Genomic DNA, 878,519 nt, shown 5'->3' on the forward strand with positions numbered 1-878,519 from the left:
TTACGACGAGACTATATCGAGTAGTAGATACGAAGTACTTACCGCTATATTAGAGCCCTAGCCTAGATCTAGCTAAGCGAACCCTATCTAGAGCTAGCTATACTATTTGGGGTTGAACCCTAATCCTCTTTACCCTTTTGGGCGTTGAAGTACGGCCACGTCGCGCCTACTCTAACCTCCTCTAACAACTTTAGTTCTCCACCACGCGGCGTACTAGATATATATACTATATACCGTTCGATCCGCCTTAGAAGGGCGAGTACGCCGATATCATTTTTACCCCGATTATCACGGGGGCGCGGCTAGTAAGTCAAAAGAATATAGCGACGGAATCCTACGACACCTTAGCGCCGGCGCGCGGCCGGATTGGCTAGCCTCGCGCAGCCTCGCGAGGAATCCTACGACGTTCCCGGGTCCTCTTGGATAGGCCGAGAAGAAGGTATAGAGATAGAATAGAGCTAGCGATTAAGATAGTTATTATAGTAATCGAGACTAAAGTATAGAAGTCTCTTGAATAGAGATCGCTAGAAAAGACCGCGCTAGTTAACGATAGATAGAGATATAAACTCTAGACGAGAAAATAAGTAATTATTTATTCTATCGAGATAGAAAACTTATATATCTAGAATATAGGTTTTAAGATCGCGAATAGACCTATTTATAGACTATTTTAGTAGATTTAGTTCGAATAATATCTATATAGTAAATCGCTTAGTTAGGAATTATATAAGGATCTCTTAAATATATCTTATTAATTTATTAATATAAATAATTATTTATATAATATAATAGATAATAATATTATTATAAATAATCTTAAGAAATATTTATATAAAGAGAGTAGAAGAAGTAGAATATAAAGATAGATAAAAAAGATAAAAAAGATAAAAGAATTATATGAACTTTAATAGAGTAACGACGTTAAGATCTAGATAGAATAGTATTCGTATATATAAATATTTAGTAGATTTATTTATATCTAGTATATATTTATAAATAAAATAAATAATTATTCGTCTTATAAAAGTATAATAATATATAAAGATATCCTATAAGCTATATTAATAGAAGGAACTTATGTAAAAGCGAATAGATTCTATTTTAGATTAGTAATAGCTAGCTAGATATATATTATACTTTATAATTAGAAATTATTATACTCTTAGTGAACTAGCTATTTCTAGCGAGGAATTATTATACTCTTAGCGACTTAGCCGTTTCCGGTAGAGAATTATTATACTTAGCTAACCTTCCTATAATTCTACGAAAAGACCTTACTTTTAACGCTTAATATCTTACGCTAGAGAGATTCTAGAGAGATAAGCTATATATTATTATATTCGTCTTTAGAAGCTCTATCAAATAGTATAAATATTATAGGGATTATCCTAGTATTAGTGTCTAATCATAGGCCGAGAAGAAGGTATAGACTAATAAGAAGCTCTATTAAATAGTATAAATATTATAGGGATTATCCTAGTATTAGTATCTAACTATAGGTCAAGAAGAAGGTATAGATTAGATACTATATATAGTCTAGTTACTAGTGAAAGGGTAATTAAAATAGTTACTTCCTAATTAGGATACTACTATACCTATTTGGAATACCCTTCCATAGTAGAAGGGTATTTCATACGAGGTTACGATATATAGGGGAGTATATTATCCGGAATATACTATAGGAGAGTATACCGATCTAGATATATATAATATTAACTATAATCCCTAAAATCTCGATACTCTATTAAACTTATAGTATAATAACTATATCTTAAAAGACTATAAACTTAACGATATTAGAGAGTACTTACGAAGATAAAGTTAATAATATAATTATTATTCCGAAATTCGACCGGAAATACTAAATATTCTACGGTACTATTTTTAAATATTCTATTATTAAGATAGGTCTCTAAGTCCCTACCTAATTAGACCTTTTAAATATTTCACGGTGTAATATTTACGGTATTACTAATAGGCGCTCTACCTAGGACTCATCTTAACACTAAGCCAACTTTGCCTCAGTCCACCCCGTCCCGACAGCTTGATGCGTCGCCAGAGCATCCTCGCCCGTCGCCCGACTGAACAGCATACGTTCCACTCCTCCACCTCGGCGCTCCTGAGGGTACCATGGCTTAGCGAATTTTGCCGGCGGAGCTGCTGCTCGAACGAACACCGGCTCATCGTCTTCCGCCTCGTAGTCCCTGCGGCGGTTCTGGCGGTAATCGACGGTACTACTATCATCATCTCGCCGCGGCGGTTCCACACGCAGAGTCTGATACCGCCGGTCCCGGCGACGGTAGGTGAGGTCCTCCAACGCCTCAATCACGGCGAGCTGGTCCTCATTCGTGGTCCCGGACCGCCACACCCGGAACTTCTCCTCAATGTACCGTCCGGACTCGGCCTCTCGCGCCAGCGCGAGTTCGAGTTGCTGTTCGTCGGGTTTGGTGGCCGCCTGCACCGAGGAGAGGTCTAGGGACTCGTTCGAGGGGTCGGGGAAGCCAGCAAACTCGACTGTGACCGACAAGCCCGATTGCTCCCCCTCCTCTTCTTCCTTCTCATTCTCCTCCCTCCTCCTCCTCTCGGCGCTGCCGGTGGAACCAGTGACTCCAAAGTCGATTTTGTCGCGCTGTCGGAGCTCGCGAGGCTCCGAGGTTTGTCCGGCCGGCGACAGGCGCTGGCCGTTGACGAATGTCCCATTTTGGGATCCCACATCTCTGATGAAGACTTTACCCATCTTCGTGGCCGATAGTTCCGCATGGCGCTGGGATATTGTCATCGCTTCAAAGATTCCGTTCGTCTCTGACGATTGTGCATTCGTTTCCCGCCCGAGCGGGAAGATATCGGGGGAGAGGGGGACGTTGATCTGCGTGGTGCGGTACAGATGTCCCCGTTCCCACAACAGCAGCACAGCCTTGTACTGCACCTGCGGAACCTCTTCTATCAGCTGCGGGAATAGCTTGTTGACAATGTCCTCGAGAATCTGCATTTTGTGTTCGCTCTCCTTCAAAAACGTCGTGATGTCGTCTTGTGCCTTGAGCGCGACGTTGCCCAGAAGTCCAACCGGCTTATTTCGCACGAGATAGTCGCTTCGAATTTCGTTTGGCAGAGGCGCCGGAATGCTCCTCACCATGCCGAGCGAGCCCCAGCCGCTCCAGCGGAGAACGCATAGCTCGGCACTGACGCGGAAGTCCTCGTCGCTCTCGACGATCATGAGCAGCGACAAGGACGGCGGGAGGCCACTCTTGCTGTTGGGCTCCTCGTACATCTTCCATTGGGCTCTGCTCTCGGACACCATGAAGCCGTGGATCAGCCTGTTACCCGCGAACGAGGTCTTTTGCCCAAAAGATAAATTTCCACTCAGACTGAGGGATCCTGGAGCCGCGGGCGATGTACCTGTTGTGAGGCCCAGGCTCTGTCCTCTCGTAACCTCCTGGTCGGCAATCTTGACCAGACTTGCCTCGGGATTGATGCCCATTACCCTAGGTGACCTTTTGGACACTGTTCCTCCACTCACTTCAATAGAGACCCGAGCTGAACGGATGCGCTTGGCTACGCTGAATGGCCGCGCGAGGTCGAGCTTGAACTCCAGTTTTTGTGCGGGCTGCGCGTGGAAAGTCGTTGATTCGACTTGGGTGAGTTTAATGTCGAAGTAGCAGTCTTGACTGGAGTGTCGGGCTAGTACATAGGGCAGATTAGGGGATCCTTGTGACGAGACATCATGGGCTGGAGCTGCTGTGATTGACATTGCCACTGCTGGTACGGCGCGTGGAGCGATCAGGCTTTGTTAGTGTGGGCGCGTTTGCTCTTGCCCTTGTAGTAGGAGAGATAGTTAGCAGAACGCATACGCGTGCTATAGGCTTGTCAGGTGCTGCAAATGACAGTCGATATCGTGAGATATATCGTCCGCAATGTTGATTGAACCCGAATTCGCGTCGATCGAATTGAACTCAGCTCGAGGGGGGTTGTACGGAGGGATTGGCGCTCATCAGCCTCATACCTGCAGCTTTAGTGGCTTGGCCACATACGACGTTCATATTCTGATTCGGAGCACTAAATTCCGCTGTGCGCGAACAGACCAACCTGTTATGGATCAGCGTGAAGAATACGCGCGTACGTGTCAAATCGGCATTCGCTAGAAGTCGTTCTACTGTAAATACTACCTGTAATTTCTGTATGCCTAAAGTTGGACCACCCTATAATGAGCCAACCGTGTAATGAACCACCTCGCAGTCGTATAGTTACTACACCATTCTCTCAGTTGCTGGGTACCGTTTTGTTTTTCGGAAAAAAGATGATTTATAGCCACGGTGACAGCCTACTGCTCCAAGTGATTTATGTCACCAATGTGAATGCCCGTTCGACCCGGTAATCTTGAGGTTCGAGACAAAGGTCTGCATGGCATAGCGATTTTCGCATATGGAAACTGATGATTATGGCCGAACCTCTATTCATGCACATTTAACCTTCCACATGGAGGATTCGATACTGACTAAAGCATATGGAATATCTTCAAGTACTGACATAGATTTACATCAAGGAGGAATGTAAATCCAAAACAGCCCATAAATTAATACTTTCATCATTGACCGCTGCTACTCTTCCGCCAATCACAGCCCCTCAAATGCGGTGAGATAAATACCTCGGTAACTTTTGAGCCTGGTCCTCTTCGGCCTTTATCGCGATCATGCCATCCTTCCCTACTAGCACGCCATTCTCACTCGAAGAAACGATTCTTTGGCCGTGGAAGACCAAGATGCTCCCGAAGCGTTGTTCCCTCGTAATCTTTTCGGAAGATCCCACGTCGCTGCAACTCAGGCACCAACCGTTGAGTCACATCGTCTAGGCCTTCGGGCAAGAACGGCAATGCGATCGTGAACCCATCGCACGCCTCTTCGTTCAACCACAGCTGCATGCTATCTGCAATGCTCTCAGGTGTCCCCACGAATGCAAGCCCGGAATACCCTCCTTGCCGCTGTGCAAGCTGTCTGACTGTTAAGCCTTCCTCTGCAGCCACTTTCAAAACCCCCGCACGACTTGTCTTGCTGGCGTTGGTCTCAGGAATGTCAGCGGGGAGTGGCTTGTCCGGATCAAATTTGGATGCATCTGTCCCGAGCGCGATTGACAATGAAGCTATGCCGCTGTCGTAGTGAACTGAGCTGTCGAGTTTAAGTCGTTTCTCTTGCGCATCTTTGACACTGTTGCCTACAACGATGAAAGCAGCTGGCAGGATCTTAATATGATTGCGATCGCGGTCAGCAACAACCGCGCGTCCTTTGATGTCGGCGTACAATGCTTTTGCGGATTCGATGTCTTTCGGAGAACAGAACACTGCTTCGGCTGTTTCTCCGGCAAGCTGCTTTCCAGGCTCGGATTGACCGGCTTGCACAATAACAGGCCAGCCTTGAACGGGTCGTGCGATATTGAGTGGGCCTCTGACCTTCAGTTCGTCTCCTGCATGGTTCAAGACGTGAATCTTGTCTGGATCAACATATGTGCCTGACTCAACGTCGCGAACGAATGCATCATCTGCAAAGCTGTCCCACAGACCTGTGACAACATCGTAGAATTCTCGTGCACGCTTGTAACGATCTGAGTGATCCATATGCTCGTCTCGACCGAAATTCTTGGCTGACTCTGGATTTCCAGTAGTGACAATATTCCATGCTGCACGGCCGTTACTAATATGGTCAAGGGATGCGAAGCGGCGTGCAATGTGATATGGCTCGTCGTAGGTTGTTGATGCTGTTGCTGCCAGGCCGATTTTGTCCGTGACCTGCGAGAGAGCGGAGAGGAGAGTAAACGGCTCGAAAGAGGTGACCGTGTGGCTTCGCTTGAGTGCTTCAATTGGCATATTCAGCACGGCAAGATGATCGGCCATGAAGAATGCGTCGAATTTGGCACCTTCCAGTTTCTTGATAAAGGATTTGAGGTGCGAAAGGTTGAAGTTGGCGTCCGGATATGCGCCAGGATATCTCCATGCGCCAGTATGAAGGGAGACAGGGCGCATGAATGCTGTGAGATGGAGTTGGCGAGGTGCATCATTGCTTCGGACGGCAAGGCTTTCGCGGTCACCCATTATCTCGATAATTTTCAGTTTTGTTGTAAATACGTTATGGTTGGAGCCGTGTTGGGGGGAACATGACTTGAGATTATAGAGTGCCGTACGTATATTCAAATCATTGAGGCGCTGACAAATGCGGATACGGTCGCAATCACGACATTGTAAACCTATGGGGCCTTGGTGGGACAAAGTTATCTGAACATCTCAACTGGACTGTGATTACTGCGTATTTGCAAAATGTCAGTCTTCGCTATCGCACCGTAAGATACAGGATCGAAAATCAACTCGTTGGAGGCTTAAGTAGCGCTACCGGTGGGGAATCAATATTCAATCTACTAGAGTGCATCCACTTTACGGGATGTTGTCTATCTTTATCTATTACCTGGTACACACAATATATTCTTTCAGAGTTTATTCTTGTTCAATACTCTGTGCATTGGGGTTTTCCCGGACTTCAACTGGGATGCCTTCTTGGGGTAATCGGCGTTTGATGTAAAAGCGATCATTCTACCTCGGCACATACACGCCGTACCTCCTCCTTAGTTTTACGATATGTTTCCAGCCTGTGTGTGCCAGTCCAAATAACTTCTCTTTTCAATTGCGGGGAATACGTTTTCTTGTTCGTCCCATAGTTATAGTTCACCATTACCCATCTCTGTGGCACCACGCTACGCATTCATTGCTATTTGTTCTATTCTACTGAGTATAGTAGACAGCCTCTTGAGGTTGATGCTTAAATACCACTGTATAGAATCAAGATGGCTCCAATTCACCCACCACCGACAAATTTTGCCAAACTCTCCTTTCCCGCCTCAAGGGTGGTCCTTGTCACGATGTCGAGACCCGAAAAGTTGAATTGCATTTCTGCGGCGGATGTTGTCGAATTGAGCAATGTCTTCCGCTGGTTCGACGATGAACCCTCTCTTTCGGTGGCTGTCCTTACTGGAGCTGGGAATAAGGCATTTTCGACCGGCGCTGATTTGAAGGCATGGCATGAAAACGCGACTTCCGCGGGTGGAAAGCCGGGTGCGGGTCCTGGCGACGTACCTGGAGCTATTCCTCTGTCCAATCGTGTTGGGAAAAAGCCAGTGATCGCTGCCGTCAACGGTATGGCCCTGGGAGGGGGGTGCGAAACCATCATGAACTGCGATCTAGTAGTTGCAGCCGATACTGCTGTATTTGGCTTGGTGGAGGTGAAGCGAGGTGTTGCACCATACGCTGGAGTTCTTCCTCGCCTGATAAGGACTCTAGGCCTACAGAGAGCAAGCGAAATGGCTTTGACGGGGAATTACTTCTCTGCCCAGAAAGCAATGGAGTGGGGCTTTGTTAACAAGGTGGTTCCGCAACAAGATGTCATCAAGGAAGCAGTGAGGTACGCGAAAGTCATCGCCGAAAATAGTCCTGATTCGATTATCTGTACAAGAGCGGGGTTAAGGCAGGGGTGGGAAACTGCAAGTGTCGTGGAAGCAACTGCTATAACTGGAAGAAACGAATGGGCCGAGCTGCAAAAAGGAGAGAATATCCTCGAAGGCTTGAAGGCGTTCAAAGAGAAAAGGCCACCTGTGTGGTTACCCTCAAAGTTGTAGGTTTCTCACAGCCACGATGTCGAATGTTGATATGCTAGCAAATCGCAAGGCTGCTGCCGAGCAAATAGCACGTTCATGGTGTGAGTGGAAGTTTTGTGGAAGTTTTTCGACGATAATTAGACTAATGGTAGTTCACGAAGTTCTCTGTGATAGCATTATGAAGGACAACCTCCCTCGTATCTACCAGCAGCAGCCTGTCCAGACCACTTTGCTCGATCGACCCACTTGGATTGACTTTCTTTCAACTTTCCGTCCGCCCAAGCTTGCATAGCGACGCCTTGCAACGCGCGACCGAAAGAGAATGTCAAGGCCCAGGGCGCAGCATTTGGATTTGACTGTTTCTTTTTATTGATGGCGTTGAGGAACGAGATCGAGTCAGAGTCGCTGAGGCCCCCAGAAAGGAAGACAATGGTTGGCACAAGCGGTGGCACTGTTTTGCTCAGCACATGTACAGTGGCCTCTGCGACCTGTTCAGGAGTTGCATTTTGTCCAGACTTATCTCCTGGGACAACCATTGAAGCCTTCAGGACCAGCCCAGCGAAATCGACTTTGTGCAATGACAGCCGCTCAAATATTGCAGAATAGGCAGCGATATGAGCCTCCACCGAGCGCTCCAGCGGCTGATCGTGTGTCATCAACACCTCAGGTTCGACAATTGGGACCAGGCCAGCTTGTTGCGAGATGGCAGCATATCTTGCCAGCACCTCGGCGTTGTCCATTATAGCAAGAGGTGACGGCGTAGAAGGGGAGACGATGTAGGTACAGCGCCATTTACTGAAGCGAGCACCTCTCTCATAGTATTGCTTGCATCTATCGAGCAAACCGTCCAATCCCTGGGTTGTTGTTTCCTCTGGTGATGTCCGCGGCAATGCCACAGTGCCCTTGTCGACTTTTATTCCCGGGATGATGCCACGCTCCTTGATGATGCTTACGAAAGATTTTCCCTTGTATTTGGAATCCAGTTGGGCGTCGTGTTTCATAAGGGTCTCTTCAAATGTGATTATACCGGAAATGTAGTTCTCAAACGAGCCATCGGCCGTGAACATGGCATCTCGCCACTCACGGCGATTATCTTCGGTGTTCTCCTTGCCTACTTTTTCCAGCCGCTTCTTGATACTGCCTGTGGACTCGTCTGCGGCCAAAAGACCTTTGCCTTCAGCGCCTATAGCCAGGGCGGTCTTGTGAAGTTCTTCTCCATGCTCAAGTGGCGACGGAGGCTGAAAATGCTGAGGTAGGAGAGGCGCGGATCCGTGACCAGACATCTTCGTTTCGTCTCAGATAGATGTAACCATTGGAAGGATATGAAACGAAGGTGGACAGGGGGAGAAAGCGAGGTTTGAATACCTAGATACCTTCCATTAGCCCGGCTCTCCATTACGTGTGACGAAAATCTTTGTGGTCATGGTGACGTCCATAGCCCATATGGTGTCCAAAAAATCATCCCCATCTTCCCCGCAAATTCAGACAAATGAGGCTCTTATGGTGACTGAGCCCATAGCTTTACGTCAGTAGTGCGGAGTCTTACTCTCGATCTGGTTGGGCTTTGGCGCACTGACTGAAGTGGACCTATTGTACTCGGTACCACGTCTTCAGATTAGACAGGTGGAACGCTTATACCAGATATAGCATGCGCAAGTTGTACCAGTGAGCTATTTACGAAGGTTATGTTTTGCGGGTGAAGATGCAACCAGCATTATCCATTGTTAGCTCTAAAATACCGTTCTCCCCACGCTCAAAGGCCTGCAGCTTTCTTCAAATGCTCATCGGTCGCGTATTTGGCAATCAGCTCCTGCTTCACCGCCTCGACCTCCGACCCTTTAGCTGCGATCAAAGCTTCGAGTCTCGCCTTTGCATTTCCAACGTATAGGGTGTTGGTGAGATCTCCAAGGACCGAATAGAATGTTGCACCACTGTCGCTCTCAGGCGAGCTGAACTGTTTGTAAACGCCATCTTCTGCTGTGCCGCGCATAATGAGAATCATTCTTTCGAATCCAATGGTGCCGGGGGTCATTACGCAGTGGACGCGTGACGGTTCGTTGACCAAGAATTTGTGTAGTGTGTTTGGAGGAACCGATACCGGCTTGCCCACCTCGAGCTCGAGTGGTTTGAAATTGGCCTCGTCCAGATCTTCCGCAGTCCAAACAGTCATTGAACCACTGACAAGGGTGAATTCTTCCGTGAAGTCGGTATGATAATGCGACGGAGCTGCGGCACCAGTAGCTAGGTCGGAATCAATAACGGTACGTTTGCCCCCATTTGTCAACGCCGATTCGACAACAGTAGGAAATTTATCAGCTTTCATTCTGTGCAGGCGGCTTGCTGTCTTGGACGAAAGCCACTGGATATATCTTTTAAAGATCTGGGTATAAATATTGGAGACGGAGAGTGTTCTAGTTCGAGGCAACGGAGGAAGCCAGTCATTTATAGGCGCAACCGGAAGGCCTCGCAAGCTATACATTACCATGTTGCACCATATCGACAGACCTTAGTCACGCGTTATTCTCGTTCATTCATGTTGTGCCAGTGGAATATGTGACAACCTATGAGGCCTAGTATAGGTCTTCCTCGTGTATTGCAAACTAAAATCTGACCGATCACGTTGAAGTAGGCGCGCAATGAAGCCGAGACAAGTTGATTCGTCTACCACCTTGGGGGAGACGAATCATAATCAATGTGACCCGAACAATCGCGGGAATTCACCGTCCAATCAACCGGTGTAGTGCATGTAGCAAGCATGGCTAGCTCTAGCTGGGAGTCGACGACAACTCATGCCAGATGCCGAACCGAACTCATGGGTTAGGGCGCACCGGTCTCTTGGAAAGTACACAGGTCGAGAGTCAGGGAAGGTGGAAAGTGAGGCCATTGTGGTTCGTTCGCTTACTCATTCGGGGTCCGAAGGTCGTAAAGTAGGGTGCGCGCAAGAGAGGTGTACAGCACTGCGAGAGAAGATGCTGTGTTAACATGATGAGATATATCGACGTTGGCGCAAGCGGGGGTAGGTGGAACTGAGCAAAATATAGCCTATCGGCCGAGTTTCTCTTGTTTCAACCCGGCTGACTTCCACCTCCGCGGGTACACCTTCTTGAACTCGAACTGGACTGATCACTGGCTGATCTCATAATCCCACGGCGGAAACCAAAATTTTCTCAGTACCACCGGGCGACGCACCTAGTTTCTACCAGTATTATACATCCTTTCGCACTCATCGATCCTCGAGTCCTACTGTGTAAAATGATTCTGATAGCCTGAATGGGAGCCGAATCCCTCAAAAAGCAGAGCTTGATTATGCGTCGCCTATAGTCCTGGCTCATTCTGCTTTGTTCCAGTCGTAAGCTCGGCTCAGGCCCCTTTTCACGTCAAGATTACTGCAATCTGCTAGCTTCCCCAACCGTGTTCAAAGGAATGGCTTACCGGCTACAACGCTGTTGTGTGAGCGTGACAGACACCGACCTTGGACAAGCAATGTCACATCCATAGCTCGTTCAGCCGACACTACCTTGAAATTTTGAGAGAATTCCATTGGCTGCAGGCTTGCACATGTGTATGAGATACGTGAGATATAACGAGATGCGGAATACGTCCAGTGGTAGGTTTTTTTCCGGCCACCACACCTACCGTGTAAGCAGTGAATAGCTGTGAAGACGGTAAGTGCTACGGACGATTTCAAAAGAGGTCTACCTGTTGTACCTTGTTTTGGTCCAGTCTTTGCCCGCCTGGACAACGCGTCACGGTTCGGCAGATGTTTGATCCGTATCCAGTTGTCGTACCTCGTATAGCGATTGCTAACACCAGGCTCGTTGCTAAGTTTCTCTGAGCTCTCCGGTGCGGGACGAGAAACATCAATGGACACCATTACGCATCCATATTTTGCGATATTCTCTGACTTGTATCATCAAGTGCAGGGATGTCACGGTTGATCTGGTCCTCCCTACGCATTCAATTGATGAAGATCTAATTAAAAGGTGCAGTGAGACGTACAAGCTATTGAGCTGCATCGGTCATAGGCTTGCGGGCGCCTAGGAGATTTCCAAGCGTCTTCACATCTCGGGAGATTGAAAGTGCCTATGCAGCAGCAAAGTCCAACTACGGATTTGCTCGACGCTGGTACTGGTTATCTACCTAGGGTACACTTTGTTTACCACATGACGCTCTGGGGCAGCACGATGGTGTCATCTATGCTCTTGGGGGCGCGAGAGTCCCGGCACCCGTAGTCACGTCGGAACTTTCTCGAGCGGGACATGCCAGGACTGACAGATTGTCCACCAATGTTCACAACTCGAAGATGTGTTTGTTAGTCGGAAGATTGTGTTCACTTCAAAAATCGGCCAAGGATTGTCAGCCCAGACCAGCAACTCCTGATCTTCCCAGACACTTTTCCACTCGTCGAGTCAGGTACCTTGGTACATAAGCAGGTACGTGTTTGGGGCTTTTGGAAGGTTTCACTCAGGGTCCCCGTCCGTTCGGGTCGACAGGCGCCGAACAAGTAATTACCTAGGTACCTGGTGTTTCGATTTGGTTAGTGTCTTGGCTGATTTTCGCATTCATCAAGACTGCGTCTTACAACATCTCCCTGCTCTAAAGGTTCGATGTGTCGATGGATGAATGCGAGTGGACCTCGTATTGACGACCAGAGTCGCCCTTCATTCCACACCGGCGAAATGGAATTGCAGCAGTGACGGTTCGCCTTTTCCACCAAAGGTCATTCCATATATTTGCTGCCTAGAAAACGGACTTGTGCGCCACCCGGTGCCGCCCTTGTGTACTCGGTCACCATGGGCTCAAAATCGAACAACGCATTGTCAAGGCTTGCCAAATTATGGCCGAGATCATTCATCGAAGAGCCCCTTGTCGTCCTAGACATTGAACCGAAGAGTTCGGCGGTACCATGGAGTACATTGTCTCTCTTCATAGTCTCAGTGGTTGGGTCCGTGACCCAACTTCTCGTGGCAATCAATGCACCGTGGTCAACTGTCAGTACGGCGCTTTGGGCTGCTGCGGGGCTCCATATTGCAGTATGGCGCCCCAGGACCGGCTCGATATTTCTCTTCGTCGATTTTGTGGCCGTCTTTGCTATGGGTGTGGGCTCCACTGCCACTCTCTTTTACGAAAATCTGGGTACCAGGGGCGCGGTGCTTACATTTTGCGGTACGGGACTCGCTGCCATTGCTACGATTGTCGTTGTCAATATGCCGCTGCGTGACCCAGCCTTGAGTTGCGCCGAGATCAGTCGTCCTTTCACCACACCTTCTCATGCATTGCGATCCCCTGAAGACAACCTTACGCTTCTGCAGTGGATGACAGTGTCCTGGCTATCACCTCTGATCAAGGTCGGGAACAGGCGACAACTTCATGACGACGATGTCTGGGCTCTCGCCTATGAGTTTCAGCACCGACATCTGCATGACGCTTTCCGGGAGCTTAAGGGCAATGTTGTCAAACGATTGCTGAAAGCAAATTGGATCGATCTGGTACTTCTCACGATCCTCGCAATCGTCGAACTGGCTGCCAATTACTCCGCCCCCATGATTCTCCAAAAGCTTCTTCAGGCCATGGAAACGGTAGCCGTCGAAAAACGATTAGTGATCATGTACGCAATACTCATACTTGTGTTGAGGGCCGTGGCCGCTCAGAGTGCAGTCTTTAGTCTGTGGTTTGGAAGGCGTTGCTATGAACGGTCTCGTGGCGAGATGATCACCATGTTATACGAAAAAACGTTGAATCGGAAAATTCTTGGCGGTTTGCCTCAGCAAGCAGAGACTCAAGTGGGGTCCGCCATGAAAGTCTCCCCTGACCCTTCCGACATTGGAGAGGCTGGTCCATTGCTTGAGACAGCAGGGGTCATCAGTGGGCAAGTCGACCGACCAAAGAGCTTCGCTAGTCGCGCCCGAGAGGTAATTCAAAAGGGTAGATCTTTCATGTTTTCCAGAAAACGCGCAAGCAGTGAGAGAAAAACACCGGCGTCGATAGGGAAGATCCTCAACTTGATGCGGAATGATGTGTACGAAGTCGCGCAGCGTTTCTGGGAGTTTCAAACTCTGATCAACAAGCCGCTCGGTCTCGTGCTCTCCATCTTTCTCATTTGGCAACTGCTTGGGTGGTCATGCTTCGTCGGTGTGGCAGTGGTTGTTATTGCACAGGTCTTCAACTATGTCCTCGCCCGCATCCTCATGAGCTGGGAACAGGAACGGCGCAAAGTCACCGACATTAAACTACAAAAAATCAGTCAATATGTCGAGGCCATAAGGCATCTGCGATGGTACGGGTGGCACCTCACCTGGCTTGACGGCGTCATGACCGCCCGCCAGAAAGAGCTTAACTTGAGAATTGTCACCTTTTTGTTGAACTCCGCCATCAAATTTCTGAACTCGTTCGCCAGCGGCATGCTCCCGGTTGCCACATTTTATGCATACACAATTGCGGCAGGACAAGAGTTGCGTGTTGACATTGCTTTCCCGGCATTACAGCTCTTTTCACTTCTGCAGAGCAATATTCGAGAGCTACCAACGTTGATCACGGTCTTGCTCAATGCTTCGGTGGCAGTCGGACGGATCTCAGAGTTCATTGCTGAACCCGATAAGATTGACGAAGCGGACGATCGAGGGTATACGGGTGACCGATTAGAGCTGCACAATGCCTCCTTTTCATGGCCTGGGCTTTCGGGGATAGTGCTCCATGATCTCAATCTCTCATTCTCTCAGGGATTGACTGTTGTTTTCGGTCCGGTGGCAGCAGGTAAAACTGCTTTGCTACAGGCTCTTCTCGGTGAGCTCGATCTGCGTCAGGGGAAACTGATGAAGCCGCAATCCCCAGTCGGTTACTGTGCACAGACGCCCTGGCTGCAAAGCATGAGCATCCGGGAAAATATTCTTTTTAATTCGCAATATGACGATGCCCGATACAAGAAGACCTTAGAAGCATGTGCCCTTCTTCCTGACCTTGCAAATTTCAGATACGGTGATCTTTCCAATATTGGCGAGAACGGCATTGGTTTATCTGGCGGCCAAAAAGCCAGAGTTGCTCTTGCGAGAGCAGTGTACAGTCGAGCACAAATTCTATTGCTTGATGATCCTCTGAGCGCCCTGGATCAACAAACGGCCGAATGGATTGTCAAAAAATGCTTATGCGGCAGTTTGATGGAAGGTCGTATCATCGTTCTTGTAACCCACCGGACCGATCTTTGCCAAAATGTGGCATCACAACTAATCGAGATCAACGACAGAACAGCTTTGTTGTATCGAAATGATGAGGAGCTGTCAAAAGTCATGTCGGCAAAAGCACCAGAGGCAGGACCGCTGGAGGTCGAGAGCAATGTCAAAACCATCGATGAATCTGCCGCGATACCAGAAAAATTCATAGAAGACGAACGCCGAGCTCATGGCGGAGTGCAGCTTCAAGTTTATTGGGAATACATCAAAGCTGGGACACTGAGATGGTGGTTCATGGTGTTTGTGACGGCCGTCATCTGTCGGGTCACTTATGTGAGTGAAAGCTGGTTTCTCAAAGAATGGGGAGAAGCATACAACAAAGCGAGCCTGCGGTTTCTGGCGCTGGGGGCGTTTGACTTCGAGGTGCATCTCTTCAAAAGTCCAATCTCAGGTCTGTTCGACCGGTTCCCTGATCCAGCTGTCAATGTCCAGCCTTGGCTTCTCGGCTTTCTTATCATCGTGGCCTGTGAGACCCTAGGACTCATGCTTTCCCAAATGTCCATGTTGGTCGTCACATACTCTGCTGCGCGTCGAATGTTCAAGGTCGTCATGGATCGCATAAGCAACGCCAGCTTTCAATTTTATGACGTGACGCCGGTTGGGAGATTGATGAATCGATTGACTTCTGATATGGGGACTGTCGATGGCAATATCGCCGACCTGTTTCTCATCGTTATATGGTATGCTGTTGCTTGGATCACCTCCATGGTCGTCATTGCCAGCATTACACCAATCTTTCTGGCATTTGCGATTTCGCTCACGCTGGCTTTTGTGTTGATCTTCCTGCAATTTCTACCAACCTCACAAAGCTTGAGGCGGCTTGAGATGGTCTCTCTGACCCCCTTAATGTCCAATTTCGGCGCATTGCTGAATGGATTGATGACCGTCAGGGCGTTCTGCGCACAACCACAATTTCAGGAAAGAAACATTCAGGTCACAGACGCATTTCAGAAGATGGACCATTTTTATTGGAGTCTGCAGGCCTGGCTGATGTACCGATTCGACATGCTATCAGCAGTGTCCACATTTCTTTTGACCATGCTCGCAATTTTCTCCGACCTCTCAGCCGGCTTGACTGCGTTTGTCTTGATTTCAGCAAACAAGTTTGTCCAGTCCACCCACGCCATTTGCAAATCGTACGGCCAACTCCAACTGAACTTCGTATCTGTTGAACGAGTGGTTGAACTGGTCCATATCGAACAGGAACCGCCGAGTTCCATTCAGCCACCGGCTGCATGGCCCACGTATGGAAGCGACATTGTCTTTGAGGATGTCACCATTCGATATCAGCCTCATCTAGACCCGGCACTGACAAATGTTTCGCTTCGCTTCCAAGGGGGATCAACTAGTGCCATCACGGGTAGAACAGGGTCCGGCAAGTCAACTCTGGCAATGGCGTTGCTAGCAACCATTACCCCCGAGTCTGGTCGCATCTTGATTGATGGCATCGACATCGCCAAAGTTGATAAACAGGCATTGAGAAGCAGAATAACCTTCCTGGCTCAAGAACCTATCCTCTTCCCTGGATCCTTGCGTCACAATCTTGACCCAATGGAGGAGCACTCGGATTTCGCATGTCAATCCGTCTTATCAAGAGTTTGCGGGAAGTATGGGTGGACGCTTGAGACACAAATCGACGCTGGAGGAAGAAATTTGAGTCAGGGACAGCGACAGTTGGTGGGTCTTGCTCGAGCAATACTGCGAAGGAGCGCAATTGTCATCATGGACGAAGCCACAGCGAGCATCGACTTGGACACATCTGCTGAAATACAGCGCGTGTTAAGAGAGGAGTTGCAGGAAAGTACAATCATCACCATCGCTCATCGGGCAAAAGCTGTGGAAAATGCCGAATTCTGCGTTGTGCTTTCAGCTGGTCGTGTTTTCTACCAGGGCCCACCTGACGGGGCCGGATTCTGAATCAAGGATTGTAGGCGTCGAGCTAGAAGGTTCCAAGGCTCTTTGGATGCGCAAATAGAGATATACAAAATAGATTGAAAAAGCAATTGCTTAGCAGTTGTCGCGCAAACAGGCGTGATACCGATTGGGAACGCTCTAATGCTCGACAGGAAGATGGCAAGGATGTAACACGTTGGACTCATCCATATCTTTTGCACAAATCATCGATATGCCACTTCTGAAATTGTTCTTCAGCTCCATCTCGATTTCGGTGGGTGTCAGACCTGCGGCCTGGACGGCCTGCTCGGTGTGCGCGTGTGCACCATTCAAGGAAGATTGGCATATTGGCAAAAGGAAGCGCAGGTTTCGATGAAATTTGGTTGAGGACTGCACGTCATGTCTCGAGGAGTCGTCACAAAGCGACGGTCGCTTGTAAATGTGCAGCTCCCGGACGCGGCGTCCTCGTAATATCGATGCTGCCAGAGGGCGCGGAGGGGAATGAGACTGCGACACGGAGGTGAGGTGACTTGCTGCTCTCAGTCGGAACCCTGGTTACTACCCATACTGATCATGGGCAGGGACCGAAACCGAGACACTCGATTGTTTGACGAAACAATGATCGATGTGGTTCCTGTACATGGGGCAGGTTAGCTTCTCCTTCTCGCGGCTGGATCATGATCATTCCTCTGAAGTTCAGAGGCGCTTCTACAAAGAGTAGGCTGCTAAAGATGGGGAGGAATGAGTTTTGAAGGACGCATTCAAAATGGAATGGCTGTTGCGACACATCCGGCTGAGCACACACGGTTGCAGGCTTGGAAACATCCAGAACTTTGGTGTTGTTGTTCACCTGAGCGCCTTCCGAGCACGCGTTTCGAATTTAGCCAATCGGATTCTCGCCCAGGAAAGCACAACCATCATGAAAATGACGTTTCGAATTTCTTCACCTCCCATTCAACTTCCAGGCTCCTTGAGAAAGCGGTGTCTGAGCATCTTACAGTTATATCAAGTCCGCAAATACTGCAACTTGATTGATACAACATTCAATAATCTTGATTCCATGGGGCCAATCTGCCTTCAAGTATCGATCGAATAGCCGTTCGCTTCCTTCCATATTGTGGCATCAAACTCTGCCTTTTCTGCCAGCATGTCGGACACACCCAACTCCAGCGACGACAACCGTGCAGCACGAGTTGTTGCGGGACATCTCCCTTCGGGGTATACCGCTGACTTCGATGGCGTGCATGCCGACGATGATGATGCAGCAAGAGGACCCGGAGAGCCTGAGCCGGAATCGTCTCTCAAACTGCAAGGCGGCGACATACACCGCGATTTGTACAAAATCCAAAATCGGAACAGATTGCAGAGAGCTGCTACCTTTTCCCATCCAAATGACAACCCCACAATGGAGAACGAGACATCAGTTTCCGAGCAACTTGTCCCAGGTGGCTTCCGGCGGGAGTTCGTCCGCAAGAAGTACGGTCGTTTCAACCCCGCAGTCATTCCCGTCACCAGGAATTTCGTCGAATTTCTCTCTCTCTACGGAGCCTTCGCTGGTGAGGATTTGGAAGATTCGGAGGATGAATCAGCGCTCGAAGATGAAGAAGAGCCTTCAGAGACAAGACCTTTGCTCCGGCGACGGACTACCGTGGCTAACAAGGGAGATGCCGGTACGACGAAGACCTTCTTCACCTTGCTCAAGGCATTTATCGGTACTGGAATCATGTTCTTGCCCAAGGCCTTCAACAATGGCGGCATCCTGTTCTCCTCGATGACACTGTTGACAGTTTCACTTGTCACGACCTGGGCATTCCATCTCTTACTGCAATGTCGGCAAATCCACAAAAAGAGCGGCTATGGTGAGCTTGGTGACGTGATTGGCGGGCCCAGAATGAGAGCTATCATCCTCGGATCAGTCACAATCTCGCAACTCGGGTTCGTCTGTGCCGGGACAGTCTTCGTCGCGCAAAATCTGTATTCATTCGAAGTCGCAGTCTCCAAAGGTCTGGCTCCCGTATCGACCAATGTCTTGATCGCTCTCCAGCTCATCGCTTTGATCCCACTTGCATTCATCCGCAATATCTCGAAGCTTGGTCCCGCGGCATTGGTGGCCGATGTCTTCATACTGCTCGGTCTAGCTTACATTTACTACTACGACATTTCCAGCCTAGCCGATCTCGGACTCAACCCAACCGTGCAATTGTTCAACCCTCAGCATTACACTCTTACGATCGGGTCAGCCATATTCACTTTTGAGGGCATCGGTCTCATCCTCCCAATTCAGTCGTCCATGCGCGAACCCGAAAAGTTCGAGCCACTTCTCTGGGTCATAATGCTCATCATCACTGTCATCTTCACCTCTATAGGAGCACTTTGCTATGCGACGTTTGGCTCAGACACCAAGATTGAAGTCATCTCCAACTTACCACAGGGGAGCAGACTTGTCAACGCAGTCCAACTTCTGTACGCATTGGCCGTTATGGCCGGCACACCAGTCCAGCTATTTCCAGCCCTTCGAATTCTTGAGGGCAAGATATTTGGCCATCGTTCTGGCAAACGGAACGCATCCATCAAATGGAAGAAGAATGGGTTCAGGACGGTCCTCATTGTTCTGTGTGCCTTGGTGGCAATGTTGGCATCGAGCAACCTTGACATCGCCGTGAGTTTAATTGGCAGTCTGGCTTGCGTACCACTTGTGTACATATATCCGCCACTCTTGCACTACAAAGGAGTGGCAAAGTCAAAATGGGCCAAGGCTGGAGATGTTGTGTTGATGACAGTGGGCGTTGTTTGTATGATTTACACAGCTATCATCACTATCGTGACCAGCTTCATGCGGTAACTGGGCATCATGGTACTGGAAGTTGGGACCATTTTCCGATGCGACAGCAAATTGGCCAAGCTCCTGCGGCTCGCAAAATTGATTAGTTCTTTTCATACCCGGGCTTCTCTGCTATCCCGAAGCAGCGAGAGGCCACTCCAAAAACAGTCGACGGCAGCGATCCACCTGTTTAGGATAGCTAGTCTGAAAAGACCATTTTCACATCGTTGACGTACTTTGCTGGGCAACAAGTACCCAAACTCCTAATTTCGTTATGCTTTGGATGTCAGGCGAGCTTGACTGATTGCTAGACCAAAGACACGACCGATTCCATTTGAGATTAGATCCTAGGCTTGAAAGTCTTCCACTCTTTGACAGGCGTGGACTTCTACAAGGCTTTCGCTTCATTATTGCTCTACACCTCGCTCAGGAGAGCCAAGCTATCCCTACTGCAGGTGAGTTATTGACCAAGGGAAATGGCAATGTGCGGCTCTCCTAGAAAAATTCGGGTTGGCCAAGAGCGGCGTAGGGAAACCTTCAACGATTTCACTCAAGGTGTTGTTGTCGATCAGAGCCTGGAGTTCGCCCAAACGAATCCGTTACCAAGATCGACCTGCAATTTGAACGTGGGGATCCCATCCTTCTGAACATGGAGTGAACACCGTTGAAGCGTCTCTGCCAGAGTGCGGGACGCTCATCAGATCCTATTCCGCATTTCTGGGGCCAGAATGACACCAGGGTCCCCCAACAGTCGTATTTGAATACGGAGACTAGAAGAGAAGGATGTTTCACTTGTATATTCTCTCCGTGAAAGTTTGTAGACCGAATCCCGGCATTGCCAAGAGTTAAGGGTATTTGTCTATATCCAAAGAAAGGCCAGGTCGGTCGCAGGGGGAGGTTGAGGAACGCCTTACAAAGGGAAGTGTTATTTTCCACGATATTATTGGTCGAGATTCTGATCGCACTACCGAGTAGATAGCATGCCAAGAGTATCTGCTCCTTTAATCTCAGGCATCCTTCAAACGTTCCTTCGAGGCTGAGATTTCCACCCTCAGCAATGACTACCTACCTGCTGACCTCCGACATAATTGTCAGAGCCTCTTCGCCTCAGAACAGATACTTTCCCTTCCGCCAGTTCGCCCTTCTTTGGCGAGTATCAGATCGATAGTGAGATCAGCTGCCCATGACTTCAGAAAAAGACTGTGATTTGCTGTCACATCTCTCGACTTGTGAGCAGGACAACAACGGCTTTGGGAAATTGCAAAACTGCGGGGGCAGGTTGCCTTGAGCACTGAGCAGAGGCTCCAACCTTACAAACGCTTCAGCTAATCACCAAATCCAGCCATGATTAACGCGACGATCCCAGCACATTGCGGAGGTTGAGCACCAGAATTCACCGACACCCAGGATAATTAGTCGGTCCACCGAGACCCGGGCTTGGCCAAAAGTTTATGCCCTTAGCCTCAGACGATGGCCAGCGAACCTCATGCAAGTCCGAAAGCTGTTCCCAGGCGTGGCTTGGACAAGGCTACGGGACAAGGCACGCTGTTGCCTCATTTGCATGAGTAAGAAGAGATTGAGCCAATCTTCCTTTTCCAGGCGTACCAGAGGCAATGTCTTGTCGATTTGGTGGGAGATACAAAAGCCTTCGCTTGTCTCTGGCCCAGAAGTCTCAGTCCTCAAGCTTCAAGTCACTCCCTTCAACACTGCATATCCGCTGCTGGTCACTCGTTTCAGTTCGGTAAAGTCATTCTTTTTGAATCATTATTCTACCTTGCTTGCTTCCTCAACTTCGCGTCGCGTCGAGCATCACACAGTCTCAATCAGAATGAAGTTCTCAAGTATTGTTGCGCCCCTCCTCCTGGCTTCGACCGTCGCCGCTGTTCCCGGCTGGAGAGATTGGCATGACGCGGGTTCGAAATGCCCTCAGAGCACTTGCCTGACTCAAGCCGATGCCGACGACATTGTCGCCAAATTCATCAGCATTCTTGATCATCCAGATGTCGCTGCTTCGAATGCCACTGCTCAAGCGTTGTTGGGCGACAACTTTTTTGAAAAGTCCGACTCTATCAATATGCTGGCTGGTCACCCGGTATGACTCTTCAGGACTGAGTGGCATCTATTACTAACTGGACGTAGATCGGCGCTGTCACATTCTCTGGCAAAACTCAGTACATTCAAGGGGTTCTCCTCGCTCCATCCATCACGAACATCACGACGCATAAGACCATGGTCGCTGGCTGCACAAACGTTCTATGGTACTGGAACATGGCAGGCATTGGAAGCAAGCAGATACCAGTCAATGGATTCAACCTCTTTGAGATCACTGCCGAGAAACAAATCGCTGACATGTATGTCGAATTCAACAACATCGGCTGGGGCATCGACACTGGTTTCACAGTCTACAGCCGCAATGGCACCAAACTTCCTTTGGCATAGAGCAATGTATGAGGCGGGGACGTGCTAGGTCTTGGGCCAAATTCTCTTCTTGATGAAGATCACGGGAACATTTTCATCATGGTATCAACGCTTTTCTAAGGTTCTTCTGAGTTTTATTGACATTTTACCTATGGGCCCGCTAGGTCTTGTCCCGGATTCACTCCAACTGAGGTTGTGTCGCATTAGAAGTCTATTTCTTCGCAATCATATTCTTTTCCAGTCAGCAGAATCCTTAAATCTGCCTTTGCACTTGTGCGCCCACACCTGCCACTGGAACCTTTCACGACGGCGCACTCCAGATGAGCAACATGCTCTCAAGGGAAGCTAAGTGAAGATACCGGCGTCAAGGTGTGACTCCAGAATTTGTGTGTGTGGCCCATAGACTAAGAAAAGATTGCAACCTGCGTCGCTGTACAGATAAGCTTGCTGGAATCGACCACTCGGCCCATGCAGGGGCCCGGGTTCAATGCCGTATAGCGGGCCTTTCTAACCAAGGTGTGAAGCAAACTTTTTCAGCTGAAGGAACGTTACATTATGTAGCATTTACCGGAGGGACTTCCCAATGGCTGCGAAGGTATCTTGTTCGTCCAAGACGCTGCACAGGACAGCGGGTCGGCGAAAAGACGTTGCGAATCTACAAAATAACGGCAGATGATCATCCTTTCGCTCCGCCGTTACCGAATAGAACGTCTAGGTCTTGACGTGGACAACGATCTGCCCTTCATCTCCCAAACCCTTCTCAACTTGGGTTCCAAACTCATGACACAGTCTCCTGAAGGTATGCTCCACCCATTCATGATCTGGGTCGCCTTCTTTCAGTAGGTGTGCCTGGAACCGCTCGATTCTATTGGGATAGACCTCGAGCCTCTTTACCTCGAGCTCGCTTTCTCCCGCCTTCTTTTCTGTCCTCTCGCCAACGGAAATCTTCCATGCCGCACTCAAGTCGTTTCTGAATTTGGGATCAACCGCATAATCATCCACAAAGTCTCCGCATCCATAAACCACCAGCTTCTCTTTGTATATCTCCACGCCCTGAACATGGTGGCTGCTGTGCCCGTGGATTATGTCCACTCCGCACTCATCAATCATCCAATGCGCCAGGTCGACAATCTCCTTTGCGGGATGCCACCGATAGTTTGGACCCCAGTGCATCGACACAACTTTCAAGCCTAACTTTCCTGGCTCCTCCCTATGATCTTTCGCCAGGAGCTGTTCTCTTATCGTGTCCCTCCCTTTTCCCGTGTAGTCGACTAAGTTGAAGGCGTCCACGGCCCCCCACTCGCTCGGATGATCTGCAAAACTCCAGCACTTGACATGCCATCCGTCTGCTCCTCCGAGCGACAGTGTGGCGGGTCTGGCCGCCTCTTCTTTCGTCCTCCCAGCTCCTGCAAACTCTACGCCATTGTCAATCAACGTTTGGACAGTTTCTTGCAAACCCTCAACGGACCAGTCGAGCGTGTGGTTGTTCGCCAGGCTTACATAGCCTCTTCCATTCCCACCACCCAGGCCGACCTCTGTCAAGCACTGGACGTTCCCAGGATGAGTGCGGTAGTTGAACACTTTACTCGGCCACTTCTTCTCGCTGGTCGTCACAGCTGTTTCGAGATTTGCAAGCACAAGGTCTGACTTTCGGATCAACTCCACACTATTGCCCCACGGTGATAGGTAATTGTATGATTCGAGTTGGGGAGAACGTGGAAGAATGTGTTTGTCAACTGTCCATGCAGCCGATTCAGGGTCAGAATGCGGCGATTGCCGAGCTATGCTGGTGGGCAGCAGAGCATCGATGAGACGGCCAATCATCACGTCACCAAGTAGAAGAAGACTGTATCTTTTGGACATGGTTTGCGTGGTGAAAGTGAGGGCTTCTCAGAACTGAGCAAGCAACACGACCCTGGAGCCAGAATATGAAGTCTTAACGGTATTTCTGAGAAGCTCGGGCCCTTTTGTGGATCATAAGTGATTTTTCCCTCGTGTCTGCGACCACGTTAACATGGTGTGATAGATAGCGGGGTATTTTGGGAATATCGCAACTTATAAAGTCTCCTTTCTCGTAGCGCATCACCTCTCTCGGTTGAAGGTGATCATGTGGGAAAATAAATATGGATGAACAGCAGTCCTATCCTTCATAATCGCGTCGTGGCTGTACTTTGGCGGAACACATGCAAAAGTCAAACTGGGTGGCTGAATGGCGTCTATGCTTTATGCCTAACGGCACTGACGTGGTGAGATCGGAGGTAATAGTTTTGTTGCCGGGCTGACACGCAACATTTAGTCACTTCTTGGATTGGACTGACTGTTATCTACCCAGGTAGTAAAGACTATTAGGGCGGAATCAAGGCCAGCTGTGCTCTCTAACTCCTTCCAAGACGCACACAATGATTGTCCTGAAAGAGCGCGACGTGCATTTTTTGCTCTCCAACATCTCGGTTCCAGAATGTCATCGTCTACTTAACGACTTGCACGATGTTCTCCGTGCATACTCTTCGACCAAAAATGCCCCACCATCCGAACAAATGATCCATCAGCCGGAGCGAGAATCAATCGTTACGAGAACTGGTAACACTTCGGTTTTCATGCCATCTTCCATCACAACCTCTACCGGCATTAAGACCGTCACGATTAGTTCTAAAGGACTAAAAGGGTGCATTAACGTCTTCACCCCAGACGGAGAATTGCTAGGCGTATTGAATGCCGAGGAAGTCACTGCATTCCGGACTTCCCTAGCTGTCATGATACCGTTCATTCGATGGCCGAATCCGAAGAGAAACCTCGTCATCTTTGGAGCTGGACGACAAGCAGAGTGGCACCTGAAACTTGCCCTACTGCTTAGCGACGTGAAGCATGTCACCGTCGTGAACAGGGGCGGTCCTCGACGGATGGAGCGGCTCCTGGCCGATCTGCAGCAGAAGAATTCTGACCTTGTTTGTCGGGTGTTGCTGAAGACGGCCGAAGATTTTGACTCGCTGTTACGAGAATGCCTTTTGTCTTCAGATATCATTTTCTGCTGTACCCCGTCAACTACACCGCATTTCCCATTCAGCTATCTTGACAAAAAGCCTCGGTTCATATCCCTAATAGGATCCTACAAGCCGTCAATGCAGGAGGTTGATTCCGAAACTCTCTTGTCCGGTGAACACATCTATGTGGATACAAGAGAAGGCTGCCTTGTCGAGGCGGGAGAGTTGATCAAGGCCAAGGTCCAAGGAGATAAGCTGATAGAGATTGGGGAAATACAGGACATGAAGCCCCTTGGGACTGGAAAAAATCTTATCTTCAAGTGTGTGGGAATGGGCATCATGGACTTGGTCATGGCAGGGAGTCTGCTTGAGATGGCCAAGGAGAAAGGCATGGGCTTGATAGTTGACGACTTCTGATTTGAGAAGGTCACTGTCGTTCGACATATTATTGCAGGGCTCCCCGCTATAGCGGCTTTCGCGGGGAAGGCTTTAAACACCGTCTCCGAAAGCGTAGTCGTTCGCCCACCGAATGTCCCATGGACGAGACTTATTGACGAACCTGAGATCTGTACCCAATCGAATCCTGTTGTCCGGGTCATGGTTGATTGTCGAGGCATGGATCTATATTTGATGTCAGTGAAGATTACCACGGGAAGGATCTCTTTCATACAGCATATGCGCTGTGAAGCACGACATCACCGGCCTCGTACGCCGTCAACAGCCAGCGCCGGTTATACTGCCTCCCGAACTCCGCAGGGCCATCTGCCAGCAACCCTCCGCTCATCATATTCTGATTGAACGCATTTTTTGCCTCCTCGTCCGTCAATCCTGAAGCCTTTGCTTTGGTTGTAAAGTCATGCTCAATCTCTGCACCAAGAGTGTGGCCTTTGTCGAGGTAAATCAAGCCGCCACCTTGCCTCGAGATATCTCCCATCGGCACCCAGGCAGTAACTGCAGTGTCCTCGCCATGTCTCAAGAAAATTTGATCATAGTGTACTCCGATTGCTTTATTTCTTGGGGTATTGTTCCGCAAGAGTGTTCTTCTGATTCCCAGCGTATCGTCCCCCCAACCCGTAAGCTTCGCAACGTAATCCCGCAACGCTAGATTTTTGCAGAAATCTTCCTTGTACCAGTCCTCAGTATGCGCTTTGAGAGCTAGATCAACAAACAACTTGGCCACTTCGGGATGCGGCCCTGTCGGACGGCCGTTGGAATCGGCAAATCCTGCCCCAATTCCAGGGAAATCGAGCTTGTCCTTGGTTTCGTCAAAGATGCCGTCGACAGGCTTGGTGCCTGGTTTGAGAACGCCACTCGGAGATAGAAGCTTGAAATATTCCTCTCTGGCCTTGAGGACATCCCTTCTCGGTAAGAGACCCTTAACGAACAGGTATCCGTCTTCTTCAAACCGCCTGCGAGCCTCATCCATCGGAGTGTCCAGTGTTGTCGGTCGCAAGTCGCCATACTGGTCAGGAGTCAAGGGGCCATCATTGACGAAGAATTGTTCTTCTGATGTTTGTTGAGGGGGAGATAATTCTGCATGGGGCATCTTAACAAAGCAGGGTCTAGTTCGGGCAGTATTGTGAACAGCTCAATGGGACTGTGCCAGCTAGATCCTGAAAAGATGAAAAAGTCAGGGGATGTCAGTACCAACGAGTCAAGATATAACGTTCGATTCGGAGACATGGTTGATTGAAGCTACCAGTCGCCGATGATCTTCTACGCGCCACCTAGTCTCCCTTGACATGCAGGATCGACCCCGGGAAACTCCCAACTGGGGTGGTGGACACAGATGACGTTCAAGAAAGGAAGTCCTGGCCCGGGATCTCTCAAAGCGAGCTTGGAATGTCAGAAAAGGCAAAGAATCCCGAAGACACAGTTCCCCACCGACTCCATTCTCCGCAAAACAAGACTTCTCCGGATTTCCCCCTTTTCTTCCTTGTTGTATTCGACCGACATGTCCTGTGATTTCTGTCGGAAGAAACATATCAGATGTGCGACCCTGCCCAGCTTGTTGTCCTGCAAGAAATCGGGCATATTTCTGACTTCTCTTAGGTGATGGCCAGCATCCGCGATGTGGGCCTTGCATAAAGACTGGTCGGCAGTGCATCCGACATCCAACGTCGTATCGGCGCGCTTCCAGGCCACGAAATTTCCGCACAGAACAGATTTGGGTGCCTGTACCCCCGAAAGGTAGCTGAAGAGCAATCAAAGCTTTTTCGCCGGATAGTAACTTTTGCAGTTGATTTCGTAGATGAAACTCCTTTACTTCGACAGGGCAAAGCTGGGGGCGATCCCCCCAAGAAGAAAGCTGTTCAGCAGGAGTCCGTCGATGAGCCACAGCATTACATACTGTCGAATGATGTGGCACGGAATGAAAGACCATCGTTGCTTGCTGGAGAAGCTTTGTCCGGCGAGCATGTCAAGCCATCATTACGGCGCACACTGAGAACCCCCGAGGACGACTTGCCGTTTTCCAGCATAGAATCCGCCGAGTTGATGAGATACTTCATCGACAATTGTGCTTGTTTCTTCGACTTTAGTGACGCTGATAGGCATTTTGCGTACGCAGTTCCACTTAGAGCTCGCCAAAATCCGACATTAGCCAACGCTATGCTGGCTCTGGCCGCTCGGCACAGAAGTCGGACAAGGGAGTATGAGCCTTTCGCGGCCGATCGATATTACAACGCATGCCTCCAAACAATGATTCCAAGGCTTGGAGATAAGTCCGCAATCCAAGATGATGAGCTTCTTGCGGCCATAGTCATTCTACGACTATTGGAAGAGATGGATGGTCAGTGCGTGTGGACGTCCCGTGTCTTCCTTATTGACTCTTTAATAGTGCCGATAGTGGGATCAGATCCTCAGAAGCACCTCTTCGGCACTCAAGCGATTATCACTGCATCACAAGCACGCTCCCAGTTGCCAGCAACGGCTTTGAGGAAAGCATGCTATTGGGCGGCATTTCGGCAGGAAATCTTCATGTCGCTCTCTACGCAGCGACCATTTAATCTGATCTTGCCCGAGATGAAGCCGCCTTCAAGACCTTCTGATGACTGGTCATGGACACTCCAAGCGACGTATCAGTGTGGCAAAGTACAAGCTTTTGTCTTCGGCGAGGAATCTACGACCATGTCGAGATATCTTGAATTGATGGATGAGATTGAGACGTGGCAAGAAGAGTGTCCGACATCCTTCGACCCTGTATACCAGGGGGCTGATCAGCTGGAGCATGTTTTTCCAGATATTCGGATCCAGTTGGATTGTCACGGTAAGTACCAATACGAGCAAGACCAGGGATGTAACCTTGATGACCTTGTTACAGTGATGGGTTGGCAATACATAACCATGGCGCATCTGCTGCTCAGCGTCCACCGACCGTTGCCTCGTGTTGGTCCGTCCCATAAGCGAAGAATGATGGATATGGAACAGGTTGTCAAAAGTGATGTCAGGACATTGTGCGGAATCGCTGAATCAAATCCGCAAACCCCTCCGGCTAGTTTAGTAGCCTGCATGGCTGTTGCATTGTGTAAGTTTGCTTCTCTCTGGGTTGCGTACTAGACCGCTGAAAGCTCACAGTCGGAGATCGCTTTGATTCCAAGTCGGAGCAGGGGCTTCTGAGAGATCTCCTTGTTCGAACAGAGCTCCGCACGGGGTGGCCTACTTGTATGGCACGAGAACAGCTTGAACGAACGTGGGGTTCGACGTGAACGACTCCACACCAAACAGCTTGACGTCTACTTTGTTGCATTGCCGGCATGTGCACGAAGAACCAACGTTTGAGTCGGAGGCTAACTGTTTTGAATCCAATTTCGGTTAGCCACTCCGATGATCGACCTTGACATATCCAGATCCGAGTACAGCATGGCTGGACAACTCCACAGTGCGTTACCCCAAGAAGTCTTGACAGCGATTTGTGTACGGTGTTATAAAAACTCTTCCTTTACTTGTCTTCACCTCAATATCTCCTCAAGCCAGGCAATTTCCTTTACTCCCTCAGTGCATCAAGGAAGATGTTATCTATCAAGCAGACCAGACTCATTGAGCGTTCCCCGAACTATGATGTTAGCAACCCACGTCCTGCGAACCTCCCATATGTCTACCTTGTGACTGCTTTCGTGTCCTTGGGGGCCCTCCTCTTTGGTTATGACCAAGGCGTAATGGGAATCATAGTTGCCGATGATCGCTGGATTCATCTTATGGAGCCAGCCAATTCTTGGGTCACGGGTGCCGTCGTGTCGCTATACGACGTGGGATGCTTCCTGGGTGCGATGAGCATCGGATACCTGGCGGATCATTGTGGTCGAGAACGGACCTTGTCTATTGCCAGCGCAGTTTTTATTGTTGGAGCTGTCATTCAGGCTGGGTCTTACGATATTCCGACTATTACTGTTGGGCGCATCATTCTTGGATACGGAGTAGGCGCTTGTGCCGCTGGGGTGCCGCTATATGTTTCAGAGATTGCTCCAGCAGGCTTGCGGGGCCGAATCATTGGTATTGAACAGATGATCCTGTGCTTGGGGGAGCTGATCGCCTTCTGGCTCGATTATGGCTTTGCATATCTGGACACGCCTGATTGGTGGCGCATACCTTTGGCCATCCAGATCATTCCCGCCGTTGCCCTTGCTGTTGGATGCTGGTTCTGGGTTCCTCCGAGCCCACGTTGGCTTGTGCAACAAGACCGACATACTTGCGCGCTCGAGGTGCTCGCGAGGCTACACGGGGACCAGGCTGCAGAAATTGAAATGCAAGAGATTGCCGAAAGGGTAGCCTTCGAGAAGACGGTTGCGGTCACTACCTGGAAGGATATGTTCGCATGGCCGGTCCTGCGTGTCACGCTCATTGGAAGCGGGGTGCAATTCTTCCAGCAGATAACGGGCACCAATTCCATTGTAAGAACATGACTCTCCGAAACAAGTGTCAAGACGATAAACTGACCATTTGGGCGCTGCAGCTATACTACACCCCTAGCTTGTACGAGCGTGGTGGGATCACCTCCGCTCATACACGCAACTTGGCGACAGGGGGTGTCGGGATTGTCTTATTCGTCTTCGCCTGGATCCCCATTTTTGTCTTCGACAGACTCGGACGGAAGACCTGGCTACAAATCGGTGTGATTGGGATGATGGGTGCCATGATCGGGATTACAGGTAAGGCGCTTAATAAGCTTCTTGAGCTGCGTGATGCTGATGACGACAAGTCCTCCAGTGGCACGCGGAGAAATACCCTCACGCGAGTGGTAACTATGCGATTGTCGTATTCCCATATTTGTTTTATGTCTTCTTCAACATCAGCTGGGGTGTCGGCAGTTGGACATATGCCAGCGAGATATGGCCTGTTGCACTTCGGGCAAAGGGTAACGCATTGAGCACCATGAGTTTGTGGGCGGGATGTTATATTGTGGCACAAGCCAGTCCTCCGATCGGAGAAGCGATCGGCTGGGGATTGTATATCATCTACTCCGGGATCTGTGTGCTGGCATTCCTGTTTGTCCGGTACGTCATGGTCGAAACCCGAGGACGTACATTGGAGGAAATGAGCCGACTTTTTGGGATTGAAGACAAGTTCACAGCTGGGAGGGGCATCGAGCCAGCGACAGTATCTGAATCCAAGAATGGGGGTATTGTGCATGAGCAGGTGGAGGAAGTGGGCAAGTAAACACGGTCATATGGCGCAAAATCAGAAGAGCTGACCAGTTGATCGTGAGGGCGAGTCGCTGCAAGGCTGAGATCTAACAGGCTAAAGAAAATGCGGGGCAGACGACGGAGGCGAGGACGCTCTGCCCTAACAAGTCAACTTTGGCCGACGGTCGGGAATTCCAGTCTATCATGAGAGATCTGTTAGAAGAGCGTCGAAAACAGTTAAATATCCCCTCAACGGCCATCAGTAGTCATGACTTACCTTCTTCCTCTTCAACCTGGACCATCCAGTGCTGGATTACCACGGTCACTCCCTGCACAGCATGACCCTCCTTGTCGCTTTGGCTCGTCGGACATCACGCCTCACAACCATGAACAGCCCGCGAACATTTTCAACAGCAAAGTCTCTCCTGGCAAAGCCTGTATCCATACAGGCCACCTTGACAGAAAGATCTCGGGGCAAACTCAGCGAGCAGAACCTCGAGAAAGCAGTCCGACAAGTCCGCCATGACGGGCTTGTGATTGTCCAAAATGCCATCGACACTAATGTTCTCCGCAAGCTGAACGAGAAGATGGTAGAGGATGCCTTGGAGTTGCGGTCGAAGGGGGAGAACAGCCCATTCAACTATAATCAAGGAAACCTGCAACAGGATGCGCCGCCTGTAAGGGAATACTTCCAGCCAGAAATATTTCTGAGTGAGTCATGCACCCAAACCTCAGTGACTTCTGGTTGACAGGCGATATATCAGATCCAATTGCCACCCAGATAACTTCGGCCGTGCTCGGGCCTCGTCCGAAATTGACATTTTGCTCAGGTAACTCGGCAATGCCTCCCAGACCAGGCTCTCCTCCCGAGAGACAACCAGTACACTCCGACGCGGATTTCGCACATCCCGATCACCCTTTCGCACTGGTGGTCAATGTCCCGCTGATCGATATGAGACCCGAGAACGGGTCCACTGAAGTTTGGCTGGGCACACATAACAATTTCGGGATTGAGGCACAGGAAGGGGCACACGGCGAGCGAGCCTCGGGGAGGATCCATGCTTCATTATTGGCAGAAAGGTCGAAAACTAACCCACCAATCCAGCCATTTGTTCCCAGCGGCAGCATCATCGTCCGTGATCTGAGACTCTGGCATGCTGGTATGCCAAACACAACTTCGCACGTGAGAATCATGCTGGCGATGAGTATGTAATGTCCTTACCCTTGCAAGTCGTTCGACTAATCAGTGACAGTCCATTTTGCTCCTTGGTATCGTAATCAAATGAGGCTCGAGCTTGCCGAGGAGATAAAACCGCTGGTGGAGAGCGTACGGGATCTTGACATCAGGGCCGACTTCGTACGTGAGGGCGACGCATTGAAAAGATACCTCAACCGAGGTTTTGGGAACAGCTACGACTTTGGACAAAGTCCATAGGCGTTGATTCGCAAGGCAATTCTTGACAGAAGTTAGAGCGCTATTGCCTCGCATATCGTCATGCATATTTCATGCATTTGTTGACAATCTTCTGACTGGTGACGGATGCCGCCTGCTTGTAAAGTAATAAGCTCGTTGGCCGCGTGAATATGCCATTTTAGGACACTTTCTCGACCACGCCGGAGGACTATCTTTGCAGATGACTTGTAGAGACTGTGATGATTGCTTGGTTCTGGCAGGGATCCATGAAATCCCAAGGTGTCGTACCTACCAAGCTCGCTAGGTAGCTTGGTAGTCGGCGGTTCACCACTGGCAGGCGAGGTTCCCAGTGCTTGGCTAGGGCAGACCCCAGAGAAATATCAGCCGCTCTCTCAATAAGAGAAAGTGCGGGTTCCCCGCTGCTTCTCAGCCCCCGAATGCGTTCCTCCCTCCTGGTAGTCCTGTCAACCTCGGGACACCGACAATGATCGCGCTTCGCTGCTTCTCGATTATTCATTCATGAACTGGGAAGCATGGCCAAAATAGCGGGTAAGAATTGTAAGTGAGCCATTGCTTTCCTGTTTTCCTGGGAGCTCAAGTCTGATATTGAACAAAGCATGGTGAGCCCAATACCCTTCGGCCTGCCTCGAATACTTATGAACCCGATGTAGTAGAACATGCCGACTTCGGAAATTGAAATGTAAGAGTCACCCACATCGGCGGCCTGTTTCTAACTGTGATGCGAGGCGACGAGAAGTTGCCGACATGTTCTCGATGCGAAAGAAGCGGCCGCTGGTGTGACCGGACAGTGCCGTTGAAGATCCAAGGCCAGAGGAATGTTGGTATACGAACAGATGACGGAAAGGGCACACAAAGCAAAGAACAGCCTTCTGTCGAGCGGTTTGCCGAACCTCGTGTGAGATTGCAGAACGAGGAGATCGCCCACTACTTTGCACATTACCTCAAGACGCTGGCGCCATGGTATGACCTTAACGACCTTGGGCAAGCCTTTAGAAGAATTGTGGGAAGCAGAGCTCAGCAGAGCTCCTTGCTTCTCAGTGCCGTCATTGCATTTGCAGCTATACATAAAAGTCGAACGTCTCACGCCGTTCCCAAGTCGTTAGCAGAAAGACATCATGCCCACTGCTTGCGGCTCCTGATCGGAATCACCGAGACAGCCCCGGCCATTAGGGACGGAACAGCGTTGGCCGCGACGTGCCTCCTGCGATCGTATGAAATACTAGCAGGTGAGAGGAAGGATCTTCAGGCTGACATTGGCTGATCTGCGCCAGAGGAGGAAGATCCCAATCGCCATCTTTTTGGGGCATTCTCATTGATACCGTCCTTGTCTTGCAGTCTTCCGGAGGAACCACTGCTCAAGGCCGGTTTATGGAATTACCTTCGCGAAGATATCACCTTCTCGCTCATCAATGGCTGTCCCTTGAAAATCGAGGTTGGTGCAATAGACATCGAGCTGCGTCGCGATGACGACTATGCGAACCAAATCACGATCTTGTTGGCCCGCGTCATAAACAGCGCCTTTGCGGGTGGTGCGGAACTTCTTGTCGACTTACAGTCAGCTATCAGTGCTTGGAGGTTGTCTGTACCGTTCCAGCCTTACCATCAGTCCCACGAAGGTGCACTGCCAAAGATCCAGATGGTCGAGGATTGTCACGGTGAGTTGGTCCACAGAGCTCTTGTTCCAGACCTGACCAAATCTAGTTGCTGCAATACAATATTGGCATGTCGCCCAGATCCTATTAGGTCTCAATACCGGAAGTGAAGTGGACTTTGAAGACCACGCTCGGACCATATGTGGAATGGCTTTTTCTGCCAATAGTGACCCTGTCGTTGTAAACTCATATGGTCCAATCTGCTATAGTGAGTCTTTTGATGACTGGAGAAACGAAGCTGATTCGTGTCAATCCAGGCGCACAATGGCTGTCGGGAGACGAAGCCCGACGGGAAGTGGTCAATCATCTGCTGAGCAGTCAAAAGAGGACTGGGTGGCCAGTTCAAGCCATAATCAAGAAGCTGAAGCAAAGTTGGGGTGGTGAAGCAGAGAGATGACTCTGCCAACGCGCGGCGTGGACAGGGATCCTGTCGGTCTCTTTAATCCACGACCATTGCCTCTGCCATGAGCAGTTCCTCATCAGCAATAACCTGGTCAAACTCGTCCATGTCACCGCCATGACCATTGGTGCCGTTCCGAGCTGGAGCCTCATTCACCTCACTGTGCATGTAATCGTGCATTGTTGCGTCTTCTCTTCCCATATCGCCTTCGCCTCGCCTCGCTTGTTGCTCTTTTTGGAAGTTTTCCAGCTCCTTTAGGTCCCAGCTGTCTTTACCTTTTGTCGAGCCGTCAGGTAGTTTCTGACCAGGCCCCAAAGGCTGAGCTATGCTTCTTAAGAACTTCTTTGCCATTCCCACAGCAGCATCGGTGCTCAATCCGGTCTGAGCATCAGTAATCTCTTCCGCGATCCATCGAGGCAACTGGGTCCGTTTCTTCTGAAATCGACGGTCGGCCAAAACCATTATACCATAATCGTCTTTCCCCCGCAAGACTCGCCCTAGGCATTGGGCGGCGTGTCGCATAGCGTCGAAAGACAGGAAGTCTTGTTCCTTGATTCTGTAGGTCTCTCGCAGAAACTCCAGGCGTGCCTTCAATATCCTTGACTCCGTGTACTGGAAAGGGGCGCCCATACACAGCACTGTACGCCCGTAGTGATGATCAAAGTCGATCCCTTCAGACACTTTGCCACGAGCGACACAGAGCAATATTGCGCCTTTACCATTTTCACATGCAGTGCGGTAGGTCTCCAACGCCAGACTAGTCTCTTGGGCGTCCGGCGTCTCCACCAGAATCAGCTTGTATGTCCAGATTTGATCTAGAATACCCATCCCCTGCCACATACTTATGATCATCTCCATGTAAAGATAGGAAGGAAAGAAGACAACGACGCCGTCCGGGGTGATCTTTGCAAATTCATACAACAAAGCGCCATAATTGCGTACCACGCCTGGATCTGACCGAGATTGGAAGCCAGACGTTATAGACTGTTGATCAGAACCACGTGTCACGATCATTGGCAGGAAAGATCGCCGTGCAAGTGACATTGGATATGACTCTTGTGTGACGGTGCTGAAGTTGAGCATCCTTGGGTACATCTCCAGGGGCGAAATGGTTCCAGAAGTAATGATGACGGATGAGAACCGTTCAAAGACAGGCTTGATCGCAATCGAGGCATCAAGACATGCGAAGTGCAAGATCGGGTTGGCGACCGTGGCTTGCTCGGTCTCGAAGGGCTCCAGTATTAGGAGGAATCCGGTTTCGTAGGTTGCAACAAGTGTGGCAAACGTCGCCACTTCTTGTAACGGCTGGTAGTCCTCGATATTCGTCAATTCCAAGGTGCGGACAAGAGATGTTAGACGTTCGGCACAAAACCGCAGTGGCTTGCGCTCGATAAACGTCAACTCTTTGAGATGTGCGAGAAATGAGGGAGCAGTTTCCTGAATGACGTATAGGACTTTCATTCGGGTCTTGAGGTACTCGATAAAGCGTTTGAGAAAAGCCACGAAATGCTCGGCTCGACGGATATTGCCAGGGACAGCTTCCTTCAGAAGATCGTCGGGCAAAGTAGGATTGGCCATGAAGGCATCCTCTGCTCGGGCTTCATCTGCTTCTCTCAAGCCTTCCACGAGCTTCTGGTATTCATTCTGAAGCTTTTCCTCGTCGGATGCCTTCATCTCCTCAATCTTCCGTTCCAAGTTGTTTGCTCCGCGAGTGGCCTTCCTCAGTGAGTCTTCGGTCAGATCAATGGACAGTGACTCAATACAGACGTTGTCGATGTTGTGGGCCTCATCGAAAACGACTATACAATCCTTGGATAGCTCTTTTGAGACACGTTCTGCAATTTTGGGGTCGAGAAGATAATGGTAGGAATAGATGATGACGTTGCAAAAGGGCATCATGCGCCGGGCTGAGAAGTATGGGCACTGCTTATGATCTTCACCATACCTTATAAGTTCATCAAGTGTGAATACTCCAGGAGGGACCAGGTTATGCGGCTCGAGGAGATCCAGATTATCGTGATAGACGCAGACCTCGACATCCTCTCCCCGCTCTTTTTTCTCTCTGACAAAGCCAGCTGTGAGACTCCGGCATCTTGCATCGACGACAGCACCACTCTTCTCCCGCTTGACGGAAGGATGTAGGCACAGATTTTTTCTGCTGGTCAAGCCCAAACCTCGAAAGTCCTCGACGATACCAAGTTCCTTAGCACGATATTTCATAAGTGCTCTCAGCTCAGCCAGTGCCTTCTCGATTTCCGACATGGTACGGGAGCAGTAGATCAGCTTGCGATGTTCGGGGTAGTGTTGTTGGTACGCCACAATGAGGGACAATAGCGAAACGGTCTTGCCGGTTCCTGAAGGCATTTCGAGCACGCAGTGACCCCCAGCATCAAGGGTCCTTTTGAGGTCGCACATGTACGCATATTGTTCGGGATAAATTCGAGGGTAAGGGAAGAGAACAGGCAGATCACTAGTACTCGTTAGATACACCGTATTGGTATTGCGGAAGAAGGAGACGACCGTACTCAATAAAGAACTTCATGTTGAGGGCGTGACCTGGATCGGCGAGCACCGCTCGGCGACGGTTTCTGTTGAGCGCCTCTATTGCGATCAGTCGAGTTGTGACATGTCAAAAGATCGAGAACCTTAGGGTAAGCGTGCCAGGTACTAAGCATGTAGGCAACAAGTAGGTGATACGGCGGCGGTGGTAGAGGTTCAGTCTACTTTTCCACCACAGGCGGCACACGCCCACCACTCTAGCACGCGTCTAGGCGCAGACCACAGGCAGCTCTGTGGCGCGGTCTTTGGGGCTGCGACGTCATATAACCAACATTCAAATTCGGAGTTTTCACTCGTCCACCCCACGAGGCTGCCCGCTTAAGTTCAAAGACTTTGCGTCGTTCATACTGTCAAGCACCGCAAGTTTCAGGAGGACGACCGCGGCAGCATGAGCAAGAAGTTCAAGTCACAGGCCTCCGCCTCGAGCGCTCGTGCTGCTTCTGCTGCCTTTGGATCGTCCTCGTCCCCCGCCTTCGGCTTCGGACCCGCGTCTCAGGGATTCCAGACTGCGGCCTCCTCGCTATCCTACGTCGCTGAACAACCAGATCTTAGCACTGTCTCAAATCCGAACCTGGTTGTCTCCCTTCGAAACCTTAGCAAGAAGGACAGCACTACAAAAGCCAAAGCACTTGAGGAGCTACAAGACTATGTAAGCTCGTTGACCTCGGGTGACAACGTTGATTCTGGCCTGCTGCAAGCATGGGTTCGTAATTCTCTTCTGTTCAGAGTTAGCAGAATACTAATTGTCCGAGAAGGTCAAGTTATACCCACGAACATCCATCGACAATGCACGCAGAGTCCGCCAACTCGCACATGCCCTACAAGGCTCCCTGACTGCTCTCTCCGGCAAGCGAATGGCACCTCATCTACCAAACGTGATCGGAGCATGGCTTTCTGGTTGTTATGATAATGACAGGTTGGTGGCTCGAACTTCGCAGGAATCGGTGGGAGTCGCATTTGCCACAGATGATAAGAGACGGGCGCTGTGGAAAGTCTACAGGAATGCCCTCCTTGACTACGCCAACGATGCCATCTTGGTTCAGACACCCAAAACCTTGAGCGATGAACGGTCAACCACGCCAGATGATTCAGAGGCAAAGTTTGTTCGAGTAGCTGGAAATGCTATGCAAATGCTCAGTCAGACTATCAAGATCAATTTCGTCCAGGGGTCGGGGGGCAGCAAGCCTGACATCTCTGAGAGTCTCGGAAGGATTGTGGTGGACAAGAGACTTTGGGAGTTCTCGTCTCATGAGGATCCTATTCTTCGGAGGGCTGTCTGTAACCTGGCAAGCATATGCGCAGATACCATCCCTGGACAGCTGGACTGGAAAATCATAAGTGCTTGCTTTGTTGGCAAAGCTCTGAACGGCAGCCAGCTGGGTTCGTCTCGTCAACTGTCAGAAACGCTTGTGGCTCTCACCTCAGTCCGGCCCGAGGTGTGGACCACAGATTATTCTTCCAAAACAGCGGCATCCAAAAGACTGTTCCAGTACCTGCGCAAAGGCTCACAGCGAGGTCCGGCGGATTTCTGGATTGATATCGCGTTGCTCCTCAAAAAGATTCCAGTCGAAGCCTGGAGCGCTGTCTCCGATGATGGCAAGGTCCATGTCAATGACACCACAACATTACTTGAGTCCTTGAGGACGGGCATAACCAGCAGTGACGAACCACGTCAAAATCTCCAAGCTGCCTGGTCCACTTATGTGGATCTCTCCTTCTGGGCGAGCCACCTGTTAGGAGATGATCAGTCCAGAGCGTCGCTACTGGAGGAGAATGTACTGCCTTTGGTTCGCCAATATGTTGTTCAAGATCCTAAGCAAAATACCTGGGACATTCCGCGTACATACAACGTCAAGATTACGGCTTCGATACTCATAAGCCTCCTCCGCTGTGATTACTACTCTTCGTTTGACAACGCTTGGGTCAATTACTGTGAGCAACTCAGTACTAGCATGAAGCTGTCTCTACCCGAGAGCTCGAAAGATTTCGTGAAATCACAGGACGAAGTGATTGCGCAAGCCAACCGGATGTTTCGCCTCAAGCCCCTTATTGTTGGTGCCGAATCTCTGTTGCCCACCGGGAAGGCGCATGCAGTGGACGTCATCCAAGAGTCGGATAACTCTTTGATCAATGCCGCTTTGCAGCTCCTGAAAGCGCGCAACGGCAAGCCATATGGAGCAGCCGCTGTCCTAGAGGCTGTCACTTCTTCTATGGAGACAATAACGTCCAATTCTCTGCGAGAATTTCTCGACTCAGATGCCATCGAACTCCTCGGTAGCCCATCCGCAGAGTACTTGTCCTTGATCCTGCTGCATTTCCATCGGAATCTGACACAAGCATTCACCAAGTTGATGGACGCAGAAAAGGGAGCCGGCGCCAAAGCACTTGCACGACTTCTGGGTCAAGCTACCGAAGATGATCTTTTGCAAAACCCTCACATCGAGCCATTCATCATCCGCCAGATATCGTCACAACTCGAAAACGGCTTTGCACAAGATAATGTGAGAAGTGTACTGATGAATGCCCAACTTGTTCGATCCAATTTGCACAAGAATTGCTGCCAGGCGATACTAATTCAGCTATCGCCGGGCGCCGATCCAGTGTCACAGCTCGCAGTTCTTCGCTTCCTGCTCAATATGTTCAGCGATCACCGATCCGCCTCTTCTCTCTTTTCTGAGGGTATAGGGAACATGATTCTCTCGAAGCTACTCGTTCTCTCCGATTCAGACAACGTGCAAATAGCCGAATTGGCAACCTCGCTTATAAACAACATCAAAACATTGCCTACCGGAGCATCATCCACAGTAGCTACTTCTGCTGCAGTCATTGCAGATCAACTCTCTGGGAGCGGCATCCCTCTTTCCATCTTTTCACTCATTGACCTTGCCAAGGACACTCTCAGAACCTCGCCATCCCTCGAATCTGGCGTGGTTGCCGCCCTCATCCCGTCTGCTAATCAGTGGAGTGACGCCCTCGCAGCTCATATAAGCGCTCCGCCACCTCTTTCACTCTCGATCACAAATCCTCTTCACGGACTCGTCTTTATGATTCGGCCAGTGGGTGCTGTCACAAACAAGAAGCAGATCAAAGACTCCGACGAATTTTCTCTCCTATTTCGACTGGTTCTCTACGTGACGAAGATGTTGCTTGACACCGATTTGTTGAGCTATCAATCAGAGGAACAACTTGAAACACTGTACACTTATTATCCCCTTGCTCTGCAATTCGTCAATCAGAAGTTGACCCTGGAGGCTGCAGGTGATCTCTGGCAGAACACGAGCGATGAGGTCACGGAAGAGGCTGCGGAATCCCTTGCGCAAGGAAATTCTTTGGTTCAAAAATGGGCGCGAGATGATAAGATGCTGAGAATCTGGATTGAAAAGATTCGTTCGACAAAGCTTTTAGACCCGCAGGCTTTCTACTACAGCTTGACGTTTACCGACGTGGGGTTACGTTCCATCGACGAACATGGCCTTGCATCAATCACGTCCACCCTCAAAGAGGAAATGAAGGACATGTACCGGTCGGAAGAGGTTGCGCGGTCAGCCAGTCTGATTTGCACTTGTCGGGACTACCTCATCAGCTCACCAGAAGGGCGCAAACTGCTCAATGAACTGATTGCCATGGGAACCGACTTGAAGCTTTCGTCCACAGTCGAAAGCGGCCTACAGGCACTGGTTCTACTAGACCTTCTCCTAAATGGACAGTCCGAATCATTGGAGATCATCCCTAGCCAACGACAGATCTTCCTGATGCAAACTCTTGAGCGTGTGGCTGGCGATGCATCTGCCGGTCTGGCCTGTCAAACGATGGCCATGAAACTTCTCGAACCGGTTGTTACAGCTACCAAAGACATCTATGGGGATCACTGGGGACGCATCCTGCAAAACCTGGTGTCTCTTTGGCGAGACGGCAGTGACTTGAACAACGATCTTCCTCTCCTACATGCATCACTTCGAGTATACGGACGACTGAGGGATCTTGCCAATGCTGAAGATGCGAATGAAGACCTTATTGAAGCCTGGAAAGCCTCACGACCGTCTCTGGAAGAGGGTTTGTTACACTGCCTGCACGGCTTCGATAGACCCAGCAACGAGATTAACCAACCCCGCCAGATTACAGCTGAACTGCTTCGACGACAACTCTCACATATCGACGTGCGGCCTGATAAAGATTTATACTCCTTCTTGTCGTCGCCGGAGGCGCCGGTACGGAGAGCTGCTTACGACCTTCTGCACCGATCAATCCCCTCTGAGCAGGAGCAGACGTCGTTAGACGTTGCCCTGGAGTCAAAAGTTGCTCATCTCCCGCCAGAACTCTTGGGGGTGCTATCGGACACTGCAAACCCCTCTGATCCAGGGGTCGCGGCCTCGCGGCAGATTTATTTGCTTTCCTGGCATTTGGTATTCGACCACTTTCCAACAGCTTCGTACAAGCTCCGTGATTATTATGTTACAGACATCAAAGAGAAAGCCATACTCGGAAGTCTTCTTGACTTACTTTGCGATATTTGCCGAATCACGAGTAGCCGCCCACTCGATGCGTCGAAGATCGACATTAAATCTTTTGAACTTGGGACCAGTGAAACAGATGAACAAGAGGAGCAGCATCTCGCTATGCACCTTTACTATTGTTGTCTATTATATCTTCCTGGGCCTACACGAAGTTGGTTCATTGAACAAAAGAATCGAATCAAGTCGCCGTTGGAAGCCTGGACCCAGAAATACTTCGCTCCAGCCTTGATATCGGCCGCGGCTGGAGCGGTCAGCGACTGGGTACGAACTCAGTCGCAAGACGAAGCCGATGCTCCGTTGACGGTCAAAACATCGTTGAGTGGCTCTGAAGTGGTGGCGTCGATTGCCGTAGATCCTGAGTCGCCGGCCATATCTTTGGCGATATCGCTACCGAAAACCTATCCTCTGGATTCCCCAACCGTGTCTTCGCGCACTCGAGTGGGTGTCTCAGAGAAGAACTGGCAGTCTTGGTTGCGAACCTTTCAAATTATCATATTCAGCACCGGCAGCATTGTAGAAGGCCTCGTTGCCTTCCGGCGCAATGTCCAGGGCGCGCTGAAGGGGCAGAGTGAATGTGCCATCTGTTATTCGATCATCGGGACGGATATGCAAACGCCTAACAAACGATGTGGAACCTGTCGTAACACCTTCCATGGAGCTTGTCTCTTCCGATGGTTCAAGAGTTCCAATAGCTCCAGTTGTCCTCTATGTCGCAACAACTTCAACTACGCCTAGCTAGCAGACGCGGCGGATTTTATGAAGCCTGAGAGCAGCCAGTGGACTGAGTCGCCCCGCTGTCCCATCGAACGTATCCTGTTGCACCAGATGTTTCTGCGCAGCGACCTGGGTGTAGTCGTAGAGTCCGCTGGGGGCCCAGGATCTGCGGCTCTGGGTGCTCAAATTCAAAATTCAATTTTGGTTGTCTTCGTTTTCACCGTGGAGAGTACGTCCGGACTGCGTGCTCCAAGGGGACTAACACTCTTCAGGGCCCTTTACAAAGAGTTGTTGGGGCAGGCTCATCATACGCAAACCGTGATTGAACCCAGGATGACAACACCTAGTCTACAGATACTTTCACTATCACTCCAGAACCTTAGATCAGGTGGTGTTCCAACTGATTGGCGCTGTTATTTCAGCGCCAAACGTTGGTATAATCCGATTAGTTGCCGGAATGGCTTCAAACACCCCAATTCAATAGAATTGCATTTACCGGACCAGGTTCAATAGGTGAATTGCCGTTTGCAGCTGTCCTACTCGTATGGCGCCTTTAGGTTCTCATTTACGAAGAGCGTCACGGCGCCCAAGTCTAGCTGAAAACGTCGGCAAAACTTCCGGTTTGGTTTTGTACCAGGTAGTATTATTATGAAGGTGAATGCTCATTACCTAGTAGGTAGTACTTCTACTCGGTTCGCGTCGACGCCCTCCCACCTTCATAGGTAATTTCCCCCCATCAGAAACGGCCATTCCCGTCTCGCTGGGTGCAACGAACCCAGCTTTGTTGTGCGAACATGTCCGCGCCAGCAATCCCGAATCTGAACTCTCTTCGCAGAGGAGGCCAACGCGGACGAGGGAGGAGTCGAGCGGACCACGGTGGACATGCCGCTGTCGCGCAAGGGTCGAGCCGCAACCAGCATCATCACGATGAAATTGTACAAAGCACTGATAACGACGCCGCGACTTCTCGACAAAGTGCTGTAGATGCCGGTTACCTCGAGGACCCATTCTCTGCGCTGTTGCACACTGGAGGTCCCGTGTCAAGAAGATTGCCGCTTATGAATAGAGGTAGGTCTCCGTCTGTGAAGATGGTTCAAGTCCTCAATTTACCGGCCGCAGGGACTTACGTCAGGACGACTTGCATTGACCGCATCGTCGATACATTCCTATCTTCTGCGGGGGAAGGGCGCAAGCAGATCATCTCGCTGGGCGCCGGCAGTGACACGAGATATTTTCGCTTAAGGCAGAAACGTCGGAAACGTGACGTGATTTACCACGAACTCGACTTCGAAGCCAACACAAGGCGAAAGATCATTCAACTGCGCAGCCCAAGTTTCGAAGCAGCCGCAAAGCAATTTGCTGAGGTAGATATGCGAGGAGCAGACGTCCAGGTTTCCAATGACGCGGCTGGCTTGGTGTCCCCTGACTACGTAATTCACCCTCAAGATCTCCGACACCTCCCACACAAGGAAGCTTTCTTGACCGGCATGGACATGACCCTCCCCACGTTGATAATCTCCGAGTGCTGTCTTGTGTACCTACCACCTGATGGCGCTGACGCGGTTTTGCATTACTTCTCAAAGCTGTTTCCGAAAACGACACCTCTAGCAATCGCCATCTATGAGCCTATCCGTCCCTACGACTCGTTCGGCAAGACCATGGTAAGCAACTTGATGAGTCGAGGGATACAGCTGCAGACTCTGGAGAAGTATGCTGGTCTGGAAGAGCAGAGAAGCCGGTTGAGGTCACATGGGTTTGGTGATGACGGAGAAAGCTCTCCCCAAGGTGCAGAGGCGGCTGACATAGACTTCATCTGGCAAACATGGATAGCCCCAGAGGAGAAGGAACGCGTTGACGGGTTGGAGTGGATGGATGAGGTGGAGGAATTTGTGCTTCTTGCCAAACACTATTGTATCTGTTGGGGGTGGAAAGGCTTTGGAGAAGGTTCACGCTGGAAGGATTTACCCAGTCCGACGTCTTGAGTGACTGTTTATTAGATATCATCCGTGCTAGGTCGCTCCACTGTTGTGACGGACTGATATCATGATATCGACGACCAGCTGGTGCTAGTACGCAGAAGAGAGTACCTACGAGGTAGAGTTCCCCCGTTTAAGGGGGGCGCCAAAGGGTATATCACGTGCTCCGCCCAAGTGCTACCTAGGTACTTACACATCCAAACGGTGGCGGTGGCCTTGGCCTTGGCCTCGCCTTCGCCTTTCTCACTCGGACCTGTTTCACTTGTCCAACAGGTGTTGAATACCAAAACAATGCAAAATTCGTCGATATTTTTGAGATCGACACATCATCTCGTCAGACTCAATAGCCCCATTGAACTGATGGACAGCGTGCGGTGCCTCAAACCCCATGAGAATTGCATGATTCACGCTCGTGCCTCTGTCAGTGGCTGGACAGACAGTCGTGGCGCACTTCGCTCCAATTTTAATCCCCGCCCAGAAACCAGCGAGCCAGCAACCAAAACAGTCAGTGTTTCTGTGCTGGGGTACTTATCAACCCTGCGGGTCAATGAATCTCTGCAGAAACTTTGGGAGCAAAGCCAAACGGTGCCTAGTTCAGAGGTTTCAGCTGTTGGTTCCAACGAGGTTCCAAGAAATGACGCAAGCTTTCCTCGACTGGTCTCGTCCCTGAGCAAAGACCTTGTTGCAAAACCTGGACCGAGGAGACAGCGTCCAAGCTGGAATTGATCAGAAAACAACGAGATTGCCAGCCAACATTCCTGGCGAAAAGATGTCACATCGCACAGCAACGAGGGCATAGGCGAAATGTGCCTCTGGTGATTACCCCGTGACGATTCGATAAGGCAGATCACACACGACCATTCACCTCAAGTCGGAGGATTTCTGATTCGCGCTGCGAGATTGACAATGCTCCAAAGTGGACTGGGGGGACGCGATGGCAGGGTTGGCGCCCTGACCTTTCCCCATTCACAAAACAAACAGCAGCTAATGTGGGCCTTCTCCAAACTATCTGGACCTGTCCAGTGGGCCAGCAATGCGCCAGCCTTGCATGGTTGCAGAGTGGCTCTGCCCCGGTCTAGCCCATCGTCGCGGGCAATTTGCCCTTCTGGAGCTTGATCTGCATCTCATTTACCGCTTCGCCATAGCTTGGATTTCTTCTTTTTGTGTATTGTGTCTTTCGCTCTCCTTCTGTTTCTGTGCTCGTCGTCGCCGGGGTCGTTGTTCGTCGTCTTTCGCTGTCGCGCGCTCTGCGAGCACCCACGTTCCTTACCAAAACAACTGACCCTAGTCCTTCATTTACGACTCGTTATCGGCGTTGGCAAAAACCCCCCAAGTGTCGCCAGGCGATGCTGATGCGAAAACAATTATAACAGAGAATCTCGCCGAACGCGAAGCATCATGCGCAAACGGACAATTACCTCGAGCGCAAGCGCTCTACTACTTCTCATCGCTTCTCTCGTCAGCGCAAAACACAACGGGATCCACGAACACCTCGAGGCCCTTCACAAACGACATCGCGCAAACCGCGACCTGGCCGCTAGGTCAACGGCTGAGGATGGAGAGCAAGGGGTGGAAGTAAGATCGATTCCAGAAAGTCAAACCTCTGCAAGCAGTTTGGAGAAGCGACAGGCGCAATGTGCTTTTCCCACAGATGCTGGTCTGGTCGCAGTCACCCCAGGAGATGAGAATGGCGGATGGGCCATGAGCCCAAATCAGCAATGTACACCAGGAACCTATTGCCCTTACGCTTGTCCAGCCGGTCAAGTGTCTATGCAATGGGATCCCAGCGCGACTTCTTACACATACCCTCAGTCAATGGTTAGTTTCCGTATATCAGCATGACCATGCGAATTGTGCTGACCATATTCAGAACGGTGGATTGTACTGCGATGAGAATGGCAACATACAGAAGCCATTTCCCAGTAAGCCATACTGCCAGTCCACCAATACCAACATCGGCGTCCAAAACAATGCTGGTAGCGTTGTGGCATTCTGCCAGACTGTCCTTCCGGGAAATGAAGCCATGTTGATTCCCACGTCCGTCACCGATTTCGCGACCCTCGCAGTACCCGGTCCCAGCTACTGGTGCGAAACTGCAGCGCACTATTACATCAATCCTCCTGGTATCGGCACTGATCAAGCTTGCGTATGGGGAACCAGTGCTAATCCTTACGGTAATTGGTCTCCCTACGTTGCCGGGGCCAATGTGGATAACTCGGGGAACACGTTCATCAAGCTCGGGTGGAATCCTATCTATCTTGAGCCGGCCACACCTTTCCGCAATCAAATGCCAACTTGGGGTGTCAAAATTGACTGTCCCAATGGCGGATGCTCAGGGCTACCATGCGCAATCGATCCATCCCAAAATACGGTCAATCAAATGGTTGGAGATTCGAGCATCGGAGCAGGAGGTGGAGCCTTTTGCGTGGTGACCGTCGCGCAGGGCTCGACCGCCAACTTTGTGGTCTTCAATGCCGGTGGTGATACCAGCGATAGCGGCAGCAGTAGCGGTTCCAGTTCGTCAACTACGTCGTCCAGTGCCAACAATGCCGGACAGTTCTTTCAAACCACCAGCTCTTGGCAATCACCTACAGCTTCTCAGTCGTCCTCTGAGTCACCTTCTAGCAAAGCAACAACCACTTCAATCGAATCATCTACAGAGTCCTGGACTTACCCATCGGTCGTATCGACAAGTTCTGTTCCTACGGTATCGGCTTGGACTGGGCCGACCACATCAACCGGTTACTCCTACGCACTGCCAACTCACTCGCCATATTACTCGTTGTTCAACCATACCACGTATACGCCTCCCACAGAAGGAGTTACCTCAGCAGCCGTCGAAACAACCGCCGAAGCCACAGCAACCCCATCCGGGCCAGCCTCGTCTACGGTTGCGCCGCTCTTGCCTGCCACCGGTGGCTCCTCGACGGTCCAACTCTCTCTTGTCAGCCTCTTCTCGGCCTTGGCAGTCTATGCAGCTGTCATGATATGACAGCCACATGCTCTCCAATATTCTGTGGCATGGTATTGCAAATCAAAAAGAGCTCCGGGCAATCCTATGGGACTTGAACATTAGCGCAGCTGGTCTTGCAGACCTGATTCCGACCATTGGCTCGGCTGGACGATTTGACCACATCCATTCACTTCTTCCTGGATATTTTCGATTGCAAGTTTGCTGCTATTTTTTTGGCACAAGGAGAATATACTTTCATGTCCATATCATTCTGGTAATGCCGGCAAGGGGCACGCAGCTGCGTCAACCCACGTATTCGCATTCGGATCCGCCACCTGCTCGTCCGGGAGATTTTTTGTTGATAGTTCCGCATTCTCAGAATGTCTACGGTTTGGAGACCCTGTTTTTAACGATGCCCACGTCTGTTTGTTACACAAGTTCATGTTGGGACAGCAAGTACCGAGGGTGGGCTTTGAGGACGAGGGTTGATCGTTTGAGATTAGCACTTCGGCGGTTGGGAGAAAGCAAACGTTGTAACGTTTGGCTGTGTTGGACTGGGGAAGTACATAGTTGATTTTAATCAGATCTGTTCATATACATCTTCCTCGCCAACGAAAATCCTAATAGCATGTACCGTTGGTGCACAAGGTAGGGCTGTAAGACCCTTCCTCAGGGCAATGGAGGAATATTGTCGTCTAACCGGATTGTCCTGTCGCGCATTCGAGGTAATACAAGATCGGGACTCCGTAATACGAGCATTGCGGGTTCCCGGAGGGGGGAAGGAAGATGTTCTGTTTACGATACCGAGTTCGTTCCCAGCCAAGGCGTACAGGTTTTGGTGGTGACCCTTTTGCATGCTTAGCCTCTGACGATGCTGTCTGGAATGGGTGGAGGAGGAAATAGAGAAATATGGAGGTGTTACACTTATGTTGGCTACTTTCCACGCGGATTCGAATTTTGCTATCAATTTGGTAGACTTAAATCTTATAGCCATATCATGGACAGCTGCAGGTGACTGTGTCGTTCAACAAAAGTCTTCCAATTAGCCACATTCTCCTCCAAACGCAGAGAGATCAAAGTCGAGGTACGAGCCTTTCTTTTCGCCCTTGGGAATCAAATTGATTGTGCTATATGTCCATATTCCTGGTCTCCATTGCTAATGCTCAACGTTCCGCTATATTCCAAGAAGATTGGATGCAACATATTTCAAAGCCTCCCAGCTTCTATCGTATTCTTGTGCTAGGCTATATGTATATCTTTCAGGACCAGAAACCCAAAGTGTTAGAAAACCAAAGTGTTTGAGAACTAGAGGCCGGCCAAGCCGTTCGTCAAAGGAAGATCCACACAGTCGCTGATCGCGCCTCCGGTAATAGACGACTCGAGAGTCGCGTTACCCAACGTGTCCAGTCCCGCATCGAAGTCCTGGACAAGGAAGACTTTACTCGGGGTAGTACCATCCGCGTAGTTGCACAAAACGGTCCAGTACTCGTTGCCTTGGGTGTCCATGGCGACGAAAACGCTGTCGAGTGCCCCGTCGTTGGTGCCGTCGTCGACGAGGAAAGGCACCAATCCAACAATCTCTGAGGAGATGGGAATGTGTTCGGAGTCACCCAGGCGGAGGCGCGAGACACCGTAGTTGGTCATCTCAGTCGAGTAGTAAAATAGGGTGCGACCCTCACTATCGCCGACAACAACTTCGTCAAAGACCTGGAACAAAGCACTGCCAAAGGTCTCAGAGTCGATGTCCTGGATGCGAACGTTCCCGTCTTCGTCAGCCGCAATGTTGTATTGAAGTTCCGTATCGGAGATGATGGTGTAGTTGTATTCCGGGCCGGATTGGTCTGAATCATTGAGGTCTAGCGGTGTCGTGAAGTTGGACGATGTGTCATTCAAGTAAGCCGACACCACGGAGGGGAAGTCGTATTCGTCTTCGTCGTCCACGCCGTCGCCGTCGCCGTCGACGTCAACATCGATGTCTGGGAACGGACCGGTGCCGTCTGCGTACTGGGATAGCGTCAGCAGCGAATCGCTGTCGTAGTCGTAGGTGCCATCGGTAACAGTTGTATTGTCAGATTGACGCTTCGTGAATCCCGATAGAGTCAAGCATTTGGTAGCCAAGTTGAGCTTGTACGGGTCGAGCAGCGCTTTGTCCTTGGTCTTGTACTTCTCCTTGCCGAAGAGTTTAGCCACCGCGTTTGCCTTGAGGTCGTGTTGCAGGTTGATGTAAAAATTGATGCCATTGCAGGTCTTGTTAGTCGAAGCGCCGTTGGTGGCTCCATTGGCGGTGGAGTTGACGCCACCAGAAAGCGTACCATTCGAGAGACTAACTTCGGCTTGGAACGTCGCACCGGCGTGCAGTGAGGGGACACTGGTGACGGCCACTTCGGCAGTGAACTTGGAGTTGGCGATATCCAGACCAAAGGCCAGACCGATTGGAAGCGCGACGTACGTGTCCACGATGATCTCGCCCTTGGCTTGGAAGGTCGGCTCGAATTGTGGTTGCCAGGTCGGGGTCTGTGAGTTGCCTGAGTTTACCAGATCTATGACGGCACGGGCATTGGCAACTTTGACTGTGCCTCCCACGAGGATTTGGCCCGTAGCATTGAAGGTGAAACCCGCTTCAGCATCGAGGGTGATGTATGGTCCAATGGTGATGATGTTAGGAACTGACAGACCCGGGATACCTTGAGTGAAAAGTCGCACGCTCTTCTTGTCAGCGTAGCTGACCTCGGCCGCCACGCCCAAGTTAACGCCTGCCTGGAGGCTTCCTAACATCTCAAGTTGGCCCATGGTCAGGCCCTTGGTGATGTGGAAGGCCGCGCGACCAGCCACCTTCAAAGTTCCCGTGACACCACAGGAGACACAGTAGACATGGAAGTTGTTGTTCTCCCAGATCTTGATAGCATTGAGTGGTTTTTCGTTGGCATCCTTGAAGAAGTCTTGCTGGACGTATTTTACTTGAGTAGCGTTGGGGATGGTGAAGGTCTTGTTCAATTGGTATTCGTGAGGGCTGCCATCGACCCATGATTTGATGTCAGACGCCTTGGAGACTACCTTTTTGGCAAAGCCGACGATTTTGTCCTTTAGAGACGGCTTCTTCTGGGTCCCTTTATCTTTTGATGCCTATCTCGATTGTTAGTCTGGGAATGTACTTGTCCTGGTACTTCTGTATCGTGAACTTACAGCCGCGCCCTTCTTGCGGATATCTGAGACGACAGCGTTACTTCGACTCCTAGGAGTAGTGGTGGTGGCGCGTTTTCTAAGGGACCTCTTCTTGGAGTCTTGGTCAAAATAACCGCCGTCGTCCGTGTCGATATCGACGTCGGAGTCGCTGTTGTCATCATCGCCGTCGTCACTGAAAATGCCATCGTCGTCGTCATCGTAGTCGTCATCATCGTCATAATCAGCCCAGTTATAGTCGTCGAGACCGCCGGCAAAGTCAGTCAGGTCTTGCTGGAAGTCCGCTTGCTCCCACATGATGTATCCCAGGGCATCATCAAGCTGTTGATCGAATGTATCGCTGTCGTCGGTACCTGTGGGCAGGGATGTTGCCGCAGCGCTTGTAGTTGAAGTTGCACCAGAACCGGGGTATCCCTTGCTGGTTGTTGAGTAGCCTCCACCAGAACCTGCATAGGACACTGTGGTTGACACACTTCCAGCCGCTCTAGTCGAGGATGATTGTTGATATGTGCCCCATTCAAGGTCGAAACTCTCAGCAACATAGTCGAGATCCACGGCCTTCACGTTACAAGCGGCAGTAGATGTAGCAGAGTCAAAGCTCACCGACGAAGTCAGATAATACACATAGTGGCCGTCATCAGAACCCTCGGTCGTAGCCAGGACAAACCAAGTGCCGTCAGCAGGCCACGAGTTAGTTGCGTAGTTGTAGGCTTGTTGAGAGGAAAAGACGACGGTCAATGACGAACCAGACAAGGTGGCTGTCACAAAGGCCGAATGATCAAGCACGACGGTGGGATACTGGAAAGTAGTCCCAGCCGAGACGTAGAGAGAACCGGACGAGATGCCGGAGTTGGGAGCTCCTTGGGCAAAGAATAAATTCTTTGCGCTGCCTGGCTTCAAGTGCGAGAGATCTTGGTCGTTGTGCGAGGGTAGGAAGCCAGGGGTCAGGGTGTGGATCGGGGCCGCAGCCGAAACGATTGCTGGACTGCCGCCAGAGTTTCCAGAGGAAGACGACCAACCTCCAGAGGAGGAGCTTCCACCATACGAGGAACCGCCAAACGAGGAGCCTCCGCTTGTTGAGCCACCCGACGAGCTACCAGAAGAACCTCCCGAGGATGAGCTGCCAGGAGAGGAACCGCCTGAGCCTGAGGGCCCGCTGCTAGCCCAATCGCCCCAACCATCTGATCCCGTATTGCTTCCGGAGTGGCTTGAGGAAGAGCCATCTTCATGAGGGAGCCAGTCTGCCCACTGCCCGACCAACGTAGAGTGCGTAGAAGTCTTGCTCAATGAAGTGGTGGTGGTGGTAGAAGCAGTGGTAGTAGTGATCGTGGATGTGGTCTTTCTGGTAGAATCAGTCCAGTCTCCCCATGAAGGGTCGGTCTTAGCTGAGGTGGTTGGTATCGCAGAGGTTGTCGTCGTCGTGCTTGGTGTTGTCCATTCGTCCCAACCAGCTGGTGAAGCAGCTGCCAGTGAGAGAGTAAGGGCAGAAACAAGGAGGTATGCAGCCATTTTGATTTTTAGAGTATAATTAGGCTTAAACAACGATAAAGAAAGAGAGTGGACGACCCGAACGGATCAGTAATGAGTGACTGAAAACAGCAGCAAAAAACCGAAAGAAACAGCACAAATGAAGGACTGGACTGGTTAGGAGTGCTCACCAACAACGCTTACCATCATGGGGGGCGTATATATTATATACTCGTACATATCTCCAGGTTGAACTGAATTGGAGTCTGGATGGTCATGTTTCTCTTCCCCATCTCACGCGGTCGCTACGACCGGGACAGTTTCAATTTTACTCCTTCAAGGCCGGATTCGGATGCCAAGCTGGACCTCAGGTGAAGTCGATGAAGCCGCAAAACGCCATATTCTACCCTGTACCAGCGGTAGACATGCAAACAAGCGCCTGGAAAAGCTTTCGCCGAGATTGAGCATGGGATTCGCTTGATTGCACGTGGCGACGGGGGTCCTCACTTTCGGCCTTACCGAGTTGTGCTGTCCAGCTAATCCAGCGAGCCAACAGATTCAGTCATTATATACCGGACAGACGTTGGGAGTGGACGAAAACTGGTATGCCTTCCAGAACGGGAAGTGCTAGCGCCTATGCCTGACACAACGGGCTGTACCGAGCTGTAGGAATAGTGGATGGGGAGTGAACTAGCAAAAGGAGATTGAAGAAGTAGCCTTGTGCTCCGGTCGTGGGCAATGGCCGGTTCCTCGCGAGTCCAACGATTGGTCTCAGTTTTGACCTCCTGAATCCTCGAGTTGAGTCGAGACCGCGGACGGAGTGGGCCGTCATAAGACCAGACTCACGCCGCCGATGTTGTCCAAGGGCTTTCCGCAGCATTTGGCGTCATCAGAAATGGCAGGCCGTGATATCTGGAGTCACTTCATTCAACACCTGCCATGACTCCGGCGAGCTGGCTGGAGAGAATCCTGAACGATGGAGAGGGCCGCGCCACAAGGCCGTGGAAAAATGACTCAAGTTCTCCTTGAGGTCAAAAAAGGCCAACTCACGTGACTGGGTAGTCTTGGCTCTCTTAGCTTGAAACTCTTAAGCGTTCTTGGCACTCTTGGCACTCTTGGCACTCGGGATCTGTACCTCGTCGAGGCGGCGAATACAGTCCCACACCTAAATCGGACGGACGTTCAGCGCCGCCACCGTGCATCGTGTGAATCAGAAGGACCGTCAACTCCTTACTCGCATACCCGTCCTTCGGTTGCAGTAATGCAGGGGAAAAGGGTACTCGGCACTGCCGGCAACAACGTCCTGACCTATGATTGTGGTAGAATAGCAGGGCGGCAAGGCAGCAATAGATCTACGGCAAATTTGATATTCCCTTTTGGGTACGTTTCGAAACATACTGTTAGACATCATACGCCATATCTCGGCTAGGGGAAGGACTTTTTATGACCGTGACCTTCAGATTCCATGCTTGCTAAACCTATGAGTGCACGGTCGAGATTGACGCAATGTCCCAATCTTCGTCGAGACCATTCTCAATCCCCGAGCCAAGTCATCAGAATAGCACATGGGTCATATAGGCACTCCAAGTGCTAAGGCGCGGCTTCAACATAGGAGCTGTATCTCAAGAAAGCCCGCTACACCGTCTATTCAAAGTATCAAGGTGGACCCGGACCAAGGTACAGAAGCATGAAAAACAAAAGAACAAAGGAGTAAACCAAACAAAATCAAGAGACGCATCTACTGGGTCACACCACTCACAGGGACGCTGCTGTTTTTAGTGGGGTTGGCGCAGCCCTAAGTCATTGCTTTTTCTTGAGCAAGATCAAGGAGAAGCCGGTCGGCGACCAGATCTGGACCACCCGGTACTCTTTTGCTTTGGCCTTCGTGTTTATCTCTGGCAGCCAGTATATCACATGCACTGGCCACAGGCATGGCGCACACTTCGACGTAGCAGAAAGGGGACCTCGGTTTCGGCAATCGATGCAATGCTCCTCTCCGGAAGCTCACTGTTGAGTTTCCTGTCTCTTCCTCTCTCTCAATGGAAATCAACCGTGGGTACAGGCCTCATGGCAGCTTGCATCTGGCTTATGCCTGTTACAGCACTTGTGGCGCCGACAGCGCTCACTGTGGGAACGACCATGAGGAACGCTACCAGAAACAGCTGCATTGTACCGACACTAGACTAGGTCGTCTTCGGGACTCCAACGTCCTTACTGATGCTCGTTCCTTGTTGGTCACAGACGATTCAGATTTGTACTTCCATCCTTCGACGAGTAGTGAAAGACGCACGGCCGCAGTGTTGGAAAATGGTCGTCGGGTTGACTGGAGGTCGCCATGTGGACCGAACTGCACCAACGAGATCGAGGATCCATTCATCGGCCCTTCCTGGCAGTGCACACAAGTGGAGGACGTTGACGATCCATGAGCGCCTTGGAAGCCTAATTCTCTGGCTCACCCTGCTGCTGGAGTGAGTACGGAAATTGTTCAAACATTACTGACGGAGTACAACTCGATCGAACTTCTCTACAGTTCTGTCTACTATGGCGGACTGAATGCATCGACGAACCAGTTCTGGGGGAGTCACTGCCGACTTCGCTCAAGGTCTCGGACCCATCTGGCGGCATCTTGGGGAGGTCGCCGAGGGACATACTTGACGTCCAGGTATACTACACCCAGGTCGTCAATTCCTCATGTACAAAGCAAGTGAGCTATATTTGACGGACTTCAAACCAACACTTTGTACAAAAATGAACCCCCCCCCCCGACCCTCCAGGTCTCTTCGGATGGCTAAACCAACGCAGCTACACCGTCCACAACGAGTACCTGCAAAGCCTGCCGATTGCACTCCGAGACATCGTCAGCATGTATACAGCCATGATCAGTACGCTGCGCGATATGAGCTCGTGACCAACGCCATGGTTGGTCCCGTTCCATTTCTCATCACCAACTTCCCCATCAATATGACCTATGCGGTCGAGACACCGTATATCCTCCGCCGGGACCTTGGCTCCTGGCTGCAGGAGCTCTCGCATAACCTCACGATATCCCTAGTGTCCAATCCCTCCCTCCTCGTCATAACTTCCACTACCGTGCCATGCAATGGAATCCTCACCAAGACGGTTTGAAAAGCTGACTAGCTGCGCATTCTTGCGGCATACAGCACTGGCCTGGGAGTAACACTTGTCTGCTTGGTTGTTGGTGCCCGCGCTCGCGTAGTCAACTGTGTAGCTCACGATACATCGTACGCACGACGAGGATTGAGGAGTTAAACAGCCTTATCGACTCAGATAATATCGGAGGTTTACCTTTGTTAACGCGTGCACTGCAGGGAAGCAGAGGCTGAAGACCCCAGACAGTAGGCCGCTCGACCTTGGAGATGAGAATACCACAAGGATAAGGAGTCGGTTTGTATTAGAGGATTAATGCTCGCATACTTGTCTTTGCTTCGCCAAGATGGTGAGCTCGTATTTCTAGCGTCGACACTCCCCAGGTGTGGCTGTGTGGCTCCCCCTCCATAGTCCCTGGTGATCTTCCGTCCACCCCCCACCTTCAGCCTGGACAGCACCACTCACCCACCACTCTCACCCGCGCACGACCACCTACCTCTATTGTTACTACTTTTCACTGTCCAGAACTATATGATACCGAGCCGTTGACCCTTATCACTGATTTGACCTTCTACTCCTCCTCATCCGAGTCCCAGCCAGTATCCCGATCGGCCCGAAAACCATCGCCAAAGAGAGCCAGGTCGTGCAGCCAGGTCACGATGCCAGCGGCATCTCCTCAAACAGTGAGTCTCTGCACAGACCTGAACTACATCGATTCCAGGACACAAATCTAGAAGTTCAATGTGGCACCGATCGCGTGCAGGATCTGTTTCACTCTTCGGCCCCAGTTGCGCGTCCTATCTCCTCTCCTATCACACCAAAGTCCCAACCGTACCTAGGTATCTAATCCACTCTGCATAGATAAAACTAAAATCGACTCTTCGCCTCCTCATCCCTCGTCTCCGCAATGCACAGAAGAAAGACACCGCCATCTCCGTGTCAGCGCGCCGCGAAATGGCCGAACTGCTTGCTCAATCCAGGGAAGCGTCCGCCCGCATACGCGTCGAGAATATTATCCACACCGACATCACCGTGGAGCTGATGGAGATCCTGGAACTCTACGCCGAACTCCTCCTTGCCAGGGCAGGCCTGTTGGATGTCCGAGACAAGAACATCAAGGAAGGCACAGCGCAGGCGGGCGATGATACCGGTTTGGAAGAGGCGGCAGCGAGCATTATATACTCTGCGCCGCGGTTGCCCCGGGATGTGCGGGAGCTGGGCATCGTGCGAAGCATGCTGATCGAGCGGTTCGGCAAGGACTTTGCGATTCGCGCGAACGAGAATGAAGACAACTGTGTGCCCGCTCGAGTGGTAGATAAGTTAAAAGTCGATCCACCAAGTGCGAAACTGGTGCAGGCATATTTGGAGGAGATTGCAAGGACTTATGGAGTGGACTGGCCTCCGCAAAGGGAAGAAGAGCAGGTCGAGGCACTGAGTAAGGAAGTCGATGGTGAGAATGCTGGAGATGATGACGGCGAGGGCGGTGGTATGAAAGAGCCACCTTTGCTTGCGGACGGGGCATCAACAAACCCAGCGACACCATCACGGCCGAACAAGATCGACATTACGGGGTCTTTACAGAATGCGACACCGCCTTCGAGCTTGGAGCCTGGAGGTGCAAAAAGCCCTGTCTCGATAGCTCCTCCTGGCGCGACATCTGACAATCTCAGCCCAAGGGTCAAATTGCCCGGCGGAGGGGAGATCAGAAAGGGCTTCAACAATGCGAAATCCACACCACCCACGGGGACTGCAAAGGGGAAGAGCCCAGGTGCAGGTGGAGGGGCCGGAGGGGTGCCTGGAAATGTTCCGACCGTAGACGATTTGGCAAAGAGGTTTTCGGCGCTCAAGAGATGAATATGGATCTTAAGCAGGAAACGAACCTGCAGATCGGCCATCTGCTACGCAGAACAGTTGAGAATCTGATGCATTGAGGATTTCTTCCTTTTACCGCAGAGTCGTCACAGATTGTACGATTGCTGTGGCATCACCTCTGCCATTGGCAACTGTCCGCTGTCCAGCCCCATCTACACGATCTTGTTTCCTTTTGACTCCGTGGGAGATCTCGTCGGTAGGGCGATATACTCTTCTTTTTGGACGCACTTTCTCACGCAACGTGCGTTGATCGTTTTCTCTTCCTCCACCAAGGGTTGAGTTCCCCAACACCGCCGTGTGCTTGGTGAAATTGTGCAACCAGGTATTTGCATGATATACGTCCGCTTGACTTGTATGGATGTGCGCCGAAACATAACCCGCCGTAGATGCGTGACTTGGGAAGCCGCACTACTTCCCCGATTATAGAATTTCATCAGGCATTGCTGATACGTGGTAGGTGTGATCCAAATTCAATATAGCACATGAAATGCTCAAGCTTTGGGCGCATGTACTGACCATCCGCGTTCAGGATCGCACCTGAGAGTTGCCGGTGTAGCGTTAGGTAAGATCCAAGGGAGCAGTCGGGAAGTGCTTCGCAGTATTTTGATATATTCCTCGTGTCCGTGTCTCGGTGGTTTTGCCTTCTACTTTTCCCTTCGTCACTCCAGTTTATCCAAATGCTCCAATCTCGTCAAGACGACCTGTTTGCTCGTCTCCTCGATCTCGCCGGCCAAGAAGACTTCGTCAAGAATGGCGTAGACCTTGTAAAAGTTGAAGACGAGATCCAATTCGCAGACATTGCCGAAAAACTGGTCGAGCACCTCGACGAAGAAGTGGATGGCTTCGAGGTAGGCGAGCTCGTTGTCGTTGGCGTCGACGCAGACACAGAAGAACAAGCCCGCGTACCGACGGTACACGATCTTTGTCGAGGACAGGTTCTGACGGACCAGGGGTTGGGCGTGGGATGTGGAGGCGGACGAGGAGGGCGCGGATCGGAACTCGACGAAGTTGGATTGGTATTTCTGGTCACGGGGAGCAATAAGCCGGTGGACCTGGGGAAACAGTCGAATAGTCAGTATGAAATGTCCTTGAAGAGTAGTGGAAGCCAATCTCAAGTGGGTGAGTCGTTGCAGTGAACATAACGTCTTACCTCGCCCTTCAGTTTCACTTTCTCTTCGTCAGTGTAGGGGGCATACCACTTGGCCAGCCTCGTTTTGCCCTGACGATTCTGGACAAGAATGAAGGAGAGCACCATGATGGAACCTGGCAGATGCAAACCACTTCGGCAAACAACGATTGAAGATCAATGAATGATGGCCACGCATGGGGCGTTGTCACTTTGCCATGTCCCCGAGTTGGCTCGGTGCCGAGTCCGGCGTGAGATTGGACTTTCCCGTTTTAGTGACAGTCAACAACGTCCCAGTCTTCTCCTTCGATCAGCACCACAGACCATCAAGCCTTCATGACTGAATGATTGCACCGTGTTTCCTTACGCTCACGTCTGCAGAGCCAGATCTCCAGTCTATAGACTTTTTCATCACCGCTCGCTAGATCACATACTTTCAGGAAGTGCAGGTCATGGCGTGCAGAGAGATAGCCATAGAATGGAGTGTCATTGCGATGCTCCAGAAGGGACCGTTGACACTCATTTCGTTTTCTTCCAGAACTTGACGTTGTGAAATGTGAACAAACGAGGCTTCATACGTGTGTGAGTATATATATTCCTCCTTCCCCTTGATCTTGCGATCCTTTGGTTTTCCATAACCGGTCCTATATCGACATATCAATCTACGATTTAGACAATACTTCCAGTTCTCAGTCGTGTTCTTACATCGACGAGTCCAAATCCATAGAGGAGCGCATTGCATCCGACCTCAACATGTTCAAGACTCTCCAAGCAACTGTGCATGAGATACTTGAGGTTGGCGAAGAAAACCAAAGTCGTGGACGTTCCAAACGCAGGCCCGTCGATGCGGGCTCCGCAGGTCCCCATACCGGATCTGATTCCTTGTCGCAAGCTTCAGCCACAGCGAACAGCGACAGTGTTGTGCATTTGCGAGGTGGAGCTACCCGAGAAGGTTGGGAGAGGTCCGATGGGTGGTGTAGGTGCTGCGTCGTGATGTGAAGCAAACGTTGCTGGCATAATATGAACTTCGTCGGAGGGCTGTTGCTGTATCTAAGTCATACATAGCATCTGTCTCTTGAGATCCTCGAGGTAAATAGCAAATTGGGCCTTTTGTCTCTGCTTGCTGCTTGCGGCGTCTCTTACTGGTCATTGTCAAGAGCATCAAGTTTCTGGAAGCCCAATAGGGTAAACAGTAAACCGACCGAAAAGGATGGCTGTGTACCTAGGTGCTATAACCCTGTGTGATTGTACATTGCGACTGCCAGTGATCCGCATTCGGTGTATGCCAGCATAGAGGACTCCTCCAACGCCAGGACTATGATCTCGCACCTACATGTATGGAAGGCCAAACCCCGTGATATCTGAAAGTGCCTGAAGCGACGACTGCACCCCTATCTCCCTTTATCTTACCCGAACACTTGATTCATGGCCTTGTGCGCCAACTCGACCCCCACGAATGTGGCTGCATTCGCTGGTATGGCTCTGGCCAATGCTGGTCCGAAACCTGGGAAGAAAGCTTTGATGCCACCGCTTCTGTATACCTGCGAAATAACACCACTGATGGTTGGCTTTCCCTCCGCGGTCTGTATCCTGCTTTTGATCGTGTCGACAGGGAACACGGGTATCCACATGGCCACACCTGCAGAAGCTCCAGCAGTCATGACAGCAGGCAGACTTAATTCCCCTGTCGCGTTGCCCTCGGCATCCTTGGGGGAGAGGCTGCGTTTGACGTACTCATAGACTGCGAAGTACGCGGCTGAACCGGGCCCATCGCGAGCAAGAGTCATCGCGGAACCCCTGAACACGGATCTTATACCCCCTTCATTATACAGCTGTCTGACGACGTCCAGTCCGCCAGAGTATTTGGGTTTCTCTCCCGGCGCGAGCTGTTTCTGACCCTGAATCTGTAGGAGGACTTTAACACGCTCAAACGGCGCGGTGATGAGGGTCATGGGTATAGCTGAAAAGAACCCGGCGGCGGAGATTTGCCCGATGGAGTATTGAGGCGTGTTGTTTTTGACAGGCACCGTAGTGAACGAGTCCACGAGCCTTTTCCCCATATCGTAACCCCAGAAGCTGACGGCGAACATGGGCGTAACGCCCACCAGAGGAGCCGAGACACCTGCATAGAGGCCTCTCGCTAGCCCCTCGCGAGCGACGGTCTTCTTCACAACATCGATCGCGCCCGAATAAACTCCCTTCTCAGCGGTCTGTAGGCGAACTTTCACCAAGTCGAAAGGGTGCCCGACTATGACCGCGCACACGCCACCTACTCCGCCAGCGGCGAGAGACCGGAGACCAGAGACGGCGCCCTTGGCGGTCTCTTTGACTTGCTCTTTGACTTCCTCGGAGGAGGGGAGTTGTTCTATTGACGAGGGCATCGTGGCTGGGGCCATTGAGGAAGCACGAGGTTGGAAAGGTGGGCAGGCAGTCCACGCAGGGATGTCGGCGAGTTACCCAGTGATTCAAAGCTCGAGTCTTCGTCTGTGTAATATTCTTGCTATGATGCCGTGCAAAGGGACGGGCGGACGGAGCGAGGAGGCGATCGACGGCGAGCCTAGAGGCTTGTCGGAGGGGCAGGTGCAGACGCGTCAGGGCGGAGGGACTCGTATTCATCTACGTGATATCATGGTAGAGTATCGGGGTCCAAGGTCCAAGGGCTGTTCACTGAAGCTCAAGATATAAGTTCACCTTCAGAAGAAGTTGGCACACAATGGATAAAATTGTTATGGACGCGGAAAACGTCGCATGCCTTGAGAATCGCCGAATTCAAAAGCATGCGAGGGTGAACGGAGCAAAAGCCACAAATTCCCCGGAGGTTGTCAGCCGAGGTTCGGTCCTGCTTCCTTCGCCTCACGGTGCCCTCCAGCCGTGGAGAATATGGCTACAGAGGCTCTTTGAATGCCCCGAGATGTTTTCGTTCTCCGGTAATTTCGTCTGGGCGAATCTCGGAGCCCGATACAAAGCGTAGACGCGTTCAAGCTGGTTTCCCTAGGTACTAGGTAGGTTTGGTTTTTATAATTATCACTTTCCAAAAATATACAACCAACACCATGCTACCGCAGCTTTCCCGAGCCAAATTGCAGCGCCTCCTTTCCTGTAGTATACATATATCTCGTGCAATGACGAAGTAAGGAGTCTGAGTCCCGTGCAGCAAACTCAGCTCCCAGGTAATCCTCCTGCTCACTGATGGCCGCGCGTGATCCCGTGTACCGTCTTCATCACCTCGCCCAGTTTGTCCCCAAACAAGATGTGAGCTTCAGCGACCAAAATAATGGTGAAGAGGAGCCAGCAAGCAAGGAAGATGAGTGTCACCTTGGCCATCAACCTCAGCAACCGCATTCGACTCTGCCAAGGGAAACTTCTCCACGCCTCGACTAAGCCAATCTTGCCTTGTCCGCCAATGATAGCGGGAGTAGTCTTCCCGCCAAATGTGCGGTCAAATGGGACAATGGTTTCATCCTCCTCTGGGAGCATTGACGCTGCGACTCGGACCAGGGTGACGGTGGCGGGGATTTGGAGGAGCACGAATAAGGCAACCATCAGAGAGAATCCTAGAACTCCCTGGCCGCCCACGGCGTAAAGATCTTTGCGACCTGGCTGATAGTCCGGATTCTCCATGTGCTTTAGCGACCCAAATGACCCACAAACCAACATGGGCAGAATGGATACGACCTGGTGGGTGGTTGCCCACAAGGCAACAGCGGGGGCTATTTTGGGCCAGGTTCGAATGGAAGGAATGCGCTTGTACCATCTCTTCTCGCTAGGCTCAGAAATGACAATGTGTACCCAGGCCATGTGGAATGTGGCAAGGGCAGTTTCGGCGACAATGGCAGCAAAGGCAACACCCAGTCGGTTGGGGAAGATGGTTGCGATGATGGAGATGAGGAGGCCACAAATCATGTTCCATGCAAAGAACATGGACAAGCCGCGGAATCGAGACCAGTAGCCAGCTCGAGCTCGGAGGTGCTGAATGGTCTGGCGGATCGAGGCTGTGTAGGGCTTGTTGCGGACGAGGAGAACTTCGGCATCGCCATCCAACTCGTCCTCGAGGTCCTCGGGTTGGCCGTGTGTGGGCTTGGGTGCAGGGTTTGCAGAGTAGGCGGGAGGGTCAGTCGGTTCTATTGTGCCGACAGGAACGTAGGCTTCGGTTTCAGGGCTCTCAACCATGCATAGGATGGGCAGCAAGTGGCCGTAGGTATAACCAACCTGTAGATTCGTTAATGTGCATCCGAGACTGTAGAGCAGAGACACTTACAGAAAATAGAAGGGCAATGAAAACCAGACTAGAAAGGACGAAGATCAAGGCAGCCAGTGGTGAGACTCGAGGTTGCTCGCCTCCTGCGGGCTCCTCCAGCCCAGCCGTGGCTGCAATCATACCACGGTGGGCGGCTTCCACGCCGCGGCGAACAAGGTGCGTAGACAGAGTCATGATGAGGATAGATGGAGGAATGAAGAGAAGGACGGTTGAGGAGGAAGAAAGAATCAAGGATAAAGAATGAAAGAGGGAACTCGGTCTGGTGAGATTGACGGTTCTTTATTGGGGGGTCGAGCAGCGAACGTCGACTCGTCGAGGGTGAAACAAGCGGATGGATCAGACATTCCATGTTCCGCCGACTCCGAAGGCAGCAAATCAGCGTCACTCAGGCTGCCGCGTTTCCAACACGACGAACAAGCACAGCCACAGGGGGCGATTCTGTCCAAGGCACAGCTGAACAGTACTCGGCATGATGACCGAAATATAGAGCCCTCTCTGCACAACCGGCCTGAGGACTCGCAGAGTTCTATCTGGATCCGGATAACTCTGTAACCAGGTATCGGATTTGCCTCTGCTGCTGGACGATTTGTTCTCCCTCCTGTTCAGCTTGGGCCTAACATGGCATGCTGTCCCAACGAGGATGAAACCCACCTGAAGTGAAACAAGTTGCTGACACTCCTGGGTTCTTTGTGCTGCACGGCCACTCCGCTCTGGGAAGAGGGCGAGCCCATCTCCATTTCTTTGTTTAGGAGATTGAAGTGTTTGATGTCCTAGGCGCTTGCCAGAGCTGAACGGCACATAGCAGCCCCTCAGCGAAATATCTGCCAACTACCTAGGCTATCCAGTCACTCGCTCCGATACCATATCGCTCCTTCATGTTGTTGCAATGCAAGACATATCATCATCTCCCAGGATACGTGAAGTCGACGCGGCCGACGCGCTATGCAGAACACCAGCAGCAAATAATAGATAGCCCATTTCGCCATATCTGGATGCCCGTACAGCCATCCCATGTATCACCATCCCATTATGCGATGCAATCTCGCCCTGCTCCAGAATGTCCACTTTGTCCGTGCGCCAGCAAGCACTCACTCGTCCCCTAAGCTTTCTCTCACGATTCGTTGACACTTTCTCCGGAAACCTTTGGGATCTTCCCTCCACATCTTGGCTGCGTCCACGTTCGCGGGAGACTCGTCGTTCGGGGAACTCAACATACTGATGACAGATATCAGGATCGTCTCGGGACTTTGTACGGGACTCCATCGCTCTGCTGCCGACTCATACCCGTATTGGTCATCCTCCTTCGAAAGTGTATTAGCCTGCGCCGCCATTGTTGAAGTGGGATTGCACTGCTGCCACCAAGCAGGACGAGTTGGTTGGAAGAACAGGGACACTTACTGGAGGGTGCAGGATAGATATACAGACTTCACCACTCGGATAGACATTAGGGTGGAATATTGGGGTTTCGAACTTCAATTTGGGAGGCATCAGAGGGTATTCTGGAGGGAAGGACAAGCGGGCACGAAAGAATCCTCCTGAGCCATCGTCAGCTAGCCGTGGGACCGTTGGAAATTGCAGATTCATACCGCCGTAGTATTTACAGTCGTCATTGATCATGAGCATGACTTCCCACTCGAAGACATTGTTGTCCACAAGCCCGCAACTGATGCCCGGTATATCTTTGTCTGACTGCATCTGTTTCAACTGCCTGCCGAGCAACACAGCAGCCGCTGATGTAGCAGTCATACTGGCAGGAAGTATGACCGGAGCTGCCACCCAGGCTGCGGTTCTGGTCCTCAAACTGGACAAGGAGGGAGAGGACTCTCCTCGTGGTCAGGGTATCTTCGAGGGAGTTGAGGAGGATTTCGAGATTGAATGGGAGATCGTTGTGGAGGAGGGATTGGAAGCTGGCTGAGGCGGCGACAGCACTGTTGAAAAGAGTTATTTGCTTTATTTACTTGCAGAACAGCAAGTGACTTGAGGAGCTTCACGTTTGAACCTAGGTATGCAGCGTGGGGGGTGACTTGCAAAGTGGAGGGAAATGGTGTTGTTGCTCTGGTTGCTCCGATTTGTCCGTTACCTCCGATCTGGCTCGGGATGAGGCTGGCCCTCGCTTCATCCGAGTCTGCCTTTATCACCTACTATTATTACTACCACTGCTACTACTAACTAGATGCCTACCTGGACAAAGAGGTTACGGTCTGAATACAATATCCCCTTTTGACGACGCTCTATACCTAGATACATAAAGCTCGTGTTCACTATCCCCTCAACATATCTTCTAATGAGGATTGTTCAAGTTGCCCGTGGTGAACCTCAGATATGGACGGACCTCCTTAACATCAGCGAACTTCTTCTTCGCGTCCTCGGTGGAAACTGAAGGAGGCACAATCACATCCTGCCCCATCTCCCAGTCAATCGGTGTCGTTACTCCTTTTTTGTCACCAAGCTGGAGTGCGTCGATGACCCGGAGGACTTCAGCTGTATTCCGGCCAGTTGAGGCAGGGTAGAGCATGATCAGTCGGATCTTCTTGGCTGGGTCGATGATGAAGACAGACCGAATGGTAAATGCAATACCTTTTTCGTCGATATTGTCTAGGTCTTGCTGATCCACCATGTCATATAAAAATGCCACTTTGCGATCGGCGTCTGCAATGATAGGAAATTGCAGGTTCGTCCTGGAGATCTCATTGATGTCCTTGATCCACTTGTCGTGACTTTTGAGATCGTTGGCGCTCAGGCCGATCATCTTGACTCCTCGCCTCTCGAATTCATCCTTCAACTTGGCAAACGCTCCCAGTTCCGTGGTACAAACCGGGGTGAAGTCGGCCGGGTGGCTAAACAATATAGCCCATGAGCTATCAATGAATTTGTGGAAATCAATATCGCCATGTGTGGTTTTGGCTTGGAAGTTTGGTGCCATGCTTCCAAGACGAAGGCGAGGCTGCTTTTCTGCAGACATAGAATATGCCCGAGCGCATTTCGCCAATGAAAATGGTTTCGTCCCGAGTGAAGGCACTCCTCGGCCCCGAAGCGTCAGAGTCAATGAACGGCCAAATGACCGCGATGCATATGAGGCCATCTTGGAGCACAATACGATTATTATTAAAAATCTTCGAGCACAGACAAGATACACTCAAAGAGAAGAGCAAAGGGAGACGAGGTTATAGTTTCGAGGCGAGAAACACAGGACCATTACCTACCTAGGTAGGCGCTGCACATTAGGTGTATGCGGTAAAAATGGCGTCATTGGGTCTTCGAACGCCCACCAGTCCCAAAGCAGGTCTATATACAAGTATCCAGTCTTTTCCCTTCGGTTAATTGTCTAGATAGTCGCGAGTCAATTCTGATAGCAATTCATGATTATCCGTGCATACGGACACTTTCATCAGACTGTAAGTCCTTCGAGCGCTACAAGAAATAGATGTCGAAGGCCACTCTTCCGGATTATGTGGGCGAATGAAATTTAGCTCCGAAGTACACAATGATACTTCATCCTCGTTGCGTCTTTCAAGAACGAGAGACAGAGAAAGTTGGATCACGGCCCGGGGGAACCTGCAATGTATTGACTGCCCGGACCAGGTCCAAGAATCTATGGCGTCAGAAACCTCTAGTCAAGCTGACAATACAGCCAGTTCCTATACGTCCTTTGGCTTTTGATCCGTTCGTGCATAACAACGCCAACCAAAGCAGTATGCTACCTCCAAGATGCTCCTGGCTCAAAAGACCGCCAATTCGTGAAACATCAAATCCTACCAGAGACAATATTGCTCTCCGCTTGGATTCCTCTTAATTGCCATATCTCCAACCACCCTCCAGCCTCATACGTTCTCGCTGTTCTCGATCCGCCTTGACCTCTTCGAGCGTCAGCCCATCGCCACTAAGTGCCCAATTGGCACTGCTAGTCCGGTCTCGGAGCCGTTTTAATCTATCCTTGTTGCCCTTGGAGAATATCTCTTCTATTTTCAATGGTGCGATTGGCCCAAACACTGCATCTCCGTCCATTCCCTCCTGCCGCATGAGTTGCTCGGTAAGATGGCCCGGCGTGGCCCAATCAGGAATCGGGAATGCATTGCCGTCGTCGTCTGATTCTTCATCCTCCGAGTCGGTTGGAATTTCGGGCAGATGAATGGCGTCCCCGTTAGGATACTGCGGTGAAGACTTGACTGTCTGGATCGTCTTTTGTTGCATGATCGACACCGGAGTTTTCGTATGCGCTGGTGGGTTAGGGGCATCTGCAAAGGGGATCTTTCCGCCTGTGGCATATTGTTGCATCTGTGGAGGTGCGGCTCGGCTGGGAGGTTGGGGGAATTGGCCCACATACGTCGAGGATTGTGCTTGCGTGTATGTGCTATGATTGAAGATCGATGCCTTCTTCCCAAGCTGTGACTGCCGGATGGGTGCACCAGAAACAACAGGACGTGGAAGAGTTTCAGTCACGGTTTCTTCCTCAGTCTTCCGTCTCTTCGTGTCGCCTTGAGAAGTCGGGAAGCCGTACTTTGAGTTTTGGGGACGAACGGTGCCCTGTTCTTCCTCCAGTGGTCGCTTTGCAGGCTTCGCGGGATTGGTGGGCAGGGGGTGGTTGAGTAATGGTCGACCAGTGGTTTGACCACCAAGACGCGAGGAAGGTCTAATCTGGGCAGCTTCGTTGGCAGCACGCTCCAACCGTTGCTGTTCTGCTTTTCTGGCCGTCTCTTGACGTTTGCGCTCAATAGCTTGCTGCTGAGCCTGTCGCTTCGCTTGTTCTGCCGCAACTCGCTCTCGTTCACGCTTCTCTGCCTCCGCACGCTGCCTCTGTTCCTGCCTGCGCGCCTCTTCCTGCTGGGCTGCTCGCTTGCGCTCCAGTTCTCGCTTCTGTTCGAGCTTTCTCTGTGCCTCTCGTTCGTCCTGTTCTTTCTTGCGTTCCGCTGCAAGCAAAGCTCTTGGCTTCTGAGGCGGATGGACCGAGGATTTCACGGTTGTCGATGTGGATGATTGCAAGGAGGCAGTGCTAGTCTTTTTATTTAATCCTGGGCGCTTGGGCTCCGCAGCCAGAGTTTCCTGGGTATTCGCAGCCACTTGCGAGGTACTGGCTGGCATTCGTTGAGAGAGTGTCCCGACCCGTATGGATACTGGTGCAGGCTTAGCTTTGTTCATAGGGTGGTCTTTTCCCAGTCTTATTGGCCGACTTGGTCTTGCTGCCGATTCGATCGAGTCTTGTTGTTCGACAGGCTGTTGCTTTGGGCTTGAAGGGCGAAGTTGTTCAGCCTCGATTTTGGCCATCTGTTCACGTGCGAGCTTTTGTTCCGCGACTTTCTTTCTCTCCTCCTCCCGCGCCTTCTCCAGTTGCTCATCCATCCGTTGCTTTAAGTGGACCTCTTTTTCCTTTCGCTTCTCCTCTCTTTCTCTCTCCGTGGAACTGCGGGTCTTTCTCGTCTCTTTCGCGGGGCTTGCAGGTAAGGGCTTATCTTCAATCATAGCGTTGAGGTTCGGATACATTCCAGGCATCGCATTCGAAGCCACCTTGAGGGCATTGGGAGACAAGGTTTCCAATTTGGCCGCGGCTGACACGCTTGCACTGCTAGTGAACAGGCCTTTGGCAGTCTTCATGATAGATTGCAACTTGGACTTGGAAGCACTTAGATCGAGATATCGCCTCGGAGAGCCTTGTGGAGTTGTTATGCTCTGAGTTGGATTTGACACTGATATGGATTTCGCCGGGCTTGGCGGAGGTGCCATGGATGCCTTTGCAGGTGAAGCCAAGGTGGCGGTTGAAGCAGACTTGGTGTGGCCAAAGCCTGGCATCATCTTACCAGGACCCGGCGACATGCGAACGGGAGTTCTCATGCGCTCATCGTGCGCAATCAGTTCCGGAGCCCGGAGATCAAATTCCTCCTCACTATCTGATTCTGTGGGCATTGCGGTCTTCAAAGGAGATGAACTGGCAGCTTCTGGACTGGTCAGCGGCTTGATCCAGTCGTCGTCGTCATCATTCGCAACCTGTGGTTGCTTTTCATTCTGGGGTTTCTGGTGCTGCTCGTTCAGCTGCTTCATGTCCGACAGGACGACAGCCGAAGGGATTGACTTGGAGGGTCGTGGGGGAGGGACTTTCCCAAGCATGTCGATTTTCTCATGCAGTCTTTGTGTTGAGAATTTAGAGTGCGCTTTGGTGACTTGATTTTCGCTCTCAGAGTCATCGTGACCCAAAATCTGCACGTTCGAGTCATTTTCATCGTCGTCTGCATCGTCCATCTCAACATCCTTGTTGTCATCATGGGGCGAGTGCTGTATTGCCTGACTTGAAGGGACATTTGGTCGAAAACCATAAGCACTTGACGGCGGTCGATGGATTTGGTCGATATGGCTTGTTCGTGAGATTCTGGTACCAATACTCGATTTCAACGGCTCTCGTGCAGGCAACGCAGCAAATGTCAGACTACTTTTCCTTACCAAAGGTCTTTCGGGAGTTGATTCATCGGAAGGAGATCCAATGTCATCCAGCTCAGGGTGTACTTCTGCTTGCCGCTCGTTTGTCGCTTCGATATTATCGCTCTGGTGAATATCCAGCACTACGCTTTGAGGCGCAGTTCCCTTTACAGCCACCTCGGGACCTATCTTCGTTGTTTGGTCTTCTTTTGCTGAATGAAAGGATCCTTCGGTAGTACGGTGCCCTTCCTCCATTGCCTCGTCCATATTATGTTCTGAAGTCGTATCTGTATTGTCACGAGATTCTTCGAGTACTCTCTCTGGCCCGTCGCTCGGGTAAGGCTGTGGGCCGATATCCACATCTTCCTGGCTTGCGGTGTGGTAGCCTGAATCGGTCTGTGACTTGAGGGGTTGTTGTGTTTGATCGGTTGCGATTGAGATTTCGAAGCGCAGTTTCGGTTGATCTGCTCTTTTCTGAGGACTCTGTCGTGGTAACGGTTTCGTTGAAAAGACGTCGCTCAGAGGCTGCAGCACAGGCATTAGATGCTGTCACACGGAGGGGAGCTAAGACTCTGCTTACTATTCGTGCGTCTTGGGCGTGACGTTTCCTCGCCGTGCGAGGAGTTTTCCCTCGAAGCTTTCCGGGTGTCTTGAAGACATTGGCGACATCACTATTTCAGGTCAGCATCCCTGCAGACACGGCTGTTTCTGAATTGGACATACAGGTGGCTCTTGTTGAATATCTCGGACATATGCTCGTTGAGCCATTCGAGCTGGTGCTGGGCCGGGTATATGACTTCCTCTTTTTCATTCTGTAGAAGACTCAAAGCATTCTCCTTCTCGGCTGCGATCCAGGAGACTGATCCGACCGTCGTACCTTTGGTGGTCATTGTGCTCGGCGAAGTCGACGTGGAAATGGGGACAGAAATCTTGGTCTGCTGAATGCGTTGGCGTCAAGGCTCCCCTAATAACGTCTTGCTGGATCAAGGAAGTGCATTGTTGTAGGGGCAGGATAGAGGGCGGGCAACAGCTGATTGTGAGGTGAGAGACGAGGTCAATCATGGCGGGAATCTTTCCAGGTTCGTGTGTTTTGGTTACAGCCGCGTTGGTCTTAGCGTGGAGCACGCATTCACGTGACTGGTTTGGCTATTTCCTGCTACATTCAGCTGCAGTGTCAACCTTGGAAGTCTACTACTCCATACGTACTCTTCCAAAATTGCATCTCGTGTTCCCACTTCCACGAAGTCCAGCAGTCAAACCCGCAGGCTGAGAATGGTTCATTCTCACAGACATCTCAACCAGAGCCCAATAGTGGGAAGGGGCGATGCAGGAGGCTGGCATGACGCCGCCGCGGTACGGCGGATTGTTGACCGCATCGCCCCGGTTCCGAGATGCTCCGTCTCGAAAATCAATGACTTGTCGTTCCGAGACACCGCCAGAGAAGAGCGATTGGTTGGGTTGGGAATCCCCAGACTAAAGCACTCCTCACCCACTGCTGGCCTAGTTGGAGAAGGCAGCGATCTCGGAGTGTCTCCAATGGTCCCTGTCTTCATAATAGGTCTTTCAAATCGTCCTTCTCACGTAGCGACGCTCGTTTCTACAGATACCATCGTCGCAGTCCTAGCCTTGTAGCACCCTTCGCATCGTCCAGCTGCCATCATGCCCACCAGACATTGTTTTAACCGCCTATCACGACAGCTAAGTTCCAAGACTCGGTCAGCCATCTCCTCTCAGCCTCGGTTATGGCAACAAGTATCTTTCAACCACGGAAGAAGGCACTTTTGCGCAACTGGGAAATGCAGGATCATGGAGACAAGCTGTTTCACTGAAGAGCAGCTGAGCGTGCGCGAGGCTATTCAAAAGATTTGTGCTCAATTTTCGAATGAATACTGGCAACAGCATGACCAAACTGAAACCGATCCCAAGGAGTTGCATGCTGCTTTGGCAGCTGACGGATGGCTTGGTATTGCTCTTCCAGAAGAATTTGGAGGTGCGGGACTGGGTATCTCGGAAGCGACCATGATGCTACAGACAATATCTCAATCCGGGGCAGGCATGGCAGGTGCTCAGTCTATTCACGGTAACGTCTATGCTGTCAGCTTATTCTCTCGCTCCTGTAAGTAAAGGTCATTAGTTTCTAACAGGTCTAAAGACACAACCGCTTGCCAGATTTGGAAACAAAGAACAACTGCAATCTACGATACCGAACATTGTCAGCGGTAAATGGAGAGTATGCTTTGGTGTGACTGAGCCGAACACTGGGCTGGACACATTAAGGCTAAAGACAACCGCCACACGAAAGGGAGACAAATACATCATCAATGGTAAGAAGCGATCAAGATATTTGAACACAAGAACAAATGTTCCTAACCGACTACAGGACAAAAGATATGGATCACCTGTGCACAGGTCGCTTCGAAGATGATCCTCCTTGCTCGAACAACACCTTTGGAAGAGGTGAAGAAGCCGAGCGAAGGCCTGTCTATGTTTTGTATCGATATCGACAGATCGAACCCTGCGCTGGAGCTCAAAAAAATTAAGAAGATGGGTGGAAGGGCTGTCGATGCCAACGAAGTCTTCTTCGATCATTATGAGGTGCCAGAGAACACTCTCGTGGGAGAAGAGGGGCAAGGCTTCAAGATCATCTTGCATGGAATGAACGCTGAAAGATGTCTCTTGGCGGGAGAAGCGCTCGGACTTGGCTATGCAGCCATTGAGAAAGCCGCACAGTATGCTAGAGAGAGAGTCGTCTTTGGCAGACCCATTGGGAAGAACCAAGCCATTGCACATCCCCTGGCTGACGCATACATGAATCTGGAAGCCGCCAAGTTAGCCGCCTATCATGCAGCTCGGTTGTACGATCAAAGCAAAACGGATACCAGCATCAGTCCTCATGCGGTCGGTGTCGCATGCAACAGTGCGAAATATCTGGCGGCAGAGGCAGCTTTCAAAGCCTGTGAGAGAGCGGTCATGACCCACGGCGGTATGGGATATGCTATGGAATATGATGTGGAGAGATATATGAGGGAGATCTTTGTCCCCAGGATCGCCCCAATCAGCCGAGAGATGATTCTGAACTTCGTGAGCGAAAAGGTACTGGAGCTGCCTAGGAGTTATTGAGAAATTGTAACAATATATATAAGTTTCTGCATTGGTCCAGGAAACGCTCAGGTATCTATGGCAATTGGCAGTGGTGGTAGAGAACTGGCAGAATGATTTTCGTCTTTCCCACTTTTATTTTCCCCGCACTGATATTTTCTAAGATCCAGCGAGCCAGATATATCACGGTCGCCCCCTATCAAGACACCTGTCTCCCTGTATGCAGTCATGTCGCGGATAGAAGAACTTCCAGATGACTTCGACGAGCGTGTCAATCTCAATGATGCGCCTAAAGATGTACCCTCAATCGAGGAGTTGTACGATCAGCACATCTCGGCCTCTGGTCCGTCACAAAACCAGATGTCTTCCAAAAGCTTCGAGGAGATCGTGCAGGACATGAGCAAAACCCCGCTCTTCATGAACAGTCTTGACGAAGCGACTAGCGACGGTAGGCCCAAACGTACGGCTGCTCATGCAATTGGCTGAGCAATGGTCTGCAGATGGGGAGAATATTATGCTTGACGCCATCAAAGCCCTGCAGCACGAGGGAACGAAGGCGGAAGTGGCACAGGGATTTAAAGAACGCGGGAATGAAATGGTCGCAGAGAAGAAATGGAAAGACGCCAAAGAATTTTACACCAAAGGGATTGCAGTCCTAGCGGACAAGGACGAGGATAAGTGGGACAAGGCTGAGGATCAGGCCGCGGAGGAGAAGCTGCGAGTCCTGCTCAGCGAACAATTATACGCCAACCGAGCTCGTTGCAATCTGGAGCTGAGTAGGATATTCCGACTTTTGCATGGAAGGCATGCTAACAGGTCAGAAAACTATCGGTCGACCACCCTGGACAGTGCAGCTGCACTGCGTATCAACCCTTCGAACATCAAAGCGCATTACAGGTCGGCCTCCGCCCTGCTCGCCCTTGACAAAGTTCTCGAAGCGCTAGATGTCGCATCCCGCGGGTTCAAACTCGATCCTGACAATACAGCCTTGAAGAAGTTGCTGGAGCAGATAAGAAGCAGAATGAAAGTCAAAGAGGCAGAAGACCGCCGCCGCTTGGCAGAGTTGAGAAGGAAACAGCAAGAGAAGGAGGTGTTGGAGGCGGCCTTGAAGGCGAAGAAGATTATCGTCCGTGGGTCTAAACAGCCTCCAAACTTGGAAGACGCGACCATTCGACTGTCACCAGATCCTCTATCGCCCACCAGTCTGCTGGAATTCCCGGTGATGTTACTCTATCCGATGCATAACCAGACCGACCTGATCAAAGCCTGGGCCGAGAAAGATGCCATCACCCATCACCTGAGCTACATTCTGCCCTTGCCGTGGGATAGCAAGAACGAATACAAACAGTCGACAGTAGACTGCTACATGGATACCATCAGCGGTGGGCTGATGAAGGTTGGCAAGAAGTTGACTTTGCTGGAGGCGCTCTCCAACGGGAAGACGGAAGTGGTGGACGGGCTGGTCAGGATTTACGTGGTGCCTGTGTCATTGGCACCTCAATGGATAGAAGAGATGAAGAAGAAAAGGGGCAAATAGAGATGATGCAGCACCAATTTGACAGCAGGATTTGTGGTTTCTGCCCTGTACGAGGTACTGCACTGTGGCTACTAACGAGGGTTTGTTCTTTTGCTGCTTCTCACCGCACACCCTCTTCTAGGTGCGCTTCTCAATTGTCACTAGGTACGAAAGCCATGCACACCCTCTGGTCAAACAAAGTGGTCATCGATCTGACCAACCGTGCATCAGCCTCCCGTCACCAGTCCCCTTTGCCTTCGGAGTTCCAGTGCCATCAGTGCCTGATCCCTGTCAAGGCCCCTCTTTGCCACGGACCGCGTGACGCCCAGCGCCGGCTTTTAGCTGGTTTCGGCTTGAGATTCTTGGTGGGTGCCAGTGCTTGGTGTCCAAAGTTGTTGGCGGCGACCAGCCGCTACCCACTCCACCAGAACCGCAGCGCCACCCTGCCTTAGTCAAAACACGCACACCGCATCAACCCACGTTTGCTTCAAGGCTACGCTACGCTTCGTTCGCATCTTCACGAAATTCATTAGTTAGTTCACGGGCCCAATCAAACGACTGCTAGCACTTCCAGAACAGCCATGAACAACCCCGCCTTACCCATATACGTTTCTCAGAGCCCTGGGCCATACGCTTTCAGCAATTCCCAGCCCAATGCCGGCTACGCCATCCCTCCCGGAACTCCCTTTGACCATGCCCAGACTCCATTCCAGCCGGGCATGATCCCAAACCAGATGCAAAGGCCCTTATCCTACCCTCATCAGGCGCAGCAACCTCTTTCTCACCAGCTCTACCAACAACATCCCGCCCAGGTTGGCGCACTGTCGCGCCCGGAGAGTCGATCCAGCTATAGCCCACAGTCCCAAGGTTAGTGGAAGTCTTTCGGAGATCATGCACAAAGATATATCACTTCCTTTCTGAGCGCGGAATCATGAGCTTGACAGAGTACTCACTACCAAGCAGGACATCCCTCCAATGGGCAAACTCCTATCCCTGTCCCAGTGACCCAAGGCACCAACCCGGCGTCGAGTCCCGCCCATTTACAGAGGGCAACTACCTCTGCTCAGTCCTTACCGTCTACGTCTGCGCCGGCGCCGCTGGATATGAATATGGCAACAAATATGGCACATCAAGGGCAATCGAGTTCCACTTTGGCTCAACAAGCCCAGATACAGAATGCGACACAAGTGGCACGCGCTACTCCCCAGCAGCAGCAGCAGCAGCAGCAGCAACAACAACAACAACAACAAACAAGCGCTGGCTCGGCAGTCTCACCACAGTCTGCTGCGCGAGAGAGAGCACGAGTCACGGTATTATTGGAGATCAATACCCATTTGCTCCAAGAGGTTGTATCATTACAGGCGCAGGGAAAAGCGGGAACCACACTGACTCAGGGACAACAATCACCTACCTCGCCCATATCAGCAACAGATCCGGCCAATGCCATTACCAACAGCCCAGGAGAGCCGCCAAAATCGGCGGGGGGAACGCCTCAGTCGAAGCCACCATCACAAGAGTATGCAGAATGTATGCGGCGCCTACAGGCCAATCTATCTTATTTAGCTGCGATTGCGGATGCGAAAAAGAAGGTCAACGGAGCCTTGCCCTCGGGTCCAGCAATAATGATTCCCCCACCTCACTTGCCGCAGGTGAATGAGTTGTATAAAAAGTTGAATGCTCTATTCCCGGAGGCGAGTCACTCGGCGATCAACAAAGCAATGGCACAAGCAGCTGCGCAAAACCAGAACACGGGTCCGAAACCGCAAATACCTTTCACTCCTGCGCAAGGGTGATGTGCACATATCAACGAGGACGATACTACTATAGGTCCCAAGCGGCGTTCGGTGAAGGCGCTTCTGCCTCGAGCGGCTTGTGTGATGATTCTCTCGCACATATCTCTCTCGCTGAAAGGATAACTGTCGAGCAGATCATGTCAATGCATCTCGTGGATAGCAGTCTGGTCCCTAGCGGGCACTGGAGTTCCAGCAATCGCACTACGGAGTTGTCAGACTGGCTACATTCCAAGCCTTACCAACCAATTTGCGCCGGTCATCAAATACTCCGATACTCAGCGGTCTGCTGCAGATATACTGGGGTTTCAGCGCCACTTCGCCGGACTATCGCGACAGCAAACGATGAAATCTTGGGTCTAAACCACAAGACAGGCAGTGAGGCATCCAGAGCATGCAGTGGATCCGGCAGGAATAGGACGATATGTAGATTATACGAGCAGGATTTGGTGCCATGTAGTGGTTAAATTTAGTATTGGGATGTTTGATCTGAGTCCAAGTGCCAGAATGACTTTACCCCCGACTTCTTTCCGCCTTGAAAACCCAAGGACGTTGATGATGGCAATTCAAAATCCCCCGTTAGCCATGCTCATGAATCCATATACATACAAACCTGGACAGGCTGTAGGTGTTCAGCCTCAAAGAGTCAAGCTGCAGCCAGAAGGCGGCAAGGGGCGGCCACCAACTTGAAGTGCCAAGAGTCGATGGCGGAGGGGAGTTGCGCCGCACTGCATTCAAGTTGGTCTCTGCCTTAGGCTCCGACTCATTTTCAGCGCAGCTCAGCCTTGTCCTTGCCCGGACCAACCTTGTATTGCTTTGCTAGCGACATCAAAGTCGTTGTTGCTTTCTCAGTCTCTGCCTAGCCTTTGTGCGCTTTAGTTCTTACTCTGGATGATATCCAGTATCTGCCCAAACCTCACCAGGGCTTCTTCTACTTCTATACAATTTTGTGATACTTCTGCATCCAACTTTTCTGCTAGTTTCGGCTTCACAACCCTCTTACGCGCCCGTCGCCTCAGGTCCTTCAGCCGACCCTTCATTTCCATACATAACCCGACCGTCCACCACAAATCACTACCAGGGCGCACCGCTGCATGCTTCCGATCTGCAACGTCCCTCCTGCATAGCCGCCTCCAAAGTCCTCCGACATCCTCACTCAATTTCCGCCTTTTCTCTGCGACTCCTGTTTCTACCATGTCTGCCAATGGCGAACTTCGACTCAAGAGAAGGACAAGTCCGACTTCGGCGCTGGAGAGGCCGAAGAAACAGTTGAAGCCAGAGAATGGAGTTCCTACCCCCGGCGACGCTACTCCTCAGAATGGCTCCGTGTACGATATCGAGGCCAACTCGAACTCGGTTCCCATTATCAACCCCGTTCCAGCCGCGGGCGATTCTCCAGAATGGCAGGCTACCATAGAAAGAGTGATTAAGAGTGTGGTGTCCATTCACTTCTGCCAGACATGCTCTTTTGACACCGACCTGTCCCTCTCTTCCCAAGCGACCGGGTTCGTGGTCGACGCGGAAAATGGCTACATCATGACCAATCGCCACGTCGTCTGCGCCGGTCCATTCTGGGGTTATTGCGTGTTTGACAACCATGAAGAGGTGGGTTGCCGTTTCCCTGCACCGTGTGCCTGCCACTCTGACAGATTGCTGACAATAATGTAGTGCGACGTGAAACCTGTCTATCGCGATCCTGTCCACGATTTCGGTATTCTACAATTCGATCCCAAAGCTATCAAATATATGAATGTCCAGGCGCTCAAACTCCAGCCGGAGTCTGCAAAAGTGGGTGTGGAGATAAGAGTGGTTGGCAACGACGCCGGGGAGAAACTCAGCATCCTCTCGGGTGTGATTAGTCGGCTCGATCGCAATGCTCCAGAATATGGTGAAGGCTACAGTGACTTCAACACCAACTACATCCAAGCTGCTGCTGCTGCTACTGGTGGAAGCTCCGGTAGTCCAGTGGTTAATCTAAGTGGACACGCGGTTGCTCTACAAGCCGGCGGCCGTATTGATGGTGCCGCTACTGATTACTTCTTACCGCTTGACCGTCCCCTGCGTGCGCTGCAGTGTCTACAACGAGGGGAACCGGTTAGCCGAGGAACTATCCAGACGCAATGGATGCTGAAACCCTTTGACGACTGTCGGAGGTTGGGTTTGACACCCGATTGGGAATCAGCAGTCCGAAAAGCCCATCCGAAAGAGAACAGTATGCTTGTCGCCGAGATTGTGCTCCCTGAAGGACCTGCAGACAACAAGATCCAAGAAGGGGATGTTTTGATCAAGGTCAACGGGGAGTTGCTGACATCGTTTGTTAAACTTGATGCCATTCTCGACTCCAGCGTGGGTGGGAAGGTGGACCTCTTGTTCCAACGTGGGGGAGAGGACCACGAAGTGACACTGGCGGTGGGAGATCTTCATGCAATTACCCCAGACAGATTTGTCACTGTGGCTGGCGGGAGCTTTCACAACCTGTCCTATCAGCAAGCTCGACTATACGCCATTGCCTGTAAAGGGCTGTATGTGTGTGAAGCTGCCGGGTCGTTCAAATTGGATAGTGCTCTTTCGGGGTGGATCATTGACACAGTGGACCAGAAACCGACGCCCGACCTCGAAGCCTTCATCGAAGTCATGAAAACCATTCCTGACCGGTCTCGGATCGTTATTTCGTACCGACATATTAGGGATCTTCATACTCGGGCCACTACGATCGTACATATCGATCGGCATTGGCACCCGAAGATGAGGTTGTCAGTGCGAAATGATCAAACAGGCCTGTGGAATTTCAAGGACCTGGGTAAGGCCCTGCCTGCTGTACCACAAGTGCCAAAGTCGGCAGATTTCATCCAACTGGACGGCGTCAATCTGCCTGCCGCGGCCGAAATCATCCGTTCGTTTCTCAAGATCACATGTTACATGCCTGTCAAGATTGATGGATATCCTCAAGCAAGAAGAACGGGTTTTGGATTGGTGATCGACGCGGAGAAAGGCCTGGTGGTGGTATCCCGGGCCACTGTTCCAAACGACCTGTGTGACATTACCGTGACGGTTGCTGATTCGATACAAATCGAGGGCAAAGTTGTTTTCCTACATCCGTTGACCAACTACACCGTGATTCAATATGATCCCTCATTGGTGCATGCGCCGGTGCAAACTGCGAAGCTATCCACCGAGATGATCAAGCAAGGCGCCGACACGATCTTTGTGGGTTTCAATCAGAACCATAGGGCCGTGGTCGCAAAGACCACGGTTACGGATATTACGGCTGTTGGAATCCCTGCCAATGCAGCAGCTCCTAGATACCGGGCGGTCAACCTCGACGCCATTACCATTGACACGGGTTTATCCTCTCAGTGTGCATCCGGTGTGCTGATGAGCGCGGATGGCGTGGTGCAGGCTTTGTGGCTTACCTACATGGGTGAGCGAAGTCAAGGCAGCCATAGAGACACGGAATACCATCTAGGCTTGGCTACGAGCATGATCAAGCCGGTAATTGACCAGATTCGATCTGGTATTATACCGAAGCTTCGGATTCTGAATATGGAGTCTTATGTCGTACAGATGTCGCAAATGTCGCATCATGGGAGTTTCGGAAGATTGGATCTCAAAAGTGGCCAAGGCCAATCCATCGCGACATCAATTGTTTATTGTTAGGAAAGTGGACTGTGGTCCAGCCAACGGACCCAGTGATGGACAATTACTACAAGAAGGGGACATCATCTTAACTCTGAATGACCAACTCATCACCCGGGTCAGTGATTTCGACATCATGTATGACAAGGAATGGCTCGACGCGCTCGTCGTCCGGAAAGGCAAGGAGATCCGCCTTCGCGTCCCAACTGTGCCTACGGAAGACCTGGAGACCTCACGAGCGGTGATCTTCTGCGGAGCGGTGCTCCAGAAACCACACCATGCTGTGAGACAACAAATCAGCAAGCTTCATTCGGAGATCTACGTCAGTGCAAGGAGTCGGGGTTCGCCAGCCTATCAGTATGGGTTGGCACCTACGAATTTCGTGACCCATGTCAATGGGGTGAAGACCCCAGACTTGGACGCGTTCGTAAGAGAGGTCAACAAGATTGACGACAACACGTACTTCCGGCTGAGGGCAATGACTTTCGACAACGTGCCGTGGGTAGTAACGATGAAAAAGAACGATCACTATGTAAGTTCCCACAATGCAATTGCAATCATGGTCAATACTGACAATCCACTTAGTTCCCGATGTCAGAGTATGTCAAAGACCCTACCAAAGCCAATGGGTGGAAAGTCATCTCGTATGGTTCGCGGGGTCGCAAAACAAGAGGCGAAGATGGAGCCCCCATGACCTCAGATTCAATGAGCGCGGAAGACGACGGCTTGAGCGATGGCGATGAAGCCCCAGATAGAGATGGATGCTAGAGAAAGGGCCTCTAGAGTCGTTTTAGAAAGGCAAGTTGGGGATCGAAGGGTTGGGATATCGTCCTTTCCCCGGGCCGCTTGAAGAACAATCCCAGTGTCAGCCTCGTAAGGAGACACGGCATCAAATGGTATGACGCGAAGTAGCCGATGACGGCTGAAAAGGGGAGCTACATTAATTTCGACAGGCCTGAGGCGACCAAGGCTAAAGGCTGAAGGCTGAAGGGTGAAGGCTGTCACGGTGTGTACAAAATGATGCCAAGCCCATTGATGATTATCACATGTCAAAATTGCACAGTCCTTAGACCCCAGCATTTCCTCCATAATCATTGTATGTGTCGTGCACTATGTAATCGGATCGTCGGGCCAAAATACTAGTAATGTGAAACCTTCTTGGCATCAACCAAGACCACTGCACCGAATGACCAAGTTCAGGGGTGATTTGAGAGTGACAGACAACAAAGATGAGATGGAGCTAGTCAAGAACATCAGAGTAAAGGGATTATTTACTAGTGAGGTATAGAATACTGTGTGGAGGACAGAGTGTCAATGGGATGTGTACGAGGTACCTACCTAAGGTACCTAGATATGTATCCCGTGGGAAGGGGTGGACTGACGTACCACGGGTGCATTATTAGGTGTCTGGATTCTGTCGGAAGAGCACGCGACCACCTGGGCCACTGGCAGTTGGCACCACCTGGATCGAGGGTAATGGAAGGAGGCAGAAAGCTTGCCTGGGACGAATAGTTGGGAGCCCCAGGACAAAAAGGTTCCAGGCGAGCAGGGCGGTTGCGTCAGAGCGAGTGGGTGGTGCAGGTGGTTGTTGCTGGTTGCTGGTGGTTGCTGGTGCCGTTTCCACCCAACAGGCGGGCGTCGGTGATGCAGGTGCCAGGGATTCCGTCAATCAAAACGAAACTGCCTGCAGCTCCCGCAGGTTTTCCACAGCGATCACCACAACTGACGTCCCACACATCGACTTGTCAACTCTCACAAAACGAACACCTCGTCCTCTCCCCAAATTCATCTTTTGCCCTGTTCCAAACTGCCTTCTTCCTCAATTCATCATTCATCCATTTTCCATCTTCCATCTCATCAACCCCGTCTCATTGTCTTGATCTCATCCCTTACTGCTGCCTACCACGAAAAAGTCAGTAGACGACTCCGTCCCAGTACTTGCTACTCTTAGTTTGCACAATCCTGAATCGTTACTTCCGACCTCTTCCATTCCACACCTCCCTAACAGATGTCTTCTGAAGGCTACGGTCACTCGTCCGAGCTGCCTACACATACCGACATGTCTACCACCGACGACTTTGCTCCTGCTCCTACCACCAATGGGACCAGTGAGCCGACCTTGAAGGATGCTTTTGTCAACAGTAAGGTACGCAAGCTGCTGCGATACGTCACATTTCTGGTCTAAAGAGAAATCATATAGCTAACACTCAATGGCCAGGCTTGGATCTGAACCGATGCTCTCGCCTCTTTCACTGACGGGTTTCCAGACGCTGCCTCGGCGGTCAACACCGTGACAGAACATCCCATCACTCAAAACATCGTCAATGGTATGGGTTTTGGTCCCAAAAATAAGAATTCCCTGGCTGATACAATTTCAGGTCCCGTAGCGACCTCTGTTAAGGACCATACTGCGGCCACCAAATCCGAGTTCAGCGATCTGGCCAATTCCCGACAACCTCCTTCGTACACTGCTGCCAACGATACTACTCTGACGCGTAGGCCAAGATCCCCCTCCCCGAAAACCCTTTCTCTGACTGTGGAGCAGACTACCATTCCTTTTTCTACACCTTGTTGAGCGTGAGTACCCTCATGATCTTTCAAGTTGCAACCCGTCTCTAACTGCTATTCCAGTGGAAGAACAAGCGCGCCACCGGTATTACGTTTGCCTCCGTCGTTGCCTTTATCTTTGCTTGCCGCTACCTGCCTATCATTCGATACGTGATCAAGATTACCTGGATGACTCTTGGTGGTATGTGTCAAAATTCCGTGCAGTTTGAAGAACAGTCGTTGACATGAGAATCAGTGGTCACGCTTGCCGAGGCCTCGAGCAAGGCGTTGATGGGCTCCAGTGTGGCCAGCTCGCTCCGGCCTCGACGGTACTACAAGATTCCCAAAGAGTCCCTGGAAGCTTCTCTCGATGACCTCGAAAATCTGATCAACTTCTTCGTTATCGAGATCCAACGCATTGTCTTTGCCGAGAACGTCCCGGTAACTGCGGCTGTAAGTGGGGTCGATAAGGGGAATATGATCGAAAGCTGACCGTTCCAGGCTTTCTTGAGCGCCTTCTTGACCTACTATCTCATCAAAATTGTCCCGTTCTGGGGCATGGCCTTGATTGCTACCTGCGTCCTCTTCCTCGGTCCCCTGATCTACATCGAGAACAAGGAATTCATTGACGCTCATCTTGAGCACGCCGGAAATGTCATTGGTCAACAGACGACCCAGATTCGCGACTTGACCGCTCAACACACCAGCAAGGGTCTCGACACGATGAAGCAATACACTGGGACATACGCCGCCAAGGCTCAAGAGATGGTTGGAAGTGCTCGTCAGAGGATCCCTTCTCCCACCACCGGCAAGGCTCCAGTCAAGGAAGGTGATTTCCCCTCGGCGCCCCAGACAGACCTCCCAGCTACTTCCGGCGAACACCGCCAGGCCGAACCCATCACTTCTTGAAGGAAGGGCCGATTGCAGCAGCATGACGGTATGATTGCATAGCGCTGCGAGCGATTTTGTTTGGTTAGCAAAATCATAGTGCACGATGGAAGACGACAGCCTCAATTCAATGATGAGCGGAACGCGAGGGCAAAGGGCCTGAATGAAGAAGTCCCAAGTTGACAATCTGATCCTGTTATGAAGGGCGAAAGGCGATGTTTGGTGGCTCGACCTTGGGTGGTCCTCTTTGGAGGATGTAGGAGCATAGCAGTCCAACTCAGAGAAGCCAAAGATGATGGAACAAAGGTGATGGGTGTTTGAAGATTCTCTTGTACTGTATGACAGACTCAAGTATGATTTGGGACAATCCCGAATAGCATGCTTATTGACCACGCCTTTGTCAATTATGCCACTCGGTGCCAATAGAACCTCCTCCCAGCATGGCTGCTCTACAGAAGTACGAGGAAAGCTTGGAATAGTGGAACGTACCAGCCATTTCCTCTTGCGCGACTGTCTCGATCAGCCGGTCGTTGTCGAGATCCACGCCCGGGCGGACGGTTTTCTTTCAATCGGCAAGGCTCTCTTAGCCTCTCTGTGACATATCCCGATCTCTTGAACTGGTGCAGGCTATAGCGGTCTCTTCGCTTGTCTGCATGGCAATGGCTTTGCCGCTTCCTTAACTTGCTCCCGGCTTCCCACAATTGCATGAGCTTCTCAATCGATTTGTGCGCTTTGCGACCGAAGGCTTTCCCTGCGACTTTGGCTTTTTTGGGGTCTCTGTTTTATCCCATTATAGCCTTGCTCTCTCTCTGTCATCCTTGACAACGACACCCTTCTTCCCGCTCTTGGCCATGTCCCGCAACACTCTCCTGAGAATCTTTCCACTGGGGCTCTTTGGGATCTCGTCGACAATCTCGACCTCGGTGATCCACTTATGCCGGACCTTCTTGTCCTGGACGTACTTGATGAGCTTCTTGCCCGTCGCTTGCAGGTCGCCAGATCTCTTGGATGGCTTGAGCACGATGTAAGCTTTGGGCCGCTCGCCCGAGTAGTCATCGGAAATGCCAAGCACGGCGACATCCTCGACGTCGTCGTGTCCGAGGAGAAGATCTTCTAGCTCGGCTGGAGCAACTCCGATGCCTTTGACTTTGATCATCTCCTTCAGCCGGTCCTGCGGAACATCCGTCAGCTTACATCAAACGAACATACACGACCCCAAGGAGTTGCAGTTGCGCGAGACTTACTGTGATGGTGATCAGCCCTTCTTCATCCAGGCTCCCGATATCGCCGGTATGCAAGAAGCCATCCTTATCAAATGTCTCCCTGGTGGCTTTCGGGTTGTTGAGATAGCCCATGACGACCTGGGGACCTCGGGCCCATATCTCACCCGGTTCATTCAGCCCACATTCCCGTCCCGTGTCCGGGTCGACGATCTTGACCTCGGTGGACGCGACGATGGTGCCCACCCGGAAGGCGTATTTATAGTCGTACTTCTCGGGCGGATGGGCAGTGATACACGAACAAGACTCTGTCATGCCGTAGCCCTGCTTGAAGCCCGTGCCGGGGAAGCGCTTTTTCAGGAGTTCGAGGATCTCGGCGCTCAAGGGAGCGGCGCCCGAGCTGAAGCGGCGCAGAGAGCTGAGGTCGTACTTTGCGAGCGTCTTTTCGTCGCGGACCATGCGGATCAGGATCGGAGGCACGAGGAGCATTTCCTCGAGTTTGTAATCCTGGACGGTCTGCAGCATGCCGTCCATGGTGAATGCGGGCAACATGTAGACGTTGGCGTTGAGGAGGATCGGCAGGTGCATTTGGTGCACCAGACCCGTGATGTGGAACAAGGGCAACACGGCGAGAATGCGTCGCAAGGTGGCCGGCGAAATCTGTTGGATCTGGAGACACTGGGCGATGACGTTGGAATGCGCGATCATGACGGCCTTGGGCAAGCCAGTCGTCCCCGAGCTGAAGGACAGGAACCCGCAGACGTCCTTGTTCTTCTTGCCGGGAGGGAGGCGGAATTGTTCGATTTGCGAGCCTTCTCCATGTGAGCGGCCCATCTCCAGCAATTCCTTCATGGTTGTGAACCCTTCCATCTGTCCCTCGAGCAGGAACACCCTGCTCTGCGGGATGCCCGCTTTTTTCGCCGCCGCGGCCGCCACCTCCATGGAACTCGGGACCGTGAATAGGAACTTGGCCTCCGCGGTCTTCAGCGCGTAGGTCATTTCCTCAACGTTGTACGCTGGCGAGGCGCCGCTGATGACACCTCCGGCGCGCAGCACGCCGAACATGGCACACGGGTACCATACTGTGTTGGGGGAGAAGAGGGCGACGGTCTGGCCCTGTAGGAGGCCGTAGTTTTTCACCAGCGCGGTGGAGAGGTGGGTCGTGTGCTGTTTCAGGTCGACATAGCTGAGGTGCTGTATGTATGTGAACAAAAAGATCAGCCGTCCATATGTTATATTATAGCGTGGGGAATGGAAAAACGTGAGAATGGAAAACACGGATTGCCCCATTACATACCTCCTTTGTCACCGCATTCGTGAAACCCTGGATGTCTTCCGGCTTGTGATGTCGCATCGGACTATATTCAGAGTCGAACAGCCACGTCCATACGGGGAGATGCCATGGCACTGAAGAGTTGCAGAAAGAAGACAAGGCTGGTTAGCTTTCGAGGGGTTCAAAGCACGGTAGCAGCAGAAAAGGATTGGAAAGTAGACTCGGGAGGGGAGACAAACTCTCAATCGGTGGCTGTAACGACTTGAAGATAGGCATCTCGACTGTTGTCTTTGTCGAAGCAATTCGTCAAGGATTGGTCGCGGAGGACTTTTCAACCTGCTGTCGATCGACCCGGGTGGGATTCGATTGATGGAGAGGAACGTAGCAGCGATTTGCAAAGACACGCAGACACGCAGGCACGCAGACCGCCGCGAAAATAGAAGCAGGGAAAATTGATCGAGACAAGTTGATCGATTAGTGTGGGAGACAGAGCTCCCGAGCAGTAGCTACAACTTTGACCTACCTTAGTCCATCGGCTTTCCCTGCACTGACTCAAGCATCAAGGCATCGCAGCCTCGGAGAGCAACGAGGCAGATCCTCGGCTATTGTCCAAGTGCGGAGAGACAGGGTTCGACAGGAGATACAGTGGGGGGAAGGATGGGGTCAGATGGGGCATGGGGTGGGACGAGGCTGAAAGAGGTGAGAGAAAATACCAGGTAGGCATTTGACAGGGTTGCAGCACTTGAGAGGCCTGAGGCTGGGTTCGCTGGGAATCAATGTTCACCTTCATCCACCGAGAGTATATCCAGAACCAGAAACCATGTACCGAGTATCTGCGCCAGATCCCCATCCCAGCTTGTACATAAACCATGTCCATCCGTCCCCCAGTTGTTCGCTTCAATGCATACCTGGACGTCCAAGATGCCGCTGGTATTCAGTGATCTGTCCATCCAAGCTCTTAATGTGTCCTTCCATCAAGCCCTGATCCCTGAACCAAGTACTTTTCACTCGTAATCATGTCTCCAAAAAAGTAAACGAAGCAAAAATTGTTGTCGACGATGCAGATGGGCTTCCACCAAGCCATCAACCACTCACCAAGCGGAAAGTTTCCACTCCCATTGTCGGCGTCTCTACCAGACTGTCCCGTGGGACACCTTCCTGCTTGCGTCTGACGTAGAAGCTGCGACATTCGTTCAGAACCTGAGCCCACTCTGCCAATGACCGACCGCTGTATCGCGCTGTGCCCATTTCATGCTCCTTGGGCTTCAGTGGCTTCACCTCTGCCGCTCTGGCCCGAGCTCGATCATCATTGCTGATAGCACTTCCTCTGCTACTACTGCCGCTGCCGCTGCCGCTGCCGCGGTCACTGCTGTGGCTCACACTGCTTCCTCCACTCTCCGAGCTCCGTCGCGCAATGAGGATGCTTTGGGCGTTATGCGGAAGCTGAGGTGCTGTAAGAACCCGGTTCTTGGTCTCTAAATTCGTTCGGCCTTGGATGAATTCTAGAGAGAACTTGAATGAGAATGCCTGGTGGGGAGGTGTAGCCGGTCGCTTGGGTGCAGTGATGGCACTGTTCGGTCCAGGAGCATCACTGGAAGGAGGAACACCGTTCTCGTCCGGACTGCCCGGTGGAGTTACTTCTCCTGGCCGGTTGTTACCTGGGGTGCCAAAGACATTGAGACCACGGAACAAACTCCACCGCTTCCTGTTCCCTTGACTCGGTGCATCCGCCATCGGGATTGTGCTGAGAATTGAAGAATGGTTTTGATAGGGCGAGCTCTGAGTGACGATCGATGGTGGCAGATATCTCTCGAAGTTTGTCTTTGGGGGTGTCATAATTGGTTGGCTGTCCGTGCGCATGATGACGAGGACACGGCTCGGTGCAGGTGAACAAGGCGCTGATGATGGTGGCACAACCCCTCGCATCTCCGCTTCCGCAGCCAGGTATTGATAATTGGCCCAACATTTATTCAATCTCGCTGCCAATGTCTGCAAGATCTCACTGCTGCAGTGTCAGTAGCCACTCGAATGAAAACCTGATGAATGCCGACTTACAAGTCGAGGTCCGATACCTGCCCATCGTGTCGCGCAATCTTCCAGCAGAGCAGGCGGTAGAAGTAATGCCGGACCATGGTCGACCAGTGGCAAAAGAGCTTCTCGAAAGTCTTCTCCTCCAGCAGCCACTCTAGAACCAATTGCCGCTTCCGTCCTTCATTATGTATTAGAATGGACCAAGTACTGTACAAGAATGAAATCGCTCGTATCTGGGTGAGGGTGGTTTGACTCTGCAACATCTGCTTGCAGACATCTAGCCAGAAAGGCCAGTCGAGCACCGGGGTATCAATGTATGTCTGGTGGTAACGGAACATGATGGGGAGGACTTCCTCCATAAAATCACAAATCACAAAACATGCGTCGTTGTTGTACAGGGAGATTCTGACAGTGGCGGCTTTAGTGACACTGTCAAACGAGGTCAAGAAAAGGCTGCGTAGAAGTGAATGTTCAGGATCCAGGTCCCCCATGACATCTCTGAGCAACATGACCAAGCGGTTTTCAGCAATCGAGCGAGTTGCATTCGCGATTGTCATGGGCAGCGGAGCCAATGCGTCGGGGTTGTCCATATGAGATCCAGTGCCAGGGGCATAGCTCTCGCCTCCAGCTTGACCGGCTTGTCGGTAGATGGTCGTCTCCAAAATCAGCAACATCTGTGCACAGACCGGGACCAGGCCAGGAATAGCTGCACGGTCTTTTAATGAAATCTCCTCAGTCAGGAACTCAGAGACGAGCATGTGATACTGCTTGGTGAAGACAAAGAACAAGTCACTGTTGTGACCAGACCATCGCGTAACCCATGGTTGGAACCAATTAATCCGCTCCGAACCAGGGGGGATTGGCCCTCGTTGCTGCAGCCGGCGCGAAAAGGAAGCTTGAGATGCCACACAGAGGCTGCGCACTGGTGGCGGAAAGTTCCTCCCCAATGCACTTGAGATCAAATCAAGCTTTTCTCCGTTCTCGACGCCGAATTGTCTAAATACGCGTCTCAAGGCGCTTGACGGGAGACACCACAACCTGACCAGCATATCCGCCACGCCAGGACAGAAGAAGAAGGCATAGGCACATGCTTTTCCAGCAAATGTAACGAGACTCTGAGGAGCAGTGCGCAACGACAAGATGCCAGTCACAAACTCCATTTGAGAAAGCAGGTTCTGGATAAAGATGTTACGCACGTTTTGGTGGACCGAATCGACTAGAAAGTCTGCCTCTTCTGATTCGAGAGAATTTGTTGACTTTGATTTGGGTATCGAATGTCGTTGGGGACTTTCTCCTAGAATTGAAGCGAACCCTGGTATCCTCCACTCCGGCCTAATCATGATCCTGGTCGCGGATTCCAGGAATGCGGGCCTGTCCGTGCCAGAGATCGATTGGTTATTTGCTCCATGAAGCATCTCGAGCAATCCGGTCCACCACTTGTTCAGAATCACTACTCGTCGATCGAGATCCTCGGCTCGGAGAGATTTATGAGACGGATGGTGCTCGTACTTGACAAGAAACGGGATCAGTGTTAACCGAAGCACCTTGGCCTTCTGAAGGCTTGACTTTGCCTGAAACCCGCTGTACTCGCCGTCGAGGGTCCTGAAGGCGGTCCATAACGGGTCTTTCCTCCGTGGCACTTCAGTGTTGAGAGCTGCTAACCGATCTGCGGAGAGAGAAGATGGTAGAGGAGGGACTTTGCTCAGCGAAAGCCTCGATTGAGACCGTTCGTTCGACACAAAACTCCGCAAGGAAGTTGCTGAAGAGTTCCTTGACATGCGCTTGAGATTCGAATCGCTCTTGTTCTTGGTTTGTATGAGGGAGAGTGGCCTCTGCGCCAGAGCAGGGGCTGGGCTGCGTTTGTCAATATCTTGAGTTTGCATGGCATTCTCTAATCTGGATTCGTCTGGTTCGGGGGATGAGCGTAGCGGAGGACTTGACGCCGCCGGTTCCGGGACTGCAACAGAGTTTACAGCATTGACGAGTTTCCGCTTGCTGGGTGACCAACTTCGCTTTCTCTCTGGAGTACTGCCTTCTTGGCGAGATGGAGACGAAGACCTTGATGAAGAGGCAGCCCACGATTTCCGAGCGAGGGTTCGAAGAGTTCCCGCAACAGAGCGGCTGAGACTCTTTGGTTGCTCATCCCTATCACCATTGGTGTTACTCGGCTCGCGCGGCTGAGGCTCATCTTCATCCGGTGACAGGGAGAAACGAGCACTCGCCAACATCTTCCTCTTTGCTTTTCTTGAAACTCGGCGGAACAACTCCAGATTTGCTGAATGCATACTGTCATTGACCTTGACTTTGGGATCAGAGGGAAGAGAAATGATTTGTTCGGAGAAGGTACGTTTGATGGTGGAAGAGTCGGAGGGCTCGGTTTCTAACGCTGGGAGGTAGGTGAAGCTGGCTGAACGGACGAAGTCCCTGGGAGGATCAGGTTGGAAGGACTCCGGAGAAGACATCGTGGTGGCCGAGTGAATTGGTAGAGAACTCAGAGCGTGAACGGGGAGGGCGGGCAGAATCTGCCCGTCGACATGTGCAGCGACAGCCATGGAGGCGGCGCGCCCAAACCGTACAAACTGCAGGCCCCGCGAGTCGCCGCGGTTACGCCAAAGCGAAAGACGTGAACTTTTTCTTACTCCTCGCCATCAGGTACAACGCAACTGAAGAAGAGCATCGACATGAGTCGAGACGGACAACAAGTTCAGCCAGCCGGGAGAAGCGGATCGGTGGACGGTGGACGCAATTGAAGGGGTTGGGAGTGAGAGGCTCGATGTCCTCGTCCGATATACAAGACTCTGAATGTTGCAGAATTATACAAGGCCGAAGAATCAGAAGAGTGAGAAGAACATCAACGAAGGACAATATTCACAGAGTGAAAGACAAAGGATGGACAACGAAGCAAGCAAGGAGCAGTACCAGTGTCAGTCTGCACAGTGCAGGTGTGGAAATCAAGAGCGTCCCAGTCCTTCAGGCTCAGGGTGCACGTTTTGGATGTCGCAGGCGGAGGATTAGAAGCAGTGGAGCGGCTTTAGGGTCCTTTAGGGTCCTTCAGGGTGTCGGGCGCGTGTGAATGGTTGACCGAGGAGCCTGAAGAGAGACAGTCGGCGTCATCAACCCCCGACGGGCCACCCGTGCCACCACAGGCCTGGACTCCAAGCCAGCTGTGGGTGACAGCGGTTGCCCTTTTGTATGGCCTGGTTTCGCTTGCTCAGCGCCTGCCCAGAAACAGCACCGCGAAACTGGGTTATCGTCCAGGTCGACGCCAATAGTGCCTATCGCATCATCCTAGCAACACGCCTAGGAACACGTTCTCTTTTTCTTTTTCCGTCTGATGCATAATTATCCACTATCCACTCTCTGACGATCCATGGTACCGTTGATCAGGTCCGGACTTTATCCCATCCTGGCCAAAAGGACCACACCGTACGGAGTGAATGAATGCCCCTGGAATCTGACGATTAGGAGGGTGTCGTGGACTCGTGGGCACTCCGTACATTTCCGCTGCCTTTTGTACCCATCTGGCTTGCCCATTGGCCCAGATCTCAAATCACGGAAAGGGAAATGCTTACACTGCAGCTGTTCAGTCGGTCTACCTTTATCGTCACCGAGGATTACGTAGATATCAGGCATCCTTTCCCGACCGCTACTGCAACATCTATCTTCTGTGAGTGGTCTTGACTCTGGGGTGTCAGATTTTGTGGGGTACAATGGCATGGATTGCTCAGATCAACGCCGGCGGACATGAACGTGGTTGCACTCTGGGAATGGAGGGTGTGAGGGACCAGGATTCCATGTTGGCAATCAGTTGCAATGCGGACCTTGGCAATGCATGATACCAGGTAGACACGGAATATCAGGCAAAAATACCGTCTTCGGCAGCTCCTCGAAAGTATCCTCTTCACAGTTACGCCCTTATTTCGCTGCTCATTCAGACCACATGGAGCTATATCAGAGATGGAGTGAGTCCGACGAATTGGCACGGCACAAATCGATCTCAAGAAAGTGCCCACCGCCCGTGTCAACCTGTTTTAGCACTTTGACTGATCCTTCCCGAGAGTCAGGCTCACTTTCAAAATTCTGAATTTGAAGTTCTCGTGCCAGAGTGATGGGCCATAGGACAGGGATTCTGGGTAGCGTCTGCGTCCGAACGCAGGAGAACTGAATTGATCACTCCCTTGAAAACCGAGGAGCACCAAATGTTTTATGTCACGTTTTGACTGATTGTACAATCCTTTTTCATCTAAGTTCTTTCCGCCGATATCAATGGTGTGCTGGTTCATCCTCCTCCTCAATGTCTTCGAAAAAGTCTTCTTCGGGCTGTGTCTCCCCTGGCGCAGCTGCTCCTTCAATCTCCACAACTTGGTCCTCGTATTCCTTCATTTCACTTGCCAGGTTGGTCTCTTCTGGCGACTTGGGCACAGCGGGAGGTGTGAATTTTTGGACGTGACCCTCGGCGTCTGATGCTTTCTGCGGCGGGGGTTTGTAGGCTCGCAACTCTTTCAGGTACATATCCTGAATCAAATCCGCTGCAATTTTATGAGTAGATTTCTTGAAAGAAGCAAGAAAATGTACTGACGCATCCTTGAGATTGGGGCGGCGACAAAGCTTCGGCGAGAAGCTGGCAGCGTTCTAGAGCTCAACCGAGCAAAGAGACGTGTCTAGATAACTGGTCAACAGCAGCTGGTACATTTGAATGAGACACTTACACTGGCCCTGAGAGATTGCGCCATTGCTGAGATTTGACAAAGGTACAACAAGTTCCTCTGGTAGGGTTGGAAGCTCTGTCGACAACGATTGAAAGAGTAGCTTCTGTAGAATGACTAGACTAACTGCTTTTGGATTAAGCACCAGCGCCGGCAGCCGTAGCATCACGTGATCCCAGCTAGCCGCTGACCAGGCTTACCTTCTGATTTCCAACATGCGCCTCAACTTGAGATTTCTACCACCTTCTTTCCACCATCCCGCCATCTACATATCGCAGAAGCCGTCATAATCCTCCTCTGTTGCCGTCGCTTCATCAGAGAACGCATCTTTGACGCTCTTGCGCATCCTTGAACGAGCCGCTGACGACGACTCTTCGTGTTCAGAAACCCCCGGCTTTCCTTGACTCACGAGACCTTCGCTGGTTTGAACGGTCACAGTCAGATCCTCGTTTCGTTCACGCCTGCGCTTTGCTCAAATCCACTGCGATAACTTCTCCCCGTACCCAGCTTCGGCTTCGCGCAAGAAAGGTACATCACTTTAGATAGTTGACGAGAGCGTCGTTTGGCCTCAGCGTTTGGGTTGTCTCATTCACTTGTTGATGACCTGACTGACAAACTGCCTTATCCAGTGTACGACGATCCTCGACCTCCGAGTCTACGTCTACACTACCTATCCGCTCGTTCAAAATTCACGCATAAATTAAAAGTGATTTCTCTATCGGGTCACTGATCACCTTCGCTACATTGCGCGTGTGACAATCGCCGCCTGGGCTGCCAGGAGCCTTACTGTCTGTTGGGACACAATCCGGCCCCACCGGCCTTTACCTTGATTACCGCCAAACTGTATTCCCCGCTGTTCGTCAAGACTTTTGCAAATAACCACAACCTACGGACGACTTATAAGGGTATCAAGCGACGCCAAACTCAACGTCTGCAATCTAAACTCGGTGGACGCGTGATAAAGAGTATTGCGAAACCATTCGGGCCCAAATTAAACAAGATGGCGACTGCGGGCGTCGAGAACCAACCTCCTGAAGCACCAGCATGGCGCGAAAACCTCAACACACATCTTATCTGCCCCGATTGCAAGCAGGTACCTCCTGATCTGATTGAGGAGAATGCCGACACCATCTGTGCCAACTGTGGGATGGTCCTTGCTGAACGTTTGGTCAGCTACGAGTCCGAGTGGCGTACCTTCAACTCTGATGAAGGCAAGGGCGAGGATCCCAACCGTGTCGGAGAAGCCGACAATGAGTTGTTTCTCACTAACAACGCTGGTACATTGATCGGTGGTGGCGGTCCCAACGTATCGAAGGAGACACGGAAGCTCAAGAAGGCGCAGGCGATGCAACAGGAAAATAAGGCGGACAAGGCTCTGCAGACCGCTTACGCGCAAATCGAGGCTTGGGGGGAGAAGGCCAAGCTCACGGCTACCATCAAAACTACCGCCAAAATGTACTTCAAGCGGGTTTACGAAGCGAACGCCCTCCGTGGCAAGCAGACAGAGGTCATTTTGGCCGGATGCCTCTTCATTGCTTGCCGTCAGCATCAAGCGCCCCGGTCCTTCAGTGAGATCTTCGGATTGACGTCCGTCCCCAAGAAGGAGATTGGACGAGCATACAAAAACCTGGAGAAGTTTCTTACCAAGTCGTCGAATGAGAGTATTCAAGCAATCGAAGAAAGCGGCGGCATTGCGAATCGGAATCTTCTCGGGTTCAAGAGTACCCAGTCAACTAAACCCGAAGACCTTTGTGACCGGTACTGCAACATGGTGGGATTGCCTTTCCGAGTGTCGACCATCGCGCGCGAGCTTGCACAAAAGATCCCTACCGTCGAAGGGTTGGCCGGCCGGAGCCCGTTGTCCAACGCTGCCGCATGCACCTATTTTGCCAGTCACTTGCTGGGATTTGGGAAGTCCACGAAGCAAATTAGCGAAGTTGCCGGTGTGAGTGATGCAACTATCAAGCATGCCTACAGATACCTTCTTCAAGCAAAAGACTCCTTGGTTGAGCCAAGCTGGCTGGGTGAGCAGGGAAACGCCGGCGGGTTCGGCGATCTGAAGAATCTTCCCGGTGCTTGATGTGCACCACAAATAGAGCTCCAATCTTTGCGTTGGGCGGTTGGATGGATAAGGACAAAGCAGAAGCAATTGGGTGACGGTTGATCCTGCATGGGATGAGGTTGTGCCTGCTCGGGTACTCACAAAAGTCAGGGGTTATTTTGATGGTGGCCGGGATCAACGGGTGGCCATGGTGCTTTATGATCCAATCTTAATGTTCTCATGTTTTGATTCATGGCCATTTTGTGTGCCGTTATGACATGGCATGGCGTTTATTGAGGGACAGATACCCAACAAACCGGAAGCACAGCTGTGCATGTAATGCTAGAGCCAATTGGCAAAAGTCCTTACAGGTTAGAAGATACAAAGTATCAACGTTTATGCTTCAACCGTCAATTTGGCCATAGCGCCTGCTCTCTGATTGTAAGGTACGACTACAACTTGTTTCGTGAATTTATACGCCCTAACCAATCGACGACACTGACGTGGGTAAGTAGCATCTTTTGGTATCCCGTGAGGCTGGGTTTTAAATCTTTTGAACCGTTTTTCTCCTTTGACAAGCCCCACAATCGGTTTCTGTAATGGCATCGGCAAATAGGTTTCCATACTACACGGGCGCCACAGACACTGTTGGACGGCGCGTATTTCTGAACAGTGCCGATCTCTGAGAAATAGAACAAGATATAATATGGCCAGGGGTCCTTGATGTGGGCGTCGACTTCTTACCTTGTACTTGACTACACGTTCCACGGCATATCGGACACAGTTGTGGCGCCCTGAAATACCGCTCTGCTATATAGTGGTCAGCAAAGATGTCTGTACAGTCTAGTCTAACATGCCACTGCGGTCTCGTCTGCGAGTCCTCTTCATTGCTATCCAACCCAACTATGCCAAATGAATGCATTATGTGCCATTGCAACGTATGCCGATACACCACAGGGTCCCTAGGCGTATCTTATCTGGCGCTTAGCGGCCCGCCCAGTGAGAAATCACTCACTTCCACTACTGCATACAAGTCTTCTGAGAAATACACCCGGTATTTCTGCCAGAAATGCGGATGTAATGTCTTTGTTCGATCTGAAAGGGACGGGAGGTGGTTGGCTTGTCCCGGCATCCTGGAGAGAAGCGAGGATGACAAGGACGAATCGAGTCAGATGAAATGTCCAAACAACATCACAAAGGTCATTTGCCACTGGTACCTCGACGATGCGAAGGACGGTGGCATCGCGCCATTCCTCACCAAATTAAGCGGGCGAGATGTTCCATGCTATAGGACCGAGCCAGACGCGGAGGATGAAGATCGCTTGGAGGAGAGCGATCTTCTACGACTTCAGATGACATCTCTTGCTCAACAGCCCTCAGCGCTTGAGAGAGGTCAAATGCTGGAAGTCTCTTGCCACTGCGGAGAGTGTCAACTCCTGATCGCACCACCGGCATACACTGCGACCAGCGAAGGATGGTACGTGCCTAAGACGGACCGCAGCAAATATTACGCTCGCTTCTGCTGTTGTCGGTCTTGCCGCCTGACATTAGGCTTCACACTGCAGCCGTGGGCTTACATTCCCCCCTCCCAGTTTTTCACTCTGGAGAAGGAGCCTGTCGTTTTCGGACCTAAAACCAAAGAGACGGTTCAAATCGACAAACTCAAACACTATCAGTCCTCAGAATTTGTGATACGGAGTTTCTGCTCCGTCTGCGGGGCAACAGTCTTCTACCAGAGTTTCGAAAGGCCATATATTATTGATTTGAGCGTTGGTGTTGTGAGGTCGAAGATGGGGAATGCGATGGCGGGGGAATGGCTTGAGTGGGACAGGGAGATTGTGAGTAAAAGGGCCGAGGCTGTGGATGAGGAATTGGTAGAAGCGTGGTTAAAGAAATGAATACAGACTCTGGCAATAATGCATGAGATATAGGAAGCTACCTAAATACCTACCTAGGTAGGTTATAATAAACAACTTGAAAGGTGAAAATGGCGCTGTGATACTCAGCCTTGAGGCCTGACACTCGGCGAGTCGGCTCTGGCGAGGCTCTCAAAACGCTTGGCATTTTTGCAACGGTTGCACTAGTCTCCCATACTTCGTTCTCTGTGAACGCCATCTCGAAAACACTCCTGCAACCACCTCCTCCTAGACCCATTGCCATTACGTACTTTTCTGGGTCTTTCGCAGTAACAGAGCCCTGCCTGTTTGACTTACAGAAAACCTTTTTACTTTGGGGTGAGAGTTGTTCACCATGGCTGCCGCTGCGAAGCCGACAAAAAATCAGCTAAAGCGAGCAAAGAAGAAGGCCGAGAAGGAGAAGAAAAAGGTACAAATGATGGCTTATCATCCGTGTCCTAAGTCTAACGTCACGCAGGCCGGTCCTGAATCAACCCCAGAAACCACAATCACAAATGGAGTATCCCCCAAGCCCGAGCCCGGACAAGAACAGTCTGTGGCCTCAAATGGCGTCAAGATCAAATCAGAAGATGCGCGCAATGGCGGCGCCCTTGCCGAACCGCTCATTGTCGACGATGGGAATCCTCTATTCGACATGTACAAAGATGTGATGGGAAAATTCGAAGAGGCGGACAAAGAAGATCCCGCGCTCAAGGCACCTGAGAAGCCTGAGGTGTACTTTGACGATGACGACGATATTCCAGATGAAGACGAAGAAAATGCGGCGCCAAAGGTTTCCAAGAAAAAGAAGAAAGAGATGACGAAGTTGTCTGTGGCAGAACTGAAGGCTCTTGTCAATAGGCCTGAGATGGTGGAATGGACAGACACGTCGGCGCCTGATCCCAGGTTGTTAGTCCATATCAAGTCGTATCGGAACGTTGTCCCCGTACCGAATCATTGGTCACTCAAGAGAGAGTATCTTTCTTCAAAACGAGGTATCGAAAAGCCGCCGTTCGCCCTGCCAAAATTCATCCAGGAAACAGGTATCGCGGAAATGCGGGACGCGATTCTGGAGAAGCAAGAAAACGCCACTTTGAAGCAGAAACAACGTGAGAGAGTGCAGGGAAAGACGGGCAAACTCGACATTGATTATCAGAAACTCTACGATGCATTCTTCAGATTCCAGACCAAACCCGAGTTGACCAGGTATGGCGAGGTCTATTATGAGGGCAAGGAGTTTGAAACAAACTTACGACACTTACGGCCCGGGGAGCTATCTGACGAATTGAAAGAGGCGCTGAATATGCCTCCTGGGGCACCTCCTCCGTGGCTGATCAATATGCAGAGATATGGACCGCCTCCATCGTATCCAGCTCTCAAGGTACCCGGTGTTAATGCGCCTCCTCCTCCCGGCGCAAGCTGGGGGTTCGCCCCGGGACAATGGGGCAAACCACCCGTGGATGAAGCGACGAACAGACCTCTCTATGGTGGGGACATCTTCGGCGTGCTACAGCAGCAACAGAACGCTCAGCAAGGCGAACCTGTAGAGAAAGAACTATGGGGTGAGCTACAAGAACAAGAAGAGTCCGAAGAGGAAGAGGACGAGGAAGAAGAGGAGGAAGAAGACGACGAAGAGGAAGGTGGAGCTGGGCTGGACAGTTCAACCGGTCTGGAGACACCCAGCGGCATGACATCCGCTGTGCCCACTGAAATTGGCGGCACGGAGACTGTCTCTGAATTTGACTTGCGAAAACGCCGGGGCACGGAAACTGAGGAGTCGCATCATCCACGGTCTGCCTACCAAGTCATTCCAGAACGCCAGTCTCGCGTCGAGGGCTTTTTTGGCGGTGACCGCGTCTACGATCTCAAGGCTGCTCAACAACAATCTGCTGTCGGTGTCCCTGTCCTGGGACAAGATGATACGTCTCGTAAACGGAAGAAGCCAGGCGATGTGGATGTGTCAATGGACCCGGATGCTCTCGCCGCACATGATGGGATGGATAAAGAAGAGCTGCGCCGCGCATACGAGCAGGGTCGTAAGGCGGAGCAGAATCCCAACTGGGATTTCCAGGAGGATTTGTCAGAAATGATTGCGACAGAATCGAGGAAGAGGCAGAAGAGGGATGAAGAAAGAAGGGGGAAGAGATGATCTGAAGGCAGCCATATCGCCCTCAAACATTGCACCTGGAGTTGTAAAGATGAAGGCATGGGATGATACCCTGGTGTCATTCGTGGAAGTCGTGCGTTTCGCTGTACCTTGAACACATGGCTCCCAGCCGCCATCGATCAAGGGACTCGCACTGAGGCGCCTCAGAAAAGCCAGTCTGAAACGCCGTTGCCGGCTTCTTTGCCGCCTCGAGTTTGAAGTCCTCAGTCGGAAGCAAATCATCAGTACTTGCCGGAAAACTGCTGGATACTGCGCCTCTATATCCCACTGTCAATTCATAAACACGAAGAGATTCGGTGAGACTTTCTGGCTTCGTTGTTTTGCATCCGTCAACATGAATTGATTCTAACCGTCCTAGTGTGAACCAGGCTACCTTTCGAGCTTGGGCTTTGGCGAGGACCGTTGAAAGACGGAAACCCTTGTACGTTCCGCTTCGACGAAGCATGTCCTTGAACGAAATCCACGGAACTCTTCCTCCAGCCATTCCAAACCTTGGTTTATCGACTTGATGGCCTGGCTGGAGATCTGCTATGCTCGAAAATCGAAGCGTAGTCTGTGTCCGCCCCGCCAATAGCACGGTGACGGTCGACCAGGTTGAAGGGGTTAAATCAATGTCCTCAAACGGAACGATTTTGCCTCCATCCGACGTCTTTCCATGCTCCCTCTCTACCCTTGCCCGATGCAGACAACATCTTGTTTTTTGTAGTTGAAGAGGGCATGTTCTCTAATTGGCGAGAGGCTCTTGAAAGACTACCTCTGCTGTAACGACGAATGGCTTTTTCTGCTGTAACGACGAATGGCTTTTACCTGTTAGAGGTGCTGGATAGTGCACAGGAACCGGTGGCTCTGCAGGGCCGGGCTCGAGAGTCGAGCTTCCGAGGTTGAGGAGGTGTGTCACACAGTCAACCGAGACGAGAAGAGGGTTATCCGGGAATTTTAGCCATTCGCAAAGTTCGAGCACTGTAGGGTAGTTACTCCGAAGATCACGTCGTGCGTTATCAAACGTGAATCTTGGCCGCTTTCGATCAGTCTGTGTATGAGGTAGTCGAGCACGAGAGCGTGGAGTAATTTGATATTCTCGTCATACTCGATGGGGCCAGTCAGTGTCGCAAGCCCAGTTCTGTCGCGAAGGATGTCCCGATCGGCATGGAAGATCTTACGTCGCTTTCGTGGTAGGTTTGGGCTGGTACCTACATGAATGCATTAGAAAAGATCCTGCTGAGTTCCATCCCGGAGAATACACACAAAAGTATTCGCGCTTCAGACCCATTATGCTCATTCATAAACGAGAGTTCTTCAAGCATGCCAATGCTGAACAAACCAATAGCACGCTACCTGGAAGACTCGATATCAGGCGCCGCTCAAGAACTCACTGAGATAAGCTGACCAATCGCGAAGATCGCGGTATGCAGCTCAGACTGTTAGACACGTGGCTTCTCGTGAAGATAGACAGGTGAAGGATAGGCAGGATACAATAAATAATTTTCTTCGATTAGTCTGAGACACGGCAACTAATAATTTGTAGTGAATACGTCTCCAGAGTTGAATACCTGGTAGGTGAATACTTACACGTAGGTAGATATGTGGGTACTCCGCAAGTCTTTGATTGGAAAGTATGCTGGCGCTCGGTCCCGCAAATTATTTTGGCTTTATATTTTTATTAACGGCGATTCCTTCCAACAATCACAACAGGTGTCCTCGATGGTCTAGTGGTCATGAGTAAGTCAATCAACTCATCAGCTAGTTGTTCGTCATCTAACAGTCAATTCAGTTTCCGCTTGTCATTTCACAATAACGAGCGCGGGAGACCAGGGTTCGATTCCCTGTCGGGGAGTTTCTTTTTTTTCGAGTTTTTTGGGATCTCACGTTGTTTTTTGGGCCTTATTCCCAACGCCGCCATGTATCTCAGAGTTGGACTGGCGTTTTCGCTTTCCTACCAGACTTGCCGAGTTCAGTGAGTAAATTTGTCTGGCATAATACCTAGATATTTCCGTTTGTATTAGGGGATTTATGGACACACTCAGTAAATGCAGGTGCGTTCCACGTAGCAACAAGTCATACAATCGCGAACCAGAATCTCAAGAGTATGTATACAATGATATGGATACTAGATCACGTAACAACCATGCCAATGTACTCAGTCCTTCTAATTCGGTGAATCTTATTGTGAAGTTCACAGACAGCCGGCGCATAAGTTTAGAACAGGTGTTACGGCAGCTGAAGCAAAGCACTTGCATTCGCGTCTGCCCGCTTTAACCCGGCAGTTGTAAAAGTGCCCACCTAGTATCGGGTGAGCTTGGGACAATTGGGTATCTGGTGGTGAGCAAGGGATGAGCATAGAGCGGCACCATCATGTTCCTAAAGGAGAATAAGCTAGCCGTCGATTTACCGGCTCTTGGCATATAATTTCTGGATGCAGCAAGCCAGCGACGCATCCAGATAGTACCTGGGTAGTGAGGTCGACTCCAACTTCTTTGTGGTTCTGTCATGCCACAGCCCGTCATGCAGGAAGTCATGTACTACCAGCTCGAAGGGAGATGAACTCTATGAGGCGACATATCACCGTTCGCTGTCGCTGACCTCTCTACTGACCGTCCTCATGGATCGCTACCGGGGGTATTTTCTCCACAGCACTGGCTTCTTTGAGATCAACTGACCCGTACCAGGCCACGGCGATCGCCCCCACCCCGAGATAGAGGACATCGAGAACGAGATTCCCACCCAGACGTCGAGTACTTTGGCGAAGGAGAAAGCTACCGGCCGGGTGGCTCAGGAGGCGACAATTCATACAGACCCCCAAATCGTGATCGAGACCGAGACAGGGATCGGTTTACCGCGGACTCATGGACGGCCGACAGAAGAGATGGGCGGCGGGATGACCGAAGGGATGACATTGACTCCTACGTACCAACCACGAGTGCAAGGACCGCAAGACCACGCAGCCGATCCCCGGCCTTTCGTCGACGCTCACGAACCCCGCCGAGCAGAAGAGAAGATTTATTTGCCAACAGACGTTCACCCCCTCGCCGCTACTCTCCACGAAGATCACCACCAAGGAGAAGATCTAGATCCCCGCCTGGTGCGAGGACACGAAGTCCACCGGACGCAAAGAGGTATAGAGAGTTTTCTCCTGACCCTGGGCGACGCTCACCAAAACGCGAACGACGATTTTCCCCCGACCGAAGCCGATTCGACCGCGACCGGTCACCAGTCAAGAATTCACCAAGAGGAGGTGAGAGTTATAGACCGAGGTCAAGAACGCCGCCGCGCCGAAGGCAGCACGATAATTGGGTGAGACGGTCGCCTTCGCCGAGAGACTCTGGCGCAGCATCGCACAACACCTCAAGAAGGTCGTCTCCTCCTATTCATCCAGATCGTGCGAGCTTGACAGGCTCTCAACCGAGATCACCCGCACATCCCATTCGAGATCAATACGACAATGCCGACTCCGCAAGCTTTCGAGGCAGATCCCCTGCTGCACCCTCAGCTGCAGATGGAGATCAACGTTCTCGAGAGCCTGATGTGAGCACACCGCGGGAGGAGGTACAAGTGAACGGCGAAACCCGACAACCGCCCTCTGGTCCTAGCAGTTATCGAAACGGCACCTACGAAAGACCACCTCCCACGGGTCCATCACGCAGTTTCAGTCAGCCGATCCAGTCCCCACCTACCGGCCCTGCAGCATCGATGTCCATGTCCGCTCACAATCGTGGCGGAGGCGCCTCCACACTTAACGCCCCTACCAGACCTCGCGGTTCTGTCGGCAGATTTGACGGCCCACCTTCTCGAGATTTCTCCGGCCCTCCAGTACGTGGTCGAGGCGGCTTACCATTCAGAGGCCCGGCGCCCTACGGACCGAGAGGAGGCTCTTACGGACGCGGTGGCGACTTTGGCTCAAGCAACCGAGCTGATTATGGTGGAGGGTCCAGTTACCGTGGCGGGTTTGGACGAGGCAGCGGTGCTGGAAGCGAGCCCACATTCCCGTTCCGAGCCAACAACAGTTCCAGTACGACGTACCCTCGTACACAACGCTTCAACACCCTCCAACAACATCTTGCCACCAGCGAGAAGATCGTCCCTGGGGGTAAACTGCTTCCCTCCGGGCTTCCCCCCGACCAGGAGAAGCGGATCAAGTCGCTCGAGGCAGAAGCCGAACGAATGCGGACCGAGATTGCAGAGAAGCAGAAGCTCAAGCGCGAAGTGTTGAACGAATGGGATGTAAGGGAAAGAGAGAGCGAGAGGGAGGCACTGCGTAGTGACCTCGCAGAACAGCACTTGCAGCAATTGATGGAAGGGGATGATGGGATTGGAAGAGCGGCATTCTAGTAGGATTTTACCTGGCGGGTTGGTTGGTCGATCGCTCTACAAGCAGCCGCGGCGCAACGGGACTGAGGACAGCCGGCTTGAAGGGGGATACCGCCAGATGTCCACCTGGAGTATGTCCTGGTGTCGTTCTTGTCACCCCTCCTTCAAGAAGCACCTCTTGCTTCCACAAAAATACGTTCTTGGAAGGAAAATTGAATTCGAGCGAGCGTGTGTGTGTGTCATTCAGATCATAGCATTGCACCAAAAAGCATGAGACAGGATAGGGCATATGGATAGGACTACTCGGTACAGCTCAAGACTTGCAACTTGGATGGCAATGCCGGCCTGTTGCGAGCGGAAAGGAAATTGGAATGAGACATCTGGATAAGAGAAGAGGCGCTGGGAGAGCTCGGTTTGTTTTGTTTTGCATTTTCTCTCTTTTTTGCTTTTCGTCTTTCGTCCTCCCACTCGGGCCAATTCTTGCCTTTCCAACAACCCTCCCACATCGTCTGGCCGCTCTTGCAACCTCTAGTCGCACACCACCTCCGTCTCGATGTATCTTTGGGTAGCTGACCCAGTGGCCCGCTCTACGAGCCAACAGCTCTGCCGCCATCCACCTCCAGATTCACCCCCGTGACAAACTTGCCCTCGTCACTGGCCAGGAAAGCCGCCACGTTGGCCACGTCCGAGGGATCCGTCAGTCTTCCCAGCGGGACGTTGAACAGGAACTTCTTCATGTTTTCTTCATTGTAAGGGACCCCCACAAAGGACTCGAAAAGGCCAGTGCCAGAGAGTAGAGGGCAGAGGGCGTTGACGCGGATTTGATCTTTGCCAAATTCGGCGGCGAGACCCTTTGTGGCCTGTGTTCCGAGCAGTCATTATTAGCTCCAGCGACGGGGCGGTTGAGATGGATGGAGGACATGAGACTCACATTCGCAACAGCGCCCTTGCTCGCATTATACCAAACCAGCCCTGGCCGGGGTCTCATGGCACCTATACTGGCAATGTTGATGATACATCCACCTCCCCTTTTTTGCAACGCGGGGACCGCAGCCGGTATGCTCAAAAAGATGCTCTTGACATTCACGGCCATGACCCTGTCGTACTCTTCCTCTGTAACCTCTAGCGTGGGTTTATTCTTGTAGGATGTTCCGGCGTTGTTGACGACGATATCCAACCCTCCGAATTTTGAGACGGCTATGTCGACCATTTTGCTCCAGTCACTGGACGAGGTGACGTTGGCGGTAAGAGTTGCAACGTGACTGTCGGCGGCATCGGCGAAGGCTTTTTGGAGACCGGCCTCGTTCATGTCTGCGGCGACGACTTTGGCGCCTTCATCAATAAATTTCCGGACGCACGCGAGGCCGAAACCTGAGGCAGCACCTGAGGAGACAGTAGGTCAGCTATGGGATTCGTGATGTCGAGTCACTCTTGAAATTTGTGGCAGGTTTGCTGAGTTCTTGATACTTACCTGTGACGATGGCGACCTTGTTGGCTAATTTGCCGGAGCCTGTTTGGACCTCGTGGAGACCTGACATGGTGAAGAACTCTCTATGGAAAGGTAAAGATTCAATCAAGTGGGAGTATTGCTGGGAAGGTAGGAGGGGGAGGCTTGTCGCCGGAAGTCGACCGTGAAAGATATATAGGCCATTGGGCCACCTCTATGCCCCGCAATGATGGAAGATGGCCTGGGAACAAGTCTGAGGACCATGATGTGTGACCAACAAGAAAACAACAGAGGGGTAAGGTCGTCTGTGGCCAAGGGCTTGCGGAAGAAGCTTGCGGGGATAAAACCTGCAACCGCATGCGGAGATGGTGTCTCGAAACCACCTCCTGGCGAATGACGATTGACGGAGGCCGGAGCCATCTCGTTCTCGGAAAACTGGTTGTCGGCAATGCCCCCGTCTCTTGCAATTTGGTACAGACGCAATATAATATAATGGCCCCAAACGGGTTACAAGTCACCAGACCTTGTATCAGCAGCCGCGGTCGATCGCGACGTCCAGTCCCGATAACACCGAGTTCGGTCGCCGGTGGAACGGATCGATGCAGGCTGATTGACCTGAATATCATCATCTTTTGTACGCAGTAAAGATATACCTGTGCCAGGAGGTGTACAAAGCTTTGCAACGCGCAGAGATGTCAGAGATCGACAGCTTTGACTGAACCAGTAAAACGAGCTAGGAAAGGCAATGGGGGTCGCAAATCGAGCGGCATCAGATTCGTGGTGGGTATCTCAATGTTGATATACAGCAGTACAAGACCGTCTTCAGCTAAGGTTATTTCCTCTTCTTGTTGGCGCGACCCTCTGCAGGCTATATTAGTGTCTTGCTGGCTGTCATGGACTTTGACGACCGTACCTGCTTTCGTCTTCTTCTTCTTGGGCGCACCCTTTCCTCGTAACTTGGCAAAGGCCACATTCTCCAGTCTGTCGTCCTCCTCTTCGTTGAAACCCTCCAGATCAAACTTTTTGAATTCGTCCAAAACGTCTTCCACGGTGGCTGATCGTCTGGGGTAGTACGAGGCCAATGCTGGACCTCTTAATCGCTGGCGCAGGACTTTGTTTCCCAGCCGTTGCTGCATCGGGTTGAAGGTCGTAGAGAAGATTGAGCATTGAAGCTGTAGGAATTTGGCTAATTAGCAGGAGTGCGCCTTGAAAGAATCACGCAGTGATTATTGCGCGCTTGGGCGCGGGCGAGGGATGTGGTATCCGGACTCAGTCATACCTGCATCAGCTGTAATAGCCGACCTCTCGATGGAGAAGCCATTGCAATGCCAGACCGAGGGAAAGGTGGTTGGTTGAATGTGCTGGAGACGACAAGTTCTGCATTGAGACCAAATTGAGGCCCTAGAATTGCAGTCCGGCACCAGTTGCCGTCGGAAAAACAACTCGCCTCTAATTTCCCTTTTTGCATTTTCACACAAACGGCCTGCATTGTGCCTTTGTCTTTCTGCCTGTCTCTGCCCATCTACATCTCTCATGTGAGTACTGCTCCTCCCGTTGTCATAAGAACACTTCGAATATCGTGCTCGCCCAGACGATGGCGGACTTTGGCAGGAAGCGCAAGTTCGAGCACGAGCCATACCGCTCACCCAAAAAACCATACAGAGACAACTCAAACCCTGCCAGGCATACCCAACTCGAAACATCGACCAATAATGGCCTTCCTCCTCTGCCGCAAATCCATGACAAATACCGATCGGTTGTCTTCACTCACCCCAGCCAGGCGCCCGGAGATGTCCATGCCAGCTACGACAGACTTGAATTTCTAGGAGACGCCTACCTCGAACTCTTTGCGACCCAATTGATCTTCGACAAATTCCCGAATCTGGACCCGGGAAAGCTGTCTCAGATTCGAGAGTCTCTCGTCAAAAACGAAACCATTGGCCAATATGCTAGCCTCTATGGACTTGACAAGCAAATACAAGGCTACAAGCAATTCCAGAATCAGGCGCCTCACGCCTGGCTCAAGATCAAGGGAGATGTCTTCGAAGCCTATGTCGCTGCCGTAGTCCTGACTGATGCGGATGAGGGAAGGCTAGCTAAGAAATGGCTTCACCAGCTCTGGGATCCCAAATTGCAGGCTGCCCTCACTGCCAATGATGCCCCATCCAAGAAAAGTAAGGAGGAGCTGGCCAAAAGGATTTTGGCCAAAGGTGTCAAGATCAATTATGTTGATGAGAAGGAACCCATTGTTCACTACGGCCAGGGAAGAGAGACTTACTTTGTGGGAGTATATCTGAATGGTTGGGGCTGGGACAACCAGTACCTTGGCAGTGGGAAGGGGTCCAGCAGAGTTGAGGCTGGACAAGCAGCTGCAGCAGCCGCACTCAACAATCATCCGCTCATTGATGAGATCGCAGCAAAAAAGGCAGAGTCTTACCCCCAGCGAGACAAAGAGGCTGTGAAGAAGGACGAGACAAACAAAGTCTAACATTGTCTATGGATGTGTCTTCTTGAAGCAATACTGAGACTTACCAGTCTCCCTCATCAGTTACCTCTTTGGTGATGGCAGCACAGGACCTGAGACAACGGCAGCCATGGACTTCAGCAGATGACGAGCTCAAGTTGCATGAACTGGCAATTCATGTCAATCACAATCGCCGAACTCTTCGTCACCGACAACCTCCGAACACCGGATTGCACTCTCGAACTGTCTGGTCGACTCCACCGAGCGGCGTGCTGCGGTAAAGAAGTCCCTATTCACCTCCTCATGTCTCGATATACCTGTGGTTTCCACTTAGCTTGCGACGATAATGACGGAATGATGATGACTGGTAAAGTCAAAAACCCGTGTCAAGTTGAAGGGAAGACTTACGATCGTCTTGAGGCTCCATTAGCTCCTTGGTGAGGCTCTCTGATTTGAAGGGTGATAGCTGGGGCTCAGGAATCCACGGCTGATCTTGTTCTGATGCCGGCATACCACCCTTTTCACGCTCATTTTCTTTGCCATCATGTTTTCTGCGCTGGAACCATCCGGAGATACGCCTATTCAGCCTTGTGAAAGCTCCTTGTTCCTTGCCGTCTTCTTTTCCGGAAGCCGTCCTCTTGATGCAGCCAGTATCATCATTTGCTGCCTTTGTTCCATTGTCCCGCACTATCACATCAAGGCTTCCCCCGTCCGGATTGTCTTCGTTTGTCTCGACCCCGGCACACAGTGTGGACGTCTTGTCGGACTCAATCACAGAATCTTGGGTAGGCTCAGCGCTAGCCCAGGAAACAAGCCGATCAACGAATTCTTCCTCTTTGTTTGGCCAAACATAGCGGTAATCGATTCCTTCACCATTTCGAACAATCTCAAATTCGCCTCCACTCCGTCCAGCCATGCGTCGACGTTGTTTACGGGCCGCAATGCTTTCGGCTGCCCCTTCCTCTGACATGGTTGAGATGATATCGGGTGTTGTTGGAGTTGCCAGGAACCTGGGCTGAGCTGATGCACTAGCAAGTCTATGATGCGGTCAGCTTCTGCATGGTGATTCATTGCTGTCCTTTCCCACGACAAAGAGAACGCGTTGTATACGATAAATACAAGGATGAGACAACTTACTGGGGAAGCGAGCGAAGCGAAGTCGAGGAATATTATCAATACCAGACGTCTCCGACTGTGATGAGTGGACAAAGAATGCCGACTCTAAAATCAAAATGAACAGACATGTGGCGCGCTAAGACGATGCCTCAGAAAGATGAATCGTTGCTCAGTGTTATGGATGCCTATTCTACGCGCGAGGTTGTTGACGCGGTTGCCCAGCAGCCTTGCAGAGTTGAGTGAAGGTGGTGAAGGATACATATTGTCCAAGGACGTGAAGACAGACTCTGGAGCTGTGCAAGACATCCTCAACGTTTTCACACCTTCTGGACGTCCAGTGCTCCTTCGGAAGATGTGGCGCAAACCGTCGTCATATATCGGGCGTTTTGTGGACGATCCATGAACCCTTTTCGAATCCAGCCTCGCCTTGTCCAAATACGCTTTGTTACGGCGCACACCTAATAATGTATCATCAGACAAAGTAGATTCTTTGTTTAAGATACAGTCGACTGAAAGGAAGGACACCATGATGTTGCTCAACAAAGCCGACGACGCGAAAACAATGCCGAGGGCGACAAAGCCAGCGAAACGGAGACTGAAGCTCGGATGTCTTTATTTGTTCTGCTACTTGTTTGGCCATCCGGGCCATCTTCGCCTTCGCCACGGAATACAGATCACAAATCACGCAACGACGCAGTCCTCGATCGCACTACATTCTGAGTGCCAACTAACGCACAAGTCAAAACATATCACGAAGATGATACTCCCTTTCCTCGACCTCCTCATCCTCCTCTTACTCTCCTCCACAAGGCTGAGTACCGCCTACCCCTCCCCAGCGGGTCTAGCCTATCTGCCCAAGGGCCAATGCACCTACGCGGGCCAAGTCGTCTGCGCGTCGACGTCGACGTTCGCAATCTGCGACGCGTCTCTGATGGGCGTTATCCAGCCCCTGGCCGTGGGGGATACGCGGTGCGGTGACTTTGGAGGCGGAAGCGCAGCAGCAACAACACCTGCAGCTGGCCCTCCTCCCGCGTCCTCTACGCGAACCACCCCAGCAAACTCGCAAGAAGGAACCCTGGGTTTCATGCAGACAATAGAATCAATGATTGCCACAGCCACAACACCTCCTGCGTCGTCCTCGACGCCGAAGAAGCCTGGGAACCAAACCACCTCCACGGCCGTCCAGCCAGTCACCACTCCCGCCCCACATTTTGCATCAGGGACGGGCCTCGAGGTCATCCCTGTCACACCGCTTCCCACGGCGGTTGCCACGGCCGCAGCGCCGCCTCGGGAGGGCTGTAATCCCGGCAAAAGCACTTGCTCGGGCGATTAAGGTTCATGAATGGTTTTGGACAGGGTCAGTCTACTCATACGAGCTATAGAGGTGGGACAATACATGGCCATGAGAGGATTTAGCCCTCGAATTACCTTGCCTATATAAATTACATGAGTGGAGAGCCAAGGTAACCCATGACCCTTTTCAAGATCTATCACACGCACACCACGAGTTTCTTCGCCCCAATAGTGGTGATTCTCTTGCCCTTAAGCCTTGATAATGAGATATCTGTTTTGAAAAAAGCACCCCGTTTTTGGGGTTCCCATTTCCTCTCTATTCTATCCCCGTCAGACCGTGTCACTTGTTTTTCTTTTATTCAAATATAATTGAGCCATAATATTGAAAAATGCACATTGTGCTCTTGTCCGTTCCTTCAGCCAAGGTTCGTCCATCCAGCCAGCACTGGGACGTCAATGCATTATGTACCTACCTAAGGTATCTAGTATGGTGCCTAGTGATGGTCATAACGATGGTGGAAGATATCGGTGGTGATCCCGTTACATGGTATGCTTGTTTGTCTCCTAACCCTTACCTAGAAACTGGTCTTCGATCCGTTTGGATTACCGGCTAAGCCGCCCTACACTACACGGTCACTGAGAAAAGTTTTGACTGGCCAAGTGGGCAAAACACAGATTCAAAACGTATTGCATAGGTTAGTTGTATTGAATCTAAGGGTTTCAACACAGTTACACACTCGTGTCAAGCTGTCATATTCCCAAGCACCTGAAGCTCCCGACCTGAGACAAGGGGAATACTTGTATCTTTAACCGTCCACCTTCTTCCTTTTCATCAGCAACGTCTTGAACGGATTTCTCCCCTTGAACCTCAAGAACGTTATCGCATAAACGACGGCGTAGTTGAACACGATGAACCCAATAAAAATGCCGAAGTCGCGCCAATGGTGAGAGTAGTATACGGAAAACCGCTGTCCAAATTGGTCCCCAGTCGCATACTGGCAGAACTCGCAAAAACCATCGGCTCCGACCTGGACGTAGCCGCCGGCTTGGGAAATAAATTTTTGAGTATAGGACTGGCAGGTATAGCCCGGTGGCGCACTCTGAAGCAAATGTCAATCCACTGACCTCGAAACCACATAGAATTGACTCACGAATCGAGCGAACTCTCCCTGGTTGCAGCGAACAGGCTGATTGTGAATGATTGCCTGCAACGGCCGTCAGTACTGCTTACGTGACATTGTAGGGATGTCACAGCTTACCCCCAGCATAGCCTCGAGAAGATAGTGGAACGGCGTCAGCCAATACATCCTGAGAAGTATCAGTAAGTGCCTCGATGTAGTTGCGAGCATAGAATAGCAGGAATGTGCTGAAGCAGGAATTACTAACCAGCTCCGCCAAAATTCGGGCAACTGTTGCGGTGGTACGACGACACCACAGAAGCTCACGACGAATAGGAAAAAGACTGGCACCAAGAGACTCGCAAGCAATTCGTTGGGCGCGAATGAAGCGATAGCCTGACCAAAGCTGATATAGTACAACTCGAAGAGTAGTATACACAGCAATAGGAATCCTGAGGTGAAAGACGAGGTTGAAGAACGATAACCGGCGATTCCAAACCACCAACAGCAGTAAAAGACGGCTCCGGCAATCAATGAGTAGGGGATCTCGGCAAGAACAGCACCTGTCGTCCAAGCAAACCAGCTGTAAATCTTTGCGTTGTTCTCTCGGGATCGAAATATGTCCCGAGAGTGAATGAACACAGGCTGCAGCTGCTGAATGAGCGGTGGCGAGATTGTGAGCACCAGGAAAACAGCAAAGAGACGTGATTGCATGTCGATGGAGGCAAAGCCAAGGTGGTAAAAAGTGAAGGTGGTGAATAAGCCGGTCATGATATGCAGGATGAACTTGCCGAGGATATAGTTGGGTGTCCGCTACAAGGACGTCAGTTGAAGGTATACCGACCCACGCAACGGAGATACTTACCCAGTATGCAGTGAACGACCTCTTGACTACCGCCTTAGTCTGCGTCGCAATTGGCATGGCGTATTCCCTGTCGTCCCTGACATTCTTGCTATGTTCGACGTTCTTTCTGCGTTCGATCATCTCGGATATCTCGTCAGATCGAGCTTGATAGCCGGTGCTTTGTTCCCAAACATCACCCCAGTCTTTGCCTTTGTAGTTGGGATCGCCCGCGCCAATCACCTCAAGCATGTACTCTGCAGGATTTGCATCTGGAGGACATTTTCGGGCTCCGTTCTCCTCGAAGTAGTGAATGAGCTCTTGCGAGTCATGACCAAGAGGGCCATGATATACAACTCGACCACCAGACTTGAGCAAGATGAGCTCGTCAAAATGTTCGAAGAGGACCGCCGACGGCTGATGAATCGTGCAGAGGATAGCTTGACCAGCATCTGCTAACTTCCTCAAGAATCTCACAATGTTGAATGCCGCGCCAGAATCAAGGCCTGACGTGGGTTCATCCAAGAACATAAGAAGCTCGGGTTTACTAGCTAGCTCGACACCGATAGTCAGTCGTTTCCTCTGTTCCTGGTTGAGGCCTTGGCCAATTGTTCCGATCGTTGCTCCCGCAATGTCTCGCATCTCGAGTAGGTCAATGATTGTCTCGCAATACGCATACTTGTCCTGGATAGGTACTTCTTTCGGTTGTCGGAGTAGAGCCGAGAATTGAAGCGCTTCTCTCACGGTTGAGGTCGGTTCGTGAATATCCATCTGCTCTGCAAATCCTGTAGCACGCTGAAAAGACTTGGGCAACGGCCGTCCGTCGACAAGAAATTCGCCTGTCACTGTGCCGAAGTTGACGCGCTGTGCAAGCGTATTCAACAATGTCGTCTTCCCTGCACCACTGGCGCCCATCAAGGCGGTGAGTCTACCCGGACGAATGTATCCTTGAACGTTTTGGAGCAGCTTCCGCTGGCCTTTCTCGTAGGGAATAGTATAGTTGACGTCCCGGAAGGTGTATACTGTCTCGTTCTTGGCCACATGTTCTAGCAGATGTTTGTCCTGCGTCGTTCCCCTAGACTCGATGCTTTCGCTACCAGGAGATATAACCTTCTCCACCAGATTTGCTGGGGTCGAATTCCCGGATTCCTCGTCGTGTTCAGAATTCTTGTCTCGGCCGCCTGTTTCAATGGCCTGTTCCACTTTCTTGGGGACCTGTCCACGCTTGAAGACGGTAATAGCGCCACCACCTGCATTAGGCTTCATTTTTTCCATGCCAAAAGCGGCCACTGCAAGGAAGAATGCGAAGAAGGCCCATAGGAAACCGAAATTGCGCCAGAGATGGGTACGACTATACCCGAAAGCCTGCTGAATGTATCGAGCTCCGTTTACAGATGTTTGGCCCGGTTCACTCCCAGCCAAGGTGCATGACTGGTACTGAGGCCGTGCATTGGGACCCTGAGGGACCAGAAAAGGAGGCACACAATCCATGATCAGACCAGTAAATTCATTGGACATCAAACATTCGAATCCGTACTGTATCCAATTAATTCGTCGAAGCCAGCTGAACCAAACACGCATCTGATCGGGTGCTATGGAATCATCAGCAAATTCAAGGAGACTGGACAGGGTGACCTACGAATGAGGTAGCCCGTATACACAACCAATATCTGGATCGAGACACCAGTAAATCGAGTGGCATCGTCCAGAGTCTTGCAGAGGGCGGCAAGCATGCGAAAATAAGCGTAGGTGACCATCGTGACGGTCCAGATTATGAGACAGGAGATGAAGAATTGGGAAGCAGAAGCGGCAAGCCCGGCCATCCAGTATATGATGACGTTGAACAGGACGACCTGAATGGCGACCAATGGAATATCGACGACCGTTTGGGCAAGGGCGTATGCCGCGGGACGGTAGAAGGAGAATGATTTATGCTTCAAGAGGATCGGCTTGGAGGAGAATGCAGCAGTCATTTCTGCCAAAGCCAGCAGAGCATTGAAGAGAAGAACAAAGAAGATTGCACCACCTCTGGGGAAAGCTCCAGCGGCTGTTTTTGGCTGTTGGAAGAACAAGCTTCCCACAATCAGTCCCTGCGGCATCGTCAGCAGAAGTTCCAGCCTCCCATAAGCAGTCGGCGTCTATACGTACTTGGAATACAATGCCTCCCCACTTCCCAATCAACGAAGCTCGATCGCCCAGCATGACCAAGAACTGCCGCTGTGTGCATGCAAGGACCTGCTTATGAAAAGGGATGGCATAATTTTTCTTCTTGTCCTTTGCAATGTTCTGCCCACGGGCTTGCCGTTGTTGCTCTAATTGAGCTTCAAAGTCCCTCATGTCTTGAAGGTTGCGTTGGTAAGCCTCTGACTTGCGGTAGATAGCAGCGAATTCCTCTGCGTTTCGTGGAATTCGATCTTCCCAACCTTTTCTAACAGCCCTCGCGTGCGGATCGGTGACGGAGGTTAAGAAGTCAGATGTTGTCCAGCGTGGTTTACATTCGAAACCAAGATTGATGAAGTATTGTTTGGCGTCATCAGCTAACCCGAAGTACAAACACTTTCCTTCGTGGATCAACAGGACCTTGTCCACAAGTTCGTATAATGACTCTCCGGCTTGATACAAGGACACTGCTGTGGAAGTGTGTGCCATGTTGGTGAGGGTTCGGATACACTGGACGTACTCGAGTGCCGTACTTGCGTCTAGACCTCGACTGGAGTTATCCCAGCCTTGAACCGAAGCTCTCGTGATCATGGCTACTCTCTGTCAGTGACAAACTTCATTTGGTGAAATCTGGAGCGTACCTTCTGCTATGCTGACTCGTTTCTTTTCGCCGCCAGAGACTCCCCGAACAAATTGATCGCCAACTTTCGTGCCCAGAGTGTGTTCGATCCAGAACAATTTCGTGACAACCCGTAAGAATTCTCTCGTGTAATCTGCGCGGGATTCACCTTCTAATCTCGACTCTTTACCCGGAGTGCGAGTTTTCAGGGCAAACATTAGAGTGCGCTTGACCGTCAATGTGGGATAATGAAGGTCATCTTCTGGATTGTAAATGACTTCTCCTCGAAAATCCCTTTTCATAGTCTTTGCGTCAGTGCCACCATAGGTGACTTCCCCTTGGACTGCCTCGAACCCCTCTCGCTGATTACAGAACGCTTTGAGAAAGGTCGAACAGCCAGAACCTGGTCTGCCAAGAACCAGGAGCATCTCCCCGGGTCTTACACAGCCGTCCAGATGGCTCAGAAGTTCTCGCACTGGGGGCTTACCGACCGCTGCTTTTGCGCCTTTGGTGAAAAGAGTCTTAAGCAGCCGCGGTAGGCCGAGGAATATGTCGCCGACGGTTGGCTGAAGGCTGGCGCCCAACCCGACCCCTTTCACGGTCAAGTCGCGAAATATGACCCCACTGTGACGGGTTTTCTCTTCTTCGCTGTGCGCCTGTCGAGCTTGGCCGAACATTCGAGACATGAGCCTCTCTATTTCGTCATTTTCCTCTTGAAGCTGTGCCTCGGATTTGCCTGAAGCGCTTGTTCTCCTACGGGACAGGACATTGAACAGGTCGTCCTCTGACTGCACACTCCTTTGCTTTTGAAGGCGCTTTTCGTCAGTTGTTGAAGCGGCCCTGAGCGGTTCGAACTTGGAGTCCGTTCTTCCTGCTGCGGATTCATCTGATAGATCTGTGGCCGATGAAGCGGACGACATGCTGTAGACATGTCTGCTTCTGGCTCGGTATGATGACTCGACCGGGGAGTTGGTAGCTATGGCAGTCTCGTTAGAGGAGGGAGTGTTGTCGTTTCGATGGGTCATCAAGGGGCCTTCTGGCGGATATGGTTGAGATTGAGGCTGAGAAGAAGTTGGAGTGTCCCTCGTGGCCTCAGATGGTATAGTACGTTGACCATTGTCACGTTCCTCGTGGTCTGGAGGAATAGATTCCTCCATAGATGAGACTATTGGTTGGGTAGGAGAATAACCTGGCGTATCTGGAGTCGGCGGGGCACCCTTTGTTAAGAAAGAACCATGAAGATATTGTAGAGGTATGGATACGCAAGGCCGAGATGTTGGTTGAGGTTGATACTAGCACCGCAGTGGTGTGACGATAGTTTATACGGATAGGAATGCCATGGCGTGACAAGGGCGCGCATGGAGAGCATGCGAGTTCAGGGCAATAAAAGTCACTCACTCGGGCTCGGTGATAAGTCATGGACACCTACCAAAGTCCCTGCCTGGGTGCCTACCTGCAGTGGGTGCCTACCTGTGATTGAGCTCGATCGAGCAGCAGCAACTCCCAAGACGGCAATATCCAGGCGCGGTCGGGTGGAGGGTGCAGGCGCCATGGTGATTGACTCTTTGAGGTGAAGGGTGCGGCGGCATGCAGCTGGATTACGTTGATGTTGCGAGCAGGATGCTTGATGGTTGGAGGAATCACGAAGTCAAGTTCGACTAGCCTCCGTCTCATGACGAGGTTATGGAAGTTTGCATTTGTATCGGATCTGAAATCTCCCGAATCCGGGAGACGCAAGGACGAAGGTGCAGTTCGGCGCCGAGCCACGCCTCACCAGCCTCTCTTTCTCAGTGTACCGAGTACGAGGCGAGGAGGTACGCTTTGCGATATCAAGTTAGATTAAAATCCGAGACTTTCTGTAACTAATATCGCTAAAACGACTGTGACGAGACGATCAGCAAATTGTCATTTGATTCGGAAAAACACTCGATGTGGCCCAAGGTTTGATAAACTACCTAGGTAACTTACCTAGACATCAGAGCTGCAGATCAGCCTTGCTGAGTACCGTACGGTGAAGACGTCCTTGATCTGTCAGACGTTTTAATAGCACTTGAGGAATTTCAGGGATCCTGACCAGCGACAGGGATGGATTCTCTCGGATGTCGCCATACTCAAATTGAAGACGATCTGGAACGGGGGTTGGCGACGGGTAAGTCATATGTAAGAGGCTTCTGAAGCGGCCAGCATGTTAGATGCTTATGCACGAAGATCAAATCCATAGCAGCGATCACGAACGGACCACCAACTCTAACACAGACGCCGACAAACCACATATGGCACTGCTGCAGGCCAATTTTGAAACAGCGTTGGCTCGAGGCCGAGAGTCTGGTCCTCTTGAGCCATCGTATGAAGGCGAAAACAACTTCTCCCCACCAGCCGATTTGGACCCGGCGATGTTTCTAGTCAGCCCTCTACGGGATGGAGGTCCCACGCCGGTGCCTTACTCCCATCGCATGCTGTCCCCAACGGCTGGCATTGAACGCAAAACAAAGGACTCTTCCGAGTGCGGCCTCCGAGCCGCAGTGCAACGACTCTCTTCCTATCTCCGTCCAACGACCAAAGCAGGACCGAGCGGTCCCACTGACCTGATGGGAATCTCGCCTCAAGCCAATCCGGATGACTTTCCAATCAATTGTAAGTTTGAAGCACGGCTGCAGAAGTATTTGAATCCGCGAGTGATTTATCGTGACCCGAAAGACGATTCAATCACCTTGAATTTTGCGACCTTGCACCAAGCGGAGTTGCATCGCCTTCGAAAATCTTTGATTGAAGCGGCGATAGACTTTGCGTACGGAAAGCACTCTGAAGACGACCCGTTCCCGACGCTGGGTCTGATTCATGCCTACAGTACGTCTACGTCAATGCATACCAACGGAAGGACGATGAGCTGATATTGTCTTCAGGAAAAGCCTTAGAGGATTGGGACTATATCAAAAGCTGTGCGCTGAAGGGTAAGGAGAACGATCCCTTCATTGCAACAAGTAAGGAATATCAGGACTGCGTATATATCTGGCATGCCTGTGCGGAATTTCGAGGCGAGATGGACCAGCATGATCAGTCAAGGCTCTTGGGACCGGTCGGGCCTGATTCGCCCTCAACTCATTCGAATCCATCGATCCTCGGGGCTGCCCTTCAAAGCCTACCAGCACCTACGCCTCATGAGCTACAAATCTTTTGCAAATTCGATACAGCTTCCAGGACTCGTGATACCCAAGATCTCTGGGGCGCATCCCGCAACAAAGGGAACGAGCGTGCAACCAAAAGGGCACTATTCCAGCGAATAGGGATGGCCTTTATGGGTGGTGCATTTCTCATCGGTCCTATGCTCGTAATGGTCTTGCATCCGAGTCAGCTCACGGCGTTGCTGACGACGTCTCTCTGTGTCTTCGCTTTCGGTTTGATAATGGCTCTGTATTTGGACGACCCGTTCAATGTTTTGTCGGCTACTGCCGCATATGCCGCTGTCCTGGTGGTGTTCATTGGAAGTAATGGTACGGGGTAGTCCCAGTGGTCAGCAGAACGCAGAATCGGTGCTATGCTGAGAGATATATCTAAAGTCTATGAACAGCCGCGCCGAGTAGATATACCACCTACTGCTAGACCGCCTTGAGAGCCTGCGTGAGGAACGGGCCTCATGCGAATAGACAGAGTGTTACAGGCGACTCGAGAGGGAGTGGATGGATGGGTATTAGGTGTGCCCACAGAGGTTTCCATACAAGATTCGAGACGTGAGATAAAAAGGAGCCTCTCCTGCGGTGAGTGCGTATATCTATAGCTCGTCAGTCTGGAAGGCTTCAAGGTTGGCACCAAAAGCCACTTTAAATGACGCTGTGTTCGAATTAACGTATTGTCATAGCCTTGATGGCCGCCACAGCCATCAAGGATGATTGGATGCTCTAAGATACAAGCATAACTGTCATGGGATAAGCAGTTGCCGGGAACTGGATCGCTACACAAATCCCGGAATCATCTGCGCCGGTGTAACAGGACACCGATTTCGCACATTCCATCATTGTCGTCTTTGTCATAAATCTTCTTCACCTGCCTCAACCTCATCCCGCAGACTCGGCCGAGAACGCAGGCAATCATAAGACAACCGGTGCGTCTTCCATCCGATCATGGACGGCCCCCTCCTCTCCCCAGGTTCAATGTGTGGGTACCTAGCCACCTAGGCAGGCATTCGTGTGCATGGCCATGATGCGTTCCCAAACTGGACAATGAGAATCGCTTCATAAAAGTGGGTACGGATGTTACCCGGAATAGAGAAATTCCACTGGGGGGCCTTACCACACTTCTGCCATACCTATAGGGGTGTTTCGTCACCAAGATTCATCTGCTATCCAGACCAAGTCAACGTGTAGGGCCAATGGGTGAAAGAGCGTGGCAATGTCGACATTTGGCGGGCGAGGCGATGTTGGTCGTTCCACCGGATTGCCGTCAACTGACGGTTGTGGCAGGTTTCTTCGTGAAAAAGTCACTCATCTTCTTCATTCCTGAAACATTGACCTTCTTTAGTTCGCGCACTCCTCTTGACTCTCCCAGCTTCTTCTTCCTCTCTTCTTCCTCCTGCTTCCGCTTCTTCTCTGCTCTCACTTCCAGAGCTTCATCGTCTTCCAATCCCCTCTTCCTGCTGAAATCCGTGATCGATCTTGACGCAAGTGCCTCGGCTTTAAGATTTTCCAAGTGCCTGAGGTGGTCCTTCAAGGTGGTAAAGTCGATCGGCGAATCTGGTGAATCAAACCGAGCTCTCAGACGGTCCGCGATCGACTCTGGCAGGTAAGAAGTGAGGATGAAGTCTAAGACGACCCGCTGTTTCTGCAGCTCGAACAGCTCCTTCGAAATTGGCTCACAGACGACAGTGCTGATCGAACTCGTCGTCGAGACTTCGGAGAAGATGGTAGATTGTGCCGTGCTCGCGGCTGAAGATTGCGAGTCCAAACTATCAAGTGCCCCATCATCTTCGTCCATTGCTAAGGGCACTGTCTGGGTGGATGTAAGCGTCTCCTCCCGCTTCACGCTAAGGATGGGAGCTTCCAATGCTCTTTTTACAAATTTGTCCAGTAGGCTAGTTGGTAAGCCTCTGTTGTCGGCGTTCTTGACCTTCTGGACGATCATGCGTGCTGTCTTCTCTTCGCTAGGTCTATACATCTGCTCGCCTCCTGCTTCAATAGTGTCACAAAGCATTGACATGGCGTTCTCTACCACGGGTCGTCCATGCTCAAATAAATATCGTAGCTCTTTATCATCCTGTATTCGCTGCTCGAAGAGATCGTCGATTGGCTGAAACAAAGCCTTGGCCGCGGTTGGCTTCGACGGCAAGATGAGAGGGGCAAGTATAAAGGCGACATCGAATGGTGCTGCCACATAGAAGTCTGGACTTTTGCTTATGTACCCTTTGCTCAATAAGTGATCTGATCGAGTCTCATCTTTCGGCTCTGTCGGATTGGTCTGGAGGGTTTCAGGAATGCATGGAGTGAAAAGGAGACTCCGAGGGTCCGTCGTCGGCGCACTGATTCTGTTGAAGTGGAATAGCCCGCGTTCGGGACAAAACAGGAATCTTTGTGGGTTTCCGTCGCGAGGATGTCGCAGGAGAAGGAAGCGTGCTTTGGGGGATATATCTTTTGGGAGAACGAAATGCTTCAAGGGCTTCTGTTGTGGATTGGTGGGGGCAGCTGCGGCGTTCGCAGATGGTTTCTTGACAGGGCTAGTTGAGGTTGAACGAGTTGCTACCGCCATATCGAAGGTGTAGGGGCATTTATGATCACTCGAGCAGGTTTGGTGGAGGTACGGTACATTGTCTTCTGAGCAGTCAAGAGTCAAGAGTCAATTCCCCTCCGTTGGTGCGAAAAGATAATTCGCAACGCGTCTGCAGCGCGTCTTGAACCGCCAATCGGAGTCCGTGTTTGCTCCGCAGCCCAATTGTGTCCTGCGTACCGTGACCTCCTTCGATTTCGTGCCCAGTACCTCGCATTCTCTTGAAAAAAGCGGCCGGTACACTGTGTAACGTCAAATTCCATCGTCTTCTGGAGCTCCTTAAGTTTGAAGATACTCAAGCTCGAAGCAATCCAAATTTCGCCGTCTCCCACCGCGTCCATGTACGCATACTGCCAGGCCTCGACGCCGACTGTTTGTCAGTGATACCATCCACCATTTGTCTGCAAAATGTCCTCAGAGATTGCCTGGCCTCCTGTTTCGCCTCATGCTGCGCTGCTGAGCTCTCCAAGTGGACGCAAGAAGTATGAAGCCTACCGAGAGGGCACATCTCCCATAAAACGATCTGCAACGACACCTAGTCTCGTCGACAGGCTGCGAGCGGCTCGCACGAACAATGACTTCGGGGTTCTAGGTGGAAACGAGGAGGAGGAACAAGAAGAAGACGAAGAGACACTCCAACTTCAATTGGCTGCAATCGAGGCCAAGTTAAAATTGAAGAAGTTGCAACAGAGCAAGGCAAGGGCTGCAACTCCCACCAGAGACTTGGCCCGGCCAGCTTCTGCTCATGCACCGTCCGCTGCGCAGGTTGAGGTGAAAGCTTCTCCGAGTAAACGGATACAACCCCCAGTGTCGAAGTCGCCATCCAGAGTTCTCCTAGGAATCGACAAGGGTATCCGAGGCGCGGATGTATCACTACGCAGAGCCAATACTACCAACGGCAGTCATCGTTCCACGAGAACGGACAGTTCACTGCCGGGCAGTCACAGACCACCCTCTCAGTCTGCAGGATTTAACTCTGCGCGATCCGCCGCCTCATCTAGGTCTGCTGTAAGGACCGAGTCACGCAAAACATTCAGCGAGAGAATGTCAGAGGCCCGCCAACGGGAGACGACCCTCGAACAACATCGCGCCACGACAATTCAAAATCGCAGCAGAGGATTTGCCCTGGACCAAACGGAAATGGAGCGTTACAGATCGACGGCGGAGGAATCACGCAATCAACAATCGTCAAAGTCACCGACCCGACAATATTTCGAATATAGTCGAGACGAAGTCCTGCATGCCGCAACAGAAGCTAATATTGGCAGTCGACAACTTAAGAAGAGTCGAACCATGCCTAATCTCAGAACATCACCATCCAGGCACAGCAGGAACCCAGAGACCCAACCGGGAGACGCGAACCTTTTCGAAGGCTTCTCTGGACTACACCTGTCTTCGCGAATCCTGCCGCACTCGTTCCTCAAACGCACTCTTCCCACCGAACAATTTACCATCTTACGTATCCCAGACCTCCTCAAAGCCGTCAAGTCGCCTACATACGACCTCCCTGAATCTCTATGCGACTATGTCGTTTTTGCGGTGATCGCTTCCAAATCCTCCCCTATGGACCACAAGACGCCCAATCCCAACAACGGAACAGTTGGGAGTAACGACTGGGAACGCCAATGGGAGGACGGATCGCGCAATCATCGGCGCTTCATGGCTCTGACCCTGACAGACTTGACCTGGACCATCGACTTATACCTCTTCAGCACCGCCCTTCCCCGCTACCACCGGCTCACACCAGGCACTCTTGTGGCAATCCTCAACCCGGGCATTCTGCCCCCGAAGCCAGGGAAAGCCGACACGGGGGCATTCTCCTTGTCCCTCTCCGATGATTCCGACACCATCCTGGAAATAGGCACAGCTCGAGACTTGGGGTACTGTAAGACCCTGAAAAAGGACGGGAAGGAATGTGGAAGTTGGGTCAACGCGGCCAAGACTGAGATTTGCGAATGGCACCTCAACGCGGAAATTAACAGGACAAAAGCGAAAAGAATGGGTGTGAACACCGGCACAAATGGTTTCGGGGAGTGGAAGAATCGTCCTCTGTCACGAAATGAAGACGGCGGAAAAGGGACGAGGGACGGACGACGATATGACAGGACGACAGAAAGTCACTATTACATCGCCAGCACAGGACCCAAAGTTGGCGGGCACGGGCACGGGCACGGTCGCCGTATGCTGGGCGTGGGTGTGGGTCCACATCTTCTGGACAGCGACGACGATCCGTTTCTGCCCAGCGGTCAAGACGGGGGTCAGCTGTCCCGCCCCAGCGACCGCGATGCGCGCCTGAGGAAACGTCTCGCCGCACAGGCGAAGGAGCGCGAGATCGCGCAGAAACTCGGCTCACGAGAACACGGCGGCGGACTCGGGTTCGGGTTCGAGAGCGCCGGGGCAGAGTACATGCGGCAGCAGAAGGCGAAGAAGACGAGGGACGATGAATCCCGAATAAAAGACAAACAATCTGCTGCAAAGACCGTGGCTGTGGGCGCCGTGGGCGAGACAGAGACTCAGACTCGACGCCTAGGTCCCAATATCTCTGGGAGTATCTTGACCAGCACCACGAACGAGAACCGAAAGCGCACAGCCGCAGATGTGCGCCTCTCGCCCGTGAAGAAGACGCGCTTCGTCACTGAAAAGGGCATCAGAGAGGCCGGCAGAGAGTCCCTTGGAACGGGCGTGGGTTCTCAAGATCCAGGACCCGGTGTTGGGGTGGAGAGTGAAAGTGAGGATGAATTGGAAATTGTTTGAGCGCCGCTGCTGTTGACGTCTCGCTTGATATGATGAGGGAGAAAGACTTGGGGCCATGACATGCTGCCGTTGTGACTACCTGCAAGACTACATGTATAATCACTATGACCTAGAGAGAGAGAGAAGCCTCTGTCTCAGTAACGTTTATGACATTCTCTATCAGGAAAAAAGCTCAATGAATGAACCGAGGGTGCTCCTTTGGTTGGGCCTAGTCTCGTACCCAATACGCAAAGACCACGACAGGACGCCGCGCACCGTGTCACAATCTTCTCGTCAAGACAATTTATCTCGATTCTGCTATCCTTTCAATCGTTTCCCACCAAGCCTTCTGTCGAACCTCCATACTAAAAGATCGTGTCCCATACACACCGCTGGACAGCCGCCCATACCAACAATTGAGCTCAGTCAAAAAGGCCAAACCCCATCATGGGTCTTCTCCTTCGTGGTTCGCGCTGCCGCCCTCCTCTCTGTCGTTGTTGGAACTGGCATCAGAAACTTGGTCATCTGCTAAAACGCCTCCAGTCAGCCCCGAGGTAGTCAATAGAGAAGAATGGATACTCACTGGGTTCTCCGACAGTTCTCATCCGTCGCAGAGTGGTCATGGTATCTTCAAGCACTTTCAACTTCTTATTCAGCTCCTCCCGTTCAGCAAGCGATCCTGGTGACTCGCCAGCAATTCTGGTCACCATGGCATCATCCAGGTTGAAGACAATTTCTGGTTTGAAGATATCAGGTAATTCGTTGAGAAGGCATTGTTCCACCGCATACACCCCGAAAGAGTCGACGATGGTCTTCAACGCAACCTATCAAAGTCAACCTCCGAGCTCCACTGAGCAATATGCAACTCACCTTGTAATAGGCTTCCATGGCATTTGTCGCATCAATACACGCAAACCTAGACATGTTCGACTCTGTATCTTTGAGTAGGGCGGCCAGAAGCGCTCCTGTATCTATGTGACAGCTGTACAGTCGATCCCTGCCGTCCTCTGAAGTAGGATCTAGGCCAAAAAAGTTCCGGAACTTCTCCACCAATGCTTCTCGCTCCGCGTCGCGGCGCTTCTTCTGCAGATTTTCAGTGAAGTAGTGATTGTACGTGATAGCATGACCTTTCATGTGCGGTTTGAGAACTTCCTCGACCTTCTTGTGCAACTTGGTGACAATGGTCTCCAAGTTGGGTCGGATCAGGAATCTCATAATGCCGTCCCCCGTGACAGAATCAGAGATATGCTCTACCACAAGCTCGATTGTCGTCCTTGCTGCGGTGACTAGTCTCTCCTCTGTTTCGTGGAGTAAGTGCTGCCACGGTCTGCATTGATCAAAGAACAACTCGTCCACAATTGATGGGTTGAATAGACCAGGAAGTTCACGACCTCGGTTCCGACGCACGCGAGCCTCGACAGTGTCGAGATACGCCTGGCGGGAAATGGGTTGTGGGCCGGGCTTTTTCTCTGACTGCCCATCTGTTTCTTTGTCGACAATCTCCTGAGCGTGCCCTTGGGTGCGCATTCTGGCGGCGAAGGTAGTAAGTGTGTGTTGGACAACAGCACGGAGACGTTTGTTGTAGCCTTTGTCGGTATCTGCGCTTCCAAAGAATGGATCTTCGTACGTACCACGAACGGAAGACTTGATCAAATCGACAAACTGCTGGCTTGCGTGGAAAAGATAGGTGCGTTGTTCAAGGAGCGACCCTCGGGGAGCACCGAGCGCCGCCAACTTGCTCTTACAGAGAGTCAATTCTCTCGTCACATCTCGTACCAGAGAGGGAAGCTCCGTGAGAATTTGACCGAGCAAGACATGACTGAGACGTGGACGGAGATTGTCAATCCCAAGCTGACTGCTGGGCAGCGCTGAGGACCACACGCGGGATTGGAAAAATTCCTTTTCAGCAGCATCTCGCTCGGCGGAAGTCGTGTCTTTGGTGTCATAGTCGCGGTTCTTGAGAACATGCCATCCCAGCTTGAAGTAGACATCTTCATTTCTCGCCAGTTCCACAAAGGCAGCCTCGCTGTCAGACCCAGCATGCAGCAGATCTGGCTTGGTGATAATACCCAAGGTCCGCTGGCCCCTCGGGTCGATTTCGCGCGCGAGCTTGGTGATGATTTGATTTGCCAGGTCATTTTTGGCTGAAACGACTGCCAAGATGATGCTTCTCTTACTCTTCATGTACGACTTGACCAAGGATTGCACCAGCTCAGCGTCATTGTCTGATTGGGAACGATTACCAGCCCAGAAGATGCCGGGAAGATCAACAAGGGTCAGGTTGGGCTGGTTTGGACCACAAAGCTCGACTCTTAGGATATCCTTTGCGAAAACGGTGTTGTCACTGTCCAATCCCATGGCTTTCTCCGCGGATTTGACAATGTCTGCAAAGTCGGCGATCGAGGTCGAAGGAGGGGTGAAGAGTGAGAGGCGTTCGGCATCTTGCTCTGTGCGATCGGCACTCGGAATGATGGTGACCACAACTTTAGAGGCAGGGCCACGTCGAAGGATGAGTTCAGTCGCGAATCGGGTGCAGAGGTTGTCTTTGGTGGGAAAGCGGAGGCCCGAAATCGCTTCCAACACACTGGATTTGCCGGAGCTTTGGTCACCGCAGACAATGATCTGAGGCAGATCCACGTAGCGACTAATGCCTTGAAGTCGCAGACTGTCGATGAGGTTCAGAATTTCTTCGTGCTCGGAGGTCTGAAGGCTGACTTGTGCCATCTTGAGGAGAGGTCGTCGCCGCTGGCGGGTTTAGCAGGGTTTGGCAGAGAGCTGGAGTGGTTGAGGGCGGAGATGGGACGGGCTTTTAGGAGAAAGAGAACGATCCCTCCCTTGGCGTGAGAAACTTGCAGGCTCCTGCTTGCCTGTCCTGCTCTTGGAGGTGAGGCAGAGCTAACTGGCGTCTCCACTGCGAGCAAAGGCACAGAATGTCCTTTGACCATGGCCTTGACCATGGCCTTCAGCTGCGCCTCTTTGCACCTTCGCTTTGTTGGCACGTTTGATCTGGCGGCTGCCTGCATTGCGGATGCCAGTGACCTGATTGATAGCCACGGCATTGAGAATCCTGCCAGGCTGTGTCAACTCTCCATCCGGCGCAGTCCCCGATGTGGCTCCTACACAGCAAAGCAGGTCCTCCACGTCGGAAGAAAGAAAGCAAGCTATCCATGACTGAAGAATCATTACGGGGCGCGCAGACTGTCAGCGCAGTATCAAGACAACACTCGTTAGTTCTACCTGGTATTGTTGGACAGATGTATAATGATTCAGGGGGCCAGGGATGGCAATGATGGGTATGGGTTGATGACGAGGAGGTCAATCAACGGCTAGGAGGAAAGATGGCGAGTCAGCCTCGTGAGCCTTGGCGGCAGCCGCAGTCAGCCTCGCCGGCCAAGACAAGAGATAGAGGAGTAACTGACCATTGTTAGAGAAGTGATACGTTCCCCTTGACAACGAAGCCTCACTGCCTCCTTGAAAATTGATTACATTAGGTACTTTTGCTTGCACTTGATCATATCATGTCAAACTTGACATATCTAGCAGACCGTCTTCCAGATCTTCTTCCACCATGGCCAGGTAGCTTGAATTCTGCGTTCCTCCTCTAGAATCTCCCTGAGATTATGAATTTCTCTCCGTCCGCTCGTGATATCAATCTCTCTGATCCTTCGGATCTTGGTTCTCATTACCAGCTTATAGCCAAAATACATGGCAATGACGATAGGTGCTGCGAGATAGACCTCAAAGAAATTCTCCACCAATTCTGAGGCAGACATGTCGGCATAGCCAACGGGTGCGAAGCCGGTCCAGAATTGCGCAATAAGAATCAGAATGTTCATTGCCAAGCCTATCCACGAGCCGTACACGGTGGCTTGTGATTTGAAAGCGAGTTCGTCCAAGGAACGGCCAGCAAGGCGCCAGGCGCTGCGGAAGCGGATGTGGCATAAACAGATAGTGCCCCTTGGATATACAGGTTAGTCGGAGCGCAGGATAATTTAGAGGTCAATCCTACTTACCAGGTGAAAATCGAAGCAAGACCACTGATTGCAATCATCCAATTGAATGCTTGAGTTGAGGTGTCCGGACCAGCCGCGACAATGTAACACAGAAATCCGAAGAGAGAAGAAACAATAATGGCAACCAATGGACGGCCTTCACGGTCGACGTAGCCCAGTATCTTAGGAGCTTGTCCCATGTCCGCAAGCGCAGCCAGAGTCCGGCTGGAGCCATAAACGGAGGAGTTTCCAACGGACAGGACTGCAATGAGGATGACGACGTTCATGATGGAAGGAACCGCATCAATACCGGCGTTGCGGACAGCAATGACGAATGGAGAGGCGTTGGCGTCCGATGAGGAGCTGCCGTTCAGTAGTTGCGGGTCATTGTAGGGGACGAGGACGCCCACGATGGTAAGGGAGACCATGTAAAACAGTGCAATCCGCCAGAAGACTTGCTTCACAGCCGTAGGTAACGCGATGCGAGGGTTCTCAGTCTCAGCAGCTGCGAGGCCCACCAACTCGGTTCCACTGAAGGAGAAGGCAGCGGTGACAAATACGGAGCACAAGCCCTTGAATCCATGGTTCTAGGCAAACGTCAGTGACCAAAGCAGGGGATGGGAAATGGAGCTTGACCTACAAAAGCGCCTGGATCGTACCAGTAGCGGGCGCCGATATAGCCTCGGTGGTCACCTGGGACACCCCCAGTATTGATGATGATGCCGAGGATGATAAAACCAATGACGGCGATGACCTTTATGATCGAGAAGACGAACTCAGCTTCGCCGTAACCTCTGACGCCGAAGAAGTTGATAAGAATAATGGCCACCAGGAATATAGTCACCCAGGCAGCCCCGTTAACGTCCCGACTGCCGGGCCAGAACTCGAGTGTAAGAGACGCGGCGACAATCTCGAGAGGAAGAGTAACAAGCCATTGGAGCGCGTAGCTGGAGAAACGGTCAGTCTCGACAAATATTAAAGATCAGCAGTATGACACTCACTTCCAACCCATTGCGAAGCCCCAGGCCTCATCCACGAATCGGCTGGCATAAACGGAGAATGCACCAGCTACAGGGTACTGCACCGCAAGTTCACCAAGAGCATGAGTGGTGCAGTACAACGTGATGCCTATGAGACCATACGCAATAACCAGTGATGCAGGGCCTCCGTTGGCAAGTGCCGACCCAGAGCCCACAAAGAGCCCAGTCCCGATGGAACCACCAATTGCAATCATCTGGAGATGGCGGCCCTTCAGCTTCATCGCCAAAGCTGGCTCGGCGGGAGGCTGATCTGGGAGCACCCTGCCATTGGCATCGATGGCCTGAGTCGTGACCCGAGCATGTGGATTCCGTTTGAAACTGTCCACGAAGCGACCGAATGCGGTGGGTGCGGGAGGAAATTCAACCTTTCCTTGGGATAAGTCGGTGCTGCCGCTAGGGCTCGCCGACATTGCTTCAATATCCTTCTCCATTGCAGATTGTTATGGAGGAATGATGGCACAGGGGGTGTCTCTTGACAAGGGAAGGCTGATATTCCAAGGGAAGCGAGTGGCAGCAGCAGCTGGGGGAGATATTGATATTAAAATAAACGAAAGAATCGGCATGAAGCGTCGATCGTCGGCAACATGCGACGAGATTTGGTGGCAGGCAGCGAATGGAAACAGCGACAAAATACAACCGAAGCGGAGTATGTGAAAATTTTGTGGATTGATAAATGTCGCATATTGAAAGCATTGGGGCACGACAGGGATACGAGTATTCTGCAAGGCTACCTTACCCACTTGGCCATGCCACCCCAGATGCCACTGTGCCATTTTCAGTAAGCAAAATGAACAAATGGCACCAATGGCACACCACAAGCACGAAATCGGCACCCAAACGGATACATGGCACGCTGCCGTTGAACATTCGGTGCACGATTTTTACTTTTCCCACATGAGGGTCATCATAAAGAGGAGCTGGTGATCTTTGACGAAGGGCGTGAGGTTGCAGCAAGATCGCCTCAAACCCAAGTTGGTTGTAAGACGACAGGAGCTGAGCAAGACCGGGCATGTGAGACCGGTGCCAAGAAGAGAAACGGCCGTTCTCAGCAGATTGGGAAACCTTCGTCGTGAGTGAAAGGTGGTGAAAGAGGTGAAATACGCGGGAGAGGCACAGAGGCAATTGTCTAGGAGGAAGAGAAAACTCTTCACGCGGCGTCAGCTAACGCAAAGTTTCCCCGCCAGCGCGAAACAGGTCGGAAGCTGGAAAAACTCTGTTCCGAGGCCCGGAAAATTCTCTTTCATTCAGCCTTGCAGCAAGTTGAGTGAAGGCCGTCAGCTTCAGGCTTGATCCTGCTGAGATTGCCCAGTTCGACGTCTCTGGACGACGGGTTAACCAATCCGAGTGGAACAGATTCCCAAGCCAAACGTGGGATTGTCCTATATTTGTACTCGGCGGGTCGGTACGTGGACGAGATTCACACCTACAGAGAAGTGAGTTTCCTGCCGCGCGGTGCGGTCCCCAGTCTTGAGGCTGGCTGAAAGCTTGACCGGGCTGTTACGAATACATTTATGGAGTGAAACAGAAGCTTGCAAAATCAAGGCGGAAAGATGAGCGACATTGTGACGGAAGGAAATCAGGCACTTATGCAGCATTTCGCGGATACCGAGGCACTATGAAGAAGTAATGAGATGGCCTTGAAAAGACAGTTGAGGCCGTTCCTGCATGACTGCCAACATGTTAGCCTTGCCCAGCTTGTCATCAACGGCCTCTTGCATGACAGTACCTAGAGCCTCCCTGAGCAATGCCGCAAGACTGGTGGTTTTTGAAGCGTGAAAACTTGTCATGAGCCCGAAGGCACTGAATATATGATGCACTCCTTTCATGTCTTAGACAGTCAAAGAGAATGGAATACCGAGCATTCGAGATACGCCAGCCGCATTGATTGTCTTCAGCAAGTCGAATGCCATCGATTCTTCCATAAAGCTCACATCGAGGACGAGAACTATTGTCACTTTTCTGCTCCAAGAGTCGAAACTTGTGGACATTGCTTCGTACGGCTACCATATTTATAGGTGGACCGAAGAGGAACGATTCTGGAGAAGGGGCGAATGGAAGTGCTTGAAGATGAAATCACAGTGTCCTAAGCATATCCCCGGTGAATGCCAAAAAGCAAAGTGATCCTTCCCGAATCACTCGAACAGCTGGGAGGAGTGCACACCGTGGACGAGCTGGAGCCACGGACCAGTTAGATAGAAAGAGTCGGCGTTGATCGTTAATTGGTGAGTGGACATGGGATGGAGGGAGAAGTGTACGAGTTGTGAGTGGTCGGGCGCAGGTGGCGGGGGAAAAGGAAGAGAGTCACAGTAGTAGTGGCTCGTCAATACTTGTGCGAGCGAATGCTGCTCGTAGAAGAGGTGATACACCTCTACCCACTACCCGCCTAGGCAGGTACCTTGGCTAGGCACCTCGTCGCCTACAAGGTCAGGCACAGTAGGGCCTGTAGGCGGCCTCTGTGCCGGTAGATGACTCTCCCTAGGCCCGGAGAGCGAGGTTGGGTTGAAAGAGTGTGTTGATCAACAACCTCATTTTGCTGATCATGTTTGTTTTCGAGGATAATGGCACTCCACCCACCTCCAGCATCGTCGTCATCTTTCTCACCTGGCCACCATGGTAATTTCTTCTGAGACTCGGTAAGCGAGAACCCTCAAGTCCTTGACAGAGTTCACTCTGCGCCTTTTAGCTGCAGGTCCCGACCGAGGGGATGGGCCTCGACGCATCCGCGCCTATCGAGGCCCTTCGGATGCACCTGAGATTGGCCCGTCCTCACCCACCGCAACCCGTAATAAGCCTGATTAGCTAGCCCACCGCACAGACCTCAGCTAGTCCTCGCGTGGCAGCTGAACCTACAGCACCTCCAAGCACCTTTTAACTCCCCCCAACTGGCCCCAAGCCTCAAAACGGGCTGGACCAACTGTGACTTGTGGCCTGGAAGGCACCGGGGGCACCCTGCAAGTGGCCAACCAAAGCTGCCGCCTTACTGTGCTTTTCCCTCTTCCGCTGTTTTTTCACGCTTCTCGGCTTCTCTTTCACACCTGCGCCCTCCTCCACCAAACAACACTACCTCGCAAGTACCGCTACCAGGACGTCCGCTCCCTTGACTTCCTTCTCTCACTCTCTCTACTGACCTTTGCAAATCGACATTCCTTCCTGCGATCGTCCTTCCGTCCCGTCTCTTTCGTCTTATGCCCAGTGCCCTGTGACTCTTGGCCCAAAAGAGCTTCGGAATTATATCCACTGCCTATCAATCCAGTCTTTGTCGCGTCGCAAATGAGTCCTAATACCCAACCTCGAGTCCACTGATTACCCGAGCAGGTCAACTGGGCGTCATCTACCGTCACACCGTACCCAGTCAAATTGCTCTTTGGCTAGTCGCCGTTGATGCGATGAATTCGTTGCCTGTTGCCGGCACTCGGAAACCTTTGCCTCGGGCAGCTTGCGCATGACCATGATCCTCGATATCCGACGTGGACTTCCTCGCTGACGCAATGGCCACTGCCATGGTCGCCTCTGAATCTTCTCTCAGCAGTCGTGTTTCCCTGATTTCCCTCGACCCGGCGGTCGCTAGTCACATCACCGGCACTACGAGGACCACCACGGTTCCCTCGGCGTCGCAGTATGGATCGAGTCCGAGAAAAAGTATGAAGACGCCCGACACCGAAGTTTCCCGCAGCCACAATAGAAATAATTCTGCTCCCAGTGTTTCGGACAAGAAGGGATCGACGTCGCTCAGGCGCGTCAAGGATAGTACAGAGGTCTTGAGGCAGCGCTCGACAAAATCATCCAAAAAGCCAAAACAGTCGCTGGAGACGGTCCCCGACAACGTCCACGGTCGCAACTTCACTGTTGGCAATGTGGGAACCGGTGGGATCCTTTACTTGACGCCCTCAACGCATCAGAGAGGCAATGCGTCTCCACACTCTATTGCCTCACCTGCGCATGTGTCGTCGGCATCACCACCTGTCCTGAGTAATGGCGAACAGTGGCCTCCAGCGAATGAAAAGGTGCCAACCACCCGGTCCGTGTCCTCTTCTCAGTCTCAACAAACGGCCTCTTCGAAACGGTCTGTTAGACCTTCACCAAGGCCTAAGGTCTTCCCTAGTCACGGCCGGTCGCAATCCTTCTCTACCATTGAAGACCATCGTCAATCTTTGCTGGTTCCACAGTCGCGGACGCTGAGGATTGTTATCAATCGCCCCGAGACCGCGAGACCAAAGACAGCCCAAGAGTCCACCGAAGAACCGGCTCTAGATTTCCATCATACCCTAGAAGTTCCTATTCCACACTATCGTATCGGTACTTTTCGCCTCAGTTCCAATGGAACCCCAGTGCTGCGGGGATCTTCATTCACAAGGGCGTCTCTTACACCCTCGGATGTCACCCCTACTCAAGCAATTATGCAGGCAGAGGGCCTTTTTGCGAAACCCCCGCCTGCCAGCCTCAAAGCTTTCGCAAAACTCGAAGCAACGGAGACAAGTGTCGAGGAAGCAGCACCCGCCACACCTGTTATGCCACCGCTCTCCAAGGCTACATCCACAACGACTTCCAGCTTGTCTAGCATCGTCCAGCCCCAAGTATTTGACCACCTGACCCAGATGTACGATGACCCTTCAGTTGTCCGGTATTGCCAGAACGTGAGGGAAATCACCGCGGCCACTCCTGCTCGGATCATTGCTCAAATCTCGTCGGACTCTTTCATGGACTATGAACTGGTCTCCGACTTTTTCCTCACATTTCGATCCTATATGTCAACTTATCAAGTGCTTGATCTTCTCCTCGCGAGGTTGAGGTGGGCTATTAGTCGCTTGGAAGAGGACGGCAGGATCATCCGCGTACGCACATTCGCCGCCCTTCGTCATTGGATTCTGAACTATTTTATGGATGATTTTTTGATTGACCACCGCCTTCGGGTTCGTTTCTGCAACGAGGTCAACACGTTATACAACGACGTCAAGGCAAATCCCGAGAATGGGTTTAGCGACCTCAAACTCTTGCGCGACTTAAAGCGGTGCTGGAACGGTCGCTGCTCATTATGCTGGGGCCCTGAGAACTTTGATCTGGACGGCGAACAGGAGGAAGACATTCGGCCTGGAGGACTGGCCGAGACTGACCGTACACCAAGGCCGCGGCTCGGCGTTCAGCCTGCCCAGGCACATCATGATCCCGCTCAAGCTCCAGTCCTGCGAGGGCCACAACAGAGTTGGTTCGAAGCAGATCCTGTTATCAGACCAAGCCACGATCGTCAAGTTTCAGAAAATTCTGGTCTCCTCAGCGATGGCAGCGTCCAAGCAACTTCTTGCTTTGTTCCTAAGCACCTTCTGCGACCTGGTGGTAGTGGGGGTGAAAGCCATTCCAAAGCTCCTCATCCTGTTTCCGTTCAATTGAGGCGAAAGAATGCGCCTGCGAACCTGCAAGTGGTCACTCAGCCCACACCGGCCCAAAAGGTCATCGGCCACAGGAGAGGAGCAAGCTCTATTGACAGCAATAGAGAGCCCACCCCTCGCAAAGTAGCTCCTGAGCCTTCCGCCCGGGCTGTGGAAGACGGAAGTATCATCCGAGGACTTCTTTACAGTCCAAGCACCCCTTTCGTCCAGATTGTATCTTCCCACTCCACTCAGTCGCTTGACAGACACGAAATGGGGGCCTCACGGGGAGGACCTAGAAGGGAGCATGGTACACAATCAGCGACTCCACCTGTTGCGAGGAACATCTTTGGTTCTTTGCGAAAAGTCCTCGGAAGTAAACATGGTCATATCGACATGACCCTTCTCACTGTTTCTCAGCCTGCTCAAGATGTGCCGATTCGAGGCCAAACAGCACATTTACCTCTCAATGTGTCCAAATCTCATGACGAGCTACGTAACAAGCCGGGAGCAGGTATGCCCAGAAAGGGCGAAATGCGCATTGATCTCCTCTCGGCTGCGGCATGCCAGAACTACGAGACTAGGTTTCCTTCGAAACATCGAATCAGTTACGCGCCCTTCTTTGCGACCAACCGTCCTCTTCAACCAACCACATCTACTGGAGACGAGAATGAGCCACAGCGTATGCCAAGTCATGCTACTCGTCAAAGTGGCTCCATTTTGATAGTTGACGATACGCGCCCAGATTTTCCTTCCATGTCTGGCGCGCTCCCACCGCCAGACAATGACTTTGACTATGGGGAAGCCGGTCCGTTGCCGTTGCTTAGCGTTCATGATGCTACACTGCTGGATGATCGAAAGGCAAGCTTTGACGCAGTTGCGACGCAAAGGAGCTCGAACGTTCTTCCGCATGATATAGATCTCCCACCAGCACAAGAGAGGGGTGGCAGTTTGGAGGAGGTCACAACAGACCCAACTGAGCCGGATAACATGCTCGAGGCCTGGCCCGAGGCTCCCAGTACGATCAAGAGAGCACATTCTCCTACAACGGCCAGTTCCAGAACTGTTCGGGAAGACATCAAGCCAGTAGATCCTCCTGTGGATGGTGATCTTGACATCGAGCCTGAAGAGGCTTCCGTCTCAGAAAGCATGCAGGACGGAGATGTCGATGTCCGTCAATCGGAATCGGAGGTCAGATTACCACCACAGACTCTTAGACGGAGGCCAGGAGGAGACTTGCGTCGGGTCGAAAATGTGCAAGAATTGGACCATACATTTCACCATGCTTCGATGGATACCGCCAGCGCAATATCTGAATCACCTCACGAATCGTTACTTATCATGAAAACAGACACTGTGCGGCGCATTCCTTCGCCAGAGGGCCCTCCACCTAATAAACCTATCTCTCTGATCAATACACATTCCTCACAACACCTCCGGCCTTCTTTCGAGGCAGCTGTTGCTGGTTTCTCTGCCATTCCCGACGACGAAGATGGCGGACTCGAGGCAACCTTAATGAAGCTTGAGGGCCGTTATGAGAAGAGGTCACCACCCATGGAACAGCATCCGCTGGATACTGCCGCGCGGCGGCGATCACTTCCAGAGCTGAGTCGAATGTCTCACCCAGAACCTGGCCATTCCGTAGGGGCAACCGACCATTCAGTGCCGGCTCCTCCTCTATCCGAGAACGTCCGCACAACAGTCGACGAAGTTGCCTCGGAGCAGTCGGCTGACGAACCCCTCACACCAGAGCCCTTGGTGGTGGAAGCAAAGCCAAGGTCCTCTCGTCGCTCCTCGATCTACGGACTTCCGACCGAAAGTGTAGCCGATTCTGATGAGTCTTATGGATCTCTGCCATTGTTGAAACGTGAAGCTGGCCATGAGAGTACTGCTGAACCTTTGCCTGTCAAACCAGCCACAGACTTGCCTATGGTTGCCCCGGGTTACTTTCCGCAAGATCCTCCGCAGTTATTTCACCTCCCCAAAGGACCTCCGCCGAGCGGAAACAAGCACAGAGCCAGCATTCCACGACCCGAGACTGCCAATGACAGTGCGCGATCCTTCCTTCTGGACGAAGATGAGAATCTTTCGGACCTATCCTCGGAGATTTCTGTGGACATCATCAATTATTCAGAGGTTGCGGGTCGCTCTATTTCGCCCATGCTTGCTGCCCCGGGAACGGCTATTTCGGGATTGGAGATCCCAGCACACCCGTTGACCTATGCATCGGTGGTGAATTTGCGTATTCCTACTCCACCGGAACGAGCCTCTGATCCTCTCCCACAGGTCAAGACAGCACAAGCCAATAAGCCTCCGCACAACGATCAGCCAGCGCGCAAACAGCAAGACCCATCATCCACTCAGCCGCTAGCACGTCTGCCAGCCGGTCCGGCGCATATGCCCTTTGTTCTCGCTTGTGATTCACAGGTTCTTGCCCAACAAATGACACTCGTGGAAAAGTCTGCGTTATCTGAAGTGGAGTGGTCAGACCTGGTCGAAATGCGGTGGGATAACAAGAACGCTGAAGTTCTGGATTGGGTCGAGTGCGTGTCAAGTGGGAACGTTCGAGGAATCGATCTCGTCAGCACACGCTTCAACTTGGTTGTCAAATGGGCGTTGTCTGAAATTGTTTTGACGCAGGACATTCATGAAAGAGCTCGAGTCATCACCAAATATATTCATGTCGGTGCACATGCTCGCCGATTGCACAACTACGCGACAATGCTACAACTCACGCTTGCGCTCACCTCCACCGACTGTGCGCGACTCGTGAAGACTTGGGAGCTGGTGTCAAACCCGGACAAGGCGCTGTTGAAGAACATGGAAGCACTCGCGCAACCTTTGCGCAACTTCCACGATCTTAGAGCGGAAATGGAATCGTCGGATCTGAGCGGCGGCTGTATTCCTTTTCTAGGTTGGTGGTCCTTTTCGCGTCTGGACACTCGCGTGCTGACTCATATATCAGGATTGTATATTCGTGACTTGACATATAATGCACAGAAGCCCTCCCATGTTGCAGGCGCTCGCGGGACCGAGTCGCTCGTCAACTTCGAACGTTACAGGAGCACGGCTATTATTGTCAAGGGGCTTTTACGGCTAATTGACGCCAGTTCAAGGTACAACTTCGAACCGCTCCCGGGAATAATCGAGCGGTGTCTCTGGTTGGCCGCCCTTGGCGATGATCGAATACGAAGCGCAAGCAAGACATTGGAAAACTAATCAATGGACATATTGGATAGCGGGCGAAGCATAATGGACGGATCGGATTTGGTCCGGATGAGCTGCCAGCCAGCTGATGCAGGTTTGTTACCACAATATCGACTCGCAGCATTTTAGCGACGGGCTTTGTCAAGCTAGCAGGCGTGCCTCTGTTTATTGAGTTGTCTGAACCTTTTGCATTTGCGGAGTGGCTCGAGATATTGGATTGTTGGCCGCCGAGCTGGATAGTTGACTCTAGCGTGGTGTTTGGGGAAAGCCATGGGACAAGTAGAAAATATGGGCGGATCAAGTCTGAAGCGATTCAGCAGTAGCTTGGGTATCACACAATATAATTTGGAAACTTGGGAGATGGATGGATTCCTATCTTGAGCGACCAGCGTCTGGACCATCGACTAGGACTGAGCAGAAGACACGTTCAACTCGTTTCCAGGATTGTACGAAGGCCACGCCGTGCTTGTGAAAATTTCATCAATCACGCTTTTCCTGCCATCAGCAAGCCAGCCATACTTGGAAGAAAGAGGAGAACGACTCGCTCCCAGTGCTGTGCTGTGCTAGTGTAGCTGGTCTACCTTGACCTTTGCTCGGACATTCCACCCCTACCACACGCTACCACCTAGTCCACCAGGCACTCTTTATTAGTTGAACCTGTCCGAGGCTGTGCGATCCCGCGACACTACGCGTATGTGGAAGCGTTCGCGGCTTGATCTTCTATACAACATCGCACTTGGGACTAAAATCCGGCCCTAGTCCTGTCCCATTCGTCGCGCTAAACACCACACTGCCCGGTGCAGGGAGCACGCCCGGGTTATCCGTCGTGCAAGCCAGCAAGAGCGGATCATCCGACGGCGGGGCCAAGTTCACCGACTCGAGGTCTGGAAAGTTCGGAATCTGGCTCTCGAGCGCGTCAAAGTCGATCATGTCGTAGAAGTTATTCGCATTGGCGTCGCGACACGACAGCGCCGGCAGGTTGTATTTGTGTTCCAGCAGGGACAGCACCGACGTCTGGTCGTGCACGACGTGGCTTATATAGTCTTTCTTGGCGTAAGGGGATACCATGATCAAGGGGACGCGGAAGCCGGTTTTGCGATACTGGCTGTATTGGTAGTATCCATTGGCGGCGTCGGCGGCGGGGATGACAGGCAGGACGTCGTCGGGCGCGATGGCCGGGACCGGGGGAACGTGGTCGTAATACCCGCCGTGTTCATCAAAGTTGATGATCAAGAGCGTTTGGTTCCATTTGGGACCGCTCATGAGGGACGTGACGACGTCGTACATGAGTTGGTCGCCCAAGACGACGTTCTCCGGGTTCTCCATGGATTGGACGGAACCGTTGTAGTCGAGGAAAGTGAAGGCCGACAGGTTCCCTTGTTGGACGTCCGACAGGAAGGAGTAGGGGAAGTCGCGGAAGTTGGCTGCCGCCAGGCCACTGGTGATGTTCGGGAAGAGCCTGAGAGTTGAGGTGTCGGTCGAGTTGCTGGGAAAATAATTTGCAATCATTAGTATATTCTAGGTGGGGAGAGATGGGAGGAAGAGAAGAGAGAGACTCACTTGTAGTTAGTCCAGGAAATGTTATAGGCGTCGAGGGTGGTGAATATGTTTCCATTCGGCCACGTCGCGGCAGCCACAGCGTCAGTTTGGCCCGTGGCAATCACACCTCTAGAAGATGCACCCAAGGCATACATCCGATTCGGCCAGGTCTGTCCCAGGAGGGAACAAAAGAACCGATCATTCAAAGCAAACACTTCGCCGAGGCTGTGCATGAAGGGCAAATGGCGGGGAGTAAAGTAGCCAAAGGACTGCGGCTTGTCTTGCTCTCCTCCCACCGCAAATCCATCCATGCTTCCATTGTTGTACTGCTGGTGTGACGACTGCCAGTTCTGAGACGGATTGTTTGTCTTGCCACCGCAGGAGTTGGGCATCTCGTAAAGCAGCTGGACGGACCCGTTGTTGTACTTTTGAGGCACCAGCGTAATGGGCTCGCCAGTGGAGCTGTCGAGAGGAAATCCGTCCTGGCCGGTCCGGTTAAGTAGGCCGAAGATGTTATCCCACGAGTGGTTCTCCATCATGAGCCAAACAATGTGCTCGATGCCGGGGATGCTGTCAACCCCTGCGGGTTTGTCTGGGTAGGGGATAGACCCGGGGAACCGTAACTGAGCTGGAGTCTTGCCCAAGGCTCCGAGCGCAGCGAACATGTGGCCGTCCATGGGGCCACACTCGGTCTCGTACTCGTAACCCCAAGCGACGCCGGCGAGGGCGGCGAGAGACACCACCGTATGCTGGAGGACATGCATGGCTAAAACGTGGCGCACTGGGGCGGACACCGAGACGTTGCACCGATACTCTTTGGTCCAGTAGACGATGTTTTCAACTCGTAACTCTGCAACTGAGTCTTGCGTGGTCTCCTGGTCTAACAGCAATCGTCTTTACTGATGAGACTCGGGTCTCATTTTATACCCGGACAAAGCTCCAATACCTACTATGGCTCTTGACAAAACTTCGAGAAGGCTGGCCGGCATTTGGCCTTCCACGCACAGTTCCCGTTCCTGTGCCATGAGCTACCCGCTCGATAGCTATACAGCTACCTAGCATCGTTTGCATCGCTTTTTTCATATTAGCAACCCAATCACGCTCAGTGGCCGAAAAACGTGAAGCTCTCGATCTGCTCAATCCCGGTCAGGGCAGCTCTCCGGAGAGTGACCGTGACCATAAAATAGCCGGTTCCCAGGCCGTTGTAGGAATCTTTCTGGAACTAAATTGTGGATTTGAACGCAAGGCTCACTGCCGATCTCAACATACAACCTCGCGTCGACGGATAGGGCAAGTCAATGTGGAATGAGGTTGCAGCCGCTGCCTCAATTCATTGAACTAGCTCACTAAGAAAGTTTTGAGGACTGGAAAACATCCTGGCAGCTAGATCCCGGCCTTTATACTTGTATGATGAATGTACCTGCATCTTGGCACGTGGATGGCGTTGGATCAAAGTATTGGCTAAGAAAGCCAATTGGCGGAGTGCTCTGTCGGTCGACATGCTGCCGTGCGAGGCTCAATGCGTCTCGGGAGCCGGCTTGTTTATGGCTCGGCGAAGAAGAGATTCAAACAGTCCCCTGCACCTTGTCGTGATCCTGGGTTGAGTTGTGAAAGTACCCTTGTGCAAAGCGAAAACATCGACGTTCACTGGACCATGCCGCTTCTCCGGGAGAGCTGTGGCAGAAGCTCAAGCCAAAGTCGGGAAACAACAATTTCTCTTTGGATCCGGCTCCCTGGCGGCTATGTCCGTGGACGCGAGATATGTGGCCACTCTCATCAGCACCAGCCACGTCGAGTTTCTCCGACGAATTGAGCCGACACGGTCAAGAATATCGCTTTTCGACGCCGAAGGACCTAAAAAACCGAAGAGGCCATACCGAGATACCTCCACCATCAAGCTGGGTTCCAGCAACGTAGGGCTCAGTCGAATTTGGTTCCGAGTTTGAAATCCGGAAAGTGACAGAGTGCGAAGAGAACGAAGGCATCCTCGCCCCAAAGCACAGGATCCCTACCACCAACAGAAAGTCCATCGCCTATGGCTCCCAAACGTGTATGAGAGCTCGCGAGGGTTCGAACTGGGCAACTTTGTCTCTTCGATCTTGTCGGAGATGACGAAAGAACAATTGACCAAATAGACCGCCATCGCTCTTGGCTATATCAGTAATGTCTCGACCGTCGTTCATCGGTTCATCGATCAGCTCCTGGAGGCCATCTGCCCCGACTCCCGAGCAATTGGTCAAGTCGAAACTCTAAACTTTGTCCCACGGCCTCTTCAAACGTTACCTAGGTATTTAAGCTTCAAACGTTATGTAAGGGTCATCCAGCATGTTCGCTTTTTGCTCGACGTGGAGCCGATTGGCGCTCCGATGACCTCGAATCACTACTTGACAGCAATTTTTATAGACGGTAAGGCATACTCACCTTCAGTCAGAAATTCGTAATGTGCTCCTCTTTTATAACCATTAGTTTTAGCACGAGCTCGTAGTTCGTCTATCAGGATATTTTGCCTACCCATATTCGTGGTGGCGTAGAGGGTCTAACGCCCGCCAATCGTGAAGTAATAGTAGCGGAGGCAAGAGAGACGACAGCTAGACGAACGGTTAAAGAAAACGGTAGTCGAGATGGGAGATCGCACCCAGCAGGCCCAGACTTAGAATAGACGCCATTCTGTACTTGAGGCTGTAGAGTCGAAGGAGATCGTGGCGAGCTGGGTGGGTACAGAAGGCGACTGGAGGCGGGGTCGGCCGCGAGGAACTCAAAAATGGAGTCCACTAAGTTTCGCCAATGATATGACCTGTCGTAAGAAGAGATCTGTAAGGTGACTACAGCAGAACTCAGAACGTAACGGCGCAGGTAAGTCAAAGCGTAAGTCGAAGGGTGAGCACTGAAAGGAGCCTACCTAGGTAAGTAGGCGAGAGGAGGGTAAGTCGCAGGTAGGTCGTCTTAAAAGCGGCACGACGGCAAGGTAAGGGCGAGCCACCCATGTGAGCTCCAAGCAGATTTCACTATGCTCGACCTACCAAGATGAGTAAAAAGTGCCCGTGCCTCACCCCAGATCAGAACGAGTGGCGAGCGGGAATCCCCCACGGGGTTGGATCCCAAATCACGCGATGCTCATCGGCAGCAGCAGAGCGGCCTACGAGCGTCGTAGTTCCCAGAATCATCACACTTTGTCCTCTTGCGGTGTCTTAAAAATCCCTCCCACATTCAATGTTCCCCGTCTGCACCGTCAGAAATGTCGGCCAACGCTATATCAGCCGCTTTTGAGGCGGGAATATTTGAAGAGAATGCCTCACAGAATCGTGGCTGGACAAATCTGCGCCCCAGGATTGAGAGTATGTTGGAAAAGGCTGACAACAGGACGACTCTCTTTGTAGGTGCGGCAGCCTCCTCCTTCAAGCCGACTGCCTATCCGACCTGGGGTAAATTCATCGAGCTCTTGTATAGCTCCCTGATTGATGTTGCGTCTGCGGAGCTTGAAAACGACCGCACTGGTTTGTCTTCCTAACAACTGAGTGGCACCGCGATGAGAGCTTACAGGGTTGCTTCAGAGGTCAGGAACGAACTCAAGCAATGCATCGCCGGAGCGCTCCAGTGGGGCAGACCCGACCGAGTACCCAACTACAAGGTCACCGAAGTCATTGCACGTCGCCTGGGAAAGGACTACCTTCGCCTCTTGAGCGCGTTTAGGACACAACAGAGTGATGATGGCTGGCTAGTCAACGACGCACATAGGTGGGTAGCAAAATGTCTCATGGATGGGAGCACTGCCGCAGCCGTCACAACAAATTTTGACGATTGTATTGAACGCGCGCTCGAGAATGCTCAGGCAAACATCTATCGGCTCACTGGCAACCGCCACGTCGATGGCCCGGAAATCGTCGAGCGCATGCAAGACACTACCAAAAGGCTAATTCTGGTGGTCAGCGGCCCTCAGTCTTGCCAGTTTGCACAGGCTTTGCTTCCTCAGCTTGGAAAAATGGTGTCATTATTGTTCAAGCTCCATGGATCCTGTTACGAGGAGGAATCCTGCATAGATACCCGGTTGCAGAGACAACAAGGCCTTCCGTCTTACGCAGTCGACATTCTGGATACTCTTATCAAGGAAAGTGTGTTCTTTCTTGTCTGCTACAGCGGTGGTGATTTGAATGACAACACGGACTACCTTCGAATGGTACATAACAAGGAAACAGCACGGCTTGTATGGCTTCAAAAGCGCTTCAACGAAGTCGAGCCCGGCCTCGAAGCACTTTCTCGCGTGCTGCAGACCGCAGATACTGCCGACCATGGTCTCTGCCTTCTGCACGGGTCAATGCGTGGAGAACAGGTGGAATGGGATGCAGAGCCTCCCGAGTTTGTGAACGATGTCTTCAGTTGGAGTGCCCGTCTGGGATCCTCCTGGTGTAAACTTGTTGTCCTTGATCTGATCGAACTCTGCAATGGAGCTTCAACTCAACGCCTTAGCCTCGAGAAACTTGGATTCTCGGGAAGCCAGCGACAGGATTGGAATGACGTTCTTGAAGATGAGTTGGGAGAGTTTCTTGAACAAGATCAGGTAACCAAGCCTTGGCCACTGGCCAAGCGAACCGTCACGCTGAATATTCACAGTTTGTAGCTGCTCGAAAATGCAGCAATGCCGCCGAACTACTCCACAGCATCCTAGCCGATGAACTAGACGAGAATCAACGCGCTTTAGTCTGCCCCCAAGTCAATCAGCAATGTTCAATAATCAAAGTGTTGCACCAGAGTTTCAACAGCAATTTGGACAACCAACAGTCGCACGCCCAATCGTGGGTCATTAGCTCATTGTACGGGCTTCTGTTGTTTTGCGGCAAACAGCAACGCGCCGCCGGTGAAGCGCTAGCTTTTGCTCAGAATTTTGCGTATCTGGTCGGCGATTTGCAGTCGTCTAAGTTGATTGAACAGCTCATTCATGCCCTGAAAATAAAGAGCCGCTCTAAGTCTGGAGAGCAGCCAACAGGGCAGAAGCGCGAGGACTCAGCACTCACCGCCTTTATTCCTTCTTTGGACAATGTCAACGCAAAGGCCAACTTGTACGGAGTTCCGCCGTCGCTGTTCTTTCGTGCTCTTTTGCACCGTGCGATGCTCTTCGCAGACAGAATCGCCATTCCGCCACAATTGCTCACTAACTCGAAAGAGTTTGTGGGTGAAGTCCTCTTCGGCGGCACAGATGAAGCAAAAACCTTCTACCTGAGCTTCCTGTGCCCCATTGTGCCCGAAACCGGGGATCAAGACGAAGCCAGATCGTTGTTATCGGGTTATCGGCGGAACACGGCTGGGGACTTCATCTCTGAAGGGTTCATGGAGAGCTATGTGAAAAAGTTGGAAGAGTACTTTCACTCCACTGACAATGAAAGTCGGTTCATCTTTTACTCGCGTGCCGGGATCGCCGACAGATATAACCAGTAAATTTCCCGCGCAGTCTCAGACCACCAGATGGAATCGACAAAGACTCATCTCATGAATCACTGGAGGCACGTACGTGGTCAGGATTCAGTTCCGGAAGATTTTGAGCAAGCGGACGAGGAGCTCTTGGCTGACGTTGTAGACACCATCATCACGGTCGTCAAACTTTTCATACAGAACAACAAAGGGCCAATAGATCGCTCAAAGCTCTATTACTTGAGCGGTCTCTTCGCCAAGGTCCTTGACGACCAGGAAGCGGTCTTCAAGCATCTGCGAGAAGACGTCGACCCCGAAATTTCTTTCCGCCTTACATCGGGCCGAGCGAAATTGCTAGAGCGGCCGTGGATCGCTGGGCCACTTTGTCACGAACTATTCGACGTACCGTACGAGTGCAACCTGCCAATTCACTTCACCATAAGCTCAACTTCGCCCAACAATGCTATGTTTGTTGAAGAGCGCGAGATGGCTTCCTGGAGATTCATGGCTGAATTGTCAGCCGACAAGTCAGCCTTTCAGATCAATGACGATGCCGTCTCTCTGGAACCACCCGCTACACTATCCGCCCTCCTCCTGGGACAGGCCTCGGAACAAGACCTCATTGAAGCCCGAGACGCGCTTTCGGAGGTCCGTGCAAAGCTGGCCGCTGATGAGCCACTCGATGCGGCAAGTAGAGGCCTGGTCGCACGGGAGCTGGCGACTTTCGGGAAGGCTGCCATCGACGTGGAAAGCGATCCCATCACTGAGCTTGCGGTGATTCCCGAGCAGCTTAGGGCATCACTCCAAAACTTCTTGAGGCATTGCGTCTTCTTGGTTCGGAAAGGTGCTGCGCTGGATAGGATGTACGAGGAGCCGGTGTTTTCATTGCCAGGAGCGCTCAGGCTGGAAAGGGCGTGAGGATAGAGCTCGAACAATAAGCTCAGTGCGCGGCTGCAGCACGGTCGTCACTGCCCGAACTCTCAGTGAGGGCCACTTCTCGAGCCTCTATCCGAGCTTCTGTATCTCCAAAGTCGGGTCCGATATGCCTCCGGAAGTATCCCGCGGACCAAAGACGATCCATAATTTCTTGAAGTCCATCGTGAGTGAAGGCCTGTCTGGCTGCATTTCTGATCCGGCGGCTAGCCCAGAGTACAGTGGCCCGGTTTACCAGAGAGCGGGCCTGCCAAAGGAGCTAGTGTCGAGGAACTCCGCATTTTGAGCAGATTTCCCTGCAGCAGAACTTGAACGAGCACGTGTAGGAGACGTCGATGTTGTCAAATCAGACGGAGGTTGTGACAGCTTACCCAACTCGCCTCGTTTCTGAGGTTCACAAGTGAGGGGATTGTGGCATAAAGGCCTTCCTGATTGGACGCGTGAACACTTCTTGCCATCACATGCCCTCCGAGGATATCATAGGCAAATCAATTGGAGCCAAAAGAAAATTCGACTCCGGAGTTGATTCGTCGATTTCGAGTACGAAGAATGCGAATCAGACTCCTCAAGGTCACCAAGTCAGAGCGCCGTATGGCATATTGACACGAACAGACGATACCTTCACTCGATCTTCTCACACGAAATTGGAGCTCATTCACCGTAACAGTTATTCTCAAGGACGTTACTTCCCCGCGGATTAACAGCACGCTTCGTAGGCGAGCAGCCTGTCACGTCTATTCCTAGATCCATGGGTTTCCGAACACATTCCTTCAAGTCCCAGTGTTACGACCAACGTACAAGCAAGTGAGTATCCAAAAGTCAGCATAGCATCATTCATCCTCATCGTATTCCTCACACTCTTCATCATCCAAGCGACCTTCCCTTGTAAGTCCCTCATACAGAGCCCAAGCTGCTAACGTCTTTGCATCTCTTGCACCTTCCCTCCACAGTTCTTCATACTTTACAAGTTTGACTGTGATCTTCTCCCTGTCAGTCCCTGATAGCTTGTCCCTCAATTCATTGATCTCTATCCGAGGCATGGTCCTCTCCCACAGGAACAGAGCGATATATTCATCGCACCCTCCTGGACTGGGATACATGGCCTTTTGAAGATGATCTTCAGAACCCTTGGCGTCCTTTAAAGCGATCTTGGTCAAGTTTCTGAGCTCGTGCATGGGGACAGTCAAGCCCGTCTCTTCCCACAGCTCATTAGCAGCTGCACCTGCAAATGTTCCAGCGTCGTCTATCATGCCGGCTGGGATCTCAAAGAAAGTCAAGCTTCCTGCTGGTATCCGCGGTTGCTGCGTCATGATCACGTATCTCTCATCGTTGTCATAGTCGTCCCCCTCTGGGCGCAGGATCATGAGGATGGCCACACTACCACCTCGAAGGAAAACAATCCCAGGAAGAGGCTTTCCATCGTTCTTATTTTGAACCACTGTTTCCATCTTGATAAATCCTATGCGGCGTTCGCCAAAAAAGTCCACAGACTGGACATTTATAGACCGTAAGTGATATCGTTCCCGCGGCTCGTGGAAAGCATGGCTTCTATCGGACTGGAGTTGTAGAGATTTTCGTAATGTTTCCAGCCAAACTTTGAACGGCTTGAACCCCAAAAGTTGTTCTTGCGTGAGGTTCCCTGGCAGGGTGACTTTCACAGGCGGTTCTCCCAAAGCTTCAGGAATTGTGAAGGTGGCCATGACAAGTGCAGAAGAACGTGCAAGGTCGTCGGTAGAGAGAGAAAATTGCTCCTCTAGAATACTATCTACAGCCTATTTATAATGATAGAAGCTGCGTCAATACAGCATATAACGATAGGCAGCACGAAGGCAGCACGAAGGCAGCACAAAGGCTGTGCACTGGACACGGCAGACAAGATGCAGGGTGGGGCTGTGGAGTAGGTTAGACCAGCCGCCGGCCCGGGCATAGCCACGTGGGGCTTTTGAACCTATCACATTCTTGTTGAACCCCATCAGTTCCATTGCGGGTTAGGCTATCCGCCTTGGAGGCGGGGTAGAGCTGAGGCTGAACCATTGCCACTTGGTATATAATATTCCAGATGGACTTCGTGTAACGCATGCTGCCCTTTTGTTCGAGTTGCGAAAGTGCAACGGGTCCCACATCCCAAAGTACCTAGGTACCCCAAAAGAGTTTCCGTGCACCTCATATTTATCTTGTCCCGCGAACCGGCAATGCTTTGTCAAGTTTGCCATGACATGCTCCATAGCCACAGAGGCCGTAAAGGGTCTGGAACTCAGCTTCAGCTCACCTTTAAGCACCACACCAAAGCCAGAAATCTTCGCGACTCGTCTCAAAAGACGGGTTGCTACCTATGCCAAGTCATCCAGGAGAGGCTAGTGAGTCTCAAAGTAAACATAAACGATGATGATAACAAGACAAGAGAATTTCTCACAGCCTCACTCAAACCCTCGCGTCGGCAACAGGGGTCTAGGTTGTATCGTCTTGACTTCAGAGTGACAAAACAGAACTTACTGGTCGCTAGCTTCATCTTGAAGCAAAAAGGTAAGGCACTTGTCGTTCGCCGAGACGACCAAAATGTCGCAGTCCTGACAACTTCTAAGATGACAACAACCCGGCCGATATTCCCGCTCTGCCGGTCAGCGACTGGACATCTGATCCGAAAGTGATCCAGATTGCCAAGGACTGGATTACTGAGTGCGCAAACGGTCAGGATCATGGCCACGATAAATGTAAATCACCAGACACACCATGGCATCCTAATCGCCTGCTAGACTTGCAGCCAATGCTCGAGTCCGGGAGAGCAACTGAAAAGGTGCAGTTGGTCTCACAAAAGAGGGGAGAAAGAAGGTCGGGCCAACGACCGGTCAAAGGTCCGTATCTCACGCTAAGCCATCGATGGGGAAAGGCTCCCTTCTTCAAGCTCACTCGAGAGACTCGCAACGAGTTACTCGACGGCATAGATTTGAGTTCCCTTCCACGAACCTTTCAAGATACAGTGAAAGTTGCTTGCGAACTTAAAATAAGTTGGCTTTGGATCGATGCTCTGTGCATCGTGCAGGGCGAGGAAGACCTGAAGGACTGGCTAGAGGAATCGGCGACCATGGAAAAAGTTTACGCGCATTCTTACTGTAATATCTCAGCCACTGCTGCTTGGGACAGCTCATGCGGGCTCTTTGCTAGAAGAGACAAGAGCTGGAAATGGGTCGACAGTGTGACCCTCAACACTAAGGACCTTCGGGATGGTCCGCAGGGGAGGATAGACTGTATAATACTGGACCTGTCCTTCTGGGAAAAGTACGTCGACAACGCCCCTGTCAACAGACGCTCGTGGGTGTACCAAGAACGTCTCCTGGCGCCCCGGGTTCTTCATTGGTGCGAAAATCAAATCGCGTTCGAGTGTCGGGAGGTGAGTCGAGCTGAATGTCGGCCAGAGGGGCTGCCTCATTTCCGAATCAAGTCGGGTGTGCTCATTGACGGGGTCCGCCTCAAGAGCGTCGACTTGGACGCAGGAAAGCGACTGCGAGTCATCCGGGAGGCATCCATCAGCGGCAAATCGACAGATTCAACAAAACTCCTAAACATGGTCAACGAGGCCGACCCGCACCTTCATTTCTACGAACTATGGAAGCACTGGGTAGAGGTGTACACCAAAATGGAGCTCACCAACCCGCGAGACAGACTCATAGCCCTGTCCGGGATTGCCAGAATGATGGCTTCTAAGATGGAAGAGAAAGGCTTTCAGGACATATACATCGCAGGCATGTGGCAGAAGCACCTTGCCAGCCAGCTGCTTTGGTTCGTCAATGAAGGAACTGGCAAGAACAGGCAGCCATATGAGAATACGCGACCAAAGGAATATCGCGCCCCGTCGTTCTCTTGGGCATCGGTGGAAACACCCAGGGGGATTACTTTTCCTGGGACCGAGGATAAAGAGCTTCTGGTGCAGGTTGAAGTTGTGCGCCTCTCTTATCGGAGCGAAGACGACATGTTTGGCCTGCTCACTGATGGCTATTTGGTCTTGAATGGGGTGCTCAGGAAGATCGAATTGACCGATTCCATGTCGCTGCCGAAACGCCCTCCGCCTTCGAAGGTGGAAACCTTCGTAAGTGTGACGGTCCGCTTTGGGATTATCGCAGTATGTGCTTACGGTAAACAGGCGCGTGCAATCAGTTGGGACCGTCTTCTCATCGCATCTCTTGTTGCGTGCTTCATTCCCTTTATTTTTCTGCTTCAGCTCTGTGGACTCCAATGCCTGGCAGAACACAGGACGCTTCTCATCGCCTGGACGGGCTTTTCAGTAAGTCTCAGTATCTTCTGCCTTGCTTTCACGATTTTCTGCCGGCAGCTGGTTGGTGATCCGCAAGAGTTGGCCAGCGAGGACCGGAATCGTTACAGCTGGCGTTTGGTTCAAGACGGGCATCCTGTTGGCAATAACTATCAGATCGTCTACCTGGATAGCCCTGCTAGTGAGCCGTCTATTTTTGGGCCAGATGCCCGGGTGTACTGTTTGCCTGTTTTGAAAGAAGATAGGTATCTGACCTGTCTGCTTGTGCGGGCGACTGATGGAGAATATGGTATGCGATACGAGAGAGTTGGGTTGACCAAGGTATCATCGTTGACACCAGACCTTCTGCACAACCTCACGACTGCTCCAGGACATAACAAATCTACATCAGGGAGATATTACTGGAGCCCGGAAAGTCGCATGAAGGGTGAAAGTACGATTTGCATTGTGTAGCTATCAGCGAGGCTGCGGCGCGAGGGGCGCTGGATCGCTCGTCCCCGAGTGTCGGGCTTTATGATTTCATGAATCTCTCTGGACTGGTGGTTGCGTATAAGACTCATGTTATGGGTGCAGAGAGCCTCTGGCCACCAAGCTCGTAGCAAACGTTAACCCCTTAGGTAAGCGTCTCTGGATCAGTGGCCACATTCTCAAGAGCATCTAAGATATTGCGGGCTCTGGCCGCCTGTTCGTCGTTGAATCTGAAGACTCCTTTAATTCGAACCTCCTGAGGAAACAGTCGGGCTGTTACCTGCGTGGTCGCTAGGGATGCATAGAACGGCGGCCTTAGACGAAGATAGATTGGCCCATGACCGTGTAGCGACGAGGATAACCAACAGCGGCCCCAGCAAGTCGCTGAGTCCCGTCACGCCATTCAATATAGCCTGAGGCAGAACGCCCGTGTTCGGGCATAGGCCTTGTGGAGAATGGAGCGAGTGGGATGAGCACGTCAGGCGGTTGCTTTGCGAGTATAGCATTTGGGCAGGCGAGAAACCTTAGCAAAGCGGCCATGTTGGATTCTCCCCGCAAGCGCCCCGAGGTCAATCTCCAAACAGCGTACCTAATATCTCAGTCATCACGACATTATCACCTCCTTGCCCGCCCAACAGGACAGTCTCACCGAGCAGGACACTGATGGCGCTGCCTCCTTCGCGTATGAGAGAACCAATCATACGACGCTGTTATGGGCGAAAAGAGCTGGAACATGATGGCCCGCAGAATTAAGAGTTGACGACCAATTCCCTAAGAACATCCCGTTTCGCGTGTTGCAAAACAGCGAAATAGAGTGAAGGGAGAGGGCAAAATGTTTTGTGGCGCTGCTTGGACGTCGAATGAAGAGAGAAAAAGGCTGAAGAGAACCGAGAAAGCGTGAAGCGGGAGAAAAAGGGGGCGTCTTGTTCTGGCCTGGCTAGTTAAATTGGCGCCAATCGGTCGCATCTGGGGGAAAGAATGAAAAGCTGAATGAGTGGCAATTGTAGCGCGGGCGCGGTTCGTAGCCGCTGTATGATGCTGTTTGCACTACATCGACATATCGCCCTCCCTGAGCAGTTCTATCAGCTGCCTTGCTCGATGAGCATCCGTAGCATCGTGTCTTGGCCACCATATGATGCTGCCTGCAGTGCATTACGGTATACTCCCCCTTGAGCGTTCACGTTGGCTCCCGCATCCATTAGCCACTTGGCAACTGCTTCGTGCGCCCCTCTCAGCAGGCCATATTTAATGCTGTCCTTTTCGTGCTATCAGACGTCTCTAAATCAAAGCCTTGCGTTTGTATAACTGATCCAGACCGGCTGCGTGGCCATTTAAAGCTACTTCGTGTTGACTGGCGACGTTCGGGACGCCCTGGTAAGGCATTAGTGCCCTCCACCTAACCAGAAACCAATACCGAAACATGTTGCTGCTGTTTGTCGCGATGTCTTGGTCTCGCAAATGCGACGCCCACTGCCCAGCACAGAGTCGCACGTGAGATCCGCGTAGTTTTTACTCGTCTTTTGTTGCCAAGTGACTGCTACCGAGGCACCAAGTCTTGAGGCAGAGAAAACTGTCGAGCTGCAGGAACCAAAATCATGGATATCATCTTCTCATGAACCCGATAAAAGCTGCACATCGCGCCTCCTGGGCCTACGGGCGGATGGTGTCAAGCACAAATTTTCCACCAAGAAGCACGCAGCAAGATTCCCGTCCTCGCAAGCAGCTGCCAATCTAATATGGCCATTTCTCTCGGCGACGACCAAGAAAGAACTCTTCTCCAGGCAAGATCGGCACCCCACCGAGCTGGAAGAGACGGCCAGGCACTGAGATAGCCTAGTGAGGCGCCGTTCGTCTGGCATTGAACAAGTACCTTCCATGCACTGCTCACCGAGCCACCCGAACTCCGACGTGGGATGTTGGCCAGTTACTATTGTGAACCGGTTGAACGGACGGATCCTTCTCACTTGGATCTGGCTAGATGCCGGGTGCGATGGCGACATTTTGCTATACCTATGGCATCATTTTGATATGCAATAACAACCCAATGAGGTGTCTAGAATCAACAGACGACTCCGCATCTAGTCGGAGAAGTCCCTCTTCATTCCAGAGAAATGGTAAGCAATGGGGAAGTGTTCCGATGTTTCCATCGAGTACAAAGAGCATGGCCTGGCCAGGAGGATATCCAGAGGTTTGGGACCAAACCCTGTTCCAGTGTCCAGGTTTCTCCAAGTTTCTCGGCATACAATGGCGGAAAAGCTGTCTGTTTCGAACGACAAGGGTGGCGCAAGCATCCCAGTGGTTTCAGAAACGCAAGGCCACAACACGATCCATGTCGTCCCTCGTGGTGAGGAGCTTGCAGATGACTCTTCTCTCGAGAACGAGATCGTCGGCTACGATGCTGAGCGCATGAAGGCTCGCACTCTCCTGACTGAGGCCGAGGAGAAGAAGCTTATGCGAAGAGTCGATTGGCATCTCATGCCATTGTGCAGTATAATGTTCTTGCTCAAGAATATGGACTATCAGAATGTACCAGCCGACTCCCCCGCGCACTTCTTTGAGCGTCAAGAAGAGACGCTGACCCAAAAGTCATAGGCGGCCAATGCTCGTATCATGAACAAAGGAACTGACCAGAACATCTTAACCCAACTCCATCTGACCTCCAATGATTACAATTTCATCTCCACCATTTACTATGTAGGTGAGCCACTCCCAACAATCTGGCTGAATGCTCACCCAGCATAGATACCTTACATCATCTTTGAGGCCCCTAGCAACTTGTTCATAAAGAAGATGCTTCCTTCTCGATGGCAGTCCCGCATTGTGGTAATTAACGGGCTACTCTCGCAACCTCCCACAGTGTGTTGATTATGCCGCAGGTCTCCTGGGGTATTGCGATCGCCTGCCACGCTGCTGTTACCAGCAAGGCTGGTCTCTATGCAGCTCGCTTCTTCCTGGGAATGTGTGAAGCGGGCATGTTCCCCGGTGTGTTACTGCAAATGGTGTATTGGTACCGTCCCGACGAAATGTCGATCCGTCTCCTTTACTTTTATGCCTTGGGAAACTTCTCCAACGTCATCAGTGGTGTGTTGGCGTACGCTTTCGACACAATATCTGGGAGGGATGGGCTCTCTGGATGGCAATGGTAAGAATCACAGAAGCCCCCTCACCAACGATCACGGGAAGGTCGACTAACGGGTATTTCTGCTAGGTTATTCCTCGTGGAAGGAGTCATCACAATTGCGTTCGGCATTGCGCTTTTCTTCCTCTTGCCAGACTGTGAGAAATGAGAGCCTCCGAGGAAGTCGCCCACTGACTAGTCGTCTAGTTCCGAAGCAAGCCAAATGGCTCAGCGACAAGGAAAAGGCATTCATTCAAGCCCGCTTACCTGCAAACGCCCCTCGCGCAGAAGAAATGAATTTTAGCTTCCGCGAAATCCTCACGGCCTTGAAGGACAAGAGAATGTGGTTGTTCACGCTCGTGTGGGCAACGATGACTGTTGGCACGACGGGTCTGACATTCTACCAGCCAACTGTCATTGCAAATTTGGGATTTACGTGAGTGCTATGCAGCTTGTTGACACGCCAGAGCACATTGACCCCCGGATGCTCATTCACTTTTTTCCCACAGGTCGATTGCGAAAAGCCAACTCCTGAACATACCGACCTCATTTCTCTCCATCATGATAATCGCCATCTCTGGATACTTCGCGGACAGTGCCTGGTTGCCTCGCCCTATAATCCCGATCGGGTTCCTCGTATCCATCTTGGCATGTTACAGCGTGCTGTACACGTTTCCAAGCAACGGTGGTGTCTACGCGGCGACCGTCCTGGCCAACTCCTTTGCGCAGAGCTGGTACCCATTGATGTGGCCGTGGCGAGTCCAAACCACCTCTCGTGCAACGGGGTCTGCCTTTGCTATCGGATTTGTCAACAGCTACGGCCAGATTGGTGGAGCCATCGGACCACAAATCTTCCAGTCGAAATACGCACCCCACTATACCGTGTCCTTTGCCATCGCCATGGCGATCATCGGCGCCTGTATTGTGATCACCTCTATCACGTGGTGGATTACTAGGGAGACCGAACGGCAGACGAGGAGAATAAAGAAGTTGCGTATGACGGCTGCGAAGAGGGGGGAGTCGGTGCTGGATGATGTCGATGCGAATGCCGATGGGAAGAGAAAGGAAGGGGTGGGTGATCCAGCTTAGATTTGCAGTCCATGGAAGATCAGCGTGGGACTGTTAACTAGAGATGTGGCCTAGACGGACACCGAGTACATACCTACCTATAGACATATACATACTCCACGCCATAAAGCAATGGCGACGATAGAGAGGACAAAGGGCGTTGCATCCCTGGCCACGGCCCGTGCCCCATGCCTCAACTAGCTACTAGTAGTCCATTGACACAGCTCATCATAATAGTACTTGGCGAGTTAGGTACGGGGTAATGTTCGTTAGCACTCGAAGTATGTGGTACCGTAGTGGAACCACGTCTTGGTCGTCATGTCAAAAGATATTTCCAAGTTAGGGAAAGCTTCTATACTTTCTGATCCAATGACATTCAAATGACGGTGACAGGCCGGGAAGATCCCATGAAGTCCAGGGTACTACCGATAATTTGCCCTATATGGTATTGTAACACTTCAACTTTTCCCAGCCCCGATTGTGTCGGATTCTGTGACGAGTCGCAATGGCAGGACCTATACTCGATAGGCCTAAAATCCCTTATTCTCGGGCACAAAGTGCACCGAGATGTGGCAACCAATGACTTCCATCTTTAGAGCTTCACCACCTCGAGACAGCACATCAGCTGGCGCCATTAGCTGCCCACAAGTGCTGCTCTAGAAGCAATGCCGTTCCTCGCTCAGCTGCAGCCCATCGTTGCCATCCTCGGAGAAGGCAGCATCCTCAGGAATGCTCAAGCCTCAGCCTTATCATGGCACCACGTCCTTCCGCGCCTGATCCCTGCTCCGCAGGCGCTCCTCAAGCACGAGCAGACTGGAAGGCTTCCGACGCAGACAGGCATCGTAAGCGGAATCTATTCGGGAAACTTCCGTCACGAGCTGAATTTCTTCACTCGCCTACTTCACCCGGGTGAGCTCAAAAAGTTCCAAATCGAGGTGGTTGAGGTTTGCAGAAATGAAGAGTACAACAACAGGAAAGACTTTATCTTCGGCGTCAACGACTATGGCGTGCTTCACGCGCTCTCTTGCCTTGGTTGTCTAATGTCATGTGCGCTCCTCGGATTGATTGTCAATATGGAAAAGAGACGGATTCGCACTCATTACGACCATCCTTCTTTCTCTTACTTCGACGATTGTAGGCTTTGCTTCTCGCTGGAGGCTCAACTTCAAAGAGGAGAACCCCCGGAACCCAGAGGATGTCATACCAGATGGAGATGTCGTCATCTACTACCCTGGTCCAGGAGCCTTTCGAGTGATCCGATGCAATGAAGTCGTATCTCGTCTTTGTTTCCTGGCAGAAGAATGTGAATACCTGCTTAATGACAACTGGTATCGCACGCTCGCCATGGCTGGCTCGGTGACACTCATTTTTGGTCTAATTTGCTTGGGAAACGCGCATATCATTTTGCAGATCAGCTTCGCTACTGCATACATCATCCTGAACGCTCTCTATTGGGCTTCCTCAGCGTATCATGAGAGACACCATTGGTCCCATGCGTACAAGGTCAATCCTATCGAGATGCACCTCCCTACGCGCAAGGGGACTAACCTCCACGATGTCGAGATATCCCAACAAGGCCCAGTCAACAGTCCTGTCTCGCCTTCGCGGAAATCGACGGTGCTGTTGGAGGCCAACGGCCCTCAGCCTCCCAAGCGGAGGCTGAGTCTGGCGAACCTCCGTAAAATCAGCAGTTTGACCATTTCAAGGAGGCAAGCTGAGGCGGTGGACAAGGTGAAGCTGCCCGAGTCCCTGGAGAGTTTCACTGACATTTTGTGGATCGCCATTGCATTGACGCGAAACACTCGGTGGTTGTGATCACCGATTGTGCCAGACACCCAAGTGTGGGAGAAGTGGGTTGCCGAGGCCGGGAGACAGGCAGCGGAGGAACCAACGAAGCTGAATGGTAAACTTCTTCTGCCGATTTGGGACTACAAAGCCAAGCTGAAGGAGTTGTTCACGGAAGAGAAGAAAGAAAAGAAGAAGAGACCGAAATGGCCGACTTTGGAGCAGATCAGCACCCTCGTCCCCAAGACTGTCGACCCTTCGCATTCCGAAAAACCTAGATTTGGGTCTGTTGTCCAAGCCGTGCAGGAGCGCATGCGACAAGAGTCTGAATTGGCGACGAGGACAATTCGTTTCGCCGATGGTGGCGGGCTTACCAACTCCCCTATCGACGAAGCAGACGAGGCGGAGTTGAAATGAACCATGATCTTCTGCTGTCGCGCTGATACTTTGACTTCAGACTTGGCATTGGCAGTTCTTGGGTTATGGACCTGTAAGAGGGAAGAAAATGAGGATGGCAAGAGGAAGATACAATCGAGAGGATTTGCCTACGACAGGAGGATGTATTGTGATGGCTTACGAATTGTACCGTTGCAGACATTGATGACAGTGATGTCTTTCGATTGATCGTAATTTTTGGAACTACCTAGATATAGATAACAAGCATTTGATTGTCTTGGGTTCCAGCGATTACAGTAAACAATGCAAGCTTTGAGATCTTGAACGTGACTGTTTCGGCTCCCCGGTTTGGGTATTTAGCATGTTTGTGTGGTGCATGGGAAGGCGAAGTCATTTCCCCTCCAAAAGCGGCGGTACTGTTGGCGGGAAACCTCGAAAACCACTTATCCGGGTAATAGATACCTAGGTAAATAGCCGAGAGCACCCCGCAATTAGATCTGAGTTTTATAGATATAAGCAGCAGATTTTGTGTCGGAATGAGTGCCGCACGGGGCGCATAGCTCAGGGGTAGAGCGCTCGCTTTGCATCACCAGCAAATAACCTGGAACAGAGCCGAATCGTGTGCGAGAGGTCGTGGGTTCGAATCCCACTGTGTCCAACTGGCCATAACTCGTGAAGAGTTGAGTTGAATTTTTTGCCCGCGAGATTTTCATCTTTTATTGCTTTTTTCACACTTCCGGCTGTTGCTGTTGGCAGGAGCTTAGATTTTGCGACTCAACGGCCATCCTACTTTGGTAAGTTCTTATGAAACCCGCTTCAGGCTACTCGATCATCACGTGTCTATGCCCCCAGTTTGGCAGTGTTCGCTAGTCGAGACCCGAAAAGTTTATTTTTATTTTTGTTTAGGCCTGTGCTAATATTCGTCTCACCGGCTGGCATAGGGCACCACATCATTGACTGCTAGACAGTTCAATTAATTCCCCTTCTTTTCAGTCCTGGCAGTCATGAACGGCACAAAGGCTGGCCCTTCGGTGGCCGATATGGCCAATATGTCCACTGAAGAGAGAATGGCGGGGATGGAACATTCTGAAGTCCGCTACTTTACGAGGTTGGTCCCCGCCAGAAAAATGACAATGGCAACTACTAACCCAAGCACAGCTACGATCATCATGGCATTCACGAAGAGATGCTGGTATGGATCCAAACGGCTCTTGTGTCGAACCTGTAAATTGACCCGATCTTAGAAAGATGAAGTCCGGACCCGGTCCTACCGCGACGCAATCTACCAAAACCAGCACATCTTCAAGGACAAGGTCGTCCTTGACGTCGGCTGTGGCACAGGCATCCTCAGCATGTATGTGCAACCTTTCCCTCGGCGACCCTAGAGACAAGAGTTGACCCCCATCAGGTTCGCAGCAAGGGCGGGTGCAAGACACGTCATTGGCGTCGACATGTCCAGCATCATCAACAAGGCCAAACTCATTGTCGAGGCCAACGGACTCTCGAAGAAGGTTACTTTGCTGCAAGGCAAAATGGAAGAGGTGGAGCTACCTACTCAACATCTGAACAACGGCAAAGTCGACATCATAATATCAGAATGGATGGGCTACTTCCTGCTGTACGAGAGCATGCTTGACACGGTTCTCTACGCCCGCGACAAATATTTGAGGCAGGGTGGCCTGATTTTCCCCGACAAGGCCACGATCTACATGGCGGGCATCGAAGACGGAGAGTACAAGGAGGACAAGATCGGATGTAAGTGTGCAGTAAAAAGGAGAGAGGCGGTCGGGCGGGCAGGCTGACTTCTCTTCCAGTCTGGGATAACGTCTATGGATTTGATTTCTCGCCCATGAAAGAGAGCGCTCTCAGTGAACCTCTGGTTGACACAGTCGAGCTCAAGGCGTTGGTCACGGATCCATGCCCTGTCTTCACCATCGACCTCAACACGGTCAAACCGGCCGAGCTGGCATTCTCCGAGCCGTTCCAACTCCGATGTACAAGAAACGACTTCATCCACGCGCTCATTGCCTGGTTCGATATTGATTTCACGGCCTGTCACAAGCCGATCAGGTTCTCGACGGGGCCTCACACCAAATACACGCACTGGAAACAGACCGTCTTCTATCTGCGAGAGGTTCTGACGGTGGAAGAAGGGGAAACCGTCACGGGTTTCCTCTCCAATAAGCCCAACAGCAAGAATAGACGGGATCTCGATATCAAGATCGACTATGAACTCGACACGTTGGATCGCACTCGGTCCGCACGCGGGACATGCGAATATAGGATGTAAGCCTCCCTTCTTACCGTCCCTGATATTGCAGTGGGTGGGTTACTGATCACCATATGCAGGTGCTGATCCCGGATGATGCCCTGGGGGAACGACGCTCGTCCTCCCGCATGTTGTTCTTCTTGATCATGAGGTCTCCACGTTCTTCCGGCACGGCCTCTAACATTGAACCCTGCGAAGGACGATAATGCACACATGGATGAAACACCTACCTAGTTTACGGTGAAAAAGGGTGGCCGCAATGGCGATGATGGTACTCCGGCACGAAAACCCAAGCTCCTCGTTATTTGTATAAGATACCCCACGAGTTGATGCTCATTTTGATACAAGGAAAAATTCATGGTGCATTTGCCCGGTAGAAATGATTTGCGACGCGATACTCATGCTGAGCTGAGATTTGATCTTGCGCTCCAGTGGATGGCATTGATGAAGCTGACCTGGAAATTGATTACTTTCATGTCTCTGCTGGGTGGCCGGCTATCCGCCATCGAGGCCATCAACAAGTTACCTCGGCACGCGGCTCCCCACGTTTACGTTTTAACTAAACTGCGCTTCTTCCATGGTCCCCAGGAACTTGAAAGCTGACCGACCGGCTTGCTGCTGTAGACTACAGTATTTCCTCTCCTGTTTTATCTGAGTGATTGGGAGCTGTCCAGGTTGCAGCTTGAAGCTTCATTTGTTCTGTCTTCAAAAGTCTCTCCACTGAGCTGAGTCACACAATGTCGGGTCCAGGTGTTGGTTTCGAGTATCCTCGGACTGAGGTGTCGTGGTTGAAGAGAGATGTCCTGCTCTTCGCTGTGAGCATTGGCTGCACAGTGGATGAGCTGCACTTCATCTACGTGGGTGCCCCAGGAAATGGACGTCGACAGCTCTCATTGACAACATCTTCTAGGAACTCCATCCCAAATTTGCCGTGTTTCCCACATACTCAATTATCCTCCGTGAGTCGCGCGCAACCCTCAACCCTTCCATGTTCACTTTGCATTATCGAACTCACACATGTCATTAGCGTTCAAGAAGACCACACAAGAAGTCATCGACTTCTATGCTGCTCAAGCTAGCAATCCGATTCCAGGCGTCCCCAAACTGGACGCAAAGCGGGTGGTCGACGGCCAGCGCCTGATCCAGTTCCTCAAGCCTTTGCCTCCGACCTCCGAAGGCCGAAAGTTTGAGCTGCGCTCCAAGGTCATTGGAGTCTACGACAAAGGCAAGCCAGGAACAGTGGTCGAGACTGAGCAGACCATCGTGGACAAAGAGAGCGGCGAGGTGTATACTCGGGCGGTTGGCTCTGGCTTCTTTGTTGGCCAGGGAGGATGGGGCGGTCCCAAGGGCCCTGCAACCGTCAACTATCCACCACCCAAGGGCCGAGAGAACAGTCCCGATGCAGTCAGCGAGAAACAGCTGACCGCGGAGAGTGCGCATCTGTACAGGTAAGCCAGCTCCAAGCCTGGGGGTTCGAATACCAACCATACTGACACCGGATGACCTGCAGACTCAATGGCGACTACAACCCACTCCACGCGACACCCGAACCCGGTCAGAAGATGGGCTTTGGCGGGGCTATCATGCACGGGTTGTCGACCTGGAACTTTGCGGCACATGCCCTCTTGAAAGAACTGGGCGGAAGTGATCCAGCCAACATGAAGGAGTTCCAAGCCCGCTTCGCCGCGCCCGTGAAGCCCGGCCAGAAGCTGGTGACCAAGATCTGGAGGACTGGCGATATCAAGGACGGTTGGGAAGAGGTCCGGTTCGTCACCGAGGTCAACGGCAAGGTGGTGCTGAGCAACGGGCGGGCGTTGATGAAGTGCGTGGGGCCCAAGAGCAAGCTTTAAGGTAGCTGCTGGAACTCAGATGTAAATCCAAATGAACATGATGCCGAACGACGCCCACTGGGGTTCACTTGGTCTCAACGCCTCCTCCCAGCTTCGTGGCGTTCACGGTGGGCGGAGTTTCGCGTCCAAAGCCCATCTACATCCATATCATCCACCGCCCTTTCTTTTCCTCCAATGCTGTCGTCGTTGCCGCCTGTACGCCCCGAGACATGACTGTCGTTACGAGATAAGGTAGAGGATTCTTGGAGAGCGAAACTTTCAAAATTGAACCTTCTGCAGAGAAATAATACTCGGCACGGCGTCAAACGGGCTGGGCCCCGACGCGCTGGAACCCTGAAGCTTTCTCGATGTCATTGAGCATCGTGTCTGTCGCTGTCCTCCGCTGCAGAGTCGGATGAAAACGGCGGCCATACACAACAAAAAGGAAATCGGTTGTTGAGAAAGAAAAAAGGCGGAGGGCGTGGCGACGGGGCAAATCTGGGGGAGCCGGGACCAAGAGGATGTGGTTACCGTGGTGTTCGGCTTTTGATACAACAAATCAAGGCGCGAGAAGCGGCAATCGATCTTGCATTCTGACATGAGCTGGTCAATGCTGGGGATCCTTTTCTCGACATTCTTCCATCTCAAGTTCCACCATCAAGTCCCTTCTCCGCTCCGTGTCGCCCCGGGTACCTAGGTACCTAGTAGGTAGGTTTGTAACGCTGCAAGCCAAGGCGTTTTCTTCGCTCCGACGCGATGCATTTCTAGATAGGTTGGTCCTTTGTACATCCCGCTTCAACCGTGCCGCCATTGTTACTCGCATGACCGCGTGTATCTTGGCAGCTTGTCGGATCGACAGCTCGAACCCTGTTCCCGCCTTTCCTACTCCCTCCGAAAGTGGAAATGCTGTTACATCGAGCTGAACACCATGCTGATGATAGGCTGCGCGTCTCTTGTCACATCCCATGCGCGGGAGTTCCTCCATGGAACAAGTTCCGTCAGTTGCACCCTGGCCCCATGAAGTTGAGCGTCGTGTGCTGCACGACGAGAATCTACTCCCTTGGCGTCCCCTTGCTTTTCTCCGTGGGTTTGCCAGATCTGGCACTTGGGAGACGCAATGGCGCGGCGACAAAGGGCTTGAGTAGCAGCAAAGTTCTCTGAAGCAATTCAAGTCAGTGCCCGACCCGTCGGATGAAGAGGTAGGTGTTTTGGTCGAGGACTTTGCATATTTAAGATGGGCAGACTCGCCCTACTTCTTCGATCGGACCGGTCAATCCAGTGCGGCCTCAAGAGTTCATTACTGTATCCTCTTTGAAACGTTGCTTGATTGCCGCTGAAGTTTACAAACATGGGTGGTGGCGGAGCTAAACCTCTCAATGTCTTCCGTCTGGGAAGTTCCCTGGCGGATGAACCCAGAGAAGTTCTAAACTGGAGACTTTGGTTTGCTGTTGTCTCCTTTGGTGTCATGGGAGCCGCTAGAGGCGTGTAAGTTGCTACCCGTGTCGTTGAATCCCCGGACCGCCGTGGCTAACAGTGATCCGCAGAGACGAAGGGTTGATCAGCGGTAAGATAGACTTGGTTGATTTTCGTCCCCTTGGGCTTTGCTAACCGTGTCCGACCAGGCACGTTTAATACGGATGACTTCCAGCACCTTCTGGGATTCGACAAACTTGACAAAGATGAATATGCAAATATCAAGGGCAACGTCTCCGCAATGGTTCAGATTGGAAGCGTGGGTGGTGCCCTACTCGCCTTTGTTCTCGCCGACCGTATCGGTCGTCTCTGGGCTACTCGACAACTGTGAGTTCTTTCCTTCTGACCGTATTGGAGGCCTTGGTGCTCATGACACTCAGGTGTATTCTTTGGATACTCGGAATAGTCATCTTCCTGACCAACAACGGCCGGTTGGGCCAGGTGTATGCTGGCCGCTTCATTGCTGGGCTCGGAATTGGCCAGACCACTGTAATTGCGCCTGTTTACCTTTCTGAAATTTCACCCAAGGCAGTGCGAGGACTTTGCACTTGTGTCTTCTCGGGCTCCGTGTACATTGGGATCATGGTGAAAACCACAACTTCCTCCAGTCAATTCAGTGAACTAACCTTCTGCAGCTCGCATATTTCTCGACTTGGGGAAGCAGCCTCCACATCGATCAAAATAAGCCCAGCTCCTGGATGGTGCCGACGTCCCTCCACCTCATGTTTGCCACTCTCATCTTCATCCTATCGTGGTTCAACAACGAATCACCTCGGTTCCTGATCAAGAAAGGCCAGATAGACAATGCAACAGTCAATCTGGCCAAGATCCGTGGCCTTGCCGCTGACGACGAATACATCACGGCTGAGATCAACGGTATCAAGCATCAGTTGAACGAAGAGCAGGAAGCAACCATGGGACAAGGCTTCTTGGGCATTCTTCGAGAAATGTTCTGCATGCCCAACAACTTCTACCGGATCTATTTGGGTCTTGGGACCCAGTTGCTCGGTCAATGGTCAGGCGCTCAAAGTATCACCATGTACGTGTTCCCTTTGCTTTCATATCTCAGGTCACCACCTGTGCCAGATGATTAACCCTCTTCGCGCTGTTGCTGACACTGGAACCCTCTATAGATATGCTCCGGATGTAGGTCGCCCGCCCCCCGAGAATCGTTTCCCGTCTGAAGAAGCCAGTGGTCTTATATTGGTCTTCAAGTCGATATATGCTAACACATTTGTGCAGATGTTTGCCCTGCTCGGTACCAAAGGCGACAATGAGAAGGTAAGTCTGATCCTACGCCCTAGTTTTACGAACATTCTGACTGACCGGAAAATAGCTATACGCCACGGCCATTTTGTGAGTTCCACTATTCTCTTGCGATACTATCTATATTTGTGCCGGCCACTGACAGCATACTCGACATGCAGTGGGGTGGTAAAATTCGTCGCCGCGATTTTCTGTGCGTTGTTTCTGGTCGATGCCATCGGACGAAAGAGATCCTTGTCCATTGGCATCGCTCTCCAGGCAATTTCCATGTGCTACATTGCGGCCTTCTTGACCGCTGTACCCAATATCGACAATGACACTGTCTTTACGGCTCCTCAGAAGCATGCTTCCACAGGCGGGATTGTCATGATATACATTTCGGGTGTCGGTTGGGCGCTGGGCTGGAATAGCATCCAGTACCTCCTGAACTCTGAGATCTATCCTCTCAGAATCCGTGCCGTCAGCAGCTCACTCGTAATGTGTTTCCATTTCGGTATGTTTCCCCCCTCACTTGGTTAGGGTTAGGGTTGTTGGCTGACAAAACTCGCGAACAGTCAACCAGTACGGGAACTCACGCGCAGTGCCTAATATGCTCTTAAACCTCAGTCCCAAGGGAACCTTCTGGTTCTTCACCGCGATCACAATCCTCGGTGGGCTATGGGCATGGTTCTTCATTCCCGAGACAAGCGGGCGTAGTCTCGAGGGCATGGACGCCTTGTTCCGCCTTCCTTGGTACAAGATCGGGAGATATGGACAACGTGAAGCTGATGTGAGTGATCAATTGACGAGAGAGAGGGTGTTGGAGGAGAAGGCGGCCCTGGGGGGAATTGCTGCGCAGGTAGAAGTGGTTCAGCAAGAGAAGGTATAAACTACTGTGGGAGGAAAAGACCAGCGGTGTCAGTATGGATACTGGTGCTTTGAGGACAGGTTGTCTTGACCTAGAATATAAGATTGCGTACTTGTCGGTATGCTTTGGTACTGTCGTCAGGAGTACGACCATCGGCACTGAAATTGCGGCGGCGAAGGATCTATCGTGTTCACAGACCCTTCATTCGTTGCTTCATCTCTCTTGTGAGCAGAGACCAAGTCCGCGGGGTGTCCAGAGGGGCGCATATTTGACAGCAGCTTCCTCTGCCTCCCCCTCCACCTCCAACTCACTTAGACACCTGGGTAAACCGTAGGAGACGGTCTTGAAATGAGGGCTTCCTTCATCTTGACGGCACAACAACTTCATTGCGAAGCTGAGCTAGGAAACCTGTCCAGCTGTGCAACCTGATTCGGTTTTGGCGAGCAAGACAGGCAGGTCGGATCCTCAATATCAGTTCATGGCCGAGAGTCAAAGCGCCCCTCACGGCCCCTCAATTTTCAAACTAACGCAGGTACCCGAGGAGCCGACAGGGACGCTCGCAATGCGCACAACCGACTGTTCCAGGCGGTATGTCCAGTGGCTTATGGCGCAGCCTCAAGAAAGTCAGCTCCCAGATGGAGGGATCGAGCGCGTGCAACTCTACACCCCAGTATCGTGGCATGGCTGGCTAAAGACAGTCTCCCATAACGGTCCGCAAAGCATGATCCAGGGGTGTGCAGCAGATATCTCCTTCTACCGACATCTGGTTACACGACTGAGACCTTGACCTGCCAGATACCTACACGACATGGGCGCAGGATAAAGCAGAAACTCTCAAGTCATGTCAGCGCAAACGCACGCCATCATCTTCTGTGTCCTCACCAGTGCCACTGTCTTCGCCCACATTTCGCTTGACTGGCAAGACTGGGCATGGTGGGTTACTCGTTGTCTCAGCACACTCAGAAGGGAAAAGTCGTTCGATCCGAGAAAAAGCCTCCGCCCCGCCAACGACTGAAGATAAGGACGCGAGTGGCCACAAGAGGTTGAGCCAGGATCCATTTTCGTTACGCCACAAACGCCCACCTCATCCCTGAACGCTGGACGTGCTTTTGGCGATTCAATGCGCGGCCGATTTCAAGAAAAAAATATCCCCTCCGCACACGCGACTTGCTTGCAGAATGTAATTTCCGCAAGACGGACGGCGCGTTGGGTTTGACTTATGTTAAGCCGGCTTTCACCTTTTGTCATGATGTCTTTCTCTCCTGCGTACGGGGCAGCGAGACGCAATCATGCATCTGCTCTGATGTATCAGACCCCCCTTGTCATTTCTCCCCCCTATCCGAAGTAACGTCTCAATCGATACCCTGATCGATCCCTCCCCTCGTCCCGCCTTAAAATCGGATTCATCCACCCTTGTTCCTGGTCGGGCAAGACTGGAATCTTATTAATTACATTTCTGGGCGCCATGCCATCCATAGACACCAATTTCACGAGTCCCCGTCATCAGTGTGCCAGCCAGATGGAATTCATATCGATATAAGATTCTGGGACTTCCCCGTGGCGTGGCGGCTTCGCCCCCCACTTGCTGGAGGGAAAGATCTTCCTCTTTTCCGTCTTTCTCCTGCCCTCGCAACGTTTTGACCACGAGGAGGAAGAAAGGCAATATGGGCGTCCGTCCCGTTCTGGATAGGTTTTCTGCTCCGGCAAGAGTCCAACGGCTCGGCGTATTCGCCATAGTGACTCTTCTAATTGTTCTCTTTTTCCAAAACACATTGTTGGCCGACAACTCGGTAATCCACCGCCACAAAAAAGTGCGTGGCAGTTGACGCTGGAGCGGTGCATACTCTGTTCGCTAACAAGTTCCAGGTCGACCGATCGAGGTCCGACTACTACCTACAATGGGGACCTTTCGAGCCGTTACCGATACCGGGATTCGTGAACACTGGACTGCCTGGGAAGAGGTCGTGCGATACTCTGAAATACAACTCGACCGTAGGGGTGCAGAAGAGCTTCTTCCTCGACGATGACATCAAGCAAATCGCCCTGACCCTCGACTCTCACCCGATGGTCGACTACCCCGACGACATGATGAACGACCCCAAGATGGAAGCAAATGATATCATTGACAAGACGTGGGCTCGCATGTCTGGATCTAGTGTGTGGCTGCCGGAACAGAAGGTATTCTTGTCCGTGACTCGGGTCATCTTCTGCCCTTCGAGGACGCGCTCAGTGCCCAAGATGAGCTTTCTGCGAGGCCAACTCTACAATCAAGACTGGGAACATTTGGATAATCATACCATCACCTGGGATGGACAGCCATTTACATTCCCCCTGGTCTTCGACATCCCGGCGCAATGGGAAGAAGACGGAAGCTTGTATGGGCCAGAGGACCCCCGGATTATTTTGGAGGACAACGTCGAAGGTGCGGAGCCAGTTGTCATCTTCAACATGATCGCGAAACGAACAGGGTGGAACAGAGCAATGTACATTTTTCGACCTTTCTCCAACTACTCGACCGTCCTCACTATCAAAGACACCGACCGACAACAGACTGAAAAGAACTGGGCACCATTTTTCATCCCAAACGAGCAACAACACAAACCAGGTGGCAAGAACCCCTCGAAAGCGGTTGCTCCTGTTCGTCAACCCAGCGAATACATCCATTTTGTTTACAGCTTCAAACCTTTGCGGATCTTGAAGTGCCACCTCCGTTGTGGTGACTGCGAGTTCGAGTACGAGCAAGAGGTGCCCGACAACTTCATGACTAAACATAATGAAGAAGGCGGCAGTTTGCGCGGCGGTACCAACTTCGTCCCAGTGCCCCTCCCATCGAGCATGAACATCGACCCTCGAGTCAGAGTATACGCCGCCTTCCCCCGAACCAACATCGAGAAGCACTGTGACGGTAGTTTTTATCGTCCAGAATTTGTGGTGATGGTCAACATTGGCACACAGTTCCATCTCGCCTTTGCTTCTGAGTCGCTTGACTTTGGCACGTCGATACTCGACCTGGGACCCGAGGATGACCGCTGCGACAAAGGGCGCATTCTCATCCCCAACAGCGTCGCTCAGTGGGATACGAGCAATGGCCATGATGTGATGAGTGTGACCTTTAGTGTCAACGATGAGACTGTTCAGGTCGCCCGCGTCCAAGGGCTATTGGCGTTTGTCCGTAATCTACCTCAATTCAAGAAGCTACTGAAGAAGGATGGTCTCTTGAAGGACGCTGATTCCGATCTGATGAGCACCTTGTCTTCATGGGTCGGGGACGATGTGCGTGGCTGTCTCGTGGAGTCTGCTCTCAACTACGCCGCTTCACCACAGGAACAACCGAAAGAAGGATCGGAAGTGATGGACGTGACCAAGGAGCTGATGCTGAAGCTCAAGCAGGAAGCCGACAGTGCTCCCAAGCCAAAGGAGGAAGAGGTCTACCATCACGGTTATGAACCAGGACTTATATATTTGGAACATCCTGCTGACGATGCCGGCGATCCACAACCTTTCAGCTTCGAGATGCTGGGCGAGTTTTCGGATGTCGAAGGTCTGTCGATTGAGGGGTTAGACGACGACGCCGCCAAAGTTGATGATAAGAAAGAGAAAGACGACAAAGAAGGAAAGAAGGAGGAGGGAAAGAAAGAAGACGGAAATAAGGATGGCACGGTAGAAGATGGGAAAAAAGATGAAAAGATCGAAGACGAGAAGAAAGATGGTCAGGTGGAAGACGTAAAGAAAGATGGAAAGGCAGAAGATGTGAAGAAAGATGCGATTTTAGAAGATAAAACGAAAGATGGAAAAGGGGAAGACGAAAAGAAAGAAGAGGGAAAAAAGAACGAGAAGGAGGTTACATGGGAACCGGATATGGAAAAGGTAGAGCAAGGCGAGGAGGACAAGAAACAAGGTGCTCAAGGAGAAGACAAAAAGGAGGAAGGAAAGACACCACCAAACAACCCGAAGATCGAGCCCAAACCACAGCAGGCTCATCACCGATATCATAACCATCAAAACCATCGCAGAATGTGGCCATGAATGCTCAACAAGGACGGAAACCTACCTCTTTCCATAGGGTCTACCGACGACCTCAAGGAGTTTTCGGGACCCAGCAGAGGTCACCATTCTCCCTGGTACCGCGATTCGGTCAGCGGAAATGACGGGGAAGACCATGAGCCCGCTTGGAGCTATGTCTTCTTTATCCCCCCTCACTGCGCGACTCCGCGAGCGCCTGACCAGAATCTGGCGTGGAAACCGCTTTGGATGTCTTTTCCCGGAGCGCGGCCTTCTCCCTTGGGTTGCACAGACAACCCTTGATTTTCGTGTTTTCTTTCGAATTCAGTGACGACTATTTCTCATGAAATGGATCTGGACGGTCAACTCTGGGCTATAGACGGTGGGCGGGCCGGAACAACAATGGTAGAATCAGGATATATTTTGGAGGGCGTTTTGAACAGTCCAGAGGCCGAATGTTCTTGCTCAGCGAGGAGTTCCGGGAATGGCTGGAGAGAACTTGAAAGGATTAATGACGGGACCAGGCTCAACGCAGAATAATGCGGTTGACCAAAGACATGAAGGGCGTCTGAACATGGTTGATAGCACAAGTGGAAGACGAAGAGCATATTGGGCTTCGCGTCGAAAGGAAATGAAAGACCTTGTCGTGATCTCTGTCACATCCGTCCCTGTCGGATCCTTCCCCATGAGCCTTGCATGCCGCATCGAGTCTCCGGAAGATTGCAGGAAGCCGGCCTTTGCTACTCTTGGATTTTGTAATTACTCTGTTCGTGAATTCCTCAAGAGGAAGGCTTTTGACCCGGTCCGAGTCAATACGAGGAAGCCCAGCAACTTTAGAGGATGGGGATCGACCAAGAGGGGAGAACGAGCCATGTTGATCTACTGGAGCCAAGCAAGTTGGGCCCCGGCAAACCATGACTTCCCGCGTCCAAGTCCCGACGTTGACTGGCGTTTTCTGGGCACGCTAGAGAATGTGGAAAGTTCCTATGGGTGTAATAATAGAGGACGGGGCGGGAAAGCATCCGGAAGGAGACTTTGAGGAGGACTCGGAAGCTTTTGCTTCCTGCGGTGTGAAAGGCTAGAGCTCGACCTCGGATGGGGGAGCGAAAAAGTCGTCACTTTGTCTTTTCTATGGCATGGAGAGAAGGGAGAAGAGAAGAGACATGGGATCTTTGAGAGAGTTCAAGAGGCCATCGATCAAGGTCTAGTTCAATAAGTTGGTGAGGCCAAGCATGCGCTGTTCCCGCAGGTAAGATACTTGGTAGGTAGGTACCTAGGTAGGTACCTAGGTAGGTAATAATATGTGTGCAGAAGGACACGAGAGAAAAGAGAAAAGAGAGAGTCTGTGACCGTCAGCCAAGTAAGCGCTCAAAGCCTCTTATCCACCACGCAGTCATTGGATCCCCGCAAAAAGCTACTTCTTGACTCTTGATCCTCCTCGCCTCATCCTCCCTTTCCCCGTCATCTTCTTCTCCAGGTCCCGCAAATCTAGACTCTTGGACAAGCCTTGGTTCCGCTGACCAGGTGCAGCTTCCGGAGGGCCAGGTTAAGCCTGACGGACTGCCCATTGTGACTGTCCGTTAGCAGGCCACTACAAGCTCGCTAATTCGTTGCTAGCAAGTCAGCAGAACCATGGGACGCGGATGCTTGACCATGCCAGATCAAAGCGGAAGGCGGAAGGCAAAGCTGGCACGCCGAGATGCCATGGCAAACCCAAGAGTCCGAGACTACTTAGACCCAGCCACCCCTCCTCTCTCACGATGATAGTCTGTCTTGATATCTCCATCTTCACATTCATCAGCCTGTACAGCATCATCCAGTATGGTATCCAAAGACCACAACGTCGAGGAGCGCCAGGTCGATCAGACTGTCCGACACTCGCTTCAAGATGAAGTCATGAGCGAGAAGGCTGCAGGCACGCACGCAGAAGACTTTCATGAAGCTGCAGAAAGAGGCCATACTGCTACCGACAAGTGAGTCAATCATATAACCCGAGTTCCGTCCATGCTAACTGCCCCTAGGTACGGCCACTCCCTGGTGACATTTGACCCCAAGGCCGAAGCAAGACTGCGCTGGAAGATTGATCTCTATGTCGTGCCCACGGTTTCTCTACTCTACCTCTTCTGCTTCATTGACCGTGCCAATATCGGTCCGTAACGCAAGAATCCTCCATTGTAATGCCGCGCTGACCTCCTTTCAGGCAACGCCAAACTCGCCGGCCTCGAGAAAGACCTTCACTTGACCGGTAACGACTACAATATTGTTCTCTCCACCTTCTATGTCAGCTATATCATCTTTGAGATCCCCGCAAACATGGCCTGCAAGTACTTTGGCCCGGGCTGGTTCCTGCCCGCTACCTCGCTTGCGTTTGGACTATTTTCCATCTGTACAGCCTTCGTACACCACATATCCGCAGCGTGTGGTGTACGGTTCCTTCTCGGTGTAGCTGAGGCGGGCATGCTTCCAGGCATTGCCTATTATATGTCTCGATGTAAGTCTCTTCTTATCCTGTCACTACGAGCAGCTTCCATTGAGCCCATGATTAGCCAGTCGGCTAACAGATATTGCAGGGTACCGTCGGAGCGAGTTGGCATTCCGGCTATCGCTTTACATTGTCATGGCGCCCCTGGCTGGGGCCTTCGGAGGCCTTTTGGCTTCTGCCATTCTCAAGCTGAGCCACTTTGGAGGTCTCCATAATTGGCGCATGATCTTCGCAATCGAAGGCATCATTACCTGCGGCCTTTCGCTCATTGCCTTCTTCACCCTGACCGACCGTCCCCAAACCGCGAGATGGCTCACCCAAGAAGAGAAAGACCTTGCGGTTGCCAGAGTCAAGTCGGAGCGCGTTGGCACGACCGAAGTTCTCGATAAGCTGGACGTCCCCAAGATCCTCCGGGGTATCATGAGCCCGGTCACCCTCGCCACGTCATTCATCTTCCTTCTCGACAACGTCACCGTCCAAGGCTTGGCCTTTTTCCTCCCGACTATTGTCAAGACCATCTACCCTCAGCATTCGGTTGTGTCTCAGCAGCTTCACACCGTCCCGCCATATATTGTGGGAGCCTTCTTCGTCCTGCTGTTCCCGCTGCTCTCGTGGCGGTCCGATCGTCGCAATATCTTTTTCATTCTCTCCGCTCCATTGATGATGTGCGGATACATCATGTTCTTGGCCAGCACCAACTCTCACGTCCGCTACGGAGCGACCTTTCTCATCGCAGCTGGGGCCTTCCCGTACGGCGCACTCTGCAACGCCCAAGTTTCCGCCAACGTCGTCTCCGATACCGCCCGCTCAGCCGCCATCGGCACGAACGTCATGTTCGGAAACGTCGGCGGCTTGATTTCTACCTGGTCTTTCCTGCCCTTTGACGCGCCCGACTACCATATCGGCAACGGATTGAATTTGGCGACCTCGTCGACCATTTTGATTCTTTCCATTCTCTTGCTGTTTTGGATGTGGGCGGACAACAAGCGTCGGGAAAAGAAAGATGTGGATGCCGAGTTGGATGGCTTGTCATTGAAGCAGGTGCAGGACCTTGACTGGAAACACCCTGCCTTCAGGTGGAGACCGTGATCGAATGTGGAACGAGCTGAAGAGGCTGTGCGCTGGATGGCGGTTGCCAATGAGGCTGTGTTGATGGAAAGGAGACGATTCCGTGCCGACTTTTTCAGCGAATAGAGCCAGAAGCCTTTTGGTGTAGTAGCATATGCATACATGGTGCCAGAGATAGTGTTTCGCTTCTCCTCGATCCAACGACATTCTTCAACCAATACTTTTCAGCTTGATCATCAGGCTCTTGCGCAGGGCCAGCTCCATGATGCGGCTGCGCTCAGGCATTTTGGCACCGGAGCGGAGAGGAAGATCATTTATCCGGTCCCCTCCCACCACCGAACCAATTCCTTCTCCTCTGCTCTGTTCTTCTCGTCTTTGCGGGTGTTCGAACGTTGTTGTCTTATTTCTCTCGACTCACACTTTGGACATGTTTTTCCATCTTCAAAAAGCCGGACTATTGCACTCTACGTGAGTCAGAGTCCAAGCCACCTATGCTCGATAATGCCAACTTGTCCCCCTGGCGCCGGTGCTGGCAGAGCAGGCTGGCGTCAATCCAGATTCAGCCTCGCCGCTAGGCAGACATGATATTCCCCACCACATATAACCGGGGGTGGTTCCTTGCGAGTCACTTGAAACTTCCAATGCTTCGGAGAGGAAAAGTATATATCTACTTGTACTCGGCCTTCCTGAAGAAGTGGTGATTGTGTTGTATTGTCTTTGGTTTTCCGGATCCTTTGGTCCTGCCAGCTACGCTTCCTCGAGACGAACGATCGATAGAAACCTGGCCTATCGATGCGCTCTCTTTGCCCAACCACAACCACTCCCAATTGTTCAAATGCAGCTCTCAGCTCGACTGCCCCTACAGGTGCAGGTGGCCTCAATGGCGTCTTCGCAGATGACCGCAGAGAAATGTTCTCATTCAGAAGCTTTATCCTCGTCATATCACCCCCGCCAGGGCTTTCAGAGTCGTCTCTCCTCTCTCCCGCCGGAACTCCACCATATAATCGCCGACCACCTCCCCTACCCTGACTTGCTCTCACTAAAACTAACAAACACCTACTTCGCCGCCCTGGTAGCTCCAAAACTCACGGTCAAATCGCGCATCAGCTGGGTTCAGGGTCGATACGCCCAGCATCTCCCCGTGCCCACGAGCAGCCAGCTCTCGTTCAAATCGGACGCGCTTTTCGTCGCCAATGCAGAAGTCAAGACGATCCTGAGAAGGCGGAGGCAACATCTGGAGTGCGCGGACCATGAGCGCGGGAGGGCCTTTGTGTTCTCCTCCATGTTTGCCAACCTCGACCTGCAAGTACGTGAAGGTGCTGCTGCACATCATCCGTGGACGAAAGTCTGCCTCGTCACGGGGAACACCATTTGTCCCAGGATCCAGGAGTTGGAGGCCAAGATGCAGCGGTACAAGAATAGCATGGTGGGCAAACTGGCGGTGCCTGTCCTACGAGCGCTCGCTTGGCTGGCGGGTTGGCTTAGTGACTCATTGAATCAGCCATGGGTTATGGCTGGAAGGCTACGACCGTCAGGGCTCCTCCTTGGAAATATCCTCGCGATGTCAAAGATCGTTTTGATAGTGGTCGTGATCTGCGCCTTCTGCTACTGCAACGACATCTCCTCCCTTGCGGATTCACCTTACGGAATTGGTGCAGTAAGATGAGTCAGTCCGGGGCAGGGATATGGGACGGATGGATAACGTGTCAATATCACGCAGCACATCCCCGTGTGGACCGGCCGCCATATTGCGGAAATGCCACGACTCCGCCTACCCAGAGCTATCCGACGGGAATTGGTCATCCCGACCCGGCACCCGATCCGCAGGGCATAAGCCCGGTTACACCACAAGTCAGTCTCTATACCGTCATGATGGCTGTCCCGCTGCAATGCTAGGCTCAAATGCCAGCGGGAAAGGATGGCGAAGTTCCCAAGTTGCATGTACCCTTTCCAAACTGAATAATGTCCACTTGATATCAAAACCTACATAAGTCGGCAATATCGTGCATTTCCATTGACAAACTATGCTTCTAGAATGTTTGCAAAATTCTCTTCAGTCTTCCAACATGTCATCTCTCGTCGCCAACAGCATCTCTTCTAACATGCCATCCCTCATCACCAACGGAACCTCTTCGGACTTGTCACCTCACGCCACCAACAGCATCTCCTCTTCCGTCTCAGCTTTCGACTCATCATCCACCATTCCCCTCTGGCTTGACGGGAATGAAGTCAAATGCAGCGACACATTTGACGTTGTCTCTCCTGTTGACCACCAGATTCTCTACAAATGTTCTTCTGCTAGCGAGGATGATGCGACAAGGGCCGTTCTTGCCGCGGAGAAGGCGTTCAAATCATGGTCCAAAACGAAACCAGACACCAGAAGAGACATCTTCCTTCGAGCTGCAGATCTCTTGGAACAGAGAAGCAAAGAGCTGCATCATTACAGCCGAACTGAGATGGGGATGGCGGAAATGGTGTCCAAACTGGAGCTCGGCCTAGCCATCAATGCGTGTAGATGCGTTGCGGGCTTGATTCAAGTGGCAACCACTTCATCTATGCCTGTCGTCGCTGAGGAGGACAGTAACGCTCTGTTGGTCAAAGAGCCATACGGTGTCGTTCTGGGGATTGCTCCATGGAACATTCCTTACATCCTGGGCTTGCGTGCTTGCTTACAGCCGCTGGCTATGTATGCCCTTCCCGCGACTTCCCAGTATTTGGCGTACGCATACTAAATGTGGAGTAGGGGAAATACGGTGGTGCTGAAAGGTCCAGAACATGCGCCGGCCGTCCACTGGGCCATCGCCTCGGTGCTCCATGCCGCTGGCCTTCCAGCAGGATGTCTGAATACAATATACCACCGTCCAGCCGATGCTGCGAAGATCACCAATACCCTGATCAGCCATCCAGCAATCAAGAAGATCAACTTCACGGGCTCAACCGCCGTCGGGGCAATCATTGCTTCACAAGCTGGCAAATACCTCAAGCCCACCGTCATGGAACTAGGCGGTAAAGCCTCGGCCATCGTCTGCGAAGACGCCGATGTCCAAGAGGCGGCTTTCCATTGCTCACGCGGCGCATTTATCAATGCGGGACAAGTTTGTATGTCTACAGAGCGGATCCTCGTCAACGCCAAGATCGCAGATGAATTTCGTTCCGCCCTCAAAGTTGCGATGGACGAGTTGTTCAGTGACAAGGGTATGCCTACACCCCAGCTTATGAGCGCGGTGCCGGTCCAGAAGAACAAAAGACTCATTTCAGACGCCCTCGGCAAGGGGGCTAGGGCTCTGTACGGCGACCCTGGCCATTCTGAGGCTTCCAAGACTCAAATGCGTCCCATCATCCTCGAGAACGTTGAGCCCCAAATGGACATCTGGTACACCGAGTCTTTTGGCCCGACTGTGTCTCTGATTCTCGTGCAGTCAGACGACGAGGCCGTCACCATTGCCAACGATACTGAATACGGCCTGTCAAGCGCGGTATTTACCCGGGATCTCCGGCGTGGTCTCCGCATCGCCAGGGAAATTGAGACGGGCGCTGTGCATATCAATTCTATGACTGTGCACGACGAACCGGCATTGCCCCACGGTGGCGTGAAGGGGAGTGGCTGGGGGAGGTTCAACAGTCTCAAAGGCCTTGACGAGTGGGCCAGGACCAAGGCGGTGACATGGAAAGACTGAGCAAGGGGAAATGTTAATGTGACGAGCCACTCGTAGTCCCGTTAACAGAAGTCTTTCAACCCCATAAGCACTCCCCTGTCATCATAGCCAGTACAAGGCCAGGCCAGACTCTACTCCGTCCCAGTCCGCGAGTAGATTGCGGTTGGTCCAATCCTGATACATCCAGCTGTGGGTTGCCGGTAGACACATTCGAATCCTAGCTCGACGCAGAGGGAGCAGGAGGGATCTGGCTCCGTCGCAACGAGACTTTCGGTGCCTACAAGAAGTGCAGGCCAACGCTATACGTCGCCTTTTGTATGCCGCTGTTAGGAGCCAGTTCCTGCCGCGAATCTGTCTGGGAGAATGTCTGTCTGTACGTGAAAAGCACGCATTTGTGGGGAGCAAGGGCTCGAATCGATTTTGTGGTTCTGCTAAAGTGCCGATAGAAAAGACGGGGATCACGGGCAACGACAGGTTATTTAGTACTAATTCTTTGTCTCAGATTCCAATGCCGCTTGGGGAAGAAGATCTGTGACTCTTGGAAAACTTGAAAAAAATCTCGTCGGCTCCTGTGAAACGGGGAAATCATCCATTGCTTTTTTTTTAAACAGGGACGTTTTCAGCTCCGTCAGCCTTGTCCGCGTATTTCTGACAAACCGGAAACTTCGCAAGGCTTACAGCCCGCAAGGGGGTCACCAAATGGGATCCATCATTTTCGGCGTCTTGCTATTTTGCTGGAGTGACGGGCTATACATAATTATCACCCGTCTCCATCTCTGATTTTTGAAACGTTTTCTGCCAACGCAAAATCATTGTTGGACTGTGTAGTTTCCAACAAGAAACAAAATCAGAGCTTCATCTCGCGTATCCCATCTGAGTTGCTATGTGAATCCCGGCTCTCGTCTTCTCTGGAGCACGCGCGTTCTAAGGCTGCGCGTCTGAGAGAGTGTCTGCTTCATTTTTCGAACTCGATGGCCCAAAAGGGGAATGTCACTCAGACACCAAGCTCTCCAGATCACAGCCATCAACGCGATAAATTCCGAGCGCGGTCAACATGGGCTTGTCGTGGAATCTGTACAAATACACCGGGTCGGTCCCTTCCGCAGTGTGTTTGTACTCATTCCACGCCGGAACACAGAAAGTGTCACCCTGTTTCCAATGGAAACGCGCCCCGTCGATGTCCGAGTAGCCCTGCCCGGAGACGACATGGTAGACGGATGAAGCTGTCTCCCGGACGGTGGGAGATGTACAGCCTGCATTCAGACGCTCGGCAGCCCCTCCAAGGGTTTTGGACACTAGTAATTAGAACAAGATGCGTCAGCTGTGTTGTTCTGGATCAAGAAAAGACAAAGCTCAAAGGCAAGGCCAGCTGGACGAATTGATCGCATACCTGGTTTGCCGTCTGGCCTCAAGTAGTCCTCCGATGTCCAATCCCCCAGACTTTTGTCCAGCTTCTTTTGCATATCCTCCCACGGATGTAGGTTGGGACTGTCATCAACGGCGTCTCCTTGAGGATATGTGTCCGACGGATATTGTTCGACAAAGTGCGCTGGGAAATGCCTAAAGGTAGGCACATCCAGACCGTCAAGCCAGATGATCGGTTTGTCTCCATCTGTACCCTGGTCGTGCCAATTCCATGTTGGATTGAGGACTAGATCGCCACGCTGCATGCGGATTCGACTCGCACGTATTGTTGTAAATCCATCTTGTCCCTCGATGATAAACCGCATTGCGAAGGCGGTGTGCCTATGAGCAGGTGTGACCTCCTTGGGCATCACTAACTGAAGGCCTGCGGACAGAGTATCTGTGGTGTAAGGTGGGTCTAAAGCACGCATGTCAGCAAGGGTTTGAGAATCTTCGGAGACAACGGCTTGAGCTTACCCCGGGTAGGATTCACCAACATCAGCGTCCGTCTTTCTGCTTCCTGTCCGGTGACTAGCTCCCCGGCCCATTGGAGACAGGGTCGAATCTCATCGTATCGCCACACGCACGGAGAACAGATAGCTTTCGGCGTTGGGGGGTTCATTTGAGCCATTACTGTCCACAAAGGTTTCGTTTGGACTTTGAGGGCAGCGTTGGCGAGCTCCTCGTGGGATCCTTTGTCCACTGGCAAAGACATCGTCGTATGTGGGGAAAGCGGTGCTGCTGAAGCCATGGTACTGGTAGTATCCTCGACGGCAGGAAAGCCCAGTTAGGTGACAGAAGAAAGATGATTGTTGCCAACAGACCAGACCTCCGCGATGCTAAATTCCATTATATAGACATGCTCTCGGGCCACGGAAACGTTGGTGCAGTTGCATATACACAGGCGATGTCTCATTCCTCGAGATAGTGAAAGGCGGTTTTGGCAGAATCCGATTTCCTATCCTAAGTCCGGGACAGGTCTAGTCGTCATGTTGCACGGCCGTAGAATGAGACTCATCCCAATGAGGCGGGGTGTAAACCCACGGGCTGCATTAAGGCGGTCCTGGAGCCCACATATTAACACTTGTCCGCGTGGGGCATAAGCACGGTACGTCGATGTGTATTCCGCAATATCCGCATCCGCAATAGCCGCAATTAGCTAGGAAGCGTTGAGAGAGCAATTAATAGTTGAAGCCTTTCTCCGGCATATGCGACGTTCCCTGAATTCCCGCTCCACCCATCCATCTTCAGCATGTACGCGACCCATCCGCATAATTCCTAAGAGCAATGAGTAAGTTTTGGACATATTCATGTCGGGATGATCTGTGCCGATAGAGTATAACAGATCAGACGCCACTCATGTCACATTCGTCCGACAAAACAGCCGAAGCGCAGATCCGGAGACGAACGAGACAGGCCTGTGAAGCGTGTAAACTGCGCAAACGAAAGTGCAATGGCCGCGAGCCGTGTGACTCGTGCATACGATACGAGTACGAATGTCACTATGAGAACCACCCTCGAAAGAAGAAGAGGGCCAGGGCGAAATCTAGGCGAGCCTCGTCGCCTTCACAGACGCTATCAGAGTCGCCGGTCTCGGTTCCCTTGTTACAGCGCGTGCTCCCTGAGAGCCAAACGAGATCAGACTGCGTGGAGGAGAAATACAGGGAGTGCAACTCGGGCATGGTATTTCCCCATGTTCTGGGTCTCAAACTCAACCCGGAGCAAGCGCCCAAGGTCCACGGCTTTGGCTGGAATCTCGGTCTGGGTGGTCACCCAAATCACTCGGAGAGAAGCATCACCTGGACTCTCCCCAGGGCACAATGGCAAAGGCTTTTCGATGTCTACGAGGACAAGATCCACCCGCTGTATGGCTTTCTTGACCTGGAGACGGTCTTGGCCAAAGCTGCGAGGAGATGGGAGGATCCGTGCGTGACAAACGCGTACGATCACGTCCTCTGCGGCATCGCGGCTCTTGGATCGTTTTTCTCGCGTCCCAACGCGAGCGAGCAGGAGCGACACCTCGTCGAGTGTGCCAAAGATATCATGGAGATGAGGAATCTGTCCGCAAGCCCTTCTCTCGACGACGCAGAGGCCTGGCTGCTGCGCACAATCTACCTTCGCGCGAGCAGTTTCCCCCACGCGGCCTGGATGGCTAGTTGTACAATGATGCATATTTTGGAAGCCCTTGGCATCCATCAGGAGGCAGCTGCCGTTTCCTTGGTCTACTCTGACGCCGCAGTGCCAAATAACAATGTCGAGGGGAGAAGGAGGCTATTTTGGCTCGCAAGGGCATTGAACACCTGGATATCTGTCGAGTATGGACGCACCAAGGTCATATTTCGAGGCGTGTCCTGTCAGATACCGTCGGTGAGAGAAGGTGACTTGTCTACAGATCTGGTTTCATTATTCCTCTTGTCAGAGCGCTTGGAACCGGAGCATGACAACCGCCTCGACGTCCTGGAAGACTGCCTCAGCAACTTGGAAAACTCGCACTTCAGCTCGGACGCTCTGACTCTGTCTCAATGTATGGTTGCCTTTGGCATCTACCGGCAACTGCGAATGCTCAATCCGAACCTCGAAGCCAAGATTTCGGCCAAGTTGATCGGGCTCGGGAAAAGAGGCCTCGAAGCCTCCTCGCGACTGGCCGACGCGCATTGTCCCTGGTGGCACGTATCCAACGTCCCTTTCCAATTCACCTGTCTCTTGCTGGCAATGGACACCAAGGAGTCTCTGACGCATATCCGGGACTCGATAGCCACTCTGGGAAAAGTGGCGGACCGCTTTCCGACGCAAATGACGCGAAGGGCGCTGGAGACTGTCCAACTCCTGGCCACACTTTCCCAGAAACGAAAGGAACACGACATTGCCCTGTTAAAAGAAGGGATTGAACTGCAAAGTTTGGGTCCAGCTGTGCGGAACCGGCATCCTGTTCAGCCAGCAGAACGAGTGAACCTTACTTCCGATCTCTCGGTCGCGGGCGCCGGCTTGCTTGACTTTTCTGATCTGAGCGATGTGGATTGGAATCTCCTTGCCAATAACTCATTCGATCTGTCGGATATGTTCCCTGTGCCGGAGCAACGAGTCTAAGGAAGTACACAACTCCGTGCACCAAAATTTAAAGGATTAATGCCAAAGAGGCATTTGAGAGACGTCAATTGAAAAAAAGGCGAGACGAACGTGCATTCGGGACTTGGCCGCAAATTGTTCCGCAGAGTGTGGCGACGTGACTGTGTCGTCCTGACCGGTAATCAGCAGTGTGGGCATCCAACCATCTGCAGCTTTACTTTGTAAGTTAAACTATCACCATGCATGCATGCCCTCTAGGTGGCGCCATCAGGTGTCGAGCCTCATGCCGGATCGAGAATCGAGATGTTTATACGAGGTATTGTTTTATTGATTCAACCCTAACTTTTCGCTCTATGATAAGTCCTATTATTCCTGGTACCTAGTACTACCATCCCGGGCGAAGACGGTTGTGATCGGGATCATTGTTATACGCTCACCAGGACATGATGGATAACACCCTATCCCGTTTCCGATTCGTACGTCCATTGTCATCATGTTTAATCACCATCGATCGACTCGACACTGTCACATCGTCGTCCAGTTGGGGGGTGACTGCTCTGAATGCTCAATCAACCACTCCCGCAGGCAAGACCGAGATATAATCCAGCGGCGCGGGCTCAACGCCGTCTGCCACGCCCACGATCTTCAAGACATCTCCTTTGTTGACGGTGACGTTGTGGAATGTGATTCTGGTGGCGGAGTGGCCCTGTAGGAAAAGTGTTAGCTTTTTTCTGTGGACGACAAAGGGTGTGACGACGAAACTCCCCCCATACAAGACAAAATATAGAAATAGGAAAGTGTCAACTTACGTCGAGATAGATGCTAGGAGTGTGGCCTATAGTGTCTTCAAGGTTGCCAACCCACGATCCGACCGTGTGGTTGTTCAGGGATACTGTCCATTGCGACTTGCCCCCATAAAGGTCATAGTAGTTGACGGCGAGGTTATACGTGCCATTCGGGAAGTTGAGCGTCGTCGTCGCGGTACCTGTCGTGCTGTTTGTGGATGTCACAATGGCGGTCACGTTCGAGGCAACCTCGAAAGGTGAGACGGTGTACGGCTCGTACCCCGAAAGGGTCATGCTCTCTGCCTCAACACGCCACGGGTGGTTGCCAACGCGGCCCTGGCTGTCCGCGATGCCCGAGAGGTTGTGGTAGAAGTTGGTGATTGCGTCGCGCCACACAATCGAATGGCCTGCTTGGTATATCAATCGGAAGAGTGTCTCGTTGTACCGCTCCTCGTCAACCTTGCCCTGGAGACCTTCCCACTGCGTGACGTAGGTCTGCGCCGTGTCTGCGCCCGCATAGTGGGCGTTGTAGAAGTGTTGGATGACACTTTCGCCGGAGTGCAATTTCTGCGTGTAGTTGACGTGGTGGAACCATAGAAGTAGATTGTCCGGCGTGGTCGTGATATTTTCGTACATGGCCGCGACTTCCACGGGGTACTGTCCTGAGAAGCCGGTCCCGTTCGACACGGTGCGGTCCATCCCAATGGTCTTGTGGTCTGCTCGGGTCCATTGGCCCCATGGGTTGTTGTCTTGAGATTGGGGGTTGGGTCCGTAATGCGTGTACAGAATATCCGTCAGAGTTTGAATGCCGAGATTGCCCGTGTAGTTTTCGTACGCTGGCCAGGACGACATGGACATGTTGGTGATCGCGGCTACGACAGCTGGATTGGAACCGAACGTGAGCCGAATCCAGTCCTGTAAGATTGCTTCTGGATCGTCCGCAAAGTTCCATGCCAAGCGACCATACCCATACAAATTCGACATTGAGAGATGACTTCCCAACCAGGTGTCGTTGGTTCCGACGTTTACGACAGCGGCGGCGCCACCGAGAGGTCTGTTGAAGCGCTTGCCGGTGACGATATCACGCACAAGAGACTGGGTACGGTTTGCTCGCATATCGAAGTCTAGGACTGTTTTCCACAACGGAGGCAGGTAAACCAGGTGACACTGCTGTCCCAAATACTCTTGGGTAACCTCTAGCTCGATTGCCTGGCTCGTGTTTCGCAGGTAGGCGAAAAGTGGAGACGCAGGCTCACGCACTTGGAAGTCAATGGGGCCATATTTGATTTGCACGACCGCATTTTCGGCAAATTTACCGTCAAGCCCGGTGAAAAATTGGACGGCGGCATTGGCGCGGTCCTCTGTCCATACCGATTCATTCAAAGTGGTGCTGTCGTAGACGAACGCGCGAAACATGAGGATGCCGCCGTGCGGCTGTAGAGCGTTGGCAAAGAGGTTTGCTCCTTGAGCCAGAGTCCGATTGTATGTCAGAGGTCCAGGTTGTCCTTCGGAGTCGGCTTTGACGAGGTAGCCTGCCATGTCGGGAACGCGTTCATAGAGAACGTCTGTCACATTAGTCCACCATGCGATGACACCAGGATCAAGCGGATCGAAGGTGCTGAGATTTCCGTAGACTAGACCGGCTGTTGGAGATGCGAAATTCAGAGCGATTCCAACCTGTACTCCGTACGGTCGGAACGCATCCGCGATTCTTCCGAGCCCTTCTACATTCTCGGTACTCAGGAGAGAGGCGTTGGCATTGACATTGTTGACGATAATGGCATTGATGCCTATCGAGGCCAGGAGGCGACCATAAGCCGTAACTCGGTCAAGATTATTGACAACAGTGCCATTATCAAAGAAAACAGAAGGGCCACCGTAGCCTCTTTCAATTGACCCGTCCAAATTGTCCCCTGCTTGTGGTTAGGATCAAAGAGCAGTATCAGAACGGAGCTTGGGAAGAGAGGCTCTGTGCTGTTGGTGCCGGCTGGAACTTACATTGATTCACCCAGCGGATCGGCGCGTCCGGGTTGGAAGCATATGCGACATTGGAGAAGTTGCCCTGTGCGAGCATCGAAAGGTATTGGAATGCACCATAGAGCGCACCTCGTTCATTTTCGCCAAGGATTTGAACCGTCGAGCCTGTCGTATTGAGCCAGTACCCGTCCTCCACCAGTTGGGGGATTTTGGGGGAGCCGCCAGCGGTGTTTGCATACTCTGCCACAGTGCCGACGAGGATGGATGACGTGCTGTTACTAGGCTGGTAACTGGCAGGGTAAATGACCGAGAGGTTGTGATTCAAGATGCCCGCGAGGCCTTTCTGTAGCTCCACAGCAGCTATATGCACAGGTCCATTTGCTGTGGCATTCAAAGAAATGATGCTTGAAGGTAGATTCTGGCTAGACGGAGGAGAGGAAACAGGCGCATAGCGCAGCCAGGCGTCGATGCCGGTTTCAGCAGCGGCCAAGCTGGCGGCGACAAGCACAAGTAGTGAGCGCATCATGTTGGACTTGCTGGGCCTGCGGCTTGCGTGCTCACTTGTGTCTCGGACATCATCCAGGGCATATATACTTACAATAGGTACAGCAAAATAGCCGGCTGTTTAAACCCACCGCCTCCTACGTCGAGCTTGAAGGCTTCCCCGTACCCCAGGAACCAAATGCCACCCTCGATGAGAGTTTCTCCGCAGAACAGCGGACGGCGTTCATTGGCTCCGTGGCGTCGATCAGCAGTGACTACGCCTTAAACAGGGAGGTGATATGCTGCTCGGTCCGTTTCCGCCGAGTGGGATATGCAGGCATTGCTCCGGGGAGAGGTGGCATCCAAGCATCGGCTAAACCTCGAAAACCCTTTCAGGCTGAATGCACCGATTGAAAGCGGAGGAAGGAGGAGAAAATCAGACGATGGGTCCATCTGCACGGCTTTCTCCCCTTTGGGAGCCAGAACAACGAGCAAACATGCAGATCCAGCGAAGAATGATGAGCTGGGGAGTGAGGTGGAAGTTGAAGCCGCGATAGAAGTGTGAAGGGGGCGAATGCTGCACCGTAAATGGCCAAGCATAAATATGGCGGAGTATAGATGCCGAACATGCTCTTTCGCAGCCTTGCAGCGTCGTAGCCTCGCAGCCTCGCCAGGTGCTACATTAGCTTGATTGCACTACTTCATCATCAAACGGGCCAGGCGATCGAAGTCTAAGTATGTAAGACGAAGGCGAAGTGGCTATCTTGCCTCCCTGCGGCTACTACCCTACCTTGCGCGGCTATATTCAATCGCTGTCGGCTTCATTTGGTTTGACAGTAAGTAGCAATATCGCACAATTATATTGAAGGGACATCCACCGCGGAGCAGGCCATTTCCCTCGGAGCACGTCCAGTTTCCAGCCCTCCCCGTGTCCGAAGATCCAATTTACGGGTCCAGAGGACGCATGTTCTGCGGCACTAACTCGACAATGTATCCGTCCTGAGAACACGTCGTCAGTCAGCGAGCCATATTTGGGGGAAGGTGCCATGGTTGAAGGCAGAAGCCACACCTACCGGATCTTTCACAAATGCAATCTTCTCAAAGACCTTTCTGTACTCGTCATGGATCTCGCTCTCGGTGCCCTTGACCTCGACCCCGATGCCGCGTTCGTTCTCCCAGTCACTGATCGGAATGCTCTCCCTCGTGCAGACGCCCAGGTCCTTCAAGATCTCGACCCCGTTCTCCCTCATGCGCTTGAGAGCTTCGGGCACGCTCGGCACAGTGAATCCCAGATGTCCAAATCCTAGGTGGCCCGGCTCGTTACCCGTCGAATAATAGCCGGGATCTTGTTTCTCCGATCCATGGACATGGTACAGCTCCAATAATCCCAAGGTATGCTGAAGGTTTGCAGCAGTGTCGGCGCCAAATTTTCCCAAATCCGCTCGGTGTTCGTCCGTCTGAGGGTATCCCAGGTAATATATAGTAAACGGACCGACGTTCATGGTGAATACGGTCCGCATCCCCATGATGTCGACGTAGAAGGGGATGGATTTTGCCGGATCGCGGATCCGTAGCATGAAGTGATTCAGCTTGTACCCGATTGTGGGATGGTCGGGCGGGAGAGGAGGATCACGTTGTTGATTGTCGAATTGGCCATTAGGCAGAAAAGCGCCATGAGGGAAAGGCGTGGGTTGTTTGTGGTCGGAAGAAGATGCCATGGTTTGTCTATATCAGGACTGCCTCTGCGAAGACGATGACAACACTCTGTATCTGGCTAATCAGCAAACATTACAGTCGCCACTCCTGCAGACCTATTCATGTCTGGAAATGAAAGAACGTACAGATGGATGAAAATTTAGGGATTAGTTGGTCGGAAGATTTCCCGTTCAAACCACTCCACAGCAGTGGCTATCATTCAACTTTTCCCAGTTCCAATGGGTCGCCCATAGCATAGATCTGCATATCGCAACTACCGAAAGCCGCTTGCACGCCGTGGACGTTGTGGACCATTGTGGAAGCCCTCTTTGGGGGGCCCGGGATAGACCCATTCTACTCATTCAACCCCATATTATTCCACCCTCGTCGCCTCCTCCCATGCGGGGATACGGAGCGGATTGGGGATACATCGGGCACTCGACGAGCCGACATCAGAAGTGGCACAGGTCTAACGAGAAGAGCGTACTGCAGGGTAGTAAAGTAGACGTGATTAGCCGTTAATATAGGGTCATAATGACTTCTAAGAGGTATTCTGTCTACGCTTGATCATAATGGAGTCAGTATATTTTATCACTAAATGTTAGCCGTTTCTTATATGGCGGCCTCCTCGACGTTACTGTGTCAAATTGCGCCATTTCTTCCTGACGTCGGCTTGTATGGTATTGGCACCTACAGATTCTATGTTGTTTAACATCATTACCTCTATTCTTGATCAACGAAACCCACTGCCTTCGCCGCGCTCAGCAATGACCCTGCTCAAAGTCCCTGCAAACCGAGTGACACGATCGGCGTCAAATTTGGCTGTCTCAATTGCCTGTAGCACATGCTTGATGCCCACTCCCACAACCTCGCTGCGTGTGATATCCCGGATCTCCGCAACTGCCCTGGAGATTTCCCCGGCTTCAAATGCCCTGGATTCGTTCATGACAAATTCCAGCTCGTCGTAGGTGCGTACATTGGCGACGGGAATGTCGCTATTGAAGTGCCGCCAGAAATCCAGTTGTTGCAGGACTGAACGTTCCGTCGCTGTCACAATAATAAGCAGGCTTCGTCCCGGCGGAGGGGCTTTGCGTAACAGTGCCACCAGGGTTTTCAATATGGGGTTGGAGAATCGAGGGCCGATGGGTGTCCACTCCATGTATTCTTCAACGTCATCCAGGACCACGCACGACATTGGCGATTTGTATGCGTCCATGAACACCTTGCTGAGGTAGGAAATCTTCTGGGATTCGGACATTTCCAAGGTGTCCTTGTTGCTGACCAGCTTGATGAAAGGGTAACCGCTGTCAATGGCGATCTTTGCTGCAAGCGCCGTCTTTCCGCAGCCAGCAGGCCCGTGCAGACAAACCGAGAAGAGCGGCGTAGAGTCAGGGTTTCGCACCTGTTCCACAAAGAGTTTTCCTTCCTCAAGAACGTCCTTGATGTACTGTGAAAAGTGTATGACGCCTCCCCGGAGGCAGTACGAAAGCTCTTCCTCCGACACGCCAAAGGCCGGTTTCACCTCTTCCAGAGCGTTTTCAAAGTCGGCACGCTTGACTTTCATGTTTGCCACGTCGTCCGTAATTCCCGCCATCGTCCCAACCTTGATATGCCGAGAAAAAGCAAACGATGTGGCGGATTTGACTAGACCGCCAATTTCGGCCCCTGAAAAGTTCTTGGTCCTGTGGGCGAGATCCAGAAGGTCGACGTCTGGGTCGAGTACCTGGTTGTCACGCATCTTTTGGGTGTGGATCTTCAGAATCTGCGCTCGGCCGTGTTCGTCTGGCAGGGCTATCTCCATGTGTAGCTCAAGACGGCCCGGCCGCAGGAGAGCATCGTCAATCATATCTTTCCGATTCGTCATGCCAATCAGAAGGATGTTGTTTAGCTGATCCACGCCATCGAGCTTGGAGAGGAGCTGGTTGACCACACTATCTCCAACACCCGTGCCTCCGCCGGCACCGCTGCCTCTTTGCTTACAGACAGCATCCAATTCGTCGAAAATGATGATGTGGAGGCCGGATTCATCTCCCTTCTCTTTGTATTCCTTCTCCGCATCGGCAAAGAGCTTTCGAATGTTTTCTTCAGACTGGCCGACATATTTGTTCAGTACTTCAGGGCCATTAATAACCTTGGGTTCTCTGGCATTGAGCATTTTGCCAATCTGGCGCGCAATCAATGTTTTCCCAGTACCCGGGGGACCGTAGAGCAAGATACCCTTCACGTGCTGAATACCCAACTTTTCCACGAGTCCTGGGGGGAAAACGCGGGAGGCGAATGCTCTTCGGAAAATGGTAACAAATTCGGCATCTAGACCACCAATGCCCATATCTTCAAACTTGAAATCGGGAGCGATGATAGAATTGGCTGCAGGCCGACGAGAGGATGCCTTGAGATTTATAGTGGTCTTTCCGTCCTTGAAAAAGTTGATCTGGGTTTGAGGGGTCAAAATGCCTCGCGCATGAGGATCAGATGTCGTGGGCGCGGCCTTTTCACTCAGGTCTGCCAGCTGCACTGTCTTGACGGTGAGGTTCAAGGGAATACTTTTGAGGTCCATCAGGAATCGCTGACCGGGAGCGAACATTTGGCTGTTGAATAACTATTGACCAAAGTCAGTCTTGACCACAGATGATGGAGTTCTGAACCTACTTTTGTAATCTCTCTGGCTAGATCATCTTGATCGTAGGGCGTGTCTGTGGTTTTCCTCGTGCTTGCAAAACCAATTTCGATATCCATCGCACCAATATATGCCTGCGCCCCTTGGCTGAAGGGATCGTAGACTTCTGCCTGCAGTACATCTGTCAAGGCTACACCCATCCAAGATCTTTGCGGTTCTGAAAGACCGATGGTGCCTCGAGGGAATGCATCGAGAGGTCGAGCCGAGAGGACATACATGCCGTTGATAAGCAGGAAGACGTCAGTGCCATCGTAGGAAGGAGGAACGTCCTGCGAAGAAACAGCAGCGAGGTTGCGGAAGGTATATGAGTTGTCTGGAGATTTTGCAGGTTGCAGGGTCATAACAGCACCCTGGCCTCTCGCTGGCGCACCTCGACTTGGACTCTGCTGATGGCCCATGGGCCGAGGAGGCATGTTTCTCGCGGGCAGGCCAGGACTGCCGTAGCCTTGCCGAGGAGAGTCGTAACCATTCATATGTGTGTCGTAGCCGCTGCCACCGCCGCCTCCGCGTGGAGGATAAGACGGACGGGCACCACGTTGCGGAGAGGGTTGCTGACCGTATTGATCGCGTGAAGGTTGCTGACCAGAGCCACCGAACAAGTTGTTTCTGTTAAGGAAGGACATATCGGAGAGAGAAGTGAGCAAGAAATGACCGAGAAGTGAGTGAGAAAGTGAGCGAGAAGGGAGGTTGGATGGTTGGAGCCTTGGAGGGGTTGAAAGTTGGTATATACGAAGGGTCGGTCACCAGGAAGCCAGGTAGGAAAGGAATAGAGAACAGAGGACAGAAACAATTTGGCCACGTATGCCGTACCGCAGAACAACTTGGAAGTCAAGCCGTCACAGGCACAGGATTAGATATTGTTTCAAGCTGAGGCTCCAAAACTGCGCCGCACTCGAGGACCGTGATGGCCTCCAGGCGAGGCAGGATGACATCCAACAACTCCGCGTCCCGATGTTTTGCCGCTCGCCACCACAGCAAAGTAGAAGTGATTCACCGGTAACTATCAAATTGTCTTCACTCATAGGGGTTTCTGGATCTGCTCTTGAGCGCAGCCGGATCCCTATACCTATTACCCAATGCCTCTGCATCTCCTCCCCAAGAAATCGTGGAACGTCTACTCCCCTGCGAACATCGAGCGGGTCAAGCGCGATGAGGCCAAAGCCCGTGACCAGGCCGCCAAACAAGAAGAGGACAGTCTGCGGCGGGAAGCAGATGATCGAATCTCCATCTTACAACAGCAGCGCAAGGGCCAGACCAAAGGCTCGAAACGCAAACTCCCTGGAGAAGATGACACCGATCGCGATATCCGACTCGCCCTGGAAACACCACCTGCGTCCACAAAGAAAGAGAAGCAAGACCATAGTTCCCTTGTTGATGCGAACGGCCATATATCCCTAATACCTGTATCCGAGAAACCACCCTGTGTCGGCCAAGAACAAGCGAAAGATCCATACACGGTCTACCTCTCCGACGCTGTTGGCGAGCGAGATCGACCTAAAAACACTTGGTACATGTCTGTCCAGGACGAGCGAGAAAAATGGGGCGACGAGGATCCCCGGAAACGGGAACGAGAACTCACACGGCTCAACGCGAACGATCCTCTCGCGGCCATGAAGAGGGGTGTCAAGGCCCTCAGGGAGAATGAGAGACAAAGACAGGAGTGGATGAGGGAGCGCGAAAGGGATCTCGCAGAGGTTGAGGGGATGGGAAGGAGGGAGAATTATGGTAGAAAGCGCAGAAAAAGGGCTGACTATGATGAGGATGAGTCGGAGAGCCTGGAAGGGTTCAATCTGGACGAAGGATATACCAGACCGGATAGTACCGGGCAACACCGGGAGCGAAAGGACGAACATCGACATAGACACCGCCACGGGCACCATCATCACCACCATCATCATCGTCATAGACGACGACACCGAGATCAAGAAGCTATCGATGGGGACTGCCACCCTCGTGAAGGGCATGAAAGTCGAAGGGGAGATGACACAAGCAGATTCAACAGCAAGGAAATTGAACCCACCTGATGAAGTCAAAACGATATATTGCCGAATCGTTACCTGACTCAGCTACCTGGATTCTACCAGCTGGTCTGCACGAAAGGTTTCGGGATCGAACGGGAGCCCGAATGCTGAAACGAGCACCACTATTATGCAAGACCAGACACAGCAGTTGCGCCACGGGTGGTGATCCCACTACTCTGCACGGCGTCTGCATCTCTCAACATTAATCTTGAGTACCATACTCTGTTCTTCTCGACGACGAGAGTGCTGAGTGATTATAAAATGGTCATATTAAAAATGGAGCTGTCCACATAAGTTGGAAACAGGGAGCCAGCGCCAGTTGAGGCAAACACAAGCCTCCCCTGGACATAAAAGGCCTCCGGTATCCCAAATGGCGAACAAACACCTCCGTGTCAGGGTATACCACTCTTCCTTGAAGTCCGCTGGCCGTACGGAATATCGGAATTACATTGACCAGCAATCGCCATGCACAGACCTTCTGGCCGAATGTCTACCTTGCTGATGGTAGTGTCTCAGTCGGGAGTCAACCCCCATCAATCAAGCCAGACCAATAGGCAAACCACCAAGTCGTCCTTCAGTGCTGCCAGGCCTTTCTTCGCCCCTGGATGAATCGATCGAAGCGCCACATCTAGAGGCCATCTGTACGGTTGAGATCCGTCCAGCTCCCAGCTCCCTTCTCCGTTGCTTTGGAAGCAGGCTCAATACCTGTGCAATATGATCGGATTGAGCGTTGAGGTCGCTCTTGACCATATCTGGGGAAGACCTGGGGTCTGTCCACGTCCCACGCAACCTTTCAGCACGTTGATACAGATTGTCATGATATAAATTGTTATTCATGACCTCCAAGGCCGCTGCCACTGTCTCTTCGACCTCGTCGCCTGCGCTAGGCTTTTCCTTTCGCCTCTCTGCCAATATCCGTTCGAAAACCTCCAAAATATGCTTCAATGCAATCGGATTGGCGTAGTAACTGAACGAGCCGGCTTCGCTCTCTGGGAGAAAAGCCATGCCCACGTTGAACAACATCTGGACGGTGACTTTGTACAGCCGCGACTCCGGACTATGACTGCAATAGCGGCGGATCGCCTGGTGCCAATTCCTGACAAAGAGTCGTTGCCGCCGGGCGTCAGATTCTGTCCACTCCTTTGCCGAAAATGCTGCGATCGAGTCCAACAACAAGCCTCTTGCCTGTGTTAGTGAGTGGACAACCGGGACGTCGCATGCCACGTCTGCCCCAGGACCTGTCCCATCAATCAATGGGTCGCTTGAAGGACGGTCTTCGGCAAGGACAGCTTCGAAGTACGACTCGCACACTCGGACCGCCCGCCCGATCGTCACCACTGTGTCTAGCGTGGATCGATCGAACCTGGCTGACGACGCCCTGAGCTCTCCCCAGAGTCGTGATGCTGCTTTGATGTGGACACCTGCGGCTGCGTAATTCCGCTGCATGGTCTCGCAGATCCAGGCGACCAAGCACGCAACCGTCAGGCACAACTTGTCAGGGGCCTTTGCATTGGCCATTCTCGTGATCGCGGCATGATAGTGCCAAATCACACGCGGTGTCACCCTCGATGTTGTCGCCTTGCGGTACAGACCCAGTTGTTCATCGACCAGCGCTGCCGCCACCATTAGATGTCGGACGACAGGGGATTGCCATGCCCAACGAGGGATGAAACTGCACCAGAAATCATTGTCGGGTCCGAAGTTGCCCAAAGTAGGCCCAGTCCCTCTCAACCAAAACTCCAAGCTACGGCGCTCTTCGTCCGTATCGCCAAACCAGAGATTCACGGTTGTCGCCAAATGGGGATCATGCCAGGACGAGAAGTCTCTTGTCTGTTGTGAGCCGAGACTCTCGCCACCGTCGCTCCCAATTGTCAATGGCTTAGACTGTTCGTTTGAGCACCGAGGTTCGTTTCGTTTCTTGGGCTTTGCTCCTTCGAAGATCCAGGGTCTGGGAGGATTGTATCCCAGGCAGACTCGCCCGGAGCGAATGCACCTGATTCACAAGGTGAGAACCAATCTACACGTATGGCAGGAAAAGTAAGAAAACCTGGTCAGTACCTTTTGCAACTTGGCTTCTCTTCGTCACACTTGATTCTTCTGCGCCTTATATACGATAAGCGCCCAATAGTGGCAAGGAGAAGGGCTTAGTCGCATACTTGCATGTTGTGCAGCCGCTTCGCACCTTGTGATGAAGCTGCTTGATACGAGGCTTGTCTGTAGAAGCAAGACTTGAACTGTCGTCCTCCACTTTGTTCCGATCGCTCTTGACGACGGTGGGCAAGGAGGGGCGTGTCTTTGCCTTCCTTCATTGAAATGTTAACAGTGACTTTCACGACAGCTTTAGTCCAATGCACTTACCCACGACGTTGCTCCGGAGCCACATTGCCCTTGACCAAGGCTCGACTTTTTGGCGGTCGTGAGGTTGCTGCTTCAGTCATGATACGAAGAAAATATGTCGCTCTCGAATGATACTTGTGGACGTCGCCTTCGACAGGCTACTGTGGCTCAGCATAGCAGAGCCCGTGTTTGACATTCAGCTTATCCGCTGGTGGCCAAAACCGATATCTAGCTGAGTGAGGAATGGGATCAAAGCAAGATTCAAGGACGGTGACGTCTCGATATAACGTTCAACTGCGGCTCAGAGAACGGTGGACCGTGCGTCTCGATTATTGCTTGAGCCGTATGCAAGCGCCATGACCCACGACGTCAATCAGGCCCCCAGCATAGACGGCAGGGCTTAGTTATAGGCACGAAAGAGGGGACGTCCAACAATAGACGACTGGTGGTAACGTTGTACACGGCACGCTGCACCGATAGATATTCGGCTCCCACTCAGTCCTGCTCTTGCTGACTAGAGTGTTACCTTGCAGGGGCAACGGTGAGTTGACGCCCTTCAGCTCTGAGCTGGCAGCCTATAGAACCCAACGACGCGGCGATTTTATCCTGGTGTCTGGACGGGAAGTCTCGTATAGGACCCCCGAAGGCGGTCAAGCTTCCATCATGCAGCTGGCGCAAGCGAACATCTAGCGAATCAAGCAATTTCCCACCTGGTCCTCAAGCATTGACCAAAACTGGACTGTCACCTGCAAGGCCCAATCAAATATCGAAGGTTTTGCCTCCATCGAACAGATCAAGCGGGATTGGCGAAGATCAGTCGAAGTCGAAGGAGTGTTCGAAGCTCTCCCGCGTATTTTCGGACGCGGCTCGTCTGTGTCTGTATCAGGATGCCTCAACTGCAACCACTTTGGTCCTGAACACAACGACATGTCTGCGCGCTTATTCTCATGCTGAATGCAGTCAATGCGACCTGGGCTCGCCCGACGATGAGGGCCGTAGACCTCGTATTCGTGGAGAGAAGCCGGTCACAAGCCAAGACGAAAGCAGCAATCGGTGATTATCCCAGGCGGGCAATATGGATACGATTCTACTTGCCTGGGGCTCCAACTTTAAGGCCACATGGCAAAGAGGCACACCACCTTACCAGGCCCGAAGCAGCTGAACCCGGCCTTATCCATACAGCCTCATTCGGGGCCGCACCAACCACTTACATTTCCTTGATTCATTTCTATCTACTGCCGCCAGGGGTGATCTGGGCACTGTCCCTGCTAGTTGCTTAGTCGGGCGGCCTCATACTCCCTGCTGCAGAACCGGTGAATTGCAGAACTATTTCAGACATGCATCACCCAACAATTGCAGATCATTGGCCATATCAAGAAAACTATCCTAATCAGGAAAATGCGCGGGGAAGCACATGCCACCAGTCTCCCAGAGGGTTTCCCGTCGGACACATATGGCTTCCGCATCAAGTTTGGCTTTGCTTCGATGAATACCAGCGAGCTAGAAAGTGACACGACGAAAGAGCACGAGAACCCTGTGCAAAGTCGGGGGATAGCCAGAGGTTCTGTTCCTTCATGTTGCGCGTGCCTCATTCCGCCTCAAGAAAGGATATCCCGACGGGCTAGCGCAATGCAGCCTTACAACGCAATGCAACTCTGCTCCTCCTCCAAACCTCAAAGATGGTTCTACACACGCAAATCATTGTATCCTTTGGCGCCAGCCCTGACGAGGATCGTACTCAGGGCAGATTTGGACCGCCGCCAGCTGCCGTGTTTTCCGCTTCGAGTTGCCGCTTCGAGTTTCCACATCATTGCCCGCGGGCTGCGGCTCTCTCGCTCTGTGGGGGAGAAGGAGATTGAAATCAGCCCGCCTGATCCCCCGGAGCACAGCATGGCTCGCTGTCCAATATAGACTGCCGGCGCTTGGTCTCGACTCTCACTTAAAACCATGGACGAACCACATTCGTCGGGTAACGTGATAATTACCTACCCACTCACTTCCTGCCTATTTGGAAACGAGGCACGAGGCAGGACGAAAAGGACTCAAAGAGAAGACGTTGCCGTGACTTCTAGAAAAGGATAAGGGTAGGAGACATGGGCCAATACGGGAAGAAGAGACGGTATGGCGACCTTCTGCGATCCTGTTGAGTCCAACACCTTTCTACAAGTGGACAAGAGACGGGAGATACGAGGCGCCCAGCGAGAAAGGAGAGGAGAGGAGAGGAGAGGAAATGAGACGCAAGGAGAAACGAGGCGTCCAGCCAGCGAGGATTAAGGAAGGAGAGGGAGAAAAAGGGACAAGGAGATTGTCAAGCACAGTATATTAAAACAGGCGGACTTATGTAGTCAGACTAAACGAAACGTGGTAACTAAACAGGACTCTCTCTCTCAGGACGTTGAAGTGAGGAAGCGAACATTGAAATCAGGGTTATAGCAAAAGAAGCAGAAGAAGAGGCAACGCGGTCTACCCTGTCCTTCTCCCTTCCCTTTACTTATCTCATCCCGTCGCATCAGTATATCCCCAACCCCCTATTTTGGGTCTGTGGCATCCACATCGGTGTATAATGCGGCACCCCATCCTCATCGAAATGGACCTGACATCCATATGGATACTCTCCCGCCTTGCTGGCGCTGTTTGCCGTGCCTGTCTGGTAGTACTGCGGACTGCTGCGCACGCGACCATCCACGCGGCCCAGGCCCTGAGTGTGGCGCGTTTGGATCGGGCTGGGTCTCGACGACCTGCCAGTAGGCGGGGGTGCCGTCCGCGGCGACGTTCTCGGCTGCTGCTGCTGCTGCTGGTGGTGGATCACATTATTACGGTTTGCAGGTGTCGGCGTCGATGGGAATCGTTGGCGGCGCGACCCATACCGCGCGGCGGCGTAGTCGCTGTATAACATGCGGTAGGGCGAGGTTTCGGCCGAGGCGTCGTACCGTTCGTCCTCGGGGACCATGTCCTCGTAGTCTGGCAGGGGGCTTTCTTCGTGGTGGATTGAGTGGATTTCCTCGTCGTCGGTGTCGTCCTCGTCCTCGTTGGCAGCGATATCCTCCGGCTCGGGCGCTTGCTCTCGCTGGCCACGGGGTGGCACAACATCATCCCCATCCTCTCCACCATCTTCACTGTCATCATCGTCGTCCTCTGACTCGTCACTGTAGAGAGGGTTTCCCGCGGAATCGTAGTGTAGGTCGGTCAAACGACGGTCGTCGTAGTCGATGATATCAGCCGGCAAAGGCTGATTCTGCTCCGTCGACGGCGCCTCCGCCTGCGCATTGCTGGTGTTGGTAGTGGCGAACTTGACTCGCTTAGTGGCTCTGGCTTGCGCCCCGTCTTCGCCGGTGCCGGCTACCTGGTCGAACGTTCTCTTCTGTCCCGCTCCCGCTCCTGCTCCTGCTCCTGCTCCTACCTCTGCTGCCTCTCCCGGACCCGTGCCTTGCTCCGTGGCGTTGGTATTGGGATAATCGACACCCTGGATGCCCAGACCAATCTCCGCTGCGCACGGATTATTCAAATTATGGGTCCATCGATGTTCACGCCGACAGTAACCTAATGCCTCCGTCAACCCATCGTTCCACCCTTGCAGCTTCAGGATTTTGGCATTCAACTTCGCCTCTCGACCCTTCCATTCGTCCTCTTGGCTTTGCCAGTAGAACCCTACCTCGACGGCGCCGTTGGCGTACATCTCCAACAACTCTTCCTGCTTTGCGACTTTGGTCGTGAGCGCGGCGATTGTGCGCTGGTGTCGGTCGTCGGTCTCGGTGAGTTGGTTTCTGAGGCGAACGATTTCCGTCTTGTACGCGTGCAGGAGATCTCGCGTGGTGGGTGAGGACGCCGGCGCCGGAATTCCGTTGTTGTTCGAGATCACTGACTGTGACCGTTGTCGCGAGGCCCCAGGAGAGAAGGTGGCTCTGGGAGGAGGAGGATGCCCGGGCATGCCAAATCCAGCGGCAGCATGGGTGGTCGGTGGATGGCGTTCGCTGGGACTGTACGTCGGAACATTGGGAAGAACATCAGGATCCAGTTCAGTCCCTTCGCTCATAGACCGCATGAATTCCTCGCGGACGCCGTCGTGGCCAAGTCGTGCGCCCCTCTCTGCCCACAGCGCCCATCCGGGCCAGCGAGTGGGCTCCAACAAGATAATAGAGTAGTCTTTTTCCCCTTGTGCGGCGCTTTGGACTGAAGCAGATCCTTCCATCTCCATTGTGTTGCCTGCTGCGTCCATCGTCTGTACGGCGAAGTAGCCGCCACGCTCAACGCTGGAGTTTGGCACGTAGTTTTCCAGAGCGAATGTCGGGAAGTAGATCTCGTACTGGCCGATGCACGCCCTGATGTGGATGAACAACTGGCAGGGACGGGGGTCTTTCTCCATGGCGACCTTGATTTGGGCAGATGAAGTCTGCTGGAGGCCAGCTTGTGCACCGTTGGCGGGAGCTTGGCTTCTACCTGTTCTTTGCGTGCTTGAATCAGCATTGTTCTTCTCCTTCCTCTTCCTCTTGTTGTTGTCGCCCTTCCTGTTCCCAGTCTTTCTAGCACCGGCGTCATCCCCAGCACCATCAGCACCGCTTGCAGGGTTTGCATCGTCCCCAGCGCCGGGATCCTCGTCCTCGATCTCGTTGTCGTCGACGGCCTTTTCGTAAAGAAGCACATAGGGCGTGAAACCGTCCTTGTGGCTGAGAATGTCTGACAAAGAGGTCTTCTTGACTGTTGACCCATCGTTGAACACGTACCAGCCATCTCCGCGGCGAGCAGCGCCAATATAATGGCCTTCATTTCTGGAGCCTTGGTGGTTCACGACGGCCTGAAGCCGGTACTTGGCCGAGATATTAGCAGGCTCCCCTCGTTTCTCGAGAAAAGGCGTCAGGTCCAGCTCCTCTGGGATCGTGACCTCTGTGGAGTCCTTTGTCCACCTGAAGGTGCCTTTTCGGCCCCTTTGGATTTTGAAGCGCACGAGATGGACAAACAGGACCTCGGGCGGCACGCAGATGTTCTTCCATGTACCGCCGTTGGCGCGGTTTTGATTGCTTGAGGCAGCGCCAATGTTGCAGTTCTCGCAGCGCCAGTCGCCTCCATCTTTGGGGTTGGAGTTCTTTGCAAAGCAGTCTTCCAGCGTCACCGGCACACTGCGATCGGTTGTGGCTGCCAGGGGAAGGGACAATATTTTCTCCTCGTCTAGTTGTAAGGCACGGATCTTGACATTGCGAGTCGAGCCGCACTGCGTGCACCGGTTGCGCACTGTTTGGGTGACTTGCACCAACTCATTTATATTTACGCGAGCCAAGTCAATCACCTTGTCCAAGGTGGCTTGGTCCAGTCTATTTTCACAATCAGCTCGGTCACGAGGGCATCAGAGCCAGTCGTAGGGAAGACGTACTTGTTTTCGAGCACCTTTTCCTCTGTAAAGTAATTGAGCTGGTCGACACTGAGTTCGATCAACCAGGTCAGGAACTCGTGAGCGTCCTGATCTTCTGTGGCCGCCTTCATTTTCGTCGTGGGTCTCTCCTCCACAGGTAAGAACGAGCTCCTTTCTACGTCACGGCGCGGATTCGTAGCGTAGTTCCAAAAGATATCCATGGCCTCGTAGAGCGTCTTTGGCTGACTATGGCTCTCATCCCAGTATGCTCGGCTCAAATCAAACAATTCACACCACACGTCGGTATAGTCGATCGGCAACGATATCGCAGCTTCAGCATCGGCTTCGAAGCCGAGCAATGCATCGATGAGAGGTGTGCTGTAAGGTTTGACCCTCAGCCCAGCTCCCACCAGGTTGGGAATGTGCCGGTTTTCGATCCAGGACATCAAACGGTTGTTATGCAGTAACATGACTATGATGGCGTTCCGGTAGCAGAGGCGACCTGGATTCCTAAACCCTTTTCCCACATTCGAGGACTCCTCTAACCTGGCCGCAGCAATGGTCTCCTCTGACGCCCTCAGGGGCGTTTCGAACTCGGGTCCTTCCGATGTAGTCGGACTAGGAATCGGGCCATTTCCAGTAGGTAAAGCAGCCTGAGGGGGAGGTGCTGCCGTTCCAGGAGGAGGATTGGCTGCTGACCCTTGCGCTCCACCCACGTCGTTCGCAGCAGCTGGGGTCGTGGTTTTCTTTCCACTGTCCTTCTTCTTCGAGGACTTCTTGACCTTTGGTCGATCCCAACCTGTTCTATTGGGTCTCGCTCGGCGCTTTCCTGTAGGTTTGTGTTTCGCTTGTGTCTGTGAAGCAGGCTTGACTACTTTGGACGCACGCTTGGCTGGTGTTTTCCTTTTCGCTTGACCTTTCGGCTGGGGCTTGCTGTTTGCTTGATTCTGCGCCGCAACGTTCTGGGTGGCATTGCTGGTGCTGGCCTGTCCGAGCGCAGAAGCTTGTGCTCTTACCTGAGCCCTTGTTTGCACCATGATGAACTGTAGACTGGGAGTGTTGCAGAAACTGACTGACAGAAACTGAACAAGGGACGGGGTGGATGAGAGGGGTTGAGAATAAGAATGAAAAGAAGCGACATGCTGAGACAAAAGATCCTGGAGGGAGGTGTGCAAGCGAATTCAAGCACCGTTCAACACGTTTGCGGCCAGGGCTGAATGGGTGCGGCATAGTGAACAATGAGCGCGCTGCGACAGAATGAATAAGGCGAAAGGACCATAATAGCCGAAAACAGACAGCCCGCGGCACACAATAAAGGCAAGATGAATGTAACATGCGCCGCATGCAGGGGACAACAAGATCTCAAGAATAAAACACAATCAGAGGGCTGTTGGCGCTGGTGTTTGTCACAATGATGGGCATTGAGAAGGGTCGAGCCTTGCGCGAGGTCACGTGACATTCCGCAAGCAAACAACGAGGCTGCGGTGTTCGCCGCATCAAAAGGTCAAAGCCCACAGAGTTGTGATCTCATTAGAATAAAACAAAGAAGCTCGGTTCGCTTTGGCCTTGTCGCTAAACAAAATGCAATTAGTCTTTCGCGGTGTCTGTCGGTCCCTGGGGTTAAAAATGTTAAGACGAAGGTACGGGCTTTTGGATTTTCCCGTTGCCAAAAAAACGTCTCCAGTCTTCTGAATTGCGGTGATTCCCCCCAATCTTGAAGACCGCAGCTCGAGATCCATCGTTTTCAGCCGAAGATGGTAAGGGCGTGGATGCAGATGACGATGGCGCAGGGTCTTCTACTGCAGTCTTTTCGGAAAGTGCGACGTCCACTGACGACGCTGTACTTCTCAGTGTTTCCATATTTCCCACCTCTTTCATTCGCCGTTTGGTGCGTAAGTAGAAGAAAATGGCGGCTATCAAGGCGATTATGCCGAGGATTACGCCAATGGCGATACCGGCTTTGGCGCCGTTACCTAGTCCGCCAGACCGAGGGGTTGAAGAAACGGCTGTCTCGGCTGCTGCAGAAGCCCCAGGCGAGGTCATAATGGCAGCTCCCGTTGATGCAGAGGCTTGCGTAGAGCTTATCGTAGCCATGGTAGAATCGCCAGTCACTGATGCCGAGGTCGTTGCTGCTCGAGTAGCGGCCAAAGCGAAGGTTGTAGCAATGCCTTGGGTGCTGATCATTGTGAAGCCAGCTGCTGTTGTAGAGTCTGTACTGTTCTGGGCATCGCAGAGCTTGAGATTGCAATAGGTAGGGAACTGGGGGATTTGCATCCCGGCTTGAATTGGCGCAATGGCATACGTGCCATTTGACTCGACTGCAACATCTAATCAATCTCTGCTTCCAATACTGGTCAGGTTGAGGCAAGCTCACTTTGGTTTACATTGGCCAATGCAAATTGATCCGAGCCTGGACTCAGCTCACAAAATATCGACAAATCCACACTTTTCCAGACCGTCTGGTAGCTGACTTGAATCACATCGATGTTATTCAGGGTCAGCAGTTCCGTTGGGTACAGAAAGGTAGCGTGCGGCCCCATATCTGTAGTCGTGGATGTGGCAGACGTTGTGAGTGTACTTGAAGAGGACGTTGTCGATATCTCAGTTGTGGAAGAGGCCGAACTCGGGCTCGCTGTCACCGGCTCAGCATTGCTGGGGAAGTCAGGATGAGGATGCATCTGCGCCGCACGCCGCACATGATGAAACGAGTCTCCGTGCAACATTTAGAGGACGAGAACAGATCAAGGATCGGGATCGCAGTTTGACTTTCGCAACCGTTTTACAGGCATGGCCCTTGGAAGATCACCGTTCACAGGCTCGCTGGGGAGGAGGGAGGCGTCTCATGTTGACGGCAGATCTGAATTTCGACCGATTGTGGGCGCCGGGCAGCCCACGAGAGAGTTTCAGAAATAGAAAAGGCTCTAGTCCTTGTTGATGACGGCGCAGAGGCATGGGAGGCACCCGGCGAGCAAGCCATGATTTGATTCCTCTCCCCATCTGGAGAGTATGGCTGCTCAGGGAGCTAGGGTTCGAGACATTGGCCGAATGGCGTTGGATTTTGGCGAAATTGCAGCAATGAGCAGCTCATCACTCCAAGTGGAGCTGCCCAAAAGTCAATCTGGGTTGCGTGTCATCGCGTGGATATGGTTGATACCATAGCAGGGTGCCTCGTACCTTGTAGAGAGATACAACAGCATTCATCACTTTAGCGGAGAGCAATGGAGATGAACAGCGCGAGACCCAAGGCGTGGAGGTCGGGTATGGACAGTGAATTGAATGAGAGATGCAGCTTCCTGGCGCTGACTCTGGGGGATTTCGGAGTGACAACTGACAAGCGGCTGCTACTTGTACCGAATAGGCATGAGCAACTAAATTGGCGCCTACTGTAGCTCGGTTCTCGGTTCTAACCTAGCGACCTTAGGTACCTAGGAAGGCTACATGTAGGTGCCACCCAGGTGCCTGCGGGTCAGCCATCGGCGCCTAGAGTCTAGACCCGTACCTGTGACTTACCCGTGTAGGGAGGCACCTCCGCTGCCAACATCGCCCACTACCACAATCTTCATCTGGCACTCGCACTGTACGAATCATGTGGTGCAACCCCTTACAGGGATTGTGCAACGCCCAGATTTCGCTCGTGATATGCTGGATACATTATGAAGGCGCTCGATAACTGACATACGAACAAATTTTGGTTTTCTCGGAATCAACTATAAGTGCGATTTCTGCATCAACGCTCATTCTGCACGATACAAGCGGAGGGGGCCGTTAGATGTCTCAAAATGTACCGCTTCGCCAACCCTGGGCCGTGGTCCCCATGGTCCCGATGCTCCCGATGCTCCCTTCCCGCCGAAGATCATCCCCGTCCAGGTTCAGCTTGCTGAGGACTTCTGCCGGAACAGTTGGGATGTATTTCCTCGCTCGCTCCCTATTTGTCCCCCCAATGCCCGCTCCGTAACTAATGAGCATGTCTGTCGAGGTGGGAAGCGAGAAGGGAAGCATCAGAGATTGGTCCAAAGTCAAGGCATTCCGATTCATCGGTGGATCTGTGTCCTGCTCGACTGGTGAAGATATTGTAGGTGCCGACGCGTTCTGAGGTGTACCCGGCTCTTTGTTTGCTGGAGCTGGCGTCCCGTTCCTCCTTGCGGGTGTTGTCGTCCCCGACTCTGGTGCATCGACCATGGGGGTAAGTGGTCTCTTGATCAACGACTGTTCGCCTCTCTGTAACTGAGTCAGGAATTTCATGTGTGCTTTGGGTAGGTTCTTTTCGCCGACTTCAGCTCGATAATTCTTGACGGCATGGATCAACTGTGTCGGAGTGAGACGCTGGAGCTGGACTAACGTTGCGACCAGAGATTCATGGTCCTCGCCCAGCGAACTGAAACACTGCAGCCACTGGAGTAGCTGGATGATGGGTGCTAGATGCCGTCGCGCCGCGTCGACCGTACTCTCTCCAGTCGATATTGTAGAGCCGTGCTCATAGTGTTCTGGTTGTCGATTGTTTGTACGCGCCCAGTCTTCAATGGCAGATACATTCATGCGAATCTGCATCGCCTTAGTCCTCGAAAGGTATTTCTTCGTGGTCATCACCCGGTTGAATAACTCGGCACCAATCCAATACAGCAGCTGAGAAAGGATCTGTGATGTGATGACAGAATGGACGTCGTACAAGTCAAGCACAAACAACGTCGACGAGAGAAGGGAGGTGATATTTCGCGGAGACGTTTGGGCTCGTCGTTTTGGCGACGGAGGTCGAAAGCGCTTCTCCGGCGGCTCGTCCTTCGTCTTAGGCTTGGACTTGAAGACCTTCCATTCTCCCTGGAAAGCAATGTCGTCCAAGCCAGGTATGGTTTCGTGGTCCAACATTGCGACATCCAAAACCTTATTCATTCTCCTTTCCGCATCTCGGATGATGAGGATGAAAGTCTCGTTGATCAGCTCTGCAAGCTCCAGCTGGTATTTGGATGTGGCTTGCACAAGACCCGCATCCTTCTTTAGGTAATGCAGCAGCAGGGTCGCGTTGGATATCCAGAAAGCCAACATGGTCATGTCCCACTGGTAGCGTTCGATCACATCGTTGATGAGATCCATAGCTCTGGTGAGTACATCGTCTAACAGAGACGCCGTCATGTGATAATGGGCATATCGCGCCATGAGAAAGATCAGGTTCGCCGGTATGGGCTTTTGCGATGGAGATCGTTGTGGTGTCATATTGGTAATGATCAGGTCAAAGATAGCATCCAGCTTATCAGCTTGGAACACAAACATCTGGTCGCCAACGCAGCGGTCCCAGATGAACTCTTCCTCGTCGACCTCAAGATCGGTGGGTGACTGGGAGAAGTCAGTAAAACACTGTATGCGGCGTTGTGAGGTTGGCTGACCTCTGGTTGTTCGTCGAACCCCAAGGTGGATAAATCGACCTCCAAGTTAGCCGCACTTTCTTGCATCAACATTCGTCGTTTCATCTCGTTCTCTGCCATCTCCTCTTCGAATCGATCCTGAGAGAAGCCCGAGTTGTAGAAGTCATCTCCCAAGCTCGACATCCCGAAGTGATAGCCATTTTCATGTAGGTAATGCGAGAAGTCGGACCCGGGCTGGACAAAGTCGAGTGCGGTGCCCCCAGACGAAGACCTGATATCAGGGTCCGCTCCGTGATCGAGCAGCATCTTAGCAATTTGCTTGTGTCGATTGGTCATTGCCCACATCAAGGCGCTCCACTGATTGCGATCCTGCTTGTCCACGATGGCTCCAGCGTTTAGAAGCGCGGCCACAACTTCGTGATGTCCCTATCACACGGTCAGTGTGAACAAGTTTTCCGTTATGGTGCTACCCACAAAACAGCTAGCATATATCAGCGGCACTGTGCCCTCCTCATCAGGCTGGTTGACGTCGACATATTGCTTGGCCCTGCCTCCGACCAGCTTCTGAATGCGGGCGACGTCGCCATTACTTGCTGCCATGTTAAGGCTCTTCTGCAAAATCTCTTTCTTCTCATCATCCGATAGGTTGTCGTCTGTGGCAATTGCATCTTCATCCTGCCCAGGACTCCCATCTTCCCTGTGATGCGCCTGAGCAGCCACCATTTCCATCAGGCGCGAGTCGCTGTCCTGAATGCGGGCAAAGGTCTCCTCATCGTCGTAGGCCGGAGTATCCAGATGCAGATCAAAGGTCAGGGTTCTTGCAGGTGTCGGTGCCGTGATATACTGGGATGAGCCTATTCCAGACCGACAGCTTGTCAGCATTCGTCCCGGCGAGAGCACGAGACCTGTGAGGGCTGCTTGCCTTGCCATCCATCATATATCTCGGTTTCCTCGCCATAAGCGGGAAAAGAGCGACGGTCATCTAGGGACGTCGGCAGATCGTCTGGAAGCTTGCGAGGTGTCTGTTGCGAAGGAGACTGCGGTACATAATGGGCGTCGCTAGGGGTCACCGGGTCACCAGCGTCCATCGTGTTGGCTGCGCAGGGATGCCAGCAGGGACGATCTCATGTCGGAGGGGGGTCTATTGCAGAAGGGCAGGTCTCATCTGGCAGTATTTTTACAGGCCGATGCCATATTGTATCAGAAGCCGAGACTATCTAGGTGCTAACCTGCAGTGCAGCCCCGTGCAGTGCTGTGGTGTGTCGTGCTCTGGTCCATGGCGGGAGGTTCACCTATTGCCCGCACTGGCTGTAGCCGAGTCGGCGATCTGTTCGTTCTTGTTCCGTCCTTGGCATGTGCCGCCGCTTTTAAGGAAACCTGCCTTGCTGCTCGCCTTGGTGCTCGTTCTTAGAGGTGAGCAGGTGAGTCTGTGGGCGGTCTAATGTAGATCGGTCAAAGAGCACGATGACATCTATTACGTGGTTCTTTGCTAGTCATCCAGATATATTTAGAGGGATGATGTTCTCGTAACCTCCGTCTACACAGGACTCACCTTGTGAGTATTGGCAAGCGACACTACAAAGAATTTGACAGGGCAAAGGATGCAGCGAGGAACTATACTTGTGTCAGTCTTATATACGGGTAATAAGGAATCCTTTTGGGCATTTGACCAGCATGAGATGCAGGCTGTGAACATGAGGCGGGCGGCATTTCTGCTTTCCAGGTTGCCAGCCTTGCTCCAGCTTCGCTCAGCCTTCCCAGCCAAGAACCTCCCATCCAGTGAACCACCTGTGATCCATATTTCATCATAGATGATAGGTCACTGTAAATCTATGAATGTATATCCTTCGATTGCTTAGTATTCGATCAGCTGCGCCGGTAGAGAGAGCGCAAGGAGTCTCTCCCAACGACGATCCCCAATTACGTCTAGCCAAAACCAAACTGGCCGCTTGCTTCCCCCTATTTTCCCCCCTTTACGCCAAATATTTTGCTCCGTGTTGTCGGTCACCAACATTTGCAGAAAAGATAACCTTGTAATATACGTCCAGGTCTATACGTGGCCATGAGGTGCTCGCGGGGTGGCTTCATCAGCATCCCCGTGGTCGTTCTGATTGTCTTGATCTTCGCGAGCTCATGCCTCGCATCTTTGGGCGACCGACTTCCTGATTTTCGCGAATGTGTACAAGTACGTGCGCCCATTGAATGTCGGCCGTCGTGCTTCTTGCAGATCCTAACGGCTCCAGGTCTGTATAGAGGAGAATTGTGATTCGGGGCCAGCAAGCATACGTGAGTGTTCTCCTCTATCGGCCTCCAGATCTTGTCCTGAAGCCCTCCGTCAGCTCTTCATCTCCGACTTCTGCTCTGGGATTGTCCATCCGAATGCGACTATACCTGCCAGCATGTCATCACCGATCGACGAAAGGCACGCGACCCGCCCATGATTGAACCGGTGGTTCAGTTCCATGGAAAGTGGCCATTTTATCGGTTCATGGGCATCCAGGAACCGTTCTCTGTTCTATTTTCGTTGATGAACTTCCTCGCTCATCGAAATGGCATGCAAAGAATTCGCGAATCCATTCCGGCTCGCTACACTCTTCGGCCATATTACTTGGCTTTTGGATACTTTGGACTTGCCAGTTGGATATTCAGCATGATTTTTCATACCCGAGACTTCAACATCACCGAGAGATTGGACTATTTTGCTGCCGGCGCCAGTGTGCTATATGGACTCTATTACTCTCCCATCCGGGTGTTTCGACTGGATCAGAGCGACCCGACAAAGCAGAGCATTCTACGAGCGTGGACGGTCCTTTGTATCCTGCTCTACGTGGCGCACGTCACCTATCTGACGGCCTGGAGCTGGGACTATACCTACAACATGGCAGCCAATGTCGTCGTTGGCGTCATCCAAAATCTCCTCTGGAGCTGGTTCAGCATCACGCGATACCGCAAGCTGCAGAAAACATGGGCAGCATGGCCTGGGTTGATCGTGGCATGGATCGTCCTGGCCATGAGTTTGGAGCTGTTTGACTTTCCGCCGATGGCTGGAATGATAGATGCACACAGTTTATGGCATCTTGGAACCGTGATACCGACTATCTGGTGGTATAGGTAGGACAGACAGTCCAACGGCTCCTGATTAGTCCTGCTGACTTGCCCATGCAGCTTTCTCATCAAAGATGCTCAAGAGGACCTCTCCAGCCAGCGGCTCAAAGCATGACCACGACTACCTACCACCCACCCACCGTCTAGAGGTTCACGCCAACACCAGAGGCCAATGCTGGTTAGTGTAGCGAATAACGGCTGGAAGTCAAAATTCAAGATTCAAGGTTTCCCCAAGCCGAACCCGAGGGGACCATTTCTTCGGATGCTGCTGAACTACCGAGTATTCACTACGAGTAGGTCATTAACCCCGCCAGTCGGGCCTCTTTAACGCGAGCGGGAGGGGTTGGAGGGGTCATGGGAACGGGCTCGCAGGGACAACGGTCGAGTATTGTTAAGGATACCCCCCACGTTATTTGGGCGCTCCCGGGCGCCTCTGCCCGCCTCTGTCCGCCTGGCGCGCCAGGATCAAAGACATCTATTGGTCCCAACGCCGCCGAGAGGGTCACTAGTCAGGCACGCGGGGGGTAACTTCTCACCTGGTGGCCCCTGGGGCTCGGCGCGGCTGGTGGGCACTGAGCACCTAGCATCATCAGCCTAGCTCGCGAATGCACAAACCGTCTTTTGGAGAAGTCTTTCTTACTTGCATTTGTGCCGTTTCCATCTCCTCCGCCGCAGATCACCATTTCCTCTTCTTTTGTCTTCGCGCTTCTCTTCTCTCTCATCCCATTACTGAGCGGGCAAGTTTCGTCACATCCTAGAATCTCCAGCAGGCCGTGAGTGGGTGCAGCCTGTGTACACAGCTTGCAGTCATGTCCTACCAAGACCCTCGAGAGTCGGTCCTGAACAAGCCAAAGCCTGTCATCCATCTGCCCAAAGATCTTCTGGATCGTATCACCAAAGGTGCTGAGCCATATCCCATCCAAGCAGGGAGAAAGTATGAATATGGCACTGCAGGAGTACGTTTTTCCTCTGCTTCTTTTGTGACTGCGACTGACATGTTTGTCTCTTCAGTTCCGTATGAAAGCGTACGTCCATCCTCAGCCGCACGAAGCTGACACCTACCTGCCACCTGCCCACCTGACCTGCCCGTGATTCTGTCAACTGACAAAGAGGGGAACTCAGAAATGTTGGACTGGACCATGTCATCTACACCGTTGGGCTTATCGCTGCCCTCCGTTCGAAGAAGCGCAATGCGACCATTGGGATCATGATCACCGCCAGCCACAACCCGGCGGAAGATAACGGAGTCAAGTTGGTTGATCCTATGGTATGTCATCATCTCCGTAGCAAATGTCGACATGAAGGGGCTAACAGGAGGACTCTCAGGGTGACATGCTTGAGGTATTGGATTGCGTCGTCCATTTCGCTCTCACCACGTGACTGACAAGCGAGACAGCAATCATGGGAAGCATATGCGACTGTCCTGGCGAATACTCCTAGTGAGAAACTGGGGGAGGAATATGAGAAATTGCTCAATGAGACCTTGATCAGCAACATCAGCCAGCTGCATGAACGACCAGCAAAGGTGGTGTTTGCCCGTGATACCCGTGCTTCTGGACCGTACTTGGTTACCGCGCTCAAAGCCGCCTTGGACGCCGTCAATGTTGAGTATGTCGACCATGGCCTCATGACTACCCCGCAGTTGCATTACATTGTCCGGTGTCTCAACACCATGAATTCCCCATACGCTTTTGGCGAGCCGACCGAACAAGGCTACTATGAAAAGATGGCCAAGGCCTTCAAGACCATCATGCATGGCCGTACTATTCAAGGCCCTATCACTGTCGACTGTGCCAATGGTGTTGGAGGACCCAAGTTGAAGGAACTGATCAAATATCTGCCCTCCGCGAAGGAAGGCGGCATCGACATTAAGGTGGTCAACGATGATGTCGTCAAACCCGAGGCTCTCAACTTCGAGGCGAGTTTCTTCCGGATCGCCGAGGTCTTTTATACTTTGACTGACTTTCTCAGTGTGGTGCGGACTTTGTCAAGACTAAACAGCGTGCTCCCCCAAGTTCCAACGCGAAACCAGGAGACCGGTGCTGTTCTCTTGACGGCGATGCCGACCGTGTGGTCTACTACTATACCGATGAGCAGAACACTTTCCACCTTCTAGACGGCGACCGCATCGCTACTCTCGGAGCTGTGTTCCTTGCGGACATGACTCGCGTCGCCGGGATCGACCAGAAACTGAAAATTGGAATCGTCCAAACTGCCTACGCCAACGGCGCTGCTACCGAATACGTCGAGAAAGTACTCAAGCTGCCAGTCACAATTACCCCTACTGGCGTCAAACATCTTCACCATGCTGCTGCTCGGTACGACATTGGTGTATATTTCGAGGCGAATGGACACGGAACGGTGCTTTTTTCGGAAAACGCGATCAAGCTCATCAGAGAATCCGAACCCAAGTCCCCGGGCCAGAAACATGCTCTTGATTCCCTTCGCGCTTGCATCGACCTGATCAACCAAGCCGTTGGTGATGCCATCTCCGACATGTTGTTCGCCGAAGTCGTGCTTGCTCACAAGTCCTGGACGCTCGAAAACTGGCGCAACACTTACATCGACCTCCCTAATCGCCTGGTCCGTGTCGTGGTCAACGATCGCTCCATCTTCAAGGCTGTCGACGCGGAGAGAAAATTGGAGTCACCCAAGGGAGCCCAGGAGGAGATTGACAAGTACTGCCAGATGTATATCAAGGGTCGCGCCTTTGCACGGGCTTCTGGGACAGAGGATGCGGTCCGTGTCTATGCCGAGGCCCACTCCAAGACTGAGGCGGAGAAGCTTGCCAGCCAAGTCGCCGAGGTGGTGAGGAAGTATGGGACGATGTAAGGGAAATGACGATAGCAACGAAAAGGGCCATGGACAAGGATGGTTTGCTTGAATTGTCGGGGCACGTTCGAGTGTGCATGACTGTTGGACACGACAAGATGGCATGGTAGGGCATAGCGAATGGCGCAATCTGAGCAGGATGAATGGACTCCGCGGCGGAAATTTCACGAGGTATGAGATAGGTTGACACGTGGATACCCAAATACCAAAAAGTGCTGCTGTTTTCTTCGCTGAGGAGTTGCTTGCTTCTGGACCATTTTCATCCCTGGGGACGAGCCGCCTGTTTAGAAATGTCTTGCGTGAAGCATTTGCGCTCTATAGAAACCTGCCGTTTTCGGACAATATGGCGACGTCCCCAAACGGCATGCCACCTCGAGGATGACTAAAGTTTAAACCCGCTTCACACAATCTATGCCAGTGGCAGTCGGCAAAACAGTTGCCCCTCCCAGCCCATCTATTCACATCATATGATGCTTTTGGCTCCCCGTCATGACTTCGGGTGCTTCGGCAGGGTGGTCAAGATCGACTCTTCCTTATCCTCCTCCTCCAACGAGCTCGGCGATACCCTACAAATCTTGACGTGCTGACCACGAGTTAGAGGAAGGGCTTGTCACATAGACGATTTCCCCAAGACCAGGGCAGGTGAAGCAAGAGAAAGATGCACAAAATGAGGATCGAGAACGCCATCCTTCCGGGAAGAGATCCCAAATCTCGGTGGGATATCGATTTTGAAAGGAACACCATCAAAAGGATACAACCGGCAGCACCAGCAAGGGGTTCATCTCCAGACCCTTCGCCCTTGCTCCTCCCGCCCCTCTGCCACCCACATATCCATCTGGATAAGGCGTACCTGTTGACGTGCAACACTCAGCACCATCCGTCGCAGCCTTCACCGGAGGAGGGATTCAACCAGCCAGATTACACTGATCTTACCCCTCAGGATGGTTCCTTCAGTGAAGCCCTCAAATTCACCTCCTTGGCCAAACAACGCTACACATCTGAAGATCTCTACTTGCGCGGCGCCCAGCTCCTGGCCACGTCTCTGGCGCAAGGTGTAACCTCGTGCCGGGCTTTTGTCGAACTTGATCACGTCACCAGTCACTCATGTATTGAAGCAGGCCTGCGGCTGAAGGACTGCTTCCAAGGGAAAATGAAGGTGCAAATCTGTGCCTTCGCCCAGGATCCGATCTTCAGCACCGATAATGGTGAGACGAATCGGCAAGTCCTGCTTCGTGCGCTGGAGGAATGTGCTGGCCACGTCGAGGTCCTTGGTACAACTCCATATGTTGAGAAATCAGCCGCGGCAAGTTTACAGAACATCGAGTGGGCAATTGAGACTGCCATTAGCCATTCCCTTCATTTGGATTTTCACCTCGACTACAATCTCGACGAGATGCAGAAGCCCATGGTGTGGGAAGTCATTCGACTCTTGCAAGAATTGAATTGGAATACCCGGGCACAAGCTGGAAAAACAATCGTTCTAGGCCACTGCAGTCATCTGACCCTCTGCAGCGACAGCGACACGGAATTATTGGCCAAGGAGATCCAGGACTCGAAACTTCCCATTCATTTCGTGGGACTTCCGACAAGCGACCTATTCATGATGGGCCGCCCTACAGCAGCTTCTTCTCCCTCGCAGTCGAGATCTGCAGACCGTCCTCGCGGGACCCTTCAGGTTCTCGACATGATTAAAAATTTTGGTATCAACAGCTGTCTCTCTGTGAACAATGTCGGTAATGCATTCACTCCGTGGGGCACCGGGGATCCTCTGGCTCTGGCATCGCTAGGTGTTGGGATCTACCAGGCTGGTACGGACAACGATGCTAACCTCCTATTCGAGTGCGTAAGTTCGAGGGCTAGGAAGGCAATAGGTCTCGACACAGCGAGCGCACTCGATGACCATGCTCCGAACAATGCCGGCCAGGGCCCGACGACTGACTACGATACGACGGAGCTCAAAGAGGGCCGCAGAGGTGAGCTTCTATTGATCAAGAATAAAGAATATGTCTCTTGTCCGGGACATTTGGGGGTCAAGATTCCCGCACGCCAGCAAGTCACCGTGAGAGACGTTGTCTGGGACCCACCGCAAGTCAATCTTCGCCAGGTCTTGAGATGCCGATAGCACGACAGACATGGTGTAAAGGAGAAGAACCGGGAGGGTCTGAAGCATTTCCAGAGGACCATTCTCCGACTGTCCTTCGACTCTCTCAAGTCCTGCAGCAGTTCCAAGCAAACATGTGCAATCATCAGCAACCGAATCATTCACCCTCTTCTACTAAAACTTCCCGAGAGAGCATCGATGCCTTGATCTTGGGGCCGGTGAGCGATGCTATGATCACAGTCACGTCTTGTTCGTCGCTACTTCTTCTGACGAGATTGGTTGGTCTGTAAAACCGCAAGAGGTCGGGCACGAAATCTTGAGGGAAAGAATCACTCGCATCGTTTGTTGACATCTATTGCTTCCAGCGGGCTTGGACCTGTCTTGGTAACAGCAGCGATCAAATCGGGAATAAAAAAAAGGATAATTATGTGATCTGTCGTTCGTGAGATCGGCGAAGGCTCACTTCCGAAATGACACGAGTTTGTATGGGGAGACAACCTCGGAGCAGCAGCACTTTTCACCTTTGAAGCAGGTTTTGCCTCGCAAGCACACACAGTATTTACTGGAACGGCTCAAACGGACTTCTGCCTGCAGCAGCACATGGGGAAGTTACATTCGACGAGCGAATTAAAAAAAGAAAATAGTGGCGGAAATTGTCCTTTTGAAATTCTGTTTTCAGCCTTACGCCCGAGACTGTCTGCTTCTCTCCCTAGGTAGTATATTGCTTGGAGCTGGACGGATCTGGGCGGAGCGGAACAATTTGCGAAACATAGAAGGGTTGGTACACTTGGAAGATGGGACAGAATGGCAAAGGGGAGGCCGAGTGTGGCGGGTTTGAGAACACGATGAATTCTGTGTCTGGTTTCTTTGTTCAGGGCTTTAGGGGGTCCTTCCTTCCGGTTTCTTTGTGATCGCCCTATCTCCATCCCCGTCCACATCCCCGTTTGGTCCTTGGCTACATCTTCCCCCTCCGCCTCTCGGCATCCTTCTTGATCCACTCGGCCGCCTCGTCCTTGACCTTATCGTCCCACCGACTCAAGGCGCTTCTCCCCTCGGTGATATCCCCAATCGCCCAAGTCATGCGCGCATTATCGAGGCTCTCATCAACATCCGTGTCAGGACAGATGATATAGAACTGTCCCTTTTCGATCTTGTCGACACCATACTCGCACACCTGCGACGGCAGCCACGCGCCGCGCGGTTTCGTCTTGAGAGCCTCCTCGTCAGCCACGGGGCCGACATTGCCGCTTAGGCCCGTGAACGTCCACCCGGGCACGAGCAGGTGGGCAGACACATGCGGCGCGTAGATGCTCGACGACGGGGTGCGCAGGTCATGCGCCAGCTGTTCCGTCACCGTCTTGACCGCGCTCTTGCTCGCGTTGTACGCCGGGTTTCCCGGCGGGTTGGTGATGCCTTGCTTCGACCCCGTGAGGACCACGGCGCTGGGACCCGTGGTTCGCAACACCATGGGCAAGAACGTCGTGAGGCCGTGCACCATGCCGAAGAAATTGACCCCAAGCGTCCGGTGGAAGTACTCTGCGTCGCCCCAGGGTTTTGTCGTGCGGATCGACATGCCGGCGTTCAGCATCAGGAAATCAATGCTCTGGAACTTGCCGGATAGGTCCGCCTTGACGGCGTCCCACGCAGACAGGTCCGACACGTCCAGCTCGTAGGTGAGTGTGAGTAACTTGTTGTCTATCGCCGAAAGGGCCGACGACGCCGCTGAAAGTGAGGATGCGTTGATGTCCAGCAGCGCCACGTGCATCCCGCTGCGGCGGCAGTGCGCAGCGAACGCGAACCCAACGCCCGAGGCGCCGCCGCTGATCAGGGCCACAGCGCCGGAGCGGAAGATGGATGCCATCTTTTTTCTTTTGCCTCTTTTCCCTAGTTCGAAAGGACTTACTGAGGGTTTACTTCTGATAAGGAGGTGAGTTGGAGAAAGTGATTAAAGCAGTGAGTGAGAGAGGGGCATGAGCCGAGTTGAGAGACTTCAAAGTTCAACTTCTCCAACGGCGGAGATGCTCCGGAGGGAGACTGCAAGCCAATAATGACGTCGAAGCTGCGGAATTCAACGACGGCTGGAGATGAACAAAATGATAAGGACCAGACTCGGTTTATGTTCAATTTTATGGTTATTCGTATACAGACCATCTAGTCTGGATCTCTCTGTAAAGGCCCCTTTTGCTGGGCCCGCGCTTTTGGGCCTCTTCAAATACCGCAACGCTAATTCATTTAATGCTTTCTTTCCCTTTTTTACCCCCTGGAGTCTTTTGAGACATTCTTTTGCTGGACTCACGACAACCCGCCTCCCAATGCATCAACTCTCCCTCGGACTTGTAAGGCTCGGGGAACTGCAAAAACAACACAAGCATGCGACGGGGTGGTGGCGTCGTGGAATGCCCGTCCTCACGACGGAATCATCACTGTGACGCTTCAACCGCCTCGTTCTCCTTGTCCTCGATCTTGGCTTCCTGGAGCTCCTTGCTCACGTCGGCAACGGCGTCTTTCTCTTGAGCCTGCTCACCTTCGGCAGAGACAGGTCCGTTTACGCCCGCATCCTTTGCCGCCACCTTCTTTGCGTGGTTGTGACGACCGCTTCGGGCACTTGTGGACGGAGTCGCGTTGGATGCGTCGGTTGCTTCTTGCTCGAGCTTCTCAATTTCCTTCTTGGCCTTTTCGATGTTCTTGGAGCAGGAAGTCAGTACGATCATCAAATATGTAGAACAGTAAAGATCTCACCTTTTGGGTTTGCGTGTCCTGGTCCTTCTTCCAGCCCACCAGTTTCTCCTTGAGCTTCTCAACCACACCAGGGACATCGGCTTGGGTACTTGGCGGGTCAACCCCAACCTTGGCCAGCTCCTCAATGATACCAATATTCATGTTGAGCTTGCCAGAATCGGCAGGCGCCGCCGCGCCTTTCTTGCCCTTGCCCTTCTTCTTGCCACCACTGCCCACGAAGAAGTCTTCGTCCTCCTTCTTCATCACTTTCATGCCCTTGAAGCCAGACTCGTCTACGGTTCGTTGGGCAGCTGCAGCAAACTGGCCTGGTCCCTTGTCGCCTTCGTCGGTGTTGTAGCTCGGGTCAAAGTGGCGGATCAGTCCTTCAGCAGTGCGGATTTGGTCCAAGAAAGCGGGTTCAGAGGCTTCCTCGAGCTTCTGCTCGGCAATGCGGCGGCGCTTTTCCTTCTCGTACGCGTCACGCTCGGCCTTTTGTCGTTCTCGCCGTTGCTGGTAGATCAGGTCCTCATACTCCTTGTAAGCCTTTCTTTGAGCATAATAGTCATCCTTGACCTTCCTGATGGCTGCATAGGTCGCCTGCTGTTCCTCGTACAAACGGTCGCGCTCCGCCTTCAAGGTGTCAAAATTCTTGTTGGTGTCTTCGCGTGCGGCCTTGATTTCGTCGAGCTCTTTCTGATTGTCTTCAAACTTCTGGGACAGAGCACGGGACTCGGGGTTGTCAAACGATTTCTTGAGTTCAGCATTCTCCGCCTTTTTCTCGTCGATTTTCTTTTGCAGGTCGTCCAGGCCCACAAAGCCCTTCTTTTGGCGGCGGAGGGCTGAGATCTCAGCTAGCGCCTTCTTCTCATCAACCAGCTTCATTTGGCCCGAGTCGACTTGCTTAGTGATGCTGTCGATCTTGGCATCGATCTCCTCAGGGCTTTTGAATCCGGCCCGGTTACGAGCCTCCTTTTGCTCGGCAAACAACTTCTTGATCAAGGCATCGTTCTGGTTGAACTTTTCCTGCTGCCCAGCTTTAGCTGCCTTGTGTTCCTGCTGCTTCTGGCGGATAGATTTTTGCTCTTCAACCAGTTCTTTGAAGCGATCGTTTGCGGGAGTCGATTTTCCAGGACGGGCGCTGTCGAGCTTGGCTCGAATGGCATTCTGTCGAGAATCAGCTAACAAGTCCCATCTGTTATATTTGACCGAGCGGCGACACATACAAAGCGGGCTTGAGCAGCCTCGTGATCTTTCTCGGCCTTCGCAAGATCCTCCTTGAACTTGGCCTCGTCAGGCTTCTCAGGTCGCTTGTGGGCGCCATCAGTGGCTGGAGGAGTGTCGACGTCGGCCATGTCTGATGAAAGTGATCGAAGATACCAAAAATGAGTTACCGAAAGATAGGTCGTGGTAGAGATAGTCAGGGTCTGATATATATTTGTCTAATCCATACTAGGGCGTGACAGGTGAAGCGAAGGACTCAGTGAGGGGCACGTGGGAGGAGCGAGAATCTCCTTGAGTGACAGCAGAGTGACACACAATAAGAGTGAGGTGTCTAGCCGTCGAGACAGGGTGACGAAGTGCCGGTGATGAGGATGAGGATGAGAATGAGAACGAAGTGAGAGCTCGCTTCAAGTCGCAGTTGCAGTTCGTTTCGAGTCGGTGTGGAGTAAAATTATTTTGGGAATTTCGCCTGCTAATTAATTACTGACAGTTCCGTGGCATCTTGTGAATGGCGGTTTCGAGAACTGTGATCGGCCGGATAAAATACCCCTGCGTGCCCGTGAGCCTCACCGTATCAACTACGGTGGACTGGGGAGCTCAGTGCACTCCGCGGTCTTGCAGTCGACCGAAGCCTTCGGTGCACCATAGACTCCGGTAGAGAACAATGGATGACTTCCGTTTAGTCCATTCTTTAAACGTTTATGGCCAAAGCCCTTTCGGACCTGGAGGCCGGGATACACTCACAACCATGTCATTCTGACGAACAGGAACCGGTATGTAGGTTCCCGCGAGTTTGATATTTCCAGTTTGTTCTCCGCCCGCGTCTGTGGGCAAACCGCGTCGATAGCGTGCACCCTCAGACAAATCATACACAACATGCGCGATGATTGCTTACCACAACAAGACGAATGAAGGACAAAGGACCGTTCAGTCGGTGGTACTTTGAGTCCGTATGGCAGCAAACACAAAATGCCCCTAATGCACGTCATGATACTACCTACTTTTTGCTGGTTGTCCAAACAGCGTCGTGTTCTCCATCCTCGAGCTGCGCTGTATCTTCAAGATCATCGTCACCATTCTCTTTTGCAGCTCAACTAGACGTGCTCGCGAAACAAACCTCTTTTATAGCAATGAAGCATAGCTAGGTAATAATAGAGCAGAGCAGAATCGACTTGCTGTTTGTAGTCGGGTGGGCGGCGAATATATTTTCCGGTCCGACGAACTCGCCTCGCTCGGTACAAGGCTGCAGGCCGCTAATTTACCCGCCGAGGATTATCCAGAATTTTCCTCAGCCTGCGATCCTGCGGTAGCGCATCTGCAAAGACATTCCACAGAGGCACCTACGGCCACTCTTCTATCGACTTCCCGCTCTGTTGTCTCGATTCATACCCCTTCATTAGCACCATCAACATGGATCTCGACGATGACAGGCCGAAACTCTCCGTCGAAGCGGAAAAAGAGGTGACCAGATTATGGCGAACATGGAGGACTGTGTTGGAGATGCTCGTCGATAGAGTATGAAGAAACAGAGAGGCTGTACGCCATCGCGCCGAGACTGACAGACTTTCTAGGGCTATGCAATTGCAGAGGATGAGTTGAAAATCTCCCGCGATCAGTTCCAGCGCAAGTTTGGCGATCCTCAAAGCGGATACGCTGAGTGAGTCGGAGTGAAATCCAGATGACTTGTTCCTGATTCTCACATTTAATAGGAGGAGGCTCATGAAACTCCAAGCTGTCCCTACTGAAGAGATGATCAAGCGCGACACCCCTCGAGCTACGAAATCCAATCCCAACCCTCAAACCACGGCCGGCACGATCTGGGTCGAATTTAGCCCTGAAACTACCATTGGTATCAAACATCTCCGCGCGTTTGCCCAGCACCTTGATGCGAACAAGTTCACCACCGGGATCTTTATCACCATTGGCCCGGTGACAGCTGCTGCATTGCGCGCCTTTGAGCCACTTGCCGAACGAGGAATCACCGCCGAGTGGTTCCAAGAGCAGGACCTTCTCGTCAATATCACACGACATGAATTAGTGCCTAAGCATGTTCTGTTGAGCGCAGAGGAAAAGAAAGTGCTACTGGACAGGTACCGCTTGAAGGAGACGCAGTTGCCCCGCATCCAATTCAGTGACCCTGTCGCCAAATATTTGGGGTTGAAAAGAGGCAACGTGGTGAAGATTATCCGAAAGAGCGAGACTGCAGGAAGGTATGCCAGCTACCGGTGGGTGTTCTAGTGACCGAAAAAATTGTTTCCAAAAGCGTGGAGTTCAGAGGCTTCTGAGAGGGGACCAAAATGAACCGAAAGGCGTTTGACGGGGCCATCACTTGCAACCACAATCAAGCAGTTGGTTGCGAAGGTATCAATATCTGCTAGGTGTCGTCGAACAGGGTGGGCAAGCATCTGCCAATGTCGAATTTTGGAAGACAGCACCAAATCTCCAGTTGCGCGAAATTTTCCTCGGCCTGCGTTCGTCCCTGTCGTTCCACAACATGCCAATCAAGAGCGTTAAATTGCGAACTTCAGAACTCCCGACGTGCCCCCGCACTCTGCCTGCCTCTCCAGTGCCATTTGCACAGGATGCACCTCTGCTATGAAAGCCCAGATGAGCCTCAGCCTTTCTTCTCACTCAGCACGCGTTGACCAATTCTGATCAAGTCTTTATTCTCCAATGGATCCTTCTCAAACCCATTCAACACTTGATCCAACATGGCCGCCGAGATGTCCACCACGCTCACGCTTGGCAGCGAAATCATGAACCAGACCAATGTGGCTCTCAGCCAGTGAAGGATACTGCCTGGTTGCGTGATCAGTCCTGGTTTCGCGACGGTGACTTCAAGGTCGCCCGGATGAGAAGACGCGAAAGCCAGGACTCGATTCTCGGTCTCTCCCTATCGACAAAGTCAGGGACTCGGTGCCTTGTGGCGGTAAAGCCAGGGACTCACGCGCATCAAGCAGTATTTTGGCATGAATGTGGGTTGTTTTGTTTGATCTCGTTCGGCAGCCACGCCGCTCATGTACAGGAATCGGAAGGGCGTCGATCTGCTTGCGGAGCTGCGGGCTTCGAACATTGCTTCAAGACCAGCCATGGTGTACTCATGGCATACTCGATAGACCTCGTCCCAGGGCACGGTCTTGGACTTGCTGGGAGTGATTGCGAGGGTCCTAAACAAGGCCTTCAGCCCCTATCATATTGCGAGGTGGACACGCGAAAGGACAGCAGGCAGGGCGTGACAGACCAAATACAAGCATCTGCATCCCCCAATTGCTTCTTTACAGGATCCGGGTACGATGCAAAGTCTTCAAGAACCACGCTCTCCAACTTTGACGTGTCTGCTCCAGGACCCAGATTGTCGGGCACCGTGATCGGCCGTCGAGCCAAGGCCACCACCGAAGTTATTGTCGGATCGCTCAGGCTTTGGCGGATCAGCTCCGTCGCGACGAATCCGGTAGCTCCAGATATGACAAGCTTCATGATCAGACAGTAGCTTTGAGATACCCCTCTCTTTTAGTTGAGATGCAGTGACGCATAGCTTGTCTGGAAGGAAGGATACGACACGGTGTGCTCTGTAACATGTAGAGGCAGTCTTCCCATATGGGGGCCCTAGGGAGGTGGGGAGAAAAACCGCGGTGGAGCGGGGTGGGTGGCCTGAATAGTCCTCATTGGGTACATTAGCCTCGCTGACCTGGAGTAGAGAAGGGACTAAGGCCATTAAGTATGGATACTAGTACCTTAAATACCTCAGACTAGCTACTTCCTTACTAGTTAGTTCACTAGCTATTTCCTTACTAGGCAATTCATTATTAGAGACTCAAAACTTTCCGGTTCCGAGATGCATAACTCGATGCTCATCATACTGCTCGACAGCCTCACCAGCTTCGACGGCGATTCTGCCCATGGTCATTAGAAGCCTGACACCAACACTCTATTCTGTCTGCTCGCAATATCTTGTTTTCTCACGTCTAGCTTCGTCGACGCTCTTCTGTCCCCGTCGTTCCTGAGACTCAATTTGCAACAAATACTTATCGTTACACAGCCGCACCGCTACCCACGACACCATTTCAGCCTGATCACGAAACGCCCGTTCTGCCCATTTCGCCCCATTTCCTAACCATGGCAAGGCAAACACGACATGAAAGGCAGACTCGGACGTTTCATTCACGATCACTTCCCAAGTCTTGCTGACTCTCCAGAAAAACATCCGTTAGGCTGAAGTCTACCTTGGATGTGGCTTCTGTCGAGACTCTGTTCAACTAGATGATGCAGAAGCTGGGCCCCACTGACCGCCTCTTTCCTTCAGATATATCGCGGGGACAGACCTCTAACGTCCGAAGCCAGATTCAGCCTCAAGACAATTTCGACGGACGCGACGGGTTTTCTATTAATTCCCTTTTCTTTGCTCTCACTTCCTAAGCTCGGCCCAGCGAACTAGTAATACCTCAGTTTTCTGGGCCTCACAGTTAAGTGAAAATGGACGTCTCTCGACCCCAGACTCCGGAACCACCGCAACCCTTGCCCCTCATCCTGAGATGGTATTCGTTAGTACTCCTCTCGGTCTTCTATCTTCTCCCCGTTGTTGGCATCTTCGCCCTCCTGGACGCAGTCGGGACTAAGAGACAGCGTTGGACATTAAGCCTAATGGCCTACTTGTTGATTTCTTCTGCTGGGATACCGGGCACACTCTACGCTTTGGTCTCCTATTGTCTCTGGGGGGAGCTCGAAAAAATGAGACACTTGACCACGATGGCAAAGAGACCTATATCGGTTCTTGAACTTTCGAATGAATACAGGTCGTGGTCGAAAGTCATACCGCGCCCCAGTAGTGTGATATACCATTTCTTTGGCGGACTATACTGGGCCTCGTTCATGTTCCTGGGCGCCGCAAAATTGCAAGCATGGTCGGCACTGTTCCTCATCGTCAGCCATATCATTATACTCACCTACCTATTTTGGATCGCTTCCAAGTTCCGAATGATGCCGGTTGGCCTGAGGGAGATGTATAGGATAACACCCCCGGACAAGGCCTTGCAAAAGCTAGGAGGAGCGGTCGAGAGTCTGAAAGCCCTTCCTGAGATATCAAAGTACGGGCGTTCAGGAAAACCACTCGACGCTCAAATGTCAGATCACGATCCAACACCGCCCGCAAGCCCGACCTCAACCGATATGACGGAACTTCCGCGTCCAATACACCCGAACCTCAAAGAGCCGGTTTGCCACAGTCGATCCGAACTGCACGACAAGGCCCAAGCACAGCTGGTGACCTGGAAATGTTCCTGTGGATCGATCCTGTCAGACTATTACACCGAAATCATACCAGGAAGCGTGGAGCTCCTTCAAGCGGAGCTGCAGGAAGAGGCTTCCCCTTATTCTAACAGCTTCAGACTCTTGTGGTGGAACCTTCAAGCCTGGATTACGTCCACACTCAGGACCAGGGCAGTTCCTTCTCAAAACCCAGCCAATACAACGCAGGGGTCTCCAGAAACTACATCCTCCTCTTCCTCAGCCGGGCTTCGAGTCCCAGGGTATAATATCAGCTCTAGCTCTGGAGATCCCACACAGACTCCCTCGCAGCCTCTCTCTGCTCCTAGGAGTGTCAATCCGCCACAAGGGCAGCCATCGGCCTCACGGGTCTTTTATCTACTCTTATGTCTTCCTGAAAAGTTATCCGGCTTCAGACTATATCATCAGCAGCTTCTACAAACAACAGGATCAGCTCACCTGCCGAATTACGTGGTCAACGACAAGCAACTCTTCAATCTCTTACGACGGAAGTATTCAGCCGTGCGACGGCGCACGGTTTTCTCGCTACTCTGGCCGAGGACAGTGATTCGAGTATCGCTGGCTCATTTCCTCGTGGATGGCTCGGACCTTGTCGAACTTATCCACTATGCGTGCCACGGGGCAGGGGCCAATTGCAAATGCATTCCGCCGGCCACCGATAATGGGTACCATTGCGTTCCCCGGCCATCGCCGTATAGTCCTCCTATTGGGACAAATTATCTGACGCACCTCTTCCAACACCCAGAGTGCATCAGGAATGGCAATAATCGGGTCCTCAACCAGGTTCCGAAACGATTTGGGCAGTGCATAGCGATCTCTGGGGATAAGGCGATCGAGGCTTGGGGGATCGAGTTCGAAGAAGGCTGGGACCGCGGTCGGCTCAGGAACGCCGTCTTCCTCGTTGTCGTGGTGGCGACACTGTTGTTTGCGACTCTCTGGGCCGTGATGGAGCACGACATACAAAGTGCGTTTGCCATTTCAGCTTATTTCATATCTATCCTTGCGATTGTAGGCGGGTACATGGCTTCTACGGAGCCAAGGCTGGTTCACAAATGAATATCTGCATATATAATGGATGACTATCCAGATCAGAATTGGGGACTAGCAGCGTGACAAGTTGAATTGTATCACACTCAAAGGCATCTCACTACTTGCTCCTACAACCACTTGCCTAAGGTCCTCCTGCGAAGGATACCACCCGGGCACGATGCCAACGATTCATTCATGTATTATCAAAGCTTTCACAACGGCCTTCTAGTAACAGTTAGTCCAGTACTGGTGCCGATGAGCAGTCTTTGTTGACGGAGGTTGAGAAAAAGGACCCACCTCACGACTGGAGTGAATGTCCCCCTTGCCTTGCGAATGTCTTTCTTGTCATGAACCTAACGCATCTGAACGCCGGCAGTGACCACCTATATATTTTTTCCCAGTGATGCTCCAGTTAGGCTTGGTTTATCTTCTCATAGAGTGCGACTTCAAGCAATCCGACCGTTATCTATGTTCCCTTTTCTAGTTTGACAATGTCTCCCCCAAATACACCTACTGGCTTTTTTCGTTCTAGAGATCTTCTTGCATACTGTTGAGAGCGATGGTCGAGTCATCCTTCGCCGAGTATCTTACTCCGCTGAGCTGTCTGCTGTGCTGTCGACGGTGGCGGAACGCCATGAGCTCGAGACCCACGGCCAGCACGACCGAGACGATACCGACTGCGGCGGCGATGCCAGTATTGTCGCTGAGCAGTGCGCCCCTGGTTGAGAGTTAGTAAACGCATTAGCCTGGAGTGTATTTTCTTTTTTGTCGCCCTTATGGACTTCTATATCAAACTTACAGAATCGCATTGACCATGCCCCCATAGATGAGGACGCGCCCGAGCCAAATGTGGAAATACGAGGGAGCCGTGCGGCGGCCGAACCTTTTGTAGTTGACGTGGTGGATGTAGCCCATGATGACCTGAACGGAGAGGACGGCGACGACGCAGATCCCCAGGATCTGGTGGGTCTGGTTGAACGCCGCGTACTCAATACCGTTGATGCTCATGAAGACTGCGGCCGCCAGGCCGAGGTATGCTCCAACCGTGGCGAAGAGTTGCAGTATCCAGTGCACCTTGAACGCGATCGTCCATCTCCATCGCAGGCCGAGGACTCCCACGGGGAAGACAATGACGAATGCTCCGCCCAGGAGGATCGCGTGTGAATATACGAGGGCGTGGTAGTACTCGGGCTGGCCTTCTGCCGAGACACTCGACGTGCCTGAGATTTTGGGGACGGTGGATACTGCGTTCTGCGTCGCGGTCATGTCGACGAAGAAAACACCTGCCGAGGAGGAGAGGGTGTGTCAGCCAATGCTGTTGTCAACAGGGTTGGCGCTGCGAGAGTCAAAGTGTGCTTGGACTGACCGTAATGTGAATGCTGGTTGATGTCTGCATTGATGGAGTTTGAGCGGACTTGCTTGCTCGGCCCGACCGCCCATATCCACGGCTGTTTCGTGTCTGTGACATCGACTTTGTTGAACTTGTGGCTTGACGAGCTCTGGTGCCACTGTATGGTTGCTGTCATCTTCCCGTTCTCGACCTCGGAGCTTAGCACGGTTGCATTAACGCCTGACGCGGGCTCTGGCGTGTCGTGGCCGCTAATTGAGTGAGGGGATCAGTTTCAAGGACTAACTGTCGTCCGTTCTATGCGGTATGGGGTACGAACCTCGTGGTTCTCACGCTGAGCGTGACGTCTGCACGCATACATGTCAGCGCCCGGCCAGCATTACGAATCTGCCAGAGGAATTGGTACGTTCAGCACTCACCATCGCCGTCGGCAGAAGGATATATAATGAACATGAGGGCGTCATGCATGTGGTTTCCCGTGCCTACCGCCGCCCAGCCGTAGGAGACGGGCGCCGATATCTGCATGCTGAACTCTCCGGCGTTGACGTTGCCGTTGTTGCCCGTAGAAGATATGGCAACGCCATAGTTCTCCGATTTCTCGTAGAACTGGGCCTGTTTGGCGAGAGAGTGGGCTGCGAATGCTGAGTGTGTTCTCGGTCAGCACGTCTGGGGAAGGGAAACTGAGATGCTCGTGTAATTCGGCGACTCACACGACAGGACACCGGAAAATGCAGTAAGTCTCGTAAGTGTCTTCATCCTGGTGGCCGAGAATGCCCCTTTAAATTGTCCAGCACCCAAAGACAACAATCTTTGCAATCGAGAGCTCAGTATGAAAAGGAAACCTGGAGCTGCATTCTGACTGCAGCAAGAGTCTTATAGCACGACATTGCAGCGATGGGTCAAAGCCCCTGCCGAGCAAAGCTTGCGTGTGCTGAGTTCGTGTCCGCGCAGGCGGCTGAACTGAGGCTGAGCATGCCAGCTGCATTGGAGCGCAGGTTGTTGTTCCTCTAATGTCGACCAATGGAAGCGCGTGCATTTGTCAGAGCTGAATGTCATCTGTGCAGCTGCAGCTCTGCACAGAAAGGGTTTATCCGTTCCGCAAGGGCGAAATATCAGATTAGATATCGAGCTGAGGGTGATTGTTGATAATGCCTGTAGATGCCAAGTATGGAAGGCGTTCAGATTCTCCCCCGCAACTTGGCATTAACTTGGCATTAATTTAAAGTTGACGGATCTAGCCTGTTTTGGCATCGATAGGCTTGACCATCATGTGTGGCTTCTTCAGGGTCATTCAGCCTCGTTCCCCGCAGCACACAGAGTCCGAAAGCACGCATCAACGTCTTCGGGGCTCGGTCGCAGACATCAAGTGTAGGCGGCAAGCTTCCCTGCGGATGTTGGTCCTGAGATACGGGCCCGACACTCTGGCCAAAGTGTGGTGAAATATGGCGCCGCGGTTGTCTGGCCCAAGGCCGAGCCGGTTCCGACTTCGTCTTATGCCTCCGGTTCGCCACGTGCCATGATCTTCCGGTTCATGAATCAGGCACCCATCATGAAGAATGTGGAGATACACTGGGGAAGACAAGTGATCAAGTGGTATATATACGACTGAGTCGATGTCTTCTTAAGTCTCAAGCAGCATCGACTGAGTACGTGTCTTTTAAGCTTGCCGAAGTCCCGACAACCCAAACCAACGATAATATGAGCAAAGTCGAAGTCCAAAGCATCGATGACATGAACAACGCCTTCAAGGCGGCTGTTCAGAGTGTCATCGACTTCAACAACTCCTTCGACTGGCCAGAGGTAAATACCTTTGTCTACCGAGAGATAGACGGGGTCAAGATCGAAGCAGACGTCTGGGTATGGGAGACGGTGCCGAACGGGGACTCTAAGCGCCTGCCGGCCAAGCGGCCTGTGGCTCTCTTTATCCACGGAGGCGGATGGATGGCAGGTATACGCACCGATTTCCCCAAGCCGCTCTTGCATGAATTCCTGTCACGCGGATTCGTCTTTGTCTCGATCGATTACCGCCTGCTTCCCGAGGTGGATTTCATCACCGGACAACTGGACGATGTGCGCTTCGTGGAGACGTGGATTCGCGAGAAGCTTCAGTCGTCTTTGGCGGAACGGGGTGTGAATGTGCCGGTCGACACCGATACGATTGCGGTGCTCGGTGGTTCTGCTGGTTCTCATCTGGCATCTTTAACAGTACGTTCTCCCTAAATATTGCTCCCCACCTTCAGATCAGGCAGGCAGGAGCAAAACGTCTGACACTCGAGAAACAGCCGAAAATATGGAAGAAGAAGCCGTCAGCTCTGCTGCTCATGGCTGGGCCGACAAACCTCTTCGAGTTCCGCAGACTTGGTCGACCGATGGGCGGAGGCAAGTTGACTCAGGTCGTCGAGCAGTGCCCTATGGATCCGACACCAGAATTTATCAAGTCGGCCATGTTTGACGGTCCAAGGACCAACACCCACCCAACACTTAGTGTCGAGGCTTTCCTACAGCCCCGATCCCAGCTGGGCCTCTCCATCTTCCTGAACGAAGTTATCCCCGACTTTATGGTCCTCGGCCTTTCCGAGGGGAAGCTGCCGAAGAAAGGCAGTGCTCCCAAGGACAAAGTCGAATACATCAGTAGGTTCAACACATACAGTGCTCTCCGTGTGACGCAACCTTTGACCCGCTGACACAATGATTCAGGTGCGGCTTTCGGCGACCTCAGTGACTGGCCGCCGACGTTTCAAATGATTGGCGACAGCGACGAAGCCTTTGATGCCTCGCATCTAACTGTGTTCCACGATAAATTGAAACAGCTCAATATTCCATCTGGGGTGCTCGTGGTCCCAGAACAGTCGCATGCCTTCGAGGGCATGTCCAAGATCGGCGACCAGTTGCACTTGAGATATATTCAGCCGGCGTGCGAGTTTGTGGTGAGGCATACGCTAAAAGACAGCGAAGGAAAGTGAAAAGCAAAATGGACGGGTCTGTGGATAGAGAGAAATTGTGTCTGTGCGCAACCTCAATGAGCCTGGTGATTCGGATGCTCGAGCGATGAAGCGGAGACAAAACCATGTAGCAGAACAATGACTCACCGCTCTGGAAGATGCAACTTCAGTCATCCAAAAAAAACCACTAGAAGATCGTTATCAGCTTTCGACTTTCGACTCTTGGTGGGTCCATGAAGGAAGATGAGTCTGGATGCCTGTGCCTGGATGCAAAAGAGAGAGTGAGCACAAGCGAGCTTCGGTCCTAGGAAAGAATCGCGACAACTTCATTTTCTTCTGCCACTATATGCCCCAACCTAGGGCGTATCTGATAAATCGTTCACCACCTCAATCATGAAAACACATGCATATATGTACTTTGGCTCTTCTTCCGTTACCGCTGTCTTTGACCGTCCTCCCTTTGATAAGAGACCACCAAAAGATGGCAATATCTTGCCACTTCGGCCTCGCTTGGTCGTATGCGATCATGCTTACTATTCCATAACATGTCTTCGTCTGTTACAACTTCTGGGCCTCAAGTTGAGCTTGAAATTCAATACGAATACCGGAAATATGGGTTTTCGTGGTCGGTAAGGTCAAGAAATGCAGCCTGTTCCTTGGTCAATGTTGATTGCAGAGCATTTGCGGCGCCAGGAGCATCTTGTGCTAGATCGCGCCGACGGTTGAAGCGCTTGTAGTACAATCTGCACAGATTGCACCAGTCAGTCGGTCTGGCGTGTTGTTGGTCCACCCGATCACAAACAAACTTACAGAAGTGCCATCAGCGAGACCTCGGATGCAGCCATTGTAACCATGAGGATGATCATCCCCGTTGGGTACCCTTCGCTGGCTTCACTGCCCTTGAAGGCAAAAGGCCCAGTGATTCCACCAACCGCGGAAATCATGAAAATCATGCTGTTTGCGGTTGTTTTCTTGGTGTACCCAGCAATGTTGGACGCTAGAAGGCCCAATGTCTGGATCAGGGAGCCGTAGAAGAAGACAGTCTGGATTTGTTAGGATAGTCGGAAGCTGAGACTTGGATTCAGACAAAAGGGATACATACAATATAGAGAGAAGCCAAGAGACCTCCTTGGTTACCTCTGGGCAACTTCCAGAGCAGGGCATATGCAATAATCGAAGGCATCACAAAACCCATGGCGATGACGATGCGTGACTTTTGGAACCTGTTCGCTAGAAATCTTGAGGGCAGCACAAGTGCAAGTCAGCATTTCTGGGCAGTTCTCACGATTAAGGGGATTGGTATAGGATCTTACCCAGAGACTGGCATCAGAATAATGACAATACCAGAGATTGGCATGTATAGTTGCACTGTTTTAAAGCTAGAAAAGCCAAAGCCCTCGAGGACAATGGCCCCGAAACTGGTTCGGGTTAGCATGTCAATGGAGGAATTGAAGACAATAGCTTACCTGCCAAGTGCTGCCGTAGCGAAAGAAAAGGCAAAGCTGGTCACGCACAGAAGCCACAGTTGTGGATCGGTAACCGCTTCCCAGACCTGACTAGGTTTGAACTTGCGTGTTTGAATCCCCGTCTGGTTCTTTTGCAGCCGTCTTACGGCAATGTTACGCTCTCGCTCTGTTAGGAAGCGAGCCTTCATAGGAGTGTCTGGGAAGAAAATGCCGAAGAAGACGGAGTATGCGACGGTTATGGATCCTAGCACCAGATACATATTTTTCCACGGGCTCTTCTGGAATTCTCCCTTAATATTAGCTGCAGCGTAATCGAGTGACTGGCCCACAATCGCTCCGATGGAGGCACCAGTCATCCACAGTCCGATGCGAAGAGGTTGCTCTTCTGTTTTCCACCTATGGAAACTCACTGAGCTTATGTAAACCAAGGGCATAAAATATTGCTCACCACATTGAACTCAAGAGGACGCACGCTGGAAGACCAGCTCCTTGGAATCCGTAGAAGAATCTGGTCGTTGTCAACGGCTTAGTTGAGGTCGGAAGAATGGGGACTTACCTCAGAACCATGGTTCCTGCAAAGTTGTCTAAAGTGAGAAAAAGAAGCGAAAGAGCTCCAGTGTACAATATAATTCCTGTCATGTACTTTCCAATGGGAACTTTCTGTGCAAGTAGGAGGAGCGGATACTGGCCCTGTGATAAGGTAGTCAGTCTCCCAGCCGCCATCGGAGAGGTCGAACCAGGTCATGAGAGACTTACGGCCAGAAGTCCAAATGTCAGGATCGAATTGGACCAGGAGTATCTAGTTAGGTCCAGCACCACGGGGTCAATGCTCTTAACAGTGTAGAGCTTCAAATCTTGAATCATGCCGAATATTGCCGCAATACCATAGGTTCCGCTATCACATGCTGTCACGACATTGGCAATCACCAACTTATGTTCAGTCAGTCATTTGCCATATGGGAACAATGCACCTCATTGATCTTACCAATATGATAACACGCAAGTCGATTTTCCAGAGCACTTTCCTTTCTTCTTCTTCAGTCCATTCGATGGCACCGTGCTCCTGAACAAAACAATGAGCATCGTCGACCTGTTTGTTGGTTTTGACTGGCAGTTGTGTTTCTTCGTCATGTTCGACGATAGATGCAGCTATCTTGTCTGCTGAGTTTGCCATGGTGAGAGGGTCTGCTCGGTGTGAGAACAGTGCTGGGGTCCGAAAGGATTGTGGTCGTCCGGAGGACGGTAAGGCGGGAAAGTAGGTAATGTGTCTGATAGAGCCACAATCTTCCAGCTCACACGGTCCCCGCGTGATAGATATTCCCCACGGGGTAACGAAAAGATTTGAAAGGATGAACTAGATTGCTCGTCAAACTAGTATCGGGTGAGACACCGGTAGATTGAGAGCCGGATCCGGCTCTTGAACCGGTTCTTCCTCACTAGTTAATCTGCAAAGGCCATATCCAGGGAGTGGAGTTTAGAAAAGGTGGCTTTCAAATCGGGCCCTTTCCGGTTTGTCATGATGCCTCTCACCGAGAGACCCAGACCGATCTATGGAACATTCCATTCTGTTGTATCGTTGAGGAATTCAGTCAACCACGCTGTTGGATCCCAGTGAGATGGATCGTTGAGAAAACTGTCCGAGGTTATACCTTCCTCGACACGATTAACGTGGATAACCGGCACGGCTTCTGCCTCCTGCACCTGCGGACCGGAGTTGAGGTCGATCCGGTGAGCACCATCCTGCATGTTTCCACCTTGAGATTCTCTGCGTTCATGCTGGCGTATCTGCGACACACGACGTTTGAGAGAGCGCGCAAGCTGGGCAGTGCAGTGATTTGGACTGATTGCCAGATCCGCCATCAGCTGGGAGAATGCCTCAACTCGATCCAAGGCGTCCTCCATTTCGGCATATGCAGGTTTGACATGTTGATGCACTTGTACCACAAACAAGGCCACGAACGCGATCATGACGAAACCAAAATCACTCATATACCTCAAGGCATCCTTGCTGACCGGGGAAAGATGCAATGCCCAATCTAGGATTTCAAGAGCGTATTGAACGCACTGCTTGACAGACTCTCTTTCGCTGCTGCTAAGGTTACCGGTCGAACCTTGGATAAACCGAAGAGTGTAGCTGATGATGCAGAATCTAGCATATCGAAAGTGGAAGTCAAGACCAAGACCGAAACCTCCTGCAGACAAAGTCAGATCTAAGGGCACAAGTATGGAGCGAGCCAATGCATCAAACCTTGGGCTATGAATGCGTTCCATTTATTGCACCAAGCTTGAATTTCCATCTCCGCAACTTCCAAAGCGGCAGAAGGGGAGCAGTCCAGGCTTTCGAGGCTTTCGGGAACACACCACCATTCACTCAGGCGGCAGTCGAGGGTGCTTGCCTTTCTCGTGTGATCAGGACTATGCTTATGTTGCTGGGAATTTCCTCTTACCTTCTCCCACAGCAAACACAATTCGACCTCGCCAAGGATCCTACTTGTCCGAGAAGATTTGTCGATCCCAGCTAGCAGGCTTGTGGCGATGCGAATGGAAGCGTCACCTCGAATGCTTGGAGGGGTGCTATTCAGAACGGCAGTGCTTTGTGTTTCTTCAGTAAGCGCGCTTGGTAGGGAAGCCGTTGAGGATTTGGACACTTACTGGTGAGCCATTGTGTAAAGCCATAGCCAATAGGTGTACTTTTTATACTCTATTGTCCTACTAATGTCTTTTCTACCAGATATCAAATCCTTCTTGACGCCTTCCACGGATCGATGAATGCCAATGTTGATTGCATGTCCCTCAACTAGTGCCTTGAGCACGGATGTTGGAATTGGGTGGCGGGTGGCAGTACCAGCTGGTGAAGGTCGTGCGTACGCATAGAGTATTAGCAAAGCACGAAAATCCTGAATGTTTTCAGCTGAAGAGCCGATGGGGTTGGTGCACTTCTCCAGAACAAAGTCTGAAACCAGACCTCGAAGCACATTTGCTGTGGGAATACCACCAGCAAGGAAAAAAGAGGTCACATAACAAATGCAGTAGGCTAAATTCGGGTGCTTCTCGAGCAGTGTCTCTGCATCAAAATCTTCCTTGCAGAAGACCGGAATGAAGTGCAAAATTCTCTCACGAAATCTGAGCGTGTTAACGTGTCAACAAGAAGGCATCAAGGTGCTGTCAGACATACATGTAAATGAATTGCTTGATATCAGTCCTGGACAAGGGTAGCTGTGCCTTCACTTCCGATGGGGCATTGCGTTTTGAATGCAACTCAGTAAGGTCGCCCTCCAGGCCTGGAGTCTGAATCATGGCTTCATTCACCCGGTCGCTGTGACTATAGGAGTCACTGTTCCCCACGACTGCAGAGACTGGAGATGTCGAATAGATGGAAGGAAGTTCACCTGCGTCTGATATAATCCGCCCTTCATGCAAAAGAGTATGATGGCCACAAGTCGCGTTTAGTTGATTGTCACTCGTCTCGAGAGAAAAGTGTAGATTGGAAGGGAAATCTGTGGCGGGGTTGAAAGTGCCAAAATTGTCTGTGCCGGTCGCAGAGGCTTGATGCGCGTAGATTCCCCCATGATCGACGAGTCGGGGACAAGACAGAACTCGATCACGACGGGAGCCAGCAGTGCTTGTTGTCTTTGTTTGATCGTCTTGACGGAATTCGCATACTTGTCCGAGCCTTTCGCAGCGGCGGCATGTCGAACTCTCGGCGGACATGACACATCGCATCTGAGCAGTGTTAGAAGAGCGGCTCCCTGTGTGTCCTATTCTTCACGAGACGGTTGCTGACCTTAAGACGCCGACACTTCCTGCATGCTTGAGCGGCCCTTCCTGGCTTTGCGTATCGCAGATGAGGGGTCTCTGCATGTTCGCTCGGCGTCGCGACGTAAGGCGAGCTTTTGTGCATCCGTTGGCTGGGGCTCTCGCTGCTGTCATTTCCGGTATACTGGGATACAAATGGCATTGTCGCGATGGATTGATTCCACAGAAGCGGGCTGAGGAGCTGACTATCTCCTTGCGCAGGAAGAGAAGAGCGAAACATTCAGATCTCAGCGCGACGCGCACCCCGTGGATTGCTGCGGCCGACCCCGCATCATGATGAATCCCGCAGAAATGACTCTAACTTGCCCGACCGACTTCTTGAACCTCGGCATCAACTTGTCAACGTGCTTTCGTGGGTAAGTGAGGACCGATGAGGCGGCGTTGTGGTGGAAGAGTGTCGAGGGAGGGCGAGTGAAAGTGTCGAAGGTCAGCCAAACCATGTTGCACCGGTTGGACGAACCGGTCCCGGTCTGATCCCGGTTCCGGTTCCGCGACATGGCTCGCTACATTGAGTTCCTCCCTCAGACAACCCGTACAACCCTTTCTGGTCTCAAGAAAGACACACTAGTTTTAGGATCTGCACAAGGTCGAGACCTTCGACCTGCCTACGCTCGGACAAGGACATGAAGGAGTGCCGTCAATGGACCGGTATCCAGACTCAGACACGGTCCCGAGCGACCCACGAATGCCCGAAATAAGCTTAACAAAACACATATTTCCCGCAATGGCCTCAAAAGCAAAGTTACCTCACTGAAGGTATTTGATGGGCAAGAAGATTTGGTGCTGCAACTAATCAAACTTGGGCGCATTTCAAAATGGGTGACGCTGGCCAGCGGTTGGAGTCGCTTCTCCAGCACTTGACTCTCCCTGAGACGATCTCTCTACTCTCTGGGAAAGATGCGTAAGAGTACCACGCATCCGAACTCAGCCACACTTTGAAACCTAACATATTACAGCTGGCATACGGCGTCTATTCCTCATCGAGGCATTCCATCCATCCGGGTGAGTACTGTTGCCTTGATCGATAAGCAAGTTCTATTTGCTGAGGGACGGCTGTCCATGAACAGCTCTCAGATGGTCCGAGTGGAGTACGAGGGTAAGATGCAGCGCATAACGCCTTGAGTTATCGAGGGCTTGTTAGAATGAAGATAGGCTAACTCTAACTAAGGCGCCGCACCTTCCAAGCTACATCAACGACATGTTTTCCTTGTCCAATTGCACTAGCTGCAACATGGGACGTCAATCTAGTAAAAGAGATTGGAACGCAGATGGCAGGACAAGCGAAAGCACAAGGTGTCCAGTAGGGGACTGAACTCGTGGCGACCGCAATTTTGTTGACTGACACGGTTGTGCAGCGCGATTCTGACTCCCACAATCAACATCCAACGCTCTCCGCTTGGAGGGAGAAACTTCGAGTCATTTTCTGAGGATCCAGTGCTCAGTGGCTCTCTGGCCTCGAGCCTTGTCAGTGGCATTCAGCATGAAGGAATAGCAACCACAGTGAAGCACTTCGTGTGCAATGATCAAGAAACCCAGCGCACCAAAATTGATGTCATAGTTGAGGAAAGGTCAGCAAGCGTTGATTATCCCCGTTGTCTATACCATGACCTATTTTGACCCCTCGCAGAGCGTTAAGAGAGATCTACCTGAAGCCATTTCAGATAGTAGTGAGGAATGCTCAGCCTTGGGCTATCATGGCGTCATACAATCGTGTGAATGGTCTCCATGTCAGCGAAAATCCTCGTCTCCTTGACCAAGTCCTCAGAAAAGAATGGGGCTGGGATGGAGCTATTATGTATGTCCGAATTGGTGGAGCCCTATCCTTTCTCTGGATGTGGCTGACATTGTAGGTCGGATTGGTTTGCAACCTATTCGACTAGCGAGGCTTTAAATGCCGGCCTTGACCTCGAAATGCCAGGTAAGACGGAATGGCGCGGCAAGCTGGTCCTGAGATCGCTGCATGCTGGCAAGATTGAAGCCCCCGTCCTTCTGGAAAGAGCACGAAATGTACTCAATCTCGTCGACAAAACTCGTGCATCAGGTGTTCCCGAGGACGCTGAAGAACGTGAGAACAACACTCCCGAAGTCCAAGAAGCGAACCGAAAAGCTGCGACGGAATCCGTCGTTTTGCTGAAGAATGCCGCACAGCTCCTCCCAATCAAGACACCAGGTCGTGTGGCGGTTATTGGACCCAATGCCACTGAAGATCTGTACTGTGGAGGTGGAAGCTCGACAGTATTCCCTTACTACTATGTCTCTGCATATGACGGCATCAAACAAGCCCTAGCGGAGCATAGTCCGTCTAGTGAGCTGGCATTTTCGCAAGGTTGCTACAAGCACGCACTGCTTCCACTTTTGTGCACAGAATCTGCTTCTGGACAGAAGGGACTGGATCTGGAGTTCTTCGACCGAGACTTTTCTCAAGTCCAAGATGCTCAGAAAGTGGCAGAAACCCATTCACTCACGTGGAGGCTCGTGTTTCTCGACAGTCTACCAAAGGCAGCTCTTCCTTTAGTACATGGTCGCTTGAGAGGAACGTACACGGCACCAAACGATGGCGATTTCGAGTTTGGTGTTGTCACAACAGGCAAAGCAAAGGTCTACATCGATGGAGTACTTCTTCTGGACAATTGGACCAAACAAGAAAGAGGCCCTCACTTATTTGGTGAGTAAAGATTTTGACTGATCCAAAATCTCGTCTGACAACCGTAGGCCTCGGCACTAAAGAAGTTCGTGGGGTGATGAAGTTGACAGCAGGCCGCCAGTACGAGATCCTGACAGAGTACTCGAATATCAGCAACCTTCCTGACAGATCCGGCACCGATCTAGGTGGCGGCATTTTGCGATTAGGGGTGTGCCGGGTCGTCAGCCCCGAGGCCCTTCTAAACGACGCCCTTGAAGCTGCAGCCTTAGCTGATACTGTGATTTGTTGCGTCGGAACAGATCAGGAACATGAAAGTGAAGGCTGGGATCGAAAGGATATGAAGTTAGCAGAACCACGTTGCACAATGAAGCCTCACCACTGACCCATCTTAGACTTCCCGGCACACAAGATCAGCTTGTCGAAGCAGTGTTGAAGGCGAACCCCCGGACCGTCATTGTGAACATCTCTGGCAGTCCAGTGGAGATGCCATGGATTGATGAAGCTTCGACTGTCGTTCACGGATGGTTTATGGGCAGTGAGCTGGGCAATGCCTTGGCAGATGTTCTCTTTGGCAGAGTTTCTCCTAGTGGCAAGCTCCCCATAACTTTCCCACGTCGGCTGGAGCAAAACCCATCGTAAGCTTTCCTCTCCACGATCTCATCTAACGGACCACGATTACTGAACTGGAACAGATATGGCAACTTTCCAGGAGAAAACGGCCGGGTGAGGTATGCTGAAGGCATTTTGGTTGGGTATAGGCACTACACAACCCGACATGTCCCTTCTCTATTTCCTTTCGGCCACGGTCTGTCATTCACGGAATTCCAGTACGGCGAACTCTCGTTGGAGGGTGATAACTTACTGCATCCGGAGGGCGTCGTGTCGGTGTCTCTGGTGATCAAGAACATTGGAAGCTACACGGCACACGAGACCGTGCAACTCTATGTGTCCTCCTTGAACAGCTCGGTGTTTCGCCCGCTCCTGGAGTTGCAGGCCTTTGAGAAGGTTCGAGACGTACAGCCGGGAGAAAGCCGGAAGTTGACATTCAAGATCGACAAGTACGCGGTGGCAGGTTGGGACGAGAGACAGGAAAAATGGATGGCGGAAGCTGGCAAATACCGCTTGTCTGTTGGGGCTTCCGTGGAGGACTTGAGGCTTGCCACTTTCATCCAGGTGCCCACCACCTTCCACTGGTCAGGGCTATAGAGATAGATTGTCGATAGATATCTTGTATATGATGGCCCTGACAAGCATCATGAAAATGTGATGAAGCACACGCAAAGCCTAGCGTTCTCCAGGGTTGGTTGAGTGAGGAGCTGCAGGTCTGGACGTTTCCTCGGTGGGGGGCCCTTAGAAGAACACCTCGTACCTCGTAAACAAGGTGTCATGGACTCGCGCGTGCAGTTGCCATTTCCAGGAGCCCGAAGAGGCTTGATAAAGCTTGGCCGTGGAGCTTATTTAGCTTGTATTTTCGTGGTAATACCTAGGTACCTAGCTCGCTAGGTACCTAGGTACCTTTCTGCTCTCCCTGGCATGTTATGTCACTCCTCAAACTCCATTGGTCTTCATACCCAGCTAATTATCATCTTGTCCCCGCTCAAACTCCATCGGTCTTCATATCGCCTTTGTCACTGCGCGAAGTCCATTGGTCTTTATGTCGCCTGGTCTCTGCCTTTAACGTCCACGTGCGCTGCTTTCTGCTTCTGAGCTCTTCATTTTGTCTCAATGGATCTTGCTAGCTACCTAGGTAGCCTGCTTCTTCCAGAACGCGCGGCATCGTCACACTGTTAATCTTTGGCTTAGCAAGTTTGGACACCTTCCATTTCTTTCCTTCTGCAAAGTTGCACGTTCCATTGCATTTCTTTCCTCTTTTCGTCGAAGATAGGAGACACGTGTGAGATTTCTGCATGTTGGTTCGCCCCTAGGCTCTGAACCTGGGCTTTTGAAACCATGTTCGTCATCCAGTTAGGTTGAAGATATAGCATGGATCATGCCCGTGGAAAGCAAACAGCATGCCACTCTCTCCTCTTTCCAGAACCTTTCGCTGAGCCTCCTATTCACCATTCGGCATGCGCTCGAAATACCTTCTGTCAGTCATTACGGTGGTGCGGCTTTGCCATGTGGCAGCTGGGAAAGCAAAATCATTAGTGGCACCAGCTGGCGCTGATGTCCTCACTGTTGCTGTTATTGGTGACTACGGGTGGACTGGATGGGTTCCGAGTCCAGATCACTTTTGTCTCGAAGTGCTGCCTCTATTGCAAAGTGCAAATATCACCGTCCCAAATGAGGTAATCAATGACTGTGACCCGGGCGACAAGTCATACATCACCAATGCCACAGCTTTGCAGCTCGATACTTCGGCATATGTGGGCCAAGTCTGTGCGGTCAAGAACTGCAGTGCATTTATCTCAGTCGGTGACAACTTCTACGACAGCGGCGTCGACTTTTCCACTGCTGGTATTCTTCGCTTCCAGGCCGCCTGGGTCGACATGTACAGCCAGGGCGTGTTCGACCAAAAGCCGTGGTATCAGTGTCTGGGCAACCATGACATTGTGCCAGGACAGCCGGGAGTTGACTTCCAGACTAAAGTTGCTCCTTTATATGACGACCGATGGTACTTCGGTACCGAGGGTCTGCCTTACTACACCTACGACCTGACTGGGGCCGATTGGTCCGCTACATTCGTTGTCGTCGACTCAGACTGCTTTCTTTCCAGCTACCAGAAGAACACATCAGTCTACCGCAACCCGTACACGACTGCGTGTCACAATAATACGCAAGTCCAGGTTGACTTTCTCAATACCTCGTTCTCTCAATCGAATGCCACCTGGAAATTCCTTCAGCTGCATCACCCATATGCCTCTGCCGCAACCAACCAAACCGACTTAGCTCCCCTGATTGAGGTTGTAATGAAGCACAATGGCATTGTGCTTAATGGTCACGATCATTGCCTGGGTCACTTTTACCTGAATAATACCAACTTCGTTTTGTCTGGTGCCGCAGGATACCCGCAGGCAGGAGACTGCAACAATGGTACAGCTCTAGGACCCTATGCACTATACCTGGCAGCGAACAACTTGACAGGTACGTCATTAGAATTTTCTCCCTGTCCCTCTTTTGAGCCTTTCTTCCGTGGATGGGGGGCGGCCCACAGGAGGGTCTACATAAAGTCATTCTTAAAGAAGTACTATCAAAACGAAGTTGGTGATATTGTGCTAAGACAGGACTTTCTCTAGCTGCAAATGGCTTCGTCACCCTCGATATATCCAGCAGCTACGTGGGCGTCGAGTACTACGCACGAGATATGGCATTCGAGAATGGCGATCTATATCCTGTCAATTGTGATCTCAGCCCTAGCTATTCGTTCAATATCACCCAGAAGGCAACCTGAGAAGACGCACGTTTGATCTCAGCCGGCTTGGTGCGTGGCAACGGAACACAATATAGACGCGTCCCCTCCAGGGGAAAGGGGTCATAGGAGCCTGGCTAGCGTATTAGAACCCACCAGGTTCCCCGGCTTTATGGCATGTACCAATGCAAACCAACGCAACCAAATGGCAAACACAATGCGTCATTGAAGGATAGAGGGATAGAGGGATATTATAAGGCAACCTGAGTCAATCAGAACGGGGAGTGATGTTGTGTCTTATCCTCTTCCTCTTGACCCCGCACCTGAGGCGCCGTAGCAGTCCGTAGATACAATCAAGCACGTCGACCTTGCGGAACGTTGTCTGCGCCCAACTGAGGGCATCAATGACTACTTCATCGGAAGCTAGCACACGCTGCTGCAGCAACTCTTGATACTGTCCCTTTCCCAACAGTCCCGCAGCTCAAGAAATGGTGAAGATGTCCTTTTTTTCTGTCAGGTTGCCTCATTCTCACCACCGTTATAATCCAACATATCAACAACACGGGTGTGAGGTGCCCATAGCCTCCTATCTTTAGATCAGATGGTCGCATGTAATCCACATCCCGTTCTGTGACAAGACCAATTTCCCGCTCTTGGTCGAGCCGGGGTCCGTAATTACCGGGTACGGGGAACTGAACTTGGTGAATACTCAACCACACTTGTATTACCCCAGGTTCACATGAGAGTTGAGCTTGATCTTCCGAAGCAGAGCTGATGGAGTACATTGCAAGTGTTTTAATGTGCTGCTACTGCTGTTGATGACATGCGGTTAACAATTACACTATCACAAACAACCCAATTCCTCCCGGCCCGGCTTTGTCAAAAATAAATAATGCCCTACCCAGAGAATCAAGAAAACCCAAACCAGAATCACAGCTACACAAACAACACCCTCCCCAGCAATGTCCGTGCCGCCCTAGTGATGCTTCGTTGGTCGAGTGGGTTGGGTTGTTTACGGGTTCACACCCGCAATGGGGCCGCTGAAGCCCGAGACGTTGAAGCCAAGGTCGACGTAGTAGAAGACGCTGAATTCGACGTTGACATGCTCAATGAGACCCTGGTCGTTGATGTCGAAAATGTTCATTCCCTGAACGGCCTGGGGTGGTTGCGGGGCATTGAAGTTGCCCGGGTTGGCGAACTTCCAGTACCAGAGGATCTGGTTGCAGTTGAAGGGGACGAGCTGGAGATCGGTGATGCCAGTGATGGGCGGCTGGGTCAAGACCACGCTGATGTATTCCTCCTTGGTCGGGAAGGTGAGGTCACCCGGCTGAATGCGCGGTCTTGAATCAGTCTTCCAGTCTCTGGGAGTGGCCATAGATGAAGAAGGAAAATCGACTTACCTTGAGGCCGAGGAATCCGTTGATCGAGTCGGATTGCTCGGTGAAGTCGGACGCGAGGATCTTCTGAGCTGTCGCATTGGCTTGTGCAATTTGGCTGGGATCCGCGTGCGCGAGGAAGAATGCGTAGTCGTGGACAATCTGCGTAGCCTGGTCCTGGGAAACGCAACCTCCATTGCCACCATTGCCGTTTCCATAGCCGCCAGACCAGCCCGAAGAGGGTGCTGCTGCTGCGACACAGGCCAGGGCGAGGGAAGAGGCAATGCTGAATGTCTTCATGATGGCGGTGTCGTTGGGGCGATCTGAGCCGAACAGAAGCTGATAAGTAACGAACGACGGAAGGAAATTTATATTATGGACCGAGTTGTAAATGAACGAAGCGGCTGAAGACTGGTTGGCACTGAGAACGAAAAGTTGGGAGCAGCCTTTATAAATCGCTCTGGATGTTTCATCGCGTTTGTTATTGGAAGGCCATCAGGGATGGAAGGATTCGAGATCCTTTGATTCATGCCGTCGTCCCTGGGTGCTTTGACTGGCACCACGGTAGACAGCCGGTGAGAGGACTGCAGCATGTAAAATTGCACGTTCCTTTGACCTCGTGTTGTCCCTGGGATTGTTCAAGCTGCGACCCCAAAAGTTGTTACGGTACCTGTCGACCTTGCCTCGATGTCTTTCGCACCCCGTCAGCGCTATCGCAGCCTTGTGTTAATTATGGTCTTCTGCCCAGAGGGGCCATTTCCGCGGTATTTCCCCGAGTTTTCATGACATAACACGAGCAAGGGTGGACCAGGATCGGCCGCCCTCCCCCGTGTCGCTGTCAGCGAAATCTCCATTTCTCCTGGTTGAGATCCCCATGGATCAAAAGAGCTCGCCCTACCATTTGTGCAAAGCAGAGCTGCAAAAATCCCGCGACCAAGACATTACAGCAGCAGGATCGAGTCTGTAGGATCAGGTTAATAAAGCTTGGACTCCGTATTACAGTGAAGTCCAACTTGGGAAAGCACATAATGTTGGCCCAGATCTCCGAGGTTGCCCACCTTTTCCCTCTCAACCATGGGTGACCATGTTTGCCGTTCCTGTCCAGAGTAAATTTGATCAGCCCGTTCTGCGCATGGAAAGGGTCCTAGGAGTTCAGAGCTGTCTTTGCTTTGGAGACCTGAATTTCTTTGATGAGCTTTGTGAGGTTCGGCTGTACAGGATTTGTGATGTCGAGACGTCGGCTCTGAATAGGCTTCTGTGAGTCGATTGCCGTTTTTGGCTTGGAAACGCTTTCTGCAAGGGATACACTTTCGGCATTCCAGGCACGGGCTCTCCTGATTGGACTATTGAGCTGGATCGTTCGCTGCAGGTGAACTGTTTAGGCAACCCATTGCTCTGGATGGAATCAAACCAGGTCCCAGATTATGAGATGCTGCTCCACCCATGCCTTTGAATCGCTCCCGAGACTAAAATCGACCAATAAAGGGAGTGACTCCTTTGATCTTGAATACGAGGACTCCGGAGCTCGGGCACCGGGTCGAATTTCGAGTCCAAGTCCAGTGTGCAGGATGGCCAGAAGGAACATACTTGGCGACGTGGCAGATTGGATAAACAACATATTCGGTTTCCGTAATAATGTCATTAGCCTCAGCCAGAAACAGGAGGTGAGCCACCCTGTCTGATATTAGGTGGTGTTGTCTGACATGGAGACTTTTCATCCAACGACCAGGTTTCAAGGTTTGTTCACTTCATCTTCGTAGTTTGAAAATGATATTCGTCCACAATGAGTACTGTGCTTACCTGCCGAAAGGGCGCTATTCTGTCCTGCACTGTTCTGTTAGCAATGCTTAGCTTGGTGGTCGCCTTACCGTGCTCGAAGTCGTCAATGGGCCAGGAGATGGCTGCGCATAGGGCGGCATTAATATGTCTCTCAAAATGGGGATCCCCGCACGCTGCCCTAACATGGCTTGGCGCTGGAGTTCAAATTTCCCCCCACATCCATACGTCGAATGGCTCATGCCGCTTGACTTTTTTGGCTATATTGGTTTCGTGTCCAGCTCGAAATAATGGGCAAGCGAGGCGGCAGGAAGGTAAAGTCTTTGTTTGATTTTACGGCTCAAACAGCGCTAATGTCTCTCTCATAGGGTAACCGTGGTCGCGGTGGTGGCGGACCACGTCCTCAAGGCGACTATCGCAGCAACAAGCTGGACATCAGTCGATACAATGACAACTTCCAGCACTACTACGACCAGCTCGGCATAGTTCCAGTTGATGAGAGAGATGACTTCTGGAAAGCCATGCGAAGAGACCTGCCCAATAGCTTCAGGTTTACCGGATCCAAGGCGTGCGTCCTCGTCCGCCTCGATTCCGTGACTCTCTCCAAACACATGTACTGACTAACCTTCCAGACATGCCTTAGCAGTCCAACAAAAGCTGCGAGACCACTACATCCCCCAGATAACCTCAATCACCTACGAAGGCCAATATGTGGACGCACCTCGTCCTGTGGAATGGTACCCCGACCAGTTGGCCTGGTACATGACTACCCCGAAGAACGTTATTCGTCGATTCAAGCCGTTCGCCTCGTTTCAAAAGTTTCTTGTGACAGAGACCGACGTTGGAAATATCACGCGGCAAGAGGTGGTTAGCATGATACCGCCATTGGTCATGGACCTCAAACCAGGCATGACGGTGTTGGACCTGTGCGCAGCGCCGGGCAGTAAATCCGCGCAGCTGCTCGAGATGATTCATGCCGGGGAGGAGGAAAGATGTCGACAGGTCGCAGCCAATATTGCAAATGGTCTCAATAGACCGGAGGGCGAAGACTATCAGGATGATGGCCGGGCGACGGGACTTTTGGTCGCCAATGACGTCGACTACAAAAGAGCTCATATGTTGATCCACCAAATGAAAAGACTAAGCTCGCCTAATATTATTGTCACGAACCACGATGCGACCATTTTCCCTTCGATCAAGATTCCATCACCTCCAACCGCCGAAGGGAAGCCTGTGAACAATCGCTATCTCAAGTTCGACCGGATTCTAGCTGACGTTCCTTGCTCTGGCGACGGCACAGTGAGGAAGAATATGGAGATATGGAAGTCCTGGACGCCGAGCAACGGACTGGGTCTCCACGCCACGCAAGTGCGTATTCTAATCAGAGCCTTGCAGATGCTCAAGGTCGGTGGTCGGGTTGTCTACTCGACCTGCAGCATGAACCCAGTCGAAGATGAAGCCGTCCTTGCAGAAGCGATCAGTCGGTGCGGAGGCCCGCAGCTCGTCCAGATCCTTGAAACAACGGACCTGCTTCCAGGGCTAAAACGCTCGCCCGGGCTCAAGCAATGGAGCGTTATGGACAAGGCTGGTCGGATCTGGAACGACTATGAGTCCGTTCTAGAAGCAAAATCCAGCACCGAGGGCCTGGAAAAGCTATCCGAGAGCATGTTTCCTCCCAAGGAAGATCTACCTCTTGATCGAGCCATGCGTGTTTATCCACACCAGCAGGACACGGGGGCTTTTTTCATCGCGATTTTGGAAAAGAAGTCGGAGATTAAGGCCAAACCAGAGGAAAAACCTGCCACTGTCACACAGACACTGTTGAAAGCGGAAGCAGTCGATTCCCCAGGGGCGGATATCGAATCTGAGCCGATAACAGATGGAGCAATGGAGAAGGTCAGTGAGACGGTCAACGGTGACTCTGGAACCACAACAAAACGAAAACGTGAGGACGGTGACGACGAAGACATTACGCCAATAAAGCGGGTTAGGAGCCAAGAGAAACTCGTCAATACCAGTCCTACTTCAACCATCCAAAATGGTCCGTCTTCATCAGCCCCTACGCTACAACCACAACCTCAACAACAACCGCAACAGCAACATCCAAAAAAGAAAAACCGAGACCAGCCTTTCGAAGAACCATTTAAATATCTCTCTCCCTCTCTTCCCGAACTCGAACAAATCCGCGCCTTCTACGACCTGTCCCCGCAATTCCCCGTTGACCGTTACATGGTCCGAAATCCCGAAGGCAGACCCACGAAAACTATCTACTACACGAACAAACTCGCCAAGGACATCCTCCAAGAGAATGAAGGAAAGGGGATAAAGTTCATACATGCCGGCGTCAAGATGTTTGTGAAACAGGACGTACCGAGTCCGGAAGTGTGTCCGTGGAGGATCCAAACGGACGGATTGAGAATATTGGAGACGTGGGTTGGACCTGAAAGAAAGATCAGGTTGAGAAAGAAGGAGACGCTGCGAGAGTTGTTATCTAACATGTTCCCAAAGTTGTACGGGGAGTCAGGGGACAAATTGGGCGAAGTGGGAGAGCAAGTGCGACAGATCGGGATGGGATGCTGTGTGCTGATTGCGGAGCCGAGCGAGATGGAGGCCGAGCAATCGAGCGACAGCGGAGGACAGGGCGAAGGGTTGGAGGAGAGAATGGTTCTCCCGCTGTGGCAGTCTCGCCAGTCCCTCAACCTGATGTTGCCCAAGGAGGAGAGAATGGCGATGAAGTTGCGCTTGTTCAACGACGACTCACCGCTGGTCAACGAGAGTAAAGGCTGGACCGAGGCACCCAAGCAAGAGAAGGCCAATGGGCTTGCGGGCCACAAGGACGGCGGGTCAAAGGACCACGATGACAGAGATGGAGAGGAAAGGCAGCCGAGGAAGAATAGCTCTTCACCGGAACTCGAGGCCTCCAAGTCTGTGCCTGTGGAAGATAATGCACCTGCGCTGGACTTGCAGAACGGAGCTGACGACGAGGACGCCGACATGGAAGCCGGCGGAGTTACCATCTCTCCTGCCGAGTGAATGCATGAAATGGACCGGGCCATTGTTAGAGCTATACAGATAGAAGCCCCGACGGCGCGCCAAATCGGACCTTCTCGCGTGCGGCATTCTTGAGAAAGGCCGGCGAGAGAAGATCAAGAGGAAATGAATGACTATCTCGGTTCAAAAAGAGTGATAAGGACGTAAACCATCCCAGCTGGCGCTTTTAAAGTCGTACCACCATTGTGACACGCCGAAATGTGTTCTAGGCAATGGGAAAATCCATCTATCAGTATATGCGCAGTCTGTGTATGTATGTATGTATGTATATAATTCACTTTCAACCGGTTGGACGCGCACACACATGCCATGAGCTTCGATGGTGGTAGTGGAAAGTATCCTGACAGCTCTGTGGAAACTAAGACCAGACCCAAACCCAGACCATACAAGGGTGGGAGGGGACAAGACAGGAGAGGACGGTCTCTATCTCCTATATAGACAGCAGGACAGGCCACAGCCGACCGGCTAGCCCGTCCCCATCTGCGCAATTCAAGTTCCGGATAGGCAGTTTCAGATACAAAACTGGTCCCGGTGATATGTCTCCCTTACCGCCGTTCGGGACTCTCGCTGGATTTCCAGTGATCATAAGCAGAGAAGGAACCTTGGAGAGGGAGGACAAGTGCCAGCTCTTTGTCACTCCGGACGCATGATGTGCATTAGGCGAATGTCGTCCTCAGGAGAGGATATAGAGCCAGGGGGAGGAACGAGCAGTCGTGATCGTCATGCCCGGTGCCAGTGTGTAGCCTTCCCTCTCGCAAGACGGGGCACATTGCATAATGGCTTCAGCGCCTCACTTCGTCTATTTCTTACGGGAACATTTCATGGTAGAGCGTTAATCCTGCGTAGGCGGACCGTGTCGATCAAAGCAGGTTCGAGTAACCCCCCTCATATCAGCAATTCAACTGCCTTCCTCGGAGAGCCGGACAGTCAGGGTGGGAAAATTTGACCAAGAAAACCCCGTCGGGTCGTGGTTGACTGATTGCTTCTCGTTAGATGGCTCCAGAGATGCATCGTCATGTGTCGCGTTGACCACTCGTAGTGATCTTTTGGCTGGTTTCTGATCGTTCTTCTTCTCCTGGTCAAGCTCAAACTCGCCAGACATCGGCACGGCGAGCTCCTTTTCTCGTAGTCGAACGACGCTCTCATCGAAAGGCGCCAACTGACCCTTGCTGCGCTTCTCGACGTGAAGGCGGTTGTAACGCTTATTCCCGCTGAAAAGCGAGAGCTCTGCTGGAGTGGCTCCGTTGTAGTCCTTGATGCTTGGGTCGGCCCCGGCATCGAGGAGAATGTCGATAATTTCCGGCTTCTTTCGCCATACGGCAGCATGCAGTGCCGTACCGCCGTATCTGCCGGCTCGTTCATCCAGGTCGGCGCCCTCTGTGGCCAGACTCCTCACGGTCTCTGTCAGGCCGTAAGACGCGGCGTAATAGAGCGGCCGAGCACTCTGAAGATCCGTGTCCGGGTGGACAAAGCCATGCCACGAATCAAAGAGAACGACCTGGAGCCAAAAGAGAAACTTGGGATTTGAGCGTGTGGTCATCAATCTCCGGATGAGAGGAAGTAAGTCGGTCTCTGCGCCCGACATCTGCACGTGGAACGGCCAGTTTTGAGCCGCGTAGCGGAGAAGAGGGAACTCGGAGAGTGTCCACATAAAATCTGCCTTGAACAATGGACCAGCCGAAAAGTCCTCCAGAAGCATATAACGGATGCATACCTCGGCTATGGTGCGGTGCGATGCCTGCGCGGGAATATAGAACTCAGAAGATGAATCAAGCCGGCCCGTGAGGAACTCCCGGACCGAATGATGGGCAAGACGAGCGGTCTGTGAAATTGGATGAAAGGCGATCAAGCTGCGGCAGATTTCGAGGACGTCATTTGGATCATTGAGCTTCGAGTCAGGATCTAGTTCATCAAAGTCTGGCTCAAGAACCACAGCTTCAGCAAGTTCGGGCAAGGTGAGTGGTGTAGAAGCATGAGCAAGCCACAACAGCGTCCGCGTTGCAAAAGGGATGTCCTCCCGAGCAATGCTGTCGATGATGCGCAAATATGAGCCCTCAATGCTGGGAGGGAGCTGAGTTAGCGCTCGCTTCAGAGCAGCATCGGTCCTCAGCCTGGAAATTTCGTCTAGTTGGCACTGTACCCAGCGAAACCTTTCGGAAGTTAGCAAAGGGATTCTTGGCCAAGTTGGGCTGTAGTTCGTATCATGACTTACATCCCGTTAGCATCTGTTCGCAGTGTCCTCTCCACAAAAGCCTTCATATTCTCGCTCATTCGTCGAAGCCGTGGATCACTACAGATTCTCATCTTGATATACACACTGATATCTTGTTCAATCGCTTCTTCAGGAACAGGGATGTTTGGAAATTCGACGAGATATCGACGCAAGTCCACCTCTGGTCGACTGCTAACAAACACGCGCAGCGCGTATTTTCCAGATCGCACGATTGAGGTCAGAAAGTCACCCACCATCGAGTAGTCAGGAGACTCGTCCAAGCCGTCAACAACAACTGTTGCCGAATTGGTGCTTTCTAGCAGCTGCTGCAGGAAGGTCTTCAACTCCATTAGACTTGGTTGGCTCGGGCTGCCTAGACGACTTGAAGCTCGTCTGTATGCATCAATAATATGGGCAGGCAGTTGTGGCAGTTCCGAACAGAACTGTTTGACAACGGCGCCAAAGAAGGTTTGTGGTGTCAGACTTTCAATCGTGCTGGCATCATAGTAGAAATAGGCCAATAGAGAGTCGTCTGGTTTTATGTCCAAGAGATGGTGGATCAAGTAGCTCGTGGCTATAGTCTTCCCTGAACCTCCTTGGCCATGCATCCAGAGCAGAGAGGATCTGGCATTTGACCAGTCGAGGAATGCAGGGTCGTGGAGGAGCCAGTTGCACGTGTTCTTGCAATGGAGCTGATGTGCTCGCTGGAACTGAGCCTCGTAATTATGCTCACACAGCCAGTGTAAAATGTCTCTTCGTTCCTGCTCAGCATTCTTGTATTTGATCTCGGTCAGAGTTTCTGAGACGGTTTCCAAAGTGGCACTCTGGCTCATCAGTGCCTCCCTGTTTGCCCTTTCTGAGTAACGTTACCTGCGCTGTGAGTATACTTGGACTTACACTGAAAGAGAGCTCAAGGAGAGGGACAAGGAGTTTTTATGTCTCTCGACGGCCGAGACGAGTTCCTCTGTCTCATTCTTGCGAAGTGGCCAAAGAAGGCGACTGATTGCACGTTTTCCTGGCGATTTGCTTGAATTCGGAGAGAACTTATGCAGCTTCGTGGACACAGTGTCCAGCACAACCTTGCAATTTTTCAATGACGACTCCAACTGGTATACTGGCAGATCCATCTGCGTGGCCAGTCCTTGGACACCCAACAAGATGCCATTCAGGCTGGTGACTTCAGACACTAGCCGCCTTGCTTCATCCGGGGCCTCAGCCACCGCACAGCCGTAACAGTAGCATTGGCTGATGACGGTGCCGGCCAGGGAAAGAAGGCCAGCCACCCCAGTGATGAGCGAGAACGGGTCAGTCATTGTGTTGAAATCCCGACCTCTGGCCCAGAATCATACAATCCAGGAAATGGGTGCGATGATTCCAGGATCATAAGGTCATGCATGCCATTTTCCACAAAGGCTCTTCATATCCTCTGCTCGATTAGTTCTGTGAGTATAATTAACGATACACTCTCCAGTCGACGTGCGTAGGCCTAAGGGTTCTCTCTGGCGGAGACGACTGAGCTTTTTGATATTTTGACAGGGGAGTCTGGATTACACTGGAAGAGAGGAATGGGGTTCGGCCCAAGCCCGCCAAATGCCAAGGAAGGCTGGGCGGAGGCATTTGCACAGCCACTTTTTGGAGAAAGAGATAGATATGTAGATACATGGTGATACAACCTCGCCGCCTGGTCTACAGGTCTGCCGCATCCTAAATTGCATGGAGGTCGGTCATGAGGCGATTGCGTGCGCCTGACTGTCCTTGTTCAAAGCACTGGGGAGCTCGCCCGGTGCCAGCTGCCATGCCATATCAATGGCTCCACGAGGATTTCCTTTGTTGTACAGGAATAGACCCTGTAGGGCCGCCATGCTTGTCCGACTATTTCTTGCAGGCCCAGGAGGCAAGACTCCTATTTCACGGAGTTTCTCAAAGAACTCCTGCCTGAACATTCCATTTGCATCGACATCACTGTAGAATCGCGCCCACAGTTGTTCAATCTGGTAAGGCGTTGCTTCACCAAGTCGCACAGTCATATCGACTCGGCCAGGCCGCACAAGTGCTTCGTCGAGGCGATCAACGTGGTTAGTCGTTAGAAAGATGATGCGTTCTTCGGCGCTGCCCACGCCATCCAAAGCGTTCAGCAGGCCCGAAAATGTCACATTGGCCCCCTGGTATCCATCTGCTTCAACCTGACGGCGGTTTGCAAAAGCCGCGTCAACATCCTCCAAAAGGACCAGCGTCCGTTGGGGAATGACAGTCAAGAGATGGTTCAGTCTATCGTCCGTAAGACCACGCTCGCTGAGATTTAGCATTGCGATGTCATAATTCAAATGACCAGCAAGGGCCTGAATAAACGACGACTTTCCCGTTCCGGGTGGGCCGTAGAGGAGATAGCCTCTCCGGTAAGGAATTCCTCGTTCGGCGTACCATTTAGCCGACGAGAGGAAGTCCTGCACATCTGCGACTATGCGTTCCTTGACGCCTTTGTCGAGAATGACGGACTCGAGCGGCCGCTTGCTGCGAGGGTGGCCGAACTTATCCCACTTTGTGCCCCATGCGGTATATATGACAGTCTTGCCTTCAACCGACTGGGTGGCGATGTCATGAGCTTCTTTGAACAACGACTCAAATACGTGCCGCTGAGAATATAGCGTGGTCAGGGTAACTGTTTCCCAAGGTTTTCCATCCATGGAGAACTGCTTCGACTCTCTTTGCCGGTTGACCATTATCCACGCATTTCTGTAGCGGATCACATGCCTGCCGGGACCAGGGATCAAGACAAAATTTGTGTGAATGGCACCATTTGGCAGTTCTCTTTTCTCCGTCTCTATTGCCAGATGGCGCATGCCTGGTGTGAGTCGCTGGAGGAGAGACTCTACTGCTCCTGCTTTTGCCTGCGCTGCCTTATCTACCAATCGGCCTCGTTCATGGAGCGTCATCCAATAGAGAAACCAGGGGTAGGAATCGTCCCGAACACTGATCTCGACATCGACGAGAAGACGGCGTCGCATAAGGGCTGCTCCATGGCGAAGACCTCTTCGACCAAAGGCGAAGATTGTACCGAGGCCAGCAAGACCGAAGCCCTTCAGGAGTGTTAGACATGTCCATTGTGGGAGTGTGACCACTACTTACAGCCGCGAAGAACGGATTGTTGATCAACTGCGCAATCAGCCCGTTCTCTGCAGAATTGATGGGTGTTGCGAATTGGCGCACAAGGTCAGCTTTCTGGGAAGGGACATCGGTCAAGGCGGGAGTTGCGAGAGGCGTGTTCGTGTTGGAAGCGACCTTGACCAGTCCATTGTCGCTCTGCATTCCCTCTTCAACATAGGCGATGGGGATACACGGGATCTAAGGTGCGAGAGGAAGAACTGGATGCGTTCATTGCTTGCTTCAAAAGTTGCGCATTAATGCATCGGAACGAGGTTTGGCCGACTCCGATATGCAGCTGCGGACAATCCGGGACTCCAGCCAATCAGAATCCAGAGTTTATTGTCCTTCCCGCATTGAGGAATCGATGATTCCTTAACTCCAACCACCCATACCTCCATACTGAATACCGAGTACAAGAATACGAGTTGCTAATCCCCCTCGCTCCCTCTAGGCAGCAGGAAACTATGCTCAGGCGGTCTCGCTTGATATAGCCCTTCCCTCGCTCCATGCGCTCCTTCTTCCGGCTGCTGTTCAGCAAGCGCACTCCGTTCAAAGCTCATACTGCTGCTACACATCCACCTCCCTTGCGCACCATGACCTCCTCTTCAACGGCCGCCCTCCTCTACGCAGCCACCATTGCCGTTCCCTCGACAGCATCGCCAAAACCTGAGGACGAGATTACAAAGGCGAAGGCATGGCACGTCAAGAGCGGTGGCTTTGAAAACCCTTGGCCATCATGGCAGATGCACTCGTTACCAACGCTGCTCTGGGGTCTGCTTTCTAGGAGATTCACTGGCAAGGCGAACAAACCCGATACGACTCCTCCTACTGTTCCAGTTCATCCCCCGACTTTTCTTCCTTCGCGCACGGCAGGCGCTTCAGGCTCTCTTAGGGCAACATGGCTCGGACACGCCTGTTTTTATGTTGAATTTCCCTCTGGTCTGCGCGTCCTATTCGACCCAGTCTTTACAGACCGCTGCTCGCCCTTTTCGTGGCTCGGTCCTAAGAGATACACCGAGATGCCTTGTCAAATAAAAGATATCCCCGTCATTGACGCCGTCGTCATCTCGCATAACCACTACGATCATCTGTCGCACCCTACAGTCTTGGAGATTGCGAAACATAACCCAGAATGCCATTTCTTCGTGCCCCTAGGCAACAAGAAATGGTTCTCGGCAAGCGGGATCGAGAAATGCACTGAACTGGACTGGTGGGACGAAGTGGATTTTACGCTGACACCCTCATCCCCGACATCTGTAGAGACGAAACGCGCCAGCGTATCCTCCACCGACGAACCCAATCCAACCTCCTCCCCAGACTCAATAACAGCTCGCATCTCCTGCCTCCCATGTCAACATATTTCCGCACGCTCCATCCACGACCGCGCTGCCACCCTTTGGGCATCGTGGTCAGTCTCATCAGGCTCCAAATCAGTTTATTTCGGCGGGGATACTGGCTATCGCACCGTCCCGAAGTCCTCCGATGGGAAAGATGACTGGTCGGAAGAGTATTCAAAGCTGCCTCATTGCCCGGCATTCGCGGACATAGGTCGTCTACGAGGGCCATTTGATCTCGGTCTCATTCCCATTGGGGCATACATGCCACGGTGGATCATGAGTCCCATGCATGCGAATCCCCGTGATGCGGTGGAGATATTTCGGGACACAAAGTGCAAGAGGGCGCTGGGCATTCACTGGGGTACGTGGGTGCTGACCGAGGAGGACGTCTTGGAGCCGCCCAGGCTGTTGAAGGAGGCTTTGAAGCACCATAAAATGGAAGAAACGGGACTGTTTGATGTATGCGACATTGGCGACAGCAGAGAATTTTGAGAATTTAGTACAAAGATGCATGCCCTCCAGGTGTTGAGGATTCGAGAGTCAAATGCAATGGTCTGTAACGCTATTGAGATGGCTAGCAAGGACTGTAAGATATCCACGGGGAGTATTTCAGGAGCAATCACGACTCTATTGGGCGTTTTCACAAAGAATGAAAGTTCGCCTCCTCTACATGTCATCGTTGCTAAGCTAAACATTATCGCACTGTCTAATAGTACAGGATATCATTTTGTATGCTGACTCTCCCGGGGAAAAAAAAACAAGGAAACCATGAAGGATAGGACGGACAAGTAAAGCTCAACGCCAACCCGCAGTGCGCCACAGCAGCCCCAACAGTGACCTTCCTCTGTAGTTGGTACATAAGGAAATCCCTCCCGGTAAAGTCTTGATGGTACAGTATCGTCCTGGCCGGTCCGTAATAGTGACACTCCCGTTGCTCTTCGGTCTCCTTTCGCCTGCAAAGTTTTCTCTCTCGTTCATTCCGGCCTTTGTGGTAAACAGCAACACAGTCTCTTGTTCAAATGCATCAACAACAGATTGTTTTCAACTCGTTTGTGCCGTTGAAATGTCGGTTCGAAGCGAGAAAATCATGGCAGGTCACTCTTGACTTGGGGGGTTTCGTTCATATCGCTCGCCCCTTGGTATTTTTCTTGGTTCTTGCGCCCTTTCCTTTACCGCCTTTTGCCGCCTTTGCCTTCTTTTCTTCTGCGTAATCTTCGTCTTCGTCTTCCGCTTGGGCTTGGGCTTGGGCTTCACCGTCGTTGTCTTCATCCAGATCATCTTGACGGAGAGCTCCTATGTACCCTTCTGGAACTGCATCGAGGGTGTTTCCTGCATGGTCTCCCTCTTCCGTCTCGTCAGCTGCCTCGGGTCCAGCCCGAGCATTGATTGGAGCGTCGTCTGCATCTTCATCTGGGACCGGAGGCTCTTCACCCTTAGCAGCTTTTGGTTTCCGACCAGTTTTGGTTCGTTCAGGTTTGGCAGCAGCTTGGCGATTTGAGGCGGCAGGATCGACATCTTCGTCATCCTCATCTGCATTTTGGATGGCTCCCTTTTTCTTTTGGCGTCTGTCACGCTTGACGGGTTTCATAGGTTCTTCCTCCATTTCCTCAGTTTTGTTCTTCTTGGCTCGTGATCTCTTCGGCGCTTTCTGAGGTGCTTCTTCTTCTTCTTCACTATCTTCCTCCTTCACGGCGGCTTTGCGTTTCCTCCCTCCAGCTTTCTTTGGTGGCGCCGGCTCTTCAGGCTCAGCGTCTTCATCTTCGTCTTTGGCCTTGCGACGTGAGGCTTTCTTTTTGGCTGCTGGCGGTTCTGGCATGTCCGCTTCGTCCTCTGCTTCGACCTTGGCTTTCTTACCTCTTTTCGGCTTGGGTTTGGAGGGGGTGTGCTCGTTCTCTGCAGCAACGTCCTCGTCATCTTCACCTTTCTTCTTTTTCGGAGTGCGCTTGTTGATGCCTTTCATTCCCGGACGGTTGAATTCAGGTTCCTGGAATGAATCCGTCAGCTCAGGCACCAAGGACATTTTATCAGACACGGGTGCTTACACCCTTCCAGTCTTCGTCGGGAACATGACCGTGGATCAGTGCATATTTGATCTTCTCACGCGATTCGCCATCAATCTCGTCATAGCCATCAATGATGCGATCTAAGTCGGCATCGAGATCATCATCCAGCTCGTCAAGCGGGCCGACCTGATCTTGGAGTTTCTTGATTTGAGCAGGCGAGATGCATCCCCTGGTACAGAGTGAGCTACAGCCGGCTTTGATCCTTGCAGGGAGAGCTTACCAATGCTTCCACATCCACGATGTATGCTCCTTGATAGTCACGAGCGTCCCCATCCTGAGTTCGCCCTTTTCAATCTTGATCCCCTCTTTCTTGCATGCTGAGTTTTGGCAGCCGGCACGGCCGGTCTTGGCGAGTTCTGCATTGATGATATTAGCCCAGAGACACGAGTTTTAAGGAAGCAGAGGGAAAAATAGAAATTCGCACGAGGTTGTGACCTCCAGTTGCGACGGCAGCTTTGACAACTCCATTCCATGCTAGTTCAATGTTTCCTGAAACCGTAAGAACGCACAGGGGACTTACCAAAGCGATATGTTGGTTCCGATGCCATGATCAGCTGGTGAACTTGACGAGAATGTGGAACTGGGGTAAGCTAAGCAGGAGCTGGGCAGGGTGAACGAAGTTGAAAGCGAAGTTGCTCAAGCTTCCAGGCTTGAGATCATGCAAGCAATGAGAGAACTGGCACGGAAAGGATGGATAGAGCAACAAGGCTGATTTCATCTGAGGATGGTAGAAGTTGGCAAGCAGGAGACAATGGCTACCTACGTAGGTACCTAGGTGGTGAGGCTCAAACAACCGAAGTTCCTGCCGCACTGCCTGGAAACTGAGAATGAGAAATCACTCCAAGGAAAATGATGTTGTCTGACAGGTGCCATGGCGTCATGCAGCCACAACACCACGACTCCCTCGGTGCTGCGTTTCTGTCAGACAGGTGTAAATGCTGCCATACAGCGCGACGCGTAAAGTTGCTTTGACATTTCACTGTCGCCTCACCCTGATATCGGCCTCAATGTTCAATTAAACAAGATGTGCTTTGTTATATTCTTCTGGCTCCTCTCAACAAAGCGAGAAGGAAGTCGTCCACTCTGAGCTTACGATGACGAAACAGTAGACGGCTTGATATGGCGAGAGGATCCCGACTAGTCTTCATTTCCTATGGGCCAAAAAAATCTGCTAATAATGCTCTTTGAATTCTGAAAACTGATTTATTTAAAACTGCCCGCTTATATTCAGAAGACCACGATGGTGAGCAGTGACAAGTGTCTCTGAAGCGGTGCCTGACACCAAATTCCCTCCTGCTTATTATGCCGATAATGCTGTCTAGCAAGGAAAGGAGAGTTCGAAGATGATCAACTATGCCTGCTTGGTGGCCTTGCTCACCCCGTTACCACTGGCGCTGCCGCTCCCACTTGCCGCTTCCAATTCCGAGCTATCAAGATGCCCTGCGGCATCCACGCCCTGCAGCACTCCCGCACGTTTCTCGATGTCCTCATGGGGCTTGCCATAATGAGCATCGTAGTCCTGTTGCAGCAATTAGCACATGCGAAATTTGGGTCAGAAGAAGGGGGTCTCACATGTCGTCCATCATGGAAGAAGGCGTACGGAAGCTCGCCATGGACCTCGCCATCACCGATGAGGAGTTGGTCTTCGTTGTATCTCAGAGGGATCCTCATGACGTATTTAATGAACAGGCAGATGGCGCTGGTCCAGAACAGGTTCCACCCGATGACGAAGAGGAAGCCGACAATTTGGACCCAAACTTGTCTCCCGTTGCCATCAATGGCACCACCGCTGGGGGCAAGGGCAAAAGCCGCAGTACCTTCGCTGGTGGCGAAAAGTCCGGTCAAGAATCCTCCCACGACGCCGCCAACCAAATGTGTATGGAAATCTCCTACCACGTCGTCGGAGAATTCGAGGAACCACCTTTGCTTGCCCAGGATGTTCATTGAAATCCATGGAATCGAGCCAGAGCAAATACCAATGATAATTGCACCCCATCCCGCGACAAACCCAGCGGCAGGCGTGATTGCGACAAGGCCGGTGATGATACCTTGAATGGCTCCAATGACGGCGGGTTTCTTGAAAAAGACGAGGTCCATAATGGTCCAGGTCAACATGCTCATTGCGGTGCACACATTGGTATTGAGCACGGCGGCACCGGCATCAGGTGAGGCAGTATAAGGATCACCACCATTGAAGCCGTTCCAACCGAGCCAGAGCAGCCCAACGCCCACGAGCGCCAGCAAAACGTTGTTCGGATGGAACTCGGTGCGATCGCGAGGATGTCGAGGGCCAACCCAGTACGCGAGAACCCATCCTGCTGTTCCGGACGAAACGTGAATGACATATCCTCCCGAGTAATCCAAGACGCCCAGGTCGAACAAGAAGCCACCTCCCCAGATGCTGAAAGCACCCACAGTGTAGCTCAGAGTCAACCAGAGTGGCACGAAAACCATCCAGGCAAGGAAGTTCATTCTCGCCAAGGCCGAGCCCGCGATAAGGACAAGGGTGATGGCCGCGAAGACGAACTGGAAATAGACCATGGTGCTCATAGGATATGCTGCGGATATACCAGCCTCTGGCAGGAACGCTTGCTTCAATTCGTAGTTCATCTCGACAGCGGGGCCGGGCACACCGACGAATGGCAACATCTGTTTGCCAAAAGCGGCTTTGTATGCGTAAACGACCCAACAAATGAGGACGGCGGCAAATGCGTACAGGACCATGAATGCCGAGTTGATGGCCCACTTCTTTTTCACCAAGCCTGCATACATGACCATCAGACCCGGCACCGATTGGAGGCCGACAAGAGTCGCTGCCGTCAGCTGCCAGGCATTGTCGCCGTTGTTAAGCCAGTCGGGCGCAACGAGTGTGTCGGCGTCCCAGCGACGCTGGGTGCGGTAGCTGGCCGCGTGACCGGGCGACATCGAGGTCAAGCGATTTGGGAGGCGACGTTGACGGTGGTTCGGGGGAGGGAGTGTCGCGTCCAGCAGCCGCGTTCTTGAACGTCGGCCCTGTCAAGTTTAGGAGAGGAGGGAAAAGCACAGGGAACGCGTTGGGGAGTCGAGCAGGAGCAGGAGGGAAGCTTTAAGAACACTGCCAGCGATGCACGCGACGAAAAAGAAAAGGCGAGCTCTCCAGCTCTCGAACCACCCATGCGACTTACATGCTCGACTTAGAGGGGACCGGGGCCGGGATTCAAGCGATATCTGTCCCAGAACATGTCATGATTCGCCAGCAAGAGGCCTTATTGCCTTTTGGTGTACACCAGGCTTGAATTAGCAAAGGGATGTCGCCGTGTTAGCGACCGACGCAGGCACAACGTGGCGTTAGTATTCGTGGTCTAGCCCGCATGATAGGCCACAGGCATTCGCCTGCTTATCATCTATGACCCCCAGCAAAGCGATACGCGATTGGGTTTGCAAGCAATTGTGCAGATGAAAATGGAATGTCGGGCCAAAGCTGAGGCAAGATGAAGGCTGGGGAAATACAGCCAATTATGGGGAAGATGCTTATCAGTTCTTGGCTGGAGGACGGAGCCTTCGGGAAATGGAACTGGACATGCTAACCTCAGTTAAGCATTTCGAAGCACTACGGCATCTCCACAAGACCGTCAGATCAATGACCATTGCAAATTGCTGGCTTATCTGCGAGATCAAGGACGAAGCGCTGGCAAACTCCACGTGGGGCATCGACGGCAGAAGCAACCTAGACGAGATAAAAGGCTTCGGGATGCATGCTGGGTGGACTGATGCCGTTATCAAGTCTGGGGACTATTAGGACCGGAGCACTCACCGAGAGTTGCCTATTCACGTCAAAAAAGCAAGCCACCTGCTGGTGCGTGGTGTTCTGGTCTCTGTTCAATGTGCTGGCGAGATGAAGTTCGACTGCTCCCGCAGGTATGGTGCCGAAAACACGCCCACTGCTGACTCTCTCAGCAGGTTGACTTGATGGTCGAGCAGCATATCTGTGAGGTCACCTCTCAACACCTGTTCAGGATAATGCGATGGAGTCTCGCACATTTGCCAATTCTAGCGTTGTACTTCGGTACGTCAACCTGCTTTTGCAGTGGAAGAAGAATTCTAGCATACCTGCACCCACACGACTCCGAATTCCAAGCTCTTCGATCATCAATCCAAATCCCTGGGAAAGGTTTCACAGCCCCTTCAATTGCGGTCCTTTCAAGTCGTGAAGGCGGGCTGGCAGGCTACACGCCAAACAAAAGAATATCATTAGGAATGGGGAGCCACAGATTCTGGTCCAGAGTGTCTCAGCCTTGCCCATAATGTGCCCGATAAACCTGATGGAGCTTCTTATACATATCTTACGAGACGTAAGCAGGTCTCGAGAGCTCCAGTGGAGACACCTCGCAGACAATGGTCCCTCGTAAGTTCACAGCCATCAAATGCTGCCATGTGGATACGCCAAACGCATTGCCATTTCGCCGCTCTTCGTCGAAAGGCTGCCGGGTGGTCAGGAAGGTGTGCTAACTCAAGGTGGCGAGGTGGTAAGCATCGATCAGATGTGCCGAGACCCAGCGCACATGATCAGCCCATGAAAATCACTGTGGTCAAGCTGAAGCAGCGCGATGATACTGGCCTCAGAACCAACATGGTCCCCCTCGACTACACGGATAGTCTTGGTGTTAGAGCTGCTCTTCACACAACGGAGAGCCTGCTGGAAGCCCTGAATTTGGGCAGCAATAGATCAAAACTGATTACTTACGGTAGGTTTTCAAGGTAAAGAAAGCCACGAGTTGTACACTTCTGTTACTTTGGCCTTGAGCAACACTTCGGGCCACTGTAGCTCTCGCCCTCTGTGCGGTCTGCCGTGCTATTTGGCTGTGTTCAATTATGCCATTTGCATTTCGGTAGGCAATACAATCTATCTAGTGGTAACTTCACCTCCTTTCGACTTCGACTTTTGGTTTTTTCAAGACAAATACTTGTTAAACCAATCAATCCCCTGCTGCGCTGCATCGTCCATCGCCTTCTTGTCCTCGTCAGTGCTCCAGTCGCCTCTCAAGGCAAACCCATGCACCTGGTTTTTATACACCTTCACTTCTGTGGGGACACCCGTCTTTTCAAGCGTCTCCCTGATCTGATCCACGGATTTCATGTCGAGCAAGCTATCCTTTTCACCTACAGCAATACTGGTGGGCTTTGATACGGGGATTATATCGGCGGGGATAGAAAGGAGGGACGGGTGGCAGGCATAGGCAGCATCCACGCCGCCAATCTGGCCTTCTTTGCGACCGTGGGCTTGGAGGATGGAGTAGCGACCACCCCAGCAGAAACCGATCTGTTGACATCAGCCCCGAATAATCAAACTTGGTGCCACAGCGTTTGAACGAGCGCGCTATTTTCGACAAAGGGAGGCAAGAGACTTACCGATCCGACCTTATTGGTCCCCGGTATTGTTCTCACATGATTGATAAACCCACTGATGATGGGCTCTGCAACGGCTTCCCGGTGTTTGGCCAACCACGGCCCGAGTGTGGCCATCACATCAACCGTCTCCTTCGCCTTGTCCACGAGACCTTCCTGCTCTTTCTTTTTCAAAGGCGGCTCGATGCTCTGGAGGAATTCAATGTCGAGCGAATCCCCTTCATGGACGTCGGGTATGTATGCATAGAAACCAGCTTTCGCATATTGGTCAGCCAGGAGCCGAACATTCTTAAATTTCCAGCCAAAGATGTCGACGATGAAGACTACGGTCTTGGAGGTGGATTTGTCGCTGGGCTCCGCGATGTAGGTGGGCAGGCCGCCGATGGTGTCTTCACGACCCTTGGGAGTGCCTTCGTGCACGACTCCGGAGAGGCAGCACGCACCCATTCCAGTGTGAGTGGACATGGTTGCAGTCTTTTTAGCCTTGTGGAAAGAATGATCTGGTATGAAAGGAGAGTGTGGTCAGGGACAGATGGTGATCTATGGCACCAGTTGAAGTAACGTCCTGAGGAGCTATAAGTGTCCCGGCATCAATTGAGCAGATCTCGACAGCTTCGACATGATTCCAGTAAATTTCCTTGAACACCCAGCAGCCTGCGCATTGCTGTAGAACCCATGATCTCATGATGCCGTAGCTTGGAGCTCGGCGCTCGACAACGATTCGTGCAGAGAAACTTCCTAATACTGACAGAGGCGCCCAAGAGGGGCAGGTTGAGCAGATTAGCGCGCGGGGTATCGCTTTGGGTACAACGGAAAGAAAGTTTGGGCTGAGCGATGTAGATTGTACCCTGTTCGCTGTACATTGGTCCACCATCTGGTGTATGGGGACAGGGCCTTCCAAGTTGGCGCTTCAGTAATCAAGGCCGTCATATCCGGATCGCAGAGTATTCACATAGCCCTCCATATGGCACCGGGCGGTCCTGATCAGTTTCGCACCAACAATCTTCCCATCCTCCATGGCTGCACCAACCTCCAGAATGCCCGATGGATGGCCGATAATGGTGTTTGAGTGATGGAGGTGCTTCGACAGTGCATGCGGGAGTGTTCCCTCCATCTTGCATGCAACTCCGAGATTCAGAGCCAGTGTGACGGGAACCGCCTTGTGGGCCTGTTCCATTGAAAGAGCCTGGCACGAAATATCCAAGCCGTCGCTTCTAGCAGGGAACAGCAAAACGATCTTGGGTATGCTGCTGATGTTCGGGTCTAAGCCCATCATCTCGGTGCCCCGTTTCCGGATGGCCTCTAGCTTCTCGAGAAGCTCTTGATTGGCATTCAGTTGGTCTGAGGTCGCATCCGCCTTCCACCCAATGTCTCTGCCGTCGACGAACACTCCTGGATTGCTGACATCGATCAGCGATGCTCGGACGGTCTGGTCTCCGATTTCGATATGGTCAACTGGCTTGCCGGTGGGTAAGGCCTTGCCAGTCTTTGCACCTTGTGGCTGAAGGAATGAGAGCGTGATCGTGGAACCTGTCCCAGGAACCCCGTCGATGCTGCACTTGCCCAGCTCTTGATATTCCCATCTGCCGTCGTACGTGGTTGCTTGAAACGTAGATTCGATGATTTTAGCTGTATTCATGTTTCTCATTCTCAAAGTTAGGGTCGCGGCCTCCCCTTCTGAAGTCCCTTGATCATCCTGTACGGGTTCTTTCTGGTAGATTCCGGAGTTGAACGCGAAAGGACCAACCACCGAGGTCAGATTGCCGCAGTTACCAGCCATGTCCAGCTTACCGTCCTTGACGCCTATCTGGAAGAAGGTATAGTCAATGTCGGCATCTGGCTGCGACGACGGACCGACAACCATGGCTTTGCTTAATGAAGAAATGCCACCTCCCATGCCATTTAGCTGCCTGCCATACGGATCAGGAGATCCCAGAACCGCTGCAAAAAATTCCTCCATCCTCGTAAAAGTTGCCGCCTCGGGCTGCTTCCCTGTTGACAGGGCCGACTGGAACCATTTCGGCAGATCGGAAATGTTGAAAAAGACGCCTTTGGAAGTGCCGCCACGCCAGAATGAGGCCTTGACGGCCCTGGGAAACGGTGTTGTCGACATGGCTCTCTTCAAGATGTTGGCGAAGACCCGGGGCGTGCTCGCGGACTGACCAAGGAGCATAGTGAGTAAGGATCAGGCTGCCCGCTCCATTCGCGACTGGACAGTGCGCATCTCGGAGCTAAAAGTACCTTTTCGCCCTGAACAACAATGCCAGTATGAGCTGAAATATGTGAGCCCGCCGCCAGCAAGAACGAGCGATTGACTCGACTTGACGGGGAACGGCCGCCAGCCTCGTCGACGGCGAGGCTGACCAATCACAGCCAGGTTAATTGGATTGACCTGCTATCGTTCCCCCGCACTCACCGTTTCCCGCTGCAACAAGTTGAGCGACAGTTCCTTGGTGAAGCCTCGCCCTTCTGGGCATTCAGCGCTCAGATAGAGGCTACCGTGCTATCCCGTACCCTTTCGACCACAATGGGCTCCATCGAGCCATCCACACAGCCGCCGCAATTCCTCGTCATTGGAGCTGGCTCCCGGGGCCATGCATATGCCCGTGCTGTCGAAGCGTCGACATCAGGCACCATTGCGGCTGTGGCAGAGATAGATCCGTTCAAGCGTCAAGAGTTTGGAAGACGTTACATATGGGGAAGAGATGGACAGCCTAAAGATTCCCAGTCTTTCGGCCGGTGGGAAGAATGGGTTGCGTGGGAGAAGAGACGTAGAGAGGACGCAGACAAAGCTGGAGGTCCCGAGCCTGGCTATCTCCCTATAACTGGTGTCTTCATATGCACCATGGATGAGACTCATGCGCCTATAGTCCGTGCCATTGCGCCTCTGAACCTCCACATCCTGTGTGAGAAGCCGTTGGCGTTATCGCTGTCGGACTGTCTCTCTATCTCCTCAGCCTTGTCGAAATATCCCCCAAAGGTGGTCTCAATCGGACATGTGCTACATTACTCACCGCACAATATCCTTCTGCGCAAGCTGTTGACCGCGGACCAGGTCATCGGTGAGATCGTTTCCATTGAACACACCGAGCCAGTCGGCTGGTGGCATTTCTCTCACTCTTACGTTCGCGGCAACTGGCGCCGCTCAACCCCAGAAGGCGTTGGTTCTCTTCTCACGAAGTCTGGCCATGACATCGACTTTATTCTCTGGTTGCTCTGTTCACCCAGTGCTCTCACTGGAACAAAACCCCACCTCCCCTCTACAATCTCCAGTAATGGAGCCATTACGCATTTCCGCCCAGCAAGAAAGCCGCAGGCTGCAGGTGTGGCAACTAACTGCCTCTCCTGCCCTGCTGAACCAAATTGCATCTACTCTGCGAAGAAAATCTACCGCAATCGGTGGCTTCGGCAGGAGAAAGATACAGGTTGGCCTCTCAAAATTGTGCTGCCCGAGATTGAAGACATTGTGTCGACAAAAGGCTGGAATGCGGCAGAGGAGCAATTGATGAAAAAGCTGGGTGAGGACTACGACAAAGCCACTACGCCCGACGATGTCATTGCAAGTCGGAGCTGGTATGGTCGCTGCGTGTACGAATCAGACAATGATGTGGTTGATGACCAGATCGTGACAATGGATTGGGAAGAAGACCCTCTGCACGGCCAGGCCATCGGTCGCGGACCAAAGAGGGCGCTCTTCCATATGACCTATCCAACTCAGGCACAATGCGAACGGCGAGGGTGGGTATATGGTACGCTGGGTGAAATCAGCTACGATTCCCACAAAATCACCGTGCACACATTTGCCGATGGGAAAACGATTGTGCATGATATTCCAAAACAGGCACCAGAGGTGGAGAAGAGCCACGGCGGCGGCGACTGGGGCCTGGCTGGTGCGTTTGTGCAAGCTGTTGAGAACGTCAATGCTGGAACAATGGATGTTGGCCAGGCACAAAGAGAACTGGTGGGTTGCGATCTGGAAGAGATCATATTGAGCCACGCGGTCGTGTTTGCGGCTGAAGAAGCAAGGAGGGAAAAGAAGGTTGTCAACTGGGCCGAGTGGTGGGCAAAGAACGGTTCGCTCGCTCAGTAACTTGGTCCCTTTGGGCTGAGAAATGCTCGGGTAGAATTGTGCAAAGTACGGCGAGGGTCCTGGACTTCTGCTGGAAAGCGTACGATGTCCGAGTGTCAGAGCCCACAATAGATGCAGGGTCAACAATGCAATCTCATCAGTCCAGAACGAAGGGAGAATGCTCGGACCCCTGTTGGCCGGGCATGCGTCTTACATTCCAGCCCAGCTCCCACATTTCCTTTCCGGGGCATGTCCACAATGGATTTCCGCGAACGTCAAAGGTTCTTTGTGCGAAGCCATGGCAAGCTTGACAGTATGCTCTTCTCAATTACTGACGATCGCCAACCCGTTTTCCTCTATCGTTGAGATTGGTGGGAAGCAGGACTTGGGTATTCTCACTTGCCTTGAAGCACCATGGCCTTGACCAAATTGTCGAGCACCATCTTGTTGCTCATCTGCCTCTCTGGTACGTCTGCCCACAGGCTCTTCACAGCGGGACCTTTCAATGGCATGTTGTGAGACTGAAAGCCAATTGGGGCGTCATACTGACACGGAATCGATAGCAAACGCGACCTTGGCACAACTCGTTGAAGCATCTCTACCAACCGCCACGGTCCCCATCGCTTCAGCCTCGTCTCCATGGCTGACGACTGCGACCCCAACCTCTGATGCTTCCTATCATCCGAGCTCTGCCGCCTGGTCAACAGGAAAGAGCAAATTTCCGTCTTATTTCGGAAAAGCAAAGATCGCCCATGCGGCTTTGGGGGCTGCTGCGTTCCTTGTATTCTTCCCTCTTGGTGGTATCATTGTCAAAGTTTGGCCGCATCGTCACATTGTCTGGATCCATGCGGCCATCCAAGCGTTTGGATTGGCCGTATTTGTGGCCTCGACAGGTCTGGGGATATGGATGGGCATGAAGTTGGATGCTGTGAGTATAATGCACCTGCTGCAGCTTCAACCCTCGCAAGGACTTCTGCTAATCAACTGGCTTCTCTATACCAGGTCGACCACTACCACTGTGTCATCGGTCTCGTCATCCTAGGCCTTCTCTTTCTCCAGCCCCTGATGAAGTTGCACTGGTTCCACGAAAAGATCCCGAAGGTGGTTCACTTTGTGCACATCCATCTCTGGCTCGGCCGTGCATTGATTCTTCTCGGGATCGTTGATGGCGGTCTCGGTTTCCAATTCGCTGCTACCTTCAAAGGAGCCAAGTGGGCGAGCGGGTGGAAAATCGCATACGGCGTGTGCGGGGCGCTTGTATGGATCATATATGTAAGCGTTGTGATTGTGTGGGTGGAAATGAAGAAGCCCGCCGCGAGCATGTCAAGAATTGTGGAGAATGAGGAGATGGCGGCATTGAACCAGGCCAGAGGACGAGCTGGGGACAGACCAAAGACGGCAGACACAGTGACGAGTACCGTGCACGATGTCGAAAGTGGCGAGGCTTTGCCAGTTGAGCCGGTGAGACCTGCCCGGCCCGCTCGGTTGTGATGCGAGCGTGTCTTTGTCCTTGCGTGCCCGGCGCCAGTTCGATGCATCATCAGGAGAATGACTATATGGGCTGCTTTATACTTGAAAGGGGACGAAGAGCAGCTCCGATTGAATTGGGAAGTGCTGTTGGGTATCTCGTCTGTCGCGGTACAGGGATAGTTCCCCATTTTGCGACAACGAGGTGTACTTAAGCCTGGATACATCTCTTGTGGACCTTGATATCGGCGTTTGAGGTCAATAAAATCTATCTACCGAGACCTCGCTTGGGCTTCGGGTTGTATCAGAAGATACACACCATCTCAAAGACAATCACAATAGCATGCAACTGGAACGTAGTGATGCTCCACCAACCCTCGTCCCTAGGCCATCCTAGAATAGATAGCAACGCTAGATTAACTTTAGACCAAAAAGGTCTATATACAAGACGACAGGTCAGTATATCTCGAATGGGTCAACTCATATGGACCCTGGTTGACAAGTGCAAGATTTGCCGACTATATACATAGTAGCCACTTAGCACTACCACTCTGAATGCGCGGCCTAGGCTCAAGCAGAGACCCGAATACATCATGTGCACTATCTTTTAGTGCATTTGTACAGAATTCATATGTTCCCGGATGTCTTCCGCCATACTGGAAGGATACCCGTCATTGTTTACAATCAAAGGGGCGCCCTGCTGAGTGTGTAGTTGTGTCGACCAGAACACTTGGAATGGTTCCCATCAGCAGGGACGCTCAGAGAGATCATGGGAAGAACCCGGGTCATCCGGCTTTTTCCCACCCAGTTTCCTCCTGAAACACATTGTAATGGTGCCAAAGACGGAGCCGGTCAGCCAGAGCAGCATGTTGGCGATGTTGAATCCAGCGGCAACCTCAATCTGTGTGGATCGGTTGTCGAAATACCTCCCGCGAAATGCCGCAATCACGCCTGTCCAGGCAAACGTAAGAACCCATTGCCAAAACAAGACCCATAGGAGCCAAAGCCGGCTAGGGAACGGAAAGAGGATATCGATGGCAAACAATATCGCGGTCAGGGTGGACAAAGATCCGATGGCGATGGCGTAGACCTGCGAGCATAGTCGTGTCAGGGGTATTCACAATGCAAAGCCTCCTCCCAGGAAACCCACCGAAGCACCTGTATTTGTGGGGCCAGCTGCTATATCTGAGGCATTGAGAGCGATGGCAATCACAGCAGCAGTGAACTGCAAAACAACTTGTGCCAGGTGGACAATGCGACTTGTTGAGTCAGCATTCCAGGGAAGTCCAAGGGTGACCATGTTGTGCTAGCACGACGACATCCAGATGTTACTGCTTTACGCCGGAGATGCAAGTAGTATAACCATGTTGATCAGGAAGTCTTCAAACACGCTCGTTGCAGTTTATAGCCGTGTGGAGACTCAGGCAGCAAGAATTCTTGAAACCCGCGGCCAGCCCCCAAGCGCCGTATTCGTATTATTCTCGAGATTTCCTCTTTAGGACTGTTCGGGGAGCAGTGCTTAGCCGCCAGCTCAGAGCCGTTGTTGATAATCATAACGCGGAAACTGTCTCGCTGCGCTTTCTCAGTTACAACTCATTTCCCCTGGAATAGCATGCTCTGGAAATATTCAAAGACAGGACGTAAGGGGTGGATTGAACAGGAAGCGTTAAACGGAGGTTGATTTCGTTGCGAATCAAAATGCTTCACCGTACGACTGCATATCTGGCCGTTTACTTCACCCCAGTGCGAACTCCAAAATTTTGTAGAAAAAAAATTATCCCCGCAGCAGGAAATATTGGTGCAGGCCAAAGAGAGTTGCATAACCTTAACAACATTTCTCTTGCCAGCTTCATTGTTGCCGCCGGGTTATGGCTCTGATGCGCAATGGCAGGATACGTCAAACCAATTCCCGCGGCCACCGGCGGCCTGGCCTTTTCCCGACTACAGTCCGACGACATCAGAAGGATTTCGGTCAAGAGAATCCATGTCACTCCAGCTCTGGATTCCATGTTTGGTCCGATACCAGGAGGTCTGCATGATCCCGCACTAGGTGCTATTCAGGCGCTGGATGCAAAGTAGGTCCTCGAACCCCGTAGGAGGTTGGGTGCTAATGTTCTCAGCTGTTCTACATGTCGCATGAATGCAATCCACTGCACCGGGCACTGCGGACACATTGAACTTCCCGTCACTTGCTACCATCCACAATATATCGACTCTACCCTCCGCCTCTTACGTGCGAAATGTGCCTACTGTCATCGGTTCAAGGCGGCGGAGAACTTCGTCAACCAAACAGTGTGCTCACTCCGATTGCTGCAGTATGGGCTGGTGGAGGATTACCACAAAATCCAGAGCATTCACCTCAGAGGAGGACTGCCAAGGACACCGAAGAAGACAAGCTCGGACCAAATGGTGGAAGATGTGATGGAACTCGAGCCAGATGAAGAGATCGCGGACCTTATTGACCGGAGAACGAGGATGACGAACCGGGCTATCAGATCCGCTCGCAAGGAGAACCGTATCGATGACCAGGCCCTGATCCGAAATCCCATAGCCATTTCTGCCCGGAAGGATGTCATTGCAGGTTTCCTCAGGGAAGTCCCCAATCTGAAGAAATGCGCCAACTGCGGCGGTGCCAACACCCCGTATAGAAAAGATAGAAGCGTCAAGATCTTCAGGTTACCACTTGCAAAGATGCAAAAGGATGCCATGTATGTCCTTGGGAAAAAGGCGCCGAACCCTCTTCTGTTTCTCCGGTCCGAGCAGACTCAGAAAGAGGAAGTGAAAAAGACCACCATCGTCAATGGAGTCCATGACGAGGACATCGAGATGTCCGATGGCGACGAGGCAGAGCAGACAGAATTACATGGAGCAGAGGAAGAAATCGCCATGCGCAATGCGTTAGAGACATCATCAAAGTCAAAGAACGCCGAAATCGAGGATGAAGACGATGTACAAGCGTATATGACAACGAGTGAGGTTCACGCTGCGCTCACTTTACTGTTTGACCGAGAGCAGGAAGTCCTTCAGTTGCTGTATGCCTCTCAGCCTGGTCGAAAGGCCGTTCGGGTATCTCCGGATATGTTTTTTGTCACAGCAGTGCTTGTTCCACCGAATCGTTATCGCCCTTTGGCAAGACATGGGCCCAACCAGATGCTGGAGAATCAGTTAAATGCTACCCTCAACAAAATTATCAAAGCGGCAGGTGATGTTCAGCGCATCTCACGAGAGTCGAAAAGAGCAAAGGTCGACCCAACCGTCAGACCTCGGAATTTGAACGAGAGCCTGCAAGCCGCAATCGTCCTTCAAGAGGCGGTCAATGCCCTTATTGATTCCCCCGTACCTGTATCCGGCAGACCAACTGACCAAGGCATAAAGCAAATTCTGGAGAAGAAGGAAGGTCTTTTCCGAATGCATATGATGGGGAAGCGCGTCAACTTCGCTGCTCGCAGTGTCATATCGCCCGATCCGAACATTGAAACCAACGAAATCGGCGTACCTCTAGTTTTCGCGAAGAAGCTGACCTATCCCGAACCGGTGACAAGTCACAACTTTGAGGAATTAAGCAAGGCAGTGATCAATGGCACCGAAAAGTACCCAGGAGCGGCAGCCATTGAGAATGAGAACGGGATGGTTCTCAGCCTGAAGCGCAAGACGATCGAACAAAGGAGAGCCCTAGCAAAACAGTTAATGACATCGACTGTCCCCGGGGCGAAGGGGGAGAATGGCAAGAAAGTATACCGGCATCTTCAGACGGGCGACGTGGTCATCATGAATCGTCAACCTACTCTGCACAAGCCCTCCATGATGGGTCACCGTGCCCGCGTGTTAACGAATCAAAAGACCATTCGAATGCATTATGCCAACTGCAACACCTACAACGCCGACTTCGATGGTGACGAGATGAACATGCATTTCCCTCAGAATGAGCTAGCGCGAACTGAGGCTCTTCAAATCGCAGATACGGATCACCAGTATCTTTCCGCGACTGCCGGTAAACCGCTGCGTGGGTTGATTCAAGACCATATATCTATGGGCGTTCAGTTTACCAGTCGAGACGTATTCTTCGATCGAGATCAGTATCAGCAGTTGCTTTATAGCTGTCTCAGGCCTGAAGATTACAATACCGTGTTCGACAAGATCCAACTGGTGGAGCCAGCAATATTAAAGCCCAAAATGATGTGGACTGGCAAGCAAGTCATCACGACAGTATTGAAAAATATCACGCCGGAGAGATTTCGTGGCATCAACCTTACCAGTAAATCATCAACGTCGTCAGACTCATGGGGCGAAAAGACGTCTGACGAACCCGAGCAATGGACTGTTAGCAGGAACAAGATAGTGTTCAGAGACACGGAGCAAGTCGTCATTTTCAAAGACGGTGAGCACCTTTGCGGAATTCTCGACAAGAGCCAACTTGGCCCCAGTGCAGGAGGTCTCATCCACTCAGTGCACGAAATCTACGGACACATCACTGCGGGCAAATTGTTGAGCATCCTCGGCCGACTTCTCACAAGATTTCTCAATGAGCGCGCCTGGACGTGTGGAATGGATGATCTCTATCTCACACCTCAAGGTGACAATGAACGGCGACAGGAACTGAATAAAGCAAAACAGATCGGCCTGGAGGTCTCAACGGAGTATGTGACGTTGAAATCCGGCGAGGCCGACCAAGAAAACCCTGAACTCCTCACCCGGCTTGAAAACGTGCTCCGTCACGATGAGCAGCTCAATGGTCTGGACCAGGTTTACAAGGCCAAAGTCAAATCAATCACGGACAACATTTCCAAAGCCTGTCTGCCGGCTGGTCTTCGAAAGCCATTCCCTCGAAACCAGATGCAAGCAATGACGATTTCTGGGGCCAAAGGGTCCAGCGTGAACGCAAATCTCATTTCTTGCAATCTTGGTCAGCAGGTTCTGGAAGGACGTAGAGTTCCGGTCATGGTCAGTGGTAAGACACTACCATCCTTCCGAGCTTTTGAGACGGATCCTGCAGCTGGTGGATATGTATCAGGGCGATTCTTGACAGGTATCAAGCCACAGGAATATTATTTCCACGCCATGTCTGGCAGAGAGGGCTTGATCGATACAGCCGTGAAAACGTCCAAATCTGGTTACCTACAGCGCTGTATCGTTAAGGGGCTCGAAGGTCTTCGAACAGAGTATGACACGTCAGTACGAGAGAGTTCGAACGGGAGTATTGTTCAGTTCCTGTACGGAGAAGATGGACTCGAGGTCACCAAGCAGAAGCATCTGAAAGAATTCACTTTCCTCGCTGAAAATCACCAGTCTGTCGCGACACTTATGAATGCGGAAGAAGTGATTCCCAAACTCCCGCAGTCGGAGTTGGATGAAGAGCAGAAGAAAATCCTCAAGTCACTGAAGAAATCCAAGCAAAAAGACCCGTTGACAGCTTCCTTCAGCCCCGCGAGCCATTTCGGAAGCACCTCAGAGTCATTTGCGACAGCCTTGACTGAATACCTCAAGAAGGACCCGAACAGACTTATTAGAGACAAGAAGACAAATCCGGACGGGACACTTGGCAAGAAGACCTTTCGAGCCCTTATGGATTTAAAGTACATGAAATCCATCGTTGAGGCCGGGGAGGCCGTCGGAGTTGTCGCAGCACAATCTGTGGGAGAACCTTCTACCCAGATGACACTGAATACTTTCCACTTGGCTGGCCATTCGGCAAAGAACGTCACCCTCGGTATTCCTCGATTGCGGGAGATCATTATGACTGCTAGTGCGAACATAATGACCCCAACGATGACACTCAAGCCCATCGAAGAGTTGAACAATACTGAAGGAGAGCGCTTTGCCAAAAGCATCAGCCGCTTGCCGCTCTCTCATGTCATTAGTGACATGTCCGTCACCGAGAGGACTGGCGGCGGGGCAGGGCACGAGAACGAAAGAATCTACGACATTCGAATAGACTTGTACGAACCAGAGGAATACGAGGAGGAGTATGCCATCAAAAGGGCGGACGTCCAACGATGCTTTGAAAGGATGTTCCTTCCGAGATTGGATAAGATGATCAAGGCCGAATTCAAGAAGAAGGCAAAAGAGGCCAACCGCTCGGAAGTTACGGCGGCTGTCCCAAATGTCGGCGCGTCGGTCGGGGTCGACGAGGGAGCCAGGACAAGAGCTCCAAGAGCTACTGAAAACGAAGGTGGGGAAGACGACATCGATGAAGACGCTGATCCAGACGACGCCAAAGATATGGCTGCCAGACGCAGAAGAGAGAACACATTCGACGAGCCTGATGAGGAGGAAGAAGCCATAGCGCGGGAATCAGGCGATGAAGCCATGAGTGATGACGACGGCGACATGGACGAGGAAGAAAAGAAGTTGCGCGCCAGTCAAAAGGCTAAGAAATATCAGAATGCTCAAAACCTTCGTGAACTGGATCCAGACGATGAGGCAGATGACGCCGAAGATTCGGCAGATGAAGCCCGACTCAACCAGTTGAAGAGCCAACTCGATCACCTCAAACGTTTCATCTTCGCAAGAAACCAGGGCAAGTCCTGCCGCATTGTCCTCAGCTACAGCTCTCGAACCCCCAAGCTGCTTCTCCTCCCTCTCCTGGAAAAATGCGCTCACATGTCAGTCATTCAATCGATCCCCGGTCTCGGTGTTTGCACGCAGTTTATGGAAGAAGTCCACGGGCCTGACGGAAGACCACTCAGACGTGTTGACCCGGAGACGAACAAGGAAGAGATAGTCAAGCAGCCGATGATCACGACCGAAGGGGTCAATCTTTTGGCGATGCGCGACTACCAGGACCAAATCTACCCACATTCAATTTACACCAATTCAGTGCACGATATGTTGAAATACTACGGAGTCGAGGCGGCGCGAGCGGCGATTGTCAAGGAAATCGACACTGTCTTTAAAGGACACGGAATCGGTGTAGATGCACGGCATCTAAGTCTCATTGCTGATGCCATGACGCATTCCGGCAGTTATCAGCCTTTCAGCCGGCATGGTCTCGTAAAAGAAGGGGGAAGCTTATTGGCAAAGATGAGCTTCGAGACGGTCATGGGATTCCTCAAGGACGCGGTGTTATTCGGAGAACGGGATCCGTTGCTGGGTCCTAGCGCACGCATTGTGGCAGGGAGGAGAGGAAATATCGGCACGGGTGCGTTTGATGTAGTCATGCCTGTACATTGACGAGAATCAAGGTCTGTTTCAAGACCATCCCTTAATGGAAATCATTGGGACAGGACAGCATCGAACGTTAGAATACGGAGAAGGGAACCGCTTATAGAGTTCCACTGGGTCTTTTCGAATCGCCGGATACGGTCTAGATGACACCTGAAACAGTCCATCCATGCGCGGATGGTGCAAGAATCCTTTCAACCATGTTGTCGATGAAAAGTGGAAGCGTTCTTGTTGGCGACGAGGGAGACGTTCATTCTTCCAATACGCAGAGGTTGCGCTTCATCTTGCCTTCTTGATTCGACTATACAACTCGTCGACAATCAACATTCCTGGTGCCTATGCTGCAACATGGGATGGTGAAACCCAGGGGAGCTTGCAAGCCCAGAGACAGCTACAGACCCAGAACGAGCCCCGACGAGCAACGGAAATACTTCTCAGATACTTTCCCCCAGAATGCCCCACCAGTGCCAGGCTCTAACGGTGTGGGTTTTGGATAAACGGCAGCTGGGGATGAAAACCTTCTCCCACTTTTCCTGGTGAAGGACGGGGAATGTCCCACCTCCACAGGGGAAGGATTCGTTTTCCAGGACCCAGCCCACCGAGGCTCATTTTCCTATCCAAGCAGCCCAAGGAGGCTTCGGCCTGATCCCGAGAATAGCGGCTTTGACATTGTCTAGTCCACGCCCCAAATGAGGTAACGTCTCTGAGAATCGAGGCGCCGTCGACGTTCCGCCCGCCTAGTGCGACGCCTGGGTGTGTGCTAGCGAAGCTAGTTCAAACTAGAGAGCGAGGACGCAGGGGCATGGCGTTCCCCTTGCAGACGCGAGCAGATCCAACTCCCAAAGAGGTGTCTTCTCCGACAGATGGCACAGTTGTCAACAGCCAACACGAGTCCTAGGTACTCGTACATTGTACCTATCCTCTCTAGCACCGTCGCAACCACCGGCGACGCCAGGCTGACTTTCCGAGCATGTCGAGCCAGGGAGGATTGAGCAGGATGGGTTGGCAAGGGGCAACTCCCGGCAAATTGTTTCTCAGGACGCGTCGCCCCGTTACCTAGGACCGGTACTGTTGGAGTGAGCAAAGTCAAATTGAGATTCGTGCCTACCCGCAGCGACGATCATCCGGCCTGGGGCGGAATTTGGGTTTTGCTGATGCATGTTATTACGACTCAGTCTGGCGGCAGGATCAATAAGACGACTCGAGCAGAAATCCATCAGCAAGGAACGCCCCCATCATTTTAATGACAGTCATGCAGTCAGTCTCCGGCAATTTCTTTGCATGGACTGCACAAGGTCATTCCTGTAGCTACGACTCCTCCCATCCCTGGGATGTCCGGTTTCTACACTTAGATACCTTTGGCTCTACCTTCCTACACCCAGGAGGACCAATAGACATATGTTTCGGCCAGGCATTACTTCCACGCCGAGTATGCCTGCTGGTGACCCTGACACCTGCCTGCCTGACCAGGGAAGACCCCTTTCATTCTCATGGGCCTCAATTTTCTGGGGCACTCGTATCGAGGCAGTGCTAGTTCCACCTGTCGGAATTTCAATTCACTCTGCTCTCAGCGCCACGATAGTCCCTGACGAGTACGTTCATGTAACCTCCTGCAGCCACGTGGTGCCATTCCTCTCCAGGCAGTTCTCCCTTGCATAGCAGGGAGGCTAATCCGGGGAAGCTTGTTGAAGTGGGATCCCGTTTGACTAATGTCTCCCACATGCCAGCATCTAGGTTAGCAGCACCTCTCTGGTGCAACTTTTGCATCCAAGATGTCGTGGCCGTCTCATGTTTCTTCCTGCTCTATTGTTTGCGAACTCTCTACCCCGGATTCCCCTTTTCGCGTCCTGTATTACCTGAACCAGCTGTTACCCATCATGAGTCGATACTAAATTAGCAGCCACTCATCCAGTGTCCAGACAGCCTGGCAACTTGGATACGAGCCTCGCTTCCAGTGCCGCAAATCGTGGGAACTTTCTGCTGCCATCAAGTGGTTCCAGGGGTCCTTGTGCCTCTAGATCCCTTGCGGGGGCCATTGTTCCAGTACATATCTGGGCCCGGACTCCCACATCTGACAACTCCGGCTACAGCCGTCGATTGTCATCCTGTATACTTGACTTCCACTGCTATCGCGCATATGCTCAGGCAGTATGGGCCTTGAACGTGGTATGCAAGCTGTGGTGACAGCCGCCGTCTTCAACGCACTCGCTTTTATCTTCATCGTGCTGCGATGCATTTCTCGGTGTATGGTCATCCACCGGGCGGGCCCCGAAGACTATTTGATCATTTTCGCTTTGGTGCTTTCTGTTGGTCTCACTGTGACGATTGTACTTCGTGAGTACTTGGGAATCCCTCTTCAGAAACCATTCGACTGACAGTGGTTACTATTTCAGAAAAAGATCATGGTCTGGGTCGTCATGCGGACACGGTCAGCGAAGAAGACAACGAGACTCTGTCAAAGGTACGCAGCCCAACCCAGTCCACGAGGATACCGACAGCATCTTTGCTGACACAAGCACCAGCTGCTGTACGCCAGTATTATAGTCTACAATTTGGGGCTGTTCCTGGTTAAGGACTCTATTCTCTACCAGTATTTGAGATTCTTTGTCGAGAGGCGTTATCGCATTGCTGCGTGGGCTCTGATTGCCTTCATCTGTCTCGCCGGAATAACTTTCATCTTGACTTCTTGCTTCTCCTGCTGGCCGGTAGCTTATTACTGGGACAAGAATGTCAAAGGCGGCCACTGTGTCGATCTTGAGGCGTTCTGGTTCAGTTTTTCCGGCTTCAACATCGTGACGGATTTGGCAGTCTTGGTGCTTCCGATGCCTGTGCTGAAGAGTCTACGACTTCCCAGGAAGCAGAAGATCAGCTTGATTGCCGTGTTTGCATTGGGTGGTTTGTATGTTTGAACGGTCCCGTCCTCAGTCGAATATTTCTGTCCAGCTAACCCCGGAAACAGCGGCTGTATCACGGCCATTCTTCGTCTCCATGCCCTCTACATAGCAAGCATATCAACCGATCTCACCTACGACAATGTAGGCGCTGCGACCTGGTCAGCAGCCGAACTCAACGTGGGCATCATGTGCGCCTGCATTCCTGCCATGAAACCCATCATCAGCTCGATATTCCCGCGCCTCTTGTCCTCCTCACGTCGTGACCGCCAATCCAATCCGTATCCCCGACGAGCATCGTACATGCGCAATGACAGCGTCGTGCAACTATCGCAGGTGGTCAAAACGCACAGCGTGGTGAGCCGAGACGACACGGTTAGCTTCGATCATGGCCACGAGCCGCATGCAATTCGCATCAAGAACGAGTGGTCTATCAGCGAGCATGAGCGTGTCTGATGCTGTGGCTCCGGTCGAGTATGCCCACTTTGCAACACGGATGCAGTAATAGCGGGTCGATGTACAATACGGATTATGATGGAAAATGAAAGGGTGCGAAGGCTCCGGGGGAAAATGGGATGGTTACCAAGCGACAACAGTGGACTAGGATATGGGATATGTGCTATGGGGAGGCTTTCACAGGACATCAATGGACTTTGGGGGCAGAGGAAGCCGAAAGTCTGAATCGTCAATCGGAGAACCAACAGTGGATGCCCTCTTGTCACACAATCCTATGCGGACGATTGTGAGAGAAGGCTATCTGACTTATTATCGTTGGTAACGGCGCTTTGCTCAGATCAAAGAGTGCAATGTTCTTTGGGGTGGCCATCTGCTGCATTCGAGCATTGGGATATCGGCGTGGTGTCATGCGATGGTCAGGTAGTCTCCATGCAGTCTCCATATGGAAGGGTCTCGTTCCAGGTCCTATCAAGTTTACTGTCATATCTGTCTATATACGAGGCAGATCCTTCTTGCACAAACAAATTGTAGGTCAGCTACAACGATGCACAAACAGTGTGGCAAAACTGATCATTGTCTTGATTGAGACTCCAAGCCCTTCTTTGGAGATGTGGTTACCAGCATCTTCCCTGCCAATTATAGTTCTAGCTACCAGCGTCACCCGAAGGGGGGATGCAATGCTGGAGCAATTGACTGCTATTTATTAAATTGCGGAGGTTAGACGGAGCTTGGACTTTATTTGAATACTACGCAGAAAGCCTGAGGCTGTAGCTTACCCCCAGCAGACGTCCCAAGAACAAAGCACAATGAATATGTCTCGCCATTTGACTGGCCTTTTTTCTAAGAGGAATAAGAGCAGGGAGTCCAAATATGGGACTGAGTATCGGTGATGAGAAGGGGCCGAGCATCTGAGTAGATAAACGGGGGCCACGATGGGGGTAAGAGAGTCACACCGAGGCTGAGCCGAAGTTGGGCCAACAACTCAAGGATGTCATGGATTGAGGATTGAAGTCGGGGAAGGGTTCTAAAGCTCATGTCTCCTGTCGGGGTCCACACGAATCCGACAGTCTGGAAACGCATACCTCCGTCCATCCAACAGAGCACTGGGCGCTCTCCGTCCTTGTCAGGACACGAGATGTACCCCGAGGGAGAAAGGCAAATAGGGGGGTGGGTGTAGGTACAGACGTCGCAACAACCACCATCTCCACTTTCCGCCTTGCATCGCGGATTCGCGGTACCGGGCAACCGGAGACAGAAAGAATTGTGCCTCGGGTAGGGATTTTCCCAAGCGCACGGACTATTGACGATGGGTGCAGAGACATAACATACCCTACCTACCTACCTAGGTAACATATCAAATGTCATTCGTGAGCTTCGCACGGATTGGGTGTCCTTGGAGTAAAAAGAGCCATTGGAGTATCTCGGGGTCGGTTGAAAATTGGGCAGGCGATTCTCCAATGTCAAAGAGAAAATATTACGTTTGACAGGGGGAAGTCTTTTTGGTGCTGAAACTCTGCGCATGCATGCGGTCGCTAAAACCCCTCAGAGCCACCCACGCCTGGGGATGTCACTTGTCCGAATTAGATTTAACCTTGACCCTTGCCAGTGTGCGCTTGTTTCCGAGAATATGGTACCGAATCTGGGCTGTAGAAAGCCGTCTTCGAAGCTAAGAGGACATGGGCTGTGCCATTTGGCCATGCGGCTGTCGTTCGGGGTGGAGAAGACGAGAATGTTCTGGGAATTGCTTGCTATACTTGGTCCATCTCCTCCGAATGCCCCGACTATTGGACGTTACACACCGTTCTTCACTTTCCCACCCTTCCTCTCTTCCTCTAACAGGGCAATAGTGTCCTTTGTGATAGCATCTAGGTTGGAAAGCGTCGAGCCAGGACCTTCAGGCATCGGGCTGTCAATGTACACCTTGCGAGTAAAGTTCTTGAGCGTTTCCAACACGGTGCCGCCCTCGTATTCGCCCTTCTCAACCACGTCGAGCATTGCCGCTGCTTGCTCCTCGGGCGTGATCCAGATGTCCTTTTCATCGACGGCCTTGAGCTTTTCAGGATGGTCCGACCAGAGCGGCGTGTACACCATTCCCGGCGCGACGGCGACCACTTTGATGCCAAATTCCTCGTGTAGAGGGGCTAAAGACCTCACGATTGCCGACACCCCGGCCTTTGCGGCGCTGTAAATCGGTTGATTGAATAGCATGCGTTGTGCGGCTAGGGAGGAGATATTGAGGATCACGCCGACCGTGCCGCCGGCTTTGCGACCCTTGGATCGTGTTATTTGGTCTCGGATCGCTAAGCGTGTACCTTTGATGAGGGCCGTGAGATTGATGTCCAGAGACTTGTAGCTCTCTGTTTCTGTGTCGTTCCAGAAGTTGGACCATGTCTATCAGGGACGATTAGAGTCAGCAGTGTCTACTTATATTGAAAGGGGGCCAAGGCTAGACATACAGGTTCGAATACGCCGGCGCCGTTGCATACGATGTCTAGAGGGCCTAACTCTGTCTGTGCACGCTTGAAGAGGGCTTCCAGCTCACTCCATTTCGACACGTCCGTCTTTTGGAACAACAGCTTGGTTGACCGCGGCTGTTTCTCAAGTTCCTTCAGCGCAGCAGACTCTTGGAGGTCGCCCACGATGACGTTGGCGCCCTTGCTCACAAGTAGTTTAACAAAAGCGAGATTTATCCCTGTTGACGGGCAACGCAGGATCAGCTTGAGGTCGTTTTGAACCAAAACAAAAAGCTGCCGGGATCCCTAGCATACCTGATGCGCCACCTGTGACAATGGCGTTCTTGCCAGCAACTGGAAAGTCCATTGTAAGTCTGTTAGTCTGGTATCCTTGATTCCGCGTCACTTTTTTGCTCAATCTGTTAAGAGAACTGGCAAACTTCACTTATACACGACAACGTATCGAGGCAGGTATCGTCGGCATGAGCCAAAGATCGCAAACAGCAACAGATCTCTTGGAGAAATGTTGGGGAAGGACCGACGGTATTCGGATATAGTCAATCCACGTGCTGGCCTTGGATGTTCCTGCTTCACCAAGGAGCTTTGTCTAACGCCGTCCGTCTCTCTTCCACCTCGGTTCTCCGCTCGGTCGTCGCCAAGAAACCCGCTCTATCACAAGGCTACGGTCACCATCCCCGCTTAATCCCCAATTCGGGTTAGGCCGTCGCTAGAACCAGATGCGGAGTCAGGAGTATCAGTGTCAAGGTCAACCCCGTGACAAAGCAAAGGACAGCAGGTGCGGGGTGCATCCCTAGCTCGCAAACGGAAAGCTCCTTCGAATGCTAAAGAGACCTTGGACAGTTTTGAGCATCCCGGAATCCGGCATCCTGATTTCTAAGTCGACCCTGTGGCCATGGAGCCTAGGGTAAGTAAGTCCAAGTAGTGCCCGGAGGGGAGCTCCGACTGGAGTCATTTCCAAGCATCCTCTAGTCGCTAGTCTTCTGTGGTTGCCATCTTTGACGTCTAATTTGCTCAGAAGATCCACTATCCCGCGCCTATCTTCAATGACTACCTCGTATACTGATGGCGACAGCACGACAAGTCTCGCTTGGCTATGTCTTCTCAGGTCAACCACTACGAGGTACAGCTTTCGCTTCTGAGTCTCTAGCCGAACCTTCACCTGCCTCCAGACGGCCATGGCTTCTCCAAGGATCTTGCGTCCCCAACGAGGTCCCCCTGGGGTTGTCTGTTGAAGCCGAACACGAGGATGGTAATTGTTGCCAAATGGACAATCTGGTTTTAGTATACCTGAATTTAGTGCACAAATTCTCTGGGAATGGCTGATCTTCCCCAAGCTTCCCCAAAATATCCTCCAATGCTGATGGAAAGAAGTGCTCCCGGACCTTCTTGCGTTAGCGAAGCCAGGGCCTAGAAGTCGACAGGATGAAAACGAGTTACATGAAGTGTGCGCATCCCTTCCCCTTTTGCTTCTCCAGTCTCCACTCTCTGGCTTTCTGGGGTACAGGAGATTCGAACCATTTTCCCGAAGACATCCTGGAAACGTGGCAAGGGACTGATTAGCCTCATGCAAGTTATATAGCTGCCTTACCGTGTGAAATTTGATCTCCCTCAGCCAAACGGTCTTTCAAGATTCTCTTCGTGGGTTACCAAGATTCTACCAGGCTGATAATCCCTTGCGCAAAAGCCCAAAATGGCTCTTTCTGCCTCGACACTTCGTCTCCTGGTAAGCTAATCAATGGCCGAAACCCCATTGCGAACCCAGAAAACCATATACTTACTTCTCTAATAGATCGTCATCTTCGTCGCTCTGGGGAGCACAACCTATGGCTACTGTGCCTCCATCATCAGCACGACCCTGGCGCAGCCCTCCTTCATCGCCTATTTTGAACTCGATACCCGCTCCAATGCTACAGATCTAACCGGGTCCATCTTTGGCCTTTTCCAAACTGGTGGTTTCTTTGGCACATTGACGTGTCTGAAATCTGCCGATTGGTTAGGTCGACGCAAGGCACTCTTCTTGGCCAGTTTGGTCACCACCGTTGGTGGAGGACTCCAAGCCGGCAGCGTGAACATTGGGATGTACATCTTTGCACGATTTCTGACCGGTGTTGGCATCGGTAAGGTTATCTTTTCTCAAAACGACAGCCGGCTTTCAGTAGAGAGACTGACTTTCGCCTCAACAGGTGCGCTCGTCACACTTGTGCCTCTTTACCAGAGCGAGATCGCTCCCCCAAAGATTCGAGGTTTTCTTGTCGCCATGCACGGCGTAATGCTGTGTGTTGGCTACTCGGCCGCCAGCTGGGTTGGCTTGGGATTCTATTTTGTCAATGCGGGCGGAGCACAATGGAGACTTCCCCTGGCGATCCAGTCCCTTTGGCCGGCCACGCTCGCTTGTGGAGTATTATTCCTGCCAGAAACTCCTCGATGGCGTACGTTTACCCGCTCTTAAGGCCGACTTTGTTGATAGCAGTGATGTGATATCGATACTGATGAGTCGAAAACAGTGCTGGATCACGATCGATACGAAGAGGCTTTCGAATCCTTCAAGCGTGTCCGCGCCGAGTCATCCGATGCCTTCTTGAACGATGAAGCAGCCATACGAGCCGACTTTGCTATTCTCCGAGAACAAATCATCTTCGAGAAGCAACAACAACTATCCTTCTGGGATCTTTTCCGCCTCCCCCATTATCGAAAGAGGCTTATTGTCGGTTTTATCACCATGGTCGCTCCACAGGTCACGGGCACTCAAATCATCTACAGTATGGACTCACGAACATCTCTCATTTCTCTGATTGGACTATCCTAATATCATTTGTGCCCAGACTACGGTTCGCAACTGTATAAGAATCTGGGGTTCAATACCCTCAAACAACTCCTACTGAGTTGCGGATGGATCACCTTCTCGCCTTTTGGTAACTGGTTCAATGCCCTGGTCGTGGACAAAGTGGGCAGAGTGAGGATGCTGCGTATGCAACCATGATACATGTACACTGCTTCTGGGAGCATTTGCTAACTATTGGAGAAGTGATTGGCATCGTTGGCTGCATCTTATGCCTCGTCGGAGAAGTCATCTGCCTCGCTCAGCTCGACAATGGACAAAAGAACCGGGCAGCCACAAACGCCGCCGTGTTCTTCCTCTTCTTGTTCGTGGGCTTCTACGCAAGCTTCATGTAAGTCTTCACTCAACCGAAGACCCTCTGCCAGTGCTGCAGGGAACCGGCGGACGGAATTGATGTTCTCGATGCTGACCACGTAATAGCGATGCGACTACATATATCTACGCGTCTGAGATTTGGCCCACTCCAGTCCGGGCGAAAGGTCTGGCGCTGTCCATCTCTGGCCTGTTTCTCTCATCGTTGGCTATTCTGCAGGGGTAAGTTGCTCTTGCCTCATTTCTGTCTTTCTACGGGTGCATTCAGGCGAGTCCACGAAATCATCGACTGACTATATCTCCTTCCACCAGCGCCCCAGCCGGCTTCGCCAATATTGGATGGCGCTACTATCTGGTCTTCATCTCCGTCACCTCAGTGATGGTTGTTTTCATGTACTTCTACTTCCCCGAGGTAAGCTCCCACCTGTGGTCTCTCTTATGGAATTTCCCACAATGGCTGCTGACCTTTCACCCAGACCAAAACATTGAGCTTGGAGGAGATCGGAGAAATCTTCGGTGATGAAGTTGCACATGTCGACGCGAGTACAGCCACGGCCATGGGCGAGAAGGGGGTCACGGAACTGCACATCGAATCTGCCGATCTGAAACAGTAGGCTGCTCGACGGGAATCACTGGTGTCTAGATGACAATATCCGGCAGCCCTATAGTATGCTTGAGACAGAAGGAAGTGAGAAAGAAGGAGAAATTTTGAGCAAGCAGGGAAAACATTCTCTGAGCAGATGCAATGGCCGCGAGGTGAAAAATATCGAGAGTCGATGATTTGCTACATTTAGTAATAATACCATGGCTATTTCTCGAACCAAGCTATTTCTGGGCAATCTGAGCGTCTCAAACGATTTTCTCTTGCAGGAGACGTCTATATATGGTACTTCCTATAACAGTAGTAACATTGTTAATTCTGCAGTAGCACCAATAAATCTGTTGGCGACGAAGAAGGAGAAACTGTAGCTACAATGATCGCACAGCCAAGTGGACAGATCCCAATATCACACTGCCAGCCGCCAGGTTGACGAGAACGAGGCTCTGAATTCCTCTAAGAAGCATGCGCATGGAAGGCCTGGGCAGAAATGAAACAATCTGGGCAGCATGCACTCCTGTCACGAAACCGCCGCGGTCTGGACTTGGGGTTAGCAACCTCAACCCTCTCGTTGTTTATCCGCTACGGTACACTTCACTTCACCCCAAGGGCGTGATCGAGACTCAATATACTTTGTTCCCGCCACTTCCACAGCGTTGATCAGCGGTCGAGACCTGTGACCATCCACTTAAGATGGCGAGCGAGATCTCTGACCCGCCACGCTGGGTCGTTGTCGAGCCACGTTATCCAGATTTCATGCCACCAGCAGCACGTGGAGTGCGCGCCAGGGGTAAGGACCTACACCGTTTTGCCATCCTCTGATCTACTCTTGGGGTAGTCGTCAAAGAAGGCGTGAGGCCATGGGGAAGGAGGACTTGGCCTTGGGGAAGGCCAGCCAGCCAGCCCAACGACACGGCGAGCAGACTGAGAAGAGGCGGAACTTCATCTGGCCCTATTCTCCATGCTCGCTGAGTTTGGGGGTGGCGCTCTTGGATGCCCACTGCAAATGTTCGGAGCTTGGTCGAGGGTTCTGGACCTGGCTCGCCGCTTTGATAAAGGGAGGGTTTGAGCCATTGACGCTTTGGCCTGACCACTCTCAAGTAAGTACCTTATTATCATAGCGGTGGCGAAGCCTGGCATCCCAGGGAGCCAGATTCCCCGCGCTGGATCAGTTCTTCAGATCAAACCCAACTCGTGACTTGTCAAAGCCGTGGAGACGGGTCGGACGAAAGGACATCTTGCGAGGGATTTGCGGACAAGTACACGGTGAGCTCCGGTAGTGGCCCCTCGCTACCTCTTCAAAGGAGCGAATTTGACTCCATGGCCGCGTCCAGCCTGTTGGGGCTGACCTCAGCAACAACTTCATCCAGATTTTTCAGTTCCTTCGTGTGCCATGCGCAGCCATAGAAGGGCGGTCCTCAATTAGCGGTCAGTGGGTGAGAAATCCTGGTTGGAGTTTCAATACGGCTCTATTCTGATCTTTTGAACCGTCGCCCTATCCTTCACGGTGTATGGATGTTACATGAACATGTCTTCTTCGCACCAGATCTGAGTCGTTCTTCTCAGCTGCAAATCTGGGAAGGTAGCCGCTTTTTTCGTCGGAGTGTCATGCTTCAAAGATCATATCTTGGAGATTGCCGGATCCTTTTTGCGAGCTCGTATCTTGAATCCTGGTTGTAACCTCCTGCCATCCCTTCTTTTTCTCCGTTTTTCTTTATTGAACCCCGTTCTCGCAAATGGTCACGTAGCGACAAACCCTCGCCTTCGCTGAGATGAGTAGGATATGTAGACGGTTGTCGAGTTACTTCTCGCCTGTTCATGTTATTTTCGCGAACGATTGCGTCGCCGCCCCTTGTAAGCCGTTTCGCACGTATGCGTGGATGGATCAATCGCCGAGACCCTTCTAGATGCCCAATATTCGAAGTCTTTGCAGCGCTGTGTTTGCCTTCAGTTCACTCTGATATCTTTGCTTGCCGTTCGCTGCAAAGCACTCGAGTCGCCCTCGCCCAAGGACAGGCGACTGGGACCTGTTGAACTAGCAAGAGCGCACGCTTTCGCTATCTATGGAAGTGAAAACGGATAAGACTCCGGCGAAAGATATGGTAAAGTAGTTGTGATCGTGCTTTGCTCCAGCATACTCAAACAACAGTACGGGATTCATCATTCCATAATCTATAAGTAGCACAGATCTCTGGGACGCCTGATGGAACCTTGGATCCAATGGAACCACTTGGATTCCTAGATACCTAGGTAGTTGCATGGAGTGGCTGCAGATCCAAGAACGGGAATATTACCAAGGTCGGCAACCAGCTCGCCAGATAATTACTTGCTAGGACACACTAAACTTTTCGAGGTCCTTGTACGAGGTACGTACTTATCATTTAGTGGGAAAAAGTTGTTATTAGAAAATAGACTAGCCGAAACTAGTTAAGATTTATTGTATAGCGTGTATCTGTTTGCTTCTATCAATTGCTACTTGTATGCGGTAATAATATCGGGGTTAGTGCAGGCCTCCAGTCCCAGGGACCCAGGCCCTAGGCCCCCTACCACGTGGACATGTCGAACTGCTTACCTTGTTTGGCCTGTAAGTCGGGCTCTCCGCCGGCACGCTATGCATCTCCTTTGATGATCGACTCCTCCATGCTTGTAACTGGTAATCGGTTTGCTTGTACAGCTAAACTTACGTCACAAGGAATTTCAATACAAAAGGGAGAAGTCGTCTCAGAAAGAAACATGCTGTTAATCATATCGCAACATGTCTCCTCTTACCACGAGGCAAGTCTACCTTGCGCTCTCACTCTCTATGATCAATCAATTCGCGTCGGCCTTAACCAACGCGAACGTTCTACGACTAGACCCAAGCCTCCTGTATAACATTCCTTCCAATGCCTTCGCTGGCAATGTGTCCGAGTCTTTCCTTCAGACTACGAACCTGTTCACCAACGGAACCACCGGGAACAATTCCACTGCTATGATTACGAAGCCTTTTGTCGCCTATGATGATGAGTTTGAGAGTCTATTCGCAGAAAACGCGACTCTAGAACTGGTGTATTCCAGCCAGGACGACACACCAGTCGCCGACGAAATGGGGATCTGGGTGTGGGATTACAATCAGGTGTGGATGTCGTCAGCCAGCGTGGACAATGTGAGCTACACAAACATTTTGGATCTGAGTGATTACACGATCACGAAGTTGGCCGTCTCGTCGAACGGCGTTCCTATTGTCAACCCAAATGGCGGTAGCTACGACAGTGGAAAGGTCTATCTTGCAGGAGATGGAAACTTGACGATACCACCGGCAATATACGAAGTCGATCCAAAGACCCACGATGCACGTGTCGTTGTCAACAGCTACTTTGGACTACGGTTGGGGGGACCGAACGATATGACCTGGGCACATGGTGGCAACAAATCGTGGCTATTCTTCACCGACGAGCCCCAGAGTTATTACTACAACGGAGGTCAAGCTCCCCAGCTCCCCGACGCGACCTGGCGATGGGATCCCCAAGAAGAAACTCTCATCCCTGTCATTGACCGCACTGACATCCTCGTCCCCAACGGGATTCGGGTCAACAAAAACAGCACCAAGCTATACATTTCAGACACTCCACCCAAATTAGTTCCCGGAACCGGGTTCACCGAGACAGGCAATTCTGTAATCAATCTCGGCAGCGGCTCCGCGGCCATTTACGTTTACGATCTCAGCTCGGACGGGTTCCCTTCTAACAAACGCCTGTTTGGCATCACGCAGCGCGGTATCTCTGATGGCATGCATATTGACGATGCTGGCCGGGTCTGGACGGCAGAGGCCGACGGCATTGTGGTTCGGAATGCATATGGCAAAGTGCTTGGGATGATCAATTCTTTGGCGGTTCAAGGTGAAACTGTAGCTGATTCTGATCAAAGCCCTTTGCAGAACTTCGCTTTAGCGGGAGACAAGGTTATCGTTCTAGCGTACAACAAGATCTACCAGGTTAGATTGAGCGGTATGATAGTTTCAGGGATGACGTGAGCAAGGAATGGTTATTTTGTCTCCCAACGAACGTCTCTCTGGCTGCATGGTTGAATCTGGCTAGTTCAGTGATCAGTGCCTGTTAAGAAAGATGAACCAAATGGACCCTATGAATGCCAGGTATGTTAGCATTCGGCGATGACTGTGCAGACTCTCCCCTAGTTGCTGTGCTTACCAGTCCCTAAGCGGTATTCCTTCCTCTAACATCATCGCTGCTTCCCTCGCTTGATCAAGCTCATGCATGTACGCAAGCTCCTTCAGCCGATCAATGATGTATAGCTTCGCCGCCGTGGGGCACACCTCGGACTCGGCCGCCGTTGCCAGCGGCCATATCAGGCCCCGTGCCCTCATGCTGAACGCCAACTGCAGCAGCTCCAGCGAGTATGGCACGCTCGCCAGCAAATCGTCAATGAGGGTGGTGGCTTGCGCAAACTGCCTGCTTCCGCAACTCGCCCCAACGCGCGTATAACGGGGTTTCCGGTTGCCGCTCGTCGACGATGACACCCTGGAGGTCGTGCTCAAAGGCGCAGAAGATCCACTCGTTGAGGCCGATGCGCATCAGGCCCATATTATTGAAGAGCCGCGCAGAATGCGGCCTCTTACTAGGTCAGACCCCGATGGCTCTGGCATCACCTCCTTGTGAAGGGGACCGTGCTCCTGCAGGCGGCGGAGGCACAGGGACGCGGTGCAGAGTGCAGCTAGCGAGGATAATCAGGCTGGCTTGGTACACGAGATGGTAACCCAGCTCTGTCTTGAGCGACGCCGATTCCCTTAGGGCGGAGAGGTTGACTGAGCCTTGGACGTGCACATTCCAGTTTCGAGGGGATCGCCGCCCGCGTAATGCCAGGGTCTCAAAAGCCGTGACGAGGAGAACGCATAATAATGTCCTGTCGAGGACGGCCACGCGAGGATTGCTTAAATCCTTGTTCACCTGCCTCAAAGCCTTGGCGTAGTGGGAGCGGGCTTCCCGCATCAACCTCACGCTCCGGTACTGCAGAGCCAACGCTGCTAAGGCGGGGACGTATACGGCTTTTATGATGTCGTTATCATTCACCAGGGTGGGTAGGTGCTCTGGCAAATAGTTGAACGGGCTAATTGACGAGAAAACGAAGAGGAAGTAACATACAGCAACCTCTTCAGGAGGTGCCGTGATGCTGAACACCGTCCTCTTTCTTTCATCTTCATAGCACGGACTGACCCCAGGAGCATGGTCTGCTGAGAAGATGTGAGTAGCTTGCGAGTCCGACTTGGACTTGCGCTTCTTGATGTCTTATGCTCTTGCACAACTCGGGGCGTCTAATCGCGGATGGCCAGCCCAAGGGTGTCGCGATATCCAAAACAGGAGGCACCTATCCGCGCACACTGCGAGCTTTGTGGCGTTCTCAAGTCACAGTAGAAAGATAAAGGCAGAGGGTTAAATATACACGTTCTCATTGAAACCCGTGCTTGAAGCTGGTCGCGTAAACACAAACGTTCACAGTCGTCCAAATACGTGGGAGATGTAGCCAGACATGTCCAGTTCCTCGTCGCGCATTCAGGCTATTGTCCCAGAGTGCGTCGCCGCTTGCAAGCACTTTCCTATGTACGAGGAAGTATTCCGCAGGTAGAGATGCGGGGGTGTTTGCCAATCGGAACCCTCGGGTCCTTTGTGCCTTGGGCGAAGATAACATGGCAGGAAGTCATTGGGAGCGCCTCAAACGAGCTGAGAATTGCGCGAGGTTGACTATACCATACGGAGTATAAGATAAAAAGGAATGAGTCATTTTAAGTCTGGGTACTACTCTCCTTGCCATGGTTGTACCTCGTGGTCCTGCTCGTGCGCGCCTTGTCAGAAGGCTTTCTACCTTCCAACTATACTCCTCAGACTCCGTCAGACTTTTTGCAATCTCAAAATTTGCCTTCAGGCTCGGGCCGCATGGCTGATCAACAGATAAAGCCCTCGGAGTCAAGACAAAGCCCCGGACCCGGAGACTCGAGAGGTCGCTTCGGCTCAAGACAAGGCTGGAGAACTCGCTCTCGCTCTCGCCGCTCCACTTGAAGACGCCGCAAAGGTCTGAAGGAGGACAGAAATCCGGATCACACGATAAAGAATCATCCCCCAGCGAAAACCCAATTGTTTCACAGTGAATATCGTGATACGCGCGAAGTTACGTTCCATGTTGAAAGGTGCGCGTTTGGAACGGTGGAGCCTGAAAGACTCGGCTGCTATCTCTCACTCTCTGTCTCAGTGAGAGGGCACCAAGATTTTGAAGAGCTTTTTATTCGAGTTGACTATGGCCCGAACTCTAACGAGAGAAACCCACTCCAAAGGGTTGGCTCTGGGGTCTGCCTCGCGGAAAAAACGCCAGTAATGGAAAACAAGATCGTGAAAAAAGGAGTTGACGTGGGGATGCAGGGAGGTAACGACGCGGTTCAAGCCGATGCCAACTTTACTAGCAGGTTGACAAAAAATTGGAGTGTCGAGCATCACCAAGAAGTGGAACACCACGCCAACGATGGCCCTGGTGAAAACTTGAACTTGAGCTATATCAAATTGACAGCAAAAAAAAGAGTCACGCGGATTCACAAATACCCGGTAAATTTCAGGTGTGTGCTGTCCTGGAGTTTGACAGCGCCAGAGGATTGAATATCAGCATTGCGTCAAAACCAACGTGGACGGCGAGTTGGAGAAATGTTCCTGGCGAGTCCTGCGAGGAAGGGGATTGGTATGCCGTAACGCAAATTTCTGGCACTGATTCCTCGGAGAAAAACGACTTCTCGAAGCTTGAGGACATCGGGATCAACCCAGAGGATGCTCAACGGAGTTAGCAGGAAGAAGTATCAGCGGCATCAGGCGACCTCGTTACGCCACGCCACAAGGGGATGCTTGTGACAAGGACAAATTCTGCAGCTGTCTCATTGAAAATCAGAGGGCCATCTCCGTTTCGATCGTGTCAATAACGTCGAACAGGCTGTTTGGCCAGCCCACAATCGATGGCCACTTTGATATGAGGTCTCGGTCCTAATAAGCTAGCCGAATCCCAGTAAGTTGAAGTCAAAACTACCTAGGCACTTAATATACTTTTGACTAGGTCCAACTGAGTTTGGAACGCTGCTTCAATCTCGCCGCTGTGTCTGTTCGGATTGACCACTTCCTATCCCGAGCTCCGCATCTAGAGAACTATCCACGGAAATGATCATGGACGAGAGTCGCCAACCGTCGAATGAGTCTCCAAGCATAGGCAAATGGCACGCAGACACTCGTGGATCGCCAAGGTTTCACCATGATCAGTACCATTTCCTCCGACACGCCGGTTCAAAAAACCTGTTCGACATCGTCGGCGCGGTCCTGATACTAGCACTCTCCATCTCCCACCCAATCTAGCCTGTCAACTTCGATCTAGCTGGGCCTTGTTACAGTAAACAACATGAAAAGTCCGTACGAGGATCGTGCCTAGATAGCTACGGAGAAGAATGAGAAGCCCCTTTTATCTAATGACGTCGATTCGATTTGTGACGGTGATACCTTGCAAACAAAACTTTGATCATGGTCGGGCTTCACATGACTACACATCCTTTTGCCTGTTCAATATTCTGCAGTAGCCGCTTCCGTTTCATCTTCTCCTTTTCAATCTCGGCTGTCTTTTCTGATTCCAAGCGGCTCATTCGCTCCTCGAAAACGCGTTGGACTCTCTCCGCCTCTTTCTGCAGCTCCTTTTCGTGCTCTTCTTTGAGCCTCTTACTTTCCACTTTCAGTCGCTCTTTGTCCGCAGTCTGTGCCTTTAGCCTTTTCTCAAAATTCTTCAATTCTTGCTCTATATCCCTCACACGCTCGTCATTGCGTGTAGTTTCTTGTCTGGTCTCGTCTAGATCTCTCTTGAGGGCTTTGATCTGTCGTTCGTAGTTTACCCTTATTGCGTCTATTTTCTCTTCCATTATCCTGCCTACTCCCGTCTGGTCTAGCGTCATGCCCCCAGCCATCTCTTCCTGGACCGTCAAGGCCATGCCGCCAGGAGGACGTTGTTCCAATAGGTAACGCACGATTCTCAATGCCGACAGACTGCCTTGGTCATGCTTGAAGTCCTTAGCTCCGTTGGCGATCATTTCCTTCCAAAAGTCGTTAGTTTCGATTAGCTCCTTGTGGCGTTGTCGTTGCTGTATTCTGTCTGATTCCACACTGCCCCAGTGCGTGGTTGCAAGAGCTACCGATGACATAGACTCATCGCCGCAGAGTTTCCTGAACAGGTGGATGTTAGTCCGGGCAGTTCCACCCAAGCGCGGGAGGTGGATCCCGTGCAAGTACACGATGCCTGTGAGCTTGATCCCCTTTTCGTACGTCACGTTGAGCCAATTGACTATCTCGCGCAGGATATCTGTGTCGGATCGGTCGGTGTCGTCAAAGCCGGGAGTGTCGACGAAGATAACTCGGCGGCCGTCAATGTCCTTTGCCGCTGGATGGGCTTCTACCTTAGCAGTCACTGTGGAGATTTAAACTCTGTCCCTTCCATGGGAGCTATACTATGGAGGGTGGTTTATGACTTACTCGATCTTAGACCCTCGCCGATTATGGCTGTCTGGCAGAAGTTCTGTATAAACGTGCTTTTTCCCGAACCAGTCATTCCCATGACAGCAATAACAGCGTCATTGGGTCGGACATCTCGGATTCTTTCAAAGCGGTCAGTGGAAGGATTTCAATCTTCGCGGAGGTTGTCTATGTTTCGTCTTATTTTTACACGTACTGGAAAATTGGAGGTGCAGTTTCAAGCACTTCCATCTCAGGGTCCATGGGGGTGTATGGCGGCGGGTTGACTTCTTGGAGCGCTTCTTTGGAGGCGAAGAAAGGGTCGTAGGCAGTCATGGGTTTACGGGCGAACCGACTTCTGCGAGGATTGATTGAAGAGTTCCGTGAGTCCGAGAAGAGGGGATGTCAAGGTTCATATATCTCCAGCCTTATCCTGAATTGTTTGCGTCCCGTGCCCCTTCCGCAACCTCACAGGCCGGGGTAAAGAAACGAGGCGAATTGCACAGCCTAGATGTAGCTTTCAGCCGCATTTCGATCTTCGCCTAATAATACTTAGAGAAGGCCAAGGCGTACTGGGGAAGGGAAACCAACCCAAAGCATGTGTGCGCATGCCAGTCATTCATGGTATCGGTATCATTTTGTCTTGCATTCGCCACCCGTGATTGAGTCCAACGATTTGTTCTACTGCATGCAAAGGGCACCCAAAGGGAGCCAACCATGTGTGACACGTCATCACACTGCCACAGAAGTACCAGTATGCCCAATGGGAACCCCTCGTCAAATGTTGTGTAACACTCTGTCCTTCCCTCCCCTTCAGTAAATCAATTCTTGAAGGGCGAAGGTTATCACCGCCCCAAACTGCCCCATTCCGGCCCTACGCCCGACTTTTTGACGTGGCAAGTTGTGCGCACATCGATTTGCCGTAGAAGGATACGCCCTGCTCTCTAGCTAATTGCGTCAAGTCGGTGGTGGGCTATTGGTATTTTGAAGATGCCCAACGAAGGGCATCAAATGGCCGCATTAGGAGCCCGGCTCTAATAGGTATCACAAGAAGAAACTGTAACTGTTGATTGTGGCCTCCGTGGATTGTAGCACGTGGGGGAGTGAAATTCCCCATCAGTCATGTGATACGTAGCTAAGCCTTACCACCTGGAACAGAATCCCAGGTCCGCCCAACATGCAGGTGGGCATTCCTCTCCGAAATTCCGCCCAGCCCTTGCTTATTCGTTTTGACTACAGCAAAATTCCATCATCTCCATATCTGCGCAAAGCCATGCACAGGAGGAAGCCTCATGTATATCACCGAACCCCATCTGAAGGTCAGGATGGTGCTGGCCAGAGGCGATCTGCTTTTATAGACGACGAGGAGCAGTCCACCATGTCACCGCGAAGGCGATCCAGGGTATCTTGGCCGTCCTCCTCCGCGAATTCGCCAGTCTCTTCCTACACGCCGTTCTCTCGGGACGATGACGTACTAGACGCTCTGGGATCTGCATCAACCGGAATCAGAAGAACGGAAAGCAGACGCGACTTACCACCATTGTAGGCTCTACTCGGCTCATGAGTTCGTATTGGCTTAAACCGGTTCTAATGTCGTCTTCAAGGGCCGAAAGTATGGTCATCGTTGTTATGGGAGTTACCGGGTCGGGAAAGAGCTCGATTATCTCTCTCCTCGCCGACCAAGACGTGGAGCTGTCGCACAGCCTACACTCTAGTAATACTACATCTCCTGCAGGCGGTCCAGGCTGATACATTGGCAGATACTGTGAACGTCAAAGTATACAGCTTCACAGATGAGTTTGGAGGAACAGTGTTTTTAGTTGATACGCCTGGCTTTGATGACACAACCCGGTCCGATGCTGAAATTTTGAGAGAAATCTCTTACTTCTTAGCAGCGTTTGCCAACCGCAGTCGGCTAGTTGGACTCATCTACTTGCATAGGATCTCTGATGCTAGAATGCCTGGCTCAGCGGTGAAAAATCTACGAATGTTTAAGGGTTTGTGTGGTCAGCCGAATTATAAGCATGTGGTCTTGGTAACCACCATGTGGTCGGAAATGGAAAGGAATGGTGAAGGAAACGTGGCGCGTCAGCGGCTATCAGAGCTACAAAGTACTTACTGGGCTGACATGATTCAATCCGGGGCCATGGTAATGAAGCATAACGGTCAGCAGTCATCGGCTTTAAATATCATTCACACACTGACGAAGAGTGCCAATTCGTACGTCACTCTCGCCATTCAGCGCCAGTTAGTGGATGAGGGAAGAACATTAGATGACACTGATGCTGGCAGAGTCGTCTGTGATGGGATCCAAGCCGCCAAGAGCAAGTTTGAACTGGAATTTGCTGAACTGCGAGCACACTTGGACGAGGCGGAGCAAGACGAGGATGAAAAAAGTATCGACAACCTCAGGAACGACATGGCAGCCGTCGCGGCACAAGCCAAACGACGCGCAAGAGATGGCCACAGTCTCGAAGTCAGCATTCAGCAACTGGCCAAAGAGCATCATCAATGGTACCACGACCTTGTCGCCTCTCTCCAGGAGCAGGTTCACGGTGGCGCTCAGACACCTAGATCTGTAAGTGAGGAGCGGTCCGCTAGGGCGCAGGACCACAATCTAAAGCTCCAAGAAAAGGAGCTCGAGCTGGAAGAAAGAGAGCGGGGGCTCGAAAAGAGGGAGCTAGAGCTGAACGCGAGAAGGCTGGAGCTCGACAAGAGGGAGTCGAGACTCGGGCAGGGTCAGCAAACAGGGACACCCAGGAGAAAGCCACTCCAGCATCGATCGAGAAGCATAGCCGATCCTAAGAGAGAAAGAGCCCATCAGGTCACTAGCGAACGAAAGATCAAGTTGGAAAACAAGCAGGAGCAGAACGTCGGTACCCACCTTTTGGCTATGTTCGGCTACCGTAGAGACGCTATTGGGGCTATCCGAAGGAAACGAGAGGGTCAAGAGGTAAAACGCACTAGCACTTCGAAATCATTGTCGGATTTCGAGCATCGATCGCCAAGCGAAAGTCAGGACGAATGAGATTTTTATGCTCGTCAGATGCAGGCGCAGTGTGGACTTTATCATAAGAGACTAGGAAGAGACTAGGAACAGGGGAAGCATCACTGAACTGACTGGATGTGGATGAAGATGTTGAAACTTGGTGAAGATTCCGTTGCAGACAGCCTGAGCCGCAGCCACAACCCGAGACAGCTTAGTCGAGACTCTATCAAACGGCGGGATGCTTATATCTGGAACCGGAAACGAGATTAGAAGAGGTCAAGATTCGCGGCTGAGTACGGTACCTGGGTAGCATCTCGCCTCGTCCCTTTTCTCTTTTGCTTTGCGGAGATTTTCTTTGGGACTTTGGTTTTCCTAGTACGTAGAACGAGAATGGGTTCCTGAGCACATAGTAGTACGAATGAAATCTTAACAAATGGATCAATCTAGGACGAATACAGTTGCACTAGCATTCAGCAATTTGGCATATGCCACAGCAAGCAACTGGTGGAAGCATTGTCCTCCTTGCCTCGGCAATAAAGTAAGTAATCCTATCTCAAGGTGATTCACCAAGAGGTGACCGAGCAAATTATATGTTTGTCCTTTGGTGCGGTCCATTACAATAAGTGCATGTAATCTCCAAGGTCGTCCGTCGCTCTGGGGGGCTTACTTCGATCTCTAGTACATTCTAAACATTGCAATCTTACATTTCAAAGGGGCCCACCTGCACACACACGGGTAGGAAATCTGGGAAGAATCCGAATCAACAGTATCGCACCTAAAGAGACTTGGTCTGAAGCTTGGCAGTAGACAATAGCCACGCACACAATGAAAAGGCCTTTGAACGAATGATGCGACATTCAAGAGTGCACCGGGGATATACGACGTAGTAATGGGCGAAACTGTTCTTGTCTGCAATGTCTGGATCGAGAGAGTAAATAGATGAGATCAGGGTTAATACAAGCAGAAATGCAATCAAAAATGGACGGATGAATGCCATTAAATGTGTGGCCTGCGTCGAATTGAGGTTAGAAATGTCGGTGTCTCGCAAGGCTGAGGTGGCCCACAGCGTGAAAGCGGCAGCACCCCTTTTCCTAAACTAACTTAGCGTCCCTTATCCACCCCGTGCTGGGCTTGGCGTGGTCACGATTTTCTCCGCATTCGCGCAGGCATCTTGGACTGTTTGAACTGCTCTGCAAACATTATTTTAGCCAGCTCCCCTTTGCCGCACCGCCTCTCACCTCACGCGAGCTCGCAGCACGTGCAAGAGCAGTCACACTCTTGCTCCTAGTGAGTCCTCCTCTTTCAACCTTCACAAATGGCAGACAGAGCGAGCAATATGCTGAAAAGGCTTCACCCGGAAGACGATGAACTCGAGAGCCAGAAACGGGCCAGATCCAACAATGGCTCTCCTCGTCCCACCACTCCGGCTACCGCCGCCGCCTCTGCGCAAATGGGGACAAAGCCAGACGCCGATGCGATAGTAGCTCGTGCTAAGGCTGCGGCTGCAGCCAAGGCGGCCGAGTTGAAAGCGAAATTGGCAGCCATGAAGAGCGGCGGATCGATCGCATCACCTGCAATGACAGCGAGTGCATCGCCGACCCCAAATCTGAGTACAGCCGACAGGATTGCTCAGATGAGGGCTCGTGTGGCAGCAGCGACCGGCCGAGCGGCAGCACAGACTCAGCAAAAGCCATCGACAAACTTCACTGCGCCAGCCTACAATGATGACATGTCGAAAGCACGAGGAGGGCTGAACATTGGTATACACCCTGATTTGCTGGCTGATGCGCAGCAAGACGCGCAGAGAAGCAAGGGGCGAACACCGCAGCCGAAGTTCCCATCTGCCATGGGAAATCGAAGAACAGAGTCACCCGCTCCAGTGCAGCAAAAGGCACAGTTGGATCTCTCGGGCCCTTCGTTGGAAGAACTCAAGGATAACCCATACTTTGATGCGAGTCTGGGTTCCCGAAATGTGGTGCCTAAAGCTCGGCATTCTCGACAGTTAGTCTTCAACCAGAAGGGCAAATATATCCAACAAGCGGCAGCACTCCGACGTCAAGCGCAGTTGGAAGCTATGAAGAAGAAAATCGCGGAGCGCGCAAGGCAAGCCGGATTGGAAGAAGATCTCGATACCGACAAGGCATTCCTCGTCCCTCCGCCCCCTGACCTAGAATGGTGGGACGAAGGCCTCGTGAACGGCAAATCTTACGATGCCATCTCCGACCCTGCAAACCTGAAGATCGATACACCGGATAGCATCATCACGGTCTACATACAACACCCAGTGCTCATCGAGCCACCACAGAAGAAGAACAACCCTCCGCCCAAACCCATGTATCTCACCTCGAAGGAACAAGCCAAACTCCGCCGCCAGCGACGCATGGCCGATCTCAAGGAAGAACAAGCCAAGATCCGACTTGGTCTCGTCCCGCCTCCTCCACCAAAGGTGAAAAAGAGCAACTTGATGCGCGTCCTCGGCGAGGAAGCCGTCAAAGACCCCACGGCCGTCGAAGCCCGGGTGAACAGGGAGATTGCTGAACGGGCGCAAAAGGCCGAAGAAGCCAACCTGGCCCGCAAACTCACCAAGGAACAACGCGCCGAAAAGCTCGCAAAGCAGCAAGCCGAAGACGCCAACCGCGGGATCCACATGCGCGTCTGGAAGATCGACTCCCTCGCAAACGGCAAACACCGGTACCAGGTCTCGGTCAACGCGGACCAGAACGCCCTCACAGGCGTGGTCATCATGCACCCGAAGATGAACCTCGTGGTGGTCGAAGGCGGCGAGCACAGCATCCGGAACTACGAAAAGCTGATGCAAAACCGCATCCGCTGGACCGAGATGGAAGCGCCCCGTTCCGTGGCACAGGGGAACCGCGAGGCCCTCGCCAAATGGCTCGAGGCCGAGGACGAGAACGGCGAACTCAAGGATCTGAGCCTGAATAAGTGCGAGTTGATCTTCAAGGGCGAGGAAAAGCAGCGGAATTTCAAGAGGTGGTTGGGCGCCCGGGTGTGCGAGACCGACGCCCAGGCCAAGGATGTGTTGAGCAGAGCCAAGATGGACAACTTTTGGGCTTTGGCGAAGACTTTCAAGAAGGAGGTCTGAGGATCTCGGCAGGATGGGGGGAAAGATGGTGCGCAAAAAAGGACCTCGACAGAGATCAAGAAGTATATATTCAATCGAACGGCAAGCCTGTAGATACATAATATCAATAGGAGAAAATCCCAATAAGTACGCCGTTGCTGTCTTTTGTCCTGCTTGCTTCCTCGATAAAGGCACCGAGAACGGGGACTGTAGTACAGTAGCAAACATGAACCTATCCCGCTGGTAGTCCTCCTGCTCGAAAAGGTAGAGACAGAGGAAAAGAAAAATCCACCAGGCAACTTTTTGCCCAGTGCTTCCCTGCTAGCCAGCCTGCCTGCCTACTTACCTCATCCTTCAAGATCAAAGCGACTTAGTCCTCCTTCCCTGCTCTTTAAACGTCCCTTTACATGCCTCATGAGTTCAGCTTGCCAGCGGCCTGTTCCAGTATGCCCGCCACTTTCTCGACCTCGGCTTGCGCCACCTCCCAGTTCCCGGCATCAATGGCGTCTCTCACACTGGGGAACGTCGCATCGTCGTAGCCACTCCACATCTGCGGGGCAAATATGACATGTTTGAACTGTGTTCGGTTGACCAGTCCGCCGCCTTCCGTGAGGTCGAGAAGATCCGTCTCGAAATGTGTGAGGCGATTGTTGTGGTCCAAGCGAGCCTCGCCCATGGCTGTGGATTCGAAGCCGCCGGCGCTGAAGATGAAGTCACGCCAGGTTGCGTCGAAGGTGTGGAAGCGCAGCGCCTCCTGGGCGAGGATGTCCGAGGCCTTCCGCAAGGGGGAGATATCAAGAGTATTTGCATCGGATGCTGTGGGCGCAGATTTTCCATACGTGTTAAGGTCATCGATATATCTCACAATAGCCCTGGCGTAGGCGCTGATGTCGAAGGGAAGGACCGGCCTGTCAGCCAGCTCCAGGATGAGGAGCGCCCAGATCTCTCCCATGGCCTTGTGATATGTCCAGTCTGGATCACCGAACTTGGCCATCCACTCGAAATTATCGTAGCAGGAATGGTAGGGGAATCTGGCACCTTTGAAGAACATATCAATCGACGAGGTGCCGACAATGTCTTGGAAGGCGACGAAATCGCTTCCTGCGCCGAGGCCTTCGATCCTCCGGCTGTCTGCGTCCCAGAGTTCGCGGATGGATCTGCCTGTAGAGGGATCACCGACACGGTTGATTACATGCAGTAAGGGTCGTTCATAAAGAGGAGAGGCAGCGGCATGGAAATCGGCACCGGTCACCCCAACGTCGACATTGAGGTAGGCAATTCCATCCTCGCGCAACTGATCTTCCCGGTTTTCGACGTACTCGGTGCTGCCGATCAGGTTGTACTCCTCCCCATCCCAGCTAGCGAATTCGATTGTACGCAGTGGCCGCCAACCTAGTCGCCTCAGTTCACCAAAGATGCGCACGACTTCGAGCATTACGGCTGTGCCGCTGCCGGGATCGGCGGCGCCGGTGCACCATGCGTCGCGATGGTTGCCCACTACGATCTTCTTCTCGGGCTGCTCCCAGCCTGTAATCTTGCCAAGCACATTGTAGATAGGCTGCGTTTGCTCTTCATCTTGAAGATTCTTGAGGTTGACTTTCGGAGAGTCCTGATTGCCCGTCCAGTATTCAAAGTCAGGAACTCCCTGCCAGTTGTCCTTCATCTGGTTACCGTGCCCTTTAAGCGACTCGAGTAGATGCTTCGCATCCTCCCAGGAGATGGGGATGGAAGGGATCTTGTTGAGGCCGGCACAGTCCTCCGGTTTGAGGTGTTTCTTGTTCTCTGGCGTTGAAGCCCATCCCGGCGTGAGAACATCTCCAACAACCCAGGACATGAGGCTAACCGCACCTCTCTGTACAGCGTCTTGCGGCATAAAACGTCCATCTGGAAAGGTTGGTCCCTGAACAAAGCCATCTTGCGCGGGATCCGAGTAGATGATACATCCCGCAGCACCGGCAAGTTCTGCCGCTTTGACTTTCAACGCTCGGTCTCCCTGGGAGCCATAATAGCGAACAAGGACAACGGCGCCCTTGACAGAGATGTTGTTATCTTCGAGAGTCTTGAAGTCCTCCCTCGACCCGAAGTTTGCATATATCAGGGGACCAGTCACATCGCCCGACTTTGAGTGGCCATGAAACACCAAAGACTTCTCTTGATCTTCTTCGATTTTCGCCTCCCATTTCATATTTTCTGGCTCGACAATCGCCACTCTTCTCCCATCCTTTCGTGGATAATTCAGGTAGACGTCGTATCTCTCCATTTCCACGTCTTCCAACTCGCCTGCTTTGAAAAGCTCGGCTACCCATTCTCCCAGCACATAGTTGCCTTCAGTCCCGGCGATATGAGGGAAATCCGTTATGTGCTGCAGATATTTCTGCATGTGTCCATGATCGTTCATATGGTTCTGTACAAATATTCTGATAGACTCGGGGTCGTATATCTGGCCCATCCCCATGCGACTCTTGGTAAATGACAGAACGTCCGACGCTATAAGTACATAGAGAACACCCATGATCAAGAAAACACCAAACAGTCGCCCGATGATAACGACACGATTCGCATCGAATTGTTGATAGTTTATTCGCGGCCATGAGATGTTAGAGAGGTATTGGCGAAAGGAAGGGAGGGTGAGGGAGGAGAACGAGTTGGTCAGGTTGGAGATACTCTTGGATAGACGATATCGAAGGAGGGAGCGGTGGGAGGAGGAGTCGCTTTGAGGGTCTTCCACGTCCATCTGCTGCATCTCTCTGCGCACTTCATCTTCGCCATCTTGCTCGATACCATCCAGGGAATCAAGACTCGGCCGCGCAGACTCGACAGTGGGAGGGCGATAATTTCGAGAGGATCCCAAAAGGCCTTGCCTCTCAGCATCATCACTGATTTCTTCTGGGCCGAGTCTAGATTGGGAGGAAGCAGGACGGGACGAGGTGGCCTCCTCGTAGGTAGGGATGGGCAGGTGAGCGTACTGGCCTTTGTCACCCATAGCGGTCGATGGATAAGAGTGATGTCCCGAGGGACGCCACTCACTGTCGCACTATCGTCGATGCATCTAGGAGAAGATCTTGCCGTGATAATGACCGGGTCGACGGGACAGGATCGCAATCTGCTGGCGAGAAACAAAGGGTGGAGGTGCGCTGGTGAGGAAGGAAGATCTGGAACAATCAGACAATCAGCGCAGATGCTGGACTGCGCCTCTCAGCTTCCGCCTCTGCGTCTCGCCTCGGCCGCCTGCGGACGAGCGCTACGAGTCCACGACGAATTCCTCCAAGCGAAAGTCCCCGCTGAAACACGTTGCCATCAGCCGAAGTGCCACCTCCGGATCTTTATGGTTCTCAGTCCCGGAGCATGCGATGTATTAACCAAACGTGCTCTACTTACTAAGTTATGCATCGTCGCCAGCGTTGCGTCCATTGACCTTTCAACTATACATCAAAGTCACGGCGTGCTATCGTACATACCCTCACCATAACACACTCCCTCGACCATGGTACCATTTACTTGTTGAACAGCTTTTCCATCAGCTCCAAACAAGATCATCTGACCACCATTATTGCGGTGATCATATGCAGTCCAGTTGACACTCCTTGGTCCATTGGTCGGATCCTTGACGAATGCGAGGACATAGTCTTGCATGGCAGCACTTGTCTCGGTTTCCAACCTTGACACCGCCCCAGGCCTAATGCCATAAGTTCCAAACATCATTGCCAGATCTGATGCGTGATACGCGCCCATCCACCACAGCGGGTTGATGTTGGAGAAGTTGCCGCCATAGACATACCGAAACGTGGAGATGTTCAAGTCGTTCCGATATAGACTCGAATTAGAAATGCCACATACGGTGTTGAGGGTCCCTGCCAGCACTGCTTGCGGGTTTGGACCTGCGGTGAGGTTATTCAATGGATACGGAGCCAGGGATGCATATTCATTGGCGGTGTTGGAAATGATCGCTGGCACTCTTGCAACCTGACCGGCTCGATATCGCGCCGTATAATTGCTAAAGACGACGTCCTCGTCCGCAATTGGCGTGAAAGCAATCGGGGCCTGATGAGTGTTTGTTGTGCTCGAATTGTCTTGATACTGACCGACGAAGTTCTCGATCTGGCTGACAGGGACTCTCCGCATACATTCCAACTCAGCAGTCTTGTTGTTTGGAAAATCACAACCGAGATTTCGCGCTACAAACGTGAAGTTGGTGCCATGGACATCTGAGTTGGCAGTGCTTGATAGTGCTGTTCCGGACTGCATGAAAAAGCCGCGTGCTATGGGATCCTTATAGTAAGCAAAGTTGTAATAGTCTGTCGAACGAGAACCAGCTGACTGGCCCCATAGCGTTGTGGCAGTCGGGTCGCCGCCAAAGCTGGCAATATTGGTCTGGATCCATTCAAGGGCTGCTCTTTGATCTCGAAGCCCCAAGTTCTGCGTGGCCAATCCTGCCGCGTTGGGAAAGCCCATGATGTTGACCCGGTAGTTGATCGTTACCACAATGTGGCTCTGGCTTCGAGCTACCCATTCAGCTGGTATTTGGATCGGTATGTTGACGCCGCCCGTTACCATGCCACCTGGATAGCCACTTAGAGGACGGTGAAAGTGTCTGTCAGCGGTGGCACGTACCTCCTGTCATGAACATAATCACCGGCAGCTTCGAAGCCGCGGTGGCGTTTGCCGGCGTCCAAATGGCGAGGCTAAGGCAATCTTCAGAGGTGCCGTACGCATACAGACCCGCACTGGTGCTTTCGCCGCCGTCAAAGATCAACCATTCCGGAATCTGTTCGCTCCAGACGGACTTCACCTTGGTCACAAATTGTGGGCAGGAAAGAGGGTACTGAGTGGCATCATAATTCTTGTTTGATGCCGGGAGCTTCTGAGGAGGCAGCCAACGACGTTCACCTGTTGGAGAAAGAGCATACGGAACATTTCGAAATTCGCGAACACTTGGGTAAGTAGGGTTGAGGAGACCGGTGAATATACCGGTGCTAGCTGTGACTGAAAGGCTCTGGCTGGAGATACATGCTGCGCCAGCCACGGCTGCCAGGGCATTGAAAACGAACAGAACAAGCGACTTCATGGTGAAGCGGGATAAGGGGATTTGAAGCGCAGCGAGAGAGAAATTCCCTTTTTACTTTTTGTTCTCCTCGTGGTCTATACACTCGACAGTCTCAATCTGCCATGTTTCGATCCCGCTTCTCTCGGACTCCTCCTGCATATTCCGTGCGAATGACCCCGATCATCGCTGCTTCGCCGGCATTTGGACCGAGGGGGCTTGAAGTGGTATTGGATACAGCGAGGGTGACGTGAATGGAGAAGTCTCTCAGTGGAATTGGTGAAGCTCGCACGGCTAAAAAGGCAGTTTGGTGCAACAACACTGTTCGAGTCAAAATCTCCAATTCGCCAAACCAATGCCTGTGGAGAGGATCGACGTCTCCACGCATCCTTGAAGGCTTCATCGACGTCAACGCGGGGTTGCGGAGGAAATGGAACATGGTAAACAGAACACACCCATCCGTTTGCCGATGCTCTGCACGACACATTTGAGGAGACTTTGGAGATTGTTGAAGAAAGGAATGGTGCAAAATACCAAAGTCGACACTGCTGAATGTTTGACATCCGGCTATTGAACGCTTGAGAGTCGTTGTCTCTGGAGCACAAACTATTCTGATTTACCTGGTGTTCAGCAACTATTACGGCGAACTACTTGACGACAGTTTTCATTGCCAGAAGACCCTGTCTAGCCTCGTACTGGAGGACTTACACTTCGCGCCGTTTATACAAGGTTAAGTTCAGTCGTTTCGTGCGGAACTTGAGAGGCGTCGAAATTTCGGAATTCAACGATATAGAATCGGAAGATATCAATGCAGTGTACACATGGACGTCAGTCGTTGAGGAACTCGCTGCGCTGTTCAGCAGAATTTCATGAGAAGCTCGTCCGTATTCGGATTGTGCTCTGGTCAAGGTACCCAAAGCGTTCGCAAAACAATAACTCTCCAATATGGCTTCGTCGTGTTATGAGGAATCCAAACCAACCCAAATCGAAACAACAGTCAGCCCACGACGCTGTCGAAGAAGACCCGTTGGCTTCAGCCAAAAGACTGCGGCTTAGGAACTTATCGGCTGACGACAGCATGCGCACTGTTTCTTCATCCTACCGATGCTCAGGAAGCATCGTATGTCCTGCTGTGATTGTCTTTGTTTGGACCAGGTGACGGCGTCGCTCGCCAGCTACACAAGTTCACTCCTGCCTGTTTCTCGTTTCCGGCCGCAAGAAAGCAATCTACAGCCATTCCGGTCAAATATGCTCTGGGGTTAAGGGGCCATCTCTAGTTGTATAAGGAAGTGGTATGCTGGTGAAGTGTGGCCAGTATTCAGGAAGTGGATAACTTGAGTTGATTCACGGTGAAGAGAAGGCAGTTTGACCTGGCACATCACTCACCCTCTCAGTGACTTGTTTCTGTCACATCTTTCTGATGCATGCTTGGATCCCTGAGTGTTTGCTGTGGCAATATCATCATCATGTACCGGTATAAATATCTGTCCTTCAGTTGCTCTCCCTTCTCGAGCTCCGGACTCAGAAAGAAGCAGAACTCGAATTAAATGTGCAACAAATATACCAACAGCAGCACCACAACGCATTCAAAAACCACAGACCGGAAGACTTTCGTCGACCATTCCGACACAGCAACCGCTATTCAGACGACGAATTCGAACCGAGAAAGCCGGCTGCCAATCCTAACCCGTCGTGATCTCAGTCCGAGAATCCACATACACACATCTACTGGACCAAGATGTGCCATGTTTGGATCAACTTTTATACCTGTGGCCACAGTGATACTACGGAACATCATTGCAGAAGACCACCGAAGGAAAGATGGCGATGCGCCTGGGGCCAGTATCGACGCAACATCCCTGAGAAGTGTTGGCCATGCAGGCGGCGGCAAGGACCGAAACTCTAGCCCTTGCGTTACAGCATCGCTCGATACACGTTGCAAGCTGGGACCTCTGAAGCTACATTGCTAAAGGCTGCCAATGTCGAGCTCGTGCTGGAGATTGAAATTACCTAAGTCACTCCTTCGGATCCTGAGCGTCGCCACCTCCAGCATAGGTGTGACCTCGAATCAACCTCTCATTCCAATCCTGTTCCATCTTCCGAACCCTTTCCCAGTTTTCCTGCCGCTTCTTCTGCTCTGCACTCCTCTCCCCATCGTCTTCAGTTGGATTTTTTGCTTGGTCGTCCGCAACGTCCTCTTGCCTCCGTCTCCCGAATCTCGCAGCCATGCTCGCCAGACTCGAAAGCCTAGCTCTATTGACATCCTCCTCTCCTCTTTTCAGCATGTTATCCCGCTCGGCTATCCAGGCCTTGTATGACGGCTTCTCACGTCGACGAGGCCTCTGTGTTACCTCTTGCTCCTCATCATCATCATCATCGACGAGGTAGACGTTGTACTGACAGAACTCCCAGACGCGAAGCTGCTTTTCAAACCCGCTATTCGGACAGATTTCTGGGCGTGACTCTCTTGCCAGCGTCAGAGCAGCCGAGTACGATAGCTTGAACTTCCGCATCACTTTCACGACAGATCTCCAAAGTCAGCATGGCATTCCTCATTTGTCGAAACAAAGAAGACTAGACCAAATGAAAGTCTCGGGAGCAGGACAGCATTAGTGACCCGGACTTACAAAATGCCACAACAAACGCTCCTGAACGGGAGATGCCCTGCTTACAGTGGACGAGAACGCCTGGCTGAAGCGAATTTCCTGCAACATGTCCTTCTTGGTCTTGACCTTGATTCAAGCCCGCTTCAATCCAGTCACAGGCCTCCTCCAGATACTGGAGGATATCGACAAAGGGATCGTCATCGATATCGACGGTCTTGACTTCGGGACTGGCGACGGCGACGTCTGGGCCTTCGTCTGCTTCAACAGGCGCACCAGCGTCAAGACGGTTCCGAGGCCGCCATGTCTTGTGGGGCTGCAACACTGACAGAACGCGAGCGATGTTGTGCCCTTTGAGGTTGTGTGCTGAATAGGCGCCAAAGCGACTAGTTAGAAGAGAATGAAGGTTCAGTGCATGTTGCAAGTCTTCAAGGCGCGGAACATATAGTTACATACTCGGAGATGAACAAGCCTGGAACAGCTCTGATGGGGACGAGCTTCGGCGACTCCATCGTAGCGAATGCAGTTTCGTTTATCAATGGATCTTTCTGTGGTCGCAATATTCCTCACGGACAGAGCCTGCATATGTGGCAGACTTTAACCAAAGGTTCACCTCACCGCTGCAGCTTGGCTAGTGGCTCAAATATAATATGGGGGCCGGAAGTTGAACGGGTGCGTAAGCATCGCTGCTTGAGCCTCGTTTCGATGTCTGCCTAGCTACCTGTGTAGGCAGATGTGTAAACACCCCATAGACCCTGAGATCGTCTTGTTGTTAAGATCCCACCACTGTTTAGACGTAGACGTCAACAATCTCGACACAGGTCATCGAGGTAAACGGCGCAGGGAACCTCGCGACCCGTCGTGATCATAGCACCGTTTCTAACAATGCGATAGCCGATATGCCGCTCTTCACGCTTTCAATCGCCCGGGCCATCCTGTGGGAGGGGACGAATCCGTGTCAACGCGACATGCAAAGGGACTGAAGTTCAGCCTCGCTTGTTGTCTTGCTGGGATGATGTTGTTGGCGTATGATAACTGCACTATTTGGTCACTCGATCTGGATCTCCTCAAGAGCTTTTCCGGAAAATTAAAAGTTAATCTCATTGTCCGAATCCCCGCGGATCGCAAATCACAATTTGTGCAGATGAGTAATCTTGTCGCAACGGAATGAACCGACCGCTCCATAGCAGCATGAAATGAGCTGTGCGCGCAATAATGATAAATAAATGCTGACATGGAGGTCTTCATTCATATATTGTCTAGATCAAGTACTTGAAAAAGCTTTTCCTCAATAGCGTCACGGTTCGAGTCTTGGGTGTGCACGGCACTTCTGGCCAGGAATCAGTACTGCAAAACATGCCGAAGCGACCAGGAAAGCTACAGTTCATCAGCTGGACGCATGGAGACGGCGGCGATGTGGCCGACACCCAGCGGAGGGCTCACTCGCATGCTGCCCGCACAGCGCATGCCAGGGAAAGACGGCTTCGGATTCTGGAGTACCAAGCACGGAAAGCTGCCCAAGGGATTGTAGAAGACTGGGGAACCAGAGACAGTGCTCCGGCGGAACCCATGAAGAACGTGGCCGCAGCGCCCGATGGCGATGTCTTCAGCCTGGAAGAAGAGACCTCCATGCCTAGTCCGCCCCTGATAGGTCTGCTGGATTCGGGGGGCCGAGGAGACCCTTTCTCGAGCTTTGCCAGCCCCTTCAACCCCATCGAGCACTTCCTCTTGTATCACTGTAGGTGGAACTACAAGCCTCCAAAAGACTCCAGGACGACTGTGGTCGTCCGAGATTTCATTCCCATATGATATTGAGGGGGCGGGTAAACCTGACTGACCAGTGACAGATGTGACCGTGGTGATTCCCTTCATGTCAAGCCTATGCATCACACTCCGCGAGCACGCAAGATACTCCGAAGAAAGAAGTCGGGACTGGGTTCAACTCGTCCTTTCCGACCCGGGCAGCACCAAGGGTATCTTCTTGGCCGCGAGCCGCCATCTCTCCAAAATCCACCAGCAACGCCAGAATTTTCTGCGCCTGTCTTTGCAGTACAAAATCGATTGTATCCAGGCGCTGAGGCGGGCAATCTCTGCGGGGACATTGACGGCCATGGACGATTCCACGTTTGCCAAGATCATAATCCTGGCTGCCGACGAGGTGAGGCCTGGATGCCCTTCAAGTGGTTGTTTCTTTTCTTTCTTTGAGATAAGGGTTCGCTGATAAGACGATAGTTCCTGCTCGGTAATCTTGAGATGTCCAGACATCACATCCGCGGCGCGGTCAAGGTGGTGGAGCTCAAGGGCGGTCCGCACACTCTTGGTCTCGGCGGCTTTCTCGAGCACATCCTGTACAAGTACGTTGGCGAGGTGGGCCTCTCGTATAAGTTCCAACCGCCAGAGATACCAAGTTTTTAAATATTCGGGCTAAGGTGTGAACCCTGGATGGTACAGTTATTGTGGTATTGAGTGAGCACCGAGGGCCTGTAGGAACAAAAAGTGGCCGTTGGAGCTCAACTTCTATATCTTACTTGGTTCGGTCATGGTCGGGTTGCGAAGCTGTCACCACAGCAGCCCAAGCGGTAAATTTACAAACCTCTGCCCAAAGTGCACTTTTGTACCACCGAAATATCTGTCCATTCGGGAACAGTAGCAGTTCAGAGTCGCGAGGGTTGAGAAAATTGAAAGACAAATCTGGATGGTCCACGTTCTTCTGTCCGCTCTGTCAAGTAGGATCTAGTGCTAGGTGCTGATAGCACCAAGTGACAGCACGATGATGGGTATCATTGCCACAACAATGTCAGATTTCTGTCGTCGACATCAACAAGAGTCCTTGTGTATGTCGGAAGATGCCAAGCGATATTGCCAAGCGCCGCCTATTCCACGTCCCATCCCCAAATGGACCAGCTGAACTTGACCTCGGGTTCAACGTGCGTTCAGCTGGCGAGGAAGACAGCTTCCATCGCAATTCAATCGCAAAATGATGATATGTACTATCTTGAAGGAACCCAACGACCATGCTCGACCTGGACCTAACCAACAAAAATAGAGCCTGCACGCTCAGCAAAGCGGCAAGACTGTCTGAAACCAATCCACAATTAATTGAAGAGACAGTTCCCCTGCATAGGTATTGGCGTCGATGCGAGCATGATCCTGGACGACGCGTACAGAAAGTCGACGCAGTATCGACAATGGTCGTACACGCAAGAAAAACTGGCCGAAATACGCCAAAACACAAATGATGTCGCTTGCATACGCCTCAGAGAGAAAGCCAGAATAGCCGTTGCGGCGGAATCAACTCAAACATCGAGCGATGAAGGATCATTTTCTCACGGTCGAGAGGGCGTCGTCCTTACCGATGGCGACATTCAGACTCTCAAGGCAGAGGAAGAATTGAAGATCGTGGATTGGGCTTGCATGAAAATCATCGAGGTTAGCGGAGCCATGGAGCCCCGAATCCCTTCAAATATCACGGTACGAACCCGGACCTCCATACGCTTGTGTCCCATCATGATACTGCCTTCTAGATGGAGTCTTACTCGCTGTCCTAGGCCACGGCAATTCAATATCTCCGACGCTTCTACCTCACCAACTCACCCATGATACATCATCCGAAGCAATTGGTACCTTGCGCTCTATACCTTGCCACAAAAGCGGATCATTTGTACCTCCCACTGTCCAAATTCATTGACGGACTCGAGGGGGTGAGCGAAGAGAGCATCAAAGCTCGGGAATCCGTCTTGCTCCAAGGACTCCGCTTTGCACTGGACGTGCGCCATCCCATGAAGGGGTTGGTAGGTGGTTGCATCGAGATGCATGCCATGGCAGAAGAGGGCCGACTCGGCGGTATCTCGAAAGCCACAGGATTCGCAAGCAGGATCGATTCCGCAGCGGATCAGGCCAAGAAGCTTCTCGTGACAGCGGCTCAGATGACGGACGCGTATTTCCTCTATACGCCCAGCCAGATCTGGCTTGCTGCGCTGACGCTGGCCGACCGAGAACTGACAGAGACATATCTCGAACGCAAGCTCGCCGACCTCGCATCTCCGGAAGCAGCAGCCACGGAGTCGAGGACAAAGCTCGTGTCCACGATCTCGGCGTGTGCGCGACTGCTCGAATCGTATCGCCTGCCAGACCCGCACACTCAGCGCAAGGAGCTGAGGCGCATCCGCAGGAAACTGGACATCTGTCAGAATCTGGCGAAGGTGGATATCGAGGCATCCCCAGGCAGGACCTTTACTTCTATGGAAGGCGAAGGAGAAGGAGGAGACTATCCAGGAAGGCCGACGAAAAGGCGCAAGCTTGAAGTGGAAATCTCACAGGAGAAAGGAGACTCTTCTGACTCCGATGGTGTAGTCTAGATGTGCGACGAAGAGGGTTCGTAAACGAATGGACGATTCTATTAGTTGCACTTGGAGCATTGAAGCCCAAGTCCTGGCAGTCCCCACCGGTGTACCCATCTACCTTTCGCCTCCGCGATGGCAGTTCTGAATTCATGTATCGCAAGTGCTGTGTCTCACTGACAGCGTGCTGGGGTGGTATTCTCAGCCATAACGGACAGATGGCAATTGCGGCACATGCTTACATGAGCAGAAAGTGTCATTCTATCTGTCCGCGTCAACCTGGCAGGCATCTCTCTATCTAGGTATATATATATCTTATGACGAAGAGCTCCCCTCACCGAGCCAAAAAGCCAAGCAGAGCACCTCTAAAGCACCAACCCCCCACAAACGACAAGCTCTTCTCTCAGACTCTATTGGGACATTTCTATTCATGCCGCACCATTTCCGACCCGCGCAACATCCAGACCCTCGAGCTTATTCTCCTGGCGCCAGTTATTCAAAATGTCAATGAAGGCCAGCACGCCGCCTCCATAGGGTGCGTGGCGCCGGGCTCGCAACGAGAAGTCGCCCTCGTTGTTGTAATAGCCCGGGGTGCAGTCGCGCAGGAGGTTGAATCGCATCTTGGTGGTCTCGACGATGGTGTCGACCCATTTGGCCTCGGCGGCGGCGCTGGCCTCGACCGAGTCGATCCCGCGCTTCTTGCACTCGGCCACGACGTAGGCGAGATGTTTGGCCTGCTCGTTGGTGAGGTGGATAAAGTTGACCGACAGCGCGGATTGCAGGTTGCCGACGAGGAAGCAGTTGGGAAAGCTGTGGGTGGTCCAGCCGTGGTACGTCAGGGGACCTTCGCGCCACTTCTCGGTCAAAGTCAGGTTGTCGCGCCCGTAGATCTCCATGCCGGCGCGGTGGGAGAAGTCCGTAGCGACTTCGAAGCCCGTGGCGTAGACAATGCAGTCCAGTTCGTACTCGACGCCTTTACTTACCACCCCTTTTGGCGTGATAGCTTCTACCCCTTTACCTTCGGTGTCTACAAGATGGACGTTCGGTTGATTGAAGGTCTGCAGATACTCGTCGTGACAACAGGGCCGTTTGCAGAAGTGGTTGTACCACGGCTTCAAGCTCTCGGCGGTCTTTTTGTCTTTGACAATGGCGTCCACGCGCGCGCGAAGCGATTCCATCTTCTTGAAGTCCGTCAGCTGGAGCTCCGCGGCGTAGGCTTCCGGGGACATGGACTTCATCTTTGTCGGGTTCGGGCGGAGGTTGCCGAGCGACTCGGTCCAGGCGTCTGCCACGAGGTCTTTCTCCTGGTAGCCGCCGCCGAGGATGATGGTGAAGTTGTCCATGCGTTCCTGTTGCCAGCCCTTGTGCAACGTCTTCGCCCAGTCCTCGTCAGTGGGCTTATTTCCTCGAACATCGATCGACGAGGGTGTCCGCTGGAATACGTAGAGCTCCTTCGCCCACGCCCCTAGTTGCGGGACGAGCTGGACCGCCGTGGCGCCCGTCCCGATGATACCTACGCGCTTATCGGCGAGCTTGGTTAGCCCGCCGTTTTCGTTCCCTCCGGTATAATCGTAATCCCAACGACTCGAGTGGAATGAGTGGCCCTGGAACGACTCGATGCCAGGTAGCCCGGGAAGCTTGGGTCGATGGAGTGGACCTGCAACGGGGATGACGAAGCGTGCTCGAATGTTGTCTTGCCGATTCGTCTCAATAGACCAACGGGACTCATCGGCACACCAGCGTAGGGAGAGCACCTCGGTCTGAAAGAGGGCTCGGGAATAGAGGTCATAATGCTTTCCGATCCTTTGCGAATGAGCCAGCAACTCTTGCGAATGTGCGTACTTCTCTGTTGGCACGTAGTTGGTTTCCTCCAGGAGAGGCATATAGATATAAGATTCGACGTCGCACTGAGCGCCAGGATATCTGTTCCAGTACCTAGTGGAGAGAAGTTGTCAGGGGTAAGGCGCAGAGAAAAAGCAGTCACTACCACAAAGCACTGCGTGCTCACCATGTGCCCCCAAAGTCGCCGCCTTTCTCGATGATGCGGAAGTTGTTTATGCCTTGCTCGATCAGCCGCACAGCAACTAACTGGCCTCCGTAACCCCCGCCGATAATGACGACCTCACAGTCCAGGTCAACCGGATCGCGCGTGAAGCCAGGTTGGACGTAGGGATCCTCGACATAGCCTAGGAGCGAACCCTCAACTGGTCGGTATTGATTAAAGCCGCCATTGTCGAGACGCTTGTCTCGCTCGGCCAGATACTTGGACTTGAGAGAACTGGGATCGAAATCAACATCCCTTGCCAGCCATGATACCGTTTTCGCAGTGGTCTGTGTATCCAATATTGGCATGGCCTCGACAATTGGAGCCGCTGCCATAGTTGATCCGTTCTGAGGCTGTGCTTCGGTTATAAACGACTGCCGGCCGATCCCTTTATCCCACAGAGTGCCTAGCCGGAGACGCAAATGTTGCTGCCCTGGTTTTCAGATATACCAGAAGCGCTCACCCTAGTTTGGCGACGAAAAGACATTAGCACAATCCGTATATGCAAAGGTATATGCGGAACCCAACGGATTGTCCTTACTGCAAAGTTTCATGCCGTTGGCGGGTCGATATGTGAGCGGTATATCCACCACAGACTAGTGCTGCTTATACCTCGGACGGAGTCCACAGCCGGTCGTTATGTGAGTGGCCAGTCCAACTTGGCAACTTGGCGCGAGTTCAGGGGGTCGTATTACATATGTTGAGCTGATGGGAGTCTGGTGTAGATATTGAGGAAGAAGTTAAGAGCCAATGCAAAGCATCAAGTTATGCTCTGAAGAATTACCCCGCTTCTCGAATATCCGTGAGATGCCAGTCAAGGTATACCGAGTAGACTCTGACTGTATCGCAGAAACTGCCGAATATCTGAATGCCGGTGCCCATGAATAGTTCACGAAAGGCCCCCATCGTATCGATCAAAGCCCCACTCACGGCAGCTGCATTGCCGGCACGGTTTGATCTGGAACCAAAACAGGAGGGCCAAGGCAACCTCAAGGCCAGCTTTGGCCAGGATTTCGGGTACGGCGCGGGGATACGACGGCATCGCTGGTTTGAATAGAGCTCAGACTTTCAGAGGACCTTCTCCCAAAGAAGAGCACGATCAGTATACCGAGCTAGCTGAGTCAACTGCGACACCACTCTATGCGCAGCAAATGAAGAGCCATAATCGCCCGCGCCATTGTGATTCCAAAGAAAAAAAAAAGGTTATCGAGGGAAAAGAACAAAAAGAAAAACAAAGTGTCCAATTGAGAGGAGTGGGACTCGAACCCACGCAGGTTTCCCTATGAGAATACAGGCTCCTTGAAGGCAGAAGCCAAGAACTTCAAGTTAAGCTCTTGAGTCACACGCCATAACCGCTCGGCCATCCTCCCAACAGTTTTTTCAACCATTTTCGGCGGCACAAAAATATATCAGAAAATTTGTATGCTTGGCGCCCGGCTAAATGTCGGCATATGACCGTCGTCGCGGCTGTGGGCCGGTTATGGAAATGTGTAGGTGGCACAGTCTGACACAAGAATATCACAGTAACGCGCTTTCTCTAATAGAGCTAGCTAGAGACTATAACATCGACGAGGGAGCGGCCATTTCAGAGATAGCTCGCCTCATTCATTAGTAAGAGGGGAACACCGCTATAACCCAGCGTAGCCAGGCACCAGGATGACCTTATAAAAGCTAAGACCCGCAGTCTCTGCCTGGACTCCTCTCTGGTCCCCAGATTTCTGGCCGGCACTGCTCTGCTCCCCTGTATGCAGAAGATGCCAAAGGAGACTTGCTGCTGGCTCATTCCAGCCAAAGAAATCGACATATCAGCTTCAAAGAATCCAGCTCTCAGCCCGCCTAGTTCGTGATGCGCATGCACATGTCGGGCGTCGGCCCCGGTCCACGAATACAAGAATCAAAAGGCTTTCAGAGCTTTGCCTGCATGGCCAGTCTGAGATCAAACGGACATCCGAAATACCCGGTCGTGTCACCTTGTGCTTGCTCAACCACAAATGGACTGTAGAGACAAATAAGCTGGATGGACGCCTTTTTCCTGTTCTGAAATTGTGGGGATACAAGAGCATAAGCTGATCGGAAATTGTAGCTTTGTCAGTATTATGGGATGGTCGAGGCCACCTACAATATCAGCACAGCTCCGCTCTGCAGTATAGAACAGGATGGCCTAGCGAATATTGAGTCTTGGGCCCATATTTACCACCTTCGCTCTCGCAATATCTGCTCCCTGACTTACCCATCCTGACATACTTCATTGCCAACCAGAATGGGCTCCGTATCAAATTCGTACGACTATGTCATTGTGGGTGGCGGCGTCTCCGGTGTTGTGGTTGCCTCGCGCCTACGCGCCTCTCTACCCAAAGCCCACATTCTGGTCTTGGAAGCTGGCAAAGACGAATCCAACTTTGAACTGGCGAGATACGTCAAGCACATAGCCTCCGTCAGGGGCTCTAAGATCGACTATGCATTCGACACCGTCCCTCAGAGACATCTGGACGGCAATCCGAAGAAGGCCTGGGCTGGTCGTGCTCTTTCCGGCGGTGGCGCCATCAATGTAGGAGCGTGGTTACGAGGTCCTGCTGTGGACTTCGAACGTTGGGCCGAAATTCTCCAAGATGATTCTTGGACTTTCTCATCTCTCCTGCCTTACTTTCGCAAGTCCGAGAACTTCATTTCCAAGGACGTGGATCCCAGTCTGCATGGGTCGGATGGTCCGATGGAGATCAAATTGAACAAGGACATTCGGCGGGGAAAATCGTATCCTTTGTGCGAGCAGATGAAGCAAGCCTGGCAAGAGTCAGATCCGTCGGTGAAATGGAATTCAGATGTCAACAGTGGAGATCCTCTGGGTATGGGCGACTGGGCAACCACATTCACCCGCGGAGAGCGACAGTTTCCACACAAAGCGTACAATCTCGAAGGGGTCGAGATCCAGACAAACAGCGTGGTGAAGAGGGTCATTCTAGAGAGAGTTGAATCTGACAGTGAGCCGAGGGCGACCGGGGTTGAAATGGCAGACGGGAGAATTATTTCCTCCAGGAAAGAAGTGATTGTGTGCGGAGGTACTTATAACTCGCCCAAGATCTTGCTACTCTCGGGAGTAGGACCGGCGTCTGAGCTCAGAAAACACGGTATCGATGTCCAAGTCGACCTCCCAGCTGTTGGACAGGGCTTGTGTGATGATATGACCATGCGGCAAGTCTGGCGGCTGCGTCACCCAGAACGAGGGCTGTCGTTCGATTCACCGCTTTTGACAGATCATGACCTGGTCTCGAATGTGCCTGTCGACTTTATGGTTTGGGCACAAGCTCCACACGACCTCATTCGCGAAGCGCTTGCAAAGGACGGCATTAAAGACCACCACGTCTTCAATTCCCGTGCAGTTCACCAGGAGATGTACACCATGTGGATGGCAGGACGGTCTGCGGCTCTGCTTGCACAACTAGGTCTCTCGAATGATGGATCGCTTATTTGCTCCAGCACATATAACGTGTATCCACTAAGTCGGGGTTCTGTGTCACTTGGCTCTGCGGACCCAGCAGCGCCACCGGTGATAGACCCCAACTATTATGCCGCCGAGACTGATCGAGCTATTTTCCGTGACGCACTGCGAAAACATATGCATGTCCTTTTGGGGACGGAGATCGGCAAGTCTTTTGTCGCAGCCGAAGTCCCACCGCCTGGGTTTCCTCTGCTAAGTCACGAGTCGAGCGACGAGGAAATTGATCAGAGAGTGCGTGTTTTTGCGGAGACTGGGTCTCATCCTTGTGGGACCTGTGCGATGGGAAGAGTCGTGGATGCTCGCTTGCGGGTCAAAGGTGTGAAGGGACTGCGTGTGGTGGATGCTAGCGTCTTTCCGTCACCCATTGCAACGCATCATCAGGCAGCTGTGTACGCCGTGGCTGAGAAGGGAGCAAGTATGATAGCTGCAGATTGGGAGGAGGTGAATTAAGACATCTGGAGAGATGATATCCCCGTCGAATTGATGGCATCAGAGTCCAGCGTTGAAATGACGCCAGAAGAAGTAGAAGGCATTCGTCAGACACGTCATTTGAATTAATTTCCGCATCTGTTTTCGGAATTCGAACTTCATCAATTCATCCGACTAGACTCCTTTACGCCTCTAGTTTTGCTTTCCAACCTATGACAGCTAATCGACATGCCTGAATCTCCGGAATCGTCTCATGACGCACAGGCGGATGCGGAACTTACAATGCGTGCGATGATGGGCTTCAGCTCATTTTCCGAACGCCGGCCCAAAAATCAATCCCGTAAGTCACTCGTGAACGAAACATCAATGAATTTTCTCGCGCGGGATTTGCCCTCAAGATAGGAGTCAATGTTTCGAAGTGCAAAAAATAAGAAGATAGCTTTGATCTTGTTCCTCCGGCTATTTATCATTGCCTTCCGCATGTCAAAACTTCGTGTCTCCCTATTTCTCAAAGGCGAGTGGTCCGCCCAACTCTATCGTCCTGCTGGGTTTGGTCCTTTCGACTCGGCATGTCAGATGTCTGCATTGCCACTCATTGTATCTTCTTTATCCTTCCTCTCCCCAATTGCTCAACCTTCCTGACTGGAAACCCGAAACCTCTGACCCTGAATCCCAGATACATCGCTCATGAATGCCCAACACAGTACAACAGACTCGAAGGAACCGGCACCAGATGCACCAGGATCATCTGACTTCTCAGACTCTCGCCATCCACAAGCATTCGAGTCTCAAAACCCGCCTGGGGATGATGAACAAATGTCAAGTCTCCACAACGACCTGTCTCCCAACTCCACACCTTATCCAGCACAACAACAACAACAGACAAGCTACGCATTCACTTCTCCACAAACGGGAATATCGTACACGTCGGAGGAGCTGGAACAGTGGTCTCGAGGCAAAGTCAACGCGCGAGGTGACAAGGTCTTCTTCAAGCCCGGCTTTGTATCTGACGATCCTTGGTTCCGACTTCGCGGCGGTGCAGGGAATGGTGGAGAAAATCTCGGCGGGAATAGGGGGAAAGGCCCAGGGCAATAGTAGTCAAAAGGAATTCGACATAGAAGTGAGTGAGTGTTTTAGGATGCAAGACCATCAGCGTCCGGAACCGTGTAAAGGACTAAAATGGTGGGATTTACAGCACCGTATCCAAACTCCAGCACATGCGAATCTGAAGTGTCCTCAAACAACTTTCCCACGCACATAAACACTGCTCTCTCCCCCTCCCCATTGCCTCTGAGAACTCCGCGAGTGACCTATCAAGGGAGACGCGACGCCCCCCAAAGGAGGTTTCATCCTCGTAATAATTCTTCCCATGCTCCCCCACCTTGCGAACGACAGAGAGATTGATGAATTTTTCCCACCACCATCAACGAATTCCCAGATTTTCAACGCAACGAAGAGTGTCCCTTCAGGCTCTCAGATTCGAATTTCACCGGAAGAAATACATACGCACATCGGGTAACAAGACAATGCGGATCACCCTTCCCCCTTTCCTGAAATCCGCATACTTCGGTGGGCGGGAACAAGAGAACAGGAACCCGTCGAAAGTGGAACAGAATTGAGAAAGAGACAAAGGAAGTACAGAAAGAAAAAAAAGGGGCCGCGCAGCCTTGTGATGGACACCCGTACCTTTTCTGATTCAAAGCGCGTTCTACAACACCTTCCTGCGACCCGTTCACGGCCATCTAGCATCGATGGATTGGACCAAGTTTGAACCGATCCAGTCTCCCGCTCCTAACACTAAATTTCCCTTGGCTTGGCTGCACCCATGGCTTCCCCCGACAAAACAGGCTTTCTCACGAGAAAAGCTGGGCAGGGCAGATGTCAAAAAACACAATCTCTTCGGAGTCGACAGAGTGCCAAATTTTCGTTCTCCAAAGAACAGCATTCAAACGCCCGCAGAAAAGATAATTTGCCGAGCCATGGCAATAGGCAGGAGAGGAGAATCGAATTACTGTTTTGAGCGGGATTGATGAGGAAAATCCCTATGTTCTCAACAGTCTGTGCCTGATGCCTCGCGCGTCACCAGTTACAACCGCATGGGCCAACTGTAAACTGTACATTTTCACCTACCATGAAAGAAGGTCTTCGTGCCATGTTCATAGACACATATGTTTCATTGAGAGTAGGTCAGTAACTCTGTGCTAAACACTAGGCAGGCTCTTCTCCATCTTTCCTAGCTCTTTCTCAGAGGCCACGCGTGCAGGGTGGTCGGGGTCAAGCATTCGTTGACGGATCTTCACAACATGCCTCATCATCCTCAGCGCCAGAGGATTCTGGCCGAGATCCCAGTAGATATAGGCCAGATTGTGCTGCGACGCTAGTCGATCAGGATGATCCTCCTCTAGCGTCTGCTCGCTAATTCGCACTACCTCCTCTAGGAGTGCCACTGCCTCCTTTACCTGTCCATTCTCTTGATATGCGACTGCTAGCTGGTGCTGCGACGCTAGTCGATCAGGAGGATCCTCCGCTAGCGTCTGCTCGCGAGTGCGAACTACCTCCTCCAGTAGTGTGACTGCCTCCTTTACCTGCCCATTCCCCTGATATGCCATTGCCAAATTTTGCTGCGCCAGTAGTCGCTCAGGATGATCCTCTGGCAGCTTATGTTTATGGATCTGAATCCTTACTACCTCCTCCAATAGTGCCACTGCCTCCTTTACCTGGTTATTTGCCAGATATGCTATTGCCAGGCCGTTCTGCGACATTAGTCGATCGCGATGATCCTGGTCAAGATACTCGCTTCGTAAATTATAGCACTCTTCGAAATATCGGATCGCCTCCTTGATCCTCCCATCATCAAACAAACATAGTCCTACCTTCAGGCACAGCTCAGATCTCACTTCGGGGCTGGCAGTCTGGGCCCGCCAGAGGAGACGAATTGCGTGAGGCAGGTATGCTCGCCATCGATCTGGCTGGCTCCACTCATTCCATGGGAACACACTGGTCACATGCAGAAGCGCACTTTTTTCCACCTCAGCCGCGAACGCCTCTTTTCGAACCCAAATCCGTGCAGCTAAGTGCACAAGCCTGTGCATGTCGAATGTGTCTACATCTCCGCGCCGGACCAGGAAAGCGTATGCATCCAACGTCCCGAGGGCAAACAACATTGCTTCTTCTGACGAAAAGAGAGGCAGAATGGAGCGTGGGATGGCCTTCGGTTCAATGCACGAAAGGAACGTCAACAGGTCGGCGGCGTCGGGGTAGGATTGTCGGATGTGGTAGAACGATACCAGCCAAGTGGTGGCCACTGCATGTCGCGACCCTTCGAACCGAGTGGAATCGCGGAACTCTCGACTCATCAGTTCAACCGCGTCCTGATCGGTTTTGCGAAGTAGTTCCACGTATTTACTGATAGATACTCCGGTCGTGTTGATGTACGCTGCCGCCTGCGTAATCGCCAGTGGAAGATAGGTCAGCTCCTGGAGCAAGTCCGCTAGTCCCTTCTCGTCACCAAGGAGGTCTTTTCGAAATAAGCAATTCCCCAGTAGACGTATCGCCTCTGGCGCACTCATCTCTGCCAAGTTGACCATTTCGCCTCCAACTTCCGCGGCAACTCTCCTGAAGCGAGTTGTAAATAAGATTAGGCCACTGTCGCTCTCTGGCAGGTACTGAAAAATTCCGTCGTTCTCGGAAGAGCCAAACAAGATGTCCATGTCATCCGCATTGTCCACCACGAGCAGCCACTTTCCACCTTCGTCGGACTCGAGCCACTGTCGGAGAGATTGCCGAACATCCTCGTTATCTGAGCGCTTTCGTATCTCCAGCTGCTCTGATATCTCCGTGCACGCTTGTTCAAAGCTCGCGCCACTCATAGCTGACACCCAGAACACGGAGTAGTCCGGCTTGTTTTCTTTAGTCCAGTATGCGATTTGGAACGCTACCTGCGTTTTCCCTACACCGCCTAATCCCACTAGGGAGACTTTCTGCCCGCCATCTGATGCAAATAGTTGCTGACGGAGCGCTTCGAGCACTTCCTCCCGGCCCACAAAGCGCTTATTCCGTGAAAGAGGGATATAATGGCGAGCAGGTGTCGTGCGACCTGGATCCCATTGTGAGCGCAAGTCCCTCCACATAGGATAGGCTTTCATACTGAACTGTTGTTGAATACATTGATCATTGTGTTTCTCACCAGACTCAGTATTCACTCGCCAACGACAAGGTTTGTCTCACTTTGACTTCACTAACCAGAGAGTTATCCGCCTTTCCTACCACGAAGCGTTAGTGGTAGAACGGCCAGCAGCTATGGGAAATCTTCTAGGTACACACTTTGCTTCAGCGTCAAGTTTGCCACACAGTGCCGCGCGCGGGAGATCTGATGTTGGTCGTCTAGGTACTGATGCGTCGCCGCCTCGATGCGACCTTGCTCTTTATATTCGGCCAAGTCGACATCCTGGAGTCCCTGCTCGACATTGAAACGGAAATATCGATTCTGGTCCAAGTGCTGCCTCCACCGCGCCACAAACCGTTTCGCCGTCTCCTCGGTTTCTGTTGTGATTTGGACCAACGTCTTCGACAAGAACTTCAACAAGTTATCTTCAACGGCCTTCTTACCTGGATTCCCAGTTCCAATCGAGATAAAGCACTTCACCAGCGGTTTTACTTCGGCAGATTCAGCACACCAAATGTCGGCGGCTTCTACTTCCACCTCTTCCACCGGGTTGTTCACCCCCAACGCGCCATCCACAAACTGTCTGGCTCCAATCGAGACCGGATCGAAGAAGCCAGTAGCGGCGGACGTGGCGAGGGCGGCTTCGCTGATCGTGGATTGTACACTCGGTTTCTGGGGAAGGTCATAGCTTCGGAGACGTGTGATTCCGTATAGGTCCTTCGCCGCTGCACAGACGAACCTACATAACGGTTGAGATAGTATAATCAGTCTTCTTATGCGTTTGTACGTACACTCTACATCCGTGGGGTTTCCCATCATTAAATGCTTCAGTCGGAGAGTAACCTTGGCTGGTGATGACGTCTTCGATGACGGTCTTGAGATTGTCGCTATTGAATCGTGGTCGAACTTGTCCTGACCAGCTGAACGGTGTCCGGTGCACCTTCTCTTCAAACACGGCTTTGGTCAATCGGTTATAAGCCGTAATGCATTCGTCCACGTCCATCTCAAGCCGGCCAAGCATGATAGCGATGAGGCTGTCGCATTGAGTCGTATCAGTACGGGAGCCATGATCAAAGAGGGAGTGTGTACCACGTACCCTCCGGTGCTGGTCCCGCCGATGAGATCGAATAATTCACATGGCTTGAGCGCCGAAGCTCCGCTCTTCTGGCGTTCGTAATTCACCTGGGTCATAAGGCTCTTGAGGATATGGAGCGTGGATAGACCTCGGACTCCACCGCCGTCGAGCGACAGCAGACAGAGGCCGGTGTGGTCGACAGGGTTGGACGGGCGCCCTGCCGCTCCTTCGGCGGAGACCGCTTGCTGCATCAGGTCGACCCACGCTTGGAGATTTGGGAATGTAGTCTAGCGGAAAGTTGAAGAAGAAAGAGAAAGTATGGCGTCTGTGAGGCTGATGCCTGCGCTCGAAGGTGTCTAAGCAAGGCATTGTGAAATGCCCACGATCAGGCTGAAAATGTATGTCTCGACAACGCATGCGGCCAACCTGTGGTAGCCGCGCCTAGACAACGAATGGCTGGTGGTAAAACGGGGACTAGGTGTGTTGGCTTGGAGCGCTGCACAGCCTCAGCGGTTGTGGCACTAGTGGCTTCGCGGAGCGCCTATATCGAAAATAGACCATGAGGAGTAAACCCATTTGGACTCCTCCAGGCGCCAGAGGGGCGGCAGAAATGACAGAGGCTATCTACAGAGAACTCTTTGGGATTGACGGCGATGTGAAGGCTGTGTTGATGGTGTTAATAAGGTCGTCGATGAAAGTTGAGTTGGTTTTGGTAGCGACGACAAGGTGGAAATGCAGGCGCGCGCGATGCAGAGTGCTAGCTCGGAACAACTAAGGTCCGAACCGTAAGTTGCATTACTAGAAACTGACTTGTCACGCGCCAAACTGTGAGCATCAATGAGACTGACCGATGAGAGTCGTGGCTATTAGTATACTCGGTACCTCGTACTCGGTAGAAAGCCGCATCGCCGATAGTACCAGCTCAGCTTTGGTACCTCGCTCCCTACTAGGTAATACTAACGATATTCCTCATACCTTGTACGGCTCCTTAGCTTAGTCAGCTGTCCACTACGGCGAAGCACTTAAGCCACTTTCAAATGACGGACAGCATCGGATGTTTCCCACTGTCCTGACGCCGTCAAGGAGCGTGTCACATATAGTGAATAGGTGCTACATTTATACTTCCAGAATATGCTGCAGTAGTTGGAGAGATAGGGGTCTTTAGGACTAATTCGCCTTGGGCGGACAAAGATGTAGTTGTAGGAGGTGTAAATCAAGCACCTGAGGTCTCTGCGTACCGGACCCGGCCACGCGGATGGCTGGATACTTCGTACTCGGTACACATACACGTAGAGATATACTCCAGACTCAGGCCCTTCTACTTTTCATTGGCATTGGTATTGGTATAGCTTCTCATTGCCTCACTCAGTCACTCTGTGTGAGGGTAGTAAGGGACCAACAAAGATTGGGCCTCGCTGAAAAGGGAGTCTACTTACTCAAGTAGCCAGTCACGCAGAGTGCGCATAGCGACCAGCCCAGATATCTACTACATCTTCCACTCAGCTATATTCAGAATGAGACTACCTAGGCACTATGTGATGATCAACTAGAGGGCTACTACGGGGTACTACTTAAGGGTTCCCTATGACATGTCACCCATGTCCACCGAGCTTTTAACCTATGCGACGGGTGCCCGGGCCAGCCTCGTGCCCACAGGGGCGTCCCTAATCACCTTGGAACGCCTATAAACCTCCTTCAGAGACACGCCACATGGCTCCCTGCACCCTCCAGCTGCTCCCCCGTCGTTAAGGAGCTACCATTGCCCCTTTATCCCTAGAGACGCTACGATTAGGCTTGGGTCCCCTGTAAATCCAGCCCGGGGGGGCCCTACGACTTCCCTTCTAGGGGACAGGTTCGGCGCCAGACTGGCCAAGATTGAAACTTTTTCGTCAATTGCAACTGTCACCAGGGCAATAAGAATACATGGGGAGAGGAAAAGAAACAAGGGAACCCAAGCCACGGTCCGAGCCACGGGCCAGAAAGCCCCCGTGAGACTCCCACACAGCCGCAACCTATTTGTAACTGCCCCAGAGGCACCCAGACGGCCATTCTGGACACCAGCAAGCTTCTCGAAACCCCGATATTTCGCCCCAGCACCAAATCCGGCTTAGCCAGCACACTGCAATCTCCACACCATCTGCAAGTCCCGCAGCTCGTCACTTGCAGAATCGAGGTCTTGTGACCGAAAGGAGGGGAAGTGCTACAGGGAAGGACGCCCGTCCCAAAAGATGCCTGGATAGCTCGTGATCCAATTAGACCGGTGGAAAGGTGGCACCAAACCAGAGAAATGGGCCCGATGTACCTGCAGGGGGATTTCATGGTGGCACCCGCTCGGCGTTTGCTGGCTGGCGCGCTCGGTTCCTGCAGAGTCGATCGCTGCAGTGCGAGTTCGGCAACTGGGCGATTTCTCTGGTTGCAGAAATGGGCCTGGCGTCATGCACGCCATCGCCCTGGCCACCATGCGGGGCAAAAGCAGCAAGAAACTTGGCTCGTTTCGTGGGGTGGAGCGGAACCCTAAACTCACTGCCACGTCAATCACCCCGGAGGACTACCGCCAAGGCTGCATTTGAGGCTCCCGGCGAATGATTGTTCGACTTCGATAATGGACTCTGATTTGCTGTTGTTGGACGACATCCAAAGGCTTGGGCGGAGCGGAAGCCGGACGGGCAATTCACCTCCATGTCAACCCCTTCCGTAAAATGGAGGACTCCCGGAGGCTCTCGAACTCGAAGAACTGGCTCGGACAAGAAAAAGACAAGGAAATTCGTAGCATCGTCAATCGTAACTGTCGTGGACTCAGGCATGGCGGCTGCGGCTGGCCTTCGCATACGCCTCCGGATGTTTCTTCTCTGCCTTCGATTTCATCGCTCTAACGGCCCCAAAAGTCAGCCTGGCCATTGCGGCACCTCCGAAAGGGAGCAGTGCTTCGTGCATGGCTTTGGACTCACGATATTTTCTTGGACGTGTATTCCACGTCTCGTCGGGCCTCTTTCACCGCATCGACTCCTTCGGCGAAATTGACCCGCGCGGATTTCAATCTCCGCTGGGCCATCGCTTGCAGCTCTTGCAGCTCTCGCTGTTTGGCATTCAATTCGCCAGATCTGCCGGTAATCAGTCTCTCGATCTCGCCACGGGCTTCCAGAGTGCGCCTTACGTCTGGGCTTGTTTCGCCAGCGAGCGATCCATTCGAATGGGATCGAAAGCGGCGTCCATTTTTTCGCTGAGCATGTCAACGACATCCACTCCGGAATGCGCGTAAGGGCCACAGTCTCCGCTGCTGTGGCTGGGCGCATAACTGGAGTGAGCGGAGTAGGAACCCGCGGATGTCCGACTTCCAGCGTAAGATGTGCTAGTGTCAGAAAGTTCTGGAGAGTCAAGAACCCTGGATTGGGGGTAGCTGTAGACAGGTGCCTTTCCTGACGGCATGGTGATGGGAAGGGTCTTTTGGTGAGTAGCATAGCTAGTGGGATGACGAGAGTAGGCAGAGGTGGCCATTGTGAAGAGATGATGAGTACAACTGAACCTAGGTGGGAGGTAAAGGGACAAGTCAATGTGTGGTAGTGGGATGGAAGAGACTTTGGGACTTGGACGAAGATTGATCAAGGTCAAGCAGACAATTGTGTGAACTCTTCCAAAGATGAGTGATAGAAAAGGAAGAAGGAGGGAGGAGGACTTTCAGACAGATGAGACGGGTTTTTATAGGCGAACTGGGGCACTCCTCTCGTCACAAGGGAGACAGGGGAGTAGACTGCCAGCTCATCACTTCCCTCTGGGCGGACCAATATGAGTCGTGGCCCAAGGGAAGGGGGGTGTCATGATGAGTCCACCGACCCCGCTTCGTGAGCAGGATGAGAAGAAGAGTAGGACCAATGCGAGGACGATTGAGCCAGGGAGGAAGCAGGGTCGGCACCGTCCGCCACCTTCCGCCCGGCAGAGATAAAGGAAAAGTCCGTGAAGGGTTGACCAAAGAGAGCGGAGAGAGACCCTCCACGAGCAGGAAATGGCAGGGTGGGATCAAAGTCTCAGCTGAAGCCGAGTCAGGCAGTTGAGGGGAGGCAACGGGAAGCCGAAGACGATCATTGGGTAGATGAGGCATTTTGCCAGGACTTGAGGGTCCTTAGTCCGCGGGATCTAGAAGCGAAACGGCGGACGGGAGTGGCTGTTCTGAAAGACGAATGGAGCGAGGACGGAGAAGGTTCGTGATTATACGTGAGCAAGGGGGGAGATGCGGGAGGAGCGGTGATTCGGCCAAGGAGGTGGGAGGGCGGTTTGAGATAGGCAAGTTCTCTTTTTTTTGCCATGGCCATTGGAGGCCTTGAGGTGGAGGAGAGGAGAGACGGAGGACTTGGCCACTTTGCGGACGACATGTGTGTGTTTGTGTATGTGCGAGACGTTGAGTGTTGGAGGAAAGGTATTGGGAAATTATCTTATTGAACTTCATATTTTTTGATTTTTTGGGGCGGCTGAGGCGCGCGGGCAGAGGTGGATGCCGACACGAGGGTCGCATGTTGGAATTGGTCGAAGAGGATTCAGGAGTGGCAGAGAGGCCTAGACGTAAGAGGTCGGGTGAAAGCAGCGAGAGGCAGGGTCAAGAAAGGGTCAAGCGTTAGCCGTTGGCGCGTGGGAGGGGTGAGGTGATGGTTGCAGGCTGGCCGGTGGGAGGGCGTGGGAGTGTGAGGAGCGAGGGAGGAGGCGGTCGAAGTCGTGGTGGTGATGGCGATGATGATAAGTGGTGGTGAGGATGGTGGTGAGTGGTTGTTCGGCTCGGGTTCGTGCGCAAAGGGAAAATAAGGAAAGAAGAAAGTGCGGCACCTCGCAGTCAAAAGTCACTGGGATGCCGGCCGTCGCAGGCTGCGAAGAGAAGGGCACGAGATGGAGGTTTGTTGGGCGGGTAGATGTACCTGAGGCATTCAGACGGTGAGGAGGGATGTGCCTACCTAGGTAGGTAGCTCGGTAGGTAAGTCTTGTAGGTAATGCACCTGGGAGGCGGATGGGCGTCAATTATCCCTAGGCGTTGGAACGCGCATAGGGAGGGGGCGTGCAGAGGAAGAGTACCTATAGGTAGGTAAGGGGAAGCTGCCTGGCTGCCTGGCCGCCCGTCCTCCTCCGGCTCATTGGGCGTTGAGAAATAGTCCTGTGGGCTGTAAATGACTGGCAGCTGCGTCAGGTCACAGGCAAGCACGAGTACCGGTACTCGCTGGCCCCCAACAGGGCCCTCTCTGCTCCCCCATCGCCGCCCCTCTCTCGCCCCCGGAACAATCCACCTTCATGGAATGACCGCCTACAGGCACCTATAGTTCTGAGTGATAGTGTGTGCGTATGAGGGAAGTCGAGTCTTGGCATCGCGGTTCTTCCACTCCCACTCCCCACCCGACATGCTCACTACCCACGACATCTGTATATCAAATGCGCCAACTCAAACTCTCGCCTCCTTCAGTCATTCAACCGCAGAACATTTGTAGTGCCGCACGAGTAGATATTCCCCATCTATCTACCTACCTAAGGTACACAGCCCACTGGCCATCTGGACAGCAGAGCTAAGCTGCTTTCCTCCATTCTGATCCCGCCGCCCAGCCGAAGTCCGAAGCACGCTCTCGTCGCCAAATGCTAATCCTAACTCGCCTCCAAACCCATTCATGCATGTCGTGGTTCTCGTTTGAGGAGGTCTTCTGCTCCCCCCAGCTCAGGCCATGAGCATATTGACTAAAACATTGGGTCCTCTTGAACCCCATTACCATGCACATTCGTGTCATTATCCCCCGTCCCTGGTGTTGATCCAGCCTTTATATTACTCCTCCCTCCATTACCCACCTGTTCCTTTTTGGTAAAATTAAAAAATCAATATGGCCAGTGCCCATCAACCCTATACAGCGTGAGTTGCCCATGGTGAAGAATGCCCCAAACAGCATGCACAAGTAGTTGCCACTGGCAATGAAGAGGAAAACGCCACCTCCATAAATCCTTCGCAATGACTCGCTCAATGCATCGACAATGTCGTGGAACTAGTGACCACTCGCCCATGGACAGCGCACACTGACGCAGAGCTTTCCCTAACCTGAGAATCGTTTCCCTGCACCTCGACCGAACTCAAGACTCCAGAGGCCTATCACGTAAGAACACGTGTGGCACTGTTGGGTCCAGTAGCGTCATCATCATCGTCCCGAGCACATTGAAATCCACCGGTTTGGTAAGATAGTCGGTAAATCCAGCATTGGCGGCGGCTGCGCGTTCCTCGGGCATCGCATGTGCTGTCAGTGCCATGATCGGCGACGGCCTGTACGCGTGACTCCTTTCCCACTCCCGTATTTCCGTACACGCCTCATACCCATTTTTGATCGGCATCTGGATGTCACAGATGATGAGCGAATAGTGGCCCGGTGGCTTGCCCTGAACCATTTCCACGCATTGCTGCCCATTTTTGGCATAGTCGTTGGCCAACGCAACTTTCTTGAGGTATCGTTGGATCACCATCCGGTTCACGTCGCTGTCCTCGACCAACAACACTCGGTGCTCTCTTCCACCAATTTTCTCCTTCACCAAGTTGGCGATATTTCGGAAGTCGTCGGAGCTCGACTGCGCGACCTCGCGTGCTCGATCCTTACTTAAATTGCGCAGCTGTGCAGGATCGAAAATCATCGCAAACACCGACGGCTTGACCGGCTTGTGAATCATATAGGCTTTGCGCCCGCTCGCTGTCAGGGTAGTAAAATCATCCAGAATATCCCGCTTTTGGTAGTGGTCGGTAATCACCACGAGAGCCGGTATCACTGGACCGGTGAAGTTGGCCATCTGGCGCATAAATAGCATGATATCAGAGGTTGCAGGGATATCCAAGACGATGTGTGTGAAGGTGGGCGGTGATGGCCCATTCAAAAGATCGAGGAATGAACCGATATCCGGAATGGTCGTGACATTAGCTGCAATCGAGTATGGAACCACGTGCTCAATATGCTGCTTGATCGCCATCCGCGCATGCTCTGCAGGACATATAACGACAACCGAATACGTCTGGGGATGCGCCTTTTCCGGCGCCAACCTGCTTCCGTCGTTGTCGCTCTTGCTCCGCTTGAAGACTGGGTGAGACGCAATAGCCTTTTCCATCAGGGCTTGTCGTTCACTTGCTGAAACCGTAGATTCCGGAGGAGGTGCGGATTCGGGCGTTTGGATGATCGAAGTCGCCGACGACTCGGACGCTATGTTACCCGAGTTTGATCGCCCCGATAATCCGGAGCTATCGGACGGGAGAACCGGCGGTGAAACCAGGGAGGGCGATGACAGCACTGGCGATGGCACTACCGGCGATGGTACTAATGGCGATGGCAGAGCAGTCCCCTGTTGCGGAGGGGGGCTAACATATCTGGATAGACCGGGCGTTTGAATGATGCCCTCGTTGTGCAAAAGGCCCTTAGCTGACGCCATTGTCGGGGTCTTGTTGTCGGACTGTGATCGGGGACTCCCTCCCAACGAAGGCGATTGCCTATGTTTTGCGGCTCTCGAAGCGATAGGGGGTGAGGCAAGTTCAGACCCGGGGGGTGCCACCTCGACTCTGATGTAAAAGCTAAAAGTCGAGCCCTCGCCTGCTTTACTTTTGACAGAAAGCTCGCCTCCATGCATCTCGACCAGCTGCTTGGAAAGGAAAAGCCCCAGTCCCGAGCCGGCCTCGTGATTGCTGCCGCCCCCAATCTGGCCAAACTGCTTAAAAAGCCGTTTGAAATCGTCTTCATTGAAGCCACGCCCAGTATCAACCACATCGAAGGAGAGGAGGCCCGAATTAGCAGCCTGTCCTGTTGTACTGGCTGGCTCGGCTTCGCGGTAGGAACATCGCATGTACACCTCGCCCTGTTCGGTGAACTTGACGGAATTACCAAGGAGATTGAGCAGGACCTGGCGCACTCTGAAGGCATCCCCCTTGACCGTGGACGGAACATCGGCCTCCAGCGAATAATTGAGTTCGAGTCCACGCTCGATGGCCCGAGATGACACCGTATCCACCACCTCTTCACAGAGTGCCCGGACATGAAACCACTTCGGAAGTAGAGTCATCTTCCCAGCCTCGACCTTGGTCACATCCAAAATATTGTCCACGAGTTCCCTCAGATTATTGGCGCTGTTTTGAATTGTGTCCACCGTCCGCCTTTGATCGTGGTCTAGCTCCGACTCGACCAGCCAAGGCATGCTACCCAAAATGCCATTCAGCGGCGTTCGAATTTCATGAGACATGTTAGCGAAAAATTTGGTCTTGGACTCCATTTCTGAGTGAACCTTTTCATTTGCTTGGTTCAATTCTCGTTCCAGAGCTTTCCGTGTCTCGATATCGGTGCACGTTCCGTACCAAGACGCCTTTCCGCTCTGACTTTGCCATAGACCGGTGTCAACTCGAACAAGTCGTACGAGAAACCAACGATACCCACCTCCCCTAGACTTCAGGCGGATCTCAGTCAGGTAAGATAGACGCCCGTTCTCGTCCTTCTCCACGACCACTGAGCCGGATTTGATCATCCGCTCCAGCGAGCTCAGATCAGGCGAAAAGAGGTGCTTCTGAGTAGGAAGAGAAGGGGCAGGCGCGCCGACTGTTTTGTTCGAATCGTTGGACGAAGACGACGGACTTGTAGCTGAAGATCGAGCAATCGCGGCAACATCTGACGGTGCCAAAATGCCACATTTGTGCAGGTCATCGCGATGGACATGTTTAGCGAACCCTAGGCCTCGAGCATCCTCAAGCGTCTGGCCTGAATACGAATGCCATTGCTGATTGACAGCCACTATGCCGTCTCCTTCGATAGCCTCGAAAAGAATCTGTGGAATAGCATCCGCAAGTGCGCGAATCTTTGTGTCACGGGCCATGATTGCCTCCTTTTCACTGGCCTCGAGATTCTTGATGTATTGCTCGTGCACGTCCAGAAACGATCCAATCCAGTACAAGAGACGACCATTGTGGCTCAACAAAGTGCTGGCTCGAAACACAAACCAGCGGAAGTCGCTGTCGCTGTTGAATCTCTTGACACGGATATAGTGGGTGAACTGACTTCCCGTTCTTAAGGCCTCATTCCACAGCTTGACTAGGCCATTTCTGTCTGCTGGATGCACGTTCTTCCAGGGATCTCGCACACGACCTTCTCCTTGACTCCGAAATGCGTCAAATTTGCGGTTAGTCCAAACCAAGTCTCCCGTATTCGGCTTGGCCAGGAAAAGTTGAAGCGGTACAGCATTAAGCATAAGAGACGATATTAGCTCGGGCAGATGTCTCTCGCCGTCATCTTTATGTTCGCTAACACGCCGAGCAGTGTTTCGCCGAAGGGAGGAGTCAGCCCTGTCGTATAAAGGAAAAGAATGGTCCCCGGAATCACTTTCAGAGGTAATACTAGCCGTCCGAAGTGCCATCGGACTAGGAGGGTCAGGCTGCGTCTTTGTGGTACCACCTGTAGTTTTCTTCCCAGATATCTTTGAACCGGTGGAGGATTTCTCGGTTGAATGTTTGGCTTGCTCGGTCTCATCCTTGGTCAGCCGCGGGCCAGGAGTCAGTGGTTGTTGACCGCCTCTCTGTCTCCTGGCAGAGAAGTAGCTGTCCACCATTTCAGAGCCGGTTTTGCCACCCGGAGTTGGCGGTTGCCCTGAACTCATCCCAAATTGGTCCATGAGTGGCGTGCTCACAACAGAGTTGCCAGGGCTCTCTTTCAAAACTCCTGGGCTGAAGCTTTCTTGGTATGTCCATGATCTGGCATTCTCTTTATCCTGCGCAATTTGTCCGCTTAACTCAGCCATAAGCTCGAGTTCAGAGCCTTCATCAGAGAATGTGCCCCCAAGGCCGAATGCCGCACCATGTCGACCTCCTGGAGTGCCGCGCAAACGATCTTGGAGAGCGCTGTACTGCTGCGCAAGTGAATATGAGCTTGCCAGATGTGGTAGAAGAGCTTCCAAGGAATGCCGAAGACTACGCGGATACGGATTCAGTGGCGATAGAAACGACAGGATGGCGATAGGAAAACGGAGGTTAGATGCTAGAGTCCCTCTAGCCAAAATTGGCTGTATCAATGGCACGTGAATCAGAGTCTTGGACATATCGGCTCCTATCGCACTCAATGGTTGGTTGGCCGTGGTCGCATAGTCATACACCGGAGGATTTTGTTCGAATGCAGACTCATCAATGGATGCCGTGGGCTGCGCGAAAAAGGGCGATTCCGCAGGGTCAGGGCGTGCCGCAGGTGAAGGTGAGGGACTCTGCGACCAGGGTGATGGTTCCGGTTGCTCATATTCGTCAAATGCACGAAAGGCACTTTGCAGCGTCAGAGCATCCTCAGGTCTCGCAATTTTACGGTCGTCAGGACCTCCTGGTGAAGGTGTCGGTGGCACACTTCGATCATCCTCACGTCCCTTGACCTTGGGTGATTGTCTGGGTGCGGTGTCTGTGTACGCTCTTGTCAATACAACAGGTTTCCTCTTCCCAAACAACGTTGAAACCCCTGTACGGACAAGTAATGGGTCGGGTTCGGCCTCTAGCGGCTGTATCGAACGATGAACATGACACCTGAGGGTCGATGAAGCGGAACCCGAGGAGTTGTACAGTCCTTTTAGCGCTAAGGGATCCGACTCTGCCACGGACGTCGATCGAGGTGTGGCGGCTTGTCTAGTCAACCTGGGCAAGAGCGGTGAGATCGTCGGGATTTCCTCTGCTGGCTCTTTGGGCATCATGCTATAGGCGCGCACAGGCCCTGCAGGACGCTGACGGGCACCCCTAGCAGACTGATCAGGCATCGGCCCTGCAATAGAATGGCGGGACATAAGAGGCGGCCGGCGCGGAGCCCCCGAACTAAGCTCACTGGGGATCCTACTGGCAGGTTCTGGCCGTCGGCCTAGAGAGGTTATATCAGCCTCGGAGGTAGACAGGGATTCAAACTGCGAAGGCGGCACCCCCTCGCTGCCATTGACGTTGTATGTTGCCTTCTGCCCCCACGGAACGTTCTCAAGATCGGTGATATCACCAGGAACCGCCAGCGATGCTCGTTCAGCGCCATAAACCTCTGACAGAACCTCGGTGACATTGACCCACCACATATCTAATCCTGGTTCAGCATTAAGCATCAAGATGATATCGTACAAGTCAGGCGCCGGGAAATTGGGGTCCTCGGCATAGCCTGGACTCAGAGGGGTCTGGCCAACTGGTGTACTCAAATCCGAAGAGGATGCTTGCCGTTGCGGAAGAGGTGGCTGCGCAGGGTCTGAGCTCAGGGGCGGCTCGTTGGTGGGGGACAAGAGAGTGAAGGGTCTGTGGGAGGGACCTGAGCGGTGGCTGGTGTTACGATTGAGTCGCAAAGCCATGCGAGGAAACGGATATGACGGGGTCCTAACAGACCCCGGGGTCATGTCAAACGTGGCCCGTATAGTTCGAGCGGAATCTGTCGAGAGGGCTGCGGTATTGACTGACTCATCCGAACTCGACTCCGTATGCTGCAGTGATGCTGAAGGCTCCGACGAGTCATCTTGTTTTGTCGTATCAGACGAGCCGCTGGAAGCGGTGGTAGCAGCCGCGGCGCGCATTTGTTGTTTCTGTGCCAGCGCGGCACTCATCCTTCGTCGCATTGCCTCAATTCCAGACGGAGTCTCGCGTGTCAAGACACTCGTGACCTGGTGGTGGACCAGGGTAGGAGCATTGGCGGACGCGTCCGCGCCGCTTCTTCTCTCCCCCATGGCTTCCTCCTCCGATCTTGTCGCCGATCCATGGCCATCGTTGCTTCGTGAAGAGCGGCCACGAGGGGGCATTCCAACGCGATGTGATTTTGACGATTTCATTACTGCGGACGTAGACACTCTCTCGCCCAACTTCGGTGTCTACAACCTCGCTGCAGTCGAAAGGCAGGCATGGAGAGTAAGATGAGGCGAGTCCTTTGATTCGGGTATGGGGGAAATAGGGTGTTCAAGGCGTCCAGTGGCGCGTCCGATCGCTATAGCGTACAACAGGGCGAGGTATGTATTGTAGGATGAAGCGGGTAGTACTGAGAGAAGGTTTACGTCAACGCGAGACAAGAGCGTGGAGGGACGTGGTCAGGAGAATGGCAGTTGAGCAGGAGGCCACTATCGAGATTGAAACGAGAGCACGACGGGGTGTACGAGGGCGGCAGTGAAGTGATCGATGGTGAGTATGAGGCTCGTTTAACTTGAAGGTCGAGAAAGTTGTGTGGGCGTGTGAGCGTGTGAGCGTGTGAGCGAGCGAGAGGACGCGAACCCGAATGGAGTGGCAAGGTGGGTGGTGGTTTTGCGACGAGTACGAGGTGAAGGGATGGAAGTGCGCGGAATATGCAATCCGTCAGTCAGCGAGCCAGCCCAGCTCCATCAGTCAAGTGTTTGAGATGTGTCTATACTGGCAACTGGCAGTGGGCGGCGTGGTGGTAGTGTATGGGGTCCTGGGTAGTTTGACCTGGAGAGAAGAGAAACAGAGACCCGAGACAATCGACGACACAGGGCTCATTGTGGCGCCTGGCCACTGGGCTTTGCGGGATCGGGGGCTGCTGCACGGTGACGTAGGCGGGTGTCCAAGACAGCCTAGGGGTCACCAGGGTCACGACTCACCAGCAGCCGCACCCACCCAGGGCCACCGAATACCCCATTTAGCGACCAGCGACCAAGCAACCCCAAAGGACTTTGTCCAAGGGGGTCCTCCCAAGGAAAAGCCACCGGGTGCCACCCACTGCCAGCCCCTGCAACACCCTGTCAAACCAGCGAGCCACCTGCATCACCACGCCGTTTTCTCCTTGCTGGGGGCGGCCTTGTTCCTAGATACCCGATCTCATACCGAGTAGGGACTGTACGTTCAGTACCTAGGTAGGTATCTACCGCCTCTACAGAATGCGGCTACCTCACTACCACTTACTACTAGTACTACTATTACCCGACTCGGATCCATCTGAGGCGACTTGCCTCTTCTCTCCTTACATACCTAGGTACCTTAGTAGGTACCTAGGTACCTAGTACATACCGCAGCACCTGTCAGGTATGATTTACGAGAAGAGGGGGTGAACTGCATTATTGTGCAACCACCATCGACTTTTCCCCTCTTCTTACGAGGTACCTCATACATTGGGCGGAGCAACTCTTTGTCAACCAGCGGTGGTGCCGCTTGCAGTGTTCCAAGATTCTCTCCCTACGTAATCGACCCTTTGAAGTCCTTCTTCCGTCCACATCTTTGTCCGAATTCAACGTCAGAGGGCCCACAAACACGCCCTTTCCGGCCATCAACCTTTACCGTCCATCCCCCCATATACACTGTACCTTACTCGTACCTATACCTCATGGCTAGGTACCTACCTAGGTACCTACTGGAGTCGTTTCAAAATTCAAGGGCCTTGCCACGCCTACAGTGGATAGTGTGATTTGAAACCCACATTCGTTCCGGTCCTTATCACTTGAAACCGTTTTCAATACCAATCCCACCTGCTCTTCAAGGTGACACTGATGGGCAATGGCTGTTGCTGTTACTGTTACCTTACTCCACAAGAAATGCAGCTTTGATTTTTTGCCTCCTCCCTTTCTGGCAACTGTCCATAATATCACAAACAGAACAAACAGAATAAGATTGCTTGCCTGGCGTCCATAGATGATACTCGTGACCCACGATCGACATAGAAGAGCTCAAGCAGAGGACGGGTATGACGGACAATTAAACAAGACTGTGGAGGAGTGCATTCCCAGATGGCCCTGCAGACGTGGAGTAATCGACGATCACTTCTTTTTACTTGCCTCTTGTTCCTGGTTTTGAAGCAATCAAATTTGGTAAAAGCGTTGCGGGTTCACCTGTCGGGCTTTTACAACCTTGAAAACTATGTTGGTACCTGGCTGTATCGGAATCTCCTATCCGAGATCGTCGTTCTATCGAAACTTCCTCCAGCCTCCCCACCAAAATGTACAATCCATCCTGATAATCAATCATCGTTTGGCTTGTTCTCAAAAGCGTGCTTTTTCTTTTCTCTGCCGTTTGTCCCCAACTCCAGGCCATAAAAATACACAACTGGACAAACTGCTGGTGCTCAGTCTACCTTGATCGACCCGTAGATGCGGTGGACGAAAACATATGACGACAAAAATCCGATCGTGCCTGTAAACAGAGGTCAACTCGGCCATCCACCAGACGCGAGAGGGGCTCTTGAATTGCTTACCTGTGAGCACTGCAACCAAGAAACTGAGGAGGCCTGAGTAGCCCACATAGAGGACCGCTCCAGTGAGTCCTCCAAAGGTGACTCTCGTCGCCCAGAATCCCAATGCGTTCAGAAACACGTAGCCACCAGTCATCCCTGCGCCAAAGAAGGCCCTCCACTGCCAGCGATAATCTTCAGCGCAGAGCAAGAAATACACCAGCAGGATGGTGGTGCAAGCGCAAGTCATCACCATCAACGCATAGCAGATGAACAAAAATCCAAACATGTAGTAGATCTTACTCGTCCACAGTGATGTCATGATAAAGTACAATTCCACAAAGATGGCGCAGAATGGCAGAATGCCCGTGAGCAAAAGGGAGGGTATCAGACGCAACGAGCGTGCCACAGGCGGAATTTGTCGCGGAATCTGGTTGACTCTGGTCGGTGACTCGATCGCCGGAGATTTGAATCCGTACCATGATCCAGCTACACTCAACGGCACGCTGATGAGGAACCATATGCCGATGATGGCCAGCATTGTCGTGAACGGCACTGCGCCACTTGCTCCTTTCGCCCAGACGAAAAGGTTGAGTAGAAAAAATGTCCCAAATACAATGCCGGGGACAAAAACAGGAGTCAGTGCAATGTTGAGTTTCCATTTCTCGCCACCAAAGCTCTTATATGCTCGCGCCGACACATAGCCGCCAATGCACCCAAAGATGGTATAGAGCAGAAGACCGATGGACGTGAGCCAACCCCGGTTGGAAGGTGACAGAAACCCTAGCATGGCGAAGGCGACTGTCAAAGCCGTCATGACAAACAGCTGAGCGCCATTTCCAAGCAACACGCTCAATAACAGCGCATAACGAGGTGGTCTGAAGACGTCGCCGTGCACCAGCTTCCAGCCCGAGTCTTCTTGGACATCTTCATCAACAGCAGAGGTCCCTGAGAGGTCGTCCAAGTTGATGTTATCCAGTCGGTTATATCTGGCAATGTCCTTGCGAAGCGCCCGGACCAGCACCGTGCTGACCATACCGATGAGGAAGACAACAAAGATGGCTGAGTTGATGAGAGAGAACCAGTGGATTTTGGGATCGACGATGTGAAGCAACTTGTCCCAGCGCGTAGCCCAAGCCGTCTGTGAAGGGCGCCAGTAAACGCTGTATGTATAGGTAACTTGTGTTCCTCCGCCTTCCTTTAGGACAACAGGGCCGGAATTGAAAGCGCAACTTTCCTTTCCGTCTTCCGACAGGCGAGAGTCGGCGTATGATTGTGGCTGAACCAGGACGCCGACCACGCGGTATTTGAGCCCACGGAGTCCGGCCATATGGTAGTCGATGATAATATCCCAGTGGTTGTGTAGAATCTTTGTTCCATCCTCTTGGACCTTGCCCAGCGGAAACCCGGGACTGGCGAACCGTTCGTGGGTAAGGGGATCTTCTCGTAGCTCGGCCGCCGGAAGTCCATCGACAAAAAAGTTGACGTTATATGCCTCCTCGATCCTTTTGTTGACGAAGGTAGTTGACCTCTCGTCGAATGTCTCGCCCTGACATGCGATCTTGCATGTCTGATTCAATCCCATCCACAACTGGAAGGGCGAGCTCTGGATGCGGTCGCCGAATATGATACTGCCTAGCGACTCTCTTCTGGGCTCAGGTCCTCCAGCAGGTCGGCAAAAGTGGAAAGCTTCGTAGTAATAGTCATAGGCAACCACGGCGTGGATTTGCTCATCGTGCCGCGATATTGAAGGTGTGAGACTGTTGACATTGACTTCGAGTTGGTCCCCTCGGGAGTACGATGAGGGGGAAACGCCAGGGAGATAGAAGGATGTGGCCTCCTTGAGGAAGAGAAGGCAGAGAAGCAGTGGAGGAAGCTTGGGAGCCATAGCGAAGTGAGGTCCGACGGAATGGCGCAAGGGTGTGCTTGTCTGCGAGCGACCCAAGGGAGGTCACCTCATGTTTAAGGGGGTTGGGGAAGGAAAAGGCTTTAGAATCGAAGGTGAGTTTCACAAATATCACCAAAGGAGAGGAGTAATCGGTGGATGTCGCAGATGTCTGCGTAGACGTGGATGGGTGTCGGTCTCAAGGATGTGAAGAGGTGTCGTGTCAATTGTTCTCAGCCAATTCCTGAGATGCGCAGACGTACAAAAATGTACGCGGACTTCGGGGCCACTGGGCCGAGCGAACTCGGTCGACGCAGGCCATCAGTCCTCGATTGTTTGAATGTATACCAGGTACCTAGATAATAATATCGATTCAATTGGAAAGCTTGGAGTCATTTATTTCTGACGCTCAACCCTCCTTGCAAAGTACTCGGTACTCAGTGCAATGACACTCGTTACGCGTGTTCTTTCATGTAGCCTTGTGGCTTCAGCTCGTGTGTTCCAAAAGCACCTCCTTCGCCCCTGCTCCAAGGACAGGTGAAGCACACCGGCTTCTCATCCAAGAGTCTGACAAGAATACCAAAAGAGCGCCAGCGTCTCGAATGTTTTCCACGCCCACAATGCCAGAGTGAAAAGAAAGAAGTATCCGGAGTAGGTGATCGTTCCTCCGGCTAATCATACCAGGCCGTCATACAGCGAGAGAGCCGACACAATCGTCTCATCCCGTTTACTTCCTTCCTTGAACTCGGCCATATCAAGGCTGCCGTTCTCGTCCTTGTCCATCATTCTGAAAATCTTTCTAACCCTCTTCTCTGGCGTATCTTCGTCTTCGGGCAGTTTAACCATGGAGCCCACCTGGTTGACTGATTAGCCGACTCGGTGGGAAAGAGAGGGTAAGAGAGAAACCGTCTTACCATTTTGTAGATGGCCTCGACAATTGCCAGCATCTCATCATAACTGATCTTGCCGTCCCCGTCGATATCATAAAGTTGGAACGCCCAGTCTAGTTTATCTTCCATCTTGCCTCGACTCGTCACGCTCAAGGCACAAATGAACTCCTTGAAGTCAATCGTCCCGCTCTTGTCCGAGTCAAATACTTTGAAGACGTAGTCGGCAAAGGAGTTTGGGTCGCCAAAGGGGAAAAACTGTCGATAGATCTTTTGAAACTCTTCCTTGGTCAACATGCCTGAGGGGCAGTCTTTCAAGAATCCTGCATAAGGTGGAAGACATGTTCAGCCGCCATTCTCTTCTCTACCAGTCAGGGGTAGGTAGATCTTCCGCCATGTGATCCGCTCAGATTAGATATGACATACCCTTGTACCATTGTTGCAGTTCCTTCTTATCAAAATGTGTCGACTTTTGGAGCTCTTCCAGTTGTTGCGGCGACAGTTTTGATTGTCTGGAGATGAGGTCAGCTCACAGTGACCGTCGGCGACTGCGCTCCGGTGTCGAGCAGCATCACTGCGCTCACTTCTGACCCATTTTGATGGCGCACCCGAGGCCGAACGGCCCAAGTCTTCAGTCCCTGGTCTCAGAGCCGTGAAGCAAAGGGATCCGAATTGCGACGCGCGAGGTCGGCTGCGAACGAGCTGAGAGAGGAGTGTAATCGGCTACGATTGCGATGGCGGGGCAGGGCGCTTGCTAGGATAATAATGCGAACTGGATGAGGTCAAGTTTTGTTTCTATACGGGTCCGAGGTGGGCGAAGGACCGAGGGCATATAATCTGGAGTTCTTGCCTTGAAGCGCAATGTTTGACAAGGACCAGGTTTCTCGATCGTCACAACAGTCAAAAGACAAATCTGGCTTGTAGCCTCACGTGGGGATCAACTGTTCCAGGAGTGACTTGAGGCTTTGACGCCTGAAGTTCCGCGTGGCGGGGACTTCAACAAGCGTCGAGAACCAGTCAAAGTCAAATGACAAAGCCGCCTTTATCGCTCCAGGCGGCGACCATTGTTGCTAAGGAATCTAGACTTTCGGCATTTTTCTATCTAACCACCAGAGGCTCATCTTGCCTGCCCAGGTTCCAGGTTGTTTATGTCTCCGACCACCAACCGGAGGTTATTGCATTCCCCTTGATCTGCTCCAAAGGCTTCAATCGGAATTCGCGCTTCGAGTCGGTCCGACGAGCTGCTTGGCCACCGGCGCAGCACATTCCTTGTTGATATCTCGAAGAGACCTATGGGTCCTGCCATGCCTCGCTCATCGCCTTTGCTTCGAGAACCAAGACGTCTTGGCTTCACTCAGTGCCCGCCGATGCGTCCAACGATTTGGGGGCTTCTGACCGAGCTCATTATAAGCTCCGTCACTAGGCCCACGGTGGACAGCGGCTGACCGAGCAGGTGGCCTGACACACATGGTTGGGGCGCAATTAAGCATCACCACAATCACAAAACAACGAGCTGCGGCTATTCCAGTAACGCAGCTTGGTTGGTGTAAAGTACATCAACCACATTGCTGAGCTTTTCAATCGTCTCCAAGGCAGCGTCGTAGCCAGTATCCCGCTCAACTTCGTCGTACACGATCAAACAACCTTCTCCTTGGTCCAATACCCCAATGATGACTTTGTCGAGAATCATCTGAGACAGCTTTCTCTCCACTTGCTGCGTGTCGAGTCCTACCATCTTTGCGACATGGTCAATCTCCACTCGGCTGAAAGGTTCAATGACTTTGATCAGGTTCTGTTCCAGCATGGCGTCATACAGTCGTCGTAAGTGATTGCGGATGAAGACATCACTGCCCAGCTCGTACCGATAGTTGGATAGAGCCTGTTCGTACTCTTCGAGTGACCGATTCGAATGTGCTCTTGCCACGGCTTTCATGGCCTCCAGACTTGTACTAGCATATTTCTGCGCTTGCTTTGACGACAGCAGGTTATTGACATCATCGACCAGGTTTAACATGATTTTGCAGAGAAGCATATACTGCAGTGCCGACGTGGCGCGGGCGGTGTCGTCTTGAGCGTGATACCCTTCCAACGCCTCGATGAAGTAGGAGTATGCGGTGTTGAAGTCTTTGTCTTCGGCGTGCAGCATGCCGCTCTGCATGTCCAAGCCGGCCTGCAATAGAGGAGGAGTATAGACCGACGCTGCAGATGTCCTTGCCGAAGTCAGGGCAGCTCGTGCTTTGGCCTGATTGGTGAGAGCATGGTAGACCCGAGATTCGAGCAATTGCACCTCGACGAGCACGAGCTTGTCGTCCAACCGCTTCAGCTCTCGCAGCAGACCATTTATTAGTGTGAGGGCATCATAATATGATTGCTTCTGCATATAGAGACCAACAAGTCTCGTTTCGAGGTTTTGACGAAGGAAGGATCGTTTCTCGGAATTGGCCCAGTCGATGCACGATTTAGTGGTAGTGATTTGGATCTCGAGAGTGTTGGGAATGTCGGTGAAGAAGTCGAGTAGTTGCCGGACTAGACATCAATGTAAGCATCTCATATCAATTTGATTTCCTGTCAACGTACCAAGCTTGGCCGTTTTGGCTTTGGCGAACGACGACAGGGTTGACCTGCTCGTCTTGACCAATTCCGACAGATCCTCCGAGCGCTTACTGTCTCTGTACAGCTCTCCAAGACTGACCAGCGCATTCTCATAGACTTGTAAGGCACCCTGGTCCGAGCCTGGAGATTGAGCGAGCACCTCCTTGTAGATACTCTCCGCCTTCGCCGGATCGGTTTTGGCCAGCTTTTGGGCTTCATTGACCTTGGCCTCGTTGGAAGGTGGGGGCGCCATCTTGTGCAATGAGAGGAGAGACAGGAAGGATGTTCGGATTGGTGAAAGACCAAGGTTTATTATAGCTGTGCAAGCGATAGAAAATGATCGATGACTTCCACTTTGGGGATTGGAAGGCTGCGACAGAGCGACGCAAGGCGCAGAAAAGACGCGGTTGGCGTAGGGACTCTTGGGCCGCGAGTGGCCAGCCTTGCCTTATGTAATCCTTCTCAGCCTTGCCGCTGGGTGGCCGTGACGACAGGGTCCAGCCGCTTTTTGCGTCTGCTCCACAAAAAAGTTCCTGCGCTCAGACACCACCCACCCAGACCTCGACTTCGACTTTCTGGTCTGTCTGCAGCAGACTGTCTATCATCGTGGGTGGACTGCTGTAATATGCTGCTGGCAATATGGTAAGTGCACTCCACCTTTTTCATCTCTACACAGCTAACGGAAGGCTAGAAAATCAAGTCCCTCACGAGGCCACCTGCGCCTCCGGGCGAGGGCGCTGTGCGCCAACCTCGAAACCTCGATCCAAGCCATCACCCTTTTGAACGGGCAAGAGAATATACAAGGGCCCTCAATGCTGTTAAAATGGAGCGCATGTTTGCCGCGCCGTTCATCGGACAGTTAGGCCAGGGCCATGTCGACGGTGTCTATTCCATGGCGAAAGACCCTGGCTCATTAGAGAGACTTGCTAGTGGAAGCGGTGATGGTGTGGTCAAAGTATGGGACCTCGCAAGCCGCGATGAGTTTTGGAGCGTGAGAGCACATGAAAACGTGGTTAGAGGTTTGTGTTGGACTCCAGAAAGGAAACTACTGTCTTGCGCCACCGACAAGACGGTCAAAGTCTGGGATCCATACAGCACAGAGCGGAGCGGAGTGCCTCTGACAACTTACCTGGGCCAAGGGGCATTCACTGATATCTCACATCATCGGAATCACGCCTCATTCGCTGCTTCATCCAGTGCGATATCACTCTATGACCTATCCAGACCTGCTTCCGGCCCATCTCAAGTCTTGCAGTGGCCGACCTCGACTGACACAATCACTGCTGTTTCCTTCAATCAAACCGAGACATCTGTCCTGGCATCAGCGGCCCTGGATAGAGCCATTGTCCTCTATGATCTCCGCACCTCTTCGCCTCTGACCAAAGTGGTCCTGAGGCTGGCGTCCAATGCCATTTCTTGGAATCCGATGGAAGCCTTCAATTTCGCTGCTGCAAATGAAGATCATAACATCTACATATTTGACATGCGGAAATTGGACAGGGCCCTGAACGTACTGAAAGATCACGTGGCTGCGGTCATGGACGTGGAATTTAGTCCCACTGGCGAAGAATTGGTGAGTGCATCGTACGATCGAACCGTGCGGCTGTGGAATAGAGATCGAGGCCATTCGAGAGACGTGTACCACACGAAGCGAATGCAGAGAGTGTTCAGTTGCCGCTTTACCCCGGACAACAATTACGTCTTGTCCGGCTCAGACGACGGCAATGTCAGATTATGGCGAGTTGATGCATCGAGTCGACAGGGTGTCAAATCGGCAAGGCAACGACAAAAGCTCGAGTATGATCAGGCCTTGATCCGGAGATATGCTCACATGCCGGAAATTCGGCGCATCAAACGCCATCGGCATCTCCCCAAAACTGTAAAGAAAGCAGCAGAGATCAAAGGGGAGGAGCTCAAGTCGATGAAGAGGAAAGAAGAGAACGTCCGCAAACACAGCAAGAAAGGCAGTATGCCCCGACACAGTGAGAGAGAAAAGATGGTTCTTGGAACGGAGAAATGAAGCCTCTGCGGATGGCCAACCACTGGTAGCATCACTGGGACAGTATTCCTGGACTCCAATGCCACGGACCGTCCACAGTCCCTACGACCAAGGACCAAAATGCGCCATAGGGTCACCCACCGCCCTTGAGTTGCTGCCAATGTTCACAATCTGCCAATTAAGAAAAGGACTACAGGGCGACCATCGAAAACAATGGATTGGTTCCCTTTCTGGCTGTCAACTCGGGGAAAGCATGGCCTTGGGTGATGACTTGCGATAGGACCAGGTTTCATTAAAGCGCAAAAGACGTTAAGGATTAGCTCGCGTTGCTGAAAGCAGCGGAGACAGAAGGGTCTTTGTGCAGTGGGAACGATCGATAGAAACAAATTTCTAGAAGGATGAGATCAGATAACGACCATGAGATCTAAGAGAGATCTCGCAGGAAAGAAGAGCAGCGTAGGAAGCCATGATGCTGTGGTACACTGAGGAGTCGAGGACTCACAAGGCTGCAGAGGGCAAAACCTCGGCCACTGACGAGGAAAATACCTGATTGAATAATTTCCCCTGAAACCAAAACAGTCGGCAATGGCCTTCTTCTTCACCATCAAAGAAAGAAATTGTTCCTTTCTGTTGTAACTTATTTTACTTTTGTGACTGAATAAGACGGCCTGCTTCCGTGAATAGGTGGTGAAGCCGCAAATGGAGAAGATCTGTTAAATCTCTGCCGCGCCTGCGACTGCTGCCCTCTGACTCCCTTCAACCAAGCAGAGCCTCGCCGCCGGCGACTGTCACGGACAAAATGGCCGCATTCGGGGCCCAGGTCTCACTCCTGAATTCGTTTCTGACGGAAATCGTCGACAGTATCCGCAGCAAGAATGGACAACGTATCACCGACCTCATCCAACTCGACTTTGACAGCCTGAGTCCGGAGCGTCAAAAGCCATATTCTGAACTCAACCAAGAGCTCAACCGGGCCCATCCTCCAGAGAGAGATGGAGATCTTGTGGCCAGGTGCAAGCAGACTGTGTCGCCGGACGAGTTTGGGTCCTTCAGCACGTCCTTCTCGGAATGCATCATCCAGTATTTTCGCTACCTTCGAGACTTTACGTCCGCGGACAATCAGGCAAAAGCAACCAAGATTCGGCAGTTGACCAGGTGAGTTATTGGCCCATCAGTCTTTACGTCCGTGGGAGGACCTCTGTTGTTGATTCCTTTTTTTTGGACAGTCAATGTGTAATCGCCTTGGGGGACACCAAGTATGGGATCATTATGATACCAATTGTGCTCTCGTTTTCCCGCACCCTTGCAGCGATTGCTACCAACCTGGATCGAAATCCTTCTTTGATTCGAAATCCTAGTCTGGCGACCGCACAGGATACCGAAGGTGCTCCGGGGAAGGTGAGCTTCGTGGAGGACGCAGCGAATGTGCTACGAGAGGCATTCATCAAGTGTCTTGCCGGCAGCCCTGGAGTTCCGCGAACATCTCGTCCTTCTCCAGAGGACAAGCGGGTTGGCATCTATCTGACGGCAAATTCGTGTCTGAAGCTGCTATTACAGTGTCACCGCCTGCGCAACGCTCAGCAGATGCTCTCGAGCATCGACGTTCAGTCACCGCCGTTATCCTACTACCCAGCAGCACAGCGGGTTACGTTCTTGTACTACCTGGGTCGGTTCCATTTCGCCAACAATCATTTTCGACGTGCACAGAAAGTCCTACAGACGGCGTACGAACAGTGCCATCGCCAAGCTATCAAGCATCGACGGTTGATCTTGATCTACCTGATAGCAGCCAACCTTTGTCTTGGTCGATTCCCCTCTTCAACACTCCTCTCACGTCCAGAGAGCAGAGACATTGGACCAAGATTCACTCCCCTCTGCAAGATCATACAAACGGGCAATCTTGGACTCTTCCACCAGTACCTGGATCTGGATAGCGAGTCCGGAGAGTGGTTCCTCAAGCGGTCCATCCTCTTTCAGCTGCTTAACCGGTGCGAGATCCTGGTGTGGAGGAGTCTGATTCGCAAGACTTTCCTCCTTGTCGGCTACATGGGCGAAGAGAAGAAAATCCCATTCCTCAGGTTGAGCTATGTCCACCGTGCAGCGGTGTGGGCATTGGGCAGGCAGCGGGCGATTTCGACGGCCAATGGATTTGGCTCACACGCTGCCTTGGCAGATGAGAAGAAGTACGTCGACCCTGAGTTCGCAGATATGGATGCGGCGATCAACGAGACCGGGTTTGATCCGGAAACGGGAGTGTACATTGACGAATATATCGGGCAGTATGTACCATACAGCAGTGAAGGGGAGGAGTCGCCTGCCATGAACGAAGTGGAATCTGCAGTCTTGAGTCTGATCCAGCAGGGTCTGTTGAGGGGCTTCGCTCTGCATACCAATCCCCGGTTCGCGATCCCAGGGAGCCAAAAGGCTGGGGGACCTATGAAGGCAGGATTCCCTGAAGTGTGGAGCGTCACTGCCAGTAAAGACGGAGGGGAACCAGTGCCCGGTTGGGTGGAAGAAGGAAATCTAGATGCAGGGGGAGGCGGGAGGGTGGTGAGGATATTCGGAGCTAGACCAGCAGGTGCATGAGTCTGAAGCCGGCTCAGGATATAGCAAGGATTGGCATGACGCCTTGCGGTGGGCAGCATGGCTGAGCAGCATCGCGAACGTTTCTAGAAGGATTGGACGGGCCCAATGATATCTACGAACCGTTGCCTTTCTGTCCTAATCTGTGAAAAAGGGGGACCTGTGCATCAAGTGCATGACCTGCACATAAATGCCTCGTCAATGTAACCACGTTTTGGGGGCGAGGGAGGAATGGGCGTCGAAGAAGGGGTGATGGAGACTTTTTCTCAATAACGAGGCTGAGTCGCTGCAAGTGAAGACTCAAGAGGGTGGGAGGAGTCGAGCCATGTTCGTCATGCCACACGCTGCCATGCCGTTGCGACCTTTGGCCCTTGCGCCCACGACACCCACGCATCCACTCCAAGAGCTCCCAGCAGCAACCCCATGGCACCCAGTCCACCAACAATTGTTCTGTTACCTACATAGGTACTCGGTACAGACCGATCGAACCTCTACTCGAACTCGGACTCCATTGAATGCTCGTTCTCTGTCCATCAGATCCGAAGAGCTCCTCGTCCTGACTCACGCCTCAAGCTCCATCTGCCCTGCTTGGCAGGCTCAGCAGGTCGAAGCTTCTAACTGCGCCCCGTCACAATTCACGACGGACTCGTCTCTAGCATGCCGCCACCTGCTTCTGCCATTGGCTGCCTCTCCCGCCCATGCTTGTTGTCTACGAGCGCAGATGCGGATGTTGGTGCACGGCAGACTCCTTACCGGTGCCTGTCACCTGGATGAAGGGTGGTGCCTTGTGCTAGAAGATGGAACTCGTCTCTGGGACTAAGTGCTCATGGCTCTCTTAAACATCTCCTCAACCTTTTCCTCCCTGAGAACCCACCTCGCAATGACAACCCAGCCTTAACAGGTACAAGAATGTATCTGGATCAGCCCCTGCTCTGACTCCCCTTCTGCTTGTGGACTTGTCTGTCTCACCGAGCCAACCCTCCGTGGTGTGACACAATGGCCAGCCTAGGTGAATAACCCACCGTTTCAAGCGCATTCGATACACACGAAGCTCCCTCTCGCCATTCCTGCAACGTCGGCCGTCCTGCGTTCAACATGTCGGGAGCCGAGATTGGTATCGCCGTCATCGGGGCGGTAGCAGCCCTGATCACCGCATACAAGGACGCTGGCGCTATTGTCGAGAACATCAAGGAGAGACGCAAGGCAAAAGGCGCCCTACCTCCCAGTGTGGCCCTGGAGGAGTCCATTCAAGAAGGCCATCAAGAGATTGAGAAGATCACAGCAAAGGGCATACGGCGGTTCGGGCCAACGTTCGAGCAAGGAGATGGTAAGCACTGTTCTAGACTCTGCTGCAGCACGGCTCTGGGGCACCTGGCGCTGACCTCTTCTCAAAGATATTGCTCATCGGGCTCTCCAGACCCTTACCATCGAAGTCCAAGCATCCTTCTTGCACCATCTGATGCTCGCCAGCAAAGACGACAATGTCATCGATTTCGAGGCCTGCATTGATTCCGCCATCGCTGCCCGGCTGCGCGCGGTCACTATACTCAACGAACTCTATTTGCGCCAGCAAAAACCTTCTAGTCCGAACTCGGAAGTGAGAATGTCACTGCCCCATGCAGAAGAGACGAAGGAGGTTGTCGAGGCTTCTCCAGAGCGCAGGAAGCAGTCTAGCTGGACCCCGGAACCAGTGCCTATGCCATCACGTAACACGCAGCGGCCGGCGAGACCATCTCGACCCCCGTCAGATGAGATGAAGGAGGTCGTCGAGGCACCTCCAAGCCCCGAACGCAAGAAACGCAGTGGAATGCTGGAGTCCGAGACACCTCCTAGCCCAGGCCAGGTTCCACGGAAGTCGTCCTGGAACGTCTTCAAGAAGTTGCATCGAACTTCATCTGCGGAGAAAGAATATGTATTGACGCCACCACAGGCCACCTCACGGCCTCCTTCACATGTCACCTCTCCAACATCACCTTCAATCAGATCACTGGACGATCCTCGGAGATCCCAAGTCATGACCCCACCAATCAGCCCAGTATCAACCGTTTCGTCCGTTGATGTGCTGGCTGCCGCGGGCTTTTGTAAAGGGGCGTACTACATCCAACAAGGAATCTACGAGAAGGGAGTCCAGGTCTCAATGAAGAATATGGAGTGGGCTTGTCACTGTCGAAAATGTTCCTTTGCCACACCGGCAGATCGAGACGAGCGAGGTCGAGCACGCTTCGACGACAAGCCCCACTCAACACGGAATCTCCGCTGGCGGTCTCTCCTGCTCTTCAAATCTCACATATCGTCTGGCTCTGGCCGGCAGAACACGACCCGGGCATACAGATGCCTGATATGCGTTCTTCTTGGTGATTCAACCTCTGTCTATCAAGGCGAACATCCTCTGTTTGAGCACATGTTCCACCACCAAGGTGGGGTCGTCAATGGCGTCGAACTGTGGGGTCCGATATGTTTGGAGCCCAGCGGAGCCAGAATGGGGTCCGAAAGGACGTTTGATGTCTGCTTCGCGGAAAATCCCAGATTCGCTCCCCCCAAAGGAGCGTTTGAAATGGGCGTCGCGACGGAGATTGTCGAGGCGGATGGCACGGAGATTTACGATAATGAGGATGTCTTTAAGAATCAGTGGGTGGATGAGGGACCGAGATGAGATGAGATGAGATGAGAGGTGCGCGGACGATACCGTTCCGGCTTCTCACTTCAGGAAGGGGAGCAGAAACGACCAAATGTAAGCTCAACCAAGATTCGGAAATCTTATGTTTTTTTCGGTATCTTCTGAGATGGAAGATAAAGTTGGAACTTTGTACTGTGTGATACTACCTGGGAAGGTGATTGACGGGTTACAGGACGGCATCGCGTGCTTCTAAGGCACGTGGAAACTGATAGAGCGGGCCGGTCTCCAGCTACATGGCTCGGTAGAGACTCCAGCACTTGAACAAGATGGGAAGATCCACATTTCATTTTCCCTGGTCGGCCATAGAGAACAAGTAGGATCTGTGGGTAGTCACCGGTCCGTGCATCTGATTTTCAGATGTACAGGGAAGACATAGGGTGCTGAAGGGCGAGGCTGTGGTGCATGATTTGATAAAAGAAAAGCCCTTTTCCATTTCTACCTAGAGGTACCTCAGACTCAGCCTCAGCCTTAGCTTTAGCTTTAGCGTCCGGAGTCCGGATACGAGTGATGTCTTTTAATTCTCTTTTTCATTTGATGGGCTGGAGCTTTGGGGGCCACAGAGCCTTGTTCGCTTGTCAAGCTCAATATCAATATCCCAGGTAATGTCTCCCCCCCCGGAGGTTTCCAAGCCGGGAGAAGGGAGGGAGGGGGGAACGGGACGACGCACCTTGATTACTACGAGTTTGCACCATATCCCTGATCCGTGAAAGGCGTGGAGGCTGTGGTGTGTTCATGGCGGGGGGTATTTGTAGCAACGCACCCACAGAACTTCCCGTGTGCGCTGCACGAGGGACAAGGGCATTGCTGCAAGCGGTGCTTGGCTCAATCAGATGGTCCCGTGGGCCTCTGGTATAGGGACGGGGTTGGGCGATCAACACTCAGGCTGTCTGCGTTTTGTTGCTCGGCTCGCTTGCTGGTCTCCCCTCCCTTCCTGGATCTCTCGTATTCACGGGATTTGGGTGCATGCCACACCCCGCGGCGTGTTGGCGATGCTTGCAGATGGGAACCAATTTTGGAGACAATGTACAAGTGCAGCCCATAGCTTCTATGCAGAGAACAGGGTGTTCTAGAAGAGCTCAGGACCCAATCCTGTTTGCCCGTGCGTCGATCGCAGGGTTTATACCGGATATACCGGTGTCTTTACCAGCGACCGGAGGGTCTCAAGCGTGCTCTTTTTTTATCCGACGGTTGCAGGTGGAAAGCCTCATCATGCATCAACCCTTGTCACTTCCGTCCTCGTGGGTGTGCACTGCACGGCGCCTTAGGGCAATGTTGTTGAAGAACTCTGCAGCATTGATTGAGGGGGAGGTAGCTTGGTAGCTGTGTATATATGAGGCTGTTGATCTGTTGACCATGCAGAGAAACTGTTTCAATTGTCAAGCTACTCAGCAGCAGCAACTTCAACATCATCATTACCTTTCTCCTTCAAACAGATCACAACAAACGTCCTGGATATACAAACCAATATTGTCATCCAGTTCCGAGAACCAAAAAAAGACATGTCGAGCGGCAGTGAGATGCAACACCTTCTGCCGGACGTTGCCAGCCGCCGGAGCTCGCGGACTTTCGTCGCTGACCAGAATGATTCGAAATCCGAGCAACTGCTCCAGCTCATTCTGGAGGAGTTGGAATCACACAACAAGCCCCAGATGCCTCCAGAAGTCCCCCGAAACGAGACAAGGGATTTTGCTTCGGTGCAGTCCAAAATAGCTCGAGCCACGACCAGCAGCAGCGCCGATTCCTTGATGTCTCCCACAGGCTCACCCGAAGATAAATTCTACGAGAAACTCTTCGGAGGGGTCGTTGCCTTTGCAGCCTTTGGAGGGTCCATCACATTTCAGTGCATTTTTCAAGCCGTACCGGACACGACCGAGAACCCAGAGGTAACACCGGAACATGCGCGGACATTTATCGCAATCAGCTGGTTGCTTTTCACGATGGATTTGAGCCTAGCCAGCGTCTTGCTTGCCGCAATGTACGTGCACAAAGCGTGGCACAGAAGACACCAGCTCGAACCAGAGACGCAGTGGACCCGGTTTCGATTCGATGTTTTCCGTTATGTAAACCTCATTGCGGCTCTCGTTCTGCCTTTGGGATCCCTAATTGCGTTGATGTTTACAGCACTTGCTGTGTCAGTCTTTTCAAGCAATGTGGGCTGGGCGGCATTGGTGTCGGTCATTGTTCTAGCGGGCGCCATCGCAATTTTGTGGGTTGGCTTCTGTGTCAGGGAATACCGCACCAGACACAGCAGAAAGAGGAGAGGACAAGATTCCGCTGCATGAGACTGAGACCCCAACCACTAAGCCACAGTTAGATTTTCTTTTTTTTTCAGATGTACTCGGTAACCTAGTCGTATCTCAATTCTTCAGACGTCAATGTGAATCAAAATGTGTGACCACAGCAAACGAGGTTTCAGGTTACTTTGCCTTTCTTTTTGAAACTGAGACAGCAGCGGGGCGCAGGGTTCTTGGAGTGCCACAGGATGGGGGTCCGGGTTGGATTTGAGCTTGGGCCAAATAGCGGGCCATTTTACGAGGAGGGAAAAGGGTTCCGTGGGAGCGAGGGAGCATGGGCAGGCGAGAAGGATTCGAGCGTTGGCCGACTATGCCGAAGAGAGAATCTGAACATGTGCTTCGGTAAGCGTCCGGCCAGGCGAGGATCAAACCACGCGACAATGACTGTGTGCTTTAGCGAGGACACTGGACGGAGGAGAACAAAAGGAGTCAGGGAAAAGGGGAGAGTGGGTTTCGAGAGATAAAGGCTAGATAGAGAGGTACCTAGGTAATCTGTTAAGCGGTACGCATGATGCTTTGTTATCTTTGGGGGAGAAGGTGGCACCGGTGGGTGGATGAGTGTGTGCTGACTTTTGAGTTTCGTGTTGTGGAAGTCTTTCTGCAAAGGGATCGACCACCAGCCAAAGGGCAATGCACAGCAATGTTTCTCGGTGATTCGTGAGTCCGTGAGTTCAAAGTTGTCGGAGAGTCTGAGAGTCTGAGCGTCTTTGTCTGTGCGGGAGATTGTCCAATTCTAGCCTTTGTTCAGACCCTTTCGTAAGCCCTGGGGAAATGAGGGTCTGGTGGTGACTGTGGGTTTCTGGCTCGAGTCCATGCACCCACAGTCTTATCTCGACGTACGGATGGACAACACATGGTTCCTATTTGTGTTCTGCACCTGTAGGATTCACAAGAGGGGGATGTGGCCAAAAGATGAGGAGAGAAGTACGAGGTACATCCAGTGTGCAGGCTCACGTCAATGCGAGTACTCCCGTATCTGGCTGCGCTGGGCGGAGGGCGCGGTTGGGGCTGGCTACTGGCTGCTTGTATCTACCGGTGGGCAACGGGTGGGCGCCTGGCGCCTGGGGTGACTCCAGATGCAATTATTAGCCACTGATAACGACGCCTACGGGTGCCTATGGTTCCTTCTGGTGCTTACAGTGCCTATAGCCGTTAGTGAGTTGGTTCTTTCTGGAGCCCCGAACAGTCCCAGGGCATCAGGTCCCCAATCGCAATTCCTTTCCTCCTCTCACAACTCCCTCCCCTCCTCCAGTCATATCTCACCCTGGTCTCCCAGCCCACTCTCACAGACACACGCTCTCTATCTTCTTGCCCCCTCGGTCTCAGCTAGTGGCAGGTAGTAAACGAACTACCCCGAGTCCCCGAGTTAGGGACTGCGCTCAGTGCTTTTACTTATCAGTTGCGCCACCGTGCTTTGGCCTCTCCCACTCTCCACTTTCCATCGCTGGCCTCTCATTATCACAGTCTGCGACCAAGATAACCCTCCCTGCCTTTGGAGGGTCTAGTTCGCTAACTCCTCGATCCTTTGTTCGCGACCCCAAGTTGTATCTCGCCCGGTCATGGCCCTTTGCGCCCACCCACCCGATTGCCGCCTTTTCCACTACTATCACCCTCTTCGCACTCTACCACTACTACTACTGCGCTACCAGTCCGCTCTTCCCTCCCTTCAGATTGAACAATTGACGCCTTCCTGATTCTTCTGCGCCTCGCTCCAGCGTCTGTTACAACTCCTCCGCTTCGAGCTTACCTGCCGGTGCAACCGCCGTCGTTCTCTCGAACCTCAACGTCCCATGGCCTTGGTGCAGAATTCCAGAAATCGTCCGCCTTGACAGTTGTTCTCGAAGCTATGACCCATCTCTCGAAACTCCCACCCTAACCCCCGACCCATCTGCTCTCTGGCCCAAAAAACGAAATGGCCGTCATCGAGTTCCTCGAGCGGCACATATACCACAATGAGCCGCCCGATTTGCAGTCGCGGATCGAGACGAACCCAACTCTGATCGTGTCTTGGTGGTGCACATTGTTCTCCCTCACAGCCATCCTGATCCGTATCTTGGGACGTTGGGTGCGCACCGAAAGATTGTTCCTCGAAGACTGGATCATGTTCTACAGCATCGTCCCCCTCATGATTCGCATGGGACTCGTCCATGTCGTTCTAATCTGGGGGACCAACAACACAACAACGGAGGGACTGACGCCTTTGCAAATACACCATCGCGAGATTGGAAGCAGATTGGTCCTGGCCGCTCGGATATTTTACGCCGCATTCATTTGGGTGGCTAAACTCACCGTGCTCGAGTTTCTCAAGCGCCTCATTGGAAAGTCGTGGGCCAAGTCGTACGAGATCGGACTCCGGCTCATTTATGGTTTCCTGGTCGCCACCTTTATTGCGGTTGTCATCGGTACACTGTCTGAATGCCAGCCTTTCTCGCACTACTGGCAGGTCGTCCCAGACCCCGGGCCCCGTTGCCGAGAAGGACTGGTGCAACTGATTGTCATGGGAGTGTGCGATATCGTCTCCGATGTGGTCCTGATCATTTTCCCCATTCCTCTGGTCTTGCAATCCTCAATGCGCGTCCGCAAAAAGATATCGCTCGTCCTTCTCTTCCTTCTGTCAACCATTCTCATCGCCATCACCGCCTATCGAGTCCCGTCTACCATCTCACGACGCTCCTCACAGCAGTATCGGTCGCTATTGGCGTCGCTGGAAATCCTGGCCGCCGCAGGGGTATCAAATGCCATCGTCATTGGCAGCTTCATTCGTGACCGAGGCGTGAAGAAGGCTAAATTCAGAGCGGCGTCCTTGCAAGACGACACAAGTTCTCTAGGCCGGCAACCTACAAGAACTCGGACTATATCTGTCACTCAACATCACTGGGGTTCTGATGAAGATCTGGCCAGGGGTGTGGGTGTCGCACTGCCCGCCGTACTGCGGCGCGGCACCTATACGGAACAGACGCCTCGCTTGGCCGAAGCAGCTCTGCCACAAAAGTCCCCCGATGTCAACATCGAGCCCGGCGACCAAATCCAACACACTCCATTCGCCTCAAGATGGAATTTCGCAGAGGCATCTCGTAGTCGCAGAAAATCCTCCCTGGATACCCTCAGCAGCACCTCCACAGCCAACATTCGATTGCGCGATATGAATTTCCAATCTGAGGAACCCCCCAAAGGGGAAGACGACATTGAGTACGCAGAACCCGACACACCAAGCAGAATGGGCTTCTTCGACGTCGGTGGCTTGGTCGATCAACCGCCCAATGAGTCACCAATGTCTCGGTCTCGCCAGGCATCCATCCAAGAAGTTTCTCGTCGCTTGTCCCAACCCCATCACAATGGTGTCAGGTCCGGTTCGAAAGCGTTCCTTTCCGATATTGGGGGCCTCCTATCCCGACCCTTACGGATACGCGAAGAGGACGAGTTCCATTCCACTTCAACAGCGTCGCCGAGACAGACGAGCAGTCCCGGTCGTTCGCCGATGAGGACTGAGAAGAGAAAGTCATCCCATCGGAATCGCTTGTCTTCGCAGCCGGAGGATATGCAACCTATTCGATCGGCGAGGCCGAGCGGGCCTGATGACTTGAGTATCTCGGATGCAGGGGGGTTACTACGATGACATCTCCCTTCCAGGTTGATCCTTTGAGGGGCACTACTTTTTCTATGATTATATGGAAAGCTCATGGGCCAGCGAGTCCAAAAATGGTTGTGCGTGTCAGGATTTGGCGTTTCTAAAAATTTCAGTTTATGCATATACCACTGAGCGACGGCGTTGGGGAGACTACGTATGCATATGGGTATTTACGGTGATTTGGTTGATATAATGATATCCACTTGTGTAGGAGGGGATATTAGTTGATGAGTATGGGATGTTGCTATGAGCATGATGATACTGGCTTGGCGCCAGTCACTTGTACTTTTGCACAGTCATGAGAACCAAAAGAATACAGCTATTGACGTTCAGCCTCGGTGTTTTGTGTGTATCTGCTGTCGCTGTTCTAACACTGTCACCGCTGATCTACAATCGGAGCTCGGCGCGTCCTCAGCATAAACAAGTGTAAAGTCACCCAAAGGGGAGGCAAGGCTGAACCAAGACGGACGCGAGGCTGAAAGGGCATCAGTGATCGACGGCAAACTTTCCTGCTTGTAGCGAAAACGACGCGGAGGCGAGACCCTTATGACGCATGCCGAGCAGTGCCAAGCTTCGCGTTGGATTTACCGAGGGTAACCGAGCAAGATTTGAGCTAGTGCTAGGTCTGGTTAGAGCAAATACACTTTTGATTTATCTGCGGCACCGTATCGAAACTTCTCAGCTCTCGCGTTTACAGCTCTTTTCTCCTACGACTTACTCCTACAAGGCTCCATGGGGACTGCGAAGTCAAGCCTGCCAGGAGAGCGCTTTTTATGTAATACGACAGAGAAGCGTCTTGGCCACACTTGGCGGAGTTAGAATGCCTGGATACCTTATTAACGACCGCACCAACCCTCTTTGGGGGAATTTTGGAAGAGCATTGATTGGTCAAACTATCAAAGCCGTATGAGATAAGTCTTGGTATGTCGTCGTCAAGTGTGTAGAGCATACTGGTGATAGACTTGTGGATGGCCTTAGAGCCAGCCATCGCAGGCGATGACTCCACGACAAAGGCATTTCGAGGACGAACCCGCTCGATGGACATACAAATGACCGATGTCGAGGACATCCAGGTCCTATTCCAACGAAGTCGGTCTCCAAGGCTTCTTGGTTCGGCCCACATGACGAGGCTTTGCTAGATGCATGCATATGCTGAGGACAAGTTCCTCCTCGCCGGGGTTGCCGGCTCTCAATGCGAGTGACTGGGGTTGAACAGGTCATTCGTCGAAATCAGTCTTCCCGCAGCAGCGATGTTGCTGTGTCAGGGTCGTCAAGTCTTCGGAATCATGTATATATATGATTCTATCCCCCTCACAATTGACTGGGCTTTCTCTGCCTCCTGACCTGCTACCAAGCCAAGCGCACATTTGCCCGCCGCTCACTCGAACACTCGATAGAGAAGCACCATTCACACGACCTTCCAGGATGTCCTCTGAAATCCCGAAGACCATGAAAGCTGTCCAGCTCGTGGGGGTAAGTGAGTTCGCTGCACAACCAACCAATGCACGTCTGACAGATTCTCAGTGGAAGAAACCGTACGAACTGCATGAGATACCGGTTCCTGACATTGGCGACAGCGACCTGCTTGTCAAGGCTGACGCTGCCGGGTTTTGTCATACAGATTACCAGGTATGGGAGGGTGTATACGAGTCGCCCACCCCAATAGTGCCATCTCACGAACCTGTTGGCACAATTGTGGCGGTCGGGCCTAAGGTGCAAGACAAATGGAAGGTCGGGCAGCGCATCGGCGCTCTCCTGTTCCGCCATCAATGTCACAGCTGCCTTAGCTGCAAGGTGAACAATGACATCCGCTTCTGCGAGAATATCGATTTTGCTGGACTGAAGGCTGATGGCGGCATGGCCGAGTACTTTATCGCTGATGGCAACAACTCTGTTCTGCTGCCAGATGAAGTGGATTTTGTCAACGCCGCTCCGTTGATGTGTGCCGGGGTAAGTATTCGCTTCACGTTGCTGCTATTGAGGCTCATTCATGAGCATCTCAATTGACCGTAATGCTAAGTTTCTTTAGGCCACGACTTGGGCTGCCATTGAGTCGTCGGGAGTCCAGCCTGGCGCGCCCATCGGGATAGTGGGAATCGGTGGGCTGGGCTCTTTGGCAGTTCAATTCGCAAAGGCGCTGGGACACCCAACGGTCGCAGTCGACAATCGCGAGGAGGGCAGAGCCTTAGCCCAAGAGACCCCATTGAAAGCAGACTTCGTTGTCGACTTCAACGACAAGGAGGTCACCAACAAGATCAAGGAATGGGCCGGCAACGGCGGCCTCCCGGCGATCGTCATCACCACCGACAACAACGACGCCACCAATTGGGCGCTGTCAACCCTGAGGCCGCACGGAGTCGCCGTCCCGCTTGGCTTGCCTATGCCGAACGTGCAGTTCGATTCCTTTGCACTGGTGTTCCAGGAACTGACCATTAAGGGGTCCGTGGTGTCGACGAAAGAACAGGCGGCAGCCATGATGAAAGCGGTGGCCAAGCACGGGGTCCGGTCGCATGTCACGACGATTCCGCTCGAGAAGGTGCCGGAGGTCTTGCCAGGGGCATACCTGGATCCTCGTCTCAAGGGTCGTCTGGTGGTGAAGATTTCATGAGGAAAAAGTGTGATTCTTGAGACATGTGCTCACTTCCTAGGTACAACCCTGTCCTATAGGGTGGTATGACATTCGCTCCAGAGGGGGAAGAGCTGGATATCGACTTGCCTCTTCTTGGCAGAGGATGCAAGCTGTATTTGATGGCCGAAACTCCGGGGTTGGCAGGTCTCTCTTCCTGGTTCTTTGGGCGTAGAATTCGGTACCGAAACAGTAGTCAACATCATCTCTCCGCCGCCTTTCCTCTGCGTATGGTGTATACCCCGCTTATGTTTGTTGGGCACCTATTTTGGACCAGGTAGAGGTGACAGGAACAGTGAGCATCTCGTACTTTGATTGGCGCGCATTCAGCCTCGCCGGAGTCGAAAATTCGGCCCCGAATATTTGAGTATCCAAGAGTCGGGACAAGACGAGACCGACAAGCTGAGGGCAGAGCACAACAGGTAATCACCAACTGGTTCGACACGAGCACGGATGGCTGCAGGTCTCTCTTGGGAATCGTCAAGGAGGGATCAGCTGAACCGGCACTTTAAAACCACCTGCTCTGCTGACCTCTGGACGCAAGTCTTCACGATATCCTTGAAAACAGACATCCAGTCAGTTCGCACCAAAATTACACCTTTCTTTGCATTGGAACTTTTCTTTTTGGAACAAGCAAAATCCGCACAGAAACAGAGTCGACATCTAAGCAATATCACAATATGGCCACAACCCAGAGACCGTACAACGTGCTCAGCCCGTGGAAACTGGCCCATATCGTGCTTCGCACGGCCCGGTTCACGGAGATGGTTGACTTCTACAAGCGCTTCCTGGGCGCCGAGGTCGAGTTCGAGAACGACCGGGCGTGCTTTTTGCGGTACGACGACGAACACCACCGGCTCGGCATCATCACGTACGACGGCCTTACGGACGACATTGGCAGACGAGCCGCGGAGCCGGGATTGGAGCACATCGCGTTCACGTTCCACAACCTCAACGACCTCGTGACTGTGTGGGAGCAGCGAAAGGCATTGGGGATCGAGCCCGTGTGGTGCGTCAACCACGGCGCCACCACGAGCATGTACTACGCCGACCCGGACGGGAACAAGCTCGAGTCGCAGGTGGACAACTTTGACGACCCTGACGAGCAGCGCCGCTTTCTTACTTCTACTACATTCCGCGAGAACCCTGTCGGCACAGATTTCGACCCGGAGGAGCTCAAGAGGCGCGTGAACTCGGGCGAGGATCATGCCTCGATCAAGCGCCGCATCGAGATCGGACCAAGGCCGTTCCCTACAATGGTCGGCGCGAGGCCCTGAGGATGAGGTTGAGGGTGCCCTAGGTAGCTAGCAAGCAGGATGCCCACCACAGCCAGCACAGCCTTGATTGAGCTCCTTGGCTGCCCCATTGCTCTCAGGGCCAAGTGTTGTTGGCCGTGGAAGCACGAGTCGGCTTGTTCAGAGGAGACTGGGTACATTTCAGGCAGTGAATCGAGAACATGCTACCGTGTTTTGAGGCAAGAACAGGGAGATTTCCAGATTTAGGGACACTGTTGCACGAACCTAACATACCTAGTATATTTATTGGCCCATGAGCCCCTCTTGCTTGATCCTCTTGAACTTGACGCTTGCTCCATTTGCCAACTTTTTTCTTCCCACTAAACCCGTACGCCTTTGCGGGAGACATAGTATAAAGTCTTGATTGTACTTGCGTCTAGCAGACGCCCTCTGCTCTCCGCTGGCAAATCTTCCCGCATCAGCTGTCGATTCGGTGGAGATGTCTGCTGACAAAGTTGTCGGCTTCGTTGAACCATTCATTGAGCTGCTGAGATAGTCTTCTATGGCCTTTGTAAAAAGTGGGAGAAGAGTTCCTGGACTAGGCTGTGGTTCGAAACTCTAATAGCTCATGTCCAGGGGTTCGAGTTTTCCCCAGACGCCACATCCGCTGCAGAATTCGGCGCCGAAATCATCTTGCTCACTGGTCTCTACTGGTCGTTGATCCTGAGTCTTCCTGTCTGCTTCCCCTGTATTCGAGGGTCTTCTCCTGTCACCCAGTCTTTTCAGCAATTTCAGCCTTGTTCTATTCCTCAGCATATTAGAATGCGGCTCTTGAATGCATCAGCATGTTCATTTCAAATCCTCGCACCTCTTCCTGAATGCTGCTCCGAAGCTGAGGATTTTATTGTTGTCCGGCGGCATCGAAGGAATGAGCTGGAGAGCACATTTGCCGCGGTCGAAAACCCTATATTGTTCCTAGCGATCCATCCATCCATGAGCTCTCGTCATAGTCCTGCTTTGAACTATAAGTCGTCCATCTCAAAGACAACAAGAACAACGTATATAGGTAGTTAGCTGTCCAGGGATCACAATTTAAGTATATTTCATCCCCAGACCAAGAGTGTCGACTAGACAAGGCTATATCATGGAAATAGTGACCCGTGGCGTTCATTGCTTGCGGGCATTAGGCCAGCCCAGAATTCCCCCGCCATCATCTTCCCCACGAAATCTACCAAATCCCCGATTTCTGCACCTACCACGCTACCTCAAACTTCTACCAGACTTGTGACATGGGCTTGGATTCGTAACTCCTGAACCTTAGGATCAAGCTACACACCGGCCTGGTGAGAACGCAAGTCGCCAGTGTACAACTCCAAGCATCCCTCCTGCCCTTGTGAATCCGCCATCATGCCAGGCCACACATCGCAGCTGCCCCGAGCTAGCTGCTCCTCCTGTCACACGCGGAAGATCAAATGTGATCGTCGACCCGGAAGCTGTAGCGCCTGCTCGAAGATCCAGATATCCTGCCGATACCCCTCGAGCGAGCAGATTCTGAAACGTCGTGCGCCGAGGGGACCGTACAAGAAGAGAAAGTCTCACCGGGAGAGGGAATTGGAAGATCTGGTCAAAACAATGGCAGCAAAGTGCAACGAGCTGCAGGATGCCGCCAATATTATAACCCTGAACTCCTCGCCTTGTTACGCAGGCTCCCCAGCCGTGAACCTCGATGTGGACGTGCAGGAATATCAGAATGACGTCCTGAAATCCTCGAGTCCGAAGTCTACTGTCACATCAACGTCTTCTGGCTCGTCCTTCAGGTACTTTGAAAGATCTCGCGGCCTGGGTAGAGCCTGTACCGTCGCAGAACGCCCGGGCTCCCTAGGGTCAAGCTTGACGATTCATACTGATCCAGAGCTTGTGGCCGCTAGACGCTCGGAATCGACTTTCATAGAGCCCCCTAACTCTTGGTTGCAAGGATCTCAAACACTCGAGCTGTGGCACATCTACAGAACCCGCATTGACCCTGTGACGAAATTAATCCACTGTCCGTCCTTCTCAGAACAGATTCTGCTTGCAGTGTCTCAGTCCTCGGCTGTCGATTCTAACCTACAAGTGCTTATCTTCAGTATTTGTTATGCAGCAGTCGATGTCCTGGCCGCCGGCGAGGTCGAAACTCGATTCCAGCAGAGAAAGGACGCCTTTGCTTCTCTTTACAAGCAAAGGATGGAGCGTGCTTTGGAGGAGGCGGCCTCACGCCAGAAGCCGTCATTACATGTCTTGCAAGGCCTTGTTCTTCACACGGTAAGTCTGCAGCCTTGATTGATTGGTTGAACTCAATTTGATGTTTAGATCTGCCTGTTCCGTCGGGCTGGGGATGGCGTGCCAATAGATACGGCTCTGCTTCACATGGCCGTGTCAGAGGCGTGCCTGCTGTTCCCAGAAAATGCGAGCAATAACCACGCCAACCTATCGCTACTCGAAGAGCAACTCTTGCTTCGTTGCTGGTGGGCACTATATGTTCTCGATTATCACAGGGCTGCAAAATGCGGATGTGCGCCAAATGCTACCCTCCAATCTCAGCAGGTCGCGCTACCTCTGAACCTGAATGACATCGACCTGAGCCCCACTATGCAGCAGTCTCCTACTCCCAGGACATCAGTCACCGAAATGTCTTATTTCCTTGTTGTTGTTGAACTAACTCGGCTTCAAGCATTGGCATTACCACGTCTCAAGGCCAGCGAGTCGGAGTTTGACCTTCCCAAGGACCTCGAATCCATGGCTAACGAGCGTGTGCGAGCCGTGGAAATCAATTTTCTTTGGCATTGCGAGACTTCTCGACAATTTGACTGGCTACTGCTGCTGACCGCCAAAGCAATGCTGGTACGTGTGAATGTGGGAACCTTCCTTACATCTCCGTCCTAATGCTGAATCCACAGAATCCAATTGAGATCCAGATGCTTGACTTGGGACTAGCAACCTATTCAATGGATAAGACGCTGGCGTGTGCAGCATGCGACGATTTGTCTGAAAGGACCTTCTCACTAGCCCTGGACGTTGTTGAGTGTTGGTACATTCTGAAATCCAACCCAAACTTATCATCGTGGAGTTGGTACGTTGACATTTTCCGCCGCGGGTACGACTTGGATTATGTCAAATCCGAATTGGCTCAACGGCCAGAATCAGAACAGCGGGCTCGAGCTCAGACGCTACTTGAGCTTGGGGTGCAATAGTAGAGGTCGAATAAGTCTTATGCGGTTGGCGACTGAGGCAAGATCTGTTTATCAACGTTCATTCACAGTCTCCTGGTAAGGCTTACGGTCCTTACCTGCCTTTCAGAGTATAGACTCCTACGTCCTCTCCCAAGAAGCCAGGGACAACAGAAAAAGGAGTGGGATTGATGTTACAACCTTGCAACGGACACTGCATCCATAACTTATACAACCTGTCAGGCCGCTCCTCTCCTGTGCATCTGGATCGATCCGCAGCCTACAGGACGCGATATGGCCATATAATCCTCATCAACCAAAAGACCTCATTCCAGAAGACCTTCAATTGAACTTCAATCGCCAGCTCGTGCCAAAACAGCCCTCAGGCCTCCAGAAACCGAGGCCGTGAATTGCACCTCCGTGACGAGTTCGCGGCCCAGCACCTCCTTAGCCTTATACCATCTGACGACACTCGCGATGCACACGTTAGGCTCCGCCACGGCAATGTTGAGACCAATGCAGATCCTGGTTGAGGCTAGGAATGGCACCAACTGAGGCTCTTGGTGATGCAACAGCTCCGGATCTTTCACCGGCCATCTCTCGGGTTGAATGTCTCAGGATCGTTATATCCTGCCTCGTCGTAATGCATCAAACATCCCAAGATCCACCAAGAAGATGGCCCGACTGAATTCATCGAAAGCATTCAGCAATGGTCCATCACCGGCGAGTCTCGACAGTACTCCATCGCTCTCTCCGAAAGAGAAACGTGAGGTGACACCAAATGCGAGCGACCGAAAGAGGTTTGTAAGGTCCACGGGCGTCCCAGAGACATACTCGTCTTCGCCTGGGGCCGTCAGCCTTGTTGCAAGCTTCTAGATCTTGAGTTGTAACCCCAATACCTTCTTGCGAGCGAAACCGCGGCTACGAGGCCGTCGATGGTATCCAATGTTCGACGATCGAGTTTTTCAGCAGAGACGGACGATATCTGGCATCCCCAGTTTTTCTCAGTGTTCACCAACCTGTGAGTGAGGGTGTCGGATGGTCTTCACGACTGTCGGTTTGTTGTCTCTAAAGTATAGCCAGAGAGCTTGTCGCCCTGTCACAGACACTGATGCAAGGGTATCGGCTCAAGTGCAATGGCATAGTCATGATGCTTTGATGCGCGTGCAAAAGATTCGACGCGTCTCGACGCCCAAAAAGTCAAGGAGGCTGGTACCAGAGTTGTAAGAGTTGTACCCTTTGTCTTTTCTGGTTTCCGACGTCTCCGCAACTATCGGCTTCGACAACGTCCAAGCATGTGTCTCGGGTCACTTTTCGCTCCGAGAAGTATTTGGGACCCTTTTGACTCGAACCTATTGAGCGATACTGATACTCCTATTGTACCTACTCTTCTCAGTTCCCGGAATTGAAATTTCGGGGCCGAAGTATCACGCGTTCGACCAACTAGCTGACTACGGGTACGATATTATTATACTCGGATCTCGTAATAGCCCCCACAGCCTGGGGAAGGGCAATCAATGTGGGTCCGTGGAGACCAAGATACGAGCTGCTCCAGACAGAGTCCACTCAGCCCAGACAGTCCGACGACATGATTTGCTTGCGCGATGCATACTTGTTCTGTCCTCGAAATCGCGCAGATGCATGCAGTCGGTCTTTCTGTGCTAATTCCGACTTTGGTGATCGCTTGAGCTGTGCTTTGCATGCTATCATGTGGGAATTTCCCTACTATTTCAAAAAGAGCAGGGCTGACTGCATCAGAACTGGAGTTAATTGGAGGCGAGCTTGGAACCGTGGTCGCAGAAGTACCCGACTATGACAAATCTGACAGGGGCTGATGCAGTCCATCAATATCAGAAATACGACCGGGAATCCACGCGAGAGTCTATCTCCCAATGGACTGAATCTCTCACGACACGTTTTGCGACGCTATAGACAAGTGCGAATAACCAAAGTGGACGCTGCGGCCGACATACCGCACCTATCTGCCACCGCTGGCCAGGTCTTTATTCTTGAGGCTCGAATACCTCCTCGACAGCCAGGTCAATACACCAACTGATCGACTGACTGACTGACTTACTGAACCAAGTTTCTCTTCGCTGCAACGTACGGGAAAACCAAGTCTTCAACCTCTCAAGCACTCGGGTGGTGTCTAGATATCGAAAACAAGATTCTACCGCCAGCGAAATGACTGTGTTGGGGAGAGATTCGAAGATCCTGATCGCGGGCGCCGGCCCCTCTGGTCTGGCACTGGCACAGATGCTGCGGAAGGAAGGCATCAGTTTTGAGATTTTCGAACGCGATTTATCGCGGTCTCAAGGATGGTCCGTGGGGCTCGACAAGTGAGCATTCCCATCTCATCAGCACCTTTGCCAGAAAGCCCAGGAGTCGGAATTGACCAAGATAAGAACAGATGCCTGGACGAGCTGGAGCCACTCCTGCCGGGAGATATCGCCGGGTTCGCCACGCTGAGTCCCAACTACGCACAGGGGAAGCTGGACTCCTTCAGCTTCATGGACGGAATCACGCACCAGGTCTTAGGGCAGGTTGGATCTAAGGGCCTCGACGGCCGAGACAGAATGTACTTCTGCCCGCGCGAGAAGATCCGTAAACTCCTGACACCGCACACGAACCTTCAAATAGGCAAACACGTTACCGGCTACAAGGACGACGCCGAGGGAGTAACGCTACTCTTCAAAGACGGCACCAGCGCTCGTGGCACGATGCTCGTCGCCGCTGACGGCGCGCGGTCCGCCGTGCGACGACAGTTGCTCGAGCGCAGCCCGCTGATCCAAACCGAGTTTATCGTGATCAACGGTGTCGTCCGGCTCACCAAAGAGCAGTGGGCGCCGATCCTCGAGCACTCAACGTGCGGCATCCTCCTCGGCACGGACAAATGCAAGTTCTACTTCTTACTGATTGAGTACTGTGACGACGACAGCGGCGATGCGTGGTTCAACTGGAACATCTCCTACCGGAGTAGCGACTATGCAAAGGACAATCTGTGGTCGTCCTCGGCGAGCGCTGATGAACTCCTCCAAAAGGGCCTATCGGTGATCAAAGACCTGCCACCGTTTCTGATCGACAGCGTGGCTCGCACGCCGCTCGAGGGCGTCCAGCGCCCGCCCATCAAGCTGGCCGAGACGGTCCTGCCCAACCAGCTCCTCCCGCGCGGCAACGTCACTCTGATGGGCGACGCTGCGCATTCAATGGTATGTCCGCTCCTCCTCCCTGCTCACTCATTCCTCATCACATACATGAAGCACGGTCTCTAATGTGGGTGGTGGTAGCTCCCCTTCCGCGGCATGGGCGCCAACACGGCTCTCATCGACGCGTCCGATCTAGCCAAAGGCATCATCGAGGGTATCCGCAACTCCAGCTCCGTGGACTCGGTGCTCCAGGCATATGAGAGAGTCATGATCCCCCGCGGGCGCGAGCATGTCCTCGCGTCCCATGCCGTCGGGGAGGCTGCAGTCGCGAGCCAACTCGCTGGGGGGAGGCTCGAGGAAGTTCAGAATCTAGCTGCTTCAGGGTGAATAAAGGAAAGCGTTGATTCGGGTCGGGCTAGGAGATTAGGTTTGGTATATCGGACTCAGTAGATGATAATCCGAAGTGGTCGAGTTGTGCGACAAATTATCCAGCCTGGAGAACCAATCGATCCTTCTTGCTCGAGAACAGACAGCAGTTTCACATTCGACTTATCCTGGTACACTTGCTCGAATTTAACTCCAGAGAGTAGTTGATCGACACGTATACTTTCTACTTGAAATATCTACTAACCGTATTCCAACCGCTCCTCTCTCTATATGTCTCTACTTTGCATGCGTAATCCCATGCCTCAGCGTCCCGATTTTCTCAAAGTAAACCTCCACCGTGTCCCCGTCCTTCAAATACCGTGGCGGTTTCATGGTAAAGCCCACGCCGCCGGGTGTTCCCGTGAGGACGATGTCGCCGGCGTGCAACGTGCTGCCTCGACTTAGAAACTCGATCAAGGCGGGGATTTTGAAGTGTAACTCGGAAGTGTTGCTTTGTTGGCGAAGCTCGCCGTTGACCTTTGTTCGGAGGGCCAGGGTGTGTGGGTCTTTGAGGACCTGATCATGATCAAAATGCCGGAGGGAGTTAGATACGTGCTCGCGCTCGATGTCTTGTATGGGGAGTTGAAACGTACATCTGCAGACACAATGCAGGGCCCGACAGGGCAGAAACCGTCAAAGCTCTTGCCGTAGGTCATCTGGGGCGGAGGAAAGGTGCCCGCGAGGGTGGGATCCATTTGCCATTTCCTGCAACCAGGGGGACATGTCAGCTCGATCGGGTTGTCGAGAGTGACAGGAGGTAAAGAACCTTGCGGAAACGTCGTTTGCACTCGTGTAACCAAGGACATAGTCCATGGCGTCTTCCTGGGAGATGTTCTTGCCGTCTTTGGCAATGACAAAGGCCAGCTCGCCTTCATAGTCGGCCTGCTCGTCTTGGATGATCGTGGCGAGTTCCACGTCGTCCCCGTAGCCTGCGAGGGCGTTTGATGTCTTTGAGAACATGGCGGGATAGTTTGGCGGCGCAATGCCCAATTCTTGAACTATTCACCAGGTCAATATATCTCTTTCGTGTCGACGGCGTCGCGCAGCGATCCTACGGTGGCTGACGTAGTTCCCACCGATACATCGGATGCTCGGAACCATTTTGTACGTCAAAGGGCCCAACAGTTTCTTAACGTGGAGCACCCGATCGGTGACCTGGCAGGTCGGCAGCAATGGGTCGCCCGTGACGACCTTTGCCGTCAATGACTCGTGGTTCGCTGGGTCGCCCATGTCGAAGTTGGCATCTGGCACGATTGCATCTCCGAAGTAGACTTGGCCGTCCTCTGCGCTGATGAAGCGTATAAGCCTTGTCCAGGGGACTCTTGATGGTATGGCCATGGTCGTATCAGATCAAATTTTCGACTCTAGATATTTTGATAAGGAGACTTATTGCCCTGTCAGATAGAAAACATGGCGAACCTGAGGGTGTGGTCCGTCTTTGTTCTGGGAATCTCCTCCGATCTCTACTCCAGAGAGGACATACTAGTACCAAAACATATGGCCACCGGTCGAAAGTCGAGAGCTCGAGGGTATCCCACCGTAGAGTGCGGCAATTTGACGCGGATGTTTCTACAAGCCATGTTCAGCCCTTGCTGTGGGTCTAAGCAGGGCTATTCGGATGCATCCTCTTGCTTCCACCATTGTAATATGACGCAGAATACGGCGGAACCATTGATGGATGGATGGATATGGGGGGTCCGGGATACCATGAGTAGTTCGAGTGACTGGATCCGCCTGGCGCAGCTCAGATTTCGGCTCCGAATATTTGTGGCTGTTGCCCCGGAAAAGCGGCTTTTGAAGACCGGGTCTAGTGAAATGTCACATTACCTATCGCATTGCTGGAGTAGGCGTTACCAAGGACGTCCTTCTGACGGGCGCTTTGATCATAGGAGACAGTGCCTTCTTGGCGAGGTTTGACCGTGACGGTTGTTTGTGTGATTTCGTGTCTTGTTTCGCCCTTCCGACCATGGTGATCATTTGAGATTCGGCCCAAAGTGATGAGGCAGGCTGCGACAAGGCTTGGGCCAGAGGAAGGGCGTCTGCCTCGACAGTTTCTTGATGAGTGATTGGAAGAACTTCAGGCTGGTCTTTCATCTCTGGAATGTGAGACTCGGCGTGCAACACGCAGCCAGAAGTGAAGACGATGGATTGATCTCGAGCCTTCCGTCCCTTCTCGATGCAAAAGAAGCACGAAATAGGGGAGCAAAAGCGCGTATGTAGACTACCCGAGAGTCAAGTGTCATGCTTTCACGGTACTGGTACATTTCAGGCAACATGAAAGGCAAGTGATTTCATTCACATTCACTTGGTTCGCGCCTTCAGGGACTATAGTGACAGCACATTGACCTCTTGGCGAGGGTTGACCTGCTCTGAGTCACTCTAACTCACTTTCTCCTTACCTTCAAATTTCGATCTCACAACGACTGCGACACAACCACAGTCCTCCGGGTCCGACGCCTTGGCTGCAACGACGAAACGATCACTCCCTCCGACGCCCACACCCCGAAAAATCAGTAAGAGAGGAAGACTGGTCGCAATGGAGGCTCCTACGCTGGTGAAGAACAAGGTAAGAATCGGCCGTGGCTGCGCTCAAGTTTCGACGTTTGGCTAATCTCAGCTCCTTCAGGACCCCTTCAACGCCATCCCTCGCGAATGTAGCAAATTGGTGTTGGATTGTCTAGCCCTCTCTGACATCGGTCGATCCGCAATGGTCTCTAAATCGTGGAACCAAATCGTAACGTCGTGGATATCCTCTTACGGTATCGCAGCCCACTTTCCCTGTGCTGAGAACCCACGGATGAGGGGGGTTTGTGACGCTATAGTCCTCCACGAATTCGAGCGCTTGGGTATGGACAATGCCGTATTCTCACAAGCCGATATATCTATCTCGCTAACACCCTATTCTTTTAGCTCGTCAAGATCGCGCCCTGCGGAACGGTGAAGCTACATCAGCTCGGAGGTTTCCCAATGCTACCCTATTCGTCACGGCTGGAGACTTTGCGGCGTGGGCGTCGGACCAAGGCACGGTGATCTACTACCAACGTCTACAAGAAGGGGCCGAGACGATGACTTTGGATCTGACTAGCCTCGGAGAGAGCTATCAACAAACTACGGTCAGGGGTATGCTTCTGAATTCGGATGGATTTCTCCTGGTGAAGATCAGCCTGCGGCTCGCCCCCTTCTTCCCATACTATGGCTTTCCAATGTGGTACCGGTAAGGAGAAAAGAAGGCGTTCTTGTGGTAAACGAAGTGCTCATCGATTTAGGAATTTTGTGTACTCGCTGAGAGACCGGGCAATTTTCTGGGAAATGAATACCGAGGTATTGGACGAATTTTTCCCCTGGGCCGAGTACACCCCTCTCTGCATCGGGAAAGATCGAGTATACTTGTCCCAGCAAACTTTGAACAACAGTTACAATCTCGTGGCTGAAGACTTCCGAAGTGGAACCCGTTTGCATCGGACACCTATCGTGGCTAGTATCGAGGACGACGATCAGGGTTCCATGGCCCAAAGAACACTTGAACTGATTAGACTCGGAAACGATGAATTGATTATTCAATTCGACTCCAAACGGCTGCTAGGCAGGCCAAAAACAATGGAAGTCAATAGTTTCGCCATTATCAACGGCGCCGACGGTCGAATCCAAACAATCGCCTGTTCCGGGTTTCGAAGATGTGCTCGAGCATTTGCTAATACGAGCTCCAATTCCATTGCTTTGGTCGGGTCTTCGGTGAACTCTTCTGGTCAAATGATTGTTCAGAAATTCTCACAACAGCCAGACAAAATCTTCTTACGAACCGCCGTACATGTGGTCTCTCTGACGCTGCCAACCAACATCTTCAGACTCGCCATGCATCCGTTTACATTTCATGCCTTTTCTTTCCAGAATGGTGATTCAAGTCCCCGGGCATTGATTCTGACGGCTGAGAAAGATCTCCAAACCTGCTCCGGGATGGACACGCTCGTAGCACGATGCGGGCCAGGAGTGGTGGTTGACGCATACCGCTGCATTGTGTCGAATCAGCTGTTGACCTTACGCCCACAAGAGCCTGATGGGCATGACCGACGAACATTCGAGTTGCGGGGGGATTCAGAATGGCGCGATATCTGGGCCTTTGACCTGCTGGATGATGAACAGCTCGTGTTAGGTCACTATGGTCACAGTGGTTCCGGCTTCAGGGGTCGTCAGGATACTGACCACTACCTGTTCTCTTTTACACCAAAAGCATATCGAAGCGAGGCCGAAGGTGAATGAGGCTATTGAGGGGCCGTCTGGTACACTACTCACATCCTTGGATTATGGATAGGGTTTTCAACGTGTACTTCGTGGTGGCGCCCTTGTCTCGTGCCCGTCTGCAATCTCGTCGGCCTGAGAGCGAACGGCGAGCAAGTGGGGGTGGAAACGAGAGCGCGACGGTCGGTGCTTGTACATAGATGGAGAAGCTGCCAGGATTTCGGTGGATCATACATCAGCTGGAGTCCCAAATTTACGAAGAGGCGCTTCTGCTAGAAAGACCCTCGCTCACTCTCATGACTACGCAGATTGATACCACCTTGTTGATTGCCCCAGCCCTTTCCTTGTCGACCAACAACAACATACCTCGTACCGAGTGATGATGGCGCATGTGCCACTTTTGTCCCCCATGTCCCTCATGTCCCGTAGATCTATCAATCAACCGGTCGGTCCGTCCCATCCTCGACACAGTAGCACCGCTCGCGCGTCACGTCCATGAAGTGGTCGCGTGCCGTGTGGCCCCGCACCGACTCATCGTACAAGTCCCTCTCGATCCAACACCAGACCTGGTGGAGCCAGCCCAAGAAGCCGCCTTCGGTGGTCTCGCACACTTTACTCATGCAGTCCAGAAACTCGTCGTTGCAAGTGTGGAGTTGGTCTGTGGGACAGTCGGCTACAATAGCAGAGAATAAGCAGTCAGCAGTGCTTTTGTTCTTTTTTGTTTTTGGGAAGGTAAAAGCTTACCAAAACATCGATCATGCGCATTGCAGCATTCCCCAAACTTGCCGCTGCCAGGGAGGATGCTAGCGAAGAAGCCGATCCCGCACCCATTCGGCGTAAAGTTGTCGAGAGATATTCCCTCTTTGTTCTTCGCGTGTTGACCGTGCGGACACCGTCGGATATCCTTGTCCGGCTGGCCGTTTGGGTATCGCAGGATCGGGTCGTCGACGTCGTCGGCGTCTCTGATGGCCAACGCTAGGGAACTATTGTGTGAGCCTCTGCGATGCGATATGCTGGATGAGGAGTGATGAACTCACTGTGGTTCAACGCACTGTGGCTTGGGAGGAGATGACGATGGTCGACCAGATCCATCCCATCATCAGTGGCGGTGGTGACCATGACTTCTCCGAGGTTGGTGGCCGCGTCCTCTTTCAATATAACGGGGCCGACACCGCATCCGCTGCACCAACTGGACGGAACGGGGGCCGGGCTTCTCTCTTCAAGAATAACCGTGGATGTCGATGTCGATGTCGATCTAACCATGGTGGGATACCCCAAGCCAGGAAGACCGAGGCGAGGATGAAACTTGACATCCTCATCTTCCAGCAATACAGATTCAGGCGCAGGGGTAGGGGTAGGCGTGGCACTGACACCGACACCGACGTGCATTTCCCTGACAATCAGGGATACCCTTGGCCTCTCGTCACGACGGGTACCAGCACCAGTCCCACTCGGGGTCGTCGGGAAAGATCCCACTGTTGCCCTCAAGGCCGACGCCACCCTCGATGCTCTGGTGGGTATAGATACCCATAGGGAAGACGTCACGGCCGCCGTGACGGTCGTCAAACGGCCCTGCGCCTGGACCAGCGACACTACTGGGCCTGCTGCGACCTCCAGGGGCACCGCCATGGCTACCTGCAGAGACAGCGCGGCAAGCAGGGCGGAGACGAGGACGGAGAATGAGGGACGCATCTTGAGAAACAACCTGTAGACGATAATCTGCGTGCAGACCAGGCGGTGAGCTTGAAAGCAGAGGACTCTATCTGAACAGAGACTGTTTGATCGACTAAAATGCACATAAGTCACGCACTTCATGAAAAAAGGTGAGAGCAGACTTCTTTATTAAATATACCCCCACCACGGCCTCCCGTAACCACTGGCTACGGCCCAATAAAAAAACAACCTTACCATCAGCAGTCGAAACTTGTCGGAGCGGAACCAAAGGAACGCGCTGGAAAGAAAGTTCTCCGCCGTGCGGGCGCAAAGTTGGTTCGACCTCTCATATCTAGGTGTTCAGAACGGTGGCTTCGAGACCACTTGTACTAAGAAGCGAGGACAGAGGGATAAAATTTCCAAGGGCAGAGAGAGGAACTTGAGGGATGACCAAGGGGAAGAAACATGGCATGAAAGTAGCTAGGTAGGTTTTGTAGTTAGGTGTGCGGTGGAGGGATAGGTAGTTGAAGTTACTATACGAGGTACCGAGGAAATGGGACAAGTTTGGAAATAATTGTCTTTTCATTTCAGGGGCTGCAGCCTGATTCCGACCCCGATTCAGTTTGTACCTTGTAACTTGTTTCCACTCAGCTCTTCAAGACCCGCTTGGGGAGGGGTTTCGTTCTTTCGATAAATCAATACAGCACAGCATTGCGAAAAGCTCTCTCTGTCGTTAATCCTATCCAAGCTCTGCATTGTGGTCAGTTTGCAGCTCATCCCAGCTCATCCATCCTAGTGTCTGAGTCCTGATCCAAAGAGCACGCCTGCGCCAAGTTTTCTGCACGCCTTTCGGAGATTTTTTCCCGCGCACACACATCAAGATGTCCAACTGAATATTCGGGGTGATCACCACAGCCACACGTCAGGGTGTAGCCAAGTGACTTCTCGCGAAGCTTGCATTCGCTTTCTCCCACTGGTGAATCATGCCTTTGACATTTCGCTTCGAAATCTCCTTCTCGTTCTCGCCCTTTCCGTTCTCGTCCATCTCCATCTCCTGCGGCTGCGCGTTGTGCTCCCCATTCTCCGTACCAGCGCGATTCGTGGACGATTGCTCATTTAAGCCATTGCATTCGCCAACATCTTCTTCTTGGTGGTCATCATACACGCTCACCGAGTTCTGAGATAGCGACTGTGTCAAGAATTGGAGTTGAAGTTGGGGATATGATTCATCGTTCACCACAACCACCGAGGGTCGGTGGTCTGCCAGCTCCGCACTCCGTTCTGTAAGATTGCGTTGATTCATGGCCATGCCCTCGTCTCCTGTAGCAACCTGATCATGAGCATCGAGCGTGACGGTCTCGAAATTGGCATCATAGGCCATTGCAGGTGGGGAGTGCATGTATGCCGCCGCCTCCTGACTTTCGTCGCTGACGGTGATTGTCGGATTGACAAGAGGACTCGGACTCCGGCGCTCAATGTGACGTAACGAATCAACTCTTGGCCCATGGTGCATGTATTGTGGCCCGGCGTCAAACACTGCACTGGGATCTGAATCGTGACCATCAAATAGGTACTCATTCCTCAAGGGGCTTTTCTGGGCGACGGGTGACAATGCGTCTCGTCGGCCGTTAGTCGGCGGTGGAAGCAGTGCAGATGGGTGGCGCGGAAGATACCCGTGACCGTGACCGCTGACGGTGGACTGGTAAGAGTTCCGGAATTGGTCTGTTGGAGGTGCGAGGTGGCTTAGTCGTTGCTGCGAAGACCGTGCGTAAGGGTCATCGAGATTGTAGAAATACGGAGCACGAGATTCATCGCTCCCTGAGCCCTGTCGCCATCAGAATGTCAGTATCAATATGTTAGGTATATTTTTGGAGAACGCAATATGCAAAAGCCTGAGACAACACTCACGGTTTGCCACGAACTGTCTCCCACAGTTGAATAGTCATCCCAGTTCTTATTTTCTCCTTTCCGTCCCATTATCATCGTGGTAGGTCGCAGCTCTCCAGCCTCCATGCGTGCCCGTCGACCCCTCTCCCATGCGTACATGTTATTGATCCATCTCACCTCCTTCAACCTGGCAGTCTGCGACGCCGACAGTGGCTTATTGGGATTGTAGAATTCAGTTTCGCCCGTCTCTTCGAAAGCTTCAAGATCATGCAAGGAGGACTGGCTCCGACGACAGTAGCGGAAGACACTCGCGAAGATGATGATGCATGCGAATGCCGCGAGGATGACGATGCCGACGATGAGAGACGGGGAGATTGCCAGCGTGGATTGTCCGCTGTCGTTGTTCTGTTGAGTGGCCATCGTCCCGGCGACCAAAGGGTGATAGGTGAATGTCAGGCCTCAACGGGAAGAGTCGACGAAGTTGCGCTGAACGGAGCGGCGATCGCCCAGACGACGCTCACGTTGTCACTATTGAAAAGGGTATTCTTGCGACAGGACGACGTGCTTGCGATCAGACATACCTATAGTCATCCGTCGCGGGAAATAGTAAGGATGTCGTCGACAAAGCCAGTCGTCGTTACAGCGAGTGGGGAGAGGAACTTGCGCAGATGACCACGGCGCTCTGACGAATGTGAAGATTTGGTGATGATGGGTGAGCGTCGCAGGCGTGAAGTCCCACGCCGACAAACTTGATCTCGCCTCCATGTTTACCAAGGTGCGGCAGAATGCATATGCTCCTTCACTGCCGAAATGGTACCACGTGGATTTCTTCTCATATTTCTTTCTGCGCTCCGGACATGAGAGGTCATCTGTTTCGTTCCTCTCCTTCCTCCAGTCCAGTAGTATTAACCTACTCCATTCTTGACATGAGCTTTTCAACGGCCATTCACTGTCAATGAGTTTGAAAACAAACCTGTGCTGGCTGAACTGCTCCGCGTTCACCAACCCATGCAGGTTACGGTGCAGAACGCAGCCTGGTTGAGAATCCGCCCAGCGGTGATTGCAAGTGTGACGGAATCTTACCGTCGCACACCCAGGGAGCCGATTTGCCACTGGACAATCAGAGGACGATTCGTTGACCTTCGACGGCGAGCACTGGGATTACTCTACAGATTTTGATACGGCTGGCATGATTAATGGCGGAAATGTCAAAGTGGATGATGGTTTCAAGATCCTCAACACCCTGACAGCTGTCGTTCTGTGCAGTCTCGGCGCCGAGAATTTGGCCCCTGAAGACTGAAAGAGTTCGACAATGCCAGCCTTGCAAATCTTTCATGTCCAGCTGTGGTATTAATTGACGAGGCCAATGCTTTGTTCATGACTACGATATTTTGCCTCGGAAGCTATGCTAATGTAAGAATAGACACACACAACGTCGACGAGCTTTCTGACGGGTTTGACTGTGCGAATTACTCCTGAACCATTTCTCTTCCTGCAGTTGCGAGGTCGTTCTCTGTTGCTTTCAAAGAACAAGTTGTTTGCTCACGATAGCCCACTCTTCGTGACTCCCAGCAATGCAATGGCCTTCTCAGCCTCCTCTGCACCCTCTTTGCTACCGTCGTAGACCTTGTTCATGAAGCCGCTCAGCTTCTGAAGAGCTCCCATCATCTTGTCATTATCAAACTTCTCATAATGCGCGTCGAATAGTGCCTTCATTGTTGCTTGACATGTGTTCATATTCTTCCTGGCATCATCAAGCTTGGATTTGACCAAGAGGAGCTGCTTGCTAATCTCCTCTTCGGCTGTTGGAGGGGCTGTTGGAGGCAAATTGAGTACGACGGGAACAGCAGCGCGTGCGGGAGCTCGAGTTCTTCTGTTGGCACGGTTGCGGGCGTCTCGAGATGGTGGCTTCGAGGTTATTCCGGTGGAGGCCAAGGACATGTTCTTCCCTGGAAGCGCGTTGAGATATTTAAGCCGGGTATCGCCCACACTTGGAATAATGCTCCCGTTGACCACTTTCTGGCGTTTGGTTGTGATATCATGCGAGTCCGTCGGATCACATTCACTGTCTGTTGACAAGGTCAAATCGATCAGGTCCTCTTCTTTGCTACCAGGCAATGGCCGCTTTCTCATCAGAGGCTGGACAGGATGGAATTTTAACTCCACCTTATGGTTTGATGGAGGTTGAATTGTGGCTGCTCTTCTCTTTCGGTTTGTATTGTCACCAACGCCACTGGGACGATACCTGTCAGGGTATATCGGATCTTTGGGAAGATGGCCTAAGAAGTGGAAAGGTCTTTTTCGAAGTGCAAGGCGCTTAACGGCCCAGATGAGCTCGAATAACGCTTCATGATTGAAGGTATTGAACCCAGCTTTGGTGGCAGCGTCGGCGACTTGAAGCTCGAAGCCGGTCAGTTCGATAGCTGCAGCTTGTTAGCACTATCCTGATCTGCTCTCCCAGTGACCATACTGCCTTGATAGAGACCTGTAACTCCTGTTTCTCGATGTTCATACCAACAGCCAACACCCCGCCCGCAGAATCCGTAATGTTTCCACGGCAAACAGGTACCTCTTTGTTGAACCGTGGTGGCCATTCGACCGCTGTCCCAATGAGCGAACTCGCAGGTGGAAGCACCGAACGCGTCGACATTGGGACAGCGGGGCCCGAGAGCCCAGTAGCGACAAATGTAGCGCTTGTTCGACGGCATTGTGAGAGGCGAGAGCAAGGTGGTATTGCAGCTCGGGATCGATCAGCCGGCAGCTTGAGCTGAGTTGGATAAAGAGACGAGCTCACCAACAGAGCATAATGCAGAAGAAATGAGATAGCAGTCAATCAAAACAAACTGCTGGATGAAGGGAGTGTAGGAATGACATGAGAGAAGTGAAGGTGAAGTGAGTTGACGAGGTGAAGTGCCACCAACTTGAACCTCAAACGGGGACGAATGTGGGCATCGAAGGAAGCCACTCACACAACGCAGGCCGAAAAGGCCAGGGAAAAGAGCGACAGAAGCAGCAGGCAGGGTTATGCAAGTCTAAACAGCCAAAGCCTCCTCGGGTCATCACTCATCGCAGTAGCAGTTCAAAATCTCTTAACTTGACAAGCTGGTCACCTTACGCTGAAGCCCGACGCTTCAAGGACTTCGCATCCGTCTTGAGCGTCCCTCCGTGCGTCTTCAACTTCATCAACACATAGGCAGCCTTGGTGTCGCTAAATCCCTTTGAGGACTTCTTCCTTGCTGGAACACCATTCTTCCCCTTTGAGTCCTCAGAATCGTCTGACCCGGCATCATACTCTTCATCAACCTCCATGCTTTGCGCAGCCGATCTATGGGACATATCCTGAGCCGGGCTGTCTTTCTCGATATCCTTCGGTGTAGTGGTGGGAAACAATGGCTTCCTAGGCGGCGGCAACAGGTCCAAAGGGGTATGCGATCTCGGGATATTGGCTGCCATACGACCTTTGCGAGAGGTTCCGTAAGGGGAAGACGACCTGGTAGTACTGGACGGTGACCATGGATTATCAAAAGAGATTGGGGCAGGCGAGCGAGGAGTGTTTACCGCAGACCAGGGGTTGGTAAAGGCAATCTGGGGCGAGGGAGAAGACAACTCATATTTGTCCTCATGGCTTGTGTCCGTCGAGTATTCACTGGTGTTGTCAGTCTCTTTGTGGGGCTTGGGCAAGATCATTCTGAGTTGAGGGCGAACTTGGGGCGTCTGCGGCGTCTGAGGACTGGATATGCCTGACCACGGCCCGGATGCAACCAAGCTCTCAAGTTCACGGTAGTGTCGAGCTTGCAGAGCACAGCGTTTGGTGATCTCTGCATCAATCTGCATGGAGCCAAAATTCTCAGAGTCGGGAGGAAGACAGATGTTTGGAAAATCCTTTCCAAACACCGGGGTTAGTGCGTAGCGAATGTGCCAGCAAAATGTGGCTGCCATTGCTTTGGCCGCGTCGTAGGGAATCCAGTAACCTGTATCTCGTGTCAGCTTCAATTGGGACCATGAAGAGTACTGGCTGGGCGCATACCTTGAGCAACAAGAGCCCCTCCGGTGATGCTATGGCACAATTCTTTCAATCCCGGATTTCTGCTCAGCATCTTTGCGGGTGTTGTCTACAGGCATACGGTCAGCTAAGATGTGCATCACTTGGTCGGTGACATACCTTGGAATAATTTCCACACTTGAACAAAGGCGTGGTACGGACTAGACCGATGTTGTAGTCCCACAGCATGGTGTAGGTGGTTGACTCTCCCGGGATCTTGAATTGATATTGAAACACTGGGACGTGGTCAGGCGGACAACATAAATCAACGGCCTGGGGAAAGGTACCTTCGAAGCTCTCCCGCCCCGTCTTCTCCCAGAACAACTTCTTTTCGCTGTTGTATGGGATGTGTCTTGGGTAGGTCGCTATATCGCCAATCGGATAGACCTCGTACATCTGATGTTTAGCCTCAAGCAGCTCATCTTGATATTCATCAGGTGGGTATCGACATTCCCCTTGGATGACCCCCCGCTTGAAGACTGCAGCATCTTTGCACATCTTTTGCTTCTTTCGATTGCGTTTGTCCGGTCCATTTCCGACCGTGTCAGACGCTGCCGAGGTCGGGCTGTCGCGGGCAGAGATCTCGTCCCTGCTGTCGTTGTTACTCTCGTAGTTCTCGCCCTCCTCGACGGGGTTGAGCAGAGATTGGATTGCAGCCATGCCGAAAGGAATATCACTTTGCAAGGGAATTGGGAAGGTCTGGGAAGTCTTAGCGCTCGAAAGAATGGTTTGATATATCTGCTGGCACAAAGGTCTGCTTGATGGCACAGCAAATGGCAAATAACAACCAGAAAACAGGCCACGACAAAGCTTAGAATTTCGCAATCTGCACGTTCTCCATGGAATGATAGAGCCCAGTTCCACTTCGACCACGAGATACAAAGAAAAAGAGCGGACGATCAGCACGTCTTTGCACTCATGCAATAACTCAGGCAAGTTGCCAGTCTAGGCCAGAGAGTAGACGAGGCGGTCTCTCCATGCTCGTCCTTCCTGGACGAATCAAAGTATCCACGGTACTGAATCGGCTGGCACGCTGGATGAGCGGTGTAGGAGTTCTTCCTTGAGGCATCGGAAGGGCGCAGAGGCGAGGCTCAAGTTCCCAGAAAGACTAAAGTTTCAAAGCTCAGTCCATTGATGTCCTGTCGGTTCACGCACCTGGGCCAAATGCGAATCTCGCTATCAATGCCTCTTGGGACACTGGTACAAGTGTAGATAGAGAGCTGGTAGCATTGAGATCAAGGGATATCTCATGTGAGGCAAGCCCTCTTCTCTGCAAGCCAAGGCCGGGTTGGCGGGAATCCATACTATTCTGCAGATGGCCTCGAGCCACGTTGTTCGACCGGGATAGTAGGGACGTATCGCAAACACGACTGCACCTTGTCAGCCAAGCCAGGTACTTCAAGCGTAGGAAAGTCTCACCCAAAAGTCGTTGATCTGGCTATCTAGGCGTGGATCCTGCTGCTGCTTCTCCTCCGCCGGTACCTTGCATTGGCAGGTTGCACAATCGATCCGCTCTTTGGTCAGCCTTGCGATGGTCATAAAACAGACAAAGAAATCCCTGCGTCAAGTCATGCACAGAATATACACAACGGTGTCGGATCCCTTTCGTGATCCTCCAAGCGTGTTTTGGCTTGCAAGAACTGCTGCCAGGAGACCAGGGTATGATGTTTCAAACACCTTCGGAGCCGAATCACGTCAAGAGCCTGGGTCTTTTGCATTGCGCCCAGAGATGCATCCAGGCATGGTCAGGTACGAGCAACTGCCCGAGTCAGCAAAAAGGACTGGATTGGAGTATGCGGTACCAAAGAGAACTATTTCGCCAACGCAGCAGAATATCTTATGCAATCCATTGCTCCACGCAATTCCAGCCAAAACAGAACTCCGGAACGATATTCACATTCACATCTCGTGTCTCATTCGATCCAATGTCAAGCCACTGTCCGAGTGCTTGACCAAGTCAACCACCCCCATTGTTGCATAGTTACTCATCCGAAAAAGCCGCCGAAGAACCCTCGTCTTGGAAACCCGCATCTTGACTGATATCTTCTTCATCATCGTCGTCATCATCATCAAAGGTATAGGTTGTCGGCTTCCTCGCGGTCACGGCTCGTCTGGCAGGTCTCGCCGCCGGTTTCTTTGCAACAGGTTCGTCCAGGTCGGAGCCTGAAGGTGACTTCAGAATATCATCAGCCAGTGCATCCAGATCGTCATCCGAATCCACGACCTTCTTCTTTGCAAGTCTTTTTGCGTAAGCCTTCGCGACTGGAGACTGTCCAACCTTCTTTGTTGCTGAAGCCTTCTTCGGCGCCGCCTTCTTTGGTTTTGCTTGCTCATCCTTCACTGCTTTCTTGGTAGGAGCCTTCTTGTTTGCTTTCGGCGGGACAACATCACTCTCACTGTCGTCGCTGACGATCTTCTTGGCGTTCTTAGGTGCAGGCTTCTTGCTGTTCTTCACCGGAACATCGTCTTCGTCAGAATCCATAACAACGTTGGTGTCATCCTTATTTGTCACAATGATAGATCGTCTTGGAGACTGTTGAGGAGCAAGCATCTTGTAGTCGGTCTCATCGTCCGATAAATCCATAGAGGTCTTTGCAGCTGGCTTGAGAGCCGGCTTGTAACCATGGCTGCTGGTAGGGCGGGAAACAGAATTGGAGAAAAGCGCACGCGATTCAGTGCCGCTATCTGGGTTGGAATTACTTGGCAGACCTTTCACCATGTCACCAAGATCAGCGAGCAGATCGTCTCCATTGTCACTTTCGGAGTCACTCATCAATGCATAGTTTGTCGGCTTTTTGGTTACCGCACGAGCTTGTCGGGGTGCAGCCTTGGGAATGAGCTTCTCACTGTCGGACTCGGCTTTCACAGAGTTGGCAAGGCCATTATTGCCGGGCTGCGCAAGATCGTCCTCCGGCGCCTCGATAGGGTCACTGGCACCATCAGTATACATGGCTCGCTTATCCAAAGCATTCTTCAAAGCATTTGTTTTTGGTGCAGCATACGCTGTGATAGAGCGCTGTTTCGGAACCTGAACTGGTTTCGGAGCAGGTGCACTCTTCTTTGCTTTTGGAGCAGACTCCTGGAAATCAGAATCGTCATCAAATGCATCACCAAGTCCCTTTCGTTTCTTGATGGTCGGCTTTGTTGTCGCTGCTGTAGCAAATTTCTTCGAGACTCGACGTCCCTTTCGGATATTACGCTTGCGGTTGTGCTCGTCCTCCAGCTGGAACCTCCATTCAGCGATGAATTCGTCAAGATCGTGTTTCCAAAGATCTTCCTTGGATTTCTTCATCAAAGCATCGATCTCCTCCTCTTTGTCTCCGATCTGTCGCAGGAGTCTCTCAACTCGCTCTTGAGTTAAAGACCAAAGAGCCATGCCGAGAAGGTAGTCGTAGGCGCTGGCGTCTACAGTGTCATCCTCATCCTCTTCGACAACAGGTTCGGTCTCGCCTTCTTTGGCTGCGTCTGGCGTCTTGGGAAATGCATCAAACCCAAGCTTCTGGAGTTCTGCAATAAGGACAGCCTTTTTCTTCTTCGAAATATTGAGTTTTCCGTCGATTATCATCTGAATGAACCGAGCTTGATTCGTGAGCCGTCTGAGGTCTTTCTGCATCTCTTGCAAAAGCCATTCCTTGCGCTTAGCATATAGTTGCAGACGATAGCTGTAAAATTCGTCCATAATGGCTTCGACGCTCGCATATTTGGTGATGCGGCCTTCCGGATCAAATGCAACGAGATTGGATGTCGCCACTGACCTTGTGAGTTTGAATTTTTCCACCAGACCTTCTTCGTTGGCGGACTTCATGTGCTTCTCGTCCAGCTGGATGATGAAATGCACTGTATCGTGGGTGTTATAATCCTTGTAGTCCTTGATAAATGATGGAGTCTTCTCTGCTTTGATAATTTCTTCTAGTCGATCTTTGAAATCCTGGGTCCAGGTACGGATGGGCAACTCTGTTATCTCAACTTCAGAGTCGCCAGTCTGGTGGATGATGCCGCTGAATTGAAATCGATCAGGCCCGGTAGCTTTGACCTCCCCCTTGAACCCGCGGAACCAGGGTTGCATAGGTTTCCACTCTTCGCCGGCCATCCTGCGTTTCAGGTTTTCCACAATGTCTTCTGGATTGTAGTTGGGAATGGAAGAGCTCCAGCCCGTGCCAATACCGTCTGCACCATTGACGAGGACCATAGGGACGACTGGTACGTATACCTCAGGCTCAATCTTCTTGTCGTCATCATAGTTGTAGGTCAGAAGGGGTTCATCGGCTTGGTGGAACAGCTTCCTTGCGAAGGGCGATAGACGGGTGAAAATGTATCGAGCGCTGGCAGAATCGCTTCCGCCCTGGTTCCGAGTACCAAATTGGCCGGAGGGCTCCAACAAGTTGACATTGTTCGATCCCACAAAGTTCTGCGCCAGCCCGACAATCGTCTGCTGGAGAGATGTTTCACCGTGATGATACGCCGTCATGCCACCGACCAGACCCGCCAGCTCAGCGACCTTCATATCCTTTCTCAGATTGCGCTTGAAGCATGCATACATGACTTTTCGCTGACCAGGCTTCAGGCCATCAACTACTGAAGGAATGGATCGAATATTGTCGGCCATGCTGAATAGGATGAGTTCTTTGTTGACGAAATCGGTGTAGGAGATGTTTTTGGTTGTGTGGTCCAAGAATGTCCCTGGCTTGAATTGCCGCAACCACTCCTTTCGCTCGTCTGCCTTCTTCTTGGAAAAGGCAAGTTCGATCAAAGCGGTCTCTTCATCCTTCATGACGTCGAATTCTTTGTGGTGCTTGTCGATATCATTGAAGTACTGCTGGGCATCTTCCGTCGTGCTTGTACCCAATCCCTTGTAGTATTTGTTTTCCCATCCGCGTTCGTGCTTGTGTGCTTCTTTCCAAGCCTCATACTCCGGCATGGTATAAAACGAGCGAGATTGAGTAGGATTCTTGGGATCGCCCTTCCACACCTTGACAATGGGAGTAATGAACTCGACCAGGAATTTCGGGATCTTCAGCAGACTGGGAAACTGAACCTGCAAGAAGTTTATCAATAGTCCCTTAATATGACTCCCATCATGATCTTGATCGGTCATAATCATCAAATGTCCATAGCGGAGACCGTTGGTGTCAGTGTACACCTTCTTGTGCTGCAGCCCAAGGAAGTTCTTGATGTTCTGGATCTCGGCGTTTTTGGAAATTTGGTCAATAGAAGCATCCCGGACGTTGAGGAGCTTGCCTCGTAGCGGGAACACGCCGAACAGGTCGGGACCAACCACGGAACGTCCTGCCATGGCAAGACCTTTGGCCGAGTCACCTTCGGTCAAGATCAATGTACACTTGTGCCCTTCTCTCGTGCCGGCCTTATTCGCATCCGTCAACTTGGGGTTGTTCATTCGGCTTCGCCTACTCCCGTCAGATTTCTTCAGGATCTGGTCGGCTTTCTGCTGAGCAAAGTGAAGAATATTGTTAATAACTTCAGTCTTCGCAACCTTCTTCATGAATTCTTCTGAAACCTGACATTTGCTTCCAAACTGACTAGCTTTTGTGGTCAGTTGTTCTTTGGTCTGCGATGTGAAGGCCGGATTGACAATGAGAGCGTTGACGAAAACGAAGATATGGTTACGAATCTGGTTGGGCTTCAGTTGAGCACCACCTTTGTTCTTCTTCTTCACGACTTCCATCAAGCGGTTAACAATCTGATCAGCCACATAATTGACATGTGTGCCTCCCGAGGTGGTGGCAATAGAGTTGACAAACGATACTTGTTGGAACGAGCCATCAGACACGGCGAAGCCAATCTCCCAACGGGGATCGGGAGATTCGGTGATGATTTCAGTTGTGTCATTTGCAGCCTCCTCGCCGCGCTCCTTCTTGATGGCTTTGGTATACATTTCGATGTACTTCTTGAAGTTTCGGACGGGCACTGCGGTCCCGTTGAGCTTGACTTTGACACCTTTACAGGTGCCGGCAAGATCATAGACCCGGCGTTTGAAGAGCGCCTCGAGATCGTCGTCCATGGCCGTCATGCCAAATTTTGCAAAGTCGGGGTAAAATGTGACTTTGGTGTAGTCTTCTCCTTTGGAATCCGTGATCTTGGCCTTGCCCATTTCGGACATGTTCTTGGTCCACGTCTGCTTGTACTTCTTCTTCTGTTTTGAGTCGGCAGTCTCAATTGTGAACTCCGTGCTGAAGATGTTGGCCAGCTTCGCACCGTAGCCGTTCCTGCCACCCGTGATCTTTTGTTCGTTGTCGTCGTAATTTGAGCCGGTCAAGAGATGGCCGAAAATCATCTCTGGGATGTAGATCTTCTCTTTTGAGTGAATCTCGATAGGTATACCCCGGCCATTGTTCCAGACGCTGACTTCACCCTTTTCACGGTCCACGGTAACACGGATCTCGTCCATCTTCTTGTCATTCTGCTTGTTATCTGCGGCGTTGACCAAGATCTCATCGAAGATCTTGAAGATACCGGGGACGAAGGATATCTCGCGAAACTCCATGCAATCCTGTTCCGTGTTGTAGACCCACATCTGTTTTTCTGTCCGCTCCACGGAGCCAATGTAGGTGTCGGGACGCTTGATGATGTGTTCCAACTGAGTAAGCTTCTGGTATTGCTCGGAGACGCGCTTTTTCTTCTTCTGAGGCTGTGGAGAATCAGTCGCACCATCCATGCCTAGGGCTTCATTGACAACATCGCCGAGAGGCTTCTTGTGACTCCCTTTGACAGGGTTCGGCTTCGCTTTCTTCGCCTGCGGAGGAGTGTCCTCGAGCAAGGACTCGTCATCGAAGGCATTGCCGCCTTCATCTTCCGAGGCTTCGTCTTCCGAGTCTTTCTGAGGCCGCTTCTTGGGAACGGTGGTCTTCGGCTTTGGGCCGGGCTTCGCTTTGGGAGCCGTTGCCTTCTTGGTTGCGGCCTTGGGTTCGGCGGCTTTCTTGACGGGTTTGGTCTTGGGTTTCTGAACAGTTGGTCAGAAATGCGCTCGCTTTGTTGGGAGACACGTCGGGACTTACAGCGACAGGCTCAAAGTCTGAGCTGGCGTCATCGATGTCGAACATTGAGTCGTCCATCGCGCCGGTGTCCTTAGAGGGGAGTGCGAATCAGGTACGCCCCAGTCGCTGGGGGCAAGGAGAGTGAGGTGTTGTCAATGCATGCAACACAGGGAGATATGACGAGTTGTCTGATCTAGACTGTCAAAGAAGGTTGGGCAAAGCGTCTGTTGGTTGCTGAGGCGGTTGTTGATCTTGTAAACACCAAAACTTGAAGGCGGCGAGGCGGCTTTGAAAGACCCACATCGCCAAGACCTCGCGTCACAAGCTAAGCCTATACAGGAAATATAGAGCTGTTGGTACGAAAGTACTTCATTCACTTTGCCCTTCACCCTTCACCCTTCACCTCTCGCTTGCTTGTCCATTACTTCGAGGATACAAACCAGCCCAGCAAGTTAGCGGAGAACAAAGGCCTACATCGTGTTCTGCAAATCGGTGCCAGAGCAGCGAATGGTTGTTTTGCGACATAATAGTCCACTGAAATCCGCAATATCGAGTACTAGTAGCTGTGGGACAGCCCCCTTAAACTAATGCCGCTGTACCTGAGCCGCGGGTCTGGGTCTCCAATGGTGCTATGCCTCAGACTTCCTATTGCCCCCCCTCAGTCCAGTCAGATACTCGTATGCGACAATGGACTAGATGGTGCTTATGTCGTCTTGGGGAGCAATTCATCGCGTGACATCCACTCGTCGTCGTTGCAGCACCTGTGGCTTCAGAAGTGTCAGAATGGCCTCGCCAACAGCACGAGCTTCTCCCCGCACCGCCATTGACGCGTTTCTCCTCCATCAGTCTCGCGCTCCTCGAAATCACCATTCCTGGAGGCACATGATTATCAGGCTGCACCGTGTGCATAGAGTTTACACAGAAAACATTATACATCATTTGAAGTTCTACCTTTTCACGGTTTAGTACTCCAGACCTGCAGAGAGCCGAAATTGCATGAACGGTGGGCGATCAAGCATTGGGTGTGGACAATTTGGCGGGCAGGCGGACTAGTGCCCACTCCATAGTTTCAAAGCCCCCTGGCCCACCACTGCTCAAACATGTCGACCTACGACCCTACAACCCTACGAAGTACGAGTGTGGACTGTGCTCTCGCCTTCCTCCTCCCTTCATCGTCCTCGACGACAGCCATTCCTTTCTTCCCTGTTCCGCACTCCCCTCGCACGGTCGCTGGCAGACCTAGCGAGCAGTCTCTCTTTGTGATACCTCTAGCCGTTGCAGCGATCCAAGTCTCAACGATCCAAGGGCTCACTCTTTTGCCCGTGACATCCGAACTCTCTTACCATCCCCGCCTCGTTCACCGCCTCTGCTATACAGTGAGAGCCTTCCCTGCAGTCTCCAGGCTCAGCCAGAATGGCCGAAGTCGAAGTCGTCCCCCCAGTACCTTCTGACGCCATCCCCGAGAGTGGGAGCGATGTCGAACCCGAAAATGTGCCTCTCCCTCGCAGTTCCATGGTATCAGTGCGACTATCAGATATCCCATTCGATCCCGATCTCGACATTATCGGCGAGAAAGACATGTCTCAGGAGGCCTCGCTGCCTCGCAGTGGCCCGCCCTCGACTCGTACCAGTCGATCCTCTTCCCATACTTCCGAGAGCTCGATTTCGTTAAATTCAGTCAATTGGGAGGGTCTTGAAAAGACCGAGGAACAAGAGCACAAGGACGAGGCAACGGATGAGGTGAGCTCGATAGTGTCTGTGGTTATGACTGCGGCTAACGGGAGATAGTCGACAACATTGTTACTGGCGCGGTTGGAAAAGGAGAACGCAGCGTTAGCCACCAATCCCAAGGCTGGCATCACGACGACTTCACGCCCACGCAAAAACACACGGCCTCCTTCAGTACAACAGCTGAAAAGAATGGTCGATGGACCCCAGCGCCAATCTTTGAGGTATTCGCTATTGCCTGCTCCTCCAATGACAGAATTGGAATTTTGGGCAGCATTGGTTCAAGATTATACTCAAACAGCTCAACGACTGCCCACCTTAACATCCAACAAGATCAGGGGAGGTGTTCCGCCACCACTGCGTGGCGTTGTGTGGCCCAGTATCGCTCAAGCTCACGACGGCTTTTTACATTCAGAATATCAGAGACTCTCCAATGAGCCTTCGCCTTATGACGGTTTGATCGGAAAGGACGTGGGCAGGAGCTTTCCCAACGTCGACATGTTTCGAGAGAAGGACGGCGATGGTCAAAGAATGCTCGGCAAAGTCTTGAAAGCCTTCTCGCTTTATGACAGCAAAATCGGATATTGCCAGGGTCTGGGGTTCGTGGTCGGACCACTCCTGATGCACATGAGCGAACCGGAAGCATTTTGCATCCTTGTTAGGTCCGATTACCGCTCCCCTTCGCTGAGGAGAATGCTGACTCAAATGTAGGCTTATGGAAAATTACGACCTTCGTTCATGTTATCTTCCCGACTTGTCAGGGTTACATCTTCGGATATACCAGTTCCAACAACTTCTAATTCGGCACTTACCCGAACTGGCGGCTCATCTCGAGGAGTTAAAGGTTGAACCGCTATATGTGTCACAATGGTTTTTGTCTTTTTTTGCCGTCACCTGCCCACTTCCTATGCTGCTCAGGATTTACGATGTAATACTGTCTGAAGGGGCAACAGAAACGCTGATGAGGGTTGCCTTGTCGCTGATGCAACGGAACCAGAAAAAGCTGCTCGCCTCGACCGAATTCGAGGACGCCATGCAGTTTCTTCTGTCGAGGAGCCTCTGGGACACTTATGCACAACATGCGGACGATCTGGTGTCGGACTTTGTGTCATTGACTGGGTTGGTGAGCCGAGAGTCTCTTGATTCACTGGAGGCAAACTTCAGGCACTCGCAAAACTTAACGGCGGCGCCCTCTTTAAAGAGTGCAGTGTCGTCCTTCTTGGGCCGATTCTGGGCAGGCTCGTCACATACGCCTTCTAGATCTCAGAATCTGAGTCTTATGATTCCAGGAAATAACAAGTCGGTGCGAAAATCATCTTCTGGGCAAAGTTTAACATCGACACTCAACTCGCTCGAGACAACCAACACAGACACTAGTACACTTGCCACAGAGATGTCGGATGAAGCACCGCCGAAAGCGACTGTATCCGCTGCCACCAGCGTCCATTCAGCAATCGTCCCTACTCCTGATTCGAGTAATCGAAATCTCCATCATCAGATCGAAGATCTGCTCACGGAACTTTCCAAAGTCCAACGACAACATGTCGAGCTGGCCCAAGAGCTTCAGAGAGAACGAGAAGAGCGAGAAGAGGATCGGCAAATTGCACGAAAAGTGCTGGAGCAACTACGACAGCAGACCACCAATATAAGAGAATTGGCAGAAATGGACAGCTCGGAAGCCACGGACGAGGATGCGGAGCTTGACATCCTCATGGCTCAAGCTGAATGTCAACTGTGTCGCGACGGCTCCAAGCGGCTGTCCGTTTCGCAGTCCAAACACCAGCTTCGCGATGCGGTTTCGGAGTGGAAGGAGAAGCATGACGCCGAGGTGACAAAGTGTCGAGATCTCATGAGACAGCTCGACGAGCGAGAAGCAGAACACAACACCCTCAAAGATCAGCTGCGAGATGCTCGATCTCGGATTCAAGATGCACATCGTGACAAGCAGCGCTTGGAAAGAACCGTTAGCGAGTTGCGCTCCCGTAATAACTCAGTGCCAGAGTCACCTGCCGACCTCTACACTCCCGTCAATGAATTTCCCGACCTGAAGTTACCTCCTCCAAAATCTGGGTTGCGAGAGTTGAGATTGGGGAGGCCGGAAGCGACCAGGTCAAGCAGCGTTGGTCCGTATTCGAAACGTTCAAGCAGCCTCAACACCCAAGCGGTCCTTGCCACGGAAAACCACGAGCCCATGTCTAATGACGCCCTGCTGCTGGAGCTAGTGAACGCCAAGACAGCTGAGGCAGTCGCACGACAGGAGCTGGAGGAGACCAGAGGGAAGCTAGATGCTTTGCGAAAGATCTTGGGTGGAGCGACATCCTCTCCTACAGCACGAGCTAGCACGACCGAGTCGCCAACAACGCCTGCCGTGGCGTCAAGTCAAGGGCCAAAGGAACCTCCCAAATCTACCCACGCGCCTACGGCGAGCACCGGAGGATTTTTCAGTGGATGGGGGAAGAGAGGGACCTAACGACGAGCAGAACATTTCTCCATTCCTATACGTACTCATTTAATTGATGATCTAGACAGCCATTTGAATCATTATCGATGACCCTCCGGACCTTCTTCCGATTTCCTTGCGGTTATAGAACGATAGGGCTTGGCCCTCATATGCCAGCCCTCTTTCCATTGCCTCGTGAGCAAGAGATTCAGCAATCGTGTCCGCTTCCCAACGAGACTTTCCCACCCTGGAACGGTGCAATAAGGGGACGGAGTAGATTCTCAAAAGATCATTCTCGTCGGAAACAGTTTGCATGAGGCAACCGGCAATGTACCAACCCCACAATTGTCAACGAAAACGGAACTCGTGCTACGGCAACGAACCGGACTTTGGCCGGACTACATACCTATACGCTACCTCTGACCTCTTCGCCCACTTCCGAAGCTGCTCAACCTCGCCGAATTGCTGTTACATTCCTCGCCGAGTCGCTGACACATCTGATACTTGTATTCCTGCCTGCCATACCAGTGACGGAAACGTCCCGCCTTCTGGCGTTGTGACTGACCAACCTTTGACGCTTCTAGGTATAGGTTGATGCCCTCTATCCGACAGGCTGGCATGATCCGGAAGCGTCCATCTTGCGTGGCTGATACAAGCTCTCCCCTAGCATGACGCGGACTTCAAGCCTGCGCTGAATAACGCGGAGGCTGACATGGAGTCCCCAGACTCACCACAAGAGGCAGGTGGAGCCGTCCTTGAGCCATCTACCAATATTCAACGCCATCCACAAGCCGATGAACTGAGCCGAAGGACATGAATAACGTCCTCTATGCATACAGGGTTCTCTCTCCGGTGAGTTGGACCCAGATCCTGGACAATGCGTTGATTTTGTCGCCCGTCTACTCGTGCAGAATGCCAGCAGAATATGTTTTCAACGCTTTCCTTGCATGCCAGATGGCAGCTCCCGAAGAACTTCTGTTTCAAACGCATCTCGCTTATGGACTTTCCGATGCATGATTTACAATGTGATGACGAGGCGTTCTCTGGTCTGGTCGACGTGATGCTCCCACCCTTCGGCACATATAGAGAACGAGACCTACCGTCACAGGGTCAATGTCTGGGACGAACGTTCCAGCCTTGAAGTCTTTCCCAAAAGACCGACATCAATACGCAGGAGACAAGTGTGGTGTGTGCCGACCAAGCGTCTGTCTTTCAAGATGGAGATGAACTATGATGAAAATGTATGTTGTGCATTCTCCATGCTGATTGATCAATTACTCACTTTCATGCCATCTAGACGCTCCACGAGGTAAACAGGAACTGTTTTGGTTCGGAATAGCCTTACTTACCATCGTGCAGTTGGAGAATGAGCTTCATACTCATATCTACCCCGGTACCGAGATCATGAGTGATGTTGGATCTCATCATTTTGTCAAATCTTCCGACCGATCTCACCGAGTTCTGGTGCCTCAGCCATCAGCAGATAAGCATGATCCTCTGGTCAGCAACCACCAGGCCAACTCAGGCGATCACTCTAACAGTTGTATAGAATTGGAACCGCTTCTGGAAATTCTCAAGTGTCTCAATGGTGATCGTCGCCACGTTCGCACAAGGATTTGGTCCTCTGGCTCTTGCGCCTATGTTTCCCAATCTGATCGAAGCGTTCAACACAGACCTTGCAGGTATGGATGGGATGCCCCTCGTTGCTGCTTCTATCTCACCCACATTGCAGGGGCCGTTCAATTCACTGGTGTTTGCATTCTGGTCTTGGGCTTCAGCAACTTTCTCTGGTATATCAACGCCATCTGCCACTCAATTTTGTTGCTGTTGCTGATTTTCACAGGGTTCCCATCCAGACCTCTTTCGGTCGCCGACCTGTCCTTATCTTCTCAACCTTGATCTGCCTGGTCTCAAACATCTGGAGAGCCGTAGCCAAGGACTATCGGAGCTTTATGGGTGCTTGTGTTCTGAATGGAATTGGTGCTGGGCCTGCAGAGGTACGAAAGAAGCATCAGTTGTTAAGAAGATATCATGCCTGACACAGAAACAGACTTGTGCACCTACAATCATTGCTGATGTACTATTTCTGCACGAACGAGGCGCATACAACACTCTTTATTTCACCGTCTATTTCGGCAGCTTGATGGTCAGCAAAGCCTTCCTCGATGCAAAGACTCTTGCTTATGTGTTTCCCAGGTTGGACCGATTATCTCAGGCTCCATGGCAGAATATAGCAACTGGAGAAACTTCTGGTGGCTTAATGTGGGCCTACACTCAGCTGTTCTCATCGGTCTATTTTTCCTGTTTCCGGAAACCAAATGGCATCGCCAGCATCCGAAAGAAATGATCACCGAGCAGCCGAAGCAAGTCAATTTTGAGGAGAAGGTGACCTCCGATGGGGTTGAGGATCCCAAGAAGCATTTCGAGTCCGTGGAGCCCACCGTGGTTGACCTGACAGTCGCTGCAACGGCTGAACACGATCCGTACTTGCACAGCGGCACACCATCCAAGAAACAGTTTATGCTGTGGCAGAGCAACGCGCATCCGTTCCAGGCCATTCTCATGGATCTTTGGGTGCCCTGGAAACTTCACCTTTACCCTATCATTGAGTTCTCGGCGTTTGTTGTGTCTTGGTCGGCGTCGTCATTCTTGACGATCAACCTGACGCAGTCACAAAACTTTGCGGCGCCGCCTTACAACTTCCCACCACAGAGCGTTGGCTACACAAATTTCGCCGTCCTTGCCGGGGCATTGATCGGCCTGCTGACCAACGGCCCTCTGAGCGACTGGATTGCAGCCCGGGCGACCAGGAAAAACAAAGGTGTTCGAGAGCCCGAGATGAGATTGCCGGCCATGATACCTTATGTGATCATCATGCTCATCAACAACTTTGTCGTGGCGTTTGGGTATGAGTATAAGTGGGATTGGCGAGTAAGTGGTGTCCTGTCTCGACTGTCGTCGACCTTGGTCATTAGCACAGCTAATGAATGCTCTGCAGATTATCGTTCTCATCGGCTATACTTGTGCTGGCATCCAAGTCGCTGCCATCCCGGCCATCGCCTCGACCTACAGCGTCGACTCGTACAAGCCGGTCGCAGGGTCCATCTTCGTCGCCATTACGGTCAACAAAAACGTCTGGGGGTACGGTTTCAGCAAGTTCATCACCCCGTGGATCATCGCCGATGGATATCTTCCACCCATACTGTTGAACATGTGTCTGATCTTCTTGTGGTGCTCATTCGGGATTTTGTTCTACCTCTATGGGAAGACCTTCAGGAAGTGGACCAGCAACAGCTCGGTTCACAACATGTGAGCTTACAGAGCTCGGTGCCTGGAAGGGCTACCGCTGCACAGATACAGGTTGGTCAAACCCTTCCATATAAAGAGTGGCTACTTGGTAAGTCGGAGACGTGGGAGGAGTGATATAGATTGTATAGATCACGGCGGTCACCAAGACCGTAATTTCGGCCACCCTCGTTGTTTTCTTTTTTTTCATTTCGGTTTCGGCGACCCCTAACGCGACAAATATTCACTTACAACAAACCCTCTCGGGCAGACACCACGAACAAACACACACACAAATGAGAAGAGAGAAAAAAAATGAAAAAAGAAAGAAAGGGAGAGGAACACATGTCTCTCCCGTCCTTTCTGAATTGAACCCTTGACCACCCACACCCATCCACACACATTGTATGAGGTTGCAAAAAACTCAGACTTGTGAGAAAACTCCCTTCCGGTGGTTTTTTTGTTTCTTTTCACATTCTCTGGTTGGATGGGCGGATGCTCCCACCTATAGCTTTCGATGTATCCTCCCTTTGATCTGTCCTCCTTCTTTACCAGAGCTCCTGCGCATTTTTGAAGAACCACTGTGAGCCTACCCGAAGTCACCATCTCAGCCCGAATTAGGGAGATACCGAAGGTAGAGCTCCTACGCCTGCGATGGTCCTTGGATATTCACTTCTGGCTGCGAGTTAGGGAAATGATGCAGAATGGATCATCGAGGAGGTCGAAAGACTGCGGACAAGCCTTACTCCTTCATGCACCATTTTACCAGTTGGAATGTTGACAGAAAATTGTCCTTTACAATATTTATGGATATGACTTGTGCTTTTTTCACATTGGGCCCGCTTGGGTGTGGCAGAAAGGAGGGCCGGTTCTGGTCTCAGAGCATAGCAGATGTCGAGAGCAACTGCCGCCACTGCCCAACTCGTTCCTGACACTGGACAGGGCGGTCGACGGGACCCAACATGCTCAGATTGAAGCGTCGTCGTCTTCACTTTGCGCCATTCGAAGGCGCGAGAACAAAATGTCACATCCAGTTCAATTCCATCATTGCACCATCCCATCGACTCCTACCAAAATCCTACATACACTACGCCACAGCTATTCGTGCTTTGAGCCATGGAGTATCCGTTACGAGAGCAGACGTTGACCACCGAGAATGAAGCTCCTCCTTGCCCAAGCCCTTCACTACCTCCTCTGGAAAAAGCCATGCTGCGGGACGACAACTCCTGGCTCAAGACCTTCTCAGACCTGAGATATGGCATCTTCCCGGCGAAGAAGCCCGAGGAGGTCATGGCCTACCAGGGGCTTGCCGAGTACGGCCTGGAAGTTGACCCAGAGATGGCGAGACGCTATCATCTTTGTCTGGAGGACCAAAAAGTGCAGTACATCCGGCAGAAGCTAGAGGAGAAGCAGGCCGAAATCTTGAGGCAAAGACGAGAGGCAGAACAAGAAGCCGCCTGGCAACATTCAAGACAAAGAGAAATTCTCGCTCAACAGCAATTTGCTTGGTACAGCAAGCAGAACCCGCGATATGCGCAATCCGCCCGACATGAAGATTTCTTCCGTGAAACTGCTGCGTTCGCTGTTGCAGGAGGAGAATCCGACGACACAGAGTCTGAGCAGGCGATGCAGTTGGATGACAGCATAATGAGCTCACCGACTTACCGATATGCGGCTCAGAACGATGCTGTCCAAGATTCCAGTTTTACTATCCCATACTTTGCCAGGACTGTCGACAGCACCGCAGAAGCCGAAGAGTATCTCTCCGTTGAGGCTAGGACCCGAAAGCGCAGAAATTTGTATAACCCTTCTCAGCCGCCGCACCGCATGATGAATTGGGCAGAGCGGGATTATTCAGGGCTACTTCAAACGCCTCCTCCTGGATTCACTCCTACCGCATCTATCGGTGAAGCCGATCTCCACCGGGACATGGTCCATGACACGCAACTCGCAAAACAGCTTGAACCACACCGCATTGTCCAGGACGAACCGACACCCCCTTACCATCCAGACGACGAGATGTTGTTGCAAGACTCAGGCGAACAGGTGGCACAGCGTGTAAAATCACCAACATTGTCCGATTTGATTGGAAGCGAGACCCCTTCTGAAGAAGACGACGCTAGCGCTGACGGAGACTCGGATTTTGATCCAAGGAGCAGGTCTTCGCAGCCTCCAACACACCGCGACGTGAAGGGATTCGGCGGGAGGAAACGAAGGGCGAGTGGAAGGTCGACCGGAAGAGCGAGTCGGAGGGCAAGGCGCTAGGAGGCAGCTGGCACGGCTCCGTTTGTGGATGCAGAGTTGGACTGTTGACAAGAGTCGAGAGAAAATGTTCTGAAGCACAAGGCTGGAGGTTGAAAAGTGATTGAGGGATCATGCGTGCCACAACATGGATAAGCAACGTGACTGAGTCGAACAACAAACGCACTGGTGCTGAATGCTTGGAGAAGATGCGGTCATGACTCCGTCACAAGTACTATTGGATGATCAGAGCTGCGAGTATGAGCTGGACAGGAGCATTAGGTGAGGAAGCACGTGAGGAATTATGCAGAACTTGCACTGAGTATGTAAAGCAGAGTCTACCACGAAGCGATGATAGCAACCACAATGATAAACCTGTATAATGAAATATGCTCTTCGTCGGAAGTTTTAGAGCAGATGAGTTAACAGAACGATACACAACGACTTCTCCATCAGGAGTTTAATCTTCATCTTCCTCGTCGCTATCGGGAAAGTCCAGGTCCAAATTAAGTTTCCTCTTCGGCTGCGGTGGCTTGGGAGGTCTGGGGACCTGCTGCGCTTGACTCGTACTCGTCGAAGGCTGGCCTGCTGCACTTGCGGTGGCAGTGACAGTGGCAGTGTCTTGACCTCTCTCCCCCTCGAACGTCGAGAATCTCTTCAACTCTGCAGGAGAGAAAGCGGTGTCTTCTGCCATTTCCTCGCCCAACGTGCCGGTACCCGTATCCTCAGCAATGTCCTCCGTCTCCCTGACCAGCCTCTCCACTTCTCTGTCCAACGCCTCCTGCACAGCCTTATTGTTGGCCTCGTTTTCTCCTCCTGCACCTGCCGATTGCTGTCGCTGTCGCTCCATGAAGAGCTGGAGTTGTCCCAGCGCGCCGACGCGCAAGATGCCAGCATCGGGGAAGGACATGCCCATTTGTGCGCGCTGGAGGGCGATCGTGTTGTCTATGCGCAGAAGTTCCGCGGTTGTTTCGGCTGTATGGGTCTCATCTCTGGCCTCCACCGCCGCCGCTTCTTCAGCTGCGCCATCACCTGTAGCCAGTGGGGGTTCGACGCCATTTAAGACTGCAGGTGGTGCTGGTGGTGATGTTTGGTCCTTGCTTTTTGCAGCGATCTTCCTCCGTAGAGATTCGGCTTCTGCCTCCCGCGCCGCAATGGTATTGTGTTTGCCTATCCTAGCCGCGAAGGGCAGGAGGGTGTGGTAGTCGACTTTCGCAACTTCCCCATCTCCTCCTCCTTCTTCCTCGTCAGAATCCGCATCGAGGATCGACGGGTTAATGTGGCTGATCTCCTGTCTGAAGGACACGCATTTTCGAATCGTGTCCTTTAATAGCTCTTGTAACCTCGCGGCCTCGGCACGGAGGTGCAGGATGCGGGCGTAGTTCTGCTGATGGCGTTGTAGCAGGGAAAGCGCGGAGGCGAGGTCGTCGTCGTCGGAGATGAGGTCTCGGGCGAGTTGCGGGGCGTTGGCGAAGGTGTTGGTCTGGGTGAAGGAGGTGATGAGGGCGGAGAGGTGAGTCTCGATCGAATTCAAGGGTTTCAGAACGAGGGAGTCCATGATTCGGTGTCGATCGGGTCGGCACAAGCAGTGATGGTAACGATGAGGCGCAGGTTTGGAGACATCTATCTCGTAGACGCGTCGGAGAAGACTCATCTAAGGTACAGTTTCCCGGTACCTAGCCTCGCTACCTAGCTCGCTAGGTAGGTAGTCGCGGCCCGCCCAGGCCGGTGCCACTTTTAAATCTTAACTCTCGCCAAGACAAGGCTGTCATATGCAAAAGGAGGGGCAGGTATGAGGTACATACCTAGGTAGCATTAGATGTGAAATGGGACAGAGGTAGTTTCGTGATTACACGGCCACACCGTTGTTCGGGCTCTTCAAGCCATGCCCGCGGCAGAGAAGGTCCATCATTCATCGTTCTTATCGTCATCTTCGTCGCCCTCATCATCGCTCTCTTCAATGCCGCCAAAGAACTCAATCTCGGCCTCATACGCGTCCTGAGTTTCGGGGTCCCAGACCATGAACGTCTCGCCGCCACGGAAACTCGATTCCGGCTCCCTAGTCATCCTGCCTAGCCAGCGGTACACGCACTTGAAGCCTGTAAAAAACACTACACGCTTGTCACTGAGCCAGTCGGTCCACGAGCTTCCAGAGTGGCCCGTGACCCAACTCCCTCCAGCATTGGCCTTGGCGATGCCCTCAGCACCGACCTTACAGCCAACTCTCACCACGTTTTCTGAGTCCTGCCAAACGTTGAGGTGGATGCTCTCGGACGAGTATGTCCACGTCGAGCAGACTATACCGTGCTCCTTTAGCTCGGGGACTTTGGAAAGGGCAAGTTTGTTGTCTCGAATCCATCGCTCAAACGGCTTCTGAACGTCGTACCCTTCGACGATCACATCGCCGTCGCAGATGAGGACGGCCCCAAAGCCTGTGTTTGTACTGTATTCTGTCATCAAGCTGGCAGAGGCTGGCAAGCCGAAACTTGTCCCGTCGACGCCAGCACCAAGGTTGATGCTCCTCTCTTCGACATCACTACTGGACAGTGGGTCCCAGCGTCGCGTCTCTGGCTCTTTGACTTTCGGGGCGACGGATGGCTTGCCATTGAGGGCTGCGATTGCGGCCGCGTTCCGACGAGAGGGTAACGACTCTTCTCTGGCAAGGTGCAACCTCCTGACGCTAGTTTCACGGCTCCCAGCACTGGAGTCATGGCATCCCACGGCTGTCATCTATGCATTGCTTCCACTTGCGGCCGACGGTGAGCTGTGGACGTATGAGGAGGACGACAGTCCGCTAGTGGTATTTCAGCAATTCGTCATGCATTGCACACATACCTCGAAATGTCTTGATATTGTCTGCCGGCCTTGGGCGCCTAGGACCAACACTGGTACAGGTCACGGATCCCAGTACGGCACGTGGCGCAAGTCTGACAAACTGCCATCCTGGATTCGCCAGGTGAACCATCTCCCTTTTGGAACGGACAGTACGACGGGACGCCGCAATGGGGACTTGTTCATCGGGCATCCCAACCAGCCATACTATGCTACGGCGCTGGGGTCAGCCGCAATGCCCATTTTTGGATACGTGACGGAGAGCGGGAAACGCGAGTTCAACGGCTCCATGACAGTCAGCGGGTTTGTAGTGGGCGTGATCAACAAAATCAGCAGCCGCTCGCAAGGTGGTACTCTACCGGCCGACTGGATCAAGTTGTTCAAGTGTCAGCAGGACGACGACGGCTACGACGAAAATGACGAGATGAACGACGATGACGACAACGAAAGCGATAAGACGGACTCTGTTCCCAACCACCTATGGCGCACTCTGGTAGCCGACCGTGGACCAGGAGGGACATCGGCCCCTCTGTGGTATCACCAAGCTTGTCGGTACTGGCTCGGCGAGTACTCCGACGTCGATATTACTACAGATATGATCCGCGACAAGAAGCTCCCGTCTATGGCGCTCGAGTTCATCCAGCGCGTCCGCAGCGTGATCTGGAACCGGACTCTCTTCACCATCACCGACTCTGAAAATCGGCAGCTGTTTGGTCTCGGCCCGCCGAACGCCAAGGAGGTGCATAGTATCTGTGTGTTGCACGCCTGCAGCGTCCCGGTGGTCTTGCGCCAGGTTGGAGGTCATTGGAGACTCGTAGGCGAGTGTTTTGTCTATGGCATGATGGACGGCGAAGCAATGCAGGTGAAGAAATATGTTGAAAGGACTCAGGAATTCGTACTTCGCTGAGTTTTACCTGGCACCCACCTGCGGGCCGAGATGGACCTAGATATCAGCACCTTGTCTTCAACAATCGACCCACGGCATTTTTCCTATATACGGAACTTTCTCTTTTGTACGCGACAGGGAAGTTGAGGATGCACGGTGGGTGTGAAGGTGAGCACAAAGGCGGCATCACTCTTGTCCCAAACGGGGTGAGATTTGGGGTAATTAATTATCTGCGTGAGTTTCCGTCAATGTCCCGTCACCATGGACCTGGGACTCCAAGACGAAAGCTTGTGGCCACCTCTGGCTCAATCACATCCTCCCACGACTTCTTGTCTCACGGTGCTATTAGGGATGCACATGTTACTCGGTACACCACCATCCAAGAGTCCCAGGCCCCGATCGATCCCATGAGCTGTGCCCCGCATCTCCCAGCTCTCTCGAGCTCTCCAATATGATTCCCCAAAACTACCGGCCCCAACAGCGCTCAACCTGCATGAATGCAGCGCAGTATGTAGTCTCTGCACAAATGAGCAGCTTGTCGAATCACCTTTCACACGTTCATATCAATTTATCAAATCGAAGATTGGGGGAACCACTTTCTCTCATTCGACATCTTCCGGGCTTCCAGAGGAAACAATCGATGCTCCAAACTTCTAGCCAACACGGGCTAATTCTCCGCGCTCATCCCTGTCTTTGCATTCGTCTAAAACTCAATTCCGTGGTTGACGCTAGGGTACACTCACAACGACGCGCCAGGGATGTGCCACGTATCTTTTGCAGCTATCGCACCCTCTGCAGGTGGTCCCGATCACCCAGTATCTGAGCACCTGTACCCGAGTACCCAGAAATCCTCCAGCAACGAGCCAACCCGCGTTCTATGTCTCCTCTTGTGGGATGCATCCTCGAGAGAAGCCCGCATGCATGGGAGAAAGACCTTATGGAAGGGTGACGATAGGTAGGTACCTAGGGGCTGTTTCTTCGCGGTACATAATCCAACCAAACTCGGTTATGTCGGACTTTCAAGGTACAGTATCTACCATGCTTGTACCTGGTGGTGGTTGTTCAGTGGCCTAGGTATTCGTTCTCCTCCATCTTTGTGTAACCCGACCCTCTCCACGCAGGTACATACCTAGGGTAATTGGGGGTTTTGTTCAGACGCCCTATTCGTTCTCTCCCTCATCTTCTGTGTAACCCTCCCTCAGACCCTCCCACCCAGTCACTTTCTGCTTGTATCCCACCCAATACCTACGTATATACGACCCAAAAAAAAAGATGCTATTATCACCTCTCCTCCAGCTATCAAAGGACAAGATTGTCCTGGGAATCGAACTCCTCATCCCCACGCTCATCGCCTACATCCTCTTCTGCGCCATCTACAACCGCTACTTCCACCCGCTGCGCGACGTCCCCGGCCCGTTCTGGGCCTCGATCACCAGCCTGTGGTACTTCCGCGCCGTGCGCAACGGCCGCGGGCGGGACTACCAGCTGCCCATCCACAAGAAGTACGGCTACGTGGTCCGGCTGGCGCCCAACCAGGTGTCAATCGCCGACGCCACGGCCATCGAGACCATCTACGGGCCCAAATACGACTTCACAAAGGGGGATTTTTACAACAACTTCCTCACCCACATTTCCAAGCGCAAGGACACGTTTGCCGAGCGCGATGAGGCCGCGCATACCTGGCGCCGACGCACCGTGGCGCATCTGTACACGCAGGCTGCTGTGCTGGAGTACGAGCCCTGTGTTGACAGGGTCATTGCTCTGTTCCACAAGCAGATGGATCGCTTTGCCGAGACCGGAGAGGTCTTTGATGTCTCTGTTTGGCTCCGCAAGTACACGTTTGACATTATTGGCGAGATCTTTTACGGGCGCGAAGGTGGGTTTGGATTTATCAGAGATAACAGTAAGTTCCATGCCCGTGTTGGTGACCAGTTTTCATTTCCGAGAAAGGCAACTTGCTTCCAGAGCTTGAATGATCAGAACAGTATTAACAGAAACTACAGTCGACTACAACAACTGGTGCCATTTGATGGACGTGATGCCCAACCCCGCGGCGGCATTGAACAATCTCCCCTGGGGGTTCCGGAATCTGTATTTTCTGTCCCAGATGATCTATCCAGCGACGCGCGCGGGAGCCAAGGGGTTCTTCACCGTGATTGACCAATCGCACGCGGCCGTGAAGCAGCGGCTGGACGACATGGCGGCGGGAAACCCGTACAACCGCAACGACGTGCTCAGCAAGCTCATCGACATCGCCAACGACCCCAAGAACGACTTTGGCATCCTCGACGTCACCACCGAGATCTGGGCCATGATCTGGGCGGGCTCCGACACCACGTACATCGCGTTGACCTCCATCTTCTACCACCTGCACAAGAACCCGGCCACGCTGGCCAAACTGCGCGCCGAGGTCGAAGAGGCCTTTGCCAACGGCACGCTCAAGTATCCCGTGCGCTACAACGACGCCATCAAACTGCCCTACCTCCACGCCGTCGTGCGCGAGGCTATGCGCATGCACGGCTCGCTGGGCACGGGCCTGCCGCGGGTCGTGCCGTACCCGGGCGTGGAGATCTGCGGGCGGTTTTTCCCCGGAGGCACGACGGTCATGATGAACGCCAACGCCGTGCACTTTGACCCGCAAGTCTTTGGCAGCGACGCCGAGCAGTTCATCCCCGAGCGCTGGTTCCGCGACGGCGACAAGGCCGCCGCCAACATGGAGCGTCACATGATGCATTTCGGCTACGGCAAACGAATCTGCATCGGCAAGCACATCACCACCACCGAAATGTACAAGCTGCTGCCCATCGTCCTAAGGGACTTTGACTTTGAGCTCCAGATGCCCGGCAAGGAGTGGACCGTCTGGCAGGGCTGGTTCCACCAGCAGAAGGACGTCATGGTCACGGTCCGGAGGAGGCACAGAGATCAGGTGTGAGCCCGTTACTTACCTAGGTAAGCAGGCTCGTTCAGGGCACAAGCGGCTGTTGGTCGGATCAAGGGTTGCTCGGAGTGAACGATGGGAGAGAAAAGCTCCGAGTGGGTATTCATCAATGAAATGTCCATCACCCCTTGGCTCCATCCGTCAGTGCTTCTCTTCTCCCTTTCAGGCCATATCCGAGGCCAGATTCTCAGCCTTGGCCCGAAACAAAAACTGCGCTGTAGGGCGCGTGGCCCTTCAAGCGAACGCCAGAGCCTGAGATGTTGCAACAGCGCCGATCAAGATCCAAAAGTGCCTCTACCTGTCTGTAAGAGACGACGGAAAATGTCGAAATCGAATGTTCTCGCCACGCTGCGCTGTTGCCGATCAGCGGTTTCGCATTGTGTTTTCCTGTGGCCCACTCACACCATTCCTCCTCGTATTGCCGCTTATGCATCGCATCCTAGATTCTCTCCGCCAATGGGGGACGTTCCTCCAGACCGGATGCCTTTTCGGGGCTGTGCCAGGCGGATTTCGAGGTACCGCAGTATACACATCTGTGACTTGCAGCAAAGACATCTGTGACTTTTGGTCCTGCTCGGTGCCTGAAACTGGTGCTTCAGCCTGATTATATAGCCATGCGCACCCTCTCCAGCCCACCGCCTTCCATCCACAACTTCCTGTTTTTTTGGTTTTCACTTCTTGAGATATTCCCGTAACTTGCGTTCTTCAGCGCAGCGCCGACTGTTCGAGTTGCAAAGGATGTGTTGCTGATGGACAGAATTCAAAACGGGATACTAATTCCCGTTTTGCGCAGCTTAGAGCTGGAAAGCGACCTTTGTCGCTCTGCACGGAGCCTTGCCGATCTTGTTGGCACTGTCTATGGTTGTGACAATCCCAATCTGCTTCCGGCTATCAACCTCGAATTGACCCAAAATGTATTCGTACCGTGCTGGAGGTGCACGGCAGGTTCCTCGCACTATGCCTGTGCCATATGTGGAACCTCGCGCCGATCCTGTTGCTGATGCAGAGCCTCGCAGCAAGCCCCTCGTCGACCCCCGCCGCTCCCATCCGACGGTGCCGACTTATCAGGAATTTTCAGGATATCAAAGAGCAAGCGGGGAACTAGCAGGTTACACGCTTGTACCTGGCGACACTTGGAGTTCGCCGTGGTCGTCTTCCAACAATAGTATGTCACCATCACCGACTCAGAGTCAAACTCCTGGAGTTCGCAGGGAGAATTCCACTGCGAGTGAGTTCCCGCCGAGCGTGTCGGAAAACGAAACTGTTGTTCAACCTCCTCGTAATCCCGAACAGAGCATTTCCTCGCAATATCGCTCATTCAACGCCGTATCTGGTCGAAAACCAACTATAAAATCGAGTTCCATCCTTCTCGGCCAGAACACTCGCAGTCGGGAAATTCAAGCTCGTACGAGCCACAGCATCATCGACGACGAAGATTGGCAACAGATAGAAACCGGAGACCGCACCAGTTCGGCTTCGGATGGGGTTTTCCGCTGCACGACGAGCCCATGGCGGATGAGAGAGCCTCGGGTCACAGCATCATTGTCGTTTGACTCCGACCCGTCCAATTGCGGCTTCAGTGACACCGCCAATCCACCACTTGCATATCGAGATCGTGATTCCTGCATTGGGCCTCCCGAGACTTATCGAGCCATAGGAAACCAAAGCCCAGTGGATGACGGAGAATTCTTCGCTACCGCTTCGCCAATGTCCAGAGAGATGGACACGGCGTCCTCTGGAGAAGAATCATTTGTTTTCAACTCTCAGTCTCCGCCATCATTCGACGGAGGAAGTCAGCAAGAATTTGAAAACCTAGTTTCAGAGATTGCGCAAGAATTGGTGCGAGAATTCTTGTCTGCCAGCGGAGGTACGCATGTACGCACCCCCCAAAGCTCGCAAGAATCGCCCACGAGCTCAAGCAATGGAACTCGACCTTCCACTGGATCTTCTGCATCGACTACAGAGATGACAAATGTGGTAGAATCGTCTCGAAAGAACAAACGCCGCGCACACGACGGCAACGAAAAGCCAAGAAGACCACAGAAGCCACGTACCGAGAGTCCCATCCCGGATGATCTTGACTCAGAATGTCTTCTTGCCTGCCCTTACACGAAATTTGATCCAGACAGATATTCAGAAATGAACCAGAATCTGCATGAGAAGGCGTATCGTCGATGCCGAAGTGTATGTCTCACAAATATCCCGCGGCTGAAGCAGCATCTTTACCGGATACATCGGCGACCTGAATATTTCTGTTCGTCCTGCTATGCCGATTTTAAGTCGGAAAGCGAGTGTGAGCTTCATGCTCGGGCAAGGCCAGCCTGCCTTTTGAAGGAGTGTCCCTTTCAGGAGAAGATGACCCACGAACAGTATAAGGCAGTCAAGCGCCGGAAGATGAGAAGAGACGCCACGTCAGTGTGGTACGGAATCTTCGACATACTCTTCCCAAATGCGCCGCGTCCAGGCACTCCCTTTCTGGATGATGCAACATCCCCAGCCGCAATGAATCGTCTCCAAAATTACAACACCTATCTCGAAACTCATCTACCCCAAAGGCTCTCTGAAAGAATGGGTGGCCCTCTTTTCGATGGAGATCCTATGATGTTTCAGTGGCTCATAAATATGGCTCTTGAGGAGACCTTGCCGACGGCCCTGCGGGAGATGCACCATACATATACGCTGACATCTTTGGAGGGAACGAATGATGACCAAGTTGGCCGAATGGGGCATCAACCTGGAAACTGAAGGCCATTCATGGTTTCCGGAAATAGTTTGCGAGTGTGTTTTTCTGTGGACTCTTTTCAATGGTCTTTACTTTCTTTGCCTTCGGCTCATCCGCATTGTCATTATTCTTCTCTGGTTTTTCGCCAATTCTGAGTAAGGTCATCAGCTCCTCGAAGGCTTCGGCAGGCACGATCCCTCCGCTTGCCTCTTTATGACCTCTGGCAAAGCTCTCTCCGAGCCTGTCTCTCAGGCCGTCGGTGGAGAGGTCCGCAGCAGCTTTCAAGCTGTCAATGATATTCACAGGTGGATCCCTCGACCTTGCGCATCGGGCGATGCGACAAGAGAAGTTGACCATCCCAGGGAGATAGCCTGAGTTGGCGCAGAGAACTATTTCCAAAGCTTTTGAGTTCAGAAAACCGGCCCACCGAGTGGCGATGACCGGATGGACCTGCGCTGGGGTGTTGATCCTCAGGACAGCAATTCGTCCATCCAGGCTGAATTTTGGAGGAGTATGCGTGTTCAACTCGACTTCTTCGTTTATTTCTGCACGGGCACTCTGGAGGCGGCCATTTCTTAACAGGTCTTTGGGGTCCTTTGATGCGAGGAGAGCGGTCCAGGCACTGATAACGTCATATTTAGCGGTTCGCCTGGGTGCGTTGACGAGTGAGGTTGCATCATTGATGGATTTCTTGGTGAATACCTTGAATGTTTCTTTCATGTCTGGAAATGGAGGGGACCACTTCAAGGTGTTTCCCAGATCACCATGAGTGCCAATACAAGCAAGGTACGCACAGGAGGCGGCGATATCCGGAGCAAGAGTCTTACAGATCTCGTAAGTGAGGAGAGACGATGTTGAGACCGGTGGGTAATGACAGGCGGAGACCACCTGAGCACCTTCTGGAAAGTGGTCACTCAAATGGTGGTCGATGATTAAAGATTTCGTGGACTGCAGATCAACCACGGGCGGTGCTGCTATAGACCCCTGGTCGAGGACGACAACATACGCTGGATCTTGAAGAATCATGTTAGACAATGCAGTTAATCAACGAAATGTCCCAGAGTCTAGCTACCTTTGGCGGCCATGGCTTCACGCTCTGACTGAGTGTGGATGGTTGAACCCTTCTGAATCAGATGAACATCGATCAAGGATGGATCGAGGCCGAGACTCGTCAGCGTCCGATGGAGAATGACGCCTGATGACAGGCCGTCCGCATCTTTATCCGGTACAATAAGAGCTTTCTTCCCACTTGCTGCGCTGCTCTAGTTAGCATTGCCGTTGACGAGTTCGAGGTTCGAACGACGAGTAAATGGGGAAAGTCAGTCACACCATTCCTTTATGAAGGCTCTCGCCTCCTCCATGGCAGCCGCTGGGGCTGGCCAGATTGGGTTCCCGGCATCATCACGCCGTGGCTCAACATCGCAATAATCTGGAAGTTTGGGACGAGGTTTGGCAGTGGCGGTTCGTTTCATTCCTCGCCAACCTTCGAACGGTAACGGCCAGGGGCGGTTATGAAGGAGGGAGTTTGAGCGTATTGGGCCCAAGGCAGATGTCTGACACGAGGCGCGAATCAGCCCGAGACTCGAGATCTGGCGAGGGATTGTGCTCAATAATAGCATTCAGCGTCAGTTGGGACGAGAAGGGGATGGCAAGAATGAGATCAGAACCTGGAAGACACGCGACCTGGCGACTCATGACGCCCATGACCGGTAACTTTTGGTCTGACAGCCATTTACGCCACGTGCGCGCTAGGAAGGATCGGATTGATCTGTCTGACAGCAGTAGCGCCCGCCAACCCATGGCCGCGTGAGGGACCAAGGAGTCAGCCGGGCACGCGGGCACCTGCAGGCAACCTCGTTCTTCGTATATGTGCATCTTGTATCGTCGTCCTGCCCATCACCCTTCTCTCTTTCTAACACTCGGGGCAGATAGTTGTATGATGTGAACCGCTGTGAGCGCCCGTGGCGTGTTGTTTCTGCGTACTATCCGAATCGTGCTCCATGGCATCCGCCTGCTTTGCTGCCTTTCTGATCTTTCTCTTCTGCCTGGGTGCTCAATCAGTCCCTGCCCTTCTTCGCGTCCAGCATCAATCAATACAGTCCTACGCGGCTATTGGGGATTCTTACGCCTCGGGAGCTGGAGCAGGCACTCCTGGATGGCCTCCGTATGCCGACTTCCGATGTGGCCGCTATTCTGACGCGTATCCAATCCAAGTCGCCAACAACTCCCTGATCAACATCGAAAAATCAAAATTCAAGCACCTTGCATGCGGTGGTTTGACCAGCACGGTCATCCTGCGAGACCAAGTACCATATATCGGTGACTCGGACCTTGTTACCCTGACAGCCAGCGGAAACGATGTCAACTTCTTTGTGGTTTTGAACGAGTGCGTCTATCATTGGCAGCCGTCGATAGGTTGTGAAGCCCAGCTTGTCAAGGCCCGAGAAATCATCGAAACGACGGCACTCCTCAATCTGGAGAACATCATCTCTGGAGCCGTCCAACATCTAAAACCCGGCGCGCTCCTGATTGTTACAGGCTATGCCAGATTTTTCAACGAGGACACAGACTACTGTGACAATGCGACTTTCAGCCAAACCAGACCTTTGGACTACCTGACTAAATCCAAGAGAAGAGAACTCAATCAGCTGGTGATTATGTTGAACGATGTGATCAAAGCCACTACGGAGCTCCACGGCGCTGTTTATTTGGATATTGATGGCGCTTTCGATGGCCACCGATTTTGTGAACCCGGGGTTAAGGAACCAGAGATCGACAGGAGTGACACTTGGTTCTTCAACATGCCGCCACCCCAGACCACGCGGTCCCTCGCCGGCTCTGCGTCTCAACAGCCTTTGAGTGACGAGGAGGGTATGCCCAACCCAGAAGTTGTTCCTGAATGGCCCCAAATCAAAAAGTGGAGGGTCTTCCACCCTACCGGAGCAGGGCACCACGGTATATCAGAGGTGGTTGTGAGCGAGATCCTGCGCCGCTCAGGCCCTGATCGCCGTGAGTGAGGACGCAGATTGTCGCAAGCATGGTGGGATTCGGGGGATAGGGCAGCTTCATTATTCTGAATTTGTGAGCGTTTTGTAAGAATATGCCAATGCCTGTACTGGAGCCATTGTCGCACTTTGTACTTCTTGGTGAATGAACTTTTGTCTTGCTTTCCTCTTTACTTCGCGAAATGCTGATACATTGAGTACCGGTGCAGCTGATTTCTCCTCCAGTAGTATCTGCATGAGTGGCTTGATGGGTGAGGAGGGTCACATCAGTTCGTGCACACAAATGATGAGCTCAGACTAGCTGCCCCTAGGCCTGGTCAAAGCAGGTTTGTTTTCTCCAAGAAACATTGTTTATAGATGTTCAAGTGGGGATCAGAATGATTTGCTCGCAGCAACTCCAATTGTGCTTAGCTGAACTATGTACGATTTCCGTCTGGGTACGATTTCCATTCCCACACTTTACACGACGTAGCCTTTGTTCTGTTTGACGCCTTTGACATTCATGTCTTTCCACGCGAGCATCGCAACCATTCCCAAGACCCAGGTTGAGATACCAGCAATCAGCAAGTATCGCCATGTGTCTCCGTAGGCTTCCTGAATTGCCAAACGCGTGGGTGAACCCCACTGGTAGGACAATTGCTGTGAGATATCGTCGTATATGATGGTGAGATTTGCTTGGCTCTCCGGAGGAAGATATTGAGCGAGTTTCTCTGGCAGCGTGCCTTGCCAGATGGCGGAAGAGATCGTGTAGCCAACGGCAGTCCCAATGTAGGCAAACAGGTTGAGCAAGGCGATACTGATGGCAAAGTATTGCTGTGTAGAGGCAGCAGCCAAGATGCCAATTTCGACCGTCAACATGATGATTCCAAAACCCAGGTTGACGAACAGGTTGCTCATGGCAAGGTAGCCCACGTATCGATCAGGTTGGCGGAAATGTATCATCAGACCTGTACCGAGGATGATCATAGGGAAGCCGAAATAGAGGCTAATAGGTTTGTAGCGTCCGGTATATGAGATGATTGATCCAGCGACAAGGTTCATGACAATTTGCGCGACCGTGCCTCCTTGTACGAGATAACTTGCTTCAGTCACGGTAAGACCATTCACCACTTGAAGGAAGGAGCTCAAATACCCGTTCCAACAACTTGTGCTTAAGAATAGCGCAAATCCCGTCATGCAGGTGCCGAGGACTGTGCGATCTCGAAGCATTGCCCATGGAGTGAGGCGAACCCGAGCGAAGAATCTTTCCCATACAATGAAAGCTGCGATCAAACACGTTCCAAACACGAGGAAACAGATTATAAGGGCGGATCCCCAACCCTTGGCTTGCTGAGTGTAAAGGTTGAATGGGAGAAGGAAGAAAGCAAAGCCAGCAGATATACACGAGAGTCCGATGATGTCAAACTCGTGCATATAGTACACAGTAGATTGCCATAGCGTAGATCCACTCCGATTCGGTGTTGGAAGCACGCCCTGCTTCTTGGCTTTCATGTATTGCCACATGAAGAGTCCAAACAACGGAAGAGTAACTCCCGGAACGAGAATACTTTCCATTCCGAAGGCCCAGCGCCAGCCGGCCCCCGTCAAGAACGATGTAGATATGGGACCTGCAATTCATGATGTGATGAGATAAGGTGAATTGGCCAGTGCTTGCATGAGACCTCGATGGCGTAGTGAAGACGTATCCGCAATGAAAACGCTGAGGCAGTATCCGACACCGTTGATGCCGACGGTGTAGAAGACTTGTGATGCCGCATATGCTTCAACGTTATTGCAAGAAGCCGACATGATAATGCCGACGGTACAGAAGAATACGCACAGTAGAAAGCCATGAGGACGACCGAAAACGTCCAGGACTTTGGCGATCCCCAGATTTGTGACACCACCAATCACTTGACTCAAAATTCCAGTGGTTGGAATGAGTGAATGTTCGGCAAAGGCGGAAGTAACATAGGGAATCAAGGCGCCACTGACTCCGACTATGATGCCTTGGACAAAGTAGACGAACCAGATAAAGATATAAGCGGCCACCAAGGTATGTCTTGTCCAAGCAATCGTTATGGCCTCAGCCTTTTGCACACCAGCTTGAAAGTTGGTGTCGACCGAGTTGTCGTTAGGTGCGTTACCGTGGATAATGTCTGAACCGTGGTTGATTTCGTGGTTTGAGTCGTCTTCTGATTGATGGACATTGCTGATTTGCTTCGTCTCACTTTCGAGTACAGGGTACATAGCTATGGGCAACTCGCCAGAGGCCATTTTGACGCCTCAACCTCAACCTCAGCCCAAGAAGCTTCTTCTGCTGCTGCTGAGCGTTTTCATGCAGGGTTCTCCTGCAGTCCGATGTTGTCGACAACATTTGATCCTTGATCTCGGGGTTAATATCTGTTTCGTTGTTGATCGCTCAGCAGAGAAACAGAGGACTCGGCAGGTAAAGGTCCTAAGAAAATAAACTGGAAAGTCTAATCGTTGCATACTGAGCAAGTTTCCATTCGCTAGTGCGATACTTCTTGGGGGAACCAAAGGCGTGAGCAAGTTTTCATCCATCACCGTGATAATTCCTCTACAGAGAATATGCACCTAAATTCTGTGCGTGTTCATGGGGATTGGTAGCACGAGCGGGATTGGTGCGTTAATTTCACAAACCAAGCCTCTGGATGTGGCCTCGTACCACTGAGCGACGCGCAAAGGACAAGGCTGCTGAATTTCTTTGCGTGGCTATGAGAAAGGGAACCTGGAAGTGTTGACACCGATCCGATGGGATAACACCCGACACCCTGAGATAACCCCCAACACGGCTTAGCCTACCTAGGCAGGGAAGTCTGGCCTGGGCAGGCTAACATCACGTGAATCTGGCCTAGGCAGGTCTGGCTTAGGTCACTTTGGCCTACCAGGTACCTTACCCAGGTAGGCAAGGTAGTATCACGTGCATATAGCCTAGCCAACTGAGATCACGTGAACTTGGCCGGCATCCGGCATGACGTTATTGGCAACAAACTTGGGGAACGCGTCTTTGCACGCGACGGGACTAATCACTCAAAACTCCCACACCCCAACTTGCAACCCTCGAGTATACGACGCAGACACAGCTCACGACCAAACTTGGGCATTACTTCGCACGATACACTTCTGAAGACGACCTTTTCCATCATGTTCTGCTAAGGCCGCATCGTAATGCTCGGGGTCACCACTGCCAGACAACCACCAGTTTCGCTCGCAATTCCAATCCTGCCATGTACCTCCCGCGTCCATTGATCTCGCACCTCTATACAAACCTCATCCGCTCCCACCACCCTCTTTCCCCTCCTGTCCTGCTTCTGGTCGCCCTCGAACCTGATTCATTATGCGCGTGTCGCATCCTCACCGCGCTTCTCAAGCGCGACTACATCCCTCACAAGATACAGCCTGTCTCGGGATATGCAGATCTGTCCAAGGCTGGCGAAGATCTGGTGCGGCCCATGAAGACTACAGAAGGCGGTAGTGGTGGCCTCGTCATCTGCCTCGGTGTTGGCGGACTTGTTGATCTAGGAGCTATTCTAGGCTTGGAGGACGAAGAGTCGAATGAGACAATGTGCGGAGTCGAAGTGTGGGTGCTGGATGCAAGAAGACCGTATAACCTGGACAATGTCTTTGGCGGCCAACCGATTGAAGCTCCCTTGGGCGATATTGCCAACGAGACAAGGCCGCGCGCTCGGGGAGTGGAGAAAGGATGCATTCAAAAATCATACAAGTCCGGCAAGGGCGGTATCATAGTCTTTGATGATGGCGATATTGCAGGCGACTTGGACACGGAGAGAAACGCGTATTGTGCGCTAGCAGAAATGCCGCAAGTCGACGGAGATGAAAGCGATGGTGACGAAGAAGACGGAGGTCACGACAGCGCGTCATCCAGAAAACGAAAGTCTTGGTCTGATCGCGACAACGAAGACGACGACAGCGAAGAAGATGAAGAGAGACCACGGCAACGGCGAAGGAGTAACTCGGGATCATCTATTGCGTCCCCCCGGAGCAGGAGCCCCTCGTCTTCCCAACCGGTGTCACCAGCGTCTAAAGCACAGTCCCCGAAACCTCAAACAGCAGTACAGCTACGTAGACGATTACGAAAGTTACGAGAAGAACACGAATCGGTGCTCCGGCAATACAGCACTCTAGGCACTTCCTACTCCGAGCCAGTCTCGACACTGGCCTATTCTCTGGCGTCAGACCTGGGACGTGAAGACAATGACATATTGTGGCTTGCCATCATTGGCGTCACTTCGCTCGAGCTGTCTGGCCACACATCTACTGGTCTTGGGACATCTGTTTCGAGAACCATGACCCTTCCGCATGAGCAACATAGAGGATGGCGGACCACACGTTCTTCGCAAACCTATGCCCTGCTCCGCGACGAGGTCAGAAGGTTGAATCCCCCGCCCGCAGACCAATCGCCAGCAATATCTCCCGTTACTGGCGGCACAAGTTCACCCAGCGACACCTCCATTCGGCTGACACCAGATCCCCGATTTCTTCTCCTGAGGCACTGGTCTCTGTACGACAGCATGCTGCATTCACCATACCTTGCTTCTCGATTACATGTCTGGAATGAATCGGGCATCAAGCGACTTCACAAACTTCTTGCGAAGATGGGGGTCTCCTTGACTCAATGCAGACAGACATATACGCACATGGATATGGATTTGAAGAAAACCCTCCGGGACCGTCTTCTGAAATATGCTGGCGTGTATGGCCTGGACGGTCTCGTCCCGTCTGGCTCAGGGCGAGCAACCTACGAACAAGAAGGGTGGGGTTTCATCCGCTCCTGGGGCTGGAAAGCACAACTCTCGGCCGTTGACGTGGGCGTCATTCTGGGAGCGATACTCGACGTCGGCACAAGTCACGCACCCACTGCTTCGGCAGCGTCGTCGTTGTCGACATCATATGCAGCTTCTTCACAACAAACGAGCGCCTCCGATGACATTCCAGAGCGCTCGGAAACGCTTCTGCCACGCTTCTTCGCCGCTTACGACGCCCTCGCACCAAACCACCCCAGCCATCTCCTCGCCGCCATTCCAGCAGCGCAGCATCTACTACGATCAATCCTCCGCACAGGCTCTTCCTTGCTGATGAAACACCAGATCCGCCATTTGCGTGCGTTTCGTATGGGCGTTGTCAAAGAAGGACCTGATTTAGCCCTTTTTGCAAACAGTCCCGGGGCATTGGTAAAGTTGGCGTTATGGGTCGGTGAGGCAATTGCGGTGAGTGAAAGGGACAAAGGTGGCACAGAAGCACCAACGCCATTGGTTCTTGCCGCTTTGGATGAGGCAAGAGGGACGTACGTGGTTGTTGGCACGGGCGGAGGGATTGGTGGCGGTGAAGATATCGAAAGCAGGAAGGAGAAGGAGGAACGAAGGAAGAAAAGAGAGGAAGAAAGGGAGAAGAAGAGGAAAATCAAAGAGGAAAAGAGAGCGGCACGGAAGGCTCAAAGAGAATTACTGGGCGAGGACTCTGATGCCGAGGAAGAAGATACGGAATCAGAGTCGGAGCCTGATTCGGAGTCGGACGACGACCAAGAAGACGAAGCAGAACAAGAAAGGAAACGCAAGAGAGGATATGGGCACAATCGGTTTGGGATTGCCTTCCAAGAGGTTGTCGAGGAGACAAATGCACGGGTCAAGATCGATTCCTTTGATCATTGTATTGTAGAGGTGAAAAAGGAGGATCTGGCGGGGTTTTTGGAAGGGTTAAGCCTGAAGGCTGTTGTTGGCCGATGATCTGGTCTCTTTGAGGGGCAAAGTGGATGAGACGGAATGAGCGATGTGGACATCATCGAAAGGGTTGGTTGTGGCTGTTGATAGTACATGAAGAGTGTGAGTATGCACTTTGTCTTTGGGCTTGTTCTTTGAGGGTGTGTGGGCAGTTTGTGGCTCATATTACGACTGTGGAACCGGGATGAAAGCTGATGATTTGGGCAAGAGTGTTTGCTGGGGGCGTGAGACGGAAAAGATGAAGCCCAGTTACTGTTGAATGCTCGACGCATGTTTATTGGATTTTTTGCTGCATGGCGACCGGGGAAAGGAACAAGGTACATATCATCCTCGGCGTGTGACTGATAAAATCTGTTTAGGTTGCGAAAGAAGACATCATGACTTTCCTTTGAATACGCTTTGTGCCCTTGCTGATCGATAGTACTCTTCCTTCTACTGACCGTGTTCCTCGCCATGTCATCTGACCTTCGCTTCAGTTGAATGCCTCAGCAGGTCCGTCACAGTTCCAACCCTCCACCCTCGCCTCCTCAGCTCTGGCAAGACGATTCTCAACATTGGCGCCGTCCACTCCCTATCGTGGATGACGATAATGGCGCCTGGTGTCAAACTGCTCAGGACATGCCACGCATTCAGCCCCGGCCACGAAATCTGCGCGTCCCACGGATAAATGCTTCCCAGGACGAGTCTGTAGTTCAGAAATGGCTGTGCGAGGAGGGCGAGCATCGTCACATTGAAGAAGCCGCTCCCGGGACGAAAATACTTGGGCGGCTTCGCCTTCACTGCGAACGTTGCGAGATCTAAGGGTGTCAGTGAGGCGTAGATCTCGTGGATCTGTCTTTCGACCATTTGAATCTGCCGCGCGAGCTCTGTGAGAGGTAGATGCGCAGACGGCTCATCGTGCATGGCGTGGTTTGCCAGCTCATGGCCATCAAGGACCAATTCTCTCAAGGTCTCCTCGTGGCCTGGGATGTGTGCTCCGATGACGAAGAACGTGGCCTTGACACCGCCGTGAGCCTTAAGGAGACGCTGGATTTCTCGAGTGTGCCGCGAGGGGCCGTCGTCGATGGTCAGAGCCACGATTTTTTCATCCGTGTGTATTGGGGTGTGGAACACAACATCGGGATAACGGGCTTGGAGCCAGCGGATCAGCCATTTTGGGGGTTTGTAGATGAGCCAGACCAGGGTCAGGATTGTAAGAGTGGAAAGGGTCGAGATGATGAGTAGGAGGTTTGTCATAAGGAGGGGAAGCGAGACGATCCGCAGTTGGGGGCTACTTGTTTCGCTCTACCTAGGAGATGATGACTCCCGGATTTGACAAGCGTGGATAATATTAGACGACTTGGTCCCTGGCGTGTTGGATCAGTACCTCTTACGAGGGTAGGTACCTACTCGGTAGAGAACAAAGTCGGCTGGCAGCCTTGGGCTCGCAGTGACAAGGCTGAATGTTCCCCGAATCGGGCTTCTGGCACGGACGCGCCTCAAAGGGGAAACATCTCCATTCAGGAAAAATTCTGCCCATCGCAAGGCTGTAGGGCAAACCTTACGAGTAAATGCATCCTTTGTATTTGATAAGGGTCATCTAGTAGCGACGAGCATGTTTTTGTTATTCACACAAGCGACGATTTCCTTATTCTGGAGGCTGCATGTCCTCCGTGACCTCCATGTGGGCACACAAAAGGGGCAAACTTCGCGAAAAGGAACGAGGAGCTGCCCACCGTGCCACCCCCGGGATGATCAGCACTGGCAGCGGCTGGCTTGCCATGGGTAAACAAGGTGCGGCGCTCAGGTCGACCGACGCACGACAGAATCCATGGTCATCTTACTACTGTTGACTATTCATTTTCGATTCTTTCACCTACAGAGATGGTGTTGTCGAACCCCGAAATTGCCAGCTCTCGCCAAAGGCTGCAAAGTAAATTGAGACTGACAACCGAGCAAGTCAAGCGGCAGACATGCGGGCAAAGGCTTTCTGGAAAGCGAGATTTCTCTGCCCTAGCACGTCGACTTGGGTCAGTCAGCTCTTCGCTTTCCCTGCCGATCGTTCCTTTCCTTCTTCCGGCAACACGCGTTGAATGCCTTGTCCAGGCGTAAGTCTTGCGCTGGCTTGCATCTTGCGGAGTTGCAGACGAACTGCACGCTGCATGGAAGCCACGGTGTTGGACACGACGAGTTCCATATATACGAGGCAAGAGTTCAGATTATTCGCCGAGTCCTCAATAGACTTCTTCCTGCCGCTTGGCTGCATGAGTTGTCGTTAGGCCTTCCAACGGCTACTTGGGCGCCACTGAGTTGCATGGCGCTGCGCCAGTGGGAAAAAAAATCCTCCAGTCTTTGGTCGACACCATCGATGGTGCCTTGCAGGAAGGGCACTAGCCCACAAGCTGAAACACTTCTACCGACAGGGATGTCAAGACATGTCCTCAACAATCCTTCTCCGGCGTCATCGCGAGCAACTCCTGCATGAGTGCTTCCTCACGACAAGTCTCGTCTTATCCAGATCCTTGCTCGTTGGCCCCATTTCTCCAACATCTATCACGTCGGGATTCTCTCTCCGGAGGCGGATGCGTCTTAGGCCCCTCCTCTTCGTCCCCACCATTCCCAGTCTGTGCGCCAAAACCAACCCATGCTCACTCTCTCTTGCATCTCCCCAGCCTTCGAACCATTCAGGTGTTGCCTCGCGTCTCAAACCATCTCCTGAAGAAGGCGTCTCAAGAGTCTCACCAGCAACACGGCTCATTATGGAGCACCCTCGTGGAACCCGAGGACTCGCCTGGTGGTCAAATAACAAAGGTCTCCATCTTCATTCGAGCCCACTCATTATATCCATCCCGCCGGCGTACAAGTCATGTTTCTTGACCTCTGCCAATGCTCTGTGAATATACATAATGAAGCTGTACAGGATAGCATTTGCCACACTCAGCTTTGTTTCCTGGGGTTTCGCGGCGGATCAAGATATTCTCACCATCTTGCAGCAGCAGACGGGGATTTCCACCTTTATTGGGCTCTTGGAGCAATTCTCAGATCTGGTCAATGTCTTGAACCAAGGGACATTCAGTGGTTTGGAAACCGACCTCTCGTTGCTTTACGACCCAGACTAAGTACTCTGCAGTCCTCATTCCAAATGACCAAGCGCTCGCTGCGTTTGGCGATGAGAATCCAGACTTCACCAACAATACAGATGCTGTCCGGGCCCTGCTAGAATACCATATCACCAATGGCACTCATCCATCAGCTTCATTTGGCCTACAGCCACAATTTGTGCCTACGCTCCTGACGAATTCCAATTACACCAATGTCACAGGTGGCCAAGTAGTAGAATTGACGGAATCGGCAAATCAACCCACGGTCGTGAGCGGAGTGAAGGCAGAGTCTCATCTGGTCGAGGCCGTAGGTTTCTCTCCATTCCCGATATCAGTGGAACCTTAATGCTGACCGACAAAGGACATATTCTACCTTGGAGGCCTCATCCACATTATCGACTCAGTGCTTACAATCCCCGTCTCATTTCCAGCAACCGTCACAAAGACTGGCTTGACGGATCTTGTGGCTCTGATGAGCATAGGAGGCTTCTTGAGTCCTAGTTCTCCAGCAGTTAACGTGGGTGCCCAGGTTCCTGGAGGGGTTTTGGCCTCTTCAATGGGTCTATATAGGCTGACGACGTCTAGATCGTAAACTCACTTGCAGATCTGACCATCTTTGCGCCCAACTCGACGCATTTCTCGGCCGGGTTCACGGGATGGGATGGTCTCTCGCAAACCGACCTCTACTCCATCTTAGAGTACAGCATCTCTCAAGGCCCGGTTATTTACTCGTCGGACTTCAAGAACAACACCAAGATTCCCACTCTGGACAGAATATCGGCGACTATGACCGAGGTTGATGGCCAGTTCTACGTCGACGCGGCTCTTATCAAGACGAGGGACTACCTCACCTCCAATGGTGTATTGCAGATACTTGACAGGTGAGAGCCATCACAATTCCCTGCCTTCCTCTGCGGACACGATGACTGATGTTTGTATGTCTAGTCCTCTCAATCCCAATACAACCGGACAACAGCCTCTCTCCACCGTTGTTCCGTCTTCCAGTACGGGATCTAAGGGCCTCAGCACTGCTGCTGGTGCAGGCATCGGCATCGGCATCGGCGCCATAGTGCTCGGAGGGGCCTTGATCGTCGCCCTTTACATTCGAACCAAACGCCGCCGACGGCTGATAGAACTGGCCGGGGGCAACCCGGGTGACCCTCCTCCCAGATATGAGTTGGATACCAAAGCACTGGACGCGACAGGTGCAAACGGCAGGGAAGTACCCAGGACCCAAGTCTTTGAGATCCATGCTCCACCTAAACCGCCCTCTCCTTACGAGATCGATGGCAACGAGAGGAGTCGGATCAGCGTTACCATCCAAGGCACACCTCCCCGACACCTAGGGTTCCAGGCTCGCTATTAGGGAGTATCTCCTCTGGACTGAATCGTGGTGGCCGAAGATTTCATCGTCCCGCGAAGGGCCCTAATGACAGTATGTTCAAGCCTATTTTTCCTTTTCGGGCTTGCAATTATGACCACTCTTTTACCTCATCTGTTATATCGACTGGCGCCTCTAGAATGGAGGAGAGAGGCCCCAGTACATGTACGAAAAGAAAAAGCAATGCGTGGGCTATCCTCACCTTGCGTGTTGACACCGCCTTAGATACCCTGATTTCAGAACAAAAGCTATATTTACAACTAGGCTCTGTTTGTCTATCTTTACACCTGTTTTTATGCCCCTGGCTGTGAACTCGTTTGCGTCGAGGGTGCGGGTGAGGGTTCAGCCTCCACTGGCAACTACTTCACCAACAGTCTCGCACTATTTAAACTTCTGTCTCGACCACTATCACTACCATCACAAGCACCGCTACCCTCTTTTTTTATTTGTCACGTCCAAGTGTTTGAGTCTGCGCATGATGGGAAGCTGTCGTGACTGTTCTACATTCATGAAAGGTGATGAAACTTGCTTTGTCAAGATGCTGGCCTTTCATCTCACCATCGGGCCCTGCCTTTCAACCGATTCCTGCCTCTGACCAACCAGTCCTGTCTTGACCAACGAGTCTTGCCCTTGACAATCGAGTCCTTTCTTCGAAGCGAGAGTTGTTGACGCTCTCTTCCTCAGTTCAATTCTCGCCCCTACCCGCTTTCTTCCCCTCTCTCGCCAACGAGGTTTCTGCAAGTAAAGCACAAACCAGCCTGGCAAGGTAGCTACCAACAGAAATCTCACTGCAACTCCTCCATTCGGGATTCCGTCTAGAGACACTACCTCACCCACAACATCTTTCTCTCCCTCTGCAGACCGTCGCACTTCAGCCCTCGTTGATCGACGCCAGATGGACAAAGCGGATCAATCCGTGGTCATGGACCCTTCGGCGGCTGAGCCAGAGAATCATCGCCTCAAACAGCTCACGGATCTGCCAAACGAAATTCTGAGTCTCATATGCAGCTTCCTCATTCCCCATTGTCCTGATATCACGCCGTTCAAAGCAGATGAGCTCGACGCTACAAGAACTCCCACAAGACTCGAAGGGCTGGAGACGTTCAACAAGCTCTATGCAGGGTATATATTTACGGAGCAATTTACAGAGACGAACCCGACAGAAATGAAGGTAGGCGGATGCGATAGGCCCGACTTTCCAGTTTTGAAAGCGTCTACAACCAAAAAGCGAGGGCACAATAGCCTTGCCAGTTTCGCAGCCACGTGCAGATACTTCAACACTCTTGTCCGTAGGCTATGCGCCCGGCGTCACTTCACCCTAACCGTGAGCGCCTACGGTCTCACTTTTGAGAATCTGCGAGACGCATCACCCATGCAGACGTTCTACGCACTCCACCCCGTAATTTCCACGTGGCATGAATACGACTTCCTCATGGTCGTATCGGAAGGGTCCCAAGTTGTCGAAATCCCACCTATGCAGCTCCCTGGAAACATCGCATTCGGTGCATTCACTGATGCTTTCAGGCACTTGAGGCATCTCCATTTACACGTGGAAATGGAAATGGCACGCCTCGGAATCGGGAAGACAGACCTTTTTCTCGAACGAATTGGTCAACTCCACCGCCTTCGCCGCCTCCGCGGGGCAAAACAGCTCTCCCTGGAGAGGCTTGATATCGTTGTGAACGTGGGATTCCACAACTTCGCCTTGAACAGAGCCATCGGTGATCATGATGATTCTGAAATACCGAACCTGACCGGTTCTGAAATAATGTTTCTGTTGGAACCGGAAGAATTGTTCACCGTCGGTAGATACGGCGTGTGGCAGGTTGGGGCTGTCATGGCTGGATTTGCCAATCACATATGGCGTTTTCGAGCTGAAGAAAACTACAGACGGATGGCTTCAGGGACAAGCAGAGTGGGAGTGCAGAGCCCTGTGACGACACGGCTGTTGATTCTCGGACAGGGCACGCCGAACATGCGCTGGGGCCAGACGGGCAGATTCCACACCAGCGAAGGTTGGGAGGTTGTGCCGTTCGGAAGCTTTGAGGACTTCTGCAAGAAACTTCAGGACCACATGTTCCCACCTGCCGAGTGTTGCCACCCCGCAGAGAATCGAATCATCGACCAAGAACGATACATCTGCGAACTCGGACTTCCCCTAGACGAGGACTATCGACTCCCGTATTTTGACCTAGAAATGGATGTGTGAGAGACGCGAAACGCATTGGCGACGCCGGGGTTGGACGATGACAAGCAGGAGAAATGCAGTCGTAACTCACAGACCGCAATCGAAGACTACATAAGCGTGAGCTTCGACAATCGAACCCCTTTACTCTCGGACAGCATTCCAGCATCAGGGGTAGCAGGTTATGTTCTCTTAATTGGCTTTACACATGTCGGCGTATGCGTCGAAGACCCTGACATCGGATTTATATTTGCACAAGGCAAAGAAATAATTCATTAATCTCTGTATTAGTCCTTCAGAGCAATGGCATGTTTGAGGATCCTCCGCAATACAAAGTAACATGTAGTGCATTTCAGGGGTAGTTTGCGGAAGGACGATTTTCCGATGCCGGCCCCCCTGCTGCGCCCTGTGTATGCTCCTCGTTGCTTACCAACTTATTTCCAATCAGCGTTGCGAGATTCACCTTAAGTATTCTTCATATTGGAAGAAATATCTCGTACTCCGTATAGGGGGAGATCACGGAGACGAAGAGCCCTTGCACCATCTGCCTGCGAAGCTGAAGACATCGTGTCACTTGAGAGGAGTCGAAGTCCTCTAATCCCCGCCCGTCATGAGGCCAACACATTCGCTATGGGCGTTCCTCGCCCTCGTCGCAGTCGCCTGCGCCGCTCACACATCCAACTGGGCCGTTCTGGTCTCTACCTCTCGGTTCTGGTTCAACTACCGCCACCTGGCCAACACTCTCTCTCTGTACCGCACCGTCAAACGGCTCGGCATCCCCGACTCCCAGATCCTCCTCCTACTCCCAGACGACATGGCGTGCAACCCGCGCAACGCCTTCTCCGGCACCGTCTACTCGAACGCGGACCGCCGCATGGACCTGTACGGCGAGAACGTCGAGGTCGACTACCGCGGCTACGAGGTCACGGTCGAGAACTTTATCCGCCTGCTGACCGACCGCTGGGAGGAAGGGGTGCCCGCGAGCAAGCGCCTCCAGACGGACGAGGGCAGCAATATCCTGATCTACATGACGGGCCACGGGGGCAGCGAGTTCCTCAAGTTCCAGGACAGCGAGGAGATTTCGAGCTGGGATCTGGCCGACGCGTTTTCGCAAATGCGCGAGAAGAAGAGGTACAACGAGATGCTGTTCATGATCGACACGTGCCAGGCAAATACCCTCTATCGACAATTCTACGCGCCGGGCATCATTGCGACGGGCTCTTCGGAGGAAGACGAGAGTTCATACTCCCACCACGCGGACAACGACGTTGGCGTCGCGGTCATTGATCGATGGACATACTACGTACTGGAGTTTTTGGAGACGCAAGTCACGGGACCGACGTCGGATAAGACGTTGGGGGATCTGTTCGACAGCTACGATGTCCAGAAGATCCATTCGAACCCTGGTGTGAGGTGGGACCTGTTCCCTGGTGGAGAGCAGGCCGGGAGGAGTCGGCGGGTCGTGGACTTTTTCGGGAATGTCCAGAGCGTCGAGATTCAGGGGAACAAATCAGGTGTTGAAAGCCTGAAAGACGATCTCGAGGGTTTGAAACGGTTGGTGCAGGAATACGAGGCTTTCGCGGCCGCGCAGGAGAGCAACAAGACGCAAATGTCTGATGTTTTACAACGAAGAACAAGCGACATCAATGCAACTGCCAAACAGGGCTCGCCGAAGCGAGACACAGTCGGAAGAATGAAGGTGACGGAGAGCACTCAGTGGGCTCGGCAAGTTGCCGGAGTGACTGTCCTGTCCGGACTAGCAGCACTCTGGTATTTTGCTCCGAAATTTGCTTGAAGAAAGCTGTACTGTACCTGTTCCTCAAAGCGATCTCTCACCCCCGCTATGGACAAAAGACAAGCCAGAATCACGAGTGCCCGAACTATTGATACGGGATAGCCTTGTTCTTCTCCAACCACAACTTCTCCACATCCGAGTTTGCTGGTGGAGGATCCAAGCCTTGAGTTCTCCAGAGATCACGAGGCGTCTCAGCGATGTGCAGTTCCCACTCCAACTCGGCTCTGTCGATAATGTACGGTTTCAGGAGCTATAAGGATTGTCATCAGCGGACATTGGAGATGGAGCCAAAGGTGACCTTGAACCAAACGAACCCCAGCTGGACCACGACCATGTGCAAGTTCTGTTCATAGGGGACGGGTATAAGGGGAAATGAGACATACCCCATTGATTCGATCCATCCAAGCCTTTCTGGTCTTCCTCCCCTCCTCGGTCTCGGGGCTCACCATCGCTCTGGCAATCTGCTCGACCACGATCCTCACGAAATTGTTCTTCGACTCTCCGCCCACGAAGAACCCCTTCTCGTCAACGTCGATGAATATGACTACGACATAGAAGGGCGGGAGGCCGCGAGAGACGTAGAGGTCGGTGATGGCCTTGGAGATGCCCTCTCTTTGAGAAGCGGTGAAGATTGATGGGTGGGAGAAGATGCGCCAGAGAGGCATGGTGTCTGGCTACGTGCTGGACACGAAGATGGGATCCGGTTGTGCTTCGTTGAGTAGGTGAAGTGAGATGAGGCCTGCTGGTATCGTTGCCGGTTGGATTGAGAGAAGGAATCTGCTCCCCGCGCAGAGAGAGGAAAAAGGCGGTTTATATACATCTACGAGGTATATATCTTCAGACCTCTCATGCCGAGGTCGGATCTGGAAAGCAGAACAAACATGCATGGCAGCACCAGCAGCAAGCAGTGGATCCACCAGGCGTCTCGGCAGTGCCCACCCTTGACATAGACTTGTACATCTGATGGCGGTACGCAGGGAGATCTGATATGACAGGGCTAAGCCCGTGTTACCTCCCTGTTTGTCTGTCCGTCACCTTCGCTCTCCAAAGTCCCCTCCCCCTACCTCTCCAAAAAATACCATATCCATCCGGCCCTTCCTTCTGCTTCTCTCGTGCGAGAACAGGGCATGTCTGTCCGTGTCTGCGTCCTGCCCATCCCTACCTTGTTCGCGCGTATGCGTCTTCGTCATCGCTGGGGCCACCCTACTGGCGTCGCAAGGAAAAAGGGTGTTGATTGATTAGTGAACAAACGCAACAATTTCCCCATTTGCCATTGTTACCATGGTACGGCAAGGCTGGGCGCAACCTGGGCGAATCAGATGCCGGGCCGCGCTCAACGGGGGTCCGCCCGCGTGAGAATAGAGGGAACTGACTTTTACAAGTTTAGTCGCACGCCCTTGGGGGTTGTAGAAACAGTTTTTTTTTGGTGGTGGTGGTGGTGGTGGTGGTGGTGGTGGTGGTGGTGGTACGCGCCGCCGGGGCCCAAACGGACATATAATTCACTCAAGCGGAGCACAGCACCGCACAGGATCGAGGAGGAGCAGGAGAGGGGAAAAGACCAGCATAGGATGGGATAGGAAGACATTCGTGTTCTTTGTCGAGAGGAAAAGGAGTATCCACTTGGGTCGCCGACATAGACGGCTTTCAATTATTTCTGTCCTATCCACATGATAGGACTTCATTCGTTTCCCACTCGCTCTGCGTGCGAATACGGAGTCCGAATTTGGACGAGTGAAGAGAGATTGATTACTCTTCCCTCCGTCCTGCTGCCCAAGTTCCCTCCGGACAGGATCGGTGAGCGGGGGATGAGTGCCTTGATACGAATAGGACCAATTATGGACTGTTGACCCAGTCTTGCGATAGTCCACGCTGGGGAATCGGTAAATAGCTGTGTGAAAGGGGTGAGTGGGTGGATAGTCGATAGGGTGGTAAGTCTCTTGATCCCCGTTGGCGAGATGTGCCTCCAGCTCTGATGATTACTGAAATGCCACTTTCTGCGACCCGTCGTGTCCAGTCACCAAGAGATGCGCGTGTTGTGAACCGGGATGTTATGTGGACGCCTGTTCAGCCATGGAGACGATCCCTTCGCGTTGCAGAGACCACTTCCAATTTGCGGGATGTGCTCTTGAATAGTGCAGCGGCTGCGCCCTTCCCTTTAGTTTCTGGAAAATCACCATTCCGACCAGTATATTCAGCGGACACAGCGCCCCCGGCTCGCAAGGTGTGGCGACGAGACGAGATAGGTGCACAGAGGGAGTCACCGTAGCGTATTGAGCATTCAGCCACCATCTGCGCATTGATGCGCTTCGTTGCTTTCGTCTCCGTAACACTAGCTTACTGTATACTCGGTTGCATTCGCAGTGGTTGCCGCATTGAAGATTCAAGGTCGGTAATGGTTACGGCGAGAGTAATCTCGCCGTCGCGCACAGAGTCTGTCCGAGCGCCGTTTTTTGAGAAAGCTAAGCGCGTCGATCGCGGTGTGCAACAGGGTGTAATCGCTTTTGCAACACACCCACCGATTAGTCGTCGAAGAAGGGATAGGTCAAGAGTACGGACCCAAATCAATCAGCGGATTAAACCATCGCTGAGAAGCGGCCTCTCTTCACCCCTTCCTTCTCGCCTTCTTGTCCGCCCTCTGCTGCATAATTCTCCTTCTCTTTTCAAAACTGTCACCGATGCCGACACCACCGCTACCATCTCCTCTGGGACCGTCCTGCGTGTCTCTCCGTCTCTTTTCTCTCCGCTCAAGCACATTGGATCCCTCGCCCCTCGCTCTGCCCGCGACGCTCCTATGGATGCGATCACCCAATCCACCCAGGCCCGTCCAGTCCTCCCCTCCAAATAGATCTCTCTTGTCCATCTCACCTCGCTGTCTCGCTTTCCTTCTCTCGGCTTTACTCTCCGCGGGTAGCCGGACGAAATTTCGTTCTTCGTAGTCGATTCTCGCTCGCTCCTTGTCACGCTCTTTCGAAGACATGGCCCCACGTCCGTGCTTGAGAATCGTGTTGTTTGAGCCGATCGAGGGTTGTGCGCGTGGTGCTGTGGAAAGTTCTTCGTCAATGTATTCGTCCAAAAGCTGCGACTTGCGCTTCCTCACGGGGGCATCGCGGTCGCGCTGCGAAGCCGGCTCCGGCATTGCAGTGGGTGTTATCCGTGGGGGTTTGTATGCGCCCGTGGCGGTAGATCGTGACTTGACAGTTTGCTCGTCCTTCTTGCGTGTATCCATATTTCTCAGGAGGGCGGCAGGTCTTGGTCCCACAGACATGTCGCCTTCGGTGTGATTGTTTTCAACCGCATCATCTTCCGAAGACTCTTCCGAACCAGATTCGAACTCGTCCGAGACACTGCCGTCTCGGTTGGACGTCTTTTTTATAGATGGATTCTTTGAGACTTGACCCGCTGCCGTCCTTTGGGCAGTCCTGCGATCAGCTTCTTCGGCGGCCCGCACAACTTTGTCGATCTGGTATTTCAATTTGCTCTCCAGCGGACGTACGCCTCTTTCCAGATAGACCCGCAGTTCGACAAGGTGTTTTGTAACTTCTGAGACTAGGTCTGCCGACGAGTCCTCCGTGTAACCATTGCGCAGCTTAATAATGACCAGGAAGGCGAGGTTTTGGATGTAGGAGAGGAGAAGGTCATTCTTAATGTCGAGGAGGGAAATGCCTTCGGCGGGAGGTAACAATTGCTGTTCCGCCTCTGGAAAAGCGGCTGCAGCAGATTGCAGTGCGGTAGTCAAGGTCGACAACATCGAGCCGGTATTATCTTCTACAGTCATATTGACGGCCGTTGAATGATTGTTCATGTCTAACTTGCAGGCTTCGAAAAAAAAGTTTTGCGGAGAAATTCATGTCACATGGCGATAAGATAAGCCATGCCGAGCCTCGCAGCCTCGCAGCCTCGTATCGGATACCATCAATCTCAAGGAGATCGGCACAACCCTTTACCCTCTACTCAGACAAAGGGAAAGACCTAGCTCAAAGAGAGAACCCCGGACTTGCAGCAGGCGTTGATATGGACTATGAAGGACTAAAGGGCGAGGGAAGGTGATGACTGGGGGAGTATTCGAATTCATCGAGCGTGATATCGGCAGAAAGTGGCGCGTGCTTCGAATACTGAGACTCGGGCATCGAGAAATTCATGAGTCCAGCGCATGTTGATACCGGTGTTCACCTCACAAATCAGGCGCGAAGACGGCGCAGATATCTGTGTAGCTAGATTAATTGCGCATCTGGGAGAGTGGCCCAAGAGCTTGAGATAAGAAGAGGTGTCAAAAGGTCAATCCCCTGCTGTGAAATGTCGCACAATTCCAATGTTAAATGAGAAAGCTGCTTCTGTCAATGCGTATGGCTGCCCCGCCGGCCGTGTAACCTGCGACGGGGTGTTTAGTCTCAGGGTTATCTTCTGCAAAATGAATCTGTTCGTGCGCTACCCTTGGTGCAAATATTCCCGTTAAGATGGACAGGTGGACAAGCGAGATGTCCAGTAACCCACCGGGCGAGAATAGGGGACAAGGTCAACATCAACCCGGTCAAGTTCGTTTCGCTTGACTAGAACATGACGTCGAATTGTCTCCTTTTTCCACGAAAGACCCAACATTCGAAAAGGAGCATCAAGAACATTTCTCCCTCAACCTGCACCGACAAAAGGAAAAGAGGAGGGAACAAGCTTCGTTGCTACAGAAAAAAGAAACCACACAACATAGGGTGCTGACTGCCCAATCCTGCCCCGAGGCTCCAGCGATCCTCCTCTAGCCCCCGACGCCTATGCCGCCGCCGCCGCAACAGCCCACGCGACCTTTTGAGTTTCGGGGTGCCAGAGACTCACTGTGGGTGACTGGCTGCGCTGCTGAAGCTTGGAGATCTGGAGCGCGCCCGCTGAGGCAGCTCGGCAGGTGAAGGAATGGGCGATTACAATGCCTCTGCGTCTGCGAGCCCGTCCACCTCCGGCTTCAACTACACTCTTCAAGGACTGCCCTACAGCGAAACCCGAGCATCCAAACCTCCCATCCCGGTCACGCGCTCAATCTCCTCGTTACATCGACTCGCAGACTTGGAACCAGACAAGCCGCAAAATTCTCCGCTGACAGGGGACACCGCGTCCATCTCCTCCAATAAGAGATACAACCCACACCCGTCGCAGCAAGATGGAGACGGACCTCGTACCCAAATTGCAGACTCAATCTCCGCAAGAGAAAGTCAGACAAGCACCACGCTGAGCCTCAATACAAGAACTCCCACGGTATCCAGCTTGACCTCGGCGACCCTGAGCATTCCTCAGATCCGAGTGAACGAGACTGCGTTCCGAGACTCGCTTGCGGACCGCAGCAGCAACATCAGCACATCCGAGAGTGGGAGATGGTTATCACTGGGACCGTCGCGGTCGAGTTCTGCTGCATCCTTCAAAGAGACAGGCAAAGATACACTGGGCACGTCCCCGGGATTCAATGGTCTATCCTTGGACATCAGCCTTCCTACAACCGGATTCGGCGAAGAACTACTGCCCACAACCAACATAGAATTCTCCAAGAGAGGGAGTATGCTCATTGATGGGAGGAGAGTCAACCAGTCCAACCGCAAAAGCTCACCGAACCTTGCTCCGATCATGGACGAAGAAAAAAAGACCAACGGAGAGCCCGGGCTCCCAGGCGCCTCCAGTAGCGACCAACAATGCGCACCCGCAGCCGTGACGAGGACTCCAAGTGCCCGCCCCTCGGGCAAGATCCTCTCCGCCGACGAAGAACTCCTGTCTGAAAAGGTCCGCGCATTCTACGCTGCAGGGACGGATGGTCAACAAGACACAGAGTCCAACGTCAATCTGGCCGTGCGAATGGGAGCTCGATGGCAGTCGACTTTGGGGGCCGATGCAGGCAGTGTCAGCAATCCATCCCTTTCGCGCGCCACTTCCACCACAGATATCCACGAAGAAGCCAACAACTCGAGGCAGCCAAGTATGGCAACATCTGCCTCGCATTCTTATATGGTTCCAGAGCGCGAGGAGAACGAGCTTGCCGGCGGCTTAGAGGACTGGAAGGACATCAATAATGCAGATGTGGACCGCTACGGCTTTATCATCGCCAAGGCCCCTTCCACTACTGTTGATGGTACCGACGAATCCAAGGCGCAACGTCTTACCCGGGTATCAACAAGCTTACAGCTGGCGAGCGAGACGCCCCGAAGGAAAAACACTCTGCGCCGCACTCCCAGCAGTGCACACGGATCTCTGCGGTCGTTGCAGAGCAAACATACCACCCCCGAGAACACTCCACCTCGTCCTGTGAGTTCTCAAAGTGCCTATGCGCGCCCACAACGTCGAAGCGCCTCTACCAGAATTCCGATACCAGGCTCGAAAAACCGTCGCCTGATGGACTCGGCAATGGATATGCTCACGCTGCCAAACTCCGCACAATCAGTGGTAGAGAACGGACACGTGCACATTGATAACGCGCGGGCGCGGCGGAAAGAGCTCGAGCGTGAGGCGAAATGGCGGCGAATGGCAAAGGCAAAAACTCCTTCAAAGGACCCCGAGACCGGTAAACCACTGGTGGGCGCCGGCTCGGAAAGCGAATATACTTTTGACACCACAAATCCAAAACTCGTCGAGCGGACGTGGAAAGGCATCCCTGACAAGTGGCGCGCAACAGCGTGGCACAGTTTTCTCAGTGCATCAGCCTCGAAGCGGAAAAATTACCTCAGTGACGCCGACTTGACCTCGCTATTTCATTCTTACCAGGATCAAGCAAGCCCGGATGATGTGCAAATCGACCTGGACGTGCCGCGGACGATATCTTCACACATCATGTTTAGGAGAAGATATAGAGGCGGCCAAAGGCTATTGTTCCGCGTTCTGCACGCCATGTCGCTGCACATCCCTTCAACGGGATACGTTCAGGGCATGGCAGCCCTTGCGGTGACCTTGTTGGCATATTACGATGAAGAAAAGGCCTTTGTAATGCTCGTGCGCATGTGGGAATTGCGCGGCTTGGGCGAATTGTACAAATCCGGCTTTGGCGGGTTGATGGCTGCCTTGGATGATTTTGAAAAGGGATGGTTGGATCAGGGTGAAGTGGCGAGGAAATTAGAGTCGCTGAACATCGGGCCCACGGCGTACGGGACAAGGTGGTATTTGACATTGTTCAACTATGCCATCCCATTCCCGGCGCAGTTGAGGGTGTGGGATGTCTTCATGTTGCTGGGTGACGATACCACGGCCACAGCCACAGACTCCTCCTTGACAACTGCTCCAAACCCCGGTACATCGTCATCGAAAGACAACCCTGAGGGGGTTTCATTCGGGACGACCTTGGACGTCCTCCACGCCGCCTCTGCAGCGCTCATCGACGGCATGCGCGACATTTTGCTTGAATCAGATTTTGAAAACGCAATGAAAGTCATGACCAGCTGGATCCCCATTCAGGATGAGGATCTCTTCATGCGCATCGCGCGGGCAGAGTGGAAGATCCACAGTGCAAAGATCAAGGCGCGGTGAAAACGAAACGGAAAAGGAAAAGTCCAAGGATGGAAGGGAAGGGAGGGGGTCTAAAAATCGGTAGCCGAAAAAAATACCTAGGTATGAACATATAATGGAAATGTGTATCTTGATTTTGGACCTGTAGAGGCGAAGACCGAAGATCAGATCGACACCGAGACGTACGCACGTCCTTTGACCCCATCTGCTCGTGTCGAATATCACGAAGGAAAATTATTTACACCTAGTTATCGTCGATAAACGAGGTTCCTTTGGTTCTCATCCATCGTCCATTCCTCCTTGTGCGCCGATTGTCACCATCCAATCTCCTCTACTTCCCATTCGGTCTCTCGTCCTATTCTGCAGGGCAACTTCGGCCGCCACAAGATCAGATCTGTATCTCCATGAGTGACAAAGGGCAGAAGCAAGGCTAAGGTTGTCTGTCAAGAAAGATAGGCTGGTGGGCTATCTATGTATGAGCAGGAAAACTCGAGCCTCTGGGAAAGGAACGAGTCCCAAGTCGAAAGAGGGGGGGTAAGGCTTCCGTGTTTCCTGCAGGTGGTTCTCACGTCGTTCGGGCTTTGGGTCCAGATGAGCATGAGTTTGTAGGTGAATAATTACTGCTCTATTGGGTTCTGCGGTAGGTGTGGTCTTGTTATTCTTTTTGGTCTTGTGGGTTGATACGGGAGCAGTACCTGCTACATATTAGGTAGGTAGGTAGGTAGGTAGGTAGGTAGATACTCTTCGTTCTCCGTATGGATAGGTAGTTCACTGACCGGATGGCTCTTTGCTCGCCTGTCCGTTCTGTTGTGTCTATTATCGATATCATGTCGGTTCTCACTTGTGCAGACTCCAAGACCAAAAAGATAGGTGGTGTGTGGATATACATAGTATAACATGGTCGAATCTGAAAAGGTCACCGTCTACGGAAGTGCCGCCGGGGGTTTCTGTCCCCTCTTGTGAATATGAATATATACATACCTAGGTATATGTATATATATATACGTACATACACACATATCTGCTTGCTAGCCCACCCGTCCAAAACAGGCTACGGCTGGTAGGTGACGGGTAGAAATTGTGAGAAGAGGACCTCGTATGCATAGATGACCCCCAACCCCTCCAACTGTTTCTGCCCATCGTCTTTTCGTCTTCTTCTCCTTTGTATCGTGACGTCGGGAAGCCGGGTCTGTCAAGGCTACAACTCTATATTGCTGTGGCTAAGACCTTTCGAGCTTTGTCCTCAGATCAGGGCAGCAGAAGTAGCAGGAAACGTCTTGCGGCGCCCTGTCAATGCTTACTGCCTGGCACCCACCTGGTATGCTCCGGACGGAGACGGTCCACGGATAGAAGAGATGTATGAAAAGGCGGCCATACTCAGCAAAAGATGAGATGAAAAGGTAAGATAAGCAACGACCGGTCAAAGAGTCCTTCATATTTGCCGTGGAAGGGCACGACAATCAACTGAACTCAGCGTGACCATGTTGCAGAGTGGCTAATACCATTCTCACATGTTGCTGCGTCTCAGCCCGACGACACCATGTCATGCATTTCGCGGACGAACAAGCCTCTGGCTATCTTACCATCGGAGGTTCCAAAGCACTCGGCGGCTGATGGCAATTGTCGGCTGTCAGACCTTGCTGAAAATGAAGAGGTCCTTGTCTGCCCCCTGTCTGCGCTGAGAAAGGACCACCAACGCCCCATTGCCTATGTGTCTAAGCTTGTGGATTGCACCCGGGCTGCTTTTCACAATCTACGCCATCCTCCTCCCGTAGACAAGTCCACCAAACTGGAGCGAGACGACTGCATGATGGGCGTATAGGTGTTTCGTAACGGCTCAGAAGAAGAAACCTTTATGCAAAGGGCAGCCAGCCACCTGAGGGCGACAAGTACTCCGCAGCTGCGAGCCACCCGATGTATTGCTCCCTCACCAGTCTCGCCGAATTGGATTTATCTCCAGAGAGCAGCACTTGCAGACTCGAATCGTGGAGGCTTGGAGGCGGTCTGAGACAACAGCTCGGCTCGGTGAGCGCTCCATCCAAATTCTAGTGCTGATTAGACTCACATCAGGCAATATTTGGTAACGAAGCAGTCGAGTCTTCTGAATGCACCTTGACGACAACGAGGCTGCATCATGGCTGCGATATTGCGAGCCAGCATTGCCACAGTCCACCACCTGTTCAACATGTCATGGGCCAAGAGATTTTGGTAAATCATTGACTCCTCCCAGTGTACCGAGTACTCGGTACGAGGACTGGGCAATGCACACCATGGAATCGTCTGTCATCCTTGCCTCGCTTAAGAGATTGGAACAAGCCATCTTGGGACCGACCATCCATCTTTGCCTCAGAGCACCAACGCTGAGCCGGACATTTGCGAAAGGACTCAGTGCTGTGCAGTAGGCTTGGGGCTGGCATCAGAGTTGTTGATTTACGTACATCAACTTCCCAATTGGCCACGATTGACAACCTTCCTCGCGGGAAAACGGTGCGTTTGATCGACCGAGCCAGGTCACAGGTGAAATGAGAGCAAGCGAGACGCATGCTGCAGATCCCTTCAAGGACCCATCGATCAAGCCCAAAGAGAGTGATTCTTTGCGCCTCCAATTAAAGAAGCGCGATGATTAAGCAAAGATAATATCCCCAGTGTGGCAGGAGAGATGTACCAAGATGCAAGCCACTGACTACTCCATCCTCGTGGGGAGAGACAAAATCAATGATGTTTGATCTACGCGATTGTGAAGCTGTGGTTGGTTGGTACTTTCGCAGGTGCACAAAGTATGGATACTGGTAATGTCAGTAGATTCGGTACATATTTCGTGACTCTGCGCGGAGGGCATCCAGCGACTGCTTCGTCCTCAGCTCGGTAGGCCATATTCGGGCATTGGAGGCGACATATTCGGCACTGGATTGGATGGCTAAATAAGCCAATGCGGGAGAATGTCCCAATCTGGAGGGCCTTACAGCCTGAATAGGGTCACCTCCGTCGTTGTCATGCTTTGAGGCGCGGAACACCAAAAGTCCGGAAGCATTCCTCAGGGGTCCAAGGGTCTTTGCATGGTGGGTGGAAATGGTGAAGTCAGTGGCTTGTTGCTGATGAATGCTCGTCCTGGGTCGGCACGTCCTGCAATACCAGGTATCTTGAAAACTGATCTGTGGCTTGAGGCTGCAGCCACTGGGATGCAAGAGCGCAGGGATACGAAACTCGTGGCGGAAGCATGTTCTCTCGGCAAGGTGAAACAGTTGGTTCGCTTCGAGAAAAAAAGAAATGATTCACAGCTTTCCTATACCCGAAGCCTTGGAGCCCTATTGCAGGACGATCATCCATCAATGCTTCAGATGGACCGAATAAACCTTCGCGCTCTAAGCCGCCTTCGTCATACGTAGCAGCAGAAAGGCTAGATGTGGTTCTGTACAGCGTAATTGACATGTAGGACAGCACGCTGCAAAGTACTTGATTGAGCACCGCCTTAGCGAGCATGGCAACTTGCGGTTAAGCACCGACATGAAGCAGGCGACACTTGTGTGTTGGGGATGCTCGCAATAACCCGAGCTACTGGTTGGGATGGAAAGTTCACTCCCGGAATCGTTTAGCTGACCGCAGAGCACGACTGATGCCCATTCCGACGAACAAGCGTTCAAATAGGGGGTCAAGACGGCACTGTCGATCCCAGCTCGCTTGCAAATATCGCGTGCTGATATCCCTGCGGCCTCGTGCGACGATCCGTGTTAGAACTAGCATGGCCAAGAGAGAAATAGAGTGTTCCCTTTTTGTATGACAAGTCCAACGGGCATGAGCCCAGCCTACCTGGGATTGGATCTTTAAAACGGTGGCCGATCACACGTACGTCAAGCACGCGGCGCCCGGAGTTTGATGCGCAGATCCTCTCTGCACCATGACCTCTTAGGGTGCAGCCATTGAAGTCAATAACGTGGCAGGGAGGACGATCTTTTGCCTTTTGAGGGTGGCCGGTTTTGGCATGCTTGTCAACAGGGAAAATGCTTGTGGCTTTGCTCGGTCAGACATGACTCGGTCAGGCGGTGATCGTTCTTTCGTCCTGTGTCCGCAGCGGCGGAAGACGGATGTCCGTAGAGTCAACCCGTAGAGGTCGACACATGGAGGCTTCTCAATAGTCAGCTGGCATTATTGAAAGTAAGTTGACTAGGGTGGTCAGAACCAAGTTGCAGGGAGAACTCCTCGCTATCCAAAAATCGCGGCATTTGCGAGCTGTGGCTCACAAAATGTCAAATTGAGCGCAGCGGAGCTCGCCGCGCAGGATTGGCCTGTTCGTCCCTATCGGTCTGTGCTGATCAGTTTTGAACAGTCTAAGTAATCCTAAGCGATGGCCTCGCTTCCAAACGCATCCTCAATCGACGCTCAGACCATCCGTGCTGGAGAATGCCCGTTGTTATTCGCGAATGCAGTGGAAGCCAGGATTGCTCGAAGTAGTTCTATTCGCTTGGAGATTGGAAGGACAAGGCGATCCTCAACTGGTTTGGGACACGATGGAGGTCACTCCAGCACGTATACGGCCTAGACTGGTGTGCATTCTGCCCAAATCGGGCCCGTCAGGGACGGCTCATGACGCCAACTGAGGGTTCTCGAGCCGCGCTGACTTGGCTGGGAGCACCGGGCTTGACCGAATTGATCTCGGTTCTCCAAGTCGTTCGCGGTTATGAGAGTTTAGATTGCGAGGATGGCGGCCTTTAGCTGCTTTGGTGTTTGCATCCGACGTTCTCTCGCCCTGCCCCGTTACAGAAAAGGTCTTAGAAGGCCCGAAAGCCGTCGAAAGTTTGGCTTTTGCACAGTCTTGATTGGGCGCAAGTCTCGAAACTTGGACTGCCGAAATACGAGGGCAGCGTTGCAGCAGACTGGAACAGGGTGCAAACTGGCGTTTATGCCGCGAGGAGCCGATGTTCTGTACCGATCAGAGCAGTTTCCGCACAAGTGACAGGGAATGAAGCAATGGGCAAGAGAGTAGTATCACACCACTTCCATTCCAGCAGTAGCTGACAAAGGTCATACGCAAGAAGCGACGCCCGTCCCAGGCTCTTTGGGGTATGTCATTTCAGCTGGTCAATGCCATCGGAGAATTCTTGCTGCAACGGTGGTGGTGTGTAGGCAGTATGCCGGGCCCCCGATTTGCAACACAAGCGAGGGCCGGGAATGCAGGACGCCTACATTCAGTCCATGCTTTTTCTGGTTGTTGTTTTGTGCCTGCCCGCCCTAAGCAACCAGTTTTTCTGTCATTTCAGGGCTTGTTGCTCGCAACCCATGCCTCTTGTATTGTATTCTATTGGTCTGCGAACAGGGATCGTCCTGGTGTGTCCAGGAAACGCTCCGACTTGCAGTTTACTCGGCCTGAAAATGTCGGGAAAATATGGGTTTTGCCAGGCTTCGGAGTTGCGGCCAAGATGCTATGTACCTAGGGGTATTTTTCATTGTGGCTGTCATATGGTGGTCTGTGGCACAAGGATGATTTTTTCGCGCCTAGGCTTGGGAAAGGTGCAGTCTCTGATCAGAGCTCCTCCACCGAGTGTTTCGCATTTGTGGCCCCTCGAGAGTATCAAGATCCTCATATTTGATTGCAGTGGCACTTGCGCGCAATACAGCCATGCAGTATCTCAAGCGCCGATTTGGGAGGGTAGCCAAGGAGCTGTGGGTGACGGTAAAAGTTTGCTGTCAATGGCGTAGGCGAGCAAGGAAGAGGTAATTACCGCTTTGGCACTGTTGAGTCTTAGAAGGGTAGCCGGTGTCAGGGTGAATACCTAGGTACTCATGACTGAAGCCGTTTACGGTTGGTGGAATCATTCGCCTGTCCGCCCCAGTCAGCAAAGCGGTTTCCACAACTAGCGAGACAAGCAAGCAAATCAAGTGCTGATTATTATTGTTTTTGCATGCGTTTGTCACGGCCCTGAATGAACCACTTTCTTGGGGCAGGGCAATGTACCTTGTAGGTACACTCTTCAGTTTTGAGATATGTCAAGGGATCATGGGGTCGGGTATTGTTCTCGGAGTGAATCGAAAGGAGTCCTTCGGAAAGCCACCTGGATGTTGCACCGAAGAAGCCCAAGACGTCAAGGTGGAATTAGGATAGGTCATGATCGACATAAAGAGCGCGTGGCTGCAAGGGGAGGCATGTTCGTTCATGGAGGGCCGCATGGCAAGCACGTTTGCGGGCGGCGGCTACGGCAACGTGGTTTTTGGCCGCAGGGATGGCAGCTTTGGTGGGCTGGTGGGGAGTGCCCCCATTCCCCCAACGGCTAGTTAAAACCTATAACGGGGAAGTACCTGGGTGATCATGACGGGCATCCAAAAGACCCCTCGGCTAAGTACAACACATTTTGATCGCAGGCTCCCACAGGGGTTGCGCTACCTGGCGAGCTGGGTAAAGGGCATAGCACCCTGCTTTTATGGGGGGTCCTGCTGAGCTCTCACCGGACCCTCTAGGCATGGGAAGATCCCTCCTTTTGCCAGGTATTGGGGCATCAAGATAGTCTCCGGCACAGCCACCATAAGCCCGGATGGACTCCCGGCTCTCCATAACCCGCAGCTGGTTAGGCAGAGATTCCTTATTATTCGTGCTACTAGGGAGGCATGGGGGACTACCTACCTAGGTTCAGCGTTGCTAAGCAGTCGGTGTCAACCGCCGACAAGCAACACACCGTGACAGGGGGCCCGCAAGGGGGGTGACATTGCCACGAGGCAAAGACGCAATCCTCGTGGGACGATCAGTTGTCGGAGTCATTCTGTACAGTGTCATCTTGGAGAGCGCAAAGCAGAGGCGGTCACCAATTCTTTCAACGGACTTTGCTCCATTCAATATCATGCAGTATCCCTTCCCTCCTTGGCTGTTCTCTAAAGGGTCCGACCCCATCAGCAGAAGGCGGCTGAGGATGGGAGAAAAGGCCTTGCCGTGAGCCGAAAGGCAGCTTCACCGGAAAAACAAAAGCAGGGGAAAGGGCTTCTCGAAGCAGGCAGATCTGGAAATCGAGAAAGACCGATCTGAGATGGAAGGAGGAGAGAGAATGGAGGAAAGAGATGACAACTGTGGCGGCAAGTGGCACGGATGGTTGGTTGAATCATGAATGGCCTTTTGCAGCGTTGGAAGAGGAGAAGGAGAATTTGGAGGCGTGCGAAACACACACCGCACACCGGCAGCACTAGAGGTACGTACCAGTCAAACAGGACATAGCTAGGTAGCTATTGGGAAGGTAGCTCTCATGCTACGTAAAACTGCCGTGTTGTATACGAGCTGTGTCCAATTGCTGGGATCCGGACATCAAGTTTGTGGCAGACGGACTACCAGTCTACCACGACCTGAGGTGGCACAATACCTCCTCGTACGTAGCAGCAGATCTTGTTACGGGCCTGATCCCTGCGCCTCGCCTTTGCCTTCTTTCCCTCTTCTCTTTTCCTACTCGTTTCTCGTTTCTCGACCCAGACCGAACAAGAAGCCTTAAGGGCCCATATCCCGGACCTTGCTGCTGACCCTACTCATTGCCCAAGCTCCAAGCTCGCTGCTACTACTACTCCCTTGCTCCCTGCTCCCTGCTCCCTGCTCGTCCTCCCTGCGCCCTTGTTCCAACTCTCATGCTGCCCACCGGTCTGCCTTACCCAACACGGCAAGACTCCATTCTTGTAACTTTGCCTTCCCCTCCGAACTGTGGCTACTATTTCTCTTTGGGAAACTCACTCGCTGCTCCTCTAAAGCGTCTCCCTGCTGAGCCACCATTTTCTTTCCCTCTCACCTTTCAAAGTATGTCTGGCAATAGCTGGCCGTTTCCAGACCGACTAAACAATGCTAGTTAGTTGGCCTCGAGGGCAGGAATACCATCAACGAGCCGCCCAATACCAGTCCTCGTACGCTTCTCCTACACCCTCTGTCTCCCCATCTTGCTCGAGCCCGCCTCATTTCCCAAACCCTTTCATACCTGGCTTGCTACAATCTATTCGTCCCTCTCAGTCCCGCCTCTTCCACTTTGATACGCCACTCCATCCTTCCAGCACAGATCCCGGTTCGTCACCTCAACCTTTCTCTAGCCTCCTCCTCTCTCTCCTCCCCCCCTCTCCTCTCCCCAAGAGGGTCTCCATCCGCTTGATGCCTTTCGTAACGCCGCATTGGCAACCCTCCGAAAAAGCTCGCACCCGGCCCTATCATCAGCCCAAAAGGGCCGTCTCTTCTCATTCTTGTGTATCAGAGACTCCCTATCCTGTCGCTTTCGAACGGACCCTTACCTCGGACTGACCTCACCCCTTCCACATCGCTTAACCTCTATTATTTCTCCGGTCCAGTCGGTTTTTGTTGTTCAACTTTTGGATTCAGGAACAGACCCTTGTTCTGATTTCGGAGACCCTTTGCACTGTTGTATACCTCTGTCAGTTCTGGTCTAGTCTGGTCCCTGCTGCGGTCGGTTGATGCAAAAGATTCCACTCCAAACTCTTTGTCTGCTCCAGCAACAACGTAACCTCTTGTCCATCATCGAACTCTAGTCTGGCTTCTGACACCTGCGTCTGTCCTCGTCAACCAAGTTTCTCCAATTACTAGTCGACAGGGCTCATGTCACTCTGGGGTTCAGGCGAAGAGCCCCAATTTCAACACCCTGGTAGACCGGATCCATCCACTACTTCCACCCCATAACTACTTGGACTTTCTCACTGTGCACAATTTGGACAGCCTCTGATCTAGAGAGTGCCACTACCGCCAATCCACGATTTTGTGGCTGCACGTCATTGCCGGTTTTCCTCAGTCAACGCTGTTTCCGACAGATATACAAATTTCAGCTCCCCCCAGGGTGTGGACCAGACCAAAAGCACGAGCACTAGCAGTCTTGCTCTTGTCCTGCATGTCCGACAGCATACCACTCCGTTGCTCGAACAGACCACCACTCGACAACCGCCTCCATGTTATTATCACTGGCCCCTCCTAACCACATGCAGCAGAACGACGTAAAACCCCCCCATGACTATCCAATCTACCCTAAACCGACACCTTCGCGAATCTCACCTCCACCGTCTCCTCGCAACTTACCTCCATTCCTAGAGGACTCGAGGATGAACAACTCTCACCGAGGGTTGCCACCATTACCTGCTGGTCTCCCTGGTACTCTCAGTCTTCCCCCTCCAGAACGAGGGCATTCTACTGCTCCTCCACTCGGCCACCTCCCAGCTCCGCCTTCTCAGTGGGCTGGCCAGGATGAGTCGATGCGAAGCTGGCTCCATGCAAAGGCTGAGGAAGATCGCCGGAAGCAAGAGGAGGAGAAGACCCGGCAGGAAGGTCTGCGACTCGACCAAAGACGCATTGAGCAGGATATGTTGCGAGAATCTCTTCAAGGAGGGATCCCTCCTCCGATGGTCCCTCTGATTTTTGCGGGCATTGGTGGAGGGAACCTTCCTGCTCACACCTTGGAGTGGGCGCAACAGTATCTAGCAAGTTTGACGATCCAGAACCAGCAACAACAACAACAGATTCAAGCCCAGCAGCAGCAAATCCACCAGCAGCAACTACAACAACAGCAGCAGCAGCAGCAGCAGCAGATGTCGCCAGATATTCACCGAGATCGAATTATCCAGTCAAATCCCTATGCAGGCCATCAACTACAGGCACCACCACCACTTCCCCAAGCACCTGCAAATGTACAAGCCGGTCAGGGTCGCAGTTCTATATCTGGGCCAGCAACAGCTCCTCCTCCCGCACTCTCACGTCTCAACACCACCGATTTCATCCCAGGTTCGTTAGCAGGCCAGAGCGGCCGACAGCCCGTACATACGATGCAACAAGCGCAGACTCCTGCAGCTGAGCAACCGTCTGGACCAGGTCTATTTTTCCATCACTGGACGCCGCCAAACCCGTCCTCTTCCTCTGCGGGAAACCAGCCTCCGACACCCTCAGGCAAAAGCACGCACGGGTCGCCATTCTCACAGCACGCAGGATCACATCTACGGTCGGAATACCAAAACTCCCCGAAGAAACGGAAGACAGCAGGTGGGCATGCCGTGCCCGTGCCCCCTACCTCACAGCCGTCGGATCTATCACAGCCCATGTCGTCTCGGTCGTCCAGAGAACGAGAAATGAGCCCAGGTCATCGAAACAGGGCGATGCGGCATTCACGGCAAAACAGTGATGCCTCATCCCGCGAACACGAGTTGGGCAGTCGCAACATTGCTCGACCGAGCAGTCGTCAACAGCGCAGGGATGAGCTCAGCGGCGGAGCGGGGTCCAGCCCAAGAAGGAAATTAACGGGCTCCTCTACGAGTGGATCGAGCGAAGACAGTAATCCTGCTCGGTATGAGGGGTTAAAGTCTGAAACACGGTAATAATACGAGCCACCTTGGCAGAGTCGGAGATGAAGCGACCGACTCGGGGACAGCATATTGACATGGCATTTTCAAGCTGAAGGAAGTGAATTTTTCCACCAGGGTGACGATGACGAGCACACATCCACATTTTCGGGCTCTAATTATGATTGCGCACTGTTTGTGCGCACGTCGAATGCCGGGTCTTCGCCGACAGAGGTGATAATAAAGAATACCAGTTTGAGAATATACCTTGCAGCTTCCAGCTTCCACAGCCACCTCGCCTGTGGCTGAGCTGCGGGCTCAAATCTGCTCATCCACCAGGACGCCGCTACCTGCACAGTGATCAGACCACAGCGCCATCAGCAGCTCCTAGGCAACCAGCAGATAGGCCGCACCATGTTGCGAAATGTCATTCCAGGCTTGCGAAATCCTTCATCTCCAAGTTTGACCTTGCTCTCGGGAGGCGACAACCTAGCTGGCCGTTTAATGTCGCTTAAGGCGCTTGAGGCGCTGGGCGGGATGTGAGCACAGATTTGGTGGAGACTGGAGGTCGATTCGGGGCGCGACCAAATCTGGGAAGATGCTGCCCAAGTGGGCGAGGTCAGGCGGAGAGGAAGGCCCAAGAAGGGTTCTGGGTGATTTGACGCCGAGTGATTGGGGGTTGTGATGGGGTACAACAGGAATGATGAGCATGGCATAAGCGAGAGGAAGCGAGATGGAGGAGACGGAATGTGTTTCGAGGAAATGGCGCATCCTTTCGGAAGTTGCACCGGCGACGACATGATTACGAGTGATTGCTAGCAAGATTGGCAGACGGTGCAAGGTATCGAGGCTGAAAATCGAGCCAGCACTCGTGTCATAGTATGTCACCAGTGGGTGCCAGTGGCATGGCATTTGGTGTATGGAGCAGCGGGGAGCTCCACAGGGGATTTCGGTGCATCACTGATCAAGCCACATGGAAACGCCTGCCACGGCGCACGGACACGCGCCATGACGGATTGGGCGACTTGAAACACGATATTTTGACGATTTTGATGACACCAGATAGAACAGGGCAGGCAATTTGGGCGACTCGTGTCTAGACCTGGAGTTAGTTGGATTGGATCAGCCGAGCTGCAACAAGGACAGGACCTTAGTGCCAGCTGTTGTGATTGCGCGTCGGGCCGCATTTTTGAAATGGCTCAAAGGATGGTCAGGGCGTCGAGGATGTCAGGATGTCAAGTGGATACAGAGGGAGCGACTGTGGCCACCTCGAGCCAGAGTGAAAAAGCCAGAGCCGTGGTCAAAGCAAAAGGGCGCACAAAGAGCGAGATACAAGGAGATTCGGCGAATATTTCAAGGCTCATTGCGGGAATAAAACTGAGAGTGATGAAATCAAGATGAACCGTAGTTTCCTGTGAAGCATGAGGAACTCGGGACTCGGTAGTGATGGCAGCATTCTTGCGCACCAGCTGAAACATGGTCAGTGGGTGTTTCAAGTTGGGTGGAGAGCAGAGTACCGAGTAGGTACCTACTGAGTAAACAACAACAATGGGTCCCGAGGTCTCTGGCGCGCGTGGTACTTTTGGTGCCCCGGGTCACTACTGGTGGTGGTAGGGGCATAGTGGGCCTTAGCTTCAGTGGCCAGGTGCTCAAGGACCGTCAAGGTAGGAGCAACTTCGGAGACCGGGAAGCCAGCTCGTTTCATCTGGCGAGCTACTAATTTGTAGTGTACCTCGTAATTTGCTGAGGGACACACACACACCCAGGTACCTAGTACCTACTACCTAGGTACACACCGAGGTAGCTAAATTTCCCATATCCACCTCAGCTACACCTGACATCACCTGAAGCTCATTTTCACTTGACTATCACCTCTTTTCTTTGCGAGGATGGACTAATGACTGTTTGGACTCGACCTACACTTGAGAATCTCACACAATAAACAGTATACTCTGATCAGACCAATAACTCAATATTATCCTCACATACCCACACACGTCCTCGTACCTGTAGATTCACTTCACATATGGTGATAGCAATTCAGCTTAGGAACATATCATCATATCAGGTAGTGTGCACATGCTGGGTGCATGCCACTCTCAATAACTCTGCTTCTCTGCCCTCTCCTCGGTTCCTCCTTCCTTGTTCTTTTCGCTGTCAAGCCACTAATACTCAGAAACTCAACTCAACTCAACTCAGCCACTGGCAGTCGGTGAAACCGAGCTGAAACTTTTCTCCTCTTTGTGCGATTGCTCCCCTCGGCCAGCTGAACTCGCCCACCGCTTTCTTTACACTTTCTCCCAATGTATAATAAGCTTTTCGCAAACTATCAACGCTGTAGCCGCTTATGGAAAGGATGAACAGATGATCCCTTGCTGCTGGTCATCCTGGACTGACTTTGATGGATAGCTTTTGGGTCGCCAGCCAATGGCGAGTCAAAAGTTACACCTCACAAGGACAGGAGAAACCCACTCGCACTCCAACCAACATACAGTACTCTCACAGCCGTCACTCAATGAACCAGCTCGTTCTAACTCACATACGGGCACTCTTGTTTCACGATCTGACCGTCGATATGCGTCTCCTCTGTTCCCCAGTCCAGCCCAGTATAGACAGCCGACCCGACCAGCCAATCATGGACCCCTGCGCTGAACGTCAACTCAACGACCAACACCACCAACTACACTCACACTGGACAAACTGTATGCTACGCCGCTGCACTCTGTCTACATCGTCGAGTGCACTCGAGACGCGTCGTCTCCCAAACAACCCGTCACCCTTTCCAATGCAATGTCTCAATTCCCCGTTTCTACCGTCAGCAAATACTCAACGTCATGTGGTGGATGAGTGGAAGAGCATCGGACCAGCCATATAAGTCTAAGTTTGCGGAACCGAGAATGGATATGCGTATCTGCCATCAACTCTCTCCGATCCATAAATCTTGTTCTCGACAGCTAATACCACCTCTGCGGGCGAAACCTTCTCGAGCTGAAGCTGCTGGCCTGGGCCCATATCATCAGAGACATTACGCCCATGACTCGGCCTCCTTGGTTTACACTGCCTGCTCTGCCGCCTCTTTCCCCAATCGAGGCCTTACATACTTCAGGCTAGAATGCCCTGCGTTTCAGGACAATGTTGCCTTTGAGCAATCCAACATCGTCATCGTTGTCATCGGCATTGATGGGCGTCGATAAACAAAACAAACCACGATGATACCACGAGCCACAAAGAGGGAAATCTCGTGTGCAGATCTCTCAATTGTCGTTGACTTCAGACGAATCATGGCCCTCGACTCTCCTGACGAATAGGAAACCCTCCATTCCTGCTGCAAGGTGCCAGATCCACCTTCCAGAATGTGCCATGGAAGATCTCTAAGAACGAGATCGAGCTATGATGGTGCGCAATCAGCTTGGACAGGTCTGTGTGCCATCACAACCCGGTTTCTGGAAGCGAGAGTCCCTGTCTCCAGCACCGATTGTTTGCACTGTCAAAACGACCCATGATGGGGCCTGTTGTGGCTAGCTGACGGAGCTGAGGATCAGCGGCCGTGGGCCAACCATCTTCTCTGTACCACCCGCTCCCTGTGCCGTTACAACGATGCAAGCAATTGGGGACGCTTGATTGGTGCACGGGCCACCAGGCTGTCTCTCTCAGGGGTCACACGGTTGCGTTGCTTGACGTGATCGGGCGATGAAAGCGGAGTTTCTTTGGCGACTTGTGCTAGAAGTAAACGGGCAGCAACTCCACCCGTATCCAATGATCGAAGGCACCAGTTCTGGCGTTATTTGGGCGAGAATTGCTTTACGAAATGGAGCTTGGACCGAATCTTGTTGGGTCACCCAGCTCCAGTGGATGACTGCCGAGAACAACCCTTCAGCACCAGCCACATTAACGACTTGAGGCTGAAGGATCCTCCTTTCTCAACATACAGAGTAAGTCGTTGGGCGATCGCCCCATCATCCGCCTCATTCTTCCCTTCTTCCATTCCTCCGGTAAGCCGCCGTCTCCTCCGTGTGCCGCTGCACAATCTGTCTTTCTGACTTGGGCTTTTCACGTCTCTTCATTCCCCCTACTGCGGTCGATGTTCCCGAGGCGACACCCCGGACTCTCTCTTCACTTGATGTGGGAATGTCCGTTCAACAGTGGCAACGCCGGTTGAGGCTGGCACGTCCTGACTGCCTTTCCAAATCACGCTCGAACCTCAAGTCTGGTGGCGCACTGAGCTTGAACCTTAAGGAACGTTCACCAGACTCTGATCAGCAGAATAGTCGTTTCCTTTTCGTCGACCTCTCTTCTACCTCGCCGCCCCTTCCTACGCGCGGTCGCACGACTCGGGCACAATGTCCGCGGTCACCTTTCAAATTGCGTCGAGCGGCGCTCGAAGATGGCTAAATGTCGCGTGGTGCCCGCGCCCGCGATGCCCACGGATTAGAGCGCCCTCATCCACACAAACTCGCGACTGTCTCGAGCTGCAGATGAACAATGTCGCGGTAGAATTCATGCCTCTCTCACACTGGCTGAGGGGTGATTGCATGCAGCAACTCTCGCAGCGGGCACAATGTTGAACAATTTGACTCTGCCAAATACTCATCCTGTGCGCAGGTAGGGCTGAGCACCATCCAGGTTGTCTGCAATTTTTGGTCCATCAAAGAACCAAGTGCAGCTTTCAGGTTTGAAGGCCCTGCGCAGACACGTTGCAGTGGCGTCTTCTCCAGTTGCAGAACCGCCATGTTTGGTGTCTAAGCCTTTCCCACTGGGTTTACGCACTCAGCCCGCCAAGCCAGAAAGCGTTCAGCTCTTCTGAATTGCTTGCGTAGCGAAACTTGCAACTACGACTAGCTGAAGCGATTGCGCTTGGCTTCAAGCGATAGGACATCACATTCTACTGTCGTTCGGGGATCCGAGCTTTCCTGTGTGCTCCTTGGTTTGCCCTCTGGGCTACTTGTTCCGTCTGCACCACGGAAGTCGCATGGGCGAAATACCCATACGGTCAGGTCGTCTCCACTAGCTGAGCGATTATGAGTCGGAATCTTCTGTCTGACTTTCAGCGAGTCGCACGGTGCACACCTGAGCCTCAACCTCATATTGTTTCGTATATCTGCCGCTGATTGGCGGGCCGAGCCAGGCTTCAGCCGCAAGCCTCCAGCTGGGTTTTCGCCCCCAACCTTGGAACTACAGCCCAGTCTTCTCGCTGCCCACCGTCCATAACGTTTTTTTGACTTTCGCATGGATTTTGCCTGGTTTTCTTCAGCCACAGATCTCCTGGCAATGACTGACGACTGCAAGGGCAAACATGAACTAACACAGATATTACTATATCGCAAAAGAAAGCTGATCAATTGCTGCTCAAGCTAAGGTCACGTTGCTGGTATGAGCGCCACACAATCTTCCCCGCCAGTCGAGGGTCGGACCTTGCGCTTTAATTTTGTCGAGGATGACCACCTATCCCACTTCCGGGCCAGCCTACAATGATGCTAGGACTAGGACTTCCCTGACATCTCAGCAGGGCATACGTAGAGCCTGTGAGTTTGGGAAACAATCCAATGCCGGAATCACAAGCCTAGCTTCAAAGCACCCTTACGAGCCTCTCCCAGAGTTCTTTGACGAAGGCCGACTGTCTGGAATGGAGTCACAACGCGGTCTATGCGACTCTGGATGCTCTCCAAAGTTTTCGCCCGCAAATAGCAAATACCTAGCAGTGGAAACCTAAACTTGACTCGTTTTCGTCCCGCGCATATGAGCTCTAAGGGTGTATGGTATGTATGTGTGTTTATTTGTTGATATGTACTCGGTACGTCGTCATCAAGGCCCGGTATGACCGTATAATTATCCCCAGAAAAAACGCGCAGAAGAAAGAAGAAGACGACAACGCCTTGTAAAATGCAGTGCAGTAATCTCGCCTCTCGCTTCTCCCCTAATCCGCTTAACGTGGATAGCGAGATAAATAGGGAAAGATATAGGATTGGATAGAATTAGGATAGAACCGAATGGAGAGAGAGGACACGATAGCAGTCCCCTCTGGTTCAAAAAGAGGAATGGTGCGCACATTATTGAAAAGCATCACCCCCAATTTTTCTGCTGTAGAAAAGGTCTGCCTCTCTCTCTCTGTCGGGAGCTTTGTTGGTTGACAAAGTCAGCCGAGCAGGGTCTTCAGATTCGCCAGAGCGGCCTCCAGCAGCTTGGGGGCGTAGCCCTGGCTTTTGGCTGCGTCGATGAGCTCGTCGAGCTGGGCCACGACGTCACTGCTCCCGAACTTGTCGCGCGCGTATTTGCGGAACGCGGCCTCGATGCCGCTGCCGCTGCCACTGCCAGAGTCCTCGTCGAACGCGCGCGGGATGACTTCTGAAAAGACGGTGCTGCCGCCCGCGGCGCCCGCGATGATGTTGAACCACTGCTTCTTCTGCTCCGGGCGCATCAGGTCCAAGGCCCGCGCGAACTGGGTCGTCTCGTACGCCGAGACCAGGTGGATCACGGCGTGCGCGGTGGCCAGCGTGCGAATGATGCGCTTCTGCTGCTCCGGCTCGCTCGCCGCGCCGACCGGGTTCCCCGCCCGTTGCACCACCAGGTCCGCCCGGTCCGAGTCGAAGCCCAGATAGTACTGCGCGATGCAGCTGTCGTCGGCGGCGGCGTGGGTCTTCATCACCTGCGTGATGACCCCGCTGGCCGCGTTGAGCAGCGGCAGGTCGACGCTCAGCCGCACCTCCTCGTCGCGGATGATGCCCACGTCCTTGTTGATGATGGCGGTCGCGGAGGCCATGGGCGGCGACGCGCTCAGCATGCGTGGGCCGCGGTTCTCGAACATCCAGCTCCAACCCAGCGGCATCTTGCCCGTCGAGACCTCCTTGGTGGTCAGCACATCGTAAAATTTCTGCGTGTCGACGCCATTGATCGCCGCCAGCCCCATGATCTCCGAGGCCGAGGGGATGTGGATCCCGCACATGACCTGGTTCAGTGCTTTCGCCGACTGGCCCGCGCCCAGGCCGCCGGGGACGGGGAAGAGCGTCTTGCCCTTGCTGGCGACGTTCTCGAGCACCGTCTTCGCGTTGGGTTCCTGGAGGTTCTTCATGTCGTCCGAAGATACCATGATCGTCAACGTGCCATTGATGGATCTCGCCACGCCACCGGACACGGGAGCGTCGATCAACCGCACATCCGGACGGTTGAATTCGCTCGTCAACCGCTCACGTACGGTCGATGGCTGTGTTGGGGGGATCGTCGCGTGGATGATGACCGTGCAGCCCTTGGGGAGGGCATGGACCGCTCCGTTATCGTCGAACAAGGCGGAGTGGACGTGGTGATGGTTCGCCACCATCAGACACACGACCGCAGCGTTTCTGACCGCCTCTGCAGGTGAGCTGGCCGTCTTGGCGCGAGACTCGGGGATCTCGTCGCATGTTGCCGACCAGCGGTCCAGCGTTGGTCCGTAGATGTCAAAACCCGTGACTGGGAAGCCCGTCCGGACCAGGTGCGTTGACATGGCGAAGCCCATCGCCCCAAGACCGATGAAGCCCACTTGGGGGGACTGGTTCGCTGTTGACATGACCGCCATGGCTGCCTGATGGGTGTCTTGATCGTTCTAAAAGGGATTTTGTTTCCCGGACGGGGAACAGGAGACAGATGCTGGATGGCTGCTTCGTCTGATATAGATGACCTTTCAGCGGGTAACTGTCACGCAGATGTCGAGCAGATGAGACAAGGCAAACGCAATGTGCAGAAGGGACGTCAACGAAGGGAGCGACGTCTCAGTATAGAAAGGTAGTCAAGATTGTCGTCAAATAAGTACTTGCCGATACATGTTTCCCGTCGTTGCCCTGCGGTTAAAAGCAATGGCCACCCGGTCTATGTCGGTGCAGAGACCGATGGCAGACAGCGACAAAGGTGGAGATGGTTTGTTGAATTGTGGAGGGTCTTGGAGCAGCATCTCTTTCTGGCTCGGCTCTTGGGGTTGCGGAGAGAGTGGAGGAGGAAAATCCTGAACGAGGCAAAATGCCGGCGGCGTCGCTCGGAGGAAATGCCGCGAAGCCCGGCACGTGACTGTATATCACGTGACACTGTCATTTGATCTGACATTTCTGGGTCTCCTGTCTTTTGAAAGCCGCCCTCCCTCATTGCCTGGCTCGAGACCTTCTCATTCACCAAGCCATCGCTTGCAGCGGCTTCTCTTGCCAAATCCCCAATGCAGAATTCACCGCAGCCACCTAGTCACCAAGGCGCTGCCGAGGCAGAACCTCCAGGAAGTATCTTCCAAAGATGAGGCTTTGCTCTTGCAAGCCACCGCGCCCGGTTTCCCTGTACGGAGACTAGGAAGTGAGGTACTCTCACACCCTCCCAGCTCACTCTGTGTAACGTATCGGGTAAATCCTGCAATGTCCTTCTCACCTCGGGGTACTCGCTTGCACGCCGCGTGACGTGCTTAAGCCACCTCACTCTTAAAGCGTATGCGGCATGTCTTTTCTCCAGGCTCCATTGGCTTGATATTTTCAAGCCTCACTAACCGGACAGCAGTCCCCCTTGTCTGAATAGGCAGACTGTTCAGCACCTTCTGACACGTATTTCAGACCTTTCGCGGGGCAATGTGCAGGACTGCGGAATTGCATCGCTCAGCCTTGCCAGTTTGCCTTTTCGCCCTTGTGGCCTTAGTCGCGCAAGAAGCCAACCAGTCTATAATATGTAGCTGTTTCCCTCAGGCACACTCTCCTTCTGCAATCACTCCTCGTTTCCCTCTTATTGGAACCACAGGAACAAGCAAATACAGTGGATCATTTGACAATAACAATACACCCAAAATGCCTGGCACCAACTCAGGCAAGAAACGGATCTATACTACTAAACCCAAACATGTCACCAGTGGCAAAAAGCACCATGACGACGACGACACTAGGTCACAAAGTGATTACTCCACTGTGACGGCGGCCTCAGGCTACCCTAAAGAGACATACAAATCGCCAAAAGAGGCCCGACGGCACGAAGATGATGACAGGCAAGACTTGCCGACCACCAAAACTCGACCCCAGCTGAGAGAGGTCACGTATCGTCAAATTTCAGAAGCCTTTCGAACGGCAGAACTGCCATCGCTCGGTCGGAGCCTCTCCGCTGTCACTTACATTCCCATATACGAGTATTGTCTGTTGCTACGCAGGCACGGTATTTCGGTAAAGCTTGGTCCGGATGGGCTCGGAGCAATATCTCAGCAAGGCCCTAATGAACCACGGCCAGTGAGCTACAGTCATAATTGCAGCGCCCACAATGCTCCCGTTGATATTCACAACCCATCTGATCAAGAGAAGCAAGCCGTCAGTGAAGCTATCACTTATATCGTCGGATATTGTGGGGGAGAAGTTGACATGCCCGGTTTCGATCCTCAACCTGACCTGCAGTGCAAGCCTTGCTCCAACCCTATCCCTAGCCCGATGCCCAGCCCTGTTCCATTGCGAAGGGGTATGGATGAGCAAAACAACGTACACCGGACCACTTCTCAGAATGTTCACTCTATCCCTAGCCCGGCGACCAGCCCGCGTATGCGAAGGAATGTGAATGAGCACAACAACGGAAACCGCAACTCTCTTCAGAATGGCCATGGATCCCATGCAGGGGCATACCAACCAAATATTCAAGGCGACATTTCCATCGGCCTCGCCAGCGACTACGAAGACGGGCGATCTGAGGTTAAGTGGGCTCAGGGTCACGGTCGATGAGGCAGAGCCATATATCGTTCTGGACTTCTTGGTGTTTGTCCAGGCTCTCGGCTGCTAATGTCTTTTTCTCTTTGTCCGTGCGGGTTTTGTAACAGGCTTCGGGTTATCGCTATGTTTTTGTTGTACATTATTGGCGCCTTAGCTTGACCCCCCGGCTGGCCGACTAGCATTCACACAGGACGTTGAACTAGTCAAGGTGGGTGTGCATCAGCACACCCTTATTGGGGTCGCTTGGTTACGGAAAACATGTCTGTCTCAATATTTTTGATATAATAGAGAACACCTTCTTCTTATATACCCATTCTCAACAATCTGCTTACCTTTGACCAGCTCCTTCAGCCTGATTCTCGATCTCCAGACCCCTGTCGTGTTTAGTACGTTGGGAGAGCAAGGGTGACCCTCGTTGCACTACGTCATCACCACAATCCAACAGACCATCCACATGCCTTTGCACTCCTCCTCATCCATTGCCCTCTTGTCCTTACCCCCAACACCCCCTTTGTCCGTCATTTGACAAGAGTTGATTCGTCCTTTGGGCCACACCATCTTCTCTCTTACCTGGGCTGGCTGTGTAACCACACATACCTATCTTGAAACCGAGGTGACGTACCAGCCACAGCCCGGATGCCTACCGTGCCACATGCCTCTCTTTCGCGCATGATGGCATCATAAGGTCTAAGTCCTTCCTACACGCATGCTCGCCCTCGTTAAAAAACCCAATCTAGAGCCTGATGTGCTTCTGACTTAGTTGGTATTACCCACTCAAGCATCAAGTTAAACAGCTTCCCACAATCTCTAGCCCGCTTATATTTGTGTGCCAGCAACAGGCGATTACAACACCGCTACATCAGCTCTGCAACCCGCTACTGCACACTATACACCATGGAAGGCGCAAAGAACTGGTACAACAAGCAATACGAGTCCTGGGTGCCGTGGATTGAAGACAAAGTCCTCGGCTGGTTCGGCGAGAACAAGACCAGCTACGTCGCCAAAGGTATGAAATTAGCAGGAATCCAATAGCCCGCTAGCAACAGGCTTGGATGTGGCCATTTTGCTAACGGATCTCGCACGTAGACAACCTCAATAAGACCAAGATCACCGGCGACGAGAACGTGGACGCCATCCAAGACGACGTCAACAAAGGCGTGGGTAGCCAATTCGGCAAGGGTGGCTTGCTTGAAGGCGTGGGGAACCTGACGAGTAAAGAGGTTCTCAACCGCGGAGAGAGACAGGGAAAGAACGAGAAGGGTGGTTATGGCTTGTGAGAAGAGAGGGAGGCAGATGGTACTGCGAAGGCTTGAATTCGGCGCCGTGCAGGCTACGGACATTGTGTTCTTGCTGGGAGTATGTGGCTGGAGAGTTTGTTTACTCTAGATCAGTTTTTAACCATGATGATACCACGATATATCAAATTCGACGACGTTTGCATGATCACAAACTACGAGACACTTAAAAAAAGGACAAAATAGTATTTGTCTGACAGAAAAGATCTCAACGTTCTCTGCCGTTAGCCCTCGTCAGACGTCACACTTGGCTCAATTTCCCTCACGTCAACTTCTGAGCACAACCTACATCGCTTCTCTCAACATCCACTCCGAAACAACCAACCGTGCCTTGACTTTCATGCCTTCGGGATCGTCCTCAAAGATGGGGCATCTTCTGCAGCGTCCCTACCATGAGAGGTCCAAAAGCCGCAGGGCCCCAATGAACCACAGCGGCCCCGTTCACTGGCGAAAACCATCCGTGACGATGTTTTGTGTATGTAACGTTATGCTCTGGCCGACGGGCATAACGCAACAACGCAACGACGTGTGGGTGTTCTACAAGCCCACATAATGGACTTGTCGATGTATATATATGGGTATTTATGGGATGAGAATGTCATTGCCTCTTCATCAAACATCAAAAAAGACATCCTCATCCTCTATCCAAGTCTCATCGTCGTGTATCCTCCTCCTTTTATCTGACCCAACACAAGCACCACACTCTGACTTCTGTGGCATCTCACCATCTCTCTACTACGACACCATGCAAACCACAACCACCCCAGCATCCCTGCCCCTCTCCTCCTCCCCTCCCCATTCCAAGTCCAAGACCACAACTACCACTACCACGAGTCACCAAACATGGACATCGTCGTACTTCTCCTCATACGCCTTCGCGTTCCACTCGATGCCGTTGGCATACATGCTCTCGGTCCCGCCGCACGCGTACCTGTTCTCGAAACTGATGACGGCGTCGGGCTACGCGTACTCGAACCTGGTGCCGCGGGCGCAGCTGGCGACGCTGGCGCCGACCCTCCCCAAAGCGACGGCGGATATGCTCTGGCGCGCACGGGGGTGTCATTTGAATGCGCTCGAGGGGTTTCCTCTGTTTGCCGCTGCTGTGGTATGTACCTACCTACTATGCAGTTACTTATTGGTCATGTCCCTATATATCTATATACAGACCCTTTATAGTTCCCCTTTCTTACTCTCTCCACCCCGCCCCCCCTCTCCCCTTCTCCCATCCCACTTTCTAACACCCCCCATGCTTGGTTGTCAATGGGACTAAACCGACATCACGCAGCTCGCCGGCACTTCCGCAAACCTCGACCCAAAGGAACTCAACACCTGCGCCGCAGAGTACCTCGTCGCCCGCACGCTCTACAGCGTCTTGTACATGACCGTGCGCAGCGAGCGGGCCAGCTACCTGCGCTCCGCGGTCTGGGCGTGGAGTGTCGGGATTCCCGTGTACGTGCTCTGGAAGGCCGGCATGAGGTGTGTCGACGGCGGGCATGATGGGGTTGGGGCCGGTGAGAAGGGAAAGGAGAGTCTGTAGGAAACGGGACGGGCTAGGTCTGAGCAGGAGAAAAGTGAGCGTGGGGTACTTGGGGGACTCAGAAGGTGTTTTCGTGATAATGATGGCCACGAGGTTTGGTCCCAAGGGTAACGATCAGGGTATATGGTCCCTAGGTTAGGTATCTAGCAGTAGAGGACGATGGTGGACACCATGGCGGTGTGATTCAGTGAGGAAGACGTTCGAGGTAAGAAATATCTCTCACTTGCATTGGACATGCCAAATATTTTGTATTTATAGTAATCTAGACGGCGCAGGAAAGTAGCTGCTTTCGCGTCTGATGATTTCCAACATGTATATATATAGACACACAAGAAGATACTCCCGCTTCATGCTGATCTCGCTAACCAGTTTTCTTTTCTTTTTCCTCTTCCCCGACGGCCTGTGCGCCCTTCTTACCTTTCTCCCTCTTTTCCCTCGCGTACCGAATACTCTTTGACCACCCGGCGGTCACTGCACCTTTGACGCTTTGCACAAGACTGGGCCATCGAATCGTGTGCTCGATAACCTGTTTTACTTCTTCCCTCAGGCCTCCACCTTCGGTGTCCTGGGCGATTCGTTGCTCGAACGGCCCGCCTTCCCGCCGGCGAATGCGATCTGGGTCTTCATCTTTGGTCTTCTCGAGCATATCATTGAACTCGCCTCGTGGGATTTTGAATTTGGATTGATATTCAAAGTAGAGTTTCTTTCGGAAGGCGTTGGGAAGCCGGCGGACCATGTGACCCCGGGTTACAGGGTCCATGTTTTGGGCCAGTTTGGAGTTGACGGACGGGTCATCGAGCCAATCTTTGTTTGAGCAGGCCGGATCATTGAAGGAGATGTTGGGAAGGTTGTCAATCAATGGTGTGTAAAGGCGGCGGAAATTGGGTAACTGGTTGTTGACAATGTTCTCAACTTTTCGAGGATCATCCCCACCGACGCTCATTCGTGGATCGCCCATATACGAAATCCCCGCGATGGTCGAATACAATTCTTTCTCGGTGAACTCAGGTGGAAGGAGAAGCAATGCCGCGCGGACTGCGGCGATCAGGTTGACTTGATTTGCCAGTCGGACTGCCGGATTGTCCCGTAAGATTTTCACAGGCTTCTGTAGGCGGCCGGCGAGATATAGAGTGTCCCATTCCGACAGATCTCTGCAGAGAGTATCCAAATTGACCACTCCATATTTGATGAGAGTTCCATTGATGGTGATGTAAGGGTTAAAATACACCCCTGCACCGAAGGAATCTTGAAGTTTGGAGACGGCGTAGGATCCCAAAGAACCCACCCAGCTATAGTGATCTCGGTGTTCTTGCAGATTTAATGAATGCCAGTGCTGGGAATAGGAGACTCCGAAGATAAAATCAATCATCTTCTGGTTCCCATCCTGCACTTTGGCCACAGCTGCGGGGGGGTTTGGATGCAAGTTCTTGGAGCCTCCGCTTTTTCCTGCGCTCTGAGGAAAGACACCCGAGCCATAGGCAAAGGCGTAGCGAATGGGTGCCCGAAACTTCCACAGGATTTGTCTCAGTGCCTCCTTGAACTCCTCATTGATGATGATGTGCTGATTGACACCAAAATCCTTACCAGGTAGCTCGGAGAACTTTGAAATGCTAAGGTCGGGATTTTCTTCCCAATCTGAGGCGGTCGAACTCGAAGAGGGAGGTTTGGAAGAGCCTCGAGAGGAAGGAGTCTGCTCGGAGGAGCCGGGGTTGCTGGTGGTCGACTGCTGACCTGGGGACGCACTGGGGCTCTGCTTCGCTTTGGAGGCGTCGAATCCTGGAGGCGGAGCACTATCACGGCCTCGTTCTTCCTCGACAGTAGCATAGTGCCTGATGCCTGAGTTGAGAGAGAAACGTTGAGCGGCGGCGAGAATAGGTAGCCGTCGAGGAGTGCCGTAAAGTTCTTGAAACCTCCTCTTGCCCAAGATGCTGGGCACGACCCGTAAGGTCATTTTTGAAGAGTTGGAGCTGTTTGCTTCAAGTATGCAACCATTGCTTGGATTTCTTGAGCTCACTACAGCATTGATTCATAAGTCATATCCACCTCCTGTACGCTGAGGCATGCGCAGGAGAGCAGAGATGGGCAAGGTTGGAATGAGATATGACGCGACACAGCAGGAAAGTTACGCGGAAGCCAAGCCAAATTGACGTGATCCAATATGAGTTTGGCCTGGCCGCGGTCACGTGGATTTTGTCTAGACCACATGCACGTGATCCTTCCAGGTTCAGGCCAAAATCACGTGGTCGTACGTCATCCGCTAATACTAAGCTCGACGCGGCCGAATTCGGCAGAATCAACAAACACTCGTAGCATTGAACTTCAGTCTTCATGCCACCGTTCCTTACCTATCCTGCAATTCAGTTTACACCATCACCGATAACCCAATGGAATACGCAACGTACGAGTCGCGGCTTGCGTCTTTCGAGCCTCCGTCGAAACGATCAAAGCTAGGATGGCCGCACAAGACGCCGACGCCGGATGAGCTCGCGCGAGCCGGCTTCTACTACAAACCCTCCAGCGCCAGCAATGATAACACCATCTGCTACCTTTGCGAAAGACAGCTTGACGGATGGGAGCCGGACGATGACCCAGTGGGAGAACATTTGAAACATTCAAGCGATTGTGGCTGGGCGATATTGATGAGCGCAGGGCAAGATGCTAAACACGACATCAGCACAATGGAAGACCCGACAGGCCAGATATTTGCAGACGCACGCCGGGCCACCTTCGCCGTTGGATGGCCGCATGAGTCAAAAAGAGGTTGGCGGTGTAAGATAGAGAAGATGGTTGAAGCAGGATGGCATTTGGCGCTACTGCCAGAAAGCGAGGATTATGTGTCCTGCGCCTTTTGCAAATTGTCTCTTGATGGCTGGGAACCAAAAGATGACCCTTTCGACGAGCACTATCGGCGATCTCCAGCTTGCCCTTTTTTCCATTTTGCAGGAACAACTGCGCCAGCTAAGCGCCCGAAAGCAAAGAAAGGCCGCACATCCAGAGCGTCGCGCTCATCAAAAGCCTCGACGCGGTTGTCGACACAGTCAAACACCCAAGACATGACCACCCTTTCAGAAGCTCCTAGCAATGTCAATGATCTCATACCAGATCTCGATGACTCAATAGATACGAGCACCATGTCGGCAATGTCGGTCATGTCAACAGCATCTACTGCCACAACTAGAGCCAAGCGGAAAGCTGCTGGCGGCCGGTCAAAAGCGACCAAGTCCAAGAGAACAAAGACCACCAAATCGACAAAGACGAAGAAGGAAGAACCTCAGCCTGAAGCGGAGGTAGTAAATGGAGAAGAGTTTCCGGCAGAAGTCGAGCATGAGCAAGTCCAAGTTCCGGCTGACATTGATCTCGAGCCAGAAGTTCAAGCAGAGGAGCAACAAGCTCCACCAAACCCAGCGCCCACTCCTCCCGCCCAGGTCTCCTATCCATCACTAAATGAAAGCAACACTCCCCCACGGATTTCCAGTGAGCCTCGTCATCCAAGTCCTCTCGGCCCACCGCCTCAAGCATCACCAACGCCTTTGAAGGCACGTCCATTCACATCTGCCGCCAGGACAGCAACACCGAAGCCTTCCACTGACAAGATCGAGTCTTCTCGTCCCGTGTCGCCAACACCAAAAGCTAACCACACCTCTTCCCCAGCTCCCTCTCCATCAACTTCGGACATTGAAAACGCCCCACCCTCAACGCGGCCTGCATCCGCACGTCCACCTGCTCCTGCTCCTCCGGACTCATCCACTCCCAGCCACCACCGACATCCAAACGCGTCATCTCCCAATGAAGGTGCAGAAATGCCGAAATGGACGCCGGCGGATATTGAATTGATCTTTGCTCCCACGTCGCCGCAGAAAGTTGATGCAGATATAGTCCTCGGCTTGACGGGCTCACAACTCTCCACGGACGAAAAAAATATGACGGTGCAGGAATGGATCGAATTCATTGCCAAGCAGACAGAGGAGGGGTTGAGAGCGGAAACGGAACGGGTGGTGGGGGTTTTTGAGCGAGAGGGAGAGAGGGCCATGAGGGTTCTGGAGGGGATTGTCTGTGTTTGAAGAATGCAATCCTTACAGTGAAGTGGAGCGGGAACGGAAGACAGGAAGAATGCTTGCTTCCAATTGACGACGGGGTGGGTTGGTTTAGTCTACATCGTTTTCTGGCATTGGGAACACGGATTGGATTGATCTGTCGAAGGGCATGCCATGGTGTTTCTGCTTGACTGCAGGTGGACACTACGGGCGACACACATTACTGCTGCACAGGTGCCTGCCAGCGTTACGGCACGACAAGGCATGGACTTCGGTATGGTAATATTTTGCGTGCAATGAGGTGTTTATTGGATAGAGAAAGGCCTGGCATGGATCCATATTGACCCAGCTTGGGTCCAGGGCTGGACCGGAGCACTAGAAAGCATTTCACGGATGACCTTGAGGTCAGTCACCCAACTGAATTGGCGGAGGACTACGAAGCACAGAGTCTCCCATTCTTCAATTTTGATTGATTGACTGATTGAGATCATGTTTCGGATTTTCCTGGGTTTCAATATCACTTGGAGGGCTCTTTTTGAGCATCTCATCGACTTGCGAAGCTCGCCCGACTCGTTCGGTTTGCTCATTCAAAGCAAAAGCATACCGAGAACATAGGTAGTCAGACATGCATAGCATCGAAAACAACAGCAACACACACGAATGTGCAGGGCCCAAGAGCAACACAACAGGCCGGGAGATGGATAGAGCATAACATGAAGGCCGTTGCCTTGCCTATCCATCTCCGTCATTCTTTACACAGCAATGTCCGCCCCGACAAAATCCTTCTCTTCAATCAGCTGGCTCTTGGGCTGAGTGCTCGTTCCGGACAGCGCAGCGTCGAGGGAGCGGAAGTTGGCGAGTTCCTGCATTTTTGCTTTTTTTCACCAGCCATTAGCCATGATTTTCCCCAATCATATGGTTGTGTGTGTCTTTGGTTGGTCAAAACTCACTCTCGCTAACGGGACTCGTCGTGAAGATGGCCTTCTCCCGTTCCCCCAAGCTCGGATAGATGCCTTCATTGATCAACACCTCCGCGAGCGCCCTTCGATTCGCGTCCGCGTCCGCGTTGGATTTGCCCTGCGCGATCAGCTCCTGCCGCGCCCTCTCCAGACACTCGCGGTAGTACTCGGCGTGGTTGATGTTGCAGACCTGGTCCCAGTTGACGGATTTGTGGATGGGGCAGAAGTGGCGCGAACACAACAGGCAGGTCTCGAGGTATTTGGTGGTCGGGGAGAAGTCGCCCGGGTTCTGCTCGTCGCAGAGGTAGCATTGCTTGACCAGCGCGGGGTTCTGGGGTCGTTCCTTTTGTGAGGGTGAGGGTTCGGTTCGGGGCGCGGAGATGGTCGAGGTTGGTGCGCCGGGCGTGTTGATCACGATTGTGGGAGGTGCTGGCGCTGAGGCTGACATCTTGGAGACCCCTATAGAGGAGAGTGGACTGTGTAGGTAGGACAAAGCGAATAGCACCCCGAAAACCAGCCTGCGTGGGACGATTGGTTTTTGCAACTCCAGCAAGGGACGAAGAGAGAAGAGGGATTGTGAGAGTCGAGCTCGGTGGTTTGTATATAGATGTAGGGCCAGTGGGGGAATTTACGAGGATATAGCAGGCCTGATGAGCAGATTCCGAACTTCTGGACCGTGATCAGGTAGGTCAATGTCTTACTCTTTTGCTTGGACAGAAAGGTTGGTAATGTGAGGTTGCGAAGGTGTTACAAAAATAAATAAAGCCAGCTCTAGCCTCTTATTTATTCGGTCCTCGGGCATCGTGCATGCATGAAGAATGCACGCCATTGTTGGCTCCCTGCTTTGCTGGTGTTCAGCTTGACGAATTGTGCCTTGCTAGGCCCGCGCACCCAGCCAGGGCACGACGAGCCCCGCAAAGACTGGGTAGCTCGATGGCTCTAGGTTACGAATGTGGCTTGCCAAGGGGGTCACAGGTGAGGCAAGCGGCGGTGGCCTTTTCCCCGCCATGAAGGGCTGAAGAGGAAGAGTACCGAGTACCTATGATGCGGCTGATGCGGTTGGTGTTTCGGTGCCCGAGAAAGGTGAGGGCTAGGTAGAGACAAACAATGACAACGACGTTGAGGGTTAGGCGTCCGAAACGAGAGATGCAAACGGTCGCATGCTGTTGGTCAGGGAGAGAGCTGCAGAATCCTCCGCTGGGGAGAGACCCTGATAGACAAGCGGCCAAGAGAACCAAGAGGGGCCAGAGACAAGAGAGCATGCGTCGATCATGGATGGTCGGTGGATGGCCTTGGATTTCAAGTTGTTTGGTTGCCGTGCGCAAGGAGGCCGCTTACCTACAGCTCGATAGCCACGATAGCCACGATATCCACGATAATAGTTGAGAGCCGCCATCAATGATCATCATCGAGGGTCGGCGGTCGGCAGTTCTGTGGCGCCGACTCGCCGTCCTCATCTTACGGAGTACAAGCCTCGCAAGGTACTGAAAGAATCCGCGACGAGCTTCTTTTGCCTTTGACAACAACAACTGCCCAGCTTGCTGACGTCGACGATGCCACCAAGATCGACAGGGACGCTTCGGAGCTGTTGATCCTGTCCCTGACCAATGCACGTCACCATTCGAGGTCAACTACCTAGCTCTCGTGGAATGCATCGACTCCTGCAGGTACCGCACAGCGGCACCTGGACATGCATCTTCACGTCCACACCCGATAGCATTGCTTACACAGCTCTATTTTCGTTTCAAATGCATTTGAACGAGCGCGGGGTCTCAGACCTTCTTGCACACGGTGATAAACGGTGACACAACCCCTGTAAGAGGTTATTTCAAAATTCCATCGTTTAGACTGCAGAGGGAACCCCGTGACTTACCACTCATGAACAATGTACCCGTCCGCGCATCATGGATCACAGTCGTCATGCCGGGCAATACCTCTCCCTCAGCGTCCTCGATGATTTTCGTCAGCTCATACTTGTATCTGCCCGCAATCTCTCTGTTCAACCTGCGAACCCGCCATACAGTTGCCGGGGCGCTCTTTGGATTGAGCGGGTCGTCAAAGGCGGCCAATGTCTTCATCGATTTAGGCAGAGTCGCGGCGAAGATGTCTCCATTGGCATCCTCAGAGAGGTTGTCGATGGGATAATCGAGGTCGATGCTGTGCACCCTGACCACCGAACCGTCCGGATTCGGTTTGAACACGGTGATGCCTCCCACGGCCGCGCTGGGCACATAGACAAGGCCGTCGCTCCCGAGATGGAGTCCGTTGGGGAACTTGAACCCAGAGGCGACCTTCTTGCACACACCGGCCGCGCTGCAATACGAGACATCTCCTGTGCCTATAAAGGCAGATAGATGATGTTGCTTCATGCAGAGTTAGTGAGCCGGACCGTGAACTTCGGACGCTTCTCTTACCAGGCCAACCTTGTGCGGACCGTGATCGTTCGTAAAGAAGAACCCGCCATCTGGCATCACAGCGACGTTGTTGGGCGTTGCAATCTGGGGGTCAGCATATGTCTTGACATGCTTCATACTATCAGAACCCGGTTCAGTCGCGAAAACTTCAATGGTCGAGTTTCCCCCCACGACCGCGTTGTCGAGCAATTCTCCCGTCTCTGGATCAACCGAAGGACGCGCGTTGATCAACCACAACCGAACATCCGAGCCATCTGCAGAGGTAGTCCCAGTCATGCCGACGACGTGGATTCGACCATCGCCATGCACGCCGGGAAACCCTTGCATCTTGAGTACGCGATAAGCGTAGCCTCCTGAGCCGGTCGGGCTGTCAATATCCATCGCGACTACATGGTCATGCAACGCTCTCCCGGAGGCATTGAAGCGATGAATACTGAGCATCAATCTCTTAGCAGGTTTGTTCCCCCTTTATGATTTTTGAAACCAAAAAAAGGCCTTTTTTTTTTAGACAACCTACATACTTTGGCATCCACTCCTTCCTCGCCAGCGCGTCCGAGCACGCCAGATACAGCGTTCTGGATCTCTGGTCCAGCCACATGTCTTCGCAGGCCTGGATGTTTGCATCGCCGCTCACTCGGTGGCATCGGTATGGGAAGTCTGTGACGGGCTGCACGGTCCGACCGAGTCCCATGCCGTTGAACAGGGCGTCTCGCAGAAACAGTTGCCAGACCACGGCGCAGAAGCCGAGCGAGATTGCCACAAGGGGGAGTCTGTTGGCCATTCTTTGCGGGTTGGTCAAAGGTAATGTTTTTTCTGAAGGTGGCCCTTTCAGTGTCCGGCTAGTATCCCGGTGTCGTTTGTCCCCCAAGCTGCAGTCGCTTATGGAAGCGGAACTTATCATCTACTCATCTCTGGTGGTCGGAGGAAAGACTTATGTAAAGCAATGCTGGCACGAATCTCTCGCGCTGCAAAGTATGCCCGAGACACATCTACGGAGGTTCCCTCCCTACCTAGATACCTAGGCACGCTCGGCTTAGTGGGGTGTTCGCCCACCCTCACCCACCCACACCCGAGGCTTGTAAGCTCACTTCGGACACGCAAAGAACCCCTCAAATCATGCAACTGTGCTTGGGGTGTGTATTTGTCCCTGCAAACAACTGACATTATCTCCTCGCATTCCAAAGAGGGCGGTCCTTTGCCTTGGCCTTGTCTTTAGCATTTCATTGAATACACCACCGCACCCCAGACGACCATTTCTCACATGAACTAATCCTATACTTAGCGCCATCAATTCTTTGCAGCTGCGCGTCCGCCGCTTGGGTATACGTGTTGAACATCTCTTTCTCGACTTGAACATGCTGGATGATGCGCGCCTGATATTCGACTGCGACATTTGGATTCGAACTCTTCGCGCTGGGATGCTCGTGTTGGAGCGAGTCTGTCATGTTACTGTGATCGTGGCTTGGGTCCATGACGCTGGCTGCAACAAGGATTGCAGAAGTCGAGGCAGAGAAGATTCGACGCTGGTAGGGTGCATAGTCTTCGTCGACCGTTTCTCCCCGGGCCTCCATCATCATCTCACGCAGCACTTCTTCTCGGGCTTCTTCCGCGATCAGGTCGTCGTCGAACATGCGTGTCATGGAGGAACCATCCCTGTCGTGACCAGCGCTTCCATCTTGGTCTAGGGTTTCATCCGTCACCAAGGTAATGTCTTGTTGTAGGATGAGAGCAGGGAAGGTCTTCTCGCGCAGTGAATTGACGAGATCCCAGCGTCCGCGGCCCATGTCCCAGTTCACGAAGTAGAAATAATCCCATTCCCAAGGCACCATGAAGAATGCGCGGTACAAGTCTCCCAGCTCCGTGGAGTTCTTTCCTGCCTGGGTGAAGACATCCCACCCTTTGTCTGGGATGAGTGCGACAAGTGAAACATGAAACCCAAGCTCATCGGCCAAAGCGAGGTGAGTGTCGGGCTGTTGTTCGAGAGCTGCCCGCGTGCGAAAGACAAACGACTGGGGCGCCCATTCAAATCCAATAAGCTCCGTTGTAGAAGGTCTCGTCAAACTGGAATAATCACCTTGGAAGATAGAGCCCCGGGGGAAATACTTCTGAGCAAGGATGAACGCTTTCATTCGTTTGATCTTGGCCTCGCTGTCGTATCGGCTGACCGCAAGGATTGAAGAGAGGTCGAGACCAAGCATGTTGGCGAGACATATCGTTTCGTCCTCTTGGTAGCTCGTATTGCGCCACTGGACAGCGGTCCAGATATCTCGAACTCGGCTGGGGAGTGATTTAGACTTGAAAGCAAGTAGCTTCGAGTATGGCTGACAGGCTTCTACAAATATCAGTCGGCACAACAGATCTTCAAATTTGGACGAGTCGTCCCATCCTTGGACTATTATTTGAAGCTCGGAGAGGTCAACCGAGCCGTCCTGGAGCTGAAAGACTGTCTTCTTTGCCAAAACACCCTCGTGTAACGTCCAAAGGCGTCGAAACCAAGCCGTGCGCGTAATGCGCGCCGCCAGTTCCCAGGGGCTGCGATCAACAGAGATGTTATTCAGTTCGTTATTCAAAACAAGCACCGTCCCAGAGATTCTGTAAATGGTTCTCATCTCCGCAATCGCTGTATTTCGTTCGGCTTCGAATCCCTCCCCTACCGGGATGCACAAAGTATCCATCCAGAATGGCTGATTATCGGAGGCAGCGAGAGGCTTGCTCCCCTGGTTTGCTATCATGTTGACCCGTTCTTGAATCAACCGAACTTGGCAAAGGGGCAAGGCATTTGCGGCATGGTTACCTAACCCGTCAGCCCAGACGTGCGAGATAGCAGTGAAGCGAATTGGTGCGCTCTGATCAATGGCAACCAATTCTAATCTGTTTCCGCGGCGGTCAAGGCGAAGACATGGGATTTGGCTGCCGCGAATGATCTCGGCAATCCTTTCAGTGGGCAAACCTATAAACGTGCAGTCGCACAGTGTATTGACGTGCTTTGTTCGGTAATTCGATTGATCGACTTGCCATGCTTCACATTGCCAGTGTGAGCACTTGGAGTGAATGGCGGACAATCCTAGGACACTGAGTCTGGAGGAGAAGTAGCTGCTGACCACAGAACACTCTTGTTCTAAGCGTGAGACCTCGCTTGGACACCATCCATTCTTCGCAAGTTGATCATGTACGAGTCGTGACTTGCTATAGGTCGAAAATGAGAGAGGGGCCGCCTGCAACACGACATTGCGTGCCAGAGACAGTGTGTTGTGAAGGACTTCAAGTGAAAGATTGAGTTCATCGGGCAGGAGATCGGAGTGGTAGGGGCCACTGCCACTCTGTACGGCCTGAATGATGTCTGCAGTCGTCTGGCTGAGGGTATTATGCATAGAATCCATGTGGTCCAGAACCAGGTCAATTCCGGCCCGGATCTCGAGCTGTTGTTTGCCATCGAGTTGCTTGATCCTGGTCCTCCATGCATCGAGTCTTTCACAGAGATGGGAAGTGCTAATGACTTGATGACCTTTCTCTGTGGTGACGATCCATTCGGCATGATCTTGTTTGACGCCGAGGAATTCCTCCAAGACGCCAAAGAACAACCATGACAGGACGAATGCGGCGAGATTGCTCCTCAAGGCTTCGGAGCATTGATGCAGCTCATCAGAATCTTGCTTCGCGAGGAAGCCGAAGCCGTGCCTGGCTGGGTAGGACAACCACGGTTGAGTATAGCGATAAGGGTTTGAATTGTTTCCGTAGACGGGGATTTCGATGTGGGCCAAGGCTGGAGCAGGTGGTAGTGGAATGTGATTCATCGGAAGAGAACGTCATGCCAAAGGCTCGCAGCCTGTAGGGAACGAAGCGAGCGAGAAAGACGATGGCTCGACGTTCACTCCAAATTTGACAGGCAGGTGACAATATACCAAGACTACCCAGGCTATCTATGCGCCCGCCCCCGGCTGATTTCTGGCTCTCAATTTGACCTCGATCCGGACGCTAGGAGGTGTGTACTCCCTGGATTGAGGACGTCTATGCTGGTTTGTGCCTGTACAACTGGGGCGAGGGTGATCAAAGAGATGTGCTTAGGGGCTTCAATTTAGGTCACGTATACAGGTAACTACCTGGATGAGGCTTACTGTCCAATGAGCTAGCCCACGCAATTTGGTTGCGCTACGGTGTGACATTGACCAACCGCGCAACTGGCCAGCCGTTGTAGTGTCAATCCAGGCGTGTTGATGGCTGCTCTAACCGGACAATTCTCCAATGTCGGTGGGTTGCAGCAGCTACCTACCAAGTTCTAACTTCTATACCGGCACTCATCAGTATAGTGGCCCTCATGGTGGCACCGAAGGCACCATGCTTCGTCCTGCGTATGGGCAAATGGGCATCGTTTCCCCGGGTGAGAGTGGGGGAGATTGCACTTCTTCGTTTTCCACCACCTCAAGTCCAATTTTGGAAAGTCCCGAAACAAATTCCGCTCCTCGTCACTATGGCGGTAACCACAATCGCCTCTTTTCTTGCAGCGAACGCGGTCAGAACATTGCTGAGTTTGGCGTATGCCGCGACGATGGTCTTGTCCCAGGTCGGAACGAACCACCGTTTGCCAGCCGTCGTTGTCGTCGGGGTCATTGAGACCTTGCATCTCTACGTTTTCAATGTGTCCACCCTCAGGTTCGGCGGTACTGGACAGCTTAGCTTTGCGTTTGACAGGTTCGTGTTCTTCTTTCGCTGTGACATGGGCGGAATATTGGCCATTGTCACCCGTCAACGCCGCATACATATTGCTAGTTTCGACCACGGGCGGGAGGTCCTCATTGAGACGACTTGCGTGTTCGGGCCATGACAGGACTGTCAACATTTCCTTAAACAGCTCTCGTGCCTCGAGGACCATAGCCTCAATGTTCTTTACCTTGGGAAACTCCACAAACATCTCCGTTTCCGTTTTGGACAGTGTGATGTAGAACAAGCGGCCCAACTGAATGAGCTGCTCGCAGACAGAAAATTCGAGGTTATCCCTGCCCTGGTCAGCAAACTCGCAGAGCACGATCGTTTGGCCGGGATCAATTTGCCTGGCCTTGATCTGTCGGGTAGAGCGGAAGTTGGTGAAGGAAATCTTATCGAATATCCAGTTCATAAAGTTTACCGAGAATAGATCGTTGTCGGAATTCAGCTTCAAGTACTCCGTAGAGATTCCCGATCGCCAGGCCCAGAGCTCCACTCGGATATTACATTCCAGCACTTCCTTGATTGGCGGGAGGATGTCGCGGTCTCCCGTGATGGCGACAAACGTCGTATTGTCTTTCTGCTGTTTGTACCTCAAGTCATACTCGGCCCTAATTTTGAGTTCGGTGGCTTTAGAGCTCAGATCCGTTGCCATGGAGTTATCCACCTCCTTCTCTTTCCCGCGGGCGCGATCATAGATCTTGGTCTTGAACTTGAACTTCTCAAACGCTTTCCACACTGTATCGTTAGGCGGTGGGCGAGAGCCATACAGAAACGAAGGACCTTGGCTGCGGCCGTTGCGGAGCGTGTTGATCAATTTCCCGACGTCAATCCTGAGACGCGGGTCGCGATCGCTGTCTGTCAGTTTGGGCATGTGGCTATTGCCCGAGGCGGCGAACTTTTGGGCCTCGATCCATATGTTGGAGTCATCCACGAAGAACATGCAGGTCTTGGTCGGTTCGGTACTCATAATGGATGGTGTCTGTTAAATCTGGCAGCAGCTTAGGTTGGGATAGCGAGCTGGCTTGAAGAGTCGCAGTGACGCCTCAGGCGAGAGGTGGTTCCTGGTCCAAATCCCGGTTAGCGCCGTTTCGGCCTCAAGCCCCGTTTGTATGGCTCTGCCTTTCACCTCCCATTCACCCCCCATAGTATTTCGTATGAGAAGCGTAGCAACAACACATCACTCCGGCCTAAAGACAAATAGGTGAAAGTGGTCGCCACTTGTGTTCAAAGGCGCTTCCAAGTCGTTGTCCCTTCGGCTAGTTACGGCGAATGAGGTTTTTAGTACTTGAGTCAAACAGGTACATGAGGTAGGTACCTAGGTACTGTCACATGGTTTCCGGATAGAAATTCAAGCGCCCTCCTCTTCTCCATTGGCCCAAGTCATGAGCCGAGTTAAGGCTCGCCGCCTAGAACACGGGTCTTACCCATCTATACATATATACCATCTAAGCCCGCGACGACCGCCTGAGTGAGCGAGAGAGAGTGCGAGATGGTGAGCGAGAGATAGTGTATGATCCGCGGAGATGGTTTCGTTGTTATAGAGGAGCAACAAAATCCAATCCCTCCGCGAAGCGAAACGAAAAGGGAAATATCGTGATCATTACGAGCTGACTCCGACGGCGGCCCCCGCGTTCAACGCCAGAGAGCTCAGGGATCCCTCTGGAGAAACACCAAGCTGTGGACAGGATTGCGCATCTCGCCATGCCAAGGCCGATGCCGGGGGGACGAGGTTGATGCAGGGTGAGGCTGATGTGACGGCAGAGCTGACAAGGAGGGTCCCAGCTCTTTCATTTTCATCTCGATATGCCTCAAGAGTAAGCCGCATTGGTGATGAATGATGAGGTCCGGGAAGTTCCGTTGCCTGTTCAAAGTGATTGCAGTGGTTTGAATGAGGGTGTGACATTGGTGGGTTGTAGTGGTAGAAGTAGACGATCCACGACAAGGATACGGAACGATGGTGAGCGACTGGCATGGGAGTCCTGATATCAGGAGGTAAAAGTCTGGTCAACTCTGCCGAGAAAGAAGATGTCCTAGAAACAAAGAGTCGATAGAATATGGAGGCATTCATGGTCAACGACATTCATTTGGAGAAACACTGTTTATTTTTAATCATGCGTGGGGTATGGATAGGACAATAGCGTTTTCGTGAATTATAACAGGTGCAAACCAGGTCAACAGCTAACTTGCGTGTGGCTGCTGTACTTTTGTTCTTCTCTGCCGCCGCGCAAGATAGGTCATCCCTCCCTTGGCTCACTTCAAATACTCATCTCCAATCTCCTGAATCATGACATCAAACAGAGGCTTCGCGCTGAACCAACCGGCCCTAGGCGTGCCCACAGACTTGTAGGTAAACGCAGCATCCTCATCATCAATCTTGACCGTTGTGCCTCCACGACCAGCAGCAGCGGCATCAGCCAAGAGTTGGGCGTGGCAACACTTCTCCAAGGAGCAGAACCAGAACAAGGCGGCCTCGATCGTCTGTCCGACTGTCAGAAGACCGTGGTTTTGCAGCAAGCAAGCCTTCTTGTTTCCAATTGCGCGGGCAATGTTTTCTCCTTCTTCCTTGGCCAGCACCACACCCTTGAATGAGTTATACACGGCAAGGTCGTTGTAGAACGCACAGCTGTCCTGCGTAATGATGTCGATGGGTCGACCTAGAGCGCAGAAGGCACGGCCGTAGAGACTGTGTGAGTGGGCGGCACAAACGACATCTGGGCGGGCCTTGTGGACGGCTGCGTGGATCATGTATGCGGCTTGGTTGAGCAGCCTGTTTGGGCCGCCGTCGATGACTTTTCCGTCGTGGTCAACGAGGATGAGGTCTGATTTCTTGATCTGCGAAAAGGCCAGGCCAAAAGGGTTCACCCAGAAGGTGGTGGGATCCACCGGGTCTCTCAATGTAATGTGGCCTGCGACACCTTCCTCAAATCCAAACTTGCCGAACAGGCGGAATGCAAGAGCGAGGCGGCCCTTGAGGTATTCCCTCTCCTCGTATTTGTCCGTGAAGCGGGGCGGGGATGGGAATTTCTGCATCTGAACTTCGGCATTGCCTTGCTTCAACTTGGGCTCGTGGGTTGCGGTGCCTTCAGGTTGGGCATCGGCTGTGTCGTAGCCGGGGGCGGGGACATTGGAAGTCTCAGTGTAAGTTGCCGTAGGAGGGGCCATGGTGGATGAGAGGTGTGTCTAGGTACGAGGCTTCTTTGCAGGGATATGGTGCACAATAGTACAAGACTGACTTGATGAGTATATCGTAGAGGCACAAGATGATAAGAGGGATTAGAGAGAAAAGTGAGAGGGGAATTGTCCGTTGATATAATAACCTGCGGTGTCTGCCCTCGTCAGATTGGAAAGTCAATACGTGCAGGTGGGGAAAGTGCCGACGGGGGCGGGCTCCACGGTCGGTGGCAAAATACCTAGGTATCCCAAAGAGATACACAACTCGACATCCTCGACCATGGGGCCTCGGATTTGTGAGCTTTTTCTCCACCCTTAGGCCACTGCTTGCGTTCCTCGAATCAAACTTCGACGCCCTTCGGTCCATCCCTACATACCGAGTACTTGGAGCGGGCTGCGGGGAGCGACTTCATGTCGCCATCGTCGTCGATTCTCCAAACACTCGATTGGCTCGCCGGACAATGCGCCGAGTAGCGAGAACACTGAACAGACCTGAGCGAATGATAAATGCATCAAATATCAGCCAGCCGGTTGGCGCGGCCCTGCATGAGGAGACGTCTTTTGTCTCGCCAGGCAATCCGATGAGCTGACGGAAATGACGGCTGTTCAAGGCTCGAATCGGTATCTTGAGCATCCATCGATTTGCACAGGCAACAGCGACAGGAGCATACCCCATTGCGGATTTCGGAATCACTCAAGTCAGAATAATTGTCAGTGCTTTGAAGCCAGGTTTGCGCCATCAGCCGAGGCACCAGCGAGTTGACGAGCTATGTCTTGTTCAATGATATCCCACCACTTTAGCCTTTGTTTAACCGAAGGGTTCCCTGCCTGGGATCAATACGGTTCTCTCTGTGTACAAGGCTCGGTCGAAGCATGCCAGAAGATGTCTCATGAAAAAAGTAGGTTGGGGAGTTTCGGTCGCATGAATTGGCACGGTTATTGCCGGCTCATGTCAGATACCATGATTCTTCCCAACACTTTGTATCGAATTGCTCACTATTGCTGCAAATAAATCAGAAAGAGAGTTGGCCCAAGCTTAGCTCCCTCCATTCAGCAGAGGTTCAAATAGCCTCGTAGGTGAAAACTGAGAAATTAGCCCCAGTCGTTCCAATAGTCCCATTTGGATAAAGCAGAAATTCCGGAAGACCTGGAGACCGATACTGTGACACAACAGATGCACTGGCATTGTACTTGAGTTTCACGCTGGGAGGGGCAGACTGGGCGTTGGCTGCCAAAAGAGCAAACACTGTCTTGCGATGCATTCACACTCTTACCGAGGAACATGGCAGCTCCATCCGCTGTGATGAAGCCGATGCATGTCCCTAGAATCCCACTCTGGCGACTTTACCCGATTTTGATGCTCGGACAATCTCCCTTGATACCTTCACTGGCATTCACAGAACCTTGGTTTACCGCCATTCGGTTCTTGGTAGCGCATCCTTTCTCCATGACTGAAAAGTCGACCCGGAAAATTCCTGCCCCTTGGAAATTCAAAGAACCGCTCGCCCATTGCCGGAGCTCTCTTTTGATGAAGGTCTGAAAATGGGCGCCTGACCTGTCCAGAGAAGGCTGATTGATGCTATGTCCCCGTGAACTCACCTCTCCTCAGTTACCTTTGTGAACGATTAAAGCTGCATCCGGGTCTGCAGCATCTTGGGTTAGCATGCGATAAGGCTGAAGCTGCGGCGCGCGGCGACTTGGGCGTGCTGTACCAATGTACTGCGCGGCTCCCAGATATGTACTGTGATTTGCACAGTGTTGGAGCATGACCCCTTAAGGAGTTGACCTGCGGTTCGGACCTTTGGGACTTTTGGGCTCCTGGCCGGCACCAAAGCATTGCAAAGCCTTGCGCATGGGAATCAATCTTACCACAGGAGATAAATTTGCCTCTGGATAGCAAGTACTTCGTACTCTGCTTTGATCCGCGATCTCGGGAGAGGCGCTTGGAAAGCTGGTCCGACACTCCAACTGGCGTCGTTCGTCCTACGTTGGACGATCTTGGCATCAGTACATTGGTCTCCTCGTCATGCTATTGATGACAGTCCTAGATTTGATCCTTCAAAGGCAATCACCCAATGGCTATACCGATATCTTTGAAGTCTAGCTGTAGAAAAAAGTATGCAAGAAGGAGAAATGTTCCTCCGGGACGCGGCGAGGCGGATAATTTGCTAGTGTGCAATCCCCCTATTGTCTCAAAGAGGTTAGAGGATCGGCCTGCTGCAGGGTCCAATCGCCGCAGCTGTTTGCGAGTCTCGTAGAAATTTTGTATCGCAGTACCGCAATCAGGTTCATCCATCGTCTTTCTTTACTTCCTTCACCCTTCACAGTCCTTTCTTTCCGACTCCCTGCGACTCCCTTTATCTTGTGTTTCTCGCGGAGCCTCGTCTTCCCTGCTTTCCCTTTCCGTGTCTGTCCTTTCATTTCCTCCGCCACCATGTATGGGGCAGCACGGCAGCAAGGGCGACATGTCCTAAGAGCGCTCCGAACCCTCCCATCCGTCTCAATTCCCTCTTCCCGGACACAGTTTGTTCCTTCAAGCTCGCGGAAGTCTCTCGCCAAATCTCTCGGTATCAGACAGTTTTCATCGACGATCCATCAATGGCAACAAGCCCTCGCTGAAGACCATGCTCGTGCGGAAGATTTTGGCGCAGAGGACATCTCAGCCATCAATCGAGAGTACACAAAATTCTCAGAGCTCGCAGATGCGGGTGTTATTGACAAGAGAATCATCGACACTCTGGTCAACAGCATGGGTATCCACACAATGACCGAAGTCCAGAGAATGACCATCAACGAGTGCCTGGACGGGACGGATGTCATTGCGCAGGCGAGGACGGGCACTGGCAAGACGTTGGCTTTTCTGATGCCCATTGTGCAACGCATCCTCCGGGAGCCCGGGTTTGGCAGCCGACAGCCCTCAATCGGAGACACGCGAGCACTCATCATCTCCCCCACGCGCGAGTTGGCCGAGCAGATTGGAGCGGAGGCAAAGAAGATCGTCCGAGGCACAGGCGTTCAGGTACAACTGGCTGTCGGTGGCACGCAGAAAGGATTCCATCTTAAGCTCATGCAACGGCAGGGCTGCCACATTCTTGTTGGCACGCCGGGGAGAGTTAAGGATCTGTTGTCCGACCCTTACAATGGACTCAGCTTGGAAAACATCCAGACTTTTGTGTTGGATGAGGCTGATCGACTCCTTGATATTGGATTCGCCGAAGAAATCAGAGAGATCCAGAGTCTCATGCCCTCACACACCCGCCAACATCGCCAGACGCTCATGTTCTCCGCCACCATGCCACGAACCGTGGTTGGTCTGGTCAGAGAGACCATGAAGCCGGACTTCAAGTTTGTCCGGACGGTTGACCCAGAGGAAGCCGCTACGCACGAGTCCGTGCCACAGCACATTGTCTTTCTGCCGGGAATGCAGAATCAGATTCCAGCATTGACTGAGATCGCCTGGAACGCCATGGAGGCGCATCGGAGAGACCCGGAAAACAACATGCCTTTCAAAGCAATCGCTTTTTTCAGGTCGCTGAACGAGGTCAACGTAGCATACGAAACCATGAAAAACTTGCGCGACCCAACAACCAATGGAGGAATGTTTGCTCCTCACCCACTCGCACCATGCAAAATCGTTCAAATGTCATCCCAACTAGATCAGCGGCAGAGAACTGCGAATGCGCAAGCATTCCGGCAGGCTGAATGCGCACTGATGATCTCCTCGGATGTAACAGCCCGAGGAATGGACTTTCCTAATGTGTCTCATGTCATTCAAATCGGCGCACCTCATAGAAAGGAAGATTACGTCCACCGTCTGGGCCGGACTGGGCGTGCTGGCAAACCGGGCCAAGGCTGGCTTCTGCTACAAAACGACGAGAGGAATGATTATAGACAACTGGCAAAAAGCATCCACGCGCACAATATTTACGAGGACACGAGCCTGGACACGGCAAAGTTGGATATGACCCAACCCACGCAACTCTCACCACAAACTGCCAAGATCATGCAAATGGTTGAATCAGGCGTCCGGCAAGTTTCCAGGATTGACAAGGCAAAGGCATACCAGAGCTTGTTGTCCGTGCTGAACATGTCTGGAAATTCCTCGAGACAAGAGATCGTCAACCAAGTGAACGAGCTTGCGACCTATGGATGGGGGCTTGAATCCCCACCTGCAGTGACGCGAAGCTGGGCTGATAAGATAGGATACGGCGGTGTCCCAGGGCTCCATTTCCGAGAGGAAAGCGAACGCGGTGGTACTTTTGGCGGTAGTTCGAGATCCGGGTTCGGGGGTCGTCGTAACAGGTATGACGAACGCGATCCATTCGGACAAGGTGCCTCTGGCGGCGGTAGGGGAACGTTCAGTCAGGGCAGCTCATCCTTCAATGACCGTGGCCGTGGCAGATTCGGCGGCGATCGAGGGTTCCGTTAAGAGGTCTTTGGAGCTGGACGATCGGCTAAATGCTCTGAAGGAAATTGTCCAAGCGAGGCCGCTTAACAACCACCAGACCTGACTTTGCGGTCGAAGCGAGCCTGTTTGAGAGCGGGTTCATATGGTAATATTAAGCCCGTCCACTGTTTTCCTGGACCGGTACCGATTGCTGCGACTGCAAAGTCAGGTGTCCTTCAGCCTCAAGGAACCTGCGGCGTCCTCCTCCTCCCACCGACCTAGCTCCAGCTCTCACAAATCTCAAGCAGCCCATCAGCTCCTCGTTTCACCTGTGTCATTCATAAACATTTTTATGAAGCTGGCGTTTCAATGGATTGGAAAGAATGGGCTGGTATGGGCTTATGGAATGCATAGGGATTCCGGTATCAACGAGATCCCATGACCACGAACCGCGCATCTACTCCGCATCGTTATCTTTGACATGTCTGAAACACCTCACCTCCCGATAGCGAGCCGGTCAAAGTGAGCAGTATACGACTCATGCATTGCTGGAATCAGTCTATCGAACGCTCGACCGGGCAAGCACCAACATTCCTTCCGACGCGACGGCGCTCTTACGGCCTATCCTCGACTTCTTATATGTGTGTTTGAATATATAAAATGGTGCGGTTGTGATTTTTGTACATATACATAGGACGGATGCTTCTCCATTCCTATTTGTGTCTATTAATATGCCATTTCGGCCGAGGGTTTCAATCCAGGACCAGGGCAAAATGTTCGGCTGGATTACTGAAAAATAGAAAGCGGTGGGTTGGGGGAATTGATAGAAGATTGACGATAAGGACCTTGGACAAGGAAGGACCTTGCAAGGGCGAGGCGGAAGAGCGTACCTACCTAGGTAGGTAACCTAGATTACCTAGTTGCGAGAATGCAAAGAATCTCCTCTACACTGTATTTACCAAAGTAAAGAAACCTGGACTTGGACCTGAACCTGAACCGGTAGTGGCTTTCCTGTTTCTTGGTTGCGTTTGTTCGATATGCGTTACACTAGGCAACACTACCCTAGATACCTAGGTACCTAGATACCTAACGAGGCTCGACACGTCGGATGCTGGGGGAGGTCACAAGTCTCGTGCATTGGTTTTTCTGGAGCGAAATCACTAGCAAAATTTGTTTTTATTTTGGGTTATTTCTCAGGAACTCGTTAACCTCTACTGCATGTGAGGTGATTCAAGGGGGGGTCATCTCCCTTCCGGCAAACTATCCGCTGGAATTCTCATCGAGAGAGCCCCCTTTCCTGTAATCTGCTGCAGGCACCATATGCCCCTTCTTCTGTGTTCGATACAAAAGCTCCCTCCTGGACCGTGACTAGCTGCATCCTGACCCTTCCCTGTGTCCAGTTTCGCTCTGGCCCATGTGAGAAAAGAAAAGAGCTTAAACGAAGGAAAGGACGGGGATTTTCTAGTGCGAGCTCCGCCACTGCTCCATCTCCTGCTCATTAATCTCGCGCAGATCGTTGACGTTTGCGACCTCACCCGTGACTGCGCCCTTGACCATCTCGACCCCTCTGCCGAGCATCGTGCCCTTCGGCAGCGCGTACGTCGCCGTCAAGGCCTTGAGCTTGATGACGCCGATGCGCGGGTCGTTCTCGCTGCCGTCGTGGGTGCCGTCGCCCAGGTCCCCGAGCCAGGTTTTGAGGGAGGGTGTGTAGTATTTTTTCACCGTGTCTCGGTCCGTGATGATGCTGGCCGTTCCCGAGATGGAGGCCCAGCTGCCCGAGGAGTTGAGGAAGGACATGTTGACGTGCTCGTCTGACGAGAGGTCGGAGGTCTTGCCTGATGAGGTGTTGGTGTGGAAGAGGAGGTCGACTCCGCCGGATTCCTGCAGTAGGAAAAGTGGTTAGCGAGGGATGGCTTTCTTTTTCTTTTTCTTGATCTGCTCTTTGGTGCTCTTGTGGATGTCCAGTATAGAGGTGATGCGAAGATGGGGAGCTGGAACAGCTGGAGTGCTCCTCGGGAGATCTCAGATATGTGACATACCTGAGCAGCCAGAGCCATACACCTCGATACTAACAGACCAGAGTCCGCGATGCGCGTGGTCATCATGCCAAACTTGGAGGACCTGATAAAGTCATTGAGGGCATTGATCTTCTCTTCGAGACCGGGCTCGTCTTTGTTCTTGGCCTTGTACCTATGTTTGCCACGGAAACAGGTCAGTCTTTATATTGCGTATTTTGCGTCAGGTGAAGAAGTGATTGAAGATAGAGGGATCAATTAGGAGGAGAGTGTTCCTCGACGACAACACTGGGCTGTGAAGGACTGGTGAGGAATGGGCAAGAACGTACGGATCGGATGCCATGTTGAATAGATGGATGGATGTGGTCTCTGATATTAGGGTTTCAATTCAGATTGCAGAAGAGTACTGGGATTGTTAGAGAGTCTGAGGGATGGATTGTGAGCAGACAGAAGATGAAGTGTACTGAAAGAAATAGGAATACCTCGGGTCAAGCGAGTGACGTCGATGAGGGTAAGGCAAGAAACAGTCCCCCACGATCGTGTGCTACCATTGGAACTTGAAAGGCAGAGAGAGTTTGTCAGTGATCACAATGTGGGGTTTACAGAAGGCATCAGATGCTGAGGAGATCGAGAGAATGAGGGTTGCATGATGATGATCCAGGAACATGTGTGCGTCACTCGTGGAATTGCCATGTCGGTGATGCTGCCAAGCAGTTTGACGGACTCCTCTTTGTTCTGGTCCATGGGGAAGCTGCCATTCTACATTGCGCCCCTCTGTCGGCATTGGCGTTCTGGTATGGATCGTTGGATGCAGCTTTCATGAAGGGTCGCTTGGTGGTTGTAGAGATGTCGGTGTTTTGATCGACGAGGCTGGATGACTCCATGGATTCAACATCCAGCCAATGACGTCAGTAAAGATTACTGAGGCGCCTTACGTACAAACCGCGTTGCTTGTTCCGCGAGGCTACGGACCAGCAAACTCGATGTGACAGGCGATGCTCACAATCCTCATGCCACTGACCTGGCGTTTCATCACAGGCTAGGTATACTAAACGGAGACCTGGCTCTAAATCTGATGGCATTGTCGTCTGGTAATGCGACAGATGGTCTCCGGTGCCGGAATGGGCGAGAGTCTTCGCATGGACGACTCGTGTAGTTGCCTTCGTGCCTCGTAGTGCCAGTTCCTCAATGTCCTTGTGCTCTTTTCCTGCACCTTGGGAGGACTAAAATACCACCCAGCCTGGAATGGCCCTCGCGGAGCTGACTCGAATCGTTTGCAACTGGCGTGAGATGATTCTCGCCCTCAGAGACATCAGTGATCGGAACCACGTTGTAGCCTGGTCTGGTGTCATGAGGAGTGTGCCTGAGATAGTGGGTGACCGGACAGTCGGTTGATCAAGTGACTATCCTTTCATTACATATAATTGACCTCCGCAAATTTGTCTTCAAGAACAGCCTTCGACCTGGGTGAGCCCCATACCCGGGCAATGAACCACTCCAAACAGGCAAGCAGTTTCTTCAACTCAAAAAACACCCGACTGTGCCTAATAAGCACCTGGGAACTCGAGTACCAAGTTGCGGCGTTTCTGAAATAGCTTCAGTTTTTGTATTTCAGGTCGGCACTTCAAAACGGGCTTTCTTTTTTCTTTTTTGGGTTTTCTTCTAGACCCTCTTTCGAGAAAGTGGGTGCGGTGAGGCAGAAAATTCTTGCGTCTCTTAGCGGGCTGCGGGTTCGAGGCCAACCCGGGCAGCGCAGTAAAGACGGAGTCGACTCTTTGCCAACAGTTTCGTCGCCTGTAATATCTGGTTCGATGGAGACTGTCGACAATGCGATGGCAACTGGTGCATTGAGCAACTTGAGTCTTCGTGAGGAGACACTTGCTTGCTATTGCAATCATGCAATGTCTGATTTGTCGTGGGAATAGCATCTGATGCATGCTTCCATTCCATTCCAGTCAAGAGATAATCCCCAGTCGTCCTTCCCACTCATCTTCCTTTTTAATACCCTTCTCTTCTTTGGCCGCTCTCCTCTTTTCGTTCCTCTTTCTTCTCTTCTCCTCTCTTTCTGCCGCGTCAATCTCTTCAGCCTTTTTAATCCTCGCCTGAATGTCGAGCTGGCCCAGCATTTTCGCCTCTTCCTCCTGCTGTCTCTTCCGAGCCTTGAGCATTTCTAACCTCTCCCTCACATCTTGAAACGTCGCTCTTTTTACCTGCCCCGACTGCCCGGTGTTGATTAGGTGCTGCTTCGAGTTCAGATGTTCAATGTACTGCACGTTGTCCTTGTATGTCAGGTCGCAGGCCTCGCAGTAAAACCCTGCGCCTTTCCCCCTCTTACCAATTCCCGCACCCGCAGGAACAATCGTACTCTTCCCGACCATGCTCGCCACGTCCAGCCTTGAGCCACGCGCCGTCGTAGAGTCCAAGGAGGAAAAGTCCACGGGCTTGTGCCATTTTTTGCCCTCGAGTTTGGCTTCGTAGCGCGCTTTGGCTTCCTCGCGACGTTCTTCTTGCTCCTTTTTGGCTTTGGCTTCATATTCGGCGCGGTCCCAGGTGCGGCGGAAATCGGTATCAGACGCGGCGGCAGTGCCGTAGGCGGACTTGCGTTCGGCCATGGCGGCGTACCTTTGACTATGGAATGGAGATGCTCTAAGGAAGTGTAGGTATCTCGTGCGAGAAAATAAGGCAGTCGCGGAGCCCAGGAAAGGCAGATGCGGAGAAAAGCAAGATGCGAAATTTAGGGTCCTGCGATCGGAGAAGATTTCCGTGCGGAGGACGTCGATAGCGGCACCACCCAGCAAACTTGAATTTTAACAAGCAGCTACGACGAAGAGCTTTCACAAGAATTTAACAAGGTTTATCAAAAGAGATATTGGCTGTGAAATCAAGATTAATTGTATTGCACTGAGAGATCAAGGTGGAGCAGTCAAGGGTGGGCTTGCTGTGCTGTCCAGCTCGTTTCCATGGCTATTCCGTCGACCTCTGCAATATTCTTCGGCAACGACATTTCCAGCTCATTTGAAACAGACCTTTTATGCAACTTGGTCAGACGCTCCCGGCATGATAGTCTGCTGCCAACGTGCCTTGATCAGCGCTTCAAAGTTCCATGTATTTTCATCTTTTTCCCGTTGAGGGATTGCACCAGATGTACTCAAACCTGCTTCTGCATGACTTCACCATCTCCGGGCTTTGTTTGTCTTTAACGGTGGAAATCACGGGCAGATGATGTACCGCAAGGTAAGCTGGTTCTGCGGGTCCGCGTTGTCGTTGATGGCATATCCAATCTCGACGGGCAAGTTCATATTGGTCTCGGGGCTGTCGTCGATATTCAAGACCTGCAACTGAGCCAAGAATGTGTTCTGATTACCGGGGAAGTCTGATGTTCCTTGCACGATGAACTTGATGTCGCGGGAACCATAACCCTCGGCGCTAATCGGTGCGGGAGTCTCAGGAGGACAGAGGTATACGAAATTGACGTCCTTGCTGATGGTCTGGGAAACGGATGACGAGGGCAAGGTGACGTAGTTGTACAGAGCGTCGCAGGAGTTGCTGGTGTCGCCGACGGAGCCGCGGGATTCGACATTGATGTTGACTTCCCAGGTCATGCCGCATGGTGGTCCGACTGGATTAGGACTGATATTGAAGGTGAGATAGTCGGCGAGTGCGCCTGAGCCGGAGGTCTCGTTACGGGCTACCAGACTGGAAGCAGCTTCGGCACCATTGAGAGACGAGGGGATTGCGGTGGCATTGATGAGGGCCAGCAAGAACAGGAGAATAGGAAGCACGATGAGTTCCATGTTGGCGGGAAGTCTGTTGATGGACTTACGATCCAGCTGAGAGCAGTTGTTGTACAGGGAAGTGGTTGACTCCAGCGAGAGAAATGTTTTGTTACCTTCCACACACGAGATGTGAACACTAGATCGTGATTCATACCTGTCATCTATCTTTGCACGCTGAACGTGAATTCTCTCAGGTGTCATTCTTTGCAGGCCAGGGCAACACCGAGTACTTCACATGCTCAGCGTTGACTCCTCACAAATTGTCCTTTACACGTTAGTCAGGCCAAATAGCAACCTCCAGCCAAGGGTAAGCATCCTCTTCTTTCCTGCCTGGTGCTATAAGGAGAAGTCCGGCCACAGACAGGTCTCACAAGCTGTAATCTATATGCGGTCGTCGCCTACGGAATCATGGTAAAGCTATCCTTCACAGCCTGCTGCAGAGAGGAATTGCAATCAGTATAATATACATCCAGAGCCTGACAGGCTCTGAGGAGTGAGTGAGACAGAGGAAACCATCAGAAACGTCATCCTAGTATCAGTCGTAGGTACCTAGTTGGCTAGATTCCAGGGATTAACCCAGTTACAAGTATCTACGAGGTGTCAATGTACCTAGGTAGGTAAGTGACTCTAAAGTGAGGTATATCTGAACCTACCTACCTAGGTAGGTAGTCAAATAATACCCAGATCCACCTGGTGCCACCAGATCGGGCGCCTATCACGAATCACCAGTCCCTGGCACTCGGCTATCAAGTATAAGTGAAGTTAGGCGTCACCAAGTGACAGACTAGCGGCAGTCTCCGCATGCGCCAGGTACTGCGGAGAAGATACAAAAGGTTGGAGATATTTTTCTTTTCCATCGAGATAAAATTCACCAGGACCTGGAAATTTCATTGCGGCTCGACAAAGACAAGATGGCGTCGAAGACTTCACCGTTCGATCTCTCCAAATGCGCCAGACCCAACATCCTCAAATTGGAACCTTACAGATGTGCGCGGGAGTAAGTCCGCCCAGGCGCATTGCTGGTCTTTCACTGACTCACCTCCCCCAGCGATTACAAAGACGACGGCACCAATATCCTCCTTGATGCGAACGAAAATGCCTATGGCCCTGGGCTGGTCCTTGACAAGAATCGTGTGCACGGCAAAGATGACAAGACGACGGTCGACTTCCTGGGTCTGAACAGATATCCTGATCCACACCAACTCGAGCTGAAGGAACTCTTCTGTCGCCTGAGAAACACACATACCCATACAGACAAACAATTGAAACCAGAGAATCTGTTTTGTGGAGTCGGCTCAGATGAAGCCATCGACGCACTTTTGCGCTGCTTCTGTGCACCTGGAAAAGACAAGATTCTGACCTGCCCTCCCACATACGGCATGTACACGGTTAGCGCAGACGTCAACGATGTTGAGGTGGTTAAGGTCCCTCTCAACCCTGACAATGGCTTCTCGCTGCGGCCCCAAGAGATCCTGGACAAGCTCTCCTCTGATCCCTCCATCAAGATGGTATACATTTGCTCTCCTGGAAATCCCACCGCCGGTCTCATTTCAAAGGAAGACATTCAACAAATCCTTGAGCATCCAACTTGGAATGGCATTGTCGTTGTGGACGAGGCATACATTGATTTCGCACCTGAAGGGTCAAGCCTGGCGGAATGGGTGTTGGAGTGGCCGAATCTGGTGGTGTGTCAAACGCTGAGCAAGGCATTTGGCCTGGCCGGCATACGTTTGGGAGTGACCTTCAGCAGTCGCGAGATCGCAGCGCTGCTTAACAATCTCAAGGCACCATATAACATCTCAAGTCCAACCAGTGCCATTGCAATAGCAGCCTTACAAGAAGAGAATCTGGCAGTCATGCGACAATACCGCGAGAAGATCATCCAGCAACGCGAGCGACTTATTCGAGAGCTCCCACGTATTCCAGGCATTGGCCGCTTTAGAGGAGGGTCTGCCTCGAACTTTCTGCTGGTCGAGATTCTGGACAAACCGCGTGAAGAGGGCGGACAACCAGACAATGTGACGGCTTTGAATGTTTACGAGACCATGGCGGGGCAACGCGGAGTGGTGGTCCGGTTCAGGGGAAAGGAGTACGGATGCAAAGGTTGCCTGAGGATCACGGTGGGCACCGAGCAGGAAGTAGATCGCTTCCTTCAGGAGCTCAGATCTGTCCTGGGCCACATTTACTCTGCTTCATCGCAAGGCTCGAAAGTCAACGGAATCGACAAGGAGAACCAGAGTGAGGGGGAACGCGAGGTGGCGGCCAACAATGTGATATCATAAGCGTCACGGTTCCTTCCTAGTTGGTGCTGAGAGCTTGTCTAGGGGCTGCCTAGTAGGTGCCTAGAGCGAGTGGAGGCTGCTTAGACTTTTTGTTTTTGGCAGATCCCATGGGTTGCCCATGCCTGTAAGTCCCCATGAGCGGAAGGGGCCTTTTCTCCCAGTAGTGGATAACAGCTATGCCCAAATCCGATAGAAAGAAACAACACCTGTTTCTCCCTAATCCTGTCATATCCTGTCACATCCTGCCAACACATCGCTCTCGACTCCTTCACTGTCGTCCAATCCAGCACCACACCGCTTCCCTTCTCTCACTCTCACACACTTGCAGATCGGCTCCGATTTGCCTTGCAGCCTGGCGCTCGAGGTATTGCGCAGGAACACGGAACCACCCTGCACATCTGTCGTCCCCAACTTCCTGCCTTTGTGTGCCTTACGATAGGCCACAATTCCTCACAATTCTGCTGCCCTATGCTAGTGACGAGCGAATGATTGACATGCTATGAAGAGATACAGCCTCCGCAGCCACCTGCCTGTCAAGTCCTGCATCTTGATCTCATCATCCGCCCTGCAGCTGCGTGCAGTCATTTCCTCCCACTGCTATCGAGCCTCCGAGTTACTGTCCTTTCCACTCGACAACCGCTCTTTTGTCCCACTTTCGTCAGTCTCCGGCTGCGGTTGAATTGTCAATAAGGCTGGCCAGTTCACTCCTCGGTCACTCAGCCTTCACTCAGCTGCCCGATCTCCAGACGATACACAGACACTTCCGGACCTCCCGTTTCACGGTTTCGCGAAACCATGTTGATTGAGCTCAAAAGAAGGCAATTGATCGTCGCATTACATTCTTGAGGGACTGACGCCCCAAGGGTATTGGTGAATCATGGTCAAGGCAGATGTTAAACGGGACTACTACGCGGACTTGGATCTCCCTCCTACCGCTGATGCAGAGGAGATCAAAAAGCAATTCAGACTTCTGGGTAAGAGCAAAGAGTGGCGCAAACACCTGAGCTGAACTCACAGCGATGCAGCGAAACAATATCATCCAGACCGAAACCCTGGTCACGAAGTCGAGGTCGTGCCTAAGTTCCAAGCCGTTCAAGCCGCCCATGAAATTCTAAGCGATCCTGTAGAGAAGGCCAAATATGATGCTGGTCGGGCAAGACTGGCTGCTAAGACCGCCGCGACTGCTTCAACAGCATATTCTTCCGATCCTTACGGTCTAAGACCGACCAACTCCAAAGCGAGTCCTGCCGCAAAACAACAATTTCCCTTTCCTCCGCCTCCCAAGCCGGCGCAAAATCGTGCGCAGTTTCCCACGGCAAATCAGAAACAGCAGGCGTCTTCGGGTGCCGATAAGTTCAATGCGTTCACTAGAGGAGTACCACAATCATGGGATCGGGCGAAGTACGATGAGGCGCGGGCGGAGGCCGCAAGAGTTTTCCCTACCATGAGGCCTACATCTTCTGCTCAACAAATGCCACCACGGTCGACACCCAGGCAGGCCCCTACTGCTCCCAAACCCCCTTCCAACGCGGAAATGCCATACGTGCCGAACATACCGCCCACGAGTTTCCCGGGTTTATCTAGGACAGCAAGCTCAAGAAAGCCAGACTACCACAGCGCAGACGCGCCGCAGTTTCCTCGTTCGGCTTTCTCTTACGTTCAAGGGACGCGCGGGCAGCCGCCTCCCAACCCACATATCCATGCCCCAGACAACCAGTCCATGCGGTCGCCTCCCGTTTCTCGAGCTAGGCCTGCGGTCAGTCCTCTACGGCATGCCCGATCTTCTGACTATGACATGAGAAGCGATCTTCTTGGAGGTCGTCCGTCGTCAAGATATGCTGGAGGTGGCGGGGAACGAACAGACATCAATGGAGACGGCATACATCGTTCGTCCAGCGTTCGCAACTCACCAGTCGATGATCGGGGACCTTTTGGCAGGCCCTCGACTCGTTACGAGAGTATTCCACGTCATCGGAGTGCTAGTCCTGGGATGCGAAACGCAGGAATACATGCAGATTTCTCGGAGACCTCATCGAGTGAGGAAGAACCACTGCATATGCATCCCAGGCCGAAGGCTGTCCCTCGGAGCCGACCACAAGTCAGAACAGGACTCAGTTATGATGCAGACAACAACCCGGGTTTGACGGGTCAGTTCCCCAGTACTAACTATACTAGAATCGTCGATGACAGTCGTTATCACTACCCCCCTCCTCCCGAATCGAAAGAATCGACACGCAAACCGTTCCCAAGCATGACATCCCCAGATGTGGAGGCGCCCAAGGCTAATGTGTTTCATGGTGACGGAGGAGGTTCGGACAAACCCAAGTATGCTCCCTTTTTCTTGGATTCCCGCACATGGTCCCGAGGATACCGAAGTGGTGGTACTGCCCAGAGAGGATATTCCTTTAACGGCTTTCCGTCGTGGGCGGTCCCTTCGAGTGTTTTCCCGCAGGTCACGCCTCCCCGGTCTCATGGACAGAACAGTGACACCCTCAGGGCGGGAGGCAGTCGTGATTTCGTTCAGTCGTGGAACAATAGGACTAACCCAAGCTTCAGTAATGACTCGGCCCAACCGAAAGTCCAGACAACATTCTCGGCGGCGGATTGGCATGACAAGGTGACAGCCGAAGACATCTTCCGCCCGGATGAGTCTCAAACGCGCAAGTCCCCCTCGAAACTGAACCGAAACGGAAGTAAACCGACGTCGCGAGGAAGAGCACAATCGCGGTCGGCAGAGCACGAACCCGCTTCCCCGTCTGAGATTCCCAACGGTCACGGAGAAGACAAGTCGACGGCATTCCAACCTGGAAAGTTAGGTGATGACTGGGCTGCCAGAGCGACGGCGAGACAAGCCCCCCTCAATCCGAGGGCAAGCCCCGGATCCGACACGACGGACGATTCAAGAGATCGCTACATTGTGGTAGAAGAAGACGCAATGGATGTCGACACGCCGCCAACCAACGACGACACTAAGGCCCCTGCCTCGAATGGCATCAAATATGCAGTCAACGCGGGACCGCCCCGCGCCGAACCGAAGCGGCGGTCGACGAACGGAGGCGTGGACCTGAAGGATTTCGCTCAACAAGCTCCATTCGCGCCAACATCGGCCGGGCTCAAAGGCATGAAAGACGACCTCGAAACATTCCTGCCATTTGAGTCACGAGCGTCAAACGAGGTCAACCTCAACAGTACGCCGTCCGCACGGATCCGGGCCTTGAATCTCCCCAAACCACCCAAAATTGTCATTCCGCCGGCTGAGGATCGGTTGGACAAGACCAATTTTGCGCAGTACGTCGAGAATATGGAGCACTACATGGGCGAGTGGAACAAATTCAACGCGAAAATGATTGAGCATTTCCGAGCGCGGCAGGATCGCGTTTGCGGCACGATGAGCCCGCACTGGATTGCGCAGCCGAGTGATGGGCCAGGGGCAGATGCATTGGACGCAGATGGCTCTGGCGACAAGAAGGCAGGGTATGGGGCGTATATGCAGTGGCTGAAAGACGACGCGCAATGTCGGAACTGGTGGGAAGAGGCCAACGAAAAGCATTTGCAGTGTTTGGAAGATCTGGGAAGAACCAGGCAGGTTGCGAAGCGCACGTTGCGGCCTTGATGAACATGACACGGCCTCGTGAAATTTTGCTCGACTTCTTTCGAGATGGATATGGCACGAAGTTTTGGGCCATTGATACCAGCAATCTCAAGCCATGAGTGGCTTTTGGAGTGAGGGAGTAGCGCGCAGTGCGGACAAGATACCCATTTTGACCTTGTTGCCCCTTTGTTGGCACAGGTACCTTGTAGTGGTTAGATGGATGGGAACCTTGGAATCCTTCTGCGATAGTTTTCAGGAGACTCTGAATGTCTAGGGAGATTCTTGGTACTCGTACTCCTGGTACTGCAGGGTGTTTCTGCCATCGGCAAGTTCCGACGGAGGAGCAACCTAAGCTTCACCAAGCGTGCACCAAGCATGCAGCAAGCATGCCAAGCTTCGGGTGGTCGCTGGCCGCGGCGTCGGGCATTGCCTTGTAAGTTCCAAGTTGTCAGATGCTTGGGCTTGCGACGCTTGCTTATCACTCGGGCTCCTGGGGCTAAAAGGCAAGACCGCAGTTTGACCCGGTCGTCAACCTATCGCCGACGCCAATTGGAGCACCTCCTTGTGGGTGCTTGGTTCAGGCTTTCCCAGCCACGGCCAACTCACTGCACGCTCACTGCATCGGATGACTGGCTAACTTTAGTAAATGTAGGCTGGTCCAGTCATCCACCAGTCAGGCCGCGCAATCCCGCCTGGTGCCATGGGTCTGAAACCTGGAATGCGCCAGGAGCTTAAATTGACAGCTCAGCTACAAGTTCAGATTCAGCTCCCTTTTCTTTTTCCTCTTCTTCTTCTCTCTCTATCCTGAAGAGAACAAGCCGTGCATCTCGACAACACTCTCTTTTCCAAAGATACTCGCTCATCTCAACAGACCGTACAAGTCCTACGCAGACTCCTAGAAACACCATCAAGCGCAATGGACGCCGAAAATCAACAACAGAAAGCCCAGGCTCCTGAAGCCCAGACTGGGGCTGACAGTGCTATCTCCCAGCAACCCGTGAGTCGCCCGTGCATCGTACATCGATCTCGCACACCTATCCATTAAGATCCGCCGTCCCATTGCTGCCTTGTGGACATCTTTGATAGACCAAAGCGCTGACTTCTTCCTCAACAGGCCGCACGTGAATCTATGGATGCCAGCGGAGTCAGCAGCAAACTCGGTCTCCGAGGCGGTGGTGAGGGAGAGGACGTTTGCTGTGGCTTGTATGTCTTTATGATTCCCTGCTGATTCTATCGCCATGTCCTCCGTTCCGAGCAGCTTGGTACTGACACTCTCTGTACAGGTGCGCCGGATTTTTGTGCTTCGAATGCTGCAAGGATTGCTGCTAGATGTGCTACATTATCACAGGCAACCAGAATGCAGACACATGCATAGAGACCAGTGCCTTGAATCAACCAGCGATTGATACCCAATAGTCCATCCAGCAAACCTGTTCTAGCACCCCAGGACAGTTCAATTGACACATACTTCAAACTCGTCTCTATCTGCTCCATCACGCATTCGTTGTCTGTTATTTCCTCTTTGTGCTTACGGATCTTACCTTTCTTAGAATCTGTGAGACTGGCCTTTGGGATTCTGATCGTCTTTTGCCTCAGAGGGCAGTGACACGTGGTTTTCTTCTGACCAAAACCCTAAGGAGGTGGCTGTGTTGGACGCATCCTTCCAATCCCGAGCTATGCCATTTTAAATTGACAAAATCCTTCGACTCTGCGTCGTGCTCGGGCACGAGAAAGACCAGCTCTCTGCGCAAACATTCGAGGACTCTTTGCAAGGGGCGGGAACGTTGTGGTATATATGCTTCCACTCCTTTCTTGCCCGATATCTTCGTCTCGATCCCTCGTGTCCTTCCGTTGTCCTCGCCATTCAAGTGACAGCTTTATTATCATGTATGCCAGTTCCGGCGAGTAGGGTGGAGCTCAGAGCTCTCAAGTGAACCTCGTGTGCATCCCGAACTCTCCAAAAGTCACAGCTGTGCCTGCGAAAGGAGGCAGTATCTCTGCCAATAAATGCTGTTCCATTCGTATCTTGGGAATAGCGCATTCATGCTCAATTGAACATGCGCCGAATTGCTGCCAGATTCGCAGTACCAAATACCCTCACTACCGAGAAGCACTTGACCTTTCCGGTCCAGGCGACGAGGCGGTTCTGGCCCCTTGCAGCACCCCCGTAGAAACAAGCAACCTCGTCTCCGTAGTCACGCGCTCACGCGACCCTCCATCCATGTTCAATCCAGCTCCATCTGCTTCGGAAACTGATCACAAGATAGATACCACTCAGCCGACCATCATGGACAAGGCGATAACTGTATCCCAGCTTTAAGTGCCTGCGCCGCTGCGTCCCGGCGACTAAACCACACATTCGAAACCACGACGGGCGACGGTGGACATAATGATGGCTCCAGCATCCACGTCCGCCTGGCCATCAACGAATCCTCTGGTTGGCGCCTTCTGCCACTTCATCGGCCTGGACTACTTTTACGAATGGCAACGATGGGGCAACTGGGGCCATTTTTTGTCCCTGTGTGGACTGGTCGATACCAGCAGTGTGCGGCAGCTGCACTGGAATATTAATACTTGGACCGACGACGAGGTGTTGGCGTGGAAGCAGTCGTACATGACGACGTGTTCGTCGATTGAGGTTGCTGTAAGCATTATTCATGCTCCCCCTTGGGGGAGGTCGACGACTCATTTGCTCATCCAAAATGATATTAATGAATGTAGGGCGCCATCTTCGCCAGCGTCGGCCTTACAGCCCTCCAACTCCCGAACATGGATTCAACGCACTGGAGCGCGCGGGCCTTGTTGACATGCTCGATGATCCTGGGCGTGTTGTCCGTGGTGTTTGCCGCCTCGCAGCAGTCCGACATTGGCATGCTCAACAAACCGCTCGACATCCGACTGTTCCTGTCCCGGGGCAAAGTCGAGCTCGAGAAGCGGCGGCGGTACCGCAAACCCTTCATCCTTCTCCCACTCGAGAGTTCCGTCGCGGCACTGAAGCAGTTCGACCTGCCCAGATTCGCGCTCAACATGGCCGTGTTGCTGTACATTGTCGGCCTGGGCGTCTACCTCCTCTACGCGTGGCTATACCACGTCGAACCCGCGGGAGGGAGGGACGACTTTCGCAACATCTTCATCGCCTTCGCCGCCACCGTGGGCGTCGTCTATCTCTACGTCTTGGGAGTCGGCGCGTTGGCGTACGCGGATTCCCGCAAGCGCACCGAGGACTTTGATCTCGATCGCACCACCACCTTTGCCAAACCGGCGTCGCAGACCCAGTTGGAGGAGTGGTTGAGGGCGCTGCAGGACATGCAGAGTATGAACTCGGAGAGCGGCAATGTCTATATCAGGTTGCAGGCGGCGGTTAATGACTTGCAGGCCAAGTGGGAGGAGGATAGGCAGGAAAGTCAAGGGAGGAAGAACGCTTTGCGGACGATGGGGAGGAAGAGGAAGAGGCCTGCGAGTGCGGGACGGGATGCGTGAAGTGACAGACACATTGGCTGGTCTATTTCAAATCTCTTGATTTGATGTCTAGTCACTAAATCTCTTTATTTGATGTCTAGTCACTCTTGTCCCTTTTTTTTGGCGACACTCCCAGATGCATCGAAAACCCACCGGAGGGTCAGGCATTGAAGCAGCAGCACCACCCGACGCTCCTTCAGACCATCGCGACCACGACTTCCCACGGCCTCAGCAGAATCGCCCAGCCTTTCTCGCCGTCTTTCCGCACCGCGTTACCTCCCTCCCCGTTTCGCGTATTGTAATTGCGAAACTCCTCCAGGATAGCGCCTTTCCTCAGCCCAGCTCCGTCAAACAACACCTGCCCTGCCCTGGTCGTTGGAGGCGGAGTCCACCATATCTCCTCGCCCGAGAAGTTTGTCACGACAAGGCACGTTTTGTACCTGTCGACTTTTTCTCCTGTGGCCTGCTGCGCGTCGGGGTGGTTGTCTGCAGAATCGTCTGTCCTCAAATATGCGACGACGTTTCCGAACTCGTTGTCCAAGTCCAGCATCTCGAAGTCGCCGTAGACGAAGATGTCCTTGTGCCGCTTGCGGAGTCTGAGTATGCGCTGCCAGTAGTGGAATGCGCTGTCGTGGTCGGCGAGCTGCGCCTCGGCGTTCCATTCCGCAAAGTCTGGGTGGATGGACATCCAGGGTTTGGCGTCCTTGGGGGCATCCTCCGGGAGGAACCCGGCGTAGGTGTCTGCGTCGGCGGTCCACTGCATCGGCGTCCTGGCATTGTCGCGTCCAATGAGCCGATATTGCCTCCTGTAGGCGGCCTGTTTCTCTTTGTCGTTGGGAAAATCTCGCAGAACTGTCTTCCAGTGATTGAGTGCCTCAATGTCTCTGTACTCATCCATGCCCCAACTCTCTGGCACGTTGATCTGAGCAAGTTCTTGGCCCTGGTACACAAAGATCGTGCCGGACAGGAGACCCAAGTGTGCAGCAAGCAGCTTGGCTGACTTGGTGCGATACGCGTCGCTGTCGTCGCAGTACCTCGACACTGTACGTCCTTGGTCGTGGTTCTCCATAAACACGGCATTCCAGCCGGCATTCTGAAGCATGAATGATTGCCATTTCGACACAATGTGCTTCAAGTTGCGCGGATCAAAGTCCTGGTGGTCCCACTTGATCCCGCCGGGCTTGACGTCCATGCCTACAATGTCGAATTGAAACACCATCGCGAGCTCGCCGCGGTCCTGTCTGACGGCCTTGAGGATTTCTTTCGTGTCCTCGACGCCGGGCATCTCGCCCACGGAGAAGGCTTCGTATTCTTGGAGAATGGTCCCGATCTCTCGCAAGTATTCGTGCAGCCGTGGACCACAGGCATAGTGTTTCACACCAGATTGCAAGAAACCAGGCCGTGTGACTTCTCCGTCTGGCAAGCCTGGATCCTTTGATATGAAGTTGATGACATCCATCCTGAACCCGTCGACCCCACGGTCGAGCCAAAACCGCATCATGGCATGCACTGCGTCCCGGACCTCGGCGTTCTCCCAGTTCAGGTCAGGCTGCGCACTTGCGAACAGATGGAGGTAATACTCGCCCGTCGCCTCGTCGTAAGTCCAGGCAGAACCAGAGAAACCTGATTCCCAGTTGTTGGGCGGAATGCGGTTGCCATGGTCGTCGTGGCGTGGCGGTCGCCAAATGTACCAGTCGCGATATGGGTTGTCTGTTGAGGAGCGCGATTGCTTGAACCACTCGTGTTGGTCTGACGTGTGGTTGACAACCAGATCCATGACGTATTTCATACCACGATCGTGCAGGCCCTTGATAAGATCATCGTGGTCTTCCATCGTGCCATAGCCGGGATAAATAGCACGGTAGTCTGAGATATCATATCCCATGTCAACCTGTGGAGATTGTAGGATGGGACTGAGCCACACAATGTCCACTCCAAGGCTGGCGATGTAGTCCAGCTTTGAGATGATGCCGCGGAGATCGCCTTTTACAGTGCCCGAGGCCTTGTCCACGGTGCAATTGGCTGATTTGAAGGATGCTGGATAGATCTGGTAGACGGAGGATTCTTTCCACCAGGCACGGCGAAGAGGCGGCTTCAACGTTCCAACTTGTGATGTATTTGCCATTGTGACCACCTGCACAGTCGAGATAGTACCAATTTCGCAGCGTCTAAGACGTGTATATAGGAATTTCCCTTGCAGCCGAGAATTTCTCCGAGCTCGAATCAATTGCGAAGCCACCGGGTGCCACCTGTTCATCGGGATGATGAGGTCAGAGTGTGTCTTCTAGGACAAGTGTACCTCCGAGACTAATGGGTCCATTTCTAGCTGAAAGGAAGGACTAAGTCACACGGCAAAAACCCAATGCAATGGTGGCGTAGTCGTCACTCTACACGTGACAGTGACCGACACAGACTTCAACGCATCGCCAGATCTTGGCGGGTACAAGAGGAAGTAAATCCACGCCGAGCTCACCTCCTTGAGGGTGAGACGGTAAGCCTTAATGAAGGATGCAGGACGTCCCTCACGAGGTGGGTCAGTCGAAGAAACATTCATCAATGGTGACGCAGGCATACTTCGGCATTTATACCCGGACGATATGTGCATCCGAACCAAGAAACTCGGCCAGTTCGTGTTGGATGATTTCTCGTTCAATTCCATCTGCTGAAAACGAATATTCCGCGTACGGGTACCGTCTGTCACCTTCTCGGTCATAGAATTCTCTTTCTCTCATCCGGGCATACAAATCAAGCATATTGGGTGCGCTCATAGTTCATTGCCGCCGCAGAGCCGTGCTGCTGTCTTGGTGCCACTATTTCCTGCGGCGGCCGCAAACGTGTCGCTCTTAGGGAAGACGCAAAGGTAAGAAAGACATGCGATGTCCCACACCTGGTGGGACGCGTTCTCTCGAGCAAAATCGGGACGCCACCGCTAAGGGTACGATAAGGCTGAAAATCAGAGCTGGTCCAAGAGCGTGGATTTTCTGGGTCAGAGTCGGCGGAGAGCGTCGATTAAATCGTCGGAGTATTTAGACACGATGGTATCCCGGCACTGAAGACGACAAGGACGAATACTGCGCGAGCGAGAAGTCGAAGTCAAGGTGGTCATGGCCGTGGTGAGGCGGTCCAGGCTGTCTCAGCCCTACCAGCGAGGCTGTGATTCGTTTCACCTTCCCCCCTGGGACGCCCACCCAGCCATCCAAACGGCCATTCCTGGCAGGAGAGAAGCTTCCCTTAAGCGGTCAGCCCTATGATAAGGGTGCTTCTCCCTACGTGGCCGGGGATATTTACTGGGTTTATCAGGTGAGTTATCCCATCGTGTCACACCGATTGGAGGCCCAGCAGAGGAATTGCCAGTAGCTGACCTTACCTTGGATTTTCTGGCGTAAGCGCGAATGATGAGACCTCTCACTGCAAATTTGATTGTAAAGAGCGAGCCATCATGGTGCCTCTCTGTCAGGGGTTGCCGTCTTATTTGCCGGTACCTCGATGGAGAACCGATGCAATATCGGCATAGCGAACCATACCTTTTCTTTTTGTCCAGATGTCATATCAAGCTGGTGTGATCAACGCGTGTGTCAACCGTCCAGACCCTGGTTAGCTGACAGCCCGCGACGAGTGTGCACACTCATACTCCTTACTGTTCGACTGTCCTTCCTGCATATTAGAGTTGAAGCTGCGGATCCATTCCTCTTGTTGACAAAGTTGAGTTTCGTGCTTTGAGATCTGGTTGATGTCCGCGGGCGTCTCCGCGGGCATCGATCAGGACTGCTCAGGCCCTGATCTAATTCTTGCTGTTCCTCTTCTCCACCTGCGGCTATGGTATCGGCTCCGAAGGCTACCATGTTTCTGGCAGCGGTGTCGTGTCGAGCCATAATAGAGGCGCAGAAATCCTCTGCAGGTGTTTTGGAATGCCTTTATCCGGGACAGCAATACTACGAAACACCAGTGTCTCGCCTAAAGGGCCACAAGAGGAGACTCACTGTTCGTGAAGACGTGAGGGGTAGGGTCGATTGACAATGGGTTCTGTCGCAAAATCGTAAGGCGCACTCTTCTCTTCGCCATCTCGTTGGCGACGACAACAACTTTCACTAATCCACGTGTAGCAATGGTTCTTACACCACATCATTTGCATTTTTCGAGGCCATTTGGGAGGTAGCATTACAGCTTCTGTACACGCAGCCTTCCTTATACTGATCAACATTAGGCCGGCATCACACACGTTTTTGTAAACCTGGGATCCGACCATCCGTCTATTCTCGAAGCGATCGTGAAAGGACAAAATGAGGGGCGCAATGGCAACTTCCCAAGGATTATCACATGTCCTAATGAGGTATGCGACAAGCAGATTTTACACAAAGGAGGGCATCTCTAAGTCTTCTCTTAGATGGTAGCATTATCGATGGCCGACGGCATGGCACGACTGACCAATAAGCCACAATGCGTGATTGTTCACGTTGATGTCGGAACCCAAGGGTTGGCGGCTGCCGTTCACAACGCATCTTGTGGACGAGTGCCGGTGTTGATCTTCGCTGGACTTTCACCTTATACCATCGAGGGAGAGTATCGAGGCTCACGCACCGAGTATATCCACTGGATTCAGGACGTTCCGGACCAAAAACAGATCATTGCTCAATACTGCAGATACACGGGAGAAATCAAGGGTGGCCGAAACGTAAAACAGATGGTGAATCGGGCACTGCAATTTGCAACAAGTGATCCACAAGGCCCAGTCTATCTCTACGGCGCGAGAGAGTCTATGGAGGAAGAAGTACGTTGCGCTTTTCGACCTCTACTTCATCAAATCCACTAACTGCTGATAGATCGAGCCTTATTATTTAGACCAAGAAGTATGGAAGGCGGTCGACCATGCAGCATTGCCACACACCGCAGTTCAGACGATTGCCGAGGACCTTATCAAGGCTAACGAACCACTCCTCATCGTTGGATACACAGGTCGAAATGTCGAGGCGGTTGATGCTACCATTACTCTCGCGAATAAAGTCCCTACGTTACGAGTTCTAGATACTGGCGGATCCGATATGTGTTTCCCCGCTGACCACCCCGCGGCCCTAGGGCTCAGATATGGTATTGACCCAGCAATTACGACGGCAGATTTTATACTCGTGATTGATTGCGATGTTCCCTGGATACCGACGCAGTGTAACCCTAAGCCGGGTACTAAGATTGTTCACATTGACGTTGATCCCCTGAAACAGCAGATGCCGGTCCACTATATCCCTGCGGTTGCGCGATATAAAGCGCATGCTGGTACTGCTCTGAGTCAGCTTAACGATTATCTTTCCGCAAGTGTCGAGCATTCGGATTTCCTATCGAGTACCGAGTATTCGTTTCTCACCGAAAAACGATCCATCCTGCACCGGACCCGTCGTGATCAAATCAAAGATCTGGCCAAGCTCCCGACGGACCTTCAAAGCCCGATCGATCCTCATGTGCTTGGTGGACAAATCAGAGCAGCAGTTCCTCATGACTGCATTTTTGCCGCAGAGGCCGTCACTTTAGCCACGGTGATTTCAGATCAGATTGGTGCGATTCTACCCAAGAGTTGGATCAACTGCGGCGGTGGGGGACTCGGTTGGTCTGGAGGTGGCGCGTTGGGTATAAAACTTGCATCCGATTTCGAGCACCGTGATCAGAATGCGTTGACGGGGACCAACAAGGGAAAATTCGTCTGCTCCATTGTCGGAGACGGGACTTTCCTATTCTCGGTACCAGGATCTGTTTACTGGATTGCTCAGCGATACACGATACCCACCTTGACGATTGTCCTTAACAACCATGGATGGAACGCGCCTCGGCGATCCATGTTACTTGTTCACCCTAATGGGGTAAGTCTTGTCACCTTTTGTCAAGGTGACTTGTCCATCGTCTTCTCATTGTGCTAATTCTCAAACAGGAGGGAAGTAAAGTTGACAACAAGGCCCTGAATATCTCGTTCGATCCGACACCGGATTACCCCGGTATCGCCAAGGCTGCAACGGGTGGAAAAGCATGGACTGGGACGGTCAGTACGGTGGCGGAGTTGTTGGAACAGTTGCCCCAGGGTGTGGCGGCCGTGAAGGCGGGTCGATGTGCAGTGCTCGAGGTCAAGCTCGCAGATACCACCGCCCCCCCAGTCACCAAATAGACGAGGAGAGTACTTGAAAGCGTGGCGATTTCAACCCGCCGGATCGTGTCTCTCATCAGGGAGAGGTTCTGGCTCCATTGTCATCTCACAGTCCATTTCCCAGAGGGCTGGAATAGATATATCCAATAGTTTCAGACGGTACAGAGCCACTCAGATTGATGAGCATCGAGTTCGGTTGTCGCATATGGCACTAGGCCAGGTCGGGGTTAGCCTGACATCGCACACCTTTTTATTCTATTTCGCCGAGTCACAGACTCTCTCTTCTTCTTACTCCTCAGATAGACAGAAGACTCAACAAACAAACCCTGCCATTGCGGCAACCTTTTACTTGTTCTTTTGTTGTGGGCTAGAGCTTGACCTATTCATTTGTTGTCTTGCAACATCGGTGGCACGCCTCCAGAAATTGCCAACACGCTTTCCTGATCGCTGACAACATGTCTTGAACAAGCCGCTGGATCAGCCTTCAGAAGTCTCCCAAGCATTCCAATGGTTTTCTTATGCTAGCTTCGCTCTGGCACACCTTCGCATGCGACCGTCTCTCCATGGTCCGTCCATACCGGGGCAATGCCCCGTGGCAGGGCATAACGCTGCGAATAGTGGACTCCAAAGTTTTGTTTCCACGGCTCATTGGCACTCGCATTCCAGCTCGAAGCCGACTGCCACGACTTGTTGAATTCCAAATCACATAGACCCCTAAAGCCGTGGCATCTGGGCGCGTTCATGTCAATGCCGCCGCGACTCGTTCATGGGAAGCTTATTTGACCACGTCTCCGCGGCACCGTTCGGAGGTGGGCCCATGGACGTCTGACGCGGCAAGTCCTTCGCAGTAGCCTTACTAGCGGCACGTAGACACTCTTGGGAAACCCGCAGTGGGTACCGACTTCCCCGGACCGAGGGGTTTGGGGACGATAGTCGTCCTGGGACCGAATCACAACAACTAGAAGACCCTTATTCTTCAGGTCTATATAACTTTGGCATCTGGACAGCTCTTGCGCTCATCGACTCCAGGTTTCGAAACTGCTTCTTTGAGCTTAGAGAACCACTTTCGTGCTCAAGATGAGTCAATCACCAGTGGTCGGCGATAGTGTGCGAGTCAACGACAAGGATGGGGTGATCCACTGCGAAGATCAAGAACTTGGATCTGTCGATGACAAGGCAGGCACCAATATGTATCAGTATGTCCTGACCCTCTCCTAGCCCTGTGAACAAAGATACTGGTGCTGATGGTGGGCCACAGTGAGAGTGAAGCTCTTCCTGAATTCGACCCCAAGGTCCTGAGGAGACTACGGCTGAAAATTGACCTTTGGACCGTCCCCATGATCTTTCTGATCTCTGGCCTGGCCTTCCTCGATCGTGCCAACATAGGTAAGTGCTATCAATGCGACCTTGTGGTGCTTGTAATGATGGCTGACCTGTTTGAAAGGCAATGCTCGACTCGCCGGACTGGAGAAGGACCTGGGCATGCAGGGAAACGACTTCAACATTGTGCTGACGATCTTCTGGGTCGTTTACATTGTTTTGGAAGTGCCCGCTCTCGTCGCATGCAAATACTTTGGTCCTGGATGGTTCCTGCCCGCCATGACGGTGGGGTACGGCTTGATGTGCCTCCTCCAAGCCTGGGCGCATAACATGGCCCAGATGTGTGCTTTGAGGGTCATGATCGCCCTCTTTGAAGCTCCCGTGCTCGCTGGTTGCGCTTACTACTACTCCCGCTGGTACACCCGTGCCGAGCTGACTTTCCGTCTGGGTTTGAGCAGCACGGCGGGACCGATCATGGGTGCCACCAGCGGTCTGGCCGCATCCGCCATCTTGACCTTGGACCACTTTGGTAGTCTGACCCGTTGGCGAATGATATTTGCCATTGAGGGAATGATCACCCTCATCATCGCGGCTTTCTTGTTGGTTCTCTTCACGGATCGTCCGGAAACGGCTCGATGGCTGACCGAGGAAGAGAAGAAGATCGTAATTGCCAGGATCAAAGCTGAACGTGTCGCTACCACTGAGGTCCTTGACGGAATCGATAAGGCGAAACTTCTTCGTGGACTCATCAATCCAGCCGTCATAGCGGTCGGCTTTATCTTCTGTCTGACCAACATCACCGCCCAGGGTTATTCATTCTTTCTCCCGACCATTATTAAGTCGATCTATCCCAACAAGAGTGTGGTTCACCAACAGCTTTGGTCTGTTCCGCCGTACGCCGTGGGCTTGATCACCAATATTGGAGGCTCATACCTCTCCTGGAGATTCGACCGCCGGATTATCGTCATGGTCGCGCTCCTCCCACTGGTCATTTTAGGATACGGCATCTTCTTGGGCACCCTGGATTCTCAAGCCCGGTATGGCGCTACCGTCATCATCGCCTTTGCAATTATGCCATTCCAAATCCTCTGCCAATCGCAAGTGGCCGCCAACGTGGTATCGGATACGGCTCGCTCCTCGGCACTCGCTCTCAATATCATCATCGGCAACATCGGAGGCCTTATCTCTACCTGGGCATTCACGGCTTCTGATGCACCACACTATATCCGCGGAAGCGGCCTCAACATCGCCAGTGCGTGCACATCTTTACTTTTGGCCATTGGCGTCATCTTTTGGATGAAATGGGACAACAAACGTAGAGCTACCAAGGACCCCGAGGCGGAGCTGAGTGGCCTCTCTCTCAAGCAAGTTCACGACTTGGATTGGGCTCATCCCGGTTTCCGGTGGAAACCATAGGTGATACAACATTCTTGGCTAGAGAAGAGAACTATCCCGAGCGTCATGTGCGGGAACATAGCTTTTCCCTTTGTCATGCAGAAAAGTCGGGCCAGGAACAGAAGTTCGTGTTTTATTCGACTTGTTGCGTCGCAGATCCAGGGTTTTGTCACGTACACACGCAATATAGGTTACAGATAACCATGAGAAGTTACAGCCTCACGCTGTCATGAGCCTAGCTTGTATACGGCTGCGCTTGGAGACACAGATCTGGGGTCCGCGGAGGTGCTCCCGAATATCTTTGTCGGCATCTTGAGTTGCTTCACAGTGAATCCGCTTAGGAACTGACATGCATTGCGCTGAAGTTAGAGAAGCTGATCCATGACCTTTTGACAGACTGGTCCAACATATAAAGTCTTGATTGCCATTCTGCATATACTGAAGGGATCTACGCCGTCACCATCATCTGCAGCGTCGAAAGCTTCCTTGTTTTGGCATCTCTCTTTCTAGGCCGGGATTTCTCAGGAATTCGAGCTTCGTTGTGACTGCAGCAATCGCCATAGCAACTGAGGATGGCTGGCGAGCGTCTACCTAACGAATATACCGACGTCGTTGTGGTAGGCTCTGGGGTTGCCGGGCTTTCGGCGGCTATCGAAGCAAGTGTCAAGCATGCCAACGTGCTATTGTTTGAATCACAAGACACGATTGGAGGGACTTCGACGGTGAGTGCAGGAGGCTGTTGCATTGTGGATACGCCACTTCAACGCCGTGCTGGCATCCACGATACAGTTCAGGGTGCGCTCTTGGAGTGGTTTGCGCTGGGTGGTCCGACGGTAGACCAAGCCTGGGCGCGACAGTACGTGGAAAACAGCAAGACGTTCGTCTACGATTGGCTTGAGCAGCTGGGTATACGATGGACCGATGTCAAGCAGCCCGAAGGAAACAGCCTTCCTCGTTGGCACCAGCCAGAAGGTTGGGGCAAGGCCGTCGTGCAAGCCCTTCTCAAACGGGCACACGGTCTTGGGGCCGAGGTCAGGACACAATCACGGATACAACGTCTACTCGTAAACAACAATACGGTATCTGGGGTGGAAGTCGAAGCGAAGGGCAAGACATACAGGGTCATCAGTCCGGCCGTCATTGTCTGTACGGGTGGGTATGCAAGCAACATCACGAAGGTGCTGGAATGGTGTCCAAGGCTGCGAACAATACCACGTCTGCTCGGCGGCGGCGGAGTCGGTGCTCTCGGCCAAGGGCATGATATGCTGCAACGAGATGCAGATGCCCAATTCTGCTGTCTAGACCACATCTGGTTGTATCCGGTCGGCACTCCAGATCCAACAGACCCCAGCGGAGCCCGTGGCATTGCACCTCGCCTGCTTCGGGGCGACATCTGGCTCAACAGTCGAGGGGAGCGCTTCCATGACGAGTCATTGACGGGTCCCCGCGTCGGCTCGGTGGCCTTGTTGAACCAGCTTGGCCAAACCGCGTGGATGGTCTTTAGTGCGCCGGAAATCAAACATCTCCAACTATACAACAACGAGGCTTACTTCCCTCCTCCCTCCGATGGCCAAGACCTTCCCGCCAAAAGATCCTTTTGGGCAGACTCGAAGTATGCATGGCGGGCAGACAATATTGAAGAGCTTGCAGAGGTCATTGGCTTACCCACAGACGCAACTCGGTCCACCATCGATGCCTTCAATGCAGACGTCGCCGCGGGACTCAGCTGTGACTCCCAGCACGGTCGCCCGTTGCAGGACGCAGTTCCTCTAGAACGGAACCTGGCGGCGATCCAGATCTTTCCCATGGCACAAAAGACATTTGGCGGAGTGCGCACCGATTTGAAATGTCGAGTGATGGGTCGCTCTGGTGACTGTGTCCGCGGTCTGTTCGCGGCCGGGGAGGTTGCTGGGATGGCTGGTGGCTGCATCAATGGCAAGGCTGCCCTCGAGGGCACCATGTTTGGTCCCTGCCTCTACTCTGGCAGGGTGGCAGGCATGACTGCGGCGTCCTACGTTATACAGTCCCTACTTTGATCTGAAAATGACTGCGCACCTCAAGCTAGGCCACAGACTGGGCTCATCATAATCAAAACCTTCATCCCCTCTAAGTTCGCCCTAGTCCGCGAAACTTCGCCCTTGTCCGCGGCAGTCCTCGGAGTCTGAAAGTGTTTCATTGGGACTCCAACCGTGCAAAGAGTCCGAGACTTCAGATAACGACTGCTTGCGAGCATGGCCACAGTCCATGGACAGTGGTTCTCATCACTCAAGGACTTGGTCGATCGACGTGAGGCCTGGCCAAACCCGAGACTCGAGATGTGGAGATCAGTGGTGCCACTGAACATGCAGGAGCCTCTAGCTGGTGCACATCTATATATCGGTTTCGAAATCAGGAAAGACCACAGTTGATGGCGCCGTGTCATCATCCAGCATGGGTACCTCCAAGTATCCCACAAGGCTCACCAACGTCCTAACGACCTTGCCAGGAGCATTGCCTGCTCGAAATGTCCCTGTCGATGCGAACTTGACCGACATTGTCACCAGATTCCTACAATCCTTCGAAACCTTGCGCTCAGACGACTTCTGTCCCGATGCACTATGGCGAGATTCTTTCGCGCTGAGCGGGACGATAAGGACCTTCTACTCTGGGCCTGTAATCGCTGCAGCCTGGGAGCATCTTGCGCAGCATCACTCGCCATGCGAGCCTCAGTTGTTGAAGGACTCATGCGCGATTGCTTATGCCGGAACTGATTCGTCCTGGATCGATGCGCGATTCAATTTCAGGACCAACGGACCGCTACCAGCGATCTGTTCTGGATTCCTATCGCTTGCTTATGAGAAAGATGGGTCGTATAAGATTTGGGTGCTGCGAACCATTCTCGAAAGATTCATCGGTTACCCTAGTGCGGACACTATGGCACGAGAGAAGACTTTGGGCCTTCAGCAATCGACCAAAACGGAATACCAGTGTCTGGTGATTGGTGGCGGCGCCGCTGGCTTGAGCACCGCTGGCCGTCTCAAGGCACTGGGTGTTGACTATCTGATCCTGGAGAAACTGGCCCACGTTGGTGACAGTTGGGCCTGCAGATACAACGCCGCCAGGTGTGAGTTTTGTCTTTGGATTGCTTCAGTTTGTCGCAAATCTAACCAGGAATCCTAACTAGTGCATGGCACGAGACATACGGCCCATCTGCCGTTTGAAAGAACTTTTGACGAGGAGTATTCCCTCTACCCATCCAAAGACGAAGTGGCCAAAGGCTACCGGGTATGGGCGGAGCGATATGGTATCGTGGGTTTCTGGTGCCTTTCTCCCGGTGCTGGTATCTTTGGGCTAACGCACCCGGCTATGCAGAACATCTGGCTTTCCACTGTCATCAAGGGTGGCTCTTGGAATGCGGCAAAACGACAATGGACCTTGAACGTAGTCCGCAATGGGCACGACATATCCCTGACCGCCAAACACATCGTCATGGCTGTCGGTGGCGGTGGACATATCCCCTACATGCCCGCGTTCCCGGGTCGTGTAAGTGTCACGAGTCACAACCACCATCACCAAGCTCACCATTTATACCGCAGGAATCATACAAAGGTGATGTTTTACATTCGTCTGCTTACAAAGATGGCTCTCCCTGGAAAGGAAAGAGAGGTATTGTCATTGGCGCTGCAAACACAGGTAAGTAGTCGGAGTTGTGCACCCATTTGCATCCGCGCCGGCACGTTCAATGTTAATAACGACCCTCCCAGGACACGACATTGCTGAAGATCTGTATGAGCATGGTCTGTCAGTGACGATGATCCAGCGTGGTCCAACATGTAAGTTCAAAGAGCTTGAGCGGTCTGAAGAGAGACCTCTTGATATCGTCGACTTTCACGAAGCTGACTTGGCGCCTGCAACAAACAGATATGGTCCCACTTGATTATCTCGCGCCCGTAATGGATGGTACGTTGAGAAATTCCCGCCTGCACCTCTCCAAGCTCGATCGAGGAAACAACCGCTGAGGGAAAATGACCAGCCGTTTACAATGCCGATTTCGATGTCGAATTGGCCGACCGCATTCACTACTCAAGCCCGGCCGCGATGACTCGGGAGCGATCCAACAAACTCATCCACTCCCTGGTGAGAGCCAATGCCGAACGGTTCGATGCTCTCGAGCGCCAAGGATTCAAGCTCGTGAGATTCGGTGACTTCTTCCATCATCAGACCGAGAGACAGGGTGGACATTACGTCGACATTGGCACTTCGGCCAAGATTGCTGATGGCAGGGTACGTTGGAGGACTGGCCTGGCCTGGCGCCTGCTATTCCATTAAACCAATGCTCTCTCTCATTTTCTTTCTAATTCACGAAGGTGCAAGAGCTAACGGGCTTTTATTGAACAGATCAAGGTCAAGTCTGACGCATTCATAGACGCGTACACACCCGAGGGCCTCCACTTTAGCGACGGCACCGAGATCAAGGCTGAAGTGGTCGTGTTTGCCACCGGGTTTCACGGCAACATGCGGCAATTCGTCGCCGACCTCCTAGGCAACGACATCGCAAGCGGCATAGAAGACTACTGGGGGTTGAATGCCGAGGGCGAGCTCGAAGGGGCTTTCAAACCGACAGGCCGTAAGTTTTGTCCCCTCTCGTTTTCCCCCAACCCTAATCCGCGCGGTTTGAATAATGCTCTCGACCAAGAGTCTAAAATACCTACTTATGTCTTGACTACTAGATCCCGGATTGTGGTACATGGGCGGCGGCTGTGGTCACGCACGTTACTTTTCACGCTTCGTCGCCCTGCAAATCTTGGCCGATGTGCAAGGGAAGCCGCTCAAGATATACAAGGACACACCAAGCCCCTCCATCAATGCGGCTTCTTCTCCTCCTCCTGCTCCTGTTCAAGTCGCTCAAAATAGATCGGCTCCGTCCAGCAGGGTGGACGACCTAGTTGTCACACCTAACGTTTTGGGCTTGCAGCACCAAGAAGGGATCACAATATGACGATGGCAAGTTGTCGTCTATGGGAGATGCAGACCGTCGGGTTTATAACAGAATATAAGCACTAGAACTGGGCACAGGTTGTGAGGGCTTCACGTGATACCATATAATACCCCAGATACAATATCTAAAATTGTCTCGACCCTTTTTCTTTAAACAAGGCTTTGCCACCTTTCTGTATCGAGATCTTGTTGACGACTGTAATATTACCAAGATTGGTTTTCTGACACAAAAAAAGAGGCAGGTATGTCAATCTTAAGGGAGTATGCAAATAGCGCTCTGTACACGTTCAAACAGATCAAATCGGGCAGTGACTTGTTCCCCCATCGGAGGCGCGGCAATGAGAGAGACCTGAGTTTCCAAATATTCAAGTATCAGGGACAAACACAGTCACGCCTAAAAGCCCGCCCGGGACTGCTGAACCCCGAGGTCACGGAACATGTCTTCCCAGGGGAAGTTGGAAGGATCGGACCCGTCTGCATCGAGGCAAGGGAACCACAGATTCGGGCTGCCGCCGGGTTGCCTCCACGGCGCAGTGAATGTCGAAGGGTCAGATGGCGGCACCATGCCCGACGCGTCGGATTCATTCTCTGCAGCCACAACTACGTGCGAGACATCGGGAGGCAAAGGCAGATTGCGCGAAGAACCTTGCCAGCAATCCGGGTGGTCGTCCACGGAAGACCAGGCAGTAGAACATTCGAACGCAGCATGTTGTTGTTGTTGTTGGGTCATGTGGTGTTGCAGGTCTTCCCGCAACCACCATGACGGCGGCGCTCCTAATCCTCCAGGCAAATCGGTGGGGGGTTGGGAACAACCCATCTGCTGCGGCTGTGACTGGAGCAGCCCGAGCCTGCTCGAGCGAGGGGCCGTCGGCCAGCTTTCAATCTGTTCGAAAGAGTCCCCCGACGTAGATCGGCGGGACGCACTGAGGCTCGGTGGCGGGCGCGTGTTGTCGGTGGTGGTGCGCCCTTTCCACCCTTGCACGGTCCGCTTGAGAGACTCCATGCCTTGTTTCACCTCGGGATCCTGCTGTCCACACTCCTCGAGGATGCGGTAGCATTTCAAGATCTCCGCTTTCCGTTCCGCGGCCAGTCGCGGGTCCCGGCGGATGTAGACATAGTCCATGGCCAACGTCGTGGTTGCGATGAAGACATGATACACGACCAGCCAGGCACGACAGAAGAGAGAGTCCCGCACGGCCTCTTGCATCTCGAGAACGATTCGTGTGGATTGGAGGCATACTATCCGGCTGTAGGTGTACCGCTGATCTTGGTAAGACCGAGCCAGAAATCGCCGGTGGAGCAATGCGAGGGAGTTGTGCAATCCGAACAGCAAGAGCTTTCGTTGTCGGTCCAGATATGGTCGCTCCGTAAACAGCCGTTTCAGGTATTCTTGGCCCGTCTCATAGTGGAGATATGCGGGAAGGGATTGGTAGGTCTCATTGATCTTCTTGTCGAAAATCATGACGGCGCTGTAGTCGAATTCCACGTCGCTCAGCTCCGCCTTGCTCACGGCATCCGTCAATTTCTGTATGATGTTGGCAATGAGCAGCCGGGCGATGAAAAAAGTCACCACCGTTATCGGGCCCGATAGCGGTTGGTCGTAGTTATAGCCCGGTCGAATGTTGTCGTCCTCTACGTTGCTGGGGAATCGCACATTCATGTGGTCGGGATGGACCAAGTACGACCCGAGTTGGCCCCAGTTGTTGAACGCCCACATCCTGATGTTTGGAGCATACTGCGTTAACACGGGATTTCCATTTTGAGAATGACACGCTCGAGCCGCACTCACCAGTCAGCCATTACAATGGCCCACCAGACCCGACGCTGAATTTCCAATGTTACCGCAGCGTCCTGGGTCTGGGGGCTTTCTTCTCGGGCCTTGCGCTGGCGAGGCGAGTCTATCCGGTTGAGTTGTAAGACATGAGCCTCGGTGATCAAAAGTGCTACTTGACCTCTACGGCCGGTGTTTTGAGGATAGGTCGGGAGGAATAGCGCAAGCAGGACTTTTGCCTGCAGGGTTTCCAGCAGAGGACAGATGAGATGGTTGGCCTCGGCCAGGGCGCGTTCAACCAATATCATCCAACTTCTACAGCAGGCTTTGGGGTCTTTGATCGGACATGGTGCATGGCCGGTGGTGGTCGAGTCCTGCCAGAAGTACACGGCCACGGATAAGACGGCCACCAAGAGCGATATCCGCGGCCAATCTGGTGGTTGCGTGCCGTCTTGCAGACAATTGTACAATTTCTCGAACTCGCGGCGTGTCGTTGGAACGTGAATGATGGGAAGATACCAATTCAGGTTCTCCACATAGAAGGCGAACAGCGCCCGGGCATCCAACAAGCTCGGCAGGATGTCCACCAGCTCCGAGACTGCGGGTGGCTTGTGGACAGACGACGGAGTTCCGACTAGGACGTATGAGTTCTGGACATTCACATGAGCACTCACTTATGCCTGAAGAAAGGAACAACAGAAGAATAATAATAAACGCACCACATCCGTCCCTGTGCTTTCAGGTGCGCTCGGAGGTTGTGGAGCAATCCCCTGCTCATGTCTGGTGGATTGAGGTGGAGAGTCGTTGTTCTCAGCATGGTGTTGGTTTGGCTCTGACGACGAGGTCAGGGTTTTCTTTGAAAAGACCGCTTCTTCGAGCTGCTTCAGACGTTGCAACAGGTTACTAGTCTCGACCTCGGCGGCGGTCGTGCAACTATCGACATTTTTGTTTGCCGGAGACTCAGACAATGTATTCTCCTGCGACGCAGACCAAGTGATTCCTACATGCCTGGTCAGTCAATGACTGCAGGGGGATTAGGGTGTCAGTATACCGTCGACAACCGAAACACAGGGAATGCGCCTCGAGGTACAATTTGAGCACGGGGTCAGTCGGTCACACCTGAGCTTTTTGCTCCGACAGAATCTGCACGACAGGCCATCCTGGCGGGAAAAGCCTCTCTCGCGGTGGACTGACGCGTTGCTCCGGGCCCTTTTCATTTTGGTGATCAATCAGCTGGAGTCTCGGAGATGACAACGCAGCATGGGAAATCTTCAACGAGTGTATGCGGTTTCACCGGTTGTTGAAATAGCAATGTCGCGATAGCCCTGATACAGCTGTCGATAACTTAGTGTCAGCCAACGACCGGCCAAAGGATCCCCAAGTAGGCGAGGCATCTAGTTCGCATGAAGCACCTCGAGCACACGAAAATACCGATCTAGCTTCCCCAGCCGTGCCGGGGTAGAAGGCGGGGGATGCCATTGACGGGGGGGGTTCCAAGATGGCGAGCGGCTGGGCCATGTGGAGGACACCACAAGTCACCGTACGGAGTAGCTTGATCAAAGACTCTCATGAGGATGATAGCCGAGGCTCTCCATTCAAAACCTTGACTTCCACCCGCAGATCGAATCCTGACGGACGAGAACTGCAAGTAGCTTTGGGTCCGCGGGCTTGTCCAGTCCCTGCTCGCATTCTTCTGGTAATGATCGTAGCTCGTATGCTGTCCGTATCCACCACACTGGGTCGGGACCCTAGCGCCCATGGACGCAACAGATACGGGACCTGCTATATTGCAGTGCAGACGCCCGAAAGTCTGAAGTCCGTGGACATGACCCATGGAGGCACGATGCCGAGACCAGTACCTTGCTGTTGTCGGCCAAAGGACTTAGGTGAGCTTTATTGTTTCTGGACTCGACCATCTTATATGCTTGCACGACGAACATGGATATAATGGGTCGTCAGAACAGCCTTGAACAGATCTACTCATGCCTTCCTTCAATAGTGCACAATTGGAACGTCACTGTCCTGAAAGTCCTCTTCACGTGTCCTTGCCATGACTTTTTTCACGCTTGCCACGCTATCAACCCCGGAAGGTCTGACCGCCGCTATCGGGGTTGGCGACAAATACTATCCGCTAAGCCAAACGCAACAATTCCAACATGCGACGGTCATGTCTCTGCTTGAGGATTGGACTCGATCCCTGACGACGCTAGAGACGCTCGCCGAGGAGGCCCAGGCCGGCAAACTCTCGCACAGTATTTCCGCCAGCGATGCCATCTTGGAGACCCCAGTCCGGTATCCCAACAAGGTGGCGTGCGCGGGAGCCAATTTCACCGGCCATCTGAAAGAAATGGGCTTCACTGATCTGAGCAAATGGGACATTCTCCCCGTCTTTCTCGCTCCGCCAACGACGACGCTGGTCGGACCAGGGACGACCGTCAAAATTCCGCGCACGACGAAAGAATTCGACTGGGAACTCGAGATGGTGGTGGTGGTAGGCCAACGACTGAGACATGCTTCACGGGAAGAAGCAGCCGCCGCCATCGCAGGTTACATGGTCGGCCTGGATCTCTCGTGTCGGGACCTCGCCATATGTGACAACCAGCTGAAGATCGACTTCATGCGCGGCAAGCTGCAGGACACCATGAAGCCCGCTGGTCCCGTCTTCGTGCCAGCCAAGTTTGTTCCCAACCCGGATGACCTCAGAATGACCCTCCTTGTAAATGACAGGAAGATGCAGGACGCGTCGACAAACGAGATGCTGTACAAGTGTGACGAGATCGTGTCCGTTATCAGCAGTCACGTCACCCTGGAGCCGGGCGATCTCATTTACACCGGCACTCCCAGCGGCCAGGCGAAATCCCATGGTGGGGCCTGGCTCAAGGCTGGGGACAGAATATCTGCCCGAATCGAGGATATCGGGGAGCTCAATGTCACGCTCAAGTCCGATGATTAAGGCATACCTAGGTAATTAAATGAATGAGTCCACCAGGAAGGGATTGATGAGCATTGAAGTCTGGGCCACTTGTAGAACTACTGCCATATTGCTTGGAGGGATCGATGTCGATACAGCACACCTGGGCCTGCTTGATGTTGTACTTCCAGTGCGCTTAATGATGGTCTCAGTACCGTCGTTAGATAGAGGGAACACTCTACAACGGACAGGAATGGCAAGTTGCGAGCCTCCTCTATTGTAGGGGTGAGTCGCGAGCAGTCTTTAATCGTCTTGGCATACCTCGTACATCACCACTCCACAAGTGCAGCCACGAGGCTCTGCACCAGCCTCGCACGTGCCTCGTCATTCCGTTCTACCATCCTGCAGCACATTGTGCTGGGCATTTCACACTCCTAGGCACACAGCGGAACAGGCAACATGGCCTTTTTATGCCCCTACTCGGCTTCTCCGATTCTAAAGCTTCGACTCAAACTCAAACGCCAACTGTGTCATCACGTGTGCCCATCAAAACTGCCTCGTGGCTGCCTCGCGCTAGTGGCGCCTGTCTGGGCCTTTGTGAGTCGCGATGCTCAGCCTCAATGTGATTTGATCGAATAGTTTTCGATATCTACGAGGTACGAGGTATGTGTTTCCATCCTCTGTCGGAAATTCTCATGGTTCAGCTCGTGAGTATGGCGTGGTAGTATGTGTCGTTTGAAGATCCTCCTGTGGCAGCACAAAGGTGGGAAACTGCGTGGTGCTCAAGACTCGTCCCAACCACTATGCTTGACCCCCTAACAGCCCTCGGCCTTGCGGGCAATGTGATACAAATCGCCGATGTTACCTGGAAGCTGGTCTCGGGAGCACGCGAATTGCACACTTCAGGATCGCTGTCTGCACTAACAGCCATAAAGACCGACGCAGAGACCGTTTACGATCAGGCTGTTGCTATCAGAACCCTGCTGGAACCAACCATCGGCTGTCTTACGAAAGACGAGGCCGTGAGTGTTCTTTTCGTGGAAATGGGTATCGCTGACTTTCATTGCAGGCTCTCCACTCCCTCTCTAAGCATATCGAATCGACCTCTGAAGACCTTCTTGTTTGCGTGACGCTCAACGAGCAACAGACGTCGATATGGAACAACATCAAAGGCGCCGCGAAGGCAGTCAAAAAAAAGAGAAAGATTGCCGAGTTGGCCGGGAGACTGGAGCGCCTTCAGAGTCAACTTGGTCTCCGGATACTTGTCGCCTTAAGAACGAGTCTGAGTGAGCAGTCCAATGAGCTGCAAGACCAATACGGGTTGATCCACGACGATATCAAACACATCATACACGTCCTGGAAGGTACTCGCAGGAAAGCACCAGATGTCAATACCGATGGACTCCCCGGTAGCTTGCCGAGACAGTCATTTGCGGCCAGCACCGCACTGAACGACCGAACGCAAGACGCCCTCGATGATAACGCACAGGGCTTAAAAAGTCAGGAACTTTTACCTCAGACCGGACCACCGAAAACGGAATTTGGGAAGAATCTCGCCCTACTGCGGCTTCTCCGGTATCGACACATGCAAGATCGTCGTGATGAGATCCAGAAAGCGCATCGGACGACCTTTGAGTGGATATTTCAAGAAAACGCCGACTCAACTCTTGGGGCCAACTTCCTACGCTGGCTTCATGCCGACAGCATGATTGTACCTTACTGGATCAACGGGAAGGCTGGTTCAGGCAAGAGCACGCTGATGCGTTTCCTCGTAGAAGATCCTCGAACGCGGACGGCCTTGTCAAAAGGGAGCGGGTCAGACGAATTCACCATAGCTTCTTGCTTCTTCTGGAATCTAGGCACAGCGATGCAGAAATCACACCAAGGTTTGCTTCAGAGTCTGTTGTACACCGTTCTGGAAAAACACCCAAGCGCGATCCCTGGCGTTTTTGCAGATATCTGGGACAGCCTTTGGGACAAGGAGACGGATGGAAACATGCCGCCTCTAACCCTCGTTGAGCTCAAACGCGCTTTCTCGGCCCTTGTGAACCTGGATCTGCCCTTCAAGATGTGCTTTTTTGTTGACGGTATTGACGAATATGATGGTGACCATGTCGACATCTGCTCCTTTCTCATGTCGACTTGTTCGGAACGAGTTAAATTGGTCCTCTCGAGTCGACCAATTAACGCGTGCATCGAGGCATTCCGACACTGTCCGTCCTTACGCCTCGAGGACCTCACCTATCCGGATATCAAGCAGTTTGTTGATGATCGCCTTGCACGGCATGAAAAGATGCAACATCTCCTCAAGACGCAGCCGCTCAAGGCCACCGTCCTTGTCGAAGAGCTGGTCGCAAAAGCTTCTGGAGTCTTTCTCTGGGTTAGATTAGTTGTCAAGTCGCTGTTAGACGGCTTGCGGAACGACGATCAGGTGTCGGACCTTCTGGTCAGGCTACGACTCATACCACCTGATCTCGAAAACCTGTACAAGCATATGCTGGGGAAAATGTCGCCTCTGTACCGCGAACAAGCCGCGCAACTGTTTCAGATCATTCAATACTCCCGTGAGCTTTGGGTGAACCGGCCTGTGAAGACATTACTCTTGTCGTACGCAGAGTTCGATCCACAGATCTGTCTGCAGATGCCCCTGGGTCCAGTGGCTGCCGCAGAAGCGTTGCAACGGTGTCGAGCGATGGAGAACCGTCTTCGAAGCCGCTGTTGCGGGCTGCTAGAGACACGATATTTTGTCAAAAGCTACAGCGACAGTTCAAACCAGACGTCTCTCAACGACGAGTCATCGGCGAGTGGCAGGGATGAATATTACTTCGTCCTCACAGATGGATCATCACTTGTTGAAGAAGATCGTGAAGTCGTCAACTCCAATGTCCAATACCTGCACCGAACTGTTGCAGAGTTCTTGCACAGGAAAGATGTTTGGTCCAGTCTCATGGCAAGCGAAGGCGAACTATCCTCGATGTCAATTACCACTGCAGTAGGGCATGCGACTTTGGTAAAGCTGAAGATATCACCATTCACGGGACAAGACAGCGTGACTTGGGCGTTGAAGCTTCTCAAATGTTGTAAGACCGCAGAAGCCGAGACACACAATGCTCAGGTTCAGATCATTGACGAGTTGGACCGCGTCATGCACCACCATTGGCATGGGCATGGAGGCTGGGGACGAAACCATTGGGCCCCAGCTTCCGACTGCAACACTCGCTATCATCATATGTTCGCTCTCGCCGTTCGCTCTGGCCTTGGCAGATATGTCGAGGAGAAGCTCAATGACCTTGGACCAGATCTAATTCATTGCGGTGGTATGCCTCTAATGCGGCAGCTTATCGTGGCCGGTCCGTCATTCGACGAGGTTCCATGTATGGCGAGCTTGCTTTTGCGCTACGGTGCCGATTCCAACGAGATGTATGAGGGCCTCAGCACTTGGCAGTTTGCGATGCACGAGTTCTTGTGCCAAGCAGAGCCGTCGAATATCAACGCCTGGATCAGCCTCTTGAGCCTCTTTGTGTTGAATGGTGCGGATGTGAACGCCCCGATCTATGCTGGGTCCCCAGGAACCTCCTCTGCGGACTGGAAAAAATCTTCGATGTCACCGCTGAGTGCTGTCCGACAGGTCCACCGAAGGCTGTTGGCCGGCCAGGATGTAACGGCATCAACCGCGACGACAGGATTAGAAGATATACTCCTGGAATATGGCGCGCAGCTTAACCTAGATCGTGATCGAGTGCGCTTTGACGAAATCCCCTCCGAGCACCCCGCTGACCCGGCACCTGCTGACGAAATTTCAGACTCGTGGGCGAAAAACCTGCCTGCGAGAGACCACTCGTCCATGACAGCTCCGGTATGGAAGTTGGCAGCGGCTATCTTTGCAGATGAAACAATAGACCCAAGCGAGTATCAGATTGGGCAAGCCAAGGTGAACGAGATATCAACACGAAAGCAGCCTGCGGCCGAGGCGACTCAGGAGCAGGGCGGAGCCAGAATTTTGCAAGACGCCCTCTCACGGGTCCAGTCGGTCGTGGACGAGGGAGTCAAGGATCTGCGCTATCACATGGGCCAGGGCGACAAGATTCCGAAATGGCATTTTATGGCGCAGGGCTACCTACCAAGAAGTGTGAGGTGGTTGCACTGATTTGCGAAATCTCAGGGTCATCGTACGTAATGAACTTGGATCCCTCTACCATTTTTTGTTCTTTGGCTATCCGCTTGGGTGGATTTGTCGAGACCTGCCTACCATGAAGGGTATGACCGTATGATGTGATGTGATTTTTGAGCGTATGCGAGTTTGATGGTATGGCTATGCATTTATGTCCTTTTATGGACAATGAGATGTTGTCAATAATGCATTGCACTTCCCAAATATTATTCTTTCAAACTTGTGCGAAAAGCCCGGGGTCAAGTCGCGGTTGGTGAGTGTGAGAATCTCCAATGGAGATCGGGGACAAGGCTACGCGGAATAAGGGGGGAATTCATCACTATGCCACCCAGAAACCAACCCTGTACGTGAGGAAGACGTGGGATTCTATCCAGAGAACATGGGCATTAAGCTCACAGGACCTGGATGAATCTGCGAATCTGCAAACCTGCGAATCTGTTGCCGGCCAATCATACATGTAGACTGCAGGTGGTGTACATGTCAATGGGGCATTCCCACATACTACTCGGTCGGTCCTCGTGGGCTCTATGGCTGTATACCTATTTTTTCATTGAGTGCAGGTGGCCAGGAAACCCCTCCGTGTGAGTTCGTGACCGGGCTCTCTGTGCCATATCCCCTGCAGGGTTCTTGCAGTCCCGATTGCCAGATTTTATCTCATCTCATCCAATTTTTGCTCTTTTCATTGCAACCCATCGATCGTAATACCTCTCACGTAGCGTGGCAGACGGGGGCGTCTAGCCGCGAGGTGTCGGGAAGCTTCTTCGAGTTGCCTCTCTCTGTGCGAATCTACTCGTCCCCTCCACCCGCTGCCAATCCACTTCCGCCGACCTGTTTCGCGCTCTTGGCGCCGCAGATATCGTCCACTCTCAGGAGCAGACACGCACTTTCCACCGCCGTCTTGATGCTCTGCAATTTGACCGCCTGGGGTTCCCAGACACCATAGTCCTTCATGTCGACCACATTGCCCGTATCGCCGTCGACACCGAACGTCGATTTCCCCTCGGCCTGCTTCGCGCGGAGCTGGGTCAGGATGCGGATGGGGCTGGCGCCGGCGTTCTGGATCAGTGTGCGGGGGATGACTTCCATGGCGTCCGCGACGGCGCGGTACGGCCACTGCATCACGCCCTCGATGGACTTGGACTTTTGCGCAAGTCGCACCGAGACGGCCATCTCGGTGGCGCCCCCGCCGGGAGAGAGGCGCGGGTGGAACATGACGTTGCGGGCCACGGACATGGCGTCTTGGAGGTTGCGTTCGATCTCGTTCAGAATGTCCTTTGAGGGGCCCCGGAGCAGGATCGTACATGCTTTTGGGTTCTTGCACTTTGTGAGGAATGTGAAATACTCGTCGCCGATCTTTTCAATCTCGAACAGACCACAGCCCGTGCCCACGTCGGACTCGACGAGGTCGTCAACCCGGTTTACAATGGTAGCGCCCACGGCGCGGGCAATGCGGTTGTTGTCCGTCTTCCGCACTCTTCGCAGTGCCGTGACGTTGGCCTTTTGGAAGTAGTGTTGTGCCAGGTCGGACACGCCCTTCTCGGTGATGACCAGGTCGGGCTTGACTGCCAGGACCGCGTCGCACATCTTTTTGACCTGTTCCTCTTCGATCTGTAGGATTTTGTTCCATGAGTCCTCGTCCGTGATCTCGACATTTGTCTGGGATTCGCCCTTTTTGTACTCGAGAGTGCAGTCCAGCAGCACGATCCGAGGGTTCTCTATCCGTCGACGCATCGAGGCGTGTGTAATGTCCTTGTTCAACATGACTCCATCCAGCACTCTTGACTCCTCGATTTCTCCACCGGGAATCTTTTCAACGCGGGCGTATCGCTTGATGTCGATTTCTACGGGTTTCGAAGGCGCCACCGAAGAGGCGGACTTCGCGGTGCCGTTCGCCTGGGGTGCATTCGAAATAGATGTCTGGTCCTGAGAAACGGTTCGCACGGCGTTCAGGGCAAGGGAGCACATGAGTTCCGAGTATCGAGAGATGGTCTTGGTGCCGATGGAGGATTCGATGAGCGAGATCATAGCCTTGTCGCTCGAGGTGTCGACGGGGATGGAGATCTCTTCGACGATCGCCAGCGCGTCCGTCAGAGCCTTTTTGAAGGCCTGGATAATCACCACGGGATGGATATTTCGTTCGAGTTGGGGCAGCGCCTGCGCCAGGATCTCGCCCGCTGTCCAACCTCGTCAGTTTGGATCTCTTAGCCTCGACATTAAACAGCAGCAATATACCTAATATGATGACCGTCGTTGTCCCGTCGCCCACCTCCTCATCCTGCGTCCGACTCAACTCGATCATGCTCTTTGCCGCAGGATGCGCAACCTCGATCTCTCGGAGGATGGCGTGGCCGTCGTTCGTCAGGACAATGCCGCCCATGGGATCAAGCAGCATCTTCAGCATTGCTTTGGGCCCGAGACATGATCGTATGATATCCGCCACCCTGTGTTTTGGTCAGCCCACGGAACCGGGTTTCCTAGTTGTGTTTCCTCACGTTTTCGCAGCGGTAATGTTGGATATTTGCGCCTTTCGACCCACTTGTCTTTCACCATTCGCCGTATCTATCAAGATAGGTCAGCAAGTCGGTGCACGCAGAGAAATACCGGATGGGCTCACTCATAACCACCACAGGCGCCTGCATCCTGCCTGCGGTCTTAGGCCTGTGGCCTGGAAACAGATTTCTAAAGGATCTTCGCCTGCAACACCGGAAGAGCGGTCTCAGATATGGGGAGGACTACCGCGCGGTCAAAAGACTTGTAGAACGGCGACAACGAAAGGACTGGTGTACTGTGGTTTGGCTAGTATGTTGGAATTGAAGCCCTGTGCGATCGGTGGGATGGGGTGATCTCCAACTTTTTTACATTCGGCCAGGCTGCGCTAGTCTACATTTGAATACGGCTCAGCCTTGTGCTGTGACCAATAGCACTAGGCGGGACGCTGTACGACCTACACTCACCGACTGGTCTGATTGATCATGTGGGAGAAGGAATGTGCTTCCCTCGTCATAAGAGTAGCAGCATGATCTTTTTCCGTGTTGAAGGGTCTAGGTCTCGGTGCGTTTGGGCCGATAACTTTTATTACACTACCCCTCTAGTCTCCACTTGTTGCCACTCGTCTTCCCTCCTCCCTTCGATATCTTTTTATAGTAGACGTCAATGACCTGAGCCTTGGAACCATCGATCCCATTAATGCACAAGAAGAAATAACCTTCCCAGTCAACCTCGAGCAATGATGCGTGCTGGGAGGCACACAGGGTGGTCGCTCAAATCGGCTCCTCCCTCGGTTCGATCAAAACTTCATTCACCGCAACATGCTGCGGTTGTCTCAATGCATAGACAATCGAATTGGCCACATCTTCCGGATCCAAGATCTGCGCACCAGTCGGCTCACCATATTTCTTGATTGCTTCAGTGTCCGTGGACATGCCGAAGAGCTCAGTCGCCGTGTTGCCAGGTTGCACGCTCGTGACACGCAACCCACTCCCTGCGGTTTCTAGTCGCAGGCTCTGTAGAGTGGCTTCGACAAAGAACTTGCTGGCTGAGTAAACACCTAAGCCAGGGAAGACCTTTCGGCCCGCATCCGACGATATGGCGACAATGTGCCCGCTACCGCGCGAGATCATCGACGGCACCACCGAGGAAAGGCAATGTAGAAGCCCCTTGCAGTTCACATCGACGGTACGGTCCCAATCTTCTGTGTGCACATTTGCCATCATGGTGTAATACATGACGCCAGCGCAGGACACCAGGATATCGACTGGCCCAAGCTCGTCATTCGCTGCTTGGATAAGGCTCTCGACCTGCTTCCTGTCCGTCACATCTGTCTGTCGAACTATCACCTTGCCCTCGCGGACCACAAGTCTGCTCTTCACAGCCTCGAGAGCGTCGGTGCGGCGAGCGCCTAGAGCCAGATGGAGGCCTTCGCGTGCCAGAGCTGCAGCGACGGCAGCTCCGATCCCGGATGAAGCCCCAGTAATGACAGCCACACGTCCGCTCAGGGGTCCTCTTCGTATGGGCTGCGCGGTGCCACCGAGAGCATGTTGACGGGACGGCGGACGCGGCAACCATCCTCGGGCAAACCAATGGCGAGCATACGTTTCGAGCAATACGCTATCAACCTTGGGTCGTTCAACAACAGCCCGCAAGGGCCTAGTAGCGGCGTTGTTTAGCACAACAATGCCTCTCAAGAACTCGACGCTCGGCATGCCGCTGCGGAGGATGTCAATGGTAAAGGCACCATCTCCACCTTTCAAGGTGCCTCTGTTCTCCTGCCATCGGCTGACCCAATCGTCCCAAGGGAGTGGTTTTGTGGAATATCCAAGCTCTTCTAGGTCTTTGAAGACTGACCGGGTCTGTACGGGATCAGGATCACCGAGGTGAAAAATGAACTGCGTGGTGTTGGTCTGATTCGAGAGATGGACGATGGCTTTGCTAACAAAGTCGACCGGGGTCATCTCAGCGCGCCAACCTTCCACATCTGGAGCATATCCCAGGTTAACGGACTCAACAATGATCGCATTAAGCAGATCCCGTGAGTTCCCTGCTCCTGTTGCACTGTGACCGCTGATTGTACCCGCTCGATGAACCTTCACCGGCAAGCCTCGACGGCCAGCTTCACGTACGAGTTTCTCTGCCACCCATTTTGTCTGGCCATATCCATCGGCCAGTTTTTCTGGGACGTCGTCCACGTCCAGCATGACATCCTCATCCCAGCTATTCCGAGATGGAGGCAACACACCATTCGTGGAGATGTATTGCACTGTGGCTCCAGCGCGACATGCTAGGCGCAGGATTTCCCTTGTTCCGCCCACATTAGCGTCCCGGAGGGCAGCGTACGGGTACACAAGATTGACACTGGCGGCAGCGTGGAAAATAACTTGGACACGCCCTGCGAGTTCTTCGAAGGCGTCCGGCGAGAGACCCAGTCGAGGTCGGGATAAATTGCCAGGGAGGATTTCGACGCGTTCCATAATCGAGTCCCGCCACAATCCCAGATCGAGCAGGTGCCTTCGCAACCTTGCGACGCCTTCTGGCAGATCGGCTTCGGAAGGATCACTGAAACGTACAAAACACAATATCTTTGCCGATGTGCTTTCCAGTAGGTCATTCAACAAGAATGCACCCAAGAAGCCAGTGGCACCGGTCAGTAGGATCGTATCTGCTTTGCTGGCCGCACATATGCTGGCATTTGTGGGTCGAATATTGTCCTCAAGGGTCGAGTCTTTCCGGAGGACATCAGGCAGATGAGCCTGCACCGCTGCAGCATGACCGTCTCTCACAGATCGCACTGTTTCCAAGTGACCATTGAGAGTCGCAGGGTCGACAAGTCGTGCTAGAGGCACCTTGACTCCTAGAACCCTGGAGAACCGTGCAGACAAGTCTGCGAGCGTCAAAGAGTGACCGCCAAGGTCGAAGAAGCTGTGCTCCGGCGTTATGGTGTTCCGTGAGATCTTGAGACTTGCAGCCCAGATTTCAGCGATGGCTTCAATATCAATTGGATCATGGTCTCCCTTGTGTCCATTAAATGGGCTACTGCGGCCACTGCCATTGACAGCTTTGGGGGTTGTTGGTTGGGGAAGGCGTTTGAGATCAACCTTGCCAGACACTGCATTGGTAGGCAGCTCCTCAACTTCCACCCACAGAGCCGGAATCATATAGTGAGCCAGGTAGGATGAGAGCGTCCGTCTTGCAGCTGGACTGTGCCCCAATTCATTAACCTCCAACTCCGGGCGATCTGCGGAAGACTCCTTGTCCCGGACAAAGTATGCAACGAGTTGCCGTTCCAACGCCTCGCCATGAGCCGTGACTGCACAATGACGAACAGCCAGGTGTTGCACAATGGCGTGCTCGACCTTTCCGGGGACGACGGAGTAGCCACGAAGCTTGATCATGGCTCCGACGCGACCAGTGATTTCCAAAAGTCCTGACGGAAGGATTCGTGCCTGGTCTCCAGTTCGGTACATGCGCGCTCCTGGGGCTGAATCAAATGGGTCCGGTGTGAAGGCTTTGGCAGTTGTCTCAGGACGATTGATGTAGCCGCGGGCCAGGAGTCTACCGCCCACGAAAAGTTCTCCGCTTTCTCCAGCTTCCACCTTTTGACCACTCTCATCGAGAATGTAGGTGTGTTCTGGATCCAGAGGAGGGCCGACGGGACAGTAGTTTGCCTCATTGTCCAGCATCTCTCCAATATCTCCACAGGCAATCTCGTGAGTCTCGCAGGCGCTGTAGACGTTGAGCAGGGTTGTGTTGGGAAGAGCTTTTATTGCTCGACGGGCCAAGTCGGTGGTCACGACTTCACCGTTCAGCCACAAGGTCCGCAGCTTCGGAAGACGAGCCCCGATCTTTGGGTGCCGCGACAGCACCGCGGCCAAGAGCGTCGGGGTCATGAGGGTCTCGGTGATTTTCTTAGAAGCGAGTAGGTCCACGAGCGCGGGGGGGTCATAACTGGCCTCGTCGGGCACTGCAACGACAGTGGCTCCCCGCAGCAGGGGACGCAGGATCTCCCAGATGAAGAAGACATTGCAGGCGACACGATCGCCGGGCTGCAGATCGCGAAACCCGAATCGCAGGTTATACGAAAGTACTGGCGCTCGATGAGGATTGGCGATGCCCTTGGGTTTGCCCGTTGTTCCTGAAGAATAAGAAACGAAGGCAAGTCTGTCCAGATCATCATCAGCAGGCAGCGGAGGGAGGTCTTTCACATCTCCATTGGTGTCTGTCTGCTCCTCATCCAGAGTGATGAGAGGAATGCCCTCCTTGATCTTACCAAGTTCGGCGCGGTAAGTGACCACTACAGCTGGTTGGGCATCGTCAATAACGTCTGCCAGGAGTTCAGGAGGGTAAGCCAGTTCGAGGACGAGAAATGCCCCGCCTGCCCGGAGCGCGGCGAGACAGGCAATCACATAGTTGGCACTGCGTGGTAGGAGCACGCCAACGAGGCTGTCTCGGCCGACTCGGTGCTTGCGGAGGCGATTGGCGAGAGCCTCGACCTTTCGGTCAAGTTGGACATAGGTGTATGTCGCCGTATCGTCCTCCAACGCCACAGCATCCGGTGTCACCTGGACCTGTTGTCGGAAAAGGGCCGACAGGTCCTTACTGATGTCGAGGATAGCCATGATTTCTCACAGTGGGTTTTGCTGGGTAGATGTCCAACCCGACTAGCACTGCGTGGTTCCCATTGTCTTATGGATGGGAGGATGATGAAGAAGGAAAGACGCCGGTGACACTCACTCTGCCTCTTGGGCAACACAGGTTTTTCCGCAGGGCAAAATGATTTGATTCTGTTGAGTGGCTGTGGGAACTTCTCCCACGCTTTTGCCAGGATCTCGACCAATGGTACCACGGTATCCAGAAGACGTCATCACGAAAACTTCGAGATTCCTTGGATAGACGTCGCTAATTCGCCAACCGACACGGATCTGGCGACACGCAGTTCCTGAGCACATGCCCGGCAGGATTGGCGAGCGACGGCCCAAATCCTGGTAGATCTAAACCTAGACATGGAGTAACTGGACAGGTACCCAGTCTTGCCCGTCCGCGGATCTGTACCCGGTCAGCAGTAAGTCGTCTGCGCTCTGTGGGAGCAAGGCTGCTCTAGTACTTTTTCGATCGACAGGGCACTTGTTACACAGCCATATTGCTCCCAAGAGTAGTTATATAGCGAACAGGTAGGTAACGCTGTGAAAAATCCGGATACATGGGGGCTGAGTCAGAAGGATTAAATAGGGAGGTACGCCCCCATATTGCCATCGACGAAACGTAACCGCATTTACTAATGGGAGCCTAAACAACATCTACCCTTCGTCTTGGTCCATATCATCTCGACTCCGCTTTCCGCCCACGCCCTTTCCCGTCCGCTTGTGCCGCAGGGTTGCACCTTTCTTGCCCCTGTTGTCATGCAGCTCCTTCATCTCCATGGCGGCAGCCCGTTGGGCGTCTCCCACCCGCTCCGCCAATACCATGACCTCTTCCTTGACCGTCTCGTACTCCTTCAATTTCTTACCTAGTGCGCCCTCAATCCTCATCCACAATTCCACATCATACTGAGTGACGAAAGAAATCGCCTTGCCGCTCTTACCCGCTCTCGCCGTCCGCCCAACTCGGTGGATGTATGTTTTGCTATCGTGGGGAAGATCAAAATTGATCACGAGATCAACAGAAGGAATGTCCAGGCCTCGTGACGCCACATCAGAAGCAACTAATAGATTGCGGGATTTTGCGCGGAACTTGTTGAGAGCAGCCAATCGCGCCTGCTGCGACAGCTGGCCGTGGATGGGGATAGCTGAGAAGCCAAGGGTCCGCAGGAGGATCGAGATTCGCTGTGCTTCGTTGACTGTGCGTGTGAAGATGATCCCTGTCTGACCGGCCAGCTCGTTCAAAACATGTATGAGATAGAGGTCTTTGTGCTTGTGAGGGATGAAGAGGTATGATTGGATCAGCGTCGATACAGTCTGGTATTTGTCCTGGGAGACCGCCACACGAAGGGGATTCGACAACGATGCTCGTTGGAGCGATTCGACCTTGCTTGACATTGTAGCAGAAAACAGATATGTCTTTCTCCCTTCTCTTGGTATTATCTTCAGAATCTTGTCCAAGATCGGCCCAAAGTCCAAGTCAAGCAATCGATCGGCTTCGTCCATGACCAAGTACTTCAACTGGCGCAATGAGAACCCCTTTGTGTTTTCCAGATGGTCCAGCAGACGTCCCGGCGTGGCAACAATGACATGAGGTTTCTTGCCCAGAGCAATCGCTTGAGGAATCATGTCCATGCCACCAACCAGCACGGCGCACCGGACTGCGATCAGCGAACCCAGAGCCTCCACCGCCTGAGATATCTGGTATGCAAGTTCTCGTGTTGGCGCCAGGATCAAAGAATGGAGTTGTTGCGGTTTGTCCATGAGTGCCTGAAGAATGGGAAGGACGAAGGCAGCCGTTTTGCCGCTCCCCGTCTCTGCCAACCCAATGAGGTCCCGACCTTGCAACGCCAACGGTATTGCTTCGGCTTGAATCGGCGTAGGCGCTTTGTACCCAAGGCTCTCGCATGCTTCGCACAGGGAATCAATTATTCCTAGTTCTTTGAACGTGGTTGGCTTCGTGGACTTCGCTTGCATTTCTTCCTCAGCATCGCTGGTCGGTGCGGTTTCGGACCCGGTGGGCGATCGATTATCGTCGGAGGAGGTTACATCATGACTCAACTTTCGTTTCTTGAGCGGCGGCATCTTTCTGGTGGGAGGAGACAACAGTTGCCGGGCAATGGGGGAGGAAGGAAAAAGTTTCTGTTTCATGTAGAACAGGCGCAGGCCCGAAATTTTGGCGCACGGATCTGGCTTATCTTATCGCCCGTGATCTTCAGCCTTGCAAGCCAGCACTTGGCAAGGCTCCGTTGCGGGCTCGGAAAATCTTTCGGAGCGGAAATGAACGATCTAAACGTCACAAAGGACTCGGTACTCCGTAAATAAAAACTTCTTGTTTGTGCCCAGCAATTTGAGACGCCGGAGTGCACTGGGGCTAATGTGTTGTGGTCGAGAGCTGTACTGCCGCTCAAGATTGGATTAGCCTTTCGCAAGCTAACCTCAATTCCTTACCCAGATACTCACCCTCGACTTCTTCGACAGTACCATCTGTGCCCCTTCGCGGCTACCCTCTGCACCAGTTTTCGCCACTCAATCACTAGCGTTTACCAGGTGCATTTCCTTCCCGGCTATTGCATCCGGCTCTAATGTGACCCGTCAGGAAATGAGGAGATCCTCAGGGTTCGTTGGTAGCATCGATGCGATCGATGAGATGTTGACCTCTCGCATTTTCGGATCACGTCATGCGGGGGAAGGCAAGGGAAGGAGGATCGGTGTGAGAAATGCTTTGTTGGAGTTGATATCATGGTAATAGTCTATTGTTGATGATCTATACTGTTGTCTTTTCAGGGCCATCTATTGTTGTGCGATGAAAAGACATTCCCAGCAACCCGCTAACGCAAGTACCACGACAATGGAGGACTGGTTCCCAACACAAATAGGTCTACTTTCGACTTGAGCACGATTTCAGGATATACACGCGAAACGCACGCTCAATCCCTCCTCTACAACTCGCTCTTCGTGGGAGCAGCGTTTTCGACCTGAACCGAGTGTCTCTTCTCGTCCAACTCGTGGTGTTGAGTAACGGTAGCTTCGAGACCCATTTCAGCGGCCAGGGTGAGACCCTTGTTCGAGGCGGCAGCGCCGGCAACCAGTGCCTGGTCGCCATCGAAGTGCTTGGCAATTTCTTCCACTGTAGAAAGGGAAAACAGTCAGTGTGAGAACAGGTGATACTTGGGGGACGAAGGCACTTACGTGGAGTGTTGCGGGTTTCGACGTAGAAGAAGTAGACAACAGCAAGCTCAAAGCCGAGCCAAACGCAGTAGAAAATGTAGTATTTCCAGCCGATGTGGTTCAAGGCGATGGGGTTGATGTATTGGTTGAAGAAGAGAGCGACGTCAACCATAAGGAACATGACTGTCAAGCCCTTTGCTCGGATGTTGTATGGCAGGATTTCAGCCGTGTAGCCGACCAACATACCCGACCAGGCTATATTATACCAGAAGTAAAAAACGTAGATCATCCCGACAACAGCGTTGGCTGCACCTTTAGAGCCAGTGATGGCATATCTGGCCGAGCAAATGGTCCAGACAATGAAGGTGATCAACATGCCAGTGGTGGAGATGAGGAAGAGCTTGCGACGGCCGACCTTGTCGACGAAGAAACAGGCGGTGACGGCGACAAAGAGGTTGAAAATTTGAAGAACGCCATTGATCAAGTTCTGGGTCAAGGTATCGGTGTAGCCAATGTTGTTGAGAATCTTGGAGATATAGTATGAGACGAGACCGTTGCCAGACCATTGGGAGAAGAGACCGGCAGACAACAAAATGATGAGTCTGCGGCGGTTGCCCCGGGTCTTGACCAGCTCGAGCCACTGATTTCCCTCAACCTCCTTCTCAAGTCTGATGGTGTCGCGGATTTCGACGAATTCCAGTTGGACCATCTCGTCGTTGTGGTTGCCATTGGCATGGACGTCATAGAGGATATTCAGACCCTTCTCTTCTTTGCCGTGCGCGATAAGCCATCTGGGAGACTCAGGCACAAACCAGATGAAGGTGATCTGAATTAGAGAAGGAGCAGCTTGGACAATGGTGGGGATACGCCACGCCCAGTTGTTGTTAATGTGGTCGGTTCCGTAGGTGAGCCAAGCAGCGACAATACTACCGGCATACCACGTGGTGTTATAGATCGTGGTGAAGATGGCTCGATGCTGAGGGTGCACAAGTTCCGTGATCAACAGAGGCGAAGAACCGTGAGCAATTGCGATTCCAAAACCGAGCAGAAATCGGGCTCCCAAGAACATGCCAAAGCCCGCAGAGATGGACTGAAGGACGACACCGACCAACATGATGATGCAGCCAGTGAGGATACCCATTCGACGGCCGAGGTAATCCGCTACGTATGGCACGAAAGGAATGGCGGACAATGAACCGATGGACATGATGGCGTTCAAGATACCAATTTTGCCACCTTTGGGGTTGTTGAAATGCTTCTCCCAAGGGGGCAGAGTCTGGAGACCGTTCATCATGGAGCCGTCATAACTGTGACAAGGTCAACAAAAGGGCACTTCTTGTGGTACAAGAGAAGTCATTCGCAGACTCACCCGTTGGTGGCACTGGTAAGAACCACAAACATAAGACAGATATAGGTCTTTCTCAGCGCAGGATCCTTATACCACGTCACAGCAGGAAACTGGCGCCCTGCCAGCTCGAAATATCCTTTCCCCATGTTGACAAGAAGATACTGATGGGTGATGAGGCGCTTAGGAGAGGATGAAACAAGGACGTAGAGACTGTATCTACGTTGGAAGTCTTGATGAAGAAGAAGAGGGAAAAGGGACGAAAACAGGGAGCAAGGCAAGTGTTTTATACAAGGTGGCATTCGTTACAGTGCAGACTTATCTCATCCGCCGTGGTCGAAAATACTACCGCGTGCATTTTGGGTGATAGCGTTCTAGAAAGTCTGCATTCACAGCTGACCGGGGCTGCAGGAGCCAATGGCGGACTCGATGAGGACACAAATCTTGCCATATCGGTGGATCCAAGCGGTCTGGGTTGGACGATCAAATCCGATGGGCGAAAGGCTGGGAAAACAGGCCCGCCCACTGGCGTGACACATGGCTTGGGAGCTTCGATCTATATCGACAAGGGAGAGCCGAGTCTGGATACGGCAAAACGACCAGGGAGTTTTACCGGCCGTCCCGCCGCAAGCAGCAGCAGCATCAGCCTCTCGGGAGGAATCGAGAGCAAAGAAAAAGAGAGGAGATCAGAACCGGGTCGGGAAGGAGGAGAACACATAGGTGTGTGACCCTCCGGCCTCCTCCTCCTCCTCCTCCCACGGGGCCCTAGGTTGGGACTCTTCTGATTGATCTAGCGGCAAAATTCTGGCCAAATTCTGTGCACATGCCCTGTGGGGGTGTGGAGGGCGAGGAGGGCGAGGAGGGCGAGGAGAGCGAGGAGAGAATGTGGGAGTTCCAGGAAACAGACCCCATGCTGGACCCGGGCAAAGGATCGAGCTGGTGAGCTACGATGAGCTCGGCTATGCCTAAAAGAAGGGGGCGGTGGAGGATCTTCGGGCAAAGGATAACAGCCAGCAATCAATTTATCCTATTACCCGGGCAATAGGATACAAGGAGGATTGGCAGAGGAGCAAGCCATTCCCATCACATCGGCATTGGCATTGGCACTGGCATTGCCACCTTGCTTCAAGGAGCTTCCTCTTCCGGAGACTGAATCAGACTTTTCCGGCTCCATCATCAAAACCCCTGTGCGCGATCGGCTACGTTCTGGAAAAAGACAGAGCAAGAGAGTCAAGACAAAGACGCTCTCAGATCGACACGGTACGAGTACGAACTCGACGCCATCGCCGGGGCGCGCCTAGTCTCGTCGTTTATTACACATCGGTATAGCCACTTTAGGTCTCCATCTCCGTCCGGGAAAATATGGAATTGCGGATCGTCATATGCGCCGGCAAACAGCAAGCCAGAAAGACACACTGCAGAGACAGCTATCCTAAGAACATGACGAAACCCGTCCCCTGGTCGAGGCTACAGTACCTTGGAAATTTGAGGAGGAAACAGCTACAAGGCTCTCGGGTCGATTCTCCAGGCAGCTAACACAGCATCCAGGAACGCGCCCAGTCCCAAAGCAAATGAGCCGCATATACGGAGTCCTCTATACCCACCTCCAGACTGGGGCATTGGCTCATGATTCGTGAATCCTAGTGCTGGTTCTGGGGGAAGGGAGGAGAATGCTGGCTGGGCTAGCTGCCTCATGTCTACGGTGCCCGTCCGCATTCGCTACCTCAACGTGCATACTACTAGGACTAAAGCTCCTTGCCCTCGTCGCCGAACAAGGAAGGTCTATAAGCGTCTTCTCTGTCGACTACATCTCCTGCTGGCTCATTCTCCCTGCTCTTGCGGGGTTCCGGTTGATATCTCAGAGATTGACAATGTCGGCAGTCTCCCATCCGTCCGTCTGCGTGACACGCCTTCACTTCGGTGTGAGTATATGCCAATTTCGAATCCTGGTGAGTGCTCCAGCGGTTATTTGCCGGTATTGAACAATATAAAGGTGCGGAAGAATGGAAAGGTACCGTGGTTGTGCTGAAGGTTGAGCAAGTGTAAGGGCCTCAGGTTGCTGTCTTCATCCCCCTTGTCCCTAGTTTTTGCCCGTGAAATCAAGATGTCTCTGTCCAGGCTTGTCTCTGTTGTCTCAGCCCTCGCGGCTCTTGGTCTGGCGACCCCGACGGGACAAGGATGGTCGCCGCATGGAAACTATCCACCGCCGCCGCCGTCGCCGCCGTCGCCGCCTTCTCCTCCTGCTTCTACATCAGCGACGACGACCTCGTCAACATCACCTGCGCCAGCGTCCTCTGCGCCAGCATCCTGCTCCGGATACTTTGAGCCCTTGGCTCCGCCTTTCCTGAATGATCTGGCGCAAGCAGCTGGCAAGCTGTGGTTTGGCAGCGCGACCGACCAACCTGTATGTGTTAGTGCTAGCAGAGGAAGAGTTCCGGAAACTGATAGGAATACGCAGGGAACTGGCGAGGATACCAACATCCTCTATCAAGAGATCTTGAATGATACGCACATCTTCGGCCAGATCACCCCGGCCAATGCGATGAAATTCGAGCTGAGTGAACCGGGGCCAGGCGTCTTCAACTTCACGGGCGGAGACATTGATGTGGCAATTGCGCAAGACCACGGGAAATATCTGAGATGTCATAACCTGGTCTGGGTCAGCCAGGTCAGCGAATGGGTCTTGAACGGGACCTGGACCGCAGATACACTTACAGCTGTTATGCAAAACCACATCCAGACCATGATCTCCCATTTTGGAGGCGCCTGTTACTCGTGGGACGTTGTCAACGAAGCCCTTGCTGCCAATGGGTCTTTTTCTGAAAGTATCTGGGTCGGTATTCCTGGTTCCTGTCCATTGTGATCTGTGTGAACTGATTTTTTTGCAGTACGATGTGATCGGTCCGGAGTACTTCTTCCTGGCGTATCAATTTGCCCGTGAGTCGTCTCTTACACAGCGGCCAGGAGTTGAGGAGCTGCTAGCAGGGGATCTGTTCCCGTTCCCCTCTCAACCACCTGGAGGTACTGATAACAAAGCGCAGAGGAGGCCGTGGACTCCCTCCCAGCCGGTACACGCAAGCCGAAGCTGTACTATAACGATTACGGGATCGAGTCCGGCAACAAGTCAGTGGCTGTGCTGGGTCTGATACAGCAGTTGAATAGTCGGGGCCTCCACCTCGACGGCGTCGGGCTCGAGAGCCACTTCGTCGTCGGCGAGACGCCCTCGCTTGAGGACCAGATCGCCACAAAACAGGCCTACATTGCCGCGGGCGTTGAGGTGGCAATCACCGAACTCGACATCCGTTTTCCGCAGGCCAACCTCACAAACGCCACGGCCTTTGCCCTCCAAGCAGAAGAGTACTACAACTCAACGGCAAGCTGTGTTCAGGTGGACGGGTGCGTCGGGATCACGGTTTGGGACTTTGACGACCAATACAGGTACGTTTTGGGACTTGAACTCCGTGTTTTCCGGAACATATTCCCTACCTTGATTTTATGAGTTGAAAGGACATCGCGATGACTGACTCCACTCACCTGATAGTTGGATCCCTTCGAGCTTTCCAGGGCAGGGGTTGGCCGACCTCTACAATGCTGACTTCACGGTAAGCAATGCTCCCCCTCCATAAAGTCCCGTCGAGTCCAGAGGATTGACTCCACTGGCTCCTGCCGGTTCCTGGCGCTGTTCCATGTATGCTGACGAGCGATGGGCGCAGCGTAAACCGGCATACTACGCTGTAGGCGATGCATTGCAAGGGGTTCCGTGCTCGGTGTGTTCGGCTTGATCCTTCCACTACTCAAACAAATACTTGGGAATTCTGTGGCTCTATCAATGCGTATCACGCAGGACGCACTGTTGCCATTATTGGACGGACCATGATGTGATTGAGAATCTGTTTCTTGTTCGAGTCATGAACATCAACCACACAAGAGTGCATAAGGAGTACATATGATAATAGCAACTAATATCTAACTGGAATGGCTCCCCAGGCCATGCACGCCCTGGGGGGTCTTCCCCTCCCAGCTGGCCGATGCTGTGCCCAACGATCAAACTGTGTCTTAGATTTTGGGCGCTGTGATTACTTCTGCAAGCCCCTATTTTCTCTCCATCCGTTTCTGCCTTGCGTGATCTCGCCAAACCGCCTGAACCACGGCTTTTCTGTGGGCATCACCAGCGGTGGACCCCGAAATAAGTAGCAGTCGGCAGCCGAAGATCAACCGTCAACTTCCTCTCTAGCAAGTAGTACACCACACACCACACCCAGCGCCGTTCTTTCATCGCTTGTGGGGAAAAGACATCAGCCACCAAAGAGTGCGCTTCAAGAGGAGGCATGTACATGTACATGTACCTCGTAACGCATGTAAGCATATCCGAAATACGGATCCCGTGGGCATAGTGGAGTGATGCGTGGTTCATCCGCGTCCTCGCCTCAGGTCCGTCCGGTAAGTATTGACTAACAAGCACCGCTGGGCGACTGGTTTAGTTGGTTGATTGATCACTTCACGGCGCGCTTGCACACGTCTGCTCCGGGATGATCGACGAGTACGAAGTACTAGGCACGGCACGGAGCTTCGTCGCACAGCTTCAACTCGAATTCAACCGAAGAAAAGTGAAAAGGGGCATGGAAGGAAGATGGCCTTGCATCGCAGTACCCTGGACCTATGGCGAGGCTGTGGTGTCCTTGCGAGCAAGATCATTGCATGTCGGGATGCCCGATCCATCCGGCATCAGACTTCCAGACCCTAGCTATGAATAGAAGAGAAGCATGGATGAACCACTATCGATTCACGGCCACGGACTATCAGAAGTGCGTTCTATCCGTCTTTCCTGACATGTCCCAAAAGAAAATGGCTCAAGTCTGGTCCCCGCTTGTACCAGCACACACCCCCCCAAAGGAATTGCAAAGGAGGGAGTGGAGATATCGATATTGACGGCATGGCCCACGTTCCCTGCACGACAATGAAGTCTCTGATCGAAGATTCATCGAGGCTCTCGAGGAAGGGCACGCAAGGGCGAGGAACAGGGGTGCTGAGGGATGGGCAGAGAAAGTGGGAACCCCCAGTGCCACCCTGGTGGCCAGACGGAGACTGCGAATTCAGCCAAATATCCCTTCCCCCAGTCCCGTCCAGTCCAGCCCAGCCCGGTCCTCTCGTGGTCTGAGAACCCCCGTTTCTTCCGAGGAACTGCTGATCTCCCAATCTACAGGAAGGGACCCTCACTACCGACCGAATGGCTGGTATGAACAAGCTTTTCGAGCCTCCCTTCGTACATGCACTGCATGATCTGGGGCCGGGCGAACGGGGCGCGCGAGGGGTGAATAATGGAAAGCAAGGACCAAGATGAGAGCATGCGATCGCTCGTACGGATAAGACGTCCGTTTGCGAGGCGTGGGTGGCGTGGGTGGCGTGGACGTCGTTGGTCTGCCTCATGAGTGAGTCCAACGAATGCAATTCGCGGCCCACTGCAAGGAGGCAGAGGAGAGGAAGAGTGTTGGATTCTTGCTACGAAAAAGACGGACCCCCATAACACACGAGAACGACCCTAACATTTTCCCATACGGGGTGAGCATGCGCTCTTTCCACGAGATGCCCTTGCGTCCGAACAACATACAGAAATTACCGCTACGGAGTATAATGCTTCTTTGATTTCAGCCTTTCTAACCCCGTTAGCCTCCCCGATTTTTTCAGCCTCAAAAACAGTACCGTGGAATTGTAAGAGGTCCGAGATGGCTGTCTATCGTTCCTCCAAGATCAAGCACAAACGTCTGCACAGCAACGCTCGGTTACAACATTCACAAATTCAGAATGTGAGGCTCTTGTCTCTGTAAGTGACGGACATTCCGCTACTCCCAGATCTGTGGCATCTTGAAATTCCCATAGGGATGTGTCGTGTTGTCGTCGTAGACTCCCGCGGCAGTTAGTGTAGTGATATGGTGGAAGGCATCGTGGAACTTCTTGGTACATTTGTCCAGTCAATAATGACGACCAGCTCCGGCGTTGATATGTGTCGAATACACAACATTGCCTGCCATATACTTATGAAGCGCCAGCTCAAAATACGAGGGTTGGATGAATGCATCGAGCTGGTCCTGCCTAGCAGCCACGACGAAGTCTTGCCATTGCTGAAGGACGCTGTCGGCTTCGTTGCAGTTGTGATTTTGCAGCTCACTCCAGTCCTTTTCTAGAGCAAGAGTATCGATGCCCGAGCCGTCACCCAGGGTCAGGCGAACCTACCCACTACTGGGGGCGGCACGCCTAATTGCTCGAAAATGTCATATATGGCGTATACAGATCATCTCTTGTCTGCACCAGCAACTACAACTGCACCGCTGAGGCCGTTCACAGCCTCTGGCACGCCACTTGTTTTTGATGACTCTCCCATTTTCTTCGCACGGCATGCACGTTGGATCTTTCCCGCCTGGACTAGCGCTTGTATCAAGCTTGACTTGGCAGCTGTGCCTGCAATCACGACCAGTGATGCAGACAGAGGATTTGTGTCCGATAGTCGCATTGAAAGCCAATACCTAAGCCAACATCTTGGTCGAGATCACTGGCAGTTCGGTGGACGCCCGTCCAATCATCTCCACGGACCAGGATCGTTGGGGCAGTCGAGGACTCTGCTCAAAAAAGAGCATCAGAAGGTTGAATGAACCCAAGGAGTGTTTGCTGTGTCAATGCCATCCAGCCAAATCAAAAGAGAAGCAAGATGTCGGAGACGGCCGCCACGGTCATCGAAACGCGCCTCGAAGGGTTGCAGAAAGAGCGCGACCTACCTTCGTGAGCCTTGAACAGAAGGGTAATTTTCTCGACAGGGTTGAGATCAATAAAGCTTTTGGACGTCGAGGTCGCGTCCACGCTTCCCTCATCGAAGAGGAGCAGACCGAACTACCATCAGCCAAACATCTTCTGACCCCGGCCTTCGCCTGCAGTGGCCAAAGAACATTTAGCCAGCTTGCCAAGGCGTGGTGAAGGAGCGGAGATAGCTGGCCTCGCTGGATCTTCTGGAGAAACTCAAAGGAAAATGCCGGGGATTTGGAAAGCCAGCTGCTTGATTCCGGCGCGGAGGAAATCTCCAGTCGTGGTGCCGCCTCCTGTGCCTTTTTGTGCCTTTGTGCCCCTTTTGGCAAATGGCTGATGAACTCTATAGCCAATGAGCTGCCTACGCGATTCAGGCTAAATCCCGGTTTTCCTTGATTGCAGCTTGGTTCGAGTAACTTGGCAGAGATGCCGTCGTCATCGATTGTCCTTCTTTTAACAGACCGCAAGCTCCTCCACGGCAGTATGCCAAATTGTCTTCCTACCGAATGGTCCTGTCGACTCAGTGGTCAAGGCGGTGACCTTGTCTGCATTCAACCGGCATCGACGTGACCACCTCCGCACTCTGAACCAGCCCTTGGTGGGACGAAGCTGTCCGATGCAAGATCTGCCTTCCTGACTTGGCATGGCCCTGTGAGGAGGTATTGCTTCACGGCCGGAGTCTGTCCTGAAATAGGATGAATTGGTGGCATTGTGCCTACGGACCGGCGGAACCTGGTTTTCAGACCTTCATGGAATGTGCTCTCGTCGAACTGGGTATGATAATGGTAAGAGGACCATATACTGCCCAGAAGACGTGCTAGGCATCTTTCTACCTTGTATCTCCTATAGCTACTTGTTGAATCGAACCGCCGTCCTGTCATGAGCATGGCTTCATTCTTTCGAGTCCTGTTGCCGGTAGCTCTGCTCGTTGGACATAGCTTTGGCCATCCACAGGAGATCGCTCGCCGGGCCAACGTCGCCGTGTCCAATACTGGGAGTTCACTGACATACGTCTTTCAAAACAATCTCAATGCCTCGGACGATGTCAACCATGTCGGTGCCATATTGCTTGACTCGATGTCAGCGTCTGCCGGGTCGGCTGCCTGTCAGGCGTTGAGCGAGACCCTTTTGACTCAAGCGACCATTCAAAACTACAGCCATGATTTCTCTTCCGCCTTATCATACCTGGCATACTCTGGCAGAGTGTCTCCCAACCAGGTGTATCACATTGCCGGTGGCAGTTTGCAAGTGTCCAGTCAAGCACAGCTCTCTTTTCCCGCTATGGCACAAAACGACTCTGCTTTTCCAGTACTTTGCACGCAATCAAGCAATGCAAGCCAGCCTCCAAATTCTACGGCAAGTGCTTCAAATCAAGTAGTTGTCGCGGCAGCAGACAACACGTACGTCGGCTATCGAAACCAGAAATCGTTTCGGTTTCTGGGCATCAGATATGCTGATCCACCACAGCGTTGGGTTTACTCCCACCTCTATACTGGGACTGGCAAAACAGTGAACGCTACTGCTTATGGCGCCCAGTGTTCTCAGCCATTCGTCAACGGTACGAGTGAGGATTGTTTGTTCCTCAACATCCAGACTCCATACATTCCCAAAGCTGGATCAACCAAGGATCTGCGACCAGTCTTATGTGAGTCTCCCCTAAGTCGAGTGACAATTCGTCGTGCAGCGAGACTGACTGAACCAGTTTGGATCCATGGTGGAGGATTTACTGGAGGCACTGGAGCCGATCCGCTCAGTGATGGTGGCAACCTAGCTTCTCGCGAGGACATTGTTGTCGTGACCATCAACTATCGGCTGTCAACGCTCGGGTTTCTTGCTATCCCCGGCACGAACATCAAAGGCAACTTTGGCATCGGCGACCAGATCGTCGCGTTGAATTGGACCGTACAGCACATTGCCAAATTCGGCGGAGATCCGACCAGGATTACCATCATGGGCGAATCTGCTGGAGCCGGCTCGGTGCGGACTCTTCTCGGCAGTCCTCCTGCCATCGGGCTGTTCCAGGGCGCCGTCGCCATGTCCAACCTGGGTGGTGGAGTGACGCTTGGCCTCGACGGCAACTATGGCACCACCTACTCGTCCTACTACACAGTCAATGAGTCCTATACCGTCGCGGGACCTCAAATTTTCAACTCATCAAACTGTACGCAGCAAAGCTTGAGTGGTAAGATCGCATGTCTCAAGAAGGTCAATGCCACGGACCTGGTGAATCTCGAGACCGTGGCCAGATACGTGGTCCAAGACGGCACCATCGTCAACTCGTCGGAGCTCAACGTGGTCAAAAGAAATGCCGGAAGCGCCCACGTCCCGATCATGTTCGGCAATGCCGCCAACGACGGCGCCTCCTTTTCCACGATCTCCCCGACGCCCGTGCACAACGAAACAGAGGGACTGATGACCGGTCTGAGCATCAACGCCTCTTACGCGCAGGCCATCATCCACTCCGGCTTATTTCCCTACTACAACACGGGCAACATGACGTTCGACTCCTTCAACGTCACACAGCGTGTCGCGACCGACACGACCTTCCGATGCATCGACCAAGCGACCGTCTACGCTGGCGCCGAGACCGGCACTTTCCCAGCAGCATATTACTACCAATTCGAACGCACCATCAACGGCTACAACCCAGAGAACGTCCCCGGCGCGCCCGTCACACCCGGCTACCCGAACGGCAACCCGAACCTGCCGTACTTCAAACTCCACGGCGCCGACATGCCCTGGGCGTTTGGCAACTTCTACGTGCCCCTCCGCGACGCCAACGATCTGTACTCGGTGCAACTGGTCAGCGGGTACTTTGCGGAATTCGTGCGAAGCGGCCAGCCGAATCCTCCCACCCCCTACCTCCAGGCGAGGGGTTACACGAGAACCCTGCAGGGCGTGCAGGAATCGGGGCCTTGGGACAAAGTGTCCAATGCCACGGGCCCCATCAAACACCTGAACTACCCGATGGCGGCGAGCGGGCCATTCGTGGATTTGCCCCAGTGCGCGTGGCTCAATTATAGCATCAACTACTACCTTGAGCAGAAGTAGCAGGAGATATAATACCCAGAGTATTCATACATACATAATCGAATGGGAATGAGAAACGAATCTGAAAAGCAGGCTCTTGTCTCCAACCATCTGGCAAGTCGTGCCCAGCCTCGTCTGAGGGAAAACGAGTGGAGGTTGTTGGAGAAACGACGGGAATGTAAACAAATACCTCTCCCGAACTCACCAAGGACATTAGACTCTCTGAAATCATCTCCGCATTGGAAGACACTAATAATATGGGTTGGCATTTGATCACATTGGACTACATTGACTGCTAAAGAGACAATACGGCTAAATGGTCGATCATGTTCAGTTTTTCAACCACTGCGATCCTAAAGGGCTGGTGACGGTTCCCCTCCGCGTACTATCAGGCGGGCTGACCAGAGGTATTTAGCCGGTCCGTTCTCGCCAGGTGGGCACTGGACACAGGGCACAAGCCGTAGATGACAGACTGAAGATGGAGGACGGTCTCACTACTGGCCCTGGGCCTTCCAAAAGGGTTCGTACTCTCTTTCATCCGTTACGCACATGTGGCCGGATTGTTCCTGTAAGTTACCCCTCTCTGCCAATGCTCAAGAGTAGAAGAGTACGCAGTACGTTCCGTTCCGTTAGGAACGTCCCCCTCCTCTGCCTCTAAATTAGCCGGGAGGGACAAGGTAAGTTAAGGAAGGAAGGGCTCCTCTTCGAAGCAAGAGTAAGATTCAGAGCCCCATCCTTTGATCTGTCCTTTTCTAGAGTTGCAACAACAAGAATGGCGTCGGGCTACCTCAGAGTCGACGGCGACAAGGTGGTAGACGGCAATGGGCAGCGAGTCGTGCTTCGCGGAGCAGCCATTGGGGGATGGATGAAGTAAGTGCGCTCGTTTGTTTTTGCTAAAGTGAGAAAATCAAAAGGGAAGGAGAAGGCCACCAGCTGATGACACCCTCGACGGCAGCATGGAGAACTTCATCACAGGCTACCCGGGCCACGAGTTCCAGCATCGAGCATCCATGAGGAAAGTGCTGGGAGACGAGAAAGCCGAGTACTTCTTCGACAAGTGGCTGGAATACCACTTCACCGAGGCCGACGCCCGCTTCTTCGCCAGCCTGAAGCTCAACTGTATCCGACTCCCGTTCAACTACCGGCATCTGGAGGACGATATGAACCCGCGGGTGCTGAAGGAGGCTGGGTTCAAGCATCTCGACAGAGTGATTGATTTGGTGAGTTCGGTGCTGATGACCCCAAAAGAGTGCCCACTGAACCGTGGCACAACTTGTAGTGTGCAAAGCACCAAATCTACACGATCCTTGACATGCACACGGCGCCCGGAGGCCAGAACCCGGATTGGCACTCGGACAACCCTACCAACTATTCCGCGTTTTGGGACTACAAAGATCACCAGGACAGGACCATCTGGCTATGGCAAGAGATTGCAAAGAGATATAGGGACAACACCTGGGTGGCTGGGTACAATCCGATCAACGAACCATGCGATCCTGAGCACATCCGACTACCGGCCTTCTATAAACGCATCGAAGCCGCGATCCGTGCCGTGGACACGCATCATATCTTGTGGTTGGACGGCAATACCTTTTCGATGGAGTGGAAGGGCTTTGATGAGGTCTTGCCAAATTGCGTATACGCTCTTCATGACTACTCGGTGCGTCCTGAGGTCGGGGTTCATAAACGCTGTATTTGAGCTAACTAGTCGCAGATGATGGGCTTCCCTACCGGCGATCGCTTCAAGGGCACTGAAGACCAGAATAGCAAGCTGGAGCGACAGTTCCTCCGGAAGGCCGAATTCATGCTCGAACACAAATGTCCCATCTGGAATGGGGAATTCGGTCCAGTCTATGCTGACCCAGCCGAGGACGAAGACGCAGAAGCCATCAATCAGGATCGGTACAATATGCTCGGCCAACAGCTGAAGATCTATGACAAGCATAAGATCAGTTGGAGCATCTGGCTATACAAGGATATCGGCGTCCAGGGGATGATGCACACCAGCCGAGATTCCAAATGGAACCGGACTATCCAGCCCTTCTTGGACAAGAAGAAACGATATCGGCTGGACGCGTGGGGTGTTCACCACTCTCCCGAGGCGGAAGCCGCGTTGAATCCTCTTGTCGAGTGGATTGACAAGATCTGTCCGACAGCGAAGGATGCCTATCCGGGTCCATGGCAGACCGAAAGGCACGTCATGCGCGCCGTGATCCAGACGTGGTTGAGCGCGCAGTTCTCAGACGAGTTTGCCAAACAATTCGAAGGAATGGATTTCCAAGAGCTGGACGAACTGGCGCACAGTTTCCACTTCGACGAATGTGTCCAACGAGAAGGTCTGAACAAGATCTTGAGCGAGCATGCTCCTCAGTAAGGAGCAACTGCATCAGCCGAGTCATCCGCTTCACACATGCGCAGATCCGAATACCTGCAAGTCCTCCGGCTGGCTCCAATATGTTGGCAACCCGACGCTGATTCATCAGTGGTACACTAGGCGCTATTTGCGACTTTGAGGACGCCCGGCTGCAGACCGCGCAGATGTTCGCCGGGAAGGCATTACCTCCTTGCAAAAAGAGAAGACTGGGAATCAACGTGAATATCGGCGGACGATTACGGATGCAGACGTGGGTAGAAGGCAGGTTTGAGCGTGATCCTTCAAAGAACTAGCATGGCGCAGTTCGCAAAAGCCCGGGTTTGCTCAAAATCAAAGATGCCCGAAACGGGAGAAAGCCAAACTCCACCATTGCATGACTTCGCACTCGGTAAGCTTGCTAGGAGCATGTCCATTCGAGGATCGATTGTGGCAGAGACCACAGCGGTAGGTTACACATCGACTCGTAGAGGACGCAGCTTCTGGGGAGCGGTGCTTGACTCCTGTTGAAGGGGCCGTGGAGGAGAGGCGGTCGACAGCCAGGGATGAACACAAGAAGGGCACAATCGCACTTGCATAGAACACTCTTCTCGATAGACATTTGGAAGAACATCTCGCGACTTACGAGTACTCGGTCCTTACTCGGTACAGCTAACTCCAATACAACGCTGCTGATTGGGCCGCTGTGACAAAAGATTCCCACCCTTGGAGGGAAGAAGTCGACGCACAAAGTCCGAGAAGTCGGCACTTGAGACAGCTGAAAAGTGGTGAGGTCAAGGAGAGTGTGCGTAGTATTGAGATCACGAGAATGCTACATCGGCCAAGGAGAATGTGGTTGGATGGCAGGAGGAGGATGATGATGCAGTGGATTTGGTGGCGGTGGGTGGCGGTCAGGACTCAAGGTGGGTTGGGCGAGGTTGGGTTGGTGATAGATTACCTGTGGTAGGGCGTTGTTTGGCAGTCGGCAGGCTCTCTGGAGTTCTCCCCTACTTGTGCCTATAGCTGCTTGGTATGGGGGTCACTAGGTACTCCTGGCTCAACAGCAGCCCGAAACTGCCTGGGATGGGGGTGCCCCGCATCATGCGCCCTAACTCCACGAGGAAGCTACGAATACAGCTACAGGAGCACGCACCCACTCTCTCCCACTCTCTTTCTTACTCACAACCCCTTCTTACCTACTAGGTACTCGTCTCCTAGCAAATCGGCGTCCGCTCACCGTCAACTACGTGCCATCGACTTAATAGGGACGGAGTAGAGATCGAACTCATGCTCCCCATAGACTTGGGCTATGACTACGGCCTGCCCTATATATGCTACAGCCTACTAGTCACTCGCCGCGCCGAGGCAATGCGTCTCAGCGGTAGAACGTTGTTGATCGCGAGCCCCACCCTCTTATTGCGAGCATCCCTGCACTGGTCACCAGCTTCCAAGGAAGCAAGCGTCCTGCCAATAGAGATGCCCATCCCGGAGCCCTCATCTACCCCGGCTTGCCTAATAGGCTTAACGGGGCGGGCCCCCAGCTTCCAAAAGGCCCTTAGCCACGGACCCTCGCCCACCACCGACACCACCCAGAAGATGATTGCCCAGATTTTGATTTTTTACCAGCAGCCCTCGCCTACACGCCCCAGCTTCTGCCAATCCCCCCGCTGCGTCCATCGCCATGGTCGAGGCTTAACTCGTCCATGTGCCTCCTCCTCTTCTGATCCCTTCAATCATCTCATGTGAGCAACCAAAAATTCTCCACACGCACGCTGCCCTTTTGTGCTTGTTGCCGCCCACCGCTTCTATCACGCCGAGAGTGCGGGTGCTGTCTCCGGTCGCTTGCCGTCGACGACCAACTCGACGCTTCCCCTCTGCGTAACTTCTTTTGAGCAACACAAACCACCCGACAAACGACGGTGCTTTCAGATTTTCAAGCTATGACAGTGGCTTTGTGCTGCTGTCGCCGTCGAATCCCGCAGACATGCTCTCCCGCATTCCCCCACAAACCCACAACTCATACTCCGAATTTCACGACTATGCTCAACGGCCCGACTTGATCAACCCCCAACCTCAGCAGCTCGCCTCCATGCTTCAGACCCAACCCAAACCATACGATAATGATAATCTGCAAGCCGGTCGCAAGAGGAGGGAGTCGGAGCTCGATCAAAATGATCCCAACGACACCGCGGCAGTTCGACGGAGAATAAGCCGAGCCTGCGATCAATGCAACCAGCTGCGTACCAAATGTGATGGCAAACAACCTTGTGCCCATTGTACCGACAATTCTCTTGTCTGCGAATATGCTCGCGCTCACAAGAAACGAGGGCGGGCGCCCAAGAAAGAGGCGGATGCCACCGACGAGTCCAACTATGTCAGTTCCACTCAACCAGCTTCCAACAATGCGTCCGCTGTTCGCCAATCGGCCGGACCCAGAAAGTATTCGTCCACTTCCTACAACGGTCTCGATGGGAATCCCTTACCTGCCAACAACACACCCCCGAGTGCTGGGTTTGACGCCAACCACCATCAGGCCGCTTTCTTTACCAGTTTTGATCCCTCCTCGGGAGTGAGTATTTCTGCCACTCGCCAATTGCACGAAATCGATCAATCAATGGTGCCGCAGATCACGCAAAGTCAGGCTATTGAATTTGCTGTCCCCAACCAGGCATACGCGCCATCCACCCTCGACTCCATGCACGTGCAAGGGGCAGCACAAGGCTTTGGATTTCCCCTGGGAGACGACTATTCGGTCGCGTTCATGGGCAAAGCTCCTATGGTCGAGTCGCCGGATTGGCTCGCTCTCACATCGCCCATGTTCATCAACGACCCCTTGCCGGCTCAGCCTCGCATCACAGATACCCTAAGATATCCCGTGCTTCGTCCACTGCTGCCTCACATTGAATCAATCATTCCTCAAGCTTTGGCGTGCGATCTGCTGGAGCAGTATTTCACGAGTTCAACTTCAGCTTACCTGAGACCTGCCAACCCATACATATTAGGCTACATCTTCCGAAAGAAGTCCTTCTTGCATCCTACCGATCCTAGACCCTGTACTCCTGCGCTCCTAGCAAGCATGTTGTGGGTTGCGGCACAAACCAGTGACGCTGCCTTCTTAACAACTCAGTTAGATGCCAGAGCCCGGATCTGTCAACGACTGTTGGAACTCACCATCAACATGCTCAAACCTCTAATTCACAGCCACCCAAATACCTCCGCCCCGACGCCAAACCCCAATTATCCGCAGATGGCGGCCAATGATGGCGGTCTGGGCGCTCTTGTTGTGCCGACACATTCGGGGGGTCACAGTGTCGATCGGGCACAGATTGACAACTTGGTGACCTACATACACCTAGCTACGGTGGTGTCCGCGAGCGAACGGAAGGCAGCGAGTCTCCGGTGGTGGAATGCTGCTTGGTCACTCGCTCGAGAAATTCGACTGGGTCGTGAGCTCCCTCCTAATCCGCCGGAACAGGATGGCGAAGAGAACAACGCGGCGAGCAATCACACAGACGGCCACTCGGGAGAAAATCGGAAGACTTCTGTGGACGAGACACGGCGCAACTCTATCGGTTACGTGTCGGAAGAAGAAAGAGAGGAACGACGACGGACGTGGTGGCTGCTGTACATGCAAGATCGGCATCTGGCGTTGTGCTACAATCGACCCATGTTTTTCCTCAACAAGGAATGTGAGAGCCTGCTGCAGCCGTTGGACGACGATGCCTTCCAGGCAGGGCGCTTTGACAAGGCTTCGGACCCTACGCAACGAAGAAGAGGGTTGAACATTGAATGCACGTCGCACAGCGTGTTCGGCTACTTCCTGCCTCTGATGGTGATCCTGGGTGAAATCTTAGATCTCAATCATGCTCGCAATCGACCACGGTTTGGCCCCAGGGCTAACAAGGCCAAAAACTGGGATGACCACACAGACGAGATCACTCAACAGCTGGAGGCGTATGGACAGAGTCTGAAGGATTTTGAGGCTTCTGGCGGACATGCTCAAGATACCAGTCACAATGATGTAGTTACCCCGTCAGTGGTATCGGCGGCAACGAATGAGTCCCACAGTGCTTCAGAGCTGGCGCTGCAGACCAAAACAGTGGTAGCCTACGGGACACACATCATGCACGTCTTGCATATCCTCCTGACCGGCAAGTGGGATCCGATCGCATTGCTGGATGACAACGATCTCTGGATTTCTTCCCAGTCATTTGTAACTGCCACGGGACATGCGGTGAGTGCCGCCGAAGCAGTGGCCGAAATCATCGACGATGATCCCGACCTGAGCTTCATGCCCTTTTTCTTTGGAGTCTACCTTCTCCAAGGCAGTTTCTTACTGTTGTTGTTCGCCGACAAACTGCAAGGTGACGTCAGTCCCGATGTGGTCAAGGCCTGTGAGACGATTGTCCGAGCGCATGAGGCATGCGTTGCTACATTGGATACCCAGTATCAGGTAAGTGGCTTTCGACGCAAAAGGGAGGCCAAGAGTATAGGAACTGACACAAGCTCAGCGTAACTTCCGGAAGGTCATGCGATCAGCCCTTCAGCAAGTACGAGGACGCATCCCCGAGGACTTGGCCGAGCAGCAGCATTGGAGACGCGAGGTGCTTGCGTTGTACAGGTGGACTGGTGATGGCACTGGCCTTGCATTATAAAGAGCAAAAGCCCCGGGAGGCAAATGGACCTGAAATCGGGAGGACACCTCTGCTTTGCGCATGACACCCAAAAGCAAGTTCCTGCCGTGCTCAGCATGTTTGCAAATGTTTTGTTTACGACGGGCGACATCATCCCATCTATGACGGATTGGGATTTGTTTACGACCGAAGAAATTCAAAGATACGGAAATTGGATGTGGAAAAACCTGCTGTGATGGCGCGCTGTCGCGTGCCTCTGGAGCTACGGTACTCGGTGATGTACTCCGGGACCAACTTGGAGGCACAGGATCTGTATATCGGTGCGCCTTGGTGTCGCATGTGATCAGGTCGATTTTGTTGATATCTCAGACACCCCATATGTAAGCAAGCGGACGAGGCGAGATTGGTTTCTATGCAAGGCTCTGATGAGTGGCGAATGATTAAGGCACACGAATCAGGATAGGGAAGATGCTTGAGAGGGAGGACCTGAGCACATGCTTGGCAATCTGGACTTGTAAAGAAAAGCCAGGATCTGTGATTGATTGCCGTGCAAGGATGGCTGCTGTCCCTGGTCTGCCGATATCATGTAATATTACTATGGGGAGGACTCGTCAGCAACACCGCCAGGTCCTGAAACAAGATCAAAAAAGGATGAACAGGCAATCATTCACACTTACCGAGTACGAGGTACCTAGGTGGCATCTCCCTTATCTCAGGGGACAAGGCTGCGGCAAGCTGCCACTTGGGCCAGTGAATACGGGAAACAAATCACCAACATTTTGTGTTCCGGACTTTGGCATTGAGAATTGGTGTGAGGCTGCTGCATTGTTTCACCTGGGTCTCTCTCCAGAGTCAAGTAAGGAGTTGCGTGGCAGACTGGGTTTGGGGACTCCTCCAGTGGCACCCAGTGGGCGCTGAGGGAGCCGCAGACGCCCGTTTGATGCTCAATTAGCGACTTTTCTTACTTGTAGAGAAGTCCGGATAGGCGGCCGAATACAGTTAGGCGGTAGCCCAAGCCCGCCTAGGGGCCCGACTATTGCTGTGGCAAGCTCCCGTGCCCCCCCAACACCACGGCCCGTAGATGGGGATTGGGGTGCCTCAATTTACCAAGCCTGGGTGACATTTTATTGGAGGCCCAACGCCGCAAGCTTAGACACTCCCCAAAACCTAACCAACGACCTTGCTAGCATCTCGCGCCGCAAAGTCTCCATGGAACCCATCCACCTGATCGCGCCATTTGTTCCAATCCATGCTCAATCTGGCCGATCCTCCATCACCATGGGCAAAGAGCGTGCGGTGGAGATGGGTAGAGACACACCAGATGGAGGGCAAGAGGAGGGACAACAAAGGGGAAGAGGAGGGTGAACACTGTCCACAACAGACGAACGAAAACACCGAAACAGAGAGCCGTTCGATACCTTTTCCACTTCAAATATCGGCCATCAGTCATCACGGGCGCCATCAGAGAATCCATCGGTAAGAAAGCGACAAGACACCATGTCTGTTCTTGCAGCCACACCAGTGCTCCAGCTCCAGCTTTCGTTCCAGCTCCAGCAACTTGGGTCCCGTCGCCAATGACCACTGCCCCTCTTCCTGCGATTTCCAAACTACAATTCCATCCACGGCATCCCTCCATCCATCCATCTATCAATTGATTCGGTCGCACCTCACCTACCCTCCTTTCGTTTCTTTCTCATCACACTTGTTCAGCCTCCCACGACTTCGCTCTGTGTCGAACACTTCGCGCCCTCTTGCGATTTAACGCACCTCTTCCCTCGCAATCACTCCTGACTTCGTTACCCAGCTTCCTGAACCGCAGGACTCCAGCCGAGAACACCGCTTTGGGAATGACGATCGCACCGCCATTTCCACACCGCAATCACTGATTCCCCTTCCAGTATCCGAACACCGTTTCCAGTTCCCCTCGCAACAGATTGGGCGCTGGCCTCGCTGCAAGTTAGCGACGACATCCTGCATCCGCGATTGAGATTTTGCGTAAGAACGGAGCAGCTTCGCCTTTTATTGTTGCTTGCCTGAACCGTTCAGATCGTCCGGTGTCCTGGGGGGGCTGGGCCTGACGCACGACTTGTACCACTGGCTGTGCCACCTAAACCACAACCAGCTGACCGGATATCCTACAGCGGACCTGGACGGAATAATTCTACCTCGTACTAGCAGAGGAGCTGTCGTCCAACGCCAGCCATGCCGCCGATGGCTACCACACATCCCTCGGGTGGGTAACTTTTCTTGTCTCAGCTGGGAAGCTTACCTTGCGGAGGTCAACGTTCTGTTTAGGCTTACCACTGCCATCTCTACCAACCATTCCGTGGACTGACCTCACGGACCCATCTTTCTCACCCTGCCCTGCCATCTTCGAGCGTCATTATTTATTTTGTGTTTTTTTCTTCTACCAGCTTGATCCATGCCTTGTCCGACATGCACTGACCGAGGTTCTTTTTTCACACGCAGACGATTTTGATATGGCCAAGTTGCAAAAGACGCTGAAGCAACGACAGCGTCATGCAGCCCGTATCAGTACCAACGTCACCAAGTTGACCCCTGCCGAAATTCGATCGCTTAATAATGGTGCGTTGGCCTCGAAGACGGGGAGTCAATCCAGTTCGAAATCGACGTCAACTCAATCCCGATCAAGACGTTCAACCAATGCAACACCTCCAGCAACTCCTGATGAGCTTCCCGCCTATGGAGCACAGACACACAGAAACTCGGTCTCGAGGAATAACAGCGTCAACATCCCAACCCCACCTCATACACCCAATACTCATCGAAGATCGTCTCAATCAAGCACTCACGGTCACCATTACGGCCATCATGTGGTCCACGGCCACGCAAACGGCGTTATTCACGCTCCTCGACCTCGGGGATCCGCACAAGCTGCATTCATGTATGCGAATGGCTTGTCTTCCCGTCCATCAAGCTCTGGGTCTTCATCATACCGTGGGCTGCCCACCTACCGCGGCCCAGAAGTTACGCGGACAGGTTCCTTGACCATGTTACAGCACCCGTCTCAAAAGATTGTTTCCAATCCGCTTTCGTACTTTTCAAGACCGCGGCAGAGCCAAGTCAGCACTTCACCAGAGCATGGGAAGCATGACTCGCCCGAAATTAGCATTTATCGCGCCCAAAGTTTGCGAAACGTACCCTCCGACTCTGTACCGAACGTCAGCGCTCCATCATCAAGGCCCGTGAGTCCGCCCAGAGTGACCGACTCGCCCGTCTCAATGATTGTGGATGGCACGGAGAAGTTCCCGGTCCTGGACCCGGCGGACGATCCACACAATCAGCCCAAGGTGCAGCTCGATGAGGAAATCGCTCCTAACGAACCGAACGTGGAGAATGTTGACACGCAGCCCAAGCATGTGACAGATCCGCCCATTGAACCAGCAAAGCAGACGACTCCGCTGGAATCGCCAAAAAAGGAAAAAGAAAAGCAGAAGCGGTTTACGATCCATGCCGCACTGTTTGGCGGAGATAAATGCAATCATGAAGGTACCGAAAATGTGAAAAAGCTCAAAAAGGGGAGAAGACGGACTCTGTCTTTCGGCAAAAATAACGAGGCTGAAAAACCAGAAGACAAGACAGCAATGCCGGCTGAAGCGGTCGACGAAGTCAAGGTGGATGGCGCGACGATCGAGACCGAAGAATTTTCGACACATCCGGCTGTTCGCCCTCTTTCCCTGATCATTCCGAGCGAATTTAAAGGGAAAGAAAAGGAGATTGTCTGTCCTCCAGTCTATGCTCGATGCGCCTGTTGTGGGAAGATGAAGCGGCCTTCGGGATACGGGGGTGAACTCAGTCCGGTGCTGGAAAACGAGAATCTAAGAACAAACTTCAGCTTCGAGATTGAACGAACATCCGGGTCATCGGAGAGACGAAGTTCCGACGCCAGTCGCCATAAATTTATTCCAATCATTCCAATGGAAGTGGGTGAAAACGAAACGCGTCAGGCGACAATTGAACCGTATACGGGTCCTTCAAAGAGTCCAGCGGAGCATGACCAAATACCCCAGATGGATATGAATATCGCTTCGTCGAGTCCAGTCAAGCAGCCTATCGGACAGCTGAGTTCAAGTCCACGAAGAATGAAGAGACTCTCCGCACCATCCCGATTCACTAGGTTTGCAAGCTTGCATGGACGACGGAATGTGGATTCAACCGTGATCGCCGAAGAAGATGAGGCCGAAGCGGAAGGAGAAACGGACGAGAATCGACCTCTCATGAGCGAGCCAGCGGCCTCTGAGGTAACTGGTGTCGTAAATCAAATTGTCGCAGCCGCAGCCGCTGCAGACGACGATGTGATCGCGAACAGCCAACCAGTGATTGAGCCGATGTCATCAGCAGACCGAGCATTCATTGAACCAGTAACCACAATGGCGACTCACGATTCCCAACTTATGGCCAGCGAGATTTTACAGAGTATTCCTCTCCCACGGTCCAGTCCTAGATCGGGTTCAGAGATGTTCTCCACGCCCGCCCGGGGCACTACGCCCGTGCTTGAGAACGTCTACTCCACCGATGCAATTCCAATTCAGCCTGCCGGTTCGCTCCAGGCTCAAATCATAGTGCATGATAATGTGGCAGACAGTCCCGATTCTGTCCCTGTGGACGAAACACCTACGTCCACTACTCCTGCAACAACGACAACAACCACTTATACGCCGTCCGATATTGAAAACCCCGCTTCACCAAAGTTCGCACCAGAGTTTTCAGCCTCATTCTTTGATACACCCGATCTGTCTCTCACTCCCAGATTCGAAGCTGGCACGCAGCCAGCCGGAAGGGACGCGAAATTAGACAAGGGAACGGATAAGCTCACAGGAAAGAGGAAGTCGACGGCGACCGAATGGGTGGCCGAGCTTATGACTGTGAATGCTTAATTGCATGGAGCAGTGGATTTTCTGACGGGGAAAGGCTAGAAGGACTTTGTTTCGAGAAGTGGAACAGGAACTCATAAGAGACTCTACATTATATACGAGGTACTATAAACTGCATGTTAGCGATTCGACGTCGGACGGACGACTAGAGGATTGGTGATTAACGATTTAAGGCCATTCGTGTATGTGTGGATGGTTGTAGCATAACCCCTGCAATAAGAGATGAAGGAAGAGGTATGTGTCGGGAATGCATTGAGCCATACATATTGTCTGGGGTCGACGCGGTTGATTTATGTATATGTGGATGAATGTGTAAGATATCCGTGCACACAAAGATTGTCCAAACCCTAAAGAGAGCCTCTCGTCGCGCCCACAAAATCAGCCTCGCGATTGCCATCATATCGTGAGGACGGCCACTGATGGCGCAGCAGCGTCTTTGGTCTCCTCAGCCTCGTGGCGCAGGGCAGATGAGCCGCGGCCGCAACTTGCAAATTGCCGTCGTCTCAGCCTCAATCTTTGAACTGCCCGATTTCGACTCAGGGAATCCAACCTTCATCAGGATATCCAACCTTCAACCTGTCCTCTGCAGCATGCCACGTTCTTGCATTGAGGAACAGAAGGCAAAGCACGAGACACGCCACCGAGCTTTTCATAAAGGATGTAGCCTAATGCCGCTATGACTTCCACGACACAACGACAAGGCTAACTGCTGAAAGGACCCCTTCGGGCGAAGGGGATTCTCTTTCCTCAACCTCTGCAATTTATCCTGCATGTCAGCACCACTGACGAGACCGTCGAGGTGTCTGATGCCTTCATTATCGCCGCAGTACGCCTGATGCCTGCGCAAGGTCATGAAGGTTGTCGATGTCACCACCAAAAAATCACTCTACGTCTACCAAGTCGACAAACAACAGGATCTGATACGATCTCGATCTAGATGGATGGCCTCAGCGACGCTGCCACCATTATTGCTGTCATAAAACTCTCCTGTGAAGTCGTCGGCTTCGTCGGCACGGCAATCGGAGCGACAAAAGAAAGGAAGCGCGTTCGCGAGGAAGTTCAGGCCTGCCAAACAATCCTTCAACAACTCAAAGATGAGGCCGAGGAATCAGAGGAAGGACAAAGATGGGCAAAGATAATCAAGGCCCTCGAGGAACCACATGCGCCGCTGGGTCGGCTTTGGATTGCTTTGAATGTCCTCAAAACCAGGCTTGAACCGAAGGGTGGCCCAAAACTATTGACATCTTTGAGATGGCCCTTTCAACGAAAAGAGGTGGAAAAAATCATCGACTCCATCGAACGTGAGAAGGCACTATTGGGTTTGGCACTGGTCAATGATGAGCGGAGACTGATTCAAGACCTTAAGAAGAGCTCCAAAGAAAACACGTGCCAAATCCGGGAGCTACTCGAAGTCGTTAAAGAAAGCTCGCAGGCCAGTGAGAATCGACTTGCCGAGTTGGAAAACGGCTTAGCTCGTATTGAACTGTTGCAGGCCGGTCTTAACGACGGCCAGGATCGTCGAGAGGCTTCTGAAGAGCATAGGACTGTTCTCGACTGGCTCACCCCACTCAACTATGCTTCCCAGCAGAGCGACTTCATTAGTCGACGACAACCGGGGACGGGACAATGGCTTCTCGACGCGACAGAGTTCAAGACGTGGGTGGAGACTGACAAGCAGATCTTGTTCTGTCCAGGTATTCCCGGCGCCGGGAAGACGATTCTCACATCAATCATTATCGAGTATCTCCACCGCAAGTTTCAACAGGACCAAGTGGACGGCAATATTGGTATTGCATATCTTTATTGCAATTATCGGCAGCGATACGAACAGCGGGCCATTGACTTACTCACGTCCCTACTCAAACAGCTAAGCCATGCAAGGTCCTCGTTGACAGGCTGCGTGAAGGACCTCTATGATCAACACAGAAGCAGGCAAACTCGTCCCTCGGTCGATGAAGTATCGAGAACCTTACAAAAGTTGGCGCGCACATTCTCCCGAATCTTCATCATCATCGACGCCGTTGATGAATGCCAAACTTCTGATGGCAGCCAAATGTTGTTCTTAACAGAGGTCTTCAATCTTCACACTAGCTCTGGAGCAAATATCTTTGTGACCTCGAGGTTTATTCCAGAAATTGTGAAGAAGTTTGAAGGGGCGTACCCTAGGTACATAGGTTAGCAACCGGTGTCATGATTCAACATTACAAAGATATAGATGCAACAGATGCAGACGGCCGAACGGCGCTGTGGTTTGCCGCCAGCAGTGGGCAAGAGGGTGTGGTACGACTACTGCTCGACAAGGGTGCCAACATCGAGGTAAAAGACAACGAGGGCCGGACGGCGCTACTGTGCGCTACCGAGGTTGGGCAAGAGACTGTCGTACGGCTCCTACTTGACGAGGGCGCTAACATCGAGGTAGAAGACTACGACGGCCATACGGCGCTGATGTGCGCTGTCTGTGAAGGGCACGAGGCTATCATACGGCTCCTACTCCACGAGGGTGCCAACATCGAGGCAAAAGACAACAACTGTAAGACAGCGCTATCGTGGGCCGCGTATTTATGGCGTGAAGATATTGTCCGGCTCCTTCTCGATAAGGGCGCCAATATCGAGGTCAAGGATAGCTGTGGCACGACAGCGTTATCGTCGGCCGCATATAGAGGGTACGAAGATATCGTCCGGCTCCTTCTCGATAAGGGCGCCAACCTCGAGGCCAAGGATCATTTCGGTAAGGCGCCACTGTGGTGGGCCGCCATCGAAAAGCGCGAAGGCATTGTGCGGCTGCTGCTCGAAAGGGGCGCCGATGTAGAGTCATGGGATGAGTCATTATTCGGTCCAATCCCCAGGTGATATCGACGGAGGATCGATCACGAGATCGTCGAGGAACTCTGGATTGACTTTTGGTTTTGCCTTATACTGATGTACTGCAAGGTATATAGTATGCCTACCTAGGTAGGTGTAGAATACACTACGTTGCCTTGTCATGTCTTCCTCTGCTTGTATGCCTGCCTGTCTGCCTGCCTGTCTGTGTGGTCGGACAAAAGACGTTTTGTGGCGATGACCTCCTTACGTTTGTTTAGAGGAAGGAAAGGGTGGATGCGCAAGTGCGAGTGGGATGATATGGCCTTTAGTGTGTCCATTCTGTAGGGTGCACATCCATACGTATAGACATACATACGTAGCCTAGCTCCCCTTACTTCCTTCGCCGCTGGCCTTCTCGACCAGTCCTCGAACCTCGTTCAGTTCCTTGTCCCCCGTTTCCATGAAACACGCCCCTCCTCGCATTGAATCCGCGAATAGTCTCCTTCCTTAGTCACCGTCGCAGATACACAATGAGAGGCTACCATGCCCACGCTAAACAAGAACCCAACTCGCCCAGATCCAACCGACCTCGCACCCCATTCCAAGCAACATGACCACCACGCCCATAACAAGCCCAACACCGACGCGACTCTGCGCATCCCGACGCCAACTCACGAGAAACTCCTGGCCCGCGACGACTGTCTCGCCGTTTCCCACCGCGGCGCTGCGGCCCGGGTATCCGAACAGGATCCAGAATGTGGCTGTGAGGCAGGAGAGGAGGGACACCACAAGGGTGGAGAGGAGGATGGAGAGGAGGGAGAAGGTATGGTGCAGATAGATCGTTGGTGGGCCGGAGGCCTGGTGGTGGTGGGGGAGATACATAGGGTATGATGACAAGTGGGGATTCGTGGTGGTGGTTGATGGAGAGGAATGCGTAGAAGAAGGGGGCATGGGCATGTTGGATGCAGTGAGCGCCGACGCGAGGGATTTTGTCCGGTGGAACGAGAACATGGCTGGACCATTGGAAGGGCCAGATTGGAAGGGCATTCGTGGGAGAGAGATGGAGGGCTGTTTGTTGAGACCACCTGCACCTGCACCTGCACCTGCAGTTGCCTGTATTGTTGTTGGCGAGGCCTCGGTGTTGCCGACGCCGTCGCTGTTCGTCCGCGAATGCACAAACGAAAAGACTGGACTCGTCGCCGTCGCGTCGCCTTGCTGCGGGCTGTACCCGTACCCGTACCCGTACCCGTAGCCATGCCCGTAGCCGTTCTGATGCGGCAGATATGATCTGCGGCTGCGGCCGCGACGTGCTGGGCCGTTGTTGGCATTGCCGTTATTGTTGTTGTTGTTGTTGTTGTTGCTATGTGAGTCGAGGGATTGATTGTTGCGGAGCCAGAGCAGCCACATCTTCCGCCGCCGTCCCACGCGAGGATTGAGCACATGTCTCACAAAATCTGCGCCGTCAAATTCGGCCCCGTTGCCATTGCCAGCGCCAGCGCCAATTTGCTGCTGGAGGCCGCTCTGCCAGAAGGGCAGTCCCATTCCTCGAGAAAACCCCTGCTGAGTGATGATATCCGTGCCCGTGCTGGCACCTTCCAACGTCCTCGCGCAGAACCACCATCTCGTCCGACCCATCAGCTTTGTCACGTAACTGTCCCGCACGATCGTGAACAGTTGCTCGTCATCGAACGTCGCTCTGTCAGACACCTCAATCTCCACTGTCACCTGAGCGGACGGGTGGCGGGCCAGGCGCAAGTCCAGGAAAAGGATCTCCGGGGCAGACGGCGAGGGGAATCGGTCGGATTTGGCAGTGTGTGGCGGCACGGCGGGAGTCGGCGAGAGGAGTGTGGTGGGCTTGGTGGAGAAGGGGATTTCGGGGGCGCCGTCGTCTCGTTTCTCGTCGTCCTGGAAAACTTGTGCAGAAGTGTTGTTGTCGTTGGTCTCGCTCTCGCCCTCGCCCTCGCCATAGTGCTCCGCCGACTTTTCAGTGTGGTGAGAGAGTGGCCTCGCACGCCTCAGCTTGGGCGTCTTATTTCCCATTTCCCCCTCCTGGGCTCCTGGAGGAGCAATAAATCCGTCAATCTCGCCGATACTGCTGTGTCTTGCCGGATACGGGGTGCTGACGATGTTCTCGCGGAACAGCTTATGGTCGTGGGTTCCCTTGTTGATGAGCAGGTCCGCAGGCCGGATCATCACCCGACGCGCCGGGTTGCGCACCGGTGCGGAGATAGCGCGGGAAAGTTTCTTGTCGTTCTCGGTAGGAGGGTTCGAGCGGAGACCGTCCGTGACGATGGAAGGAGAGACGTAGGTGCTTCCGCTTGTCGAGTAGGTTGCGTCCGAGGTCCGTGGGACCCGTAGAGAGCCAAACCCGCCAAAGGGCGTGGGCAAGGTATCGAGCGCTTCAATCCGGCTGGGAGTGTCTGGCCACTCGAGGATGGTTTCTTTCATCGTGTCGCGGTGCTCGTTGCTGACTTCGGCGGCAACCTGCGGGAGGGCGGTGATGCTCTCATCATCTTTCTGTTGCGGCTCCTGTTGGCCTTCGAGCGCCTTGAGAGCATCGCTTGGACCGCCTAGGATATCGCTCTTGTCGGTCTTCTCGACAGCTGGTGTCAGGTCGGAGACATTTTTGAGGTCTTCGCCCAAAGTCTGCGATGTTTCTGCTATGGATGGTCCATCATTCGTTGATATCGTGGTCGAATGAGGAGCGTACAACTTGGGCACCGAGCCGCCGGAGCTGTTGCTATGCTGCACAATGTGAGGTTTGCTGACGCGGACGCTGCTTGCTCTGTGAATGACGGGGCTGGTCGGGTCGAGCTCAGACGAAGCATCTGAGTCCGTAGCATCCATCGCTTTCGGCTCTTCATACCGACTGGAGGAAAGGACAGGAGGGATGTCTCCGATCGGTTCGAGCTGCCTATTTACAGGGCCGTAGAATGGGTCTGTTGGGCTTGAATTTGTAGTGTCCATTGATTGCCTCTTCATCTTGGATTTCTTCTTGAGGAAACTCCTTCTCCTGTCTGACAATGACGATGGTGGTTCCGGAAATGCATCAGATATCTCTGACTCTGTGGTTGTTTTGGACCACCGACTTACCTCTTTGGGAGGTGTATGTGGTCGGTCCTGGGCTTGTCGCATGAGGCGAGAAACCCCTCCACGCCAGCCAGATGTCGGCGATCGTGATTCCGGCATATCGGCGGGAGGTATTTCGTTGATCTTCTTGGCCGCGGTGGCTGTTTGTCCCTCTTTGGAAGGCTTCGGAGTCTGTGGATGGATAACGACTTGTTGCCTGGCAAAGATTCGTACCGGGCTTGTAGGAATGAAGACCATGAGTAATGAATATCCACCACTCGAGAGATATCGAGGAGTTGAAATTTAGCATCATCGCCGAAAGTTGTTTTAAGCGCCGCCATCTTGGGTGATTGCTTGCGGTGACCGCTGGTGTTGAAAGAATATTTTTCCGTTTGCGGTAAATTCTGCTTCCAGAAAGACTGTGGTTGAGGATTGCAGAATCCGGCGAAGTCGGGATAATTTGACTGCTTCAGACAGAACAAAGAAGACAACAGTCAATAAGACGCTTTCTGCTCTGCCAACATGATGGAAGTACACGGCAAACCTGTTCGCAGGTCCAATTTCTGATGGTGACACAGGATTCCTTCATCGAGCCGCTCGCCGCATTCCAGTCTCAGCCCCGAAACTTGCCTTGGCAGTACGGGCAGACATCGAAGTGGTCAAATAGCGCTTGACTCAAGCTTGGACCGTCGGCGCGTTCCAGCTTGCCAGGGTCGAGGAATTGCCTACCGCATTTAGAACAATAAACAGAAATTCCAGGCTCTTGAACGGCAACGAAGGAAAGACTGCACCGGGTGAACTGGTGCCCCCGATTGCATTTGGCTTGACTTGGGTCTGCTGAAAATGGAATGATATCACCGCAGAGCTCGCAAACCTCATCAGCTAAAACGGTATTTTCACCTCCAGATTCGGCAGCCGCCATGGGGCCCGTGTGATTATGAGCCGCTCGCTGATCTATGTGTTGGTGAACTTGGCCGGAAACATTTGTCGGAAGCAGATTCAGCACATCATCTGCCCAGTGCGTGAGAGGCGAGACACTGTTGAAATGTAGTTTGATCAGGGCAGCAGCGGTCCGCACAATATGTTTATCCAGGTCTGTTTTCACCAAATCAAGTGGCGAATCCCTCACAAACTCAAGGATGCCTTTCTGCACCTCTGATGGAGCTTTTTGTGTGATTTCCGACACCAGTGGCTCGTGCATGCGCGCGAACACTACTGTTGTTCGTTGGGCTGAAGGGGCGCCGTACTCAATCATGTCTGAAGGGTGTAGCGAGATGCATGCGGCGGCAATGGTCTGGTCAGGAGAGAATTCAGTACCCCAATAATTGACGCGAATTCTTCCCCCTAGCCCGAAGCTGCGGTCGAAATCTGAACGGGCCTTCTGGATTGCAGAATCAAACTGGCTCTGGGTGGGCATTTCCAAGGGAAAGAAGCTCGACTCTGACCTTAAAGGTGTAATTGAAAGCTCCATCTCATGTCGGTTGTTGTCGTTGCCTTCGTCCATCCAATTGACCTGTACAGACAGATATTTGGCTTCACTGCACTGGCCAAAGCTTACCTTGAGATCCACAGCCGCTGAACCAGAATGCTTACTTGGCTCAGCCATGAATCGCCATTTACCCGTCTCCAAACTCGAGATTGGTGAGGATTGGGCTAGAATTGTTCGCAGACCGAGCCTCTTCATGGCTCTTGCATCCAAGTGCTTTAGATCGGGGATCTTGTACTGCGCAAGAAGCTTGCATGACCAATCTCCATATGCGGTGAGGTTGGTCTTCCACAGCCGAAAGAACAAGACCGTGAAATCATCATCGGCCACAGCAAGAAGCTGAGAGCCCCACCTGGATCCCGCAGAAAGCGATAGCGCCGGCAGCCAGTGGAAGGCGCGAACTCGTTGTTTTCGTCTGGAACTATCGGCTGCTTCAACACGAGGAAGATACTGATTGACAATCGCCGTTCGCTGCCAAACCCCAAGTCTGCCATTAGACTCCCAGAGCGAGAGGATGAGATTTGACGTTAAAATAGCAAGCACACTTCTTCTATAAATACCCAAGCCGGACGGAGACCAAGACAGCGACACAACCGTAGACTCGGACAGTTCCTCCCCGATGGAAAACTGAGTAATGGTGGCGAGTTGTTGCAAGGGCCATTCGGACGACTCGAACTGGTTGACACGGAGAGTAAACGTGTGCCACTGCTTGTGTCCTGGATCACCCAGAGATCGGGATGCATCGCGAGGAGTTAGGATATGCACCAGCTCACCTGCAGCGACTGCCAAGTCCTCGGGCGACCAAGTCAGCGCATTTTTGCAGGTTGGCCAGTAAGAAAGCGTGACGGGCTCCAGATTGCCTTTGAGAGTTTCCATTGAGAAAATGGAGAAGAGATTGGCTGACTACAACCGAGCGGTGAAGGCCCTGCAGCCAGGGAGAATCGAGGAGGTGGCTCAGTCTGACGGGCTTGTCAGTGAGATTTTGTGAAGGACGGAGGCAGATGTCGGCGTCAGCTTGGCGATAAATCCCGACCTGCAGGCGTCGTGCATGGAGGGATACCTTGGATGAACTTCACGGACATAATGGTACGTGCATTTTCATCACCGGAGACAGAGTCATCATGGAGCCTCAGACATTGGCAAAGAATTGCTTGAAGACCAAGGCTGTTAGCACCAGCTGGAAAGCCATATTGATGGCAGGCGCCAAGAGATCTCAGCCTTGCACGTGGTTAGTCCGGCGATGGCAAGGCTGGCGAGGAAATCTTAACCCGGGTCCCGATTTCCGAGGGTCGTATCCTGGGGACAGGGGGGGGTTCTGGCAGTATTTTGACCGTGGGCTACTACCACATGCGGTAGCTCGGCAACTCACAGAAAGGAGACCGTCAGTCTAGACGTCCTTAAGGGTGGAGCTGGAGGACTCATTGACGCCAGGAAATAGCTAATTTGCTCCTCCTGGCCACGAAACACGAGAGCAAAGGAGGCTTTACCTGTAGGGCCTGAATACTGCTGTCAGCACAGGGGCACCCGAGATACCGAGCACTCAAGGCTATAAACATAGAGCATGAGAAGAGTGGTCATACTGTGGCCTGGTGAAGCCGTTGTCTGATGATGATATGGTTCTTCTTCCTTGTACCTAGAGCGCGGTATGACGAAGGATCATGTTTCTGCACGTTGGAATCCAAGGTTTGCGATGTTTCAAAGGTTGGCGCGTGTTATTGGTGGGCTTGTGTAGCGGCGGATGATTAAACGGAGATCCACTTGGTATGCAGATGGTATTGACGGACGAGAAATTGACAGAGACGGTCATGTGATCTCGCTTCCCACGGGATATCTGGGATCATGGCGTAGTGAGCTAACCCTAAAAGGCCTCTAGCGCAGCTACGGACATGCCATTCTTAGCAAAGTGGCTTCAGGGGCTGTATCAGGGGTACATTACGGATACCCCGTGGCTGTACTGCTCGTGTTCCAAAATTGGAGGCACCGGACTCCACTCACATCCCCTTTGGGTATGACCGTGTTATGATTGACAGCCGCTAGTGCTGCCTAACGTGGTGCTAATGTATCGTGTCGCCCATTTTCAACGCTGCTGCTGGGGGGGCTGAGGCACTGAGGGCCACCTCCTGAGAAACGCAAACCTGTTAGCCACGGACAAGGTCTGACTTTCTGTGCTCCCAGTCACCCCCAGTCCTGATTGCAAACTGCGCCCTCCCTGATGCACCTATCAGATGGTCGGGGTTGGTTCTTCTGAGTACGAGTAATGGCCCAGTCGGTCGCCCAGCCCAAGCCTGGATTTCCTGATGGCTGGCCCTAATATATGACCGACTCCTTGACGCCCACATCTCCCCCCCGGCTGTCCCCTTTTGTTGTCCTCCCATATCTATTAATCACTTCCCTTCGCTTGGTTTCTGCTTCTCTTGCAATTGTCAGTTGCAGGGCAGTTCCTTTTTTGTTCCTTTTGCCTACAATGGCGGCCTCCATCTCGCCGTCGGTCATCATGACCCAGATCTCCAGCTATCTCAATGCCAACGAGACCTCCGACGTTCTTTTCCAATCACAACAAGCGGTCAATGCCATTGGAACCTACAAGTGGTTCATTGGCACGGGCATTTTCGTCCTGGTCACCGCGATCCAGATCATCAAATATATGCTTAGGGACCGTCCTCCCCCAGGTCTCAAGCTCATTCCTGGCCCTACGAGCACCATCCCCTATATCGGACGTGTCCACGATGTTGATCCAATGGCCCCTTGGTTTGCCATGAAGAAGTTCTGTGATGAATATAATGGTATTTTCCGCTCCACCATCTGTGGTGAGATGCACATCTGGGTTGGTGATTCGAAGATCGCCTACGACTTGCTCTGCAAGAAGGCCCGAATCTACTCTTCTCGTCCCATGGTGCCCGCTGTTCCCGGAAGTGATTCTCAGGGACAGTACCTGCCCCTTTTGGCTCATGACGGTAAGTCTAAAAGATCACCCGAATTATCAATGGTTTCAAGTCTAATGTTTCAATGCAGACCACTGGCGCAACCAACGCAAGTTCGCCCACACCGTCTTGACACAGGGCTTTAACCAGAAGTACTATGGTTACGTCAGCCACGAGTGCAAGCGATTCCTGTACAAACTCCTCCAGGACCCCAAGGACCACTTCGCGTTGACCGATCGATTCTGCGGTCGCATCAGCGCTCGTCTCGGTTATGGCAGCCCCGCCTCTGCTGCGGCGCACTGCAAGAACGCTGGCGAGTTCATTCCGCAAATTTCTCCCTCGGGCCCCATCACCAACCTTTTGCCTTTCCTGGGTGGCCTCCCCGAATGGTTGAACCCATCGATCAAGCGCGTGCGTGAGCGACGTGAGAAGGAAGAAAAGCTCTGGAAGGGTCTGATGAAGCAGGTCCGCTTGGAAATGGACCAAGGCATTGCTCCCATCAGTTACGCACGAACCTACTTTGAGCGCAAGGAAGCCGAAGGAGGCAACCGATCATTTGGATTCGACGACCACGAAGCTGCCTACGCTGTTGGTATGTTGGTCACTGTCGCTATCTTCACCATTGGTGGCCCTCTCTACTGCTTCTTCCTCGCTATGGTCCTCCACCCAGAATGGCAGGAGAAAGTCCGCAAAGAATACGACGAAGTCATTGGCGACCGTGTCATTGAGGTCTCGGATGCTCCCAACCTCCCCGTCCTCCGTGCCGCCATTAAGGAGTGCGTCAGATGGCGACCACCAGTCCCCTTGGGTGTGCCTCGTCTTCTCGAAGAGGATGATGAATGGAACGGCTATTACCTTCCCAAGGGTGCTGTGATCCACGCTGTCGATCTTGCTCTTGCTCGCAACCCCGAGCTCTACCCTGATGCCGAGGAATTCAAGCCACAGCGGTGGCTTGAGAAGGAATACCCCACCTACAAGGAGCCTCTTACGGAACATCCCAGACTCATGGGCCATCATGGTTTCGGCATGGGTCGTCGTATGTGCCCTGGTATTGAAGTCACCGAGGCTGAGTTGCTCGTCGCTTGCGGCAGCATCGTTGGCTGCTTTGAACTCAAGCCATATATGGATGCCAATGGTCAACCCAAGTGGCCTGATTCCAACGCTTTCACCCCCAACTTGATTGGTGGTCCTCTACCTTTCGAGATGGATGTCAAGGTCCGAAGCCCCGAGAAAGCTGCTCGCATCACGGCTTGGTATGAGGAGAGTGTTGCGGATGAGGCTGCCGGGAAAATTGCCGCTGGCTTGTGAAGAATTGGACCATAATAATTCGTATCCCTCAAGGGCGACGCTGGCCGCTCCTGGAGATATTCTGCTCACATTCGATTAAATGCAAGGCGTTGTTGGGAAAACCGATTTCAGACATGTTGGATATTTGAGGCCGCTTGCATGTTTGCGCGCTGATGAGAATGACTCGACGCTGACCACTTCGTTGGACAACTGTACAGATACTGTCTGAGACCGCGTGGAGTAAGATGTGTTGGGGAGCAGGAGTAGAGAAGTTCGCGATTTTGGGTAGAAGCAATTTAACGACCATGTAATCTACACCATTTCCCCATTCCACCATTCTCATACTACTGCTTGTCGCTTGCGTTGAACTTTTTCTCGACGATTGGGTATAATAGCGTCAAGGGATCATGTCTGCCCAAGTGCGTCGAGCTCCTACAATCCGCTGGTCGGGAACGTCCTTGTTCGTGGCCACGTTCCTTCGGCGGCGACCACTGTCGACAAGCCTCCATCCCCCTAGCCAGGGCCCAGTAGTCTACGTCTTGAAGATTAGACCTGTTACCCACCCTCAACATCAACAACCCATCTCTTGATATCGCAAATAGTCACCCCCGGGCGAGAGTACAGCTCGCCGCACTTGTAGCCTCCTTGGCGTCCGCCCTTCCCAAGCGAGGGGTGTTCCGCTGACATGGGCGTTTTGGCAATACTGCAACCGGGAATCCTCGCCTGCAAACCGTCAGGAAGAAGAGGACCAGCTGAATTGTGGCGAGGTAAAGAGTATGGCGGAAAGTCCTTCCACTCAGTATCTGCGCCGAGGCGCCCAGACGCCAAGAGTCTTGGCAGCTGAAGTCCCCGGCTGTCGAGCGTCTTGCTCAAGTCTTCGTCCTCCGCCTTTGAGCTTGAAGACGTTTCACGACTTCTTGATCTAGCAGGCCTGGGCCATCCATTTCTCCGAAGTTCCAAGCGAGACAGTCTGTGCCTAGAAAGTCCCGGAATGGGAGAGTTTTCGTGCTTCTGAAAGTATCCTAATCCACATACATTTGGGGATGGTCTCCCATCATTGAGCTACTACCTCTTCTTTGTCTGACTTAGACATCATATTCCGAATACACTCCTCAACTCTGGCCAGATCAAGGTCAAACGCTCATTGACAATCAGTCTAGGAGTCTAGTCTCGATGACATGATTTTGATGCATGCCCAATCAAGCGATTCAGCCCGACCAAAGTGACCTGCTTGGAAGGAAAGGTTTCGTGTTTGAGCCTCGTATCAATTGGGGTCCAGACTTGGGGTCCACCAATCCGGGCCAATACATTGTCGCCGCAGAGTTCAGCCATGAACTACCTGGCTTGCTGTCGTCGCCTGATGTCCAGCGGTGACACCTCAGGGACGAATCCCCCCGGGGCTTGACTTCGTGTTGGTGCCCACTTACACAAAGGCAGATCCCGGGTTCTGGTCTTGGAGGCGCCGGCAACTCCTCAGATATGGTTCGAACTCAAGGTAAGGGTCCGCTTGCTCCGGTTGTGGGAGTGGCTGTCGAGGTAGGCTCAATCATGAGCAATCCCGACCTCTTGGTCAAGGGTATATCGAACCCAGCCGCCGCGGGCTGCAGATCTCCTCTCTTCCGTCTCGGTTTTCTTCACTTCCTTGAAATGGGCCACAGCGCTGCCCTCAGGCTTTGAGTTGCTGATACCGGTTTCGAATACCTGTCCACCACCATAATGAGGTTGGGAACGGCTTCTCTCTTAGGCCTGCTTGCTTTGCCCTTCGTGGCACTTGCGCAATCAGAGGTCTACACCACCGACACAAACGGCAATGCGTACACCACGACTGTGTACACCTCAGGCAGCACTTATGATGGAGCAACCACCACCAGTTTTTCAGCGCCGACCTATGTCCCTGCCATCCAAACCGTGCCATACACAGGCCAAGCACTGCTTGTGGGGACGTATGTTAATATATGCGCACTATCGGGACTACCAGTATTGATTGATTCTTGACCAGGTGCAACATCGCTAGATTCACCCTCCTCACATTCCCCAACGGCGACACGGTCGAAGTTCCACTTGTAGGATGTTCCGACGATCGGCCAGAATGCTGCCCGTCATTGAACTTCACACATTCCGAGCCAGAAGAGACGGGTTCTGCTTCTCCGTCAGCCACGGAGTCGAGCGACGAGGGAGACGGTCACGAATCTAGCACGGCCTGGACAGGCACGACTCCCAGCCCGACTCCAACGGGAGTTGTTTCCATGCTGAGCAACGCCCCACTTACTGTTTGTCCAAGGTATTATCATCAATCTCTGAAGTTCCAGGGTGCATGGATGTCATCTGACTTTTTTTGACTACAGCGATATGGTTGACATTGACCCAGTCTGCTGGTGAGTCTCGGGCCTCTCCTCCCACTGACCATTCAATTGTCTGGTTCCAGATTGACCGAATCTACTAGTCCGAGTGGGTTCACCACTTACGGCGAAAGCATCATCGGCAACCTCCCCTGTGTGAGCACACTCACCACGACAATCTCACCCGATTCGGCCGTGCTGGCATCCATAACCTCGATGGTCTCGGCCTCTCTGGCCGCCCAGTCGACAATGACAACCACAACCCCGACCATCAACGTCATTGTGAACCAGTAAGGCTCAGCCTCTTTTCCACCGCTTTCACTACCGTGTTTGGAAAACACTAACTTTCTCTCGACCAGAGTATGGGCCCTTGGTCTCCCCTGCGCCGACGACGAAGAAGGCGGAGAAGAAGGAGACCACACGCATCTAAGCACGGGCGCCAAAGTCGGGATCGCGGTGGGCGTCGGCGTCGGCGGCCTTCTCATCATCGGTTTCCTCTGGGCCTGTCTCGCCGTCCGCCACCGCCGACGGGCAAAGATGCGGAAACTCGAAGCCGCAAACACCGCAGCCGGCGGTCCCATTCGGCCTGAGTCGGGGGCGTATGCGGCGGCACAGGAGAATCCCAAACACGCCTCGATGGCGTCGACCATGGTGGCTCCGACCCCATCAATAGGCAGCCCGAACATGCACGAGCCGTACGGCTCGCCCCCCGGCACGCACGGATTCAGCCCGGCGTTCGGGTACGCAGCGCCGCCGCAAGCCCAACCTCCGCAGATGATGCAGATGCAGGTCCAGCAGGACCCCTACGGCCATGCGTACGGCATCCACACCATCCCGCAAGGCTACCCGCTCGTGGGCTACCCGCAATCCCAATCCCCGCCACCGCCATTCTACCCCTCTGGCGGCGGCGGCGGCAGCTACGGCAGCCAGGCCGCAGGACAATACAAAGACGCCGTCCCCGCCGAAGTCGCGGGGAATGATGTCCCAGTCCGCCATAATAACCTCTCACCTCCCCATCGCGACAGCGCGGGCTTCTCGACCAACGCCAGCGCCAGCGACACGCGCAGCCAGATCACCTCGACCACCAACACCAACACCAACACCGCGGTGGGCAGTTGGCAACCACCACCGGGCGCGGAGCCCAAACCGCCCGCCGAACTGAGTTAGCAAGGGGTCACGCAGGCCGCTGTGAAAAAAAGAAGGTCAGGACGAGTATTTTCGCACCGCACTAGAATGAGACCACCACGGGTATTTTGAGTCAAAAAAAAAAAAAACCATGTATATCCATTAATTTTATTTATTCATCGGATTCTGAATTTGTGGATTCTCGGCCAGGATCAAGAGCTAGCAAGGGGAAGTCCTTTCCAAGTACCAGAGAAAGAAAAGTGGAAGGGAGGGCAAATTGAAACATCCGCTCGACGAATGACGGGTTGCTTTCTTGGTATTGCTTTACAGTACGGAGTATTGAATGTACGAAGGACCTGTCTTTCTTTCCTTTCTTCTTTCGTCCCAGCCCTAATGCTCAGTAAAGAAACTCATGATAAAAGGTCTACAGAAAATACTAAAACAGCCCTAATCCTTGATTTACACTCCACCTCTTCAGAATCAGAATCCAAAACTATCGAGCAAACTGTCCGCGCTCGGCTCCTGGAACATGGTCGGCGGGGGCTTCTTCTTCTGCTGCTGCTGCTCCTTCTTTTTCTCGGCCTTCTCCACATTCTCTTCGTCTTCTTCCTTTTCCAGATCGTAGAATGTCTTTCGACGCTGGAGTGGGCCGACGCTGGGCGGCGGTGGCGGAATTTCATCCACTGTCGTTGTCGCTATTATGGTGGTCTGCTGCTTGTCCGGGCTTTCGGGGACAAACTCCCAGTCCCTAACTAGGGACAGAGCAAGGACGTCGCATCCCATGTGAACATACTGCCTGACGCAGCGCATGACGAATCCCCATTCATCCTTTGCGCTTATGACCTCGCTGCGCCATTCGTTTCGCTTCACCAGTTGGGCACGAAGTTGGGTGTACAACAGTGTCAGAAGAGGGTCGTTGGCGGCATAGCTGAGGGATCCAACCATCTCTGTCTCCTCGTATCCGTCGAGCAGTGGTTTACCCACGATTTTATGGACGGGATGCACGAGGGCCTGAATCGCCATATCCTTGTGATCAAGGATCGCTGCATACGCCCAACTTGCCATCCACCGTCCTTGCTCACTTTCGACGGCCAAGGGTAGAATGGTCTGTTCCATCAGCCGTGATGAAGTAGAGGATTGTTTGTTGCTTTGACTCTCGTATACTCTTGCAATAGCAATGGCGAGCTGCAAATCTTGAAGCTGATGTATGCAGACATTGATCGCGTCCCAGGGACTGTCTCCTAGTAAGAAAAAAGCTGCTGCATAGTGAAAGCGCCGCTTGCTAAGCAACGCATATGCGTTCTTCAGCGCGCTGGCCTTCCATCGCGGGTCGTCGAAGTTGTTGGCCAACAGCTTCATGGTGTTTTCCTTCTCTCTCACCCCGATCGCCGTTCTCCAGAGCCCCATTAGGACGGACTTTTTGCGAAGGGCAAGGTAATACAGTGAACAATCCACCGGGTTGCGGTCTTCGTTCTTTGTAAACTCGGTTCGACCGACATTCTCCATTTGCTGCCGAAGGGCTTCCACATCGGAGAGCCAGCAGAATAGTCCCGATTTGCGCGCTGCTTCCCAACTGAGTTTACCACCGTACAGACGAGTGACCAAGTCAACAAGAACTTCTTGGGATGTGCTCATTGAGGCGAATGCAATTGCACTCCACGGAACGCCTTCGTCGCCACACGTGTATAGTGCCTGGAGGTAACGCTGGCCGTTCGCATCGACCGACTCCTCGTGTTTCTCAATCTCTGAGATCATTTCGACCTGTTTCAGTATTTTTGATTGTTCTTCATTTGTCAGCTGCCACAGTTTATACTGTCGCAAGTTGCCCTCTAGAGCATCTGCATAGTCTGAAAGTGGTGGATTCTCTGTGTCCCCATTCAGATCACCGTTCATGGTATAATATGGTTTGTCGACCGTCTGGCTCGAGGTCGCTGCACTTGTGATCCTGTCGGGCTGAATGTCAAGGAGGCTGGACAATTCATCCCCTTCGGTGAAGTACTTCAGATCCCGATGAAGGTGATATAAGACATCCTTGGTCGCCTTCAGCCCATCGATGCATGTGAGTAGGGCAAGAAATGTGGGATGGAAAACAGGGACCAATGTATTCAACATTGCCATCATGGCGAACGTTTCGTTCGTTCGCATCTTTCCTCGTACATCCCGAAGAGGCCTGGCATATTCATTGTGGTGACTGCTCGCATATCCCTTGAAGATGAAAAGCTGAATGCCGGCTCCCACGACGAGATCACCACTTCTCAGCCAGCATAGGTCTCCAATTGAGTGGGTGGTAAAGTCCCTTATTCTGATGTGCCGCAAATCGACCCATGCGGATTCCTGGTCTCGGTATCCGTATCGGACCTGGCCTAGAATGACAATATGGTAGTCAAAGCACACTGCGACCAAGGCCAAGCCTTGAGGTGAGACAGCCCACGCGAATGTATGGATGGTGTCGGTTCCATCGAGCTCGTGTTCATACTCCCACGAACCGGTTTTGGCGTCCCATATGCTGAGAATGGTACTGTCGTCATTGACAACCACAACCTTGCCGTATCCGCTCGCACTGATCGCTTGAGGCCGGCGAATATTAGTCTCGATTAAAGCGCCAGAGACGAGATGTGGCTTTGTAGAATCCGTCTCTTCCTGTGGCCTGACCATCTCCAGGGTGCCTTCTTTGGCAAGTGCTGCGGCAAAGCCTAAAGCGTTGATCTCGCGGGGATCAGCTGGTCGATTGTTGGTGCTCATATTGTCACAGACGGAAATCAAGGCGTTGTACCGGTTGTGTGCGTGCAGCTGGACATTCCCCAACGATCGTATCATTTCGCGATAACCATTTGTTGCACCGGGTTCGTTTGCCGGAAGGAGCAACTCCCAGGCTTCGACAGTCCCGTCCGCATAATATCCCACGACAACCCGGCTGGTAAGTTCTCGTTCGCTAGCGATTCGACTTTGCGTAATGCGCTCCGGCAAACGGTCCCCTTCAGATTCCCAGACTCCAAGTCTTTTGGCTTTTGCCTCGCGAATATCCCATAGTTCGAGACCATGGCTGCTTAGAATTGCTGCGTATCTCCCACGAGACAGGATGACCGCGTCTTTGATTTCGACATTGACATTGAACGAACTCCGTCGCAAGAGTGGAGCGCTGGATAGATTTCCTTCGTGCTGCCAGATGCTGATGTTGCCGTCGTGTGTACTGGACAAGACGACGTTGCCAACCACATTTCGCACAATTCGCAGGACTGGCGCACCGTGTCCCGCCAGTGTTGAGATCAATTCAGTCCTGTCTTGCCTCACGGCCGTGTCAAAGAGATGTGTGATCTGGCTATCATACCAATCAATATCACCAGCAAAGGAGTGGAGGAGGATGGACAACGATGATGGAGTAGTGCCACCGGCGAAGATGCAGAATTGCAGATAATCTTCCAACGGGTCGCTGAGCTGTGGAACTTGGATATTCATGCCGTCGACATGTGAGATGTGAAACACCGAAGGAGGCATTCGGTTCTTGTACCCAGCATTTTCCAATCCCCACACAGACATGTGTCCTAATCCATCGAGGACGACGCAGATCTCTGGAGTTCGATTGGCAATCTCAATGAGATGCTCAAGGGCATGGTCCGCCGTTTTGGGAGTTGAGCTCAGTACAGCTTTTTCTGTGGCCGTCGAAAAGTCACGGCTGTCAATGATGAAGGCATACCGTCTGGTGCTGATGGAATTGGCACTCAGCCTCCGTGGCTGGATGGAGGAGTTCATGTTGATATCACCGACCAGTTGAAGCATGGTCAGGGCATGGGGATCGAAAGTGGTCCAGGCGCGGACGTGATTGTCAGAGCAAAATGTGTAAAGAAGGTTGTCCAGGTTCTGTTCCTCGTGCCATGGTTTCCGCCAGTGCAAGTTTGTGACTGCAGCCGGATGCGGTAGGTACGAGACGTCGAATCTGGTTCCTTCAACTTCATACGAAAGCCGTCTCCATATCTTGACGAGTCGGTCATAGTGGCCCACTGAGGCGACGAAGCTACCGTCGGGAGCAAGGTATGCGAGCGCCGTGGGATATGCCAACGTCTGATTCCAGACGATGATCGGAGAACCAGACTCGGGTATGAACCACAGGACAAGCCTCGAACCTCCAAGCAAGAGCTCTTGAGAAGATCCCCAAGACAGAGATTCCACCTGCAGTTCCGTAGGATTCTTCAATTCGTGGACCTGAGTCCATCTCAGTACACCCTCGTCGCGACCGACGGGTCTGTAGATATAAACATGAGTTGCATCGCAGAGGGCGATTCGACCGGTGGACTCTTCGAGGGTTATCGCAGTCAGCGAATCAACGGTGTCGACGTAGATGGTCTGGAGAATAGATTGAGGGCCGCTGAGAATGACGGCGGCATTGCCGGATATATATGCCTGGGCATTTTGTCAAGACAGTGACTAATGATAGTAGAACCGGAGACAACTCACGACCAGACGCAGGCCATTCCAATGCGCGGTGCAAAGGGCCTGTCGCTTGGATTGAGGTCGCCCAGGCAGGATGGCTCGCATAGGACCAATGTTAGCAAGAAGGTGTTATTGTTTGTACCGCATGCTCAAGCACAGACTAATCTTGTCATCAGCTCACAAGGGTAATATATCAGCCAAAGAAGACGTGGTCACGCAATGGAGAGCGTGCAATATCGAGCATGGTGTGACGCGATAGAGGTTCCGCAGGACCAATTTCTCCGCGTCGAGGAGGGACTCCAAAGTTCAGCCTTGTTCAGCCTTGTTCAGCCTTGGGGTACACGATGCTGCAGTGAGTACGTCACACGAGGCTGCCTTCCGCTTTGGATAGTGCATTTCTCCAGTAGTTCATCCTCGAGTCACTGAGATTCATGTTTGTTTCTACACTCTCGCAATTGATGCACAAAGAAGAAGAAGAGCATTGGCGGCGATCTACACCAACATGTCTGCTCAAAAGACATTCATTCCGCTCGGTGAACTCAGTCCCAAGCATAAGTTCAACGGGGAAATATGCTAACCAACGTCCTCTATATACACAGAAAACAACCCAGAAGTCATGACCAAACTGGCCCATCGACTAGGGTTGTCTCCAGCACTCTCTTTCCACGATGCATACAGCTTGACTGACCCCGACTTGGTGTCCTTCTTACCTCGACCGGCGAGTGCTCTCTTGTTCACCTATCCAGAGACAGCAACCGCTCACGCCACTACAACAAAGCCAATGAGGCCGAAGCAGGCTATGACGGCTCAGGCCCGGGAGAGCCCGTCATGTTCTACCGCCAAATAATCCACCACGCCTGTGGCCTCATTGGTCTCCTCCATTGCACCACCAATGGGACGGCAGCCGACTTCATCCAGGAAGGGAGTGACCTCGACATATTGATCAAGGACACGACTCCTCTTAAACCCGCTGAGCGAGCTCAGTTCCTTCATGACTCGGAGATGCTCGAGATGGCTCACGCTGCAGCCGCTCAGTCCGGTGACAGCACAGCACCACCCTTGGGACAAGATCCCGGCCATGCTTTCATTGCATTCGTCAAGGGTAAGGACGGTCATTTGTGGGAGTTGGAAGGCAGAAGAAAAGGGCCAGTCGATCTTGGTCTGCTTGAGGAGGATGAGGACGTATTGAGTGACAAAGCGCTCAGCTTAGGACCCCTTCTGTTCCTCAAACGTGAAGAGGCGGCAGGTAGCGGCGATGTCAGGTTCAGCTGTACTGTACTTGCTCCAAGCCTTGATGATTGATGAAGGGGCAGATTTGGCACTTTCATTGCGCCAGCAGGAACTCTGGACTCTTCAGGTCGACCCAGCCTAGATTTGGCTCGCTCTGCTTCCACCCTAGACGTTCTTGCACAATCTTCGAGTATGTTTTGACCTCGTCGACGGAATATGACAGAAACGATACCTCTTCCTGCCGGTGCACGCCAGTGCATGAGAACATAGCATAAACTGTCCTGCTCTCTCTGGCACCGTCTTTTGCTGACCCCAGCGGCTTCTCATACGCTCCACCTCCATGATAAAGACTTCCCAGCATGATGAAGGCTTCTCCCACGTGCATCTCTGCGTCAACAACTCCACGAGTTCCGTCGGCGCCAAAGTCGGGCATCTCATCGCCCCATAGATGGCTGCCAGGGACGACTCTGGTCGCGCCGTTGGCCTTGACTGTGTCGCACGCTGGAACAAACAGTCCTAGCAGCAAGTCGCGGCCTTTTGCGTATTTGTCGGCATGACTATGGCGAGCATGGTGATTCTTGTCGTCGCGGTGAAGGCCTTGCGCAGGCGTTCCCGGCGGGATATCAAATGCAATCGATATTGAGAGAAGCGGGTGGCTAGTTGTCGTGACGGGCTTGTTCCCGTAGTAATGGGTTGTCTCAAGTGCCAGAAAATGTTCGCACAGAGCTTGGTAGAGGGGATCGGCAAAGAACTTCTCCCTCACTGTTGCGCTTTTTCCAATGAGTCTGGTCACCGTTCTTGTGTTGCCTTGAAGCGCTTGAAGCCAGTCAGTACATAGAAGAGCGGCAGTTTGACACAATGGAGGGAACTTGCCGCCCACTTTCACACCATCTGCTTGCTGAGCAAGCCACGGCCGTACCTCCCAGTCGGCTTTCTCCAGCGCAGCCTTGTCGGTAAAGTCCTTGACTATCACGCAGCCATCTGCTTCTAATGCTTCGACAAATAAAGACAACGGATCCGATCGTGACAGCTTTCTGATGGCATGACCGGAGATATGATCACCCTTGTGGTTGTCCCATGCCACTCGTCGCGCGTGCTGGAGGATTGATGCCATCAGCTGAGTTCTTGTTATTCCTCAAGACCGGTGCCGAACGAGAAGATGAGAAGCGACGACTATAGCTAGCAACAGTGACTGGAGTGTCGAGCATGATGGCCGAGATATAGAGGAATGCCTGGCACTCTCGCCAAATCGTTTCTCCTGAAACTTACCACGGTAAGATCTCCCATGATGTAGGACCAGACTCTGTGGCGTCAGATGCTCTTAGCAGATAGGATCAGAGTAAGCTAACCCACTCTTTAGAAAGCAAAGGCCTCTCGCAATGAATGATTTTCCGCAACAATAAAGGTCATCGAGCGACCAAAAGTCCAGAAAGGCCGGGGACTTTGCAGGGGCTGACGACGACTCTTATCGGAAGTAACCATGGTGGTAACCTCCGTTTGCCTTGGCAATGCAGAGCGCGAGCGGAATAGGTCATATTTGACCAAGCCAACGGCATAATCTCCTGAGTTTAATGATCAACGTGGGCATAAACGCGTGCATCCATTTGTAACGCTGGTCATAGCATTCGCCTTGGTGCCTTGGCTTCTCTCGCCGCTCGGATATCTCGGCTGATGCATCTGCTTGGTCGGGTTATTGGGGAAATGGAAACAAAGAGCCGTGCTGATCTCCGTCGCTGGCCGAACAATCAAATATAGGCCAATGAGCCAAATCCAGCACAAGATTCTTGCTTGTACCTAGGCGGGGAAGAGAAGGTATCAGAGTTGTGGTGGCATTTGCGCCTCTCGTCCGCTCTGAAGGTGTTCGCTGTATGACATTGGCTTTCCACACGTCGTTGAGATCTAGACACCAGCTGTGCTCCTCAACCCAGCCGTTCGGGCTATAAGTGGCTTCAACGATGTAGGGAACCGAGCTCATCCCAAGCTAGGCGTGCCAAGGGATCAAGATGCCAGACCGAAGAGCTTGCCAGCCACAGGATCCCATTCGGAACCCCATCGGCGTTGGCTCTCCCTTATAGCTCCTTCCTTTAATCTTGCAAGCTGTTGTGAATTGGGATCAAACAATTCACGAAGGATATCTACCAATTCTTCCGCGCTGCCGAAGCCTTTGCCGTTGACGTTTTCTGTCACTAGCTCCGGCCATGCAGCAAAGCTGCTCCAGCCCGTCACGGGAAGACCAGCACCGAACATGTCAACCACCTTCATGGGCAGGTCTACTCCGCTACTGCTGGTATGTAGGGACACGCCGAGATCTGCAGAACCCAAGAGAAGAGCGTAATCCTCGAAGCTAAGCCAGTCGGTATAGATGCTCACCATTTCGAGAGCCTGTTCTGACCGGAGGTCTCGAATCTTGTCGAGATAGAATTGTTTTTGAGGACCTTTTCCAGTGATCACAACGACAAGTTCTGGAAGGTGTGGATGCGTCGAGGTGGCACTGGCAGAGTAGCTACAGAGAGCATCCAGGAGAAGACCAAAATCCTCGTCAGCTGTCCAAGAGGTCGAAGAGACGAGCAGTCTGACTTTTGAGTCGACAATTGCGTTGAATTGGTTTCGAATGAGGGGGTAACGCTGCAAGAAGGCCAGCCGCTTTGAAGCCGTTAGAGGCTGGTACAACTCTGCTGGCCGGTCATGCAAAGTCAAGATAGGAGCAGTGATCTTGTAATCCGATTTCAACACACGAGCCATGGCATCTGTTACGGTAAAGTTTGTCGTCGCTGCCTTCGCCAGACTGATTTCATACAACTTGGATATTCGGACCAGAGGATGATCTGCGCCCAGCTTCAGAGCCAGGATGGAATACCCAAAATTATGCCAGTCGACAATAAGCCGGGTTCGTCGAAAGAAACACACTATAGCAACGACCAGTAAAGTGGGAATTGAGGGAGGGTTCTGCCAACGATTCATGAGCATAGTCCAGGTACAAGGAAGCTGATAGATATACTTGGACAAGCATCCATTTGGGAGCAGCAGTAGCGTAGCTCAAAATGTTCCAAAGCGTCCATGTCTGTAGTAGGACTTTCAACGGTCCAGATACAAGGAACAGGAGCTTGTTGCTGGTTTGAAGCCATCGAGGAGCAGGTGTCAATGGAACAAGCGTGACACTGGGATGGGCGACCAGCTCGGGCAACGGATCAGTCTCTGCGCCACAGAAGATTAGACGGATTCCAGAAGTGGCTATCCCGAACAATTTTATTTCTCACCTCTGTAGCCAACAAGCTGGACACGGCCACCATGAGTCGCGATGCTCAAAGCGTGATATTGCATGCGAGGACTGCGGCCCAGGTCGCCCAACACCACGACTTGGACGGAACATTGTGCTTCAGCAGCATGCCCCGGAGAGGGTAACAGCAATAATACGACGGTGACAAAGGTGGAGATAGCCACCAATACTGTCAGTAGCATCCTCCTGGGAGGTATTGCTGCTTCTTGTGATGCTTTCGTCCTGCAGAGAAGCACCAGAAGTGAAAGGAGGAATGACGTCGACCAGTCAGATTGTCCAGATTGTCCAGGCTGGTCAGATACCTAGGTAGGTAGATCCAAGTGGTTTAGACTCGAGGGTGGGAAGAGGCTTGAACAACTTGGATAACGAGGCGGAAAAAGGGGGCCAGTGAACAGCCAATCATGGGCACAAGAGAAGTTGCACGCCGAGATGCGACATGCAAAGGTGCATCGGACGGGATGCTCCCTCTCCACCCTCGCAGGTTCCCATCCCTACCTACGGAGTTTGTTACCCCTTGAAATATGCTGCTGCTACTACCGTTATTGCTACTGCTGCCCACTGACATCGTTGGCCAGGGGCAGCAGACTAGACACGAAATGTATACCCAGCTATCCCTGTGATCTCCTTCCCCAGACTACTACCGACTACTTCACTCTCTCCCCCCCGCCTGCGCTTATCGAGAAGTCGGATATCAGCTTAGTCGGGTCAACAACCCTTTTCTGTCTTTCAAGCCAGCAATATCACCGGGACCTTCTCTCTTTCGAGTCCTCCGCTGCGGTGGCTACGACGAGGGTGGATGTTGAGCCAACACCAAAGTGTCCCCCCAACCATCTGGACCATCTGAAAGGACCATGAGCGCCACCTTCACCCTACCCATTGCTACTGCCGACAACTGCAAGCATGGGCATCCTCATGGTCCTTCCCACTCCCACTCCCACTCCCACTCCCACTCTCCTCTACATTCGAACCCGAGCTTAAATGCACGCTCCCATCAACGAAGCCGAACAGGAAGCCGCCTCACGGCTCCCTTCCCCTTGACACGAATTCCCTCGGATTCTATCCTTGAGCAAAATGAGGCTGCCATGAGCGTGAACCGTTTACCTCCTGTGAACACCCATTTTCACGAGCATCGACATGTCAGCCCTGCCCCGTCCCATGACCCCTCGGATACGCAGTTTCTGCCAAAGAGGAGGGATACAGAGAAGACCACATACGTATCCCCTGCTGTAGCCCGGCGGCCAACATTCAAAAGGAATTTCTCCAAACCCACCCAGTTCTTACTCCACTCGACAGAGCGCTCTTCATTACTCCATGGGATACTTGAAGATGACGAGTCCCGGCGCATATTTTATTTCATGATATTGAACCTCTGCTTTATGTTGGTCCAGTCGACATATGGCATTCTTACGGGTTCTCTGGGCTTGATCAGTGACAGCATACATATGTTCTTCGACTGCGTGGCCTTGCTGGTCGGGGTGTGCGCGGCGGTCATGAGCAAATGGCCTCCCAGTCTCAAATTTCCATACGGCTATGGAAAGATTGACACTCTGGCAGGGTTAGGCAATGGCATTTTCTTAATGCTTATTAGCATTGAGATTGTCTACGAAGCAATTGAGCGTCTGTTCTCAGGTGCCGATGTCAGTCGAACTGCCGAGCTGCTTGTGGTCAGCACCATTGGTTTGTTTGTGAACCTAGTCGGCATTTTTGCTTTCCACGGCGCCCACGATCACGGGCACGGGCATGATCATGGAGGTCACAGCCACGGCCATGCTCATCATGGCCACAATCATAATCATGACCATGACCATGAGGACAAACACGGTCACAGCCACCACGAAATAATTGGAGCCCCGATGACCGCTTCGGCCTCACCCATGAAAAACAAACAGGGAGTGGCAAGCGACCACCACCATGGCGGGGAAAATATGCAAGGCATATACCTTCACATCATGGCCGACGCGCTTGGCTCTCTGGCAGTCGTGGCATCTACCCTTCTTGTCCGCTGGACCGGTTGGAGTGGGTTTGATCCGCTCGCATCATGTATTATCGCCGTTCTCATCTTTGCGTCAACCATCCCTCTTGTCACCTCAACGACCAAAATCCTCTTGTTATCACTCAACTCCGACATTGAATACAATCTTCGAGACATCCTCAGTGGTGTGGCGGAAATCCGCGGCGTGGTAGGCTACACGGTGCCCAAGTTCTGGCTCGAGGATATCAAGAAAGAATCCGGACATCACCACCATCATGGCCATTCCCATACACACGATAGCCATTCACATGGGCATTCTCACTCTCATAAAGGCAGTGATGGCAAAAGGTGTGACGGCGAGAATTCCGACCCTACGGTATTGGGTGTGATCCATATCATCGCCTCACAGACTGCAGATCTAGACGACGTCAGGGAGCGGGTCTCGATGTATTTACGACAGAGAAAAATGGATATCGTGGTCCAGGTAGAGAGAGACGGGGAGCAACGTTGTTGGTGCGGCGGGGGACAGAAGAGCCCTCAAGCGTGAGCCTTGGAGCCTCATGTAAGGTTTGACGTGTTTAATGATAATACTTCACGAAAACAAATTGGCAGGACCACGAACAAGCTTCTTACCAACCTAACTAGCTGTGCTCTTCTGACGATGATTATGTAGAGTGAGTGAGCGGGAAACGACACAAGCAGTAGCTACCTAGAGACACAGGCCGCCCGGACATGACATGGCCCGTCAGGGTGGTTTGCTCTGACCATGCAAGAATCTAAAATTACATAGAGGATCTATCGAGATATCCAGACGTGTATGAAGCCCCGATGAATGACCAGCTTAGTACTTACAAATTGATTCCCCTTTTTTAGGGGGGTCGCCATTCGTTGAGTGTCAGTGTTCGATCTATTGGGGGGTCTAGTTGCGTGTGTATCTATTTGTATGTCTTGCATGCATGGATGGCTGGGTGGATGTATCGACCCCATCAACCTTACCCATCTATCTACCTACCCAATTCCTGTGACTTAAGTAGGCGGGTAGCTGTGTTTCCTCTGACTTCTGTCTTCATTTCACCTTCTCTCAGTTGGATCGTAGCGGCGATGGTGGAGGACCGGTGAATCTGCCAACGGAGATGACTCCGACTGGATTCACACGCTGACCTTCTCCGGATCATCGCCCTGCTGCTCCACCGCCTTCTCCTCCTCGTTGATCTGGCGGACCAACATCTCCTCGCGACGAAGGACGTCGTCGTCAATGTCAAACCAGCCAATCTCCCTGAGGATCGGGCCCGTCATGTGCATGTACTTGAGGTGACCCGAGACGCGGTCGGAGAGGTCGAAGCTCTCTACCCCACTCACGCCCTCGATGTCCTGAAGGCCTGCGATGGAGATCTGCGCGCTGCTGGTGCGGTACAGAAACGCCAGAATGTAGTCCTGGCGCGAGTAGACGTTGACGAGGCGTCCCGCGACGACAGAGCGCATGGCGCGCCACTGCGCTTCGTCGCTGGGCACGGGGGCGCCCATGAGCACGACGTTGTCGACGAGGCCGAAGGCGCCGCGCTTTGCGAGCGTCAGCAGGCACGAGTAGACGACCCGCGCGCCGAGCGACTGGCCGATCAGCGAGACGGGCCGCTCGCCCTGGACGCGGTTGATGAGCGCGTCGGCCAGCACCTCGCCGGCCTTGACGGCGCGCATCTTGGCGATCCCAAAGGGGGAGTCGACCAGCTTGATGGCCTTGCGGATGGCCAAGGGTGCCATGAGCGCCGACCACACCGCGGCGAAGATGGTGCGCTTGATGAGTTCCCGCCGGATCTGCGACCACGCCTGGCTGACCACAAAGTCCTTGAGCGCGGACCCGAGGTTGAGGAGGGCTTGCAGTTCCCACCGCAATGCAAACGGCTCGCCGGCCTCGCCCAGCACTCGCCACGGGAGGGTGACTTGTTCTTCCTCGGTCAACCACCCGGATACCCCGACCGTGATCCGTAGTCGTCGTCGTTGCTTTTGGGTTTCCTCCGGGTCATCCTCCTTGCCGTTGATGGGCAGGAATGCAAAATCGTCAATCTCTTTCGAGTACTTTTCCATGGCCTGACTCGTCATCCTCGCCCCGTACGCACCAAATAACCCCCCGACGAGCACCGAACTGCCAGCCAGTGCACCCAAATACCCTGCTGCGGCAGTGGCTCCAAGGCCTAACCCGCCCATCAGTGTGCCCACCCCGGCCGCCAGCAGAGGAGCAGCAAGACCGCCAGTGATGCCAATCAATGCGGCGCCGGCCACGCCGGCCACGCCGATCTTCCACTTCCTCGCCGTAGACGATGCCTGTTGGGCCTTCTGGGTGGATTCGCTAGCGTCCATTTTCGCTGCGGCGGTGAGAAGGCCATATGCTGTGTCTTTCTCCATCTTGGAAACTTCTGCGACACTGACACCGAAGGAAACCGCGAGCCGCACCAGGAGGACACGAGAATGGGCGCGGTAGGCTTCGAGGCTAAGCAGGAGGAGGAGGATTGCCTTGATGATTGTGGAGCGTTCGCCTTGACTTAGATCTGCCAGCGGCGTCTGTACGGACGGAAATACTTTCGAGAGTTTGTCGTCCACTTCCTGTTCACGCTCGGTCGGTCGGTACTGCTGCTTTGCGGCCTCGGTGGCAAGTTTGCGGGTCTGTTCGTGGTTCTTGTCCTGCACGGCTTCGTCGCGTGAATTGACGACCTCGCCGACGCGGAGGATGACACTCTCGGCCCAGGCATCGAAAAATGCCAGAGCCGCACTCATTAGGGCCTTGGATTCAGGGGTGGGCGTAGTCAGTAGCGTATCCGCCTCCGGTTCGACTTGAGGCTCATCATCATCGGCTTGAGTTTGTGGACCTTCGAGCCTTGTCTCATTGGACTTTTCATCTACCCCCTTACTCTGCTGTTCCGATAAGCTCAGTTTCGAGACCTCAACGGCTGCCCTGTCTGCCTCAGCTTCACCTGTGGCGTCCCCTTTCGGTTTGGGTCTCGGCCTCTCATCGAAACCCCTCACAAGACTCCTCCTCATCTCCTCGATAGTCTGGGAGATGAGGAGCGTCAAATCCGCCCGCTCTTCGCGGGTGAGGAGAGTGCCCAGAGACTGGTCATCTTCAGCTTTCCGTTGCTGGTCGCCGCTTTGGGCACGGCCAACACCACCCGGACGCTGCTGGGGAATGGCGGCATTGACTCTGTTTTTGAGGGAAGAGAGTGAAGGCATTGTCCCTCGCTTGCTCTTTCATAGAGTGCCTCGTATAATTAGAGTCGCTTCAATGCACCTTTTGAAAATGGTAAAGCTTCGTTAGGTTTCCTACAACCATCATCACGCTCTATGGTCATGGAGGACTTGGAATTTAATGGTAAGCTGACAGTATGTGACGTATGCCAAGCATTTTGCAGCCTCGTCAACGCACAGGTGGATTGTTACGAGGCTCTACATGTGAAGATCATTAAGTCCACACCCAACAAGGCTGTGCAAGTCGTCTCGACTCTCTGACCGAGGACGTGAGGAGACAGCTCTGTATGTGATACCACTGAATATCGAAACCTTACCTAGGTACCAACAGACCTCGATGGCATTTGGGCGGATGACCAAATCCTGCGCGAGCTGAGCTTGCGCCCTCCTTCAGACCCAAGCCCCGCAAGGTCCGTGAGCTTTGGCGCCCCAAAAAAAACCGGACAGGGAGGTCTGGGTTCGGTCCGGCACTATACCTCGTACCTCAAGAGGATTATCGCAGTACTAGAACTTCTGCGAAGAATGGGCCAAATGAATATCGAGGCCGCAATGGCGGCCAGCGTGGCATTGTGCCTCTTGCGGAGTTCTGATGGGTTTATTGAGGCAGTAACGTTGGGTTGGGATGCAGGACTGGTCGGGTTGACACGACATCGGAGAGATGGTACCGGGACAGAACACAGATCTAATCCCGTTCGGATTAGGAGTTGGGGATGATTCTGTAATCTTCCTGCAGAAAGCGTAAAGGATTCTCAAAAACATGATCTCTGTGTGTCCGATTCCAATCGGCTGTTAAGAATTAGACGACCAGAGGGTGTGCGGATAGTATAGTAGGAGAGCAGAAAGGGCGGATGATAGAAACGTCTGTAAAGCGGTCTATACCAGCACGCCGAAGACATCCGCTCTCAGTGAAGGTGGATACGAAAGCGGTTATTTGATGATGTCAACGAGGCCTGACAATGCAGTCTGGGGTGGTGTCGATATGGCGGGTGAACCGACGAGGGTCATCCCCAGAGATTCATCGCTTACAGATTGAATTTGCTGTTCCCGATTCAGAGGGGTTTTTCTCGGTTGGTGGATGGATGGATATTTTTGGGACATTGACGATGGGAGGCGAATTGCTTGTTCGCCCAGTCACCAGACTATAGGTATACACTGGGGAAAAGATTCTCGAAGTTCCCTGGATCGACACGGGCTTGGTATGCCGGACGCCTCGTGCAACGAAGTTGATCATTGTATCCCCGAAATTGGGAATGGCAGGGTGGGATTGATGGGACGTCGAGAAAAGGGCCGCAGTACTTGGTACCACTACTTGCTCTGCGAAGATCCAGAAAAAAGTGATGTGCGTTCTAGCCAACACAGGCCAAGTGACCCAGAACTTACCTACTTTAGGTGGTGCCGTGGCCTCGTATTCCGATGCGAAGGATATTTAGCGTAAGCGAGGGAGGAGGAGCCCAGTGGGAGCCCAGTGGGAGCACAGTACGAGTGTCTGGTGTGATCGGGGCGTATTCGTACACGGAGCTGCAAACCTCAGATGAGGCAGTGCACATCGGACCATCTCCACTTTCTGTCTATCAGTCTGCCTCGGGCTACTGCTTGGGCTACTGCTTGGGCTACTGCTATGGCTACCGGTACGCACAAGTCACGATACTCGTGCAGTAATTACCTAGCTGCCGCCAGGGCCCTGCATGCCACTCCTCAACGTGCGGCATATTCACTGCTCTTCCCCTCTAACGTTCAATGCCGCCTATCCGAAGCTACCCCGGTACACTCTCCCGGCATCTTTGCGTCAAGCACCCTCGTCTGAACGCGCAATCATCACCACACCACTTTTTGTATTGGGTAGACGATAGCGAATCTGCATGATGACTTTTCGGTGCCTCTGATGCCCCTCAACTTGTAGAATTCCCAAAGTGTGGACTCGGCACTCCGCACGAAAGATGCTCTCTGTTTCTTTTTGTCCGTCACAAACACTGCCAGGTGCGAGTAAGCCTTGCCTTGGCAACATTGAATCCTTCGGGGCTTCGCTGGAATTGGTCTGACGGTTGGCCGCAACACCTTGAGCGTTCAGTCGCGGAGGGGTTATCGGAGCTCGCAGAGATCGGTTAGCACGAGGCGGATACTCGTAGCTTTGCAGAAGGATGGTCAGTGGCCAGTGGCCTGAAAGCAGCATCTTCGCGCCCCGTGACTGAGGGACGACCCTTGGAACAGGATTCGATGAGCGAAAAGGGGAGGCACCCAGGAGGTTCCATGCTGGGTGCCATGCTTCCAGAAATAGCGTGCTTCAGGATGAGTTTTAGGCTAGTGAGAGTGTGGGCGCAGGAAGCTCTCAGTGCGTAGGTAGCGTGCGAGAGGGGAAGCCGTTATCCACAAAACCCAGACCCCTAAGCTTCTGCGCGCCAATCATGCAGCCCAATTCCCCAGTCTTACGCCTCGCTCTCCTCTCAGTCTCGCCCTCCTCCTGCGAATCACCCTCTCAGTGTCCTCATTACAACACTATATCAATCCCCCATGTCATGACGATTAGACATTACAAGTCGCCTTCCTGTCTACCTGCCACTTGACCACCTCATATTTAGTCGTGCGCTGTCGCAACACCTCCCGCGCAAAACATCAGACCCAATCTTCTATCCCTCACCACACGCCACATTCCCCTGCACCACCCTCTGTGAGTGCATCTTCACGAGATCCGGTCATCGCCCGTCGTGTCGTCGTCCACGCGTCCCTTAGTCTCGGAATCCGAACCTTCGACAATGGATTCTCCTCGTGAGTCTGGCGTCGACACTGGCAAGACTGCCGCCCCTCCCATCGGTTTCCGTCCTCAGAACGGCGGTGTCATCAAGGTGCAGCCACCGCGACGCGAGGACTTGCAACCCTCTTATGCGCAGACCCTACAAGAAACCCAAGAAGATGATAATGGCTGGTATGGTTCCATGAGTATGTGTCCCGCGCTCTGATCTTAAGAAGTTCGGAGCACCCTGCTAACAACCCTGCGCAGTCAACACTCTTGGACAGTGTGTCGGTTGCATGGGCGCCATTCCCTGCTGCATCATCTGCCCTAACCCCTACAAGCCCGTCTCTCAAGGAAACGTGGGTTTGGTCACTAAATTCGGACGTTTCTCGCGCGCCGTCGATCCTGGTCTGGTTAAAGTCAACCCGCTTTCCGAGCGCCTCATTCAGGTCGATGTCAAGATTCAAATTGTCGAGGTGCCTCGTCAAGTGTGTATGACAAAGGACAATGTAAGAAAACGTACCCCTGCCCCTATAACAAGCCTTTCTAATATACCTAGGTTACTCTGAATCTGACGTCGGTCATCTACTACCACATTACATCTCCCCACAAGGCGGCTTTTGGTATCTCCAACATCCGTCAGGCCTTGGTGGAACGTACCCAGACCACGCTCCGTCACGTGGTGGGTGCTCGCGTCCTTCAGGATGTTATTGAGCGTCGCGAAGAGATTGCTCAGTCCATTGGAGAGATCATCGAGGAGGTCGCCGCCGGCTGGGGTGTCCAGGTCGAGTCCATGCTCATCAAGGACATCATCTTCAGCAACGACCTTCAAGACTCGCTATCGATGGCGGCCCAGTCCAAGAGAATCGGTGAATCCAAGGTCATTGCTGCACGTGCCGAAGTGGAATCGGCCAAACTCATGAGACAAGCGGCCGATATCTTGAGCTCAGCGCCTGCCATGCAAATCAGATACCTCGAAGCCATGCAAGCCATGGCCAAGACCGCCAACAGCAAGGTTATCTTCTTGCCCGCCACCAATCAGACCATGCCCACTGATATGAACGCCATGCTGCGAAACGAAACCACTGGTGAAGGTAGTGGGTACAATTCCAAGTCAAACACAGGCAATGCTTTCAACCTGGACAACAACGACGGCTTCCAACAGGCCATGAACGCCAGAGTTATCGAGAACATCTAAAAGAATGTTGCCAGGCTTTCTGATCCTGGTTCCCCAATACCCGAACGCAATGCGCGCTCTGAAGGCCAGACTGACAGGGAAGAGTGAGGAGGGTGAGAGCCGAAATGAATGTTCTTGGGACGTGGTAGGCCTGGCTTGGATTTGCAATGTGAAAATTCGGCGTTTCATTCTTCTTTTCCTGTTTTGAGATACCCCTTCATGAGTATCAACGCTCGCTTTTAAGTTGTGTATCATTATTTCCTTGTGCTCGAACGAGGCATTGCCTCGCTGAAAGTTCAGTTGGGGCGAAAGTGCGAGTTCGAGCCTGATAAGCTGCTACTACAGCAAGTGTAATGACCTATATGAAAATGCATGTTGTTCTCTCGATCTTTTCCTTCTTTTTCCCCCTTGTGCAGCGAATTGCTAATGTTGATGATTGAAGTCGCGTGTTCGCACTGAGCCCATAGAGACCGCCGATCCGATTGGTGAGAAAATGTTCAGAAGTGACTCGCTGACAGTCTGGCGTCTTGTCGTCAATATTGACTAAAGTCCGATTATGCCAATGCGGCCGCATTCGGCCGAATTTTCTCCCTCTGCCTGGACCTATTTTCCTGTTCTCCTTTTCGACGCCAAACATTGTCTTGTTTGTTTCGGCCGCATCGCAAATTATGCTTTGCTGTTCGGTCAAAGACATGCAGATTCTGGATTCCTAGCGGGGGTGGCCGTGGCTGACTAAGTCTGCGTGCAGAATCCTCCGAGATTCAGTCATGCCATCAGGTGGTGCCGGCCAGAAAATCGTGGATGGCAGAGTTGTCACCATGGAGATAGGATTATCTCCCGGCTAGAAGAATTGCACATATATGTCTGCCTAGGTTGAAACACTATTTAAGACAGCAGACACTCTGCCTCACCTCTCCAACCATTCAATACTCCTCCAACGGATCATCAGACACCTACAAAAAGCACCTTCGCACCCAGCTTTGACGGTCACCTTCTTCAGTCAAGAAGATAGCCAGATCCCTACCACTTGTCCAAGCGAGCCCGCCGAGATGAAGACCTTTAGTTGGGGGACCACCGGCGACGAGGTTGTCAATGAGTTTGCCGATAGAGTCGAGGGCAAGACAAGTTAGTCCTTCCTGTCGAGAATATTGGGCAATGCCTGAGGGAATTCATGGACACTGATGTTGTGTTTAGTCGTTGTGACAGGCGCCAGCGAGAAAGGCTTGGGGGGAGAGACTGCGGTTGCACTTGCACATGGCAAACCTGCGCACTTGATCCTCCTGGCGCGCTCTCAATCCCGAGTGGAGTCGATCATTTCGCGCATCAAAGAAATCAACCCGGCCATCAAGGTCGACTTCGTCCCCGTGTCGCTCGACGACTTCGATTCCGTACGGGCTGCCGCAGCCACCATCAACGGCAAGATCTCGAAGCTCGACATTCTCATCAACAACGCGGGGATCATGGCGATCGAGAACTACACGACCAACAAGAACGGGATCGAAATCCAGTTTGCTACCAATCATCTGGGTCATTTCCTGTTCACAAAACTCCTGTTCCCCAAGATCCTTGCCGCGGGCCGTGGAGCGAGAATTGTCAACTTGACGAGTCTCGGCCACAAAATCGGCCCCGTTCGCTTCGACGACTATAACTTCTCCGACGGCAAAGAATACGACCCTTGGTCCGGCTACGGCCAGTCCAAGACGGCCAATATTCTCTTCTCGCTCTATCTTGCCAATAAGCTTCGTGACCGCGGAATTCAGAGCTACGGTGTCCACCCGGGCGGCATATACGAGACACAGTTGGGGGTCCATATTACGGATATTCCCAAGGCACTCGGGGGCATTGAAGCCGTCGCCCAGAAGAACACTGGGAGACACTTCCCTCTCGCGGAGGACAAACCAAAGAGCATGGCGCAAGGTATCTCCACGACTCTGGTGGCGGCGTTGGATCCGAGAATTGAACCACAGAGTGGCATGTACATGGCAGATTGCCAGCCTCAGAAGACGTATGAGTACGCAGAGAGTATGGAAGGCGCGGAGAAATTGTGGAAACTGAGTGAAGAGTTGGTGGGAGAGAAGTTTGCGATCTGAAGAGCCAACTCTCTATGTACATAGTTGGCTAAAGTCCATGGTATAAGAGGCAGTGAATATGCAAGTTGAAAATCCACCGTCTAAGAATGCCCGGAGTGTAATCTTTATCTGTGGTTGCAGAGCCTCGCCCCCCTTGTACCGGTACGCGTTGAAGGCGGACGGCCTCATATTGAACGCCACATACCAGACCCCCCGTGCCACAATATGGGGTGCTTCTGTCGAACTTTCCATAAACGGTCAGGTGGGGTCAGAGTCAGAGACTCAGAGTGCCTTGACTCCTTGAGTGCCACTGCCGAAGTTCATGGGGATTTTCCGATGTGGGTGAGTCCCGCGGGGCTGTTGCTGCATCGAAGCTACTCGTAAACAAACTGCCATCGGCCCCAAAAGCTCTTCAATCTTGAGCATTCCATTTGCCAATCACAGTCAGCCGAACCTCTCTTTGCAATTGCCGCCCAAACGAACCCCTAGTGGCGGTCTCATTGGACGAAATACAAAGGCCAGGGGCATGATATCACACGAGGTTCTCGATCGTGGAGAAGCCGCTGTCGGCAGAGCAATGCCAACCAAAAGCCCAGTTGCGCGCGGGGGTAGTGTTCGTGTAGATATAGTGACGATGGGTTCATTCCTGACGTCTTCTCCTTGCCGTCGTCTCTTCTCCTCCTGCCTCTCTTGAAGTGTTACGTCTGGGCCACACAGTGTCGAGTGTCTGTGATCTTCATCTGGAAGACCGTCTGTGAAGATGAAGGTTGAGCACAACCCGTCTTCGCCAGCGGGCCATTCGCTTGTCGCCCAAGCTCTGGCCTTTCTGAAGGGCAATTTACTTCTTTTAGCAGTCGTTTCACTCGTCATCCGATGCCTCTATAAGCGTTATGCCTCTCCTCTGCGAGACGTGCCTGGCCCGTGGCTAGCTTCGTGCTCGAGGCTTTGGAAAGGTATCGCTACTCATTCTTACCTGTTCTCTTATCGGTCGAAGCTGACTTTTCGGTGTGAACAGTGTGGAGTACGTACAATGGGCACACCGAGTTGGACCACATAGCATTGCACAAGAAATACGGTAAGCGGCCGAACCTGAAAACGCACGCAAAGGCCCAAAATCTCACCCACCTGCAGGACCTGTGGTCCGAACCGCCCCCAACGAGGTATCTTTCGGCACTTGCAATGCCGCCAAAGACATTTTTGCTGTGGGCAAGGGCTTCCATAAGACGATGTTTTACAGCGTCTTTCCGCCAAAGGTAAGTCCCAATGACGCCGGCATCCCTGTGTGACCGGAATCCAGAAAGTAACCCTGACGCGTTTACTAGCATGCCCCGGATATCTTCACCGAGGTTCGCGAATGGAAGCATGCGCAAATGAAACGCTATGCCGTCACACCTTACAGCCTTGCGCAGATGCAGAAGCGATCAGAGCCGATCGAGGGCATGATCAAGCTCTTGATGGAGCATCTGGAGAATTATGCCACAGCAAACAAGCGGGTTTGCAACCTGGGTAATCTGTTGCATTACTTCGCTTTTGATGTATGGTTATTGTCCCCAGCCCTTCTCTCACGCGGTGGCTAAGATCTTTCCAAGGTGCTTGGAGAAGTTGCCTTTTCGCGGCAATTCGGTTTCTTGGAACAAGAAGTCGACATCGAAGGTTCAATCAAGAATATCGACGACGTACAATGGTACGACGGAATCGTGGGCCACATTGCGGAATACGATATACTCCTCCGAAACAACCCGGTCCGACCCTATCTAGGCTTGCAAATGAAGCCCACCACAATGACGAAAATCGCCGTCGCCGAGCTTGAGAAGCGGAAACAGAAGGACGGGACCTACGATTCGGCAGGTATCGACCTATTGGCCGAATTGCTAAGAGCGCATGAGGCGAACCCGGAGAAGTTTTCGGTAAATGATGTGTTTAGTATTGCTCATGGCGCCGTGTAAGTGATGATGCTACAGGGCGGCTATTCTGCTTAGGAGTATGCTCATGCATGATTACAGGTTTGCGGGATCCGACTCCACGGCTTCGACGATGCAATCATTTTTCTACCTGGTCCTCAACGCTCCCAAGGTCTACGCGAACCTCTGCCAGGAGATTGACCAGGCCCAGAAGGCCGGTAAACTGTCCGAAATCGTTACCTACGCCGAAGCACAGGCTCTGCCCTACTTCCAGGCGTGCTTGAAGGAGGCTATGCGGGTCCGACCAGCAGTTGGTCTCGGAATCTACCGAAAAACTCCTCCAGAAGGTGTTGAAATCGACGGCAAGTTTTACCCAGGCGGGATCGAAGTTGCTGTCAATGGATGGGTGTTACACCGAGATGCCTCGATATTTGGGGATGATTGCAATGAGTTCAGACCAGAGAGATGGTTTGAGCGTGACGCCAAATTGATGGGCTCGCATCTGTATCAGGTATGTTCAAGACCTTTCTCTCCTCGCCTTCTCTGTTAAGAGGCTTTTTGAGGTGAGACAAACCCGCAGACGCTTACTGTGACTCTTTTTGCAACAGTTCGGAGGCGGCAGCCATCTCTGCATTGGCCGTAATCTTGCTCTATTTGAGATGAACAAGACCCTCATCCAGATCTTGAGGGAGTACGACGTCACTCTTGTGCATCCCGGACGACCGTTGGCGTATCACTCGACCTTTTTCGTGGTTCAGGAGGGGCTTGAGGTGTATTTGCGCAAGAGGAGTGAGAAAGTACAATAGTTCGGCCTCATTATTCGTGATAGTGCAGCAAATCTAAGGGGAGCTCCAGGATCAAGTGGTTTTCAATGGTTCAAAATATGTTACCCAGCCACATCAAGGCACATTGACATTCTGAAAGGTGTCGAACAAGAACTGGGATGAACTCAGACCGAACAGATATCTCAGTTTTTTCGTTGTGCATCTCAACCTTTGTTAGGACGGAACGGTAATCCGTCTTCTGCACGTTTGAATGTGACTGCATGACACCACGGGTCCGTATGTTACAGACGGTGAAAAGGTGCCTCAAATGGCTATATAGTGGAGTTATTTAAACCATAGTGCTGCTTCCTGTCACAAGGAGGCGAGAAGGCAAGGAGGCTAGGAGAAAACGCGTTCAGCCTCGTATGAAACGCGCCACCTGCCTATATTGGGAATGATAGACCCCCGCCGGCCTCGTCTAGCAACCTCGTCGCGCCTTTCCCCCACTTACTGTTCACTTATTCAGGCATTCTCTACGATTTCTCCTTTCTCACTGCAGACTCACTCGGCTTGTCAGACCGTCTCAACCCGCGCAGGACCGATGAGGCCCTTCGCCGTCTCTGACCATGTCGCACTCAAACACGACTTCAGCCTGTATGGCCACATTCAGCGCAGTCACACTGAATCAAATGCGCCTTTCGGAACCGACGACTTGATTATAGCCCATGTCGAAGTCCCATCCGAAGTCATCAACGAATTTATCGCCACTAGCTATCCCCCAGAAGGATATTTCTACGTCGAATTTGCTAATCCTGCAGCTGGCTGCTCTATTGTCAGTGAGAATGACATTGTCCTCGTCAGTCGAGCCTTTCGGTTGGGCGACAACGTCAAGCAAGATGGAAGCTCCATGACTGGCACAGTGATCGATTTGTCAGAGACTTACATCCTTGAACCTGTCTTCCCGAAAGACTCCTCAAAGCCTCCGACCTGTTCGGAAACCTGTCCGTCAACCCTGCCCGAGCGCTTCGCACACCCAAACCCACACACCCTCCTCTACGATGTCCCTGCGAGAGAGGTCAAAAGAGTACAGGATGTCATGCCAGAGGACTGCATAATATATAATAACTGGGTCGGAGTGGTGGAAGACGTGGAATACGACGCCGTGATTAGGCTTGCAGACTCGTCCATCGTGGTCATCTATACCTCCCTTGGCCTGCATATCCCCATTCCTGACTGCCAGAAGTCTGTCATTGCATTTCCTGAATCCAACGGGTTCTGGCACCCTGATATTCTGGGGTCCACTCAAGGTTGGCCAAGCACTATCCCGGTTTTAAAGGCCCAGCGCGGCGACTTTGTCATCGTGGATCGTCATTCTCTACGGTCAGGAAGATGGTTATCTGGCTCATTTAGTCCGAAGACTCCTTCTGAAGGAATCGTCCTTGATTGCCGAGCTCATGATATCATGGTCGATTGGATTTCTACCAGCCTTCGCCGGGGAGATCCGCCTGACGCAGCAACAGCGCCCAGATCGGAGATATCTATCTACGAGGACATCCAGACTTTCCGTGATTTTCCGGATTTGCGTCTGAAGAAGGAGGTCATGATCTACGACACCGGTAGGATGCCTAGTCGACCTATTGAGCAACGCTCAGTCGGTATTGAAGCTGGTTCTGCCTATAATCAGCCGGCCTATCACGAAGCCCACAACAGCCGAGAGAGCTATTCAGGGCAGGAACTGGAAATTGGCATGCGGGTCAAGTTCCGAGACCCTTCTGCAGCTGCGATAAAATACCAAGGAGTCGAGGGGACTTCACATGGCCAGCTTCTACATGTAACCAACCATGCATCTCGCGACTGGAATGTGAACGAGTACAAGGTTGTTCACATGCGACAGGTCACAGCTGTCATGTGGCAAGACGGCAGTGTCACTACGGTGGACTCAACATCGTTGACGAACTTTGCTCTCTTCGAAACTGAAATCCTTCCCACAGAAATTGTGTTGAAAAGAGAAGGCATGCGGCAAAGACCGGTCAACCTGAAGGGAAAGGCGAATGGCGCCGCAAAAGACTTTGACGAAATGACGTTCTTTGAGCGACCTCATGATCTATTGCCGGCCGGTGTAGGTGTGGTCCAGTCAGTTGATCCCACCGAGAAAGTTGCTCGTGTGCGGTGGTACAAAGAACCCAAAATTGAACTGCGGGCACCAGACCAAACTCTCGCACCGGGCTCACGGTTTGGCGCCATGGGAGATAAGGTCGAGGACGTGTCTCTTTTCGAAATCATGTGCTTCCCTTCCTTGTTGAGGCAACCGAGTCAGATGTGTGTGTTGACAGCTCCAGGCCAGCTCAAAGTCTCGCATGATGAGCTCCCCGGACCATCGCTGCAGGACCCCGGCAGGATAGCCTCAATTGTTGCGATGACTGCAGATCCAAGCATGAATGAAGGTTTTCGGTCGCAAGGTTCCCAGGCTTCTCCTTTGTCAACGGCAACTACCACAAGAGATCAAGGAAAAACCGCAAGACAATTTGACTGGATTGGCCAAATAGTCTCGTTGGGACTCGATGGCTCCATCACTGCCCGTTTGGGAGCAGCAGAACCTTGCCGGGACGTAGTGATTGATGCCGACGGGGTCATTGCTGTCCTCGACAACCACCAGCATCCGGTCGCCGACCCCTCAACTGTCAGCTTTATGGACCTTGACACCTGGAGTGAAAGTGGCTCCGCCTATTCGATGGGAACCCCATGGCCTGTAGAGGAGACGGTGGAGTACGAAGGCGGGGAGCGTCTGGACAATGACAGCGGCGATGAGAATTGGGTGTCGGATGAGGACCCGGCATTCGAAGATGCCGAAGAAGAACTGCCTGACAAAGGCACAGATCTGGAGAGGTTCAATGCTGGAGACCAACAAGGCGATTCAGCACAATCACGGCGGTCACTGTTTCAGCTGAAGAAAGTGCTCGGATCTGAATCACCAGCGCAATTTCTTGTGCTTGACCGGGAGCCCCCTTCTGATCAGTTCGGGCTTCATAATGCCCCGACAGCTCCCGGACTTAAACGTATCCTCAAAGAACACCAGATATTGGCGACGTCACTTCCCGAGGGTGAGATCTATGTTCGCACCTACGAGAGTCGAATCGACCTCCTGCGGTGCCTCATCATTGGACCGAGAGATACGCCTTATGAGAATGCTCCCTTTTTGATCGACCTGTGCTTGCCTGCGAAATATCCTGAGGAACCTCCTTTAGCCCACTTTCACAGTTGGACCAGTGGGCTTGGTCGCATCAACCCCAACCTTTACGAAGAAGGCAAGATCTGTTTGAGCTTGTTAGGAACCTGGTCTGGGAAGCAGGAAAGCGAGAGATGGAGCAACAAAGCGACGTTGCTTCAAGTGCTCGTTTCATTGCAAGGGTTGGTATTTGTCAAGCGGCCGTTCTACAACGAGGCAGGATTTGAAGGATACGAGCATGACAATGCATACAAAACGGAATCAGACTCTTACAGTGAAAGGGCTTTTGTCATGTCCAGAGGCTTTGTGAAGAGCGCTCTGCTCCGGCCTCCGGGAGGGTTGGAGGACATACTCGCTTGGTTATATCTGCCGCACGACATCTCGGACCCGCCTAAAAGTCTGCTCGTCACCATTATTGAGCGAGGAAGTCTATTGTTGCAAAGATCTGAGGAGGCTCGATCCAAGCAAGACGACTCATACGTCGACTCGGCAGGTGCAAAGGACGACGAGACCAAAGTGTTCTTGAAGCCGATGAGTCGCGGCGCTAGTGTTATGCTGAGGAGATTGATTGGTGAATTGCAGACACAGCTCGACCGATCTTTGGCAGAGAAGATGAATTAACGGTGTGACGACCAAAAAAAGGATGATTCGATGATACCCGGAAAACAATGAGCAAGGCGTGCAGGACGACCAGATTTAACAGTGGATCTGAGTTCTGGGATAGACTCTGGACAGGCCTAGTCAGCTTGCTGAAGATCTGCGAGACGGGATAGGCAGGTCTATTTCTAAGGATGGAGACCCTAGCTAGTTTTTTTAACGATGATTTCGGATTCGTGCATGAGCGACAGAGGGTCAGAATGGACTTAATCGGTGGCTATTGAAGCGAGTTTCAGGTGGCAAGGCGTAATATTGAACGAGCTTCCGTGATCACCAGTTGAGGTACCCTGTGGATGAGGCTGCAAGCGTAGTCGTAGTCGTAGGTATATGGGCGGGACGAGGCTGAAGATGGAGGAGCGGAGACAATACGGAGACAATCCGGAGACAGACGGAGACATGCGGAGGGATTTTGAACGCGGCGAGTCGGGGACAAATTAGCCGAAGTGGAGCCGGGGACCCGCAGTGCCGCCGCCTTTAACTGTTTGTCGCTTGTATGAAGCCTGGAAGACTTTCCCTTTGTTCCTGATTTATCTTCCCTTGTCCTTTATGTCATCAGCACTACCTCGTACTCCCTTTGTACCCTCTAAGCTGTCTGCTGGTGAACGACAGGCTCTGAATGTCTCAGTGACCGGCGTACACTGACATGTCACCTACTTCACATCTGTCGCGCGCTTGGTATCTGTTAGATTCGCCCCTCCAATCCATGCACCTCTTTGGCCTTGTTTCGTAGCCTGGTGTGGGTTTCATCTCTTCGCTACTTTCTACATCTCCATCCTCTCTGTCAGGACTGCGACCCCGGTAGGAAACAACCATGGCATCGCCCGCTATCCATCCGAGTAAGCCCTCGGGTTGGGTGGATCCTCGACAGTCAGGAGACTATCCCATCATCCTGGGGGACAGCTTGAAGGCCGATGCGAAGGCACAGGACATGTTTCTGAACATTCGATATAATTGGCAACCTAAATCTGGCTTCGACAACATAAGTCGTGAGGGTCGACTGACAAAGGCCGGTGGTGGTGACGACCGATACCACCTCGACATATTATCTGATGGAGGTGATTCTTCCGCCAAATACCACTATGTCGGCAACAAGTCCGCGTCGCATGCGGGAGAACCATCAGAAGGGCCACCTGAAGACCAGCAGCCGACAAGATCCCTAGCGCTCGTCTTCGACCAGTCCAAGTCGGCCTTTGTGCTAGAAGCCATCTCGGCATCTCTGGACATGAACCTGAAAGCCGCACCGGGCATAATGTCGTCCAAGGACGCCCGGGAGCTGCCACAACTCCCACCACCGGGCCATGGCCACCAGTCGTCTACAAAACAGCCAGCAGCGGCAGCAGCAGCAGCAAACGGAGGACACGCAGCAGCTCCATCTTCATCGGACGATGAGACACCCCCGGATCCTTCCAACCCCTACGACTTTCGACATTTTTTGGCAGAGGCGCGCGAAAATCTCGAAAAGTCAACAACCGCCGCACCGGGCAATCGGACGCCCGTTCCAGGCGGTAATCGGACTCCTATCATGAGTGGAACATCTACGCCTGTTCCCCCAGGGAATAGATTCTTACCTACAACGCCACAGTCCCGACCAACCTCAGTAGTGCCAGCCGGAGCCTCTAAAGCATCATCATCATCATCTCAACAGCGCAAGAAAAAGGCGGCCGAAGACCTACCTCGAGGAGGGCCCGGGCCAGGTCGCGACCGTGGTGCACCGGCTACTACCACCAAGACCTCCTCCGGTACCAAACGAGACGGACCCAAATCAAGCCATACCCACCAACCGCTCAGCAAAGCGCGCATTTCCGACTCTGACGATGAAGACGACACCGTCGAAGCGCCGGTCACTAGAGGGGTCGTACCTCCTCCTCCTCCTCCATCTAACAAGCCACCAAACACCACCACCACCACTGCATCCAAACCAAACCAAGCAAAGAAGGACAAGGCCGGAAAAGGCCACACGCGCAACGTCTCGGACAACATCGGCAGCTCCCCGCACATCATCATCAACGACGACGACGGCGACCTGGAAATCGACATGGGCTCCCCGCCACCGGACACCGCCCGGTTTAGGAGAGGCAGAGTGGATCCCGAGATGTTTAGGAGTCACACCGCGACACCGATTGGCGGGCTGAGTTCCAACACCACTGCGCGGTCCGCTTCGAGACCCGTTTCTAAGCCGCCGGTCGAGGAATCACCCGCTAGAGGTCGTACTGGGAGGGATAGAGATAGAGACAGGGATGTCACGATGAAAGATATCGAAGCCGCCTCATCTCCAGACGCAGACGAGGATGAAGACGTCGAGGAATTCGAGCTGGGCTCTCCGCGGGAGAAAAGCATGCCTGTCCCGCTTCCGAACAGGGGCGGCGCCATCCGTGATGATGACGATGACGACGACGCCATGTCCGAAGACGATGGCCGACAAAGTCGCCAACCACGAGAACAAACACAGATTCATGACCACCACCACCACCACATCCAACCCCCGCCCACACCGCCCGCTCCGGAACCAATCGCCCACAACGACGACGACGACGAAGACCTCCTGGAAGCGGCGCTCGAGGCGGCGCTGGAGGAAGAGGACGAGAATGAAGACACCGCGAACAACAGAGGAGGCATTGGGTTGGGCATCGGTATGGCGACGGGACCGGCAACGGCAGCGGCAGCGGCAGCGAATGGAGATGATGAGAGCGAGGTTAGTGAGGAAGAATGAGCTATCTTAACCCCAATCGACTCCAAGGGGGAATGCGCCGGACCGGATTTCATACAGGGCGCAGGCCACAGGGCGCAGGCCGCAGAAGCCAAGACAAAAAAAGGGGGAAAGAAGGCGTGCCTTGCTTGAACGCCTTTTGGACGGGCCTTTTCATATCCCAATCTTTCTGGTGATTGGGGAGGATAAAACTCGGTATATTTTTGGGGGAGTTTTAACTATTGGCTCTCTGCAGTTCGCTCTTCCAGCGTCGTGCACGAATGCGAATGAGTTAGTCGGCAGAGAAAGAGAAAATAAGCCACGAAAAATATTTGATATCGATGATGGAATGTCTTCACTTTTTCATACTAGGCACGGAAGCAGGGGGTAAAAAGGAAGATCAGAACGAGTTTCTCCAAATGTAGAGGGGAAAAGGAGTACCTTGTGTCGCTGGGAGCAGGACCCGGTTTTTCTTTCCACGTAATATGCCTCCCTACCTATCTTTCTTTCTTGCGTAGAACCGAACAAGTATGAACTCGGCGAAAAGAAGCTATTGTGACCCGCACAGATAAGACCACCACCAAATGCCAGGTTCAAATAGACTGACTGGATTCTCTCCCCTCGCTCAGACCATATCCAGGATCCAAGCACTTTGTCCGTCCAGGCTCACACCGGCCATGCTGCGATTCAGAGCCTCGGCCGGCTTCTGGCCCAACCAGACGGCCTCGCTGCGATCCATGCCTTCCTGGACGTCCCAACCCTCCGTACCCACGGCATAGATGACCCTGCCATGTAGGTACTTCTCGCGCATACCCCGCTCGTGGCCCTTTTCATACCATACGCCGCCACCGCTGGCGATGCCGCTCCCGCCCGTGGCGTCTCCACCGTGGATGTCCGGCGTGGACGCGTTGGTGGCAACCACCCCGACGACGACGCGGGCAACGTCCTCAGGCCGATCGGGCGGCAGCTGCACTGACATGCTCCGGCCGCCGGACTGGGCGACGGCGCGTGGGACCATGACATTCGTCACAACCGCGTTGATGCGCACGCCGTCGCGCTCCGGGTCCGGGTCGACGTTGGTCCAGAGACTGCGCACAAGCCCCAGGATTGAGTGTTGCGTCACTTGGTAGATGGGCAGCTGCGGAGTTTCCTTGAACGCGGCCACGGATGTGAGGAAGGTCAGACTGCGGTCGTGCATGCCCGGCGAGGCAGGAGGCTCGGGTTGCGGTTTAGAATAAGGGTTCACAATCGGTTTCTTGGTGCTGCTCTTGGATTTGGGTGAGTATTTCAGATACGCCAGTGCAATTCGCGCAAACCGGATGCTTGCCGTGATTATGTCTGCCAGCCCCGTGGGTTCTGTCGCGACCTCGTCGTAAGCCATCTTTGCTGTCTTATTGATCCCGGCTCGGTCTTCAAACCAGCCCTTCTCGCCCGCTCCCACCGGGCATGCTTGGCCGCCATCATCACCCACCCCGAAGATGGCGTGGTCGACCCGGCCGTACATGGTGATGGCGAGCTTGAAGAGGTCCAGCATGTCAGAGTACCTTGTCATGTCGCATTTGTTGAAGTGAATTACATGCGGCGGGCCTAAGGAGGAGATGAATTTGCGAGCCTGGTCACTATTCGTGTCGCCAAAGATCACGCGGCAGCCGGCCGAGTGGAATTGGCGTATTAGGCACTGACCCGTTTGACTGGCGCCATTGGTGACGACGATCACCTTGCCGTGAAAGGATTCCTTTGGCAGGGGCGGTGGTGTGAAACGGCACGGATTAGAAGCAAAGATTTGAGGGACAGAGGACATAGACTGGGATTTCTTGGTTCGTGATGTGAATGGGTTTACGGGTGCAATTGTTGAAGAGGCATTTGGTTTGAGGGGAGAGGGAGAAGTCGTTGCTGAAGGAGCTGGGACCTGATTCGACGCGGATGGAGGTGCAACAGAGGACGGTGATTTTGGTGAAGACAAGGGGGTTGCAACATCAGGGGATGTCACTGAATTGACTATGACCGTGGGAGTGGTCGCGGCGTCTGGAGGGGCGACTTGAGAAACTCGTTTTTTCTTTTTGGGGGCGGGTGTTTGGACGGGCGTTTGGACGTCTGGCCTGGGCGGTTCATCTGGTACAGAGACAGGCTGCTGTTCCTTTTTAACAGGAGTTAGATCAGCCTCGAGCTCGAAAGTGTGAGGAGTTTTGGTGACGGTCTTTCTCCGGCGGGTGGGTTTTCCAGAGTCGTCAGTGGTAGCGGCGTCGCCAGCGGCAGGAATGTCCAGTCGCGGAGCAGATGGCGGGGGTGAGCCAGATTCTTCTTCTTTGGTGGCAGTCGGCATGATGCTTCGTATAGGAGAGGTGGTATCTGGGGTCTTGGAAGTCTTGGATACCTGGCGAGAAATGCCTTCACCATTCAGGGTGGACGAGGCCTCACTGGCCCAGGGATTGGGCGAGACGGATTCACTAGACTGAGAGGTGACATCCAGCTGGGAAGCCACGTCGAACTCGCTGCCTGAACTGGTTTTGGCGGCTTTCTTACGCAGAGTGTCTTTCATGGCTGGCGGCAGGCGTTATCGAGGGGGAGGACAGCGAGCTGCCAGGGCAACAGGAAAGTGGCATCAGGGAGGTCACCTAGAGGCTAGAGGTCAACGAGGGATCGGGATCAGGTTCAGGTTCAGGCTGGTAACAGGTTCAGGACCCAGATGCCGTAGCGTGGCAACGGGTTGTGGGGTTGTGCAGGTTGTCAAGGTTGTGCAGCTGGATTGCAGCTGGTGCAGCTTTCAAGTTGTGGCAACTGATAGCGACGGGCATGTCGATCAATTTGAGGGGAAGAAAAGGCGCTCTCGATCGAGTTGTATGTACCTCGTATCTACGAGAACATGACCTGATCAAAGGGATGACTGAGCAAGCAGATGGTGACGAGCACCCCAAGTGATGGTTGTTCTGGAACTTGATCTCATGGGAAGCGAGAAACAGGCTAATTGCCCATTGGAAAGATGGGATGCAACCCACGAGGAATTCATGGATCAATTGCTGAGAAGGAGCTGAGAAGGAACAAGTCAAGGCCCCCGATTTGTTCGCTTGATCTGCCGCCTCCCGTTCTTGGGCACCGATACCACCTGGCGAACTGGGCATCCTTGCACCTTACTGTACCAGCACGGCTACGTGTACCGTATGTCTTCAGAACTCGGAGGAGAGAAGCTGGCACGGGGAATTCCTGATCGAAGAGCAAGTTCCACTGTTGCACAGTTCATACAATACTTCATCTCGCACTCATCGGTGGGTTGCTGCTATACTTAATGTACATCTTTATCCCTTCCCCTTCCTTTGCCTTTCCTCTCACCTCACCGGCTACTCCTACTAACCACCTCCCTCCCTCGCTACCTAGGTACCTAAGCTGCTAAGCTAAGTTGTGGCCTGCGTCCCTCCCACGTGCGGAATACGGACCCTCGCCCACGAGCCCCTCCTTCACCCGCTAAACAGCACAAAATGTACCTCGTATCCCCCGACCCCCGTATAATCGACTCAATGGCTCAAGTTATATGATAATCGCAATCGTCCATCTCCGCGTGCACACTTGAGAACCACTCTACCAGCCGTTGCCACTTACTCTAGTCAATCATGGCGCCGATAGTGTCATCTCGACTTCTTCCCTTTTCGCTTCTTTTATTTTCAACTGTGAACTCGAGGGATACGTGACATGGGTGAAGACGAAACTACAGCCTCTGAGACCGCCTCCCCCTCAGCGTCCCGGCCAACTTACTCGCGCGACCAACTCGCCACATACGTCTCGAAATGGATCGCACCTTCAAAGGACTATACTCTCGAGACGCTCGAGGCCGAGATCGAGGCAGACCCCCTTGCGGCTCTGTCGACCCTGCAACTTCGGCAGATGGCCTTCAATCCCTGGGGAAACATCGCGCTGCATTATTCGTGGCACCGCGTCCTGTCACTCGACCATGAGGCCTTGTATCACAAGCTCGTCGAACGAGGGTTGGGTGGCTACTGCATGGAGAACAACGCCTTCTTCAGCACCGTACTGAGGTCTTTGGGCTACAGGCTGTATGTCACAGGCGCCAGAGTCAGTCTCGCCTTGAGTGGTGATTCGGTGGATCCGGAGGGTTTTGCTGGCTGGTATGCCTGTTGAAGAAGCTTTTCCTCTTGGTCCTTGGGATGCCTGTATCGTGACTGATTTCACTGCGTCGACAGGCAGCATGAAGTCATCATCGTGATCATTAATAATAGGAAGTATCTGGTATGTTTCGATTTGGGCTCCTTTGCAGCGACCACACTAAACGCCCGCATATGACACAACCCTTTCCCTAACATTCCAATACAGGTCGACGTCGGTTTTGGGAGTACCTCGCCTGTCCACGCGATCCCTTTAGACTACGACAACCCGGGGCCCTACGAATCCGTCCCCGGTGCGCAGGTCCGCCTTGTCTACCGACCCATCGCCTCCAATACGGATCAATCCCAAAAGCTGTGGGTTCTCGAGACGCGCAACAAAACCGAACAGAAATGGCAAGGCGGCTACTGCTTTGCCGACCTGGAGTGGCTGCCCATGGACTTTGAGATCATCAACTACCGCACCAGCCAGGACCCGGCGAGCTGGTTCACGCACCGTCTTGTGCTGGTACGGATTCTCGTGGACGAGGAGACGAGGACGAAAGCTAGAGGGACCGTAATCCTGTCGGGGACGGTCTTTGAGAGGAGGATTGATGGAGGACCCAAGGAAGTTGTACTGGATGCGAAGTCGGAGAAGGAGCGAGTCCAGGGCCTGAAGACGTGGTTCGGCATCGAACTCACCCCGGACGAGCAGAGGGGCATTTCTGGCACCGCGGCCGAGATCCAGAAGCCATTCAGCGTGTAGATTAGACACATGGGTATCAGTTGACTGCGATGGGTTCGCTTTGTTTCTACCCACTTTCCAGTACATTTGGACATGGAACAGAGGGTATCAAGAACTGCGCTCTCCCGTGCCTCCTCATACATACACACATAGACCTTGTAAGCTTGCCGGCCAGCTGTCTTCTGCCTCGATAGGGAGTGAAGGGTGAGCATTGATCAAACTCGAAAATCAAGTGATATCCCACCAACTACTCCACCAACTCCGGCTTCTCCTTCTTCTTCATCTGGGCATTGGAAGTATTCGCCCTATCGCCATCCTCCGCGCTGTCCTCGCTGGTCATTCTCCTCCTGCGTCTGCGCCGACTCCTCCGCTTCTCCCCCATCCTCCTCCCCCTCCTCCTTCTTCCGCCTTCCTCATCGCCGTCCTCCGGCCCACTCCCACTCCCACTCCCGCCCCCATCACCCCCTTCCTCCCAACCCAGCATCTTCTCCCTCCTCCACGCCTCCCTCCTCTCCTCCTCGGCCTTGAGTTTCCCCTTCCACCTCCAAAAGAAGTAAATCCCCAACACGACCCCCGTGAGCCCCAGACTGACGACCCAGAAGATCCAGATGTAACTACTCACCCGGGGCGGGGAGGTGGTCAGGTCGAAGAAGTTCATCGACACGATCGCGGCCACGAAGGTCGCGGGTAAGAAGATCATTTGGAGGAAGGACATGGTTTTGTTGGAGTCGGCGTCTTCGCGGTTCGAGTCGTTGTCGCGGAGGGAGATTTTGCCTTTGATCTAAATTTTTTCCTCAACAAGGCCATGGGACATGTATGTGATTAGCCCAAAAATAAATAGATAAATTGGATATATACTAGAGAGGATCTATTAGGGTTGGCGGGCGTCGGCGTGTTTGAAGCACGTAGACCATAGCATATGGGGAGACATCCGGAAGCAAAAAGTAAGGAGAAATGAACCAATGGATCAGACTGGTGGGAAAGGTCGGTCCCCCAAGGGCCAGTGGGAAGGGAAAGGAGAACAACAAGAAAAGGGGGAAAGAAGCTTACAAAATCCAGGGCATCGCTCGTCCTCGACTGCAAGTACTGGCACGTCGACAGGTTATTGTCGATCAAGTGCGAAATGTTCATCAGCTTCTCCTCCATGTGCGGGTTCGTCTGGTGCACATATAACCTGTACGACGTGACCGTGCCATCATCCCTTCCCGCGCGATTGTCCCACTCCCTCAAAAAGATCTTTTGTTCGAGAAAATCCATGGTCTCGAGCAAAAACTTGGCGAGAGATTGCAAAAACTCCAGGGATCGGCGCAGGTACTGCAGCTGCGTGGTGATGGTGTCAAACTGCTCGAGCGAGCCGATCTGGGCGTCGCGCGACAAGAACTCAAAGTGCCCGACCTCGACGCACAACCGGTTGACCTCCCAGGCCGCATGGTCAAAGAAGATGTTCAACAAAATCACGGGCACGTGCAAGGGATGCACGTACCACTGCTGAGAAGCCCGCAGGAGCCTGCGTGAGACGTCCCCGACCGCCCAGTCTGTGAGACCGTCGAGCAGGCAGCGGGTCTTGCCGTCGCGTAGCGAATGCGACATGGCAAAGGACCACAGGAAAGGGTCGTCGCGGCGCGGGTTGTACGTCGACTTGAGCGATCGCCGGGAAGCGGTGCGCCCGCCCTTGGTGTCGGTCAGGTACTTTGTTCGTCGGGCCGGGCGGAGGACGAAGGGGAAATGGATCACCAGTCCTGGAGACGGTTCAGTTCGGCCATCTTTGTGTGCGGAACGAGTCTCATATTCCTCAGCTTCGAGTATGGTACATACCCATTCGCACCGCTCTGGGCGGCTCGACTTCAAAACTCCAGACCGTCTTGCGCTGGAAATTGCCCACTTCGCGCGCGTTCAGCCTCATCCAGGTGTATTCGCGATTGAGATCCCACTGATGGACCAGTTCCTGCACGTCCTCGGCCAGAAACGGGAGATAGTTGATCTGTCGATCCCCTGGTGGGTTCATGTCGTCGTGCTTGGCCGTCTGGTTGGCCCCCAGCGCCGGCCGCGTGCACAAGAGTCGAAGAGCCAGACGGCTCCCGCGTGGTGGTATCGCGGGGTGATACGCCTCAAACAGGTCCGGGGGAAGTCTCCGCGACGCCGGGTAACTTCGATCCACAATCTGCGCGCCCCGGCCGGCCGTTTCCCATATGTCGATGGTCTTGGCTTCGAAGAGCGAGGATCGGTCCGTCTTGTTGGGGTCCTTGTAGGCCGTGTTCTCGTCGTCGATGGTCGCGAGGAGAGACACGCGGATGGGATCCACCACGAACTCCTCCACGCCGTCATGGACGGGCTCCGTCGACTCACTCATCCTCTCTCTCAATGTCTAGCTGCTATGATTAGAGCTGGGGGACAACGACCAGAATGCCGCAGTTAACAGAAACTCTCATCCGCGAGAGGGCGTGTTGTCGGTGCGCGATCCATCAGCGGCAGGCCATCACTGCAGGGAACGTCCATCGCGATCACAGAGGTGACAACCAGATCGTCCATTTTTAAGACTCCTCGCAGCTGAGTCGCACAGCTGGGCGACGGTGTCGCGCAAAGTCAAACTCGCCCCTGTCAAGGCCGGTCTCAGCTGGGCCCAAAGCTGGTCTCGACGCAAGCCACAAAGGAGACCCTTGCGCGGGGCCACCAACAGATTTCCACCGTCGATATTTACCTAGCCAAGATAAAAGTTCCGCCCTAGAACAGTGGTACGGTGGGCTACGAAACGCTAAAGGCGTAGGGATCATTGGGGTGTGCCCCCATACCTACCTACCTACCTCGCTACCTAGGTAAGGTAGCTAGGTACAGGTACGGAAGAGGCCTCTTAATATATGTGAATGCCAAGGCTCTAACCTATTTTGGGGGATGCTCTAGGATTAATACAACAATAGTGGCCTGCAGGATTGGTCAACAGATAAAAGTCGTGCCGATCACACACGTCGGCCTCAAATGGAAGGCGTTTTCAGAGGATCGAATTCATTTTTATCCATACATTGAGCCTATGCCCACGCGCCTTATGGTGTCGCTTAGGGAGAATACGTGGTGATAGTAAATGCGTGACTGGGCTGCCGAAAGAGCTAAGATAACCAAAGGGAAAATAAGGCGATACTACCAACTGGGTGCTTTGTCCGTCAAGCCCCAGTGGAATGATAGATGGAGGTGACCTCAGAGGAATTGAGATAATTTCGTCTGGAAGAATGCGCCGTATCCAAGAGGCTGCTCAAAGAATAATATCAGGTATGGGGTTTGGTGGGATGGATAAGTCACTTGTATCATCGTGCTTTGATTGATGAGTCTTTAAAAAGCCATAGTTCCGAGTGGTATGTTCCCAACTAGTCAAGTAGCCGCCATGTCTCAACACTTCATTGACCTCTCTCTGTGCGCGCGTAGTTGATCGTTTGGGCGGCGCAACCCCGAGGATCAAGATCTGAAGAATCACCCTGACTTGATCGGAGCCTGTACGCAAATGTCTTCCTTTGCAGGCTTCGATGGCAGCACGATTCCCGTCCGTGACTTTGCGAAGTTTTGATGGCATTGGGATGGCATTCAAGGCTGAGAACCACCCTCAGGGCTTTGCGTGGAGCCTTGTCTTCTAGCCCGACTAGGAATGTCCATTTCCAAACATTGGTGATTGAGAATTATGTGCCTATGTGAACTGACCAAATTATTCGATATCCAACTGCTAAACGCTAATTTCAGGGTCGGTCCAAAATCTCTTATCTCTTCACTCTGTCGAGGAGTGCTCATTCGGAGGAAGATGAAATTTCCAGGTGTCATATGGTGCGCATTGAGTATATCCAGTAGGTGCTCGGACACCGCGGATGGAACCGCCTCCATCGGCTCTCTGAAGGGTTTTGTGCCTGCAGTGGATGACATGGTCATAAGAAATCAACTCGGTGATGAGCGGCTGTTGATTCCTCATCGATCGGACCAGCTTCTCCCAAGCATAGATGCAGTGGGTCACATGGTAGTCTTGAGCGACATAGACCGCATCGTGTTCGCCCTTTCTCATTTCCTCCAGTGTATAGATACGGCTCGCAGACGGGTCAGCGTACCAGGTCCAGTTGCCAACCTCGAGGAAGCGGTTTGAAAGGCTTTCGTCGAAACACGCTGCCGGTGTCCAGAGTTGCATCATCACGTCAAAGATGCAGCCTCGTTCTCTTGCTTCGTCGGGGGTATATCCGCAGTTCTGGATTTCTTCTTGTGGCGGGGTCGAGTCATCGGAACCCTCGGTGGATTTTATCGAGTCATCATCAACGAGGGGGGTTGGTGTTGCAGCAACCGAGGTGCTGGCCAGGGTGGTGCTGGCAACAACTGCGGCCGCGCTGGTGGTTGAGGCCGAGAGGGCATCAGATGTGGAGGTAGGGTTGTGGGAGACAAATACAGAAGATATCAGGGAAAAGATGGCGACGATGATGGCAATGAAAAGTGTGCCGGTCGCGACGGAGAGACAGAAGGATTGCTTGCCCCAGCCTGCTCTTGATTGACTCTTTTCGGAGAGTGGGAAGGATTCGTCGTTGGTGGAAACAGAGCGGTAGTGGTTGTTGAGGCCCATTGTTGCGACGTAGGCCAGTTGCCGGAATTCCTGCAGGTACAGGGTTGTTCTGATCGGCGCCGGCGGGTTTGCGAGAAATCGGGGCAACGGTCAACTAGGAGGGATGAAAAAGAGAACAAAAGGAGATAGGAAAGAAAACGAATGTGAATGTCGCAGATGCAACGTGATACAGAAGAAGATTGTCAGTGACAAATTAACCAGCTGGGCCAGCGGAAGAGGATGTATTATCGAAGGGACACAGGGTTGGGGGAGGGGAGGGCAGTGTTTTCATAGCATCTCGCGTCGAGGGAGCCACGAGCTGAGGGTTTCAACGGCGCTCATCTCGATCCCAGTCCGGAGCATTGCATCAGGGCTATCAGAGAATCAGGAAATCAGGGGCAACAGCGCCGAGCCACCAGCGCCCAAAGTTTAACTGCGTGTAATAACAAGCAACAAAATCCAGGCGATGGCGTGAGGCACAAGAGGGTGGCAACCTCCCTAAGCCCCCCTCCCCCCCCCCAAGCCTCTAAGGCCCCAAGCCCAAGGGGGAAGTGACCCTGGTGGCCGCCCCGAAGCCGCCATTGGCAATGGTGCAATAGCACGCAACAGCCCACAAAGGCCTGGCTAATAATGGGCACCAATCCGCCACATTCGCTTGATCTCTTTCATTATTTCATGCCTACGGAGATAGTCATGAGATGGAAATTGCTGTATCGATTAATATTCCCACTTTCCCCTGCTCTGGCTTTCATCCACTCTCACCTGACTGTTGTCTCTGATTGTGCTGTGCAAGACACTCGAATGGGGGGGCATTATAACATCATCCTACCTGTCAGCAGCGAATGCTGATGCTCTTCTCACACACAGAGCAAAAAATCAACTCAGCCTCAAACCTGACCTATCATGGGTGAGGTCACATAGATGGCCCAACTTGCTCGCTAACCGAGCCTCCCGTGGCCGGTCTGTCACGAACTGGCTGTGCTTCATATCCTGCTCATACAAGAGCCCAAGGACTCCGTATCCATATCCCTTTCTTCTACCCTGTTGCCATGTTATCCCAGAAGAATGGGATGGAGCCAATCTTCATCTAACCATCATCCACCTTCCCCATAATCGTCATATCTGATCCAGGCATCCAACCTTTCTTCTCTGTTCCCGCTGTACCTCGTACTTTTGCTTATCACTAGGCTGCACAATTACTCCCCGACTCACCTCGGCCAATGGACTTGATTCCGGTATATTCCAGCCACAACTTGCCAAGCCACAGACAGCTTCTATTCCTCTTTCGCAAAGTCCAATCCGCAGGCAGAAACCAAAAAGGCCAATCGTATTCGTAGCATCAACCAATCATGCCATCATTCCAATGCGTCCATCACTTGACGGTTGAGGCGTCAATGCCCTGTTCGTGGTCATCGCGAAGCATATATATGTCGAGATTCCTGCCGTGGATGTGCTCTCGAACAATGCTAACTGCAGGGTATTTATAAAGCTCACTCTCAGTATTGCTCGCGACCTCTTGCGCTTGCGACCACGACGATTCATTCTCCAAGCCGACGACAAATACAAATTCTTCTGTATCTTCCTCCCACTGACGACGTCTCTCCTAGAATGGGGAAACTCAGAGCTGCCACATCTCCCCCTAATAGAGGTGCATCGAGCACATTCCCGCGAATGGAACCTCCACCTCCCTATGAAGAGTCCTCTCGTTCCACCTCGGCCCATAGTAACGACCGATTGCAAGGAGGGGAACCTCCTCAGCCACAGACTGAAGCCCAGCCAGCGGAAGCCCAGCCAGCTGCGTCACTGCCGCAGCCAGGCCAGCAGCACGCTGCGCCCGCGTTGAATGAGCCAAGTCAAAAGAGACAGGTCGAGGAGGGCTGTTGCACATTTGGAAATGGCGCGTCAGGGTGTATGGTGGTTGGCGACCATGCGGAAGGGTGCTTAAATTATGGCAATTACGCCCAAGGATGCTTGAATTATGGCGATAACACGGATGGATGGTATGGAGCCCGATGATTCTACGTTTTTCGCTTTCTGTGGACGTATCGCCGGGTGTTTGCGCAAAAGGGTGCGTGTCTAGATTGGACCCGACGCTGACATTTCTTTCTCTTAGCATGAACTACAAATCAAGAGATGGATGCTTGCTTTGGAATGCCACCGGCGGCGGGTAAGCGACGGTCCCTCGCAAAATGTCTTTTTCGGCTGTCTTCACTCGTCACCTACTAACCATCAGATACTAGATGCCTGAATTTTAATACGAACAAACAAGGATGTTGTCAGTTCGGCTGACACCATAGGCTGTTACCAAACGAGCTTTTACGAGACTTTGGAGGCGACGTCATCTGTCATGGACCGGTGCTTGCGAGATATTCGTGGCATTGGAATAGCAAGGTGTTGTGGAGTTCTATCAGGTTCAGATGTGATACCACCCTGAGGTATGCAGTGTGAATATTCGTTCTGTATCAGCTGGAGACCGCTCTTCCACGGGATTTGTCGTCCTTGCACAAAGTCGAACTATATGTTGTTCTGTCTTCTCGTCTCCAGGCGAGCCAAATATACAGGGAGCACGATGTCCCAATGGCCAATACGAATCCACGTGGAAGTCTCGTCCCCAGCCAAGGGCATATGAAGCCGTCGCGCTCCACGCTTACGAGGATGTATCAGACCGTGTCAGTCTGTGAGGTTTACAGTCATTGCTTTTGACAGACCTTTTGAAAATCACGACGGCCGACTATTCGATTCTACGAGGTACTGCAAGGGCGACTTGTACTCGGAATAGACAGCCTTGGAAGTCATGCGTCTACTCCACACACAAAATCACTACCTCGTGCAGTTCGAAGACTTTCCCGACAATGATGTTGCCCTGATATACCGTCTTATCACATCGACGAGACGAGAGAGGTTGAACCCAGTAAGGACAAGACTGGAGTTCGTTCATGGTCGGGTGGCCCGAATTTCGTCGTGTCCATACCTATGCAGTGAGACGCAAAAATTCCATGCAGGCGGTTGGGTCGTATTCCTCATTCTTACTGCGCCCTTTGCCTGACGAGATTAGATGCCAAATGAATCAAGCCTTGTATTTTTGCCGAAACCAGTGCACTCGCCTGCATGCCATGTCACCACGAGCATTCGGTACCTCTGTATGGAATGTGCGTGGACTACTTAAACACCTAACGGGGTACTAGGTACAGTACGCATGCATGCATGCATGCATGAATGCAGACTTTCATCCTTCCCGCCCAACCCAGCACCCTGAACCACGACTGAGTCAGTAGATATCAATGCCCAATCCAGCACTGGCAATCAGCCATCCACACATACACTGTGTACCCGGTCCCCAATCCGCAACGCATGCAGAGTCGGATCGGCTAAACCACCTCGTTAAGTCACCAACCTACTGCTGTACCTTATCTACTACTGTACAAAGCTACATACGCGCACTATGATGTGGTACCACACACTCTCCGCCCCGTCAGCACTGGCCGACACGCGTGACCCGCACCGACTACCCAGCCAGGCAAAAAAACAGGTCGTACCGACAACGTAAAGTGGGAGATGGATTTCCTGGGGCATACATACCAGCCACGACCCAGGGGGCCTAAAAACCGGCCTTTGCTTGTCCACCACCTAGGCCGGGGTAAGCAGGTACCAAAAAGACTAATAACTTCAATTCTACCTCGGACGCCGCGCGGAGAGAGAGACCAAAAGGGACAGATAGACAGGGGTTGTGATATTCAGTACAGGTTGATTCGAGCGCGGGAGGTGTGTGTATTCGGTAGTTTACTCGGTATCTATCGATTCAAGACGATACGTTAATTCATAAAGGGTTCGATTGTTTACGAGATACATCAGCTCGCTCGTCGCCCAGGGTGGATTATAAAGATACTCGGTCCCTCGTCCCCACTATCTTGAACTCCATCAACACCGGTGTATACTCGTCGGCAACATCCTGAAACTAGGAGGTACGGTGAAATGGCCTCGTCTTCATACGACTATGTAATCGTCGGAGGCGGCGTGGCCGGACTCGTCCTGGCGTCGAGGCTCTCCAAACTACTGCCCCCAACAGATAACAAACGAATACTCGTGCTCGAAGCGGGCACGGACCCTTCCACCACGGATCACATCCTAACAAGCCAAGGCTTGCATATAGCCCGCGAATCGCCTCATTCCTATCAGCTCTCCATCTCGCCCAACCGCCACCTCAACGGACGAGGCGCGACTGTGCCGGTCGGCAAAGCGCTGGGTGGAAGTGCGGCGATCAATGGAGGTGCCTGGACGAGGGGACCGAAGAGCGACTATGACCTGTGGGCCAAGATAGTCGGCGACGACAGCTGGGGGTATGATGCGCTACTGCCATATATGAGAAGGGTGGAGAGCATGGTTGTGCTAGAGGGCGTGGTGGAGAAGGATGAAACCCAGCATGGATACGATGGACCCTTGAAGCTCACTCCGATACGATCGCTGTGGCCGGCAAGAAAGTATCCACTCAGGGAGTCCGTCCAAAAGATGTGGGAGGAAGCCGGGGTCAAGTACATCCCTGACGGCAACGCGGGGGATCAGAATGGACTGGTCGAATTTGTCGAGGTCTGGGTCAACAGCGCCAGACAGCTGCCGAGCAAGATACTCGATCTGACGAAGGTGGATGTTCGAACCATGAGTACGGTGCAGCGAGTCACTTTTGGGAGTGTCCAAGGACAAGACCAACCCGTTGCCAATGGCGTTGACCTGGTCGGCGGCGAGCATGTCGTCGCGAACAAGGAGGTCGTTGTCTGCGCCGGCGCGTATCATACCCCTCAAATCCTCATGCTCTCCGGTGTCGGTGACCCTGCTGAGTTGGCAAAGCACGGCATAAAGACCATTGCCTCGAATCGCGAGGTGGGAAGAAACCTCGCAGATCACTTGGGCATGGGAATTACCTGGAAATTGAAACACCCTGAAAAGGGTTTGTCCATCGGATCGCCTCTATTCGTCGATCCTTCATATTTTTCCGGCTGGCCAATGGATTTTATCGAGTTCGGAGCCTTGGATGAACTGGCAAGACTGGAACCTTTGATCAAGACCCAGGAAGACCGAGATTTGCTGCTTAGACCAGATGCTTCGCACATGGAAATTGCCACGCTGTACGCGGCCATGGGGAAGAGATTCACGGGCCTTGACGCACCACTCGATGGGAGCTATATTAGCACCGTGGTTGCATATCTGACGTCCACATCCAGAGGTTCCATCACTCTGCGGTCAGCGAGCGTCGAGGATCCGCCTGTGATTGACACGAATTTATTCGACACGGATGCGGACAGATTTGGCACACGAGAGTCGCTTCGAAAGGCTGCATCAGTCCATCTCGAAACCGAGGCTGGGAGATCCTTCATATCTCATGAAGTTGCCCCAGAGGGCTACGCGTGTATCACCAAGGCCACCACGGACGAGGAGATAGACAAGCGAATCGCCGAGTTTGGATACAGTTTTGATCATCCAATGGGTAGCTGTGCGATGGGAAAAGCAGTCGATAGCCACTGTCGCGTGATAGGTGTTAGAGGCCTGAGGGTTGTCGATGCGAGTGTCTTCCCGGTCCCGATGGCGTGTCATCCTCAGTCTGTGGTTTATGCGACAGCTGAGAGGGTCGCGGATTGGATTGGTAACGGGGATTAGCGGATCTTCTTGAACGATGTTGGGGAGAAAGCTGTGCTTGATAACCAGGGTGTCGATTCCACAAGCGCTCACCCCACTAGCTTCAAAGCAGCCCAGAAAGATATATTGAGAGTAATTCACACAGCTCTGATCGTTGACGAATCTGATATTGGTCTCCGGGAGGCAACATCTGAGGCAGGACGGGGGGTCGTCGTCGTTCCTGGAGGTGGTGCGTGTGCCGCCGGCGGTGGAGCTGGGGTTTGTGTCGGGGGGTTCGTTGACGTTCGCGGCGTAGGATTCTTATTGTCGGGGGTCGATCCTCTGACCCACAGATCTGGATAATTGATTTCGGAATCGGTTCGCGCTTGGTTGTAAGCCTGTCTGATTTGTTCCATGACCGTATACACATCGTCGTGGCATTCGGGATTCCGGAAGTTCGCCTCTGCATCATCGAATTGGTCCACGACCTTTGCGAGATCGTTGCGGAATTGTCGGGCGCGGTTCGGCTGGTTGCGACTCTTGAAATAGGTGATGAGACCCGCAATCACGGTGTTGGTGGCGCCGAGGAAGATGGTAGCAGTCCGAGCCCTTCTGTCGTTGAAGGCGCCCAGCACGGTAAGAGAAGCCGCAATGAGGATCTGGAGAAAAAGAAGCGAGTTCGAGGTCACCGCCACGAACCAATACTGGAAGGTGTGCCAACGGTAAGCGTCGGTCACGCGTTTTCGCAAGGACCTATATGCTTGGCCATCTGGGAGAAATCGGTCAGTAAGGCTTCAACGGAGTAGGGAAATCTGTATTCGTGGGTTTACCTGTGCCCGCAAGCTCCCCAAAGAATGTAGGCACGATCGGGTGCTGAGGAGGTTGAGGAGGCCGAACTGGCTGATTGCTCGGTGGTTGTGTCACTACGCTGTGATCTCCAGGAGGTGTGTGAGGCGTGGTTGGTGACGGTACATGGCTTGATTCTCCTTTCTCATCTATTGTCGTAGGAATCCTTGGGTCCATCGTCGACGGCAAAGCTCCTGTTGCCGATACTGCTCGAGGGCGAATGCGCAAGAAGTACTGTGAGTTGGGTGAGAGACCCAGACACTTCCAAGCAAGACTGCGTCGCCATTTTGATCAAGTCAAGGAGTGGCAGGTAATGGCCAAATTGGATGTGAAGCGTCAGGGCCAAAGCAATGGCTAAAGCGATGGCTGTGAGATGTTTCTGATTTGGATAGCACCAATAGCCTCAAGACAAGGACGAGTAGGCTAGTTCCTCCAGACGTAGAGGCCCAATCAAGAGATGATCTAGAGATGACCAGCCTTCTGTGGTGTTCTCGTTTGTGACGAGTGTTGATAAATTATCGAAATAGGGAAGGCTGGAAAGGAACCAGCACCGTTAGGCGGCCCTCAGTAGCACCACAACATCCATAGGGCCAACCCCAGGCGCCTACTAACGGGTCGACTGGAGGTTGGCCCCTTCCAAAACGGTCTTGGGGGCACCGGCTTTTGACTGTCTTCTTAGGCAGCAGCGCCAATGCATGTCTGAAGGACCCCATTCGTCAACGCCTCGGGCGCTACCTCCGTTAACCTGTTAGGCAGAAAAACACCCGTGTTTGCTCTCTTAAGTCTGTCACGGGCAACCTACAATCTTCCTCGACCGCGTGCAAATACTACCTGAACACCAATCTTCCCGGTCGCTGGTCTGGGGCTCTTGACTGTACTCGGTAGAATGAACTATACCGAGAGCTCGAACCAGAGTCTGAAGCCAAAATCATCCTGCATCAAGATGGACGAGTGACAGCACTGTGAACACATAGTGAGGTGGGTGAAGGAGCACGCCTGGCGCGCCTGAATTCGCAGGAACTGTTATTGCATTGACTTTATATATACCTAGGTATCCTGTACACCTTGAAAATTGATCACTCCTCCTCTCCCATGCCTTTTTCCCCAGACAGGATCATTCACAATGAGCACCAAAACCGAGTCGGAAAACATCGCCCTCGTGCGCCGCATGGTCACCGAAGTTCAGCAGAACGGCAACTTCGACCTCATTGACGAATCCATCCATCCGGACTGGGTCGACCACACCACCCATATCCCCGGGGCTTCTGTAACTACTCGCGAAGCCGTAAGGACCTCCATCCGTGGACTTCACAAAGCCCTGTCAGACATCAAAGTGGACATCATGCACTGTGTTTGCACCGGCGACGTCGTGGCCACCAACAAGGTCATCCGTGGAAGGCAGGTTGGCGAGTTGTTCGGCCAGCCTGCGTCGAATCAGGTGGTTGAGTTTCGAGTCATGGATTTTATGCGCGTGCACGACGGGAAGCTGATTGAGCATTGGGCTTGTATTGGTCAGATCTCGCAGGTATCACATGGAGATTGAGTCTTCGACTGTGCAAAATCGAAAAGGCAACGACGTCTTGAAAATTGACAGGATGCTACTGTGTTGTTGGCCATTCATTTCATGGCTTTACCGACGTTTTCAGATGCATGAAACCATCGGCAGATGTGAAAGGATAAAAGGAACGACTAGTCATGAAGGAGTCAGAATTGTAGGATGAATGATTATTATTCCGCCATATGATTTCCAGGGTTTGTAGAGTCCATCGACTCTACGGCCGCTTTTCCCTCCATGATATCCATAGTCCATGCAATTGGCCGTTGACCCTGATCCGGATCGGATATACTTGTAGCATGCCTCTGACGTCTAGAAAGGCCACTGAGCCTGCTCAGCAAATTTCTTCCAGGTAGTCTTCTGTGAGCCCGGCACCAAGAATTTGTCGCTCTCTGCCTGGGTCTTCTCGGTTCCTCTGCCGTAGTAACTCCAATCTCGGATCAGCATCATATTTTGTGCTAGCTCCTCTGCGATCTTGTTTCCCATTTTCGCAACAGCCTCGACGGTAGCAGGCTGTTCAACGAATTTGATCTCTTTGCCCTTGAGCTCCGAGAGCGTGTCGACAATTTCCTGAGGGTGCATCCACTCCCCGACACCATGAACGAAGACCCCATTCGCGGCCGATCCAGCTTCGAGGAGGCCCACCGTGAACAAGCCGGTGTCATTCTGAATGTCGATCAAAGGCACCCAGGTATTCTGAGGATTCCATGGGAGACTAAGTGTGAGCACGCTGGTCTTTTCGTTTGGTTTGATTTGGGTTTTGAGGTTGGACATGAAGTATCCCGGCATGTAGTACGAAACCATCATGTCGCCTTTGACCTGCTCGGCATACTCTGCCACTTCAGCCTTTGATTCAAAATGCTCGACCTTGGTGAGTTCGCCGTGGGTCAACTTGGTCACATGTGGCAAGGTTGACCAAACCAAGTGCTTGACACCCGCGGCCTTGCAGGCATCGACCACGTTCTTGCCTTGTTGGATCTCGGTATCTTTGTTCTGCGTCTCCCAATAGTTTGTGACAGCAAAGACGCCGTATGAACCGGCGACGGCAGCTTTCACACTTTCGATATCGTTGATGTCGGCTTTGGCTAGTTCAGCGCCTTTCGAGGCAAGAGCTTGTGCTGCGGGTTTGGAAGTGTCGCGAGTAATAGCACGAACTTTGTACTTGGAAGCCAGGCTAGGGTTGTTGAAGATGGCGGAGGCTGTGCTGCCCCCTTGATTGCCCGTGGCTCCAAAGACAGTGACGATTTTTTGGGCCATCTTGAAGGTATTTCTGAAAGCCACTTTCGGGATATGCAGGCTGTAATATGTGACGTTTGGTTCCTGTAACACAAATATACTTTCGAGGGGACGTGGAGTGTTTGGATGGCTGAGATCTTCTGGGCAAAGAGTCTGCCTTATTCAAGTGAACACGCTCTTATATAGGCAAATCCCTTGGGGAGACTACCATGCAAAAGCTTCCAAGGTTCGTCCTTTCGACGATCCGGAGCACTTTGTTACATTAGGTAACTATGTCTTTGCCATTTTCGGGCGTCAAGAGGGGTGTGAGGAGGAGCAAGGGTTAGTCATGTCCTCGCGCTTCGGCCTTTGCTGGCGATCAGCAAAGAGGAGGAGCTGGACGGGTCGATCTGGTCGGTAGCCGAGTCTGTGAGCAAACCGATTCGCCCGCCACACGGGAATCGCAAGAATTGCATGTGGTGCATAATGCCCACGGGCTCCCACCCTTAGGTGCTCTGGTCCTCTGGAGCTCGACAGAGCAGGGATGTCAGCAAGGAAGATGATCAGCTTGTGGCAGAGCTGACCAATTCCTTAGACGTGTTGGCCATGTCGGCCTCTGGCTAAACCGAAGCACACTGCATCTGGCTGGGCTTTTGTAATCTTGGCCGATGACGTAAGTGCTCTTTTGCCCTTTTGCCCTTGTCTGTCTTCCAACTTCACTTTTCACTTGTTCATGCCATCGCCTCGTTGTCTTGCATTCAAACACTCGATCGGTTACACCCCACGCCGATTCCGAACCCTGCTGATCAATCTGAATGCCAACGCAAGCCTGCGAATTGATCTCGAGCGGTTGGGGATATTCTTGATAGGGATCTTTCGTCGAACACGCGCTGGAAACAAACTGGATGTAAAAAGCATGACCAAGTCTTGAACGAAGAACATGCAGCACAAGACTCTCTCAAAATTCCTTAAGTCTTCCTTGGTGCGACTTGACTGTGAAGCGCGCACCGAATACCGACCGCATAATGACTTGGTGCTTGAAAACGAGGGCCTCGAATGGTATTTCTGGTCTGCGTCTGAATGGCGACAGGTCTTCTTCTATCTGTTTTCATACCGTCACCTTTGTTGGATTCCACCTGTCAATAGATCAACTCTATACATATTATTTGACACAGTTCTGATATTTCCCCTCTGATCGAATGATGACTGCCTGGAGGGGAGCAGGTTGGGTTGTTCTGATATGCGGAGAAATCTCGAGGGTGCCCGCTGCCGTAGCAACAACCAAATTTTCCCAATCGGGCAACCTACAACAACGCCAAGAGATGAGCGGCAACTTGAAGGTCAAAGTCGCTCTGAATTAGCAGCGCTGCTTGATAGACTTCACTGACCCTAAAGCTGACCTGAAAAAGTAAACTTCAGCAGCCGCACCTCCGGCCCTTCCTCTTCATCATGGACAACTCGACCAAGATGGCACCACAAACCTCACTGTTCCAGGTGTATTTGCGCCTTCGCCCGCCATTCCAATTCCCACAGTCAAAGCAAAAGCCTGAACCGTGGCTAATCGTGGAACCGCCGAATTCGCCAGCCGAACGCGACGAGAACCCGGGCAATCCCTTCTCGAGCCACATCACGCTACAGCCTCCCAACGACTCGAGAAAGCGCGCCATCGAACGATTCGGGTTTACAAAGATATTCCAAGAAGAGGCGACACAATTGGACATATTCGACGAGACAGGCGTGGCAGACACAATCAAGAGCGTGCTGCAGACTGGAAGAGATGGTCTTGTTGCTACACTGGGAGTTACGGGTAGTGGGAAGGTGAGGGAGTCTCGTCTCGAGGTTACCTCTATTGCTTGCTGACCGGGAGATAGAGTCACACAATCCTTGGATCCAAGTCTCAGCGAGGACTCACACAGATGACTCTCGACGTCCTCTTTAAATCAATTGGCGAGCATATACGTCGACCACACCACCCGGATCTCCCCACAGACACCAGTCTCCTCTCTTCTCTTCAAGGGTCTGATCCCACAGAAGCCCAAATCTGGTCGGCAACCACTTTCCTCGAGTCAATCTACAGCGATGGCGACCGAGCCAGATTATCACGAGCCCAGACACCCATGTCACGAGCTCAAACTCCCATGATGGTAGGCATTGACAGGAATGGGCTTCCCAGCTCATTTCCCGTACCTCCCCGAACCAGCACAAATACTAGCACTGTGGAGAACCCGTGCCCGTTGGCATTGATACCAGATCACTTCACAGGTGGTGCTCTGTCAACCGTGCCGATGCTGTCGAGTACCTCTAGCACGGTTCCGTTCCCCGAGAAGGAACCCTGGCGGCCGCCGTCCAAACTTCCGTTTTTAAATCGTTTGAAAAGCTTGAAGAAGTCCCCTGCTAAATCTATGGTTGTTAAGGAATCTCTTGGCCACCCCGTCCGAAGGCCTCCTCTACCTCGACCATCCACATTCCCACAGAGTCCTGATACAGGAGCATTTACTGTGGACATCGAACAGCAAGCCGAGTATGTTGTCCTTGTATCGATGTACGAAGTATACAACGATCGCATCTTTGACCTGCTGTCGAATCCCACTTCGCCGAATGCGCCACCCACGTCAACACGGCAAGGAGCAGCCTTGCAGAAGGGCTTACTCCGACGTCCACTACTGTTTAAGAATACCGAAATGTCTCCTGACATGAAAGTTGTTGCTGGTCTCCGGAAAGTTGTGTGCGGAAGTTATGATGAAGCAATGATGGTCCTTGAAACGGGCCTCACCGAGAGAAGAGTCGCAGGAACTGGAAGTAACAGTGTCAGTTCCAGGAGTCATGGCTTCTTTTGCATCGAGGTGAAGAAGCGATCGAGGCCAAACTACAATGGCGGGTATTTGATGGCCTGTCAATCTCCCTGGGCTGGTGGCACCATGACCATCTGTGATCTGGCCGGCTCCGAACGTGCTCGCAATGCCAAAACCACCGGATCGACGCTGGCCGAAGCAGGGAAGATCAACGAAAGCTTAATGTATCTTGGGCAGTGTCTGCAAGTCATTAACGACTGCCAACAGGAAGGAAGCAAGCCCATCGTTCCCTTTCGGCAGTGCAAGCTCACCGAGCTTCTATTCTCCAACTCCTTCCCATCGTCAAACCATGCTGCCACGTGCAGACCACCGCAAAAAGGCGTGATGATTGTCACAGCCGATCCTCTGGGAGACTTTAACGCCACAAGTCAGATTCTGAGATACGCGGCCATGGCTCGAGAGGTGACCGTTCCCAGGGTGCCTAGTGTGACGAGCACGATCTTGGGCGCAACCCAAAGCAAGGTACTACAAACGGGCCGGTGTACTCCACACGATGGTGCCAATTCATATTTTATCACGAAAGAACTGGAACAGGCGACCCATGAAGCGACGAGACTGGCTGAGGAATGCAATTTCCTGGCTGTCAAACTCGCGGAAGAAGAAATCCAACGCACCGAGGCAGAACTGAAGCTGCAGGCAGCGGAAGAGAAGCTCGCCGTTATGGAGCAAGAAGTACGCGAGGAATGCTGGACAGAGATGGAGGAACGATTGGACGAAGAGAAAGAAAGGTGGAGAGCTGCATGGGAGCAAGAGAAGCTGAGAGGGGAGGCGTACGTGGACGGCAAGCTCGAAATTCTTGAGAAGACAGCCAAGATCACGATACACGAGGATGCTCCTGGTGACGGGAGGATCGAAGAGCTCGAGAGGGAAAATGAAAGCCTCAGAGCAAAATTGCGAGCTCTGCAACAAGAGATTCAAACAAAAAGCCCAACAAAGAAACCTCGAGGCACGACCGCATCCAAGTCCCCTATCAAGGGCTTGGTTTTGCAAGAATCGTCCAATGCCAACATTGCGACCAACCCTTTTCTGGCTTCACTGAGAGCGTCGACCAAAGATAGAGACAGCGAGGCAACACTCAAGCCCAGAAAGAGCGACGATGGGCTCGATATATGTGATGTTTCGCCACGGAAGCTGTCGTTGAGGAGCTCGAGTGTAACCAGGGTCTCGGTGCTGGAAGACTCACAGTCGCCTGCTCCTGTGGTGAAAAAGCAGCGCAAGTTGACGACGCGCAAGTGGGATCTTGGTGATCCGGATGAGATTTGAGTGAAGTTTTCGGCGCAGGATTTCACGTCCATAGGCGCTGTACAGGATAGATGACCACGGCATTGAGTTGTGCTTAATAGTGGAGAGTGATGCGATATTTGTTCACACTGTAACCCCAAGAGGGCATTCATTCTCTGTGTTAATATAGGAACTGGAATGAATACGCCACGTCAGAGAAAGGGACGTCAGAGGCATGCAATTATTAGAGAGAGACAAAACCCAAACAAGCAAATTGGGCTGATTTCGCCAATAGTGAAACTATTGGGAGGTGAAGCGAGAGTGAGATGAGGATGGCAGATGAAGAGGTGGCTCGATGAGATGGTCAGACACCAACCACCGGGATTATAATCACGGGGAGCGAGCCTTACGATGATGTAGCAGCCCGAGCTTGCGTGACTTCCGGGCGGCAGCGGGGCGCGGTGCCAGGCGTGCCAGGTTCATGGTGCCAAAGGCTAGTGGCCGCAAGGCTACCTAGCTGGGTACCGACCTAGGTACCTAGAGGTAGGTGGCTCGGTGGGTACCTAGGGACTAGTAAACCAAGGAGTGGATTACGCGTGGCTGGGATCTCAATCTTCCATCACGTTAGAAAAAGAGGGACACTGCACTGCACCGCACCATCACCACCACCAACCTCTGCCTTCTTCTCCCGTTCCTTCTTTCTGAACCAAGCAACCTTTCTGTGGCTTTCTCCTTGCTTTGGCTTCTCTTTTTCAAACAGTCACTCGTTCTGGTTCGAGACTCTCTTGCCAGCTATTTCTTCGAATTCCTGTCCTATTCACCGCACTTATTCCCGTGAGGGGCATCCATTGGTGCCCGCAACCAGCTGAATTTCCACTGCACAGCCTGCCTGCTTGAGACACCCCGTGCAGGTTGGGCAGCACGCACAAGCAAAGCAAGAGGAAGAAGAAAATATAACCAGAAGACAAGCCCACAAAATAAGAGGCAGGACAAGGTATTCTGCAGTTTCATTGCGAAGTCCTTGCAGTCCATCCTCGAATCTCCCTTAGGGGAGAGCCCAAGCTCTATCAATGGCGCCGACGTCCTACATCCGCAGCGTCAGTGCCTCGAGTGAACACTTACGAAGCGTGGTTTCCCGCTCTGTGTCCTCGACCTTCGACACGGTCTCGTCCAACCACCCGGTCACCAGTTCCAGAACTTCGATTGCATCCTTCTTCGCCCTCATCCTCAGAGAGGTGCTACACCTCTCGAGACGCACGCTCCTCACCTCAACGAGTCCCTCAAAACCCTCCCGCCGGGAACTCGTGCAGCCCGTCTTCCTCCAACCCTTAGGTCATCTCGAGAAACGACAGAACGCCGTCCTCGCCATTCCGACCACCTATGCCGGCCTGAACTCCGGACCCGCACCCGGCGCCCTGGTCGGCATTGTCCTAGGCTCCGTCGGAGGCTTCATCCTTATCCTATACATCATCCTCTCCCTATTCCGCTTGTCCGGTTTCGGAGGCGGCGGTGATGAAGTCGTGCAAGAAGAAATCATCCGGCATCACCGAAGGAGGCCGCCTCCAAGCAGTGCGAGCAGCAGAAGTATGAGTCACGTCAGCAGACCGGAAAGGGTGGTGCGGGAACAAGAAACGGTCATCGTGGAAGAACACTTTGGTCCGCCCACCGAAGAGGATATTGTAGAGGTCATTGAAGAACACTCACCAGAACGGACGCCGCCGAGGAAACCCAGCAATCGCAGAAGTGGCTTCAGAACGGTGGATCCAGCAGAGTTTGGAGGAGGGCCGAGGCCGATGAGGAAGGTCTCGAGACGATAATATGTGAGAATAAGAGAGAAATGTGCTGTTAATTGGAAAGACCTTGGTTTAATCTGCTGCTGCTGCTGTCTGATGTAATGAAGCGATGGAGTTGGTGGGTACATAGGTACATGCGAGATTCTGTCGTTCCCATCAGGAATATCTACATCTGGCGAACAATCACGGTCGAAAGATGGGACTGGATTTTGCTAGAGAACAGAATGTTTGAATTGTGAACAAAGATTCTGCAGCATGGGTAACTTTCTGTTCGAACCCGTCCAGGCTCCGTTCATGTCCTACTTCGCTGTGTATAACCTCGTGTTCTGCTATCCAAGGGGGTAACATTTACCGGCCATGAAGCGACGTACTCTTTCTGAAGCTACGCTTCAAAGCCCTGGTTTTTCATTGCGCGGTACTGCTCAATGAGGGTGACGACCTCAGTCCCACCGTTTCTTATGCTTGACGCGCAACAATGTCTCGGCGTTGCCGTGGGCGATCATTTCCAACTGCTCGGCGGTCACCAAGCCGCTCTGCTCCAGGTCCTGCATGAACTTGAGCCCGTCCTCGTTGCGGGCGAAGGGGTAGTCGACGCTGTAGAGCACATGGTCCAGCTTTGTATTGCGCAGGATGCAGGCCATGGGGTTGACGCTCCAGTCGCCGCTGGTGGTGATCCAGATGTTTTCGTCCCAGACGGTCTTGAAGTCCCTTGCGCGGGGACCCCAGCGCGGCGAGAGCTGCATGATGCGCTCGAGCATGAAGGGCAGCATCTCGCCCATGTGGCCGATGATGATTTTGAGTTTGGGCAGTTTGTCGAAGAGGCCGGATGCGAATAGGCGCAGGATGTGCACGGCCACGTCCGAGTGCCACCCGAACGCGGACGAGGAGAGGGATATGGATGCCGAATGGGGGATGTTTTCACCGGTGTACAGCAAGGACATCAGGTCCTGGGTCGGCCACGTCGGGTGCAGGTAGATGGGCACGTCGAGATCCTGCGCGGCTTGGAACATGGGCAGATACGCCGTCCCGTCAAAGTAGGTGCCGTCCGCGGTGTGGTTCTCGATCAGGGCGCCCACAAAGTCGAGCTCCTTGACGCAGCGGGTGAGTTCGACCGCACACTCTTGCGGTTGCGAGACGGGCAGGACCGCGAAGCCGGCGAAGCGGCCGTCTGGGTGGGTTTTTCGGACGGCCTCGGCGAGCTGGTCGTTGGCAGATCTGCATTGCGACGGCGACATGGTGCCCGGGGCGTGGGACACGATTTGCAGCGACACCTGGCCGGCGTCCATGGATTTCAACCGCAAATCGCCCACATCGGAGAGTTTGTCGATCAGTCCGGGAATGTGCTTGAGCTGTTCAGAGTAGGAATCCGCGGAGCCGGTGAGGATGGCTTCGGAGAAGAAATGCTCTTCCAGAGCGATCAGTGGAGGGACCATTGTTTGACCCTGCTGAGCGAAGCGAAACAATTACAATGCCGGCTGCTCTATACAGGAGCAAGTCACCAGAGTTGCGGATCTGATGTCGGACAATCACGCAGAGGATATTTCTTCAAACGGAGTGCATGCAAGCCCTATGAAGATCTCTAATAAGCTCTCGAAAGAGAGGGGTGAGCTCACCTTGTATTATATCTGTATTACATTATATGTGCCGGATCATGATCCATCAGGTCGGACTTGGACTGCGGCCGATGGAGTCAGACGCGGGGTCTGGAGAGAAGCGAAAGGTGCCAGGTGCCCAAACGAGTAGCTGGGCCTGGGTTTGCGTGTCTTTTCCCTTTTCAAGCTCCCCGGGGACTTTCTTAGCGTGAACCATGAATCGAAGGATCATAGATGTCGGGATCTGGGGGATGACAAGATGATAAAGTCAGAGAAAGTGCGGCGGAGGTCCGTCCCAGGAAGACATGGCCAGCCACCTGCCACCCAGTGCCACCCCCAGACATAATCAACCACAGCCGCAGCGCTGTGGCGGGCGGATGAATTGAATCCGAGTCCGACAGATCCAGATCCTGATCCAGTGAGTTGGTTCTCCAGCTCCATGCCACACGTCTCCTAGATCTCAGCTCGCCATCCATCGCATCCCTCACCCTCAAGAGCCTCACCATGGTGTCGATCAAAAGACTCCCCTCTCTTCTTCCGGACGAGCCAAAAGACCATCACATCGGCAACCCGCCCAAAGCCTTCCACAACCCGTGGCCTTCGTTCAACCCCAGCCGCCACAGTCTGGGGAATATCGTCAAAGTTCGCTTTGGCAAAGATCGGCCCCAATTTGCCCCAGTTCCCAGTGACCGCGCCGAGCTGGTGCCCGTTCAGAAGGTCGATTTTTCCACCGCTCACCCAGGGCCAAAGGTGACCTGGATCGGCCATGCGAGTTTCCTGGTGCAGACCTGCAAGGACGACTCCGCGACGCGAGGCGTCAATATTCTCTGTGACCCGGTCTTTTCGGAGAGGACATCTCCCTTTACATGGTTCGGCCCCAAAAGATATACGCCCACTCCGTGTACTTTGGAGGAGCTCCTCGATGCTGTCGAAGTAGACCTCGTCATCATCAGCCATAACCACTATGATCATGCTGATGCAGAGACTCTGAAGGCGGTCTGGGCCAGAAGAAGATCAAAAGTTCATTTTCTGGTAGGACTGCACAATTCGCGCTGGCTGACTGCCATGGGTATCGATCGTTCATCCATCACCGAGCTGGATTGGTGGGAGGGGGTCGAGGTTGATGTCGACGGTGTGGGAAAGGCTCAGATCACATGTACACCCACCCAGCACTTCTCACGACGTGGTATATGGGACTCAAACCACGATCTGTGGTGTTCGTACGCTATCCAAGATCTGCAAGGCTCGGGCAAGAAGATCTACTTCGCTGGAGATACCGCCTATCGGTCCATCCATTCCATGAACTTGTCCCGCGAGGAAGAAGACGCACAGCCTGCATGTCCGGCCTTCAAGCAAATTGGCGACCTACTGGGCCCATTCGACCTTTCCCTCTTGCCCATTGGGCTCTGTGAGCCGAGAGACTTCATGTCAAACGTGCACGCCAACTCGTGGGATTCGATTCGAATCCATCAAGATGTGAAAAGCAAACGGTCAATTGGTATGCATTGGGGCACAGTCCGCGGCGGTTTATCCCAGTATTACGAGGACGTCCGCACCCCGATGAAGCACTGGAAGATGGCTGCTGAAGAGGCGGGCTTGAAATGGGGAGAGGAGATTGGTGTTTTGGACATTGGCGAGACGTTGACATTGGACTGACGACTCTTCAGCTCTTTGGCTCGCTGTTTCGAAAATGGTCGGCCGAACGAAGGTTCTCCCACTCGGCCGAGGCATTTGCATCGAGATTCTGTCCCTCAGAGAGAGGCTTTATCTACGAGTAGGCAACAGTATTTCACAATGGACAGGAGCAATCTTCAATCCCACGAAGCGACGCCCCAGTCCAGCGCTATCCGATGTTTCAGCCGGAAATGGCCGTGCTTCTGCAATCCCCCAGCTTTAACGCCGGGGGCTTGCAGCAGAGGATTCCAGCAATGGCACCAATGACACCGCTGGCTTTCCGATGCAGCCAACAGAAGCTTGATGCGAGTGGCGGGCCGAGGGTAAGCTCGAGGGAGTAATAGCCCCAGTGCACCATGCCAACTGCATGCCAAAACCCCATCGATGCTGGGGCTTCAAGCTCAACGCTAATGCACGATACTGACATGTCTAGTGGGATTGGCTGCCAGCTTTTCGCCAGAGCCTTTTCCTTGTCTCCTTACTGTTCACCCACCTCAGATGTACCTAAGCGCATCGTATCTTACCCTTTCCTTCTCTACCGCGACTATTGATCCACGGCTGATGCGCCAGGATGATCGGTGCCTGCGCATTTCCATGTCCTGCGTTTTATCGCACCCCTGGCACGGAGCCAGCCCGACCCAATAGAGGCATGGGGGCAACCGTCGATCTCCTGATGCATTCTATCTCCGGCGACGTGCATAACCAGTCGATGGACTACGAAATATCACCTCACCAGGATCATGTCCCACATGGCTGTAACGACTTCAACATATAAGTGCGGATGTGCCCCCTCGAACGACATGTAAGGACATTTCGCATTCCGATCGCCCTTTTCGTACTTCTTCCTGCATCTTCCCTCGTGGTTACCATTGCGTCGAAGGAGACCGTCGCACACATATATTCCAGCAGAGACTACTCCAAACCAGTGACTGGCGTCTCTCTTGATCAGACAACTAATACCCAACCAATCTCTAACCCCATCACGAAAATGATGTACAAATTGCGCTCCTTTTGGACCCAGTCCTTCGGGCTGCCCACGCCGTCACTCACGGAGAAGAACCTCCCCGATCAAACGGGCAAAGTCTACCTCATCACCGGGAGCAACACCGGGGTTGGCTATCAAGTGGCCCAGATCCTCTACTCGCGCAATGCCAAGGTCTACGTGGCGGCGCGCACCGAATCCAAGGCTCTCGCGGCCATCGAGTCCATCAAGAAACAACATCCCAAGTCTCAGGGGAAACTCGAATACCTCTACCTGAACCTGTCCGACCTGAGCACCATCAAAGCCAGCGCCGAGGACTTTTTGTCCCGCGAAGACAAGCTGCACTGGCTGGACAACAATGCTGGCGTCATGATACCCCCCCTGGGTTCCAAGGGCGCCCAGGGCATGGATCTGACGTACCAAACTAACATCCTGGGCCCGTTTCTATTCACCAAACTCCTCCTGCCCATACTCAAGCGCACGGCCGAGGACGAGCCAAGAGGCACCGTGAGGGTCAGTTGGGCGGGCAGCCTCGCGGTGGTGCTGCAGAGTCCCAAGGGCGGTGTGGCGTGGAAGAAAGGTCCCGACGGGGAAGAGACGCTGGATGACAAGAACAGCAACAGCTTCACGTACGGTGTCAGCAAGGCGGCGAATTATTTCTTTGGCACCGAGTTTGGGAAACGCTATGGTGTCAAGGATGGAGTTCTCCACAATGTGAGTTCCTCTGTTCCCCCCTGGTGGTTTTCCCGCCAGCATCCCTCCATATCCCTTTTCATCTTCTTATTATTGTCCCCTCCTCCCCCATTGGGACTTCAATCTACCTCTACATATGTAGATGGCCATTGCGATCCTTTTCCATAGGGCAACTACTGACCCGATTTCGACAATGCTCGCTAGTGTTACAACCCGGGCAACCTCTCGTCGGACCTCCAACGCCACGCCAACGACCAATGGCCCAGCTGGGCCCGCTGGATCCTACACACTCTGCTCCTCTACCCGTCCATCTACGGCGCCTACACCGAGATCTACGCGGGCCTGTCGCCGGACCTGACGCTGGAGAAGGATCAAGGCGCCTACATCATCCCCTGGGGTCGGAAGGGCCATGTCCGCCCGGATCTGCACGCCGAGGCCGTCACCAAGGACAAGGGGGAGGCGAGCAAGCTGTTCGACTGGTGTGACCTGGTCACTAGGGAGTATGCATAGGACAGCAGCCACAGCCATGGCCACAGCCATGGCATAGGATGAGGGATACTATTGGTGGTGGTTGGTTGACGGTTGACGGTTGACGGTTCATCCCTTTTATTTACCCCCTCATGGTCCGTGCTCTTGCTTGGTATAACAAGCCATGCCTCTCCCAGGGGACTATCCTTTCCAACCCACCTTCCGACAGGGTATTTCCAGCATATTTCCCCCTTTCGATCCGAGTATACTGCAGAAAAGACAGCGAAAGGCCCTTTATTCGACATGGTGTTCCGAGTGCGTAACCAGGGTTGTTGGGTCAGTGTTTGTTATATGTATATGGATATTGGTGATTTTTGAGAGCGCGTTGTGCAATTCTAAAGTAAGCTTGAATAGCCCAGCCCATTGCCACTAGGGTTGTATAAAAAAAATTCAATATGGGAGTTTTGACTTTTCGATATTATATTATATATATATATATATATATATATTTATTACTTGGGTATATTATCTAGGTTCAGAGCCCACCTGTTCTTTTCTTGAATGATTGTTCTTCTGCGGCGAAAAGAGCGAGGAGCCTAGCAATGATGGTCCGGACATTTAAGAAGTGTTAAAAAGGCGTTGAAAAAAGTAAAAAGTGGTTACGAAGCCTTCTTCTTTCTACTGCCTCATACTCATACTCATACTCATACTCATACTCATACTCATACTCATACTCATACATTTCGAAATATCATTTCCCGGTTTCTCGTTACAGCACACGGCGCAACAGAGACTGTGTGTGGCATCTGTCTTGTCACTGTGTCATCCTCATCGAACTTTAATGACTCTCCCAGATCTGTGGGCCCATCGAAACCAGCCGATTAAACAGCTCGTCTCTCTCCTTGATCGCCATAGCCCTATAAACTGTCCCGTCCTTTGCGACCACTTCAATCCCATCTTTCACCTCCCTCTCCGTCGCCCATCCGACCACGATCTTTCCCTTCCATCCCAATCCACCAATCTTCTTCACCTCGGCGATATCGGTAATAGAAACGGCCCAGTCCGGGTCGCGCGGCATGCTCTCCACGGTCTCGTCGTCGTCGAGGTGGGTTGTGAAATATACGCACGGCGAGGCGGGTCTCCTGCCACTAGGAGGGGAAACAGAGCTGTCGATGTACACTGCACCTTTCCGACCGCGGTATCTCGCTCGGAACTCTACGGGCCCTTCGCGGGGCTTGCGCCTCATCTCTGCCCGCGAAGGAAGCACGCCTAATTTCTCCTTCGCGTGCCCCGAGCCCATGGTGGCGCGGACGGTGTCGGTGGTCAATTTGGTCTCTACCGCTCCCGCCGTGGTATTCTTGAATGCCGACAAGATCTTGGCGCCGAACCCGCCTTTCTTCTTCTTAGGTTCTGGGGTCGCTTCGGTGCCGCTGGGTTGGTCGACGGTGATGACATCTTCAATCTCGGAATGCGACGCGTCCAATCCTCCCTCAGTAATGGCATGCTTGTCGATCTCGGCAGGCTTGTCAGGCGGCGCTTCAGACGACTTTGGTGGTGGCGGCAATGGAGCACGGTTAGCCTCGCCAATGCGCAGCAAAGTAATGGTAAGCTGGGCATTGGTCGGTACGCCTCTGAGCAAAGTGTTGCGGATCTCGAGGTATTTCGGCCAGTCGGGAATCTTCTCGTTCAACAGTTGAATTCCTCGCCAGATCAGGGGGTCGGAGAAGAAGCCGAACCCTGCGAAAAAGGTCGATCCCTTCATAACCCATTGGGCAGGTGTAATCAGAGAAATCAGAAGAACTGGTACAAAGATTGCACCCAGCTGCAGACGATTCTTTTGAGAAAATGGCGGAGTGGGCGACAGGGCATTGGCGAGACGCTCCCACATGTCAGAGGCCTCTCCGATGCCGTGCATGATCGGGCGGACTTGTTTCCAGACGGCATCCTCCATGGGCTTCTTTGTCTTATCCTGGACGGCATCCGGGTCGCCTCCCTGAGCAGAGGAAGAAGCATCCGCGGCGGCCGTAGCGATCTTGGTTGGGTCAGGCATTCCCTTGTCCAGGGTCTTGCTGCCGCCCTCTTCATCCGGACTCGCTTGGTCGTGTCGGCCGGCAGCGCTCGAGATGGCGACGGAGGCAATACCCGAGACCAAGTTACTAGCTTCTTGCTCGACAGCCTCGCCCTTGTATTTCTCGGGTGCTCCAGTGACACTGTCATGGCTGCCCAACACACCGGCCTTTGGTTTCTGGACTCCACCCGACTTACTGCTGACCAGAGCAAGGGGCGCAGGTGGGAATAAGATAGTGCGGGACTGCGGGACAGTGATGAGGACGATGATCATGGTGACCAAGGTGGGCACAATGAAGTCGAAGATCCAAGCCACAAAGTAGACGGCAGCGAAGCAAGCGGTCCGACGGGGTTCGCGCCACGACCTCAGTCTTGCAATGTGTTTCCCAAAGGCAATCAGGCCGACAATGACGGTCATGTACAGACGCTCAATGTTGGAGCGTAGTTTGTCCGGAGAGAATTCCTCGTCGTCGGCAGTGTTGAGGTCCAAGCCTCCCGGAGGAGCGTGAGGGATGGCTTTGACATGGTACATTTGCTAGCAGTGCGGTAAGTGAGTGTTCCCTCCCGATTCGAAGCTTTGGGCCAGAAAGATATACTTGCCTTGTTGAATCTCCTGATCAGCGTCCATAGCTCATCGTTGGGAAGGCCTCCGACCAAGTTATCTACACCCACAGCGTTGGCTTGCCATCCTAGATTAGTTGTTCTGTCCTCCTTACCGGCCCTCTGGACTGCGCCCTGGACTCCATGATCTCCCGTTGCCCCCGTAGCTAACTGGTGACTTGTGGTGGTGTTTTGGGCCAGAGGAGCGTTCGAGGTTACTGCCACAGGAGGTTTCGTAGCTTGGGTGATTCTCTGGCGGAACTCTGAATCATGCTTCTCCTCTGCTGGAGGAGTCTCGCCGCCGTCACGGAAGACATACCCTGGGGTGGGCATGGTTGCAGGAGGACACGAAGAAGCAGTTGGGACAAGGAGACTTGGTATGAAGAATGTCTTTGAGAGGACGAGGAGTAGTAGAAGAAGCGCAGTGGTGATGAATGCTGTGGTGTGCAGCCCTACGTCATTGGCGTATTGGTGTGTTTGGTGGACGCGCCTCTTAGCCAAGTTGCATATTTGGATGGCGAAGGATGGGAACATGGACTTGCATGGCAACCTTGTTCCCCGCCATCACCGCCAATCGATTCTCATCGCCAATCGCTCTCTGTAAGTCTGTGCCCTACGGGAACTTGCACTCGGTACTTAGCCCCGTGCAGTAACTACGGGCCCCGCTTGAAGTCTCTTTTCCTTGTTCCTTGTCTTGCTCTTGACCAGAACGAGCGCAGATTCCCACCCAGATATGGGCACGGAACAACAAGGGCAGCTAATGACGACAACTCCTCCAGAGAATATCAGCTCGTCAGGTAGATCATCCTTATGTCTTTGCACCCTTTATCAAAAGATTCTCCCTGTATGTACTAGATAGTACTAGATAGTATTTTGGCTTCGAGCATGATACCACCTGGTCCCGTCGTGATCCCATATCCTCTAAGATGTCCGTTGTATATGTCCCCTGATGCCTCGTATCTCATGTCCAAGCTCTTTACCAACAATCTGTCCAGCCATGTAATAAATCCCTCCATTCGTCCCACATTTTATCCACGCGTCTATGCAACTGAATAATATGTCTCATGCAACGGTCCTGCCTGTGCCATCGTATACGGTTTCCCATGCACGTATTTACTCCTCATCGGCTCCTCGTCAATCGCACAGTGGATTTGCCCGTCTCTTCCTTTAAACCATCCCAATGCATACCGTTTGTTGATGTTTTTCAGCCTCTTTTCCATCGCCTTGTTGTTCAGCGTCTCTGTATCGACAAAGTCCGACAGCATGTTGCTGGCGTAGATGAAGGCCAACACCGCTGCAATCGTGGACGGCTCTCGTGGCAAGAACGGGTGTCGTCGTCGAAGATATACCAGGGATGTCGTGAAAATGACAAAAAGCAAGATGAACACGGAGAGAACGAGCGAAGTCCAGAACGAAACGAACGTCTCGTCGCCGTTGGATCGGTCCTCGCCATGACTGCCCACGTGCATGAAGTCCTCTGAGTTGACCGAGAAGGAACTCACAGTCACCGTCAGGACATCCAACAGCACCGATGACACGCCCACCAATGCCAGGAGATAGTGTTTGTTAAGGAGAGCCTTGAAAGGCATGATCCCGTACACAGTCGCCTGGTAATCCAGGGTCAGGCTGTTTTCAGGTCTCGCGTTGCCTCGGGAAAGCTGATAAAAGGGCTCCATGAGTCGAACATCAGACTCAAACGTGCTAAAGAACAACTTCAAGCCGGTCGCGATGAGAATGGGAAGCCACGGTGCGGCGTTGGGCACCACCCGAGCCTTGGTCAACGTGATGATGGGCACTGAGATGAGACAGAAGACCATAAAGGCGAGGAACGGAATGCCCGCTCTCATTTGGAGCATTAGCGGATGTGGACTGGTGAGCTTTCTCTCGCTGTCCTGTGGCGGCTCACTCTTCGAGCTCCATTCACCCTGCCAGATCGAAGACTTGTAGAGTACGTATCGTCGATGCGCCAGTCGCTTGTGGATTATCGCGCAGTTGGCCTCGTCCAGTCCGGCGAAATCCTGGAGAATGTGCGATTTGGTGGCCATCGAGGCAATTCCGGCTATGCCTTTAGGATCGCTGAGTAACCCAGACTTGCGGCGCAGCTGAATCCACAGAATGACGACCACGATTGCCACAAAGACATAGCTTGCCGACAAAGCCCGAGACCAGCCTGGTGAGATTCGAACCCAATAATGCTTCTCCCCATTGGGACATCCGCTTGCATTACATCTTGGATCTGGATTCGTGGCAAACGTGATCGAAGGGTTTTGCAAGGCAGGAGAGACCATCGAGGCCATAATGTTGCCCGTGGTTGAGAAGAACACAGCCCACTGTCGCAGTCTGAAAGCCTTGAACGGGATGAAATATTGGAACATGGTCAAGTGATCCAAATTCAGGGAGGCCGCTGCTGAAGCACCTCGAGGTCGGGACAATTGATAGAACGGTTCCAGACGGCGGATATCGAAATCCATGATCGAGAACAGAACGGCGTAGACAATGGTGATCATCGTGGGAAGATCTGGGTCATGTTAGTAGAGCAGCATGAGTATTCGCACTGTTCACTTACACTTCCACACAAAGAAGTCCCAAGTCGAAATCTCCGCCACAGCATTGAAGGCAAGGATACCACTGTGTTCTCGGACGCTCTTAAAGGATTTCTGGCACAAGAATTCCTGAAACCCTGCCAACCCCAACGCAAGAGCCATCAAAGACAAAATGTACCAGCTCCGCATTGACCTTGGTTTCCAGTTGGGGATATCCGGATCATCTGGGAAGAAGTAGCTTTTCGTCTCTTGGGGCAAGACGCTTTGCCTCATAGGCATAGTCTCGAACGTGCGACTCTGGCGATTTTCCAATTCCCCACCATCCAGAGTGCTCAGGTCAACGATTTCTTCAACCTCGACAATCATGTTCTTCTTGAGCGCAAGGTCCTGGCCCAAGTCGCGCACGGTTTTGCTCCGATCGATACCGGAGCTCTCCGCGTTGCCCATCCCCCCAGTTCCTCTTCGCACTATCCGTGACGGATCCCGTCTTAGTTGCACACCCACGCCCTTCATTCCATCGCCAACCGACGCGCGCTTCTGAACGAACTTGCGGAAATCAGGTTTCCCATCCTTCTTGGTCATGCTCTCGGACTCGATTTCCTCATCTTGGAGTCGTGCAGCATCAGGGTTTGATAAGTCGGTAAGCTCCCAGCCCATACCCTCCAATGATGAGAGATCTACTGTCGCTGCTTGACCATCCTCGCCGTCGTCCAAGGTTGCATACTCCCGGCCTTGAGAACGTTTGGTAGATCGAAATGTGCCTCGCGACATTGGGTTGATTTTGGTGGTCAGACGTCGAAGCACCGACGAAGCAGCGGATTGCCCTGCGCTAAACCGACGAGCTTTGATGGGAGTGACCGGTTCTACCAGGTCGTACGGCTCATCTCGCATGCTTTCCGTTTCATCTATCGACCTCAATCGCTCGTCCCCAGAATGACCTCGTGAATGTCGTCGATGGTAAGGAGCGGATTGTGTCTCCCCGATGGTGACAGACACTCCGGGCGAATCTTTCCCACTAAGAAGTTTAACATGGTCTGGCGTTGACATGTGCGACGGAGGCATTGAGCCTAGATCATACTGTTCACGGTCCATCGTGACGATTGTGAAGTCTCAGTTGCGATGCGCAGGAGGGAGCGGGGTCAGCTGTGGTCCATAGTTGTTTCGATGCAGGACATTGATGAGGACATGCTTGGATATCTCGGTTCAAGTTTCTCGTAGAAGAAGCCCGACAGATCCCTCGGTACGGATCCGCAGATGATTGTTCGTGGTGGAAGAATTGACCCGATATAGACTTGGGTACCCGCAGGCGCTATAGTAACACAGATTCGTTTGGCAGGCTATACTCTAGACAACCAAAGGATAGTGGTATAATCGGCGTAGTGATATTCCAGGTGTCAAGCAGTGTTGACCCTTTTACCAATCCAGAGGACGTTGCTATGATCAATCGTCGACTAGTCGCAGATAAGCAACTGGAGTCGGGGAAATTGGGACGCGCCTGTTGAAGCAGGAGCTAGACTTTGTCTCGTTAAGACCGGTGTTAGGCGCATGCACGAGTACCTAGAACGCCTCACGATGGGACTGGATGGGAAGGCCAGCTCACTTGCCTCGTTCAAGTATCGAGGATCAACAACACATGGCGAAAGACGTACAATTCTTGCTCGACCATCGCGAGAACGACGGAGGGGACAGAAGATGGCTCAGGTTGTGAGACATGCGGGCGATAAGGAAGACGAGCGTTTTCAGCTCGCCTTGGAGGATGCATGATTCTGGTCGTCGTGGAACGAACATGCGGCGCTACACGAGGCGAAAAGCCGCAAAAGGACCAGGGGGAGACGGCCATTTGACCATTGATTTTCTCGGCGCCATGGGTTTGGAGGACCGTGGAGGGTCTGGAGGGTCCAGATTCTGGCTCTGACTCTGGCACATCTTGTGGCGCCATACTCGATGCCCGTTAGATGGGTCACTTCCGGCTCATTAGCCCATCCTTCCGCCCAAGGGGATTTGCCCTGTAAGGCCCCTGTGCTGCTCGGCCCCATCCCTATTTGTCCCTTCCAACGCCCTCTACTCTAAAGGATCGTCTGGAGGGCTGCATAGTCCATTTATCGAGTACAGACTGGCGAGTACTCGTAATTGTCCACCAGAGTCTGCACTGTCAGCACCAACGTGCACCCCTATCTGGAGTGCTTTCCGTACAAGGACCGAGTATGTATGTGTTTGTTGCTCCCATGGGCCATCAACAGGCCTCATTACTCCCAGAGCCGCACTTGACCTGTTGCGTTTCCTTAATGCGGGAGTTGGGGTCCAAACCCTTCCCAACCTATACATAGGCCGCAATCCGACAGCATCCCTTCGACTATGACAAAGCGACCCTTCGAGCTCGGTGGTTTACTTGGTCTTGCCAACAGATGTCTGCCGTAGCTGCCAGGCCCGAGACCAGTGCGACAATAGGTCAATCCGAGTGGAAAGGGCCGCTATCGCTGGTCGTTCGGGCATGTTTCATCCTTCGAAAAGGAGTCTGTCCCGTGTTGACCATGGGTTGGCGCGTCTTTATTGGTCAATGGGCATCCTCCTTCATTCTCTTTGCAAGATGACCATCAAGCCCATCATTCCCAGCATGACCGTCTTCAACCAAGGGTGCTCACTAAGCATGATGGTCACATATCCAACTGCTGGCACATATCCGCGTACGCTGCCAATGATATCCTCTTTCCTGTCCAGATAACTCTGGCCCCGCGCGTAGAGCTCCGTGTCATCGGCCACGTTGTTGTCGCCTTTCGTGAGGAGTTTCGGAGACGCTTTCGAGAGGTTGCCGCTGATAGCACGTGTTAATCCGAGGGACGCAATACTGGGGGAATGTAGTTAAGATGTCTGTACCTCTTGTCCGCTTCGACAGGCGCTGCAGCCGCATGGCTTCGGACGACGCGATGAACAATTGGAATGTCCTTGCCCTTGACGTTGTAGACGACGATTTCTCCCACTTCGGCCGTTTTGTCGCGGTTCCATAAAAACAACAGATCACCACGTTGAAACGCAGGTTCCATTGATCCACTCAGGACCACCACGATGGGTGAGGGTGAGTCTGAAATGACTGACAGAGACTTCCACAGCATGAAAGCGGTCGACAGAACGAGTGCAAAATTCAGTACCTGCGACAGCGATTGCCGGGGGTTGGACAGGTATGGAGCGAGAAAAGGTAACATGATGCGGACTGCTCGACGGCAGGCTTAAAATCGGGTTTCAAAGTAGGCGTCTCGACATCTACACAAGAAGGTGGTGTTCCAGAGAATGAGTTCAACAAGACAATAGAAACGTGGTGCGCAGGTACAAGGCATAGGTGACCGCAGGTGCTCGAAGCCAGGTGGCCGAAGTTCGGGCAAATAATACCTCCGGGGATCACCCGCAGGCAAATTCCATGAAAATGTCAGCTCCCAGCAGGCTGGCCCTCTTGTAAGTTGATATCAGGACAGAAGAACAAGAAAGATGATGGAACTGCGCACAGTCGACCCAAAGACTGCAGAACAAGAATGAGCACAAGATTCCGCAACGCAGTCCACAAGTCAGGAACAAACTACAGAGGACATACTTAAGCACCTAGGTACATAGCCGTGACTCAATGCGAACATCCCGATTCCGCCCAAACCCAGCCTGTCAGTCGATTCGCAATGTCACTGGCATAGCAGTCGGTAGAATATCCCCCCTCATCCAGGTTACCGTCCTCTGCGATTGACCCGGTGTTGTATTGTCGGGCAGCACGATAGTATGCTCTGGCGTCCTCTCCTCCGACCTGATTCAGTATGCCAGCGAGGCCATCCCCACTCAAAGTTCCAGCAACACCATCAAGGACCATGCCATCAATCTCAGAGGCAGGACACGGAGTCTGTATGTTCCCATTTGTGTTACAAGAGAAGCCGCCATCGTGAGCTTGCATCAACCCTGGGTTCGGGACACCATTATCGGTCGTTCTGACTCGGACGCAACCGCTGGATTCTTGAAGAAGGATTGCCAGGATGAAGCGGTGGTCCACATTGGTTTGAGTTGAAGCAGACTGGACTGCGTCCCAGATCTGCTCGATTTCCTCGTCGCTGTTGTCGGGCCCATTGCCTGGACCTAGATTGACACACGACGCACGCATCAAATTTTGATTCGCAACGAACCTGCTCAGATATCAGTCGGGCTGAGAGAAGGATATTCTCTGGTCCTCACATATCTCCAAACGAGACCCATTGCGCCATGTCTGGCCACCCAGATGATGCTGAGCCATCGCCAGAATAGGTCTTGTAGGTGTCGCATCCTGCGCCAACGCCGTCGTGGACATTGGTTGGACGGTTGGCGGCACCCAAAGCAAACACTTGCTTCGATGCGCGATGGAAAACAGGAGTAGGGTTGACAAGACCGAGTAAAGTGACAGCGCTCAGGAGCTGCGGACTGGGTCAGTCGGAAGTGACAGGCTTTCGAGAATAGCTCTCGACTCACGGTCAGGGGCATGGTTGCCGACTGCGTTGACTCTTGTTTGCCACCCACAAATAGAAGACGCCCAAGATAAATGGTACTCGGCTTCCTTGGTGTCAATGTCTCCCTTACTGCACAAAAGCTTGGTAGTTGTGAAGTTAATGAGACAACCAAGCTCAACATGTGTTCCCGGAATACTCGTGATTTCCCTCTCCCGGTAACGAGCCCCCCCCCCCAAGATACCACCACACTCTTTTCCCGACTGCCATAGCGATATGTTGGGTATTATGGTGCAAATCGGTCCAACCTTTCGGTAAACAGTGGTATCATCTAGTGTTCTTACATGCTGCTGGCCTCAGGCAAAGAAAATCGGCGGCTCACCTCGCAACGCCCTATATCGATTTGTTGCAGCCTCTAGGCGAACAGAGCCTTTGACCAGGAAGGGCCAGTCGTCCGCAAAGCCCTGAGTAACCTCCCAGCTCTCCGTAACATCCGGTTCGCCCCATAGCACACATCCATGTTTCAGAGCAAGGTCAATCTCATGCCATGTATGCCTGCCGGCAAGTGCCATGCATAATCTTCCCTCTAGTGGATGCTTTTCGATATACCAATGTTCAATAGCATTGTCTCTCACAACCGAGTCTGGGAAGATATCGAAGCATGGGTGGTGCGACACTGTTCGCTGTAGGTATGTCGGCTGAAAATCAGGTGCCAGGCTGGAGCTGTCAACTCTCCCAGTGATAAAAGGACTGTCAGCGGCGTCGGAGGCCATGAAGTTTATTTCTAGGTTCAACGCTCTGATGTTCTTGGCAAGTCCACGGAAGACATTGTAATACATCAGGTTAAGGAGCTCATCTTCCGGGCTAGGAATGAAGGTATGATATCGTATGTCCGTGGCGTGGATGATGCTTTCTTCGAACATGACAGGATCTGAATCTGCCAGCAAGACGTCTCCATCAAGAACCTCGACGCCAACAGAGCCAATCTGCAGCATCGTCTCTTCGAACCTTCGACACCACGACTGCACCAGCTTGAGGTTAAGATGACCGCTTGACGGATTTGGTAATCCTGAAGACATGGCGATATTGCTTCGCGTGGAGAGCTGCCCAGCAGCAGATACTAGGGAGCTCAAGGTGATTCGGCCATTCGATGCCACATTTTCTTTTGCTTCGAGGGTAAAAACACCAACACCGGGGAATCTGGACGCTCGATGGTGACGGCCGCTTTCTGCTTCAATGCCTGCCTCAGTCAAGGTCCTCTTCCGAAGCAGCTTTTGCTCAGCCTGGCGTTTCCCTATGCACTTTCATTAGGCCAGAAGTTTCAATTCCTGATCATGGGGACCAACTGTAAGCCCGTCTATTTAGTCGGTTTTGTAACCGACGTCGCTCTTTGATATCCGTCTTGCCAGCCCACAGCTCGTGTACGCTGCGCGCCTCGGGATGGCTCATGAAGGTAACATCAAAGATGTCATGGTCTGTTATGTGGTTCATGACTATCACTTTCTCTCCTTTTCTGCTCTATTTTGCCAACTCAGTATTTGTTTGCAAGATTGTTATCGAGCCAGTCGAACGAATTTTCGGGAGCAGGAAGGGCTTTCTATCTTGTAAAGAGCGATTAGTTGGCCTGAAATGTCCATTATCCAGAGACAGCGTGAGATTTCGATCGATTGATGGAAGAAGGACCACAAGTCGGAATGGATGGTATATTCGCCAACTTTGCTGATTACTATTCAATGGTTTGGCTGACACAAATGACCGCGAAGGAGAAAGGCATGTCCACAATACGCTGACGCATCAACATTGGCCACAAATAGCCGGAGGACATGCCCGATCAGGGATCCGAGGCTGTAAACAGGCCCGGTCTGATTCTTTGTAGCATTATAGCAGGCCGAAAGTTTCCCAGCTCCAGGTGATGGGAGTGGTGAGAGAACCAAACATGAGTCGGAGAGCACTTGGCTGTGACAACGGGATGAGAGTGTCCCGTACATCGCGGAAACAATGGTGGTTAGAAGAGGTCCCCTCTGTACTTGTCCGGTAAGTTGAAGGTTCGGCGATGGTATTTTGAGCACCAAGTCCGACAAGAGGTCGTTGAACAAGGCGATGGGGAAGCACGGGGAAGAGGTACATATCGAAAGCTTTTTCATCTCGTCAGACAGTTGCATTTTCAGGAGAAGGAGCATTCTGGATATGGAATTTTCAAATGACGAAAAATGACGGTTGGGTCAAAAATATCTCATTCCCGAATTCCTCCCTCCTTTCTCCGCCCAAACTCCGTGCACGGCAAACGATATGCCGAAAGTCTAAAGTCGATGAGCAGAAACAACCATTGAGACTAGAATGCTGTACATGAACAGGTATGAATTGCAATTTCACTTGAATATCTTGACCTTCAGTAGGTCTGCTAGGCCCAGCTTGGTGAGAAATGTCTCCCTCACCAAATCACGGACGCCGTTGACGATGGTTGCACCCCCTCCGTCGTACTCAACATGCACTCTGAACGGGCGCCTGCCATGTTCTGTGTCAACCACGCGCCGAACAGCTTCAGCAACGGCTCCAGGGTCAGCGTCCGGTGAAACAATCTTGCTGTGGCCTTCGGCACTGATCTGATCCCACCCTTTCAGAGCGCCTTCCAGATACTCCTTTTCGACTGCCGTATCTTCGGCCTTCATCGCTGTGGCGAAGTGGCTGGTGCCTTTTGTGAAAACGCCGGGCACAACGATCGACGTTTCAATGCCAAATTGACTAAGCTCCACGGCATACGTCTGTGCGAGGGAGTCTTGGGCAGCCTTTGCTGCAAAATATGGTGCCAGGAACGGGGAGCTCGGCCCATGAGCACTGCTGGACGATACCCACACCAGCAGTCCATTTCCGGCCCGTCTCATGTGCGGCAGGACAATTCGATTAATGCGCTGACAAGATAAGCAGTTGACCTCGTACATCTCCAAGAATTGTTCTGGCGTGTATGCCTCGGCTGGTCCAAAGTTCATATGTCCTGGTAGAAGCTGTCAATGCTTGTGCGAGTCGCTCCTCTCGGAGAGTCTGGCACTTACCGGCATTGTGAACAACAACGTCTATCTTTCCCTCGTCGGCCATGATCTTGTCGACCGCCTTCCTGATCGAGTCGTCCTTGACGACATTGAGCTGTATGCCTCGAAGCTGGCAGCTGTTCTCTCTAGCGAAGTTTGCAGCATCCTTATACACCGAAGTTTTGTCGTCATTGGGCTGGAGAAAGCCAGCATAGACGGTGTGGCCTGATCTTGCGAGCGCTCGAGCTGTCAAGGCTCCAAAGCCGGAGCCCGCCCCTGTAACCAAGCTCACAAGAGGTCGGGCAGCCATTTTTCTATGAGATGGTCGAGCTCTAAGATGCGGCAAGGCCAAGTTGTCAGGGCGTGGAAAAGACCGAACATCATCAAACCCCTTATATCTGCCAGTTGTCTACAGCGCCGGCGGTCCAGGTTGCCTGACGACCTGCATATTGGCTCCATGCTGGCCCCAGAAATTTTCCTCTTTCGCCGTATCTACTCCGCGCGGCCTTCGGAGATCGGAATCACCTCTGTCAGGGAGGTTCATTTGCATAGTTCGTGCAGTTGTTCGGGTCGAAGATAAAGACTCAAGGTGTTGGGTATACCTATCTCCACGCGCGATTACATCAGCGGCGCATATTTGCAGCAGGAGATTGGCTTTTCCGACGCATACGCGGGAACCTCGTACGAATTGCAAGGCGCCGGCGCCAGCCGGGCGGTGTTTGCGGAGAAAGATATTTCCCAAAGAGTACATGGTATGCTTTCCCCTATTGGCATCGCTTTATCCGCATTCCTGGCTTGATGCCACAACGCTCAGTATCCGGCGGGGGAAACGCAAAGACAAGCGTCGAATACAGGGGAAGAGCAAGTCACTCCGCAAACTTCCATGCCTATTCCCTATCACCATGGTTATTGCCAACGTCGTCTCGACCTTGGACATACCACAACTCCGCGATCGTCATGGCACTTTGCGACAGCCAACGTCTATATTAAGGACTGAGGGAAACGAGATCTTGAGCAATTCTCTCATTACAGTCAACACCAACAAGCAGCTTCATGAAACAGTTCAAAGCAATCATCTCCAAGCACAAATCCAGCCAGACATCGTCTTCCCAACAAGTCACTCCAAGCACTACACCTACTAATAAATCACCAGCCACAACCCAATCCATCGTCATGTCTTCCGCTCCGCTCTCAGGCAAAGTCGCCGTGATCACCGGTGGCACAAAAGGTATTGGCGCAAGCACAGCAATGCTCCTAGTCAAACTCGGAGCCAAAGTCGTGGTCAACTACGGCCGCGACAGCGCCGCAGCCGAGAAAATCGTCTCGCAACTCGGCAGCGACAAGGCATACGCCGTACAAGCTGACGCAGGCTCGGTCGCGGGCGTCGAACACCTGGTACAAGAGACGGTCAAGAAGTATGGCAAGATCGATATCCTGATCCCCAACGCCGGGATCCTGCCCATGAAGACGGTGGAATCGACCACGGAAGAGGACTTTGACAGGACATTCAACCTCAATGTCAAGGGGCCCTTCTTCCTCGTGCAAAAGGCCCTGCCACACATGGCGCCGGGAAGCAGCATCGTGCTCATCTCCACGACGCTATGCCACGCCTCGGTCGTCCAAGGACCCTACACGCTCTACTGCACGACAAAAGGCGCCATCGAACAGCTGACCCGCTTGCTCTCCAAGGACCTGCTCGCCAGCAAAGGCATCCGGGTCAACGCCATCGCGCCGGGCCCCACGGCCACGGACCTCTTCCTCGAGGGGAAGAGCGAACAAGTGCTCAAGATGCTGGCGAGCTTCTCCCCAGCCAACCGGCTCGGCAAGCCCGAGGACATTGCCGAGGGTATCGCCTTCCTGTGCGGGCCGGGCTCCGGCTGGGTGAGCGGGCAGACGATCAGGGTGAATGGCGGTTTCGCTTAGATGTGTGAAGGCCACGAAAGCAGCGGGTTGCGAAGAGGCAAGGGAGCGAACTAGAAAATTGTTTTGGACTCGTCGACTGCGGTAGGAGCGATGGAAGGAGCGAATGGCATTGTTCTGGGTCTATATTCTCCTTGTTGTACGTCCTATCGAATACCTTATTCCACCACCATCTCAGTCCTTAGCCCAATATTCCCACCCACAGGATCCCTGTGTATTTGCCGGGCAAAAAACACCTAAAAAGCCCGCAGGATTCCACGACTGCGGCTCAGTCGGGCGAGTCTCTTGATTCTCACCAGAACAAAAACCGGCTGGGCCGGATTACAGTGGCCCAACCAGCGGACCAGCCAGCCCAGTCCAGCAACCCAGCGCTGCATCCTACCTCAACAGGATCTAGAGGCAGATATGCGGGTATGATAAAGAATGTGCAGGGGAGGGTATAACACTATCTACTGTGGCAACCTTCGTGACTTTTTGCACGTCGTTGTAAGTCCATGGCAACAAATTTATCACCGTCACGACATGGCATAACATCCATGACTGGTTGGCACTCGGCTTGATCCGTCATCGTGTCGTTCTACAATATTTAGGAGACACGGAGTGGTGTGGACCTTATGGAGGGTACATACTCTGTGGATACCTGGGTACTTCTCAGCAGGGTCTCCCCAAGTTGCGACGAGCACCGCATGCGAGGGGAGTAGGAGACGACGCGTCTTCTCACCGCTGGTGGGTGGTATTGGTTGCAAGCACGGGCACGGTGCGCTTAGGCGGGCGCGGCGGCCGCACGCACACGAAGGGGTGTCGTATTGGGTGCCAACTCCGTTCAATAAAGAGATGGAAGGGAATGGAAAAGAGGAATGCAAAAAACGAATGGAAATGGTTACTTGATAGATCATACGCTAATCGTCATTGTTAGAAACCGCAATAGATACCTAGGTAATATCTTGCTCCGCTTGGTCCAAGTACGCTCGCTACCAATGGTGGTATAGAAAAAATGCTTGATGCTTTCTTTTCTCATTTCAGTTCATAACCCAAGTCGTTAATTTAAAGCAAGAATTTAAAGCAAGGCTTGGCCTCGCCCTGCCCGTAGTGCCATCTCCCAAGTCAGAGTTTTCATCCTCGCTTTCCCGGCCCAGCCTGCTTCAGAGCGAAGGCGTCACGGATCTTCTTGGCCTGCAACTCCTTCTCCCTCTCGAATTTCTGCTGGTTCGTCTCCGCCCGTTCTTTTCTCTCCCTCTCCCGCCGGGGATCTACGCCCGGTGGCGCAGCGCATATCGGGTTGACTTGAGGGCTTAGCGCCGCGGAGGGCGGTTCGGCGGTACTGCGGAGGATCGCGTCCCAGAGGTTGTTCTCAGTGGTTCCTTGTCGGTTACTGTCCGTATCAATGTTGCTGGTCGCCAGAATTTTATCGACAATGTAGAATGTCTCAGGAAAAGTCTGGGTACCGTCGTCGTAGTACCATCGTAGGGAAATGGTAGAAGTGGAGATGTGGCTTGTTCCGGTATGATCGGTCAAGGTGGTCGGTGCAACTGGGCGAATGGCGCCGCGGGTGGCGACCGCTTTGCTCTTTGAGATGATGCTCTTGGACAATATGCTGTCGTGGAGGGCATTGCTCAGCTTGACGGGATGTTCCTGGCCCTCGGCGATGACGAAGATGCACGCTTTCGAATTCAAAGCCTATAAACCGAATGTCAGCAGGCGTGTCTTGCCAAATAGCATCAAGATGGTGGTCGGTTAGTTTAGCGAAAACAGGCGAACTGAAATCCGTACCATTGGTGAAGTCGTGTCGGATGGACGAAACAGTTGCGGACGACGAGCTTGCCACGAGCGATATGAAGCCTCGAGCTGATGGGAATCTTGCATAAGAGCGTTCGAGATCGGGCGATTGCGCCCTGTGGACATGCCTCAAAAAGGGTGGCCTGCGGAGCAGTGAGGCGAGTACAGGGCAGACAAGTCAGCAACTGAAACTGCGAAACGACTAGGCAAACTTCGTGCCCAAGCCCAGATTAAAATGCCCGTGTGTTGGCAGATTGGTATTGGAGGATGTCTCGTCTTTCATATATCCAGGAGAGGTTTTGTGAATTTGTTCATGTACACCGTCTGCTAACGGTACATCCTGGTCGACAAGGGAGTTCAAGTGATGACACTTTGCTGCATTCTGGCTTGCTGGTCACCTGCGACTGTTGGGGGTGACCACGAACGGTAGATTTGTCACTTGTAGAATGCGGAGGTCGAGGACAAGCCACCAGGAACTTTTGACAGGTTGAACAAGATTGACAAGTCTTCTGAAGATACCAAACTGAATAGTCCATCCTCGGAACCGCGGTGGCGGCTTCCGGAACGTCCAGATGACCATATCCGTACAAAATCAACGTCGTTGGCCGTTCGGCAATGTTTTGGGGACTTTGAACTTTTACCCAGCCAGTTGTGTAACAAATTTGTCTTCAGTAGCCCGTTACCCAAACGCGTCCCTCGGTCCGAATCCAGATTTTGGGGGGATTTTGTCATACGATTTGGCCTCAGAAATCCGTGGCGAGGATGTCCTTTCCCAGAAATTAAGATCTGTGTCTCATCTTTGGTAGTACATTCATGGTATTATTCCCTTCATAAGTGAACATCTGCGCCCGTCCTTGATCCGGTTGGTGTGCTTTTGTAGTGACGAGATTGATTCGATGCCCCGGTGTCATGCTGCAATTGCAACATACTTCACGAAACCCATCGTGCTTTTCGAAATCTCCTATCCTGCGGTCTCTTTTCTTCGGTTGAGTTCGACCAAAGCGATGAATTCATCCCAGTTCTCCTCGATCCATGGTCGGCCGAGGATACAGTCAAATTTTGCTTCGGATTCTGGTGGCAAAACATAAAACGGCGCACGATAGGACGGCGAAGTCTGGTCCGCTCCGGAAGTGTAACTCCGGAAATGCCACTGAAGGACGACGGTGCTGCTGAGGTCGGTATATCCACCAATTGAATGCACACGCCCACTGTATGGCTGTTTCTTCAAGTCGAGCTCAGTGTGAGCCTCGTCAGAAATCAGGTTGAAATCTGCACCGGTATCCAACAGAACCCGCCGCGGAGTGGTCGTCGACTGACGATGACCTGACTTTGCATTTTTCTTCGGCTCAAGGTGGATGAACATGAGGACTACAAAGAGGTTGAGCCGCCGCCTTCTTTCTTCCATCAGCATGACTTTTCCAAGACATTTTGGCGGACCATCGCTGTCACCACCTGCTGTCCTGTCCGGCTCTTCGGTCTTCGCTTGGAACGAGCGCTCGATTACAGAATCTCGCAGCCGGTCAAGAATGGGCTTTTTTGCCATAGCCTTTGATTGCGGGATGGCCCGAATTAAATTGAACGTCCTTTGAGATGAATGCTTCCTCCAGCTGACCCGGGCCATCCTGTCACCCACAAAGTCAGTGATTGTCTTGGTCGACTGCGGCAGGTGGAAGTCTCCTCATACTGGTAGGTGCTTCTTCGAACCTTTTCTTTCACTTCAACCCAGCCCGCCTCAAAGTCCACAGTTCATTCACGTTAGCAGATGAATAGGTCCAAAGCCACCAGCGCCTTGGAAAAAAAGCAGTAACAGAGGTAGACAAGCCCGCCATCTTAAATAACACCAGGTGGCAGTCAAGCCATTTTGGGAATGGCATGTTCTCCCCTTGGATCGTGTCGTTGTACAGGGTCGGGCCCGTCCTTCGGGCGAGCTGCAATATGGCAACATGTGACAAACTCCTCCAAACACGACGAGAACCTTTATCCCGCATACAGGGCTGCAGCTGTGGGCCTCCGAGTTCTTTGAGACATGTCGACTTTTTGACAAAAATCAAACTTATTCCAGGTGCAAAGCAAGTCAGTCTTGGAGGGCTCGGGAGTACCTCCCAATATCGTGGGTCAGTGTCACGACAGGAGGCGCGTCTTTGCAACAGTAGCACCGTGTTTTGGAGAATGATAGAGAGTGAATCGACGATTGCCAACGGAAGCACCAGTAACTATTTCGGGACGACACTCGGTAAGGGAAGTTGCAGCATGGACATTTCCGCACTGAAGGAGCCCGAGACCTTGTCAGACTTCCGGTGGGCAACTGTTGCGGTGCAAGCCTTGTCTCAATTTTACAAACGTCCGGTTAATCCAGGGCTTTTGAACTGTAGACCTAGATGGCGTGGCTCCTGAATACCTCATGATATACATCGCAAACCAAGCCGAAAACGTGGGATAACTCGGCCGTAGGAAAATAAGCACGTGCTTTGAACGCTGTCACCACGTATGTAGGTTTGGCAGCATGGGCGATCTTCACGTAGTCTCCGAATGCAGGGACAGCCAGGCTCGCAATATGCGTTGACGGCGAGAACAACAACCGAATGGAGAACGTTTGCAGAGTGGCATTGCCCGCTCACTCTCCTATTGGAAGCTTTCCGTTGGTGAACGCTTGAAGGCGAGTGCTCGGAGCCTGCCATTTCCTCTTGGGCAGCGACGCAGGTGGAAAGCCCTTTGACGAGCGCCCCACTGATGAGAAGTCGCGGTTGCGTTGGACAAGTTAGTCTGTGAGTCCTCGTTATAAGCAGACATCCGCCCGCTGTCCTCCCACAGCAGACATACCCCTGATCTCCATCACCTTCTCGGAAGCCACCGATAAGATCGCTGCGTTACGAAAATGACGGGTTACGGGGCTCTGGCAGCCATGATGGCTAGCCATCAAAACATCGAAGCTTTCAGAAAATTCTCCAGTATGAACCTAGAGAATATCCTGCACATGCAAGCCGAGCTGCAACATCTCGAAGTGGTGATCAATGAGGTGAGGAAGATACCAGGGCTGAACAGCTTCGACCAGATCTGGATCGAAGACCCCGAAAGCATGTCCGAAGAAGACATACACCGGATTTTTGAGCGGTCAAGGACCCTGCTGGACCAGTATTGTAAAAAGCGTGGCTCTAGAACCAATGACTCAGAACAGGTTGCTGACAGTGGAGCAGATCGAGCTCTGTTGAGAACAGCAAGAATCAACGCGTTGCAGCAACCGCGAAAAGACAATCTCGAGCTCCGCAGGCAGTGGTATGACGAAGAAAGTGGTGGCGACCAGTTCTTGTATGGAGTGGAAGCGGGCATCTTCCGCGATGCAAGCATTGAGGAAGACCTTTTGACGCTGAAGGAAAATATTGGAAGCAACGACGCTCTAGCCAACTTTCTGAGTGAAAAGGTGGTGCCGCTATATCACCGGCTAGTAGGATATAAGCTTCACCGGTCTATGGCAGAGAAGGCGTTTGAGCGGACGTGGGAGTACAGGCCAGAAACGTTGGTGCAGGTTGGGAATACGATATGTATGCTGTTGTCAGCCGTGATCCCGGCACTGTCAATCCTGGTGTTGTTCAGCATGAGAAGCATGGCGGCACGCCTGGTCGCAATCAGCATGATGAGCTTGGTCTTTTCATTGGTGATGAACGTGATTGCCCAGAGACGAGCCGACGTCTTTATGTCCACTACAGCATTCGCGGCAGTGCTGGTGGTGTTTGTAGGCTCAACAAACGTGATGGGTGGTTGACAGTGGATCGGGAGAAGGTATACAAGGGAAGGCAGAAAACCCCCGAGCAGTTGCACAGTGACACCTTAACCCAAGCAAGGGCTTGGTTTTGGCCATGTTTTTATCGACCGCTGTCACACTGAGGCTGCTGTGGGAGCCGGAAAATGCAGCTGGGTGGGCTCAAAAGCAATTGTTGGGGTGCAGGATAGGCAAAAGGACGACAGGTCATCTTGAGATAGCCCTTCCCGTTGTTTTCCCTCACAAAGCACACAACTTAGGGGCATCAAACTCCACACACGGAAGTACGACAATGTCGATGGGTTTTCAGCCGGATAAAACTTCCGCGCAAGCACTTGAAAGGAGGCACCCAGGAGGTACATGGGGCGCCAATGGACTCGGTCGGCCTGGTGAGCCCTGATGACGTTGAGCTGAAGGTTGATGAAATAATGAAGCGAGGAGCGCAAAGCCAAAAAGGGAGCTACACGAAGATCCAGGAGTGCCAAGGCGAGTTGCCAGTGGGTTCTGTCGGTATCGCATTTTCTATATTCCGGGCGGCGGCCCTGGTCGGGCTTGGCGCCACTGATGGAGCTCGGAACAAGCGAGAGGGTCCAATTGTCCTACAGCTTTGCCCATCAGGAACTTCGGAAGCCCAGGGGAGGCCCTACCCAGCTCGCCAGTAACAGAGGGGCCAGTAGCCTCGGAGCCAGAGAGTGAGCAGACAGCCGCAGGTGCACGCACGGGGCAAAAGCACCACCAGACTCCAGAGTGCTGCTTGTGTGCTTCCCCAACCTCCTTGCTCGGAGCTCCCAATTATCCACAGAAGCTCCTCCCCTTGCCCCTCGCCCCTCGCTCCTCGCCCTTCGCCCTCTGCCTCTCACACCTCCCAGCTCTTCGCCCTCCCACTTTTCTCTCTGCTGCTGCCCTGCTACGCTGCTACTCCCTAGCACCTCAGCCAAAACTGCTTCTCCTCTTCTCCTCCTCTCCTCCAGCCTTCTGGAGCTTCACACCTTGTCAAGCAAGGTCAAGCGGCGCGCCAACCACTGGGCCGATGTCTCTATGCATTATGATGCGCACACCTCGGGCTCTCTCTTTTCCAACCCCCCGACTGCCCTGAAGCCCGCCTCTAGCCCTCCCCCCGATTTCTCTTTCCCCCTCTGTTCTCTCCCCTGAGCTGCTGACTAGTGCAAACCTGGGAGATGGACTCTGGGCCCTGACGTTTGCCCACAGCTCTCCCCCCAAAGGTCGCCCAAGTTTCTCAGCCGTATTCCGCTCGCTCACCCCCTACCTCGACCACGCACCTCTTCTCCCTTTCTTTATTCCTGCCCATAGCTTGCTTTCAATCGTATTTCTATCCTTTTTCCATCTCTTCAGACCTCCTTCCCATCTTGCCTCATCTACAAGTCACATCCACACATCATCTACACCATGGCGCCCACCAGAAGCCGACCTGGCGACGAAGAAGAGGAAGAGCTTGAGCTCCCCGAAGACGACGAGGAAGAAGAAGAGGAGTAAGTCTCATCTTGTCTGTCCTCATTTCCTGATCGTTTCTGCTTGAACTGTCGCATCTCGGGGGTGGAAGCGACTGTCCGAAGCGTTTTTCGCTCTCTGAATGCCGTGTCCTGCCTGATCATTCTGCGCGGGCCAAGTCATGGCCTGGCATGCATCATCTTCTCCATTCTTGCTCTTTACCTATACTTGCGTCCCGCATTTTGCGAGTATCATCCCAGACAACTGATCGTGCTGATGTTTTCCTCCTGGGCAGATATGAAGACGAGGATGACGAGGATGATGAGGAGGGTGACGAAGAGGAAGACGAGGAGGACGACGTAGAGGGCGAGGAAGAGGAGGAGGAAGAACAAGGTAAGTCCTGACCTCACCTTGGTCTGAAGTACTCTCTGCTACCGTCTCAACTTGATCGCTAATCGACTCGTTGACATAGCTCCCCCTCCCAAAAAGCGAAAGGCTGAAGCGGAACCTGTTGAACCTGCATCCAAGAAGTCCAAGCCTACCGCCCAGGAAGAGGAAGAAGAAGAGGAAGAGGAGGAAGAAGACGGCGAGGATGCTCCTGAAGACGACGCTGACGAGCAAGAGCAAGAAGAAGATGAGCCTGCGGTCAAGACCAAAGTTATTTCGGCCTCCGAGGGCAAACAGGCCGCGGCCACTGCTGAAACGGAGGAGCTCGACGACGAAGAATAGTCATCGATTGTTGTCGTGGGTGGCTTCCTCTGGCAATGCTGAAGTCAACACTTGCAAGAAGGATAGAACACGGCGAAAATTTCTCCAATGTAAAAGAGACCGTGTCTCCCGCACCCGCCGCCGCGGGGAAAGTGCCCGTGTTGCAATCCCTCTGCTCGACTTCTCTCTTGTGCGTGAAAACTTCTTCCCTCGCTGGTACTAACTCGTCCTACGAATGGCTCTTGAGATCTTAAGTGTAAAATCTCCTCTGTCTCCATGATATGTGTGCTGTGAAGTCTGCGAAATTGTTGGCGGCTTCAATTAGGGGTTGCAACCACTTCAGGAATAACAAAGTCACCGGCCATTGAGAGCCATCAGCTTGATTCTGCCTTCGTGTCCCGGCTCGGTACATCCGGCTCGACCGAATACCACGAAGGTCCAAGCTCTTTCGACATACGCGTATACGCTTGCAAAGAGAAGTACGAAGTCACTTCATCTAGGGATTGTTCTCTCGGGCCACCTCTATGCAAATGAGAGCGTTTCTCAGGCAATCTGGGAAGCTTGGCAGCTCTTTCTTCCTACCTAGCAAGATAGCTCCGTAGGTAGCTACCCCTGGTCAAAAGGCAATTCTCGAAATGCCATCGCTCATTCTTCGGAAATAACCAGCCGCTGGTGGTTGAATGGGTTGCAAGCACGGAGCTGAGCGGCCGTAGCGGCCGCACACAAACGGCGTCCCTTTGCGCGATGCCAAATGCCGCCAAGCAGTTTTGTAAGGAGGTCATCTTTGTCATCCTCGAGTTGCATTTGACGCTCACTGCATCTCGCATCGTGTTTCGGTCTTTGGCTGGATGGCCGAGAAGCTTTATGGCCTTGGCCAACATCATGAGCATGGAAGTCTGTCTCCATGGGCGTATTCATCTGCAAACCCTCCATCAGGTGAGTCGAAATGTGAATCAAAAGCTGGCGCTACACTTGAGCGCCATTCGCAGCATAAGCCGCACGCAGCGAGATTACTTCATCGAGTCCATTCTCTGCCGCTTTCATCGGCCGCTTTTCTCTTGGCTGTGTAGGTACAGAATGGATTGTTCTAAAAGCCGGGACATGCAAAGGGCTCCAGCTCCAGGTTATAAAGGTCTTCACAAGGCCAACGTGTGTCAATGTGCAACGCTCAAGCATCGTGCAATACGATCAACTATACACCAAGGCAGTCCGCCAACCTGTTACATCTACAAGTTCCTGTAACCTCAATCGCAGCTTGAAAGCATTCCAAGGACAATGACAAGCTCCAAGGTCTGGTTCATCACTGGGTGCAGCAGTGGATTTGGTCGAGAACTTGCACTCGCTGCGTTAAGACGCGGTGACAGAGTAATAGCCACCGCTCGCAATGCCAGCAAGCTTGACGATATCAAGGCTGCTGGCGCCACAACGATGAACTGGGATGTCACGGCGCCCTTGGAGGATCTCAAGAAAGCAGCTGAACAAGCGCATCAAGTTTATGGACGATTCGACTATCTGATCAACAACGCGGGTTACAGCCAAGTCGGCGGACTAGAGGAACTCACGTAAGTCTGCTTTACTCTTTTTGCCAGGAGAGCGATACTTAACTCTGGAAGTCCGGAACAAACTCAAGCACAATTCGCCACCAATGTGTTTGGGCTGCTGAACACTACGCGGGCCATTGTTCCGTATATGCGGGCGAAACGGTCAGGGGTTGTGGCCAACTTTTCCAGCGTCGGTGCCTGGCGAGGTTACGCAGGCGTCGGTCTGTACTGTGCTTCCAAGTGGGCGGTCAGTGGCATCTCGGAAACTCTTTACTTTGAGCTGGCAGACTTCAACATCAAAGTCTGCACCATCGAACCTGGTTATTTCCGATCCAACTTCCTCAACGTCGGTAACAAGCTCCCAAGAGAGAATACGATTGCGGATTACGAAGGAACGGCAGTGCGAAAGGGAGAGCAGTTGTTGGATGATTATGACAACAAACAACCAGGCGACGTCAAGAAGGGCGTCAGGGTCATTATCGATGTCTTGACTGGTGCGACAGGCAAGGACATCCCAATGCGGCTGGTGCTCGGACCAGACGCATACGGCATGATCAAGGCCAAGTGTGAGGAGACCATCGAAGGGCTGGAAGAATGGAGGGATCTGACTTGCTCGACCGATTTGGATGAGAAGTAAATGCCAGACCCAACTGGAGAGTCCCTGCAGGTGTCGACGGTATCTCCACGAAGAAAACGGATATCTGGCGGTGATGGCTGATGTTTTATTTGAGCACGCGACTCTGATGCCACGACAGCTTTTGCTTTAGTGGCTTCTGGGTCTGTTTGGCTTCCACTCTTGCTCGCTTTGTTGCATTGACGCTGGACTTCCGCTGACTCGGCTGATGGACATTTTGATGAAAAACTGGGTTGTTTGTGGCTGCAATCGTCTGTCACCCGTCTGCGAAAGCGGACGCAGTACGAGACTTTCTTTCCAACGTGTCGCGCGACGAGTCTCATTCAAAAGAGGCGTTGGTGGGGTTTCGGATGCTTCTGCTTTTCTGTCTTGCGCCCCATGGATTCAAGATTGATTTTGGACCATCAGATGAAGCTCTCCCGAGTGTCTGCTGTTCGATATGGTTGGTACCTAAATTCATATCATTTCCAAGTTCAAGTGCCGAGCCACCAGCGAGGACATTTCTTGCTCTCAGGCATCAAGCCTTATCCCTCGGGTTATATCTTCACATCGATCGAGCCAGAACGTTCCTCACTACCTCGATCTGATTTTGCGACTCAACGCAGCGTATTCGAATGACCTATGATCGCCATACAATGCGTGAAGGAATCCTCTGTCCATGTAAGCACTCTAGGAAATAACAACTGGAGGCCTGGCTCAATGCCTGCAAGGCATTCCATCCCGTCTGTGGGCATCTGTCTTCTTGCCGCCGCTTTTTGCAGCGACGGTACGGAATATAGAATACGATACTGTAACACGACTGCTGACTGCGATGTGAGGTCCTTATCATTACCTAGTACTGAATGTGGTTTCTTAATCGTATGCCCGCACGACTGCTCCGTATTCGAACAGGCTGAGATTACCTCAGGTCAGTCGAAGTCAGGCCAGGTCCAGAGTTATCCTGCCTCTTCCTCTTCAACCCTTCAGTCTTATTGCCACGGCTATGGCCGGTTCGTCTCACGCCTGATCTGATCCGTCGACTCCCCTTGGCCCCCAGTTCACTCTTCCGACTACCCACGGGAACTTGTAATATGGTACGAGTACCTCTCTCTCGCATCCCCGTGACTCGTATGAGTCCGGTCCAGTCCAACCCCGTCCATGAAAGCCTGGGGACGAAATTTCCGAGGTGGTCCAGGACATGACATGACACGAAGGTTATCCATTGCCCCCGTGTCCCAATGCCCCGTCGTTCCACATCCATCATGAATCCAGAAATGCTCATCATTTTCATATCCTGCACAAGAGCGGGGGGGGGGGCTCTGATTCCTTTTCACGCTTTACCACATCTCGCCTCGCGCGTTAAGTGGTGATAAAAATAACTCTATACTCAATCCTAGGAGGCTCGTTGCTTGGGGGGACACACACGACTTACGAGCAGCTCGTCGCCCTGCGCGAGGAGCCATAGTTCTTGACCCCCTGTCCAGATATCTGCGAAATTTCACAATCATTTCCCTCCGCCAACCTCCGCCTTGTCCACCACCTTGTCCACTTAGGTACTACCCACTCTACCTCGAGTGCCTCGACAAGCTGCGTAGGTAGACTTAAACGAGTTCCACACCACCACGGGGAATCCCGTCCTTCGCGTTGCTTTTTACATGCGTAAATGGGTACACACTCGCAACATGGGTTCGTTTCAGCAGTTTTCCCAACCGTATTCTATCCCCCTTTGAGCAGGAGTAGCATGTCCTCTTTTGAGCGTTGGGTCCCTTTTTTTTGTGTTCTTTCCACCCCTTCGTTTTTCACAGGTCTATCTTTTTTTTTCCAACCTCGTGTACGAGTAGATGCCCTAATCACCCTCCCCTGCATCCATCCATTTCCTCCTCCTCCATCTTGACAGATTGGACGTGCGCCAGGGTCCATACGATGAGGAAAAAGGAAATGGCATCCCCGCCCCACAGACGAGAACGAGTAATAGGTAGGGTCGGTAGTCTGACCCCTTACCTACACAAGGATCGCACCTTCCGGATAGGGAAGACCAAAGCAAAGAAGATTTGGAATACTATTCAAATATAGCCCTCCCCCCACCCCAACCCACCCCCCCCTTAACTCTTTTCGTAATTCGTGCCCTCGGATGCAGGGCACCCACGCAGGCATGGGAAATGCAAGTATGCCAAGCATGGTTGAAGGGATCTCACGCTAAGACCCTGGACTTCGGATGGGCTTGCCTTGGAGTTCCACCCCTTGCCCCCCTATCCGAGGTACTCGAAGTCTCAGAAAGGAGGGAGAGCAAGGGAGACCAGGGCCCTGACCTACCTAGGTACATGGGACGGCACGGGGATTGGCTTCCAAGTACGGCATGGTTGCTCCTCGCCCCCAGGAAAGCAACAAGGCTGCGACAGGGACGGAGGTTTAACTCGTACTTGGTTAGTAGTATTTTCTATCGTTTGTGGCTCTTGGCGTAGGTAGAACCATTACACGAGCATCCCCCGTTCGCTTTTCCTCCAGCATCCATCCATGATCATCATCACCTTGGTCACTATCATGATTTGACCATGACTACCATGGCGACCGGCTCGGTAGACAAACAATCATCATCATTGTCATCAATCCCCCAAAAGACTGGAGCCTCATACTCCTACTCCACGAGCAGCCTCGCCAGCCCTTTGGTCCGGACAATCGCCGCCATCCATCCACCCTCTCTGCTTATGGGCTTTTTTTGTTGCTAATAATAAAGAGAAGGAACACTCACGCTCCCCCCTCTTTTGTGCCCAATCATAACAATGACTTTACCGAGGCTCTGTTTTGTTAGGGAATACCAAGTCCTCGTGCGTTCGAATCCTCCTGCTGCCCTTTCCACCTATCCCCCCTGCCCCCCCTCTGCCTGGCTGACCTCTTCCGCCCCCCGCTTGACCTGCCACTCGAATCGTGCGTTATGCATACCTATGCACCCGCATTGCATGGAGCCTCCCCGTCCTTACCGTTGCGAGGGATTCCAACCCACGCGGAACGGCAAGGCACCCACGGACGGCTCACGAGGGCTATCCCGTCCAATCACCATATGTGCCAGTGTGCTGGGACGCACGCACCCGTGTGCAAGCAGACGAGGCGTGTGTGTGTGATCCACATTCCCAACGTTGCCAAAAGGGTTGCCATATATAGCAACGGCATGAATAATGCATGGAATATCTTGTTCCTTCGTAGCGTGCCGCCCTATACCCCTTTCCTCAAAGCCTTATTTAGTGCGAGTTTCATGCATGGATGGGCAAAGCGTGACTTCCATCACTTCTTCTAGCAAACCTCGTCTAGAGCTCCCCGGTCGGCGTACGCTATACTTCGAGTTAGACCACTTCCCGCCACCCTGTCATACAGAGGCAACGGAGGAAATGATGTTTGCTGACCTATCATCCGAATCCGATAGAGCCCGGTTCGCACTTTTTCTTTGCATACGTCGTCTCTTGGTGGCTGTGCTCGGGATATTCGATTTCTTCCACCATTGTTCCAGTCTTCCCGACGGGAAAGAAAGGGCATTTTCACCCTTGCAACTTCTTTCTCAAACCAGCCTCTCGTCTCGTAGGCCTTTGGACGTACTCGTAGTCCCGTACTCCACTTGTGCACCGGGTGTGGCGAAAAGGAATCCTCCAGCAATCCCGGGCTTTTCAAAGTCGCCATATGGATCGGTCGTAAACCTTGCCCTGCACGTTCTAATGCAAGGCGGGCGCCAGCTGCGTCAACGTTGGCTTGGCAGCGTTTTTTTCTTTTGCTAGCTATGTCCATGCTCAAAGCCTTGCCCCACGAGGCTGAAGGGGGTCGGAAACACTTCCCCACAACGACGTTTGTCCTAGGACCAGGGTCATTCAGCGAACAAAGGACACACAAATTCAGCATTGTCATTGCAGCGCGCTATATTTCCCCTTTCTGCAATCCTTTTCGAACCCTATTACCTTTTGCTCTTTTTTCCTTCCACGATCACAAAGGGTCGTCTCCACCACTCGTGTGTATCAAGCTTCCTGTATTCGGTAATTTTGATTAGCAACGCAGAAACCCTGGTCAGCACAGGCTCGACCTCACCTAAGGTCCATTCCAGACAAACAGACCGAGGAGGCCCGGACCTGCATCAAGTGCATCCGCGCGTACGTGTTCTGTCCATCTCAACCTCGTGTCGATGGGCAGGGTACTAAAATTAGAAAGCCCTTACACATTTGCGCTCAATTTCCCACGACAAACCCAGACGATGAGGCCATCACGATGGCTCGTATGCGAGCGAGAAGTGGGTGGCAGAGAGCGGATGACGGTGGATATGCACCAAATGCAAGGCTTTTGTGGACGACAGAAGTCTCCCATGCAAGGGAAGGCGGAGACGACGCGTCTCTCACCGTTTCTATTTTCTGCCCTCACTTGTTTTCAGGATGCTGGTGGAGGGACTGAGGACAGCGGTGGAAGTGAGGGGAGAAAGGATGGGACGAAGGAAACGGGAGGAGAGCAAGAGGCAGGAACGTGTAGCTTCTCAATCAGCTTTTGCCGTGAAGTCTCGATTACCAGAAAGCACAACGACATGAACATTAATGATGGAATCTCTATGTATATACTGCGTGTGTTTGAAAACAACCATTCACCAAAGTCAGGGTCAGTCGCAGGGCATCATGATAGAAACGACCGTGTCAATGCAGAGCAATTCCCATCCCAAGCAACGCTTTCATGATGCGATGCTCCTCGCAAATTGCAACCTTTCCCTCCCGCTTCGTGTGCTGTAGGCGGATCCATAAATCATCAAAAGCCAGCAATAGACTTTTCCCCTTGCACGCCTTGCCTTCCCACGCTTTTTCCAGCAACCGTGTAGAACCCGCAAAAAAGAACTGATGCAAAACTTCAATGTTCCAAACTTTCGTCTCGTCGTTGCCGGTCGTCGCCGGTCGTCGCCGGGTCGCCCCAGGTTGCGTGGCGTAATGCGGAAGTGGCCGAATTGTTTGCGAAAAGCGTATTTGCTGGAGAAATTGTAAAAGAAAAAATACGGCGAAAGCTTTTGCCTCCTCAGTAGTCTGTCCATTCTGCATAAGGCTCCATGGCGAACTCGTATTTGATGCTTTGATTTTGGCCGGCTAGTCACATATGAACTGATTGGCCCTCAAAATTATCCATAAAATTCCAATCGATATCCCCTGTACTCAATCTGGGATGTGGATCGAGATTGTAACCTAGGAGTGCTGTCCTTGCGTGTGGGTCGACCTCGTTGCTGCCAAAGCTGTGCTCGGAGCCTACTGGGAATTGTTGTCCAGGGAAAGCTGGTAAGAAGTCTTCGGATCCGTGAGCGGGTTCCGAGTAGAGACTGCTTCTCATCCCTGATTGCCATTGCATGGGCGCGGCGAAGGAGCCTGGAGTATCTGCTTGTGAATAGGTGCCATGCACCAAGGCCGGATTTGAAAGTGCTTGAAAGACTGTCGGCTGCGCGAGGTCCATCTGATGACTCGTTGGGGTTGGAATGCTGAATTTAGTGTTGGGTGGTGTTGATCCGTTCGAGTAGGTCCTCCTAACCTGACCTTGCTGGGCCTTTTGGCGATCTAAGGCGGCCTTCATTCTTTTTCGTATGATGGCGTTGCTGCGCTCCAAAGCGGGCGTGGTACTGGATGTCTTTTGCAAGACCTCCAAGAGAAAGCTCAAGCCATTCTTTTGTGCTGCAACCCCCGGGTCTTCGCCCGGTTGGGATTCTCTTTCAAACCGCAGAACGGCAATTGTTGCGGCAATGTAAACGCTATAAGCATTGAGATAGGAGACGTGGTTCAGTCCGAAAGTGTTCGCTTGCAGCATGATGAGATCATGAATGGCACCCGTTGCCTGGATACACATTTGCCATGACCGTGCTGGTCCTGGCGCGCTCATGTCTCGTGCTCCAAGCACAAGCGGGCGGTGTAAAAGAATCACCGTTGTATGGTAGAGGAGATTCAGTGACATGATATGCACTGGTGGTGCTAGAGATGGCATTTGGTCGGGATTGATTCGCAGATGAGGAGGCAAAGAAATGAGCCAGTCTCGTAGATCCCGCGAGATTCTCACAAAAGGTGCCTCACTAGCTGCCTTGGCCTCCGCTGAATGGTCTTCCTCTCCCATCTCACGACGGGCGGCGGCCTCAGAGGAATATATGCTGTGCATCAGATCGTTGAGAATGACGCAAATCTTGCACAACTGCCGGAAGCATGAGACCACATAGCCAGGGCAAGGAGGGTAGTTAGGGACATTCGCGAGCTCAGGCGGTGGTGTCTCTCCGTAGTAGGGTGCCCAGAGATCACTGTCACTGTAGTCGTCCATGAAGGTCAGGGGAACCTCCTCGGTCGCTGGGGTGAAACCGGGCATTCGGCCGAGATACAGGGATAGGATTTTATCCCAGGTGTAGCAGCTCCAGAACAATCGCTTTCGAATCTCGATGTCTTCGGGTGTCAGGCTTTTCACGAAAGCTTGGAGTTTGTCACTGGGAAGATGAATGCCCATGTCCAAGGCCATACGAAATGCGACACCGGAAAAGGTCCATGCTTGCGCGTTTCTTCCAAACATGACTTCTCTCGCGGACTGTTGTAGCAGAGCTTGAATGGTAGGAATAGAGCTGTTCCTCAGCATGTCCATGCCCAAGCCAAATCGCGCCTCATCGGTCATTTTTTGCATAAACTCCCCGGCGCTCATCGAGCTCGCCATGGGGCTGTGCTGGCTCAGAACACTATGATATTGGTCCTGGTAGACGTCGTGATTCAAGAATCGGGCACAATGAGCATGTATCACCTAAAATTCCATCAATTAATCGATCGAACCCAAGTTTTTCGGAGTGTTTCGCTATACCTTCAGCAGGGTTTCTGAAAAGTATGGTGGGTCTTGAGCACCTGGAGTATTCAGATCCACCATGGCCATTCCTCTCGTAAAGGCAGGCCTGTACACGAACAGAAATAAAGGATGCTGCCAGCACCAGTGATACTTGAGCAATTCGTTTGAAATTTCCTTTGGCACATTGGTCTTTGCAGCACCATTCGCAATTGCGAAAGGTTCAATCTGTCTTTGGTGAGTGGCGTTTAAAATCAAATCGCGTTTCACACGCTGGTCTTCGTGGAGATTTCCATTGTAATTGAGTTGAGCTGTTATCGACTGATGATGGCGTTGACTTGAGGGCGGCTCATGGATGGGAGACGTCGAGTTGTGGAATGTTACACTTCCGGTGTCGTCCACACTAATGTCGGCTTCCCACTTGATATGTCGATTTCGATGTGCCAGAGCTTGCCCTGAACTTTGAGAGGCGGCTGTTTCGCTGGCGGGTGATGCTGAGGGCAGTTTCTTGTCATCGTGCGACCCGGCCTGGCCCCATTCGTCAGATACCCCTGATGACAGAACACAACGAAGAGACTCCTTCATACCCTACTTAGCCAAACTTGGGTCTTGGCTTGTCGCAGTTGCGCCTTGAGTTCCTGGATTTCCTCCTCTAACGATCGTACGTAGGCGAGTGAGGGTGGCTTGTCGTAGTGACAGTCGTCTTTGTATGCGATACACCTACAACGTGTATCAGAATTATTGATCGATCATTGTGCGGGACAACTCACGTGGTGCATTTGGGTGTTTTCCCGTCGCATTTCGACTTTTGACAAGTTAGCAATCTATGCGAAATGCTTCCGGGGCACCACCAATTGTTTCGTCTTCAAACAGGTTGAAGATTGACAAAGAGATGGGCGATCAATACCTTTCTTCTGCGGCAGCCAGCGCATGTGGACTTGCGGTGCTTGGACTTTGGTTTTTGCTCGACTTCTGCAGGCATGGTTGAAGAGGGAATGACAGAAGATTAGATTGGTGATTGATGAGGGTCGGGAGGGTAGAGAAAGGGTCAATGAATCAAATGAATGAGTTCATGATCAAAGCCTCGTAGGGCGTTGAGGGACTTTGAATGGCTTTCTCCTCACGAGATCAGAATCAGAATTGGAGAGAGGTCCGTCAGCAAAAGTGCCAACCCCTGCTCGGTCTGGAGAGCTAGGATATTTTTTCATACACAGGCGGGCATGGGCAGGCAAGGTATGGCTTAGCGTCATGCGAGGGCGATTGTCGGAGCAGCAGACCAAACGAGTCTGGATAGACAAGGGTCAGTAACTCTGCGGGATGGCGGATGAGTAGTTAGGATGATACTACTAGCAAAGGCCTCTGCTGGGAAGGGAAAGTACCATCTGATGCTGAGTTACTGCTCTTTCCGGAACAGCAGACCATGGCAAGCGGAGGCCACATTTTTTCTCAGAGAGAATGAGTTTCAAGCGAGCAGGGGGGTTGCGGTGGGTTGGAAGCTTAGGGGAACGAATAGTTAGTTCGCAGTAAGTCGGGGATTAGTGGGTGATGGACCACGCAGGGCTGTGGTGGGATGACGAGTTCACTGTCTTCCTTCTCGAGTTTCTTGCCTTCTCTCCAAAATGCTCGTACTTGGACTAGAAAGGGCAGAAGGTGATTGACCAGTGGAAACGGGGATGCATCCAATGCCGGAGCTGCCTTCGCCATAACCGAAGCCACAGCGAACACGCAACCTCCCGGCCGGGCACCAGCCAACAAGCAGGGGGCGGAGGGGGAAGGAAGCAGGTGAGCAGGGGTGGTGATCAGGATCTGAGGGAAGCCCGAGCCGTGTCGCAAGATGTGCCCAGCGCCGAGCCATACACCTCCCTAAAGCGTGAAGGTCAGAGGAGCCTGTGACGCTAGACGCGCTGGACCAGGATTTGCCAATTAACCTGCCGCTTTGACAAGCTTGGGGGTCATCAATTGGGAGATGGGAAGTTAGAGGAGCACTGGAGCAAGAAGGAGGGCATAATAGTTGATTACGGGGATAACTAGGGCAGAAGGGGAACACTAGAGCAGGGGATAGATCGGGTTCAATGACAGGCTGTGCGTTAGCGGCTAAAGGGCGTTTTGCCAATAGAAGAGAGCCAGAGCAGCTTGCATTGCACCAGATTCTTACTGAGAATGGGGCTTAAGGAGAGAAGGCATCTTCATACCAAGAGCTTCCTGTCAAACAACACTCATAAGGGACTTGTGTATTATACCTAATAGACAGGGAAGCAGCGACTTGAACGACAAGTTGATCAACGACTCTTGTCAAAACTCTCCTCGCTTTCTCCAACGTGCATCTACGTCAATAAGGGAAGGTGGTGTGCTACAGGGCGTTAATCCAAGCCCCAAGAGAGTTTCTTTTCTCCAAACGCTAGCGACTAACTCTTCGGCTTGCTGAACGAACCAACCATTTCGTGCCCAAAGTCGACCTGTATGTAAACGGCCTTGACACGGACCGATCAAACACGGCGCCGACTGCGATCACCACCGAGGCTGCTATTGAATCAAACGTCCTTACAAATTCAACTTGCTTTCCTTTCTGAGGCACGAAGACTATCCGGAACGACGATCAACAGACCTAGTGTGCCTGATTATCGATAGCCTTGCTGCCCTGTGTCACCAAACAGTCCTCTGTACGGAATGACAATCCCAAGACCTTGTCACCTCGGGCTCCAGGTTGTTTGAAACGTCTCTAATGGCAAGGAAAAGACAGGCTGTACGAGTAGGCAAGCTCGTGCCGCTTCGTCATAGCATATCCCTTGGCATTCCAATGGGTTGCACGAAACACGAGTCGGTCAGCGATAGGCTATGGCACATGCAAGGTCAGAAATCCATGTTTGGTTAGTTCCAAACGCATTCAACCGACGGGCAACCGGCCTCTAAGATGCCTCTTTAGCCTTGTGGTCACTGAGGTCTGTATTGCCTGGTCTCATGTATTACAGCCTTCCTCGTGTTTAGGCCTCATAACCTCGTCACTCGCGCCTCGTATACTCATATTGCTTACGGTTACGAAGTATAGGACGAGCTAAGTGATCACAGGCTCTTCAACACCCCGGACTATCCGTCTGCATGGAAACTCGTTGGGTTTTCGATACTTCCAGAATGTCGGGATGGATGGTGTTGCTTGCTGCTTTTTCGCTACTGGTGTTGCGGATCCGCACTGTCGATCTCGTCTGGTGACGCTGAACGAATACGGCTTGTCGGCCCAATCAAGACAAATGATACTGTGGTTCTATGCCAAGTATAGCACAAGTCAGCACTCTATTCGACATAAGCACTATTGCCTCCCGCTTTGCTTGATGCATGAAAGCCCGACATCTGGTGCGTTAACTCCCTTGCTCGCCACGAGGGGCCCAAGTTTTGAACCACGCACAATCAACAGGTACTGACCTGAAGGGATCCAGTTAGACACATCCCGTCGTTCACATCCGCCCACTAGCCCCATTCTGGAGCCCTGTTCTGGAGAATCCCGGTCGATTTTCGAGCCCACCAGACCTCGGAATAGCACATACAAGAGCGAAATTTACCTCATCCCGCATCATCTCTGTCTCCCTGCTACCCCAATTCGACATGGTTAGATAATAGACTCTCGGGTTATAGGCAAAACTATTTGCCAAATTATGCATCATACGCAAGGTCGGATATTCATTATACAGCCTGACTAACGCTCCTATAGTGAAAGGGCACCCAACAGTGCCGGATGTCCAATGACAGGGGACGGTGGAAACAAGGCTAATGTACCTAGGTATCCTGGCCCTTTTTTGGCCGTCTCCAACGTCAACAAACATTTCGAGATTCCCACTCCATTTCGATCTTCATCACCCAATTCAGGACCCGCCGTTTGAACGGCGCTCCGAAACGTCGTTCCACGAGGAGACTGCTGTGAGATGACCACCCTCCCTGGCAGACGACGTCTGCAACTCTAAAATTGGCGCATCTCGAAATTTCGTTGAGAAAGAAGCTTCGTAGGCTAGATCCCAAAGTGGGCATTTTCGAATGCCCTTCCGCACGCAAGAGGGCACGCGCAAGCTCGTGTCCGGAATCTTACAAATCCACAATAACCAGGCTGGCAAACTCCCTCCCTCATCGACGACTCTAACGTGCTGGTACCCAGCCTCCTGGCTTGCGAATGCCAAATACTCTCATAGTTCTGATTGGGGAAAGACCAGGCCAAGTTGATATTGGTCAAATGCAAATGCCTAAGACTTCTCTGCCACCTGCGTCGACTCCGAGTCAGTCTGGCAAGAGTCAGAAGATGCGCACCAGCGCCCCTAGGCGTTTGTTCGTTCTCTGCAGTCATAGAGAAAGTTGCACAAGGACAAGCCGACGACTCCCGTCGTCAGGCAGAGTACACGAAACTTCAGAGCCGACATCCGGAGTTCTGCAAAAGGATCGGTCGGCCCCTACGACGGCTGCTAACACTCATTGGATTTTAGTCATTCGACTTAGTCAAGGCAGAATGCGCATGCCAAAAGGGCTAAATTGCCCCTCCCCATGCACAAAGCGACAGCAACCAAAATTACGTGCCAGTGCAGGAAAGGGTTGTGCTGTCAGCCAGTCACAGACCGGCTTATCCTCTCTGAATCTGTTTCACGTTATCCTTTTGCCAGACGAGGCAGGTAGTTCTTGCGAGAGGCCAAGGCTTCTGTCTAATTGCTCGATATTATCTTGGTTGATTTGCGACAGTCTCCGTATCAAACGAGTGGATGAAGTCAAAGATTGTTATTTCGACTCTCAATTATCTCAAGAATTCTGCTTCGCCATGGCGTCGACTTTGCTCGTCATCTTCTGGCCCTCTAGACCTATGACCTGGTCAAACTCCCGGACAGCTAGCAATTCTCATGGCCACCACCGGCTTCGACGCTAGCCGGAAATCCTCGTTCTATGGTCCAAGTACTCCCGCGCCAGATCAACAACCGGCCGTCGACCAAAGGAGAAACAAGGAGAGTATGTGAGCTCTCATAACTTCTCATAGCAAATGTGGAGTTCTCTGGCGAGGTCTTTCTGCACGACAACAGTGACTTGTCATGATCACTGGGGTGGGGGCCATCACATTTACCCCGCGTGGAGGAGGTCTTGAAGATTCGACGTTCTATGAGGCCCAGGCCAATGTCTAGCAGGACGCTCTTCCAGCAAGAACGACTCTCGCGTAGGGTGGTTTATCTTGAATTCTCAAAGCAAGAGAGGTCTGTCACACCCTACACCACCGGCTACAATGCCAGATGCGGGTCCCGGCTGTTGAATCACTGATCAAAAGCGAAAAATGGAGAATCATGCGCAACGCCCGATTGCTCTGTTTCATACCTCTGATGGGATCCGTCTAGGCCCAAGGTCGCGTGGGGATCGACTTAGCACAAACAAGTACGCAGGAACAGAGGGACGCTTGGATGACCCAGAGAGCTTGTTGATGTTGATCTGCATATTCATTCTGTGGAGGGAAGTTCCTGCGACAGCACGACTTCTGGGCGATTTGTCTTCACCCAGAATACCATCTCATCCTGTCGGCCCTGGAGCATTTCATCGTCGTTGCAGTCCAAGGCAGTCGCCAGAGCTGATAAGCCCTCTGGTAGCTGTCCGGAGAGTGGCCGGTCAGGTGCTTTTCACAGGGTGAAGGCCTGGAATGGCCGCGTAGATTGTAGGCATGTGCTCCTAGGCACTCCGTACATAAGTCGCGCTGAATCCTTCTGGCTTCTAGACTCCAGATCTTCCAGAGCTCCAAACTCCCTGCCGTGGTCTGAGGCCAGGCGAGGCGCTATTCACAAGGAAAAGCCAAAATCAGCAGAGGGGAGTAGAAATGACTTCTAGCCAAGTCGTACAGCGTACTGGGCCCTCACCTCCTGCAAAGGTATCCCCGTCTTTGGCTCCTGTCACTCTTTTGGGCCGTTCCGGGTTTCTGCTGAGGGCTTGTCATGTTCTGAAGAGTGCCGGTAAGTGTTTTCGTCAGGATTGGGGCTCCAGGGGCCCTATGCTCAAGTCTCGCGTAATATCGTTTTACCCGAGAGTGAAGAGCAAGAGAGCAACGGCTTTCGTCGGATCTTCCGAAAAGCCATCACAGTGTCCTGGCCGTGTCATATCCTTTTTTAACATGCGGTTCCTGGGTTACTGAACCTACCTAGGTACCTACTAATCGTTAGACCCTCTTTTCCTGCTGACTTCGCAGACCGACCGGGGGTTGCACCATCGCCTTTTGTCCTGGAACTTTGTTGGTGCTCCAGCCCTATCGTTTCGCCTGGAAGCTGCGCCCCCGCCATGCCTATCCGAGCCCCATCCACGTTGTCCCTTGTTTTTGCCTGCTTGCCCTTGGTCATGCTCACCCACTGAGGATCACAGAACACGGGGATGTCCACAAGTTTCCCTAGCTTCGCTATGTCGCAGGCAAACTTTCCTGGAGGAATTGGATCCAAAGTTCCAGACAACCCCCTCCCCCTCTGTTCCTTGCCACAGACCGCCCAGTCGGCCGCATACTCGACCTGCGCGTCTTGGGGCTCGCATTACACTGCTCACCAGCAGTAGCGCAGTCCAGAAAAAGACTTGGTGCTGATCAACTTTTTTTGACCTGCTTGATGAAGCCCTAGCACGTCGCCGAGATGCTTGGGGCTTGCTTGCGAGTGTCCAGACGACATTATCTCTCCCCTCCCGTCCCGTTCTATCCTCCTCCCTCGACCTAGTCACGGCTACCCTCAATTGACAAGATGAAGCAGCCAGACGCAATACAAAGAAACTACAGCGGCCAAGAGACCCTGGTCGAGGAAGAGATTGGAACAATTGACCTACATGGAGCACACCGGGAGTTATTGAACCCCCGGCCGTCCCAAGATCCACAAGATCCTCTGAACTGGCCACTATGGCTCAAGGTTGGTCTACGGATTCTGTGTTTTGTACGCTCAGAGCTCCTGTTGATCTTGGGCAGATTCTCATCTTGACTCAAACGTCTCTTCTTGCCGCAATTGGCGGTCTAAACACAGCTGCAATCAACCCCGCAACGGTGTTGCTCGCCCAAGACTTTGGGATCAGCAAGGTTGCTGCTTCGTATCAGACGTGAGTCTTGTCTCGACAACACCTCGTCCACCAACAAACTGACTTGCAAGAAGCACCGTCTGTATAGCTCTCAATGGAATAGCCCCTTGGCTGTGGATTCCGCTTGCGAACAAATATGGTAGACGACCAGTCTACCTGGCTACAACCTTCCTGGGCTTCATCTCCTCCCTAGGCTGTGCCTACACCCAATCTTATGGCCAGCTTATTGCTGCCCGAGTGTTCAACGGGTTCTTTCCCGTCGCATTTGCTCTGGGTGCTGCCACCGTCACAGACTTGTTTTTCTATCATCAGCGCGGCAGAGCCATGGGTTTCTTCACCGTTACCATGGTGAACGGAAGCCACCTAGCTCCCATTGTCGGAGGTTTGTTGGGCGAATACTGCGGCTGGCGATGGATCTTCAAGTTCGTGGCTATTGTGGACGCGGTCATGTTGACCACTGCCTTCTTCTGTCTTCCAGAGACACTATACCTCAGGAAAAGGCGTGTCGACGTGTCGAAGCCGGACTTACTCAAGCTGCCGACTGAGCAGAGGCCTCGGTTCACCAAAGAAGTCTACCTTTCCCGCATGCGACTCCGTCCGAACTTCCCTGAACTGAGATTGAGACCTAACCAGTTTGTGCTTCCGGCGTTGAAGATGGCTAAGTATCCCTCGGTGTTATTTCCGGCTCTCTACTACGCCACTATGTATGGTTTTGCGTCCATTCTGCCGGCGGTGACTGTCGCGACAATTTTCACAGAGTTCTTCCATTGGAACACCCTGACCATCGGCCTCACTTATGGCGCATCTCTCACCATCGGAGGCGTCCTCGGCGAGTGCGTCTCGGGCTGGGTCGTTGATGGCATGGTCAAGCGAGAGCGAAAGCGACTAGGCCGTGATCCAGAACCAGAGGTTCGACTCAACGCCATCTGGATGGGTGAAATCATCGTCCCCGCTGGGTTGCTGATCTATGGCTTTTGCTTGCAATATCGTACGGTGTGGATTGCGCCAATACTCGGGATGGGCATCGCGTGCTTTGGCCTGCAAATCATCACAACAACGACATACACCTATGCGATTGACTGTTACCGCACAGAAAGCAGTGAGGTGGCGCAGCTGTTTAACTTCATTCGTCAGGAGATTGGCTTCACTTTCGCCTTCTATGTTGTCCACCTGGGAAACAAGATCGGGTACCAGTGGACCTTCCTTATGTTCGCCCTCATTGGTGGGGTATTGGCATTTTTGCCGATGCTTTTCATCATCTTCAAGGGAGAAGAGTGGAGAAAGAGACTTGGAAAGCCGGTAGGCGTCAATGTCCTCGACAGCATGATGGAAATAGCGGACGAGCACGACCATGGTTCTGGATGAAACGACCGTGACAAGCGAAACATGCGAGACCTCAGATGAGATATGGCTGATGACTGACATAAGGGAATGGCAGATGCAGATGGGATTCTAAAATCCCATGCCACTCCGGCAGCAGCCCTGTCAAGCAGGGCCTCGGCTAATGCAAGTGATCTGCAAAATCGTGCACCAGATCTCTGCAAGACAGGGGCAGCACGATCTCGGCACGACCCCGTGGGAACCACGGCTCTCGGTGCTGCACGTCAGTTGTACATATACATATACGAGGTGGCATCTCACTAACAGATCTGGGTGACCTGGTGGTGCGAGTCCGAACCGAGATGGCGCCAGCTGCCCGGGGGTTCTGCGTGGCAGGGTTGTGCTCTTGAAGCTGCTTGCTGGATCCCGGAGAATTTGCTGGTACATCCTCCCCTCCGCTTAGCCTGGACCCCCAATAGGTGTGGAAGATGGTCCGCCCCGGAGGGACTCCGGAGCACATCATCAACCAACCACCAGTCTATCTTTCGTCGTTTAGACTTCGGACAGATTAGAATCAGCTCTGCTGAAGAACCTTGCAGCGGCTCGGCCGTGGGATATCCGTTTATTTCCGCTTGGCTTCGTTATTCTGCTGTCCGGATGCATTCAGCTAGCCCTGGGCGTAACGGAGCAGTCCGCCAAGGGGGCGGGCATAAAATGGCATGAGAAGGGCGGTCCTGCCAGCTAGTGCTCTTCCTCCATTTTCGATACATAAGAGCAGCAAGACCTCGATATAAAATTCCGGAGACCTTCTGCAGATTCTCGGTTCTGTATGTTACCCATCAAGGAAGAAATATGCATGATTCTGTTCCTGCCAGGCAGCGAGTTTCGGACTGAATCCCCGTTGTCGGAACCAGTCATTGAGCTAGCTGGCCGAGCATGTCTGAAGCAGGTTTGGATCTTCGGTGTGTGAATTACCTGTCCAAGGACATCTCTCTCGGGTGTCTGAATGGGGGAAACTCTTTTGCTTGTAATGATGGGCAACCAAAAAGCATACAACTTTCCTCTTTGGGATCCGAATTATCGCGAGCTAGACCTCTTGGCTTGCCAATCTTACCGGTCCAAGAAGAGGATGACCGGATAGTCTTGGGAGCTTGAGGATTTCGACTTCTCAACATCCTAGGACGAAGCGGACATCTCTTCTACTTCGATCGGCAATCTGGGTATGCTGACCTGCATCTACATGTGTGTCTTAAAGAGACACACTAAATCCATGGCATGTACCACGCCACAGTGGACCGTCGTTGGTCATCTTGCTCTATGGAGGACCAAGTATCGAAGAACTACTGGTCTCTGAATGATTTTACATGGCCAGACCGGACGAGGACGGGGATTGTGTGTCAGGATACTACTTATGATGTGCTACATCCGGTAGCTCTCGAGTCATCATCTGAGTGGAGATTGCTGTCTGCTACTACACAACCGAGCAGTAGACTTGCCGGAACATGCCCGCGCTCCGAGGTTCGAGATAGCCGCGATGGTAAGGGCCCCATGCTCTTTGGGCCTGATCGAGCTCGGAGGTCTCGAAAACCCAGGGCTGGATATCGAAGCTTGCCGGGAACGATACGACCTCTGCGGGACCGTCCCCTAAGTCCTAGTCTGCCAGGTCAAGGCGCCAGGTCAGGGCAAGTTTGGGCTTCAAAGAGACTCGAGCGGAGTGCGACCGCCAATCGAGACTGCCATCTAGGAGTGTGCAGACCAAGAAACGATCTTTATTGCTACTCCCGACCTATCGCTGGGAGGACAAGTAAGTGAATGTCTCGCCGCTTTGAGGTTTCGGGAAACATGGGAAACATTTCCCCAGCACGGGCAGAAGAGAGGAAGGAAGAGAAGAAGAAAGATAGGCATAGCGTGGAGAGGATGCCCGCCTAGCTAGGCAAGTGGTGTCTTCCGATAAAGGACAAGCCGGAAATGAGTTCCCAGACCCAGTCCCAGTACAGGTGAAGTTTGCAAACTCTCGTGTGTCACTGATGGTGGTGAGGTGAGGTGAGAAAATAAGTGGACAGAGGGGAGATCCGCGGCAAAAGACGGGGAGAGGGAGGGAGGGAGGGCTGAGGTTTCTGGGCCCTGGGTTCTGGGTCCCGCCTTAGGAGGAATAGCTGGTGAGGCTTGAGAGTGCTCGGTAGACGAGGCGTTTGAGAGGACGGGCATTCGCCGGCCGGAGAAGGGGGACAGACAAAGGACAACATATAATACAAAAAAGAAGGGAGGGAAGCTCGAGAGATGAAAGCGTGCATGCATATATACCTTGTACTTGTTATTGACGTCTTGCTGTTTGATTATGGAGGTATAGTATGGATATATGAAATCGTCGTGTATTTCATTCTCTCCTTGTCGTGTATGGAGACTGTTCCAGCCTCGTACGGCACTTAGTCCGAGACTCAGCCGTGGAAGCAAATCCCTGCTCAGACGGAAATAGGTGTGTGTGTGTGTGTGACTCGGAGTGTGTGTTTATCAACATAGCGTAGAAAGCAGGCAAGGGCAGACCCATATAGATGAGAACGGTCAGAGAAAGAAAAGGAAAAGAAAAAGGATCGAGCGCCAGGGTTCCACGGATAACCAGGTAGATCAGGATACCTAGGTACAGGTAGGTAAGTCGACAAGATCTCAGCAAGCAAGATAGACACAAACTATACATCTGTTTTGTTTATCCCTAGGTACTTCTTTCGTGGCGTGTTTGGGTACCTAGGTACCTAGGTAGTATCCATCTTGATCGAGAGTAGAAGAAGCGGAGGAAACACATGTACACCGGCGGTACATCAGGTATTTAGCTATGTAGGTACCTACCTAGGTAGGTACACCCTGTCCCATATGTATATCATTCTCCCAGCGCACTCGTAGTCCTCTCGTGTGTTGAACCACACAATTCCTGTTCATATGTATTTTTACTATACATTTGCTTGACTGATGTGTTGGCCTTTGACACATACACACACACACACACACACACACACTCTCTCTCTCTCTCTCTCGCTGCGTTTGTCCGAGCAAATATAAGTTATGAAGAAAACTTGTAGCAGACAAGCCATAATATGGGACAAGTCAAAAAACCATTTCGGATCTGACGCTGACTTCCCACTTTCGTCGATCCCCGACGCCCATCATCAGCAATCTCATGGGTCCCCAGCTGAAACATTGGTCTCAACGAGGAGGAAAAAGTGGATTGGACGGAAGATTATTGGAGCATGCTTTGGTAGATGCCTCGTTGGATCGCGGCTTTATCCCTGTGGAGACAGTAAGCTATAGCCTTTTACCAGTACGGCCGCTGCACTTCTCCATCTACCTGACCTAGGTACGAATACTCTACTCTCAGCTGTCTGAACACAGCTAGCATTCCTTCTAGAGGTAAAAGCCTCAATCCCCCTCTCGCATCGGGCTCTCAGCGGCTTCGTCATGATGAACATCCTCATCCGTGCCATCCCCCAACGTCAAACCTAGCATTTCCACTTACAGCTCGCATGACCCTGCGATGATTACCGTCGTTGCCCGTCTCAAAGTTCTCGTCTCCCACACGATCGGCTTCTAGCTCATCCCTCCACATATCATCTGAAGTTGAGGAGAAAGATGCTGCTCCATTTCCACCCGTGTCGGCAGCGTTAGCCTCAAAAGCCCGCTGCGCGAACCGGCTTTCGTCCCTCATCCTCAACCTCTGCAATCGAACGCCTTCAGCCTGCACACTCCTCGTCAATTCCCGATTCCGTCGTTCACGCAGATTGATGGCTCGCGCAGTTGGACTCTGCGGTACGGCTTCCTGATCCCAACTTTGTCGACCACGGTATGTAACAAAGGTCGACCCGACGTGGAGCATTCCTGGTGGTGCGGTATACGCAGCGTCTCGCTCAGTGACCAATAGATGCCTCGAAGTGTCGGCGGGAGTTTGTGGCTGAGAACTTGCAGGGAGTGAATCATTGTACACGCTATAGGAGCTCCCGTCCAGATTTCTATAAGGCCGAGGCTCGGTGCGCGGGAGGGCAGCAGCATTGCGAATCGGTGTTGGTGTACTTGGCAATCGTGGGGAGCCAGGTAGAGCTGGTTGCTGCCCGAAGTAGTCGCTTGCCGGCGTCCGTGGAAGAGGAGGAGAGCTTGGCATATCTGTTATGGAATACATCTGTCCGAGAAGGTTGCTGCTTCGACGGCGCTCTAAGGCAGGCTGAGCCATGTCGGTGCCGGGCATATCGACGGAGCCATTTCCGGGTGGTGATTCTGTTGCTGGACTCGCGAATGTGATGTCTTGCGCTGAATACGTGCGAGCGGCACCCGGGTTCGCGGGTGGCAATTCGAAGGGCGCACTGTCCAGCGCCTCATCTAGAGAGACTCGATTCAGGCCATCTGAGATGTGATCCTGTATCTCTGTATCCGCAACAGAGTCTCGCTCGGAGGATTGGTATGGGTAGGTATGACTCCGCCGCTTGTAGTTCCTACGTATGGGTGTGGCCGTCGGCGCAGGAACAGGTCTTCCCTCTTCCGGGTCGGTAGGAGGATGCTCGGGTGACGCCACCTCAGCAAATCGGAGAAGGGAGCTCTTACGAGGAGCATGTTGATTGATGTGCACGGGTGGCTCGATGGACTTGGGCGATCTTGGGCTACCGCTAGGAGAATTTTCACTCCCCTGAACGGGGACATCTGAAATGTGGTCTTGGTGTTCGATTTGGGACTCTTCAAAATCTGGAGGAAGCTCGGGAAAGCTGGATATCGATCTATCTAAGGACTCGGAGGAACAGTGACGAACTGGAGATTGCTTCTTGCATTCTTTTTCCTGGCTGTCCTGGGGCGAAGGCTGGGGACGACGGTAGGACAATTCGGCGGTACTTGAGATTGACACGGCAAAGTCCCGCAGGCCGGGATATGCTGCATCTGCCGCAGCCTTGCGATAGTCATTTAGATAACGAATAATATCATGCCTCTTGAAGCCTTGATTCAATAAGCCTTGGTAGATTTCTGTCTGCCGGAGGTGGAATTCGATATCGCGTTCTGAGAGGGACAGGCTGCTGGGCGGTAAGCGAAGCATTATGCAGTATTTAGAGATGAGAGAGGATTCCGGATACCAATCCGACTTGATAGGTTTGAGGAGGAAGTGTGTATCCGTCAGGCCATCAGGCGAACAACCGCCATGTTTCGCATAGGAACGTCACCTTCGCAGCATCCCCGTGCCACGAACGGGAAAACGCAGGAGCGATCAGTCTGGCCACGCAAAGATCCTGTCCTTACCTTTGACATTTATAGAAACATCGACTGTGGACATGATGGCAGTGATGGATTGAGGCTGACATGGATGGGTTGATGGGTTGACGGGTTGACTTCAGATCACATCTTGGTGAATGTGAGCCCAAGTGGACAGCAGTCCGCAGTCCACCACAGTCCTGCCACGTCTGCCAACCACATAATATGGATGTTGGTCTTGGAGGAGTAAGAGGTCGAGAAGCTGTCGATAGTACCTGGCTACCTAGGTAGATAGCCCATTGCCCATCACGCAGCTGGCACCCCAGGAAGCGTTTTACCTATGTGGGTTTGATGAATACCCACCTCGCCCACCTCTCGCTGCCGTAGTGGTCACAGAAACTCCACAGCAATCTGGCGTCAATCTGCGCGAGACCTGACGAGCAAAATCACCCGTAGATGAATGCCCCGGCAGTGACTGTCCAGGTGCAATAATATAGAAACCAAAAGATCCGATGTCGAGGTTGCTCGCTTTGCTCGGCTATGAGAAGGGTTCAAGTTGGCTGATTGGTGGCTAACTGGTAGTGTCTGTTCGCTGCAAGACCAACATCCATCATCCTGCGGTCCCTGCACACCATCAATTCGTTACCACCACTGCAGCACACAATTCACCAACTACTGTTCTTCCTTCATTCTTCCAACACACCCTCCCCACGCTCGCTACCCGTACAAGAACCTCCTTGCTCTCAGCGCCGTCGTCCTCTTACTGTGCCCTCCTTCGACTCCCCCGCCAGATCGGGGACCACCACATCAGACTTCTCCGTGCCAGATCAGATCCAGGGGACTCGCAATCCGCAATCTGAAACGACTCGCAATCTGTCTTGGACCCTCGCGCCCTTGACCCAAAGATTCACCCTCTCAGGCTCTCACTGCTGCTGCTGCTCCCCCTGCCGCAGCGATGAGGACACCAGTATCTCTACTCTGATCAAAGCCGCTCACCACTGAGACGTCATCGGCCACCTCGTTCCTCTCCAAGCCACATCGTCCACGAGTCTGAACCCTCCCCGTGCCACAATGGCCGACCTCTCACTTGGTCCGCTGAGGATTGCGAATCCTGATGATGCTTCGCCGGATACACCATTACAACCTCAGGCGCCCGCCTCTCAGTTCCCCCGGGTTTCGCCTCTCGTTGACCCTGATGGGAGGACAGAATATATCTCCGCCACCCCTCAGCGCTCCTACAGCCCGGTATCCCCAATGGGGTCTGAGACCGGCCCCGAAGACCTGCCGTCCCAAGCGATAACTTCCTCATCCTTCTCGTCAATACCATCGTCTGCACCTTCGCAGCCAACTTTCTCCCAAAACAATGCATCTACAGAGCGGCTCGCCCAGCGACAAAACATCCCTTACAGCTATCAAGATCAGCAACAAGCACAGTTCCCTCAATATCCTACCATGATGCCTCAAAACCTCCACGACCCTAGGTCGAACGCCTCACGCCCGGGTTCCGCATATTACACTCAGTTGCCGGTCAATGGTTCAGCCGCCAATGGGGTGTCCCGGCAAGGATCTTATAGAGTTCGCAATGATGGCCCAGGCTCGACAGGATTTCCGCAACGCACATCCTCAAAACGCTCGGGGCTAGGAGATGTTGCTGGGGTGCCGTCAAGAGACGATAGTCACACCGAAAGAGCATACGGTCAAGGACAATATACTCCGGGCAACGGACCCTTGCCTCCGCGAAGAACTTCTCGAGGCGTGGCAGGCCCCCGGATGGGGACCACACCCACCGCCGGCACCACACCACTCTCAACTACTCCTGCTTCCATCCAGACACCCCTATCAAGTTCCCCATACAATTTGGAAGATCGTCCCTTGACCAGTGCAGAGGAATGGCAAGAGCGTGGAGCCGCTGTGGGACTCAAGAAGGAGATCGGGGCAGATGGCACAGTCGCTTACAAACCGGTCAAAAAGGGCGTGAGGGACTTTAATTTCGGCCAGACACTCGGAGAGGGTTCCTACAGTACAGTCCTCGCGGCGACGGATCGAGCCAGTGGAAGACAGTATGCTATCAAGGTTCTGGACAAGCGGCATATCATCAAAGAGAAGAAGGTCAAATACGTTAACATCGAGAAAGACACTCTCAACCGCTTGACAGACCACCCCGGCGTCGTCAGGCTCTACTACACATTCCAAGATGAGCGATCCCTATATTTTGTCCTGGATTTGTGTCCTGGTGGAGAGTTGCTCGGAGTCCTGAAGCGAATGTCAACCTTTGATGAGGAGTGTACTCGATTCTATGGGGCACAAATACTGGACACCATCGAGTACATGCATAGCCGGGGCGTCATACATCGCGATTTGAAGCCTGAAAACCTGTTGCTGGACGAGAACATGCATATCAAGGTCACCGATTTTGGGACGGCCAAACTGCTTCCGGAAAGGCGGAACACCGATGGCAGGGTGGATTTCGAACCTGATGCCAACTCGACCGAGAATAGGGCCAACTCTTTTGTGGGAACGGCAGAGTACGTCAGTCCCGAATTACTGACCGACAAGAACGCATGCAAGGCGAGTGATATGTGGGCATTCGGTTGCATCGTTTATCAACTATTGGCTGGACGGCCGCCTTTCAAGGCCGTCAATGACTACCAGACCTTTCAGAAGATTGTTGCGCTCGACTACGAGTTCCCTCGGGGCTTTCCTGAAGTCGCGCGGGATCTGGTTGAGCGATTGCTAGTTCTCGACCCCCAAAGACGGTTATCACTAGAGCATGCAAAGAACCATGCCTTCTTCACCGGCATTCGGTGGGGTCGCGACTTGTGGAAGCAGAAGGCGCCACGGTTAAAGCCATATGTCCCTCCGGCAGCACCACCCATCAAGCTCAACGGCGGCAGTGCGCAAGACAGCTATCCGCCAGACATCGTGCCTGGTCACAGCACGCACCCAACCATGCTGCCTCCCAACAACCAAAAGCCACAACCGAGGGTTGTCACAGAACTCCCGCCGCCCAGCCAACTCGACATTGAGTGGTCTCCCGTTCTCACGAGAAATAACGAGAGAATCCTCAAATTAGGCAATCTATCTGTGCTGTCGACGCCGAATCCCCACAGCCCGCACAGCAACGAAGGCGGAGGGAAACTGTCGAGATTATTCGGCGGCAGCAACAACAAGAAACGGCAAAGACTTGTCATGGTGACGTCGAGTGCAAGAATCATTATTGCTGCGGCTGGTGGAGAGGAGAAGAAGTCAAAGTCCGAAATCTCACTCCTCTCGCCGGGCACCGAATACTCCAGCGCGACAGATTCAAAGGGAGTGACTCAATGGATTGTCAATACTGTAAGTTCTATATCATGATGCTACTGATATGGAGTCCTAACGCATTGAGCAGAAGGATCGACACTACGTTTTCGAAGACCCCAAGCCACAGTCGGGCGACCAGATGTCGACGGCAGTTGCAGCGCAGGAGTGGCTGGACGCTTTGGGGCGAGCTCGAGAAATCGCGATATCTCTGCAGTTGCAGAATGCCAACAACACGTACTCGAGCGACGACGCTCTCAATCTTTCGTCGTCGGCATTGTCCAGTCATGCCAGCACTATTGACCAGCCGACGGATCTGAGTCCTCATAGTGTGAACCAATCCCATTCTGGGCGAGGAATACTGCACAAGCAACATTCAGGCGGCGACGCAGAGTCGCTGAAGGGGAGAAAGCGGTTCAGCAAACGGCAGTCTAAGAGTGGATTGACTGCAGTCTTCTAGAAAGCGTCGGTCAACAACCGAGTGTCGATTGTGGCGTTGCGGGTCTCCTGTTCGTTTCTGGACCCTGAATTAGCATAGCATGGCAACTTGTTGGGTGTGATCAGCATGGCGATTGGGGGTTCGAAAAGAGCACCGACGAAAAGGCCGATGCAGGCTCGTCGAGGGTGCAGCTGTAAAGAAGGGCTCTTAAAAATCTAGAAAGAGGATATATAGTCGGCCTGGCCTTGTGACGCAGTTCGAGGCTGTCAGGGTTATTGTCAGGGTGCCAGCCTGAATGAAGAGACTGGCAAATAACCGGAACTTGCCCTTCGGATCCAGAGATTCTTTTGGATTTGTCTTGTTCTAGCCCGTGTTTAGTGTCTGGAGTTGGCCACAAATGAGATTGTGGCGTTGGGCTGGACGTGCAGGATGTGCTTGTGCCTTGGTTCATGTTGGCTCACGACTGGCTGACATCAACTTGCCTCGAGCCGGACCTGCAGCTGAACTACTCCCCATGCGGCCTTCGCTCTGCTGCTCCCATCGCCACTCTTCTGTGACCTGTCCCCGCGGTAGCCTCTTCTACCCAGGCGCCTTCACCCCATGGCGCGAACAAGAGAAGACGTCGAAAAGCTTTGCTGAGTGTCGGGAGAGGCACTGCAAACTCCAGGCAATCCAGCCGGTCACGAGGCGCAACGAGACAACTTTGCGAATTAGTGTCGACAAGCTCAAGGGCAAATCGAGGTCCTAGCCGGCTGAGAAACACCTTGTGACCCCCGAGACGGCGCCCGACTTCTGTGGGCGACACCTAAGCGACGCGTTCGAAAGGCAGCTTTGTATAGAGGCAGAAGCAGCGGGAAAAAGCGGTGACGCAGTCGAGGTCTATACAGTGGCTACAAGAACTGCCACCATCTGCCTGCCACATGCGCTTTCCTCGGGTGTAAACAGCTCCTCATGAAAGCCTCTTTGGGTGAAATGACATGAGCCAGCAGTTTGCTCCACAAGCACCATCTCATCCCGTCCAGCAAGCAAACCGAACTTCTTTACCTATGGTTTCACGCGCCGAGGTCGCAGACCACTCTCACTCCCGCTCCCACTCCCAGTCTCGAGCCGCGCCTTCTGTCGTTTCCCGTACCTCACGATCGAGAAATCACCACAGCCGAGGCCGCTCGCAATATGGGGGCTCCTCTCATGTGCCGCAGAACGAGTTTCCATTCTTTTCGCAAACCGGGGATGTCGAGATAGTCATTGTCTGCGGTGGACAGGAGAAGAGGTACCTGCTACACAGTTTTACATTGGCACAGTTCTCTGGCTTTTTCCAGGCCAACACAACTGAAGGATGGTCTCGAGGTCAACCGCAACAAGGTGGCCGCAACGTCTCGTCTGCTTCGCGACCTGATCAGGCCTTGAGTGCCATCGGAGAGGAGTCTTCTCAAGTCAGCTCGACTGCTGGGCCCTCCCTTCCTGCCCCTCCTCACCCAGCAGCACCAGTGTCGGCTCCGACCCAAAGGAGGAGATGGAGGTTTGAGCTTGACTGGGAGGACCTCGAGGAGGACGATGAGCCCATCTTGGTCCACAAGACCCCTCAGGGCAGTCTTTTTACTCCTGCAGCAGCGCCACCGCCGCCGCTTTCTCCCCCAGAACGTCCAAGACATCAACACACGTCCTTTTTTCGTTCCATGGCCAATTTGACCTTTTCTCACCACGGCCCGGCCTCACAATCTAGTGCCCAACTCGCAACGCCCGCCCCGGATCCATGCCTCACGAACCCGCTGCTCAGAGACTACGATAACCTGTTCCGCATTTTCTACAACTACGCTCCGGTTCTGAACTCCTCCAACATCGCCTCCGCCTATTCAGAATGTAAGGCTCTCCTTTCACTCGCAGACATGTACGACGCTCTTCCCGTTGTTGGACCTCGAATCGACCATCACCTCTTGCGGTTCTCATCGCGGCTCTTCAAGCAGATTGCGAAATACCCGCCGTCATATCTCAAACTTGGCTACCTCGCACGAAGTCGGATCATCTTCTCGGAAGCATTAACTCACGTGGTAGGCCAATGGCCAGCCGCCCTGCCGTACATCAAGCCGCCTGATCACTCGGGTGCAGGATATGAGGTGCCTCAGTCAGTAATTGATTTGATCGAAGACAAAGTCGATGAACTTGAGGAGTTGAAGCAGAAGGTCGAAACGAAGCTGTACAGGTTGACTCTGACCACATCTCGTGGTGAGAGGGTCAATCCGGCAAACGACTATCTTGGCTGGCTGGCCGTCAGTCTCTGGCGCCAGTGGTTGGCAGAGAACACGGCGCCCGAGATTAGAGGGATATTGAAAAACAGTCCGAATTCGCGACCCGGCAGCGGACATGCGAATGCGAACATGCCACCGAGTGTACATGGTCGACCATTGCCGCCGGGGACCGTCGCTCAAAATCCCATGCCACCGCCTCCTCCCTATCAAGCCCATGCGCCTGCTCCCCCGGCAATCAATACAGGCCGCATCTTTCGTCTGATCGGTTCTTCCGACCCTGACAAATTCCTCGCCGACGATGAGCTAAAACGGTTCCTCAAACTCACGCCACCTGGCTCTTCTCACTCTCTTTATAGTCGCGAAAATCTCCGGAGATTTGAACGCAAGATTGACGAGATCAAGAATGTCGCCAGGGATATTGTGAAACCGTTGACCAGGAACTGCCTCGAACTGGATTTGAGGAGTCTGAGTGACGGGGGAGGTGGAGGACTAGGCTATTTGACGTGTATGAGGTGCGAGGAAGACGAGTTGCCCTGGGAGCTTTGATGCATGAAGGTGGTACTCGACAGTGCGGCACTGAGGGAGCACTATCCTACCGCCAGATCCAGCCACCGAAAGCCCCTTACCACCAAATCTTCAGCCAGTCCTGATGTCATTTGCGTGGGACTCACCCGTCCACGAAGCTCGGAATATTCGGCTCTTTGGGACGTTGGTCTCAAATAAGAGTCACGAGAGGCACGATCCACAACCGACCAAACCATTCATTTCACGATTTCCCCATGACGAACGATACTCACGAATCTCTTTAAAAAGTGTTTACGGGTTTTTGATGTCCGTTTCAAGATTGTCTTGTCTTATTTGGTGTAAGCACTCTAGGTAGACGTTTTGAAAACCATGGAGCCCAAGCGAGCGAACTGTTGAAGGGCACAGCGAATCCAAGGATTAAGGGTACTTGAGGCGGGTTTGAGGAGAAGGGACAACAAGCATGGCGGCTCGTTAGCGAAAACGAGAAAAAAAAAAGGCCCCTCAGACCGTGTGAGACGGTGTGGATAGATACCTAGATATGTAGGGAGGTGTGTTTTTGTGCCGCTATGTATGGTACCTAGGTAGGAGACGGTTGAGGAGACTTTGTGGGCATTTTAGGATATTCAGGATACCCTGATGATCATGATGACTTATTTTATACCCAAGTATTCATCCTATCGACTTCCGCTGTCAGCCGTCAAGAGTATCGTACAGATACCTAGGTATGTCGCTCTCGTCTGGAGTGGTCTCAACACGGGCAGACACCCTAGTCACGGTGAATTCGCTACATGAATATTTATTATACGTAGGTTGATAGATAGGCGCCCCCCTCCTCCTCCTCCCACAAAACCACCTCTCCCTCCTACTCTTACTCTTCCTCATATTCGTCCTCTCCCTCTTCCTGATCCTCTCGCCCCTGGCCCTGGACCTCCCACCACTTCACCATAATCCGGACGGTCGGAATGTTGGTCCAATCCCAGGCATTCCGCCGGCCGAGATGGTCGATTCGGCGGAAGTGGAAGCGAAAGGAGTCAGGGGGTCGTTCTGGGAAGCTTTCCATTTCGTTTACATTGGGGTTCGTGGCATGCTGGACATTGTCGTGGTCAGGGTCGAGGTCGAGGTCGTGTTCGTGTTGCTTTTCTCTTCCTTTCTCGTCACAACAGGAACAGGATTCCGTGTCCGTGTCCGCGTCGGTGTCGGTGTCGGTGCCGGTGTCGGTGTCGGTACTCGTATCGGTGTCCTTCGGCTCGAATTCTCTCTCAGCAGGCTCATTCGTTGCACAGTTGTCGGAAGCGGTAGGTGATGGCAATGGTAGACTGCGTCCGTTTCGGGGATCGTTACGGGAAATGAGTGAATCCACTGAGGAAGACTCATCGCTTTCGGGAGATCCGTAGCTTTTGGTAACTGGGAAAGAACCAGGGACTGGTGGTTCAAACTCGTCGTTGCCAATACCATAGACCAATACCTGGTATATACATTTGAAGGCTCGGGCTGAAAGATCCTTGATGACCTCGCGAGCATCACAGGAATACTTTAAGGCGATCCAAATTGCAAGATTTGCAAGGCAGAACAACACGAAAAACTTTAGGATAAGCTTTTTTGCGCGCAAGACAAGGTACAAGACAAGGTACGTCGCCGGCTCATGGAAGGGGAGGGCAGCAAAGATATGCGCACCGGTTGAGGCGAGATATTCAACTTGGAGGAACAGGACGTCGATAGCCTCATTCCACGATGCCGGAATTGGGAGAGAAGGAGGACGTTGAGCATGGATCGTGGTGGCCCAAGGGAACAAGCCGTCGTCACTTTGCATGGCGTGGTAGATCCAGAGAGAATAGTTGATACTGAAGCAGAGCAAGCAGCGCTGAAAGAAGGCCTCGCGGTATCTCCAAGCCCAGAGCCATAACCCGTCAGGCAGGGTGATCATTGTCGCCATGCATGGAAGGAGATAGGTCGTTACGTCCTCGAGCAGGAGGTCGTACGCTGCAACGAGTAGAATGATACCCCAAAAGGAGGCTGGTTTCGGAAGGCGTAGCATTATGATTGTTTGTTGGTAGTTCAAGTGTGTCAGGTTGCTCTATGCTTGGGTTGTTGCGTGGATTGAAGTTGTATCTTTGGGCGTTGAGGGTTGACGAAGAGGGAGTTGATATATGCGAGAAAAGGTCGATACACAGGGCTGCTTCAGCCATCCAGACGATATACAAAGATATTTAGTAGCAATCCCGTTCATTGTTGTTGTCTTAGTCTGGGGAGATATGCTTTTGTTGTGCCCGAGTACCCGAAACCAAGGTCTCAACAGGGCCTTGTTGGGCGAAGAGTCCGGTATTAAGAGACCTAGGCGCGACATTGTAGGAGTCTTCTTTTGTCCAACCCTGAGACTTGTGATGTCTTTTAGTGCACTTCTTTGAGCTCAGTTGATACCGTCCTCGGAAGCATTGTCTGCCTGAGACATGTTTTCAGGATGTTCAAGCCAAGGCTGAGGTGGTCGAAAGGACGAGGCTGAAAGAGATAGTAGACGGTGGATTAGCAGGACAGTCACCTAAAGGTGTTTTCGCGCATCGATAGCCCGAAATGAAGAAATCTGATCCATTCTCGTACGATAGCGACTTTCATACCCTGCCTAGCCAGAGCAGCTTTTGCGGCGTCAGCCAATGGCCATGGTCCGTCCGATTCTGTACAGCATCTGGATCGTTGATTCGCTGTTCTCTTGCGGCTTTCAACTCGACCTGGTTGATCTTCCACGATCGGAGCACCCATGTGCTCGCGGCAGCAAGCAGGAACATGCAGCCCACGAAAATCTGCGAGCTGAGGTATCCAGACGCACTGACCATCTCCAGGGCAATCGGCTCGGCGAAGGTTGTGGGCACAACCAAGGACAGACAAATGACGCCAAAGGAAGAAGGCAGTCGTTTCAGTCCCACCACTTCGGCCGTCACTGGTGTGACTGTGTTCCAGAAGATGCCGCAGACGCATCCCGCCGTGAGAGCGAAGGCTATGAGGACGCCGTAGGTTTTCGCTGGCACCCATAGGGCGAGGCAAAGAACTCCACAGACAGCGGTCATGATTGTCGCCATGTTGATGCGGCCAAAGGCATCCGAATAGTATCCAATTACAGGCCTGCCGACTCCAAGACCAAGGCTGAGAACAGCACCAACAACGGAACCCTGCCCTGCCGTGAGACCGATCGACGTCGCGTAGTTGGGCAAGGAGTAGAGCAAGACGATATACCCCAGTTCAGTAAACACTCCCCAGAGGACAACCAGAATAACCTCAACCTGACCGTATTCGCGGTAGTTGAAAGCATTCTGCAACGGTTGCACGGCCTTGTTGCGGTCTTTGAGCAAGAGCGAACACACTCCGTTGACGGCGAGTCCGCAGAATGCCAGTATGCGGTAAGCCCAGTTCACGCCCATGCTCTGGACGATAGCACCTGCCGCAAGGTTGTACGCCAGCCCTCCAAGGCCTGCCCCCGAAGACGCAATCCCCATGGCCAGGCTTCGGCGAGTGGAGAACCATTGCGGAAGGGAAGCAGTCGCCGGGATGTAGAGCAAGCCCATGGCCCAGCCGAAACAAACCCCTTGCGTCAAGAAGAGATGCCATATCTCGGTCGCATATGAGGCGCCGAACAGGGCAACGAACAGCAGGACGGTGCCGATGAGAAGAGTGGCCTTCGTGCCGATACGTCTCGTGGAGATGTTCACGACAGGTGCACTAAGCAGAGACTGAGAGATGGACAGGCCGCCAATCAAGGCGTACTCGAGCTGTGACGCGTGTTGAAAAACAGGATCGCTGAGGTAGTGGGCGAGGAAAATACCCCATGCCTGTGCGCATGAGCTTCTACCTCAGTCCTTTCGTTTCAAGGCACTTACGCTGTTAAGGCCCCAGGTGTGGGCGTTGATCAGGAAGACACAGGCCGTGCATACCCAGCCATAGCCGCCGTTCGGAGGCACGTCTTCAACAGAGACAGCATCATGCGGTAGATGGTCCTCCAGTTGATTGACAGATGATTCCTCGAAAGCATGGTTTTGAGTGGTATTGGAGTCAACGAGCTCGAAGATCTCGGCATCACGATCGAACCGGCGACTAGGAGAGGTCGACATCGTCGTTGTGGGTGTTGACGGCTACGAAGGGCGATGAAGTGTACGATGTGGCCGCAGTCTGTTCGTTACAGCAGAAATGAGCCAAAAAGTGAAGGTCAAATTGAAAACCTCGTCATACTACCATGGCTTGCGTGGTTATATGCTGGCCGGTCCAAATCCCCGACGCATCCAGAGACACCGCCAGATGCCAAAGGGCGTCGAATCAGGTGGATGGATCAAAACAGCCGGAAGGTTGTCTGGCTGCCAACTTTGATATTTGCTATGGATTAGAAATATCCATCACCATAAGAACACTGTGTTCGTTGTAAAGCCGTGGAAATACTTCATATTCTATGATACAAGACTGGCTGCCAAATGCCCTTCTTCGCCGCTATGGCAGCGTACTCGATGCTTTCAAGAGCCTATGAAATGCAGTATCAAAGCAATCAGGGCAATACAACATAGCTCCGCCGTGCGTCTCCTACGCAGGGGAGTTGGCAGGAACTTTCAAGTGCGAGGTTGGAGTAGGAACACCTGGGCTCATCGCTCCGCTGTCAACTGATGCTCCAGCCTCGTCACCATGAGTCATTTCCTCTTCGTTGGACTGTCCCGTCTCATTTTCCAGAGCTGACACACTTCTTCGGCATGATGATTGTGGCAGCCTCGAATATCTTGACGACTGCAGAACATTGACCTCTGCTGATGAGTCGTCCGACTCTTCCTCGTCATCGATGCTGTGTGGAAAGGGCTCGCTTGCAGTCAGCCGCCGGCGACCGTTTCCCGGTAGAATTCTGGTCTCGTCCACTTCCGGTCGATCAATGTTGCGCTCGGGGCTCTCGGCTCTGACACCGTCGCTCTGCACGTGTGTTTCTCCTGTGCTATCAACAGAAGCGTCCCCGCTTCCTTCCAATGCCTCGCGACCTTGCCCAGCCCACTTTCGCTTCAATGGAAAGACCAAGGGTGACCGCCGGTCCAGAACGAGGCCAGGTGAATCCCACATACTTTTCACTGCGGACCACTTAATTGTATTCTCCCGGTTGGACAGGGTCGCCTCAGGTCTGGCCTGCTCTGAAAGTCCATCCACAGAATTGCCTAGATGACTTCCAGTCGTAGTCCGCGACTGTGGAGCTGAGAAATCTGTGCTGTGGTTGCCATCCTGGAGTTGCCGAGGCCTGAATGTTCGAGCGTCCGGATTCAGACCTGACTCTGACGAACCACTCTTTCCCGGCGACTTTGAGCGCGACAGTCTCCTTCCCAGCGCACGCGCAAAGCGTTTGGCGTTCAGTCTATCTCGTGAGTCTGCAGCATTATGCGATGCCTGATGGCTTCGATGCTGGTGGCCGTGAATGGTTGGTATATTGCTGGTGGACTCAGGATCTTTGCGCTCTGTGTCGTCGTCTTTGCTCCCTCTGCTTGTGTTTTTGACCAGCGTTTGGGTCTCTTGCTCACCAGCACTCATATCGTTGATCAGGACCAGTGCATCCTTCTTTTGTGGCGAGCTAGACCGGGACCTCGATTCTCTCTCCTCCGCCTGCAGGCGCAGTTGGCTATGCCAGAGCTTATTGTAAGCACCGCTCTGCTTGATCAAAGCGTCATGGGTGCCAGACTCAACAATACGGCCATCTTCAATGACGAGAAGATGATCGGCATGCATGACCGTAGACAGACGGTGCGCAATCACAAAAGCGGTCTTCCCTGCACATAGTTGGCGAATACTGCTCTGAATCTTCTGCTCCGTGATACTGTCGACGCTGCTAGTGGCTTCATCCAGAAGCAAAATATCCGCTTTTTTGAGGATCGCTCGTGCAATTGCAAGTCGCTGAAGCTCGCCACCTGAGAGCTTGGTGCCGCGCTCGCCCACCTTTTCTCGATAGCCATGCGTAAACGACATAATTTTGTCGTGTAGTGCTGCTGCCTTACAAGCTTCAATGACCTCTTCGTCCGTACAATCAATATCAGGGTATCTGACGTTCTCCAGCACTGACATGTTGAATACGACAGGATTCTGAGGAACCATGGCAATGTGTTTGCGGAAGGTTTCCATTTTGATGCGTCTGATATCTTGGCCATCGATCAAGATGCGGCCTTGGTCAACGTCGTAGAACCGGAAAAGGAGCTTCAATATGGTACTCTTACCACCTCCCGTCTCTCCAACTAGGGCCACAGTCTTACCGGGAGCTGCCCGGAAGGTCATTCCTTTGGCCACTTGTCGTTTGCCATCATATGAGAAAGAAACATTCTCGAATTCGACAGCACCTTCTAAAAAGACGAATGGTCGAGCATCTGGCAAGTCTTGAATGCGTGGCTGCTGTTCCAGTATCGCCAGAAGCTTCTCGGCGTTGACTAGCTTTTCAGCTACTTTTGACAATTCGCCTGCCAAAGTAGCTAGTGGTCCCGTAAGTTGTGCCCAGTATGTGATCAAGACCACAAAATCACCAATTTTATGTTGATCATGTGCGATCTGTAAGGCGGCCACACTGCATGCGGCAACGAAGCTGATGCACGGTACCAGGTGCCGCAAGCCCCGAGTCCAAACCTCATAGGACCACCAAAGGAGCATTCTGTTCCGAGTAACGTCGCCTTTCTCCCTATACTTCTGAGTCTCATAGGGGATGCGTCCGAATTGGCATACTGTGAACCAATTCTGCGTGGACTCGCTCATCTGGTAATACTGCTCGTGAAACGCATCGAGACAAGACCGACACATAGATCTCTTTCTAACAAGCACTGTGAAGGTCAGCCAGTAGAATAGGACCACCATTGATGCAATGATGAAGGTCATGTAAAGCCCAAAGAGATATGTCAGGACCACGGCTGCCGAAGCCAAGTCGATTATCATCGGCAAGAATTGAAACATAATGTCATGAAGCAAGTCAATCACATCTTCACCCTGGTGGGTCGTCTGCCAGATGATTGAGGATCTCTTGGAATCGTGGAAATCGGCTGACAGATCCATGATGTGACTGTAGCAATGTCGCTGTAAGGCGACTACCAGGTCGGTTCTTACCCGCCAAGATAGCCAGGTCTCAAGGAGCGGGAAGCCTGCGTGTGACAGTATGAATCCGAGCAGCACGTAGAGGGCAATGGCTTTCCAGGGGATTGTTTCTCCAAGACCATTGATGACCATGCCGAGACTGAGAGGGAGAGCAATTGTGATGACCCTTGTCAAAGCATTGATGATGCACATTCCGCCAAAGTAAAGCTGCAGTTTTGAAGACTTTGGGTACATGTATGGCACAAAGAGCTTGAAAGAGGCAAGGTACTGCCAGAATGGCCTGTTTCGAATGCGCAGTCTGTCTGCTTCGTCGGGTTCTTGAGCCTCACTTTGTAAGCTGTTCGGAGATGATTCATTGCCCAGAAGCGGTCGCGTTTCATCCTCATTTCCTATCTTTTTCTTTCCTTGAACGAACCGGGTAAGGAGACTGTCTCCGAGAAGTCCAATCTCAAGTGCTAGTTGGAGCCCTTGCAGAACGCACCGTGCCAACAGCTCCTTGTCCTCGAAGGGTGTACCAGGAAGCGAGACTGCAAAGACCGTGCCTTGGCAGACGAGAAGAATCGTCCAAGTTCCAATATGAGGATATGACGGGGTGGTGGGAGCTCCAGTAAGGCTAAGTAGGAGGACGACCCAGATCAAAGTGAGGAAGAGCGCATACACTGCGTCCGGGTCGGAGATTTGGTACGCGTCGGATCTCTTCAGGTCGATCACTGCTTCTGCAGAAGAAAGTGAGGCAGCGATACAAGCTAAGCCGAATCGAAACTTGCGCACGTTTCCGTCCTTCGGTTCTTGGGCACCAGAGAACGAGTTAACGATCGTGGCAATGGCGAAGAAGGTAGAGGACGCAACGACAGTGAGGAACTGAAACACCCTCAAAGCGAAAGGGTCTCCATGTAGCGCGTGGGACACCATGTCTGCTGTTTTGCGAGTAATGAGGTTCGCAACCGTCTAGTAGAAGAGGAGGAATATTCCGATAGCAACAGGTTTTGGTGAAGCGCTCGTCAGAGCAGCGATGTCTGCCTGGACCAAGGCTGATATGGAAGGCCTGATCGAGAATACATACACTTTTGTTCGATACCGCAAAACAGACTGCCAGGAGAGCAAGAGGAGTGCAGGCTCAGCACAGGAATCGACAATGGACGAGTAGAGGTGGTGGTGAGACAAATGGCCTGGTGCATGAATTGGCCTCTTTGGCCAGGCTCGAGATGTCGCGCCTATCGCGCAGCAGGCGCGACAAGCAATGAAAAAAAGGCTGAAGCGATGACGGGACTTCACCTTCTACAACTGCAGGCGCGACCAGTCAGTGAGAAAGAAGTAGCAGGTGAAGTGACTCGTGTCGAGTTTGATGAAGATTGACTCATTCTGGGTCGCTGCCTGCGCAAGACGGTAACACGACTTCGTGAGCACCAGTTTGTTTCTTCTGGCATACCAGAATACTAAGGTAGGTGTTCTACAACCTGGAGGGATGGATGCAGCGGATGCAGAACAGAGGCCATTCCTCAAGGCTGTCATCGAATGACGCCGGGATGGTGTCAGGTCAACCCGGACCGCAGGCTGCGTGACCTGAGGATGGGACTTTGAAATCCGTGTTGCGCCCTGGCCCATCTCACAATCCAAGTAGGTTGCCTTGCGGTCTCGCTCTTTTTGCATCCCTCGGCTGAAGGCAGGTGGGATGGAAGTTGTGCAATCAGTATCCGCCACTTAGACCTAGGGCAAAAAAAGTGATAGAGTCCCGGGAGCCCGTCACCAGCAATGACTGGCGGTCGGTAATTGATCAGATGCCCGTAGACAAGAAACGACGTATCAAAATTGGTCGAAAAAGCTTGTTGCAGGAAGACTGCATGTCCCGCTGCGTCCCAAGCACTAGGTCGCTCCATGGCTAGTTTGCAGCTGGCCCTTCACGTCGCACGACATCGTCCAAGATGGGACGGAGGGGTTGCTGATCACAGGCAGTACAAAGAATCGATAGATTGGATGCACGCCGCTTGTGTTTGATGCAACAGAATCCTTTCAGCATCGACCTAGATTGATCGATCTCACTAGTGGCATCTGCGTCGTTCCAGATCCAGTGAGACCAAAGAATGGCGCAATTGCAGTCCTGGTGACCGCTTGGAAAAGTCCACCGACCACGGCGTCCTGGAGATCCTGTCCTGTCTGCTTGAAGTCTGGATAGGCATTTAGTTCCAGCAGCCACACGTTACAATCCTGGTCGACCAAAAAGTCCACCCCAAAGATTTCAAAAGCGTTCGGTACCGCTTGGAAGTGGATCATCTGTTCACGAGCTGCAGCCTCGAAAACTTCACCAGTTACGTCGCAGATTTGTTGGAATATGGCGTCCTTCCAGTTTGCGTGCATCTCAGATGATTCCAGATCCCAGAACCGGTAGACAGAGGTGCTTTTGGTCGCTTCATCTTGGAAGCAGGTATTTGTTAGATGTTGTGCAAGGTCCAGCATCTCGGGATCTGTGGCAGAAGCGGGTGGTTGATAGCCTTTGGCTGCAAAAAGAGCCAGCATCTCCTTGTAAACATACACCTTCAGAGCTCCTGCCGCCAGCACGTAGGCCCGGATGTGGAACTTTCGACCCCCATAGGTTTCGAGCAGCAGTGGAGGGTCGATGTAGGGCTGAGCGATGAAATGCCTGAGCTGAGATGTCATTGCGTTACCCTCAAGAGAATCGCCTTGTTTGCGCCCTGGCGCATCATGACACTCGTCCTCTTCAGTCGAATCCTCCGCATCGGCATCGGGGGAGTCTTCCTCCCACTCCTCGAAGATGGCTTGAAGTTCGCCGCTAGTCGAGAACAGTCTGATACCGTTGCCACCGTCACTCATGCCGGGTTTTAATATCCACCATTGCTTTTGTTTGCCGGACTCTTGCTTCTCATTCTCTGCCAAGCTCTCGTTCAGATCCCATGCATCCACCAGTGCCTCATCCAGGAATTCCGCGTAGTCGAGTTCGAAATGCACACACGGCTTGAAATGTTTTGCCAGGATGCTACTGGGGTGTTTGACTAGCCAGGTAGACACTGTATTGGACAGATAGTGCTTGCGAATAAGCGCTTTTCGGATGACATAGGAGCAAACAAGAGACGTTTGTGAGTGCTGCATGGCATGCTCGAAGTCAATTTTCTCGTACGCGGTGAACTGCAAAACGCGATCCGAAGGATTTGGCAAGTCACTAATGTTGGAAATGCGCCTGAGAGGCAATGGAGCTAACTGTCCCAGGGCAGCCAGAATGAGAGGTTGCACATATGCATCCGGATAATCAATGAGCGCGTACATGGGCGGAGAATGCGAGTCTATACTGCAGGCTATTGAGCTTAAACGAGCATCATCTCTGCGCAGGCGCCCATCAGTAATTCGTCCCAGGATCTGCCGCCGACTTCTTCTGAGGTGAACTTACTCACAGCTTGATTTCGCCGGTGTAGTGAGGTAGGTGCCAGAAATTCGCAATCAATGGAGTGACCCTATCATTGTCAACGCGCGACCTCACCCCCGGGCGCCTTTGGTGTACTTACGTGATGTTTCCCTGCAGCACCTCCCAACCGTCGCCCTTGCCAGCATCGACAACCGCCTGCCGAACGTCGGCAAACTGGGGAGACCACTTGAACTTTCGATGAGCTCTCCTTGTCAGGCGTTCGTTGTTGTTTCCGGTAGCTTCACCAGTCTCACGAATTCTCTGCTCCTCCACGTTTGGGTCCTCGATGTCTTCCTCCTCGGCCAATTCGGTAAAGGAGCTTCCGCTAATCCATCGGTTTTGTATCATTTCAGCATAGACAATCTTATTGTTCTCAACTCCTTTTCGGAGAGGGACATTGATGCTGTACAGGTGCACGTCGTCCGGCCATTCCTTGGTTAACTTTTCCATCAACCGGGTGCTCAGTCTTGAAGCCGCAGAGATGACCTCAAGATCGTGCTCTCTCGAATCGAAAGCATAAGACAAAGCAATGCTTTTCACACCGCTCATTGCGCCTTCCATTGCGCCACCAATTGTCCCGCTGGACAGAGCAAAGACGGCAGTAGTGTTGCGACCATAATTGGGACCGCTGACTACAAGATCAATTGGACCTCTGTCCTTGAACACATGATGAAGCCCGATTTGGGTGCAGCTTGCCGGCGTGCCGTCTATCAAAATCCACTCCTCTCCGCCATCGTTAAATGGTCGGTCCGAGGTGATTCCGTCGTCCTTCAAGATGGAGCCCGGGCGATAGTAAGTCGGAGTCAAAGTGTGACCAACCATATGTGCCTTTCCTATCCAGGACCTCTGGACATGAGGCAAGACCACTGATACCAAATGTCCAGCATCTTGAAGGGCGGTTACCAGAGAATGAACGTATGGTGATGATTGATTTGACGGGGGACCGTCGTCATTTACGACCTGGTTGAGCAGTCAGCCATCTATTCCCATCATAGGTCTTGCGTTGGCCTACAAGTATGTGCATGTTGAAGGCAAATATATCAACCAGACACCAGGTCTATAATGCAAATGCAAAGAAGTCTATGGGAGAAGGTCTATCTACTCGGTAGAATGAGAGTAATCCGAACAAAAATTCGAGTCGGAATCGCTGAAGCTTGGCAAGTGGAACGCCGCTTTAACCGGCGATATAGGCCAACGGACCACCTCAAGTCCAAATGAAATGCATCCTTCCAGTAAGGCAGCTGAGATCCCGGATACTAAGATGAGACGGATTAGTGTCATTGTTGGCTAATTGCTATTCTCCCGAGTTCGTTGCTAAATACTGTAGTCGTCTTGAGCCTGCGCACCAGAGGGTTTGAACCGGCGTAACCTCGGTTCAACAGCGACGATGTCATTGCCTGGGGAAATCCATTTCGATCAAACCCTCGAGCATCTCTCATCTACAAGGATAACGCCACGACTAAGGATGACAGGACACCGCCATCGCACGCGCTCCCGCTCCCGCTCCCCGTACCATCATGACCCTAAACCTTCCCACCACCATTCCTACCGTTCCCGGTCTGGCGAACTGTCATCTGGCCAGCACCAGCACACCAGAAAGTCTTCCACGGCTACTACTACAACCACTACCAAGCCACTGCCATACGGAGCGCGAGAGCTTTCACGACATGACCTTCCCACCTATCGTCCCTTATTCGCTCTCTATCTGGACATCCAGAAACAAATAAACATCGAGGAGCTGGACGATATGGAGGTGAAGGGCCGGTGGAAGAGTTTCCTGGGGAAATGGTAAGAACAACGGACACCCTAAATTTGCCACGCTTATTTTGGAGAACCCGGGGCCTTCGGGGAACGACTCTGTGACTTCTACCGGCGCTGGGTGTGGGAGACTCAAGCCCTGGAAAATACGCTGGCTAACATGGCAGGAATCGTGGAGAACTTGCGCAGGGCTGGTATGATCCGACGACGTTGGAAAAGGCGAGGGCACAGGACCAAGAAGCCTCACCTGCCCTCAATCGGAGGAGGACAAGTCCAAGACCGGATCAGACGAGAATGTCTGACTCTCGACCGTCGGCTCAGAGCAACGATGATGACACCGAAGAAGACGTAGACTTTGGTCCTATCCTTCCCTCATCCCTCACAACCCGAGCCGAACATGACGACTCCTCCCTCATGGCTCGACGTGGTCAAGGCGCCTCCATCCCTTCCCTCGACGACCTCCGCGCACGAGATGACCAGGTACTTGAAGAGTCGCACGCCGCGCGGCGAGAGCATACGCAAAACCTCCGCCACGAACGTCATCTCGACCGCAAGATGCAAAAGGAGCGTCTGGACGAACTCGTCCCGCGTGCCGAGCCAGGGAGCCGCGAGCGCCAACTGGAGAAAAAACGCGAGCGTGCCGACGCGAATCGTTCATTTGCAGCTTCCAAGGACGCAGCCGGCGAGGTGGATGTCATGGACTCGGAGCTCATGGGGGACGAGGATGGAGGTCTAGCAGATATGAGGAGGTTGAAAAAGGAGCAGGAGAGAAAGAAGAACGAGAGAGAACTTCGGAGAGAGGAGATACTGAGGGCCAGACGCGCCGAGCGCGAAATCAAGTTACAGGCGGTTAGAGAAAAGGAGGAGAAGACCATGAGTATTTTCAAGGAGATTGCACGGCAGCGCTTCGGAGGGGGAGACGCTTCATGAACCAGGCGGAATTAAAAAAGACAACACCCTTTTGATTTTGCTAAAATATGGGTATTTAACTGGCATTAAGCGCAGCGACGGCCTCTGCGCCGTCAGGCTGCGGCTGCGGCTGCGGCTGCGGCTGCTGCTGCTGCTGCTGCTGCTGCTGCTGAGAAGATGATCCCGAAGATGCACCATTAGCCACCGGTACATTAGCCCCGTGAGTCGCGGCCGCTGGGCTTGGATTATTGTTTGCCGCCTTGAGTGCCGCCGCCATTTGCCAGGCCGGAATGGAAGCTTTGTTGCCAGTTGCTGGTCTGCCCAAGGATGTCGCAGCTGGAGTTGGGTTAGAAGTAGGAAGTTGTGGAGTTGAGTTCGTGGACGCCGGCGTTGGCCTCGGAACGTTCACACCACTAGCACCCGGGGCATTCTCAGCTGAAGGGGTTCCTACGGCGGTGTTGGACGTCGAGGCAGAAGTTGAGCCTGGCATGGTCGCTGGCTGCGTGCGTGGGATGTTGAAGACTCCAGAACCGCTACCCATGCGATTTCCCATGAGGACTTTCAGACTGCTCAGCTCGCTGCTCAATTCTTTCAACTGTCTCTCGCTCGCGTCTCGCACGTTATCAATGGAGCGAGGCAGACTGTCTTTCATGGTCTTGATTTCGGATTCCATCCGTCGCGCATCGTCTTCTCGCTTCTGATTCGCCGCCTTCAGCTCTGCGACAATCTCTTCAATGTCCGTAATGGCGCTGTCCAGTCTCTGGGTTCGGGCTTCTTCGGCCTGTTTCAGCGCAGCCGTGTCGGAGGATAAGGTGTCAAGCAGCGCAAAGGCCTTGTTGAATTGCTCGTCAATGGCGGCTTTATCCTGTTCGAGTTGCGGAGGCGTGGGCGGCGCTATTAACGGTTTGATGTATCTCTGAGCAAGAACGTACATGCCGTATCCTGCACCACCAACAACGGTGGCCATGATGAACCAGTCTCTCCAGTCTCGTTTTGGTGGCTCCGGGGGCGGTGGAGGTTGCCAGTCTCCGTATGGGTTGTAGGGGTAGGGATATCTTGGACCCGGAGGACCTCGGGCATTATTGTAGGCATTCGGAGGAGGAGGGTAGTAGGGTGCTGCATTTTGGGGCGATGCAGTTGAGCTGGCGGCAGCTGCATCACCGCCGGCACGGGCAAGGGACAGAGAGATCTCTTCTTGTGTGAGATTCTTGGATTTGAGGAACTCGATCCGCTTCTCGAGGGGAGCAGAGGCGACGGATGGATCTTGAAGGAAGGTCACCGCCGACGCAACGAGGTCTTCGCGGGGCGCCATTGTCGGCGAGCTGTTCACCCTTCAAACTAAGTCATTCAAGGACGGTCGTAGAAGGAGACCAACAAGCAGAAACAATGACTTGGATGGGAGAATCGCCGCTGACAGAGGAGGCTCGATGGATGGAGGAAATGATGCCGTCCAGATGCCGTCCAGCCATCCTCAATTCATTCCTGTCTAATCTCTGCTCAACCGAGGCACTTTGGCACGTGACGTGGACTTAGTCATCAGTCGCTGTGGCGACGAATATCAGGTTCGGCGTGTTGAAGGCTAGCCTAGTCTGGACTCTGTTGTACCAGACGCCGGACGTGGCCCATGTGGGCATATTCGTCAAGCGCGTCAACTTCTACGACTGACCACTACTTGTCAATCTGCGACAACATTGACTGCGCTGTCGAGTCAAGACACCGCCAAGTAACTGCTTGACCGTCTAACCGATCGCGAGCTCCCAACATCCACGATCGCGGGCAATCCACCACAATGTCACAACCCACAGGCTTGTTCAGCGTCCGTCGACCGAGGGAGACCTTGGGAAACATCACAAACTTCTCAGGAATCCCCCAACCCGCGTCTGCAATCAAGCGCACCTCTTCGAACACGGAACTGCGAAATGCGCCATACACTGCATCTCATGTGCGATCGACCTCGATAAACCAGAGCATCCAGCGTCCTGCGCAACCCATCTTCCATCGTTCCTCGTCCAGCGGCAATCTGCAAGCAGATATGGGGATGTCAACCGCTCGGCGGTCAGTGTCGAACAATATCTTTGGGAGCACGCATACTGGTCGACAGAGTCTCGCGCCAAATCAACTATTCGGCTCGCAGACACCGGCATCGCAGGGTTTGCAGAGGAGAAGCAGTATCTTTTCTCGTCCTTCTGGTCATGGAACCGCCGCGCACCAGTCGTTCTTCTCACAGACGCCCGCACCAGCAGGCGCACCCAAAGATCCCAGGCCGTTGAGAGATTCGTCGTATAGGGCACGACTGAGCCAGGAGTTGCTGGACTATCTGACGCAGAACAACTTTGAGTTGGAGATGAAGCATTCCTTGACCCAGAACTCGGTCAAATCGCCAACGCAGAAGGACTTCACGTTCATGTTTCAATGGCTGTACCGCCGCATTGATCCAGGTTACAAATTCCAGAAGAGCATCGATACCGAGGTCCCTCCAATCATGAAACAGCTGAGATATCCTTACGAACGAGACATTACCAAGTCACACCTGGTCGCGGTGGGTGGTCAGAATTGGCCTCGCTTTTTGGGTTTGCTGCATTGGATGATGCAACTCGCCCAGATGCTGGACAATTTTACCCGCGGAGCTTACGACGATGCGTGCACCGAAGCTGGTGTCGATATCGCTAGCGATCGGATTGTCTTCAGATTCTTGTTCGGGGCTTACCAAGACTGGCTGCAGATGGGCCCAGAAGATGATGAAGAGAGTGAGGAAGCCGCCCTTCAGCCACATATTCAAGCAATGACAGACGAGTTTGAGCGAATCAATGCCAAACACGCTGAAGAGCTTAAGCTCTACGAGGCGGAACACGAAGCGCTCAAAGCCCAGATCGATGAATTCGAGCGTAATGCGCCCGACATCGCGAAACTAGACAAGCACTTTAAGATCCTGGAGGACGACAAGAAGAAGTTCGAGGAATACAACGCCAACGTCCAAGCAAAGATTGAAAAGTATGACTCGAGGATCAAAATTCTCGACGCCGAAATCCAGAAGGTCGAGGCAGACCTGGAAGTCGTTGAGCAAGAACGGCAGAATTTACAACACTCGGTCGATCGACAGGGTTTGAATATTCAAGACATTGATCGAATGAACACCGAGCGGGAGAGACTGGCAAAGAGCCACGAAGACGCACTGGTTGCGCTGGATGAAATCAACAAGATGGTCCTCGAGAAGGAAGTCGAAACAGCGCGTAAACTGGAAGATCTCGAGGCCATTGTCAAGCGATACAATTCCTTGGGTTACCAGATGTCCCTCATCCCCTCGTCGGCGGTCAACGCGAAAGGTGTAGACTACGAGCTCTCCCTCAACTTGTCAGAGCCGAATTTCTCCTCTTCGACATCGCAATCACGCCGAAGTCGTGCCTCGCCCATCGAATCTGACCGCCTTCTCGCCGACCAGAACGTCGGATACTCACCCATGCACCTCCTCAACCTGGACCTCCGAGGCATGGTCCGCAATGCATTCATCTCGCTCCGCAAAGAAATCAACGAGCGGCGCAAAGCCGCGGCGGAATCGGACCTCAACGCCCGCGATTTTCTGGATAACATCTCCGAGGCTCTGCATGAGAAGAACACCGAGATCGATAATCTGAACTACCGCGTGCAGGAAGCTTCTCGACAATACTCGACCTTGAAAGAGAATGGCCAAACGGCACACACGCAGCAGACCTCGGCGATAGAAAAGTTAGAAAAAGAACTCAGCAGAATGCGCGAAGGGTTGGAAAAGGGCGTGTTGGAGCTCGAGCAGCGCGAAATGGAGGTCCAGCTGGCCTACGAAGGCATGCGCGAGGAGAGCGCCAGAGTTCGGGAAGAGTTGCACGGTGGAATCGAGAGGCTTTTGGAGGATGTGATTAGGTTCAAGGTGCATGTGCAGAAGGGCCTGGAGGAGTTTGAGGGCTGGGTGGGCGAGGAGGTCGAGGTGGAGTTGTTGGGTGACGAGATGGGCGAGCTTGGGCTGGAGGACAAGAACTTGCATGGAGAGGACGTCGAAGACGAGGTCGTCAGAGACAAGGTCGACGGGGACGACGATATATTTTGATCCGTCACCATCGTCGTATTCGGGACTTGTCTTTTCTTTACTGGCGCACGTCCTGGCAGCTTTCTTTTCTTTTCTTTTCCTTTCTTTCCACCTTGGATGAACGATAAGATGCTATACCTGGGCACATACATGGCAAAACTTGGGATGTGAATGAGACAACATGTCAACCACCTGCGCGCAAATGACTCCTTGTTGTATATGACTTGTTGCATCTTCCTGATCTCTTTCCGTACCTACATAGGTATATTATTCTTATTCCCCCTCTCCTTGATCTCATCCTCATCAGTACCTAAGTATGTAGGTATATTCGGGGGATACCTAGGTAGTACTGGCCAGGGTCATAAACCCATTTTCCCCCTTACGTGCAGGTCCCTACCTACCTATATAATTCTACCTCGTTACATCTTTTGGCAACATTTGATTAGAAAATGTTATTATCCTAACAAAATCTCCCATACATACATACATATTATATCCCCCCTGTGCGCGCACCGTTCAGGACGTCGGCATGCAGATTAATAATACTATACATACCCTCGTAGGGGGTCTGAGAATGTACCCTACCCACCTATACCTAGACGGGGACGGGACCTCCATGCCGAATTTGAGACGGCATTGGATTTTTCGTCGAAAAAGGTTTCAACAGTGCAATGGGGCTTTTAGTTTCCACTCCTCATTCCAGTCCCATTTCCTCTCCATTGCACTATAGCCCTGGCGTGGGCCTTCTTGCGTGTTGCATGGGCCCCGTACGCTTTCTTGTATCCAGCTAGGAGAGATGGAGGATTGAGGATTGAGACGGTTTTTAATCTCGAAACCACCACTACCACCACCACCACCTAGCTACGGAGCTGTCCTGGCGGTATGTATGTATGTAGTACCCAGGTAGATACAGATGCCATTGTTCATTCACGCAGGACTTGAAGCGTCACTAGCGTCACGACCGAGACGCCTTGCGGCAAGTATCACACCACACACCCATGCTGTCCGAACGCTCTACCCACGAGAGAATGGACATCAGGTCCAATGCAACAAGAATCCCGGCAATGCTTCCTTTCGTCAATTCCAGACTCCAGCGCCAATGGTAGTGTGTATATCAAACCAGCAGATAATCCATCTCGCTCGAGGCTGGCTCGTCATTCTTATTGTCATCGTCATCGTCACGCCCCAACGCTGACCTGTCCACTGCCCTCCCCAGCCTGACTGCTCCGTCTCTCCCTCTCCAGAGACTCCTCGTCGGGCAACATCTCGACCTGCCTGAGCAAAAAGCTCTTCTCGTCCAGGAACTGGTCGTCGTCTGTCCTTCCTTCCAGGAACGTGGGCAGGAACCTCAACAACCGCCCGCGGTTCTTGACCAGGATCCTTCTCACCTCGTCGCTCTTGTTAGGGTTCGCCACGAAGACCTTGAACACGTGGAAGGCCTCGTATTGGACCATCTTTCTGTCGTCCTTGAGTAAAGTCATGGTTAACTTCAAGTGGTCGGCGCTGGAGACGTATTGGGTCATGATGATGTAGTTGCTGCGGTCGAGGAGCAGTTCTCCCAGCAGTTTGATGGATTGACGTTTTGTGACGTACGAAGGCGACAAAAGGAGGATGGGGTTGTAGGACTGCGTGAAGAAGAGGGTATAATTTGTCACCAGGTACTGGGAGACGAGTTGTTTGTGTTTGGTGAGGATTTCCTAGACGCCACAGTTAAGACATGGGCAGTAGCAATGGCCACCGACAAGACGCACCCTAAAGGTTGTAAATGCATCGGCAGACACCTCGAAGCTGCTTTTATTGATCCATTCAAAAAACTTCCAGAAGACACCCTTGCCTGTTTGTTTGCGGCTGACGTCCAAATCTTTCAGACGCACAGCCTGTTCACCCGGTTGAGATTCGTCATATAATATCACAGCGGCGATCGTGTCATATGCCAACGCCTGTCGCAAGATTGTCCCGCACGGCATTGCGGATTGTGCGTAGTCGTACCCGCGACATAATTCGACAATGATTTCGGGCCGTTGGAGGACAAGATAGGAAATGGCTGAAGGCTCCGACGACGACGAACCGGGCTGTGACGAGGAGTTGTTCGGGGATGCTTTGTAGCGGAGTATATGGGAAAAGATGATCTGTGCATCTTTCCGGGCTTCAAAAGGGAGCAGACGAATGGACTTTGCCAATTCGAAGAGGATGTCTTCTTGGATGATACAGTGCACAAGTTGGTGGACTTGTTCGGGGCTGCAGTCGACTTCTAGACTCTGCTGGTCAGACTAATCGACTGGTTCTGGGGGGATGACTGAGGGTTCGAACCGGGAGTGCCTTGAACAATCAATTTCATCTGCGACATATGTTTCGCGACATCTTCTTCCACCTGTACAACCAAGGGTCAACAGTGCGAACTATGCGAAGGACAGGTCTGCAGACCTTTGGACTCGGATTGGGGTCGTGGAGTTTGACCAGGAGGTCTTTCAAGGACCTCGCAATCTCGGCGGGTTGCTTTTGTCGCCCTCTGCCTCCAAAGAGAAAGGCCATGGTGGACCTCTATGAAGGAAGTAGCATACAGTCGGAGAGGAATGGGTTACAGGAACAAAGATGGAAATGGGTAATCAAGGTGGATTTAGCACTCTGCGGGCGCTTCGAGGGGTGCAGTTGGTGACCGCAGCCGCGGGTTCAAGTTGGATTGAGTCTGGACCCGCAATGTTTTTGTATCTCGGTTGATTGGGGCAACCATCTCCATCGCCAGCGCCAGCGCCAGCGCCAGCGCCATCGCCTCAGCCTCAGCCTCCGACTGATCAGATTAGATCCAAGTTTCCTATCCCCACGGCGTCGACATCATCATAATGCTCTCTCTGATTCTCTCACAGTTGGACAGAGCATAATGTCCCGCCTCATCTCTCGGCTGAGACATGGTCATTTCCTGCCAACAACACACAGGGATCTTCTGCGTCTCCGCACTGTCGCTGCTCTGGCTTCTTCACCACCCAGCTCGCTTTTGTGAATCCGCACCCTCCCATCCCGATCTACCTCGTCTACTGACAGCACGTTACTGCGCATGTTCCGGTTTGGGAGAACGGCGACCGGCCAGTGATGGTACAGCAGCAAGCCTATCACGAGTCGCATAGGTCAGTTACGGCCAGATCAGTAATGTCTATTTCTCGAGCACGCGCCCCAAAGGACAAAAAGAATATGGCAATCTTTACCTTTAGGCCCCAACTTAAACAGCAGTCGCCATCACCTGAGCACTGCTGGTCGTAGCCTGGAAGTATGGAACATTTTAGGGCACTCTCTTGATTTGTTAGGTTGGAGTTGATGAGGTTGATATCATTCGAACCGGTGGAATTATTGCTGGTGTCGTTGAAATCAAAAGATGTGGCTAGCACAGTGGCTGGACTGAGAACGAGAAGGGAAACGGAGATCAAGGCAAGAGACATCATCTTGGTATGCTTTGTTGTTGACCTCGCAGCAGTCGTCGCGAAATGAACAGTCTAGGGTAGAGAATAGAGAGACGAGAACCAATTCAGCACAACTCAAGCCCTTAAGAACAAACAACACCCTGTCACTATCATCTTTCAAGGTTGTCACTCACCCCTGAGGTCAGCTTGCTCCCATTCATTCACTGAAAAGAGGTCTTGACTCCGTCCAGTATTCGCCATGTTCGTCTCTAATCTCACTTCCTCGACGATTTCTCAATAGTCACAGCAATCTGACGAGCAATAGTTGTTGATGACCCACGGGAAAATGCTTTCGGCGTCGTCGGGGTAGCAGCGAGCCTTGACAACTTCACGTCAGCAACGTCGTCCATTACATCCCGCACAAACTGGAAACGCCGAAGCAGGACTTACTTTCACGCCCCCCCAGGTTGCACAGCAGTCACAGTCCTGAGTGCACTTCTCCGATTCGTAACCTGGCAGGATGGAACATGTGCAGTTTTTGCTGAGATCGGCTGAATTGGTGCTGTTTGAGGCCGTGGTCTCGTTGACAAGCATGGATCTGACCCTGAGGACCGCCTCTGCAGGGTCTTTCAGGTTGGCAGTTGCAGGTCCAGTGCTTGTCGCGTCACCCAGGATTGATGAGACATCGTGCAGAATTGAATCAATCAAGGCAGCAACTGAAGTAGTAGTTGGGTTGGTGATGACGGTTGGGGCTGCAGTGACGGTGTTGAGCAAAAGTAGAGTCGTAGGTACAAACTTGAAAAGGCGCATTTTGGCTGATGCTTCTGATTCTCTGTGCTGCTGTGGCGCAGGAGAAAATCTCTGATGGGGGACGTGATCCTTCAGGTAGAAGCAGTAGTAGTCGACTCTATAAGCATTGCAGACAGTGCAGGTTGGTGCGGTACGTCTTGGTGGCTGCTTAGACATTCACATCCGTCCGTCTCCAACTGACTCCAGAGTGGACAATCTAGAAGCACGAGGTGATCTCCCAGGTCGAAGGTGAAGGATAACAATATAATTCCTCTTGTTGACGGCTGGAGGCCCAACAATGTATGAATAAAGCGAAAAGTGGTCCTGCACTATTGGAAAACAACCCATGTTCAGGAGGTTCCTTGTAGGTCGCAATGGGACAACTCTCATCCTCAATGTGTGTAAAATTATACCTCGCGATGGTCTTGTGCGCCGGCTACGTCTACCGCTTCCGGGCTTCCGCTGATCCATCTGAAAGCGCAGTGCTCTTCCCCAGAACAGCTGACTCTTCTTTCTCCTCGTCCGGAGTTTTGGGTCCAGAGAGGGTCTCGTAGTCGAGCTCGGTCGCAGCAGCCTCCACCATGCTTTGCTTTCGTTCGCGTTCCCGGGGAAAATCCTCGTGAGGCTTACCCTCAAACCTCTTGTGCACTGCCTCAATCATCTTGCCAAACCAATAGAAGTTCAACGAATTCAGTACCAGGTTGCAGGTCAGATACACTCCAGCCAGCCAGACTGGAATAGGTTCCGTCTGCGATCCAGTGAACTGCATCACTTCGGATTGCGCTACAATGCAGCTTTTGTCACCCAAGCAGAGTTGTCCATCTCGGGGGACGAATATAGAAGAATGTGCAGAAGTGGGGATCTCTCGAAGGACTGGACCGGATTGGATGTTGAGGTGCATCGTGTGCCAAACATCTTGATATACTCGCAACGACTGGTAAGTGCCCCAGATCAACCGGCAGCCAAAGAACACCGAGAGAAGAATCATTCCGTTGTACCATTGGAGCTGAGACCCGGTCATGTTGAGCTTGTCGCAGAACCAGTGAATGTTGAGGAAGGGTGTCGAGAGCTCGTAGAGGATAAAGACTGGGCCATAGTAATTGCAAAATGGTCTCTGCACGTCTTGGTAAGCTGGGAGAACGCTACTTTGGCGCGAGGCAACTTACAAACCCTAGGGCAAACACCGAGAGGGCGGTGATAGCATGGGCCAAGATTCCCGGTCCAAAGATTTTGAGATAGCGCGCACTCACTACAAGGTCCCAGACGAAGTATCCCGTCGCCAGACCTTGAATGAGCCCGGAGGCGCCAGTATAGCCATATATCCGCTCAATGGCACTGCCTTGCATATCTTTGCGCTCTTGATCTTTGAACATGACCCATAACGCCGCAGTGTTGATGACACACGACTGCAGCAGAGACACCACATGCACGTCCCAGTTAATGCGAGTGCGTCGCGTGAGCTTCGGATAGATGTCGGGGAATAGGAAATTCGAGAGGACGGGCGAGACAATAGACTGGGTCGTCTGGTAGAGAACAAAGGCTCCCAGGACTTCATGAACATGAATCGGCAGGGACGGGAGATGCAGAGCCTCGCTGAAGGGTTTCACCAGACTAACGAGCCATGGTGGAGGAAGCGGGAGAGGATCTAGCATCGTTCAGGGAGAGCGATGGTATTTGGCGGTGGGGGGAGGATGAGGGTGCAAGAGAACGCCTTGTCGAGCGAGTCTGATAGAGATAAGATGTGTTGCTCTGATGTCGATGAATGTGAATAATAAGGAGGTAAGCGAGCAATTTGTCCAGGTTGGAATCAAACAAGTGGCATCGTGCATCTGGGCACCTGGAGTGCTGGGCTCGATGGTACCAGCCGTAGCGAATGGGGGAAGTAGTGACGCACAAGCAGGCGAAATTGTTGGGGGAAACGGGCGCGTTTGGTGCCTTGAGGAAAGTGATCACGTTGGCACGCCGAGGGTCAAGGCTGGGCTCCTGATTGGTTACCCATCAGGCCGACGAGGCTGTACCAGATGGGCGCCAGACAAGGCCATGCGTGAACATGTCAGCAACCTTTACCACATCAAGTCAAGCAATCTCCCTATTGAGTATCTTGATACTTAATACCGTCATCATCCCTTCCCGGGCACTGGTTTGCAATACTCGCTGAACGCTCACTACCCTGCATCCGACTATCTAGCCAAGAAAGAAATAGACCAGCAACGACTCGGACTCCACAACGCCCAACCCTGCTCATTTCCAATTTGTTCAACTTCCCATATCCTATGCCGTCATCTGAAAGTAATCGTTATGGTTCTCGGTGCCTGCCGTCAATGGCTCAGTGCCTAGCCCGCTGTCACTGCCATGATACTTCATCCCTTCTTCAGTAATGGCAGGTGGGGTTTGCAGGTCAGGCAGCGTTTCTGCGTCGAGAATGGGACTGTGCGGTCCGTCCATCGTGGTCAGGGCCATCAAGTCCTCTCGGTTCTCATCGTTTTGATGGCCATCTGCAGCTTGAGCACCGTGCAGGACCATGGCCGTTTGGGTATTCTCGTCCGCTTCCTGTTCCTCATCCTCCTCAGCAATGCTGTCCGTCTGTCCGTTGACCGTCCCAACAATGCTGCTGCCACAGCTTGTCGACCGCCTGCTGTCTCTACTCAACGTGCTTCCAGTACCATATGTCATGCTGTCGGTGTACATGACGCTCGTGCCATAGCTGGTCCTCCTCTCAGTGCTTGTTTCGCTATGGTTGTCGTCATCGCTCTCATCGTGGTCAACGCCAAAATTCTCTTTGTCCGTCAACTCTGTTGGGGCACCATTCCAGCTGGCCTTGCGTCCGTTGAGATAACTACTAGGGTTACTCTTCACAGACTGGCTTCGTTTGAGACTGACAAGGCCGGTTGACTTGGGCACAGGAGCAAGCATTAATGCCATATCAGGCGTGTTTCGACCACGGTTACCAGTAACATGGCTGGTGCTCAGAATTCGACGATCAACAGTAGATGTTCTCGGCGTCGACGCTGCCTTGGCATTCGAGGTAAGTGGCGTCCTCTTTTTCAAGGCTGTACCAACGGCGCTGCCGATCGCCGACTTTCCGCCTCTGATAGAGGTCCTTGCTGTTGCCGTGCTGGTGGTGCTGGGAACACGCTTGAGGCTCATCGATGCATCCCGTTCGGCCGGACTGATTCTAGCTCTGTTGATAGCCTTGGAGGATGTCTTGACCGCTCGAGCCTGATTCACCAGTCCCTCAAGGATTCGACGCTCAAGGACCTCTGCTCTGGCATTCATTTCGCGCATTTCGTCTTGTCGGATTTGCAGGGCGGTCTCAAGCTTCGCCACATCTCGAGTCAATTTTTTGGTCTGTCCAATGAGCTGTTCTTGTTCTCGCCTCAACATTGCCATGGACTCCAAAAGAGAATTCTTCTCTTCGTTCAGGGTAACAATATCAGCCTCGACTTTCTCCTTCTGCGCCGTTCGCTTCTCCAAGGCGATCGCTGCCTCCGTTGCCTCTGCAGCTTTCGAGTCATGGTGCTCCCCCATCAGTCTCGCCTGCGTGGTCACCATACTTGCAATCTCAGCCGCGGTCGACATAACTTGGTGGTGGATCTCGTCAAGTTTCTGGAGGCTGGCTAGAGAATCTCGAGTCTCTTTCTGATGGTCCTCCAGCCCTGCAAACATCTCCTTGGCTGCACTCGCATGGGAAACAAGCGTGTCCAGTTTGTCATGCAGCTCAGTACTGTCTCCCGCTGAATCGGCATGCGATAGAAGAGTGTCCAGCTTTTCATGCACCTCACTAATCGCCTTGGACGGGTTCTCCTGGGAGAGCAGGGTGTCTAACTTGTCATGCAACTCGGACATATTCTTCGCAGAGTTTGCATGGGAGAGGAGAGTGTCCAACTTATCATGCAGCTCACTGTCGTCATATTCCCTTTGGGCAGGGACTTCCCTGATTGGTTCAGCGGCGGGTAGGGCTGGCAACAAGGGTGGTATGGCAGCTGGGATAGAGTCCACGCCAGATTTGATCTCCTCTGTAGCTCGTGCAAAGCTCTCTGTTTGCTGTTGTGAATGCTCGTAGTGCTGGGTCACCACTCCGAGCACTTCCTGGATCGCAGAGAGGACTGCTGGTTGGTGGTCCGACAGACTGCCCTCAAGCCTTGTTGCTGCGGCCAACGTCTTTGCGATTTCCTCCCGAGTCACACCATGTTCGAAGGCATTGCTGGCGTGGAGGTTGTCCACCTTCGAGTTAGTCTCTTCGATAGAACCAAAGACGGTTTTCGAGTCTTCAGAGATCCGCTCACAGGTTTCTGTGACTGTGGTTCCCAAAGTGTCCATGAGCGATTTGAGATCGTCCACAAGCGCTTTCGTACTGTTCGTGGCTTCCAGATGTGCACTGTCTCGCTCCTCTAGAGAACTCAGCTTGACGTCACTGGCAAGCTGAGCATCGTCGTACTTGTTCATCAGCAGAGTGAATTTGTCTTCGATCACAGATTTGAGTTCCGCACCCGTCTCCTCGTGTTTGCTGAACAGTGTGGCATCTCGTTCTTCCATCTCAGCTTTAATGGTAGAATGATGGTCCATGTGCCGTTCGAGTTCGTCTTTGATCATGGTGGACATTTCCTCGATACTGGCTGCAGTGGCATACTTGCTCATATCGTCATGGTGCATTCCAAGTACTTTGTTCAATTCCACGATTCCCTCTGCACTTCCTTCCACCTTTCCCACGAGCTCATCTCGCAGGTCGCCGATGACGTTTTTGACATCGTCGATCTTTGTGGCCAAGCCGCCATGTTCGATCTTTCTGGCCTCAAACGCTTGCGCAGTGAGACCATTGTCGGCCTCGAATTGCTCCCGAAATGCTTTGAGGTCATTTTTCACGTCCGTGATGTCGTCCTTGCGTGGGAGAGAACCAAGATCTGGCGGTCTGATATTCTCCATCTGGGTCTTGATGTCCAAGCACAGGGATTCAACGACTTCCAAATCGGACTTCTCGAGACTACCCTGTTCGGTCCTGGGTTTCTCCAGCTTGGCTCTTAACTCTTCCATGCTGGTCTGAACGTCTTTCAACATCAACTCGATCAACGTGAAATCTTCTCTGTTGGTTTGTTCAGCAGCCCGCTCGCTGGCTTCGTCGACCACTAGTTTGATGTCCTTGAGGGCAAATTCCAAGGAATCGATCTGACTCGACTTGGCCAGAGGCTCAGAGTCCGGCGAAAGGCTCTCGTCAATCCTCGCTTTGATGTTTCTCAGTAAAGTTTCGATGGCTTCGGTGTCTTCTTTCGATGCAGCATTCTCCGGCATGACCAGTTCTGGCGGAGGTGCATCGCGAACTCCATTGACAGCATTGGCTACCTGGTCGATGGCGGTGTACAGGCCCTCCAGGTCATCTTTGTGGATTCTAGTCTCGGTAGTATGGGCTCGGTCGACGGACTCCTGAACTTGTTGTATGGCATCTTGAAGCTCATTCATGTCTTCTTTGTGTATTCGAGCCTCCGTCGCAGGGGGTGGCCCAGCCATTCCGTCCAACGCTTCGACTTTGATTCTCAACTGTGTGATCATCACCTTTAAGCCTTCGATCTCGGTGGAGATGCGGTTCTGGTCGTGTATCACCATCTCCTGCCCACGAGCGGTGGCGGCGTCGGATTCGTCACCATGTTTCTCCTGAAGCCTCGAAATATCCGCTCGGACGTCTTCAATCCCCGTCTTGAGCGTATCAAGGATTTCGTAACTTGCACTGAGGTCAACTGGGCGGTCAGTCAATTTCTGGATGTCGGCTCGGATACCGTCAACTCCGTCCTGAAAAGCATCGAGGAGTTCACTGGTGTTGGACAGAATACTTTCATTCCCGTCGATTTTCGGACGAGACGAGGCAAGTCCCTCTCGGATGGCGTCGAGAACTTCCTCACGGTCAAGCGAAGAGCCGTTTTTAACGAGAGCCCCAGCAAGGGCTGTGCGCATATGCTCCAATTCGTCCTTGACTAGCCGCACAATGTCTTCACTGTTACTGCTGAGGGTCGATTGGCGGTCGTCAGCTATGTCACGAATAGCATCGAGGATCTCGTCCTTCTCAGATAGAGTATGGTCCCTAGCCATATTCTTGCTGATGGTTTCGCGAAGATGCTCAAACTCTTTCTCCATTGCGTCCAAAAGTTCAGGTGTGTTCGGCGCTCCATTCCCGCGTGCTGCAAACCCTTTGTCGAGATCCGCTTGCATCGCAGCAAATCCAGCCTTGACTGTGTCGATGATTTCGTCTTTGCCAGTGACATCGGCAGCACGGTCCACGTAGCTTTCGATGTCGGACCTTAGGTCTTCGAGTCCATCTTTGAGCGCGTCCAGTACCTGTTCCGTGTCCTTACCGCTGGCCGCTGAATATTGCTGGAACTCATTCTTCATGCTGCCGAGGAACTCATGCATAGCTTCGATGACACGTTCTCCCATTCCTCCTAGGGGATTCTGTTCGCCTTCCAAACAAGCTTTGATGGCGTCAAACAGATCCTCGCGGTTGAATTCGACCTCTTTGGCAACGCGATCATGTTGAGAAAGGCCATCCTTGATAGCGTCACTTATTTGATCTCTGGTGACAGTGTCGTGTTGCGCTAATCCTTCTCGGACAGCGTCGAAGACATCGTCTTTGGTGAGGTCGATGTCTATGCCCCGTGACGCAGACATATCTGGCCATTCAATACCCTTGATGCCCTCACAGACAGCTGCAAGGACGTCATCCCGAGTTATTCCAGCTGGCGCTGGGATGGGGGGAAGTTCGAAGTCGGCAAGGCCCTTCCTGACAGCCTCGAGCACGTCTTCATAAGTGGCGCCGGCATCTTTTGCTGTGGCTTGTTGTGGTTGGTAGGATTTCAGGCCCTCCTTCAATGTCTCCAAGATCTCATCTCGCTCCAACCCGAAATGCTCGAGAGCGATCTCTGGTTTACAGTCCTCCCAGGCCTCTCTCACGGCAATGAGTAATTCTTCTCGTTCGGCAACAGGATCTCGGATTGGTTGTTCACGAGGCTGGGGTAATTCCGCGAGGACATCACGGACTGCCTGCACAACTTCTTGAGTACCGACCGCTGGGCGATTATGCTCTGCTGATTGTCTCCCGCTTTCTTGAACAATGTGGTGCATATGTTCCTTAAGCTCAGCAAGCCCTTGCTGCACGATAACGGCGATCTCGTCCCGCTTCGCTGCTTGTGTCTCAGCACCAGCGCCTTTGGCTTGGGATGTCGTTTGGTCCAGTTTCTTTGCAAGCTCACGTCCCATTCCCAAGACTTCTCCACGTAGTTCTCGAACCAAGACTTTCACTTCATTTGTAAGACCGCCTCCTTGAGCCAAGGATTGCTTGACACTCTTCAGCATCGTAACAATGTCGTCAACGGCAGACTCAGAGCTTGACATAGAGCTCCGTCCTTCGACGCCTGATTTTGCTTTGGCTAGAGTTGCCGCTTTTGAGTCCCCTTCAAGATAAAGATCAAGGTTTGAGGGACCCTTAGTACTGTCTTTGCCGCTTGAGCGAACCAGCGCGCGAGATCCAGATTCCTCCTTCATGCCCTTCATGAACACGAGGATATCTTCCAACTTCGACATCATGGTCGGGTCGAAGGCTGTTGAGGTAGTGACATCTGAATGCGATCGAACAAGAGCTTGTGATTTTACTGCTTCGAGAGTGCTCATGATTTTGTCTTGGCCTTCGCGAGTGGCCATCTCTCTGAGCACTTTCTCGAGGAGGGCAATGCTTGCAGCTCCGTCAACACATGTGATGGAAGGCGACGCGGTCAACTCTCGGTCAAGTGCGGCAGAGAAGCTAGATGGGCTGCCTATACGTGGCAGCCCGAGGCTCTTCGGGCGTGGGGAGCCATTATGTGCCTTGTCGTCGAAGTAGAGCCCCAAGGTAGGTGTTGATCTGCTCGCGTCCGGAGGAGCAGCAAGTAAGCGAGAGTCGAGGTTTGTGAACTTGCTTTCCAGACCCGCTATGAGTTCTCTGAGACTTTTGCGGATGTCTTCGTCCCTCGCCGAGGTGGCCTCCTTGAGGCTCATGAGGTCGCCGTAGTTTTCTTTGCTTCTCTTGTTCAGACTCGACATCTCTTTCTGAACGCTTGTAATGATTGATGTCAGGCTCAGAATTTGGTTTGACAAGGCATCAAAGGAGTAGGACGTCGGGACTGAAGGCGATGCCCCATTTGTTATGTCACCAAGTGGCGTGGCATCCTGCCGATTTCTAATTGTCTGCAAGGCCAACATGTTCGACGGCGGCGGCGTGTTTTCTGTTTCTCTGGACCTTGCCGAGTTCCTCTCGGTGGGTGTCGGAGTCTCTGACCTCGGTCTTGTCGGACTGCGTTCCGATGGTTTATTGCTGGGAAAGTCCTCGAAGTCCACGAACTTTGCCGTTCGCAGGCCTTTGTCTGGTGATCTTCTCTCTAAAGAGTCGCTCAGTCTAGTGATGCCGGGACTCTGCAGATTCTGCATTCGCCTATTTTGCGCCCGTATGACATTTCTGTCTGGTGAGGTAGGAGGAGGGTTGCTGGTGTAGCCACTAGGGGCATTTTCTCGAGCTCTGGCGGCTATCAGGGCGGCAGCTTCGTCAATCCGTTTCGATGTGTTAGATCTAGTCAGAGGGCTTCCGGGAACTCCAGGGTTCAATGGAAGTGGCGGAGGTGCTCGATCAGGATCTGAGCTGTCCCACCTTATCACCGGGTCAGTATTGGCTGAGGTTCCCCAGCAAGAGCAAGGACTCACATAGGCACTGAGGCCCTGCCGGACTCTGAAAATGAATGTTGATGCTTGATGATTCGAGACTCAGCACGGTCCCGCGAAGCATCCCGCGAACTGGCAGAGTAAGTCGACATGGTCAATGCCTCTGCGCGGAGATTTTTCTCGCGAGGAATGTTGTCAATCAAACTGAAGCTGGCCAGTGCTCATAACGCACTTCGTTTACTCCGGCATGGGCCAGCAAGAACCCAACGATCAAACAAGAAACAATAGCACAATAAATTCAACGATGCTAGTATAACGGTGAAAGCAAGAGACTTTGGCGCTGGTCTGCTGGCACAAGGTAACGTCGGGTAGCAGTGCCTCTGTGATTGGCTAGACGAATCGGGATGTAAACAAAGCTAATTGACAAATCGGCCGACCTGCCTCTGCAGTTGAGGGGGGAAAGGCGGAGCTAGCGTGGACCACCCCTGTCACACGTGACCTCGAAAACCCTACTTCGCCAAGACCAATTTTTGAGCAATTCAGCACCGGGCGGATGAGTTTAGCATTTTGCAGCCTCAACTTCTCCCGAGTTATCCAACAACCTCTTCAAGCGCGAAAGTCTGACCTCAAGATGAAGTGTGAGTAAGATCGCATACAACTGTACTTTGCGACATCATTGACACATGAGATAGTCCTCAAGGTCGGCCGCGTGGCCATCATCACTCGAGGCCGATATGCCGGAAAGAAGGTACGGACAGAGAAGACGGATTTTAACGCATGCGAACGATCGGAGGTCTAACGATTTCTCTACAGGTTGTCATCATCCAGCCAATGGACTCCGGCACGAAACAACATCCATTCTCCTACGCCTTGGTCGCAGGCATTGAACGTTACCCTTCGAAAGTCACTCGCCGCATGGGTAAGAAGCGAATGGAGAAACGATCAAAGGTCAAGCCATTCATCAAAATGATCAACTACAACCACATCATGCCCACCCGGTACACACTGGAGCTGGAAGGACTGAAGAGTGTCATTTCGAACGATACATTCAAGGAGGTTTCGCAAAGAGAAGATGCAAAGAAAAACGTCAAAAAGGCCTTGGAGGAGAGATACTTGAGCGGCAAGAACAGATGGTTCTTCACGCCTTTGAGATTCTGAGTGTGGGGTTGTGCATCATGTCTTACGAATGCATTTTGCCATGACACGCCGCGGCATGGGGCGTTTAGACGCGAGGTCTTCGGGAGGCAGGAATCATTGCAACACCAATGCATCAACCCCTCTTTCGGGCAGATTTGAGGTCGGTCCGATGCAGCGAATGTTTGCTGGGGAGGACTTGACACCTGAGCCGGCGAAGCTGCAGGAAGACACGAATACGGCTCGAGTGAAAACAATTCAATATTCAGTGCGAAGATGTCCTCTTGTTGATGCGATTGAGTCTTCTGAGATCATTCGAGGTACAGATCATCTTTCAAGCGCTGCAGGTTCCGGAACAGCCCAGCAGCACCGCTACTTCCCTCATTCGAGCCTCTGGGATTTCTGTCCATGGCTGAGCTTGATCGTACAGAACTAGCCACCTTGGGATTCCGAGCCCTTTCTCGTGCATCCAGTGTCTTCCGCCTTTCTTCCACCAACTTAACCAATGAATCAACGAACTTCACTCTCGCCTTTTCCTCGCCCGTGCCCTTCCAAAGCATTGCCAGTTGTCTGTATTCTTCTACTCGTTGAGATGCGGCCTCGAGACCAGTATAGCCGGCCGACTCTTGCCCCAGTAGATCATCGATTTCTGCCCGAATGCTTTTCAATACCTCGCGCGCCTTGTCGTCTTCAGCTGTGCTTTGTATTCCCAACTCAGGCGAGGAGACTGAGATAAGGGCCGAAGCCATGGACAACTCAGAGGGAGGTATTGGCCATTTCATTGCTTCCCCAAATATGGCGATGACAGACTCAAGCCGTGCTTTCACCTTTCCCAGTAGCCGTAGTCGAGCCATGAAATCAGGCTCGTTCTGTGATTCCGCGTTTTGCAAAGAGCCATCACCCTCAGCTTCGGAATTCAAACTCGGTGGCTCATTGGCGATAAATTCGTTCTTGACGAACTGGCTAATATCATCTCGTAGCGAGTCGGTCAACAGCTCGTGAAATCCGTTCACATCACCCCGAAGCACCTCAACCTCATAGGCCAGACGGTTTCCACTGCGAATAATCTCGTCCGTCAAAGACGTCAAATCCGAGGAGGCACGGATGCTGATTGTGTTGAGCGACGTGAGTAGAGCAAGTGAGTCGGTAGAGGCACCCTGAATCTGTGTGGACCTGCTTGTCTTCGAGATCTGGGTCTGAGATGACAAGTTCAGGCTGGGCAGTGAATCGTTCAGAAAGTCGACGGGATCAAATTGAGGTTGATGGAGTTTTGCAAGTATAGATCCACTGCCGTCACCATTCTGTTCGCCGTGATCTTCGGCGTCTATGCGAGAAGGCATCTCGAGCTTGGGATTTCGCCTTTCGCCAGCTTCAACAAATGCGAGCCCTTCATGCGCGGAATCAAGCATGCATCTGCTCTTTCTTCATCGTGGACTTCTTGGCCGGTGGTTCAATGCTCTCCAATGATCGGCCATGCCCACGACATGTCGTGCACAAGGTCTTATCTTCCAGGGACAATGAATGTGGGAAATGGATCAAGGACTGTCATTTCTGAGCAGCCAACCTGCCCTTTCGGATCTCCATTTGCCTTCGGCTCGGAATAACTATATACCGACGGGCACGCATCCCGCTTGGCACGACCAGTCTGCTAGTATTTCAGATGTTCCTCCCACCTTTTCCATCTTCCTTCTTTTGTAGTTATCACACGTTGTTGAAGCTTTGTAGGTAGGAGACATGTTGTCTTGGAGAATCGTAAAGATCACTCGGGATGGTGAGACTGATAACAAAGCAAACAGAAACCAGTCTATGGACCAAGCTGCTAACAGGCAAAGAGAGAGTGAACATGGCAGTCCTGCTTGCCGACTTGCCTTGGTCTTGGTGCCCCAGGACCTGCAATTTGAACAGCAGCGGAAAACGAAGACGGACACATGGCCCGATGTTTGCGCCCTCTTTCATATTGACGGGGAAGTCGCTACGCTTGCGCTGTACCCTAGAAAGTGCGGCTTGGTTCTACCACGCGCTCTGCCTTATTGACTTTGACTGGCTGTGTGCCCTGTCGACCTCAATAACTGCACAGGCTGCCTCACTGCTTCCATCTCTGCCCAAACTTCCAGCATTCTCTTATGATTTTGAATTTCCTGCTCCTTCTTCAATCCTCCCTCCTTTCCCAACTTTTACCTCTCCATTCCACTCTCTCCTACATCCGCTGATGGCATCTCTCAACGTGATGCTGTCTGCGAAAAGCTGAGGCAACTCTTACTTTCCCTTCGTGAGATCTGTCAGCTACAGGATCCTCAAATCTGACTCCTCCCGAGACCCTTCAGCTTGCTTCACCAACTCCAGATCTACAACCTCCCTCTGTCAATCGCGCCCTACTCTACCCGCCATGGGCCGGAAGCTCTTCCTCAGCCACTTGGATGATGCCAACCGCCTACGCATCGAGCGCATCCACAGCATCCACAGCCCGGAAGAGGGCGTCGTTGCTTTCACCTATGTCTATCCCACTGGCAACCTTGAACAAGTCAATATCGAGGCATTTGCCAATGATCTAGGAGAATATCCGGACGGCAACTCGTTCATGGTGTGCTCCAAGGACACCTCCCTCGATCCTGTTGTTGCAAGAACTCTGCAAAAAGTCACCGAAAATGCCCACGGCAAGTCAGTTATCGACTTGGTGACTGAAGTTGCGGGGCTGTTGACAATGGTCATGACAGGAGACCGTGTCCAAGAAGATCTCATAACCGGCTATCTGATGGAGGATGATGAATTCGAGTTTATTTTTGAGGGTGATTCTGACAATGAATGTTTTGGCCTAGATACCTGTAAGTCCACCAGCACAGAGCGCGGCCACAACACCATAATCGACGCCGCCAGCATGTCAACTGCACCCCAAGGGATGGTGGACAAGATATGTGCAGATCTTAGAGCCCTCAAGGGTTCAGGCTTCCGTGTCGCGATCTTTGGAAACATCGCCACCGCCGGTATTCTATGCGTTTCAATCCGAGTTTCCAAGCTCGGCCTCTCGGACGAAGCACTGGAGGCGTGGAATGTGCCGCGAAAGCATTACTTCTTGTTGCTCATCAGATACATGCGGGGTTATTTGGACGCAGGCAGAGTCGTCACTGAGAAGGATCTGTCCGACTTCGTGGAGATGCGCGTGGGCCTTTGTGGCCACTATAAACCTTCCCTCCACGAAGTCCTCCGTCTCTTCCAGTACACGAAGCCGGACGATGAGCCCCCAGCGGACGATGCTGACGCCATATCAGCTGATCATCATCCCTTCGAAGCACTATTCATTGGCAATTCAATCAACCAGTTCCTCAACCAACGGGCCTTCAAGATCATTGCGGCTCGGGAACTGTACCAGCTCAGCTGGCTTGGCGCAGAGAAATTCATCAACGACAGACAAGCAGCTCCTTCCACCTCGAACTTTTGCGACATGATGCCCTATCACTGCGATGACGGAGGCTGTGCAAGCAACCTTCCCCCGGTAGTCATTGCAGACCACATGCTCCAGAACCCACTTGCGAAGGCCTCTTTGCCACTGATCCTGATGCAATTTGCCCTTAGACACTTCGTCCGGTGCACGGAATTCTGCCTCGTGTGTCACTGCCGGGTCGACGACGGGTTTGAAGCTTTGAAACCGTACGTCTGCTTGAATCCTCTCTGCCTGTACCAATATATGAAGCTTGGTTTAGGCCCTCGCCTGGAGTGGGAAATTATGGCCCAACCATACGTTGTCGACCTTCTGGTCAGCTTTTGCTACGCAGCTGCTGTTGGTGGCAGACTCAAAGAGCTTCCTATCGGTATGGACCTGGTAGTACCCGTCATACCCCGTCCCAGCATCCTGCGCACTACGGCGATGGCTTCATACAGGAAAGTCCATACCACATGGGTCCCGAAAAAGTCTTTTACATGCACGTGGAATACGGATTTGAAGTGCTTGACGGTCGGACAAGGGAAGAACACATCAATTGAAAAGCTCAAGCCTGGTGATTGGATTGTCCTCCTATGTGCTCCAACTGAGGCCGCAGCCCATTGCCGCGTCAAGAGTTTGGAGCTGCCTCAAATCTGGTTGGATGCATCAATCTCTGTTCCATATCCTGGGCATGTCCATGACCTCGACAGTCCTTCTGAAGAGGGAAAGACGGATTGCTATTTATACGACAAGACTTTTGACAGCCTCGCTCAAGAACACCAGGAGAACGCCATCATGACGTTGCTGGATGCCCTTCCATCTGTGATCAAGATGCGCGGCTCCTTGGAAGGTCAGGGAAAAAGCCAAGAGCCCAGCCTGGAAGCATCGCCTGAGAAGATTCCGAAGGCAGCATTGCATCTTCTCCGTTGGATTGTGGCATCCAATAGATCTTGCATCATGCAGGTTGACGACATCGAGAGCAAGGACGGTCCCTTAATTCCCGGGAAGGTCACAGATCGGGTTGGAGGAATGTATTCTTGGATTCAGTTTCGCTTGGCCCAAGGGGCTCCAGACAAAGAGAAGCGATTCAACGACAGCGTAAAGCGACATGCGCGGGCCACTGGAACCATGTATCCGACTCTTTTTGCATGGCACGGAAGTCGAACGGCCAACTGGCACTCAATCATTCGACTGGGCCTCCGATATGATGAAGTCATCAATGGCAGAGCATACGGGCATGGGATCTACTTGAGCCCTTCCGCGCATATAAGCTTGAGGTACTCGAGGGAGGTTGTCCCTGAGCGCTACTGGCAAGGATCTGAGCTCAAGATTGCGAATGTGCTTTCCCTGCAGGAAGTCGTGAATGACCCCGCGAAATTCACCTCCACCGCGCCACACTATGTGGTCCCGAAGGTTGACTGGGTGCAGACCCGGTATCTATTCGTCCAGACCGGAAGTGGACCCCGTCGCGACCCTGTGGGAATCCAAATCTACAAACAGGATCCCAACCGAACGGCTGTCAACGAAATGGGCTTGCCATTAAAAATCCCAATAACTGCCATATCGAAGGCTCGGAGACCCGGCAGCAGCATCGGCACGGTAGGAACGCCTTGCGGGAAGCGTACGAAGACAGTCTCGCAAACAAACTTGGCCGCAGCCGAACAACAAGAGGAGGACGCAGACAGTGTCGTGTCGGATGAGGATGATTTGGCTATCTTTCAAGCCGCCAAACAGGCCGATGACAATCGTGAGCCTTTTTTCGGATGCGACACTAATGCTGAAAGCCTGTGTGTCAATGGCAAGAAACGACCAGCGGAAGTGGCAGCAGATACCGACTTCGTACCTGGCGAATTGGACATCACGAACATCAAGTTCATGGAACCACCGAAGGACGCCAACCCGGTCGCCACCAAGGCACTCATGCGTCTGCTCAAAGAGGCGCTAAAAACCCAGGATGACACTCCGCCAGCCACACTCGGGTGGTATATCGACCGCAGCTTGATCAACAATGTGTACCAATGGATCGTGGCATTGCACAGCTTTCCGAGCGATCTACCTCTGGCTAAGGACATGAAAAGTGCCGGGGTGACATCAATAGTCATGGAGATGCGATTCACCAGTCAGTACCCTTTCAGCCCCCCATTCATTCGAGTGGTCAAGCCTCGCTTTCTGCCGTTCAGCCGAGGCGGAGGTGGCAACGTCACGGAAGGGGGTGCAATGTGCATGGAAGTGTTGACAAATAATGGATGGTCTGCCAGCCTCACTGTTGAAAGCCTTCTCCTTCAAGTCCGGCTGGTCATGTCTGATACAGAGCGACCTGCGAGGCTAGACAGACGACCTGGCACCTTTTACAATGTTGGAGAGGCCAAGGCAGCATACCTCCGTGCGTGCCGTAACCACGGCTGGGAAGTTCCTGCGGGGTTTGACACAATTCAGGAGCTGGACTGAGGCATTGGACGTCACCGGGCAGTATCGTGGGGGGAACAGTTCGACATGTTGCCCACAATACGACGTGTTCGACATTGAGGAGTATGGGGTAGGTTGGTAGACGATCAGAACAAGGAACTGGATTTGGCCATTCCACGAACAGGGCGAAAATGTAACGGCCGCAGGCAAGTCTCGCTTGGCCAGGAATTCCTTCGGTGGATGTATGAGTACGCAACTTGGGGCTAGGTAACACAGCATTGCATTGCATTGAGCATTGAGGGGCAGTCAGGGATACTGAATGATGCGCGACGGGCAGCCTTTGCATCGGAAGGGACAGGGTGACGTGACCTACTGAAGTTGACGGGCACGGCAACGCTGGTAGATCCGACGTTGAGATAAGAAGGGATGCTGTATGGAAGACCAGACAAACCCAGATAGTGAGCTTTCTCATAGCCGAAAAAAATTGTCGAGATGCCGATGAGGACCACTCTGCTTGGTCTATCTCTGTTTGTGTGGACAGAATAACACATGGTTGGCAAGCCACCGAGGATTCAAGCAGACAGCAGTGCAAGAGGTGATGGGATCCATAGACTGACACAGCCGAAAAATCCTGACATGTGCTATTTGATGTGTGCGTCTGTGTCTTCCTCTTTCTGTATATCACCCAAACACAACTGCGCACATGCTAGCGCGCTCGGCCCTAACTCTTTGACGGTAGGTATGCTCTTTTCTTTTCCCCCATTCTACCCCTACAGCAATCAACAAGATGGGCCTTTTTTTGAAACTTTTAAACTTTTGATTGTTGCGAATTGCCAATCGACCCAGGCCTACCTATTACCTAGGCAAGACTGAGACGTGGACCGGAGGAACGGGGACGGGGACGGGGACGGGATGTGGTTGAGGCGGTTGAGGCGGGTGAAGGCGAAAACGGGGCGTCGGGGCACTTTTCTACAGTAGTTTCCGCTTGCATTTTACCGGCACTAATCTAGCATATGGATGGATATGTACTGTGTACCTACTCTGTACATTCCATTATTAAGGACATGCATTGGTCGCTATAGGTGCGCTAGCTGTGTGGGCTTGGTAGGTGGTTGAATACCTAAGGTAGGTATGTAGGTAAGTAGGATACTGTATATAGCTCGGAGTATCACCACCAGGACAGATCCTTCTCGGAGAACTTGGATGGACAAAATATACACGGGTTCAAGTTGGGAGGTGGGTATATATATACCCCGTACCCAGTATTACAAGACATTTATCCCGGGGTGTGTATTCTGCCGGCTAGTATCTGGCTCTCTGCCCGTGTCATTCTTTCGTTCATTCATTCATCCCCATCCCTGGTCCAACTTCCCCGCGGGAAGGAATGGAGATGCCGGGTGGGTGGGTAAGTAGATCATAACCCAACGCAGCCCGTTGCATATGTATCGGTCGATGAGTCGCTGGGGGAGGGAAGGACCATTGTCGATTGAAACTTTAAAACATATGCAAATGGGACAGGAAACAAGGAAAAGAAAAGGGTCTCCGTGGGACGGGACGGGAGAGAAGATGGGTGTTTCCTTCTAGCTACTGCTCTTTACATCCAGTACACACCTAGTACCTAGTTGCGCTGATGTTGATCATGACTTGTTACAGGAAGGCAACTGTTGACTTGCCAAGTACACATCGATCTAGAGGGAGTCTGGGGTGTGTAGTGCCTACATACACAAGTGATGCTCCTCATCATTGCTTGGCCATTGCTAGGTGCATATGCAAGGCCGTTTTTAGAAGCCGCAGAATCCACCGCTTGCGCGCCGCATTTTCACATGCGAGAAAATTGTCACACATGAAAAAAGCATCAAGCAAGTCGCAATCTCTGTGACATAGCTCCGCCACGATGAGCTATGACTTGACAGACAGAGAGGGGTTATTTTGTTTTCTTTCTTGGGATGGCAGCGGGAAGCATAGTGCATCTGTCAGATGCCGGTCATCCATGGAAGGTTCCTCAATATGGTGCTTACCCCAGGAAAAAGATTCCGCGTTGCATGATGCGGGATAGGTCAGAAAAGGACCGTGCGAAGGAATTGACAGGTCAGCTTCCCGTCGTTGCAGGAGTGGCAGCAAGGATATAGATTGCAGAAATGCTCCTCGTCGACCGGGCACATTGTCATCCCACTTCCTTTCTGCTTTGTCTGATAACGACCAAATAAGCTTTGACCTCCCAAGCTAGCCGCGCATGTGTAACACAATTCAGGACGTCGGCATGACGTTTCAGGCGTCAGGACAAATAAGTCATTGCCACAGACCACGAGCAGTTCCAGGCACCGGAGTCGGATGCTTCGAAGGAGGTGGTGTGAAGACAGCGACAACGCCATGGATGTGGTGGAGTGGAGTATTGCGATTGGTTGGAAATGCGAGCACCAAGAGCTGCCACGAACAAAGGACTGCAGGGAGGGAGTGTGGCAGACATGGCTCACATCAACGAGGACAAGAGGGGCAGGCAATGGAGAAGCGCAGGGGGTCTGATGGACGGAGTACCCGTGGTCAGTGTGTTTGGGTGTAGGCAGTAGCTGTGTGTCATTCCACGGAGCTGCAATTCCATGTTTTTTTTTATCTAGCTTGCTAGTAGTATCCCGTATATGGTTGGTGATGAGTGGATAGCATGTTGCGGCAACACCAGCCACCCGTAAGCAGCAGGTGCAGGAGAATGAGAACCTGGGAAACCTTGAGAGTACCGAGTAGTAGAGAAGTGAGTGACAAGGGCCGACCAGGTTGAAGTGGCAGTATTAGTGGCAGTACCTAGGTAGGTAGTGGCAGTAGTGGCAGTCAGTGGCAAGAGTGGCCCGAGGCTGGCACTTTCACATGTCAGAACTTGCAACCAGCATCGCCCAGGCATGAGCTCCCGTCCACTTTGTCGGGCCATTGCAGCAAATGCTGCCCGCGCCCGCGCCCTGAATGGAGCGAAAATCAAGGCCATGAAATCATCTCCCCAGTCACCTCTGGATCGGGTCGCTCTTCATCGGTGTCATTCATGGGCTAAGGGCCGAATGGAGCCTGAACGCAGCTCAACAAGATTGCCAGCCCATCTCTGCTACAAGGCAATAACAGTCATACAGTCACCGTCACCGTCACCATCACCTATTTAGCCCAAAAGTCAAGCCGACCACCATATTATTCCCGCTCACTTCCCACCTATCTACCTCCGCTCTCATTCTTTGCTTCTCACCTCTGCCTCCTTGACAGAAACAGAGCTGTGTTGACCTGCCCTGCCACTGACCTACAATTGGTCCCACTCTTCACGCCACCTTGTGAGTATGTTGGTCCTTTGGTTCCTGCAGTAAATTCCCCGACCAGCGCAGATCTACGCCCGCCTCCCTCAACAAAAGGGAAAACCCGAGTAACTGGACTGCTTCTCCCCCCTTCTCTCCCGCTGCTTACTGGCGTGCCTTCACTTACACACCTTCTGTTGTCGTCCTGTGTCCCTCCGAGCAATAACTGATCGATTGCAGCTCCTGCACAAGTCAATCAACAACCATAACCATGGGTGAAGCTACTGTCAATGGCGACATGCCGCATTCTGCCTTCCTCTCGGTAAGTGAACCCAGCGGCCTCTGCAGAGAGATTCTGCCACGAACACTTGCTGATCTCTCGTCCTGCCTAGCATATACAATCCTATCCTCTCGTCTCAGACTCGATCAAGACCATCCAAGAGAACCCCTACGGCGTCAAATCGATCGAACTGACCAATGCCGGCTACGCGAAATTTGTCAAGCCCACGCTGCCCTACTTCCAGACCCCGGCGTCATACGCAAAGCCCTATGTCGCCAAGGCTGATGAGCTCGGCGACAAGTTCCTGTCCAAGTTTGACGAGCAGGTGCCTATTGTCAAATCCGAGACCAAGGATATTCAGGAAAAGGTTATGAGCTACATCAATTGGCCTCTCGAAACCGCAAACACCACCAAGGACTGGGCTCTCAATACCTACAACGACGAGTACAAGAAGTGCGGGGGAGATGGCTACGTGGCGGGCGGCAAGGCCGTCGTCACCACCTCGCTGATTCTGAGCTCCGATGTGCTCAAATGGATCAGCTCCTTCCTCCAGGCCAAGAAGGAGCAGGCCAAGGACGTTGTCAACGAAAAGACCAGCAAATAAGTGTATTGGCTATCGACTGCACGTCGTCTACTATGTTCCCTGCGCCCTGATTGTCAAGAGCACGAGCTCACCTCTCCTCTACAATCATGTACAAATGAACCAGCACCCAGCATTTGATACCCTGATAGCTACCGGCACAACTGGACGAGATCCGTCACAACAATCCAGCAACCCGAATGAACCTCACACGAGCAAGCGATAATCAAGGCCCCGGTTTCCTTTGTCGCCAACATCCGCTGTTTGCGGATCTCCTTTCCTCGAGTCAGAATTTATGCTTGATAGAAGTTTTGTTGTTCTGCGCTTCTCTGAAAATGCATAGAAATCGGTAGTTTCCTGTTTGAAATAAATATGAAGTCACCCTCAATGTCATAGCTGCCTTGGTGGCGATCTAGTAACGCAATCTTTTGTTGAGCGCGGCTGTTATGAAACTTGGTTTCCGACGAAAGCATGTGAAAGTCCGTGTTATCGTTATCAGAAATTTTCACATGCCAATGATGTCGTATGTGGAGCCTGAGAGAGCTAACCGGACCGCCCCCTCCTTTGGGACTCAGCGGCGACTCAACAATTCATAGGGAGAGAGAAGAAGCAAGAAGTGTCTTCACATTGACACTGTGGAAGGAGGATGAAAGGGTCAACATATATCTTCACGACAAACTATGTACACATTCTTCGGGGGGCTCGGATCCTTGCCAGACTCTGTCCTGCTGCGCGGCCCATTCGTACTCGGGTCCAGTGGCGGACACGGGCTAGAAAAGGCAGGTCCCGGATATCGTCTCCGACATTACGGGTGCTACTTGGCCCCGGCGCTGAAAGGAAAGAAATTAGTTTGATTATTACTAGAGTTACTGAGGTACTTAGCGAGTAGTATCGGGTCTGTTTGCTCAAGGTTACTTCCGTACGACGTACCTACCTAGGTATGTATAGCCCGGGTGCCCCTCCTCAATCGGGAAATGGGGACTTTGTATAAATATACCGCGCGAGCTGAGCACATGGGCTGCTATACCCCAGTAATGGCTACCGCACACGAGGTGGTATTGTAGGTAATATGGGCTCCGGACGGACTTTGTTTCTCGTAAACGCTCAAATGTTCGAAATACTTGAATACTTGAATCGAGGAAAGCATGGCGTTGTTACAACATTCCACGATCCAGCGGCTTCTGAAATAGGGTACAAGGGTATGGGTACTACAGGTATCTAGTAGGTTAGCGAGTCATCGGTGTGTTTGGCTCGAGTCGACCCTCCCTCCGCCCCGCGCTCCTTCTGATGGCAGGACCGTTTCGAACCGGGCGGCATGGACAAGGAGGGATCTTTACTGAGGGACTCGGGTGGGACGGTTGACCATTGACCACTGACCATTGACCACTGACCACTGACCACTGACCGTTCGATGTCCCTACTAGATAAAATGACCGGGCGCAACATCCTTGTAGGCGCAATGCTACCAGCTTCCCCCTTCCTCTACTATCTCCTTCTTCCTCTTTAATTCTTGGCATTGGGTAGGTTGGTAATTATCAGTGGTGGCTACCTACTAGGTTCCTTAGTACCGAGACAAGCAACAATGAAGAATAGGTGCAGTGGTGCAGGTAGTGCAGGGATAACAACCATATGTGGACCTATATCGAGTATATCTACGCCAAACACTCCCCCCGTTTCCTCTTTACTGTAGTCGAAAACTGCGGAAATGCTTGCATGGTGTGTAAGGGCCACCAGTGTTTCGAGACTTCTCTTAACAAACCCTTTCAAAGACCCCTTCTTCAGCTCGGTAGGTGCTTCGGGTCTATGCGCGTACATATACGAGTATCCTGCTGGATATACCCGGCACATCGGAGGAAAAGCCCAGCCAGCCTCTCCACGTCTCCGTGCCGCGCTGAAGGAGAAGCGAGAGTCATGTGGTCTGTAATGAAAAGTATGCACATGGGCTGGGAGTGACACCATCTCAGCAAAGTCCAGGATATCCTTCAACATGATCGACCCGCTCTGGAAGCTAGAGGAGTCTGTGTGCGCGACGGACAACGCTCATTTAAACTCTTAGCTCACCAACACCAAATCTTTCAAAGGTAGAATAGCGTCCGCTCCTGTCGGCAAGCGTCATGTACGGTGACAACAGCCCTACGTCACTCATATCCGGCCATGAGGTGCTGCATTGCGCTGGCTTCAACATTCCGTCAGACACATCGGCGTCAATGAATAGTGCTCTCGTCTCAACGGATCGACCATCTTCACTGTTCCGGAAGGTTTGGGCCGTGAAAGTTGGACTTGGCTAAGAATCTTGTCAGTGTCTGCATATGTGTCCAGCATACGCCGAGATATACGTCGGCATTGCGTCACTTTTCACTTTGTGCTTTTTGCAACTAGTGGAGGTGAGGGAGAGGGCATGACTCCTCCAACGCCCTTTCCGGAGCAGAAGAGCAAAGGCATCTGAGTGACGGTCAATAACATATCGAGTTGAGAGGTCCTGCGTGATAGGACGCGCATGATGATCCCAACGCGGTAGATGCTGGGCGACCTGCTACCTCATAACGAGTACATGGAGAAAGAGCCCTGCCCAGAAGCAAGGCTGCACAAATTAAGCAACCATTTCTGATCTTACCGAGAGACGAAAAGATCCATTACGGATTGAGAAAGCTCGGCACAGACAGATCGCCTTTGATAGGCTTAGAGCGCGGGATCGCCCAAGACGTCGACACAAATATGGACGCTGGTGACCAAGCTAGACAGAGGTAGGTTTGACAATCGAAGATGGATACTCGAATCTGCGCATGAGAACAGTTGCCCTCTTGGTGCCGGGCTGCAGATCTGGGTTTCGCAGCTGAAAATTTGTGGGCGCAATCGAGATTGCCTGTGAATTGAGTTTGCGATGATAAAGGAGATAAGCTCACACAGTCTCTGTATAGGAAAATTGTCCAAGATAGACCTGACAGAGAGATCAAGCGTCGAACTGCCTCAAGCAAGCGATTCAATCTGTCCGGAGAAGGGCGTCGCCCGCGGGGAGTGCAGTGGCAGGCCTTGCATGTCGGACGGGTTCAGGATGAGGGCTCATTCGCTCGCTCGGAGGAAAACGTGGAAATATCGCGTGGGAGCAACGCAACTGTGAGCACTGAGCAGCCAAATTGAGGAGGAGGATAAGATAGTAGGTACCTAATGATAGCGCAGGGAGACCCTTTGTAAGGGTGCGTCCGACTAGAAGCAGGACCCGGCATCCGCGGCGCGGAGCATCATTTTTCCAGCCTCCCACTTTTCGCAGTCTCCCCATGTTCTTGTAGGTACCATTCTACCCTCCTTCACGTCCACCTTGTCCACAATTCCACTCACTTTACCGAGTACGCTTGCGCCTACCAGATACGCTCCTTGTCCTTCCGCATGGCTGCAAGTCCAGCGGAAGCCACCACCACCCTAACGGAGTCCTCCTCTTTCCGTGCCACCACACGTTTGCCTGGAACCACTCGCTCCGCGTCAGCTGCACCACCTTGCAAGGGCGCCGAGATAAGCTTGCGCAAGAGTCAACAGATACGAGAAAAATGGACACGATCAAACAAGCCTCTACCACATCATGGTCTATACCTCTCAAGCGACGCCGCTCTGTTTGCCTTGTCGATCTGCTATGCTCATTGACATCACACAACAAGATCTTATTTCTCGTCGCCAATCGCTTTGGGCAGCCCATTGAAGAAACGAGGAGACCAGCAAACCATATTCGACCCTTTGCCAGAGGGTTTTCCAGAAGACGGTGTTATCACACATAGGAAAAGGTTGCGTGTGCCTTATCGCGCACCCATGAGTCCAGGGTCCGCGAAAGGGCCTAGGCCCATCATCAGCGCCAACCACGATTCGATCAAGCTTCTTCGACCCTGTCCCGTCTGTCCAAAGAGAATGGGGTTTGGGCCTTATCAAGCACCTTGCAGATCTCCGGGTGGAGCCAGCTTTCGGCGCCCTCCACCCAACGAGCTCCGACTGGTGTCTCCAGCATCGAGGTGCTTTGCATCATATCGCCCTCGATTATCGTTACGCTGTACGTCCCCTGTCACGTATATATGTGCCTGTCCGCCCTCTTGGGACGATGTTTCCCACTCTATGGTCGGATTCTAAGTCCCCGGCAAGATGTCGAAGTACGTGACCAAAACAAAGAACCTCATCCCCAGTGGGGCAACGGTCAAGGCGAGGGCGACCTCCCTCAGCGCGTGGGAGCTGCCCAAGCAAGGTAATACAACCTCCTAGATCCAACCGAAAAGCACACACATTTGCTGACCTGAATCCGTAGACTCCGCTCTCGCACCCAAGGATGTGTGGTAAGTCGGTGCTGTCTACAGAGGAAGCACATGCAACAAGCGCCAGGAGAACTGTTGGACTGATCCAGTATTCAGGACCAATGCGGATATGGACCCAGTCCCTCCAAAGTACCAGACATGGACTTTGTGGACGTGGATGGCCTACTGGGCAACCGACACTATCAACTTGGGTACCTGGGAAACTGCCTCTTCTGTGATTGCCGTGGGCCTGAACTGGCGCGACGCAATTCCCATCATGGTTGTCGGCACCAGCTGCGTGGCTGTCCCTATGGTCCTCAACGGTGCTATCGGCGCTAAACTGCACATCCCCTTCTCGGTCATCGTCAGATCTGGCTTCGGATATTACTTTGGTTACTTCTGCATCGTCTCTCGAGCCATCTTGGCCATGTTCTGGCTTGGTATTCAAGGGGCCAACGGTGCACAGTGTATTACTCTCATGTTGACCGCCATCTGGCCGTCGTACGCGCACATCAAGAATCACCTCCCCAGTGATGCCGGCATTACGACGCAGGGAATGATCAGCTATTTCCTCTTCTGGATAATTCAGCTTCCGCTGTTGCTGATCCCTCCGACGAGGCTTCGTTATCTTTTCATAATCAAACTCGTCGCTGCGCCCATCACTGCATTGGCTACTCTCGGCTGGATTGTCCACAAGGCAGGAGGAGGCGGTGCCATCTTCTCCCTCCCCGAAACGGTCCACGGCAGTCGACGCGCTTGGCTCTGGCTGCAATGCATGTCCTCGGTCACAGGATCTTGGGCCACACTGGCTTGCAACATCCCTGATTTCAGCCGCTATGCGAAGACCTCCCGTGGCCAGTATATTCAGCTGCCATTCCTTCCGGCGATTTTCACCGTTTGCGGTGTAATGGGTATCGTCACCACATCCGCATCCAAGGTCGTTTACGGAGAGTTTCTGTGGAACCCATTGGATATCATCCAACATTGGCTGGGCAGTCATGGTGGTCGGGCCGCTGCATTCTTTGCCGCGCTCTCGTGGTACGTTGCCCAAGTCGGCACGAACATCACGGCAAACAGCATGTAAGATTTAGTCTCTCCTGACCACTCGAAATCATGTGCTAATTTTATGGTAGTTCTGCCGCAAATGATTTGACAGTCCTTTGCCCGAAATACATCAACATCAAACGTGGTTGCGTCATCGCCGCCCTTGTTGGTGGCTGGGTCATTGTCCCCTGGAAGATTCTCAGCTCTGCAACGACCTTTTTGGCTTTCATGGGTGGCTATGCCGTCTTCCTCGCACCCATGGCCGGAATCATTGCCTCCGACTATTGGATCGTCAAGCGACAACATATTGATGTACCTGCTCTATATGATCCTCGCGGCCGATACCGATACAACGCTTGGGGCATTAATTGGCGAGCAATGCTCGCTTTTCTGCTCGCCATCGGCCCTTGCCTGCCCGGTTTGGCATGGAGCATCAACAGCAATTCTCGCATCACCACGGGGGCACAACATCTGTATTCTTTTGATTGGCTCTATGGATTTGTGACCAGCATCTTCGTCTACTCGGTAACCAGCTACATCTGGAAACCGACCAACCAAATCGTGCCGCACACTGTCTACGGCATTCCTCAAGACCCCGACGAGGAAGAAGCTTACGAGGAAGCATATGACGAGAAGGTGCTCAGGAGGGATAGTCTCGTGGGCAATCCCAAAAGCTTTGCCAATGTAGGTGGCATCGACAACATGGGCAGCGCTCTTCACTTCAGAAAGTCTGTTGACGAAACTGCCAAGGAGAGCATTGAAGTGAGACGAGCCAGTAGGGCAAGTCAAGGTGGTCAAGGACCGCACGAGCCTGGCACCGTCCCTGCTCATCTCAAGGGTGTCGACCCGGATGTGTTGAACGAGAAGGTTTAACTTGTCGATCGAATTGAGTTTGATCTCTGCAAGCTAAGCCATCTCTAAGCCATCCGAGCCAGACAGATTTTTCGCCTTGTGAAGGGTCTATGACAAACTTCTGAGTCACCGAATTGAAATGATACCCAACTACATGTTCTATGAGACAAAAATATATCAAGGCCCCTGTCAGACCAGTGAAATTTGTATACCTGGAGCAGATTGAGATAGCTAGGAAAAGATGTTGTACTCGTAGACTTGCAGAGTTCATTGCTAGGTAAACACTAGAATCTGATATTGCCCTGGTTTACGTGAAGATGTTTTCTTTTTCCTCCTCTTTTGCACTATCCAAGGACTGGTCATATCTGGGTGATTTGGCATTCGGTAACTAGTAGTATGAGGCACCGCCCCTCGCTGCCTTCCGCATGGTTGCCCCCTCGATCTCGAATCTGATGTCCCGTGTTTCCCACCTACATACACGCATACATCCTTCCACTCTTCCTCTCTTCCTTTCTCTTTCTCTCCTCCACCGCCGGCCCTTTCCCCCCCAATCTCCTACCCTCGTTCTTTTCTCGGGTCTAAACATCCACGTCACAAACAATAAAGTACCTCTCCACCACCCCTCCCGCGATGATCTTGCCGTGCACGGGATCCACGGCCGCGCCTGTGAGGACCGTGATCAGCGAGCCGTCGTCCCAGTACAGCAGTTCGGGCTCGTAGTCGCGGGCCTTGACCAGGCGCAGGATCGCGGCTTCGCCCTTGCGGCTGTAGTCCAGGAGGTGTTCGCCGGAGAGGCGGTGGCGGAGGGCGGGGACGTCCGGGAAGACTTTTCACTTTGGTTAGCTTCCTTTTTTCTTGGTTTCCTTGGAGGGAAGAAATATAGGAGGGGGGGGGGGGGGGTGCTGGCATGATCAAGAAACGTACTGCACACTGCAATGTCTTCTGTCCCGGGTATCAGTGAGAGGTTGTCCGCTCCGGCGCCGAGTTGCTGTAATTTCCACCCCAGTTAGTCAAGTTACTATTCCTTTGTTTATCCCTTTCCGGGGACTTGTAAGGATGGAAACACGGAGCTAGTGCTAAGTCTCAAACAGAAGGACGGAGACGAAGGGAAACGTACGACTTTCTTGCGCACCGTCAACGCCTTGGTCTCCGGGTCGACGTCGTAGATCGTGGTGGTCGCCTCGACGACATCATTCACCATCAGCGTCTTGCCGTCGTCGACCAGCAGCGCGCCGTTGGCGCTCGGGTGCGCGTTCGGCGGCGACACGGTGCGGCAGTCGATCTGAGCACCCGAAGCGTCGCAGTAGACCACGTCCGTGGCCCATTTCCAGGGTCCCCAGTGGTCTTCGTGGCTGCGGAGGATGGTCGCCAGGGGGCCGCCGCCGTAGAAGTAGTGGTCGTTGGTGATGAAGAAGGAGCTGTTGAAAAGTGGACATGTTAGGACGTTGGTCTTTTTCTGGGAACCCATATATATATACACATATATATTGTTTTCCAACGCTGTGTAAGAGGTTGGAGGGGAGAGAGGACAAGAGGGCGATCTTACTTCAAACTCGTCGCGGCTACAGCATTGGGCGTCTTGATAGCCGGATGTTGGAATTCGCGAACGTACGTCAACACGTCCGTTCCCAGAGTGTGGGAGAACAGCACGATGCTCTCACCTTTGCGGTCGTGGTTGACGGCGAAGAGGTAGATCTATTGCTCGTCAGACAATCAACCCCCCCACGGTCCTTTAGGTCTCCTCGCAACCGCTGGTGCTAAACCAGTCGCCTAGATTATGGGGATAACAGAGCAAGAGGTACAGGTACCTTTGAGTCGTCGTCTTTCGGCTTGAAAATGTCAATACCGTGCAAGACGAGATCGTGCGACGAGTCGATGCCCTCGATTTTCAGCTTGGTGGCCTTGTCTTTCTGTCATACTCGTCAGTCATTCACAGCCTTTTTACTTGGCGGTGAGCTTAAGGACGCTGTTATATGGGCCGTGAAATCTTTACCTTGATATCGTATTTCAGAAAGTATTCGTGGTAGCTCTCGTCGCTCATGGTGTCGTGGCGGTTCAGTGGCGGGTAGAAGACCTCGCGGGTCTCCGGGTAGCCGCATGCTATATGGATATGGGAATCGGTCAGGGTTGGAGATTTCCATGGGGGGGAAACCGGGAGAGAAGAGCACAAGCTGCAGGAGAGAGAGAGAGGGAGAGAGATAGAAGAAGGGACCCAACGAACCTAGGAATGCCGTCGCCGACTCATGATGGATTCGCACGTCCTCGCACGCTTTACCAACTGTTTTTCCCCCCGCACAGTCAGTTTCTGTTTTATCCTGGGATGATCCTTGATACACACACAACATAGCGTGCGGCCGAGTAAAAGGTAAGAAGGGGAGGACACGGGATCTCACGCACGAGGATTCGTCCAGCATTTGTCGTTGTTCAAGGGCCCATGATGCAGCCACGTCGTATGGATCTTTGCGGATGTGTCGCGTCCACCGTACCGGTTCAACACCGGATACGGGTTTGTGTAGAGAAAGCTGGACACGGCGACCAGGAAGGACAGCGGTCCGACCCAGACCCAGTTGTTGATGGCCATGGCTTTTGGATAGCAAACTTGACAAAGAAATTGGCTGGATATATCAATCAAGCGATGTATGGTCTCTGTGCGACGTAGTCACGGTAGTTTTGAGGACAGTGGATGGAGGGGAAAACCTCGGCTACCGGTTGGCGATAATACGTTCAATCAAACGTACTAGTAGTTGTCTAGAGGATAGAAGAGAAGAAAATCTGTAGAAGCGGAATTTCCCCGTGGATCCTCTGTTCTTTAGCGTGCCTTACACCTGATTCCACCAGCAAAAGGTCTATACGAGAGCAGTGATTCGATGTGGAATAAAGTAGTAGAGAGGAATTGATGCGTCCCAGCTATGCATACTCCCTCAACTTCCTCAGTATCTTCCCCCCGAGCTTGTCTATCAGACTTGTTCTTTTCTCATGACCAGGTTGTGATGGCGCTCCCTGCTGGGGCATGTTTCCAGCAGATCCCCCAGCGCTGGACACCGAGACACCACCGCTCCACTGCCCGGAGACGGACAACGCGCAGCACATGGGTTGCGCCTGGGGATGAAAATGCTCTGGCCCGAAAATGAGGACTCGGCCTTTGCGGTTGTTCCATCGCTCTCCCTCGTGCTCCGTGGCGTGGTAGATGCAGTACACTCTCCCATCCCCGTACGGAGATGGGATGAAACTCGCATGCCCGGGCCCGAAAGGCCCTCCCTTGTCCCGGTCACTGACAAGCAGCGGTGTCGGCCGTTTCCTCCATGACGACTCCTTCAGCGGGTCGTCGCCGACAAGCTGTAACAGGGCCAACCTGTAGTCGCTGGTCCAGCTCCCGTTGGCACTGTAGATGATTCCTTCAAAGCCCGGGATGCTGACGAACGTGGGACCTTCGTTGACCCCATGTGTCCCCCCATCGGCCCGCTCCCATGGTAGCTCTGCCCTGGAAATGCATACGAGCGTCTCCGGCCGCGCGACCTCTGGAGTCTCCAGCTCGATCAAGAATAAATCCTGCTGCCGGTCTGAGTGGTCGCCCAGCGGCCACCCGGAGTAACAGCAATACAGCTTCTGAGTGCGCGGTAAAAAGAAGACGGTTGCATCGATATTCCAGTGATCGGGCAGGCCTTTCATCTGTCCGAGAAACTCCCACGCTCCCGCCTCCATCGGATCTTGACTTTGACTGCGCAGCAGAAGCGTCCGATGCGAAGGGTTCCCAACCTCTGGGTGGGCCCCGCAGAAGTAGATGTACCATCTTCCGTTCAGGTAGTGGAGTTCGGGGGCCCAGATGTCCACCACCCAGGGAGTAGCAGGTGGTGGGTTCCAGGCGATGATCTTCTTGCAATTCCTGAAGTTCTCCATGTTGTGCGACATCCATATCTCGACGCGATCTCCGCAGGTGAAGGTCAGATAGAAGCGGTTGTGCGCGGCGACCATCCAAGGGTCTGGCGTGTCCGTGTCTGCGATGGTTTGGTTGGACATGTTGACACCTACAGGAGTTTAGACCGAGATAGATGAGTTCACAAAGTCGAATGTGCGTTGACTGAGATGGTCAAGAAGATAGCATGGCATTTTGCTTTGCTGTAATGCCTCAAGAGAAAGGAAAGATATAAATTGTCATCGACGTAACCGACGGTCATCGGTCGGCACATGTCGCCGAATCATGTTCTACGTCGGATTTTGTTCCACGACTTTCACCAAGCAGCACAGACTGCAATGTCTCTCTGCCTTTCTCCTCACACATCCACCTCTGGCTGTCGGCATCTCAGTCAACGATGTCTCGCTTCAACAAAGAGGAAGGGTAAACCATGAGCATCATGAACAGGTTGGAGGGAACGGAAGAGAGCTATCGTCCAATTCAAGATACCAAGGCGCAGTCTAGGCCATACTCGATAAACAAAAGCATCAGATTTGCAGAGAACGCCCACAGTTACAAGGCTGTGGCGAGCAAGGATCTAAGTGATTGTATGGTGTCTCTGTATAAAACTCATCGCAGATTGTGGGGTATCATAGTCATCAGCTCGTGGACACGTAACTCATAAAACATCACTCCTCTTCCTCCACCGCGTCGTCGTTCCTACCAAACAGGCCAACAGCTGGAGTGTACGCCGGTGTCGTAGAGGCCAGCAATTGGTTCCTTCGAGCCGCCGGCGTCGCTGGAACCAAGGAGACCTCCCTTACCGCCTCCTCACTGTTCGACCCTGCCGACGCCTGCCTCCATTTCTGGAGGAACCCAAGAGCCCGTCTCTTCTCATTACGATGGAACAATACATCGGCATCCTCCTCCAGTCGCTTTGTTCTGAACGCCGCATTCCTCCAGTTCCTCAGCATTTGCACAGCATAGCTGGCAGTCCTTGTAGAACGGTACTCATCCGCCCTCCTCTGATTCTCGAGGACCTGTCGGGTGGGGACGAGCCAATTCGAACCGAAGATATGGAGACGCTCAATGAGATTCTTGCGGAAGAAAGCATCGGCTTGGAGGTTAGCTTCCTGCACCTGCTCAGCCTTGTTGAACATGGTTATGATGGCGCCGTGGGCTGTGCGCCTTGCACTCTCCACGTCTTTGCGAGCTCGAAACTCCTGAGCGGTCACATCCATTTGACGCATCTGGGTGGCTTTCTCCCTCCAAACGATCAGTGCCGTCCGAGCGATGTTCATCTTGACTCTTCTTCGCATGGTTTTGTACGCTTCGGTATATTTCGCCTCTTTACTCTTTCTGGTTGCGGCTCGCCATTTGTGAAAGTACGTAAAGCTCAAAACATGCTTGCGAGCCTCCAAAGCCTTTCTCTCTTCGATCCGGAATCGAGCCTTCTCCCGCCACTTCTGAAGAATGTGTTTGCTTGCGAAATAGTCTGCTGCGGCCTCTGCTCGTCGCTCATTCAACCGGATATGGTCGAGCTGCACCACCCATGTGTGAAGCGTTTTCCGGCTCAAATTCCCTTCGTACACAAGAACAGCTTGACTTTCTGCTTGCCTGATCTGACTCCTCTTGGCTACCATCTTCACCAGGACATTTTGAAGCGCTTGTCGGTCGCGGAAGTCAGCAGCTGCGGCTTCCATTTGCTTGACGCTCGCAGTCTTCTCTTGCCATTTTTCCAATGTTTTACGCAGTATTTTCTCATCTCTGACCTTAACAAAGAGCATTTCGCGGGTCGCCAGTGTCCAATTCTTAAGTGAAAATGCAGCATCTCGTCGCATGCGAAAGTCGTCCGCGACATTATCCATTTGGCGGATTTCTGCGACAGTGTTGCGCCAATGCGACAGAACCTTTCTTGCCAGATTGCGGAGGTACAAACTGTCTGCCACTGCATTCATAGCCGGGTCCTCATATTCCAGATATGCGGCTCTTTGCAGCTGCAACTTGTGACGCCATTGTTCAAGCGCCTGCGATGCTAATTTTCGATTGTCGAGGGCGACAGCTTGCTGCCAGAGAGGATCGTTTTCATTGATGGAGTCGATGGAGTCAGGTGTAACAGGTCGTACTGGTATAGAAACATCATTGTCGACTCGTCCTTTGTAGTCCTCCTCGTAGTCGGTCGCCGCCTCTGTTGAAGTTCCGTCCGTGGTCAACACTATGTTCGCCTCCTGTAAAACATCGAGAAACTTTTCGTTGAGAGGGATTTCGGGGTCAGTCTCGAGGAGATCAAGGAGCCACTGCAAGCACGGGTCATCGTACTGCGTCGAGACATGGCTTTCCAAGCATATGGATTTGTACTCGCGCTCTATAGCAGCGGGCGTAAAATCGACGGAGGCTTCTTGGAGGCGGAAGAGAACACGATGCAAACGGTCAATATCTTCTGGGGAGAAAAGCCTCACATCACTGGCAAAACGTGCCAATTCTTCGGGCGTCATGATGGTGTTTAAAGAGCACCATTGTTCCTGGTTGAGAGGCTGTGAGAAGCGCAGGGCGCATGGCCATGAAGCGTGAAGCGGAATGACGAGACCGCGTCCGGGTCTTGGCATGTAACGCGGTCACACGTGATTGCCAAGGAGCTTTACCAGGAAAGGAAACCGCTAGACAACATCAATGGCCCCTTTTCGCTTCAGCCCTCGACTTTTATCGCGACGTTCTTTATCGCCCACAGAGACGCTCAACTTGCAAGGAGAACATTACGAATCAACCTTCTTCTTAAGAGGGACTGACTTGTCCCCGTCTGCATGAACATCGAAGCAGCCAAAATATTATGTCGCCTAAAAGCTGACGGATCGGGAAAATTCCGACTCTGCTGGCCAACAATGTTCAAATGTAACAGCGCTAATTTCAGTGTTCTCCAGTCATCGAACGCGAATTCTGGGGAAGTCGGCAGAGCACCGTTGCGTAAGATGACCAGCTTTTCCCTCCTTCAGTACTTTGATCTTGGCCCCGGAGCGACAACAATGACGGGGCGAGCCATCAACATCAGCGCCCAATCGCCTGAGTGATGTTTACTAATAGTATGTTCACACTAATCCATCTGACGCAGCCTCGTCGATCTCCACCTCTGGCCTTGACCTTACGAGTACTTCGAGGGCAAGTATCTGGCAACGCGCCGTTCGCCGTTCGGGGGCAGAAGGCCATTTGAACCCTATTGACCGAAAAGGGCTATTACCCTTACGAATATGCGTACCGTTGAAGCGCCAATTCAGCAGCTACGACCTGCCTTGCTTGAATTGAATCTCTTTGACGACCGCATCCGGTCGATGGCCTACTCATGGTTCTGCATTTGCGGTCCCGCTGAGACAGCGGCCCCCCCAGGGACGAGAAAGGGAAAAGGTGCGGAGTTAGTAAAAGGCCCTGAGAAAGCCGATCCTTGCCTATGGTAAGTCCTGCAGATGACCCCGGTGTGCCTGAGCAGCTTCATCATATCCAGAGTTAAATACACACAACAAACGCGTCTATTCTGTTACTTGTGCTCTCTCTTTCCATCAGTGTGACACTTTCACGATGGCACAAGTGAGCGCCACCAAACTATTCCTTGCCCTCATAGGCATCCTTACAATAGCGCTGCTCGCGTACAAAGTGTTCTCTGTCAATTCAAAATCGAAGTTCAATCATCCTCTTCCACCCGGCCCGAAACCAAGACTGTTGGTGGGAAATCTACCCGACCTTCCACCCACTGGCGCCAAAGAATGGCTTCACTGGATCAAGCATAAGGAGCTTTACGGTCCTATCAGCTCTCTCACAGTTCTGGGCCAGACCCTGATCATTATCAACGATTACAACGTGGCAGTCGAGCTGATGGAGAAGCGCTCCGCCATCAACTCTTCGCGACCACATATGGTGTTTGGGTCTGAAATGTGCGATTGGGGAAAGGCGCTTGGACTAATGCCTTACTCGACTAAAAGTCGTGCACTCAGAAAAGCGCTGCACACCGTGCTTGGCACTTCTGCTGCTATTGACCCGTTCCGACCGCTTCTCGAGCTGGAAACACGGCGGTTCCTGCTCAAAGTGCTTGACAATCCTCAAGATGTGCTTCAGCTTATCCGGACGCAAGCTGGCTCTATTATTCTGAAGATTAGCTATGGCTATACAATCGAACCAAGTGGGCACGATCCGCTGGTGGATCTTGCAGAGGAAGCCCTTGACCAGTTCTCGAAGGCTTCCACGCCTGGAGTCTGGATGGTGGATGTGATACCTGCGCTCAAGTATCTTCCTGAATGGCTTCCCGGGACTGGCTTCAAGAGCACCGCACGGCAGTGGAAAGCAACTCTTCATGCGGCGGCGGAGATCCCATACAAGTTTGTGGAGCAAAAGCTTCGCAGCGGGACGGCCGAGCCTTCGTACCTTTCAAAGCTCATTCAAGATGATAAAGGATCGCTCGCCCCGGAGGCCGAAGATGTTGCTCGGTGGTCTGCCTTCTCACTGTACGCGGGAGGCGCCGATACCACCGTGTCGTCCATGGGCTGCTTCGTCCTGGCCATGACGCTCTATCCCGAAGTCCAACGCAAAGCGCAAGCCGAGATCGACGCGACCATTGGCTCTTCTCGCCTGCCGACATTTTCCGACCGCGCGGCCCTTCCCTACGTCGACGCGTTAATCAAGGAGGTTCTTCGTTGGCATCCAGTGGCGCCGTCGGGAGTCCCTCACTTGACAACCAAGGCTGATGTCTACGAGGGGTATTTGATCCCTGAAGGCAGCCTTTTGATTCCCAACCAGTGGGCCATGCTGCATGACGAGACCGTCTATCATGACCCCAAAAGGTTCGACCCTTCGCGCTTTCTTGGTCCAAATGCCGAGCCAGACCCTCATAACCTGGCATTCGGGTTCGGCCGTCGTATCTGTCCCGGCAGACTGTTCGCCGATGCGACGCTGTTCTCCACCATTTCCGGGTTTTTGGCCGTTTTTGACGTGCGCAAGTGCGTCGAGAATGGAAAGGAAATTGATCCCGTCGTGGATTTCGCCTCGGGCATCATCAGTCACCCCAAGCCGTTCAGATGTGATATCCTACCGCGGTCAGCCAGTCACGAGAAGCTGATTCGGTCCGTCGAGGTTGATCATCCCTCTCCGGAACACGGCGACGCAAAATTCCTAGCTAACCAAATCATGGTATAGAGTTGGCGGTGGGGTAGGGCCTTGATCTCCAGGGTAGCTCTATTTGTTTAGTATTCACAAAAGGCGTACCTTGGGTATCCAGAGAGCGGACAACGACAAATTGAATTTCTTTATTGGCGGTGGTTCCTGCTTCCATAATCTTGTTCCCAGGGTGGCTTCGTAGAAGAGACCTCATGTCAATCACCAACTTGGGGGTCAGCTGCGTATGTGAGATGATTGCTACATTCGTTTCTCTTTTCTCTACTACGCTCTTGGGCGTGTTTCATGTGGTCACTACGCTGTACGTCCGTATTAGAAGCGTGAAGGTATATTGGCCGAAACCGGGAAGTTGAAATTGACGCTCCGTCCCCCCGCATTCAGCCTCGGCTCCGCACACAAATACAAATGTATGTACATACTACGAGGTACATGTTTATGAATCACCATTCTCGTCGCCCACGAGAGAAACTACCAGAAAGAGCTGACCAGCCGTAACAATTCCAGCGAGGGGGTTTACTTGCTCGTGGCCAAGTTGCAATTGATGTCTGTCTCGTCTTGCTGATCATCGTGGCGCAACTTTTGTGGAGATCCTCCAAGCTCGCCACTCCTTGGCCTCCAGTCGATATGCACGTCTAAATCTCGTCCACACATTCTGCTTGAGGTAATAGTCAGCTGGAGAAGATGTCACTCGCACCCGTACAGCCTCCAGAATGGCTGGAAAGCTACGCGACCCATCGGCATGACTGGCAGCAAACGACGCAAAACAATCGCGTCGTCTACTACCGGCGCATTGGCATTGTCGAAAGCCTGTTCAACACCGACGGCACCGATTTCGAGGGCCGAGCGGATCTGACGATGCACCTGCACGTGGAAATGAGAACGTCTCTGAGCCCCGAAACACTGCGAGCACGAATCCTGCGTGCATGGAGCGTCATGCGGCAGAAACACATCCTTCTCTCCGCCCGAGTTGCCACAGCGGTCGATATCCCCCAACCACAGTCCTCTTTCACTCCCGAAGAACGCTTGTATGTCTTCGAGCCAAGCACAGATCCAGGAGCGATGTTGCTCGAGGCAGAAAAGCACGCCGTGTTCGTGGGAGACTTTTATCCGCAGGGCGTGGATGCCAATGAGTTCTTCATCCACACGCTGAACTCGAGTCGATGCATAGACGAGGCCCAGGCGCTGGGCAGACTCTTTGTCATGCCAATCCAGGGCGATGCAGATGGCCTGCTTCAAGCCCACTTGATGTTCATTGCCGGGCACGAGATTGTTGACGGCCTCAGCTCGATGAGGTGGATGTCTTCGTTCGTCGACCTGCTGAACCAATCAGCTCAGCAGCTGTCCTCGGAAGCAGACCGTCTTTGCACTATCTCGCCAGTCGACCGACTTCCGCCTGCACAAGAATCCTTGTATCCTCCGGTGAAAGGTTCTGCAGCGCGACGGCGATGGGCATGGCTCCTGACTCGCATACTTCGGCACACACGCAGGCCTCCTCCTGCATCGTTCCAAAACCCGCTTCGACGAAGGACAGCACTATTGCCCCAACAAGAAGCCATTTCCCTCGAACCGAAGTTCTTCGGTGTTCTAGATTACACGCGAACACCCCCTCTCAACACGTTGCCACTCAGAGCACTTCTAGGCCCCTCGTCCACGAGGAGGCTGGCCAGAGTGTGCCGCCAGGCCGGAATCAGCATGGGAAGCGGCTGCTTCGCGCTGGTGGCGCTGGTCATGATGCTCTTCGAGGAAAGACGCCACCCCCATGTTCCCACGCACGAGCGCCTGCCCTTCGTAGGCTCCTTCCCTGTCAACCCCAGGCCGTTCCTGGGCGGCAAGCCCACGACGGGCAAGGAGGACAGTCTGATGCTCGCGTTCAGCGACGGCATCACGCTGCCGTTCTTGCCCAGCGACCTGGACCTCGAGGGCAGATTGCGGCTGCTGGGCAAACAGGCACACCGCCAACTCCGCCGGTATCAGAAGCGGCCGAGGACCGTGGACGAAGAAATCCACCTCGGCTCCAGGAGCCCCAGTCAGCTTCTGCCGCTGCTCTACCTCTCCACACTGGAGTATCTCGAGAGGAAGAGCCAGGGGGCCCGAAGACGCGGCTGGAACATCCAGGGCGCGTACCCGGCCAGCACGGGCCCCGGTCTGGCGACCTGTGGAGTGAGCTCGGTGGGTGCTCGAGGGTCCATCATCGCCTCGGGCAAATACGAGACGTCCACGAGAGGAGAATCCCTGTCACCAGGATCAGGTGGACGGGACGTGGTGGCGGACTTTCGCAACCTGTACACCACGGTTCGCGCCAGAGACGGCGAATTCCTCGTCGGGGTCCACGGGGATGGCGACCACCTATTGTTCGGGGTCAGCTACGATGCAGGTGCCATTGACCCGGGTCTGGCGAGCGAGTGGAAGCTCGTCATGGAGAGGATCCTAGAGGACCAAGATGCTGCTGCTGCTGCGAGACGCACCACCGCCACCACCAGCATTCCGTGCTTCCCGTCCCACAAGCTCTGATGCCCACCCAGCCAACCCCCAAACGGTCCACTGATGATCACGATGCTGCCCCCTACGAGCAGCACATGAGCAGTGGATCAATCGTGCAAAGGGCCAGGCCAGACCAGAGTACACGTACGCAGAAAGGGAGGAGCACCCGAAGTACAGGGACCCCCACGACCAGTGGCACAGTTGGCGAGCAGGTCATGCCGTCAATGCTCCCCTCCTCGGGCATTCTCAGTCGTTCGGTGTTCCCTGAATTTGCCCCCTTGGACAATACGGAGTGTTAACGGTGGCAAAACTGGCTCTTACCATCTCACCTTTGCCCGCGCTGGCATGGGGTCCGAAAACTGCTCTCGCTCGCCAGGGATGGGCAGTGTCAGGGGACTTCTTACGGGTGTTGTTCGTTACAACCTCGAAGTCCTACATGCCTTCATCCCTTTGATCCAAGCGAGCCAGATTCTAAGGCGTGTGAATAGAGGAAAAAAGGGGATGATGTATTTATTTTGAAAAAATTGGATTCGATTCGTATCAAGAGCTTCCCAAGGCAAGGCAGGCCACGCAAGAGCGCGGCAAGCGATGCTCTTGAGCGTTCTGTAGTAGTAGCTAACCTCCCTATTTACAATTCATGATTTATGCCAGTTCACGTAGGACCACCGCCTTTCTGCAGCTGCCAACCCAGTAAAGTCCGTAGTGACACTCGATAAGCGGATGGAGCCTGCAAGGGGGCGCGCAGCAGCAGCAGCAAAATATAGACCGTATTTACAAGATGTACCTAAAGTTCTCGCTGTCGTCGGTCTCTGCGCCAATCTCGTCCTCGGCGTTGACGATCTCGCGGACGGGGCCGTATTTCTCGTCGAGTTTCTTGTTGAGGTGCCTCAGCCACATGACCTGGCAGAGAGCGAGGGTGGAGGCGAAGGTGCAGAAACCGAACGAGATCCAGAAGCCCTTCCTGTAGTGGGGGGCCTCGCTGGCGGGGAAAATGTGCGTGCCCACCAGGGGGCCGCACTGGCCGACGAAGTTCATGAGGATGAAGCCCGCGCCGCGTTTGCTGTCGCTGCCGTTGTTGTTGGCGACCCAGGACAGGACGAGGCCGATGCACGGGTAAAGCCCGCCCGCGACGAGGTACAGGGCGAAGTACTTGACGCCCACCACCTCGACGAGGCAGAGGATCAGGTAACCCACGGCGGCGGTGCCGGAGCAGATGGACAGGAAGATGCCGCGGCGTTGGAAGTGGTCGGACAAGTGGCCCACGGCCAAGACGACCAGGCAGGCGAAGAGGTAAGGGGGAGCGGAGAGACCCTGGGCGTGCAAGGCCGTGAAGCCCATGCCCTGCAGGATTGTCGGGATGTAGATGGGCAACGAGGCGTAGCTGACGTTGCACGAGAAGTACATGAGCGTGGGCAGCCAGTTCTTGAGGTCGAGCAGCGACTTGAAGAAATTGCCCAGGTTGATCTTGCGGTCGCGCTCGACGTTGCCGACCATCCGCACCATGCGGGCCCGCGCGATCTTCTTTTCCTTGTCGCTCAGGAATTGGCAGTCCTGAGGGTTGCTGGGGAGCCAGTAATATCCGAAAAGGCCGACGGCAACGGCGGGGAGACCTTCGACCAGGAACAACGCGCGCCAGCCGGCGATGGCATGGTGATGTTTTGTGACGAAGTAGGCGAAGGCTCCGGCGAAGGAGGCGCCCAGGGGAGCAATCGACACGTACCAGCCTAGTCGTCGGCCCATCTCCTTGCGGTAGTAGAAAAACGAGAAGAAGTAGGCCAGGCCGGGGCTGTAGGAGGACTCGAAGATGCCCAACAAGAGTCGCAGGACCAGCATGCCCGCAAAGTTTTGGGCGGCACCGCAGCAGCCAGCAATAGTGCCCCAGATGACAATGACGGTGGGGACGTAGTATCGTGCGGGAAAGATCTTGTAGAAAACAGTCTGCCAGTCGAACAGGATATAACCCAGGTACAACGCAGTCAGGAGCCACTGGTATTGGCTGTCACTGAGATGCAGATCTTTCGACATGCCTGCGGTGTTGGCATTGCCAATGTTGCCACGGTCCATGTAGGCCAGCAGGTAGGCGCCCGAGACATAGCCGAGGACGATAACGTCGATTTTCAGCAGCATGCGTCTTTCTTCCGCCGGCGTATAGTTGAAGGCGAGAGCCTCCAGCCTGCCAACGGCCTCGATCTTCTGCTCATTCTCGGGGGCGGCGATGATGTCCTGGCCTTCGAGATGACTGATGTCGGTCTTGGCCACAATGGTTTCCTTTTCGGCAGCCATGGTTGGAATAGCTTGCTTCTTGATGAGAGGGAGTCAGTGGTAGAGACAGAGGAAAAGAGAAGAGGAGGAGTGTGAAACTGGCCAAAGACACAGCGACTCGTCCAACCGCTTTATGTAGGCTTCAGGGAGAGGCTCTAGATGCACCTTGGCTTATCCAAGCCCCTGGGATATCGCACCATGTCGGCAGTAGTACAACGTATCATTGCCTGACCCGTGGGGAAAATCTATTCCAATGTTCAGGAAGAATCCTAACCCCCACTGGACTCCAGTCGTTGACTCCAGTGGATCCCGTGGCATTCAAATCCGGGGAAAGCTTCTTCGGCCACTCTCCGGATGGGCGGAGTCCCTGCATGGGTCCTTTGTCCCCAATTGCCACAGAATTCGGGGTTAATGAAATAGAGCCGGTTTAGACATGGGCTGTTTAGAACAGAGGGACATTCGGGGAATGGCCGGCTGGGCAAATTCAATCCATTGCGTGGGGGACTGTCGAGCGATATCGTCGCTGCACGTCGGGGTAAGTCGCCGTGCCATAGTCCTTTTAAAGAACGGTATGCCGGTTCAGGAGTTGACCAAGACCGTAACATTTTGACAACTTACAATCTTCTTCTCATTCAAGCTTGACCAGAAATGCCTTCTTTCAAGATTCTTGTGCTTCCCGGTGACCATATCGGCGCCGAGGTCATCCGCGAGGCTGTCAAAGTGCTTCGTGCGGTCGAATCCCATCCCACCGTGGTTAAGCAAAACATCAAGTTTGACCTCGATTTTGATTTGTTGGGTGGCCAGTCTATCGATGTGCACGGCATCCCGCTGACACCTCAAGTCATCGAAAAAGCAAAGAACTCGGTTGCTGTGCTTTTTGGCGCCGTCGGTGGTCCAAAATGGGGCATGACTGGCGCTTTACGGCCAGAGACTTCGGTGCTAGACTTGAGAAAGGCACTTAATTGCTGGGCCAATATCCGGCCATGCAAGATCCCTTCTCCCGGGGTCGCCAAATGCTCGCCACTGAAAGAGTCCCTCGTCAAAGGGACCGACTTCATTGTCCTTCGAGAAAACCTCGGAGGTGTGTACTTTGGCGAGAAGAAAGAAGAGCTCGACTACGCCCATGATGTCTGGGGCTACCACCGATGGGAGATTGAGAGAATCTCACGAATGGCTGCTTACCTGTCACGCAAGCACGGAGGCTCCAAGGGACCCAGCAAGATCACATCTGTCGACAAGGCCAACGTTCTGGCCGTGTGCCGCCTGTGGCGTGAAGCAGTGACCACGATTCACGACCGAGAATTCCCGGAAATTCCACTGCATCACCAATTGTCCGACTCCCTGGCCTTGATTATGGTCAAGAACCCTCGATCGCTGAACGGCATTGTCATGTGCGACAACATCTTCGGGGACCTATTTTCCGACGAAGCAGCTGCTGTTGCCGGATCACTTGGTTTCAGCCCTTCCGCTTGTCTGTCTGGCATTCCAGGTGAACCACTGTCTACAGGCATGTACGAGCCCAGTCACGGTTCTGCACCAGATCTAGCGCCCAACAAGGCCAACCCGATTGCCACCATTCAAAGCGCTGCTATGATGTTGCGCTATAGTTGTGACTTGGACTTCTTGGCGAATGCCATTGACGAGGCTGTCAGTGTTGCATTGGACGACAAAGCCTCGGGCGGTCTCGAGGTCAGGACAGGCGACATCGGAGGCACTGCCTCGACAACGGAGATGGGGGATGCTGTGGTAACTGCCCTCATGCAGATCCTGGATAAAACGGAAACAAATGCCATCTCTGAAAGTGCTAGGCTGTAAAGGCGGGAAAAGCGTTCTCCATAGATCAATAGATAGTGGGCCATGAGCTGAATCTGATGTATCTTGACCCCCACGAGTTCTGGAAAACGCCGCGCAATCACTTCCTGCGAAGCCACGTGTAGCCTTGGGGGTAATGAAACGTATGGTGGATTGCAAGTCGATCGGAGCTGGTCGTAACGGGCATCTCAAGACATGGCCTTGATCGGCGGTATGAGAACCGAGGGGAGAATCCCCCACGGTACCGGCCACCTGCCGGCCAATCCCCGTACACGTGAATCAAATGATACATACCTCTGTTGCTGGCAGATTTGACTGAGGACTGCCTTTGAAGCACACGACCGGCCCTGAGAAGTCAAGTCAATCCAAGCCAACTCAACATGCCTCTGACATTGTACGACAAAATCTACCAGGAGCACTTGGTGAATCCTGACGACAAGACAGCACCACTCTTGTACGTGGATTCGCATCTGATTTTCGAAGTCCCGACTGCGCAAGCATTTGATGGCCTCAGAAAGAACAATCGCCCAGTACGAAGGACAGACTTGACATTGGCCACTGTTGATCACAATGTCCCAACAGATGACCGGTCGCAGTACCAGGACGCTGCGTCTTTCATCAAAGAGCCACAAGCCAGGACCCAGGTTACGTTGCTTGAGAAGAACGTCAAAGAGTACAACATCAAGTATTTAGGCATGCCTGACCGCCGACAGGGTATTGTCCATGTGGTGGGCCCGGAGCAAGGGCTGACTCTCCCGGGGACTACGATGTTCTGTGGAGATTCACATACCCCTACGCACGGCGCAGTAGGTGCACTGGCTGTCAGCGGAGGGACATCTGATATTGAACATGTGCTGGCCACCCAGACTGTGATCCAGAAGAAGTATAAGAACTTCCGCGTTCGCGTCGAAGGCGAACTTGGTCTCGGCGTCTACTCCAAAGATATCATCTTGCACTTGCTCGGTAAAATAGGTACAGCCGGAGCAACTGGATGTGTCATTGAATTCTGTGGGTCAACAATTCGAAATCTGTCCATGGAGGCAAGAATGGTGCTGTGCAATATGAGCATCGAAGGAGGAGCTCGTACAGGACTTGTGGCGCCTGATGAAGTCACCTTCGAATATCTAAAAGGGCGGCCTCTTGTTCCTTCCGGCGCAGACTGGGACAAGGCCCTTACATACTGGAAAACGTTGTATAGCGACGAGGATGCTCATTGGGACTATACTGTCGACATAAATGCTGCGGACATTGTTCCTTCGATCACCTGGGGAACCTCGCCAGACGATGTCATCCCGGTCAATGGCAAGATCCCGGACCCGGCAGACTATGATCAAAAGGAACCGTTCAAAGCGGCCGCAATCCGTCGATCGCTCAAATACATGGACTTGAAACCGAACATGCTCGCGACAGATATCAAGATCGACCGTGTTTTCATCGGGTCTTGTACGAATTCGAGAATCGAAGACCTCAGAGCTGCAGCAAGGGTAGCTAAAGGTAGAAAAGTCGCAGATTCGGTCTATGCTATGGTCGTTCCAGGTTCGGGACTAGTAAAGCAGCAAGCGGAAAATGAAGGCTTGGATGTTATTCTGAAAGCCGCTGGGTTTGACTGGCGAGAGGCTGGCTGCTCTATGTGTCTGGCCATGAACCCCGATGTCCTGGCTCCTGGAGAGCGATGTGCCTCAACGACCAACAGAAATTTTGAAGGAAGACAAGGCCCTGGAGGCCGAACTCATCTCCTGTCCCCCGCCATGGCAGCGGCTGCTGCTATCAAAGGCCATTTTACCGACGTACGGGAATTCCTGACCTCGCAGAACGGATCGCTGCAAGTGACTCAGTTGACGCTCGATGGCGCCAAGGTGAAGAGCTATGGTCCAGTTGAGGTGAGCTCAAGCGCTCCTACTTCTGCAAATGACAGCGGAGATGATACAGTTGCGAAACGACCATCAGAACAAGCCAAGCGCAGTGTGGAGGGAATCCCCAAGTTTGACGTGGTCCGGTCCGTACCCGCTCCCTTCGAGATGCAAAATATCAACACCGACCTTGTGATCCCTGGGGAGTACCTCAAAACCACAAAGCGGACCGGTCTAGGGCCGCATCTGTTTCAAGAACTTCGATACGACAGCTCAACACACGATGAGATTCCCGAGTTTGTCCTGAACCAAGATCCCTATCGCAAGTCGAAGATTCTGGTCTGCACCGGAGAGAACTTTGGCTGCGGTTCCTCAAGAGAGCATGCTGTCTGGGCGTTAGTCGACTTCGGCTTCCGCTGCGTCATTGCTCCTTCTTTCGCATCCATATTCTTCAACAATTCCGGCAAGAACGGACTGCTAGCGATTCCTCTTGACGATGCAGAGGCCTTGCAGAAAATCCATGCTGAAGGCCTCGCCAAACGTGAAGTTGAAGTGGACTTGCCGAACCAGGAGATCAGAGACGCCAATGGCAAGCTGATTGCAACGTTCAAGATGGATCCATACACCAAGCACTGCCTGGTCAACGGTCTGGATGACATCAGCAATACCCTCTTGAGCGAGGAAAAAATCTATGATTTTGAAATCAAGCAAAAGTCCAAATTTCCATGGCTGTTCGGCCGCATTCGGAAACTCCAGTCTCCGAGGCGCCTTGGTCTTTATCTCCCCAGTGCAAAAGACATCTTCGACTGGTAGGCTGTGGCTGGCGAAGAGGGAAAACTAGGGTATGTCCACTACACATAGCCAGCTGATACCAGCCAGCTGTTAGTTTAGCCAACTGCTTTCGTCAAGCCAAGGAAGCTATAAAATCCAATAACTGATAACATGTTTTCGAGCTTGTTTCCGAAACTTGGGAGTTCGGTCTTTCGGACTTGGTTTTCCCGTGGTCGTAGAAACACGGTATGCGATGTGCTTGAAGAGTGGGCACGCCAGCATTATCCCAAAAAGGACCTGACACTGCGTAGTTGTAGAGCGGAGAGCGGAGACCACACCCCACGCCAATAGCCCCCACGAGCCTGAAGACTCCGACCTGGGGTCTTGAGCTACCCCAAAAGCGGTGGCGTCGGGTTTTCGCCGGAAGCCGTGGGGAATGATTGTGAGCCGGAAGAGTAAGCCAAGAGACAGGAATGCTGTGACTGAATGCTCTGACTGAATGGTAGGATACCCTCTCCCAGGTAGATAACAAGTCGAGCGACGAGAATACAAGACAAAAGTTCAGACAAGAGTCCATAATCAAAGTGAGCATCACGATGACCATCTCATATCCAACAGTGTCGGCGCTTCGCTGCGGGTATCTCTCGCCTCCAGCATACAAATTCGTTGCGGATGCAAAAGAAGGGGAGAAACTGACCATGCCGTCGATGGCCTTCTTGATTCAACATCCCGCAACAAAGTCAAAAATTGTCTTTGACCTGAGCATTCGCAAAGACTTGACCAAATACCACCCTGGACTGCAAAAGCACCTCGAAACGAGGCACCCTTTAAGCAGCCAAGACGATGTGAAGTCAGCATTGGCGCTGGGAAACGTGGAGGCCTCCAAGATTGACTATGTGATCATGAGCCACGTGCATTGGGACCACGTGGGCACTCCGTCCGACTTCACCTCTGCGACTTTCATTGCCGGCCACAATACACGCAAGCTTCTCAGAAATGAAATGGGGCCAGACCTGGCGAATCCCTTCTTTGAGCCCGATTTATTACCATGGGACCGCACGATCGAGTTGCCAGCAGTACCGAGCTCCAAGGCGAGTGAAGTGTTTGACGAGGCTCACGGGTGGTATTGGCAACCCATGTCTCCAATCCAGAATGTCATTGACATGTTCAACGATGGCACCGTGTATATCGTGGATAGCCCAGGTCATTTGCCAGGGCATTTGAATGCATTGGTCCGGGTGGCCGTTGACAAATGGGTTTATCTGGCTGCTGATGCTTGTCACCACATGCGAATCTTCAATGGCGAGACGGATTTCGGTGCCTGGAAGGATGATAAGGGGCGGACAGTTACGATCCACAAAGATCTGGACGCAGCATACAAGACGCTGAACGTTATGCGCGTGCTTCGAAGCGACGGACTCAACGGGATTCCAGTGCAGATTGTCCTCGCGCACGATGGAGAGTGGCAGCAAAGGAATCCGGACCTTTTCTTCCCAGGCCACCTGTAATGAGGTGGTGATGGCTCGCATTGCACGGTATTTTGATTTAGGTAGATAGCACCTCTGGCGTCTGGTGGTAGTCCAATTAGGCTCGATATACCCTAAGCACGCAATGCAGACCAGTCATCAAGCACGGATCCGAGAACGCGGCAAGAGTCCTGTTTACCACGTTGTCGACGACGGCGGCTGCACCCATGGCAATAACGCGCTCTGAGCTCTTTCCCTCACATGCCTGCTGAGGTAGAGGGCCTTCCACGCTGCGTCAATCCGATTGTCGACGTTGAGATACGCGTGGGATCGGGCGTTGTTATCCCGAGTCGATCTCTCTTCATGCATAAATGCGGGTATGCGGCTGGCGAAAAAGGAGCTCATGCGCTTCGGTGTCGTTTCCCCGCCTGCATCCCAATAAGAATTGCGTTTCATGGAGTTGGTCCGGCTCTCGTCTCCTTTTGCTGGATCTCACCTGTTCGAATGCCACGTTGGGCCTCCGAGCGTGGCTTTGCTAAGTCTCAGGTATGGGGGTCATAGCCTTGGCCGCGGGGGTCTAAGTGACCCCCACAATATAGGATTGATATCGTCTGGAAACGGCCTTGGCGACAGTTGGAGACAGTTTGTACCTGCGTTCTTCCGGAAGGATTTCCTTGCATGGTTATGGAGTGGATGGCGATCCACCGCGGCAGTTCGGCAGTTCTCCTCCATCAGAATAACAGGGAAGCATGTCATCTTTGTTGTTCCTTCATGGGGTCTCCGAAAGTACCCCCGTGTCTGGGATTCGGGTAGTCGGCTTGGAGTAACTATGTCCTCGAAGGAAGTTTCTCCAAGACCAAGACAAACCGGGAGTAATTAGAAAATTGCGGAGATGTTAAGGTTTTGGGCTCCGTCAAGATGCGGCCCCTTCATTCGTCAGGCCATGTGGAGCTCCGTCACGGTCAAAGTCTCGGCATCAATTCCGCTCCGCTGGCAGGTCGCGAACTTTTTCTCCCGCGGGCGCGTTTGAGTGCCAGGCTTCCAGCAACGAAGGGGGAAGCAAAAGTGCAACTGCTCAAGCCCGGGCTTTGGAGCAGTAAGGAATGTGACGAGATGAATCCAGTGCAGGGTACCTTGATGCCCTTTCTTTACCCTTGCCTTTTCCGGCACTCCTCTACAAACTGCCTGCGTGCTCAAGCCCGCCGGATTCGACTTCAGAACCGTCCGCGGCTCCGATATCTACATCAAACAATTCGACTCAATAGACCGTCCAATGTAGAGACAAATGCGTCTCTTCACGGCCCTGCCTTCGATGCCTCCATCCCTCCAACTCCTGCTCCTTTGACGCACCTGAATCCTTCACCTGACGATTACTCACGCTCGATCTTCATCGACAAATGCCAAATAACCGTCCACGCGGGCTCCGGCGGGAGCGGGTGCGTGTCGTTCCTGCGCGACGCTCACATAGCCGATGGACCACCCAACGGTGGCGACGGCGGGTCGGGAGGGAGTGTCTTCATCCAAGCCGTACCGGGACAAACGTCTCTCCATAAACTTGCCAGACGAGGTATCATAAAAGCCGGCCGCGGCATAGGAGGCCAAGGAAAATCACAGGGCGGTCGCAGGGGGGAGGACATCTGTGTCCAAGTTCCCGTGGGAACAGTGGTGCGAGAAATTTGGCGGAGCGACCCCAGCGCGGAAGAAGAAATTCGCATCAAAGAACTCCGGGCCATGAGCGATGAGGAAGATATCCTTAAGGATCCCGACAACGGTCTGAGGAACAGATTCGTCATCTATGCCGGTGCCACAACTGCCGACGACCGCCAACAAATCTCTTCGAATTTGCCCTCGCTCAATTCTCACTTGGTGAAACCCAGAAAATCACATCTTGCCATTCTGCAGCCTCGTGCGCCCATTCACCTGGACTTGGATAAGCCCATGGACAAACCGATACTGCTGGCCGCTGGGGCTGTGGGCGGGTTGGGGAATCCGCACTTTGCGACGAAATCCGACCCGAAGCCAAAGTTCGCGACAAAGGGTGAATTAGGCGTGCGGATCAAGCTCGAGTTGGAACTGAAGTTGTTAGCAGATGTGGGACTCGTGGGCTTGCCTAACGCAGGCAAAAGTACATTCACGCGCGCGATATCGAATTCAAGGACAAGGATAGGCGACTGGGCCTTCACCACTCTCGCACCCACGATTGGAACGGTTATCCTAGATAACAATGAAGGCCGTCCGTTAGTGCGATCGGGCGTCCCATCCACGGACTCTGGCAATTCCACTTCATCTGGAAGCATTGTGCCGCGTCAGTCTTTCACTGTAGCAGACATTCCTGGGCTCATCGAAGATGCGCATTTGGATAAGGGCCTTGGGCTCTCTTTTCTCCGACACATTGAACGAGCCAGGATCTTGGCCTTCGTGGTGGATTTATCTGCCGGAGATGCCGTCACACAGTTGAAGGCCCTGTGGAAAGAGGTCGGAGAGTATGAGAATCTCAGGGATCGAGAAGTGAGTGAGCAGACGGAGGCGAGGATGATCAATTGGTCGCCCTTCGACGCCCAAGCTGCACCAGCACCAGCCACCGGGGACTTATTGTTCAACGAGGAAGGGGAGGAAATCTCGATATTTCCGTCAGGATCCTCTCGCTCGTCCTCAACACTCGAGCCATTGGCCTACCCCCCGATCAGCGCGAAACCCTGGTTCGTCATCGCCACCAAGGCAGACGTCTCTCAGCCAAGGACTGATGCGATGACACCAGTGGAAGCCAAAGCCACATCGACTCAAGCAAACTTTCTCTCTTTAGCAGCTTATATAAAACAAGTGGAACATGGAGAGACGGAACATCCCAGTGGGAAACAAAATGGATGGCGAAATCGCGTGGCGGCGATACCCGTTAGCGCGATTAGGGGAGAAGGGATCGACAAGGTAATAAGATATACAGCGGGCGTTCTGGACAGCCTTGTCGTTGGTCGCTGAATTTTGAGATGTAAGATAGAAAACGGATGGAGCGAGGCAAGCAGCGGAGACTCAGTCTCGGCAGATTCATGGGCTGGACACTGGAAGGGCGGAGGAATGAAGGAAAGCAAAGAGAGGAGACAGGGTATTGGATAGTAGAATGATAGTGTTCTCGTCGCAAATAGGGACTGATGCCTGGGAATGCAGTGTATAAAATCCGGGTCTGATAATATGGCTTACCCAGAGAGCCCACTACAAGTACCAGCTCGCCGAAGGTGCATCACCCACCAATTGGCATTTGGTTGTTCAACATCGCGGGAAATTTGATGTGGCAATGGGCATATCGGAACAGAACAAAAGCAAAGAGTCAAGCGGACAGGGGTTGTAACTGTACTTGACCCATCCGAAATATCACGGCTGAGGCAACCTCGTCGTCGCACGTTTGAAGATGCAGTGGTATTCAGCTATTCAGCCCTATAGGCATTAAAGCTGCTCTCTGTGAATGTCCTCACAAGAGGCTGACAGCAAGTCCACCGGTCGCAGTTGACGCTATTAAGATGAGGTCTTTAGGACAGAACCGTCCCGGCTTCCATGAGAAGCGTAAGCGGACACACCATTCCTTTTCACACGAAACCCGAATAAATAATGAAAACAACAGAAGCGCAGCCGGCTCATTGATCCGCTGACATACTCCTTCGATATTGCTGAGCATTCAGTCGCAGTAGATTGTCTCTACACAACAGTTCTCTGCCAAATTTGGTTCTTGGAGGAGTCAACCACTAGAAACTCCTACCTGGAGGTCCGAAGCTGCTTGGTTGGCCGACAATGCCACCCAATGGGCTGGTATGGTGGATATGTTGACTGTGGCCCAGTAACGGACTTCCAATCTCACCAACGCTGCCTCTGGGTGGTTGACTTGGGGCATCCTCGACGAATTTGATCACTTGCCCCCTGGTTTTGTCCTTGATAACCTCAAATGACCCGCCGCCATTCTGTGAGTTGCCCTCGGTGTCGCATATTCCAAGCATCTCATCCATGGAGACTGGTGGGTCACCTGGTGCTTTGAGAGTCTCCAGCTGTCGGAGCACATTCTGTACTGGATGGTACCCGTCGGCACTGGCAACCGGGATTTGTGACAGCTGACGGCAAGCTTGAACAAGCATAAGTCTCACAGCAATCGGGCGAGGGAGATGGGACCTTGAAATGGCTTGAGGTCCAGAACCAATCGCTCCAAAGGGTGGTTGACCCCAGCCCGGGCTAGGACGTTGCGAGCTAGGTGGGCCCCAGTTGGGAGTCGGAGCCATGCCAGGGTTGAAACCGCCCCAGCCAGGGTTTCCCATACCGAACGGTTCCTGCCTGTGTTCAGGAAAGCTGCTCGCGAATGGTATCCTTGCAGAACCAGGCGGACCGACAGGGGGAAGGCTCATGCGAGAGTCCGAGTTTTCCAAGAACGGCGCATCTGAATCATCCAACAACGCCTTGCTACCAAGCTGTGTAGCCAGATGATCCATATCGACATCTGGAGTTTTTCTTTGCGGTTTCTGCTTGTCTGGGGTAGTACTGGACGGTCGTGCAATGGGCCCTAGTCCTGGTCTGCCTATCGGAGCCTGCTCGCTCGATGGTTGTCTGGAATGTACTTGGGGCTTGGGCACTGGCTGTTGATTGACGATCGGAGGCGCCTGATTGGGAGGCTGGGGTACAAAGGGCATTTGTTGGCCTGGTTGGAAAGTTCTCGGAAATCCTGGAGGATACTGCATGCCGTTCTGGGCGAAACGCTGCTGGTTACCCATAGGAGGAGGCCCAGGGTACATGTGCATTGGAGGCATCATAGTTGGCATCATTCCTGGAGCACCCATCGGTGGTGGACCACTTACTCCCAAACCCGGCAGTCCATTCATATTGAACGGATATTGCCCCCGGCCGTGGTTGTTCAAAGGCGACCTGGGGGCGGAAGGCTGCGGGTGATGAAGTGGTGGAGGCTGCCCTTGCGCTTTCACGGGCTGCCCAAGAGCTGGTGTGTGAGGCATGGCGACAGTCGCTGGAGAAGCAGAACTTTGGGATATCTCGGTGCTAGCCTTCTGTGATCGCGGAGACGAGCCATGAGAATGCTGCCCAGGTTGCGAAGGTTGTCTGTTCCGAACAGGCGTTGGGACTTTGGGAGGAATGACCGGTGTTGCGACAGAGACATGCGGCGATTGTATGCTCGGACCGCGAGAAGGAGGCTGCAGACCAGGGGGAAGCGCCACAGGCTGTTGTTTCGCCGGGTGTTGATGGACGGCACGCTCTTTGGCCTCCTTTTCCACCCTCAGAGCCGCCTCTTTTTCTTTTCGTAACTGCTCCTCTTTGGCTTTCCTCTCGCGGTCTTCTTTCGCCTTCCGCTCCTTGGCCTCCTTCTCCTTAGCTTCTCGCTCCTCGCGTTCTTTCTTTTTCGTCTCTTCGCGTCTCAGCCGTTCACGTTCCTTTGCTTCCCGTGCCTTGCGTTCTTGTTCGGCTTGTCGCTCGCGGGCTTCGAGTTGCTTACGATGCTTCTCAGCTTCCTTACGGAGTCTTTCCTCCTCGGCAACCTTCTTCTCAGCTTCACGCTTCTTGCGCTGCTCTTCGCGTCGTTGCCGCTGTTCCTCTAGCCGCTTTTCTTCCAATTCTCGCGCGGCTGCTTCTTGAGCAGCTTTCTCAGCCTCCTTCTTTGCTTTCTCCTCATCTTTCGCTTGTTTCTGGAGTCGCTTCTTCTCCTTTCGCTTCGCTGCTTCTCGGGCCTTCTTTGCTTCTCGTTGCGAATCGAGTCGGCTCTCTTCATCTAGTTCTTCGAGCAACTTTCTCTGGCGTTCCGCGGCGACTTTCTCTCGATAGGCTGTCAAGACACGTTGTTCGAACATCCGCGCGGCAAAAATCTGGAACATCCGTCGACCTTCTTCCATGCGCTGTTCTTCGGTCATGGAATCCTAAGGCAATGCTGTCAGAAGTTTTGCAGACCACAACAAGAAGCCGCCACTGACCATATCGTCCCCTTCGAAATCGTCCTCTTCTTGGGAGTCGTAGTCCTCATCATCCTCCTCATCGTCATAATCATCATCGTCGTCTATGGGAGGATGATTGTGACCTTGATGAATATCTCGATGAGCTAATGACGAGGAATGGTAGCGAATATCTTCCTCACGTTGCATGCGTCTCTCCGCCAATTGCTCCATCATGTCTATGAAGTGCTTGCCGTCGTTCTTTAGCAAATCGTCTGCAACGGTGAGTATACCATCTGTACAGCTTGTTAGCCCGTCAAGCCACTGCAGAGAAACATAGTAGCCTGACCTTTCACGGTAAGACTGTTGCCGAATTGGAAAAAGTCGGGCGGCCCCGGTGGCAGACCATGATCATCAAGCTCTCCCTCATCGTCGCTATATCCTTCGTCGTCTTCGTCGTCGTACTCGTCGTCGTCCTCAAGATCCTCTTCATCGTCTTCCATCACCTCCATAGGACCTAGCCCAGGATACGCCTTACCCATGGGATGTGCTTTTTGTACAAACGGAGGACGGGGAGGGGCCATCATCTGAGGAACGGTGGAGAGGTCGGAGTTGTGGTTGGCAAACTGTTCGAGTTCCTCGTAGTAAGCATCGTAAAGCACCTCCAATTCCTCCTCGATCGCGGTGCGTTTCCGCCCACATACGGAGCAGCTGCAAGAGTGCTTCTGTTGCTCCTTCATTTTCCGTAAGACGGCCTCCTTCTCGACCTTGACCAAGGATCTTCGCTCATCCTCGCCTAACTCCAGCCAAAACTGCTTGATGTTTTCCCGCTCGGCTTGAGTTGAGGTATTCCATATGTGATCGCTTGAAAGTTTCTGGGAAGCTCGCATCGCGGCATTCGATAAAGGCGGGATGTTGGAGCGAGATAGCATTGTTGAAGTCCTCGACAGGGCATCGTTCGTGGTTTTGGACTTCTTCCGCTTGCTGGTATTCAGCCATGAGCTGTCGTGCATTGCATCTGCTCCTTCTCCGTAATTGGGATCCTCATCGCCACTATAAAATGCTTCTTCTGGACTCCCAATATCAGGGTATGTTGGGTCAACGGGATCTGGATAGTCTGGCTCTTCAGTGAAATAACCCTTTACCGGACCCCGACCTTGTTTGACGGGGGGTAACTGTCCGTTCGGTTTGATTCCTGGCGCGGGAGCATGACCATTTGGGATCGCCATGTCCGTCTTTTCCGCCGCCCGTTTTGCAGCCTCTTTTTCCCGTCTCTTTTGCTTCTTGCGATTGACCGCCGCAGCATGAGCAGGCTCTCCAGCCGATTCAGTGGTGTCCCCAGTCTTCAAATCTGCATCTGACTTTGCTTGTGAAGGCTGGCTGTTCAACGACGGCGTGGACGACATTGCTGGACCCGACTTTTGCAGGGGTTGGGTTGGTGCAGGCGCATCTTGTGCAGAAGTTGTCGCGGGCAACGGCTGCGGTTTGGCGGCATTAACCTGAGTGTTGGCTTTCTTCTTGGAAGGCATAGCACCAAGCCGTCACTGAAGGACTGCTAGTTTCGATATCGATCTTGATCTCGCAAGGTTCACATCAAAGGCACGGCGGTTTCGGTTACTGGTGGGGTATCACAAATTGGTAAGTGACGAGCACAGGAGATGCACCAGGGATGGGAAAAATACAAGGAGTGCGAGTGAAGAGAGACCTCAAAGGGCCAGATGTGAAAAAGGGTGAAGTGAGGGTATGGCAAGGAAAGGGCGGCTCCAGTCTGTTTGGAGAGTAGGAAGTTGAAGTTGTTCGACGTCCAAAGTCCCAAGATGCAGTCCCAGTCCGGATCAACTTCAGTTTCGTGGGGCGGCGACGTTCCAGTGGAGGCTGCAGTTGCGCAGTTGCGCTTGAAGGTGCAGTGCCTCCCCTAAGTGCCTCCGTGCTCCCCAGTGTCCCCTAAGGCACCGAGGCACCACGGGCACCTAAGGGACTCGCAATCTGCGTATTGCGGTACGGCAAAGGGGCCTTGACGGCACCTTTCTCCCAAGTTCCCAACCTTGCAGCCGCCAAAAGAGTTCAATAATAATTGACCTTAATTGCCCATCACGGCTGTGGTACGCCAATTATAGGCCATTTGTCGTCCCAATTATCACACCTCCGGTCTCCAGTCTCCCACTCCTCCTCCATACGCACACTTAACACGGCGACATCGAGGAACCGCACCTCTGGCACGAACTCAAGCCTTGGCTATCTACCAGCTACAATTGCATCATCGTCTACTTTTCGATCTGACCGGAAGAATTGCTCCTTATCTCGAGATCCAAACCCCTAGTCAACGAGAGATCTATTTGCGGCTGCGCCTCAACCACTGCCTTCCTTTGGCAGTCACCGTCCCGCTCGGGGTGGATTTGTTCTCCGTTGGACCCCACGAACTCCCAGTCGACTAGTCTCAGTTGTTCAGAAACAAGACAGCCGGTTCCTCAGCTACGGTTCAGAAGTTCAAAACATCGTTGCAGACGACTGAAACTGCGGCTGGCGGTGCCGGTCGCTGGTGGAGGTGAACGTACCCCGTTTGTGGACTGGTTTCGCTGGCTTTGCTGTATGCGACCTCAACTGCGTCCAGTTACACCAGGCCGCTCCTCCACTCCCCTTTGACTACATTTCAGCTCGTCCTCAATCTTATCCGCCGCACAACACAGACTTAAGACTCTCGACGCCCTCCGTACGCATTTTCACTTCTCTCCTCCGCAAGAGCTGCTCACCATCTTGCTCGAAAGCCGCCGGGGCCTTTGAAGCTCTCCTTTCGTCCGCCATCTCTGTAGTGGTGTGACCTGTCTGCCTGTGGGACAGAGCTGCAATAACTTCCACCGCCATGGCACAGGATCAGGCACAACAGAATGTGATGAGAAGGTACGTTGGCTCCCACCACTTTGCCGCCCACGTGGTGGAAATAGTTGTCCATCGACATCAGGGTTTCCTGTACAAGGCTGCCTCAGCCGCATATTTGGCATGACCCCAAGAACAATCACTGATTTCAGTTTCTGCAGGAAGCTTGTTATAATAGGCGACGGTGCTTGCGGAAAGACATCACTGCTATCAGTCTTCACTCTCGGCTACTTCCCTACCACCTACGTCCCAACCGTCTTCGAAAACTATGTGACAGACTGTCGGGTCGATGGCAGATCAGTACAATTGGCTTTGTGGGACACAGCAGGGCAAGAAGACTACGAAAGATTGAGGCCTCTTGCATACGCGAAATCACATGTCATCCTTATTGGCTTCAGCGTCGACAGCCCCGACAGCTTGGAGAATGTGCGGCATAAGTGGATTGAGGAGGCTCGCGAACGGTGTCCCGAAGTGCCTGTCATACTGGTGGGCCTGAAGAAGGATCTGAGAGAAGACCCGATGGCAATTGAAGAGATGCGGAAGCGGAGCCAAAAGTTCGTTACGCCCCGCGAGGGCGCTGAGATGGCCCAGGCTTGCGGGGCTCGCAAATACCTCGAATGTTCAAGCTTGACGGGCGAAGGTGTGGACGATGTCTTTGAGGCTGCGACGAGAGCTGCTCTTCTGACGTTCAATGGTAAGCAGGGTGGCGGCGGATGTTGCGTCATTCTGTGATGCCCCATGGTGTATCAGACGTGGATGAACATGTGCCGGGCGGGAAAAAACACAATGGGCGGCTGTTACCTCTTTGAATAATCCGAATGGGAGGACCTCTTAAGCAGGGGACTAATACCGATGCTCAAAATGGCGGAAAGACGACGACGTTGTACCTTTGCCTCTTGGAGAAATGAAGCCTGGCTGGCGTGTTTTCTGAGGACGGACCGAATCATACCAGACTTGGGGCTTGAACCTGTGCGACACGAGACGAACGAATTTTTTCATACTCGATTTAGCGAACTGACATCAATGATGGACCTTCTACTATATTGCCTCGTCTTTTCAATCCAGGTTTGATGGTCGAGGACGATCGGCCATCTTGTGAGAAAGATAAAAGCTTCCGAAACTTTTCCCCAGTGTATATATACATGTCGATTCTTTTTTCCGCTCATTCTCCCCCCTGGAGGGAAACAGGTCCACGATTGATCAAGACCGCGCATGCTTGTCCGAAACACTCGAGGTCCTCTCGGCCTGAGGGTCGTAACAGAAACTCCATGTAACTCGCCGCCCATTCCAGTTCGTCCCTCTATGCTGCGAGAGTTTTGCCTGGATACGGACGGGCCTTTCTTCTCCTTCCCATCCCGCTTTGATATCTCTGGCTTGTCGGGGGAAGTCATGTCTTTGATTCGTCGCAACAGCTGCGTTGGTCTGCTCCCGAACCCGCCAGGTGACATGGAATGATTTCTCCCATCTGCCCCCATCTGAACGTCTTTTTGTACAATGCGACTGCGCGAATGAGTTTGAACTCCCTTTTTCGACACAATTTCATTTCTCTTTGTGCCCATTAGCTGCGACATATAGAGACTTGCTTAACCCCTGGTGGAAATCAATGTCTTTTCCAAGCGTAATCCCAAATCTTCGCTTTACTGCCACTTCCTTCGGTAGGAGCGCCTTCTTCCCCTCCAACTCCAACACCAAGCCCGCCCGTGCTGCCCACCCACTCGACCAAACCTCGCGCATACTCGATGGGGACACCTCCCTTGGCTCTCCCTCCAGGCCCCGAAGTACTACCGGGAGTAGTCCCGGCACTCGACCCGCCTATCCCCCAGATACCGGTTTTCATCTGCGCCTTTCTGAACAGACGGCCTCCGTCGCCGGCTCCGACGCGGAGTTCCTCATTCGCGTCGCGCATGGCGTTGTACTGCCGCTCCAGCTCGAGTTCGCGCGATTTTTTGAGGTTGTGCCGATACAGGTTCCAGGCCCGTGCGATGGTCCAGTGGCGCAGGTATCGGTTGCGCGAGAAGCGGAGGGGTCGGGGCGTGAGGGTCGTGGGGTGGTGGAGGAAGAAGCGGATTAATGCTGGAGGGTTATTTGTTAGTTATCTGAGAAGAAGTTTGGTACGGCGGGCGAAAAAAAGTCGTTTGCGGGCAGTCATTTGTGGAATTGATTGGGAAGGTTGGCATGGACAAGCAAAGGGAAATGACAGTAGATGTGTGTTAGGGAAAACAAGGAGAGGTATGGATGAGATAGGGAAGAAAAGGCGCAGTCAAACAGAAAGAGACTCACTTATTCTCCTATCAGGTCTGCCACCGCCTTTCTTCTTCGCGTACTGAGCCGTACTTGTCGAGAAGGACAATCTCGAGCTCGGGGAACCTGGATTCGGCGCAGTATGATTGGTGCTCGAAGAAAGAGAAGTCGGAATCCCTCTGCGTAGCGACGACGGTCGAACCGTGATCTGGAAGGCATGTGCCAGCGCGGCACGGATCGATGAGGTATGCATCCCGCAGTCTCACAAAACGTTGGCCGAAAGACTGTGTCGTGGGGGTTTGAGGACGCAGAAATCTCCTGAGATTCGGGACTGAAGTTTGCTCTGGTCTCGAGCTCTGACCTCGATTGAACTCTGTAGGCGCGGTTGGGCGCAAACTTTCAAAGGAGCAAGGCTGGATGCTTGGCATGTTTGTAGTCTCCAGCCTTGCATGATGCCATATCAGGCTTCCCAGTCCTGAGGTTTGGTATTCGAAACAATTTAGTTTCGGGTTTCAACAGGCCTATATTAGTCTCAGATAAGCCTCCAATCAGGTCATCATGCCGGGTGTCTATTATTGAGCGAAAGCCTCCCAATTCTTGCCCACTTCGGCCGTCTTATCAGCCCAATCCTTCAGGGCATAGTGGACAACAACTTGCGAGAACCCTTATACCGAATACTTTTTCAGTCGCTTATCAAAATTCATAATGCGCCTTTGCCGATGTCCCTGGGCCAGCTTCCATCTGCAATAAAGCAATAAAGCATCTTTCATCACCACGAAAAGGCATCCACCCACCACACTTCTCCCCCACTTTGTCGAAAGCAGTCCCGGCCGACCACTTGTGGAACTGCGATAGGTCAACCACGATGATGGCAAGACACAGCTGAGGAGATTGCCCATTCCCGCAGCGACTGCCGGGAACACTAACGCTCCAAGGACGGTCTGCCCGATACTGCCACTGCCGTCAACGAGATCGTGGCGGCCCAATATTCGGCGAACGTGTTGGTTCTCTGGTTGGGCTTGCGCATTTCCTCCATCACCAGCAACGGCAGCAGCCTGTTCGTCGCCGTCGTCCTCACCCTCTTCTTCGCCATTCAGGTTGACGTCAATTTCAAGTATAACGTCGCCATCCTCGACTGCTTCTTGCATCTCGTCCTCATTGCCGTCGTCACCATTTCCTCCCGGTCCTTCCCCTCGTTCACTTTGTCTGGGTTGTACTTCTTCCAACCACTTGCGATTAAGATCACAGAATGCCTTGTGGTAACACCAATTGTAGATCGATCTCATGGCGGGTAAGCAAGCAAATACTGTGCTCGGGAGTGGCGGCCATATGGTCATGTCAATGTCAAACTTATCTGTAATCTGTGTGGAAAGTAGGATCAGACTGCTGCCGGGGAGGGCAAAGTCGGCATAGTCGGTGCGGGCGAGGATTAGATTGACCGGGATAAGGCTGTACATCCAAGCATACTCATTGCGTTGTATGGCGTACTGAAAGACTCGATTCGCATCGTCATGGCCAAACACTAAATAGACGGATTCAAATCCATGGAACCATGCCCCAGCCCATAGTGTGCCCACGAAAGAAAGTCCCAAGCCCGGTAGGACCAATTTTCCCAGTGTACGGTCAACTGCGCGGTAACTGTCTACCACGTAGCTTCTCGGTCTTGATATTCTGATTTCAGATTTGCATTGAGGGCATAGAATTTGTCCGGAGTTCTTGGTTTTGTTCTTGGGGTTCTCGAGGTCGGCTACCCAGTCCAACAAGCATGCTTCATGGGCAGTCAAACTGCAGGTGCACGGCGAGCGCCATATTGGGGGGTTGTTGGGATCGTCTTCACTCTTGTCGCTCATACATATCCAACATTTCGGCCCAAAGGTCGAGGCGCGTGAGGGAGCCGACGGTCGTGAACTCTTGTCCTTCGGTGATTGTGTAGTATTGTCTTCGGTCTGGGCTGGATCTAGGGATGGTCGATCGAGCGCGGCGGTATCAGCGTCTTCTGAGTCCATGGGGAAAGTCTGATGATGGGGCGCAGACAAGGGAGGAGATTCAGTTGACCAGATCAAGGCAGGCTACTACCAGCTCTTAGAGAAGAGAAGAGAATGTCGGCGTGATGATTGATCAAGCGTCGCGTCGAGCGCATCAAGTATTATCAGTAATATACAGAGCAAACAAGTATCTTTGATTCAAGTTAGGCAACAGATCGTGTGTCTCGGTCATTCTAACTAGGAGCATTCAGCACCGCATGAGGGCGTACCGAGGATACGTAATTTGTCGCTGCTATTTCACGCAGCTTCTGAGCTAACCCTATTAGGCTAGCCCACCATATTCCGCCCCAGGCGGGAAATGAGTGTTGGGTGGGAGTGGATGGATTGTGTGAGTTTTGCATCTGCTCTCTCCCAGCTGTAAACTCTGAGCATTTGTACCTCAGAATCAGCAAAAAGGACCGCAGGACTGTGTCTGATCTCTGAAAGAAAGAACCTCTCTACGTTGTGTTTGTAACATTCCACAACTAGCCACCCGACCAGCAGAGAAGTGTTGGCCAGACAAAGCCGTCCCAATTTACGATTGTGTTCTCGCTATGGCAGTTTTGGTGCCAAAGGTTGAAACTCTCGATCATGTCTACGCAGGAGGGTCGGAGGGTCATACTGTGCCTGTTGAGCTCGAGCAACGGTTCAAGAATTTGATCCACAGTTTCAAAACTGACTATGGTCACAAGCCAGACTTTGTATCCAGGAGCCCTGGACGGGTTAACATAATCGGCGAACACGTCGACTATTCGCTCTACAATGTCTTGCCCACTGCTCTCACCGTTGATGTGCTGATAGCCGTCCGTGTTGTCACCCCTGGGGATGGGAACGCAGCCGAAGTCAAGATCGCCAATGTAAATCCTACCAAATATCCTTCCACAACTCTGGTCATCCCAGAATCTGGCGCAGTCGAAGTCGACCGCGATAATCATTCTTGGAGCAATTATTTCTTGGCTGGGTTGAAAGGGTCCCTGGAATATCTCCGGAAGCAGTTCGGTGACTCTTTCAAGCCCAATGGCATGGAAATCCTGATCGATGGAAATGTCCCCGCGGGCGGTGGCTTGTCTAGCAGCGCCGCATTTGTCTGTGCTTCTGCTCTCAGTGTCATGGCCGCAAATAACCACGATATCTCAAAGCAGGATCTGCTTGACCTCTGCATTGTGTCGGAGCGCGCTGTCGGTGTCTTCTCCGGAGGCATGGATCAGGCTGCATCTATATTCTCTGAAAGAGGCTATCTCCTCTATTGCCGTTTCTTCCCGGAATTCTCTGCAGAGCATGTTCCTGTCCCGACGTCTGATCCAGAAGTCACTTTCCTGATCGCGCAGTCCTTCGTCACATCGGACAAGGCGGTGACTGCACCAATTCATTACAACCTCAGGGTCGTTGAGTGTACGATGGCGACTGTGGTTTTGGCAAAGCTTCATGACATAGCTCTGAATCCAGACCAGAGCTCTCTGGGATTCTGCCTGCGAAATTTTCAAGAAGAGGTCATGAAGAAAGACGGTCGCACAGATGAGCCACTAGCGGCACAGCTCGACTCCGTGGTTGACATTATAAAGTCCAACCTCAAGGAGGAGGGCTACACCAGACAAGATATTGCCGAGATTCTGGGTATCTCCGTGCAAGAACTTGAAAAGCAGTATATGTCAAAATTTCCCATTCGAGCCGATGTGTTCAAGCTGAGGCAGCGCGCCTTACATGTCCTGGAAGAAGCTGGCCGTGTCCTCAAGTTCCGAGAAACTTTGACAACCTCAGGGAAATTGGATGAAGAGAAGTTGCTCTACCTTGGTGACCTCATGAACAAGACACAGGCTTCGTGCCGAGACGTGTACGAATGCTCATGTCCCGAGATTGATCAGATCTGCTCCATCGCACACAAAGCCGGGGCTTACGGCACTCGACTCACTGGCGCGGGTTGGGGTGGTTGCACGGTGCATCTGGTGCCCCAGCATAAAGTTCCTGCTGTGACAGAGGCTCTCAAGCAAGAGTACTATTATAAAAAGTTCCCAGACATCAGCAAAGAGAAGCTCGAGGAAGCCATTGTCGTCTCAAAACCGAGTCAAGGGTCGTCGCTAATTGTCGGTGCAGCGTTGGATGTATAATGTGGAACTGACATTACGTGGCCGAGGATAATCCAAAATGGTCTTCAAGGGTGCAAGGGATCCAATACCGAGGCACCATGGCTCTTGTACGCTGCCTGCCACAAGATGTATCCAGCGAACGGCATTGCCCCTGTCTGAGATATGTGCCAGTCAAGGTTGTATATCTGGACTTCGTTGGCTGTTGTCAAGCTGCACACGATCTTCTTGCCAGTCGCTTGTGAACAGAAATGATTGCTTAAGCAGCAAACACATGGTCCAGAACTATCCTCTCGCTTGCTTCCTAACCCGAAACAACTTCGAAAGCCATAGAGCACTCCTTCAGAATCTTTTCTTGGAATTGTCAAGATTTGAATCTGGTCACTGCTGTCCGCACAGTCCACTGAATCTGCCGTCTTCTTCCAAGTGCATGCTTACCTTGACGCCCTTGGACATCTCGTCACTCTCCGAGCAATAATTTACAAGCCACTCCCAACAATTTCCAGCCGGCGACCGTTGCCGTTGAAAAAGTAGCCGAGCAGCTGCCACATTGTCGGACATGCCCAAACTCCAGGATCCAGCATGTATCCAACCCGTTCCACTTCCTCTCCAGGGTCAACCTACTAATACATAGGCCTTAAGGTCCAGTATTCCGAGCCAAAGACCATCCTTCTAGATCAAGTGACACGATCACTCTACTTGAAATGAGCCCAAGACGCCGTTTGAGACGGCTGATACTTTGAAACACGTCTGCGGGCATCCCGTTTCATCTCGATCAGCCTGGCGATAGTTGTGGACGAAGTCATAATCATGAAACAGTCTGAGGCCTCGACATCATGAGTAGCCCTCTCACAACTGCAACCGCTCGAAGCAGACTTTCGCAGGTGCTTGCTGGAGTTGCGACGGGTGGTCGGCACATGAGCCCTTCAGACACTTGTTCTTCCATCCATGATACCATCTTCCGATATTGTCTTCATTTATAACGGTCGAATTAGTCTCGTCTGTCCGTGTTGCCGGGCCATGAATGTTTACTTGGGTGTTGACATTGAAAGGTCAATCGGTCACTGATTACACTCAACGGGCAATTCAGCTGCTGCAATTTTGGATATGTGGACCACTTCAAGATTTGGACAGAAGAGGATAACGCAGATCGGAATCTATCTGACCTCTTCTCAGTAAGTTGGAATGGAGCGATGCCGCTATCGCCACGGACTATAAAGTATCTTGAGGGCGTCCAGCATTTCGTGATGATTTAGTATTACTCAACACAGACCAAAGTCAGATCAGAAGGTCGTAAAGGGAGGCGGTGGCTCGCTTAGTTACGGCCGTTGCAACCACATTTTCCACTGAGATTGTCTTGGGTGAAGCTGGGTGGATGATTTGCGACGAAGCTTTACCGAGCACAGTAATATTACCGGCTCCAAAGTCTCGCGCGTGCGGAATTAGAGCCTTATATCGACCTTCAAAGCACCTGGACTAGGCTGTTGTAAGCTTAGCAGATGCCTGTGACGCCGGGTATTGGGTGGCTATTTAATTGCTACCAAGTCAAATGGCCCTAACCATCCAGGCTTCGTGTTCCTCCAGAGTTCTCCGCTACAGCCAATTCCAGGCCTCGACTCGTATTTGCTGTGCCAAATCTCCAGTTGCAAAGTTCCTCGAGGCTGGCTATGATGAGCTCAGCAGCACTTCTGAATGTTTTCAAGCCATGAGGCGACAAACACACGGCGTCGCCCTTGACCTGATGCCGAGTCCCCGCATGGTTCCCCTTTTCGATCGCCACCACCCGTGCATACTGCCGAGATCATAAGCTGACAGTCCCACAGAGGCCACGCGCGAAGGAGCTGGGAAGGGATTATACATTTGTGTATGAGCATGGAGCACTGGTTCTTCGGACTGTGGCCCAATCCTAGCGTTGATATCATTGCCTGCTTATGTTGTGTGTCAGTCAGCTTCCACAACGCCGAACTGCGGGTCGATAGATCGGTTATATGGGTTTGTGGCATTCTTCCGACAAAGCCTCTTCTACTTAGCTCCAGGGGATAGTATTTTATCGACTGCATACTTCATTCCATCAGCTTTTTCAACATCTCTGTCGTGTCTTCCTTCAAGCTCCTTTTCTGCCTCGGGCTCTGTGTGCTCTTTGCCTGATCTAAAATGCCGTCCAGAATCTATCACTCACTCTATCCTCCGGTCAAGCTGATCGACAGCGACCTCTTGACCTACCTTTTTTCGAATCCGAGAAACACACCAGACGATAAACCGATATTTATCGATGCAGTTACAGGAGCTAGTCGCAGCTATGGAGAGATTAAACGCAGAACCCGGTCCCTTGCGCATGGTCTGCGAGAGTTGGGAGTCAAGCCGAAAGATGTTGTTGCGTTGTTCAGCCCCAACAGTATTGACTATGCTATTCTTTGCTATGGAATCATAGGTTGTGGCGCTACCGTGTCGCCGGTCAGCGCAGCATACACACCACTAGAACTTGCAGCACAACTCGAGACCAGTGGCACCAGATTTCTGATAGCTCATTCCTCGCTCCATCCAACAGCCGCACAGGCGGTCAAAAAGTCGAATCCGGCCATTCAGATCATTCAAGCTGAAGGAGTTCGCGGCAAGAACGGCAACCCGACCGCTGAAGCTCTCGCCTCAGACTGTCCGCCCAGTCCACTCGTCAGCATTGAGCCGAGTGAAGCTGAGGATCGGCTATGCTTCATGTGCTTCTCTTCGGGAACCACGGGGCGAGCCAAAGGCGTCATGACAACGCACAAGAATCTAGTGTCCAATATTCAGCAGTGGGACGCCCAGTTGCCCACCGAGACTACGGGGAAACAGACGACAGTGGCATTTTTACCATTCAGCCATATCTACGGCCTCACGTCCTTCGTTGCTATGAACACCTTTGTGGGCAACACCGCTGTCGTCCTAAGCCGCTTCGATCTAGAATTATTCTTGTCGAGCATCCAGAAGTACCGGCCCGAAATGGTCAACGTGGTCCCGCCAGTTATGCTGTTGATGGCCAAACACCCCTTGATGAAGAAGTACGATCTGAGCAGCTTGCAAAGAGTCTTCTCCGCTGCAGCCCCATTGAGTAATGAGCTTCGGGAGGCTGTAGAAGCACGCTTCAAGGAGTTGTATGGGACCAACCTATTGGGGCTGCAGGCTTGGGGCATGACAGAGACAAGTCCGCTGGGCGCAATAGTCCCTCCGACCCGACCGGACAAGAGGCACACGGTCGGGTGTATCACACCGAACATGGAATACAGGGTGGTCGACCCAGACACGATGCAGGATACAGGGTATGAATCAGACGGGTCTGCAGTACCGGGGGAACTGTGGTTACGCGGACCGAATGTGACCAAGGGGTATTACCGAAACGAAGAGGCCACGAAAAGTGGGTTTGCATCCGACGAGGAAGGCAAGCTGTGGTTCCGAACGGGAGACATAGGCACCATTGACAAAGACGGATTCTTGACCATTGTCGACAGGATAAAGGAGATGTTCAAGTACAAGGGCTTGCAAGTCATTCCGTCAGAGCTGGAGGGCAAGCTCCTGGAACATCCCGACGTTGAAGATTCCTGCGTTGTCCCGCAGTGGGTCGAAGAACAAGCGACTCATGTTCCGGTCGGATTCGTTGTGATAAGCCAGAAAGCGAAGGCCAGGGGCCAGAAGAATGTTGTTGCCGACATTGACAAATGGCTGAATGCAAGAGTCGCCAACCACAAGAAACTGAGAGGTGGCATCCATGTCATCGACGCCGTTCCCAAGTCGCCTTCAGGGAAAATTCTGCGGCGAGAATTGGCGGCTATGCTCAAGGAGTCGAGTGCAAGGAGTGGATCGAAGCTGTGATTGTAAGCGATATAAGCGGTCTGCGTCAAGGTAAGCCTCTTGTTGCAAGCATTGGAGTGGTCATCTAGGGAAGGAGATTAGTATAGAATTTCAACTGTACAGCATTAGTGCAAGGATATTTCTCTCACAGCCTCGCCGAGAGCCGCAAGGCTGAAGAGACAGATGGTGGCACGTGCTCACGACGTCATTCCACGTGAGTCGACGGAGTTTTCTTTTTCCTCTTTTTAAGAACTAGCGAGCTAGGTAACTTTTTCTCTTTCCCTACTATTATGCTGTCTGTGAACCCAACCTCGAACGTCAGAACTCAACCCACAGTTTCCAAGCGGTGCATATAAACGCGCTAGTCGGAGTGACCCGTTCAACGTTGGAGTCGTTCCGTCGGAACAACCACGACCTAGGCGGTGGTTCTAACGGATGGAGACTCACCAGATTTCGCAGGGAGAAATTTTCTTTGCCCGTCCCTGATATCTGTTCAGCCATTGGTCAACTCGGCAATCGGCAAGGTTGAGATGGCAATGCTAAGGGCAAACCAGTCTCCAGACCCAATCAGACTCGCTGAGGTCCTCAGGCGGGGAATGCCCGAGATCGGACTACTCGGTCATGGGCCGTGGCTATTGGCAGGAATCAACATGGCCGACTCCAAAAGGAATCGCATACCCGTTGACGTCGCGGTCCAGGACGTTTATGGGGATCCCTGGAACCAAATCAGCATGGTTGGAGGACCTCGAAGGTGACGGTGAAGCCTGAAGGAGGACCTCAAGATGATTGTGGGTATGAGTTCTTTTTCTTTTGCAATCTCCCTGCATATCTACGGTCAACATCGTCCGCCCTGTGATCCGTCCTGTGAGTGTTGATAACCTTGTGCGACGTCCCACATTATTCCCCAAAGACTCTCAACACCCAGTCCCTCACTATTCTGTGTCGCTCTCCAACTTGACTCTCGTCGCCCCTTTCCACGGGAAATGACCACCAGTTTTCCAAAACCTTTTCTTTCGATATTAACAGGATGACCGGCGAACTCCATCATGACACTGTCCAAAGCGACAATGCCAGTCCTGAAATTCATCCGATCTCGTCACAATCAGACCGCCCTGCTTCTCTGGATCTCGAGAGGACACCAACAATCAGAATAAAAGACCATCATGCAGACGATAAACCCGATCTGGTACGCATACGGTCGACCGTCTCGGCGCACGACATACAGGGTGTTCCCAGTCATGACAGTTCCTTCGTCGAAGTCAATGCCGCTCAATATGAGCGTTTCAGCGAGCGTCGGAAAGTTGTCATGACCTGCGTCCTCTCGCTATGCGGCTTTCTGGCCCCTATTTCGTCGACCACCATCCTGTCGGCCATTCCTGAAGTAGCAGCCACTTTCAACACCGACGGCACCATTATCAACTTGTCGAATGCGCTATATCTCATCTTCATGGGTCTGTCACCTTGTCTCTGGGGTCCGATCTCCAACATTTATGGTCGCCGATGGCCGTGCATCATCTCCGCCATCCTCTTCTTCGCATTCAGTGTCGGCACTGCGCTGGCACCGAATCTGGCATCCTTCTTCATCTTCCGAATGCTCACCGCATATCAAGGTACCTCGTTTCTTATCGTCGGGAACTCCTGCTTGGGGGACATCTACACACCGACAGCGCGAGCGACCGCCCTCGGCTGGTTTCTCTCAGGGACACTGATCGGACCTGCGTTTGGGCCTTTCGTCGGAGGCATAATCGTCACATTCCGTTCCTGGCGCGACATCTTCTGGTTGCAGTCTGCCCTCGGTGGCCTCGCCGCCGTCTTGGTGATCTTGTTGCTTCCTGAGACGATTCCGGAAAAGAAGATCCACGAACTCCGCGAATATTCTCGAAAGGAACGAACATTGCGGATAGTTCATTGGGTGTCTCCTTTCCGCACGGCCGCATTGCTCTTCTCATACCCAAACCTGATCATCGCTGGCCTCGCATCAAGTGCTCTTGTCTGGAATATGTATGGGTTGCTCACTCCGATCCGCTACGTCCTCAATCCGCGGTTCCACTTGACATCCCCGATCCAGTCAGGGCTTTTCTACATTGCGCCTGGGTGTGGCTATCTGTTGGGCACGTTCTTTGGAGGTCGCTGGGCTGACCACATTGTCAAGAAGTGGATCCGGAAGAAGAACCGGCGTGTGGCTGAGGATCGTTTGAGGTCGTGCTATGTCTTCATTGGCGGCGTTGTGCCCGCTTGCATGCTCATATACGGTTGGTCGGTGGAAAAGGCGGTGGGTGGCGTTCCTCTACCCGTGGCAGCAATGTTCGTGCAGGGAGTCGCCCAGCTCTTCTGCTTCCCCAGCCTCAATACCTATTGTCTCGACGTCATGCAGTCCAAGGGTCGATCCGCAGAAGTTGTAGCGGGAAACTATATGATCCGGTACGCATTTGCTGCCGCAGGCTCTGCAGTGTGTTTGCCAGCGATTGAGGCAATCGGGGTTGGCTGGTTCAGCACAATCTCTGCCGTGTTTCTTGTCATCAGCGCAGTCGGAGTGTGGGCCATGACCACATGGGGCGAAGGCTGGAGACATGCCGTCGACGACAGGAAGAAAAAGAAACGGAAACAACGGGAACAAGAGAAGGCGAAGGAGAAAGGTGGGAAAGAGGGTGTGTGAAAATCAGAGATGATGAAGGCGTCCAAAGGAGAAGATCATATCGGATCATTTATCAGAAGCACTTTGACTGCTCCTAGCCATGGTTGACGGCGTTGATTTTACGGGGCAAGGAGTTGGATGGGCATGAATGACGCGACGAATTTACTAGAATTCAGCCGATGGAGAGATGTGCAGCGTTCAAAGGGGTATTATCAGCGGGTTTGGTTTACAGCAGGCATGGGCGTCCTTGGTATCGGGGCAAACCTCGTTGGTGGGGAGTTCGACTTTGGAGCTGAGCCTACGAGGATGTCGTTTTTCCACGGAAAGGGCGAAAGGCAGGCATAAAATAGAGAACACTGTCCGGTGGACCAGGTATAGAAGTATAACAGCCAGGAGCAGTGACAGGAATCAAAAGCATTGTAAAACCAGGTTTGGGGAGCTATAGCCTCACTCGGTCGGTCAGTCAGTCAGTCGGGGAGAGGTACTAGCCTCGCCCACCACGACATTTGTATGGACTGGGATAGATGGGCAGCCTTGCGAGACAGCAGTTCAAGTTCACAGCATGTGAAAAAAGGCGGGCGGGGGGCCACCAAAACAATGATGAAAGTGGGGGTTCAAAAGTTGTTTGGCCTGTCGACCTTTTGGACTTCAGGGTCTTCTCCATCGGCGTCCTCCGCCATCCGCATTTCGGACACTCGATTGCATCGAGTAAACAGACTGATTTGGGGACACGCACGCTACGGACCTGTAATAAAACCTTTGGGGATTTTCTTTCTTTCGATCTTCTCGTCTCCTTTGGTGTCATTCGTCTGAGTCCTTTGCCTATGAGCATCTCCAGGAAGTTGTCTTTTACAAGTGTATTTCTGACATCTGCTTACTTCGAGCCATAATCTTGAATACCCCCAGGAGTCATTCACTCTGCTCTGGTAGAGTTCGCCTGCGCTTCTATCAAAAAGAAAAACTCCTGATACACCCCCATATTCGAGCTAGCCATGGAAGTCAACATCCAACCGCAGGCCCTCTCGGAGACCATCGTCGACAGGACCCTTGGTTCAAGCAGCACGTCAACCTCTAGCATAACCGTGACGCCCATCCCCGCAGTCCTCATCGACACGACCTTCTCTTCCTCGACGAACCTGTCCACCACGGTCCTCGGCGCATCCATCGTGTCCTTCTCGGACGAATACTTCGCGGCCGCCGCCAACCTGCTCACACCCACACCTCCCGTTCGAAAACCGGGAGTGTTCGTACATACGGGAGCGTGGTACGACGGATGGGAGACGAGGAGGCACAACCCCAAGGAGTTTGACTGGGTGGTGATCAAGCTCGGCTGTGTGGCACAGATAGAGGCGGTGGAGGTGGACACGGCTTACTTTAACGGAAATGAGGCTCCGCTCGCTGGATTGGACGGAGTAGCCTTCTCGAGCGACGAGGATGATAGTGCTGCCGCAAAGGAAGGGTATGATGCGTGGACTGAAGTCCTACCCCCGCAGAAGTGTGGCCCTTCTCAACGGCAGGCATGGAAAGTATCTGGGCCAGGGGTGCAAGGCAAGCAATTCACGCATTTGAGGTTAAAGCAGTACCCAGATGGAGGCATTGCCAGGTTGAGGGTCTACGGCACAGTCATCCCACCGTCGTTACCGGCCAGTGTAACCTCGGGAAAGGAAGAGAGACCCCTGGAAGATCTAGCCAGTGCGCTCAACGGTGGTGTGGCCATTGAATGCTCAGACCAACATTTCGGCGGGAAGAACTATCTGCTTCTGCCCGGCCGAGGGAAGGACATGGGAGACGGATGGGAGACTGCCAGGAGCAGGGTCAAGGGTCACACAGACTGGGTGATTGTCCGCCTCGGGTTGAAGGGCAGGAAGATTGAGAGAGTGGTCGTCGACACCAAAGATTTCAGAGGGAATTTCCCTCGGGCGGTCAAGGTGGAAGGGTGGGCAATGGAAGTGGCCAAGGCCGCCCTGGGCACTGAGGCGGACCCCAAGCATGACGCCACAGGCTGGACAGCCCTGATCAAGGGAGAACAGCCTTGCCATGCGGACACAGAGCATGGCTTTGGGCTCGACCAGCTGGTGGCCTCTGAGCCTCCGGAAGGACATGTGTGGACACATGTGAAGATGACCATTATCCCTGATGGAGGGGTCAAGAGACTGAGGATAATTGGGAGGAGGGCGTGATAAGCATGATGCTACACAGAGATGTGCTTGTATACTTGGTCGTCTATACACGTAGATTGCTGTATTTGGCAGCCACAAGTCTCTGCATCTCACCACCTGGTATCGGCGGAGCGGAAAAGTCTCGTGAGCACTCGTGGCAATATCAAACGGCCGCCTCGTGGTTGGTTCGTTGCCGACGAGTCTCGATTCGCCTGGTGGCTGCCAAGACCGACATCGGCCCCACGTCTAGCACTGTCATTGGGCAGCGACTCTTCTCCGCAAAACCGGGAGGCAAAAATTGCAGATTAGGATGCCACCGACGCCAGTCACTGCCAGTCACTCACTTTCTCCTCCATGTCACTCCCACTTCCAATTCCGCACCTTCAGCGACACACACCTCCCGCTACCCACTGACTCATAATTCTTTTCCGTTTCTTATTTCCTACCCAGCGAGCAGGTAGCTTTCTTATTCCACAAGTTTCACACTCTCCCCTCTCTGGCCGTTGACGGTTGGACTTTATATCCTGAGAAAGGCAACCATGGCCACCAAAATGACGGGCATGCGGCCTGGCTCCAGTGCCATTCGCTCTTTGTCCCGAAGAAGACCTTCGTGTTCGCAACCCTTCTCCTCCACTGCCCCGGCAGCTGCACTGTCCCCCTACCGAAAGTCCCAAAAGTCCTCCCCGGAACAGTCAAGAAGACCTGCGACAACTGCAGCCGCTCAAGCACAGTGAGTCAATTAGAAAGGCCTGGCAAAGCGTGTTGTGCTGACCTTGCTGTAAGAACCACGCGACCGATCCCCAGCCCCGCCTTCAACAACGACTTCCGCCGAAATGAGCCCTCGCCTTTGGTCAACAGGCAAATGCCTGAGCTTGACGATTCGTTCGTGGGGCTCAGCGGAGGAGAAATCTTCCACGAGATGATGCTGCGACAGGGTGTCAAACACATCTTTGGCTACCCGGGCGGCGCCATTCTTCCAGTTTTCGATGCCATCTACAACTCAAAACACTTTGACTTTGTTCTGCCCAAACATGAACAAGGTGCAGGCCACATGGCAGAAGGGTATGCCAGAGTGTCCGGGAAACCTGGCGTCGTCCTTGTGACTTCGGGCCCCGGCGCAACAAATGTCGTGACCCCAATGCAAGATGCGCTCTCAGATGGGACGCCCATGGTCGTCTTCTGCGGCCAGGTACCAACCACTGCTATTGGCACCGATGCCTTCCAGGAAGCTGATGTGGTTGGGATTTCAAGAGCCTGCACAAAGTGGAATGTCATGGTCAAGAGCGTGGCGGAACTGCCCAAGAGAATAAAGGAAGCCTTTGAGATTGCCACTTCGGGACGACCTGGTCCCGTCCTCGTTGATTTACCCAAAGATGTCACAGCTGGCATTCTACGGAGACCGATTCCCATGCAATCGACCCTGCCCTCACATCCTTCCGCCGCCACCCTCGCTGCCAGAGAGCTCTCCCGGAAACAGTTGGAGGGCACCATCAGCCGTGTGGCTGATCTTATCAATAAGGCAAAGAAGCCACTGATATATGCGGGCCAAGGTATTTTGGGTTCTCCCGACGGCCCCAAGCTTCTGAAAGAATTGGCGGACAAGGCCTGCATTCCCGTAACGACGACCTTGCAAGGTCTCGGAGGGTTTGATGAGCTTGACCCCAAGTCTTTACATATGCTCGGTATGCACGGCGCCGCCTATGCCAATATGGCCATGCAAGAAACCGACCTCATTATCGCCCTCGGAGCTCGTTTTGACGACCGAGTAACACTTAACATTGCGAAATTCGCGCCGGAAGCGAAAAGGGCTGCGGCAGAGAAACGAGGCGGTATCGTCCATTTTGAGATCATGCCCAAGAACATCAACAAGGTCGTGCAAGCGACTGAAGCTGTCGAGGGTGACGTGACGACCAACCTCGCCGACCTGGTACCCAAAGTCAAGGCTGTCAAAGAACGGCCCGAGTGGTTTGCGCAGATTAACGACTGGAAGAAGCGATTTCCTTTGAGCAGCTATGAAAAGGAGACGCCCGACGGCCTGATCAAGCCGCAAACCTTGATTGAAAAGCTCTCAAACATGACCGCCCACATGAAAGAGAGGACCATTATCGCTACCGGTGTGGGCCAACATCAAATGTGGGCCGCGCAGCATTTCCGATGGCGGCATCCTCGGTCGATGGTCACATCAGGAGGTCTTGGTACCATGGGTTACGGTCTCCCCGCTGCGATCGGCGCGAAAGTTGCCGCACCGGACGCCCTGGTTGTCGACATTGACGGCGACGCCTCTTTCAACATGACTCTGACGGAACTCAGCACGGCGAGTCAATTCCAGATCGGCGTCAAGGTGATTGTCTTGAACAATGAGGAGCAGGGTATGGTCACGCAGTGGCAGAGTCTCTTTTACGAAGACAGATTCGCCCATACGCACCAAAAGAATCCCGATTTCGTCAAACTCTCAGAAGCCATGGGTGTGCCGGCACGGAGGTGCTTGAAGCCTGCTGATGTGGAGGAGAGTTTACGGTGGTTGATTGAAGGTAGTGGCGAGGGTCCGGCGCTCTTGGAGGTCGTTACCGACAAGAAGGTGCCGGTGCTGCCGATGGTACCGGCAGGCAAGGCCCTGCATGAGTTTTTGGTTTACGATGAAGGTACGTTTTGATACTGTCCCCAGAACCTGGACGACCTGAGCTAACTTTTTGGCGCAGCGAAAGAAAAGGAGCGGAGAGCCGTTATGAAGCAACGGTCTGGGCATTAAGTACCGAGCCTTGTGAACGAAAAGGAGAGTGTGTGTTTATGGGATCCCAAAAAGACTTCGATGATGTTGGAAAACCCCCAAAAAGTTGTTTCCCAAACCAAAAAAAGTCGTACGACAATGTCCATACGCGCTTGGAATTCTGTATAGGCGAACATACGCATTTTCTTGCCCACGAAACATTCCCCAAAAAGGGGGAATATTTCCACCAAAAATTCCGTTTACTTTTCAAATCTGCTCTCACTCTTTACAGATCTGCTGTCTGCTAATCATTTTGCTGTGAATTGACTTGACTTGACTTGACACGAACGGGGCCCCTTTTCTTCTCTATCTCTCTTTGTACCTTCTCGAAAAAGCGGCACCCACCCTACCTAACCTAAGATACGTAGTACTCGAGGCTCTGGGAGAGTAGGATTGGAGATCTTTCGAGATGCAGGGATGTCGGCCAGGAGTGCGGTGCCTTCTGTCTCTTGCTATGGCCTATGCATGTCCCTATGCCCGCTGAGCGACCTCAAATGTAGTATCATGTTTTCTTTTGAGGGGGAACAGACCACAGGGCCAACTCCAGCATAAGTCGTCCGTTGCAACACGGAAAACGTCGATCGAAGAAAGGTGAAAATTGCATTTTAATGGTTATCATCACGGGATGCGATAAAATAGGGCAGCCATTCACTACCCTACCGTTATCGTTGTCACCGTTGTTGTATCGTCTTCAACTTCTCATCAACCAGCCTGCCGACAATCTTCTCCAACATGGCCGGCACACCTCCCCCTGCGGCACCGGCACCGGCACCTCGTTGTTGTTGTTCACCTCCCAAGTTCTCCTCAAGGTACCCGACGACGCTCTTCTCGACCAACTTGCCCACGATATCGATCTCGACATTGACCTCGTCCCCGGACGATTTCGCCGCCATGACGACCCGCTCCTGCGTGTACGCGATGAGCATGACCTCGAACCAACCCTGGGCATCGTCCACGCGCGTGACGGTCAGACTGGCGCCGTCGAGGGTAACGTAGCCCTTTTCGACAATGTAGCGCAGCACGGCGGCGTCGCGGGGCGCGAGGCGGAACGTCAACGCGTTGCCGTCGGGCGTCACGGACACGATCCGCGCCACCGTGTCCACGTGGCCCTGGACGAAGTGTCCGCCCATGCGCGTCGAGGCGCTCACGGCCCGTTCGAGGTTGACTTTGGCCCCCTCGCGCAGGGAGCCGAGGTTGGTGCGCCGCAGCGTCTCGGGCGCGACGCCGACCTTGAAGCCCGTGTAGGGCGGCGGTCCCTGGGAGGGTTCGAGTTCCGTCACCGTCAGGCATGTGCCGTTGACGCAGATCGAGTCGCCCAGCGCGGCGTCCGTGAGGATCGTCCCGCAGTCCGAGATGGTCAGCGACGTGCCGTTTCCGCCTGATGTCGACGGGTCCAGCGCCACGAGCGACGTGACTGTGCCGATCGTCTCGACGAGGCCCGTGAACATCTTTGCTGTTCTGTACTCGGAGGAGGGGGAGAGGGAAGCATTCAAGGTCTGGGCGTGCGGAGTAAATGTGTACACCAGTTTTCCCTTGCTCTTTTTCTTTTCCTGGAAATACACAGCGAGAGGGGGGTTCTGCGCACGGAAGTATCTATCGAGGAGTCCGCAGGAGTTTGGGGAATGTCTTGGATGGGAAAACAGAATTGGTCAGCACAGCGGAAGGCGAAGGTTGAAGGTGGAGAGAAGGCTTTGTCAATGATTGCGAGATTCTTATTACTTTTTTGTCGTTTCCCGCCCGCGGCCCCGCATCGGGCGCTGCAGCCTCGCATGCTTTCACCTCGGTGACGAGGCTGGAAGGAAATAACCTAGACTTTTCGCAAGCCACTCTGATGAGACAGAAAGTTCTATAAAACAGGTCTTAAAAATCAGCCACCTCCGCTGGCGCTCTGGGGGTATCATATTATTAGGGAGAGCTAAACCCTGCCGAAAGAGACCGACTTTACCCACCCCCCGCTTCATGTTCTGTATATACCTCGTCATACCGTGCAGTATTCACCGGTTCACTTTTTGGTATTTTGTTACAATGGAGGCTGTTTCCTCTTTCTTTCTTTCATCTCCTTCTGCTATCCCAGTTATTTGGCGTTCCGTTAGGGCGTTACCGATTCTGATACAGGATGCGAAGGTCGCGATTGCGCCCCCATATTCGGGAACACAAATGATCCGAGAAATGCGAGGCCTCGACGGATACGTGTTGGTACGTGGTTCCTTCAACGGAGTCCTTCTCCAGCAATCGAATAGCACCGTCGAATCATTGTTGGTTGGCTCATGTGGTCGACAGGTCTTGACCTCGTGGAGGTGCCCGCCCAAGAGGAGCGGCCATGTAAAGGGTCGACTCATGACCTTGGAACTCTGCTTCGGCCCATACCACTCCACGATAGGTGATGCTGTTCAGCCGCTTTTTTTCCTGTTTGGGCGACAGCTGAGAGCAAGCTCGAGGAGACTATCACGGTCTGTTGACACGACAGTCAGCGTTTTGAATCATGGGTGAAGAGAGCACCACGAGTGAGCCCACCTTCTTGGTGTTCGAAATAAATTTCCGCCATGTCCAGGTAAGGGAGACTTCGGTTCCAAGAGAACCGTCGGGTCAGCGACCTGGCCGGCGACAGGGTCGAGTCCGAGTTCCAGGTTGACGTGGATGCCCTTCTCTCAGCTTCGATCTCGTTGATCTGGGCATGTATACCCGTCAACAGCAGAGTCGACTTCCGACCTGTCCCCCTGCTCTCAATTTTGATGCTGTCTTGACACACTGTACCCCTGGACGTCAGCAGTATGATCACCATCAAAGCACAGGTGTATACTGACGGTTGAACTCCATGTACTTCTTCCGCCGCTTCCCCTTTTCCTGGATCAAATGCACCATAAATCGCATCTCTGATCCCACCTCCCAGACCCGCACGTTCTCCAAGCCGACGATGCGATCATCGTCTCGGCCGAAATGGGGGCGACAAATTTCGGTTACCGGTACCACAAGCCGAAGACTGGATCCATAGACTATTGCCTGAAATCGTTCACAGTCTATGGCCAGAGATGTCATGGTCAAAATCGTGCTGCAAAAAATGGCTCCGCGGACAAAAGGACTCACCAGGGACACTCCGGAACTTGTACTGGACCCAAGTGGTCGGAATTCTGGGGTGATCTCTCCGTTGGCCCTCTTCGATGGTGAAGAAGGTCAGACCCTCGCCTTGCTCTACCACAGCTATGAGTTCATCGCCGTTGATCGAATAGGGAATAATGTATTCCCAAGTGGGTACTAGAGAAGGCTCATCAGGTCTGAGGACCAGGACATCTGTCAGGAAAGGAATGGAGTCGCACCTCGCTGCCGGAAGCGTATGGTTCTCTTGTCGTTCAAAGTCCAAATATCTTCCACAGCAGCACCGTTCTTGATGAGCAGCACTCTTCCCGAGTCACTGGCCTCTATCGAAACTCCGTCCGCCGCCCCAGGCTTTCGCCAGACAAAATTAACCGAGTCAACACGTCTGGGTGGAAAGAAATATCAGCATTGGCTCTCCATATCACCATAGACTGGGTTTGAAATACATTTCGGTAAAGTTAGCATGCGCGGTCAGCTTATCAACGAAGTCTTGCTGTTCTTTGATGGACGCGAGCTTGACGTGGCGGTACTGATCGCCTGGGGTGACTCCAGGAAAACTCTCCGGCAGGGTCAATTGGTTGTCAATGTCCTGTCCAAAGTCGTAGTCATCAAGGCCGACTGTCGGACCTGGCAGCCATAGAGGAGCTATGGACTGAGTTTTCGGATTTGAGGAAAGTTCCGGAGAATTGAACTGGCTTCCAGACCCCCTTGCCGTGATCGACGGTGACGTTGGATCAGGAGATGGACCAAAGGGACTAGACATAGGGGTTGTGGACGAGCTTTGGTTTGACACTGCAACGGCGACCATATCTTTCAGGTCGCTCACTTGGTCTGCAAGTTGACTAACTCGATCACTGCATCAAGAGTGTGTCAGCTCCCAAGATGGATCCCTCTTCTCGCTTGCAAGAACATACGTGAGCAGTCCGTTCTCCAGCCAGGTCAGCCACTGAATATGTCGCAACAGCTCTCCTCGAAGGTTCTCCACCACAACGTCCTTTGTCGTCCATTCAATTTTGTGGTAGACGGTCTTAAAGGCTTCGATCCATTGATGCCAGGCGGCCTCTGCGCCCGTGGGGCTTCCGTTCCTGTTCACGATGTGCTCATACTTGGTCGCGATCTTTTTCAATTTCTTGGTCGTCTCCACACATTGCTCGAGCATACCCTGAATGTTGCTCTTCACGTCGGCATGATCTTTCAGCATGGCACCGTGCCGGCGAAGCCTGCTGGCAGCTGTCGCCACGCATGATTGGTACCGGTCTGTTTCCTGGATAAAGAGCTTGACCTCGTTCGGCGCATGTGTTGCGGCATGTAGTGTTTTGGCTACTTGTGTAGTGACCTGAACTAGGGCGATAACATCTCCTACGCCGTTAATAGCCATAGGACAACTGAAAAGCAAAGTAAGGTCACCCAACAGAAGCAATCAACTCTGGTAATGTCACCTCCAAAAAAGCTTATGTCGTCAAATGAACATGTACCGAGTAGAAAGCCCATGAACCAACAGGCCCCCGTAGAGTCATCAGCATGGTGGCTATAGTCGGCGAGTTGGGCAAGATCCATCGGCAGCTTCCGCGCGTGGCAGAGGGTCCTTGACTCCTGGCCCGAGCTTCGAATTTGTCGACATGCTCAGCTTCGACGAAGACGAACAAGTCGGGCCAATTGGAAAGGCAACGTCGGAAACGTGGACAATGAATGAGCCTTGCTAGCAGAGCCCCGCGCTAGCTTAGATCAGGAGATGGCCACAAGTGATGCGAAGGCGCAGGGTTGTGAAACAAGGCAACGGCTGTGTTGTCTTCCTGGCTCAATGTGGCATGGGGTTCTGGGCAGGATGAAAGGAGATCCTGGAATCCGGTCAGTTGGCGTGATTGATATGGAGTTCGGACGTTGGACGGCCCAATCATGTCTCAGCCGCATCGAACAGGGCGCGTACAGCAGGGTTCAGGGGCTCAGAGGTATTCGCACAAGGCTGCCTAGTTGACTTGCTAGAGAGCATAGCCTGTGCTCCGGACCCCTAGCTGTTGATCGTGAAGCGAAGGCAACAACAGCCATCCCTCTTCCAGAGGAACTTATGCAGCTGGGCTATTTGCAAGGCGAACACAGCCTGAACGCGCGATTTTGTGATTTTGTATCTTGTGCTGTAGTTCTTGCTTCCAAGTTAAACAGTAACTCTCTGCAATGCTTTCCATTCGATTTCTGTCCGCCCAATACAGTGGGTGAAAGCGCATTTGTTGTCCGTTGTCCTTCAGCCTGATGCCGGCAGATTGTGAACAGTGAGAGCTTGACAGTCGGACAAACAGCCATCATGGTTAAGAGGCATAAAGCCTTTCGGGACCTGGAGGATGAGTATAAGCACATACAGGTAAATCGGCCTTACTGCATTGTGCGAGCCGCCGTCTGCGTTCTGACGCTGATTGTTATTGCCAAAGGATCCGACTCTTCGTCGTCGTCTCATTTTGCGGGATATCAATGAACGATCTTTCAGCCGCGCTCATGTTCGAGCGATCCTGGTTGCCGGGACGGGCTTCCTGACTGACAGTTATGATGTTGGTGATCTCTCGACGTGTTTGGCTAGTTCATGTGTTCTGACATTCCACCAGATTTTTGCTATCAATCTGGTCTCTGATATGATGTAAAGATCTCTTGTCCCTCTTCTTCTGTGGCGATGCTCCTGTCATCAGACGCTCCTCGTCATCTGTGTACGCTGACAGAGATTGGCAAGTGGGTTTTGTTACTTCCCCGGGCATGGGAACAAGATCCCCCAGGTCGACGATACCTTGATCAAGGTCATGACTTCGGTCGGCACCGTCATCGGGCAGCTGTTTTTTGGTTGGCTTGCTGACAGGGTTGGGAGAAAGCGCATGTATGGCTACGAATTGCTCATCATCGGGCTGGCAACTCTGGGCCAATGCATCACCGGTCCTTCGTCAGCCATCGGCATCACAGGACTGCTGGTGTTTTGGAGAATCCTGATGGGTATCGGTATCGGTGGCGATTACCCTCTTGCGAATATCATCACTTCTGAGTTTGCTTCGACCAAATGGAGAGGCACAATGGTTGCCGCCGTGTTTTCGACTCAGGCTCTTGGTCAATTCATAGCCAGTCTCGTTGCGACGATTGTCATTGCGGCATTCAAAGATCAGATTAACAACGACGACAACTTCTGTAAGGACAGTGTCTGTTATCAAACGCCTGCTGCACAACTAGCTGTCGACAGGATGTGGAGGATCATTATCGGAGTGGGCGCCGTTCCTGCGGCGTTTGCGCTCTATTATCGTTTAACCATCCCAGAGACACCCCGATACACCTTCGACGTGAATCGTGATGTGGAGCAGGGCTTTGCCGACTACAAAGGATGGGTTCAAAACACCATTGGACCCAGAACTGGACAAGGAGAGGTCGAAGATGAGAGAAGGGAAATCCGCGCCGGCTTGAGACCCGGTGAGACTCTGGGCGGCCTTGATGCTGCCGTCGTACCCCAGTCCTCATGGAACGACTTCAGACGCTATTTCCGACGGGGCTTCAACGGCTGGATTCTCCTTGGGACTTGCGGATCGTGGTTTTTCCTGGATGTGGCATATTATGCCCTGGCTTTGAATAACACCATCTTCCTCCAGAAAATGGGCTTCGGGTCCGTCCACGACAGCGACCCTACAAGATTCTACACGATTCTCCGAAATGGCGCGGTTGGCAATCTGGTCCTGGTGGTTGCCGGTGCTATTCCGGGTTCCATCTGTGCAATCCTGCTTGTGGACAGAATAGGACGCAAATCGATCCAAGTCGGGGGATTTGCTATGATGACCATCCTCCTTCTGATTCTCGGAAGTTCTTTCCAGAGCATGTCCGACGCTTCGCGGGTGGCTTTGTTTGTTTTGATCCTGTTCTTTGTCAACTTTGGTAAGTGAACCCCCTCCGAATTCACTCCGCGCCCTTGATTGATGGATTTTTTTGCAAGGTCCCAACTCGACAACCTTCATTGTCGCGGGTGAGTGCTTCCCAACCAGGTACAGGAGCACGTGTCATGGATTGGCGGCGGCCTCTGGAAAAGTCGGTGCAGTTCTCGCCCAAGCGCTGACGGGCCCACTGCGAAACATCGGATTTGAAAAGGGCGAGGACGACGCCTCACCATGGCTGCCCCATGTCATCCAGATACTTGGTGGGTTTGCGTTTTTGGGTCTCCTCTGCTCCTTCCTCATCCCGGAAACGATGGGGCGGTCGCTTGAAAAGCTGGCAGGGGAGGAGCCGAGAGCACTGGAAGGCGAAGAAGCGAGCGACGAGGACGAAAATACCCATCCAAAGTCGCTCCTGGGGTCGATGTGGGTTTCATGCACGCCTGTGGTGTTGTGTCAGTGGATTTTCCGCGGGCGCAACCATGCAACTGCATATAATGACATTGATGCCGGCCAAGGAACACTTTCTGGAGAGCGGGTATCATTGTCCAGAATGGCCGCGGGCAACGAGGCGTCCCCTTCCAAGCCCATTGTTCCCAGAGGCGATCCGCCCGACCAACAAGATGACGGAGGACTAAAGATACTCGAGACCGAGATAGAGAGGATCTCCGGGGAAAGCTCTGACCGAAGAGGCCACGATGATGCTGATGATATCCGGCAGATCACTTGAAAAGTCAAAAGTGTAGCCTGTATTTGAGGATGTTTTGGCTCTAAGATCTGTGTTAGAAGCGATATAATACGAGAATAGATCTGTTTTGCTTAATCGAATCGAATATCGAGGCAGAGGCAGTCAACCTTTGAACGTCACCTTTCATTCTTGCATTGTATACCTGGTCATCGACTGGTATGGTCACCTGTACCGACGGTGCTAAGATGATATCGGGCCGATGTTGACCTCGTCGTGTTCTACTCAAGTTTGACTACCTATAAGAGAATGGAAGTCCACCATCATCTGTGTCTCCATCATATCGGCAAAACTCGAGCGGAGCAAATATTGCATACCGGATTCTATGTATGATAAATTTCGAGGAAAAGAATAGCCAGGGCTAGATGATATGAGTGTGAGCGAGCATGAGCCATCTGATCGGCTCGAACAGAAAAATGAAAACCATGCCATTTTCACTTTGCTAAACGCTGGCAGAAGGAGTTTGAAGTGTGTCTGCAGGTCCAGGTCGCGCACCAAGAAGCCTGCTTGGGCCAGACTGTGTACAATATTGGTGTTTACCGCCCATCTTTGCAATTACAACCGACCCATATACATTGCGTGGGCAGTCTACACATGTCTGATCATGTTGTGCGGTGAGATATGCCACGATTCACACCCTGTGTTGCAGCAGAACCATGCCCTTTGACATAAGGTCCAAACTCCAACCTGTAGTACACTATAGCGGAACCTTCATGGGGTTCACGTCGAGAAGTTAGCGTCAGGATAGAAGTTACGGATCAACAGCACGAAGCAGCGACGCTGATGGTGGTGGTGGTGGTCATGGAGACAAATAGCATCGTTGATGAATATCAAATGGCTCCTTGCGTGCAAGGAGCGAAAGGGAACTTGAAACTGGCTTGCGCGCCAAGACTATACGCGGTGGCGCCATATCAGCTGACCTATAGAATGACTAAGACTCGGGAAACATTCCCGTCCTGGAGAAAACGGCAAGCCCCTCGGCCTTCGGAGCCAAAGTGCGGGACTTGCGTTCTTCTCATCCACCCTCTTCCACGGCAAGGCCACTGACTGGCATATATACTCCGTCCTTGAAGCGTCATCCCCCAGTTCTCCATCATCTTCTATAACTGACCCCTTCAAGTTCCACCATTACACCTCTGAAATCGAAAGAACAGGTCAAAGCCTTTGCTTAGCTTTGTGCAACCCGCGAAGATGAGCCAGATTCCACCAGGTCCGACGTCCTCTCCTTCCCCGTCCGAATCTTAATGAGGCAGCCCCCGCAGGGGTTTGGCTAACAAGAGAGAAATAATAACAGAAGTCGAAGCACATCACAAGATAATGCGGGAGACATTGTACGTTGTCCCGGACCTTGGGGCACAAGACTGGCTATCTATATCTTCTGGATCTTCACTAAAACATCGGGCCCATATTTACAGCTTCGCAATCACAACCCCCCTCCTCACACCCCTCAACCTCACCCTCGTGGTCCTGATCCTTACACTCGCCTACCTCCGCCTGCGCCCTTCCTCCCCCGCGTCCCTGCCCCCCGGTCCCCAACCCATCGTTTTCAAGACCTTCACCCCGCGGACCCTCCTCAAATACAACGGCGAATCCGGCTCCCCCGTCTACCTAGCCGTGCGCGGCAAAGTCTACGATGTCTCCTCAGGCCGCAACTTTTACGGCCCCGGCGGTCCGTATGAGAACTTTGCCGGAAGGGACGCAACGAGGGGTTTGGCGTGTCAGAGCTTCGATGAGGAGATGCTCACAAAGGACCTCGACGGGCCGTTGGATTCGTGCGACGACTTGACGCCCGAGCAGGTGGAGAACTTGAATGGGTGGATTGAAAGGTTTGATGAGAAGGTGAGTTACCTCCCCTCGACCCTTCGACGAGGGGCAACATACATATACATGTGCTCCGCGAATGGATGGTCAAGACCCAAGGTATACTAACCTTTCGATCCAGTATCTGGTGGTGGGCAAATTGATGCCTTTTCGGAAGACCGAGTTCCATTAGTTCTACAGGACATCAGATCGTATGAGACATACGTAAAGACCAAGAATTGCCAAAAGCAAACGATGTTCTGGTACAAGCATATCTTTTCACGTTCCGTGGTAACTGCTATCATAGCTAAGAAGCTCTAAAGTTACAGTCTCGTAAGCCGTTCATCAGCTAAACTCATGCCCCGATCCTTCGTTGAGTAATCCATCACCGAACCAACTCCCTTGTCCTTGTGTCGCCACGGGATGAGAGCCCACCTCCATCTAAGGGTATCCACCATGCCCATTTCCACCTACAGTTCACTTTTAGCGCTCGCGGCACTCTTGGAAGCAACGCTGGATGCGGAACTGGCAGACTTTGATGCCACGCTGGACGCTGAACTGGCGGAGTTGGATGCCGATGTCGATGCAGTGGCAGCAGTACCTTGGGCCTGTCCAAGAACCCATTGCAATCCACTCTTAATGCGTTCAAAGATGGTTCCGGAAGGAGTCGATGTGCCGTATTTGAAGTAGTTGTATTGCTTCTTGGCTTGGGCGCGGAGCTCATTGGTGGTCGAGCCCTGGTAGTTGGGGATTCCATAGCTATCGAGATACGACTTCAATTCGCTATCGGACCAGGTGTCAAAAGTGGTGTCCTTCGCGGCGTCGGTTTGCTTAGCGAGATAACTGGTGACCGATGCGTAACTGGGTCCGCCGCTCTTGGAAGCAGAAGCATAGGAATCCTGCGCTTGTTTGACCAAGTCATCACGACTTGCCTTGGCGCTCTTCTTGTACTTCTTGCCGTGGGCTTCAAGGTATTTCTGGAGATTCTCAAGGGTCCAAGTGTCAAAGGTCCATGCCGACCAACCAGTCGCAGCCTTGTGCTTGTTCAATCGAACTTGCTTCAAGAGCTCGTCCCGCTTGCTGGCCTGAGGAACTGGCACCCCACGGGAGTCGAGATAAGCTTTGAGGCGAGAATCAGACCATGAATCAATCGCCGAGTTGAATGCATCGTCGGCCATCAGAGAGGCATCATCGGTTGCCTTTGCATACTCGTTGCCAGCAGACGAAGTCGCAGCGCCAAATGCGGACGCGCCCGAGCTGGAAAGCGAGGAGCCGCTTGCCTCGAGCTTCGAACGTTGTCTGCGAGCCAATGCGATGAGTTCGTTCTTCCTGCTACCCTGTGGGACAGGGACTCCATGGCTGTCGAGGAATTCTTTCAGCTGGCTGTCGGACCAAGCATCAAACAGAGCATCACTGAGGCTGGCCTGTGCACTGGAGGCGGATTTGCTGGCCACGGAGCTGGCGCTGTAGTAGGAAGCACTCGCAGAAGACGCGGCCGACGACATGTTGAGGGAGGCCAATCGAGAATTGCGGCGAACATGGGCGATGAGCTTGTCACGAGTAGTGGGCTGTGGAACCGGGATACCACGCTCGTCGAGGAACTCCTTGAGATCAGACTCGGACCAAGTCGAGTAGAGCCAGTCGCCCGGGTAGGAGGCGTACTCTCCCAGCGATTTTGCAACGGAATCGTAGTGCTGGCGGGCAGTGGTCAAGAGGGTATCTCTGTTACGTGGCTGGGGAGCAGGGATGTTATGGTGATCAAGGAAGCTCTTCAGAGACGACTCGGTCCAGCTATTGGATGTTAGCGAGGGCGACAACAAAAGTACCATTCGAGCCTTACCTGTCGAAGATCCAGTCCTTGACACTGTGGTAGCTATCACTAGTCTTGTCCCCAGTTGAAGCGACAGGGTCGACCACCTTGGCCTGCCAATTCTCTTTAACGAGGTTCTCGAGGTCTTTTCTATCCGCAGGAGTGGGATAAGGAACATCGTGATCGGAAAGCCAGCGCTCGAGTTCGGTCTCATGCCACTTATTGTATGCTAGAAATGAGGTTAGCAGCGTCCCTGTGAGCGTCGTGTGCACTTTGGTCATACCAGCTTTGCTGAACCAAGTACTGGCAACAACGGCCTCGGTCGAAGCCAAAGCGACGACGAGGAATTTGGAGAAGGAGAACCTCATGATGGCTGTTTGATTTTGAGGTGTCTTCGGGTAGGTATGGGTAATGAGAGGAGAGAGAGAGAGAAGATCTTTTGAACAACTTTGAACGGACTTGAAAGGTTGAAGAGGAAGTTCAGGCAAAGTTGACAGATTGAATGTTTGTGCCAACCTTGACGTCAGAGTTTGTTCACCATTTTACTGGTTCGATGGGCGGTGATGAAGGGCAGGTGAGAGTTTCCCAGGTGAGGCAGAAGTGGCGCCACAGGGTGAATGCCCAGGTGTAGCCAGGCACGCAGGCACCGAAGATTTCGATTCTAACCATACATCTAGCTACCCAACTACCTAGATAGCCAACTGGGTGGCCTCCACAGCCAGCACAGTTTGCCCTCTACAACAGCCACTCTACGCACTGGCAGTAAAAGCTGTGCCAGTGTGCCAGTCCAATGTTGCGGGACAAGAGTCCGACGAAACAAAACAGCTGCAGAGCTCCAGGTGCGTGACGCCAACGACTGACGCGATTCGTGATGCGGGGAAAGCAAAACACGCGAAAACTTAGCCTGACGTCACCACCACTTAGAGTGCCACTTGGGTGCCACACAGTCGCAGGTACTGGGACTATTCGGCGCAGGAAAATACCAGGGAATTGTATGAGGATGGGTTGTTTACGTCCGCCGAGGTAGTCACCCGGAGTACAGAAGACTGCTACTCTCAACTCAGTACCTAGGTAGTCAATCCACTTGAATGGTGCAGGCTCCAGAGCATGAGGGCAAGGCTGATCTGTGCCCGTAGTACTCATTCTAGCAATAGGCTTGGCACTCAATGAAGTCATACAATACATCAGAGGATCATCAGTGGCACTCAGGCTCCTTACAAGTTTCCAAGACTTTTTGACCTTTGCTTTCAATGTCCTTCTGAATTGCAGTCTTGCTCTACCTCCTACCGCTCAAATCTTCTGCTACAATCTAGCCCAAACCCTCACTGAATCAGCCCAGATGCAGCCCATTCTTCGTGTGGCCGCGAGGCCAGTCCGACTCCCTCGTCGCTTTCCAGCCCTTTCCTATCCTGCACACCCAACAAGATCCGCACATCAGTCTTATGGCAACGAACAGTCTGGTATGCAGCAGGGCACTGACCAGAACAACCCTAAAGCCAATATGGAGCATCCTGGCCCAGAAGCCCCTGCAACTGGCAAAGGTGGAAGCTCGTCCGGAAGCTCGTCTTCAAGCCAGCCCAAGATTCACAGCCCCAAATCAGCCGCCGAGAAGGAAGACCCGGAAGTTCGAAAGCATAACGAAGAGCTGGAACAACGGCACGAGAGGACAGTGAATCAGTTGAGCGAGGACGATAACAAGGTGGACAAGCAGTTTTGGAAAGGTTTGTCTTATTTGCCCGAATTTGTCCGATATGGTAATCTAACCCTCAGGCGCAGGCGACGTTGGAAGCCCATCGGAAGACAAAAAGTAGTCATGATTCACATAGGCCTGAAGAGTGTGAGTTGAGTGATGCATTTCCGACGGGAAGCATGGTGCCGGAACGTGAATCCGCACCCGGCGTTTTAAGGCTTTCAACGTAGGATTGACAACTGGGTAAACCCTTGCAATGGGACTTGCAATGGGTGGAAGCTCATCTGTAGCGATGAACGCGAGATTGGGCCGAACCGACATTGTATCGAATGACCAGTGTTGCGCGACTACCAACAAGAAAGCATCTCGTCGTTCAAATAACTGGGAATACGTTGGCGCAGTTATGGACTTGGCAATGGTGCGTTGCCGCAAGCAATGCAATAACTTGTGTCACCAGACCCGGCAAGACAGCCATTCCTTTCTCCATTGGTGATTGAGTCAGATCAGATGTGTTTTCATCCCTTCTTCAGAGCGAGGATGTCGGCCAGGCGCACTTGGCCTCGCTGACCCCAGCCGGCTTGGCCCTGCTCGACGTCCGGTCGGACACGCGTGTACCATGTCTGTGCTCTCTGGTCAAGCTGTTCCGGGCTCAAAGTGGATGCCCAACTCTTGTAAACAGTGTCGATCGCTTTAAGAGTCATAGCGGCGGCTTCCTCTCTCTTACTTGCCATTTCCTTCGGGGTTTTCTTTTTCGAGTCTGGCTTCTTTTGTGATTCTTCAGCGCTGGACTCGACAACGACCATGGATTTGAGAAGGTAGTTTCGAGGTGAAAGAGGTTTGTGTATAGGAGGCCCGGTAGAACTCTTGATGTCCTTACCAGCAATCAAAGGTCCATTGGACTTGCGGAGGGCCTCGAGATCAAGTCCCCAGAACGCAACGCTGGGCGTAGATGTCTCATCTTCAGCGGTGGCAGCCACGTGTCTTCGCATCACTGCCACTTCCCGTCCCATTATCTTGATTTTCGGTTGGCCCTGGGCCCAGCCATCTTCTTCCGCAGTTGGTCCACTTGTTAAGCCAAGGTATTTTGCTTTGCTCTGCGCACCTGCGCTCACGACAGCTTGTGCCAAGCTCCAACGACTCGAAAGAGGCTGCTCGGGGAGTGTGTATGCAAGGACAGCGATGGTGAAGGCCAGGAACAGAGGAGCGCGGTTCGTTTCAATCGTGATATTCTCTAACTCGGCAATGGATATCTCTGTCTGGGGTAGTGCGAGAGAGATCTCATCATCAAGCGGATCTTGATCTGTCCTCGCACGCTTCAAGGTTGAGGAGTTCGACTGCGCCGCTGCGCGTTTCTTGGGATTCGAAATGCGCTTGGCCGCATTGATCACCTGCTTCAGCACCTTCTCATCAGCAAAGATAGTTTTGAGGTCAGTCTCGTCGGCCTTGGAGATGTTCTCGGGCGAATTAAGTTGCTGTCTCCGCAGAGCCTGGATTTTGGGCATAGCCTCTGCCAATGGAATGCGGGCATCTTTGGTCAAGAATCGCAACAGAGCCTGCACTTCGGCCGCAGCGGTCATACTGTGGGAGAGCGCACGGTCAGAAAAGCCACATGTGATTAGTCCCTGAGGCACAACAAGGACGCTGGCAATATTCGCGCAGTGTGCCGGATAAACGATTGCAGTGTCTGAGAAGAAGGGATCGACACCGATGAACGCCGGTGAGTACTGGGTAGTCAAGTCAGCAATGCAGATGCCGCTTGTCTCAACACGAGCATGATGGATGGCAGCCAGTGCAGCGCAGCGCAGTGAAGGGCAGTGGGCGGCGAGGGCGGCAAGGCGGATGGGCATTGCCAAGCCAACTAAAATAAACTAGTACACTATTGGCCGATAGCCAAAGGCTGCTTAGGCCCTGGTGCGGTGCAATTGCCAGTGGGTGCCAGTCAACCGCCAGTGCAGTGGGTGCACTACTACTCCCTCGTACTAAGTGCAGACTGAGTCTAATGAGACCTCCTGTTCCTACCTTGACGGCTGCTTCTTGTTCCGCTCTCACACTGCCAATTCATGCTCATCCGACAAGTTCAACACCCACCACCCTCGCCTCACCCGCCTCCCACCCTCTGATACGTTCCTTCTCACCTCGAACCTCCCTACCATAATACCATCGAATTCTCTGCCGCTTTCCTCCTTCCTCAATTGCCGTCTTCGCGTGTCCGGAGCCGGTCTCCTAAAAGGGTGGCGCAGCGCCCATGGCGCGACGACCTCCTTCAAGACGATCGACATCGATGGAGGACGACACACCGCGAATGTCATCCATAGAAACCCCAAATCCCAATGTTTTCAGTGATGATTATGCCGTTGACCCTGCAGAGTCAATAGGCACCGCCAGTCCCACGGACTCGATTGGCAGCCGGCCGGAAGAGCTGAACCTAGACCAGCGCAATCACGCAATCAACAATCCACGCGAATACACACCTGCTGGACTTCCTGGAAACACATTCGGCCTCAACCGACTTTCAGTCTCCAAGAGAAACCTCCCAGCCGAATCCTCTGCCCACCCTCATCGAGCCGTATCAACCTCTTCCCGTTCCATTGCAGACACCCGAAGATCCCTCAGCACCTCCTCCCGATTCTCCATCCCACGGGCTCAGAGTCCTTATAGAGGGCCTACCGCCCCAAGTCAGCCATATGGCTTATACCCCCAAGTTACAAGAGCATCTAGCGTTATCAGCGATTCGACAATTCGGCCCCTGGAATTGCCCTTTGTCCCACAAGGTGGACCAGAGCACCCATACTCTATGTACCCTCAAAACACAGTCCCCGAGGATGACAGTTCGGATATTGGGTTAGGATTTCCTGGAATGGGTCAATCATATCCTTCGCCTGACACATCTTCTTCCAGTAATGAAGTTGGCGACATTGTCGGCAGTGATGGCCACATTGAGCAATTACCGCCCTACAGCCGCTATGCCGACAACGTGATCGCGAAAGGAGACATGGCTAGAATAGACCCGCAGACGTCGACCATCACCGAAGAATCCGGTCCTGCTCTCACTTTACAGCCTCCCGAAGCCTCTGCGTCAGATGTTGAGCTAACTGCTGTTGGCCCAGGCCCTTCTCAAGACGAAGTCGCCAGGAAAGAAGGGCTACGCGAGAAGCGACGGAGAAGAACATGCTGTGGATTACCCATCTGGACGATCGTGGTTGTCACTGCAATCGTCGTATTGGCAGCAGTAATTGGCGGTGTGATTGGCGGTCTCGTGGGAAACCAACATGGAACACACCAAGCCGAGGTGTAAGTTGATCCAACCATCGTCTATCCTGATACATCTAACCGTTCAATAGCGCAGCAACTACAACCGTTTGGCTCGATGCTGACCCCGCTCAAACTGGTCCGTCGACACCTTCATGTCCAACAGGCCATTACACCATCCCCCTCAATCAGACAGAGGACATAAATTCATGCGTCATCGATCATGAGTACTCCCACACTTGGGCTTGTCTAGATTTCGCGTTACTGGGGATCAATGTCTTCGCAAATGGCCCGAATTATTCGGTAGTGTTCGACGACTACTCGGTGAGACCTCAATTGTTCAGGTATGGACCACAACCTCCCGATTTCAACGGGACATCTTTCTCGATGCAACCATACAACGACAAGGAAGACGACCAACTCGGTGTCGCCCTCTTTTTCAGTGTTCTTTTCGACAAGCTTATCATTGGTACGCTCTTATCATACCCTTAAACAATCAACCACTGACTTGATTTGCTAGTTCCTGCTGATCAGCTCTCTCCTGAACCTGGCCCAATGAAACGCTCCGTATCCGCACTGGAGTTGGCTGGCAGGGGCTTGCCTTATCCGGGAGCAAACTACCTCAGCATCGGGGACAAGCCCTGGTACTGTTTCTGGAACTCTTCCGTCAGCGAATTCTGGGTCTTTTTGGACCAAAACATGAATGACGCCTATGAGACGTATAGCTCTACCTCTACCATAACGTCTGTATCCAGCAACCCCACCAACACAGGCTCTCACAGCATGACACAAAATGCGCCTGTCTACGGCAGTGGCCCAACCACTACGAACCCATCAACCACCACGCCGTACCCAAGTGACCCGACCGATGCTGACTACTGGGCCGGCACGAAAGTCAAGCGTCAAGCCACCGGTGGGTCACCGGATTACCCCAAACTTGTCAAGATGGTGGAGAAGCGGAAGCCTGACAACAATGTGCAACCGTATTGCCAACAAATGCAAGTCCTCAACAATTGGCAAATCATGCCCATACCCAATGTGCCGACCATCTGCATCGATGAGAGTGACTACGGGACCCCGACGCCGGGCCCCAGCAAGAAGAGGATGATACGCAGAGGGCCCCCAAACACGGTGGAGCAGCTGGGATCGAATTGTATTTGCGAGTGGTTCAGTGTATAGGCCCTAAGAGGGTATGGGAATTTGTCTTTATGTGTTACGAGGTCATGAGTGCGCTGCTGGAAGGCCTGCTATTTGATATTCCCTTAGGAAGGATTTTACCCAAGGACGAATCGTATTTATTGGAATATTTCAGGTGTGTATATTTGGGGGTCTGGTTCTACTGTCTGCACTTTAGGCATGGCGGACAGGGGACAGGCAAAAAGTGGGCAATATGGTAGATGTTTCCTACTGTTAGCAGCAACAAGAATTCAAGGATTCGAATTCATTTTCCAAAACGCACTGTGCATCCAGATCAGATGTGAAGAAAAGACAGGCGATTGTTCCCTTGTTCCCTTGTTCCTTGCTGCATCTGACACAGCCTCGTGTTCGTCATGGGTATGGCAAGGCTGACGACACGCTCCATGCCTTCTCAGAAGACCATACTTTTGACTGAGATCATCCTCACGTTCTGAACATTATCCACACTTTTGACCTCGACCAGAAGGGATAAAGCCTGAGATCTCACATGACGAATCCGTCAGCCGCAGAAGTCAAGGTTTTCCCGGAGCGGCCGAGTCAGCTTGTTCCCTGGTTCGGCTAATCGCATGGAATTATTACGAGCTGAGCTGTGGTGCGGCCCAACCATTAACCAACAAGAGCCCGATGCCCGCCATGTGCTTGTGTTGTTTCTATTCTTGCGGGGCTGGAAACGGAATATATGGCTTTTCGTGGGATTTAAAGCGCCTCCGGTGATTCGGGGCTCACTAGGCTTCTGCGTCTCCCCAACACTCCTTTTATCGTCCTTAAAAAACCGCCCAGACATTGAGAAAAAGATGGGCCGCCGGAAAGCCCTGCTCATCGGGATCAATTACCTGGGCTCGCAGCACCAGCTCCAGGGCTGCGTCGACGATGTCAACAATATGTCCGAGTTTCTCGCGTCGCGGGGCTTCTCCAACCACCCGGCCAACATGGTCGTTCTCACCGACATGAACGACCCTCGGGGCCCTTATTTCCCAAACGCCCACAACATCCTCGCTGCCATGCACTGGCTGGTCAGTGAACCCGGTTGTATGTGTTTCTTGCACTACTCGGGCCATGGCGGCCAGGTGCCGGATGAGGACGGATCGCACTCGAGTGGATATGCCGACACTATTGTCCCTGTGGACTTTGAGAGGACGGGCCAGATTGATAGCTCGACGCTGCATCGGGCCCTGGTCAGCGCCCTACCGCCCAGCTGTACCCTCTTCATCCTGTTCGATTGCTGCCATAGGTGAGAAGGCCCGGCGCACCGAAATTCCCTACACTTGCCCTTCGTTAGGTCATAGTGGCCGGTGCGAGTGAGACTTGTCACCTCAGAGCCATTACTAATTTGCGGCCGCCAGTGGTTCCGCTGTGGAGTTGCCCTTCGTATACCGTAAGTACCTACTTTCTCACTATCCCTAGCTAATACGCGGAGAGAGAGAGAGCATAATGGCCCTATGGAAGGGGTGCCCCATACTAGCAATAGTTCTCTACCATCCAGAACCTCTTGACTCCTCCGCAGATGTACGATGCTAACGCCCAATGGCAGGGACCGATGATGACGGGAACGTCAACGTGATGGACAACCTGAGAGCTGGCGCCGAATTGATTGGCGAGGTTAGTATACACTATTACTACACATTGCGGCCTCCCTTCATGTTAGAGACTCATCGGCTCTCATCGGCCTGAGTCGCCGACGAGCCTTACCAAGGCATGTGCCATGATGGGGGGCTGGACATATCCTATCCATTTGGGATGTGATTCTACAATGTCATGGCTCATGTAATAGTCTATCGTCTTGCCCCCCTGTTGACGCAAAAAGTGCCTCCACCTCCCAATACTGATGACATTGCTCTTCGAAAGGCATCACATCTCATCCGCGGCGACTTTTCCTACGACAGCGCGGGCGAGGCGCGCCACCTGTTGGCCGGCGCCACCTCGTTCTTCCGCTCTCTCAAGCACCAGTACGAAGGCGACTACGAGGAAGGCCTGCAAAACGTGGGCGACTTCCAGGACGAATACGGCGCGGAGAACAAGTCGGTCTTTATGTTCTCGGGTTGCAAGGACGAGCAGACTTCAGCTGATGCTTTCATCAATGGCAGACATGTCGGTACGTACTATACCGGATTGCCCTCTGTGTCTCTGCCGCGGTCTCTGTCCCCACTTCCTAACATCAACGTACCCTTACTCTCTTCTGAACACTTGCCATTTTTATGGTATGCTACGGCTCTTAAGAGAAAACGCCCCAGCTGACAAGATGGTGTACCACCTGGGGGTTGGATAGGAGCCATGTCATGGGCCTTTCTCGAGACCATGAAGACGGACGTCTATTGGAACATATCTTATGTCCAGGTACATACATTCCCTTCTTTTCCCCCCCTTCGCCTTTTTTTTTCTCTTTATCTCGCCATCCTCCCCCCCCCCCAATTTACCTTCCTAGGGTGTATTGCATTGAGTTAATGGGCTAACATTCCACCCCTCCTCCTCCTCGCTCTTCTCCACCTCAGATCTTGCAAAACACCCGAGCCCTCCTGCAGCAGCACTACTCCCAGGTGCCCCAGCTGTCGTGCGGGTACCAGTTTGATTTGAATAATCCGTTCCGGATATGACCATTATGATGACGATCGACGACGATGATGACGACGACTATGGTATCACAAGTTGAGATTGGGATTCAAAAAAAAGGGGGGCAATTCTAAGGCGAAGGGTTCGAGGCCGTGCGAGGGAGTCGGTTCTTAGGTCCTCATTGGAACTTCACCGAAGGAGATTCAAATGCATTCATGAATCATGAATCATGATACTCTCACTAGGCCAAGATGACTGATTGTGACATTGTTGGTCAAGGGGGCCCACGTCGGAGATATACGCGATATCTCGGGGTTGCTGTGATCACTCGCGAAATTCATCAGTGCAGGACCAAGGACCGTGGACATGGACATGGACATGAACATGGACCTGAAAGAACCTATAGAAGCAGGACTCGTTTGCCTGGGACTTCTAGTAGCTCCTACATAGTTGCCCTTGCCTCGAGCTGCAAACACGCGACTGCCTGGCTGCATTGTGTCCGAGTCCCACCCACTGGTAATCCTGCACGTTGATTAAACGTTTGATGCGCTTTTTTTCGTTTCCAACCCCTTGCAGATCCCATCTTCGATTGAAGCCACGCTACGGGCGATTGCCAAGTGCGATCTATATTCGAGTCCTCCAATTGACCATGTTCATGCGTATAGTTCGGACACAAGTCCTCCGACTCCAAGGCTCATACGAGTCCGGTGTCCGAGTTGTGGTTATAATCCCATCTCCTATAGTAGTACCTCAGCATTAGAACAAGCACATGACCACGCCGGGGTTTGACCCAGTCACATTTCAAGACTTACCCTTCATCGAACAAAAGTTGAAAGTTGTCAAACGGCCCAAACGACGCAAAGAACTCGTCAAAGGCCGTGCCGCTCAGACCACAGGTGTCTAGAACAGCGTTCATCGAGTTCGCCTGTTGGTCGTTGTCGCGAGGATGTTGAGGAGTGCTTGCAGCCTGCACACCGGCCGGGTCCTGTAGACCCGCCGCGTAGCCCGCATATTGCCTCGTGTCCCCCGTCCTCCCGGCGTTGAGTGCCTTTAGGACTTCGGTAAACAGATTGCGGTGCATGTCCGCGCTCCAAAATGTCTTGTTGAGATGGGAGAGGACCATCAGGTGTAGATTCAAATTGTGCCCGGCGTGCTGGCGGATGAGGCTACCCTCGGATCGGGCAAGCTCGAATAAATGTATTTGCATGGCGACCATCATGGTGGTCACGAGCATTGTGGGCGACGTGTCGATCATGTCCTGTGCGATTAGTCTGTTGAGAGTACTTGTCAAATCGGCTGCTGCGGACTTGGATCTCTGGGTTGCCGCTGCCTGGAGACCGCTTCGTTCCGCGAGTGATAGATGTTCGGGCGTCGAAAGGATGTAAGAGCGATGAAAGACGATGATGACCGCTTGGCAATAGCAGCGGAAATGGCTCATGTGAAGCATCAATGTTCGGGACGACCGGTTTTCGATAATGTCCACGGGAGGAAGGCTTTCGAGAAGTTGTGATACGTCTGCATAGTCGGCTTCCAACTGGGGCAACGACAGCGGCGGTCTTCTGGGGCGGTAGTGTAGAACCAGGGCGTCTTCTAGTTTGATTGACAGCCTGAGGAACTTGAGCCATAGTTCCGCCAGCTCTTCGAGATCAGGGGGTAGGAACGCTTCGCGCAGTTCCGGAGATAGATTTTTGACATCATCCACGACATCGTGAACAGACGGCAGCTGAAGGTCGCAGTCATCCAGGTGGACCCGCATCGGCCTCCCAGTACCCAAACAGATCCAGGCATCGCGGTAGTAGCTGCACCACCACAATCGTCTCCATAGTGCTATCTGCGATGGAGGGAAGGGACATCGTGGAAGTCGTGAATAACTGGGCTCGCGATGGAGCCCAATGCCCGTGCAAAAGTGGATGGCCGCCCCGATCCAATAGCAGGCGCCGTCCAGGTCCTCCAGGTCGGGATACCAGTAACTCAGAAGCAGAACAGAAGCAATGATGGCGGACTTGTCGGTCTCGAGATGTGCATCATATGTCCTCTGAACGCTGTTAGCTCGCTCTGTGTTTCAATTTGGGAAAAACCATCTGACCTTGGCATTCTGATAGCAAAATTGCATCAACACCTTACGGCTCTGGAACCCTAGAGCTTTGAGGGCCTCTGCGTCGACGTAGATAGCCGCAGCGAAAAACACTGACCACAACAACAGACAGCTGACATTGTTGGGGTCGTCGGAGTATTTGGTAACAAATTCCCCGGCATTGACAACAGGCAAGAAAGGGTAGACATAGCTGAAGAAGCAGCGAACGAGCCGGTCGCAAATAGGGGGTGGAAACAGGGGCCTGGAGCCCGGGGTTATCTCTGGTTTGAATTTCTGTCGCTTGAGGACGTTGCGAGTAATGATATAAGGGGCTCCTTTCACGGATCGATTCGGCGAGACGATATCGAACACGAATTCGAGTCCCTCAGCCTCTCCTAAGACACGCAGTCAGTACTGTTGATTAACACCAGAAGGCTTTCAAGGTACCGGCATAATAAGGCACCAGGTCCCGCGACGGCTCAGGCCCACGGGGCTTATCAGACACCGAATCGGAAACCGTGGTGGGAGTTTGCTGAGCGCCGGTTGCGGTCTCGCTTGACGTGTCCGGGCCCCTTTGACAGTCTGGGGATGCGACATGTGCAGGACTCTTCTCCACGTTTAAGTGTTTCCGGGGTACTTCAACAGTATCTGACGCTTGATGCGTTACCTCGGCAATCGACATAGATCTCGGAGACGGGGTCAGAGGGTAGACTGCTTTTGACGAAGGTTGGATTGCTTGGTCTGGCCGAATGTTGTATGCAATAGAATGCGATGAATGCCCCAGTGGATGACCAGGGGAAGGCAACGGCACCGACGTAGCATGCTGCTGACCAAAGATCTTGCAAACAGTGCCATCCTGAGCACAATTTGCACATGGGATGCCCTGGAAAGCAAGCGAGCACCGGACTTTTCGATCATGGCAACGTGTGCAAGCAATGGCCGAGCGCTTCCTCTTGCGAGCCTGTTGTGCATCCATGGCTCCTCCTCCCTCAGCACAGAAAGTGGACGCCCACCTGTGCGACGCGGCCATTGCGTCTGCAGGAATCTCCGCCTTATGTTTGAGTGGAGGAGGAGAGCAACCTCGGATCTTTGGCCATTGGCGGGAGATTGCGGGGAGAGGCCCGCAGACGGTGAAGCAGAAGGCGGCACCGAACGGGGAAGAGGAGGAGGAAGCGATCCTTGGCTGCGGAACGAGGAGGGTCGAAATACAGGCTGGTCCTTGTGAGGGAGAATCGGAAAGCAGTTCCTCCTGCGCGTAGCCTTGCTTACCCAGTCAGAAGGCATACTGCGCCAAACCTTCGCCTTACCTCCATCTCATCCACCGCATATCCTCCTCCGCCTCTAGCACAGCCGCCGAATCGTAGGCCAGGAGCACAACAGTGAGCAGCGAACTCCTTTCCGTATTCGGCACATGGCCTAGCAGTTCACAGGCGAAACAGCCTCAACCGAGGCGGCATACCGAGGTTGCCTCTAATGGCCATCTTTGCAATATATAATATAATATTTATATATGTACTGGACTTGGTTGGGGTTGGAGTGGGTTGTGCTTGCCATCTCGCCATCCTTGCGCAAGCCGTTGACAGTCCAACAAGTGGTGAACCAACATCAATCCACCCCCCTTTTGGTTCCTTTGTTGTCTCTTTTGTCTTTTTTCTACTGCCTTGGGTTTCTTCTAGATCTGTCTGATCTCCCTGTCGTCACTCAATCTTCCACCTGCTAAACTCGCTCACTTGTTGCCCCTCTCGTTCGCTTACTCACTCATTTCTACGCCACCACGCCCGACTGTCTCAGAGACTCAATCTCCCCGTCAGGCATCTGGAGCAGATCCCTCAGGACCGCGTCGGTATGTTGGCCGAGCGTGGGTGGCGCGGTTTTGGGGCCTGCCACGGTCTCGGAATACTTGACCGGATGGGAGACGACCTTGATGGGGCCGCAGGCCGGGTGGTCGAGGTCGGTGACCATGTTGCGGGCGCGGACGTGTTCGTGGTCGAGGGTGTCCTTGACGTCGTTGATGGCGGCGTAGGGCATACCGCTGCCCTCGAGCACGGCCAGCCACTCTGCGGTGGTCTTGGTGACGGTGATTTTCTCAATCATGTCCTCGAGCACGGCGCGATGCTGGACCCGCACGTCGTTGGTCACGAAGCGGGGGTCCTGCTTCCACTCGGGCTTGCCCAGCTTGTCGCAAATGATGCCGAACAGCCGATCGTTGCCCCCACCCAGCATGATGTCGCCGTCCGCAGTCTTAAACCCCTTGTACGGCACAATGCTCGGGTGCGCCGTCCCCCAGCGCCCGCCGTCCCTTTCCCCGGAGATCAGCACCGAGCTGGCAATGTTGGCCAGCGTCGCCACCTGGCAGTCCGCCAGCGCCACGTCGAGATGTTGCCCCCGGTCCGTCCTCTGCCGGGCCAAGAGGGACGCCATGATGGCGTTGCACGTGTAGAGGCCTGTTGTCAGGTCCGTAACCGCGACACCCACTTTCACCGGGGACCCATCCCTTTCGCCAGTGATGTGCATCAGCCCCATTTCCGCTTCAACCATGACATCGTAGCCGGCCCGCGGGCTGTAGGGGCCGTATTGGCCGTAGCCGGTAATCGAGGCATAAATGAGACTGGCTCGCGCCGGAATAAAGTGTCAGTGGACTCTGTCGGCAAGGAAATGAGGGACGAGGAAGAGAAGTTTTGCCTGGTAGGGATCTCGGAAGTAGACGCTCACCGAGGATTTATCTTCCGTATTGACTCGTAGTCCAGCTGGTACTTTTTCAGCGCTCCTACCGGAGTCACATAAAGGCGATCAGTTAATTTACGACACCCAAGCAGGGCTTGAACAAAGCAGGGTGTTTCCATCGATGTCTTTCTCAAACGTTTCCCTCCCAGAGCGGACATACCTGGAATGTAATTTTCCACCAACACATCCGACGTCTTGGCCAACTCATGCAGGATTTTGATGCCCTTGGGGTGCTGGAACGAGAGACCAACCGACTTTTTGTTGCGGTTGACCTGAAAGCAGCGAAAAGATCCTTCATTTTTAGCACCGCGCTCTCTAGAGGGATATCACAGAGGGCCATGCTGCGTAATGATCGAGGAGACGGGGGAAGTTAACTCACACCGATAAAATACGCGCTTTCCCCGGGTTTGCCGCCTTTCACAACCGCTACAGAAGAGGGAAAGGTCGAGTCAGTCGAAGCGGCCTCTCGTAGTGGATTTGGAAGGGTGAATTTTGCTGGCCGAGGGCTTGATTACCATCGTCTTTATACTTTGCGTACGGCGGGCCCCAAGCCCTAGTGTCGTCGCCGCGTGTGGGATGCTCGATCTTGATGATTTCTGCGCTATAGGACGCCGTGGAGAGACTCTGTCAGCCCCGATATACCACGTCGTGTCTGGGAGCCAGATATTGGCGCTTTCTCGGCCGTTTGGCAGAGGGAACGGAGATATGGATGAGGGAGAGAGGCTGGGGACATCATGCGTACCTACCCTAGATCGCCCAAAATTTGCGTACAATATGGCTGCGAGTTTGCAATTTCCAGTCAGTCAGCTAGTCAGCATCGTTGATCCACCGCATTCCACCTCGACACATCAATAACTTCCCATCTCTTTCCCAGGCCACCAACTGCTCAAGTGGTAGGGGCAGAAACCAGGTACTTACGCCAGCCAATACTCGCGTCATGTCCAGCACCCGAACACCCTCCAGCGGCGCTATCTTCCCAGTCTTTGTGCTTGTGGACGAATTCGTGACAGATGCGAAGCACCGACCTGACATGACCGACATGTCGGGCTGGGCTCGAAGGAAGGATGTGCAGCCATGCTTGCCCGTTAAGGCTTGTCGAAGAGCTCTGCTTGGAGCCATTGCGAGGTCGAGATCTGGAAGGGGAAAATGGGCAAAGAGAGGAGCTGAGAGATCGAATGTGAAGTAATTGAGAAGCAATACCTTTTTGACGAGGCCCGTCGCCCAAACAGCAACAGCGGCATCGGCCGCCAAGCGCCGAGGCGATTTCTCGTCCCAACTGAACCTTGAAAGTCCTCATCATCACCGAGGTTGAGGGCCACCAAGAGGGCTACCAAGAGGGCCATCCTCAATCTGAATTACCCAAAGCATGGCATATGCAGGACCGCCATGAGCAACCTCATGAGTTGGCGCCTACAATGGAATGCTTCAATCGGGACCAGGATCACTTTATCTCGTCTGATGATGGCCGTCATTGCGACTCACTCATTCCTATCTCGTCCTCCTAACATACAAGCTATAGTTATACACAGATTGTGAGAGCTGCCACCACCCCGCTCCGTGACGCTTCCCAATCGACAAAGACGCACATTTCAAGTTGCCAGGCGAAAGCCCGCAAGGTATCTTGGACAATAGACCTCCCAATTTTTTTTCGTAAAGTGGTGCAAACGACAGTACAAACAACAAACAACAACAATAACAAAACCAAAAGCGTTGCATAGGTGGAAAGGTGCAAAAGGCGGAATAACAAACGCGCCGTCCCAAACATAGGTCTTCCAAATGATACCCATCAATTCCTTCGCCATTCAGCACTCTCTAATTGATTCCATCTTATAGGTGTTGCAGCTCGCGCCGCATTGAAAGCCAGTCTTTTGTTACCGTAAATCCAGGTCATCAGTAAAAGGAAATGTCACACATTTTGAGCAAGCTGCGGTAGTCCTCGATCAGCCTCCAGATTTCGTGCTCCAGCCGCGGAGATGAAGTGCTGAAAGAGTCGGGTGAGCGACGAGGTTGCCGATTGTTCAAGGATGTGTGAAACGGATTATCCCAAGCCAGTCCTGCTGTTTGTGAAGTCGAGGGTCATGCCTTCTCCGGTGTGGTCTCGGCAAGATCCAGGTCGTCGATGAAAGCCAACCGTTCATTGCGAGGCGAGACGCATTCGTCACCTTCGACAACAGAAGGGTGCATTATCGGCTCGCAGGTGCGTTCTTCTCCTTCGCTCGAAGGACGATCCGAGCGTCCATCGGGGTCTTCCACCCAGTAGCTTTCCAGAGCTCCTGCGGCGCAGACAAGTCCGCCTGCCCACCACGCCAAACCGCTGCAACCAAGTTTCAGTCCAGCTGTGTGTACCAAGCCCGTCACAATGGGCCCACCGGCTCGAGCCAAGCACGCCATCGATGCAGCAGTGCCGTTGACTCTTCCGAGAACCTTTTTGGAGGGGACTGCATTAGCAAGAAGAATTGCATTCGAAGGAAATGATATCGCTTGGAACGTGATTTTGGTCAGAAGAGCGGCGTAGATGCCCGTTCTCTGGAAACGTTCCGGAATAAGCACAAGATATGGCACTGCAAAGTACAGTACAGGCCAGATGGTCATCGCTAGCCGAGACGCATGGAGAGGGCCAAGGCGGCGGGCCATGTAGGGGAAGATGAAGAATTGCGCAAAGATTGAATAAACGCCCTGCACCGCCATCATGAAACCGATGGCTCGCGTGCTCATGCCGAAACCTCCAGAGAATCGGAAGGGAAGTACGGGCTTCGTCTGCATGCGTTCTTCGCTCAGAAAGGTGGGCATCAAGGCGTCGAAGGAAACGCTGTGGCTACAAAACATGTCAGTCAGGCCAGCAGGCCGGGGGGAGGAAGGAACGTTGCACATACTAGGCAAGAATGGCATATGCGAAGATGATCAGTTTCACCTGCCTATTGAAGGGCTTGACCACGCTGCGTATCTCTTTCTCCCGCAGCATCTCCAGGTCCAGCTCTTCCGTTGACGCTGAGCGCAGCAATGGCGAGCTTTCCGTACTCCGGTAACCCGGAGGTGGACCGCGATGGTCGAAGGGGTCCGTGTGGTTTCCTGAAGGAAAGCCCAATTTACCACGCAGTGCGAGGAGCTTGTCAAACCCCGAGCGTTCGGCGAGCGCGGTGACCAACACGGGGCCGAGGTCACGGGGGTCCTTTTTCTCGGTATGTGTTTCTTCGAGAAACAGGACGCCAACCGCGATACCGCAGAGGAGCACCGCAACACAGACAAGATTGGGCAACAAAAACGGGAACTTGTCGAACAGGCCGCCTCGACGGAACCCAAGGGATTCGCATGGCATGGCCAGGGCACCGCCTATGGAGGGACCAATGATGGAGCCAATACTCCAAACCACTGGCATGATGGAATATGCGCGAGGCTGATGTTCCTTTTTCGTCACGAGCTCTGCAACAGTGGTCTGAAGCACTCCCACATTGCCGTTCAGGATCCCACCGAGGGCTCTGGCGAGAATGGCGCTGGACAAATTGCGCGAAAACCCAAAGCATATCATGCTTAAGGCGGTTCCAGCAAGACCCATGATCAAGACAGGTTTGCGGCCGACGTGGTCGCTAACTTGGCCCCAAACCACTCCGGAAGAAAACTCGGCAAAGGCAAAGGCCGTAATGAGCATTCCTGCATAGACCGAAATCTGCGACTCATCTTGGGTGATGTTGAACGATTCAATCATGCGGTATGCATAAGGGAATATCGACATGAAGGCGATTGGTTCGCATAGGCGACATATTGCTGTCGGATGGGTTAGTGATTCGCAACAGCTTGCCAATTTGGGAGAGCCTGCGAGATGACGTACCCAAGACGCCCAATTGCCTGTACGGAAAACCACTGTCGACATGTTTGGGCCCGCGTTCGCTCGGGGACCGCTTGATGAGAGGGTTCAGCATCGTCACCAAGGAGGAAAGGAACTTGTCGTGTGAGGGCGGGAAGGGAGGTGAGCAAAGAAGAGGGTCATCTAGCACACGGCGCGAGGAGAGCGGTCATAATAAGGGAAAGGAAATTTCCAGGAGACAAAGGATCGAGTCAACGATAGACAGGGCGAGCGGGGCACTCTCATCTTTCTTTTCTGGCGGAATGGCGCATCCGCCGCCGCGTGGAAGAGGCGGTGGACTGCCTGGAGCAGTTGGGATGGCACAGAACGCGGCAGCGAGCAGGCCCTTGCGATGGAGACATTTTTGCGCAAAGCCAGTGGCCAAAATACAGCCACGGTTACACGGACGAGGGAGTGCGGAAAGGAAAAAGGCAATCAGGGCAAAAGTCTCTGACATCCGCGCCCGGTTGTCCACAGAGGGCGGTGTTGGGCAGCTCCAGTCAGAGCGCTAGAGCCTGAGCCGTAGGTGCCGTTAGACCAGTTTGCAGTCACCCGAAATAAAATGCCTGCACTGACTGGGGTGGGAGATGATGTTCTTCAAATCGGACGGTTCGAGCGAGTTGGGCAACTCGGGTTGAAAGTCAGGAAGGGCCGGGAAGTGGTGCGTGATGCTCGGGGAAGGTGCGACTTGTGGTGCCCAGGTGGGATGTTGTTAGATCCTGGCCCAGGTGGGCACTGGAGGGGAACCGCACTGTGGATGGAGTCAAGGCCAGGATGATGAAAAAAATGGAGAAAAGGCCAGACGCTCCAGTCTGTTGGCTCTCTAGCCTTTCTCTGCCGTTTAGGCTCCAGAAAGTGGGTTTCAGGGCTGCCATGCGACCGACGGTGGCGGTGTGGATCCGTAGTTGGCATTGTGACGAGGAGAACCAAAGGCTCAGCAACGTCAAGTCGGCTTAAAGAGGAGAAAAAGGAAGGCAGAAAAGTGAAGCGGGCAGGGGGTAAGAAGGGACCCCGGGTTGATACTCGTCCAGTATGCAGCCAATCGAGTAGCGGACCCGGTGTGAATCCAGAAAAATTTCGGCGTCATGTACCAGGCCAGTAAGAATAAAAGCGCATCTGAGCCCAGGAACCGCGACAACGGTACCTTCGGGGCGTTGTGATTCGGAGGATCGATATGCATAGGCTTCGCTCTCCCAGGGTGGAATTTACCCCTGACCAGAGCTTGAGTGGACCGAGCTGAACCAGCTAGGAATTAGAAGCCTGGTCTTCCGGAGGCCGGGGAGCCTGTTTACCGAAGAGTATAATACCTCTAGCGCTGCCCTTCCACCACTCGGCTAGCACTTGGGCTTGACGCTAGACTGCCCCCAGAAGCTTTTGCTTCTTCGCACGTCCAGTGGCGAACAAGCCGGCTGGGAATCCTGCTCAGGATCCAGTGCCCTGTACCGAGTTATGTGACGAGGCAGGCGCCACTACCTCCTGCTGCATCAGCAGCATGTCATCCTTCTTGTTCCAGTGCACCTCGTGACCAGCGTGCCGTGCACGCCTGACCCATGCCCGACATCATACTGAACTCTGAATTGTCTAGGCATCGGGTTTTCTTGTTTTTCTTGTTCTTCTCACCAATCGAACCTTCCGCGACGTGGGATACAGAGGCGGTGAAAAAGGCGGTCATGCCCGACGGATTCGTGGATAAACGGGTCCAGTTTGGGCTGTAAGAGAGGGCTAAGGCTGTCGGGGTGCTGCTGGGTTGGGTGATTGGCGATCGCACAGTGCTCCCGTCACCCGCCGTGGGGTTGAGGGTAAAGCGGACAGAGGTGGACGTGTCATAGACTGGGGTCAGCTTTCAGGAGTTGGCGAGTTACCGTACAGTTGTACAAAGCCGGGTAATTGGGGCGTCGCCTCGAGTTTTCCAATGAAAGTTTCGAGTCGGTAGGATGCGTTGACTGCGCTCGACGTTGCCCCACCTGCTGTACTCGTACTTGTACCCGAGTTCCATGATGATGACGATCCTTTACTCAGTTCCTATGGCCCTTTGGTGGCACTGGCCGGCAGCCAAAGCCAGAAGGCATCGCGAGATGGGCGACTCGCAGCATGCTGCACCCTAGCAGCAGCAGCAGGGGGGATTGCAGAATGACTCAGTGTCTGTGACAAAAAGACCTTTGAGAAACGAGGGCCGCCAAAGGATCCGGAAGATGAGCGGGCCAATTTTCTCCTTCATTCTCCAAACGATGGAGAGGAATGTATTGGGATAGGATGGGGAAAAGGAAAATGTCTGACACGTCAAAATGCACCAGGGCGGGTAAAAGAGAGACAGGCATGGATCACAAGGTTCACCGGTAGCGACTTATTCAACGATGATTCGACTGCGCTGACCAGGGCAGACGCACAGTCCAAGGCAGATTCTGGCCCAAAGCGCGGGTAAGAAGCAAGTGAGAGGTGAAGTGAAAGTGGAAAGTTGAAAAGGGATGGGCAACGGAGAAACATGGACATTGGACAGATTTGCTCCCTCACGAGTCATCACAGAATATCAGGAGTAGCAGGGGCGCAGGGGAGCCAGGGAGCAAGGAAGCAAGGGGAGCCGTTCTCGTTCCCGTGGTTCGCTTAGCAGCTTCGAATCGAACAAGTAAGCAGCCGGTACCGTGCCATTGGAAGGGCACGCCGCACCACCCTCTTCTGGACAGAGACTCGAGGGCTATTTATTGCCATTATCACTCGTACAGCTGAACGGGGGAAGCACAGGTAGCGAGAAGTTCCAGCGGCCGCGGTACTAGGTCGCTACGGTATGAGTGGCTATTCGGCGTGGCGAGCTCGCAAGTAAGGGCCGGAAGAGTGAGGGGGGGTGTAGGAGGGGAAACGTTGATGGGTGCAGACCGTGCAGTGGGTATTAGCGGGTAACGGGACTAAACCTTCCACACAATTGACTTTGGAAGTGAAATTCGCGAGTTTCACCGGAAGCTGAATCCCACTCCCCCCGGGCATTTTCAACCCTGGCTCGCCTGGTGGCCCTGCCCGGCTCTGTTTGACTTGGCGTGCAGCCCCTGATTCATTTTCCAGAACGACGCCACCAGAACCAGTCCTGATGCTGCCACAGAGCTTACCCGTCCGGAGGAGCAGGTGAAAGAGCTGCGGAGGATTGATGAAACAAGAACTGGTGGAAGCCTAGAAGGTCACCTCAAGTCTCCAGTGGAAAAATCTCCTAAGTTTCCGGGGAAGTGGTTCACGCACGAGTGATACCTGAGGTAACTTCTAGGTACCGAGTATCTCGTACTCCGTCCAAACAGCTAGACAGGCCGGTAAAGAATGCCTGCAGTGCTGAGCCCTACCTAACTTACGTCGGGTCACATGCTTAAACGCGGTAGGCCAGGCATCGAATGGGGCCCGCTAGGCTGAGGGAAGCAAGGCTTTAGGCAGCGTCTCAGGCATGCCATCCAGCGTGCCCCATGCCTTTCCCCCTCCCTCTACCTAAGTGGACTCATCTCAATGTCACTTTATCCGATTCCATCAGCAATGCGCGCCCTCGATGACGCCGAGGAATCTTGGACCCGGTCTTGCAGGTCTCTCACTACTGTTGTCCGTCCCTCTATTTTTGGGAGGATGCCGCGTGGAATGGTTCTTACGTATCATGGCATGTTGGTCTTTCACAGGCTGGAATAGCTCCAACACGAGCGACCCCCGCGCCCTCTGCAGCCAGTGGCCTGCGCTTCATCTGTTGCGAGTCCTAAAGGAGCCCCTGCTGGGGCAAGCATGCCATATGCGACCAGACATAACAGTCCTATCCAGACCATCTGCAAGACTCCCTTTCTGTACCGTGTTGCGACTTTGTGTGCCCGTCGGGCGTGTCACTCAGCTACGACACCTGTCAGTCGCCCAAAAGAGCAGTTCCATTGGAAGCATGGCGGAGTCTGCAGGTTGCTGCATCGTCACTGCGCCCCGGAAAATATAAGACCTAAGAGCAGAAGGTCTTTGTCATGACAAAGAATTGTTAGCAGCTAAACTAGCTCGGCCTCAACTTCGTGGCGAAGGTAGTACGAAATGCCCACAGGAAGATGCCGGAAGGAAATCCTCCTCAGATTATGCAACCTGCAGGTTACCGCAGCGTGGGCAATTGCCCTAGAGCATGCACAATGTCGTCTATGATTTTCGGGGTAGCACAAAGGACCGCACAGAGAGTTGCGTGCCTCGCCTTGCGTTTTGGAGCCTCGTTTAGAGAGAACCCATCCCTAGGTAGTCGATATGCAAGGCGCCACCTGACATACCCTACCTCATAATCCCTTGTAAGAGTCGGGCCACAGCATCATCAACCACCGCACAACTGTCACCTCTCCCGGTTACGCAGTGCATCGTTCATCTGGTGCCAGCACATTCCCTAGCCTGTCATCAACCCCTCAACCGGTGAGGGGATTACTCGTTCTGGTTGACCGCCGTCCTAGGACCAGGATCAGAGTGGGTGGACGGTTTCCCATCACCATGGTTGGCCTCACCAAGAAAGATGCATGTCTCTGTGTGACCTGTCACCTCGCCTCCGACAATCAGTGAAAAGTTTTCCAACTTACCGGGAATGAATCATGCACAAGTCGCCCAGGAGGGCAAAGCCACCCGAAGGCCAGTCAAGTAGCGGTCAGATAAAGTTGCATCGTCTCCGATGGACACGACATCTGCCAACACGCCCGTCCTAAATCTAGACCACCAGCATCCTGCATGGGCAGATTCCACCGAGCCGCTCTGGTTAGAAAGGGAGCCTCGCAAGTGTTTCGTGCATTCTTGTAACTCTGCATGCTGTGGGTAGCATGTGTCCCGCTCTCATTCGGCCTCTCGAACTCCATGGCAGTTTCTTTTGTCTTACTGCAACTCCAACAACGCCCGGAACAGCCGAGTTCTGGGATACTGATCGCCTAGTCCGCGTTGAACCTCTTGCGCCCAACGTTCTTGACTTCAATGTGATGCAATACGACAACTTCCGCAGTTCCCGCACAGGCTACTCTGACTGCGCACTACGGGAAAAGGTGGGAATTGGGCACACCGTGACCCTTCATAAACAGGGCGTCGGTGGCGATGCATCTGAAGGCGAACCGGTCACCTGCTTCTCTTCTGCGTTTCTTCCTTGTTTCGTGGGTCAACTGATGCTCGGGCCATGAGAAGTGGCAGCAGATTGGACAGATGGCAATGGCCTCTGACGTCCGAGACATGACTGCGCCCTGCGATAGTAGAAAGTCCGGCATGGAAACGTAACTGCGGCATCGGTAGGAAGGGAAAACAGACTTGGTTGTTCTAGACCGCCGGGTTTGCATCTTGAAATGTGACTCTGGCATGGAAGACTGACGTGCGTCGTCCGATTGCACTTCTGCGAGAGCTGGGCCGTCAGATGTCCTCCTCGATGTGAACATTTGGGGATATTCTTTCTCCCCTTTCAGGAATCTCATGACCCAACTGACATGGCAACAGCTCGTCAAACGCGGTTCATACCCTTGGGTTTCGATATGTGATGGCCATAGAGGTTGTCAACCGTCCTTTTTTGTGCAACGCTGGGGCTAAATGGTTGATCGAGTGACAATTGACGTTTGTCGACCACACAAAGTCTGACATCCAACCTACTAGTATTGGGCACGGTCACATGGTCTGTGGCCAGATTCTCGATATTTTTGGGCCAAATCTTTTGTCGCACTGCCCGTGACTGCATCAGCAACAGCATGCATTTGCCATGCCTTGCTCGCAGGATGGCTTTACAAGTCAGTAGTGCCTGACATTGACCTTTCAGAACGCCTCGATAGGATCGTAATACTCTTGAGGGCAGATTCCAGGAAGTACCAACCTTTACGAAGCTTTTGATTCTGTCTTTATGGCCGCTTTACACCTTCCGCCTTTCTGCTAACGCACACTCTGTCCACCGTCGTCCACTGCTCTCATATTATGGAAGCAACACTGGCGAAAGGTAGCACCCAGGTGGTCTTTGTTGTCCTCGGTCCTCAGCCCTCAGTCCTCACGCTCCATGAATGAGCTTGTGTTCCTAGTATGTACTGCAGATCCCGATCCGTGATTCGCGAATGTAACCGCGGCAGTTTATCTGCCAAGCTGTGGGCAACGCACAGCTCTGATTTGCTGGCTGGCCATCTCGAGATAAGCCAACCTTGCAACCCAGTCACCCACCAGTCAGTGGCAGTCACCCACCGTGTTTGCCCACCGATGAGCCACTCCCAAGGTCGCCATGCTTTTTCTCCAACCAGCCCAACCAGCCACTGAGATCCTCTGTGGGCGTCTGCGATATGCGAGATACAACTCCTCTGCCTTCAGGCCAAAACCCAGGCTACTAGGCTCCGCTATGGCCTTCCATACGCCGCGCGAGGCTGACCTGTGCTGCCCGAGTCTCCTTTGCATGCTGTCTCCGTAGCACTGAAGAGTGCACTTTCCCAAAATACTGGCAGAAGATGTCAGTGTCCTTCTCTGGTTCATGACATGCCCTCATCCGCCACCTCTCCTCACAGCGCCGGCCAAAAGCGAGCGTATCCCGCTGACGAACCCCTCCTCCAACCGGCACAGGATGTTGCGGTTGCGGCCTCAACCAACTCCCCTCCTCCCCTCTCCGCCGCTTCGGCCACCTCGGCCTTCAGAAATGTCTCGGCCTGCAATCGCTGTCGCATTAGGAAGAACCGCTGTGATCAACGACTCCCTGCCTGCTCCACTTGCGAAAAGGCCAATGTCCGCTGCGTAGGCTATGACCCCATCACGAAGAGGGAGATTCCTCGGAGCTACGTCTACTATCTCGAGACGCGGCTGGCATATTTCGAGCAGCAACTCAAGGCACATGCCATTCCTTACAATGCCGCCGAGGTTTACAATGCCGAGTCCAAGGAGCTGGGTGACCCTGTGCAATCGCCAGGCAGTGCGAAGAGCTCCTGGATAGGACCGCAATCCCCAAGTAATGGCTCGCCGCGGCCCATCAAAAGCGAAGACTGGGACAAGAAGCAGGAAGATGCCGACAAGCTCAACAAGCTGGTGTCAAACATCGGCATGGTTTCCGTGCAAGGAGCTTCTGATGCCCGATACTTGGGGTCTACATCAGGCATATCGTTCGCCCGCGTCGTGCTGGCCGCTGTCAAGAGCTCCATGTCGTGCAACAACTCAGAGCGAGCTGGTGTCCGGCCCAGTCGCCCGTTGCCTAACATGGCCTCTTCGGGCGGTAGTTCCATGAGGGATTCCTACTTCGGCCTGCAAACCAAACCCACCATCAAAGAAGCTCCGTTCCCAGACCGACCGTTAGGTGAGAAGCTCGTCAACTTGTACTTTGAGCATGCCAATCCCCAGATCCCGATCCTCCATCGAGGCGAGTTTATGGATCTGTTTGACCGCACATACTCGATCGACCCGTCGAAGCGCACCAGCCGCGAGCTATATTTGCTCAACATTGTATTTGCAATTGGCGCGGGCATTATCTGGGGTTCATCCGACCCCCAGCCAAACTCTCAACAAGGGGACTATGCCCACAAACGAGCCAGACTGGCTATGCAACAAGCTCAGCCCGAGGAATATCATGCTTCCGCCATTGTCAATCTCGGATCATTTTTAGCGGCCAGTTCATCTCTGGAAGCAGCTGAGCGTCCCAATGGTGATTTGGAGGAGCTTCAAGCTGTTCTACTACTGTGTAGCTTTGCCTTGCTTAGGCCTGTGGCACCAGGACTCTGGTATATTGTCGGCGTCGCGATGAGGCTGGCAGTTGATCTCGGTCTACACTATGAAGATGGCACTGGTATTGACAATAATATCGAAGGTCACCAGGGTCCACCACCCACGATGGACATCAAGCAACCGGGGCAAGTGGATGCAAAAGAAAAAGGGCGACGAGAGTGGATTCGTGACCTGCGCAGACGCCTTTGGTGGTGTACCTACACCTTCGACCGTCTGGTCAGCACTTGCGTCGGGAGACCCTTTGGAATCACAGATCAAGTCGTGACTACTGAATTTCCCTCCCTACTCGACGACAAGTTTATCACGAGAGCTGGATTTTTGCAGCCAACGTCCCCTGATGAACCTACTTACAAATGGGTCTCCCACCACTATTTCCGCCTACGACTGTTACAATCCGAGATCCTACAGGTCCTCCAACATCAACAAGCCCAACAAGCCCGTCTGAACGGCACCAATCGTGCCAATCAGTTCATGCACACCAAGCTTCCGTCGCCTTTCCTGATCAAGTTCGACTCATTCCGATCGTGGCGACGAGACATTGACCAGCGACTATATGAGTGGAAAGAATCGGCGCCGGAGCCCTCAGAGACTGGCGTCAGTTTCTCGGTGCAATTCTTGGAGCTCAATTACTGGCAAGCGGTCATTATGCTCTACCGGCAGAGCCTCAGTGTTCCGGCACCTCTGGCAAACGAGTTTAGCCCGACCGAGGACGTATCGAGCCCGTCAAGTATAAGACTAGAAGAAAAAGAGGATGAAGATCTGGTGTTTTTGAAATGCGCCGAAGCTGGCCAGAAGACGTTGAAACTGTACAGGCAGCTTCACCGACTGCGCCTTGTGAATTATACCTATCTCGCAACGCACCATCTATTCATGGCCGGCATCTCCTTCTTGTATGCTGTCTGGCATTCTCCAGCAGTTAGAGCCCGTTTGGTAAGCCTGCCTCCACCTCCTTGCTGACTTCTTACGCTAAACGATCGCTTTTAGACACTAGATGACTTTGACTTCACAGTCCTTGCTGCAACATCTGTCCTGGGCGATCTTATGGAGAAATGCCCTCCGGCAGAAGCCTGCCGTGACGCTTTCGAGCGAATGAGCAAAGCCACCGTCCAAATGTGCATGTCTACTCCCGGATTCGGCTTTTCGATGGAACCGCGTGGAGAATATCAATCGCGACAACAACTCGCCCGACAATCCAGCATGCAGAGCCAGTCCGCACAATCGCAGACCCAACCAATGCCCATGCAGATCGACTCTTACCCTTCTACAACGACCTCGACTGCAGCTCGTATCGCTCCGAAACCAATGCCAAAACGACCACCGCCCAAATTCGACATGGATCTCCGCGAGCTGTTCCCCGATGATCTTGAACCGAGTACCCGGCCATCTTTTTCCTTCCCTCAGCCCCTCCAAGGCCTCCAGCAACAGCAACAGAGGTCACCGCAAGCATCCATGGCAATGGGACTAGCACCGTTGCAGCAGCAATCACAACATTCTCCTCGTCAACAGCAGATGTCCCCGGCCTCTAGTATCAATTCCCAAATCAACAACGGGCTCGGCATGGGCACATCGCACCAACCTTTGCTCTTCAACCAAGTTTCCACCCCACAGCAACAAACGCAACAAACGCAACAACAACAACAACCTTTCTACATGCAAAACACGTACAATCCCGACTTCATGTCCAGCTTACCAGGCATGGACTTCCTGAGCGCCGCCATCACGGGAGGTGGCGGTGGCGACGGAGAATTCAACCTGGATGTGGGCGGTGGGCTAGATCTGGGCTTTGGCATGACCGGGTTGGATTTCCAACATGACTGGAGCGATGGACAGGGTCAGTATGATTTGTTCGACGGCTTCTTCTTCGGCAATGGCTACGGCGGTGGAAATGGAAATGGGTATGGAGGTGGGAATGGGAACAGTGGTGGGTCAGGGGGCGCGGAGGGCAGTTAGTCCCTGCTGCAAAGTGATTCTTTAATGTCCTTGAAATGTAAGCTCAATAGAAAGATATTACCCAGAGCCAGCTTTTGAGGCCCGCGACAATAATTTCAGCCCCCAATTGACGACAATATTGAACGCATGAGGGGAACGAGATATGGATCGAAATGAGCCGAGCTAATGTCCCATCGTATCTTCATATCAGTTTTACAAGGGGGCCGAGGAGGGGTGGGCGGCGAGGGCGGGCAATGTTGTCGTCGTTGCCGACTGACTGATGTGCTGTGGCGAGCAGCCCCGTTCCCCCTTCATCCAAAGCCTTCAAAGACGTCTTCATGGGCGTTGCTGGCCTTCGCTTGCTGGCGCCGACGGAGCTGCTCAATCATCCGCGCAGTCTCGGCCTCGTATCGCTTCTCATCTTCCGTCATCTTTGCAACCCTGTCGTGTTGTCTCCGCGCTTCCTTCTTGGACCGCTTGACTTCCTTGTTTGCCTTGCGCTCCAGCTTCTCCGACCAAGCGACCGTGGTGCCTTTCTTGCGCTTCTTGGAGTCGGTCGTCTCCTTGCGAACAAGCGGACCACCCTCTTCGAGCATTTGTTTCCGGTGTTTCTCCCGTTGTTTGTCCTTGTACCCGAACGTATCCCAATCGACGTCGGCGGCGCCCTCGTAAGGCTGTAGCTTGGTGTTCTTGAGCTCGGCAATCTTGGGCATCTTCAATAGACCCCAGGCAGCTGCGTGGTCGTTCCAGTCGATCCCATTCAAGCTGAAGATGGATTTTGCTTCGTGTTTCGAATAGCTCCGCACCCAGCTCACGAATGCCCTCTGGCCCTTGTCGTGCAACGCGCGATCCGTGAGGACGATCTTCCAGAATTTCTGCTCAGCCGCGTGGCAGTCATCCGCCAGGTCGGAAGTGCCAGGTTCAATCAATGGCTCGATGGGGGTGTGTCGGACTTTCAGAAATTCCACGTAGTCTTGCTCGTGAGGGAGGAGAAGCACGACACTGAGACCCTTGCGCCCTGCGCGACCCGCTCGCCCGCATCGATGCAGAAAGACCTTGGAATCTGAAGGGGGGTCAATCTGTACCACCAAGTCCACAGAGGGGATATCCAAACCCCTTGCGGCAACATCCGTGGTCAGCAGTACAGAGGGAGAAGCTGAGTCTGTGAAGCGGATGAAGTTCTTCTCTCGCACATTCGCCGGATGCTTACCATGTAAAGGCACAAGCACCGCTTCCGAGGGCATGATAGACGGGAGCAAGGCCTGGAAGTAGTCCACCGCGGCACAAGTGGACAAGTATACGATGGTCCGAAGCGGCATTGGATCAAGGTGCTTGAGTAGAGCTGCTAAGAATGGGAATCTTTGAGAAGCTGTAGTCACCGCATAGGTCATCTTGAGACTCGCTGGCGTCCGCTTGTCTTCCACTCCGTTTGCGCCTTTTACTTTGACTTCGATCTTCACAGGATTCCGCAGACCCACGCGAATCAGTTGATCTAGTGCTTCGCTCACACTTGCACTGAAGAGACCTGTTCTCCGCTCCTTTGGTAGGAGGTTCAGAATCTTGGTCAGCTCGTCCTTAAACCCGTGGTCGAGCAATCGGTCGGCCTCGTCAAGCACGAGCATCTCGAACGAAGATTTCGGGTAGTGGACATCTCTTGAGGTCATGATGTCGACAAGGCGGCCTGGTGTCGCAACCAACACATTCGGGGAAGTCTTGAGGAATTTACTCAGGTCTTGCGCGGGTGTGGTGTAACCGCCCACCAGCAGCTGCGGGACAACTTTCAGTGTTGATGAGGGAAAGGAATCTGTGTCATTTTCTGGAACAGAATCAACCTGTGCATCCAACGGTTCGAGCGTCGCCGCAGAAGGACGGTGGAATCTCAGTAAAGAAACCAGGACGTTGTAAATTTGTGTGGCCAGTTCTCTGGTGGGAGAAACGATGATGGCACCGACATGATGTCTCTTGAGCGGCTCTTCCAGTCTTAACAGCTTTTCCACCACCGGTATGAGATATGCCAACGTCTTCCCACTGCCCGTGACAGCTTCAACTACGACATCTTTGTAGGCCATGAAGAGAGGGATCGTCGAGGCTTGGACGGGTGTCATGCGGGTGAAATTCATGGCGGATACTGCATCGAGGATCCATGGCGACAACGAGGGGTTGAGGGCATCCCATGTCCTAGAGGTTTTCCCTCTGTGAGGCACTGTTCCTCTGTCCGGCGCCATGGAAATGTCAGCGGAATGGCAAGACGGCGACCAACGGAGTGCGCAGGAGGGAACGCAGAGTGCAACTTGAAGAGAAAAGCACATCGGTATTTCTTCGGTACATTTTTTTTCCATTCCTATCGATAAGAGAAGAATAATCCTGCCGTTCTAAAAGTGTACCAACACGTGACCCAGTATTCTCCAGTCCATTTTACGCAAAAGCCAATATCTCCTTTTCAATCGCCTCTCCAAAGCTCTTCGTGTTCCCTTTCCCTCCCATATCTGCTGTAATAACGTTCTCCTCTGCTCGAGAGAGCACGTTCTCGACCGCCTTAAGCATTGCCGCAGCAGCTTCCTTAAAGCCAAAGTGTTCCAGCATCATTTGACCGGCCCAGATCATCCCAACGGGATTGGCGATGCCCTTTCCAGCGATGTCAGGCGCACTCCCGTGTACTGGCTCGAACAGGCTTGGATATTCGCCTGTTGGATTGATATTCCCCGATGGCGCTATGCCTATTGTCCCCGTGCAAGCTGGGCCCAGGTCTGAGAGAATGTCTCCAAAGAGATTGCTCCCGACTATCACATCAAAGATCTGAGGTCGTTGGACAAAATGCGCCGTCAAGATGTCGATGTGGTATTTGTCGACTTTCACTTCGGGATATGATTTGGTCATATTCTCGACTCTGGTGTCCCAATAAGGCATTGTGATGCTGATCCCATTACTCTTGGTTGCACTCGTCAGATGCTTCTTCGGCCTGCTCTGAGCCAGTTCGAAAGCGTACTTCAACACTCTGTCGACTCCAGTTCTGGTCATCACTGTCTCTTGAATGACGGTTTCTCTGTCGGTGCCCTCGAAGATCTTCCCACCGATACTACTGTATTCTCCCTCAGTGTTCTCCCGAACGATCCAGAAGTCGATATCTCCTGGTTTCCGCCCTGCAAGCGGACACCGCACTCCCGGCATTAATCGTGCAGGCCGCAAGTTGATATACTGATCAAACTCGCGGCGGAACTTCAGAAGGCTACCCCATAAACTAACGTGGTCAGGGACTTGGTCTGGCATGCCCACTGCGCCGAAGTAGATGGCGTCAAATTTCGATAGGGTGGCATTCCAGTCCTTTGGAAGCATGTCGCCGTGTTTTCGGTAATATTCACAGCTTGCAAAGTCGAATTCCTCAAACTCGAGTTCTAGTGCAAAAACCTTTGCTGCCGCTTGGAGGCATCGGACGCCATAGGGCATGACTTCTGTGCCGATTCCATCCCCGGGAATGACCGCGATTTTCAGTTTCTTTTGTTGGATCATGGCGACAATTACTGCTCAAGCACAGACCTAATGACAGAATGACCAACTGCTTGTAAGTGAAGGAACGTCAAATGCAAATGGATATATGTCTGGGTGATATCACAGTTGGGGTAAAAATTTGCCCGACGATCTTTTGGCCGATCCAGATCCGCTGCTGCGAAATCGGGGTTCCTGTCCCGGCGAATATCGCCGTATCTGCACCGATTCAACAACAATAGTTGGATTTGGCTTCAAAGGACAGGAATGACTCGGGATCTGCGCTTGCTGCGACAACCTTGGTGGTGCTGTTTGCCTCACCAGGAGTATCGGTCACCCGCAACAGAAGATTCAGGCTCTCCAGCAGACCCTTTCACGAGAGCGGGCATTCAGTGAGTATACAAGCGTATCCCATATCATTTTCCACCTCGTTCAATATTGCGATAGTTCTACGAGAGCTAAAAGGGCAACATTCTCATATGCTTGCTGGGACAACATGAATCCTCAAGATGCCGTTACCTCTTATGTAAGCAAGGCTTGACCCCCCTTCAACAAAGCGTCACCCGCTTCGCCATGAACTCCAGCTGCTGGTGAAAGCAACCTAATACCCTGCTTTATATGTTTATGTGCTCGTCTTGTATCTCAAAGTCTGGCGTCGTTCTCAAACTCGAGCCGAAATGGAAGGAAAGAGCTGGTCCTGTCTTCTTCCTTCCCTACGTGTCTGACGAATCTCTCACCATATTCGTTCTATCCCGTCGTATCAGACAGAAAAGGATTACTTTGGAGGAGCCTGGCTCTTCACTCCAGCCGGCGTTTGAGTAACGTCGGTGGACTAGCAGCCGTCTGGGTATTGAATCAAAACAAGATAGTCTTGGCAACACTGAACATGAGGTCCCCACGCCCTGTTCCAACGACCTCCGCACCTTCTTGTCTTCTCCACTCCATTTTACCGTGGCTATTCAGGCAGCGTGGAATGGAGAAAGCGATACGGAGAGTGCGGTCGGATGACCCGGGGAGGTTTCGGGCCTCCATTTGAGTCCCAATGGCAACCAACAGCATGGGTGGCTCGGGTCAATAGGTCAGCATCCCGCGCAAGGCTCACACAGACGACTTATATAATTCTTGATCTACGTTCCTCAACTTGGAGCCAGTCCATGAACAGTCCGATCACGCGTCAATAGGCACAACCAGATTGCAACCCGATACCAGGCTGTCAAGGCGCGAGTAAAAGGCAATAGTCGGAGAAATCGACCAAGATCAGCATGCCAGTTGCGACTCATGATAATGTAGAAACGCCATGTCATCGGCAATACTTCTACGTCGGAGGAGTGTACGAGGAGGACAAAAGCACGAGTTTCGGTGGACATATCATGAGAGATCAGACATACGTGGAATGCTTGACGCCTGTGGGCGGGCTCACACGGGAATATCCCCTCATCTTCGTCCATGGAGGTGGTCAAAGTGGGTTGGTATGGACCATGTCTCGCGACGAGAGCGTTGGGCGGAGAGACTAACGGCAGCGCCTAGAACTGGCTGCATACACCAGACGGTCGAAAAGGGTGGGCTTCCTTCTTTCTCGACCGGGGCTACACGGTCTACCTGATAGACACGGCATCAAGAGGCAGATCAGCGCCGGCCCTCGAGCACAAGCACATCCAGTATCCGACGGGGTTCGTAGAGGACCAGTTCACTGCACCAAAACACGCGGCAAAGTGGCCACAAGCGAAATTGCACACGCAATGGCCCGGAGTGAGTTTTCAACAATCGTCTGGCATCTGAAAAGGCTGTTGTGTCCTTTATCTACTGACTTCTGGCCCGTTTTAGACAGGTCAGCGAGGCGATCCGATCTTCGACCAGTTCTACGCCTCTGTCTTACCAAGCATGTGTAGTCTGGTCATGCAACAGCAAGCTACAAAAGCTGGCCTAGTTGCTCTGCTCGAACGGATCGGCTGTCCGAGTATCCTGGTCACACACTCTCAGGGTGGGCCTGGGGGGTGGCTTGCCGCGGACGCCTGCCCGTCGCTCGTCAAGGCCATCATCGCCGTCGAGCCAAACGGGCCGCCTTTTTCAGGGACACACCCATCTGAGGGCGTCCGCAGGGCACGCATGTGGGGTCTCGCTGATATCCCCTTGACATTTGAGCCGCCGATTACAGATCCTTCCGAGTTCCACCTTGTCACAATTCCGGCGACCCAAGAGGGTCGATCCCCAGTGATACTGCAGGATGACCGTGCAGGGCGGGCGGTCCACAAGCTGAAGAATCTCCAGGACATACCGGTGCTGGTGGAGGTGGGCGAGGCCAGCTACCATGCCGAATATGACCACGCGACGGTCGCGTTTTTGCGACAGGCCGGGGTCGCCTGTGACTTCGTTCGGCTGGAGGAGCTGGGCATCAAGGGCAACGGACACATGCAGATGCTGGAATTGAATAATCTGGCCATTGCGGAAGTGTTGCAAGAGTGGATTGAAGGCAAGTTGCCCCACAGCAAGACTTGAAAACTATTTCGACATCGTGGCTATGCTTCCCAGAATCGAAAGAATTATGCGCACTTCGAATGTACTGTACTGTCCACCCCCCCTCCAGTAGGACTGTACCCGGGCTAGTGACTCATGAGACTCCTCCCCCGGCTTGAACGCGGCTCCTCCTAGACTGTTTTCCTTTTCGCATGACTCTTCACGAGTTTGCTAGAGCGACGTTGCCCAAGGTTCCGAAATACCCAACTGTGAGGGTCACTTTGTCCGCCAGATCAGAGAGATCGATAGAAGGCGGGGGATTCTGCTCCTGCTCGAGAAACTGGTGGACACGAGTTGCAACCCACGCCGGGTTCTCATCCGCTAAACCATCCATGGCGGTCAGCAAATCATGTAGTTAGTCGTTCAAGACTGGAGCCCCGGGCTGGTCCAACGAACGGGGTGCGTCAAAGACATACCTATCCAATGCCCTGCCTTGGGAATGATATCTGTCTCGAGATCAGCTGTGATGTTCTCCCACAGCTGCCCAGCAAAAGGGCCTAGACTGGCTTCCCCTCCCATAGCCAGTGTCGGCATCTGTAGAGGATTGATGCCGACCGTGCCTTTGAAAAAGTTGGCCACGGCCGCAAGTCCCCGAACGTCGTACGAGGCAAGCATGGCCCTCAGAAATCCTGGCTTGGAGATCGAACTGGTGTATCTGTTGACAATGTCTTCGGAGAAACTCGTCACCCCGGAATAGCTGCCGTGGAAGAAAAACCACTCGAGCATTTGTTTCTCTTTGCCCGAGATGAAGAATTCGGCGGCGTCCGGGATCGAGAAGAACGCCAGTTGCCAGTTCGCGTAGAGATCCCAGTATGGCGCTGGTGTCCGCGCGGTTTCGAATCCGAAGCCCGGAGGGACGAATTCCGTGACCACGAGCCTCTTTACCAGGGATGGGTAGCTGGCGGCGAGGGCGGTCGCTATGCCGGAGCCGAAGTCATGCCCCACGACGTAGGCAGAAGTGATGTTCAAGAAATCGAGAACAGCCTTGGTATCCGCGGCGGAAGCCATGGCAGTGTAATTCCCGTCTGGAGAGATCGACGAATCTCCGGTGCCGCGGTTGTCAAGGGCGATGACGGTGTAGTTGTTGTCTGCGAGGATGGGTCCGATGATGCGCCATGTCAAGCTGAATTGCGGGCTCCCGTGCAGTAAGAGGATCGGGGGGCCAGAACCTGCGTAGCGAAGGTGGATGGAGACGTTTTCGAGGGCCACGCGCTGGTGAGCCCAGTCGTCGAAGTTTGTCAGACCCGAGACGAGAGCTTTTTGGGCCGCCAGCAGGAAGAGAATGATGGGGGATAGGCGGTTGAAGGTACGCATGGTGCTTGCCAGGGCCGGAGAAAAGGATCTCATCTCAGTGAATGCAGGTGAGCTTGACAGGTTGAGGGAGCGAGATGGAAGACAGTAACCGACGAGAATGAGCCTTTAATACTCCTGGTCGACTCTGTAATTGAAGGTAGCATCAAAGATTATTGCTTGGTAACAACCAAATCCTCCATGGAGCTTCCATCGTAGAGCACAACAAGGCTGTCAAGCTTGCGAGATTGTGCGGTGGACCTTTCACCATGGTGCCATCACTTGCTTACCTAGTTATTGTCAACGGCGCAGTATGTCTCGTGGATTGCAGAATATCCTGATACGGAAAAGACGTAGGCTTACCAAGTTCGTACCGTTTTGTGGTGGTGAGATCGCCGGACCATTTCTCGGGTACGGTACATCCACGCTTGAATTAGTACAACGCACGTTATCAATACAGATAGCCACTTTCCGAGATTTCGTCCTGACCAGGCGGATTAGTGATTCCGGTAATAGCACAATATCCCAGCACTTACAAACATTGTGGATCAATGGAGCTCCGTTCCTATGGGAAGGAACGAGGCCATAAGTCCAAATTCATATCCGGAAAGCCAATGCATTGAAAGGCGATACCTATAAAGCACAGTCAACATGCACAACGTATGTTCGGCTCACTGTCAACTCGAACATTCACAGTCGGCTTCCAGACGATCACTACCATGCCTACTGTTCTGTTGACAGGCGCCAACGGCTTCCTGGCCACACATGTCCTCAAATGCCTAGTGGAGGTGAGTGTCGACGGAAGGCCAGCGATGACTCGCAAGGTCGTGTTCTGATTTCCAGCAGGACACCTTCGATGTGGTCGGCACAGTCCGCTCCGAGGCCAAGGCTGACGACGTCTTTGGTGCTCATCCTGAGTTCAGATCGAGCGTCCGGCTCGTTGTGGTACCAGACATGTCAGCTCCGGGTGCCTATGACAAGGTCTTTGAAGGAACGCAGTTCGACTTCATCATCCACACAGCAGCACCGGTGCCTGATGGTGGTGGGACAGATTTTGACAGAGATTTCTTGGGGCCTGGTGCTCAAGGGTGAATAAGTCCTTCTCCCTGTGGCAACCCATATCTTTTGCTGACTCCCAATAGCAACCTTGAACTGCTACGGGCAGCTCAGAAGTATTGCAAATCTCTCAAGCATTTTACCTATACCGGTAGTCTAGTGACTGTGTACGACGTCACAAAGCCATTGGACGGGCGAGTGCTGAGAAGCACAGATTGGAATCCGGTGTGTCTCAAGAGAGCGTCAGAAGACAAGAGGCAAAGCTGATGCGCTATCAAATCACAACAGGTTAGTGTCGAGGTTGCTCGCCAGTTGCAGCACCCCGCCGCCAGTTACATGATCTCCAAGACCTTGGCGGAAAAGGCTCTCTGGGATTTTGTAGAGAAGGAGAAGCCATCCTTTGGTGTGTCGGTGCTTTCAGTGTAAGTATGAAAAGTGGCTTCACCCATCTTGCGGTCTTCATCTACTGATCGGATAAGGCCTTTGATTATCGGGCCACCACTGCAGCACCTCCGCCAGAATGCATCTGGCAAGAGTCAATTCAACATGAGTGCCGACCTGTTCTACAGCACATTCCTGAAGCCCGTGTCTGGCGCAGATGGACCTTCGCAGCCACTGTACATCGGGTATATCGACGTCCGTGACCTTGCTGTGCTGCATGTTCAGTCAATCATCAAAGGCGGGACTGAGAACAGACGTTTGTTGCTCGCTAGCCCGGAGCCATTCCTTGCGAAGATGGTGTTGGAGATCTTGGCTGACAAGTTCCCACAACTAAAGGATCGGTTGTCATCAGTAAGAGCTGCAGCTATTGTGGCGAACAAGGAGCAGGATGCGGACCACCGGCTCAAGGTGGATGACTCCGAAGCCAAGCAATTGTTCGGCGGGAATATATACAGGCCACTCGAGCAGACTGTTGTTGACACAGCAACGAGGTTGTTGGCGCTTGAATGAGCACCAGTGGAGGGTTGTGGAACGTACGAATGGCAGGGCTTCCGATCCGTGAGACGGTGGTAATTGCACGTGGCAAGCACTTCAATCTCTTACGAGGAAGAGTCCAAGAGCGTTCAGGGGATCCACCAGATGAAGCTGTGCAGACGGAATTGCCATGGCGCTGCGCGGTCTCAGTTCAAAGAAAGATTGTCCCGAGAAGTTGTGAGGTGACACCTTGACACCCTTGACCTCTAACAAGCCAAGACTGCGGCGAAGCGAGATCAAAACACCGAACAGCAGTGACTAAATTCCATCGCGTACGACTGAACCTTTGTGACCTTGTTTGGGTGCGTGTCAACAAGGCTATGAGAGTCTATATCGCGATCTAACAATATTCCCATTCATTTGAAAGGACTACAACGTGAGACAGGTTCGTACCGGTAGATAACTTCAGCGGCAGATCAGCTTTACACCGCCACTTCTGTTTGCTCCACGCGTGGCTGACAACGCTGCTTCTCACGAAAGATTCCTATGCACAATTCAATTCTTTTTTCTGACCCTATACTTCCAGTCTAGCACTCAGTATCATGAGCTCAGTAACAGATATGGACTTCAATATGTCTTCCATCTACAGCAACCCACAGAAATTCTTCGAAATGATGGCTCAGGCAAACCCAAATCTACCAGTCCCTCCTTCATTTCCATCTCGTGCTGAAGTCAGAAACAAGGCAGCGGCCTTTTCCAAAGAGATCTTCAGTAGCTGGACCACCCTCCGTGACATTTTGGCGCGTCGCGAGGAGGTGATTCGAAAACGCTGGATGAACAAGAGGAAAGAACAACGCAAGAAAATTCTTCTAGCCGCTTGGCCAGGCATGCCCGAGCGACACCGACCGGATTTCTACGAGCTTGAGAAGACCGGATCCCGTGCTGAGTCAAGAAATATCGAAGCTTTCAAATATCCCTATGTCAACCAGGAAGATCTCCTTCAAGGAAGAGCATTGTTATTATTCTTGAATTCACGCGGTCGAAATCCACCCCATTCCTTTGCCCACGCCGATCTCGACGCAATGCATGTTGGACAGACTAGCAAGATGATTGTCCCGGTATTCCTCAACGAATACACAATGTACATCGCCGGCGAATCAGTTCCACATAGCTACGGTCGCCTGGTTAGCTGGGACGATGACGACGACGCGTTCATGCTGCAGCAAAGTTGTCTCCAGTTCCAGCCTGGGACGGGGCTTTTGGTTTTGGAAATCCAGAGCAAGATCTATTCTTTCCTTCTTGAGTGCTGCTACCAAATATTCCACGATGTTCCGCGAGACGAGCTGGCCAGCCTCCAACTTCCTGAGCAACCTGAGCCACCACCGATCGTGGCTTCTGAGACCTCCTATGCACAACTTTCCTCAGTGGCAGCAGAAGCGCCATATAGACTACCAGCCAAGCTTGATACGCGTCGACTTGTTCTCCTGGTAGAGGCCAAGCGAGCAGCTGCCGAAGACCATGTCTGGGATCTTAGAGAAGATCCAGGGTATTTCGCATCGGTGGCTATTGATCAAGCACAGCATCGCCAGGAAAGCCTTCTCGACGTAAGGGGCCAACGCCACCCACACCACGATGACGAGGTTTTCTGGAACCGAGTGATAAGAAGCGTACCGGTCGAGGCTTACATGTCCTTTCTCAGTTGGGATCTGCTTTACAACTACGCAGTCAGCCTAGACGATGCGTTCAAATCTGCCGGAACTCTTGACCATGGCCAACCTCTGCCTGAGAAGCTCGAGACAGCCCTGGTGGAGTTATGCTTCGCTGCCGAAATGATATCAAAGGGCCTGATTGGAGAATTGAAGTCCAGTGTGCCAGCTTCGTTACCAATGCGCGAGCGCTTTGTTCGAGAACCCCAACAACCAGGAACGGCAGTCATCCGGACCAAGACGAAACAGGGTGTCGGCAAGGACCCCTTACTACAGCTATTCGTGATGCTGTGGGATGAAGACAAGGTGTTTTTAACGCAGCTTCCCAACCTCGTAGATGAGCTACAGCGATGCGTTGACCACGACCCTGGTCAGAAGGGCAGAATGTCGTCCTGCGTCGCCGGGTATTTCTCCGACCTGGCCCTCATTGCACAACTCGTTAGGCAGGTAAAGACCTTCTTTCCATGGGCCGCGGGTTTGGAAACAGAGATGAGTCCAGAAAACCGAGGTCCAGGGTACGCTAAAGCAACGGAAGATACAGCAACTGTCTATCAATTGTTCCGTGAAGACATCGCTCCGAATCTCGCGCGCATCGTCGTCCCACTCTCAAGACACCTGCAATATCCCATCGAAAGGGTCCACAACGTGACAAACGTGAACGCCTGCCGCCAAGCCGAAGATCGACTGGATAGGTTGTGGAAGGTTGTCGATGCGCATTTTCGAAAACATACCGACAAGACACTTCACGAGATATTCCTCAGCCACGATGTGAAGGCTCGAGAGATCCATCGCAAGCCAGAATGGACACCTCCACCAAAAGTATCCCAGCCGCCCAACAAGGAGAAAGAAAATGAAGCTCTCAGCGACTCATTTCCCCGCCTTAACATCGAGCCCGATAGACCAGGCAAATTCAAAGGACCCGAAGTATCTCGAGCATCCAAGTTCAAAACCCGCGGCCCATCTCACCCGCCCGATTCCAGCGACGCAACACCACCAGTACCCGACGATCCGACTTCCCTTTCGACGCCTCCCTTCCCAGTCTTCACCCTCCCGCGACGCGCTTACAAAGTCTTCGCCTCTCTCTTCCCAACACCCTCTAACCCCTCCCAGGGCGGCGAAATTAGCTGGACAGATTTCTTGCACGCGATGACGAGCATTGGCTTCGCAGCGGAGAAGCTGTATGGCTCCGTATGGCAGTTCACTCCGCCGGATGGAATAGATTGGGAGAACGCGAACACTCGGGGAATTCATATCCACGAACCGCATCCAGCGCCGAAGATGGGGCTTGGCACGGCGAGACGGGTTGGGAGACGACTGGGACGGAGGTATGGACTTAGCGCAGAGAGGTTTGCTTTGGCGTGAAAGAGGCAATCGGGAATTTGCAACGCGAGTAGGGAGGGAGAGGAGATCAATAAATTGAATTTCGAAGGTCTTGTTTACGAGGGTCAAGTGATTGGAAAAGGCTAACATTGCTTCTCGCTTGATCAGACGGACCGAGTGAAATACTGTGTCAACCTTCTAATCGTAACAGAGTGGTCCAACATATCAGGGAAGCAATTCTTCCAATGCCAAAAATGTTGATGATTTCCACCCGAATATCAACCCCGTTGAGGATCGCCTCTTCTTTGCACCTAGGATTCAGCCACCGACTTACCTGTGCACTCACTCGCCCACTTACTTGATGCATCATTATTCCCAGCCTTGTCAAATCACATCATACCAGAAGAAATATTGAAACCGCCCACCCTAACAGCCCAATTTCAACGCCTCCCTTTCCAGAAACGCCCTTAGCAACTCATCCTTACATTACATTACAAAATAAAGGTGCGGCACAACATCCACAACAAAAGCCCAGACCACAGTCATTTGAATGATTCGCATTCGTCTGATTGACTTGCATAACGTACACCAGCTGTTGTTGCGGCATTTGCTGCTAGATGAAAAAAATCAATCGTAATTAGGTACTTAACAGAGCAAGCACCACAGGAGGAGCCCAACCGAGTAGTCCGGGTGGATTGGAAAGGGGGGCTGGACTAGGATCCTCCCGCGTCCCAAATGGATCCCGTCGTCTTCTAAAATTGACCAGAGTTTGTATTTTCAAAGAAACATCGAAGGCTCAGGACGGCTCAGGGAGCACTCAGGGAGCGGAAGGTGAGCCGCCCGGTTACGTGGGAGAACAATACACCAAGCTTTGTAACCATCATCTGGCTCTATCAAACCCCAGAAAGCACCATTGGTGCCGGGGAGTTGTAGCTCTCCGAGGAAGATCTCTGCTCTTAGCGTCAGCATGATGAAGCGACTGGATCCTAGCACAGTCATGGGGAATGATCTCCAGAATGATTCAGGGTGATTAGTGATACTCTTGAGGTGATGAGGCTGAGTAAATGCCTCCGTCTCTGTCGGACGAAAAGCCGGAATTCGGAAACACTTCACAAATCACTATGATTTCTGTGCTCGTTTCAAATGAAACATGAAAAGGGGCTGCGAAACACGTCCGGATTGTTCGAAGCTTTCGGCGTGTAGAAATCTTTGCCTTGAGGCCATTCGATCCTCGAAATGCGCGCTTACCGGAATTTTCGCTCCCAGAATGAATACAACCGGTACCAGCTCTGGCCCGCGGCAAGCACAAGCCCATTTGAGTATGCGGAAGGGCACCAGGAGCTGTTATGAGTGTAAGACTGTCCTTCCGAGTTGGTAGCTCAATGCTGCCAATTTCCAGACTTGATCAACGTCGCTCAAATGCTGGCAATGCTGAATCGGCTGATTTAAAGCTGTCGTCAGGTCGACGTCGAAAAACGAAATGCACCTACCGCGAAGGAAGACAGTCCAAGTGCGAGGAATGCTATGCTCGTGGCTCCCCTTGCGTGGCCCAGGACAAAGGCTCTAAGACGACGACTACTATCAGTGCCGCATCAACCAAAGCGGATGGCAATAATGACGAGGCTAAATATAGCCTGCGGGAACGAGTTGCTCGCTTGGAGGATTTTGTGGGAACTTACCTGAGCAATGAATCTGCCACCAAGTCGTCGGACACTGGGAGAAATCACAGTCAACGCAACAGCAGAGTCGCGTATACCGGTAAATTGGGCATAGTGTGTACCTCACGGCAGCCAGTATTGATTAACAAGGCCACGACAGACTCAACGCCAGACGGACCAGCACCCACATATGCCAACGGTCATTTCAAATCGAACCCTATCCTCAGTCTATTTGACAACGACGTTATCACACGAGCAGGCCGTACGGCGGGCCCTTCTCTCATCGAGACAGCGGCTACGACAGAACCATCAGGTTTCCATCCTGCTCGATATGAGCTCCTGATACTTCTGCCGCAGGAGCCTGATCTAAACACATTGGTCGAGCTGAGCAAAGACTGGTGGAACTCGGCACCTCACAGATTTCCAGAGCTATTCGACCGCGCAGAAACGACTGCTGAAGACTGGAGATCTGTGCTCAACCACAAATTATCTCTTGCCAATCCCGCCGAGACCGCCAAAGCCCTCCTCTGGACATTGATCAGTGCTGAACGACTGAGCGAGGATGTCTTTCGCGATAGCACTTTTCGAGATCCTACAGCCATAGCTACTTTGGAGTCTCGAATCCTGCCTGCTATTGATAGAGCAGTGGTCTTCGAGGACGATATTGCGATAACCCTGCCCGGGATAGAATGCTTGATTCTGTTGTCAAGGTATTACTGCAACCAAGGCAGACTGCGGAAAGCCTGGCACCTGTGCCGACGATCACTTGAATACGCCATCAGCATAGGTCTTGACGGGTCCCCCGCCGAATCAGGCCCGATACTGCCAGATCAACCTCGCCATCGACAAATAGACGTATGGGGAGCGATATGTTTCTTGGATCGGTACTTAAGCTTGCTACTCGGTTTCCCTTATGGTGTGCGACATTCGTCCTTGGACTTACCAAAGAGAGGCTCAGAAACCACGCAGAACACTTCGCAGCAGGCGACATTCGTCCATACCGCCATGAGCTCCATCATTGGCCAGATCATTGATCGGAATCAGCAGCTACTAGACGACCACGATTCGTTGCTTCGGACTCTGAAAATAGATCGGGAGCTGAAACAGGTTATGGACAACGTGGACACTGTCCGATGGGACGCCGACTCAAGATCCTCGGATCCCCACATACAGGAGGCCTTTGAGCGCATTGAAGCATATTTCCTGATGCATTTCATTCAAGCTCTCCTCCATCTACCGCTGATGCTGAAGTGCATCGGTAAAGGAGACAAAGGAGTGTTCCAGTATTCATACGGAGCCTCTACGAGAGCATCGCGTCAGGCTCTTGTCGCTTACAAATACCTTCGCGTGGGCTTGCGGATCGACCCGTACTTGTGCACAATGCTCGATTTTCAGGCTTTCACAATGTCCGCGTTGCTGGTCTTGCATTTACTGGGCCAGAAGACCGAATGCAATGAGGAAGCGAACAGGGAATATGCTATTGAGGCGCAGGATGAACGTGATTGGAAATCCATCGCAGACGTTACAGATATCCTCCGACAGGCGTCTACACATAACAGCAAGAACATCGTGGCTAAGCAGGCCGTGGAAGTTCTGGACCTATTGTTAGGTGAGAAAGGGGATGCAGACGAACGGTTCAACTCATGCCCTCAAGCCGAATTTGATGGTGGAGAAAGGTGCCAGATCCAGATCAATATTCCCTGCTTTGGGGAAGTCACCATTGCGCGAGGTGTGAAGAGGAGCCCCTACCTCTGTCCTAGTGCCCCTGCAAACACAACGGAATCACCACCTTGCATGACTGCTGCTCTCTTGCCTTTGACTGGACAAGAAGAGACAGTTCCCAACCCAGCCGATTTATGTACGATGACAGTATCAGTGGGTGACGGTACGGCGGCCCTCTTTGACGGGAACTGGAACGTGCTTGCGAGAAATGTAGCCTCAGCAGTGGCAACCCACTCAGAATGAATCGGAGACCACAGCATCTGGTATTTGCTTGCACATGCACCCTGGGGTGCACACAATTTTCTTTTCCTTCTCAGAAATGATTCCAGCATCCTCAACCCACGCTTTACACACCGTTGTCGACCATCAGTCCCGAGGTAGTTCTCCCTGCACGTGCATGGGCAATTCCCCATTCGAGGCCCTGATTACGTCTTCGAACCTGTAAGAGGAGGCAAAAAAGCAATTCTGAATTAGCAAGTTTGATCCCGAGGTCGAGCATCTGAGAAAAGCTCATCCAATGCCTCCAGCGCAATGCAGTGGTAGAGCAAGGACACCCCGCTCGACCCTCAGGAGGTAAGGAACAAGGAAGCGAGGCAAAACTCACGCAGACTGAAACATGATATACACCATCTCATCATTGTACACGTTGCGCGAGTACTCTGCCTCTTCGTGGGCGACCTTGATGGTAGTGGTGCCGCGGCCCGCACATGCGGCGTCGGCGAGCAGCTGGGCCTGGATGCAGCGGTCCATGGCGCCGAAGAGGAAGGCGGCCCCGTCGACCGTCTTGCCCACCGTTAGGTGCCCGTGGTTTTGGAGGATCACGCCCTTGGTGTTGCCCAGCGCCGCGGCGATGTGGTGGCCCTCGTCTGCTTTCTGTCTCGGAGGAGGGGGAACACCTTTTAGCTCGGGAAATCATCCGGGATGGGGGTACAGAAAGAAAGTATATATAGATGGATGGGTTTTAATGGCGGGAATAACAATGCCTCGATTCAAGAACTCGAGAGTTTTCCTTTCCTGGGTGGATCAAGGGGTTACAAGGGGAAGAACGTACCAGGGCGATCCCGCCAAAGCCAGAGTAGATGCCGTGGTCTCTGTAGAACCTGAGGTGACACAGTCGATGTTAGCATTACTTGGCTGGTGGTTGGTGGTTCGGTAGGTATGGTCCAAAATACCAAAGGAGATATCAAACATCGAGAAGAGAAGATCTGGTCCGCCAGAGTCGATACCTCTCCCATACACACGCGCGCCTTCTCTCTCACACTTCCTCATTCTTCGTCCACTGGCTATGATTGCACACTTACCGGCACGCGTCCTGGTTAATAGGCTCCAAATAACACCCCAGGGCCGAAAATGCCTTGCTCGGCACACTGTGGCAGTGCACGGCGGCGACGACGTCGGGCCTGGCCTCGTGCACCGCACTGTGAATGACCCACCCGGCGGGGTTGACGCTGTGCATGTTCCCACCCTCGACGACCTCTCCCTTGGGGTTCATCAAGACCAGGTCGTCGGGCGTCATCCACGAGAACGACTTGCCGTGCGGGTTGATCCAGAAGTGGTCCGGGAGGACCGGGTCGCGCACCGTGACGTGTCCGCCCGCGCCCTCGTTGTTGTAACCCTGGTACCCCAACCACCGCAGCGCCGCGGCGTGGTGAAGTTTGCGGAAAGCCCGCTCGCTCTCCAACGACTGGAACTTTGGGTACCGGATGCGCTTGACGGGCCTGGTGCCCGTGGATTGGTACGCGCCGTAGGTGAATTCCGGCGAGAAGTTGGGTGGATCCTTTGGCGTGCTGATGTGCTGCTGGGCTGTTGCGACTGCGGCGGGAGTCGTTCGCGAGGCTGAGATTGTGCGGGTCGACTGGCTTGCATTCGCATGTCCAAGGGGAAATGCTGTTGGGTTTCCAAGAAGAATCCGGGAGACGTGTCGAGGTTTGGCGTGGTTTCCAACCACCCTCAGTGCGATCGAGGAGGGGCCTGAAGCCATGTCGTCCCACAAACCACTGGAATAAGGCCTTCGTCAATCAGACACAGGTCAAGAAAAGATGAGATTCTTCTTTTTGCTCCTGATCGAGATTCATCGACCTCAGTATGATCAGTATTGGAGATAAAACGGAATTCCAAAGAGGAATCCATGCTGTCGCCTTGGTCTCCGCGAACTTCGGGGTCGCTGATGTTGCGGGGAAACTATGTACGAATGACAATCAACTGCGAGGGGACAAATTCTCCAAAGATCGCCAGCCAAAGACTATTGAAAACGGGTTATCCGAGGTCAGAATGTCTTGTCATAGTACCGCGATCGTTCACACAGGGAGTAAAATAGCAGCAGCGGCAAAGTCATTGGACAGTGCTTTCCGCTCTATGTCCCATTGCTGGCTCGCTGGTTTCAAAAATGCTTCCAAGCACAGGGGTTCAGCCTCGTTGGTGGAGACGTTTGCCAAGCATCACGCCGACTCTGATGTCGAGGGATCGAAGGAGAATGCTTTGGGTAGACAGCAAAGTTGCGGGATACTACACCGAAGCTGGGGTCATAAGGGGTCTTCTCTTTAATGAACCTTTAAGTAAGGTCTGTGAGTCCCTGCTCGCCGTGCGTTCCGGATATCGCCCAAGGTCATCGCAGAATGATGTGAAAAGGTCTAATGGGTCAGAGGCCTCCATTTATACTAGCAAGTCTCTCGGCGGGTAAGTCTCTTTCAAACACGCTGCTGAGCTGCTCTGTGCAAGATTTCGATTGACCATAACCAACTGGAGTCTGCCGTTGCCTCTTGAGACCGGTGGGCATGGCCATTTATCATAGAATCGCTGTCACCCTTCGATGCCACGGTCTCCGGGTAAGTGGAGTAGCATTCTCGGATATCAGTTCATTCCTCAGCAACAACCTATATATTGGTCTAAGTTGAGGAATATGTGCATTGTCACTAATATCGGATATGATCTGTGGTCTGTTTCCAATGGCACTGTGCAGAGCGAGTGGGAATCATGGTCCGAAACGCTGGTAGCTCGTGGATAGAGGACATGATGAAAACATCCAGGGCGCAATGATACCGCCCAAAAAGGTCAAAATGGACAAGGTGGACAGGCGACCTGTTTCGCTATAGCGACCACATGGAGAAAATTCTGCGTCAGGCCGTCATTATATTCAATTATTTTTCTTCGCATAGTTCGACCAGAACCGCCTCGAGAAGAGTAATTCTCCTATCCATGCGCCACTGTCCCGCCGCGGCTTAGAACTGGATTATCCAAAAGCGCTCAAAAACAACCAGAGACCTGCACTGCTGAGGAGTGGAATCGTTAAGTTGTCATCCCAACCCCACAGATCTATAAACTCGGACACACTGGCAATAAGCCCTGTGCAAATGCTCATAACTGCGAGCGCAGCATCCCCGACAATAACTCCCTGATTCGGCCCCCAACCTAGAAGCTCCTTCACCTGAGCGGGGAGCGTCAGGCGGTTTTGGAACATGTAAGGATCGATGGGATCGTCGACGAATGGGCCGGTTCTCGGCACCAGATAGCCCCAGAAGAAGAGAGCCACGAGGACACCGACAAGAAAAGCGGCGAGGGAGCCTGCCAGAGACTTTCCTTTCCGCAGACGGATTGTATAACGCCCATACAATCGACCAAAGGTGCTGGCGGCAGTATCACACCAAGACAGGAGAAGGATTGACATGACGCCGATATCCTTAGGGAAGAATCGTAACGCGACGTACGCGCCGACCAAATACCAAATGACGCCGTTATATCCATCCACCTCTGTCTCACGCATCAGAGCGCCCAGCACTGAGATGTAGAATCTATTAAATCGTTCTGAGTGGTGTCGGAGGACGTCGGTCGGGGCGATGATGGCGAGTGCGCCTAGTAGCCACGGTGTTATAGCCCAGGTCTGCACACCTGTCACATACAAACGTAAGGTGAAGAACCCGATCGAGACGTGGAGGACCTTCCGGGGGATTTCATGCTTGTGGATCAGAGTGCGGTAATGGCGGTGGAGCGGGATCAGGCCGAGCGGTGAAGGAGAGCGAGAGAACTCTCGCCAGGATTTCTTGACCCGGTCGTAGGGTGAAAGATGGCCGTTTGATTGTGGGTATGGGACTGTACCGTTTGTGAGAGGCTCTGATTTAGTGACTGGTTTTATCGACGTAAGGCCACTCATACGCCTCCTCTTGCTGGCATTCGCCGAGCCATTCATGTGAGTGGTAGTCAAGACAGGACTCCTAGAGCGCGCTCTGGCACGTTTCTCCAGGCTCGAGTCTGATCCAGAGCCATCCTTCTCTTCGTTGATGGGATCTGGTTGAGGGGACCGTTGGCGCTGGGCTTTGGCGGCCGAACGTGTGACGGGAGCGAAATAGGAGTCCTGGCGTTCGGAGGACTCGGAAGGCGTGGGGGAGGGCGAGATTACTCTCGGAGTGGAAGGGATGGGATATGGGAAGGACATCTGGAGGATTTCGGACTGGCCGACGAGGTTCGAGGGTGGTAGAAGGAGTGCCGGTGGGCAGCAGAAGTGAGATGGAAATATCTTACGGCCTGCGCACCGGCAACGACTTGGGGAAAGGGGAGGATTTGCTCAAGAATCAAATTGGCGGCATAATGATGAAGAGGTAGGGAGCTTGCGTGGCACAATATCTCCAACCTGGCCGTTATTCTGGCAATTCAACGATGACGCGGGAGGGTGGTGCGCATGGATGGGATCTTGTGCCCTGGAATTGGGATAAAGAAAACTGGATGTGGAAGGGGGACATGATGGGCACATGCAAGGATCACGAACAAAGCAAAGCCACTTATCGACTTTGTGAGCAGTCAACGCAGTGCATAAGCCACATCCGCCCGTGGTTCCAAGACGCCTTCAGCCACTGCCGGCCTTGCGATTGCTCGGCTCGGGCTGCCCATGGGCCATGGCTCGCTCATCAAGGCGCGCGAGGCAATGACTTCAGCTGCGCTCTCACTAAATACTCCTTTGGGCTTTAGTGCGGTACAAGTAATCACATTAATTCATCTCGTGCATAGAACACATCAACGATCCTCTATTAACTCCTTCATCTCCCGAGTCAGTTACTCTTGGAACCAGGCACCTGTCGACAGCCCAGGATTACGGAGTATCCCGCATCATGATAGGTGCGTGATAAGCGCCGATGTCCATAAGGTTTTCGAATTCACAATATGCTACGAGTATAGGCGTCATAAACATATATATGTTTCAAAATCACAATATCTCACGCAATCGACCACAGGATTTGGAAAAACAGGGCTTCCCGTTCGCTCAGCCGTACTTAAGCCAAATGCCGATTGTGTTAGTACCAAGGTGGGTGACCACTTGGGAATCCCAATTGTTGATTGTTTTTGTTTTTTTGGGCTCCTATCAAGAGCAAACACCCGTTGGAATAATGGGATGGGTTGGTTCTGAAGACAAGATTTTGAAAGGCCCGTGTTACTTCGCAGCTCTCAAACTCTTCCGGACCGTTATACTCCATATAAGATCATTCTAACACATCGCGACAACCTATTTCTCAAGATCAAGCCCTAGAAACTCCGAATCAACACTCAACAGATGGCGTCGGCCGAACAAGAAATAAGAATCTGTCCCTGGCGTGAATGGTCAACTACCTGGTAGGTAAGCTCTGGCTGGAAAATGACTATGTATCTATTACCTTGTGCAACACCTTCACCGTCCTCGAGTGAGCAGACCGCGAATTTCTCACTTGGTCTCATGATCAAAGATGGCAAGTCGCGATCATTATCACCAGCACGGAAAGTCACTGTCTAAACAGAGTCTGGCTTTCTGTCCTCAGGCCCTTGATAACCGTGCTTGTACTTCGCCATCAGGTATTGCATGTCTTCGATCACTCTTGTTGTTCTGTGAGTAAAGGGACACAATCATCTGGGTCATTTGGCCTTACAGGTCTCTGAAGCGCATATTGTTCAGATAGCAAGCCGATGAAGTCAAGTTGAAACGGAGTCGATAAAGGATCAAGCGATCTTCGAAATCCTCCTGTGGAGCGGAAGTCGCAAAGTGTTTCCGATATTCTCTGATATAGGCGCGGTAGATTTTATGCCGCGGCTGATTCCACGCCCCAAGCTCATCTGCATGTATCAGTGATTCTGCCTCGACTATGCTTGGATGCCTTACACTCATTGTGGGCATACATGCCGCTGGCGTCGAAGATGACTGGCTTGTCCGTTACCGCGTCAACAGACGTATTGCCGTCCCACATGTCTCCATGCACTATCCTGGGTTGGATCTCTCGGCCCCCTGTTTCCAAGGGTCGCAAGAGCCTAGGAATCACTTTGTCCAGAATGACCTCTTGCATTTGCTGCATGTCCTCATTACAACCATGCATCTCTTGCTCAAAGTCAAACATGGTGCTCATCAGTGTGGTGAATGACTTCTCCCAGGAGCTCGTCCATTCATTTTGCTGTGTGCAAGCACCCATATTGGTGGGCACTGGGAATCCATATTTGCCGTTTGGTGAAACCCCCTTCAGGTGCATTTCTGCGACCTTGGCAGGCAACGACTCTGCATCGGGAATGTCGTCGGTCATGTCGACGAACCGAGCAAGATAGAAGTGGACATCGCTATCGGTTGCATACGTTCCCACCGCGACTGGTTCAGGGACTAGGTCTGGAGTTGCCCGCGCAATGGCAGATATCGACTCATATTCGCCGTGGAGGTTGATCTTGCCGGCATCGGTTTTGGTGATCTTCACAGTGTCAGTGCTCAACGCTTCCACTGGTCAACAGAAATACCTTGAGAAAGAAATCCAGAGTGCTGCCATCGGTCTGCACAGTCTGAATGGCCGCTGTCCTCGTCCAATAAGCGGATCCATGCGGGAAGATACCCTTCACCCTCGACCCCTCGGGAAAGCCTTCATTGTCAATATGGGCATTGGTCCTGAGGGCAAAGAAGATGCTCACTGGCAGCCACGTTAGGATCAATATACTGAATATGGCGCTCGGCTGGCAATTCAGTCAATCCTGCGACGATGTTTCGTGCCTTCGTTGGACGGCTGGGTCCAGAATAGACGGGGAGGTTGGCATGTTGAGGGTCGTTTTCGCGAGCCCTGAGGGTTAACGTCATTGGTGGCTCTTTCCGAGATTAACGTGCTCCTTCAAATGTGCTGGTCGTAGAGGAGAGTTCGCATCTTCCTGACAATCAACGGATCCCCACGGGATTTTGTTGACTCTTATTCTCCTTATCAGGCTGGCTGGTCGCACCAGCGTGGAGTCAGGGAGGATTGTGGCATCATATGCAGCATGGGCACCAAGCTGACGGATGGTGACGGGGAGTTTCGCTACGCGCCGACCCTGCAGGAGCATGGGGCAGCCTGTGGTGGCCTAGTAGCCTCCAAACTTTGTGTGCCACTGGCTGTACACATCCTTGCCATGCCTTGGTGGATGCTCACCTTTCTTCACATCTCAGTGTCCTTACCCAAAATAAATTACCCTCGAATTTGAGAGGCCGCCACCCCGCTTCTTGTAGCCGCTGTGGATGAACTGGTCGTTGCGATATCGCTTCTTTAGTCGCGCGGGGACCAACCAACTTCCAGGCATGAGAGCTTGTTGCTGCCGACTCTCCACGGTTTCAACGCAAGGGCCACAACAGGCCAATATTGACCAGTCCGTTTGGCATCGGCGGGCACTCTGCGAGCCTCAGTTTTGTTGATTTGGTTTGCTGTTGACGTGCTTAAAGATGATGTCTTGAGAGATCCTGGAGACACAGGGAAAGTCTCTCATAGCCAGCCTTATTTCCCTTACCATCGATAAGCTGCTGCGGTGCAATGTCAATCAGCCTAGTTACGAATGCGGCTGAACGCCACGCTTCTACAATCTGCCGCCTAAATTCCGTCCAGCAGTAGAGCTCCAAGGGTCGACACAAGTTCATCCCACGCGCCTGATCTACGTGGCCGAGCTGCCTTGTTGGCACATATCCCACTTCCTCTCAACTTCGCACCTGCAGATTTTCAATCCCGTAAAGCCGGAATCAACAACTCAGATTGCTCTAGGCCGCTCCTGCCGTTTCACCGTTACCCCATGCCTTCTCGTGTCTCTCAGAGCCCAAATGGACGACAAATCCCTTCTCGACCGGCGAAGGACGCTGGGAGAGAGTCCAAGATCCAACTCCTTCTTCTCTCGAGTGGGCACCTCGCGCAAAACAAGCAATGCCGGGCTTGATGACGCCAGAGGGCCTCTGGGCATCACCACTGTCTACAAACCCCTGGGGCATGTCACTGCCGATCTCATCTTCGTCCACGGACTAGCTGGAGGCTCACGCAAAACGTGGACAAAGGATCAAGATCCGGCTCTTTTCTGGCCTCAAGAATGGTTGCCAAAAGACGCAGCTTTCAGAGATGTCAGTATCCACATGTTTGGCTATGATTCAAATTGGAACAAAGCAAGTATCTTGAATATACATGACTTTGCGACGTCGCTCCTTGAGTGGGTGACCAATTGTCCCGATATTCCCAACGAGGCTGATAGGCCCCTTGTTCTTGTCTGCCACAGCATGGGAGGCTTAGTGGCAAAGAAGGCTTACATCCTTTCGAAACGCAACAAGGGATATGAGAAGTTCTCAGGGCATTTACGAGACATATTCTTCCTCGCCACCCCGCACCGCGGCTCTAATCTAGCTGAATTGCTGTCGAGAATTCTCCAGGTCTCTGGGGCCAGACCATTTGTCAACGACCTTCAACCCGGCTCAGCAACAATTCAAGCAATCAACGATGAATTCCCAGAATACAGCAAAGACTTGAATCTTTGGTCGTTCTGGGAGACTTTGCCTATGACTATCGGGATGCAGAAGAAGCTTGTCGTACCGAAGGAGTCAGCAATCTTGGGCTACTCGAATGAACGAAAGATGTTCTTGAATGCCGATCACAGAGACGTCTGTAAATTTGGCAGCCAGGATGAAGCAAATTATCGAGCTGTGAGAAATGCCCTTGCAGAAGCATTTAGCAGCTTTAGAACAGTCACAGGTCTCAGCCGCAATTCTACCAATTTCGAGCAGCAGCAATGGATTAATGATTGTCTTGACATATCCGACTCACCGGAAGACGATTACCTACGCGCGGATGCCCTACGAGTACCCGGCACATGCGAGTGGATCAACTCGCGGCCTGCATTTCAAACATGGAAAAACGAAGGACGGCCTCATCTATACTGGGTGACTGCGAAACCTGGAGCAGGCAAGTCGGTTCTATCCGGCCACGTCGTCAAGTCATTGAGAGAAGCCGACAAAGTCTGTGGCTTCTTCTTTTTTAACCATGGGGACAAGGTAAAATCCACAATGGGCGTTTTCTTCCGATATATGGCATGGCAGATGGCGTCAGCTAATACCGCGCTTTTGGATTCGCTTTGCAAGATATGCAAGAGAGATCCCCATTTGGCTCAGGCAGATTACAAGACTGTCTGGCGGAAGCTTTTCTTGGAATGCATTTTCAGACATCCGCCCTCGCAACCACAGTACTGGATCGTTGATGGTTTGGACGAATGCAAGACCGACAGTGAGCTGGTCCCATATCTTTTGCAAGCTGCGAATACCGGCTTCATTCGCATCTTCCTAACCTCTCGAACCACCTACGATTCGTACGGCCTGCCTTTCACATCTTCCGTCGTTGTCCACATCGACGCTGTGTCTCAGGAAACGACAAACAGTGACATCGAGCAGTACCTGAAAGCAAATATCAACAACTTGCCTGGTCGCAATCGCGATCTGACTGCGGGTTTGCTGTTGACGAAAGCTTCAGGCTGCTTCTTATGGGTGAGACTAGCTCTTCAAGAACTGAGAAGGGTTTCAACACGAGCTGGTATACAACAGATCCTCGAGGAGACACCTTCGGACATGGATCAACTGTACAACCGTATACTGGGCTCGATCTTCTCAGGCGCACGAGAGAAGAAGATGATCATGGCAATATTAGATTGGACCGCTTGTGCTGCACGGCCACTTACCACCACTGAACTTTACCACGCATTGAGACTGGATATGGATGATGAGATTGACGATGACGTGACAAGATTCATCGAGAACAATTGTGGCCAGCTAGTCCTCGTAGATCCTAACGACCGAGTACGCATGATCCATTTGACAGCACGGGACTTTCTCTTTTCCGATAAAAACACGTCCGTGGCTAGGCTCGACAAGAAGATCGGCCATAAGCGACTGGCCTTGGTGATCTTGAAGTACCTCTATGGACCAGAAATGGGCGGGCCGAAGCCAAGGAAACTCAGCGCTACACAAATCGTTACAGAGCGGTCCTCATTCGTGGCTTATGCTTGCGATTCATTGTGTCAACATCTGCCATTCGTTTCCTCCGATGACGATGAGTTTGCTGCAAGTCTAGTTCGTTTCTTGAAATCACCAAATCTACTATCGTGGGTGGAATACATCGCTCGGGAATCTGATTTGCGTCGCTTGGTTCAGACTGGAACGGCGCTTCGCCAATACATGCAACGAAGGACGAAAAATACACTCCTATTTGGAAATTCTGGAAAAGACATTGAGCTCGTTGATGCCTGGGCTACTGATATGATCAGGCTTGTCACGAAATTCGGCACGAAGTTACGTTCATCTCCTTCTATTGTATTCAACTTGATCGCCCCATTTTGTCCAATGCGCAGTGCAATGAGAATCCAACATGGTTCTTCCACAAGGTCAATAAGAGTCAGCGGTCTTTCTGAACAAATATGGGACGACTGCATTTCAACTATCACCCTCCCTGCTAGTCCAACAGCAGTTGCTTGCGGCGCCGGAGTGTTTGCCGTCGGCATGCAGAATGGAGATATTTCCATCTTCGACGAAACGACATGTCAAGAACTAAAAATCGTCAATCACAGGGAGCCGGTAAAGAGATTACTTTTCGGAGATACGGAAAACATACTTGTCTCTGCGGGCTTGAAACATATCTGCATTTGGAACTCCGCTACTTGGGAGCTGCACTGGACCTTTGAGCTACACTCTCAGTTCATTTCCTTGGCCCTTGCCGACGAAGATCAGCTTTTGCTTGTCACGTACCGTTCAAACGAGATAGTCGTATGGGAGATTGCGAAAGGGCTGGCCAGGGAGCCTATCTCGTGGCTCAATGAGGATGAAGAAGAAGTTTCGAGCCATTTTCGCAGGCCGCTTACAACAGCAATCTCGGGGGATCGGACTCTCCTTGCTTTTACCTATCGAGGACAGGATACAGTGGTATGGGATATTGAGAATGCCTGTGTTTACGATGTCTATGGCAAGGACGAAGGCTCCCTTGGCGTGACTGCTGAGAAACGCAATGGAATCGCCTCAGTCCTGAGCATGATCTTCAGTCGAGCTCCTGAAGCGCAACTGCTCGTCGTAAGTTACAACGATGGCGTGCTCAGTCTCTTCAACATTGCCGAAGGCACAGTGCAAGCTCAAGCAGCAGCAAATGGGCATACTCTTGCATCCTCAGCCGACGGCTTGACTCTGGCCTGTGGAAACTCTGCGGGTACCATCTCCATTTTTGAGTTCGACACACTGAAGTTACTCTACAGGATTCAGGCTGAAGACTCGAATATCAAGCAATTGGCATTCAGTGCTGACGGCCATCGCCTGGTGGACATACAGGGCAACCATTGCCGGATATGGGATCCACCCGTACTGCTTCGTCAAGAGCTTGATGAACAAAACAGCGATACTGTCTCCATCTCAACCAGCCCTGTCGACATCAAGCTAGACGATGACGTCGACGTCTTGTTAATCAGCGCAATGGCTTACGCGGATAATGGTAGCATCATTCTCTGCGGCAAGGAGAATGGAGGCGTATATCTCTATGACTCACAGACGGGACGAGAACGGGAGGAACTTCTACACCAGCACAAGGGCACACCCGTTGTCTTTCTCCATTACGACGTTCAGAGCAGCATCTTGATCTGTTGTGATGCGTCGAGCAGGATTACGGTGCACAAGTTGGTTCGGAAACGAGACGCCTGGACAATAGGAGTTCAGTATCTTGATCACCGTGCAGGAGCCGCTGTAAATCAGATCTTGGCCAATGCTGGCGTAAGCCAGCTTCTCATATCAACGGTCGAATACGACATCTTATGGCGGGTGACGTCGGCACGATGTGAAAAGACGGCAACCCTGAACTGGCAAGATTGTGACAAACCTCGCCATTGGGGCATTCACCCCTCTAGGAGCGAGCAGCTGATACTGGTGACTGGAACAGAGGCTCATCTCTACGAGTGGGACTCTTTGAAGAGACTGACTGGTGACAACGGCATCCGCTTCAGAGAATCCGATGGTTCTAAGCTCTTGATAAAAGGAGTGCGGCCTTGCTTTGATGAAAAGTTTCTGGCCATGACATGTGTGGACACGTCGGGGTCACACCCGCGGTCCAAACTCATGTTTTGGGATGCTGAAGATATCATCCCCGGTAACGCATTGATGGTGCCAGTCGAGCATTTCCAGCCCCTCGCTGACCAGGTCCAGTACCTGGTCGGGATCTTCAATCATCGGATAGTGTTCCTGCTCGCCGATGGCTGGATATGCTCGGCGGATTCCCACAGCTTCCACGAAGAACACTACGACCGCCACTTTTTCATCCCGGCCGACTGGCTCAGCACGGCGGGGAGCCTGCGGATCGAAGTCCTTCGGGATGGAACCATCCTATTCGTGAAGCGAGACGAACTCGCCGTGATAAAACGGGGCTTGGAGCATTTCGAGCATGGGCAGTCGCGGGCCTGGGGCAAGCGCCCTAGTGTTTCCCGGTCAGCCGTTAGTGACCCTACAGATTCTATATCTCGGATGAGGACAGCGTCCCTTCCTTCCAGGTAGCTATGTAATGATAGAGGCAGCTCTTGCCCAAACTTTGAAGCTTATGTCTTTTTAGACTGCCTTAATTCCATCGACGTCGTGGGCTCGTCCGAACTCTCTCCCCTGTGCTGCTGAGGACTGACATGAGCCGTCGCCGCTTGATCGTGTGTTTGTGTTTCACTCCTCCTGCTTCTCCAAGCCATACCCTTGCTATTCAATGCCGAAACTGCTGCTGCTCCGCCGACACCACTCAAGACGCCGGCCAGAGTAAAGAACCACCCTCGGCCCATGGCATCGAACAACGGCTGCATGGCAGCCACGGCGGCGGCGCTCATGGCACACCGGATCAGATTGCCGGCTGTAGCCGCAGTGCTGGGCATCTTGGGGTATCCGTCCACAAGGAGCGCGTTGAAGCAGTTGACAATCCAAGTTGACAGGAATCCCATCACAGCCTGGAACATTAATGGGACGGCCACGTGGACATGCTCTTCGATGGCCCAGCCATACCCAATTGTGATGCCCAGACTTGCGAGCAGGAGCCAAATACAACCCCTGGCCCTAGCCCTTTCGATCGGGAATTTGGCAAGGTCGTCTCCCTTGACCTTGTCGACCTCGAGGCCCGTCTGCCTCGCGACAAGTCGGTAGTTGTAGTCCATTGCCTTGCCGGTGATGTACATGCAGACGACGACCCCGGCCGATCCAGGCAGATATGCAAGGCCGATCTGCAGCTCGTCGAAGTTGTACGGGTGTCGTCCATAGGTGGAAGGGATGGACGACTGGACAGTGTACCACAAGGCGTAGAAAGAGCCCACAATCCACAGGATGAGTGCCGTATCGGGATAGACCATGATCCGGATCGAGCTCAGCGGGCTGCGGAATTTCGCGCTCCTCTTCGGCAGCCCTGCGTGGTTGCTGCTGTCATTATTACTTGAACCCGATTCCAGATCCACCCTCTTGTTCAGGTTGATCAGCGGCCGGTTCCACACCTGATCCCTGACGCGACCATTGCCGACCACATTCCTTGCCGTCTCGGGCAGAAACGTCGCGAGGGCCGCGAGCATGACGACTGCGAAAATCACCAGGGCCCAAAAAGCCCACCAGACACCGCCGCCGGAGCTCAGCGCGATCCAGCCGCCCACGACGGGACCGACGGCGGTGCCCAAGTTCGCCGCCGCCATGACCGGACCCAGCATCCTCCCCCTCTCGCTGGGCACGCACACGTCCGCCACGACGCCGTAGCATATGCTGAGCACCGCACTGGACCCGAGGCTCTGCAACGCCCGGAGCACGAGCAACGCGGCGTAGCTGGAGCGATTGAGCGCCAGCCCCAGCGACGCGAGCGCGAAGATGGCAAACGCCGCCAAAACCACGGGCCGCCGGCCCAGCGTGTCGGAAAACGTCGACAGCAGCACCGGCGCCAGGGCCTGGAAGATGATGTACACGGTTATCGTGAGGTTGACCCTCTGCAGGGAGACGTGGAAATGCGCCGCGAGAACCGGAAGGAGCGGGAGGTAAATGGTCGCGGTCAGCGGAGACGTGAGGGTCGCGGCGCCCAGGAGGATCGTGATGACGCGCCGGACCGGGGCGGCAAATACTGAATATGCTTCTTCTTCTTCTTCTTCTTCTTCTTCTTCTTGCGCCGAGGTTTCAGTCGTCGGGTTAGGACCACCACCATCAACAGCCGTGGATTCCTCTGAGGTCTTTTCCGAAGCCATGGTTGACATTCCCCAGGGATCAAGAATCTGATAGAGAGGGGGCGGTCAAACGAAGCCCCCCGATTGTTTAGAGCGCCTCGTATGCAGGATTCACCTCTCCATCACACTGTCAAGGGAGACAGACACAAGCAAGAGGAGCGAGCATGCTGCCTGTTGAGGCTCCCAGCAGCAGTTGACGGCTACACATCCCTTGTGACCTGTAGAGCATGGATAGGTAGATCCATCCCTTGTGGTTCCCAGTAGGTATGTAGTACGAGATCTGGCATATTTTACTTGAATCTTGGCGCCGGGTGAAGTTCTCGCAATCTGATACGCTACAATACTCACACCTCCAACCTCCCTATATCTCTGGCTACTAGGATAGGTTAACCTTATTTATATATTATACATCCGACGTAATAGGGAAGGGGGCCCAAATCCAGAAGAATCTTCCTCTATGTCGTTCAGGTGAGACCGGTGTCATTCCTACCTATGCCAGTCCAGTCCGGGCGACGAGATCGACTTGGAGAGACGAGCGTAGCGAGTTGGCAAATAGGAGTTCTACAATAGCTTTGATTTCCTTTTTCATGTCTAAGGCGGGATTTATATAGTTACAAAGGTTTGTGTTGGCATGAGGACCATCAATCACAACGATGCCGGGTGGTTGGCGAGATACCCAAATGTCGAGAATATCGTTGACATCCGTTGAGGGTTTGTAAGTGTAAGTGGGAAGGATGGTGCGTGAGAGACGCTGCAATCCTCCATTGCAGGCCTCGCAAGCGGATAAGTTGCGACATAGACGCATGCTTCAGCTTGTCTTGAAGGCCGGCCCGGGATATGTATAACGGTGCGACCATATCCCTCCGTTGAGGTAATCGGACTGCGTCCTGTTCAACGGGGCCCGATCTTCTCCAGACCACCCATGTAACGCCTCAGAACTTGGGGAACCATAACGCAGCCTTCGGCCTCGCGCCATCCATTCTCCAAGAGTGCAGCGATAACTCTTGGAATTGCCATAGCCGTCCCATTCACTGTGTGCGCAAACTTCTTCCTTGACCCATCAGCATCTAGGATCCTCGTGTCTAGCCTGCGACTTTGGTAGTCTGTGCAAATGGATGCCGAAGTGACTTCGCCCCATCCCTCATCCTTCCTCTTCCTCGAAGGAAACATTGCTTCGATGTCAATCTTGCGATACGCGCTAGCACCCAGATCGGAAGTCGGCATCTCGAGGACGCGGCAGGGTAAGCCAAGCGACGAAAGGATTTCCGTCTGTATTTCCACCATCTCGGTCAAAAGTTGACCGGAACACTCTGTCCAGCTTGCTTCATCCGTAAAAGCTCCGTTGCTGCTGTTGACAGGTGGGCAATCGGTCCATGCGAACATCTCAACCTTGGTAAACTCATGGACGCGGTATAGACCCTTGGTGTCGACTCCGCGAGCACCGGCCTCCGCCCGAAAACACCGACTCGATCCAACGAGCTTGACAGGGAGACGTTCTGCGGGGATGGCCTTGCCGGCATACATGCCTGCGAGGGGAATCTCGGCCGTTGCAGCAAGACTGCGGGTGGGCTTTCCCGCATCCTTTTCAAGTTGCGCGATTTGCCAGATCTGCTGTTCATCGTTTTGGTCCCGAGGTTGGAACCCGCAGGCAGCGGCCATGTGCGAGTAGATTAGTGACGGCGGTGAGACAACGGACCAGCCGTGTTTCATGGCAACGGACAAGGCATACTGGATGAGAGCTTGTTCCAGTAAAGCCGCCTCATTTAGCAAGAAGTAAAACCCCCAACCAGACGTCATCGATGACGATGAAAAGTCGAGCAGACCGAGCTTCTCGCCGATTATCGAGTGGTCGGCGGAAGCGCCATACTGCGGCGGTTGATCTGGGTCGTAGTTGATGTAGGCGCGCAATCTTGGATCATCGCCAGTCGGTGCATCCGAAAATGTCAGGTTGGGTAGGGACAAGGCCATAGAGCGCGTCTCCAACTCCAGCGCATCGTGCTCGGCTTGGAGAGCGTCGACCTGTGGTCTGATCGCTTTCATCTGCGCCACAATGTCCGCCTTGTTCCCTTGCGTAGTGTTCAGTTGCTTTTGCAGCTCTTTCAAGGCATGACGGGACCCGGCCATGCGCTGGTCGAGCTCTCTCATCTGCCTGACATTGTCCGCCACTCGGCGTGGGACATGCTGGTGGCCACCGTAGTTTCGCACCAGGCAGTTTCGTTCGTAGAGCTCAACATTGTCGCGGATCTGGGTCAGAGGGGGGAATTGGCGCGGCGCAGTCGCCGGTCGGAGTTCTTGGTGGGCGGGTTTTGTGGTGCAGTATGCTCTTCTGCATTGAAGCAGAAATGCTCGAGCTTCGAGAGCTTTCCTCGACATCAAAGCTCGGACGTGCGCGGCACAGCAAGTCTTGACCAGGGAAAACGCGGTTGGACGCGCTTCAAAAAAAAAAAAAGGCCCAGGCAAGCGTCAATTGACATTTGATGAACTTGAAGTGCGGAGTGCTGAGTGGCTACCGTTTCCCAACTAGGCATGGGTGTCTTGCTGTTTTACATGTGCAGCAGTCGACGACTCGACGCACTGAATACGACAACCACCTCGATAGCCTCGCGACGTGCTGCACGGTCAACCTCCGACTTGCAGTTCATGAGGTACGCTCCGTCCCCGAGTTAGAATGGTAGAGTGTGGCACCTGTTGATCTGGATTCAAGGGGCAAGCCTTATACATCCACTTTACTGCGTTTCCTAGAATGCTTCGAGCCTCCTTGGAAACAGTAATCTGGGGGGAAAGTATGGGTGTCACGTTCGTTTTCAGAGTGACAATAGCAGCTGGGAAATAACTAGTATACACAGTTTTATCCGGAGACCCAGAACCCCGTCAAGAGACCGCATTCCCTGCGGATTCACCTCATCTTTGTGTGTCCTGCTTGTGCTCAGCCTCCAGGAGATTAGCATAGATACTGAGGGATTCCCCAATCAAGTTGACCATCTGCCACACGCTACTCGACTGATACAGCTTAGCCCACAGCCGGACAACCATGCCGCTCAGCCGGGCCTTTTGCGTCAGGATGTGGTCACAGCTCATTTTATATTCAGTCTCGGCCACAAGCTGGACGACAAATTCGAGCACCCTCTGTTCCGCCGGCGTTAGGTCAGGGCTTGATTCGGGCACCGTGACTGCCTCAAGCCACTTGGCGAGCAGGACGGCGCACTCCAGCGAGCACAGAGCATGTTGGTTGGACCATAGAATCAGCTGCGTCTGGGCGACGTAGTTGATCCCAAGCTTGACTGGAATACTAAGGGCGTGTGCGCAGTGGAGCGCTGCCCTTGTCATTTTGTCGCTGCGTTGGACTTTTGGACTTTGGTGTAATGAGTTGGCAACCACGTACGCATCCCAGCTGCTGAGCGACCTCACGGGGCCTAGGTCCATGTTGAGTCGGATATAAGCCAGCCGAAGGAGTGCGGTCGATGTAAAAGTCACAGGACCGTGAGGACTCAACGGATCCATGGATGATTCCTGATTGCGTTCCCAATATTTTCCCCACCGCTTCAGGGCCCGCTCGAACACGTTCATTTCCTCGTCCGAAAGACTGCCCGAACCGCCCTGTACGACGGGTAGTCGAGCATTGCGTGCGAGCCAAATATGTTGAATGATGGCGTGGATGAGAGCACAGCCACCAAGAGCAGAGAACCCTCGCGCAACGATCTGGTTCGAGCCATTCCATTCACCCGGGTTTGCAAAGAGGCACGAGAACGCGTCCTGGAAGTCTTGACGAGGTGACCTTGATTCCGCACGGGCTTCTCGCCAGTCTGGCTCACTAGCTGCCTTCCACTCTTTCTCGGAGCAGGGAAGGTCGAGCCGGAGTCCGCTGGCGAGCATCATGGGGGGTAAGTCGAACAGAATGGTGTGGATATTGAAGAAACAAAAGACCACGAGGTGGGTTCTTTTGATGGTCTCGAACCGAACCCACTCCCGCCAGTCCTCCGTCGGTTGCTCCTGAGTTCGCGAAATCTCATCGTCTTGAATGAGGGAGTGCAACACACTGCGGATCGACAACGCATCAGTGACTGCTGGCTCGCGTCTGTACCAAGATGCAATCGCGATCAAAAGTAGCAAAGTCTGCACCATCTCAACCACGCAGCATCTTTGGTCGCCCTTACAACTTGGGTCGGGAATTACGGTGGGGATGTCACGCGCCCTCGGGTCCGAAGGCATGTTAGCTTTTCTTCTCTGGCGTCGGCGGAGGCGTTCCAAGACGATCGCTCTTGCGACGCGGAACAGCTCGATGCCCATCTCTGGCTCCCGGGTGTAGCGAGCCCCGAGAGCTGCGATTGCCAAGAGCAACTCGACGTGGATACTGTCCATTCGCAAGGTGGCAACGTGAAAAAAGGGATAGTGGGCATGGAAGTTTTTGAAATATCCGCCTATCAGTCGCGACAACGCATGTCGGGATGGGAGGACAAAATCGCCATCTATGCAGCTGGAAAACATCGCCAATTCGTCAATGATATATTGTCGACAGTCGGCCGAGATGAACAAATCGCGACTGTTCAGCCTCGTAGGCCCTTGTGGGTGGGGCCCGGTGGGCGGAGGCTTGTCCTCAGGAGCCAAGGATGGGAGCCGAGAACCAAAGCGCGAGATGGACGAGTCAGTGGCCCTGATATTGGACAGTGACGCGGGTGTCGCTTGTATTGTGGTCGTCGCAGTGGGTTCATCACGCGAGTTTTCGCCATCTCTGGGATCATTCGTATCATCAAAAACGCCGGCCAGGGGCAGGTCCAGATTCGAAAAGAAGACGGGTAACGGTTGGTAAGTCGGTGAGAACGGGTGGGTGAGACTGGGCACGCTGTCCATGAATGCCGCAAAGTCTTGTGCATAGGCGGCCTCAATGGCGTCGAAGCCACCATCATCCAGACCCAGATTCACCGAATAATCCGGGACCGGAGCGGGAAAAGGCTCCTTGACTCCGTGGCCTGAACTCTCGTCATTTGGATGGGCGTAGAAGCGCGCCGATAATGGAACCTGATCAAGGGGCTGCTGTTGACCCCTGGTGTTGCTCACGAGAGATTGTGTTGGGGCCGGGACTACATGTGGCTGGGAAGACAGGACTTGGGCAGGCGCTGAATGGTATTCGGTCCAATTCGCCAGAGGCAACGGCGCTGGCAAGAGTGTTTCGGTCCTGGCAGGTCCATGGGTCTGTTGTGATCGAGCCCCTGAAGGCGATTGATGTGATAAGCGTATATGTCGGGTCAGCAGATCTCTTTGTTCTCGGGGTCAGCAGCGCGACAACGACAAAATTAGTCTCTTGGAGGGCAGCATCGTACTTTCTGGTGAACCCTTTCTGACATCGGGGACAACGAAACGGTTTCTCCTTGGTGTCTGGAGACTCAGTCAGTCATTGATCCAAACGCGCTCTGTTCAATTTCCCTTACGCGATCTCTCATGGCGTTGGAGATGCTCCAGGCGGGCGAAGCCACGGCTGCAGCGGTGACACACGAATGATTTGACCGGAGTGGCGGGATCAGTTGTCATTGTTCGCGCATGCTCATCGAGCGGAGGACAGACCGGCACCGGTGGTAGTGGGGAAGTTTGCACAAGGGATTCGGGGAAGAAGCTACAATCTTTTAAGATGAGAATTGGAAGGTGAGGTTGAGTTTGTTTGAAATGCGGAGGCCCGGGGGCTGGCGGCTAGTGAGGCTGGAGGAGCCTACGTGCCGAGTCACTTGCCTAGTCGCCTGCCTAGTGTGCCCCCGGAAATGCGGCTGGTCCCTAGCGGGAGGCGGGCACCAACGGGACTGTTCAGTTGTCGGAGGCTAAAACTTCTCCAATTCGGGGAGACATCCTTTAACGACAACCTTGGAACACTGCACATCCAGCAGTGGCACCCAGTGGGCTTTGCTGACCACGGATATAGTTACGTGTCCTCGCATACCTACTTCGGATGCAAGCAGCTGGGCTTATCAAGCCCTTTTCTTGACGCCAATCGTTCATCTCACGTTCTCTGTTCGTCATCCACCAACCAGCAAAGACCCTACCCCAAATTCCTCATATCTCTCCCTCTTCCCGGTAGGCGATATTATGATTACCCCCAGTTGCAAGATAGTGAGAGAATAGCGTCTACGTACGCTTGCTCACAACCGCCTTCCTAAGAGCCAGGGGCGAGCTACTGCCCAACATATATCGCGGGTCTCACTATTTCAGAGGGTGAAGAGCGAACAACACAACCAAAGTCCCATTCCCAGTCCAAGATTAGCTGTCTGTGAGGCTCTCTAGTGAAAGCGACGACATCTCGACAATGCGAGCACAGGTGTTAGAGGCGTTCAACACGCCTTACCAATTCAAAGATATCCCGCTCCCGCACAATCCAACTGGTCAAGATATCCTGGTCAAGGTCGGAGCGGCATCGTACTGCCACACCGATGCGGTCTTTGCGTCGGGTGCCATGTGGCAAGACCTGCCTCGGGTAGGATCGCACGAGTTTGCAGGCACAATCGTCGCTCTGGGCCCGGATGTTTCACCAAAGTTGAATCTCAAAGTCGGCATGCCAGTTGGCGTCCCCGGTCGAGCGTTTCATCCTTGCGGATCGTGCTACGAATGCCTCAACAACGACGGCGACCCGGAAAAGTACGGGGTATGGTGCCCTAAGGCTGGCAACCTCGGTCTCTCGGCCAACGGCGGCTTTCAAGAATATTGCATTGCAGATTCTCGCCAGATAGCCCCCATGCCGGAGGGTATGACGGCCGTTGATACCGCTCCCCTTATGTGCGCAGGTCTGACCATCTGGAACGCACTGGAAAGGGCGGGAGTGAAGATGGAGACAGGGGGTGGGAAAGGGCTCACGATTGGCATATCCGGTGCTGGTGGTGGCCTCGGACACCTGGGGGTACAGTTCGCCGTCAAGCTTGGATGCAAGGTCGTAGCCATTGAGGCATCTGATCCGGCATTGGCGCTTCTGAAGGACGTCGTCAAGGATTTAGGACCGTCAGGGGACTGCGTTACCATTGTTGACGCCAGGAAGCAACCTGCCGAGGATGCTCGTGTGTCAATTTTTGGATCTCCTGATCCCAGCCTGGAAGGTGAGAAGGGCGTCGACGGCGTCCTTATTCTCCCCGAATCTCAGAAGGCCTTCGAGTACGGGATGAAGCTGGTCAAAAATCACGGCATATGCGTGACCGTCAGCTTCCCCAAGGAAGGCTTTCATATGCAACCACGAGACCTTGTCTTCCGCCACATCTCCATAACCGGAGTCCTAGTCGGTCGGAACCGGCAGCTCAGAGCTATGTTGAACTTTGCAGCAAAGGAGGGCGTGAGGGCGAGGGTGACCACGTACAAGTTGGAGCAATTGAACGAACTGGTGGAGGACTACCATAAGGGTGCAAGCGGAAAGCTGGTTGTGGACATGTCCAAGTGAAGTTCCACTAACCTCTACATGCGATTTTCACGGTTTCAATCCCTTAATACGCACATCTCTGTCGTCTACCAAGAGCATGGATAGATGAGAGGCGCCCAAATTACATTCTGGCTTTGTTAAAACTGCATCTCTAGTCTCATATACAACGCATGTCTCTTGGACATCAATGACACCGCCACTGCAAATAAAGCCACTTCGCGAATGTCGGCAACTCGGAGCAATTGCTGGGAGAGCTCGCTGTTAGTCGCTCGATCTCGCCGTGTTGCTTCTACGACGCCTTCGAGAACGTCACCCTGGTATCGAGCACGGCGCACATACAGCAGCCTAGGCCGTGTACTCTATCCGAACAAGCCCGAATCGCGTCGAAAATGTCAGCGGATCTGACATGTCTTCCTTAGATAGTGCTCCAATTTGGAGGAACCTAAAGTCTGTCTCCGATCTTAAAGATTTGGAAGTGAGTCGAGGTCATCTCGAGATAACCGATCAGAAAGGACCCTCGGAATGTCTTCTTACCCTAGTCATCTATCTCCAAATGGCGCTGTTCTATAGTCTCAAAGAATGTCTCAACTTGTGTGGATGTCTTACATCATTCAGCCTCGTAAGGCATTTCAATTGAGCTTTGTCGGGATGTCTTTGCCTTCCAGCCATAGCTCCAGGTTCGACGCTGTATCCTCGTACCATCGATGCATGACTCCTTCCTCCACGTATCCCATGTGTGGGCTGAGTAGCACTTGGCTTCTGCCATCCTTCCCCCAAGCAGTTGTTCGCCACGGGCTATCTAGCGGTAGCGGTTCCACATGATAGACATCCAAAGCCGCGCCCTTGATCCTGCCGTGGTTCAAAGTATCCAGTAAAGCCTTCTCATTGATGAGGGCGCCTCTCGAGGTGTTGATCAAGAGTGCCGAGGGTTTGAGCAAAGCGAGCTCCCTCTCCCCGAGAAGATCTCGGCTTCGTTCGGACAAAACGTAGTGGATGCTCAACACGTCCGCTTCCTTCAGGAGCTCCTCCTTACTGCTCGCCACCTTGAACGTGCCCGGGGGAAGGCCGAATGACTTGGCCTTCTGCTCAGCAACCTCCTGCGTGAGGCTACTCGACCATGCGAGGATCTTCATTCCAAATGCCCACACACCTCCCGCGGCAACCCGTGCCCCCAAGTTGCCAAATCCCAGTAGGCCAAGCGTTTTGCCTTTCAACCCTGTGGCCGGAGAAATCTCCCAGAGCCCAGACTTGACGGCGGCATCGTCACGAGCGATGTTGCGGGCGATGCCCAGAATGAGTGCCCAGCAATGTTGCAAGGTGGAATCGATCGAGGTCGGCGAGCTCGCGTCACCAGCCTTTCCAATCCCTTTCGCACCTGCGACGATGATGTTCTGCTTAGCACAGGCAGCCATGTCGATTGCCGAATTTTTCATTCCCGTAGTCAGAAGCAATCTGAGGTTCGGTAGAGCTCTGACTACATCTCCGGGCAAAGGTGTTCGTTCCCGCATGGTCGAAATGACAGTGAAGGGTCGAAGGCGATCGATGAGAGCATCTTTCTCCACCTTGCCGCTAGGGTTGATAGTGTCAGAAAACGTTGTGACTTCAACCTTGGGCTGCAGATGAGCGAATTTGGCAGCAGCAATCCCCTGGTAGTCATCCAGGATTGCCAAACGTATCTTTGAGGCGGTCATTTTGTTGCTATGTCGTCCCAAATGCGTGTAAGAGACCGAATACAGCCGAATGTTAAGCCCCTGAACTTAAGGCTTCCACAAGAAGTCGCTTGCACTCAGGTTCTTGAGATGACGTCCATACGCACGCGCCGCCCTGGATGCATTGAACCGTTGTAGATGCCGATGAGGCTCTCCATGCTATCGTAAGAACACGCTTCTCCAAATCGGAGGCTGATCTATACGGTTGACGCTGAGTTAAGCCGACCTAAGTAAGGCCTTTCAGTAGATGGAATCGATCCAAAATGGACAACCGCATATCCGCCCCAACTTGGAGACTTCCGCATTACAGGATCGCACGGAGTTAAGTCGCATAGATCAGCGTTGGTCGTGACACGGCAGATGCAGTCAGCGCTTTAAAAACGCTTGTTATTTATTCATGGGCTCTCGGTTTCATCCTAGGGTGCATTTTTCCCCATTCAACCTCACCAGAGAAAGACATACCGAGTTGTCACATTTTCTCTCTACCATGCATCCAGCCATTGGATTCTTCTTCGTTGCCTCTGTCATTGCGCTGCTCGTTAGGTGGGCCAATAGAACCGATATCCCAAAGATCAAGAACCTACCCGAACTTCCTGGAGTGCCAATTTTTGGAAGTTTGATACTTCTCGGCAAATATCATGCCAGAAACTGTGCCAGACTGGCCAAGACGTACGGCGATGTATTCCAGGTTCGTCTAGGCAACCGTGTAAGTGAATTTTCCATGATGCGATATTCCGTGTCACTAGATCGTTTCAAATCTTACTGTCGTCCAGAGATTCATTTATGCGAACTCGTTCGAAGCGGTGAAGGAGCTATGGATCAAGAATCAGTCAGCACTCACCTCTCGACCAAAGTTCTGGACGTTCCACGACGTGGTTTCGCAAACCCAGGGAGTCTATACCTTGGGAACCTCTCCATGGTCTGAATCCCTCAAGAAAGCCCGCAAGGCGGCAGCGACGGCCTTGAACAGACAGGCAGTTCAGACATACCTCCCATTCATCGACCTGGAGTCTACTGCCAGCATCAACGAACTGGTCCAGAACATCAAAAACGGCTATGACTTGGACCCCAACGGTTATTTCCAACGCTTCTCTTTGAACATCAGCCTTACTCTGAACTACGGCATCCGTATCCAGGGCACTGTCAAAGACAGCACTCTCAATGAAGTCGTTGCGGTTGAGCGAGAGCTGGCAAACATCCGCGGCATTGCGCATAACTGGCAAGACTATGTTCCTTTGCTCCGAATACTTCCGGGGTACAAGTCGAATGCCATCAAGTATCGAGGTCGAAGGGACGAATACATCCTCAGTTTCTTCAATCAGCTGAAAGAGCGAATCGCGAACGGTACCGACCACCCGTGCATTGCCGGCAATGTCCTGAAAGATCCAGAAGCTAAACTGGCTGAAAGTAAGAATCGGCATGACGCGATCTCTCGGAGTTTCGTGGCTAACTGGAGCCTAGATGAGCTGAAGTCTATCTGTTTGACCATGGTCGCCGCCGGCCTCGACACGTTGCCTGGAAATATCAACATGACGATTGCTTACCTCTCTTCACCGCACGGCCAGGAGATCCAAGCAAGAATGTATGACGAAATCATCAAATCTTATCCTGGACAAGACCCGTGGCATGCGTGTTTATATGAAGAAACGTCTGAGTACGTTGTTTCCTTTGTGAAGGTGAGTATCAGAATGTCAAGTGTGGTCCTGCTTCCACCGAATCGAATCTGACCACGACACAGGAGGTGCTTCGCTTCTGGTCGACTCTCAACTTGTCCTTCTATCGCCAAAGTGTTAGTGATATCACTTACAAGGGTGCTGTCATCCCTGCGGGGACGCCTTTCTTGATGGTAAGAGACCTCTCTCAGACGTGTTTACCGACTATCATGCTGACATTTCATACCATAGAATATGTGGGCAGCCAATCATGATCCTACACACTTCAAGTCGCCCATGGAATTCGTCCCGGAACGCTTTATAGGACAGTCTGGCGTCGGGGAGGGCACGCAGCACTTTGGCTATGGAGCTGGTACTCGGATGTGCGCAGGTGCTCATCTTGCGAACCGAGAGCTGTACATCATCTTCACTCGCTTGATCCTGGCCTTCCGCATCCATGAGGCCACCGACCCTAAGGACAGGCCAATTCTGGACACCATTGAGTGCAATTCGGTACCGACAAGCATGGTCACTCAGCCGAAACCGTTCAAAGTCAGGTTCATCCCGCGAGACCAGAAAAAGCTTGAGACCTGGATCAGTCAGAGCTATGAGAATACTGCACACCTCTGAAAGTACGGGGTCTTTTTCCAGCTTTTGACCGAGAAGCGTCGGATTCCCAGTTTCTAAGCTGACATGGACCGACTGTGGGATCGGGGATCGAACTCTGCCAGAATTGTCGACCACAACTGGGAGCACTTTATTGCTGAAGGGAAGAGATCAAAAGCGGGCATTTTTTTTTTGTGTCTGACAAGTGGGTGCACAGATGGAGCAACGCTGTTGTGGGCGACATAATGTAAGATGGGGCGTTGATATTGACGGATCAACTCGACTCGAGCGCTGACCAGCAAAACTGTGAACTTGGAACGAGGACATCGAACATGCTAGATTATCTAAGTCTTCCGCGATACGACAACGATTGAAATGTGAAATGAAACAGCTTTGACCACAATGTAAACGATGACCTTCCCCAATGGCTTTACAAGAAGTAATGGCAAATGGCAAAGAACGAATGATGAGTGTTGATAAAGCACGTAGGGTAACTCCCCCGCACACTGTATCAATAGCGTTTAGGTATGCAGAAACAGTGCCAAGAAGGCTGATCCTACCTAAAAGTGTAGTGATATATATTGTCGTTCATAGATTATGCTCTGATTTGGCTCACGAATCGCACACAGAAAAATGCGGTTCTTCAACACCTGAAGGTGGCGTGGCCTAATGGTAAGGCGTTGCTTTCCGGTTACATTCTGATGTTCCCAAGGGGACTGGCAAAGACTGTGGGTTCGAGTCCCATCGCCATCGATCAATATTTTTTAGACCCCTCCGGAGGGTATAATGAAATTTTTGGATGGTCGGAACAAGCGAGGAGGGAAACAGGGGTTGAGAGCACCTATCTCCCCACTTAGTTCGGGGAATCTAAAGTGCCAAGTCATCATATATTCTTGATGAGGTGCCTGTGCACCTAATATCGTCCACGAATGCTCTTAAGAGGTAACATAATAGACAACTTCTGGATGATGCGGTTGAACGGGATAGAGGCCAACATGGAAACCATTGAAACGCCATGAATCTTTCTTTGCCCACGACCCTCTGGGGTCAAACTACCAGCGCTGTCGTCCATCCACACCTTTACAGGGAGACCAGCCAAAAAGCAGTAATCTAATACTAGTGTCCCACAAGTTTTTCCATCTCTTCAGCTCCATTCTCAATCCTCTCCTTTGCTCACCCAGTCCTCTGCCACATCGTCATTTAACGACGACCGTAACCACCCTGACTGTATCCGCCACCACCATAGTTTCCACTTCGGTTGTCGCTCGCTGGCGGCCCGCGACTTTGACCTTGATAATAACCATCGCTGAAGGACCTCCCACCATTTTGCTGATATTGTCCGTTGCCACTATGGTACTGCGCCTGCCCGCCGTTGTAATGGTTCTGTCCCTGGTTTCCATAATAACCTTGATCCTGACCACCATAGCCTTGACCAGTATGCGCGGCATACCCTCCGTATCCGCTTGCGGCTGGCGGATTGCGGTTATATCCTCCTTGGCCACCGTAGTTCGGTGGGGGAGGTGGCGGCATTCCTGGCGGCCATTGATTTGGTGGCGGCATGCCAGGAGGGCCTGCATCAAAAGGAGGTCGGTTCACAGCGTAGTTGATGCGTCCTCCCTGGTTCTGTGTGTCGAGTCGGTCACGTCGAGTATTGTCATAGAGTGGCGCACCGCCAAAGTCCCTTCCCGATATCCTAGCCTTCGATCGAACCATGGCCAGGTCACCCTTGTCGAGAACAGGAGGCGGTAAGACAACTCCCGGGAACAACATGGATTTGTGAACATGAGTGGGAGGCGGCATTGTGAAATGGACATTCAAAGAGCGATCATCGTCAACCATAGGCTCCAGTCTGATGTCTTCTTGCGGTCCCACCAGGTCCATATGAGGCAGGAAATCTTCGTTTTTGGCTACTTCACCGGCCAGCTGACTTTTTTGCATTGACAACTTCACGGTGTTCGGACCACCTTTGGCTTTTTTCGAGTAAAACTTGATCGCCAAGGTGTCGTACAAAGGATTCTGATCTGAGATTATCAAAGCGTCTTGGCCTCGCTCGTTTCTGGCGTGCTCGTCGGCCGTCAACAAAGGGTACTTCGTGGCCATGGCCGCAAGGAGTCGCTTCTCGTCGATGAACGGCAGCAATACAATAGCTTTCCAGGACTGCTTCGCGCCATTGAGATCGAGATCAAACTCCTGGGGGTAGAAGTCGACAATGTCGGACTCGGGGTCAGTCATGAGCGGATGGAAAGCGCTCGGGATGGCGTGATTTGAAGATGCCGGTAACACACCCATTAGTTGCTCATATGGTTTGAATGGCGTTCCTTTGTCGAATTTGACGGTCTTTTTGTCAATATCGACAAAGTCTGCAGCGAATGGGGCGTAGTGATAAGGATAGTACCACGTCCAAGATGGGCATCCTTGGAAATAGTAGAGAAGGACCCAACACAGCCCTTCGACGTAGGCTTCGGCTACCTTGTGGCGGAAGCTGATATCCTTGGGGTCGACATGGAACTTTTGCTCGTAATACCGGTCAGCATATCCCTCCTCCCACAGGCGGACTGTGTCTGGTGGAGGGTCGTTGGGATCTCCACTGTTGTAAGTCTTTTTCTCAACCGGTGTATTCCTTCCAGGAGTGCCAGCACTATCTGACTCTTCGTCCATCAAGGCCGCCTTCCGCTTCTCTATTGCTGATGCAGGCGTGCCATCGTTCTCTGACTCTTCTTCCAGCGCTGTAGCCTTTCGCTTGCCCAGTATTGACGAAGGACTGCCACCTGAGGAATGGGGGGTTCCATTGATGCCATTAGCACCATTCTTAGTGGGTGTCTCAGCAGCCTTCTTAGCAAGCATCTGCTCTTTCAGGACCGCTGCTGCGCTCTTGTTCGATGCTAGTGTTTTGTCCACAGCGGCCCTGTTCACAATAGAGTTGTAGTCCAAAACCGGGAAGTTTGTAGCCTCAAAGGTCTCAATTGGTCCGGTAGGGACCCGGGCATCCGGCCTGCTACCCTTGCTGTAGTCAGGAGAGCTACGGCGCCTCTTCGCAAAGCGGGCTTCTCGAGCCTCATTTGCCTGGTTGCGCCGCTGCTCATTCCGGGCTCGTTTGTCTTCCACTTCTTTCCTGCGTTTGAAGATTGCATCCTCTTGCTTCGCTAGGCCCTGTAGAATGATCTGGGCACGCGCAAGGTCAACTCTTCCGTCGCAGGTCAAGTAACCGCCCATAACGGGGATATTGTCTCTCCAGATGGCTATGAGCTTATCGATCCCGTCTTCTCTGATTTCGAGACTAGGTAGATGAGGCAAGAAGTCATTGCCAACGAAGAAACACATAAACACCCAATCGTCGAGGGCACGCTCAAGATCGAAACGGAAGGTCTGACCAGGAACAAACATCTCCGCACCAAGATACTCACGTAGTATGGGCACATTCAGCCAGACAAATGGCTTCAGCTCCTCTGTAGTGCCTTTTTCGTCGAACTGGCCCGATTTTATCTTGGCTTCGCCTCTGCAGTTCTCAGCATAATGACCTTGCTGACCGCAGAGTCTGCAAGTCTTGGCTTTGGCATCTCTGACATCGACATCTTCTCGAAGGACGCGAAAGTGAGGCTCATGCGTGGCGATTCCAAGCATGATCAAGTCTGCATCAAGTCCATACATGACGTGTCTTGTGTTTGGATCATAGGCGGGATCTGATCGCTGGGAACGAATGAACTGCATAATCTTGTGCTCACCTTCGCCGGGCACACTGGCATCTGAGATTATGACCTTCAGTTGAGCCCAGGCAGGATCAGTGTTAAGCTTCCACTGGACCCAATATCGAATAGACTGAGCAAGGATGAACATGAAAGGCGTGCCAGGTGTGATGACATTACTATCCCATGTTTTCTTGATTACGTCGTCCACTGTTTCTTGGTCTTCGTCTTCATCCCCATCACGCTGCTGTTGACGTAAGAGTGTTTGAAATTCCGCCTTCTTTTCGTCCGCCTCCTTCGCGTCTCTTGCCGACCGGAAACGACGAGCTCGTTGCTGATTCATCTTTGCTCGTGGAGCAACACCGTCTGCTCTGCGTCAGAACCCATTTCATGGAGTAGTGATGGAGAGCACATCACGGGAGAAAAATTTCACTTACCAATTGCGATCATCAACAACCTCCGCGGTCGCACCATGTTCACAACGCGGTCGGTGTACTTGAAGATTTCCAACATCATCTCGCTCTCATTTGCTGGAGGAGGCTTGTTCTCAGGATGCGAACAGGGGTGGACGATGCCATTGAAATCAAGATAGAGATTGTGCATTTCTTCTCCGTTCGGATTCGGCTGGGTGGTGTCCACAGGATATTGCACGCCATCGATTTCTTGCGGCTGTTCCTCGATCACGGGGGTAATGATCTTGGGGTATTTTTTGGTGAGCCATCGGAAGAGAGCTGGGACACCCATCTTGACTCGATGATACGCAGCGAAAGATCAAGAAAAAGAACGGAATAAGCCTGGGGGATTGTGTTGTTGCCTAAGGAAAACTGCTCAAGGAATTACACTCCAGGTTGTCGCGTGCAAAAACAATGACAGACCGTCACTTGCTCTGCACGCAGAAGAGATCTCAAGGATGGCGTGAGATCCAAGTCACCATGAACAAAACATGTTGAACTCGAAGATTTGCAAACAACAGTATTGCAGCGAGATGGACGGGTGATGAATGCCAGAGGAAACTGCGCCTTGAGGTCGGTCGAGTCTGATTCTGAGCCCCACCCCGTGTCCAAATCCGGTTGGCGCACTTGGCATATTTTGAGCAAGGACGGAGTATAAAGACATATGGCGCAACTACGGTAGGCCACAAGGAAATCCATGTGTAATATCTAGATTCTTGTGATTCTAGGGTACCTATGTCTTTCCACCTGGTCGACCCTCATGTATCATTTGATCTGAGATCACGATGGCGAAGGGCAAAGCTTGTCAACAATCGGTCACCAGCATGAGTCTCGCTATGAGCGCTATCGTCACGTCTCGAAGATGATTAACATGAGTCGACCTGGTCCGCAAATCAATCACAGTTTCACAGGCCGAGTCGGCGGCACTTGAGGCAGCTTTCGCCTCATAATCTTTCCGCTGCCTGTTCTCGGAATTGCATCTATGAAGTAAATTCCTCCAGTTAGCCATTTGTGGGGAGCAAAATTCTTCTGGATCATCTCAAAGAGCTCTTTCGCGGTGAGTGTGTCATTTTTGCGGACAACAAAGGCCCGAACGTATTCTTCCCCGTTTCTGTCGCGGCTAAGTTAGCTCATATTGCAACGGAGGCTGAAAAGAGTGTGGCTTCCTACATCATGGCACCGACAACAGCGGCATCTGTCACTTTAGGGTGGTTGAGAAGTGTCAACTCGAGCTCTGTTGGCGAAACTTGGAGGCCCTTGATCTTGATAAGTTCCTGGTGGTTCAATTAGCCAAAGAACGATATGCCTAACTTTACCGATTCGCCTGATTGAAGACTTACCTTCAGCCGATCAACAATATAGAACTTTCCTTGATCATCGCAGTATCCGATATCACCGGTCCTCAACCAACGGTGGCCGTCCTCGTGGACAATGGTTTCTGCTGTTGCCCCAGGTTTGTTCCAATATCCCTTCATAATGTTCGGCCCAGATAGCCAGATTTCCCCAGCTTTCTGCCCAGAGCCGGTAGGCTTGGTTAGTTCCTCATCTACAGGGACAATCTTCGCTGCGCAATTAGGATTCAGCCAACCAATCGAGCGTCCATCGTCTTCCTCGTCCGGAGAGAAACCAGTCGCGGAACAGGTGCACTCTGTCATCCCCCAGCCTTGCTTGACCTGTACACCCGGTCGAAGATACAGACTTGCTAGAAGTCTCCCCAGCTTAGGATCAAGAGGCGCCGAGCCGCTCACGACTTGCTCGAGAGATTTCAGATTATATCGTTCGGGAGCGTCTTGCTTGCACAACATTGCGATGACGGTCGGCACGCCTGTCATGAATGTGATGCGGTAGGCGTCAAGGTACTGTAAGTACCTTATAACGTTGAATTTTGACATTATGAACACTTTCGCCCCCAATACCGCAGCATTTATGCCGTAATAGGTTTGACCCTATCAAGGATGTCAGTTTGATCTGTAGTGAGCTGGACCAATTTGTATACAACACCCGCTTCGGGGACGCGTCACTCACGTAGGCGTGATACATGGGCAGAGGCGCAAGCCACCGCTCACCAGAGACGTCGAGTCGTTCCTTCCGAGCACGTGCTTGTGGTGTGCTTCCGACCAAAGCACGTTTGAACAGAAGCTGTACGGAGTTGGACACGAGGTTATAGTGAGAGATTTGCACCCCTTTTGGCAGCCCAGTGGTTCTCAAGGACTGTCAGCAATGGATGAAGCACTTCTTGGGGCCTAGAGAGGTTTCCCGCCGCAACTCACCCACTGGAATAGTTGACAATTGCCGTCTTTCCGTCGACTTCCTCGAGGGTAGCTAGACGTTTCCACGACCAATGTCGAACAGCGTCTTCAGACGTCCAGATGTCTGTCCATGATGGTAGGCCATGGAGACTGTACGACGACAGATCCTCGTCTGGATCATGAAACACGTAAATCCTGCTCCGCGACAGTCCAGCTTCAGAAGCGGCTTTGAGAGCAGCATCAATCCCATCCGGCCCAGTGAGTAGCAATGTTGCCCCGGAATCACGCATCTGGTAAGCCAATTCTTCGGTCCGAGGTCAGCAGATGCAACATCCTCAATTTAACGATTTCATTGTAAGATACTCCGGAAGAGCAACTCACCGGTGACCGATGCCGACGGAGAGGCTGCAGTAAAAATGCATCCTGCAGCAATTGTTCCCCAAATCACGACCGGAAAGAAAAGTCGATTGTTGGAATATAGTAGGAGGCGTTCATCGCTCTGAAGCCCGAGTTGTTGTAATCCAAGAGCCAATCTTTTTGAATAGATTTCACCCTCGGCCAGACTAAAACATTTGGCAGGTGTATCGGCGTCGAAGTATTGAGGCGCCTCCCGTGAAGCTTTACTTCCCGACTGGAAAACGAAGGTATTGACATCGATAAGGGGGATGTCGATGCTATAGGGAGATCTGAACATTTCCAATTGCACAGAAGAACAGGTAGTGACCGGGCCCAATGCGGAATTGACGAGCAGCAACCTTTGGTGCGATAGAGTCACGAATCTACAAGGCGTCTACTGCACATATATGTCTCTTTACTCGGGCCCAAATTGTCATTGTTGGAGAACGAGATGCAGCCGATGTGTGGGCAACACCGGGAGAGGGGTCAGCCTTTGCAGCCTCGGCAGAGGTTGGAGTGCAAAGCCTTGCCCCTGAGGATAAGGCTGGCGGATGGATTGCGAGTGCTGCCGCTTTAATGCTCGGAATATTTCTTGGCCTGCGGACAAGTTGTCTGTTCAGGCCAATGTCAGAACGCGTTCCGCACCAACACTGATGCTTGACACCACCGACGATTGTCTGCCTTTTCCAGCCCAGACTTGTCTTCTCGATCTAAATCTCCTTAAAGCATGTGCACAGTGATCCCTTAGTCAATGGCTGACAAACGCACAGTCAAAATAAGACGACCATCCCCCATGACAATGAACCTGCCCTCAAGATGATGCGAATTCTCGAAGCACAGGCGCCTGCGCGACAGACTGCCACCGACACCATCCAGACACTCAGCAGCCGCCTTTCAAGTGCTACTTTGCTAGAAGATCGGCGGGCTGCGATCCTCGGTCTACGCAGCTTCGCAAAGCTATACCCGGCTTCGGTCGCATCCGGTGCATTGAGAGATCTCATTGCGGGATTGAGACGAGATGGAGACGATTCCGACACCATCAAGATTCTGCTGGAGACATTGTTGATGCTGTTTGAGCCAGATGAGAAATCAACAGAGGCTTCGGAAGAGATCACTCTGTGGCTAGCCGACGAGTTTACGCAGAGACAGGACAACATCACCGCTCTCTTGGACTTGCTTGAGCCGAATGACTTCTACTCACGTCTATACGTCCTCCAGATTCTTTTCCATATATCCACCGCGCGACCACAGCGGACACAAGAAGCTATATTCGCGGCGCCTCTGGGCGTCTCTCGGATAACAAATATGTTGGATGACAGACGGGAAGCGATTCGGAGTGAAGCCTTAATACTGCTGGTGGCATTGACTCCTACGTCTGGGGAAATACAGAAAGTCGTGGCCTTTGAGAACGCATTTGACCGTGTATTCGCCATGATTGACGGCGACGGCGGTCTTACGCACGGCTCTACCACGGTTCAAGACTGCCTATCACTTTTGGCCAATCTTCTGAACCTCAACACTTCCAACCAATCGTACTTTAGAGAGGTCGGCGGGATCTTGAAGATCAAGAAGCTGTTGGCGGCCGCCGTGGACCAAGAGGATTCTGGAGATGGCAGCTCAGAATGGCTAAAACCACAGCGAGATATGAATGTGTGGGGCTTATTAGGGGTTGTCCAGTTATTTCTTGCTCAAGGTGCTCAAGGGACCGTGGTCAATCAACAAATATTTTGGACGACCGGGGTGCTAGACGTTATTTTGCGAATTGCCTTCCATCCTGCGTTCAGCACCGGCGTGCGAACAAAGTCATTACAAACGTGTGGCGACATCATTCGGGCAAATCATAGTCTCCAGGAAAGGTTCGGTGATCTTGGAGTCCAGATCAAAGAGCCGGATAGCCCTACTACCAATGGCCACCCATCGAATACCACCAGTGAGAAGGCGCCCAAGCCGAGCAAGCCTGCTTTTCGAACACAGAACGTAATCGAATCACTTTTAGAGGTGGCACTAGAGCCTGCTCCTCTAGCTCTATTCGACGTCCGGCTGGCGGCGTGTTTCTGCCTCGAAGCCTTCATGAATGGCCATGTGGGTATACGATCCCACGTGCTGCGGAGGGCTATTGAAGGACACAAAGCAGGAGACGATGCCATTCCAAATATGCTGACCGTCTTGCTTGAGCCTCCTGGAGCACGTAACAACTCTGACCCGTATCAACAATGGATGGCTGCGGTGCTCTTGCTGCACCTCCTCTACGAAAATGTTGAGACCAAACAGATGGCCTTGAAAGTGACAGAAGGCGATGCCGAAAGTGGGGAAGAGGTCGTTACCTTTTTGCAGAGCATCACAAGCAACGTGGTGGCGGGTGTACAACATGTGGAGGATGAGCGCGGTTTGCTTGGCTATTTGATGCTGTTGTGTGTATGGTTGTTTGAAGATCCGGAAGCGGTCGACGACCTGCTTGCAGAGGGCAGCAATGTGCAAGGTCTCATTGCGGCTGTCAAGATCACCAACAGTTCCATGCCTCTCGTTGCGGGTCTCTGCGCCTTCGTGCTAGGAGTAATCTACGAATTCTCAACAAAGGACTCTCCGATTCCGCGAAGCACGCTTCATGGACTCCTGACCACCAATCTGGGTAGGGAGGCTTATGTGGATCGCTTGACAAAGCTTCGAGAAAATGTCTTTGTGAGGGACTTCGAGGTCCTACCACAGACCGGCAACGGGGGCTTGCCAGAAGTGTTCTTTGACAAGACTTTCATCGACTTTCTCAAGGACAATTATAGCCGGTTCCTACGAGCCATTGACCGGGATCCGAATTTCGAAGTTTCTATTGTGAGCAACGGCGTTCAGAAGGGCATCTCCCGAGACCTCGTCGACAGTCTCAGAGCTCAAGTCGAGGAACAGAAACGGGCGTTGGAAGCCGCTAATAATGAATTGTTGCAGCTCAAGAGGAGGCTGGAACAAGAGGAGCTCGATCACCGCCGGACACGAGACTCTACTACCGTCGAGCTATCGAGGATCAAGCAAATCAATCAGAGCCTGCAACAGAACCACGAGGACGAAATCAACAAAATGCAAACGGGTTTCGCCCAGGAGAGAAGCACACTGCTAAAGCATCATGAGGACGAGCTCAATCGAAGACGCAATGAGCATCTCACCGCTATCGAAACGGCGCGAAAGCAGCATGAGTTGGAAGTCCAGCAGTTCGAACAGCGCCTGAAAATGATTGAGCAGGAAGCGGCGCGGGAGCAGATGGCTCTCAATGAGCGCCACACACGAGAACTGAGTGAGGTAGAAACCCAAGCACAGAGCGCGCGAGAAAGAGAAGCGGCCGAAATCGCAGACCTAAAAGCCAGAGTTGTAGAGTTGGAATCTCAGCTCAAGAAGGCTGAAGCCAACCATGTCCAGGACCTAGAGACCGCGCACGAGGAATATAAAACCAAGACCGAGAGTCTGGAAGCGCGTCTCAAGCGGGCGGAGAGTCGGGCTCAAGATGCCGAGAGCCGGTCCAAGCACCTCGTTGAAGACCTCGAGAAGGAAAAGGCCGCGCGAAAGGACGTCCAGACTGAACTCGACGACCTTCTGGTCGTCTTTGGCGATCTCGAAGCCAAGAGGTCCGCTGACAAGAGGAAGCTCAAGGAACTGGGGCAGGAAGTTTCTGAGGATGAAGATGAAGAAGAGGAGGAGGATGACGGCGCCGAAGCTGAAGACGATGACAACGGCGGGGAAGGCGCTGCTAGCGACGACGCCGTGGATTGAAAAAAAAACCAAAAAAAGGCATGCATCCCAAAACCGGCACACCAGTCTGCTACCTACATAATACATCCATGTGTGCATTTGGAGCGTTTCGCATTCCAGGGGCTAAGCGTTGGAAACAAGGTCAAAAAGTTGACAGTATAGAAAGCGATACCCTGTACAGTACCGAGCACCTCGTACTTAATCAATGTCCTCCCACCGGAATCCGACCTGCAGCTATCGTTACGCGGACCCCTCGTATCACATCCATCAAGGCGTGGTTAGACTGGGATCGGAAGAGAGAGCAAGGGGAACATCAAAAAGCGAGATTGTATTATATGGCTGTCTGAATCTTAAAGCTTCCGAACATCGCTCCCACCATCCTCGGCGAACAGCTTCCACACGCTCCTCGCCTCCATGCCCTTACACTTGTCGTTCTTTCTCGCCTCGACAAAGACCTTTTGAACCGCACCGGCGAGGACGGTGCTGGCGCCGACGGAATCCATGAGTGCCACTGCATCATCAATGACGCCGCCGGCCAACTCGGTCGTGAAGCCGCCTTTGAAATCTCGCGCGGATGATGCGGCCGGGTTTACCCCTTTGACCGGGTTGTGGTGGAGGGAGTTCCAGTTCATGCCTGATGAAGCGTTGATGACATCTGAAGAGAGGGAGAATTAGTCGGTCTTCCTATCGGGTGAGCAGAAAAAATGAGAGGAAAGGAAGCAGCGTGGATGGCGTGGCAGGCCTTGTTGCGGGATTGAGGAACTTACTTGATAGAATCTTTGGGTCAAGACCGTACAGCATCCCGGCGTTCATCACTGTAAGCAGTCCGAGATGAGCTTTCAACTGATGAAGAGCAAAGCATATTTACATGAGGCAGTGGAGGGTATAGCAACTTACCTTCACAGAGGCCCAAATACCCGACATAACCCAGATAGTTATTCAACTGCTTCGTTGCGAGCCCGGCACCTAATCCTCCACATTGGTAGATATTGTCCTCCTTACCCATCATTGCTAGAATTGGCTTGACGACGTCGAAAATCTGCTCGTTGGGCGTCCCAACCATGAAGGTCAAGGTGCCCGCATTGGAGCCTTGGGGACCTCCAGAAACGGGAGCATCAACAAAGAGGCCGAGTCCTGTGGAGGCGACCTTTTTGGCGAGAGATGTTGATGTCGCGACGTCGATGCTAGAACATTCCAGGAATAGACGGGGGCCCAGCGAGGACGATAGTCCAGATATGAATCCTGTCTGGGGATTCGTGAAAGCGTCGTGGACGTGTGGTGCTCGTGGGAGCATGGTTATTATAATGTCCTGGATGATCAGAGCTTTCCTTGAGTCAACTCATTCCGTCTCCATGGCATAGGGGCTCACTCACAGCCTTCTCAGCGACCTCGCACGGCGAATTCGCCACTTCCACAGAAGCCTTGCATTCCTCGATGAATTGCTGCCTCCTTGTCTTGTTGATCTCACAGAGCACGAACCTGGCATTCTCAGGGATTTTGGTGCGGAGGTTCATTGCCATCCCATATCCCATCACGCCAATCCCGACGAACCCATAGACTGGGTCCGTGGGGAGCCTGAATGATTGCTGAGCTGTGTTGTCTTCCATGTCTGGCCTGTTCACGATCAATCAACACAGAGTATATTCTCCCTCTTTCGAACGGACAGTTCAACGTATTGATTCCAGTGGGCCCCAAGGAGGGTATTGTAGCGTGGACTTCAGTTTGGAGATAGTCCCCCGCATAGCCTCATTCGAATTGCCGTCACTGTGGACCAGTAAGACATTGCTCCTTCACCGGCCGAGTTTGTTTGCTCTTCTCCAACGGCTCTCCAAAGGCATCTGCTGTTGCCTTGTCGCTCCCGGCAAAGGGAATGCTCGTGGTCGGGGGGTAAAGCATGGTTGCTTCGAAAAATTGTGTCGAGAGTGCCCGAGGGACTACATAGCAGGGTGCAGGCAACGTGGACGAATAACGAAGGTTCTTTGTCAGGACATAGCAGACCATAAAATGGACGGGTAGAGACACTTCTTTGCTCGTCGGGCGTGCTTTTGGTGATGTTGTAGGTGTTTGTACGAGGATTATTAGGTACCTGGTGGTTATGGAGTTGACGTCAGGCTAGTGAAGGTCCATCCTCTTGCGCAGTCTCGTTCCTCGCACTTTCGCGTTTCCAAAACAACCATGAAACAACAGACCATTGAATCAAACCTCGCGCAGGGGGGTTCCCTTGTGACAGCGGTCTCTCGAAGTCTCCTCCGATCGTTCTGGAAGCCTCGTCCGCTTTTCGAATCTTTACCGAAGGAGAGATCGCCTCAGTGACATGTCGAGCATGTCAGCACTGGCGGTGAAGACTTGTGAACGCCGTACACGTCTTCGTGGTGCCCTGCTTTGGGTGCATGCGCATACGACCTAAAGACCAAGACTGAGAATTGTCAAAGCAATCCGGAAGTCGCCGCATGGGAAGAAGCAACCCAATCCTTCAACTTGGAAGTACTGCGTTCGTCCCATTGAAGATGGTGTGCACAGCCACAAATCAAATCCAATTGGACTTGAGCATGGCCTCCATCGAAGCTCCAGTTCTCATTGCGATTCATGCCCAACAGGCACTGCAGCCTTTCGTTCAAGTTTCCAGGCACACCGGTTAGATTTTCTCGAATCATGACCAAGACTTGCCTTGCTCGCAGGCAATCAAGCACAACTTGGTCCTCCTTTGATTCGATCCAGGCGCAGCTGATACATTAGATTTCCTATTACGTTTCCTGCGCAGCTCAAGTATTGGCAGGGATCAGAAGGCGCCAGCGCATCTTCCTCGTTTGCAGAAACCTAGTCAAAGCTACTTAAGTACGTTGACAAATTTGGTTCTTTCGAGCAATAAGACAATTGAGGGAAAAAACAACATCCATTCTATAAGAACACACCTTGTGGGCTTTCGGGCAGCCTCGGATCGATCATTGCCTTTGTCCTGCATGCAGACATGTCAGATGCACTGTGCGAAAAATGCCGCGCATTTCGGAGCTGGTCAGCCCCCAAAGCTTCGAAATGGTTTGGGTCAGCGAAGTTTCAACACTGGCCATCAGGAACAATGCTCGAGGCTTCCGCAGCCAAGGGTTGTCATCTCTGCAAGTTAGTCCTGCGGGCACTCATGAAGAGCGAGCGACCAGATGGCGAGCAGCATTTACCGGAACGCCCAGTCTATCTGTCCTTTGGTCGAGCAGATCTTGCAGGGCGGCCTGCCCGGATTGATGTGAGAATTGAGCCCGAGAGTTTGGAGACTGCAGGGAGGCCCAGGGTAGCCGGGAACATGAAACCCGGATACTCCATACGATCAGAGGGCGCGAAAGAGAAAGTCCTCACGAACCCGGGCCCCATGTATCCCGGACAAGACCAATGGTTCTGGATTGCTGACTGCAAAGATGGCTTCGAGTACTATCAAGGCAATACAGAGATTTCTGCGGCTGCTTTCTGGGCCTTAGTGAATCCCTACTACTCTGCCACAGTTGAGATCTATGGACTTCCAGGTGAGGCTCTTCCGGCGCACTTGGAGACGCATTGGATGCTGATTCACCTCAGTCGATGTAACGTCCGTGCTTGAGAAATGTTCGCCGATGGAGGATCTATCCACTGGTTCTTCTGCTGCTCTGCATCTGGCTTTGAGCTGGCTCAAGTCATGCATGCATACACACTTCCCATGCCGTCACTTCGCGCCCAATTTCCCCAACTTACCAACAAGGGTCATAGACATTGGGCCGTCAGACCGCAGTACGCCTCCCAGGCTCCACGTATCGACAGCGGGTCAAAAAGGCTGGTACCTCACGCTCAGCCACCGCTGGGGAACTTCTAACCATTGTCGAACAACGAAGAGCCGAGTGCTTGAGTTCGAGCACGCGATTCCTCAGAACGAACTGTCAAAAACATTCCTGGACGCCATGGACATCACACGGAGGCTGGGATTTCGCTATCTGTGGATTGACTCGTTATGTATTATCCAGGACGACGAGTCGGACTGGCAAACAGAAGCCGCGAAGATGGGAGATGTGTATCGCCAGGGCTTTTTGAACCTTGCCGCTGTCGATTCAGACGAGCCAGGGTTTTTCAGGGATCGCGATGGCGCATTGAAACGGCCCTGTAAGCTTGACATCAAAGTCCCGGATGGGGTTCTTCCTCTGAACAATGGCGACATCATCCACGCTTTGCCGCGCCAGAAGTTGGGGCCTAAGAAGCTTTCCCAGGCGTATCGCGGACCTCTTGACTCTCGCGGGTGGGTCCTTCAAGAGTACATGCTCGCCCGCAGAACCCTCAACTTCGGCAAGAAGATGATCTACTGGGACTGCCTGACGATGCTTGCCTCGGAGCCAACGCCAGATGGGGCGAAAACGGGCGAAATAGGGATCAACGACGATGGTGATTTTGTCCAACGGTTCAAAGCCGGGATAAGTGGTGAACTCCGGGGATTGAAAGAACCGCTGAGTAGAGACAGTCAGGCCTTTTCTCGGATTTGGTTCTTGGCTGTTGAAGCATACACACGCCGTAAGCTGACTTTCGAGAAGGACAGATTGACTGCAATTGCAGGTTTGGCTATTGAGTACCAGAAGGTGACAGGTGACGTGTATCTGGCGGGACTGTGGAAGCGACATCTTCTTGATGGGTTGTTGTGGAGTGTTTGGGCACGCGGATGCCCTACTGTCGGAAACACGGTGGCCCAAAAGGGTGACCATGGTCCGTACGGAGAGCGCTTTACAAACTTCCAAGGTAAGGTTATCTGGAAAGTTTGTCGAGTTGTATTACTGATTTCTTCCCCAGCGCCGTCATGGTCTTGGGCGTCTGTGTCGGGTTACATCCGATACATCGAAATATACGAACGGGATGATCGAGTCGGACAAACTTTCATGGCCGAAGTGCTTCATGCAGACTGCACTCCCTTGGATCCACGCATGACCTCGTCCAGTTACAGTGGCCACCTACTCATACGCGGCCATCTTTTGAGAGCCGTTACCGAGGCTACGAATCCTTTCTCAATCGACTGGGAGGCTCAAAAGAGGAGTGATTCAGCGGCGACGCTGATCAACTATGCTAGGGAAATGGAAAAAATCAGTGCCTCACCACTGTCGACCACAATAAAGCCGAAGGAAGCGAAAGCCGGACCGTCGAGACGAGAGTTTTCAGCCGAAACAGAATGCGATGAGCAGGTGGATCAAGATGCCCTTATCTCTAAGTTAGTCGAGACCGATGGGCAGTCGGACATTGCGCCAGAGACCAAGGGCAAAACTGCGTTGCGGGAAATGGAGAAGTTGCCGGAAGTCCAGCCCATTTCACAAACTGATATCGCATCTCCGGCTCCATTTCCCCATGAGCCCGATTACACGAAGTTGTCAGAGGGAATGCTGAGGGCCTTTGCTCCCGGCATCGACATGGACGAATTGCAGTCCGCCATCAGCGTCAAAGCCGACCACATCACCGTCGACGTGCAGGCAATACAACGTGCAGGGGAGAGGACAATCAATAAGCTAGTATCAGAGCCTTTCGGCCGAACCGTGACGGTCATGGACACCAGGCATGCACTAGCGGCAGTATGGCCGGTACATACCCTGCTTGATCCGCAGAGCCGGAAAATGATTGGATTTTGGTCACCTGACATCTCTGATGAGCTTGGAATTACGGTCGGAAGAATGCTAGTATCATGCCTGGCGATCTCGCGGCGCAAAAACTTCGTCTGGTGTTTAGGGTTGGTGCCGAAGGGTCATTCTGATGAGTGGTCGCGTGCCGGACTGGCATATATCATCGCTGAAGAATGGGATGCGAGAGTGCATGGATCATCAGCGACTGTGAAGATAGTCTAGCACCCTAAGTGCCTCCATGTTTCCCACCGAGAAGTTCGAGAACATAGCGAAACTGAGTCCGAGAGTTGATGGCAAGAATGAATTATGATATTGAGTCACTCGGTGGCTAAAAGCGGCGTAGGAGCCTCGCGTGTCGCCGCCAAGATTTGTATCAAATATTGAGTCACTCTGCCTCTTGAAAAGACTCTCACCACCCCCTCCCCCCAGCCGTCCGCTCCCAGTTCCGGTCTCTCAAACATGGCTGTCGATTTCTCTGCTGAAGAGGCAGCCATTCTCAAACGCTGGCGGGAAATTGACGCCTTCCAGACCCAATTGCGCCTTTCCAAAGACAACAAGCCCTACACCTTTTACGATGGCCCACCGTTTGCGACCGGCCTGCCTCACTACGGCCACTTGCTGGCTTCGACCATAAAAGACATTATCCCGAGATATTGGTCCATGAAGGGCTACTACGTCGAGAGGAGATTCGGCTGGGACACGCATGGTTTACCCATCGAGTATGAGATTGACAAGAAATTCCACATCTCTGGACCAGCGGCAGTGAAAGAGATGGGGATCGCAAAATACAATGCGGAGTGCAAGGCCATTGTCATGAGATATGCGTCCGAGTGGAGGCAGACCATTGACCGGCTGGGAAGGTGGATTGACTTTGACAATGACTACAAGACCATGAATCCGACCTTCATGGAGTCGGTGTGGTGGGTCTTCAAGCAGCTGTTCGACAAGGGCATGGTCTACCGCTCCTACAGAGTCATGCCCTTCTCAACCGCGCTGAGCACACCGCTCAGTCAGCACGAAGCTCAATCCAACTACAAGGAGGCACAAGATCCCGCCGTGGTCATCGCTTTCCCGCTCCTCGAGGATCCTGACACCAGCCTTCTTGCTTGGACAACCACACCCTGGACCTTGCCGTCCAACATTGGCTTGGCCGTCAATGCCGACTATGAGTACATCAAATTCCTGGACCAAGAATCCGGTCGGCAATTCATCATGCTAGAAAAGTTGTTGCGGACGCTGTATAAAGACCCCAAGAAGGCCAAGTTCAAGGTCCTAGAGAAGATCAAGGGTTCAGATCTAAAAGGCAAACAGTATCTTCCGCCCTTCGACTACTTCTATGAACAATTCAAGGACCGTGCTTTTAGGGTTCTCAATGCTGCCTATGTCACAGATGACGATGGTACGGGTGTTGTACACCAAGCACCAGCTTTTGGTGAAGAAGATTTCCGAGTGGCCATGGAAAATGGCATCATCAGCCACGAGTTCCTCCCTCCCAACCCTGTGGACGAGACAGGCCGCTTTACAAAAGAGGTAACAGACTTTGCAGGTCAGCATGTGAAGGAAGCAGACAAACATATCATCAAACATCTGAAGGGGACCGGGAGTCTCATCCGGGACAGCCAACTGACCCATCAATACCCGTTCTGCTGGCGATCAGACACACCTTTGATCTACCGTGCTGTGTCCGGCTGGTTTGTCAACATCGCTGGAAATGATAAGGTGCCCAGCATCATTCCAGACATGCTTGACGGAATTAAAAAGTCTCACTGGGTTCCCAATTTTGTGAAAGAGAAGCGATTTGCGGAGTGGATTAAGAACGCCCGTGACTGGAATATCTCGAGAAATCGATATTGGGGGACCCCTATTCCGCTGTGGGCGAGCGAGGACTACTCAGAGGTCGTTGCGATCGGCAGCATCGAAGAACTAAAGAAACTCAGCGGCTACAAAGGCGAGATCACGGACCTTCACCGTGATAGTGTGGATGAAATCACCATTCCCAGCCAGAAAGGCAACGGTGTGCTGCGCCGGGTCGAGGAGGTTTTCGATTGTTGGTTTGAATCTGGAAGCATGCCGTACGCCTCGGCACACTATCCCTTTGAAAACTCAGAATACTTTGAGAGGACATTTCCTGGTGACTTCATCGCAGAAGGTCTCGACCAGACTCGTGGGTGGTTCTATACCCTTGTTATCTTGGGTATCCACTTGAAGAAGGTCTTACCTTTCAAGAACTGTGTGGTCAACGGTATTGTGCTTGCAGAGGATGGCAAGAAGATGTCCAAAAGACTCAAGAACTACCCAGATCCTAACACGGTCATCGACAAGTACGGTGCCGATGCTCTGCGGCTGTACATGATTAACTCACCCGTTGTGCGAGCCGAGCCACTGAGATTCAAAGAATCTGGCGTCAAGGAGATTGTTGCCAAAGTTCTTTTACCTTTGTGGAACAGCTACAAATTCTTCGAAGGTCAAGTAGAATTGCTGAAAAAGGTGGAAGGTGTCGAGTACATGTTCGACCCGAAAATGGACACGACGAACACCAACGTCATGGACAAGTGGATTCTCGCCAGCTGTCAGAGTTTACTCAAATACATCAACGAGGAAATGTCGGCATATCGACTATACACGGTCGTGCCGGGGCTGCTCAACTTGATCGACGAGACCACAAACTGGTATATCAGATTCAACCGGAAGAGACTAAAGGGCGAACTGGGTGTGGACGATACTCTGCATGCCCTGAACACTCTTTTCGACGTCCTCTTCACACTTGTCCGCGGACTCGCACCCTTCACACCTTTTATCGCCGACCTCATCTACACCAAGCTCTTGCCTTACATACCGAAATCCCTCCACAGTCAAGACATGCGAAGCGTTCATTTCCTTGCATTCCCCGAAGTCCGACAGGAATTGTTCGACACGGTGGTGGAACGACGTGTGGGACGGATGCAAAAGGTCATTGAACTCGCCAGACAGTCACGAGAGAGAAGAGCTATCGGCCTGAAGACGCCGCTGAAGACGCTTGTGGTGATTCACAAAGACCAGCAGTACCTTGAAGATGTCAAGTCCCTTGAAGGGTACATTACGGAAGAACTCAATGTGCGGGATCTACTTCTGTCGTCTGACGAAGAGAAATACAATGTGCAATACAGTGTAACGGCGGACTGGCCAGTGCTCGGCAAGAAATTGAAGAAAGACATGCAAAAGGTCAAGAAAGCCCTTCCAGATGTAACCAGCAATGACTGCAAGACGTATCTGTCAGAGGGTAAGCTCACTGTGGCTGGGATAGAATTGGTTGAAGGCGATTTGGTGGTCAGACGCGCGCTCAAGGAGGACGAGACTTCGAAAGACCAAGAAACCAATACTGACAACGACGTTCTGACTATTCTGGATGTGGCTATCTACCCGGAACTGGCACAGGAAGGTCTCGCGCGCGAGATCATCAACCGCGTCCAGCAACTGCGAAAGAAGGCCAACCTGAAACCCACAGACGATGTCAAGATGGAATACAAAGTCCAGCAAGACCCGGACAACATCGGACTCGAGCAGGTGTTTCAGCAACAGAGCTCCTTCATCGAGAAGGCGCTGCGACGGCCGGTGGATCAGCACGTGGTTACGGAGGTGGAGGGACCGATCGTGAACGGCGACAAAGGCGGCAGCCCAGACTTGATTGTGGAGGAGGTGCAGGAGGTGCAGAAGGCGACGTTTCTGTTGAGATTATTGAAGCTCTGAGGAGGGGGCTCTCGACCGAAAAGGACATGACGAGCATGAAGATGATCCATTGTTATGACATTTCTTTGTAGAAAGACCGAGTCGGCGAAAGCGACGTATGTGGGTAGATTTGGTCAAGAGCCGTCCCGAAAAAGAACGTGTAAGAACAATGTGGCATGCCCGTCACGACTTCTTCGCATGTCTCTGCGCGGTCGAAGCAAGAATTAGCTAGATATTTGCCAGGAAGAAGAATGGACGAGATTTTTCAAACAAGACAGAAGCAAGCTCCCAAGGGAAAACAAATCCCTTTCCCTTCCAAGGAACCGATAAATACCGGATTCCCACTGCAGTCGAGTCTGGCATTTCCTGGTTCTCGCCCCTGCCTCGTGATGCAGTGCCGCACATACACAAAATCTCTCTCCCTTCATCCTTGATTACGCGCAATGCTTTTCTAGAAAGAAAAAAATATTGCCATGAACATTTCTTGCGTCTTGCCCCATGACTTCGTTGAATGAAAATGGAAAACTTACCAAGTAACAGTCCTTCAACCTCAGAAACTCCCGGGCGCACATGTCGTGGTACGTCGACTGGTAGTCGGCCAGGATGCACTTGCCGTACGCCGAGGCCTCGACGGAACATTTGGCGGCCGCGGCGGCGAACTTTTCGATCGGTCTGGCGCGGCCGGAGAGGGTGGGCATTGTTTTTTCTTTTAGTATGGGGATTGGTGGGCCACGATGGAGGAGGCGGGATGGTTGATGGATCGATGGCGAGTCACATAGGTATATCGTCTTGAAGAGATGGAAATCCGATGTCTTTCAGTCAGTCATTGAACCGGGAAAAAAGGGTGGTTGACGTCGCTTCGTAGGTACATGTCTTTGTGGTTTATATACTCCACCGTAGACAAGTTACGGCGGATCATATGCGCATATCGTGCGCTAATGAAAGGCTTCAGCAATCTTCTAGATTGGACAAAGGGCGACAGGCAACCTGATGCCCTTCGCACGTGTTGGGCCCCAAGCCAAGGCCGTCCAATCGCTCGATACCTCGTATTCTTATTGATGCACATCCCACATGTCCGCCTTGTTTGAAATCTCCGCCCTGATGCCTCGTTTTGTTCCCCACCGCCAGTCGAGACAGGACATCCTACTTCCATTGAGGTCTTCATGCCAAGCCCAACTGCACCAGCAGCAGCAGCAGCAGGAGGAGAGCATCGCCCTGACAGAGACGACCATTCTATCAACGAGATCTCCAGGCCAGCAACAGTGACAGAGCTGGTGGGAGATGCCCGCTGCCATCCTTGTCGGCAACAGGGTAGAAGATGCCATGTCGAGAAAGCCTCGACGTCGTGTTTTCAGTGCTGCTCGGTACCCGAAGACTGCATCTTTGAGCGTCTCATCGTGGTCAAGGGCCGAGTATCCGACTTTGCATGGTCTGATCTGATTGGTGAAACATCCACCACCATAAGACAGGCAAAGTATACTGTATCGCTGGCCGAGGAGCCTGTGAAGAAACCCGCGCTTCCTGCCATACACGAAATCCTCAAACAGGACCTTCAGGGACTTGCACACGCCGAGAATCCTCCTCTCGGTGGTGCGAGGCAGTCCGCTGCCCTTTGGACACCGCAGGAGGGCGCCATCTCAGTTCTGATAGAGCCCGCTCGCAGCACCGTCTCGGAAGTATCATCTCGAGGTTTCGTCAACTACGTGGCTCGAGACAAAACGGAGAACGTCCAGCGTACTGCGGCGGCGTCGCTTGAGACCAGAGTGCTACATGCTGCGCCAAAAGCACAGGTGGCCAAGGCAGGAGGGAGCATCAACGCCGCAAGACGGTCTCCCGCCAGATTAGCAGACCTCGAGTGTTCTGATTGTGGGTACCGCGCGAGAACCCGCTCTGACCTAAAGTACGGCACCCTTTTGTACGAGTCCAGGATCACTGCTGATATGCCACTTTCAAGGAAACACCGTGGGCGACACGACCGCGAACACAAATGTCCGTTTCCAGCCTGCCCTCAAAAGCAGAGGGGCTTTGCCACGAGCAATGACTTGGACAGACATCTCTTTGTCATTCACAAGATCAACAACAGGAGGTCAAGGTCTTACAAGTGCTTTGGCCAAAACTGTTCAAGGCCAAACCAGGAATGGCCTCGATTAGACAATTTCAAGCAACACCTCAAGAAGTTGCATCCCGGGGAGAGCGAGATCTCGCTCCTCCAAAGGTAAGTCAGTGTCAAAGGCTTTTTAAACAAACAGCTAATGCCGCTGCAGGTCTAATGATTGGTACGAGTGTCGACTTGTCCAACAAAGGGAGCATGCGATCCAAGGACATCCCGAAGGGGCCGAGGCTCCCACAGCATCGCTCTCACAATATGGGAGAGGGGCTTCTGCTCACCTCGATCGCAACAAAGACAGTGCTGCTGCAGATGGCGCTTAAAATGGAACTTGTTGCAGCGACGAAATTTTTCCCGAACTGCCCTCACTCCGTTGGGGTATCCTCTGACATCAAGCCGGCTCGATACATGGACAGTCACAGAAACAACACCCTCTGCAGCTGAATTGCTCGATGCTGAAGTCGGCAGAAATCCGACATTGCTTCCTTAGCAAGCCATACTACCGTGGAATCCAGCAGCGACAACCCGTGTGAAGGTCAGAGACATATCTTGTGAGAGGTTGTGTCCTCCATAACGCGTCGCCTTACTGAGCCTTGAATTGGGCTTGGCGTCGGCATGTCCGAGACCAGCGTCTCAGGTAAGGGGACCCCAAGCTTGGTGAATACACAACTGAATCAACAATACAGTACCAGCTGGTGCCAGCTTTGGTAGCTCGGTAGGTACCTAGGTAATTAATATCGACAGAGGGAGAAGGGTAGGGCTGAAGGAGCCAATGAAACCGTCGCAGTTCTTATTGGCTCGTTCTAACGCCAAGAGAAGTGGCTCTTTCCCACTGCGGCTTGTGACGTGGGATCTACGTCATCGACTGCTTTATCGACTTGCACACCTCAGCCGTCCAATGGCACACGAATCAATCGGTGAAAAGAAGGTGAAGAGCATGTAATATGCTGCTTTGAAATTTGTATGCCAGGCTGAAGTGAGACTTATTCAAGCAACCGCATCACTTTTGTTGTCACTACCTAGATACTTCCTGATCGTACTCGATTTCAATCCACGAAAACGTTCAAAGCAAGCATCTACCCCCAAAAGGAACACAGCACATCAACCACCAACTCAATCATTCTCGCAAACACCACGTAGCTTGAAAAGTATGTCCTCTCACCACCACCACAACCACCCCGAGCACCACTCCCACTCCTCTCACCAGCACGGCCCAACCCATGATCCCAGCGTGCATTCCCCCCACCGTCACAACCACGCTGCCAACCCATCCCACCATCCTTCCCTGCACTCACCAGAAAGCCACAGCGGACCCGGGCCCACGGTCCACGACAAGATGACCACCGACGCACACAACACCACCACCGATCCTACCTTGGGCACCTCTGGAAACGGCGGCACCACGGGCGGTAGCCACAACACTGGTGACACCTCCGGAAAAGCGACATACACCTCCTCCGACGCCTCGACCGCCCCTCACGCGCCCTCTACGCACAAGATCCTCGGCGACATCAAGGGCGCGGTGCACGGCGTGACGGGCTCCCTCCAAGCCGCCACGGGGACCATGTTCGGACAGAAAAACATGGCCGAAAAGGGCTTTGACAAGATGAGCGACGAGGATGCGCGCCTAGCGGCAAAGACCGGGAAACCGCCCGTGGGGACGGATCAGAGAGGCACTGTCCCGGAATCTAACACTTCTACCACTACTACCACTACATCTGCCCCCGGGGCCGCCGCAGCCGAGCACGGGCACGGGAGGGGTCTTCCTCATGAGCGAACTTGAGTGAAGTCGAGCGAAACTCGATCGTGGGGTGGGGCGTCACGGGGAAGAAACAGAGATGCAGGAACGCAGAAAGGAAACACGCTGTGACGAGCGCCCGGTGGAGATCCCAAAGAAAGGATGAGAAGCTGGACGGATGAGTACTAGCATATCGACGACATCCCAGCGCACCAGAGCAAGAGAGCTAGTAAGAGCAAGAGAGAGACTTGGCTGAACAACAACGAAACAACACACCTTTCATCTCCCTTGCCGTTCTCACCCACTTACAGTATGTTCGAGCTTTGACAAGAGGGGTAGGGGAGGGAGGAGTCGCCTCCAGCTCCTCTGCAACACTGTATTCTTATCAGCAATACCCCAGCGTCCATGGCTCACTCTCAGCATAACATTTGACATGACATGAGATGACATAGCACGATAAGTCGATATCACGCGGCTTCCCGTAGCAATACCTATCCAACATTGAAATCCATAATGCCTCCTCCTCAAGTGCGTTACTGTGTAACTAGACTAGAGAAACGTGCCAAAGAAGAGAGCACAGCAGTTTTTGATCCCCAAAAGAGGGGGTGGGTGGTCCTTTGGATATGCAGTTTCAATCTGCTGGCTGGCTGGCTGGCTGGCTGGCTGGCTCACTTGCTCAACAACATGATCCCATCCAGTCCAATTCAACCGGCACCGGCTTCCCCCCTTCCTTCACTAGGTAGGTACTCGGGTAACAAACTGTTTTTAACTGTTTCTTTTCATTCCTTTCCCCCCTCTTTTGTTTTTGGATCATTTTCAATTTCAGCTTCAACTTTGGATTCAGCTTGGCTCCTACGTATGATAGGTACATACATGATCGACGGCACGACATGTGCCATCCACATCCCACACATCCACCTATGATCGCCGCCCAACCGTGCCATATTGGAACTGGGTTCGTCTGGATCTTTCTCTCACTTGTTTCAATCCCTTTTGTCTTTTCGTCTCATCTCGTCTCGTTCTCACCAGTTCATGATAGCCCATTCCCCGTGTCGTTAGGACGTAGCGCATGCAAACATAGTGACAATAAAGGAAAATAAAAACAGTTTTGCTTTTTGTTTGTGGGTAATGCAATCGTGCATGCCCGGGAAACCCCACGTCAAGGCATGTACGAGGCATGAGCAACGCTATGCACAGGCAAATCATTAGGAACGTATGGTGGCTTTTGGGTGTCCCTTTCCCTCTCTGGGTAATATAAACGGATCCGACACGCAGCTGTGCGCGGGATTAGCGAGCCACTTCGGGAACGCTGTGCCGGTATTGGTTGCGCCTGGGGCTCAGGTATTATCCAACAAAGGCACAGGCGTCTAATCGCTTCTCGTGCTTCGTCTTTCATTCCTCGAAAAAGAAGCCGTCCTCACCCGTCTTTTGTACACCGCTCATTCTGTGCTCAAGCGTCTTCGTGCGGGCCAGGAAATTGTCATCGACTCGATTCTCTTCGGTATCCCGCGCCCCACCGAACTGCTGTTCCATCGTGCTCTCGTCCACAAAGGTGAATCCTTGGAAGGCGTTTTGCATGGTGGGCGACAACGGCGTCGATGCTGGAGCGGCGCCAGCGGCCAAAGCAGCCGCTCGCGCATTTAGAGAAGATGAGGTGTTGAGAGCGTTGGTGAATTCGGGGTCAAAGTTTGAAGTATCGGCAATCGACGCCAATTTGGGCTTGAACGGAGGCACCAGATTCTTCTTACCCAGTGCATCCCAGTCAATGTCCGCAAAGAAGGGATGTTGCATCAGTTCCTCTGCATCTCCATGGGCACCAAGTCGGTGCTTAGGATTGCGGTTCAGCAGCCCCTTGACAAAGTTTCGCCCCTCAGTGCTCAATGCATCTCTCGGAAATCGGACTTTTCCAAACGCAATGTTCTTGTACATTTGCTGGGTGTCTTCGGCATAAAACGGACTCCACCCGCAGCACATTTCAAATACGAGAACACCGAGCGACCAGAAGTCTACCATCTTGGTGTAGCCCTGCTCGTCGAGCAACACTTCAGGAGCCAGATACTCGGTCGTTCCGCAAAAAGTGTTGGTAGTATCGTCTTGTGCCAAATTCGCTTTGGAGAGGCCAAAGTCACACAATGCAATATGCCCGTTTGCGTCGAGAAGGATATTTTCGGGTTTGAGATCTCGGTAGACGATGTCAGATTGATGAAGATGCTTGAGGGCAAGGATAAGCTCAGCGATATAGAATTTGGCCCGGTCTTCTTTGAATCGGCCTTCCTTTTGCAGATGCCAAAATAACTCGCCTCCTGACATAAAGTCTGTAACCAAATAAAGATCGGTAGGAGTTTGGAACGAGAATTTAAGGCCTACAATAAAAGGCGATTCTGTTGTTGCGGTTCGAACCAGAATGTTTCGTTCTCCGATCGTGTGCTGGATCTCCTTTTTTTGGATAATGACCTTCTTTGAGAGGACCTTCATCGCGTAAATGCGGCCGGTGTCCTTTTTCCGGACTTGATAGACCTGTCCAAAGGTTCCCTTCCCAATGAGCTTGAGGATCTGGAAATCGTTGGGACCGACGTGTTTCTTTTCGACTGGAGAGAAGTGCATCCGGATGTGAACCTCGCCTGTGATATCATGGTCCTCTGGGCTACGGGGCTCCAGTTTGAAAAAGCCTTCCAGTGTTGGATTTTGTTCTGTAAGTTTCAAACATAACCGAATATGGCCCAAGAAGGTTTCTGCATGGCGATCGTAGACAGTTACATCCAATTCCGATTGGTCGCTGACGACGTCGCTTGGAACAGCAGTCAGTAAAAAAAGGAGACCAAGCTGTGCCTTCGGATCACTTACAACATGGCTTCGTGATCCCACTGCGGATCGGTGACCCTGCCATCTCCATTCGTGCTGCTCTGGCGACTTCTCATAGGGATAGCCATTGGCTTCCCCATGTCACTGTCAGTCCTCCTGACTGACTGTAACTGACCAAGTGGTCCTTTCCGGTCATCGACGTCGACATCCATTTTGTCCTGTCTAGGTCCTTTGGAGACATACTCATTCCATTCGAATTGACAGACTACATAGGGATCGAATGATGGCTTCAAATCCCGACCTTCCGCAATCTTGATGGAGAGCTTGCCTCTTGGCGTGCTGTTGGGGATTTCATCTTTGGCTAGAGTTCGCTTCTCGGGTTGAGAGTTTCCTTCACTGACGGTGGTACTCGCGCTCGAAAGCGGCGACCGAGTATCGGCCCGCCGATGATCTTCTTGGGACAAGGCTCGAGGAGTATGAGGAGGGGTGCTCTTTTCACGCGGCCCATTGGCCACGTCTGAAGTTAGCTCATCTGACCCTTTTAAAATTGCAGACGGTGGCAGCTTAACATGACTTGGAGAAGGAGACTTGGGGCTCTGTGGTCTCGAAGAATGCGTGGACGATGCAGGGTTTGAGATGTGTGCGGCTGAAACAGTGCTTTTAGTGACACCTGACACGGGTAAGGACTGGTGGCGGCGGTCTTTCACTCCTGATGCAGACTTGGGGAGTACGAAATTCCTCAAGGCCTGCGTGATGGAGGCTATGCCACCATCTAGCAGGGATCCGCCGTTCTCTGCCACCTCGCCATCCCGATGCACCACAGAGGCGGCGGATGAGATTGGCGTAGGCGGTAACCGAGACGTGCCACCATCTGAGATGGGTGGTGCAGACTCTTCATGCAACTCATCCGGGGGTGGTGTTGGAATGGAAGCTTGTTCTCGCTCCACCATTACCATAGAGCCCAACGAAGCAGACGAACCCCGCCGACTCTCACTCTCTTTTGCGAGCTCTCCCATATCATCTTGTTCAAGTTCAGGTTCACGGTTTGTGGCAGCTTGAGATGACCGTGACGGTGTATGCTGAGAAGGATCTCTACCCACCTGGCCAAAATAACCGTGTATTATACCTGGCAGCCGCTTGTCGTGGAGATCTGGGCGCGGCGTCTCTACTCCAGAGGGTGTGGGAGAATTGGATCCGATCTGATCGTGGAAGTCTTCTCGGTTTTCATGTCTCGCACTGCTGTTTGGGAGGTTAGCTAGGAGATTCAGAGGATTCGCACGTTCAAACAGAGAATTCTTCGATGACGACGATGTTGCAGCTGCAGCATAGCCGGAGCCCAACCCAAGGGGGCGGAACATGGTGTCGGCCTCTGGGTCCTGCTCGCTTGTCGGGAACACAGTATATCTCTGTCCATGGCCCAGGAGCCAGAAAGCTCGACACACACAAGGTCATGTGTGTTTAAAGGCCAAGGTGAAAGGGTCCCATTTGTGTGGAAGTTCCTCAAAACCGAGGCTGGGGTAGAATCAACCCCGCCATCCACATAGCCAGCCATACGCAGCTCTTTTCCGACACGAAATTTGGTTGCTCAAAGGAAAAGATCGGGACGTACTTCTGGGCCATGGCCTGTCTCAACAGATCTGCAGCTGCAGCAGCATTTGGATTGACTCCAGTCTGCGCCATGTTGGCGGCTTTCTTTTCTGGTTTCCTTCTCTTTCAAAACCCAAGAACGACTCTAGTCTGCGAAGTCTTGGACTAAACGTCGCCGCAGTCACCCGTGTAGGGTGGGAGTTGGTGGTTCCTGAGAATCCCGGAGGCAGGCTCGAAGGGCGAGTGACGAAAGAGGTGCAGAATTTGGAGAAAATCGGAAAATCGGTCGGCAAGGATTACAGGGCTTTCTCGGAGCTCGTTCGCTGGGTCTTTAACTCAGAATAGCGGCCATCCGGACCTTCAGTGAAGGGTGAGACTCAAGTGAAAATTTCAGATCTAAGGTGGCGATTTGGTGGTGAAGGTCAAAGATAACGACGGCAAGCTCGTCAAGACCGGGAGAATGGTGGGTGATATAATCGTGTTGCAGGGAGAGTAGGTCCAGGAAGTGTGACTTGGAGAAAACGTCGGCGGGCCCAGGTCTTCGTTGGGGGGGCAAAGTCTGGACGAGGTAAGGTTTTTGGGGCGCAAGTGGAAGGGAAACCGGAGATGAGATGGAGTGAGAGCGGGATGCGGAAAGTGGTATGATGGTAAAACTATGTGCAGAGCGAGGTTATTAGGCCATGGAAAAGAAGTTCAACAAGGCAGGGGGAAAAAGGATTTAAGAAATGGCAGCTGGTGGCAGCATCTGGAAGTCAAATAATAGAGGCCGGCGAAAGGCTCCCAAGGTTCCTGCTAGGTACAAAAGTCGATGCTGTGGCCACCGCGGTGGCCCTGGTGCCGCCTATGGGGGCGGCCAACTCCAAGGTCAAGGACATCAAGAACAAGTTCCGGGGTCTGACGCTGGGTACCGGGGAGTCCCAGGCGTCAAGTTACAGTAGGCTGGAGCCCAAGCGCCCCTCAGCTTTTACGATCCGTCTCATTGATTCGATTATCGGTGAGTGCATTTTGGGCCTGGGAATTTTGCATCGGGCGGGTACCATCAGAAACCTGCCAACCCGTAACACACCATGTGCCACCCAGAGCCAGGCTGTGCTGGAGTAAGCTACCTAGGTACCTAGCAAGGGCTGAGGACACCAACGTACAAGTACGCAGCGACTCAGACGGCGAGTTTATGACACTCGTCTTGCTGGTCAACAACACCTGGTCCTCCGCAGATGTGCCCGTGGATGAGCGGTGGACGGATGGATCGAGAAAACGTGAAGAGAGACAAAGGGGACGACGTCATCCATGCGCTCATGAGGGAATCCTCCTCCTGCTTGTACCGACTTCCGCCTGGCTTGGGAGTTTAACACTCATTCCTTTTCGGAGGGTCTGCTGTGTTGTGTCTTGGTCAAACACAAGCTGCCACGGAATGCCCTAGAGGAAAACTGTTGAGCCATATGCTTCGTTGCTCAAGCCTCACTGTCGGTGCTACTCATAGGCAATAATAATAGAAGCCTCGATTGATTTGCATGTGGCATTTTGCGTTTCGCGGTCAGCTGCAAGTGTCCCCCCAAATCCTGTTCATCCAGAGGCAACTAAGCGGCCAGCACCCAGCACATGCAACGTCTCGGAAGCCCCGCCATGTCATATGCTGTACTCGGTAGACGCGTCTGGACAACCAAAAACAAACTGGCGGGCCATCGCTGGCTCGGTTATCCTGATAGGCTATCGCATATCTCCATAGCTTCACGCGAATACTTCTCTAGAGGAATTTTCTCCCTCTGTGTCTGACCCGCCCAGGACAGAAAATTCTAAGGAAGACGCATCATTCGCGGAGTATCTGCCCAAAGCGTGTTTGACCTGGCCCAGGAAGGCAATTGATCTTAGTACCTCCAGTGCAATTTTGTCCCTCCGTTAGTGAAGACATGAGTGTTAGAAAGACCTGGCGCTGGCTGGCCGGGGGAGGGCGATATCCGTCTAGTAATCGGCGCATACGATCTTCTCCGTTGAGCTGGACTTTCTATTCCGGGCATGGCTGGGCCAGACTGTGCAGATGACCAGCTGTTGTGGAATAGGTAGGTAGTACGTGAAAGACCCATCGGCAACATGTTGTGCAACTCGCGACACTCGCGATACGATCGTCGTACGAGGTACCCTTGATGGTAAGGCTGAAGAGGAAGCAAAAGTGCCGATGATGACAGAGGTTATGGTTGGGGAGCCTTGCAATGCTGGATCTTATGTTCGCATCACCATGGTCGCTAGGGCCTTAGTTACTCCCTTGGAGCTTTGAGAAAAGTTGCTCATCTTGATCCAACATTGAGACTACAGTATGGTGCCATTGCATTGAGACTCGAGAGTGAGAGGCAGCTTGCAGCGAATATGTGTTTTTCTCTGGGCCCTGGCGCGAATTGTAAAAGAGGTCAACCGTAATTGCGCTAGATGTTTCTATGGTGCGCCATAAGGCGCCAAGACCAATGGTTGACTCGCGTGGCGCGTTTTTCCCGCTTGTTGCCAGTTGAGGTCGCAAGTTGAAGATCGCTGAAGACAAGAGATCAATACATTTCGATTTGGTTTTCGTCAACACAATGGCTCGGCGTCCACGTCTTGCGGCGCAAGCCGCTCAAGCTTCCATGAGTAAGTCTCCTTGATGGATTAGCTCATCTTCACCGCCTCTAATTTTGAGAAGGAACCCCTATCCCTAACATATCCGACAATGAAGACGAAGAAATGCCAGATGCTACACCTGCAGAAGTGCCTACACCGCAAGACGACGACGAGGATGCAGAGAATGACGAGGAGGAAGATGGGACGAATGATGCAGAAGAAGCACCAACTCCATCACGAGAGTCGGAGCCACCGTCGCGATCCGCGACTCCTCGCCGTGGCCGCCCTCCCCTACCCCGTGGGCGTCGAGGAGGCAGGCTGGGCAGACCTCCAAAGCACCGTGTTGCCACAGCATCTGAAGATGGAGACAACGACGCTGCTTCTGAAACAACCACTCCAAAACGAAGAGGAGGTTTCCGAGGTCACCGGGGTGGGCGATGGGCCAAATACAGAGCAGGAGGATCACGACCACAACAAGCTCCTCTTGACGACGATGGTAATCCGATGGAAATTGTCAATGACGAAGTCTTACTACCCGAGGACCCGGAAGGCGAACAGAAGGTTGACAAGAATGGCCGCTTGTTGGGCGGCAGAGAATATCGCGTGCGAACCTTCACAATTCTCGGCAGAGATGACAGACTCTACATGTTGTCAACAGAACCAGCACGTTGCATTGGATTTCGCGACTCATATCTTTTCTTCCAGAAACACAGGCATCTCTACAAGATCATCATTGACGACGATGAGAAGCGGGATCTCATCGAAAGAGATTTGATACCTCACTCTTACAAAGGTCGCGCAATCGGAGTGGTAACGGCTCGATCTGTGTTTCGAGAGTTTGGAGCTAGGATTATTATCGGCGGGAGAAAGGTAATAGACGACTACGAGACTAAGAAAGCACGGGAACGGGGTGATGTCGAAGGCGAAATAGCTGTCCCAGAAGACCGCTTGCCGCCTCCGGGAGAGCCTTACAATCGGAATCAATATGTGGCATGGCATGGTGCCAGTGCGGTTTACCACACCAACACGCCCAGTGTCCCCCTTCCTCTCGCAAAGGCGCAGGAGGCCAAGCGGCGCAAGATCACGGTAACGAGCGACAACTGGATGTTGGAACATGCACGAGAGGCCAGGTAGGTAATCGCTTTCACAGGAGACCAGACCTAAGTTAACTCGTTGGAACAGTCGATTCAACGCGCAATTGACAGCGAACCGGCTGGAAAACATCAACGGCGTCTATGACATACACACCAACGTAATGCAGTACCCAGCACACATGCAGCCAACACATGCACGATGGGAAATTGTTGACGATGATGAGGCTACTGAAGACCTGAAGAGAACAGGCCGGCTACCTCACCTCGACCCGGTATATGGACGAACTTTCCGTATCCATGACCTGTGTCTCGAGTCGGCGCCAGAGTCCTGGTATGGGACGCCTGGTATCACCGAGGAAGGGGACAGCCTCTCTTCAATTCCAACGAGCATCCTCGAAGAGCTTCCCGCCGACTGTCTACGCGCGTTCGAAGAAGCCAAATCACGCGAAGCCGAATGGCGGAGAAAGTGGCATACAGAACGGGAAGACGGGCTTAGAGCACGGCTTTTGCCTTCCTTTGAATGGTTTCCAAAGTGAGTTGACCTTGTGGGGCAAAGTATAACCACTGCTTTGGAGCAATCGACTCTCTCAAATTGATCCCGACTTGCGATAGTTCTCACCAGCACCGGCCAAGGTCTTGCGCACAGGAGGCTACAACCAGCCTCGGTCATTCGGAGCACCGCACCCAACACCAAAGCGGCTTGGGGTGTATCAGAAACCAAGGTTCCAAAGGTTGAAGCTCTTACATTGGAGACTTCGAAAGGATTTGCAAGGAATTGAGTCCAAGACCCCAGCTTCAATGGCTTTGAGTTCGGCCCAACCTCCGTGGGCATATTGCTAACCATGCGCCCCTGACAACGGACACTGGAACAAGAGTGGGCCCCCAGGGTCCAAGGGCTTTGCAACTCCCGGTCTCTGCGCGTGGGAACCGATGCGTATTGGAAGTCCCAAAGTCAAAATCGGTGGAAGTCGGGGCAACGAAGAGGGGCGTCTTAGTACTGGTACAGAAGAGCTCCAGAATCCATCTTTACAGAGTGCAGGAGCAGACCGATTTCCGGCGATGTTTTGAACGAGAGAATGGTCAAGATTATGATTGGACGTCTTCCAACCCCATCCCGACGCACCTGGGCATCTTTCGATTTGTTGAACCAATCACCTCTTTCGAACGAACCCATTCTCGTCCCAAGCATCGACTGGCGGTTTGTGACCGCCGAAAATTTTGTGCCGCGGCAAACCGCGCTTTCCATAGCACGAGAGCAAGAACTGCTGGAGAAGACCATCGTGTGCTCAACGGCTAAAGCTGCTCCGTATTGTCTTTCCACAAAACGCTATTATCGAAGATGATTCAGAGCTAGACACAGCCGACCAGCCGGATTGTGTGGTGTTCCATTGATAGAGTGCGGCCTCTTATTCAGCTGCACTTGGGAGGCACTGGCACAGTGACCACGTGAGGGGCGGGCGCACGATGATGTCGTCGTACGTAAGAACCATGCCGCTTCCAAAATGGAAACGTCGAAGAATGCGCAGCACTAAGTAGCAGTTGAAACGGCCTTGTTGCCTATAGCGGATCGGGGCATTGTCGGTCAGTAGTTGGTTGTCCTACACATCCTTGATGCTTGATGACGCTGAGAGGACGGCTGAGTACACACATGATGTAGGGAAGTATGCAGAGTGGGTGAGGAGAATAGGCATCAATATTGGATCCCAAATGAAACAGGAAATTGTCTACGACTTCACATGTGAAGAGAGATCCACGGCGGCAAAAAATCGATCACTGTTGGGGCAAACCATACATGCATAGGTATTCATGGTTCTCACACCTGTGATGGTGACGCGGGATGGGCCTTTCTTCTTGCGAGTCACTCTTGGCCCTCGCATGGCTGTTCGACTGGCTGGGACACAGGATTTGCGGCAGCGATGAAGTAGGTAGTCACAGCGAGTGGCGTTATTTTTCGAACCAGTTAGTTGTGCACAAATAATGTCGTCAGGTTGGCAGTGGCAAGCGGCACAGTGGTGGGAAGGTTTGGAAAGGTGCCTAGGATGGATGAATGTGCGTATACGGCGAGGCGGAAAACTAACTGCTCACTGCAGGCAGAGTGTCTCGTAGGGTTGATAATGATATCAGTCATTATTCCTAGTAGTCAAAGGTCGGCGGAGTCATGACCCTTTGGTGGCTTGTCGATCGTAGCAAAGCCCATGCACCGACAGTGATCATCTGCAGCTATTTGAGAGTCCGTACATCGTAACTGCAGCGCGCGGCTGAAGGCTGAAGACGAGAGCAGCAAGGGCCGGTGTCGTCAGTGCTTACACTCCTGATGGTGTTCGGTCAGTCTCGAGCGTTGCAATAATAATTCTTGGGTAGGGATCTTCTCAGGGGGCCGAGGGGCGAGGGGCGCAGAGAAACTGGCACCTGGCATCTGCAAAAATCAAAAAAAGGGCCAAGGCGGTCTTCGGACGGACCGGAGAAGGGTAGGAGACTGAGCATCAATTCCAATCATTGGCTGGATTCGACTTCAACGTCGTAGAGAAGATGCAGAGACACAGCGACCTGATCGAGGCCTGACCCCAACTTTTGGGCGACTTGGGCTGCTGGAGCTGCTTGAGCCACTGGGGAGCTCGCTAGTCCCGTTGCCGCCTAGCGGGCTCTGAATTATTAATGGCTCGTTCGTTGTGGTGAATTGTTTCGGTCCCTGCTGCTGATGATGCTTAACACTAACAGGCCCCATGGCTGGGCCCGAGGTGAGAGATATTCTGGCCAGAATGGACTCACAGTTACTCATGCTCCAGTACTCGTTTTTTACGAGACAGAATCGCTTTCGCTCGCCCATCGCAGACAGAACTCAGCGGCCACCGGTCAGGGAGTCGTAGAATGATGTATGTGAGTGTATGTCTGTAGGTGTGTGTGCGTGATTGTCATATTCTCATCGCCTCCAGCTAAGTCAGCCCACCCCCCGAATGCATTATTCTTTCTTCAGTGCCATGGTCGGGGTCTTCTGACTGGGCCACAATCCCCTCGTGCAGTCCCGCGTGGCCAGTCAACGGGCCTAGGTATGGTCGGCAGTGGGTGCCTGTGGGTGCCTGTGGGTGCCTCTGGGTGGTCCTCCAGCGCCCCCTCTGACGAATGATCCGGCTCTCCCTTCCTGCTTTTTCCCTGCTCTTCCGACTCCTCTTCGCTGCAGCCGCCTTTACCCAACCCAGCCCAAATTCCACGAGCCTAAGCTCGCTTTGAGCCCTGGCGCCGCCCATCGTCCTGCGCCCATCCTCGGTTTCGCCTTTGGCTTGCCCGCGCGCCCTCTTCTCTCCGCCTATGCCTTCCCTCTCCCTCCACTCACACTCTTCACTCGTGCGCCATCTGCCCTCTGCTCTCTTCCAGGGTTCCCTTACAAGTTACCACTCCCTTTTCCCTTGCCCTTTACCCTCCCGTCTCCCGGCCGCCGCAGCTCAAATTTTCGACCTCATTCATCATCTGGCCCAATTCACTTTTTGCCTTTGCCTTTCCCTTCACATCCTAACCCTCTCTCCTCTCCCTTTCCTGAAACCAATTCTTCACGAAATCCTCTCCTCTCCTCCTCACCACGAAGCGACCGTACACCAACCTCCAAAGGACTCAAGACCCACGGTCTGAGTCGTTGTTCGTTGGTGCAGCCACCGTTGCTATTCTCGGCGGTCCGACAGGATTCTCCCACCCAGCCCTTCGAATTGGTAATTTCGGACCCGGGCCCACGTCCTGCCTCACAGAACCTCCTGGGTGACGACTCCTTGCGGCCAGCTTGATTGCCACAATTTCCCACGGCACCACTGTCGCCAGGCTACCGATATTTGGTCTTGCTTCGCCATACCGACTACGTCTCGCAAGCCTCCCGTCGTCCCAGGCACCGCTCAAACCATTTCGTTTGCGACTTGGTGGACAGATTGGAGGTTTTTGTTTTTCTGACCAACGACCGCTCTGAATAGCGAGTCACGAGCCCCGTCAGAGCCATTTTTGCTGGCCTTGCCTGCGCGCTCTCCTGTCTGCTATTCCTAGTGGCTGTGTGCTGCCAAATTCGGGGCGCACCCGTCTGTCCACGCTCAAATTCTCCGTCACAACACCTCTCAGTGCCTGTACTTCCTTTCAAACAAACGCCCCAACTTTCATACTGCTACGACTCTGCGATAGCAGTGCATTGTTGATTGCTTTGGACGACCAGTACGCATCGAGGCGACACCACTTGGTATGTTTATCCCTCATGTCCAAAGGCTTCTGCCTGTCAGCGGCGAAAGCTTGATGTCGAAACCGAGTATACATGTTTGTTCTTGTCCGCCGGCACTCATTTTCTGACTCTTGCGCGTCTGCAGGCTGCCTCCCGAACGAGACTCATCTCACGCCGCCGCTCTCCACCTTCCATTCCGCCTGATTGAGCCATTTCGACGAGCTTTTCACTAAGTCTTGTCACCCAACTTCGAGGCGTCGCTCAGCCTAGATCAATCTGCGAGACTCACTTGTCTGTCTACCATTACCCACGACAGTCAACCCATTCGCTCGGATAGCTACAACTCCGTTTGCTGCATCAGGCTCCCACCATCAATAATTCCATCGATCGTTTGTGATATACTGTTCGATCATTGCCTTTGATTAAGACGAGAATACTGCTTCCATCCATGACCTGCTTCTGAGTGGGATCAAAACAAAAGCTTTTGAGCTCCGGCTTCAACGCCTAGGGCGTGGCCGCGCAACCAGCGGGAGCAGACGGTGAGGACTCATCCCACTATCAAGTAAATACCTGAACGCTAACAGTACCAAGGCCTGCGGCTTGTCTGCTCTGCTCAACCTCCTCAACCGAGCATGCCTTCTTACCACAGCTGGGGGCCAGCTGCCCAACACCACCGACTTCCCCCAACGCCTCCGGAATACCAGACCACCTATCTCACACCCTTGAGTGCGGTGTCTGATCAAAGCTTCTATCCTTCGCAAGGCTATCACTCTCGCCGATCACTCTCATCTCGAGACTTCAATGATAGATATCAGCCTCCGCCGGCGTACACTGTTCAGCCGTCTCTAGCTGGCCAGGCGTCGCGGATTGGGCATGCTCACCCATCACAGGAATATCCCTACCCGCAGCCCTATCAGATGCATGGTTCGTCCTATTGGGGGAACCACGTCGGAGCGCCTATTCTCCCTCCCATCCGTGTCACTGAGGCTCTAGATCATTTCCCGACACATTACGGACCACAGCACACAGAGTCGAAGCCAAAGGAGGACAAGCCTACAGGGGGTGTAGCGCAGCACTTGGATTATGATATGGACCTCATGTCCAGCTTCGTGGCCGAAATGTCCCAGAAACTGTGAGTTCGCCGATCCAGATTTGATATGCCCAACGCTAACCTCTTGCCATAGTGTAACACCAGAAGCAGCACCAACATCCCAGTTCCGCAAATACGTGTCTCAGATTTTGTCGTCTACTCGCCTGCCAAGTTCTACCATTATGCTGGGTCTATTTTACTTGGCTTCGCGGATGAAGCAGGTGAACGAACGCGGACAATCGACCTCATCTTCTGGCACTGTCTATCGTATGCTCACGACCTGCCTGCTTCTCGGCAGCAAGTTCCTCGACGACAACACCTTCCAGAATCGTTCGTGGGCCGAAGTCAGCAGCATTCCAGTACACGAGCTGAATATGATGGAATTGCAGTGGCTGACGGACTTCAACTGGGAGATCCATGGTATGATGTACGACGAGGATGATGGCTTTTTCATGTGGGTAGAGCACTGGCACGCCTACGAAGAAAAAGCCCAGTTGGCCAAGGTCAAGGAACTGCAAAAGCTTGCCCCGATCGAGACAAATCTTCACCGTCATCATGCCGTCCAGAATCAGCCCCTAATGTCCCCGGAAGGACCCATTCCCCCTCAGTATCAACAAGGCTCACAATACGACACCCGTTGGGTTCGTGCGTATATTTCGGAATATTCACCACCGTCTGCTCCGCACAGTGGGCCGCCCACGCCAGACTACTACAATGCTTCTTGGGCTTTTACACCGGGCGCTGCTCCAGCATATGGGCGCCAGCAGTACCACTCTGAGAGTGCATCGGCATACACTGCTCAACGTAATCAATTGCCCACCTATGCTCAGACCTTCGGCTATGCATCTGGTCTGACGCCGACTTGGGTCTCTCACGGACCTAATTGCGGCTGCAGTCTCCATGCCAAACACTCAGACTATTACTTCAATCACCCGGGATACACCATGCAAACTGTTGTGGGTTAACTTGTTCAAACTCCAGCGTTCAGCGATCTGGGTCCGGCTCAAAAAGTTCTTGAATCATACCGGGGTGTTCGGTATTGTTTTGCCACCATCGACCTTCAGCCTCCAAGAACCAAAATCGGGACTTTCCGAGGATGAGCCCCATTATGTTTGTTGGAGCTCCGGTCAATGCTCCCCTTCGACGAAAATTTCTCTAATCGAGTTTCCCAATCTAATGACCTTTTACGACCGGCACTTTCTTGTCTTTCGTTATTCAGCATCTAAAGCGAGCAACTCTCAAGAATAGATTCACCTTTCTTTCACAATACATTGACGACGGGGATGCCCGGGCGGCGCTTTCATGGCGGGAAAAGTCACCAAAAGTTCCGACTCGGGAAATGTTTATTATCGGGCTGGCGTCAGGTTTAATCAGCACAACGGGCATCAGGCAGGGGCTTGTTTTTTCCTTTCAAAAGACTTTGTTTGCTTCACAGTTACTACACCGTGTTTCTACGAGACTTCAATTGACACAAAAGGATGCCAAAGGATCATGGCTTGCATGAGAACTTACATAGCACGGCATCGCAGAGGATGGTGGATTGTCCGAGAGGTTTGCTGCATCATCATTCTTGTAATTAGCTATGTGAAAACGAGGCGGTGGTCCCAATGAACGAGCTTGAAATGTGCTACACGGCTGTCCAACTGGGCCCGAAAAGGCTATTTCCCAGTCGGGAGTCTGCTGCACGAGGGCACGAGACCGGCCCCTGTACGGAGTATGGCGATGGTGGTGTTGGGCACAAAACGGAAACACAGGACACATCGGTTGACGTTGTCATGGACCTTGTTGTCTTCATTCTCTTTCTTTTCAAACGGCCGAATTCGATGCTCGGCAGGTATATACCCCTGATAGACTGCAATGGGCGCTTCTTCAATCGCTTCCACAGAACGCAGAATTTGCAATAGACATAGCCTCGTCAATAGCGTTTCTCACATGGACTTTGACATGAGTCGTTCGTTGACAACCGGATTGGATCAGGGATCACGTTCTGGTATGATTAGACAACCTCCAGAGCACCAGGCCCGAGTACAATATTTACTACGAGGTACAAAGTAATACTGGTAAGAGGGACAGGCTCGTAGGCTGTTAGTGAGGCTGAATTATTAGGTGCTGGAGCCAGGGTTGCCAGGCTGCGAAGAGTGACGCGGTGAGGAATAGTGCCAAGCCCGGGCCGTGGTTTTGCCGCAGCGACTCTCAACTGCGAGCTACCATCTCGCTTCTGGAGGATTGTAATCAATTCACCTGCCCATACAACCTCCAAACCACCTTTCGACTCTTGAAATCCCCATCTGTTCCCTTTGCCTCCGATTCCGACGTAAACAACGAAAAACAACCATTCCTAGACCGATCCAGAAAACCCCATCAAGAAAGCCCCCATCATGTCGACGTTAGAGGATCTCGATGACATGGAGCGCGATGAGAAGGAGCAGAGAAAGGACGGCGATGACAAGGACAAGAAACCTACGTCCAACGGCGATGCCAAAGATGCCGAGATGAAGGACGCCGATTCTAAAAAGGATGAGGAAGAACAATACATCGATGATGAGATTCTTCAGTCAAGTACTAGAGACATCATCAACCGGCGGCGACTACTCGAAAACGAAATGAAGATCCTCAAGAGCGAGTTTCAGCGGTTAAAACACGAGGAAACCACAATGAAGGAGAAGATCAAGGACAATTTGGACAAGATCGAGCAAAATCGGTGAGTTTCAGGATCGTGTCTTGTTGAGTCGGGCCAAATAGCTGTGACTAACACGACGCGTGTCCAGGCAATTACCATACCTTGTGGGCAATGTTGTCGAACTCCTTGACCTCGACGTCGAAGCTGAAGCAGCCGAAGAAGGAGCAAACATTGATCTCGACGCCACGCGGGTGGGCAAGTCGGCCGTGATCAAGACAAGTACTCGACAGACTATCTTCTTACCTCTGATCGGTCTGGTGGACCACAACAAACTGAAACCTGGCGATCTCATTGGTGTCAACAAGGATTCGTACCTCGTCTTGGATACGCTGCCCGCTGAGTACGATTCCAGAGTGAAGGCGATGGAGGTCGATGAGAAACCGACAGAGAAGTACACCGATGTTGGTGGATTAGATAAACAGATCGAAGAGCTGGTGGAAGCGGTGGTCTGGCCGATGAAAGAGGCAGAGCGATTCAAAAAGATCGGCATCAAGGCGCCTAAGGGTGCGTTGATGTATGGACCTCCCGGCACGGGCAAGACGCTCCTCGCTCGTGCCTGCGCCGCCCAAACAAACGCAACCTTCCTGAAGCTCGCGGGTCCCCAACTTGTGCAGATGTTCATAGGTGACGGTGCCAAGTTGGTCCGAGACTGCTTCGCCCTTGCAAAGGAGAAGGCCCCATCGATCATCTTCATTGACGAGCTGGATGCTGTCGGTACCAAACGTTTCGACTCCGAAAAGAGCGGTGATCGCGAGGTCCAGCGGACAATGTTGGAACTGCTCAACCAGCTTGACGGTTTTGCTTCAGACGAAAGAATCAAGGTCCTAGCCGCCACGAACCGAGTTGATGTTCTCGATCCTGCCTTGCTTCGATCTGGTCGTTTGGATCGGAAGATCGAGTTCCCCTTGCCGAATGAAGAATCCCGGGCGCAGATTTTGCGGATCCATTCCCGAAAGATGACCATCGACGAGGGCAACATCAACTTTGATGAATTGGCGCGGTCCACGGATGAATTTGGAGGTGCACAGCTCAAGGCCGTCTGTGTCGAAGCAGGTACGTCGTTGCTCATCGTCCTTATCTGGTGAAGTTGCTAACTATCTGTCAGGCATGATTGCGCTTCGCAAAGGGCAGTCAAAAGTAAATCACGAAGCATACGTGGAAGCCATTGCAGAGGTGCAAGCAAAGAAGAAAGACACGTGCGTCCTCATGAAGCCCCGTCTGTCACTTACAGGAAGACTAACACTCGTCTTTGCAGGGTCAATTTCTACGCATAATCCACCAGGCGCCCCAAAATCAGTTTTTCTGGCACATTCATGGCAAAACATGGCATGTACAATACTCTAGCAAGGGACAATGTCCTCAGATAGATGATTGCCGTTCCCTGGCAGTCCTATAAACCATTGGACGCGGCTTTGCGTTACGCTTGTTCAGATTGTTCCGTCGTCGCCAACCCCGTCCCACTATCCAGTTTTTTGGCTGTATGGAATCACGCTTGACTCTTCTGCAGGTCGTATTGTTAGATATGTGGCTGTTATATCAGAAGCGGCTGGATACAGGGTCCTGCGCCCAAGACTCTGTAGTTGGACATGGTGGGTTCTTATTGGCTGGAAAGGCAATGCCTGCCCAGTTTCGTGTGCCGACTTCATGGTTTACGTTCCAACTTTTGTATCTGTTCGCCACAAACTATTATTGTTCGCGGCCTTTGCATTAATAGATGTTTCCTTATCTACGCGCTTGGGGTCTATTCGGATCGTACCAATAAGCACCCATGGTCTGGGATGAAGACCTATCGTGGCTATTTCTCTATTTTGGATTTCTCTATTTTGGAGCCATGGACAGATCAACACAATCAAACTGCCCTCCTAGCAGATGAAACCGTGGCTCGCTTTTCGACGCTGCTGAAGACTCCAAGCAACTTGAGGTGCTCGTATCTTTTTCTTCTTTCGAGCCATCTAAGCTGGATTGATGCATCACTGGCACACGATGGAACTAGTTGCAGAATACGCCCAACATGATCGCTACCAGCGTTCAAAATCTCCACAGGCATCCCAACCCCAGCTATTGTCATTTGCATATGTCGAGCAGATGCAGAGCGGAGCGCCAGCGACGCGAACGCAATCGCTTCGATCTCCAAGACCTTCTTCGACACCAAGATATGGGAGCAAGTCACGCTTCCCAATATCGACGGCAAGAGTCAGTTGGAAGAAGCTTCCACCATCGATCCTGAATCTCATCCTGGATCATCTGAGATATCTCCATCTGAGCCCCGGATCTTCGTCATGCTCGACATGCTACATGAGGGATTTGACTTCGGTACAGCTGACGTGCAAGACATGGTTTTCCGATGCACAACGAATTCTGTAAGTTTGTCCATCCTCCAAGTAGCCCGCTGCTCAAGGGTTTAGGTATACCAACATACAGATCATCGGCCAGGATGATATCTCGATGCTTCGAAAATGGAGAGTCTCGCGGGCAGCGCGCCTGATACGCCTGCGGTCGACGCTGCGTTCAAGACCACTTCTCGCTGCGCTGGTCAGGACACTACACGTGCCAGATCCTCATATACCAATTTATACGGCCAGTGGCAGCCCAAACCCCGAATATGATGCCTACCTCTGCACGATAGCGTCCCTCGTCATGGAATGCCCCAATCTGGAAGCCTTGACGGGATTCGTTGCGTTCTACAATCACACATTTGACAGGCTGACGCACGCTCTATCGACGCGGACGAAGCTACGCCAGCATGTCTGGGTCATCGCCGAGAATGAAGATGTCAGCGTGCGAAGTCAGACACAACTGCCGCCAGGTCTTCTGGACGCCCACCAGATCTACCAGTTCGAGCTTTACCATCGGCGGTGGAATTGCCTCGAAACACTGATGCTATGCTCACCAGGTAGCCTTGGAGTGATCGAGCACGAGTTATTCATTCGTGTCCTGCACTCCTTACCAGCTTTGCGTAACTTATGCATATCTTCCTTCGACGCCGATGATTTTCATGACATGACACTACTTTCACTCCCGCCGTGGGTTACCACGCTACGGCTGGAGGAGTGCTCGGGGGTCACAGATGCAGGGTTGATGCAGTGGGCAGCGAGCCCGAATGCGGCGCAGATTGAGCGGCTGAGTCTGATCCATCAGAATGTCACCAGTTTGCTGACACTGTCGAAGATATTTGCCAGCATGGGTCGCCTGTGGAAGTTCACCATCTTGCAAACTGATGTCGTGCCATCCTGGCCCAAGGAGGTGGGAGTCCTGTTCCAGCCAGTTCTTGCCTCGGGGTCTCTGAGATTTCTTCATTGGGATATTCTATCCCGATCTCCAGAAGCTCTTTCAGACCACCACAGCTATGCTTCTGAAGCTGGACGACATTTGCCAAACATGCAACTTGCACTCTCAATCTCCCACAACGGCTTCCCTTCGTTGAGGCAGCTACGCGCTCCTCGAGATATCTCCCCGCCTGGCGCTCTGCAAACAGTTTGCCAGATGATGGGTGATGATAACATCCCTTTAGACGACCGCGTCTTCTATCATCAGCAGAGTTTATCCAGATCGAACTCCTTACAAGTAGCTCGTCTGCGCGCCCGGGGAATTGCTCACCAAATCAGCACACGGGGACTGAATTCTGTTCTCCCGCAAGGCCTTCAATATTCAACCATGCCAGCTTGGAGCCATGAGCCAGATCCAGCACAAATACTCGATGGCGAAGAGCCAGTTTCCACTTCTACTTACTGGGAGCCAGCTGCCTCCCACGCTTACAACCAAAGTAAAACCGCTCTTCCTTTTGACCAGAACACAGTCCACGAGCTGGTTTCGCCCATTTCTCCCAGTACTTACCACTTTTCGCCACTGGCGCCGGATGATGGTATCATCTCTCCGATTACGGCAGAGCGGGAGGAGAGACGTTGGTACAACGAGGATCCAGACAGGGAAGGCGTGGTAGGATCCCAACAAACCGGTGTGTTCTTTCAGAGATTGACACATTCGGAGTCTACCTGGCAGCAGGCTCCAAGCGACGAGGACGTGTGCACCTGTAATGAGTGCACCTGCGATGATTGGGAAACTCAAAACGTCGAAGGGAGAAGTTGTGTCATCTCGCCGCCGCCACGTAGTCCTCTCCGGGTTGCACCCCGCATTACAAGTCTTGGTTCGTCTGCCCGTGGCTATCCTGCAGATGACAATTATCCCGAATCACAGTTGATGGGCTGGGGAGGGTCTCTGGTCCCGACTGGCCCAGCGAGAGCTAGCCAGTCCTACCGTCCCACCTTCTACCTCCAGCCAGACATTGCAGGACCGGATGAGAACGGTGGCCTGGTCGGATGGGCCGAGCTCCTGAATATCCGTGAAAAAGCTAAAGTACGCACGAATGACGCGAGCGCTGCAAGATCCGACAGACATGATGTCCAACCAGCCGAAGATGACGGCAACCATGACGATGACAATGGCGATGGCCAAGGGAGAACAGAGAATATGTGTACGGGCTCCTGGAACCGACACATTGATTCCGAAGAACGACCCGATGAACTTGGCGCCGTCGTGAAGGTCCTATCTGCGCCAGCGCCGTCCATAACGAGCGCCGCCGCTGGCAGCAAGAAAGGCCGACCGAGGTCGAAATCGAAATCGACCTTCAAGTCATCATCCTCGAGACTGAGTTTGTCTCTGGGCCTTCGAGGCTCGAAGGAAAAGATAACCAACGAGACGGCGTGGAGGCATGTCGCACGCCACAAAGGGGACAGGGGCGGATGTGTGACTGCCTCGGATTTCTTCTAGACTCTAGTCATGAGTATACCGAGCGCGGTTGTTGTCCGTCAGGCATTATCCGGCGTTCGGGATGTGTGTCACTGTTCCACCAGGAAAAGTTTATTTGAGATAAGTGTATTGGCTGTGTGTACTAAGACACACCAGCAGCCTGAAGCGCGCCTCCATCTTTTTGGTTGTGCTTTCCTCTTATCTCACACTGCTGCTCTTCGCTCAACGGGTTCAGGTCCACGCAGTTCCGGACAATGTGGCCCCTCTTCCCAGATGTGGAACGAAGTAGATGTCCGCGTGGGTTGCGAATAGTCAATGCTACTGACTGTCTGTAGTCGCGGCGTCGGGTTGTTTCTTACCTAGGTAGATAGTTTCTCGTCGAGCGACAAGACCGGAGCTGTGGTGGATTGCTGACCACCGGGCGACAATGACACTGACGGCCCCTCAGCTTGCCCGCCCGGTCGGAGTCAACAGCAGTGGCTGCAGCGGCAGCGGCAACCGGCGAGATAACAACCGCAATATCCTCCTACCTCGCACGAGGACGCGGAATCTATATAGACCAAGTAGAGATAACCACCGTGTACTCGGTACGCCCAGCAACAGGCCACTAACAAAGCTATTGGAATAGGTATCTTTGCTATCGCCGTCTTGGAGGCCGCCAATCTCTTCGACATGGATGATTGTGCGCATTGCTCCATGTGACACGCTCGGATCGACCCAGTTGCGGTCGTGTGGGCAGACCGCCAGTCTGTAGGTGGTCGGGTTGGCCATTGTCTCTGAAGAGAATGTCTGTAGAGTGTGTAGCTTGTCCTGTACGCTTCACGACACTTGAACGAAATAGAGAATGGGCCATGGCATTGTCCCTACTACAAACAGTCGCCCTTCTTGAAACACAAAACGTTATTACAACATGTTTGCTTCCGCCGGACTTCTCGCAGGAAGGAAAAAAAGTGGAACCGCGCTGCGAACTGGCGAGCTGGATACGAAATAAAGGTTTCAACCAATTCCAACTAAGGACGGTCCTCCCGTAGTACCCGTTTCGCTAATGCAAACTCCGATACTGCTTATATACCTAGTGGGGATGAGGATCATCGTACGAAGTATCCTGAGTACGGATTATGGTACTGCTAATACTGCTCCGCTCATTCAGGCAGGACAGGAATTGCTGAGAGGGCCGACTGCGGAGGAAGGGAATGATTGACTGAACTCTCTCCAAGTGAGTTGTGAGGTTCAATTTCATTGGAAACTCCGCGCTTGTTTGCTGCACATATTGATTTCGACGCAATCTACCTTGTACAGCCGGTCGCCTCGTAATGCTGATGCCATGCGGGCTCCGCCCTTGTCTTATCTACAGGGTGCTTCAAGGCTCCAGATGCTGGTCCCGTGCTTGTCGCAGCCTTATCCAAGAAGGCGATCATTTGCACCATTCGACAACACTCCCACTTAGCCTGTTGAACAGGGCGTCCGGGTCACCCAAAGTTCCCCCAAAAGGAATTCCCTGTCCGTGAACCTGCCCAGTATCGTACATCTCAGGGGTATCCATTTGTAGATCGTAATTCGTCTCATCATTAAAGGCGTCTCTCTAAGCATCTCAAGACTCCAAATGAACTTCGGGCATATGTCCGTGCTTTGTTCTCAGACTCAGCTCCCCACTGGCGCGCCCAACGACTGACTGAAAGGTCACCGCCTGTAGGCTTTCCATCCGGAAACTGGTCAATTGATTCTTGCTCCCGGGTGATGGCATGATGCACAAAGCATATGCTCACACAGATCCAGGTTTTGGCCTCTTGGGCCACCAAAACCTGCGGCGGGCGCCGAAACTTGATCGATCCCGTCCCGCAGACGTTTTTATAATTCCAGCTCACATATCGAGTTGGCGACAACTCAGATCCTATTCGCTCTTTTGACTTGAGGGAGTTGTTCCGAGTGAGAATTGGATCATTGGTGGAGTCTGGCTGCAGAGATAAAGCATCAAGTTCTCAGAGTGTTGAATGGGCGCAGTCCACGTTGGGTATAACAACCTGGGGGGGGGTGGTTTATTGTGGGTGC

At 52.6% G+C, this 878,519-nt stretch overlaps 324 protein-coding genes and 4 non-coding genes across 328 annotated transcripts; 172 read left to right on the forward strand and 156 right to left on the reverse strand.

Annotated features, from left to right (window-relative positions):
* Nucleotides 1-2,005: 2,005 nt before the first annotated feature.
* Z520_04216 (uncharacterized protein) lies at nt 2,006-3,748 on the reverse strand (the record flags this gene model as incomplete). The annotated part of the gene is made up of 1 exon (XM_016774726.1): nt 2,006-3,748. One exon carries the CDS (start codon nt 3,746-3,748, stop codon nt 2,006-2,008), a length of 1,743 nt encoding a protein of 580 aa, XP_016633706.1.
* Nucleotides 3,749-4,717: 969 nt separating this feature from the next.
* On the reverse strand, nt 4,718-6,079 carry Z520_04217 (uncharacterized protein; the record flags this gene model as incomplete). The annotated part of the gene is made up of 1 exon (XM_016774727.1): nt 4,718-6,079. One exon carries the CDS (start codon nt 6,077-6,079, stop codon nt 4,718-4,720), a length of 1,362 nt encoding a protein of 453 aa, XP_016633707.1.
* Nucleotides 6,080-6,897: 818 nt separating this feature from the next.
* Z520_04218 (uncharacterized protein) lies at nt 6,898-7,650 on the forward strand (the record flags this gene model as incomplete). Its single annotated transcript, XM_016774728.1, has 1 exon — nt 6,898-7,650. The coding sequence occupies one exon, from the start codon at nt 6,898-6,900 to the stop codon at nt 7,648-7,650; it is 753 nt and encodes a 250-aa protein (XP_016633708.1).
* A 155-nt stretch (nt 7,651-7,805) lies between these two features.
* Z520_04219 (uncharacterized protein) lies at nt 7,806-8,912 on the reverse strand (the record flags this gene model as incomplete). Its single annotated transcript, XM_016774729.1, has 1 exon — nt 7,806-8,912. The coding sequence occupies one exon, from the start codon at nt 8,910-8,912 to the stop codon at nt 7,806-7,808; it is 1,107 nt and encodes a 368-aa protein (XP_016633709.1).
* Nucleotides 8,913-9,382: 470 nt separating this feature from the next.
* On the reverse strand, nt 9,383-9,952 carry Z520_04220 (uncharacterized protein; the record flags this gene model as incomplete). The annotated part of the gene is made up of 1 exon (XM_016774730.1): nt 9,383-9,952. One exon carries the CDS (start codon nt 9,950-9,952, stop codon nt 9,383-9,385), a length of 570 nt encoding a protein of 189 aa, XP_016633710.1.
* Nucleotides 9,953-12,422: 2,470 nt separating this feature from the next.
* On the forward strand, nt 12,423-16,772 carry Z520_04221 (uncharacterized protein; the record flags this gene model as incomplete). The annotated part of the gene is made up of 1 exon (XM_016774731.1): nt 12,423-16,772. The coding sequence occupies one exon, from the start codon at nt 12,423-12,425 to the stop codon at nt 16,770-16,772; it is 4,350 nt and encodes a 1,449-aa protein (XP_016633711.1).
* Nucleotides 16,773-17,895: 1,123 nt separating this feature from the next.
* Z520_04222 (uncharacterized protein) lies at nt 17,896-19,590 on the forward strand (the record flags this gene model as incomplete). The annotated part of the gene is made up of 1 exon (XM_016774732.1): nt 17,896-19,590. The coding sequence occupies one exon, from the start codon at nt 17,896-17,898 to the stop codon at nt 19,588-19,590; it is 1,695 nt and encodes a 564-aa protein (XP_016633712.1).
* Nucleotides 19,591-21,397: 1,807 nt separating this feature from the next.
* Z520_04223 (uncharacterized protein) lies at nt 21,398-22,008 on the forward strand (the record flags this gene model as incomplete). Its single annotated transcript, XM_016774733.1, has 2 exons — nt 21,398-21,661; nt 21,709-22,008. The coding sequence occupies 2 exons, from the start codon at nt 21,398-21,400 to the stop codon at nt 22,006-22,008; spliced, it is 564 nt and encodes a 187-aa protein (XP_016633713.1).
* A 690-nt stretch (nt 22,009-22,698) lies between these two features.
* Nucleotides 22,699-23,850, reverse strand: Z520_04224 (uncharacterized protein; the record flags this gene model as incomplete). Its single annotated transcript, XM_016774734.1, has 1 exon — nt 22,699-23,850. One exon carries the CDS (start codon nt 23,848-23,850, stop codon nt 22,699-22,701), a length of 1,152 nt encoding a protein of 383 aa, XP_016633714.1.
* A 536-nt stretch (nt 23,851-24,386) lies between these two features.
* Nucleotides 24,387-25,385, forward strand: Z520_04225 (uncharacterized protein; the record flags this gene model as incomplete). The annotated part of the gene is made up of 1 exon (XM_016774735.1): nt 24,387-25,385. The coding sequence occupies one exon, from the start codon at nt 24,387-24,389 to the stop codon at nt 25,383-25,385; it is 999 nt and encodes a 332-aa protein (XP_016633715.1).
* A 72-nt stretch (nt 25,386-25,457) lies between these two features.
* Z520_04226 (uncharacterized protein) lies at nt 25,458-26,514 on the reverse strand (the record flags this gene model as incomplete). Its single annotated transcript, XM_016774736.1, has 2 exons — nt 25,458-25,589; nt 25,639-26,514. The coding sequence occupies 2 exons, from the start codon at nt 26,512-26,514 to the stop codon at nt 25,458-25,460; spliced, it is 1,008 nt and encodes a 335-aa protein (XP_016633716.1).
* Nucleotides 26,515-27,039: 525 nt separating this feature from the next.
* On the forward strand, nt 27,040-28,675 carry Z520_04227 (uncharacterized protein; the record flags this gene model as incomplete). Its single annotated transcript, XM_016774737.1, has 5 exons — nt 27,040-27,145; nt 27,208-27,759; nt 27,808-28,236; nt 28,291-28,494; nt 28,545-28,675. 5 exons carry the CDS (start codon nt 27,040-27,042, stop codon nt 28,673-28,675), a joined length of 1,422 nt encoding a protein of 473 aa, XP_016633717.1.
* A 303-nt stretch (nt 28,676-28,978) lies between these two features.
* Nucleotides 28,979-30,623, forward strand: Z520_04228 (uncharacterized protein; the record flags this gene model as incomplete). The annotated part of the gene is made up of 3 exons (XM_016774738.1): nt 28,979-29,857; nt 29,920-30,115; nt 30,166-30,623. The coding sequence occupies 3 exons, from the start codon at nt 28,979-28,981 to the stop codon at nt 30,621-30,623; spliced, it is 1,533 nt and encodes a 510-aa protein (XP_016633718.1).
* A 352-nt stretch (nt 30,624-30,975) lies between these two features.
* Nucleotides 30,976-32,024, forward strand: Z520_04229 (uncharacterized protein; the record flags this gene model as incomplete). Its single annotated transcript, XM_016774739.1, has 3 exons — nt 30,976-31,300; nt 31,354-31,794; nt 31,843-32,024. The coding sequence occupies 3 exons, from the start codon at nt 30,976-30,978 to the stop codon at nt 32,022-32,024; spliced, it is 948 nt and encodes a 315-aa protein (XP_016633719.1).
* A 718-nt stretch (nt 32,025-32,742) lies between these two features.
* Z520_04230 (uncharacterized protein) lies at nt 32,743-34,073 on the forward strand (the record flags this gene model as incomplete). Its single annotated transcript, XM_016774740.1, has 4 exons — nt 32,743-33,250; nt 33,296-33,679; nt 33,726-33,884; nt 33,934-34,073. 4 exons carry the CDS (start codon nt 32,743-32,745, stop codon nt 34,071-34,073), a joined length of 1,191 nt encoding a protein of 396 aa, XP_016633720.1.
* A 42-nt stretch (nt 34,074-34,115) lies between these two features.
* Z520_04231 (DNA repair helicase rad15) lies at nt 34,116-36,618 on the reverse strand (the record flags this gene model as incomplete). Its single annotated transcript, XM_016774741.1, has 2 exons — nt 34,116-36,546; nt 36,602-36,618. 2 exons carry the CDS (start codon nt 36,616-36,618, stop codon nt 34,116-34,118), a joined length of 2,448 nt encoding a protein of 815 aa, XP_016633721.1.
* Nucleotides 36,619-37,023: 405 nt separating this feature from the next.
* Nucleotides 37,024-41,884, forward strand: Z520_04232 (uncharacterized protein; the record flags this gene model as incomplete). The annotated part of the gene is made up of 2 exons (XM_016774742.1): nt 37,024-37,338; nt 37,391-41,884. The coding sequence occupies 2 exons, from the start codon at nt 37,024-37,026 to the stop codon at nt 41,882-41,884; spliced, it is 4,809 nt and encodes a 1,602-aa protein (XP_016633722.1).
* Nucleotides 41,885-42,657: 773 nt separating this feature from the next.
* Z520_04233 (uncharacterized protein) lies at nt 42,658-43,845 on the forward strand (the record flags this gene model as incomplete). Its single annotated transcript, XM_016774743.1, has 1 exon — nt 42,658-43,845. The coding sequence occupies one exon, from the start codon at nt 42,658-42,660 to the stop codon at nt 43,843-43,845; it is 1,188 nt and encodes a 395-aa protein (XP_016633723.1).
* A 1,392-nt stretch (nt 43,846-45,237) lies between these two features.
* On the forward strand, nt 45,238-46,831 carry Z520_04234 (uncharacterized protein; the record flags this gene model as incomplete). The annotated part of the gene is made up of 2 exons (XM_016774744.1): nt 45,238-45,657; nt 45,710-46,831. The coding sequence occupies 2 exons, from the start codon at nt 45,238-45,240 to the stop codon at nt 46,829-46,831; spliced, it is 1,542 nt and encodes a 513-aa protein (XP_016633724.1).
* Nucleotides 46,832-48,097: 1,266 nt separating this feature from the next.
* Nucleotides 48,098-51,481, reverse strand: Z520_04235 (uncharacterized protein; the record flags this gene model as incomplete). The annotated part of the gene is made up of 2 exons (XM_016774745.1): nt 48,098-49,915; nt 49,976-51,481. The coding sequence occupies 2 exons, from the start codon at nt 51,479-51,481 to the stop codon at nt 48,098-48,100; spliced, it is 3,324 nt and encodes a 1,107-aa protein (XP_016633725.1).
* Nucleotides 51,482-55,206: 3,725 nt separating this feature from the next.
* Z520_04236 (uncharacterized protein) lies at nt 55,207-56,401 on the forward strand (the record flags this gene model as incomplete). Its single annotated transcript, XM_016774746.1, has 2 exons — nt 55,207-55,230; nt 55,409-56,401. The coding sequence occupies 2 exons, from the start codon at nt 55,207-55,209 to the stop codon at nt 56,399-56,401; spliced, it is 1,017 nt and encodes a 338-aa protein (XP_016633726.1).
* Nucleotides 56,402-57,078: 677 nt separating this feature from the next.
* Z520_04237 (uncharacterized protein) lies at nt 57,079-57,674 on the reverse strand (the record flags this gene model as incomplete). The annotated part of the gene is made up of 2 exons (XM_016774747.1): nt 57,079-57,471; nt 57,570-57,674. The coding sequence occupies 2 exons, from the start codon at nt 57,672-57,674 to the stop codon at nt 57,079-57,081; spliced, it is 498 nt and encodes a 165-aa protein (XP_016633727.1).
* Nucleotides 57,675-58,951: 1,277 nt separating this feature from the next.
* On the reverse strand, nt 58,952-59,941 carry Z520_04238 (uncharacterized protein; the record flags this gene model as incomplete). Its single annotated transcript, XM_016774748.1, has 1 exon — nt 58,952-59,941. One exon carries the CDS (start codon nt 59,939-59,941, stop codon nt 58,952-58,954), a length of 990 nt encoding a protein of 329 aa, XP_016633728.1.
* Nucleotides 59,942-60,728: 787 nt separating this feature from the next.
* On the reverse strand, nt 60,729-61,923 carry Z520_04239 (uncharacterized protein; the record flags this gene model as incomplete). Its single annotated transcript, XM_016774749.1, has 2 exons — nt 60,729-61,754; nt 61,804-61,923. The coding sequence occupies 2 exons, from the start codon at nt 61,921-61,923 to the stop codon at nt 60,729-60,731; spliced, it is 1,146 nt and encodes a 381-aa protein (XP_016633729.1).
* A 968-nt stretch (nt 61,924-62,891) lies between these two features.
* Nucleotides 62,892-63,549, reverse strand: Z520_04240 (uncharacterized protein; the record flags this gene model as incomplete). The annotated part of the gene is made up of 3 exons (XM_016774750.1): nt 62,892-63,104; nt 63,202-63,338; nt 63,390-63,549. 3 exons carry the CDS (start codon nt 63,547-63,549, stop codon nt 62,892-62,894), a joined length of 510 nt encoding a protein of 169 aa, XP_016633730.1.
* Nucleotides 63,550-64,084: 535 nt separating this feature from the next.
* Nucleotides 64,085-64,885, reverse strand: Z520_04241 (uncharacterized protein; the record flags this gene model as incomplete). The annotated part of the gene is made up of 1 exon (XM_016774751.1): nt 64,085-64,885. The coding sequence occupies one exon, from the start codon at nt 64,883-64,885 to the stop codon at nt 64,085-64,087; it is 801 nt and encodes a 266-aa protein (XP_016633731.1).
* A 707-nt stretch (nt 64,886-65,592) lies between these two features.
* Z520_04242 (uncharacterized protein) lies at nt 65,593-69,098 on the reverse strand (the record flags this gene model as incomplete). Its single annotated transcript, XM_016774752.1, has 3 exons — nt 65,593-68,733; nt 68,789-68,879; nt 68,932-69,098. The coding sequence occupies 3 exons, from the start codon at nt 69,096-69,098 to the stop codon at nt 65,593-65,595; spliced, it is 3,399 nt and encodes a 1,132-aa protein (XP_016633732.1).
* A 916-nt stretch (nt 69,099-70,014) lies between these two features.
* Z520_04243 (uncharacterized protein) lies at nt 70,015-71,328 on the forward strand (the record flags this gene model as incomplete). Its single annotated transcript, XM_016774753.1, has 3 exons — nt 70,015-70,302; nt 70,361-70,532; nt 70,589-71,328. 3 exons carry the CDS (start codon nt 70,015-70,017, stop codon nt 71,326-71,328), a joined length of 1,200 nt encoding a protein of 399 aa, XP_016633733.1.
* A 207-nt stretch (nt 71,329-71,535) lies between these two features.
* Z520_04244 (uncharacterized protein) lies at nt 71,536-72,844 on the forward strand (the record flags this gene model as incomplete). The annotated part of the gene is made up of 3 exons (XM_016774754.1): nt 71,536-71,755; nt 71,808-72,083; nt 72,129-72,844. The coding sequence occupies 3 exons, from the start codon at nt 71,536-71,538 to the stop codon at nt 72,842-72,844; spliced, it is 1,212 nt and encodes a 403-aa protein (XP_016633734.1).
* Nucleotides 72,845-73,404: 560 nt separating this feature from the next.
* Nucleotides 73,405-74,616, forward strand: Z520_04245 (uncharacterized protein; the record flags this gene model as incomplete). The annotated part of the gene is made up of 2 exons (XM_016774755.1): nt 73,405-73,690; nt 73,787-74,616. The coding sequence occupies 2 exons, from the start codon at nt 73,405-73,407 to the stop codon at nt 74,614-74,616; spliced, it is 1,116 nt and encodes a 371-aa protein (XP_016633735.1).
* A 1,191-nt stretch (nt 74,617-75,807) lies between these two features.
* Nucleotides 75,808-79,017, forward strand: Z520_04246 (Pro-apoptotic serine protease nma111; the record flags this gene model as incomplete). The annotated part of the gene is made up of 4 exons (XM_016774756.1): nt 75,808-76,218; nt 76,282-78,265; nt 78,327-78,781; nt 78,835-79,017. 4 exons carry the CDS (start codon nt 75,808-75,810, stop codon nt 79,015-79,017), a joined length of 3,033 nt encoding a protein of 1,010 aa, XP_016633736.1.
* A 1,240-nt stretch (nt 79,018-80,257) lies between these two features.
* On the forward strand, nt 80,258-81,705 carry Z520_04247 (uncharacterized protein; the record flags this gene model as incomplete). Its single annotated transcript, XM_016774757.1, has 7 exons — nt 80,258-80,390; nt 80,517-80,576; nt 80,628-80,744; nt 80,795-80,826; nt 80,881-80,998; nt 81,053-81,249; nt 81,298-81,705. 7 exons carry the CDS (start codon nt 80,258-80,260, stop codon nt 81,703-81,705), a joined length of 1,065 nt encoding a protein of 354 aa, XP_016633737.1.
* Nucleotides 81,706-82,474: 769 nt separating this feature from the next.
* Z520_04248 (uncharacterized protein) lies at nt 82,475-84,453 on the reverse strand (the record flags this gene model as incomplete). Its single annotated transcript, XM_016774758.1, has 4 exons — nt 82,475-82,855; nt 82,929-84,098; nt 84,202-84,311; nt 84,417-84,453. The coding sequence occupies 4 exons, from the start codon at nt 84,451-84,453 to the stop codon at nt 82,475-82,477; spliced, it is 1,698 nt and encodes a 565-aa protein (XP_016633738.1).
* Nucleotides 84,454-85,260: 807 nt separating this feature from the next.
* On the reverse strand, nt 85,261-88,760 carry Z520_04249 (uncharacterized protein; the record flags this gene model as incomplete). Its single annotated transcript, XM_016774759.1, has 2 exons — nt 85,261-86,179; nt 86,233-88,760. The coding sequence occupies 2 exons, from the start codon at nt 88,758-88,760 to the stop codon at nt 85,261-85,263; spliced, it is 3,447 nt and encodes a 1,148-aa protein (XP_016633739.1).
* A 1,711-nt stretch (nt 88,761-90,471) lies between these two features.
* Z520_04250 (uncharacterized protein) lies at nt 90,472-90,941 on the reverse strand (the record flags this gene model as incomplete). The annotated part of the gene is made up of 3 exons (XM_016774760.1): nt 90,472-90,737; nt 90,788-90,869; nt 90,918-90,941. 3 exons carry the CDS (start codon nt 90,939-90,941, stop codon nt 90,472-90,474), a joined length of 372 nt encoding a protein of 123 aa, XP_016633740.1.
* A 973-nt stretch (nt 90,942-91,914) lies between these two features.
* Z520_04251 (uncharacterized protein) lies at nt 91,915-92,994 on the forward strand (the record flags this gene model as incomplete). Its single annotated transcript, XM_016774761.1, has 1 exon — nt 91,915-92,994. One exon carries the CDS (start codon nt 91,915-91,917, stop codon nt 92,992-92,994), a length of 1,080 nt encoding a protein of 359 aa, XP_016633741.1.
* Nucleotides 92,995-93,860: 866 nt separating this feature from the next.
* Z520_04252 (uncharacterized protein) lies at nt 93,861-94,853 on the forward strand (the record flags this gene model as incomplete). The annotated part of the gene is made up of 1 exon (XM_016774762.1): nt 93,861-94,853. One exon carries the CDS (start codon nt 93,861-93,863, stop codon nt 94,851-94,853), a length of 993 nt encoding a protein of 330 aa, XP_016633742.1.
* A 352-nt stretch (nt 94,854-95,205) lies between these two features.
* Z520_04253 (uncharacterized protein) lies at nt 95,206-96,999 on the forward strand (the record flags this gene model as incomplete). Its single annotated transcript, XM_016774763.1, has 1 exon — nt 95,206-96,999. One exon carries the CDS (start codon nt 95,206-95,208, stop codon nt 96,997-96,999), a length of 1,794 nt encoding a protein of 597 aa, XP_016633743.1.
* A 1,713-nt stretch (nt 97,000-98,712) lies between these two features.
* Nucleotides 98,713-98,851, forward strand: Z520_04254. The gene has a single exon. It is a non-coding gene; the product is annotated as a tRNA-Asp (tRNA).
* A 1,029-nt stretch (nt 98,852-99,880) lies between these two features.
* Nucleotides 99,881-101,343, forward strand: Z520_04255 (uncharacterized protein; the record flags this gene model as incomplete). The annotated part of the gene is made up of 2 exons (XM_016774764.1): nt 99,881-100,308; nt 100,368-101,343. The coding sequence occupies 2 exons, from the start codon at nt 99,881-99,883 to the stop codon at nt 101,341-101,343; spliced, it is 1,404 nt and encodes a 467-aa protein (XP_016633744.1).
* A 566-nt stretch (nt 101,344-101,909) lies between these two features.
* On the reverse strand, nt 101,910-102,860 carry Z520_04256 (uncharacterized protein; the record flags this gene model as incomplete). Its single annotated transcript, XM_016774765.1, has 3 exons — nt 101,910-102,182; nt 102,254-102,705; nt 102,794-102,860. 3 exons carry the CDS (start codon nt 102,858-102,860, stop codon nt 101,910-101,912), a joined length of 792 nt encoding a protein of 263 aa, XP_016633745.1.
* Nucleotides 102,861-103,601: 741 nt separating this feature from the next.
* Nucleotides 103,602-103,905, reverse strand: Z520_04257 (uncharacterized protein; the record flags this gene model as incomplete). The annotated part of the gene is made up of 2 exons (XM_016774766.1): nt 103,602-103,630; nt 103,683-103,905. The coding sequence occupies 2 exons, from the start codon at nt 103,903-103,905 to the stop codon at nt 103,602-103,604; spliced, it is 252 nt and encodes an 83-aa protein (XP_016633746.1).
* A 458-nt stretch (nt 103,906-104,363) lies between these two features.
* Nucleotides 104,364-105,257, forward strand: Z520_04258 (uncharacterized protein; the record flags this gene model as incomplete). Its single annotated transcript, XM_016774767.1, has 1 exon — nt 104,364-105,257. One exon carries the CDS (start codon nt 104,364-104,366, stop codon nt 105,255-105,257), a length of 894 nt encoding a protein of 297 aa, XP_016633747.1.
* Nucleotides 105,258-105,413: 156 nt separating this feature from the next.
* Nucleotides 105,414-106,203, reverse strand: Z520_04259 (uncharacterized protein; the record flags this gene model as incomplete). The annotated part of the gene is made up of 2 exons (XM_016774768.1): nt 105,414-105,550; nt 105,642-106,203. The coding sequence occupies 2 exons, from the start codon at nt 106,201-106,203 to the stop codon at nt 105,414-105,416; spliced, it is 699 nt and encodes a 232-aa protein (XP_016633748.1).
* A 672-nt stretch (nt 106,204-106,875) lies between these two features.
* Nucleotides 106,876-107,682, forward strand: Z520_04260 (uncharacterized protein; the record flags this gene model as incomplete). Its single annotated transcript, XM_016774769.1, has 1 exon — nt 106,876-107,682. The coding sequence occupies one exon, from the start codon at nt 106,876-106,878 to the stop codon at nt 107,680-107,682; it is 807 nt and encodes a 268-aa protein (XP_016633749.1).
* Nucleotides 107,683-108,448: 766 nt separating this feature from the next.
* Z520_04261 (uncharacterized protein) lies at nt 108,449-113,537 on the reverse strand (the record flags this gene model as incomplete). The annotated part of the gene is made up of 8 exons (XM_016774770.1): nt 108,449-108,742; nt 108,794-108,847; nt 108,902-108,950; nt 109,029-109,573; nt 109,626-111,193; nt 111,241-111,691; nt 111,750-112,354; nt 112,403-113,537. The coding sequence occupies 8 exons, from the start codon at nt 113,535-113,537 to the stop codon at nt 108,449-108,451; spliced, it is 4,701 nt and encodes a 1,566-aa protein (XP_016633750.1).
* A 1,035-nt stretch (nt 113,538-114,572) lies between these two features.
* On the forward strand, nt 114,573-115,882 carry Z520_04262 (uncharacterized protein; the record flags this gene model as incomplete). The annotated part of the gene is made up of 2 exons (XM_016774771.1): nt 114,573-115,227; nt 115,284-115,882. The coding sequence occupies 2 exons, from the start codon at nt 114,573-114,575 to the stop codon at nt 115,880-115,882; spliced, it is 1,254 nt and encodes a 417-aa protein (XP_016633751.1).
* A 935-nt stretch (nt 115,883-116,817) lies between these two features.
* On the reverse strand, nt 116,818-118,116 carry Z520_04263 (uncharacterized protein; the record flags this gene model as incomplete). The annotated part of the gene is made up of 1 exon (XM_016774772.1): nt 116,818-118,116. One exon carries the CDS (start codon nt 118,114-118,116, stop codon nt 116,818-116,820), a length of 1,299 nt encoding a protein of 432 aa, XP_016633752.1.
* Nucleotides 118,117-118,542: 426 nt separating this feature from the next.
* On the forward strand, nt 118,543-120,888 carry Z520_04264 (uncharacterized protein; the record flags this gene model as incomplete). The annotated part of the gene is made up of 1 exon (XM_016774773.1): nt 118,543-120,888. One exon carries the CDS (start codon nt 118,543-118,545, stop codon nt 120,886-120,888), a length of 2,346 nt encoding a protein of 781 aa, XP_016633753.1.
* A 424-nt stretch (nt 120,889-121,312) lies between these two features.
* Nucleotides 121,313-123,591, reverse strand: Z520_04265 (uncharacterized protein; the record flags this gene model as incomplete). The annotated part of the gene is made up of 3 exons (XM_016774774.1): nt 121,313-121,395; nt 121,451-121,691; nt 121,738-123,591. The coding sequence occupies 3 exons, from the start codon at nt 123,589-123,591 to the stop codon at nt 121,313-121,315; spliced, it is 2,178 nt and encodes a 725-aa protein (XP_016633754.1).
* Nucleotides 123,592-124,403: 812 nt separating this feature from the next.
* Nucleotides 124,404-126,330, reverse strand: Z520_04266 (uncharacterized protein; the record flags this gene model as incomplete). Its single annotated transcript, XM_016774775.1, has 4 exons — nt 124,404-124,824; nt 124,881-125,446; nt 125,500-125,806; nt 125,861-126,330. 4 exons carry the CDS (start codon nt 126,328-126,330, stop codon nt 124,404-124,406), a joined length of 1,764 nt encoding a protein of 587 aa, XP_016633755.1.
* Nucleotides 126,331-129,387: 3,057 nt separating this feature from the next.
* Z520_04267 (uncharacterized protein) lies at nt 129,388-134,481 on the forward strand (the record flags this gene model as incomplete). Its single annotated transcript, XM_016774776.1, has 2 exons — nt 129,388-134,176; nt 134,228-134,481. 2 exons carry the CDS (start codon nt 129,388-129,390, stop codon nt 134,479-134,481), a joined length of 5,043 nt encoding a protein of 1,680 aa, XP_016633756.1.
* A 708-nt stretch (nt 134,482-135,189) lies between these two features.
* Z520_04268 (uncharacterized protein) lies at nt 135,190-136,772 on the reverse strand (the record flags this gene model as incomplete). The annotated part of the gene is made up of 2 exons (XM_016774777.1): nt 135,190-135,955; nt 136,030-136,772. The coding sequence occupies 2 exons, from the start codon at nt 136,770-136,772 to the stop codon at nt 135,190-135,192; spliced, it is 1,509 nt and encodes a 502-aa protein (XP_016633757.1).
* Nucleotides 136,773-137,750: 978 nt separating this feature from the next.
* Nucleotides 137,751-138,143, forward strand: Z520_04269 (uncharacterized protein; the record flags this gene model as incomplete). The annotated part of the gene is made up of 2 exons (XM_016774778.1): nt 137,751-137,921; nt 138,012-138,143. 2 exons carry the CDS (start codon nt 137,751-137,753, stop codon nt 138,141-138,143), a joined length of 303 nt encoding a protein of 100 aa, XP_016633758.1.
* Nucleotides 138,144-139,243: 1,100 nt separating this feature from the next.
* Z520_04270 (uncharacterized protein) lies at nt 139,244-142,329 on the forward strand (the record flags this gene model as incomplete). Its single annotated transcript, XM_016774779.1, has 4 exons — nt 139,244-139,502; nt 139,560-140,563; nt 140,617-141,434; nt 141,504-142,329. The coding sequence occupies 4 exons, from the start codon at nt 139,244-139,246 to the stop codon at nt 142,327-142,329; spliced, it is 2,907 nt and encodes a 968-aa protein (XP_016633759.1).
* Nucleotides 142,330-143,174: 845 nt separating this feature from the next.
* Z520_04271 (uncharacterized protein) lies at nt 143,175-144,044 on the reverse strand (the record flags this gene model as incomplete). Its single annotated transcript, XM_016774780.1, has 1 exon — nt 143,175-144,044. The coding sequence occupies one exon, from the start codon at nt 144,042-144,044 to the stop codon at nt 143,175-143,177; it is 870 nt and encodes a 289-aa protein (XP_016633760.1).
* Nucleotides 144,045-144,560: 516 nt separating this feature from the next.
* Nucleotides 144,561-147,064, forward strand: Z520_04272 (uncharacterized protein; the record flags this gene model as incomplete). The annotated part of the gene is made up of 3 exons (XM_016774781.1): nt 144,561-144,867; nt 144,927-146,428; nt 146,483-147,064. The coding sequence occupies 3 exons, from the start codon at nt 144,561-144,563 to the stop codon at nt 147,062-147,064; spliced, it is 2,391 nt and encodes a 796-aa protein (XP_016633761.1).
* A 2,259-nt stretch (nt 147,065-149,323) lies between these two features.
* On the forward strand, nt 149,324-151,286 carry Z520_04273 (uncharacterized protein; the record flags this gene model as incomplete). The annotated part of the gene is made up of 7 exons (XM_016774782.1): nt 149,324-149,605; nt 149,672-149,773; nt 149,822-149,902; nt 149,956-150,221; nt 150,288-150,355; nt 150,405-150,633; nt 150,707-151,286. The coding sequence occupies 7 exons, from the start codon at nt 149,324-149,326 to the stop codon at nt 151,284-151,286; spliced, it is 1,608 nt and encodes a 535-aa protein (XP_016633762.1).
* A 644-nt stretch (nt 151,287-151,930) lies between these two features.
* Z520_04274 (uncharacterized protein) lies at nt 151,931-153,080 on the forward strand (the record flags this gene model as incomplete). The annotated part of the gene is made up of 2 exons (XM_016774783.1): nt 151,931-152,312; nt 152,404-153,080. The coding sequence occupies 2 exons, from the start codon at nt 151,931-151,933 to the stop codon at nt 153,078-153,080; spliced, it is 1,059 nt and encodes a 352-aa protein (XP_016633763.1).
* Nucleotides 153,081-153,996: 916 nt separating this feature from the next.
* Nucleotides 153,997-154,104, forward strand: Z520_04275. The gene has a single exon. It is a non-coding gene; the product is annotated as a tRNA-Ala (tRNA).
* A 346-nt stretch (nt 154,105-154,450) lies between these two features.
* On the forward strand, nt 154,451-155,736 carry Z520_04276 (uncharacterized protein; the record flags this gene model as incomplete). The annotated part of the gene is made up of 5 exons (XM_016774784.1): nt 154,451-154,554; nt 154,605-154,638; nt 154,691-154,800; nt 154,855-155,201; nt 155,261-155,736. 5 exons carry the CDS (start codon nt 154,451-154,453, stop codon nt 155,734-155,736), a joined length of 1,071 nt encoding a protein of 356 aa, XP_016633764.1.
* Nucleotides 155,737-156,452: 716 nt separating this feature from the next.
* On the forward strand, nt 156,453-157,565 carry Z520_04277 (uncharacterized protein; the record flags this gene model as incomplete). The annotated part of the gene is made up of 4 exons (XM_016774785.1): nt 156,453-156,572; nt 156,626-156,674; nt 156,743-157,163; nt 157,226-157,565. 4 exons carry the CDS (start codon nt 156,453-156,455, stop codon nt 157,563-157,565), a joined length of 930 nt encoding a protein of 309 aa, XP_016633765.1.
* A 1,327-nt stretch (nt 157,566-158,892) lies between these two features.
* Z520_04278 (uncharacterized protein) lies at nt 158,893-161,151 on the forward strand (the record flags this gene model as incomplete). Its single annotated transcript, XM_016774786.1, has 9 exons — nt 158,893-159,029; nt 159,089-159,108; nt 159,167-159,344; nt 159,398-159,602; nt 159,653-160,056; nt 160,151-160,163; nt 160,260-160,302; nt 160,429-160,776; nt 160,838-161,151. 9 exons carry the CDS (start codon nt 158,893-158,895, stop codon nt 161,149-161,151), a joined length of 1,662 nt encoding a protein of 553 aa, XP_016633766.1.
* Nucleotides 161,152-162,794: 1,643 nt separating this feature from the next.
* Nucleotides 162,795-165,156, forward strand: Z520_04279 (uncharacterized protein; the record flags this gene model as incomplete). Its single annotated transcript, XM_016774787.1, has 2 exons — nt 162,795-162,941; nt 162,997-165,156. The coding sequence occupies 2 exons, from the start codon at nt 162,795-162,797 to the stop codon at nt 165,154-165,156; spliced, it is 2,307 nt and encodes a 768-aa protein (XP_016633767.1).
* A 1,797-nt stretch (nt 165,157-166,953) lies between these two features.
* Nucleotides 166,954-168,703, forward strand: Z520_04280 (uncharacterized protein; the record flags this gene model as incomplete). Its single annotated transcript, XM_016774788.1, has 4 exons — nt 166,954-167,105; nt 167,154-167,281; nt 167,333-167,623; nt 167,703-168,703. 4 exons carry the CDS (start codon nt 166,954-166,956, stop codon nt 168,701-168,703), a joined length of 1,572 nt encoding a protein of 523 aa, XP_016633768.1.
* An 859-nt stretch (nt 168,704-169,562) lies between these two features.
* Z520_04281 (uncharacterized protein) lies at nt 169,563-170,348 on the forward strand (the record flags this gene model as incomplete). The annotated part of the gene is made up of 1 exon (XM_016774789.1): nt 169,563-170,348. One exon carries the CDS (start codon nt 169,563-169,565, stop codon nt 170,346-170,348), a length of 786 nt encoding a protein of 261 aa, XP_016633769.1.
* A 400-nt stretch (nt 170,349-170,748) lies between these two features.
* Z520_04282 (uncharacterized protein) lies at nt 170,749-172,359 on the forward strand (the record flags this gene model as incomplete). The annotated part of the gene is made up of 2 exons (XM_016774790.1): nt 170,749-171,368; nt 171,426-172,359. The coding sequence occupies 2 exons, from the start codon at nt 170,749-170,751 to the stop codon at nt 172,357-172,359; spliced, it is 1,554 nt and encodes a 517-aa protein (XP_016633770.1).
* Nucleotides 172,360-173,328: 969 nt separating this feature from the next.
* Nucleotides 173,329-174,457, reverse strand: Z520_04283 (uncharacterized protein; the record flags this gene model as incomplete). The annotated part of the gene is made up of 3 exons (XM_016774791.1): nt 173,329-173,633; nt 173,729-174,160; nt 174,220-174,457. 3 exons carry the CDS (start codon nt 174,455-174,457, stop codon nt 173,329-173,331), a joined length of 975 nt encoding a protein of 324 aa, XP_016633771.1.
* A 644-nt stretch (nt 174,458-175,101) lies between these two features.
* Z520_04284 (uncharacterized protein) lies at nt 175,102-176,829 on the forward strand (the record flags this gene model as incomplete). The annotated part of the gene is made up of 1 exon (XM_016774792.1): nt 175,102-176,829. One exon carries the CDS (start codon nt 175,102-175,104, stop codon nt 176,827-176,829), a length of 1,728 nt encoding a protein of 575 aa, XP_016633772.1.
* A 544-nt stretch (nt 176,830-177,373) lies between these two features.
* Nucleotides 177,374-180,096, reverse strand: Z520_04285 (uncharacterized protein; the record flags this gene model as incomplete). The annotated part of the gene is made up of 3 exons (XM_016774793.1): nt 177,374-177,514; nt 177,618-179,506; nt 179,592-180,096. The coding sequence occupies 3 exons, from the start codon at nt 180,094-180,096 to the stop codon at nt 177,374-177,376; spliced, it is 2,535 nt and encodes an 844-aa protein (XP_016633773.1).
* A 902-nt stretch (nt 180,097-180,998) lies between these two features.
* Z520_04286 (uncharacterized protein) lies at nt 180,999-181,771 on the reverse strand (the record flags this gene model as incomplete). The annotated part of the gene is made up of 2 exons (XM_016774794.1): nt 180,999-181,052; nt 181,127-181,771. The coding sequence occupies 2 exons, from the start codon at nt 181,769-181,771 to the stop codon at nt 180,999-181,001; spliced, it is 699 nt and encodes a 232-aa protein (XP_016633774.1).
* Nucleotides 181,772-182,481: 710 nt separating this feature from the next.
* Z520_04287 (uncharacterized protein) lies at nt 182,482-185,048 on the reverse strand (the record flags this gene model as incomplete). Its single annotated transcript, XM_016774795.1, has 2 exons — nt 182,482-184,347; nt 184,398-185,048. The coding sequence occupies 2 exons, from the start codon at nt 185,046-185,048 to the stop codon at nt 182,482-182,484; spliced, it is 2,517 nt and encodes an 838-aa protein (XP_016633775.1).
* Nucleotides 185,049-185,501: 453 nt separating this feature from the next.
* Nucleotides 185,502-186,486, forward strand: Z520_04288 (uncharacterized protein; the record flags this gene model as incomplete). The annotated part of the gene is made up of 2 exons (XM_016774796.1): nt 185,502-186,243; nt 186,287-186,486. The coding sequence occupies 2 exons, from the start codon at nt 185,502-185,504 to the stop codon at nt 186,484-186,486; spliced, it is 942 nt and encodes a 313-aa protein (XP_016633776.1).
* Nucleotides 186,487-186,983: 497 nt separating this feature from the next.
* Z520_04289 (uncharacterized protein) lies at nt 186,984-188,884 on the reverse strand (the record flags this gene model as incomplete). The annotated part of the gene is made up of 3 exons (XM_016774797.1): nt 186,984-188,439; nt 188,603-188,749; nt 188,805-188,884. The coding sequence occupies 3 exons, from the start codon at nt 188,882-188,884 to the stop codon at nt 186,984-186,986; spliced, it is 1,683 nt and encodes a 560-aa protein (XP_016633777.1).
* Nucleotides 188,885-191,292: 2,408 nt separating this feature from the next.
* Z520_04290 (uncharacterized protein) lies at nt 191,293-195,164 on the reverse strand (the record flags this gene model as incomplete). The annotated part of the gene is made up of 2 exons (XM_016774798.1): nt 191,293-194,089; nt 194,149-195,164. 2 exons carry the CDS (start codon nt 195,162-195,164, stop codon nt 191,293-191,295), a joined length of 3,813 nt encoding a protein of 1,270 aa, XP_016633778.1.
* Nucleotides 195,165-195,756: 592 nt separating this feature from the next.
* Z520_04291 (uncharacterized protein) lies at nt 195,757-196,667 on the reverse strand (the record flags this gene model as incomplete). The annotated part of the gene is made up of 2 exons (XM_016774799.1): nt 195,757-196,445; nt 196,502-196,667. 2 exons carry the CDS (start codon nt 196,665-196,667, stop codon nt 195,757-195,759), a joined length of 855 nt encoding a protein of 284 aa, XP_016633779.1.
* Nucleotides 196,668-197,901: 1,234 nt separating this feature from the next.
* Z520_04292 (uncharacterized protein) lies at nt 197,902-200,572 on the reverse strand (the record flags this gene model as incomplete). Its single annotated transcript, XM_016774800.1, has 4 exons — nt 197,902-199,455; nt 199,506-199,910; nt 199,959-200,327; nt 200,390-200,572. 4 exons carry the CDS (start codon nt 200,570-200,572, stop codon nt 197,902-197,904), a joined length of 2,511 nt encoding a protein of 836 aa, XP_016633780.1.
* Nucleotides 200,573-201,546: 974 nt separating this feature from the next.
* Nucleotides 201,547-202,704, forward strand: Z520_04293 (uncharacterized protein; the record flags this gene model as incomplete). Its single annotated transcript, XM_016774801.1, has 4 exons — nt 201,547-201,669; nt 201,728-201,770; nt 201,824-202,595; nt 202,650-202,704. 4 exons carry the CDS (start codon nt 201,547-201,549, stop codon nt 202,702-202,704), a joined length of 993 nt encoding a protein of 330 aa, XP_016633781.1.
* Nucleotides 202,705-203,398: 694 nt separating this feature from the next.
* On the forward strand, nt 203,399-205,421 carry Z520_04294 (uncharacterized protein; the record flags this gene model as incomplete). The annotated part of the gene is made up of 6 exons (XM_016774802.1): nt 203,399-203,545; nt 203,601-203,677; nt 203,712-203,856; nt 203,916-203,930; nt 203,986-204,531; nt 204,561-205,421. The coding sequence occupies 6 exons, from the start codon at nt 203,399-203,401 to the stop codon at nt 205,419-205,421; spliced, it is 1,791 nt and encodes a 596-aa protein (XP_016633782.1).
* Nucleotides 205,422-206,088: 667 nt separating this feature from the next.
* On the forward strand, nt 206,089-207,543 carry Z520_04295 (uncharacterized protein; the record flags this gene model as incomplete). The annotated part of the gene is made up of 1 exon (XM_016774803.1): nt 206,089-207,543. One exon carries the CDS (start codon nt 206,089-206,091, stop codon nt 207,541-207,543), a length of 1,455 nt encoding a protein of 484 aa, XP_016633783.1.
* A 934-nt stretch (nt 207,544-208,477) lies between these two features.
* Nucleotides 208,478-209,383, reverse strand: Z520_04296 (uncharacterized protein; the record flags this gene model as incomplete). Its single annotated transcript, XM_016774804.1, has 1 exon — nt 208,478-209,383. One exon carries the CDS (start codon nt 209,381-209,383, stop codon nt 208,478-208,480), a length of 906 nt encoding a protein of 301 aa, XP_016633784.1.
* Nucleotides 209,384-209,942: 559 nt separating this feature from the next.
* On the reverse strand, nt 209,943-211,592 carry Z520_04297 (uncharacterized protein; the record flags this gene model as incomplete). The annotated part of the gene is made up of 3 exons (XM_016774805.1): nt 209,943-210,206; nt 210,262-211,404; nt 211,464-211,592. 3 exons carry the CDS (start codon nt 211,590-211,592, stop codon nt 209,943-209,945), a joined length of 1,536 nt encoding a protein of 511 aa, XP_016633785.1.
* Nucleotides 211,593-212,871: 1,279 nt separating this feature from the next.
* Z520_04298 (uncharacterized protein) lies at nt 212,872-213,699 on the forward strand (the record flags this gene model as incomplete). The annotated part of the gene is made up of 3 exons (XM_016774806.1): nt 212,872-212,976; nt 213,033-213,118; nt 213,171-213,699. The coding sequence occupies 3 exons, from the start codon at nt 212,872-212,874 to the stop codon at nt 213,697-213,699; spliced, it is 720 nt and encodes a 239-aa protein (XP_016633786.1).
* Nucleotides 213,700-214,075: 376 nt separating this feature from the next.
* Z520_04299 (uncharacterized protein) lies at nt 214,076-214,938 on the reverse strand (the record flags this gene model as incomplete). Its single annotated transcript, XM_016774807.1, has 3 exons — nt 214,076-214,354; nt 214,409-214,628; nt 214,703-214,938. The coding sequence occupies 3 exons, from the start codon at nt 214,936-214,938 to the stop codon at nt 214,076-214,078; spliced, it is 735 nt and encodes a 244-aa protein (XP_016633787.1).
* A 1,269-nt stretch (nt 214,939-216,207) lies between these two features.
* Nucleotides 216,208-217,800, forward strand: Z520_04300 (uncharacterized protein; the record flags this gene model as incomplete). The annotated part of the gene is made up of 1 exon (XM_016774808.1): nt 216,208-217,800. One exon carries the CDS (start codon nt 216,208-216,210, stop codon nt 217,798-217,800), a length of 1,593 nt encoding a protein of 530 aa, XP_016633788.1.
* Nucleotides 217,801-218,301: 501 nt separating this feature from the next.
* On the reverse strand, nt 218,302-219,877 carry Z520_04301 (uncharacterized protein; the record flags this gene model as incomplete). The annotated part of the gene is made up of 6 exons (XM_016774809.1): nt 218,302-218,491; nt 218,573-219,056; nt 219,140-219,372; nt 219,441-219,468; nt 219,541-219,762; nt 219,832-219,877. The coding sequence occupies 6 exons, from the start codon at nt 219,875-219,877 to the stop codon at nt 218,302-218,304; spliced, it is 1,203 nt and encodes a 400-aa protein (XP_016633789.1).
* A 942-nt stretch (nt 219,878-220,819) lies between these two features.
* Nucleotides 220,820-222,084, forward strand: Z520_04302 (uncharacterized protein; the record flags this gene model as incomplete). Its single annotated transcript, XM_016774810.1, has 3 exons — nt 220,820-221,326; nt 221,404-221,752; nt 221,819-222,084. 3 exons carry the CDS (start codon nt 220,820-220,822, stop codon nt 222,082-222,084), a joined length of 1,122 nt encoding a protein of 373 aa, XP_016633790.1.
* A 571-nt stretch (nt 222,085-222,655) lies between these two features.
* On the reverse strand, nt 222,656-224,703 carry Z520_04303 (uncharacterized protein; the record flags this gene model as incomplete). Its single annotated transcript, XM_016774811.1, has 9 exons — nt 222,656-222,806; nt 222,874-223,106; nt 223,166-223,301; nt 223,377-223,481; nt 223,530-223,925; nt 223,978-224,037; nt 224,086-224,219; nt 224,286-224,459; nt 224,515-224,703. The coding sequence occupies 9 exons, from the start codon at nt 224,701-224,703 to the stop codon at nt 222,656-222,658; spliced, it is 1,578 nt and encodes a 525-aa protein (XP_016633791.1).
* A 374-nt stretch (nt 224,704-225,077) lies between these two features.
* On the reverse strand, nt 225,078-226,826 carry Z520_04304 (uncharacterized protein; the record flags this gene model as incomplete). The annotated part of the gene is made up of 5 exons (XM_016774812.1): nt 225,078-225,721; nt 225,778-225,925; nt 225,977-226,103; nt 226,182-226,652; nt 226,705-226,826. 5 exons carry the CDS (start codon nt 226,824-226,826, stop codon nt 225,078-225,080), a joined length of 1,512 nt encoding a protein of 503 aa, XP_016633792.1.
* A 1,334-nt stretch (nt 226,827-228,160) lies between these two features.
* On the forward strand, nt 228,161-231,195 carry Z520_04305 (uncharacterized protein; the record flags this gene model as incomplete). Its single annotated transcript, XM_016774813.1, has 10 exons — nt 228,161-228,246; nt 228,302-228,347; nt 228,413-228,441; nt 228,514-228,645; nt 228,701-228,913; nt 228,973-229,140; nt 229,196-230,010; nt 230,058-230,331; nt 230,382-230,624; nt 230,682-231,195. 10 exons carry the CDS (start codon nt 228,161-228,163, stop codon nt 231,193-231,195), a joined length of 2,520 nt encoding a protein of 839 aa, XP_016633793.1.
* Nucleotides 231,196-232,058: 863 nt separating this feature from the next.
* Z520_04306 (uncharacterized protein) lies at nt 232,059-233,380 on the forward strand (the record flags this gene model as incomplete). The annotated part of the gene is made up of 2 exons (XM_016774814.1): nt 232,059-233,073; nt 233,226-233,380. The coding sequence occupies 2 exons, from the start codon at nt 232,059-232,061 to the stop codon at nt 233,378-233,380; spliced, it is 1,170 nt and encodes a 389-aa protein (XP_016633794.1).
* Nucleotides 233,381-234,350: 970 nt separating this feature from the next.
* Z520_04307 (uncharacterized protein) lies at nt 234,351-235,014 on the reverse strand (the record flags this gene model as incomplete). Its single annotated transcript, XM_016774815.1, has 2 exons — nt 234,351-234,665; nt 234,739-235,014. 2 exons carry the CDS (start codon nt 235,012-235,014, stop codon nt 234,351-234,353), a joined length of 591 nt encoding a protein of 196 aa, XP_016633795.1.
* A 1,766-nt stretch (nt 235,015-236,780) lies between these two features.
* Nucleotides 236,781-239,523, forward strand: Z520_04308 (uncharacterized protein; the record flags this gene model as incomplete). Its single annotated transcript, XM_016774816.1, has 3 exons — nt 236,781-236,804; nt 236,859-237,058; nt 237,123-239,523. 3 exons carry the CDS (start codon nt 236,781-236,783, stop codon nt 239,521-239,523), a joined length of 2,625 nt encoding a protein of 874 aa, XP_016633796.1.
* Nucleotides 239,524-240,439: 916 nt separating this feature from the next.
* Z520_04309 (uncharacterized protein) lies at nt 240,440-243,066 on the reverse strand (the record flags this gene model as incomplete). The annotated part of the gene is made up of 3 exons (XM_016774817.1): nt 240,440-241,691; nt 241,754-242,605; nt 242,651-243,066. The coding sequence occupies 3 exons, from the start codon at nt 243,064-243,066 to the stop codon at nt 240,440-240,442; spliced, it is 2,520 nt and encodes an 839-aa protein (XP_016633797.1).
* A 411-nt stretch (nt 243,067-243,477) lies between these two features.
* Nucleotides 243,478-245,059, reverse strand: Z520_04310 (uncharacterized protein; the record flags this gene model as incomplete). The annotated part of the gene is made up of 2 exons (XM_016774818.1): nt 243,478-244,830; nt 244,880-245,059. The coding sequence occupies 2 exons, from the start codon at nt 245,057-245,059 to the stop codon at nt 243,478-243,480; spliced, it is 1,533 nt and encodes a 510-aa protein (XP_016633798.1).
* Nucleotides 245,060-245,403: 344 nt separating this feature from the next.
* On the forward strand, nt 245,404-246,726 carry Z520_04311 (uncharacterized protein; the record flags this gene model as incomplete). Its single annotated transcript, XM_016774819.1, has 1 exon — nt 245,404-246,726. The coding sequence occupies one exon, from the start codon at nt 245,404-245,406 to the stop codon at nt 246,724-246,726; it is 1,323 nt and encodes a 440-aa protein (XP_016633799.1).
* A 628-nt stretch (nt 246,727-247,354) lies between these two features.
* Nucleotides 247,355-248,845, reverse strand: Z520_04312 (uncharacterized protein; the record flags this gene model as incomplete). The annotated part of the gene is made up of 4 exons (XM_016774820.1): nt 247,355-248,218; nt 248,277-248,466; nt 248,518-248,653; nt 248,818-248,845. 4 exons carry the CDS (start codon nt 248,843-248,845, stop codon nt 247,355-247,357), a joined length of 1,218 nt encoding a protein of 405 aa, XP_016633800.1.
* An 803-nt stretch (nt 248,846-249,648) lies between these two features.
* Z520_04313 (uncharacterized protein) lies at nt 249,649-251,222 on the reverse strand (the record flags this gene model as incomplete). Its single annotated transcript, XM_016774821.1, has 2 exons — nt 249,649-249,816; nt 249,870-251,222. The coding sequence occupies 2 exons, from the start codon at nt 251,220-251,222 to the stop codon at nt 249,649-249,651; spliced, it is 1,521 nt and encodes a 506-aa protein (XP_016633801.1).
* Nucleotides 251,223-253,227: 2,005 nt separating this feature from the next.
* Z520_04314 (uncharacterized protein) lies at nt 253,228-254,147 on the reverse strand (the record flags this gene model as incomplete). The annotated part of the gene is made up of 2 exons (XM_016774822.1): nt 253,228-253,596; nt 253,686-254,147. 2 exons carry the CDS (start codon nt 254,145-254,147, stop codon nt 253,228-253,230), a joined length of 831 nt encoding a protein of 276 aa, XP_016633802.1.
* Nucleotides 254,148-254,592: 445 nt separating this feature from the next.
* On the reverse strand, nt 254,593-255,855 carry Z520_04315 (uncharacterized protein; the record flags this gene model as incomplete). Its single annotated transcript, XM_016774823.1, has 1 exon — nt 254,593-255,855. The coding sequence occupies one exon, from the start codon at nt 255,853-255,855 to the stop codon at nt 254,593-254,595; it is 1,263 nt and encodes a 420-aa protein (XP_016633803.1).
* Nucleotides 255,856-256,209: 354 nt separating this feature from the next.
* Z520_04316 (uncharacterized protein) lies at nt 256,210-257,772 on the forward strand (the record flags this gene model as incomplete). The annotated part of the gene is made up of 1 exon (XM_016774824.1): nt 256,210-257,772. The coding sequence occupies one exon, from the start codon at nt 256,210-256,212 to the stop codon at nt 257,770-257,772; it is 1,563 nt and encodes a 520-aa protein (XP_016633804.1).
* Nucleotides 257,773-258,165: 393 nt separating this feature from the next.
* On the forward strand, nt 258,166-259,242 carry Z520_04317 (uncharacterized protein; the record flags this gene model as incomplete). Its single annotated transcript, XM_016774825.1, has 3 exons — nt 258,166-258,217; nt 258,315-258,679; nt 258,754-259,242. The coding sequence occupies 3 exons, from the start codon at nt 258,166-258,168 to the stop codon at nt 259,240-259,242; spliced, it is 906 nt and encodes a 301-aa protein (XP_016633805.1).
* Nucleotides 259,243-259,963: 721 nt separating this feature from the next.
* On the reverse strand, nt 259,964-260,518 carry Z520_04318 (uncharacterized protein; the record flags this gene model as incomplete). Its single annotated transcript, XM_016774826.1, has 2 exons — nt 259,964-260,308; nt 260,369-260,518. 2 exons carry the CDS (start codon nt 260,516-260,518, stop codon nt 259,964-259,966), a joined length of 495 nt encoding a protein of 164 aa, XP_016633806.1.
* Nucleotides 260,519-261,102: 584 nt separating this feature from the next.
* Nucleotides 261,103-266,388, forward strand: Z520_04319 (uncharacterized protein; the record flags this gene model as incomplete). Its single annotated transcript, XM_016774827.1, has 2 exons — nt 261,103-261,293; nt 261,339-266,388. The coding sequence occupies 2 exons, from the start codon at nt 261,103-261,105 to the stop codon at nt 266,386-266,388; spliced, it is 5,241 nt and encodes a 1,746-aa protein (XP_016633807.1).
* Nucleotides 266,389-268,529: 2,141 nt separating this feature from the next.
* On the forward strand, nt 268,530-269,726 carry Z520_04320 (uncharacterized protein; the record flags this gene model as incomplete). The annotated part of the gene is made up of 4 exons (XM_016774828.1): nt 268,530-268,713; nt 268,773-268,840; nt 268,902-269,278; nt 269,339-269,726. The coding sequence occupies 4 exons, from the start codon at nt 268,530-268,532 to the stop codon at nt 269,724-269,726; spliced, it is 1,017 nt and encodes a 338-aa protein (XP_016633808.1).
* Nucleotides 269,727-271,517: 1,791 nt separating this feature from the next.
* Z520_04321 (uncharacterized protein) lies at nt 271,518-272,546 on the reverse strand (the record flags this gene model as incomplete). Its single annotated transcript, XM_016774829.1, has 3 exons — nt 271,518-272,117; nt 272,183-272,418; nt 272,495-272,546. 3 exons carry the CDS (start codon nt 272,544-272,546, stop codon nt 271,518-271,520), a joined length of 888 nt encoding a protein of 295 aa, XP_016633809.1.
* Nucleotides 272,547-273,890: 1,344 nt separating this feature from the next.
* Nucleotides 273,891-275,965, forward strand: Z520_04322 (uncharacterized protein; the record flags this gene model as incomplete). Its single annotated transcript, XM_016774830.1, has 9 exons — nt 273,891-273,923; nt 273,990-274,317; nt 274,384-274,629; nt 274,705-274,959; nt 275,023-275,166; nt 275,226-275,370; nt 275,460-275,573; nt 275,664-275,763; nt 275,828-275,965. 9 exons carry the CDS (start codon nt 273,891-273,893, stop codon nt 275,963-275,965), a joined length of 1,503 nt encoding a protein of 500 aa, XP_016633810.1.
* A 2,739-nt stretch (nt 275,966-278,704) lies between these two features.
* Z520_04323 (uncharacterized protein) lies at nt 278,705-279,961 on the forward strand (the record flags this gene model as incomplete). Its single annotated transcript, XM_016774831.1, has 1 exon — nt 278,705-279,961. One exon carries the CDS (start codon nt 278,705-278,707, stop codon nt 279,959-279,961), a length of 1,257 nt encoding a protein of 418 aa, XP_016633811.1.
* A 171-nt stretch (nt 279,962-280,132) lies between these two features.
* On the reverse strand, nt 280,133-280,529 carry Z520_04324 (uncharacterized protein; the record flags this gene model as incomplete). Its single annotated transcript, XM_016774832.1, has 2 exons — nt 280,133-280,324; nt 280,395-280,529. The coding sequence occupies 2 exons, from the start codon at nt 280,527-280,529 to the stop codon at nt 280,133-280,135; spliced, it is 327 nt and encodes a 108-aa protein (XP_016633812.1).
* A 39-nt stretch (nt 280,530-280,568) lies between these two features.
* Z520_04325 (uncharacterized protein) lies at nt 280,569-281,170 on the reverse strand (the record flags this gene model as incomplete). The annotated part of the gene is made up of 2 exons (XM_016774833.1): nt 280,569-281,115; nt 281,160-281,170. 2 exons carry the CDS (start codon nt 281,168-281,170, stop codon nt 280,569-280,571), a joined length of 558 nt encoding a protein of 185 aa, XP_016633813.1.
* Nucleotides 281,171-283,498: 2,328 nt separating this feature from the next.
* Nucleotides 283,499-284,798, reverse strand: Z520_04326 (uncharacterized protein; the record flags this gene model as incomplete). Its single annotated transcript, XM_016774834.1, has 3 exons — nt 283,499-284,418; nt 284,484-284,605; nt 284,680-284,798. 3 exons carry the CDS (start codon nt 284,796-284,798, stop codon nt 283,499-283,501), a joined length of 1,161 nt encoding a protein of 386 aa, XP_016633814.1.
* Nucleotides 284,799-286,022: 1,224 nt separating this feature from the next.
* Z520_04327 (uncharacterized protein) lies at nt 286,023-287,490 on the forward strand (the record flags this gene model as incomplete). The annotated part of the gene is made up of 2 exons (XM_016774835.1): nt 286,023-286,176; nt 286,223-287,490. 2 exons carry the CDS (start codon nt 286,023-286,025, stop codon nt 287,488-287,490), a joined length of 1,422 nt encoding a protein of 473 aa, XP_016633815.1.
* Nucleotides 287,491-288,766: 1,276 nt separating this feature from the next.
* On the forward strand, nt 288,767-290,554 carry Z520_04328 (uncharacterized protein; the record flags this gene model as incomplete). Its single annotated transcript, XM_016774836.1, has 1 exon — nt 288,767-290,554. One exon carries the CDS (start codon nt 288,767-288,769, stop codon nt 290,552-290,554), a length of 1,788 nt encoding a protein of 595 aa, XP_016633816.1.
* A 391-nt stretch (nt 290,555-290,945) lies between these two features.
* On the reverse strand, nt 290,946-293,516 carry Z520_04329 (uncharacterized protein; the record flags this gene model as incomplete). Its single annotated transcript, XM_016774837.1, has 1 exon — nt 290,946-293,516. One exon carries the CDS (start codon nt 293,514-293,516, stop codon nt 290,946-290,948), a length of 2,571 nt encoding a protein of 856 aa, XP_016633817.1.
* Nucleotides 293,517-293,968: 452 nt separating this feature from the next.
* On the reverse strand, nt 293,969-295,598 carry Z520_04330 (uncharacterized protein; the record flags this gene model as incomplete). The annotated part of the gene is made up of 2 exons (XM_016774838.1): nt 293,969-295,092; nt 295,145-295,598. 2 exons carry the CDS (start codon nt 295,596-295,598, stop codon nt 293,969-293,971), a joined length of 1,578 nt encoding a protein of 525 aa, XP_016633818.1.
* Nucleotides 295,599-297,589: 1,991 nt separating this feature from the next.
* Nucleotides 297,590-298,689, reverse strand: Z520_04331 (uncharacterized protein; the record flags this gene model as incomplete). The annotated part of the gene is made up of 3 exons (XM_016774839.1): nt 297,590-298,089; nt 298,202-298,563; nt 298,634-298,689. The coding sequence occupies 3 exons, from the start codon at nt 298,687-298,689 to the stop codon at nt 297,590-297,592; spliced, it is 918 nt and encodes a 305-aa protein (XP_016633819.1).
* Nucleotides 298,690-299,533: 844 nt separating this feature from the next.
* Nucleotides 299,534-300,592, forward strand: Z520_04332 (uncharacterized protein; the record flags this gene model as incomplete). Its single annotated transcript, XM_016774840.1, has 3 exons — nt 299,534-299,915; nt 300,025-300,335; nt 300,410-300,592. The coding sequence occupies 3 exons, from the start codon at nt 299,534-299,536 to the stop codon at nt 300,590-300,592; spliced, it is 876 nt and encodes a 291-aa protein (XP_016633820.1).
* Nucleotides 300,593-301,321: 729 nt separating this feature from the next.
* Nucleotides 301,322-302,535, forward strand: Z520_04333 (uncharacterized protein; the record flags this gene model as incomplete). The annotated part of the gene is made up of 2 exons (XM_016774841.1): nt 301,322-301,648; nt 301,726-302,535. 2 exons carry the CDS (start codon nt 301,322-301,324, stop codon nt 302,533-302,535), a joined length of 1,137 nt encoding a protein of 378 aa, XP_016633821.1.
* A 410-nt stretch (nt 302,536-302,945) lies between these two features.
* Nucleotides 302,946-304,896, reverse strand: Z520_04334 (uncharacterized protein; the record flags this gene model as incomplete). The annotated part of the gene is made up of 2 exons (XM_016774842.1): nt 302,946-304,452; nt 304,526-304,896. 2 exons carry the CDS (start codon nt 304,894-304,896, stop codon nt 302,946-302,948), a joined length of 1,878 nt encoding a protein of 625 aa, XP_016633822.1.
* Nucleotides 304,897-305,806: 910 nt separating this feature from the next.
* Z520_04335 lies at nt 305,807-305,931 on the reverse strand. Its single transcript has one exon. It is a non-coding gene; the product is annotated as a tRNA-Leu (tRNA).
* An 890-nt stretch (nt 305,932-306,821) lies between these two features.
* On the forward strand, nt 306,822-308,507 carry Z520_04336 (uncharacterized protein; the record flags this gene model as incomplete). Its single annotated transcript, XM_016774843.1, has 1 exon — nt 306,822-308,507. The coding sequence occupies one exon, from the start codon at nt 306,822-306,824 to the stop codon at nt 308,505-308,507; it is 1,686 nt and encodes a 561-aa protein (XP_016633823.1).
* A 207-nt stretch (nt 308,508-308,714) lies between these two features.
* Nucleotides 308,715-309,581, forward strand: Z520_04337 (uncharacterized protein; the record flags this gene model as incomplete). The annotated part of the gene is made up of 2 exons (XM_016774844.1): nt 308,715-308,826; nt 309,163-309,581. The coding sequence occupies 2 exons, from the start codon at nt 308,715-308,717 to the stop codon at nt 309,579-309,581; spliced, it is 531 nt and encodes a 176-aa protein (XP_016633824.1).
* Nucleotides 309,582-310,687: 1,106 nt separating this feature from the next.
* Nucleotides 310,688-312,631, reverse strand: Z520_04338 (uncharacterized protein; the record flags this gene model as incomplete). Its single annotated transcript, XM_016774845.1, has 1 exon — nt 310,688-312,631. One exon carries the CDS (start codon nt 312,629-312,631, stop codon nt 310,688-310,690), a length of 1,944 nt encoding a protein of 647 aa, XP_016633825.1.
* A 152-nt stretch (nt 312,632-312,783) lies between these two features.
* On the reverse strand, nt 312,784-313,977 carry Z520_04339 (uncharacterized protein; the record flags this gene model as incomplete). Its single annotated transcript, XM_016774846.1, has 3 exons — nt 312,784-313,390; nt 313,443-313,685; nt 313,748-313,977. 3 exons carry the CDS (start codon nt 313,975-313,977, stop codon nt 312,784-312,786), a joined length of 1,080 nt encoding a protein of 359 aa, XP_016633826.1.
* Nucleotides 313,978-316,522: 2,545 nt separating this feature from the next.
* Z520_04340 (uncharacterized protein) lies at nt 316,523-317,221 on the reverse strand (the record flags this gene model as incomplete). The annotated part of the gene is made up of 3 exons (XM_016774847.1): nt 316,523-316,595; nt 316,675-316,827; nt 316,881-317,221. The coding sequence occupies 3 exons, from the start codon at nt 317,219-317,221 to the stop codon at nt 316,523-316,525; spliced, it is 567 nt and encodes a 188-aa protein (XP_016633827.1).
* Nucleotides 317,222-319,813: 2,592 nt separating this feature from the next.
* Z520_04341 (uncharacterized protein) lies at nt 319,814-325,513 on the reverse strand (the record flags this gene model as incomplete). The annotated part of the gene is made up of 1 exon (XM_016774848.1): nt 319,814-325,513. One exon carries the CDS (start codon nt 325,511-325,513, stop codon nt 319,814-319,816), a length of 5,700 nt encoding a protein of 1,899 aa, XP_016633828.1.
* A 2,231-nt stretch (nt 325,514-327,744) lies between these two features.
* On the reverse strand, nt 327,745-329,737 carry Z520_04342 (uncharacterized protein; the record flags this gene model as incomplete). Its single annotated transcript, XM_016774849.1, has 2 exons — nt 327,745-327,812; nt 327,874-329,737. 2 exons carry the CDS (start codon nt 329,735-329,737, stop codon nt 327,745-327,747), a joined length of 1,932 nt encoding a protein of 643 aa, XP_016633829.1.
* Nucleotides 329,738-330,409: 672 nt separating this feature from the next.
* On the reverse strand, nt 330,410-331,216 carry Z520_04343 (calcium-binding protein NCS-1; the record flags this gene model as incomplete). Its single annotated transcript, XM_016774850.1, has 4 exons — nt 330,410-330,589; nt 330,649-330,944; nt 331,048-331,133; nt 331,206-331,216. 4 exons carry the CDS (start codon nt 331,214-331,216, stop codon nt 330,410-330,412), a joined length of 573 nt encoding a protein of 190 aa, XP_016633830.1.
* A 924-nt stretch (nt 331,217-332,140) lies between these two features.
* Z520_04344 (uncharacterized protein) lies at nt 332,141-333,466 on the reverse strand (the record flags this gene model as incomplete). The annotated part of the gene is made up of 2 exons (XM_016774851.1): nt 332,141-333,147; nt 333,199-333,466. 2 exons carry the CDS (start codon nt 333,464-333,466, stop codon nt 332,141-332,143), a joined length of 1,275 nt encoding a protein of 424 aa, XP_016633831.1.
* Nucleotides 333,467-333,852: 386 nt separating this feature from the next.
* Z520_04345 (uncharacterized protein) lies at nt 333,853-335,233 on the forward strand (the record flags this gene model as incomplete). Its single annotated transcript, XM_016774852.1, has 2 exons — nt 333,853-333,855; nt 333,905-335,233. 2 exons carry the CDS (start codon nt 333,853-333,855, stop codon nt 335,231-335,233), a joined length of 1,332 nt encoding a protein of 443 aa, XP_016633832.1.
* A 778-nt stretch (nt 335,234-336,011) lies between these two features.
* Nucleotides 336,012-337,798, forward strand: Z520_04346 (uncharacterized protein; the record flags this gene model as incomplete). The annotated part of the gene is made up of 2 exons (XM_016774853.1): nt 336,012-336,367; nt 336,439-337,798. The coding sequence occupies 2 exons, from the start codon at nt 336,012-336,014 to the stop codon at nt 337,796-337,798; spliced, it is 1,716 nt and encodes a 571-aa protein (XP_016633833.1).
* Nucleotides 337,799-338,890: 1,092 nt separating this feature from the next.
* Z520_04347 (uncharacterized protein) lies at nt 338,891-340,448 on the forward strand (the record flags this gene model as incomplete). The annotated part of the gene is made up of 2 exons (XM_016774854.1): nt 338,891-339,122; nt 339,190-340,448. The coding sequence occupies 2 exons, from the start codon at nt 338,891-338,893 to the stop codon at nt 340,446-340,448; spliced, it is 1,491 nt and encodes a 496-aa protein (XP_016633834.1).
* Nucleotides 340,449-341,971: 1,523 nt separating this feature from the next.
* Nucleotides 341,972-342,754, forward strand: Z520_04348 (uncharacterized protein; the record flags this gene model as incomplete). The annotated part of the gene is made up of 1 exon (XM_016774855.1): nt 341,972-342,754. The coding sequence occupies one exon, from the start codon at nt 341,972-341,974 to the stop codon at nt 342,752-342,754; it is 783 nt and encodes a 260-aa protein (XP_016633835.1).
* A 1,924-nt stretch (nt 342,755-344,678) lies between these two features.
* Z520_04349 (uncharacterized protein) lies at nt 344,679-346,382 on the forward strand (the record flags this gene model as incomplete). Its single annotated transcript, XM_016774856.1, has 1 exon — nt 344,679-346,382. One exon carries the CDS (start codon nt 344,679-344,681, stop codon nt 346,380-346,382), a length of 1,704 nt encoding a protein of 567 aa, XP_016633836.1.
* Nucleotides 346,383-347,819: 1,437 nt separating this feature from the next.
* On the forward strand, nt 347,820-349,002 carry Z520_04350 (uncharacterized protein; the record flags this gene model as incomplete). Its single annotated transcript, XM_016774857.1, has 2 exons — nt 347,820-348,344; nt 348,424-349,002. The coding sequence occupies 2 exons, from the start codon at nt 347,820-347,822 to the stop codon at nt 349,000-349,002; spliced, it is 1,104 nt and encodes a 367-aa protein (XP_016633837.1).
* A 698-nt stretch (nt 349,003-349,700) lies between these two features.
* On the forward strand, nt 349,701-350,297 carry Z520_04351 (uncharacterized protein; the record flags this gene model as incomplete). Its single annotated transcript, XM_016774858.1, has 1 exon — nt 349,701-350,297. The coding sequence occupies one exon, from the start codon at nt 349,701-349,703 to the stop codon at nt 350,295-350,297; it is 597 nt and encodes a 198-aa protein (XP_016633838.1).
* A 1,365-nt stretch (nt 350,298-351,662) lies between these two features.
* Z520_04352 (uncharacterized protein) lies at nt 351,663-353,485 on the forward strand (the record flags this gene model as incomplete). Its single annotated transcript, XM_016774859.1, has 3 exons — nt 351,663-352,556; nt 352,605-353,135; nt 353,192-353,485. 3 exons carry the CDS (start codon nt 351,663-351,665, stop codon nt 353,483-353,485), a joined length of 1,719 nt encoding a protein of 572 aa, XP_016633839.1.
* Nucleotides 353,486-355,645: 2,160 nt separating this feature from the next.
* Z520_04353 (uncharacterized protein) lies at nt 355,646-356,994 on the forward strand (the record flags this gene model as incomplete). Its single annotated transcript, XM_016774860.1, has 3 exons — nt 355,646-355,800; nt 355,872-356,670; nt 356,749-356,994. 3 exons carry the CDS (start codon nt 355,646-355,648, stop codon nt 356,992-356,994), a joined length of 1,200 nt encoding a protein of 399 aa, XP_016633840.1.
* Nucleotides 356,995-357,270: 276 nt separating this feature from the next.
* On the reverse strand, nt 357,271-358,371 carry Z520_04354 (uncharacterized protein; the record flags this gene model as incomplete). The annotated part of the gene is made up of 4 exons (XM_016774861.1): nt 357,271-357,549; nt 357,627-357,738; nt 357,800-358,031; nt 358,089-358,371. The coding sequence occupies 4 exons, from the start codon at nt 358,369-358,371 to the stop codon at nt 357,271-357,273; spliced, it is 906 nt and encodes a 301-aa protein (XP_016633841.1).
* A 1,198-nt stretch (nt 358,372-359,569) lies between these two features.
* Z520_04355 (uncharacterized protein) lies at nt 359,570-361,290 on the forward strand (the record flags this gene model as incomplete). The annotated part of the gene is made up of 4 exons (XM_016774862.1): nt 359,570-359,599; nt 359,660-359,879; nt 359,944-360,247; nt 360,300-361,290. 4 exons carry the CDS (start codon nt 359,570-359,572, stop codon nt 361,288-361,290), a joined length of 1,545 nt encoding a protein of 514 aa, XP_016633842.1.
* Nucleotides 361,291-361,703: 413 nt separating this feature from the next.
* Z520_04356 (uncharacterized protein) lies at nt 361,704-362,961 on the reverse strand (the record flags this gene model as incomplete). The annotated part of the gene is made up of 3 exons (XM_016774863.1): nt 361,704-361,942; nt 362,014-362,244; nt 362,307-362,961. 3 exons carry the CDS (start codon nt 362,959-362,961, stop codon nt 361,704-361,706), a joined length of 1,125 nt encoding a protein of 374 aa, XP_016633843.1.
* An 883-nt stretch (nt 362,962-363,844) lies between these two features.
* Z520_04357 (uncharacterized protein) lies at nt 363,845-365,229 on the reverse strand (the record flags this gene model as incomplete). Its single annotated transcript, XM_016774864.1, has 2 exons — nt 363,845-364,747; nt 364,831-365,229. The coding sequence occupies 2 exons, from the start codon at nt 365,227-365,229 to the stop codon at nt 363,845-363,847; spliced, it is 1,302 nt and encodes a 433-aa protein (XP_016633844.1).
* A 1,122-nt stretch (nt 365,230-366,351) lies between these two features.
* On the reverse strand, nt 366,352-367,517 carry Z520_04358 (uncharacterized protein; the record flags this gene model as incomplete). Its single annotated transcript, XM_016774865.1, has 2 exons — nt 366,352-367,232; nt 367,280-367,517. 2 exons carry the CDS (start codon nt 367,515-367,517, stop codon nt 366,352-366,354), a joined length of 1,119 nt encoding a protein of 372 aa, XP_016633845.1.
* A 403-nt stretch (nt 367,518-367,920) lies between these two features.
* Nucleotides 367,921-369,511, reverse strand: Z520_04359 (uncharacterized protein; the record flags this gene model as incomplete). The annotated part of the gene is made up of 4 exons (XM_016774866.1): nt 367,921-368,780; nt 368,837-368,921; nt 368,972-369,087; nt 369,139-369,511. The coding sequence occupies 4 exons, from the start codon at nt 369,509-369,511 to the stop codon at nt 367,921-367,923; spliced, it is 1,434 nt and encodes a 477-aa protein (XP_016633846.1).
* Nucleotides 369,512-370,832: 1,321 nt separating this feature from the next.
* Z520_04360 (DNA topoisomerase 2) lies at nt 370,833-375,921 on the reverse strand (the record flags this gene model as incomplete). Its single annotated transcript, XM_016774867.1, has 2 exons — nt 370,833-375,809; nt 375,865-375,921. 2 exons carry the CDS (start codon nt 375,919-375,921, stop codon nt 370,833-370,835), a joined length of 5,034 nt encoding a protein of 1,677 aa, XP_016633847.1.
* A 1,335-nt stretch (nt 375,922-377,256) lies between these two features.
* Nucleotides 377,257-380,041, forward strand: Z520_04361 (uncharacterized protein; the record flags this gene model as incomplete). Its single annotated transcript, XM_016774868.1, has 3 exons — nt 377,257-377,583; nt 377,632-378,233; nt 378,283-380,041. 3 exons carry the CDS (start codon nt 377,257-377,259, stop codon nt 380,039-380,041), a joined length of 2,688 nt encoding a protein of 895 aa, XP_016633848.1.
* Nucleotides 380,042-381,228: 1,187 nt separating this feature from the next.
* On the forward strand, nt 381,229-383,324 carry Z520_04362 (uncharacterized protein; the record flags this gene model as incomplete). Its single annotated transcript, XM_016774869.1, has 9 exons — nt 381,229-381,252; nt 381,309-381,320; nt 381,371-381,511; nt 381,561-381,693; nt 381,744-381,801; nt 381,855-382,008; nt 382,062-382,157; nt 382,208-382,942; nt 383,010-383,324. The coding sequence occupies 9 exons, from the start codon at nt 381,229-381,231 to the stop codon at nt 383,322-383,324; spliced, it is 1,668 nt and encodes a 555-aa protein (XP_016633849.1).
* A 1,088-nt stretch (nt 383,325-384,412) lies between these two features.
* Z520_04363 (uncharacterized protein) lies at nt 384,413-385,561 on the forward strand (the record flags this gene model as incomplete). The annotated part of the gene is made up of 1 exon (XM_016774870.1): nt 384,413-385,561. One exon carries the CDS (start codon nt 384,413-384,415, stop codon nt 385,559-385,561), a length of 1,149 nt encoding a protein of 382 aa, XP_016633850.1.
* A 436-nt stretch (nt 385,562-385,997) lies between these two features.
* Nucleotides 385,998-387,095, reverse strand: Z520_04364 (uncharacterized protein; the record flags this gene model as incomplete). The annotated part of the gene is made up of 1 exon (XM_016774871.1): nt 385,998-387,095. One exon carries the CDS (start codon nt 387,093-387,095, stop codon nt 385,998-386,000), a length of 1,098 nt encoding a protein of 365 aa, XP_016633851.1.
* Nucleotides 387,096-387,445: 350 nt separating this feature from the next.
* Z520_04365 (uncharacterized protein) lies at nt 387,446-388,267 on the reverse strand (the record flags this gene model as incomplete). Its single annotated transcript, XM_016774872.1, has 1 exon — nt 387,446-388,267. One exon carries the CDS (start codon nt 388,265-388,267, stop codon nt 387,446-387,448), a length of 822 nt encoding a protein of 273 aa, XP_016633852.1.
* Nucleotides 388,268-388,355: 88 nt separating this feature from the next.
* Nucleotides 388,356-389,276, forward strand: Z520_04366 (uncharacterized protein; the record flags this gene model as incomplete). The annotated part of the gene is made up of 1 exon (XM_016774873.1): nt 388,356-389,276. One exon carries the CDS (start codon nt 388,356-388,358, stop codon nt 389,274-389,276), a length of 921 nt encoding a protein of 306 aa, XP_016633853.1.
* Nucleotides 389,277-390,527: 1,251 nt separating this feature from the next.
* Nucleotides 390,528-392,187, forward strand: Z520_04367 (uncharacterized protein; the record flags this gene model as incomplete). Its single annotated transcript, XM_016774874.1, has 2 exons — nt 390,528-391,158; nt 391,259-392,187. The coding sequence occupies 2 exons, from the start codon at nt 390,528-390,530 to the stop codon at nt 392,185-392,187; spliced, it is 1,560 nt and encodes a 519-aa protein (XP_016633854.1).
* A 918-nt stretch (nt 392,188-393,105) lies between these two features.
* Nucleotides 393,106-394,938, forward strand: Z520_04368 (uncharacterized protein; the record flags this gene model as incomplete). Its single annotated transcript, XM_016774875.1, has 1 exon — nt 393,106-394,938. The coding sequence occupies one exon, from the start codon at nt 393,106-393,108 to the stop codon at nt 394,936-394,938; it is 1,833 nt and encodes a 610-aa protein (XP_016633855.1).
* A 7-nt stretch (nt 394,939-394,945) lies between these two features.
* Nucleotides 394,946-396,387, reverse strand: Z520_04369 (uncharacterized protein; the record flags this gene model as incomplete). The annotated part of the gene is made up of 3 exons (XM_016774876.1): nt 394,946-395,928; nt 395,988-396,172; nt 396,245-396,387. The coding sequence occupies 3 exons, from the start codon at nt 396,385-396,387 to the stop codon at nt 394,946-394,948; spliced, it is 1,311 nt and encodes a 436-aa protein (XP_016633856.1).
* A 528-nt stretch (nt 396,388-396,915) lies between these two features.
* On the forward strand, nt 396,916-397,932 carry Z520_04370 (uncharacterized protein; the record flags this gene model as incomplete). The annotated part of the gene is made up of 1 exon (XM_016774877.1): nt 396,916-397,932. One exon carries the CDS (start codon nt 396,916-396,918, stop codon nt 397,930-397,932), a length of 1,017 nt encoding a protein of 338 aa, XP_016633857.1.
* A 447-nt stretch (nt 397,933-398,379) lies between these two features.
* Z520_04371 (uncharacterized protein) lies at nt 398,380-399,474 on the reverse strand (the record flags this gene model as incomplete). The annotated part of the gene is made up of 1 exon (XM_016774878.1): nt 398,380-399,474. The coding sequence occupies one exon, from the start codon at nt 399,472-399,474 to the stop codon at nt 398,380-398,382; it is 1,095 nt and encodes a 364-aa protein (XP_016633858.1).
* A 60-nt stretch (nt 399,475-399,534) lies between these two features.
* On the reverse strand, nt 399,535-400,176 carry Z520_04372 (uncharacterized protein; the record flags this gene model as incomplete). Its single annotated transcript, XM_016774879.1, has 1 exon — nt 399,535-400,176. The coding sequence occupies one exon, from the start codon at nt 400,174-400,176 to the stop codon at nt 399,535-399,537; it is 642 nt and encodes a 213-aa protein (XP_016633859.1).
* Nucleotides 400,177-401,150: 974 nt separating this feature from the next.
* On the forward strand, nt 401,151-403,667 carry Z520_04373 (uncharacterized protein; the record flags this gene model as incomplete). The annotated part of the gene is made up of 1 exon (XM_016774880.1): nt 401,151-403,667. One exon carries the CDS (start codon nt 401,151-401,153, stop codon nt 403,665-403,667), a length of 2,517 nt encoding a protein of 838 aa, XP_016633860.1.
* A 450-nt stretch (nt 403,668-404,117) lies between these two features.
* On the reverse strand, nt 404,118-404,897 carry Z520_04374 (uncharacterized protein; the record flags this gene model as incomplete). Its single annotated transcript, XM_016774881.1, has 1 exon — nt 404,118-404,897. The coding sequence occupies one exon, from the start codon at nt 404,895-404,897 to the stop codon at nt 404,118-404,120; it is 780 nt and encodes a 259-aa protein (XP_016633861.1).
* Nucleotides 404,898-406,546: 1,649 nt separating this feature from the next.
* Z520_04375 (uncharacterized protein) lies at nt 406,547-408,107 on the forward strand (the record flags this gene model as incomplete). The annotated part of the gene is made up of 5 exons (XM_016774882.1): nt 406,547-406,718; nt 406,771-407,048; nt 407,103-407,262; nt 407,346-407,622; nt 407,687-408,107. The coding sequence occupies 5 exons, from the start codon at nt 406,547-406,549 to the stop codon at nt 408,105-408,107; spliced, it is 1,308 nt and encodes a 435-aa protein (XP_016633862.1).
* Nucleotides 408,108-409,017: 910 nt separating this feature from the next.
* On the forward strand, nt 409,018-410,331 carry Z520_04376 (uncharacterized protein; the record flags this gene model as incomplete). The annotated part of the gene is made up of 1 exon (XM_016774883.1): nt 409,018-410,331. One exon carries the CDS (start codon nt 409,018-409,020, stop codon nt 410,329-410,331), a length of 1,314 nt encoding a protein of 437 aa, XP_016633863.1.
* A 586-nt stretch (nt 410,332-410,917) lies between these two features.
* Z520_04377 (uncharacterized protein) lies at nt 410,918-412,102 on the forward strand (the record flags this gene model as incomplete). Its single annotated transcript, XM_016774884.1, has 1 exon — nt 410,918-412,102. The coding sequence occupies one exon, from the start codon at nt 410,918-410,920 to the stop codon at nt 412,100-412,102; it is 1,185 nt and encodes a 394-aa protein (XP_016633864.1).
* An 85-nt stretch (nt 412,103-412,187) lies between these two features.
* Z520_04378 (uncharacterized protein) lies at nt 412,188-412,767 on the reverse strand (the record flags this gene model as incomplete). The annotated part of the gene is made up of 2 exons (XM_016774885.1): nt 412,188-412,352; nt 412,486-412,767. 2 exons carry the CDS (start codon nt 412,765-412,767, stop codon nt 412,188-412,190), a joined length of 447 nt encoding a protein of 148 aa, XP_016633865.1.
* Nucleotides 412,768-414,704: 1,937 nt separating this feature from the next.
* Z520_04379 (uncharacterized protein) lies at nt 414,705-415,877 on the reverse strand (the record flags this gene model as incomplete). The annotated part of the gene is made up of 1 exon (XM_016774886.1): nt 414,705-415,877. One exon carries the CDS (start codon nt 415,875-415,877, stop codon nt 414,705-414,707), a length of 1,173 nt encoding a protein of 390 aa, XP_016633866.1.
* A 1,124-nt stretch (nt 415,878-417,001) lies between these two features.
* On the forward strand, nt 417,002-419,587 carry Z520_04380 (uncharacterized protein; the record flags this gene model as incomplete). Its single annotated transcript, XM_016774887.1, has 1 exon — nt 417,002-419,587. The coding sequence occupies one exon, from the start codon at nt 417,002-417,004 to the stop codon at nt 419,585-419,587; it is 2,586 nt and encodes an 861-aa protein (XP_016633867.1).
* An 8,883-nt stretch (nt 419,588-428,470) lies between these two features.
* On the forward strand, nt 428,471-429,883 carry Z520_04381 (uncharacterized protein; the record flags this gene model as incomplete). The annotated part of the gene is made up of 1 exon (XM_016774888.1): nt 428,471-429,883. One exon carries the CDS (start codon nt 428,471-428,473, stop codon nt 429,881-429,883), a length of 1,413 nt encoding a protein of 470 aa, XP_016633868.1.
* Nucleotides 429,884-435,980: 6,097 nt separating this feature from the next.
* Nucleotides 435,981-437,396, reverse strand: Z520_04382 (uncharacterized protein; the record flags this gene model as incomplete). The annotated part of the gene is made up of 1 exon (XM_016774889.1): nt 435,981-437,396. The coding sequence occupies one exon, from the start codon at nt 437,394-437,396 to the stop codon at nt 435,981-435,983; it is 1,416 nt and encodes a 471-aa protein (XP_016633869.1).
* A 1,237-nt stretch (nt 437,397-438,633) lies between these two features.
* On the forward strand, nt 438,634-439,542 carry Z520_04383 (uncharacterized protein; the record flags this gene model as incomplete). The annotated part of the gene is made up of 1 exon (XM_016774890.1): nt 438,634-439,542. The coding sequence occupies one exon, from the start codon at nt 438,634-438,636 to the stop codon at nt 439,540-439,542; it is 909 nt and encodes a 302-aa protein (XP_016633870.1).
* An 882-nt stretch (nt 439,543-440,424) lies between these two features.
* On the forward strand, nt 440,425-440,807 carry Z520_04384 (uncharacterized protein; the record flags this gene model as incomplete). The annotated part of the gene is made up of 2 exons (XM_016774891.1): nt 440,425-440,536; nt 440,617-440,807. The coding sequence occupies 2 exons, from the start codon at nt 440,425-440,427 to the stop codon at nt 440,805-440,807; spliced, it is 303 nt and encodes a 100-aa protein (XP_016633871.1).
* A 763-nt stretch (nt 440,808-441,570) lies between these two features.
* Nucleotides 441,571-442,362, forward strand: Z520_04385 (uncharacterized protein; the record flags this gene model as incomplete). The annotated part of the gene is made up of 2 exons (XM_016774892.1): nt 441,571-441,930; nt 442,111-442,362. 2 exons carry the CDS (start codon nt 441,571-441,573, stop codon nt 442,360-442,362), a joined length of 612 nt encoding a protein of 203 aa, XP_016633872.1.
* Nucleotides 442,363-442,723: 361 nt separating this feature from the next.
* Z520_04386 (uncharacterized protein) lies at nt 442,724-444,313 on the reverse strand (the record flags this gene model as incomplete). Its single annotated transcript, XM_016774893.1, has 1 exon — nt 442,724-444,313. The coding sequence occupies one exon, from the start codon at nt 444,311-444,313 to the stop codon at nt 442,724-442,726; it is 1,590 nt and encodes a 529-aa protein (XP_016633873.1).
* Nucleotides 444,314-444,746: 433 nt separating this feature from the next.
* On the forward strand, nt 444,747-446,423 carry Z520_04387 (uncharacterized protein; the record flags this gene model as incomplete). The annotated part of the gene is made up of 1 exon (XM_016774894.1): nt 444,747-446,423. One exon carries the CDS (start codon nt 444,747-444,749, stop codon nt 446,421-446,423), a length of 1,677 nt encoding a protein of 558 aa, XP_016633874.1.
* Nucleotides 446,424-447,148: 725 nt separating this feature from the next.
* Z520_04388 (uncharacterized protein) lies at nt 447,149-447,803 on the reverse strand (the record flags this gene model as incomplete). Its single annotated transcript, XM_016774895.1, has 2 exons — nt 447,149-447,270; nt 447,347-447,803. The coding sequence occupies 2 exons, from the start codon at nt 447,801-447,803 to the stop codon at nt 447,149-447,151; spliced, it is 579 nt and encodes a 192-aa protein (XP_016633875.1).
* Nucleotides 447,804-449,127: 1,324 nt separating this feature from the next.
* Nucleotides 449,128-450,550, reverse strand: Z520_04389 (uncharacterized protein; the record flags this gene model as incomplete). Its single annotated transcript, XM_016774896.1, has 4 exons — nt 449,128-449,168; nt 449,229-449,718; nt 449,770-450,202; nt 450,291-450,550. The coding sequence occupies 4 exons, from the start codon at nt 450,548-450,550 to the stop codon at nt 449,128-449,130; spliced, it is 1,224 nt and encodes a 407-aa protein (XP_016633876.1).
* Nucleotides 450,551-450,989: 439 nt separating this feature from the next.
* Z520_04390 (uncharacterized protein) lies at nt 450,990-453,563 on the reverse strand (the record flags this gene model as incomplete). The annotated part of the gene is made up of 1 exon (XM_016774897.1): nt 450,990-453,563. The coding sequence occupies one exon, from the start codon at nt 453,561-453,563 to the stop codon at nt 450,990-450,992; it is 2,574 nt and encodes an 857-aa protein (XP_016633877.1).
* A 482-nt stretch (nt 453,564-454,045) lies between these two features.
* On the reverse strand, nt 454,046-455,440 carry Z520_04391 (uncharacterized protein; the record flags this gene model as incomplete). The annotated part of the gene is made up of 1 exon (XM_016774898.1): nt 454,046-455,440. The coding sequence occupies one exon, from the start codon at nt 455,438-455,440 to the stop codon at nt 454,046-454,048; it is 1,395 nt and encodes a 464-aa protein (XP_016633878.1).
* Nucleotides 455,441-456,723: 1,283 nt separating this feature from the next.
* On the reverse strand, nt 456,724-457,635 carry Z520_04392 (uncharacterized protein; the record flags this gene model as incomplete). The annotated part of the gene is made up of 1 exon (XM_016774899.1): nt 456,724-457,635. The coding sequence occupies one exon, from the start codon at nt 457,633-457,635 to the stop codon at nt 456,724-456,726; it is 912 nt and encodes a 303-aa protein (XP_016633879.1).
* A 2,443-nt stretch (nt 457,636-460,078) lies between these two features.
* On the forward strand, nt 460,079-462,073 carry Z520_04393 (uncharacterized protein; the record flags this gene model as incomplete). The annotated part of the gene is made up of 1 exon (XM_016774900.1): nt 460,079-462,073. The coding sequence occupies one exon, from the start codon at nt 460,079-460,081 to the stop codon at nt 462,071-462,073; it is 1,995 nt and encodes a 664-aa protein (XP_016633880.1).
* A 1,419-nt stretch (nt 462,074-463,492) lies between these two features.
* Nucleotides 463,493-464,389, reverse strand: Z520_04394 (uncharacterized protein; the record flags this gene model as incomplete). The annotated part of the gene is made up of 3 exons (XM_016774901.1): nt 463,493-463,912; nt 464,071-464,221; nt 464,376-464,389. 3 exons carry the CDS (start codon nt 464,387-464,389, stop codon nt 463,493-463,495), a joined length of 585 nt encoding a protein of 194 aa, XP_016633881.1.
* A 1,612-nt stretch (nt 464,390-466,001) lies between these two features.
* On the reverse strand, nt 466,002-466,658 carry Z520_04395 (uncharacterized protein; the record flags this gene model as incomplete). The annotated part of the gene is made up of 1 exon (XM_016774902.1): nt 466,002-466,658. The coding sequence occupies one exon, from the start codon at nt 466,656-466,658 to the stop codon at nt 466,002-466,004; it is 657 nt and encodes a 218-aa protein (XP_016633882.1).
* Nucleotides 466,659-467,255: 597 nt separating this feature from the next.
* Nucleotides 467,256-467,840, reverse strand: Z520_04396 (uncharacterized protein; the record flags this gene model as incomplete). Its single annotated transcript, XM_016774903.1, has 1 exon — nt 467,256-467,840. One exon carries the CDS (start codon nt 467,838-467,840, stop codon nt 467,256-467,258), a length of 585 nt encoding a protein of 194 aa, XP_016633883.1.
* An 893-nt stretch (nt 467,841-468,733) lies between these two features.
* Z520_04397 (uncharacterized protein) lies at nt 468,734-470,104 on the forward strand (the record flags this gene model as incomplete). The annotated part of the gene is made up of 2 exons (XM_016774904.1): nt 468,734-468,819; nt 468,871-470,104. The coding sequence occupies 2 exons, from the start codon at nt 468,734-468,736 to the stop codon at nt 470,102-470,104; spliced, it is 1,320 nt and encodes a 439-aa protein (XP_016633884.1).
* Nucleotides 470,105-470,981: 877 nt separating this feature from the next.
* Z520_04398 (uncharacterized protein) lies at nt 470,982-473,717 on the forward strand (the record flags this gene model as incomplete). Its single annotated transcript, XM_016774905.1, has 2 exons — nt 470,982-471,078; nt 471,130-473,717. 2 exons carry the CDS (start codon nt 470,982-470,984, stop codon nt 473,715-473,717), a joined length of 2,685 nt encoding a protein of 894 aa, XP_016633885.1.
* Nucleotides 473,718-476,465: 2,748 nt separating this feature from the next.
* On the forward strand, nt 476,466-477,176 carry Z520_04399 (uncharacterized protein; the record flags this gene model as incomplete). The annotated part of the gene is made up of 1 exon (XM_016774906.1): nt 476,466-477,176. One exon carries the CDS (start codon nt 476,466-476,468, stop codon nt 477,174-477,176), a length of 711 nt encoding a protein of 236 aa, XP_016633886.1.
* Nucleotides 477,177-477,351: 175 nt separating this feature from the next.
* Nucleotides 477,352-479,280, reverse strand: Z520_04400 (uncharacterized protein; the record flags this gene model as incomplete). Its single annotated transcript, XM_016774907.1, has 1 exon — nt 477,352-479,280. The coding sequence occupies one exon, from the start codon at nt 479,278-479,280 to the stop codon at nt 477,352-477,354; it is 1,929 nt and encodes a 642-aa protein (XP_016633887.1).
* Nucleotides 479,281-481,171: 1,891 nt separating this feature from the next.
* Nucleotides 481,172-483,300, forward strand: Z520_04401 (uncharacterized protein; the record flags this gene model as incomplete). The annotated part of the gene is made up of 6 exons (XM_016774908.1): nt 481,172-481,191; nt 481,259-481,307; nt 481,360-481,485; nt 481,540-481,923; nt 481,976-483,001; nt 483,070-483,300. 6 exons carry the CDS (start codon nt 481,172-481,174, stop codon nt 483,298-483,300), a joined length of 1,836 nt encoding a protein of 611 aa, XP_016633888.1.
* A 1,056-nt stretch (nt 483,301-484,356) lies between these two features.
* Nucleotides 484,357-486,015, forward strand: Z520_04402 (uncharacterized protein; the record flags this gene model as incomplete). Its single annotated transcript, XM_016774909.1, has 3 exons — nt 484,357-484,475; nt 484,538-484,665; nt 484,724-486,015. The coding sequence occupies 3 exons, from the start codon at nt 484,357-484,359 to the stop codon at nt 486,013-486,015; spliced, it is 1,539 nt and encodes a 512-aa protein (XP_016633889.1).
* A 551-nt stretch (nt 486,016-486,566) lies between these two features.
* Z520_04403 (uncharacterized protein) lies at nt 486,567-488,030 on the forward strand (the record flags this gene model as incomplete). The annotated part of the gene is made up of 1 exon (XM_016774910.1): nt 486,567-488,030. One exon carries the CDS (start codon nt 486,567-486,569, stop codon nt 488,028-488,030), a length of 1,464 nt encoding a protein of 487 aa, XP_016633890.1.
* A 394-nt stretch (nt 488,031-488,424) lies between these two features.
* Nucleotides 488,425-490,972, forward strand: Z520_04404 (uncharacterized protein; the record flags this gene model as incomplete). Its single annotated transcript, XM_016774911.1, has 9 exons — nt 488,425-489,097; nt 489,158-489,282; nt 489,346-489,516; nt 489,570-489,666; nt 489,738-489,806; nt 489,895-489,933; nt 490,007-490,257; nt 490,372-490,600; nt 490,704-490,972. 9 exons carry the CDS (start codon nt 488,425-488,427, stop codon nt 490,970-490,972), a joined length of 1,923 nt encoding a protein of 640 aa, XP_016633891.1.
* Nucleotides 490,973-491,365: 393 nt separating this feature from the next.
* Nucleotides 491,366-493,901, reverse strand: Z520_04405 (uncharacterized protein; the record flags this gene model as incomplete). The annotated part of the gene is made up of 4 exons (XM_016774912.1): nt 491,366-492,689; nt 492,761-493,392; nt 493,462-493,742; nt 493,862-493,901. 4 exons carry the CDS (start codon nt 493,899-493,901, stop codon nt 491,366-491,368), a joined length of 2,277 nt encoding a protein of 758 aa, XP_016633892.1.
* Nucleotides 493,902-494,792: 891 nt separating this feature from the next.
* On the forward strand, nt 494,793-495,695 carry Z520_04406 (uncharacterized protein; the record flags this gene model as incomplete). Its single annotated transcript, XM_016774913.1, has 1 exon — nt 494,793-495,695. The coding sequence occupies one exon, from the start codon at nt 494,793-494,795 to the stop codon at nt 495,693-495,695; it is 903 nt and encodes a 300-aa protein (XP_016633893.1).
* Nucleotides 495,696-496,456: 761 nt separating this feature from the next.
* On the forward strand, nt 496,457-499,800 carry Z520_04407 (uncharacterized protein; the record flags this gene model as incomplete). The annotated part of the gene is made up of 2 exons (XM_016774914.1): nt 496,457-496,675; nt 496,723-499,800. The coding sequence occupies 2 exons, from the start codon at nt 496,457-496,459 to the stop codon at nt 499,798-499,800; spliced, it is 3,297 nt and encodes a 1,098-aa protein (XP_016633894.1).
* An 810-nt stretch (nt 499,801-500,610) lies between these two features.
* Nucleotides 500,611-502,463, reverse strand: Z520_04408 (T-complex protein 1 subunit gamma; the record flags this gene model as incomplete). Its single annotated transcript, XM_016774915.1, has 4 exons — nt 500,611-501,998; nt 502,057-502,265; nt 502,317-502,383; nt 502,439-502,463. 4 exons carry the CDS (start codon nt 502,461-502,463, stop codon nt 500,611-500,613), a joined length of 1,689 nt encoding a protein of 562 aa, XP_016633895.1.
* A 621-nt stretch (nt 502,464-503,084) lies between these two features.
* On the reverse strand, nt 503,085-506,936 carry Z520_04409 (uncharacterized protein; the record flags this gene model as incomplete). The annotated part of the gene is made up of 1 exon (XM_016774916.1): nt 503,085-506,936. One exon carries the CDS (start codon nt 506,934-506,936, stop codon nt 503,085-503,087), a length of 3,852 nt encoding a protein of 1,283 aa, XP_016633896.1.
* A 678-nt stretch (nt 506,937-507,614) lies between these two features.
* On the reverse strand, nt 507,615-509,039 carry Z520_04410 (ATP-dependent rRNA helicase RRP3; the record flags this gene model as incomplete). Its single annotated transcript, XM_016774917.1, has 1 exon — nt 507,615-509,039. One exon carries the CDS (start codon nt 509,037-509,039, stop codon nt 507,615-507,617), a length of 1,425 nt encoding a protein of 474 aa, XP_016633897.1.
* Nucleotides 509,040-509,896: 857 nt separating this feature from the next.
* Z520_04411 (uncharacterized protein) lies at nt 509,897-511,619 on the reverse strand (the record flags this gene model as incomplete). Its single annotated transcript, XM_016774918.1, has 3 exons — nt 509,897-510,084; nt 510,147-511,432; nt 511,495-511,619. The coding sequence occupies 3 exons, from the start codon at nt 511,617-511,619 to the stop codon at nt 509,897-509,899; spliced, it is 1,599 nt and encodes a 532-aa protein (XP_016633898.1).
* A 1,955-nt stretch (nt 511,620-513,574) lies between these two features.
* On the forward strand, nt 513,575-515,096 carry Z520_04412 (uncharacterized protein; the record flags this gene model as incomplete). The annotated part of the gene is made up of 5 exons (XM_016774919.1): nt 513,575-513,874; nt 513,929-514,303; nt 514,359-514,407; nt 514,512-514,908; nt 515,012-515,096. The coding sequence occupies 5 exons, from the start codon at nt 513,575-513,577 to the stop codon at nt 515,094-515,096; spliced, it is 1,206 nt and encodes a 401-aa protein (XP_016633899.1).
* A 4,054-nt stretch (nt 515,097-519,150) lies between these two features.
* On the forward strand, nt 519,151-521,316 carry Z520_04413 (uncharacterized protein; the record flags this gene model as incomplete). Its single annotated transcript, XM_016774920.1, has 2 exons — nt 519,151-519,910; nt 519,968-521,316. 2 exons carry the CDS (start codon nt 519,151-519,153, stop codon nt 521,314-521,316), a joined length of 2,109 nt encoding a protein of 702 aa, XP_016633900.1.
* Nucleotides 521,317-522,067: 751 nt separating this feature from the next.
* Z520_04414 (uncharacterized protein) lies at nt 522,068-523,669 on the forward strand (the record flags this gene model as incomplete). Its single annotated transcript, XM_016774921.1, has 4 exons — nt 522,068-522,165; nt 522,251-522,515; nt 522,575-522,955; nt 523,010-523,669. 4 exons carry the CDS (start codon nt 522,068-522,070, stop codon nt 523,667-523,669), a joined length of 1,404 nt encoding a protein of 467 aa, XP_016633901.1.
* Nucleotides 523,670-525,629: 1,960 nt separating this feature from the next.
* Nucleotides 525,630-528,300, forward strand: Z520_04415 (uncharacterized protein; the record flags this gene model as incomplete). Its single annotated transcript, XM_016774922.1, has 2 exons — nt 525,630-528,098; nt 528,157-528,300. The coding sequence occupies 2 exons, from the start codon at nt 525,630-525,632 to the stop codon at nt 528,298-528,300; spliced, it is 2,613 nt and encodes an 870-aa protein (XP_016633902.1).
* Nucleotides 528,301-530,759: 2,459 nt separating this feature from the next.
* On the forward strand, nt 530,760-533,177 carry Z520_04416 (uncharacterized protein; the record flags this gene model as incomplete). The annotated part of the gene is made up of 1 exon (XM_016774923.1): nt 530,760-533,177. One exon carries the CDS (start codon nt 530,760-530,762, stop codon nt 533,175-533,177), a length of 2,418 nt encoding a protein of 805 aa, XP_016633903.1.
* A 934-nt stretch (nt 533,178-534,111) lies between these two features.
* Z520_04417 (uncharacterized protein) lies at nt 534,112-536,024 on the forward strand (the record flags this gene model as incomplete). The annotated part of the gene is made up of 2 exons (XM_016774924.1): nt 534,112-535,348; nt 535,399-536,024. 2 exons carry the CDS (start codon nt 534,112-534,114, stop codon nt 536,022-536,024), a joined length of 1,863 nt encoding a protein of 620 aa, XP_016633904.1.
* Nucleotides 536,025-536,528: 504 nt separating this feature from the next.
* On the reverse strand, nt 536,529-539,303 carry Z520_04418 (uncharacterized protein; the record flags this gene model as incomplete). Its single annotated transcript, XM_016774925.1, has 1 exon — nt 536,529-539,303. The coding sequence occupies one exon, from the start codon at nt 539,301-539,303 to the stop codon at nt 536,529-536,531; it is 2,775 nt and encodes a 924-aa protein (XP_016633905.1).
* A 355-nt stretch (nt 539,304-539,658) lies between these two features.
* On the reverse strand, nt 539,659-541,407 carry Z520_04419 (uncharacterized protein; the record flags this gene model as incomplete). Its single annotated transcript, XM_016774926.1, has 1 exon — nt 539,659-541,407. The coding sequence occupies one exon, from the start codon at nt 541,405-541,407 to the stop codon at nt 539,659-539,661; it is 1,749 nt and encodes a 582-aa protein (XP_016633906.1).
* Nucleotides 541,408-542,995: 1,588 nt separating this feature from the next.
* On the forward strand, nt 542,996-544,760 carry Z520_04420 (uncharacterized protein; the record flags this gene model as incomplete). Its single annotated transcript, XM_016774927.1, has 2 exons — nt 542,996-543,485; nt 543,544-544,760. 2 exons carry the CDS (start codon nt 542,996-542,998, stop codon nt 544,758-544,760), a joined length of 1,707 nt encoding a protein of 568 aa, XP_016633907.1.
* Nucleotides 544,761-546,455: 1,695 nt separating this feature from the next.
* Z520_04421 (uncharacterized protein) lies at nt 546,456-548,245 on the forward strand (the record flags this gene model as incomplete). The annotated part of the gene is made up of 5 exons (XM_016774928.1): nt 546,456-546,682; nt 546,739-547,020; nt 547,085-547,114; nt 547,183-547,368; nt 547,438-548,245. The coding sequence occupies 5 exons, from the start codon at nt 546,456-546,458 to the stop codon at nt 548,243-548,245; spliced, it is 1,533 nt and encodes a 510-aa protein (XP_016633908.1).
* A 438-nt stretch (nt 548,246-548,683) lies between these two features.
* Z520_04422 (uncharacterized protein) lies at nt 548,684-552,736 on the reverse strand (the record flags this gene model as incomplete). The annotated part of the gene is made up of 2 exons (XM_016774929.1): nt 548,684-552,601; nt 552,656-552,736. 2 exons carry the CDS (start codon nt 552,734-552,736, stop codon nt 548,684-548,686), a joined length of 3,999 nt encoding a protein of 1,332 aa, XP_016633909.1.
* Nucleotides 552,737-553,247: 511 nt separating this feature from the next.
* Z520_04423 (uncharacterized protein) lies at nt 553,248-553,933 on the forward strand (the record flags this gene model as incomplete). The annotated part of the gene is made up of 2 exons (XM_016774930.1): nt 553,248-553,330; nt 553,378-553,933. 2 exons carry the CDS (start codon nt 553,248-553,250, stop codon nt 553,931-553,933), a joined length of 639 nt encoding a protein of 212 aa, XP_016633910.1.
* A 22-nt stretch (nt 553,934-553,955) lies between these two features.
* Nucleotides 553,956-554,975, reverse strand: Z520_04424 (uncharacterized protein; the record flags this gene model as incomplete). Its single annotated transcript, XM_016774931.1, has 1 exon — nt 553,956-554,975. The coding sequence occupies one exon, from the start codon at nt 554,973-554,975 to the stop codon at nt 553,956-553,958; it is 1,020 nt and encodes a 339-aa protein (XP_016633911.1).
* Nucleotides 554,976-555,859: 884 nt separating this feature from the next.
* Nucleotides 555,860-557,320, reverse strand: Z520_04425 (uncharacterized protein; the record flags this gene model as incomplete). The annotated part of the gene is made up of 3 exons (XM_016774932.1): nt 555,860-556,807; nt 556,860-557,056; nt 557,119-557,320. The coding sequence occupies 3 exons, from the start codon at nt 557,318-557,320 to the stop codon at nt 555,860-555,862; spliced, it is 1,347 nt and encodes a 448-aa protein (XP_016633912.1).
* A 900-nt stretch (nt 557,321-558,220) lies between these two features.
* Z520_04426 (uncharacterized protein) lies at nt 558,221-559,657 on the forward strand (the record flags this gene model as incomplete). The annotated part of the gene is made up of 1 exon (XM_016774933.1): nt 558,221-559,657. The coding sequence occupies one exon, from the start codon at nt 558,221-558,223 to the stop codon at nt 559,655-559,657; it is 1,437 nt and encodes a 478-aa protein (XP_016633913.1).
* Nucleotides 559,658-560,259: 602 nt separating this feature from the next.
* Z520_04427 (uncharacterized protein) lies at nt 560,260-562,332 on the reverse strand (the record flags this gene model as incomplete). The annotated part of the gene is made up of 1 exon (XM_016774934.1): nt 560,260-562,332. The coding sequence occupies one exon, from the start codon at nt 562,330-562,332 to the stop codon at nt 560,260-560,262; it is 2,073 nt and encodes a 690-aa protein (XP_016633914.1).
* Nucleotides 562,333-565,097: 2,765 nt separating this feature from the next.
* On the forward strand, nt 565,098-566,273 carry Z520_04428 (uncharacterized protein; the record flags this gene model as incomplete). The annotated part of the gene is made up of 3 exons (XM_016774935.1): nt 565,098-565,281; nt 565,343-565,584; nt 565,635-566,273. The coding sequence occupies 3 exons, from the start codon at nt 565,098-565,100 to the stop codon at nt 566,271-566,273; spliced, it is 1,065 nt and encodes a 354-aa protein (XP_016633915.1).
* A 1,028-nt stretch (nt 566,274-567,301) lies between these two features.
* On the forward strand, nt 567,302-568,342 carry Z520_04429 (uncharacterized protein; the record flags this gene model as incomplete). Its single annotated transcript, XM_016774936.1, has 2 exons — nt 567,302-567,377; nt 567,447-568,342. 2 exons carry the CDS (start codon nt 567,302-567,304, stop codon nt 568,340-568,342), a joined length of 972 nt encoding a protein of 323 aa, XP_016633916.1.
* A 739-nt stretch (nt 568,343-569,081) lies between these two features.
* Z520_04430 (uncharacterized protein) lies at nt 569,082-571,028 on the forward strand (the record flags this gene model as incomplete). Its single annotated transcript, XM_016774937.1, has 7 exons — nt 569,082-569,274; nt 569,337-569,396; nt 569,453-569,574; nt 569,644-569,856; nt 569,911-570,263; nt 570,325-570,733; nt 570,831-571,028. The coding sequence occupies 7 exons, from the start codon at nt 569,082-569,084 to the stop codon at nt 571,026-571,028; spliced, it is 1,548 nt and encodes a 515-aa protein (XP_016633917.1).
* Nucleotides 571,029-571,587: 559 nt separating this feature from the next.
* On the forward strand, nt 571,588-574,833 carry Z520_04431 (uncharacterized protein; the record flags this gene model as incomplete). Its single annotated transcript, XM_016774938.1, has 1 exon — nt 571,588-574,833. The coding sequence occupies one exon, from the start codon at nt 571,588-571,590 to the stop codon at nt 574,831-574,833; it is 3,246 nt and encodes a 1,081-aa protein (XP_016633918.1).
* Nucleotides 574,834-575,680: 847 nt separating this feature from the next.
* Z520_04432 (uncharacterized protein) lies at nt 575,681-577,579 on the forward strand (the record flags this gene model as incomplete). The annotated part of the gene is made up of 1 exon (XM_016774939.1): nt 575,681-577,579. The coding sequence occupies one exon, from the start codon at nt 575,681-575,683 to the stop codon at nt 577,577-577,579; it is 1,899 nt and encodes a 632-aa protein (XP_016633919.1).
* Nucleotides 577,580-578,180: 601 nt separating this feature from the next.
* Nucleotides 578,181-580,094, reverse strand: Z520_04433 (uncharacterized protein; the record flags this gene model as incomplete). Its single annotated transcript, XM_016774940.1, has 1 exon — nt 578,181-580,094. One exon carries the CDS (start codon nt 580,092-580,094, stop codon nt 578,181-578,183), a length of 1,914 nt encoding a protein of 637 aa, XP_016633920.1.
* Nucleotides 580,095-581,239: 1,145 nt separating this feature from the next.
* Nucleotides 581,240-582,412, forward strand: Z520_04434 (uncharacterized protein; the record flags this gene model as incomplete). The annotated part of the gene is made up of 3 exons (XM_016774941.1): nt 581,240-581,673; nt 581,749-581,794; nt 581,879-582,412. 3 exons carry the CDS (start codon nt 581,240-581,242, stop codon nt 582,410-582,412), a joined length of 1,014 nt encoding a protein of 337 aa, XP_016633921.1.
* A 226-nt stretch (nt 582,413-582,638) lies between these two features.
* Nucleotides 582,639-584,741, reverse strand: Z520_04435 (uncharacterized protein; the record flags this gene model as incomplete). Its single annotated transcript, XM_016774942.1, has 3 exons — nt 582,639-583,172; nt 583,442-584,130; nt 584,207-584,741. The coding sequence occupies 3 exons, from the start codon at nt 584,739-584,741 to the stop codon at nt 582,639-582,641; spliced, it is 1,758 nt and encodes a 585-aa protein (XP_016633922.1).
* A 1,398-nt stretch (nt 584,742-586,139) lies between these two features.
* On the reverse strand, nt 586,140-586,970 carry Z520_04436 (uncharacterized protein; the record flags this gene model as incomplete). Its single annotated transcript, XM_016774943.1, has 1 exon — nt 586,140-586,970. The coding sequence occupies one exon, from the start codon at nt 586,968-586,970 to the stop codon at nt 586,140-586,142; it is 831 nt and encodes a 276-aa protein (XP_016633923.1).
* Nucleotides 586,971-590,921: 3,951 nt separating this feature from the next.
* Nucleotides 590,922-592,598, forward strand: Z520_04437 (uncharacterized protein; the record flags this gene model as incomplete). Its single annotated transcript, XM_016774944.1, has 1 exon — nt 590,922-592,598. The coding sequence occupies one exon, from the start codon at nt 590,922-590,924 to the stop codon at nt 592,596-592,598; it is 1,677 nt and encodes a 558-aa protein (XP_016633924.1).
* A 116-nt stretch (nt 592,599-592,714) lies between these two features.
* Nucleotides 592,715-593,579, reverse strand: Z520_04438 (uncharacterized protein; the record flags this gene model as incomplete). The annotated part of the gene is made up of 2 exons (XM_016774945.1): nt 592,715-593,325; nt 593,387-593,579. The coding sequence occupies 2 exons, from the start codon at nt 593,577-593,579 to the stop codon at nt 592,715-592,717; spliced, it is 804 nt and encodes a 267-aa protein (XP_016633925.1).
* Nucleotides 593,580-594,525: 946 nt separating this feature from the next.
* Z520_04439 (uncharacterized protein) lies at nt 594,526-594,945 on the forward strand (the record flags this gene model as incomplete). Its single annotated transcript, XM_016774946.1, has 1 exon — nt 594,526-594,945. The coding sequence occupies one exon, from the start codon at nt 594,526-594,528 to the stop codon at nt 594,943-594,945; it is 420 nt and encodes a 139-aa protein (XP_016633926.1).
* Nucleotides 594,946-595,269: 324 nt separating this feature from the next.
* On the reverse strand, nt 595,270-596,214 carry Z520_04440 (uncharacterized protein; the record flags this gene model as incomplete). The annotated part of the gene is made up of 1 exon (XM_016774947.1): nt 595,270-596,214. The coding sequence occupies one exon, from the start codon at nt 596,212-596,214 to the stop codon at nt 595,270-595,272; it is 945 nt and encodes a 314-aa protein (XP_016633927.1).
* A 1,407-nt stretch (nt 596,215-597,621) lies between these two features.
* Z520_04441 (uncharacterized protein) lies at nt 597,622-600,287 on the forward strand (the record flags this gene model as incomplete). The annotated part of the gene is made up of 2 exons (XM_016774948.1): nt 597,622-597,990; nt 598,044-600,287. The coding sequence occupies 2 exons, from the start codon at nt 597,622-597,624 to the stop codon at nt 600,285-600,287; spliced, it is 2,613 nt and encodes an 870-aa protein (XP_016633928.1).
* A 1,028-nt stretch (nt 600,288-601,315) lies between these two features.
* Z520_04442 (uncharacterized protein) lies at nt 601,316-602,062 on the forward strand (the record flags this gene model as incomplete). The annotated part of the gene is made up of 1 exon (XM_016774949.1): nt 601,316-602,062. The coding sequence occupies one exon, from the start codon at nt 601,316-601,318 to the stop codon at nt 602,060-602,062; it is 747 nt and encodes a 248-aa protein (XP_016633929.1).
* A 416-nt stretch (nt 602,063-602,478) lies between these two features.
* Z520_04443 (uncharacterized protein) lies at nt 602,479-603,471 on the reverse strand (the record flags this gene model as incomplete). The annotated part of the gene is made up of 1 exon (XM_016774950.1): nt 602,479-603,471. The coding sequence occupies one exon, from the start codon at nt 603,469-603,471 to the stop codon at nt 602,479-602,481; it is 993 nt and encodes a 330-aa protein (XP_016633930.1).
* Nucleotides 603,472-604,134: 663 nt separating this feature from the next.
* Z520_04444 (uncharacterized protein) lies at nt 604,135-605,286 on the forward strand (the record flags this gene model as incomplete). The annotated part of the gene is made up of 1 exon (XM_016774951.1): nt 604,135-605,286. One exon carries the CDS (start codon nt 604,135-604,137, stop codon nt 605,284-605,286), a length of 1,152 nt encoding a protein of 383 aa, XP_016633931.1.
* Nucleotides 605,287-606,292: 1,006 nt separating this feature from the next.
* Z520_04445 (uncharacterized protein) lies at nt 606,293-607,489 on the forward strand (the record flags this gene model as incomplete). The annotated part of the gene is made up of 2 exons (XM_016774952.1): nt 606,293-607,000; nt 607,184-607,489. 2 exons carry the CDS (start codon nt 606,293-606,295, stop codon nt 607,487-607,489), a joined length of 1,014 nt encoding a protein of 337 aa, XP_016633932.1.
* Nucleotides 607,490-608,285: 796 nt separating this feature from the next.
* On the reverse strand, nt 608,286-610,447 carry Z520_04446 (uncharacterized protein; the record flags this gene model as incomplete). Its single annotated transcript, XM_016774953.1, has 2 exons — nt 608,286-610,030; nt 610,111-610,447. 2 exons carry the CDS (start codon nt 610,445-610,447, stop codon nt 608,286-608,288), a joined length of 2,082 nt encoding a protein of 693 aa, XP_016633933.1.
* A 707-nt stretch (nt 610,448-611,154) lies between these two features.
* Z520_04447 (uncharacterized protein) lies at nt 611,155-613,749 on the reverse strand (the record flags this gene model as incomplete). Its single annotated transcript, XM_016774954.1, has 2 exons — nt 611,155-612,632; nt 612,681-613,749. 2 exons carry the CDS (start codon nt 613,747-613,749, stop codon nt 611,155-611,157), a joined length of 2,547 nt encoding a protein of 848 aa, XP_016633934.1.
* Nucleotides 613,750-615,228: 1,479 nt separating this feature from the next.
* On the reverse strand, nt 615,229-615,857 carry Z520_04448 (signal peptidase complex catalytic subunit SEC11; the record flags this gene model as incomplete). The annotated part of the gene is made up of 2 exons (XM_016774955.1): nt 615,229-615,469; nt 615,532-615,857. 2 exons carry the CDS (start codon nt 615,855-615,857, stop codon nt 615,229-615,231), a joined length of 567 nt encoding a protein of 188 aa, XP_016633935.1.
* Nucleotides 615,858-616,267: 410 nt separating this feature from the next.
* Z520_04449 (uncharacterized protein) lies at nt 616,268-617,142 on the reverse strand (the record flags this gene model as incomplete). Its single annotated transcript, XM_016774956.1, has 3 exons — nt 616,268-616,811; nt 616,861-617,075; nt 617,131-617,142. The coding sequence occupies 3 exons, from the start codon at nt 617,140-617,142 to the stop codon at nt 616,268-616,270; spliced, it is 771 nt and encodes a 256-aa protein (XP_016633936.1).
* Nucleotides 617,143-617,461: 319 nt separating this feature from the next.
* Nucleotides 617,462-618,184, reverse strand: Z520_04450 (uncharacterized protein; the record flags this gene model as incomplete). The annotated part of the gene is made up of 1 exon (XM_016774957.1): nt 617,462-618,184. The coding sequence occupies one exon, from the start codon at nt 618,182-618,184 to the stop codon at nt 617,462-617,464; it is 723 nt and encodes a 240-aa protein (XP_016633937.1).
* Nucleotides 618,185-619,474: 1,290 nt separating this feature from the next.
* Nucleotides 619,475-620,441, reverse strand: Z520_04451 (uncharacterized protein; the record flags this gene model as incomplete). The annotated part of the gene is made up of 2 exons (XM_016774958.1): nt 619,475-620,097; nt 620,156-620,441. The coding sequence occupies 2 exons, from the start codon at nt 620,439-620,441 to the stop codon at nt 619,475-619,477; spliced, it is 909 nt and encodes a 302-aa protein (XP_016633938.1).
* A 743-nt stretch (nt 620,442-621,184) lies between these two features.
* Nucleotides 621,185-622,054, forward strand: Z520_04452 (uncharacterized protein; the record flags this gene model as incomplete). Its single annotated transcript, XM_016774959.1, has 1 exon — nt 621,185-622,054. One exon carries the CDS (start codon nt 621,185-621,187, stop codon nt 622,052-622,054), a length of 870 nt encoding a protein of 289 aa, XP_016633939.1.
* Nucleotides 622,055-623,164: 1,110 nt separating this feature from the next.
* On the reverse strand, nt 623,165-623,953 carry Z520_04453 (uncharacterized protein; the record flags this gene model as incomplete). Its single annotated transcript, XM_016774960.1, has 2 exons — nt 623,165-623,728; nt 623,822-623,953. The coding sequence occupies 2 exons, from the start codon at nt 623,951-623,953 to the stop codon at nt 623,165-623,167; spliced, it is 696 nt and encodes a 231-aa protein (XP_016633940.1).
* Nucleotides 623,954-624,788: 835 nt separating this feature from the next.
* On the reverse strand, nt 624,789-625,448 carry Z520_04454 (uncharacterized protein; the record flags this gene model as incomplete). The annotated part of the gene is made up of 1 exon (XM_016774961.1): nt 624,789-625,448. The coding sequence occupies one exon, from the start codon at nt 625,446-625,448 to the stop codon at nt 624,789-624,791; it is 660 nt and encodes a 219-aa protein (XP_016633941.1).
* A 1,254-nt stretch (nt 625,449-626,702) lies between these two features.
* Z520_04455 (uncharacterized protein) lies at nt 626,703-627,587 on the forward strand (the record flags this gene model as incomplete). The annotated part of the gene is made up of 2 exons (XM_016774962.1): nt 626,703-626,964; nt 627,022-627,587. The coding sequence occupies 2 exons, from the start codon at nt 626,703-626,705 to the stop codon at nt 627,585-627,587; spliced, it is 828 nt and encodes a 275-aa protein (XP_016633942.1).
* Nucleotides 627,588-628,991: 1,404 nt separating this feature from the next.
* Z520_04456 (uncharacterized protein) lies at nt 628,992-629,762 on the forward strand (the record flags this gene model as incomplete). The annotated part of the gene is made up of 3 exons (XM_016774963.1): nt 628,992-629,074; nt 629,329-629,426; nt 629,506-629,762. 3 exons carry the CDS (start codon nt 628,992-628,994, stop codon nt 629,760-629,762), a joined length of 438 nt encoding a protein of 145 aa, XP_016633943.1.
* A 1,254-nt stretch (nt 629,763-631,016) lies between these two features.
* Nucleotides 631,017-631,919, forward strand: Z520_04457 (uncharacterized protein; the record flags this gene model as incomplete). The annotated part of the gene is made up of 2 exons (XM_016774964.1): nt 631,017-631,303; nt 631,355-631,919. The coding sequence occupies 2 exons, from the start codon at nt 631,017-631,019 to the stop codon at nt 631,917-631,919; spliced, it is 852 nt and encodes a 283-aa protein (XP_016633944.1).
* A 5,076-nt stretch (nt 631,920-636,995) lies between these two features.
* Nucleotides 636,996-639,281, reverse strand: Z520_04458 (uncharacterized protein; the record flags this gene model as incomplete). Its single annotated transcript, XM_016774965.1, has 2 exons — nt 636,996-638,660; nt 638,718-639,281. 2 exons carry the CDS (start codon nt 639,279-639,281, stop codon nt 636,996-636,998), a joined length of 2,229 nt encoding a protein of 742 aa, XP_016633945.1.
* A 6,134-nt stretch (nt 639,282-645,415) lies between these two features.
* Z520_04459 (uncharacterized protein) lies at nt 645,416-647,105 on the forward strand (the record flags this gene model as incomplete). Its single annotated transcript, XM_016774966.1, has 3 exons — nt 645,416-645,577; nt 645,634-645,761; nt 645,815-647,105. The coding sequence occupies 3 exons, from the start codon at nt 645,416-645,418 to the stop codon at nt 647,103-647,105; spliced, it is 1,581 nt and encodes a 526-aa protein (XP_016633946.1).
* Nucleotides 647,106-650,523: 3,418 nt separating this feature from the next.
* Z520_04460 (uncharacterized protein) lies at nt 650,524-652,125 on the reverse strand (the record flags this gene model as incomplete). Its single annotated transcript, XM_016774967.1, has 1 exon — nt 650,524-652,125. One exon carries the CDS (start codon nt 652,123-652,125, stop codon nt 650,524-650,526), a length of 1,602 nt encoding a protein of 533 aa, XP_016633947.1.
* A 1,223-nt stretch (nt 652,126-653,348) lies between these two features.
* Z520_04461 (uncharacterized protein) lies at nt 653,349-656,034 on the forward strand (the record flags this gene model as incomplete). The annotated part of the gene is made up of 2 exons (XM_016774968.1): nt 653,349-655,613; nt 655,666-656,034. The coding sequence occupies 2 exons, from the start codon at nt 653,349-653,351 to the stop codon at nt 656,032-656,034; spliced, it is 2,634 nt and encodes an 877-aa protein (XP_016633948.1).
* A 956-nt stretch (nt 656,035-656,990) lies between these two features.
* On the forward strand, nt 656,991-658,805 carry Z520_04462 (uncharacterized protein; the record flags this gene model as incomplete). The annotated part of the gene is made up of 1 exon (XM_016774969.1): nt 656,991-658,805. One exon carries the CDS (start codon nt 656,991-656,993, stop codon nt 658,803-658,805), a length of 1,815 nt encoding a protein of 604 aa, XP_016633949.1.
* An 847-nt stretch (nt 658,806-659,652) lies between these two features.
* Nucleotides 659,653-660,819, reverse strand: Z520_04463 (uncharacterized protein; the record flags this gene model as incomplete). The annotated part of the gene is made up of 1 exon (XM_016774970.1): nt 659,653-660,819. The coding sequence occupies one exon, from the start codon at nt 660,817-660,819 to the stop codon at nt 659,653-659,655; it is 1,167 nt and encodes a 388-aa protein (XP_016633950.1).
* A 571-nt stretch (nt 660,820-661,390) lies between these two features.
* Nucleotides 661,391-662,881, reverse strand: Z520_04464 (uncharacterized protein; the record flags this gene model as incomplete). Its single annotated transcript, XM_016774971.1, has 2 exons — nt 661,391-662,602; nt 662,651-662,881. 2 exons carry the CDS (start codon nt 662,879-662,881, stop codon nt 661,391-661,393), a joined length of 1,443 nt encoding a protein of 480 aa, XP_016633951.1.
* A 460-nt stretch (nt 662,882-663,341) lies between these two features.
* Z520_04465 (uncharacterized protein) lies at nt 663,342-666,767 on the reverse strand (the record flags this gene model as incomplete). Its single annotated transcript, XM_016774972.1, has 1 exon — nt 663,342-666,767. The coding sequence occupies one exon, from the start codon at nt 666,765-666,767 to the stop codon at nt 663,342-663,344; it is 3,426 nt and encodes a 1,141-aa protein (XP_016633952.1).
* A 1,098-nt stretch (nt 666,768-667,865) lies between these two features.
* On the reverse strand, nt 667,866-670,294 carry Z520_04466 (uncharacterized protein; the record flags this gene model as incomplete). The annotated part of the gene is made up of 4 exons (XM_016774973.1): nt 667,866-669,156; nt 669,260-669,319; nt 669,371-670,230; nt 670,283-670,294. The coding sequence occupies 4 exons, from the start codon at nt 670,292-670,294 to the stop codon at nt 667,866-667,868; spliced, it is 2,223 nt and encodes a 740-aa protein (XP_016633953.1).
* A 441-nt stretch (nt 670,295-670,735) lies between these two features.
* On the forward strand, nt 670,736-671,958 carry Z520_04467 (uncharacterized protein; the record flags this gene model as incomplete). Its single annotated transcript, XM_016774974.1, has 2 exons — nt 670,736-671,058; nt 671,196-671,958. The coding sequence occupies 2 exons, from the start codon at nt 670,736-670,738 to the stop codon at nt 671,956-671,958; spliced, it is 1,086 nt and encodes a 361-aa protein (XP_016633954.1).
* A 55-nt stretch (nt 671,959-672,013) lies between these two features.
* Nucleotides 672,014-673,249, reverse strand: Z520_04468 (uncharacterized protein; the record flags this gene model as incomplete). The annotated part of the gene is made up of 1 exon (XM_016774975.1): nt 672,014-673,249. One exon carries the CDS (start codon nt 673,247-673,249, stop codon nt 672,014-672,016), a length of 1,236 nt encoding a protein of 411 aa, XP_016633955.1.
* A 477-nt stretch (nt 673,250-673,726) lies between these two features.
* Nucleotides 673,727-676,015, forward strand: Z520_04469 (uncharacterized protein; the record flags this gene model as incomplete). Its single annotated transcript, XM_016774976.1, has 1 exon — nt 673,727-676,015. The coding sequence occupies one exon, from the start codon at nt 673,727-673,729 to the stop codon at nt 676,013-676,015; it is 2,289 nt and encodes a 762-aa protein (XP_016633956.1).
* Nucleotides 676,016-677,172: 1,157 nt separating this feature from the next.
* Nucleotides 677,173-678,526, reverse strand: Z520_04470 (uncharacterized protein; the record flags this gene model as incomplete). Its single annotated transcript, XM_016774977.1, has 4 exons — nt 677,173-677,691; nt 677,746-678,245; nt 678,305-678,365; nt 678,419-678,526. The coding sequence occupies 4 exons, from the start codon at nt 678,524-678,526 to the stop codon at nt 677,173-677,175; spliced, it is 1,188 nt and encodes a 395-aa protein (XP_016633957.1).
* A 1,154-nt stretch (nt 678,527-679,680) lies between these two features.
* Z520_04471 (uncharacterized protein) lies at nt 679,681-680,196 on the reverse strand (the record flags this gene model as incomplete). The annotated part of the gene is made up of 2 exons (XM_016774978.1): nt 679,681-679,764; nt 679,837-680,196. 2 exons carry the CDS (start codon nt 680,194-680,196, stop codon nt 679,681-679,683), a joined length of 444 nt encoding a protein of 147 aa, XP_016633958.1.
* A 421-nt stretch (nt 680,197-680,617) lies between these two features.
* Z520_04472 (uncharacterized protein) lies at nt 680,618-681,827 on the reverse strand (the record flags this gene model as incomplete). Its single annotated transcript, XM_016774979.1, has 2 exons — nt 680,618-681,289; nt 681,342-681,827. 2 exons carry the CDS (start codon nt 681,825-681,827, stop codon nt 680,618-680,620), a joined length of 1,158 nt encoding a protein of 385 aa, XP_016633959.1.
* Nucleotides 681,828-682,446: 619 nt separating this feature from the next.
* On the reverse strand, nt 682,447-689,000 carry Z520_04473 (uncharacterized protein; the record flags this gene model as incomplete). Its single annotated transcript, XM_016774980.1, has 2 exons — nt 682,447-688,837; nt 688,891-689,000. The coding sequence occupies 2 exons, from the start codon at nt 688,998-689,000 to the stop codon at nt 682,447-682,449; spliced, it is 6,501 nt and encodes a 2,166-aa protein (XP_016633960.1).
* Nucleotides 689,001-689,479: 479 nt separating this feature from the next.
* On the forward strand, nt 689,480-690,006 carry Z520_04474 (uncharacterized protein; the record flags this gene model as incomplete). Its single annotated transcript, XM_016774981.1, has 3 exons — nt 689,480-689,486; nt 689,541-689,596; nt 689,662-690,006. The coding sequence occupies 3 exons, from the start codon at nt 689,480-689,482 to the stop codon at nt 690,004-690,006; spliced, it is 408 nt and encodes a 135-aa protein (XP_016633961.1).
* Nucleotides 690,007-690,293: 287 nt separating this feature from the next.
* On the reverse strand, nt 690,294-691,322 carry Z520_04475 (uncharacterized protein; the record flags this gene model as incomplete). The annotated part of the gene is made up of 1 exon (XM_016774982.1): nt 690,294-691,322. The coding sequence occupies one exon, from the start codon at nt 691,320-691,322 to the stop codon at nt 690,294-690,296; it is 1,029 nt and encodes a 342-aa protein (XP_016633962.1).
* A 1,046-nt stretch (nt 691,323-692,368) lies between these two features.
* On the forward strand, nt 692,369-695,848 carry Z520_04476 (uncharacterized protein; the record flags this gene model as incomplete). The annotated part of the gene is made up of 1 exon (XM_016774983.1): nt 692,369-695,848. One exon carries the CDS (start codon nt 692,369-692,371, stop codon nt 695,846-695,848), a length of 3,480 nt encoding a protein of 1,159 aa, XP_016633963.1.
* A 3,495-nt stretch (nt 695,849-699,343) lies between these two features.
* Nucleotides 699,344-699,956, forward strand: Z520_04477 (uncharacterized protein; the record flags this gene model as incomplete). Its single annotated transcript, XM_016774984.1, has 2 exons — nt 699,344-699,394; nt 699,465-699,956. The coding sequence occupies 2 exons, from the start codon at nt 699,344-699,346 to the stop codon at nt 699,954-699,956; spliced, it is 543 nt and encodes a 180-aa protein (XP_016633964.1).
* A 4,098-nt stretch (nt 699,957-704,054) lies between these two features.
* On the forward strand, nt 704,055-706,117 carry Z520_04478 (uncharacterized protein; the record flags this gene model as incomplete). Its single annotated transcript, XM_016774985.1, has 4 exons — nt 704,055-704,154; nt 704,215-704,242; nt 704,318-705,280; nt 705,334-706,117. The coding sequence occupies 4 exons, from the start codon at nt 704,055-704,057 to the stop codon at nt 706,115-706,117; spliced, it is 1,875 nt and encodes a 624-aa protein (XP_016633965.1).
* A 557-nt stretch (nt 706,118-706,674) lies between these two features.
* Z520_04479 (uncharacterized protein) lies at nt 706,675-708,677 on the reverse strand (the record flags this gene model as incomplete). Its single annotated transcript, XM_016774986.1, has 7 exons — nt 706,675-706,922; nt 707,021-707,084; nt 707,214-707,514; nt 707,643-707,791; nt 707,905-708,006; nt 708,090-708,196; nt 708,494-708,677. 7 exons carry the CDS (start codon nt 708,675-708,677, stop codon nt 706,675-706,677), a joined length of 1,155 nt encoding a protein of 384 aa, XP_016633966.1.
* Nucleotides 708,678-709,003: 326 nt separating this feature from the next.
* Nucleotides 709,004-710,113, reverse strand: Z520_04480 (uncharacterized protein; the record flags this gene model as incomplete). Its single annotated transcript, XM_016774987.1, has 1 exon — nt 709,004-710,113. The coding sequence occupies one exon, from the start codon at nt 710,111-710,113 to the stop codon at nt 709,004-709,006; it is 1,110 nt and encodes a 369-aa protein (XP_016633967.1).
* Nucleotides 710,114-710,677: 564 nt separating this feature from the next.
* Nucleotides 710,678-712,483, reverse strand: Z520_04481 (uncharacterized protein; the record flags this gene model as incomplete). Its single annotated transcript, XM_016774988.1, has 1 exon — nt 710,678-712,483. One exon carries the CDS (start codon nt 712,481-712,483, stop codon nt 710,678-710,680), a length of 1,806 nt encoding a protein of 601 aa, XP_016633968.1.
* A 1,072-nt stretch (nt 712,484-713,555) lies between these two features.
* On the forward strand, nt 713,556-715,163 carry Z520_04482 (uncharacterized protein; the record flags this gene model as incomplete). Its single annotated transcript, XM_016774989.1, has 1 exon — nt 713,556-715,163. One exon carries the CDS (start codon nt 713,556-713,558, stop codon nt 715,161-715,163), a length of 1,608 nt encoding a protein of 535 aa, XP_016633969.1.
* A 660-nt stretch (nt 715,164-715,823) lies between these two features.
* Z520_04483 (uncharacterized protein) lies at nt 715,824-717,653 on the forward strand (the record flags this gene model as incomplete). The annotated part of the gene is made up of 1 exon (XM_016774990.1): nt 715,824-717,653. The coding sequence occupies one exon, from the start codon at nt 715,824-715,826 to the stop codon at nt 717,651-717,653; it is 1,830 nt and encodes a 609-aa protein (XP_016633970.1).
* Nucleotides 717,654-718,394: 741 nt separating this feature from the next.
* Z520_04484 (uncharacterized protein) lies at nt 718,395-719,906 on the reverse strand (the record flags this gene model as incomplete). The annotated part of the gene is made up of 1 exon (XM_016774991.1): nt 718,395-719,906. The coding sequence occupies one exon, from the start codon at nt 719,904-719,906 to the stop codon at nt 718,395-718,397; it is 1,512 nt and encodes a 503-aa protein (XP_016633971.1).
* Nucleotides 719,907-720,533: 627 nt separating this feature from the next.
* On the forward strand, nt 720,534-721,700 carry Z520_04485 (uncharacterized protein; the record flags this gene model as incomplete). Its single annotated transcript, XM_016774992.1, has 1 exon — nt 720,534-721,700. One exon carries the CDS (start codon nt 720,534-720,536, stop codon nt 721,698-721,700), a length of 1,167 nt encoding a protein of 388 aa, XP_016633972.1.
* A 377-nt stretch (nt 721,701-722,077) lies between these two features.
* Z520_04486 (uncharacterized protein) lies at nt 722,078-724,360 on the forward strand (the record flags this gene model as incomplete). The annotated part of the gene is made up of 1 exon (XM_016774993.1): nt 722,078-724,360. One exon carries the CDS (start codon nt 722,078-722,080, stop codon nt 724,358-724,360), a length of 2,283 nt encoding a protein of 760 aa, XP_016633973.1.
* Nucleotides 724,361-724,914: 554 nt separating this feature from the next.
* Z520_04487 (uncharacterized protein) lies at nt 724,915-725,826 on the forward strand (the record flags this gene model as incomplete). The annotated part of the gene is made up of 1 exon (XM_016774994.1): nt 724,915-725,826. The coding sequence occupies one exon, from the start codon at nt 724,915-724,917 to the stop codon at nt 725,824-725,826; it is 912 nt and encodes a 303-aa protein (XP_016633974.1).
* Nucleotides 725,827-726,897: 1,071 nt separating this feature from the next.
* Nucleotides 726,898-728,760, forward strand: Z520_04488 (uncharacterized protein; the record flags this gene model as incomplete). The annotated part of the gene is made up of 1 exon (XM_016774995.1): nt 726,898-728,760. One exon carries the CDS (start codon nt 726,898-726,900, stop codon nt 728,758-728,760), a length of 1,863 nt encoding a protein of 620 aa, XP_016633975.1.
* A 758-nt stretch (nt 728,761-729,518) lies between these two features.
* Nucleotides 729,519-733,219, reverse strand: Z520_04489 (uncharacterized protein; the record flags this gene model as incomplete). The annotated part of the gene is made up of 3 exons (XM_016774996.1): nt 729,519-731,678; nt 731,733-731,986; nt 732,040-733,219. The coding sequence occupies 3 exons, from the start codon at nt 733,217-733,219 to the stop codon at nt 729,519-729,521; spliced, it is 3,594 nt and encodes a 1,197-aa protein (XP_016633976.1).
* A 1,331-nt stretch (nt 733,220-734,550) lies between these two features.
* On the forward strand, nt 734,551-735,296 carry Z520_04490 (GTP-binding protein rho2; the record flags this gene model as incomplete). The annotated part of the gene is made up of 2 exons (XM_016774997.1): nt 734,551-734,588; nt 734,675-735,296. 2 exons carry the CDS (start codon nt 734,551-734,553, stop codon nt 735,294-735,296), a joined length of 660 nt encoding a protein of 219 aa, XP_016633977.1.
* An 868-nt stretch (nt 735,297-736,164) lies between these two features.
* On the reverse strand, nt 736,165-737,058 carry Z520_04491 (uncharacterized protein; the record flags this gene model as incomplete). Its single annotated transcript, XM_016774998.1, has 2 exons — nt 736,165-736,637; nt 736,845-737,058. The coding sequence occupies 2 exons, from the start codon at nt 737,056-737,058 to the stop codon at nt 736,165-736,167; spliced, it is 687 nt and encodes a 228-aa protein (XP_016633978.1).
* A 412-nt stretch (nt 737,059-737,470) lies between these two features.
* On the reverse strand, nt 737,471-738,811 carry Z520_04492 (uncharacterized protein; the record flags this gene model as incomplete). Its single annotated transcript, XM_016774999.1, has 1 exon — nt 737,471-738,811. One exon carries the CDS (start codon nt 738,809-738,811, stop codon nt 737,471-737,473), a length of 1,341 nt encoding a protein of 446 aa, XP_016633979.1.
* A 572-nt stretch (nt 738,812-739,383) lies between these two features.
* On the forward strand, nt 739,384-740,934 carry Z520_04493 (uncharacterized protein; the record flags this gene model as incomplete). The annotated part of the gene is made up of 1 exon (XM_016775000.1): nt 739,384-740,934. The coding sequence occupies one exon, from the start codon at nt 739,384-739,386 to the stop codon at nt 740,932-740,934; it is 1,551 nt and encodes a 516-aa protein (XP_016633980.1).
* A 2,130-nt stretch (nt 740,935-743,064) lies between these two features.
* On the forward strand, nt 743,065-744,756 carry Z520_04494 (uncharacterized protein; the record flags this gene model as incomplete). Its single annotated transcript, XM_016775001.1, has 1 exon — nt 743,065-744,756. The coding sequence occupies one exon, from the start codon at nt 743,065-743,067 to the stop codon at nt 744,754-744,756; it is 1,692 nt and encodes a 563-aa protein (XP_016633981.1).
* Nucleotides 744,757-745,762: 1,006 nt separating this feature from the next.
* On the forward strand, nt 745,763-747,391 carry Z520_04495 (uncharacterized protein; the record flags this gene model as incomplete). The annotated part of the gene is made up of 1 exon (XM_016775002.1): nt 745,763-747,391. One exon carries the CDS (start codon nt 745,763-745,765, stop codon nt 747,389-747,391), a length of 1,629 nt encoding a protein of 542 aa, XP_016633982.1.
* Nucleotides 747,392-748,362: 971 nt separating this feature from the next.
* On the forward strand, nt 748,363-749,550 carry Z520_04496 (uncharacterized protein; the record flags this gene model as incomplete). The annotated part of the gene is made up of 1 exon (XM_016775003.1): nt 748,363-749,550. One exon carries the CDS (start codon nt 748,363-748,365, stop codon nt 749,548-749,550), a length of 1,188 nt encoding a protein of 395 aa, XP_016633983.1.
* Nucleotides 749,551-750,068: 518 nt separating this feature from the next.
* Z520_04497 (uncharacterized protein) lies at nt 750,069-752,278 on the forward strand (the record flags this gene model as incomplete). The annotated part of the gene is made up of 3 exons (XM_016775004.1): nt 750,069-750,259; nt 750,313-752,171; nt 752,229-752,278. The coding sequence occupies 3 exons, from the start codon at nt 750,069-750,071 to the stop codon at nt 752,276-752,278; spliced, it is 2,100 nt and encodes a 699-aa protein (XP_016633984.1).
* A 689-nt stretch (nt 752,279-752,967) lies between these two features.
* Z520_04498 (uncharacterized protein) lies at nt 752,968-753,744 on the reverse strand (the record flags this gene model as incomplete). The annotated part of the gene is made up of 1 exon (XM_016775005.1): nt 752,968-753,744. One exon carries the CDS (start codon nt 753,742-753,744, stop codon nt 752,968-752,970), a length of 777 nt encoding a protein of 258 aa, XP_016633985.1.
* A 1,019-nt stretch (nt 753,745-754,763) lies between these two features.
* Nucleotides 754,764-756,767, reverse strand: Z520_04499 (uncharacterized protein; the record flags this gene model as incomplete). Its single annotated transcript, XM_016775006.1, has 6 exons — nt 754,764-755,044; nt 755,101-755,313; nt 755,381-755,548; nt 755,611-755,774; nt 755,836-756,243; nt 756,304-756,767. The coding sequence occupies 6 exons, from the start codon at nt 756,765-756,767 to the stop codon at nt 754,764-754,766; spliced, it is 1,698 nt and encodes a 565-aa protein (XP_016633986.1).
* Nucleotides 756,768-757,688: 921 nt separating this feature from the next.
* Nucleotides 757,689-760,003, forward strand: Z520_04500 (uncharacterized protein; the record flags this gene model as incomplete). The annotated part of the gene is made up of 5 exons (XM_016775007.1): nt 757,689-757,745; nt 757,813-757,929; nt 757,984-758,015; nt 758,106-759,280; nt 759,339-760,003. The coding sequence occupies 5 exons, from the start codon at nt 757,689-757,691 to the stop codon at nt 760,001-760,003; spliced, it is 2,046 nt and encodes a 681-aa protein (XP_016633987.1).
* Nucleotides 760,004-761,335: 1,332 nt separating this feature from the next.
* On the forward strand, nt 761,336-762,011 carry Z520_04501 (uncharacterized protein; the record flags this gene model as incomplete). Its single annotated transcript, XM_016775008.1, has 2 exons — nt 761,336-761,857; nt 761,961-762,011. 2 exons carry the CDS (start codon nt 761,336-761,338, stop codon nt 762,009-762,011), a joined length of 573 nt encoding a protein of 190 aa, XP_016633988.1.
* Nucleotides 762,012-762,288: 277 nt separating this feature from the next.
* Z520_04502 (uncharacterized protein) lies at nt 762,289-763,996 on the reverse strand (the record flags this gene model as incomplete). The annotated part of the gene is made up of 3 exons (XM_016775009.1): nt 762,289-763,609; nt 763,659-763,857; nt 763,912-763,996. 3 exons carry the CDS (start codon nt 763,994-763,996, stop codon nt 762,289-762,291), a joined length of 1,605 nt encoding a protein of 534 aa, XP_016633989.1.
* Nucleotides 763,997-765,090: 1,094 nt separating this feature from the next.
* Nucleotides 765,091-765,439, forward strand: Z520_04503 (uncharacterized protein; the record flags this gene model as incomplete). The annotated part of the gene is made up of 2 exons (XM_016775010.1): nt 765,091-765,349; nt 765,405-765,439. 2 exons carry the CDS (start codon nt 765,091-765,093, stop codon nt 765,437-765,439), a joined length of 294 nt encoding a protein of 97 aa, XP_016633990.1.
* Nucleotides 765,440-765,833: 394 nt separating this feature from the next.
* On the reverse strand, nt 765,834-766,895 carry Z520_04504 (uncharacterized protein; the record flags this gene model as incomplete). The annotated part of the gene is made up of 1 exon (XM_016775011.1): nt 765,834-766,895. The coding sequence occupies one exon, from the start codon at nt 766,893-766,895 to the stop codon at nt 765,834-765,836; it is 1,062 nt and encodes a 353-aa protein (XP_016633991.1).
* A 668-nt stretch (nt 766,896-767,563) lies between these two features.
* Nucleotides 767,564-769,746, forward strand: Z520_04505 (uncharacterized protein; the record flags this gene model as incomplete). Its single annotated transcript, XM_016775012.1, has 3 exons — nt 767,564-768,609; nt 768,660-769,036; nt 769,088-769,746. 3 exons carry the CDS (start codon nt 767,564-767,566, stop codon nt 769,744-769,746), a joined length of 2,082 nt encoding a protein of 693 aa, XP_016633992.1.
* An 812-nt stretch (nt 769,747-770,558) lies between these two features.
* Z520_04506 (uncharacterized protein) lies at nt 770,559-771,999 on the forward strand (the record flags this gene model as incomplete). Its single annotated transcript, XM_016775013.1, has 4 exons — nt 770,559-770,995; nt 771,108-771,139; nt 771,296-771,363; nt 771,610-771,999. 4 exons carry the CDS (start codon nt 770,559-770,561, stop codon nt 771,997-771,999), a joined length of 927 nt encoding a protein of 308 aa, XP_016633993.1.
* A 1,120-nt stretch (nt 772,000-773,119) lies between these two features.
* On the reverse strand, nt 773,120-775,361 carry Z520_04507 (uncharacterized protein; the record flags this gene model as incomplete). Its single annotated transcript, XM_016775014.1, has 3 exons — nt 773,120-774,346; nt 774,398-774,780; nt 774,833-775,361. 3 exons carry the CDS (start codon nt 775,359-775,361, stop codon nt 773,120-773,122), a joined length of 2,139 nt encoding a protein of 712 aa, XP_016633994.1.
* A 788-nt stretch (nt 775,362-776,149) lies between these two features.
* Nucleotides 776,150-778,228, reverse strand: Z520_04508 (uncharacterized protein; the record flags this gene model as incomplete). Its single annotated transcript, XM_016775015.1, has 7 exons — nt 776,150-776,993; nt 777,098-777,152; nt 777,270-777,381; nt 777,489-777,535; nt 777,625-777,710; nt 777,856-777,887; nt 778,028-778,228. 7 exons carry the CDS (start codon nt 778,226-778,228, stop codon nt 776,150-776,152), a joined length of 1,377 nt encoding a protein of 458 aa, XP_016633995.1.
* Nucleotides 778,229-779,185: 957 nt separating this feature from the next.
* Z520_04509 (uncharacterized protein) lies at nt 779,186-781,026 on the reverse strand (the record flags this gene model as incomplete). Its single annotated transcript, XM_016775016.1, has 3 exons — nt 779,186-779,924; nt 779,983-780,871; nt 780,936-781,026. The coding sequence occupies 3 exons, from the start codon at nt 781,024-781,026 to the stop codon at nt 779,186-779,188; spliced, it is 1,719 nt and encodes a 572-aa protein (XP_016633996.1).
* A 6,374-nt stretch (nt 781,027-787,400) lies between these two features.
* Nucleotides 787,401-790,580, forward strand: Z520_04510 (uncharacterized protein; the record flags this gene model as incomplete). The annotated part of the gene is made up of 2 exons (XM_016775017.1): nt 787,401-789,560; nt 789,615-790,580. The coding sequence occupies 2 exons, from the start codon at nt 787,401-787,403 to the stop codon at nt 790,578-790,580; spliced, it is 3,126 nt and encodes a 1,041-aa protein (XP_016633997.1).
* A 290-nt stretch (nt 790,581-790,870) lies between these two features.
* Z520_04511 (uncharacterized protein) lies at nt 790,871-792,784 on the reverse strand (the record flags this gene model as incomplete). Its single annotated transcript, XM_016775018.1, has 1 exon — nt 790,871-792,784. The coding sequence occupies one exon, from the start codon at nt 792,782-792,784 to the stop codon at nt 790,871-790,873; it is 1,914 nt and encodes a 637-aa protein (XP_016633998.1).
* A 190-nt stretch (nt 792,785-792,974) lies between these two features.
* Z520_04512 (uncharacterized protein) lies at nt 792,975-794,066 on the reverse strand (the record flags this gene model as incomplete). Its single annotated transcript, XM_016775019.1, has 1 exon — nt 792,975-794,066. The coding sequence occupies one exon, from the start codon at nt 794,064-794,066 to the stop codon at nt 792,975-792,977; it is 1,092 nt and encodes a 363-aa protein (XP_016633999.1).
* Nucleotides 794,067-795,304: 1,238 nt separating this feature from the next.
* Nucleotides 795,305-796,538, forward strand: Z520_04513 (uncharacterized protein; the record flags this gene model as incomplete). The annotated part of the gene is made up of 3 exons (XM_016775020.1): nt 795,305-795,511; nt 795,570-795,791; nt 795,867-796,538. The coding sequence occupies 3 exons, from the start codon at nt 795,305-795,307 to the stop codon at nt 796,536-796,538; spliced, it is 1,101 nt and encodes a 366-aa protein (XP_016634000.1).
* Nucleotides 796,539-796,716: 178 nt separating this feature from the next.
* On the reverse strand, nt 796,717-797,870 carry Z520_04514 (uncharacterized protein; the record flags this gene model as incomplete). Its single annotated transcript, XM_016775021.1, has 2 exons — nt 796,717-796,877; nt 796,973-797,870. The coding sequence occupies 2 exons, from the start codon at nt 797,868-797,870 to the stop codon at nt 796,717-796,719; spliced, it is 1,059 nt and encodes a 352-aa protein (XP_016634001.1).
* A 695-nt stretch (nt 797,871-798,565) lies between these two features.
* On the forward strand, nt 798,566-799,853 carry Z520_04515 (uncharacterized protein; the record flags this gene model as incomplete). Its single annotated transcript, XM_016775022.1, has 5 exons — nt 798,566-798,634; nt 798,693-798,934; nt 798,989-799,127; nt 799,191-799,324; nt 799,382-799,853. The coding sequence occupies 5 exons, from the start codon at nt 798,566-798,568 to the stop codon at nt 799,851-799,853; spliced, it is 1,056 nt and encodes a 351-aa protein (XP_016634002.1).
* A 566-nt stretch (nt 799,854-800,419) lies between these two features.
* On the forward strand, nt 800,420-802,885 carry Z520_04516 (uncharacterized protein; the record flags this gene model as incomplete). Its single annotated transcript, XM_016775023.1, has 1 exon — nt 800,420-802,885. One exon carries the CDS (start codon nt 800,420-800,422, stop codon nt 802,883-802,885), a length of 2,466 nt encoding a protein of 821 aa, XP_016634003.1.
* A 1,340-nt stretch (nt 802,886-804,225) lies between these two features.
* Z520_04517 (uncharacterized protein) lies at nt 804,226-806,466 on the forward strand (the record flags this gene model as incomplete). Its single annotated transcript, XM_016775024.1, has 1 exon — nt 804,226-806,466. One exon carries the CDS (start codon nt 804,226-804,228, stop codon nt 806,464-806,466), a length of 2,241 nt encoding a protein of 746 aa, XP_016634004.1.
* A 357-nt stretch (nt 806,467-806,823) lies between these two features.
* Nucleotides 806,824-808,204, reverse strand: Z520_04518 (uncharacterized protein; the record flags this gene model as incomplete). The annotated part of the gene is made up of 3 exons (XM_016775025.1): nt 806,824-807,096; nt 807,275-807,323; nt 807,525-808,204. 3 exons carry the CDS (start codon nt 808,202-808,204, stop codon nt 806,824-806,826), a joined length of 1,002 nt encoding a protein of 333 aa, XP_016634005.1.
* Nucleotides 808,205-809,452: 1,248 nt separating this feature from the next.
* Nucleotides 809,453-810,652, reverse strand: Z520_04519 (uncharacterized protein; the record flags this gene model as incomplete). Its single annotated transcript, XM_016775026.1, has 1 exon — nt 809,453-810,652. One exon carries the CDS (start codon nt 810,650-810,652, stop codon nt 809,453-809,455), a length of 1,200 nt encoding a protein of 399 aa, XP_016634006.1.
* A 1,455-nt stretch (nt 810,653-812,107) lies between these two features.
* Nucleotides 812,108-813,289, reverse strand: Z520_04520 (uncharacterized protein; the record flags this gene model as incomplete). Its single annotated transcript, XM_016775027.1, has 4 exons — nt 812,108-812,295; nt 812,342-812,912; nt 812,959-813,077; nt 813,127-813,289. 4 exons carry the CDS (start codon nt 813,287-813,289, stop codon nt 812,108-812,110), a joined length of 1,041 nt encoding a protein of 346 aa, XP_016634007.1.
* A 981-nt stretch (nt 813,290-814,270) lies between these two features.
* Z520_04521 (uncharacterized protein) lies at nt 814,271-819,001 on the forward strand (the record flags this gene model as incomplete). Its single annotated transcript, XM_016775028.1, has 1 exon — nt 814,271-819,001. One exon carries the CDS (start codon nt 814,271-814,273, stop codon nt 818,999-819,001), a length of 4,731 nt encoding a protein of 1,576 aa, XP_016634008.1.
* A 41-nt stretch (nt 819,002-819,042) lies between these two features.
* On the reverse strand, nt 819,043-820,695 carry Z520_04522 (uncharacterized protein; the record flags this gene model as incomplete). The annotated part of the gene is made up of 1 exon (XM_016775029.1): nt 819,043-820,695. The coding sequence occupies one exon, from the start codon at nt 820,693-820,695 to the stop codon at nt 819,043-819,045; it is 1,653 nt and encodes a 550-aa protein (XP_016634009.1).
* Nucleotides 820,696-821,565: 870 nt separating this feature from the next.
* Z520_04523 (uncharacterized protein) lies at nt 821,566-823,047 on the reverse strand (the record flags this gene model as incomplete). The annotated part of the gene is made up of 1 exon (XM_016775030.1): nt 821,566-823,047. The coding sequence occupies one exon, from the start codon at nt 823,045-823,047 to the stop codon at nt 821,566-821,568; it is 1,482 nt and encodes a 493-aa protein (XP_016634010.1).
* A 528-nt stretch (nt 823,048-823,575) lies between these two features.
* Nucleotides 823,576-826,200, reverse strand: Z520_04524 (uncharacterized protein; the record flags this gene model as incomplete). The annotated part of the gene is made up of 3 exons (XM_016775031.1): nt 823,576-825,928; nt 825,993-826,047; nt 826,101-826,200. The coding sequence occupies 3 exons, from the start codon at nt 826,198-826,200 to the stop codon at nt 823,576-823,578; spliced, it is 2,508 nt and encodes an 835-aa protein (XP_016634011.1).
* A 763-nt stretch (nt 826,201-826,963) lies between these two features.
* Nucleotides 826,964-828,079, forward strand: Z520_04525 (uncharacterized protein; the record flags this gene model as incomplete). Its single annotated transcript, XM_016775032.1, has 1 exon — nt 826,964-828,079. The coding sequence occupies one exon, from the start codon at nt 826,964-826,966 to the stop codon at nt 828,077-828,079; it is 1,116 nt and encodes a 371-aa protein (XP_016634012.1).
* A 608-nt stretch (nt 828,080-828,687) lies between these two features.
* On the reverse strand, nt 828,688-829,749 carry Z520_04526 (uncharacterized protein; the record flags this gene model as incomplete). The annotated part of the gene is made up of 1 exon (XM_016775033.1): nt 828,688-829,749. One exon carries the CDS (start codon nt 829,747-829,749, stop codon nt 828,688-828,690), a length of 1,062 nt encoding a protein of 353 aa, XP_016634013.1.
* A 505-nt stretch (nt 829,750-830,254) lies between these two features.
* Z520_04527 (uncharacterized protein) lies at nt 830,255-832,049 on the forward strand (the record flags this gene model as incomplete). Its single annotated transcript, XM_016775034.1, has 5 exons — nt 830,255-830,473; nt 830,541-831,174; nt 831,229-831,443; nt 831,506-831,613; nt 831,672-832,049. 5 exons carry the CDS (start codon nt 830,255-830,257, stop codon nt 832,047-832,049), a joined length of 1,554 nt encoding a protein of 517 aa, XP_016634014.1.
* Nucleotides 832,050-832,680: 631 nt separating this feature from the next.
* Nucleotides 832,681-832,778, forward strand: Z520_04528. Its single transcript has one exon. It is a non-coding gene; the product is annotated as a tRNA-Arg (tRNA).
* A 447-nt stretch (nt 832,779-833,225) lies between these two features.
* On the reverse strand, nt 833,226-836,452 carry Z520_04529 (uncharacterized protein; the record flags this gene model as incomplete). The annotated part of the gene is made up of 2 exons (XM_016775035.1): nt 833,226-836,074; nt 836,146-836,452. The coding sequence occupies 2 exons, from the start codon at nt 836,450-836,452 to the stop codon at nt 833,226-833,228; spliced, it is 3,156 nt and encodes a 1,051-aa protein (XP_016634015.1).
* A 605-nt stretch (nt 836,453-837,057) lies between these two features.
* Nucleotides 837,058-839,103, reverse strand: Z520_04530 (uncharacterized protein; the record flags this gene model as incomplete). Its single annotated transcript, XM_016775036.1, has 6 exons — nt 837,058-837,271; nt 837,331-837,434; nt 837,501-838,106; nt 838,186-838,363; nt 838,431-838,713; nt 838,791-839,103. The coding sequence occupies 6 exons, from the start codon at nt 839,101-839,103 to the stop codon at nt 837,058-837,060; spliced, it is 1,698 nt and encodes a 565-aa protein (XP_016634016.1).
* A 518-nt stretch (nt 839,104-839,621) lies between these two features.
* On the forward strand, nt 839,622-842,558 carry Z520_04531 (uncharacterized protein; the record flags this gene model as incomplete). Its single annotated transcript, XM_016775037.1, has 1 exon — nt 839,622-842,558. One exon carries the CDS (start codon nt 839,622-839,624, stop codon nt 842,556-842,558), a length of 2,937 nt encoding a protein of 978 aa, XP_016634017.1.
* Nucleotides 842,559-842,887: 329 nt separating this feature from the next.
* Z520_04532 (uncharacterized protein) lies at nt 842,888-844,144 on the reverse strand (the record flags this gene model as incomplete). Its single annotated transcript, XM_016775038.1, has 4 exons — nt 842,888-843,192; nt 843,305-843,352; nt 843,435-843,846; nt 843,911-844,144. 4 exons carry the CDS (start codon nt 844,142-844,144, stop codon nt 842,888-842,890), a joined length of 999 nt encoding a protein of 332 aa, XP_016634018.1.
* Nucleotides 844,145-845,613: 1,469 nt separating this feature from the next.
* On the forward strand, nt 845,614-848,368 carry Z520_04533 (uncharacterized protein; the record flags this gene model as incomplete). Its single annotated transcript, XM_016775039.1, has 3 exons — nt 845,614-846,049; nt 846,102-847,280; nt 847,332-848,368. The coding sequence occupies 3 exons, from the start codon at nt 845,614-845,616 to the stop codon at nt 848,366-848,368; spliced, it is 2,652 nt and encodes an 883-aa protein (XP_016634019.1).
* Nucleotides 848,369-848,605: 237 nt separating this feature from the next.
* Z520_04534 (uncharacterized protein) lies at nt 848,606-851,872 on the forward strand (the record flags this gene model as incomplete). Its single annotated transcript, XM_016775040.1, has 1 exon — nt 848,606-851,872. The coding sequence occupies one exon, from the start codon at nt 848,606-848,608 to the stop codon at nt 851,870-851,872; it is 3,267 nt and encodes a 1,088-aa protein (XP_016634020.1).
* A 403-nt stretch (nt 851,873-852,275) lies between these two features.
* Nucleotides 852,276-852,549, reverse strand: Z520_04535 (uncharacterized protein; the record flags this gene model as incomplete). Its single annotated transcript, XM_016775041.1, has 2 exons — nt 852,276-852,302; nt 852,382-852,549. The coding sequence occupies 2 exons, from the start codon at nt 852,547-852,549 to the stop codon at nt 852,276-852,278; spliced, it is 195 nt and encodes a 64-aa protein (XP_016634021.1).
* Nucleotides 852,550-853,014: 465 nt separating this feature from the next.
* Z520_04536 (uncharacterized protein) lies at nt 853,015-854,281 on the forward strand (the record flags this gene model as incomplete). The annotated part of the gene is made up of 2 exons (XM_016775042.1): nt 853,015-854,066; nt 854,116-854,281. 2 exons carry the CDS (start codon nt 853,015-853,017, stop codon nt 854,279-854,281), a joined length of 1,218 nt encoding a protein of 405 aa, XP_016634022.1.
* A 1,013-nt stretch (nt 854,282-855,294) lies between these two features.
* On the forward strand, nt 855,295-855,741 carry Z520_04537 (uncharacterized protein; the record flags this gene model as incomplete). The annotated part of the gene is made up of 1 exon (XM_016775043.1): nt 855,295-855,741. One exon carries the CDS (start codon nt 855,295-855,297, stop codon nt 855,739-855,741), a length of 447 nt encoding a protein of 148 aa, XP_016634023.1.
* A 1,347-nt stretch (nt 855,742-857,088) lies between these two features.
* Nucleotides 857,089-859,856, reverse strand: Z520_04538 (uncharacterized protein; the record flags this gene model as incomplete). Its single annotated transcript, XM_016775044.1, has 2 exons — nt 857,089-858,484; nt 858,541-859,856. The coding sequence occupies 2 exons, from the start codon at nt 859,854-859,856 to the stop codon at nt 857,089-857,091; spliced, it is 2,712 nt and encodes a 903-aa protein (XP_016634024.1).
* A 142-nt stretch (nt 859,857-859,998) lies between these two features.
* Nucleotides 859,999-860,178, reverse strand: Z520_04539 (uncharacterized protein; the record flags this gene model as incomplete). Its single annotated transcript, XM_016775045.1, has 1 exon — nt 859,999-860,178. The coding sequence occupies one exon, from the start codon at nt 860,176-860,178 to the stop codon at nt 859,999-860,001; it is 180 nt and encodes a 59-aa protein (XP_016634025.1).
* A 2,474-nt stretch (nt 860,179-862,652) lies between these two features.
* On the forward strand, nt 862,653-864,301 carry Z520_04540 (uncharacterized protein; the record flags this gene model as incomplete). The annotated part of the gene is made up of 3 exons (XM_016775046.1): nt 862,653-862,701; nt 862,754-863,801; nt 863,854-864,301. 3 exons carry the CDS (start codon nt 862,653-862,655, stop codon nt 864,299-864,301), a joined length of 1,545 nt encoding a protein of 514 aa, XP_016634026.1.
* Nucleotides 864,302-868,586: 4,285 nt separating this feature from the next.
* Nucleotides 868,587-870,009, forward strand: Z520_04541 (uncharacterized protein; the record flags this gene model as incomplete). Its single annotated transcript, XM_016775047.1, has 2 exons — nt 868,587-869,086; nt 869,139-870,009. 2 exons carry the CDS (start codon nt 868,587-868,589, stop codon nt 870,007-870,009), a joined length of 1,371 nt encoding a protein of 456 aa, XP_016634027.1.
* A 1,413-nt stretch (nt 870,010-871,422) lies between these two features.
* On the forward strand, nt 871,423-872,809 carry Z520_04542 (26S protease regulatory subunit 6A; the record flags this gene model as incomplete). Its single annotated transcript, XM_016775048.1, has 2 exons — nt 871,423-871,745; nt 871,813-872,809. The coding sequence occupies 2 exons, from the start codon at nt 871,423-871,425 to the stop codon at nt 872,807-872,809; spliced, it is 1,320 nt and encodes a 439-aa protein (XP_016634028.1).
* An 898-nt stretch (nt 872,810-873,707) lies between these two features.
* Z520_04543 (uncharacterized protein) lies at nt 873,708-876,491 on the forward strand (the record flags this gene model as incomplete). The annotated part of the gene is made up of 2 exons (XM_016775049.1): nt 873,708-874,084; nt 874,130-876,491. The coding sequence occupies 2 exons, from the start codon at nt 873,708-873,710 to the stop codon at nt 876,489-876,491; spliced, it is 2,739 nt and encodes a 912-aa protein (XP_016634029.1).
* Nucleotides 876,492-878,519: the final 2,028 nt, after the last annotated feature.

The sequence above is a fragment of the Fonsecaea multimorphosa genome, assembly GCF_000836435.1.
Source record: "Fonsecaea multimorphosa CBS 102226 unplaced genomic scaffold supercont1.7, whole genome shotgun sequence".
NCBI lineage: Eukaryota > Fungi > Ascomycota > Eurotiomycetes > Chaetothyriales > Herpotrichiellaceae > Fonsecaea > Fonsecaea multimorphosa.